This window comes from Gorilla gorilla, chromosome 9, assembly GCF_029281585.2.
Source record: "Gorilla gorilla gorilla isolate KB3781 chromosome 9, NHGRI_mGorGor1-v2.1_pri, whole genome shotgun sequence".
Taxonomy (NCBI): Eukaryota; Metazoa; Chordata; class Mammalia; order Primates; family Hominidae; genus Gorilla; species Gorilla gorilla.
Genome location: NC_073233.2, coordinates 128,118,016 through 129,271,448, shown reverse-complemented (window position 1 = coordinate 129,271,448; position 1,153,433 = coordinate 128,118,016). Strand labels below are relative to the sequence as shown.

At 44.5% G+C, this 1,153,433-nt stretch overlaps 7 protein-coding genes, 4 long non-coding RNA genes and 1 pseudogene across 29 annotated transcripts; 4 read left to right on the top strand and 8 right to left on the bottom strand.

Annotated features, from left to right (window-relative positions):
• Positions 1–24,302: 24,302 nt before the first annotated feature.
• SC5D (sterol-C5-desaturase) lies at positions 24,303–40,354 on the bottom strand. 3 transcript variants are annotated; one of them, XM_004052298.5, is made up of 5 exons: positions 40,176–40,354; positions 29,375–29,594; positions 28,467–28,599; positions 26,473–26,573; positions 24,303–25,899 (listed from the first exon to the last, which is right to left on the bottom strand). In XM_004052298.5, exons 2-5 carry the CDS (start codon positions 29,582–29,584, stop codon positions 25,444–25,446), a joined length of 900 nt encoding a protein of 299 aa, XP_004052346.1. In that variant the 5' UTR covers positions 29,585–29,594; positions 40,176–40,354; the 3' UTR covers positions 24,303–25,443. The 3 variants fall into 3 exon arrangements, with proteins under 3 accessions (XP_004052346.1, XP_018892723.1, XP_004052347.1); XM_019037178.4 differs by having other exon boundaries at positions 40,052–40,269; XM_004052299.5 differs by lacking the exon at positions 40,176–40,354 and adding an exon at positions 39,919–40,147.
• Positions 40,355–138,349: 97,995 nt separating this feature from the next.
• LOC101149677 (tubulin-specific chaperone cofactor E-like protein) lies at positions 138,350–304,713 on the bottom strand. Of its 5 annotated transcripts, XM_019035734.4 has the most exons (30): positions 304,521–304,713; positions 282,974–283,123; positions 281,122–281,261; positions 275,048–275,229; positions 273,471–273,727; positions 270,309–270,435; positions 268,693–268,809; positions 226,000–226,064; positions 222,769–222,902; positions 219,179–219,466; positions 215,474–215,611; positions 214,965–215,130; positions 210,335–210,747; positions 203,193–203,763; positions 200,715–201,307; positions 198,848–199,421; positions 191,035–191,636; positions 182,933–183,494; positions 175,945–176,144; positions 170,791–171,174; positions 168,580–168,866; positions 166,535–166,815; positions 163,521–163,631; positions 162,124–162,326; positions 160,699–160,862; positions 159,991–160,239; positions 141,847–142,009; positions 140,674–140,761; positions 139,962–140,078; positions 138,350–139,132 (listed from the first exon to the last, which is right to left on the bottom strand). In XM_019035734.4, the coding sequence occupies exons 2-30, from the start codon at positions 283,104–283,106 to the stop codon at positions 139,032–139,034; spliced, it is 7,410 nt and encodes a 2,469-aa protein (XP_018891279.3). In that variant the 5' UTR covers positions 283,107–283,123; positions 304,521–304,713; the 3' UTR covers positions 138,350–139,031. The 5 variants fall into 5 exon arrangements, with proteins under 5 accessions (XP_018891279.3, XP_063549680.1, XP_063549681.1 ...); XM_063693610.1 differs by lacking the exon at positions 138,350–139,132 and adding an exon at positions 292,198–292,305 and having other exon boundaries at positions 139,988–140,761; XM_063693611.1 differs by lacking the exons at positions 138,350–139,132; positions 139,962–140,078; positions 140,674–140,761; ... (2 more) ...; positions 160,699–160,862; positions 162,124–162,326 and adding an exon at positions 292,198–292,305 and having other exon boundaries at positions 163,534–163,628.
• A 35,216-nt stretch (positions 304,714–339,929) lies between these two features.
• On the bottom strand, positions 339,930–817,132 carry GRIK4 (glutamate ionotropic receptor kainate type subunit 4). 3 transcript variants are annotated; one of them, XM_031016481.3, is made up of 21 exons: positions 816,935–817,130; positions 675,263–675,370; positions 668,674–668,805; positions 526,238–526,402; positions 513,612–513,709; positions 509,168–509,333; positions 497,082–497,260; positions 492,284–492,337; positions 467,017–467,178; positions 455,115–455,267; positions 454,093–454,197; positions 430,030–430,137; positions 423,177–423,380; positions 388,291–388,404; positions 375,754–375,863; positions 371,779–371,952; positions 367,657–367,822; positions 366,069–366,294; positions 361,532–361,660; positions 346,606–346,724; positions 339,930–342,939 (listed from the first exon to the last, which is right to left on the bottom strand). In XM_031016481.3, the coding sequence occupies exons 3-21, from the start codon at positions 668,753–668,755 to the stop codon at positions 342,583–342,585; spliced, it is 2,871 nt and encodes a 956-aa protein (XP_030872341.1). In that variant the 5' UTR covers positions 668,756–668,805; positions 675,263–675,370; positions 816,935–817,130; the 3' UTR covers positions 339,930–342,582. The 3 variants fall into 3 exon arrangements, with proteins under 3 accessions (XP_030872341.1, XP_055212112.1, XP_055212113.1); XM_055356137.2 differs by lacking the exon at positions 371,779–371,952 and having other exon boundaries at positions 342,486–342,939; positions 816,935–817,132; XM_055356138.2 differs by lacking the exon at positions 423,177–423,380 and having other exon boundaries at positions 342,486–342,939.
• LOC109028677 (uncharacterized) lies at positions 433,822–461,402 on the top strand. Its single transcript, XR_002007701.4, has 2 exons — positions 433,822–434,344; positions 455,568–461,402. It is a non-coding gene; the product is annotated as an uncharacterized lncRNA (long non-coding RNA).
• LOC109028676 (uncharacterized) lies at positions 509,973–517,771 on the top strand. Its single transcript, XR_002007700.3, has 3 exons — positions 509,973–510,127; positions 513,628–513,755; positions 517,638–517,771. It is a non-coding gene; the product is annotated as an uncharacterized lncRNA (long non-coding RNA).
• Positions 708,649–709,105, top strand: LOC134759302 (elongin-C-like; annotated as a pseudogene).
• Positions 817,133–839,809: 22,677 nt separating the features above from the next.
• ARHGEF12 (Rho guanine nucleotide exchange factor 12) lies at positions 839,810–992,632 on the bottom strand. Of its 5 annotated transcripts, none has more exons than XM_031015914.3 (41): positions 991,592–992,564; positions 922,716–922,739; positions 921,032–921,117; positions 919,406–919,462; positions 908,007–908,105; positions 907,005–907,054; positions 904,442–904,499; positions 900,637–900,815; positions 899,368–899,445; positions 899,054–899,173; positions 896,975–897,115; positions 891,481–891,555; positions 888,618–888,710; positions 887,025–887,135; positions 886,640–886,738; positions 883,414–883,456; positions 882,374–882,479; positions 881,797–881,934; positions 880,973–881,005; positions 880,531–880,645; positions 879,674–879,779; positions 877,163–877,375; positions 871,649–871,781; positions 871,143–871,178; positions 870,665–870,819; positions 869,578–869,724; positions 868,145–868,230; positions 863,484–863,609; positions 861,537–861,651; positions 859,457–859,557; positions 855,702–855,779; positions 854,194–854,269; positions 853,322–853,489; positions 852,081–852,168; positions 851,528–851,614; positions 851,309–851,388; positions 850,442–850,675; positions 848,410–848,880; positions 847,268–847,584; positions 844,325–844,394; positions 839,810–843,777 (listed from the first exon to the last, which is right to left on the bottom strand). In XM_031015914.3, the coding sequence occupies exons 1-41, from the start codon at positions 991,621–991,623 to the stop codon at positions 843,767–843,769; spliced, it is 4,635 nt and encodes a 1,544-aa protein (XP_030871774.1). In that variant the 5' UTR covers positions 991,624–992,564; the 3' UTR covers positions 839,810–843,766. The 5 variants fall into 5 exon arrangements, with proteins under 5 accessions (XP_030871774.1, XP_030871777.1, XP_030871775.1 ...); XM_031015917.3 differs by lacking the exon at positions 991,592–992,564 and adding an exon at positions 943,389–943,553; XM_031015915.3 differs by lacking the exon at positions 919,406–919,462 and having other exon boundaries at positions 991,592–992,632.
• Positions 992,633–996,228: 3,596 nt separating this feature from the next.
• TLCD5 (TLC domain containing 5) lies at positions 996,229–1,003,686 on the bottom strand. 4 transcript variants are annotated; one of them, XM_004052289.4, is made up of 3 exons: positions 1,003,423–1,003,686; positions 1,001,149–1,001,348; positions 996,229–998,796 (listed from the first exon to the last, which is right to left on the bottom strand). In XM_004052289.4, exons 2-3 carry the CDS (start codon positions 1,001,345–1,001,347, stop codon positions 998,258–998,260), a joined length of 738 nt encoding a protein of 245 aa, XP_004052337.1. In that variant the 5' UTR covers position 1,001,348; positions 1,003,423–1,003,686; the 3' UTR covers positions 996,229–998,257. The 4 variants fall into 4 exon arrangements, with proteins under 4 accessions (XP_004052337.1, XP_063549682.1, XP_063549683.1 ...); XM_063693612.1 differs by having other exon boundaries at positions 1,001,149–1,001,667; positions 1,003,423–1,003,529; XM_063693613.1 differs by lacking the exon at positions 1,001,149–1,001,348 and having other exon boundaries at positions 1,003,423–1,003,639.
• A 3,641-nt stretch (positions 1,003,687–1,007,327) lies between these two features.
• POU2F3 (POU class 2 homeobox 3) lies at positions 1,007,328–1,090,221 on the bottom strand. Of its 4 annotated transcripts, none has more exons than XM_004052288.5 (13): positions 1,089,990–1,090,221; positions 1,083,844–1,083,912; positions 1,059,503–1,059,537; positions 1,030,355–1,030,480; positions 1,029,021–1,029,123; positions 1,026,370–1,026,452; positions 1,023,525–1,023,707; positions 1,022,952–1,023,093; positions 1,021,132–1,021,268; positions 1,019,182–1,019,343; positions 1,013,329–1,013,395; positions 1,011,389–1,011,524; positions 1,007,328–1,010,402 (listed from the first exon to the last, which is right to left on the bottom strand). In XM_004052288.5, the coding sequence occupies exons 1-13, from the start codon at positions 1,090,015–1,090,017 to the stop codon at positions 1,010,363–1,010,365; spliced, it is 1,311 nt and encodes a 436-aa protein (XP_004052336.1). In that variant the 5' UTR covers positions 1,090,018–1,090,221; the 3' UTR covers positions 1,007,328–1,010,362. The 4 variants fall into 4 exon arrangements, with proteins under 4 accessions (XP_004052336.1, XP_055211349.1, XP_055211350.1 ...); XM_055355374.2 differs by lacking the exon at positions 1,089,990–1,090,221 and adding an exon at positions 1,084,164–1,084,269 and having other exon boundaries at positions 1,009,128–1,010,402; XM_055355375.2 differs by lacking the exon at positions 1,059,503–1,059,537 and having other exon boundaries at positions 1,009,128–1,010,402; positions 1,089,990–1,090,179.
• On the top strand, positions 1,063,372–1,080,602 carry LOC109028757 (uncharacterized). The gene is made up of 8 exons (XR_002007720.4): positions 1,063,372–1,063,437; positions 1,063,863–1,063,976; positions 1,067,946–1,067,976; positions 1,072,279–1,073,260; positions 1,074,297–1,074,449; positions 1,075,099–1,075,161; positions 1,075,613–1,075,683; positions 1,079,956–1,080,602. It is a non-coding gene; the product is annotated as an uncharacterized lncRNA (long non-coding RNA).
• A 10,212-nt stretch (positions 1,090,222–1,100,433) lies between the features above and the next one.
• Positions 1,100,434–1,120,338, bottom strand: OAF (out at first homolog). Its single transcript, XM_004052287.5, has 4 exons — positions 1,119,541–1,120,338; positions 1,104,660–1,104,794; positions 1,103,384–1,103,564; positions 1,100,434–1,101,507 (listed from the first exon to the last, which is right to left on the bottom strand). The coding sequence occupies exons 1-4, from the start codon at positions 1,119,778–1,119,780 to the stop codon at positions 1,101,233–1,101,235; spliced, it is 831 nt and encodes a 276-aa protein (XP_004052335.1). The 5' UTR covers positions 1,119,781–1,120,338; the 3' UTR covers positions 1,100,434–1,101,232.
• Positions 1,120,339–1,139,824: 19,486 nt separating this feature from the next.
• On the bottom strand, positions 1,139,825–1,148,449 carry LOC129525344 (uncharacterized). Its single transcript, XR_008669578.2, has 4 exons — positions 1,148,355–1,148,449; positions 1,142,937–1,143,053; positions 1,142,244–1,142,311; positions 1,139,825–1,142,124 (listed from the first exon to the last, which is right to left on the bottom strand). It is a non-coding gene; the product is annotated as an uncharacterized lncRNA (long non-coding RNA).
• Between the last annotated feature and the right edge of the window lie 4,984 nt (positions 1,148,450–1,153,433).

The following is a 1,153,433-nucleotide window of genomic DNA, read 5'->3' as shown; positions in this document are numbered from 1 at the left end:
TTGACTCCAATTAAAGGCAGCCTTTAAAGAGCATCTGTCAAATGGAGAGATGAGCCTGGAAGACCTCTGCTCCATTCTTTGAAAGACAAGGCCTTATTTTGTCATCCAAGCTGCAGTGCCGTGACACAATCATAGCTCGCTGCGGCCTCCACCTCCTGGGCTCAAATGATCCTCTTGCCTCAGCCTTCTGAGTAGCTATGACAACAGGCATGCACCACCATCCCTAGCTAATTTTTTTTTTTTTTTTTTTTTTTGGGAGAGACAGGGTCTCACTTTGTTTCCCAGGCTTTGTTACCTTAAAAAGTTCTGGGCTCAAGCAATCCTCCCACCTTGGCCTCCCAACGTTCTGAGATTACAGGGGTGAGCTGTAATGCTCCCAGCTCCCGGCCCATTGAGAATTTTTTAAGAACCTGGTCTATGCCAGTCATTATGTTGGGTACTGGGAATACAAGAGTGAATGACATGATGCTTCCCCTTAAGGAAAATACAGAAATTAGTAGATGTTAGCTACACTAAGGTAAATGCTCTGATATGGACTTGTGAGCACAGAGAAGGGTCCCATCCTGGGAAGTTAAGGAGAGTTTCTGAAGGAGGTCAAATCAGACTGAGGCATGGAAGATGAGTTAGGCAGGTGAAGAAATGGAGGAAGGCTATTCCAGGGTGTGAAAACAACATGAGAAAGTCTCACAGATGTGAGGCAGCATGAAGGGTGTTCCCCGGACACTCCTTCCCCACTGTCGTGGCGCATTTTCACATGGAGGGAGCTCCCCTTTCAACTCCTTCCCTATCTCTCTTTACTTCTGCTCACAGTGGCGAGAGGAGAGTGAATTCTGGTTAGTAAATCCAAGAATAACCTAAGTGTGCCTGATTCCGCTCTCCTCTTGTTGATGGGAATGGGCTGCTGACAGGGAACATGTGCTTATCTTGTTCTGGAGTTCACAGTGAGCAAGTGCCCTTGTGTGCAGAAAGATGTTTTCTGCAGTATTGACTTCATCAGTAATAAAGTGGGTATGTCGATCTTTCATGTGAGGTCGCCTTGTCATGTTACTTAATTGATTCAGATCTCCAGCAGGGAAGAGAAGTGTGATGTCATGAACCTCCTAGAACCCCAACACAATGAGAACAGAAGGTGTGGAGTGGGGAGGGCAAGCGATGTGGCTTGCCAGGTCTGGAAGAGGCTGCTCAAAGGAGGCCTTTATCTTGAAGGCCATGTATGGGATCGCTCTGAACTGGGTTTTATTTATTTTTATTTTTTTTGAGACGGAGTATCGCTCTGTCACCCAGGCTGGAGTGCAGTGGCACGATCTCGACTCACTGCAACCTCTGCCTCCTGGGTTCAAGCGAATCTCCTGCCTCAGCCTCCCAAGTAGCTGGGACTAGAGGCACCCGCCACCACGCCTGGATAATTTTTTGTATTTTTAGTAGAGACGGGGTTTCACCGTGTTAGCCAGGATGGTCTCGATTTCCTGACCTCGTGATCTGCCCGCCTTGGCCTCCCAAAATGCTGGGATTACAGGCATGAGCCGCCGGTGCACAGCCCTGAACTGGGTTTTAAGCTGGCAGGTAACCCACTCAGAATTGTGTTCTAGGTTACTTTCCTTGGCAACACTGGACATGAGGGTAGGCTGTGGGGTAGCAATGAGACCAAAGGCAAGGAGACCAATCTAGAAGTGACGGCATCATGTGCACCAGGGAGGTTGAGGCCTGAGCCATGGCAGGGAACAAACACAGAGAAGAGGGCTGATCAAGCATATGGTTAGGATCCTACATAGAGAAGATGAACGATCCACCCGTTGTGCTGGTGCGAATAAGGAAAACTAATCTGGGATAAGCCTCGGTTTTCTGACTTTGGTAATTAAGTGGATTAAAATGCCAGTTTCATAGACAGAAAACAAACAAAAAAAGGATCCAAATAGGGAGATGTGAGGCAATGACGCATCTAGTTTTGCCATGTTGATTTCCATGTGTGGATCTCCAGGGAGATGTCTAGCAGACTACAGTTGGGTAAGAGTCTAAAGTCCAGCAGCAATGTCAGTCTTGGAGATTTACATTTGGGAGCCATCAGCATAGGGAGGTGAGCGTTAAAATAATGACTGTGTGAGATAACAAAAAAAATAAATCAATAGACCAGAAGGAAACCCTTAGGGGAATGCAAACATTTAAAAGTTGGCAGAGGAGAAAGTCCCTGTAAAACAGAACAAAAAGCAATGATCAGAGATGTAGGAGGAGAATCATAAGAGATGTCAAAGAAGCAGAGAATTTGGAAAGGTCTGGATAAGAAACAGTGTCAAATGAAAAGCCCAGTTAGAATAACACTGGGAGTGTCCGGTGTCTTTGACAATTTGGAGGTGATGCTTTTGAAAGCAGTTTGAGTTGAGTGGTAAGGTCAGAAGCCAGGCAGCAGTGAGTTTAGAAGTGAGGAAGTAAAGACTCCAAGTATTTATCATTACAAAATAGGTGTTATTTTCAAGACGCTTGGCTGAGAAGTAAAGGAGAGGCCAAGAGAGCCTTGCTCCTCGATAGGTGAGTTTTGATGTATTTATAGGCTGAGGGCAGTGAGCTACTGAAAGGCAAGAGAGTTAATTTATAGAAGAAAGGAAACTGTGCATGAAGCAAGGTCCCAAAGGGGAAGGGAGATAATGAATGAAAGCTGATATGAGGGTGGGGAGAAGAGTGTGTGTGTGTGTGGTGTGTGTGGTGTGTGTGGGTGTGTGTGGTGTGTGTGTGCGTGGTGTGTATGGGTGTGTGTGGTGTATGTGTGTGGTGTGTGTGTGGTGTGTGTGTGTGGGGGGATGTGGTGTGTGGGGGGATGTGGTGTGTGTGGGGGGGATGTGGTGTGTGTGGGGGGGATGTGTGTGTGTGTGGTGTGTGTGTAGTGTGTGTGTGGTGTGTGTGTATGTGTGTGTGTGGTGTGTATGGTGTGTGTAGTGTGTGGTTTGTGTGTGGTGTGTATATGGGGTGTGTGTGGATGGTGTGTGTGGGTGGGTGTGTGGTGTGTGTGGGGGTGTGTGTGTGGTGTGTGCGTGGTGTGTGTGTGTTGTGTGTGGGTGGTGTGTGGTGTGTGTGGGTGGTGTGTGGGTGGTGTGTGTGGTGTGTGTGTGGTGTGTGTGGTGTGTGTATGTGGTGTGTGTGTGTGGTGTGTGTATGTGGTGTGTGTGGTGTGTGTATGTGGTGTGTGTGTGGTGTGTGGGTGTGTGTGTAGTGTGTGTGGTGTGTGTGGTGTGGGTGGTGTGTGTGGGTGTGGGTGTGGCGTGTGTGTGGCATGTGCAGCGTGTGTGGTGTGTGGTGTGTGTGTGGGTGTGTGTGTGTGGTGTGTGTGGTGTGTGTGGGGGGGTGTGGTGTGTGGGGGGATGTGTGTGTGTAGTGTGTGTGTAGTGTGTGTGGTGTGTGTGTGGTGTGTGTGTGGTGTGTGTATGTGTGTGGTGTGTGTAGTGTGTGTAGTGTGTGTGTGGTGTGTGTGTGGTGTATGTGGTGTGTATATGGGGCGTGTGCGGATGGTGTGTGTGGGTGTTTGGTGTGTGGTGTGTGGGGGTGATGTGTGTGTGGGGGGTGTGTGGTGTGTGGTGTGTGTGTGTGTGGTGTGTGTGCGGCGTGTGTGGTGTGTGGTGTGTGTGGTGTGTGTGTGGTGTGTGTGTGGTGTGTGGTGTGTGTGTGGTGTGTGTGGGTAGTGTGTGTGGTGTGTGTGGGTAGTGTGTGTGGTGTGCATGGTGTGTGTGGTGTGTGTGTGCGGTGTGTATGGTGTGTGTGGGGGGGTGGTGTGTGTGTGTGTGTGTCAGAGAATGGGCTGGTGGGAGGTGGTATCTTCTTCCCTGAGACTGAAGAAGAGGGAAGGGTGGTTACGGGTGTGATAGAGGTTGCTTGGTTGTTGATGCTGTTTTTCTTATGGAGGCAGGAGGTGAGGGAGGAAGCAGAAGAAGTTCATGCTGGTGGCCTCAGTTTTCATGATGAAATAGGCTAGGCCATGTGCTGACAGAGTGATTTAAGAAGAGTAAAGGCTTGGTGTGAGCACCAGGCAGAATGGGAGAGGAGACGCCAACTAAGGAAACGGTGATCTACTCTTGAGTTGGCCTGGTTAGAGGGGAGAGGAAAGATGGGAGGATCCTGCAGGCTGGGTGAAAATGGAGGGAGCAAGGAACTTGGTATTCTGTCAAATCCTAACAGTGGCAATGGTCTGCCTGCCTTCACTTTCCCAGTATCCAGCCTCTTTCCCATGCCGCATCCCCTGAGCCTGCACCAGAGCAATGCTGTTGCAGTGTAAGTCCATCACGTCCCTCCTCTGCTCAATAGCCTGCTGCTATCTCATTCCACATGAAAGCCAAAATCCTTTCAAATCCTGTCAGTTCTCTGTGTGATCTGGCCTCTGTGAACCCTGACTCCATCCTCTACTCAACTATATCAGCGTCCTCACCCTTTCTTAGGGTACTGCGCTCACGCCCACCTCAGGAGCTTGTACTGTGTTCCCTTGCCTGGAATTCTTCTCCACCAGATGACATGATCCCTCACTCTCTTCCACCCTTAGCTCTCTTGCGCAGGTATCTCCGTCCCCATGAGGCATCCCTGACCGCCTATCAAATCTTACCACTTCCTGCTCGCTCCCCTGACATTTCCTCTGCATTTCTCTGCCTTGTTTTCTACCCAGCACTTGATACTGACTTGAATACTGCATGTTTTACTTACCTTGTATATTTTCCGCCTGCCCCAGTAGAGTGGCGATTTACATCTGTTCTGCTCATTTCTGTATCCCCCATACCACAGCAGTGTCTGGTACTGAGTAGGAGCTCAATGAATATTGCTTGAACGAGTTCTGATTCAAGGCTGACCTCCCATACCCTGGTTAAAAATGCATGGTTCTCAAATTGTTTCATAGGCATTAGTTTTGTTTAATTAGAGCAGATTGCTTTTAAAAGTAGAGACCTGGTTTACGTGTCATGCCTGTTGATTAATACAATATAATGGCCCTCATCACTCAATTGCATCTGTCCTTTGTCCCATCCACCACTTTATACCTGATCAACTCATCCTGTTCCAACTACCATGTATCCCTTTTCACGCCCTCAACTCCCCCTGTTACCTCGTCTCAGGGAAACCCCATCACTCCTGTGGAAATTATTCTGCTGATTTAATCTTTGCTTTTTAATCGGATATAAGGAGGTGGTGGTAGAAGTGGAGAATGCATTCAGACCATCATACATCATTTTATGGAAGAAAAAGCCTGACACTTTCATTGGCAAATAAATCCTGGAGCTCTGAGACTGGGAAGGACCTAAGAGGTCAGCTCATCCATCTTCACATCTCTGGGCAGCTCTGCACTGAAAATCCATCCCCTAAATGCAACTGTCTAGTGGTTTCCCTCACTATTCTCTAAGGAAGCTACCTTCCTGACCTTCTTTGATAAGCCATTTTAGTATCTTAGTAGAAAGCATGAAATTATTACTAAAGCACCTGCAGTGCAGTAGGGTTATGAAATTGGAGCACAAATGGAGTTAGGAGGCTGGACTCTGAGACCAGAACAACCTGGGTTTGAATTCTGAATTGAACACCAACTAACTGGGTGACCTTGTGCAAGTTAACCTCTTAAAAAAATGAAATAATAAAAAAGAAGACAGTCCTGAAGATGTTATATGCACATATATACACATATATAATATATGTAAATGATAAATATATACTCAATAAATACAGACGTACAAATATATACTCGACAAATGTCTCTTCTCTTCTTCCTTTCTTCTATTCCTCCCCCTACCCCACTGACATGCATTTCATATTTAATAAGCTATCTAAGTCTATTATAGAATTTTCAAGTCTAAGAGATTCATTCAGCTTGATGATATCCCAGACTTTTACGAGGACTATTTCTAAATCATTCCTACTTGAAGAAAAATACAGTCAACTTAGAGGTTAGATACACAGGCTATGAAGGTTGGATTTGAATCCCAGCTCCAAAATGTATCAGATGTGTGAATGTGGGCACTTGTGCTCATGAAATCTTCATTTCCTCATCTGTAAAATGGTTGTAAGATATCTGCTTATCTGTGGGGTTCTTGCAATGATTCGGTGAGATTATGTATGGAGAGGATTTGGCATAGTGGCCTGGGACTTAGTGTGTGCTTAATATCTGATAATGATGATGATAATGCTAGCTAATATTTAATACATATTGCCCATTTAGTATGTGTCAGGCATTAAGAAGTACCTTACAGTCAGTGATGGAGGAGGTTACTGCTTTCATTGTCATTACTAATATCATGTTTTAAAGACCCATGAAGGCTGGTGGCAAGGAGTTCTTTCCTCTCAAAGGGTCTATTATTTTGTTGTTAAAGTCAATGAGATGAATCTGAGTCAGTGTGAGTGGTTGCTGTTAACTGCATTAAACAGAGGAGGTGAAGAGGGTCTCAGAGAGGAATGGATGGAAGGGGCTATCTGTAAGAGAAGCCCACCCACGAGCCCTGAGTATTCCTTACTGTATAAATGCTGGGCACCACAGTTCTTTTTTGAGGGCAGAAACAGAGCAGGCTGCTCATCACCGTGGCAGGAACGTTGCCTGGGACAGGGTAGGGGTGACAGGGAAAGGGCATAGAACTTTCGGGCAGTGTTGTTCAGTTTCTGTGGTTTGCGAGTGTACACTTCTTCAGAGGTAGAGGTGGGAGGGAGAGAGGGTGTGCGATTGTAATCTGCAAAAAAAAAGCCATTGCAGGTCAAACTGACCTGGCTAAATAACAAGCTTGATTTGAGCCAAACAATGAAGCTGACAGTGTTGTCAGTGCTCCAAAAACATCTTCATTTAGCCTGCAAACAATTTTTTAAATTGTGAGGAACTTACGATTATTGTTTTCAAAACCACTAAAGAAAATGAAGCAAGGGAAAATGTCAGAGACTACGGCTGTATAACAATTCATCATGAAAGAGAAAACCTGTTCTATGTTAAAGGTGCCCCTAGCTGCTGAGTGTCCAGATGATTCCTAACACAAAGGGAGCTGAGGTGTAGCAGTCTTCTATACTAAAGGGTGGTGATGGGCATTTTAAAAAGAATTAGTGCAGTTCCAGTTACCAATTTAGGCTACCAAATCTGAAATGGCCTTCCTAAACTGCTACGCTCTGTTGAAACTCCCAATTTGCTTTAATACCCTATCAATTTCTAAATTGTTAAACATGTAGGTAGGTGCTTTCTAAGAGCATTTTTGAATGGGTTCCTGAAATACTCGAGGGGGCAATAGGAGAAACAGGATCTTGTTTCTTAGGAAGTGCCACTCCCATTCCCCACCAGCTCCGGTAGCTCTGTTCCTCTAGTATTCCTTCAGCTCTCAGGCCTTTCCAACCTCCAACCCTCTCAGCCAGTTTCCTCTCCAGGAAACAATGTCTCCCTCCTTCTTCCCTTGGTTGTCAGCTTCTTATCCTCTAGGTTGCGGGTTCAAATCCCCCCTTAAGGGAGGCCTTTCCTGACCACACTATCTGCAGCCAGTCCCCTCATCACTCTTCTGGCTTGCAGTGTGCAGTTCGTTTCATGGCCAACATCAGTTTATGTAATTTGTTCATTTTCTTGTGAATGGGTTCTCCCTGCTTGACTCTAAGCCCCACGAGGGCAGACCTCAGGTCTGTCTCATCTCTCACAACAGTCCCAGCACCTAGCGCAGCGGCTGTCACCTAGTCCTAGTTGAAGCTTAATGAATATTGGTTAAATGAGAAGAGTGAAAGTTCACTATTTCCTTTTGATTCATGACACTCTTATGGAAAATACAAATGCCTAGAGCACTAGTCCTTTCTTAGCTGTGTTTAGATCTATCCACGAAGATTCATGCAACTGATTTAACTGAAGATGGGTGGCACCTGACCTCAGGTTATTCAAGACTAGGAATAAGATTGTCAAAATGTACTAACTCAGGTAAATACAGTTTGATTTAAGGCTCATCTCCATTTGGGTAGTTGGGAATGGGGTTCCTTTTGCCATTTAAAAGAGAAATGAAAATGCTTTTCACCTTGGGCTCTTAGTATCCATGAAGGCAATATCTTGTACAGCACAGGGCAAAAACCATCATGGTCTACTTCCTTATAAAACTGTTATAGGTAAAGATCAAATCTCAGACTCTCACTGACTGCTGGACTGAGAGCATTACATTAATACTTGGCATTACATTCTCATTTTACTAATGATGAAAACGAGGACCAAGTTTTCAGACTTAGCTAGTGGCAAGAGGCAAGATCCAAGGCCAGATCCATCCAATGCCAAAACTCACATGCTTAAATCTTGTTACAATAAACAGTCCAATCGTGAGCAGCATGGTCTGAGGTTGCACTACACAGAGACAGGAATGGGCATCTAGCAAAGAAGTAGAGAGCACACAGGCGGTGATCTTTGCTTGGAATACAGCATCAAAACACATACAAAACATCCCTAACATGCACCAACAAGAACAAGCCTGACATTTCTGAGTAATTAAATACATGAAGGTCAAGAAGAATGAGGCTAGCCACACATGATGGCCTGCACCTGTGGTCCCGGTTACTCAGGAGGCTGAGGAGGGAGGATCACTTGAGCCCAGGTGGTCAAGGCTGCAATGAGCTGTGATTGCACCACTGCACTCCAGCCTGGGTGACAGAGCAAGATCCTATCTCAAAAAAAAAAAAAAGGACAATGAAGTAACAGGAGCAGGCAGGGATGATTTTAAAAAAAGTCTCTCAGAAAGAAGAATGTAGTTAGTGGGATTTTCACGAGATAATGAGGGAGGAAGGAAGTGCAAGAGTGTGGCTTCCTTGGTGGTCACTCCTGGCCCTTCCACCAATATCCAATACTGGCTGTATAGCCTTTGGGTCTTGGCCTAAAATAGAGCCAGGAAGGATGATGGGACTGGTCAAGATATCTCAGATCCCAGGATAGCCAATATTGGCCTATGAGATTCAAGGTCCCCACAGTTCCTGAGGAACCAGGGTGGTGATCTTCAGGAAAAGAGTAGATCTTTGTTTCCTCCCTGATGTTGTGAACAACTTACTCCATTATGATGAAGGGACATGGGGCTGATGTTGGTTTCTGACAGTCCTGGAACAGAACTCATGTGAGTATGGCTTCTGAGACTGCCACACCAAATCTGAAGTTGCTGTAATTCATTTAGAATTGCACCAAAAGAAAAAACAAAACAGAAACACAAAGAAACTTTTGGAGGTGATGAATATGTCTATTACCTTGACGGTTGTGATGGTTTCATGGTGTATGCATTTGTCCGAACTCATCAAATAGTACATGTTCCATTTTTTGTAAATCAATTACACCTCAACAGGTCAGTTTAAAATAAACAAATATGGAAATAAACAAATATATGAATTTGAATACTATTTTAAAAAACAATGGAGCAGGGGAGCTTGTGGGCTCCTTACACACCTGTGGGTTTCAAGTTAACACCTAACTTTGCTATAGAGGAAAATTAATAAGAAGGAAATGTTGCAGAGAAGATACGCAAGGAGCCCATATAGGAAGGAGTGTTGGAATGATTACTTGGAGGATTTTTCTGTAGAATCCTAGGCAGCACATTCCCATTTTTCTCTCTCTGCTGGAAAGAGAGAAAATTGCAGCTTGAGTTATAACAAAGAGAACATTGGTTCCTGCTGCCGAGGAGCCTTCCTAATGCTCTACGGGTCCTTTTCTAGAGGACAAGGGCTCCCTCCTGTCAAAAACACTACAAAAAAGATGGCTACAGTGAGGAGGATTAACTCTTTGTAGTTCGAAACATTGGCTTCCGCATAATGACTTTGAGACAAGGAAATGACAAGCTTTCCTGTGCCCACCCCACCGCCAGGGTGGCATGAATATGAGTATGATTTATTTATTCTGTCTCATTTCTTCAAACATCATTGACTCTATTTGTGTCTATTCTTACTGGACCATGCAGTGGTATTTAGTATGCACTTAAAGTGGACATCAAAGACAGCACTTGCTTATTGCCAGCATTTAATATGAGCATCTAATTAAATTCAGGTTATTGTGTTAATTATTGTTCAGATCCATAGAGTTTATTAAACTACCTGATATTCATATAATTCTACTGCAATTAGTGGTTATGTATTCATTCAACTGCTCAGATGAAAAACATTAAATCTGGATATGGAAGGTGAATTGTTGTCATTCACCTAACCATTAGACTTGATCATAAATGTTTATTAGAGTAAGATACACAGTTTTTGTTTGAATTCATATCTTTAGTGCACCCACCATCGATTGCTGTAGGCAGAATTTACACGGTGAGTGTCTACTTTCATAAGTGTCTTGGCCATCAATTACTTTTGCCTAAATTTGTTTTTTTGAAACACATTTCAGGAATTCTCTATCCTTCTCCCAATTTCATGAATACTTTTTAAAAACTTTCTCTTTGGGCCGGGTGCGGTGGCTCATGCCTGTAATCCCAGCACTTTGGGAGGCCGAGGTGGGTGGATCACCTGAGGTCAGAAGTTTGAGACCAGTCTGGCCAATATGGCGAAACCCCATCTCTACTAAAAATACAAAATATTAGCCAGGCATGGTGGCGGGCACCTATAATCCCAGCTACTCGGGAGACTGAGGCAGGAGAATCAGTTGAACCTGGGAGGCAAAGGTTGCAGTGAGCCAAGATCTTGCCACTGCACTCCAGCCTGGGCAACAAGAGCGAAACTCCACCTCAAAAAAACAAACAACAATAACAACAACAAAAAACAAAAACAAAAACAAAACAACCTTCCTCTTTGAGAAGGATTTTAAACTTTTGCAATGGGTATGTAGAAAAATGTAGTCCGTAGTACCTTTTATCCTCACAGAGAGAATGAGAGTTGCCAGACAGGAACACTCTCAAACCATTGCCAGTGAACCCAGAAATGCACAGAAATGCAGAAGCCCATCCCTCCCAGCCAAAGCCACTGCTCTGTGTGCTCTGAATCACAGCCTCTCCAGCCTTCTTGATAACCTTCATCTGAGACTTCCTCCATTCTCCCACTCAACTTGCCACTTCCTTCAGTACTTAAATATCCCCCAAATTTCTCGTATTTATATAACACCTCCCACCTTGACCCAATCCCCTTTTATTGACTATTGGCTCTATCTGTCCCCACATTTGGAACTGTACTTCCAGAAGAGCCATCTCCATCCCTCCCCAACCAGTCATTGTATTTCTTCACTGTAGTCTGGCTTCTGCTGCCACCACTCTACCGAAGCTGGTTTTATCAAGCTTACCCATCGCCTCCCTGTGTTAAATGCATGAGATGCTCCTCAGTCCTTAGTTTCCTTGACTTCTCGGTGACATTTGTCACCACTGACAGTTTCCTTCTTTTGGAAACAGTCTCCCCCTTGGTTCCTGCAAAGCAACCTCCTCCTGGTTAGTCTCATTTCTCTGGCTCCTTCTCAGTTTATTACTTACTCTTCTTCTTCTTGACTTTTCCATATTCCTTAGGATTCCATCTTTGTCCCTTTTCTCACTCGGCACACACTCTCTGGGCCGTGTCTTCTGGCTTTTATTCACATCTATACCGGCTAATTCCCAAATCTATATCCCCCTGGCACCCATCCATTCACACGGCAGTCAGTGTGATACTTCTCATGTACAAACCTGATTCCATCACCTCACAGAATATCCTTTTCAGTGTCTTCCCATTGCGTTTATGATAAAACCAACTCTCTTTGCAGGAACAACAAAGCCTTCCAGGATCTGGCTGACCTTGCTGTCCAGCCTCTATCTCTTTCCAGTCTTCTAGAATTCTACATTCCAGTCATGCTGGACCTCCTTCAGTGTCTTGAATGGTCCATGCTCTTCCCACTCTTAACCTTCCTTCAACCAATTATTTCTACCCAGAACCCTCTTCTACTGGCCTTCCTGCCTGTCACCTTCAGACCTCTGGTTAAGCGTTGCATCCTTTTGGGAGAATTTTCCCTAGGGTATGTTACCTCCTGCTAACTTACTATCTCGTAGCACATCCATAGATTTCCTATCCAAATTTCCACTATACTTTATTGATATTCCTTCTTAACTATTTACTGCTTTATCCTACCTTCTAGCACAACACCTGATACACACCAGGTAATCAAAATTATTTGTTGAAAGAATTTACCTAAATGATAATAACATTATCTGAGGATTCATGTTTTGAGAATTTTCACATCCCTTCAGGAGGGTCGCCCTTGGGTAGTCTCCCATTTGCTAATCAACTGCTGCTTCCAAACCAGCCTGCTCATTCATAGCAACTGAGTTCTTCCATAAAGTTGTGGAGGAAAAGGCTGCAACATCCAGGCAGCTGTGTTGATCTCCAGGTGTAGGATGCAGTGTGAGTTTCATTGAAAAGGTGTCTAACATCCGATTCAAACAACTCCTGGCTGTTTTGTCTTCAGACCGGCTGAGTAGTTTGTACATATACTCTGAAACCTGCTTTGAATATTATGATTAATAGATGATCACAAACATTGTCCTTTTTTTTCTTTTTTTCTTTTTTTCTTTTTTTTTTGAGATGGAGTTTCACTCTGTCCCCCAGGCTGGAGTGCAATGGCATGATCTCAACTCACTACAACCTCCACCTCCCAAGTAGCTGGGATTACAGGCATGCGCCACCACACCCAGCTAATTTTTGTATTTTTAGTAAAGAGACGGGGTTTCACCATGTTGGCCAGGCTGGTCTCAAACTCCTGACCTCAAGTGATCCACCCACCTGGGCCTCCCAAAGTGCTGGGATTATAGGCATGAGCCACCATGCCTGGCCAACATTGTCCTTTAAATCTCTAAAAAATATTTATTAAACCCTAAACGTGGGCTCATTAGCTCCTATATCTAGGTTTTTCCCAAAGGAAAACAAACAAACTGTGATTTTGAATGGGAAAAAAAGGATTAGATATGCAGACAACAACTTCATAGGAAAACTTCCAGGGCAACCAGCTTCACATACTTGAGAAAAATCTTTCCATAAACATCCTTCTGGGTGACACATAAGTCATGGGGCATGGGTCTTCCTGGGGCCTATGGAGGTGTTGTATCTAAATCTTGCCCTATTGACTTTCAATCCTGCCTTTTTGTAAAGATATTTACCTGGTGTTTTTCCCCCTCTGTATCAGAACCTAAAACACAAGGAAATCTTAACCTAAGATAAAATGTTTGACGAGAATCCATAGATAACATTTACTAAAGCATCAGAATGTAAAGAATTATCCAGACCCTGCAGTACCCAGGGTGATATTTTGTCCCACGGGGAAGGCATGTGTGTACACACACATACTTGATTATATTTGAAGTCTGTTATTTTGTGTTTTGTTGTTGTTGTTGAGCCTAAAATAAATGGCCAGGAATGGAATGGTGGAGCTTTAAATGCAGTTGAAAGGAACATGGGAGGGAGGATGCATCACCACCAGGCTGGTTTAGGAGCACAATTTTCTAAAGACAAGGGAGGGAGTAGATGACCTTTCTGGATCCCTCCAGTCTGAAGATTTTATGATTCCATGCACGTCCTCTGTCTAGACATGAAATGTGGATGCTTCTGCTTTTATTGCTACAGCACGGGTGAAAAGCATAACTGCTCCACCTACAGTCTGATCCTAGAAACTGCTCAGCCTCAGCCAGGAAAAACAACAAGACAAAACAGAACAGGGGAGGAAAAAGCCCACCGGAAAGATGCAATTTCAGAGTCCATAACAGTGAATATTCCCCAAGAATCTAGACTTACTTTTCATCTAGCCTTTCAAAGTGACTATAATTTTAATAACAGTGTCTTATAGAGTTATCAATAATTATTCATTCAAATATTTAATGTCTAATAGGAAATGCCACTCCATGAGAAAAGGAGGAGACAGAAAATTTGGCCTTTCCTTTGTCACGTGGGGAACAAAGACTGGAAGAGGATGTCAGCTGTGCGCAGTTAACACAGTGACCACCAAGATCAGGCGCTCTGACTACCGTAAGATATAGATCAGAAGATTTCTCTACTTCCAGGAATTACCCAACCTTGCAGTGCTGTGCTGTCTTCAACTTTTACACCTCACATTCTTTCTCCCTCACTCACAGCCCCTCTGCTCACTCTTCTGTGTCCCAAGACACCTGAACACACCTTGTCCCTTCTGGCCTCCTTACATTTCTCACCTTTGTCATTATCATCTTCCTCCCATTCCTATAACCCTCCAGTTTCTATGAGGTAGCCCCTTTGTTCCTTCTCAGACATACCAAAAATCTGCCCTGAATGCTCTTCTCTCGGATGCCATGTGGCCTGTTCCTCCTCTTCATTCAAGTCTCTGCTCAGATGTTAGCTTCTGAGAGGGCTTCCTAGACCACATTATCTGAAACGGCACCCCATGAGTCCTTCCTTCATTATTTCTAAAGATCAGTTAGATCTGTATTTCAGACCTGTACTTATCTTGAAATGTAATATGTATATACTAAACAGTGTGCAAAGCACAAAAGTCCTCCTCAACCTGCTGGGGCTGCTCCACTTGGCCATCACCGATGTGGACGCCTTACTTGCCTGACCCAACCTGACGGCTTTAGGACTGAATGACTGAGAAAGGAAAACAGGAAGATGAAGAGAGAAAACACTTCCATGCCGCTTTAAGTCCCCATTCTTAGTCCTAAGTTCTAAGGTTGGGCCCTTACAGAGGCCTTTCTGTATCTAAAAACACCCAATTTCTTTTTTCTTTCTTTTTTTTTTTTTTGTTTTGAGACGGAGTTTTGCTCTTGTTGCCAAGGCTGGAGTGCAATGATGCGACCTCAGCTCACTGCAACCTCTGCCTCCCGGGTTCAAGTGATTCTTCTGCCTCAGCCTCCCGAGTAGCTGGGATTACAGGCATGTGCCATCAAGCCCAGCTAATTTTGTATTTTTAGTAGAGATGGGGTTTCTCCATGTTGGTCAGGCTAGTCTTGAACTCCTGACCTCAGGTAATCCACTCACCTCGGCCTCCCAAAGTGCTGGGATTATAGGCATGAGCCACTGCGTCTGGCCCCAATTTCTAATTGCTACTCAAGTAGCTGGAAGCTTGGCACCCCTAAGGGAATGGGAACTTCCCATGCTAGCTCCTCACTCAGAAGTCTGATAAACAGATTCCTTAATTTCCTGTAGGATGGGACTTAGAACAATGGAATTTTGTAAGGATTATCCATAACTATCCAGTGAAATCCTTGATAATTTCACACTCATCAAGGGGTTACTTTTTACAACTCCAGCACTGCAACAGAGTTTACAATTGAAGTTTCCCTGGATGATATCATTAGCACAGTTCCTTTAGGGGGAATGGGAACACCTGCTTTAGTGTTTTGTCCTTCTCTTAACCTTCTCAACAGAGTTATTATTCCAGCCTATTCATGAGTAATTCAACTTATCTCTTTGAACTTGTTTCTTCCTCTGCAAGTAAAAGGTCAGACTCATGATCCTTGATATCCTAGATAGGTCTAACCTTTTGTGATTCCATAAAATGTTCTTGAAGAGTTAATATGTTAGTTCTTCACCCTACCTATAAATGAATTATACAGGCTTCAACCTAGAGAAAGAGGTTTAGAGTACTGAGTTGAACAGATTTTGAAGATCCTCATCACCTGAGGGAAGTAAAATATGAAAAGGGCTTTAGTTACCAGGGTTAGAATGAATAAAAACAGTGGCAACCACAGCTTTGCAAATGTTATTTCAGTTCATCTTTACATTATAGGAGTGTACCCCAGTGCATAATCACAGGCTGTGAAATGAACTAGACCTGAGTTTGAGACCCGAGTTCAAATTCTGATTTTGCCAAATTCTAATTTGCTCTGTAATTTGGGGCAAATTACCTTAACCTTTCCAGTCTCAGGTGTATTCATCTGTAATGGAAAGAATTTGCCCATGTTTTTTGGGGGAAGATTAAATGAAACAATGCATGTAAACGTCTCTGCAAAATACATTACATGAAACAGGTATTCAATAATGGCAGCTATTTACAATATTGGGAATGCTTAATCCCTAAGCATAAGAACCAGTATCTGAACCCATGTTAATTTTATGCCATATTTCTTTCTGCTAAACAGTGCTCCCCCAATACACCTTGCCTACTATGTAATTTTCTCTTGACAAGGAAGGCTCAACAGAATTTATAGGTTCAAGCTCCCCAGTTTCATAGAAATTTACCTTCATATCCCTAGCTCATTTTCAGAGTCTCACTCCTTCCCAATCATTGACATAACTTTAACATGCAAAACTCAGTAAATTTGGGAGGCTCAATTTTCTGCCAGCAGAATTAAACTTTGAGGTGGCTTTCAGAAATCTCGGCATTACAACTATAGGAGTTCAGGGTTTATTATAGGGCAGTAATAGAAGCTTTGGAGTTCCTTAATGGGACCCTAATCTGGGAATTTAGTCATAAGCTCATCATTTTCTTTGTCCAAGTTCCTCAGGACACTTAGAAGCAATCAACGAAACTTACCATACACCTTATTTCCACTAAAACAGTCTATGCAGCAAACACCTGTTCTTCTCAAGCCTTGCCTTCTATTGGCACATGATTACAAGTATCTATAGGTGATAGTTTAAGTAACTGTTTTGCTGTTTTTGTGCACATGGTGGACTTCCAATACCCCCTTTACCATTGCAAACAAGATCATTGACTTAAAATGTAATCATATAAGAAAACCAATTGCAGATAACACAGGACCAACAGAGAACACATTTGTAAGTCTCTAATCGCTGGAACCACTTTCAGTGCCAAATTCTTTATCGGTGTTCCATCAGTGAAAGAGATCTGACCACAGGCAACTGTGGAGGCTACTTACATGGTCTACGTGAGATGACTTTTCCTGTGTCTGGTGTTGGAATCAGGAGTCTGAAGAGCAGGATGTCAGGAAGAAAAGATAATGATTGTGAGGTGGGGGAGGCAAGAACAGACTAGAACTTGGAAGGTTGAGCAGGACAACTCAGGACGGTAGACTGGCCCGTTGGTCATTCTTTCACCATCTCCAAGCCTCAACTTTGAGGTGGCGTTGTCCTGCATCAGAGGTTGCAGCCCTTCATCATGAAGTTAAACACATATCAGGCCTGGAATTTGGAGAAGCTGAAGGAGGATCAGAAAGGAGCTGCAGCTGCTGCCTCAGGCCAATGAAGTGACAACACTTGGGCGGATTGCAAGTGTTTTTGTGGACCGCTCCGTCTTCCCAAGCATAGAAAGATGGCTACTGCTCCACTTCCACCTTCTAAATCTTAGTCTCGTGTAGCCTGTATACCCCCATCCCATTGTAGCCATGCTAACCTGTAACTATGCATAAAAGTAATTCTGGGAAACAGAGCTCTGGCTCAGGTAAGGTAACACAATACAAGCCCACCATACCACTAGTCAAAGAAGAAATCCCATCAGAAATAAAAAATGCTTTGAACTAATAATGAAAACATAACAAAATTTGTGGGATACAGCTGCAGCAGTCCTTATAGGAAATGCTGTGGCTTTAAATGTTTACATTTATAAAGAAAAAAATAAATGATCTGAGCTTCCATCTTAAGAAGCTAGGGGAAAAAAGGGCAACTTAAATACACAATAAGTAGAAAGAAAGATACAGGAGCAGAAATTAGTGAAATTGAGGCTGGGCGCAGTGGCTCACGCCTGTAATCCCAGCACTTTCAAGGCCAAGGCAAACAGATCGCCTGAAGTCAGGAGTTCGAGACCCGCCTGGCCAATAAATATGGTGAAACCCCATCTCTACTAAAAATACAAAAATTAGGTGGGCATGGTGGTGCGTGCCTGTAATCCCAGCTATTCAGGAAGCTGAAGTGGGAGAATCACTTGAACCTGGGAGGCGGAGGTTTCAGTGAGCCAAGATAGCGCCCCTGCACTCCAGCCTGGGCGACAGAGTGAGACTCCATCTCAAAAAAAAAATGAAAAAAAATATGAAATTGAAGACAAGCAATAGAGAAAAATCAACAGGGCCACAAGTTGGTGTCTTAGTCTGCTTGTACTGCCAAAACAAAACAGCTGAGACTGGGTTATTTATAAACAACAGAAATTTATTCCTCACAGTTCTGAAGGCTGGGTAGTCCAAGATCAAGGCACCAGCTGGTTGGGTGTCTGGCAAGGGCCCAGTACCTGCTTCCAAGATGGCACCTTGAATGCTGTATCCCCTGGGGATGGGGTTGAGGGATGAACGCTGTGCCTTCATGTGGCAGAAGGAACAGGAATACTGGAGTGTCAGCTCTCTGTAGCTTCTTTTATAAGGACATTAATCCCATTTACAAGGGTGGAGCTCTCATGATCTAATCACTTCCTAAATGTCACATCTCTTAATACTATCACATTGGCAATTAAGTTTTAACATACTAATTTTGTGGGACACATTCAGCCCATAGCAATTGGTTCTTTAAAAGATTAATATTGGGCTGGGCGCAGTGGCTCATGCCTGTAATCCCAGCACTTTGGGAGGCTGAGGTGGGAGAATTGCTTGAGTCCTGGAGTTCAAGACCAACCCTGGCAACATAGTGAGAACTCATCTCTACAAAGTAAAAAAAAAAAAAAAAATAGCTGGGTGTGCTGGCACGTGCCTGTAGTCCCAGCTATTTGGGAGGCTGAGGAGGGAGGATTGTTTGAGCCCCGGAGGTTGAGGCTGTAATGAGCTGTGGTCAAACCACTGTACTCCAGCCTGGATGACAGAGTGAGACCCTGTCTCAAAAAAAAAAAAAAAAAAAAAATCAATAAAATTAATTTTATCTCAGACTAATCAAGAAAAAGAGCAAACACAAATCATCAATATCAGGAATTAGATAGGAAATATAACTACTGATCCTATAGGCATTAAAAGGGAAATAGGGAATGTTACAACTTTATCGCAAAAAAATTTTATTACTTAAAAGTAGTAAACAATTTCTTGAAAAATAATGTATCAGAATTGACAAAGGAAGAGAGGAAAACATGAAGTCTTTATCTTCTAAGAAATGAACTCATTATCAAAAACCTTGTCACAAAGGAAATTCCAGGCTTGCTTTGGGATTGGCAAAGATTTCTTAGGTGGGACAGAAAATGCAATAGTTATGAAAGATAAAAATTGATAAAGTGGTCTGAATAAAAATTAAACATTTTTTCCTTATCAAAAGATAGTAAGGAAATGAAAAGACAAGCTAAATTGGAGTAAATATTGGTAATACATACATCTAACAAAGAATTTTTGTCAATATATACAAAATCTTATAAGTCAATAACACCAAAACAACCTAATTTTTAAAATGGCCAAAGATTTAAACAGATACTTTATGAAAGATATAAAAAGTTTGAAAAAGAAAAAAAAAAAAGCAGGAGAAAAGGTGCTTAACATCATTAGTCACAGGAAAATGCAAATTAAGCCACAGTGGGACACTACCTCACACCCACTAGAATGGTTACAAATAAGGACTGACGATACTAAGTGTTAGTGAACATGCGGGAAAAATGGAATTCTCATCATTGGGAGCAGGAGGGTAAAATGGTACAACCACTTTGGAAAATAGTTTCACAGTGTTTTATAAAATTAAACGTATATATATATATATATCTCTTCCCTATGACCCAGCAAATCTAATAGATATTTACCAACGAGAAATAACAACATATATCCACACAAAGACTTGTACACAAATGTTTGTAGCAACTTTATTCATAATAATCCCACACTGGAAATAACACAAATATTCATCAGCAAATACGTAAACCAACTGTGGTATATTACCATGAAATACTATTCAGCAATGAAAACAAAAAGCTAAAGACACAGGCAACAGCAAGTATCTCTAAACATGTTAAGCTAAAGAAACTAAACACAAGAGTATATACTATCTGATTTAATTTATATGAAATTCTAAATCAGGGAAGAAAACTAACCTTCCAGTAACAGAAGGTGGATCAGTGGTGACCTAGGGCTGGGGAGAATGACTACAAAGGGAGAGGAAATTTATTCTGGTAAGAAAATGTTCTTTACTTTGATTGGGGGTGGTGGTTACATGGGTGTACACGTTCATCAAAGATCATTGAACTCTACAGTAAAAATGGCTACACTTAATTATAGTAAATTATAATTTCATTAAGTTGATCAGAAAGAAAAAACGTCCCAATGAAGCGACAGACAAAAGTCACCACACCAGTGTCTGTCTTAATATTTGAATATGCACTAAATTTCGAGGTTTCTATTTGTTTCATAGCACATGTCAGGGGGGCAAGTTTCCATCTAAATAAATGGCTTAATGAGTTAAATTATAATAGAGGAAGATATTTTTATATATATATACTTTATTTTTAGAGATAGGGTCTTGCTCTGTCACCCAGCGTGGAGTGCAGTAGTGCAATTATAGCTCATTGCAGCCTAAAAGAGGAAGATATAACAAAATTATTCAAGAACTGAATAAAAGCCTATGGTATGAATGCTTTCCAACTGAGTGATTAACTTTTGATATGCTATTTTGTCTTTATGTTTGAATCGTGAGTTGTCAAGTGTTTAGAAAAATCTGTCAAATACACAAGTCTGCTTTTTTGGTAGTTGGATCAAAATATTAAATCTCATCAAATGTTTAAGAAAATGTGATTAATAAAATATGTAAATGGTATTAAATATTCAGGATAATTGGAATTTACAAATTGTTAAAGAAATGGGAATGTAATTTCTCATTTTTATCAAATTTACTGTTCTTATATCTTCAAGTTGAGCTTAGAGATTTAAAAATGCTGTATTTTAAATGTATTTTAATAAAGCAAATATTAAAACAAGTATTTATAAGTATTTTTCTTTCCATACCAAAAGCCTGCTTTGACAGTAAAGCTTGCTGACACATGGTTCAAACACTTCCTTCCTGCCTTTAAAAAATTTATTCTGCTTTTCAAGGAAGGTTTCTATTTTATCTACAAACCTTGTAGACTGGCCTTATGGTTTTAGCAATATAAAAACACGCAAAGTGATGCATTTTTTAAATGAAATTATTTAACAACACATAATGTATTTTACCACTCTTACAAAGATAACTTACAGTAAATAATGTTAACGATGTTAGTTTTACTTATACGATTTTTCTGTGTACCCTCTATCTCTACTTCACCTCAATGTCTTTCACCCTCCAATTTTAAGGTGAAAATATCTAGGCTTCTGCCCTCTGCAACTGATTTCTATTGAGGGCCTATCGAGGTAAAATGACAATAATCATTGAATCTAGAAAGAAAAAGCATCAAGCACAATTTACATGAACAATAGTTTCAGTTGACATTTAACTGAATGCTTCTAACTTATTTAATCTTATTAGATAGGCAGTGTTTTAATCAATTTACAGATGGAGAAACCAGGATGATGCAAGTTGCAAGTGGCAGAGCCCTGTTTATCTCCAAAGTTCCTGTTCCTCTGAGATGAAGTTATAGATTAACCTAAGTTTGTCCTTTCTTGATGTAACCAACTAATATCTTTGAGGATCTTTTTTCTTTTACCCAGAGTGCTGTTAAGTGCTGAGTATACAGATTCATTCAACCCTCTAACCAGTCCTTGTAGTACTGATTCATCTGTGGTCAAAATCTGGGGTACTGGTGGGTTTTGTTTCCAAAGGGTTATGACTTTGAGTGACTAAAAAAAGATAGTTTATCCTTGATGTAGGGACCATCTTTGATTTCTCATTACATCCCCTTTTGACCCCTCCAAAGCACTTAGCCAATGTCAGCTACTGAATAAATGAGAAAAAAACGGTTGGCCAAAAAGACAGCATCAGAAGAAAATTTTTACCTAGTGCAGTGCTTAGCACCTATCAGAGATTTATTAAACATATATGGAAGAGAATGACATTTCTGCCATTTTATTAATAAATTCAACAAAGTATTTATTGAACTTTAACCATGTCTTGGGCATTTGTTAAGGATGAGTGGTTTAATACAATGATGATTCAGACACGGTCTCTACTTCCAAGGAATCTGGCATCTCAAATAGGTAAGACACACATGAAAGTAATAGGTGATAGCAGTAAGTGCTGAAATAAGACTGTCATTCAAGTGTCGTGAATTTGAAGAAGTTGGGAAGATCAGGAATGCAAATTTCTTCCCCCTTGTCTTAGTCCATTTGTACTGCCTTAACAAAGTATCTTCAACTGGGTAATCTATAAATAATAGAAATTTATTTTCTTACAGCTCTGGAGGCTGGGAAGTCACGGTTAAGCACCAGTTAGTTTGGTGTCTGCTGAGTCCCCAGTTGCTGCTTTCAAGATGGTACCTTGTTGCTGGGTCCTCACGTTAGAACGGACAGAAGGGGCTGGGCATGGTGGTTCACACCTATAATCCCAGCACTTTGGGAGGCCGAGGCAGGCAGATCATGAGGTCAGGAGATCAAGACCATCCTGGCTAACACGGTGAAACCCCGTCTCTACTAAAAATACAAAAAATTAGCCGGGCGTGGTGGTGGCGGGCACCTGTAGTCCCAGCTACTCGGGAGGCTGAGGCAGGAGAATGGCGTGAACCTGGGAGGTGGAGCTTGCAGTGAACCAAGATCACGCCACTGCACTCCAGCCTGGGGCGACAGAGCAAGACTCTATCTCAAAAAAAAAAAAAAAAAAAAAAGGGACAGGAGACAGAAGGGCTGAACAGCTGCCTCACACCTCTTTTTAAGTCATTAATCCCAGAGCCCTCATGACTTAATCACTTCCTCAAGGCCCCACCTCTACATACTATCTCACTGGCAAATACATTTCCACATTTGAATTTTGGAGGACACATTCAGACCACTGCACCCCTCAAGTTGGTTAGTGCCTTTGAATATCTTTTTTCATGCTCTCTGTGACAATCTCATGGTTTCAAACTTTTCTTCTGTGTTAATCCCAAATATCTTTGTTCTCAGTCATCTCCCTAGTTTCCATCTTTCTCCCAGACCTCCTCTCTACATAAATAACCTGCATGCACTGTAAACTCCATGTATCAAAAAACTGAACTTGTGTAATTCCCTTCCAAATCTGTCCCCAGCTTCTAGAAGATGGTAGGAAAACATGATACAAGGGTATAAGGAAATTCACTCAGGACTGCAGAGACAGCATGGAAGACAAAGACTCAGTCTCTGTGTTTCTGAAAGGTCTTCTCGAACCATATCCACCCACTTCTCAATTTCTACCACAAAAGTAGAAAACATAACCTTGATTTTCACTTTCTGTCCTGTAACTATAAAAGGTTTCAAAGTCATCTGTAGAAGGTAATTTGGGTCCTCACTTCCATAAATATTCTCTGACTTCCTCTAATAGAAAGTAGGAGAATGTGGCAGTACTGTATATTACAATGTTAGGACTACTTAACATAACGCTGCTTTAAAAGACCAGAATTTGAGATGGGTGAAAGGGCAGGGGCAAGTTTGATTATTCCTAACATCTACGAGGAAGCCTCTGTCTTCCCCATAGGAAGCTGTCCTTTCTTCTCTATTAGTTATATAGGAATAAGAATCTAGAGGAAGCTTTAACATTCATATTGGAGTTAAGAATTAAAGACACTGAGATGATTAGTGTGTGGATAACCTGAAATACTTTATGGCTCATTCACCATTTCAACATCAACAAGAGGAGAACAACACAAATACGGCAAACTGGCTAGCTGCTCAAGAAAATGGTGCCCCCTTCCTCCCAGGCACACAGCTGGACACATTTCCCAAAATCTCTCTAGGTGGGCCATGTGACGGAGTTCTGTCCAAAGGAACATGGGCAGAAGAGATATGCACCACTTCCAGGCCTGACCCAGAAACATTTTCCACGCAGACTTTTCCTTCTTTTCCTATGTGCTCTTTCAACAAAGAGGGCTCTATGGACTGAGAGAAAGGCAGAGCCCCAAGAGGAAGGAGCCTGGGTCGCAGAATGACTAGGTGGAAAGCTGTCCACTGACCACAAACATCCACATGGGACATTATATGAGAGAGAAATAAACCTGGGAATAGTTACTTAACTTCTTTGGGTCCTAGTCTCTGAGCAAAGAGGAAAAGCTCAATAAATATCAGCTGACATTATATTAGGAAATAAAGTTTACTTCTCCTTAATTTCTTTTTCTTAGGCAAGGCGGAGCACCGGGGGCGAGTAGGATTGGTGAAAAGCACTAAATGACATTTGCCTATTACAAAATGCTAATTGGTACATTTAAATAAGATGACATTGTGACAATAACTCACAGATTAAAGACATTTTCTTCTGGATCCCAGACATTAGATTTTAAGACTGATTTCTTGCTAAAAACACTCAAATCTAGTTAAAATGTGAAATATAAACAGAACGTGGTACCCACTTCTTTCCCCCTGTGACACTGAGTGTCCGGGGATGTTCTAAAACACATTTAACAATCCACATCATTTCTGTGGCTTCAAATTGGCACAAAATCTGTATAGAGAATACTTTGTGCTGCTATAATATTCAACTGATACAGTTTATGATCAACTTTTATTGATTTTACATAAATAGCTTATAGAATGCCTTTACAAACTATGTTTTTGCAATATATTTGTTACAACACACATTTCCTTATGACTGTATTTGTTAAATCTTTTTGCAGAGGAAGTAGGGAAAAGTGAGGGGAGAAGAGGAGGAATAAGATTTTAGAACTAATCGTCAGCAATGGGCCTAGGTATTTGGCAATTATTTCCTTTACAAAAAAATTACAGGTTTGTAACTTCAAACATCAAAAGTGTAGTGCATCAATTTAACTAAAAAAATCAGTAGTGCCTAATATATTATCTGGGCATTAAATTTCTTTTTTAAAATATATCCAGATTCACATATTTTTACCCTTATTAAATAATGGTTTTAAATAATCATCATCACAATGTAATCATCACAATGTTTAGTTACATAATCCCAGATCTGGATTAAATCATGGTGATATCGATATTTTTAAATTCCAATTTATTTGTTAATCAGTAAAACGTAATAGGTGATAGTGTGTCCAGAGAATGAGCCTCCTATGTGTAGGAAGACGATAGTCTTATTACACCTGCTATCAATTAGGTCATTTACATAGCTGCTAATGTATCAGAATTCTTTTCCACACTGATGTTTTGATTTGAATAAAGTACTACAAGTTATCATTATCATACCAATGTTGAAGAATTAACCATTCCTGAAACAAGAAACAATCTTTACATTAGTATTTCTTGGTTATGGTGCTTAGTCTTGGTATTATTAAGCACAATGATTCTTAATAAACATGGGTGGATGAAGGCAAATGCATATAGCCTAGTCCCCTCAATAATTTATTCTCCATCTTATTTAAAATTGTTGTTGAGGCTATACAAACTACAGATCTGCTGCTAGAAAGATACAAGTTGTCCCCTGAACAACATCTGGCATTTTAAGCATAAGATTAAAGTCCTGGTGTTCACAGCATCTTCTTCTGACCTACCACTAGGATCATTCCTCAGCAGTGCCCACGATGCCGATTTCCAAATGATACCATTTACTTACTATGTATCTTGACTGTATGGAGATTATTTTATCCTTATTAAAAAAAAGAAATACGATGATATTTCCTTCTTTGTCCTTACTTAAGAACAACTGGGCAATAATCTATTCAGTCTTTGTAAACTCTCCATTGAATAATTTTTCATTCTTACAGCCATTTCCTGAATGGCTGCTGCGCTTTCCCTCTGTCATCTCCTTCACATAACTGAGCGGTCCCTTCCCCTCAAAGGAGGAAGGATTTTTGAATGAGCCGCCAATCCTATCCCACAAAGTGAAATATTGTCCATAATTATAGTCAAAGAACATATGGTGGTCTGTATGATGAGCTGAGCCATTAATAAATGGCTGTAAGATTTGGGGGACACGAAAATCACCGTCATGAATGGAAATTGTCCAGATATTAACCAAGATGTACAGACTTAAATAAACCACCTTGTGTAATGGAAAGATAAAAGGGTATATATGGTAAGGTAGACTCTGAAGAAAGCCATCAATAGGGTGAAAAGCATGACTTGCAAATGGAGTAGGAATCTTCCAAATATGGTGAGGTTTATGTAGACGCTGCAGGAGAAAAGGACACAATTAGCACTGCAAACTTTACCCCGTGCAACATTCAACTTAGCTTCTCACACTCATGTTGGAAACGACCTAACAAATCCTGTAGAGATCAGCAAAATTATTTATTCTATAAAATGTCCTTCTTCTTTGCCCTAAAACAGTATAATTTTATATGGATTTATGAGTACAAGTGCAGTGGTGTTCCATGGATATACTGCACAGTGGTGAAGCCTGGCTTTTAGTGTACCTAGCACCTGAAGAGTGCACATTGTACCCAATAGGGAGTGTCTCATCCCTCACTCCTCTCCCATCCTCCCACCTTCTGGAGTCTCTAATGTCTATTGTTCCCTCTGTAAGTCCATGTGTACCTGTTACCGGAACAGAAGAATTTTAAGACAGCCCCTTAGACCCATAAATAAGAATATGAACAAAATGCACCCTGTGCCTGTTATGATTATGGCTACTTAGACATTTAATATGGGTAGAGGAAATTCTTGGAAATAGAGAACAGAATTTATAATCATACATTGCTGAAATGTGTAACCTTTTTTCTCTTTTCACCACAAATGACTTTACCTTATATACCAGTCTATGATGAAGGCCTCTGTGAATCCAGTAGATGAACATGTCAGTGAAAAAGAGGAAAGATATTATACTAACGACAAGTTCAAACAATCCTAGAAAAGAAAACGGGAAACAGAAGAATCAAAACTCAGCTCCTGGGATTAGAGTTCACTTTTCACATGTCCATCTAAGTGCAAAATGGGATCCTAGACTCAAACACTATAAATGATCTGTTCTGGCTAATTCAATATATTATAAACTAATCTCTCTTGGCTTCTTGGAATCTGGTCATTTCCTTATTTCCCTCTCATAAGTACTTGAAATGTTCTACCTAAAGTACTTCTTAATTAAACTATAAAGATATTTGTGAGACAGGATACTCCTAAGACATCTTTATTATTTAAATCTCTGGGAATCATCACTTCCTTCATATTAATCTTCCTAAAACCCATCTTTACACATTATCTCCCTGCTTAAAACATACTTTCCACTAAATACTTTAAATTTAGCATTTATTCCATACTCCACCCCTTTCGGATCTTTCCAATCTCATCACTCCTGTATTTCTACTCTAACCAGGCAGGTTTACTCAATGTCCTCCCACTGTCTTGGAAGTTTTACCTCTCTATCTTTCATCATAGGGGTTCAAGAACCTAAAATGTCCTCTCTCCCTTTATTTTAACTCATAATCATATCCATTTTTCAAAGCCCAGCCAATTCATTACTCTAGTATATAATTTTTTGTTCCCTCTTCTGAATAACTGACTTTTTTTTTCTTTTTTTTTTTTTTTGAGACAGAGTCTCGCTCTGTCGCCCAGGCTGGAGTGCAGTGGCGTAATCTCTGCCTCCCAGGTTCAAGGGATTCTCCTGCCTCGCCCTCCTGAGTAGCTGGGACTACAGGTGTGCACCACCACTCCCCGCTAATTTTTTGTATTTTAGTAGAGATGGGGTTTCACCATGTTGGCCAGGATGGTCTCATACTCCTGACCTCGTGATCCTCCTACCTCGGTCTCCCAAAGTGCTGGGATTACAGGATTGAGCCACCGTGCCCGGCAATAACTAACTTCTTACTTAAAGTGTGGGGGTGCTGGTGCCTGCAAGCCTGAGTCCAAGTCTCAGATCTACCACCAACTCGTTACTGAAACTCTCTGTACACCTCATTGACTCACCTATAAAAGGAGCACAGTGATAGTACCTATCTCATAGAATTGTAGGAAAACAATGGACTGATTCTTGTGAAGAGCTGAGAACTGTCACTGACACATATCAGCCTTCAATAAATACTATGATTCTTGCTTTTTACATACTAGATCCTAGAAATGTATCTTGAAAAAGTTTCAGAATTTCACAAAAGTTTAGTCACTACAGGACTGTTTATAATACAAAAAAGAGTAACAATCTGAAGGTCTAACAATTCGGTATCATTTACATAACTTATGAATATCCGCACAGTACTATGACTAATATATTACATAATCTCAAGATTTTTTTGACATGAAAATACAACCATGTAAGTTGCTAAGAGAAACAAAATTCAGAGCCCAAACCACTATGCACCTCAGGACTTCATTTGTGTAACGTAAACAATGAAGTATACAGGCACAGAAAAGTGGGTGGTTGTATGCCAGAAGAGTTACAGTTTCTAAGAAGCAGAATAATGGATTTTAAAAATCCGTTTTTAACTTTCAGCAATGACATAAGCTACTCAAGTTTTTTTTAGAAGGTTGAATTCAATAATTAATAGAAAACAAATGCAAGGACCCATCTCTGATCACTCCAATCTTCCGCCAGACACAATCTCATCTACAGCAGACTTTCAGATTGATAGAAAAACTAAAGAAATGCACGTGGCAAGACATGAACACATGAAAATAGAACATTAAAAAACAACTGAATAATTTGTAATTATTTTAAAAGATGAAAAAAAAAAGGGCAGACTTGTTTTTTTAAGGAAACTAACCTGTGCTTAGACTACTCTCTTCCTGACACTCGTGTTATTTACTTACCATATGGAAACTCTCCTAGGTCATCATGTAATTTGCTATAACCTCTTATCTCCAGCAAGAACAGTGCAACAGTAAGAATACTTATCCATGGCAATGCCTGGACAGTAAACTTAATCTCTCGACGGACTTGATTCTGAAAGTGAAATTTCCAATACTTAAAAATCACAAAATCCATGTTAAACAAAACTAGCATAAAACTGTTCTGGACTGGATTTTTAAAATCTCTTTTACATGAAGGGGCTTACCTCCAAACTGTTTCTATTAAAATTTTAAATACATGAAAATAGGTATGTAAGAAAATCATTCCTTTTGTACTAAGAAAATGCAATAAGTATTTCAAATTCTGAAACCTTTTTTCCTTCCTCCAAAATCTGCATTCTAAACTTCTATTTATGGAATAACCATTTCTTTCCTAATTAACTTCCATCCCCAATCCTCTCTATTTTTTCTTTTTGCTGTTCAGTCCTTGGAGTCACTGACAAGTACAAACAACTGAAATTTAAAAATCATGGTAAACAACTTTAAAACTACTGAGTTTGAATCCCCTATCTAGCCAAAAAACAAAACATGGTAAAAAAACACATTTCAGTTTGTGAAAATCATATATTAAAATAATTACATCAATGTATGCATTTATTTACTCATCAATATCAGCATAAAAATGCTCCAATATGCATCTAGCAAGATATGATACTAGACTTATAGTTTTATTAAAAAGTTAGATTTGCTTGAACTAAGGGAAGGAGAGCGGGGATTAACCCTCATGAAAATATCTAACCCATTTGTGGTTGGTCTCCAAAATTCTATTTAATGGTTACATATAATCAGCTTCATCTAAAAATCTCAGAAATATATCATATTGTTATCTTTACTTTAATCGTTAGAAAATAGGTAAAAAAATTTCTTACCTTTAAAAATTGTGGATGTTTCATTAATGCATGATCGAAGACAAAATAATAGCTCAGTGTTGCACAGAAAAAATAAAGGATGTAAGCACCAACATTTGTTACAATCAGAAGACTAATAGCTTGTCGGAAGATGTCATCTTCTGGCCATGTGGCTGGATACATGTACGGTGTAAAAAAATAGTAATCTGCAACACTAAGTACAAGATCCATCACTTAGCCCCTAAAAGATAAGCATGTGTGACAATTAGTTACCATGTCTATATTTTTCCAGGCAAAAATTTTTCAGACACACTGTATCTCAAGTTCCTGATTTAAGAACAGTCATATGTAGTACATCTGCTGCTATCAGAATCCCCTGCATGCCATCTTTAGAGCCAGAAGGGATCTTAGATATCATCTCTAGTCCAATCTCTTCATACTATGTATGGGGATGCTAAAGCTCAGTTAGAGAAACTGAGGCCCAGGAAAGGTCATCAAGCTGCTAAGTGGCACAAGCCCAGATGGAATTCCATTTCAGTGTCCTTCCCTACCGCGTCCTACGGCAGCATGGCAAGTGGTAAAGATGGGAATGCAGGGGACTAGGTACTCAGACAAATAGTTTCCTCTTTCAGCTACAAGTTTCAGCTCATCTCTCTCCTTCAAGGATTCACACTTCAGAGATTTTTGCTTCAGCACTGACACCTAAGATAAATTCCCTAAAAGATATCCATGCTGCCACCACAACCATAGAATTGGGACTATCTGTTCTTCTGACACTCCCATTGACAGAACAAAGGAAGATGTATTCTTGGTGTTAAGAACTGGAATACATTTATTTCTCTACCTCCAATCAATATTCCAGATCGCGAGTTGGTAAATTGCAGCCCACGGGCCAAACTCAGAGCCTGCTTTGTAAAAATCTTTATGGAACACAGCGACACCCAGATGTTTACATACTGTCTGTGGCTGCTTTTCTGCTACAAAGGTGGGCTTATAGTATCACTGCAACAGAGACAGTATGGCCCGTTGAACCGAAGGCATTTACTACCTGGCCATTTACAGAGAGTTTGCCAACTCCTGTTTCAGATGCTTAAACTCTAAAAAACATTAGTCAGTTCAGTACATATTTAAGTCCATTCTATACTCATGGTCCTGTTACAATACAGTTCAGTGATATTGTGGTCAGCTTTTGTGATCTGACTATGGAATCTATCATTTATGATTGACTCACTCATCCCTCATTGCATTGTTCGCACAAGAAAATGTGTTCAGCATCTAAAATGTCTCTCACTTGAACTGAAATTTTTGAACAAGAAGCCAATCTGCAAATTGCCTACCCACAATAGATTTCAGGTGTTCAAACGGCCTTTATCTCCTACATATTGGGCCACGTTAATAAACATCAATTTATGAAACGAAATAGCCCACAGGTAAGGAAAATTCTGAAAATACTTATTTACTTCTTTGTAGCCTATTTCCTTCACTAGATTCCCCATGAGATTTCTCCACTAAATTCCCACAGGGATTTAAGAAAATTTCTTAAAAAAATAATACACATACAGTTCAAAATGAGAAACTGACAGGAAAAGACATACAATGCAAAGCCTTGCTTCCATCCATGTCACTGTAAACCACACCGTCATTTCATTTCCACCTCTCTGGGTGACCATATCTATTAGTTTCCTGAAAATCCTTACGGTGTTTGTTAATGTAAGATGGAACGATGACAAATTTTTCTCTCCTTCCTTCCTTACAAAATGTGGCATACTATATACACCGTGAAGTTCCTTTTTCTTAACTGAATATATATCTTGGAGATCTTTCCATCCCTACATAAATATCATGCTCCTCCTTTTTTTGTTTTTAAAGAAACAGGTTTATTGAGATATAATTCACATACCATAAAATTCGCTAAAGTATATGATTGACTAGTTTTTTAGCATATTCTCAGAGCTATGCAATCATTACCACTATCAAGTTTCAGAACATTTTCAGCACCCCAAAAATAAACCCCAACCCTATACTGTTGAGCTTCTAGGATGTGTAAAGTTTTTCATCAAATTTGGTGAGTCTGGGGCCACTCTTTCTTAAACTTTCTATGCCTTTCTCTCTTCTCCTTTTAGGACTCTCATTATGCTTATGTGGAAATGCATGACAGTGTCCCCAAGTCTCTGTTTGTATTTCTTCATTTTCTTGCTCTTCCCAGCTGTTTAATCTCAATTGACCTATCTTCCAGTTCTGTGTTCTGTTGGCTCAAATCTGCTGTTAAGCAAGACAGTTTCAGTCACTGTACTTTTCAACACCTGCATTTCCATTTGGTTCTTTAAAAAAAAAAAAAAAACTTTTATCACTTTATTGATATTCTCTACTTGGGAAGAAACTGTTCTAATACTTCCTTTTAGTTACTTAAACATGGTGTTCCTTAGTTCTTTTATATTTGTAGTAGCTGATTTAGAGTCTTTGCCTTGTAAGTCCAACATCTGGGCTTTCTGAGAGAGAGTTTCTACTGACTGATTGCCTTTTTGTGTGTACAGGCCATACTTTCCTGTTTGTGTTTTTTAATTTTTTATGGAAAATGGGATATTTTAAGTAATATGATGGGGTAACTCTTGAAATCAGATTGTATGCACCACCGCCCACCCTGCCCCAGGGCTTTAAGTTGCTTTTGTTGTTGCTGTGCATTAAGTAATTCTCTGAACTAATTACATACCTGTTTTATTTGTTGTGTGCAGCTACAAGTCTCTTACTAATGACTGGAGCAATTTTCTTAAGTGCTTTGAACCAGTAAGTCCCCCAGCCTTGGCCAAGGTGCTGTGTTGGGCCATGCTTTCAATACTTTAGTTGTCACTCTAAAATTGACTGGCCTGAACTTACTGCTTGCGTAAACCCTCAAGGTCAGCCAAAGGGGAAATTAGGGCCTTCTCCCCTTTCTTGGGTATGTGCAACAGCCCTGCTCATGGGAATCATTCTAGATTCTCAGGAAAATAGAGCTTTTCAAAGCCCCCTAGGGATATCTCATTTCTCAGTATTCCCTTTTAAGTATTTTTGGTCAGGCTTTTGTTAGTGCCAGCTGATAATAGTGCCTCTAAGACCTGTTATGTGTAAATAATGACTCTCCTTGACAAAACACCCTGGGACAGGATGATATTGAACAAGCTCTAAGACAGGTCATATAAACACAAGCCTTGAGAATTGCCAGAGAGATCAAGTGGTGATGATTTTCTGGGTTGTGGCCTTTGGCGAGGCTGCAAACCTATTCTGTACCTTCCATCCAGGCTGCTGTTTTTCATAGTTACTGTGTTGTAAGGCTTAGTTTTCAAGGCTACCATGAAGTCAGCAAAAGGGAGATGGTAAAGGACGGAAAATGTCCAAAGCTCATTGTTCCTACTGAGATTCAACTACTTTTCTCAAATAAAGGCTGCTAAGATTATTGTAAAGCTTTAACTTATAAAGTTTTAATTCCTAGAGCTCTAAAAAAGCTGATTCTGACAACTTCTGTCAGTGTTTTGTTGCTTTTTATAAAGAAGAGATCTTCAGAGATTCTTACTCTGCTGTTTTGGAAGTCACCATCTCCTTTTTTATAGTACAGGTCTACTACCATTCTTACTTAAAACATTTGGCATCAGATGTTATTTCGGAATTCAAAATTCCTATAAATACATTTTGCAAAGGTCAAAACTTCACCCTGTCATTAAATAAATCAAATATTTGGGGGTTTTGGTTCTTTTTTATTATTTATTTATTCATTTAGAGACAAGGTCTTGCTCTGTCATTCAGGCTGGAGTGCAGTAGTGTAATCTCAGCTCACTGCAACCTCTGCCTCCTGGGCTCAAGTGATCCTTCTGACTCAGCCTCCTGAGGAGCTGGTACTACAGGTGGGCACCACCATGCCCAGTCAATTAAGAAAAAATTTTTTTGTATGGACGAGGGCTCATTATATTGCCCAGGCTGGTCTCAAACTCCTGGACTCAAGCAATCCACCCACCTCAGCCTCCCAAAGTGCTAGGATTACAGGCATGAGTCACCATGACCAGCTCATATCAAATATTTGTTTAGAAAATGTGAATATTCACATTAAGTGGGATAAGTAATACTGTAAATGGTATTATAATTCATTTGTATATTAACAATTTATGTAATTATGTATGGAGTAACAAATGATAAATGGAAAATAGACTGGTACAGACAATAAACAATGTGTTCTCTTTTTAAAGGAAAAATTCAGTAAACTTTCAAATACATATAAAATCAAAGTTAAATACTTGTGCATGTATATGTATACATACATGCAATAAATGTTCATTACATCTGATTGCTTGAGAATCTTAAAGAAAGGGCCTATCAGGTTGAAATTAGACATTGGTGATGGGCCAGGATCAGGATTCTCAAGTGATAAAGCAACAATATCCAAGATAACCTTTTCAAAAGATTTCTACCAATGTCATCTGTCTTATTAATATATTTCTGCTTAAGCAATGATTATTTGCAAAATGCCTTCAGTGATCTTCCCATCTGTGTTCACAATATAGTCATCATTTAATCATTCATGTAGTTATTACTATCCTCCCGCTATTGTCAAGCCTCTGAGCCCAAGTCTGCACGTATACATCCAGATGGCCTGAAGCAACTGAAGAATTACAAAAGAAGTGAAAATGGCCGGTTCCTGCCTTAACTGATGACATTACCTTGTAACATTCCTTCTCCTGACTCAGAAGCTCCCCTACTGAGCACCTTGTGACCCGCAAGAGAACAACCCCCTCTGACTATAATTTTCCACTACCTACTCAAATCCTTCAAAACTGCCCCACCCCTAACTCCTTTTGCTGACTCTCTTTTCAGACTCAGCCTGCCTGCATCCAGGTGATTAAAAAAGCTTTATTGCTCACACAAAGGCTGTTTGGTGGCCTCTTCACATGGACGTGCATGACAATTATGTGCATTTAGAAACCTTTCAGCAATGTCCCCATCACCCAAAAAGTGCCGAACAGAAGCATCAGGATTAATGTTCAGCATTTCTTCAACATCAGCTTCTCCTGACGTATTTATGGTTTGGGCCATTAAATGTATGGTATAATTAAAGAGATTAGGTATCATCACCTCATTAGTGATAGAAAATCTTCCAAAATATCTACAGGTTCATTTTCAAACCTCATTGTCAGCTAAAATGTTAAACATTTATTATTGCTGATTTATCAACATCATTTCAAGCATTAAGTAATTTTGACAACAGGATCTTTACAACTGAACTCTTAAAGGAAGTTTTGATTCCTAGGCCTCCCTTAACTGTGCAAGCAATATACTTGCTTTTTCCCAGAGTGTAGCACTCCTTGGAGAAAAAGATTGTATTCTGGTCAGGCATGGTGGCTCATGACTGTAATACCAGCGCTTTCGGAGGCAGGCTTATTCCTTGAGCTCAGAGGTTGGAGAACAGCCTGGGCAATATAGTGAAATCCTATCTCTACAAAATATACAAAAATTAGCCGGGCGTGGTAGCACAGCCCTGTGGTCCCAGCTACCCTCAGGAGGCTAAGGTGGGAGGATTGCTTAAGGAGTTCAAGGCTACAGTGAGCTATTTGTGCCACTGAACTCCAGCCTGGGCAACAGAGCAAGACCCAAAGGAAAAGGCTGTGTTCTGGTCACAGTGAAGTAAAAGTAAATGATTAAAAACTATAACCTACAGTTGAGGAGAATGCATAAAAGAGCTGTCTAGAAAGTAAATTTTCAATTAACTCTTGCCATACTTTTAGATATTTTTCACCACACTGCTTCCTAAGTTTCTGAATTCTTCCTTGTTAATACTAAATACATCCTTCAGTAGCAGGTCTTCATATATGCCAGCTTTTTCCATCATCAACAAAGCAATGAGTGGCATCTGTTTACTTCCTATTGTGAAATCCACTTAACCAAAACATGGTTAGAATCTTCATTTTCAGTCCTGTGCAATGTCTCCCTATTTTTCATCAATTCTTATTCCTTACTACCACTATAAAATGTCCACGATCTGTTTTTCTATTCTTTAAGTCACATGTGGTGGTAGTTCCCACACTGCCACGTTAAACCTAAATTAACAAAACAATAAAAAACACCAGGAATACCTGGTAGGTGTGCCAAGACATAATGGGCACCTCGGTCAGATGGAGTGAGAATTTGTCATCAAATGAGTTTGAGAGCCGAACTTAAAGCAAAAAGAAAACAACTTTTTGGTTTTACAGGGCTTTCCAGAGTTCCAAATTGTGACTAGGGACTATGGACCTGTGTCCCTTTCTGTGAGTTCAACTGAATTATGTCTAATTCACTGTTATATAGGTGTTTACTTAACACATATCTAGATATTTGGATAGGTTCCAATTTTTTGCTATTACAAATAATGCTACAATGACAGGCCCTCATTAGGCAGATTTCTAAAAGAAGAGCTGAGCGAAAGAGTTATACACTCATAACTTTGGTAGATATTGCTACATCGCTCTCCATAAGAGTTTAACTACTTTGTAGTCCTCAAACGATGTAGGACAGTACCTTACCTATTTCTCTGCAATCTTACTAGCAGGGGATATCATCAAACTTTCACATATTCATCAAGAAAGAAGGGCTATCTCGGGTATACTTAATTTGCATTTACCTTATTATGAGTAAAGTTGAGCATCATTCCATATATTTAGAATAATTTATATTTTTTTCTGTGTTTATCTGTTTTTATCCTTTGCCTGTTTTCCCACTGAGTTTTTAGTATCTTTATAAAAGTCAAATTCTAGAAGCTCCTTATATATTAGGGAGTTTGGCCCTTTGTTTATGATGTGAATTATGAACATTTCCTCACTTTGTCAGGAAAAGAAAAATTTAATTAGCACCAAATGCCAGATATTAACATATATTCCTCATCATACATGCCATTGTTAATTCATTCAAATAAGAACTTATTGTTAAGCACCACACTAGGTAATGAGCATACAAACATTAAAAAGACACAGTCTAAATCAGTCTTAAAGGTAGGGCAACTACAAAAACAATTCTAGCAATAGGACACGTGCTGCAATACAGATATATATGCAAATTCTATGAAATCAGAAAAGACAACACAACTACCTCAGCTTATGGTAAAAGGCTTCCTAGAGAATATGATATTAGATTTGGACTTTGAAGGACATCACCAGAAAGAAAAGGTTAGGGATAGCCATTCCAAAGAGAAGTCACAACTGCAAAGCAAGGGAAGAGCATGATGCATTCATGGCTCACTGCGTGTGGTTGGTGGGTGTTAGACAGGGTGATGGGGTGGAGCAGAGGGAAAAACATGTTAGGGGATGGACTTGTAAAGGAGATTTGTTAGACTACGCATGGAGGGATCTGCTGTCCTGCTGAGGAATTTGGACTTTCTCTCACACGCTATGGGGAGACACTAAAGATTTCTAGGTAGGAAAAAGATACAATCAGACCCACATTTCATAAAAACCATTCCATTAGAAATCTGGACTACTAGGCTAGGTGAAGTGGCTAATGCTCATTCCCAGCACTTTGGGAGGCTGAGGTAGGAGGACCGCTTGAAGCCAGGAGTTCGAGACCAGCCTGGGCAACACGGCAAGACTCCGTCACTATAAAAAAGGAAAGAAAAGAAATATGGTTTATCGGTGAGAAGCAGGGAGACTAGTTTGGTTGTTCCTGTGGTAGAATAACCCAGAGAAAATGATAGCCTGACCTCGGGCAGTGGCTGTTAAGACTAGCCAGCAGAGATTTCGCGCAAGTAAAAACACCCACAGGATTTGGATAACCCACATTTGCTAGGAAGTGAAAGAGAGAGAAATCTAGGATGACTGTGAGACTTTAGCTGGTCTAAGTAGATGGTGATGTCATTGTAATTGAAATAGGGAATACTGGCAGAGCTAGCAGATTTGGGTAGGGTAGGAATAGGGGGTGGGTAAGGAATGATGGTGTGAACAGAAATTAAATCTTGGGACTCCAAAATCACTAAGCTAAGAGAAAAGTCAGGCTGGGAACTATGTTAGGCAAACCTGCCTCCCGCTTTATTCCTAAATAAGACAGCTACAAGGATGAGAAGCTACATCCCTCCCTCACAATTTGCCCTCAGAAAATTCCTTTGTGGATAAAGGAGAGACAGGACTCAAAGTCATCCCTCTGAGGCTCACCTGAGACAAATGGATTTCTGATTGCTTCCTCTGCCCTATTGTTTATGTAAAAATGCAGATTCACTGAGCCAGACTAAATGTGTGCATTCAGTGGAAGGCTAATCAAGGACTCAAAAGAATGCAACCTTTGTCTCTTATCTGCTTCTAACCTGGAAGCCCCCACTGTGAGTTGTCCCGCCTTACCAGACCCAACCAATGTACTTCTTACACATATTGATTGATGTCTCATGTCTCCCTAAAATGTATAAAAGCAAACTGTGTCCCCGACCACCTTGGGCACATGTTGTCAGGGCTTCCTGAGGCTGTGTCACGGGTGAATCCTTAACCTTGGCAAAAGAAACTTCCTAAATTGACTGAGACCTGTCTCAGATATCTGGGGTTCAAAACGGGTTCAATGTAGATCTTAAAACCTAATTATCTGTGGCTCATCTTCTATCTTAGATATAAGCAATAGGCCACATGTAAATATAAATGTGAAGTTCAAAAGCGAGCCTGGTTAGTATACAGGTAGTAGTTGAAGTTACAGGGGTGAAGACTGCCAAGGGAGGTGGTGTAGCAGGGACAGGGTACTACGTAATATCAGAGAACATAAACATTTAATAATTGAAAAGGATATTGCTATATCACTAAAGGTTGGTAACAGCTGATGAACCAATCTACATGTTCCCCACAGTGCCATGTGGCCCTACTTCAATACAATACCTAGAATAGTATGGTGCAACCTAAAAGAACACAAACATGTTTGATTGCTGTGAGGTTTAGAGACTAAGTAGACTTTTGACATTTGACCCAAGAAAGGTACTCAATAAAATAGCATCTATATGATTATCACTGTTAAGGCCGTCAAAAATGCGTCAAAATTACTTCAATAGAAGATAAAATAGGTGCCACTTGATTTTTGTTTGAAAAATAACTGACAGCAGTTGATAGTAATATTTAATATATACTAGGTAATATAAATATTTTAAATATATTAACTAATTTTCCCTTTCAAGAAGCCTCAAAAGTTAGGTACTAGTATTATTTTATAGATGAAGAAGCTGGGCACAGAAATTTTAAGTAACTCGCATAGGGTCATAAGAGCAAATAAACGCTGGAGCTAGGATTCAAATACACACAATCGAGTTGCAAAGTACGTGAACTTCTGCCAAGTTCTATAGCCTCTTCACCACTACTTCAAGTCGTCAACTCCTGAATTTTTAAAAATGTTCAGTGCCTCTACAAGCTCATATAATTTTAAGGGGTTATAAGCTCTGAAGTTAGGGGTCCCAAGGACCCTAAATTAAGTACCACTGCTTCAAACAGAAACTTAAATACTTTGTCCTTGCAGAATTAAAGAAACTTCTTCTTAAAACTCAGTTATAATAGCAATATTAGGCTTAGAACAACTCAGTCTACCATTAACTTTTTGCCCTACTTAAAAAGTATAGAAAATAATAGCTAATATTTATTGACAACCAGGTATTATTTTTGTATAACCTCATCTAATCCCTATAGCTCTATGAGATAGGTACTTCTATGCTCCCCACTTTATAGATAGGGAAACTGAGGTCAGAGTAGTTAAATAACTTGTTCAGTAGCAAGCAACAATAACAAAAAAACCCAGCTGGGATGTACATTCCACAACCTTCCTCTTTGCCACCACATTATGTTCTCTCTCAAGATGTTTTATATGCAGATGAGGAATTCTGAGTACCACCCCATGCTAATTAATTACATTACATAACGAATGGAAAAGCACTCTGTAAATGATCAAGGATCAGTTATTATTTATTAGGTATCAATCATTAGAAACTTCAAAAAATGATAGTGATATAAAGACAAATAACTTCCAGAGGGTTTCCTCTAAAAGTACCGAGCTGCCACAAACTTTCCAGTTTGGAAACTCTATGTACTGAGGTCTTGTTTTCTTCACTTACACCACCTCTAAATCTACTCTGCTGTAACACAGGGATGTCAGTATACATTATTTTTCCTTTTATGATGCAAAAGGAACAGATTATTTCCCTTTTCCTTTCAGTCTCCTCAGTCCCAGACTGCTGTCCCTTCATTCTAATTACGCCGCAGCAACAGAGGCTTGCAATGGTCAGGAGTTCTGATACCGACCAGTTCTTCAGCCTGATTCTTTTGGCCCTTAAAAGAAAAAAAACCCTCCCAGAACGAAGGGAAAAGCAAAGCATTCGTGTTCAGCAGCCAGACCAGACTTCCCTTGAGTAAGAGATCTGCAACACCCAACATCAAACACTGCATTTTCTTTAAGCCCGTCCACGGTCGGCTCTTTCAAGTCCAGGCCTCCCTATCAGCCCCGCGATCCCTCCCAGCGCGAGCGGAAGGCCCCTCCGCCCGGACTCCCAGGTGGCGCAGCCCTCCACGCCCCGAGGTCCCCCGGCCCAGCCCTCGCCGCCAGTCCTCGGGATGCCAGGCTACCTGCCAGCCTCTCCTCTCACTCGGCGCAGGACTCGGATCCGTATGCTACCGCGATCCTAGCACCCGCCCAACGCCTAGCACCCAGAGGGCACTCGCTAACCAACCGCGGAGAAAAGACGTGCTGTGGACACACCTTCCGCCTCGCCCACCCGAGTACCAGGCGCTGAAGTCTCTCTATCTTCTTTTATTCCATCGCCCCCCGGCCCAGCCCGCTCAGGTGTATTCCGCTTCCTTCCCCGCCCACCCACCGTCCCCACCTGGAGGTGGTCCGCCGCCGCTCCGCACGCCACTACTCTGCAAACTGCCCTAGCAGCTGGGCAGCCAGCAAGCGGGCCGGGAGGCTGGAGCGGCCAGCCAATCAGCGACCGGCGCCATAAGCTGATATGACGGCAGATCGCGCGAAGGGCCTGCGCGCAGCTCTCCGCGGTCACGTGGGTGCCGCGCGCTCGGCCACGCCCCCTTTGTCCTCTGACTAAGGGGAGGGCTGGCGTCCCATCCGAGTACCTTTGCGGTGGAGGATGGGGTTTCGGGTTTTGCGTTTGTTTCTTTGCTTTCTTTTTAAACTAGCTCTTGTGAGTGTCATTCATGGTGGTACCAGGCAGGTTTACGGTGTTTATACAAACATTCCTAGAACGGGTGCCCTGCGTTGAGGGAAATAGACGACACTTCCTTTGACGCCAATGTCTGGGGCGTTTTCTCCCTCAAGGGAGGAGGTGCAGATGTTCCCAAACAGGTGCTCAAGGTTTTAAGACGTAGTCCCCCCGATTTTCTAGCGCTGAATGGCTGGAGGCTCCGCGAGCAGGTGTATGTAGGGGTCTAAATGGTGACAAGATGAGGGTAAACATGGACAGAAACCTTTTCACAATACAAGTTGTTGAAAACCAAGGTTAACGCAGATCTAATTGGCTTCGATTTGCTACACATGAATCGAGCAGCTCCGATTTCCTGAAACAGAGCTGAGCAGAGGAGGGTGGCTTCACAGGCAGAAGAGGACGGAGGAAAGCAGAAATAAGGAACCAAAAGATCTGTCGTTTCAGAGTGACTTTCCTTAAACAGAGATTAAAACAGAGGGGACTGACTTGTGATACCAGCTCAGCAACTTCAAAGTGGCAAACTGGGCCACTTTACCTATTACATAAATAATATGGGGAATACATGACAGAAATGAGGGATTTTTAAGGGAAAAAAATAACATGATTCGATCTGCCTTCAAAAGACTTTTCCGGTAGTTAAACTTCAAATGTACATAGGATACTGGACAAAGTTCAAATGAATTTAAAATAGTGTAGGTGGTTTTTTTAAAAAAGACGCATTATATAAATAAAAATAAATTTTAAAAAGTTTTGAGTGTTTACTTCGTTTAACACATCGTACTGAACACCGGGAATGGAAAGAGATGTTACAATAATGACAAAGACATGGTTCCCAACCTTAAAAAGCTTATGTGCTGTGGGAGAAATGGGCATGTATAAATAACTATGTTGCTTATTACAAGGACAGGAAATAAACAATAATTGGTGGTATAGGCTGAGCACAGAGACAAAATGGCTATTCTGATGAGGGAAATTAGGGAAGGAACATTGTTTTGCCCAATGAAATGATTTGAATGGACACTTTAAAATGTTATTGAGCATAGATGATAAAACATTTATTAAACGAATAAAAGCTCAAAAGTGAAATGTTATAAGCAAACATCAAATATCCTGAATCTCTAGAATTTTATTGTTGAATATGCCTTAGCTATTACAAGTGGTCTTTATTCTTGGTGACTTAGGGATTCCCAAGAAATTTGCAATCACTCCTGACAACTCAAAGTAGTAATAAGTTAACCTCAAGAGAACAATCTTGTTTAAAAATAAATTTAAGTGTATTTTTTAATTATTTTTTATTTTAAGTTCTGGGATACATGTGCAGAACGTGCAGGTTTGTTACATAGGTATACATGTGCCATGGTGGCTTGCTGCACCTTCCAACCCGTCATCTAGGTTTTAAGCCCTGCATACATTAGTTATTTGTCCTAATGTTCTCCCTCCCCTTGCCCTCCACCCCCTGACAGGCCCCGGTGTGTGATGTTTCCCTCCCTGTGTCCATGTGTTCTCATTGTTCAACTCCCACAGTTGAACAACTCCCACATACTCAATGAGAATATGTGGTGTTTGGTTTTCTGTTCTGTGTTAGTTTGCTGAGAATGATGGCTTCCGGCTTCATCCATGTCCCTGCAAAAGACATGAACTCATTCTTTTTTTATGGCTGCATAGTATTCCGTGGTGTATAAGTGTATTAATAGCACATCCTGGGGTGCAGCATTCCTACATGTCTTTTCTATCCAGGCACACTGATGGATCAGGGTAATTTATTTATTCATTGTTTGCAAGGGTCTATGGTACCAACCAGCCAGTACCAAGGAATTCAGAGATAAGCCACAATACCTGCCTATGTGTCTGGCTGGAACGTGAACATGGAAACAAACCATTTAATCATTAAATTACTCAGTTTATTTACTCAATAAATCATTATGTAATGGTGATAAGTGTCAGGCACTGTCATATGCACAGGAGATATACTGATAATCAAAAGAAAGTCTGCTCTAATGAAGCTTACATACTAGTAAGGAGATAGAAAACTGATAATAAATAGATATATAATACAATGTCAGACAGTGCTATGAAGAAAAAGAAAATGGGGTAAGAGAATCAAAATTAACGGAAGCTATTAACTTCAGACAGAATGGTCAGTCAGTTTCTCTGAGAGGGCTACATTTGACCTGAACAGAGTTAGAAGTCCTCATTCACTTGGAAGATTCTAAACTGAGATTGAGTTTGAATTTTTTTAAATGAAATGTTGCCTTTCAATGCATCAATAATTTATCAGCCCACGTTCATTATATAACATTATACTTTAATGAGAACACTAAGCACTAAACTGTTTAAAGACCTTTGTCTTTACAAAGGTACTACAAAGGAAACTACAAAGACTGTAGTTTCTGAAGTTAGGAAATGAAGACCCTTTCTTTCTGCATTCGTCCGTTTGCATTGCTATAAAGGAATACCTGACACTGGGTAATTTACAAAGAAAAGAGGTTTATTTTGGCTCACAGTTTTGTAGGCTGTACAGGAAGTGTGGTGCTGGTATCTGGTTCTGGTGAGAGGACCTCAGGAAGCTTACAATCCTGGTGGAAGGCAAAGGGGGAGCAGGCCTATCGCATGAAGAGGGGGAGCAAGAGAGAGGGAGGAGGCTCTCTCTTTTAAACTCAGGCTCTTTTAAACAACCAGATCTCTTGTGAACTCATAGAGTGAGAACTCACTCTACTGTGAGGACAGCACCAGGACATTCGTGAGGGATCTGCCCCCAACACCCAAACACCTCCCACTCAGTCCACCTCCAACATTGGAGGTCGCATTTCACCACGTGATTTGGAGGGGAGGAAACATCCAAATCATGTCACTTTCTAACTGGTTTTCAGATGTGTAAAACAGAACAGCCTTCTTAATGAAATGTTGTCACTGAATGCATCAGTAATGTATCAACCTGTCTTCATTACATCACACTGGACTGTACTGAGAACACTAGGCACCAAGCTATTTAGAGTGAATGTTTCTGATGAACTGGTTGGGCCACTGGCTCACAAGCATCTGTTTGCATGAATTTATTTTTTAGGGAGAAGAGAATCTTCATGAAAAAGGTGGATGCACAAGTGTCCAAAAGTAGATTACAGGAAGGGAAAGTGTTTATTCCTTAACCTGGCCCCATGGATTGGATTTTAATTTATAGTATGATACTTTAAACTACAAATAAAATCTTAAACCCACCCGCAGACTTAACTGACCACCTCTTGGCCAAAGGGATTCCAGAAAAGCCTTAAAAACTTAGTTCCCAGCCATGATGAGATGAGGTCAGACAGGCCTCATTATACCCCCTCCCTTTTTAGACATGACTGACCGGCATTGATGTTAAAACAGAAATCATAAAACTGGCAGAACAGATTCTTTGTGGCGATACAATACCAAATTATAAATAGGACCTAAGGTCGTGCCAGGCGAGGGTTAAGTCATGTACCCTACACTTAAAGAATAAACTATGTTCTAACTGTCACAAGATTTTTCTTTTTCTCTAGCAGCTAAACAAACACTGACCTTCAGATAAGCAATATTAAAACAATTTGCAGCTCCACCAGACGCTAACTGACCCTCTATTCCACAAGCCACAACTACGGCTTTCATTGGATAAAGACTTGTTTTAATAGCTTTCTCCTGATAAGAATACCACTGACCCATGGGCTGGTTCTGATCAGTTTACAGAAGTTGCACATCTATATGCCTTCATGTCCTGAAAAAACATTTTGACATATAGGGCCTAATTGTAATATATTTAAATGTTAAATCTCCATCCTAAAGTGAACATGGTCATATGTTACATGCATGTTTGTTCAATATGCATGTCAGGATCAGCTTCATGAATATTCATAGCTCCTCCTGTAAAACATGCATGTTTAGCCAACCTGTTCAGCATAAAGCTCCTACTCCAGCCCCTCCTTCTTCAAAGTGCCTATCTCTGGTCTTGGCTGGAGGCACACTTCCCAGCCTGTGGGTTGGTCACCTTGCAGGCTGCAACACTTTATAAGAAATAAATTCTTCCCTCCTTTCTCAAATTTATAAATTGTATAATTTTTAAGTTAACAGTACTTAACATTTTAGTGATCATAGATCCCTCCGAAAATTAAATGACATCTATGGACTCTGTCCCCAGAAAATACATATGTGCATACAGTAGTTTTTCTAACCACCATCTACTTAATATTCTTGATTCCCTTTCTGAAATATGCCAACTGATTCTCATAAAATACTGAAGACTCATAGCTAGTAGCCTTCACTTTAGTTTACTCCTCCACATCTGCTTGCACTAGCTGAGTGGAATACTCCCCAAGAGTCAGTTTTGTTTGTTCCCAAACTTCATTTCCATTGTATGCCTCATACTTATATAATTTAATTGAATTGCATGAACTGATAAAATTTGAGTCTGCAAAGAATTTTCTATGAAAATCAAGAAAATGAGTGCTAATAAAAATAGCCATTGTCAGACACTTAGGTGGTTTCCATATCTCGGCTACTACGAATATGCTGCAATAAACATAGAAGCACAGAGTATCTTTTCAGCATACTGATTTCATTTCCTGCAGATATAATACCCAGTATTGGGATTGCCGGATCATATTGTAGTTCTATTTTTAATTTTTTTAGGAACCTCCATATTGTTTTCCATAATGGTTGTACTAATTTACATTCCCACCAACAGTATACAAGGGCTTCCTTTTCTCCACACCCTCCCCAACACTTGTCATCTTTCACCTATTCTATCATAGCCATCTAAATAGGTGTGAAGTAATGTCTCACTATGACTTTGATTTGCATTTCCCTAATGATTAATGATGCTGAGCACCTTTTCATATACCTGTTGGCCATTTGTACCATTTGCATGTCTCCTCTGGGAAAATGTTCACATCCTTTGCCCATTTTTCACCTGGGCTATTTGGCTGCTTTTAGTTTGTTTTGCTATTGAATTGTACGAGTTCTACAATGAACTGAATGTTTATGTCTCCCCCAAATTCATATGTTGAAATCTAAGCTGCCAAAGTGATGTTACTAGGAGGTGGGCTTTTGGGGCTTTTGAGGTTATGAAGATGAAGCAGTCATAAGTGGTAGTAGTGCCCTTATAAAAGAGACCCCACAGAGATCCCTTGCCCTGCTGCCATGTGAGTTTACAGTGAGAAGACAGCCATCTGTAAGGACACAAGCCCTTACCAGACACCAAATCTGGTGGCATCTTAGACACCTTATAGCAGCCCAGAGGGACTAAGACAGTTCCTTATATATTTTGGATATTAAGCCTTTATCAGACATACAGTTTGCAAATATTTTCTCCCATTCTGTAGGTTGCCATTTCATTTTGTTAATTGCTTCCTTTGATGTGAAGAAGCTTTTTAGTTTGATGTAGTCCCACTTTTATTTTCATTTTGTTGCCTGTGTTTTTGGTGTCATATCCAAAAATCATTTACAAGACCAATGTCAAACAGCTTTTCCCTGTGCTTTCTTCTAGGAGATTTATGATATTAGGTCTTACATCTAAGTCTTTATTCTGTGTTACTTTTTGTGTGGTGGATAAGGGTCCAGTTTCATTCTTTTGCATGTGGATATCCAGTCTTCCCAGCACCATTTATTAAGGAGGCTGTCCTTTCCCCATTGTTTTCTTAGCACCGTTGTCAAAGGTAAGTTGCTGGCAAGGTGCGGTGGCTCACGCCTGTAATCCTAGCACTTTGGGAGGCTGAGGCGGGCGGATCACTTGAGGTCAGGAGTTTGAGACCAGCCTGGTCAACATGGTGAAACCCTGTCTCTACTAAAAATATAAAAAAATTAGCTGGGCTTGGTGGTGCATGCCTGTAGTCCCAGCTACTCAGGAGGCTAAGGTGGGAGAATTGCTTGAGCCTGGGCAGCAGAGGTTGCAGTGAGCCGAGATTGCACCACTGCACTCCAGCCTGGGTGACAGATCAAGACTCTGTCTCCAAAAGGATAAATAAATAAGTCAACTATTTATGTATGTGTTTATGGGTTCTCTTCTGTTCCATTGGTCTATATGTCTGTTTTTATGCCAGTACCATGCAGTTTTGACTACTATAACTTGTAATATACAGCCATATGCCCATATGACAGACCACATATATGATTGAAATGGAGCTGAAAAATTCCTATCACCTAGTGATGTTATAGCTGTTATTAACGTCATAGCACAACACGTTACTCATGTGCTTATGATGCTGATATAAACAAACCTACTGTGCTGCCAGTCCTATAATAAAAGTCTAGAGTACAATTATGTACAGTAAATACTTAATAAATGACTATTAACTGGTTTATGTATTTACTATAGTATACTTTTTACTGCTATTGTAGAATGTACTCCTATTTGTATATTTTTTAAGTTAACTGTAAAAAAGTTTCAGGCAGGTCCTTCAGGAGGCATTCCAGAAGAAGACAACGTTATCATAGATGACAGCTCCATGTATGTTACTGCCTCTGAAGATCTTACAGAGGGACAAAATGTGGAGGTGGAAGACAGTGATATTGATGATCCTGCGTGGCTGACTGCCACTGCTACTACTTGAGACTGTCATTACAGCAGTTACTGTTACTACTTGAGACTATTACCAAGGAAGGGATAAACATAAAAATAGTAACAGAAACAAAAGAAACTGTTTTAAGGAAAGGGCCAGGGGAACAAGAGAGCGCCCTGCTTCTAGTGAGCAAAGGCAGCCCACGACCTTCTACACCCCTTCGTATTTATTGGGTAACAAGAGCAGGGAGGAGGAGGTAATGATTAGTCAGCTGCTTAATTGATCACAGGTTCATATTGTTACTGACAGGCTTCAATTATGCCTAATCACAAGAAACATTTGTGCCTGGATGGTGACTACCCTCAGCAGTCCCTTCTGGGTGGCATACACAGTTTGTCAGTTTGTCAACATTCTGCATTTATGAAAAACAGTTTGCTGCTTACTCATTTAGCCTTCAGTGGTATACTGAGTTGATCACAACCCTCATTCTTTCAGCCTCCTATATCTCCTGCTTTTTGTTTTTAAATTAATTGAGCAACGCAATTGCAGGCTGTGCAGCCCTCAATTGCAGGTTGGTGATCTGGCTTCATTTTTCTTAGCCCTTATTCAAAATGGAGTTGCTCTGGTTTGAATGTTCCTTACATATTTCCCTCTTCCTTTTTGCAAGAGGACCCTTAATCCTAAGGGTTGCAGAAGGATGAAGGTCCATCTTCTGCAACTTCTTCATGCTTAATAGGGGTGTGCCTAACTATTCCTGCCTAACTATTAGGGTCTCTTGTATTCAGGGTAGAGAGCTCAGTCAGAAAGCATTGGTCCATTAAGCATCAACTGTACCTCTGAGTTCCAGCAAAAGGTGAAATCCTGGCGCTCCAGCAGTTTCTCAGCTTCTTGTGTGGTTTTCTAGATCTGTCCCTATATTATGGGGGTTAATGTAAGCGTGACTCTGGTCGGTCCTCGTTCCATCTTTGCATTCAGATTCAACTGGCTCATGGCTCGTACTGGGGGAATCAGGCCTGTAGTTGGAATCCATGGGTCCCCTCCAGTCTCCCGTTCCATGGTCGCACACACCTTGAGGGCACCCACATGGCTTGTTCATCTCCTGCAGAAACACAAGCATACCCTCGTCCCCATGTTAGTAAATCTACCAAAACAGAAGCCAGAGTTTTTGTGGTTGTACCTGCGAGGCATGCCACTGCCGAAGCATCTGCTCTACAAGCTGCAACTCAGCCTCTGCCTCTTTGGTTAACTGCTGCAGGGTAAAACTTTCCACTGATAATGAAAAACAGGCTCTTTCTAATTAACAGAAGGACAGAGAAAGCAAATGGAGGCTTATCCTTCTCGTAAACAATCCTCAAGATCTATTACCACGAGAAACCAGTTTCTTGCTCCCGTTTCCATAAGCCCACAAATCTTCTCTACAATTTACACTGCACAAGTGGGTCTGTGAGATGCTATGGGTTGTGATAGATGAATTTCCCATGTAGTTGTACTTCCAAATCCCTGATTCCTTCATTTCTCCTTTCAGAGAGAGAGGTGCAATTTACAGGGAATATGCAACAGTTGAGGAATACGTTCTCCCGTTTCAAAAACCCAAAGATTTTGTGACATTACCACTACCCGAATTTCTCCTTCACAATCAAAATCAACTCCTAGGATTACAGTAATGCCCTCTAAGTTAACACGACTTTTACCCGAAATGAATCCTATGTATCCTGTTGGCAAAGGTCCCCAAATACCAATGGGAATCTTAGTGAGTTTCTTTCTTTCAATTAATGTAATTTGCTCTCTAGGAGATCTAATCCTGTTTCCAGGTGTTCCTGGGAGAGGGAATCAATGTGCCTCTGGAAACCCACCCCTGAGATGGAGTGGTGGCCTGGATGGGGAATGCCCTCATAGTTTGAGGTGCCCAGGTCCAGGCCCCCTTCTTGTTTCCCGACAGCAGGGTGCCATTCTGATGAAATTTTGAGCGGCATTCATTAGCCCAATGATTTCCTTTATTACAACGAGGGCAAAGTCCTGGCATTTTTTTCTCTTGAGGGGGAACTGCATTATAAAATCCCTTCTGCCCAGAGGTCTGGCGGTGTTCTTTTCCAAAATGTCCAATTTTTCTACACTTATAACACTTTCCCACTTTAGGGCTTGACCCTTGGCTTCCTTTAGATCTGTCAGCTACCAAATTAGCCATTGCCCAAGCCAACACTGCAGAGCAATGAAGTTCAGTTCCCACATCCTGACAAGCTCCGAGAAAACCTCCTAAGTCCTCGGCACACCTCACAGGTGCCAATGCATGTTTACAATCCACAAAAGCCAAAGCTAAAGTTAGCCTTTCTGTAGCCACAAAAGATAGTACAAGCCAATTTTCATCCTCCCTCTCCTGTTCACCACTTTTGATAGGTGCTGTAGGTGGGGCAAAAATTTTTCTCAAACCCTGAAATAATATGGTATGTACCAAACTCCCAACAAAAAAAGAGAAAAAACATAACCAAATTCTTCCCCATGTTACCCTGATTCAAAAACTTCCCATTCTTTGTACCTCTAGGGCACTGACCAGTACCTTTTCAGAGTACTGATCTTATGTTGCTTCCGGCAGACTTGTTAACAGGGTTTCTCATTTGTCTGGTTGGTTTTAGTTTCTGTTCCAGCAGACCTTCCTTGTTCAAGTCCCTATAGGACCCCATCTGTCCCTGAAAGTTTTTGCTGGCTTCTGCTAGCTTCTACTTTTGTTCCTCTTTAGGGCACTGACCTTATATTGCTAGTCTTTTTCTATCCCTATCTGTCCCTATGGTACCTGTTAGTTCCTGCAAGTTCCTGTCTTCCCCTACCTATCTCTACTTACTTTTCTCTACTTATCTCTACTTAATTTACTTATCTCTATTTACTTATTTCTACTTATCTCTACTTGTCCCTGCAGGCCTCTTCAGGCCCCTTCAGGTCTCTAGGTCTCTTTTTGTCCCTGATAGTCCCTTCAGTGGCTGACTACCACTGCTACTACTTGAGACTGTCATTATAGCAGTTACTACTGTTACTGCTTGAAACCATCTTTACAGCAGTTACTACTGTTACTACTTGAAACCGTATGAAGGGATGAACGTAGAAATGGTAACAAAAAAAAAAAAAAAACAAAAGAAACCGTTTTAAGGAAAGAGACAGGAGAAGAAGAAGAGAGCTCCACTACTTCTAGTGAGCAAAGGCAGCCCACCAACCTCTATAGCCCTTCGTATTTATAGGGTAACAAGGGCAGTGAGGAGGAGGTAATGATTGGTCAGCTGCTTAACTGATCACAGGTTCATATTGTTACTGACAGGCTTCAGTTATGCCTAATCATAAGAAACATTTGAGCCTGGATCATGACTGCCCTCAGCAGTCCTTCTGGGTGGCATACACAGTTTGTCAGTTTGCCAACATTCTGCTTTTATGAAAAACAGTTTGCTGCTTACTCATATGGCCTCCAGTGGTATACTGAGTTGATCACTACCCTCATTACTTCAGCCTCCAACAATCCTGACCCTGCATAGGTCTAGGCTAATGTTTGTTTCTTCGTTTTTAACAAAAGTTTTAAAAGTAAAAAATGAAAAAATAAAAATAAAAATGGTTTTAGATTGAGAATATAAAGAAATAAAGGATTGCTAGACAGTTATACAATGCATTGATGTTTTAAGCTAAGTGTTATTACAAAAGTCAAAACATAAAAACAAAACAAAAAACAAAAAAAAAAACCAGTGCTGTGAGTGCCCAGCAGACTGAGGAAGAGAGAGAGAGAAAGAGGAAGGGAAGAGGAGGATGATTCAGGGAATAGGCGCTGGGGACCCCTTCTGTGCCACAGCTTTAAATCGACTGCATGAACAAACCAGCAATTCTAAGAGGACCCACAGACCCTCTGAAGGAAGCAGACTGCTCCTGCAGTACCCAGGAGACACCCCAAATACTGAGTGCCCCAACCGTGGAAGTGGGAAAGGGAGACCCTCCTCTCCGGAACACACACCCCTACTGAAGAAGCTGAAGCTGGGAGTCAGAAAGCCTTGGGCAAGTTTTCAAGCCCATCTTGCCCTCTGCCTGCAAACAGACTCAGGGCTGTTTGAAGTGGGAGACCAGCCCTTCAATTTGCATGGGAGCTGGGTGAGGCCTGTGACTGCTGGCTTTCCCCCACTTCCCTGACAACCTGCGTGACTCAGCAGAGACAGCCATAATCCTCCTAGGTGCACAACTCCAGCGACGTGGGAATCTCACCCCTATCCTGCACAGCAGCTGTAGCAAGACCCACCCAAGGAGAGTCTGAGCTCAGACACACCTAGACCCACCCGCACCTGTTGGTTCTTCCCTACCCACCCTGGTAGGGGAAGACAAAGGCATACAAACTTGGGAGTTCTAGCACCCCACCTGTTGGGGCGGCCAGACCCAACACCAGGCCATGGGGGCTACAAAGTCTGGCATAGTCAAAGGAATGAGACAAGACAAGTTAAGAGTACATAAAGTGGCTCCAGGGAGCGAACGCTACTATGGAGGCCGTGAAGTCCCCGAGCTCTGGAAGCACACACTATTTATTGGTGATCAAACAAAGAAGCAGGTGGTGAAGATGTGGGGGTTGAAAGGTAGCAGTGCATCAAGCGTATGAGCTATAGCTGTGACGGTTTAGCATTCCCTTTGAAGCATATGGAACATGTTCTGCTACTTGAGATAATGGGGAACTTGTCCTTCTAGTTTGAGATACAATCCATCCATGAGCCTGGGATTGCTAGAAGCAAGGAGCCAGCAAGCCTAGTCACATTCCAGAGGCCACGAGGGCTTTCATGCCCTGAGCCCTGGATTCCATCCAAGCCACGAGGGGTTTTATGCCCTGGGCTTAGATTTTGGTACGGCAGGGCAGCCTTCCACCCTTTAGCACAGAGCCTGATGTTCCAAAGGCCACGAGGGGTTTTAGACCCTGGACCCAGGACATGTTCCAAGACTCTTTTACATTATGTCAGATGTACAAGCCCTGCCTCAGCTTTTCCCAACACCACCCACTGCCAGTCCCTTGCCACACTACTACAGCTGATGCTTTCTGGGAAGTGCCACCTTCTGGCAGGAGGCCAACCAGCACAAAAACAGAGCATTAAACCACCAAAGCTAAGGGCCTCATGGAGTCCGTCGCACTCTCCACCACCTCCATTGGAAGAGGCACTGGTATTCATGGCTGAGAGGCCCATAGACACTTCACATCACAGGACTCTGTGCAGACAACATGCAGTACCAGACTGGAGCTGGGTAGACTCACTGGGTGGCTAGACCCAGAAGAGAGACAACAATCACTGCAGTTCGGCTCACAGGAAGCCACATCCACAGGAAAAGGGGGAGAGTACTACATCAAGAGAACACCCCATGGAACAAAAAAAAAAAATCTGAACAACAGCCTTCAGCGCTAGACCTTCCCTCTGACAGAGCCTACCCAAATGAGAAGGAACCAGAAAACAAACCCTGGTAATATGACAGAACAAGGCTCATCAACACCCCACAATAATCACACTAGTTCACCAGCAATGGATCCAAACCAAGAAGAAATCCCTGATTTACCTGAAAAAGAATCCAGGAGGTTAGTTATTAAGCTAATCAGGGACAGACTAGAGAAAAGTGTAGCCCAATCCAAAGAAATACAAAAAATGATACAAGAAGTGAAGGGGGAAATATTCAAGGAAATAGATAGCTTAAAGAAGAAACAATTAGTGGCTTATGCCTGTAATCTCAGCAGTTTGGGAGATTGAGGAGGGCAGATCATCTGAGGACAGGAGTTCAAAACCAGCCTGGCCAACTTGGTGAAACCCCATCTCTACTAAAAATACAAAAATTAGCCAGGCATGGTGATGAATACCTGTAGTCCCAGCTACTCAGAAGGCTGAGGCAAGAGAATTGCTTGAACCCGGGAGGTAGAGTTTGCAATGAGGTGAGATTGCACCATTGCACCCCAGCCTGGGCAACAAAGAGAGACTCCATCAAAACCAAAACAAAACAAAACAAAAAAACAAAAACAAAAACAAAAAACAGAAAGAAGAAAAATAATAAAAAATTTAGGAAACTTTGGACACACTTTTGGAAATGCGAATGCTCTGGAAAGTCTCAGCAATAGAATCGAGCAAGTAGAAGAAAGAAATTCAGGGCTCAAAGACAAGGTCTTTGACTTAACCCAATCCAACAAAGACAAAGAAAAAAGAATAAGAAAAAAAGAACAAAGCCTCCAAGAAGTCTGGGATTATGTTAAATGACCAATCTAAGGGTAGTTGGTGTTACTGAGGAAGAAGACAATTCTAAAAGCTTGGAAAATGTATTTGGAGGAATAATCGAGGAAAACTTCCCCCACCTTGCTAGAGACCTAGACATGCAAATACAAGAAACACAAAGAACAGCTGGGAAATTCATCACAAAAAGATCTTCACCTAAGCACATTGTCATCAGGTTATCCAAAGTTAAAATGAAGGAAAGAATCTTAAGAGCTGTGAGACAGAAGCACCAGGTGACCTATAAAGGAAAACCTATCAGATTAATGCAGATTTATCAGCAGAAACCCTATAAGCTAGAAGGGATTGGGGCCCTATCTTCAGCCTCCTCAATCAAAACAATTATTAGCCAAGAATTTTGTATCCAATGAAACTAAGCATCATATATGAAGGAAAGACACTGTCGTTTTCAGACAAACAAATGCTGAGATCTCACCACTACAAGAACTGCTAAAAGGAGCTCTAAATCTTGAAACAAATCCTGGAAATACATCAAAACAGAACTTCTTTAAAGCATAAATCACACAGGACCTATACAACAAAAATACAAGTTAAAAAGCAAAAACAAAAAGCAAAAAAACAAAACAAAGTACACAGGCAACAGAGACCATGATGAATGCAATGGTACCTCACATCTCAACACTAACATTGAATGTAAATGGCCTAAATGCTTCACTTAAAAGTTACAGAACCACAGAATAGATAAGAACTCACCAACCATCTGCTGCCTTCAGGAGACTCACCTAACACATAAGGACTCAGGTAAACTTAAAGTAAAGGGGTGGAAAAAGGCATTTCATGCAAATGGACACCAAAAGTGAGCAGAGATAGCTATTCTTACACCAGACAAAACAAACTTTAAAGCAATAGTGGTTAAAAGAGACAAAGAAGGAGGAAGGAGGTTATCTAATGGTAAAAGGCCTTGTCCAACAGGAAAATATCACAATCCTAAACATATATACACCTAACACTGGAGCTCCCAAATTTGTAAAACAGTTGCTAATAGACCTAAGAAATGAGATAGATGGCAACACAGTAATAGTAGGGGACTTCAGTACTCCACTGACAGCATTAGACAAGTCATCAAGACAGAAAGTCAACAAAGAAACAATGGATTTAAACTATACCTTGGAACAAATGGACATAACGGATATACACAGAACATTTCATCCAACAACTGCAAAATGCACATTATATTCAACAGCACATGGAACTTTCTCCAAGATATACCATATGATAAACCATAAAATGAGCCTCAATAAATTTAAGAAAATTGAAATTGTATCAAGCACTTTCTGAGACCACAGTGGAATAAAACTGGAAGTCAACTCAAAAAGGAACCTTCAAAACATGCAAATACATGGAAATTAAATAACCTGCTCCCAAATGAGCATTGGGTCAAAAACAAAATCAGGACGGAAATTTAAAAATTCTTCAAAGTGAATGACAATAATGACACAACCTATCAAAACCTCTGGGATATAGCTAAGGCAGTGCTAAGAGGAAAGTTCATAGCCCTAAATGCCTACATCAAAAAGTCTGAAAGAGCACAAACAGACAATCTAAGGTCACCCTTCAAGGAACTAGAGAAATAAGAACAAACCAAACCCAAACCCAGCAGAATAAAGGAAATAGCCAAGATCAGAGCAGAACTAAATGAAATTGAAACAAAAAAAAATACAAAAGGTAAATGAAACAAAAAGCTGGTTCTTTGAAAAGATAAATAAAATTGATAGACCATTAGCAAGATTAACCAAGAAAAGAGAAAATCCAAATAACCTCACCAAGAAACAAAACAGGAGATATTACAACTGACACAACTGAAATATGAAAGACCATTCAAGGCTTCTATGAACACCTTTGCACACATAAACTGGAAAACCAGAAGAGATGGATAAATTCTTGGAAAAATACAACCCTCCTTGCTTAAATCAGGAAGAATTAGATGCCCTGAACAGACCAATAACAAGCAGTGAGATTGAAATTATACTTTTAAAATTACCAACAAAAAAAGTCCAGAACTGGATGGGTTCACAGCAGAATTCTACCAGACATTAAGAGAAGAATTGGTACCAATCCTTTTGACCCTATTCCACAAGACAGAGACAGAAGGAACCCTCCCCTAATTCCTTTCATGAAGCCAGCATCACCCTAATACCAGAACCAGGAAAGGACACAACTGAAAAAGAAAACTACAGACTGATACCCTTGATGAACATAGATGCTAAAATCCTTAAGAAAATACTAGCTAACTGAATCCAACAACATATCAAAAAGATAATTCACTACAATCAAGTGGGTTTCATACTAGGGATGCAGGGATGGTTTAACATATGCAAGTCAATAAATGTGATACACCACATAAACTGACTTCAAAACAAAAATTACATGATCATCTCAATAGATGCAGAAAAAGCATCTGACAAAATCCAGCATTGCTTTTGATTAAAACCCTCAACAAAATCGGCATACAAGGGACATAACTTAATGTAATAAAAGCCATCTATGACAAACCCACAGCCAACATAATACTGAATGGGGAAAAGTTGAAAGCATTCCCTCTGAGAACAGGAACAAGACAAGGATGCCCACTCCTCCTCAACATAGTACTGGCAGTCCTAGCCAGAGCAATCAGACAACAGAAAGAAAGAAAGGGCATCCAAATCGATAAAAAGGAAGTCAAACTGTCCCTGTTTACTGACGGTATGATAATTTACCTTGAAAACCCTAAGGACTCCTCCAGAAAGCTCCTAGAACTGATAAAAAATTCAGCAAAGTTTCCAGATACAAGATTAATATACATAAATCAGTAGCTCTTCTATACACCAACAGCGACCAAGCAGAGAATCAAATCAAGAACTCAACCCCTTTTACAATAGCTGCAAGAAAATAAAATACTTAGGAATGTACCTAACAAAGGAGTCGAAAGCCCTCTGCAAGGAAAACTACAAAACAATGCTGAAAGAAATCACAGGATGACATAAACAAATGGAAACACATCCCATTCTCATGGATGGGTAGAATCAATATTGAGAAAATGACCATACTGCCAAAAGCAATCTACAAATTCAATGCAATCTCCATCAAAATACCACCATCATTCTTCACAGAGTTAGAAAAAACAATTCTAAAATTAATATGGAACCAAAAAAGAGCCCGCATAGCCAAAGGAAGACTAAGCAAAAAGAACAAATCTGGAGGCATCACACCACCTGATTTCAAACTATGTTATGAGGCCAGAGTCACCAAAACAGCATGGTACTGGTATAAAAATAGGCACATAGACCAATGGAACAGAATAGAGAAGCCAGAAATAAACCCAGATAGTTACAGCCAACTGATCTTTGACAAAGCAAACAAAAACATAAAGTGGGGAAAGGACACCCTTTTCAACAAATGGTGATGGGATAATTGGCAAGCAATATGTAGAAGAATGAAATTGGATCCTCATCTCTCACCTTATACAAAAATCAACTCAAGATGGATTAAGGACTTAATTGGAAAAAACTCCTTTAGACTTTGGCTTAGGCAAGGATTTCATGACCAACAAGCCAAAAGCAAATGCAATAAAAACAAAGATAACTAGCTGGGACCTAATTAAATTGAAGAGCTTTTGCAAGTCAAAAGGAGCAATCTGTGGAACAGACAACCCACAGAGTGGGAGAAAATCTTCACAATCTATACATCTGACAAAGGATTAATATCCAGATTCTACAACAAACTCAAACAAATCAGTAAGAAAAAAAACAAACAATCCCATCAAAAAGTGGGCTAAGGACATGAATAGGCAATTCTCAAAAGAAGATATGCAAATGGCCAACAAACATATGAAAAAATGCTCAACATCACTAATGATCAGGGAAATGCAAATCCAAACCACAATGCGATACCACCTTACTCCTGCAAGAATGGCCATAATAAAAAAAATCAAAAAATAGTAGATGTTGGCATGGATGCAGTGATCAGGGGACATTTCTACAGTGCTGGTGGGAATGTAAACTAATGCAGCCACTATGGAAAACAGTGTGGAGATTCCTTAAAGAACTAAAAGTAGAACTACCATTTGATTCAGCAATCCCACTACTGGGTATCTACACAGAGGAAAAGAAGTCATTATTCAAAAAAGATACCTGCACACGCATGTTTATAGCAGCACAATTCACAATTGCAAAATCGTGGAACCAACCCAAATGCCCATCAATCAATGAATGGATAAAGAAACTGTGATATACATATATATATATGTATATACACACACATATATATCACAGTTTATATATACGTGTGTATATATATATGATCATATATTTCATATATATGATCATATATATGATATATATGATGGAATACTACTAAGCCAGAAAAAGGAATGAATGAACAGCATTTGCAGTGACCTGGATGAGATTGGAGACTATTATTTTAAGTGAAGTAACTCAGGAATGGAAAACCAAATATCCTATGTTCTCACCGATATGTGTTAGCTAAGCTATGAAGACTCAAAGGCATAAGAATGACACAATGGACTTAACGGGTAGGGTGGGAGGGGGCGAGAGGTAAAGGACTACGAATATGGTGCAGTGTATACTGCTCAGGTGATGGATGCACCGAAATCTCACAAATCACCACTAAAGAACTTACTCATGTAACCAAATACCACCTGTACCCCAATAACTTATGGAAATTTTTTTTTAAGTTGACAGGAGCTATTTGAAAAAAAAAGTTAAAAAAATTGAAAGTTGGTGAAGTAAAAATGTTACAATAAGCTAAAGTTAATTTATTATTGGAGAAATAAAATTTTTAAAAATTTAGTGTAGCCTAAGCACACAGTGTTTATAAAGACTACAGTGGTGTACAGTAATATCCTAGGCCTTCACATTCACTCACCACTCACTCACTGACTCACTCAGAGCAACTTCCAGTTTTGCAAACTTCATTCGTGGTAAGTGCCCTAGACAGTGGTAGAGGTGTATCTTTTTTTTTTTTTAATCATTTATACTGTATTTTTACTCTACCTATTCTAGTTTAGATATGTTTAGACACACAAATACCATTGTGTTACAGTTGCCTCCAGTATTCGATACTGTGTATATGGTGTACAGGTTTATAGCCTCGGAGCAATGGGTTATACCTTATAGCCTAGACAGGATACACCATCTAGGTTTAAGTACATTCTATGATGTTTACACAATGACAAAATCACCTAATGACACATTTCTCAGAACTTATCGCCATTGTTATGGATGCATAACTATAGTTTGAAATCAGAAAGTATAATGCTTCCAGCTTTGTTCTTTGTCAAGATTGCTTTCACTGTTCTGGGTCTTTTGTGGTTCCATACAAATTTTAGGATTTTTTTTCTAATTTTGTAAAAAAAAAAAATCATTGGAATTTTAATAGGGATTACATTAAATCTGTAGATTGTTCTGGGTAATATAAACATTTTAACAATATCAATTCCTCCAATCCACCACACAGGATACTTTCCTTGTATTTGTGTCTTCTTCAGTTTCTTTCATCAATAGCCTATGGTTTCCCATGTACAGATTCTTCACCTTCTTGGTTAGATTTATTCCTCAGTATTTTATTCTTTGTGATGCTATTATATATGGGATTGTTTTCTTAACTTCTTCTTTAAATAGTTCTTTACTGGTGTATAGAAATGCAACTGAGGCCAGGCACAGTGGCTCACTCCTGAAAGCATTTTGTGAGGCCAAGGTGGGCTAATTGCTTGAGCTCGGGAGTTCAAGACCAGCCTGGGCAGCATGGCAAAACCTCATCTCTACAAAAAATACAAAAATTACCAGGTGTGGTGGTGCATGCCTGTAGTCCCAGCTACTTGGGAGGCTGAGGTGGGAGGATAACTTAAACCCAGGAGGCAGAGGTTGCAGTGAGCTGAGATCATCCCACTGTACTCCAGCCTGGGTAACAGAGCAAGACCCTCTCTCAGAAAGAAAGAGAGACAGACAGGAAGGAAAGAAGGAAAGAAGGAAGGAAGGAAGGAAGGAAGGAAAAGAAAGAAAGAAAGAAAGAAAGAAAGAAAGAAAGAAAGAAAGAAAGAAAGAAAGAGAAAGAAAGAAAGAAAAGGAGGGAGGGAGGGAAGGAAAGAAGGAAGGAAGGAAGAATTCAACTGAATTTTGTGTGTTGATAGTGTGTTCTGCAACTTTACTGAATGTGTTTTATTAGTTCTAACAGTTTTTTGGTGGAGTCTTTAGAGTTTTCTATATATGAGATTATATCATCTGCAAACAGAGACAGTTCAATTTCTTCGTTTCTGATGTGGATGTCTTTTATTTCTCTTTCTCACCTGATTGCTCTGGCTAGACTTCTCCAATGTTGAAAAGAAACAAAGCACACTTATCTTGTTCCTGATCTTAGAGGGAAACTTCAGCTTTTCATTGTTGAGTATGATGTTAACTGTAGCGTTGTCATATATGCCTTTTATTATGTTAAGTTACATTCTTTCTATGCCTAATTTGTTGAGGAGTTTTATCATGAAAGGGTGTTGAATTTTGTCCAATTATTTTTCTGCATTTATTGAAATTATCATATGATTTTTATTCTTCATTCTGTTAATGTGGTGTATCACATTTATTGATTTGTTGTGTTGAACCATCCTTGTACCCTAGGGATAAATCCTGCTTAATTATGGTGTATGATCTTTTTAATGTGCTGTTGAATTTGGTTTGCTAGTATTTTATTAAGGATTTTTGGGTTATTGGTTGTAATTTTCTTGATGTGTCATTACCTGGCTTTGGTAAGAGGGTAATGCTGGCTTCATAAAATGAGTTTGGAGGTGTTCCTTCCTCTACAATATTTTCTGGAAGAGTTTGAGAAGGATTGGCATTAGGTTCTTTAAATGTTTGGCAAAATTCACCTGTGAAGACACCTATCCTGGGCTTTTCTTGTTAGGAGGTTATTTTTTATATATCTTTTCGTTTATTTTTTTTTCTTGAGATGGAAGTTCGCTCTTGTCTCCCAGACTGGAGTGCAATGGTGCGGTCACGGCCCACTGCAAACTCTGCCTCCCGGGTTCAACAGATTCTTGTGCCTCAGCCTCCCAAGTAGCTGGGATTACAGGTGCCCGCCACCACACCTGGCTAATTTTTGTATTTTTAGTAGAGATGGGGTTTCAAATGTTGTCCAGGCTGGTCTCGAACTCCTGACCTCAGATGATCCTCCCCCCGCTTGGCCTCCCAGAATGCTGGGATTACAGATGTGAGCCACCGCACCCAGCCTTTATTATATACTTACTTGTTGCTTGTCTGTTAAGATTTTCTATTTCATCATGATTCAGTCTTGGTTGGTTGTATGTTTCTAGGAATGTATCCACTAGTACTAGGTTATTCAATTCGTTGGCGTATAACTGTTCATAGTAGATTCTTGTGATCCTTTATATTTCTGTAATATCAGTTGTAATGTCTTCTTGTTCACTTATAATTTTATTTATTGAATCCTCTCTTTTTTTCCGGGTTAATCTAGCTAAAGATTTGTCTCTTTTTTAAAGCTCTTAGTTTGGTTGATCTCTTCCATTGTCTTTCTACTCTCTGTTTCATTTATTGATGCTCGAATCCTTATTTCCTTCTGTCTGAACCACAGAGAATGTAAATAACTTGCCGAAGGGCACACAGCTTGTAAGAGTTTGCTAGGTTGCTATGGTCTGAATGTTTGTGTTGTCTAAAAATTCATACACTGAAACCTGATCACCAACGTGATAGTATTAGGAGATAGGGCCTTTGGGGTTGATTACATTATGAGGGCATAGTCCTCATTAATGGTATTAGTGTCCCTATGAAAGGCCCCTGAGAGCTGTCTTGTCCCTTTTACCATGTGAGAACACAGCAAAAAGATGGCCATTCATAAATTATAAAGCAGTCCCTCACCAGACACCATATCTGCCAGCACCTTGGTCTTGGACATGCTGGCCTTCCAGAACTGTGAGAGATTAAAATTATGTTGTTTATAAGCTATTCAGCCTATGGCATTTTTCATATCAGGCTGAAAAGACTAAGAGGTAGAGCCAGAATGATTTTTTCCTATCTAGCTGGTGAGTAGATTGGCCCCATAGGAGTGTTGGGCCCTGTTCCCGCTAATTCTCTTAGACGTTTTTTTCCCCCAGCCTTAGGTAGTTTCCTTAAATGCATCTGCTGATAGATCCTCAAGGAGACCTACAGATCTCTGGGATTCTCTCTCTGTACAGCTCTCTTCTCTCTGGTGCTCTGTCCAATGAACCCTAGCTGCCTTGGCCTCTCCATACTCTCAGCTCTGTCTCCTCATTTCAGGAACTCCATCATGCTCCACCTTAGTTCTCTGTTCCTGCATTACAGCCTAGAAACTCTCTCAGGGCAGTAAACTGGCAATTTGAGGGCTCATTTGTTTCTCGTTTCTTAAGCAATGCTATTCTTCATTGCCTGATATCTGGTATCTTAAAAGCCATTTTTAAATGTATTCTGGTTGTGTTAGTTGTTGCTGTTGTTTCAGGCAGGAGGGTAAATCTCAACCCTTTATTCCATCTTGTCCAACAGCAGAAGTCAGAGCTCACGCTCTAAGCACTTATCTATACTATCGTCTACAGTGTGTAAAAATGTACATATGTTTTTCAAGAAATATGTGGCCATCCTTACTGCGTTATGTGGAACCATGATCCTATGTTACGGAGTTGCAAGCAGAGGCTGAAGGAGAAGTTTTCATAAAGACCTCTGTGGATTACAGAGGTAGAAGCAATTGGCTTCAGGGCCAGGTGGTGACAAAATGAGACACACAGTGAGAAGAGGCAGTCTCCTCATTTCCTCACAGAAGACAGTCTGACTGCAATGCAGTGAAGAATGAAAGGCGTGCTGAGCCATTTAAAAAGTTTTTGGTCTATTTTTATCAAAGATATAGATGTACGTCATTTAAAAATACAAATAATATGCTTATAAAGAGAGCAAAGAAAAGCAGTGCCTATCTCCTGATGCTGCTCTGCAGAGCAACTATGCTTTACATTTCTAGCTGCATATTCTGCCATTTACTTCTATTAAAACAAGCAAACAAAAAATGATTATGCTTGCTGTGATGTTTGCATATCTTTGCACTTTTTCACTTTAGATTCCTGGGATTAGGAGTCTGGGCCAGGAACAATGCTCTTACAGAAAGCTGGTGATGTGGTTCTCTTAGCAACAGCCGCACACAGCATTGTTCACTAGCACAATCAGGGCACACCCACCCATACGTCTCCAGAACTATCCAAGGGAGATGTTGTGTGGGACTCAGGAGAAAAGGGACAATTAATCTGTGACATCTGGGCTATTAATATTGATGTGTTGTCATTCATAACCACAGACTGGTGGGGCCCAGGGAAATTTGGGTTACAAATGCAGTTTATGTGCTAAAATAGGACAGGAGCACAGAGAGGATACTGACTGTCAAAGGAAGTCAATAAAGCCTCACAGCTCAAGATAAGATTGGAGGGAGAAAAGAGAGTTCACAGGGTCTAGCGATAGAACTAAAAGGTGAAGAGAATTGCCTGTGCAGTGCCTGACAGATATGAAAGAGCAGCATGTTCTGCAATGCGAGAATGGTACTAGAAAGCTCAAGTGGAGAATCATTTTCTAAATGAGGCACAAGAATGAATGATTTGTATTTGTTGGAATCCTTTGAGACCCGGGATGAGTTTCACCACGGGGAAATTTAATTTGCTTCAGCCAGCCCTCTGAGGATACTTCTAATCCAAGATCACTGTAATTGAAATTCTCATTCTGAGGTTTTGAAGACGGCAAGAATTTGGTCTCTAGTATTTATAAGGGCCGGCTTTCAGTTTACATTCTTCTCAGTGATTTCCTCCCTTTGCTTAACACCAATATTTGAGTTTATTTATTTCTTTACATTTGTAGCCCCTGGGGCCAGGGGCATTCTTTATATATTCTGCATATATAATTTGTCAGTTGTATGTATTGCACATATATTCTCCCCAGTTGTAGCTTGAATTTTCTTTGTCTTGATGGCATCTTTTGGTGGATGTCTTTTGTTAGACTTATTCTTAGGTATTTGATTTTTATGCTATTTAAAACTATATGATTCTTAATTTTAATGTAGTGAAAATTTCAATCTTTTATATTAATTTGATGCTCTTTTGATCCTATTTAAGAAATCACTGCATGCCCCAGTCACAAACACATTCTGTATCATCTTCTAAAAACTTTGTCTTATTTTTGCGTTTATATCTACAATCTATCTGAAATTGATTTTTATGAACAGTGTGAGGTAAGGATCAAGATTAATCCCTTCATTGCTACTTAATCAACTCAACACCATTTACTGAAAAAATGTCTATTATTCACAGTGCCATTCCATCCCTCTTTCTGGGCAAATGAACAGCTAAATGTACTGTTAATACTAGCCCCTTTTGTCCTTGTCATTCAGGATCATCCTGAATAAAGCTATAATGCCATAGCCACTCAAATCTGGCTGATGGCAGCTTATCGTGCAGAATAATCTGTACAGAGTAATATTTGTACAGAATAATAATTGTACAGAACAATGTGTAAACTAGTCCCAAATATTTTCTTCCCCCATCAACCAGTGATACGGATGAGATGAAAGAGAGGTGACAATTCATCAGGAGTAGTTGCCACTTCCAGCTGCTCAAACTAAACATTGGAAGCAGATTCTCTGGAATGCTTACCCTTATCAATAAATTCCTATCTGGTTTAGTGCTCTTATAATTCATTCCCAGATTTCTGTTTATGTAAATTGGCAAAATATTGTAATCCTTTGGTATATAAGGTATCTCTTCTTAGGTTAATACATCCCCTTACAGAAGGGGTTTGTAATCAAGCAGCTTAGCAGCGTAGCCTTAAATCATGTTCTAAAACTTTTATTTCTTTCCCCTTCTTCCTCCCTGCCCCCACTTCCTCCTTAGGTTTCAAGATGCTGCTCTGAGATAAACTTGACAACCTCAGAATGTTTTCTTTCCTTCAGTCCCCTCCCTTTCCCACTCTATGTTCCCATGCCCTATGCATATTTATTCACCCAGATGCTTGTTAAGCACACCTCATACTCACTTCTCTGGTCATATGTTTCCTTAAAAGCTTCAGAGGTCGGATCCTGATAGGGACCAGACACCTCCAGAATTCTCTCTCCAACAAAAGATTACTTCAAGTCCAGAACCCACTCCCAGCTAGAGACTGACTACAAGAGTGACTGCAGTACATTTATAACCTGGTAGGACCCACGACGGTGCCAGCCCCTTCACCAGATGGAAAAATAATTTTAAGATGAGCCATTGGAGCAGATCACACAGCCTAGCACCTCCTAGGCACAGCCCCTCCCAACCTCTTCTGCATTTCAAACCCTCCCTTTAAAACCCCCTGTGTTCCTCCATAAATTGAGGAGTGGAATTTTTTTCACCTGCTCTTCCTCTTGCTGACACAAATAATAACATCTTGCTCTCTTTATATCACACCTTATTATGATTTTGGCTTCTTTCTACAAGCGGTGTGCAGCCAGAACCTTTTGCCGGTTACAGGTTGATGAACAATGGCCCATGAGCAAACCCATTTTTATAAATAAAATTTTCTCAGAATACAGCCACGCCCATTTGTGCACATTTTGATTATATCAGCTTTGGCAATACAACAGTGCTGAGTAGTTGTGACAGAGACAATATGGCTTGGAAGCATAAAATATTTACAGTGTGTTCCTTTAGGAAAAAAATGTGTCAACTTTTGCCCTAGTTGTAGGTCAAGAAGCTACGAGAGATGTTCAGTGTGTGTCTGAGAGCATCCAAAGATGCTTCAAGTGAGAACATTACAGGGTCTGCAACACAGGAGGCTAATCTTAGATGGCAAGGATAAACTACTTCTACCAGAAGGGAGGACTTTGGAAGTTCAAGTCTCTAAGTTTCGTTGGAATCCACACAAATGCCATCATCTCAACATTCAGATTCTTCTCTTTTTCAATGTATGCCCTAATTTTTACATAAGAGACTTGACAAGGATGTGAACACAGTGTATGTTCTAATTATGTAATCCTCAGCATCTCATTTTAAATCTGTTTGTTTGGGACATGTCAACCCCTCAGAGTACAAGAGATAAGAGACTTACTCATGGAACTCTGAAGGGAACCAGAAGTTCTCTGGTTCTCTAAAGGTACTTTGAACCAAGATTTTAAACCCATGATCTTGTCTTGTTTCTTCTACGAGGTCTCCAGCATAGTCCGAAGCAGGTAGCCCACGCTTACAGTTAGCGTCATCCTCTTTTCCACCTTAAAGTGCTTCTGCGTCAACTACAGGTAAGAATTGTTAAGTAATTGTTTTTCACTGAATGCCATGGATTACTAGTATTCTGTTACCCACTAGTGTTGAAGTCCTCACTGATTGCCTATGTAACCAGGCAGTACAACTAATTATAGTTTCCTTTAGGATCTCTTTACTGAAACCAATACTGATATCAAAGTCTCTATTAGTTAGGGTTCAGACAGGAAATCAGAAACTACTGCAGATATTTGGTCAGAAGAGATTTTATATATGTATTTACATGCTTTTAAAACTACTGGAAGACCTGGAGGGAGTGAAAATCAGGAGGACTGCTGTGAGTTTCTAGAAGATAAAGGATGTCGAAATCACAGTAAGCTTCCATAGATATCAGCCATCTATGGTATGGAAGTAGGCAATTTCAGAAGCTTGTCTGGGAGCTGCTGCAAACTTCCTATCTGCCTTCTGTCCACAAGTCTACCTGCCACTAATAGTGAATAATGACTTCCACATCTCTTCTATTCCTCAAATATCATACAAGTGATATTTCTTGAATATCATTTAAGTGCCTTTCATCGGCAGATTCTAAACTAAACCTCTCCCCTCCCCTACCCCAAGAAGGGATTCTTTGCAACATAATGCATATGCTTCTAAATTTTGGAGGAAAAATAATGACTCCTCCATAAATAAAGGGAAACCTCAGAGGCCTTGACTTGTTGAAGAACCTGCCCAGTAGTGGAGACACTGAAATAGTCGGGTGGCCACTTGTCTACCACTATAGGTGACTGTTTATCAGTCCAGGGGCCTGGAAACTCCCAGTTCCGTTGACCAAGAGGGGCTTGAGCAAGGCAGTTGTAAGACAACACAAAGGAAGGGGCTAGCAACTGGCTATCAGAAAAATAATACTTGTAACTTTAGGGCAGAAGAAGGCAAGATCAATATTCCCCTAAGGGGAGGGCTAGAACCCACAACCCTAGGGGGAATGTCAACACCAAATATCCCGGAGTGTCTGAGGAGTAGAAAAAATACCAACGCTGAAAACTCAGAGTGCTCAAGTTTCAGCCAATGAGGATCCTCTCACCAAATGCTAGAAAGTCTGGGGCACTCAGGGGGCAGGTAACATTGAAACCAAGACCAAGTAGGGGACCTCTCACAAGCAAGAATCCTACCTTAAACAATTGCCCACATGAAATTAACAGAAAGTTAAAAGCAAACATAAGACTGCACTTATTTGAGGACTGAAAATGAAATGACTGATGTAACAATAAAATGGAGTGAGAAGATAGAGGACTAGGGGAAGAGGTGACAAGGACATGCTTTGGGGCACTCAAACAATGAGAGATTTCTAACTATCACCTAGGCAAAGGCTTTTATTTTATTCCTTAGTTCTCCCAATACCATAGGGGTGGAGGCAGAAGGAACACTCCCATCCACCAGAGCAGAAATGGCACCAACTGATCTTCCACATGGGACACAGGGGAAGATCCCTCCAAGATCCCTCAGCATGGGTGGGCTCAGCTGCTGAGGTCAAAGGGGCCTGCATGGGGGCTGCTAACTCACCAGTCTGCCAGCGGAGCAGCAGCTATCACAAGAGGCAGGGGCACTATGGCCACCCCACCAGTGGGCTCAGCTTCCACAGTGGGAGGAGCCTGCATGGGGCTGGTAACTCACTCTTCTGCCAGCTGGAGCAGTAGGTCCCACACAAACCGTAGCACTATGGCCACTTGCCCATCCGATCGGCTCCGCTGCATGCCAGGAAAAATGATTGCTCTGAAAAGAGCCTTTGGCTAGTGTTAGAGATTGGGTGTTACAGCTCTGCTTGACTGCCTCTCAGCTCATCATTCTGCCAACTACTGGTCCACAAACTGCCAGCCTGCTGACTGCCATCCCATCAATTACTGTCCTGCCAATCACTGTCCCGCCAGTCACTGTCCCACTAATCGCCGGCTGCCACTGGCTGATCGCCGACTGCTGCCTCGCTGACTGCTGTTTGCTGACTGTCACCTTGCAGACTGCCACTTGCCAATTACTGACTGCCACTCAACGATCACTGACTGCCACCTTGCAGACTGCTGCTCACTGACTGTGGACTATCACGATGCTGCCTTCTTTCTTCACCCCATGTTGAGCACCAAGCTGATGCAGGGCAGGTGAACCCCCAAGTGGGGCTTAGTCTGTGAGGGTTCTTGGCTTTGCCCAGGAAAGAATTCAAGGGCAAGACAGAGGTAAAAGAAAACAGCTTTATTGAAGCAGCAGTGTTATAGCTCCATGACTGCTCCTGCAGAGCAGGGCTACCCCATAGGTAGACAGTAGCAGCTCAGGGCAGTTTTGCAGTCATATTTATACCAGCTTTTAATAACATTCAGATTAAGGGGCAGTTTATGCAGAAATTTCTAGGGAAGAAGTAGTAACTATTGGGACATCGGGTCATAGCCGTGGAAAGGGGTGGTAACTCCTGGATGTTGTCATGGCAATGGTAAATTGACATGGCACACTGGTGGGAATGTCTGGTGGAAAGCTGCTTCTGCCCTGGCCCTGTTTTAGCTAGTCCTCAATTTGTTCTTATGTTTGAGCCCTGCCTCTGGAGTCAAGTCTTGCCTCCTGCCTCACTGGCATTACCCCTCCCTGAAACCCATGCTGCATAGTTCACAGCTCCAAAAGAGATCCCTTCCTTCCACTTGAGGAGAGGAGACAGAAAAGTAGGGAGGACTTTATCTTGCAGCTTGGATACCAGCTCAGCCACAGCAGGAAAGGGCACCAGTCAGAGTCACGGTATCCAAGGCCTGGTATCCAAGATGCAAGACATTTCTAGACACATGCTGGGCCAGAAGGAACATTTCTAGACATACTGTGGGCCAGAAGGGAACTCATTGCCTTGAAGGGAAGAAGCTGGTCCTGGCAGGATTCGTCACCTACTAACTGAAAAGCCCTTGGGTCTTATGGGAACATAAGCAGTAGTCTGTCAATACTCCTTGTCAGCCTGAGATGAGAGTGGCCATAGGGTGAGGCTCCTCTGCCTTTGGAAAGGAGAGGGAAATATGGAAAGACTGTGTCTTATGGTTTGAGTACCAGCTCAGCTGCAGTATAATAGAATGCCAGGTAGAATTCTAAGGTTTTTTACTGTAGTCCCTGGCTTCTGGGTGGCATATTTGGACCTGCCCAGGGCCTGGGAGAACTTTCCACCCTAAAGGGAAGGATATAGACCTGGCTGGCTTTGCCACCTACTGATTGTAGAGCCCCAGGGCTGTGAGCAAATATAGACGTTAGCCAGAAAGAGGTTATAGCAGGCCTCAGATAAGACCCAGTGCTGTGCTGGCTTCAGGGCTCACCTAGAGCATTCCTAGAGGTGGTGGCCATAGGGGTGCTTGTGTCACTCTACTTCCCGTTATACATGACTCAAAACAAAGAGAGAAGGAGACTTTGTTTGTTTGAGAGAAGGTAAGGGAAAGGAACAAAAATCCAGATAATTCTTCCAGATCTTGTCCAAGACCGTCAAGGCAGTACCTCTATGAGTCTGCAAGAACCACAGTGCTACTAGGCTTGGAGTCCCCGCTAAAGCAGATGCAGCTTAAGTCACAACACTCAAATCCTTTTAAATATTTGGAAAGCCTTCCTGAGGAGGATGGGTACAAACAAGCCCAGACTGTAAAAGCTACAATAAATACCTAACTCTTCAATGCCCAGACACAGACAATCATCTGCAAGCATCAGGATAATCCAGAAAAACATGACATCAAATGAACTAAATAAGGCAACAGGGACCAATCCTATGACCTTTCAGACAGAAAATTCAAAATAGCTGTTTTGGGGAAACTCAAAGGAATTCAAGCTAGCACAGAGAAGGAATTCACAATTCTATCAGATACATTTAACAAAGAGATTGAAATAATTAAAGAATTAAGCAGGAATTCTGGAGTTGAATATTGCAATTGGCTATTGAAGAATGCATCCATCTTTTAATAGCAGAATTGATCAAACGGAAGAAAGAATTAGTAAACTTGAAGACAGGCTATTTGAAAATAGAGGGGACAAAAGAGAAAATAAAAAACAACGAAGCATCCCTACGGGATCTATAAAATAGCCTCAAAATGGCAAATCTAAGAGTTACTGGACCTAAAGTGGAGGTAAAGAAAGAGATAGGGGTAGAAAGTTTACTCAAAAGGATAATAACAGAGAATGTTTCAAACCTAGAGAAACATATAATATTCCAGTACAGGAAGTCTATAGAACACCAGGCAAATTTAACTCAAAGAAAACTAGCACAAGACATTTAATAATCAAACCCCCAAATGTCGAGGACAAAGAAAGAATCCTAAAAGCAGCAAGAGAAAAGAAACAAAAACATACAGCGGAACTCCAATACATCTGACAGGAGACTTCAGTGGAAGCCTTACAGGCCAGGAGAGAATGGCATGACACATTTAATGAAGGAAAAAACTTTTAACCTAGAATACTATATCCAGCAAAATTATCCCTCAAACATGAAGGAGAAATACTTTCACAGACAAAGAAAGTCTCAGGTATTTCATCAACACAAAAATGAAAAGTAAAGACAAAATTTAAAAAGTGGGGCACAGGCCAGGTGTGGTGGCTCACACATGTAATCCAGCACTCTGGGAGGCTGAGGTGGGCAGATCATGAAGTCAGGAGTTTGAGACCAGCCTGACCAATATGGTGAAACCCTGTCTCTACTAAACATACAAAAATTAGCCTGGCGTGGTGGTGGATGCCTGTAATCCCAGCTACCCAGGAGGCTGAGACAGGAGAATCACTTGAAACCATAAGGCAAAGGTTGCAGTGAGCCAAGATCAGGCCACTGCACTCCAGCATGGGCAAAAGAGCAAAACTCCATCTTAAAAAAAGAAAAGAGAAAAAGGTGAGGGAACAAAATTAAGGCATAGAGTCTGTTTTAGTTTTATTTTGCTTGTTTGTTTTTGTTTGTTTATGCAAATGGTGTTGTTATTAGCTTAAAATAATGGGTTATAAAATAGTATTGGCAAACCTCATGTAACTTCAAACCAAAAAACATACAACAGATACACAAAAAATAAAAAGCAAAAAACTAAATCATATTACCAGAGAAAATCTCCTTCACTAAAAAAAAGACTGGAAGGAAAGACCAGAAAACATAATAAAATAGCAACAGTTATTACTTATCAACAGTAACATTGAATGTAAATGAACTAAACTCTCCAATCAAAAGACAGAGTTGCTGAATGGCTAAAAGCTAAGACCCACTGGTCTGTTGCCTACAAGAAACACACTTCACCTATAAAGACACATGCAGGCTGAAAATAAAGGGATGGAAAATAATATTCCATACCAATGAGAATGAAAAAAGAGCAGGAGTCGATATCCTTATTTCAAACAAAAGAGATTTCAAGAGAAAAACTATAAGAAACAAGGTCACTATATAATGATAAAGGGGTCAATTCATCAAGAGGATATAACAGTTTTAAGTATTAAGTATAAATTCACCCAACAGTGGAGCATCCAATATATAAAGCAAATATTATTAGAGCTCAAGAGAGAGATACACTCTAATACAATAATAGCTGGAGACTTCAACACCTCACTTTCACCATTGGACAGATCTTCCAGACAGAAAATCAACAAAAAAACATTGAACTTAACCTGTATTATAGGCCAAATAGATCTAATAGATATTTGCAGAGCATTTCATCCATAGCCAAAGAATTCACATTCTTTTCCTCAGCACATGGATCATTTTCATGGATAGACAATATGTTAGGTCAAGAAAAAAGTCTTAAAAGATTCAAATAATTGAAATAATATCAAGCATTTTCTCTGACCATGATGGAATACAACTAGAAATCAATAACAAGAGGAATTTTGGAAACTATACAAATACATGGAAATTAAATAGTATGCTCCTGAATGACCAGTGAGTCAATGAGGAAACTAAGAAGAAAATTGAACAATGTCTTGAAACAAATGATAATGGAAACACAACATACCCAAACCTATAGAATACAGCAAAAGCAATACTAAGAGGGAATTTTGAACTTCTAAGTGTCTGTATCCAAAAAGAAGAAAAACAAATCAACAATCTAATGATGCATCTTAAAGAACTGGAAAAGCAAGAGCAAACCAAACCCAAAAATGGGAGAAGAAAATAAATAATAAAGATCAGAGCAGAAATAAATGAAATTGAAATGAATCAAACAATCCAAAAAAGCAATGAAATAAAAATTTGTTTTTTTGAAAAGTTAAAATAGACATTTAGCCAGACTAAGAAAAAAGAAGATCCAATTAAATAAAGTCAGAGATGAAAAAGAAGACATTACAACTGATACCACAGAAATTCAAAGCATCATTAGTGGCTGGTATGAGTAACTGTGTGGCAATAAATTGGAAAATCTGGAAGAAATAGACAAGTTCCTAGACACAAACAACCTACCAAGATTGAACCATGAAGAAATTCAAAACCTGAACAGACCAACAACAGGTAACAAGATTGAAGCCATAATACAAAGTCTTCCAGTAAAGGGAAGCCCAGGACCCAATGGCTTCACTACTAGATTCTACCAAACATTTAAAGAAGAACTAACACTAGTCCTCCTGAAACTATTCTGAAAAATAGAAGAGGAGAGAGTACTTCCAAACTCATTCTACAAGGCCAGTATTACCCTGATACCAAAACCAGATGAAGACACATTAAAAAAAAAAGAAAAGAAAAAGAAAGAAAAAAGAGAGAAAAAGAAAACTACAGGCCAATATCCTGAATGAACATTTATGCAAAAATTCTCAACAAAAGACTAACAACCTGAATTCAACAATACATTAAAAAGATCATTCATTATGACCAAGTGGGATTTATCCCTGGGATAAAAGGATGGTTTAACATACACAAAACAATCAATGTTATACATCATATCAACAGAATAACGGACAAAAACCATATAATCATTTCAATTGATGCTGAAAAAGCATCTGATAAAATTCAACATCCCTTCATGATAAAAACCCTTAAAAAACTGGGTATAGAAGGAATGTACCTCAGCATAATAAAAGTCATATATGACAGACCCATAGTTAGTATCACACTGAATGGGGAAAACCCAAAGCCTTTCCTCTTAGATCTGGAACATGACAAGGATGACCACTTTCACCACTGTAATTCAACACAGTACTGGAAATCCTAGCTAGAGCAATTAGACAAGAGAAAGAAATAAAGGGAATCCACATTGGAAAGGAAGAAGTCAAATTATTTGCAGATGACATGATCTTATATTTGGAAAAACCTAAAGAATCCACCAAAAAACTGTTAGAATGAGACACAAATTCAGTAGAGTTGCAGGATACAAAATCAACATACAAAAATCAGTAGCATTTCTATATGCCAACAGTGAACAAACTGAAAAAGAAATAAAAAATTAGTTCCATTTACAATAGCCACAAATAAAATTAAATACATAGGAATTAACCAAAGAAGTGAGAGATCTCTGTAATGAATACTATAAAATACTGATGAAAAAACTTGAAGAGGCCACCAAAAAATGGAAAGATATTTCATGTTCATGGATTGGAAGAATCACTATTATTAAAATGTCTATACTACTCAAATCAATCTACAGATTCAATGCAATTGTTATCAAAATGTCAGTGACATTTCTCATAGAAAAAAAAACCCTAAAATGTATATGGAACCACAAAAGACCCAGAATAGCTAAAGCTATCCTAAGTAAAATGAACAAAACTGGAGGAATCACATTACTTGACTTCAAATTATACTACACAGCTACAGTAAGCAACACAGCATGGTACTGGCATAAAAACAGACACATAGACCAATGTAAGAGAATACAGAACCCAGAAACAATTCCACACACCTAGTGAACTCATTTTCGACAAATGTGCCAAGAACACACACTGGAGAAGACGGTCTCTTCAATAAATGATGCTGGGAAAACTGGATATCCATATGCAGAAGAATGAAATTAGACCCCTATCACTCACCATATAAAAATCAAATCAAAATGGATTAAAGAATTGCATCTAAGACCTCAAACTCTGAAACTACTATAAGAAAACATAGGTGAAACTCTCCAGGACATTGGTCTGGGCAAAGATTTCTTCAGTAATACCCCACAAGCACAGGCAACCAAAAGAAAAATGGACAAATGGGATCTTATCAAGTTAAGAAGCTTCTGTACAGTAAAGGAAACAATCAACAAAGTGAAGAGACAACCCACAGAATGGGAGAAAATAATATGTCTATAAGCGTTTTGTATCAAGAGTACATAAAAGTTATTACAACTTAACAAGAAAGGAAAAAACAACCCAATTTTGAAAATAGGCAAATTATTTAAACCAAGATTTCTTTGAAGAAGATATATAAATGGACGATAAGCACATGAAAAACTGTTTAACTTAACAAGTCATAAGAGAAATGCTAAACAAAAGCTCAGTGAGATACCACTTCATACCCACTAAGTGGGCTATAATCAAAAAAGTCAAGTAATAACAAGTGTTGGCAAGGATATGGATAAACTGGAACTCTCAAATATTGCTGATGGGAATGTAAAATGATGTCTTTGCTTTGGGAAATAGTTTGGTAGTTCCTTAAAATGATAAGCACAGAATTACTACATTACCCAATAATTCTACTCCTAGAATATATCCAAGAGAACTGAAAATATGTCTCCACACATAAATTTGTTTATGAATATTCACAGCAATATTATTTATAATAGCCAAAAAGGAGAAGCAACCCCAAGTCTATCAGTCAATGACCGTATAAACATAGATATATTCATCCATATAACAGAATATTATTTGGTCATTAAAAAGAATAAAGTATGGATCCATACTACAATATGGATGAATTCTGAAAACGTTATTAATCTAGGCCCAAAAGGCCACATATTACATGATTCTAATTATGTGAAATGTCCAGAATAGGAAAATCTACACAAACAGAATATAGATAGTGTTTGCCAGGGGCTGGAGGCGGGGAGGTGGTGGGGGGGCGGGTTTAGAGATGGTTTGCTAATGGATATGGGGGATTCTTTTTGAGGTGATGAAATGTTCTGAAATTAGATAATGATGGTGGTTGTACAACTCTGAATAAACTGAAAACTGCTGAAGTGTACACTTTGAAAAGGTGAATTTTATGATAAGTTCTGTATACTTCAATGAAAGACATATGAAAAATTTAAACCATATAGTACATGTGATACATGTAATAACAGAAATATATCCAAAAAATAGAGGTATTACATGAGGTGAATAACTCTATAGGGAGGAAAATCTCAGATAAAATGAGGAGAGGAGGTCACACCTGAGCCAGTTTTTGAATAATAAATTATCAGGCACAAGAAGAGAGTGTTTCAGGTATGGAACTATACGTACAAAAAAACTTACATAATGTGGAATTGCTGAGATATAATATATATGACAAAGAATTAAGGAGATGGGCTAGACAGATGGGTACAGTTAGGGAAACTGGTCTTCATTTTGTAAACAATGAGAAGCTATTAAAGACTTTTAAGAAAAGGAGAGAAGAAAAAAATGCATATTAGAAAGGTAATTTTAGAAGCAACATGGAGGACAATTTTTAGGATGGCAAAAGTGCAAGTAGACAGACAAATTAAGACACTATTTAAATAATCTAGGTGAAAGGTCATGAGTACCTAAAATGAGGTTTTTACAAGGATGAAGCAGCACAGTTAAGGTCTGGAGTTATTGCGGCATACATTTGACAAGATTGGATAACTCGTTATTGTTTCTTTATATCTTCTATCTAAAGTCAAGAATGACTCCAGGTTTAGGTATGCTTGCTTGAACTAACAATAAAATTTACCACTCAACTAAGGGACAATAACAGGAAGATCAGGTTTGTCAGGTAGGAGCATGAATTCAATTTTGGACATGTTCTTAAGGGCAGTAGCAGGTTAAAACATTTACTTGGTAATTGGATTTATAGACCCAAGGCTGAGAAAAGAAGACATCAGAACTAGATATGAAAATATAGGGAGTATAAACATATATGGAGTCATGGAGACTATGACAAACTAGACATTACAAATCCTATCTAAGGCATTAAATTAAAAAAACAACAACAAGAAGACCTCTCTTTTCTGGGTACTGCATTTGGCCCATAGGCAACAGTTGGTGAGTTCTGTCAGAGGTGATAGTTAAAAACAAAAAAGTAGATGAAATATTCCTGAAGAGCACCTAGAGTAAAAACTAAAAGATATTTTTAAATAGAAATTTAGGAGGTATGGAAATTTAAGGGTTGAGCTGAGGAAAAGGAAAAAGATCCAGTGAAGGAGACTTAGAAGGTGAAATTGGAGGTTGGAAGCCCAGGAGAGTATGGTTTTACAGAGAGCAAGGCTGAAGAGTGTTTAAAAACTGATGCTGTAATCAACAATGCCAAGTGTGGGCAGAAGTCAATTAAGATAAAGTCTGAAAAGTCATCATTAGCTTTGACTATGGCTATAGAAGCATGATTAATGGCTACAGAGGAAGGGGAGTGGAACTGCAGAAGTGAGATTAGAGTGTAATGAGGAATGCCTGAATGGCAAGGAAGAAGAATTAGGGTTAGTGAAGATAACTCATTAGACGAGAGAGAGAGAGAGGCGGAGAGAGAGGAAAGGAAGGAGTGATATCTGGACTAAGTATATGTATGCTTGTGCATACAAGAAAGAAAATTAGGTAAAGAAAAAACTTAAAAGATGTTTAGAGCTCTCTATCTGCCACTTTCAGTAATATGGCAAAGTATATCCATGCCTGAATAAAATATGAAAAAATGCTTTAAAGCATAACAACTAGAGCATAGAGGACATAATCGGAAGTCAGATTTTTTTCCCCAATTTTTTATTGTGGTAAAATACACGTAAATAAAAATGTACCATTTTAACCATTTTAAAATAGAATTCAGTGGCATTACGCATATTTGCAATATTGTACAACCATCACCTCTGCATTTCCAGAGCTGTTTCATCACCCTAAACATAAACTCTGTACTCATTAAACAATAACCTCCATTCCACACCTGCTCCTAGCCTCTAGTAACCTCTATTTTACTTTCTGTCTCTATGAATTTGCCCTTTTAGATACCTTATATAGGTGGGATCATACAATAATCTGTCCTTTGGTGTTTGGATTATTTCACTTAGCGTAGTAATTTTAAGATTTATCCATGTTAAGTAGCATGTATCAGCATTTTGTTCCTTTTTAAGGCTGAATAATATTTCATTGTATATATACACCACATTTTCTTTATGTTTACCTGTTGATGGGCCTTTTGGATTGTTCCTACCTTTTGACTATTGTGAATAATGCTACTATGAACATTACTGTTCAAGTATGGGTTGGAGTTCTTGCTTTCAATTCTTTCAGGTATATATTAAGGAGTAGAATTGCTGGATCCTTTTGTAATTCTATATTTAGTTTTCTTCAGGAGCCAACAAACTGCAGAGTCTGCACCAGAGGAAATAATTTTTAAAAGCTATTCCCTCAAGAGAAAAGGAACCCTGGAGCTGGCATTTTCCCCTGAGCTGATGATTGCTATTTTAGAGCTTGGGTTTAGTCCATTAATATTTGACGTAACTGTTGATATTGTCAGATTGACATATACCATCTTAGAATTTGTTTTTATTTGTCCCTATTTGCAACTTTTCTGTTGCTCCTTTTCTACCTCCTTTTTAAAAATGTTAATAAAATATTTTAATAAATACAGCAGGGTTTAAGGTAATCATTGTTTGAACAAAGGAGAGTGGTTTGCTTTCTAATATACTAGTTTACATCCAAAATCTTTAAAAAAAAAGTTTATTATCTTACCATGAATGATATGAAACACTAATTTGGCCAGTTTTTTTTCCCCATTCAACATATCTTTGTATTATCTTCCCCCACCCATACATATTTAAAAATGGTATAAAATTTTTGATATATTGAGAAAAAGCAATTGATTATGTAAAGAAAAATGTTCACTTTTTCAGAAAAAAAGCTTTCATTGAGTTACTCAGACAGTTAGCAATGTCACCTGCAAATACAGAAAGCTTCACCAAGAGGCTAAACGCTCATTTAAATCGCAAAAACAGCTTTAGAATGTAGCAAGGAAAGGGATCAGTGAGATGCTAGTTTTAATACATCACAAACTTGAGCTCAGCTCATCCTGCTGAACTTCTGCATGTACAACCACCCCAGATATCACCATTCTCCCAACACGATGCTACGTGATGACGAGTTAAATGAGTTAAGCAGCCTACTGAGGACCTTGGGCATATGGAGGAGTCAGTCCACCTGCAGCCCTCAAACCACTGTGGCCACTTTGCCCTAACGCCTGCTCATCACTCACTGATATGCTCATCACCCTGCAACCAGAGGAGGCTTTTCACCTTCTTTTAAATGAATTGAGTTGTGTGGGGTTTTAAAAATAATTTTATTTTGCTTTCTCTAGCTATACCTGTAAGATTAGTTTTTAGTGTTGTTCTAAAGATTACAATCTACATCTTCAACTTATCATAGTCTGTCTTAAAACAGCTTTATACTACTTTGTGAACAATATAAGAATCTTACAACAGTATGGTTCTATTTACCCCCTGCCCCCACATATGTTGTGTTTTTGTTGTGTATTTTACTTCTACAGAAGTTATACACCCCACAATAATATAACTTATATTATATAAACATATTATTTCTGCTATAAGTAGTTCATAGTCTTTTGAAGAAATTTAGATATAAGTATGTATGTTTTTATCTCTTAAACATAATGAAACTTTTTTTTTTTGTATTTATTCACAAACCTTCCTTTTGTCCTTCCTTCAGTTCTGAGCTTCCATTTGGTATTATTTCTCTTCAGCCTGAGCAACCCTTTTAACATTTCTTATAGTGCCGATCTTTTGGAGATAAAATAGCTCCACTTTCATTCATCTGAAAATGTCTTTATTTTGTCTTTGCTTTTGAAGGATGTATTTTACTATATATAGAATTCTAGGTTGACATTCTTTCTTAAAGCATTTAAAAGTGGTCTTTCCATTGTCTTCTGGCTTATATTACTTCTGATGAGAAGTCAGCAATAATTCTTATTGTTTTTCTCTGTATATAATATGTAATGGTTGCTTTTAAGATTTTCTCTTTATCTTGGTTTTCAGCAGGCTGAGTCTGATGTCCTTAAGTGTGTTATCTAGGGGCATGTGTGTGAACTTGCCTGAAGTTTGCTGACAGGTTTTTAACTATTTTGGAAAATCTAAATTATCTCTCCAATAATTTCTTTTGCCCCATTTTCTCTTCTTTCCTCTGCTACTCTAATTACATACATGAGTCCTATAGACCTCAGATATTCTGTTGTATTTTACGCTTTCTACTTGTGTGTTTCAGTTTTTATGACCTTTATCATCTTCAAGTTTACAGATATTTTCCTCCTCTGTGTCTAGGCTGCTATTGATACCATTGAATGAATTTTTTATTTATGATAGATATTTTTTATTTTTAGCACTTCTATTTGATCCATGTTTATAGTTGCCATATCTGCCGATATTCCTCATATGTTCATGAATGTTTTCTAGCTTTTCCATCTTAATACATTTTCATGGTTATTTTTAATCCTTGCCTGATAATTACATCTGATCTACCTCAAGGTCTGCTTCTTTCCTGTCATAATCATGGGTTCAATTTTCTTGCATTTTTATGTGTCTCATCTTTGTTATTGTTGTTGTTGTTTGTTTGTTTTGCTTTGAGACAAGGTCTTACCTTTCACCCAGGCTGGAGTGCAAGTGGCATGATCATGACTCATGGCAGCTGCAACCTCTCAAGCTTAAGTGATCCTCCTACTTGAGGATCAAGTGAGCCACCTGAGTGTCTGGGAACACAAGCTTGCACCACCATGCCAAACTCATTTTTTTTTTTTTTTTTTTTTTGTAGAGGCAGGGTCTCATTATGTTGTCCAGGCTGGTCTCAAACTCCTGGGCTCAAGTGATTCACCTCAGGCTTCTTACAGTTTTGATTGTACATTGTGCTCAGACCTTTCCCAAATTAACATTGGCCCAGTGAAGCTGGGAGCAGTGCAGAAAGAGGAGAAATATCTCTCTGAGGCACTCTGAGCTTTCATTGAATGCAAGGCAGCAATTGCCAAAGGTTGGAGGCACAGAAGGAGAGCTAAGAGAAGTCCCTTCAAGGCTCTATAATCCATTTCCCAGAGCAAAGCAGTGATTCTCCAAAGACTGGAGGCAGGCTAGTAGGGCCTAGAGAGATGGTATACAGACATACCTCATTTTATTGTGCTTTGTAGTACATAAAAGAACAAAAGAGACTGAAGTAAATGATATTTTCCCCAGAAAATTACTCAGCCCTTCTCCTGTCAGAATTCTAACAATCCCTAGCTCTGTAAAAGCACCAAGTAAGTACAAGTAAGACATCAGAAACTTCCTTGCTAATTTATAGCACAGACAATTTTTCTGAACCATGAGAGATTTCTCTCTGCTTCACAGTCTGGATTCCAGTTTTTTAGTCACTGAGAATTTCTCTTCGTTCTTCAGTTCCATCTCATTCTTTATATGGCTGATATGAATTGGCTGTGTCCCCACCCAAAGCTCATCTTGAATTGTAGTTTCTGTAATCCCCACGTGTCATGGGAGGGACCCAGTGCGAGGTAACTGAATCATGGGGTTGCTTACCTCCATGCTGTTCTTGTGATAGTGAGTGAGTTCTCATGAGATCTGATGGTTTCAAAAGGGGCCTTTTCCCCTTTTGCTCAGCACTTCTCTCTCCTGCTGCCAAGTGAAGAAGGATGTGCTTGCTTCTTCTTCTGCCATGATTGCAGGTTTCCTGAGGCCTCCCCAGTCATGCATAACTGTGAGTCAGTTAAACCTCTTTCCTTTATAAATTACCTGGTCTTGGGGATGTCCTCATACCAGCATGAGAACAGGCTAATACAATGGCCATACCTTGGACATATTGCAGGTTTGGTTACAGACCACCACAAAATAACAAATATCACAATAAAGTGAGTGACACCAATTTTTTGGTTTCCCAGTACACATAAAAGATATGTTTATACAATCCTGTAATCTATTAAGCATGCAATAGCATTATGTTAAAAAGTACAATGTACATATCTTAATTAAAAAATACTGTTGCTAAAAAAAAAAAAAATCTAATGATCATCTGAGCCTTCAGAAAGTTGTAGTCTTGCTGATGGAGAGCCTTGCCTTGATGTAAGGGCCTTGCTCTGGATTTTGCTTTGGCTTAAAGGAATGTTGTAGCTGGTTTAATCTTCTATTCAGACCATTAAACCTTTCTCCATGTCAGTAATAAGGCTGATCTTTCCTATCATTTGTGTGTTAACTGGACTAGCACTTTTAATTTCCTCCAAGAACTATTTATTTGCATTTACAAGTTGGCAAACTGTTTGGCACCAGAGGCTTCCCTTTCAGCTATCTTGGCTTTCCACATGCCTTCCTCACTAAGCTTAATCATTCTAGCTTTATATTTAAAGTGAGAGATGTGAAACTCTTCCTTTCACTTAAACACTTAGAGGCCATTGTAAGATTATTAATTGGCCTAATTTGTATGTTGTTGTGTCTCAGGGAATAGAGAGGTCCATGGAGAGAAACAGAATGATGGCTGCTTGTTAGAGCAGTCAGAACACAAATTTATTGATTAAGTTCAATGTCTCATATAGGTAGAGTTCCTGGTGTCCCAAAACAATTCAATAGTAACATCAAAGATCACTGATTACAAATCACCATAACAGATACAGTAATAATAATAAAGTTAAAAATACTGTAGAAATACCAAAGTGTAACACAGAGATATGAAGTGAGCGAATGCTGTTGGAAAAATGGTGCTCAGTGTGGAGTTGCCACACATTTTCAATTTGTAAAAAAAAAAAAAAAACAAAATCCAAAAAAAAACCCACAATTGCAAAATTCAATAAAGCAAAGCACAATAAAATGAGGCTTGTCTGTACACCATCTCTATGCCCTGCTGGCCTGCTTCCGGTCTTTGGAGGGTCACTGCTTTGCTCTCAGTAATGGGTTACAGTGCCTTGAAGGGATTTCTCTCAGCTTTCCTTCTCTGCCTCCAAACTTTAGCAATTGAAAGTTCAGAGTGCCTTAGAGAGATTTTTCTCCTCTTTCTGCACTGCTCCCAGCTTTGCCAGGCCAATATCTTAATTTGGGAAAGGGCTGAGCATTTTCTAAGCTCTTTTGCTCTCCTCTCAGCCTTCCATGTACTATCTATGTTCCCTTGGTGAAGGCCTGTGTGCAACGCTGGGAACATGATAGTACATGGCAGATAGGGGCCTGCTCCTTCTGTGGTTAGGGCTCCTTGGGATTCTAACTCATCATGCTAGTTCACATGCAGTCATTAAAAAGCCAGTAAATATGGCCAGTTTCTCCTTACCATCTATTATGATGTATTCCTTTCTCTTTTAGTTGTTCTGCTAGGATGAAAACAGCCATAGATCTCTACTCTGAAAAGAAGGGCTCTTTGCTTTCGAGATTTTTAGGTTTAGATTTTAGTTTAGTTAGGTTTCTCTCCTCAGGTCTTTTGCGGGTTTTAAAAACTATGATACTCTGATTTTGTAGCTTTCTGGTTCATCGTTGTTGACAGGGTAGCAGCAACGGTCTCTTGTGATTCGAAATTGGAAAGCCTGGAACATGAGTTTTGATAGCCTGTAATGGATAGGAGACAAAGTTTGGATCCCAAGGAGGATGGGGAGTTGAATCTAAGATTCTAGCCTAAGCCAGAACTTGAAAGGTTTGATGTGGAATCTAACCACTCCAAGGCAAACTTGTCTGTTTGGGCTTGGCTCTAGAATAAATAAGGGGGAAAATCTCTGAATTTTAAACCACAAGCCCACATTCATGTTGATGTGGTGACGTAATTCATGCTAACTGTAGGATCTGAATACAAGCATGCCAGTATTTCATTTCAAAGTAGCCTCAGGTATTACCCCAATTCCTAGCAGAAGCAAAGCAAATCCTCTCTGCGAAACATTGATTTCAGCTCTTTCTGTACTTAGAACAGCTATGATTCATCATCCTGAAGTATGCAGCAGCTCCAAAGCACTGGATGCTGAAAACTCACCGGTGTGTTTGCCCTTTGGACATCCACTGGCCCTATCAAGCTTCTCCCTCTCATCACTTCCCTAAGAAACAAGCACAAGTGTGCTTCTTACAGAGGAGGAAGTAAAAAAAGATGTGCATGCAGTGGGTTATTAAAACGGATGGCAGGCTCCACAGTGATGTGAGCTACCCTGCCAGTTTTATGCCTGTCATCAACATTGACAAGGCCAGTGAGAATTTCCATCTGATTTGTGACCCGGAGGTCACTCTGATTTTCATCAAATTATGCCTGAGGAGGCCAAGTGTAAGTTCTGAGAAATAAGAAAGATCTCTGTGGGCATCACCTAGATTGACATTTTCCAGATTGATTTGGAGCTTGGTCAAATTAATTAGCCATTTCGCCAAGTTCTGATAACCCGTGTATGTTGACTGAAAGTGCCAACCTGGAACAGATCGGCGTAATCACCAGCAGAAAGAGAGCACGAGACAAAGAGAGAGGCAACCTGACTTTTTTAATATGGTTCATGTGAAAGATGTCAATGGCAATAGCTTTGCCATCCAGCTTTCCAACATATTCATTATTGGAGAAGACAATAGACCGTGGATTCCTTGCCCCAAAGAAAAGATGCCTGCTTCCTCATTTCTGGAGACAGTGACAGTCTAGAAGCCAAAAAGGGCAGTGAGTGAAATGAGCTCTAGATGGGAGAAGTGAAGAACTTCTAGTGGCTAATTAAAGATATAAGATCATAGAAGTAAAAATGAAAACATTGCTTTCAGAGACTTTCTGCTGAAGGAACATGTATTTGTATTTTTTTAAAAAAATTATTAAAACACATATGGAAACAAGCCCAAATCAACCCAATCCAGCAGAAAAAAAGAGTAAACTGGAGGAGCAGAACCCCAAGATTGACCCTGGAAGTATTAGATACAGATGATAAAACAGGAATGTTTAATCTACCTTAATCTCAGCTGCATGAGTTAACATGAAAATCTTAAAATCATAATATTCAATGAAAACAAGCAAGTCCAAAATCAGTAAAATGGAGAAATTAATTTTAGTCTATTTATAAAACACAATACCATCGAGCAGTTTTAAAAATGCGTGAATGAATCTCAGAAAAAGAATAATGAGTGGAAAAAAGCAAGTCAGAGAAAAATAAATACAATGTGAGTTATTTTACACAAGTTTCAAGACCTGAACAAATTACACATTATATTGTTTAGAGATATATCATATTATAAAACGATTTTTAATAGCCAATAATTTACAATTTATCCAGGTGGGAAAAAGAAGGGGAAAATCAGAGAGGAAGCATAGTTGGCTTCAAGGATTTATTTGGTTATATTTTATTTCTTAAGCCAGGAGGCGGTTATACAAGTGTTTCATTTTATTAACATTATTTAAATATATAAGTATATTTTACTCATTATTTTGTAAAAGTGATTTGGTTTATTATTATTTTAAGCCCTCAAATCTTTTTTTAAGGTGAGCAGTTTAAATCTTTGTCAGAAAGACTTCACAGTATAAAATTGTTTCGCTTTTTCGGAAGACAAAATATCAAGTAGGTCCATCTAGTGGTGAAGTAGAGAATCTCACATGCAGAAATACCCTAACTATGGGATTGCCCTAGGACGAAAGGCTTTTATTCAAAAACAGCCCATTCAAAAACCATTACACAAAGACGAAGGAAAAAAAAACAAAGCAAAACAAAACTTCATTAACCAAGTAAAGAATTCTTTGTTTTCAGAATCACAGTAAAATTCTTCACTCTGACTCTAGATTGTTGAAAGATAAAAGAACAGGCTGGGTGCAGTGACTCACGCCTGTAATCCCAGTACTTTGAGAGGCTGAGGTGGGTGGATCACTTGAGGTCAGGAGTTCAAGAACAGTCTGGCCAACATAGCAAAACCTCGTCTCTACTAAAATACAAAAATTAGCAGGGTATGGTGGTGTCTGCCTGTAGTCCCAGCTACTTGGGAAGCTGAGGCAGGAGAATTGCTGGAACCTGGGAGGCGGAGGTTGCAGTGAGCCGAGATTGTGCGACCACACTCCAGCCTGGGCAACAGAGCAAGACCCTGTTTCAAAACAACAACAACAACAACAACAACCGTAGGCAATTTGTGAGGCCCCAGCCTTCTTTGTCCCCATCACTTTCACCTCTTGCTGGTGATTTTGTTTCCCTCACTCCAGGTGCTGTGGCACATTCCTTCAGGGCTCCTGTTCTTCATCGCATTTTCCCTTCCTGGGCAGTGAATCACTCCTTCTACAGCAGCCGTCATCTAAGCCCAAGTGCTGTCCTTACCTCCACTTCAAGTTCATGAGATATAATCATGCAGTTAGTTACTCAAGGTTAGATCACTCTATGGAGTATGAACGCAGTGTATTATCAAACGAAGATAAGCAAGTTTCTGAACAGTGTAGCTGTGTTCCCATTTGTATTTTTTTGAAAGGATGTATCTGGGGGCCAGGTGTAGTGGCTCACACCTGTAATCCCAGCATTTTGGGAGCCCGAGGCAGGTGGATCACTTGAGGTCAGGAAGTCGAGACCAGCCTAGGCAACATGGTGAAACCCCATCTCTACTAAAAAAAAAAAAAAAAGCTGGGCATGGTGGTGAGCACCTGTAATCCCAGCTACTCAGGAGGCTGAGGTGGGAGAATCGCTGGAACCCAGCAGGCAGAGGTTGTCATGAGCTGAGATTGTGCCACTGCACTCCAGCCTGGGAGACAGAGCAACACGCCATCTCACAAAGAAAAAAAAAAAAAAGGCTGTATCTGTTTTCTTATATACAGAATATTTAGGGAAGGACACACAAGAAACTGATAATCTTAGGCCTTTAAGAAGGAATATTCTGGGGAAATTTGAGTGAGAAAGAGACTTAAAAAACTATTGGTGCTGGTTGAATTTTGTTGCGATGTGCATATATTACTTCCTTACGGAAATTTTGAAGAGCGAAAGGAATGCGTATATTCCATATATGTAGACGATATCACACAGATGTTTAAATTTTCTGCAGCTCAAGAATAAAATTATGTTTGAGTGTTTATGCACTGTAGCTGTCATGTAGGGCAATCTTAGATTATTAGGGGAGTGGTCTTCCTCCAATTGAAAGAATCTCTCTATGTATGTCTTTGGACATATTTATTGCCTTTAATGCTTAGCTACAATTTTTACTTTAACATTATTTTATCTAATAACTGACTTTTTAAAAATTAGGTTAAAAATCAGTTTATACTTCCTATTTATATTTGAATATTGATATTTCATGAATTGTCTGAAATCTAACTGCAATTCAAGGTGGCACGTAACCTTTCCAGAGATCTACCTTAGACACTAACTGTAAGAAATACTAAAATTCCTTTCATCTTAGCAAACTTCAAAATAAATGTACAGTCAAGCGTCAGTTTAGTAAAAACATGAGCGTTTTCTGAGGAAATCTTTTGTAGTGGATAGAGTAGTTGATTCCTCAACATTCACCCCCACTTTCCATCATGTTGCAGCAGTGAGCTTTGAGGAACTGACCTGAACTCAGTAGATGGGCCCTGGCCAGCAAGCCAATCAGTGATTGCTTCAAGGAACCAGCCCTACATTGTTTGGGTAGCATCGCAAACTGACCCCAAAAGACTGAAGATAGACTGTCTGATGGCTTAGGGAGAGGCAATTTCTCTCTGCTGAATGTAAAGAAGAAAGTGAGCAGGCCTTATTGTAATTGGCAGCTGTCCTATAACCTAGAGAGGAACTGTTACGGGATCTTTGAGGTGTCAATTTTCTTTCTGGAAGCCTCTGTAGCCGGTGGCAATCTTTCGGGTGTCAATTTTCTTCCTGAAAACCTCTGTGGCCAGTGGCACCTTTGCCCAGAGTTCTTGTCCTGCGTCCAGGAAGAATAAAGAATAAAGTATGCAGACAGGTGAAGGGTGAAGAAGATAAAGAGGAGCTTTATTTAGTGTTAGAACAGAAGAGACCCACAGTGGGCAGCTCCTCTCTGTAGTCAGGTCGGCTCCTAGGCAGGCCCTCTCCTCAAGTACTCAGCTCTCAGCAGAGAGAAAGCCCTGGAAAGCGTGGCTCATCTCTGCAGGCAGATCATTTGGAAGTCTCTGCAGGTCTCTGAAGCTCTCAGCAGAGAGGGTAGCTCCTCTCTGCAGCGGGTCATCCCATCATCTCTCTGTCCTCTGCCCTCTGCCCTGCTCTGGCTGAGCTGCCGGCTTTTATGGATCTCAGAGGGGAGGAAGCGCTAGCCGATTGTTCCATGAGCAGCCATAGGCAGGCCTGGAAGAGGCACCACAGGTCCCCACTCTGATCTGTGGGACTGGAAGCCCTACCCCCAGCCTTCAGGCCCTCCCTGGCCTGAAGGTGGGGCCTTACGGAGGACCCAACCCCTTCCGCCCAGGAATCTGTCTGCCTCCCACTGCCATTCATGGTCCCGGGACTTGGCCCCAACCTTGCTCAGAGACTGGAGCAGGCCCAGAGCTGAGAGAGGCCAGGCAGCAGGAGCAGACACCCCGGAGCCTGGGGGACAGAGGTCTTCCCAGTCCCCTGAGGCTGCAGGCTGCAGAGATGCCCGAGTCCTGCACCTGGGAGTGCAGTGGCAGCTGCACCCAGGGAGCTCCCGCCCCCCGCCAACTTGGAAGGATTGGGGCTCGTGCTTGTCCCCAGCTCCTGCCTGCTCCTTGGAGCGGGAGGCCCAGGTCTGCAGCCGTAGGTCAGGCAGCTACAGCTGCACCCGGGAGGGCAGATCCTGCCTGCTCCCGCCCTCCGACCCCCAAGAGCACAGGGAGGCTCAGTAGAGCAGGAGGCCTGGGCCTGCAACCATGGTTTGGGAGGATGCAGCGACACCCGGGGAGCTTCCGCCTCAACTCAGAAGGGGCGGGGCTCCTGCCAGCTCTACGGAGTGTACAGCCCCAGCCACACTTCCCCGCTGCAGCCGGCATGATGGCAGCAGCCGCTGCCATAAGAACTGGGTTTGAAATGATATAAACCAGGTGGTTACAGAGCAAAGAGATGGAAAGAACCTAAGTTCTTGACCCAAGTGAGCCTCTGAACCAATCAATCAACATGGAGCCTATCTCTGGACTTTGTGTAAATGCAAGCTGGTCAGTTTTTTATTGTTTAAGTCAAATTGTTTTGTTTTGTTGGTTTGTTTGAGAGCATCCTAATGAAAACATATTTCACCAGAACAGTAAGAAAAATTCTCAATAAATAAATTCCACAGTATCTAGACTAGATCTGGAATACCCTTCTGTTGAGTTTCATGAATATTTTTGTTATAGAAGCATAAACATATTCCAGAGCATATATATTTGTAAAGGTGGTTGGATTTTACAATCTCTCACATTAGGGATGGTGGAAAATGACATGAATAGTATTATACATTAGTCTAGGCTAAGAGATTAGATTAGCATTAAGCAAAATAAACACATAGCACATGCATAGGGCACCCAGGTAAGGGGCCCACCACAGAGTTTATCATGCTACACTTGATTTCAGTAGCAGTTTTCGTGGTTGTTGTTATCCGCTTTATTCTATTTCAATCTGTGTTGTTTAAAAAGCTTTTTCTTAGGCCGGGCACGGTGGCTCATGCCTGTAATCCCAGCACTTTGGGAGGCCGAGGTGGGTGGCTCAGTAGGTCAGGAGTTCCAGACCAGCCTGGCCAACATGGTGAAACCTCGTCTCTACTAAAAATACAAAAATTAGCCGGGCGTAGTGGCGCCCACCTGTAATCCCAGCTACACAGGAGGTTGAGGCAGAAGAATTGCTTGAACTGGGGAGACAGAGGTTGTAGTGAGCCAACATCATGCCATTGCACTCCAGCCTGGGTGACAGAGCAAGATTCTGTCTCAGAACAAAAAAAAAAAAAAAAAAAAAAAAAAAAAAAAGCTTTTCTTTGGCATGGTGAATGACTAAAGTATGATGATGTCATCAGATATCACATTTGTTTTTGTCTCTGGGCATGACAGTTTTGCTTCCTTTGAAGTAAATATAGCTGGTGTTATATGGCTAACATTTTGACTTACCCATTGATTTCTGTAAGTGACCCCCGAGCTCTTTATTTTAAGCAATGGAAGGGCATAAGGACACGCTTGGGGGGTTGTGTTTGAGTCAACGGTTGGCCTTAATAGGCCCTGCAGATACATTTTTGACTGTTAGAGGATTGTATGAAGGCAGGGAAGCAAAATATTTTTCACGATATCTTCATTGTTCTTCATCTCTTATTAGGACCTGACAGATAAAAATTATGGGAATGTTATAAGCTTGTTATACTCTAGAATTTTCTCTACTTGTGAGAATGAACATAATAATCTTACACAATGCTTCCACAAAGGTCAGCGTTTAATTTAACTGAAGTTAGTGTTTGGACACTAGAAAAAACTATTTGTATATGCTGATAAAATTAAAAAGACCTAAAAATGTGAATAACCATCATAATACAATTAGAAACCTCTTGCAGACTTTTTCAAATTGTAATAAAGCCAGGTCTAGATCAGGTTTTAGAAATTTATTATATCCTGATGCTTAATCTAGAAACTGACCCTGTAATTCTGAAGCTATATGTCAATTGGTTGGCTTTTTAAATCTATGTATGTATCATCTATCTATCTTCTCTATTGATTGTAGATCTTAAACTCCAAATTCAGCCTTTTTCATGGTTTTAGGTACATTGAGTTTTCTATTTTCCCTTGAGTCAATTTTAGTAAATCACATTTGTATTTTCAGGAAATTGCCTGAGTTTTCAAATTTGATGGCAGAAGGTTGTACAAACCATTCTTTTATTTTTTATTTATTTATTTTGTTGAGACAGGGTCTGGTTCTGCTGCCCAGGCTGGAGCACAGTAGCACAATCTCAGCTCACAACAACCTCCACCTCCCAGGTTCAAACGATCCTCTCGCCTCAGCCTCTGGAGTAGCTGGGACCACAGGGGTACACCACCACGCCCGACTAATTTGTGTATTTTTTGTAGAGATGGGTTTCACCATGTTGGCCAGGTTGGTCTCGAACTCTTGATCTCAAGTGATCCGCCCACCTCAGCCTCCCAAAGTGCTGGGATTATAGGGGTGTGCCATCATGCCGGGCCTTTTCTTTTTCTTTTTTTCTTTTTTTGAGACGGAGTCTTGCTTTGTCGCCCAGGCTGGAGTGCAGTGGCGCGTTCTCGGCTCACTGCAAGCTCCACCTCCCGGGTTCACGCCATTCTCCTGCCTCAGCCTCCCGAGTAGCTGGGACTACAGGCGCCCACTACCACGCCCGGCTAATTTTTTGTATTTTTAGTAGAGATGGGGTTTCACCGTGTTAGCCAGGATGGTCTCGAACTCCTGACCTCGTGATCCGCCCGCCTCGGCCTCCCAAAGTGCTGGGATTACAGGCGTGAGCCACCGCGCCCGGCCCTTTTCTTATATTTTAAAAATTTCTGCTTAAGTTTGACACAGTGTATATCAATAACCATTATAATTATTACCATGCATTTTTCCTTTGCTATTATATTTTTACTTTTCCCACTAAGTACAATTTTAAATACATTTCACAAATTTGATAAGTATTTTTCAACATCATGATTTCTCTTATGATGATAGTTTCTTTGCCCCGTGAATTATTTAAAGAGTGAAGGCAGCTGTAGTATCACAACTTCACAATTAAGAGCACAGGTTTAATAACAGGTTGCCTGGGCTGAATCCCGTCTTTGACACTTACTGGCAGTGTAACTTTGTACAAATTACTTAAACTCTTTGTTTCTCAGTTTCTTCATTTGTAAAGTGAGAATTATAATTGTATCCCTGTCATTGGGTTGTTGTGAAGATTAAGCAATTAATAAACATAAAACCCTTAATAAATATAAACATAATACCTAGTACATAATAAGCATTCAGTAAAGCTTAGCTATTGTTGTGCTTTTACATTTGCAAACATAAGAAGTTTTGTATGATTTTTAGCTTTTTAAACATTATTGGCTTTTGATATAATTGCCTTGTGGTCAGAGAATGTGCTTTGTGTGATACAGGTTCTTTAAAATTTTTGGATAATTGCTTTTGCCTGGGTAAATGGTCAACTTACATAATGTTCTACACGTACTTAAAAATAATGTACACAGATTTTCACTTAGTAAACAACCTCAAGTAAATGATACTGTTCAAATTTTCTCTTCCTTTCTGATTTTTTGTTGGTTAAATTTTCTAATTACTGAGAGGTGTATTAAAATCTCAGATATGACAATAGACTTGTAATTTTTCTCAAATTCTGTCCATTTTTGCTTTCTATATTTTGAGGTTATGCTGTCAAGTGCATTCAAGTACAGAATATTTGTATCTTTTTGGTGAAATGAAAAGTTTATCATAATGTAGTAATAACTTTATCTCTAATCAAATGCTTGTCCTTTAAAGCCAACCTGTTGGAATCGATTATAACTTTAACACCTTTGTTTTGGTTAGCATTTGCCTAGTATAGTTTTTCCCTGATTTTTATTTTAATCTCTGCCTGTTCTTATGTTTCAGGTTATCTCTTAAAAGTGGCATCAAGTTGGACTTAAAAAAATGTAATCAAACTTTGTCTTTTAATTAGTAAGTTTCATTCATCCATATGTATTATGACTAAAGATTTCTGACTGATATACACAATATATTTTGCTTTCTATTGATTCCTTTTCTATACATCTTTGTTTTTCTTTTTTCTTTTGGAATTACTTTGATTTTACTCGCTTGTTTTTCCCATTATTCATTTGAAAGTTATATACTCCATTTCTACTATTTTAGTGGTTTCCATACATTTTTAGAATCCATATTCAATATAACAATGTTTAAAGCTAATCAATATCTCTACATTCCCCAACAATACCAGCAGCCTACAGTGCTTTAAGTTAGATTCCCCTCCCCTACTGTGTTACTTGTCATTTAGTCCAGAAGTTTAGTCTTTTCTCTTTCTAATTCTCATATTCAGCGTTATCATTATTTTAAGCAAGGAACTTTTTATATTCGTCTACATGTTTACTATTTTCTTTGCTTACCATTATTTCTTGCACCTCAGACCTTTATTTTGGAAAAAGTTGTCCTTTTGCTTAAAATATAACCTTTGGAAGTTCATTCTATAAAGCTCTGTTGGTGGTAAATTCTCTGGTTTTGTTTGTCTAAAATTGTCTTACTGATGGCAGCAGCTGCTAGTCATCACGCTGGCTGCAGCAGGGAGATGTGGCTGGAGCCCTGCCCCTTCTGAGTTAAGGTAGGAGCTCCTCAGGGGCCGCTGCAGTCGCCCAGAGAGGGGCTGCAGACCCTGGCCTCCGGTACCATGGAGCAGGCAGAAGCCCCACCGTCCTGGACAGAGCTGCAGCTGCCCAAACTGCAGCTGTCTATCTGAGCCTCCCTGTGCTCTTGGAGGGGCTGGGAGCAGGCAGGATCTCTGCCCTCTTGGGTGCAGCTGCAGCTGCCCGATCGCCCGCTGCAGGCCTGGGCCTCCCGCTCCGCAAAGCGAGCAGGCGAGAGTCGGGAGCAAGTGGGAGCCCCACCTCTTCTGAGTTGGCGGGGCAGGAGCTCCCCAGTGCAGCTTCAGGGGGGGTCCTCCCAGGTGCAGGACTCAGACATCTCCAGCTTGCACCCTCGGGGGCACAGGAAGGTGCCCCCCACCCAACCCCTGCAGGCTCAAGTGTGCCTGCTCACGCTGCCTGGCCTCTCTCCACTCCCTGCCCTGCTCCAATCTGGAAGCAGGGTTAAGGCTGAGCCCCAGGGCCATGAGTGGCAGTGGCAGGCAGACACATTCTTGGGGGGAAGGGGGCGGGTCTTCAGTAAGGCCCCACCTTCAGGCCAGGGCTGCCAGTCTTGCACGGACTGGAGTGGGGACTTGTGGTGCCTTTTCCAGGCCACCTATGGGCCAATCTACAGGCACTTCCTCCCGGCTGAAGTACATAAAAGCCCTGAGCCCTGCCAGAGCAGGGGAGAGGACAGCCAGAGCAGAGGACAGAGGACAGAGAAACAACCAGACCACCAGCTGCAGAGAGGAGCTATCCTCTCCTCTCTGCGAGAGCTTCAGAGACCTGCAGAGAGGTGTGAACTACCTGCCTGCAGAGAAGATTCTCTCTCTCCAGGGCCTCCTATTTCTCCTCTCCACGGCCCGCCCCCCACTCTCCTCTCTCCCCTTTCCAGGGCCTTCTCTCTGCTAAGAGTAGCCGACCACAGGGGGACCAGTGGTCAGAGCGGAGTTACCCTCTCCAGGGCTTCCTCTCTGCTGTAGAGCTCAACACTGAACCACTGGACCCGACAACCTGCCTACAGAGAGGAGCTACCCACTGCGGGTCTCTTCTGAGTGTTCTAACAGAAATAAAGCTCCTGTTGATGTTCTTCACCCCTCACTTGCCTGCATACCTCGTTCTTCCTGGATGCAGAACAAGAACTGTAAAGGCGCCACTGGCCACAAGTTTCTGGGAAGAAATTCAAAACCCAAAGATCCTGTAATATTATTCACCCCTCATTACTGGAATACATTTTTCCTTGGGGCATAACAACATTTACTTTTGGCTCAGCATTTTAATTGTTTTCCACTGTTTTCTGGCTTCTGTTTTTGCTGCTAAGAGCCTGTTGGCAGTCAATTACTATTCCTCTGTAGATAATCTGTCTTTGCGCTCTGTCTGCTCTTAAGATAATCTCATTATCTTTATTATGCAGTTTCATTACTATTGTGTATCTTTTTACTCATGATTTCTTTTCCTGTTTCTGAGGATTTGTGCCTTCCATCAATTTTGCAAAATTCTCAACCATCATGTATTTATTTCTTCTACCTTGTTCTCATCCTGTCCTGCATGTCTATCTCTCACGCTCTTTCTGTTGGGGTGATCAGACCCAACACCAGGTCATGGGGGTGACAAAGTCCGGCGGAGTTATAGGATTGAGAAAAGCCAGTTTGAGAGAGAGAAGTGGGAGTAGGGAGCCATCATGATCGTGGGGGCTGCGAAGGCCCTGAGCTCTGGGAGCCCACGCTATTTATTTGTAATCCAACAAAGAAACAGGTGGTGAGAATGTGGAGGTCAAAACGGCAGGTGCATGATCTACAGCTGTGACGGTGTAGCATTTATATGGAACATGTTCTGCTACTTGAGATAATGGGAATACAATGGATCTAGGAGCCTAGGAGGGCTAGAAGCAAGGAGCCAGCAAGTCTAGACACATTCCAGAGGACATTATGTCAGTCACGCAAGCCCCACCTCAGCTTTCTTCCCAACGCTCAGCTTTTTTTCCTAACACTTTCTCTTTTATTAGAGACAAGATCTCACTCACTCTGTTCCCCAGGCTGGAGGGTAGTGATATGATCATGGCTCACTGCAGTCTCAAACTCCTGGGCTCAAGTGATTCTCCCACCTTAGCCTCCTGGGTAGCTGGGACTACTGGTGAGAGCCACCTACATGTCTCTTAACCGTGAATTATGTTCACAAAAATCCAAACTTCAGAGTCATTTTGTATAGACCTGTGGTTACAAATTCTCAAAGGCGACTTTCTTTTTCTACTAATAACCCAGCCCAAACCAGAAAAATTTACTTCTGGTTTCCTTTGCTCTGATGTGCGTTTTTTTAGTTGGTCCATTGTCATCATGGGTATTGCTCTCCAAGGATCCTCCCTTGCTCTGGCAAGTTCATCTTCTGTCTCCCAGTAGCCATTAAAATAATCACTTTTAGGTTGCCAACATTGCTAAATGCACGGAGGGCAGTGAAGGTTTTATTGTCAGCTTTCTATTCTGATTTCCAGCTCCCTTTTAGTTTTGAATGATGAGAATTTCTTTGACCTTCTATGAGGTCATTTATACTTTTATCAATATGATTATCACATTTTATCTTGTATTTCCAGATGTTTGCACTGAAAGGAATGTTTTGGCTATCTAGTCCACCATGTTCCTGGATATGTAAGTCCCCAAGGTGGTTTTCATTCCATCCCACAGTTGTTGGCATTTCCTAACAATATCTCCTCAAGGGCTCCATGAGAAACAGTTACATCTGCCGTGTATTCCTCACTAACAACCCCCTCCCCAATTTTCTTTTTAATTACTGTAGTCCTGCTTAACTCTCACTACACAAAAGAATCTTTATTCACCTCTCATCATCCTGCTACTTCAAACAACACTTTAAAGGCACTGGTCCCACAGTTCTAGCTCATAAGTAGAATAAATGGAAAAAGAAAAAATGTGTGTGTGTGTGTGTGTGTGTGTGCAGTGTGTATCTATCTATATTCATTTCCTAACTACCAATACTTTGCATTTCCAAAATTGCACCTACTACCTCCATGCCCAGTTCTTGTATTTTACAAAAGTCTATTTGTGGTGAGCCTTCCTGGCTCTGGCGATAGCTTTGTCCTTTCCCATGGCACTGTGACAAAAACTGCAGCTACCTCTGCAATTTTGAAGTCCTCAGGATATCCACCCCTACTCTAGGAAATAGAACTCTGATTTCTCTGTTTGTGATATTAGGCAACTCTTTTCTGGCATCCAAATCAATCAGTTTTCACAAGAATCTGATGATGTTTGTGATCACAGTCGGAGTCTGTGGAGCCCTACCTGTAGATTCCAGCTACCACTAAGATTTCAGATCAGCTGCCACTCCCCTGACTGTCAGTGAACTCACTGCAGCTTCAGCATGGATTGCAATCTCCATTCCCGGCCAGGCCACCACATACAGTTTGCAGGTTGTGCATTGAACAATTTTAAGAAACACCTGTCAATTGAGAAAAATGACAAGTGTCAATCATTTTAGGAGGTTTATTTGCCAAAGATATAAGCGTGTGCGCCCGGGAGACAGGACTATGCCTTTCTCTGAAGTTGATTTTAAGGGCTCCAAATTTAAAGGGGAAAGAGCGGAATATTGAGAAGTACACAATTTCCATGTAAGAGGAAGGTAGGGAAAAATAGTCATCCATGCCTTTGTCTGGCTCAGTGAATCTACATTTTTTTACATAAGATGACATAGACAAATGAGGCAGAGGAAAACTGCAGGGAATCTGCATTTTACATAGGATAATATAGACAAAATGGGGCAGGGGAACATCAGATATGCATATGTGTCTGGTGGGCTGAGGGTGACTCCACCTATAAAGATAAGCTATCATTTTACATTGCCATGGTGAAATTTTAACAGAAATACATTAAAAGATCTTGCAGCTCACTAGGAATTTCCTTGAGGGCAAATGGGGGGAGGCAAGTAGCTTTACATCTTGTAGCCATCTTATTTAGGAACCAAAAGGGGGAGGCGGGTTTGTGTGACCCAGTTCCCAGTTTGACTTTTCCCTTTGGCTTAATGAGTTGGGGACCTCAAGATTTAATTTCCTTTCACACACCATTTATACTGTATTTATCATAGAAAAACGATAAATACATATCATAGAAATGGTATGATAAATATGTATCATAGATAAATGATAAATATCATATTCTGGACAAAAAGCATTCAAGTGTCTGCATGGGAATTTTCTGCTTCACACAGAGACACCAGGTGGGCTAGAAGCAGTTGTGCACACAGCTCTGGATTCCCATGTGCTCATTTCTAGACACGTTGGTGCTTGGTCCATAGGAAGCATCAACATGTTAAGCATTTGGGTCTAGGAAGCTGCAGGAAACAAAATACTCCTTTATTATCACAGGCAAGCCTGTGATATAAATTAGAATATAGGGCTGTGTTGGAGAATTCAGCAAAAAACAGGAGGCCTTTGTGAGACCTGCTTTTTTCTTATTCTTTGTCAGTTCTTCGGAGCAGACCATTCAGTTTTAGGTAGAGAAATGAGATTCGAGCATGTATGCACAGAAACACATCTTTTAATAAGGCGCCCTCTTCCACTGGCCAAGCACGCACCAATGAATCTTCCAAGCTATCAACAATGAGATTAAATACTAGTGTAGGTCCAGTGTAATGAGGGGGTATAGAAGTGTGTCTTCCCCCAGGAACAAAGTGGAAATGTAAAGAGAGGGAACTGTATACTCCCATTCCCTCATTTCTCAGTTACTGTTTTGATTACATTGCTTTGACAGTTAATAATACAATAAAGAAACAAAATGTTATAAGAAGTTATTACTTGAAAGAAATAAAACAGTATTGTTGTTATTTGTAGGTAATAAAATTCAGGAAAATCCCAGAAGGCTATATATATATATATATATATATATATATATAAAGTAATCATACATTTGTTTAAAGAAGAAATATATAAATAGCATTTAAAAAGATATAAACAGATTCAAATAGATGTTAGAAAACAGTGGAGTTTGGTTGAAATTTCCCTTCCATCCCCCCTTCTTTCTTCCTCCCTCTCTCCCTTTACTTCCTTTCTTTGTTTTCTTTCTTTCCTTTTAAAACTATACTTCAAAAATTCATTATCTGAGATTAAAATTTTGTAACAAGAAGGCATTATTTGTAGTCACAAAAACTGAGAAATCAGCTTAAAATTAATAGTAACAATAAAGACTCTAATAAAGTAAAGATATATATTATGAATTAGGTCGGGGTCTGCATGACTACAGAAGATAAATTATGAAATTATATTGGTATACAGAAAAGAATATTTCAGAAATCTCTTCTATACTGGTAAAGAAGTAAAATAGTTTCTCTAATGGATGGATTGCATTAATCAACATCAATAAAAATTCCCACCTAATTATTTTATAGAATCCATGAAATAATTCTGAAATTAATTTTGAATAAATTGGTAGGCAATAATAATAAATAATCTTTAAAAAAGAAGAAGAACAGAGTAAGGAAAAAGAGCTATTCCTTTCCCATGTTACAATGCATTTTAAATGTGGTGCTGACATAAAAACAGAAATTTCAAATATTATGATGGAGTGGAAAGCTATAAGTATATGAAGTTAAACATAAAAATTTTATGAGATAAGAATCATAAGTGAGATATATATGTGTGTGTATGTATGTGTATGTATATTTGTGTATGTATGTGTGTGTATATATGTGCATATATGTGTATATATGTGTGTGTATTCCATATATATATGCACATATTGTATACACTTTGTAACCTCATCAATAAGCAGTACATGAGCAGTTCAGTCACACAAAATGAAAATCAATAGCCATTTTAAAATCTAATATTGTTAGTCATAATAACAAATCATAGCAAGATCTCATTTATATCTACTAAACCCAAAAGAAAAAAAAACAAGCATAATATTTAATTCAGGTATGTCTTCAAGGTAACTGGCAAGTTCTTAACATTTTTTGGCACTACTCATTAATTTATTTTGGATTCCTCTTTGACAATATGCGTTAAAATCCATAGAGATATTTATATCCTTTGTTCTAGTAAAGCATATCTTAAGGATTTATCTTAAAATATTTCAAAAGAGAGAACTATATTCATGATAATATTTACTGCAGCATTAATTATAAAAATGGAAAATTGGAATAAACTTAAAATGTTCAACAATAGAGGCAATGGGTAGGGAAAGTCTCATTTTAAGACTGGGTTAAACATTCTGTGCTTCTTTCTTTTGTTTTTTGGAGTGCAGTGACATAATCATGGCTTACTGCTGCATCAAACTCTTTGGCTTCCCAAGTAGCTGGGACTACAGGCATGGACCAGCACGCCAGGCTAATTTTTTAAACATTTTGTTAGAAACGGGGTCTCACTATGTTGCCCAGGTTGATCTCAAACGCCTGGGCTCAAGTGACCCTCCCACCTTGTTTGTTACTATTTATCATGTAATTGCCGTGAAGCAGGTATTTTATATATGATCTCTAATTCTCACACTCATTCTGCAAGTTACGTATTTTTCATTCTCAATTTAAAGTTTTGAGATCTGGTGCTCTAACAAGACTAAATAGCTTACTCAAGGCTAGTAAGTGGTGGAGCTGAACCTTGAACCCCTGCATGACAAGGCCTGCTTCCCTTGGCCTGGTCAAAGGGCAAAAGCCCTGCTTACAGTTCCTACTGAAGGAACAGCCTTTGGCAGGCACATTCTGTTCATGTGATTTCTGTGACCTTATTGAAATTGCCCTTCCTGCCAGATACCACCAGGCCTGGAGTCTGACCCAAGGGCAGCCAATCCAAGGTCAGGCTAGTAGCTCATGATAGGGCTGTCATGAAAAGTTCTGTTACATAGAGAAGAAAGGAATTATCTAAACTATCTAATTCCCTCTCTTACTAATTTAGCTTTGGAAATACAGAGCAAATCAGGCAGTTGTCAGGAGCTGAAGGTAGGAGAATGTGAGACAAGTATAGAAAGCATTTAAGAATGCATATGTTAACTAGATGAGACAGAACTAAATTGCTATTGAGAAATCGATGCTCTTTTGCTGGAAAAAAAAAAGAAGAACGAAACTGCTAGATCACCAGTGGCAGAAAAACCAGGCAAGAGAAGGGATGGGTGGGAGGATGAAAACACGTTCAAATCAGGCAGCAAAGAATTGTAAAAACATGAAGTAAAGGGAAGTAATTGCAGACCGTACTCAATTCTGCAAACATTGCCTATCCTATAATATCAATATCCTTCATGATTGATACAGTTTTGACTTTTGTTCCCTCCAAATCTCACGTTGAAATATGACCTCCAATGTTGGAGTTGGGGTTTAAGGGGAGGTATTGGATCATGGAGACAGATCCTTTATGAATGGCTTAGCATCATCCCCTTGGTAATGAGTGAGTGCTTGCTCCGAGTTCCCACACATGCGATCTGGTTGTTTGAAAGTGTGTGGCATCTCTCCGTGCTCTCTCTCTCTTGCTCTCAGATCTTGCCATGTGATGCAGCTGCTCCTGCTTCACCTTTCACTGTGACTGGAAGCTTCCTGATGCCCTCACCAGGAGCAGACCCTGGTACCTTGCTTCTTGTACGGCCGGCAGAACCATAAGCCAATTAAACCCCCTTTCTTTATAAATTACCCAGCCTCAGGTATTTATTTAGAGTGATGCAAAAACAGCCTAACATGGTAATCTAGTTACTTCTAGAGATTCATCTCCTGTATATCCCTACTTGACCTCTTAATTCCAGCTACCCAAACAGCTTGCATGGAAAGTACAAGCGCACTGCTCCAGGTATCAATTTATTGTCTCTCAGCTCCAGATTCACCCTTTTGCCTGAACTAGTAAGTACACCATGCTATCCCTCCCTAGAGGGCATTTTCATTTACCTAGCCAATTCCCTTGTGCCCTCCAAGACTTGGCGCAAGAGAAGCTTTCTCTAAGGAGATTCCCATGGTCTCCACCAGACTGAATCCACCTGAGCACAACTACATTGAGACTCTCTTGACTATTACAGCATTATATCAAGGGAGTTTCGTCTGAGAATTCTAAGTAATGAGCAGATATGAATTAAGCAGAAACCAGAAGAGAGGCTCAAACGGCAACTGTAGCAAGAACTGACTCAGGAGCCAACACAGCACCAACCCCTCAACATGCCAGAGGAAAGTGCCCCCTCAAGAGAGGAAGGTAGATGCTTGAGTTACAATCATTCGCAAATCCCTATTTACTTCCTGAGTTTAAGTAGATATATTTTAAAATACAGCTTAAGATATATACAGATATATTATTAAAAGTGTGAAATAAATAGACTTTTTATCCATTTGTAACTCAGGCAAAACTAATCTAGTTCTAAGTTAATGAGAATGGCACACTGTAATAGCAATTTGTGTTGTAAATGGTTCTTGAGGCAACCATCTGTACTACACAAATAAATTTGCCCCTGAAACTGCAAGGCAACACTCTCCCTGAGTCCTTCAGAGAATCCACATGCAAATTTGCCTGGCTGACTGCCTTTGCTTTATCCATTTGGCTTACCAGTTTGTGGGCAAATTTATATATAAAACTGCAAAAGCTGGCCTGGGACTCTAGAGTGAGGAAAAAAATAATAAAAATAACAGTATTTTGTATTTATGTAGGTAGAATACTTGTACTAAATGATCAGATAATTTCAAAATATTATCTCATTCATTTCCACCACAATATCAGAAGCCTGGGAAGTATAAACAAGTATTTTAAAAGCATGATTTTGTAAGAAGTATTCCCAGCAGTCTATATTAGTGTGAATCAGATATGGGTGCTGTGATTTGTATGTTCCCAGGGAAATGTTCTTTCTACTCAGAAACTTGCTTTTTTTTAACCAACTGATTATTTCAGATCACCTCAATTTTTATTTCTTCATCTGCTATGTCTAAGAGCTACTAAACAATGAACCTGAAACTAGAAATAAATAAAATCATAAGCCACAAACTTTATAACACAAGGAACATACAGCTTAGTTATTCTTCACAGTAACTTTGCACCACGTCTAAAAAAAGACACATTTTTTTCATGCTTTTAAAAATGTCATTACAGATTTAATAAGGCTAATTGTAAAAAGATTGAAAATGTAGAAAACTAAAACAAGAAAAATGAAGTTATCTGCAATCTTAGTACTCAAGAATAACTACTGTTAATAGTTTGGTACATCTTTCAGCCTTTTTAAAATGCTCCTATTAATATATAAACTTTATGTAATTCATACAGATCTTGTTTTTTAAATGCTACATAATTTGAATTTTCTGCAATGACTATTCTTTATAAAATTCATTTTAATGACTGCATACTTATATATTACATGAAACCATATACTTTGCCTTACTTTACTTCTTGCCTGTTTCCTCCTTCACAGTCCAGATTCCAGCTACACTCCATTAATTTCCATGTATCATGTTCTTCCTCACCCACCGATCTTGCACTTGCTGGCCATTCTAAGGCATTTTACATCTTTCCCCTCTCCATCCCTTCTGTGTCCCCGCTTCTCCTCCTACTCCTTTTTTTCTAATTGATACCTGCTGGTCTTTATGAAAGGATAGTGTGTAAGATTTTAAAAAGGAAAGGAAGCTTAGAATTAAGTCTTGGGTACCTCAATTATTAGAAGAATGTAGAAAAAAAGACACTGAGAAATGGCTGAAGAAGAAAATCAGGAGAGTATGGCATCGTGGAAAGCAAGGAAGGGGAAAAAAGGTGTCAAAATTTAAAGACCAATGGAACACAATACAGTCCAGAAATAGACCCAAGCATTTATCATCAGTTGATTTTTAACATGGGAGACAAGATAATTAAATAAGGAAAGGATAGTCCTTTCAACAAGGGGTGCTGGAATAACTAGATATTTATACTGAGAAGAACTCCAGCCCTTACATCATACACAAAAATCAACTCAAATTAAATCATAGACCAAAATATAAGTGTGTAAACTACAAAACTTCTAGAAAAAAAAACATAGAATAAAACCATTGAAATTTTGGAGTAGGTAAGAACTTTTGGATAAGACACACAGGTATGAACTGTAAGGGAAAAATTTCATAAAGTGAACTTAATCAAAATTAAGACCTTCTTGAACAACGTCATTAAAAAATGAAAAGGAAAGTCATAAAGCAGGACTAAAAAAACTTACAACACATGTATCTGACAAAGGATTTATCTAGAATGTACAGAAAGCTCTTGCATCTCAATAATAAGAAGACAAAAACCCATTAAAAAAACCAAAAGATTTGAACAAACAATTCACAAAAGAATATACACCAGCAGCCAGTGAGCACAAGAAAAGATGTTCAACATAATTAGTTGATATAGTTTAGATGTTATCTCCTCTAAATCTCATGTTGAAATATAATCCCCAGTGTTGGAGGTGGGGCCTGGTGGGAGGCATTTGGGTCATGGGAGAAGATCTCTCATGGCTTGGTGCTGTTTTCATGATAGTGGTCATCATGGATAGAGTTCTCATGAGATCTGGTCATTTAAAAGTGAGAGGCACCCTCCTCCCCACTCTCAGTCTTGCTCCTGCACTGACCATGTAAGATGCCTATGCCTGCTTCGCCTTCTTCCACGAGTAAAAGCTCCCTGAGGCCTCCCTAGAAGCTAAGCAGATGCTTGTGCCATGCTTGTACAACCTGCAGAACTGTGAACCAATTAAATATCTTTTCTTTATAAATCACTCAGTCTCAGATATTTCTTTATAGCAACACAAGAATGGCTTAACAGAAAATTGGTGCCAGGAATAGGATATTGCTATAAAGATACCTGAAAATGTGGAAGCAGCTTTGGAACTGGGTATTGGGCAGAGGTTGGAAGAATGGGTAGGGCTCAGAAGGAGACAGGAAGATGAGAGAAAGTTTGGAACATTTTAGAGACTGGTTAAGGTGTGACCAAAATGCTGATAGTAATATGGACAGTGAAGCCAGGCTGATGAGGTCTCAGATGGAAATAAGAAACTTACTGGGAACTGGAGTAAAGGTTACTCATGATACGCCCTAGCAAAGAACTTGGCTGCATTGTTTTCATGTCCTAGGGAACTGTGGAAGTTTGAACTTAAGAGTAACAACTTACAGTATCCAGCAGAAGAATTTCTAAGCAGCAAGATGTTCAAAATGTGCCCTGGCTGCTTCTAAAAACCTTCTCTCAGACACAGGAGCAAAGAAATGAGTTAAAGTTGGAAGTCCTATGTAAAGGAGAAGCAGAGCATACGAATTTGGAAATTTTGCAGCCAGGTCATATGGTAGAAAAGAAAAGCCCATTTTTAGGAGAAGAATCCAAGTGGTTGAGTAGCAACAAGTTGCTAGAGAAATTTGCATAACTATAAGGGAGCCAGATGCTAATACCAAGACAATGGGAAGAAGACCTTAAAGGCATTTCACAGATCTTCAAGGCAGCCCCTTCCCATCATGGGCCCAGAGGCCTAAGAGTACTTAATGGTTTTGTGGGCCAATACCAGGGCACCACTGCCCTGCACCACCCCAGGAGACTGCTCCTTGTATCTTGTCTGCTCTCCTCCAGCCTCAGCTCAAAAAGCCCCAAATACAGCTCAGGTCACTACTTCAGAGGGTGTGAGCCATAAGCCTTGGCAGCTTCTACATGTTGTTAAGCCTGTAGGCATGGAGAGTGCAATAGTAAAGTAGACTTTACAGCCTCCACCTAGATTTCAGAGGATGTATGGAAAAGCTTGGGTGCCCAGGCAGAAGCCTGCTGCAGGGGTGGAGACCTCACAGAGAACTTCTACTGGGGCAGAGTAGAGAGGAAATGTGGGGTTGGAACTCCCACAGAATCCCCACTGGGGCGTAGTCTAATGGAGCTGTGGGAAAGGGGTGTCAGAGGCATTCAAAACAGAGTGACTCCATCTTGAATAAGGGCTGGGGAAATGAGGCTAAGACTTCCAGCTCCCTTCCCAGAAGGTTAGGCTTCTAAGTCTAACCTTCGACTTAGGGTGAGATAGGAGGTCAGCACAAGCTACAGGTCACTAAGACCTTGCTGATAAAACAGCATGTGGTAAAGAAGCCAGCCAAAGCCCACCAAAACCAAGATGGCAATGAAAGTGAACTCTAGTTGTCCTCACTGCTCATTATATGCTAATTATAATGCACTAGCATGTTACAAGACACTCCCACCAGCACCATGACAGTTTACAAATGCCATGGCAAAATCAGGAAGTTATCCTATATGGTCTATAAAGGGGAGGAAACTTCAGTTCTGGGAATTGCCCACCCCTCCTGGAAAGCTCATGAATAATCCAGCCCTTGTTTAGCATATAATCAATAAATAACTATAAGTATCATTAGTGGAGCCACTGCTCTCATGCCACTGCTCTGTCTTTGGAGTAGCCATTCGTTATTCCTTTACTTTCTTTATAAATTTGCTTTCATGTTACTATATGGACTTGCCTTGAATTCTTTCTTGTTTGAGATTCAAGAACCCTCCCTTGGGGTCTGGATTGGGACCCCTTTCTGGTAACAGGGCCACCATCCTCAAGACTGCAGAATGGGAGATCAAACAGCAGCTTGCACCCTGCACTGGGAAAAGCCACAGGTACTCAGCTCCAACCTGTGAAAGCAGCTCAGGGGGCTGAACCCTGCAAAGCCACAGGGCAAAGCCGTCCAAGACCTTCGGAGCCCACCCTTGTACCAGTGTGCCCTGGATGTAGGACACAGAAGTCAAAGGAGATTAAGATTTTATGGCTGCCCTTCTGGGTTTCAGACTTGCATGGGGCCTATTGCCCCTTTCTTTTGGCCAATTTTTCCCTTTTAGGATGCAAATGTTTGCCTGATATCAGTACTTCCATTGTATCTTAGAAGTAAATAACTTGTTTTGATTTTACAGGCTCATAGGTGGAAGGAATTCATCTCCAGATTAGACTTTGGACTTGGGACTTGCAACTTTTGATTGAGGTGATGCTGGAATTAGTTAAGACTTTAGGGGGTATTGAGAGGGGATGATTGTATTTTGAAATATGAGAAGGAGGTGAGATTTTAAGAGTCAAGGGAGGGAAAATATAGTTTGAACATTGTCCCCTCTAAATCTCGTGTTGAAATATGATTCCCAATATTGGAGGTGGCGTCTGGCATGAGGCATTTGAGTCATGGGAGCAGATGCCTCATGGCTTGGTGCTGTCCTCCTGATAGTGAGTGAGTTCTCACAGGAGCTGACTGTTTAAAAGTATGTGGCACCTCCTCTGTCCCCACTCTCTTTCTTGTTTCTGCTCTAGCCATGTGAGATGCCCATTCCTGTTTCACCTTCTGCCATGAGTAAAAGCTCCCTAAGTCCTCCCCAGAAGCCAAGCAGATGCTGGTGCCATGCTTACACAGCCTGCAGAATTGTGAACCAATTAAAGCTCTTTTCTTTATAAATTACCCAGTCTCAGGTATTTCTTTATAGTAGCACAAGAGTGACCTAATAAATTAGTCAAAGGGAAATGCAACTCATAACCACAATGAGATACTGCATCATACCCACTAGAATGGCTAAAAAGGCTGACAATACCAAGTGTTGGTGAGATTGTGGAGCAACAAGAATTCTCATCACTGCTAGTGAGAGTGTAAAATTGTACAACCACTTTGGAAGCAGCTTGGTATTTTTATAAATTTAAACATAAACTTACTTACTTTATAACCCAGCAACTCAAATCCTAGGAATTTATCCAACTGAAATGAAACTTATATGTCCACCCAAAACTGGTACATGAATGTTTAAAGTAGCTTTATTCACAGAAGCCCCAAACTGGAAACGTCCCAAACATCTATCAACAGGTGAATGAATAAACAAATTGTGGTCTACCCCTACAATATTAATACTACTCACTAAAAAGGAATGAATTGCTGATATACTCAATAACAGGAATCAATCTCAAAAATATTATGCTGAGTAAAAAAGCAAGAAAAAGAGTACATAGTATGTGATTTCCTTAATATGAAATTCCAAAAAATATCTAAAATCTAGTAATAAAATGATATCAGTGGTTGTCTAAGGTCAGGATGATTTGGGGGATTGATTGGAAGGGGTACAAAAGTAATTTCTGAGGTGATGGAAATATTCTATACCTTGATTGTGGTGATGGTTGTTATGGAGATGTATGCACTTGTTGAATTCACCAAACTGTATGTGCATTTTATTGTTTGTAAATTATGCATCAATAAACTTGATGTTAAAGAATTGTGCCAAATACTATTGAGATGTTAGGTAAGTCAAGGACAGAAAAGGGACTATTAGGAATGGCAATATTAGAAGTCATAATGGCTTTATTAGGAGTGTTTTCAACGGAGGGATAAAGACCAAAACCTAACCAGTGGGTTAAAAAAGAAGGAATTGACGAAGTAGAAATACACAGTTCTGTTTTTTGTTTGTTTGTTTTGTTTTTGATACAGGAAGTCATTCTGTCACCCAGCCTGCAGTGCAGTGGCACAGTCACAGCTCACTGCAGCCTCAACCTCCCAGGCTCAAGTGATCCTCCTGCTTCAGCCTTCCAAGTAGCTGGGAAAACAGGTGCGTGCCACCACAACCAGCTAATTTTTGTATTTTTTTGTAGAGGTGGAGTTCCATCATGTTGCCCAGGCTGGGAAATACACAGTTCTTTTAAGGACTTTTGAGCTGAACTGAGGCAGAGAAATGGGCTGGTACTTGAGGGGCATATGGCAGCCAAGGGACTTTTTTTGAAGATTGGTATTGTAAAGGCATATTTGTATGCTGAGGGAAATGATCCAGTAAAGAGAGTGAGATGGATGACACAAGGAGAAAAAGAAGGTATTGCAAGAGAAAACTGTAGAGACGTCAAGAGGGTAGGGGATACAAAGCACAAGAGGAGGTGTTTACCTCTGATAGGAGCTGGAATGCATTGTCCACCTGAGCAGGAGAGAAGGCAGGAAAGGTGGGTACAGACACAATCAAAGGTTGGTAGATTTTGTTGGGGGAGAATGAAGGGTGACTCATCTGATTGCTGCTTTTTTTGTCAGTGATTTAACAATGTGTTGGGGAAAAGGTGTTACAGGCTTAAAGCAAGAGATTGAGTTGGGAAACAGTTGCTCTGGGCGGGAGGAATTCACTAGAAAATGTGTTAGGACTGTCTAGTTGAGATGACTGCCCGTTTGAGTTCTTTTGTCATTCATGTGAAAAGAAACCAATAGGCAGGGGTGTGCAGTTTTCTCTAACAACATTCAGCTTCTGGGCTGCAGAAGTATAATACACAGAACTTTGCATTTAACTAAGGCTGGCACTTTCCAGGTGCCTATGCAGGAAAAGCTGGACAAAAGATTTTAGCATGGTTGCAAGGGAGTGGATATATGAGACCTAAATGCCTATGTTAGCCTATATAAGGGACCTATGTTAGCCTAAGTGCCTGGAACAGATTAAGATTCAATATAAGGCACATAGGCTAACATCTGTGCCTAATATAGAACCTAAGTTAGGTAATGAGGGAAGTGAGGACAAGGGGGTGTCATGGATAGAGGAACAGTGATGAGGTTAACAGATGAGAGGCTCTGCCAGGGTCTGCAAATGGATGGGATGGCAGTAAATGAGTTGGAAGGCTAAGAGAGGGTAGTCCAGGAGTGTGGTGCTTAACATTAAGATTTCAGATTTGGTTCAATTCTTCAGGTGATCAGGATTAGGAAACAATCATGTGAGTGATGGCTGAGGTGGGGTGGATCAGAGAACTGACAGTCCAAGGCTTTGGATAGATGATCTGCATATGTTCAAAATCACCAAGAACGGTGACAGAAGTAGAGACAGAAAGGAGAGCTGCAAGCCAGGACTAGAGGCATGAGTAAATGAGCGTGAGTGACCAGGTGGAAATCACGAGGTGGCCACCGCACGGAATGTGACAGTAGTCAGTTCTGATGGTTTGCTTGTCTGTATTCCCAACCACTGGCTCCTTGCTACTAAGTCTTGATTCTCCCTTAACATGGTTTTGAAGGTGGAGATAAGGAAGGACAACAAAATTGATTCTATCTATGTTTTTAATGTATCCATCTTCCTCTCTCAGAATTTCATTGATTTTTCTACCTTGATTCACCTACTCATGCCTTGCTGGATGAGTAATGTTTTGAGAAAACTCACTGCTGATGGGATTAGCGGTGTTTGGAAGGGATTTCTCAGTGATTACCTGATGCACGCAGACACTTAAACACTACTGAAATTGCTACTGACGGGCTTAAAATAACTTTGCTGAACGTTGTTAACTGTGCTATATGTGGCCCAAAGATTCAGCTGTTTTTACTTAGTGTTATGCCAAGACCACATTTACCTGCATGGGGCAGACTTCCATCCCCAGCTCCCTTATTTCCATTAGTGGCATCATTCAAATTTTAAAAATTATTATCAATAAGTATAATCATAATAATTACCATTTGTTGAATATCCACCATGTGCCAGACACTGAACTAGCTGTGATACCAAGACATAGCAGTTATTGAATTTTAATATGCTCCAGGCACATATGCTTTGATTGTGTAATCTAATTTACACTTCACAGCAGCCTGATGAAAGGTTAAGGCTAAGATAAAGAGATTATGGCTCAAAACTTCTTGGCTAAGATCTCACAGTTATTAAAAACTGGATACAGATAGGGTTCAAAACTCTGGTTGACTCTGAAACACATGCATTAACACTACACTATACTTGCCTTTACTGTGTGCCTCACCGCATACAATGATGAATGGTCCCTGTGAAGGTCATCATCCAGCAGAGGGAAGCAGACCTGCAAACAAACAGGTTAAAACCCACATGAAGAGTGCTAAGATGAGGGCTCCAATGAGGGTAGTAGATAGTAAATGATGAACTCAAGACACTTTGAAGGAAGTACATCAAATATTTTGCAGATTGACTCACTGCCTGGCTACAATAATAGCCTCTTAGTTGGTGAGCTCCTGTCACCAGGCCTTTCTTCCATACGACTCTGAATAGACTGCTAGAGTTCATCTTCCTAAAATACTTGTGCCTAAAATGTGCACTTGCTCCATTTTGCCTATGTCATGGTGCTTTTCATTCTTATTCTTCTTCATGAAATTATTTCTTGCTTGCTCTGTCACCCAGGCTGGAGTGCAGTGGCACAATCTCAGCTCACTGCAACCTCCACCTCACAGGCAAAAGTGATCCTCCCCCTCAGCCTCCCAGTGAAATTATTTCTAACTCTTGCGACAGTAAACATGCATGGGACTATCTGTCCTAAATTCCCTCCAACTTCTAGTAACTGCCCTCCTTCCTGTGTCCACAGCCTCTTCTCCCACACTGGCTTCCTCCACTTGGCAGGGGACAAGCCACCAGCTGCTCCTGCATTTGACATCGATGTCTTTCTCCCGCAAAAAGAAGCTACACTCTTCTTTGCTTCCAATGCTAAAAATTCTGGGTTGGGGCACTAATGGGCTTGATTTGGATCAGGTGCATAAGCCTGCAAAAATGAATCATAGCCAGCAACAGGCAGCGGGAAGGGGGAAAGTTGGAACATGCGCTTCTCTATAACTATAGTACAAGGAGCATGATGTCCAAACACTGAAAGAGAGAAAGGGAGAGAATGACAAAACAAGGGTGGTTTATTTCTTAAGTCTGTTAACATTTGGGGAATCTGAGTAAAAATTACAAGATTTACCTTGTAAGACATTTGTATGAGTCTGAAATTATTTCAAAATAAAATGTTTAAAAAATGTGTTTTTTTACCATGATAAAAAAGGGTAAAGTATACTGTTTAAAAAATGGCCTTGGGGGTGGAGCCTGTGTGCTCCAGTTCCCACAGAGCATGCCACTCCCATCACCTTACACTTGAGCTCGCATAGGTACTTTGACAAGCCAGCCTTCTGAAGGCGATTCAAGGGATATGCAGCTATTATAGAAAGGCCAGACTGGGGAGGACATTGAACACTGGGTTTAGGGAGGTCGATGTTACTTTATATCAGTAAGTAGGTCTTTGGAGGTTTCGAACAGCAGAGCAATATTATTTAGAAAAGGAATTCCATGTGGAGGACAATTTGGAAGGAGAAAGACTCCAGGAAGACTTATATAAGAACATTGCAATGGAAAGGGAAAGGAGAAATGTGAGTTAGATGTTTAAAGAAGAATCAATAGAATTTGGCTACTGCAAATGATACCATTATTGGAAATAGGGGATGCTGGAGGTTGGCAAAAAAGAGATGGGGCCAGAGAGGAGGTACAATAGTTTCTAGGCAAGGAGGATCTGTTTCCTTGCCTTTTGCAGTGTCTAGAGGCTGCCTGCATTCTTTGGCTCACGCGCCCCTTCCTCCATCTTCAAAATCAGCTGCATGGTATCTTCACATCTCCTTCTCCCCAGGTGTCCTTTGTTTCTGTTATCACCTTGCCTCTGGCTCAACCCTCCTGCTTCCCTCTTATAAGAATCCTTGAGATTATATTGGGACTACCAAGGTAATTCATGGTAATTCCCCGAGTCCAGTGAGAGTTGTCCTTGTACGAGAAAGACAGAGGGAGATTTGAGACTCAGACACACGAGGACATGTGAAGATGGAGGCAGAGATTGAAGTCATGTGGCTCCAAGCCAAGGAAAGCCTGGAGTCGCCAGTGCTTGGAAGAGGCAAGGTAGGATCCTCCTCAAAAGCCTTAGGAGGGTGCGCATTTCTGATGACACTGTGATTCCAGACTTCTGAGTTCCACCACTGTGATTTGTTTTGTGTTTGTCTGAACATGATTTCAGTAGGTGATTTAAGGCTTTTGTCTAATAAATCCATCTAATATCTGGGCTTCATCAGGGACAGTGTATTAGTTAGTTCTCATGCTGCTAATAAAGACATACTCGAGACTGGGTAATTTACAAAGAAAAAGAGGTTTGATGGACTCAGTTCCACTTGGCTGGGGAGGCCTCACAATCATGGCAGAAGGCAAAGGAGGAAAAGGCATACCTTACTTGGTGGCAGGCAAGAGAGCTTGTGCAGGGGAACTGCCATTTATAAAACCATCAGATCTCATGAGACTATTCACTACCACAAGAACAGTATGGGGGAAACCACGCTCATGATTCAATTATCTCCACCTGGCCCCACCTTTGACAGGTGGTGGTTATTGCAATTCAAGGTGAGATTTGGATGGGGTCACAGCCAAACCATATCAGACAGTTTCTACCAACCGCTTTTTCCCCCAGCGTATAAGCCATACTTTGTTTCTTTTATATCACATATATTTTTGTTATTGAAAACTGGACATTTAAAATAATTTAATGGAGCAGCTCTGGAAAGCAGATTCTCTCTACTTCTCAAAGTTTGTTGTTGCTGCTTGTTGGTGTTGCTATTCATTTGTTTGGTGACTTTTCTGAATGAATTCTGTAAAGTCTGTATTCTCTTTCATGTGTGGCCACTGACATTTCTGCTTGGTTAGCTTAACAGTGCGCTAACAATTGAACAGAGATTTCCTTAGATGCCTGGAACCATTAAGCCTCTTTGCAAGAGGACTCTGTGTGTGTTAGGGCATGCCTTCAGTGCTCAACCAGGTACTCTGCTCTATTTTGGCTTCACTTCTTACTTGCATGGGACGAGCCAGAGGTGAGAACTTAGCACTCGCTCAGGTCTTTCCTGAGCACTTGCAGAGCTTTGGGCTTGTGCACAATCCTTTGCATCTGTGTGGCCTTCTAGATTCCCAGGAATATGTCAGAGCATTTTTAAGCCCCATGTAGACATTTCACACCTTGCCTTTTTCCTCCAGCTTTTTGGTTATCCTATTGTGCTTTGAAAGAACACCAGCCCCTTTCTGCTACCTCCAGTGGCTGTCAGGCTACTGGTTTTAACCATTATTGTGGGCCATTGATTTTTGTGGCTACCCTATAGCCAGAAACTGGGAAGGGAAATGACAATTGGAATGTCATGAGGCTCAGTGTTCTTACCAAGATTCAACCATTTTTTCTTGAAAAAAAAAAAAAATGCTCCCTGATGGCTTCAAGCCTTTGATTAATTTCTAAAATTCTGAAAAAGTTGACTGACAATTTTGCCAGTGTGCTCATTGCTTTTATGGAGGATAGAGTTTTGGGGGGGTCCTTACTCTGTCATTTTCACTGATGTCATCTTTATAGTCTTTTTTTAAGCATTGATTTTCTATGTTTAAAAAATTTTTTTTAATATTTTAGATTTAGGGGGTACATGTTCAGGTTACTAACATGGATATATTGTGTGATGCTGAGGTTTAGGCTTCAACTGAAACTGTCACCCAGATAGTGAACATAGTACATGACAGGTAGTTATTCAGCCCTCCCTCTCTCCTTCCCCTCTTTTGGAGTCCTCGATGTGTATCATTCCCATCTATATGTCCATGTGTACCCAATGATTAGCTTCCAATTATAAGTGAGAACATGCAGTATTTGGTATTCTGTTTCTGTGTTGATTCACTTAGGATAATGGCCTCTGATTGCATCCATGTTGCTGCAAAGGGCATGATTTCACTTTCTCCTGTGGAAGCATAGTATTCCATGGTGTGTATGTACCACATTTTATTCATCCAATCTACCACTGATGGCCGCCGAAGTTGATTCCATGTCTTTGCTATTGCAAATAGTGCTGCAGTGAACATGCAAGCACAGATATCTTCTTATTAGAAAGATTTATTTTCTGGGGGTATATACCCAGTAATGGGATTGCTGGGTTGAATGGTAATTCTATTTTTAGTTCTTTGAGAAATCTCCAAACTGTTTTCCATAAGGGCCGAACTAATTTACAGTCCCACCAACAGTGTATAAGCATTCTGTTTTCTCCACAACCTCTCAACCCCTGTTAATTTGTTTGTTTTTTTTTACTTTTTTAATAATAACCATTCTGAGTGGTGTGAGATGATATCATATTTTGATTTTGATTTGCATTCTTTGATGATTAGTTATAATGACCATTGTTTCATATATTTATTAGCTGTTTGTATGTCTTCCTTTGACAAGTGCCTGTTTTTGTCTTTTGCCTGCTTTTAAATGGGTTATTTTTTTTCTTGTTAATTTGTTTAAGTTCCTTGTAGATTCTGGATATTAGTCATTTGTTGGATGTGTAGTTTGCAAATATTTTCACCCACTCTGTAGATTATCTGTTTCCTACGTTGATAGGTTGCTTTTTTTTTTTTCCTGTGCAGAAGTGCTTTAGTTTAATTAAGTCTCTTTATCAATTTTTGATTTTGTTGCATTTACTTTTGAGGACTTAGTCATAAATTACTTGCCTAGGCAAATGTCCAGAAGAGTATTTCCTAGGTTTTCTTCTAGAATTTTTATAATTTGAGGTCTTACATTTAAGTCTTTAGTCCATCTTGAGTAATTTTTTTTGTATAAAGAGGTCAAGTTTCATTCTTTTGCATATGGTTAGCCAGTTTTCCCAGTACTGTTTATTGAATAGATTGTCCTTTCCCATTTCTTTATTTTTGCCCATGTTGTCAAATATCGTTTGGTTGTAGATGTGTGGTTTTATTTCAAGAGTCTCCATTGATCCATGTGTCTATTTTTGTACCAGTACCATGCTATTTTTGTTACTGTAGCCTTGTAGTATAGCTTGAAGTCAGGTAATGTGATGCCTCCAGCTTTGTTCTTTTTGCTTAGGATTGCTTTGGTGATTTGGGCCCTTTTTTGGTTCCATAAGAATTTTGGAATTGTTTTTTCTAATTCTGTGAAGCATGATGTTGAGATTTAATAGAGATTGCATTGAATCTATATATTGCTTTGAGCAGTATGGATATTTTAACAATATTGATTCTTTCAATCCATGAACATGGAGTGTTTTTCCATTTGTTTATGTCTTCCATTATTACTTTTATTTTCAATCTACCCTTAGTAAATTTTAAGTATACAATAAAGTATTGTTAATTGTACTCACATTGCTGTACATTAGATGTCCAGAACATATTCATCCCACATAACAGAAACTTTGCACTACTTGCCTAACATGTTTGCATTTGTCTCCCTCCACACTCAAGATTTTTTTAAAGCTGAAAAATATTTCTCTGTGTATATATGTGTGTGTGTGTTTGTGTGTGTGCATATTTGCATGTGTAGTTCCACATTTTCTTTATTCATTAATCCATTGAGGGACATTTAGGTTGTGTCCATATCTTAACTATTATGAATAATGCTAAAATAAACATGCAAGTGTGGATTTTTTCAAGATCATAATTTCATTTTGTTTGGATATACACTTACTAAGGGGATTACTGAATCATATGGAAGTTCTGTTTTTAATGTTTTGAAGAACTTCCATATTATTTTCTATACTAGTTTTACCAAGTTACCTTTCAACCAACAGCATACAAGGATTTTTTTTCTCCACATCCTTGTCAACACTTTTTATGTCTCATCTTTCTAAGAGCCATTTTAATACGCATTAGGTAATATTTCATTGTAGTTTTGATTTTTCATTCTCATAATGATTAATAATGTTGAGCAGTTTTTATATATTCATTGGCCGTTTGTATGGCTTCTTTTGAGAAATGTCTACTCAGGTCCTTTGCTCATTTTTATTTGATTTTTTATTTTTGATTTCCATAGGTTTTGGGGGAACAGGTGGTGTTTGGTTACATGAATAAGTTCCTTAGTGGTGATTTCTGAGATTTTGGTGCACTATCACCTGAGCAGTGATACACCGTACCCAATTTGTTATCTTTTTTTTTTTTTTTTTTGAGATAGAGTCTCGCTCTGTCGCCCAGGCTGGAGTCCAGTGGCGCGATCTCAACTCACTGCAAGCTCCACCTCCCGGGTTCATGCCATTCTCCTGCCTCAGTCTCCTGAGTAGCTGGGACTACAGGAGCCAGCCACCAAGCCCGGCTAATTTTTTTTGTATTTTTAGTAGAGGCGGGGTTTCACCTTGTTAGCCAGGATGGTCTCGATCTCCTGACCTCGTGACCCGCCCGCCTCAGCCTCCCGAAGTGCCGGGTTTACAGGCGTGAGCCACCGCGCCCAGCCAGTCTTTTTTCCCTTACCCCCATCCCACCCTCCACCCTTTCCCCTCAAGTCCCCAAAGTCCATTAAATCATTCTTATGCCTTTGCATCCTCATATCTTAGCCCCCATTTATGAGTGAGAACATACGATGTTTGGTTTTTCATTCCTGAGTTACTTCACTTAGAATAATGGTCTCCAATTGCATCCGGGTCACTGCAAATACTGTTAATTCATTCATTTTTATGGCTGAGTAGTATTCCATGGCACATATATAGATATATATCACAATTTCTTTATCCACTCATTGATTGATGGGCATTTGGGCCATCAATTAATATTGATAAATATGAATATTTTTGCTGTTATGAACATGTGTGTGCAAGTGTCTTTTTTGTATAATGACTTCTTTTCCTCTGGGTAGATAACCAGTAGTGGGATTGCTGGATCAAATGGTAGTTCTACTTTTAGTTCTTTAAGAAACCTCCCCACTGTTTTTCATAATGGTTGTATCAGTTTACATTCCCACTAACAGTGCAGAAGTATTCTCTTTTGACCACATCCTGCCAACATCTATTATTTTTCAATTTTTTTATTATGGTCATTCTTGCAGGAGGAAGATGGTATTGCATTGTGCTTTTGCTGTGCATTTCCCTAATAGTTAGTGATGTTGAGCATTTTTTTCATATGTTTGTTAGTCATTTGTATATCTTCTTTTGAGAATGATCTATTCATGTCCTTAACCCACTTTTGGATGGGATTGTTTGGTTTTTTTACTGCTAATTTGATTGAGTTCCTTGTAGATTCATGATATTAGTCCTTGTTGGATGTACAGATTGTGAATATTTTCTCCCACTCTGTGGGTTGTCTGTTTACTCTGTTGATTGTTTCTTATGCTGTGCAGAAGCTTATTAGTTTAATTAAGTCTCATCTATTTATCTTTATTTTTGTTGCATTTGCTTTTGGGTTCTTGGTCATGAGGTCTTTGCCTAAGCCAATGTCTACAAGGGTTTTTCTGAAGTTATCTTCTTGAATTTTTATGGTTGCAGGTCTTAGATTTAAGTCCTTGATCCATCTTAAGTTGATTTTTGTATAAGGTGAAAGATGAGGATGCCTTCTGACTGGTGTGAGGTGGTATCATATTTTGGTTTTGATTTGCATTTCTCTGATGATTACTGATGATGACCAGATGAGAAGAAGGTTTGTGATTGTTACGTGAAGTATTCTGTAGATGTCTATTAGAGTCAGCTTGTCAGTACCTTAAAAACCTACTCAAATTTAAGTGCAGAATTTGTTAGTTTTCTGCCTTGATCTGTCTAATGCTCTCAGTGGGGTGTTGAAGTTCCTACTATTATTGTGTAGCTCTCTAAGTCTTTTCTTAGGTCTAGTAGTAATCATTTCATAAGTCTTCATAAGGGTGAAGGTTTCATAAGGGTGCTTCAATATTGGGTGCATGTATATTTAGGGTAGCAAAATCCTCTTGTTGAATTGAACCTTTTATCATTATTTAATGCCCTTCTTTGTCCTATTTTTACTATTGTTGGTTTAAAGAGTCTATTTTATCTGGTAGAAGAATAGCAACCTCTGTTCTTTCTGCTTTCCATTTGCATGATAGATCTTTCGCCATCCCTTTACTTTGAGCCTATGGGTGTCATTCCATGTGAGATGGATCTTTTGAAGACAGAAGAAGATTTGGTCTTTTGATCCACTTTGCCACTCTCTGTCTTTTAAATGGAGTGTTTAGGGCATTTATATTCAAAGGGGGACAAGAGATGACTCCCTCTCCAAGTCCATTTCTGGGCCATAATTATGCTACTTCAGCAACTAGTGCCACACCTGTGTTTCCTTTGTCCCAAAAAGGAAACAAGTTCTCCTGTCTCTTAGAGGCAGGGCAGGCCACACTGAAGGTTAGGTCACCAGGAGACCTGTAAATCCCAGGAGATCTGCAACTCCCTGGGAAACTGCTGATGTTGTGCTTGCCAATGTCAGAGCAGTTTGTAGTTTATATCTGTAGGTGGTCTGGTGATGCAGTGGCTTGAGGGTGAGGGATCCCCAAGCAGGGCACTGGCAAAATGCGTGTGCAACCGGTATAATGCCTGCAGCCCAGGGTTTTTAGCCCAGCAGGCAGCTGTGGGGCCTGCCCAGCTCATGCTCCTCTGACCTCTCTCTGGTGTCTACCCTGGCTGTATGCCCAACCAGCTATGCTTGTTAGATAAAGCCATCTATGCCCAGATTACTAGGCCATTCTGGGTGTTTTGGGCTGCAGGACTCCCCCAGGGGAAAAGCTGAGGCTATCAGGCCACACCTTTCCTGGTCCAGCCTTGCAAAGGGCAGGGTACCCAGTTCCCATGCCAGCACATGAACCTGCACCACACTCTTCTCTGTGCTAGGGAGTGGAGGCTGGGCTGTGGGCACCCTACTGTGGGAGTGGCCAGGCAAGTGGTCTTGGGAGGTGCTGGTAGGCAAGGGGGCTCATGGATCAAAAGTACTTCAGTCCCATAGTAATGGTGGTGGGATCTGTCTTGGGTGTGAGAGTGCTCCCAGATCCTGCTGCCTCCTGGCCTGGCAGACAGAAGGAGATGTAGCCATTCAGCGTAAGTCCGAGAGCCTTGGGAGATGGGTAGCTATGGTTACATTTTGCTGCAGGTGCACAATATAGAGATGTCTTCTGGGCTCCATGCAGGTTCAAGCTGTGCCTCTGCTTGTTCTCCAGGCAGCTCCCCTTTCCAGTCCAACTCTCTATGGGTGTCATGGAAACTCCGATAGCTATCATCTCAGGGGTCTGCATCAGGAATGTGGTGGTTGGGAGTTCCTTCACTCACCCCTTCCTTAGGTCTTGTCCATGGGGCTGGTCCTGGTGCCTGGTGATTCAGCAGGCTGCCACGCTTCTTCCTCCTTCAACCACAGTGCCTCCTTCAACCACAGAGCCACAATTAACTCTGTATTGACTTTTGATGTTTTCCACCATACAATATGTTCAAAGTGCCAAGGTTCCTCTCCATGAAAGAGGCGCTTTCCAGCCACATCTGGTTGGCCATCTTGCCTCTCTCCAAGCTTAGATGTTGAAATTGAAAATATATTGTCAATTGTGTTTTAAATACTGAGAAAGAGGTTTAAGTGACTGTTTACATCGTATAAAAAGAAAATTGATGTAGCTCTTCCAATAGCCATATATTTTATTCCATAATAAGATGTTAAAGAAAAGGCAAGGAGGGAATGATATGTTTGATTTACATCCTGATTCTGTACATGATCTATGTGGTTAGGAACTGTGTGTAAATATCAGCTTGGAGAAAGGCTTATGTGTTAGATAAAGTATAAATAAACATCTGTGTTCCCCAAAAATCATTAATTAAAAATTTGGAATGCTCTTATGAATTAAGGTGGCCTGGATGGCTATGTTAAAGATGATTGAGGAATATCTTGCTGTAGAAAATTCAGTTCCTTTAAGCACCTGAGGCCCACCTCTCACTTTTTTATTTTTGCCTTTTCTTTTCCAACAAACAACTTTACAATTCACACAACAAAAACCCTCATACATTGTTGTCTCTTTTTAAGATTCTCAGCTTTCAGACATTTTTGAACCTTAAAAAGGTGTGTATTGGGTCACTCTGTCCTCTGGCTTGTAGATAATTCAAATCAGCACAACTGCAATGTTAGCTTCCAATGCAACAATCAGTTCTCAGCTATTTTTGCTACCATGACATGCTTAATAAATTATTCTCTTATGTGTGAAACACTGTCAAAAGCACATTCATGTTTTGACAAACATCTCCCAAATTTGGAAGTCATGCACTGTGATTATTTGTAATCATCAGAACAGTTAATCACCCATCTGTAGTGGTGACTCCTTGTGATCCACTGAAGAGATGAACTTGGGCTGTGCATGAGGACAATTCTCAGCATTCTGGCTGTGATGCCACTCCCTTCTCTCCCAAAATGCTAGTCAGCAAAGGTAACATTATAGGGATTCCTTGGAACCATTCTAGTGTGTGTGTGTGTGTGTGTGTGTGTGTGTGTGTGTGTGTGTGTGTGTGTAACCTTTTGAAATAATATATATCCTTTTGGAAACTTCAGCACTTTAACTAGAAAGCAACTTAACATATTGCTTTAGGTACATAGTCTATGGAGCTAGATTGTGTAGGATAGAATCTGACTCCATTGTGTACTCATTATGTGACCCTCTAGTAAGTTACTGAGACTCCAGGCTTCAATTTCCTCATCTATCAAATGAAGGTGATGGTGCCTATGTCATAAAGCAGTTGTCAAGATGCCTGACATAATGTATATAAAGAACTAATTCTGTTTTTCACACCCAGCTAATTCTTGTATTTTTAGTAGAGACAGGGTTTTGCCATGTTGGCCAGGCTGGTCTTGAACTCCTGGCCTCAGGTGATCCATCTGCCTCAGCCTCCTAAAGATCATGTACAACATGATGTTTTGACATATGTATACATTGTGGAGTGGCTAAACGGAGGTAATTAACATATCTATTATCTCACATACTTTTTTTTTTGTAGTGAGAACACTTAAAATCTCCTCTTAGTGATTTTCAAGAATGCAATACATTGCTATTAACTGTAGTTACCATGGTGACTCTTGAATTTATTTCTCCTGTCTAACTGAAATTTGGTATCCTTGATCAACATCTCCCTAACACTCACTTCCCAACATATACTCTTAAAATAATAAACACATTCTCACCTTGAAGAAAACCTAAAAAATACTCCGTAGGTTTTAGGTTGTATTTGCTTGTGGTAAACTTTTATAGAGCAGACTAATCTTGTCATTGAGTCCAAGATTCAGTTCTTTTTAAAAAATATTTACTATTCCAAGAACTAAGACAAGTTCCTGGCAAGTCATGGAAGCATGACCCTTTGTAGAAGCAGATGTGGAAAGGGGAATTCTTGTTTTCTATGCTTGAGCAGCAAAAACAGTAATAGGAGAAGTTCTTGTAAATTGTTTTCATTTCTGTTCCTTTTAAAGTATAATTAGAATGACTGGTCTCTCAGGTAGGTTACAATATTTGCTGGTAAGCAACTTACTGATATGTGTCTTCTGAAACATTTGCTAAGAGTGATTAAAATGCATGAGGTTGTGTTTCTGGAATGAATCATTCAAGCATCATTTTAGATGGTGGGCACTGAATTAGAAAAGTGAGAACTTTCATCACTTAAACATACTTAAGTATCTCTATATGATATTTCTCATGTAAGAGGATTTTTGCATACCTCATAAACAGAACCAATAATTTAAGTTATTTTACATGACATCCACTTTGACAAATGAGATATCAAAGAATAAAGGCCATTTGTTGCCCAGCGCCTCCGGGCTCTTGTTCGTCATAGTCTCCCTGGCTGCCTCACACTCTTTCCCAATTTTTTTTTTTTTTTTTTTTATTCTGAGACACAGTCTCACTCTGTCGCCCAGGCTGGAGTGCAGGGTCGCTATCTCGGCTCACTGCAAGCTCCCCCTCCCGGGTTCACACCATTCTCCTGCCTCAGCCTCCCGAGTAGCTGGGACTGCAGGTGCCCGCCACCATGCCTGGCTAAATTTTTGTATTTTTTAGTAGAGACGGGGTTTCACCATTTTAGCCAGGATGGTCTCCATCTCCTGACCTTGTGATCCACCCGTCTTGGCCTCTCAAAGTGCTGGGATTACAGGCGTAAGCCACAGCGCCCGGCCTCTTTCCCAACTTTAAATTTAGATGGAAAGAAGAATGCAGGGTGGAAAATTTGGGAACTATGACGGAAAAGGGAATGATAATGACTGGTGTGTATTGAGGATATCTCAGCTCAGCTGGGTGTAAAAGTGATGGTTCTCTTTATGCTTGGCAACAGAGCCTAGCTGACCTCCAGATATCTACCACACAGTATCTACTGACAGCTCTGTGGAAAGAAAGCGCTTTTATAGAGTAAAGTTGAAACATCAGTGTGATATCAGTGTGTTTTCAATCTTTTAATGCCATGAAAATCTCTTGCACCTCCCAGAGATTGTGACACGCACTCCTCTTGAGAAGCACTGTCTCCTTTCAAATTCTCATTAGCCAAGATGTCTATCTTTCATGTCTCAGAGGCTGACATGTCCTCCTTGAAGGATGCTGTCCCACTATTACCATTTGTGGATGAGAATTACTGCCCCAGATGAGTGGACTCCAAATCCCCTGTGGGGTGATGAGAAAACATCCAACTTTTATTTACTTTTTTTAAGCTATCAAATGAATTAAATTAAACTTTACTAATAATTAATACATTAGTTAACACTGATAGATTCACTTGATTAGTAAGTCAGATGGTGACCTGTGATACGCCAATCCTGCATATTCTGAGGAAAGAGTGGGCATATCACAATGGGAAAGGCTGCACAGTGGCACTTTCATTCATTCATCACCTTTCATCACGTTGTGACATAGGCACTTTCTTTACACTAATTTAGGTGAAATTTATGGTTTCCAAATGACACGGCTAAAAAAGATTCCTACAAAGAAATCACAGATAAAATACAATAGCAACATTGTGAGCAGCACAATGCCATGAGTAAATTAATATGAAGCATCCATCATGTGAATACAAATCTGTCCAATATTAAATGAGTTTGAGAGTTATGGAATATTACAAATTGCTTATAACATTTTACTAAACTTAATATTAAGTTGTGTAGTAGAAATTGGAGAGTATTTTAAATGAATAACAATAAACAAACACTATGTATCAAAAATATTAGGATTGGGCTTAAGTAGTTCTTAGAAAAAAATGTATAGCCTTAAATACCTATGTTAGAAAAAAGAAATAATTACTTTCATGAGCTAAGCCTACATTTTGAGAGGTTAGAAAAAAATAGCACAATTGACTCAAAGAAAATATATAATAAAAACAACAACAGAAATTAGTAAAATAGAAAGCATAAATACCATTAGGAAAGATTAACAAAATTGAAGACTGATTTTTTGAAAGGCTAATAAAATTGACAAACTTCTGCCAAGACTGATTAAGGTAAAAATAGAGAAGACCAAAATAATTAATAACAGGAATGAGAAAAGGGCTTCATGAAAGAGGTTGCAGACACTAAAAATATAGTAAATAGATATAAAAAACTTTATGCAAATAATATTTAAAATTTTAAAAATTTTAATGGAAGAATTCCTAGAATAATGAAACATCAAAACTGATTCAAGAAAAAATTGACATTAGTGGTTAAAAATTGTTCCACCAAGAAAACTCTAGGGACAAATCAAACAGAACAGAACACATCTACAGAACATCAAAAGAAAAAGTGATATGCAAGATTCCAGTCTTCAAAAACAATTGCAGAGAAGTCTTAAAATTGGGAAATATTCTGGAACTTATTTTATGAGGGCAGCATACTTTTGGTGTGAAATTCCAGTAAGGATCATATGAGAAAGAAAAAGTACAGGCCAATATAAACAAATTATTAGCAATCCAACAATGTTCACAAGGTTAATATTTCATAAGCAAGTTGTATTTATTCCAAGAATGCAAGTGGAGCATAATATGAGGAAATCAAGCAATACACCACATCAACAAGTTAAAGGAGAAAAATCATATGATCAACTCAATAGATACTGAAAAAGCATTTGAGAAAAATCAGCATCCAGCCATAATGAAAACCATAAGCAAAGCAGGTATAAGGTAACTTTCATAAGCTAATAAAGGACATGCAAAAATTTGAAAGCAAAGTTCAGACTTCATGGAGAAACACTGAAAGTTTTCATTAGTAGTCAGGAACCAGACAAAAAGTACCTATCATCACTCCTATTGAACAGTGCCCAAGACATCCTTCTCCAACATGATAAGACAAAAAATTACAAGTAAAAGGTATAAGAATTGGGATAAAATCCAAAATTTTTATTATTTTTAGATTATATTATTGTGTATGTAGAAAACCCAATGATTCTACAGATAAATTATTAGAATTAGCTTATCAAGGTTACTAGAGAGAAATTTAATATACAAAACTATTGCATTTTAACATTAGCAACAGTTAGAAAATATATTAAGAAACAAACACCATTTATATTAACAACAAAAATAAAATACCCAGGAATTGTTTTTAAAAGAGTTATGAAACATGAGGAAGAAAAAAACTGCAAATCATTTGTAAAGATATTACAAACCTAAATAAACAGAGAATACTGTGTTTATAGGTAAGAAATGCTAACGTTATAAAGATGTCAGTTCTCAAATCGACCTTTGGATTCAATGCAATTCCAATAAAAATTCCAACAGGCTTTTTGTGGTTGTTTTGATTTGGGGAACTTGAGGAGCTGCCTGATTCTAAAATTTATATGTAAGAGCAAATGCCTGGTAATAGCCAAGACATTCTTGACAAAAAGAACGAAAGAGAAAGACATGTCTTTCTAGTTATTAAGATTTATTATAAAGCTCTAATAGACTGTGGTTTTAGGGCAGGGATAAATAAACCAGCCAATAAATAAAATAGAGTGCTTAGAAAAAAATCCATTTATACAAAGCAGGCATTGAAAAATAGTGGAGAAAGGATAGACTATTACACAAATAGTGCTTAGGTTATTTGCTACCAAATGGAAAGAAAAATTAAATTGTATCCCAATCCCACACAAAAATCAATCCTAGTAAAGACTTTAATATAAAATTTGAAATTTTAAAACTTTCAGGAGAATAGCTTCGTGAACTCGGAGTAAGAAAGGATTTCTTAAAACACACAAACGAACAGAGAGAGAGAGCGAGAGAGAGGGAGACCACTAACCATAGGTTGATAAATCAACTGTGTTAAAATTAAGAACTTGTATTTCTTAAAAGAAAATAAATAGAGCATTAAAACAAGTCACATGTTAGGGTTATATTCTTTTAGTACATGTAAATATAAAGATTAGAATCTGGAATGCAAAATAATTCTATGAATTAAGAAAATGACAACTTAACAGAAAAAAATGAACAAAAGACAAACAGATGGCACAGAATAGGAAACAAAATGGCTCATAAATTCATGTAATGATACTTAGCCTCAATAGTAATCAAGAAAATTAAATTAAAAACATGAGACTGTTTCAGACCCAACAGATTGGCAGAACAAAGGGGAACAAAGCTTTATTATACCGGGTGTGGGCAAACAGGCAGAGCAACTCTCATGCACTGTTGTTAAGACAACAAGTTGATACAATCATTTTGGAAAATTCTTGGTATTACTTAGTAAAATTAAACATTCGCTTTGACCCTGCAAAGTCGTTCCTAGAGAGATGCCTGAGAAACTCTGAGATCTGTGCACAAGAAGACAAGGAACAAAACCTCCATGGCAGTTCTACTTGTAAGAAAAAAAAGAGATGTAACTCAAATGTCCATCTATAATAGAAAGGTAAACAAGTTGTGGGTTATTCCTATAATGGACTACCATACAGAAATAAAAACGAATGAACTAGAGCTATACCTATTAGGTGGATGAGTTTCAAGATGATGGTGTTGAATGAAAAAAGCAAGTCAGTAAGTATGTGCAGTATGATCCCCTTTATATGGAGTTTGAACAGAGGAAAAAGAAATAATACATTGTTTGGGATACATACGTAGGCATTAAAATTACAAGGAAAAGCAGATGAATGATTAATATGATGATGGTTACCTTGAGGGGTACGTGCATAGATTTACTTGGAGAGGACCATACAAATGAGGTTTGAAAGTCCTAGTAATATCCTATTTTGTAACCTATGTGGTTGGTACATGAGTGTTCAATTTATTGTAATTATTTAAACTGTGTATCTTAATATACTCTTTTACACTTATGAAATATTTCACAACAAACATTTAACTAAACATTTACAATTCTACAAAGTAAATACTTAGACATTTTCTTTGATTAGTTACAAACATACTTCTCAAAACTTTTTAACAAGTTAAAAATTACCCTCATAAGCAAGAATAACAATATGAGAAAGCCTTATTAATTTTGCTAGTATTTACCTAATGATTATAGAATTACCAGGTATGTATCTGAAATTTTCACAAACAATGAAGTTTATTCTATCATTTTGCTCCTAAGATATTATTACATAATAATTAGTTAAAACCTGATCCTTTGAAAATGTATGGATGCTTTATAATATACATAATATATTATTAAATTAGTACGAACATCTAATTTGTCCATAAACACAAATATTAAGTTGGAGAGGCATGCTCTAAAAATTTCTTACTGGGAAATCACAATATTTGGGGACCATTGCTCATGATATCTTAAGACAGCAGTTCACAAACTGAGGGTGCCTAATAGGAGCACATGTTAGAAATGCTATCTCCTGGACATAACCCTCAGGGTTCTGATTCAGTTAGCCTGCAGAGGGTCCTGGGATATGCATTTTAAATACACAGTCCAGGTGATTCTGCTGCAGGTAGCTTATCAGCCACAATTTTGCTCCAAGTTTAGACCCACCATTAAAGCCACATCTTTAGAGAGCTAGGTCCCTTGACTGTAGAACTGCTTTTACTGAACATTGACATGATGCCATTGACCTGCACTGAGGGGCTCTGTAAGAAAGAAGTGCTCCCTTTTAAACTTATGGCAGAAACTAGAATGAAGATGGAGCTGATGAAATAATGTATGTAGAAGAGCAGATCATAGAGCCTGGTACACAGAGAATACTCAGTAAATGGTGCCTTCTTATTGTTATAATACGCTGTCTTCTTTATGAGAGCACTTAGGAGCTAGTTCTTTCTGTTTTTAGTATAGGGAATAATTATGCTATTCTTTGTAATACAGCAATTTGACAGTATGGTTCTTAGTTCAATTTATTTTGATGCTTGGTTTAAGTGGCTGTCATAGCTAACAAAAGGTACCTCCCACGGACATGTAGATCCCAACAGAAGAAGTGAAATATTGGTTGGGCTTAATGAATAATTATACCTATTTTTTTCCCACCTCATTTACCAGTTATCCTAAGCAGTTTGTTTTTCTCCTATAGACACTCAATTGAGTGACTTTTGGATTGTTTGCCAGAGTTCTTTCAATCAAATTAGTGGCCCATCCTTGACACTTCGTAGAATTTCATGGCATGCAAAAACATGTCTAATTTTTTGTACTATTTTATATTCTTCATCTTTTTCTTTCTCAGCTAGTTCTAAATAATGCCTTTTTGTTGTTATTTCTATATTCTTGTTATTGCCTCAAAGAGTTGTTGGAATACAGTGAGAGGAAGGGAAGGAACATTGTGTGGGTAGGCACGTCGCTAAGATGGAAAACGAATAGGGAGAAGGGATGCAAGTCTCTTGGTCTTCTCAAGGTCACGTACACCCTGGTACAGTAATCAGAGTTAGGGTCCAGGAATCCAATTCACATCATAGTCTTTCATGGACATTTCTCTTTGCCTTTCATGATATTTATCCACTAATTCTATATTCACTGGGTAAATACTGACAAATTAGTAAGATCTTTCACGGAGAATTGTGTTATTTTTGTTTACAAAATGGTCTCCACTGCCTCATAAAAGGTTATGGCACATCTTTTTAGTTAACTTGGAGAAAATTTCCAATGTTCACTCTAAAGAATGATGGGGGAGCAGTGTGTCTTTGATTTCTCTCAGTTGTTTGTGTGTATGTGTGAACTTAGAATATTTATTTTAATTTTTAAATTTTCATTGGTTGAATTTTCATGGGCCAAAGTAACTGTTATCAGTGCACCTAGTCATTTATTTATTTATTTATTTATTTATTTATGGAGTCTCACTCTGTCACCCAGGCTGGAGTGCAGTGGTGCGACCTCGGCTCACTGCAACCTCTGCCTCCCAAGTTCAAGTGATTCTCCTGCCTCAGCCTCCCACGTAGCTGAGATTACAGGTGCATGCCTGTATAAAATAAAAAATAAATTTTTTTTATTTTTAGCAGAGACGGGGTTTCACCATGTTGGCCAGGCTAGTCTCGAACTCCTGACCTCAGGTGATCCGTCCACCTCGGCCTCCCAAAGTGCTGGGATTACAGGCGTGAGCCACCACACCCAGCCAATCCACCTAGTCTTAATAGAACTTTATGAAGATCATTATTTTGAAAAGAGGTTCCTGTTTTTTCATGTAGTTGAGGACAAATTTTTGTCTCATATTTCTACCTACTGGAAACAGCAAAAAGATCCAAGTGCAGTAATAATTTGTTTGAAATGAGTTTACATAATTTTTAATAAATGAAAGCTGCTCATTTCCTTTTCATTAATGCTTCACTGTTTTAGCCACTTTTGATTTCTCTTGCCTTTTTGGAAAGCCTTGCATGCTTGATGATTTTCCTTTTTAAACAGCAATTTGGCATTCAGAAACATCAGCAAGCTTTTTGGAGACTATTCCCATAGGAAATTTCTGTAGGGAAGCTTTTTCGGTAAGTGGCTTAGTGTTTTTAAGATGTTAATAACTTTGCTGATTTGGTCTTTCCTCAGGTTGCAGTTAAAATTAATTGAAAAAAACAACAACAAAACTCTCATACACTTTACCTGAAAGCCAAATAGTCTTAAGGAATGGTGGACAAGTAAAGTAGGCTTCGAAGTAATTAATGGTATATCCTTTCACGGACACTGAAAAGTCACGGTTTACTACAAGAAAAGATTCATTCTCAAACCTTTTAAGTGATTTTCAGCAAGGAAAGAGAAATAATCAAAGCTAGATTAGTTGACATGCTTATAGACACAATTCTTTACTAGCTAATCATCTGCACATCTACAGTACTGTGATAATTAATGACATGGAGATAATGAAGGATTTAAAAAAGAAAAAACTTACTCCGTACACTTACTATACACAGGGCTCCATGTTAAGTGACTTAGATTTGTCATTTCACTTAATACTCTAAACAACCATAAGGGATAAATAGTATTTATATTTTAATTTATTTTATAGATTTTATAGGTTCTCAGAAAGGTTAAACAACTTACCTGAGATTATCTGGTGTTCAAGATGATTAGCTTTAAATACTCGCTTCTATGAGCCTGGAGTATAACAGAATATTCTGCTTAAAATACTCACTTTCCTTGGTCAGGCTTCCTCCCGAGTTTTCTTCAGCTTTTTCTGGCTATTCCTCAGTCTCCTTTGGTAATTTCTCCCTCTCTTCCCAGCCTCGAAATTTTGATCCCATAGATTCTCAGACCTCTTGAGATTGAGGCCTCTTCTAGTCTCACGCTCTAAATTCTGCCCCAAGTTTAATATACCATCTAAATGCCTGTGATCTCTATACGGTTATCACCATCCCAGACAAGTCTGACGAGCCCCTGTCATGAATCTTACTGCCTACTTGACACCTCTCCTTGGATCTCTTGCAGACATCTCATGCTCAACATGTACAAAAATCAACACGTGATTTTCTCCCTGAAACTACTTCTTACCAAATTTTTATCATCTTTGTAAATGACATCATTCATCCATCCAGATGTACACATCAGATACATCTTTGATTCCTATCTTTTCCTTCTCTCCGTATCCAAGACATGACTTAGCCTCATAACTTCAACTTCCAAAATGCAGCTCAATACCATCCATTTCTTCCCATATCCCAGGTCCCTGGGCTTTTGCCAGTACTCCAGCCTTGGCCTAACACAATAGTCATTTGTTTTTCCTGCATCCTCTCTTTCTCCCTCCAAATTCATTCTCCATATAGTATTAGGAATTATTTTTAAATGTAAATTGAATGATGCCATTCTCTGGCTTACAATCTTCTAGCAGCTTACTATCGTCCCAGAAATAAAATTCAGCCTCCTTCTCGTGGCTGACAAGGTCCCTGCCTTCCTCTGCAGGCCTAACTCCTGCCAGCCTAGAACATTCCACGCACACTGGCTGCTTCTCATCCATGCAAACATGCCATTCCCGAGACTTCAGGCCTTGTCCCTGCTCTGGCTTCTGTCTGAAATGCCTCCCCTGGTGCCCACTCCCGACTTCCTCCTTGCTGGGTTTCTTTTTCTCCCTCAAATCTTGGCTGAGTGGTACCTTCTCAGAAGGCCTGCTTGAAATTAACATCGGTTCTCCATCCCCATTTTTGAACCTAACATCCGATTTGTATTTTTCATAGGACTTTTCTCCTTTGGAAATTACATCTTTATTTGGTATATTTACTTGTTTATTAATGCTCTGCCCCACTAAACCACAAATTCTATGAGGGCAGGGACTACATCTGGTTCATTTACAACTATAGACCTAATACCTCGTACTAGGTAGGCAATCAATAAATATTTGATGAATGAATGAATCAAGTACATCCAACTGGTAAGTGGTAAAACCAGGATCCAAACCCAGATCTGTCAGACTCCAGAATGTGTGTAGCGCACTAGTATGCTATGAGTAAAAGTAACTCATGTTTGGTCAAATTTTAGTATGAAATAAATTTTTTAAAAATCGAACATTCCTTTTTAAAAAGTGATTGTTTTTTTTGTTTTGTTTTGTTTTGTTTTTTGTTTTTTGTTTTTTGAGACAGAGTGTCTCTCTGTCACCTAGGCTGGAGTACAGTGGCGCGATCACAGCTTGCTGCAGTCTCAACTCCCTCAGGCTCAAGTGATCCTCCCACCTCAGCACTGCAAATAGCTGTGACTACAGAAATGGACCACCATGCTCAGCTAATTTTTATTTTTAATTTTTATTTTTATTTTTTTTTTGAGATGGAGTCTCACTTTGTCACCAGGCTGGAGTGCAGTGGTGCGATCTTGGCTCACTGCAACCTCCACTTCTTGGGTTCAAGCGAGTCCCCTGCCTCAGTCTCCCAAGTAGCTGGGACTACAGGAGCGTGCCACCACACCCAGCTATTTTTTTTTTTTTTTTTTTGTATTCTAGTAGAGTCAGGGTTTCACCATGTTGGCCAGGATGGTCTCCATCTCCTGGCCTCATGATCCGCCCACCTCAGCCTCCCAAAGTGCTGGGACTACAGGCGTGAGCCACCACTCCCGGCCTTAATTTTGATTATTTAGAGATAGAAGTCTCCCTGTGTTGCCCAGGCTGGTCTTGAACTCCTGGCCTCAATCGATCCTCCTGCCTTGGCCTCCCAAAGTGTTAGGATTACAGGTGTGAGCCACCACACCTGGCCTCTTTTGAAATTTGATAATCCCTCTGATAAGCTTCTGTTGGCAATAGTGTGCTTGATGGAGCTCTCTCCTCCAAACTGACAGTGACGCTGCATAACATAAATTCTACTACATTTCACATTTTGTTTACTGAGATGCCCAGACAAGGTCCCTTGCAGTGATTCTTTCAACTCCATCAAAAATTCTATGAAATCAAATAAAATGGCCTGTGCAAGTTACTTAACTTCTTTGAATCACTGTTTCTTCATTTATAAAAACAGGAAATAACCATTTTTTAAGGTCACTGAAGGGGACTCAAGGAAATAATAGATGCTAAACCCTCATCACCGGGCTTAGTGTATGGTAAATAAACAATAACGGGTTCTTTTAAAATAAAAGTCTTAATTCTTTAGTTGACTGAAAGACTCTAATCTTTAGGGTCAACTAATGAGGTTTGGTGGTTTTTTTGTGTTTTTTTTTTTTTTTCTTGACTGTTTCTAAATCCTGACATAGTCCAGAGGAGCCAGACTGACACGTGAAGTCATCAAAGGCTGATTAAACAGAGGGGGAGTAGGCAGGAGAGCTGCCTCAGAAAGGGCCCCTAGGAATCCACACACAGGCTCTAAATCTAGATATATCAGGCTCAGAATTTCCACTGAGTTTACACTTTACGACTATAGCAAAGAACAGCTAGAATCCCAGGTTGAAGTTGATGCCATTCTTGGAATTTGTGTTTGGCTCATGAATTTACATTTCCTACCACGGTAAACTTCTTTTTATAAGAGGAATATAGCAGCACACTCATTCTTTTCTAAATTGCTTTTAAAGAGAAATTTGATTCAGTTTATCAATTCTGCTCAAACAACAACATAAAGGTAAAAACACTGATTTTTAGTCATGAGAATTTCTTTCTTTCTTTCTTTCTTTTACCCCAGAGGACTTTGTTATCCAGCATTTGCCAAGTGCTCTATTTCATGTGGTTTAATGAAAGTCTTGGGTCCCATTTTTCTTTGAGATCAGTTTGAGAGGTCCATATTTCTTTCATTTAAAAAGTCAGAATTTCTTTTCTGAATCTCAAGTTTTGAGTATTATCATGACAAAGGTAGACAAGCTGGCAGAGGAAGCCGAAGAAGTTCTCAGAATCTGAAAGCCTAATAAATGGAGATGAATGGATTTTGAATAACAAAACTCTAGTGCCATCTAACTTTGGGAAAATAAAATAGAACCTTTGCTAAATATTTATGTGTTTTGGAGAATAAAATCTTAGAGCTAAATACTAAAAATTTTAAGATTCATCAACTTTTACCCTGAAGCTTTAAGTTACACACACACGCATACACACAAAAATGCAGAAATAAAATGGAACCTTAATGTCCTTAATAACTGGGACTTTATAGCTAAAGGAATGGCCAAGGAACTTGTTTCACAGCATCCTGGGGGAAAATTACTTGTGTTTCTTAGTATCCTATTGATGTGGTTTGGGTCTGTGTCCCCGCCCAAATCTCATGTGGAATTGTAATCCCCAGTGTTGGAGGAGGGACCCGGTGGGAGGGGATTGGATCACGGGGGCAGATTTCCCCCTTGCTGTTCTCATGATAGTAAGTTCTCATGAGATCTAGTTGTTTAAAAGTGAGTAGCACCTCCCGCTCTCTCTCTTCCTCTTGCTCTGGCCATGTGAAGAAATGCCTGCTTTGCCTTCTGCCACAATTGTAAGTTTCCTGCGGCCTCCCAACCATGCTTCCTGTACAGCCTGCTAAGCTGTGAACCAATTAGACACCTCTTTATAAATTACCCAGTCTCAGGTAGTTCTTTACAGCAGTGCAAGGACGAACTAATACATCTATGGATTTGCTCTAATATTTATTTACTCATTTTTCAAGGTAATCAGTTTAGTTTTTTTTCCATTTATGAAATCATGTGTTTATTTAAAGGCAATGGCATCAAAGCCCTTGGTTGCTTGCTTTACATTGGTTTAGTGTCTATAAGGAATTACTTTGTTAAATTCAAACTTTTTTCCTCAGGGCAATCCTGTGTTTATATTTTATTTCTTAGTTCTTGATTCCAGTAGATTTTTACTCACTGAATTAAATCTGAGAGATTCATTGTTTTCTTTCTGATAGTATTTTCCAAATATCTCAGAATTAAGATCATTTTCTCTATCTTTGATAAAAATCTGCTTAGGGGTTTTAGTAAAGTGAATTTCCTTTATTTTTTATTTTTTATTTTTTTTTAACATTTTTGGAAGGAGACTATACCTTCAAGGGCATCTGGCCCACCTGGCTAACTCAGGGTTCCATGAGAAGTTGAGGCCAATGCAGGGGCCACCCACAGCCCTGGCCCTCTGCACTCCTTCCATCATCCTCAGCTGTACTTCGCAACATATAGGAACAAAATATCCTTGTGCTACCTTCACAAAACTAAAAGGTTCTACCACTCTCATTTTTCCAACCCATGTACATTTACATTCTTCTGGTGAGAAGGAAAAACTCGGCGGAATGCGGTGGCTCACGCCTGTAATCCCAGCACTTTGGGAGGCCGAGGTGGGTGGATCACGAGGTCAGGAGATCGAGACCATCCTGGCTAACACGGTGAAACCCCGTCTCTACTAAAAATACAAAAAAATTAGCCGGGCGTGGTGGTGGGCGCCTGTAGTCCCAGTTACTCGGGAGGCTGAGGCAGGAGAATGGCGTGAACCCGGGAGGCAGAGCTTGCAGTGAGCCGAGATCGCGCCACCACACTCCAGCCTGGGCGACAGAGCGAGACTCCGTCTCAAAAAAAAAAAAAACCAACTCAGAATAGGGTTGGGATAAGTAATGTGGGAATTGTTTTACAAATAAAACAATAAGAGCAGACTTTGCCAGTGATCAGTGACTCAAGTTCATGTTTTAGGGGTGGCATTGAAAGAACCCACTTCTAACAGCAGACCCAAAGATGAGGAATTTTGTGGTTGTTTATGTTGCTGTTTCTATAACATGAGAGCACCTCAGAATGATACTTTCTGGTAGAAGACTTAGAAATACAACCATACATTTTACAAATTTTATTGTAAAATTTATCAAATCACCACACATTAAAGTTCTACAGTTGTATCTTCCTAACAAAGTATGCAAAACCCTAAGGCAGAGGACAGAGAAATAGTTGTTGCCGTGAGGTCTCTTGGTTTGCAAGAGTTAGGGGTGCCTCTTTGGGGATCTACCAGGAAAGTTGACTTTTGCCGAATTTGTGTTTCTGGAGTATAATGCCTAGAAATACAACAAAGTCCTTGTGGGTTGTGACTGTCTGAAACTATTCTTCAGAATAAGAAGCATTTAACTTTGTGTGATGGAGACATGTTTCCCTGTGATTTAGGCAGCCTGTGTTTTCAGGGAAATTTGTCTAAACAAGATACAAATGTCAACTTAGTTTTGGGGTTCTACTTAAAGTTAACTAATGAAAGTAATTTTGTATCAACATGACCAGGTTGAGAATACAAATAGAACACGCTAACAACAGGAGACATGAATAAAATCCATAGTGGCCAAGTATCTCTAGACTCACTACATTCCTGATAATCTTAAATTAATATTCAGAATACTTCCACTCTTCTTCTCTCTTGGAGATTCAAAGTAAGCATTTCAAATATGGGGCTTTTTTAGGGGTAAAAAATTGGGTTATGTGCTAACCACAGCCCTTTGTCTCATTTTATGCTTTGAATATTCTGATATGACACCTAGATGCTTCCGCATTATATGTTTAAGTCATTTTCCCCTTGTCGAATTAGTTTGCCAAATTGCTTTCTGATCGTGACTTTTCAGGAGAGCAGACTCCGTCCCCTGCACGGCTGCAGATATTCCTTAACAGCATTTTGCAGTCATCAACGTAGAGACTCATGGAAAGTGTGAATAAATATACACTCGTAACTGCTTGATTTGAATGACCCACATAGTTATATAAACCACATTTAAGGACCAGGATGGCCTGTTAAATTAAGAATGTTTTTGGCAGATAAAAGTGAAATACTAGGAACTTTGTTTTTTCTGCCTTTGGTTAACATATAATTAACTCAGTAACAAATTTCTATGTGACTACAGTCTTGAAATTTAAATAATTCCACTAATACTAGGTTGATCCAACGCAAAGGTTTTCAAGCCTTAAAGAATTAAATGTTATCTTTTTCAGTAAAATAATGTATTTTTGCCCAATTAAAATAGGGCAATATCGGTGGATTTTTGTACCCTAAAGTATTCCACAAAGGAATTCAAAAGTTAGGGGGAGAAAATAAAGAATTCTAAGTTTGTTTGTTCTTAAAAGGCTCAAAAGGTCACTAACATTCTAATATGTCTCATTAGAAGTTAAAAATTATTAAATAAACCTACACATACAAGCATACATATATGAGTAGGTTTATGTTCTTCTTTAGTTAGTACTTTTGGATATATATAACTTCAACTTAGTACTTTTCCTCTAATTTCTCTGTCAGAATGCAGCATGTTCTAGGATTGAACAATATTAAATACAGTGGCAAAGCATTTGTTATGAAAGATGCTACATTTGTGTAAGGGATTGTTATTTCATCCAATAGGAGACTATCTTAATTTCAAAACTATTTCACCATCAGTATCTTATGCTACTGAACAAAACAACAGCTAACCTAGAGGCTAGATGCAAACAGAAACACACAACGAAATGTACAGTGAACACTCTTCCTCCATTTGTTTCCTTACAAATAGAATTTGATTGCTGAGTTCTTCATGGAATGATGAGTCTTTTGTATTTTATTTCTATCTATAGACACAGAGATCTGTCCCTCTGCCATGGAGATGTTGTCTTATATGAGAGTCGTATTTCAGCAAACATAATTAAACCATCACAAACAGAGCCTTCCATTAGTCAGAACAGAGTTATTGCCGTTGTGCTGTAGGTGCATGTGAAAGTATTTCACATTCTGCTGGGGGGATAAAAGACCACTAAATATTGCATGGGTTTTTCTTGATCAGATTGTTTATTTCTCAATATCTTAAAGAGGTACTTAATTTTTCTTGACAGCTATTTTTGTCAACACATTAGAGAAACAGATATTAAGGGCAAAATTTGCATGGGATGCCAAGTGCTGGTATTTCCTGGAGTAATGCGTACTGTATGCATAAAAATAAATCCCATACTGTTCTCCAGAAAACGTCCTTGGCATTTGATGTGTTTTCTAAAGCTATATTCTCATAATGTCCTGCGTCTAAGGTTTCAGGGTGGTAGTGGGGCGGGGGACGGGAATCATAATTCGATTGGTGTGGTTCAATACACATTTGAGCTTCATGCAAAAATAAACAGCAGACACTAGAGGGTGCTGTTTCATTTCCTTTTTCACTGGACTGTGCTGCAGATGTCAGCGTATGGGGCACGGCAAAATATCATCATGGTGACCTAAACAGGCCCAAATTGCAATGAAGTACAAGCTGTAGAGATCCCCTGAGTTTTAGGAGAAAGGCTGGGAAGTTCAAAACAGGGTGGATGGTAAATTAATTCAGAATTAGTAAAGAAGTAATTTTTTATTACCCTAGCCCTGCATGATTGTCTTTTGATAATTACTTAATTCCTCTGGTTGAAAGAAATTTTATTAGATTTCAAGCTCCCACTAAATGTCAAATGGTTCTAAAAATAGCTAGAATATTAGACAATGTTAAACAATTAGTGCTCTCAAGTTTTGTCATTAGAATTTTGAGTAGAATACATACCTACTACTGGTTAAGAAACTAATTACAGAATTCCCAGTGGTCACAAATGCCAGACCCCAAGATGTTGTTTCTTTTGATATCAAACAAATACCAAGTCAATAAGATTCCCAATTAACTTCGTTTTCAACCCTTGCTAAGCATGCACTTTCTCACCCCTTCACCCAGCAAGTAAATCTTTTAGAGCAGCAGGAAAAGGCAATGCTCTGAAGTTATCTTAACATATACTATCATATGGCTTCTCCTTGTAAAAAGAGAAGGGATTGGGTTCGAGGGGGTAGGAGAGTGGGTGGGGTTCCCCAGGTCAAGTGTCTAGTGCCACTTTGTGACATAAGAACATTTGAAAAGAAGCTTCATGTTCTTATGTTACATAGAGGAAAATTAAGGTATTGAGGCATGTAATAATTTGTGTTTCAAGTAGAGAATTAGTGGAAGAGTCAGGATCATCTCTCAGTTCTTCTGCCTTCCAGGAAGTCAACTAAAGGGCCCGTTTGTTTTCAGTTCTGTAGAAGTATTTCTCTTTAATCCAGATAGAAGTGACGGACTCAAAGGCAATGTGAGCACCATCACCACTGATTTCCAGTTCTTCTGCCTTCCAGGCACACGGGATGTTTGTGCTTCCTCATCTCTAAAAGTCAGTTACAGCCATCTGGCTGTCATTGACCAATGAAGTGGGAACAGAAGCGATATGTGTCACTTCAGGCAGAAGCACGGAAGAGCTAGGGTGGGATTCTCCAGGCTGTCCTCCCTTGCAAAGGTGAATCTTGAAGCCACACATTGAGCTGACAACATTGAAGGATAATAAAGCCTCCAGCAACTTCCATTCCAGGATGACAATGAAAGCAGGGGCGACTTGTGTGAGTAAGAAAGAAACCTTTGTTAAGTCACTGAGATTGTGGGGGTGTTCTCTTTTTTTGAGACAAAAATCTCATTCTGTTGTCCAGGCTGGATTGCAGTGCCATGATCATGGCTCACTGCAGCCTCAACCGCCCAGGCTCAAGCGATCCTCCCAACTGAGCCTCCCAAGTAGCTGAGACTACAGGCATGCACCACCACCCCTGGCTAATTTTTGTATTTTTTTTGTGGAGATGGGCTCTCACTATGTTGCTCAGGCTAGTCTCAATATCCTGGGCTCAGGTGATCTGTCTGCCTGGGTCTCCCAAAGTGCCGGAATTATAGGTATAAGCCACCACACCTGGCCTGGGGTTTTCTGTTGTGGCATTACAACCAGGTTTATCTTGATGGTAGACATGTGAAGGATGCCAACCAAGTGAGAAAACCAAAAGCCAAGAATGAAAGTGTGGCAAAAAGGATTTCACGTAAAAAGCTTTAAGAAAAAAAACTAGAATTTTTAATCAAGGAATTTCTAATGACTTTAATATGGGAATCAATAAAGAGGTGTTGTCAAGTAAGTAATACACCATTTCCTCCTTGTATGTTTTCAGTTAAAATTCATCTAAAAAGGCAGGTGTGGCGGCTCACGCCCATAATCCCAGCACTTTAGGAGGCCAAGGTGAGTGGGTTGCCTGAGCCCGGGAGTTCGAGACCAGCCTGGGCAACATGGTAAAACCTCATCTCTACTAAAAATATAAAAAATTAGCTGGGCATGGTGGTGCATGCCTGTAGTCCCAGCTACTAAGAAGGTTGAAGTAGTAGGATCACTTGAGCACAGAAAGTCGAGGCTGCAATGAGCCAAGATCATGCCAATAGACTCCAGCCTTGGCAACAGGAGTGAGACCCTGTCTCAGGGAAAAAAAAAAAAAAATCATCTAAGGATCTCAGGTAAAACCATAAATGACACATTATTATATTCAACTCATAATCTGTTTGATTTCAAAAGCCTAACCCTTTAATGGCATGAATGGAAATGGTGCATAAGCTCATCTGAATCCTCTGATCTTGAAGTATGGGATAGTATGGAATCCAGGTTTTCATACAAACAAAGAACACACACTTAGGGCAGGCGCAGTGGCTCATGCCTGTAATCCCAGCACTTTGGGAGGCCAAGGCAGGCAGATTGCAAAGTCAGGAGATTGAGACCATCCTGGCTAACATGGTGAAACCCCGTCTCTACTAAAAAAATACAAAAAATTAGCCAGGCATGGTGGCGGGTGCCTGTAGTCCCAGCTATTCTGGGAGGCCGAGGCAGGAGAATGGTGTGAATCTGGGAGGCAGAGCTTGCAGTGAGCCAAGATCGCGCCACTGCACTCCAGCCTGGGCGATAGAGCCAGACTCCGTCTCAAAAAAAAAAAAGATCACACACCTAACATCCATTTCTGTCTTGCTGAGGAAGAAGTACTATGTCTCAGCTAGAATAGACAATGGCTTGACTCCTTAATCCATCTCAGTGCTCAGCATTTCCCCAAAAGATCTTAAGATGTCCAAGCAGAGGCAGACACATATTTTTCTCCATCAATACCAGTTGTCCCCTTAGCCGCACAGCATGTGTGACTGCTGAGATAAGCTCGAATGTGTTGACTCTCCCAGGGGGCTGGGAGAACAAAACAGCTCAGTGCACACTCAGTCTACACTGCACTTCTTCAGCCCAGTGACAGTGTGATGCCAGTGCTTTGACGTATGAGACAATGGCCATTTCACTCACACTCATGTTCAAAGAACACTAAGCATTTCTGCTCAGCTTTTCAGAGTTCCCAGAAAAATATAAAAATGCTATCCGTTTAAATCCAAGACAACTTCAAAATAAACCTGAAGTGGGTTTTGTTTTTGCCCTTAGAAAGCAAAGCACTCCAGGGATATATTTAGCAGGCCCTCCATTTTGTACTTAATTATAGCAGATACGTGTTTTTGTACCACTTACAAAAGAGGATGCTGCCTGCTTCTCTTCTACACCGTACCTTAATGCTCTGCTAATGCTCCGTAAGTACACATGAACAACAATATAATGGTGCATTAATGTTCTGGCCAACAGTGCCTTCCTGGTCCAATTGCTGCTACTTCTTTAAAAAAAAAATTCATGGCATGCTATTTAGTGTACAAAGCTTAACATCAATAAGGATGATTCCAGCCACCAAGTAATGAGAATACTTGAACACAAAGTTTATTTAAGGATAAGACACATTAAAAAGTATTTGGTTGATTTGTAAAAAGAGAAGGGATTGGGTTCGAGGGGGTAGGAGAGTGGGTGGGGTTCCCCAGGTCAACAATATCCCCAGTGGCCAAAGCTGCCATGGCAAGGTTGAAGGACACAGTGGGTGGAGAAGCACCTCATAGACAGAACACGTGCATAACATAGATCGGACGCTTCCAAACACCAGCAAGATTCCTTAGAGAGAGTCAAACCTTCCAGTCATCACTTCAAAATCGTTCCAACAGGCCCTCTCTCTGTAAAAAACTGATCCAGAAATAGCACTGGCTTGACAGATTTCTCTGGTCAGATTTCCAGTCAGATTTCTCTAACCAGAATTTTTTTCCTTTACTGGTTTTTCATGTGAACCAAAGTCTCTAGTGACAACTGTTTGGGAATTTTACACAAGAGAGATACTTTCCATAACTGGCTTGTAGAAGCCCCGTTTCATACTCTGAAAGAGGAGCTTGGATGGTTGCTGGTTTCTGGACCTTGGACCATTGGAGGCAGGTGGCATCATTTTGAGATGCTGGACACTTTCAAATAGGTTTTGACTTAAGGGCACACACTTTTTATCCTACAGGGTGTTGAAGTAAGTAAATTACAGTACTTTATATAGCAACCTTGAGTTAATTATGAGGTCGTGCCTGATTTATAGACAAAATGCCATAATGAAATCTGGATCATGATGAGAAGAAGCGTCCAGACTTGAAGTTCGATTGAAGAATTAGAGGCTGTAAACAGAGAGGAACACAGTAAGCCCTATGGGGGAAAAATACCTGTTTGATGGGGATCAGACATCTTTGCAGCTCTCAGCTAAAGAAAGGAAACTTCATCGCCAAGAACCCATTTTACCTAAATGGCCCTAAGGCAGCAAAGTAGCAGAATTAATCCAATCTTTAAGAGAGTCCTACTGTGGGAGGCCAACACAGGCGGATCATGAGGTCAGGAGTTTGAGACCAGCCTGGCCAATATGGTGAAACCCCATCTCTACTAAAAATACAAAAATTAGCTGGGCGTGGTGGCGTGTGCCTGTAGTCCCAGTTACTCTGGCGGTTGAGGCAGGAGAATCGCTTGAACCCGGGAGGCAGAGGTTGCAGTGAGCCAAGATCATGCCACTGCACTCCAGTCTGGGCAACAGAGCGAGACTCCATCTCAAAAAAGAAGAGAGTCCTGCCAACCTTGTAAGAGGTCAGGGAAACCATATGCTAAGGCTTGTTTGCTGGAGGAAGCATCCCAATCCCAACCTTAGCCCAAGTAGACTTGGCAGCCAGATGTAGGCCAATATATGGTCCTTAAAATTGGCTGGATAACTTGTTTTTTTAAATTACCTTTATATTTTAGATGAAAGAGCAAGGTTTTTTTGTTGTTGTTGTTTGTTTGTTTGTTTGTTTAATGGCCCTAGAATTCCTTGGGCATGTTCCCCATCTTTCCTTCTTAATTTCTGGAGTTTTCGAGGGAGAGTTGCTGACCGAGTGGCCTTCAAATCTGAATTTCTCCTTCTGGTGGTAAAGAACCTCCCGTGTCTCCCAGTTGCCTGCCCCAGGGTAGAAGAGTGTCTACCTCTGCAGCTCTTGCCGTCCTCCTGCAGGGTTCCTGTTACACAGCTGCAGAGAGGCCCATCCACCCGGCTCGTGCAAATCTGCTCACACCCTCCATTGTCCTCACACCAGTCCAGCCCTACGAAAGAGCAGTTAGGAAGATTAACTACAGACAGTTCAACCCTTCCACTGGTATTGAAGGGAAGGGCTTTAAAAAGAGAGGAGGACAGGCTGGGCACGGTGGCTCACGCCTGTAATCCCAGCACTTTGGGAGGCCGAGGCGGGTGGATCACGCGGTCAGGAGATCGAGACCATCCTGGCTAACACAGTGAAACCCCGTCTCTACTAAAAATACAAAAAAATTAGCCGGGCGTGGGGGCGGGCACCTGTAGTCCCAGCTACTCGGGAGGCTGAGGCAGGAGAATGGAGTGAACCCGGGAGGCGGAGCTTGCAGTGAGCCAAGATTGCGCCACTGCTCTCCAGCCTGGGCGACAGAGCAAGACTCCGTCTCAAAAAAAAAAAAAAAGAGGAGGACAAAGAAAACCTCAATGCCATTGTTGAATGTTTATAAGTAAATGAAAAGATGTCTTTAAGGAAGCAGGTGATGTTCTCAAACCGGTGTCCCCGACACCAGCCTCCTCGTCCACTGGACCCACATCAGAGGTGAAACACGTCTGAGCCTTGAAATCCCGTTGTTTTAATAATTTAGGGTGTGTTTTAGGGAACATACATACTTTTTCTCCTAATAGGTCCCACTGAAATGATCTGTTCTTTGGGCTCTTTTGTGTAATCTGTGGCAATCCTGGAATTGTGTGGGCAAGTCTGCAAGACAGAATACCAGGGGGATATTTTCACACAATTAAGCTGATAACTTATTCTTCACCATGTTTCACCTCTAAAAGAGGCAGTGGCTCTGGCCTCAAGCATTATGGAGGCTCAGATTAATTAGAACCAATGCATTCTTGATCATTGAATCCACTGGGACTCTAGGCTGTATGTTGAACAGAATTAAATACACTCTCCACACTGGAATTAGTACTTTTCCTTTTTAAAAACCTCTCCTTCATTTCTGATTGATCCACACTGGAATTAGATTCAAAGAGGCTCCCTGCCCAGGAATAGGATTGCTGTGTCTCATCAGACACTAATGTATGCAGTATCATCTGTAAGTTGCTCTGACCATAATTCACATCTTGATTCTGCAAACATGGTGTAAGCATAAAGCTGCAATGTTAAAGGCTAAGGGCCAGGTATTGGTGCAATCAAATCTTAAGGACCCAGCCCGTAAGTGGTGGAGGTGGAAGCCTGGCACAGAAGAGATGATTGGTTTGCTACCTCATCCCTCACCCTCTCCAGAGTCTGATGTAGATCAGGTGCGCTGCAGGACACCTGGATACATTGTATCCTGAGCTCAAGAGTTTGTTTCTATAGTGGAGTGGAACTTGGCCCAATGGTCATTAGAGTCAGGCCGCCTGGCTCCTTGAGACTCTAGTGCAGTGGTTCTCAACCAGGCCAACTGGCAACATCTGGAGACATTTTGGGTGTTGAAACTGGGGGAAGATGTGATTGGTATCCATGGGTAGAGGTGAGGGATGTTGCTAACATCCTACAGTGCACAGAACAGTCCTCCACAACAAAGAATTATTCAGTCCAAAATGTCAACAGTGCCGAGCTTTGAGAAACCCTAGTCTAGCGTTAAGCCAATGACTGGTCGACAATTCAGAGATAGAAGAGTAAATAGATATATTTCCCTGCGTTTTCTCTCACTGTCCCATCAAAGATGACTGTCCACCCCAAGCATCTATGGATGATTCCAGTCCGGTCACCTGGCATTCACGATCCTCATGTTGGGAAACCAAGACAGTGAGAAATAAGGCTAAGCACTTTGTTTTCACACTCTCACTTACGATTTTACAGGAGTACTTTTCTGAGTCGCAGAGTGACACTGCACAGTGAAGGTGAACTTCGTCGTAATCCCCTATGAATTTAAAGACGGTGACGTGAAAGCGACAGGTCAGGGAGACTGCATTCTCCTCGATGCCAATGGTGTTATCTTTGAGGTTCTGACACCTATTCAGAAAAAATAATGGAATCTTTGCTTCACATGTTTCCCTCTTTCACTTTAATCCTCACCTTCAGTTCAAAATTTCACTTTTCACATAAAACCACCATAAATGGCAGAAATGCCTTTACATTTGAAAGTGACCCCTGGACTGCATGGGCTTGTCATTTATTATCACTCCCTCATGTTTTCATAGTTTGTTCTGAAACATCAAACACCACCTTGAATTAGTATCCTAACTGCAACTAAAAACAAAACGACTGCAGGGACCACATTCAATTTCCCCACGCTTCAGTTTCTCATTCCGCCCCCTCATAATGTTGTGTTCTACCAATATCAATTTAATAAACACAACATTCATTCTTACTTCTTCTGTACTTTCTTCAGTTAATTATCAATGTTGGCAAGGGCCCCGACTCAAACCCTGTTGGGAATACTTCCCGTGCGTCAAAATAGGTAGGAGCTGGAGGGGAAAGAAGACCAGTCGGGGTGAGCTGCAGAGTCGTTTTGATGTAGCTGACTGCCACTTTTCTCAGCCCCCTTCCTTCTTGTGGCATTGAGCCAAGAGACAACCCCAGCCAAGACATATCTCAGGCACAGATAACTTGCTTCAATTATGTATAGTTCCCCAAATGCATCAGAGTCTTCTATAGTCCTGTGTCTTTTCATGCAATATTTCCCCCACCTGGAAGATCTTCCTGCTCTTTGTCCAATGCATCACTCCTGCCCTTTCTCCAACACCAGTTCTATGGCACCCTCTCTTCTATAAATGTCCCCTAGTCATGCCCGGACCAGGCACAAACAAATGGCCTTTTCTGAGTTTGCCAACAGCCCTCTGTTGAGCTCCTTGAGTGCAGGAACCAAGTCATGTTCCTTACTGTGTCTCCAATGCACTACATGGCATGTGGCATGTATTTGAAAACTTCTGTCAGATGAATGAATGAGTGAACAAATGGTGTTGCCACAGCCAAGGCTGGCCCATAGGAGCCAAAAAGCTCTTTAAAATGATAAAGATAAAAAGGGTGACTCTTTTCCTTATATTTCCTTTCCCTAGTCCACAGGATTAAATAGCTTAGCAATAAGGAAAATTAAAAATTGAAGTTATCCTTCAGCATTCCCACACTTAATATGTTTTGTAATTAGCCTTCTAGGCAAAATGCAAGTTGCTTTTCAAGGCAATAGCCTCTGAAGTGCTTTGAAACAAAAACTTACATGCCATACTTTTCCTTAACACTGTTATTCATTTGGATAATCTGAACAGGCTCAAGGATTCTAAAGTGGTAACAGCTCTTCAGTCTTCACACTGACCTTCCCTCTTAACCAGACCACCAACTCTCTCCCAAGGAGATGACTTGACATTTAGGTATCAGAAAAACTGAAGGAAAGGGCATAGAGAGGCAGGAATGGCTAACTGGCTGTCTTTCTTAGAGTGAGCACAGATGCCAAGCACTAGAATCTTCTATTAACAATGAAACATCTGCCCTTTCCTCTGTCTAGCACATGAAGAGACAACAGAAGTGGCCTGCGTGTCCCCAGACTTACAAGCCACTTGTAGAAGTTGCTGCTGTCTCTGCCCTCCACACAGCTGGAGAGAAACAACTGACCCCAAAATACTTTAGTGGACCCATTTGGCAGCTCATTCATTAAGCATTCAACATCTGGTTTCCCTAAGTGCACTGGAAAAAAACAATAACCACATCCCTCCAAGAAAGGTTAGGAGGACTGATGGATTCACCCACATAAAGAAGTCACTTCCCACCCAACCACAGTTTAATTTGAAGACGTTTATTCAGACAGACACTGGGGTAAGCTGAGATTTATGAACATGCTCTCTGGCTCACTCTCCCTCTCTGGGTCAAGTCTATTAAATACCATTTTTAAAATGCTAAATGCTACCGCGTCCTTCAAAAGAGACATAAGCCCTATAATCTGGGTTTGCATTTGTAGAGTGTCTCATATCTTAACCCTTTTATGTTGTGAAAGGAATACAAAAAGAGGAGGAAGAAACATGGACAAAAGGATAATTGTGATGCTCACCCACTCATCTAGGCCTGCAGGACACCAAGTAGTCACCACGTCCCTCCCTTTCCCTCTGAGGAGGATAAACATCAATTCAGAAATACAAATACCTTAGTGAGGTCTTTGCTGAAAATTCCACAATACACCTCAGCAACCCATGCCATTCACCACACCTGGTCACTTAGGGAGTCGGTGTGTCTTGAAACCTAAAAGGATTTCTTCTCTGCTCCTTGATAGTTGTGTGACCTTCAGTGAGCGCTGTGCCTAGTCTCTCTGAGCCTGTTTCATCTGCAAACTAGTGAATGTCTATTGTTTGTCTTCCCAGAATCACACCCTTCTTCTCTTGGGAAACCATGCCTCTTTCCCTCAACCATAAAGCTACTTACAGTATCCACAGCACTCTCTGACCACCACAGGGATGGGTGCTGACCAGGCCAGGCAAATGCAATGGTGCATAACCCTACCCACCAAACGAAGGATAAGCAAGTGGTCCAGGATAGGCCTGGGATTCCCTGCACTGGAGTTAGAAGTGCTCTCTCCTCATTGGTTACAATGTTATAAGAATGTGAGTCTAGGATTGCCAGTGTCTAACAAGGTCAATGAGAGAGAGAGACAAAGAGGAGGAGACAAGGGATAAAGCAAGAGGAGAGTGTTGATAGCATCTGGCTCCCTGGATCTAATCATCTCTGAAGTCACATCCACTCCTGTGATTTGGTGTTGTAACCATTAAATGCCTTGGTTTTTGCATAAACTAGTTTGAATGGGTCTCTACCACTTAGAATTGTGATTAATACATTCACCTGCTTTAAGAATTATTGTAGGCTGGCTGGCATGGTAGGTCACACCTGTAATCCTAGCACTTTGGGAGGCGAAGATGGGAGGATCACTTGAGCCTAAGAGTTCAAGACCAGCCAGAACAACACAGGGAGACCAAGTCTCTACGAAAAATAGAGAAAATTAGCTGGGTATGGTGGTGTGTGCCTGTAGTCCCAGCTACTCAGGAGGCTGAGGTGGGAGGATCACTTGAGCCCAGGACGTTGAGACTGCATTGAGCCATAATCATACCACCACACTCTAGCCTGGGCAACAGAGTGAGACTAAATTCATTCAATGAATGAAATTAAAAAATACAATCAAGAGCTTCAACAATATGCTAGATCAAACAGAATAAATAATTATTTTTTTTGAGACGGAGTCTTGCTCTGTCGCCAGGCTGGAGTGCAGTGGTGAGATCTCAGCTCACGGCAACCTCTGCCTCCTGAGTTCAAGTGATTCTCCTGCCTCAAGTTGAATAGAGCATCAAAGAAAGAACACTGGAATTCAACAAAAGAGGGACAGAGGATCACAGAGGCATGAAAATAAAGGGAAACAAAGCAGTTGGCCCTGCTAAGGTCAGCTTGGAGCCAGGAGAAACTTCCCAATATGGGAAAAGGTAATTGAGAGATCCCCAGTGGTCCATATTCCACTGCAGACTTTCGTAATGCTAGCCATGGGAGAGCCATTTGGGCCCTGAGATTAGTATAGGATGCTACCCAGACTCCACATAACAGTATTGTTCCAGAGAAGGAGTTCACACTGAATCGCACACCCTCCAGCCCCTCAGACCCAAGCAGCTGCAGCATGGTGCCATGTTGTGAGCCCAGCCCCCGTCAGACTATATCTTGCCCTGGGGCCCAACATCCCCTGCTTCTTCACATCCCTGGAGCCCTGCTAACACCCACCCCTCATGCCTACTTAAAAGGATGCAGGTTCACAACACTGGCTGGACTCAGTGGTGCAGGTGGGTCCAAGCACTCTAACCCACACAGTGTCCTACACCCTGGGGAACAGGTGATGCAGTGCACCAGGGAGGCTGTCCCCAGGAAAAAGGGGCTGATGCACAAGCTCCCCAGAATCCAAGAGCCACCTGCCTGCAGCTGCTGCCACTGTCAGCAACTCTGCCACTTCCCCAGCAGCAGGGCCACCAGACACCCATATACACCTTCAGGGGGCCTGAAGATCAGCCCACCAGGTGCTGTCATGGGGCCTGAGGACAGGCCTGCCCCACCCACCACCATTGGTGCCCATGTATCCTGTCGAGGGATCTGGGGTTTGACTCACCCACCAGTCACCACTGGCTCCCATACACATCTTCCAGGGGTCTAAGGACAGGCCTAACCAACGTGTTGCCACCACCACTGGCAACCAAGTGTGTCATTAGGGGGATTTAGGGATCAACCTGCCCCATCCACTAACACCGACGGCTGCATGTACCATCAGGGGGGCCTGACAACAGACCTGCCCCACCCACTGCCAGTGCTCACATGCACCATCGGGGACTTGGGGATCAGCCCACCCCTGTGCTCACACACATCATCAAGGGATCTGAAGATAGGCCTGCCCTGCTTGCCACTCCCAGCACCCATGCACATCATCTGGAGGCTTATGGATTGCCCTACCCTGTCCACCACTGCCAACGACTACATTTGCCTTTAAAATTTGCCTTTTGGGAACCTGAGGGCAGGCCCACCCAGCCTGCCACCACTGCCAGAACTCACCCATGTGCCACCTGAGGACCTGAGGACTGGCCCACCACCACCACCACTGGCACTCCCATGTGAAGCTCTGGGGCCTGAGAGTTGGCCCACTGCTGCTACTGCCATCACTGATGCCACACACACCACTTAGGGCCTGAGGACCCACCCACCCGGCCCACTGCTACCACTGACCAAGGATTGGCCCACCCAGACCTTCTACCATGAGTGCTTGTTAATGCCACCCAGGGTCCCAAAAGCTGGCATGCCTAGCCTGCTATCACCACCACTAGTACCCAAGGACTGGCCCATCTGGCATCCCTGTCCCCAGCAAAGCCTCACCATATTCTCCACTAATAGCCTAAGTCACTGACTAACTCACAGACATGACTGATGCTGATTACAGCTGAAGAAATCACATGGAGACCACACTGCTGTGTCCACTCAGAATCAAAGCCAAAGTCAAACCCAACCAACACTATAGATACATCTGTAGGAAAAACTCCGTCCCTACAAAAGCCAATCCATAAAATTGGAGAAGCAACTATTATACCAGATGCACAGAAACAAACAGAAAGACATAAGAAATATAAAAAAGCAAGGACACAATAAGAACACAATCATTCTCCAGTGACTGGGCATGGTGGCTCACGCCTGTAATCCCAGCACTTTGTGAGGCCAAGGTGGGCGGATCACCTGAGGTTGTGAGTTTGAGACTAGCTTGACCAACATGGAGAAACCTGTCTCTACTAAAAATACAAAAATTAGCTGGGCATGGTGGCACATTCCTATAATCCCAGCTACTCAGGAGGCTGAGGCAGGAGAATCACTTGAACCCGGGAGGCAGAGGTTGTGGTGAACTGAGATTGCGCCATTGCACTCCAGCATGGGCAACAAGAGCAAAACTCCATTTCAAAAAATAAAATAATAATAATAATAATAATAATAATAATAATAATTCTCCAGCAACACATTCCAACAAAAAAAGAAATCTATGAAATACCTGAGAAAGAATTCAATATAATGATATTAAAGAAGTTCAGTGAGATACAGGAAAACACAAATAAACAATACCAAGAAATCAGAAAAATAATTCATGATCTGAGTGAGAAATTCAACAAAGAGACAGATAAAAAGAACCAAACAGAAATTTTGGAACTGAAGAATTCAATGAATGAAATTAAAAAATACAATCAAGAGCTTCAACAATATGCTAGATCAAACAGAATAAAGAAGTATTTTTTTTGAGACGGAGTCTTGCTCTGTCGCCAGGCTGGAGTGCAGTGGTGAGATCTCAGCTCACTGCAACCTCTGCCTCCTGAGTTCAAGTGATTCTCCTGCCTCAGCCTCCCAAGTAGCTAGGACTACAGACACACGCCACCAGGCCTGGCTAATTTTTTGTATTTTTAATAGAGACAGGGTTTCACTGTGCTAGCCAGGATGGTCTCAATCTCCTGACCTCATGATCCACCCGCCTCGGCCTCCCAAAGTGCTGGGACTACAGGTGTGAGCCACTGTGCCTGGCCAGAATAAAGAATTTTAAAACTTGAATACAGGTCTTTGAAATAACCTAGTCAGGCAAAAAAAAAAAAAAAAAAAAAAGAATAAGAAAGAAAGAAAGAAGAAATCCTATGTTAAATATAAGACACTATAAAGTAACCAAATATTCCAATTTGGGGAGTTCCAGAAGGGCAAAAGATGTCCAAAGGCATAGAAAACCTATTTAATGAAATAATAACTGAAAACTTCCCAAGTCTTGCAAGAGATATAAACATCTACATACAGGAAGCTCAGAGATCCCAAATTGATTCAACCGAAAAATGTCTTCTCCAAGGCATATTACACTCAAAGTGACAAAAGCCAAAGACAGAATTCTAAAAACAGTGAAAGAAACGCATCAAGTTATATATAATGGAACCCCATCAGACCAACAGCAGATCTCTCAGCAGAACTCTTGTAGGATAGGAGAGAATGCAAGGATATATTCAAAGTGCTGAAATAAAAAAAAACGTGCTAATCAAGAATACTATACCCAGCAAAGCTATCCTTCAAAAATGAAGAAAAATAGTATTTCCCAGACAAGCAAAAACTGAGGGAATTCACCACCAGGCCAGCTCTACAAGAAAATTTAAGTGTGTCCTACATTTGGAAGTGAAGTGTTGATATATGACATAATAAAAACACACAAAAGTGAAAACTCAATGGCAGATCATACACACAAAACAGAAAGAGGAGGAGTCAAATGTTACTGCTACAGAAAGCCACCAAACCACAATAATAAATGATAAGAGAGAATGAAACAAAGGGTACACAAACGACCATAAAACAATAAACAAAATGACAGGAATAAGTTCTCACTTATCAATAATAACCTTGAATGTAAGCAGATTAAATTCCCCACTTAAAAGATACAGACTGGTTGAACAGCTAAAAAAAAAAAAAAAAAAAAAAAACTCAAATATATGCTGCCTACAAGAAACTCACTTCACCTGTAAAGACACACATAGACTGAAAGTAATGGGATGGAAAAAGATAATTTGTGACAATCAAAACCAAAAGCAAGCAGGAGTAGCTATATTTGTGTCAGATATAACAGACTTTAAGTCAAAGGCTGTAAAAAGAGACAAAGAAGGTCATTACATAATGAAGAAAGGATAAATTCAGCAAGAGGATACAATTCTAAATATATATCCATCCAACATCACAGCACCCAAATATGTAAAGCAAATATTATTAGATCTAAAGGGAGAGATAAATTCCAAAGTAAAGAAAGTTGGGGAATTTAACACCCTACTCTCAACATTGGAAAGAAAATCAACAAAAAAAATTTACTTAAATTGCACTTTAGACCAAATGGACCTAACAGGCATTTACAGAATATTTTACCCAACAGCTGCAGAATACACATTTTTCTCATTAGTACACAGAATATTTTCCAAGATAGACCGTATGTTAGGCCAAAAACCAAGTCCTGACAAATTTTTAAAAATTGAAATCATATCGACTATCTTCTCAGACCACAATGGAATAAAACTAGAAATCAATAATAAGAGAAATTTTGGACACTGAACAAATACTTAGAAATTAGGCAACATGCTCCTGAACAAACACTGGGTCAATGAATAAATTAAGAAGGAGATTTAAAAAAATTTTTTAAAAACAAGTGAAAAGGGAAACAGAACATACCAAAACATGTGAGATACAACAAAAAAGAGTGCTAAGAGGAAAATTTATTGCAATATACACCTACATCAAAAAAGTAGAAAATTAAATCCAAAATTAGTAGAAGGAAAAATATAATAAAGATTAGGCCAGAGCTAAATAAAGTAGAGATCAAAACAAGCAAAGAATCAATGAAATGTAAATTTGGTTTTTTAAAAGATAACAAAATGATAAAGCACCAGTTAGACTAACTTAAGGGGAAAAAAGAGAGAAAACCCAAGTAAAATCAGAAATAAAAAAGAAGATAATACTACTGATACCACAGAAATACAAAGAATCATTACAGACTGTTATGAACAACTATACACTTTGTAAAACCTACAGAAAATGGATAGATTCTTGGACACATACAACCTACCAAGGTTGAACCAGGAAGAGATAGAAAACCTGAACAGACCAATAACTAATAACAAGATTGAATCAGGAACAAAATGTCTCTCAGCAAAGAAAAGTCCAGGACTAGTTGTCTTTACTGCTAAATTCTACCATACTTACAAAGAAGAACTAATACCAATGCTTCCTAAACTGTTTCAAAAAAACTGAAGATGAAGGAATTTGGGGATTCTTCCTAGCTCATTCTACAAGACTAGCATTACCCTGATATCAAAACTAGACCAGGACACCACACACACACACACACACACACACACACACTAACTACAAGCCAATATCTAAACATAGATGCAAAAATCCTCAACAAAATACTAGCAAACTGAATCTAACAACACATCAAAAAGATAATACACCATGATCAAGCAGGATTTATTCCAGGGATGCAAGAATGTTTCAATATATACAAATCAATAAATGTCATATATCACATAACAATGAACAATAGAACAGTTGGGAGCCAAGATGGCTGAATAGGAACAGCTCCACTCTACAGCTCCCAGCGTGAGCAACGCAGAAGACGGGTGATTTCTGCATTTCCATCTGAGGTACTGGGTTCATCTCACTAGGGAGTGCCAGACAGTGGCCGCAGGACAGTGGGTGCAGCGCACCATGCACGAGCCGAAGCAGGGCGAGGCATTGCCTCACTCGGGAAGTGCAAGGGGTCAGGGAGTTCCCTTTCCTAGTCAAAGAAAGGGGTGACAGACAGCACCTGGAAAATCGGGTCACTCCCACCCCAATACTGCGCTTTTCCGACGGGCTTAAAACACAGCGCACCAGGAGATTATATCCCACACATGGCTCGGAGGGTCCTATGCCCACGGAGTCTCGCTGATTGGTAGCACAGCAGTCTGAGATCAAACTGCAAGGCAGCAGCAAGGCTGGGGGAGGGGCGCCCGCCATTGCCCAGGCTTGCTTAGGTAAACAAAGCAGCCGGGAAGCTGGAACTGGGTGGAGCCCACCACAGCTCAAGGAGGCCTGCCTGCCTCTGTAGGCTCCACCTCTGGGGGCAGGGCACAGACAAACAAAAAGACAGCAGTAACCACTGCAGACTTAAATGTCCCTGTCTGACAGCTTTGAAGGGAGCAGTGGTTCCCCCAGCACGCAGCTGGAGATCTGAGAACAGGCAGACTGCCTCCTCAAGTGGGTCCCTGACCCCTGACCCCCGAGCAGCCTAACTGGGAGGCACCCCCAAGTAGGGGCAGACTGACACCTCACACGGCCGCGTACTCCTCTGAGACAAAACTTCCAGAGGAACGATCAGACAGCAGCATTTGTGGTTCACGAAAATCTGTTCTGCAGCCACCGCTGCTGGTACCCAGGCAAACAGGGTCTGGAGTGGACCTCTAGCAAACTCCAACAGACCTGCAGCTGAGGGTCCTGTCTGTTAAAAGGAAAACTAACAAACAGAAAGGACATCCACACCAAAAACCCATCTGTACATCACCATCATCAAAGACCAAAAGTAGATAAAACCACAAAGACGGGGAAAAAACAGAGCAGAAAAACTGGAAACTCTAAAAAGCAGAGTGCCTTTCCTCCTCCAAAGGAACGCAGCTCCTCACCAGCAACGGAACAAAGCTGGACAGAGAATGACTTTGATGAGTTGAGAGAAGAAGGCTTCAGACAATCAAACTACTCCGAGCTACAGGAGGAAATTCAAACCAAAGGCAAAGAAGTTGAAAACTGAAAAAAATGTAGACGAATGTATAACTAGAATAACCAATACAGAGAAGTGCTTAAAGGAGCTGACGGAGCTGAAAGCCAAGGCTCGAGAACTACGTGAAGAATGCAGAAGCCTCAGGAGCTGATGTGATCAACTGGAAGAAAGGGTATCAGTGATGGAAGATGAAATGAATGAAATGAAGCAAGAAGGGAAGTTTAGAGAAAAAAGAAGAAAAAGAAATGAACAAAGCCTCCAAGAAATGTGGGACTACGTGAAAAGACCAAATCTACGTCTGATTGGTGTACCTGAAAGTGATGGGAAGAATGGAACCAAGTTGGAAAATACTCTGCAGGATATTATCCAGGAGAACTTCCCCAATCTAGCAAGGCAGGCCAAGATTCAGATTCAGGAAATACAGAGAACGCCACAAAGATACTCCTCGAGAAGAGCAACTCCAAGACACATAATTGTCAGATTCACCAAAGCTGAAATGAAGGAAAAAATGTTAAGGGCAGCCAGAGAGAAAGGTCAGGTTACCCACAAAGGGAAGCCCATCAGACTAACAGCAGATCTCTTGGCAGAAACTCTACAAGCCAGAAGAGAGTGGGGGCCAATATTCGACATTCTTAAAGAAAAGAATTTTCAACCCAGAATTTCATATCCAGCCAAACTAAGCTTCATAAGTGAAGGAGAAATAAAATACTTTACAGACAAGCAAATGCTGAGAGATTTTGTCACCACCAGGCCTGCCCTAAAAGAGCTCCTGAAGGAAGCACTAAACATGGAAAGGAACAACCGGTACCAGCCACTGCAAAAACATGCCAAATTGTAAAGACCATCAAGGCTAGGAAGAAACTGCATCAACTAACAAGCAAAATAACCAGCTAACATCATAATGACAGGATCAAATTCACACATAACGATATTAACTTTAAATGTAAATGGACTAACTGCTCCAATTAAAAGACACAGACTGGCAAATTGGATAAAGAGTCAAGACCCATCAGTGTGCTGTATTCAGGAAACCCATCTCACATGCAGAGACACACATAGGCTCAAAATAAAAGGATGGAGGAAGATCTACCAAGCAAATGGAAAAAAAAAAAAAGGCAGGGGTTGCAATCCTAGTCTCTGATAAAACAGACTTTAAACCAACAAAGATCAAAAGAGACAAAGAAGGCCATTACATAATGGTAAAGGGATCAATTCAACAAGAAGAGCTAAGTATCCTAAATATATATGCACCCAATACAGGAGCACCCAGATTCATAAAGCAAGTCCTGAGTGACCTACAAAGAGACTTAGACTCCCACACAATAATAATGGGAGACTTTAACACCCCACTGTCAACATTAGACAGATCAACGAGACAGAAAGTTAACAAGGATACCTAGGAATTGAACTCAGCTCTGCACCAAGCAGACCTAATAGACATCTACAGAACTCTCCACCCCAAATCAACAGAACATACATTCTTTTCAGCACCACACCACACCTATTCCAAAATTGACCACATAGTTGGAAGTAAAGCTCTCCTCAGCAAATGTAAAAGAACAGAAATTATAACAAACTGTCTCTCAGACCACAGTGCAATCAAACTAGAACTCAGGATTAAGAAACTCACTCAAAACCGCTCAACTACATGGAAACTGAACAACCTGCTCCTGAACGACTACTGGGTACATAACGAAATGAAGGCAGAAATAAAGATGTTCTTTGAAACCAATGAGAATAAAGACACAACATACCAGAATCTCTGGGACACACTCAAAGCAGTGTGTAGAGGGAAATTTATAGCACTAAATGCCCACAAGAAAAAGCAGGAAAGATCCAAAATTGACACCCTAACATCACAATTAAAAGAACTAGAAAAGCAAGAGCAAACACATTCAAAAGCTAGCAGAAGGCAAGAAATAACTAAAATCAGAGCAGAACTGAAGGAATTAGAGACACAAAAAAACCCTTCAAAAAATTAATGAATCCAGGAGCTGTTTTTTTGAAAGGATCAACAAAATTGATAGACCACTAGCAAGACTAATAAAGAAGAAAAGAGAGAAAAATCAAATAGATGCAATAAAAAATGATAAAGGGGATATCACCACCAATCCCATAGAAATACAAACTACCATCAGAGAATACTACAAACAGCTCTATGCAAATAAACTAGAAAATCTAGAAGAAATGGATAAATTCCTCGACACATACATCCTCCCAAGACTAAACCAGGAAGAAGTTGGATCTCTGAACAGACCAGTAACAGGCTCTGAAATTGTGGAAATAATCAATAGCTTACCAACCAAAAAGAGTCCAGGACCAGATGGATTCACAGCTGAATTCTACCAGAAGTACAAGGAGGAACTGGTACCATTCCTTCTGAAACTATTCCAATCAATAGAAAAAGAGGGAATCCTCCCTAACTCATTTTATGAGGACAGCATCATCCTGATACCAAAGCCGGGCAGAGACACAACCAAAAAAGAGAATTTTAGACCAATATCCTTGAAGAACATTGATGCAAAAATCCTCAATAAAATACTGGCAAACCGAATCCAGCAGCACATCAAAAAGCTTATCCACCATGATCAAGTTGGCTTCATCCCTGGGATGCAAGGCTGGTTCAATATAGGTAAATCAATAAATGTAATCCAGCATATAAACAGAACGAAAGACAAAAACCACATGATTATCTCAATAGATGCAGAAAAGGCCTTTGACAAAATTCAACAACCCTTCATGCTAAAAACTCTCAATAAATTAGGTATTGAGGGACATATCTCAAAATAATAAGAGCTATCTATGACAAACCCACAGCCAGTATCATACTGAATGGGCAAAAACTGGAAGCATTCCCTTTGAAAACGGGCACAAGACAGGGATGCCCTCTCTCACCACTCCTATTCAACATAGTGTTGGAAGTTCTGGCCAGGGCAATTAGGCAGGAGAAGGAAATAAAGGGTATTCAATTAGGAAAAGAGGAAGACAAATTGTCCCTGTTTGCAGATGACATGATTGTATATCTAGAAAACCCCATTGTCTCAGCCCAAAATCTCCTTAAGCTCATAAGCAACTTCAGCAAAGTCTCAGGATACAAAATCAATGTACAAAAATCATAAGCATTCTTATACACCAATAACAGACAAACAGAGAGCCAAATCATGAGTGAACTCCCATTCACAATTGCTTCAAAGAGAACAAAATACCTAGGAATCCAACTTACAAGGGACGTGAAGGACCTCTTCAAGGAGAACTACAAACCACTGCTCAAGGAAATAAAAGAGGATACAAACAAATGGAAGAACATTCCATGCTCATGGGTAGGAAGAATCAATATCATGAAAATGGCCATACTGCCCAAGGTAATTTATAGATTCAATGCCATCCCCATCAAGCTACCAATGACTTTCTTCACAGAATTGGAAAAAACTACTTTAAAGTTCATATGGAACCAAAAAAGAGCCCACATCGCCAAGTCAATCCTAAGCCAAAAGAACAAAGCTGGAGGCATCACGCTACCTGACTTCAAACTATACTCCAAGGCTACAGTAACCAAAACAGCATGGTACTGGTACCAAAACAGAGATATAGATCAATGGAACAGAACAGAGCCCTCAGAAATAACGCCGCATATCTACAACTATCTGATCTTTGACAAACCTGAGAAAAACAAGCAATGGGGAAAGGATTCCCTATTTAATAAATGGTGCTGGGAAAACTGGCTAGCCATATGTAGAAAGCTGAAACTGGATCCCTTCCTTACACCTTATACAAAAATTAATTCAAGATGGATTAAAGACTTAAACGTTAGACCTAAAACCATAAAAACCCTAGAAGAAAACCTAGGCTTTACCATTCAGGACATAGGCATGGGCAAGGACTTCATGTCTAAAACACCAAAAGCAATGGCAACAAAAGCCAAAATTGACAAATGGGATCTAATTAAACTAAAGAGCTTCTGCACAGCAAAAGAAACTACCATCAGAGTGAACAGGCAACCTACAAAATGGGAGAAAATTTTCGCAACCTACTCATCTGACAAAGGGCTAATATCCAGAATCTACAATGAACTCAAACAAATTTACAAGAAAAAAACAAACAACCCCATCAAAAAGTGGGCAAAGGACATGAACAGACACTTCTCAAAAGAAGACATTTATGCAGCCAAAAAACACATGAAAAAATGCTCACCATCACTGGCCATCAGAGAAATGCAAATCAAAACCACAATGAGATACCATCTCACACCAGTTAGAATGGCAATCATTAAAAAGTCAGGAAACAACAGGTGCTGGAGAGGATGTGGAGAAATAGGAACACTTTTACACTGTTGGTGGGACTGTAAACTAGTTCAACCGTTGTGGAAGTCAGTGTGGCGATTCCTCAGGGATCTAGAACTAGAAATACCATTTGACCCAGCCATCCCATTACTGGGTATATACCCAAAGGACTATAAATCATGCTGCTATAAAGACACATGCACATGTATGTTTATTGCGGCACTATTCACAATAGCAAAGACTTGGAACCAACCCAAATGTCCAACAATGATAGACTGGATTAAGAAAATGTGGCACATATACACCATGGAATACTATGTAGCCATGAAAAATGATGAGTTCATGTCCTTTGTAGGGACATGGATGAAATTGGAAATCATCATTCTCAGTAAACTATCACAAGAACAAAAAACCAAACACCGCATATTCTCACTCATAGGTGGGAATTGAACAATGAGAACACATGGACCCAGGAAGGGGAACGTCACACTCTGGGGACTGTTGTGGGGTGGGGAGAGGGGGGAGGGATAGCTTTAGGAGATATACCTAATGCTAAATGACGAGTTAATGGGTGCAGCACACCAGCATGGCACATGTATACATATGTAACTAACCTGCACATTGTGCACATGTACCCTAAAACTTAAAGTATAATAATAAAATAAAATAAAAAAAGAATGAACAATAAAACCATATGATTATCTGAATAGGTGCACAAAAAGCATTTGATAAAATTCAATGTCCCTTTATGATAAAAATTCTCAAAAAATTAGGCACAGAAGGAACATGTCTCAACATAATGAAGGTCATATATGACAAACCCACAGGTAATATCATACTGAATGGAGAAAAGCTGAAAGTACTGGAACAATTCCTGGATGCTCACTCTCATCATTCCTATTAACATAGTACTAGAAATCCTAGCCAGTTCAATCAAGCAAGAGAGAAAAATAAAAGACATCCAGACTGGGAAACAGAAAGTCAAACTGTCCCTTTGCAGATAACATGATCTTATATACAGAAAAACCTAAAGACTCAATCAAAAACTCTTAGAACAGATAAACAAATTCAGTAAAGTTGCAGGACATAAAAACAACATGCAAAAATCAGTAGCATTTTTATACACCAATAATGAACTAGCAGCAAAATAAATGAAGAAGGCAATCTCATTTCTAATACCTACAAAAAAATGAGAAATCTAGGAATAAATTTAACCAAGTGAAAGATCTCTACAAGGAAAATTACAAAACGCTGATGGAAGAAAATGAAGAGGACAAACAAATGGAAAGATATCTCATGCTTATGGATTGGGAGAATTAAAATTGTTAAGGTGACCATACTACTCACAAAAAACCCACAGATCAAATGCAATCCCTATCAATACACCAATGAAATTCTTCACAGAAATAGGAAAAAACTCCTAAAATTTGTATAAAGCCACAATAGACCCTGAATAGCCCAAGCAATACTCACTAAAAAGAACAAAGCTGGAGACGTCACACTACCTGACTTTTAAGTATAGTGTGAAGCTATAGTAGCCAAAACAGCATGGTATTGGCATAAAAACAGACACATAGAGCAGTGTAACAAAACAGAACTCAGAAATAAATCCATGTATTTACAGCCAACTGATTTTCAACAAAGACGTCAAGAACATACATTGGGGAAAGGATGCTCTCTTCAAAAACTGGTGCTGAGAAAACTGGATATCCATATGCAGGAGAATTAAATTATACCCCTGTGTCTCACCATAAACAAAAATCAACTCAAAGAGGATTAAAGATTTAAATGTGCAACCAGAAACTATAAAGCTACTAGAAGAAAACAAAGTGAACATGCTTCATCATTAGTTGAGGCAAATATTTTATGGGTAAGATTTCAAAAGCCCAAGCGACAAAGCCAAAATAGACAAATGGGACTATATTAAACTAAAAAGTCTCTACACAGCAAAGAAATCAATCAACAAAATGAAGAGACGACCTGTTGAATAAAAGAAAATATTTGCAAACTATTCATCCAACAAGCGATTAGTATCCAGAATATGCAAGAAACTCAAACAACTCAAGAGCAAGAAAACAAATAATTTCTTTAAAAACTGGGCAAAGGATTTACACAAATATTTCTCAAAAGAAGACATACAAATGGCCAACAGGTATATGAAAAAACAATGCTCAACGTTACTAATCATCAGGGAAATAAAAATCAAAACCACAATGAGATATCATGTCATGCCAGTAAAAATGGCTACTATTAAAAAGACAAAAAGTAACAAATGCTAGTGAGGATATGGAGAAAGGGGAACTCTTCTACACTACTGGTGGGAATAGAAATGAGTACAGCCATTATGGGAAACACTACAGAGGTTTCACACGCACACACACATGCAAAACAAAACAAAACAAAACAAAAAAACCCCACTAAAAATAGAACTCCCACATGATCCAGCAAGGCCACTACTGGGTATTTATCCAAAGGAAAGGAAATTAGTATATCAAAAGAATACCTACACTTCCATGTTTATTGCAGCACTATTAACAATAGCCAAGATATGGAATCAACCTAAGTATACATCAATGGATGAATGGATAAAGAAAATGTGATATATATACACAAGGGAATACTATTCAGCCTTAAAAAGAAATGAAATCCTATCATTTGCAACAACATGGTCAGAACTGGAAGTCATTATGTTAAGTGAAATAAGCCAGGCAGGGAAAGACAAATATCTCAGGTTCTCACTCACATGTGGGAGCTTAAAAAGTTGATTTCATGGAAGTACAGAGTAGACTGATAGTTACCAGAGGCTGGGAAAGAAGCTGGGATGAAGAGAGGTTGGTTAATGGCTACAAACGTGCATTTAGATAAAAGGAATAAGTTCTAGTGTTCAATAGCACAGTAGGGTGACTATAGTTAACAACAATTTATTGTATATTTCAAAATAGCCAGAAGAGAAGATTTGAAATGCCCCACACAAAGGAAAGCTACATATTCAAGGTGATAGATATCCTAAATTCCCTGATCTGAGCACAACACATTTAATGCATGTGTCAAAATATCACATCTATTCCATAAATATGTAAATGTATCAATACATTTTTAAAAGAAATTCATATAAATAGTAACTATTGGAGTGACAAAAATGTTCTAAAATTAGATTATGGTGATACTTGCAATTCTCTGCAAATTTACCAAAAACCATTGATTTTTACACTTAAAGCAAGTAAATTGTATTATAAATTATCTTTGCAATAAAGCTGTTAAAATGAATTGTTATAAAATCTATTGCAATAAATGTAAACTGTCTAATGTAACCAGAAAGTATTTTTGTTTTTAATAAAGATAATTATTGTGGTTGGTCTACAGTCTTTTCTTCTCATTCATTCATTCATTCATTCAAGAATTTTTGTTGTGTAATCTCTATGTTTCAGGAAATATACTAAGTGGTAAGCATACAGTGGTGAGTAAAAGGAAACTTGTTGAGTCTACAGGCTATTAGGTTAACTTCTTTTTTATTTTTATAGATGCCTTGTTCATTAACCTGTGGTTATTGTCATTATATTCTTTCATTTGCAGAATTCCACATTCTTCCCAAATTGAAGTTCAAAGTAAACAGCACAGAATCCCCACTTTGAGAATAAAGCATCTGTAGTTAATGCCACATGGACGTGGGGTACCTACCACTATATTTCTGTGTGACTTTAGGCAAGTTACTTGATTGTCTGTAAAATGAGGCTTATAATATCTACCTCATAGGTTGTCTTGAGAATTAGATGAACTAATAAACGCAAAATTCTGGCCTTGTAGGCAGCCAACAAATATTAGTTTCCATTCCCTTCCTTAAAAAATTATGAGGACAATATTATACCTGAAGCTCTGAGGATGTTGTCTATAAAGAGGCTACTCACCCTCCTTCAATGATGAAATATCGGAGCTTATCATTGCTATCTCGGGTGGGTGTGGCATAGCATTTGTTGAGTGTTAGGATTAAATGTGTGGCGTCAGCTCCAACCACAAAAACCCCTACATACAGCACATCTCGAGTCGTCAACACTACTTCACCCTGGCGGTAAGGATGTTTGTAGGAGGCGTTTTTATAGAGAGCCATCTTGGTGATGAAGCTGCCTTCTTGGGTTGGAACTGTCAGGTTAATTACACTAAAACGGAAACAATTATGAGACAGGAACCCAAAACAATGTTACCTATTCAATTACCTACCATTTTTCAGGCTGAGAATGCAGAGGGAAAGCAAAGCACGTAGTAGCAAAGTCTAAGGCTGTGCTGTCCAATACAGTACCTGCTAGCCACATGGGGCAATTTACATTTAAATGAAATGAAATTAAATAAAATTAAAAATTCAATTCCGCAGCCCCCTGAGCCACATTTCAAGTGCTGAGCAGCCACATGTAGCCACCACATTAAACAGTACAGATGGAATATTTCCATCATCACAGAGAGTTCTATTGAACAATGCTGGTTGAAAGCATTTAGGCTCAAGAAACGTGAATTATGTTTTTCCTAGGGCATCAAAGACAAATGCTAGCAATTTTGATTATGCTAAACTTAACTGTCAAGGAATAGAAAAAGCAATGTGCACAGCCCAGGAGACACCTTACCTTAGCATAGGCTTCACAACAGAATCCAAGGAGATCTTGATATCCAGCTCATAAGCACATGAAAATTCCACATTGATCGTGCGGTCCCTGGTGATGATGTTGCCAGTGTTGTTGGCGCTTTCGATCCAGAGTGTGTTTTTATACATGATATGCGTGCCATTGGACTGCAGAACAAGGGGAAGTCAGAAATCGTTACATCTGGGAGTGAGTATGTAGCTTGCATATCAAATCCATATCCCTGAAAGTGGAGAAATGGCTTCCTTCCATACATAATTTAGAGGCCAGTATAAATCAGCATGGAGCTAGCCTTAGCATTTACTTGGGGGAAAAAAGTATTACAATAGATATCAGCAGCACCCTTCAGTCTGATAACCTTGAATACCCGTGGAAGGTAATTTCATCTACTACAGAATTCTAACCACTACCAGACCCCACTTATCTGTGGGACCCCAAGCTAGGAATAGCATGAACTATTGCCATTGCTGGGTAATAGAAATCTTCTTTTTCAATGCTTAATTCAAAATCTCTTCTCCACCAAATCCATCACCAGACATGCCTACAAGGACCAACATGAACAAGTGCAAGTTTCACCTCCTTACTCCTTTCAGCCTCTGGTAAAAGTTTTAAGGAATAGAGCCATGAATAGAAGACACAGAGCAAGATGGAAAAAGAAGAGAAACAGGATACTTTGCTAACGTATACATTGGATAATCTGACATTAAAAGTTGGGACCTCACTATATTTCTGAAGCCAGCTGTTTTTTTGTTTTGTTTTTAGCAACAGGGTCTCACTATCACCCAGGCTGGAGTGCCATGGTACATTCATAGCTCACTGCAGCCTTGAACTCCTGGGCTTATGATCCTCCCATGTCAGCCTTCGAAGTAGACACAACTACAGGCACTGTCACCACACCCAGCTAATTTTTAGATTGTTTTAAAATAGAGACAGGGTCTTGCGATGTTGCCTGGGCCGGTCTTGAATTCCTGGCCTCTAGCAGTCCTTCTGCCTTGGCCTCCCAAAGTGCTGGGATTACAGGCATGAGCCATAGCACTCGGCCTGAAGCCACCTGTTAAATGAGGTTCGGGACTCCCTTACCCCCTGAAATAGCTAAGCCTATATGTATTCGCCTCAAAGAGCAATAGAAGCAGAAAAGAAGACACAATCCTGTCCATATACAGGAGAAAGAACCACAGAAGGCATCCCAAACCAAGGAAAAAACACATCACTCTTTCAACTCCGTCAATCACTTAGCATCAAATGATGACTGCTCTTTCTGTCTTTCATGTCGCACATGCCTATTGCTGTTTTCTAAGGAGCATATTTCTAAGCAGATCACCCTGAAGTTGGTTTTCAGGACAATAAATGTGCAAACACTCGAAGCTGTCGCTGCCTCTGCCAGGTGCTCTTTCCTGCTGCTTTTCTCACCTGCACAATGTTTCCACAATTCCCTTTGGTGTTGTTGATCTGAAAGGAGATAAAATCTTCCCCCTCGATGCCGGTGCACTGTCTGTCATTGATCCTCACGCCCTCCCTCTCAAAACCGAGCTGGAAGAGCTTGCACTTAGATATGGACACTTCCATTTGGGCTGCTTTGCAGGTCACCTCTGCATCGATAATGTCATGTGAGTCTGTGGGAACAGTTATTACAAAAGGCAAATCAGTGGAGTCGGTCTTGCTGCAGGAGTGGGAGCAAAGCATCCCATTTCCATTCTCCTTTAGAAGAGGCAAATGATCTCCACTCCAAGGCTGCAGCATTTCTAATTATGCTTTGATCAGACCAAATGAGCATATGAATTCATTCAAAGCAGTAACCTGGGCATTAGCAGAGCCTTTTTAAAAGGATAAAAATGCTAATAAAGTGTCTTCTGTCTTTTCTTTACAAACCCAGGTCTTCCCCCACCTTGCTGGTGGCAGCTACTTTTCTGTAAGCTGCATACTGAACATGCCAAATCTGGCACATTGTGGCCTGGCTGAAGAACATGCCTCCAAGGGACAGCAGCACTGGCCAGACCACATCTGAAGCCCCTGCTGATTCAGCTCAGCAGAACCCTAGTGATTCCCACGTGAGCACTAGGAGCTTGCTTTTTGACATGGCAAGGCACCAATTGACATTTTCTCTTGAGCACATAAACACTGGCTGAAAAGCACTACAGAAACAGAGAAAAACATTTTATCGGTTTAGGTGAAGCCCTTGTCCCCTCCTAAGGAGCCTTTGGTCAACCAGATTTTCATTCCCGAATGCTGTTAAATTTAGCAACTGCCTCTGTGTTATTTGGTTGAGGAAGGGGAGCAGAGATGGAAGACAAAGCAGTTCTGCCTCAAGCAGCCATCCAGAAAGGCTCGGCAGTGGACAAGGCCATTTCCACACCAAGGGAGCTACAGTTAGGAACAAGTCCTGGAGTCCTAGTTATTTATGGCTTGCTTCAGACATTTCAGTTGTATATATCTTCAGGACCAAAAAGCTTTGGGTCAAATAAATCTGGCTTTAAATAACATTCGTCCTAATTATTTCATATTGGCATCAAAATACCCTATTTCCTTGTGCATCTAAAAGATCAATTTGGACCTTTCTGATGTTGAATGTGGCCTCAGATGGAACTGGCTGGTTCCATTCATGTACAAATTTGTGTGTTATAATGTATTGAAGAAAAGGATGTAGCTATACTTTGAAGCAGTCAGATTGCTTCCTTGTTCTGCTTAAATGCTCCTGAAAGCTTCACTATTTGGGAAAGCTTCACAAAGTGGGATGCATCAAGGTCGTTCCCCAGAGCAGCATCTCCCATGGGGCCTTTCTGGGTGGGGAGGTGGCCCATGTCACTCACTATTTCCATAGGGGGGTGGCTCGATGCAGCCACATAGCTCCCTGCCGTTGCCCAGCTCGCAAGTTCGGTTGGGACAGTCCGCCCCCACACAGGGATCTTCAACCACTCCTGCTAAAAACAAAAACACACAGAAACATGCACAACTTGATTTTCACACCTACATGCGGTAGCTTTTGGTTCCACTCCAGACTTGCCACTTTAATCACATTGGAAATGGTCAGATGGCAGCTGCAAGTTAACAGACAGGGCAACCTTCCAGAAAATAATGTCAATAGCTAGCACATAGGTGCTTGCTATGGGCCTGGATTAGCTTCTTTGACCCTCACAAATACTCCTCAAGCTAAGTATTATAGGCTCTATTTCACAGTTGAAACTTGCCCAAGGTCAAAAGTGAAGGTAAGTGGTGAAGACTGAATACACAGATGCTCTTAACCCCAGTCATCTTACCATGATTAAGGCACCTACTACACTATAGCACAATGATTTGCACGGATATTTATATAAAGAGTAGCATCCAGATCATTTATCTCTACATCCCAGCACTCAACCACCTCATGGTTTGTGCACAATAAATACGTGCCAATAATGAACATATTAGGGCCAGTAAGATCCCAGAGAGGTCTCCCACACCAGGGCTTCTTAGTCCTTTCCGATTCTTGGTCCACTTTCCCCCATGATCTTCTACTTGATTTTGTAAAAAGAGACAAATGAAAAACCTCCACACAACTCACCAGCATTGACTTAGATTCATGGTGATGTTTTGCCAAAAGGGGAAAACTATAAGTACAATAAAGATGTTATGTGGAGTATCATCATGATGTTATTATGAACAATATTTCTGTAACAGATGAGATCACCTGCAAGATAGTCAACACCTCAGTTTGAGAACCACTAATTAGGAGCATTTTCTTTTAGATGTTCATTTCTTTATTTAAAGAATCGCTCTGCCTATCAAGACAGAATATTCCTCCTGTTCATCACAGTATATGATGGACAGTGCTAAAGAAACAACTGTTCAATCCCAGCACGAGCCAAGTTGGCTTCAAGAGTTTTTTTAAAAAGAGTTTTAAAAGGATGCAGAATTTCATTTAGACAAGAGGAATAAATTCAAGAGATCTACTGAACATCAAAGTGGCTATAGTTAGTACCAATACACTGTACACTTGAAAATTACCAACAGAGTAGAGCTTCATGTTCTCACCACAGACACACATACCCACACACACAGGGAAAAAAGAATTTAAAAACAAAACAAAAATCCCAAGCTGCCCACAGCTCCATACACCTCTTCTGACTCAGCCGCCACACCCCTCTGGTAGGTAACTAATTACATTACGTAGGAGTGCATGGATGGCTCAACATCAGCCTGTCTTAATTTCTGGAAAGACAACTGAAAGAAAGACATCAGCATAAGTTAAATACATTTATTTTCAAAAAGCTCCCTTTTATAAAGATCCTTTCACTGGCCCAGTATGTCCAATACCTAGCACAGTGCTAAGCACATAACAGCCACCAAGCGAATGTTATGATTCACCACCTCTGTACGAGAATGACAAACAACAGAAAGATGGTGCAGAGGTTACAGCCCACAGGAAGGAAACGTTTATTTACAAATGTGGTGGTCCATCTGCCAACTGGCAAATAAGACATGCCCTTAGATAGAGGGAAGCTTTGAGTATTTTTTTAATGATATATGTATTTTTTAAAATTCCTGACAATTTGAAAAGTTCAAAACAGTTAATTTTTAAAGTCATTGAAAGTATTCTTATTCTTCTTCTTATTATTATTATACTTTAAGTTTTAGGGTACATGTGCACAATGTGCAGGTTAGTTACATATGTATACATGTGCCATGCTGGTGTGCTGCACCCATTAACTCGTCATTTAGCATTAGGTATATCTCCTAATGCTATCCCTCCCCTCTCCCACCACCCCACAACAGTCCCCAGAGTGTGATGTTCCCCCTCCTGTGTCCATGTGTTCTCACTGTTCAATTCCCACCTATGAGTGAGAACATGAGTATTCTTATTAACACAGCAGAGTAAAATACTAATAACAAATATTTCTGTTCGTTTCCAACAGAGACTAGTAATTTGCTTGTTAACAGTTTCTGAAATCACTGAAATGTATTTTAATTAACTGCATTGTTTTTAGGCTCTGAATTAAGTGTATTCCTACACTTGATCAGGTTTGGTCTGCGAATTTACCAATGTGTGTGTATCATCTTGGAGTCAGCCTATTTTCACAGTGGTACCTGTATACACACTGGGTTGGTGTTGTGGGTCAGAGTACAAAACACACATTCCATTGGCCACACTAGTGGGAGTGACCATTTATGTATATGGACACACATGTATGTCTATGGCACATTTATATGTGTTTGTATACATCTATAATTGCTCTCCTATTTGATTAACACAGTAAGAAAATGAACAAATTGAATAATAGAAATACACATCAAAATAATTTTCTTACTACAGAAAAAACCCCACAAGATTCTGTATATCTTTATTTTACCAGCTGATCTAATATATGTACTCTCCACAGTCAATCGAACTGCAGCTTCCTTTGAGCCCAGGTGGACATAACCAGCTCAGTTCCAGCTCTGCCTTCCACCTGCCCTGTGCCTTCGCTTTCTGATAGAGGACGGCCTCATGTTAAAGGAGCCAAGGTGGAGCTGAGTTTGGGAACTAAAATCCATCAGGAATCCCACACTGTGTCTCTCTACCTCATAAGCCACTAACCAGGGCTCTTCCAACTCAGAGAGCCCCATCTTCCCACGTTTGTTTTCCAAATCCCATAACTGGACAGGAGCCATAGGTGGGTTAGGCTCCACGGGAGGGGCCCGTCACTGAATCTCGGCTGCAGCTCACAGCTCTCTACTATCCAATCCTGGAAGCAGATCTATGAGTAAATCTGGAGAGGACCAGTCATCCCTAGAAAAAGCAATGCTACCAGCAAAGCTGTTCTTTTCACTGAAAATGGAATCCACAGAAATAAAATAATTCTCTTACAGCAATTCTCCTTCTCAATCCACTCGGTGCTAAGGATCCCGAAGGAGCGGCAGGCCTCCCCGTAGGCGGCCAGGGAGCCGCACAGCTGGAACTTCTTGTGGTTGTAGCAGCCGTCCAGGTAGCAGGACTCGTAGAATGGGAGGGGATCGAGAAGCCCATAGCAGGGCTGGAAGAAGCCCTTCATGTCGGTGAGCTTCAGGCAGTAGCCATCACCCTGCATCTTCTGGATGTGCACATTGTCACACATGGCTGCATACTGTGAGAACTGCAGCTCGTTGCAGCTGGGGGGCAAGAGGTCTGGTCAGACTGAGTGAAGTAAAAACAGCCATCTGAGATCTCCAATGGAAGGTAAACCGCATCTGTACCTGTTTTGCTACCCCTGAAGCTAGTGCATTGTGCCAATTCCAACACTAGCTTTGTGACCTTTGGCAAGTAAGATACTGCTAGTCTCTATTCTATCCATCTAAGAAAGTAAAACGGTAATTCCTGTTGTTTATATCACTGAAATACAGTGAGGGTAAAATGGAATGATGGATTAGTGGCCAAACTGCCACATGAAAGGCCGATATTGATACAGTAAGCATGAACACTTTGACATAATTGATTGATATGATTGATATAATAACCATTAACAGGTATTGATATAACCAATAACAATGATAATAGTAATGATACTTCGTGGAATTAAAGATATGAAAGGAAGCTTTCTAAGCCAGTTCCACTTTAGCCATTAGGGACCAAAAGCTAAACATTACAAGAAAGTTGGTGTCCAGCTGATAATAGTTTATTTAAAAAGGAAGGGGAGGGGAAGGGAGGGGAGGGGAGGGGAGGGGAAGGAGGGGAAGGGAGGGGAGGGGAAGGGAGGGAAGGGGGGAGGAGGAGGGGAAGGGGGAGTGGGGGAGGGGAGGGGAGGGAAGGGAACAGAAGGGAAGGAGGGAGGGAAGGAGGGAGGGAGGCAGGCCGGCCAAATTCAAACAGAATCATAATTCCTCAGGAGGAACTGAACCTTGCCTATCTTTGGAAACACTGCAATGGCTTAATGTAGTGTTCTAAATGTAATGTCCAAAGTTCTCTCTTTTCTATCTGTAGGTCAATGCATGGTATTCTAGAGTAAGCACCAAATTAGGAATCCTGGAATCTAGTCCTGGCTTTGCCATATATGGGGCCTCCTCATGTAAGTCATTCACTGTCTTAGTCTCTGTTTTACCTAGGAAAGGAAGAGATTGGACAAGATATTGCCCAAGAATTTTCACAGCTCTGAGTCCCATAATTCACAGGATAGTCTAATATATGATACATTGTTCAGTGTCCACTTGGGGCAGGGTCAAAGAGGCTTAAAGTGTGATTTCCAGGACTGGGGATTTAGCTGATATTTAGCATGTAAAGCAATGTGATTGAGCCATTGTACAAGCGGAGAACTAACAAGAAAGAGAAGCATGTCTACAGATCCAGAAAGGTATCCACATACTCAGCAGCCCTGAGGGGCCCTAAATTTAAAACCTTTGGAATAACTTCTTTAGCTCACTCTCTCTCTGCTGGCCAGGGGTGGGCCTGATAATAACTTCTGTTTTTAAAAAAGGCTTTCCTGATTCCCACCAACTTCTGCCTACACAACCACAGCAAGCCTTCTTGTAAGAGGCAAGGACACACAATTCGACCCAGCGCTAAGGGAGTCAAAGACAGCCCTTCTTCTTCTGAGTCACCTCTTAATTCCACACCCAGCAGGGGTGCCTAGGTCCCATGTGGGCAGCTGGTCAAGGCCTCAGAGTTCTCATCCTGGGCACACTCTTCTGTTTAGCCAAGGGCTGGATGACATGAGAATTAGAGTTATATCATCTAAGCCCAACTCCTTCCTCTGCAGTTCACGAAATTACTGGGGTCTCTGATGTGCCCATTTTTAGCATCAAAACTCCAAAGAGCTTTGGCTCGTCTCTGTAGGAGAGCAGGGGCAGTGCTAAGGAAAAGGCATTCCTCATTCACACCACCCATGGACGTGAGAGAACTTGGGCCACCAAGTCTAGTGGCTTGAACTCCTACACCCTCACCTCTTCTGCATGCCATTGGTTTTCCAGCTCTGGGCCAGCACCACGCTGCTTACCACCGGCTTCCCTCGCAAGGCCACATAATCATCTGTTAGGTCCCCGTTGAAGTTGCCACAGAGACCGCACACTTTGTTCTGCAGCCTCTCGCTGATGCTGATTTTAATGACGTTGAAACCATTGTAGTATATCTGGATGTCTGGGCTGGTGTCAATCACCAGAAACCCCTCACTGCTGTAGATTTTGGTTGCCAAACCAGTTATAAATGGAACATTCACTTGTGTGCCATTCACCTATTGGAGGAGGAAAAAAGAAAATAATTACGCTTACGCTTAGAGCAGGGGTTGGCAAACTTGTTCAGGAAAGGGCCAGGGAAAATATTTTGGGCGTCGCAGGCCCTGTGATCTCTGTCTCAACGACTCCACTCTGTCCCTGCAGCATGACAGCAGGCATAGACAATATACAACTAAATGAGTGTGGCTGTGTTCCCGCAAAGCTTTATTTACACAAACAGGCAGCAAGCAGATTTGCCGGCCCCTGCCCTAGAGTTTAAAGGCATTCACTCATCTTACTGTGTAGTTGCCCCAAAGGAAGCAAACTATGGAGCAGAAGTAGGGGAGAGGAGGTGAGAGATAAGGAAACCTTAGAAACGTATAACCCACAATGAACGGCTGGATTTGTGTCTAAAACTTTCCCCAGCATAAACCAATTACTGAAAATGAAATCCCAATCCTGTGCCAAGGAGAGTCTAACACAGTTAAAATGGATCTGGGCATCATTGCCATATTTATCGTTTTCTTGCTTATAATGTTCAAACTGGAGGTCCCCCCAGAGGACCTATACACACATTATTTTCTGCATTTGTCATTTTTCTGCTTTCTAACATTTTCTTTCCTTAGCCCTTGGGACAGAATATAACTTGCTTTTCCTGTACTTACAAAATAAAAATTTTCTCCCCAGGCTATTAGTAGCTTTTGTACCTTAAAATAAAAAAAATAAAAAAGTAGGCACCTTTTTCAAAAATGAGTCTCTACTGTTTTGACTAGGTTGGGGTATTTTGTTCAACCACAATGTCAGTTTTGCTCTCTTGGGTGGTCATTTCCATTTTCTAGCTCCTGGATTCTGGACCAAGGCTGTCGTGTTGATGTGGGCCAATTTGTGAAAGGAATGAGAATGTCAAAAACAGTGGCACCTTTCATTGAAGTTAAAACCGGTATTGAATTTCAGATTCTTCATTTTAAGCTCACAAAATACTGCTGCTCTTTTGCCTGATGCTGGATACTACGCTATTTGATGACTCTTCAATTAAAGATACACTCAAGGCCTGATTATCTGAGCAGGTGGAAAACAGATACACACAATAACAGTCAATTCCAAAAATTGTTAATGTGGCTGTCTCCGGGTCCCTGCCTCTCTGTGCTCACAGTGCTGGGGCCTGGCTCCATCCTTCCGGGCGACCTACCACAGCAGCCTGCTCTAGCTGAGAGGCTGGGTCACTGTCAACAGTGCATCTGAGCAGATGCACTTCTTAAATGGAAGGGGTGGGAGGAATTCAAGTCGGAGAGCCATATTTGTTGTGAGGGTGGCGGGGGGATTTACATTTATTTACACACAGGTGTAAGATAAACAAGAAACCAGGCAATGGGCCTAAGGAGGAGCCAACCTAAGAGAAATCCACCAAGAGCAGCCTCCCATTTCCTGCCCTTCAGCATGTCATCACGGGGCCCTCGGATAATGGGGGTGTGAGTCCGGTTTTTACTCAGATTGGTGTTTTTTAGGCAAGTGCTTGCTTTCTCTTAGCTTATAGAAAGGATGGCAAAGATGAAGGGTGGGTCTTACTACAAGAGGGCAGAGCCAAGAATAATCTTAAGGGCTGTTAAAAACAAATGAGATGCTTTTTGGAAAGCAATCAGAGTAAAAACTGATTTATCTAACAATTTATCACCTGAAGCTCTATTAGCGCCCATGCCATTGCCTGGCTCTGAGACCCTGCAAGTCTCCTGCCTTTGGAATCATCAGCCAAGAACCAAATGGTGTCCATTCTTAGGCTTAAAACATCTTCATACTTTGATTCTTTAAAACCTGGTCACTGTGTGTGGAACACCATGAAGCAACAATCTATCCTGCAACTTGGCTATCTGGGAGAACCCTACACAGTCCCCTAGCCAACCCCTTGTTTCCGGGCCCCTTCTTAAGAATGGTCGCCAGGCTGGTTACCTTGACCGTGTTCCGGTCGTTGATGAGAATCTGCTCTTCGTTAATGTAGAAGTAGACGGGCGAAATGATGGTGAGGTTGGGGGCCGACCACTTGTCGAAGTTGATGATAAGCTGGAAGGAGATGTCGGGCAGTTTCTGGCAGATGGTGGACAGCACGAAGGCGCAGTTGGCTGGGAAGCGCAGGAAGGCGCCGTCGAAGGTGCGGAAGACGCCGCCGCCGGCCGCCAGGCAGTAGGAGGTCTTGGTGCTGAAGCAGCCGCGCACCCCGTTGCGCAGCGCACACTCCTCGTCTGACTTGCACTGGCGCGGGTCGCACTGAATCAGGTTGCGACGGAAACAGCGGCAGCGCCGCGTGCAGTCGCTGTTCCAAAATAGCTGCTTGGGCTGGAAGAGAGGCGCCGTTTGCATTAAATTCAGACTGTGGTCAGGGCTGGGGACCCGAAAGCCCAGTCCCCCTCGTCTTTTATCAGGCTTGGCTAGCCTATCTTTAATGGGGCTGGAATTTGTAGGAGGCAGCAGTGGGGAAACGGCCTCAACTCAAATGCTCCATCAGTTCCATGCAACTCAGACGCCAAACAATACGCAGTTTTGACATGCATTTATTTACTTACTTATTTATTTATTTTTAGAGACAGGGTCTCATTCTGTTGCCCAGGCTGGAGTGCAGTAGTGCAATCGCAGATCACTGTAAGTAACCCGGAACGCCTGGACTCAAGCGATTCTCCTATCTCAGCCTCCCTAGTAGCTGGAACTATAAGCACACGCCACCACACCCAGCTAATTTTTGTATTTTTTGTAGAGACGGAGTCTCACTATGTTCTTGAACTGCTAGGCTCGAGCGATCCTCCTGCCTCAGCCTCCCAAACTGCTTGGATTACGGGTATGAGCCACCACCCCGGCCATAACTTGATTGATTTTAATCAAGAACTCTGAAATCTTTGTGGCTGAATTGTAGAACTAATCACAGTCAACCTGAATGTGCAGCTGTTAGAGGAACTAGGTAAAGAGGAAGAATATTTGGTAGAAAATATTCATCAAGGAATCATACTTCTAACAAGTACAGACTCTGCTTCAAAGATGAAATTAAAATTCACTCAAGAATGATAAATTGGCCCTTCAAATCTTAAACAGTCGTAAGAAAGCAATGACCAACACTTCTGATTAACCATTTCACATTTCACAATCCTCACCCTTCCTTGTGTCTAGTCTGCTTCCAATTTACTTCTGATGGAAGTACCTTCATTCCCACGTGTCCTGAATGTGAAAGATCCAAAGAACACCTGGGGTCCATGAAAGGAACGTTTTGGGATCAGACCACCTGGGTTTCAATCTAGTCCTGTATCCCCACCTGTGCCATCTTGAGTAGCGTTACTCACCTCCCCAGTGTCACTTTGCTCATTTCTAAATTGGAGATATTAATAATATCTTGTGGTTGAGTGCAGTGGCTCATGCCTGTAATCCCAGCACTTTGGGAGGTTGAGGTGGAAGGACTGCTTGAGCCCAGGAGTTTGAGATAAGCCTGAGCAACACAGTGAAACCTCATCTCTACTTAATAATAATAATAATAGGCCAGGTGGAGTGACTCATGCCTGTAATCCCAGCACTTTGGGAGGCTGAGGTGGGCGGATCACCAGAGGTCAGGAGTTTGAGAGGAGCCCGGCCAACATGGTGAAACCCCATGTCTACTAAAAATACAAAAATTCGCCAGGTGTGGTGGCACATGTCTATAGTCCCAGCCACTCGGTAGGCTGAGGCAGGAGAATCGCTTGAACCTGGGAGGCGGAGGTTGCCGTGAGCCTAGATCGTACCATTGCACTCCAGCCTGGGTGACAGAGCAAAACTCTGTCTCAAAATAATAATAATAATAATAATAATAATAATAATAATAATAATAATAACAACCAGCATGGTAGTGCATGCCTGTAGTCCCAGCTACTCCAGAGGCTGAGGTGGGAGGATCGCTTAAGCCTGTGAGGTAGAGGCTGCAGTGAGTTGTGATCCCGTCGCTGCACTTCAGCCTGGGCAACAGAGTGAGACCCTGTCTCGGAAGTAATAATAATAAAATTAAATTAAAAATAATGTCTTACAGGGCAGTTGTGAGGATTAAATTAAATAAGATGTATAAAACACACTTTCCGGCATAGGATAGGCACTCAATAAATAGAAGCTGCTATTACAGGAGTAGAATGGCTCATCCTCTTTCAGATGGTGAAGAAATTATACAACATTATATAAAATACCTACAACATAGCGTATCCTCAACTGGAGGCAGCTATTCTTTTCTTTTCTTTCCCAGGAGTCCCACAACTAGAATGTTATTTTCTACTTTTTCCCAAAACAGGCAGCAACCTGCAGGCACGACTCTGCTTGGTAGGGTTTGCATTCTTGATGTTGCACTTGCTCTAGACTAAGAATTCCAGGAAACTGTTGGAAATTGGTCATGATTGTCCAAGTGGGATGTGGTACCAATAAATAGACTGTGTCATAGAGATATGGGCACTCAATGCATTATCGACTTACCAAAATAGTGTTATCCAGAAAAGATCTTTCAATAGCACAAAAAGGCCTATGCTTCTGTCTGGTCAGTTTTCTGCTTTAACTAGAGACATCAAAACCCTGGATATCAACTACAGATATGACTCAGATTCAAGGGTAAATAGATAGAGGAGGAGATCTTCCAGAACAAGTTTCCTGACTGCAGTGCACTTCAAGATGCTATTGCTGATTCTTTCATCCTCAAAGTGAAGTCATTCCTGGAACTAAGTCTACTCTCCTTCCAGACTTATGTAACATATTCTGGGTGCCAACAGCCTCACAAATTGACTTCATTTCTCTTATCAGATTTATAGAATAACTGAGTGGATGGTTTGGCCTCTCTCTGATAAGAAGTCAGACATTACAGTGGTGAAAAGAGAAAAATAACTTGATGTATGTGGATACGATAAAGGGTAAATAACTCATCCACAAGAGAATCTGATCCTGAAACTAGCATCACAGTAAAATGGCTGGCCCAACGCTGCTTTCTTTACTTTAATCATACGTGACAATGACAGCTGGGTGATCACTCTACATGCTAATAATCAGGCGTATTCTCTATTCATTTCCAAAGAAATTTGTTCTATGAACAAGCCCCCAGGCACTTTAGAATGGTGGCAAGTAGATATGGATTCTTTGTTTTCTGAGTTTGCTGCTTCCCGGATGTAAGCTGTTGTCAAAATCCACTGAGGTTCTGATGAAAAACTGCTCATAATGTTTACACTGTAGTACTAATAGCAGCCAAGAGCTGACCATGCTTTTCCTGAGAGTTCCAAGGGCTTTTCTTTGCATCCTTTCATTAACACGGCAGGATTTTTCGTTTACAAAACGTTTTTCAAGAGAATAACAAAACATCAATAACAATAGCAGCTACCAATTATTGAAGGACTCGATGACAGGCACTAGGCTAGGAACCCAGCATAGATTATTTATGCAACAGCCCTACTGGGTTGGTATCATTAGTCACATCTCATTCACAGGGAAACAGACGCTCAGAGAAATGATAGCGTTTACTCAGTGTCACACCTCCAGCGGTGGTACCGCTAGGATCAAACCCAGGTTTCGTTGAATTATGCCACACTGACACTCAGGATGCCTGCTGAGGGTGCATGGCACAGTTGAGAAATGGATAGGTTTTGGTAAGTCTCCGGGCTGGGGAACACAGTTTAGAGAGTGCTTTTTGAGTTTTGAGCCTGGTTATATCTTCTCCTCAACTGTGAGAAAACAGAATTCATTAATTTTTTCCACATGTTCTGCCTTTTCCTTTCAAATAACATTTCTAAGAGCTCATTTCAACACCCCCTTTCCCAAAAAGTCTCCTTTGATTAGTTCCACTGTTTTACCTTACTTCCTCCCTGTCTTTCTAATATAGCATTTAAATAAATTCTCCACTGAAAGTGAAATTGAGGGTAATGTCCACATTTCTTTTATTTATCCCCGAAGTTAGGGCAACTTGAATGAGTCAATGCATCTTTACAAAAAGGAGATATTATTTATTTTTCGCCTAGCTGATTTCCAATTCAGACATTTCAATTAGATTTATTTTAAATGCTACTATTCTTTTTCACTTAAAATTGATTAGTTCTGTAGGGTATTATTTTTCACTTGCTGATAAGTTATTTTGTAACTGATCTCTTGTTCTTTAAAGTACATTGTTTCTCTCTTCTGAATAGATTTTTAAGATCCTCAAGGCAGGGGACGTGCTTTCTCATCCCCCACAATACCACCAGCACAGTGCTTTGCAAACAGCAGATACTCAATTATCTGTAGTTGTTAACCATCTAACTTGCCAACATATGGTTTTGATATCATTTCAACAGAGAATGGGCTTGAGGTCAAACCATGAACTAAATACCTTGTCTAGGCAAGAGCTTTTCTAGCTTAGTATTATGGAATTCTAGCTTAGTATTATGGAAAGATTACAAAGTCCAAAAAGTGAAATGATTTCGTGAACTAATATGCTTTATTGAGAAACATCTACGAAGGGCATCTTCATTAACTCTATGTTTAAACTCCTGTAGAGGGCGCCGCAGAGGGTGGGATGTGGGGGCACCACATTAGCAGTCCAGACCAAACTCTAGGGATGATACCACAGTGACAAATGCAACACGTGGAGATGGCAGCCACAGCTACCCTCACGGAGCCTCAACAGACAGAAGAGGGAAGTCCGCCCCACTCAGCCTCCAGCTCCATATTTTCCAGTTACAAATGTCCTTAGCTAAGACAGCTACAAATATCAGATTCACAGCCACCGTATATCCAAACTATAGCTGTATCTGAAGCTTTCAAACTGAGATTTACAGGACAGAAAATCAGAGAAAGGCACGACACAGACACACAAATGTGAGTGAGTAGGGAAGGCAGAGTGCTGGAGACCTTGCCACTGTGAAGGAGGGAGGAAGGAGACACTCAGGTGCTTTTCCAAATCTGACACTCAGTGCCCAAGAGCATCACCTGAACAGTGTGCTTAGCCTCTCTACCCCCCATCCCATTCCCCTGCCATGAACACGACGCTCTTCATAATGAAGTGGGAAAATTGGTCAATCTGACCAACCTCTTAGAGTTGGAGAGGAATCTGATCATTGGCAAGGAGGAAAAGGCCGGGCTGGCCTCCCGTACCTCGTAATATTTGCCATCGGAGTAGCAGCCGCAGCTGTGGGGCAGGATGCAGCTCTTGCCGTTGAGGACGTAGCCAGCGTCGCACTGACAGCCCTCCACGCAGTAGTGGCTGCAGTCACTCTTCAGGCGGATGGCGGCGCAGCGGGGCTGGCAGACACTCACGCAGCTCTCGTAATGGCTGTTTGGAGGGCAGGTGACAGCTGGAACAAGAGAGACAAGTCAAGACTCGCACGATCACAAGGCACCGAGGAGGGTTTTCTCACGGCCATTGCTCACCTACTCAGGGAGATGAAAGGCACGGGAGAGGCAGGAGCCAGGAGGTCTGCCGCCTTTCTTCATTACTGCCCTCTTTGCTCACAGAAAGCCTGGGTCTGATTCGTTCCTGCTTAAATAAAGGGCCAACATGCAGACGGAGGTGGCTGGAGCTTCTCACATCATGGTCGTCCTCACCTCAGCCTGGCCATTGAGATCCTCTATGGCCTGCCACCTAAACCCACCGCCCATCTGAATCTCCAGTTAGACATGTCACCTGATAACCTCCCAGGGCACCCACACTCCTCCTGCCTCTAGGTCTTCGTTCACATTGATCTTTCTTATTCATGCCCTTCTTCATCCTCTCAGCCTATCCAAATTCCTGGTTCTTCAAGTGCCAGTGGGAGTCCCACCTTACCCATATAGTTCTCCCTCTTAGACCAATGTCAGCTCCTCTACACCCCAGAGCTTCTACAGAACGTTTTTCTAAGCCAGCAGTTTATCATCAGTAGATGCCTCAGCCCCATGATCTCTGAGAAGGCAAATGTACACTGTGTGTGTTTGTGTGCATGAGTACACGTGCTGGCATGCATGGGTGTGTGCATGTGCACATGTCTGTGCAAACTGACTCACGTCAATTATGTTCTGCCATTTTTCAAATGCATCTAGATGCTTCTATAGAAGGCAGGTAGGGTCCTGGTGAAGGGTGTGGGCTCTGGAACCAGCTATAAGAGACCCAGAGCGTCACTCGGGCTCTCTGAGCTTCAGCTTTCTTATCTATAAATACAGATACCAATAGCATTCACTTCATGGCTGGTTGCAAAGGATTAAGTGAGTCTGTGTGCTCAGAACAGTGGTTGGCATGTAAGTGTTCAGTATTAGTCAATCATTAAAGATAGGTTTGCTTAAAAAGTTTCGTAGAAGCTATTATCTCAATCAACGTATACTAAAAGCACAGCTACCATTATGTGGGAACTTCTACCCTATACCGTATACAGTATCTATATGGGGTGTTATTTCATTTTTTAAATTATATAGCGGTAACACCTACTTTTAGAGTACACAGTTCTATGAATTTTAACACATGTATTGATTCATATAACCACTCTCACAATATACCATATGTTTTTAAAAAACATTTGTAGTTTAATACATAATACTTGCATAGTGTAGAAAATCCAAACCATACAAGAAAAAGCGTGATGAAATGGCAACCTCTGATAGCAAACTATAGTCAATTTTTCCAGAAGTGTTCTATGCATATACAAGCACCCATTTGTGTGTGTGTTTATGCACATAAGCATACATGTATGCCTTGCCCATTATTTTTTGCATAAATGGGAGCATAATATATACACATTTCTGCTCATTGCTTTCTTTATGACAATATTCATTCCATTTAGCCTCAAATTATTGCTTTTGCACTGCTGCATGCTGCGTGTACTTTATGTGTTTATGCTGATGCTGCAGTGAACATCCCTGTACGTATACCTTTGCCCTCATGAGTAAGGGCATCTGTGGAATAAATTACTGAAAGTGGAATTACTGGGTGAAATGGTATGAATGCCGCTAAGTTGCTTCTAAAGAGACTGTGCCAATTTGTCTTCTTACCTGCACTATTGGAGGAGGTTTGTTTTCCCACACTCTCCTTGATTGTCTATCACCAAATTGTCTGATCTTTGGAAACAAGGTTAAAATGCTATATGTGCCATCTCCTTATTTAGTTTGCATTTCTTTGTGAGGTTGATCCTCTTGTTCTCATTTGTTTATAATCCATTCATATGTCTTTTTTTGTTAACTGCCTTTTCATATCATTTTCACATTTCATGTTGTTGAAATTTTTATTATTAAATTATAAAAGTTCTTTAAAAATTAAAATAGGCCTGGCCAGGCACAGTGGCTCACGCCTGTAATCCCAGCACTTTGGGAGGCCGAGGCAGGTGGATCATGAGGTCAAGAGATCGAGACCATCCTGACCAACATGGTGAAACCCTGTCTCTACTAAAAATACAAAAATTAGCCGGGCATGGTGGCATGCGCCTTTAGTCCCAGCTACTTGGGAGGCTGAGGCAGGAGAATTGCTTGAACCCAAGAGGCGGTGGTTGCAGTGAGCTGAGATCGTGCCACTGCACTCCAGCCTGGTGACAGAGAAAGACTCCATCTCAAAAAAAAAAAAAATTAAAATAGGCCTTTGTGGTATGTCATATGTGTTACAAAATATTTATCATTTGTCTTTCAACTTTGTATTCATTTTTAAATAATTTTTAAACTTTTTTTGAAGTTGTTATCTCTTTGCCATGTAAAGATGTAAAATTTTTAATGTAATGAAATTTGTCAAGTTTCCCTTTTAGCCTTGGATAATTTGTTCTGAAATGTTCTCCCCACTGCAAGATTATCAAGAACGCTCCTTTGTTTTCTTCTAGTATTTTTGTGATTTAATTTTTTTCTGTTTAATCTTTGTTCTGCCCGGATTTTATTTCGGAGTAAGAAATGAAGGAAGGATTTAGCTTTTCCCAGCTAGTTTGCCCTTTGACCTTTTACTACTTACTGAATAACAAATATGTTTTCCCAGTAATTTGAAATGCCAGCTTTACCATACGCTAATTTCTCTTTAGTGTTTGGGCCTGTTTCTGAACTTTCTCTTCTTTCCGTTGGTTGGTCTTTCTGTTCATGTGCCAGTATTCACTTGTTTTATTTTTATTATTTATTTGTTTAACTTGTTCATATGCCAGTGTTAACAGTGACTGAAGATCTGCGATACATTGTAACATTTGGGAAGAGGTATTACCAATTTAGAGATGTTTATTCTTTAAGTATTTCACATGGGTCTATTTCTCCAACTAGATGATAAACACCATGTTTCACACTCTGATTCTTCCAAGTCACCCAAAACAGTGCTGAGAACATGACAGATGGCTAAGAAACACCTGATTCTTGGAAAACAAACTTTCAGATTCCTAGAACTGATCCGCTGCTTCTCTCTCCCCACCAAATGATGTACTGAGAGCTGTGGCGTGATGACCTGGGCTCTGCACCTGGATTTGTACTGTGGTCAAGAATCTGTCTCTTGCCATACCCAGCATCTGTGCCTTGGTAGACAGGATGAATGGAGCCCCTAAGAAGCAATTCAGCTCAACAGAATGGACAGGGGCTTTGGAATCAGACCAACCTGGATTTGAGGCCTCGCTCTGCCATTAGGCAGTGTCACTATGGACAGGTTACTTACTCTCTCTAAACCTCTGTTTTCTCATCTATAAAATTGGGATCATAATATCTCCCTCATCAAGTAGTTATCAAAATGAAATGAGATATAATTCGTAAAGCTCCTGATATAGTGCCTGGTACTTCGATAATAACTTCTGCAATTCACAGTAGTAACAGTTGTAGTCATAGAAGGATTTTTTAAAACAATTATTCAACAGGAATTTATTAGATGTATGGAGAAATATGTAAGACAAATCCTAATTACCAGACTTTGGACCCAGCACTCTGAAGTAGCAGCAGCTGCCTCCAATAAAAGGGAAAATGACGATGACAACCAACTTTGACTGGCCACATGTTAGGCACTGGTTGACCAGGCTCAGAGAGGCAGCATTGCACAGAAGGGAGAGCACTGTCTTAGGAGCCACTTTCCAACTTACCCAGGCCACCTTCCTGGGGAAAATGACTTCATTTCTCTGAGCTTCAGTTTCTTCCTCTAAAAAATGGGACTATGAGTAGTACCTACCTGGCAGGGTTGCCGTGAGAAGTAAATGCATGAGTCCCCAGATCCCACTTAGAACCTGGCACATAGTGAGAGCTAAGGAACTGTCATTTATTCCTTTTTTATTTCCTTCTCTTTCTCCTCTCACCATCTAATACCATCTAATTACAGTCCCCGATTAAGGGACTGAAAGAATGATAGACTCAGCTCAATGAATTTTAAGGAGAGGCTAGTAATTAAGACAATTTAACTTCCCTACTCCCTGTAAGCCTATTCGTTCAACTTAGGTTACAAGATTTTCTAACGAGTTTACAAATAAGGTAATTGAGTAATAAATTATTCCATTGATGGGAACAGTCAGATCATTGAAAAACACCAGCATTCTACCTTGTTACCAATAAAGCACAAATTTGATGGGCAGTTCTAGGTTAACCCCTTTGCTCCTAAAACACCATTTCTCCTATCAAGCAATTGCTAGATTGGATTAATTTTTGGTAGAATGAGAGGTGGAGAGAGATGGGGCCTGCCCTCACATGATGGGGAGTCACATCAGATACAGTTACAAACAACCCTATTCTCAGGTCGAATGGCTGAGTTAGGACTCAGTCTCCTGAAGCTTTTCTCTGCTTCTGAGATTCAAAATGTAAAAGGAAGCTGCCTCCAACCACACCCTCTCCCCCAGCCTGACCCCCATACCATCTTTAAAACATATATTTTTTCTCCTATTTTAGTTTTCCTTTTTGCCATTCATTACCACCATCTCCTCAGGTGCTCTAACTTTTGGATCTTTGCCCCTATCCTGAAATGCCAAGGGAGGGAAGGTCTAAGTCTCCTTGCGATGGGAACGATTCTAAGTTACCGGCTGGCCCTGGCGTATTGGCCTGGAATGTGCTGGTGGGAAGCTGGTAGAAGGCAAGGGATAGGACTTGAGACTGAGGATGAGGCAGGGCAGACTCGGCTCTGGGTGCCATGAGTGGAGCTCCCATTACTGGTGAGCCAGGGTAGAGAGGAGGCAACCAATGTTTGGACAGAAATTTGGGAGGGGAGAGGAAAGGGTTGCTGGTAGAAGGGAGAGAAAGACAAGAAAAATCACCTTCTTACTCTTTATCCCTAGCCAAGCTTTGTAGTGGGGGCCCTTCTTCCTTGCAAGTAAGGTTATGAGGGCTTGCTGACTCAATTTCTTTTCCTTCCCATGAGTGACAAAAATTAAGACCCATCAATTGAGGTGAGAGTTCCTGGCATTAGCCCCCTGTGTGCATTTCCCTGTTTGTTGCAGTTGGAAGCATTGGTTTTTGGCATGCCTGTCCCCACCCCAGCCACCCTGAGAGCAGTACACCCAGCATGGCGTGGCTGCAGGTGAAGAGGGAAGTCTCCACAACATGTCTCAAGGGGAAACAGCAGAGCTTTCCCTTCCAAAACAGCTTCCCCATTCTGCACCATGTTTAGGCCTTTGCGTCCAAAGCTTGGTTTTCTGATTTAGAGGAAGACAAGCTCTCTGGTCCTACTGGAATGACCCCAGTGAATCCAGAGTAGCTCTGGGGATTTATCCAGACCCGAGCTTTTTTATAGGCATATTTATTTTATTGAAGTCATCAGAGGCCGGTTTGTCTGGACTGTCATCCCTACTGGCACCATTTCCCACCCTGCCTGGCCTCACCCACTCAGGGACTGAGCCTGGATGAAATGGGATGGCATCTGTTCCCCGTCTTCATCTTCCTCCCACCCTTCCCTTACAATCTACATGAATCCAGTTGTGTGGAATGTAAACTGACTGTGTGAGTGTTGAACCACAATGCTGTTTCTGGTTTTTCATCTGAATCTCCCTTTCCAGATGAAAATGGGAGTTGATTCTCTGGGGACCCTGCTGTATCACTTAGTTAGAGCTCTATGCATTCAGGATCAATTTGTAGTTTTAAAAGAGCTACAGACCTTCTAAAAGGAATATGCTTTTTAAAGAAATATGCTATTGTTAATGAGATTGAGACAGGAAAATAGATCAAAGCAGGTTAGCTAAAGACCAACAGTGTTTCCCGCCCCCCCCCCCCCCGACCCCCCAACAAGTTTTTCCTATTCTTATGTGCTAAAGGCAGGCAAATTATCCCAGTACATAGTCCAGCAGTATAGTATATGGGTTGGGAGCCTGGGCTTTGGGTTAGAAGCTCAAGTCCTGACTTTGCCACTCAGATTATATGACCTTAGGCAGTTACTTCATTCCTCTGAGTCTCAGTTGCTCCTTGACTAATTGGGTCATTGAGAAGAATAAATGAGGTATATTGATAAAATGTTTAGCATGGGGTCTTGGCTCAGAGCAAGCCATTAATATAACAATACTGCTTAGCATGCACAGAGTGTGCCTGGCTTTCAATTACCTAATTGGATCCCCTTTACATTTCTGAGGCATGAACAGTAAAGGCAGCATTACCACTGCTTTATGGAAGGGGAAACTGAGAACCAGGGAGGAAAAGTGAATTGCCCCAAGGTCACACAGTTCCTTAAAGACAGAGTAAAAGCTAGAATCCAGGGGCTCTAGTTCCTTCTCTAACGTACTCTTAATATTCTGCTCTGTTTCATAAACACAAAGACTGAAACATGACATATATGAATCAAATAGAATAACACGCTTAGACAAAGCATGCGGATTATTAAGACAAGGATGGGCCCATGAGGTGCTAGAACTTAGTAACTAATCCTTCTTTCATTAATCTCTTGTTAGCATTCTATTGTGAACTTTGTGCGTCCAAGTGCCATGTGTGATACTCTGTGATTTATATGCATGATCTTATTTCATCCTCAGGGTAACCCATGAAATAAGTGATATTAACTCCATTTTACCAGTAAGGACATGGAGGCTCCAAGAGGTTACATGTCATGCTTCATTCAGATAACAAACTCAGTTCCAAAGTGCATAGCCTTAAATTGCTACTCAATTTGCTCTGACTTCTAGGGAGTTGGAAGACTGGCCAATCAAGAAATCAAGAAAGAGCAATCAAGAAAGAGGAGAAGCTACAAGGAGGGACAATGAGAAGGACTCACTGCAGGACGTGTAATTCCTCCAGCCAGTCACCGGAATCCCCTGAGTCTGGCAGGTGCTGGCGTAGTTCTGCAGCCAGCTGCAGGCGGTCTGCACCGCGCCCCCATCGATGCAAGAGTCAAACAGGCAGTTCTTATAGAAGAAGGTGGGGTTAACTTTGCTGTGACACTTGGAGAAGGCAGCATTCTGGTTGGGGATCAGGCTGCACAGCTGCTGCACTTTGGAGAAACCTTCCACCTTGGCACAGGACGGACAGCGGTCCCCACAGCCCACCTGGCAGAAGGTGTCCCTCTTCACCCAGCTCTGCCCAAACTCATTGACGCTCGATGCAAGCAGACCCATGGGCATCTCCAGGTCGTCGTCAGGGTTGCCGTTGTAGCGGCCACACAGACCATAGGTGCTGTTCTGCATGCTCCGAGGGACTGTGATGGACAGGAAGGTCTTCCAGTCATATACAACCTTCAGGCCAAAATCAGTTTCCACCACCACGTGGAAGCCAAAGGAAAAGATATTTATCTTCCCTTGCCCCAGCTTCAGGGGCAGATAGAGCCGTTCACTGTTGACCTGTAAGAGGAGAGATGAGGTGGAGAAACACAGTTGGCCCAGAGGTTTCCCAGCTCTTCTCCTAACGATGAGTCTCTTGAAAGACAAGTCCCAGAGGGAAGTTTGAGCAGGTTGAATGTAGTCTTTGCATGTACTGTTGTTTATGTCAGTCAACTATTATTATTAGGATTTTAACAGATGCAAATGACTATCCTTGGTACACTAATATACCTATTTATTTCAGTGCCTTCTGTTTACATAGCATTATTTCCCCCAGGAGTTCAAATTGTTTTCTCCAACGTAATGTAAAGGTAATAAGAATTCAATTAAAGTTTAGACTGAACTACCAAAACATAGAACTCTTGTGTTTCTATTTCTAGCTCTACCATGGAACTTATTTTAGGCAAGCCCCAGTGTATTAATTCCTTCGAGATTTCTTTTTTCTTGAAGGATGGCTTCACTTTGCTGTTCCCTCTGTCTGAAATGCCACTCTCCACCCGTCAACATCCCTCTCATCCTCCAGACCCTGCTCCAATGTCACCTCTTCTGTAAGGCAAGATTTTCTGAGCCCGTGGTCAGAATTAATTACTCCCTTGTCTGGGTAACCAGGGCAGGTTATTTATACTTCTCTTGTATTCCTCTCTACCGCTGGCCAGGATCAAGCCTGCACACACTGTATTGCAGCACACATCACAATCTGCCTTATGTTACGGCTGGGTGTACGCTCTTCCATCTCACCTACAAGATTATGGGCAACTTGAGGGCAGGAACCACATTTTATTGATCTTTATGCCCACCTTCCCCTCATTACCCCCCAGGCACCAAGCACAATGTCTTCCACGGAGGGGGCACTTGACATATGTTTCCTCCCACATATTTTTAAATTCAGACAAGAGGGAAATCCCTTAACAGTAAACTCCAGGACTGCACTGCCCTTGAACTATTTTGATGCAGAGGAGCCAAATCCTATAGCCTGTGGCCGGGTTAGTGCATGATGGAAGATAGAGACAGCTAGCTTGCTCACTGCAGCAAGGGCTCACAGGTGAGGTGGTTTGCCTTGTGGGAGAAGCAGGTGTTTTAAGATTGTTCTCTGACCAGAAATCCCTTCCCCCAACCTCCTTCCTCTCTCTCTTAGCTGACAACCCTTTCCACGTCACTGTTCCTCCCTTGGTTCAGACTCTTATCACCTTTCACCTTGACTGTAGTGTACTCTCCTAACTTGTCCCCCTGGCCCCAGGATTGTCCCTCCATTCAGTCACTACCGCCACGCCAATAATCTTAATGCAATTGAAAGCAGTTAATCCAATACTGAAAGCCCTCTCCAGGGCTTGAGTAAAGTGTCTGATATGCTTAGCACATCACCCTGGGCTCTCTAGGAGCTGGCCCTGCCTCTCAGATCCACCCCATTGGCTTCCTGCACACCAGCAACACCGAACAGTTTGCAGTTCCCTAAATGAACCAAGCTGTGACACTGCACCCTGTCATTTCCTGTGCTGTGAGTGTGAAGGATGCTTTCCATGCTCCACCCAGGGCCCCTAACCCCAGGCCCTGCGTCTATGGGCTAATGATAACTCACAGCTGGCCTTGGCCCCATGGGAACCACTTTGCCCAGAAGATTCTGACCCCCTAACTCAAGGGTAGCCCTTGGCCAATGACTGGCTGACACTGGGAGTCAAGTGCCAGGGCTCCCAGTAGCCCAGGCTAAAGCTGGTCTGCACCTTGGACCACAGCCCTGCTGAGCTCTCTTGCCCTGGTGCTATCCTCACTTTCCCAGGCTCTAGGGAACCTGACCTAAGACAACAGGGATGCCCTTGACCCCACCTTTTTCCTGAGGCAATGTTCACCCTTCAAAACTCAACTATCTGCTCTTCTGTGAGTATTCGTTGAGGCAGAATTCATACATTCATCCAGTAGACACTGATTTGGCACCACTGAGTGCCAGGCACTGTGCTAAAGGCTGGAATAAAGCACATACGGCCTTTCCCTAGGAGTTCCCAGGCACGTGGCAGAGGCAAGTACACAGACAGATAACAATATCATGTGATAAAAGCAAAGATAGAGGTAAACAGATGCACAGGCACCAGCCTCAGCCTGGGCACAAGATCAGGGCTGCCTGCAGAAGACAATGCCCACACCCGGTCTCAAAGGAGGAGGAGGGGTTGGCCAGTCAAGAAGGAGTGGGAGTGAAGACAAAGGAATTCCAAGTAAAGGGCTCAGCCCCAGCAAAGCCCCAGGTAGGTAAGGGAAAAATATCCTGATAAATATGAATAATTACAGCAATTTAGTGCTGCTGGGGCATAGAGTGTGGCTTGGGGGTGGTGGGAGATGAAAATGCACAGGTGGGGAGGGCCTGGATCATGAAGGGCCTTGTATCCAATACACACATGGCAAAGAGGCCCATGAGATAAAACCTGCAAAACACCCATTCGTTTTGTAAAATAAAAACATCAGCAATGTTACTAAGAGAATTTAAGTAGGAAGATGAGGCCAGAATTTGGGTTGCAGAAGCAAATAGCAAATAAAGTAACAAACAGGAGATTCAGAAGCAGAGATGATGCTCTTAAGGAGTCTGACCAGAAAGGGGAGGAGAGAGATTGGATTGAAGCTAGTAGGGAATTGGGGGCAAGGCTTGTTTGAGAATGAGCATGTTTATGAGTTGAAGAGAAGGACCCTGTAGAAAGACACAGAAGGGAGAGGAGATGACAGAGGGCCAAGATTCCAGGGAAGGCAACAAAGAGGTGGCACAGGGAGAGCGGCCACGGGAGGAGAAGAGATGCCTCACTCTCGGCACCTGGAAGGGAGGAGGTGGAGAGGATGCAGTGACAGTCATTTAAGTGACAGGGTGCGTGGAGGGTGAGAGGAGGAGTGAGATCAGGCCATGGAGACTCTGATCTGTCCTGAAAGCTCACAGCGAATAAAGTAAAAGCCTTGCACTCAGAGGCCGATCGGTGCCAGCTGGCTTTTCTTCCTAAGTTACCTTGCATTCTATATCCCTGGCTACCTGATGTCACTCAGGAGGCAATGCTTTGGGGAGGCAATATAATTGGATGAAGCTAAAAGGCTTGCAAATTCTGCCATTGCCAAGGAGAGCCCTGAGACAGGAACACCCTCGACTCAGACAGGCTCAGCTTCTCTGTGTCTCAGAAACCCCATGCATGCTGCCTCCACCCTGCCACCACTGCCCTGCCTCTCTCTCTGTGAGTGAGAAATGGAGGAAAAGAGGGAGCTCAGAGGCAGGAGGTCAGAGGAAAAGAGAGAGGCTAGAATGGCAACAGGCTTGATGGATGGAGGAGGAAGTCGCAGAAGACGATGAGAAGGTATGGGAGGAGTGGGGGAAAGTGTATTTCAAATATTTAAGTATTGGAAATAAGACCACATATTAGAGTTTTTGGAGAGAGTTTTCCTTTAAACAACAGACCTTGACCTAGTTCTTCAGCAAGGTCTTCTGCAGCAAAGTCTCCTTGCATCCCTCACTTTACTACCCACCTTGAGTCTGCACCAATATTTCCTTTTCCTAGACACCCTCACCTCATTCCTGGCCTGGCAAGTGTAATCCTCCAGGCCTCAGCTCTGGGTCTCCTCTTCCAGGAAGCTCTCCCTAAGGTTCTCCTGGCTGATTTAGGTAACCCCTCCTCTGTGCTCTCACGTCCTCCATGAGCAACATTTTTGCAGCACTTCATGTTACATGGACATTAACTGCCAATGTCTGTCTCTTGCGCTAGACTCTAAGCTCTCTTAGGACAGAGGCCATGTTTGATTCATTTTTCTACCCCGAGGACTTGGTAGAGAATAGGCATCAATACAAGCTCATGATACTAAACCAAGCCAGAGTGATGCTCAAAACCCCACTCTTCTCTGATGGCCACCTGACTGGCAATAAGTGATAAAGACACAGGCTATTAGAGCCCTGAAAACCTCCCTGTTGGCCTGAACCATGTCAGACTTGGCTGTGATGAAGCCTGAGGGTGGGGGCAGGAGCGAGGCAGTCTCTGTTGAGCTCTGGCTGTGGATGGCTGAGATGGGCTATGGCGGTGCCCCCAGGAGTGGCTCACCTTCTGCAGCTCACCCCCCTACCCTGTCTGGTCTATAGATAGCACATTTATTTCTAGCTTCTCTTGGCTTAGTGGATTTTCCCATGTCCTGTGGTGCTGCTCAATGCAGGGAAAGGTCAGAGTCATAGAAGGACCCTGTGTCCCAAGGAAGCACTTTCTTATCACCCTCCATTTCTAAGGGCCACAGCAGTGACCTGCACTGTGGGCTGTGTTTCACCCAGCACTTCATTTCACACTGTCATCCTGATGGCCATTATTCTTCAGGCTCAGGGAGAGATGGTGACTAATAATAACATCATGGGAAAACAAATGCAAATCATTGAATAAGCAGATCCTGCAATGCATTTTAATAATCCGAAGTAACTGTTAAATCTAGCCTCCACACCTCAGAAGAAAAGAACCCTCAATGCGCCCTGAGCTTGGTCTTCTTGTCAAGAGTTTGAAAGCTGTATACTCTGTTTCCAACTTGCTTAGAAAGAAGTGCCCTAGCAAGGAGTCCCCTCACCTCTTTAATCCATTTCTCCTTGATGCTCATTGTCTCCAATGACCCCCTATTGTGGGTTACACTGTGTCCCCCCAAAAGAAATGTTGAGGCCTTAACCCCCAGTACCTGTGAATGCACTTACTTGGAAATAGGGGCTTTGTAGATGTAATCAAGTTAAGATGAGGTCACACTGGATTAGGTGGGGTAACTCCAATGAACGGTGTACTTAAAAGGAGAAGGAGATTTGGACGCAGAGAAAACAGGAGACACAGAGGGAAAGAGGCCATGTAAAGGCAGAGGCAGAGACTGGAGTTTATGCTGCCACAAGGTGAGGAACATTGAGGATTGCCCACAGCCGCCAGAAGCTAGGAGAGAGGCAGGGGGTGGTGCTTCCCGAGGACCTCACGGGGAGTGTGAACCTGCCGCCACCTTGACTTTGGACTTACAGCCTCCAGAGCTGTGAGAGAACGAGTTTCTGTTGTTTTAGGCCACCCAGTCTGTGGTATTTCATTATGGCAGCCCTTAATAAACTAATTCACACCTCCCCTCTCCACCTCTCTGTGAGGAAGAAGTCAGCTGTGTGGTTCTCCAGGCTTGGGACTTTAGCAATAAGTGCATCTCGTGAGATTGGGGCAGAGCACATGCCTGGAAGGAGAGCTAACCCACTGGGGGCTTAACCCTAAAGTAGAGGGAAAGGGAAGGAAATGCCTAGAGACAGTGGGGAGTCGGTTATTGTGAAGGAGCCGGAGGGTAGCATGAAAGAAGAGTAGGTGCTCACCAGGACCCCACAGTCTATACATGAAAAGAACTGGGAGGATGTCTGAAACCAACATGCGTAGCCTCAGATGTCGCAGTACCTAAATGCAGAGAGTGTGTAACACAAGGCAGAAAACACAATTCATCATAAACTAGATGAGACAGGACCCATGAAGAGATTACATTTTAAAAGAAAAGAAAAACGTGAAAGGCAGAAAGGCCAAAGAGCACCGAATGTCAAGGAGATAAGTAACTGCATGAAAACACCTAAATCTAAGGGTGGAAATACATCACATAAGGAAACAAAGAGTAAAGGACAAATATGATGCAAGCAACGTGGGCAAAACGATCGATATATTTGTTTTAACGTTAAGATGAAAATGGATAGAGGGAAGTTGTTGTAATGGGTAGCTTTGACTATCCAAACATCTAGAAATCTTATGTGGCTAAAAGCCAAGCCTCTGACACACTCCTAACTTGCCTCAGTGGCAATATAACCTCTCAGATCGTTGAAGCAGTACTGTGACCAAATCATGGGAACCCTGGAAGAAAGCGGTTATTTGTGTCATTTCATTCATTCTTTTTTTTTTTTTTTTTTTTGAGACAGAGTCTTGCTCTGTCGTCCAGGCTGGAATGCAATGGCGCAATCTTGCCTCACTGCAATCTCCGCCTCCCGGGTTCAAGCAATTCTCTGTCTCAGCCTCCCTAGTAGCTGGGATTACAGGTGTCTGCCACCACAGCTGGCTAATTTTTATATTTTTAATAGAGACGGGCTTTCACCATCTTGGCCAGGCTGGTCTTGAACTCTTGACCTTGTGATCCACCTGCCTTGGCCTCCCAAAATGCTGGGATTACAGACATGAGCCACCGTGCTCAGCCTCATTCATTCATTTGACCAGTGTTTCCAGTATCACTAGGTGCAGGGGGCTGCCCATTCATTCAACATAAAGATGAATTAGGTATGTATGGTTCCTGCCCTTAAGAAGCCCATGATTAGAAGTGAGAGCGCTTTAGATATGAAGATCACGAAAAATACAGCCTGATGAATGTAATAATGGCTACTGGAATAAACTGTTAGGAGCAGCAGAGAGGAAAACAACTGGGATTTAGGTTTGTGGTGTGCAAGCAAGGGAAGAGGACGACACAGTGAAATTGCTCCCTTGGATGATAAAAAGGCAGATTTCCAATAAACATGAAAGATAATTCAAGAGGCTTGGGAATCTCTCTTTGTCAGAGAAGGAAGTTGAGGAAATCCCGAGGCAGGAAAAGAAGTCAGTATAGTTGCCCAGGGAACTCTTTAGTTAGGTTTAGATAGTTTAGTTCAGTATAGCTCAGAATTTTTAAGAGAATGTATGCAAGATGAAAAGGAGTCCCTTTAGAGATAGAAAAATTATGACACAGACCTGTGATAATAATGTCAAGAAGGCAAACACCCTAAATCAGCTCCCTAAAATGCTAAAGCAGAGGCTGCTGGCTTGATTGTTAGCATTTTAAGTCATGTGCAGAGCAGGACCCTGGAGAAAGAATAGCTGGGCCTGTGGCTGGAGCTGATGTCTGCAGGCCAGACGAGGAGTGCACAGAGCTCCTCAGCCTCAGCCCTGCTGCTCCTGTCTTCGTGGTCAAGGAAGTGCTCTTTGGGTGAAAAGGGTGGGAAGCTTAGAAACAGGGAGTTGAAGCCCAAGTGAGTAAAGGGATTGTAGGAGAGCCCGGAGTCCTCCAAATGCGTGTGAGACTCATGAACTCACAGATCCCTTGGGAGCCAAAAGGGAGACCAGGAGAGACGGAGGGAGGCCAGAACAGGTGAATATCACCCTGATCTCAAAAAAGGGAAGTGGGTGGACAAGGACAATAGCATCAGTTAGGGAGGCCTAGTCTGTGCAAGGTAGGCGTTTCTTTTACAGATGGAGTGGCCAAGCTAGGAGGTTAAGTGACTGCCTGAGGTCACACAGCAGCCACCAAGCAAAGATGCTAACCTCGGTCTGTGCTCTCTCCAACGTGCTCTGCTGCCATATGAAAGGCACTGCTTCCAGAGCTGGCTCTGCCTCCTAACTTGGTGTATGTGGCTTGGGCAAATCATTTTTTTCTCTGAGCCTCTGTTTCCTTCTCTGTAAGATGAAGTGACAGAAAATCTCTAGGGCCTCTCTCTGCTTTAATATACTATGATTTTCTTTGGATTCCGGACCTGCCTGATTCAGCTGCAGCCTGGCTTGCCGACCCCATCCTGACGTCTCCACAATTCCCCTTTTGAGGGGGCCTCGTGGCTACTCACCAGCACAGTGTGCTTGTAAGCTCGGTGGATCACGATGCTGTAGCCAAACACGGTCATGTCCACCTGCTTAACCCACAAGGCCAGTGACGGGTCCCGGTCCTCATTCTTGGCTGTGACAACAAACTTGGGGAAAGAGTCTGAGCTCGGCCTGCTTCCTGTGGTGCACAGGATGAGTGGGCAGCTGGTCTGGAAGTCAAAGGGGAAGCCATCAAAGGTGAGGTAGTGGCCGTAGCCTGAGACGATGCAGGAGGCATCGGTGCGGGCTTGGCAGTAGTACAGGCCACCTTCCTCCATGCAGTACTCATCATCCTTGCAGGGAATGGTCTCGCAGTGGACTCTGTTGTCTGTGCCATTGCAATAGCAGAAGATCTGGCAGTCCAGGTCCACCCAGAAGGTCTCACTGGTGGCAAGTTGGTGGCCCTCAAAGTTGCAGCCACACTCACTCCGCGTGACACATTGGCTGCCCAGTAGAGCATAGCCCTCATCACACTGACATCCCTCAGAGCAGCTATCCACGCAGATGGGTCCCAGGGCAAGGGTCTCACAGGTCTCTGTACATGTGATGCACTCCTCAAAGTGGCTGTTCTCTGGGCACTCCAGTGCTGCAGGTGGTCAAGGAGAAGATGGGTTTGAGAAAAGGACAAAAGTCAGAGACAGAAGTGTGTGTGCATGCATGTGTGTATGAGTGCATGTGTGTTTGTGAGTGCATGTGCGTGTGTGCATGCATGTGTTTGTGTATGCATGCATTTGTGCATGCATGTGTGTGTGCGTGCATGTGTGAGTGCATGTGTGTGTGCATGCATGTGTGTGAGTGCATGTGTGTATGTATGAGTGCCTGTGTGTGCACACATCTGTGCATGCATGTGAGTGTGCATGTGTGTGATTGCATGTGTGTGCCTCTGTATATGTGTGTGGTCTTATTTGCACAGTACAGTGAGCTGTACTCATCCTCATTTGGGAGATCCAAGTCCCAGTGGCACCCCTTCATTCACACACTCTGCTAGGGCACCTAGCTTTCCACATAGAAGGTTTTGAGTCTAAGACCCAGAATTGAGCACCTGCTACATGCCAGGCACTGTCCTAGGCACTTTTGTGTACCTTATCTCAACAACCTGGAAAGTAAGGTAAATCTTATCATTCTTATCTTATAGGTGAGGAAACTGAAGTTCAATGATTTAAATAAATCTAACTAGTAAGTGCCAGAGTGAGATTTAATCTGGGTCCACTGACTCAAAGACTCTGGAGAGGGAGCATTGTATGTTTTGGGACCACAGAGACCTGTGGATGCTGCTAACTTAACTCCGGGATGTTATTTCATGTCTTCAGAGCTTCTGTTTCCTCTTTCATTAAGTATGAACCACATTTAGCTAGCACTGTTGTTTTGAGGGTTAATAATCTAATCTATCAAGAGGGTCTCCATCAATGGTATGCCTTTCTCCTCTTTGCACCTCCTTCTATTACACAGACAGGCTATATGTAGGTATTTTTACTCTGCAAATTGGCTTGTAGTCTCTCCCTTTGTCTTTCATTTCTTTGTTCCTGGTGCCCTCTGGCCTCGTCCACCTCCTCATCATTCTCTGCAAAGGAGGTCATCACCCCGCAGCCCCTTTGCTCATGCGCTTTCCCCTTCCTGGACAGCCCCCCACCCACAAAGCCAAGTCCCACCCATCCTTCAAGTCTCACTTCAAATTGCCCATCTTCCCAGAAGCCTTCCTTGAAAGATCAAGTCTCTTGGTCAAAAAGCACAGCACACACTTGTAATCCCAGCACTTTGGGAGGCTGAGGCGGGTGGATCACCTGAGGTCAGGAGTTCAAGACAGCCTGGCCAACATGGTGAAACCCCATCTCTACTAAAAATACAAAAAAAATTAGCCAGGCGTGGTGGTGCACACCTGTAATCTAAGCTACTCGGGAGGCTGAGGCTCTAGAATCGCTTGAACCTGGGAGGTGGCAGTTGCAGTGAGCAGAGATTGCGCCACTGTACTCCAGCCTGGGTGACAGAGCGAGACTCCGTCTGGAGAAAAAAAAAAAAAAAAGCACATAAAATGATAACAGCACGGGATACTCACCGTGTAGTGGTGGGCATACTTCCCATTTCTCACTATTACTTTAATGGGTCACAATTTGCCAGAGGCAGGGACAGAACTCAGGAGCACAGAAGAAGCCTCCTACAAGTCTGTGCGATCTAAAGATCAGCGAAGTCCCCACCATCTTCTGGGAAAATAAGATCTCACCTTTAAAACTTTCTTTGGCTCGTATACATACCATCATTCCTTAATACTGTTTTGCAATCCAAGGACACGGAGGACATTACAGAGAAATAAATTGCATGGCAATAATAGTTCTGCCCACAAGTACCGATACAACAGTTCTGCACTGTGGACTGAAAGCCAATCATTTTTTCCTCTGGGCTAAAGGACTATCTCCACTCCCATTGACTACAATACCACACGGCTTTGGAGTTGAAGGCTAGTTCAGCACTGATTATATATGTCTGTGTAGAGGGATTTTCACATTTGTCTTTAAATTATGAATGTTCTAACACTGACTGCAGATTTATGGTGATAGCAAATAACATGACTTATTTAAATGGCTCTCACTTTATGACTTATTGTGTTGTCTGAATTTGTCTGAAAGTCTGGAACACACAGACGTGGAGTAATAAAACTTCCCCTAGGCCCCGGAATGCCTGTGTGAAATTATTTAATTGGGCAGCCTGGCTCTGCCAACAGGAGGGCCAGTTAAAAATATCTGAACACAGAGGCAGCAGTTGTCTCTCTCTAGGTTCAAAGAAGATTGTGTTCCTGATTCACAGCTGTCGTCCAGTTCAATCCCCACCATGCAAGACTCCGACCAGATTAATCCCTTAGTGCTCGGCGGCCTGATGAATCAAGTGCGTGCTATCCAGTGCTTCTCGCCAGATCCATGTGCACAAGATCTAGATGAGACATCCTGGGGGACATCTCAAGTAGGAGCCCTGGCCCTCAGCCCAAGAAAGCCATGTTCCATGTGACTGCTTCTGCCCACATCTTCCCTAAAAAAGACACTGATAAGAGCTTCCTCCAGGTCTGCTGGCCCAGATGAGGGATAGTGAGAAGATTTTCTCAGTAGCTGTCACATGCAGGGAAACAGGGAATATCACCATCACGCCCTGCTAACTTGGCACACACGATGCTATCAAACTGGGCTCCGTGCAGCACAAAAATAACTCAAACATCCCCTGCCAGGTAAGAGTTAGCAGTCTAAAAGGACGGCACTGAAATGGCCTGGCAACAGAATAGATTTGGTATAGGGGAGACTCGGCAATCCTGTAGCATGAATGAAATAGAACTGGGAGGCTCAATGTGGGAGCAGAAACAGAGATTGTGTTGGATAAGCTGGAGATAGGACAAAAGAGGATATAGGGAGGTGGATGAAAAAAAAAAGACTTTGGGAAAGTATGATAAGGTCCCACCGGATGTGGTGGCCAACAGAAGCCATGGAGGCTCTCCTGCTGTAGGTAGCTTTGGAGTCCCAGCATCTGCTATTAGTCCCTCCCCAGGGGCTCACCAGGGACACAACTGCCCTTCTGAGATGACAACCACTAAGCTCTCCACATGCTCCTTGGATTTCCCAAGGTCAGGAATCATAGAGTTAAAAAGATACGTGTGCGTGTGTGTGTGTGTGTGTGTGTGTGTGTGTGTGTGTGTGTGGTGTTGGTTTTCAGCTCTGTCTGTTGAAAGGACCTAGAGGCAAAGCAAAGATGCCCCAACAGCAACAGGGACACCTCCCTTACATCTTGGTTTCTAATAACATTCCCCACTCACCAGGGCTTCTTGGAGTCAAGCTGATTCCAGCATGGGGCAGGGAAGATTAAAAGATGAGCGTGAAGCACCCTGTTATGCCAAAAGGAAGAAAGTGCTCAAAAAAAATGACAGAGGCATGCTGAAGGGACACAGGAGCCAGCTTGAAGGAGATGCTACGGGCCAATCCAGAGCAATTTTAACACCAAAAATAATTAATACATGGAAGATGAAATATAGATGAAATATAGACCACTGGAAAAAACAGGCATCCATGTCCAGATTGATAAGATGACTGATAGACAGACAGACAGACTGACAGACAGGATATTTGCACACTCTTAAAGTATTTCCCCATGGGTTGCTTATTAGTTGCAAGGGAAAGCTCACAGTGACTCTGCAGCAGAGACATTTGCTAACACCTTGACCAGGGAATCAACATGCACATCACCAATGAGCGGAGGCTGGACAAGATCGTGCTTCCGTTTGTGCTGTGATTCCATGAGAAAAACCACATGGCACCTGCCCGGGAGGCTGAGTGGAGATGCACAGCTGAAGCTCCTCAGGATGGAACATCAACCCCAATGGAGGGTCATTCTGTTTATGGAGGATCATTCTGTTTCAAAAGGCAGGGAGGCTGTGTTCTTCAAAAATGCCCATATCAGAAAAGACAAAGAAAACTAAGTCATTGTTCCAGATTAAAGGAGACTAAAGAGATACGACAATGAAATGCAACGTGTGATTCTAAATTAGGTCTGTACTGAGTTCCCCACCCTGGCACCCCAAAAGAACCATAAAGCACATTGCTCAGTCAACTGACAAAATTGGAATATGGATGTTAAATTACTGTATCAATGTTAAATTTCCTAAGGTTGAAAACTGTACTGTGGTTATGTACATAAATGCCCCTACTCTAAGGAAATACATACTGAAGTTTTACAGGTAATGAGGCATGAAGTCTGCAACTCACTCTCATATGAAGGGCAGGGAGGGAGGAAGGAAGAGACAGGGAAAGGGAGGGAATGATAAAACAAATGAACAAATGTTATTAATAGGTTAATCTGGGCAATGAGTATACAGGTGTTCTCTTACGTAGCTTTGAAATTATTTCAAAATAAGAAGCTAAGAAAATAAACAAACTTAGGAGGAAATACAATGGGCCAGGTTTCTCACTCTCAGATAAAAGAAACTAAAAAATGGAAAACTGGCCGGGCGTGGTGGCTCACGCCTGTAATCCCAGCACCTTAGGACACCAAAGCGGGTGGATCACGAGGTCAGGAGTTCAAGACCAGCCTGGCCAAGATGGTGAAACCCCCGTCTCTACTAAAAATACAAAAAAAAAAAAAAAAAAAAAATTAGCCAGGTGCAGTGGCAGGCGCCTGTAATCTCAGTTACTTGGGAGGCCGAGGTAGAAGAATTGCTTGAACCTGGTGGGGGCGGAGGTTGCAGTGAGCTGAGGTCATGCCACTGCACTCCAGCCTGGGTGAGAGAGTGAGACTCCGTCTCAAAAAAAATTAAAAAAGGAAAACTAGAAAACTCTGTGGTATTGGACTGAAATTGTAGGTTCAGTATGAACTCATGGTGAGATAGAGACAGAAACAGATAAAAAGAGAGAGCAACACACCTAGCTACATAAAAATGTGTATGGAGGGTGTGTATAGGCACATACATGCACTTCCTCACTCTCTCCACTAAGGAATGCTAGAATCAATGACACTCTAGGAAGAATGGGCACACCTGACACCCAGATCCTGTCTCCTCAACACTACGCTCCACTGGAAGGAACCAGAGATCCTTGGAGAAATGGCTAATCCAAGGCTAGAGCAGAGAAAGTACAAGATGAGCCCGGAGTACATTGTGCCTCGTGGAAAGCAACGAATGATGAAGCAAATGTCAACAGAAACCACTGCTGGAGGGGACTCCCACTGGCCGTATATGGAACAATTTGAGCATAAAACAAATTATGATAACAGATACAATCAGTTAAGTAGGAATCCATGAGTCATCTAAACAAATAAAAATAAACAAATGGGTGAAAAGGACGTCTCTTTACAGTAGAATGCCAACTAATGAATGCAGGAGCCATTGAATTAGAAAAAAATTGCCATTTTACAAACAGTAATAAATGATTCAGACAAAAATCATCACTGGATGCTAAATCTAGTGTATGCAAGTTCAAGGAATAGAATAGCTACCTAAATTTAAAGTATTTCCCTGAAAAATATGTATTAATTATACAATAAAAAAACAGTAACTTTCAATGGAGAAATCTGACAGACACTACCTTAAGCAAGCGATCGAATCTATCATGCTCAGTGTAACAGGACAAACCAACATCAGAGGCCTCCAAATACGACATATTGAGAAGACACATCATTGCTTTTGTGGTATTCCTGCCAAAAATGCATAATTTCAATGTAACCAGGAAGAAATATAAGCCAACTCAAACTGAGAAACAGTCTGCAAAATAACTGGCCTGTACTCTTCAAGAACGCTAAGACAATGAAAGTCAAAGACTGAGGACCTACTCCAGATTAAAGGCGCCTACAGAGACATCATAATAAGATGCAACATGTGATCCTGGATTGGATTCCAGGGTTTGTTTTTTGTTTTGGCTGTAAAAGACATTATTGGAACCACTAACAAAATATGAACATGGTCTTCAGATTACATAATAGTATTGTATCAATGACAATATCCTGATTTTAATGATTATGTTATGGTCATATAAATGTTCTTATTCTTAGGAAACACACTGAAATATTTAGGTACAAACAGGCATAATGACAGCAACTTACTCTCAAGAGGTTTAGAAAAAGAGTGAGTATATTTTCAGAGACAAAATTAGAAAGAAAATGTGTTAAAATGTTAACGATTAGGGAATCTGAGAGAATGGTAGACTGTCTTATTCCTGCAACTTTTCTGTAAGTCTAAAATTATTTCAAATTAAAAAATACTTTTGCCAATTAAAAACGGAGGACAGATAAATAGCCGTCAGGGATGAATCCTTTTTTTTTTTTTTTTTTTTTGAGATGGAGTCTTGCTCTGTCACCCAGGCTGGAGTGCAGTGGCGCGATCTGGGCTCACTGCAAGCTCCGCAGCCCAGGTACAAGCGACTCTCCTGCCTCAGCCTTCCAAATAGTTGGGACCACAGGCGCCCGCCACCACGCCTGGCTAATTTTTTGTATTTTTAGTAGAGACAGGGTTTCCCCATGTTAGCCAGGATGGTCTCGATCTCCTGACCTCGTGATCCACCTGCCTCGGCCTCCCAAAGTGCTGGGATTCCAGGCGTGAGCCACCATGCCTGGCCGGGGATGGAATCTTAATGGTGGCCTTGGCTTTGGTGTGGGGCCCACCTTTGTGGTGGGAGAGGGTTGTGTGCTGAAGGCCAGATGAGGCGGTTCTTGCTCCACGAGTGGGTCCTGCCTTCTGCCATGTTACTTCTCCCTGTGGCTTCCCCGATAATCAAGGGTGTTATGTATCAGGTCTTCCCAGCAAGTTTTCTAATTACTACTAGTACTTGCCACTGCATTGCTGAGAGGGGTCAGATACTCTCGGGACAAAATTAAAAGCCAGCAACACAGGACTCTCTTAATACCCATTGTCAGGTTTGCCCTGGGGAGCATGCTAATCTCCATGCCCCAAAGGTGCACTAGCCGATCACTTCCTATCAAAATGAATGGGGCTCTTCTTTGCCAAGGGAGAAGGCACCTACAGAGCCATCACAAAGATTTCTAGTCCTTTGACATGGTGCCTCTACCCTCTGCTAGATAAAACCACATGCAAATAGGATGGTTAATTGTTCTACAGTGAGGAGGTACTGTGCAGTTAGGAACAAAAGTAGAGATGAGAGGCTCTCCGGTTTGGGGTGATGAGTCTTTGGGAGGACACATCAGACTAGGGTAGGTATACACAGTAATTAACATCACCCTTGAGCTCAGTCCCACCTGGAAGGGAAGTCCTGAGTAAGCCCCAGTATGGCACCTATTTCCCACCTAGAAAGCCTCTCCCAGAATCCAACCCCAACTTACGGCAGAAGTCATAGGTCCGCCAGGGCCCCACCTCCACGTCCGCATTCTTGCAGGCGCTTGCATACCGGGCCACAGTGTCACAGAGCTCTGACTCATTGCCCCCACTCTGGCACAGGCGGAAAAGGCAGGTGCGGTAGTAGGCAGTGACGTTCACCACCCCATGGCACTCCAGGAAGGAGCTGTTGGAGGGGTCGTTGATGATGCCGCACCTGGAGCGGCTTCGATAAAACTTGAGCAGCTCCGAGTCATTGTTGCAGGCCTTCAGCAGGTCCCCACACTCTCCATTGCAGATCTCCTCAAAAGTTGTCCAGCTTTCCAGGAACACTGCCAGGTTGTCCGTGCACTTGCCGTTGGGGAGACAGAACTCGTCACTGGCGTTGGCATTGTAGAAGCCGCACAAGCCCCCTGTGCAATTGAAGTATGTGGTGGACAGCCGGATGTACAATAGACCTATGTCTGAGTACTGGACAGTCACCACGCCCTTGGACTCCACTGTCGTACTGTTTTTGTTTCGATAAATTTCCAGCTTCCCCGAAGGATGGAAAAAAGGCAATTCCACTTCCTGACCATTCAACTGAAAAATCAAGTCATTCTTATCAATTCCAGAGACACACAGAGCACTTTCCATTTCCTAGGCTGTGGGATAAAGACACGGTCTGCCCTATTGCTAGCCTTTTGAGAGAGGTCAAGAAGCTGATGGAACCCACACAGATACCAACCGATTTGTCATGGGCTTCTTTATTTATTTCTTTTTGGATTCCCCTGATTAGACCCATTTGCTGTTTATTTGTGTGTTCTGGACCCAAAGCTAGCCCAAAACAAACTAAACTGAAGTGTGAGCAAAAATTGTCTTAGATACGTGGCTCCCTCCTGCTGCCTGGCATCTCTGTTTTGGTACCTTTCAAAATAGCTCCCCTCCTTCCCTGCCTTTCTGGCTGCTTTTCTCTTCCAGTCTTACTTTTTCTGTGTCCCAGCTCCTCGAGGGCACATAGCATATCTCTAATGATCTAGCTGTCCATTCTTCTATCTACTTCCTACTAGTCTATTAATAAATAAATCTCTGCCAATGTGGCAATGAGAATAAAAACACATCCCTTCCAGTTTGTGGATGTGTATTTTATTATCTCCTTGGGCAGTACTGTGTTGGCTTTTGTTTTCCAAACTAGACTTCAGGTGACATAAAATGCACGTTGCATCCCAGTTCTGCAACAATTAGCTGTGGGACCTTCACTTACCCTTTTAGTAAGTGTCTTCATGTGAAATGAGGAGTTGCACTAGATAATTCTCAAGATTCCTTCTAGAGCTAAGGATCTATGAGTCTGGGTGCCTAATGATGGGTTTTTCAGAGCAAGTCAGAGGGGTGGGAGTCACCCCTTACATCACCCCACATAGACTGGCATGTATAGGTAGGGGAGTTAGTAGGGTGCAAGGGTTAAGAGCGCAGATTCTGGAGCCAGCCAGGCAGGTGTGAATCTCCCTTCATGGTTAGATGTCCCTGTGGAAGTTACTTAGCCTCTCTGCTCCTCAGCTTTCTCATCTGTAAAATGAGGATCATAAGATGAAGTGTGATACTGCTTATAAGGGGCTTAGAATAGTGCTTGGCACATAGTAAGTGTTCTGTAAGTATTTGCTATTCTGGAGAGCTAGTCCTGCTCTATCTAATTGGAGAAATCCCAGCTGCATGCCATTTCTCCACCTGATAAGTCTTATTTGGTGCAGATCATTAGAAAACGCTCCCGTTTGGAGCCATCTTCTTTCTAAAATCCACTCATAGGCAGAGGCAGAAAGGCAAACCTGAAGAGGATGGCGAGCTCCTCCTCCTGGCTGGACGTACCAGGAACCCCTCCAAAGGAGCAAGGAGCCTTACCTTGACTTCCGAAGCCCCGATGCCTCCTATCTTGACCTCCTGGTCGGCCACCAGGATCCGAAGTCCCCGCAGCCAAGCAGGTCCTGCATCGGGCTTCTTCTTGTTGATGTCGATTTCCAAGTACTCTGGGCGCTCAGGGCAGGTCTTCAGGAGGGTGTAGGAGAACTCGGAGGGGAAGGCGTAGGAGGCGCCGTCAAAGGTGTGCAGCACCTGGTTCTGGCTGAGCAGGCACACGGTCTCCCGCTTGGGGAAGCAGCCCTGGTAGCCGTCCTCCACGGCGCACACCTCCCCGCTGCCGCAGGTCTTGTTGAAGCAGTAGACGTCCCCGCCCTCCTCGCACAGGCATTGCACAGTGCAGTTGGCCGTGGCCCAGAAGAACTCCCCCATGGTGTAGTAGTGGCCGTCGAAGTCGCAGCCGCACTTGTGCAGAGGGACGCACTGGCTGGTGCTGAGGACGAAGCCCTGGTTGCACTCGCAGCCCTCCGTGCACGGCGTGGCGCAGTTCCGCGAGGCCGTCAGGTCGGAGCATGTGTCGGGGCAGCTGCTTGTGCACACGGAGTAGTGGCTGAAGCTCGGGCACTGCACTGTGGACACTGACGCGGGGAAAGGAAGAGAGCCGATAACAAGGTGAATGGACCCCGAGTGCTAACCCGCCAGAATCTTAACGCTCCTCCTGGATCATTTAGTTCCTAGAGTGAGGGTCAAGCGGCCACTCCGGGAAGAGAGAATTGAGGTTGTATCTGTAAAACCCAGCTCAATGACTCTCCTAGTAACTACTGAGCAGCGTGATTGGACTGTGAACTTCTATTGGAATTTGATCATCTTGACTAAAATTAAACTTTCAGGATGCCATCCTTTCTAGACTACTGATTACCCAGTATAGGTTTATTATTTGATGATCCACACTACCGAGATCTTTTAAGACCTTCCACTGATGGACATATAAATTGATCTGATTTTAAAGAGCACGGTCCATTCTTAGAAGGAAATAAATCCAATTTTCAGGAGAAATGAAAAATGTAACCATTAGAGGAGTAATTTGAAAACGTGACATTTGTAACAGGGAGGCACTTAAAATACCTAAGTGTGACCAAGGAAGGCTGTGGGGATGAATTCCCTGGGATATTAAAAATAAGAAAGCGCCCTGGCTACCTCCAAAGAATTCAAAGAATTTGTGTGGCTGTTTCTTCAGGAGACAAGGTAAGATGTCTTCTAAAGGCCCTTCTTGCCTTAGAAATCTTCGGTTCTTGCTTTAATAACATCTGGGTCTACATAAATGTTTGAGTCTGGTTGAATCCAACAAGCAGGGGCTCAGGGGCCTAGCAAACTAGCTCTCTGAATTAAATAGAGTTCAATGAGCCAGAAAAGAAAGCGAAATGTAGAGGATGGGAAAGTAGTGCCACTAGAAAATATATATCTGTAGCCATTGTAACATTTTAGTCATGTAATTTGGATGCTCTTGGCTTATATAAGGATCAAAGAGAAGCCATATTCAATCTCAACTTGAATCCAAATATGGATGCTCTGGTCATAAGAGAGGCTGGTCAGTCACACAGCAAGAATACAGTTGTTTGTATTGTAGTTTGACCAAAACTCTTAAGAATTGAACCTGATACATTATGGTTTATGTGACTCCAACTTATACTGATAGGAAGAATTCTCCCTCTAGCCTTGGAACTTAAAGAAACTTTTAAATCTTCTCACCTCCCTAGCACTCTCAAATGCATGGATTACAATTTTCTATTTACTCATATGGAGAAAACCAAGGACTAGGAAAGAAATGAAATCTATTTGTTTTTAAACTGTGTACAACTAGAAAAAGAAATAAATTTTAAGTGGGATACAGGGAAAAAATACTAAGACAATTAAACGGTACAAAATGCTTAATCCAAAAGTGTAATTCAAAAGAGCCAGGATTTCCCTCAAAGTTGGGGCCTTTCCTAACCACTCCTAATATTTAAGAAAAAGGGCTTCTTTACTCATATGCTGTACTCCTCATCTGCAGCAGCAGCAGGGCACAAACCCTTAAGGGTCTGACAGTGGAGAAGAAAGTGCCAGGAACAATTGCTACAGGTTCCATGTGGGAGGTGAGCTATTTTCCCAAGGGCTAGTTTTGATGACCAGGCCCACAGCTGCATTAACTCAACAGCCACAAAAGTAGCCACCTCCACCTCTGGACACCCCACCTCCTCACTCAACTCTGGAGCTGCCGTCCCCTGCTATGGGACTTCCTGCCATGCCTTTCATGTTTCCAGACCATGTATGTTCATCAATGGGTTCTTGTTTCCTGGCTGTGGTATTAGGTGGGGGCAAAAGTAAAGATCCTTTCACAATTCGTTCTTTGTAATTTGTGCAATTTCAACCTCCCCCTCATTCTTGGGTCACAAGTCTTAACAAGGACATTTGGAGGAGCCCCCAAAGCCTATCCCTGCCCCCTGCACAAGAGAGACCTGTTATGGGGATGGGATGCCAGCTTACCACACCCAGTCTGGGTTCGCCAGTCTCCAATTGGAATGCCAAGGGCTTGGCACACAAGAGCATAGGCCTGGATGGCTTGGCAGAGGAGCGTGCCATTGTCCCTCACACTGCACAGGTCATACACGCAGCTGTGCACAAAAGCAGTGGGGTCCACGACAGTGCCACACTCCCACAGAGGGCCGTCTGTCTTGTTGAGGAAGCCGCAGTAGTCAGAGCCAAAGTAGAGGGCTTCAGTGGCAGCGTCGCACTGGGTGCAGTTGTCGACGCAGCCGGAGTCGCACTTCCAGTCTGCGTGGTACACACGCCAGCTCTCTCCCAGATCCAGGACAGACATGGCCGGCCTGCCATCCGGGCGGAGGAAGTCATCCAATGGGTTTTTATTATAGTTTCCACAGAGTCCACAGGTGGAGTTTATATAGGAGCCTGGGACGGAAATGGAGGCGTAGTGCTGGCCATCAAAAGTCACTAAGAGCCCAAAATCTGTTTCCACGGCAGTAGACATGCCACTCTGGTAGATTTTCACTGTCCCCAAGTCTAAGGTGACAGGCAAAGAAGTCACTAGGTCATTAACCTGCCAACAACAGTAATAGTGAAAGGCAGGTGAGCAGGTGCCCAGGCACTGGGTTCCAGCAGAGATCAGGAAAGGAAGGCAAAGCAACTCAACACTCCAGAGAGAATGGCCACCTAAACGGTCCAGGCTCCAGTGGGCTTCCCTCTGATTAAGGCAAAGGCCAGGGGGAAAATGGAGAGAGCTGCTTGTGGGCCAGCCCACGCACTGTGTATATGGGCTGTGATTGCTGTGGCATACCGAGTGCCACTACAGACTCCTCTGGGGATTGTGTGGTTGTCAACATTTCCTGGCTGGCTCTTGGCTAGCTTCAAATCTTTTCTTCAAAGACCAGTCACCTCCCTTTTCCTCTGCATTCCTCTAAATATCCATTCTTTAAGTCTCAGCTTAAGTCATGCATTTTCCAGGACACCCTTCCTGCCTTTCGTCCTCCTGACCCCACTCTCAGCTCGAGTGTGTGCTGGGTCCACTGCTGGACACCATTTAGCTTTGAGGCTGTCCTGATGTAGTATTCTCCAAGTGTTGTACTCTGTAACTTCCTTGTATCGGAACTACGTCATGTAACCATTCAACAACAACACAATTAAACACCTGCTAGGTACCAAGCACTATGTCAGGAACTGAGATGTAAAGAGTTAAAAAACATAATTGCCCCTGCCCCTCAAGGAGCCCTCAGTCTGCTGAAGAAGAGGGACATGCATTGATACTTACAGCATACTCTTTAACTGTGAGTCAATAGAGGATAAAATGGGAGAGCAGTAAATGAACATTGAATCCAGCATAGGGGAATCACATAAGTTTTTTAGAAGCAGTTAAGTCTAACCTGGGTCTTTAAAGATATACAGAAGTGGCCAAAGGAAGAGTGGGGGAAGGGCAGAGAAATCCAGGACAAGAGAGCAGAGGCAGGAGGGTGAGGAACAGCTGGGTGGGGTTGGGGGCAGACACTGAGGTGTTACTGGACTACAGAGGGAAGAGATGGCTGAAGATGAGGCTGGAGGTACAGGCAAGGTCCATTCATTCTACAAATATGCATTTATGCCTTTCTGTGTACCTGACACTGTTCTAAGAGTTGGGGATTAGCAGCAAGTGAAATGAACAGAAATCTCTGCCTCGTGGAACTTACATTTTAGCTGGGGAGACCAACAACAAGCAAAATAAATGAGTAAAACTCATGTCAGATGAGTGTTAATGCAGAAAAATAAAGAGCAGGAAATACTTTTCTAAAAAGTGCTAAGGAAAAGGGTTTCTAATTTTAAATAGGATGGTCAGGGAAGACCTCCTTGGAAAGGAGACATCTGAGATAAGGAAGCAATCCATGTGGTTATCTGGGGTGAGAGTGGCTCTTGAGGAGGGAACAGCAGCCCTAGGTTGGGAGCATACCTGGGCACTCCCAGGATTACAAGGGGTGTAGGGGACGTGGCTGGAGAGAGACAGGAGGAGAGGGTGCAATAGATGACGTCAGAGTGAGAAGAGCAGCCAGAACAAGCAGGGCCTGTCAGCCATTGTAAAGACTTTGGTTTTGACTCTGAGCAAGATGGAGAGCCCAGGGAGTGTTTAAAGCAAAGAGTCGGCACGATCTGACTTCTGCTTTAAACGAATTGCTCTGGCTTTTGTGTTGAGAACAGATCTTGGAGGGCCTTTTAAGCCATGTTAAAAACAAAACAAAAGTTGGATTTCTATTCTGCAGGGAGAGCCCTTGAAGGCTTTTAAGCAAGGGAATGACATCACCAGATTTGTGTTTTAGAAAGCTCCTTCTGGCTAGCGTGAAGAAATTATTGAAGGAAGTTGAGATTAGAAACAGAGAAGCCAGACAGGCAACTGCTGCAGGAGTCCAGGGAGGTGATGAGGATGAGAGCCTAAACTAGCTGCAGACATGAGAGGGAGGGATGAGCTTATAGAACACACACAGCTGGACGTGGTGGTTTTGCAATGGGGCATGAGAAATGAGGGAATAATCAAGAGTGAGCCCCAGGCATCTAGTACGGGTGAGTAAGTGGCTTGATAAGCCTCAAAGAGACAGAGTTAATTTTCTTTTTCACACTTACCATGCCTAGCACCTATGGACATCCATGCTCATGGGCTGGAATGGAATGACTTGTCTTAGAACAGTCCTCGGTGGGCTTGACTATAAGTGCACATAAACTTTCCAGGGTGTCCTGGACCCACACTGATTTCTGGCACATGAGACTGTCTGGCACTCTTACCTGTCATCATTGTTGCTACTTTCTGAGTTGTCTAGGAGATGAGATGATGGTCTGAGCATCCCTTCCAAAATTTACCGTGGCAGGCGCCACATGCAGCTCTCTGTCTCTATAGATTAGTAGTTGGTCCTCACCAGAATCACCCTTAATGGTCCATTCACTACAATGTAGACTTTTGCTAGAATGTACTTCAAAACTCTTCCAGCCTCTACCAATTACCCAAAGCTGCTACTACTTTTTTTTTTTTTGAAACAGGGTCTTGCTCTGTCTCCCAGGCTGGAGTGCAGTGGCACAAACATGGCTCACTGCAGCCTCAACCTCTCTGGCTCCAGTGATCCTCCCACCTCAGCCTCCTGAGTAGCTGGGACTACAGGTGCATGCCACAACACCTGGCTATTTTGGCTATTTTTTTTTTTTTTTTGGAGAGACAGGCTTTTGCCATGCTGCCCAGGATGGTCTTGAACTCCTGAGCTCAAGCAATCTGCCCTCCTTGGCCTCCAAAAGTGCTGGGATTATAGGTGTGAGACACCGTGCCCAGACTGCTACCACATTTTTAGGTATTTATTACAGCAGCACCCCACTCCTGGTACCAATCTTCTGTTTTAGTCTGTTCGGGCTGCTAGAGCAAAATACCATAAACTGGGTAGCTTACAAACAACTGAAATTTATTTCTCACAGTTCTGGAGGCTGGGAAGTATAAGGTCAGGGGGCTAGCAGATTCATTGTCTGGCAAGAGCCCACTTTCTGGTTCATAAATGGCACCTTCCAGCTGTGTTCACATATGGTGAAAGAAGAAATGAGCTCCCTCTGGCCTCCTTTCTAAGGGCACTAATCCCATTCATAAGGGCTCCACCCTCATGACCTAATCACCTCCTCAAGGTCCCACCTCCTTATACCATCACCTTAGGAGTTAGAATTTCAACATATGAATTTTGAGGGGACACAAATATTTAGATCTTAGCAATGGGGGAAGGGAATAAGAAAATAAGCTTGAGAAATAAACCATTCTGCAGAGAGCTAGAAGTAGAAAGAAAAACCAAGGAGTTGATTAATTTATTCTTGTCTCCTAGGTAGAGGGTTAGCCAACTCTTACTAGCTGACCTTGCCTATAATATGGCTTTTCCTACCCTAAGAAAAAAGGAGAGTAGAGCCATATTATAGGGAAGGTCAGCTAGTAAGAGTGCTGAACACTTATCCATTGTTCTGTGCTGGTAAGTGGAAGGGGAAATCTTCCCCAATGTCGGTATAATTATGAATGTCAAATACGTCAACTGCTGAATGGGCTCCTCTGCTCTTACTTAAGCTCCTGCTAGCAAGGGACAAAGTCTTATTGTGTCCCAAAGCAGAAGCCATGGGGTAGGCTGGTTCTGGATATTTCTACAGTCCCCCCACCATCACAACCCCCAGGACGCCAGTTTCCCTGCCTCTGTTCTTGTCGCACTCAGGCTGACCTGACACCTGGGTGACTGTGGGTGTCAGTAATGTTCCAGTTGATACCTTTTTTTTTCTGGCATAAGTGATCATTGCACCCCCTTTCACTCTCCCTATAGAGTCATTGTGCTTGTGTCCCACAGTGCTTAGAGCAGGAGATCCCAGAGAACTCTTGTCCCCAAGTGTAATTCCTTGCTTCATTCCTCTGATCCTGTCCTCAACCTATGGTTAGCAGACAGCTGATAAGCCTCGCCTGTTTGCTTGCTTTTCTTCTGCCTGCATTCTGGCCATTTCCCTCTTCCACAGTACCTCTCCCAGGATGTGGGTAGGGGCAGGGGGAGGAGGAGAGAAGTGGAGTCACAGAGGCACAGGTCTTGGAACTGAAAGAAAGTTCCATGGGAATGGTCACAGGGAGCCAGCATGCACCGAGCACCTACTGTGTGCCAGGCTTTGTACTGGACATTGCCCTGTGGCTGTTCTATTTAATTCTCATAACAGCCTTAGGAGGTCCTTATCATTTTCTCCTTTTATAGATGAGGAAATTGAGGATGGGGGCTGGTGTGACTTGCAAGTGACAGAGCCTGACTCCTCCTAGTCGAGCTCCAAAGCCAGGTTCTCTCCACTTCTCCCTGCTGCCTGTATCCCAGTGCTGAGGAGAGGCCGCCAAGGCCAGCTACAGCCCAGGAGCCCTGCCTCCTAGAGGGCCCTGTCTCACAAAGAAAACGAAGCTCAAACAGGCCACTCAGCTGGCGGTGGTGGCATAGGAATTTGAACAGGTCCAGCCCCAGAGTCCAAGCTGCTCATCGCCATGGGCTAGTTGGCCTTGGCTCCCTGTTCACTGGAGCACCCTAAACTGCTCGTGTTCACGTGGGGAAGAAAGATGAGAACTGGTATTAGCTAGAAGGAGGCGCTTCTTCTAGATGGATTTTTACTTATGCTGCCTTTCTTTGGTCCTACTGGTATATCTAATCCTAAACTGTTTATTTTGTTATTTGAGAACAGTTCAGTGGGGAAAATCCATGTACAGAACCCAGCTCCTAATCCCAGCTTATGGAGACAGTGCTGGAGAAGGGGGGTCTGTGTTTTGGAAGAACAGATCTTAGTGGCCATTTCTGGTCTGGCACAGCATGGCTGAAGAAGTCAGCTGCCTCCCAGCATCTCAGGCTCCTTCCTGCTTCCCAGCCCTCTCCCTGCCTGTCCCCACATCACCCTGGGTCGGGGCTCTGCCATCCATCAAGCCAGTCTCCCCGGCAGGGCAGGTGTATTCAGAGACGCTTGGAAACCATTTGGCAAAAGGAAAAGGAAGCCATTGTTAGCTTGCAGTTGGAGTCACATAACCTTTTCTTTCTGAAACATTTACATTCACATCCACATCTCCCTGTCGCTACAGAAAATTGAGGAATCCATGCCCTATGCTTGGACGATGGAACAGAGTCACGCAAAATTAGCAGAGCTGCTGGGCCTGAAAGAAATTACGGTGTCCCTTTCCTTCTAAAAAAAAAACTGACTGAGAATGAAAAAGAATTTTAATCAAAATACAAAATAGGAATAAAGCATGAAGCTTTCTTTTTCAACTACTGATATACACATCATCCCCAAATACAGGAAAGTAGGGGGAAGCTAGTGAAAATTTTTTCTAGCTTGAAATGCCAGCATCTATCTACAAGGATAAGTATAGTGCTCAACAGCACAATATAAATTTAAAAGGGAAAATCTCCAAACTTCTATATCTAAACTCTTAGCCTTGATTTGATATACAGAGTTGTCCCTACAGAGACTAACCAAATAGCAAGCACACTGGCATTTCAACCACAGTAATAGCTCACTTTCCTCATTATGAGACTGATAAACTGCACAGACCTGGGAAAGGCAGAGCCAGAAAGAGTGGAATTAGTTCCCTGGCCCTGCCTTTTGTTGGACACGCTACATCAATTAAAACTACAACACATTTTTTTTTAAAAAAGAAATAAATCCCTGCATTGGCATCAGTTCTGGTTTGTAATCTCTGTAATGACCTCCATGCATGGGGATTAAGGATTGCACTGGGTTGCAGCAATCGACCCCTTGTGGTCTGGGTTATTACTGCTTGAATAAATACACGGTTACAACAAGGTCTTGATTAACATTATGAAAATTGGGGCCTGCACAAATTGAGTAATTGCTAGTAGCTTTTTGCTTTCTCTCTTTTGTTGATGTCCCTGCTTGAAATCCAGGTGGACAGTGACAGGAATCATTTGCATATGCTAAACTGGCCAGCAGATACCCATGTTCTTCTCTGTTATTCTAGGTGTGAGTTGGGGACTCTATTCGAGGGGTGTCTGGGCAGAGCTTCCATGGGACTTTCCCACCCAAGCCTCACTAAGGAAGTCACCAAAGCCAATCCAGGTGCCTGCACAGGTGGTACCTCTGGAGACATCAATCGATTTGGAGGTTTCTCTGAAAATGAAGCAGCAGCTCTTGAGCAAACAGAATTGGGGCTGAGCTGGGGTGAGGATTATTAATCAAAGGCTGTAGTGAATTGGGGGTTTGTATTGTGTTTGTACCATCTCCAGGGCATGGCTATGTGGCTACAATTATTGCAAGCCAGGACCATGAGAAACTTATCTCTTTCCAGTTTTTCTGAACTGTGTGTGTGTGTGTGTATGTGTGTTTGTGTGAGTGTGTGTGTCTATCAGTGTTTATGAGGGAACTAGGAATATAAATGTACTCTAAGTTTAAAAGCAGATAGACATGTTGAGGAGAGAGCTTAGGATAGCTCTTGTACACATAAAATTTGGCCCAGTAAAGTATTTTACAAGCTATTTGCAAGGCAGGGAGAGCTGTGCATCTCTTTGGCACTGTACAGAGACAAACAGCAGAACCAGTAGATCTGGGGAAGTCTTCCCTAGGCTGAAGAATCTCCAGCTTCTCCATTTCCCCGTGAAGGATAGAGAGGGGCTCACCTTGACTTTTCCATAGCTTCCTTTGGGGATGAGAATCTTGTAGCCATTCACCTCCACTGAGAGCTCCTTCACCCAGGAGACGGCTGAACCTCCGCGGTGTTCATTCTTGGCCTCCACACTGAAGAAAGGGAGGCTGGAAGTCTGCAAACACTGTCGGGCCAGCAAGTAGGCACAGGAGCCTTGGAAGTGGAAGAGGAAGCCGTCAAAAGTGTGGTAGTGTGGCTCCCCAAACACCACGCACGTGCTGGTCTCCACAGCGCTGCAGTAGAAGAATTTGCCTTTGGGTTCGCACACCTCGTAGGGGCTACAGGAAGCCTCCTGGCAGTAGATCTCATTGTTGAAATCCAGACAGCGGCACTTGATGGTGCAGTTCAAGTCATCCCAAAACACCTCTCCTCGCCGAAGGAATTGTCCTGGGGAATAATGACATTAGAGCCAACATTTACTGAGCATTTCCCCTCTGTGCCGGGCATTGGGCTAAATGCTTTACTTCCATTATACCATTTAATCCATGTAAGAACCCTGTTAGGGAGGTATGGTCACCCTCATTTGACAAATGAGGAAACTGAGCCTTAAGAGAAGTGAAGTAATTCATCCAGGATCACTCAGCAACTCCGTGGTAAAGCCAGGATTCCAAGAGGAGTCTGTCTGAATCCCGTCTAAGCTCTTGGTATTATTATCTCCATGGCTGGTGAGCAAACTCACATTCAAGGAAAACCACGTTATCATGAATCCGTGGAAAAGGGTATGACACTTGGAGTCATTTCCTGCCTTTCCTTCCGAAGGAAGACCCAGTTTACCCAGGTTACTCGGCAACACTCGCTGTTTGCTTGCTAATTTGTTCATTCATTCAACAGACATTTGTTGGGGGCCCAGTATGTGCAGGAAAAGGTCAATAGCACTAATCAGGAGTCAGATGCATGAGTATAAATCCCAAACTCCCTGGGAAGGTTCTGGAAAGCACTGACCACTTTCTTGCACATTTAAAGGCTCATGAATCCTGCAGATGCTGCTTAGGCGGGATTTACACCTACACAAATTGTCTTCTTTCCCACTCTAGGGCCCTGTCCAAGTCCAGGACTTCTCTCTGTCTATGCACCGGACAGACCTTCTTGACAAATTCTAGGTCAGGAAGAGAATGAGGAAAGGGGAGGGGAATGGTTTAAAGGGATGTGATAATTTAAAAATACTATTATTTCTTTGGTAGACATGCAGTCTTTAAAATCATTTCTGTAAATAAATGACCTCCTCCACCAAAAAACTTTGAAATTTTCTGGTTGCTAACATCAACCTTTAATTGAAATAGAAACACGTCTGGGCTGGGGACTGTGATCTAGTCCTTGCTGGGGGGTCAGGGTCAAGAGAACTGGGCAGCAGTCACAGATCTGCAATCCATTACTCATTCAACTTCCACCTGTCTGTTTTCCTAACCTGTAAAATGTGGATACTGCTATTTCTCATCCCTGTCTCACAGAGAACAGTGATGTTATTAAAAAGTTGACACAGGTTGATAGAAGTAGAAGCACTTGTAAAATGAGAATGTCTGAAAAGGCAAGTATCAAAGACACAGCATTAAGAAATGTAAATAACATCTCAAGTTTTTATAAAACTGACTATCGAGTGAATAGCACAAGCCTGCAAGGTTAACCCAAGTGGAGGGTGCGGGTGCATCAGTAACAGTCTTGACTCTATCTGCCCAACAGGAACAATGATGTTTCAACAGGCAATTCCATTTTATACCTGTTGAGAATAGGGTTGAAAAATGAGAGAATAGATTTAGTCGCATTCCCAATAAGTCATGTGCATCAGCCCTGAAAACAGGTCCTAATCCTCAGCACTCCTTGGCACTACTTCAGGGCTGTATGTATTGTGACAGCCTCCACTCAGCATCATTTCCAGGCCCTGCTTTTTCAGGCTTTCAATAAGTGAGAGGAAAATGCCTTTGAATAGAGGAGGTTTGGACCAAAAGGTAGACTCTTTGAGATAATTTTGTTTGTGGAATGATGATATAATAAACCAGCTCTACAGAACACTTCCCCACTATACCCCAGGCCAAATCCCAATCTCATTAGATTGATATATGTCCGGAGGCACATAAAAATGCATAGCAGTCTATATAAGGATATTGAATTCGTCCTGTATATGAAACCCAAACCTATAACTCAGGAGGAAAAGAATGAAGTCAAAGTGGAGACTGTGTACACAGCTGGCATCTGACCAACTCCACAGCTCTGCAAGCCAATGTTTTCCGTTATCACAGCATTTCATTCCCAGGACTCAGGTGAGAGACTGTCACCGGGCACTCATGTTGTATGGCCATAGCCAGTCATCTCTGTGATGCCTGGATAAAGGGAAGAGGTATTTGGGTAAGAGTCTGCAACTTCTGAGGCCCCTGGTCCAGGCTATACAGGGGAGGGAGATAATGTAGTATTGAGTTGGTATCTCTCACAGACCTTAAGTGATGCCGTATTTACACTCTGTAGGGGAGGAGGGTACAATCTCAAATCCTAATGAGCTCTGGAACTAGATTATTTCCTATCCAGTTAACACCAGCTTAGCTGCAAAACATTTATTTGTTATTTTGAACATGCGGGACTTTACAGAGTCCACAGAGGCAAGGGTCCAGGCAGGCCATCTTCACACATGACCTACCTTAGAGCGAAGGCACTAATCACAGCACAGGGAAAGGGGCAGAGGGCACAGGTGTGTCAGACCATGTGAATGTGGCTTTTCTGTATATTAAACACATTGAGCCCAGGTGCAGTGGCTCACACCTTTAATCCCAGTGCTTTGGAAGGCTGAGACGGGAGGATGGCTTGAGACCAGGAGTTTGAGACCAGCCTGGGCAACATACTGAGACCCCATCTCTACAAAAAATAAAAATTAGCTGACATGGTTGTGGTTCTTGTAGTCCCAGCTACTCAGAAGACTGAGGTGAGAGGATTACTTGAGCCCAGGAGTTTGGAGTTCAAAGTTACAGTGAGCTATGACCACGACACTGTTCTCTAGCCAGTCTGGGTGACAGAGAGAGACCCTGTCTCCTAAACAGAAAACAACAATAACAACAACAAATTGAAGCTGAGCCAAGAAAGAACCCTGAGGCCTCCCAGGGCTGCCAAGACAAGCAGTCCAAGCTTCTATCTGAGGGGATAAAGGCACCTCCTCATTCCTATCCAAAACTTCCTTAGAGGTCTGGAAACACTTTTCCCACGGTCTTCCTCTGTGTTTCCACAGTACCCTACACAAGTGTCTATCATAATATGTCTTATGCTGTGTCATCATTGTTCCCATGGCTCTGTCTCGTCTACCATAGTAATGTCATGGGCAGCTAGAGCAGCTTTATCTCCAGCACCTCACACAGTGGCTGTCGTTTCAATGGGGCTCTCAAAATGTTTTTCAGAAAGATGCAATGGCTTGCTAAATGGCTGGATGACTTGATGGATGGGTTGGTGGATGGGTAAGTAGGTGGATGGGTGAGTAGGTGGATGGATGGGTGGGTGAATGGGTGGATGGATAAATGGATGGGTGGGTGAATGGGTGGGTGGGTAGGTGGATGGATGGGTGGGTGAATGGGAGGGTGGGTAGGTGGATGGATGGGTGGGTGGATGGATAGGTTGGTGAATGGGTGGATGGATGAATGGATGGATGCGTAGGTGGATGAGTGGGTGAATGGGTAGATGGATAAATAGATGGGGGGGTGAATGGGTGGGTGGGTAGGTGGATGGGTGGGTGAATGGGTGGGTGGGTAGCTGGATAGATGGGTGGGTGGATGGACTAATGAACAGAGGCATTATTTCCTTCTTCTAATTTCTGTAGCTTCTACTCCTGGAAGTAGAAATATTATCAGAAATTCTGTTTTCTAAATATTTTTGGACACAAAAAAGCAGGAATCCATAAACCAGGATGTTTTTCTGAAAGTCCACAATGAGTTTGCACATCTAAAGAGGTTTGATAGTTCAGAAAAGGCTCCAAACTTTGGGTGCCCAATGTGAAGGACATCCATCCAGGTTCAACTACAGCTTACTCACAGATACCTAAAGTCAGCTTTGATTCTCCTCAAATTCCTGCACGTTTTGCTGATGCTGGGAAGATTTTAGGAGAAGTTATCATAAAGGCTTATGCTACTTTTTGTTTCTTTTTTTTCTAATCATACTAGGAAGTACTGATTTACCCTCATAGGAACTTGGCAATACTCCAACTGCACCCACTCCTGTAGATCTACAAAGTGCAGAAGACAGAGCGAGAATAAGGATGAGAAGAAAAACGTAAAGGGCCAGGGGAGGAAATGGCAACAACAACAACGAAAATAATGTTAAACAGGAGGGCTGCCTCCTGTCCCTCTGGCTCAGAAATCACTCAAGATCTTGGTCCATTTCGGAGTTGTTCAGAACGGATAACTGTGTGCACACTCCAGAAAAGGACTTCCAAAGCCACACGGTAGTGAATGCAGTGTTTTAGCTTCTGATGTGATGAATGCACATGCTAAAATTACCTTGATCTCCATTACCCAGCGGGGAGATGTCAAAAGAGTAAGGCATCAGGAATGAGTCCGCCCCCGTGGCTTAAAAGCTTGCCTGTCAATCTACACTAAACAAACCCTGCCTTGCCACAGACAGAGGAAAAGCTTTACCCCTTGAGGTGCAGCCATTGGCTGGGTCAATTTCCTTTCCATCAACTTTAAATGCCCAGCGGCCTGGAACATTGACGTTTGTGGTCTCCTGGATATTCACGATCTCGGGGGTTCTTGACCCCGGGAGGCTGAAGAAATTGGTGAGGTTTCCACCATTAAATCCTGCCTGCAGCATAAAAGGAAGACAAGATTTTTGAGTACAAAAATTCCCCATGGGTTAACTGGCCCAACTACCTTATTTTTAAAATCCAGCACCTCTAAAATCAAGAGCCGTCTTTTCCTGGAGTCATTGGGGCCAGCATTCTAGGTGAGAAAGGACTGCCTAGTTCATTTCATAGCCGAGTCAGGGTGCCAAACATGGGCAGGACTAGCCTCGTAGTCCACCTGCGAGATCAGACCTGCGTCTCTAGTTAAAAGCTGGTGGCAGGATTCCCTCCAGGATGCTGAGCCACAGAAGCAGAGAGTGCAGCGACGGAAACACGCGGGGGATGAAGTGGAGAGCCACCTACCTGTGCCATCACTCCACCAAGACCTGTCAGGGGGTCGCCGCCACTCGCCGTCCCCGTGGTCCAGTTGATTTCGTAATAATTGAAGAGGGTGAATGTATAGGAGCCATCGGACACCAGGACGGCCTGGAAGGTGTTCACCTACAGAATGGGAATGCGCAGTCTCATGACTTGCACTCCCCAGGAGGTCCTGGCCCCAAGGAGGTCCTCCCTTCACCCTGCGCCCTCCCCACCCACAGGCAGCTCAGAGCTGCTCTGCAGCCAGGCCCTCCGGCTCTGACTCCTCTCTGAATTTGTTCTCGCCTCCGATGGGAAAAGCAAGACATGTGGGATTGTGCTTCTAAAAGAGAAATTGCCTGAGATAAACCCAGAGTCTGACTCAGCGCCCACTTACATCTCTGACTTCTACCAGACAGAAAATTCAGAGGCCCGGCTAAGCGTGTGATAATATGAAAGCACCTATAGATGGCAGCATGAGAATAAACTACAGGAAAGACTCGGCCGGGGACCAGGATGCAACCACCGGTTCCTCTTGCAGGGCGGGTTGGAAGAGGGAGCAGATACCAGTCCGTGTGATTAAAGTGGTCATGCGGATTGCGCTCTCTCCCTTCCCGGAAAACATTAATCTTGATGAGATGTCTCCCCTTTTAAAAATGGAAGTGGGAAAGTGATTTTTAAAAAGCACTTTGTGGGGAGAAGTTACTCCTCTAATTGAGCATTTGTGCATCACTTTATTTCTGAAAATCGTTAACATTCATCTGTACCCCAGACCAACGCTAAGACGGGTGATCGTATTGGCCCACGCCTATCTTATAGTTAAGAAAACTAGGGACTGTGGGAAATGAGTTACTGGAAATTTCACAGTGACCCAGCAGCAGAAAACGGGATTTGCGCCAGAGTTCCCAGTCCATCTCTCAGAGCACTGCCATTCCATGCTGTCTTCATTTTAAACTTTTTAGGATAGAGATGTTATTTAAATTCATATGAAACTTGTAAACGGTTTTCAGAAATAAGCTGTAGCAAACCCTGTCCTTTATATTTTCCTCTTGCTAATCCTTACCCCTTGTCACATGTTTTCAAAAAATTTAATAGAAATAGAGTTAAAAGGAGAGGCTGCATTGACCTTTTTCTATTCAAACCTAGCACTTTTCCCAGCTGCCTGACACTCTGTCTGATGCAGAGGAAGACACAAATCCTTATCCTGTGTAATCAAACTGGGGTAGAGGATCTTGGAAGCCCCAAATCTCCCCATTCTAGATGATCCCAGAAAGGGAGGCAAGCTATGAGTAAGAACAGCCCTTTTTGTAAAGAACTTTTCTTCCCATGCTCTGTGCTGGCCACAGCTGATGGCGTTTGTGATAGACTTGCTCAGGTATACGCCTTCAGTCTCTGGCCCCATTCAACAGAAGAGGAAAGTGGGACACAGAGATGAGTGAGCAGTAGGCTCAAGATTGCTGTAAGGTCACCAGCAGGCTCTTGTTCAAGGGACAGGGGCAAAGTCAAAGTCACAAGGACTAAAGCTAGAGCCTCCTTCAGACCAAGATTCTCCTTCAGAAGGGAATTCCTTCTCCCACAGTGAAGCTGGAAATATCTTTGGTCCAAGCAGATCTCAAGAGCAATCCATTTCCAACCCCTGAAGTCACCTCTAAACCAACCAGCCATCCCAGTGACACCCCAGAGGCTGACTGCCACCTGCACGCACTTCAGCTCACTCTTACACATTCCCACACTACAGAATTCTTCAACGTTCATTCCAAGACTCTTCTGAATAAAAAACCTTTTTTGCTTCTGAGGACTTCAGCGATACCCGGAGGAGGCAGCTGAAGAAAGAAGAGTCTGGGATTTGGAGTTGGAAGACTTTGGTTTGAACCCCTGCTCTGTCTCCTAGGAGATTTGAATCCTATTCTTTTTCTTGCCACTTGAACGAGATACTTGGCCTCTCCCGGCCTGTTCCCTTCCCTTGAAATTGGAGACAGTACTTGTCCGGGAACATTTTGGGGAGGGTTAAATGATATGCAAAAATAGCCTTCAGCACCAGACACATAGTAAACCCTCAGTAAATATTAGTTTTCCTTCCTTGAAGTAAACATGTCCCCTTTCCTTCCCTTCTGTTGGCCTCGCATGAGAATTTTTGCCTTTGAAAGACCTCTCAAGCCCAGTGTTTAGCTGGCCTGATCATATGTGTTTCTATACAGAAGGGGAAACATGGAATAACGGGATGAAAGAGGTGGGGCCAATTTCAAAGATGGGGATGGATGGACACTTTTGCAGCTTCAGAGAACTACATCATCTTTTTTTACTCCAAGGAGCTCAAAGCACTTAGATGTTACTTCATTCATCCTCACAGAAAGAGTTCTCACCTAGTTCAGAAATTTACTCCAAAGTATAAGCCAGAAAGTATCTAAATTATCTTGCCATTTTTATTGCCAATGGGAGTTTTTTTGAAAAACTGGTGGTCAGCATTTGATAGGCATTTCCTCCCCCCACCCCATGACACTAAAATTTATCGATTGCTGGCATCCCACATTCTAACGCTGTAAGATAGGAGGCTTAAAGGACATAAAACATCACCCGAGGAGTCGTTAGCGATCTATAACGTGACAGAGGGAAATGTATGCTTCTTTAGAGGTTATTTCTAGCCAATGCATCGCTGTTTAAACTTGTGTCTTTCTGTTCTACAGAACCTCTTAGCGATAAAGTGCTTCTTGATGCTCTGGCTAGAAGGTGCTAAGACATAATGTGTTCGTGGTGTCGCAGCTGTGAGCTGCAAACCCAGCACTTTTCCACCTCTCTCTAACTCAGTCGTTTTTGTTCCACCCCTCCACAATTGACTCGTTGCCAAGGAAATTGGAAAACAGATGGAATTGGAAATAATCCTAAGTAAGTGGAGGGCAGATTTTTTGAGTGTCTTTGCTTACTAGAAATCATACAGTTGAAGATGTGTCTACTACTTCAAAACTCTCCACTGGCAAAGTCACCCAAACAAGCTGCAGGCTTTTGTGAAAACTGCATTCTGTCCCTTTACGTAGAAAGTTGATTATCTCTGCAATAATGGCAGTGATAATCTTTCTTATCTGACTTTTATTTGACTGCTCATTTGGGATTTCAGAGCAGATGTTGAAACTTTATTCATGAAACACTTTCACTGCCCACTCTAATTAACATCAAATATGAATAATTTCAGCCCTGGTAACAATAAAAAAGATGTCACAACATAATAAAATGAGCCAGATCATTTGGGCCCAAACTTGGAACGCTATTTTTCTCTTCCAACCACATTTTACTGGGGAGAGAGGGAGGAAATCAGGGATGGAGAGAGGCACTTGTACCTCGGGCAAGAGAAAAGGACCTTTGGGTCCCTAGATGGGTCCCTAATCATGTGGCCTGGAATGGGCCTCAGTGCCTCAAGCACTCTCCTGCAAAACAGCAGTGTCACTTACAGCAGGAAAGTTTTTGAGGGGTTTTTTTAGGCATTAGTGATGATTTGTGATAGGGGTGACATATCTTCTGAAATATTACAGCTGACTGGGCTGGTTAACTGTGATAGTTCCCTCTGTTTCCTGCAAAGTGGGTAGCAAGACTCATTAGTTTAACTCAAGGGAACTGACACTCCTTAGCTCTAATAATTAGACTCCTTCACGGTAGCGAAGATGGACAAGAATTAGATGTCAGGTTATGAAGTGGAAAGCAGAAAATTTGAATTATTACAGGTGTGGTGCTGCTGCCTCCATAAAACGTGACTTCCTCCCATGTCACAATGAAAACCCAGGTGGCGGAGAAGGTTGCCATGTCTTTGAAGTACTTCCTGATGTCTTTGGTGGCTCTTTTCAAGATGGCAGGGTCCATGGTCTCTCTGTAATAGATCTCGCCTCGAATTCCATTGTGCACATCTGCCCAAAATGGGGCGATGAAGGCCCTCCCATCTGTCAGGGGAAAGGATTCTGGCGTGAACTGGCTCACTAGCACATTGAAGGAAACAACTCCGTTGTTATTGACCTACGAAAATAAGAGAGGTTTTGCACAGTGGATCTGAAACCATAACTTCAGAGTCACAAACCAAGACAGACATTCGCCTAACTGTATGAATGAAAACAACTTTTAAACTACTGAATTAGAACCCCCAAACACCGGGTTCCATTGCTCAGACTAAGAGGTTCGTTTACTTCCAGACAAACTCATTGGTTTTCTTTCACATTCGATTTGTAACCAGCTTCATTTCTGATTAATAATCAGTCTCATTTTCATGTTCCCTATCCTGTCTCTATTACACTTATCAAATGCTCCTGAGTTGTGCTTCTGTGTGTGTGTATGTGTGTACTGCAGGTGAGATATGCATGTGTGTGTACTGAAGGGTGTGTGTGTACTGGGGTGAGGTGCGTGAGTGTGTGTTTGTGTACTGGGGTGAGGTGCGTGTGTGTTTGTGTACTGGGATGAGGAGTATGGGTGTGTGTGTTCTGGTGATGGTGTGTGTGTGGGTACTGGGGTGAGGTGTGTAAGTGTGTGTGTACTGGAGTGGGGGTATGTGTGTGTGTATTGGGGTGAGGTGTGTGTGTATACTGGAGCATGTGTGTGTACTGGAGTGGGCTTTGTGTGTGTATTCTGGGGTGGGGAGTGTGTGTGTATACTGGGGATGTGGTGTGTGTGTATACTGGGATGTGTGTGTGTGTGTGTACTGGGGGTGGTGTGTGTGTGTGTGTACTGGGGGTGGTGTGTATGTGTGTGTGTATATTGGAGTGTGTGTGTACTGGGGTGGGCAGTGTGTGCATACTGGAGTGGGTGTGTATATATGTATGTACTGGGGGTGGGGTGTGTGTGCTTACTGAGGTGGGATGTATATGTTTGTGTACTGGGCATGGTGTGTATGTGTGTGTATACTGGGGTGGGTGTGTACATGTGTGTGTACTGAGGGTGGTGTGTGTGTATGTATATTGGGGTGGTGTGTGTGTGTACTTGGGGTGGTGTGTGTGTGTGTGTGTGTGTGTACTGGGGGTGGCATGCATGTATGTGCTGGGCCAGACAGGGAGTAACATGGGTACTAAAGACAGATTCAGGGTCACTAATACAAAATAAGCAGGAAAAATAAATAAGCATGGAAGTAAAGTTAAATTTGAAAATTGAGGTGTCCTATGTTAGGCCTTGCTTCCTATTTTATGACAAAAGAGGAGTGTCAGAGAAAGATAAATCAAATACTCCTTCATCCAACTCCAGTCTCTGATGAAAATATTCTGCTTTGGGTGAGACATTTAAAAGATCTCCACTGATGTCACAATCACTCCTGCACTCAGAGCAAGGACAAGGTTAAGACCTACAGATGCCCAGTTCCATTCCAGCTCATGTGGTGTGATAGTGTCCTGGTACAATCGCTGCATAAAAATGGAGGCATGACTACTTTACACTGTTTATGTAAATGACTATCTTATGGTGATTTCTTCATGATTTGTAAATGGCTTAGTAAAACAATTAAATAGGAAACCTTACTGGAAATCACAAGCCAAGATATACCCTCAGTTTACAAGGGACCTGTAAACAATTCAGCCTCTGCGTGAATCTGCAGCTCTGTACGTTGGTAGATAAACTGATTTAACCCCGTGGCTGACATGGCTTCAGCAGCAGAGGTGCCTGTAATGGGAACTGCAATTCTTGGATATAGAAAACCTGGAGATAATTTTCCTACACATTCCAATCATATGTTAAGTTCCTGTTAACCAGTAACATTATGGACATTAACAGTGGCCCAGATCCCAGAGGCAAGTTATCAAGGCCTGGGCCAAGGGTAGGTCTACAGGTTTGGAAGCAAGGCTTTGGGTTTGGAAGAGACATTAAGAGCCTATTGTCTTCCAGTAATTGGGAACATCCTAGAGTCTTGAAGAAAACTGCACTACTCAAAGTGTTAGAAACGCAAGGAACAATTTACCCTCAAATAAATCTGCCTCAAGCTAAGGAACCTCCTGTTGCAAGGGCAAGAAAAAATTCTTCAGACTCCATATCACACAGTGCAATAGAGAAGAAAAACTAGCTTAACTGAGCTTCCAGCACGGAAGTCCTCACTCCCTTATTGCCAAAATCAGGTCAACACAAGCCAAAACTTAAAACCAGCTATTACAAACACAGACTAGGGAGGCCCTGCCGTGAATAGAGTATAAAAGGCGTTTCAGGATGTCAGAATGAAGTGTTTGCTAGGGAACAACAGGTGTAATTAAAACACACAGACTGGCAGAGGAAGCTGGTGATGACTCACATGTGTCTTGATTAGATCCTATGGTTGAGATCAGTGGTTCTCAAACTTTTGTGGGCATCAGAACCACTGGAAGGACTCATTAAAACACAGATCACTGGCTCCTCCTCCCAGAGTTTCTGACTCAATAGGTGTGGGGTGGGACCTGAGAAATGACATTGCTAATGAGTGCATGTGCGACGCTGCTTCTGCAGGTTCAGGGACCACCGTTAGGTAATGGAATAGCGAACTCTTTTCTAGCGGGAATCATCCCGGAGCCATAAATCAAAAGTTGGGGAAGAGAGAGGTCCCAGACGTAGAGACGGCCAGAGGTGGACATGCTTAGGGTTGCATTCTTCCTCCAGGGGTGTGGTATAATCCCTCACCCAGTTCTTTAAGGCCAACAATAAAGCCAGGCTCGGCTGCTCTGAATCTTCCTCTTCATGTGCAACAGTTTCACTAGCAGCAAACCCAATGATCCAAAAAACCAAAAACAAAAACCTGAGAACACAGGTGCCTAGGAGAGCTCTGATCACAAATGGGACCATTTCTTAGTGTGGGTTGGGCGATGGGACCCTCTGGCCTATCTACAGACCCATATTGAGGGTGGCCAATTCTGCAAACAGCTTTGATATAATAGTTGATTACCCCCCTACTGTGTTCCGACTCTGCTTCAAATTGGTAGGAAGCCCAAGAACAGCAGATGCCTAAACTTTTCACACCCCCAGAAGGGAAAGAAAAATGATATTGCTCCTACTGTGGTTCATTGTATCTTTTTATCTCGTTGAGTAGCAGAAATAACGTTCATGGCATTGGGGCTTCTGCTTCACTTCTATGTTTAATCACCCACAAAAGCAATTTATTGCCCCGTATACTCCTCCACTATGAACATTAGCCATTAAATGTACCTTTGACTTTCTTAATCATTAAACCTATCAGCTCATGAAATCTCAGAACTTGTCGTTTTGGCTGCCAGTAAATCCTCCCTTCCCAGAGCTCTGGAAGAGGATACTTAAAATGCTTTTCTTAATGACAAACAAAAGGGAGGGCCAGAGAACAACAGATGGGCTGCTTCTCCACTTACATAGACAGTGCGGTAAGGAACGCCAAAGAAGAAAACTGGGATGGCCAACTTAATCTCAGATGAGCTTCCATCATCTACTTTAGGGGTTTTGGTGTCATTCTGCCAAAATGGATACATGAGCTCCCTGGGCTGAGCTGTCAAGAGAGATGATGGTTAGATAGATGGCAGCTCCGTCTGCCGTTTGGCAAGCTACATCTCTCCTACCTACTGAAGCCAGCTTCTTTCAGTAGGGCTTGCAAGCTGAACGCAAGTCATACTGCCCTGTCATTCATCCTAAACCTAGGCCATACACAGTGCAGTATCTTCTGCCTCTGGGAAATGGGAAAATGGGAGAGACATTGTTTCTCCATAGGAGAAAGCACTTTGTGCATGTTCTTGCACTTTCATGCATCTTGGTGATATCTATGGCTACAGCTGGCTGGAAATTTGTGAAATTTCCCTGGAAACCTTGAGCTTTCTGGATACTGAGAGGCAGCCTCTAGGTCTGGCATGGCCACAGTTTCGAAGCTCCTGTTCTAGCTCAAGAATTCCACTATCGTGTGTTTTCCTGAAAGGAGTTCCCTCCCTCTTGCCGCACAATTGGAGAAAATCCCAGATCCCAGAAGGAAATAAACAACAGTGGGAACTGAGACAAAAGTGGGAGGAGAGGATTTGTAGTAATTGGCCCACGAATGACCTTGATTGAGGGCGGCCCTGCAAGAGGCTCTTTGCCCAACTCCTTTTTACAAAAGACAGACATGAGATCCTCCAGGGTCAGAGGGTTGGGTCCTTGAGAACTCTTTGGAGAGAATGAATTGCAGGGCTCTGATTGGTCCTCCTGGTCACTGGAGAGCCATCACACAAACACACACTGCATCCTGCCATGACAGGGTCACCTCCTCTCCCAGCTTGCTGCTCCCAGGTTTCCTGTCCATACTGTTGCAAGATGTGGCTCAGTTTTGTGGGAGAAATGAGACAAGTTCCCTAGGGTCTGCATCACTGAGGATCAAGTCCAATAGCATCTGTGAAATAATCTACATTTTGGGTGTTACTTTTCTTTGCCTCTGTCCTTTCTTCTCCTGAATGAATATAAGAAAATAGGACACTATCGTTTTCTCCCTTTTTTCCTTTTTTTAAATTTCTCATTCTCGGGGGCAGGGGCAAGACCATTCTGGGCATCGGCCACACTTCCTGAGGTACCTGCTTGCTGCTATGAGATGCCGACACCCCCATTCTCGTGTCGGGCCTTCTCCTTGGGAAAGTCCCTGCTCTGTGCTGACAGAAGCAATAGGCTGGGGAGCAACCGGCCAAGGACTGTCTTTGCTCCTTTGGGAGGCTTTTAGTGAACAGACAACAGCTCATGTAAAAGAGAGTGCAAAGCGGCCAGAAAGCAGGCCTGTTGCACCAGGCCAAGAGCCAGCTCTCCAGTTCTGAAGCAGGGAGCAAGAGGAGTTCTGCCTCAACGAAGGGCTAATTTCTTTCCAGGGGCTGACATCCAAGGAGAGCAGCAAAACTAATCTGGTCATTCGTGTATATGCATCGTCTAAACCCCAGAAGTTGCTGAGAAGCCGCCCGAATTTGAGGCTGTAGGAGGCGCTGTGTCGGGTCATAGGCACTCTGGGCCCATGAGCTGTATTTAATGTCACAACCAGCAGGTGAAAAGGGGTCTTCTAACATTTCTATTTACATAATAGTAACAAATTAAAAATTCCTGGAAGTACTAATTAAAAAAAATCTTTATAATCTCTACTACAGTATCATACACAGCTACTTATTCCTGAAGTTAACAGTAACAAATTATGTCCTGGCATGGATTTATCCTTCATGGGGAACTTTTTAGGAGTCGTGCCCAAGTATGAATGAGGGCTCAAATTCACACTGAATTATCATCATTTGTATGGAAAGATTAATTGGTATTTTGGGCTGCACTGATTGGCCAGTCTGCCTAGGGAATAGAAAACCCGTAATACCGCATGGAGGAGACGGAAAACCATGGCCAGGGAGAATGACCCTAACTTCCTCTTCTGCGGCAAAGGTGAGGCAGTTTGCAAGATTCTTCTCTACGTGGGTGATCCTAATTAGTTCACAATTTTGAATAGGAAAGAACGGACTGTTAAATATTTTTAATTTTAAGAAGGATACAAACATTAAGAATATCTAATATGGTAAATAATACTTGTCAAATGAAAAAGAGGGTGCTAAACGCAAGGGCGTAGGTTTAAACTACAGTAATTAACACTGCAGAAGCCATTATTATTTATATATATATATATAAAACTGTTAGCAGCATGGCCTATCAATAACATCAGAGTTGCTAAAAGAAAGAATATCCCTATCCATGCTTGCCCTAAGCTGAGAATTTCACAATAAACATAGCTACGTTTCCAGGATTTTTTTTTCCCACCAAATAAAATATACTTTCTTGGAGCTGGGGTAGGAGGTTGAAGTCATGGGCCCTCTTTCATTCCCGTGGGGTTTCACACTATGGTTTAACTGCTTAAATTCACCAATTCTGGAAAAATATTAGCACTGCACAGGGGCTTGACGTGTTCATCTCAGACTTGTACTCATGTGCCACTTGAACTAGACAAACTCGCAAGGTAAAGAAAGGTGCCTTAGAATTTTAGCCATAAAAAGTTAAAATCTACGTAGACCGCCCCATCTTTGTCTAAAATCCAAAACAACAGTAGAAAAAAAACATATGTGGCCTTTCACTTACCCAGGGCAGTGCTACACAGAGAAAAAGAAGGAATCACTGAGGGGAAAAATTGTCTTATTTAAGTTTTAGATTTGGGGGCCACATAAAAGGTCACTGATACACAAACCACTGACATCAATGCTATTGTAATTTCCTAGTTTTTGGCCGAAATAAGTAGATTCTTTAACGTCTCCACCACAAATTAAATGCCTTAATGGAAATCAGTGATCAGACATGAAGTGCACATACACCTATCTTATCTACTTTTAATGGAAATAATTTTGCATAATTTTAAAGATCTACTCCACTAGCACAGGGCAAGCTGGTATATACAAATAGTATTTGAAGTTAAATAAGAAAAAAGTGGGAATATAAGTAAACCTCATTTAAAGTTAACGAATTTTACCCTTGATAATAGAATTTAATTACATTTTTCTCTTGTATCTGTAGACACACATGCACCTGCCCTTACAATTATGGTTCCAATAAAAGTGTCTCTTTATCAATTCAAGAGCATGCTAACTGAGAGCTTTATGGATTTCTGTAGTACTCACCTTGGTGCCGTACAAGTGCGAAGATGAAAGAGACCCAAATTCTAAGGAATGATGAATAATTCATCCTGGAATTTTAAAAACAAAATGAAAAAAAAAATCCCCAGCTTGCCAGAGTAAACAGAACACCAGGTGTGTTTAGTGGCGAATCCCAAGACCATCAAAACCGCCATAGAACAAATTCACATAACAACATCAACAGTGCTGAGTCGGGCTGAAATCCCCTGAATGCTGGCAGGTCCTCCTAAGTTCAACACTTCATGAACAAATTAGATGCCCAGAAGAAGCCAGTCTGGAAGTGTAATGAGATCATTCAAACTGTCAAGTAATTATTTAGAATCAGTGAGAGTGGTATGCGTAAAGGAAAGGTATCCCCTCTGCATCAAATTAAGCGCTGAAAACTAGGACCCAACGCTAAAGATGCATGCAGGTCCCGGGTTGTGTCTCTGCAGCAGAAACCACACCCCAGTGAGACCTGGATTTCCTAATTTTCACTACAGCTTTCCATCAGAATCAAACAAAAGTTGGTTAAAACACAATGTGTTCTACAGCTAGGAGAATTTAGAGTTTGCCATCACCTTCTCCATAGAATGGAGCCGATCCATCATTTTGAAGTATTGACCAGATTCAGGGCCAGTCTACTCTGTTCACTGACTTCCCACAGTGAAATGAATGATAGAAACATTAGTAATAAAAAAGGACCAATCCAGAGTTGGAATCACAATAAAAATAGAATCCAGCGCACAAGCAACCAATTAGTTCCAGCAAGTTAATTAAAGAAGGAACACAGCAAAGAGAAACTTGTTTTCGTGTTAGTTTACAATCGGTTGCACGGTGGCTTTACCCTCCATTAGGAGCATGTTTTGTCTGTGTCACTCTGCAAAGCTGCGATGAGAACACGGACGCAAGCTCAAGTTAGACATCACCAAAGCGTGTGGCTAGACCATGAAGTCTCCTCCTGACAGTATTATTAAAAAAGAAAAACCTTCCTCTTATCATTTGAAGTTATCACAATTCTTCAGCCAAACTTTCACAGGAAAGGCAATGAATTTATCCTGTGAGAGTTTTATTGCAAATCTTTAGTTGTCAAGTATATATGTTGTAATTTCAAGCACATATTAAATATTAGACAGTTTTGCCGGAAAGGGTACAAAAGGTTTAGCAGAAATCACACACAGCTTTAATGGAGACAGATGCCGTGCAAGTTTAAGACTAGAGCCCTTAGGGAACCGGTTCAGAGAGAAGTAAGGAGGATTCATTTAGATATTTGTATTTATGAAAAATGTCACTAACCTGTTCTGTAGAGGCTGGAGGAACTGAGTCAGAAATATTAAGCCAAATCTTGGTAAGCCAGAAAAAATTAGGTAAAACAAGAATTCATGTCAGTTCTCCTCAACTTGTTGCCAATAATTTCTGATTCCTGAAATAATGTCTGAATCTCGTACTCTTAAAACCAAAAATTAAGTTAGTCCTGCACTAGAGACAGGTAAGTGTTGAGTTGCAATCAAGTTTTTTTCTATTGATTAAGGAAAAGTAAATCTAAAGATCAGTTTCAGGATTGCGTAGAGAGGTTCTTTTCCTGAAAAACTAGACCTTTTTTTTTCCCCTTTGAAAAAAAAAGTAGATTCAGATGGAAATGTCAGGTACTTGGAGCTGAAACCTTGGGCCTTTCTGATCAGAATCACTTTGCACTGAAAAACACAAAAGAAAACCCCCCTTCTACCTTTGTACCCAAAAGAAGGCAACTGTATAATGTTACAGAATTAGCATCCACCAGCATGGGATTAAAACTCCAAACAAAGCAGCTGCCTCCAACATTTAAATGAAGTTGGTTTTCTATTAAAGTCTTTTTTTGTTTCTCTGGTTTTCAACAGTCGCCACAGATAGGCTCTACTCTATTTTTTCACAGGTATGCATGAAGTATTTAAAGAAACTTTTCCAAGCTTTTTAGGTTTTATGCCCTCTCTTTTCTCTCTGATGCACCGCTCTGCAGGAGATAGGACAGGGCACTTTCCAGGCAAAATCTAACAAGGGACCTAGCGCTAGACACGATCTTCCACAAGGGAAATCTCAAACTGTGGCCTGGAAACCTTCCCTAACACCCAGTGAGGGTCACTGGAGGCAGAGGGGGGAGATAAACCCCTTCTGATAAAAAATTTGCAGTAAGTAAATAGTTTAAAAGGCATGTGAATAAGAGGAAAACGCGCTCGGTTACATGCTTCCAAGCATCCAGCAGATGTGGAATGAGCAAAACTGGCTAAGGCATAAGCTAAATCTACTATTCAAAATGTTTAAATGGAATTTATTAAGAAAGAAGTAACTTGACTGTAGCAGGAAAAAAAACTCTTCTGTACATCAATGGGAATTTAAAAATTACTGCAAATTTTCTCTGACCAGACATTTAAATGCCAACTGTACAAAAGAAATATAATTCTGGGTTTAAGCATGTTGTCTTAAAATGGACAAGAGTGCTTGGCGAGCTAAATTTTTTTAGTTTAAATTACTCCGTGTTTTTCCAAAAACCTGTGATAATTCAGTAGGTTTCCCACATTGTTTATTCTCTCACTGGTATTATGAATCCTCCACACATATTTACTTACAGATGTTAAATGACTGCTTCTTTCCAAATGACTCACATTTATTTATTTTTCTTTGGATTCTAGGAGTGCTTAGAATGGCGTATATTTATATAACAGAAAAGCTAGTTTCTTGGGTGCCTATTTAAAATAAAATTAAGTTCAAATCAAAGACTCATTACAGAAGGATTCTCTTTGTCCAGCCTCAGGTTTTAGTCCAGTAGTCAACCTAAATGTCTTGAAGCAAAATCGCTGGCTGTGTTTTAATTAACTTCTGGTGGCATACTAATTGCTTTCTTCCTTTTTCATGCATTCTAGGATATTTATATCTCAGCCCTTTTGACCCATGTTGGATGCTCCATCCTTCTCGAGACAGGACTGCTGCTCGGATAAATGCCATCTGGGCATAACCAGATACACAAGATGGTGGCATACATTAATTAGAATGCCTTTGAGAATCCGGCTGCAAGGGAACACCAGGTGCGTGGGGAGACACCAGGCTGGCTTATCACTTTGGGAAGCTGGTCAGTGAGTGTGTGTTCTGGTGTACACCCAGTGGTCACAGATTGACAAATGACAAAAATCTCTTTTCATGCTGTGTCAGCAGGAGGACTTATTTTGTTGAAAGTGTGAGGTGAGCAAAGATTTTGACAAGATTTAGATGTGGGGTACGGTGGGGGTGGGTTGGAGCTAGTTACCCAAGATAACTGTGCTTTATACAAAAAAAATGGCAGAAGTTGATGCTGTTTTATAAGCAAGAGGAAAGACAGCTCAAACAAAATAAAAAAATACAGTCCTCTAAAATCAAGTAGAATGGGTTTTATTTTGTTTTTGTGTTGTTTTCTTAGGTTTTGTATACCTTTTTCTGTGGAACAGATGGTCAGATGGGAGCTACTTTGAAATGATGCAGTTATTGGCTATGGCAGACTGGGAGATGCGCCACTCAGACCCCCGTACAACAGAGATGTGAGAAGCACAGTTGGCCAACAGCCTCCAGCCCTCAGTGCCTTCAGGCTCAGCCCCAGTGCTGAAACCCAGGACACACTCTTCATGGGGCAGCCCTCCGCCAATGACCGGGCAAGGTCAGGCTACACAGTGTATCACTTTCCACTCAAAGCAGGACTCCCCGAATGGGCAGTTTTTGCTCTGGAGAGCCCTGTTGAATGACAAGGACTTGGTCAGGCACTCAAGGGAAGCAGCTCTATTATGCCAATATCAAGGCCTACCTGGGAAAAACATACATATATGTGGGTGTATATATATGTATGTATATATAATAAATTATATATACATACATATATATTATACATATGATTTATCATATACACATGTACACACATATGTACATACAGGTATTTTATATACCTATTTTATATACCTAGCCTCATTTGGAGGCCATCTGGGTAGATGCCTCCAAAGATTTATTTCTCAAAACTTCTGATCCTTTAGACACATCCTACTCCACACCATCAGGAGTTAAAATTTCTCCCAGCACAGAAAGACAGTAGAGAGGACTTTCCCCCACAAGACAACAGTTGCTCTCTTCAAAAGCTGCTCCCACCTTCTCTCCTGAATGCCAGGCGTATAATCTGGGCTAAGCTGCCGCATAACCCAGCCAGAGACATGCTGGGCCTGACAGGAGTCTAAAGGGACTGTGCCCACGAAGGTGCTGCAGGTGCAAAGCGCCAGCACACACTGGTAGGGATGAGGGGAGGGCATACCCAGGGGGCTGGATTCTGAGGCTGCTCTATCAAGGAGGCTGGGCTGTAAGATAGAACGAGAGAGAGTTTGTTGACTTAGGGGCACTCTCTAGAGCTACAGACTTCAACGTGGTGTCAAGAGCACAAGGGGATGGTGCAAACTCACTCCTAGAGAAGCTTCTAGAAGCCTGGAAGAAATGATGGCTCACACTGAGCAAGGTTCAAATGCCTGAATTACCATGGCAGATGGCCGAAGAAGGGACCAAAAGGCTCACAGATGTTTGCATGGTGGAACAGATATATTATGTGACTCTGCTAGGCCCACTGGACAATCATGTTCCATGAAGGCCAGAGGGCAGACGCACCAGCCACCAAAGCCAGCAGGAATATACTGGAAAGGGAGGCACCAGCATCACTAAGCAGCTCAGTAGTGGCTCCCTAATGCCAGCCAAGGCTAATGCCAGGAAAGGTGATCACGGAACTTGGCTCTGACAGCAACGGAGATGATGGGTCCATGAAGAAATACAAGCCAGGTGACATCACTCTACTGTGTGAAGCCAGGGATGTTGGGGGGCAGTCATAATTTTTATAATGACCAAGAAGATCAGAGGGGCAGCCAAGGGGCCTGATTCTTAAAGAGTCAAGGACATGCTTAATAGAGCACAGTATCCAAGGGGCAAAGCAGATGGGCAGCCAACGAAAGCACGATTTCCTCTGTATAATAATATAAAAGAGCAAGGGCCGGGCACGGTGGCTCACACCTGTAATCCCAGCACTTTGGGAGGTCAAGGCAGGCAGATCACCTGAGGTCAGGAGTTCAAGACCAGCCTGGCCAACATGGTGAAACCCTATCTCTACTAAAAATACAAAAATTAGCTGGGCGTGGTGGTGTGCCTGGAATCGCGGCTTCTCAGGAGGCTGAGGCAGGATAATTGCTTGAACCTGGGAGGTGGAGGTTGCAGTGAGCCGAGATCTCCCCACTGGACTCCAGCCTGGGCAACAGAGCGAGACTCTGTCTCAAAAATAATAATAATAATCATCATCATCATCATAATAATCATAATAGCAGGAATGGTTGAGAAAGGTGGAGAACAGTGGTACCAATAAAAAACCATGGTCCCTGCTTGGTTTCTGGATCTGAGTCAGTTTTCAAATCTGGAATCTGTAAACTGAAAAGGTAACAGGTCCCCAAAGGGAAGGACCCTGCAAAACCATGGCAAATATGGTAATTTTCCCAATCTGTCCCCAAAAAGACCTTTGGCCATTTACACAAGTGACCATAGACTGAGGGAAGGAGAATGCCTAGATATTTTGAGGACTGTTATAGAAGGAGTTTGAGTTAATAATGATACCCAAAGACCCTGTTAAAGTGGGAACACATAGGGCTCAGGGAATAAAAGGAATCCTAGAAAAGCTTACAGTAGGTTTACAGGGTCTGCAGACCCCCTGGATGTTATTTTCCCAGTCCCAAGATATTACAATAAAATTAAGCTCAAATCAAAGATTCACCTAGAGAAGGATTCTGTTTGTCCAGCCTTTATTAAGGTTTTAGTCCAGCAGTGAACCTAAATGTCTTGAAGCAAAATCGTTGGCTCTGTTTTAATAAACTGCTAGAGGCATACTAATTGCTTTCTTTTTCCATGCACTCTAGGATATTTATATCTCAGCTCTTTTGACCCACATTTGATGCTCCATCCTTCTCGAGGCAAGACTGCTGCTGGTATAAATGCCATCTGGGCATAACCAGATACACAAGATGGCGGCATACATGAATTAGAATGTCTTTGAGAATCTGGCTGTGAGAGAACATCAGGTGTGGGGAGAGACCAAGCTGACTTATCATTTGTTGGATTGGGAAGCTGGTCGGTGAGTGTGTATAATTGGGATTGATGTATTAATACTTGGCACATTGGGTCTTTAGCCTATTGAGTAACAACTGTCATAGTAAGGAAGGCAAGTGGAAATCTCTGACACTCCCTCCCCCTACTCTGGCTAAAGTAGTAATATAAAAGAATATTGCATCCTGGGCTGTGGGGAGAATGGTAAACATTAGTGTCACTCTTAAAGAAAAGGGGTGGTGGACTCTATCATATCTTTATTGAACTGGCCAGGATGGATCCTAGAGAATGGCTATGGACCACCCCAAGTTCAACCAAGTGGTAGTACGAATCACAGCTGCTGTGCTTCAGATACGTGATATGTGGCCATTCATTTCACAAATGCATTTTGTTTTCCTGTTTGAATCAGGTATAAGGGTCAAAAATAGTTCACATCTTATGGAACAGACAGCAATATATATATATGTATATTTCTAGCTTAGCCCCAGGGCTATAAGTCTCCCACCTTCTTTCATATTATAATGCAAAGAGATCTGAGCCATCTGGGTACTACAGAACATCACCTTGATTCACTGCATTGACAACATCAACAGACTGGGCACCATGGGCAAGAGATGGCCAGCAGGCTAGATGCCTTGGTAACACACAGGTGCTCCAGAAGGTGCAAGATATATCCTACAAAGATTCAGGGATGCTATTTCAGTAAAGTTGTAAGGAATCCAGTGGCCAGGAACATGCTGGGACAACTCCTCCAAAGGAAAAGGCAAATTGCTGCATCTTGTAGCCTGTCTACAAAGAAATTCTTTGTTCTTTGTCAGCTTCTTCGGGTTCTGCAGGCTACATTTTCCAAACTCAGAGAAATTGCCTCAGGTGATATGAAATTAAGCCACTTTTGTGTTGGTTTGAGAACATAAAAGAATTCCATTGCAGCTCCAGGCTACTATGCAAGCAGCTCTGCTGCTTGGGTCATGCGTTCAGTAGGTCCTTTGATGTGTTTGGTGGAAAAAGATGAAATGTGGAGTTTATTGTAAACCCCAGTGGAAGAACTACCACACGGGCCCCTGGAGTTCCGGAGCAAGGTCATGCCATCTGCGGCAAAGAATTACACACCTGAAAATCAGCTCTCTCACGGGACTAGGCCGTGTGATGGAATATTTGTCCAAGAGACAGTGGTCATGTATCCAGAACTTCCCATGAAGACCTAGGCCTTGTTGGACCCATCAAGTCATGAAGTCAGGTGGACCCAATCTAGCATAAGATGGAAATGACATATCTGGGACCAGTCATGAGTAAGATGCCTGAGTAGGTAGTCCAGACTCCATGTCACCTGACATAGTTGTGTCAGTACCTGCTCCCCAACCAGATCACACATATGGCTATATGTGGGAAGGTGAATATGACAAGATGAAGGAGGAGGAAGAAGCCTAAGCCTGGTGCACGGATGGACTCAATTGGTGTGTGTGTGCAAGCCTAAAGCAGACACTGGCTGGCTACATGACAGCTTCATGCGAGTGGCCTTGAAAGACAATGATAAGAGAACATCCTTTCAATGTGTGGCGCTTTGGGTGATATACCTTGTCATGCATTTTGTGTCAAAGGAGAAAGAGTTCTGCGGTTAGAATATGTACAAACTCGTAGGCAGTGGTGAATGACGTAGCTGGCTGGACAAGGGCCCAGAAAGAAAAAGATGGGAAAATCAGTGACAAAGGGGCCTGGATAGACAGATGAGGGTGGACATGAAGTGTGAAGATCTTTGTGTCATATATTATCACCCACCAGAAAACATCCACTACAAAAGAGGAACTAAACAACCAAGTCAACAAAATGACTCGGCCAGTTGATGTTAAGCAGTCTTCGTCAGTGTTGGTCCAATGGGCGTGTGTATAAAGTGGCAACAGCAGCAGGGTTGGAGGTTATGCATGGGACAAATAGCAAGAATTTCCATTTAGCAAGGCTGGCCTAGCTACCATGGTCTCTGAAATGTTCAACCTGTTAACCTGCTAATAATGGAGACCAAGGCTGAAACCCCAATATGTTACTGTTGGGAAGACCAATTGGCCATTTGGTGGCAAAATAACCACATTGGACCCCTTTCATCCTGGAAGGGTCAGCACTTCCTTTCCACAGGGATAGAGCCATATTCTGGACATGAGTATGCCTTTCTTGCCCAGGGGCCTCAGCCAGCACCACTAATGGGAGACTTGCAGAATGCCTGATCCATAAGCATAGAATTCCATCAAAATAGCATCTGATAAGGAACCTGCTTTATAGAAAAGGAAGTGTGGGTGTGAGCCCATGGCCATGGGATTCACTGGTTGGAGTAGCGATAGTATGAGCAGAAGATGCCAGCCTAGGTGAGAATTGAAGTAAATTGCTTAAGGAGTAGGTGAAGCACCACCTTGAAGACAATATTGTGCAAGGATGAGGTGCTATTCTCCAGGATACTGTGTACACAGTGAGTCGGAGACCTTTGTAGGGTGCTGTGTCCCCAGTAATACGAAGACTACATGGATCCAGGAACCAAGGTGTGAAGGCAGGAGTGGCCCTACTTGCCATTACTCCCAGTGATTACTGGGGGACTTTGTGCTCCCCAACCCCTCATCTCTGGCCTATGCAGTTTGAAGTCCTGGTTCCTCAAGAGGGTACATTCTCACCAGGGGACATGGCAAGAGTCCCGATGAATGATAAGCTATGGCTGTAATGCTGCCTGGACACACTGGGCTCCTTGTGTGCAAAGACTAGCAGGCAAGAACATGAACCATCATCTCATTAGGAGTAGTTGACTCTGATCAGCAGGAGGAGGCAGGGCTATTGTTATACATCGGGTTCAAGGGATAACATATGGAACTCAGGTGACCAATTTTGGTGCCTCTTGGTACTCCCTTACCCAATTAGGACTGTGATGGACAAGTGTAGCAACCCTAGTCCAAGCAGCATATTGTTACCAAGGACTCAGACTATAAGGAATTAAGGGTTGATTAAGGTTTGAGTGAAACCACCAGGTAAGCCACTGAGACCAGAGAGACAAAAGCCAAGGGGTTACAATGGACAGCGGAAGAGGGAGAGAGTGGGTACCAGTTGTCACTCTGAAATCAACTGCAGTGACAGGGGTTTTAGGCCATTTTCCTAGCCTCCCTCTTCTAAGTTTCCTCTCAGATAGAGAGGCCCACCAGAGCCCTAGAGGAGCTGCTGTTGATCATGGATGGAAAATCGGATCTACACATTGCATGGAGTGGACCGTGGCAGACACTAAGTTGCACAACTCAGATCCACCCTCAGAAAAGGGATGATTTCCAGCTACAAGGTGTACGGTTAGCCGACAGCTTCCAACTATTGGCTCCTTTAGCATCTCTATCAGTGTTCAAGCTGAGATTATGTTCTTGAAGCATTCCCAAATCAATGATTGAGAAAAGCATTGGTAAAGGGCCCTGACCATTTCTGGCCAAGGCAGGACTTATCTAATGGAAAATCTTTGCTCCAGAGCATCCTATTGGGCTGACTGATTTAGGTCTGTAGCATGGTCTGATGGTCCATCATGCTCAACTCTACTTCTTCCCCTGTTCCTTCACAGGTGTTACTCCCCAGCAAATTTTCTGCACTCCCAACTCCACCTTAGCATCTGCTTCCTGGACAACAGAATCTGTGACATTGGTGTCTTTGATAAATTTACAAGCCCTCTACAACTGTTTTGCTTCATTGTATGATCTACCATGGAGTCCAGATAGTTCTGTAATGCAGATGTTTCTACCACTTATCCACTGATTGAATAATGTCTAACCTCCTAGATCTAGCTCATTAAGGTGATTACATCTAAGGCTATACTTACATTCTCCCTGAAAATGGTAATGTTGTCCATAACAGGATCCTCAAAATGCATGAGGTAATGGAAAAATGAAATTTAAATTTAAAGCAAACAAAATTTTAACACAACCAAGACAGTTCCTATTGTCCTAGTTGTATTCCCTAACAATGGAATAAAGCTTACATCTGCCCTCAAATGTATCAAATATTTCAGAAAACATTTTTCTCTTTAGTCTGTATCATTTGATGTCTGCTTCCCCTAGTCTCATTCTTATTTATTTAACACCTTAATTGTGTTACTTAGGTGACTAAGAAGCATTCAAGGATGACAAGTCGGAATGATCTGATGAAATGAAATTGCATTGTCTTTTTTTTTTTAGAGAGATCTAGATCTTGCAGACCATAACAGAAAAGCTGTCTCCTCTATTTTTAAAGTAATATTTATATTCTTTACAAGGCTCTCTCTTGAATTTTGAGGAGGAACAGTAGCGTGACTGCCTCATCCTTTCCAATAACAAAACCTTTGATAATGGCTCCTGGAACATTAGATTATTGTTTTTCCTCAATAAACGCCCATTTTAAGTTCACTTGGAACATTATGCCTCCTTGATAAAAGTCTGAGTTGAAACTGAGTGATCTCTCTCACCTTTGGCTATCTGCTGAAACCAGTTTTAGGGCTCTAGAATGTCCCGAGGTTAAAAAATAAATCATCAGTCTCTTTGGGTCACATTACTTGTTCATTTATTATTGTGAGTAACACCCATCCTGTGTCCAATATGGCATTTCAGAGAAGGGAGGGCAACAGGTATGTCCCAACCACAATTTCACAATTCTGGAAAACAGAGGGCAAATTCCAGTCTGGATCTACAGCTATCAGCCACATCAGTGATTCTGTTACAGAGCCAATCAATTTAGTAAATGGATATTGAGGACATGTCATTTTAGTTTTTCCATGAAAAGGAAGACTAACAATAAAGGTGTGTGCTGGGGAACTTTAGCAGTCAGCACTACAGTACAGCTGTCAGTGCATGGGTTCTGCAACCAAACTGCTTGGGTTTGCATCCTGGTCTTGTCATTTACCAGCCATGTGACTTTTGGTATTACTTAACCTATCTGTGCATCAACTTCCTCACTAGTAAGAAAATGGAGATAAGAGTGTCGACCTCATAGGGTTGTTGTAAAGACCAAACAGGAACTTCTTTTCCAGAGAAGAACTGAAAGAGAAATGTGACTTCAGAAGTCCACCTTCTTGTTTTAAATGCATTCTAATAACTAGAGGAAGTCACAGCATTTTCCAGTCCAATAGTTATTGGATGTCTTCATACATGTCTACTTTGCAGGAACTCAAAAGAAGCTCATACTAAATAGTAATTAAATAAAATGTAGCACAGAGGCTTAAATTACAATTCTTTGAAATTTGAATAGCAGGCAGAAATAATCTTAAACAGGTCATGATACTTATGTATTTCTGAGGCATTGAAAGAGAAGTGAATGGACTCTGTCTCTTAAATACAGATATAAAGTACAGTCCTTAGACTTTAATCCTTGGTGCAAGGTTAATTCATAATGGCTTACCAAGAAATTATTGATAAGCAAGCAGGGTTCAAATGTACAAAATTCTAATACTTATAAAAAACTATTTTTCTAAGGAAAAAAGCAGCCCCTGAATAAGAACTGGCAAATTTTAATTTCAACAAATGAGATTTTTCAATCTTACTCATAAAAGGTGATGCCAAATATCTCGAGAGGGTTTATCCTCAAAGGATAAAAAAGGAGTATAAACAGCACGTCAGAAGTATAAGATTTTGCTAACAGAAAAGCCATAACACGTTTCTTATGAATCTTTGTTTTGTAGTTTTCAACTCTGGCAAAATTCCAATTAAATTTGTCAAAATGGTCAGACTTTTACTAGTTTGGGCCAATCCTCCAGAGAACTCAACCACAGAACCAATGAACCTTTTTAGCTATATAAAAATAAACACATACCTTGACCCCACACTCCAGAAAAAAAATCAGAACACAAAGATAAAATGGACTTGAATTTTAATTTTTTTAAAGATTATCTATATATATATTAATAAAAAGTGCAAAGAATAGACCTTCATGTTTAAATTATATTCTAAATAAAATATATATATATGTATATATATTTCCATTAACTGCGGGAGACAACTGGCAAGTAAAGAGCCTGAGAGAGTCCAGTCCCTCTCCACCACTACAATGGACATATATTTCAAGGAAGCACCTATGAAAAATAGTAGAGTGTTCACAACACATCTGGTAACACAGCTTCTGGGTGTTCTTGAGAGCAGTTTGTTTGCATTTTCAATCTGACATGAAATGAAGGGAAAAATCAAATTCACAAACCGAAATGACATTACTTAGAACAATCTAGTATTCTGTATTCATGTTTTACATGCCCTAGAGCCTAGCATTTTCATGTAGCAAGCTACACTCACATGTGCGTTAAGCCGCGCACCTCAAATGGTGATCAGCTCTTAGTGCAAGTGCTCTCGGAACATCTGGTTAGAACTGAATTTTCCTTTCTTTAAAAATAAGCAAAATCTTTAAAAACAACACTGTAGCATTCAGCCCTGTTATACCTAGCTCAAGTTATATTTTGGCCTTAATATTAACTGAGAAGTCTTAATAACAAGGGGCTTATACTATCTGCTGCTTTCTTACGTATTTATGGCAATGCTGGCAAAAGGCTGCAAAAACTTGATAATAAAAAAGATATGTGACTCTGGATTTTTTCCATTAAAGCAATCTAGGATATTTCAACAATTCAAATTCAAAAATTGGTTTCTACTGTGGCTTTAGCAGCCATTCACCCACATGTAGAAAGGATCCCTTGGTTTTGATTTGGTTTTCTTTATTACTCTTTTCCTTTTTCATAACTAGAAATAATTCCTATTTTAGAAAAGGTATGTTCTATACATTGTGCCTGTAGCAACATATCAGTAATACTGGCGATGACAGCATTTTGCCTCATAATGTCAATACTATGCTCTCACTGAATCTGGACAAAGTCAATATTAAAATACAGATAAGCTGCAGACAATCAATTAGGTATAACATGTAAACTCAAAGGTCCATGGCCTCTTCTCTCCTTCTTTTAGTTCTGTTATAAAAATAATTTTGGTTACAAGTGTCTACACAGCACCAATTTTATTTCAAAAGCAGCATCTTTTCTTAGCCACCCAAATGAATCTATAAGTACACATGCTCAAATAGCCTTTTTCATTAACTTCTGTTCTGTAACTCAGACCAGTAATTGTATTACATTTTTCTCTTAATCAAAAATTATTCAGCAATTATTAAAACCATCAATTACAATGCCCTAAAAATACCCACATCCGCTGAATTAAATGAGAAGCTCCCTTTACATGCAACTGTATAATAAAAGAATTATGTCCGCAGTTGATAAACACTGTGTTCTGTAATAACAGAAGAAACAGGTCTCTAATAGTAAAAAAGCATTTCATAAAACTTTGCCATATATAAAATATCTTATTAATTGTGACCATTCCACTTATGATTAAAGCATAACATAAGTGTTTGTTCTGCCTTCTGCTGTGGGACAGTCCAGGGTCACACAACTTCAAAAAATAAGAACGCATCTGTTTCCCAGGCTGACAAAAGCAAAGGGCTCAATTACACTTTTTCTCTCTCAAACTCATCTGCACTCATGCGTACATACACAAAGCACCTACAGTTTCAATCTTCATGACACTGTTGCCATACTTTTTTCCTACTTCCAAAAATCTGTCAGGAAAATGTGTTTGCAAAATAATTATTCTTGTCTATACCCAGCCTGGATCTCCATTGCTCATTTTTATGATTTTGAAAGATAAAGTCTGCAGCAGAAGGAGAATAGGCCTTACTCGTCTTTCTCAAACCCTTTGGTTTCCACCTTTAATGTTACACTGAATGTAGATTTGACTCAGTAGGCCTGGGTCAAAGGCTTTACAGATAGCAAACCTGAAGTGCATTAAGAGAATAAACATCTGCCACATGGCACAGGAAAATTTAAAAAGTAGCATTAATAAACACAACTCCTCATACATGAAGAATTTACAAGTCACCTAAAAATTTCATAAAAAAATTAAATTTGTAGGAGGGGTAGAATTATGTAACAAAGGTCAAAAGGTCAAATGCAATCAGATAATAACTGCATTCTTTGAAAAATACTTCACTTACACACTTTCTGCCCCGGTTATGCTAAGTATCTCTCAAGTCTCCCATCTGTAAACATGGTGGACCGAGAAAAATACACATTAAAGAAAGGGATTACATCTGATTAACAAAGGAATAGAAGAACAAACAAAAAGATTTCCAAGCAGGTAAGGAACTAGCTTTTACAGAAAAGTGCTTTAAATGTGCTTCTGCAAAAAATATGACTTGGAGGCAATTGTAAAGTTTTGACACTTACACTTTACTCATAGATTGGGCAGTTATACTTCTATGAGGCAACTAAATTGAAATGTAAAACAAAAGAACTGTTCAATTATGACATCACAAAGTCCCAGGGAAAACCTGGGAATAAAATCTCCCTTTGATTAATGTTTCCCACTTTTAATGCAAAGTGCAAGAGCAAGGGCTTCCAATGGATGACACAGGTGGGAAAGTCATAAGCTCTTCCCCCACATCCCCCAACTTCATTCCCCACACACACCACAGATAGTTTATGAGCTAATTCTCAACTCTCCTGGTGCACGTATCCAGGACTCTATTGAATTATTTATGAAGTCAGGCCTCAATTCCCAATAGTTTAAAGTAATGAAAAAGAAAGATATGAGGAAATACATTCAATAAGCAAAAATAAAAGAACTCTGGAATCTGACATATTTCATGTTACGAAAGTAATGGCTGACATAATGTACAGGGACATTAAAAGTGAGTTAGTAACATACAAAGAGATCAGACTGTTCTGCCGGTGCTTCCAGAATAACTGCAAGTTTTCCTGGAGTTTTCATTCTACATCTACTCTTTTTCGAGGTTCTAACAGGGTTATAGCTTCTTACTGCGTACCTGAGATTAGAATCAGGTTGAAAAATGCTTAAAACACTTTCAATTATTTCAAAAGGGAGAAATGAGAACAAAAAAATCACCCAGGTTGAGAAATAAGAATTATGAACAGAACAAAACTATTAGGTAAACCACACGTCAAAAAGAAAAAAAAAATGGAACTGAACCAAAAAAGCCAAGGAGGGAGGGTAGCAGAAGGAAGAACTGGGAGAGAGAAGTTCTGGCCCTTCCTGTGAAGATTCCTTGTCACCCTGTTTAAAATCTCTATGAGACCCTTCTAAGGGGCTACAGTGTTCATGTTATCTTCACAAGTTCACCCAACAGTAATGATAACCAAGTGGCAGGCAAATCCCAGTGAACACAGTAAGAAGTCGGTGATTTCTTTGTCATCTTTCCTTAGAGAGGGCACATACACTGGAAGTGTGGCCAATTCCGCTGGCTGACCCAAATCAATCTGTGGTAGAAAACACCCAAAAATGGCCCCCTACTCACTCCAGGGGGAAAAATATACAAAATCCTTCCCAAACCTAAACAGAACAAAACAAAACAAAAACAACCTTCTCCCTCCTAAAGAAAACCACATTAAAAACAAATGCCCTGCAACAAGTCCTTATGTGTATGTTTTTCACAAGGCTGGTAGAGGTTATTTTGTTTTGGATTCCACGTAAATTTTATCTCCATCCCTAATGCCAAAGGAATGCAATGCCCGAGAGCTGTACTTCATTTCCTCTGGGCCAAAGGGTGCTTCATGGTCAAAATAGTAGAGAAGCATGTTGCTTGTGGGTAATTGTACTAGAGTTTTTAACTGTTTCTTTAGCTCTGCCACTGTTTGGTCCAGACGAATGCTCATTTCTTCCACCTGATCGTTAAAGTGGACTTCTACTTTTGCACTGCTCTGGGGTCTTAGGTCCACTTCTGCCAAAGGCTCCAACTTCCCATATTTAGTGATCAGTTCATGATACCTAGAAGGATTAAAAACAACAACACTGTCAGCTTAAACTACTAGCACATGTACTGTGGACTTCTTCCCAACTACAGATAAACAATATTACTAGGCTCAACATCTTTAAAAAATCTTATTCTATCACATGACTCCTATGGACTCTGTGATCTAATATGAGTGCCCTAGGGAGGCCACAGTAAAACTGGGGAATCATTTTTCCTGAAGATGGTTACTATGTCTACTGTTAATCAATTATTACATAAGAACAGGCTTAGGAAAAAAATGGAACCTAGAAAAGTAGACACTATAAAGACAATAGAAGTTCAATCTCTCTGTAGAACTTGCTTTCTTGGGTGTCATCATCAAGAAGGGCAGGTATCTAGGCATGTACCCCTTGGGAACAGATGGAAAGATGGAAGGAGGCCAGCAGTTTCTGAGGCCTGGAGAAGCCATAACTTATAAACAAAAACATGTAGTTCTTTGTTACTAATTAACCAAGCTCTTTCAGAGATGCCTTGTTTGAATGTTCCAATCTAATTTCAGGTGTAATACACAGAATTTATGGAAGCATTAAGAATACATTCTTGGAAAAAAGTGGTAAATAAGGGATACATGTTTCTTGATCAAGGAAGGAATACAAAGCAAAAGATACCAAGAGGAAAGTGAATTACAGAGATGAGAATAGGGCCCACAAAGTCATGTTTCCCATAGAGAAAATCTTGTCTGCACTGCCAGCCCGGGAGGATCTAGATCTGATTTTATCAAAGACACTTACAAGTTTCCTACGTACCAGAAAGGGAAAAAATGCTGAAAAAAATTAATATTAGTTTTATTAAAACCAAGATACAACGAAGTCACTTCAATTAAGGATCAGAATACAAGTCACATAAAATTATCCCCCTACTTCCTCCACACCACTTTCAGCTTTAACTCAGTTAAAATCAGTGTCATAATAAGGTTTGTGGGTGCATTAAACATACAGTAAGACCACTGTGGCCAGGTGTGGTGGCTCACACCTACAATCCTAGCACCTTGGGAAGCCCAAGGGGAAGAATCACTTGAGCCCAGGAGTGTGACCAGCATGGACAACATAGCAAGACCCCACCTCTTAAAAGAAAAAAGAAAAAAGAAAGATTGCTGTGCTTAGAGATGGAAGTAATCATTTCCAATAAGTGGAATAACAGGGAATAGTAAAAATAGCCCTGGCTCTGTCTTCAGGGTCTTGACTCCATTTTATAATTAGCTGTGTGACTTGGCAACTCACTGTCTTTTTGGATCTCAATTTCCTCATTAGTAAAATTAGGAATAATTTCTGCCCTTCCTACTGTATAAGACAGTCATAAGAACCAAATAAAATAACAAATGAGTAAACACTTTGTAAATTCTATGTTCATAAACAAATAAAATATTTACATTATATTACTGCTGCTCTGAAGCTTATTTTAAAGCACACACAACCATTAAAAAATATAAGATTGCCAGGCATGGTGGCTCATGCCTGTAATCCCAGCACTTTGGGAGGCCAAGGTGGGCAGATCACGAGGTCAGGAGTTCAAGACCAGCCTGGTCAACATGGTGAAACCCTGTCTCTACTAAGAACACAAAAAATTAGCCAGGGGTGGTGGTGCGCGCCTGTAGTCCCAGCTACTCAGGAGGCGGAGGCAGAAGAATCGCTTGAACCCGGGAGGTGGAAGTTGCAGTGAGCTGAGATTGTGCCACTGCACTCCAGCCTGGGTGACAGAGTGAGACTCCATCTTAGAAAAATAATAATAATTATTATTATAATTATATATATATGCATATATATATACACGTACACATATATATGCATATATATATATACACGTACATATATATATATATATATATATGATTGAAATCTACTTAGGTGGGACTTCAGGATGTAAGGATTTTAGCAAAGGCAAATAAAACAAAACAAAGCAAAACAAACAAAGACAAAGCTGCCAGGACTTGAAATTTTCCAAGGCTCTAAACTGAAAAGGTAAGATGATTCAAAGTCTAGGGGTATCTTTTCCCCACCCCATATCCTAGTATATGCCTTCAAATAACTGAAACTAGGTCATGAAAATTTAACAAAATCTCAGAAAAGACAGCAGAACCCAGTGGTCAAATAAGAACTGAACCCAACTCTAGAGATGTTTTACCTTCAGACTATGGAAAAGTAAAATTGTAATACCCTAGCTCTCAAATTTTCCCTAGGAGTAACAAAAGAAACAATGTCAAAGTGGACAAAGAGAATTTACTCATACTACATTTCAACAAAGAGATGACATGAAGACAAGTGACCACTTCAAGCACAAGCAAGATGATGAGACACAAAATGGCAACTGAGCGCATATCACAGCAAAAAGAATAAAGGAGAGGAACACATAATAAGTAAAAGACAGAGGCAGAACTCAATTTGAAAGAAAACACAACTGAAGAAAAAGAAAACACTCCACAAAACTCAAAAGTCTAGAAATTAATAAGTACTTGAATATAAAAACCAGCACTCAAAGACAAATGATAAACTGCAGAATGAGATGAAAATGGAGACTGCAGAGCTAAAGAAACAAACTGAGGAGCAAAACACCACCACCACAGACCCAAATAAATGAATCAGAAAGAATGGCCCAAAATTATTATACCTAACCTAGTGCTTTGGTTTGAATGTGCTCCCCCTCACCAAGCTCATGTGCTGGCAACCCAGTGCAACAGTGCTGACAGGGGGCACCTTTTAGAGGCAACTAGATCACAAGGGCTCTGCCTTCATGAACAGATTAACGCTGTTATAGAGGGAGTCCGCCAGTTATCCTGGTAAAAGTGAGTTCAGCCCTCTCTTGCTCTCTTGTCCTTCCTCCTTCCGTCATGGGATGATACAGTAGAAAAGCCACAGCCAGATGCTGGCACCCTGATATTGGACTTTCTAGCCTGCAGAACTGAGAAATAAATTTATTTTCTTTATAAATTACCAAGTCTGTGGTATTGTTATAGCAACACAAAATGAACTAAGGCACCAAGTTTTTTTTCAGAAATAAATTTAACAAGCAGATATTCTAAAATGAGAAATAAGAAACAGAGCACCATGAGTCCTTCTGGTAAAAAACAAAAACAAAACCAAAACCCCACTACTCAACAATGAGATTAAAGAACTAGAGATAAGCCCTGAATCTAAATATAAAACTAAAACATAGTAACAACTGTATACTCCTAGACTCATTTATACTTGACATTATAGCCAATTGAATTAATCTCAACCATAAACATATTTGTACACAAAATTATGACCTACATTCAGAAATTAGCCTACCTTCCATAAACGGGCAAATACATCTAAAAATTAAATGACCTATAAATTCAGACACTCTGAAGTCTCAGTTTTCTCAAAATCAATAGGTTCAAAAATAATTGCCACTCCCCAACTGTGTTCTCTTCTAGTCTTTCGTATCTCAGTAAGTGGCACTGGAAACTATCTAATTATCCTAGCCAGAAAGTGAACAGTCATTCTTATTTCTTTCTCTCCTATCTCTTCTCCAATTCAATCAATTCAATCAATTACCACATTCAATCAATTACCACATTCCACTCATTATCTTCCTACGTATCCCATGAATCTATCTGCATTTCTCTTGTTCACCCACCTCACAAATTCAGGCCACTATAATTAATAACCTAGATTGCTACAATTTTTTGTGGCTGCATAAACTAGATGAGCTTTCTCAATATCTGTTTCAACCTCCTCCTGGTAGGCCTTCCTGTACTACCAAGACTGAAAAACTGAAAAATACATTTCCCACACTCTCTTGCCAATGAGATTTAGCTTCTATCAGTCACAGCCCTGGAGAGAGGCAGTAGATCTAGTAGATAGAGTGTGGAAACAGTTTGGGTAGAGGCTTCCAAATGACTAGATCACACAGTTCAAGCAGTCTGTTTCTAGAGTCAAGGACCCCAGCAGCAGCTTGCTGATCTCCAGATCACAGCTAAAGTGGTGTGATCAGCACCAGGGACAGCAGCTTGCTGATTTTCCCTTTCCCTGATTCCTTACAAAGGTGAGCAGTGCCCTTGGTGGGCCAGTTCCATGGTACCACTCTAGAGTCAATCCTAGAGAGGAGGCCTAAGTCTGCTCCTCCAGCCCTTCCACAGATTTTGTAAGCACTTTATTCACTGTATGAAATCCCTTTCTTCTTAAAATAGCTGATGGCTTTCCATGACCTCAGGGTGGCTTCTTAAAATAGCTAATGGCTTTCCATGACCTCAGGGTGGCCCCAAGACAATCCTTGTCTTTATGATAGCCACAGGGTTTGTTATAAAGCACAAATTGTATCACATCACTCCTCTACTTAAAATCACGTAACACCCATCAAAATAAAGTCCTAACTCTTCAACATGATTGTGGTAAGCAGAATTTTGGCTCCCGTATCTGGGTAGGCCTAATCTAATCATATGAGCCTTCAAAAACAGAGTTTTTCCAACTAGTAGCAAAAGAGGAAGTCAGAGAGACTCAAAGCACCAGAACCTCACACACCATTGCTGGTTTGAAGATGGCACACATGAAAAGTATAAGAAAGAAGAGAATTCTGCCACCATTCTGACTGTACCTGCAAAGAGATTCTCCTCCAGAGCCTCTGATATAGAAAACAGCCCTGCAGACACATTGATTTTGGCCTTGTGAGACCCTAAGCAGAGAACCCAGCTGAGTCACACTGTGCCCAGTCTTCTGTCCCACAGGACTGTGAAATACTAAGTAGGCATTGCTTTAAGCCATTAAGTTTATAGTAATGTGTTATAGCAGCAATAGAAAACGAATACAATAAGCATAAAAAGCCCTCCACGATCTGGTTCCTTCATAACTTTTCAACCTTATTTTGTGTCATCACCATTACCATTTTCTGCACCTTCCTTTCCACTTGTTTAAATCTTAAAATCAATGTTTATTTATTAATTTATAGGTAAGGCCAGCAGACTTTTATAGATGGGTTAGGCTTTGGATGTGGGCTCTGAGAAATATTCACCATTAAATACAAAAGAAGAAAGAGTACTAGAGTTGTGATTTACTATACATACATATATATATATATGTTCCCTTAAAAGTTACATAAATAAAAATCATGGTTTCAAGATAATCTGTTTTCTCCCAATTTTCTTATTTTCCACTTATCTTTAAGCAGGAAAGATTAGTAAATATAAGAAATCATGATTTTACAAAATATCCGGTAAATTTGAGAAAGCAATTCTCTCCTAGTCTTTCAGCTTATATATTTTATTCATTATCCAAAAGTCCATCCAAACTGAACTATACTGCATGCATTGCATGCCTGAGCTTTTCTTAGCATTAGTTCCAATGTCTTCCTGAAGTATACTCTGAAGAGGTAGATGGTTTCTGCTGACTAAGCATTCTCTGAAATTAATGATTTTGATTTATATTCTACCAATCAGTATCTTCATCTGACCATTAACAAGTATTTAATATTCATAAGCCCCACTTCTGAAGTGTGCAAAGTGTTATAAACCTACTTTGGAAAATATTACCGATAAGGATGTATTACAATCATCAAATGCTAAAATGTAAAGTATGCCGTATTTGTGTTCAGAAGTTCTCTGGTCCATTCCACCATGACCTTCTAACAGAAAATGGCCAATCACAAGTAAAACAAAATTTACTACAAACAGCATAAAGGCCAGCATAACCACGTGGGCAACTGAGAGTGATAAATGGAAACCAAATGCTAGCTGCAACCTTGTGAAGAATACCACCCACAAGCAAACTGGTGTGTTTTTTCCCCCTTCTTATTAAATAAAAACACCCACTGAGAGAAAAGCTTCTTTCAACCTTAGGGGTCTTTGAATCATAAGCAGTTAGAAATCAGGCTACCAGCAGTGTGGGGTTGAAGGTGATACTAACAAAGAGGGGAACAGAGAATGAAGCCATCTGTGGTGGAACCAGGCTAGCTCTACTCCCAGTGCAAATAAGCAAGCCTTCATACACTCAGGTCCTGGTCCATGGCACACCTGTCTAACGTTACATAACAGCAGATTTTAGTAGCACGGTGGTCATTTTTAGGAGAGGTATGCCTGTTTCTCCATCTTGCCAATCCTCACTCTTGATTGCCAAGACCTGGGGGCATTTCCTCAATCACAATTCAGTCTCATGTACTCCAGAATAGGAAGATGTGGTACACTGTTTGAAAAAGACTACAGGTTCCTGCCATATGTCTTAGTCTGTGTTTCTATTTATTATAAAACCTAAAACAAACATTAATTTTTTCTCAGGTTTGATTAGCCTTATAAACGATCCTAACTAAATAAAACAAAGAGTATATATTTTACATAATTTTTAGGAAATTGTAAAATGAAACTTTGTCTAGAATCAGGGACTTTCCAATGGCAGAAGGCATTCAGATTTGGACATCAAATCTCCAAATTCACAATCTTTAGGAGTATCCTAGAGAAAAATAAGGGGATTTACATTTTGTGCAGGTGGCTACGCAACAATGGGATCATAAATATCCCAGAAATAGTCTATTTATCCCTTACAACTGTCTAGAGGTGTATTCATGGGTAGCTTACATAGTAGTCTCAAGTTAACAATTCTGTTAATCTATCATTCCTCAAATGCAGACACACATTGAATCAACCGAAGTCTTTACTCTAGGTAATGCTATATTACTTCAAAATAAATCCCTAATACATACATCTCTCTCTTTAAGAAATGTAACAAACAAAACATGAAAAATCCCAGATGGTTCACTTGGTTAAACCAAATCTTGAAGTTTAATTAACTAAAAGAAAAATACGGCCAGGCATGGTGGCTCACACCTGTAATCCCAGCACTTTCAGAGGTCAAGGTGGGTGGACTGCCTGAGGTCAAGAGTTTGTGACCAGTCTGGCCAACATGGTGAAACCCCGTCTCTAGTAAAAATACAAAAAAAATAGCCAGACGTGGTGGTGTGCGCCTGTAATCCCACCTACTCAGGAAGCTAAGGCAGGGGAATTGCTTGAACCGGGGAGGTGGAGGTTGCAGTGAGCCGAGATTGCACCACTGCACTCCAGCCTGGGTGACAGACTGAGACTCCGTCTCAAAAAAAACAAAACATTTATTGAGTTTGTTTCCCAAGGCATTGGGAGGGATTCAAAAGTACATTCAAAACATCTTCCGACTGCTGTTATCTAATGTCTCTTGCTATAGTATGCTTTCTCACTTTTGATGTGGCATCATATCCTGGGACATCAAAGAAACCTCCTTAACATTCTACAACTGGGACTTGACAACCTACTCAAGGTTTTCTCAAGGTCACCAACATTCCACTTATTAAAACACATAAGCATCACATTTTATAGGTAGGAGGAATCTTAGAAACCATCTATTACATACTTTACAGATGTAAAAATTGAGACCCAGTTTGTTAACCCAAAGCCTCACAGCTAGTGAAAGGAAGGGTGGAGATTAGAACTCAGGTGTTATTCTGAGACTATCTATCACTGTTTTAGTTTCATCATCTTAGTGGTTTGCTGCAATAATAAATACTGTTCTAGAAATTATTTTCTCATTCCTACATTTCAAATGTCCCCATTCAATCTCTCTTCAAGGGTTCTCATTTCTCTTATTATCACCTACACTTGGGGAGTCCTAAAAATTCACTCCTGGACTCTCTTTTCTTTTTATGAGTTCCATCACAGAGCTCATTCTCCTACTTACCTGAAGCCATAGATGTTTCCCACTTGTCTTCCCCAAATATCTGCATTTCACCTACCTCCAGAATTATTTAATGTCACCTTTCACACATATAGCAAAGTATCTTGAAGTGAATTTAGTATTTTCCATTTAGTTTTTCAACAGAGCTTAAGTCATGGAACTACATTTGTTTCAACTATTTCTTAAATTCAAGTGCTATCAAAAATCATCTAGTAATGGATAAACAGAATGTGATCTATTCATATGATAGAATACCATACAGCAGTTAAAAGAATGATTTTAATCCACATTTATCAACATGATGCACTTTTGCTCCAAACATAGAGTAAAAATTGATAAAATGTAAAAGGCTGAAATCTAAGAAGATATAGCCAGTCTCAAAAATGATAAGCATCTCCATGGACCAGAAACTGAACAGAAATACAAATCATAGAACTAAAACTACAAGACCTCCAGGCTAGAAATCTAGAGCAGCAGAAGCAGTAAGGAGTTCAGGTCATACAAGGCAAAGGAGACGGAATGTGCTTCATGGGAGGCAGGGGAACTATAGACAGGTTCCCTGCTTGAAGTAGGGGTAGAATTGAGTGATGAGAGGCTGTGCATGAAATGAGGATGAAAAAAAGAAAACTCCTGCAGGTCCACTGCCTAAGGCTACCTTTGGAGAGCAATGGTTCTAATAAGTAAAAGAATAAAAAGATAGCTCCACCACCAGGAACTGAATTAAATCACTTGGTGCTTAAGACTAGGAATATGCACTAGCTCTGTAATTACTGCAGGACAGGTTCTCCAAATTCCATTATAAGAGCTGGTTCTGGACCAGGAGTTAGGGGAGCTGCTTAGAGGCAAATGCAAAACCATTAGACAGGGAGAGACGAGCTCCAGCAGAAAGACGTAACAATCCAAAATGCATATGTATCTAAAAACAGATATGTACACAAAAAATAATGAAGCAAAAACTGGTAGAACAACAAATAAAAATAAACAAATTCACAATTATTGCTGGAGAAATCAATACTCCTCTCAGTAATTGATAAAACCGGCAGACAGAAAACTGTTAATGATATAAAAGACCTGAATAACATTAACAACTTGACCTGGTATTTATAAAACATGCCCACCAACAATATCAGAATACACATTTTTTTCTACTGCATATGAGATACTGACCAAGAAAGACCATATTCTAAACCAGAAAAGTACCTCAAATATACCACAACAGACTTTAAAAGAATTGAAATAGTACAAAGTACGTTCTCTAACTATAATGAAATTATACTGGAAATAATTAACAGAAAGATGACGAAAATCCCTGGAAAGATAAGGAAAATATCTGGAAAATAAACAACATACTTGTAAATAACCCAATGAGTCAAAGAGGAAGTCACAAGATAAATTAGAAAATATCTGAATTCAATGAAAATTAAAATATAACAAATCCCAATTACAGAATGTATTTAAAGCAGCACTTAAAGGAAAATTTATAGAATTAAATATTATAATAGAAAAGAACAGTCTCAAATCAATGATCGATGCTTAAAAAAACTATAAAAAGATGAGCAAATTAAATCCAAAGCAACAAGAAGGAAGAAATAAAGATATGAGCAGAAATCAATGAAATATAGAAAATAAAACAGAGAAAACTCATAACACCCAAAGCTGGTTCTTTAAAAAGGTTTGCAAATTTGATAAACCTCTAGCTGGACTGATTAAGAAAAGATGATGCCAAAATTGGCACTATAAGAGGGAACATCACCACAGACCACATAGACATTAAAGGCTTATGATAAGCAAATACTATGAAAAACTTTATGCCCATAAATTCAACAAGCATAATTAAATGGATGAATTCCTTCAAAAATACAAACTACTAAAGCTCACTCAAGAAGAAACAGATAACTTGAATCATGCTATATGTCCATTAAATAAATTTAATTCATAGTTAAAACCTCCAGCAAAGAAAACACCAGGCTCAGATGGCTTCACTGATAAATTCTACAAAATATTTTAGAAGAAAATAACACTGTTCTACACAAACTCTTCCAGAAAAAAAGGAAAGAACACTCATAAATGAGGCCAGCACTACCCTGATATCAAAATAAGACAAAGACATTATAAGAAAATTACAGACCAATATCCCTTATAAGCATAAACACAAAAATCCTTAACAAAATATTAGCAAATCAAATTCACCAACATATAAAAAAGATACTACATCATAACCAAGTGGGATTTATCTTGGGAATTCAAGGCTGGTTAAAAGTGCAATTAATATAATTCACTATATTGATACATCAAGTAAGAAAAATGGTATAGACTTTTCAATAGATGCAGAAGAAGCATTTGAATAAATTCAGCACCCATTCATGATAAAAGCTCCAGCAAACTTGGAATAGGAAATGTCCTTAATCAAATAAAGGTCATGAACAAAAAAACCTATAGCTAACATCACTTTTAGTGGTGTAATGAATGATTTTTTCCTAAACAGGGAAAAAGGCTAGGTGTTTGCCATGACTACTCCTATTCCGATATTATATTGGAGGTCCAAGTCAGTGTAATAAGGTCCAAAAAACAACAAAAATGTAAAAAGTCATACTGGTTGGAAAAGAAGACATACACTGTGCTAAGTAACAGACAATATGACTGTCTACAATTTATTAAAAATCTACTAGAATTAATAAATAAATTTAGCAAGGCTGTAGAATACAGTCAATTACAAATACCAATTGTAATTCTATGCCTAGCAGTGAACAACTGAATTTGAAATTTTAAAACAGTACTACTTATAACAGGACCAAGATACATGAAATCCTTAAATAAAACGTAGCAAAATATGTGCAGAATCCTTATGTGGAAAATACACAACACCATTTTTTTAAAAAATACTTAAATAAATGGAAAGAGATACTGGGTTCATGGACAGGAAGACTCAGTATTATTAAGATGTAAATTCTGGACACATTATTCTATAAATTCAACACAATGCTAATCAAAATCCCAGAAGAATGTTTCATAGACTTCAACGAGCATATCCTAATATTTATATGTAAGGCAAGGAATTAGAACAGCTTAAATCATGCTGAAAAAGATCAAAGTTGGAGGACCCACACTACCTTAATTGAACAGTTACCATAAGGCTATAGTAATCAAGATGGTGTGGTACTGGCAAAAGGACACAGACATGGGTCAATAAACACAGAATACAGAAATACGGGCCACCTATATGATTAGTTTATTTCTGACAAAGGTATAAAATCAATTCAATAGAAAAAGGATAGTCTTACCAGTGAATATTGCTGGAGTAACTGGCACCCATACGCCAAAACAAAACACTTAATCCGTATCCTACCCCATACAGGAAAATGAACTGTACCATATAAGCTAGGTGTGTAGTAGACTATACTATCTAAGTTTATGTAAGTACACTTTATGATGTTCACATGACAAAATCGCCTAATGATGCATTTCTCAGAATGTATCCCTGTCATTAACCAACACATGACTGTACTTAGGTGTAAATCTGATAAAAGATGTATAGGACTTGTACGTTGAAAATTACAAAATGCTAGTGGAAGAAATCAGAGAAGGTCTAGACAGAGAGACATACTGTATTCATGCACTGGAAGATCTCACATACTAAAAATATTAACCTTCCCCAAACTCATCTATAAGTTTAATAAAATTCCTGTCAAAACTCCAGCAAAGTTTTCTTGCAGACAGAGACTAAATTAGTCCAAAATTTATATGGAAAGGCAAAGGCCCTAAAATAGCTAAAACAATCTTGAAGAATAAAGTGTGAGGAATCATTCAACATGATGCCTCAGCTTCTCCCAACACTAAGCTTTTCTCAACAGATTTAGGTTGAGGTTCATTTTTTTTGCCTATAGTGATCCAGTTGCTTCAGCACTGTCCATTGAAAAAGCTGTCTTTTCCCCATTGCATTGCTTTTCTACCTTTTTCAGAAATCAGGAAAGTATATTTGTTTTGGTGTATTTCTGGTTTTCTTTTCTGTTCCATTGATCTGTATGTTTGTGACCAGTATCACAATCTCTTGATTACTGTGACTATATAGTAAGCTTTAATTCATGTTGAATGAGGTCCTCCAGACACACACAATAAAATGCACAGAACTTAAAACATACACACGCACTTGTGTGTATGTTATAGTTCTCACACAAGTGAGTGTGTGTGTGTATGTTTTAGTTTGAGAAGTCTCGGTAAGATCACTGGACAATATCCACATTAAGATTCTGGTTGTGATACTGTACTGTGGTTCTGCAAAATTTTACAATTGAGGGAAACTAGGTAAAGGGTACATGGGATCTTGCTGTATTCTTTCTTGCAACTGCATGTGAATCTACAATTATCTCAATAAAAATTTCAATTAAAAAGAGACTACATACATGATTCCATTTATCCGACATTCTGGAAAAATCAAAACAGCAGGGACAGAAAACGGATCAGTGGTGGCCAGAGGGTAGGAGTCAGGGAGAAGGGTTGAGGAGTATGAGATTTTTTTGGATGATGGAACTGTTCTATATTTTGATTATATTGGTGGTTCTATGACTGTAGTGTTTGTCAAAATTCAGGAATGTACACTAAAAGGGGTAAAATTTATGTCACATACTTCAATCAATCTGACTTTAAACAAAGGACACTACTAAAAGATAGTCATTAGCAGGGCTGATTAAGAAAAAATGGAAAGGCAGAAATAGACATTATTATGAATAAAAAGAGATGAATATTGATATAGTACATTTTTAAAATCACAAAGACCCTCAACACAGAATGCTATTGAAGATCTATGGTTAAATGAAAAAGACAAGATAGAGTACAGAATGTATTGTTTTGTGACCACTTGTGTACAAAAATTACGCACAAAATAGCGATGGAAACTATAACAAGAAAATAGTATCAGTGGCTGCCCAGGGGCCAAATACTTGAGTAGCTACTAAGGATACAAATGGGAAGAAGACTTACTTTGTGGTATACATCCTTTTTAAAATTTCCAATCAGGTTCCATGTGGAAGTATTGCCCATCCAAATGAAAATTAAATATAACAATTCAAAAATTAAAACACCTACCCCCAAATCGTGACTATTAAATTTTAAATCTGAATGAAACAGTTACTTAGTAGAAAAAATATGAAATCACCAACTCATTTCAATTTTGAAGCTAGTACAACCTTCATAACACCAGACAAGAACCACAAAAAATTACAGACCAATTTTACATATCAAAATAGATGGAAACATCCCAAATAACATTATAAAATTAAATTCTACATGTTTAAAAAGAAAATTTAATATTTCCCAACCAAGTTGAATATACCAGGAATGCAAAAACGGTTCAATACCTGAAAATGTATCATATTAAAATTTACAGAAGAAAATATGCTCATCTCAATGCAAAAAGAACATTCTACAAAATTCAATGTCTACTCGTAATAAAAGAAACTCTTAGAAAAACAGAGATAGAAACTACCTGAACCTATCAGAACCCTATAGCAAAAGTCAGCATTCATATCTACATATTGAAACTTTAGATGCATTCCCTGTCAAGTGAGGAGAAAGATAAAGATGACCTCTTTTACTGTGCATTTTAAATATTATACTGGAGGTCATATCCAAGAAAAAAAAGAAGTATAAAAATTATGTATAGATATGACTGTCTACATAGAAATCCAAAAGAAAATGAATATTAACTACTCTATATGTAAGACTGACAGATACACCATCACCATAAAAAAAGACATTTCCATAGAGCAACAATAATCAATTAGAAATGATAACAGAAAAAATGATTTCACTTCAAATAGCAACAAAATGTTTAAGATACCTAAAAAGAAACTTAACAAAAATGCAAAGGCCTTTGCAAGAAAATAAGAAAACATTACTGAAGGAAATAAAAAATATTCTGAGTTAAATGAAAAAAACATTCTATGTTCACAGATAGGAATATACAATAGCATCACAATGTAAATTCTCTTCAAGTAAGTAAATAAAATTCAATGTAATCAAAATCCAAATTACAACAGGATTTTTATAGAACTTATAAGCTGATCCTAAAATTCATATGGAAAAGAAAAGGGCCTACAATAATTAATACAATCTGAAAAGCAACAACAAGGTAGGGAAACTTACTGTTATTGGGAATTAAGACTTAATATAAAGTAATTTACCAATGTTGTAATAGTACAAGGGATGGACAAATACACCAATGGAACAGAACAGGGTCCTGAAACAGAAGCATACATACAAAAAATAAGACACATGACAGATGTGGCATTGCAGATCAGTGATAAATACCAATTATCCATATGCGGCCAGATCTCTATTTGAAACTATACATAAAAAGTAATTCCAGGTAGATTTAAGTCATAAATATAAAAACACCTTTAGAAAAAAATTAGGAACTTATGTGAACTTTGGGGGAAAACAGGTTTCTTTAAAAAGATGCAATAAGAATAAACCATAGAGTTAAGGATAGACAAATCAGACATTAAAATTTTAAAGTTTTTTTCAACAAAATACGAGGTGAAAAGACCAGGTTGAAAAGCCACAGTATGAGGGAAGACATAGCAATTCATACTAATGAAGAATTATAAAATGCTACTTTATGTTTTAATGGAGATATAAAATATGAAAAATAGACATCAAGCATACAAATCAAATTTCTGCTGGTGGTTACTTCTTGGAGTAAGAAATAGGACTGAGAGTAGTAGAAAAAAGCTATTCCAATTTTATGTATAATATTATTTCTTTTTAATGAAAAATAAACTCAAAGTAGAATATTAACTATCATCACTTCTGAACAGTGTGAACAAGAATGTTTTATTACTCTCAATATTTTTTAGTATTGTTTTACTGACAAAAAGCAAACAAAAACGAAAAAGATAAAACTGGCCCCTTGCCCTGGCCAAAACAAAAGTTCAGACAGCAAAGAAAATTTCCTCCAAGCCCATGATTTGGGAGGACTGGCTCTCACTCTCTCTTTCCTTTGCAAGTATATCCGAATACTTGTATATAACTCCAATCAAGATTAGGAAGGTAGTTTGTCTTCTGCTGGGCTGGGAAAGTGGCAAGAAGTCAAAATAAAGTCCAAGGTAACTGGAATGACAAAGGCTGTAAGCAACAGGGAAAGCTAACATTTCAGAGGCTCTCCATGGTGCACGAAGGAGAATGCCCCTTTTGTTTCTCCTCAGACTCACGGTTGAATGTGAGGAGTGCTGTGTCACGGCCCTTGTCAGAGGATGATGGAGCATGGCAATATGGAGAACCCCAGGAGACTCATGTCCAGTATAGAAATGTTCCTTCACAACAGCAGGTCCTCTGTCTGGAAGGAATATGAGGTAACGGACACAGCACACTAAGATTTCTCCAGCATCCAAGACAAAATAAGCCTTCATTGAGGTGGTGTCCAAATACAGGCTGCTGCCTGCTCTCACAATAACATGGAGATACAATCAGCTCTATTTAGAAAAGCCATTAGTCTTAAGCAGGGAAAAACATACTCTCCATATTTTAAAAAGCATACCACTAATGACAATCAAATCAGCATTTGAGGAATTCCTAATGTAATCCTTGCCATCATAAAGGATTTCCCAGGACATAGTTTAGGGATTACTTGGGACAAACAGAAAATAAGGTACCAAAGAAAAGAAAAGGCAAAGAAAAGCCTCTAAGAAAACCTGTTTCTGGCATTGCCACCGTCTCTGACAATGGTACTTCCTCTTTCCATCAAATAATTGTTCACTGGAGCTATTTTCTTAAGACTCCTCCTTATGATAAGCAAAATTTTAAAGTCTGAAAAGGCACCCTAAATCAATGCATTTACTTCCTACCACTGCCCTCAAAAACAAAAATAAATCATTGAGTTCCCAAAGATACATGATATGCTGACTTCTAAAAGTTGCATTTTTTTCTCTTTAAAATTAAAGAGGATGACTGTGTATTAGGTAAGCACTAAAGAAGCAATTTAGATTCAATCTCTCAGAGGAAATGGAGAGAGAAAGTAAACACAAAATGAAGGGAACACTGAAAAATATAAGCAACGTGGATAGACATCTGATCAAGGGCAAGGCAAAAATAATAAACATGTACACTTTACTATGTGCCAGACCCACAAACATGGAGGTTTCTTTCTCTCTAAATGATATTTCTATACCCTCAGAGAAATCAGGGCTATAAATACCAGACAACAAGTACAACTTCACGATGTGTTTTCTGAGGACCAGCTCAAATTCTAGAGTGAAATTCAGTCTTAATACACATATCTCTCTAAAAAGACATAAGCAACGTCCACCACACATATCGTCCTTTACTAGTCTCAGTTTTTAAGTCTCTGGGTCTCTCTCAGCTGCTGCCTTTTTTTTTTTTTTTAAATACTTTAAGTTCTAGGGTACATGTGCACAACGTGCAAACATGTGCCATATTGGTGTGCTGCACCCATTAACTTGTCATTTATATTAGGTATTTCTCCTAATGCTATCCCTCCCCCCTCCCCCAATCCCACAACAGGCCCCCGTGTGTGATGTTCCCTGCCCTGTGTCCAAGTGTTCTGATTGTTCAATTCCCACTTATGAGTGAGAACATGCGCTGTTTGGTTTTCTGTCGTTGCGATAGTTTGCTCAGAATGATGGTTTCCAGCTTCATCCAAGTCCCTACAAAGGACATGAACTCATCCTTTTTTATGGCTGCATAGTACTCCATGGTGTATATGTGCCACATTTTCTTAATCCAGTCTATCACTGATGGACATCTGGATTGGTTCCAAGTCTTTGCTATTGTGAACAGTGCCGCAATAAACATACATGTGCATGTGTCTTTATAGTAGCATGATTTATACCCAGTAATGGGATCACTGGGTCAAATGGTATTTCTAGTTCTAGATCCTTGAGGAATCGCCACACTGTCTTCCACAATGGTTGAACTAGTTTACACTCCCACCAACAGTGGAAAAGTGTTCCTATTTCTCCACATCCTCTCCAGCACCTGTTGTTTCCTGACTTTTTAATGATCGCCATTCTAACTGGTGTGAGATGGTATCTCATTGTGGTTTTGATTTGCATTTCTCTGATGGCCAGTGATGATGAGCATTTTTTCATGTGTCTGTTGGCTGCATAAATGTCTTCTTTTGAGAAGTGTCTGTTCATATCTTTTGCCCACTTTTTGATGGGGTTGATTTTTTCTTGTAAATTTGTTCAGCTTCTTCTTCTATATACAAACCAAAATCTCTCCACTTAACTTCCCAACTTGAAACCTTTCAATGGTTTCCCACTGTCTATAAGAATAAGCCCTACTGTCCGAGCACAGCATACCAAAGTCTTTCACGGACTGCCCTGTTTCCTACCTTCCTCCCCAGCATAATATGTATCATTACTTCCCAGTTATTAACTACTTTTTTTTTTTCAGACAGTCTAGCTTTGTCGCCCAGGCTGGAGTGCAGTGGCACAATCTTGGCTCACTACAACCTCTGCCTCCCAGGTTCAAGTGATTATCCTGTCTCAGTCTCTCCAGTAGCTGAGACTACAGGCATGCACCACCACGCCTGACTAATTTTTTGTATTTTTAGTAGAAATGGGGTTTCACCATGTTGGCCAGGCTGGTCTCGAACTCCTAACTTCAAGTGATTCACCCACCTCGGCCTCCCAAAGTGCTGGGATTACAGGAGTGAGCCACTGCGCGCAGCTCCCACTTACTACTTTTCACTAGTCATATCAAATTGTTGTAGTTCACTGCACATAAAGACATTTCATACCTCTGTACCTTTACTTCCCATGTACTCACATCTGTCTAGAATATTCTTCCCTCATCGTCACCAGATTAACTCAATCATTTTCCAGGAAAGTACCCTCTTCCAGCAGACCTAAGTCCTCCTTAGTGTTCTCAGAGTATAAAGCGAATATTCAATCATCTTACTGAACAGTTGCTACACTGCCAGGCACCGCTCTAGGCACTGGGGAGATGGCAAGGTACAACACAGAAACAGTCCCTACTCCTACAGAGCTTACAGTACCATGGGGGGAGACTGACAATATACAAGAAATGTAACTCAGGTGTTGATAAGTGACAAGAAAAATATTAACAAAAGGAGGTTAAGAGAATTATAGGAGACAAAGGTGTGCTATTTTAGACTGGATGAGGAGAGAAGGAATCTCGGATAAGGTGTCAGCGAGGGAGAGAATGAAGCAGGTAGCCCGGTGCATTCTGAACTGGGAACAAAGTGCAAAGGCCTGAGGAGGGAGTGTGCTTGAAGTGTGTCAGGAACAGTAAGGACAGTTTCTGTTTTTTGTCTGTTTTTTTTTTTTTTTGAGACGGAGCCTTGCTCTGTCACCCAGGCTGGAGTGCAGTGGTGTGATCTCAGCTCACCGCAACCTCCGCCTCCCGGGTTCAAGTGATTCTCCTCCCTCAGCTTCCAGAGTAGCTGGGGTTACAGGTATGCACCACCATGCCTAAGTAATTTTTTTTGTATTTTTAGTAGAGACAGGGTCTCTCCATGTTGGTCAGGCTGGTTTTGAACTCCCGACCTCAGATGATCTGCACGCCTTGGCCTCCCTAAGTGGTGGGATTACAGGCATGAGCCACTGCGCCCAGCCTCTGTTGTTTTTTTAAAAATCAACTTGAGTTCTTAGAAACAGGCTGCTATGAGATGCACGGGCCTTAAGGGAGCAAGGGTGGACTCAGGGAGACTGGTTAGTAGGCTACTACAATAACACAAGTAAGATATGATGAAGGATTTGGACTAAAATGATAGGAAGCAGTAGTCAGATTCTACACATAGGTTTTGAAAGTAGAACTGAAAGAAAAAAAAACAGACTAGATGTGGGGTGTGGGAGAAAAAAAATCAAGAATGACTCCAATGTTTTTTCCCTGAGCAACTGGAATAATTGAAAAAAGGAGAAAAACTGGCAGAGCAGTAGCTATGGCACAGGGGGCTAGGGGTGAGGGAGGCAGGGTAAGAGAAAAGGGAGGGTATCGAAAGTTGAGTTTTGGACACACTAGGTTTAAACATCCAGGCAGAGGCATCAAGCAGGCAGCTGGAAAGCGCCGTCTGGAATTTAGAGGCAGATCACAGCTGCATGTATACATCTGGCAGTTATCAGAATACAGAAAGCACTGAAAGCCTCGGGACTGGCTAAAAGTGTGTGGGGGATGAGTACAGAAGAGAAGAGGTCCAAGGACTAAGTCCTGGGGTAACTCAAGTTTTAGAGGTTGGGAACATGAAGAGGGCCCAGCAAAGGAAATATATCTCTAGCTTAGCTTCTTGAGAGTAGACACCACTGTTTTTGTCTCTTTATCTCTAGCTTGAAGCCCAGTGCCCCTTGGTCCTTAGTAGGTATTCAGTAAATAAATTAAACTGTCCTTTGAAACCCAGCTAGAATCTAGAGTTATTTCCTAGAAGTTCTCCTGGTAAGGCCTGAGAGTCTAATAACTGAAATATGACCAGCCCAGTAAGGACATCTTTCCAGCTACCTGCAGTACACACTGAACTTATCTGGAAACAGCATATCACACCACTGCTACATAAGCCACTAAGAAACACGGCACAGATGACGGCTTTAAAAGAAAAGAGTCCATTGATTGGAAAAGCAAACAGTATGATGGTCAAAGGCCAAGAATCAGAAAACAGAGATTTTTCCTCTTCTCTTGTTTCACAAAGTAAATAAACATGAGACATACGGCTGATTGCTCAGTTTTTTGTTAGTCCGTTATTGCCATAAGCAGCTAGAGCAGAGAGGCTAAACTTCCAGCTCTACCTATCAGAAGGCAATAAAAAGGATAATTGAGCACCTGTAAGAAATTATAAAGCTCTTAATAAGTATGTCTCCCTTCAGTCTCCTAAACATTTTACTCTTTTCATCATAAAAATTCAAATGATTCAGATTTTGCATTTCATCCTGGGATAGGAAAACAGGTATGTGAATCTCTGGATCCTCTTTAAAGTCTTTTATTGCCAAAATGACTAATCACATAGAAACAGATGTGTGTAAATAATCCAACTGACACACAAAATAACTTTGCTACCATAAAGGACATTCGGCTCATCATGTCGGCTCTTTATTCATAACCTCAAAGACATTTTGGGTAACTTTTCTTACTTTATGTTAAAGTTAATTAGAGCTATTTCATGTTTAACTGACACGAGAGGAAAATAAAAGGAGGAAGAAAAGCTCGGGGAACTGAGCTAGGAAGGCTGTAGTGGAAGTTAGAATTTACAGGAAAATTGAGCTGAACACTGATTTTTAAAAAAATTTCATTAAATGAAAAGGAATGTTTTTCTCTAAATAAATGGATACCTCCATCCTACCTGGAAACTAAAGCTCAATTTTATATGAGACACTGAATGATGTAGAGGGTCAAATTCCACCTTTTACTAACTATACACAGTACTATGTGCTATTCATTGACATTTTAGGGAGAGATTATGGATATAATTTGGAAGAGAAAGAGATAAGTATAATACTAATACTCTGTTTATATATCGTTATTTCATAACAAATACATTTTAATGCAACTCCTCTGTTGTTATTCGCCACTCACTCTGGCCATCAGCATGAATACTATTATAGTTCCTTTTTAAAAGCCTAACAGTTCCTGGCATACTGCAAGGGCTCAAAAGACATTTGCTGAGTAAATGGGTAATTCCACAGGGGACTTGTATCAACAACTACTAAGGAACAGGTACTATAGTAGATATATGCCAACTTTGGCTGTCCAGCATCTGAATGCCCTTCTGATTGGTAGAAAACCAAAGATAGGTAAGATGCAGGAACCACTTCCTACTATACAAACTGAAGAGGAGTAGATATTCTCTTTCTCCATTCCTTGGAAGCTAGAACATGGGAAGCTGATATAAGCCTGTCTAACTATAACTGGGATTTTAACTCTTAAGGAGTAATGCAAGGACGCAAGGTCTAACAGAGATTATTCACAAGATACAGAACAGCAAAGAAGTCAAAGCACGGCTTTAAGTGTCTGAGGGCAATGAAGTCCAGCAGCTTACTAATGACTGTAAAATGACCAGTGTCAGAAGCATATTGTTTGTATAGTGAGATACAGAAACCTTGGCTGTACCCTGCTTCCCATCAATCCTGCTCAAACTTAATTTTCTAATCTTTTCTATTATGTAAGCCACACAGTATTCATTATTCTTTTGCTAAATTCCTCTTCTACTTTGGTTGGCCAGAATTGATTTCTGTTGTTTGCACTAAGAAACTGGTACCAAGGAGTGGATTATAGGCAATAGTTCCTCAGGTAAGTAAGGGTAATTTAGGATTGGTCTGTGGCCTAGAAGAGGCCAGTAAATATCATATTAGTGTTGAAGGGATTCTGTAAGCCCTCGACATGGAGTAATGAAACAATTATCACCTGTGGTCACATGGACTGTTTTAGATAGCGCTGTGCTGTGCCGGTGATTTAGAGAGTGCTGTTGAGAAAAGAACAATATGCGGGGCATGAAGAATTCAAAACTATGAGGTAGAGCATCTGCTATTCTAAGGATACAAGATAGCTTAAATACAGAAAATGTTAAGGTCAAATCCCCATAAACTAGGCTTTAGGCACAGACTGAAATGCAGGTACTGTTAATAAAATGATCTTTTTTCTCTTACAAAAATAGAGCTGATGTAACCAGAAACACGAATGCACAGGGTTTGATGCTCTAGGTTGCTGAATTATAAGTCACTTAAATTTGCATACATATTGAGACTATTACATATATGTTGCAGAATTGATTAGAAAACAAAAAGAAGGAGAATTGGAATGGAGGTATACAGGAGGATTCTGAGGAGATGAGTTAAGAGTATCCTAAATCTCTAATTCTCACTTAGGCCCCCCTTGCTAACTGGGTAGCCCCTCTTCCCCTGGCAAATGAAACTGATCTTTTCTTGCTTGCAGAGGCAGTAAAATCCCCCTGCCTGAGAGAATTTTCTTCCAAGAATAAACTTATTCCCGTTCACTCTGCTCTACTAGCTCAGATAACAGCATGCTCAGTAGGGTTAATTACAAAACACCAATAATTGCAAGGCTTTAGTTATTTATATGGAAAAACGTACAGAAAATAAGTATGGGCCGGGCGCAATGGCTCACACCTATAATCCCAGCACTTTGGGAGGCCGAGGCAGGCGGATCACGAGGTCAGGAGATCAAGACCATCCCGGCTAACATGGTGAAACCCCGTCTCCACTAAAAATACAAAACAATTAGCCGGGCATGGTGGTGGGCGCCTGTAGTCCCAGCTACTCGGGAGGCTGAGCAGGAGAATGGCGTGAACCCAGGAGGCAGAGCTTGCAATGAGCCGAGATTGCACCACTGCACTCCAGCCTGGGCGACAGAGTGAGACTCCGCCTCAAAAGAAAAAACAATTAAAAAGAAAATAAGTATGATAATGGAGATTACAATTATTATTGTGTCACTCATGTCCTTCTACCTGTTCTCCGTTACAAATCCTAAAAGGACCCAGAAGACATTTCCTACTCCAAGACCTTGAAAATATATTAGGAAGTAGAGCACCCATATATCTGAAAACACTTTATAGGTCAGGGATGCAGATAGGAGACACTGAAATCAGGTTACCATTTCAATTTAATGAAGGATGGAAGAGACCAAGCAGTGGCACTGAACCACTAGTGCATAGGAAAGTAGGCATAATTATACAAATAGCAAGGCCAGAACAGTAAGTAAAATAGTCTGAATGCATGAATCTTTTCCAATAGCTAATTGGTCCTGGAATCTTTAGGATTAGAATAAATAGGTGGTCTGTGAATCTGTTTCAACAAAAACACTAAAGCAAAAGCAACACCACTTCCCTAAAAGGAAACAGAAAGACATTGCCACCACTAAAAACTGGATCATGACTACTTATCATATTCCCATTTAACTTTTCATTAAGTACGGGTCTTGAAGAACAAAAGTGATACCAGTTATCCTTTGTAAGAGTAGACAGGTCTGCAAACTCAAGGGTAAATGTGAAAAACACAATACAGCTCATGATTACATCTAGTGACTAACTTGCAAAACTCTTATTTCATATTCCTAGGTTTAGCGGCTTTAGAACCCGAGAGGCATGTCTGCACTAGTGCTACAACAATTATTCCAACTGGAAGCTGAGACTTCCAAGTACTGAATTTAACTTCTACAAATTACTAGGAAAAATCATCCCCTACCCACAAGCCCCACTTAAAAATGAGCTTGTCGGCTAAGATAAGTAATCTTGACTGTCAAGGAGAAATACAAGAGGGGTAATATACGAGTGTGGATGGAACCCTGGTGGTATCTCCTGGTATTACCAGGACTAGTGGTAAAAAGTAGATTTATCTAAGACTACTAAAACCAAATACAAGTAAAACTTCCAAAAGTGTAGATTCTACCAGAAAAGATTGAGATCCACCCCTCTCCCCCAAAAAACAGGTACAGAACACTGTCCAACAAAGTTATGTGCAGGCAAAGTTAGTTGCAAGCGAAGAAAAAAAGGCAAATAATGGAAGAGGGAAGTCGTAAATACCAATTATAGCCCCAGTGTAGAAAAATGAGAGCATCAGTCCATATTTATATGTTGTTCTTTCCTGTTTCATGTAATTGCTTGTGAACTTTAACTTTCCTTTTCTTTCTTCTCTATTTTTCCCATCATTCTGTAAACAGTATATACCAGGGTAGTTAAGTTTACAACTGGATCAACAGATTTAAAGATATGGAAATAAAGGAGAAATGAATACCACCCAAACATCCAAGACTGGGAACTAGATGCAGCAATTCATAAGATTTAGGTTATGTCATTTAAGGAGAGATAAATGTATTTTCATTTGTGCAAGGAATGCATTAGGGCAGATAAGAATAATTTTTAAAAATATAACTATGGGGAAAATGTATGCGTAGATATTGAAGAGTCCTAGTAGAAGACAGTAACACTTACTATTTTTTTTTTTCTGAATTGTTCCTATTTGAGGAAAAGTCCCAAGATCAGAGGAAACAAGATTTTACCCCACCTGCAGAAGCTAAAATGGAGCAGATAATCCACCTCCCTATATCTTGAGATGGGGTATGAATACATGTCCTAAACATAGCCAGTTGGTCCCATGCAGATTTTTGATTCTTGGGGAATGAAGTAAAGGCGAGTGAGAAATCCCATTAGAATATGAGCTCCATGAAGGTAGGAACTTTGTTCACTTCTATTAACTGCACCAACAACACTGCTAGTCACATGGTAAGTACTTAGTAAATATTTTTTAAATGGAGAAAAAAAAGGACAGTGAGAGATTATTTTCAGCACTCATGAGGGAATAAAAAGTCCAATGATGCAGCTGCAACTGTCCAGTGGTAAAGTCCAGCATGTGGTGTCTAGAGATGACAGTGCCAGCAGCAATATATGAAGCACAACAAGAGTTCAAACTGTATCTATCCTTGACTCCCTTGGTTCCTGTCTAAAGTTGGTTCTCTATCCTACCTAACAATTATTTTCGTTTCCCAGTAGTCTTTCAAAAAAATCCTTTCCTGACTAAAGTTAATCAAAGCTGGTTTCTATGACTCACATTCAAGAACACCAACTAGTACAGAAGTATAAATGCACTTAGGATAATTATACCATCAGGGACAGAAAACAATTCACTGTACAGCTAGGTGCCGCATGAAGACATTTTGGTCAACAATGGACCACAGATACAACAGTGGTCCCATAAGATTACAATGCAGCTGTGACATCTTAGCATCATAACGCAACATATAACTCAAGCACCTGAGTGATGCTGGTATAAACAAACTTACTACACTGCTGTATAAATGTACAGCACATAAAATTATGTACAGTACATAATACTTGATAATCAATGACCATGTTACTGGCTTACGGATTTATTATACTATTTATCATTATTTCAGGTGTACTCCTACTTATAAAAAAAAAGAAATTAACTGTAAAACAGCCTCAGGCAGGTCTTTCAGGAGGTATTCCAGAGGAAGGCACTACTACCATAGGAGATAAAGACTCCATATATGTCACTGCCCCAATGACCTTCTAGTGAGAAAAGATGTGAAGGTGGAAGATAGTGACATTGATCCTGACCATCAGGATCAGGATAGTGTTTTGTGTGTGTTTGTGGCTTCATTTTCAATTAAAAAAAAATTTAAAAAGTAGAAAAATAAAATTTTAAAAATAATGCTTATAGAATAAAGATATGAACAAAATGCTTTGGTACAGCTGTACAATGTTTGCATTTTAAACTAAATGTTATTACAAAAGAGTCAAAACGTTTTAAAAAATTAGAAAGCTTATAAAGTAAAAAAGTTAAACTAAGCTAAGGTTGATTTACTATTAAAGAAAGAAAAAAATTGTATAAATGTAGTACAGCCTAAGTGTACAGTGTTGATAAAGTCTATAGTAGTGTACAGTAATGTCCTAGGCCTCCACATTCACTCACCACTCACTCACTGACTCTTCCACAGCAAACTCCAGTCCTGCAAGATTTTTGTGGTAAGTACCCTAGACAGGTATAGCAGTTTTTATGTTTTATACCATATCGCCACTGTACCTGTTCTATGTTTAGATGTATTTAGATACACAAATACTTACCATTGTGTTACAACATTCATTACAGTCACATGCTGTACAGGTTTATAGCCTAGGAGTAATAGGCTGTACCATATAGCCTAGGTGTGTAGTAGGCTATACCACCTAGGTTTGTGTAAGTATACTCTATGATGTTTGCAACATAAAATCACCTAATGATAAATTTCTCAGAACATGACCCTGTCATTAAGCAATGGATGACTGTATGGACATATGTATGTATGTATGTACATGTATATATATATATATGTGTATGTGTGTGTCTGTCTATATACAAAAAACCTTTTGTAGTAGACTGGAAGTTAAATAAACTCTGATGACAGACTTATGCTCAAAGCGATAATATTTCTTAATCTAACAAATCCATTAATATGTTAGATTAAACCAAATGAAACCATAGATACCACAGCATTTTTTACCTAAAAAAAATTTCATCTGGTTTAACCTAATATACCTAGGTTGTGTTAAATGATAAAGTAGTATCTATTTTCCCCTACCTAGTTGTTCTCAGATTGTTTTTAAAAGTTATCTTAAAAATCTCACTTAATTTGTCTGATATTCTTAAATGCTTAGGCTTTAAAACACTACTGATAATACCACAAAGTCTTGTTATATGACACTGATTGAGACTTATAGAATGTTAACCCCCTTAAAATCTACAAACAATAGAGAACTTTGGGGGGAAAATAGACACATTCAATAAGAATGAATTAGAACCACAGAATGAATTAAAGCCACAGACATTCTGTAACCAAAAGAACAACTAATGTGACTCACATTCAGGCTGTTTGTCTAAAACTCCTCCAGTCAAATGCGTATTCATATTATCCTTAAAGTCATTAAGGAAGAAAAGCACATAACTTTTCCAATAACCGATTCTAGTTATCAATACCCAGAAACCTGTTTTGAGGGGGTATTTTTTTTTCTTGAATGTTTGCCTATATCATACCTGCTACATTTCCTTTTACATTTACAGAATTATAGTTAGTTCCTCACTAGGCAATATTTATTAACTCTTCATATACTTAAAGATATTTACTAATTTAGCCTTCAGCATTTCTCTTTATATTCACCATACTAATTCCTTTAATATTTCCTCAAGAGTCTATTTTCCAGTCCTTTTCTCATATTCATATTTTGTGAACTTACTGCACATTTGCCAAATCTTCCTAACCGGAGAACTTAGTATATCCTAAAAGTAGATCCAACATGAATGAACAGACTAATTTGGGGGGTAGGTAAAAATGTACCCCAAAGAAAAAGATCAAAAAGGAATCAGTGATATGGAGTATGCAGCAGGAACTACTGGAATTGTCAAATACTTACCCAATCATTCTTAATACATGTGTTAATACATGTGCAAAGCTGAAAGAAATATACTGTGGAAAATGAGATAAAATAGGTTTGCTCTTGTGTTTCTTCCTTTTTTTTAACGTATTAACAAAGTTCTCTAAGAAGGGTCCAATAACAAATGATTAGATTTTGCTCTAACACTAGAGTTCTTAACTGGCATCACCACCCTCTAAAGTGTTTGGCCAATGGGGAATTTTTTACCTGAATGGCACTTCTTCCTGTGGAACATCCACATAGTAACGAATAAAAAATCTCTCAGAATCTTCTCGTTCACCATCAGTAACAACGCTGCCATTAAGTTTGGAAACTGATGGCAATCTATAAGTTAAAACCAAAATAAAGACATTTTTTAAGATACTAATATATTTAGCTTTAGAAAGAAACTAACTGGCTTGTGGCCCAGTCTTATTTTCTTGAAAGGACACATTTGATGTAGTTCCATTTGTATACAACTACTGACATGAACTAAAGTGGTCTAAACCGAAAGGACAAAAAAAATTGAGTTTCACTTTCATGTGACACTGAACTTTCATAATCATACCTCCCCTTGCACAACAAGATTCTAGGCAGCACTGTCCAACTTACATTAATATAATGAAGCCACATATGTAATTTTAAATTCTTTAATGGCAGCATTTTTAAAAAATAAAAATTAAACACATGAAATTAATTTTAATAATATATTTCACTTAACCCAATGTATCCAGAATATATAATCATTTTGACATGTAATCAATATTTTTAAATGAGCTAATTTACATTTTTAGTCATATAAAATATTTGAAATCCAGTATTTATTTTACCCTTATAGCACATTTCAATTCAGACAAGACATATTTCAAGTACTCACAGCCACACATAGCTAATGGCTACCATATTAAACAGCCCAGTCTAGAGAGTAGTCAGTAAAACTGGGTTATATAATTCAAGAATTAACTTATTATACTTGCAAAAGAATTGTGTAAAGAAAATAAAGCGCAAGACCTACTGCAAGATGTATTCTTCAAAGAAAAGTATGCTCACATTTATTTCTTCAGAAAGATATTAATCTGTACGTTAACAACTGCAAAGCAGTAAGGATCTGCTAAGCATTAGATTGTCACAAAGATCAACAACCTGTTTAAAGAACCCACTCTTCTTTAGAGAACCTTAAAGCCTCCAGTTCCCCTTTCAAAACTGCTATGTATAGTATACAAAGAGAAAAAAAGCAAAGCTCTACGGCCCTTGCATTTTAGCCTAAATCTTATTTCTGCTAAAGGTTCATACAAAAATAAATACTCATGGGAAATTCCCGAGTATGTGGAGGCAGAGGCCGAGACACAAAAGGCAAGGGGAGTCAGACAGAAGATAATAATTGTGGTCATATTTAAGTCAATCTACATTCAAGAAGAAAATGCAGATGCTGCCCTCTTAAGTTTTCCACTAATGAAACAGCCCAAGTTTCAGGAATTTACAATCTAAATGATCAACACGTTAACAGAGAAAATAAGAATAGAAATGATTCCCTACTGTACGTACTTTTACTTTGTGACCCAAAACAGGACTTCAAATATTCTAAGTATTGAAAAGCATAAAAACAGATTTGTAGAAAAGTTTTTCTGTGGTGTCAGCAGCCCAATTACATCTCATGTTTTCCTCATCATATTGCTCGCATTCCTTTTCATCCAGGATTTGGAGCTACAGGGGCAGCTCCTTCAAGCACAGTCTGCTCAAAGGATGAATAATTTCATAGTGCACTCCCACTAAACAGTGCATTATTCCTTTAATGAAACAATAAGGCCTCACAAAAATAAAGCAAAACAATCAGGACAACAGACCTGGCTATTACCAATTTCCTTCGCTCCTCGGTGGTATATGGCTGCAGAAGAGGAATTCCTAACAATCTCACTTCTTCCAGTTTGGGAAATGAATTTAGCTTATCAATGTCTTCCCAGGACTGCAAACCTAATTTGAGAATATATTGTTTAAGTAAATCCAGAGATGCACATAAATAAGAAGAGAAACACAGCAAAAATATTAGCTCAATTAGTAACTTCTGAAATGTTAAAATGATCATAAACTAAATGGTCTGAAAGTTTTCTTCATCCAAGGCAAGAGTAGAACACAGTTAAAACCACAAAAACTTCCCCATAGCCTCTCCTACCTCTGTGATCCAGGGGTTAAGAAAGAGAGTGTTATTGTCTAACATCCTCTCATCTACTCATTTTCTACCAAAGTGACTTATAAAGAGGGGTTACTGGTAGTTTCATCAATAAGCAGGATGTATGCCATGATTACGTAATTTAAAGAAAGCTATGTGACCAACTCATTTCACTCAAATATAGACTCATGGAATAAAACTATTGATCAGAGTTGATACTAACATACTCAAATTTTTACTTGAAAAATTCTAAAATGAGGCAAGGTCAACAGAACCACAAACTAAATACAGCTGTCCCTCACATCCATGGGGGACTGGTTCCAGGACCTCCTACAGATACCAAAATCCACAGATGCTCAAGTCCCTTATATAAAACAGTATAGCATTTGCATATAACTTACACAAACCCTCCTGTATACTTTATCTCTAGGTTACTTTTAATAGCTAATACAATGTAAATAATTGTGATACTGTATTGTTTAGGGAATAATGACAAGAAAAAAGTCTGTGCATGTTCAGTGCAGACACAACTACCCTTCTTCCCCATGTATTTTCAATCTGCAGTTGGTTGAATGCATGGATGAAGTCCATGAATATGGAGGGTTGACTGTATTATCAATTTGGTGACAGAAGAGATGGATCTAAAATTTAAAACAAACAAAAACAAAAAACCTGAACCTTTGAGTAAGGAGAATATGTAACAAATTAAGATTTTTAGTCCTAAAATGAAACTCTTCTTATAGCTATGAGAAAATGTATTCTCCAAGTCAATACTTGACTTCTAAGTCAGGTAGGTCTTCTACACAGGAAAAATTTTTCTATAATAATGAAGCTGGTCAATTTTACAATGCATCATCAAGTCTATTTCATAGAACAACATAGTCCCATCCTATTTTTATCAACCTTCAGCAAGGGTAAAGACAGAGGAGCAATTTATGAGGTCTCTGGTGTGTAACTACCCCAAGTCACAACTATCCTCATCCCTTAGAATGGCATTTCCATCAAGGAGGAAGAAAAGTTAGCTCAAGGGGTGACGAGGTGAAATAAACAGCTTCCTTATGCAAAACACTGGATTTTAAAACTTATTTCCCACTTTTAAAACCTCTATGGTAAATTAAACTAAGTTTATGTTTTTTCAGTTGTAGGTTAGAGTTATTTCTAATTATGTAGGTGTTTTCAGAAATAAGCTAAAAGACAACATCAAGAGAATGAGAAAAAAAGTCACAGACTGGGAGAATGTATTTGCAGAAGACATATCTCATAAAGAACGTTATTCAAAATATACAAAGAACCCTTAAAACTTAATAATAAGGAATAAAAAACAATCTGGCTACAAAATGGGCCACAGACCTGAACAGACACCTCACCAAAGAAGACATACTGATAGCAAACAAGCATATGAAAAGATGTTCAATATCATACATCATTAGAGAATTGCAGATTAAAACAAGATACCCCAATATACCTATTAGAATAGTCAAAATCCAAAACACTGAGAACATCAAACTCTGGTAAGGATGTAGAGCAAGAGGAACTCTTGAACTGCTGGTGGGAATGCAAAATGATACAGCCACTTTGGAAGACAGTTTGGCAGTTTCTTATAAAACTAATCATAATCTTACCATACGATCCAGCAGTCATGCTCCTTAGTATTTACCTAAATGAACTGAAAACTCATGTCCACACGAAAACTTGCATACAGATGTTTACAGCAGCTTTATTCATAACTGCTCAAACTTGGAAGCAACCAAGATGTCCTTCGGTAAGTAGGTGAGTAGATAAAATAAACTGTAGTACATCCAGAAAATGGAATAGTATTCAGCACTAAAAAGAAATGAGCTATCAAGCCATGAAAAGGCATGGAGGACTTAAAGGCATATTTCTAAGTGAAAGAAGCTAATCTGAGAAGGCTACATACTGTATCATTCCAACTAGATGACATTCTGGAAAAGGCAAAACTATGCAGATAGTAAAAAGATGAGTGGTTGCCGGGATTGGAGGGGGTAAATAGGTGGCGCACAGAGGATTTTTAGGGCAGGGAAACTATTCTGAATGTTACTACGATGGTGGATACATGTCACTACACATTTGTGAAAATCCGTAGAATTTACACCACCAATAGTGAACCCTAAGGTAAATTATGGACTTGAGTGATAACAATAAGTCAACATAGGTTCATTGACTGAAATGGTACAAATGTACCATTTGTACCATTTGCTATGTACAAATGTACCATTTTGCTATGGGACACTGACAGTGGGGGAAGTTGTATATATGTGGGAACAAGGGGTATATGAAAACTCTCTGTACTCTCTGTTGAATTTTAATGTAAACCTTAAACTGTTCTAAAAAATAAAGTTTATCAATAAAAAAAGAAATAAGCTAAATATATTCATTCCTGTGATACACAGGATCAAATGGCAATAAACTGACAATCAATTACATACAGATACTAAAAAAGTCAGCATTTGAAAAGACAGCAGGTTGGGATTTCTTAAACTAAGTCCAGATAAAATGGTCTATTTTGTAATTCTTTGTACTATTTTTACTGTGTCTTTTAATATCCAGTGCATCAATTTCATTTCACTTTTTTCATAGCATGACCCCTTTAATGTATAAAATATAAATTGTCAATGTAATGCTATGCCACTTAATATTTATCGGATCATTTATGAAAATGAATGTCTTAAATTTAGCCAATCATAGGCATCTGCATGTCATATAGAAAATTCACTCTAAAAAAGGTAAAACTGTGACTGAAAGAAATATACTTTCATTGTATTTCATGCATATGCTCAGGTTAATTTGCATGTAGAATAAGAACAAGCCTGAACCTCACCTGACTTGTGGAGGCTGATGGATCGAAGATTAGGAAACAACCTGGCCAATGAATCATCAGGCTCCTCAATAGCATTCAAATGATTGTTGGCCAGGACGAGGGTATCCAGTGAAGGAAACATAACTCCTAACTTTCGTATTTCAGTCCAGTCTTGGAGGTTATTGTCTGTTATATGTAGTAGCTTAAGAGAATGACAGCAAATAGAAGGACAAGACACTGTTTCATAGTCATTAAGGCACAGGAAGAGCTCCTCCAAACTGCAGAGAAAAAAGGAAATATTTCATTGTTTAAAGCAGTTTAGTTTCTACTTTACGCCTATTTTCATTCATTCAGTAAATAAGTAAGTGCCTACTATATGTGAGACTCTGCTAGGAATTGTGGAGAAAATACCAAGCTGTCTTCCTGAAGTTCAAAATATAGCTGGGAAGGCAAAACCTAAAGTACACACTGAAATAGCAAAGAATGATATAAGGTAGTGCGAAATTACTTTTGTGCTTAAATAATTAAGTACTAAATTAAGCAGTACTGACTGTAAGTATAATAGCCATTCACATAAGAATGAAATTAAAATTATAGTTAGAATAATCAGGAAGAATACATGGCCTTGAAGGAGGGGAGGACTTCCATAAGTTGAAAAGAGATAGAAGAAAATTCTAGAAACAACATGAACAAATGTTTAGAAGTAGAAATAATAACTATCATTTATTGAATCCCTACCCTGTGTCAGACCCTATGCCAGGTGTATTATAGATTTTAGTCCTACTTCTGCAGGTAAATGCAATTATGCCCATTTTACAGACAAGGAAACTGAGCTCAAAGAAGTTAAGTAGCTTATCAAAGGTCATATGGTTAGTAGTGAAACTAGCACTTAAAAGCTCATTCTCTGCCATGCTGGGTGTCGGGTGCAGTGAGGAAACCAATCTCATTAGAGTTAGAGTGTGAAATTAAGATGGAATAAGATGAAGAGTGTGAAATTAAGATGGACAAGATTCTAAAGGGCTTTGAGAATTTCCATATTTACACAGTCAAAGAAACTACAGCCTCTTTAAATTTCCTTTGCACACTTACATGTAAATACAAAGATAGGGACAAACGAAACATAATAAAGCATGTTTTAATTGACAAAAATAAAATTTCTTTCTTAAATTATTGAAAACAATACTAGGTCAGTTTTCCCATCAGATCAGCTAGGCACCTAATCATCTGAATGTTAACACATTTTAGTGATACTATGACTTTTCCTCCCAAAGAAAAGGGCTGAGGCTCAATTCTCATATCAGAAGATTAAAACAGAGTAAGGCTGAGTTGATTTAGAGTGATAAGTGCTTCTCAGGGGTATTTTCTAGCCCAGAGATGACATATCCCATGTCTTGGTGCTACTCAACACTGAACATGTATTCCACTGGAAATGCTACTAGGTTACCCTCACATTCTCATTCCAATAACTTCGTTTTTCTAACCTCTTTCTCCACTCAATCTGCAGTTCTAGTATTTCTTGGGTGGGAGATCAGCAGTACTCCTATGTACTAACACAGATGGCAACATAACTCCCTCGCCCTCATGCTCTCTGGGCTTACTCTGGTAACTCCTGTAGTATCGTGTGGACTGTCTCCCAAGAAGCTTTGCTGTTGTTGAGGACAAGTTTGCGAACCCCAGAGAAGGACCCAGCACATGTTCTTTCTAAAACCGACAAATTCAGAGGGTTGGAACTCAGGTTTAGAAACTCCAACTGAGGAACATTTGACACAATTTTACTGACCTAAGGAGAAAAAAAGAAAAGCATTATCAGGCAGTAATCAGAGCTGTTAAATAGCAATCATGCTCAAGAAAGTCTAGAGAAGCGGGTCTCCAGGCAAAGGGCCATTTACATCAAGGAGTCCTATTTAGTGACGGTACTCACAGAGGGACATAAGTGATTTCAACAAACCTTGGCAAATAATTTAATCTTTCAATGAAATAGTGGCATAACTGACTGGTACATAACAGAACTTAATGGTAAAAAGGAAGATTTCCTATGTCGCCTTTAGAAAGGTTTCTGATTCTGCTCTACGTGACGTTCTCTTTGATAAGTGGAGAAAAGACAGTTTTGATGACATTTCTTAAAGAGCTGAGATTAGTTCATACAATCCTCTTCGAATATCTCCTTCCTCTCATTCTTGGCAAAATATTAAGGCTAATTAAAGGTTAAAATTCACCTGGTAACAAATTCATGTGTTAAATTTGACTACATTATCACAATCACTTAGAAAACAGTTTCAATTTGGTTCAAAGATGTACCAAACTTTAAAATATGTTTACTCAAAAACAAAAAAAAAATCCATAACTATATAATGAAAGGGAAAACAAGATTATCAACGATTTAGCTAGCAACTTGGTAGACAAAAAGGAAAAAAAGAAAATGAGCATTACTGACCTTAGCTATTTGCTCTGCATGGTACTAGTCTCTTTGATATAGTTTATTCATTAAATTCTCAAAACAACTTGCAAGATAATACTACTTTCATTTTAATAAACGAGGAATCTGAGGCTCAGAAATGTTAAATAATTTGACTAAGGCCTTACAGTTACAAAGGTCACATCTGGGATTTAAAACTCAGAGCCATTTTTCTTTCCAATATACCATACTTATACATCATAAATATAAGCAGAAAAAATGAATAAAGAAAACTGAAGACTAGTTGGTACAATCTGCAAGAAGGATCAGCTTAAACAAGTATGAAATAAATGCTAGATGTCCAGCAAATGTATTAAGCTCAAACAGCCAGGCAATGTGGTAAGTAAAAGCTATAAGAAAAGGAGAAAAGAGTAGTTAGGATTAGTTTTAGAGTCAAAAAGCCTGGGTTCAAACGAGGTTCCAACACTTCCTAGCTGTGTGATTTCAGACAAGTGACTTAATCTTTCCAAATCTCAGTTTCCTCATTTGTAAAATAGGGAAAATAGTTCCCATCTATTGGTAGGATTAAATGAGATACACATTAAAGTGCTTAGCATAGCAAGTGACACATTTTTTTGAAACTTGTTTCCCTACGTACCCCCCAATAGCATGTAAGCTCTATAAAAGCAGATATAGTACTTACCTACTTCACTACTGCATAGTGGACACTTATTTATTGAATAACTTAATGGCAAAAAATCATTTAATAAATGTAACTATTATGAACATAAGCATAATATGAACCATTATCTCAACCTTAGCTACCCATCGGAATCACTGACAGAATTTAAAATATGCTGATTCCAAGGTTCCACCATAATTACTGAATCAGAAGCTTCATAGGTGGGACAAGCTTCAAGGTTGCAACCTGAATATCTTTCTTTTCAGAGCTCCAGAAGTAATGCCAAAAGAGTATCCAGGAGGGAGAACCATGGGTAGAAAGAAAAAGTAACCTGTACTTTACATCAGATCTACTGTGTAAACACTGAGTTCAGGAGTTCTAAAATCAGTGAGAAGTAGATTAATTCCAAGAAGTTTCAGAAGAGTGGGTGAGAAGAAAAGGTTCCCTGCATTCACTATTTCACTTATTCCACACACTAACCCTATAAAGTGGGTACCATTTTTATCCTCATTTTACAAATGAAGAAATGAGCTGCCTTTTAGAGAAAATATACTAGGCTTCTGTTTAAAGTGTAAGGAATTTATAGCAGTGTGCACATATTCTCTTGCTTGATCCCTTTTGCAATCAAATGGTACCAAACATTTGTGCAATATATGGCTAGTATTTGGAGCTTAGTCTGTGACCAAAACACAGCTAAATAATTCATGCAGGAACCAATCTGTACTGCATTCTATGATTGAATACCAATACGAAGAACTTTCATACAGAAGATGCTTACCAGCTATACTTAACCTCTTTGTGGAGGTTGGAGGGGGACAGGAATTATGCTCCAACTAAAGCACGAAGAATAACTTATAGGACAACCCCAGTTAAATAAAAACAAAACATAAACCCTTTGCTAACTAGTACCACTCATATTTTATTTTTATAATAAAGAGGAAAACGCTTTAAAAAATAGATCATTTAAGGGTTTTGAAACAATTTCTGGGAGATTTCCCAAGGCTAGCAGATATATGATGTAATCATCACGGTCTGCATCAGCATTACTGTACAGTGAAAATTAATATTCAGAATAATGACTTGTTAACCCTAGAATATCCTAAAAGATAAAACTGGACTAGAATTTAATCATTCAAGCAAGAAAAATAACAAATGTTAGAAATAAATGAATATTTTCTTTAAAGGGATAAAATAAAAAAGGTTTTTTTGAGTAACCTCAAATTGATAAGACTCAGGAAGACATAATATTCATTACACAGATAAATTTACTTATGACAGAAAAACTTCCCAGTACCAAAAGCCGACAAACATTCCATGAGTTTCTAGGGCAGTATATTGACTTCTCTTTTTTAAATTCTAAAAATAAAAAAGACTCCTCTAACTGGAATGAGTATGCTCATGTGCAGAAACATGGAGATGAACTCAGATCACATTTTAGGTTTCTACAATTCTATGATGTAATAGGGGACCCTTTACTTTGGCTTCCAAAAAGGAAGAAACTGAAGATTTAAGAAAAATGGGAAAAGGGTTTTAAGACAACAATCTGTCATCTGTACCTAAGCTATTCTCTACCTTACCTGAGGGGCTACTTCCTCCCTCCTCTCAACCACTAGGTTTAATTTCTTTTATAAAATGGTTTTGATAAGGAATGGAGTAAAAAGAAGGTACCTTGGGAAAGGTCAGACAAAGATCTACTCAGCCAAAAATTCAAGTCAAATGCTAAAAAAAATGCATTATTTTTAAACATAGGTGCCCAATTTTAGAAGGGTGAAGAGAAATCTTTGCCTCCCCAAAAGTATTACTTTTCTCATCCATATTTATCTTAGTCTCTGGATATATAGCAGCCAGCAAATTAAGTTACAAAAGAAGTTACTCATAACCTATAATATTCTTGGTCATCCAAAAAACTAAGGGAACAATTATACAACTGGTTCCACATTGCCCTATCAATACTGGCTGAAATAAATTCCGTTAATGGCTAAGGACAAATTATCTTTTTGGTAATCAGATATATGGGTTATAATGGGGTTGAAATGTAATGTCCTAAAACAGGCGACCTATGAAGCATTTGTAGCCTGGCCAAGAGTTTAGTCAATCCTAAAAATCAACATTCTTTTGTCATATTTCTCCCTTTTCTATGTTCTGATATATCCTCTAGAAGACTGGGATCAACTACAGTTAAGGATAAAGAGGAAATATAAAGGAATGATGAAAACAAAAATAAATTAGAAAATGGATACCTGAAAGCAGCAGCAACAAATATTTACTTGAAAACTGCCTGAAAACAGACTATAGAGCACTTAGGAATATACAAACTGAGTACAAATACAGTATAAATAAGTATGTGACCCTCTGGCTATATGTCAATGTGGCTTGAGAAAAATTTAACATACACTTTTGTCTAAGCAGGGAAAAATGCTGAATTACTTAGTGTACACACTGTGTACTGATCCATATTACACACATCTTCCCCCTGAGGTAGCAACTACATCACTATTAAACTGTTCCCACCAATTAGCAAAAGCTTATATACATGGTCCAAGCACAAAACCTTTGTAAAATTTTGTATTTCCAAAGAAACAAATTTGAAGTGCAGATAAAGCATGCATGGCAGTTAAATGTTGCAGAGGACCAAGAAGGCACAATCTGTAATTTGTTAAACAGTAAACTATACAAGTTGTTCAGATAAGTAAATAAATATATATACAAATAGAAATTATTTTTTAGAATAGCCCTATAAATTTGCATATGTTAATAAATCACTTAGAAATAGGTGACATGCATTGCAAAGAATTTTGGTTAAAATCCTAATAAAAGTAGGAAATATAACCAAGAACACAGTTACCAGATTAAACAAGGGCATAAAATAGAGAAATGTAAGAAAAGCTTACCAAAACTAGGTTATGGATAGGTTTTTCTTAAACAAGAAATCTGTCTTAGGATTTGTATAGCATTCAATATCTACTAAGTGTTTCAATGATTAATTTTATCGGCAAGCCTACCTTATGGATAAGCAAACTAAAGCTCTAAAGGATTAAGTAAATTTCTTAAGATCACAGGAAAAGTTGGAACAAGAGGTCTTGATTAATCCTTAAGATATAATCATTTAATCATTAACACACTCAACAAATATTTGACTACTTGGTATGCTGGGCTTATGATAAAAAAAAGATAAAAATCTCCACTTGGAATAAGCTCATAGTCTATTAGGAAAACTGTCAAGTACGCAAGTCATTATACGAGACTGTGATAAATCCTTTCATAGTGGTATAGTGTAGGTGCTCTGGGATAATCTGACTCTGTCTGTGAGACAGCCAGGGAAAATTTCACAGAGGAATAGCAACTTGGGCCAAGTCTTGAAGGATAAATAGGAAGTGGCCAGGTAGACAAGAGAAGAAAGAGAGCAGTGGGTTCAGAATGAATAAAAGCAAGGAAGCTTTTTATTTTGAGTTTATCATGAGCTTCAAGTAAAAGTATATGGCTAAAGAGGGAGAAAAAGCTAGAAATAGCAAAGGGCCATATGATGAAGGGTCATGCTTATAGAGTCAGACTTTAGTTTCTAGGCAAAGAAAGGCAACTGTAGGCCTTTATGCAGGACAGTGTCATAATCATGGGTCATATATTAAAAGGAGTCTGTGGTAGCACTACGGAAGACAGCTTAGCGGAAACAGAATAAAGCCGGATCCAGGAAAACCCATTAGGAAAGTCTTCCTAAAGTCAAATCAAAAAATAAGAGCCCAAATTAAGGCAGAAGAAGGAACCAAGTAGGAAGAACATTTTAACCTTCTTCTTCAGGGTAGCTTCTATCAGGTAATGTTATAAGCAGGTAGGTAATGTTACATATAATAATAAGAGAATGTTACAAAACTGTATTTGTGTACTTTTACAAACTATGTGTGTAGTTTATAGCTACTCTGAGGTCAAGACATCAGTTATGTCAAACCACCCAAGGGATTTGATAATATAAGAAAAGCTGTAAAATATTTGAATAAATTTCAATAACAAGAATAAATATATTTATATATATTCTCAGTTTCAACAATTTTATGTCAATTTTCAGTAATAAATATTGAAGTAGAAGTAGAGAATGAGCATAGGATGTATAAATTAGTGAAACAGTAGGAAATTTAATGCACTGTTAGCAGTTTAAGCTGACAAAGACTAATCAACCTCTTGATGCCTAAATTTCCTTAGTGATTGATGAAAACAAATGAACAATGAAAAACAAATTAACAATAACAAAGCAACAATAACAATAACAATAACAAAGCTAACGAAAAATCACCAGAGATAGAGTCAGTTATTTGCCTTTTTTTTTTTTTTTTTTTTTTAATTAAAGATAGGTTCTTGCTATGTTGCCCAGACTGGTCTTGAATTCCTGGGCTCAAGTGATCCTCCTGCCTCAGCCTCCTTAGCACTGGGATTATAGGCCTTATTTATCTTGATATACAGACATACAGACAATAAGATATACAGACAACAAGAAGTCATACAGACATCAAGTGAGAACAGAATTTAGCAGAACATATAACATAAACAATGACACAATGGTTATTGCTGCTTTTCACTAAAATGTAGCAATATAAAAACTTCACCTCATGCCAGTCTTCGAGTTTGTTGTCAGAAAGATCTAGTTCCGACACATGAGCACAGAAAGCAGCAATTTCTTTTTCATCTCCTGCACAGGTTATTCCACAGCTGTTCAACACTAGTACACTTGGGAGGTTGAGGCGATCTGAATGATGAGAGACACAAAATGTTTTCTATATCAGCCAAATTCTTGTCTACATATGTTCAGCCCCCAGGAATTATCAAGAAACAAAAATCAAACTGTGTGAAATTACATAAGGATCTAGAAAATACAGGATATAATGGGACCAAAGGCTACTGAATCCTGAGAGGAGACGGCCAGTTATTGCCCAGGAGGAGTTCAGAAGTACTGCACCCGTACCACCAAAAAAAGTCCTCTAGGCTTTAACTCATAGCAGAATTGTTTATCTCAATTACCAACAACAGAGCCCTCATCCACGCTATCATCTTATCATCTGAACAAGAGATCCATGAAATTCATGTGTGGACTACCAGTACTTTCTTATAGGCCTCAATTCTTTCTTTTTGAAATTTAGTTCCAAAGTATTCTGGATGGCTCTTTTCTCTCTATCTGATGTGTATCTTTATCTTTTGTGCCTCTGAAAATCATCTCAAACCATTAATCTACTAAATCACTTCTGTTAAGTTTATATCATTCAAGAAATCTTCCTCACTTAAGTGGATCCATTCAGAACTCTACATCTCTCTCTCTTGTCTATCAATTATCTCCATTTCATATCCCTACAGAATTTGTCCCTTATGAAAATTAGCCTTCTTTAAAAATATAACTGTAATGGAAGAAAGTGTTTCAGTCTTAAACTATTAACACTGAATTTGGTCAAACTGAGGTAACAACTTTTTGACTACTGCCTGGTTCAAAAACACATGTGTCAATAAAATCACTCTTACAATCTCTACTAAAAAGGATAAACATAAGAATGCAACCACTCTTTTCCCATTTGGTATAAAACAAGGACTCATCAAGGTAGTACTTTATTAATGGAGACCTCAAATTACATGGTTTTCAACTTGCTACTTTCAGCAACATATTTATCACAGTGGGAATGGATCCCAGAAAAAAAAAATTACCAAGTAAGAAATCTACTTCTCTCTGCCATTCCAGGTTACATAGAGATAAAATTATTGTATTTAGAAACAGCAAACACTCAGTAACCTTTGAAAGTAAGAACTAAAACAGTGATTCAATATTAATCCCCCACAATTACAAAAAACTACTTCCAAGAACTCTTAATGGCAACATTAAGCTAAAAGACAAGCAAAAATATACCTTGCACACTTCTAGTTACAGATTTTTGCTCACATCTAATCCCTCTCCTAGAATGTATCTCATCTCTAACCAAATTCTACATTCTTGAAGAACTAGTTAACTAGTTAAAATCTCACAGCTTTGAATAATTTCTTGATCATATTAATTATCTTTTAAATTTCTTTCCAAATCACTATACCATTCATTTGGCTCAACATAAATTGTCTTGTGTTTATTTACCTTTGTAAATGTGAATGTCTTGTAAACCAATTAGGCTATGAGGTCCTGGAGGGCACAGGCCAGTCCTGTACTGTTTTGTACCCTCTATGTTCCATAAAAGAATATGCATTTGAAATATTATCAATCAAATATTATTCTTGTCATACACATGCAACTAAAACATCTCTTAATCAATCTGGAGGAAAACCAGTCCTGTTACGTTCTTTAGAAAACTGAAATCATAACAAGGGGGAAAGACTATTTGACTGTAATTAAAAATAAAATAAATCATTTGCAAACAAGGCAACACTATGATTTAACATCCTAAGTAAGCTCCACTAAATAAGTGTTTTAGGTCCCATCTTTCTTACCTTTCATAGGAGAGCCCTGAGGTGTGGCTGGGACATGGACTCCCATCCCCGGGCCACGGCGATAAGGAAAATTTTCAGGACTATATTTTTCACATAATACTTGCATGAAACTTCTTCCACTAGGTTGATCCATCTTTCTTTCTTAAAATGCTACAAGAAACCAAGAAATCATCAAATTATGTAATTATGTATTTACTCACATAAGAAGTATTTACTGAAAACCAAATACGTATAAAGTACTAGACTAGGCATTGCAAGACATATGATACTTAGTTACTGACCCCAGAAACGTATACTGTGGTGACAGCTTACAATTTAGGGAAGCTACATGTACAGACAAATGACAGCAATAACAGTCGAGCATATATCTGCAATACAGATGAAAACTATTACAAGATTTAGAAGAGGAGTTGATCACTTCCAACCAAGGGCAATGAGAAGGCTTTTGGCTGGTACATAGGATTCATGTGGATAAGTAATCGAAGAAAGGTCTGAAAAAGAAGGTGCAGATTGAACATCAGGCTAAATAGTTTGGATGAATCCTTTAATATCTGTCCCTAAAATCCATTATCTTCTTCCATAGTAAAAGAACCTTTAACTGGATAACTGGACAACTGTATTTGGGAATGAGTGCTGGCTAAGTTCTAGCTCATGAGCTAGAAACCAAGTATTCTGTGGCAGCTTCTAGGAGTCACCCTTAAAAGATGACCAGAGTGTGCCACTTGCCCTCCTTTGTTTCTTCCTCCATCTGTTGCCTAGAAAACTGATGCCACCAGACAATGAACCCAAGGAATATACACTAAGAAAAGTGGGACGAATTGCTGAAAGGGCTCTGCATCCCTGAGAACTTCATGTAACTGAGCTGCCATACTGGTACATATCTCTGGAAATTTCAATGACAGATAAATAACCTATCTTGCTTAAACCATTGTTCTTCTCAATTTTTTAGTTACCTATAACTGGACCTAATCCTAAATAATACAAAATGTCATCTCTTTTGGTTCTGAGTTTGGGTAGAGTCCTTTCTGTTTAGCATCAGCTAAGGGTCCAAACATTGAATGATTCCAGCATCTGAGAAGATGAGTACTGAGAAGGACTCATGCATACATTAAAACAGGTAATATTAAACAACATGCTAACTTCTAACAACCTGATAACTCATTACTTAAGGGGCTGGCCTATGATGAATATTAATCAAAATATAGGCAGCTAAAATTGACCTCTGTAATTTCAACTATTAGGTATCAGGCTTTTTTACTAAAATAATCAGTAGGGAGAAGGATATACAGGCTCTAGAGTACTCAGAGAAGAAGGGATATCATAAGAAAAGGAACTGTAGTCAAAATGCATTATGGTATATATGAGTAAGCACAAAATATCTGACGTTGCCAAAGCAGCCTGGCAATGGTAGACACTGTCAGGAGCATCTAACTAGGAGCCTCAGAGGAGATCTTGTATACCACATTAGGAGGTTTAATGTTATCCTACAGGAAACGGAAAAAACTGAAAGGTTTTAAGGAAGGGAATACAACAACGAAGTTTTAGGGAAAACTCATCCTGAGAATCGTGGAGCTGATGAATATGAGGGAAACAAGACTGAAGGCTGGGAGAAGAGTTAGGAAGATACTGCAAAAATACAGCAGAGAGATCGTGAGAGCTTGAAGTGATTCAGTGGTAGAATAAATAGAAAGCAGAGGCAGATTCACGATGATGTTAAAAAGCAAGCTATTCAGAAATTACAGGGGCTGAGGGAGAAGGTAAAGTCAAAAATGACTCCCAGGGTTTCTAGTTCAGGTGACCAGATGACTGGTGATACCATTAACTAACAAGAAAGCAGGAACAGAGCCAGTTTTACAGAAGAAAATGATGAATTCCACTTTATACGTGTTCAATTTGAAGTGCCTGTGGAACATCCAGGGAAACAATCTGGAGTTGAATGAGAAAAATGAGCTAAAGATGAAGATTTGGACACCATTACGATATATAAAATTTTATGAATAAGGACAGTAAGACAATAGTCACTGATATTTAAGGGACAGGCAGAGGAAACAAGAGTCATGAAGAAAAAGAAAGAAAACAGCCAGACAGTAGAGTGTTTAGCCAATATTTTGAGAAGTTTTGCTGGGAGTGGAGAAGGAAGATGGGATGATAAGAGAGTAGGGAATCCGGGCAACTGTCAAGATTTTATATCTTAAAATAGGAAAGACCCAAACATGGTTATAGATTGCAAGGAAGAAGCCAGTAGCCCTGAAGAGGCTGAAAAATCACCACCCGTACTTTTTCCTAGAAGAAACTAGCAGGAACAAGCACTGAAAAGCTTCTCAGAAGGCTGTTTGCTATTAGCCAGATAATGCTTCAAATTGCTTCCCATTAGTGGTGACATATTCACTTCATTATAGTTACTGGTTTACTTTTGCTTATATTGTTTAATTATAATGAACGTTAGGTATTTTTCTTATGTGGTTATCCCATCTCTACCATTACATTTTAAAGGGTAGTGGAACTGTGTAATCCTATTTCTTTCAGTATCAATTCATAGCATCAGGCATAGTTTATTATACATGGTAACGGTTTGATAAATGTTGCCGAGTATTAAAATCGCTAGCCTCTCAGGTGCTGAGAAGAAAGGGCAGAGAATTCAGGATGAAGGGCAGGTTTACGCCCCACCCAGTTCTGACTACATAATAGTTTTGTGCCATCAGGCAAGTCACTGTTATCTCAAGTGTCTTCAACTATAAAATAAGGTATTAACATCTCTACTACCTGGATTACAGGGTTGCTGCAGAGCCCTAAAATATACAAATGCACTAGTTGGATTAAAGGGCCGTTGTAAAGTTCTAAAATATATAAATGTTAATTCTAAGAGGAAGTTGTAGTACAATAGAAAGCACATGGACATATGAAATTTAAGCTCTTTCCCTAGCTGGGTAAACCACAGGCTAATTATCTAATCTCTCCCTACTTTAATTTTCTCACTTATGTATGGTCTAAACCTTCCTCTCAGGTTTGTAATAAGAATTTGAAAAAAGTATGAATATAAAAGTGGTTGTTAAACTTGGCTCATTTCCTGGATTACTACCAGGACCATGATCTACTGGACTTTGTGGAATCAATTTACAAATGCCTAGAACACAGGAGATGCTCACTGAGCACATGCCCATCCACTGAACAAAAATTTTCATGATAAATGGCGTCAATATCATAATGAGTAAAGTGACCTTAAAATAGAGGGCTGCCCTTTGCTCAAGATTCCCATTTGTAAGCTAAAAGATAGAGTTTGTTTTAGTACAAGACACTTTGTTCTTTCTATCCACACAGTGTTAAGTGTCTATATAGTGGCTGCCCTCTATTCCAACACTGAATGTGTCAAAATTGAACTGTGTTGTGTTCAGCTAGGGCTTTGGGAACTTCAGGTTGATAAGTTCTTTTTCAATGTAAACTCCTCACCACCAACAGCAGACAACATAGAGCAGGTGCTATGCCACTAGCAACAGGCACTATAGCTATTACCAAAAAAACCTGTCTCAAGCAGAATGCCAACAGAATTTTTAGAAATTTTTAACAAAAAAGCCAAGGAAGTTACATTGTTCTTTCATACAATCAGCAGTTCAAAAGAATAAAAAGTGTGTGGAGAGGGTGAACTGTCACTGTCAAAATAATGTCACTGAGTTTAAGCAGCACCTTTTGTCCGGAGCCTTCAGAACCACTTAAACTCAAACTTACACAATTCAAGGGCAATAATCTTATATACAATTTAAATACAGAGAAACGAAGGGATGGTAGGAAAGACGTATTCAAGTTAAAATGCTAGTAAGCAAGCAAACATGGGAACTTAAAAGCTTTTCCTCATGGTCCCATGCTGTAAGAACTCTTCCAAATACGATTTTTTTAAGACTTCTTTTTTTTTTTTTTTTTTTTGACTGAAAAGCAACACCAAGTACCTTCATTGGTCATTTAACAGGATACACTATTGGATTAGCTTTCCAGGAATGCAGATGGGCACACATTAATACATAGGTTTTGAATTAGAACATCAAGATTGTGAAATGGATTGGTAATGTAACTCTACTCAAAATCTGTTGGGGCAGTCTGAGGAGGAACAGTAGGTGGGAAAAAAGGCTGAAAACCTAACAGATTGAAAAATGAGGAAATACAGGATGGAAAAAGATCTTTCACTAGAGCCTTTACAAGGTTTTTGGGGGGTGGGAGGGTAATCTATGACATTTTGGAAATAACGGGTGTCAAAATTACATCAGACTACCTCTATAGTTAGCAGAGTTCTAATGCATTTGTAAAACTGTTCTGAATTGGTGCTGAAAGCCAGAGAGCCAGGGATCTTTGGTGATATTGCTTGCTTCCATTACTAAGTTGTGAAGTGGGCCTGTGAAAATTTCAATTCGTTTGTGCCTCAAGATCCTGACTATAATATACTCTTGTAAAGTGCTTGGAAAAAGTCAGAATAATGTATGAGTTGGAGGATAAGGTGCTGAGTACACTTTTGCCAATTACATTAAAATCAGAACAGAACATCCAGTCACCTTAGTACCCTTAACCACTACTGAGGTTAAGTAGGCAAACAATTTGTACTTTATGTTCCCAATAAACGGGTTAGGTCAAAATTAGTAAGAAGCTCAACACAACTGAAAACAGAAAGTGGGCCATGTCTGACCACTAACACTGGGAAACATATAAGATAGATCCTTTTGTATAATAAGTATGCAAGGTCAATACTTATTTCACAAAGAAACAGCGTAGAGTAGTATACTTCATAAAGTATGAACACTGCCAGCCTCACTAGCTAATTCCAAAAGACATAAAACGTACCCCACAGAGTGCCAAAACATACATTTTAAATCTTATAAAAATAGATTTATCTGCTTGTATATGCATAGACTATCTCCGGAAGGATAAAATAGAAATGAATAAAAGTAGTATCAACAGTTGACTCCAGAGAGAAGAAATGAGGAATACAAGTGGAAAGATTTGCTTTCCAATGTTTACCCTTTTGAACAACTTGAATTCACCATGTGCATACATCATCTTTTTGAAATGTAAAATGTTTTTAAGTAACATATGTGGAAATGACCTAATAGTTTGTCAAAGGGTTTTTTAATGTCTTCATTATTATAATATTTCTATTTTTAAAATTCCAAATTGGAATTTGTGTATGTAGAATATAAAATATTAATTTTGAAGAAACTGGGGAGTGAGGAAGAAAAGAGAAATAAAATAGCTAGCTAAACAGAAATAGATAATTTTGTAAAACAACATCAGCACAGAAAAAGCAAGCAGAAACAAAGCATATCCAAGCCTGAGAACCAAACCGCAGTGAAACTAAGAGGAGGGAATGAGATGAAGGTGAGCAGGCTGCCAAGGCCACAGCAGCGTTCTGCCCTTCTTTACCATGGCTTTCACAGGGGCAAAGCGAAAGCTCCACTATGGGGTGTACCAAAGGGCTGGAAGAATACCCTCAGCTTGCACAGTTCCATTTCCTTTGCCAGCCAAGTTAAATGTGTTAATACAAGTTACCCAAATCTTTCATCCAAATTACCCAAATTTGACCCAAATTCTGCTGATTCTGGAGCCATAAGCTAAGAAGGTGTGATGCCTTAAGATGGCTGGGAGATTCAGGCCTCTCTGTCACCTCTGACTGTAGAGATTAAAAAAGGAAAGAGAGGTGCTTCCTGAAGCAGGAAGCCATTTCTGCAGGTTTCAAGTTACTACAATAGTAGATAGTTGGGAACTGATTTGTGCTTTTGAAAAAGAAATCACAATAATTCAAATGTGCATTAATTTAGGATGGGGCTAAATCTTCAAGAAGTTTTCATAGCTTTCACAAAAATGGAGAAAAGGAAAATACTCTCAAGTAGTTTAAAATTACCTTCAGTTATTTGACAAGGACCCATTTGTACAACGAATCAATCCTATCTATTCATCAGAGAAGGGCAGAAAAAACTACACTCTAAAAGCTACTGCCAATATTTTGCTACCACTATTTGAAAACAAAACTTCAGGTCAACAATTTGTCAAAGGCTCCACAATTTCACCTTTAGGTTCCTTGGGTCAGATGACATTTCATTCTAGTGATTTGCTATCCACTTGGGTAATTGTTTTCTTCACAAAGACAACCTGAGAATGAGAATTTCCTTACCAATTGTTTAGTAAACATGCAGACAACAAATACATTGTTTTCTCTGTCATCTCGTTTCATTTTCATATCTTAACAAATTCTCCCAATTAGGTTTATTTCCCCCATTCATTTATTTTTAAAATATGTGCCTTCATAGAGCTTAGTTTCATTTAGTTCAGTTCAACAAGCGTGTACCAGATGCTAAATCTACGCCAAACACTATGCTAAGCACTAAAGAAAGTGAGAAGGAATAAAATCCAAACTCTGCCCTCAGGGCATCCACACTCTAGAAGGAAATACATGAGATAACACATACCTAAAATAAGCCAGACAAGAAATAGTGAATTCAACATAAGATGTGATTAACTTTCAGAAGTGTGATCAAGTAAGTAGGTGAATCCTGAGCTATTTTGAAAGATAAAGATTAGCTGACAGGGTGGGGAATGGCATTCCAGGTACAGGAAACAACAGCACATGAACAAACACAAGAGACCAGAAACAAGGGTTATCAGCTGTACTGCTAAAAACATAAAATACGTGTGCTGACGAGGGGGAAAGCAGGAGATTCAACTGTGGAGGTGACAGCGGTCAGTAAGGTCATGACTTTCTTGGTCTAGACTTTATCCTGCAAAGATAAAACTAAGAAAAATTCTGAGAGATTACAGTGACTAGAGTGCAAGGATGAGGATTATTGATCTTTATGCAGAATAGAGAGAGGTCAAAAATGAGAATTTAAAAATCAGTAAAGGACTGGGCAACTAAGAGTTTGTTTACCTTAGGAGAAGCACTTCCAGTACAGTTAAGGGAACAGAATCCATAGAATAGGGAGTTAAGTAAATAAGCCGAGAAAAGAGTAGCAATCATACCTTTGAGAGGCTTAAATGAAAGTGGATGAGGTGGGACAGTTGGTGGAAAAAAAACAAGGGTTAAGAAAGAGTTGTTCTTTTTTTCTGAAAAAAGACAAAAGAGAAATGTATTGCCTGAATTTGCAGGGGGTCGGGGGAGGTCAGCAAAAACTACGAAAACAAAGCCATAGGAGGAAAATCTCCCAGCTATCTTCAAAGAACCTCTCAGGATTGCTACCTTTCTCAAGTTTTGCAAGTTTTGTTTTTGTTTTTTTTTTAAGCCCATTAAATTTTCACTTTGTGAACTCTTCTTCTAACCTCATCTCCAAAAAGCTTTCTTCTTTTGAACAATTATCCACTGTATCCAAACTTTGCCAGATTCTTATACATTTTAAGTAGCTGGAATTTTTGTTTTGTTTTCTAAAGCAGTCTTTCTGATCTGCAGCCTAAGAGTATCCCCAAAAAGACTGATTTATTCAGGAAAAGCATATGTATATGTTACATATTTTTCCCTCCAGGAAAGATGAAATAAATCAACGAATAAAGGTCTACTAACGAGCTTTATTCTAAATATTTGCTTTTAAAAAATATAATGTTCAGCCAGGAGCAGTGGCTCATGCCTGTAATCCCAGAACTTTGGGAGGCTGAGGCAGGTGGATCACCTGGGATCAGGAGTTCGAGACCAGCCTGGTCAACATGGCGAAATGGTTTCTGTCTCTACTAAAAATACAAAAATTAGCCGGGTATGGTGGCACGTGCCTGTAGTCCCAGCTACTTGGGAGGCTGAGGCAGGAGAATCGCTTGAACCCGGGAGGCAGAGGTTGCAATGAGTCGAGATTGTGCCACTGCACTCCAGCCTGGGTGACAGAGCAAGACTCCGTCTAAAAAAAAAAAAAATTCATTCTGAATTTTTTACAATTTCCAATTGAAAATAAATAAACAACAACAACAAAACCAGTAACCCCACCATGTAGTTTCCCTTTTTATTAGCTAAGCTAATAATGTAAATAAGTATTATCAAAAGCTTTTCATATCTGAAGCACAGAGCCACATCCACACCAGGAGACTTTGGTTTAGATTTCACAAGCACATGAAGCCTGAGGATGCACCTCATGGTGTGTATCCTTCCAGATCATTTTTTCCATGCTATGTAAATATATATTTTTTACACAAAGATTAGATACATAGTTTTATAACCTGCCTTTTTGCTAAATAGTCCATGAAAAATTTTCCATGTCAAGAAGTGCATATCTACCTAATCATTTTTAAGGTTTATAAAGTATTCCATTAGTAAGTTTTTGGAGCTAAAGTCATGAATGACAGCTATCTCTCCCATATAAACACTTCTGGGACATTGACCAAGTCAGCGTAATTAGGCTGGATGGTCTCATTCTGTATGGCACTTCCAATTTCATTTATCCTGAAGTATCTATACCTGTGATTCTATCTCAGTTATTACCCTTGAGCATTATGTAATATAGCTAAGTGGATGCTCTCTTTGGATGAAAAGGAAAATAAACTAGTTCTAATAAACTTTTAGCACTATTCTGTAGAATTATAGTTAGCCAATTCACTAACTTAACTCTTAGCATTCTAAAAGCAAAATAAGTGTAGCTGATAAATCCCTTATCACAACACACCATGCCACCACGATTTCACACCCTACTAAGAACCACCCTATGTCTCAAAGTCTCCTGCTCAACTGTATACTACACTATACGCAAGTGTAGTAATGTGGCACATCAACCTTTCTTGGTAGGAGGTTTTTTAAAAATCCAACACTGCCAGATGAAATGTGAATTTGGACTCCTGATCATTCCTTTAATTATGCTATCAATCAGCCATTACCACCCTCTTCTTGTATCACAGTACTACGCTTCTCCTTAAAAGCACTACAAACATTAAAATACCTATCAAAAATTCTTTGTTTCATTGTATTAGTGACAAATATATCTAAAACTGTGACTATGTTATCAGTGAGAAGTACAGCCTCAGAGCTGTCTGTATTTTCTACTAAAGAACTACGTTGCATATAAGGCACTTTAGATGTTGAACAAAGACACAAACTTTTTTCATCAATAACTGCACATTAGCAACTATGACTGACTCTCATGCTTGTAGTCCACCATACATAAACACAGCCCTTGAAATTTCTGATCCAAATACACTAGCCCCAGAATGTCATAATTTTGATGAGAAATATGAGGGGAAAAAAAATTAAGACAATACTACTATTTAGACTGAAGTACCTGTTTGTGTGATATTTCTAAACACTTCTTTCTTCATTTCCATAGCCTCTCCTCGTCCAAAAATGTTGGTTTAAACCAACTGTCTATATCCCTATTAAATTAGACATTCTGAAATATAAGACAAAAACACTTTGCATATACTTTCAGCAACAAAAACAACCAAAAAGGTTTAACATTCACTGACTTTTACTCCAAGGGCTTCCAAGGAGACTTCCACCCTGCCCATCCCTCCACCCTCACTCTGCCCCACCACACACATCCCCAACTCCTTTACAAACAAATTTACATCTACTCCTACCTTTCTATTTGGCCCAGATTCGATCTGGTAAAATTCCAAGGCTTTCAAGTTGCATTTATTCAAAGCAGGATCAGATACATTTACTCTTGAACTGATGTCCCCAAACCAAATGTCCCCACACTGAGATTAACAATCATTTTAAAGCCTAGTAGTTTTCCATAACCACTCTCTGAAACAGAAAAACTAACTTATCTCTATTTACAGGATACGAAACTGGGGGAACTTGCTTGGGTTTTTGTGGCCTTACCAGCGTGCTAAGTCATACTTTCTGTAGCTCTAATCTGTTAAGCCAATCCATCTTTACCAAAAAAGGAGTATTTCATGTCAACAGTACACAACATCACACACAAGACATGGAAACATAACTTACAAAAATGTATGAAATCCATTACAGCCAAAATTCCTCTTGTAACCACATCAAAGTAACTGAATCAAAAAACTAAGCAACAGTACTGAGTGGTCTAATTATCAAAGAGGAAAAAATTATTCCCAATTTTTCCATCCTTCCAAAAAGCAAGATCCTTTTTCTTGAATACATTAGGTTTCATCAGAAGAAAATTATATATGCATGTTTTCTTTCCGCTGTGAACACACAAGTTTAAGGTCATTACTTAGCTGTTTACAGAACAGATTACCCCCATTAACTGTGCTCTTGAGCAGCTACAGAAGACATCATGTTAAGGAAAAGCCTCATTAGGAACAGACCACTAGTTCATCACTCTACAGCCTTCCAGAGCAGTTTACAAACCACCCTGGCTAATCACCAGGGATTGCCAGAATGTTGAAACATCAATCATGCATAAAGGTTGCAAAAGTTTGCAGGTCATTAAAAAAAAAAAAAGTCCACGTTTGTTTTTGTTTTTTTTTTCACTAGCCCCTCCTACATTTAGTGCTACGGCAATACTGCCCAATGGTAGTAAGTACTGGTTCTAAAACTAAACGCCCTGGGTATGTATATCCTGACTGATTCCACTACTCTGTGTGACTGTGGGCAAGTTACTTAAGTTCCCTAAGTCTACCCCTCTTCACTCACAGGAAGGGGTAGTAGCCCGTAACTCCTAGCTCATAGGGTTACTGAAGAACGAATGGAGATAATATTGGTAAAGGGTGGTTAGCACAGTGCCTGGCACATAGAAAGCACTTAATAAATATTAGTTTACTATTACTTCTCCTGCTTCCCCTATTACTACTACCATCATCACTTAGTGAACATGGCAGCGTGAACGGAATGTAGAGCTGGAGGACTAACTTGCAATTTTTGTTAAATAACCTAATTTTTAGGTCCAAGGACTATGCTAAATTAATGCCAATTAATGATTTGGCACAGTAAAAACGTCTGACATTTATGCTATTCCTCCTTAATTGGAAGAGCTTGCCCTTACCTCTCCACCTATCTGAATTTTATGCATCCTTCAACACACTACTCAATATATACTTTAGAGATGAAGCGTTTTCAGATACCTCTCCCTATAGTGATGTTTCCTTTGAGCTAAGCTCATGTTAATCCAGCCTGAAATACTCAGTGGGCGATTAATCACATACTGGCATGTCATCTTTTCATTTTAAATAATATACCCTTATTTTTCATGTGTTGCAATGTAACTTTCATGTGTTTGTCTTGCGACTTCAAACTGTATAGCTCTTGAGAGTAATAACCATATCCTAATGCTTGTTTGTATCTACCATATACTGGAAACTTGCATATAATTGACACCCCATAAATGTGCTAATCAGTAGGTTTTCTAATCACTTCTGATTGTGCATACCAAATATATTTTCTGTAATATGAAAAGCAGATTTATTAATAAACTCTGAAATCAAAGTACTTTAGAAACAAAAATTCTTCATAGCTACAGCTAGAATACATAATTGTATCTACTCCACAGAGATTCCAAAAGAGGTGCCATCATGTCACAGTCAGAAATATTTGCCACTACAAGTTATACAGCAAAAAACACAACCACAAAAGATTTCATACTGAATATGATTTTTGTACTCCTACTGTACCTTACAACACATATGCAAGAGTTAATAATTTATAACATACTTCAGAACAATAGGTGCTGCTCAGTAACTCAGTATTAATATATGTGCACTGCTGGTAGGAATGCAAATGGTACAACTGGTGTGGAAAATATGATTCTTCCTCAAAAACTTAAGCACAGAATTACTATATGACCCAGCAATTCCCCTTCTGGGTATCTACCCAAGAATCGAAAGCAGGAGTCAAAACTTATTTGTACACCAATGTTCACAGTAGTATTATTTACAATAGTCAAAAGGCAGATAAATGGATAAACAGAATGTGACAGATACATACAATAGAATACTATCAGCCTTAAAAAAAAATTTGACACATGCTACAACATATATGAACCTTGAAGACATGATGCTAAATGAAATAAGCTAGACACAAAAGAACAAATCGTGTATGATTCCACTTACATGGGGTAACTAGAGTGGTAAGTTCATTGACACTGTAGAATGGTGATTGTCAGGAGCCAGAGGGCACGGGGAGTGGAGAGTTATTAATTAATAGGTACAAAGCTTCAGTTTGGAAAAAGAAGAAATTCTGAAGCTGATTGATGGTGATGGTTGCATAACAATGTGAATGTACTTAATGCCACTAAACTATACAACGGTTAAAACGCTAAATTTTATGTTATGTACATTTTACTACAAAATAAACATTTTTGAAAAATACAGGAATATAGTGTATGCTATATAAAAAAGATGAATATAGGTGAGGTCTACCATTTCTGATTCCTACTCTCAGCACTTATCAAATTAATGCAAATAATTCACTTGAGGATCTTAAATCATGAGGGATAAAACAGGCAAGTCTCAATAAATACATTTAGTGGGAGATCTAATTTACGATGTAGACAATCTTCATTTATCTTTTTCTTGGAATCCTTTATCAATGTTCATGAGGAAAATCGTCACTAATGAGGGACTAATAGAGCCAATATTTAAATTTCAACCTCCAAAGGGCATTTGCCTTTACAAAACTTATGCCTTGTTATTAATAATGCCTATGAGAAAATATGATCCTCACAATTCTCATATAATAAAAGTTTTAATAGTTTAGACTTGTTTTCAACATTTTAAGAGTTGCAATTCTTTCCTAAAATTATTTCCTTCAATTTACCTATGAATAACATGATTATAAATATAACAAAGGTATTCCCAAAAAAAAGTCTTTTTATTGACATAATGGCATCTATCAGAAGACTTAGTATTAGAAAGATTCATAGCATTATTCTCTTAAAATAAAATGCTATAAAGATATATGTAAATATGACAGAGAGGGGAAAGTGCTAATGCTGTTTCCTAAAAAACTACCTCTCTCCCAGTATTTCATAGGTTGAGTCTCATTCTTCACAAATTCCTTATCTACAAATTTCCCTACTTGCCAAAAGGTACTTGTTACAACAAAATCAATACTTGCAGCATTTTCGTGGTCATTTGCAGATAAGCACAAAGTGACAAAAAATTTGAGTTGTTCAACAGGTATGTTCCCTGCTGAGGTAGAACAAGGTGGCACCATGCCTTCTTGTTTCAGCTCTCATAATATAAACAAGTGTCCTTTCCATGATCTATCTAGTGCCATGCTTTTCATATTTTTGTGCTTTTTGTTGGTGACTTCACTATTTAAGTGGTCCCCAAGGGTAGTGTTGAAATGCCATCTATTGTTTCTAAAGCATGAAGCACGAGGAAGCTGCAATATGCCTTATGGAGAAAGTGCACAATTAGATCACTTTATTCAGGTATGAATTTAGGGCTGTTTGCAGTTAATTCAATGTTAACGAATCAATGATACATATTAAATGTCTTTAAACAGAAACTAATATAAAACAAAATTATCTATTTATCACTTGACAAAAATGTTATGATCAGAGGCTCGCAGGAACCTAATCCTATACTTCCCCTAGGAGTAACAACTTCCATATTCACTAATTCACTGTTCATGGCAACTTCACATAGAAGTACTGTAAATAACAAGAATCAACTGTATTCTGTTAAACAACCCTGGGGAAGAAAAATAGACCAATGAAACAGAAAACAGAGCCCAGAAACATGCCCATGTAAATATGGCAGGGAAGCAGCATAGAGATCACTAGAAAAACATTAAGCTATTCAATAATTGGTGCTAGGACAGTGAATAACAATCTGGGAAAAGATGAAATTGAATCCTTACCAAAAAATTCATCTCCACATAAAATATGAAAGCAAACTTTATCTCCTTGAGAAAAAAATAAGTTATTTCTTCTAATAGGAAAAGAACTTTATGATCTTGATTTAGGGAAATATTTCATAAAGAAAACATTTTTAAAATCCATAAAAATAAAGTTGAGCAGTCAAATGAAAACTTGGCCAGTCATGGTGGTTTACATCTGTAATTCCAGGACTTTCGGAGGCCAAGGCAGGAGGATCGCTTGAGCCCAGGAGTTCAGGACCAGCCTGGGCAACATAGCAAGACCCCATCTCCACAAAAAAATCAGTCGGGCATGGTGGCATGTGCCTGTAGTCCCAGATACTTGGGAGGTTGAGGTGGGAGGATCACTTGGGTCCAGGAGGTGAAGGTTGCAGTGAGCAGAGATCATACCACTGCACTCGAGCCTGGCAACAGAGCAAGACCCTGTCTCAAAAAAAAAAAAAAAAAAAAAAACAAAGAAAGAAAAAAGAAACACTTCTGATCATCAAAAGACATTAAAAACATGAAAAGACAAGCCAAAAACTGGAAAAAAGATACTTGCAACACGTGTAACTAATACAGAGAACTCTTAAAAACAGTAAGAAGGAGGAAGACAACCTAATAGGAAAATGGACAAAAGACATAAACAAGTACTTAATAAAAGATAAAATTAAAAATGTTTAACATATGTAAAAGATGCTCACGTTCAATAATTTTCAGAGACAAAAATTAAAATCTCAATGAGATACCATTTTATGCAAATCAGCAAAACTTAAAAACTCTGACAATACCAAGTGTTGGAGAAAATGCAGAAGAATAGAAACTGGCAATGTAGCCAGTGAGAGTATCAACTGGTACAAACACCTTGGAAAATAATTTATTACTGTCTAGTAAAGTTGAAGACACACATACTCTATGATCTAGCAATTCCACTTCTCAGTATAAACTCTACAGGAACTTGTAGTGTGCACCAGGAAATAAGTAAAAGAACGTCCATAACAACAGCATTGCTTAAAACTGCAAAAATCCTGGGAGGATTGCGGTGGGGGGCAATGCAGTGTGGAGAAGCCCTTATATCTAAGAACAGGCAATTGGGTAAATTACAATATATTCATAAAATAAAATGTTACACAGCAATGGAAATTAACAATTGGTAGTTCATTATGCCTACTTCCTCATCAACATGAATGGCTTTTGAAAAACAGTGTTGATTTGTTCACACAGGGCAGAAAAATAAAACAATGCTGAATGGGTAAAAAAAAATCACAAGAATATATACAGTATAATTCCATTTATACAAAATTTTAAAACATGGAAATTAGCCATCTTATCATTTAAGGTCGCATACGTATGTGGCAAAAACTGTAAAGAAAAGGCAGAGAAAAAAACACAAAATTCAGAATAGTGGTATCCTTAGTGGATAGTATGATCAGGAAGGCAAAAACAGAACTCTGAATTCCCTCTCCAAATCTGCTCCTCTTCCACTCATTCCCATCTTGGAAGTTATATTTGACTTTTCTCTTCTTCTCATACCCCTGCGTAACTAATCAGCAAGACCTATCAATACCACATCCAAAATATCCCAATTTTGCCCAATTTTGTCCATCTCTATTACTTTATTCTTGTTCAAGCCATCATCAACTTCTCACCAGGACCTCTGCATTAGCCTCCGCCCTGGTCCCTCTTGACTCTTGTACAAATCATCCTCCACAAAGCAGCCAAGTGATCTTCTCAAAATTTAAGTCAAATCATGTCCTTTACACTCTCCAAAGGCTCCCCTTCACATGCAGAATAAAATCCAATCTCTTCATCATGGTCGCCAAGGATTCATTTAATCTGATCACTGCTTACATCTCTAACCTCATTTCCTTCCACTCCTTTCCTAGCCCACCACTCAGCCTCTGTGGCTTTCTATTTCTCAGACTTGCCAAGCTGATTTCCCCCTACGGCCTTTGCATTTGCAGGATTGCCCTTTTCCTGTCTCTTGGCAGAGCTGCTTCATCTCAGTGTTTAAGTCTCAAATTTAAACACAAATGTCACCCTCTCAAAGAGGCTGCTTCTGACCACCCCATCAAAAACAGCACTACTGCCACCATCACTCATAGTCACTTCACCCTCTGTCATTCTTTATAGCACTTATCATAATCTGTTAGTTCAGTGTTTGTTCTCCAGCAGAAGATAGGTCCCACACAAGCAGGGATTTGCCAGTCCAGTTCAGTTTTGTACAGAGCAGTGCCTGGCATATGATTAAAAAATATTCATTGGATAAATGGAAAAGTGAATTTCATTATCAATAGACACGAAGCAACACCTTCTGACAGTGAAATGAAAACGAAGCTCACCAATGGCAGAATGAGAAGAAAGAAAAATTTTGAAAATCACCGGAAACGCATTATTCCAAGAACAGTTTTAAATAACTTTTCACAACAGTACTTGTTATGGATCACATTCCTAAGAATGATTAGTGATTAATCAAAGTTTCACACAGTTTTAAGATCCTGAATTTGGGAAATGGGCTACCTGTTTAAATTTCATTTTTAGAAGAGCACTGTGATTAAAAGCATGGTCTTCAGTTAGTTCTGAGTTCACTTATGACTACTGTGTAATTTGAACAAGTTACTTACCTATCTCTATGCCTGCTTCCTCACTTGTAAAATGAAGCTATTAATAGCCATTTCACAGTTATTGTGAAGACTACATGAAATAAAGTTTTTGAAGCATCTAGTTAAGTACCTGGCATGAAGTAAATGGTCAATAAACTAGTTATTATTGTGAAAGCTGAGACGTCCAGACAAATGGAGGAGCTGATATGAGTCAAATAAACAAACATCCTCCCCTTTTGGCAGAGGTGGGAATACATGCCAGGATTAAATCGTTTTTCCCTCCAAAAAGACAAATGTACACAAAGGTAATATATAAGAAGTATGGACAAAGGACTTTGAGAACACTGAGGGAGTGACTGTCTTCACTAAGGAGGTCAGTCACATGTAAAACTGAGTTTTACAAGACAGCAGCAGAAATGTACTAGATGAAAAGAAGGGGAAAGCATCTGCACAAACACAAATGAGTGAGAAATGCAAAATAAAGTGAGAAATGTAGTGTAGTTGGTGTAGAGTATATGTGGGAAGACGGCTAGAAAATAAAGAATTGGTAGGGCCAGATGGTAAGGGGCTAAGGTCCACCATTCAAAAGTTTGCACTTTATTCTTCCATCAGTGGGGAGATGAAGGGGAAAAATCTTAACATGCTAATTTGATACCAATTATTCTAAAGAAGGCGGAAACACCTTTATGACTTTAAACACCACATAGGGCCACAATCTGTTAATGTAAAATAGAAAATATGTTAAGCCTTAGTTCTTAAAACCATATGAGCAATTTGTTTATTAACAATAACTGATCTGGAACCTCTCTTCATGATGTTTTATTATTACTGTGGTGACCACTGTTGTGCTAGGCATCATCATGACAGCAGATAAAATCTATTTTAAGTTTATTATGTGTTGTGTACTGTGTTGTTTTATATGTATTATCTCACTTAGTTATCACAACACTTTTATAAGGGGTACTATTATCCCATTTTGCAGATCAGAAAACTGAAGCAGAGAGGTTACGGGCCCAGAGCTAGTGACAGAGCCAGGACTCAAATCTAGGCTGACTTCAAGGCCCTAAAATTAAACCAGTTTGCTGAATTATGATATTGCTCCGTTCATTAACATCACTTGCTGAAAAATTATTTGAGTACCTACTGTAATTTAAAGCATCAGGCTAGGTCAGTGACTTTTAACTTTTACTGCATGGAAGAATCATCCAGACAGCTTGATAAAATGCAGATTCCTAGATTCCACCAGAGATTCTGATTCAGTAAGTCTAGGTCAGAATTCAGGGATCTGCTTTATTTTATTTATTTATTTATTTATTTTTTTAAACAGTGCCTCACTCTTCTTGCCCAGGCTGGAGTGCAATGGTGTAATCATAGCTCACTGAAGCCTCAACCTCTGAGGCTCAAGTGATCCTCTGGCCTCAGCCTCTCAAGTAGCTGGGACTACAGGCATGTACTACTATGCCTGGCTAATTTTTTAATTTTTCGTAGAGATGGGTCTCCCTGCGTTGCCCAGGTTGGCTTTGACTCCTGGATTCAAGCGATCCTCCTACCTCAGCCTCCCAAAGTGCTGGGATTACAGGTGTGAGCCACAATGCCTTGCCGGATCTGCATTTTTAACCATACGTTCAGTCAATTCTGATCTACTTGGTCTATGAACTATGCTCTGGTAGACCCTGTGCTAGATGTCCTAGTTTTTCATGGATATTTGAGCCTCCTGTTCACTACGCATTTATAATCTAAAAGGGATAAAAATAAGGTGCACAAATAATACAAAGCAATATAGCAAAGGCAGTACAGACAATATAAGCAACAAAGACTTCAAAGAAGAGGGGTCATCTGAAATGAAATGAGAGTGAGTAGGATTTCATGAAGAAAGGGAACATTTTATATGCAGACTTTCAGGGATAATTTTACACACAAAGGAAGGTACATGAGCAGAGGCCTTGGCAGGTAGAGGAACTGCATTTAGGAGTGTAATGATGATGCCAGAAAAAAAGTAGAGAAAGTCTGTAGAAGGCCCTAAATATCAAGCTAAACACCATGGGCTCTATTCAGTGCCTGTACTGGAAAGCAGCTAATGGTTTTTGAGGAGGGAAATGAAATAATCATGGCAATATCCTTTGGAAGAGTTCTCTCATGAAGCTATGCAAGCAAAAGACAATGGGAACAGTCCAGTTATTACCGTTCTAATTCCAAAGAAGTAAGTCAGAAAGGGTAGCATGAAAAAGGGAGGAATAGTAAATCTCAATAACTAATCATGTGTAGGAGAAAGGCAACAATCGCAAATAAGGATTCCTTCACCGTTTAAGCCCAAATTGTATCACTATCAGTTTCATATTACTTCTTATACAGCTAACCAGGCCCAAAATACATAAAGAGTTCACTTATTTAAAACACAGCCCAGGACTAAGTAAACTGGTCTCTAAGTAGCCAACATACATGTCACACAGTTCACACACTAAGAAAAGGAAAAAAAAGTATTATATAACAAATATAAATATCTGATTTTCAAAACCATAGTAGTTTGGAGGCAAAAATTAGAAGGAGAAAAGAGCCTGCTACAGGTGGACATGCTTAAGAGTCTGAGGATCAGAGAAGAAACAAAAACTATTAAAAAGCACACACAATCACTCAGGGTCACTTCTCCGTAACTGTTTATTGACAAGTACACATGATTCCCAGAAAAATGAAATAAATAAGAATCTTCCTTAATGTTCCAGGCACCTACCACAAAAGAAAATCTTCTTTAAACATTCATTAAAGCTAAATATTTTAAAACAAATATTTCCCTGATTAAGAGGTCATTTTTAAAGGATGGCTGATATATGCCAGCATAACCCCTCTATCAGTACCTAATAAATAATTAAAGGCAAGAAAGATTTATAACACACAAAGTTCAAAGATGATAGAACGTTTTCATAAAGCATTTGATCAAGAATGTGACCCCACTGATGAAGTTTTAACTTGGGTACTTCTGTCCTGATGACCGTGTCTTTGAATTCTATGTTACAAATAATATGAACTCATCCTCAACAAAAAGAAACGCTATTAAACTGGTCTTAAATACATACCCTGTGTACCTACTGAAATTAGACAACAACCTTTGACACTCAATGTCCTGCAGCAATAGGCTATGTAACAACTTTTCAAAGGACTTTAACATTACAACATTTAACATTACATGAAGGACTCTCACTTTGTTCACCAACAGTCATTAATGTTTATTATGAATTAATACTCTTTTTCTAAGGACCCCACCTAAAATTTTTGTAAGGGGAATTAAGATGTTAACTGATTGAAAGTTATACTTAGGTTTATGATTAAGTTTATATACCAAAGCCATAGACTGTAAGGCTTTTATATATGTCTATGGCTTTGGTATATATTTTATCGTGTATTTTTCATATATTTTTCATCATGAAGCAAAAAGTATATCATAATAATTACTGCAGTAAGAAGAATTTGGGATGTTTTTAAATAGCAGAAAAGAAAATCAGTGTATCTTCACAACACTGGAACAGTAAAATAAAATTTCTTTAACTATGTTGTGATAAAGCAACTAAGTGGAACTAGGCCTCTCATATTTCTCAGACACAGCAAAGGATAAAGAAAACTAAAACACACACGCATACACAAAATTTCATCAATCAAATGATGAGGCAACATTAAGATATTAAAGATCAAGATTATGGTATTTCAGAAAACACAGGTCAAATATGCTACGTGGTATAAACATCTAAACCGAAGCAATCAATTGCACCTAGCTGCCCTCCTCCCACTCCCCCGGCCAAAAAAAAAAAAAAAAAAATCCATCTCCTTAGAATCATCCCTGCTCTTTAGAAGCTTACAGAATGAGGACACTGATTGACACCAAATAAATGTGCTTCAGAAACAGTGTTTTTCAAACTGCAAGTTGTGACCCACAAATCATCAATTTAGTAAATGTCAGCCAGCATTTTTTTTTAATGCAAGAGGGTGGAATATAATAGAAATTAGCAGAACATATCACATATAATAAGGGTAAATACTGCTTTGTGAAAGTTTCCCTTCATACCTACGTATGTACTAGATCTGAATGTAAGACATACTTATTACTGTGGGGCATAATTTTTTTTTTAAGTTTGAAAGCTACCACCCTAGAGATCTGGGTCTAACGCTTCTCAGGACCCAAAGGGTGAATGTTTTCCTTAGTCCTCGGCACCTATTCATACTCTTTGCTCAAGATAGACTACTGGAAACTAAGAGCTCCACAGCAGCATGACATGAACAAGGGACAAGCCCCAGCTCAGCCTGTATTTGGACTTGAAAGCATTGCCAACTTCTCTCAACAGCCCTAGGCGTTGCCTACAAGCTCTTTGTAGCCTAGCAACCTTCACAGTAGAGCTCCTCCTTTCTCCACTGACTGTATACAGCTCAACACTTCCAACCAACTTTCCTCAACTACAACTTCTGGAATCACTGTGTCCCAAGAAAAGACTATTAAATCTCCTCTCTTCACCAATTCCCAGAATGTCTTCCTACTAGCGGACCTAGAACTCAACAGAGAAGCTCCACACAGATCCTTACTTCCCCCAAGATCCCACGACAAGGCACCCTCCTGTCAGTCCAACACCCTCGTTCTCAGTCTCCCAACCTCGGGGCAAATCTTTTCTTCCAAAAGCCCTTATTCAATTACCACATCCTTTTATCAGCCCCTGGTAAGAGCAGGCCTAATGTCCCAAGGGCCTAGACATGCCCATCCTTCCCCCAGCAAATCTCCCTGGGGACATGTCCTCTTTTCTGGGATTCAGTAGTTCAGAGACAAGTTTCCTATTTCCCCAGCAGTCCCAGACACGTCTCCCTCTTCTAACAGCTGGGAGGCATCTACCCATCCCCCACGCTGGGGCAAGGTGAGACGCCTAGATTCTCCCAGGAACCCGGGCAGGCTCCCCAACACGCCCTCCTCCAACCCGGGACCAGCTCCCCAGCCCAGCCCAGCCCAGCCCAGCCCAAGACCCTCCCAGCTCCGCCCTAGCCCAGGCCAGGAAGGCCCCATCCTCCCTCTAGCCCCAGGGCAGGTCTCCCATCCCCACAGCTGCTCGAGACAGGCCCCGTGTGGCTTTCACCCTTCCCCGAGTGTCCTATCCCAGCACCCTGCAGGAGCGACCCTCCGCGCCTCGGCTCCGGAGGGGAGCGCCTCGGGCCTCGAGAGCCCGGCAGAGCCAGCGGGCCCGGCTCCACTCACCCCTCAGCCCGGGAGGCGGGGGAGCTGCTGCGGCGGCTCCTCCGGCTGCGCCTCTCCTCCCCCCTCCCGGCCACCGCTGTCGCCGCCGCTCAGCCTCGGGCCTGGTCCCGGCCAGCCCCGGCCCGGCTCCGCTTCACCTAGTCCCCCACTCTGGCCGCCGGAGCCCAGTGTCCTGCATTGACCCGGAAGCAGCTTTCCCGGCCCAACAACAACACGTGACCCCGCCGCACGTGTCACGTCCGCTGCGTGAATGGGAGGGGGCGCCGGAGGAGCGGGTCCTCCCCAACCGCGCTGGGGTTGCCATGGCGACGGGGATGGCTGCACTGGCTTAGGCTTTACCACAAACACCTGATCTGCTCTTTCTCGTGACCACCCATTGAGGGGACAATCCCCAGGGGCAGAACAGGAGTACACATTGTCATATCAGAGGACAATAGGGGCTGCAGAAAAGAGCATTGGGCTGAACCTTTCCAGAGACACTTGGAATCTTGGCCTGGCTCTGTTACTGATTTGCTGTGTGACCTTGACCAAGTCTCTTCCTATCTCTGGCTTCAGTGTCCTCAACCATAAAATGAGGAAACTATACTAGATGAGCCCTCAGGGTATGGTGGCAGTCTGGCCTTTCTTCTGTGCCCCCTTCACAAGTGGCATCCCGAGCTTCCAACACCAATGTAGTAACAGCAGCTTTCATTTATTGAGCACTTTCTAGGTACAGGCACTGCGCATGTGCTGTTTTTGATTTTTACAGCCCTCCAAAGAGATGATATTTATAGAATTGAAAACAAGTTCAGAGTGCTTAAGTGATCTGTCCAAGACCACCCAGTTAGTAAATGTGACCAGGGTGAGATTTGAATACAGGTCAGGCTGGCACCAGCGTCCATGCACTTCACTTTATGCCACGCTATTGCTCCAACTCCATGCATAGTATTACTATATCTGACTGTTGAGCTGTGATTGCTTATGTACTCCTTCGTCCATTTCTTTTGCAGAAACATACATGGAATAGGCATGGTGCTGGCTCAACCCCAAGTGAATTCAGCCTTGTATGGGAATGTCCCCTGAAGTGCTAGGAGATGAAGATGTCTTTGTGCATAAAGTGTATGTGCTTCTGTGTGGTGTGTGCCAGAAAAGAGGTGGGGGATGTAATGTGCATATGCATGTCTGCATTGGTTTCTAGAAGGGGGAAACAAAATTATTTAGGAGAGACCCAATAGCAGCTTACCATCATCAGTTCCTGGAGACTTATTTTTGTCATTCTGTTTTGTTTTCTCATATCCCATAGGTAGGGTTAGAGAGGGTAGAGAGGAAAAAAAGCCAGAAGGTCATGGGTAAAGAAACTGCTCTGAGGATAAAGGGGATGATTAGCCAAGAATTGTATCTTAGGTTGCTCAGGAAGGGGCTTTACTCCCCCTTCCACAGAGAACAGAGTGCCTTTCTTGGCAATTTAAGAATTACTGGCTTTCGGAGCACTGAGATCATTAGCATTGTGTCCGGAATTGGTGGGTTCTTGGTCTCACTGACTTCAAGAATGAAGCCGTGGACCCTCCTGGTGAATGTTACAGCTCTTAAGGTGGCGCGTCTGGAGTTTCTTCCTTCTGATGTTCGGATGCGTCCGGAGTTTCTTCCTTCTGGTGGGTTAGTGGTCTCGCTGGCTCAGGAGTGAAGCTGCAGACCTTCACGGTGAGTGTTACAGCTCATAAAAGCAGTGTGGACCCAAAGAGTGAGCACTATTAAGATTTATTGAAAAGAGCAAAAGAACAAAGCTTCCACAGTGTGGAAAGGGACCCGAGCGGGTTGCCACTGCTGGCTCGGGCAGCCTGCTTTTATTCTCTTATCTGGCCCCATCCACATCCTGCTGATTGGTAGAGCCCAGTGGTCTGTTTTGTCAGGGCGCTGATTGGTGCATTTACAATCCCTGAGCTAGACCAAAAGGTTCCCCACCTCCCCACCAGATTAGCTAGATACAATGTCCACACAAAGGTTCTCCAAGTCCCCACCAGAGTAGCTAGATACAGAGTTTTGATTGGTGCATTCACAAACCCTGAGCTAGACACAGGGTGCTAATTGGTGTGTTTACAAACCTTGAGCTAGATACAGAGTGCCGATTGGTGTATTGACAATCCCTGAGCTAGATATAAAGGTTCTCCAAGGCCCCACCAGAGTAGCTAGATACAGAGTGTCCACTGGTGCATTCACAAATCCTGAGCTAGACACAGGGTGCTGATTGGTGTGTTTGCAAACCTTGAGCTAGATACAGAGTGCCGATTGGTGTATTTACAATCCCTGAGCTAGACATAAAGGTTCTACACGTCCCCACCAGACTCAAGAGCCCAGCTGGCTTCACCCAGTGGATCCCGCACCCGGGCTGCAGGTGGAGCTGCCTGCCAGTCCCGCGCCGTGCGCCGGCACTCCTCAGCCCTTGGGTGGTGGAAGGGACTGGGCGCCGTGGAGCAGGGGGCGGCGCTCATCGGGGAGGCTCGGGTCGCACGGGAGCTCATGGAGGGGGTGGGAGGCTCAGGCATGGCGGGCTGCAGGTCCCGAGCCCTGCCCCGCGGGAAGGCAGCTAAGGCCAGGTGAGAACTCGAGCGCAGCGCTGGTGGGCTGGCACTGCCGGGGGACCCAGTACACCCTCCGCAGCCGCTGGCCCGGGTGCTAAGCCCCTCATTGCCAGGGGCCGGCAGGGTCGGCCGGCTGCTCCGAGTGCGGGGCCCGCCAAGCCCACGCCCACCCAGAACTCCAGCTGGCCCGCAAGCGCCACGCGCAGCCCCAGTTCCAGCTCGCGCCTCTCCCTCCACACCTCCCTGCAAGCTGAGGGAGCCGGCTCCGGCCTTGGCCAGCCCAGAAAGGGGCTCCCACAGTGCAGCGGTGGGCTGAAGGGCTCCTCAAGTGCCGCCAAAGTGGGAGCCCAGGCAGAGGAGGCGCCGAGAGCGAGCGAGGGCTGTGAGGACTGCCAGCACGCTGTCACCTCTCAGCATGGCCACAGTCAAAAGTCGCCTCAGTGGTGAGGACCATGAGAAGAGCAGAGTAAAATGTACAAGGTGGATGCTGCATGGATACTCTGTTGACAGACTTACTTCTGAGCTCAGGTACCTTTGGGGACACCCAGAAACGCTTAAGAGGCTAGTTGCCCTGTGAGCAACTAGGAAAAAAGCAAGAAATATGGGTCATTACTGTTAACAAATACTATGTGCAACGTATATAAATACATATATGAGTATTGTATGTGGCTGGGTGTGGTCGATTATACACTTCTTTGTATCTCTGAGATATCCTCCAGTCATTTTTCTGCTTCTTTTCCCATCTTTCCCCTTATAGATGAAACTTCTAAAGACAAGATCAATGTCTCTACCCACCTCCCATCTTTCTCCCCAAGACAGCCAGAATTATCTTTCTAAAACTTACATCTGTAATCTCAGCACTTTGGGAGGCTAAGGCAGATGGATCAAGAGGTCAGGAGTTTGAGACCAGCCTGGACAATATGGTGAAAGCCCGTCTCTACTAAAAATGCAAAAATTAGCTGGGTGAAGTGGTGCAAGCCTGTAATCCCAGCTACTCGGGAGGCTGAGGCAGGAGAATCGCTTGAACCCAGGAGGCGGAGGTTGCAGTGAGCCGAGATTGTGCCACTGCACTCCAGCCTGGGTGACAGAGGGAGACTCTGTATCAAAAAAACAAACAAACAAACAAACAAAAACTCATATGTGATTGTGTTATTCTCTGGAACTTAAAACCCTTTCAGGATTCTCTGTGGGTCTCAAGATAACGTCTATTATTATTAATGTACTTCTCAAAATTTTTCCACATCTGGGCCCTGCTGACTTTTCCAGCCTCATTTATCACTGCTATTTGCTCTTCTGTATCTGCTCTGTTCAATCTGGTCGCCACTAGCCACATGTGGCTATTTAAATTGAAATTAATTAAAATTAAGTTAAATTCGAGTTTCATTTCCTCAGTCACTTGACACTAGTTACATTTCAAGTGCTCAAGCACCATATGTGGCTAGTGGCTATCATATTGGACTGGGCAGATACAGAATATTTTCATCTTCACAGAAAGTTCTATTGAACTGCACTGCTCTATACTCACAAACCTTCCTGTATGATATATTCTATAGGAATTCCCTCCACAAAGCCATTTACTTCAAATGTTCTTCTTTCACTTCCTTGAGACAGAAAATTATACATAATAGCTTATTTCCTTGTTGTTTCTTTGGTGAGCATGTAAGCCTCAATGAAGGCAGGAGTAGGTCTATCATGTTCACTATTGATTCCACATTATTTCTAAAGGGCTATCATATAGGAAAAGGAGAGAATGGATATTGAACTAAACTAAGAGAAAATAACAGGCAGATTTGTGGCCATTTTATTAGATATTATTATTATTAATTATCATTTTAGACAGGGGCTCTCTCTGTTGCCCAGGCTGGAGTGCACTGGCACAATCATAGCTCACTGCAGTCTCAAACTCCTGGGCTAAAGTGATCCCTGCTTCTCAAGTCTCCCAAGTAGCTGTGACTACAGGTGTGTGCCACCATGCCTCCGTAACTTTTTTTTTCTTTCTAGAGATGGGATGTCACCATGTTGCCCAGGCTGGTCTTGAGCTCCTGGCCTCAAGCGATCCTTCCACCTTGACCTTCCAAAGTGCTGGGATTACAGGCATGAGTCACCAACCCCAGCCAAAAAAAATTCATAATTCGATCACTTTGACTTACAAAGGGCAATTTTATACAGTGCAACCTGATAATAAGGAAGAACTTCGGGAGAATTGGAGCTGCTTTAGTCAGTTCTAGTTAATTCTCTGCCATTGGAATAGGTTGAGCAAAGGCAGAATCTGTTAAAACAATACGTGAACAATTCCTGGATCAGAAGATTCGAAGTCTTCTAAGATTCTCAGTCTCTGTTTCTCCTACTGGATTTTTAATTCAGAGTCGAATATGCCATAACAAAAATCATAGCTACTTTCTAAGGTTTTACTATGCCAGACGCTGCTTGAGACATTTTATGTAGATTACTGTTTTTCCCTCAGTCTTCACAATGATCTTATGAAGTATGCTTAATGCTATCAGATTTACCAACTAAGACTGAGGTTGTCATACACCCAGCAACATACAACTAGTAAAATGTAGAGTCCATATTCACATTAGGTCAGTCTGAAATCAGCATTTTAGTTCACAATGACCCTGTATTATGAGATATAGTTCTGTCATGAAGTTTCAGCCAGATATTTGCATGTCATTTTAATTTAACAATTGCTTATTTTGTAAGAGTTTTGTTCCTTGTACTTAGCTAGGTGGTTTGGGGAAAACAAAGATAAATAAGGCATGGTCTCTACAATGTAATTGGAACGGTAACAGTGATACATGGCAACTTACGGGATGTTATTTTTTAAAAGGAGATAAGGGAATTATCTTCACAGCTGAAGGCTCTTCCCAAGTAGACAAGAGGATAAGGACGTAATTATATGAAAATTTAATGTGAACAACAGCAGTACACAGATGGGAACACAGGGGAAGAGAAAAGCAGCTGCTTCACTTGAAAGAATAATGGCTGGTTTGGTGACTGTGTCTTTAATACCATTCCTGGTTTTTCCACTAACCAGCTCTGCCTCTTGGACTGTTTCTGCCTAGAGCATTGTCTACCAAATAACAGAGACTGGATAAACTATCATGGCAAACCACCTGAAATTATATATATTGTGTATATTACACATGTATGCATTTTTAAAAGGAAGTGTCCCAGATTTCATCAGATGCATGCACACACACACACACACACACACACACACACACACAAATTCTAAGTCAAAAAAATGTAGAATGGATGACCCCTTTAAATTTTGCAATTCTCAGATTCTATATTTTATTTTTGTCAACATTATTGACATATTTGTCAGGAGCTGTACTGTCATGCCAAGCCTAGTGACCAAGCAAAGGACAAAGATTTTTAAAATTTTAAACTGGGGAGTCATACCTAGAATTATTTAGACAGAATCAGTATTTCCTTACTGGGCAGAATATGGTCTTTAAAAAACAACTCTTAATTTGTTTTTTTGCAATTTGCAATAGACCAGCCACAAAAAGCTTAATTTTCAAGAAGACCTTACATTAATTAAAATCACTTGCAACAAATTGCTAGAAGCCTCACTAACCTCTCATAATTTTTTTATTGTGAAGAATAACAGACATACAGAAAAGTGCACATAGTGTATATAAATGCACAGCTCAATGAATTCTCACAGGTAAGCATGTAACAACCTCCCATTTAAGTCCTAGAACATTGCCAGTTTCCCAAAGACTTCCCCCAGTACCTACACTCACAATTCTCCCCAAGTTAATTAACTGCTATTCTGACTTCTAATAGTGTAGCTTATTTTTCCCTGTTTTTAAATAAATGAAATCAAACGAGATGATTTCTTTCACTTAATATTATGAGAGTCATCTATTTTGGTCCATGTAGCTATAGTTTATTCATTTTTGTTGCCACATGTATCTTATAGCAACACTCTTTATTTATCCATTCCACCACTGGACATTTGTGTTTTCTCCAGGTTTTGGTTATTATGCATAACACTGCTATGAACATTCTTGTGCTTGTCATTTAGGGCACATATAAACATTTCTGTTGGGAATATACCCAAGAGTAAAATTGGTAAATCCTAGCTTTAGATCAGCATTGTCCAAAAGAAATATAGTACAAGTCAAGTCAGATATGTAGTTTAACTTTTTCTAGTGGCCACATTAAAAATATTTTTTAAAGTTAAATTAATATTAATCATGTATTTTATTAACCCAGTATATCCAAAATGTTATTTAGATATTTTGTTATTGTTTTCATATTAAATTCTCAAAATTCCATGTATAATTTACACTTAGAGCAATTTAGTCTAGCCACATTTCAAATGTTCCAAAACCAAAGGTGATTACTAACTACCATATTACCATATCTGCTATTATTTGGTTTCATTTACTGTTATTTTTCTAATTTTCTTATTTTCTAAAAAGTCTTTAAAGCGGTACATCTCTAAGTACAGCATTAGTTGTGAGTCACAGTTTTGATATGTACATTTTCATTATCATTCCACTTTTAACATTTTCTGATTTCTTTTAATTCATTGATGTGATGGATAACATTAATTGAGTTTTTAGTATTGAATCAGGCTTGCAAACCTGAAATATATCCCATTTGGTGTAGTATATAATTCTTTCTGTACATTGTTGGATTTGATTTTCTAATATTTTGTTGATGACTTTTGCATATATGTTCATGAGAGATATTGCTCTATGGTTTTCTTTTCTTGTAATGTCCTTGTGTTGTTTTGGTATTAGGGTAATGCTGGCCTCATAAAATGAGGTAGAAAGTACTCACCTGTTTCTATTGTCTTAAAAGATTATAGATAATTGGTGTAATTTCTTCCTTAAACATTTGGTGGAATTCATCAATGGACCCATGCTGGCTTAGGTGCTTTATGTTTTAGAAGGATATTAATTATTGATTTAATTTGTTTAAGAGATATAGGCCTATGCAGATTGTCTTCTTCTTGTATGAGCTTTGGTTGATTGTGTCTTTCAAGAAATCATTCCATTTTTTTTCTACCTTATCAAATTTATGGGCACAGAGTTGTTCATAATATTCCTTTACTATCCTTTTCATGTCTATGGGATCTGTAGTGATGTTTCTCTTTCATTTCTGATATTAGTAATTTGTGTCTTTTCTCTTTTTGTCTTAGCCTGGCTAGAGGCTTATTGATTTTATTAATCTTTTCAAAGAACCATGTTTTGAGTTTATTGATTTCTCTCTACCGATTTGTTTCAGATTTCATTGATTTCTGCTCTAATTTTTATTTATTTCTTTAGTTTGGATTTAACTTGCCCTTATTTTTCTAGTTCCCTAATATGAAAGCTTAGATTATTGATTTTATATATTTCTTACTTTCTAATATATGCATTCAAGTTTCTAAATTTTCCTCTAGGCACTACTTTTGCTACACCCTACAAATTTGGACGTTGTATTTTCATTTTCATTTAGTTCAAAATATTTTCACTTGTGATTTCTTCTTTGGCTCATGAATTAGTTAGAAATATAGTTAATTCCTATAATTTTATGTTACTTCAACATCCATTTAAATATAAATTTAGCTTTCTCATACCAGATATCAGAAGCAGGACATAGTCACCTTTGACACACTTTCCAGTTGTCCACTTCCTTACAGTTCCTTAATGCAGTGGATCCAGTTATCTGCCTTATACAACCACCTCCCTATGGAATGGTTAGATACAACCTACTTCACTCACCCCTCTGATCCCCTTAACCCCCAAGGACTGCACAGATATGCCACAGTAGCCCCTCTCAGTCACAGTGTGACCCCATGGAACTCTTGCCAACTTGCTTTAAACCCATCAGTTAGAACGCCTTGTGGGAAAACCTGCTTGGGTAATGACCCCAATAAAGACCATGGCCCACAGGTCCCTCTCTCTCTCTCTCTAGCTCCCCATCCACCAGTTGAGCATATATGTCCCAGATGGCTTTCTCCTTCCTGTTGGTTGAGGATACATTCTTTGTGAATGTTTAAAATAATTTGTGTTTTACAGTTGTTAAGTTCAGTGTTCTATATAAGCAATTAGATCACTTCTGTTAATTATGTGGTTCAATTTATATCCTTATTGATATTTTGTTATAAATTGATTTTGTAACAATTGTTACAAGCAGATTGATTACTTGTATTAGTTACTGAGAGAGGTGTGTTAAAATGTCTTACTAAGTCTATGGATGAATCTTTTTTTCCTTACAGTTCTGATAGCTTTTGATTTATGTTTTGGTGGTATAATACTAAAAACTGTATTAAATTAAAATTGTATTCTCTGTCTGGTAAATTGAACTTCCTCTCATTATGTATATCCCACTTATCTCCAGTAATATTTTAACAATAGCCTTAAAGACTATTTTGCCTAATATTAATCAGCTTTCTTGTGGTAAATCTTCTATCCTTTTATTTCTATAACCTTATATTTTAGATGTATCTTTTATAAATAGCATAGTGTTATTGGTTTGTTGCTGTTGTTGTTTTCTTTTCTTTTTTTTTTTTTTTTTTTTTTTGAGATGGAGTCTCTGTTGCCAGGCTGGAGGGCAGTGGCGTGATCTTGGCTCACTGCAACCTTCACCTCCTGAGTTCAAGTGATTCTTCTGCTTTAGCCTCCCAAGTAGCTGGGATCACAGGTGCGTGCTGCCACACCCAGCTAATTTTTGTATTTTTAGTAGAGACAGGGTTTCACCATTTCCACCAGGATGGTCTTGATCTCTTGACCTTGTGATCTGCCCACCTTGGCCTCCCAAAGTGCTGGGATTACAGGCATGAGCCACCGCGCCTAGCCCATGTTATTGGGTTTTAATCCAGCCTATTATTTGTCTGTTAATTTGAGAATTTTATCTATTTATATTTAATGTAAATATTGAGGCCTGGCGCAGTGGCTCACGCCTGTAATCCCAGCACTTTGGGAGGCCGAGGTGGGCGGATCACGAGGTCAGGAGATCGAGACCATCCTGGCTAACACGGAGAAACCCCGTCTCTACTAAAAATACAAAAAATTAGCCGGGCGTAGTGGCGGGCACCTGTAGTCCCAGCTACTCGGGAGGCTGAGGCAGGAGAGTGGCCTGAACCCGGGAGGCGGAGCTTGCAGTGAGCCGAGATCGTGCCACGGCACCTCTAGCCTGGGCAACAGAGCAAGACTCCATCTAAAAAAAAAAAAAATTGATATATTTAGGTTTAAATCCAGCAGTTTACTAGTTAACTCATATTTTTTTTACCTGTTTCATGTTCATAATTCTCTCCTTTTAAATATTTGAGTGCATTTTTCATTCTATTTTCTCTTCTATTAGTTTGGAAGTTATATACACCCTTACTATTCTCTTTGTGGTCAATATAGAGATTAAAATATGCATCCTGAACATAATAAAAATTAATATTTCTTAACACTATTGCCATTTTCTCAGGCAATGCAAGGATTTTTGTTTGTTTGGTTGGTTGGTTTTCTTTTTTTGAAACAAGTTCTCACTTCTCTTGCCTAGGCTGGAGTGCAGTGGCTTCATCAGGGATCACTGCAGCCTTGACCTCCCCAGGTTCAGGTGATCCTCCCGCCTCAATCCCCCAAGTAGCTGGGACTACAGGTGCATGCCACCATGCCTGGCTAATTTTTGTATTTCTTGTAGAGACTGGGTCTTGCCATGTACAGATTTTTAACACCATTTGCCTCTGCCTGAATTATATGTGATTACTGTCATATATTTTAACATAAATATTTAAAATGCACAATATAGTGTTAATATTTCTTTAATAGTATTCATTTAGATATACCTTATGGTTGTCAACTTTAATTTTTAAGTGATAAAATGTATAAAACATAAAATCTACCATTTAAACATTTTTAAGTGTGCAGTTCCGTGGCATTAAGTACATTCACAATGTTGTGCAGCTATCCCTCCTCTGAATTTCCAGAACTTTTTCATCACTCCAAACAAAAACTCTGTACCCGTTAAATAACAACTCCTCATCCCCCTGCCCTCCCACCCCGATAACCTCTAATATACTTTCTGACCCTATGAATTCACCTGTTCTAGGTATCTCATGTAAGTAGAATCACACAATATTTGTCCTTTTGTGTCTTGCTCATTTCTCTTAGCATAATGTCTTCAAAGTCGATATGGTTTGGCTGTGTCCCCACTCAAATGTCATCTTGAATTGTAGTTCCCATAATCCTCATGTGTTGTGGGAGGGACCTGGTGGGAGGAACTGCGTGGGAAGTGATTGGATCATGGGGCGGTTTCCCCCATGCTCTTCTTGTCGTAGTGAGTTCTCACAAGACATGATGGTTTTATAAGCACCTGGCACTCCCCCTGCTTGTACTTCTCTTTCCTGCCGTCTTGTGAAGAAGGTACCTTGCTTCCCCTTAACCTTCCGCCATGATTGTAAGTTTCCTGAGGCCTCCCCAGCCATGCTGAACTGTGAGTCAATTAAACCTCTTTCCTTTATAAACCACCCAGTCTTGGTTATTTCTTCATAGCAGCATGAGAATGGATTAATTCAAAAGGTGAAAGCATGTATCAGGATTTCATTTTTTTTTTTTTTTTGAGACAGTCTCACTCTGTCACCCAGGCTGGAGTGCAGTGGCGCAATCTCTGCTCACTGAAACCCCCGCCTCCCGGGTTCAAGCAGTTCCACTGCCTCAGCCTCCTGAGTAGCTGGGATTACAGGCACCAGCCACCACACCCAGCTAATTTTCGTATTTTTAGTAGAGATGGGGTTTCACCATGTTGGCCAGGCTAGTCTCGAACTCCTGACCTTGTGATCCACCTGCCTGGGCCTCCCAAAGTGCTGGGATTACAGGCGTGAGCCACTGCGCCCAGCCTCATTCATTTTTAAGGCTGAATAATATTTCATTGTGTAGATATACTATATTTTGTTTGTTTCCCTATTCCATCTGTTCATGGACATTTGTGTTTTTTCCACCTTTTGACTATTGTGAATAATGCTTCTATGAACATTGGGGTGCGAGGCCTGTTTGAGTCCCTGCTTTCAATTCCATGGATATATGCCTTGTTACAGAATGAATGCTTGTGTCTCCCCAAAATGCATATATTTGAACTAACCAGTATGGCTAATCACTGTGGCTATATTTGGACATGGGCCTCTAAGGAAGTGGTTAAGTTAAATAAGGTCACAAGGGTGGGGCCCTGATTTGATAGGATTAATGTTCTTATGAAAAGAGATACCAGAGAGGGGCTGTGCTAGCTCTTGCACTCTCCCTACCCTTGTGTATACTCTTAGAGGAAAGGGCATATGAGGACAGCATGGCCGTCTGCAAATCATGAAGATCCCTGCTAAAAACTTGATCTTGGACTCTCCTGCCTCCAGAACTGTGAGAAAATAAATTTCTGTTGTTTAAGCCATGCAGTCTGTGCTGTTTTCTTATGGCAGCCTGAACTGACCAACCATACATAGAAGTGGAATTGCTGTGTCAAATGGTAACTTTATGTTGAACCTTTTGAGGAACTGCCATTCAGTTTTCCACAGTGGCCACACCATTTTACATTCCTGTTAGCAATGCAGCAGGATTGCAGTTTCTCTACACCTTAGCCAACACTCCTTTATAATAGCCATTGTAATGGATGTCAAATGGTATCTCATTGTGGTTTTGATTTGCATTTCCTCAATGACTAGTGATTTGAGCATCTTTACATGTGACCATCAGTATATCTTTGGAGAATGTATCGTCAAGTCCTTTTCCCATTTTGTGATTGAGTTGTTTGTTTTTGTTGTAATTGCTGAATTGTAGGAGTTCTTTTTATATCCTGGATATCGATGCCTTCTAAGTATATGATTTGCAAATATTTTTTCCATTCTGTTGTGTTTTCACTCCCTTGATAGTGTTCCTTAATGCATAAAAGTTTTTAATTTTGATGATGTTCACTTTACCTATTTTGTTGTTATTGTCTGTGCTTTTGGTATCAGATCTGAAAAATCACTGTCAAATTCAATGTCATGAAGCTTTTCTTCTATGTTTTCTTCTAATAATCTTATGGTTTTACCTCTTATGTTTAGGTTTGATTCATTTTGAATTAGTTTTTGTATAGGGTATAAAGTAAGGGTTCAACTTCATTATTTTACATGTGGATATCCAGTTTTTCCAGCACCATTTGTTGAAGACTACCCTCTCCCCATTGAATGGTCTTGGCACCCTTGTTGAAAATTAATTGACCATATATGCAAGGGTTTTTTTCCAAGCTGTCTATTCTATTCTATTGGTCTTTGTCTGTGTTTATGCCACTACCATGTTGTTTTGGTTACTGTAGCTTTGTAACGAGTTTTCAAATTAGAAAGTGTGAGACCTCTAACCTTGTTCTTCTTTTTCAAGATTGTTTTGGCTATTAAGGATCCCTTGAGATTCCATATTAATTTTAGGATGGATTTTTCTATTTCTACAAAAAAAGTCATTGGAATTTTATTCAATCTGTAGATCACTTTTCACAGTATAGACATCTTAACAATGTTAAGTATTCCAATCCATGAACACAGAATAGCTTTCCATTTATTTGTGTCTTCTTTCATCTCTCTCAGTAACATATTGTGTTTTTCAGTGTAAAAATATTTTGCCTCCCAGTTAAGTTTATTCCTAAGTATTTTATTCTTTCTGATATTATTATTATTATTTTTTTTTTTTTTTTTGAGATGGAGTTTTGCTCAGTCGCCTAGGCTAGAGTGCCATGCCACAATCTCGGCTCACTGCAACCTCTGCCTGTCGGGTTCAAGCAATTCTCCTGCCTCAGTCTCCCAAGTAGCTAGGATTACAGGCGACTGTCATCATGCCCAGCTAATTTTTGTATTTTTAGTAGAGATGGGGTTTCACCATGTTGGCCAGGCTGGTCTTGAACCCCTGACTTCAGGTGATCCAACCACCTTGGCCTCCCAGAGTGCTGGGATTACAGGCGTGAGCCACTGCTCCCAGCCTCTTTTTGATATTATTATAAAGGAAATTATTTTCTTGATTTCACTTTCTGATTGTTCATTGTTAGTATATAGAAATGCAACTGATTTTTGCATCTTGATTTTGTGTCCTGAAATTTTGCTGAGTTTGTTTTTAGTTCTAAAAGTTTTGGGAGGAATTCTTTAGGTTTCTACATATGGGATCATGTCATCTGGAAACAGATAATTTTTACTTCTTCCTTTATAATTTGGATGCCCTTTTCTTTCTTCCTTTTTTAACCTAATAGCTCTGGTTAGTACTTCCAACTCTATGTTAAATAAAAGTGCCAAAGTGGGCATCCTTGTCTTGATCTTTTATTTATTTATTTATTTTTTGATGGAGTTTTGCTCTTTTTGCCCAGGTTGGAATGCTGGAATGCAATGGCTCGGTCTTGGCTCACTGCAACCTCTACCTCCCAAATTCAAGTGATTCTCCTGCCTCAGCCTCCTGAGTAGCTGGGATTACAGGTACGCACCACCATGCCCAGCTAATTTTTGTATTTTTAGTAGATACAGGGTTTTGCCATGTTAGTCAGGCTGGTGTCAAACTCCTGACTTGGCTTCCCAAAGTGCTGGGATTACAGGCGTGAGCCACCGCGCCCGGCCCCTTGTCTTGTTGTTAATCTTGGAAGAAAAGCTTTCAGTCTTTCACCATTGAATATGATATTAGCAGTGGATTTTTCACATATGGCCTTTATTATGTTGAGGTAGTTTCCTTCTATTCCTGTTTTTCTTTTTAAGTGTTTTATCATGGAAGGGTGTTGAATTTTGTCAGATTATTTTTCTGCATCAGTTTAGACAATGGTGTGTCTTTTTTCCTTTATTTTGTTAATGTGGTAGAATTACATTGATTTTTCATATTCTAACCCATCTTTGCCTTCTGGAGAAAAATTCACCTTGATCTTGGTGTATAATCGTTGTGATATACTTTAAATTAGGTTTGCTAACATTTTGTTGAGGGTTTTTGCATCAATATTTCTAAGGAATATTGGTTTGTGTTTTCTTGTAGTATCGTTGTCTAATTTTGGTATTAACATAAACTGGTCTCATAGAATGAGTTAGGCAGTATTCCTTCCTCTTCAATTTTTTAGAAGAGTTTGAGAAGGATTGGTGTAGTTCTTTAAATGTTTGGTAGAATTAAATGATTCCATCTGGTCTGGGGTTTTCTTTGTTGGGAAGTTTTTGATTATTAATTCAATCTCTTTTCTAATTATAGGTCTATTCAAAATTGTAATTTCTTCATGATTTAGACTTGGTAGATTGTATGTTTCTATAACAGTGTCCATTTCATCTCACTTATCCACTTTGTTGGTATACAACTCTTCCTAATACTCTTTTATACAGATGTTTCTCAACTTATGATGGGGTGTCTTGTAGAGAGTATCATTGGATTCTGTTTTTTTAAAAAAAAACCCTTCCGCTAATCTATATTTTTTTAATTGGGAGGTTAATTCCTGATAGAAAAGGACTAACTTTTGCCATTTGTTATTTGTTTTCCATATGTCTTAAACTTTTTGTTTTTCATTACCTCCATTACCACCCTCTCTTCTATTTAGTTGATTTTTTGGTAGTGTCATATTTTGATTCCCTTTTCACGTCCTTTTGTCTATAATCTATAGATATTTTCTCTGTGGTTATAACTGGGATTACCTATAATATCCTAAAGTTATATAAATCTGTTTTAAATTGATACCAACCTAACTTCGATCACATACAAACACTTTGCTCCTTTACAGCTCTGCCCTTATTGTTACTAATATAACAAATTACATCCCTATACCCATTAATATAGATTTATGATTATTTTTATGCATTTGTCTTTTAAATCCTATGGAAAATAAAAAGTGAAGTTGCAACACAAGATTGCAGTAATACTGGCTTTTATATTTTCCCATGTATTTACCTTCACTGGAGATCTTTATATCTTCATACAGCTTTGAATTACCATCTAGCATTTTCTTATCTGAGTTTCTATTTGCTGTCTCCCATCACCCCAGGTTCTCCCTTACATGAACATCTCATGCATTTTCACATTCCTTGGGCCTTTGCTGGTGCTGTTCCCTCTTCCAGGCTTTCAACATCAGGAAGACCTGGGTTTCAGTCCCATATGGGCCACTTTATAGAAAAGTAATCAACATCTCTAATCCTTGCCAGAAAAATAGGGATAAAAATAGAACTTATTCATAGATTAAATGGCTAAAGTATGTAAAATTCTTAGTGCTTGGCACATAGTAAACATTAAATAAATGTTAGCTATTAAATTCTTTCTATCTTCTTAAGTGAGTTTCTATTGAACATCAAGACCTAAATGAAAGCTCTTGTCTTTAAATCTGAGAAGACACGATACGTCCATTTATCTGTGAAGACAGCCCCACCTACCAGACAAAATTAAATTGCTCCTTCCATTATGTTCCCAAATCCTTTATTCATTCTTCTATTATAGCTTTTATAAGTATCTTTTTTTATATGTGACCCCATTAGACCCAGAATTTGTCAAGGAGAAGGTTTAAGGCAAAGGCCTCACAAAAGAAAGAATGTCTTTGTCTCTTACATGTGTGTGTATATATGTATGTATATGTGTATATATTTGATATATATGTACAGCAAATATTATAGTGGGGAAAAGGAAGTGAAGAATTGGTTATATGGCTATGGCAGGACAAGACTCAAGAATTTACAGAACCTGGGGCCCTGTCCATACAACTCCCTTGCAAATATCCCCAATTCTAGTCCCCTCTTGTTGTTCTGTGTCCATCTTGCAGGGCAAGACCCGAGGTAAACCTAACTGTGCCAGTACCAGAGTTGCTGAACACTGCCAGGGAGAATCACACACCTGAGCTGACTGGCTGCTCCTTAACCTCATCTACAACTGTAAACGGGTACTTGGTACTGGTTGCTCATCTTACTGATTTCCTTCACTCCTTAAGATGACTTTGTGTCTCCTCACTTTCCCGTGTCCCTCATCTTCCTGCTGAGCTCACTTCAGAGCACATTAGGAAAAATAAATGCCATCAGTGTGATGTACTTATCTTCTTCCTCCTTGCCGACCTGCACTCAGCCCCTTTCTCCTCCTGTTAAAATGAAGGGCCTGTCCCTTCACCTATCAAAGGCCAGTTCCACCATTTGTGTTTGGAGTTTTTCTTTCCACCGTTTGACTTCCCCCTTCTTTTCATGTGTTACCATCTCTTGTCTCTAGTAGATCATTCCCATCGCAGTGTCAGCATGCTCTAGTATTTCCCTTATTGACTTCACATGCTGTACCCTCTTCTCTACTGCTCTATTTTTATGCTCCCCTCTCAGCAAAATTCCTTTAAAATAGTCACTGCACATGTTAACTCTGCTTCCTCTCTCACCATTCACTCTTCAGTTTACTCCAATCTGGATTCTCTTTCTACCACTCTCCACTGAAACCATGCTTGCGAGGCTTGCCAATGGATAGTTAGCTGTGTTCACTTTAAATTCATAGTAGCATTTGATTCACTTAGCCCCTCCCTTCTTTTTGGCCCTTATACATCATTTGCTTCTGGTTTTCCTCTTTCACACTGACTGCTCGTTTTTAGTTTTCCTCCTGTATCCTACTTCCAAATGTTAGAGTTGCTAGGGTTCAGTTCTAAGGCTTCTTCTCTCTTTTCTTGCTCCAGTTTCTCCTTAGGTCATGTCATTTATTGCCCTAATTTAAATAACATCTTCATGTTGATAAATTCTAAATAAGGAGCCCAGACATCTCTGGGCCACCAGACTTGCATATGCAGACTTGCATATCCAACTGCCTATTAAATATTTCCACTTAGATAGCCCATATGCATCTCAAATTTAACATGCCCCAGAGACAAATCTCAGTCCCCTCCCTTCCTCCTTTCCCAATCTAATCTTCCCTATTTTAGTAAACAGTATCACTTTCCACACCAGTTACTAAAGAATCCAGTAAGATGGAATCATTTTTGATTCTACCAAATGCTGTCTACCTCCAAAATATACTTATCTCTATCTCTATAGATACCTAGCTCAGATAGGCACTCTATAAATATGTCTTTAATGAAAAATAGGAAAAAGGTTAATAGTTTGTCCACTTGAGAAACTCTGGAACAGGTTGCTGGGAGCCTTATTACATGAGAAGTTGGTATTCTTGTTGCCATCAGGGTAAGAAGATACTGAAATTAAAGCACACTAAAAATAAGTGGGGAAAGATTTTCCCAGCTTCCGGAATGAGTAGAGAATTTACCTGGGAGGGAGATAAGAGTCAAGGTGCTCAGATCCTTTTGAGTCACCATAGTGTGGTGTGCAAGGGAGGAAAGCTTATACAGGTGTATTAGTCTGTCCTCATGCTGCTAATAAAAACATACCCAAGACTGGGTAATTTATAAAGGAAAGAGGTTTAATTGACTTACAGTTCAGCATGGCTGGGGATGCCTCAGGAAACTTACAATTATGGTGGAAGGGGAAGCAAACATGTCCTTCTTCACATGATGGCAGGAAGGAGAAGTGCTGAGCAAAAGGAGAAAAGCCCCTTATAAAACCATCAGATCTCATGAGAACTCACTATCATAAGAACAGAAGCATGGGGGTAACCGTCCCCATGATTCAATTACCTCCCAACAGATCCCTCTCATGACACATGGGGATTATGGGAACTACAACTCAAGATGAGATTTGGGCGGGGACACAGCCAACCCATATCAACAGGTTAGGGATCAAACCCCTCCGGGCCATACCTTTGGAATTTTCTCCAACTCTCTTCACCAAAGAGTTTGTAATCTCAAAGAGTGAAGCAATACTTTGCAGAGTTCATTCAAAGGATCATAGTATCCTAAGAAGAGGGGAAGCTCTGTAGTACCTGGAATGGGTAGCATGAGGGCCGACAGCAGTGCTGGCAAACAGTAGTACTAAAGCAGCAGAGAAGCTTTACAAGCTACTGACATGCAGGAAGAGGAGGTCCAAGAAAGGTGCGTTTTCAAGCCTTCATGTTCCCAAGTTGCTACAGGTGCTTTACACACACAAACACACATGCACACATACATGCACACATGCCACAGCTCTTGTCAAAAATGTCTGTGAAAAGCACCATCCCATTATCACCCTCTTGGAGAGTCACTGTACACATTTGCATTATAAATGCTCCGCCAAGTTCTGCAAAAGAAAATAATGGCTTAAGTATATTTTGTGCAGCATGTTTGGCCATGGAACCCTTTGTCATGGACACCTTTTACCAAGTAACTGACTACTGCTCCACCAGACACAGGATTGCAGGGAGGCAAGGTTTCTCTAGATGTGGACTCAGGCTCAGAGGGTCCTGGAGAGTTCTTCACAAGGGGTCTGCAAATCCCCCTGTGCACCAAACCCTGAATAAACAACAGTTCTCAAACACATAGGTGCTACTTTAAAAAATATGCATCACTACCTATAATTTTAAAAATACTAATTTTTAATCACTTTATGCTAAATGTGTAACAATGACCCTATTTTATGGGAGCATGAAGAATATTTTTTCATTAAATAATTTATGTAATTGAAAAATGAAAAAAAAATTTATTGTTTTAAATAAAAATGAAAAAAAAATTTTCATTTTTTTAAATAAAAATGAAAAATTTGTGGATCAACCATACTTAAAGTAATTTTGACCCTATAAATAATGATGGCTGACATCTTTTGGTGCTTAATATGCATGAGTACTGCCCTAAATGTGTTATAGAGATTATGCTACTTAATCCGTATAAACACTGGGTGCAATGGCTCATGTCACTTTGGGAGACCAAGGTGGGAGGATTTCTTGAGGCCAGGAGTGCAAGAGCAGCCTGGGCAACTTAGCAAGACTCCATATTTACAAAAATAAAAAGAATTAGCAAGGCATGGTGGTGCATGCCTGTAATCCCAGCTACCTGGGAGGGAAGCTGAGGTGGGAGGATTCCTTGAGTCCAGGAATTCAAAGCTGCAGTGAGCTATGATTGTGCCACTGCCCTCCAGTCTAGGAGACAGAGTAGGACCCTAGCTCTAAAAAAAAATAAATTCTTATAACCACCTTATGAAATAAGTACTCATATTGTCATTCCCATTTTATAGTTGAAAAAATTAGGCTTAGTGAAGTTAAAGTGCTGCAATTTGTTGAAAGCACATGTTATAAAGTGGTAGAGTTGGGATTTGAATCCAGGAGCCTGAGTGCAGAGGCAGCGTGTTAACCACTAGGCTGTATCTGGCTCTCATTGGAATGATATGTCCTGAAGGGAATAAGGCACAAGCCGTGTGTTCTATCCTTTTCAGGGAAGAATGGGGACTTCTGTGTCCTGTTTCATGGCAGCTAATCCTAATCCTACAAACTCCTGAGAAATGTCTCTACAGACTTCTTCACAAGACTCTGCCCTCCCTTCTTCTTCATTAATTATGCATCTGGAAAAAAAAAAGTCAATTCAGCATTTGGAGGAAAACGAAAGCATGAAAGAAGGGACCTTACCTCACCTTTCTTTTAGGCTAAAAATTCACATTCTTTCCTCATGAAGTCACATCCATCTTCATAGCACCTCACCGGGATTTGGCCCAGAAACAATTGCAAAAAGCAAACTGACAGAATTACCAAGAGTTATGAAGCAAAACACTCCGTGCAGGGGAGATTTGGTGGGGGGGGGGGGGGGGGGGGCGCGTGTCAATGTGCCTTTCCTAAAAGAGGGAAGCACACGTGGCTCAGAGCTGAGGCCCCCTCACCTCGCTCTGGGTCATAATGCTGAATTATGTGCACTCCTCTTAGTCAAGGACAGGGGACATAATTTGAGTGAGTTAAGTTGTGCCCTTGAACCCATGGTGAGGCTTAATATCTATAATTTTAAAAATAAAAGCAGACACACCAGAGAGCAAAAGGAAGGCAAAAAGTGTTATGATGATCCTTCACACATAAAGATGACAATGACTGAAAAAGTGCAAGGCCTTGACTCAGCCCCAGAAAATAATCTCCTGAGTGTTCCTGCTTAGTGTCTCACATTGGAGTTGCTTTTGTCTTTCTTTCAGCATACAGAGTAGATTTTTGCTTGCACATAAACAGTGCTGCCCCATCCCAGATAGTATCCCACCAGGAAAATGGAACATAAAATTGCTTTCTTGAACTGTTTCTATTTTTGCAAGTTACTTTCCAGAATTTTCCCAGCATGTCTCAAGCAGAACTTTAATACCTCAATTCCTGAGGTGCAAAACAGTATATTAGAAATGATGTATTGGGAAAAACACTTATTTAGGATCTAGATGAGAGTTAACAACTTAACTGCCTTTTTAAGAGCTGCATTTAAACGCGTATATGAAGGTTTTATGGGAAAAACAAAACTTTTGACTAGTCAGCACTGTATTAATCTATTCTCAGACCACCCAGAGTGACAATACTTTGCATAATTTCTTTTATAGATTAGTCTGGAGCACAATGTTGTAGTGTAGGTATATGTATCTGTGTATCTATATGTGTGTGTGTTTTCGTAGCTAAAAATAGGGTGAAAGGAGAAGAAAAACAAGGACAGGAACAAAGAGAACTCCAGAGCAAGGTTAAAAATGCACACAGTGATGACATAACGCATTTATCCAATAGATCTCAAATTTAGCTCTCCAGATATTGATTCAAAAAAGGAAAAGAACCTTGTCAGTTCCCAGTATCTATAGGATAAAATTAATTGCTCAAGATATTTTTAGCTATTTTTGGCTCTAAGGTCAGATAGCCATTTTCCCCAGAGACCTGGGAATGGACAATGTAAGATGCGATGCACTGAACCTCATTGTCAAAAACTGTCTTTACAATGGAGCTAGTGAGTTTCACTGGGCTCCATCTCAGCTAATAACATCTTACCAAAGGGTACTTCCGTAAGAATAATTCTGCAGGGGTCCAGTATAATGTAGTCCATATAGCCAGCTCTCTGCTAATCAATAATGTGCAAACAATAAGGTAAGTCAAAGCCAGAAAAATTACAATAATAAAATAGAGTGGCTCGTTATCATCTAAGTGCAAGAAACTACATTTTGCCACTAAGTGCTTTCTAGACTTTTGATCCATTTGCATAATTTTTTTGTTGCTTTCCCATTAGCACCACAAATATTTGAAGGAGGATGTAGCTGACAGCAGTCTAGAAAAGGGCTCTTCTGGCCAGGCGTGGTGGCTCACTCCTATAATCCCAGCACTTTGGGAGGCTGAGGCAAGCGGATCACCTGAGGTCAGGAGTTCAAGACCAGCCTGGACAACATGGCAAAACCCCATCTCTACTAAAAATACAAAAAAATTAGCCAGGTGTGGTGGTGGGTGCCTGTAATCCCAGGTACTTAGGAGGCTGAGGCAGAAGAATTGCCTGAACCTAGGATGTAGAGGCTGCAGTGAGCCAAGATCACACCATTGCACTCCAGCCTGGGCAACAAAAGCAAAACTCTGTCTCAAAAAAAGAAAAGCAAAGGGCTCCTTTTCCTCCTCCTCCTCCTCCTCTCCCTCCCTTCTTCTTCTTCTCTTGATCTTCATCATCATTATAATGTCTACCATTTCTTGGACCCTTCTTATTTACCAAGCCCTGTACATATGTACTTTACATGTGTTACCTCTGTAATCCTCCCAGCAAAACTGTAAGAAGTTCTATTTTATTTTTTTAAAAACTGGGGATGAGAACCATTAAATGAATTGCCCAGAGTACTACCAGCTCATACGTGGGAGAGGCAGAATTGACTCAGTTCTGACTTTCCATTGTGCCAAGCCACCTGTATACGTCTACACTTTAATTAGGAAGATTTTTCCCCCTGATTTCTTGTAAGCACTTTCTAGTTTGGATGACTTCCTTCCAAATGCCACATAGGACTAAAAAGCATTTGGGTAAAAACTCTGATTATTGATCTTTTGATTAGATTTCTTTAGTAAAGAAAAGCAAAACACTTCTCAAGCCTTTTACTGTGTTGGTGGCAACAGTGCAATCTGAGTTCTTGAAGACTGTCTTCCAGATTTCCTTTGACTAACACATTCTCATTAAAACTACTTATCTGCATTCCTTTAACTGGGTTACTGCTGCTTTTATACACTTGTGATTGGCAGATACTTTTTGGGTTGTTTTCTGCTTGTACCTGTTGTAGTCCATCGTTGATAGTACAAGTGACTCCCTCCACATACTACAGGTGCACCTAAATCATGAGACCCTGTAGGAAAAGTTTCTTTGCTGGCATAAAATCAATAGTTCAGCCTCATAGAATACCTGAGGCCATGTCCATATGATTAAAAACACTGCTTTGAAAATACAGTTGAGAAAGTGTTTTTCCTGGTCAATGATTGAACTTGAGGGACAGCTTAGTTCACCTGAGCTACAGGAAATTTCACTCCATCTTGTATTTAAAGACTTATCCATATGGAAATATGTAGAGCTGGTCCATTCACTTTTACTACTGTGAGTTGCTGCATTGTATTGATTAAGTCATAGTTTTCAAAATCCATCTTTTTATTGATATACTTTTTAAATTGCTTCCAGGTGTTTTGGTTGTGTCTGTTTTGCTGTTACCAGCTATTGCAGTGAATATTTGTTGTCAATGTCTACTTGTGAACGTTTGCGAGAATTTTTCTAGAGTATATTCCAAGATATGGAATTGATGGGTCGTAGAATGTTCCTCACTTTACCTTTACTAGATATTACCAAATTGTTCTCCAGTTTACCACCTACCAGAGGTAGATACATGAAAGTTTCCTATATCCCACCTCCTTACCAGCTTTGGTACCATCAGATTTTTGTTTATTTATTTTGCTTACCTGATGGATGTAATGTATTATTTCATTGTCGTTTGAAGGTCTTCAGGTTCTGGACAAAAGCTGACTTGGTAGCTTTGTGAGAACATAACCTTGTTCTAAAGGAAGTGGATAGTTCATGAGAAGAATTTATTCAATTAGGTCCCGATGACTATGATAAAAGAAATCAATCACCACCAGTGCTTTAAGCACTTTTTAGTTTTCTGTTTTTTTTTTTGAGACAGGGTCTCACTGTGTCACCCAGGCTGGAGTACAGTGGTGCAAATTATAGCTCACTGTAGCCTCAAATTCTTGGGCTTAAGCAATCCTCCTGCCTCAGCCTCCCGAGTAGCTAGGACTACAGAGGCACACCACCATACCCAGCTAATGAGCACTTATATTTAAAATAAAAATGAGGCCAGGCATGGTGGCTCATGCCTGTAATCCTAGCGCTTTGGGAGACTGAGGTGGGAGGATGGCTTGAGTCCAGGAGATCTAGGCTACTGTGAGCTATGATGGCACCACTACTCTCCAGCCTGGGTGACAGACAGAAACATTGTCTCTAAAATAAATTTTAAAAATAAAATAAAAATGAGTTGCTGGTATTCATATTTTGACAAGTCATAAAAAGTTCTTTCTCTTTTCCTATGCTGCATAACCTTTTCCTATTCGGATTGAGTTATGAATTTGGTGCTACTCCAAAATAAATAATTGCAGATTGGCATTTGTTGGTATGGGGAAAGCATTTACTTAGAAATTTGAAGGCTGGCTTTAGACAATGGCCTGAACTTGCAGGAACATAAACATGCTTTAAGATGTTCCGAGTTGCTTGCGGTGGGATGGGATGGGAACTTTGGTCTCTGCTGCAGAGGCAGGCTAGAAGCTAGGCAGGCAGGAACCTGTGCAGGGGCCCCTGAGGATGGACCACGCCTTGGAGAGCAGTCACAACTCTTGAGCCCAATTAATTAGCTACCTTTTAATCTGCTTTTATTTTCCTTTGTTATCTCTGGGCCTTTTCGTTTAGCCTTACTTTACCATTTCAGCTTTGTTGCAGCTGTGCTTTAGGGAATTAAGGAAAATTTTTAAGTCAACTTGAGTTTCATTTGTGCAAGAGCAAAAGTGGCCCCCTAAACAAAGATGGCAACAGTGATTTGTGACAAGACTCCAAGGGGAAGATGAGTCTCGAGGGGATGGAAATCTGGTTATCATATCCAGACTCCCATTCTCATGTACAGATTCCACCTCCGTTGCAATCTTGGAAGATTTTATTTAAGTGAGACTGTGGGGGTTCTTAGAATCTCCCACAGAGGCCCCTGTGGCAAGGTGAATCTTGGCTGACTCAGCTGTGAAATGAGCTGCTGCTTCTTTTATTTCCAGGGAGCCAGCATGTTGTCCCAGAAAGACCAGGATCTTTGAATTCTGGCAAACTTGAGCTCAGATCCATGCTGGGAGAAGTTTGTGAACTTGGACAAAGTCCTTACACTCTCTGAGCCTCCAACTCTTCAGCTCTAAAATGAGGGTAACAAGACTACCTTAGAGAGTTAATCTTGATGATTAAATATGATAGCTTATATAACAGTGGCTAGCTTATGCCTGGAACACAATAGACACGAAAGAAACATTCATTTGCTTCTCCGCCCCCCTACTTCACCCCTATGTCTTGGGACCAGGTTTCCACAGTAGCTGGTGCCTCCACACCCCCAGACTCCAGGATCCTTGGTTGTGGGTCTCCTGGCACCAGGCCTTGTGTGACCCTCCAGGAGCTGGCCTCTTCCTTGTCGCATTCCTGACCTCTGCTCTTGGGTGGCACCTGACTTTTTTTTTTTTTTTTGAGACAGAGTTTCACTCTTGTTGCCCAGGCTGGAGTGCAATGGTGGGATCTCGGCTCACTGCAACCTCCGCCTCCCAGGTTCAAGCAATTCTTCTGCCTCAGCCTCCTGAGTAGCTGGGATTACAGGCATGTGCCACCATGCCCGGCTAACTTGGTATTTTTTTTAGTAGAGACGGGGTTTCTCCATGTTGGTCAGGCTGGTCTCGAACTCCTGACCTCAGGTGATCTGCCAGCCTCAGCCTCCCAAAGTGCTGGGATTACAGGTGTGAGCCACCGTGCCAGGCCTACGACTGACTTTTAATGATGAACTCAGTATTATACCTCCTTAACACAAAGAAATCACTCTATTGATGGCAATTTCAGGTATCACAGCAGGTGTATGGGGGAATGCTGTATTTGAGGACAGCAGAATCTTGCAGTAATTAAAACTAACTGCCAGTGCATACCTTTACATCCACCTCAGGGCAAGCTATGGTATTCAATTCAAAGTGAATGGATTTTTCACTGATCGTTCCCAGGGACAATTGATGTCCTCACCTGCCCTTAAGGCAACTGTCTCTCCTCACAACTGAAAGAGACTTAGGACCTATAGATGGGATTATGGATCTCCTTGACATGCTTTGATCTTGAATTAAAATGCCTCCAATGGCTGCTGGCTTGGGTGGCTGACTATGGAACTTTTCATCTCTCAGCTACCATTTCAAATTTGCCCCTGCAACAGCATTCTTCTCCTGGAAGAAGGCAGCCTCTGATAAGGAATTTGAATGGGGCCTCAGCCATGTCCCTTACCCGTGGACACTCAGCTAGCTGGAAACAGCTTTCCTTCCGGCATGGTAGTCTCAATGGAGGAACTGGAGATCAAACCAGTTTAATCTCTGACCTGCACACTGGCCACCTAGCAGGGTTCTGTCTTTAGGGCAAGAAGGATCTGAAATAATTCATGCTGTTCTCAGCACAGTGTTCTTTCTCCATAGGAGGCTATCAGCTGCTGAGGGCTACCAATCTGACATACTTCCCTAGCTCTACATAGAGACTAAAATACCATTTAAGCCTTATTCCAACATTTCTCAAATCACGTGGGTATTACCAAGCATGAAATTATCATCTAAAAACTCAATTTTAAAGAGCTGGTTCTTTGGGAAAAATAAGAAAGAACATTTCTTCCTGTTTACTCTGAGATTTGCTTTTTTCCCCCCAATAATGTGGTTATTGCGTCTTTCTTAATCTTTAGCGATTAGGCTTGAATTTTCACCTAGTGTCCAATTTGCTCATAAATCTCTTCATTTTGCATAATTTAAATGTTTTGGCCAACTTCATGGTTTAATAATGAGAAATAAAATTGGAGCCTTAATGATTACTAAGAAGGGAATTTTCATTTCATTTGGAATTAAAAGAGCTGTTAAAGAAGCAGACATCCCGTCAGACAGGCTGCCACTGCCTTAGCTGGAGCATGCCAAATGCAGCTTGATACTATACATTTCTTTATGCTCAAGGTATTCTCCAATAGGATTACTTGAAAAAATCCCTCAACCCCATCCCTGCTTACATCCACCTGATTGCTATGCCCCTATTGATTAGCTGTGCACTATTAATTGAATACAGGCCATCTGAGAAGCCCCCAGGTCCCCCGTGTGTTGTTCTCTTGCTGCCCAGCAGAGCCAAGGCAAGTTATCCAGCTCCAATATGCTTCAACACAAGTTGTATAATGGGGGCCCTGAGACCACAATTATCAGATAACTAGGCAGTAGAGAGTACTGTTTCAGCACTTCCACCTGAGCAGACTTAAACTTAAAAGAGAGACAGAACTATAAAAAGTTTTAAAACCATTTTCTAGTAAGTTTACCCACTGGAGAAAGATATCTGCAGCATGGCTATAGAGCCTAGAATTCCCTCCTTGTCCCAGAGCTGGGAGGAAACCCTAGCTGGGTAATTCCCCTTGTGAAGAGAGAGGAGCTCTGGTTTCTTTTGCTTGTGTAGAATACAGTGGGTCCTCTGAGACAGTCAATGGGGAGACCGCTTGGCACCGGGTAGAAGAATGGGAACTGGCTTGAGATCGACTAACCCATTTCTGTTGGGGGCTTATTGGAGAGTTCCCCAAAAAAAAAATCTCAGATTCTTCAGGCGTGCCCCAGGCCATCTTTCCTCACCACATACCACTTCTTTCTAAAGAGTATCTCACAACTACTATTTAGCATTTAATCACACATTGTCTTGGGTTAGAAGGCTTTGTACAAATAGACTTGACTTTCAAAACAGATTGTAAATGCCTCAAGGGCAAGAAATTTGTTTTTATATTTTTTGTGTTCACTCATTTATTAATTGATAAATGAATGAGTGATCAATCTATTCATTATTCCAGCACCTGCTGTACTGAGAGCATTGTGCAAAGTTTGTGTCTCTGTGCTCCAGGGGCTCCAGAGAAGTGTGCTCCCTAATTTCTGCCTTCCAGTAGCTCACAGTCTTGTTGGATAAGCTTGATGTACATGGAAAGATAATAATGCAGTAGCCTACAATAAGAACACAATGACTCAAAAACACATAAAAATGACTAGAAGAAAAAATGTTAATAGTGTTTTTAGGTACTGCATTTGGGGTATTTTGTTTCTTTCTTCTACTTTTTGGATTTTCTAAATTTTCTATAATGTATGACTATTACTTTATTTAGTGGAAAAAAAAACTCAAGTATAAATTAAGTACCAATACAATATATAACAAAAATGTCAAAAAAGCAAATTAAGATTCAGGGCCAAATGAGTCATCCAGAAAGTGACTTCCTTCCACTGGGCTTTGCTTTCTGTATCCCTTAGTGCCTAGGACAGAAATGTGGACATAGTAGGTGTTGAAGGAACATTTTTTGGACCATATAATAAATACTGGTTGAATATCAAGTTTGTTAGTTGATTGATTCATTTGCTGTTATGCCTCTTGTAGTCATATCTTTCATTATTAAAGAAATCTCTTCTATTGCTTTCTGTGTTTCCAATCTCTTCAATGAGATCATGTTTTTGTCTTACATATTATTTCCCCCTTGCACTATGGTTTGTCTCCTTACATGGCACATATTGGTACTTTTGTCTCCTCTTTGGAATGTTAGTCTGAAGGCAGGCCCCATGGCCTGATAATCGTAAGATGTCAAGGGTGGGTTGAAAAGGACTTTTACTAAAAAAGAGACTTTTGAGCCAGGCAGCTGTGTTCAAATCCTAATTCCACCACTGACTGCCACATTGATGCTGACCAAGTGACATAGTTTTCTTTTCTGTAACATAAGGAAAATAATATCTACCTGCTATGAATATTAAAATAGCATATATAAAACAGAGCACCTCATCTGGCAATTATTAAATACTCAATAAAATGTAGCAGTTACTATTGTTATTATACTACTCTTATATGATTATTATTATAACAAGTCACCTAGTCTGACCTCTCACAAAATAAAATAATCTTCTTCGATATTCTTAATTTGTTAAGGTAACTCTGAGAACATTAACTCACATATTACAGTGATAAGGAGCTTGTTGCTTTGTTTAAAGGTTCTTTCTTTCATTGATCTTTATTCTCTATCTCAGCAATATGCACCATTAGTTCTAGGGGCTACAGAGAAGAAAAAGTCTACAACCTTTTCCACATGGCTTCATCCATCTTCATACCTCTCAGCTGTATCCACAAAGCTCTCTCCCTCTCCACCAATTCAAATGTAGCATTTAATAAATGTTTATGGATTTCAATTGATAGATTACCTTTGTGGTCTCAAGGGCTTGGGTATGGTCCTAATGGTAGGGGAATAAACTAAAATGGTGCACTGACTGTGGGAGGGTCCTTCTGGTTTACCAATCTGGGTGGCAAACTTCTAGATCTCTAAGGGCCTATGTACAATTTTCCTCAATTAGATTGTTATCTCTGCTCACTGAATATTGCTTTCTTTCTCTGGAAGAAAAATCAGAGCATCTGGTAGCTTACGTCAACTAAATGACTGTCCTGGCTAGTTGATGTGTGCTATGCTAAAACCATAAACCCTCATTGCTATTAATAATAAGAAACATTGTCAGAGAACCTAATAAAAACTCTTCTTCTAGTAAAAGTCCATCATTTTTCTTTGTTTTTTTGGAGAGAAAGTCTTACTCTGTCACCCAGGCTGGAGTACAGCGACATGATCTTGGCTCACTGCAACCTCTGCCTCCTGGGTTCAAGCGATCCTCCCACCACAGCCCCCCAGGTAGCTGGGACTACAGGTGCACACCACCACGCCTGGCTAATTTTTGTATTTTTTTGTAGAGACAGGGTTTCGGCATGTTGTCCAGGCTGGTCTTGAACTCCTAGACTCAAGCAATCTGCCCACCTTGGCCTCCCAAAGTGTTGGGATTATAGGCATGAGCCACCTCGACCAGCCAAATGCCATCTCTTAAGTTGTATCTTTAGCATCACTCATCATTTATGAGCATTTATGGAAGCAGGTTGTCTCAAAAACTAATGTAAAAGATGAGGGGTGAACAAAGTTATAGAATCACAGTGATTTGTCTGCTTCAACAACAAAAAGCAAGAGTCCTAGCTCTTAAAAAATCAAGCATATTTGGAAACTTGCCTGGGTTTTATCCTTTCTGGAATCAGGTGATGTGATGCAATAAAAGATATCCTGGAAATGGAAACAGAGAGAACAGGGCTCTAATCTTTGCCCTTCATCTTGAAGCTTTTTCACTAACTGTGGCACTCTGGGCATGTCATTTTCACTTTCAGAAATCTTCATTTTCTCTCCTGAAAATAACATTTAATTCATGGGGCTATCACAAGGATTAAATAAATAAAGGTTTTTGGCAGGTAGGAGATCCTGGAGAAATACTGGTTCCTTCTCCCAGTGTCTCTCCCTTTTTTTTTTTTTTTTTTAAGCCAAACACTAACACTTAGAAAAATTGCAGCATTTTTCTAAACTCGTCAAAACTGGCCAGACTTCCCAATATGGTAATCACTCTAAATGCCAGAGCTATAATTTGTTGCCCTTCAAACCATGATGATGTTTCACATTTTAAAAGCAAACCACCAAGGGGAAATGTGTCTGTTTTCCTGGCAACTAAGGAGGAAACGTAGATTGATTTTGATTATTTCGGTAAGGAAGACTGCATCTGCTCTGAGCAAGCACCACCTTGCTGGACTTATATGACAATGGATAGCCCAGTAACCAAGTTTTGGTAATTTTATTTTGGAGCACAGATCACTTTTTGAGGATAATGAAGAGAGAAGGGAGAAGGCTGATTGATTTTTTCAAAGCTGGCTTGGGAGTTGGGAGGCTGAATTCTTCTAACCCGTATAGAAGGCATGCAGCCAGTGGGAAGAAAACATTCCCTCATACCTACCGTTTGTAACCAACTCTGAACCACTCTACATATATTATCAACTCTCTCTCCACTAGGTTCGTGCCCAGTAAAGTAAATGAAGTCATATTTTTGTCTGGTATAAATTATTAAGTAGTTCTTTGCATGGTTGCTTTAAATCAAAGGTGTATTAGCATATCCTGCCACTCAGTTTCACACCTGCTGCATTTTTATGTGCATTTGCTCTCAGTTGAATTTGCCTCATTCATTCATGCATTCATTCATGGGAACCAAATATGTGCCAGGAATCCTACACACTGTGAAAGATAAAAGGTGAAAAAAGGATTTTCTCTATACTTTAAAGACCTCACTGTGGTAGGTGGGAGTAAGGGGGCCAGCATATGTGTCACATATAATTTAATGTAGCAGGTGATAAGGGTCGTAAAAAAAAAAGATTGAGAATGTTCAGGAGAGGGAGAGGTTATTGCTTCCTCCCTTGGTGATGGGGATCAATGAAGACTTCACAAGGGAGGTGGTATTTAAGCTAGATCTGAAATATGGGTAGGCTTTGGCAGTGTAGAGATGAATGGGAAGGGCATCCCAGGAGCTAGGAACTTCCAGAGCAAAGGCCCAGAACATGGGATGTGGAGGGTCAGTATGGGGGAGTGGGGGATATGGTTTGACTGCTGTGTGGGTTGGAAGGGAGGTAAGAAGTGTCAGGAGAAGGTTGAAAGATCAGCAGGGGCCCAATCGGGGAGACCTTTGAATCCTCTGAAAATAATGACAGCCTTAGCAAATTTGCTGTTTTATTCAAAACAAGAGATAGGCTACCTGAGTAAGAATGTTTCTGAATTCTGTACTTTATTGGTCAATCCAACCACTCAAATTGTAACAATTTTGTTGTCTGAGCTTTTTGAAAATGATTTTCTGCTTAAAATGATGAGGCTATTGATAAGAATGGAGTTTAAGTGAAAGCCGGCCTGCACCGCTCTTGTTCGTTCTGGCTGTGTTCTATCACACTATCAGCACGACATTTTTTCTAGTCACTTACTAATGCTAGAGGAACTTTCTTTTGCAGCTGATGGAGGTAGAGTGGTAATAGGTTTTAAGAAGTCAGCTCAGGCATCTTATCACTCATCTGGGAATGGGGAAAAACACCTTTTACCTCATGCATCTACATATACATTCACCTTAGAAATAAATTACATCAAAGACCATTCAGTGAGAACTAAGCCTCCAAAAGCCAGAAGACTAAAGCCAGCAGTGTTACCTAGAAGCACAGAGAAAGGCTGAAGCGATAATGGGAAGAGTCTTCTGTCTTTTGAAAGGGACATTAGGAGGATGGACAGGAACCTGCTACACACACATCATACAACACACACACTACACACACACCACACACACGCTGACAGGAGCCGGAAAATCTGTGCTAAACTGCTACACACACACCACACACTCTTACACACACACACTACACACATATACACACCCACTTGGTGCACACACACTACACCCACACTGACAGGAACCTATAGGTCTCTGTTAAGCTGCTACACACATACATCACACACACATGTACATACCCACACACCACACACACACCCCACACACACACACTGAGAGGAAGCTGTAGGTCTGTGTTAAACTGCTACACACACACACCACACCACACACACACACACACACATATACATACCCACACAGCACACAAATACACCCACACACACCCCACACCTCCGACCCCACACACACATACAATGACAGGAACCTGTAGGTCTACTCTAAACTGCTACACAAATACACATCCCATGCTCTCAGACATGACACACACACATATATACACCCACATACCCCCCCACACCCTACACCACACTCATACACACACCACACACACCCTGACACTCATACATACACTCACACACCACACATTCACACACCACACACACACATATGCCACCCCACACTCACATACATGTCACACACACACAGTGGCAGGAACCTGTAGGTCTATGCTAAACTGCTACGTACTCTCATGCACACACATCACACACTCACATACCATATACACACCCATACACCGCGCACGCACACACACACACTGGCAGGAACCTGTATGTCTGTGCTAAACTCCTACACATACACACCAGTTTAGTTTATATAAGAAGGGAAAAATCAGCAAAGAAAAATGACTTCAAGTCTCTCTATGCTGAACTATTTCTCATCTGATCCTCCGTAAGCGGGTTTTAAAGTGCTGTCAGCACTTGAGCTTGAGGGCACAGTCTCCTGGTAACGACAGCCTGTGCTGTCCACCTGTTTGTGACTTCTCTCCGTTGACCTTCACATTTGACCAATCTTAGTGATTTAAAATGCTTTTGTAGCCCACTCGGTGCTGTAGGACTACAGATGATGGAAATGGAAGTTACATTTTATTATTTTTAATGGAAAAGCTACTAAGAAGCTAATCGGAACAATCCAAGTAGAATACCTTTCCAGGTAGACTCCTTGTGCTATGAGTAACAGGATGGTTAAATGGACTGAAAAGGAAGACAGTTCTAAATGTTCCCATACATCAGAAATTTGGACGTTTGGTTCTGTACTAATTTTTACACTGGCTCCAGACCTTCAGTACTGTGTTCTTACTCCTTCTCCCAATTTTAAAACTCTTTGATCTTTTTTTTTTTCTAAAAAGAGCTCCCAATCCACTTCAGACAGTTTCATTGCTTGTTTCAGTTAGCCTTTCTGTATTCTGTAGGGCTAGGCTGTTTGTATCTGCAGCTGATTCCACTAATACAACTTAAAGAAGCCAAGGGATGAGACATTGGTGAGAATCTCTAGTGTTGGCAGCAAACAGGAAGAAGCATCGTTTGAGAGCCAGAATTCCTCAAAAAGGGACGAACTGGGTGAAAACAAAACAACAGCTACAACAAACTGTCTTTCATCAGAGGGGTGCGGAATTCATCAACATGAATTAACCATATTTCACTCCAAGGGCAATGAGCAAGATCTTATTTCCCAGACATCAAAAAAATAAATTAATTAACAACCCAAACACACAAACAGTCCTGCTTCCTCCACCCAGCCTTCCTTTGCTCTTTTAACTACTTAGAATCTTGAGCTCCTCTGAATTTCTACATGGTTAATATTCCAAACCACACACTGTAGCACTTTTATTGTTATATTTTGTGTGTTTTTTTTTTCAGTTTCTTACAGGTAAGCTTAGTTTTTTCCTTCAAGCAGAGTATAGATCACTGCTTCTATGTCTTATTTCTGGCAAGATCTAATGTGGTGCTGGGTGCTAGGTAAATACCCTCTCCAGGTCACTCACCAATCTATGGAAAAGTGCCAGTGTTCCCTGACAACCAAGAGACAACATTTGATTGGGCACAAGGAATACTGAAGAATGGGCAAGATCTTCAGCTAATTTTCTACAGGAGGATCTTTTGCCCTAGATACAGATGATGGAGGGATTTGTCATCCATCATCTGTATCTAGTCTAACTTTTAAATAGGACCAAGTCCCCAGTTGGTACACCATCAGTCACAATGCACTGACATGCTTCGGTAAATCCTGGTGAATGAAATAAATATATGCATATGCTTAGTTAACCTATGGCTATAGTATATGCTCAATTTTTTTATGACCCTTCTTGGGGCCTTAATTTTCTGCCACTTCTGGTAGAGAGCTTATTTTTTACTTCGTTGCCTTCATAGACTCCTTTCTTTCTTGATCTCAGCATTAGTTCTGCTGTTTGTTGAATGGTAACATTCGTATTTGTTTAATTCATTCTCCAGATTTGGAAATTAGTATGAAATTCATAAAACTTGAATGATAATGTTCTTACGGTAGTGGCGGAATTTCTCTTGCTTGATTGCCCTCAAATTACAACAAGCTTGTTGACCATGTAGGCTCTAAAATTCGGAGTTTTTTTTTTCCTTTGGAAGCCACACCCAGTAACAACTTTTTCCCCTATGGGAAAAGTCTTAGGAGAGCATGCTATCCCCAGCCTTTGAGGCAAACCTTAGGATGGGCAGGTTGTCAGTTCCTGAGGGCACTCTCTGTTTGGCCACTGTGGGGACCTGCCTGTGGGGAGAAAGTCACCATTCACCGAAAGGCAAAGGAATTACTCATGGCGCTTTAATTTCTCTTTGAGAAGGCCCCATAGGAAGCATTAGCTATAAGCAAAATCTTTTTATGAAAAGATTCCTTCTCTGAATTTTCCAAACAGGCCTCTTTGTTATTACCCCAAGAGAGCTGACAACTAGTCAGGCACTCAAATCTCCCTTATCATTTCCAGACTGTTTTACCTTGCTGTGAACACCCCATTGGTGGGAGGGCCACAAATGAGTCTCTCAAGCTTCTCTCAAACCACCAATCTGGTGTTTCTGAAATGCCCCAGCCCTTTTCTGGCCTTGTGTACTTGACTCCTACAACATGGGGAAGTTCCCCCTTGGATTCCAAAAGAAAATTAAACTCCTTGGAATCCAAAACTAAGAAACTTTCACAGAGTGGCCCCAGGTGGATTGGTTATCATGATATTTCAGTCTCACCTAACCAATAAGAGAGCTGGCTGGCAAGTTCCCAGGAAGAATATTCTCATATGAGCAGTGGATTAGAGGAAGCCAAAAGATTTTCGGCCCTCTCCATGCTCAACTTACACTCTACCTGGTTTCTGAGGTGAGATCTTGTGACGGTTGGGGCCCTGCAAAGCAATTAAAAGAAATAAAGCAAAGTATTATATTTTAATTGATGTAATCTTCAAGCTCCCAGTGGAATCTGGGGTGATATCTGACTAGAGTTACCCTAGGTATCAATAGATGACTATTCTGTGAAAGTGCATTTAGGAAGACAAAACCCTAGGAATCCTGAACTTCATTAACATATGTATCCGCTTTTGGGGATGGGGGGGCGGATTGGCTCAGGCTCCTAGGACTAAAAATTGAAAGAAGCCACCTAGACTTTTCTGGGATCTGAACAAAGAGCCAAAGCGGGTGGGGGAGTAGAGAGGGAGGTGGAGAGAAGGAGACAGAGAGGGCAGGTGGAGGGGAAGACAAAAAGTGGGTTTATGATTTTATTTGCTTTTCAAGTCTAGTACCTGGATATTAGACACACTGAACCATACTTTCTAAACCCAAACAGCTGTCATCCATCACTAACATTTCAGGGTTTGTTTCTGTTTTATTGTAAATATTCCAGTTGAAGAAAGATAAACAGACAAGAAAAAACTGCTTTATACAGTATACAGAGTCAGATAGAAAATACAGAATGGAAAAGAAAGCCAACAACCAACAGATAAAAAGTGGAACCAAACCAAGGAAGAGTATTAGCTGGTTGCAAATTCACCCACTAGCTTGAGCAAGGTGCGGCCCTGGTCTCAGCAGCTAACAGAAACCGTCTAGTGCTGGCAGTCTTATCTTGATTCCACACGGAGAAAGAAACAGACTATAAATGATGCATGGGGACATTTATTTCACTAATCCATTAAAAAAAGTTTGCTATTGATCAAGATAGCCTGCTCATAAAAACGAGTTTTTTTAAAAAACCACCCTTCCCGCCCCAAATGTGATCTGACAGTAGGAACCACGTTGTCTGTCAGAAGCACAGGATGGAGCTGCAGGTTGGAGCAGAGTGGCACCATTGGGGTTTGTTGTCAGCTGGCCTTCGGGTGCCCTTCCCACCAAATCCACGTTTCTCCACGAGGATCAAGGCAAGGTTTAAAAAAAGACACAAGTGTCTTGCACAGCTTGTTGTCATTTGACGGTTAAAGAGAAAAAAGATAAAGGATTCAAATTCATGAGTGAGGTCAGGTGAGGACAAAACGAGTATCCCTCACAGGAATAATCAGGGTACCATTTGGCCCCCAGGACGGCAGCCCTAACTGATTGTCCTGGCATAACGAGGATGCCGACCAACCCAAATGGCAAAAACATGAATTAAGCTCGTCATCTTCCAAAGATGTCTTTATTTTAGTACATTTGCAACAGCAACAAAAGTGAGGACAATTCCATTCAAGGTGGTGGCAGCGGTGGTGGAGGTGGAGGTGGTTGGTAGCGGCTGTTTGTTTCTCTCTGAATTTTCTAAGTTTACAATCAGAAATTGCATAGAATTTGTTTTCCATCAGCCAATGAGAACTCTCTGCGTGAAACTCCCAATTGGTGAAGCCAAGCAAAGGTCAAGCAGCTGTAGAAAGCCTCACCCCTCCCATCAGATGTGTGTTCTGGACTCTGCAAACTTCTCACATGGAGAGCAGTCACTAGCAGTCACCTGGTAACCTGGACAGCATCAGTAACTCCTATTTGGTGGACGGAAGAGAAGTTAAATGCTTTACCTAAAGTCATACAAGGTGGGAGGGCTACTGCTCAAGCTGAGGTGACGACTCAAGGGTTCCTGGTTCCCAGGCCCGTGTATTGACTAGGAGACTCCACCTCTCTCCCAGGAACCTAGCAAATTCTTGAATACTTAAGGTCTTTCTGTTGAATAAATACACACACGCACATGCGCGCACACATACACACACATACACTTGCACCCAGGTCTCACGTCTAAGTAGCAAGAAACCACCCAATCCATGATAGTCTTGGGGGTCTGGCTTCATAGGCAACCACTCATTTGAGTTTGGTTGAAAAGAGATACAGTTGACAAAGTATGCACCATACCAACGGGGTGGCCTAGTCCTTCCGCCTCTGTGAACGGCACGTTCCACCGGAAGCCAAGGCCATGGTATGGGAAAATTCTATCTGCTCTTTCCGCTCCTTAAACGAAGTCCTAGGATACTTTGTGCATTGTGTTCTCCTCCCGTCTGTCTTCAGAGACTACATTCACAAAAAGATCAAATCAAACCCAATAATAGTGACAGAAAGAGAAAGGGAAAGAAAAGACAGATTAACCCTTGACATTCCAGGCGTTTCAAGGTCTGAGTATAGGATGAGTTAATTGCTTTTTGGCATCTAAAAGTTTACTGCAATGGACTTTTATTTGAGACTCTCCATCTGATTCTTCCCAAGACCCCTTCTCCTGTGCTCCTGCAGGCCCCTCAGTCACCATACAGAGAGTTAAGCACCTGAAATCGGATGCACTGGTAACGCAATATTCCAAAATTCAGGAAAAAGAAGAAATAGGGATTATTTAGGCTTCCATTCCCTAACCCAGCCTCCCCCTCCAAAAAACACAAAACAAATTAACAGGACTGAGAAGATGACAAAGAAGAAAAGGAGAGGAGGAAAGAAAAGGGAAAAGAACATTAACAAAAATATACAAATCCAGAAAAGAAAAACTTCCCTGTTTAATTTTTTTTTTTTTTCTGTAAGAACTAGACGGAGGGTACATTGGCCCCTGACTAGGGGGAAATTCAACTGATGATTCCACCAATTCATTGGACTGGTCTGGGTAGGGACCCCCCACCCTATACTCTTGTTATTTTGGCGAGAGGGAAAGACCCACTGGGAGAAGATGGGTCCTTGTGCCCAGGAGGGAGGGCCGTCCTTTGCCCTTTAGGTGCAATGTTTCCGGGTGGACCCTGCTCCCTGACCGGGCGCGGTCTCTGGCTGGGGCGTCAGGCTCCTTGATCTTTTTGAAAAGTGACTGGATCCGAAATCTGGAGAGGTGTCGACGCTGTACAAGTTCCGGCTGGCGGCTGACAGCAGCGCCCGCCCCGCCCCGCCCGTCCCCTCCCGCCCCGCCCGGCCTCTGCGCGTCCTGTGGCCTCCGGGACTACTCGGGCTCGCTGCTGTTGGTGGTTTTCTCCCACTCCAGGCTCTCCTCGCTGCGGGCGGGCGACGGCCGTGCCCGCAGGCCCTGGAAGCGGCGGCACTCGGGGCAGACGCGGATGTGCGTGCAGCCGCGGGCCACCAGGGCGGCCTCCTGCGCCAGTCTCTGCGCGAGCTGGTCGGGCTCCCCTGCCCCGCACAGCTTCCCGTTGCTGAGCGTCGCCGTGCCCCGGGGTCGGCGCTCGTCGGGGATGGGGGGCCGGGGCGGCGGGACTGCGGCGCGCCGCCGGCGGGGGTGGATACTGTCCTGACACAGGATGATGCTGCGCAGCTCGGTCACCATCTCCTGGCAGACGGACACCTGGAGGAGACAGCGAGGTCAGGGCCCAGCCTCTCAACCAGCCCCCGTGGGCCCCCTGCGAGTCCGCTGGGATGAGGGATGAGGGGGGCAGCGGTCACAGAATCGTGTCATCTTAAGTATGAAGATGATAAAAGCCTTTCAGTCCATCTCCTCACTCCACTCCCATTTAATGTTCAAACACCCTCCATACCATATTCAAGAGCCCCACCAGCTGGTCTCCAATCTTTGTTTGAACACCTTCAAAGACAATGATCTCACTTTTTTTTTTTTTTTTTTTTTTGCACATTTCCATTAAATGCTGCTTCCTTTTACCGAGCTAACAATTTCTGTCCCTGAAATTTTCATTCATTGATCCCAGCTAAGTTTGGACCTTGAAGCCTACTAAATAAATAATTCCTCCACCACATGTCAGTCTCTCAAGTATTTGAAAAGGCCACCATGTCTCTATGAACATTCTGTTCCTTAGGCTAAGGATTCTTATTTCTTTTAGCCAACTGGTTATAGCAAGAGGTGGATGTATCCTCATGATAACCAAAACAAGAGGAGGGTAATACAAAGCACAAACAGTATAGTATGTATCACACCCAGTGGGTCTGGGGCAGACTTGAATTCAAACCCACTAATATTTCTGTAGCAACATCTCACACCTTTTGAGATAAAGGCCACAAACATCAGTCAAGCCACGTCGCCACTGAGTGCATTTGCATCAAACTTACAAGGAACTTGGAACTCTCCAAGCTTTTTAGGTGTCAGAACTGTGGATGAAGAATACAGGATAGGGCTGGGCACAGTGGCTCACACCTGTAATCCCAGCACTTTGGAGGGCCGAGGTAGGCAGATCACTTGAGGTCAGGAGTTCGGGACCAGCCTGGCCAACATGGTGAAACCCTGTCTCTACTAAAACCACAAAAATTAGCTGGGCGTGGTGGCGTGTGCCTGTAATCTCAGCTACTCGGGAGGCTGAGTGGGGAAAATCACGTAAACCTGGGAGGCGGAGGTTGCAGTGAGCCAAGATACCTGCCACTGTACTCCATTCCAGCTTGGGTGACAGACTGAGACTCTATCTCAAAAAAAAAAAAAAAAAAAGAATATAGATGGGCCTGCATTTTTTTTTTTTTTTTTTAAGACAGAGTCTTCCTCTGTTGCCCAGGCTGGAGTGCAGTGGCACACTCTCAGCTCACTGCAACCTCCACCTCCTGGGTTCAAGCGATTCTCCTGCCTCAGCCTCTCCAGTAAGCTGGGATTACAGGCACGTGCCACCACACCCGGCTAAATTTTGTATTTCTTAGTAGAGACGGGGTTTCACTATGTTGGCCAGGCTGGTCTTGAACTGCTGACCTCATGATTCACCTGCCTCGGCCTCCCAAAGTGCTAGGATTACAGGCGTGAGCCACTGTGCCTGGCCGATGGGCCCGTATTACTACTATTACTATTATTATTATATCCATTTCACAAATGTGGAAATGGAGGCTCAGAGAAGTTATGTATGTTGCCAAAAATTGACTAATAGCTGACTCTGAATTTGGACCTAAACCTATCAACTCCAAGCCTGTACATGCTCTGTTGAGTGCTCTACTCTGAGTTGAAAGGACACTTTCCTAGACCGTATGGGAGCAGAAGTCCTCAGTTCTTTAATGTTCTTTCGTCCAATTCTACCAATGGGACAGTTGTTCTACCACAGCCAAATCGCTAACATAGCACTGACTCTTTATTTTAGCTATTGGGACTGCTCTAACTACTTGCTGAATTTTTCAATATACTTCCAGACCATGGGTGAGCTTTGGGGAGAATAACAAAATGTGAGGCAGCTACAGAAAGGTGATGTCACTTAATGGAATAAGGCCTACATTAGTTTTCCCGACTTGGATTATAGGCCCCCATCACACCCCCCAATTGTTAACTAAATAGCAGAGACTCTTGGCAAGTCATTTAACCTCTCTGTGCTTCTAGTGATAACTACAATAAAAACAGTACCACCTGCCTAATCTATTACATGTGACAATACTATAACAATGTAGATTTATTGACTGTCTACTGCATGTCAAGCACAGGGATAAAAGACACAGTCTTTACTTCAGGCAGCTCAATCTCTAGTAGGGGGCTGATACCAAAATAACTGCAACGTGGTGTGTAAGTGGTTCATGCATAGGTTACATTGGTGTCAGGAAGAAGGAGGATGACCAATTGCTGGGAGACAGCAGGAGAAATGAGGAAGGATTCACAAGGAAGGGAACATCTGAACTAGGTCTTAGGGAATAAGTAAGACCACCACCTTTTAAGGGGTGGGCAAAAGGAAAAAGCCAGTAAAGCTGGAGACAGCAACAGGAGGGGAACCAAGAGAGCTGGGTGCCACGCAAGGCAAGGGAAGAGGGATTCTGAAAGAAAGTATCCCCATCATCAAGGGACACACCAAAGTCCAATAAGGCCCAGTAGATTCTCTTTGGTTTGGTCCACTGGGAGGGGTCAGACCTTTAAGCGTCGGCCTTTCGGTGCAGGGGTAGGGAGGAGCCAGGCTGCCCTGGGTTTCGGACCAAATCGGGAGTGAGGTGATAGAGACTGAGATTCTCTCAGCTGGATCCCCTTGGTTTGGAAGAGGAGAGGGATAGAGCAAGAGCAACAGTAATCTTCCTATTATTTTGAAATATGCCAGACACGTTCATAATGGTGGACTGGAGAAAGAGCAGGCAGAAAAAAATACAGGGGCAAAAGAGGAGAATCCTGGAGCAGCTGAGGAAAGACAGGATCAAGGAAGAGACAGCAGGAGGACTGGGGTATCTGCTGCAGCTGCAGGGTGGCTGAGCTGTGGGGAGATGTTTAGTGGGGGTTTTAATTCAGGGCTAGCCACTCCTGATTTCTTGGGAGATGGGAAGTAAAATGAAGCTCTACGCATGCAGAAGCAGAGGGGCTTGAGGAATGGGCAACGGCGTGGAAGTCCTACAAGGAGACAGGAAAGAGGCTGAGCACAGTGGACCAGGACTGGCAGGCAGTGTTGTGTTAAGGCCCCATGTGAGGCCAGACTCCACAGACTTCCAGGGGCACTGTTTGTCCTGCTGTGAGATATTTTCCCAGTGCCAATTAGGAAAGGTTTTTAGGAAGATTCAGAGTTGGGAGACTGAGATAGAGGCTAATGTAGCTTTTTAAAAAATCTAATAATGCAATTAACATGTAAGGATTTATATATCTTCCCTGGGGTGGGTTGGAAGAAGAGTGGCATAGTCTTCTTCCTTCTTTTCAAACTGTTCAACCTGGGTAAAGTTTATGTTAACCCTGTCTCTAAGCCACAGCTGGGGAATTGAACTTATTCAAAATCCCCGAGAAGGGGGATAAAATTCTTGGGTTCACATGAGTCGGGATATCTCTAAGGATCTTTCCCTGCAAGGCAAAAACATACTCAGAATGAAAGGACTGAGGTTGTCTTTTCCATAGTAACCTGGTACTTTCACCTATTTTTCTCAACTATATCTTAAATGATAGTTCTAGAAGGCTTTGTTGTTCATAATAATTACTAAGTAATGAAGCATTGATCCAAATCCCCTCTGCTGGGCACTGGGATTCTCTTCGCTGCACTTCCTGTGGTAAGCGTCTGAAATAACCTTATATGTGCATGAGCCTGTGAACTTCACCCCATCTGCCAACACTATCAATCATACCCCTTTGAAAGTTTACCTCAGTTGCTTCTGAGTGTCTGAGAGTCCATAAAAACTCCAACATAGCCATAAAAATGGCCACGATTAAGCCACAAATAAGAACCACAAAGATTCCACCAATATTCTCCATTCCCAGGCCTGTAAGAAAGTGATAACAAATGAAAAATATTGTAAAAGATCAGGAAGACACAATCATTTTATCAAAAATACTAAAATCATTCAAACAAGAACTTGAGTATGGTAGATGCTCAGGTAGACACCCATGCATCTACTTGACATGTAGACACCCAGTCCTTGAAGATATTTAATTATTTATCTGGAAAAAATGCAGCATAGTTGAAATAAAATGGAAGAGAGAGATCTTGCCATCAATCAAGGACACTGGCAAGAAGCCTACCAAAGGGTGTCTGGGGCTGGGAGGTGAGGACCATTTAAGAAAAGGGCTCAGGCAAACTCTGACAGCTTATGGAGAGAGACATGACACCAAAATACCTGTCAGTTCTAATAGTTTCATTAAAGTTTTACTCAATCTTCCTAACATTGTATTTATGTGATATAAAAGCAACTGTTTTGACCAAACCACGGATAGAAAAAGTCATATTTACCTATCTTTGTCAACGTGTTACTAAAATACTTATTTGGAAAGTAAAACTTTTTATCCCACCAAACGAGTGGTTCACAAACCTGCTGCCATCAGAACTGCCTAGAAAGCTGGCTAAAAATATTGATTCCCAGTCCTTACCCCAGACCTACTCAATCACTATCTCTGGACATGGGGCCCAGGAATCTGTATTTTTACAGAAGTTTCACAGGTGATTCTTTTCTAGTCATTCCTAAAATTAGTTTACAAATTGGTAATTTTAGAAGCATTGTGCAAGTATGTAAGTTCCTGGGAGTCAGATATTGTTTCTGGTCATGTCCTCATTGCAAAGCATGATACCTGGCACACAGTATATAGTCAATAAATACTTACAGGATATGATATGGCTGTTTCATTTCCACTGTGTCAAACATTGAGTTCAGCTATGTAATTAAATGCTTTTTTTTTTGGCATTAGAGAAACCCAAACACAAAACACCCTGATTCAACTGGGGCCACAATCAGAAATCAAAAGGCGTCTTTCATCCAGGAGGGTCTCTTGTGTCCCGTGTTTTTCAGGAATGCTTGCACATCTGAATGTTCAGTCAGTAGTGTCCTCACAGAACATGGAGCCTCGTCAGTGTCAGGGGCAGTCAGCTTCGCATGGCACTATGAGATGAGTCACAGGGCCAGATCAGAAATCGACGCTACCTTCTGCACCTTGGAAAGCTGGAAAAATAGGTCTATGGCCATTTCAGTATGCCCAGGGTTTCTTTTCACAAAGCCCTAAGTGGATGTCTGATTTTTGTTTTTAAAATAACACAGTGCAGTAGCTGTCCCTGCCTACAACTGAAAATCTGCTTGGAACGACTCTGAGGACTCACATGATGAACACACCAAATGAACTATACACTCTGATCTGTAGGACCACAGTCAACTCTTGAGTACCTGTGTGAATGTGGGAATCCTGTATTTTGAACAATCAAAAATAGGGGATCATTTAAAAACTCAATTCTACCTTCCAGGAGGAAGGTGCTTAAATGGGCAAAAAGCCCTTAAAACACCTATATTTGGAGGCCCAATCTCACATAAAAGCAAGTAGAAGAAAATGCACCCACATCTTACGTTAACACCTGTCCCTCTAACCTGGGCCATTTGGGTAGAAAGTTTTCACTCCAGGAGCATCAAGAGCCACAAGAAGGAGGGGATGAAAAAGGGACACTTAAAAGGGAATGTACCGAGGAGCTGGCTGGGGTTGTAGGCAGATACTTCAGCCCACAGATTTAGGGGTGGTGAGAACTGGAGTATTAGGATGTGTATCTGTGCAACACGGATAAATTACCTTCTCTGGCCAGCCCCTGTCGAGGGAGGCTGGGTGGACATCCCCCGTGAATGGGGAAATGACAATGGTGACATGAAGGACGGCCACCTGCTCAGGTAACTGGAGTCCCCAAGTGACTGCTGAGAGTCTACAGGATGCCCCCATCACTTGGCAATAGTTGTGCTCGAGATAGAAAACAGGAAAAGGGGCTGGATGCAGTGGTGCATGCCTGTAATCCTAGCCCTTTGGGAGGCCAAGGCAGGCGGATCACTTGACGTCAGGAGTTCGAGACCAGCCTGGACAACATGATAAAACCCCGTCTCCACTAAAAATGCAAAAATTAGCTGGGCATGGTGGCTCACACCTGTAATCCCAGCTACTCGGAAGGCTGAGATAGGAGAATCACTCGAACCCAAGAGGTGGAGGCTGCCACTTGATCCGACATCGTGCCCCAGCACTCCAGCCTGGGCAACAGAGTGAGACTCCATCTCAAAAACAAAAACAAAAGAAAACAGGACAAGGGCCCCCTTGCAGAGGGTCTCGCATTCCTCTTGTTTCTGTAGAGGGGGTTTTCTTTCCCCTTTAGGTCTTCTTCTGCTACCTGTGTTCCAGCTGTGCCCCCTGCCTCCCTATCAGTCACCTCCCTGGTCCTCCTCCAATCTTCTCTCCACTGGCTCTCTCCCTCAGCACATTCACATACTCATGTTTCTCCCTCCTTAAAGACAAAGAAATTCTCCTTACTCTCTCCAACTCTGTCTAATCCAACACTTCTCTCTCCTTCCATGGCCGAGCTTTTGGAGAGTTGTCTACATCAGAACTATTTTAAGACCTTCTAAAAGCCCTTAAAAACACTTACATTTGGAGGACCCATCTCACATAAAAGCAAGTAGGACAAAATGTACCCAGATCTTACGTTAAATGCATTTAAAAATTTTTGCTTCTGATATTACTGAGCGGCAAGAAACAGTTAACTTACAACTGGCTGTGCTTTCTCAGCAATCATTGCACATACATACAAAAGAATGTTGCAAAGTTAAAAATCTAACCAAAAAATTATCTCTACATGTAATGAAGTTTTTACAAATATTAAATTTAAAGATTAATGAAGTTGAAACAATGTTACATTTTGGAGATATTTAATTAAACATGTCTTCATTTAATTTTGCAGTTTCCTTTTTGCATTCTGAAGCCAGTACTTTTTATTCAGACCTCAAACATAATTTGGACACTCAAAAAGCTTTTAAGCTCCAAGTAATTCTGTCTATGAGATCTAAAGGAGAAAATAATTCTGTTTTGAATACACTTTTGTTCTTGCTATTCAATCTTCACCCCATGCAATTTTGTCTTGCACCACTAAAACCACCCTTGCTGTGGTCACCAATGAACATTTTGCTTCTAGCCTAATGGAAATTTTCTAGTCCTGATCTTGCATGACCTTTGTTAGCACTTGACACTGTCAGTCACACTCCCATCTTGGCTTTTTATAAAGCCATTGCTCATTGCTCTCTTCCAATCTCCTCAATCTCCTTTGATTGGCCCGGGGCACATTTTCTTCTCATTTTCCTACCTTTGGTCTCTTGCCTCTCCTCCATGTCTTGGCTATTACCAAGTCCTGCTGATTTTGCCTCCTAAATATTTTTCAGTTTCTTACCCTTCTCCCTATTCCTCCTGCCACTTCCCTAGTTCAGGCACCCACCATCTCTTGCTTGGACTATTGCAGTAGCCTTTAAAACCATTTCCCTGCCTGTAGCTGTTTCCTCCTCAACTCTGCACACTACACAGTTGCCTCACTGATCTTTCTGAAATGCAAAATCTAACTGTGACACATCCTCAAGTAACACAGAATTGTTTATAGTTCCCAGCACAAAGCATCGTTGCTCTTACCTTCCATACCTTTGCTCCTGTTAATTCCTCTGCCTGGAACCTACCCCTACTCCCCAGACACACATCTGGCTAACCTTAACCTTTGCTTTAAGACTTAGCTCGGAGGTCACTTCCTCCAGGCTGCCTTCTCTACTCTTACCTGACTTTTAGGTATACTACTTTTGTGTTTTACTAATAATACCTTGTTTATCACTATTATGCATAAAATAATACACTAGTTTATATATCTGGATTTCCCACTACACTGTGAGCTCTTTGAGGGGAAGAACCATGCCTTGTTCAACTCTATAACCTCACGGTCATGGTACCTGGCCCATTATAGGAGCTCAGTAAATGTTTGTGGAAAGAATGAGCAGAAAGAAAGAGGATAAAGACATTCCAGATGCAGAGGGCTGCATTACCAAAAGCTCTGGACCCGTATGTATTCCTTTTTAATTGAATTTGGTTTGAAATAACGGTAAAACATAACAGCCCTGGTTGAGTGCTCTGCCCTGGTTGAGTGCTCCAGCCTGGTCACAGAGGAAGATGGCCCAGACTGTACTGAGTGCTGGCTAAAGGGGACTGAATATTGACATGAGCAATTCACAACATGGACCACCTGTATTGGGTGGGGGTATTGGGAGAGTTATTCACAGGCATGTGGCCTGCACTGGGATAATTTTTATTAGATCAGGGAAAGCTTTGAGGGGAGTTGAGGTTTAACAGGAGGCTGGTAGAAACCATGAGTCACTGAAACACCCCATAGTCTTTCTTTCCCAGCTTCTCGCATTTCATGGCCAGCATGTTAATCATGGGTGTTGGCTTCAGCATCCTGATTCCTGGCTGAGTGGCCTCCTCCTCATAGAAGCAAGGCTTGTATACCATTCGTGCCTTGAGGAAGTTATTGGAAAGAGGAAGCAAGAATAGATTGCTGGCAGAGTCAGAGTTGAAAAACAGATGGAGCGAGGAGTGGGAAGGGAGAGTTCGGAGAGCGCAGCAGTTCCATTTAACACTGTCATCAGTCGTTCTCTAGAAGTCAAATGCCTTCCACAGCACATCGACATTCATCAGAAGGGGCCCTTGATGTGAACTCCCTCCAGCCTACGAGGCCCACGCGGCACTCACAGATGCCTCAGCACTGGCAAGGGGGACTGGGAAGACATCTAGTCATCTCTTTCCTTCCCTTCTTCAGATGGGACCACACATAAGCCATGCAGGCAGATGGCTTTACAAACTGGGACTTTCTCCTGACACTTGAGTCTCTGAGGCTCAGCTATGCCCCAGCAATCAGTTGCATTCACTGAAATAGAATCACGCTCTCCCCACAAACTCCTGGTTGGCTAAATACTAACTTTGGTGTCACCCGCAGATTGCCCGCAAATATTTTGCCCACAAAATGATAGTTCACATATGCAAATGAATAATGTTCTTTGTCTCTTGAACTACAAAGGGGAATGGCACCCTGGAAGAGAGCACCTGTGAAGAGATGTGAATCTCCACCCACCCACTTGCTCTTCCTTTGGTTCTGTCTGGCTAATAACCACTTCTTGGATTCAGGTACACTCACGTCCTAGCCCTTAAAACACTCACATATCTCCACGAACCACTGTGGAAATCTGCAACTAAAATACAGAGGGAAAGCTCCTTTTGAACAAAAAGTGAAGGAAGGCTGGGAAAAAAGGCAGAAGCCACAAAAGCCATGGAGGCAGGTGCAGAGAATCCACTTGCACAGAGGACTGACTAGTGCCACGAGATCCCAGCAAGAGACAATGTATTTGCTCTTTGACATTGGTCAACAGATCTTGACTGAGGAGCTTCCATGAGCTGGGCACTATGCTAGGTGCTGAAGCTCTGTGCCACACTGGCTCATCAAGAGCATTGGACAAGAACATGGATTCTTGGAACCATATGGCTTTCAAGCACTTTCTATTTCAGAACTATATTCACCTATAGCCATGCAAGTGTATCAAACAGTCCGATCTCCAGGGACTTATTATTGTAAATAGCAACTTTATGTGCCCCGATATAAACTGACCTACATGATCTTCCCAGAAAATTCAAAGTGATTCATCATGTTGAAATGGTAAGTTTGCCATTTCTTCTTGTATTCACCAAGGCATCTGGTGACTAGACCTAGCACATTCTGGAGAGAATAATGGGAGAAAAGTAGGCAAAAGGGACTCAAACTAGAAGAGGGATGGGAGAGGTATTTGATAAATTTTGCAATTTATCCAAACACGAGCTATGGGAGGTTGCTTATAATCCATCAAAATATGAGCTCAAGTGCCTATTTTTCATTTGCTATCTCATTCCATTATCGTTAAAAACACCATAGAGAAGGCCCATTGTCCCCACTTTACAGTTAAAGAAAGAGAAATTCAGAGAACTTAGGTTGTTCATGTTTTCATAACGTGAATTCTAGATCAATTTGATTCCAAAGCTAATGCTCTGTATAAATATAAAGCTGACCTTTATGAGTGTTTACTATGAGCAAAGTCAGCATGCTAAATGTTTTAACTCAATCCTTACAGTTACCCTGTGTTACCCTTACCTCCATTTTCCTGACACAGAAACCAAGGTGCAGAGGAGTTAGGTAACTTGCCCAAGGTTCCACAGCTGACAAGTGGAAGTGCCCGGATCTAAACTGATGCCAGTCCCCTCCCGTCTACTCCACACCACCTCTCCCATTCACTCGGCATCCACTCATGCTGCAGGGGGGTGATTACAGAACTCATCCTGGCATCCTAATGACTGAACACATTCCTGGGAACCTCTAGAGGGACACAGGGCAGAGGTGAGGGGGTCTACGTGTGAGCTACAGCTCAGCTTATAAAATCCCCTTCTGTCCTTCAGAACATGACATCGCATGTTTGAATCGATGATTTGTTGGCTTAATCTTGGCCCAGTTTCCAGACAACAGTGAGCTGAAGTCTTAACAATTCTGACCTGCTTTGTTGCAGACTCATGGGGCCACCATTTGCCTCTGTTCTGATCATGGTTTCTGGAAATCCCTCTGGAGTTTCTCTCTCTCAAAAATAGATCTAATTTGATCAGAGAGAGGCTTCCTCCACAGCATCTCTCTGAAACACTATCTAAATTCCCACATTCAGGTTTCCAGCCTCGGCTCTCTCCAGAGAAACCAGAGAACCAGGATAACCACGCTGGATCCCATGAGAAGAAAGAGAGAGGGAAGCATCCCCAGGGCCCCCTCCACTCCCATCACTCACCCCCACTCTTGCTAAGATGTCTCACACTTCCATTCCCACCGTGCCAGACAGCAAACTTCCTGTTTTCCAAGGATTCTGTGAGTCAATGCCACTGGCCTCTTTTCCATTCTTGAAAGGGAACCCTGATTTTCACAGCCTGGTGGTGTATTTATGTTCCTTTGAAGCCCCATTGTGAGCTCATGTTTTTCAAGATAAAGGTATTTAATTTCCTTGGAGTTCACCGACCACCTTTTTGTCTAGCAATTGTTCTGCAAAGACTTCAGTAATCCAATCTCCTTGAATTGGGATGCCAGCATCTGTGAGTGGCTAGCGATATTTTCTTTTTATAGCAGCTAAGTGAGAAAATAAATAAATAAGTGTTTTTTGAAAAGAAAAGGCAGAAGAAAATGAAACAGCTTGGAATGGAGCCTGTTCCTTTTTGTAATCTCCAGTTTTCCACAGGATCTGCCGTTTCATTTTTTTAGCGAGGTAGGGAGGTGGACAGCCACCCAGCTACAGGCAGGGAGAGTCAGAGGGGGCGAGGAAGCGAAGGGGTAATATTGTGGCTCTTACCAGAGGCAAGCAAGACCTGGCAAAAAGACTCGGGATTGGTGGCATCACCACATTGTTAGGATTCTTCTCTGGAATTTGGCAGTAATGTTTGAGCTGTAATATTGGATTAGAAGTGAGGTAAGCACCAGTTCCTTTTCTTTGAAATTTCTCGAATTTTAATAGGATAACAAACTAGAAAAGGATTATGTTAGGCACTGGCGTGTCGTCTGGTACATTCTAATTAAAACTGCAGCCACTCTCAGTTTCAGAGGTCTCTGAAAAACAGACCCACTCATAGTTCCTTTCACCTCTGTCCCTCTCTGCCCATTCCATATTTCTCTCCTTCCTTTAGGCACACGTGAAAGCCAACTGATTCAAATTCTAAAAAGCAAATTTAGAGCTGCTTGGGAAAGCAGGTGAAAACTACTGCCCTCTGTTCAGTCTCAGACACAGGAAAAAAATGTTCCTAGGTCTCGGTTCTTGGTGAACACTTAAAGACTTAAAGCCCGGGTGTGGTGGCTCACGCCTATAATCCCGGCACTTTGGGAGGCCGAGGGGGGGCAGATCACTTGAGGTCAGGAGTTCGAGACCATGGTATCACCATGGGATACCACATGGTGATATCCCATCTCTACTAAAAATACAAAAATTAGCTGGGCGTGGTGGCATGCGCCTGTAATCCCAGCTACTCAGGAGGCTGAGGCAGGAGAACTGCTTGAACCCAGGAAGTGGAGGTTGCAGTGAGTCAAGATTGTGCCATTGCACTCCAGCCTGGGCGACAGGATGAGAATCTGTCTCAAAAAAAAAAAAAAAAAAATGATTTAAGGGAAGAGATCTTTGGGTCATGTTGGTCGTGTTTTTCCAAATCCCTTGAACAATGAATTATATACCATAGTAAGTTTGACAGCTAATTTATCAGAGAGAGACCAAGCAATGGCACCTCCCGTTTCGGGCTAGTGCTTCTTATTTGGCTTGGAAGAGGTCATGTGCAGTTTCGCTTGGCCAAGAAGCCTCTTAGCCTCTCTGAGTAATGTTTGCTTGGGCTCCAGCCATGGCACAAATGGGGCCGCCACATTAAACTGGCACTAGCAGCTATGGCTGGGACAGTAGCTGAAGTCCTGGCTTTCAGAGTGATTTGCATAGCATCTCCCAGACAGCCCCACTCTGAAACATTGCCTCTTATTAATATAGCTCAACCTCTTGTTCCAAAGGATGACCGTAGAGAGACAAGTTAACACTGGCTGGCTGATAGCACCCAGAAATCTTCAGATGCATTTGGGATCTGGACAGGATGACTTCCACTGTTTATTTTCCCTTTCATCTGTTCAGTTCTCTCCTTCATGCCAGGGAACATTTGGTCCCAAAGTGTGGTGGAGAGAGGCCTCCTGTTCACTTCTTTCCATCTTTCCTGGAAGCCTGATCTCCCTTTCTGCCTCCCTTCTCCCTCCATCCTGAACTCTACTGTCAGCACAGTCTTCCAAAAACTGTGGAACCATCTAGACCTCTGTGGATGCGGAACTGTTTCCAAGGCCAACAACTGCAACAATTATAACTTTATATTTCTATTCCACCTCCAACTTCCATTTCCACCACATGGCCAAAAACATAGAGAATTTTCAGTCATTTCATGTTTAAATTCACTTAAATCCAGTGTCTTCTCCATTCCCTCTTCTTCCCGGGATGTATTTCAGGTTTGCGGTTGTGTCATTGTATTGGGGTGGGGATAGGTGTCTGGTCTTATGCCGTAGTCCACTTAGATTTCCAATATCTTTGTCTGGAGTTAAGGAAAACTCAGGCCTTTCACTGGGCCCTCTGCCTTGGGTCCCTACGTGCCGCCTCTTATGTCCCCCACTTCACTAAGGCATGGCACATATTTCTGGGGTTTGTCAAACTCCAGAAATATGCGTCATGCCACAGTACAAGCCCATTACACAGCCAGACTCGCCAGATGCAAATTCTTCTCTGCTCCACATGTACCACCCACAGCCCCTGCACAAGTAAAAATCTCTTTAGAACTCTTGGAATATCCAGCTAATTCTGGGAGTGATATCTGCCTCTCTCCGGCTCCCAGAAGGGCAGGGACCAACCACATTTTAACATGTCCTTTTCTGCTCAGAAGCTCCTGTCCTGGCCAGGGCATCCTTTTATCTGATTTGCAGACTTGGTGGCCTGGTTCTTCTATTTCTTTCTCTTTTTTTTCACTCTAACTTCTAGCATTAACTTTTTGACCAGATCCTATTAGGAATTAACCTTCTGTATTCCAAAATACTTCTCTAGCAAATCAAAAACCTCGCTCTCCAAGGACACTATCTCTGCTGTGAGCTTTAAGAACTTATTTTGGAACTTAAAGCCAATAATTTGACTTGATTTCTCCCGAGGCAATAACTATCCCCTGGGACCATGAATGCCGCCAAGAGCTCAGAATTCCATCCCACCACACCAGCTTTCCATGTGCCACATCTCACCCCAGAACCTTTGACGGCTACTGCCAATGCTCCCAAACCCAGTCCAGGGCACTGTTGGTGTGCCGAGGAGTCTGACAAAGCTGTGGCATGATGATGGGGCATCTTCCTGGGACACTGATTTTACTTAGGGCTTGGGTGGGAAAAAAAATTCTTACATTAAATAAATATGCCTGTATCACAGAGTAAGATGCAAAATTCACATGTATTTTTAGGACAGAACAGAAGACTTCCAGGAATTTCTGAACAAGTAGGCTGCTTTACACAATGTCCTAGATCCCCAGCAGCTCCCATTTAGTCTCCTCTGCTTTTGGTTCCTCCTGTGAAAAAGCGTGAGACAGATTGGTTGCAGTCCAAGTACCTTTACCCGGTTTTCAACAGTCTCTTAAGTCCAACCTCATCCTACCTATTCAAACCGAGTTGTCAGTGTAACACCTGTGCCTCACAACAGTCTTAAAGCAGCGATTCCTAAGGGATGCTTCCAGGTCCAGGCCACGTGCCCTTAAAGCCTTCCCTGACCATTCCACAGAATTCATCACTTCCTCTTCCGGGCTTCCAGACATTCTCTTTATACCGCTATTAAAACTCTCCCACACTGCAACCATTACAGCAACTATCTGTGTCTCTCTCTAGCTTCTAAACCTCTTAAGGGCAAGGCCAGGTTGTACTCCTTTTGGTAATTTCAGAGCCTCGCACAGTGCCTGGTACAGAGTAGTTTACCACGCTGTTTGTTGGCAGCAATAAGAACTACATGAATACTTTCCATTGCAACACTTGGGGTGCTGGGCACCCGTTTGAAAGGAAACAATCATAAGATAAGGCTTTCCAGACTTTTCCTCCTCCAAAGTCAGGAGGACTTTGAGATGCTTGCTCATTCACTTGTTCATTTATCTATTCATTTGTTGTTCATTGTTTCATCAAATACTGATGGCAGGTGATGTTCTGGGCATTGGGACACAAAAATTAATAAGACACAGTCCCTGTCCTTGAGTTGCTTATTGTCTATAGGGGGGAAAATGTCAACAGACAGAAAATATATGTCTTAAGTGTTGATTTTTGAAGAGCCCTTCAGCCTTAGGGAGAATGGATGAATGGGCACATTCGCAGCTTGGGGACACTACTTAAACCTCTCATTGTGCCTTAATTGCTCGTTCAGGCCTAGATTTTGGAATAAAATTCGTTGCCATAAACTTTGTGCCAGGCACTTTGCTGAATGCTTGATTTATCTTATTCAACCTTCGCAACAGCCCTGGGAGGTGGCCATGCTATTATTACCTCTATTTTCCAGAGAAGGAAACTGAGGCTCAAAGATGTTTCAGAGTGTCTACTATCACAAGGGCATCTATGGAGTGAAGTCCATTTGACCCAATGTCCATTCAAAACCTATCAAAACTGCCTCAGGGAAGAGAACCACCCTAGTGACTGTCAGTAGAACAAACACGTACGCAGGAGGGTAAACATTTAATGAGCTCCATTCTTAAGAGGTAGGTGGGGAGGTATGAACAAAAGAAAGGGTCCTTGGACTTTGGGCGAGATCTGGAATGGGAGAGATGGTCTAACTCAAGGTCCGTGAGTGGAGACTGCAAGGCACCGAGATCCTGGATCCCCTTCCCAGAGCTTGCCAATGGGGCTGCCCTCTGCTCCTCCACAAGAATGAGCAGGAGATGCAAATCAATACACATGACTAAGTACACAAAGCAAGAGGTCCTGGGGCTGGATTTAGGGTTCAGGGAGGAAAAGGGGAACTGGAAAGATGTGATCAACTCAGTAGCAAGTCTAAAGGGGAAACAAAGGCTCAAGAGATCAAATGGAATAGGGTTGAAAAATGAAAGGAAAGCAGGAAATCCCGGACTAGTAAGGAGGAGGAGAGAAGAGAGACTTGGAGCTGACCACAGCTTGAGGCCTGGACCTGATGGGTCAATGACAGGATCCTTTGGAGGGTCCCTGCACTGCCCCTGGCCACTCCTGTGTGGCTCCAGCCTCCCTCTTCTCCAGCACCTCTGCACCACCGCACGCCTTCCGTCAGCTGTTCAGAGGAACAACTGAGTGTGAGCGGACAGCTCCTGGTGCGAGGGCTATTTGGGAAAGTAACTCCAAGCACAGTCTCATGAGTCACGTTAGCATGACCCAGGAAAACACAACAATTGGTAGCTTCTGACAGCTAGCAGCAGTTTTCATCACACATCCCACAAACACTGAGTAACTACTATGTGCCTGGCTCTGTTGGGGAGGCTAGGACCACAGAAGCAAATGATACTGGGTCTGGGTCTAAGGTGCCAGCAACTGAGTAGAGGAGACCAAGATTGCAGCATAGTGCATTGAGTGCTCTGTCCAAAGTCACAGAAGGCCCTCAACCTCTGTCCAAAGTCACAGAAGGCCCTCAACCCACTGTGGTGAGGGGAGAGGGAGATCAAGGGTTTCTAGGAAGAAAGATACCTACACATTTCTTCTATTTCACTTATCAATCAGAGGAAGGATTGATAAGCAGAAGGTCCTTCTGCTCTAGGCCCCAGGTTCACCTCTCCATTTCCACTTTAGAAAGCTCCAGAGCACAATACCACTGCTGTTTCCCTGCAGATGGAGGAGAGACGGCGCTCTTTCCCGCCATCCTTTAACTCATTGTTATCATAGAGCAACATTAACATATGCTGACAATCATCCAACTTTATTTTAGCTATTCCAGGTCCAGTCACATGTTTCCAATCCATGTGTCTTCTTTTGGGGGAAAGAGTGGAGGAGCATTTTGCTACCCACACCTTCCCTAGTACAAACCCATTACACAACCCAACTCCCCAAATGCAAATTCTTATCTGTTCCACATGGACCACCCGGTGCCCCTGCACACAGCCCTGCCCACAGAGCTGACTCCTGCCCCACATCCATCTTCAAGGTGCGTATCTGCCTGCAATACCCTCCTCCCACGGTGTCGACCTATTCAGGTCCTGGGCATCTTCAAAATCTAGTTTATTCTATCCAATCCACAAAAGTGCCTTGACACTTTTTTCTGCATCCCCCCCCATTTTATTTTACTCTGAACAAGCAGAAGTAATCTCCGCACTTCACCCCCCAGTATTTAACTGTAATTTGGCAAGTGTCAAGAATTGTTTGCTAACCACTTCAAGTAAGTGAATTTTGTTTCCAGAAGTCACCTTAAGATGCTTGCTGGTAAGCCTGTAGAGCTTTCTTATTCCCAGGAGTGTGATGTGCTGGGACACCTCACTGTCACTCAGCATATCCCTGTTGATGGAATGGCTGGCTGACCCTTGAAAGTAACTCCTCTGCAGGCAGCTGATGGAATCAGACTGCCCTGAAGTTCTGAGAGCAGCAGAGCACGGTGCTAGGGTGCAGATCAGTCACAGCTGTGATACACTGGGCCCAGGGATGAGCCAAGCTCTGTGCTTTTTCACTCTCCCTTCACAGCAGCCCTACAGTGTGTTACTTACTGAACTCATTTTACAGATAAAGGAATGAGGGCTCGGTGCTGCTAACTAATGTGCTGAAACTCACAGACTCACAACTGGTAGAGAGGAGACTGAAATGAGGTCTGCCCATGCCCTGTGTCCATTCATGTCCACTGCTTTCCCCATGGTCAGCTCTGGCCTTTGGGGAGTGAAGAGCCAAGAAGTGTGTGGCCTCACTCAGTTCCTCTGAGGGCAGCATTTCCTTTAAATTATAAAAAATACTTGCTCCGTATATCCATATTCTTGAGACCTCTTCTTGCAAGATAGAGATCCACGTATAGACACTGAGAATCACATAGTTATTCATTCACTGTCTCATCAGGGACAATCATTCATGCTGAGCAGAAAAGACAAGCACATGATATCCTTCATTCTACTCCTCAGCTGTCTTCCTCGGGCAGAGCGTGGACAGGTAAATCTGTTGCATATTTTAACAAGGCTGCAGTAGATGGAGTAGTAGATATGGTACGTGACCATATGATTTATTGTCTAAACCAGGACACTTTGAGAATGAACGCTGTCTAGAAATAATTTATAGGCATTCACTGATCTACAAGAGATAGAAACAAGACTATACCATCCTGGGCAAACTAGGGTAAGTGTTCCCCTACAGAAAATCCTGGGTGCTCAGGGACCGTCAACACTTCTTAGCCATACATCTCAGTAAGCGACTGCTTTCTATTCAGCCTAATTTAACATTTGTTCATCCTTTCGATAAAATATCCACATGTCCAGCTCTTTGGGCAGCCCTGTGATGACCAACCCTACCCTCATGAAACTTACATTCTAGTAGAGGAAGTGGAAAGTAAACAAATACATAAGAAATATAATATCAGGTAGCGATGAGGTCTGAGAAGGGAAATAAGGTGGGGCTAAGGTGATGGAGAGAAATGTGTAGGGTGGGAGTGAAGAGCTCTTCGAGGGGAGGCCAGGAGGAGGGAACAGGTGCACAGGCCCTGGGGTGGAAGAGCCAGATGGGAGGCTTGGGGACCACAGAGAAGAGAGGAAGGCTGAGGGGGAACAGATCACACAGCGTCCTGAATTTTATTCCCAGTGGGATGGGAAACCATTGGGAGGTTTGTGGGGGGAATGCTGCCATCGAGTTTGCATTTTTAAAAAGGATCACTCTGGCTAGTAGCAGAGAATATACTGTAGAGACGCAAGAATGGGAAACTGAAACCAGGCGACTGTGACTGCACAGGTGTGAGATGATGGGCCAGGGTAGAAGCCATGGTGCTAGGGGTCAGAGGCAGCTGGGTTCAAGAAACATCATGGAGGCAGAGCCTCTAGGACTTGGGAGCCGGGTGGACACTGGGTGCCTGCGATACGCAAGACCCTGGGACAGACCTGATCCCCCGCCAGCCCACTTTATACCTAGGTTCCTTCCAAGGCCGTTCTCAATGGGTCCTAGAAGTCATTATTTGTACCTGGAATTTGAACACGAGAAACAAGCTACTTTGGTCCTCTAGGGCAGGAGGAGGATGGCCCTGAACGTCCTTACCTTTAGCTCTGTGATCTTCCTCCTTGGGGCACTTCCCTCCTTCCCACCATTTGCGCTTCAGGATCTCCAGGCGGTTGTTTTCCTGCAGCTGGAGAATGGCCAGATCAAACTCGTCCCGGAAAACCGAGCCTGCGGGGGTTACAGGAGAGCCCAGGACACAGGTTGTGAATGCCCTGTTAGGTGTCACTCTGCTCCCCTTCCCGGCACACCTCCTGGCCACCCTGCCTGCTTTCACCTCGAGAGGGGACAGACAGATGCAGCGGGTGGGGCGAGCCCATGGGGCCAGTGCTGTCTACTCCATTAGGGCTCCCCCGGAAGAGCGGGGCATTCTGGCTTCACGCAATGTTCTCAGGCTTTTCTGCTTCCCTTCTCTCCATGCTGACTGGCACGTCCAGCCCATGGCCAAACACCCCAAGATGGGTCAAGAAACGGCTTTCCAGGCAGTTGTGCCATCCACCTCCCCAGCCAGGCACCACCACTTTCTAAATTAAAAAGATGGTCTATCCAAGTTAAACAACCTGCCCACTGACACACACGACGCTGGCTGCAAAGCATCCCATCCACCTCCAGGAGGCCAAAGTTTGTGTTTCTGTGACACAAACCTTTTAGTCAGGTGTGTCCAATTTCTACTTTATTTAAATTAATTTCTCACAGCCAGGCACGGTGGCTCACGCCTGTAATCCCAGCACTTTGGGAGGCTGAGATGGGCGGATCACTTGAGGCAAGAAATTCAAGACCAGCCTGGCCAATATGGTGAAACCCCATCTCTACTAAAAATACAAGAATTAGCTGGGTGTGATGGTGCGCACCTGTAGCCCCAGCTGCTCAGGAGGCTGAGACAGAAGAATTGCTTGAACCTGGGAGACGGAGGTGCAGTGAGCTGAGATTGCACCACTACACTCCAGCCTCGGCAACAGAATGTGAGGACTCCGTTTCAAAAATAAATAAATTAATTAATTTCTTAGGCACTCGTAACTCTCACTACATTACACCTGACAACTGTTTATCCAGAGAAGTCACCAATCAATGAGAGAAGAGCCACCCCAGAGTGTGAGAATCAGGTCACCAGGTGTTCCCCACTCTCAGCACTGCCTGCTGAGTGCACGAGAACCCACTGGCCTGTCCATCACCCTGTTTCTCCCACTCCTCCTTCCCTCCTCAAAAGAAGGCTTTTTTCTGTTCAGTACCATTCTTTTTAAATTTTTCTAAGGCAATTTTGTCAAGGAGCTTTGGTTCTAGAATTTAGGTTTAATCACAAAAACAGGCTTAAGTGAAACCATGGAAAGCTCAATGTCCCAGCACAAGCGGAGGCCTGAGATTATTAAGAAAAAGCTGCCAAGAGGCTGGAAAACAACTAAGCTGCCCAGTTTCCTTGCCCAAACTCCATGAAGGCTGGATGTGGACAGATGCCCCAGAGGAGAAAGGCTACCATGAAGGATCAGGCAGAAGCTTGGAACAAACAGATGAGTGCTTTTCAAATTTTCACGTGCATTGCAATCACCTGGGGATTTCGCTGAACTGCAGAATCTGATTCAGTAGGCCTGGGGTGGGGCCTGACAGTCTGCATTTCCAGCAAGCCTCAAGGTGATGTCCATGCTGCTGGGCCGTGGACCACACTTTAAGAAGCAAGGAACTAGAACATCTCCCAGATCTCTTCCAACTGTGACAGTCCACAGCTCCACAGTAGAACCTTCCCTACTATAGACACAACTATGCTTGGACGCCCAAACCCCAAGCCTGCAGCACTGGATGTGTGTCTGTGATTTGGGCAACCACCAGCAGAGCTTCATGTAGAGTAAGTACTTATTACACATCTGCAGTGAATGGACACATGAACGAGTTGTCTAACAGATGTTGTTAGGTGGTGAGACTAATGAACGTTTCAGGTTTAGAGAGAACTGTCTAGCCCAGCAAAGCATTTCAAGCAGTTTCAAGGCATGTTCAACCCAACCTCAGAACACACCAGGGGCCACATGAAAGGCCTATTCTGCTTACTCCTTGGTTACCTACTTAGTTCCTAAGCCACCTGATTAATTTTCCATCTTGTTCCTTGTTCTGTCTCGCTTAATTTTCCTGGGTCCAACCACATTGCTTATTCCATAGTTAGGCTCTTACATTCCACTTAAGAATGATATACATGCTTGTATCTCCTGGGCATACTCCCAGCTGGACCTAAATCCTGACTCATCAATGAACTGTGTAATGTTCTTTCCAGCCTCATGTGGGAAGCTGGGCTAGCTCAGAGTAGACCTTCCCACCTATCCTGTCCTTTCTAGCTGATAGGACCCATTGGCAATATGGTCTGGTAAATGAATTACTGGACTGGAGACAAGCATCCTAGGCTCACACTCAGCTTCTCTACCTATTCTGTGACCTTGGACAAGTAATCTATCTGCTCTGAATCTGAGTTCTGTCCTCTATAGGATGGGAATAACCACATCTATCTTGCAGGGGGGACTATTAAGTGAGAGAACATGTGAAAACAGTGTCATGTCAGATATAGAGCAAATACATTTCCTTCCATTTCTCCTTGGTTATTGATGAAAATTTCTAGAGTTGTGGTCTATCTTACCCCAACTCTCCATAGTTTTGTTCCATGAAAACTTTGGAAGCATTTGAAATTTAGTTCAAATTTGTTAACTTGCTAGAGTATCATCAACGTGTGCCTTAAGTTCATTTTGCAGTTCACGCTACCATCTTGAAACAAAATGTCAGCGAGTATATCCCTCAAAGGTGTCCATAATCTGTATTATTAGTGGACACCAATGAAATATAATAGCATATAGAGGGTGTGCAGGTTTCTGAGTACCCAGAGTGAAGCCTCCAGTTCACAGTTCACAGAACTCCTAGTGCCATAATTTACAGAGTTCAGGGATGAACCATATTATTACCTATGTTCATTTTCTTTGTTTCTGATCAGAATTTAAGTCATTTGCTTTTGTCAAGTAGCGGTGGCTCATGCCTGTAATCCCAGCGCTTTGGGAGGCCTCGGTGGGTGGATCACCTGAGGTCAGGAGTTCAAGACCAGCCTGGCCAACATGGTGAAACCCCATCTCTACCAAAAATACAAAAATTAGCTGGGTGTGGTAGTGCACGTCTGTAGTCCCAGCTACTCGGGAGGCTGAGGTATGAGAATCACTTGAGGTGGGAGGCGGAGGTTGCAGTGAGCCTAGATAGCGCCACTGCACTCCAGCCTGGGCGACAGAGTGAGGCTCCATCTCAAAAATAAATAAATAAATAAATACATACGTAAAACATAGGAAACCATGGAAGAGATGAGAAGGACACTAATATACCCCAAGGTAGGCTCAGTGTGAGACACTGAGGTAAGGCACCTAACTAGATTATCAGGTTTAATCCTCCCAACCCTGTAATGTAGGTATTAGAAACCTAATTTTATGAATTAGATAACTGAGGCTAGAATGCATCTAAGGTACCACAGCCAGTAACCAGAACACATCCCGGGGTCTGCCTGACTCCCAGCCCATGCTCGTTACACTCCACAGGTGTGAGTGAATCCTGCAATTTACAGTTTTGAGCTAAGGTAAAGATCAACAGCAGGGATGTGTACTGTAACTACAAAGATGAGCATACCATATACCAATTTTCTCCCAGAGTCTGATGGCCTCGGTTCCTGCTTCTTCCCCTGTTGCCTTGTACAAGAACACCCTCATACCAGCACAACCCTCTACAGCACGGGCTCTCTATGGTGTGTGTGTGAAGGGGGAAGGGTGCATGTCAGAAGCGGCTGGAGGAACATTCAGATCCCCTTCACAATCACCACAGCAGCTAAACATGTTCTCTCCTCATCTTCTTGGGGAGGTTCTGTTAGCAGGGGAAGGCCCAAAGTCCAAAGTGTGAATGTCCTTTTAAAAAGCACAGCTAGGACACCTTTCTGGAAGCCAAACGTCTCTATCCTCCTATTAATACAACAAGACGGGCTGACACTCAGTCAGCAGGCTGAACACCACAGCCTTACTGCCCCTTCTCAATGACCCACGCCAACCTACCATAGATGGATCAGCGAAATCCACAAATAATTTGAAAGCCATTCCATCTAATCATGGCCGTCTCCTTTAGAAGTAAACTTTTCACTGGCAATGCTAACAAATAGCAAAATTAACTGATTTGAATTTTACCATCTCATCCTTCTTCCCACTGCTAGTAGAGATAGCAATCAACAGAGAAATGGCCAAGGAGAAGCAAGCGAGAAAAGGAACAAAAGGCCTAAATACACACCAAAGACATTAACATGCCCTTTAATAATTACTATTAGCCCTTTAAATTAGTCAATTAATCAATCAGTAACTAATCAACTAGCTCTTTAATAATTAAGGATTGAGCACTGGTCGTTGATTAAAGGAAATATGTGTGTTTGCTTTAAAAAAAAAAAAACTTTAGAATGCCCACATAAAGTCACTGTTAAACTGGTTCTAACAACAGGGGGTACTGGATTCAATGCTGTATTCAGTGGTTTGAGCTACCCTGACCCTGTCTGGACAAAGCTACCCAAAGAGGCTGTTCCTCTCCCGCATACCGACTGGCATGCCAATCCCATAGCCCTTGGTGTCCAGCAGGCCCCCAATCTGAGTGAGGTTGCAGTTTCGCTGCCGATAGTACTCGTTCATGGTGGATTCCAGGAGGAAGGCGTAGTTGGAATTCAACACCCTGGCGATTCCCTCCTCTGTGCTCTTCACGAACACGCTGGGCTGCTTGGAATACATGTAATTCCACATGCGTTGGTAGGTCTGGTAGCGGGAATTCTGGGAAAAGAACAAAAGGAAGCAGGATTGGGAAAAGAGGAAGGAAACGCTGGCTTAAAAAGAGAGGGAATCAAAGTGCACCTTAAGATGCCGGCCCTTCTGCTTCTCCACCCGCTGATCACAGTCAAGAACATTTTCCCTTTCTGTCTCTCAACACAAGATGTTCACTGTCACTGTGTAATGGCAGAGGAGGGAGTTGTGCCTTTGATACCTTTTATAGAAAGATGAGGAAGGAACAGCGCACTAAGGTCCTGATTTGGTCATTGGTTTTGCCTCATCTACCCTCAAGAGCTCTTCTACTGCCAACCTCCATTTTCCGGTAGAACTGAAATTCTGGCTGGGTACCTTCATTGTCCCTCAATTTGGGGCAGTGAACTTAGGTTCATTTAGGACTATACAGAGATACCCTTTGAAGAAGCAGTTTCCTATTTTCCATCCACCCTAAACCAATTGATCAATCACATATCCAATGCTGGCTGCTGTTTTACAAATAATAACAAGTCAGAGAACTCTGGGGGTCTATCCAAACTCTGTGTTTGCATGATGACTTCACTGTTGTCTGTGCCAGTAGGCACGGAGACTTGCCTAGAAAACAGAAAGCTGAAGGCATTGGACTTGTTTCATGGGAAAATGAACTTCTTGGATATTAGGTTGGTTAGACACCTTTTAACCCCAGGGGAAACCTGCTTTCCAAGAGAGCTTGAGGCATATGAAAAGCACTATTCCATCTGGTCTGGCTGTCAATCTTGGCGATCAATCAGTTTGCTTGACAGCGAACACATCGCTGTGGCAGGGCTTTCTCCTGAGCCTTGCAAGGGAAACTCAAAGAAGCCAACAGGGTCCCTATCTGATACCTATCAAGTCTGGAATCAGTGAAGCCAGTTCGTCTTAAGCTGGTGTTCCTCAAACTTCAGTCATTCATGTATGAATCTTGCTCTGTCTAAATACTACCTATATGATTTAAATCACTTTAAAAATGTAAATGTATGCATTAACCCCATTCTATGCAGTAATATAAATAAAACTACAGGTTTGATTCACTGCATATATATATTTTTCTAATGGCCATTAATATAAACATGAAACTATGGCAACTAAAAAACAGTTCCACCACATCAGACCTAAAATCATCTCAAGTACCACCACTCTGGCACCGGCTGATATTAACGCAAAGTTCTTTTGGGACCTCATTCCAGGTGTATTTTGTAGAGCAGCAGATAAATGAGCCCCATGTGGACCTCCAAACTATATGTTCAAAAGAGATAATGAGATGAGGAGAGATGTTTTTATCTCCAGCAGAGAAACATCTCAACTTTATTCTGCCCAATTCCCGATGCTGGTGAGCAACCAAATGGGGTTTACTTGGAAGAAGGTCATGCTGGAGCCTCCGTGAATTGTGCCATATTCAATGGCGGTCTGGTCAGCCAGGTCATCCACTGACTCAATGGGCACATCCATGCGCTGCACAGTCAGGAAGGCTGCCAGGTTGGCCGTGTAGGATGAGATGATGATCAGCGTGAATGCCCACCTATGTAGGAAAAGACGAGGAAGTCATCATTGCCCGGGCACTCCCTGGAGTCTTGGCCCCTGACCCCAGTCCTGCTGTGACATGGGAGAGACCAGGCATCTTTCTTATGAAAGAGCTTTCAGCTTAGTGGGGGAAGAGAAAGGAGGCAGGGCATATGATGTCAACAGAAATGAATCGCGTTTGTGAGCACTGCCTGGAAGAAGACAGTTGATTTGTTTTTCTTATTTCCTAAAGGAGATGATTATTGGGTTATTATTCAAAAGAGGTGTAGTCCATGCACATGAGACAGTTTTGAAGACTGTGAGAAATGAGCTAGTGAATGAGCTGCGGGTACCAGCTCCAAGGGCTCTGTTCAGAGCTAGAGCAGGAGGGCTTCCTCGCCTCCTCGTGCTGAAGCCAACCTTCAAATGTGCATCTCCAGGCAGTGAGCAGCTATCACGAGCTACATCCACTATCTCACTTAATCCCTAGAGCTCATGGAAGCAAAATTCTTATCCCAATTTTACAGGTGAGGAAATTGAGGCTCAGAGAAGTGAAGCAACCTGCCAAGTAACACAGTGATACATTCTTTGTTTTTTTTTGAGACGGAGTCTTGCTCTGTTGCCAGGCTGGAGTGCAGTGGCGCGATCTCTGCTCTCTGCAACCTCCACCTCGTGGATTCAAGTGATTCTCCTGCCTTGGCCTCCTGAGTAGCTGAAACTATAGGCATGCACCACCATGCCCAGCAAATTTTTGTATTTTTAGTAGAGACGGGGTTTCACTGTGTTGGCCAGGATGGTCTCTATCTCTTGACCTTGTGATCCACCCGCCTTGGCCTCCCAAAGTGCTGGGGTTACAGGCGTGAGCCACCACACCTGGCCGATAAATTCTTTTTTTTTTGGAGACAGGGTCTTGCTCTGTCATCCAGGCTGGAATGCAGTGGCTTAATCAGGGCTCAATGCAACCTAGAACTCCCGGGCTCAAGTGGTCTTCCTGCCTCAGCCTCCCCAAGTACTGGGATTATAGGCGTGAGCCCCTGTGCCAGCTGATAAATTTGTATTTTAAAACCAGTTCTGTAAATTGTAACAACAGAACATCTTTAATAAAGACTACCTGGTGAAAAGCACCTTTGAACTGCTGAAAGGCTGGAATTAGAAAATACTCTTACAATGGTCATGCTATTTCAAATTAGAAGATTGTTTTACTGAGTAGACAGAACTCATTTAAAATTAGAATAATTTTTCAGCTCAGGCAGCATATATGCTAAGTCCATTAAAAACTATGTGTTCATTTTAGTAGGTTAAACAAGCCTTCTCCCATCTGGTCAACAGTATGGATCTACATCCCAATCCCAAGGGGCTCAAAGATAGATCTAAGCACAGTTTGGGATGGAGAATCACAAATTCTGAATCAGTGGAGCCTGAGTTCATGGGGCTTTATCCATCATAGAGACACTGACGATGAATGCATAGTGATTAACACACAGAACTTGGCAACTTGCCGCTGCTGGGTAGATTTTCAAGAGCAGCAGGTCCCATTGCCCCTTTTGCCATTGTGACCAAGAACACTTGCTGGCTGCCTCCCCAGGAGTGAAGCAACAGGGGCATCCTCTGACTCAATGGGCACGTCTACATGGCAGACCACCGCGAGCGAACTGGGTTTTGGTTCTGGCTGTGTTCCACTGTGAGACCGTAGGGAAAACCACTCGCCTTCTCTGAGCTCATTTACTTGTCTAATAAATATATGGGGATAATCATGCCTGCTCTGCCTATTGCTGGAGAGTTGTGAGATAAAATGAAGTAATATGTCATGAGTGATCAGCAATCTGTAAAGGACTAGAGGGATGTGAGATATAGAGAAATGTATAGAGAGACCATCAGACTGAATATGGGATGAAAATCACCTGGCTGCCTCCTTCTGCCTTCCCTATCTGTGACCTGTAAGTAGCAGGTATCCCTCCATGCCCAAGGTCTGCTTTCCCTGCTCCTGCCTCAGCTCTTCTGCCCTATTGGAAGGTGCTCTCATGACCATCCCTAAACAGAGACCTGGGGCGGGCAGTCCCCAGGAGGAAGCCAGCACTCTGCAGCTGCTTAGCTGTGGTGGTGTGTGCTGGGGGTTAATGAGCCCTAGGTGTGGACATGACTTCAGAGTTGGCTACATTCTGGCTACACCCCAGGTGGCTATTTAGGCCATTGGTCACAAGGAAACTGGTCAGAGGGCACAAGCGGCTCAGTGCAAACCCATCGGCTCTGCTGAGAAAGGGAATGATGCCCGCTTCCGGAGGGGTCAGTGGAGCCTCGCTCCTGTGTCAAAGGGCATTTTCAGCTGTCAAACTGGCATTCTCTCCAGCGACATGGTGTTTTCTATCACGTGCTCTGGGTGAGGAGGCCGAGGTAGGCCACGATGGCCCTGTCTTCTGACCTCCCACTCCTCCATGGAACGGACCAAACCGAGGCCCTGATTTAAGAACTAGGAACTGTTAGTGTGCTGGGAGAGAAGTGCAGTGACCGCCTGGAGTCGGGGCTGGCACAGGCCTGTCACGGCGGCTTGCATTCGCGCTGAGCCCCTTCTCACACAGCTCTGGAACAGTGACCAAGCCACCTGGGGCCAGCCATTTAAAGCAGCGCTGAGTCCTCCCCTCAGGGCAGGGCAACCTGCAGGATGGCTGGGTCCTGGAGGAGGGATTTCCTGGGGTAAGGGTAGAGCTGACAAGCGGATGAAGTGGGCAATGGGGTTCTAGCTGCATCCATCTGTGGGAGCAGGCACTCTCCAGAAGGAAAAGCCCCAGGGAGAAGGAGATCAACATCCCCAGATGCTCCTCTCCCAGGGCTTCTGCCCAGGTTCCCGGATGTTGTGGGTGGGACTTCCGTGACTCTCCTTGCTGAGATCGTCCATCCCTCTTCCTGGAGACCTGAGCTCCTGTTCTCCATGGTGATCCATTCAGTGACTTCTCCAAACTATCTGGTAACAGGCGAGCATCTCGCCCAGGTTTAAATCGTGCTACATTTGTTGTTTATCAGGGATAATGGAAACCCCAGACAGGAAGGCATGACTATCTCAGCTGTGTTTTCACCTTCCTAACAGCCCAGTGGCTCCTCCAGTAATTCTGTCCAGACCACCCACTCTGGGCACCAGTACTCAAGGGTGGAAACATCACCTTTCCTTTTCCTTTGGCTAAACAGGCTAAGAAGGAAGGGAGAGAACCAAGGTCGTAAGTCCTGTACGCTATGACAGCCAAACCCACAGCAGATTTTTAAGAGAGGATCAAAAAGTTGTGTTCTGCAAACTTGCCTCTCTAGGCTATATATACACACACACACACACGCACTCACACATTTGTTTTGTCTTTCCTTTGCCCCCATAATGGTCTAATAACAATGATCAGTCCATATGTTTACGTAGCACTTTCAAGTTTTCAAAGAGCTTTCCCACACATTGAATCATTTGCTCAACTCTGAACTACAAGAGTTGCGTTTTCCCACACCTGCTGAGGTGAACAGGCCAGCAAGCCCCCAGAGCCAGAGGCAGAGACACAAAGCCTCAGAAGGCTGGTAGAGGGGGTGTGATGTAGCAGCCAGGCTGGCTTCCTTCTGCAGGGACTTCCTGCCAGCAGGCTTATATTTGCATAAATCTGCATATGCCTTCTCAAACCTCAGGTCATTTTCAGGTCAGGAAGTTACCATTGCTTTGCTGAAATTCATCAAGGCTGTTTTGTCACCTCCTCTCCCTTCCTCCCTTGGCTCCCCTCTGCATCCAGACCCCAGAGAGTGAGTAAGGGGAAGGGGACCAGATGGCACAGAGCAGGCCCCATCCATTGCCCCAAGCTTCTGAGCTGGCAGAAAGCACTCGGCTTCCTGCGTGGGTCTGCTGTAAGAGGCAGAGGCTCTGGGGCTCTAGAAGCTAGAGCCGGCTTATCAGAGGGCCCCTTTTGTGTCCCCACCCCACCTGGCCTGGTTCACCTCTGCCTGGGGCCTTACCAGACGCCACTGACACAGCGGGTGGATAAGGCGCGAGGGGCGATGGTGGAGCCCTGCTGCATGAACCCCCCGACCGGAAACCAGAGGCTGTTGCCCAGGGAGTACTGGTTCACCAGGAGGTTGCACCGGCCCTGGGCACATGGGTGTGGGCTGTACCACTCGTAGGGCGTCAACCTGTGGGAGAAAAGGAACATACACTAGTGCCACGGAGGCGGGGTGTGAAGGGACACGGGCAGGCTCTCCTGGCTGGTCTCACCTCTGAGACCGGCCTGTGGCCTTGGGCAAGCCACTTCCCTTTGCTGGACTTGGAGTTTTGCAACCAAAAAAAAAATAATAATAATAAAATAAGTGGGTTGAACTGGGTTGATGGTTCTCAAACTTTTTTTTAATCAAAGAGACATTTTTACCCCCAATAAATTCTGATGTGGAACTCCAAAATACAAAATAGAGGATGGCCAGGTGCGGTGGCTCATGCCTGTAATCCCAGCACTTTGGGAGGCCGAGGCAGGCGGATTGCTTGAGTCCAGGGGTTCGAGACCAGCCTGGGCAACACAGCGAAAACCCGTCTCTACTAAAAAATACAAAAAAATTAGCCAGGTGTGGTGGTGTGTGCCTGTAATCCTAGCTACTCAAGAGGATGAGGTGGGAGAATCACTTGAGTCCGGGAGGTAAAGGCTGCAGTGAGCCAAGATCCCACCACTGTACTCCAGCCTGGACAAACAGAGTGAGACCCTGTCTCAAAAAAAAAAAAAAAAAAAGATTAAGTGGAGCCCCTGAGGCTAGGAGTGTCAAGAGGTGGACAGCCTGGGAAGCCGCTTGTTCTGACACTGCCAGTGACAGGGTGATGAGAGAGATATTAGTGTCCCTTAGAACCACGGTTTGAAGACCCTCAGCCTAGAGCAATGGCCCTCCAGCCTTAGCCTACCTCAGAACCACCAAGCCGGTGTGCTGACACAGATGGCTGGGCCCAGCCTCAATGCCTCTGCACTGGTAAGTCTGGGGTGAGGCCTAAGAATTCCCAAGTTTCCAGATGATGTTGGTGCCACCGGGCCAGTGTCCACACTGAGAGCCACTGGCCTCGATGGTGTCTAAAGCCAGGCTCTCCGTCTGTGTTTCAGACCTCCCCAGAGGCTTTCAAAAAAAAAAAGAATGCTGCTGCTTGAGTTCCACTCCCAAAGATTCTGGTTTCATTGGCTCAGGTGGGGCCTGGACATCAGTGTTTGTTTAAAGCTCCCCAGTGAGTGTAATGCATGCATGGGGCTGAGAAGGGCTGCTCTAAGCTCTGTGCCTTGGGGTGAGGCGGGGACACTCCCCTGCTTTCCCTCTCAGCCTCACCACTGGCATCTCTCTGAATGGCCCCTCTGATGCCCAGAATGCCTGCTCTTCCCCTGCCTGCCAGGGAGATGCTTGCAGCCCCGGCCCATCTTGTACGCAAAACCTTCCAGCTCTGACGAGAGAAACTGTATGCACAGGTGTGCACCCCCCAGGAGGGCGGGGTGCTGTGTGCTCAGTGTTATCTTCACACTGCTCTTTCCCGTCCTGCACTCGGCCTGATGTGCACTTAGTGTTCCCACTGTCGCTGCCTCCCATTTCCATCTGCGCCTCTCCTTCCTGAGTACAACACAAACGTCTCAGCATTGGTCCTTTGACATGTGAGATGTGCTCTGTCCCTCTGTGTGGGTCCCGAGGAGCTGGCTGGCACTCTGGTGCCCCACTTTGTTGGCTCCCAAGCCTACGGACCATTGGTGGGATCTGCAGAACTTCAAAGATACAGATTCTCAGGCCCTTCCCCTAGAGATTCTGAGCTCATGGGACCTGGGAATTCAAATGTCTAAAAGCTCCCTACGGGACTCTGAAGATCAGCTCTCTTGGGAATGGCTACCTAAGAGCTGTTGTTTTCAGACATTTTTTTCCCTGTAAAATCTTACCCGAAGTACAATATATAAGAAATAAAAGTAGAGCTGGTCTGGATGAGGAGGAGTTGGGGACCCAGAGCTCTGGCTGCCCAGCCTCTTGTCATTCCACCCCCAAAGGCTCTGGTTGCTCCCAGGAGCCTTTGCAGTCCATAGAACCATGTTTGAAAATCACTACCTGAAGACAGAATATCCTAGACTCCAGTATTGTGTGTGTGTGCGTGTGTGTGTGTGTGTGCGTGTAGTGAGAGAGAGAGGCCGCATGGTTAGCCCTTTAGCACATTTTCTGTTAACCTTTCTGTGATGCTAGATGATGGAGGGGGTGTGTTTGGATGTGGAGGGGAGGGAGGAGGGGCAGCGTAACACCCCAGGGCTGGTTGAAAGCTCTAGGCTGCTGCGGGTATGCTGAAGCAGGCTTGTATGTATCTGCTCTCCAAACCCCAAGACTTTTCAGGGCCCTTGAGGTGACCTGAGTGTTGTGGCATGCCACACGCAAGGGCTCACATCCAAGGGGCAAGTGTGAATTACAGAGCAGTGGCACCAGGGCTCACGGAGACAGCCTCCTAACATGGCAGCAGTGTGGCAAAGTGGAGAGGGGAGGTGTCAGACAGCGTGCTAGCTCCCCGTCTCGCAGGCCGTCACTGACAGCAGATACTCAACAGTGGCCATGCCTACAGGCCCGAGAGGGGTTGGTGGTGCCCAAGCAGCAAACTCTGCCACATTTGAAAATGACCAGGTTGTCAGCAAGGCCTGTCTTTTTTTGGCTGCATCTTGTGGGCCCCAAAGACCTTCCTGATCTTGGGGACCTTGGTCTCCACTAGAAGAGGTGTGTATAGACAGGTTGATGCAACCCTTCTCTGGCAGTCTGGGAAGTGCCCTCAGGGGTTAGGTAGCCTGTGGTTCCCTAGGGCTCACCATGCGGCAGCTCCATCCCCAAGTGCCCCCATCAATCCAGTGAATGAACGTGCCCTAGGGGAAGACCCCACCCACCCCACAGAGATGGGATGTGCACTCTAACACTGTCTGCCCTGCCACTGTGGCCTGGAGGCAAAGGTAACAACTGAAGAGACACCTGCAAACCAGAGCCACGGACAGATTCCAGAAGCTCCTCCTGAGTAGTTCTCTGCTCCCACATAACAGCCCTTTGTGAGCCTCTACTGCAGTAAGTGGAGGGTTAGCAGCACCAGGGACCTGAGTGAGTGGCCTGGGAGCCACCAAGGCTCATCCCACTTCTGGAGGGTTAAGCTGGCTCTCCTGCAGCTCAGGCTGGCCCAACAGCCTGTGGCCTGGAGCGAAACTACCTTTTCTGTGCACAGTCTTGGGAGGCCACAGCCTCGGGCTGCTCCTCGGGTTTTTCCATAGGGCCAGGGCAGCCCCTGGTTTCCTGGGGATAGGGCAGGGCTTATTCTCCCCACTCCCTGGTCTGGCCCATGCGTCTCAACTCAGCACTTCTTGAAAACGCCTCTCTCCATCCCGTCTCCTTGCCGCCCGCCACCAGCCTCCATGGTTCCCATTCGACAAGGCAGCTGTGTTTTCAGAGGCAGGCCCAGGCTGTCTGCAGAGAAAGCCTTCTCCCTGGCCTGCTCCACTGCAGCCCCCAGTGCCCCCAGTCCGGATTTGCAGGCTCTGTTTCTTGTCATTCGGCACTTTGTGGCAGATCCTTGTGGCAATGACTGGTGCCAGGGCAGCCAAATGCACAGTGCTTAATGAGAGTCATCTTCCTGCCAACCCCACCCCTCCTCTCTTCCCAGGGCTCCTACACAAGCAAGGGGCTTAGGTGGGGGTCTGGGGAGAAGTGGGAGGGGACAGGAGGCAGAGGTGCAGAAGCCAAGCCACCTGTCTGCGTCGTGCACAGTGGGGAATGTTTGGATGGGCAGCATGAGGTCGACAGCTGGGCAGAGAGCATTTCAGGCCCCTAGTCCTTCTCCTGTCCCTCTAGTTTGGCACCAACATCTTCCCAACTCCTCCTTCCCCTCTCCTCCTCCCCACCCCCTCCCCATGCAGTTCCCAGAGGTGGACACGAGGTGGCGGTGTAAGGACAGGGAAGGGAAGAGGAGAGTACCGAGCCACAAGGAAGAGGACACAGCTGACGGCCAGATAGGCTAGAAGCATGAAGAGCCAGACGCCCGGAGAAAATGGGTCCAGGAAGGAGAAATAGCCGGGTTTGCGTCCCTGGAAATGGAGAGAAAAACAAGATTCACCGCATACATTCAGTCAACATGACCTTGGGGCAGGCAGGGTGGGGCAGAGGAGGTAGTGAGTGTGGGTCTGGCCCCAGTTCCCATTTCTCTGGGTTCTGGGTGATTGGTTTAAATGACACTGGGAATGAGGGTGTTGCCAGGCTGCGCAAATGACACGACCCAGCCCTGACCTCAGCAGGTGACACAGAACAGCAGCAGGGGCCATGCCACTTCCTGGGGTGAGGCAGGCTTTGTGCTGGCAAAGAGGAACAACCCTCAGTGCCCCGAAGTACCACCCTGTGTCCTCCATTGGGGGTGGAGGATGGACTCAGGAAGCACCTTTGAGCTGCTGCTGTCTGCATTGCTGGATTCGACCACAGCATCCCTCTTAGACACTCACGTCTTTTTCACCAGGATGCTAATACAACCGGAGTCTCTGGGTTTTGTTTGCGGGGTGATCTCACACAGTGAGACCTTCCCTCGTCAACCTCAAAACAGTCCTGGGAGGCACAAATTATTATTCTCGTTTTACAAGTGAAGAAGCCAAAGCCGAGGGCAGTCAGAGATGTGCCCGAGGTTCCACAGTGCGTAAATGGAAGAGCCGGGACCCAAACAAGCCCATGTTTCCTGACTCAAAGCCCAGGGCTCACACCACTGCACCGTGGGAAAACACGTTGCAAGGCCAGGGATGAGTCTGGCCAGAGTCCCGTGAGCCAGACAATGGAGCCAGGAATGGAATCCTGGGCACCAAGCTCCCCGCCATTCTTCACGGGAAAACAAAATGGAATGAGAAGGATGGAGTTAAGTCATCTGCTCCAAGTCTTTAGCCGTGTGGTCTCAGGCAAGTCCCCACCCCTTTCTGGCCTCAGTTGGAGTGGGACTAGATCCGAGGTGACACACCAGTGGCTTATGGATGCATACGGCCCACAGAGTTGAATTGTTTATCCTGCAGCATCTACCTAGTTTGTATTAGTTGCCAGTGTTAAATAATTAGGTAACTTCACATACAAATCTAGATTTCTGGCTTTTTAAAAAATGGGGTGATCCGACACCACTGAGTCCAAGTTCCCAACTGGCTGAAGCTGAGTGTGGGCTGCCCACTGGAGATGGGGCATATTCTCTGCAGCTCCGTGCTGCTACCCTGTCTTGTCCCAGGCTGGTTTCTTTCATTTACTATAAAACCACTGGACTAGATGCACCCTAAGGACTATTGTAAATGGAAAACGCTATGATTCTATGATGCCAGAAATCCAGGAAGTCCATGGATAGGACTGAAAATTAGTACTAAACTCAGGGTTCTATGAACAGGTAAGCGTTTAAGCTCAAGATCGTATCAGTCATGGCGCAACCTATTGTCACTATCAAGGCATGTCATTTTTACACTGGGGTTCCCAGAAACACAAAAGGGAACTCCCTTTGCCAATACCGAGCTAAACTCAACCAGCCTTCTGAGCTTTCATTATCCAGGGGAAGCTAGAAGAAGCTGAGAAACTCCAAGTAGCAATAGCTGTTTCCACGGCTGCATCTGAGGCAGGTGGGAGGAGACAGTTCTGCACGCTCCTGTTGTATTTGCATAGCCCCCATCATGGGTGATTTTCAGCTCCTCTTCTGGATGCTTTTCCCTTCCTTCTTAGGGAGCCAGTGGGCCTGCGGTGCAGTTTTACTTTCCTCTTTGGAGGGTACACGGAGAGGACGTAAATACTCATCCTCTGCCAAAAAGGGCAGCTGTTCTTGGGCACTGTGGCCTTTCAGCAGCATGACAGTGACCTCTCACGTGATCTATCTGAAACTGTTTTTCTTTCACAGTATTGGCTCAGACCACGGAACTGCCCTTTGATACCAACTGCAAGTTCTCCAACCCACTGTGGATCCATGCTCAGTCTGCATACAACACTCAGGTATTACTGGAAAAATGAAAAATCTGGGGGACAAAACCCAGTAACTTAGGGAAGGGAACAGGAGAAGAATGAGGAAATCATTTGAGCTTGGCTCATCCCGTCATTACATAAATCCTCTAACAGAAGGCAAAGGACTCCAGAGCAGCAGAATCCAAGTCCCCAGTTAATATTCCTGTGTCCATCATGGCTTGACTGTGTTTCCTTCATCATCCTAAGAGCCAGAGGCAAACACAGGAAGACACAGAGAGGGTAGCATCCATATACAGAGTCTGGAAGCAGTAAAGGAAGCCGATCATGCCTATACTCCTACTGCAATAGAAATCACTAGTGTGGTCCACTCCTGGGGTCTTTTTTGACCCCCAAGTTTCTCCGAGCAAATGTGCATGAATTCCACGTGCCCTGTCATTTATGACTATTTCGATCTGTCTCTCAACTGAAAAATCTATTACTGTTGCTTTCTGAATCTGAAAACCCATTAGATGCCCAATGTCAGAAATCTATACCTGATTATATCACAAGTGAAATTGAGGAAAATGACAGCACTATTTAAAGCTGCCATATTTGGTTATGGGTGATAAGGAATGATGCACAGCTGTGGGAAAAATTCCTAGAGACCAAAGTTATAAAACAGAGAACATCACACAAACAAAAACCATGACATAAACAAAGCTCCCCCAGAAACATATCAGTCACGTTGGCAAGGCAACATCTGATTCTACTTGTGATTGACTGACGCCAACCAGAAGAGCAAGGAATGGGCAGTCATTTGAGATTTGGGTCTGGGCTTATACAGCCTTGGCTTAGGCTAAATCCATGCTGTCTCTATGATGCCAAAGAGAAGTATGTGTCTTGCAAGATTCTGAATGCCTACCATTTTTTTCTATGTGAATGGTTTAGATCACTTTCTTCCCAAAAGACATGTGAGTTACTGGCGCTTGGGGCAAATCAGGTGTCATATGCCATAGGCATTTCTTCCAAATAATTGATTTTCCTTAGCCCAAAGGAGGTATAACGGTGATGCCTTTCTTTTGAAGAACTAAAAGTGCTTCACTATGTTCTCTTGATTTCAATACCCAATTTTCCATACTGACAGATGGAAGAACTGGGACCCAGGGAGGTTAAGTGCCTCGCTCAAATCATTGGCAATGGCTTCAGTTTCTCTGGTGCTCATTCATCAAGCTGTGCCATAGGCATGCCACACTCTCCTTCATTCAAATGGCAGCTGTACTGCATCTTCCTCTCCTTTTCATCTTTGCATCTTTATTTACTCCAATAAATTCCCTAATTAATCCCACACCTTCTCCCCAATGCCAGCAAACTCTCAACCTACACACCCCCTTAGAGTACTCTTAAACATTATTTATTTATACCCATCACCATTTATTGTGACTCTGCTGTATTTATAGGCATTTGTATTGATTTATACACGTCTCTGTTGACTGTGAGTTGGGCCAGTTCCTTCTGGTGAATACAATCACTTTGGAAGTAGATAGGTGGTTATATATAGTCTATGCCCCAAATGTTGAAGACAGGTCAAACTCTGTGGATGAAATTGAAAATTAGACGGCAGCAAAATTAGAATTAGCTCCCTTGACATTTGGACTGTGCATCAGACTGACCATCAATCAGCATCCCTGATGCTCTTTGACGGAGGGAGAGATGCAAAGGGCTGGTCATCAACTGACCACAATCCTGGTGTGTGTAGGTCCTTTGCATGATAGTAGTGGGGCTGTCCATGGAGCTATGAAGTGGCATTAAACCCCCCTTTCATGCCCAAAGTTCCTCTTATCCTTAAAAACAATCTGTTGACTCATTGATACTTCACTCTATATATACTGGAAGAAATGACATTCTCGGAAGAATGCAATTGCTTTCCCAGAGTCTGAAGCCAGATTCATGGGGACACCAGAGCCAGGCAGTCAGGACAGGTAGTGAATAAAACCCAGACTCTGGAGCCAGACTGCCCAAGATTGAATTCTGGCCCCACCATTTACAAGACACGCAATACTGGGTAAGTTGGGTAACCTCTAGGTCTCTGTTTCCTCCTGTATAACATGGAGGGAATAATAAAACCTACCTCGTGGGGTTGTTTTGGGAACTCAGTGAGTTAACTCATAGAGCTGTATGTATGTTTGCTCTCCTTCTGTCTAATGGTAGCCGTGAGTGAAGGGGGAGTGGGGAGATGGTGTGTTACAAAGGTGGGAACTTCCTTTTATACTGATGCCTTCCTCAACGGACAAGAAATACTATACTTTCTCTCTTATGGTGACACATGTTAAAGATGCTTTGGGGAAGAATACTATCTGGCTACAGCCACTTTTCAGAACTCCTGGAGTTTCTACGGCTGTAATATATGCATCATGAGAGTTCCTCCAGGGCTCTCCGGAGAAGCACTTAGGGCAATACCAGGCTTTCTTCTGGAAGGAAGACTCTTAAAAGCCAGTGATTCCAACCTTTAGAACTCAATCCCACCTCAGCCTACCCAAAGAAGTCATTGACAGAGTGGACCAGACATGTGGCAGGTTCTCTTGGATCTGTGTTAGGGCTCTGTAGCTTAGTCACCATTTCCCTACACAAATGCACGATACGAGCTCTCTTCTTTCCTGAAACTCCATCCCCTCCCAGCATAGCCAAGGACAAAGGGTCCTTCATGTGCATTTCTACAGTCTTTAGAACTAAATGGCAATTTATAGAAAGGTTGCTTGTGATATAGTCAACTCCCAGCAGTGCCCAATGGTCAATCACACACTGTCCAGGGCTGAAGAGGTAAGAGAACGCAGTGTCTCCAAGACTCCTTCTGGGAGAGGCAGGAGGAGGTGATTTCTTCCTGTCCCTCAGCAGGATCCCATGGATGGCTTCCCTCAGTGTGTCTGCAATGGATTGTCTGCTGATATTTTGGTTTAGCATGCACTTTCCACCTCTGACTCCAAGAGGAAAAAAGGAAGCAAGTAATTAATTCCTATCCACGTAAAACACCCAGATGGGTCTGTTGCCCATAGAACTCATATGCTAGTGTATCTATTTTCACTTACTGGCTGAAAATCTGGTGTGAGGAGACCTACATTCTAATCCTGGCATTGACCTGGACTTGCTGAGTGGTGGTGCTAGGCAAGCCACTCAACTTCTCTGGGTGCCATTTTCTTCTCCCATAGAAAGGAGCACCATGAATGGAGCACCTTAATCCACATGAAGAGGGGCCGTGAGAATTACTAAAATAATGTTAACACACCTTGAGCTTCTTCAGAGAGAGGCACTCAATAAATAACCAATATTAATATTATTATACATTCAGGGATCCATATTTCCATTATATGGGCTATCATGTTACTTAGCTTTAAGGAACAGAACTCTATTCATTTTCCATTTTCTTAGAACAGAGTATTAAGCAGTATTAGAAATGATTCACTGGTTTACTTAGCATTGTTCTCCATTTTCCTAGACAGTCTTTCTGAAACGAAACAGACCTTCTTGAAAAGCGGGTAATATATCCAGCAATGTCGTGCATTAATTTAATGTCAGCATTTATTTCTCCCTCACTTTTTTTTTTTTTTTTTTTGAGACAGAGTCTCACTCTGTTGCCCAGGCTAGAGTGCAATGTTGCAATCTCGGCTCACTACAACCTCCACCTCCCGGGTTCAAATGATTCTCCTGTCTCAGCCTCCTGAGTAGTTGGGATTACAGGCATGTGCCACCATGCCCGGCTAATTTTTGTATTTTTAGTAGAGATGGGGTTTCACCATGTTGGTCAGGCTGGTCTCGAACAGTTGACCTCATAATCTGCCTGCCTCGGCCTCCCAAAATGCTGGGATTACAGGCATGAGCCACCGTGCCCAGCCTATTTCTCCCTTACTTTTTAAACACTGTCTGATTTTTCTTTTTCTTGAGAAAGAAGACTCTAGCTAAGAGTTAAGAAGAGAAAACGAACAGAGTATAAAACTTTCCCATTTGTTAACCAAAGGTGGAACAAGTTGGTATAGAGGGAAAATGGTAAGCTCACATTTTCCAGGGAGTCTCGGGTGTTCTAGCTGGCTTGGGACCCTCTCTGGGATCAGAGATAGTATCCTCAGATGGGAAAGGATCTTGAAAGATCATCTAAAGCACACCATTGACACTGAAAGAAATACACCTATGATACCGTAAAGACAGGTAGTTGGACGTGTATGGAGATTTGGAGACCAAAAACCTGGTTTCAATGCCCCCTGCAACATTGTGTTGCCTTTCCTCTTTCCTCTGCACTGACTGGGCTCACAGAATTTCAGAATTTTGTCCTGTAAAATGAGAATCATACTACCTGCTTCAGGGCACTGTTCCATTCAACCAGAGACTGTACATGGAAGTGCTTTATAAATTAGGAGACATGAGTCAACAAACCACCATCTTACACATATACCCAATCTCCTTGAAGATGTCAATACTGAGTTTTTATTTTAACTTATTTAATTTTTTAAGAGATGGGGTGTTGCTCTGTTGCCTAAGCTGCAGTGCAGTCATAGCTCACTATAGCCTTGAACCCTGGTGATATTCCTGCCTCAGCCTCCAAAGTGGCTGGGATTACAGGCATGCGCCACTGCACCCAGCAACAATGAACTGTTTAGATGAAATTTATTCATGTGGGGGTTCTATGGGCCAAACACTTAATCCCAGGTTGGCTTCTGGCGCAGTCTGCTGATGCCTTGCTGTAATAGTCTGGGTGTGCTTGAGGAATACAGACTCACTTTAATATTAATCTGAGCAAAACATCATTAGGTAAATTGCTGCTGCAGAAAAAAGAGACAGAAAACTACATGATATACTCTAATGTCAAATAGAAATGGTTTTGGTTTTTCATGTTCTTTTCCCCTCCATTCACACAGATATTTGAGAGCTCAAAGTATGCATCAATACCATAAAACCCTTGACTGCAAAATGTCCTTGGAATTATACTGCTATACCAAATACTAAACTTATCATTATAAGGAGATAAGCTGATGTGCCAGGGAAACCAAGAGTCCTGAACTTCAGATGTTCTGCCACTTGGCTCCCATCCTTGAAGTATCAGGGGACAACAAAGGCTAAAGGCTGGACCATCTATGTATAGCCTAGAAGCCCATCTGGCCCTAGCCACGGATTCTGATACTTTCTCAGGTGGATGCTATGTTGTGTGTGGAAAGTGCAGGCATTGAGAGAGAGAGTGAGCAGTGAGTTCAGGAGGCAGCTACAACCAGACCTGAGCCAGAGGCTGCATCTAGGCTGCCTGAAACATCTGCATCCCACTTCTTTTTGTTCTCAAGACCTACAGGGGTAAAGGCCAGAAGGTAAAAAAAATATTTGGGTCACTTGTCCTGCTGCCTAGAATACTGGCCCTGTAGGGTTCCCTAATAGAATCTCAGGTTCCTGGGGCTCAGTACTGCCCAATCAGGAGCACAAAGGAAAGCATAGCATTCACTGCCCACAGGATCACTGGATTTATGGCCTGCCCTCCTTCCTTCCTGTCAAGTAAATACTGCATGTTTAGGATGACCACATTTTCCATACCAAAATCATATAAAAATCTATGGTCTGACAAGAGGGTACCTTTCCCTTAATGTACCTCCCATTGGAGGATACAAAGGGAGAGATAGATAAACAAAGAATAATATAACGCAACCTAAAAGTGTTATAATAGAAGTATAGGCAGAGGGCAAGCAGCTCCATCTAGGGGAGCTGCGTGGAAGAGCAAGTGCCATTTGAGCTGGGTATTGAAAGCCAGGAAAGAGTTCGTTAGCTGGCTGAGAGGCAGGTAGATAAGCGTGAACCTAGATAAGGAGGCAGGAAGGGGCTGACCTGACAAAAGAGCAGTGAGCAGCAAGGGGCAAAGGTGCCTGCAGGCAAAGACCTGGATGTAGGAAAGTTGAACTTTTTTTTGTGAGTGATGGGCAGCTGGTGAATGATTTCAAGAAGGAGGTTGATATGATTACATTTGTCTTTTTTTTTTTAGACCAATACCCAGGCTGCAAATAGATTATGAAGGAACAATTAATATACATTTGTTGAGTATAATAGCTAACACTTTATTGTGTGTATGTCAGGCACTGCTATGAGTGTATTACATATGTATTCTCATTTAATTTTGCATGACAACCCATTTTTACAAATGAAGAAGGTGAGATGTATGTAACATGCATCTAATAACTGTAAAAGCTGGGAATAAACCCAGACAGTCTGGGTCCAGAGTCCATGGTTCTCACTCTGCTGTTTCTTAGTGAATGCTTATAATGACTGTGGCCTTTTGATGGGGATCCAGTAATGGACAAGAAATGCCTTGCCCTAAAGGAGGATACAGGCTGCAGGAATGGCAGTAGAGATTAGGAAAGCCTGAACCAAGGCACAAGTGGGGATACACAGTATATTTGAGAACTCTTTGGGAGGTGAGATGACCAATAGAATTTGTAAAGTAAGAAAACTTAAGGATGGCTCAGGTTACTGGATGGAAATTCTATTACCTGATATGGGGCACAGGGAAGGAGGCATAAGTGTGACTCAGAAACACACAGAATTCAGCTTGTGACACAGTTTTTGGGGTGCCTGTGAGACGTCCAGATGGAGATGTGAAGAAATGTGTCAGAATTACACTACTGGAACTCAGGGGAGCAGCCAGGGTTAGATTCACAGATTTGGGAGGGAGTGAGATTATCCAGGGAGAGTTGGTAGAATAAGAATAGAAAAGGACCATGGACATTTAAGTTGGGTGAGAAAGAAAGAGAAAGACAAAAAGAGAGAGAGAGACAGAGAAAGAAGGGAGGGAAGGAGGGTGGGACGGGGGGGAGGAGAGAGAGAGAGAGACAGAGAGAGAGTGACTTTTAAAAAGCAGGATGGAAAAACAGTAACGAATGCCAAAGCCAGACTCCTCAGCCAGCCTGTGAGTAACAGGGAGTAGGTGGTAAAAAGAGCAAAACATTCTTATTTTGGTCCTAAGGATGCCTGAACAGAAACAGAGATTATACCCGGTGTTAGGAAGAAGGTAAATATCCCACAATCAACTGTTGATGATCTGTGTTCATGAAAATGCCTAGATAATCTTGGATTGCTGGAAAGTCACAAATTATTTCTTTAGACTTCAGAGGCATACTTGCCACTACTTATTATTTTGGAGGCTTTAGCAATAATTCTTAACTAGGCACTCTAAGTTAATTATTTTTACATTCGCACACAGGTTTGATTGCCACCAGATACTCACTTTTTGGTAACAATAACTCATCAGTCAGGTGACCTCATAAACATAGAACTAACATAGACATTCTCGATCCTTATAGATCATAAATGTGATTAAATTACCCATATTTTTGCTCACAGATAACAATTAGAGAAAAATTGCAAAACAATGAACACCCAGTATTTAATTTCATTACCTTAACACTATGATATTAGAGATAGAGTCTCTATGTAAGGTTAGAATTAGGCTCTTGGGGTGGACTCTACCAGTTCATCCTTTAGCCACAGCAGATCTTCCTAAGGCCCTCCTCTGTTTCAGACATAACAACGTTCATCTCAGACTTATTCTAACCACATCTCCCCTGGGTTAGTCAATTTGGGATTGTTCTCCCCTCAGCTGACTTTTTGGTACTTCCTAAGCATGGTGTCTCACACACAGAATGCACTCAATAAATATTTGTTGAATAAATCTAGAAACTGTCAGTTCTGCTTAGTGTAAGCTGTTAATCCCAGCACTCATTTCTTGCTTGGCCCCCTGTTATCAATCAGGTCTAGGCAGCCATGTGGCATCCTGGCGCTTCAGTGTGGAGGCCGGAAGAGGAGAGGAATCCTCACCCAACAGTCAGGGGTGTGTGTGTGTGTGTGTGTGTGTGTGTGTGTGTGTGTGTGTGTGTGTGTGTGTGTGTGTGTGTGTGTGTGTATGGAGAGAGGGACAGAGATAGAGATATTGGGAGAGACAGGGAAAGTTATTGTAAGAAATTGGCTCACAGGATTGTGGGGGCTAATAAGTCCAAAAGGCAGGCAGGCTAGAAACTCAGGCAGGATTTCTATGTGATAGACTTAAGGCAGAATTCCTTCTTCAGGAAACCTCAGGTTTTGCTCTTATGTCCTTCAACTGATTGGATGAGGCCCACCCATATTATCAAGAGTACTCTCCTTTAGGAAGTCAATTCACTGTAGTTGTTAATCCTGTCTACAAATACCTTCACAGCAACACCTGACTAGTATCTGACCAAGCATCCAAGCAACATAACCTAGCCAAGTTGACACAGAAAAGTTGTCATCCCAGAAATGAATGCAGGGAAACTCATACAGGTTTTCAGGTGGTAGGAAACATTTAGTCAACAATCCAACTTGGGATGTCCAGAGAATTGGTGAATTGTGGTTTCTTTCTGGCCAGAGTTGGTATTCAGGACAGTGGTGCCCTAGGTGGGGAGGGCAGCCTAGCAGTAGGTGTTTCCTGGTGGCAAAAACACTTGGGGTCAGGTACCTTCTGCCATCTGGTTCCTGATGGGCCACTGAGTCACCAGGAAGGCTTTAGTTCCCTCCAGGAATCTAGACACGAAGGCCAGAGCCTAACTGAGTGGCTACCGCAAGCCACAGCAGGGTAGTTTGGACAAAGGCTGTGTGCCTCCATTTCTTTTGGATGTCCCCCGACTCCAGGGGTCAATGTGGGGGAGGGGAGCTCCAGAAATGGTGCTGGCTGGAAGACTGCCTAGTGAGTACCAACAGATGTAACGATGGCAAGACACCCTCCTGGAGTTAAGGGGCCTGGGTTCCAGGCTCAGCCCTGAACTAGCTCCAAGCATGACTTCAGTTTCCATGTCTATAAATTGGGAATTATCATACCTGCTCCCTTTCCCCCAAAGAACCATCTTGAGGACCAAATGAGAAAAAGGGTGCACAAAAGTGCCCTATACAAGTGATTCAAAGACCACACACAGGAGGGTGGCAGGCTGCTGTCCTGGAGAAAGCACAGGCTTCAAACACATCATTCCTGGGTTTGAACCCTGTTCTTTCACTTATGAGCATGTGGCCTTGCCCATGTTTTTAAACTGATTACAACTTAGTTTCCTCATTTCTAAAATAAGAATGACACAGCTCTATTCATCTCCCAGGACTGCCATAAAAAAGTACCACAACTGGTGGCTTAAAACAACAGAAATTTATCATGTCATAGTTCTGGAGGCTGGAAGGCCACATCGAGGTATTGGTGGGGCCAGGCTCTCTCTGCAGACTCTAGGAGGATCCTTCCTTGTCTCCTCTAGCTTTCGGTGGTTGCTAGCAATACCTGGTGTCCCTTGGCTTGTAAATGCATCACTCCAATCTCTGCCTTCGAATTCCCATGGCATTCTCCTCTATGTGTCTGTGTTCAAATTCCCTTCTTTTTATAAGGACATCAGACACTGGATTAGGGTCCAGCCTAATCTAGCATGGCCGCACCTTCACTTGAGTACATCTGCAAAGACCCTACTTCCAAATGAGGTCACATTCACAGGTCCTAGAGGTTAGAAATTCAACATATATTTTGGTGGCGGGGGACACAATTCAACCCTTAACAACAACCCCCATCACAGGGTTGGGAGCATAGGCTGGAGCTGCAAAGGTGGACGATCTCCTTTTCTCTAGAGCTGGGATGTGGGGCCTGGCAAGGGGTTACTTCTTCAGCAGGCATGTTGGGTGATCTCTTGGTCTCTACCCTGTTGGGCAGCCTCGAGGTACAGGCTCTGTTCTGGAGCATACCATGGCAGCTGAATCATGGGCACTGAAAATGACTAGTGTATTGGGCAAATCTGTATGACGCTCTGCACTTAGAGCCAGTTCAGCTGACAAGAGGAAAGGAAGGCTCTTCTGGTCCAGCAAGATAAACTAGCAAAGTCAGCTATTTGCTGGCACTGTCATGCTTATTCATTGATGGATGTGACCCAGCCAGGGTGACTCTTCCTCTGCTCTTCCCACCGGCCAGTATACTTGAAGGTCGTGTCTGTACTCTGTTGCCTCTTGGTGTGTTCTCACAAACTCACTGTGACACTCACCCTGGCCTACCTAGCCAGAGGAGTCTTTCTGATGGGGGCATGGAATGCAGAAAAGGGCAGGCCAGGTATAAATGACATTAAATTATCTACCATTTATTCTCCAGGACAGATCATCGAGAGAGAAGGAATCTACATTCTCTCGCCAGATGCAACACTAGAAGTGAACACAGACTTGGAAGTTGGCAACGTGCTTGAGAAATGCTAGGGTGACTTATCTGGGCTGCAGGCAAGGGAGCAAAGTGACCCACGGGGCCAATCACCAACACAGGATCCACCAAGTATTAAATGACCATTCTTGGTCATCGCTATTCAGAGAGGCAGAAGCAATTTTTACTGGAAAGCCCACAAGCATGACTTTTCCATCCCTCCAGTTTGCAAGTTCGTGCAAATGATAGGAGAAAAAATAGCCCAGCACATTTGCATTTAAGTCTTGAAATCTAAATATTTCCGTGAGTCATTCATTATTCCCGTATAACTCAGTGTTTGCATGCAAATAACTTTAATGACATAAATGCTTATAAAATAAGTCTCTTACCATATGAACGCGGTAAAGAATGCTAATTCCCAGAGTCATGAATGGCTTAGAGAAATCAATCACCTTCTCCCGTTCAGCTGTAATGGTGAGGCCTGCCACAGCCAGATCTGCTTTCTGAAAGGAACAGAGACAGCCCGTCAGTGGGGTGGCCATAGGAGAAGAGGCACAGAGACTTGCGACAAGCAACCGTCACTGCTATTGGAGATGTGATGCTGGTCTGGCTTCTTGCTTGAGGAGTGGCTCTAAGTCAACACAGCATACAGATCTGAATGATCACTCATAAAAGTACATGGATATTGAAGCTATAACTCATGTTCACTTGTCGTTAGATCCCTTTAAATACATAAATAACTTTAAAAACAGGGGGTATCACTACCAGACTGTTCAGAGACAGTCTCAAAGTGTCCTAGGGTAGGGGCTCGGGAGGAGGAAAGGTAGGGGCTCGGGAGGAGGAAATTGGCAGATTGGGCTCCTGCGTTCTCAATACTTTTTTTTTTTTTTTCTGGATACAGGGTCTTGCTCTGTCACCCAGGCTGGAGTGCAGTGGTGCCATCTTGGCTCGCCGCAACCTCTGCCTCCTGAGTTAAAGCGATTCTCCTGCCTCAGCTTCCCGAGTAGCTGGGACTACAGGCGTGGGCCACCATGCCTGGCTTATTTTTGTAATTTTAGTAGACACAGGGCTTCACCATGCTGGCCAGGCTGGTCTCAAATTCCTGACCCCCTGATCTGCCCACCCTGGCCTCCCAAAGTGATGGGATTATAGGCATGAGCCACTGCGCCTGGCCCATTCTCAATATTGAGTAATGTTTGTTTTGTTCAGTTGACAAAACTCCACTGACTGCTTATGGTGTGTAAGAAACTTTGCTGAAGGGGCTACAATGAAAAGTAAAAATGCTGGAACCACAGAAATCAGAAAAACCTTAATGCAACTCCATTTGTCCCACAGTGAGAAAGCAGAGACCAGAAAACTGAGCAAGTGGCCCAACATCACAAAGCTCATTCCAGCTGGCTAGGATTCAGGCCTCCTGGATCACTGGCCACTTATGTCGCTGTCCAGGTGAAACTTCAGATGTCATTAGCAGACCCAAAGAAGAGTTTCTGGTCCCCTTAATGCATAACAACCAGCATTTGTTCAATAGAGGCTTCCTTCCTTTCCCCTTGCCTCCAAATTGTACCTCAAGTGCCCACATCTGATGAGAGTTAGCCCTGAATTAAAGCCTTCTGGGAAAGATGTTGTAGACTTCCTCATACTCTTCTATGTCAGGAAGTTTTTCCTTGTATCTAATTTAAATCAATCCTGTGGAAAGCAAGTCTGTTTCCTATTAGTCTACTCTCCTACACATGGGGCAGTGGGAAAAGCCCAGAACTGGTGCTCAGTTCCAGTGCGTCCTCTACTCTAACTAATAACCAACTAACCAACCTGGACTAGTCACTTCACTTCTCTAGGCTTCCTTAACCTCATCCATAAATCAAGGAGAGTGCCTGGTCCTTCCCAGCAATCCTCTATGGTGGTTCTCAAAATGCTGTCTATGGGGCCACCTACCTCAGAATCACCTGCTGGGTCAATTAAAATGTGAATTCCTGAGTCTCATCCCAGACTTCCTGGATCAGATTTTCTGGTGGTAGGACCCAGGAATCTATATTTGTAAAAAGCTGCCCTGATGATTCTAACTTATACTGTACTAATTGTTAAGAGCCATGTTTTTATGACCTGGGTGCTGTATCTCAGACTAGCCTACAATGATTGACATTTTCTAATGCCGGTCGATCAGTTGATGCAAAAGATGAAATAAGAAAAGTGAAGTGTGGTCCAACAATCTACAAACAGGCTAATCAGTTCTGAATGACTACGTACAAACATTGCAAAGAAAGTGGGGAGACAGATGTGCTGGCCCTCATTTTACACACAAGGGAATTATGATTTGTGTACAGGAAGGATAAATCCGTTGGCAAAGGTCAGTTTCTTCTCCACCTCCACCCCAATCCTCCATCACCAATTCAGGTTCCACCCCATTAAGCAGTCACACGATCCAGCACAGCTTAACAAACTCGGAGCCTTATACGGTGAGGTCATCCTTAAAAAGCAACTAGGGTGCCGATGAAGGGGATTTTCACTAAAACATAGAAAATGTGAATGATCCATTCTGTATTTCTCCAAGACAGTGCTGATGACTGCTAGCAAGTGAATCGACACTTGCGTTCAAAGCTAGGTTTGATTAGAGGATTGTTAGCGCCTTCATTTGGGGGACTCTTTAGACAGTTGCTTGGGCCATTCAGAGCCTCAGCCCCTCCACAACAGAGGCACTGATTTGAATTCAGCTTTTGAGCACAGGTGTCAGGTAACAGAAATGAACCAAATTGGTAGCCAACCCCTACCTGAAACTTGAGGGGAGGAAACAAGAGTTAAATGGGCTGGAATGAAGAAACTGGAGGAAAGATGGCAAGATTAGAAAAATTAAAAGTGATGAAATGGGCACGAGGTAAACATGGCATCCATTCCTTTCTCTGGTTCTTTAAAAAAAAAAAATCCAAATCAATTAACCAAAGTCAACAACTCTATCCTCAAGTTTATTTTCCTCACACCCTGCTTTCCTCCCAAAGGGCAAACTTTGGATTAAAATTTGGAAATCATTTCACAAGTCGATAAAAGTTGGCCAACTGTGACATTATGCCAAAACAATTCCATATGTCCCTATGGAGACACATCTGCAGATGGGCAGCAGCTCACTACCAGGGTTCTTCCCTGGGCACAGGGAGAATGACCACATGCCAAGGGAGAGCTTGTGTCTCACGTTTGAACAGAGCATTTCTGTCTACTAACTCACTGACACTTCCCTACAAACAGGGAACCGGCTTCATGCGCACATTGCTGGCACATTCCCACCAGCCCCAGTCTTTCTTTCCTTTGTCCCCGGTCAAGAGGACGCTGGGGGTAAGGGAGGCAGGGAAGGAGACAGGAAAAGGCAGTGACAAGCTGAAAGAAGCCATGACAGGTTTGTGGCGGTCGTTTCTTGCATTTAATATTATATTCTCAATATAGAGGAGTAGTTACCTACTTTAGCTCGAACGCACTGGGGTATCAGCAACAATCACATGGGATCAGATTATTCCAATCACATGTGCATTCGTTATTTTACTTAGTCAAAGACATTATGGCTGGGCGCAGTGGTTCATGCCTGTAATCCCAACACTTCGGGAGGCTGAGCTGGGTGGATCACCTGAGGTCAGGAGTTCGAGACCAGCCTGGCCAACACGGTGAAACTCTGTCTCTACTAAAATTACAAAAATTAGCTGGGCATGGTGGTGCACATCTGTAGTCCCAGCTACTCAGGAGGCTGAGACAGGGAGAATCACTTGAACCTGGGAGATGGAGGTTGCAGTGAGCTGAGATCGTGCCACCGCACTCCAGCCTGGGCAACAGAGAGAGACTCCATCTTAAAAACAAAACAAAAAAAAGACATTATGCTATAAAGCAGCCTTCAGATGAAGAGATAATGTGCCATGAAACCAAACTAGTAAGATAGGGGGCTGGGACTGTGATTCCACCCAGGAATCACTGGTGTGGGAGGCTGAGGGGCATGTACAATGACAACTCATCCAAGCCCTTCTGCTCCTCTGCCTCCTGGGGGGCAGGTGGGGGCCAGGCCAGGGAGGGGTGGGCATGCTCCCAAGCGGAAAGAGCAGGGAACAGGACATCAGAAGACCTGGCTTTTGGTGACTGCTCCTGCTTTCACAGCCACTGAAGTACACTGAGCTCCATCGAGACAGCACCAGGGCAAGTGAGAACCAGATGGGAAATGGGCAGCTCTGTGCCTTGCTGAAAACAAATAGCTAAACACAGGCAAAGAAGACCCTAAGAAGCTGACAGGCAAAATCTCATCAGGTGCACAGTCTGTGCAAACTTGCTGGGAGGAGCAGGAGAAGCAGCACTCAGCTGTCTCAGTCAGCTTTGCCAAGTTTTCTCAGAAGTACTCAGTGCTGGAAGGCCATGTCTGCTAAAGAGAAGGGAAAATCTGCAGACAGGGCAAAGGTGGAAAAGGCCTGTTATGAAAGAGAAATGAAACCCGTATCTCTCCTAAAGGGGAGACAGAAAAAAAGTTAAAAGATCCTAATGCACCCAAGAGGCCTCCTTTGACCTTCATCTTGTTCTTTCCTGAATATTGCCCTCAAATCAAAGGAGAACATCCTGGCCTGTCCATTGGTGATGTTGCAGAGGAGCTGGAAGACGCGGACTAACACGGCTGCAGATGACTAGCGGCCATATGAAAAGAGGGCTGTGAAGCTGGAGGAAAAATGCCAAAGGATATTGCTGCAAACTGAGCTAAAAGAAAGTCCGATGCAGCAGAAAAGCAAGTTATCGGGGCTGAAAAAAGCAAGGAAGAAAAGGAAGAGGCGGAAAACAAGGAAGATGAAGAGGAGGAGGAGGAGGAAGATGAAGAAGATGAAGACCAGGATGATGATGACGAAGTTGGTTCTAGAGCATTTTTTCTTGTATATCAAGCATTTAACACCCACCCCCCCATACACAACCCATTCCTTTTAAAGAAAATAAGTAAAATGTAAGGCTATGTAGGATTTGCTTTTTAACTGTACAGTGTCTTTTTTTTTTGTATAGTTAACACACTACTGAATGTGTCTTTAGATAACCCTGTCTTGGTGGTATTTTTAATGGCCACTAACCTTGCCTGGCACAGTATGGGGTTGTAAGTTGGCACAAACATTTAAAGCAGGTTCTTGGTGCACAGAACAAATTAGTTATGTATGGGGGTGGTGGCTTATTCATCTTTAGTTGACTCCGATGAAGCTTACACACGATAACTGTCGTTCTGTTAACTGAGTACCACTCTGTAATTGCAACAACAAAAAGTTTGCAGCCGTTTGGTTGACATTCTGAGTGCTTCAAAGTAAATACAATATTTATTTATTTATTATTTTTATTTTTTTGAGACAGAGTCTCGCTCTGTCTTGCCCAGGCTGCAGTGCAGTGGTGCGATCTTGGCCCACTGCAACCTCCACCTCCCACATGCAAGTGATTCTCCTGCCTCAGCCTCCCAAGTAGCTGGGAATACAGGTGTGCGCCACCACACCTGGCTAATTTTGTATTTTTAGTAGAGGCGGGGTTTCACCATGTTGACCAGGCTGGTCTCGAACTCCTGACCTCAGGTGATCCACCTGCCTTGGCCTCCCAAAGTTTTAACAGTTTAAACCAAAAAGAAGCCCTGACTCTTCTCACTTGTGGGCCACAACCTCACCACGACCTTAGGCAAATTATTCCACCGTCTGGAATAGTGTCCTCAACTGTAAAATGAAAGGGTTCAAGCAGAGGCTCTCTAAGCTCCTTTCCAGCTGTCAAATCCCCTGCTTTAATGTGCCTGACTAGAAGAGACAGAGCTTACATGAGTGGTCCCCACTTTGCTTAAGTGGATGATGGCGGTCAGCAGTATTGAACGCTCTGAGGAGGAAACTGATGACCAGACTCGTCAGTGAAGAGCAGCAGCTAGCAGGGACATTTGATTTTAGGGAAAGAAATTCAGGAAGGGGCCATCTGGGGAAGGCAGGTCTAAAATCATAACCCAGGGGGGATGGAAAACCAGAAAAAGCTGGGACCATTAGAGCCACAGGGTAGGTTTCCGGAGAAAGAAAAGGACAGGTGAAGGGAAGCAGAGAGTGCTCCACGCATCCCATGTGCCCGGCTGTGGCATGGGGCGGATGTGCGCCTGCACAGGGGTATATAAATACATTCCCTCCGAGAGAAAGACCTCTCTCCTCTCCCTATTTTTGACTGAAAGTGTTCTTTGAAGAGCTTTGTGTTCTGCCTCTGAGAGATCCCCTCTTTTATCTCCTGGATGTTTGTAGAGTTTACAAGGGGAGGGCAGGCGGGAGCCAGCCTGGAGGTGACTTCCAAAACATACTCTCTTTGGCCTCCTGGAGATTAATAGGGGCCATGCAGCTGCCACCATTTCCATCAAAGCCTGAAGGCTTGGTGTGGCCACTGCTCTTCTCCTGGGACGTGAGCCTGGCTGGGAGGAAGATAAGCCTTCACAATAAGGCTGTGGTCTGCATCTGCCTGGGCCCCCTGCTCCCACTCCGGGCTTCCTGAGAACGGCATGAGGAGTGATCTAACGGCAATACCAGATCTGGGACCATCCGAAGACAGCAAAGCCTTCCCATCTCCCTCCCTTCTTTTTCAGACAGCTGCTGCCCCCTTTTGGGCAAAATTCCCTCCCTCCCACTCAGCAGTGCCCTAGCACCATGACGCTGACCTTTTTTTTTTTTTTTTTTTTTTGAGACGGAGTCTCACTCTGTCGCCCAGGCTGGAGTGCAGCGGTGCAATTTCGGCTCGCTGCCAGCTCCGCCTCCCGGGTTCACACCATTCTCCTGCCTCAGCCTCCCGAGTAGCTGGGACTACAAGTGCCCGCCACCATGCCCGGCTAATTATTTTGTATTTTTTTAGTAGAGACGGGGTTTCACGGTGTTAGCCAGGATGGTCTTCATCTCCTGACCTTGTGATCGGCCCGCCTCGGCCTCCCAAAGTGCTGGGATTACAGGTGTGAGCCACCGCGCCCAGCCTTTTTTTTTTTTTTTTTTTTTTTTGAGATGGAGTCTCGCTCTGTCGCCCAGGCTGGAGTGCAGTGGCGCGATCTCGGCTCACTGCAACCTCCGCCTCCTGGGTTCACGCCATTCTCCTGCCTCAGTCTCCCGAGTAGCTGGGACTACAGGCGCCCGCCACCATGCCCAACTAATTTTTTATATTTTTAGTAGAGATGGGGTTTCACTGTGTTAGTCAGGATGGTCTCGATCTCCTGACCTCGTGATCCACCCGCCTTGGCCTCCCAAAGTGCTGGGATTACAGGTGTGAGCCACCACGCCTGGCTATGACCTCTTGCAGCCTCAGGCCTGCCTCCTCCACATGGCCCGGCTGCCCTCCCTTACACAGCCATGCTAATGGGAGGATGGGACGGGTCAGGAGACCTGCCAGTGCCTCTGCTCCTTGCCGTCCAAATGTCCATGTGCAATTTACTTCCCTTCTCTGGGACTCATTTTTCTCCACTGTAAAATGGGGCAATACCAGCCTATCAATATTATGTGAGAGTCAAAAGAGATGATGGTTGTGGAAGAGCCTTATAAATCATAACACTGTAGAGTGCTGCCATATCAATAAGGGGCTATTAAGGCAGTAGAGGGGGTAACTGAACTTAGTTTTCAGTGTGGCCTAGAACTACCTGGACTCGCACTCACTTACCTGTTGTATGACCTTGGGCAAGTCATTTATTCAACTTTTTCTAAGCCTCAGTTTGCTTATCTGTAACGCAGAGATAATAAGAGTACCTAGCTCCTAGAATTGTTGAGAAGATGAATGAGGCCATGTCTGTAAATGCTGAGCATGGGGCCTGGTTTGAAGTAAGTAGCCAGTAAGTGTTTGCTGTTGGGATGACAATGCTGCTGCTGCTGCTGCTGAACTTGACAATGAGGATCATCTTAGCAAGGGCTTATGGAGACCTTATGATGAGTTGTGGGCATGTTTGGAGGCAGGCAGACCTGTTCTGTGTATGTGCAGCCCTAACTGGTCACCGCGTCCCCCACTCTGCCCCCTGCGGCCTTTCCCGGGTGACCTGGAGCACATGCACAGCTGTGTTGACACAATGTGCTTCTCTGGTGTGACCGTCTGTCTATGTGGACCTATGTGGGGTCCAGACCTCCCAGACCTCATGCTGTCCAGTCCTTTGGAAAACTCTGGGAAAAATCCAGTACCTAGCTTGGAAAGCCAGTCATTCTCCCCAGTCCCTTCCTCCAAACATGATTCTCCTTTGGGGAGAATGAATTAAATGGCCTCTCCAGCTCCCTCTGAATCCTCTTTCAGATCCTCTCTTCTATCTCTGATCAGCTTCCAGATCTTTCTTCTCTGACCTTTTCACAGTACACCCCCTCACCCCAGCTTTCTGCCCTTGAGGAGGCCAGCTGCCCCTGCCCCCTCTACATGCCAGCAGCTTTCTACAACTTTACAAGTCAGGCTTCACATCTCCTGTTTCACCTCCTGCTGGGGCTGCAGAGTGCCTCCCATTCTTCAGTGTCATTTAACTCTGTAATCGTGTTACTTAACTCCGGAAAGCTTTGGGAGGCTACAGTTGGGATGAGAAAACGCTACCCAGAATAAGCATTCCTGGAAACCTTCATTCCAAGGTAATTGTCTCTGGAGATCCCCTGTATATTGAAAAGGCTTATGGAATTCCAAGCAAGGCCAGGCCTGAGGCTGTGAAAATGAGGCTGGCATTATCTGTAAACACACAGATAGGAAGCAGCTCTGTGCCTAGCAAGCCTGGCTTTCCTGGGAGGGATAATGCACATTTGGCTCTGGATGAGGATATGGGCCGAGAGTAACATGGGGCTGCTGAGCTCACTGGGGGATTTCAGGGTGGGCGGGGGCTGCCTGCAGAGCCCAGTGCCCCCTCCCCGCCTGTTTCCTCCTCTCTAATGCTCAGTGTACCCTCGCAGCTCTCCACTGACTCTCTGCCCTGCACCAGGCAGTGTGCAAGGTGCTGGAATACTATGGTGAACAAATACAGGCACAGTCTCTGACAGCAAAAAATTTACAGCCAATAGAGGAGGCGAACAAGTATCAGATTGTAAAAAAAAAAAAAAAAATTGTAAAATTGCACGTGTGCTGTGTTTATAGGGGGGTTATATATGTCACCATGAGAAGGTGGAACAGGGCTTGGGCAGAGCCTGGAAGGTCCACAGGAGCTTTCCCCAGATGAGACTCAGCTGCCTGAACAGGAGGGACCAGCGAGAAGGCCTGGGTGAGTATTCCCACAGAAGGTACAACATGTGTCAAGGCCCCGATGCAGGAGGGAGCTTGGTGCTTTTCAGGGGCTGTGGGAAGGCCAGAGTTGCTAGAACACACAGGGCCAGGAGCATGCTGTAAGATGAGGCTGGAGAGGCAGGCAGGTAGCAGAGGATGCAATGAACCAGACAGCAATCAGAAGGTCCTGAAGTATTTTCTACAGTGAATGTCCTACAGTATTGGACTTGTAATATCAATACAGCTAACACATATCTCTTCCTATGTATCAGGCACTGAACTAAGCCCTTTACATGTCACCTCACTCAGTATCCACAAAACCTCTATGACATAGGTTACTATTATTATCCTTATTTCACAGATGAGAAAACTGAGGCACAGAGAGGTCAAGTAACTTGCCCAAGGTTGCACTGCAAGTAAGTGGCAGAGCCAGGATTCAAACCCACGTAATTTGGCTTCAGAGTCTGCATGCTGAATCTGCAGCACATTCAATCGGCTCTAGTGAAGAAAAAGATTGAAGGGAGGCAAGAAAGGGCCCTCTGCACTTTTCTCCTCACTCCCTTGCCATGTATATCACCACACTCCAGGCAATCTGGTCTCCATCCCATCACTCCACCAATATCACTCCAGCCAAGGTCAGCATGACCTCCATGGTACAATAACCAAGGGGTGCCTAAGTCCTTGTGTTGCCAAGCCTCCTAGCCTGCCATTCTCTCCAGTCCCTGCAGGGGCCCTCCTAATAAGGCCAAGGTCAAAGACATAACTCTGCTTCCCTCCACCTGCTCTGACCTGTGACTACATTGCCTGGGTCACTGGCACCAAGCCAAACTGGGTTCAAGTCCTCGCCCTGCCAGTTACTAACAGTGTGACCTTAGACAGCTGTGATATCCTCTCCCAGCTCATTTTTCTTATCTGTAAAGTGGGGATAATAATTGCCAATTCAGAGATGTTATGAGGACAAAGGAAATAATACATATAATGCACAAAACACATTACCTGGAATAAAGCGGGTGCTCAATATTTCTAGCAAAACTCACTTATGCACCACAGCAACTATACCTGTCCTCCCTCTTTAAGAAATTATTCACGACTCCCACTCCTCTGCAGTCCAGCATGTGGGAGTCTGGCCCTCATGGTCTGCCTACTCCTGCAAGTTCAGCCCCATCTCCATCACTCCTCTCCCAGACACTGCCCCTCCCCTGCAGCCAGGCCAACTCAGCTGGCTCTCAACACACCTTGTACTTTTCTGCAGTTATATTTACTCCACATCAAAAGTCCAAACATCAACTCCACCTACTCTTCAAGGTCTATTCAAAGTTTACCATCCTCATAAAACCTTCTCTGATCATCTTCCCAGGCATAAGCCCTCCCTTCTCTGTCGCCAAAGAGAGAAGGCAATGCTCGTGCCACCCACCATGGCATATACTATAAATTTCCTTGTATTAGCACAGGATGCCTGGACTCACACTCCAACTCTGCCACCTATGAGCTGCGTGACCTTAACTTCTCTGTGCCTCAGTTTTTTCATCAATAAAGTAGGGATAATGATAGTTCCCACCTCCATGGAGTTTCTATGGGAATTAAACGAGCAACCCACACAAAGCTTAGGCCTGACACAGATAACTCACAATAAATGTTAGCTCTTACTATTACTGCTGTTTACATTTGTGTGCATATCTTATCTCCATATTAGATAAACTTCTTGAAGCAGGGATCAAATCTTTGAAAAAATTTAACATAAACAACATTTCAAAACTGCCATTAGCCCTGTTTTGGAGACAAAGACGCTGAGACCCAGAGAGGTTCATAATTTGCTCAAATACACGCAGCTAGGGCATGAAGAAAGCTAGCTTCAGACCCCCATGTACACATTCTCAGGACTGTGCACTTGGCTTTCTTATTATTGCACTGTTCGCAGTGACTTTCCCCAAGAGGGCACACAGTCAGTCCCTAGTGAAGAGCCAGTGCAGCCAACAGCGTGGGTAAGGGGGGGACCCCCCTAAACGTGGCCTGCCCTCGAGCCCCTTCTTGCTGGCAGCTGAAGCAGGCTGATTTCTGACAGATGCCTGTATGCAGGAGGGATTTTTGTCAGGAGGCTGGAACATTAGAACCAGATTCAGGTCATGCTGTGGATGCGATCAGACATCCTCCAACCTAAGGAAGACTTGAAGTCGTAGGTTCCCCACTAGAGGGCGCCCTTCTCCCCTTGCCCTACCCCAGACCCGGTTCCCTCTAACACCTTGGACAGTGTCATGTGGGACGCCCAACCAGAAGAGGAAGGGCCCCATGCTCCAATCTGGCTTAAAGCAGCTGTCAGCGGAGGGGTGTTAATTACAGCCCGGGAAGGAATGGAGATGACAGGCCCAGGCTGAGCCAGAGGCCAGAAGACTGGCTCCACGGAGCTGCTTCCAAATTCTCCCCAGGCCCCAGTCCTTTTGTGCTGTGCATTTGAGCAGAATAACATCTGTATCTCAGCCCATTTCAAATTAGATTATCTGCTCACTTCCTGTCTTTTGATCAATTTACCTGCGGGTGGTTTCTCCCTCCCACCTGCACCTATTGAGATGCCCAGGGAACTTGCCAGGACTCACTGGGGTCACCGAGCTGCAGGGCAATGGGATCAGAAGGAGCCAGGGAGGCTCACTCCCACTCCTGGCCCACGCGAGCATCCGCAGGGCTCATCCCTTAGACTTCAGCGTCACATGCCTGAGAACACACACATCTGCTCTCCTGCCACATGAGTCAGGCTGTCTGCCCACGCCACCCGCCGCGGGCTGGAGACAAAGAGAAACTCTTAGGGGTCACATGGCACCTGCAAAATATTTGGTGTCCTTGTCCACTGGCGAGACTGGATGCCAACCCCACCACTTCTCCCTTCTTTCAGAACCAGGATATAGGAACAAAGATCAGGGAATAAAGGAACAGTAAATAGCGCCCAATTGTTCACCTGTGCCAACACACACACACACACGTCTTTGCTAACCAGTGCGAGCCCATGTTTGTAGAAATCATCCCTGCTCACTGGGCCGGGCCTATCCACAGCAATACTTGAAGAGGCAGAGGCCCAGTGGAGCATTAGCATTCCTGGGAAAGCGGCAATGTCATCCGCAGGTCCAAGTGCTCCCTGGTGCTATTTCTCGAGGTTACAGCTTACTCTCGGGGCTGGATGAATTTCTTTAGAGTTAAATTAAAGTCCCCATGAAATATTTAGTTGGCTCGGCACAGGGCTGTGTTATTGGCCTATGGAGGGCAGATTTTAGGAACGAACCAGTGCTAAGGAAAGAAGGGGCTGGCAGTTCATTTGCAGGTGAAATTATGCGGCACAGAGGTCCAAGCTGACTCAAGAGGCCAAGCAGATACCATTTACCCTTGACCCTCTTGTTACAGGCTTCCATTCACTGGCCCACGAATCCTCTTGCTTTTTGGGGTCAGGCAGATGCATGTTTGAATCCCGACTCTGCCATTCACCAGCTGAGCAATTACCAGAAATCTGAGCTTCAGTTTCCTCATCTCTAAAATAGGCAAAATAATGTATACTTCTTAATATTGTGGTGAGGGTTAAATTCAACTCCCTGTGTAAACAGAGCTCATGTGAGGTCCTGCTTCTTACAATCCCCTCTTCCTGTTGCAGCCAGAGGGGTCTTTGGGAAAGCTAAAGCAGACGATGCCATTTTTCTCCGTGTCGCCTTCTAGCTTTTTTTTTTTAAGACAGAGTCTTGCTCTGTCTCCCAGGCTGGAGTGCAGTGGTGCGATCTCGGCTCACTGCAGCTCCACCTCCCAGGTTCCAGCCATTCTCCTGCCTCAGCCTCCCGAGTAGCTGGGATTACAGTTGTGCACCACCATGCCTGGCTAATTTTTGTATGTTTAGTAGAAACAGGGTTTCACCACGTTGGCCAGGCTGGTCTCTCACACTCCTGATCTCAGGTGATCCGCCTGCCTCGGCCTCCCAAAGTGCTAGGATTACAGGCATGAGCCACCGTGCCTGGCCTGCCTTCTTAATATTTTTTTATGCCATGGACCTCTTTAACAGTCTGCTGATACCTGTTAACCTCTTATTTTAAAATATTTTAAAATGACTACATAGAAATTCAGTTATCAAAATATGTGTACACTTTTTGTGCTATAGTGGTATCTGTGCCTCTTTACATAACAAGAGCTGGAAGTGTGTCTAACAGCAACACTAAATTAATACCATTGGTGACAAAGTCACAGGTGTGGTTAATACCATGAAGCTTTGTTGACCACATTCATAATTGAAGGAAATATTACATTTCTGTTTGAACTTAGAAAAATATGTAGATGTTAATTTTTCCTTTCTTTCTTTCTTTCTTTATTTTTTTTTTTTTTGAGACAGAGTCTGTCACCTAGGCTGGAGGGCAGTGATGTGATGTGGGTTCACTGCAACCTCCGCCTCTCAGGTTCAAGCAGTTCTCCTGCCTCAGCCTCCCGAGTACCTGGGACTACAGGCACGCACCACCACACCTGGCTAATTTCTGTATTTTTAGTAGAGATGGGGTTTTGCCATGTTGGCGAGGCTGGTCTCGAACTCCTGACCTCAAGTGATCTGCCTGCCTTGGCCTCCCAAAGTGCTGGGATTACAGGTGTGAGCCACTGTGCCCGGCCAATTCTTCCTTTCTAGTTTTGTGGACTCTCAATGCTATCCTCAGACCATGGGTGTATGTGGACCTAGGAAAAGAACCGAGAGACTTCCAAGTTCATAGACAATAAAGTCCCAACTTCTTACCGTGGCCCACCAGGCGTTGGTGATACGGCAGCCCATTCACCACAGTGTAGCTAGTCATGCTAACCCCCATCCTGATTTCTGAACATGACAAGTTCACTTTCCACCTTGGGGTCTTGGAGTTTACTCTTTCCCCTCCACATATGCTCTGCCCTGGCCATGGCCCAGCTGGCTTCTCACCGTTCTGACCTCAGCTCAAGCACCATGCCACCAATGCAGCCTTCCCTACTTGCCCACTTAATGGGCCCCTCTCCTCGAAACACTCTGGCTCATTATACTGCTTTATTTTCTTCACAGCAGAAATCATGACCTGAAATTGTCTTGTTTATTTACCAGTTTACCTGTTGATCGTCTAGAGTGCCATCTTCAGGAGGGAGTGACCTTTGTCCGCCTTAGTCTGCATACATCTCCAGTGTCCAGAACCTGCCATGTGCCAGGCACTACATAAATATTTGTTGAATGAAGTCATGATTGAATGAATGAATAGACAAATCCAAGAAAGAGGAGCTCAGTTAACATTATTCTCTATCCTTGGCTCTCAACTGAGGGAACGATTTTGTAGTAGAATGTTTTGACTAAGGGTACACCCTCTAGGGCCAGCTCAGACACTTACTAACTGCATAATCTTAGGCCAGTTACTTAACCTCTTTGTACCTCAGTTTCCTCATCTGGAAAATGGGGTTAGTAATATTACATACTTTGTAGGTATGTTGGGGAGGTTAAATTAATGAATACACAAAAAGCACTTAGAACAGTGCCTGAAACATAGGGAATGTTCCAGAAGTGTCAGCCTTTATTATTTTGTTGCAACTTAAAGGATTCACTTCAATTTTATTTATTTTTTAAAATTATTGTTTCAGAAAATTCAATGTAGGTATTGAAGGGAGTGAAAAGAAATCCCATGATTAAAAAACCAATATGCATTATAGATGTCAGTGTTTATATAGTTGAGGTGTGAAAGAGAAAGGGAACTGAGAGCTTAGGTCCAGGCAGGTTATGGTATGTGGCAAAGCCCAGAGAGGCCTAAGCTTTACTTCCTCACATCACTACTACCATCACCATCACACCTGACTTTCTGAAGACTGACCAACAATTTACATGTCGAATCAAGAAAAGAAATTGAATCCTATCTGAGTTTTCAGGAAGATATGCTCATTTCTTTTCTTTCTTTTTCTTTTCTTTTTTTTTTTTTTTTTTTGAGATGGAGTCTCGCTCTGGTGCCCAGGCTGGAGCACAGTGGTGCGATCTTGGCTCACTGAAACCTCCACCTCCTGGGGTCAAGCAATTCCCCTGCCTCAGCCTCCTGAGTAGCTGGGATTACAGGCGCACACCACCACACCTGGCTAATTTTTTTTTGTATTTTTAGTAGAGATGGGGTTTCACCATGTTGGCCAGACTGGTCATGAACTCCTGACCTCAGGTGATCACCCGCCTCAGTCTCCCAAAGTGCTGGGATTACAGGCATGAGCCACTGCGCCTGGCCGATATGCTCATTTCTAACCCAAATGCACCCTTTATTGATAAAATCTCTGGCCCACAATACAGTCACCAATAGGCCATGGGACAAGGGGCACTGAATTTTCACCAGTGAGTCCGCCCTCTTCTGCCTGTCTCCCATCCCTGCTGGCTGCCAAAACAGCTGGTTAAGCTCTGGGTCGCTGACAACGGGCAAAGCTAACTGGTCCACATGGGGATCCAGCCTGCAGACCTGAACTAATGGGCAAGGGCTTGTGCTGGCCTAGCCAGCCCTACACTTATTTCGAGACTATGGGTTCCAGGCCTGATCGGGGGCCTGTGTAAAGCTGGCCTGGGCAAGCCCAGGTGACAGGTTTCTGCTGTTGTAGGAGCCCAACAGTGCCACCAGCTCACGGCGCTGTCTTCCTCCCACTTGCCAGCCCTGTAATTAGGAATGGTGAGATTCATGGGCCTGTTATTAGGACTGTTTTTGTTGGGTGAAATAAAGTACCACCAACTTCTGTGAGCATCGCCCACAGCCATAGAGAACTTCTAGAGGCCTCCCCTGTGCTCCTTCTCCGTTCCCACTTTTTCACCCATCCCCTACAGCTCCTGCTAGACAGAAGGGAGGCCCCAGCTCTGCCTCAGAGACCAGCCCTGAACTGCCCCACCTCCCCAGGGAGTGAGCAGTGATGTGACCAACTGGATCCACAAAGTGGACAGCATCTGGCCCCTTCTCATTTCCAACCAGTATGTGCACACGTTGAAACCACTGCAAAGGGCAGCAGGGAATTTTCTCAGGAATCCCTGCCATTTTTTTGAGGAAGAGAGCTGAAGACATTGTTGTGAACCTCTGGCCACTCTTCCTGGGTGATAAAGGTGTATTTGGTCTTTTTCTGAGAGGTGTCCCACTTGTTGACATGGCTTATATGCCCATCAATAGTCATACCCCAAAAGTTATTTTTCACAGATTGTTCTTGAGACCCACAGCAACGTCTAAGGTTGGCAGTAAGCTATTTAGAGATGAGGAGAATGAGACTCAAGAAGTTATGTGGTGTTAAATTTGGAATAATGGTTACCTTTGGGCAGACGAAAGGTGTAGAGAGTGAAACAGGAAAGAGGTGGGTGGGGACAAGCGGGTCTTCAGGATGCCGCTAAGGGTATATTTCTTGATCTGGACAGTGATTGATCACACAGGGATGTCCTCTTTGTGATCATTCATTAAGCTGTCACTTAACGATTTGTGCACTTTTCCATATGTCTATTTCAATACATATTTTTTTAAGTTAAGTGATTTTCCCAAGTAGAAGAGAGAATGGCCACTGTTGAGCCTGCCACTAAATGCTCTGCTGACTCTGTGGTGAGGAGCCTGGAAGGGGAGCCAGGGCTGCTGCCACTGTACCGACTGCTGCAGCGGTGACCTCACACACGCAAGGGAGCCACACTCAGGCCTGGCCAATCTCCTGTGCACCTCTCTTTACACATCTGGGTGGCTTCTAATTCAAGAAGGGGTAAAATGCACATCTGGATGTTTTCATGGATTTTCATTCTCATTTGGATGAAGAAGAGTCTAGATTCCTCATCTGGCACAAACAGCTTAACAGATTGTGAAATTCCCAGAGGAGCCAACTCTGCCTGCTGCGAACACCAGGCAAAGCCCAGGGGGAAGACTTGCCTCCCTGCTGGGAGCTGTAATCGCCCTCCAGGACTTGCCAGCCATCACCCTAGAGAGGTCCTAAAGCCCAGGGGAGAGGGACCAGTCTGTCCTAGATTCAACAGTGATGCCCTGACAGTGTGCTGGGTGGATGAACTACCCACCAGAATCTGACACTAGGCCAGAGAGCCATCAGAGGGTCCTGGGTTTAAGTCTGCCTCTGGCTAGCTGTGTGACCCTGGGCAAGTTACTTAGCCTCTCTGAACTTGCTTTCTCATGAGTAAAGTATGAATGGTACCAGTTTCTGCTTCATGGGTTTATTCTGAGGATTAAATGAGCGAATGGGGCTGGGCACGGTGGCTCGTGCCTGTGATCCCAGCACTTTGGGAGGCTGAGCCGGGCGGATCACGCGGTCAGGAGATCGAGACCATCCTGGCTAACAGGGTGAAACCCCATCTCTACTACAAATACAAAAAAATTAGCCAGGGGTGGTGGTGGGTGCCTGTAGTCCCAGCTACTCAGGAGGCTGAGGCAGGAGAATGGTGTGAACCCAGGAGGCGGAGCTTGTACTGAGCCGAGATCGCGCCACTGCACTCCAGCCTGGGCGACTGAGCGAGACTCTGTCTCCAAAAAAAAAAAAAAAAATGAGCGAATGGATCGGGCCTAGCATGGGGCAAGTGCTCAGTAAGTGTTCGTTGTTATTCTTCTATTAAGCTGTTCCTGATTCTGGCATCTTGTCTCCATCCTTTGTGCACGAGCCCCAGAGATCCAGCCTCTGCTTTGGGCAGCAACATCCCACCTGGTAAGTTTTTCTAAGGCTGAGCCCTCCTATCTGATTTGCTCCAAGTAACTCCCCTTCCCTGTTGGCCAGACTAACCCCAGCTTGCACACTTGCTGGACTTACCGGCCACACCTAGCATCTGTTTTGATCTCCCGCCTGTGTCCCACTGTTTGCCACCCTCTGACAGCCAGCCAGGCCTCTGTCCCACTGTTCTGCCGCCACCTAGGACACGGCAGGTCCGTGCAGGGTGTCTCCTGGATCTGGATAGGGATCTGTCTGGCAAGAGTCAACAATGCCTTTCAGTGCAGTCCAAATGCATCGACCGTACTACATGCTGCTATTTCTAAGGATCTGGGCCTTTGTATTGTTGCCTCAAGAGCAAATGCAGACACAGCTAGGGCCAGAGTTTGGCATCAAGCGAGGCAGCCTATCTGAAGGCTGCATAAGATAAGGAATAATTCCATAGGTTCTGGAAAGGGGTGTAATACAACAGGACTCTCAGATGGCTGCCTCTGTAGCTGCCAACACCGCCATCGGCACAACTGAGCCAGGCCTGGCTCTCACGCTGACAAATGGGAGGATGTCAGTTGCTCCTGACAAGCTATAGGATGGCAAGAAAAATCATCTGTAAATAAGCCCCCCAGAGCATATAATGACTCTGGCCAGGAACCGTGAGTTGGCGAGGCCAAGCCAGGCAGTACGCACATCGAACACACCACAAGACCTTCTGGTAAGGGATGGCCAGAGGGCAGAGGGAAGATAGAAGGAGGTGCCACATTTGGAATTCTTTGAAGCAGGACTGTCTATTCACAGGAAGGCAAGGGATGAGCAGGGCCTAGCTGTGGGGTAGGGCAGGGAGCAAAAGCAGCAGGATGGGGTTACTGAGGTACCACCCTATAAGCGAGAGGTGGCAACTGCTGGGGGCAGCTCTGCACAGCAGTCAGGAGAATACACTGACCCATCTGAATTTGAATCCTAATTCTACCACTTCCCAGCCACGTGATCTTGAACAAGTTAGTTGACCTCAGAGCCTCAGTTTTCTGATCTATAAAATGGGGGCAATATACTTTTGCCCTTGTAATATTGTCCTAAGATTAAATAGGAGAACATTTGTAAAGCAAGTATTGTTCCTGGCACACAGTAATGAGGCTAGTACTATCTGTGGAGCAGGCACAGAAGGTGACATAGGGAGCCACGGGAGTTGAGCACAGTGTTGGGAGTCTGGGTGAGGTGGCTCCGAGGTCCAGATGGGTGGGGTGGGCACTTGCTCTGTGAACTCCAGCCTGCTGCCACCACACCTCACCAACACACATACTTCAGGAAAGAAAGCCTGCAAGCTTGATAGAGCAGATTTATCCTAAAGACAGTTGGACCATAGATGTGTGGGTGTTAGGGGCTGCACCGATACCCAGTTAGGTTTAAAGCTTAAAGAATGAAGCAAGGAGTCGCTGCAACTTGGAGAACAAAATTGGAGACTGGAAGGTCAATCCTAGAGTCAGACAACTCCCCCTGGACCTCCCCACCCCATGGAGAGAGAAGGGAGGGCAAGGGATGCTTAAATTCTTCTTTCTCAAGATAATACTGCCCTGGGAAGTGAGGTGGGGCTGCGCATGCAGTGGTGTGAGCTGGAGGCCCAGCTGTGGGAGCCAGGAGGGTGGAGGCAGGAGCGGGAGGCAGGGATCACAGGAAGTGCACACAAGCGGGAGGGCAGCCACCGAGGGCAGCCACCGAGGGCAGCCACCTCCTGCAGCCCCAACCTGCTAAACGCACTGGTACACCTGGACTGCTGCTGTGCTTTCCCTGTTAGCAAAAGGATCTTCCGAAAACCTACAACTGGTCCCCAGCATTGGGCTGTTTGATCCAGGCTCCAAATGCTTTGGCATCAACGCTGGGATGGTTAATTCTCTTCCACATGCCTTTACAGCATCCATCCAACCACCCATCCCCTGGTGGCTGAGTGAGTGCTATATGCCAGAGCCTGTTCTGAATGCTGCCAATAGAGGGATAAAGAAGACAGCTATAGTTCCTGACCTCAGGAAACTTACATTCTAGTGAGCGGAGACAGTCAATAAACACATAGTCCCATAATAAGCAAGGTGGTTTTAGACAGTAATAATTTCTTTGAAGATCATAAAACAGGGTAATGTGGTAGAAGGTGACTAAATGAGAGGATGGGGGTCCTTCAGGGTGGCAGAGAAAGAACACGTTTCAGAAAAGGGGATGCCAGGCGTAGACAGAGATAACGAAATGGAAATAGACTGGAGATTTGGGAGACAGGTTTTTGAAAGAAGAAGGCACAAATGTGAAGGCCACATGCTGGAATTGACCATGCTGTGTCCAAGGAACCAAGAGGAGGCCAGTGAGTGTGGGGCACTTGAGGGGAGATGCAGAGATGCAGACTCTGGATTAGTTCTTCCAGATGGAAGGGATATTGGTGAAATTGTGGCTGGTGCCAGGCAGGGCATAGAGGAAATGTTTATGCTCATTGAAGATGTGAGCAAATGGTAGCCCATGAAGATTCAGATACCAATTTATGGTTCTGGGACAGACCTGGCTTCCAACTCAAAATTATATTTCTCTAAGCCCAAGAGGACTAGTGGGTGCTCCACTACTGCCATTGCCTGGATACCTAATAAGAGGGGGCTCAGATACCCCCACCTCCTGGGGGGAATATCTGAGGGCAAGAAGAGAGGACGTTGGAACAGCACATATAACCTTGGAAGGCTGCTGGGCCTCTCCCCAGTAGGATCAATACTGGACACATGTGCACTCTGTGTTGATGAATGACGCTGCTGTGGTCTGCATGGCAAGAGGAATGAACCCAGGCTGGCCTGGGAGAGGGAAGACTGGGGCCTGGATGAGCATGTCCCGGGGAGCAGGCAGACATGCACGTAGATGGGCATGTGTTTGGGGACCGAGGTGGGTGAGGCTGAGGAGCTGAGCTCCAGGCCAGAAGAGGAGGTGAAAATACAGCCCTACGTGGGGAGGGAAGGAGAGGAGAGAGCGAACACTCACAGAGCGTCCACAAAGTGCAGGCATGCCAGAGGAATTATATTCCATTTATTTCTCATAGTAATCCAGGGGTGGGCACTATTATTTTCATTTTGAGGGTGAAGACACCAGGGCTGAGAAACGTTGGGTGACTTGTCCAAGTCCACACAGCTCATAGCTGGCAGAGCAGCGATTTGTACCTAGGTGTCCAGTCGGGAGGGAAGGCAGTGTGAGGACAGGGGTGAGCACATTCCTCCCATTTTACTACCACCTGTATGCTGGCAACCTCCAAATGGGGCTCAGGCCCAGTGCTGCCTCTTGCCAGCCTTCCTCACTCCCCCTACCTACTGACTTCCTATACCCATGTCTAATTCCTTATCTCTGCTGTCTAAAGCTACTCTTTCCCTGTGTGCCATTAATGACTTCCCCATCCGTCATCCCAAACAGAGACCATGAATCAGCCTGGAGTCTTCCCTCTCCCTCCCTTCCCTGTTGTCTCCCCATTCAATAACCAGGCCCCATCCCTTTTACCTCTGAAACGCCTGTTGAATCCATCACCACCACTTGACTCTCACTGCCCCTACCATCATTCAAGCCTTCCTTTGAATTATTCAGTAGCTTCTGCACTGGTCTCTTTGCTTCCAGTTCTTTCCCACGCCATCCATCCACTCAGCTGAGACTCAAGCAGCATTGGGACTCAGTGGTTCTCAAACCTAAGCTCGAATCAGCACCACCTGGAGGGCCTGTTAAGTTGCAAATTGTTGAGTCCCACCCCAGAGTTTCAGGTTAAGTAGGTCTAGATGGGGCCCCAGAATTGGGATTTCTGACAAGTCCCAGGTGTTGCTGATGCTACTTGTTCAAGGACAATACTTTGAGAACCACTGCTCTAAAGTTTACACCAAAGATGTAATATTATTCATCTTCTTTAAAAACTCCAGTTACTCTCCACTCTCTTTAAAATGGAGTCCCAGCTCCTTCCCATGGTCTAAGTGATTGTCACCACCCAGCTGAGGCTTGCCTCTTCAGCATCACCTTAAGTTGCTGACCTCTCTTCAGCCTGTGATGTGGACACAATGCACTCTTCATGTTCCTTAAACTTGGCATACATTTCGGACCCCACACCGTTCCCTCTGCCGGCAACTCTCTCCTCCTTGTCGCCTGTCAGATTCCTACTTGTCTATCAAGGTCTGACTTGACTGCACTTCCCTGAGAGGCATTGCAGTGGTTAGAATGACCATGGGCTTTGATGTCAGACAGGTTTGGCTTTGAATTCCAGATCAATCACTTGTTAGCTGTGCGACCCTGAGTTGGCCTTCTCTGTTAAGCCAAAGTCAACCTTGGCATCTTGGTTATGAAATATGAATAATAATATTTATCACGTAAGATTGTTATGTGGAGAGGAAATGATGCATGATAAATGCCTGGCAGGTAGTAGGTATTCAATAAACACTGGCGACAATTCTCATTAGCTCTGCTCTGAAGCCTTGCCTGGCTTCTTCCGGCTGAAACGCTTCCCTCCTTCTCTGTGTTCCCACACCATTTTGCGTAGGATTCCCTTTTGTATATATCACATGCTAACATCTCATACTAACTTATACACTGGGTCTCATTCCCAGTACAGTTGGGGACGTTGTATGAATTATAAAGATTGGCCCTCTGAGCAGACTTAGTGGGCACATGCCTTGGCAAGCTGAAGGCATTTTTGTAGGAAAAAAAATCGACAAGTAGATACCCCCCATCCCAGAGCACGTGTTTGGTGAGCAGAGTGAGGGCTGGGTTTCACACCCCATTCCTCCTTCACCATGTCTTAACCTGCACAAACCATACATGGAGGTTCTATGTATACAGGATGTGAACTCTATGAAAGTAAAAACTGTGTGAACTCTATGAAAGTAAAAGCTGAAGGCACAACCAATATGGAATCAATGCATCTAGAGGCAGGCACCATTGGCTGAGGATGGTAAGTACATCAGAATGGGTCAATAGGGTTGTCACCCCGGGTTCAGGAATAGGATTCTTACTCCTGAGGGGAAGGGGAGTGAGAGAACCAGTTTGGCAAGCTCAGAGACTCAGGCTTGGGGAATCATCAGAAGCTGGATTTCTCAGTCTGGGTGGGAAGGAGAGCAAGGCAGAGGAGGCTTGGTCCCTGCATGCTGAACTGGAGCTCCTGAAAGCCTCCCTGGTCTCAGACCAGAGTCTGGTGTCTGGCCAAGCCCACAGGTAACATCCTCATCTCTGCTGTGTGGCTGGGGAATCGAGACTAGAGAATTCTTAGAAGACATTAAGATCACATTGTCTGTAGTTTCCTTTCCTGTCTCTGACCCAAATCAATTCCCTACCACCTGTCTCTTCTGCTTAACAGCAAGCCAATCTCTTAGAAGGCTTTCAGATGACTTAATTAATACATTTTCATTTCCCCTTAACAGCTGGCGCTCAGTGGGGAAGGCGGAAATAATTCCCAAGAACTGACAAGTTTCCCAGGCTGCTTTGAGATGCCCAATGGGGTTTGAAGGAGTTCCCAATAGGAAGCTGCTAAGGGAGCACTGAACCTAACTGAACTCCAAACCCTTCCAGATCCCCCCGAGCAACTCCTTCCATGGAAAATAACCAGCACAGGGATCTGAGGATGGGCGGGGAAAATTCTGAAGTCTGTTTCAAATCTGTGGCTGACTATCTCTGGGCCTGGAGACTGCTCTCCCAGAGACAGGGATTTAAGCAGCGCACCTTCACGGGTGGCGCTCCGATGTCATTCCTTAGTCCTGCCCTGCTCGGGGCTTCCAGCCATGTACTCACACCTACACTTTATTATCTTACATGCCTGTGCCCCCCTTGCCTTTTACCGCCCGGTCTGTAAGCTTTCAGAGACAGAACCAAACCTGATCTGTTCCTTTACCCCACACCCCAGCACAGTGACTGGCACATAGGTGTTAAATCACTGTCTGCTGATTGATTCATAAATGGAAAGCCTGGCTTTCCTTTCTTTCTTTTTTCTTTCTTTCTTTTTTTTTTTTTTTTTTTGAGACAGAGTTTCGCTCTTGTTGCCCAGGCTGGAGTGCAATGGCGTGATCTCGGCTCACGGCAACCTCCACCTCCCGGGTTCAAGCAATTCTCCTGCCTCAGCCTCCCGAGTAGCTGGGATTAGAGGCATGTGCCACCATGCCCAGCTAATTTTTGTATTTTTTATCAGAGACGGGGTTTCTCCATGTTGGCCAGTCTGGTCTCGAACTCCTGACCTCAGGTGATCCGCTCACCTCGGCCTCCCAAAGTGCTGGGATTACAGGCGTGAGCCACCACACCTGGCCGGAAAGCCTGGCTTTCTAAGCCTTGGGTTGATGCAAACCTGCTGAAGGAAGCACTCCCTAGGGGAATGCAAGCGCCCCTTATCTGAAATGCTTGAGACCAGAAGTGTTTCGAATTTCCGACTTTTTCAGATTTTGGAATATTTTCATAAACATAATAAGGTATCTTGGGAATGAGACTCAAGTCTAAACACGAAGTTCATTTCTGTTTCATATATACCTTAGACACGTAGCCTGAAGGTAATTTCATACAATATTTTAAATAATTTTGTTCATGAAACAAAGTTTTGACTGTTTTTGACTACGACCCTTCATGAGGATAGGTGTGGAATTTTCCACTTGAGGTAGCACATCGAAGCTCAAAAAGTTTCAGACACTGGAGCATTTCAGATTTTGGATTTTCAGACTAGAGATTCCTAGTATTACCTATGTTACCACTTCACCGTGTTTCAGGCACTGTGTTAGGTGCATAAGGATGTGAAGATGCATAAGACATTGTACTTTCCTTCAAAGAGCTGCCAGTCTTACTTCCACTAGGAATCCATCTGGTTGTCCCGATTCAGAAGTCATTTCTGCCCTTACCTTCCTAGTCATTTATGATGTACTTTGCTATGTCTAATACAGCACTTATCCTGTATGACCTCATTAAAATAACTTCTGCTCGCATCTGTCTGCCTTTTTAGCTGAAAGGCTCCTAGAGGAAAAGGACCTGACTTCAACTCCTAGCACTCCTGGGAGTTAGCTTCTTGGGGCTCTGTTTTCTTAGTCTGAAAAATGAGGTGGTCATAAGAAGCCCAGTTTCCAGATAAGAGGGTTGAGGACAGAAGTGTCAGCCAAATGTCCCTGTCAAACTGGCCACTCAGAGCCACCTCCTTGTTTACCATTCTCCTGGGCCAACTTATTCCTTCCTCCCCATTCTCCTAGGAGGCTGATGCAGAGAACAAGACGATGCCACCCAAGTCATCCTTTGTTCCAGACACCAGTTCTCACATGCCCCTTTGGTGCAGTGAGAAGAGCCCAAGATTGGGGTCTAAGTCTGGGCTCTGGCCACTTGCTGTGTGTCTGAGCTTGGATTAATTATGGAACTCTCCAAGCCTCTGTGCCCTCATCTGTGGAACAGAGTAATAATTCCTGTCTCATGGGTCATGTAAGGATCAAATTAACTCATGAGTGTAGAGCTTCTACATGGTGTCTGGCCTTGTCAGGAGTTATAGCACCCTGCTTCTACTCCCTTCCCTCCTGGTGGCTCAGCTTTGAACTAGGAAGACATGTGAGCAAGGGTCTGGAGCACATGAGATCCCCATTCAGACCCCCTATAAGCCAAGGGAAGCCAGAGGACAGAGCAAATCAGAAAGCCACAGCAGAGCCCTCCACCGAGCGCAGGTAGGGCATTGGCTGGGCTCGCACGGTTGGCAGCTGCGGCTCCAGAGGCCCAGCGGCAATCTTCTGGGGTGTGCGCACCTCACTCCCGAATGGAGGAGAGGGAGGCCATCAGAGGGAGACAGGGAGACGAGACGGGAGAGCCCAGCCGCAGCCTGGCAGCCGATACAGACATCTCAGAAGAAAAAAAGGGCGGCTGCAGTCACGAAACTGCCATTTATTGCCCTTTTCTCAGGTGAGTGAAAGGACTCCTACTGACAGAAAAGAACCTTTTGGGAACTCACAATGAAGCAGTGTGTTGTGGAGAGAGTGCATGAACATGTTTGTGGCTAAGGTGCAGTCCAGCGCGCTGGCCCCTTTATTTTCAAGTACACCTGTCTGTGAATAATGAGCTGGAGAAGATGGATTTCCTCCCTTCCCAGGTCTCAGTGGGTTGCATGCAGGGATCGCTACGTGGCATGCATCTCTCAAGGAGCCATTGTAGAAAGGACCTTCCCAGGGTCAAACAGCCCATCCCTTCTCCCCTGAGAAGCAGGATGACCTTAACCCATGCTTGAAGGTCTACAGGAAAGGGGAGCTCCCTGCACTCACTGGGTCCCAGACTCAAATGCTGAAGTCCCCACACAGCCACAGTCCTCTCTTGGGCATCCTCACAGTCACTGCTTAATTCAGACCCCATTCCATTCTCCTGATCACTGGACAGCTGTCTAATGAGTAAACCTGCATCTGGTCTTCCCACCTCCAATCCGTCCCCCTCTCATCTGCTACAGTAACCTTCTGGAACCAAAGGCAATTATGCCACTCCCCTCTTTGAATAAAACAAACAAACCACCTGCTCTTAGACAGCTCCCACTAGCGCTCTGGACATAGTTTATAAAGATCCAAACACATAAACCCTATCACGACTGGCCCCTGCCTACAGCCCTGTTCTCCTCCACCCCCTCTCATGCTTGGCTCCAGTCGTCCAGAACCAACGGCACTGCAGTGTACATTTCTCACCGTCCACCTCACCTAGAATATAATATCCTTTTCTGCCAAGGCGATCCTTCTTGATCCTCAGGGCTCTGCTCACTCGTCATTTCCTTGGTGAGCTCTTCCCTGCTCCTGTACCACACCTTGCTCAACTTCTGTCAAAGCCACCCCTGCCACTCACTACTCATGGGACTTTGAGCAGGTTCCTTAACTGTTTTGCCACCTCACCTGCCACATTCGGTTATTGTGAGGCTTGAGTTAATACAGTCAAGTGCTCAGAACAGTGCCTGGCCCATAGGAAGCACTTCATACCTGTCAGCTGCTGTTATTACCATCATTATAACTATTATTAATATAGCATGTGTCACACTGTACAGTAATTCTTGGTTTACCTGTCCGTCTCTTTGAGTAGATCCTGAACTCCTTACAGGCAATTCCTCATATCCAAGCGGTGCTTATCAGACAGCAGGCACTTTGATGAATGAATGAATGGTTGAATTATAACAGAAGCTCATCTCTTTCAGATTTGCATAAATGCAGAAACTAAGCCTTAATGGGGAAGGTAAAGCAAAGCCCTCGCTGAGCTCGGCTGTCACATGGGGAAGGAGTGGCACACTCCACTTTAGCCCCTGGATCAGTATCTTTATTTTAAAGAATGCTGAATAGAATTCTGTGACCTATTTGTAGTTAAAATAGTCTCTGGCTTCAAGGTGAAAAGTAATCTCAGGGGACCACTTGTATTTTTTTTTTTTTTCAGTTCAGCAAAATGTCTCTGGACAACCTTCCCAGTGAATTGAGGCCATGAACAGCCCGACCCACCAGGCCTCTGGGAAGCTCCCTCCACAATCCTTTCTCCTGGGCACCCAGGAGAAAAAATGGAATGAGGCGTTTCAGCTTCATTTACACTTAATTCATCAAAATGTCATTGGTAAGAGCTATTTGATGTCCAAGGCTTATGAGCCCTGAATCTAAGCCTTCCAAAGCCCTTTTCTCTTTGAACTTAAATGTGCCATTCTGCCAACATGGAGTTGAATGCCAACGGGGTACTTTGTTCTGAACTGTGAACCTAGAGGGGGACTCTGTCTCTTCCCAAATGTGCTTTACTCTCTCCCAAGCAGGGCCCTGAGGATGGAAAATGCAGCTGTTGTACCTTCCAGGGTACTACAGCTCAGTACTTGACCAAGAATGCCTCCCTACCAAGCAGAAGGGGCCTTGGAAGTCATCTGTCTGGTTCTGTCACTTTACAGATGGAGTGCAATCTCTTTATGGGCCAGAGTTGAACTTGGGTATCAAATTCTGGGCACCCTCCACATCCTCTGTCTGGAAGGACATCTCAGAAGTGAATGCCAATTGTGGCTGCAGGGAGATGAGGCTGTAATTCCTGCAGGGAAAGACCGGGTGCTGCCATGGACTTGGTCTCAGGTGCCTAAGTTTCACCAGACCTCTGCCACTAACTGGCAGTGGTTCATTTTGTTCTTTGAAACCTCAGTTTGCTTAGCTCTAAAATGGGGATAATAATACCTACTTCACAGTGCTGCTGTAAAGGATGAAAGAGCTAATGCTTGTGAAAGCAGTTTACAGACATTCACTCACTGCCCAAATGTCAAGGGGTTAAGACAATGCCCAGACAGATACTTGCCTGACTGTGCTGGTTCCCAGATACCAGCTGTGGGAAGAAGTACTAGCATCTCGACAAAAACTCCAAAACCCTTTTCTGAATGCTCCATCATCTGCAGCCTCCATCCCGCCTACCTTTTACTGACACTGCCAATTCCAATATTGCTCCAGCCACATGAATGTCCCTGCATTTCCCCAATCCATAAGAAAAGCATTCTCAATTCTGAGCAGCTGCTTACATAAGTGATTTCATCTTGACTTACAGTCAATCTGTCAGCTCCACAGCTCCCTCTAGCTACAACCCTTTACCTTGCTTTCCCTTACAAGCTACATGACTAATGAGTATTCCCCGGCTGCTGTCTCCATCTCCTCTGCTCACTCTTCTTGTTCACAATTCAATCACTGCCATTGGATCTCAATCCAGCCACCCCCTGAAACTGCATTTGCCGGTGACCCCCGTATTGCTCAGCCTGGGAAATGTTCTTCTGTACTTCCTTTCAAGCGGCAGAAAACCTCTTTACCCATTCTCTTTCAGCAGCCTTCACGGGCTCCCGTCTTCCTCCCTCTTGAACATGTGCTCTTTTCCCTGAAAGATTCCTTCCCTACTCATATCTTCAGTTGCACCCACCCATCCATTCACCCTACAGTCTATGCCTTCAGCCTGCTGAAGCCCACTCTAGCCAACTCTCTGCTGAACGTCTCTAAGTAGGTGTCCAAAAGGCACCTCAAACTTACCATTTCCAAAGCTAAATGCATCCTCTCTCTCCTCTCAGACCTGTTTTTCCACCTCAGTGCTGGGCACCACCAACCATCCGTATGTCCAAGTCAGAAACTGGTGAGTCATCCTACATTCTCCCTCTCTCTCACATTCCACATCCACTGGGTACCCTAGTCCTGATGATTTCTCTATTAAATAGTTTTTAATGGGTTACACAACACTGCATATAGTATAATCCCATTTTTACAAAAAGAACTTGTGTAAAACATATATGCATTTAAAAATTAGAAGGCATGATACAGAAGTGTTAGCCATGGGTATTACCAGGTGGTGGAATTACAAATACTTTTTAGTTTTTTAAAACCTTATCTATTTTTCAAAAAGCATGTCTACCTCCGTATAAGAGAAAAAACTTTTTTTTTTTTTTTTTTTTTTTTGAGATGGAGTCTCACTCTGTCACCCAGGCTGGAGTGCAATGGCGCACGATCTCGGCTCACTGCAACCTCCGCCTCCCAGGTTCAAGTGATTCTCCTGCTTCAGCCTCCTGAGTAGCTGGGATTACAGGCATGCACCACCACACCTGGCTAATTTTTGTATTTTTAGTAGAGACGGCGTTTCACCATGTTGGCCAGGCTGGTCTTGAACTCCTGACCTCAGGTGATCCACCCGCCTCGGCCTCCCAAAGTGCTGGGATTACAGGCGTGAGCCACCGTGCCCAGCCTATTATCTTTAAAGAGAATTTTGGAATCTGTACCTTCCTCTAACTCCCAAGCTACTTTTGGTTCTCACCATCTCTTGCAACAATGAAAGCCTTCTTCCCGGCTCCCCTGCCTCCAGTGTTGCCCTCCTGCCCACTTGTTTCATGCTGCAGCTCAAACAGGCCCTTCATCAATGACAGCTGCCCACGGGGCCACACTCCCTCACCACCATGTTCTGTTCCAGGGAGACCCACCTATGTGTGGTTGCTGAAATGGAATCTACCCCTGCACCTTCATGGCCCCATGACTTGGCTCTTGTACTCTCTCCTCACTGGCATGCTCTTCTCTCTCCGTGTCTCTTCTTTGATGGCCAATGTCTCTTCATCTTTAAAGATTCAGGCCTAGCATCACCTCCCACAGGGTCCTTCCCCACGTGTCACAGGCAGAGTTCAGAGCCCTTCTCCAGTATTCTGTCTGCACTTCCCCCATCATAGTCCTTCTCACCCTGCTCTTACCCGAATGGGGCCCCTATCAAAGAGTGGCCTCCTTGAGTCTAGAGACATCTTTGTACCTGAATGCCTTGAACAGTTTCACCAAAACTGTTTATATATCCATGTAAATGTACTGGCATGATAGAGAGGGCCCCTGCGATTAGTCCTGGGCATCTGCTTCTTCAAGCTACTCCAGTCTGTCTCCTCTCTGCCAAGCACACCTCCAGTGAGATACAACATCACTGCCACTCAGTCCTTCTGTGGGCTTAGCTGCAAAGGAGCTGACCAAGCAAAACAAATTCAAACCTGAGAGCCTCTCAAACAACCATCCTTCTCATCTCCACTGCCCAGACACAGCCCCAGGGTGAGAGGCCACCCAACTGGCCCAGTTTGTGTGAATCCACTTGCTTTCACTCCAGCCACACTTCCCCTTTTAATGGGATTACAGGAAAAGACATGCTCTGATGATTTTCACGCATATGCAGAAAATATGCTTGAATTCTCCTCCACAATGAATACACGGCCGTGTGTCTAAGCCCATGGTCTCTGTATGCTTTCCGCTGTTGTTAACAGGATAACACAGACTAAGCAATTTATAAACAATACAAATTTATTTGGCTCACAGTTCTGAAGGCTGGGAAGAAAGTTCAAGAGCATGGCATTGTCACCCGGTAAGGGTCAGCCATGGCAGAAGTGAGCGCACAAGATAGAGAGAGGCACCAGAGGCCTGACTCACTTTATAACAACCTGCTCTTCCAGTAACTAACCTTCCTCGATGATGACATGAATCCATTCCTAAGGGGAGAGTGCTCATGACCCATTCATCTCTTATTGGGCCCCACCTCCCAACACTGTTGCATTGCGGATTATGCTTCCAATACGTGAACTTTGGAGGGACACATTCAAACCACAGCACCCACTGTTTTGAGTAAGCAGGTGATAACAAATGTGAAAAGACTGAGGCTCTACAACTTCCACTGGAGATAACCCTGGGCCTCTACATTTTAATTCATATCACTCAGACATACAGGCAGTCACCATATTCCCCAAACTCTCCAAAGAAAGAGATTCCTTGGTCAACCCCAAGCCCCTTGTTGGGGAGGTTCTCCTTTATATCAACCTTCATTGCTTCTGCTGGTTTCAATTACACATACCTTGCTTGTTGTCCAGGGGAAACTGTTGGGCAGCCCTGTCCATACACACCCTGGCACCTCATCCTTGTACACATTCTCTTTCTTCCCCAAGTTCCACATGTGCTGCATAAGTGAGAGCCCCTGGAGAGCTGCCATGCCTGCAAGATGGCCAATGTCTGGGCAGGATCCCTGGACCCCCAAGAGGAAATCCTAGGCTTACCCAATGTGTTACAATGGTTTTCACTCTCAGCTGTTGACAATTGGCCTAACTTTATTCTTTGTACTAGCAAACATATACCTCTTGAACAAGAAAAGGGGCATTGAGAGACAGCCTGGTGTCCCTAAGATAATCACTCCTGGGGCCAAAGCTCATCCCTATGTTTGCTTGGGCATGCCCATGAGGATTTCCCCACATTGTTACCAATAACCCTCCAGGAAGATGACCCAGCACCAACTGCATTCTACTGACCCACAAAGGGAAGTTCCAGTCTTCACTGGAGAGAGGCTCAGCAGGTTCTGCCACTGCCTTGGTGGTGCTCTGCCTGCTGGCCTGGCCCGGCCCATGGTGTCTGCTCTGGCTGACCTTTGTATTGCCTCACCTCACTCCTTGCACCCTGTCCTTGAGCCTCCAGCCCTGAGGCGTCTTTGGGCTGCTGTGATGCAAGAACACTGGTGCATCCAGCTGCAGGCCAGGCTGCGGGCAAGGAGAGGGTCACAGCTCTCACCCACTTGCTAGATCAGCCCACATTTTATGCTTTGCACCTCGAGTGCTGTTACCAGTGTCTTGGGAACCAACTTCTTTGAAGGTGGCCAAAGGGTCTGGGTGCACAGCCTAGAAGTGTTGCGGAGGTGACTTCCTGTGGTATGAACTTCAGTCAGTGAGAGATGGGACTCACAGATACAAGTTTCCCCCTCCTTGCGGTGGACTGTTTAGTGAGGCAATCATTTCATAGGGCCTCTGCAGGCTGAACAGTCAGCTGTGCTTAATACAAAGCTATGACCAGCAGCTAACACACCCCTTCTGCATACTCTCCCCGCCTGCCTGCCACCTTCCCCTTTCCCTCACCTCTGTGTCTGTGGACTTGCACTCCCTGATTTAGCATGCAAGATTTGACCTTCGGCTCTGTTTTCTAGGGAGCCTGGCCTAAGACAGCTCTCATACTTCCTGTATGCCAAATTCTCAATCTCTCTCTCTCTCTCTCTCTCTCTCTCTGTGTATGTGTGTGTGTGTTATTTTAAGTCTTTACCAAAAAAATCCTTTGCAGATGAACACTAGAGCTGTGGGGGAAGGGGTGGAAAGGATAAAATAATGTGTTTAAGCACACACAGCTAGTAAATGAATGAACTGAAATTTTAGCTTAGGTCTGTCTAACATCAAGATTTGTGTTTTCTCAGATCACGAGTATTGAGATCAGACAGACCAGGGCTTAAATGCTGGCTCTGAACTTACTAGCTGTGTGATCTTTATCAGGTTACCTAACCTCCCTGGGCCGCCATTTCCTCATCTGTATAAGGGACAGATTTAGATGCAATGGCTTCTAAGGTCTCTTTCAGCCGGCACATTCAATAGCCCCAAGGGCCTCACATGGGCCTCTGCTTGCTGTTACAGCCTCTGGAATTTTCCTGTGCAGCTTGGGAAAGGGGTCACAAAGAAGGGATCCAGGCCTGAGGGCTACCACAGTCCTAGGGGAACATCCTGGAAAACATCCCAATCCTTCAAACCTGGGGATGGTGGGGTCCCAGTGTCATCAACTCCCATCCAGGACCAACCCCAGTGGCACACCAACGGCCTTCAGCCTTCTACCTTTTGCTTGCCCAGGAAACTCCCGCCCATCCTCCCTAAGCCAGCGCACACATCCCAAGGGAAGCCTTCCCCCTACAGCCCCATTGTGCGCCCACAGTGCATCCTACTCTCCTCTAGATGTTCTCCTACAACGCCGTCCACTCTGCCTCCCCTGCACTTATCACAGCTTGAAATTACACAAGAATGCGATCATTCATTTATCTCCGTCTCACTCACTAGTCCAGAAGATCTGTGAGGGCTGTGTCCGTGTTTATTTTGTCCCCCATTTTATCTCCAGTGTCTACAACAGTGGAAGACGTTCAATAAATATTTATTGAATTAATGGGTTAATTAATTAGTTCATGTCAAGTAGCCAAGTCTCAATGAGGCCAAAGCAGCAGTATTTTTGCTTGAAAGATCTGGGGTGAATTCTAAGATTCTGACTGTTCAAGTCACTCGGTGTGTGGCTGCATGTCTATGAGTCCCAGACTCCTCTCCTTGTCCTCCAGTCTATGTCACAGCTCATTAGGGGGCTAATAAGGAGATGGCTGTGCACTGACACCGCCGTCTCTGAAGTCACCCTACCAGTCATCAGGCAGCCCAAGGAGACCAAAGAAATCAGCTCAAGGTGAACAAGGACATCAGTAAGAAGGTAAAGAAAAGGCCTGGCATTTCGGCTTTCTATGGTCTAACTACTGAGCTGCACCTTCACAGTGGAAACCAAATAAGAAGAATGTTTCAGGAGTGGGTCTGAAAGATTAAGTAGAGAAAGCCACAAATCCTCTTCCACTTAAGCATGTACATCATCAGGCTTGAATCTCGAAAACTGAGGCTCAAGGACTGCAGAGGGCTTTCTGCTGAAGCCTTCGCCCTGCCATCCCCACCCCCATGGCAGTTGTCCAGGGCTCCCTAGGCCTTCTGCAGTCTTCTGTTGACTTGTCAGCCGTCTGTTTGCAAGCGCCCCTCTGAAAGCAAGGCCTCCCTTCTGAACCAGCCCTCTCTGGACTCCAGTCACCCTGGGTCGTTCAGAATTCCCAGAACAAGGCTTGCCATTTTACCCTGCTCAGTCATTGCAGATGCCGTCCATGTTCCGTCAGGCAAACTCCTGAAGTATCCTCCCTCCTCAGTTCTTAAACACCTTTTCCACAGTTCTCATCTACATAGGACTTTTCCCAATCCCTTGTGAAGGACTGCTTATTTAATACCTCAAATAGTATTTTTATCATTGAAGAGTAGGATTTTAAAAATTTGATTTCCAAGTTTGTTTGATATAAAGGGTTTAAAGCATATTAATTCAATAACGAAAAAGATCTGGGTTCCAATCTGAGCCCTGCCTCATGCTAACAGTATAGCTCCCGACAAGTCACTCAAGCTTTCGGGGCTCGATTGCTCATCTGTAAAGTGGGACTAACAACCAGCTAAAAGGTGTGTTTAAAGAGGATTAGAGATAATGCATGTAAAACACCTTGCACATCAGCACATGCTGGGAGGCTGCAGGAGCCCCTTCTACCATTGAAAGCCCAGAGGGGAAAAGAGTTGGATCAAGGGCACATCAAGAACCCAGGTCTGTGCTCTCTGCATTGTGTCCTCATCACCTATCCTGATCATTAAAACTCAGTTATGGAAATATGGATGGTGAATTCGCAATGACTTAATTAATTTTTACAGTTGTTAATAGTGTGTGCAAAGAAAACAAGAGATTTCCCCCTGGAAGAACTTTCTATACCCTTGCTCTAACCTAACAGATGTCTGACATTCTCCAGTGCTCACCTGAATGTTAATCACATCTCCACATTCACCCTGAAAATCTACAGCAGGTCCAAGCACACCTTGGCCCTCGGTCTGTAAAAGGACATTAACGCTAACCAAAGATAACACAAGATGTAAGAAAATAATTGTAGCTGTGACCAACTCCTCTGCCAGTCAATCCCTTTGCCCTGTTATTTAGCCACATCTCCCTTGGCAGTATCTCTCAAGGATCCAAGCCAGCTGATGTGGGTGCATTCTCTTCTCCCAGGGCCTGTTCAAGCTCTGCTAGGGAGTGCTAATGAGCCACAAAATAATCAGAACAATCAAAAAGCACCAAAAATGGAACCCAAACTCCCTAATCTGTGTTAATCCATCAGAGCCTCCATGACTTGTCACAGGCTCTGGACTGGGAAAGCCACGGGATAGGGATCGTTGCAGGCTTATCCACCACCGCACGTCTGTGCCAGTCCAGGCAAGATTTATAGAATGAGTGGACAAATAAATGACAAATGCATGAATGACTGACTGAACAAATGGAGGGTTCATGAGCGTGCAGCACAACCTCATGCCCTTCCAATCCCTCCCAGCCCACCCTCAGGCCCAGATCACTTGTCCTCTCCTTACCCTAGCGATCAGCTCCCCGACCATTCCCGTCCAGGTGCCGTTGGCCTCGGGAACGCCGTACACGCCATCCCCAACCAGGCGGATCTTGTAGTTGAATCGGAGGATCTCTGCCAGCTCCTTGAGCATGTCCACACAGAAGCCCTCGTAGCGGTCATTGCCTTCCATCTCCTGGTGGTTCCCCTTCAGCATTAAATATGGGTTTTCCTGCAGCAAAACTGGGCAGCTGTCATTCTCATCTTAGCCCTGGTGTCTCACCCGCATGTGATGGGGAGGGCCAGGGGCACAGAGGGTCGGGGAGGACATGGGGCAGAAGGAGGAAACTGACGCGGGTAATGGGCTACTTTGGGGTGATGACCAGCTCCTCTCCCTGATGTGCTCCTTAAAGCTGTCCTTCAAGGTGCTTCTGTTGTCAGGAACACACAGTGGTTCCCACTGCACGGAGGGTCAGGCTCAAGCTGCTTCAACTTGTTTAAGGTCATCATCTGACCCCACCATCTATCTCTCTCTTTTTTTCCTACCCCTGCTTTATTCCAGGCAGACCTATGGCTGGGCATTATCAGAGATATAAGGATGTCTGCAATAAGCAGGCTAGGTAAGAACAGGTACATGAGCAACTGCAGTCCAAGGAGGGCATTGGGAAGAGGGCAGGTCTCTCCAGTGAGGTGTCCAGAGAAGGCTCCAAGCTGAAGGTGGGATCCAAGCTGGGCTCTGGAGAAGGCAGAACACTGAGAGATGGAAGGGCTGTGAATGAAAGGCATGGGCCAGGGGAAGGCACAATCAAGGGCATGATCCTGAGTGGCTGCTCAGTGGACGATGGACCTTCCAGGGTAGCTGGAGCACAGGTTGTGAGCAGGGGCGAGATGGGAGGAGAAATGTAGATGGATGGGACTCAGATGCCAGGATGTGGTGGCTGCACATTACACAAGGTATAGAGGGGAAGCATCAAGCATTTTAAAGACGCAAGGCTGTGAGTAAGGAATACTAAGTAGTAGGAGAGGAAGCAGCCAGGGGTGAGGACAGACCCTCTCCTGAGATGAGACCCTGAATCCTGGGCTGCAGGTTGGATTGGAGAAAGCCAGAAGGATGTAAGAGACACAGAAAGGAACAGGCCTGATAACTGGTTGGTTGGGTGTGGGTCCTCAGAGCCTTGGAGCCCGGTGGATGACTAACAGAGGGTGGTGTCATGATGGGCTCGAATGCCTGGAGGGGAGGAGGATTTGGAACAGGTTGAATCTGAGGTGCTGGCAGGCTATGCAGGCAGAAATGACCCACTGGGTGTTTAAAATGTGGAGCAAGGGTAAGACAGGGGCCAGAGGTCGGACATGTACAGAGATCAAGGCTGAAGCTGGGAAATATGTGAGACCGTCAAGGGGAAGGGTTGAGAAAGGGCAGAAGAGGAAGAAGAGGCCCTGGGGAGAACCTGGTCTTAGAGAGTGGGGAAATGAAGGGCAATCACAGAAGACAACACAGAAGCAGCCAGGAAGGCTGAAAATCAGGGGAACGTGATCTTAGCGTCAAGGAGGAGGAAATTTGAAGATAGAGGATGTAGCCACTCCCACCATTCTCACAGACCTAGCAGGGCTGGGAACCAGCATGTTGATCACGTGTCACTGCCGACCTTTTGAAGGCAGGCGTGGTGGGGGCAGCAGGACTCCGTAGGATAAGGACTGAGCGAGTGCCACAGGAGTGAGGGCTGTTCAGCATTTTGACAGGTTAGGAGCTAAGGGAGGCAAGGCGGCAGGCACAGAGAGGGCAGATCGCCACTCCTCCAAATTCCTTCCCCGCCGCAAACAGCAGGGCTGGGGGTCCCAGGGGCCCACCCAATTCTGTGATTCTGTGACTCCCTACGTTGGAGGGCAGCTTGAAGGGCAGCAGGGTGTAGGAAAGGTGAAGGCGGTGGTGTTTTAGGATGGGACAGTCCAGGGTGTATTTATAGGCAGGAAGGGAAAATCCCTGGAAAAGGGGAGAAAAGAGGAGGAAAGAACCATGCTAGCTGGTGGAGCAAGGGCCCAGGAAGTGCAGGGTGGAGGCAGGGTGGGGCGGGGTGAGGTTGAGGCCTGAGCCTGGAGGTGAGGTAGAGGGTGTGGGTGGGTTCACAGAGAGAAGGGAGCTCGTGCTGGCCCCAGAGTTGTGCTGAAAGTGGGGCAGATAGGCTTGAGGCTTGGTGTGCGGGAAGATTTTCAGCAGAGCCGCTCAGGGGATGCGACAGGGACAGAGGAGTGCTGGGCTCAGGGATTACCAAGGCCCAGCTGCAGAGGGGAGGCTGGATGCAGACAGGCAGCTGGGAGCAGGGGTGGCAGGGACAATCGGGCTTGGGTACAGGTGTGCGTGGAGAAACCTGCACATCACGATTCTAGGAGCCGGGAGAGGAAAGCACTGAAATCCTGATGGGCTGAGCTCGTTCTGAGAGGGACTTCTAGACTGGGGAAGATGGAGGGCCAGACAGACCCAAGGTCATGGAGGGACTGTGAGGGAGAGCAGGATGTGGGTGTGATGAAGTGGGCAGCCACAAGGCAAAGGTCATGTGTCAAGGAGCGGGAGCTCTGAGTGGAAGGTGACGTGATTCTGATTCTGGATGAGTCCACTGTCACGTCAGTGAGATAGGAATGGTCAGCCTGCCTTCCACACACGCTGTCCTCAGCACAAGGGCTTCTCCCTGCACAAACTCTCCACACACTCCCCCATCTTCCACCTCACCTAGTCATCTTTGTCCGCAGAGTCACACTGTCTCCTCCTGAGCCAACCCATGTCTCAGAACTCCCCTGCTCTCATGCCAGGGCCCACACAATCGCCCTCCAGTGTTTTCCGATTTGCGCCTGCTCTAGGTAGAATGGGAGTGGGGCCTGGGACAGACTCGTCACCTGCTTGGTTCCCCTACCTGGCTCAGCATTAAGCACTTGCCGATCACGTGAGTAAGAAGCAAACAAATGGCTTCCTGGACAGGGCATGGCTGGGGGTTTCCATCTCAGGACTGGTAATGTCCCATTGTATCTCTGATTGTCCCAAGGGGTGTCACAAATGCTTCTCCCCAAATACTCACTACTCTCAAGTTAATTTAAAACTTATTGACATATTCAAAGTGAACAGACACAAGGCCGGTCTTGGAGACGCGTTGGAAAGCCCAAGGATGGGGATGGTTAGGGCTCACTGGCACTTTGGAGAATGCTGGGGGGTTGAGTGCTAGCCTGGAGCAGGGGTGCTGTGAACGTGAGGTGAGAATGTGGCAAACCGCTGAACACGGGGTCTGATACAGAAAAGGTGTTCAGGGAATGGGAGCAGCAGCCAATTCCATATGTTTGCTGGCATTAACCAATAAATCATCCAAATGTCCCCAAGTGTGCCCTGACCAAAGCGGGTAGACAACATGAATGTGTGCTGAGTTTTAAGGGATAAATCATTCGGGATTACCATTTGCCAGGGAAAACCCACAAATGGTCACCCGGGGACTGAATTAAGATCGTCATTCCTGGTAAGAGCTATCGAACTGGATCAGCCACTGTAGGCACACACGCGCAAGAAAAGAACCAAGGCTAATAGTTGTTTGAGTTGTACTTACCATGTTGTTAAATGTCACCTCACACACCAGTGTCCTGCCTGCACCCCACCCCTCATGAGCACGTGCACGTATGTGAATAAGCACACGTGCACACATGCACAAATCAGGGTGACTTTCCCAGACTAGCAACAGGACCCTGTGGACTTGGCGTAGCTGTGGATCTGTGCCAGAACTCCAAGCACGGTGTAATTCCCGGCTCTGAGAGGCCGGCAGTACAGCCCAGCCACTTCCCCATCTCCCTCCCAAAGTCTTGCTGGCTTTTAAGGGATACCTCTACCCTGTAGGAAGGAATTCCTTCACTCAGATTCTAATTATTGAGCTCCTACTTTGTGTCAGCCCCTCTACCTTCGAGGAGCTCTCATCCTAGAAGGGGAGGTAAAGCTTTAAACAACAACCTCTAATAACAGAAATGGGAGGGGGCAGGGCAAAATGCTGGAGACAAGGAGAGGACAGGAGTTAGAGCAGGGAAGGCTTCGTGGGAGACGTGACATCTGAGCAGAGCCTTGAAGGATGCATAGACATTTCCAGCTGGAAACAGAAATTAGAGGGAAGGGTAACCCAGGCATAAGGAACAGCATGTGCCAAGGCAGGGAGGGGCAGGATGCAGCGAGCAGGTGTTGAGCCATCCACTAGACCCCATGCTGCATGGGGAGGAGAAGGTGAGGTGGGCTGGGCCTGGTTACAAGGGTTATGTCCCAAGGTAAGGGGCAGCAGGGCCTGGGCAGTGGCTGAAGGATTGTAAGGAAGGAAATGCCAGGCCAATTCTGATTTTCAAATGACCACGCTGACAGGAGGGTCGGGGGACAGGCAGAGAAAGAAGGGAGCCTGCCAGCAGAGTATGCAGCGGCTCCAGAGAAAGAAGTAGAGGGGCCCCGATCCTGGATTAGGGCAGGGGCTTTGCGGATGGATAGAAGAGGACAGATCCAGCAGATTTTTAGAGACTAAGAAGACAGCAGGAAGGAGGTCCCAGCAATCACACTGGGTGCTGCACCCCCTCCCCCGAAGTGGACTCAGCCAGGCTGTTCCCAGCTCTCTGCTGGACAGAGACACCGCAACCCTCTCATCTTCCTGGCATCTTCACACTGGTTCAGATAAGCTAAGGCTGAGCAGAGATGGGCGTGGGTGAAACCCTGGGGGCTGGAACTGCTCTCTCAGTCCTTGCTTCGACAGCTCCCTCTGCCAAGAATACCCCTCCCCCGGCAACTACTTCGCTGTGTCCTCACCTCCACCAGGTCTCTGCTCAATGCTCCCTTTCTCGGAGAGGCCACCCTGACCACTGGGTATCAACATCACCAACCCTCTCAGCACCCCAGGCCCTTCCCAGCTCCAGCTCTTTTTCCTCAGCCTTGCCGCCTTCTAATTCATTGTTTGACAACATTGCTTTTTACTGTCTGTCACACATTCCTTGCTGGAATGTAAGCTCCTTACAGGCAGGGATTCTTGTCTTTTTGGTTCATGGATGCACTCTGAGCACCTACAACAGTGCCCAGCATATAGCAGCACCCAATAAACAGTCATCACATAAATAAATGAATGAATGAAAATGTTCAGTGACCCCATCTCCTAACAATGAAGGGAAACTTAGTAGACTGGCATTCAAGTTCCTAAGCTCTATGGACCCAACCCACTTTTCTGGCTTATGCCTCTTCCCTTTCTTACCAGTGTCTATTTCTCAGGAAATCCTGTACCTTTCAGCTTTTCCTGAACACCTGACAATGCCCTCCTTCATTGACCTCTCCTCCCCACTCATTCCCTGTCTTTCAGAGCCCATCGTCAATGCCCCTTCTTTCCTGAAGGCTTTGCTGACCTCCCCATGGGAGGGGACCTCTCTCTCCTTGAAACCCCACAGTTCTAGGTGTGCGCCTCTTTCCAGCTTTTATCTCTTTCTGCTTACAGTAGATCAATCATTTCAGCCCAGGGTGCCTGGGCCCCAGGAGTTCATAAAGGTAGTGATGGAGGTCCTTGAACTCTTTTTATTACCTCCAAAAGCCTAAAAGACATGGACACATTTGCAGACCTTGCACAGTTAGCAATGATAAGGCTGAGGAGGCGAACTCATGCATCGCCTCTTTGCTTTGGGCTGCAATGATATCATTGAGGTTCCACTGGCTATCTCCTGCTAATAAGATGCTGGGCCAGGCAGGGAAAAGTGCTTTAGATTAGTTAAAAGGGGGAGGGGAGGAACAAACTAATTACTGCTTAATACATGTAGTTGGTTTAATTGACAAATCTTTTAAACATAAGGTCTTCAGAGGGGAAGACAAATAATACCTTGGCCATGTATGCACTTGACTTATCCCATCTACTAACTTAACAACCTCAGGATAGAGAACAGAGCTGAGTCCTACTCATCTTTGGTCTCCAGGACTGGGTACAGCACCTGGCACATGGCAGGGGGACAGGGAAGGGAGGGTGAACTTGGCAATTACTGAATAGAGGAGAATCAAATAAAAAAGGGCACATGGTCTCTTGCCCTATTTTTTTTTTTTTTTTTTTTTTTTTGAGACAGTCTCACTCTGTCACCCAGGCTGGAGTGCAGTGGCACGATCTCGGCTCACTGCAACCTCCGCTTCCTGGGTTAAAGTGATTCTCGTGCCTCAGCCTCCCAAGTAGCTGGAATTTCAGACGTGTGCCACCGTGCCTGGCTAATTTTTCTATTTTTTTTAGTAGAGACAGGGTTTCGCCATGTTGGCCAGCTTGGTCTCAAACTCCTGGCCTCAAGTGATCTTCCCACTTCAGCTTCCCAAAATGCTAGGACTACAGGCATGAGCCACTGCACCTGGCCTCTTGCCCTATAGATTGAGAACTCTCTTTTTACCACCTGGAAATGAAGAAACAGGCCATGTAAACCCACTGACATTCCCATGTCCGCTTCAGGATGTGGTGGGGGAGGGTCCTGTTTTGTACACAGCAGGCACCCAGCAAGGTGGGCTGCTGGGAAGGGGCAGGGGTCCGCAGGGTCTGGATCCAGCTGCCCGCTCTGTGTCACAGGTCCCCTTCCCTTCCTCCTGCACAGTTGCCCCAGCTGACAGGGTGCCTCCAAGAGGCATCCACAAACTGTGGAAGGAGGTCCCAGCAATCACACCCCAACCCCAACCCTCCCCCCACCTGCTCTGGAACTCATCAAATATCATTTCCATATGAAACAGCAACTTGAGTGTAACTACGCTGTCATAAATTGGGCTCAGTGCTGTGATTAGAGCTCCCATCTTCTGTTCAAGGGGCAGCCTATGAGTGCTCAGAGCCGGGGAGGCACCCCAGGGAGCTGCAGCTGGGAGCCTAGGAGAGCCCACTTACCAGGATGGTGGTGACGACCAGGGTGGTGTTGAAGAGAGTGTCCGAGATGTTGGAGGCATAGAGGCGGCTGTCCATGCTGAGGCCCTCTGCCACGTGCCACTGGCCGATCTGAGGAGACCAACGGAGAGGACTGGGAAGAAATGGTGGCCTCCAGAGCTGGAAGGAGCCAAGAGGCTGACCTCTGCCTCCGGCTGGGCTGCATGTGAGCAGGGAGGGGTGTGGAGTATGGAGCAGGGGGCTGAACTGCAGAAGGGAGACTGTTTCCCAGGGTTGGGGGGCTGAGGGAAACGGGGGCTGTAACAGTCATGGAAGAAAGGAATAAAGATGTAGGGGAGAGGTGGGAGAGGAAAATGGAGAAATAAATCAGGAATGAATGCAGTTTGGTGAAGTTCTCTCACACAGAAAGGAACGGAACATGTGGAATCACATTATTTTGAGGCAGGGATGGGCTGCGGAGCTCTTTTGATCTGGCCTGCCTTCAATCATTTCTGATTATCAAAATAAGAACCAGAAGGCTATACTGGAGAGAACTACGCCCTTTGATAAACATTTGCTGGATGGCTGAATGAATGAATGAATGAATGAACCTAAACAGGTCTAGTCCAGATGGACTCATTTATTAGCTCTGAGAACTCAGGCAAGTTATTCACATCTTTCAGAACCCCAGTTTCCCCATGTATAAATGGGGATGATAATGCTTGTCCTGCCTTCTTGGAGCTTCTCATGTATGTGCCAGTGGGTGTTCCATTATTTATCTAGACCCAGGAACACAGATCTCAACAGTGAAACCTTAGAAAAGTGACTGAACCTCTCTGAGCATGTTTTCTCATCTAAAAAATGGGGATAATAATAGAAACCTCATTGGGTCATTGTAAGAATGTATTTAACCTGGCACTCAATACATGCTGCTTTCCTTCCACGTTGTCTTTCGTTTTCTCTCTCTATTGTGTTTTGTTTCCTTTATTTTGTTTTTATTTTATTGTGATAAGAACACTTAATACGAGATGTACTCTTTTTTTTTTTTTTTTTTTTTTTTGAGAAGGAGTCTTGTTCTGTCACCCAGGCTAGAGTCCAGTTGTGCGATCTCAGCTCATTGCAACCTCTGCCTCCCGAGTAGCTGGGATTACAGGTGCCTGCCACCATCCCCAGCTAATTTTTGTATTTTTGGTAGAGATGGGGTTTCACCATCTTGGCCAGGCTGGTCTCAAAACTCCTGGCCTCGAGATCCACCCACCTCGGCCTCCCAAAGTGCTGGGATTACAGGCATGAGCCACCGCGCCCGGCCGAGATGTACTCTTTTACCAAGTTTTTAAATGTACAATACATTACTGTTGTCTGTCTCATTGTCTCAAAGAACTCCAGGTGAAAAAAAATCCACAACTTACTCAGTTCTTCATTCTGGTAAGTTACCTAAATCTAAACTCAACAGCAATGGGTTTTTAGATTGTTTGTTTTTCCCAACGGATCTCTCCTTTTAATTTTTTTAATAAGACATGGGGTCTTATTATGTTGCCCAGGCTGGTCTTGACCTCCTGGACCCAAGTAATCCTCCCACCTTGGCCTCCCAAAGTGCTGAGATTACACGCGTGAGCCACTGCACCTGGCCAGAACTCTTTTTATACATATAAAAATACACACACACATATCTATATACATAAAATCCCAATATATCTCTACTAGCTCGAGCCCCTGGCAAATCATTGCTGTTGCTGAGTGTTTTTAGGTGGGCAGCCAGGAGAGACGGCTGGCTAAAAACACAATGAAATGCACACACCTTTCTCTGCCAGGCTTCTGCAGGCATCAGCAGCAGCTTCCCTGGAAGACCCACACAAGTTCCACAGATGCCATGTGGTTCTATTCCGCAGAACTGGGCTCTGGGTTCTTTTACGGAATTTCCAGCAACAATAAAGACATGTTGCACCCTTTCTCGCCGCCCCCACCCTATGGGGCCAGAGGACTGTGAGGGAGTGGCTCCCTGCCTTCACAGTCTGGAGAAGGTGGAGAGTGTGGATGGCAGGGCCAGCCAGGCCCACCCCAGACCATCAGCTGGGAGCTCTCGTGGGCCTCCAGTTCCAGGCAGGAGCCTTATGGTCTCTACAGTTGGGCGTTTCCTGTGGAAAAGGGGAGATGACCAAATGCTCCCGTCCACGCCCTGCAAGAATGCCACCTGGAAAAGGGTGGGCAGCTGTCCCCATCTCTGCAAGGGCAGCATGGTTCTGTGTGTGTTCATGTTCCTTTTCAGTTTACAAGCAAGGCCTCATACACATCCACACAACAAGCCCCGTTTTACAGATAAGGAAACTGAGGCCAAAACAAAAGAGCCCACCCAACTTGCCTGAGGTCACAGAGCCTGTCAGCTGAGAGGCCTGAGCTTTAAGCCCTGCACTCTTAAGCCCAGATGAATCTTCCTGAGGAAGCCTGCCTGGTCATCCTGTCTGACTCCTCCACCATTCAATTGCACATGCTTGTTTACCTATGTGTCTTCCCCATGAGCAGCCTGTGTGGCTCAGGACAGCAGGTGCTGGCCTTATACTTATGCTTGTGCCCTTGCTCTGGGCCTGGCCTTGGAAGCCAGGGAAAACCATTGTCTATCAGCAGATTGCTGTTGTTGGTGAGGCATGGGCGGAAGGCACTTTCTCTTTCTCTGAGCCCTCCTCTGGCCTTGGGAGCTCCTATTGTCTCTTAAAGGGACCAGCCAGGCCATGTTATGGCCTGAGATTCCCCTTCCTCCTCCTCTCTGCATGGGTGAGGGATGAGCTGTTAGGTTTCCAAATGAATGGGGAAAGGGTAATAGTTACTGGACACCTGATGTGTTAGATGTGTCAAGCCTATCATCTCTGAATTCTCCCATCAACCCTTTCGAGTAGTTACATGTGTTTCTGTTTTAGTTATGAAGAAACTGAAGCTCAGAGAGGTTTAATGGCTTGCCTAAGGTTCCCTGGATGGCAGGTGTAGCACGGGCTTGAACCTAGATCTGTCTGACTCCTAATTCTGTGATCTTTCTTGTTTCTGCTGCTGTCTCTTAGGGTGGGGATACGAATGTGCCCTTCACTTAAGCAGGCCAGGCTAACTGGGGAATGGCTTCTAGGGCCATTCCATTAAGAAGTCCAAATACATAGCTTTCTTCTCCTTGGTCTTGACACTCCACAAAGCCAGGTGAAATTATTGTCCTCAAAGAGGCTCAGTTTCCCTGTCTGAAAAATGGATAGAATTGGCCCCCAATGGACTCCTAGGCTGGGAGGGGCTATATTTAGGCAGAAAGAACAGAAAGAGCAATTGGGCTAGATGTCAGCACTGGGATGTATGGAACAGGACTGAACTCCTTAGAGTCCTTTCTGTCATCCTAAACCTCATACCAACAGAGCCAGTAAGACCTCAGCTCCCCGCTACCCACTTTCCCACCGCCACTGTTCTCAAGGGATCTAATCCTCACTAACCACTTGCTAAAAGAAGTCCCGGCCCCAGACTCCCTGGTCTGACCCAAGCCATGAGATAGGTAAAAGCCAGGGGTAGAAACTATACACCCAGAGCCAAATCCAACAGCCTGAGCAACACACCTTCCCACCTCCCTCCTCTGGGGACACGGCAAAGAGACTAATTAGCCCCCAAGCTCCAGTCAGGAAATGAATCCCCCACCCACCCTCCCATCAGCCCCCAAGAAATTAATAAACTCATCAGATCCAACAAAGCGGCTTGGCAGCTATTACCCAGTGCAATCTAATTGCAGAAAGGCAGTGGGAGGGAAAGGGAGATTCAGAGCCAGGCGCCCTGGGATACAGGCTAATTGCCCCACCCACTGGGCACCCTCGAAGCCACACACGTGCCAGGAGTGGGCAGGAGACATAGCTCTTTCATCACTGACAATCTGTGGCTCTGCCTCCGGCCAAATCCCTTTGCTCCACCCTGCTGACACCTGCCCCCCAAACCTCCTGTAGGAACAGCTGTTTTGTAAGCCGCTTCCACATGCCCACATGTGCAGGCTTGATTTTGCTTCAAATAATGTCTCTCCTTGGCTCCCTCTATACTTTCTGTCTCTCGCACTTGCTCCGCCTTTCCACTGTTTAGAGGCCCCAGGGGTTGCAGTGAAGGAGGAGAAGGTATGGATTTGGACAGGGCCGCTGCTAGCCTACAAACAGCATCTTAATGCAGGTAAGAAAAAAGCACCCCTCTGGGCTGATGTGGCCTGCCACCGCACCCTGGGAATGCAGAGTTTGAGCTGGACTTCATCCTTGGGCGTTGCACAACCAGAACCAGCAACGCAAAGTTGGACAGGAGTTTAACCTGGCTTCTCTGCTGATGAGCTACGTGAACTTGGGTAAGTTACTGAATCCCTCTGAGCCTGTTTCCCCCATCTATAAAATGGGGATTAAAATAGTAATTATTACCTCATAGGGGTTCTTAAGATTAAGGGAGATGGTGTATGTGCAAGGTACTGTGTCAACCCTTATTAGTTTTTAATACCATTGCCCAAGGCAGAAGGTGGGATCTCCTGTGCGCTCTGTGAAAGGCTTCACACTATGGGCTTTGGTTGATTAGGCAGATTAGGACGGTGTCTCAAAGTATAGTTTCCAGACCAACAGTATCAGCATTAGAAATGCAAATTCTCTTCTTCTCTGAGATGGACATTTGAAAAACAAAATTAAAACTGAAAACAAATGCAAATTCTTGGGCCCTACCCCAGAATGACTAAATCAGAAATTCTAGGAGTAGGGCAGGCTGCATTAGAGCTGAGCAAAAAGACCAACTCAGACGACAAACAGGATGACAGAGAAAGGTTAGGGTGCAGAGATTAACAGTGCTTCAGTGCCTGCCCATGCTCAGTTAGGAAATGTTTACAAACTGGCTCTCCTGGGGGGAAAAAAAAGACCCTCCTGTGTAGCGTTTGCCAATTTCTGTGGTGTAAACACACCCGCTATGGCTGATTTAAAGCTGCCAACATGATGTCACCAAGCACAGAGCTGGGAACGGATGTGTACAACGGACTCTTGCAGGCTGGGGCAAGCCAGCTGTAGCACATGACTGGTGCCCGCCATACTCACACGGGCTCTGTGCTGGGCGTTAGAAGGTGATGCATACTAATCTCATTGCCACCCCCACTGTATTCATAAGGAAAGCAGGGTCCAGATAAGTTAATAATTTACCTAACTCGCAGAGCTGGTGAGTAGAAAAAATAGGATTCCAGACAAGGCCAGTGGCTGCTTAATTGGTTCCACAATATTTAAAACAAATGTGTAGTCCTTCTACCTACAGATTCTTAATGCCATTACAAGAAACATTTTATGATAGGACTGCTTAGTCAAATATTAAAATTTAGGTAAATATAACTGATATGGGATGTGTTTGCATGTACATAGAATGTATCATTTACCCAACATCCCCAAGGGACACAGGTGGATATAAATTAATAATGATCTTGCTCCTGAAGCATTAAAATTTGGGAGAGTTTAATTATTTATTCAAAGCCATTGTTTCCAAAACTCCTTTCTAAAGGAATTATTATGTTCCTCTGTCCTCTTGAACAGGGAGCCTGTCTACCTTAATATGCAGTGTTATCATTACGAAGCCAGTTATTACACTGTGCCGTGATACAGTGCTACCCTTGGGGTTACTGAAATGTGGAGGGCCACTGCCTGCAGTTCTGCGCTTTTGTAAGTTAATTTGTCTGCTTTCTCGTAGTGTGTTTCTTTTCTCACTGTGAGCCATCACTTCTTGCTCCTATTACGACTGCTGTCTGTCTCTGAGCCTCTGTCTTTCTAGGACCCCTGGGTAGAGCAGCCAGGGACCAAGCTTGAAAGAATTTTAAGGAGAGCCTAGACAAGGGGGCTGATGGGGCCACAGGGTTGTAGTGAATGGTTCCGTGGCATCAGTAGGGGCTACCCATAGTCCTTTGGAAAGGAGATGACTGTACAACTGAAAGAGTGTCAGGGACTTGGATTTGGTCTGTCGTGTGACCCCAGGTCAATATAAGCAAGCTGGTCACTTCTGCGGCAATGCACTGCAGAAAGTCCTGCACCCAGGGGCCAGGACCACAGGGGTCCTCTGGGGCTTCCTGACAGAGGCTGCAGTGTGTTACCTGGCATCAGGAGACCCCCATTAGTACCTGGCACTATGACCACAGGTGGGTGACCCTGAGCAAGTCAGTTAATTTCCTCGAGCCTCACCCCTCCCCAGCCTCCACCCTAATCAAAATCCCCACTGACCTTGCCTGGGACTAGAATCCACTCTGGGCCTCCCTGTTCTGTTCTTCACACAGCAGCAGCCAGTCGTCACTACCATATCTCACATACATGCCAGTCCCTGCTTAAAACCCTTCAATTCTTTCCCATGTTGGCTTAAGGATAGAGACCAAAACCCTTACTATGGCCTGCAAAGCCCCATGAGGTCTGTCCTTTGCCCACTCTCCATCCTCTTCTCATGCTCTTCGGTCCAGCTTTACCTGTGCTGCAGCCACACCTACCTTCTTCCCTCGTTCAAGTGCAACAGGCTCCTTCCCGCCACAGCCTTTGCACATGCCATTCCCTGTCTGGAACTCTCCTTGCCACATGAACCCCTGCCCCCCAGCCCCTTTCAGCTAGTTTAGGAGTTGGCAAGCCCGGGACTACAGGTGGAATCCAGCCCACTCCCTATTTTCTGAAATAAAGTTTTATTGGAACGTAGCCTCACCCATTCATTTGTGCACTGTGACTGCTTTCATCTACAAAAGCTGATTTGCTCAGAGCCATGTGACCTGCAAAGTCTAAATATTTATCACGTGGACCTTCATAGAAAAAAATTTGCTGAATCTTGATCTACTTTACATCTGTTAATCCCCTCAGGCTTCAGCTCAAAGGTCCCTTCCTCCAGGAAGCCTTTCCTTGCTAATCCCTCAAAGTCGGACTCCTCCCACAACCACGTTCTTTTCCTTCCAAACATTCATCGATGTGACCATTGCTTACGGCCTATCTTTCTTACTAGATAATAAGCTTCATGAGAGTAGGGATCATGGCCAGCTTTGACTGCCCTTTTATCCCTAGAGCCTGGCACAGTGCCTAGCTTATCACAGATGCTCAATAAAATCGAGTTAAGTGAATGCACCAGGAACATTGCCTATAGAATCTCATTTAACCTTCAGCCTATCTTTAAGAGGGAGTAATTTTTGTACTCATTTTACAGATTTTAAACGTCCTGAATCTTAGCAAGGTTAGGTCATGAATGTCTCCAAAGTCACATGCTGCTAAGTACCAAGATGGGGATGTAAACCCATGCTTTCTGCATCCCCAAAGCATGTGCTCCTAACTACTGTGCTATTCTGTTTCAGAGTCAAGACAGCGATGGGAACGGGCATAGCACAGTGCCTGGTGTGTAAGCAGGGGTGAAATGAACTTTGCCAAGTCCTTTCCCCTCTCTGTGGCTCAGATTCCTTCCAGGCTGCCGTCAGTGAGCCCTCAGGCCCTTTCCTATAGACCAGTCCTGGAGGCCCACAGGCTCACCTGGGTGTCATCCCTGGAACTTGCACGCCCTGCCGCTGAGGGGGAGCCCTGGCAATCCTGCCTGCTCACAGCTCTCACTCCTGCCTAGAATCACACAGGGCTGTCATTTTGCCACTTTGTTCCCTCTCAAGTAGGTAAAAAGAGATTCATTTTTAAAGCCTCGAGGGATTTCCTCACATCTTTGCCTGCATCCGTGGGTGCGCACGCAGCACTATAACATTTCATATTTTATGTACATTTAGATGATTGTTCTTTGCACTCAGCGGTGCCAGGATCCAGCTTCTTCTAGGGAGGCCACCGTAACCCCAAGGCAGGGTAAGTCCTTCGGCTTCAGACTCAGGTTTTGCAAACACTTATTGATCACCTTTGCATTCTGGGCACTCAGCCATGTGCTCTGCTTACGTAAATCTCCTTGATTCTGCACAACAACCTTGTTATTATTCCCACCTGAGAAATGAATGAATGAATGAAAGTGAGACTCAGAGATGTCAAGCAACTTGCTGAGGGTCACACAGTTAATAGGAGATTAAACTGAGATTGGAACTTAGGTTCTATTTATTACTATACCATCTGGTTGAGTTAGGACAGGTGTATCTTGTCTTGACCTTAAGGCCTTCTCAATTCCTCTCTGATCATCATGAACTTGTTTACTAAATATAGTCCTGAAGGGAGTCACTTCAAAGAGCCCATATGAGTGATCCTGGCCAGGGCCCACAGTGGTTGCTTAGGAGCTAGCTTGGCACAAGGGAATTCAGGGGGTACAAGAGGACCCGCATTTTTTTTCCTCCTCTCCCATGCATAAGCTGTATGAGCTGGGGTAAGGCATTTAACCTCTCTGAACCTTCTCCATCTGGAAATAAATGAACCTGCCTACCCATAGTACAGCGTTGTTGTTGTTGATAAGCAACTGAGATAATGTACGTGATGGCCTTTGACGAGCCACAATAAGCCATGGGAACATAAGATAATGGTACCATTTAACGGTACCATTGTGTATTTGGTGGGAATGCAGCCGGCCAGAAGTCAGGAGATTTGGGTTCAAGTTCCACCCTCCAACTTACTACATGGTCTTGGGAAGTTGATTTTGCTACCTATAAGATAAAAATAGCTCCCCTTCCCTTCTCCCCTTATTAGGGTGATTTGAGGCAATTACAGATGTGACAAAAGTTTCAAGGCCTATTCAAATGCAAGCTCTGACCGGGCGCAGTGACTCACGCCTCTAATCCCAGCACTTTGGTAGGCCAAGGCAGGAGAATCACTGGAAACCAGGAGTCAGAGGTTGCAGTGAGCTGAGATCGTACCATTGCACTCTAGCCTGGCCAACAAGAGTAAAACTCCATCTCTAAAAAAAAAAGTAAGCTCTTTCTATTTTATTCTATTTCAGATCCTTGTTCTCCAGGGACATCCAAAGTCAGATGAACCATAACCAATGACTCTTTCTTTTTACTCTCAGGTTCAGGGTACTAAGTTGAAGTTCTTACTAGGAAAGATGCATATTAATAATGTATTTGTGGCTTCTTGAGTGCACAGAAGTGATTTTGACATATGGGCAGGAAAAGTGACATTCAGGTGAAAACACTATGGCCAGGGATCCCAGGAATAAACTGAGATTGTTAGCGTTTCAAAGTCTCTTATATTATATAGATCTGTACTTTGAAATAAAACCAACTAAAAAGGTTTGTAATATTAGCCTCCGTGGTGAACACCTTGGCACGAGGGAGTAAATGCTTACTGCATTTAAATCTAATATCTCCAATCATAAAAGTTTCATTCACAGAGGAGACTGAGTCATGAGTAAGCAAGAGCCCAACCGAGTCCTGGAGTGGGTGATCTGGGGAACAAAGGGAGATGCTGAAGTTGGCCAAAGGCTGCATTCTAGTAGCAGAGGGAACCATCAAATACATGCTTGTGCAGAATAATGCTGAAAATTCAGGATCAAAAGAAAGCAATGGTAAATGCCAAGGGTAAGAGATCAAAAACAAGTCCAGGGAAGGCTGGGAAAACTCGATATCAAGTGAACTCTAACTGGGCTTTATTAAGCCTGCAACTCAGTTGGTCCAAGGTAGTATTTTGTTAAACTGTGGGTTGCAACCCATTAGTGGGTTATGAAATCAATTCAGTGGGTCAAGACATGAATTTTAGAAAGCAAATCTATACCTAGAATAGATCAGGGTGTAATGCACATAGCAGGGGTACCTTGTTTCACAAGCTTTGGTTTCAGTTACATATAGATGGATGTTTATGTGCATCCTGACTTGCAACCCAAATGTAAGTCAGGCTCAAGAAGTGTACAAGTGCCTGGCATAAGAGATCTGGACACTCTATCTGTTCACTACTCTATCATCAGACCTTAGCCGAGTACCTGGAACATAACTGGTTCTCAATTAATATATTTCTTTTGCATCAATGAACTCCTAGTCCTGGTCACTTGTTATAACTGAAGGACTAACTACAGTATAAGAAAATTATACAAGCTAAGACTTTTGAACACTTACCATATGCCAAGTACTGGACTAAAGGCTTTATATTTGTCATCTCATTTAATCTTCCCAACCACATCACACGGGAAATACTGCCATCATCCCTGTTTTACAGATAAGAAAACTGAGGCTCTGAGAGGTTGGGTTTCTTGCCCAAAGCTCCATAGTTAATGCAGATTCAAACCCAGGCAGGTCTGCTATGCTACTAGATAGATATAGATACTAATACTAATAGATATTAATTCTATTGGGTTGGGACTATACAGTTAAACATTTAGTAAACATTCGAATCCTTATCCTTTATCCATTGGCATTTGCCACAAGCGTTCCTGCCTGAGACCCCATATCCTTGAAGGTGGCCTTTGCTATCCCTTGTCTTTGATTCTGAGTTACATATTTAGAAGAGGATACGTAAATAAAGCTTGAGGAAGGGGAGGCTAGGCGGCAGAGAAATAAGCAGAGTGGGAGTTCTGGCTTCCCAACCAGCTCTGCCATCCACCACAACCGCCTCTGGGTGGTCCCACTCAGGCTCCTCACACTCCCCTTCACCTGGGGTTTCCCAGTCACCCACCAAGCTTCAGCCTGAATGCCACCAAGCTTCAGCCTGAATGTCACCCCTCAGGGAGGCCCCTCCCAGTCTTTTGTCTCCATCAAGACCCACATCACAGACTTGTGCACAGTGCCCTGAACTACCGCTTTGTAGCACTCATCACGTTTGTAATCATATATTTAGGTAATTATTTGTTTCACGTCCCTCTCCTGTACCAGAGTGAAGAGACTCCATCTTGTTCACTATCATATGCCCAATACCTAGCATGAAATTGGCACTTACTACATATTGGCTGGATGCATGAATAAATTCCCGTTTGTGGCCCCAGCTTCCAGGGCAGTGCCTGGCCTATACAGGGTACTCAATAAATATCTGTTGAATTGAATTACAAAGTTCTTTTGGGCAAGTCATTTCTTTTTATCTTTAGTTATCTTACCTATAAAAGAAGGATACAGGCTTGCCCCTTCCAGCTCAAACAGGAACTCCTGAAAATGCTGGGTTTATTTATAAAGAGATGTAAATTTGCAAAGTGGCTTGGGGCAGAGCCTGAGAGAGATGGGCTTATTCTTTTTTACTTTTGTGAGTGTCAGCAACTCTTGTCTGAGCAGTTTCCTGAGCAGGCAACCCCAGAAGGTCTCAGACAGGTGATGGTAGGAGGCCACGGGCAGCACTGCTTCCCTGGCATGAAGGTGAGGCAGGTGGCCACTGATGTGAGGGATACAAGGAAGGCTCCTCTCCAATCTGCCACAAAACAGCCCTCTCTGAGCTGAACGAAATGAAGCTAGAAACAGGAAGGGTGGAATAGATGTGTGAACCCAAGAAACACAACTAAGGAAAAAGGAAAGAGGCTTTAGAAAGGAAGATTTCTGCCCAATAGATAGAAGAACTTTCCAAGAATGAGAGCTTTCCAAGATGGAATATACTGTTCCTGTAGGTGATGAGTTCCTTGACACTGGAGGCATTCAAACAGACTCTATGATGATCCATTTGCAAGAATCCAAGCAGCCAATTAGTGTGCTGGTCTAGAAGCCCTTTAGTATTCTTTTTGACCCCAGGAATATAAGATCTGGATTCTACTTCTGCATCAGGGGAACCAGGAGAAAGGCAGGACATCAACAGGAGATGAAGTCCTTGCTCTTTGTGAGAAAACAGGAGAGCAGGAGTATGGGGCAGTGAACGCAGAGAAAGGGCCACTGTAGGAAAACTTCAGCTACTCATACGTTTGCTCATTCCTGGTCTTCTCTCCTGGCTGAAACTCACTACAGGTGATTCCATTATTCATGGTAGTTCTGTTCTATAAAGTTGCCACAAACACTGAATTAGGGAATACCGAACCATTTTTTTTCCTATGGGAAATACAGGGCTAGGTTCCTGTGAGCCTCTGGTCACCATGCTTTCTTCAATCAATCAATCACTTTGTTTTACATGTGTTGCTGTTTGCAGGCACCTCACTTAATATATGTTGTTGATGTGTTAACATTAAAGAACAGCACGCTCACTCAGCCAGAATGCAGCTTACCTAACACATGTGCTTTCTCTGGAAGGCACATCACTGGTTCTTGTAGGTAGGAACACTAGATAGCACTTCAGCACTATGCTTAGGGGTCATTTTAAACAGAAACATTACCAAGAAAAAGCACAAAAATAGACAAGATGTGACATGAAGTGGACTGTGAGAAGGACACTTGTTTACAGTATGAGAGCTGAAACAAGAAGACACAGTGCAGCCTTGTTCAGCCTTAGCTGGGAACGTGCACATCATTGATTCCAATTTTTTGCTGCTCTGTACATGTCTGCAAAAGCACTGTATTGATTTGGGGGTTACAAATAGATTTTAGCAAGTAGTTGAATTTGCAAACATGGAATCCACAAATAATGAGGATCAACTGTACTTGTCTGCTCTCGAATGTGTAGCTTGTGCCAAGACCTGCCCAGACTTCCATCCCTAATCCCCAACGTCTGGCATAGGAAGCAGAATTTGGTCTAGCCCTCACCACTCCTCTTGCCAAAGAGAATAAAACCACATTGGCTGTTCTCAGAGATTCCAGTGACAGCGAAAATAATAGGGCAGGAGTGGAGCTCAGTCCACCCTAGTCAGCTCTGACTAAAAATGCCACCCCTGTATGATGCTTGTATGAACTTAATAGACTTCCCACCTAGCTCATGGTTTCTGAAGTTAAATTTCCAGAGACGAGCTGTGAGGATGCTCAGATCTCCTTTCTTTTCGGACAGAAGTACCAAGTGATTTTAAGAATTTCTGTTGCTGGCCAGGCGTGGTGGCTCACGCCTGTAATCCCAGCACTTTGGGAGGCCGAGGCAGGCAGGTGACCTGAGGTCAGGAGTTCGAGATCAGCCTGACCAACATGGCAAAACCCCATCTCTACTAAAATACAAAAATTAGCCAGCCGTGGTGGTAGGCGCCTGTAATCTCAGCTACTTAGGAGCTTGTGGCAAGAGAATCGCTTGAACCCACGAAGTGCAGGTTGCAGTGAGCCAAGATTGTGCCATTGTACTCCAGCCTGAGCAACAAGAGTGAAACTCTGTCTCAGAAAAAAAAAAAAAAAGAAGAATTTATGTTGCCTACACCCCAACTTCCTCTTCTTTTCTTGCATAGTTGAAAATCTCACAGACTCACTTCTAAACATTTTTGGGGATGATCAAATTGGCCTTCCTCAAATTGCCGTGTGTGGAGTGCATGGCAGGATCAGTCAACACGAGGACTCATCTGCATACCCCTCTCTCACCTCCAGGAAGCTAGAAGGTGTTTTGAATTAGCTGCTGAGAAAAGAATTTATCAGAGAGCTCAGGCATGCTGGAGATTTTTCATCTTACAAGAAAATTACTGCCAAAGAACATGATACAGGCAGGCCATGCCTGGCTTCATTTGTTAAACGCACCAGGTGGAGAAGTACCTTGGGAAAGCTGGTTGTATTAATAACACAACTTTGCGCTCTGAGTGGCAGATGCCAATTGAACTCACGGTTTTAATGAAGCGCCCGGGTGGAAGGAAGCCGGTTACTTGCCGTCCTTCTGGAACTCAGGACACTGAAGTCAGTAGCATGCTGGAGGGCAGGGGAGGATGCAACTTCTGAGCTTTCTGCGATGGCCTGAGCATGGCCCGGCTCTGCCCCTAGCTGGAAGCTGGCTCACAGCAGGCAGCTAGCATGTGCCCGGGACTTGCAGTGCTCTGGCTGGATGGGGAAATTTTAGTTTTGGGGGTGTCGGCAGCTCTTGTCTGAGCAGCGCTCTGTCGGGCAGGCCTTTGGGGTGCTGGGATTCTCATAGGAGTGGGACCATAGCTTCTGCTTCCCTCAGCTTCACACAAAACCAGAGCCACTGCCAAGTGGAACCAGTGAGGCTGCCACATTAGAGAGTGGAAAAAGGAGGGGTCAGGGGTGGAGGAAGGAGAGAGGCAGAAGAGGGAGAGGCTGTGGGGAGGCCATCCTGAAGCCCTGAGTGGCCAGCCTGGTACAGCTGGTGTGCGCCCCGCCTGGCTGGCATGGGCCGGTCTTTGTGTGGTTACAGCCAGAGTGACCTGGCCCTGGGCGTCTCGCTCACCCCCGTTTTGTTCTTCTCTCTGCCCTGAGCCAGCCTAGAAGCGAGACTCCGGGAATACGGCACACAAAGATAGACAGATACATAGATAGTCATCTCTGTGTGAGATGACAGAACTAAAATTTGCAAATATAGTAGAATCCTCAAAGCACAGCTATAAACAATGTTTCATTTTGCTCTCACAATAATTTTATGATGCACATAAAGCAGATATGATGATGATCACCATCCCTGCTTGACTGAGGAGGAAATTGAGAAACAGAATGCTAGAACAGAAACTGGGAGAGCTGGGACTCTTCCCTGAGCCTCTGACCATGAAGCCTTATGCCCTTCCCAGTGCCCCACGCTGCCTGCTGCTGCATGTGGCTCCCTCACCTCCCTGGATCCACCTTTGTTCTTTCCCCAGGCCTGCCTGCCTGCAAACCCCACACCTCTGGCCGGTGGCCTGGCCCACCTCCCATCAGAGCTGACTGACGCAGGCTGCTTCCTGAGACCGAATTAGCAGGTCCGCCTCTTCCAGCTCTTCCAGGCATGAGCTGGCTGAAGAGGCACGGAAAAGAGTCACCGGGAACTGGCAAACTTCCCCAGACTGATCTCAGGCAGAAGCGTGATGGGGCACATTATAAGAAATACATTTAAAATGCAGCACTTTAAAACCCTGCTCTTCTGCCCAAAAGCAGCCCCCAGCTTGAAAATTTAAGTAGCTCTAATTTGTTTGCCGGCTGATGTGTGAATAAGCTTCTGCAGTCAGTGAATTTTCCATCAAAGCTGAAAAGCAGGAAGTCCCTGTGCTTTGGGAGAAAGAACCAGACTTACGTGGGCCAGGAAGGCAGGAGAGAAAACGCCCTTCAGGTTACATCCTGCCAAAGCCAGCTCATCTGCCCCTTGACCGTTGTCCCTGGGGTGGACAGGAGAGCCTGATTCACTCACAGGAGAAAGTATTTCAGAGCCTTTTAGTGAAGTAGGGGAGCACTGTTCTTGGAGGATGGAAAGAAATGGAAAGGGGAAAGATATCAGTGATTGGAGGGGCCTTCTGCTTCAATTTTCAAATTCCAGTTGTCAGACAGCGGGGAGGTTTGTCATAGGAAATCTCTCTTGAACAACTTGGTGAACAGTAGCTTTAGATAACTCTCATGACAAAATCCTCAGGTCCCCAGGGCTCTGGTGTCCCTGTTGGCTATGAGCTCCTTAGGCCTGGACAGCACATCTGTGTGCCCCCTGCACACCTCCCCGGGGCCCAGGGAGGTGGGCTGTGCACACACCAGTCCCTCGTTCCCTGCGTATTCGCTCTCCAAGCCTGCACTGGGCACCACTCTCAGCTGGCTTGGGGAGCCCCCAGCACTGAATAATAGTGTGAAAAGGCTACAGTAGAGGGAGCACATAAACGGAGCACTGGACCGGTGCTTGCAGGAGCTGGGGATTAGGGAAGCCTCACTGAGCTGAGTTTTGGAGACGTGAGTAGGAGTAGCCAGGTGAGAAATGGGAGTGGGTACGGGTGCACTGGCACGGGCATGTGAGAGAGCCTGGCATGCCTGACCGTCACAGCATCTGGTATTGCTGGGGCAGAGCGTCAGAAGGGCCAGTGCAGACGAGGGGACTCAAAGGTATGCAGCACCCAGCACCTGTCATCCTGAAAGCAAATGGGGGCCGCCAAGGGGTTTTAAGCCCAGGAATGATACTCTCACTGATGTGTTCTCTGGTAGGAAAGATGGACTCGCTGACCTCCAACTCTTGAGAATTTTTGACATTCTATGAGATGTTGTCAACTATTTTAAACCTCATTCCAATTCCCCTTCTCCTGGTTCCTTAATTAAAAAGAAGAAATAAGTGACTTCTCAGTAACCTTCAAAGCAGCCCCCCAGCCACCCATCTCTTTTTCTGCTCCCTCCACCCGGATCTGCCGTCTCGAAGTTTCCTCATCAAAGGCAAAGTCACTCCCACTGGTTCTGGGGGAAATCGCCTGTCAAGCAGCCTCCTCAGCTGGCCCACGGAGGTCTGTTCCCCAGACGGAGAGCTGGCACTCAAGGCTGCTGATTCCCAGCAATCAAACCTGGCTCCAGCACTCTGAGCCAGGCTCCGGCAGAAACAGCTTCAAAGGATCTGCATATTTATGGTAAATTCCTTCCTCAAATTGAAAATGTATTAGACAGTAGCAATCACAGTACTCTCAGAGCTACCTTCCCCCTCCCACCCCCCTCAACCTGTCTGAGCCTTAATAGCCCTTCTCCTTAGCACAGAAGGGGCTGGAGCTATGATGGGGTCAGCTCATAGTAAGAGGGGCTGGGGTCAAGGACACAGATGCCGGGGGTACCTCTCCATGGAGAGCATGAAATGCCCCTCCCTATTCTTCCATGCCATGTGAAGGCAATGTCAGTGCAGAATGTCATCTGACAGGCAGGGCGCTTTGATGGTTTTCTGTTGTTCTAGGTTTGTTTGCTTTTGAAATGGAGGAAGGGCCTAGATATGGGGACAGGAGTGGCTCCCACCAGAGAAGCAGGTCTGCTAAAATTCCCACCAGAGCAACAGAAGCTATTTTCCAGAGTTCTCAGCTGCACAGGGCCATGATAAGAAATGCAGCTGCCTTTACATGACTCAGGAGTGCAGCAAAGCAAGTTCCACCGCTGCCAACGCAGGAGGATCCCAACTCCCCCGGAAAGGGGGCAGGCAGAGCTGCCTCTGCGTGGGCTTGTGTCAGGCAAGATGGCAGGAGAGGAGATTAAAGAGAGGCAGCCTGACCTCCTAGCAAAAGGTGGGACCTGCAGGAATTTCAAGGAGTTGGGTTGAATTCTCTGAGCCTTCTAAAGATGACACTGGATCCCTGAGTTCTTGGTTTGCAAGGGTGACTCAGGAAAGCCATCTCATCCATCCTCCTCCTTGGGTTAGAACTCAAATCATTCCAGAGAGCCAGCCCCTTGAAAGCTGGGTTGATATAAGCTTTGGAAAACAAAAGTCTGGCTGTCAGCTCACAAGGCTTATTACTGGCCCTCTCCTCACTGCCTGGCCAGTTTCTCCAGCTCTGTAGGAGCAGAGTGAAATAAATCCATGGTCTAAGGAAAGTGTGGCTCAGGTCTAATTTCTAGAAAAGTTCGCATGAAAAGAACCCTGTGTACCTGGTGGGAGAAAGGCAAGTGGAATAATTAATTGATCCCAAGGCCCAGAGTTCAGAATGAATAAAAAAATTGGAAAACAAATTCCAGTAAGCAAGCTAATGTGGCAAATAGAAATTTGGCATTCAGTTTGAGGAAATTCATAATCCTCCAGTGCTCTCAGCTCTGTGCTGTTCAGCCCCATCTGCAGTGTGGTGTTCAATCTGGGCCTTGTGTTTTAATAGACAACCTAGACGAACTGAACAGCACTAGTGGTGAGAGATGTGGCAGCCACGTCATGTTGGGAACCGCTGCCTGAGAAAGGAAAAAATGGAAGAGCATGACAACACCAGCCCTGTACAGTAAGACCTGGCTGCAGTTTTTGCCTTCCCCAAAAGATTATGAGCTCTTGAGGGAACCATGATTCATGAATCTTACATTCCCAGCCCCTGACACAGAGAAGGTGCTCAAAAATTCTATGCTAAATTCAGGCATGAAAGAGTAAGTGAATGAAGTAAAATCAAACTTTTAAAAAATATTTGAAGAGCTGGTAAGAAAGAGGAAGCAGACTATTCCTATTATGGCAGAATTAGGAGGCAGATTTTGACCCAGTGCCTGGAAGTATTTGGAATGTGTCCCTTGAGAGGCAGTGAATTCCTCAGCCCAGGACATGCTCAAGGAGAGGCTGGGCGGTCATCTCTTTCAGGGGAACAATGGAGAAACGTTCTTACACTGGGTTGGAGGAATCCATGAAAGGCTTGAAGGTCCCTTCCAACATGGTCTGGGACAATTCTGCATAGTGGAAAGACCTTGGACTTTGAAGGCAGACCCAGTTCTGCCTTGTACTTGTACTCAGACCCAAGTACTTGTACTTGGACTTGAACTTGTACTCAGACCCAGTTCTTCAATCTGGCACTTACTGGCTGTATGAATGACTTCTTACATGACTTCTTCTCTCTCTGTGTCTCAATTCCTTCACCTATAAGCTGAGAGAATAGCTCTCCTGCAGGGTTGACGAAATGATGAAAAATTTTAAATACATACGTACACCACTCAGCACAGCACATCATGTAGGTGACAACAAATGTTAGCTACTATGTCAGTAGAGCCGGCTTTCTATGTAACCACAGGCAAGGACAAGACTGTGCCATGCAATTCTAGTTTGGATAATTCTTGGGTTCACCCAGGTCAAACGCTGGGAGATTACGACCTTCATTGCTCAGAGAAATGAAACTGAGGTATCCACGTAGTGATACACAGTGAGCCAACAGAAAAAGTTTAGATCTGCATCTTTAACTAGGAATAGCAAACCTCAAAGGCTTAATTAGAGCCTGTTAAGCCATTTCCAATCCTCAGATGAAAGATACGCTCATCTTATTACAGCACTAACAAAGTTGCTTGGGGGCTGCTCAGAATCTCTGATCTTTAGACCAAGTTAAACGAAGGAAATTAAGGGCCTTATAATGCTGTGCTTCCTTCTTTCCCAGCCTCTTCCAAAGATTTCTCCCAAATCAGGAAGGGAGACTATACTTTCCTAATACTGTCCAGGCCATCTTCCGTGTCATGAAAAGGGAAGACATGAGATGGACAGCGGAGATCTCGCATGTGCAAAAACTGGAGGGTGGAGCTGAAACAATACTGTCAACTTCTATGCCCATAAGCCAATAACTGGGCGATGGTCCAGGTTCAGAAATGTCACTGACAGGGCACAACAGGGAATTGTCCCTGACCCTGCAATCTCCAGTAGAAGCTCCACAAGGTCAGCCCCAAGACTGAAAACCCTCTCCGAATAGAATCAAAATAGTCATTTTTAAAATAGTAGAAAACAATCCTGAGTTCTGATAGACTATTTTTAAAATGGTAATAATCCTTTAATCAGCCACCGGCAGAGAATGTGGTATTTGGTTCAGACGTTTTACCAATTACAACCCACCAGGTCGCTGTGTGGGGCTTTCTAAATAATCAAAACCAGCTTTTAATAGTCACTCACCCAGACAGGAAGAGAGAGAATAAAACCAAGCCCCAATGAGAAGATGCCATTCTTAAGGAACACCCAGCCCAGCTGGTCATCAGGACCCAGGCACTGTCCTGGTTTGCAGCAGGTGGCAGCAGACCAACAGACCTGGCTGAAGGGGTTTGATTTGGGGTTTTAGGGATTCCAGGAAAGTGCGGAATAGCCAGGAGTGGGGGATCCAAGAGCACGGGCTTTGCCATTGGACAAGCCTGAGCATAAATCCCAGCTCTGTCTGAAGTCCTTGATAATAGCGGGACCAAGTTCCTTCCGCTCCCTGAGCTCCTGTATTCTTATTGGTGAAATGGGAATTTATCTGCCTTGAAGGGCTGTCGTCAAGATTGGAAGTGATTTGTGCAAAGTGCGCATGTGGTGTCTGGTATGCAAAAAGTACTCAAAAGATATTATTTCCCCTGTTCCTTGTCACTTTCTCCTCCCCTGCCCAGCATCACCTTGAATGGAATTGGGAGAATATTTGCGCAGAGATATTGACATTCCTCCCACCTGGAAGAGAGGCCCAATTAATTATCACTCCCTAAACCATTTCTTCATCTTGTAATAAGCAGGGGAAGGACACCTGTCAAGAGGCAAAGATCAGGCGGTGATTGGGATGGGACCTGGGGACCAAAGCTGCGAAGCTACATCTGTGTCCCTGATACATCACGCACAGTTTTTGCTTGGTACTCACAGCACCTAAACCAGACAGGGAAGCAGCAGGACACTCACTAGATTTGCTGAAAAAAGGGGGGGGGGGGGGGGGGCGGGGCATAAAGAGAATGATCACCATCCACTTCACAAGTCCAATGAAGAGTATGTGTCCCTTAGAGTAGCCGAAGGTCAAAGCACATCCTCTTTAATGGTCACTTCTGAAGCAGATTCCATCCAACACTGGCTCAAAACGATGGGGGTAGGATGTGGAGAGGTCAAGAAAAAAATCTCTGTGAAGAGGCTGCAGTTCACGAACACTCTTCTACTAGGACAGTATTTGTCAAAGGGTAGTCTGTGGACCACCTGCACTGTAATCATCTATCTCGGAGCTGGTTAAAATTATGTGGATTCCTGGAATACATCCAGTTTTACTAAACTGGAATTTATAGCTGTGAGGCCTCGGAATGTCCAACTTTTATGAAGCACTCTCGGTCATCCTGGTGCATGTCTACATTTGAGAAGCCTGCCCTGCCCGCTTATGTGTGCTGCTGCCAAAGAAACTGCAGCCGCTGTTGAGGATGCCTCAGGGCACGGTCCCTTGCTGGCCTGGGTTGGGGACTGAAGGATGAGCCCTGGGGGCTGATGACGCTGTTTCTTAATGACTCAGGCAGTCCTCTGGCCTCGGGGCTAGCACAAGCTAGCCTGAGCAGCGGCTGCTGGAGAAGCAGAATAAAGGTGAAGAGGTACTTGGAGCCTAATCGGCTGTCCTTCAAGTGGAGAGTGGGATCAGGGCTACCAGCCAGCTCTGCCACTGCAGGTGTCTCTTGATGGAGGGTGCTGGAAGTGGGCTCTTTCCCCAGAGCACTCACAAAGCAGGACTGAGGTCTAAGGGGAGTGTTTCAAAGCCTGGGATCAGGCTTTCTGTGGAGTGAGCATCATGTTCTCCTAACTGTTCCTCCGCTGTAATCATCTCCACCCCCTTCTCCTTTCCCCGTTTTCTTTTTCCACTTACCACTCCTGACACTATGTCACATATATATTTGTTTGCCCACTGCCTGTCCCCTACTAGAATACAGGCTCCACAAAAGCAGCCACTTTCTCCATCTTAAAAAACTTATACCTAGAAGACAGTCTGGCACATAATAGGCAATCAACAAAGATGTCTTGAAAGAATGAATGAATGTTCTTCACTTCACATCCCTCAAGCACATTGGGGCTCAGAGAAAAGTCTGCCTGACAATTTCTCCACAGGCTGGCAGCTTCACCTATTCAGGGAATTAGGAGCCCGAGGGCACGATCTGAGTGTAATAACCCACATTTGCACTTACGGTTTTCTATGTCAGGCTCCCTGGACAGACCATGAGCACTCTCTCTGTGCAGAGGCTGAATCTTTTTCAGCTTCCTTTCCCCCAGGCCCAGCATGGTACCTGATACACAGTGCATGCTCAATATATGACTTGTTAGATGAATAAAATGACCATTTTGTGAAATGCCATCCCCGTAGTTTCTGGCTGCCTACCTAACCCTGCTCTCATTTGAGAAATTATACAAAATGGTAGCTGTTACTGCTTACAGACAATGCAGCTCTGCCCCAGAGATACGAGGCCTTTCTGAGAGTCAGCAGCAGGACTCTGGGCTCCTCTCTGTCTGAGACTCTTTCCTTTTACTGCCTCGTCTTCCAAGAAGGGTGACCTGGCTTCAGGGCCCAGCATAATTACGATCTCCTAGAAAGAACTCCACTGGACTCTAAGGAGGGCTGATCGGAGCCTCTCAGATGCTGGGACCCAGAAGCAGGAGGTAGACATGACAGGGCCTCCGCGGCCGTAGGGCTTCATTAGAATCACCTTGGGGGCTTGACAACTGCATCAGTTCCCGGGGCCTGTCATAGGCCTACCCAACTAGACTCTTCTGAGGTAGAGTTTAAAAATCTGTGTTTTTATTGCATTTCCAAGGTGATTCTGATGCATAATTTGTTGTAATGGTTAAGAACTTAGACTTTAGAGGTAGATCTCTCTGGGTCCAAAACCAGCTCTGTCATTACTGTTTGTTCAAGGATAAGTCAGTCAGTCCCCCTGAGCCTCAGTTTCTTCAAGTATAAAATTGGGACTAATAAAAAGTATCTATTTTGTAGGGTTAAAAGAGAAAATATATATGACACACTTAACATGGTATAAGGCTCATGGTAAGAGCTTAATAAATGGAGGCTGCTATGATGATGACAATCGCAGTGGTAGTGATGATGATGTTGGTGGTGGTGATGATAATGATGACAATGGTGGTTGTGATGATGAGGCTGGTGGTGGTGGTGGTGATGATGGGGATGGTGGTGGTGATGGTGGTGGTGATGATGATGGTGGTGGTGGTGATGGTGGTGGTGGTGGCAGTGGTGTTGGTGGTGCTGGTGGTGATGATGGTGGCAGTGGTGGTGGTAATGGTGATGGTGGTGGTGGTGGTGATGAGGGTGGCAGTGGTGGTGGTCATGGTGGTGGTGGTGGTGATGGTGGTGGTGGTGGTGGTGATGATGGTGGTGATGATGATGGTGGTGGTGATGATGGTGGTGATGATGATGGTGGTGGTGGTGATGGTGGTGGTGGTGGTGGTGGTTATGGTGGTGGTGGTGGTGGTGATGGTGATTATGGTGGTGGTGGTGGTGGTGATGGTGATTATGGTGGTGATGGTGGTGGTGGTGATGGTGATTATGGTGGTGGTGGTGGTGGTGATGGTGATTATGGTGGTGGTGGTGGTGATGATGATGATGGTGGTGATGGTGGTGGTGGTGGTGATGGTGATTATGGTGGTGATGGTGGTGGTGATGATGATGATGGTGGTGATGGTGGTGGTGGTGGTGGTGATGGTGATTATGGTGGTGGTGGTGGTGGTGATGGTGATTATGGTGGTGATGATGATGGTGGTGATGGTGGTGATTATGGTGGTGATGGTGGTGGTGATGATGATGATGATGGTGGTGATGGTGGTGGTGGTGGTGATGATGATGTTGGTGGTGGTGGTGATGGTGATTATGGTGGTGGTGGTGATGGTGATTATGGTGGTGGTGGTGATGGTGATCATGGTGATGGTGGTGGTGATGGTGATTATGGTGGTGGTGTGATGGTGGTGATAGTGGTGGTGGTGATGATGATGATGGTGGTGGTGGTGGTGGTAGTGGTGGTGGTGATAGTGGTGGTAGTGGTTTTGTGGTTGTGGTGGTGGTGATGATGGTGGTAGTGGTGGTGGTGATGGTGGTGGTAATGGTGGTGGTGGTGGTGGTAGTAATCATGGTGGTGGTGGTGATGATGATGATGGCGGTGGTGGTTGTAGTGGTGATGATGATGGTGGGGGTGGTGATGATGATGGTGGTGGTGGTGATGACAGTGATGGTGGTGGTGATGATGATAATGATTCTTCATAATCTCCTGGAAAAGGTGATTGTGCAACCCTTCAGTGGTGTGCTCCCTTGTTCAGCCACTCTGACAGTCAGGAAGCTTTTCAATGTACCCACTTCTTGCTGTATTTAGTGCTTGGCTTCCTACTTACCAGCCTTTTCTAAGGCTGCAGAAGGGTCAGCCAAATAATAGGGAGTTGAATATTAGGGTGATGGCGAGGGTGGGAGATCTTCAAGAGACACTTCAAAAGTCAGATCCCTTTCAGATCTCTGTTTCTTCTGATGGAGGAAGATCTCAGAAAAGGGGAAAAAGGGTAATGGCGGAGAATGAGCAAAGGCGTGGGCAGCTGAAAGGAACTATGAAGGACAAGGCATCCCTGCAATGATGGAGCAGGCAGGGAGCGGCCAGGAGAGGAGCTGTGTCATTGGCATGGGGGTGGGAGCTGTGGGTTTGTCAGAGAAGGGCAGACAGGAGAGACCCAGCCATGCACTGCAACACTGAAGGGTTTCCTTGGCCCACATGTGATACAGTCTCTGCCTTGCCAGCAGGCTCCCTGGAGTCTAAATGGGCTCCAGGATTAGGGTCAGACTCAGGGAGTAAAATCCTCCCTGGGAATTCCCCCCTTACATGACACACCCTTGCCTCCCCTTTCACCCCAGTTCTCTCCTTCTTAGTATTTTGTTGGGGGTGCAGTCCCTGAGCCACAATGGCTGATCTGGTGGCAGGAAGGGAGAGGCTGGTGCAGGTCAGGAGCCTTGCCCAGGATCCAGCCTGCTGCTGTTGGGGATAACTGGGAGCAGGAGGCCATCCAAAACACCGAGGCATCAATGAAATGGAACAGAGAGGAGGACCTGCCATCACCACGGTGCAGCTAGGCTTACCTGCCGAAAACCATTCCTTGTGAACTGTAAGATTTTCAAAGCGTAGTTGGACCTCTGGCCTTTGCTGTTGAATTCAATGTGGCCGGTAAGACCTTCCAATTCTACCTGTCCAAGAGAGAGTGAGTTACAGCACCAAACAAGCCCCAGGTTACACTTGCCCCCAAGCAAGATTTCTACACAGGGGCTATTTAAGGATGCCCAGAAGAGGCAAAGCAGTAAAGATTCCTCTCCTGCCCACACACAGCCAAGGCATCTTGAGATGACAAATGTGATGTCTGCGGAGACAATTCAGACTTGGCTTGGCCTGGAGTAGAAGAATGCTCCCCCAATAACCCCATACCAACTGCACAAACCAACCCAGTCATGGTGCTAACTTGAGCTCAGATTCCCCTCGGCCCCTCCTCCAGGCCCTTGGCTGTCCACAGCATTCATCCTCTCTGGGCAGGCACTCACCCACCCCCAGGTCCACAGGAAGTCAGGATGACTCTCCACCTAACTCTAAATGCAAAGTCCAAGACACTGTGCTGCAGCAGGCTTCTCTGACAGAAGTCTTCTGTGTAGGGTAGAGATCCTCATTCACCCACCAGAGGAGGCATGGCTGGGGAGGACAACAATGGGAAACCCAGCCAAGCTAGAAGTCTTGAGCCTGCAACTCCCAGAGGGATGCCAGTCTCCAGCAGCACCACCCTTTCCCAGCTGTGTGGAGCTTTGCTGAGAACACCGCTGAGCAGAGAGGCCAGGTGCTAAGTCTGGAATTCAGGGGCCCATTAATAGTGTAAGGCTCGAGGGCTGTTGCCTTCTGAACAAACTTCCATGAATTCTCAGTGGTTGTTGGGGTTTAGGGAACAAATGTGGCTCATGATCCATTCAACTGGGGTCACCAGAGATCACTGATTTTTCTGGGGCTGTAATAACAGACACATTTCGAGCAAGCCTGGAGTTGAGGGACTCTTGTACCTTGAACCAAGTGTCCCACCCCACCAGCCTGGGCACAGCCCTGCAGGGCCTCAGCCGCTCCTCACCATGCGCAGGTAGTTCATGAGGCTGGTGCCGTGCTGCCAGATCTGGGCCGAGCCGCAGGACAAGGGCTTCACGCCGATCTCTTGGCTCCGGTTCAGTTCCTGCACCGCAGTCACCACAGCATAGACAGCATCAAACAGCAGGGCCGAGGAGAGCTGGGAGAGGCCAGGGAGCAGGCGGAGGGAGTGAGTGACAGGTGCAGAGGAAGAAAGGGAGGGGAGGGAGAAAATAAGAGGAATGGAGGAAGAAAAGAGAAAGCAAAAGAAAGGGAAATAAGAGTGCATCTTCATCACCCTTGGCCCATGTCCTGTCTCTGGGCCAGCTCTACTTCATCTAATAGTCAGGTGTTCACCCAAGACACACAATGGTGGCAAAGGATTCTCTGGGATTGAAGCCTTGTGCTGGCCCTTTGGGCCCCACACGACTTCAAGTGTACCCTTTTCTCTCTGCTCCAGGGAAACAAGCAACTGCCATTGCTAGCAGGAATCCTCAAGAAGAGGGCAGGGCTGCTTATGTCAAGAAGAGAAAGGAACCTGGCCACTGCCCCCTTATCTGCCCATTCTATAAGGCTCAGTTGAAGGTCACTTCCTCCTACAAGACCCCACGATATTGTTTCTTCCTAAATGTGCCTAATGTTAGTCCACTTTGTACTGTACAACTTGATGAGTAGGTATGAAGCTCATGGTAAGTTCAAAGCCCAAAGATGAGTAGGAGCCTATTCCTGTGATTACAGCAGGATGGGGAAGGGAGGTATGAGGAGACAGGGCACAAACAAGGGGAACATGAGACAGAGTGTGGTAGGTCCACAAAGGTCTTCCTGGGGAGGTTTCCAAAGAGGGAAACATCTGGTTGGGCAATCAAGAAAGTCTTTCATGGAGGATGCTGCATTGGAACTGAGCACTGAAGGATGGGGAGTCGCTGAGAAGAGGGAAAGGCACTCCAGAGCGTGGAAACTGCAGGAACAAAGACTAGAAGGTGGAGAGTTGGACCACTCCTAGAAGCAGAGGAGGGCAGAGGAGGGGCGGAGCTGGAGGAAGCAATCCATCACTCACATGGCAGGGCTCATGCCATGCGGGGCCTGAAAGTCAGGGAAGAGGTCAGCACAGTTGTGTGCCCACATTTTCATCTTCCCTATTAAAATGCAAGCTTCTCAGGGCAGGGAACACACAGGACCTTAATCTCTATATTCTGCACAGCATCTGTCATGGGGCCTGTCGTGTGGCTGGCCCCTAAGACATTTGCTTGACTTGAATTAACTTCTGGCTGAAATTTGCCCACTACCCAATAAGTGGATACAATGTTTGCAGCCTGTGGGGAGGGGAAAGCTGGGTATCTTGGTGGAGGTGGTAGGAGTGGAAAGACAGAAGACACCTGTCCTTGAGGAACATGCCATCTAAGGAGGAGATAATACCACACTATGTTAATGTATGCGGGGTCCCTGGCAAAAAACAAACAAACAAACAAACAAACAAACAAACAAAAAAACCCTAGCAAGTGCAATTGACTATACACTCAGTACTGTGCCAAGGCCCTGAGGGGGTCCAGGAAGGCAGGTGGAGGCCTCCTGGGAGGAGTGGTGTTACAGGGCTAGAAGTCCACACAGAGTCCCATTACAAGGCAAGTTCCTTCACTGAAACACGACATTCCATCACTGCCGACTCAACATTGCCCCTTCCGAGCCTCCTCTTTCAACTGATGGCATCCTTGTGAGGGTCCCACATGAGACCCTTGTGAGAGCACCCTTGTGAGACCACCATTCCAGGGGACCGACTGCTTACAGCCTGCCTCCCTCCTAGCCAGCCCTGGGACACTGGCCCCTCCACGGTTGGATGGAGGGATGCTGTCTTGGGGTTTTTCAAGCTCTCCAGGCAGAGTGTAAGCAGTGTGAGACAGTGAGGTGTCAAGGAAAGAGCTTAATAGCATGAACACCAAGCCCAGGGTCCAGATCCCAGCCCCTCACTATGTGCTGAGTGATCCCAGGCATGTGAATCCCTCCAAGTGAGCAACAATTTCTGTATCTGTAAAAGAGAAGCAGCAGTCCCTGCCTCACAAGTCTGTAAAAGTGCTCTGCAAACTGCCAGCGTCAGAAGACAGCATTCCTGAGGGCAGGGGCTGTGCCTCCTCAGGTCCAGACAGATGTTAGCCAGTGCCCAGGAAGCCGGTGTTGACTGAACTAAGTAAGGCTCCAAGGAGTGGTAAGGACAGGGGGCTACAGGCAGGGTGGATGGGCTTATTTCCTACCCAGTTTTGCTACATGTTGGGCCAGGAGGCCTATGAGGGGAACTGGGTGAGCCAGCTCTGGATAATCTCTTTAAAAGGCAATTACAGAGCAAAACAGTCAACAAAGTTTGTCTGTTCCAGTCCAAGTTCACCCGCATCACAAAACTACCTGGCTGGTGTATGCTTTCTTCCTCCCTCTCTCTCTCCCTCCCTCTCTTGCTGCTTCTTCTCCTCCTTGCCTTGCTTCTTTGCTTTATTCCCACTTTTATTCAGCCACTACCATCTGGCAGGTACCATAGACCTCAAAACCTTCCCACTCTCCACAGAGACACTGGATCAGGCCACTGCCCTCGGCCTCTGTCGGGTCTCCTGCCTCCCCTGCTCCAACCCCCTTCCTGTCTGTCCCTTGGCCCCAGAGCCTCCTGGAACCCGAAGACTAAGCAACAAAGGGCACCCAATTCTCACCATGGGGAAGAGTGCACACCTCTGCAGTCTTGCTGAGCTAGGATGAGCTGGGCTGAGCCGCCACACTCCCGAGTCCCTCCATCCAACATCTTCCACTCTCTCTTATCTGCCTCCCTGCTCTTCCCCTTTGCCCTCAGCTCCTTCTTCATTTGATTCGCCCTGCATGGCAATGAATGCTCCTTTGCAAGCCTACAACCGTCCTTGTCCTTCCATGTAACTCGCTTTCCCCTGAGCACATGTGGCTCTTTTATTAATGGGCCCCTCACATGCCACAGACTAATGCTACAGATTCTCCCTTTCCGGCTTAGACAAATTGACGGGAAGTTAGCTGCCCCAACTGAAACTGGCTTCTAGATCCTTCTGTTTGGCTATTTAAATGATGCTATAAACCAATTTCTGTCCCACATTCTCCCTTGCCTCCCAGTTAATCTCACCGTTCTCAGATTCCCAAAATCGTGGAGTGATTGAACTGGAAGAAATTCTAGAAGACAACTCATCCGGCCGGGCGCAGTGGCTCATGCCTGTAATCCCAACCCTTTGGGAGGCCGAGGCAGGTGGATCACTTTGAGGTCAGAGGTTCGAGACCACCCTTGCCAACATGGTGAAACCCCATCTCTAGTATAAATACAAAAATCAACTGGGTGTGGTGCGCGCCTGTAATCCCAGCTACTCGGGAGGCTGAGGCAGGAGAATCGCTTGAACCTGGGAGGCGGCGGCTGCAGTGAGCCAAGATTGCACCACTGCACTCCAGCCTGGGCAACAGAGTAAGATTCCATCTCAGAAAAAAACATACAAACAAACAAAACCAAAAAAAAACCACTCGTCTGTCTTCTTTCACGAATGAAGAAACTGAGGCACAAGGCATTCTTCTCTTGCCCAAGGTCACAAAGCAAGGCCTGGAGGCCCAGTACCCCTTTGTCCAGACTGGCTTCCTCCCCTCTCCACAGCACTGTCTTCCACCTCCCTCCCTCCGAGAAGCCTAGGTTGTCATTGCTCTATCAGATTTATTCTTATGCCTCATCTCCCAGGACAACTTGGGGCAATCTTTCATTGTTGTCTTCTCTGCAGCAGATGGGAGCGTGGGACTCTGGCACCGGGGTGGGGGCAGGAAGGGGTGGTGGGCAGGCTTCTCTAATGCCCTGTGTTGGGGCCATCACCCAGTTTGCCTCCTGGCAAGACTGGTTGTTTGTCCTCACGTTAGCCCCTCAGTTAACAGCCATTAGCCATTGGCTGCCTACCTAGCACCCATTCTCCCCTTCTTCCTCCCACTTTATTTAGGTATCCTTCCCTGTCCCAAACTGTAAGGAGCTTCAGAGGAGGCTGAGTCAGCCCCAGGTCCCAGGGAATCCTGGGTGGTCCAAGGTCCCCATGCCAATATGTGATTTGGGACAGTGTGAGTGACCCCACTGAAACAATGAGCCATGAACTGAGGCCTGGAATGAGGGGCTTGCTTCTCAGGAAAGTTTCCTGTCTCCTAAGAGGATGCTCCTCTCTCCTCTGGACATGTCTGTGTCTGGTTGGGATGCTTGGACTGCTGCAGCCAGCCCAGCTCCAGCCTGAGCATGAAGCTGTAACCAAGTGGGGACACAGCAGAGATGGAAAAGATTTGGTCTCCAACCTCACCACTCCGGAATCTTGCTAAGCCACGCAATAACACATTTCCGTTTTCTCACAAGACATTTTGATACAGGGTTTCTGTTGCCGAGAGTACTCTGGTACCAAGGCCCTGGGGATCCCTTTCCTCTCAGAGGCATTGTTGCACCAGGCCCCAGCGTCTACAGGCCCCCTCCCCAGGCCTCTTCCTCCGGTGAGGCTGTCTGCTGGTCCCCAAGAGAACCTCATCACGGCAGATTTGCAGAGGAAGCGCCACGCCGTTTCTCACATCCTCCCACCAAGCCCCCAGCTGGTTCCTGCCACACGGTTGCCATTATTCCCACTCCGTCTGGGACATGGTTTTCTTGGCTGATGCTCTCTTATTAGCACATGATGTGGATGCTGAGATCCGTGCATGCCTGTTGGCAATGTTCTTTGGCATCTCTAATTCCATGGCCTTCAAGATTCTTCGAGTGCTTCTAGTACTAATGCCAGCTAGGGATGCTGGGCACAGGGAGCAGGTAGAAGGAAAATCCTCAAGGTTGTGGTCTCCTCTCCACCTGTGTGTGGCCTTCAGAGGGGTGAAACCACTGACGTGTCCCCCGTAGGCTCTGGGCTTCACGGTTCCTCTCTGTGGTTCAGCCCGGGCTGGTCAGAGCTGACCCCTTCTAAACCCCAAACGTCTTCTCCCCCACTGCAGTCTCCTCGGGTTCCTCCACCCATCACCAGGAGCTCTCTTCTGCAGGCTCCTGCCAATCTGCCCATGCTTCTCACCTGGATCCTTCAAACTGCTCTGAGAATTCACCTCCCAACCCTTGTGCCTGCAGCTATCTCCTCACAGTCACCAATCTCCTGCCCTCACCCAATTTCTCCTCTGATGGCGTGCGAGCCTGTCATCTCTCTGCCTCATCAATTTTTCCATCTTGTTTCAGATCTCCATCCCAAAGCATCTTTCTCCCTCTCCTAATTGTTTTCTCCCTCCGCTATTACTTACTCATTTAGCTCTGGAAAGCATTTGGGTCTACAGTCAGGGAGAAGCAGTTTCTGTTACAAAAGCCCTCCTGGCCGGACACAGTGGCTCACGCCTATAATCTCAGCACTTTGGGAAGCCGAGGCGAGCAGATCACGAGGTCAGGAGACCAAGACCATCCTGGCCAACACGGTGAAACCCCAACTCTACTAAAAATACAAAAAAAAAATAGCTTGGCATGGTGGCACATGCCTGTAGTCCCAGCTACTTGGGAGGCTGAGGCAGGAGAATTGCTTGAACCCAGGAGGCAGAGGTTGCAGTGAGCCGAGATTGTGCCACTGCACTCCAGCCTGGGCGAGCAAGACTCCGTCTCAAAAAAAAAAAGCCCTCCATCCATGTCTCCACTTCTGGGCTCACCAGGGGAAGGAGGCACCCCCCCCCCCCATTTCCACCCCTTCTCTGCTCTCTCATTCCATTTCCTTTTCCTTTCTGTCTTTCTGTGGCCTCTACTCCTCATCTGTGTGTGCACGCCTCTCGCTTTTGTCTCTGCTTCTCCTGTCCCTGTCTCTTCTAAATATTAAATCCCCCAAATGGCTCAATCCTCATTTAAAATCCTCTCCTCTTTCTTGGCACCAAAACGTTGCTTGGCAATGAACCCTCGATTCTCTTGTTTTTATATTTTCATTTGGTTCTTCATTGTTATTTTCTTTTGAGCTGTTTGCAAATTGTTTAGGGGAATGCAAGGCTCTGTATAAATTAAGATGAATCAGTTCTGACTCAGGGAGCTGTGGCTAAGTTCCTTCCCCCTCCCATGACATGAAAATAAGAATATCTCCTAAATACACACCTGTAACCCTCATCTCTCTCCACGCCCCAGATGACGGGATTCCCAGGATCCTCCCGGATGCCCATTTGTCTCTCAACTTCTGCAGCTTAAACTCTACCCCCCAATATAATACCAGGACAGGAACCATTAAAATCCCATGGAATAGTTCTTACATTCTGGATTTTATTCAATGAAATAAACACTTAATTACAAACATCTGCTTTAGCCTAAATTCTAATTACTTAATCTAGCCATCTGTAATTTTAATGATTTTCCAGGATTTTTGTTCTTTGCAGCGTGATTAATGGGAATGGCGTGTGAAGCTAGCGGGTGTGTGTCTCCATTTGTGACATCCCTTCTTCTGCTTGCATTGTCTCAGGTAGAAGCACATTTGCATCTCCTGTCGGCCACCTGGCAGGTATGGCCTGGGGGCATAGACTGATCTTGCTTTCCTGGTTACCTCTCAGTTCAGCCACTCCTCTCTCAGCGCCCTTAGAACGGGGCTCCCTCTCCAGAAAGCTCCACTTAGAATGCCGAAGGCCTGACCTGAAAGGTGAGGAAGAGCGGGAGACCCTTACCCAAGTCAGGAGAAAAAGGCAATGGAGAGAAGAAAGTGCCAAGAGTGAAGAAAGAGCAGGGAACATCGTGTAGAGAGAGAGAAACAGAAAAGAAGGTTAGGGAGAAAAGGGTAAAGAAGGGGAGAAGAGGGAGAGAAAGAGAGAACGTCCCCATGAGGCTGGAGCTGCAGCTTTTGTAGAACGCTTGATGGCGGGGACAGAACCAGGCTTTTTTCCTGGAACTGACTCCCTCTCGCCTTCCAGCTCCCCAGAACATAAAAGAGCTGGGCTGTTTGTGCTGTGAATTTCTCAGCCCCCAAAGAGACAGGAAGAGGCACCACTTTTCAAAAGCTGGTTGCTAAAGTGAGAAGCCTTGAGAGAGGTGTGTTGCTATTGTCGCTGCCGTGAGCTTCCTTTCCACACGCTGAGGTGAGAGAGTCCGCAACACCTTCCCTTCCCTCTCGGAGGCCACAGAGACAGTAGCTGGAAGGTTCTCTGGCACTGGGAGACAGATGTACGTTCTACTCCAGGTTATATTGGAGTGCTGACCTCGGAGGACCCTTGATGTGCCATCCAGCACTTCCGTGCCTCAGTTTCCCCACTTGTCCAAAAGGGCTACATGACCACTCTTAACTGTTACGAGGATGCCCTGAGAAGGAAAATAGGAGAAGGCAGGATAATTTCATGGGAAGGGCTACAGGAGTCTTCAGCTCTGTGCCGAGGTGAAACCCAGTGGGGTGGGCGCCCTGCCGTCCTCAGCAAGAAAGAACACTCGTCCATTTTATTGGCAAGAAAACCAAAAGGGCTTGGCTGAAAGCTGACTAAAGTAGACGCAGAATCTGATCAGCACAAGGACCAGCTGTAGGCCTGAGGCCCACATGGATGCTCTTCGCATGGTTCCCTGAGACAGCCTTGAGCCGGTGCAGCTCAGCCCATCTTTACTCTTGTTCTCCGCCGGCAGCACCAAGAGAGCCTCAGAGAACACCCCCACTCACTGAATATCCCCCAAGCATTCTTGGGGAGCATAAGATGCTGAGGCCTTGGGAGGTCTGACATTGGACTGGGAAGGAGACAAACGAGGTCAGGGTTTCTATCTTTTAAACGGCCCTGGGCGGCATCCTCAGGACAGGACACCCTCTCCAGTCCACTGAGCAAGTCAGCACGGGACCCCTGCTCCGTTGGGATGCTGTGGACCCTGCCTGGTGCTTTGCACACAGAAGAGCGGTGAATTACTGGCTTCCCTCTTTTCGGGCAAGCCTTCCCCGACCTCTGCAGGAAGAACTCAGGGGCTTTCCTCCGCTTCCATGAGAGTAACATACGCCAAGGAGTCACCTTCCCAGAGGTGGAGGTGAACCCTGCTCCTGCATGGCGCATCCGGAGAACAGCGACTTTGATCTTCACTGTGTGACTATGTGATGGAGCCAATCCTTCATCCCACTCTGCCATGGTTTGTTTGGTCCCAAGTCTCATGTGGCAGTGACCCGGGTGGGTTGGATAAAGGGGGTGGATGCTTCACAAACGGCTTTGTGCCATTCTCACAGGAGTGAGTGAATTTTCACTCCAGTTCCCACAAGAACTGGCTGTTGAAAAGAGCCTGGCACCTCTTCCCCTCTCTTTTGCTTTCTCTCTTGCCATGTGAGCTGCATACGCCCCCTCCCCTTGCCTTCCACCAAGAATGGAAGCGTCCTGAGGCCCTCATCAGAAACAGATACCGGCACCATGCTTCTTGTACAGCTTGCAGAACCAGGAACCAAATAAACCTATTTTCTTCACAAATCACCCAGCCTCGAGTATTCCTTGATGGCAATACAAATGGTCTAAGACACACTCTGTATTTGGGTATTCAGACTTTTTACCATGTGCCTTTGCATTTTTTTCCTCTAAAAGGGAGAGTACATTTCCTCACTCCCTAACATTGAATTTGTGTGTGTGACTTTCTTTGGCCAAGAAAATGAGAGTGTGCCTTTCTGGGAGCCTAGGACTAAGAGGTCTTTGTGTTTCCACTTGCTTTGCTGCCCTTCTGCCATCACCATGAGAATATGCCAGGCTGGCCTGCTGGTCCAGGGGAAGAGTGAGAGGTACTGGCCCCAAGTAGGCCCAGTCTGGATTAGCCAACCCTTGCATGCTGAGAGATCTCAGACAGAGCAGCAGAGCTGCCCCACTGAGCCAGCTTACACGAGCTGCTCCCTCGCTGACCCACAGGTCCGCGGGCTACATAAATGTGTATTGTATGCATATTTATTGTGTATCATGAGATTTAGGAGTTGGCTGTTACACAGTATTTACAGAGCAAAAGCTACCTGATATATTTAATAATGCCTATTCCAGCATCTGGCATATATAGGTTGTTATATTAACTTAGTGAATGATTGTGAATTGGAAATAGAATCGTATCTGATTCCATCTTCACAATAATGCTCTAAGATGGTCAGGTATAATTCACCTAAAGTTATGGAAAAAGAATCTGAGGCCCACGGGGGTTACGTCACTACCTCAGATCACACGGTGAGAAAATGTCAAGGCCAGTATTTGACTCCAGGCTCTGTGACTCCAAGGCCAGTGGCCTTTTCATCCTGTCTGACCATGGCAGCACTGACCCACAGCTCTGTGAAAGGCACTCCTGGCCTTTGTGCTGGATCCTTACAAAGAAGCCCACTAGGAACCGAAGGACCCTCATCTGTCTGCTTGTGGCCAATGTGAGCATCAATGCAAAGGCAGATACCCTTAGAGAGAATGAGGAAATAGAGCCTGGGACCATTTACTTCACTAGGCCAGATGCCAAATGTGGTGAGGCTTGGGTTGAAGGGAAAGAGACAGATGTTTTTTTCTCCTTTCTTGATATTGTATTGCAAGCCTTTCAAGTTTGTCAGCACCTATTAAAATACTGGAATGATGGCTCACGCCTGTAATCCCAGCACTTTGGGAGGCCGAGGCGGGTGGATCACGAGGTCAGGAGATAGAGACCATCCTGGCTAACACGGTGAAACCCCATCTCTACTAAAAATACAAAAAATTAGCCGGGCATGGTGGCGGGCGCCTGTAGTCCCAGCTACTCTGGAGGCTGAGGCAGGAGAATGGTGAGAACCCGGGAGGCAGAGCTTGCAGTGAGCCGAGATCGCGCCACTGCACTCCAGCCTGGGCGAAAGAGCAAGACTCCATCTCAAAAATAAATAAATAAATAAATAAAAATAAAAATACTGGAATGAGAACTGTAAGAACAGCAGATGCAGCTGGGAGAACAGGGCTTGCATTGCTGCTAGGGGTTGAGTCTGATCCTGCACATGACACTGTGCTTTGAGATGTCCCTCTCTGTCCCTTAAACCATTTAATGGACATGACTCCTTCCTTCAAGCTGCCCTTCCCAGTCCTTCCCATGGATTTTTGCCTCTTTTAGGTCTAAAATATCTTGTTGGGATGGGTTCCATAAACCTGCATGAAACTGTTTCTCAAACCCGCTCCTCCTGTCCCACTCCCTGGATCAAAGCTTCCTGAGTTTTCCATAAGCTCTGACCTCCTTAGCTACCCCTTCCTTCCTGAGATGTCCACGAGGCTGCATGATCATAAAAGCACAGAGTTTTGTGAAAGGTCATTAAGTCCAGGCCCTGGCTTCCGCAGCCCGCCTCCAAGGTCACCGTGTTGGCCAAGTACTAATTAGATGCCAAGTGTGTAGATGTCTAGATATGCCTTTGCCACTGGGCATGTCTTATCAGAGACAGGCATCGCTCCTATTTTAAAAACTCGCCAGAGAATTTCCCACTCCAGGAGTGTACCCAATTCCATTGCCATCTCCTAGACCTAATGCTTTTCCACTTCTTTCTATCTGTAACTCATCATTCCACCTGACTCACTCACTCACTCATTCATTCAACAAATACCTAGTAACTACAGTCATGTGTTGCTTAACAATGGGGACACATGATGAGAAATGCATCATCAGGCAATTTCTTCATTGTGTGACCATCATAGTGTGGGCTTACACAAATCTAGATGCTATAGCCTACTACACTCCTAGGCTATATGGTATAGTGTAGTGCTCCTAGGCTACAAACCTGTATGGTATGTGACTGTACTGAATAATGTAGGCAACAGCAACACAGTGGTAAGTATTTGCATATCTAAACATACCCAAACATAGAAAAGGGACAAGAAAAATGTGGTATTATCATCTATGGGACCACCATCATATAAGTTGTCCATCGCTGACCAAAATGTCATTATGCATGCATCACTGTACTTCCATCTAGCCAGGCTCAATTACAGTACAGCGTGGCAAGGAAATGACAGTCCTAGAGAGATGCACAGTGGAACAGAGGTTAAAAATATAAACTGTAAAGCCATACAGCCTGGGTTCTGATCCTGGTCCTCTGCTCACTGGCTGTGTGACCCTGAGCTACCTGCCTAACCTTTCTGGGCTTCGGTTTTATCATCTGTAAAATGGAGATACTGATAGCAGCCGCCTCAGGAAGTTGGGGTGAGCATCACAAGGGCTGCCTCGTGGGGCTTTTAAAAATAAAATATTGTGTATAATGGGGCTAGGACAGGGCATAAAAAGCCACATAATCCCAGTCTCCTGAGAACTTGCCTTTTAACAAATGTACACAAGCAGATATTCTTGGCCTGCCCCACGGAGAAGAACATCCAACTCAGTGGAGAATGGCCATGGAAAGGTTTGCTTCCGTCACACATGCCGGAAGGGGCCAGAACTGCAGAGAGGAAGCAGAGGGACTGGGCAGAAGGGAGCCACTCCGGATGAGCCGTGACACAGGAAGTGGCCAGGGGGTGGACAGAGCACCAGACCAGGAGCCAGGAGTCCTTGGGTCTAGTTCCACTCTGCAACAGCCTCGATGTTTGCCCTTGAACAAGACCCCCACATCCCCACTCCACATCCCATTCCAGTCTGGGCTTTAGTTTCCTTATCTGAAAAATGAGGGAGCAGATCAGCTTAAAGGCCCTTCCAACCGATTCTTGGATCCTAAACTCAGGCAGCTCTCGGCAATTGTATTATTGAGAGTCTGGCCACAGGGGACTTGCAGACATCACTAAGTGACAACCCAGTGCCTCTACACAGCCCCCTCCCTGCTGTCTACAGCTCGTTGCTTCCCAAACCTCATACCCTGCAACCGCTTTCCACACCTCTCTACCTCCCTTTCTGAGCTGGGACTGGAGCAGGAGGTGGCTGGACTCCAAGAAGATGTGTTGCCCAGGGGTTGGCCCACGGACGGGTGATGTGCAGAGGCCAAGGGGCACCAGGAAGAGCTCTGGCGGGTACTTACCGCAGGCCCAGTGAAGGGCACATGGTCACAGTTCTCCTGCCAGGACTGGTTGAGGCTCTGGGCAAACTCTTGGAAGAAAGCATGGGATTGGTTGAAAATGGAAAATCCCAGGATGTTGACACGATCATCCACAAGGCTGTCCATTCTCTGGAGTGAGAACTCCTGGAAAGACCCAGCATCAGAAATAAGAACATAGTTAGGAAGGGGTGAAGTGAGGGATGGACTTTGGTAAAGCATATCTGGGTACCTCATTCTAGTCCAGTGAACACCAGACACTCTGTTGGGACCTAGGGGTCCAGAGTTAATGAGAGCAGTTTTTCTGGGAGTTAACACTGTGATGGTGGAGGATGGAGGAGAAAAAAAATAGCAGAATGATCTCTACACAAGTTATATACAAGATGCACTAGCTAGAGAGAGAAAGAAAAAAGCCATGTGCCTAGTGGGGGCAGCACTAGGCACACAGGGTTTTTTCCATGGGAGGTGGGATGCTTGAGCTGTGTCTTGAAGGATACATAGGCATTTTCTGGGTGGAGAATTGTGAGTGGCCAAAGGCTCCTCCAGCCAGAAATCCCCATGTATAGAAGGGCAGAGCTGAGAAAGTGCATGGCCCTTTCAGTGAACTGCCCATGGTGTGCTTGTACTTTGATGAAGACATCACTTCTTAAAGTGTGATTCTACCGTCAGCATCATCCAGGTTCCTTTTTAAAAAATGATAGGGCCGGGTGCAGTGGCTCATGCTCATAATCCCAGCACTTTGGGAGGCCGAGAAGGATGGATCACTTGAGGTCAGGAGTTCAAGACCAGACTGACCAACATGGTGAAACCCCATCTCTACTAAAAATACAAAACTAGCCGGATGTGGTGGTGCATTCCTGTAATCCCAGCTACTCGGGAGGGTGAGGCAGGAGAATCGCTTGAACCCAGGAGGCAGAGGTTGCAGTGAGCCGAGATTGTGCCACTGCACTCCAGCCTGGGCAAGAAGAGCAAAGCTCTGTCTCAAAAAAAAAAAAAAAAAAAGAGGATGATTCCTGAACCCCACCTAACACTACCTGAATCCGAATCTGGGGAGCTGAGGCCCAGGAGCTTGCATTTCCAGCAGGACCCTAAGTCTTATACACCTGAAGTGTGGGTTAGCACACTGGATACAAGTGGGCCTGGGAGAGGGATGGTGAGAAACGAAGCTGGGGCAGTAAGCAGAGGCCAGACCATAAGAGTCAGGATGCCAGGCTTGGGAATGTGCCCTTTGTCCTATGTGTGATGGGACCCAGGGGAACTGCCAGTGGAGGAATGCCAAAACCAAGTTTGCTTTCTAAGAACCTCAACCTGAAGGTTTGCGGGTAGGGTGGTGCCTTCATTTACCACTAATTTTTTCATTCACTTGATACACATTTAAGCATTTATCATGTGCCAGACATAGTTCTAGGCATGGAGGATATGGATGAGAGAGACACACTTGCTGCCCTCAGGAAGCTTGCAGTTAGTGGAAGAGACAGATAGTAAGGAAACAAATTCATCGTCATTTCATATAGCTATGGGGATGGGACTTGGGGTGAGGGACTGCTACTTTAGATGACACAGTCAGGGAAATCCCATCTAAGGCAGTGACATTTAGAAGCTCAAAGGAGTTCTCCCTGCAATCCATGGTCCTCATGCAATAACGCTGGTGGGGCCACGTGTTAGCCTGTAGGTGTGAGTGCACCGAGGCCAGTTAGTGTTATAGAGAGGGGCAGTGTCCTCCTCTGAGCTCCGAGCCCTGGCCCCCAAGGTCTCCCTGGGCCCTGTACAGCGAAACCAGTCAAGAGGGTGTAGATTATTCAGCTCACTGATCTCCGCTCCCGGAAAGATGCCTTCAAATGTGCGTCAGGCCACCTTTTCACACAAAAATCACATTCATTTCATGTTCATTCCAAGTGCCTCGCACACAGATCCACACCCTGGGGGTACACAGGACTTCCAGACCCCAGGACTAGCCCGTCAGCCACTCAGCCTGACATGACAGATGGCAAGTGCCTTAGGCTTTCCTTCTGGCCAGGAAGAAAGATTGCTTTCCTCCAGGCAGTCTCCTCTTCTGAAGACTTAGCTGCTGTAGGCCCCTGGCGCCGCCCTTGCATCCTTGCCACACAGCTCCAGACACTGCCAAGGCCTCAGGCTACAGGCCTTAGCTCACCTACCCAGAGCCCGGCTTCATTAGCTTACACGTGCAAACTGGAGGTACCAAGCTTCCTTTGAAGCCACCAATGCCTGACAGAGTGGATTTGGATAAGGTTTAAGTGTATTTTGGATCCTGCCACATTCCCATTAGGGGAAAAAGGGCATGCCAGAGAATGTATTGATTCCTACGCTGATATTATCTCCTATCTTTCTAACAGGGCAGCTGCCCATGTGCTGTGGGCTATTCGTAGGCACAGGGGGGCAGATGGCTAATGGAAGAAGATGCATTTGGCAAGGGTGCAGTGACTGGGGCAGAGCCAGACTGTTGTGGGCAAACCAAGGGGCCTGGCTTGGCATGGTTGGCAGGGGCTGGAAAATGTCCTCTTCCCTGGCTTCCTTATCATTGTGGGCAGACACATCGGCCCAACTCCATCCTCTCCCCACACACATAGCCTGATGGATGAAGGCTCATTTTAAGGAAGCCCTGAGGCTCTGGATGTCCACAGATTCACAGTGGCAGCTGGGGTGATATAGTGGATTCAGGCTTTGGTGTTCAAATCCAGGTTCCTTACCATACTGGCTGTATGACTTTCAGCAAGGTCTGTAACCTTCTGGGCTTCAGATCCTTGTTTTTTAAAAAGAAACAATATTAGCAACCTTATAGGTTATGTCAAGAAACAAGTAAGATGCATGTAAAGCTTAGCCTCCTATTTGGCAAATACGACAGCTACTGAAAGACCACCGTGAAATCTGGGGTAGCTTCTGGCTTTCTGCCTCTTCCGTTCCACAAGTTAGAAAGGTATTCCCTTCAAATGCATGTTCTGGGCGGAGTAAGAATGAATGAGTTAATTACAGACACTTAGAGACAGTCTACCCAGAAGTCAGCCAGTCTGTCTTCCTGCCTTTTTATTCCTACCTTCTTGTCCCACAATTCTATGCAACTTTCAAAGGCCCCTTAAGATAAAAAGATTCCAGAAGCTTCCTTGATAATTCATTCTATTTATAATGACTCATGGGATAGCCTGTGGAAGGACAAGGAAGGGGGAGGGGCACATTCTTTTACTGCCATTTCCCACGACACTCTAAGGTTCTAGTATCTAAGAATCCTTACAGTTAGGAAATTCTCCTTTTTATCTAAACTTAGACTTTCCTGCTGCTATTGAAGACTATTGTCTAAAAGAATATGGGAAATAACTGACCACCATTAGTTTACAAACAACGAACATCTTATGTGCCAGTATTTATCAAAGTGCGTTCCTCAGGGCATTAGGTTTCCAGGTGACACCAACAGAAATTTCATGAAGACAAGGTTCCATGCTCAGATAAGGCTGGAAAACAATGCATATTATATCTGCCTTTTCAAGATTCATAATAATCACTAGCATATTAAAGGCTGAAAAGAGTCCAGCAGTGAAGCAGCTGGTTTAATTTTGTTTAACCCTGAACTTCCCAAACACACTGACCATGGAACAAACCAGGACTATGGGTTTTTTTTTTCTCCTCCAAAATCCATGAGTGCCTGGCAGTGGCATGCTTCAGAATGAAATCTGGGAAATGCTACTCTCCATCTATTCAGAGAAACATTTCTTAGAAATCCAAAGTCAAGTGGTGGAGACATTTTGCGGAGAGAGATATCTCATAAAACTAACACATTTCAGGAATGGAAGGTATTAAAGTTCACCCAGTTTCCACTGCCCACCCATCTTGAGCCCTACCTAAGAATGCACGCCTGGCTCACTTAGGCTCCCATTGTGCCTCCCCAACCCCGCCCCAGCCACACTGCCTGGCTGGTGGTAACCTTCACACAATGACAGAAAGGAACAGTCCCTCGGGTGGAACAGGTTCTCATGGGGACCTTGATCCTCTTCTTATAAATATCCCAGGAAGCGATATCCTGAGGGTCCCTGCTCCCAACAGGAATCGACTCCCATTGTCCCAAACCAGGGAATGAGGGTGAAGAACAGAGCAAATGGGACCTGGTAAAGCCAAGTGGTGGGGCAGAGACCAGGACCAGGTCTTCCACTGCTCCAAGTGTGGGTGGCTTTGTGATGGACCCCGTGTTGCATTGTTTGTTCACACATGTGGCCCCTCTCTACAGGGGGCTGTGTGTTTCCAGGAAGCAAAGATATGTCTGCCTCATTTTTGAAGTTCACACTGCATCTAGAGAGTGCTTGGTACCTAAAAGCTGTTTGGTCAATGCTGTTTTGAGGACAGTTGATTGAAGACATCTTAATGCCTTGGGGTCTCACTGTGGCCAACTCTAACACCAAGCACACCCTGTCACACCTCCAGAAGGTGTAAAAACATGAGTAGAAGCTGTGCTAACCACTGACTGTCCTCTGTGAATTGCATTACTGTATTTTTTTTTTTAAATCCTGACAGCTTGCTTTATCATCACTGGGCTTTCACATGAAAAACATTTTTAAAAGTGTGTGTGTGTGTGTGTGTGTGCATGCGTGCATACATGTGTGCAAATCTTTGTGTATACAATGGTACGTAAGGGTCCAAATAGCTATAGTTGAAGGTCAGGTCAGAGCCACAAGTGGATACAGGCAGATGTTACCCTGAGATGAAGGAATGTTTCACAGATAATGGCTTGAGAGCTACATGGAAGGGTGCCCCTCACTTTCTGCAGCAGACGTGCCATGTCCAATGTCCTGGTTTACAAACAGGCATCCATTCACTGCAAGCTGCAGGAAGCTTTATGGGTCTACAGCCTGTTCATTGCCTGGGCCAGGGAGCAAGGACATGCTCTGAGTGGGGGCTGAGTTGGGCATGGCCCCAGACAGGTGGAGGTCCTAGAGCTCAGGTAGTTTTGTTGGAGGAAGAGAGGAAGAGAGGGTCTGGGAAACTGTGAGATTACCATGGCTGCAAGTGGCCGACCATGCCTTATACCACACAGGGTCCAGTGCCAAGAAATGTAGAGCTTTAGTGTCTGGTGTCTGGGAACATGGAGGGATAAGGGAAAGGTTGGGCAGACCTTGTGGGCAGCTTCTGCAAGGGAGGTCTAGGGGAAGCAGGGCCCCGGGGACATGTTCAGCTGGGCTAAGCAGGCAAGTCCCCTCACTGGGGGCTGGATTTAGTCAATCCTGGGGACAGGACCAGGTTAGTCAACTAGAGCTAAAAGCACAAGAACTTTTAATGGCCCAGATTAAGTTTCTGAGTTTGACCTTAAGTAGAAAAGCAAGAAACCAAAGCACAGGTCCAGGTGAGGTGGTGCCCTTAAATCAAGTTCATCTCCTAACCCAGGCCAAATGGGTAAGCAGGGGAAGTGGCATGCCGTGATGTTTTCTGCCCAAGCCCCTTCCCCTTTGCCTTCCTAACCAATAAGGGCATTACTATTCTCCCAGGCACCTAAGCTAGAAACTTCAGAGACAGCCTCAACTCCCTTATTTCTTAACTCCACACCCAGTCAACTGCCAATTCTGTCAAATCTATCTTTTAAATGTCTCTCGAAGCTGTCCCTTCCTTTCCAACCCCTCCAGGTTAGGTCCTCGTCATTTCTCCTCTGCAATAGCTGCTATTTAATGGAGATCATGCCTCTGATCTTGGGATACCTAGCCACTATGCTGTTCAATTCCCAGGTGCCATTTATACTGATGACCATGTGAATGGTGCCCCTTGGCATTGTGCAATGTGGCAATCTCATCAGGAAACAGTAGCATGTATTAGAAAGAGCACAAGTTTTGAAATAAGACAGTCCTGGTTTCGAACCCTCATTTGGCCACATACTGGCTGGCTGATTTCAGGCGGATCTCTGAACTTTCGATGTGTTCACCTGTAAAGTGTGGGTAAGAGCATCTACCTTGCACAGGTAATCCATGAGAAGTGCCTGGCACACAGGCACTCATGGCCTGGGAGTCCTCTTCTGTCCGAGTGCAATCCATTCTCCGTGCTGCCGGTGTCACCAAAGTGGGTGCACTGCCCCAATCTCCTTCCTTTTCCTGGTCCCCCTGAACTGCTGGGCCCTGCCAAAAGGAAAGATCTGGCCTGGAGGCTTCGCCTTCCTCTTTCTCTTCCTCTTTGTTTGGCAAGAGGTGACTCTTAGCTACTTGTCAAGTGGGAAAAGTTTTGCTAAATAAGTCACCATAGGCCGGGCGCGGTGGCTCACGCCTATAATCCCAGCATTTTGCGAGGCCAAGGCAGGGGCATTACCTGGAGTCAGGAGTCCGGGACCAGCCTGGCCAATATGGTAAAACCCCATCTCTACTAAAAATACAAAAATTAGCTGGGCGTGGTTGTGTGGCGTCTGCCTGTAGTCTCAGCTACTTGGGAGTCTGAGGCAGGATAATCGCTTGAACCCAGGAGGCAGAGTCGCAGTGAGCCAAGATGGTGCCACTGCACTCCAGCCTGGGCAACAGAGACTCTGTCTCGAAAAAAAAAAAAAAAAGTCACCATAAGATGCTAATTGCTTGGTCTGGCTATTTGTGTTGAGAGAGAAGCCTTTAGTTGAAGTTCCAGATCTTCCAACCATGAATAATCACCAGAAAGCAATAATTCTAATAATAACTACTACAATTTACTGACCACCAACTGTGTGCCAGGCAAAACTGAGCACTTCACTGAGAACATGAGAGAGCTGAGGTTTGCCTCACATCGCATCTGTTCAGCATGAAGAACCCAGAAAAGGAGTCACAGCAAGTACCAGGGTGCAGCAGGTGGGAAGGAATTAGAAGTCAATGCAGTATAACTGCAGGCTTGTGTGGCTAAGATGGCTCAGAGAAACAGGCAGTCGAATGCAGCTTGGTGAACTTGGCCAACTTCTGCTGAGAGCTGTCCAGCAGCCTCAGCCACCCCTAGTAAAATCTCTCCACAGTCATCATTATTTGAGCCTCAAATGCTTCCCCGCTGGCCTGTGAACTCCTGGAAGGTAGAATGGACTGTCTCACTCACTGCTGTGTCCCTGGCACCTAGAAAAATCAGTGAAATCAAAAGTTGCCTTTTGGGCTTAATTAAATGGTTAGGAGAATAACTGTCCTGGAGAGAGTGGGTATGGGTTTGGAGTCACTGCATTTTAAATCATACACTGTCTGTGGGTATTTTGACCTAGATGTTCCTCTCTGAAAGCCCACATTCCAAAAACCAATCTTTTAAAAAAAAATCTTTTAATTTCTTTATTTTTCCCTTTTTTAATCAGAAAAGTTTCCTCATTTTAAAATGGGGGAAATAAGACTTCACTGTGCCATTGTGAGACTCAAAAAAGATAATATATAGGAGAGCTCTGTGCAGACTGGAAGTATGATACAGACTCCTTATTAGTATTATTAGAAGTAATAATAGAATAGCTCAAGGAATGCATGTTTCATGCACTTTCAGGGATCATTAGCAGGTAGTGAGGAAGGCAGTGAGCGGAGGCCTTCCTGAAGCCCACCAGATCATGCCACAAAGGTGGCTGGCTGTCTCCGGCGTCTGCATAAAGCCCTCAGCCCCAGGTAGTCCAAGAACCTTAACAGCTCCCTTCCCACCAGGCCCACAGGCAACCTATAAAAGGTGTCACTCCAACACCTCTGTGACCTCTGAAATCTCTCCAAATGTTAACACTTGCACCCATTTGGGTTATAACTGGCCCTATTTGCAGCCTCTTCACTCCAGAACTGGCTCTGCTTCCTAACAGTGGTGTTTAAAATCCTTAACCCCCTTAACAGTGGGGTTTCAAGCACTCCCTCATTTCTTGCCTGCTTTCACCCAAGCCTCAGCCTCTGATCCTCTCTGCTCCATGCTCAGCCCTGGACCCTAACTGCCTGGGAGAGGAGGCTGGCAGCCTTATGTCACCCACATCAAAGTGATTTATGAAATATCAATTTATTACTGAGTATAATAACATCAACTGCTTCCACGGATGTGGCTGAATGAAGCTTACAGGGCACTTTCATGCACTGCTTTTGGGTCTCCCGACCACAATTGGAAGTGAACAGAACAGGTTTTATTCATTTTCACATGTGGTAGAAGAGCAAACTGAGGTGCCCAGGAGTTAAATGTCTTGCCCCTAAGACAGACATGGAATTAAGATCCAGGTCCTTGGCAAATAAGACCAGTGATTATTCTATCTTCCCTACTGTGTGCTCAGCACTGGGCTAGGCCACTAGGAGGTGGTATCAAAGCATACTCCATCACTGTGATTGTTAATGATTGACAACTTCAAATGCTCTCACCCCAGGAGTCCTGAAACACTAAACGATTCTAATTTCTTAAAATATTATTATGAAGCTGAAAAGGAGGAAGATATCCTTAAGACCGTATCGCTCTTTAACTTAAACTCCTTATCTTGCCACTTGGATCTGCTTCCCTCCCTTGGTTCCCTGTTTGTGAATGTCACACGATCCACCTGTCAATCAAGCTAGAATTTAGAATGCATCCTCCCCTTCCATGCTCTCACTGTCCACATCTCATTCATTCATTCATGTAAGCAGGTATGCACTCATTTATTGTCATTTGAGGACATTATAATTCCTTTACATCTCTTGAATCTGATCCCTGCCCTCCACCCCATCATCTCTACCTCAGATCAGATCCTCACCAGCTTGGTCCTAGACTATGGACTCATTGATTTCTCCTCCTTTAGTCTTGCACTTCTCCAAGTTCCTTCTCCATGTTATTGCTGGAGAGATCTTTCTAAACTCCAAATTTGATCATGAACTTCCCCCTCGCCGAATACTCCTTTATTGAATACAGGACAGAAACCCCTTGGCTAGACACACAAGTCTTTTCATGCTATGATTCCTGCCTACCTTTTCCTCAGTGTCCACCTTGACCTCCTGCATCTCCCAAGCCTGGCAGAAGTGGCCACTCAATCATGCCCCCTTTACACCTCATCTACATACCTGTCACCACTTGGAGCTTTTTATCACGAGTTTGTTCAAAGCTACCTCTCCAAGGACTAGATGCCATTTGAAATAAATGCACTTACATTATCAGTGTTCACTCTGGTGCACCCCATATAGAAAGAAGTCAAGGCTGTTGACTAAAAACATTTAGGAAGGCAGCACTTGTCAGGCTGTGCCTCATCTCACCCCATTGGCAGCCTGGTCCTCTCACCTGCCCAAGGCTCTTCTTCATAGCTAGATCTAATGCATCGCAGAAGCCAGGCCCCAGACCCTTGTCTCAGAAGTCCTCTCTTAGCCTTTTTGCAGGAAAGCCCTGGAGCTACCAGAAGTCCAAAATCTCCTCGGCACCCTTACATCCTCGCCTTCCCTCCTGAGCCCACTTAACTGCGGTACCCGTCTGTCTATTTATCTGCATCAAAGCCTGTGCTCTTTGTGTAGGCTGGGAGATGGCTTTTTGTGTTGTAGGTCTTTGAAGACAGTAGCAGCTGGGAGGCTAATTCATACCTGTCAATGAATTCTATTTAATAGGATATTTGGTCCTAAATCTCCCAGCTTTGGATTCTTCTCCCTGCATGTTTCCTATTCATTTACCCCATAACCTGGACATGCACATCCCTTCCTCCCAGGAACTCTGTCCTTTCTCTGCTCTTCTTTCCCAACGTGAGTCCACAAACAGGACTTCAAAGGCAGACCATATTCCTTCTTGTTCATGCTCTATCCCCTTCACTATATCCTACACTTGCGCTTAGCAAGTGCTCAATACACATTCATTAAATTAATTCATGTTCACCTGCAAACACCCATCAGGGTAGAACTGCCTTTACAAAGACCTCAGTCATACGCTTCCAGGAAGAGGAAGGCAGAGGCCAGGTGGAAAGCCCTCTTACCTCCTCGGCAGCAGCTGGGTCTGTCTTCATTTTTTTATTTACAACACTGTTCTGGGTCTCTAGGTGCTAAATAAGTAGTTATTAACTGTGTGGTTAACTGTGTAGCTGAAGCCTCAGTAGGTCAAGTTGACATGAGAACTAGTGGACACCTCGGGCTCTCCCCTTAGGCTGCAGTGAGCTACCGCTTTTCTGCAGGCTTGCTTCCTTCTTCAGGCACTGATCAGCATTCACTGATCAGGCCTCCTGTCTATACATCAGTTGCTAAACCTCTCCTTTCCCAGGTCCCAACACATTAGCCTCAGGCATGTAGAGATCCCAGGCACCCCCAGCTCCACCATCCCACCAGGGGTACAAGGAGTTGTTTAGGAAGATGAGCGATGCTGTTAATCAGTGGACTCTGCCTCCTTACTAATTTATGTGCTCCATATTGGCAGCAGGATCAAATAATGGGTTCTCCACAAGGACTGAGCATCTTGCTGACTCTGCTGTGTTCTAGAGGCCACCAGGCTCTCAGATAGGTTCCCACAGTGGGGGCTGGGGAGGGGCAGGGATATGCATAACAGATTTTCAGCTCTTGGACACTTTTTAGATCTTAGTTAGTCTCACTCATTCCTTCGTTCATTCAACAAAAACATGAGTGTCTCCTTGAGAACACACATCATGTTGGGCACTAGAAATAGAATGATAAGCACACTCCATGCCTGTCCTCAAGATGCTTAAACTTAGTAGCAGGTGGAAGGCAAGTCCTGAAGAGGGGTTAATTACACGGTGCGGCACGTATAAGGTGGTCTTTTCTACCAGAATTGCTGCTGATATTCCTGAGCTGAGAGCTGACTGCAAGTTGAGACCTGAAAGCTGAGCAGGAGTCAGCCAGATAAAGAGGTGGGAAGAGGAGTTTCACGAACAGAGAAACTACAGCATGTGCAGAGCCCCAGAACAGCAAGAGCTTATGACAGATTCAGGGACCTGCAAGTCATTCAGTACGGCTGGGGTGTGCAGTGGGTGATAGGGAATAGGAGGTCACAGGAGTTATGTTAAGGAGTTCAGACTTTATCCTGAGGGTAATGGGGAGACAGCCACTGAAGGGTTTTAAGCAAGAGAGCAATATGATCAGGAATGGGTTTAGGACTATCTTAACTCTTGGCCAAGATAAAAGTCCAGCTTTGGAATTCACAGGAGATGCATCTACCACATGAGCTATGGCTGGAGGCTTCAGTGGGATGGGCAGGCATCAGGCTTGCCACTGGGCTGTGAATGTGAGGGAAGCCCCAGATGGTGATTTACTGAGCTGTTGACGCCTTTGACACGGAGTGAAGCCTGATGCTGAGGATGGAGGAGCTGGATTGCTTAATAATAACAGCAATTGCTACTCCTAATGGTGCTTGTAAAACAATAGCATTTATAATGTAATAATAATAATAATAATGTGATTTGCCATAATGCCTTTTATTTTCAGTCTCCTTCTGCTTTCCAAACATTCATTAAATCTCAAACACTCTTCTCAGCAGGGCCCAAATTCCTCAGGGCCACCAGCCTCCCTGCTAGCCACAGCAGTTTCAAGAGAGAGGCCTTGGTTTCCCCCTTTGCCTTGGCTGTCAGTTTTCCCTCAGGGGCTGGTTTACAGGCCATCATTAGGAGGCAAGGGATGGGCCCTGCCCTGAGCTCTGCCTTGCTTCAGCAGAGACAACACAGAGTTTATCATTTGCATGATCAAGGGATGTATGGATTTCCTGCCTCAAATGTCTCCAGCACTCTCCTCCTGGTGCCCTGGCCCCAGATCTCTCCTTGTATACCCTTTCACCAGATGGTAGAGGAGAAAGGAAAAGAAATAAACTAATTGACACAGTTGGCATGTGTGGTAGGCAGGATTCTAAGATGACCCCCAAGAAACACACATCACACACACACACACACACTCCCCAGGACTGTGACTACGATGAATTTTACCTCTGCAATTAGGTTACGCTATATGACGCAGTTGGCTTCAAAGAAGGAGATTATCCAGATGAGCCTGGCCTAAGAGTCCTTTAAAAGCAAAGAGTTTTCACTGGCTGTTTGCAGAAGAGGAAGCCAAGGAGATATGAACTAAGAGAGAGACTGGACTACAGGGAGGTTCCCTGTTGATGAGATGGAGCAGTCATGGGGAAAGGACCCAAGAATGGTCTCTTGAGGATAGGCTGTCCCTAACCAAGAGCCAGCAAGAAAACAGATTTCATTCCTATAACCACAAGGAAGTAGATTCTGCCAACCACAGGAATGAGCTTGCAGGGGGACCCTGTGCTCCAGATGAAAACGTAGTTGGTGACACTTAGATTTCAGCCTGAGCAAAGAGCCAGTCATGCCATGCTGGACTTCTGACTTATATGACTTTGCACTAATAAATGCTCCTGTTTTAAGGCGCTAACTTTGTGATAATTTGTCACACAACAATAGAAACCAATACAGCACAGAAAAGCCAAGAAGATCAGTTTGACAAGTACAAGATGTAGACTGGGAGGTAAGAAGCAGATTCTCACATCTGCCACTTATTGAGTGAAGACCCTTGAACATCTCTGAGCCTCACTTTCATACTGTGTGGAATTGGAACACCCACCTTGCAGTGTTATTTTGAGGGTTAAAGATCTTGAGTAGAAGGTGCTGGGCATGGCATCTGGTACATTGCTGGTACTCAAGAGCCAGCAGCGCCTATTGTGAGAATACCAGCTTTGGGAAATGGGTAGATTTTTATTATTAGACTCTCTTGATTGTGAATAATTGGAAATTGCTGGATCAGTAGACAGAAGGAAGGCTGAGGCATCTCTCATTAAATTAATGTGACTTCTGAATCTTTAACAACTTTGTGATAGAGGGTCAAGGCAGCTTCCTTTTCTCCCAAAGCTCTATTAGACAGAAGGCCTGGGCAGTCAAAGGGGAGCATTTCCATTATGTGTCCAGAGATATTGAACCACAGTAGTCTCCAGGGTCTTGTTCTTATTTCAGTTTGATGTATTTTATATGCACAGTCTGATGCACCCACTCACCAAGGCACATGGGCATAGAAATGTGTGTGTGTGTGTGTGTGTGTGTGTGTGTGTGTGTGTGTGTGTGTGTGTTGGGGGCAGATGCAAGCAATGTGTTTCAATTTTTATTAAATGGATGCTACAAAAGTATCTCAAACTCAGCTCTGGGAGCCCCGTGGGACTTATCTTCCCTGTCATGCTATTTGTCAAACATCAGCAAAGGGGTTGTCTGATAATTGGTTCCTCCAAAGCAAAGAAGAGTTTCTTCACCTCCACCAGGGTCTCAACATCCCCTGTTGAATGCTTCTTCAGTTTCTATTGACTTCCTGGCAATATCCATTCTGTTCTCATACCCACTGTCCCCCTCGGTTAGGAATTGAGGGTATCTGGAAACTCCTGCCTCACCTTGGATAACCAGATCTCACTGTAAGGCCCAGGGGCTGGCTCCTCCTCCCCTACCCTAGCTCTGGGTGGGAATAAAGACCTAATTGGTTAATTTTCATTTTTAGTGATCCTGCATCCCCAGGGTACAGTGTCTGGCTATTCTTCCAGGATAACTGACAATAATGCCTCATTTCCCCCCTGGATATACTGATTCATCAGTCCCAGCTGAGACCAACTCTTGCTGTGGGTGGAGAGCAGATGAAGGGACCCAAATTGAACAGCTTAATATTGGGGTACTCTTGGGGAAAGTTCCCATGCAGCTTGGGGTGATTCTTCTGATCACCTGAGCTTGCCAAGGGAAGGGTCCCATCTCTGATACCTTTTTTTCCTCTTCCCCTAGCCCAACAGGAATGGGTGAACAGCCACATACCCACCAGCCAAGTAAGGCAGTGGCTTGATTCAAATGCCCCCTGAACCAGAGCCTGCGCTAGGTACTGTTAGCATAAGGAGAGGGAAAGTCAGAAGTACTGAGGAAAGAGCGGCCACCTATAAATGCTGACAAAAAGAAAGGTGAACAGAACATAGGAGGTAAGCCCTGCCCACCTGGGGTCTCCTGGAGCTCTGGATGTAGTTCGTCAATGGCACGTAGCATCTTAGAGTCAGTCTGTACCTGTGCCTACTACATCCCCTGCCCCCTCAAGGGCTGCCCAGCCATCCTCCCTGCAGCATTCCTCCTCCAGGAGGGAGTTTCTCCTGACTTGGATCTCAGGGTGAGAAGGCTTCCAGGGTCAGGAACAGGGATGCACTCCAGTGTTGGCAGAATAAAGTTCACCTTTCAGATGCTTATTCCTAGCTGGCACTGGAAGCGAACCAAGGCTATGCCACCTTTAGGACTGGCCTAATCTCCCTGCTCCTGCCCTAGGGAAGCTCTGGTTTCCATTCTCTTTTTAGGCCAGTAGGGCCCATTCCCTGGAAGAGGGACACCTATTGACAGCTATCCAAGTGGTAATCCCTGGGTCTGGGATTTTATGATATTTAGCCTGGGACAGGCATTTGTGAGAAGCCACCACCAAGCTAAAGGTGCTGACTCAGGTCCACTTGGGAATATGCCTTTCCTCTTCTCCTGCCTTACATAGGATAGTAAGTTGGCTGTCCGTGTGGAGTAATATGAACGTTCTGAAAGGTTCTCCCACCTCCAAAATACCTTCCTTACAAGCTCCACAATTTCTCATGCAATCTGCTTCCTTGGTTAAGGCCTTAGCTAAAAAGCAAATGTTGTCTGGGATGCATGAGCCATTAACTGTGTGTATCCCCCACTTAGAATGTCCTTCTCTACCTGGCTAACTCCCATTGATTCTCCAAGGCCCTTTGGATTGGCCTATTCCAGGAGGCTTTTGATGAACCTGCCAGGCTAGTCTGGAGGCCTTCCTTTGATGGCCCCCTAATACCCTGTGCATATCTTCATCACTTTATTGAACCCACTGATTTATGATAATCTGCTTGTGTTCTTCTTCCCCTCTAGTCTGACCTCCTGGAAAATCAGAATTTTATTCTTCATTGTATCCCCAACACACAGCACAGTAAGTGCTCAGTTAATGCTGATCTAGGGAATGTGTGAACTGTGTGAGTGAGGAGACCTCCTCTCTCTACTCCTGACTCACTGTGAGAGCCTGGCCAAGTCACTTTCCCTCTTCAGTTCTGTTTACTCAACTGTAAAAGGATGAGATTTAGTTAGATGCTCTCAACAATCCAAAAGAATTTAATGTTGTCATGGACATTAGCACCTTGGCACGAACTGGATTTTCAGATTGCCCTGTCATTTGTCAGGGCTCTAAGGAGCAGGTGAGGACATAGGACAAATACTTCTGGGTAAGGGGGTGGTGAGAGATCAAGACAGCTCAGAAGACAGGGGTGCTCCCCCACTCTGGGGGATCTGGACAGCTGAGGGCACTGCAGGGATGAGCCAGCCAGATGAGGACACTGGAAAACTGTGAAGAGCAGGGTGGCCGATTTCATCTGGAAAAAATTCACCAGGAGAATTCATCTGGTTGTTCATTATGTATTCATCCAATCCATAAACTCAATAGAATTTCAGAGTTGAAAGGTCTTTGGAGACCTTCTAGCTTGTCTCCAGAGAAGAAAGGGCTTGTCCAAGATCACACAGTCAGTGGGACAGCCAAAACAAGACCCTGGGCCTACTGACGCCAATTCCAATGCTGAAAAGTCCGGCAGATGTGCATAGCAGAAGGACATCATCTCACCTGAGACTTCCTTGGCTGGCTCTGGGTCCACCTCTCTCCATCACACTCTCCTGCTCCAGGCACAAAAGGAACCATAATTTACCACTGCCTACATGTCACTCTCCAATTGCCATCTCTAACCCATGCTTCAGTAAGGGAAGCCATATCTGTAAACCCTCATCCAAACTCGCAAAGAAGAACTACATGCTCTCTCCTCTGGGCTGCCACACCTCACATTAATAGACGCAGACCTCTTAAATTCACATCCTGCTGGACCACATCCTCCTAGTCCTTGTTTCTCCCACCACACAGCAGGCACTTAATAGATGTTTGCTGAATCAGTGTAGTTGATGGTAGCATTTTCCATAAGTAAATTGCTTAATCATAGCTGGCTAATCATTTTATAATCCTATAACTTGGGCCAAGGAACTTCAAGCTGTCAGCCACAGTTTCCACAATGCAAAAAATAAATCTTCAGTCAATGCCTCCTGAATCCCCTTGTGATTCTCTGTTTTTTCTCCTTCTGAACATACTTCCATCTTCCAACAACCATGTGCAGAGAATAGGTACAGGAGGGTTAGCAGCTTTGGAAAACACAGGTTTGGATCAATAGCATCTCTGTAAGAAACTGCTGTGCCCAAGTACGCCCAGGAGACATCTGTCACTGCCAGACCTGCCACCTCTCAGGGTTTGCATTGGGTAGGGTGGTACCTTGGCAGCTCAGACTGACACACAAGGAGCTTTCACTCCATCACTCTTTTTTCTAGTTGCACTAAAAACATATTTATTCATCAAAGTATACTATATTATGCAGAGTGGTTCTCCTAAAAGGCTCAGTAAAGCTGAAATATGTGGATACTCTTAATAATTTTACAATAAACTACACTTTGGAATCAATTGCTCTGGCACTAGAAAGTTGTCTGGCTGATGGATTGTAACTTCTGGCCGTGTGTGTGTGTGTGTGTGTGTGTGTGTGTGTGTGTGTAGAAGTGTGCATAGGGATGTGTGTGTATATGTTCATGTGTGCCTGTTGCATTTTCCGTGAAGAACTGAAAGGCTCAAGCATCCTGGGAATTACAGTTCAACCAGGTGAGAGGCCAACTGAAATGTTTCTGATAACAGCTGTAGAGTTTTGGAAAGCTAGAGGCAGTAAATCAGGAAACTGAGGTCTAAGGATGGAAATACTTGACAGGTAAGTGAGAAAAAAGACAGGGAAGGGAAATAATATTTACTAACAACCCTCAGGATTAGAAACTTCCCATGGTCTTCACAAAATAATGTTATGAGATAAGCATGATTATCTCCATTTTACAAGAGGGAAAACTGACAGGCCAACAGGTTAAGTAACTTGCCACATGTACACCTAATGTATGGCAGGGCCCAGATAGGAACTCAAGTCCTCTCTGATCTGAGGCCCTGGCAGCTTCCATTAAACCCTTTCTCTATCCTCAGTGTCAACACAGTAATCAGGCTCACCCAACCTCATATGCCAAGCCATTGGGACAGAGGACAGGACTAGATCACTTCATAATGGCCTTTATAACCTGAAGGAGAGGTTTGTTTTAAAGACCCTTGGGTTCTGGCTCTATGAGTCAGCTGCCAGGTGTTGGCCTGAAGACACCACATGATCAAGGCTGACCAGGGCATGGTGCGGCCAGTGAAGGAAACAGTCCCAGGTGACAGAGAGACCACTTGGCACAATCAGCCTGACTGTCCTTGCACTCTCCTGCCCTCCCCTGCCTCAGTGATCATTCTTGGTGCCAACCCTGGGCCTCAGGTTTTGACATCACTCTCACTCAGCAGAACCCCTGAAATTGTGTCTCTTGGATCCTGAACTAAACCACCCTACATGGTCCTGCACAACCTTGACTTCAAATCTGTCCAGTTCATAATGGGAGGAAGGGTATTCCAGATGGAGTAGTTGTCATGTAGGCTAAGCAAGTACCGGGGGTCCTGGGGAATAGGGAATAGGGCCCAGCTCTCCCCGGCTGAAACGCAGATAGGTTCCTTTGTGTCTGAGGCTTAGTTGGGATGAACTGAATTCCTGTGGGATGTAAAGAGATGAGTTATCTTACTTGGCCAGCCCTTCTACCCCAAGAACTCCAGATGTTATGGAATGCTCCATTCACTCATACAATATTTATTGAGTGCCTACTATGCAGGAGGCCACTGGATCTATAGTGATGAACAAGACTGATTTGATCTTGCTTTTATGAAGCTCAAAGTCTGGTGGAAAGGTTAGCGTAGAAAAATGGATTCCCACTTGAGATGAACGCTACAAAAACCAGAACACAGGGTGCTGGGAGAGTGTGTGGCAGCAGACTCAACCTTGCAGGGTGTCAGGGGAGACTTCCTCGGGGAAGTGACATTTAAGTAAGTCCTGAAAGATGAATAGCGTCAACTCACCAAAGCAAGGAGCGAAAGAGTGGGGCTGTGTGCATTCTCACTTCCTCCTGGAATCAATTATTTTTTCCCTCTCTGTCTGCCCTGGGTCCCCTTTCTGTAATAATTTTAGCAATTTCAAATTACTTATGGCTAATCTCTCTGATAAACCTTTGCAAAAATAAACACAGGCTCAGGTCTACTGACAATAAAATGAACCCAGGGGAGGAAAATTGGCTGCATATATCCATTCTGCCAAAACAAGATAGAGACTGGGGCATGGAGGGGTTATTTCTGCAGGGTTCACTTGGACCTGACTATAGTTTGGGAATCTGAGGACCTGTCTGGTGAACAGAAACTGCTTCCACGAGTCACACGAACTCCCCAACCTGATGGGGCATTCTCCCCTCACTCCAGGGAACATCCCCAATTCCAAGGCATCGTGAACTGAAATGCCCCAAACCACATATAGGATGAAACAGGTCCAAGGCTGAAAAGGCCCTTAGAGATCACCTAATACAACCTCACAATTTTTCAGATAAAAAACCGAAGCCCAGCAAGGTAAAATAGCTCACCCAGATACAGGCGGTAGAGTGAAGAGGGTCTCAACTTGCTCATCTCTAAAATAGGGATAAAACTGTGTCTCCTGCTAGAGTTGTCGTGAGGTTTAAATGGGAAAATAACTGTGAAGCACTTATTAGCACTTACGTAAATATCAACTATTGATATTGCCATACACCCAGCTAGTTAGTAGCAGGACCGGAACTTGAAGCCATAGCTGCTTCACTGCTAGTCCAGGGCCTTGCCCTCTATAATAATGAGGCCTCCTGCTGATGTACTCTTTCTCCCTGTCTTCTAACATGGCATACCCAGCTCTCAGTCCCTTCTCTCTAGATTCCCCAAAAGAAAAACTCTGGGTGCCCACTGCCTCTGTTGACACCCCACAAATAGCATTCTACCCTCCAGCACAGCGGCGGTGCCGAGAGCAGGGAGCTCTGGCCCTGCCTGGGGCATGGCAATGAAATGGTGGCGCTGGAGTCCAGCTAGTCACACCACCTGCAATGCCGTAGCAGCTCAGTGGTCAGCAGACCACACAGCCACCTGCTTCCAGTGCCGAATTATTTCCCATCTTTCATCGGCAGTCCCTGACTTTTGACCTTTACCCTTAAATCTCAACACTTCTCTCTGCTGAGATGGCAGCTCCTGCCATAGGCACAGGGCCCACCTATGCTCTCTGATAATAGATTAGGGTGATTTTATCTTTTCTATTGGGCAGTGACTGCATATCTCTCTGGGTTCATTAGTAGCTGGATAATCCCTCCAGATTTATTAGCTCAAATCGAGCTTCCTCCTTCATCTCTTCTCTTACGGCATCAACCACCCTGCTGTCTCAACGGTAGACTGGTTGCCCAGAGGCCCTTAATTCTTTATGTCTTTTATTCAAACTTCCATCAGTCTTGTACAACAAAGGTTTCCCCCAACCAAACCCAGAGGCCGACTGGAAGACAGAGATTCCCTTGCAGAGTAAAGAGCGGAATAAGCACAGTGCATCTATAACTGCCCTATGCATGCCCTCCTCGGGTAAGAGAACACGGGGAGCTGACATCCTTATAACTAAGTGCTGATTTCCACTTTTAGGATCAGTTATCCTCTAAAAAGACAAGCCAGGGCTTGGGATTCTAGTTGCTTTTTTAGTATACATGAAATAGATGTGTGATGATGATTGATAATTTAATAATGTGGCAGAGATTGCTTTGTGATCATTAAACTCATTTCCTCTTCTCCCTGGGCACATGGCTAGACTACCTTTCCCAGCTTCCTTTACCAGTGAGTGTGGCCATGTGATGAATTCTAGCCAATGGAATGGTGAGCTGAAATAATACGTGTCACTTCCAGGCCTGACCCATAAACCCTCCCATGTATGATCTTCCCTGTTGTTTTCCTAATACTGGTCTCTAAGAGGACACATTTATAAACTAGAAGAAGACTGGGGCCTTGAATAACCTTAAGGAATGCTGCTCACCAGAAACACCCTTTTGGAACTTCATTTGAGTAAGAAATTTACTTCCATTGTGTGAAACGATGAGATCTGGGGGTTTATCTGTTATAGCAGCTAGCATTACCTACCAGGTACAGTGTTATCAGTTGCTAATTTTTAAATCTTACCAAGATTTTTAAAAGGTGGATATTATTATTCACATTTTACATATGAGGACAGAGAACCTCCAAAGGTCCCAGCTCATAAGCTCCTGAACTGGGGATTTTTACCACTTCTGACTGATTGTAAGGATGCGATTTTTATTCATCAGCTACTTTCCCTCATTATAAAGCTTCTTAATCACCAGGACTCTCAACTTCAGTCATGTGGTCTTGCTTCTTCCAATTTGCACACTTCAAATAGAAATAAAAAACACATCTGACTACTTGACACCCATCGAGATGGCTATTATTTTTAAAAATGAAAAATAGCAAGTATTGTCAAGGTTGCAGAGAAACCGGGACCTTTGTACATTGCTGACAGGAACGAAAAATGGTGTGGTCATTCTGGAAAATGTCTGGTGGTTTCTCAATAAATAAACGGATAATTACCACATGACCCAGCAATTCCACTCTTAGGCATATACACAAAAGGACTGAAAGCAGGGACTTGAACAGACATTTGCACACCCATGTTCACGCCAGCGTTATTCACAATAGCCAAAAGGTGGAGGCGACCCCAAGTGTCCATCGATGAATGAACGGATACACAAAATCTGGTGTGTGTGTGTCTACACACACACAGTATATTATTTGGCCTTAAAAAGGCAGGCAATTCTGACATATGAATGAACCCTAAAGACATGAATCTAAGTAAACAGAGCCAAACACAAAAGGACAAATATTATATGATTCCGCTTATATGAAATACCTAGAGTAGTCATATCCATACAGAGAGAAATTAGAATGGTGGTTGCCAGGGGCTGGGTGCAAAAAGGCATGGGGAGTTTGCGTTTAATGGGTACAGAGTTTCATTCTGAAAAGGTGAAAAATGTTCTGGAGGTGGATGGTATTGATGGTTGCATAACAATGTGGATGTACTTCATGCCACTGAAAAGTGTACTTAAATATGGTTACAATGGCAAATGTTATGTCACATATATTTCACCACAATAATACAAAGCTTAAAAAAAAGAAATGCAATTTCTGACACATGCTACAACATGAATGAACCTAGAAAACATTATGCTGAGTGAAATAAACTAGACACGAAAGATAAATATTGTATAATTCCACTTCTATGAGGCATCTAGCTAGAATAGGCAAACTCATTGAGAAGAAAATAACATGGAGGTTACCACAGGCCATGGGGAGGGGGAATGGGGAGCTACTGCTTAATGGGTACAGAGTTTCTGTTTGGCTGGATGAAGTTTTAGAAATATATAGTGGTGATGGTTGTACAACACTAAGAATATAATTAACGCCACTAAACTGCAAACGAAGGCAGGCAGGCAGGCAGACTGATTTCTGGATGAGGGCAGAAACTAGTTCTCTGTGTTGGCATGCTTTTATGACTCTGCACAGTAATTTTATTTCTCTTAATTTGTTCCTTAATCGGTCCACTTCACTTTGGCCTGGACTCTTGACCCCTTGCCTCAGTGTACCTGCCAGGACTTACTTCCTCATAGTTGCTCTCTGTGTGCCTGACCTCTGGCCAAGTGCTGTCAATTTCCCTGTCAAGTTCTCACGATTTGGACCTCATAAGCTGACTCTCTGCCCCAGGGCTCCCACCTTAACCAGGTGCCATTGCCGTCTGTTGATCAGAGATTTGCTCTGTGGGGAATGATTCCTGACCCACTAGAACCAGAAGCAGGGGCATGATGCTGTTTCACTGATCAAGTCTCCAACATCAGTTCCGACCACCCAGATCTCGTTTTGAAATAGATAATATAAATAAAAGGCCCAGATGTCAGTTCCTCTGACTGTGTGCCTTCATCTCCATACTTCCTGTCACTGACTTCCTCCTCTGTTCTGGAGAGGGGCTGTCCCTGTCTGCTGCTCTCTCCCCTCCTGCAGAAGTGTCTCTCTCCATTGCCTGACACCTCACTGTCACCCTGTCACTGAGCCCAGCTTCCCCTGCACCAGAGACCTGGCCCTTCCCTGGACTTGCCCAGCTTCTTCCAGCTCCGCCTGTGATGGCTGTGTGACCCCCGAGCAGCCTCTGCTCTCTCTGGCTCAATTCCTCTTATTGCATCAGTCACCTCTGTCACCCAAGGCTCAGGGTTAGAACACTCACTCTTCTGCTGACCGGACCCTGACAGAGAGAGAAACTGTGTTTCTATAGGGTCAAATGAACTGATGGTTTAGAAGTTCGATTCATGATGGATAATTTTGTCCCAATTCTTGTGATGGGTAATCAACTGACAGAATCCACAGCAGTCAACCTAATTCATTTATTACAGATGCCCTAAATCAATCACTTTTCTTTATGCCTGGATGGGAGTGAGGTATGGGCATTTGATCAATTACTCAGTAATTACGGACACAAATAAACCCTACAATGGTCAGTTCGGTCACACACAATAACCATACTACCTAGTCCTATTTCTTATCTGGAAATAAATAAAATGGCATTTTAGGAGTCACTTTCACAGGCCATGCATGGCTGGGGAGCAAAATAAGCATCTTCCATTCATTTTAGCCCATGGGAGGCATAAGCTGGACTTCTTAAAATAACACCTTCTCCTAAATAAACTCGTATTGTGAGTCCATTGCTATGTGTACATTACCTCCCGAGGCAGGTACTATTAGTGTCCACTTACAGAAGAGGTTCCTGGGGCTCAGAAAGGTTAAGTAACCTGCACAGGATCACACAGCCAGTAGCTAGCCAAACAAAAGTTTTGAGTCATGAGTACCTAATGCCAAGGTCCGTCCATGCCTTTCCCGTTCACCCTGCTTGTTCTCTAAAAGCTGATCTGAGGACCTACTGCATCACTGTAGCAGAATTCAGAGTGATGAGACACGGTGGAGATCCCCAAGGGATTCAGAGAAAGAAGAAATAAGAATGAAAACCCAGCTGGCATCTGTATTGGGGAGAAGGGACTGGAGAATGCAGAAGACAACTCATTACCCTCTGGATGAAGCCCCTCCCTCTATGGCCCAAAACACCAACTGGGCCAGATGCAGTGGCTCACACCTGTAATCCCAGCCTTTTTGGAGGCCAAGGCAGGCAGATCACCTGAAGTCAGGAGTTTGAGAGCAGCCTAGCCAATGTTGTGAAACCCCGTCTCTACTAAAAATACAAAAATTAGCGAGGCATGGTGGCCTGTGCCTGTAATCCCAGCTACTTGGGAGGCGGAGGCGGGAGAATGGCTTGAACCTGGGAGGCAGAGGTTGGAAGGTGAATCAAGATGGCACTACTGCACTTCAGCCTGGGTGACAGAGCGAGATTCTGTCTCAAAAAAAGCAAAAACAAAACACACACACACACAAACAAAATAAAAAGCAAACAAACAAACAAAAAAAACCACCAACTGCAACTGGGCAGAAAGAGTGGTCCTAAAAACAGTTTCTTTACTCCTATTAGAGGTTTGTCCCTTTCAGAAAGCCAACACACTCATGAAAAGCTTCTAGAATATTCTCTTACTGGCAGATTTTTGCAATGGCTCTGCTGTCGTTTTCTTGACTATTATTCAACCAGCATCATGTATACAGTTACTTTTCATCATGATTTCCTCTTGCAAACTTACAAACTGTTAATTCCATGAGTCCTGTTAATTCCCAAAGCTGATCTCATCCATGCCCACCCAAAAAGGAGAAAAGCTCTTTGAAAACTGAAAGCATCATAGAGCTATATATTTTTCTAAATATAATGCCTTAGAAACATATAGTACTTTGCTATTTAAAATACGTTTTAACTTACAGAATTCCAGTTAATCCTCATAATAAACTTGTAAGGTTTTATGTTCCCATTTTTAAAATGAGAAAACTGTGGTTCAGAGAGTCACTGCGACTCAACCAAAGGCTCACAGTGAGCATAAGGCTGAGTCAGGACTTGACTCTGGGCCTCCTGACTTCACAGGCCAGTGCTTTTTCCACTAGATAATATCATCACCATCATTCTTATGATTTCTATGAATGGGAAATAGTGGTACACTGTGGAGGATGCTGTCTTAAAAACCTCTAAGCCAAGCAACTCCACCTCATTCCGGTTACTGTCCTGGGAACTCATATTCCAAATGAATGGCTTCCTTCCATCTGCTAAATCACCCCAGCGACACCTCGTTGCCCAGTTCCTTCCTCCTCTACTCATGTTGCCGGACTAATTTAGGGAGCCTCTCTAGCAGGCTGGCACTGGCCTGCCTTTTCCCTCTCCTCCTTCTATTTCCCAGGCTCCCAAAATGGAACACAACTGTACTTTAATCTCTCTTTGCTCCTTTGCCAACTTGCCCAGGCTCCCCCAGATGCCTCCTTACTTTAAGCAAATGCTTTTGCTTTGCTCTGGGAGTAGTCTAATCCTTTTCTCCCTTTTTACATATTAATGCTCTAATTTATAGCAGCAGTGTTAGGTTAAAAAAAAAAAAAAAGGAAACAAGTTCATCTGTTTTATGTTTTGAGGGGCATGAGGGGGATTCTGGGGTGCTGGTAATGCTCTATTTCTGGAGCTGTGTGCTGCTTACACAGGTGTGCTTACTTGGAAAAAGTTTTCTTAAGCTATGCGCATATAATATGTGTGGTTTTCATCTATGTGCATGCTAGACTACAATGAAGATGCCCAACAATGGGGCAGGTATTTTGATGGTGGTGGCAAACTAGGCACTTCTACTCAAGTTCAAGCGAAGGCTGAATGGCTTCCTGACAAGCCTGTTGTGGGAGTACCTATACCAGAAGAAAGGTCACACTAAATTCCTCTAAGGTCTGTTTCAACTCTGAGAACAAAGGCCTGTTAGATGCTACAGGGTTAACAATCCCACAGCAGCCCCTGGAAAGGACTGTTCATAGACACCGACAGCTGGAAAAGAACAAGGATCTCAGAGTCCAAGCCTGTCTCTCTGGGCTGTCATCTCCTAAACCTCACAGGACTTTTTAGGACACCTGATCCCTAAGTCCATGTAGAGACTAGACTGCAGGCCAGTAACTGGACCTACTGAGGCGGCTCGTCCATCACACTACAGCCCAGAATTCGCTTTATGTAGCTAGCGGCATTTGAATGGAGGCATTAGATTCCCCAAATCCTCATTCTCCTGTGGCTCAGAATTATTGGGATGAGAATTTCCAGGACGCCCTGCCTCTCTGGTTGGCTTCTGCTCCTCTGCTTCTATCTCCTGTACTCGTCATCCCCTGGGCTTTGTCCCTCATAATCCATCAATCCTGACCACTGACAACACTCTCTTCCAAGGAGGTGAGCTGTGAGAACATCTTACCAGATTAGTGAAGATGTATGTGTAATAGGCTGACACCATCCCAAGTTCGGCTGCCTGCAAGGCGAAGAGAAGGAGATTAGAGAAGAAAACAAAAACTCACTTGAAGCAAATGAGCAGTAGGGGTTCCAAGTGTCTACCATTTGTCTGGCCCACTGCCCCTTGGCACCAGGCAGAACAGAACATCTTGATTAGTTCTTATGTTGCCCTTGATCTTAGAGGATGGAGCACAGAAATTCTGGTCTCAAGAGCGGGGTCTCTCCACCTCCGCCTGAGCCCCTACCCTGCAGTGGCATGCGTAGTAGCTGGTGTTCTTGTACACAACATACTCCCATGGATATAGCCAGACATTACTGAAACCAAAATGACTTTTAGGGAAATGAAGCAAATAATAAAAAAGACTACAATAATGATCTCCACAGCTATTAACAATAACAATGGCTAACACTAACCCACTGTTTCGTATGTGTCAGGCACTCTCAAGCATTCTACATGGGATAACTCTATGAGGTTGGCGCTATTATTCCTCCCCAACCCCATTTTACAGCTGAGGAAACTGACACAATGAAAGGCTAAGTGACTTGCACAAGATCACATGTCTCATTAATGGAAAAGATAAAAGCAAATCCAGGCAGCCTAATTTTAGTGCTTTTATCCAAACTATACTCCCCCTTCAGGACTGTTACATTGATGGAACCACAAACACAACTCTCTTTGGGGCCCTGGCATAGATAAGAGAGTCCGTAGGTTGTAGCAATGCAAATGAACTCCACTCTGTCAGAGTGCAGGGCAGACTCATAAGGGTATTCTTGAATCTGCAGTGATGTCGGAAACAAGTGACTCATTTGCAAACTTGGGTCCTTTATTTGTCATAAGGAATCAGTTGCCTGTGGCATGCCTCACCCTTGATCACAGCGCATCAGTGTGGCATCACTCCACAGTTGAGAACTGCTACATCAGAAGAGTCTCCCTTCTGTCTGATCTTTGTACCCGTCATAAATACCCCTAGCCAACCTTCCCTGTCAGTGTGCCTGGCTTTGGGTGTGACAGGTGCTATAGAAACTGACACGTAGATCAGGAAAACAATGAGCCCCGTTCTCTCTAGGGACCCTCATCCCTCCTGACAGTCGGCTAGATTTTCATAATGTATCCTGCAGCCCTGGGCCACTGGGAGACCCGTTTTGTCATGACTATTGAGGTGGATGGAGGAGAAACCAGACCAAGGATGATTACATTTTTCCTCTTACATAGTGTTCATCTCCCAAGGAACTCAAATAATTTTGTGAGCTTCTTTTTTTGTTTGTTTGTTTGTTTTTTCTTTGAGTCAGAGTCTCACTCTGTCACCCAGGCTGGAGTGCATTGGCGCGATCATGGCTCACTGCAACCTCCACCTCCTGGGTTCAAGTGATTCTCCTGCCTCAGGCTGCCAGGTAGCTGAAATTACAGGCACCCACCACCACACCTGGCTAATTTTTGTATTTTTAGTAGAGATGGGATTTCGCCATATTGGCCAGGCTGGTCTTGAACTCTTGACCTCAAGTGATCTGCCTGCCTTGGCCTCCCAAAGTGCTGGGATTACAGGCGTGAGACACCGCGTCTGTAATCTTATAGGATTCTTATAGGAACTCTTGCAGGCTCCCTGAGGAGCAGGTTGGGGGTAACTCTATCATGGTTGTTCCAATGGGAAGCTGGAGGGCAAATGCTCAGTGACTGGGGCAGGAGTCTCAGGGCACAAGGGAGCTCAAAGCCTCTTTGGTGAGGCTCCTTCTTCCTCCAGGCCAAGCTATATTTCCTCCTCCACTTTCAAGAGGATGATGTGGCAAGATGACCAACCCATCCTACGCCCCACTGCACACACACAATCACCCTGTCCAAGTAAGAGTGCTGCTGCGTCTCACCCCTGCCTAGACGGATGCGACCCACGGAGCAAGCCCGCCGCTTACAGCGACAGGCTGGGGGCAGAGGGTCCGGGCGGGGTCACAGTGGGGAGCTAAAACCCGCTTTGTGAAATCTGCTGTCCTAGAGATAAAAGACAAGAGATCCTTGGTTTTTAAGGCCTGATTTCTGGGTAAACATGGAGTTCGTTGCTGGAACAGCCGCTCAATAAAATCAGGGATTACTCTGCAAATCCTCCTGAAATCAAGAGACGGCAGAGTGTTGCCAAGCTCCAGGGGCTGGACTCCCACGTGCACATTGAGTCTCCCAGAGGCCCCGTGTGCTCCCTGCCCACTCTGCTTCCCATCCTTGCTGAGGCCCTGAGAGGCCCTGTTGTGCCCTCCTGGAGGGAAGAGTACGGAGCCCCAGGGAAGCATGAGGACAGAGGCCAGGCCTGATGGAACGCCTGCCTGCCTGGGCCATTGGGAAGGCAAATGGGCAAAGGGAACAGGCTTTCCTGAAGCCTTGCTGCTCACTGATCAGTGTGGCTCCAATGTCACAGGAGTTGGGGCTGACAGGTGAGCTCAGGAAAGACAGCCCTGAGGCATCGAGCAGAACCGTTTGCTAATAATGATCACTACACTACAGGCAGAGCTTCCTTCAAAAGCATGGCCACACACACACACACACACACACACACACACACACACCTATAAAGTGTTTTTAATTAACATACCCAGTATTGGCAAGGGTGCTATAAGACACCTATATGCTGCTGGCGAAAGTGTAAACTGTTACAGCCTTTCTAAAATGCAATCTGGCAAATCATATCAGAATCCTTAAAAGCATGCATACCTTTAACTCAGTAATTCCACTTCTAGAAATGTATGCTGGGGAAATATTCATGAATGTGTATAAAGATTTATGTACAAAGATGTGCACCTCAGCATTATCTATTGTAGCAAAAGATTTGAAACAACCTGTATCTCCAACAATAAAGTGATGGTTAAATAAATTATGGGACATCTGTATGATAGGAAATGAGGCAGCCATTAAAATATTTCTAGAAAAATGTTTAATCATATGGGGAAAATGCATGGCATAGAATTAAGTGTGGACAAAAAGTGCTTACAGAAAAGTTTGTGCAGTATGACAATAATTTGGGGGAAAACTGTGTCTGTAAAGCAGAAAAAAACAGACATCAAAATTGAACAGTGGTTAAATAGCTCTGGGTGATAGGATTGTGAATAATTTTTGGTTTCTTCTATGTGCTTTCTGTTCTATATGTTCCAAAATTTCAACAATGAACTAGTAATGCTGTTCGAATAAAAAAAAAATAGTGCAACATCAGATGCTGGGAGCTATGGAGGGCACGAGGCTGGCCCCCAGAGGCTTCTACCTAGGGGCTGTTCAGGCGGGCTCCAGCTACCACAGGGGAACCTGTGTATTCTGAGCTACCTTCCACAAGGGTGGTGGAGGGACATCTATCTACTAAGCTGAAGCTCTCACTTCCTGCTCCCAACCTTCCCTAAAGAGGGCCCCTCTCCTCTCGTGAAACTTGGTGGAGCTTTTCTACCCTTAATGACTTCATTGATCATGGCTCCAGGCATAAGAGAAGACAGAGGAAAAGGAAGAAAAGAGAAAAATGCTGTGTTTCCGTGTGTGTGTGTGTGTGTGTGTCAGAGAGAAAGAAAGAGAGAGAGATAATGTGAGTTGGGTATACGTACACAGACAGACATGGCTTTGGAGCTCTGGAAGATTACTATAGCAACGGGCTGAAGGGACAGCCCTCAGTACTGAGAGAACTCATTCAAATCTCTTATTAACTCTGAGTCAAAAACGAGCTGAGGAGGGGCAGCTGGGAGGGAGGGAGGGAAGGAGGGGAGACAATCATCTGAGTGTCTGCGGGCTCCTCACAGCTTGGCAGAGGTTAACGAGGAGCCTCGCTCCCCCAGTGGAAGAGGCAGGTTGTGCTCAAACGTGCAATTAAAATGGCATTAGAAGAGGCCAGTGCGCCTGGAGAGGTTGGGGGAGCCACCAAGGAGCCTGGAAACGGGGCCCGTTCTCTCCGAAGTTCATGCCCAGCCCAGCCACCAGCCCAGGAACTGGCGTCAGGTGACTCCGATGCTACCCAGCTATTTCCAGCAGTTTGTCCTGTGTGGGGCCCCTAGGCTCCCAACGTCTCTCTCTCTTGGATTAGCCTCACTCACAGAGTTCTGGTTTCCCGTGTGCATGTTCTGACTCAGGGGCCGGCACTGCCCCTCCAACTCCAGGAGCTTAGGAGACACTACCTGATTTGCAGATAAGAGAGGGTTGTGCAGGCTCAGCCCTGCTCCACTCAGGGCTGGGCCTTGGACGCATCTGTTCATCTCCCAGAGTCTCAGTTCCTTCTTCTGTGAGGGAAGACATTATACCTACCTCACATCATTGCTGAGAGCTCTACGCTGGGAGATCGACTACACAGAAGTGCTGTGTAACTGTTGTGCACCGTGTCAGGACTAAAGACAGAGCTGGCATTCAGCAGTACACACTGGTGTGACGGTCCTGTTGTTAAACTACGGAAACATTTCTATACCATTTGGCAAACAGCCTCTGCCCAAGCCCCTTGGGTGCCCCACCCTAGCCCCTCCTAGGAACCCGCAGACCTCTCCACAGAGCCCTTAGCAGGGTCTAAGTTTGGCAGCATCTAGGTGTCTCCGTTGCCTACTGCCCTGCTGCCCCAGTGCTGAAAACGACATCACCCTCACCCTGCTTTCTTCTTTCATTTTTCGGGAACCGCTCATTGAAAACAGAAGCACAGAGAGAGGTTTGTAAGAGTTCAGGTCCAGCCCAGGGCTCCGTCAGCCTCAGCTCAGGAGGACCCTCAAGGCAAGGAGGGGGGAGGGTGGAGCTCAGCAGGGGGTGGGGGAGAGAGGGAGGCTCCCACCTTCAGGAGGATGGTGTGGGACATGGAGGCGTTGGCGTGGATGATGATGGTGGCGGTCTTGTCGTCCCGGATCTCCTTGAGGAGCGGCGTGGGGTCCCGGGTGTCATCCAGCATGCGGACGGACAGCGTGTCCTTGGAGATAAGGAATTGCCGGAGCAGCTTCTCTAGGTTTAAAAGGCCTGGAGGGGAGAGAGGATGAAGCCCCTGAGGGTCCACAGAGCTGCCTCTAGAGACACCTGGGCAGAAGCAGGAAGGCACGGAGATGTGGGCTGGAAGTGGGGTGGGGGGGTCTGGCCCCATTGACAGCATTAAGGAGACAGATCATAACCTGAGCAGGTTTCTCAGCCTCTTTGGGCTTCAATGATCCCATCTAAAATAAAAGAACACTTCTGAGTCCATCACCTCCCCTGACTCCCTCGAGAATGTTCTTTTAAGGTAGAGACAGAAGCTCCCTTGGGTGGAATAAGAGAATCCCCCCTCCTCCCCACCACCCTCAAAAGCCGGATAGGATGCACAGAGACCAAGACCTGGGTTCAGAGACCACCAGGCCTGAGTCTGCTTCCCTAATTCATGGACTTCTCCATGTGGCCAGTTGTCTTGGCCTCAGTTTCCTCAATTGAGAAGTTAGAATTATCACAGCAGCCAGCACTCAGGTCCAAGGCAAGGATTACAAGAGGCCACGTGTCAAGGGCTCAGGCCCGAGCCTCGGACATGGTAAACCCTCATAAATGTTACAATGGGCTCTGTAAGAGCCTTTGTTTTCATTTTGGAGGTGGAGGAACAATTCCCTTAAGATCCCAAGGCCCAGAAAACAGATCTAGCAAAACGCTTTGAACTCCTCAGAGCCTCGTGGCTGCATTAAGACAAAGTATTATGATGATCATAAGGGAACAGGCTTTGAACTGCACTCCAGCAGGCAAGAATCTGGGCCCAGAACAAAACAGAAAAAAGGGACTGTGCACCAAGGACCTACCCCTGCCCTCCCTCACTCCCTCCTCTCCCACCCACCAGCTATTTGATGCCTAGGGCCCTGGTGGGAGGAGGGGTTCCAGAATGATGTCACTGAGACATGAGGGTCTTAATTCTGCCTTGTCTTTGGAAAGGCATGCCAGCCAGGAGAGGGTATGTGTGTATGGGGTGGGGGAGGGAAATGTGGGGGGTGGGGGTGCAGGAGGCAGAGTGTGGTCTCAATTCCCATGGAAAAAGACATCACGTAGGCGTTTGCTCCCAAAAGCAATGATAAGGGCAACATTTATCAAATGCTTATTGTGTTCCAGTTAATGTGCTAAACATTTTACATGGCTTATCTCATGTAAGTCCTCACGACAATCCCATAAAGTATTATAATCCCCAGCACAGAGGAGAATTGGAGGTAGGAAGGACAAGCAACTGGCCTCACACACTGGGATGGCGAGGGAAGGGTTGGCTTTCTAACCAGTCCAAGGCCCCGTGCTGCTGGTTTCTGTACTGGCTGATGGGATACTTAACTCGGGGATGGCTTGACTACAACCCCGGAAGACTTTCCCGCATAGGTTACTCACTGCCCAGGCCAAAAAGGAGGGAGAGCCTCCCGTCCACCTCCTCGCGTTGCAGATTGGTGACATGACTTACTCAGCAAACAGAGACACGGGGACACAGCTGGGACCAGAATTCTGATCTCAGTTTTCTGATTTCTATCCAACCCTCTTTCCATGAGACCAGGCTGCCTCTGAGGACAAACTCAGCTGGAGGCAGTGGGCACAGTGCCTGGGAAGGTCCAGAGACACGTGTCTCAGGGCTTAGGAGAGGGAAGCTGATGCTGGTTGTGTGTCTGTGCTTTTTTTTTTTTTTCTTCACAGGAAGGAGAGGGTAGTGGAGTTGGAGCCCAAGGGACTGGCCTGATAGAGACAGGAGCTCTGGGAAGGTGCTGCCAACCCGTCTTCCTGTCACCTGTTTTGAGAAGGCTTTCTAGGGAGCTGGAGGCTGTGGCAGGTCGGGAAGAAGCCCTGGGAAGGCCTGTTATTTATTAAGATGCTTCAGAAACAGCCCAGCTGTGCAAACCACAACGCTGGCCTTTCCTCTCTTCCCTGACAGGGTTTCGATGGAGACTTGTAAAGACTCTCTGCCGCCGCCATCTGTGCCTCTCACAGCCCCTCACCACTGGCCCCCACAACAGTGGCACTGATGTTGCCGGGTTACTCCCTGCCAATCCTGATCCCAAAGCTCTGGATTCAAGCTCAGGGTCAGCCCTCCTTGGCTAAGTGACCTTGAGAAGTTGTCTAACCTCTTCAAAGCTCCATTCTTCATCTGTAGAATGGGCAAAGGAGGATGAGAACTCACTGTGATCATATGAGAAAGGCCGCCGGGAAGTGGGATGTACGGTCTCCATGTTACTCCTGTATTTACCCATCCCCAGAAGTGCTCCAAGGGCAGGTGCGGCAAAGCAGATGAAGAGTCAGGCAAGGACACATCTGTTCAACCAACACTCTCTGGCATGTCCTGAGTGCCAGGCATTGTGCAGACAGGACACCAGGCAGAGAAGACGCGTCACATACAGTCCCTGCCCTCAGGAGTTTAGGGTTCCGGCACTCGCAGCTAAGTTGATGATGAAGTTCAAATCACATCCCCGTTTTGTTTGGCAGCCTGAATTTAATCTTTTTTTTTAGGGGGCAGCCTCATTTTGTCCTATATGTAAAGTGGAGAGAGTATTTACCGCCTCTTCCTCAGAGATGATGTGAAAAGCTAACTCCTACCTGAACAAAGGTCTGGGTGTCTGATCCAAAAGACTCTCTTAACAAGGAGGTGGAGGGAGGCCACGGAGCTGGTGCATCTGGAGTCTCAGCTATCTCCTGGGCAGGCTGTGGGTGAGGGTGCCCCACAGCTGGAGAGGTAAACAAGCAAGGGGTGGCAAAGGCAACCTCCCCAGGTCCTAGAATGGAGCATGAAGAATCTTTGGAGCCTGACTGGGAAAGAGGCCAAATCCCCTGGGATTCTTCAGACAGGCAATGAAATTCAGTGGGACGAGACAGGGAAGGCTGGGGGATGACAGCAGGGTTATGCATAGCATGGTGCTGCCTGGCAGAGGCCGCCGGGGATGCTTTATTCCTTTGCAAATGGCAGGTGCACGAAACTCCCAGGGAAAGAGAGCCCCCCAGATGTCAGATAAACTGGGGACCTGTTCCAATCAGTTCCCAGCCTGCTACCCCTTGGAGAGTTCTGCTGTCCTTTAAACAAAGAACAGCATCATTCCCCATCCCATATAACATGCTCTGTGTGCTGAGACACGGGGCGGGGACAGGAGAGAGGAGGAGGCGGCGAGTCCTCTGGGAGGTCCGCATCCCGCCCAGAATTGCCTATCAGTCAGTTGTTCTGTTTCCCAACCTGGACACACCTGGCTCAGCACAAAGAACCCAGTCTGAGGACATGAGTGCCAACCCCAGCACTGCCAGGCAGGTTACTATGGCAACGGCCCCACCCCTCTGTGCCTCAGTTTCCTTTTCTGTGGAATAAGGGGAGTGACTACATTACAGAGTCATTAAGAAGATGGCAACTACAAGGGGCTTAACAAACCTTGTTTTCCACTCACCCCTCAACTACCCTTTACCCCATCTCCTTCCTGAAACCTTCTCTCCATTCTCCAGCCTCCACCCTCTTCTCACGTCTCCCACCTCTTACAGGATTATCCAACCCGCCAAAGATAGCCTTGGTTTTAAACCATAGAAAGTATTTGAGAGCACGTATATGCGTAAGTATGTGTATGTGCATAGATGTGTGTGTATATATTTGTAATATACAGTATGTGCATAAATGATTTCAGTGTTAGGTAGGGAGCCCATTTCAGACTTCCCTGCATATCCCCAGTGCAGGCAGGGTGCATGGTGCTTGCTGGATTGGACTGATGTAGAGACTGGGGGGGAAGAAAGTAACTAAATCCTAACAAGTCAGGGGAGCAGCAGTGCCAGGCAGGAACCGTCGCCACGTCACTTGAGGAGCAGCTGACTTGGGTGCCTGGCCAGAGGGAGAGAAGGAAGGGCTGTCACGAGGCAGACTAGCTCTTGGCAGCCTCAAGGACTAAACCCGGGAGTCATGAGGGAGTAGAAGTCACAGGGAGACAGACTCCAGCTCAACGTAAGGAATAACTCTTCCTTTATGATGCAGTGGGCTGCCCATGAGGTAGTGAGTTCCCCATCACTGGAGGTAGTCAAGGAAAGACCGAAGCCCCTCTTGAGGATCACTGTAGAGGGAATTAAACCAGTGGATGGAAAGTCGAACTAGTAAAACATTGATGTCTTTCCAGCCCAGAGATCCTCTAATTTTATGAATCAGAAGAGGATACTTTTTAATTCTAGGCAGTGGAAGAAATTTACATTAGGAAAAGTGTGGTTTAGTTACATTGAGAGTATTAAGAGTTTTCAGGGCAGTTTGGCATTTTCAAATTGTCATTCTCCTCACCTTTATCTGTTTAATGGAACTAAGGGATTCACCAAAGGCAGCTGCCATCACAGGGGTTAAAAGCTGCTCTCTTCCCCACACCCCATCCACTTCCACCCCTACCCTCCTCTCCTTCCAGACCATGGCCCAGCAGCAGGCCTGCCTGCCTGCCTGCCAAGTCTAAGGCTGAGAGGGGCCTAGGGAACCTATTAGCCTTGCTCAGGATGCAGCGGGACGGATCGATGAGAGAGTCGGCAGGCAGGCTGTTCTGGGAGGAAGAAGGGAGGCTGGCTTCTGGAACTGGAAGGCAGGGGCCAAGAGGGGTGGGAGGAGGATGTCGAGGTAGGGAAAGGCACAGCCAGGGTGGACACAGCCGCAGGACAAGGACACCAAGACCTAAGTGATGGGTCTGCAGGGGACACAGAGGACCCTTGTATTAAAAAATATTATAAAAATAAACACCTCTTTCAACAAGCTTCCTTCCCTCTTTACTGGCTGGAGTAGTGCCTTGGTCCTGGACCAGCACTTTCTAACCTTGAGGGAAGCAGTTCATATAATATTGATCTTGGCGGATTGTGGTGAGGATTTAATGAGATAGTATGAATTCAATATGGCACATAGTGTCCTAAACCTAAACCTTCCCCTTCCCCCTGCCAGGTGCCCATGCCTCAGGGTGTGCGGTTGTCGGACCTGTTCCATGGAGCGAACCCTCACCAGAGGGACAAGATGAGGGTCCAAGGTGTCCCCAGGTGGGGAAGGGGCACAGAACAAGTTCAAGTTCTGGAATGATGTATTTTACCTGCATCCCAAATTTGTCCCATCCCGCACCTAAGCTTTGCTCCAGGAACAGGCAGGGAAGACCAGCAGGGCAAGAGGAGAGGGAGAGAGGAGCCAGCTGAGGCTTGTTGCTCACAGGTGGACCGTAGGTGGCCGTGTTTGGCCATCGAGGCTGTCCCTTCTACAATGGCAACAATGGGTGTCGGAAGATCCCGGCCTCTGTGTTCCCATCAGCCTCCTGATTTCAGGATGTGTTTCCAGCTTGGGCCTCAGCTACTGGGACCTGGTAGACATCCCTGCTCTGAGAATAACCTTCAGTGCTTCCTAAATTCCTTCACATACCCAACTGATTTCATCCTCCTGACTGCCCTGGGAGGTGGGTATTATTATCCCTGAGTCAAGACAGAATTGCTGGGGCGGGAGAAATTCAGTGACTGAGATCATAGGGTCAGAGGTCCCGGGACAGGCCAGGATCCAAACCCAGGTTATCTGATTCCACATTCTGGTCTCTGATACATGGGATGGTCTCGGTCCTCCCATACTATAGGAAAGATGGTCCCTCACTTCTCTGTCTTCTTTAGGAAAGCTGGGAGAGAAGGAGCAGGAATCATGTGACCTTGAAGATGGAGATAATCTCTCTTTTCTTCTGCATATAATGAGAATGTTGATAGAGCCCATCTTATACGGTTATCATGAGTTATACGGTTTAAATAAGAGAATCTAAAATTTAAATGAGATAATATAAAAACCCTTAGCATGGTGTTGGGCACGTAGTAAGTGCTCTGTAATGGGAGGACTGTGACCTTCCTGGTATCAGCACAGAGCTGCATGGTTAATTTTGTATCACTATGAGCAAAAGGCCTCCCACATGGCCTCCTGGGGACAGCACAGGGAAGGCCCACTACCGTCCTGGTTACTCTTCCAGGGCCTTGGGTATCACTGCCTACTCCCCATCCTCCACCCCCACTGCCATAAGCGGAGTTGCAGAATAAAATAACAGTAATTAAATGTGGTATCGTGTTCTGGGCCCAGTTACTTTCCCATCCAATTACCTCAGTAGACATTATTATCGTCTTGTTACATGGGAGGAAACTAAGGCTCAGAGAGGCAGATTGACCTGCTCCGTGTCACACAGCTCCCAAGTGGTGGTGCAGCTTGGCCGACTCTGGTATCCTGCCGTTCTCTTTGACAGCACATCCTCCCCAAGGGCAGGGACTGCCTCGAGATCCAAGTCTGCTCCTCTCCAGTAGCCTGGGCCACGTTTGGTGATCACAGGCTGGTAGGAGGACAGAGCCCAACCTCAGCTGACTCTTGCTCCCAGGTCTGGCCTTGCCTCATTTGAAAGAGATCAGAGTAAGGGAGGAAAGGAAAACTCATGTGCGCCGAGCATTTCATCGGTGTGGACACTGTGTTATTCACTCTCCAGGTGTCATTCTATTGAATCCCCTCAGCCATCCCGGGAGCGAGGTTTCACTGTTTATACATGAGACAACAGAGGTAAAGGGTAAAGTCACTTTTCCAAGATCTCACAGGTAGAAAATAAGCAGCAGAAGATGTGGGGACACAGGCCATGTAACCACAAAAAGGACATTAAAATATTCAGAAAGAGGCCAGGCACGGTGGTTCATGCCTGTAACCCCAGCACTTTGGGAGGCTGAGGTGGGCGGATGACCTAAGGTGAGCAGTTCGAGACCAGCCTGGCCAACATGGTGAAACCCTGTCTCTACTAAAAATACAAAAAGTTAGCTGAGCATGGTGGCTCACATCTGTAATCCCAGCTACTCGGGAGGCTGAGGCAGGAGAATCGCTTGAACCCAGGAAGCAGAGGTTGCAGTGAGCAGAGATCGCACCATTGCACTTCAGCCTGGGCAACAGAGCAAGACTCCGTCTCAAAAACAAACAAATAAAAACAAGCAAACAAAAAACTCAGAAAGAAATACAAAAGCAAGCATTAAAAAAATAATAATAATAAAATAAGGCCAGGCACAGTGGCTCACAGCTGTAATCCCAGCACTTCGGGAGGCCGAGGCAGGCAGATCACCTGAGGTCAGGGGTTCGAGACCAGCCTGGCCAACATGGTGAAACCTGTCTCTACAAAAAAATAAAAAAATTAGCCAGGCGTGGTGGTGCATGCCTATAATCCCAGCTACTTGGGAGACTGAGGCAGAAGAATCACTTGAACCCGAGAGATGAAGGTTGCAGTGAGCTGAGATTGCGCCACTGCACTCCAGCCTGGCCAACAGAGTGAGACCCTGTGAAAAAAAAAAAAAAAAAAAGAAAAGAAAAGAAAAAAAGAAGGAAAAAAAATAAGATTTGAGACATGTAGGAAGATAGCAGGGAAATACACAGCATGTTATACCTGTGGCTCCGGGCCCAGCCTGAGGTCAACAGGTAGATCCGCGGCAGGGCTGGGTGATCTGACCAACAGGCCCTGGGCACCCACAGTGGTGAGCCCCAACTCTCCTTGGAAGCCCCCCAGTAGCCAACTCCCTCAGGCTCTGTGAGCTCTGACCAGGAGGACCACGCCTGGGCTGCTCACCACATCTCCTCCCCCAGCCTCATCAGAAACAGGCACTTGCAAATGTTCTTTTTTTCTCATTAAAGAAAAATAATGTAATATATAATATCTCTCTACTTGGTCCAAAACCTGCTTATTAAAAATCTACTTTTGGGAAGGAAGAGAGTAAGTGGCATGATTCTCCATGGAATTATCTCCGTTATGCCTAATTTTGATGGCTGGAAAATAGAATTAGATTCTGCTCCTAATTCTACTCACAGTATCTCTCGGCCCTGCATTAACAAGGAAGATGGAAGAGTGTCTCCTTCAGAGCTCTGAGCTGCATTTCCCTTTGGTCCCTCATTTTCTCATCCCTTGATTAGATTTTTAATCCTCTTTGCCCTTGAACTTCTCTGCTCCACCTCCCCTGCTCTGGCCCTGGAGGGTGGGGACTGGAGTCCCTCAGCAGCCTCAGCAGGTGAGTTCCAGCAGCTCTGTGTTATGTGCCTGCCAAGTCCGCTGGGATGTGGGCCGTCCCCTACTGCACCTGGACAGGCACATCTGCTCCAGAACCTTGTCTGTGCTTAGCTGTCCTGCACCCCTGCTCGAGGGAACAAGGGCACATGTTGTTCAGAGAGATCTCTGCCCTTCCCTGAACACTGCACCTGCCAGGCAGAGCCCACCCTCGAACCACTGCTCCAGGGCTGTTTGTGCAGACCATGATGGTGGAAGGGGGTCATGGAGAGGGAAGAGCCAGCTTGAAGATCAGAGGACTAAGATAAAGTCTTAGCTTTGCCACGTACCAGCTGTGCGACCTGGCATCCCTTAACACCTCAAAGACTCTGTTTTCTCAGCTCTGGAATGACCGGGGAGGAGGGAGGTAAAATGGAGAAATGTTAAGTGAAAGTGCTTTGCCATCTGCACGGAACTGTTTGAATGTCAAGGAATGTCATAATTCTAATGGGAAGAGCCCTGGGCTGGGAGGCAACAGTATTAGCATAGTGCTTAGTGTGTAGTAGATGCTTAGCAAACATCTGAGCAACCTGTTTCCCAAAAGCCCAGTAAGAGCTGAAGCAGAGGAAACAAGTCTCAGCCTAAAAGCAAGCCAGATTGTGACTAGACACAAAAAGAACTTCCTGTCAGGTTGGTGAGATATTGTACCAGCATTGAGGAAGACGGCAGGACCATCTTTGCCTGGAGACATTTGCGGATACCCTCTGTTTCTTAACAACCCCACTGTGTACACAGGGTACACCAGTTCAGTACTGCCAAAATGGGCGTGTGGCAGTCAGTTCCAGGGGAGAATCCTTGAGCCTGTTACACCGTTCGATGGTCCAAGGGCACCACAGGAGGAAAACCACCCAGTGGAATGCAGAGCTTCCCACTGTGTTCCTTGAAGTGGGAACATCCTTCAGGCTGTAAGATCAGAATTCTTTTTCGGCTCACAGTCAAACTTATTTGAAAGAAAATGAAGCAAATACATGTTTTGGCCACAGGACATCTGAGTGTGTCCATGCTAATGTGTATCGTCAACTTCCTCCACTAGGAATAAATAGAATGAAGGGTTATCCAAACATTATTTTTTTGCCATAAAACTCCTGGTCCACAAAACACGTATCATCAAAGCCGAGCTGTCCTGTAGAACTTTCCTCAATGATGGGAATGTTCCACACCTGTGCTGTCCAACACAGCAGCCACCAGCCACATGGCTACTGACCACTTGAAATGTAACAAGACTGAGGAACTGGATTTCTAAGTTTATTTAATTTTAATCAATTCATATGTACACTTCAATAGCCATACGTGGCTTGTGGCTACTGCTTTGGTCATCACAGATCCAGAGGAAACCCATTTGATAAATACGGGTGTAACGACGATGGTGCACTGGACTGTGATTCAGAGAATCTGGATTCAAATCCAAGCTCTACCACTTACTAATTATGAGACTCTAGCCAAACCAAGCTACCTTCTGGGCCTCCCTTTCTTCTTCTCTAGCTGAGGGGGTTAGAATCTATGTTCACTGATTTCTTGCCAAACCCCTTTCATGGAAGCCCTGCTGGAGAACTCCAGTGTGCCTCAATTATCATTTTACTGTCTTTCTTTCTTTTTTTTTTTTTTGAGACAGGGTTTCACTCCTGTCACCCAGGTTGGAGTGCAGTGGCATGATCTCGGCTCACTGCAACCTCCACCTCCAGGGTTCAAGTGATTCTCGTGTCTCAGCCTCCCGAGTAGCTGGGATTACAGGTGCATACCACCACGCCCGTCTAATTTTTACATTTTCAGTAGAAACGGGGTTTCTACTACATTGGCCAGACTGGTCTCAAACTCCTGATGTCAAGTGATCTTCCCACCTTGGCCTTCCAAAGTGTTGGGATTACAGGTGTGAGCCACTGCACCGATTTTACTGTGTTAATTGCTTCATGACCATCGACCCTGCTTAGTTTTCCACCAAGTCTGCTTCATCTTTGAGAACAGAGGCTGCGTGCTGCTCTCTTATGCCGTACATAGAGTGTAAGGGTGCCCAGCACCCAGGAGATGCTCGAAGACGCCTGTTGACTGCCTGAGTGATGGACTGGAGTGCTCTTGAATGCACCCAACTTGCTGGTGCCACTCAGGGTCTGCCTGTTGAACAAGGCTTTGAGTTCAACTTTCTTTCTCCACGTCTGAGGGTCCCCAGCTCCTTGGGTCTAATTCCAGTTCCCAACTCCTTTGCCCTTTTCATAGACCCAAAACCAGTTGTTCCACAAGGGCACACCCATGATGAGAACTGCCTCGCCTTAGAAGACACTCCTCAGAGAGTGACCTTCAAGGGCTCGCAGATGACACAGGACAAAGTTCATGTTCCTTGCCTGCTACAAGGATCTCTGCTACCTTCCCCAGCCTCTCTTTCCATCTTTATCCAGCATGGACTCTAGGCTCCAACCTACTTCCCCTAGGCACAGCATCAGGATCCCTGCCTCCCTCTCTTGCTCCTCATCTGGCATGACCTATCTCTTTCCCTCCTTTTCTAAATCATTTTTATCCTTTGAGATCCAGTTGAAGATCCTGCCCACATCCCAAAGCCTATCTAGCACCCTGTACTCAGGGACACTCTCCTCGACTGGCCACATTGCACATTTGACACTTAGCATAAACCACTCTGGGCCTTCTCAGATCAGTGGCAAGGGCCCTATTTTCTCTGCATCCACTGCAGGGCTCTGGAAGAGCTTTCAACTGGAAGTGAGGAGGCCTGTATTTGAGTTTGGGCCCTGGTGCTTAAGTTGTGTAGCCTTGGGCAAGTCATTTCACCTCCTAGAGTCTCAACTTCCTCAACTTTGAAATGGGGAGATCTAACACCTCCAAACCCACTGGGTGGTCACAGCCGAGTTGGAACTCAGTTCCTTGATTTCTTGGGTAGCACAGATTGAATATTCAATAAAATTGTATTGGATAAATGAATTAAAGCACATGCCAGGCACAGAGGTCTGGGAAAGTAGGTGGTTCTGACTCTTAATAGAGAGGTGGCTTTTGTATTTGGAGACTGTGGGGATTCCAGGATGCAGGAAGGGCTTGAGAAGGCAGAGCAGTTCTGAGAAGCCATAGAAAGGAGCCCTAATAAAGATGGAATCGCTCTGCAGTGCAACCCATAAAAACCCCCGGGTAAGCCCTGGACAGGTGAGCTGCGCAGGACACAGGTACCTGGGGCTCAGGCACTGGGCTCCAGCAGTAGCCAGTGGCCAGCACCTGTTTGACCACATGTGGGTGCACAGCTGCCGCCGGGAGCACACAGATGCACAGACTTGCTGGAAGGTGCTGGCTTAAATTAGCTAAATCTCATAAACACTAAATTTATGTCACAAATTGACTGAGAGTCATAGAAAACACATTTCCAAAACCCGCATTTGCTAAAAAATGCTTTATCAGGAATTGACCTCGGACCTTGTTCCATCAGCAAAACCTGCTCTCCAGGGGAAGAAGTTCTTCAACCCACCAAGTACAAATGCATCCAATTTTATATGTTCCCTCTCTCTCTTTTTGTATCTCCTTGACAATGAAGCTGAGAATGTGGGAATTGAGTTTGCAGATGCAAAAAGGCTTGGCGGTTGGCCAGTCTCCTTGTAACCTAGTTCCCCTCTGTTCCACTCATGCCCAGGGAGTCCTGGCAAATAGTACTCCTGGATGGACTCCCTCCCCATCTCTCTCTCTCTTTCTCTCTTTTTCTCTTTCTCTCTTAAACACACACACACACACACACACACACGGACACATGAGCATGGGAATGCCCAAACCCATTGGTTATCAGCCCTGTGGATCTGAAGGAAGCCTCCCCTTCCTGGAGGGTCTCCAGCCAGGGGCACAGGGAATCAGGCCAAAATCAACAAGACTGGACTGTCTGGGGCAGAGCCAGCCTGGGGAAACTTACATTCTGCTTTGGCACAGATGAGGCAGGCGGTGGTGCAGTTGAAGAAGTTCAGGATCCCAGCTACAGCCACGCTGATGTCGGTGTTGCTGGGGTGGAGGTTCAGGGTTGTGAATCTCTGGAACTGGAACTTGACGAACTCCTCTGGGGCCACTTTGAAGTGAGGGACCTGGCAAGAGGAGCAAAAACGGACAGCAGGGAGGATCCAGGTGGGTGAAAAGGAAGAAAGAGGGATGAGTGAGCCGAGGTTGTGGAGGGTGGGTTCTTTTATGTAACACCTTCGCCAGACACCGATGGGAGAAGGAGCTCCCAGGGCACCCACTCCGTGGGAGGAAGACAAGAAATGACATCCCTGATGATGCTTCAAAGAAGCAGCCCCAGGACAGAAAACTATTTGTCCAGAGACCCAGATGAATGCACCGTGGGTCTGCAAGCTGGGGTCTGTGGTCCTGAGAAGGCAAAAGAATCTATCTTTATTCTTAGAGGAACTGCCTGCTGCTGGCAGAGAGACAGTTGGCTCTTGAAAGCATAATCCTTAGAATATTTTATTTGTAGTTAATACATCAGAGCAGAGATGGCAGAAAGAGAAAAATCGCTACCCTGGGGCTAAGAGAAGAGTCCCATCAGCCCAGCCCAGCCAACAGGTGTATAGTAACCAGCTCCCAACAAACTTCAGTGGGGAATGCCCAGGGAGAGGAAGTGGGGCGGGGATGGGCTCCCGCACAGACACACATGCGCACATGGAGGAAGGAAGCCCTGCAGGCGGAGAAACCATCTAGAGAACCTCTGAACACAGCCAGGTAAATAAATACATGGTTTGGCTTCATTAGGACAGTGTCAGCTTCCCTCTGCATCTATTACTGACATTTCCAGGACCCACTGTCCTGCCTTCTGCCTCTCTTCTCCCAGGAAAAGATCTTAAGAGGCTGTGATGGCTGCTTTATTGGCGGCTTAGGCTATTTGGTAGGTAATAGGAAAGTTACAATGTAATAATCTGCCATCCACCTTGATTTTATTCTTCCACTCTCACCCCTGGTGTCCAGAGCTGAGCGAGCTGAAGCTGAATATCAGTGTGTATAGATGTTAAAGCAAGGAAGATCGATAGTAGACAGCAGGAAGAACTTCCTGGTGGTGAGTAGATTGGCTTCCAGAATGGATTATTCAGAAATGACTGAAGAATTGTCTCTGCCTGCTCTGGCCCAGAACTTATCCTGCCAAGAGTCTGCGAAGATGTTGGGATGGTCTCTGTAGGAGTCTCCTACTTTATCCTTTTAAATTTTTGGGAGAAGTCAGCTGGAGACCAGAGCTCCTCTGAGACTGAGGTGGGAAGAGGATAAAGATTTAGCAGAAACTAGGGGAAAAACTTCTGAATTCAACTAGGATTAGCCTTTAAACCATAGGGAGAGAGAAACCAATATTTTCCAGCAGAAACTGAAAAATGCAGAACGGGGGAGAGTCTGGTGAGTTATGAAAGGCAATTCTAAAGAGTGAAATTGATCTGTGTCATAAGGGATCTTTCTTCCCGCTTGTATTTTGTATCCCATCCACTCTGTCTAAAGTGAATAACAAACAGACCTTGAAAGGAAAAGGTCACAAATGGGCAAGATAGAGGGGAAGGCCGGACAGGGGCAGGGTAGCCTGGCTGGCTGGTTTGAATGTTTGAACACCTCCGACCAAGGTCGTCCCTGTGTAACCCTCTAGCCTACCACATTCCATTAGCAGCGAATCCAATAGAGCACAACCCCTTAGCACCCCCTAGTACTGTGGAGCCCTTAGAGATACCGTGAATTCACGGATCCTAGAGATGGATGGGAAGGACTCAGGAAGGTGAAGAACAAATGGGTTTTGGAGTCTACAGACCTGGGTTTGCATCCAGGTTCTGCTGTGTGATTTTCAGGTAAACCACTTAACTTGTCTAAACATCATTAAAATGGAGATAACCACAGGTGCTTCTTAGAGCTCTGGGAGGATAAAATGTGAACCTGTGTGTAGGGTATATAATAGCTCAATGCCTAATGTATAATAAGTGCTTGGGCAAGGCTCTTTCTCTTTCCTCCCCAAATGTAGGAGCTCCTGCAAAGCTCTTGGAGTTGTGCGTACAGGGGGTGAGGGTTGAGGAAGGGGAGCTGATGGGGAGCCTTCAGCACAGTCTCCTTGAAGCCCGCTGGGCTCTGCTGGGTCTAGGCAGGGATAGCCCAGCCCAGTCCTGGTCCTATGGTTCCCTCTCTAGGACAAAGATCGATCTATACTCAATGTGCAATTGCAAATGTATCCCAGGAAGCCATCACGGAGATGTGTGGGGGACAAGAAGAGGTGAGCAGAATGGAGAGGGGAGCAGCAAGGCAGAAGGCAGCCAGCCACAAGGGCTGCAGAGATGTCAGCAGCATTTAAAGCAATGGACTTCTGGGTGAGAACTCCATTGCTTTTCCCTGGAGCAGGGGAGAATCAGCATAAGGCAGTTCAGCCTCATAAAACATTAAAATAAATGCATAATCTGAGCAGAGAGGAAAGGTTGCTCTAGAAGAAACATAACCAGACAAAGGCGGGTAAGCGTCTGGCCACTCCCAGGGCAGTGCAGTCTGGCTGGCTGGTCTGGCACAGGGGCAGAGGAGTTGGCTGCAGATCATGGGCTTGGCTTCTAGCCTGAAATGCCAGACAGGGTTAAGGGATGTGTTGGCTGAGGTTAAATAGCCACTGAACCCCAAAAGGAGGCCATATTGGAGTGGGGCTTGGGGGAGGATGTGGTGCACAGCAAAGACTGTGTGGTGGGGGAGGAGGGAGAGAGGAGGAAAGAAAAAGAGGATGCAGAAGAGAGAAGATGGGGAGCTGAAGTCTTGGCTGTCCCACTTGGTGAAGATCAGAGCCACTGCTACAATAATGACCTGACATAGATTTAAGCTGTTTCTCAGAGTGCCGCAAGAAAGATGTAAATTACACATGAGGTCTAACTTCCTGGGCCACGGCCTGGGAGAGGCTGGGAGGGACCTAGTAGGACAGAGCTCCTCTGTGGCCTGGGCTGGCCTCAGAGTTGTATTTGAGGATATGTGACCGGGAGGAGGATGGGGACTTGTCAGCCCCAGCCCATGTAAGAAGGCTCAAGGGTGCAGCCTACAGAGAGAGGCCCAGCTACTGGAGGAGCAGGACCAACGCGACCAGGACTAGGATCGCGGCACTTAAACGTGCACACAATTCTGAGAGTGGGCTCATAAAATCGGGAAGATAAATATTCTTCTGCCCAAAGCGTCAGGGACTCACTGAGCCCTTGATCATAAGAGATAGTGGTGGCATCAGAGGGGTAGACTCCCAGCAGGCGTGGGGTGGGCAGAGGACTGTCTGTTGCTCCTGCCCTGGCAGGAGTGGCTCACTGAGGAGGCATCCAGTCCCTCCTGCAGCAAGTGCTCCTCCTGTTTCTAAGAACTGGGTCCTCCTGAGACTAGAGCTTCTGGAAGGCTGAGCCTCCAGGCCTCTAGGGCAGAAGCGAGACTGAGCCTTCCTCCCATGTCCCTGCCCCCGCCCCCACCCAGCTCCTGACCTCATGCCTGACCACCAAGCTCCATCTGCCCCCTAAGGACCTGGTGGGAAGGCCCTTGGGGCAGACAGGGGCTAAGGGGCCAATTTCTCACTGTCTCCCGAGGATATATCTGAAGGGGAAGGATTGATGGATCCAGGAAGGACCAGGAAAGATGCCAGGACTAGACAGAATCTCTGAATTTCTGAGTTTGTCTTCTCTGGGGAAAAAGGAGGGGAGAGTTGGCAGAATAGGGAGGGGGGCAGTCACTCTGAAATTTGTGCCCTACCATTTTTTTTCTCCCATGGAAACAGAACTAGAGCAAATGGACTCAACACTTTGAAACTGGAGAGCCTCCAGTTCGAGTCACATCTGAGGAAGAATGTGCTGCTTGAAGAAGCAAACACTGGAACTGGTGAATGAGGAAGAAAGCAAGATAAAATCTCTTTTCTAGAGAACTTATATGACAGAGGCTTTCAAACTTTATTTTAGCAATAAAATGTGGCAATGCCTTCTCCGAAGGCATTCTTCCCCAGAATCCCGATATGTAAACAGATAACCAGGGAGCTGCTCACGTGGACACGAGAGTGGACGCTCAGACGTCTGCCCGCTTGGCCTGCCATGCCCACCAGCCTCTCCAGCCTCTCCCTCTACCCACCACCACCAAGAGGCCGCTGGGGGCACCGCCATGGGACCCTAAGACAGGGAGGAGCTCCACTTCAGATTCCTGCTGTCAAACACCTCCTCTGAGACCCCTCCATGCAAACATCCTGGAGCGGGGCAAGCCCACTGCTTCTGTATTTGTATTTATGTTGTTGTTATTAATGACACCAACCCAGCCTTGACAGGCTCTTCCAGCCCTTAAGAATCAACCGTATCTTTGGACCCTGGGCACAGGCTCCAGCACACAGATATTCCCCAGCCCTGCCTCACACTCACCTCCTTCTCTCCACAGATGTTGCTGATGATGGAGCTGGAGGCTGGGCTGGACGATGGCCCGAGGACAGCGACCACCCCCTTGGGGAGGATCTGACACACTGCAGCCAGCGGCAGGGACAGGGAAAGAAGCAAAGCACTCATCAGGTCAGGCTTGCGCCATGGCCCAGTCCTCTCCTCTTCACCCGCTGCCCCCTCACCTTCTGCACACCTGCTGCCCAGGCCCCTGCTCCAACCCTTCCAAACCCAGAGTCTCTCCTTCTCCCCTGGACGACTGGGCTCCAGGACAGTTTTATTGGAGTTTATGGGCAGCATTAAATGAGGAAATGACCCAGGTTATGACAACATACGGCCACAGCCAACAGGGTGTATAAATTGTCTGGACTGTCACCGAAGGACAGAGGCTAATGGAACAAACCTGCAGATTCTATCCCACGGCCCGGCCTGGCCTGCAGGGGGGTAGGGGGAGCCCCAGCACAGCTGCTGCATTAGTCCCCCCAAATATAAAGAGAGTCTGGGAGAAGGAAGGCAGGCAGGCAGGTGGGGGTACGAAGGAGGGCGAGGATGACGCAGACAGGAAGAGAGCAGGGGTGGCTAAAGTCAAAAGGAGCGGAGGCAAGAAAAAAAGGAAAGAAAATGGGAGGCAGGGAGAAAGCGAGAGGCAGAAAGAAGTTTCATCTGTCAATGCCCCCGCCGTTCACTTCGTCCTGAAGCCTGGCACGTTCCCTCCCCAAGGTAGAGCAGGTCCCGTCCTGACCGACCAGCATGCCTGGCATCTGGCCTTTCCCTCCTGGACTGAACACTCGCTCACCTGTCTGGGATCAGTTCCAACACCACCTTCTCCTTAGACCTTCCTGGGCTTATTTATGTATTTATTTATTGAGATGGAGTCGCACTCTGTCACCCAGGTTGGAGTGCAGTGGTGCGATCTCGGCTCACTGCAACCTCCGCCTCCCAGGTTCAAGCAATTCTCCCGCCTCAGGAGTAACTGGGATTACAGGCACCCACCACCACGCCTGGCTAATTTTTGTATTTTTAGTAGTGACGGGGTTTCACCATGTTGGCCAGGCTGGTCTTGAACTCCTGACCTCAAGTGATCCACCTGCCTTGGCCTCCCAAAGTGCTGGGATTACAAGCGTGAGCCACCGCACCCCACCACTGGGCTCCTTTAGATGGAATCAACACTGCCTTGGGCTCCCAAGGCCTGGGGTTCATACCTCTAGTCTAAGACACTGTATCTATTTGGGTTTGTTGTTTAGTGCTCTCCTCTCACTAGATTTCAAACCTCTTGAAGACAGGAACTGAGCCACATTTATCTCCCAATCCCCACTTCTCATCTCTTCAGTGTCCGGCACAATGTATTATTCTAGAGAGTAGGAGCCCAGCTCAGATTTGCTGTGTGAATGTGTAAAGGAATGGGATGTGTAATCAGAGGAGGGGGAGAGAATCTAAGATTTTAAAATGCTAGAGACTGAGAAAGGAAGGATGGGAGAAAGAGGGAAACAGTGAGAGAGTACAAGAAAGAATTCTCCGTGCACACACTGTGGTATCAGAGCCAAGGGGCCGCTCCTCAGAAAATGCAATTGAGGTTCCCCACTGCATCCTTGTCTGCAAAACTCAAGGCTTAACTCCATATGTATTTTTTTCCTACTTGTATTAGGAGTCAGGCAGAGCAATTTCCCTGGCCTAGCAATTGAGGTTAAGGGACTAGTACAAGGTTTCTTACTGAGCCAGCTGCAAAGCCACACCTGCCACATGGACGCTCTTTCTTCTGGGTTAGAGTCCAATACAGCCAGGTGATCATCTGAACGGGGTACAGGCAGCAAGGCAGAACACCAGGGTTCAAATCCCAGCATTGCAATTTACCATATGAACTATAGATCTTGGAGTCTTCTCTTAGCCTATGGCTTGGGCAGGCATCCCACAACATCCCAAAATCTCAGCTGACTGGAGGACTCATCAGTACTGTCTGGCCAAAGTAGTGATGATTAGGCTTCATCTTTGAAGAGTCTCTTCAAAGTCTAACCTACTTCCATGGGGTTATCTCATGTGACCTCAGCCAACTTAACTCTTACAGCCCACTAGCTGCTTGAAGTTCATCATCCCCACAGCCCACTAGCTGCTTGAAGTTCATCATCCCCTCAGATCCCTACAACTGCCTTGGGGGAGTGGGGTCTTGTCTCCTGATTTTACTGGTAAGGACACAGCACCCCAGAGACGTGAAGTGCCTCCGCTCTGGTCACACACCTAATCAAGGCCAGAGCTGGCATCTGGATTCAAGTCTCCTGACCCGCATCCAGGGTTCATGTTCCTCTCTCATAGCCACTTACTTTGTCTGCACTGCTCCTTGCAGCCAGCCACTCCTACACCCAGCACTTCTCAGCCTCTTACAGTGGAGGTCCCCCCGCCCACCTCGTCTACTGAATCCACTTTCTCCAAGGTCACCATGACCTGTTATCCCTTCTCATCCTGTTCTCTTTCTGCAGCACTTGTTGTTCTGATTGCATTGTTCTTTAGAATTTCCTAACACCGTGCAATCTGGATTCTCCTCCAGTTCTCTGGTCAGTCTTTCACTCATTGCTGACTCCTCTTCCTTCTCCCACCCACCAAATTCAGGTTTTGCCCCTGACTCACTCTTCCTGGACCATTTTACCATTGCCTACGGCCTCCACCCTTGTCTCTGCCCAGATGACCCTGCACTCTCACCTATGTGCTGGGTCACAAAGTCAAGTTCCAACCACCTGCTGGACGTTGCCACAGGGCCTTCCCTCCGGCATCTCACACTCAGTTCTGTAAGAGCTTGGAGTCTGATGCATGGCTGTCTGGGTATGAGTCTCTGCCACTTACTAGTTTTGAGACCTTGAGCAAATTATCAAACCTCTGGGCCTGTTTTCTCACCTATAAGATACTAATAACACCTCTCTCATAAGGTTGCTGTGAGAATTAAAGTGAATTAATACTTAACATTCAGAATGGTACCTGACATGCTACATGACCCTTTTATTATTATCCCCACCATATCAGATTTGTTATATATTTTTCACAATCTGGTTGGATCTCCACACTTCTATGAGGAAAATTCATTTTTATCTCCACTTTACAGCTGGGGAAGCTGAGGCCTAGAAAGTTTAAGTAACTTGTTTAAGATCACACAGGTAATATAAGGTCGAACTGGGCTTGAATTTGGGGATCGACATGGCACCAAAGCCAGTGCTCTTACCCACTCTACTTTACTCCTCTTATCTCCTCAAGCTCAAAGCCACAGTCATCCTGGCCTCTTTCTTGCCCTCCCTCACTCAAGCTGTTCTCCTGCTTTACAGGTCAGGGGCCAGGTTCCGACCATCTGACCTGCTCACTCTCTGCCAGCCCTTCCTTCCTACGTCTACTGCCATGGTTCCAGGTCAACCTCTCTTTATAACCTGCCCTTCTAAGGGAGTCTCTCTGTCTCCAGGATTCTTCATTTCCAATCCATTCTTTAAACAGTGGGGCAAATTATAGTCCTAAAACGTAGATCGGAGTGTTCCCCCAAGGCAGAGAACCTGTCTTATTTATGTCTGTGTCCTCCATACTTAGAACAAGGCCTGACTCAGAGTTACGTGGCCTATAAACAGTTGCTGAACCACACTGAGGCCCACTCAACACCTTCCATGCAAAACTGGAAATAAACTAAATGTATAATCATAAGGGAATAAGTATATAAAATGTGGGTTGTATGCCCAAATGGAATATTATTTAGGCATTTAAAATACTTATGAACAGTTTATAATAGTATTAAAAATATTTATGTAATAATACTAAGAGACAGAAGCAGGATATAAAATTATATGTATATCTATATGAAGGCTACAACTAAGCAAATACAGAGAATACTTATACACTGAGGAATGATTATGAGAAGATGTTATTAAAGACTACATGTACTGAGTGTTAACTATGGCCTGTTCGAAGCACTCTTACGGGAACTGATGTATTTAATTCCCAAAACAAACTGAGGAAATAGGTACTATTACTGTCATTCTCATTTTACAGATACAAAATCAAGACAGAGAAATTAAAGAGCAGAGTCAAGATTCAACAGCTCCACCCATTTCCCCAAAGACCAGTCCCTTAACCATTGCACCGCACAGCCATCCCCAGCAAATGGCAATTAACTGGGATGTTTGTAGATTGCCTTGGCCACTGGAACACTGAGTTATTGTCTTCCCTTTTTTCATTTCACTGCTTTCTATAATGAGCATGTATTCCTTTTTATAACATATTATAAAGAATACAATGCTATAATAAAAACATTCTTCTGATGAGCAAGTAAAATTCGAGTGACTCTGGTCTCCTTAAGTCCTATCTTTGCAGCCCCTTCTCCCACCGTGCCATCTCCCGCTGCATGCCAGCTCACCTAGAACATACTCTGTACATATTTTCCTGCCTGATCCTGTTCCCAAATGGCTATCTCTAGATCAGGGGTTCTTAACCTGTAGCCTGGGGTCTGTGGGTAGAAGTCAGGGGTCTGTGAACACTTGTGGGGGGAATTACATCATTCTTTTCTCTAACCCCTAAGTGAAATGTAGCATTTCTTTCCATTTTGAATGTAGGCAACAAACTACAGTGTGTTAATAGCACCTGTGACTTTGTTTCCCACAGAAATCACCCCAGTTTTCATATGACACTACAGTGCTAAGGATATCTTCAAATACCAGTTATATTCATTATTACTTCAAGATTATAGTAGTAATTAGGCTCGATGCTATTTAATACATTAATGAAGAAGCATATATATTAGTATACCACTATTAAAATATAACTGCATTTCCATATAGCTGGTTTCCATAGTCAGCCTATCCATTTTATTGGATTTTTGTTATTTTCTATCCTTTTTTATTAATAAAAAGGTTTTTATTCATTTAAAAACATTTATCTGAGAAGGGATTCATTAGCATCTCCAGACTACCATGGTCTAGGCTTCTCTTGCCCTTCTGCCTAGCAAACTCCTACTCATACTTCAGCATCCAGCTCAGATCTTGCTCCTGGGCCAGAAGGCATCTCTCCCTCCCTATATTCACAGCACACTGTGGCTCTGAGTCAGCTGCCTTTAGGAGACAGCACGGCTTCCTTGCTCTCTGAATTCCTGGCCAGCTTCTGTCCCAAGCAGCCTGGTGATGTTGGTTCCCAACAGAGGAAAGTTTCTCCTGAAAATAAATTCTTATAGAAGGCCACAATTCTTTATTCCCAATTCCAAAGTCCAAAAGGCTCTGAAACTTGATATGTTTCATCAAACTCAGTTGTTGGCAAAATCTGATCTCAACAGACAGATGTAAAGCTATTTACAATGTGTGAGTATTTGAATATAAGCATGCATTTGTTTGAGTATGGGGTTACTGGAGATTCAACTTTACATATGGTACATGCACCACACAACCATTCTTTTGTTTGTTTGTTTGTTTTGAGACAGTGTCTCACTTTGTCACTCAGGCTGGAGTGCAGTGGAGCAATCATAGCTCACTGCAGACTTGAACCCCTGGGCTCAAGCAATCCTCCTGCCTCAGCCTCCTGAGTAGCTGGGACTACAGGTGCATGCCACCATTCTTGGCTAATTTTTTATTTTTTGTAGAGATGGGGCCCCACTACATCGCCCAGGCTGGTCTTGAACTCTTGGCCTCAAGCAATCCTCCCACTTCAGCCTCCCGAAGTGATGGGATTTACAGGCATAAGCCACCACGCCCAGCCCCTCAACCTTCCCAATGTCTCAATCTGGATTCTACACACATCAGGCCTCAAGGGTTTGTGGGCCTGTGCCTGCCATTCTGAGCTTCTCATACACGTGTGTCAATGTGTCCATCTCCCTCACTGGATCATAAATGGCCTTGAGATCAGGGGTCATGTCTATTCAGCCCTGGCAAAAAGAAATTGCTCATTAGATGTTTGCTCAACTGAACTGAAATGATCCCAAATGAGTCCAGTGGAACTGAATTAGGGTCTTAGCAGTGGCTACGGCCTGGGGATTTCCTGGGATCTGGGAATTGGTCTTTTGTTCCCTATGAAGGGTGCCCTGCTCAGTAGAGATGGAAATCATTTATAAAGGGCCTCAGCTCTGGAACCCCTGCATGCTGATTCTGCAGGCCTCGGCCCTCTGAGCAGTTTGCAGGAGGCACAGGAAGGGAGGGAGATGTGTTTACCTCTTCCTCCCAGGCAGCAGAGGAGTTGGAAGGCTCAGCTGCTGAAATAAAAGGCCATGATGGGGTGTAGTGGCCCCATGGAGGGACTTCTTCCTCTCAAAATGTCAGCACTGGCAATGGATTGGAGACCACTTAGAAGCCCAGGCTGGACAGGGGTGGTGGGGTGAGGGGCATCGTGGAACTTACTCCTTTCCCCTTTCCTGCGTCTTCACAGGGTCCCTCCTCCGGACAGAGAGCAGTTCAGGGAGGGGAGGGTAAGGCTGTGTCACAGATGGTTCAGAGGAGCTAATGGTAAGTGCCACTGACTGTAGCACCCCCTCCAGGAAGGAGCAGCTTCCTGGATGGACCCAGGGGGCCAGGTCCTCCTGCCTGACAGTGAGGAGCTGCTCAGTGCTCTCTGGGCCCAGATGGCAAACAACCCTGGCCCCACGGGGCTCACAGAGATGAGCACTGGGGAGGGCTGGGAGAACTCAGAGTCCTTCACGCAGAAGCACTTCCTGATGCTGCAGCCTGAATGGAGCAGAAGGTGCAGTCTCCCTCTGAGACTGTTTATACTGCACAGAGTAACGTGAAGCCCTGGCCGTCCCAGGGCAAGGCAAACAATTGCCTCATCACTTCCAAAGAACCATCTCCTCTCTTGTGCCAAAGCTGTCAGGAACGCATTTCATTCTGAACTCTCTGGGAGTAGACAGGGGACTAAATGGATTGGCCTTGCTGGCTCTTGAGCCAAGGAAGAAAGTGTGTGAGGGCATGAGTGCCATGCCCCATGACGGGCCCCCTGGTGTCCAAGAACTCAAGACCGCCATCGCCTCTCCTCACCAACAGCGTATCACGCAAAGCCTTCACCTGGTCCCAAGCCACCGTGCAAGCAGCAATACCATTTACTGGGGCTTTCCAAGTGCCAGACACACGTGCCACCTGAATCTCTACAACAACCCCGAGAGGGAGGAGTCACTATACGAATTCTACTACTACTAAGTAACATTTAAGCACCATCTCATTTAATCTTCACAACAACCTCATGAAGTGAGAACTCTTCTTATTCCCATTTTACAGAGGAGGGCTGTCAAGCATAGGAGAGAAGCCCAGGGTGCTGGTAGAGCCAAGATTAGAATCCTGGTGTATTGAACTCCAGAACTTGCTCTACACTGAAGCCAGGATCTCTCCTCTGCCCCTATGTACACTCTGTTTCAGCCATACTGTCTGTCACTGCATCCCAATGTATCCCATTTTTTTTCCTGCCTTAAGCCTTTGCTCATGCTATTATGCCATCTACCTAGATGCGTTCTTCTCTCTCTTCATCAATCAACATTCTAAGGTCTGGCCAGGGGCCTCACCTGACCCCATAGCCTGCTCTGCCTACCTCCTAGTTCTGACCTCCTGCTCCCCTGTCTGTGCCACTCATTGGCACGTTCTCTGGAGAGCCACCTAAAGATGGTGTCATTTTGCAGATGTGTACATCTGAACTTCCTGGAGAAGATCTTGAACCTCAGTTTCCCCATCTGTAAAACGAAGGGGTTGGACCAGATGATTTCTAAGTACAGCAATTCAATGCATGACTGAGCCCACATCATGCCTATGATGAGGGTAGCTCCGAGAAGGGGAGTAAGGAATGTTTGCTGAATGACTCATCACTATTTGTATGCCTTTCTCTTCTGGCTTCTTACTTTTTTTCCCTTAAGCCAACTTCAATTGATTCTGTTGAACTGAAGGAGGGATGCTAGCCCTCACTTCTCAGAGGCAGCTCTGAATCACCAGAGGTCATGTTCATGGAGCCTGCTAGAAGCTCGGAAGCCTGTGCAGGAGGTGCAGCCATGTGGAGCTGGAATACTATGCACCGGGCACGGGAGCCACAAGAGGCCCAGATAACCAGGGCGCCTCTAGTTTCAAGGGGAAACTGTGCAGACAGCTGATAGCATGCTTGGCCTCACAGACACAAACTGAGGCACAGGGGAGGGGTTGACAGGGAAGCCCCTGCTTCTGGGTCTGCAGGAAATTAAACCTCAAGCTGGGACGGAGCCTCGGGTTGTTTGAATGGTAAAGGGTGGCGCTTAGTTAAGCTCTAATTCATTAGCTGCAGGAGAAACACTGATCTATAGGAACAGAGGAGGTAGCTTGTGGTAGCTCCCTGCAGAAGAAAGGCTCAGGTTCAGATAAGACACGGAAGGGAAAGAAGGAAGGGACAGGAGCTGACCTAATAGGCCTTGTCCATCTCTGTTATTTTAGATCTGTAGGCTGTGTAGAAGGAGTTGGAAAGTCAAACATCAAGAGCCTGGGGCAATAATGGTGGAAGGGCAGAGGTGGGGGATGTCAGATGCAGGCTGGAGAAAGCTTTACAAGTGACCCTCACTTTAAATAAACCCATTATATGAAAATCTGTCTATTTGAACCCAAGAGAACAGGGGGTGATTTCTCCTCATATCTTTCCAGTTTCCAGGCTGGCTATTAATTAATGCCCCGTGTGATACTTTCCATCTCAGAGCCTCGCTTTCGACCATCAGACGAGGGGGCTGACCTCTGGCTTCCAGCATCGTTAGCTTCTTTACACTTCATAATCTTTGATTCTTGAAATAACCACTGCTTCCCTCAACTGACTCTCCCACCCTGAATAGGATTCATTAAGTGTGATGTGGACGGAGCTTTATGAAATCCCCGTTACTCAAAGTAAGGCACAACTGTGCCCTGTTGGAGTGCTACAGCCCCAGCTTCAATCAGAGCCTCTGCTTTCCACAATCAAAGATATCATCACTAGGGTCTCTTTCATCCCCCTGAAGCAGAGTCCCTGGCCACAGGGTGACAGGTGTAGGGTTAGGGCAGTTGTCCAGGGCCCCAGAGCCACTCACATTTTTTTAAATTAATGATGCGAATTAGCCCTGGGCCACTAGCCCAGGGCAAACCACGGCCTTTGGCACTGGGCAGCAGCTGGCTTGAGATGGCTCACCACAACTTTAAAAGGCTCAGAGCTATCAGATGCATCAAGCCCAGAAAACTGGAAGGAGAAGGGGAATATCCACTTACGACGGATGCTGACATTAGGCAGGCCACTCAAGAACAGCCCTGGAGACAGTGCTGCCACATAAGTAGGGCTGAACTTTGAAACAAGAGAGAGGGGGAGGCCGGTAATAAGTTGGGAGGAAGCCCGTTCAAATGTGGGGTGAGAGAATAAAGCCAACAACAAAAGCCACAGCTGCCACTTCCTGAAGGCCTGCTATGTGCGGTGCCGAGCGTTTCACCTACACTGTTCCCAGTGACCCTATGAGGCAATGCTACCATCGCTCCCATTTTACAAACGAGGAAACACAAGATGGTTAAACAGCCTGTCTACCTCACACAGCTAATACATGGGAGACCCAGGATTTAATGCTGGTCAGTCTGGTTCTAAAACCCATGTTCTGAATTTTTATACCACACAGCCTCGCCAAAGTAGGGATCACAGAGCTGTGGGCTCTCCTCCACCCAGAGATCCTGTCTCCCTCCTCCCTTCCTTCCCCAAATATAGTCACTGCCCCACCCTGCAATAGCCAACAGGTGGTAGGTGCTTAAGCCACAACCCACCTGACCCCTTACTTTGGGAGGGAAAGAACTGGGCTGGAATCTTTCAATGAACTTCACCTGGGTAGTGTTTAAAACCCACTGTGGAGGGGCACTCTGGCTTCAGGTGAAAAGCCTTTGGAGTGGGAAGATCCAGAAGTCCCCTTTCCTAACAAATGCTAATCGTACCTCAAACACACTGAGATGTAAAAACTGAACTGAGGGCCACTTGCTAAGAAAGTACCTGGTGCCTAAAAGAAGCCCATTAAAAAGATGCCCAAAGTTCTATAAGATGGAATAAAGATACCTGTTTCCTTTATTCCCCTGATTCATCTGGCTCAATATTTTAGATATATTGACTTTACTAAGTCAGGCTGCATGGGTCACTAAAAGAGGAAATTTACATCTGCTCACGATGTCATCCATGATGGGCAAATCTTGGCTCCCTCATTTCTGCAAGAGAAGCCCTGAAGAACTGAGAAGAGAAGGGCTGGCTTTTCAAAGTATGGACTACTGAACTATTTAGAAATCTGGACCCTTGTCTGAGACCTGCCCCCCTGGATAAGGAAACACTGTGGACTGGACTGGGGGTTCACAAGGAGTTGTTGCTGGCATTTCTGATTTCATTTGCAAGATACTGGGAAATCTGAATCTTCCTTCCATTATACTAGAAATTAACCTCTATGACAACTAGGATTCTTGTCTGTGCCCTGCTGAATCCTCATGGCCTAGAATAAAATATAATAGGCACTCACTAAACACTTATTGACCGAATGAATAAATGAGGGACTATTTTGGCCCTTGTTCCTCCATGCCTTCTTGGGGAGGAATCTGTGCCTACAGATCCTGTTGGCCTCAATGGCCCTGTTCTCTATGGTATGGCCCTCCCTCAGTCATAGGAGCAGGAGGGACCAGGAGTAGACCCTCTCTCCAAGAGTAGTTATTAGGCAGCCTGGCCAACACCTGCAGCTTGTGAGACTGGCCACACTGCAAGTTGAGCTGGTCCAATCAGAGCCAGACCTTGGGGATGCACATTAAGAGGCACTGGGGGAAGCTGCCCCTGATGTGCACCCTAAAGACAGACTGAAAGCCACCTGAGGGCAGGAGCACATCTATCTTATTTCCTGCTTTGTTCCCAATGCCCGATATCCTGAATTATGCCTGAGATAGAGTCAACGCTCAATAAAAGTTTCTGAATGAATAAACAGAGAGTAAATCAGGTCTGGGTAGTCATTATGGACAAGTACATGATGAATAAACCAGGGAACCCAAACTAAGAGAGAGGGAAGAGCCTGGATCCAACACCACAGGAGCATGAAGGAAGCTGTGAGAGGGAGAAAGGCTGGGGAGTCTCCAGAGCCACTGCCTGCATCGCTTCTTACCTTTTCTGGATGTCACAACACCCCACATGTGATGCTTGGGCCTGTGTGGATGTACTGATTTTCTTGCAACCCTAACAGCCCAGGCTGGAGCTTTGCTGGATCCTCAGATGGAAGAACAGATGTATTTGAGCAAGTTGTTCTTTTGTTTTGTTTACTTATTTTTGCCACTGAGTGTGGTCAAAGGTTGAAACGGGTTAGAAAGGGAGGAGACGGGGACTCTTCAAAGTCTTAGGGAATAGATACTATTATCTCTGATTTGAGGGGCTCTTCTCCTGCCCTCTGAACTGGAGCTGATCCATTTCTAGCTTAGCCACAAGCCACCAGCCCACTAACTTGGGCCTAGTCTTGTAAAGTTGTCAAGGTAATACAAACAACAGGCCGGAGGACTGTAGGGAGGTCTCATGGACTGCGCTGGGCACACAGGGTCCAGGACCAGCTCAGCCACTGACTAGCTCTGTGGTCCGGCAAATGATTCAATGGCTTTGAGCCTCAGTTTCTTTTCTAAAGTGGAGGTGATAACACTTAACACTTAGGTGAGAATTAAAAGCAGTACCCAGCACATAGTAGGGGCTCCATATGTGTGACTTGAGCGACCTACTACGTATGCCTGTAAAACACTGCAATTCACAGATTTTCCTATATTTAAACTAATTTAAATCTCACAATAGGCTGGGTGCAGTGGCTTATGCCTGTAATCCCAGAACTTTGGGAGGCTGAGGTAGGCAGATCACTTGGGGTCAGGAGTTCAAGACCAACCTGGCCAACATGGCGAAACCCCATCTCTCCTAAAAATATAAAAATTAGCCGGGCATGGTGGCACACCCCGGTAATCTCAGCTACTGGGGAGGCTGAGGCATGAGAATCACTTGAACGCGGGAGGCAGAGGTTGCAGTGAGCTGAGATTGTGCAACTGCACTCCAGCCTGGGCAACAGAGCAAGACCCTGTCTCAAAAAAAAAAAAACAAAAAAACACCTCACAACAACCTAACAACCTGCAAGATTTGCAAAATAGAGCCTAGTATTCCTATTTTAAAGATGAAGAAACTGAGGTTTGGATAGGATAGGATGACTTAGTGACTTATCTGAGGTTACCCAGAGAGTAAGTGGTCAAATTCCATCCCAAGTCCCAGTTTCTCCCACAACAGCGCCCTTAGCATAAGGAAGCAAGGTAAGCAGTCAGATGTGTAATGGCTAAGATACCCTTGGGCTGGCCATCTCTCTTATCACACACGAGATTTCATTCAGGAACTTGTGGACAAAATGTCCAGAATATGAATGAATCAATATATGAAGCAATGAATGAGTGGATGAATGAATGAATGGGTATCCTGTCTTAATTCTACTCCACATGTGATTCGCACAAAACCTGGGAATCTCATCCAGGCTGAGAGCTTCACAGGACCTCCTGGTTCAAGTTCCTCTCCTTCCTCTGGAAATATCGACATCAGATATCTCAGAGGCCTGGTGACTGATAGGTGCAGCTCACACCACTGCTCATCCATCCTCTGCCAGCAAGGGAAGAGGCAGCCCTGCCCAGTCTACGTACTGGTTTCTGCAGTCTCGTACTCGCTGTCTCTGAGAAGCTCAAAGATGTCCACTTCGACCTTGGCCTTGCCCAGCCTCTCAGGAGCGCGGTTGATGCGGTTCTTGGCCAGGGTGATGGAGAGCCGCTCCCCTCTGCTGCACTCCATGGGGTCGTCCAAGATAGCAGCTGTGGGCAGGCAACCACATGGAGACAATTGGTACTCCACCGCTACTGTTACCCTCCTCCTTCTCCAGCCTCCCCCTGCTGCCACCTTCCTCTTCCAGGCAGCGCCCCAAGTCCCTCTCCATCCTGCCATGCTCAGAACCGTCCCCCAGAACAAGTTCTCTCCAAGCTTAAGGGTCTTGGTTTGCAGCCAGGTGTAGAAGTGAATTCTAATGTGGATGCACGCCTCAGGAACCCTGTAATACCAGAGCAGGCCACTAGGGGTCCTGTCTGCACGAAGTCCCCGGGTCCAGGCATCCTGATACTTGGTTACCTGTCTCCATGCACACAGGCAAGCAGGCATTGTGCAAAGTGAGGCGGGTAGTGGCTGTCCTTTGAAATGGTATTCTGAACATATGAGAAACTCTCCCTGAGGTGAGAGAGGGTTAAAGGATGCCAGGTCTGTGAGGGAAGGCTGTGGCCTCATGGAGCAGCTGCCAGACACTGCTGAATGCTGGCTCCCCAGGCTCTGACACCAATGGGCCATGCCACCAAAGTGAGCTGCTTAGTTTCTCTGAACCTCTTTTCCTCACTGAACATTAGAAAGAGTAGGACAACCTCACAGGGTTGGTGTGAGGATTCACTAAGATAATGTATGGAAGTGGCACAGCACACAGATTTAATCAGTGTGACTTATTCAGTGTGGACGACTGCAGTGGTGTAATACCAACAGTTGCCCAACTTCTGGGAGCAGTGTTAAGGATAAGTGTTATGGTATCACAGACAACTGGCTTCCAGTCCCAGCTGCAGCCCTCCACAGCTCTGGGACCTCAGTTGCCTCGCTTTTAAGGAAGTGGAGAGACCCTTGGGCTATTGTGAAGATTACAGGATATGGCATGGGATCAACACAGGATCTTGCACACAGTAGGCACTCAATAAATCTAGCTATAGAGATTCTTAATTCTCTTGATGGAGATGTTACAAAAATGAAGATCACACAAAAACTTGTACACAAATATATATAGCAGCATTATTCATAATTTCCAAAAAGAAACCCAAATGTCCATAGATTGATTGATAGATTAAAAAATGTGGTTTACCCATACAATGGAATATTACTCAACAATAAAAAATAACAGGTACTGATACATGCTACAATAGGAATGAACCTTAAAAACATTATGCTAAGTGTGGCTGGACGCATGGCTCATGCCTGTAATCCCAACACTTTGGAAGGCTGAGGCGGGCAGATCACTTGAGGTCAGGAGTTCGAGACCAGCCTGGCCAATATGGTGAAACCCTGTCTCTAATAAAAACACAAAAATTAGCCAGGTGTGGTGGCATGACGTCTGTAATCCCAGCTACTTGGGAGGCTGAGGTAGGAGAATCACTTGAACCCAGGAAGTGGAGGTTGCAGTGAGCTGAGATAGTGTCATTGCACTCCAGCCTGGGTGACAGAGCGAGACTCCATCTGAAAAAACAAACACACCATCAGGCTAAGTAAAAAAAAGCCAGACATACACAAAAAAATACATATTGGACAGTTCCATGCATATGAAATGTCCAGAATAGCTGAATCCACAGAGGCAGAAAGATTTGTGGTTGCCTAGGGTTGGGAGAAATGAGGAGTGTCTGCTAATGCGTGTGGTGTTCTTTTTGGGGGTGATGAAATGTTCCTAAAATTGTGATAATAGTTGCGCTACTCTGTGAATATACAAAAAGAAACCACTGAATTATACACTTTAAGTGAATTATGTGGTATGCAAGTTATATCTCAATAAAGCCATTATATTAAAAGAAATATTTATCTTTCAGAGGTTGAGAATTCAGAAAAGCAACACAGGGAATCAAGCTGAATACATTTCACTGACACGTGGCCCTTGAATGTCTGCGCGGACGCAGAGATCCAGGTTCTATGCTGTCTTTTCTGTGCATTGCTCCACACTCACTGTAATCCATCCCACAAACCCAAAATCAGGACACAGAATATTGCAAAGCATTTCTTCCTTGATTTGTAGATTTATTTACATGAAACTTCATTGAATAATGAAAATTAAATGTCATTTACTCAGGTTGGCCATGCATGGGGCGACAGAGGTACATCCCAAGTCCGAGGCAATCAAGTGGACTTCTGGGAATTAACTAGCAAAGTCCATGAATACCTGGGGTGATTAGCCACCCGCAGAAGTGACCAGAGCACCATAAATGTGACTGAAGAGCCTGGGAACATTTCAATCACCCCCACACCCCCACCTGCGGGAAGCACGACCAGAATGAGATGGCTACTGAGAAAGCAGAAACCGAGACAGTCACACTGTGGCATAAGAGAATGACGACCTTGCAACTAGAAAGGAAGCAGGGCAGCCTAGAGGAATGCTTCTCAAATGGTCCTCCCTGGCAGGCCCCTGGGCTCCTCCAAGAAGTGGAGGGGAGGCTGCCTGGGGTCTCCAGCCCCATACCAGCTCCAACCATCACAATTCCACCTGCATCCATTTCAGGGGTTGGGGTTCCACCTAAGAGTTGATGTGGGAAAAAATGTTTTGCTATTAAAAATATAATAGGGTCCAGGCACGGTGACTCACACCTGTAATCCCAGCACTTTGGGAGGCTGAGGCAGATGAATCACCCGAGGTCGTGAGTTTGAGACCAACCTGACCAACATGGAGAAACCTCGTCTCTACTAAAAATACAAAAAAAAAAAAAAAAAAAGCCAGGCATGGTGGCAGGCATTTGTAATCCCAGCTACTCGGGGTGCTGAGGCAGGAGAATTGCTTGAATCCGGGAGGTGGAGGTTGCAGTGAGCCGAGATCATGCCATTGCACTCCAGCCTGGGCAACAAGAGCAAAACTCTGTCACAAAATAAATATATAAAATAGGAAAAAATTAGCCAAGCTGTAGAACAAGGAAAAGAGACATCTAAAGTATCAGGAACTGGCAGTGCCATCCAGCATGAGTTGGACAGACACTGGATCCATGACACACAAGCTTTACATTAAGCTACAATGTCAGCATAACCACTTAGTGGACTCTATCTCACTTAATCTCCGCAACAAGTCCGTGAGGTGGATATTTTATCTTCACTCGGACACGAGGAATTGGAGGTCAGAGAGGTCATGATCTGCCCGTTCTCGCAGGTTTGAAGCATGACAGAGGAGGGAGGTGAGCCCAGGTCAGCCTGACTCCAGACCTTGCACCCTGACCAAGCTTGTCTTCCTCTTATAAAAACTCAAGGATTTGCTGCTAAGCAGGGGGTGCGCTAGGGAGCGTGCATGAGGCTTCCAGGGACTGTAAAGGAAGCCTCCATCTACAGACTGTAAATGAACCCTAAAACACCAATAGCAACAGGCTTGCCCCTGGACCTCTGAAAACTCTCTCAGGTAACTCCCCCTCCTCCCTTCTCCCTGTCCTCCCTCCACCCCAGTGAGATGGTGTTCAGACCATGGAGGCAGCTATCCTTCCCTTTGGGCCAAATGAGCTCACTGTTACCAATGTTTCCATCTATAACCTACTAACTATTTAACAATCACTTGTAATAAGATAAATAAAGTAGTAAAATAATCTCTCAGAAAATGAGCACGTGCCCTGTAGGCCTGGGGACTGGGAATGTTTTGAGGTAGTTGTTCATGTTTCAGAGTCACGCTGGGCCTGCCTCTGCCTCATCAGTGTTCAAAGGCCACAATTATGCCTGCACCACAGGAGGCAGCACACACCAAAGGGTCTGTTCTGGAGCCAGCAGTCCCACCTATCCCCGTTTTGTTTTGGCAAAGTAAACATTCAAGAGTGTGCTGTGGACTTCAGCAGGTCCCCCCAAATTCATATACTGAAGTTCTAACCCCCAATATTACTGCCTTAAAAAATAGGGTCTGTAGGACAAAACTAAGGTTAAATAAGGTCATTAGGATGGGACCTTGATCTGATAGGATCAGTGTCCTTATAAGAAGAGACACCAGTGCCTCACGCCTGTAATCCCAGAACTTTGGGAGGCCGAGGCGGGCGGATCACTTGATGTCAAGAGTTCAACACCAGCCTGGCCAACATGGTGAAATCCTGTCTCTACTAAAAATACAAAAAAATTACCCAGGAATGGTGGTGTGTGCCTGCAATCCCAGCTACTGGGGAGGATGAGGCACGAGAACCGCTTGAACCCAGGAGGCGGAGGTTGCAGTGAGCCAACAGGATCATGCCACCGCATTCCAGCCTGGTCGACGGAGTGAGATTGTCTCAAAAACAAAACAAAACAAAACAAAAACAAAAACAAAACCTGGCATAGTGGCTCACACCTGTAATCCAGTACTTTGGGAGTCTGAGGCAGGTGGATTACCTGTGTGAGGTCAGGAGTTTGAGACCATCCTGGCCAAGGTGGTGAAACCCCATCTCTACTAAAAATACAAAAAATAGCCAGGTGTGGTGTCGGGCACCTGTAATCCCAGCTACTTGGGAGACTGAGGCAGGAAAACCAGAAGGCAGAGGTTGCAGTGAGCCGAGATTGTGCCACTGCACTCCAGCCTAGGTGACAACAGGGCAAGACTCCATCTCCAAAAAAAAAAAAAAAAAAAAAGAGACAGCAGAGCTCACTCTCTTTTTCTCTCCGCCACGTGAGGATAGAACAAGATGGCTATCTGCAAACCAGGGAAAGGGTCCTTATCAGGAAGCGAATTGCCTGACACCATGATCTTGGACTCCTAGCCTCCAGAACACTGCGAAACATTTCTGCTGGGTAAGCCACCCAGTCTGTGGTATTTTGCTATGGCAACCTGGACACCAGTCTGCCATGTAACAGCATACAGTCAGCTCACAGAACATCACTGCACACACCTTGAGACAGAGGGAAAATGAGCAGGTGGGAAATAGGGAACATGCAAATCTTATATTAAGGGGAGGATGAGGTCCTCTCTTCACCCCATTCCTCTTTCCCTGCCCACAGCATCTAATGCAGAACTCTGTGCTCAAAGTTATTAGGCAGGTCATTGCCAACTCACTAACATCTAAAATCCTGTCCTCTCTACCTCCCAACCCCCATGCGATTCAGGGACCACTTTTAATTAGGTTTTCGACAGCGATTCCTGTCTGGCTGGAAACAGCCTCAACCAGTGGTTGGCTGGCATAAAACATATGAGGATCAGAATAACTAGGATGACAACAGGTACCCAGACTCTAGAGCTGTGGACATCAAAGACAAGGTGGAGGCTCAGGCACTCTTGGGACACCAGAGAAGCATGTGCTCAACAGGCAGTTACCAAACAGCATGCTTCTTCAGTAGTCCCAGGAGTGGAGACCAGATGGATGAAGGAGAGCAGCTTGCTCAAGACTTTATGTGCAGTGAACACTCATAGCCTGCACTGCGTCCCCCAGGCCTGGCTGCCTGGCTGGGCTGGGACACTCCGAGTCCCCAGCTGCTGCCTAATGAGGAACAATATGATACGGCACATCCTCCAGCCCCGGAGACTGCCCTGCAGAGAAGCCCCGAGCCACAGTGAGGCTGGGCGGTCTGGGGCCACAGCAAAGGCAGGGCTGAGATGGGGAGATGTGTTCGGAGACCCGGGGCTTCCCGCTCTTTCCATCCATGGGGCTCAGTGCACAATGACTCTTCCAACCCAGGTGGATTCAAGATGCCTCCGGCACGCCCAGGAAGCCGGGATCCCTTGCATTTCCATCGAGCCTTTCTCCCCACGAGCCCCAAGCACTTCACCCTCTGCCCAGTTCTGAGTTCTATGGCTCATGCCAAGAAAAGGGGGGCCCCTTGATTGTGCCCTTCTCTGCCCCTCAAACTCCTCTCCATATTCTTGTCCCATGCTTGTGTCAATGCTAGAGGGGACTCCTCCCCCCTGCAGCCCCTTCCAGCTCACCCCAATCAGTGTGGCCGTGGCGACCCCGAGAGGGCATACAGCCACTGACCCGCTCAAGGTCCTCAGAACCTCCCCACTCTCTGAAGAGCTGTCCCTGTTGAGTCTCTGGCATGGCCTCAGGCCCCTTCTGTCCTGTCTGGCTTCCACATACCTCCACGGTCACAGCATCCCCTCCACCCCCAACAAGGTGACAGAGTCTCCATGTACAGTCCTGGACTGGCCCATTAACTCTCCTCCATGCCTTTGCCAATGCTGTCCCTGTCCCTTGTTCTCCCTTTCCCTACCAGGGCTCTTCTCTCCCTCAGGTGCCTCTTCCAGGAAGCCCTCTCTGACCCCCTAGCCACAGTGCTCTCTTTCTCCTTGGATTTCCCAAGAAACTCCCACCACTCAAACAGGCTATTCCTTGCACACTGCCTTGGAGGGGTATTTATCCTTCTATCTGTAACTGTGAGTTCCCTCAATTGCTTGTATAATCCACCCTCCATATCTGTGGGTTCTGCATCTGCAGATTCAAGCAACCGTGGATTGAAAATATTCAGGAAAAGGCCGGGCACGGTGGCTCACGCCTGTAATCCCAGCACTTTGGGAGGCCGAGGCGGGCGGATCACGAGGTCAGGAGAGCGAGACCATCTTGGCTAACATGGTGAAACCCCGTCTCTACTAAAAATACAAAAAATATGCCAGGCGTTGTGGCGGGCACGTGTAGTCCCAGCTACTCGGGAGGCTGAAGCAGGAGAATGGCGTGAACCTGGGAGGCAGAGCTTGCAGTGAGCTGAGATTGCGCCACTGCACTCCAGCCTGGGCAACAGAGTGAGACCCCGTCTCGAAAAAAAAAAAAATTTCAGAAAAAAAACCCAAAAAATAACAATACAATAATAAAATACAAACCAACAAAAATACAGTATAGCAACTATTTGCATAACACTTATACTGTATTAGGTAAAGAAGTAATCTAGAGATGATTTAAAGCATATGGGAGGATGTGCATAAGTTACATGCAAATACTACGCATTTTACACAAGGGACTCGAGTGTCCCCGATTTTAGTATCTGAGGGAGGTCCTGGAACCAATCCCCAGTGGATACTGAGAGACGGCTGTACTTAAAAAAACCTCTTTCCTTTGAATCTTCCCAAACTCCCCATCCCAAATTAATTTTCCCTTCCTTTGAACTCCCACAGAAATTCCTCTGTACCCTTCATTAGACACAAGCCACTTTTTCATTATGCTGATCTTTTCAGCTCCTTCCGGGTGAGGACCACACCCGATTCATCTCCATAGCTGCACAATTCTGGACACAGAGTAGGCCCTTAATGAATGGTTGTTGAGTGAATCAATAATTCAAGGCCGCTTGTCTTTTCATCCCCTACAGCCAGTAGTAGACGTGGAGCCTGGCAACGGTGCAGTCAGCATGAGGCGATGAGTGGACGGACAGCAGCCCCCACACACAGGGGTCCGCAGGGTGGATGACCCGCCAGAGGCCTCCAGGGTCCCCCGGGGCTGGCTGCTCTCCTCCCGCTCCCTGGGTAAACTGGACTGGGGCTGGCTCTCGCTCCACACATTCTCAGCAGCCCAGAAGTGACCCCTCAGGTTGGAAAAGCAGCCTCCTTAATCCCTCAGTTCTTCCAGAGCCTTGCTGCTGAAGATTTCCATGCACTTCGGTAACTCTTACCCTTTTAAGGGGTAAAATAAAGAGGTTTTACCGGAGAGTCTTTATAGGCAGTATCTATAACACTGCCTGTGGCCGTCTGGCTCAGCCGGATAGAGCCCTGTGTTAACAAGAAAAAGTGACGGTTTGCACCTTGGGGAGTGCGTTAGCTCTGCTCCCCAGCTGACCCTGGCTGCTCACTCTCGGAGGCCCAGCTACAGCCCATCCCCATCACTCATCTGGCACCTCTGTCCTCTGTGTCCGCTCTTCAGCCCCTTGTCCTTGGTCACCCCTCTTGCTGGAGGAAATCACACCACTGTGCAGGCCGCTCCCGCCGCCAACTCATACCTTCGTCCCCACGTGGGGCACCAGGCTGGGCCGCTACCGGCCTTGGAGCTTGCTCAGCCAGCTCCTCCCACACCACAGACCCTTAGCATCAGCTGGGGCTGCCATGACAAAGCACCACAGACTGAAAGGCTTAAACAACCAAAATTCCTTTTCTCACAATTCTGGAGGCTGGAAGTCTAAGATCAAGGTGTGGGCAGGACTGGTTTCCTCCAAGACCTCTCTCCTTGGTGTGCGGATGGCACCTTCTCCCTGTACCCGTACGTGGTCTTTCTTCCCTCTGTGCATGCCTGTGTGCTGAGCTCCTCTTCATGTAGACAGAAGTCCAACTGGATTCGGGACAAACCTAACAACCTCGTTTTAACTTTCTTACCTCAACACCAAATAGAGTCACATTCTGATGTCTTAGGGGGTAGGGCTTCAATATAGAAATTCTGGAGAGGAGAAAACGTAGCCCCTAAAACCACCCTTTACCTCTAACCATCACCTGACTCTAAATTCCTAACACCACCCTTACCCTCAAAACCACCACCCGACTCTCAGCCCCTAACACCACCCTTCCCCTCTAACCATCGCCTGGCTCTCAGCCCTAACACCTCCCCTCACTGCTAACCATCGCCTGGCTCTCAACCCTAACAACTTCCCTCACCTCTAACCATCACCCGGCTCTCAGCCCTAACACCCGCCCCTCACCTCTAACCATTGCCTGGCTCTCAGCCCTAACAACTCCCCTCACCTCTAACCATCACCCGGCTCTCAGCCCTAACACCACCCCTTACCTGTAACCATCACCCAGCTCTCAGCCCTAACACCACCCTTCCCCTCAAACCATCTACCTGCTCTCAGCCCCTAAACACCGCCTGGCTCTCTGCCCCTAATACCTCCCTTCTCCTCCAACCATCACCCGGCTCTCAGCCCTAACACTGCCCTTCCCCTCCAACCACCGCCCAGCTCTCAGCCCCAACACCTCCCCTCACCTCTAAACACTGCCCAGCTCTAAGCCCCTAACACTGCCCTTCCCCTCAAACCATCTACCTGCTCTCAGCCCCTAACACCACCCTTCACCTGTAACCACTGCCTTCACCTCAAACCATCACCCTACTCTCAGCCCCTAACATCACCTTTCACCTGTAACCATTGCTGGGCTCCGACCCCTAACACCACCCTTCACCTCCAACCATCACCCTGCTCTCAGCCCCTGGCTCTCAGCTCACACACTGGTTAAACTGAGGCCACTCTCAGTGAGCTGGTTGACTTTGTGCCCCATAACTTCCCAACAAGCTCAGGTAACGAGGGCTCAAGACAACCCACAGCCTTCCTTCCTTTCCCCTGGGACTCTGCCTCACCAGGATTCCTTCTTCTTCAGCCTCTCCCGAGGCCTGCTGGCTCCCCTGTGCTAACAGTCAAGGCCCGCCCCTCCTATGCAGACCCTCCCCTGACCACCCTGACCAGCTGTGCCCTCTGGCTCTCCCTTCTCTGTCACTTTCAATGCAAGCCAGGCTTCTCAAATGACTACTCAACATTTGCTGACTTCACCCCATGCCATGTTCTCCTCGACCCACTGCACTCTGCCTTCCGTCCCCACCACTCCACCCAAACTGCACCTGCCAAGTCAACATCAATATTCATTTTTGCAAAACTGGTGAACTTTTGATTCTTTGTCTAACTATATCACTAGCTGGCAATACGACTTACAACCTGCCAGGTGCTGTCCTAAGAACAGCATATATGTTATCTCATTTAATCAACCTCCTTGGCTTCCATGAAACTACTCTCCTAAGGTTCTCCTCACACTGCTCTAACTGTTCCCTCCACGTATGTTCTTCTGCCTCCCCTTTAAACAACGGTGCATCCAAGGTCTTTGCAGAGGCCTCTTCTTGTCATCCTCCCAGGAGCTTCCTGATTGATCTATTTCACAGCTGCCTCCATGGGTATGCTTTACTTATATCCAACAGCCTGGTGACATATCCATGAATGTATCTGCAGAGCATCTCAAATTTAGGAAGACCCAAAGTAAACCCACCTCTTCCCTCCTAGATTCTTCCTGTTAACATTCCTACGTTTAGTTAATAGCAGCACCAGCTACCCAGGCATCGTGCCTTCACCCAATTCCGCACCTCCCAATAACCAGTCTCCAGTTGCTTTTGGTTGTACTTCCTCACAATTTCTCAAACCAGTCCACTTCTTTCCAGTCTTAACACCACCACCCTACTTCGGTCCTTTCATCTCAACGACTTAACTGCAACCTCTTAACTCTTATCTGGTTTTCCTGCCTCCAGGCTGGCACAACCACCACCACCTGGCGCTCCCCAACCACACCCTCTCCTAGCTGCCAGAGTGTGCGCTTTGAAGTGTAAAGCCCTGCTTTAAAAGCTTCCATCCTCAAAATAAATGGAATTCCTCAGCATGGCACACAAGATCTGACTTGACTCTGTCAAACCTTATATTGTGCTTCCCTGCTCATCCCTCTCTACCTTCTAGAAACAGTGAACTCCTCATAGCACCCCTTACACACACACATGCACACACACACACACACACACGGTGCTGCTGCATGCCTGCACACCTTTGCTCACTCTCCTCCTTCTGCACTCTCATCTTTGCTCACTGACTATCTCGGCTCAGACATCCCCTCCTTCAGGAAGCCTTCCCTGAACACAGAGGTTGAGCAAGTGCACCACAATGTGTTTTCATAGAAACCCATGCATCCTATAATGTACACCCATCATTCATCTAGTCTTCAACTTTCGGGGTTTAATTCTTCCTATCCCCAATGCATTGACCTCGCCTGACAGCAGGAGAACTTCATGAATCTTTGAGCCAAACTTGTCTTGGCTTTTGAGGGATTCTATGCCAACTTCTATTCCTTCCTTCATAATTACTACTTTGACCCGTGCATTTGTGGAAAACTGATTTTAACAAAGGTACAGTGGGGAAAAAAAGTCTTTACACAAACTGTGCTGGAACATTTGGATATCCATATGTTAAAGAAATCCCAATCCTTACTCATGCCATATGCAAAAATTAACAAAAAAAATTGACCATAGACATAACGGTAAAACCTAAAACTATAAAACTACTAGAAGAAAATCTTTGAGTTAGGCAAAGATTTCTTAGATATGACATCAAAAGCACAACCCATAAAATTAAACAATTGGTAAAGTAGACATCATCAAAACTTAGAATGTATGCTCTTCAAAAGATTGGAATGAAAGACAAGCCATAGGTGGGGAGAAAATATTACATGCAAAGCACATGCTGGATAAAGGACTTGTATCCAGAATATGTAAAGAACTTTCAAAGCTCAGTAATAGGAAAACCAACAATCTAATTTTTAAACTGGGCAAAAGATTCGAATAGACATTTCACCAAAGAAGTTGTACAGGTGGCAAGTAAGCACGTGAAAATATGTCCAACGTTATTAGTCACTGGGGAAATGCAAACTAAAACCATAATGATACATTACTACACATCTATTAGAATGGCTAAAATTAAAAAGCTTGACCATACCAATTGCTGACATGGATATGGAAGAACCAGAACTCTCATATGCCCCAACCTCTTCCCTCGCTCCACTTCCTCTTCCATGTAATGCTAGACACTATGTAAGTGTCCCCCAATTTTACACCCTGGATTTAGTCCACAGGCCACTCTTCATTGTGCAATTTCTCCCTTAAGAAACATTAATTTTCGACTATCAGCCCTATGCAGATAACTCCAAAACCCCTATCTCCCCCCACCAATTTCTCATCTACACATCAGACTCCTTTTTCTGGCTACTAGTAAGAAATGTCCAAATGTCCAAATGTCCAAATTCTGTGTCCCAAATGTAACCCATTATCTTTTTATTGAATTGGGGGCTCTTTCTGGCTTCCCAGTTTCACTTCATAGCACCAGTTGGTCTCATGCAAATCCCTGGCAGAGCTGCCTTGCATTCTCCCTATCCCTACAGCCCCTCCATCTGCTCACCCACTAAAGACTGCTGAGGGATCTGCCTCCCACCCACTGCCCCCCTTCTCTTCCCACTGCTGCCACTCCTTGCTTTCTTTTGCAATATGTCTACCCTGTCTTCTGCCTCCAGTCTCTCTTGCACCAACCTAGCTACTCTCCACTGCAGATGCACCTGCCTGGCCCTCAGGCCCTCCACGGTCTGGCCCCAACATGCCATTGCAGACTCACCTTCTACTGAATTCTATGACCACTTAGCTACATCTAGATTGTCCTTGCTGAACACTGAATACAGCATGTTGCTTTACCCTGTTTTTTTGTTCAGGTGGTCTCTTCCTGGAACATACTCAGCTGTTTTTTAAAACCCATGTCCAAATCCTACCTAATAACCCTCATTCTCATACCCCATTCCCATTGTGCCCCAGGTAAGCACTGAACTGCTCCAGCCCACACTTTCACCCTCCTCAAATCCTCCAAAGCACTTATTGTGTGCACCATTCATTTAGTACTTAATCGTTTGCTTTCTAATTGACATGGGTAATGCATTCACTCATTCAATCATTCCTTTCTTTATTAATTCATCAAATACCTATTAAACACCTATCTTAAGCAAGGCACTATGTATGCAGAGAAGGATAAGATGTATCTCTGCTTTCAAAGTGTCCAGAGAAGGACATGGTCATACAAGCAAATAGCCACAACCCAATACGGTAAGTGATATGACAAAATCTTACCATGCTCCCACCATGAACCAGCTGTTCATGTGCTGGGAAATCACAGGTGACTAAGATGGGGTCATTTGACTCTGGAAGGCTTCCTGGGGTCAGAGGACAGAGCCAGACTTTACTGTACAATGAAGTGGTTCCACAGAGAGAATCACAAAATTCTAAGGAAGAACAGATAAAGGGAAACCAAACTCCAGGTGGTGGGGCAAGTTTTAGGGAAGGCCTCATGCATTTATCTAACGCTCATGTTAAGTGACTACTACCTGCCAGGCTTCACACAAGAGTCAGCCTTGAAGGAGGGGAGTGAGCTTCCCAGGGAAGCAAGGAAGCAAAGTGTGTTCCAGTGTGTGGTGACTGGCTCAGTCGGCGGGAGGGGCCTGAGCACCTGGCAGGGAAGGCAGATGGGAGGAAAAGAGCATGAAGAACCTGTGTGTCTCACTGGAGAACTGGGATGGAGCCCTGAAGGTCCAGAAGGTGCCGAGGGACAAGAGGACGGCTTCCGACGGGCGATGACATCATAAGATTTGCATTTTAGGGCGATCACTCCCATAGATACACTGGAGTGGGAACAGAAATACGAGTTGGGAAGATCAGCTTGAGGGTTATTTTAATAGTCCAGGAAAGAGAAATGAGACAGGTAGTGAGGGGCAGGGAAAGAAGATCAAAGAGAAGAGGCAGATTCTAGTGAGATAAACCGGGCAGAATCAAAATCAGTGGGGGTTGGGATGAGGTAAGAGGGCTCTTGGCTTCACTGACAATTTAGATAGTGACATCAGTGACCAAGATAAAGAATACAGGGGGATAGAGAGGAAGATTGTTCTTTTTTGTTTTTGGAGAAGGGCAAAGATAATGATTTTGGTGTAGTATTTATTAAGTTCAGGGCGCACTGTTTAGCAACAGAAAAAGTCACTGGTCTGGCTCTCCAGATAATGATCCAGGCTGGAGACACGGAGACCTGGGAGTCCCCAGGGTCAGGGTGATAATGACAACTTGGATCTGGCATAGGATGGTGAGTAACAAGAGAGGAAGAACCAGGCTAAAACTCTGAGGACTCAACATTTGGGAGAGTGTAGGGAAAAAGACTGAGAAGCAATGGTTAGACCAGAGGATCTAAGGAGAACAGAAGTCAGATAAAACAAGGACTGAGCATTCTCCACAGGGCTGGGCAAGTAGGAGGTCACCGGGGACTTTAGCAAGAGCCCCTCCAGGGGAGAGGTTAGGCAGCATTTAGATGGCAGCAGGTGGAGGAGCGGCTGAGAAGTGAATGAAGAGAGCCAAGCAGCCGGTCTGGGAAGGGAGGGGGCATAATTAGGACAATCGGTGGGGGGAAGCACACCCTCCAAGGAAGGGTGTTTAAATTAAGATAAGAAGGGCTCAGAAGAGGAGCCAGTGGGAAGGGAAAGAGAAAGTCAGCAGAAAGGAGCGCTTTCTGAAGCAAGCCCTGCAAAAAGGCAGATGGAGGGAGCCTGGTGCACAGGTGCAGGCTCATCTGGGGTGAGAGAAGGGCGGCTCCCCCTTCCTGGGTGCCTTCTCCTTTTTTTCCTTTTACTCATATGACACCCTATGTTTGACACAGACGCATGGCCACCTAGCTCAGACCACACTTACCAGCCTCCCTGAACTCAGGAGGCCATGGGCTAAACCTGGACTAGCAAATGGAAGTAAAGTGACCGGACCATCCAGTTCATCTCCTTGCCCTGGATGTTCCTGGCCTTTTTGGCTGGCTGGTAATGACACATACAAGAACATATAGAGATCACGTGCTGCTGACGGCAATGCCGCCCGCCACCCTCTATCCTTGGACCGCTACTATTTACCTCCAGGTTTATGTGTGAGAGAAAAACACTTTGATCTTGGAGCTACTACATTTTCAGGTCCCTTTGTTTTCGTGGCTCAGCCTATATTCCCACTCAGAGCTGAGCCATAGAAATATAATGCAAGGCAGCCGGATGTGGTGGCTCACACCTGTAATCCCAGCACTTTGGGAGGCCGAGGTGGGTAGATCATGAGGTCAGGAGATTGAGACCATCCTGGCCAACATGGTGAAACCACGTCTCTACTAAAAATACAAAAAAAAAAAAATTAGCTGGGCGTGGTGGTGCACGCCTGCAGTCTCAGCTACTAGGGAGGCTGAGGCAGGAGAATCGCTTGAACCTGGGAGGCGGAGGTTGCCATGAGCCGAGATCATGCCACTGCACTCCAGCCTGGCAACAGAGTGAGACTCCATCTCAAAAAAAAAAAAAAAAAAAGAAAAGAAAAGAAAAGAAAAAAGAGAAGAAATATAATGCAAGGCACATATGTCATTTTAAATTTTCCAGTAGCCACATTTAAAAACATCCAAAGAGGCCAGGTGCGGTGGCTCACACCTGTAATCCCAGCACTTTGGGAGGCCAAGGCGGGCGGATCACGTGAGGCCAGGAGTTCCAAACCAGCCTGGCCAACATAGTGAAACCCCATCTCCACTAAAAATACAAAAATTAGCCGGGCGTGGTGGAGTGCCTGTAATCCCAGCTACCTGGGAGGCTGAGGCAGGAGAATCACTTGAACCCAGGAGGCAGAGGTTGCAGCGAGCCGAGATCGTGCCACTGCACTCCAGCCTGGGTGACACAGCCAGACTCTGTCTCAAAAAATAAAATAAAATAAAATAACATCAAAATAAATAGGTGAAATTAAAAAATTAATTTTAATATTTTCCTTAACCAAATTTCACAAACACTATGTTTTGTTTCTGTTTTTGTTTTTTTGAGACAGGGTCTCACTCTGCTGCCCAGGCTGGAGCGCAGTGGTGCGATCTTGGCTTACCGCAGCCTTGGCCTCCCGGGCTCAAGCGATCTTCCTGTCTCAGCCTGAATAGCTGGGACCACATGTGAGCACCACCATGACTGGCTAATTTTTGTATTTTTTTGTTGTTGTTGTTAAAAAAAAAAAAAAAGAGTCCTACTATGTTGCCTACGCTGGTTTTGAACTCCTGGCCTCAAGCAATCCTCCCGCCTCGGCCTCCCAAAGTGCTGGGATGACAGGCGTGAGCCATTGTACCCAGTCAAATACTATGATTTTAATATCTACTCAATATAAAAATCATTTGTGTATTTCGTATTCTTGTTTTCATACCAGAACTTCAAAATCCAGTGTGCATTTTATATTTAAAGCACATCTCCACCCAGATGAGCCACGTTCCAGGGGCTCAATACTAATGGCAACAGCACTGCGTAATGCAGGTCTAACCGATGCTGACAGATACAGCTGTAAATAAATATCTGCTGCAGGTGGGGGGTGTTGAGAGAGGCTGAGCTGGATGGCGTCTATTTTCTCAGAAAAGAGGAAAGGTCTCATCTTCATCTTCCACTAGCAAGACTGACAAAGATAAGGAAGGTGGCTTCAGGGGAGGGCTTGGAATAGCTGCTCTGATATGTAAATGCATTTCTGTTTGGACCCAGTTGAAATGAAGAGATGTTGGTGTGTTTCTGAAAGCAGCCTCAGGGCACAGCCAGAAGCAAGGCAGGCAGATGTCACAACTAAGAGTAGGAGGTGATCAGGTGGGTGGGCAGGATTGGGGACTAATGAGTGAAGGTGCTATTGGGAGCTGGGGAGGGTGATGGACTGGGCCTTTTCCACTGGACAGGAAAGGGAGTAACACCCAGAAAAAGCTGTCCAATGGGTTAGCCCCGGCAGAAAGGAAAGGCTGCATATTTGTGGAATATGTGGATACCAGGATACGCAGAAGAGCGGAGCAGGGGAATGCGATGGTGAGATTGGGTAAGATGCTGTTTTCAGACCATGGATTTGGACATGTATGGTTTCAGAAGCAGAGGATCAAGGGCTGCCATGACTCAAGAATGCAGCTGTGACGGTGACATGGAGAGGGAGAGAAGGCCACCGGAAGGGAGGTAGCCAAGGATCCCCAAGGCCATGGCACCAGTGGGATGGCCCCGTGGACACTGATGGTGATGGGGCCAGAGCAAGGCAGCGGTGAGAGGAAGGCTAGGAGCCCTACATGAGAACGGCAGGCACAAGGCAGGGGAGGACTTGGATCGGGAAAGAATGGGGGAAATGTTTGAAGGCTGCACTGGGGAGCAAGGGAAATGCAGCTGCCACTCTTGAGTAAGCAGTTGCTCTGGAGATGGGTTGGAAGGAAGCACTCTGACGGGGCAGGTGAAGTGTGATGGGCTTGGCATCCCCGCTGAGTGGGGGCTCTGTGTGTGCCAAAAGGGCCGGGAGGGCAGGTTAGCTGGGGATGAGCACAGAGCCACCAGGAGGATGCGCATGGAGACGCGGAAGCATGCACAGAACCAAGCTGCTCAGGCGCCGCGGAGAAACATTTCCCTGTGTCACGGGACTGCTGTGTAAACCGGAAACACCCCAAGTGCAGGAGCTGAGTCTCCTCTCATCCTGTAACCCCCACACAACTCAGCACAGAGCCAGGCAAATGTTAGGCACGTTAAGCATTTGACCCTGATATGAGCTAACTCTCGGACTTTCACAAGGTTCACCTTTTGGTCTATCCCTTCATCTTTCACACTCCCACAATTAGCTAAAGAACATGACCCCTGGAACAAAATGTATGAGTAAAGTCCCTGGCATCATCGACAATTCTATCTGCAGTTAGTGCCCTATGTATACGGCCACTTTGTAAGGTCTCTGGATACCTGATTGATATTCCCAGTTAGCCTCCTTAAACAGTTCCTTGCTCTCTGTGGACCGGCTCACCTCCCTGTAGGTTTTCTTTTGGGCAGGAAGATAGTCCCCATGTGTTCTCTTTTGAAAGCAGTCATGGAGAGCCCCCAGCTACATCTGGGCAAGCTCAACCAGCCAGCACTGGCCAGCCCAGATGCAAGACTGTGGCAGTTCAGTGCCCGGGATATCCAGTCTCATGGCTCACTGCACAAACAGCCAGGCTGGAGGAAAGGAACAGTGGGCTGGAGTCACCCATTTGTCTTGTCTAATGGCCCGCCGGTGACAGCCTTCTGGACGACTTATGGGACAGAGTGGGAATGAAGGCAGAAGGGACGGGAGTGATGGGGGCTGCGGGAGCCTTAATAGGTCTAGTGCAGACAAAGATGCCAGGCAAGGTCTGCCTGTTACCTCCAGGGGAGACCTAGCCCAGATCAGCTTCATTGTCCGGGATAATTCAATTTGACTTGCATTTACTGAGCGCCGACCTTACGCCAGGCACCAGTGGGGTAGATGCCGTTGAGAACACAAGACATGAAGACATGAAGCAGTTCTGTCCCCTGCTCTCAAAGACTCATGGATGAACTGGGGAGATGGTGGTGGGGCAGGGGAGGGAGGGTAGAGATCACAAGCTAGGTGCCTGGCAGACTCTGAAACTCGAGCTCAGCAGGGCAGCTGGAAGGTGCCATCTCAAGAATCCACTCACCCCTGGGCAAACATCACTCCATGCTGTCTTCTGACCCATCTGTCAATCTCCATCATGTTACATCCCTGATTCTAGACAGGGTGACCCTAAGCCATAGGACCACTGAGGGTCTTATCTCTACATTTTAGCCAAAGCTGTGAATAAATGAGCATCATGCCTGCTGGAGTCTACAACACAGGACCCTGCGGCCTCCGATCAAAACTGGCAAGTACCAAGGGAGCCAGAGGTCTGACCACACCAGGGAAAAATGCAAGCAGGAGAAAATGGCAGATTAGAATGGCTTTGAGTTCTTTGCAAGAATATGGGTAGAAAAATCTGGAGGGCCATTACTTCGATTGTTTCCACCTTGGAGTTATCCGTCTCTTTTCCCAGGAGATCAAAGCGCAAGTAATGGGTCTTTTTATTCATTGTCATCATCCCCCAGGGAATGAGCCAGTACAGGGAAGGGAGTATTTATCCAGGAGGACACGGGGGTTCTGAGTCCAAGCTAGGGCCCCACAATGGGGCAAGAGCAAAATATTCCTGTGATCATTCCTTCAAATAATATTCAGATAATCTCTCATCATTTGTCTGTTGCCCTTTTCCAAAGGTGAAAGGGAAGAGATATGTATTAATATCAAGTCACTGTTCTACATGCTGGGGAGTACCTCCTGGTGGAGGCCACATCTAGGATGTGGGTGTGAACCCTGCCTCGCTCCCTGTCCCCTCAGCCTCCCTGAGGCTGGGACCTCCATAACACACTGCCTCCTTAGTTGTCTGCAGAAGTCTCAAACATACTTTAAAGCACTTTGCAAAACAAACACCTCTCAGGTCTATCCTCCCTCAAAAACCCATATTATGCATCGTTTTTTTCCTGGACACTAACCCGCCTGTTTCCTTGAAACTAACCTGCTTTGGTATTCTTTTCTGGATAAACTCATGCTGTCTGGATGAATTTCCTCAAGAGCTGTTGCCTGAAAGAGATGCTTAGTTGACTGTTGTCAGAATATTCAAAATGCATAGAGGGACGAGGGGAAAGAAATATCACTTACCACAGGGGATAAAAAGCAGTCCTATTCCGATGCCATATGCCATGGAAGGAAAGAGCTAGTACATTTCATTTAGTGGAGCCCACGCAATTACCCACTCTAAAAATTAAGAACCGAGACCATAAACCTACTAAACTTCAAATATTCATAATGGGCTGTTAAATGGGGGACAAAGGGAGAGGGAGCAGAGGGAGAAAGGAAGAAGAGGAAAAAGACAAGAGGGAAGGGAACAGGGAAGGCGAGAAGGAAGGAAAGAGGAAGGCAGGAGAGAAGAGGAGGAAGGGAAGAAAGGGGGAGAACAGAAATACAGGATTAGCAAGACAGAGCAGGAGGCAGCGCCAAGTAGAAAACAGAGAAAGACAGAAGCAGAGTTTGATGCACGCACATTCTCAGAGGCACTCCCGTTCTCGGGGTCTTCCCACTCTGTGGCCAAAGAGATTTAAAGTCCCAACCGTAGGCACAGAGAGGGGAACAATCGTATTCTGCCGACTTGGAAATATTCAGCACTACTGACCTGGGGCTGGGTAATTCTCTGTGGTGGGGGCTGCTCTCTGCATTGCAGGGAGTTCAGCAGCATCGCTAGGGCGACGGTTTGAATGTGTCTCTTTTCAAATTTCAGGGGTCCCCAATGTGAAGGTAGTAAGCAGTGGGGATTTTAAGAGGTAGTTAGGTCACCAGGGCTCCTCCCTCGTGAGTGTGATTAAGGCCCTTATAAAGAGGCCTCATGCACTCTTCGGAAGGCAGAAACTTGCCCTCCTGCCTTGTGAGGACGCAGTAGATGCCAGTAGCACCCTCCCCAGTTGTGACAACTAAGAATGCCTCCAGATACTGCCAAACGTCCACTGGAGGAGGGAGAGGGGGAGAAATTGCCCCCAGCTTAGAACCACTGGCGTGGACCCTTTTCATGTCACAACTCAACTCTTGGTGTCCCTAGTTTCCCTCATTTCAGAGCCCTCCTGCTTCAGCACCCCCTACACATAGCCACGGGAGGAATCTCCACAGAAGGCACCCTTTGACGGGGCTGCTTCACTATTCAGAACAACCTCAGAGCATCCCAGTGTCTGCTGAATAAAAAAGTCATACTGGCGGCCAGGCGCGGTGGCTCACGCCTGTAATCCCAGCACTTTGGGAGGCCAAGGCAGGCAGATCACGAGGTCAGGAGATCGAAACCATCCTGGCTAACACGGTGAAACCCCGTCTCTACTAAAAATACAAAAAATTAGTCAGGTATGGTGGCAGGCGCCTGTAGTCCCAGCTACTCAGGAGGCTGAGGCAGGAGAATGGCGTGAACCCGGGAGGCAGAGCTTGCAGTGAGCCGAGACTGAGCCACTGCATTCCAGCCTGGGCGACAGAGCGAGACTCCGTCTCAAAAAAAAAAAAAAAAAAAAAAAAGTCATACTGGCTACCTACTAGGTGCCAGGCTTGGTTCCAAGCATTGGAAATAGACTGATGGACAGGACAGAGACCCAGACTCGAGGACCTTATGCTCTACCTGAGGAGGCAGACACCACACATGTAAGGAAATAAATGCAGGATAATTTCAGGTAGCAAAAAAGTGCTACAAAGAGAAAGAAAATAAGGAAGTATGAGAGAATGATGGGGCGTGCTCAGGGAAGGGATATCGCTAATGAAGCGCCACCTGAGCTGCGACCTGAATCAGGAGGAAGAAGCCATAGGAGAGAGAGGAAGAACATGCCAAGTTGGAGGAGAAAGGTAAGAGGGAGCTTGGCAGCCACTGGCGTTCAGCGGCTGGAGTGGAGCATGTGAGGGGAAGAATGCAGGGAGGCACAGGGAGCAGGGACACACAGGTTGTCACATGGCCTCAAGGGCCATGGCGAGAATCTGTCTTATTCCAGGTGTGATTAACAGTCACCGGAGGGTTCTAAACCTAGCCCAAAGTCCTGAACCTGATTCTAGGTTTCCAGAGACCACCCTCACGCACTGCCAGCTTCATCCGCTTGCATCCCTCTGCACCAACTTGAGTGCCCATCAGAGTCACCTAGAGGGCTTGTGAAGACACAGACAGGGCAGGGCACGGTGGCTCATGCCTGCAATCTCAGCACTTTGGGAGGCCAAGGTGGGAGGACTGCTTAAGCTCAAGAGTTCAAGAACAGCATGGACGATATAGTGAGACCCCTGTCTCTACAGAAAATACAAAAGTTAGCTGGGCATGGTGGCACTTGCCTGTGGTCCCAGAAACTCAGGAGGCTGAGGTGAGAGGATGGCTTGAGCCCAAGAAGTTGAGGCTGTAGTGAGCCAAGGTTGCAACTCTGCACTCCAGCCTGGGTGACAGAGTAAGAATTTATCTCTAAAAAATAAAAAATAATAATTTTTTTTAAAACTCCACAAATTGCCAGACCCCATGCCCACAATTTTTGTTTCAGTTCCTCAATATAATTAGATCAATAAATCAATTACTTGTATAAATGACTAATACTGTGTCTTCTTTTCACCTCACACCCATTAGGATGACTATTACCAAAAAAACAAACACAAAAACAGAAAGCCAAGAAACAGAAAGGAACAAACCAAAAAAAAAAAAAAAAAGAAAGAAAGGACATAAAAAGTGGAGAAATTGGAACCCTTGTGCTTTGCTGGTGGGAATGTAAAATGATACAGCCACTATAAAAACGGTTAATGTGGCCAGGTGCGGTGGCTCATGCCTGTAATCCCAGCACTTTGGGAGGCCAAGGCAGGCAGATCACGAGGTCAGGAGACTGAGACCATCCTGGCTAACATGGTGATACCCCGTCTCTACTAAAAATACAAAAAAATTAGCCGGGCGTGGTGGCAGGCGCCTGTAGTCCCAGCTACTCAGGAGGCTGAGGCAGGAGAATGGCGTGAACCCGGGAGGCGGAGCTTGCAGTGAGCCGAGACTGAGCCACTGCACTCCAGCCTGGGCAACAGAGCGAGACTCCGTCTCAAAAAACAAACAAACAAACAAACAAACAAAAAACAAACAAACAAACAAAAACAGATAATGTAAGGCCTCAAAAAATTAGAAATAGAATTACCATATGATGTAGCAATACCACTTGTGGGTATATATCCAAAATAATTGAAAGCGGGGACTCAAATTGATATTTGTACACCCATGTTCATAGCAACCTTATTCACAACAGCCAAAAGGTGAAAGCAACCCACGTGTCCGGCCACAAATGAATGGATCAACAAAATACATACATACAACGGAATATGATTCAGCCTCACAAAGGAAGGAAATTCTGACACATACTACAAGGATGAACTTTGTAAACATTATGCTAAGTGAAATAAGCCAGACACAAAAAGACAAAGACTGTATGATTTCACTCTGTGAGGTTGTTGCCAGGGGCTGGGAGGAGAAGGAATGGAGAGTTATTGTTTAATAAATACAGAATTTCAGTTTTGCAAGACAAAAAGAGTTCTGGAGATAGATGGTGGTGATGGTTGCACAGCAATGCGAATGTAGTTAACACTACTGAACTGTACACTAAAAATTGGTTAAAACAGTAGTTTTATGTGTATTTTACCAAAATTAAAAATAATTTTAAAATGCCCAAAGAGTTTACAAAGCACATTCACACATGTGTCTCATTTGTATCTCATGATAATCTAGGAGATTAGAGTAAAATAGTACTATTCCCACTTCACAGATGAGTATTCTGAAGTCCAGAAAAATTGCCTCCTCATTGTCTGGCACTTCAGAGCTGCCTGAGCCAAACAAAGGCATCCACAGGCTGCCCCAACTCAAGGTCACACAGCAGACATGTTGAGGAATTAAAGCTAAAAACCAGATCTCCTGCTCTACCAACGCTCTGTCTAGTGTATCACAATGCTTGTAGAATGTTCTATAAAGTAAATCACCTTTCATGTGCTAAGTGATGTAGAAATACTACCTGCCTAGCTAAGAGAAAGAAAACAGGCAAGGAGAGAGTGAGAAGCAATGATTTGATCTGAGGAAGATTCCTGCCTCATGATTTAGGTATAGAGGGAAAAACCAACATTTTCTGCCTTACATGGTGGGCATTATTATTATTATTATTATTATTATTATTATTATTATTATTATTTTGCAGATGATGACAAAGAAAATAGAGTCCTTAAATCACTTGACCAATTTCACCACGACTTTGAATCCAGGTCTATGTGACTTCTGGGTGCAGGCTCCCGCTGCTGGAAATGTAGCCTCACCCTTGTTCCAGAATGGTCTGGTTGCCGACACGTGGCACCCAGGCCTTCTTGCCCCTGGCTAGCAGTCAACTGATTCCTTGCCCAATTCACCTTCTTCTTCCACCATGCCCCCAACCAGGGTACTTGCCCTTTAAAGGGGATGCCATCCTGAAATGCCCTTTCCTCTGAATGGACCCACCCACCAGCTGCCCTTTCTCCAGCTCCTGACCGGCTCACTCTGCTTGGCCTCTCAGGGTAAGGACAGACATGATATGGAGGCTTCTCTCTTCACCTTCCTTCGCCCTGGCTCACAGAAGGCCTGCGGACTACCTTCTCCAAGAATGGTTGGTCGGTCCCCTGTCTGTCACAGGACTCACACCTCCATGTGACTTCTCAGAGGACAGGAAATCATGTCCAGTCAATCACATCTTTCTCGCAGTCCTGCCCCTCAATCATGAAGGAATGAACCCACAACTGAGGTCCTGGTGCACCTGTCCCACTAAGTCGGCGCTCACCTCCCCAGCTGACAGGAGAGCAGTCAAGGTGCTCTCAGAGCAGGGGCTGAACAGCAGGGGGCCTGAGATGTGGAGCCCCGCCATGAGTCTGAGAAGTTCTGCACCCTCTGGACTCACAAAGGCACCTCACACCAGTTCTGAGTCAGCTCTTTCTCCCACCTGGCCTCCTTATTGTCTGGCACTTCAGAGCTGCCTGAGCCAAACAAAGGCATCCATAGGCTGCCCTGTTCTAAGAATGCAGAAAGAGCTGAGGCCCCACTGATTTGAAGGAGGGGCTCCTCAGCCCCTGTGTAATGAACTTGGCTGCAAATGTGACCTCCGCTCCCAATTCCCCATCAGAATTTGTCATTTGGTGGCCTTCATTTCTCAGCATCCAGAACTGGGTAATCTACCAAATGTTAGCCCACTCCATGAATCTGCTGGTAATGAGGTCAGCTTTTGCTTTATTTATCATTAGAGCTGGCAGACCCAAAGGGTAAATGAGTGTTTGAAAAAGCCGATTTTAAAACTTTATGTTTTAAATCAGGTGACACATTGCCAAATGCAGCCTAATAACCACATCATTAAATACAAACTAAAGTCTTTATTTAAATTTATTTTCATCTCACCTTGTCTATAAGGCATAGGGATATAAACGGAACGAGTCTTTAATCCACAAAACAAATTTATCTTCTCCCGTGTTTCTCCCCCAGTCAGCGTCCTAGTGCCTCTGGAAGTTTGTTAGAGTCCCGATCCTGTCTCTCAAAGACACTTTTCAACTCCTACACATCAAAAGCACATTCCTTATTCATCAGGCCTCTACCATGCTAAGCAGTGGGGACGTGAAATTGACATAATTGATGTATTCATGGTCCCTGCCTTCGAGGAACTTACAGACTTGTGTGGAAACAAAAGCAAATAATTATAACATGATAGGCATTGAATGTTGTCCCCAGATATCCTCCCAGTTCAATGCCTCACTTAGTACTGGTCTCTGGTCCTTGTCACCTGAGCAGCAAGGCCTTCCCTGAGTAAAGGGTAGGAAACAGCACCCCCACCTCATCCTTACCCTGCTCTACTTTATTTCGTCCTTTTTTTTTTTTTTTTTTTTTTTTTTTGAGATGGAGTCTGGCTCTGTCACCCAGGCTGGAGTGCAGTGGTGCTATCTCAACTCACTGCAACCTTAACCTCCCAAGTTCAAGAGATTCTCCTGCCTCAGCCTCCCAAACAGCTGGGATTACAGATGCGTGCCATCATGCCCGGCTCCTTTTTGTATTTTTAGTAAGGACAGGGTTTCACCATGTTGGCCAGGCTGGTCTCGAACTTCTGACCTCAAGTGATCCACCCGCCTTGGCCTCCCAAAGTGCTGGGATTACAGGCGTGAGCCACCGCACCCAGCCCTATACTGTCCTTTTGTCCACAGTGTATATCAACACCCAACACATTCCACATTTCTTGGCTTCTTTGTCTGTCTGTCAGCCCCCACTACAGCCGGGGCAGGGATTGTGTCTGTTTTGTTTACTGCTGTGCCCCCAGCCCCAACCCCGTGCCGGGCACACAGTGGGCACTCACTCAATACTTCCCAAGTAAGACATGAATGGCGGCTGGAGCGGAGGTACAATGTGACTATGGGGCACGGGGAGAGCCCCCATCTTTCTGGGAAGTTGCCCAGGAAGGTTTCACAAAGGAGGAGATGGGCTAAACCAAGTTGTAAGATAGAAATCTACTGGTTGGAGAAGGGAAATTGCAGGTCCATGGTCACAGAGAAATGACACCAAACTGTTTGTGTAGCTGGAATGGGGGTGACTGGAGAAAAGAGCAGAAAATGTGTTAGAGGTATTGGGGGGCTGTGAAGCACCTTGTAAGCCATTGAAAGGGACCTGGACTTTATCTCAAAGATAAACTTTGAAGAAACCCGCGTCGGTGTTTTTAGAATGGGAGGGAAGACTCGCAGGTGAAGTTTCTAGTTCCCTACATCACCCAAGCAGCACAGGTTCCTGCCAGGCCTTTGTCATAGCCAGCCCCCAAGGATGCCTGATGACCTCTGCCTCCTGGTATTCACACCCCCCTTGTAGCTCCCTGAATACAGTGGGGGTTGATTTGCCCAACAGCACATGGCAGAAATCATGGGATGTTGCTTCTGAAACTGCCACTTCTATGTAAGGGGACTCTTCTCTCTCTTGTCTCTTGCTCTGCGGAGAGCCGGCTGCCCTGCTGTGAAGAGGCCTATGGAGAGACCCACACCGCCAGGTGTTAAGGCCTCCAGCCAACAGGAACCAAGGAACCGAGAGGCCCGACAACACCTTGACTGAGCTTGGGAGTGGACTTTCCAGCCCCAGTCAAGCCTTGGGATGGCTGCAGCCTCAGCCCAACAGCTTGAGAGTGACTCTGCGCCAGAAACACTCGCTAAGCAGCTCCCACATTCCTGACCCTCAGAGACTGTGTGAGACAACAAACTGTTCTTGTTTTAAGCCAGCTAAGTCTTGGGATAACTTGTTACAAAGCAATACATTGTTATTACAGCCTAATTCCCCTCTAAGAGCATCCAGTGATCTCCTGCCTTCAGGACAAAGACTGCAGCAGACATGGAGGGTGTCCCTTCTACAAAGGTTACTAATCAGAGATTCCCAATGAGGTCAGGCAAAAAAGAGGGGGAACTCCAACTCCTCCTCTCCAATGCCCAGCAGGTGGAAAGAATGCCTGGAACTCAGCTTCCCTCTGAGTGAGGGCAGACACAGCCCTTCCTCCAGCTCCTGGGGCTGGCAGCTCTCCCCACCTGGCACTCTGGCCCACGCGGTCCCAGAGGTGCGGTAGAGATGTGAGCACGCAGTCAGTTTTACTGCTTCCCTCCACTTAATTCATGAACTAATCAGAGGACATTGCAGCCACGTCTGCACAACAATAACAGAGAGCAGATGTTTCTGGGCAGGTTTATCTCTTATTGGCACAACACTGGGAGGCTGACCTTTCTCCGCCACGTTTATTAAGTGTTATTAACACTTTTAAGAAGGTCGTAGGTGCCCAGGTCCTTAGTCAAACTGAGAGATGCCTTCTCAGGGAAGGCTTCCCAATCAGCCACTGCAGGATGCAGCCTGCCAGGGGAGGCTCTAGGGGCAACCAGGTGGCAAAAGAGGGCTCAGCCTGACCCCAGTGGTAATAATAAAAGTATCTCAAAAATACCCCAAGAGGTAGCACCACATGGTAAGGAAGCCATGAGCTTGGCTCTCACAAACTCCAATTTCAGCTACACCATTTAGTTTTTGCCCTTAGGCAAGTTATTTGATTGGTCTGAACCAAGAGTTCTCATCAGGATTGTCGGATTGTCATCAGGTTTAAATAAGAAACTGCAAAGAAAGTGCCGGCCACAGGCTCTGAATATGACGGGTATTAGTCAAGGTCTTCCTGCTAGGATAATTTGTAAAAATCTCATCCCTGCCCCATCCTAATCAGTACACTGTAAATTCTCTTTTTCTTTGTTCCATGCACGTAGTAAGCATTTCCAAATAGTACCTGTCATTATGGTCATGTTTTATACTTTCCAAAACACTTTCAATATTCAAGAACATGTTAGATCCTAAGATAGCCCTGTAAGGTCTGAGAGGTAGGGACTCTACCCAAGTCACATCAGTGATAAAGGGAAGAGTCGGGACCAGAACCCAGGCTGCCTGATTCCCTGTCTTCTTGCTGCCCAACTCAGCCGTGTCTCTCAGGTCCTTCCTCCTCCTCCCCGTCATCAGACATTTCACCACTTAGAGGGGCTCTCTTGTATGGCTTGTGTGCCATTTCATGTGTATGAGTCCAGACTCTTCAATGGAGGGCAGGTTCTTAACAGCCGGAGCTCTGGGCTTGCCAGCAGACCAGAGGCAGAAGAAATACAGAGGCCCAGGGTGTTTTCCAGGACAGTGGACAAGAAGGAGCCATGTTACAAGGCCCTCCTTAAACACCAACTCACATAAGTTAGAAGTGCTGAAAACATAAACTGCCCCTCTGGGATGCCAAGGGCAGAGGAGGGGAAGGGAAGGAAGGATTGCTGGGTGCCTCCACATATCTGACACCACACACACACCTCTCTGCACCTAGCCCCATCTTTATCTCGTCTCCCACCCCTGTGGTAGAGTGTCACTCATGCCGCATCAGTAGGCCCTCTGCTGTCATTTAGGTTTCTATTTGTTCATGCGTGTATTCACACACTCCCTCACACTCAGCTGGGCCCCCAAATGGTCCAGCAGCCTTGTCAACGGACTTAACCATTACCAGCTCAGAGTCCCCACTCCCCTCGGCCTCCCAGCCACCCTGATATCTTTCCTCTCCACAGATCACCCCACCTCCCTATTCACAGAGAGAATGCAGACTATAAGGACCTGGGTTAGGCTACAGTGCCTGAATGTTTGGCCAAACACCAGTCTAGATGAAGGTATTTTTTATACGATTAACATTTAAATCAGTACACTTTGAGTGAATCAGATGGCTCTCCATAATGTGACTGGGTCTTATCCAATCAGTTGAAGGACTTACTTAAGAGAAGAAAAAGACTGAGGTCCCCCCAAAAAAGGAATTCTGTCTCCAGACTTCTGCCTTTCGACCTGACCTGCAACCCTCCTTGGGTCTCCAGCCTGCTGGCCTGCCCTGCAGATTGAACTTGCCAGTCTCCATAACCATGTGAGCCAATTCCTTAATATCAGTCAGTCTCAATCTCTCTCTCCACACACACAAATACACACACACACACACACACACACACACACAGAGCTGGTTCTGTTTCTCTAAAGAACCCTAATACACAGCTCTCTAACCCTAAAGCCACCTCCCTGGCACTCCCTTTCGCAAACTCCTACCAATTCTTCAGTATCTGCTCAAACATGACCTGGGGAGCCCTTCTCTGGCTCCTCCAGGCAGAGCTCTTTCTCCTAGACTCAGCATCCTTCCAGCATGAAAAAATGATTAGATGGTGCTGTGATCAGCTCTGTCTGGTGATGCTATTAGCTGTACCTTCTGAGGGTCTAATCCTGATGTTTGTAGCTTCTGCTGACTCACTTGCAGGGGTTGCTTTCCTCTTTGTTATTGAATTTTGGATTGCGAGCTCATTGTCAGTGGGGCTTTTTCTGTGGGAATCCTTTGTGGCCAAGGTAGATGGTTTGTTCACTTGAGGGTTTTGTTTTGCTTCTGTCAGAAACTTCAGGAGCATTACCAGCCTGTGACCACTTTCTATACAAATGTTTTAACTTGGTAATTCTTGGACCAGCAGAGGGTATAGGTTTAAACTTCAAACCCTTTGAGAGTAGTCTGTGGTTATAAAGTCCCAGGGGACAATTTTTCTAACTCAGAGCCCAGGTTATCCCCTCTACCTATGAGTCAGCTGTTTTACAGTCCTCATTTCACCGAGGGCATGGCCTTGAAAGCACTGCCTTTATGTGGGGTTCTCAATTCTAACTCTCGCCTAACACAGTTCCAAGGTCTTGCCTCCTATCTTTCCTTGAACAATAAAATCCAAATCCCTGGAATTTCCTGAGGAGCAACACCCCCACTTCCCCACTCCAGGCTGCCACTGCATCCATTCGCATGCTTACCACTTCAGCTTTCAGCTTTCTCTCCGTGTTTGGTCCCTGGTGGTTTTCCTGTTGCTCCTTCTTGCTCAGCTAGCTTCTCAAAAAGGTTTGTTATTACATTTTATCCAGCATTTCCTGGTATTTTATAGAAGAGGAGTTTTCATATTATCTAGTCAACCACACTGTTGGAAATAGACATCTGCTGTATTTTAATTATTTTTCTGTGTATCTGTCTACTCCAGCTGGGCTAGACAAGCTTCTTGAGGCAGAACATTTGATGGGTACAAGGGTGGGCTTCAGACCACAGGCTGACTAGACACAAAGCCTGTCTCTGCTCCTTCTTAGCCATGTGGCCTTGTGCAGGTTACCTAATCTCTATGTCCCAGTTTGACCATCAAAAACAAGTGAAAATATCAACATCTACTGTTATGATGATTAAATAAAATATGGAAAAATTTCAAACAAAAACAGGCATATGATCAATCCTCAATAATACTGCTATTATTGTTGGAATAGTACTCAGTCTCTAGATGCTCAATAAATATGCATTGAATTTATTATTGTCAACGTTATATCCTCATTGCCTAGCATAGTAATATTGGCCAATCACAGGATTCAATAAATATTTAATGAGTTGATGTGACTAGATGACTAGATGAATGAATGAATGAATGCACCAGCACTTGGACCCACTTTCCCTTCTGTCCCAGGGAAGAGGTATCCCTCCCCTGTGTAAGGCCAATCCTTCCAGCAGCATGCTAGATCCCATTCCTTCCCCTTTCTTCCCATGCCCTCTCTCCCAAAACTTCATCTTCCCTTCTCTCCTTCTCCCCAGAATATAAAATGTTCTCATTTCTCCCATGTAACACACACATATACACACATGCACACACACCACCTGTTCTCACCTACCAGCCTAGTTCAAGCTTGCAGACCATCTCCTTTTTTGACCTCCTTAGCCTGAGTCGAAGGCACTAAGCCACTGTTTCCTGCCCTAATTCCCATCCTGGCTCTTAATCACTGCATGATAACAGAGGATGGGGAATATACAGTAGTTCTCCTCTTGTCATCCCCAGTACTTACTTACTACAGAGCCTAGCATGCAGTAGGTGCTCAAAAAAATCTAATTTTTTTTTTGAGGATGCCATGAGAAAATGCCATGCACGAAACAGGCCCTCACTAGACGTCTAATATACTGGCTGTGTAATCTTGGACTTCCCTGCCTCTGGAACTCTGAGAAATATAATAAATTTATATTCTTTATATATTACTCATTCTAAGGTTTTTTTTTTTGTTTTTTGTTTGTTTGTTTGTTTTTTAAATAGCAGTAGGAATGAACTAAGACAATAATCTTCTGACTCAAGGCTCTGGCCGCTAGACCTGTTAGGGCAGAGTTCCTGCCTTCTAGACACACTGGGGCACAGGCTGAGCCCCCAAGGCTCTGAGTGGTCCTGCCCCAAAGGCTTTGGGCAGTCCTGTCCTTTTGGCTTTTTTGGGTACAACCCACACTACTGCCCTCAGAGGTTGAAGTCACATGCTTGAAGCTCCTCTGGACTAGAATCACTGCCAGTTCTACCAATCTGTGATCATGAGGGTAGTTCTACCCCTGTGGTTCTACTGGGCAATTGCCCAAGTGGGGGTTCTCCATGGTGATCTCACTCCTGCAGCAATTTTCTGCCTGAGCTCTATGGCTCTCAAGAGCATCCTTTGAAATCTAGGTAAAGGCAGCTATGCCCCCACATACCTGCACCCACTGGAGCCACACCTGGGGCAGCTATAGCGATGGAGATAAGTGCTGATGATCCCTGAAATGTCTTAGGGGTCATTCTTCCATTGTCTTGTATAATAGGTCCTGGATTCCATTGAGATAGCATACCAATCTCCCTATCAAAGAGTTACCTGTTTACATCCTTAGTGTTCTCTCTCAACACACTTTCTCATTCTTTACAATACAGATAGACTGGGGATTTTCTAAATATTTAAATTCTCCTTTCCCTTTGATTGTAAGTTCTGTCTTGTTCCATTTCTTTCCTCTCGAATATCACTATAAGCACTCATAAGCCAAGCCACATCTTCAACACTTTGCTTAGAAATTTCCTCAGTCATATATCTAGTTTCATTGCTCACAAGTTAGACCTTCTATATTACAACATTAGAACACAAACACAATTCGGCCACATTCTTTGCCACTTTATAAAAAGGATGTCCTCTCCTCCACTCCTCCATTGTCCAATAACATATTCCTCATTTCTGTCTGAAACTTCATTGGGATGGCCTCTATCTTCCATATTTCTACCAATATTCAGTTCATGACCACTTAGCTAATCTCTACAAAGACTGAAGTTTTCTCTGTGGTTCTCCTCTTTTGAGCCCTCATCAGGATCACCCTTAAGAGTCTGCTCTTGGCAATGTAAGTTTTTTCTAGTATGCACCTCAAAACTCTTCCAGCCTCTACCCATTACCCAGTTCCAAAGTTGACTCCACATTTTAGGTATTTGTTAGAGCAGCACCCTCACTTCTTGGTACCAATTTCTGTTACAGTCCATTTGGGCTGCTATAACAAAATACCATAAACTAGGTGACTTATAAACAACAGAAATTCATTTCTCACAGTTATGGAGTGCTGGCAGATGCAGTGTCCAGTGAGGGCCTGCTTTCTGGTTCATAGGTAGCACATCCAGCTGTATAATCACATGGTAGAAAGAGCAAGGCAATTATCTGGGACTTGCTTTATAGGGTACGAATCCCACCAGAAGGGCTCTACCTTCATGACCTAATCATGTCCCAAAGTCCTCACCTCCTAATACTAACACATTAGAGGTTAAGTATACATGAGTTTGGCAGGGGTGGAGCAGACACAAACATTGAGACCATGGCACTTCCCCGGAGTCAAAGTCTCTCACTGCATAAAATATAGAATTAGGCACAAAATACTTAAATGCATACATAGCATAAGAGAACAAATAAATGAAATTCATCCAAAAGAAAGTATACCTTGTCAGACGGCCTCAAGTAGGACTGGCCAATGGCAGATCTTTGTTTATAAAGGATGGAGCAAGGTCAGAGAAGAGACAGGGCCTGATACAGTGATGGGACTGAGAAACAGTTTGCCACTAAAAGAGGTAATGTGTTTTCAGAAAGGATGGCTGGAGCCAGAAGCTTAACTTTGGGTGACTTCCCAGTTTTGCTGAGGGTCAGCCCTCATTAACTTTCACTATGTGGCATAAACAGATGCTGGGAGTTAAGGTCATTTTATCATGCCACCGTCACCCAGGCAGCTCTGTGCTGTAGAATTTGGGAAGATTTGTGTTTGTTTTGTATGCCATGCCTTGACTATATAGGAGGATCATTCAATTCCTTTGCTTCCCTATTGCACCCATGGGGACTGCAAACCTAGTAAGTGTTTCAACGACTACTTACGGACTAACTGACTAATTGCAGAACTCCTCTGGGTCTAGCAACAAAAGTGGGAGCAGGAAGGCCCTGCTAAAATGTATGGGTTTGGGTGTTACCCGGAAGTGAGAGAAATATTTCTCAGCCCATTGCCATTATTTTAAAGAATTAATTATATATTGGTTAAGCTGGGAGGGAGTCATGGCAGTTCCCAGATAGGGAGAAGTGTTGCCCAGAAACTGTTGGTGCAGGCTTTGTCCACCATGGAGCACCACACAGATGTTGTAAGCCTCACTGTCCACAGTCCCAGCTAAACTACACTTCTTGCAGACCCTCAAAAACACCAAGCTGTTAGTAGAGCATACTGAAGTTGACTTCCTATCCATTCCATGTCTCCTTCATTATACAACAGCAACATAATTTAGGGACTGAAACCCTGCTCCAGGAATGAGCTCTTATTAGTGTAAGTCAGAGGTCAGCAAACTATGATCTGCTAAATCTAGCCTGCCACCTGTTTTTTGTTTGTATGTGTGTGCATGTCTTTGTTTGATGTGGTCTGCAAGTTAAGAATTGTCTTTACATTATTAATGTTTTGGGAAAAAGCCAAAAGAATATTTCATGACACACACAATTATATAAAATTAAAATATTAACATCACAAATAAAGTTTTATTGGAACACAGCCATGTTCATTCATTTATGTGTTGTCTATAGCTGCTTTTGTGCTATAATGGCGAAGTTTAAAAGTTGTAGTGGCCTCAGAAACAAAAGAATCATAGAGACTATTATGAACAATTTGAACAACTATTTGTCAACCTAGAGGCTGAACAACCTAGAGGAAATGAAAATATTCCTAGAAAAATGTAACCTACCAAGATTGAATCAGGAAGAAACAGAAAGCTTGAACAGACCAATAGCAAATAAAGAAACTGAAGTAATTAAAAACCTTCCAATAAAGAAAAGCCCAGGACCAGATGGCATCACAGCTGAATTCTACCAAACATTCAAGGAAGAATTACTACCAGTGCTTCTTAAACTCTTCCAAAAAATAGAGCTAGAGGGAATACGTCCAAATACATTTTACAAGACCATCCTTTTGATACTTAAGCCAGATAAAGACACTGCAAGAAAAGAAAACTACAGGCCAATATCTCTAATTAACATTAATGTAAAAATCCTCAATAAAATACAATCAAACTGAATTTAACAACTCATTAATCAGATTATATATCATGACCAAGTTGGATTTATGCCTGGCATGCAAGGCTGGTTTAACATATGCAATTCAATCAGCATGACACATCACATTAATAGAATGAAAGATAAAAGCCATACAATCATCTCAGTTGGTGCAGAAAAACATTTAACAAAGTTCAGCATCCCTTCTTGATAAAACCTCTTAACAGTTTAGGTATAGAAGAAAAATTCCTCAATACAATAAAGGCAATGTATTAAAAACCCATAGCTAAACTCATAATCAATGGGGAACAACTGAAAGCTTTTCTACTAAGATCTGGTACAAGGCAGGAATGCCCATGCAACTTCTATTCAGTATAGTATGAAAAGTACTAGTGCTAGCCAGAGCAATCAGATAAGAAAAAATAAAAATAAAAAGGCATCCAAATTCAAATGATCTCTATTTACAGACGACACGATCCTATATGTAGAAAACTCGAAAGATTTAACCCACAAAAAAAACTGTTAGAATAAATGAATTCAGTAAAGTTGCAGTATGCAAAATAAACAAAACTCAGCAGCATTTCTATGTACAAATAATGACTTAGCTGAAAAAGAAATCAAGAAAATGATCCCACAAAAATTGATAGCATCAAAAAACAAAATATCTAGGAATAAATGTAACCAAGGAGGTGGAAAATTTTTACACCAAAAGCTATAAGATGTTGATGGGAGAAATTGAAGAAGATAAACAAATAAATGGAAAGATATCCCATGTTAATGAATAAGAATAATATTGTTAAAATGCCCATACTACCCAGAGCAATACATGGGTTTAATAAAGCCCCTATTAAAATTCCAATGACATTCTTCATAGAAATAGAAAAACAATCCTAAAATTTCCATGGGATCACAAAAAAAAAAAAAAACCCTGAATATCCAAAGCAGTACTGAGAAAGAAAAAGAAAGTTGGAAGCATCACACTTCCTGACTTAAGATTATATTACAAAGTTGTAGTAATCAAAACAGTATGGTACTGGCTAAAAACAGAAACACAGACCAATGGAACCAGAATGGAGAACCCAGAAATGAATCCAAACATAAACAGTCAACTGATTTTTGACAAGGGCACCAAGAGGACACAATGGGGAAATGATAGTCTCTTTAATAAATGGTGCTGAAAAACTGGATTTCCACATGCAAATGAATGAAATTGGACCCTTATCTTACACCATACACAAAAATAAACTCGAAATGCATAGAAGATATAAATGTAAGACCTGAAACCATAAGACTCTTGGAAAAGATCACAAAGAAAAAGCTCCTTGACACTGGCCTTAACAATGATTTTTTTGGATAGCACACCAAAAGCTCAGGCTACAAAAGCAAAAATAAATAAATGGGACTACATAAACTACAAAGCTTCTGTACAGCAAAATAAACAACAAAATGAAAAGGCAACCTACAGACTGGGAAAAAAAATATGTGCAAACCACATATCTGATAAGAAGTTGACATCCAAAATTTATTTTTAAAACTCTTATAAATTAATAGCAGAAAAACAAATAACCCAATTTAAAAATGGGCAAAGGACCAAACAGATGGTTCTGCCAAGAATACATACAAATGGCCAACAGATATACGAAAAAGTGCTCAACATCACTTATCCTCAGGGAAATACAAATTAAAACCACTATTTCACTTCACAATTGTAAAAATGGCTATTATCAAATAGACAAAAGATAACAAGTGTTGGCAAGGGTGTGAAGAAAAGAGACCTCTAGTGCACTGTTTGGTGGGAACATGAATTGGTAACAGCCCTTATGGAAAATGGTATGGAGGTTCACCAAGAAATAAAAAATAGAACTACTATACAACTCAACAATCCCTCCTCTGGGTATATACCCAAAGAAGATGAAATCACTACCTTATAAAGATATTTCAACTGCCATGTTCATTGTACTATTAATCACAACAGCCAAGATATGGAAACAACCTACATATCCATTGGCAGACAAATGGATAAAGAAAATATAATATACGGATTCCTGGGCAAGATGGCTGAATATGAACAGCTCCAGTCCGCAGCTCCCAGCGAGACCAACGCAGAAGGCAGGTTATTTCTGTGTTTCCAACTGAGGTACCTGGTTCATTTCATTGGGATTGGTTAGACAGTGGGTGCAGCCCACAGAGGGCAAGCAGAAGCAGGGTGGGGTGTCGTCTCACCCAGGAAGTGCAAAGGGTCGGAGAACTACCTCCCCTAGCCAAGGGAAGCCATGAGGGACTGTGCTGTGAGGGATGGTGATATTTGGCCCAGATACTATGCTTTTCCCATGGTCTTTGCAACCCACAGACCAGGATATTCCCTCGGGTTCCTACACCACAAGGCCCCTGGGTTTCAAGCACGAAACTGGGCAGCCATTTGAGTAGACACCAAAGCTAGCTGCAGGAGTTTCTTTCATACCCCAGTGGTGCCTGGAATGCCAGCAACACAGAACCGTACACTCCCCTGAAAAGGGGGCTGAAGCCAGGGAGCCAAGTGGTCTTGCTCAGTGGATCCCACCCTCACAGAGCCCAGCAAGCTAGGATCCACTGGCCTGAAATTCCCACGGCCAGCACAGCAGTCTGAAGTCGACCTGGGATGCTCAGGCTTGGTGGGGGGAGGGGCGTTTGCCATTACTGAGGTTTGAGTGGGCGGTTTTCCGTTTACAGTGTAACAAAGTTGCTGGGAAATTTGGACTGGATGGAGCACACCACAGCGCTGCAAAGACACTGCAGCCAGACTGCCTCTCTAGATTCCTCCTCTCTGGGCAAGGCATCTCTGAAAGAAAGGTAGCAGCCCCAGTCAGCAGCTTATAGATAAAACTCCCATCTCCCTGGGACAGAGCACCTGGGGGAAGGGGCGGCTGTGGGCGCAACTTCAGCAGACTTAAACATTCCTGCCTGCCAGCTCTGAAGAGAGCAGCAGATCTCCCAGCACAGTGCTCAAGCTCTGCTAAGGGACAGACTGCCTTCTCAAGTGTGTCCCTGACCCCTGTGCCTCCTGATGGGGGGACACCTCCCAGCAGGGGTCGACAGACACCTCATACAGGAGAGCTCCAGCTGGCATCTGGCAGGTGCCCCTCTATGATGAAACTTCCAGAGGAAGGAGCAGGCAGCAATCTTTGCTGTTCTGCAGCCTCTGCTGGTGACACCCAGGCAAACAGGGTCTTAAATGGACCTCCAGCAGACTTGCAGAAGAGAGGCCTGACTGTTAGAAGGAAAAATAACAAACAGAAAGCAACAGCATCAACATCAACAAAAAGGACAACCACACAAAAACTCTATCTGAAGGTCACCAGCAGCAAAGACCAAAGGTAGGTAAATCCACGAAGATGAGGAAAAACCAGCACAAAAAGGCTGAAAATTCCAAAAACCAGAATGCTTCTTCTCCTCCAAAGGGACACAACTCCTCGTCAGCAAGGGAACAAAGCCGGACGGAGAACGAATTTGACGAATTGACAGAAGTAGGCGTCAGAAGGTGGGTAATAACGAACTCCTCTGAGCTAAAGGAGCATGTTCTAACCCAATGCAAGGAAGCTAAGAACCTTGATAAAAGGTTAGAGGAATTGTTAACTAGAATAACCAGTTTAGGGAAGAACATAAATGACCTGATGGAGCTGAAAAATACAGCACAAGCACTTAGTGAAGCATACACAAGGATCAATAGCCAAATCGATCAAGCAGAAGAAAGGATATCAGAGATTGAAGATCAACTTAATGAAATAAAGTGTGAAGACAAGATTAGAAAAAAAAGAATGAAAAGGAATGAACAAAGCCTCCAAGAAATATGGGACTATAAGAAAAGACAAAACCGACGTTTGATTGGTGTACCTGAAAGTGACGGGGAGAAAGGAATCAACTTGGAAAACACACATCAGGATATTATCCAGGAGAAGTTCCCCAACCTAGCAAGACATGCCAACATGCAAATTCAGGAAATACAGAGAACACCACAAAGATACTCCTAGAGAAGAGCAACCCCAAGACACATAATTGTCAGATTTACCAAGGTTGAAATGAAGGAAAAAATGTTAAGGGCAGCCAGAGAGAAAGGTCGGGTTACCCACAAAGGGAAGCCCATCAGACTAACAGCAGATCTCTCTGCAGAAACCCTACAAGCCAGAAGAGAGTGGGGGCCAATATTCAACATTCTTAAAGAAAAGAATTTTCAATCCAGAATTTCATATCCAGCCAAACTAAGCTTCATAAGTAAAGGAGAAATAAAATCCTTTATACACAAACAAATGCTGAGGGATTTTATCACCACCAGGCCTGCCTTACAAGAGCTCCTGAAGGAAGCACTAAAAAGGAAAAAAAAAACAAAAACAAAAAACTGGTATCAACCACTACAAAAACAAACCAAAATGTAAATCCCATCAACACTATGAAGAAACTGCATCAACTAATGGGCAAAATAACCAGCTAGCATCATAATGGCAGGATCAAATTCACACATAACAATATCAACCTTAAATGTAAATGGGCTAAACGCCCCAATTAAAAGGCACAGACTGGCAAATTGGATAAAGAGTCAAGACCCATCGGTGTGCTGTATTCAGGAGACCCATCTCACATGCAAAGACACACATGGGCTCAAAATAAAGGGATGGAGGAAGCTTTACCAAGCAAATGGAAAGCAAAAAAACAGCAGGGTTGCAATCCTAGTCTCTGATAAAACAGACTTTAAACCAACAAAGATCAAAAAAGACAAAGAAGGACATTACATAATGGTAAAGGGATCAATGCAACAAGAAGAGCTAACTATCTAAATATATATGCACCCAATACAGAAGCACCCAGATTCATAAAGCAAGTTCTTAGAGACCCACAAAGAGACTTAGACTCCCATACAATAATAGTGGGAGACTTCGACACTCCACTGTCAATATTAGACAGATCAACGAGACAGAAAATTAACAAGGATATTCAGGATTTGAACTCAACTCTGGACCAAGCGAACCTAACAGCCACCTACAGAACTCTCTACCCCAAATCAACAGAATATACATTCTTCTCAGTACCACATAGCACTTATTCTAAAATTGACCACATAATTGGAAGTAAAACACTCCTCAGCAAATGCAAAAGAATGGAAATCATAACAAACAGTCTCTCAGACCACAGTGCAATCAAATTAGAACTCGGAATTAAGAAACTCACTGAAAACTGCACAACTACATGGAAACTGAACAACCTGCTCCTGAATGACTACTGGGTAAATAATGAAATTAAGGCAGAAATAAATAAGTTCTTTGAAACCAATGAGAACAAAGACACAACGTACCAGAATCTCTGGGACAAAGCTAAAGCACTGTTTAGAGGGAAATTTATAGCACAAAATGGCCAAAGGAGAAAGCAGGAAAGATCTAAAATTGACACCCTAACATCACAATTAAAAGAACTAGAGAAGCAAGAGCAAACAAATTCAAAAGCTAGCAGAAGACAAGAAATAACTAAGATCAGAGCAGAACTGAAGGAGATAGAGGCATGAAAAACCCTTCCAAAAATCAGTGAATCCAGGAACTGGTTTTTTGAAAAGACTAACAAAATAGACCACTAACCAGACTAATAAAGAAAAAGACAGAAGAATCAAATAGACACAATAAAAAATGATAAAGGGGGGATCACCACTGATCCCAAAGAATACGAACTACCATCAGAGAATATTATAAACACTTCTATGCAAATAAACTAGAAAATCTAGAAAAAAATGGATAAATTCCTGGACACATAAACCCTCCCAAGCCTAAACCAGGAAGAAGTTGAATTCCTGAATAGACCAATAACAAGTTCTAAAATTGAGGCAGTAATTAATAGCCTACCAACCATAAAAAGCCCAGGACAAGACAGATTCACAGCCGAATTCTACCAGAGGTACAAAAAGGAGCTAGTACCATTCCTTCTGAAATTATTCCAAACAATAGAAAAAGGGGGACTCCTCCCTAACTCATTTTATGAGCCCAGCATCATCCTGATACCAAAATCTGGCAGAGACACAACAACAACAAAAAAAGAAAATTTCAGGCCAATATTCCTGATGAACACCGATTCAAAAATCCTCAATAAAATACTAACGAACCAAATCGAGCAGCACATCAAGAAGCTTATCCACCATGATCAAGTTGGCTTCATCCCTGGGATGCAAGGCTGGTTCAATATATGCAAATCAATAAACGTAATCCATCACATAAACAGAACCAATGACAAAAACCACATGATTATCTCAATAGATGCAGAAAAGGCCTTTGATAAAATTCAATACCCCATCATGCTAAAAACACTCAATAAACTAGGTATTGATGGAACATATCTCAAAATAATAAGAGCTACTTATGACAAACCCACAGCCAATATCTGAATGGGCAAAAGCTGGAAGCATTCCCTTTGAAAACCAGCACAAGACAAGGATGCCCTCTCTCACCACTCCTATTCAACACAGTATTGGAAGTTCTGGCCAGGGCACTCAGGCAAGAGAAAGAAATAAAGGGTATTCAAATAGGAAGAGAAGAAGTCAAATTATTTCTGTTTGCAGATGACATGATTGTGTATTTAGAAAACCCCATTGTCTGAGTCCAAAAACTCCTTAAGCTGATAAGCAACTTCAGCAAAGTCTTAGGATACAAAATCAATGTGCAAAAATCACAGGCATTCCTATACACCAATAATAGACAAACAGAGAGCCAGATCATGAGCAAACTCCCATTCACAATTGCTATAAAGAGAATAAAATACCTAGGAATACAACTTACAAGGGATGTGAAGGACCTCTTCAAGGAGAACTACAAACCACTGCTAAAGGAAATAAGAGAGGACACAAATGGAAAAACATTCCATGCTCATGGATAGGAAGAATATCGTGAAAATGGCCATACTACCCAAAGTAATTTATAGATTCAATGCTATTAACATCAAGCCACCATTGACTTTCTTCACAGAATTAGAAAAAATTACTTTAAATTTAATATGAAAGCAAAAAAGAGCCCGTATAGCCAAGGCAATCCTATGCAAAAAGAACAAAGCTGGAGGCATCATGCTACCTGACTTCAAACTATGCTACAAGGCTAAAGTAACCAAAATAGCATGGTACTGGTACTAAAACAGATATATAGACGAATGGAACAGAACAGAGGCCTCAGAAATCATGCCACACATCTACAACTATCTGATCTTTGACAAACCTGACAAAAACAAGCAATGGGAAAAGGATTCCCTACTTAACAAATGGTGGTGGGAAAACTGGCTAGCCATATACAGAAAACTGAAACTGGACCCCTTCCTTACACCTTATACAAAAATTAACTCAAGATGAATTAAACACTTAAACGTAAGACCTGAAACCATAAAAACTCTAGAAGAAAACCTAAGCAATACCATTCAGGACATAGGCATGGGCAAAGATTTCATGACTAAAACACCAAAAGCAATGGCAACAAAAGCCAAAATTGACAAATGGGATCTAATTAAACTAAAGAGCTTCTGCATAGCAAAACAAACTATCATCAGAGTGAACAGGGAACCTGTAAAATGGGAGAAAATTTTTGCAATCTATCCATCTGACAAAGGGCTAATATCCAGAATCTACAAGGAACTTAAACAAACTTACAAGAAAAAAACAAACCACCCCATCAAAAAGTGGGCGAAGGATATGAACAGACTCTTTGCAAAAGAAGACATTTATGTGGCCAACAAACACATGAAAAAAAGCTCACCATCAGTGGTCATTAGAGAAATTCAAATCAAAACCACAATGAGATACCATCTCATGCTACTTAGAATGACGATCATTAAAAAGTTAGGAAACAACAGATGCTGGAGAGGATGTGGAGAAATAGGAACGTTTTTACACTGTTTGTGGGAGTCTAAATTAGTTCAACCATTGTGGAAGACAGTGTGGCGATTCCTCAAGGATCTAGAGCTAGAAATACCATTTGACCCAACAATCCCATTACTGGGTATATACCCAAAGACTGTAAATCATTCTACTCTAAAGTCATGTGCACACATATGTTTATTGCAGCACTATTCACAATAGCAAGGACTTGGAACCAACCCAAATGCCCATCAATGACAGAATGAATAAAAAAAAATGTGGCACATATACACCATGGAATACTGTGTAGCCATAAAAAAAGAATGAGTTCGTGTCCTTTGCAGGGACATGGATGAAGCTGGAAACCATTATTCTCAGCAGACTAACACAGGAACAGAAAACCAAACACTGCATGTTCTCACTCATAAGTGGGAGTTGAACAATGAGAACGTTGGGCACAGGGAGGGGAACATCAGACACTAGGGCCTGTCGGGGGTTGGGAGTCTAGGTGAGGGATAGCATTAGGAGAAATACCTAATGTAGATGACAGGTTGATGGGTGCAGCAAACCACCATGGCACATGTATACCTATGTAACAAACCTGCACGTTCTGCACATGTATTCCAGAACTTAAAGTATAATAAAAAAGTATATATATATATGTATATATATGTTTATATATATGTATATATATGTTTTTATATATATGTATATATGTTTATATATATATAAAATATTCCATTGTGTGTATATATATATATTATTCAACCTTAGAAAAGGAGATCTTGCTATTTGTTACAACATGGATGGACCTAGAGGACATTATGCTAAGTGAATAAGCTAGACAGAGAGACAAATATTGCATTATCTCAGTTATATGTAGAATATTTTTATAAAGAAGAACTCACATACACAGAGAATAAAACAGTGGTTATCACAGGTGGGGATAAGGGGGAGAAGAAACAATAGGGAGACATAAGTCTAAGAATACAAAATGGCAGGTATGTAGGATGAACACGTTTAGAGACCTAACGTACAATGTGAGGATTAAAATCTACTTATTTAACAAAAATCTCTAATATAAAGTGTGTTATATTAGAGATTTTTGTTAAATAAGTAGATTTTAGCTGCTCTTGTCATAAAAAGTATGTGTGATAATAGACATGTTAATCTGCTTCACTATAGCAACCATCTTACTATCTATATGTATCCCCTAACATCATGTTGTAAGCCTCAAATATATACAATAAAAAATTTATTTTAAAAAAAGATTCTAGGAAAAAAAGAAGTCATAACAGAGACCATATGGCCCACAAAGCCTAAAATATTTACTATCTGGCCCTTCATGGAAAAACTCTGCCAATCTCTGGGTCTAAGTCAATCACAGTAATCCCATTTCCCTTACCAGTATTTTGGTTTGTTTTGTTTTGCTTTGCTTTTAAGGACCCAGACTAAGTCAATCAGAGCCAGGCATTCCCCCATGACAATAATCAGTTCAGGGTGGTTAAGTGAGCCAGATTGGCCCCATTAAGACTTGAGGGAAGAGACTTCGGTTCTTACTCTCATATTAGACTTGAAAAAAAAAATGCTACTGATAGCCCACAATACAATACAAGGGGAATCCCATCTTGGGAGAAGCCAATCTTGGAGAGAAAGCCAATCTTGGGAGAAAGCTGAGGCTGTGGACAGTGGAGTGAAGAGACTGGAAAGCCTGAATCTGATGTCCCTGAGCCACCAGGACAAACAATGCTGACAGCCTCCCTGGCCCCTGCCTGCCTCTAGACTTCCTACTGTGGAAGCCAATTCATTTACTTGGCATTTTAGCTGCTTTCGGTTTAGTTTTCTGTGACTTGTAACCAAAAGCTTCTCTCTGACCCTGACCATTTTTGCACATACTGTTCCCTCTGCCCAGAAAGCTCTCCACTCCCCAGCTCTTGCTTGCCTGGCTAACTTCTACTACTCATCTATCAAGCTTCAAAATAAATATCAGTGTCACAGGAAGGCCATCTTGTGGCCTCCTGGACGAAGTAATATCCCTGTGCTATGCACCATCCCTGTCCACAGTACCCTCGACTCTGTCTTTTGTAACTCACATCACTTATCTATTATTATGTGTTTATCCCTGCCTTCCCTGCTAGTCTTGGATATAAGCCAAGGCCATGCTTGTCTTGTTCTCTACTGTATCCCCAGTGCCTAGCACAGTGCCTGGCAATTAGGTGCTGACTAAACTGCACAAGGAACAGCATTTCCCAGACCATGCTTCACGGAATACCAGTGTCCCTTGAGAAGCTGGTAGATAAGACACCAAGACACTCCCATTTATAGATACCTACTAGAGACCAATTAACAGCTGGTGATTATTTTTAGCTGCCCTCTCCCTTTGTCTTCTGTAATGTTTCACTCCAGTGTCCTGAATAGACTATATATTATTAATAGATGGTCACCCTCTTGTTATTAGAAGTTCCAGGTGTAACACCTAAATAATTTCAAGAATCATTTAGATGATCCTAAGCAGTGGCCTTTACTACAGGATTTCTCAGAGACACAGTTACAGTGCTGACCCTGCAATGGTGCCACGGGAGGCGGGCAATGCTGGAGCCCTGGTTATGAGCCTCTAAGAGGTGAATATATATAAAATGCAGCATTTCCCAAACGTATTTGATGGCACACTTTTCTCTAAACCAAGTAGCATCTTACAAGACTCTAGAGCTGGAAAAAAAGAAAAAAAAAAAGTTTATGAAACCTACTGGCTTAGGGCCTTTGGGAAGAGACAAACGTAGAGGCAGAGCATGAAGAGGCCCTCTGAGGTATCCGTAGAAAGCAACTGATTTGCTAAAGACTCCAGAATCACAGATGTTAGGCACAGGGGCCCCCAGGTCCTCAGGATGGGCGCAATGAAGCAGAGTGAAAGAGAGGGGTGTAGGGTCTTGCACCCACTGTTCTGCTGCGTGGGATCGTGTGCCACCTTGCTTCCAGAGTGGTGTGAGGGGCATGGACTGTGCTGCACTGAGCCTTAAGGAATGCCCAGGGAAATGGATGCAGAGGGGTCACCTGGGGGCCAAGTGATCCCCACTTGGCATCTCAGCCTAACGCCCACTCCTGGGCTAGGAGCTAAAACCAATCCAAGAAGCTTGGACATCAGTCTCTACATCATCAATCCCATGGACTGTAAATAATTTGCAGTCTCTCACTGAGGCAGAGCCAAGGACAGCTCCAGTGGAGAAGCTGAAGCTTCAGGTTCCCTTCATGTTTTCCCAACACACCCCGTGCAGGGTGGGAACGGAGTGATCCTGCCCTCCGAAGCCCAGAGGGAAGGAATCCCATGGAATCCCCCGATCCAAACTCTCCTCCGCAGATAACTGAGACTTAGTAACGGCCCCTGATCACTGAGGGAGAACTGGTGGCTCCATGCCCAATTCGGCAAACCAGTATTTCTAGAGCCCAAGCCCTATTTTGAAATCCAAAAAAATAAAATATAGGGGTCTGGAAGAGATTGAGGTTTCACTGCTTTCTGCCAGACCCTGGGAACTCTTCTCCCTTTCACAGCTGTGGAGGTGGACAGATTCTCTAGAAAGAGATATTAATGGCTACTGAGCCCTCCCTGGGCCACATGTCATCCTTGCTATTTTCCATACTCTAAGTCTTTTTGCCTCCCAACCCCACTGTGTGACAGGTAGTACTATCACCCACATTTCACAGATAAGGCATGTGAGGCTCAGAGAAGTCAGAGAACTTGCCCAAAGACACAGCCAGAGAGAGACAGAGCTGAGATTTGGCTAAAAGCCCATGCTACTCCCATTGGCCACACCACCTTCTGGACGCCCCAAGGCAGGTAACCTGGCCCAGCAGACACAACCTCACTTATGCTGCCCAGTGGCCCTTGACATTTTTATCTCCCTAGAGGCTGCTTTCAGGGAGTCCAGCAGTATCTCTGTGGGGCTGGTGGCTCCTAGTGGCCAAGTGTGTGCCTCCAAAACCTCTCAGGCCAACTCTGGGAGTCTCTTACCCTGCTCAGTGAGGAGGCAGCTCCACGATGCTGCTGCTGTGTCAGTGAGAAAAGACACTCACGGGCCATCAAACTGATGAGCACACACTTGATTCACTCAAGGGTGAAATCCTTCACCCCCTTCAAGATCAGAAAAATCAGCTCCACTGACCTGTGTTCTTCAGGCAGGAGGCAAGCTGGGCAGGGGCTGGCTGGGCTGGCTGCAGGTGCACAGCACAGTGGGAGGTGGTTGAAAGAGAGATGAGTTATCCAGGCTGCAAAAAGCCTGCAGAGAAGCTGCCAGGGACAGCCCCACCTGTGGCCCAGCCTCAGGGCCTGGATGCTCCCCTATACTTACTCCCTGCCTCTTAAATAATAAAAACATCCAGGAGTCTCAGTGTCAGGATCTGAGCTCTGTGTCCTCTATAGATCAATGGAAAATATGGAAGATCCACAGGATGAGACTATTGGGGTCCATTTGCACAAGAGACAAAAGGCAGTGATGGTAAACTTAGTTTAAGAGTTATGAAGAGTTGACAGGAAGAGAAATAATTTGGAGTCCAGTATGGCTCATGGACCTCAGCCCTTTCAGCCAAGTCTTAGAGATCATGCAATAAAGAACAACCAAAAACAAGAGAGGGGTTTTCTTTAGGATACTAGGCTTATAAGGCAGCCCAGGTTCCTTCCCTGTAGGGCAGTATGTGGCACAGGGCACTGGGGAACATTTTACCCCCATCAGGACACCACAGAGGCCTTAAGGGTCAAGAGTTAGAGATGGACACGGAGCCCCTGGGATCCACAGAGGGGCAAGAGCAGGCTAGGACATGGGGTCCCAGCAATCTTGCTGGAGGGGGAGGAGCATAGTATATAGAGTGGGCACACACATGTCTGACAAATGAAAATATACCTTCAGACTGTTATTCCTAAGGGTGGTGTAGCCTGGAGAAACCAACGTTGCAACAGCAATGCCATATATTGGTTTAGGGTGGTGCAGGTGACCAAGTGCTCAACCATCCTGGGGCAGATAGCATCAGTCCTACCTGATGAGGGACACCAAGCTTACACTGCTGGGATCCAGTCAGGTCTGGAGTCCAACACACAGAACAGAGTCTCATGATGCTGGAGACAGAACACCTCTGTCCTAATCCTAATCTCAAAAATTAGTAATTGTCACTCTGGGCAAGTCACTTAACCTCCCCAAGTTACAGTTTCCTCATCTGTAAATGGTGACAATAACAGTTTACCTACCAGGCTATCATGAGATGATAAAATGTCCTAGACTCTTCCAGGAGCAGCAGAAGGCATCCACCCCAACTCTCCCTGGAGGGTAGGAGGGCAAGGCCAATCACATTGTCTGTTAGCATGGAAATAAAAGCCATAAAGGCTTGAGGGACCTGCACAAGCAGGCTCTTTTCCTAAATAGTTTTCATTGTTGATTTGCATAGTAAATTCTTTTTACTATTGTTATTATTATTATTTATTATCTTTGGTTTTTTTTATTTTTTTGGGACAAGATCTTGCTTGCCTCTGTCACCCAGGGTGGAGTGCAGTGGTGTGATCACCACTCACTGCAGCCTCAGCCTCCCAGGCTCAAGTGATCCTCCCACCTCAGCCTCCCAAGTAGCTAAGACTAAGTGCTGCCATGACTGGCTATTTTATTTTTCTTCAAATTTTTTGTAGAGATGAAGTCTCACTAGGTTGCCCAGGCTCATCTTGAACTCCTGGGCTCTAGCAATCCTCCCACATTGGCCTCCAAAGTGCTGGGATTATAGGTGTGAGCCAACGAGTAAACGCTTTTTAAACAGTTAGCTCTTCCTTCCCCAGGGCTCCCTGAGCACCTGGCTCTGCCATTAGCGCTCAGGCCCTTGGCTCCGATGGTGCAATTGTGTTCTCCTCACCACACACTGTGGCTGTAAAGGCAGGACTCAGCTCTGTTCACCTCTCTACCCTCAGGGCCTGGCACAGTCTTTGACTATAGACAGTCTCAATAACTGTTGAAAGAATAAACTTTGAACCTCTGCCCTGACCCATTCCAAATTACCAGAGTCCAAATTAATGAGGTTTCATTGTAATTAACACTGACATCGTTTGCAGTTCGGATTCAGATGTCTTCCTTCAAAGGACACTGTGAAGAAAGTAAAAAGACAGCCTACTAATGACAGAAAATATTTGCAAATCATATAAATGATAACGGGCTATATCTAGAATATAGAAAGAACTCTTACAACTCAATAAAAAGACAAATAACCCAATTAAAAAGAGGCAAAAAATCTGAACAGACAGATCTCCAAAGATGATATAAAAATGGTCAGTAAGCACATGAAAAGATCCTCAACATCATTAGACTTAGGGATATACAAATCAAAACCATGTGAGACAGAAGGCAGAGAAATTAGAACCCTCATACATTGCTGGTGGGAATGTAAAACGGGGCAGCCACTTTGGAGAGCAATCTGGAGTTCCCCAAAGGATAAAATATAGATTTACCATATGATTAGCAATTCCACTCCTAGGTATATATCCAAGAGAATTGAAAACATGTGTCCACCTAAAAACATATACATGAATGTTCACAGCAGCATCATTCATAATAGACAAAGAGTGGAAAAAACCCAAATATCTACGAACTGATTAACAAATAAAATGTGGTAGAGCCATACAATGGAATATTATTCAGCCATGAAAGGAAATGAATTATTGACACACGCTACAACCCGGATGAGCCTTGAACACATTATGCCATGTGAAGAATGCCAGACACAAAAGGCCACACACTGTCTGATTCCATTTATATGAAATGTCCAAGGGCCAGGCACAGTGCTTCACGCCTATAATCCCAGCACTTTGGGAGGCTGAGGCAGGCAGATGATGAGGTCAAGAGTTCAAGACCAGCCTGGCCAATCTACTAAAAATACAAAAATTAGCTTGGCACGGTGGCGGGCGCCTGTAATCCCAGCTACTTGGGAGGCTGGGGCAGGAGAATCACTTGAATTCGGGAAGCGGAGGTTGCCATGAGCCAAGTCACGCCACTGCATTCCAGCCTGAGTGACAGAGCAAGACTCCGTCTCCAAAAAAAAGAGAAACGTCCAAAATCGGCAAATCTACAGACACAGAAAGTACATGAGTGGTTGGCAGGGGCTGGGATGAATGGGGACAGTGAGGAGTGATAGCTCAAGGGGATGGGCTTTCTTCTTGGGGTGCTGAAAAAATTGGAAAAGTGATTGTGATGAAGCTTGCCTAACGGTTAAATACATTAAAATACATTAAAAACCATGACACTGTGCAGTTTAAATGGGTGCATTATATGTTATGTAAATTCATCTCAGCACAGCTGTTTAAAAAACAAAACAAAAAGGAAAAACAGATTCTGGTGTCTTCGTTATTCTCAAGCCTCTAATTTTGAAAGACAAGGGCTGGCATCATCTCTTACCTGTTGTCTCCCTCACAGCACCTAAGATTGGGCTGGATGTAGAATAACTACTCATATGTTTGTTGAATTGAAAATGATGACTGTTTTGCCAAAAAAGGAAAATAGGGTATGTAGTCTCTCATTCAAATTCAACACCATCAGGGAAACAGTCTCCTAAAATCTATATAGGATTTGTTGGGATACGTATGATCCCAATTTTACAGAAAAGGAAACTGAAGGCCACTTAAATTGCTTGTCTGAGGCCATTCAGCTAGTGAGTGACAAAGGTAGAATTAGGTTCTAGTCTCTCCTGACCTGTTTGATTTTCCCACCCTAATTCACTTTGTCTTCCCCTAGCCACCCTGCACACACACACACACACACACACACGCATACACACACAGAATTGTGTTGTCTGATTGCTCAACTGCTGGCCCAGGCTTTGGCCTCTGCTCCCCAGCCTTAAGCCAGAGGCCCCTCAGGCTCCGCACCAAATTCTTCCAATTCACCTGCATTTCTATTCTGCTCTGAATAAAGCTGGGCAAAACTCTAGGGCTTTCTTGCCCATTTTCTCCAAACCACCCATGTGTGCTCAGCTGCTCTCCTGTAAAGGACATGATGAGGTGAGCAGTGACGCCTCATTCGGGAGTCCCCATCCAGCTGAGCACCATCTTCCCTCAGGACCACTTCCTTGAAGGCCACAAGGGAGAGGGTGGGACTGGCCCACGAGGAGGCACCTCCAGGCCATCTTCCGGCCTAGGCCCACGGCTGTGCTCTCCTGCCTCCGTCCCTTGCTTGGAGGGAGCCTCCTCTGACTTGACTATGGAGGGGGGTGAACAGGCTTAGAAACCCACTGTGGGTCACTAATCACTGCTATGCTTCATGCCTCAGCTGTGCAAACAGTGACAACAGGTGGCCCTTGAGCAGAGCCAAAGAGGAGCAAGGCCAGTGTAGACAGCTTTGGGCTGGGGGGCAGAAGACTGGGTCCCCACCCTGACCTGTCTAAAAAGCTATGTGCTCCCTCCTCCCTGAGAGCTGCAGGGAGGGTGGAAAGTAAAATCAACTAATGAAAATGGGAAAACTTTAAAAGGAATGAAAAAACATAAACTAGATGATGTTTAAGGGGCATCAGGCCAACACTGTTAAACTCTCTTTGACTGTGAGAAGGCTCGCTGGGCTCAGGGAAGGGGTGGATCTCTCCATTTCCCACCCAAGTTGGGGTCACTTTGGCTTTTGTAACAGCTCTTCGACAGGGGCCTGCCCACCTTGGCGGGCTGTGTGACTCTGGCTGTGGCTCTGTCCCTCCAGATGTCAGTATCAGATCATGGGGGGGCTCTGCTGACGTGGCTTCCCTAGCAAGGTTACAGATTCTGCTCTGACCCAGTTGCCTCAAAACTCTGCAAGTAGAGTTGTGGCTTCATTTGTAGGGATCTCTTCCTAAAAACAGCAGCCTTTTGAGACTGAAGAGCTAGATTTTAAATCAGACCTCCTGCTCCCTGGCTGACAGACTTGGGCAGGCCCCAGTTGCCCTGAGTGTCTGTTCCTCACTGGTCACAAGAAGTTGGTGATCTCTTCTTCACAGGTTGTGGGAGGATGCTGGCCAGGGCTTGGTGGGGTGCACAGCTGCCCTGTCACCCTGCAGGGAACACCCAGCATCTTACTATTAATAGCTCCTCCAGCTCACACCTTGGAAGAGGGTCCTCAGAGGGTGTCTCCCCACCTCCTAGCCGCAAGCTGGTGGTACAGATTCCTGGGATCCCCTCCTGACATACCACAGCAGCCTCGGCAAGGAGACCCAGGAACCTTCACCGGGAGAAGCTTCCCAGGATCATCCTCCCACTCAGCACCGAGGACTGCTGCTGAGGGGAGCACAGGAGCCAGCCCGGAAGCCCAGCAGGGCTTGGGAGGAAGGAGCAGACCCTTCACCGAAGATGCTGCTGACGTCAAGTCAGCAAAGAAGGTCTAGAGAAACCTGCAGAATCGTTTCCTGGTGGGAACACGGGTCTGCTTTTATTGCATCCAGGTGGTTGTCCGACTGTGTGTCTGACTTGTCTGCTTCCTCCAGAACCTGGGCCCAGAAACCTGCCCTTCCCCCGAACCCACCCAGAGCCTGGCAGGGAGGGGCTCCTGGGGACTCTATGCAGAACCCAACAAAGCAATCACTTCCCTCTCAGAGCACAGGCTTATGGGAGTCTGCTTGGCAGCCTTATCGGCCATTTATTTTATTTATTTTATTTCATAAAGCTACCGATAGGACTTCCTATGCAAATGACTCCCAGATGAGATGCAAATTGGGATTTGGAGCCAAGAACCGCTAAGGCTTTTTTGTTTTTCCTCTTTCTTTTCTTTTATATTGGAATGGCACTGTGGCACCTCCTGCCTCTTCCTCTGCCCTCTGCCTGGCAGCTTCCTTGCCACGTGCTTCCCACTGGCAAGGCTCTGCCTGCCCCTGCCAGGCACGGGTTCTGAGCTGGCCACAGAGAGCTTGTTAATTGTGCTTGAAGTAGGGAGTCTGGGTGGTGAGCAAGCCTGGGGGGCCATGCCAAGGTGAAAAGAATCACTCCCTCTCTACCGCGCTTCTCACACTGGGGTCTTCCCACCCTGTGTCCCCTGTACACAGGTCAACTTAGATGCAGGTGTGCAGACAGGAACCCTCTGCAATTAACTTTCACGTTGCAAAAGGCTTTACTGCACATGTGTTCCTCAGGAGCCTATAGATCTGGGTTCAAATCCTGACACAACCACTAACCCATTGTGTGATCTGAATTTAATTTATCTGAGTTTCACTTCCTCATCTGTGATGAGGGTAACAATGCCTACTTTCTGATTTGGTGAAGAGTCCATGGAAGCATCTGTCCAAGGTACTCAGTCCAGCGTCCATTACAAAATAGCTCATCAATAGGTTATTATGACATTAATTAAATGGAACACAGAGAACCTCACTTTGGAGAGCCTGTGTTCTAGATGAGGGAGTAACAGAATGATAGAAACGGAGGTTTCCAGGCCGGGGGTGGCAGCTCACGCCTGTAATCCCAGCACTTCAGGAGGCCAAGGTGGCCAGATCACTTGAGGTCAGGAGTTTGAGACCAGCCTGGCCAACATGGCAAAACCCCTTCTCTACTAAAAATACAAAAAAATTAACCAAGCACGGTGGCACATGCCTGTAATTCCAGCTACTCAGGAGGCTGAGGCAGGAGAATCACTTGAATCCGGGAGGCAGAGGCTGCAGTGACCTTAGATCACACCACTGCACTCCAGCCTGGACCACGGAGCGAGACTCTACATCCCCAGCCTCCAAAAAAAAAAAAAAAAAAAAAAAAAGAGAGATTTCTAGTATTTCTAGTTTGTAGATCCCTTTTTTATAACCAGGGCAGGATTAGGGTGTACCAAGACTATGTCTTGGCAATTTGTTTTTTTCAATTCAGTGAACATGTTTTAATGACTACTGTGCGGGGACCAAATGAGAAGAGAAACACTTGGCACTCAGGCTTAACACCCCCTCTTTCAGGGTTGCCATTGCCACCTGGGAGTCAAGAGCCACAGGTCCTGTCTCAACTCTGCCACAAAGTAGCCTGTGAACTCCAGCAAGTCACTTTCCTTCTCTGCCTCTGTTTCATCACCTGTAAAATGAGGAGGCTATACCAGGACCTCTGAGGTTCCTTCCAGTGCTAAAATTGGATTTTCTACCCAAGGCTGCTGGCCTGCCTTCTCTCCCTCTCACACAGCTAACAAAGCACATTAACAAACAGTTCTTGCATACATAGAAAATGACCCTAAACTCAGGACCCACTGCCAGATTGATTTATCTTTCTAATCTGTCAGCAAAAAGTTAATAGCATAAAAGTAAATTTTAAAATGATTCTGAAACTTCCCCCCGCCCACCGCTGAGCCCATCAGTCCTTCTGTGGAGCCCCACCAAGGCTGAGATGCTGAAGGTTGTGCTGTGGGGCCCCTCCTCTACAACTGGCCTTCAAAAGAGCTCCCTACCACAAAGCAGCGCTGGCATTATTTACCATCTTCCTGCTGTCTGTCCTCTCAGAGGCTGTGCTCATTGCGCTTGGCTACACCCTCAATTCTCAGCTGGATGAACCCAGGCCTTTTGGTGTGATTCATTCTGGGGAGTTCCTCTGCTCTGTCTTGCACCTTCTCTTCCTGCCTGGAAAGCTCTATGGATTGCTCTGAGCCCAGCAGCCCAATGGCTTCCACAAAAGTGGGTGGCACAAGGACAGAAGTAGGACTGTTTGCTTCCCTGTGGCTCCTCGACACCACATGTAAGCTGGGCAGATAGAGGCTCTCGGGGCCCTGTTGCTGGCCCCTCTCCCGACACCTGCCCATGGTGCCCTAGCCACAGAAGAGAGGAGGGGGCTTCTTTCTAGCCTGGCACCACAGCTACCAGTGTCCAGAGATCATCTACTTTGGAGTCCTGCAGTGATCTGTGTCTTTTCCCAGTTAGATCAGCAGAAGACTGGGAGGATGTTGGGAGTGGGGTGGGGTGGGGGGAATGTTGGCAGAACTCCCATGGGGCAAAAAAAAAAGTACTATAGGGCCAAGCAGGGATCCAACTCTGCCTACAAAATCCCAAACCCACCAGAGCTTTCTTGTTCCTGCTTAAATGTACCCACCTTAGCAAATGTCTAATCCTCACAAATCAGCAGAAGGAGGAGATAGTAGGTTAAATAACTTAAAAATGGCCATAAAGCCTGGATCAAAAAGTTAATGGGTTCCCACTTCTAATTCATTTGACTTGGCTTTGTGGCTGTAGCACCATCATTTTTGAGGAGACCTTAGAAAAGCTACCCAGGAATGACAGGCAGATTTCCCTAACAGTCTTGGGCAGATGGAAGGCTGCCGCTTGCCTAGCCTCTCCTTCAACTCCCGAAGGGCCCTGGGCAATTCGCTGTCCTGTGGTTTCAATAGAAACCTTATCTTTTTCATGCAAAGAGCAAATGGTGACCAGGGAGGGCTTTACAGAGGGATTGGGTGCTGAGTGCCACTGTGAATGGTCACTAGGTGTGAGGTGTAGGGGGAGGCCATTTGCCATTGTGGGGAAAAACCAAGTGCAAATGCCAGAGCCAGCAAAACACAGGCACGTTTCATTCCTTCCTCACTCTCTTCTACAGCTATTCATTACTCTCCTCTGTGCCAGGTGCTTCCTAGACTTGGAGACACAGCCATGAGGTCACCAGTGCCTGGGAGAGAGTGGAAACTGTGGGTCTGGTAGCAGAGGCTGTCCCCTTACCCGCCCGCTACACAGCAGCACCCTACTCTCATCTCCCCACAGACATGGGGCCTGTGTACATCAAGGAGAGGTTTCAAGGTGATAAATAAAAGTGAGGAAAAATGAGGTGCAAGAAGAAGACAGAATCAATTATTCCAAGCAAATTAAAAGTGCTTGGCAGGGGGCGGAAGGAGATGGGAGGTGGAAGGGAGAGTCTGGGAAGGTTTCCAATGGACACAACAGCCAAAGTGCTAGAGGAGGAGGGACGCAGGGAGAGAGGAGGGTTTAACCTGTCGGCCAGCTTCTCACAGACCACCTCGGGAGACAAACACCAACTCCCCAGCCAAGGTCTTGGTGGTGAACAGAGAGGCTGAAGGCTGCTCCTCAGAGCAGAATCACAGTCCCCAATGGCGCTTCTTAGAGAGGATATTGAATTAGCTACATTAATCCACAGAGGCGCCTGGCAGTGATAAGCATAATTAAACCACTTAGTTGCTGGATCATGGGCTTGGGTTACAAACAGTCAAGTTTACTCATCACGGCCCTCACCCTGAATCTTGTTTGAAGAGCACACTTGGAGAGGGTGAGGCTTGAAAACTGGTGTGTGTGTGCGTAGGTTTGCATGTGTGCGTAGCCATGCACACACAAAGATTTTGTGCCAGGCCCTGAGCCGACTTCTAGACACTTTGATAAAATTCTGATTAAAATTATTTGACAATAATGTTCACAATATTAACCACAATACCAAAAATATTAACAGTACTACTGAGCTGTGCTCAAAATAAATCTCTAAGCGAAAATACCACAAATGGGAACGGCGCAAAGAACAAGGAACCCTGGCAGCCTCTTCTCCCTCCTTCACCTCGTATTGTTCTGAAGACCTCCAAAGTAATTTCTAAAGTCCTAGCTATCTGTCTAAGCTTTTCATCAGCCTCAAACTACCTTAACACTCCTGACTTTACATCTAGGGTAATCCGTTTATGGGGTTTTGGACTTTTTCCATCACTTCTGGCTTCCTTCCAGACATTTTCATCACTGCTAACACTGACTCGGTTTGTCACACACCCTAGGAGGGGAGGAGACTGGGGCAAGTCAAGACAGGCTGGGGATGCGCAGGTCTGGCTCAGAACTGAAGTTGCCCAGTGCCTGTTGGGACGTGCAGTTAATCAGCTTCCAACAAATGTGAACTAAAGACCAGCGGATTAATAGGACGTGCTGAGGAAGAGCCTTCTGCTCACTCACTAATTGTTTGTTTATTTAACTGAGGATCATACTATACTCATTAGGGGTTGTTAGAACATCAAGGCAGTAGGTCTGCTGATACTGAGAAAGGCTTGAGTTTGTGGGCCTGAACTGTGAGCGTTTGGCGACAGCACGCACCTGTTATTTCAGGGATGCCATACCTCACAGAGCTACCAATTACTGAGTGCTTACTCAACAAAAGCCAGGGATGATCCCATTTCATTCTTAGAGCAAGCCCATCGTCCCTGGCTCAGAAAGGGATGTGGTTTGCACAATGTCACACAGCTTACCAGTGGTGGAGTCAGGATTCCAACTCCATAGTCTTAAACATTCTGCTGAATTTTCCCATCCTCCAGCCTTTGCTTCCATGGGTAGTGACTGCATTCATTCAAGAGTTGTCTGTATTTGAAATCTTACTGAGTGACGTGCTTAGAGAAGATGGGAAACCTGAGCTCTGCCTCTTCTCTGAGGAATCTGTCATTCCTGATGATGACAGAGAGACATTGCCATCCAATGCTTGCAGCTCATGAATATTTCTTGATTTCTGGGAATGGATTGTGGCTGAATAGAAATGGAGCCTTAATTCCCCCTTTTGGGTAAGCAGAAGCTCCTCCCCGCTTGCTACCTAGGACAGTTCCTCTCCTAAGGCATTTTTTATGTCACCACTCCACATTCGTTGACCCTGGGCTCTGAGGGCACAGAGCACTCCCCTCCTGGCTAAGACAGAAAAGGGGGCTGGAGGAAGGAGCAGTTTGCTCTTCTCATCTTGCTCTCATGACCTATCTACCTGTCCCACCTACCTACCTATGCACCTACCTGTCCCACACCGTATCTAAAAAATCAGCAGAGCTGCTGATCCTGACAGGGCTGAGCTTCTTACACAGTTGTGCCTCCCTTGAGTTTTCAGAAAGGGAAGCTCCATCTTAGAGAGGTTTAATAACTTCCTCAAGGTCAAAGAGCAAAGAGGAAACGAACACATCTCTTTTCTTTAGGTCCCAGGGCTCTGAGCACTGTGATGGAGTGGGGAGGAAAGGGAAGGAATACTTTGGTCAGCTTTAAATCAACCTCAAATACATGATTAATAAAGACACTGACATTTAAGAAGCACCTTATTCTTTACAAAGTAATATTGCAAGAGCTATCACATTTACTTTTCACAGTGACTCTGTGAAGTATTTGTGATGGTCCCATTTCACCCAGGAAGAGGTTAAAAAAACATCCCCAAGTCCCAAGCTCATTAACAGCAGAGCTGGAATCACAATGCTGGGTTGGACAGCAAGCCCCAGGTGCCTCATGCATCGTCAGTGCTCTATGGTAGCTGCTATTATCACTAGCTGAGGTTGCAAAGGGGCTTATCACTACCCTCCTGAACACCTCTCAAGTCACACCACTCCCACCGTCAGTGGGAGTGAGGCTAAATGTTCTACAGTCCAAAACAAGCTCTATCCCTTTCTCAGTCTTCATCCTGGCCCCTAAATAAGCAAAATCACCAATTCCCAAAAGATCTTTCAGGGTTTTGTGCAGTAGTCTGACATAATGAGAATCCATTCGACCTAGAGGACAAACGTTGTTGAATCTCATTTTTCAAGGTCAACAATGCCCAACTGATTCTGCTTTAAAATGTTTATACCCTTTCACCCAAATCTTCCACTTCTAGGAATTACTTTCCAGAAATGCTCCTGCAAATGTACAAAGACCCAGGCACAGGGATGGAAACAACCCATATGTCCACCTAAAGGGGAAACGTTAGTTCAATTATAGTACATTAGAGGACAAGCACACAGCTTTTAAAAAGAAGTAGATGGATGCATATGAACTGATATGGAAAGCTGTTCACGATACAGTGTAATGGGCTCATTGTCATGCAGTATGTATGGAATGTTCCCCATTCTTTGGAGAGAAAAAAAAATTTATAGATTTAGTATAAATAGAAAAAAGCCAGAGGAATGTTCACCCATGCTGGTTAACTTGGCAGGCGAGAGAGAGGCAGAATCACAGGATCCAGGAGTAAGTGTTCTAGAAGATGTCCAGTGGACTCTGGCCGGAGTCACCTCCTCTGTCTCCACTGTTTTCCCTCCAACTGTGACCAGGATGAAAACTGGAGGCCTCTGCCCAGCTGTCATGTTTGGACATCAGCAAGGATGAGCTGGGACGGTCATTCCCATTTACATCCCTCCTCAATTCCCCTCGGTCATCAAGTCCCATCGGGTTCAGAACAAAATCAAATCATAAAAATGAAACACAAATTTATTTACCACCGTGGTAGAATTGGGCCATTTTTTTCTATCAATTTCCAAGCCCAGAAATTGCCTTTTAAATGGATAATGATGATTCTGATGGTCCAGTTATTACCTTGAAACCTCACATTTTGATATATTCATTGCGGTTCTCTTATATAAATAACAGTTATTACTGCAAAGCGATTTTTTTCCCCTTGCACTTCCAAAGTGTTCCTGCAGGAGATGGCAAGAAAATGGATTCCATTAATATTCTACATAGAACTGTTGCTTTTTCCAGCACTAACTTCCACATAAATCTCCTCGTGAGTCTTTTTATACAAATGCCACCCCTTCTTCCCTGCACTGCCCCACACTTTCTACCCTACCCGTGTCTCCTCCTGCTTCCTCTTTACTCCTCTTCCAGGAAAGGGAACACTCCATTCTCTGACTGCCCAGTCAGTTGCTGGGACACCACGACTGCCCCCTTTGCCCAGGGCCTGGCATAGGGTGAATGGCAGTCAACATTACTCCTGTCGTCCTTCTTGTACGCAGCCAGAGAACAAGCTTTTCAGTTCTATCTTCCTGCCTATTTAGTACGAATTAAAACCCCAAAGTAAAACACATGAACAGCAAAAAGGCTAACTGATTGACAAGGGCCAGGGACAGTGGGGTTGTGGGTCTTGCTGTACCCAGCGTCCAGGCCCGGGGGGAAAAAAGAAGCCTGAGCCCCACACCGTTTCCAGATATTCCCAAGTCCCAGCAGCTGTTTGCGGCAGAGTCTGATGGAGCCGAGCTTTAACAGACACCCAACAGCCTCATTAATGTTCCTGCCAGCCCCATTCCCCCTGGACAGCTTGTAGGTTGTTATTAGGAAGCATCTCTAAAAGACTCTATCACTGCAAAGTGCTCTGCACTCACTTCACGAGAGAGACCGGGGTGCCGGGAGAATTATACAGGACTTAGCTCCATCTCCATCTCTAGGATCTTTCAGCTGCACACCTTAGAGGACTGATTCTGTCACGGCCCTCTGGCTTCCCTCTGCATGACTCCCACACCAGCCTCGCTGTGCTACTCGTTACAATGAAGATTGAAGTTCACATATTAAAGCCCTTCCACCCACAGGAAATAGTTTTCTCTTTACCGGCAGCTTTAAAGATACTCAAGGCAGATACTATTGCTCCCATTTTATAAATAAGACAATTGAGGCCCAACAGCATTAGCTGACTTGTTTAAGGTAACAAAGCAAGTTAGTGAAAAAAATTTTCAAAAAGCATCTATGAGACTTTGTATGTGCTGAACTTTGTGCCAAATCCTTCAACACACCATCTTTGCAACAATTCCCCAAGCAGTAATGCGCAGAGCTGGGATTTGAACCCAGGTCTTCTTTATGGTTAATTCCAAGATTCTATTATACCAAAACTTTTCTTTTTTAAAAAAAACTTCTATTCTAGGTTTGGAGGTATACATGAAGGCTCGATACATAAGTAAACTCACATAACAGGGATTTGTGGTACAGATTACTTCATCACCCAGGTATTAAGCCCAGTACCCAAGAGTTATCTTTTCCACTCCTCTCCCTTCTCCTACCTTCCACCCTCAAGTAGACCCCTGTGTCTGATATTTCCTTCTTTGTGTTCATAAGTTCTCATCATTTATCTCCCACTTAAAAATAAGAACATGCAGTATTTGATTTTCTGTTCCTGCATTTGTTTGCTGAGCATAATGGTCTCCAATTCCATCCATGTTCCTGCAAAAGACATAATCTCATTCTTTTTTTTTTCTCTGAGACAGAGTCTTGCTCTGTCACCCAGGCTGGAGTGCAGTGGCGTGATCTCTGCTCACTGCAGCCTCCGCCTCCTGGGTTCAAGCAATTCTCCTACCTCAGCCTCCCGAGTAGCTGGGATTACAGGCACCCGCCACCACACCTGACAATTTTTGTATTTTCAGTACAGATGGGGTTTCACCATGTTGGCCAGGCTGGTCTCGAGCTCCTGACCTCATGATCCACCTGCCTTGGCCTCCCAAAGTGCTGGGATTATAGGTGTGAGCCACCATGCCCAGCCAATCTCATTCTTTTTATGGCTGCACAGTATTCCATGGTGTATATGTACCACATTTTCTTTATCTAATCTGTCATTGATGGGCATGTGGGTTGATCCCATGTCTTTGCTGTAGTGAATAGTGCTGCAATGAACATTCACATGCATGTGTCTTTATGGTAGAATGATTTCTATTTCTCTGGGTATATACCCAGTAATGGGATTGTTCAGTAAAATGGTAATTCTGCTTTTAGCTCTTTGAGGAAATGCCATACTGCTTTCCACAATGGTTGAACTAATTTACACTCCCACTAACGGTATGTAAGTGTTCCCTTTTCTCTGCAACCTCGACAGCATCTTCTATTTTTTGACTTTTTAATAATAGCCATTCTTAGCGCCACTGCAGTCCGGCCTGGGCGAAAGAGCAAGACTCCGTCTCAAAAAAAAAAAAAATAATAATAATAATAATAATAGCCATTCTGACACGTGTGAGATGGTATCTCATGGTTTTGATTTGCATTTCTCTAAAGATCACTGATATTGAGCTTTTTTTTCATATGCTTGTTGGCTGCATGTATATCTTCTTTTGAAGTGTCCATGTCCTTTGCCCACTTTTTTTTTTTTTTTTTTTGAAACGGAGTCTTGCTCTGTGGCCCAGACTGGAGTACACTGGCACAAACTCGGCTCACCGCAACCTCCACCTCCCAGGTTCAAGCGATTCTCATGCCTCAGCCTCCCAAGTGACTGGGACTAAAGGCACACACCAACATGCCCGGCTAACTTTTGTATTTTTAGTAGAGAGGGGGTTTCCCCATGTTGGCCAGTCTGGTCTTGAACTCCTGGCCTCAGGTGATCCACCAGCCTCAGCCTCTCAAAATGCTGGGATTACAGGCATGAGCCACCATGCCCGGACTATGGGGTTGTTTTTCTTTTGTAAATTTGACCAAATCTTTCCTTAATTCCTGAGATGTGAGCCCAGTCTCCAAATTCCCAGATCATATTTGTTCCTCTGTGTCCCCATATTGCTGCAGCTACCCTAGAGCCATTGCATATTCACAGATCTATGCCTCCTCTTAGCCAGAGAATTCCCCCAGGGCAGAGACTGCATCTTACCCCACAGGGGCCCACGGGGCTTTGCTGGTCGGAATGAATGAATGAAGAGCAGGGTAATGACAATTGGTTGATGTGAGTGTGTCTGTGCTTGCCTGTGTATGTATGCGCGCATGTATACTGATATCCATGAATGAAAACAGAAGGCATTTTATATTTAACCTGAAAAGTTAAGGTACCCTGTGGGGCACTCACATGAATAGAAGGCCACCTGAGGAAGGAAATCTACACATTTGCTATTTTTGCAGAAAGGCAGCATTGCACAGTGTGGTTAAGAGCACACTGCCAGGGCCAGGCATGGTGGCTCATGCCTGTAATCCCAGCACTTTGGGAGGCTGAGGCGGGCGGATCACGAGGTCAAGAGATCTAGACCATCCTGGCTAAAATGGTGAAACCCCATCTCTACTAAAAAATACAAAAATTAGCTGGGCGTGGTGGTGCGTGCCTGTAGTCCCAGCTACTTGGGAGGCTGAGGCAGGAGAATCGCTTGAACCTGGGAGGTCGAGGTTGCAGTAAGTCAAGGTCGCACAGCTGCACTCCAGCCTGGGTGACAGTGAGACTCCGTCTCAAAAAAAAAAAAAAAAAAAAAAAAAAAAAAAGCACATGGCCTGTTCTGCCACTTCTCAGCTGTGTAAACTGAGGCCAGTTTCTTAACTTCTTTCTCTATGTCTCTAATTCCTCAACCGTAAAGTGGAGGATATTGTGAGTGGTAAATGAGTTAATGCATGCAGGGGCTCAGAAAGACCCCTGACACCTGGTAAATTCTCAGTGCTAGCAATTACACAGGGAGAGAGAAAGCACAGCAGTGGGGTTCTGGAGCACGTGCCAGAAACTTGCCCCTCACACACACTATCCACAGCTTTACTGAGGCCCCTCCTCGCTTAGGTCCCTGGTCCAGCCGGAAGACCCCAGAAATGTGAGGTAGGGTTGGACACTCAGTGCAGTCTCAGATCTTGCGTCAAATAAAACCAAATAAACATGCCTCGTCTCTATAGTAAGGTGAGAATGACCCAGGAGAGGGCCCATAATAAAGCATTATGCAGATACATGGCCAGGAGAAGGGTGGGAGAGGCCACTGTACTTTACAGATACACTAACTGAGGCACTCACGGGAGGTGGATTGACTGATGGGCAAGAGAAGCAAAGGGACAATGCTCCCATTCCTCACTAGTCACTCAGCTCCATGGGAGCACAGAGACTGGGGTAAACTCCTCTGGACCAAACCAGGGAGACCAGGACCCCAGGCAGATGCCAGAGATAGTTCCTCCCAGGTTACCAGGCAATGCTGGATCACTTCATGGCAGTTCACCTCCCCTCTGCCAACTGGGGCCCTATATGGGTGGAGTGCATGATGGGGCATGATGCTCAGAGTCCCAGCTGGGACAGGGCCACGGGACAGCTCTGGGTAATGTGGGGTCAGCAGGTTCCTGTGGGGATGCTTCAGTCCCTATCCTTTCTCTAGCTGAAGGCTCTGCCACTCATGCAGGGGTGAGGGAAGGAGGGGCTGGGAGCTACTGCCACCGCAAAAGGCTGGCTGTGATTGTCTAGCTTCTGCTGGTTTTCACATCAACAGCAGGTGCATGGCCGGCATATGACTTTCCCAGCAGCCTAACTACAACCCCATGCTATGCTCAGGTATAACAGTTGTCGATTGTAGAGTACAGCCAGGCTCAGGCATTTTACTAAAATTCTTGAAGTGGAGAGTAGGCTCAGAAGGGAAGGAGAGTCAATCTACACCTATGTGATGCCAAACATCTGATTAAATCTGCAAAAGTTCAGCCAATTGTCCATGTAGTCCACATCCCAAGCTGTTCCATGTAATGCAAACCAGCCATCTGTGTTTCCCAAACACAGCCTTTGGCCACCAGGTGGGCTGCCCTGGTGGACGAGGTTGGGGCATGTGAGGTCAGCTGGCTGGAGTGCAGTCCTAGGGCAAGGGTAATGGGTTTGGTCTGTGTGTGATCTTGTTAGTGGACTCTGTTTGGAGCCACAAAAGTCACCTCTGGTTTAGGCCCGCCCTCTGGATATTAGACAGATGTGTGATTGTACCAGATCAGCGTAAATTATCACAAATGCTAGAAACTGCATATGCATACTGACACTGAGCACCATCACCTGAGGACAGAAAGGCCGAGACACACACTCACCCCTAGATCTTGGGACTCCAAAGTGCCCCATATTGCAATGCAGAATTTTGCTCTGACAGGTATATGTTGAAATAACAGATGTCTAAACATGTTGTCTCAGAGAAACACAGAATGACAGAGAAAGTTCTAGAAGCAGTAGAAAAGGATTCCTTCCCTGTGGGCCTCAGTTTTCTCACCTAGAAAATCATCTCCATGGTCCCTGCAACTCTAACCTCATTGGGCAGTGAGCAGTCCTAATGTACAGACTCTCACCTCCAAGGGAGCTCTGGTCCATGAAGCAAGGCCTGGAAGAGGCCCAGGCTCAGACCTGTGGGAATGTCTCTTGAGTTTCTGACACAGAGGGCAGGAAAGCAGGCAGAGCCCATGGGAAACTCAAGGGGGCCAGATCAGCTAAGATTGGCCCCATTTGTGTGGTAAGCACTGCTCTAAGCATTTTAAGCATAGGAACCCATTTCTGATAGTAATTCTACAAGCAGACACTACTATTATTTCCATATAGATAAGGAAAATCAAGCCTGGCTGGTTAACACCATGCCAACGTACTAGAATGCCTCTGCCCACGGGCAGGGCAGGTGGCTACAGGAGGGGGGATTGAGCCTTGGAAACTCAACTAAGAAGGGAGGACACCAGGCTGGTGTGGACTGAGGGCTACAAATGCTCTTTTTATATTGCCAGGCTGCTCTGAAGAGAGTATCCAGCCCTGCTGTGAAACTTCTCTGCTTCAACTTTTTGGCTGTGATCTTGGAATGAACAAAAGGCTACTCTGCTCCTCTCTGCCGACAAGCCAGAGTCCGCTCCCTACCGGCTGCGTCTCCAAAAGCTCTGGCCTGCCTCATCTTCAGGTGCCAGCCCCTCCTCCCCCATCTCACCAGGATGAGAAATGGCTGTGACTGAGCTTCAGAGGGAAGGCACGAACAAGACACAGGGAGAATACATTCTCTCAACTTTGCCAAGGCAGGTGGTGATGGAGATCAGAAATCCCAGCTGACGGCTTTGATCTGCTTGGCATCCTGTCTCAGCAGTTGGCTGCTGTTGCCCGCAAGCATGGTGCCTCCCGCCCTTCAGGCCCTGCTTGCCCTGCATGTAGAACAGCAGCTGGCTGCTGCCTGCCCTGCTTCAGGTCTATCTTCAGCATCATGCATTGGGCAGAGCAGCGCATGAGACAGGGTGGGTAGGGGGTGGGGGATGAACGGTGATGGACTTCAGCAGAACACACCATGTAGCTCATCTTCCAAGCAGAGTGCCCTGCCATTGGGGCTGAGTCTGACTTGTATTGTGCCTGGCACTAAGACAGTCAAAGGCTTTCCTGACCTATCGCTTGCCCTCTCTTTTGCATCACTCAAGGTTCCCTTGAAACTATTGCCTCCATCTCACTTCCCATTCTCACCTGAACCCACTCTGCTAGGCTATCGCCACCACTCTGAGACGGTGCTTACTGAAGTTACCAATCACTTCCCTTGCACCGAAGCCCATGGGTAATCTATGCTCACTCTAGTCTGCAAGCAGCATTGAGCAGTTAAAGCATTTACTCCATCTTGAAATACTTTCTTCTCTAAGCTTCCCTGATATCTCATTCATCTGTTCCTTTATAGCTACCGCTTTGTTTTCTTGCCTCTATGGCGGCTCCCTCTCAATCTCCTCTTCTTACCAGACGTTCAAACATTGGAGTGCCCCCAAGGCTCAGTCCTGGGCTGTCTGCCCTATCTATCCTCTCTCCCAAATGAAATTATCCATTCCCAAGGCTTTAAATTCCGCTTATGTTTTCATGACTTTTTCTGGTTTTGATTTTTTTTACCTGTTTATTGTAAAATAAAACATAGATACAGAAAACCACACACACAATATAAATGGTTTACTGAATCATTATAAGGTGAACACCTCATAATAACTATGCAGGTTAAGATACAGAAATTTGCCAACCACCCAGAAAGCCCCCCATGTCCTCATCCCAACCGCAGCTTCTACCTCCTCTCCAAAAGTAACAACTTCCCTGACTTTTAATCACTTCCTTGTGGTTTTTTTTCTTTTATGATTTATCACCCAAGTGCATTCCTAGACACTAGTCTTGCCTAGTTTTTGAAACTTTATGTCTTCTAACTCTCTTTTAATTTACGGATTCCTCTTTCATCTCTTTCCTTTCCTTACAATTTATTTGTTCGTTTGCCCAATGGAATTTCTCCCAGTCTGGATTCTGTGGCCTGCATACTTCTGTGCAGTTCAACATGTTGAACTGTCTCTGTATTCTTGAACTTGACAGCTGGATTCTGAGGCTTGATCAGGTTCAAGTTCAATTCTTTTAGCCAAAGCTATGCACTTCATTAGGAACACATAATGCCTGCTTTTTGCTCTGTTTTTAGTATTAGCAGCTATTGGTGCTCAATGTCTAATGTCTAGACTTTGGATCCATAAATCATTTAGATTTCATTTATCAGCTAGAATAATTTTATGCAGAGATGCTGCCCCTCATTTATTATTTGGTTATTCAAATAATACATTCAAATAGTAGTGACAAGAAAAGTGCTCATTTCCTGTATTTACTCAGTTTTCAAGATAAAGTGGTTCCCGGCCATCCTTAGAAGATAACTAATTAGATAATTTTTAAAATGGCATTATGAACTCATGAATATAAATATACTAGACCATGTCTAAACATCGGTTCCAATCCATTGCAACGACTATCCTTATTAAAGCTCAAGTTGTCATCTTTGGCTAGTGGGACTCCTCTTAAGTTGGCTTCTAAGTCCTTTTTACATGACCTATTCCAGGCTTATATTGTACATCTTCTGCCCAGACCTGGGATCAGCCATTTCTCCAAGATGCCCTGCCTTCTTTCAATGGGAAATGGTATATCACAACCACATCTGGGGATAAGAGGCTCATTGTATTTCTTGGTCATACTTTCTAGGCCTTTTTCAGTGAACAGAGGTGGGCAGGGTGGGGGGAGAGAGAGAGAGAGAATATATGTAATTAAAAATTCAAATTCAAGTCCAGATCTACAACCTTACCTCTTCTATACAACTATGTATTTCCATTCTTTTGAACTGAGAACTCTGGTCCTCAAGAACACAGAAATAATAGAATTAGAATTAGAATGACCCATAATTATCCTAATTATTCATTTGCTTTATCCTACATTATACATCCAACAGCCTCAGAATAACAATAACAATACTAATACCACTACCAGTAAATTATGATTACCAAAACAGTGTAAAATGTCTTAGGCTAGTTCTGATGCTGTGCTGGGCTTAGAGCCAGTGGACTGGAGCAGTGCGTGACCTAGGTAGACACCAGTCGAAGTGACCAAGGGAGTGCTTGGTCCCCCAACCCCACTCAGCACAGCTGGCAGCAACAAAAGTGACTCCTTCCTTCTGCTTGAGGACAGAAGAGAGAAGAGTAAAGACAACTTTGTCTTGCATCTTAGTTACCAGCTCAGCCACAGTAGGATAGGACTCTGGGCAGAGTCATGAGGTCCCCATTCCCGGCCCTGGCTCCCAGATATTTCTAGACACACCGTGGCCCAGAAGGGAACCTGCTACCTTGAAGGGAAGGACCCAGTCCTGGCAGGACTCATCACCTGCTGACTAAAGAGCCCTTGGGCCCTGAATAACCAACAGTGATACCCAGGGAATACAGACCATGGGCCTTGGGTGAGACTCTAAGATGTACTGGCTTCAGTTACTAGCTCGGCCACAGGAGGATAGAGCACTAAACAGGCTCTTGGGATCCCTGAGTCCAGGCCTAGGCTCTTGGACAGAATTTCTGGACCTGCCCTGGGACAGAAGGGAGCTAACTGGCCTTAGGATTGTGTCCCAGATCTGGCAGTATTCACCACAAGTTGACTGAGATGTCCTTGGGCCTTAAGGGAACATTAGCAGTGGTCTGGCAGAACTCCCCATGGGCCAGTGGTGGTGGAGGCCATGAGGAAAGGCTCCTCTGCCTGTGGAAAGGAGAGGGAAGAGTGGGAAGGACTTTGTGCCAGCTTAGCCGCAGAAGAACAGAACATCAGGTAGATTTCTAAGGTTTTTTTTTACTCCAATCCCTGGCTCCCAGACAGTAACTATAGACCCACTTTGGACCTGGGGGAACTTGTCGCCTTGAAAGAAAGGATGCAAACCTGGCTGGCTTTGCTACCTGCTGATTGTAAAGCCCTAGGGCCTTGATCAAACATAGGTGGTAACCAGGTACTGGTTACAGTGGGCCTTGGGTGAGACCCAGTGCTGTGTTGGCTTCAGGCATGACCCAGGGCAATTTGAGTGGTGGTGGCCATAGGGGTGCTTCCATCACCCCACCCCCAGCTCCAGGTGGCTAAGCACAGAGAGAGAAATACGCCATTTGTTTGAGAGAAACTAAGGGAAGAGAACAAGAGTCTCTGCCTAGTAATCCAGATAATTCCTCCGGATCTTACCCAAGACCACTAAGGTGGTAACTGTGAGTCTGCAAGAGCCACAGCATTACTAGGCTTGGGGCCCAAGTCCCTTTGAATACCCGGAAAGTCTTCCCAAGAAGAATAGCACAGATTGCGAAGTCCAAATTGTGAAGACTACAATAAACACCGAACTCCTCAATGCCCAACACTGACAAACATCTACAAGCATCAAGACCAGCCAGGAAAACATGACCTCAGCAAAGGAACTAAATAAGGCATGAGGGACCAATCCTGGAGAAACAGATATGTGACCTTTCAAAACGAGAATTCAAAATAGCTGTGTTGAGGAAACTCAAAGAAATTCAAGATAATAGAGAAAAGGATTTCAGAATTCTATCAGATAAATTTAACAAAGGGATTGAAATAATTAAAAAGAATCAAGCAGGAATTATATACTTCTTGGGGTCCCTGAGTCCAGGCCTAGGTTCTTTTTGCATTTGAAAAATGCAACTGATATACTGAGGAATGCATCAGAGTCTCTTAACAGCAGAACTGATCAACCAGAAGGAGGAATTAGTGAGCATGAAGACAGGCTATTTGAAAATACACAGACAGAGGAGAAAAAAGAATGAAACATGCCTACAAGATCTAGAAAGTAGCTTCAAAAGGGCAAACCTGAGTTATTGGCCTTAAAGATGAGGTAGAGAAATAGACAGGGGTAGAAAGTTTATTGAAAGGGATAATATCAGAGAACTTCCCAAACCTAGAGAAAGATATCAATATCCAAGTACAAGAAGGTTATAGAACACAAAGCAAATTTAACCTGAACCAGACTACCTCAAGACATTTAGTAATCAAACTCCCAAAAATCAGAAATAAAGAAAGGATCCTAGAAGCAGCAAGAGAACAGAAACAAATAACATACAACTGAGCTCCAATATGTCTGGCAGCAGACTTTTCAGTGGAAACCTTACAGGTTAGGGGAGAATGGCATGACATATTTAAAGTACTGAAGGAAAAAAACTTTTACCCTAGAATAATATATTCAGTGAAAATATCCTTCAAGCATAAAGGAGAAATAAAAACTTTCCCAGACAAACAAAAGCTGAGAGATTTCATCAATCATCAGACCTCTCCTACAAAAAATGCTAAAGGTAGTTCTTCATTCTGAAAGAAAAGAACGTTAATGAGCAATAAGAAATCACCTGAAGGTGCAAAACTGACTGGCAATAGTAAGCACACAGAAAAACACAGAATATTATAATCCTGGAATTGTGGGATGTAAACTACTCTTAAGTAGAAAGACTAAAGAATGGGCCAGGCGCGGTGGCTCACGCCTGTAATCCCAGCACTTTGGGAGGCTGAGGCACGTGGATCACGAGGTTAGGAGTTCAAGACCAGTCTGGCCAACATAGTGAAACCCCGTCTCTACTAAAAATAGAAAAATTAGCCAGGTGCGGTGGCAGGTGCCTGTAATCCCAGCTACTCAGGAGGCTGAGGCAGGAGAATCATTTGAACCTGGGAGGCAGAGGTTGCAGTGAGCCAAGATCGTGCCACCGTACTCTAGCCTGGGTGACAGAGCAAGACTCCATCTCAAAAAAAAAAAAAAAAAGGGAGAAAGACTAAACAATGAACCAATAAAAATTAATAACTACAACAACTTTTAAGGCACAGTACAATATGACATAAAGAGAAACAAAAAATTAAAAAGCAGGGGGTCAAAGTTAACATGTAGAGTTTTTATTAGTTTTCTTCTTGCTTGTTAGTTTGTTTATGCATTCAGTGTTGTCATTCATTTAAAATAATGAGTTATAAAATAGTATTTGCAAACCTTATGGTAAGCCCCCACCCCCCCGCAAAAAATACAACAGATACACAAAAAATAAAAAGCAAGAAATTAAATCACACCACCAGAGAAAAGCACCTTCATTAAAAGGAAGACAGGAAGGAAGGCAAGAAGGACAAGAAGATCACAAAACAACCAGAAAAAAAATAACAAAATAGCAGGAGTAATTCCTTACTTATCAATAATAACATTGAATATAAATGGACTAAATTCTCCAATAAAAAGACACACAGTGCTTGAATGCACAAAATAACAAGACCACATAATCTGTTGCCTACAAGAAACACACTTCACCTATAAAGATACACATAGACTGATATTTCATGCCAATGGAAACCAAAAAAGAGCAGAAGTAGCTATACATATATTAGACAAAATAAATTTCAAGACAAAATCTGTAAGAAGAAACATAGAATGTCATTATATAATGATAAAGAGGTCAATTCAACAAGAGGATACAACAATTGTAAATACATATGCACCCAACACTTGAGCACCCAGCTATATAAAGCAAATATTATTAGAGCTAAAGAGAGAGATAGACCCCAATACAATAATAGCTGGAGATTTCAACACCCCACTTTCAGCATCGGACAGATCTTCCAAAAAGAAAATCAACAAAGAAACACTGGACTTAATATGCACTGTAGAATAAATAGACCTAATAGATATTTACAGAACATTTCATCCAATGGCTGCAGAATACACATTCTTCTTCTCAGCACATGGATCGTTCTCAAGGACAGACCATATGCTACGTCACAAAACAAGCCTTAAAACATTCAATGAAATTGAAATAATATGAAACATATTCTCTGACCACAATGGAATAAAACTAGAAATCAATAACAAGAGGAATTTGGGGAACTACATAAACACACAGAAAAGAAACAATATGCTCCCGAATGATGAAAAAAATTATTTAAACAAATGATAATGGAAACACAACATACTAAAAGCTATCAATACAGTGAAAACAGTACTAAGAGGGAAGCTTATACCTGTAGGTGCCTCATTAAAAAATAAAAACAATTTCAAATAAATAACCTAATGATGCATCTTAAAGAACTAGAAAAGTTGGCTGGGCATGGTGGCTCACACCTGTAATCCCATCTTTGGGAGGCCAAGGCGGGCAGATCACAAGGTCAGGAGTTAAAGACCTGGCTAGCCAATATGGTGAAACCCCGTCTCTACTAAAAAATATACAAAAATTAGCCGGGTGTGGTGGTGCACACCTGTAGTCCCAGCTACTTGGGAGGCTGAGGCAGGAGAATAGCTTGAACCCAGGAGGCACAGGTTGCAGTGAACCAAGAATGCACCACTGCACTGCAGTTTGGGCAACAGAGTGAGACTCTGTCAGAAAAAAACAAAAAAACAAAACAAAACAAAACAAAAACAAGAACTAGAAAACCAAGAGCAAACTGAACCCAAAATTAATAGAAATAAAGATCAGAGCACACATAAATGGAACTGAAACAAAGAATACAAAAAAATCAACGAAACAGAGAGTTGGTTTTTTGAAAACATTTTTAAAAATGACAAACCTTTAGCCAGACTAGGAAAAAAAGAAAGAAGATCCAAACAAACAAACCAGAGGTGAAAAAGGAGACATTACAACTGACATTGCAGAAATTCAAAGGATCATTAGTGGCTACTATAAGCAACTATATACCAATAAATTGGAAAATCTAGAAGAAATAGACAAATTCCTAGATACAACCTCCAAGATTGAACCAGGAGGAAATCCAAAACCTGAATAGGCCAATAACAAGTAATGAGATCAAAACCATAATAAAGTCTCCCAGTAAAGAAAATCCTGGGACCTGATAGCTTTACTGCTGAATTCTACTAAACATTTAAAGAACTAATACTAATTCTACTCAAACTATTCCAAAAAACAGGAAAAGGGAATACTTCCAAACTCATTCTATTTGGCCAGTATTACCCTGAGAACAAAACCAGACAAAGACATATCAAAAATAGAAAACTACAGGCCAGTATCACTAATAAATACTGATGCAAAAAATCCTCAACAAAACTAGCAAACCAAATTGAACAATATATTAAAAAGATCATTCATCATGATCAAGTAGGATTTATCCCAGGGATGCAAGGGAGTTCAACATATGACAATCAACCAATGTGACATTATATCAAAAGAATGACAGACAAAAACCATATGATCATTTCAATTGTTGCTGAAAAGCATTTGATAAAATTCAACATCCTTTCATGATTTAAAAAAAAACTAAAAAAAAAACAGGTATAGAAGAGACATACCTCAACATAGTAAAAGCCATATATGACAGACCCACAGCTAGTATCATGCTGAAGGGGGAAAAACTGAAAGTCTTTCCTTTAAGATCCAGAACACGACAAGGATGCCCACCATCCCCACTTTTATTCAACATAGTACTGGAAGTCCTAGCTAGAGCAATCAGACAAGAGAAAGAAAGAAATAGCATCAAAACTGAAAAAGAAAGGAATCAAATTATCCTTGTTTGCAGACGATATGATCTTGCATTTGGAAAAACCTGAAGACTCCACCAAAAAACTATTAGAACTGATAAACAAGTTCAGAAAAGTTGCAGGATACAAAATCCACATATAAAATCAGTAGTATTTCTATATGCCAGCACTGAACAACCTGAAAAAGAAATCAAAAAGTAATTTCATTCAAAATAGCCACAAATAAAGTTAAATACCTATGAATTAATTTAACCAAAGAGGTGAAAGACCTCTACAATGAAAACTAAAATACACTGATGAAAGAAATTAAAGAGGACACCAAAAAAGGGAATGATATTTCATCTTCATTGATTGGAAGAATCAATCACTTTAAAATGTCCATACTACCCACAGCATCTACAGATGCAGTGCAATCTCTATGAAAATATCAATTACATTCTTCACAGAAATAGAAAAAAAAACTAAAATGTATATGGAACCACAAAAGACCCAGAATAGCCAAAGTTATCCTGAGCAAAAACAACAAAACTGGAGGGATCATATAACTGGACTTCAAAGAGCTACAGTACCAAAAAGTCATTGTATTGGCATAAAAACAGATACATAGATCAATGAAACAGAATTGACAACCCAGACAAAAATCCATACATCTACAGTGAACTCTTTTTTTTTTTTCTTTCTTTGAGACAGGGTCTCACTTTGTCACCCAGGCTGGAGTGCAGTGGTGCAATTGCACCTCACTGTAACCTCTGTCTCCTGGGCTAAAGTGATCCTCCCATCTCAGCCTCCCGAGTAGCTGCGACTACAGGTACACACCACCACACCTGGCTAATTTTTGTATAATATTTCATAGAGACAGGGTTTAGCCGTATTGCCCAGACTGGTCCTGAACTCCTGAGCTCAAGTGGTGCAGCCACCTCAGCCTCCAGAAGTGCTAGGATTACAGGCATGAGACACCGTGCCCCACCTAGTGAACTCATTTTCAACAAAGGTGCCAAAAATGTACACTGGGGAAAAGACAGTCTAGTCTCTTCAATAAATGTTGCTGGGAAAGCTAGATATCCATATGCAAAAGAATGAAAGTAGACCCGTATCTCTTACCATATATAAAAATAAAATCAAAATGGATTAAAGACTTATAGCTAAGACTTCAATCTATGAAACTACTACAAGAAAACACTGGAGAAACTCCCCAGGACACTGGTCTGGGCAAAGATTTCTTGAGTAATACCCCACAAGCACAGGCAAACACAGAAACAATTGACAAATAAGGATCACATCAAATTAAAAAGCTTCTGCGCAGCAAAGGAAACAGTCAGCAAACTGAAGAGATAACCCACAGAATAGAAGAAAATATCTGCAAACTACTCATCTGACAAGAGATTAATTACCAGAATACATAAGGAGCTCAAACAACTCTATAGGAAAAAGTCCAATGATCCAATTAAGAAATGGGCAAAAGATCTGAATACACATTTCTCAAAAGAAGACGTACAAATGGCAAACAGGCACATGAAAAGGTGCTCAACATCACCGATGATCAGAGAAATGCAAATTAGAACTACAGCAAGGTATCATCTCACCCCAGTTGAAACGACTTTTATCCAAAAGTCAGGCAATAACAAACGCTGGCAAGCATGTGGAGAAAAGGGAACCCTCACACGCTGCTGGTGGGAATGTAGATTAGTATAACCTCTAGGGAGAACAGTGTGGAAATTCCTCAAAAACTAAAAATAGAGTTACCATACAATCCAGGAATCCACTGCTAGGTATATACCCAAAAGAAAGGAAATCAGTGTATCAAAGAGATACCTGCACTCCCACGTTTATTGCAACTCTATTCACAATAGCCAAGATTTGGAAGCAACTTAAGTGTCCGTCAACAGACGAATGGATAAAAAAAATGTGGTACATATACACAATGGAGTACTATTCTGCCATAAAAAATGAGATAATATTATTTGCCACAAAATACATGGAACTGGAGACCATTATATTAAGTGTAATAAACCAGGCACAGAAAGACAAACTTCACATGTTCTCACTTGTTTGTGGGATCTAAAAATCAAAACAATTGAACTCATGGAGAAAGAGAGTAGAAGGATGGTTACCAGAGGCTAGGAAGGGTAGTGGGGAAGTGGGGAGAAAGTGGGGATAGTTAACTGGTGCAATAGAATAGTTTAAAAGAATGAATAAGACCTAGTATTTGCTAGGGTGACTATAGTCAATAATAATTTAATTGTACATTTAAAAATAACTAAAAGAGTTTAACTGGATTGCTTGTAGCCAAAGGATAAATGCTTGAGGGGATGAATACCCCATTTACCATGATGTAATTATTATACATTGTATGCCTGTATCAAAGTATCTCCTGTACCTCATAAATATATACACCTACTATGTACCCACAAAAATTAAAAATAAAATTGTGAAAAGATATTTTTAAAAGCTTAAAATGTTTTGCATATACCATCTCTATTCTCCCCATTTTTAATATTATATCTATATTGTCAGATCATAATATATCCCTATTAACTCTCAATCTTGTTTAATGCTCATCGTTGGTTTTATGTCAATGTCTCTCTAGTTATTTTGTTGTCTGAAATTCATTCTTTACCAGATTCCTGAAGGAGGGCTCTTGGGAACAATATTCTCTCAGTTCTTACATGTTATGTTAATATGAGTGTGTGTTCTTCACACTTGAAGGTCGATTTTACTGAATATAAAATCCTTGGCTCATGTTCACATTTTCTTTTTTGAATACCTTTAATATGTTATTCCATTTTCTTCTCTCATAACATATGACTGTAGAAAAGTCAGAATGACAATGTCATTTTCTTTCTCCTATATGTCACTTTTAGCTTAGATGTCCAAAGTATTTTCTTTCTTTTTCTTTAAAACCCAGTTATATTACTAAAATATGTCTTGGTTATTCTGAGGTGCACAGTGTGCTCTTTCAATATACAAGTTTAAATTTATATATGTTTAATTTCATGAGGCTTTTTGAATTATAATTTTTAGGATGTTACTTTGGTTTTTGCTTCGCAGGGATGCCTATTGTTCACATACTAGATCTTCATTGCCTATCTTCAATATTTGTCATTTTTCTCTCAAACCATATTTATCACACTCCTAATTTCTTTTTGATTCTAAAATTTTGCTTCCTTTGTGCTTTTTGTTTCTCATAAGCATTATTTATAGTGTTTATTGGTTCTTGTGCTCCTTATAGTTTTATTTTCATTTATAAAATAATGTTTTTCCTTCTATTTCTAATTCTTTCTTGAATCTGCATCCCATTTCTAAGTTTTTCTACTTCTGATTTATGTTATCTTTCATGTCTTTTATCATTTTAAAATGCTTTTGAGCTCATCGTGAAACAGTGTGCCATAGGTTTTTATTTTTTTCTGCTTTTCTGAGCATGAGTTTCTGGTGTGCTTTCATGCTCAGCAGGATGTTACTCATCTCATTCTCTCTTTCTTACAGTAACTTTTATTAAAGTTGGATCCAATCATTTCATTTCTATGTAAAATAAGTTTTCCTGAACCTTTAGAATGAGGTTTCTTTCATATATCCTTTCTAATTTCACAGAGCTCCCATTTCTGTTGTTTTATATAGTGTTTAAAAAAATTTCTGGTGGCTTCCTTTCTGAGATTTCCTGGTTCTGTTCCCCTCCCCAACTTTTATCTGGACTTTCTCTTTGTTTAGTCTTTATTTTCCTCACCCTGTTCAATTTCTATTCCATTCCCAGTGGTTTCTCTTCAGTGGGAACTCTGGAAGGAAGCCTGAGAGGTCAGTCTGGAGAATATGCAGGAACGTGGCTGCTCTCGCCCCTTTGTTCCATCTGGTGGACTTGTTGCACATACCTACTACTGGAGTGGGCCAAACCCCTCCCAATTGCAGTTCCTATCCTCAAATTGGCCCATCACATTTTCCAGTGAAAATCTGTTGCTAGTTTGTGGTTCTCCTGTTCTCAGGTCTGTCTTCCCCTTGCTTCTTTCTGTTTTTCATTTTTGGACACAAATAACAGAGAAGTCTTTTATTTGTTAATTGTTTCTCCCCACCCTATTGTATTTGGAAGTTCATGGAAATACTCCCGTCACCTAGTTTTATTGTAAATGTTGCCTATGGATTTTTGGTTTTGTTATTTTGTTGTTTCATCTGTCTTATGTGGGGATTTGGGAAGATCCACAAACCATGCTGCCACCACTGCCGCTATGTTACCAGAGGCTCTCCTGTTGATGACTTTCAAATGTTTATCCCCAGCCTGCATCTCTCAACTTCTATGCCCAACTATTAGTTGACACGATCTATGTCTAATAGATGTCTCAAATTTAACTTAGCCAAAATAAGCCAATTTCCCCCTTAAAATATACCATCTCTATTAATTTTCCCATCTCAATAAATGGCACCACCTCCTTCCCAATTGCTCAGGCCAAAAACTTCGCAGTCAGTCTCTTTTCCCCACGTTCCAAAATTAATCATGTCCATAGGCTCTGGCCAATGGACGTGATTAATGGATGTGGAGTATTCTATCTCCAAAATACATCTCTAATTCAATTGCTTTTTACCATCACCACTGCTTTTACCCTGGCCTAGGCTTCCACCATCTCACTTCTGGACTTCTGCACGAGCTTCCTGACTGGTCTCTCTGCCTCTATTCTCCCTGCAGGGCAGCCACAGTGGTCTCTCTAAAGCATAACTCAGATATATCATCCCCATGTTTAACAGATCCCAAAGGCTTTCTACTGCAAACAATAACATTCCAACCTCCACTATGGCTTACAAGACCCTACATAATTGGGACCATGTTGTCCTCTCTGATTTCCACCACTCTCTCTATAATCTCTATGTTCCTGACCACTGGTCATCCTTTTGTCCCCAAAACATGTTCAAATGCTTCCCATCTCAGGGCACTTGTCCTTGCAGTTCCCTGTGGTTGGAATGTTTTTCTGCTAGGTTTTTGTAACACTGCCTCTTTCTCACCATTAGGTATAACTCAGAGAAGCCTTCCTGAATACCCTAAGTGCTACCTATTTTGCCTTAGCACTCATCAGTGCCTGAAATTATCTTATTCATTTATTTGTATATAAAAATATTGTCTGTCTGTATACCCCCCACCACCACCATCACTAGAATTCTCTTTGTGGAAAAGGATAACACCTGGTATGTAATAAGTGGCCCATAAATATTTGCCTGCCAAATGTATTTCCAAATGCCTCTGGATATGGCCAAGGGAACAGAAAGTGACCCAATATTTCCACAGATTTTTTTTTTATAAACATAGCAAATGACCCTTCTGGTCCTAAAGCTTGCAACTTAGTTTGTTTTATCTGAGTTATTCCTCAAGAAGGACCCCCAGGGCTCTCAAGAAAAGAATCAAAGAATTGAAACTCACCAGATGACCACATCCAAGCAATGACATGCCAGACCCCTCATTCCTCATGACTGCTTCCTTGCCCCTCCCTAGTTCCTGTTTTCTTACACACTGTTACATTTCTTCCCTGCTGTATAAACCCCTAGTTTTAGTTGGTCAGGGAGATGGATTTGAGACTGATCTACCATCTCCTTGGCTACAGCACCCAATTAAAGCCTTCTTCCTTGGCAACACTAGTCATCTCAGTCACTGGCTTTCTATGTGGGGAACAACAGGACCTAGACTAAAGCCCTGGTGTTTCGGTAACAGAACTAAGCCCTGTGCCATAGCAAGTTCTGGAACATGAACATTTTCCTAAAATTACCAGCCACCAACCTAAACCTTTCACTCAGGACATGGGCCCTGTCTATGCTGCTGGATATGGAGACCAGCTAACTCTTGTAAAGAGCAATGGTTCTCAACTCTTATTCAAATTAAAATTCCCTTTCTATAACAGATATTTTGTAAGGCCCCTTTTCTATTCTGAAATAAAATTTATTTGTAACTGCATACCTAATTGTTTTCAAAAATCCACATAATCCCTAATTATATAAAGAATAATAAAAAGAAAATTTGCAATAGAATAGTATTTTATTATGCGAATAGTTGAGCAAGACTAAACTAGAAGACATAATGAAAGAGTCAGATGTTTGCACCCTTATATAGAATCACTATAAATACAGCAACCACAAATTCAGACTAATACAGGAGTATTGTGTTGGCAACACAAATACCACAAGCCAAGTTGGCAAGAGTGAAGAGGGTGATGTGATTTTCCAAAATGGTGCACAATTTTGGTAAAATTCAGAACAAAACAAAGTATAGTCTTGTCAGTTTACTTAGTAGTTACATTAATGGAAAATCCAATGCATACTAAACCTTAACAAAAATTACTCTGAATTTACAAATAAATAAAATATAGTTAGTTTCTAGGCTTAGACATTTATAAACAGGTTTATCACTTACATGAAGGTCTAGCAGAACATGTAAAAGTCTTGGAGGAAGCAGGAAATGCCTTCATTGTGTTGGACTGTCCTGAATCTTGAGAGTACCCAGTACCAGGCCGGGCACATTCAATGCCAATAACATTCCTTCTCCAATCATTGTAAAAACACAAAGTTCACCTAACAAACTGACAAAATGCCTCTTCAGTTTATATTATTGTGAAATAGCAGCCTTATTCATGGTCACCAGGAACTGGATACAACTCAAATGTCCTTTAACTGGTGAATGGATAGATACATTGTAGTCCATTTGAACAGTGGAATACTATCCAGTATTAAAAATGAACAGGCTGGGTGCTGTGACTTACACCTGTAGTCCCAGCTACTCGGAAGGCTGGGTAAGGAGGATCGCTTGAGCCCAGCAGTTCATGGTTACAGTGAGCTATGATCATGCCACTGCACTCCAGCCTGGGCAACAGAGCAAGACCTTGTCTCTCAAAAACAAACAAACAAAAAAAGGAACAAACTTGTGATACAGGCAACAACATGGATGATTGTAAAATGCATTACGCTAACTGAAAGAAAACAGATGAAAAGGCTACATACTGACTAATTCCACTTATATGACGTTTTAGGAAAGTCAAAACCATGGGACAGAAAACAGATCAGTGGTTGCCAAGAGCAGGGGGTAGGGAGAGGGGGCTGAGCACAAGGGAGTTTCCAGGGCACTGCAATGGTTCCAGATCTTGATTATGGTGATGGTTACATGCTTGCATGCATTCGTCAACACTCATAGAAGGTACACTCATAAAAAGTGAATTTCACTATATGTAAATTATACCTCAATTTTTAAAGTGTTAAAAAAAAAAAAAAAAAACAGGTGCTACCCTTACCAAGAACTACTGGTTTGGAGCGTCACAGCTTATAAAGCACTTTCAGATGTCCTATCCACTGTGAGGAAGGCCAGGCACACTAACTGGCCCTGTTTTAGAGGCAAACATGGTATGTGAGAAACTTTACATGGGACTTCATGTGGGCAAATCAACACTTGGGCTGAAGGTCTGGTTCCAAGGCCTGGAATTTACCATCTGGGTACATCTGTGTGACCTTGGGCAAGCAACTTTCTCCTCTAAACCTCAGTTTCCTAATTGTGGGTCTTGACCTTCTTTGATTCAGGGATTTGCCCGAGGCCATAGAGCTGGTTAATGGCAGATCCAGGGCTTCTGGGTCCTGGTGCTGCTTGTCACCCTCACAGTGGGGATAACTAGAATACCTCTCAGGGCAGGTGATGCTCAAGGGAAGCCGATCAGCTGTCCACCCTCTTGGGGAGGGGTCAATGCAAAGCACAGGGGCTGGGAATGAGGCCTGGAAGAGTGGTGGGTGGAAATCACCTTCAAGTGTGAAGAACACACACTTATATTAACATAACATGTAAGAACTGAGAGAATATTGTTCCCAAGAGCCCTCCTTCAGGAATCTGCTAAAGAATGAATTTCAGACAACAAAATAACTAGAGAGATATTGACATAAAACCAATGATGAGCATTAAACAAGATTGAGAGTTAATAGGGATATATTATGATCTGACAATATATTTACAGTATTAAAAATGGGGAGAATAGAGATAGTATATGCAAAACATTTTAAACTTCACATATGATTCTGCTACGAAGCACCATTTATGGATGAGGAATGGCTGGTGTCAGGATAAAGCCCTGTTAGTTACCACCTCTTTTAAACTTCATTAAGGAAAACATAATTACCAAGTGAATCTCATTTGGGTTCACTCCATGCTCCAAAGGCCCCAGCACAGACTGCTCTTCACCACTTCTTTATAGAAAGAACAGTAACTGGGCTTGCAAAAGATTCCCTGAAACCTGGGGACACTTGGCATACATGCCAATGAAGGAAGAGCAATGTCTAGCCAGGGGGCCTGCTGGTGTTGCCTAGAGAAAGAAATTCCAGTCCCTTTCAGAAGAGCCCAAGTCGGGAGTCAGCCTTCCAGACTGCATCAAGATGCCTCTTTGGAAAAGCCCCAAAATCTTTTTTTTTTTTTAGATGGAGTCTCGCTTTATCACGCAGGCTGGAGGCTGGAGTACAATGGCACGATCTCAGCTCACTGCAACCTCCGCTTCCTGGGTTCAAGTGATTCTCCTGCCTCAGCCTCCCAAGTAGCTGGGATTACAGGCATGCTCCACCACATCCAGCTAAATTTGTATTTTTAGTAGAGACGGGGTTTTACCATGTTGGTCAGAACTCCTGACCTCAAGTGATCCACCTGCCTCGGCCTCCCAAAGTGCTGGGATTACAGGCATGAGCCACTGCGCCCAGCCCCAAAATCTTTCTGATCCTCAATTAATCCTACTGCCAAAACGCCATTACCTCCATCATGGTGGAAGTAGTAAATCAAATTGGAAGTTTTTGAAAGAAGAATGCCATATATAAACACAAGAAATTTTTAACTTTAATTAAAGTTGCTATTGCTGAATGAAGGATCCACACCCTTTGTGTGCTGGCTTGCTCAGCACCCACTACAGAAGCCGCAGAGCACAGAGCTGAGACTACCAGCCTGGGAGCTTGCCTGCTGCACTGGACCCCAGGCCCAGACACTGACTAGCTGTGTAACCTACCTCAAGTTACTTAACCTCTCTGAGCTTAAGATTCCTCCTCAGTAAAGTAGTACTTAAGTCTAGAAGACACCATGAGAAGTGAGTTAAAACATGTAAAACATGCCTCACACATAGTGTCCAATAAATGTTATCAATGATGATTCCCTTAACTGCTGGTATTAACCGTGTCTTTCATTTTCTGTATTTTGATGCTTCGACATCTTGGGGTCTTGCTGACCCGGGAGAGACTGCCCCTCCCAGGGTTAGCCAGTTCCTAGAGATAGGAACACACGGGCATTTTCTGAGAACAAACCAACCAATCCAGAGCCTATAGCCCAACTATTTCCTTTATTGAGTCTCCCACTCTGGACCACCAGCCACCTGCCCTAATCACCCCGGGCCAGGTACCACACAACTAGGATGGCACCTATACCCCAGTGCTGCTGGAATTATTCAAACAAGCCCACCCTAAATCTGCTTGCCTTGCTTCACCTGGTTCTTCCCACAGAAACCACAATAAAGGTTCTTGCTTGCTCCTGAGTGATCCCAGGACCTCCCATGTGGCTCCCCGTGGCGTGGCATGGCCCCTCCTCTTGGGAACTGTGAGGAACAAACTATCTCTTCAATGGCAATTGTCTCCTGACCTGCTGGCATTACTGCACCTTGAATTTTCTATTAATGCACAATACTTTAAAACATTGCCTTTGCCATGGTTCTAATTCTCTTGAAACTGCACTCTCAAAAGTCATCAATCATGTCTGCTTGCCAACCAGATGCCTCATCCACATCTGTTTTCCCTCTATGGTCTAAGGATTTGATTTTGTTGACTAGCTGACAGCTGAGAGATCACCTGCTCCAAAATGCTGTCTTGAACCACTCCCCGTAGCTCCCAATCAGGGACCCCAACATGCTCCCACAGATGTTGTAATTGCCCATTTTTGTATCCATAAACCCTTCATTAGACAGTTACCTCCAGAAAAGCATGTCTTTCCCTCCAGTATGTAGCACCCTGACTGGTGCTGCTCAGTTACTCTTAGCTGAATGAATGAATGATGAATGAATGAATGAATGAATACATGAATGAATACGTGAATGAATGAATGAATGAATACATGAATGAACAAACTCACCCAGCTTTTGGAACCCAGAATCATCTTTAACTTCTTGTCGCTCTCTCTTCTGTCTTTGCATTCGTCTCTCTCCCTTTTCCCTCCACCCTCACCCTCCATTCCTCTAACCTTTCCATCACACGCTGAGACAGAGCAATGACTTCTCAATTCATTTTAAAAATTCCAGTATCTTCCCCCTCCAAGCCATGTTGCACCCTTAACTTCTTAAAATATAACTAAACTCTTAAATCTACCTCCCTCCCTATTCCTCCCTAACCCCCACCCTTGCAGAATTAATATCAAATCACAATTGCCTATCCTGGTGCCAGCACCTTCTTCCCCTCCCAAATTTCTCTGATCTCCAACTACCCATGCCTGTGCACCAGGAGCTCCCACCTGAAAGCTTAGTTCCTTTCAGGCCTGAGCTAATCTTAACCAAAGCAGGACACACCAACACCATCAGTTCCTACCTCCCACGTGGTCCAGGCCTGGCATCTGGAGGCCCAGGTACCATCCCAAATAGCTCTTTATCCCTACCCCAAAGGTGCTGGACTGCAAGGGAGTCAGCCTTGAGACCCAGAATGCAATGGGAAAATCTATATTACTTTGCTCACAGCCAAACGCACATCAAAGGAAGTCTGTAGAAAACAGTCTACAATAAACCAGAATCAAACACAAAATGCAGTGCTTATCGATTTCATGACCAATCCCGCCTCAGCAGACCTTAATACGCTATGACTGTGACCAGCAGAAGTTGTTCTAATGGTCATGCCAATGAGCTCTCAGTTCGAAATCTCACCCTCTCCCCTCCTTTCTCTTTCTTTACCACCTCCCCCCGACAACACACACAACCTGCTCCACATTCTAGGTATAAGGCAGGGCAGTGCTCCCCAATTCCAGGTGTAGTTTGCTTTAAGTAAAAGTTATTTCCTGAAACAGCTTGAATTTTTACAAATGAAATGTTTCCCCAAATCTTTTTTTTTTTAATCTACCTTATCTCTTTCTTGAATTGATCTTTAGGGAACAAAGGTTCCTAACATTTAAGCCGTTAGCTCTCAGCCTCTTTTCTCGGCTTCTCTGTCAAATGGATAACAGCAGCAGCTAATGTGGAGAGAAAAATGCTCTGTGGTAGAAGCGCCTTAGCAAATACCTATACATAAAAAAAAGGATCCTTCTGGAATAAGGCTAGTCATTGTTGCTTAGCTTTCTATTTTATAAATTCTGGTTTTGAATATTGGGCAGGAGAGAAGCTTATGTAACTATTTCATTTCAGATTAAATACCTCTTTACAGTGGGAGAAAGAGTATGTATGAATGACTCTGGACTCCTGAGACCTGAAGGAAAGGGGGAAGGGTCAGAGGAAGGGAGTGACGATCTGTGGGAGCAGCTCACTAGGCCTCTAGGAGACTGACTCACAGGCTGTATCTCAGATCATCTTCAAAACAACTGGGAAGCTGGTATCATCAACAGTCTGACTTTACCAGAAGAGGAGCACTCAGAATCCAAGGGAAGGTAGCTGGCCCAAGGTCACACAGGCAGTGAGTGTCAGAGCCGATTTGAATCTAGATCTGTCTCACTCTAAAACCTTCATATTCTACCAGGTTATCTCTGGAAGAAAGCCACCTGGTTAACCCCTCACACACATTGCCTTCAGTTCCCTGCCTCTACCTAGACCAGATTATAGGAAATACCACTTTACGTGGCTGTAGAAGTTGCTATAGCCTATTATTTTAAAAAGCCTTTTTTAATGAAGGACTCACCCAAGCATGCATAAAATGCTATGAAATTATTGATGGTGTCTCTGCAGAAGAATGTGAGATCTCTGATTTGTTAGATTTCTTTAAAATCTTGTTTATTTAAAATTCAAAATATTCATTATACACTTTAAAAAAAACTCAATTATGCAACTTACCAAAATAAAGAGTAAATGTGTATCTAAAAAAAAACTGCAAAACCTGTTGTTTTACTTCTTTAAGCCTGATTCTATACCTTATTCTAGAAAGAGGAGGGCCACCTTCTTTCTTAGCAAACCATTCCTACGGTTAATAACTCTTGTTCTTAAAAACAGGGCTTAGCCAGTCCTGAAACCATTCTGATTGTAGTCAGCAAGGGACTGAACAGGCAAGTACGACAGGAAAGGGTTAAAGGTCCAAGCATCCCTGAGGTATGAACCCAGGCTAAGTCAAGGCAGGACCAAGGTTGGTACTGGCAGGTCCTGGGCACAGGCAACAGCGGCCAGGCTGGCCCTCCCAGGCGGCAGACCCACAGCCCTGGACATCCACCTGCCCACCTAAGATGACTTGGATATGAAAGTGCCTTGCTCAGCTTCAGCGTACAGACAATGCTCAATACATGTTGGATTCTCCCTCCTTCCTTCCATCTCAGGGACAGGGCTGGTCCCATGCCGGGGCAAGGCTGTACTTGTGGCTGGAGGTTAAGTGTCCCTGGCTTAGAACGCTAGAGAGGAGAGTGGCAGGGAACCACATTATTATCCAGCGACACCAAGCTCTTGTCTAACCCAGCCTAAATCCACTTGCGGCTGCCTAAGCCTATCTCTTCTTGCTCTGTCCTCAAGGAAAATGGAAACTGGCAAGTATCCTCTCCTGAATATGGATGCCTCCATGACTCGGAGACGCTGGTCACATCACTCCTCAGGCTACCGGGAGTTGGAGCTTTTTCTGCTGTTTCCAGAAAGCCTGGGTAAAGACAGGGAGAGGAGGAAGTGGCTGGGAGGTCCCTGATGGACTTACAGACTTGAGGGGACATGTTAGGAACTCCAGGGGCAGTCACAGGACTGCAGTCCTGTGACTCCAGGGCTGAGTCCTGTCTTTGCTCTTGGTGAGGAGTGGGAGGAAGACCCTGGAAGAGAGGGAAGATGGCAGAAGGGAAAAGTCAGGCTTCTCAGCACCCAAAGCAACAAGCAAATGACTTATGATCCTTTCCTGGAATCAGGTGTTGTGTCTAGACAGACACTTAAGGGGAAAACCATGGCACTGACTTAATTCTTTTCGGAATCTTTTCAAGCCCTCTTGCCACAGACAGCCGCCTCAACTTAGAGAGGCGGGCAGGGAGGTACAGGCTGGCGATTTCCTACCCCAGCCTTGCTGGGAGGTCTCCCCATCCCCCAGCTGCTCAGCCTCCAGGAGGCCTAAGCCAGTGGAGCCTCAGCTCCAGGGAGAGCACATTCCTGCCCACAAAGCCCAGAGCTGTAAGGGCACCCCAGGCTGGGCGGCTGGGCTTCCCTGATCAGAATCCCACACACCCCCAGCAGGCTTTCCCCACCCAAGCCCTCTCTTTCTTCATCCCATGTAACCTCCTCTCCTCACCTTGGTGATGCAGGAAGCAGGAGGATTCTTATTTCCCCTCTTATAAGTAAGGAAATGAGGACCAAAGAGGTCAACTGATATAGCCAACATCACAAATCAAGTTCTCCCACCGCTTTTTTTTTTTTTAAACTTTTAGGGCTCAGATTTCCTGGCCCTGCGATGTCTTTCTATGCAGGCTGGGACATGTGTGTTGGCAGGATGGCAAAGGAGATAGTGGGCCCATCCTTCTCCAATCCCTAAGCACTGCCAGATCCTGGGAATGCTCATCCGCCTGTGAGCAGGTTCAGGGGACAGGAGAAGTAGGGAAGAAGCCCCAGGGGGCAGTAACATCTCACCTCGTGATACTGTAAACATTGCCAAAGGATGCCCCACAGCAGCTGTCCTTCTGAAAGCCTGTTCCTGCAGCGTTGCCCACCACCCAGGTGTGTGCAGTTGCTTCCTCTGTCCCAGCCATTAGCTACCTTGCAACAGCCTAGCCAGGTGACTCCAGCCTGAGGCTCACACTAAGGTGACCAAAGGCAACCAGTTCCGCAATGAGCACAGGGCACCTGGCCTCCATTTACAGGCATTCCGTTGGCAGGAAAAATCTCCTGGCTGGACCCCAAACTGCCTGTCAGAGTGACGAGGAGCCACCGCCGCAGCATCCTTTCCCCTCTTGGGTATGAAGACATCCCCACAGCAAATATTTAAAGGATTTGGATCCTAGTCCCTAAGCATGCCCTCTCTAACCCTCTGAGCTAAATTCTCAGTCCATGGCTGTGCAAATAGATTTTATTACCAGGGCCCTGAGCTGATAAATGGAGTTCAGGGACAATCGTGCTGCAGAACCACCCTCCCCTGTGGATCCATCCTTAGCACTCTGATGAGCAGAGCGGTGGCAGCTGGAAAAGGCTGTCTCTCCTGGAAACTTCAGGGAGAGAAGAATTCCTTCTTCTCTCACTGCTGGAAGGATTCCTGTGCAGAGGGAATGTCAGGTCAGGGGTGCTGGGGGCCTGGGATTCCTCCTCATCTATTTATACTCAGTTTCTGCTTCCCCAGCCAGGCTGCCAACACTTAGAAGGCAGAGACTGCATCTTAGTTTTCTTTGCACCTTTTGTACCATAGCTCTGAGCCTGCACATAGCAGTCACTCAATTCACATAGAGCATAGCCAGACGTAGTGGCTCACACCTCTAATCACAGCACTTTGTGAGGCCAAGGTGGGTGGATCACTTGAGGTCAGGAGTTTGAGACCAGCCTGGCCAATATGGTGAAACCCCATCTCTACTAAAAATACAAAAATTAGCTGGGTGCAGTGGCAGGCGCCTGTAATCCCAGCTACTTGGGAGGCTGAGGCAGGAGGATTGCTTGAACCCAGGAGGTGAAAGTTGCAGGGAGCTGAGATCAGGCCACTGCACTTCAACCTGGGCAACAGAGTGAGACTCCATCCCCCCCACCCACCCCCCAAAAAAATCATGTCAGGTAGTGAATGAGCTTTATAACTACAGAAATCCAGGTCCGGACTTCTGCAAATCAAGCTCTGGTTCCTTCTTCTCAGCTCTGATAGAGTCACTCCCAGTTCAGAAGTCTTAGCCAGCTCACCATTGCCTACAGAACAGTGGAGGCTCCGTACCCTCCCTGCATTTAGGAGTGCTGACGTCAGGCTCCAGCCTGCCTGTTAGCCGCCTTCCCCCACTGCCCACATGCCCAGTTCCTGAACTACACAGAAGCCCACTCTCTGCTCAGGATGAGCCTTTGCTTGGGTGACTTCCCCCACCTGGAATCCACTGTGCTTTCCACCAAGAAGGGGCTCAGGAAGAATATGTTTAATTCATTTAAATTAAATTAAGGCTGGAACCCAGAGGAGGCTGCGTCCTATTTTCTGCTTCAGTCTCCCCAGTTCTATCTCAAAAGTGGGAACATTTGCCACCAGTACAGCAGCCCCACAAAAGGGAGCGGGTGTGGCGCCCACGTGGCCTGGTGTGAAATGAAGCTGCAAACATGGGACGTTTTCTTCCCAGAGGTTTGGGGCCACAGGAATTTGAGAATCCCCAAGCCTTTTGCAAATGTCGTTCTCCATACCTGACTGGGAAGGCGCTGGTGGGGAAAACGAATGTCTAGAAAAGGAAACATGGAGGGGAAAGAGGAGAGAGAGGGAGCGTTGGAATCAGACAAACAGGAAAGAAAAGGAAAGGAACATGGAGGGGTGGAACACACTTTAGGCCAGGGGTCCTTCATCTGCATTCACAGAACAACCTCTAAGGGGGTTCATGAGCTTCCAATTGCTTTTGTTTCATTTTACTTTGTTTTTTTGTTTTTATGAGACACAACCCACCGCTTTCCGACAACGGATGCTCAAACAGGTCTGTGATTCCAAAAGGGCTTCCTTTTCCTGAATTATTTGCAGGGTTGACTTTCTTGCCTGCCCTCGTAGGTTGGTGCTCCTCGGGACTGTGCCCCAGGGCCCCTTCTCCCTCCCTTGATCACACATATCCTTGGCTTCAATTATTGCTCCACAGATAAGCCGAATCCCAGCACCTGGCCCAGGATGAGCATTAGTGCCCCGGTGCCAGCAGAGATACAGTGAATTCCTATTTCCAGCCTATACCTGTCTTTTGAGCTCCAGTCCCACGGATGAAGGTAGTTACCTACAGGGTGGACACTTCCAGTGCAAAGCCCAGAGGCAATTCAGAATCAGCAGGACCCACACCAAACACCTGCTTCCTCCCATGCATTTGCCACTCTGCAGCTAAAGGAGTCTCTCCAAAATAGAAATCTGATCATGTCCCTCCTTGCCTGTAACTCTCCAGTAGCTTTCCTTTATACTAGGCTAAAGCCAAAGCCTCCTTAACAAGACTCCTAAGACCCTTTATGATCTGACCGCTTCCTACCTCTCCAGGCTCATCTGTTCCCACCTCCCCCTCTCCCTACATTTCAAAAAGAATCATATTCTCTCTTGACCCAGGCCTTGAAAAAGCACTGTTCCATGTCTCCTTCATCTAGAGTAACATCTACCTTTTATTTAAACTCCAGTCTCAGCTTGAGTCATTTCCTCTAGGAAGCCATCCTTAACTCCCAGACCATGTCACAGGGCCTTGCTATGGGACCCTGTAGTACTTCATACTTCCTCTATTAGGACAAATTTGATACTTTTCAGTAAGTGCTTAATCTTCTGTGTCCTCTCCCTAACCTCCACGAGATTTAAGTTCCAAGAAGCAAAAAACCACTTCTCCCCGTGTACCACTAGATTCATAGCACATGGCTCAGTGCCTGGCACACAGTAGGTGTTCAATAAATAACTGCTGAAAGAAAAAATAAATAGCACGAATGGATAAAGAAAGGGAAGGCAGGAAGGCAGGAAGGAAAAGGAAAAGTCCTTTCCTTCTGAAAGCCCCTCATCTTTACTCTGGGTTGCAATAGTCACACGCACTAGCACTTTCCTTTCTCCAAAACCCCGGAGCTGTGGATTGTAAGTCACAATGAGCCTCCAGACTGGGTGAATTCCCGACATTATTAAAGTCACTGCTATTGAAAGGCTGGGAGAGCATAGCATACACTTTTGCATCCACATGGTGTCTCGACACAGCAAGTCCTCAGTCATAACAACAGCAACTATGGATAGCACCTTTAGACTTTAGTTTACAATGTGCTGTCATAGACATTATCTCTTAAATAATGATGGAAGAGGAATGAGTGATGAGCCAGGATGAAATCCTGTGAATAATGCTGGAGAAGCAGGTGCTCTATGGTAGGAAGAGCACAGCACAAGACCTGATTCCAGCCCCAATTCTATTCATGACTCTCAATGGGACTTTGAATCCGCAGCAAATCCACTCTCGACTCAATTTCCCCCTCTGTAAAATGGAGAATTGAGCCTTCCTTTCCCTATCTTCCAAAGCTGCTGTGAAGAGATAAAGCTAGCAAAGCAGTCATCTAAGTGAACGGAACTATGAATATTCACGTTGTACATCTCTTAGGGCAACCTTAGCAACTGCGACTCATCAAGCCCCTTGTAGCCACCTCTCTACCTCACTGAGTTTCCCAGTTCCAGCCCCACTTGTCTTTCCTCCTCCCTTAAAAAATCCTCTGTAGCCAGAGAAGATAAAAGAGACACAGCTACATCTATTACCTCCTACAAGCTACGGTCATAAATCCCACTGCAATTAAACCTCGCCTGGTAAAGAGCTCTAAGCACAAAACATGCTGGTGCTTTCTGCATTTGCCAATTACAACATGACAATGACTGAAGAGCCCAATGTCAGTGACGCAAGGGTGGCCCCCCTCTGTCTTCCTCCTGCTCTCTTTATGGAGTTTACCTGCCTGGGTTGCGGGGGCTCTTCAGGTGCCAGGAATGACAACCCACAGAGCATGCTGATAAAATCTGCAGAGGGCACAAAAGTGGGAGGGGGTGCGCTTAGCATGTCAGGTGGCCGAATCCAAACAACCGATGAACAGCAGAATAGAACACTGAGAGAAACCAATCCAGTGAAATCTTGGATGGAAAATGTAAAGTCTTATATTTGGATTCAAGAAATACAGCAGACCTATAAACAGGGGGACACTTGACTTGGACAAGTTTATTAAAAGAGGAAAACATGAGCGTTGTTTTTTCATTTGTTTTTAGAACCACACGCTTGACATGAGCCAGCTGTGACAAACTGCTGCTTATAAAAAAGTGCAACCTTGGGCTGTGTAAATAATAGCAGAGTGTCTCAGACAAAGTTGGGCACTGCCTCTCTCATCCCCACTCCAGCCAGGCTCACGCAGGAAACTGTGACCAGTTATTGTCATTCCTTTCAAAAGGACAATAACAGACGAGCAAAAGAAGGGATCCAGGCTAGTGACACAGGTAAAAATCAAATCACATAAGAAGAGACTGAGGGGGCAGGAAAGACTCCTTCTAAGGAAGAGAAGATCGGAAGTAATGTGGTTGCTAACTTCAAGTGTATAAAGGGCCATCATGAAGAATCTGGAGTCTTCCTTCTCTAGGCCCAGGAGGGCCAACCGGGGCCAGCAGAAGGGAGTGATAAGGCTGAGATTTGGACTCAACATTAGGAAAAACTGACGACCAGGCAGTGAGCTCCCTGTCCCTGGCAGAATTTAAGTAGAAGTTGTTTTTTTTTTTTTTAAGAGACACGGTCTTACTGTGTTGGCCAGGCTGTTCTTGAACTCCTGGGCTCAAGTGATCCTCCAACGCTGGCCTCCCAATGTGTTGGGATTCCAGACATGTGCCAACGTGCGTGGTCAGAGGATAAATTTAGAAGAAAAGCACAGAAGGGTGGGTGACCTCTGTTGACACTGCCTCTGGAAGGGAAAAAATGACTAAGTTTGAGGGAGATTTTCCTAAAGGAGCTGAAAATGGTTACAGACTGCCTTGGCTAAGGTCCTTCCTAGGCCAGCAGGCCTGGTTTCTTTTCCTCTCTTAAATCCTACCTGTCCGGTCTCATTTTCTGTCACGTTTCCCCCTCTCTTCCCAACCCTCGCCCCAGCACACCACATGGCTGGACATCAGGACCTGGCTTCTCCATCACCTCTGAGAAGCCTTCCGCTACCCCCAAGGGCAGGCTGGGTGCCCCTGCACCCCAGGTTCCCTTAGCACCCTGTATGTGTGCTAGTGGAGTATTTACCTTACTTTACTGTCACTATTTATTGACATGTCCATTTAATTTCCCTGCTGGGTGTAAGCTGCGTGAAGCAGCGACCTTGTGTGCTTTGCGTATTATTGCATCCATAGCACCTCACAAAGTGCATGGCACAGTGCAGGTGTATAATAATCATTTCCTGAGTGCACGGATATATGAATGAATTGGATTCTTAATGAAGCTACTCAGACCATGGAATGGGTAGGATTCAGTTGCTAGGACTTCCAAGCTTTTCATCCCGTACAGAACCCACCTCCTGTCACCTCTGGGCTACATGTCAGATTTAAAGCCTTTCTGTCCTGGCCTGAGGGCACTGGGGAGAAATTTCCAGCCCTCTCCAGCCACAAAAGGCCTTCTGCAGGTTCAGGGTACATTAGCTTCCCTCTTTCTATTGGATCATCCCGCAATGGACATTTTGGGAAGTTCTTTTCTGGAAAACATTAAGGATCAATCTGTTTGGTATAGTTTTGCCAGGTGGCTACAGATTCAAAAGAGATTGATTAGGATCTTGGAGGCCCCTTTCTGCCTTGGGAGTCTCTGCTCTTAGATTCTGAAAGAGCCTGTCCTCCTGAACTTGGGCTATCCTGAGAGACACCCCTTGAAGAGAAGCATGACCCATGCCGGGGTGTGACTCAGCAGTGATCCCCAGACCAGAGGGATGGGTCCCGCCAGGATGAATTTGCTTCTCTCTGCACACCTTGGGCTGTGGCAGAGGCAGATGATAGGCACCAGGAGGTCTCTGACTTGGGGCAGCAGATGAAGCGAGGAACATCTCGTCCCACCTTGGTGAGCCCACTGAGAAAGTTAAGACCCGAGGTTTAATGCCTTTGCTCTGCTCTTGAAATGCTCATTCTACTCTCACCCACTGTTGCCCTTAAAAGGAACATTTATAACTCGCCTTCATTTACCCTCTGCCTCTACTGCTGCCATTAATATTTGATGTCTCTTGAGGAAGGCACGCTTTCCTGACATAACAAGCTGTGGTGCAGGATTCATCAGAGACACTGACTTGGAGCTCACTGTCTCCTGCAGCTCAGCATGGCCCACCCTGCATGGCCCACCCTGAGATGGAATGGGAGAGCAGGGCCCTGCAGCTGCTCACACCCCCTCCCCACCTCACAGGGGCAAGCGAGGCTGGCCAGGCCGCCTGGTGCTCCAGTTCTGCACTGCCTTCTGGGAATGACAGTTTTGTAGTCAGCTGAAGACTCCCAGTTAATTTATTTACCCACTTCCTTACTTTCTGGGCCTCTGGCAAAGAGGCCTCCAGGCACACAAACAGATTTTAAAATAATATAAATCATTAACATTTAAAATGGTGATGCAGCAACAGCTTACTCTGCTTTCCTGAGGTAGCAAAGCAGCTCAGAGAGGAGTAGGGCGATGTGCAAGGCTCGAGGTCAAGCCCCAGGCCCTCTGGGCACAGTCTGGAGGAGGTCTGCTTTCTTCCCTGGAGAAAGGGATCGCCTTTGACCCCTGCACAGAAAAACCGCAGGGCGCATTCCAATCTGTGAAGAAAGACTCTCTATTGTGAGTCACGTGCCCAGAAGAAAGAGCCCGCACCACTGCTGCCTCACACAGCAGGAATGGGGGGCCGTTATGCCCACAGAGCAGGCCAGACTCAGAGCCTATATGCACTTGGTTACAGAGGGGCCAGAGTGAGTCAGTGCAGTCGATCAGAAGAGCCACCCCTGGGGTCCACCAGGAGGTCCCAGCTGTATCTTGACTTCTGCCATGCATGAGCCATGTGGTCTCAGTCAGACCTCCTAACCTCCCGGTGACTCGGCCCAGCTCATCTCAGCTTTCTCATCTGGCAAATTATAGAATTATTCTATTGTAAAAATGGAACAGGTCCCAGAAAATATCCAGTTCAATCTCCTCACTGTACAGATAACGTCTGTCCTACCTATTTCTCCGAGTTACTAGAAAGATTAATTCGAATACAGGGAACCTTCTGTATTTGTGGATCCAGGACTTAAGATCTGACGTGGTGTCAGTCATTTCGTTTTGTTTCTGCCTTGTCTCGCGCTGACTACTGTTCAACTGGGACCTACAAGCCACTCTGAAACCAAGGTACAGCATTCTGGTTATGAATCACGATGCTTTGTATGTGCGTGGCTGCTTCTTGGTTTCCAAAGCACCCTCGCCTGCGTTAGCTACTTGATCCCAATGATGCAGACAGTGATGTATTAATGTGGCAGGTGGGAAAATACAGACAGAACAGTACACTCTGAGTCTCACAGGTGGCCGAGAGCATCCCGGCCATTTTATTCCTTGTCCAGGACTCTGTCTTCTACACTACTCTGATTTTTTTAGTTCAGAAAAACTGGGACTCTCTTTGGTATAATCAGAAAACCTAAAAGAGCCTCAAAAAGGAAGAGGCTTTGGGAACTGGGTGAACAGCTGTCCAAAGCATACACAGTGTATGCAACAAACACTTATAGAATAGTCTATTTGCAGGGACAGTCAGAGGTGTCATATAAAAGTAAACTAGGGTTATTATTAAAATCCCACATTGCAAAACCAGATGGCACCAATTCTCCAGTACTCGTATCAAACTGACCTTTTATTTTCTATAAGCTAGTCAGCATTTGCAGAGAATCCCTCAGGAAGTAACTCCAAAACTGCAGTAGAAGATAAGGAGAAGGGCTGGGGAACTGAACCCCTATTTTCAGATGACAGAACTTAGTCCAGGGACTTCTGAAAGCAATCATCCCCCTCCCTGTCAGGTACCATGTCTTATTTATCCTCATGTCTCCGACATGTAACACAACACACGGCATAGAGCAGGTGCTCAACAGAGGTGAGCGGAACTGCCATGAGATTGGGGGTAGAAACTAGTTCTAGAATGAGCATTCTAGATGAGGGTAGGGACAAGAAGTGGGTCTCAAACTTTAGAATTCCTGTGACTCACTGGGTTGCCTGATTCAGACATTTGAGATTTAGTAGGTCTGAAGTCTACATTTTTAATAGAGTCTCCAGGTAAGATTTTAAATAGGCGATCCTTGGCCCACCCTTTGAAAAATATGCCTTGGAAAGGACTCCGGACTCCTGACCTGGCAGGTTCTCCTGAGGGCTATTTATACATCTCACATCCATACAGTTTGTCCCCAAGCTCTTGGGTTTTATAAATGTCTCCAGGCCAGACCAGGTAAAGGTTACTGCCCTGCCTTCGCTTATGCTCTGGGCCATCAGAAAGCAGCCAGCCGGCTTGCTGGAGTCCTGCAAGCAAAAACCAACCTCCAACAGCGCAGGAGGGGGTAAGAGGTGGGAGACAGAAGAGAAGTGTCTCTGTGCAGCAGTCCTGGCCTCCCAGCAGCACGGCCCTGCACAAAGCAAAGACTTCAGCTGGTGCAGCCTGAGAGCAGAGTATCAGGAAGACAGCAGGTCTCGGCAACTGCGTTCTGGCCCAGCCCGACTGAGGGTAATTAACCTTTACGGGGGCAGCTTCATTTCTGGAACCAGCAGCTGCCTCTGTCCTCTGGAGCCCGCTCATATTCCCTTAGAGAGCACCAGGCTGGGGGCATCTCCCTGGATGTGGCTCTGTTCCAAGGCCCAGAGATGCAAAAGGAAAAATACCCATACTGACCAGCCTGCCAGCTGCCAGGGCTAGCACCTCCGAGCCCCACACTCAGCCCCGTCTCTGCCTGGCTGTTAAGTAGGAGGCTATTTCTGGTCTCTCTCTGATGAGGATTATTCATTAGGGACCTCTGTGGAGCTGAGCTAGAGGTGGGAGGGGATGTGTTTTTCTCACACATGGTCTCTCACAGACATCAAGGGAGCAGATCAAAAGCTTTGCTGCCCCCATCACCACACCCAGGGTAGAAACACATCAGGCACTACAGTTAGGATCTTTCCACGTGCCCGTGGCAAGATTCACTTCTTCAGCATCTTGTCTTTGTACCCACTGCCATTTTACAAGTCCCTCAGGGTTCTAAGTATGTGGTAATGTCAAAATATGGCCATTCCTTCTCCAAGGCTCATATGGAGATGGTATTATGTTTTCCTAAAATGACCACCCACCACAGGCTATCTCCCATCCCAGGTATTCTTATGATGTGTCTCTGGCATTCCTCTCATTAAGAGGTGGCATCTATGATCCCTCCTCTTGAACCTAGGTGGGCTTGTGACTATGGTGCAAGTAATGCTGTATGACTTCCGTTAGGGCAGCCAAAAAAGGCACAACAGCTTCTGCATGGTTCTTGTGGGTTGCTCAGTCTTAGAACTCAGCTACCATGTTGTGAGGAAGCTCAAGTAGCGTGCAGAGGGGCCCACATGCAGCAGTCCATGTGGAGAGGAACAAAGACCCCTGACCCTCAGTTCTGACAGCACCTCCAGCCTGTAGCCAGCACCAACTTGCCAGCCATGTAACTGTGCCATCTTGAGTCCTCCAGCTCCCTGTCTAGCTGCCCATTCAGCTGATGCTACATGGAGCACAGATTAGCCTTTTGAATCTTCCCTACTGAGCCTTGCCCAAAGTAAAGATTTGTAAGCTAAATCAATGATTGTTGCTGTGTTAAATTATATTTTCAGATGATTTGTTATAGAGTAATAGACAACTGGAAACAGTTTGGTTAGGCCCTGGGAGTCCAGCCTCTTGATTACTCCTTTTACCCTTGCCAGTCATCAAAAGGCAACTCTGAGGTCACAGAGCCACATGGATTTATAGATCCATGTGTAGACTCACAAATGTGCAGGATCTGCTGGGGGACAGAGTTCAGAATTGATTTTACCCACACTGGCAGGTGCTTCCTCAGACCTTCCCCTCAATGGTTCACCCTCAGCAGACTGGCTGTGCCTGGCAGACTGGCGGCCACAAGTGTGAGTCTCAGCCAGTGAAGTGATACACTGATATATCGATGGCTCCAGCTCCCACAGTGTGTGGTTCTGACTCATGTACTTAGCCTCCCTTCCATGGCTTCCCAGGGTTCTATGTCTCATTACTTTCTCTGTCTCCTTGCCTCCAGGCCTCTGTAAATGGCCATCACACTGCCGTATCCTCCTGAGCAGCCCTGTCCTGGCAGCTCATTCAAGCCTGGTGGTTCAATGTTGATGAAAACAAAAAGGCTCTGTGTGGTTGTCCCAGGAGCTCTGAGGTGCTGCAGAATCTTGGCCCAAGTCAGAGAGGATTGGTAGCTATTCGCTCCTTTCATGGTGCCTGACATGGTATCAGGTCACAGCACCATGGCACCACTGTCAGCACCTGGTCCGTTCATATGGTGATCATAACAAATAAAGACAGTACTTGCAGGAGACACAGCCACCACGTAGTGTGCATCTGCAGACTAGTGACCTGAAATTAGGAGGCCTGCTGGGACAGCAGCTACAGAGGGGGTGAGAACCAGTTGCCATCCCTACTCACAGCTTGGTCTTGGTCATACGCTCCCATCTCTCAACCTCACGTATTGCTTTGATACTGCATGCAGCAGACTACCTATATGTCTTAGGTGATAAAGATCCCCATAGGTCGAACGTTTTCTAGGCCAGAAATCAACCCAGTCCTTTAAGGGGTCCCCTGTGCCCCTAAAATGTCAGAGCATACCACCCACCAACAGCCCCTCACCTGGAAGTCCAGCCATCCATCCCATTCTCTACATGACTTACCCCTGGGCTCCATGCAAGGACTCCAGGCCTGCAGGAGGGGAGAGACACAGGGCAGACACATGCTCCCCCATGCCACACCCACACGTGCACACTCACACTCACAGAGCCCAGGCATGCCAACGCAGTCAGAATGGAAGAGGTGGCCACACAGCACTCAGGCTGGATCAGCCAGGAGTCCAGAAGAAACTGGGTCTAAACAAAGACAAGACAAGAAATCTGTTCTACATAGGGCAGCTATGGGTGGAGTTGGTGATAAAAAATGTGTTAGAAAGAATTACAGGCAGAGATCAGGGTCAGTCCTAGAACCCACAGCCCCTTCCTAGGAGAGCCATGGACTTCAGGACAGACCATCAAACTCCTGCAAACAGGCAGGAAGAGGTTCCTGTGTCTCTCCTGAGCTGACATCCAATGGACTTGGTCATGGTGGCTGCCCGGGTCCATGGAACTCTAGAAAGCTCAAGAGCAGGCCGGATGCTGGAAAGCAGTCTTCTAGTGTTTAGGGTGATATGCCGGAGTGGGATGTCCTGGAAGCCTCACCAGAGCTAAAGGAGAATGTCAGACAGGAGCCTGAGATGCTGGGGCCTCCAGAAAATCCCAGAGAATCCACGAACACTACTAGAGCTAATAAACAAATTCTGCAAATTTGTGGGATATGAGATCAATGTGCCAAAATCAGTTGAGTTTCTAGATACCAGCAATGAACAATCTGAAAAAGAAATTAAGAAATATTTCCATTTACAATAGCGTTAAAAAGAACAAAATACCTAGGAATAAATTTAACTAAGGAGGTAAAAGACTTGTACACTAAGAACTACAAAATATTGCTGAAAGAAATTAAAGACGACTCAATTAAATGTAAAGATATTTCGTATTCATGGATTGGAAGACTTAATATTGTTTTGATGGCGACACTCCCCAAAGCGATCTACAGATTCCATGCAATCCTTATCAAAATTCTAGTGGCTTTTTATAGAAATGGAAAAGCTGGGCGAGGTGCAGTGGCTCACACCTGTAATCCCAACACTTTGGGAGTCCAAGGTGGGCAAATCACCTGAGGTCAGGAGTTCGAGACCAGCCTGGCCAACATGGTGAAACCTTGTCTCTAGTAAAAATACAAAAATTAGCTGGGCGTGGTGGCAGGCACCTGTAATCCCAGCTACCTGGGAGGCTGAGGCAGAAAAATTGCTTGAACCCAGGAGGCAGTAGTGAGCCGAGATTATGCCATTGCACTCCAGCCTGCAAGACAACAGTGAAACTCCATCTCAAAAAAAAAAAAAAAGAAAAGAAAGAAATGGAAAAGCTGATTCTCAAGCTCATATACAATTGCAAGGGACTCTATGAATAGCCAAAACAACATTGAAAAAGACAAACAAAATTGGAGGATTCACAGTACCTGATTTCAAAACTAACTACAAAGCTACAGTAATCAAAACAGTGTGTTATTGGCATAGGATAGTCATACAGTCAATGGAATAGAATTGAGAGTCCAGAAAAAACTGAAACATCTATGGCCAATTAATCTTTGGCAAGAGTGCTAAGACTATTCACTGGGGAAAGAACAGTCTATTCAACAAATGGTTCTGGGACAACTGGAAAACCACATGCCACCTGTTTTTGTAAAGTACATTTTTTGGAACATAGCCCTGCTCATTTGTTTATATGTTGTTTGTGACTCCATTTGAGCTAGAATGGCAGAGGTTAATAATCTCAACAGAGATACTATAGTATACAAGTCTAAAATACCTACTCTTTGGTCCTTTACCAAAAAAAAAAAAGTTTGCAGAGTTATGTTGTACAATATTGCTTCTCATGCCCCACCTGTGTTCATTCCTTCATCTGACATTTACCGACCACATACCATGCTCCAGCCCTGTTCTAGACACAACAGCAAGCAAAAATGTCTATCCTCACAGAGCTTACATTCTAGTAGAGGAATTATCTATGACAGCCCTGCAATCTAAAGAATTTAAATGGCCACTTGAGAAACAGAAGGAATGAGACTGTAGATTACGTGCAGGCTTCGAAGCTGAGATAGAGACTGTGACTGCTCTAAGCTTGGGCACTCCCAAATGTTCCCTGTTGGCCCTGGGTCATGTCTCATTCAGCTGCATCTCCTGAGCTGCGACCAGAGGTATCCAGCAAGCAATAAATCCAATAGCTCTTCCTAAGAACCTAATATGCTCAGGGCACTGTGTGAGTGCTATGGAGAACAACAGTGAGTAAAATACAATCCCCATTTGCCATAAGACCAGTCTAGTGAAGAATAAACCACATATATATCATCATAAGAAAAGTAAAGAAACATTAACACTTAATAAATAAGCACCTACTATGTGCCAGGCACTGTGCAGAAACTTCTATGGTTATTATCTCATTTGACCCTCACGAGAACACAAGAAATACACTGCTTTTGATAGATGAACAAATTGATAGATGAGCAAATTGGGTTTCAAAGAGTTTAGTTTTTCGCCTTTGGCAACAAAGCTAGTGAACGGAAACTCAGAAATCTAAACTAAAACTATGTGGTTCTAAGTTTAGCCATTCAGTTATTAAACAAACATCTGTTGAGGTCCCACAATTTTGTAAGCATCATTCTTGGCTTTAGTGCTACCAAAGACAATCAAGACGAGTGCTCTTTATACCACCCCATCCTGTACCTACCATGTATAGGAAACAGGACATAATCCACCTGCCTCCAGGAGTTTATAAAGAGATTCAGAAAGCAGCACACAGACACAACCAAAATAGTAATGGTAATAATAGGTACAATCTAAGTGTCCAAAAACAAGTTTAAGTAACAGTATTTCAAAGGAATTTAAATGATTTGCTGCTCAGGAGATACAGCTGAGTGGACGGGGAAGTTTCACGAAGGAAATTGACAGACGGTAGGATTTATAAGTGGTACATATACTAGATATACCCTCCCATCCTCATCCTTACTCCTGGGTCCTTACCCTTACTCCTGTAAGCCCAACCTTACAGCCTGGGTTGGGCCGACAGTGGAAGAAACAGGCTTCAGGAGACTTTAGAGAGCTTGTAAACTGGCTAATAAAACCTAGAACTTTAGACCATGCCTAGGTCACATACATTATCTCCTTCTCCAAATCCACCCTCCAAGACTCATCACCTCAAGCCAACCCAGCCCTCTTCAGAACATTATGCCACCTTCTTGGGAAGCAGAGGGTAGGTTGAAAGACCCCAGGCCTTGGATCAGAACACCCGGGTTTAAATCTAGTGTAAATATGACCACTTCGAATTGTTCTGTCCATTAAGCTAGCCACTTGCCACAGATGGCTGTTTATATTTAAATTTAGATTAATTTAAGTCAAATGCAATTTAAAAACTAGCCAAAAAGTCACATTTCAAGTGCTCAGTAGCCACAGGTAGCCCACAGATTCAATGCTAGACAAAGCAGATACAGAACATTGCCATCATCGAGAAAGTTCTATTGACCAACACTGATTTCAAAGCCTCTGAACTAAAGGCAGCTATGTTGCTTTTTTGCACCTCATTTTCTTCATCTTAAATTGGGCAAAGCACTACAAATATTCCCCTAAAAGGACTTATGGAAATAAAACAAGACAGTGAACTTAAAAGTGTGCTGGTAACTTCCTCTTTTCTTTTCGATACAAATACATCTTCCTTCCTGCTTTCCGCAGGGCTGAAGCCTCAAGCTCTACTCAGATAGAAACATCCTCAGGCCATGACCCATGGGATATTGTTTTAATGTGGAGCATTAAAAACAAAGTGAAACAAAAATCTCCAGAGCAGTGAGCCCACCTGTCAGTCCTCGTCTCCCTGGGCCTCTCAAGAGGTTTGTGACACTGATCACTTCTTCCCTTGGCTTCCAGGAGACCATGCTGACCCACCTTTCCTCCTGCCCCTTGGTTGCTGCTTCTCATCCTCCTCTGTGGGCTCCTCTGCATCCCTCTGACCTCTTCAGTTCAAAGCGCCCCCGAGCTCTGTCCTTTTCCTCTTCTCTGTCTGTACAAACCCAGTCGCGTGGCTTTAAGTACAATCTGTATATTGATTACTCCCAAATTTATGTTTCCAGTAGAATCCTGTCACTTGAACTCTAGACTCACATTCTAGCTGCCACCCTGCATCTCCACAGGTTGTCTAACAGGCATCTCACATTTGGCATACCAAGATTCGGCTCAGACACCTCTTACCCCTAAACCAGCCCAACCTCCTTCCCTACTGCAGCAAATGCCAACTCTACCCTCGTAGGTACCAAGGTAAAAACCTTGGAGTCACCAGACACGGTGGCTCACGCCTGTAATCCCAGCACTTTGGGAGGCCGAGGCCGGCGGATCACAAGGTGAAGAGATCGAGGCCATCCTGGCCAACATGGTGAAATCCCATCTCTACTAAAAATACAAAAATTAGCCAGGCGTGGTGGCGTGCGCCTGTAGTCCCAGCTACTCTGGTGGCTGAGGCAAGAGAATTGCTTGAACCTGGGAGGCAGAGATTGCAGTGAGCCGGTATCGCACCACTGCACTCCAGCCTGGCAACAGAGTGAGGCTCCGTCTCAAAAAAAAAAAAAACTTGGAATCACCCTTGATCTCTCTCTCTTACACACACACATCTCATATCCAGACCATCAAGAAATTCTGTTGGCTTTACCTTGAAAATCTATCCAGAATTCCAACCTTTCTTACCACCTTTACTGCTGCATCCTGGACAAGCCAGCAACCTCTCTCACCTGGATTACTGCAAGAGCCTCCTAAATGGATCTCCCTTCAGCCTATTCTCAATGCAGCAACTGGAGTGATCCCTTTAAAATCTAAGTCAGAAAACAATATGGAGGTTCCTAAAGAAATTAAAAATAGAACTACCATATGATGCAGCAATCCCTCTTCTGGGTATATACACACAGGAGATGGAATCACCTTGTAAATATATCCACACTCCTATGTTCACTCCAGCATTATTCACATTAGCCAAGATATAGAAACAACCTAAGTGTCCATCAACGGACAAGTGGATAAAGAAGACCTGGTATATGTACACAATGGCATACTACTCATCCTTAAAAAGGAGATCCTGCCATTTGCCACAACCTGAATGAACTTAGAGGAAATTATGCCAAGTGAAATAAGCTAGACACAGAAAGAGAAATATTGCATGATCTCACTTAAATGTGGAATATTAGAAAAGGAGCTCAAACTCACAGAGAAGGAAGCAATGGTTACTATGAGTGGGCATAGTAGAGGGGTAGGAATTGGAGAGATACAGGTCAAAGGACACAAAATAGCAGAGATACAGGAAGAACAAGTTTAGAGACCTAGTGTACAAAATGAAGATTAAAGTTAATAAAACCGTATTGTACAGTTCTGTATTGCTTAACAATGGGACACGGTCTGAGAAATGCTTTGTTTGGTGATTTAGTCATTGTGTGAACATCACAGAGTGACTTATACAAACCTAGATGGTATAGCCTCCTACACCTAGGCTACATGAAACAGCGTATTGCTCCTAGGCTACAAGCCTACACAGCATGTGACTGTACTGAATACTGGAGGCAACTGTAATACAGTGGTAAGTATCTGTGTGTATAAACACGCCAAAATATAGAAAAGGTACAGTAAAAATGCAGTAATATGGCCAGCTGCGGTGGCTCACATCTGTAATCCCAAGCACTTTGGGAGGCCGAGGCGGACGGATTACCTGAGGTCAGAAGTTCGACACCAGCCTGGCCAACATGGTGAAACCCTGTCTCTACTAAAAATACAAAAATTGGCCAGGCGCAGTGGCTCACACCTGTAATCCTAACACTTTAGGAGGCCAAAGTGGGCGGATCACGAGGTCAGGAGTTTGAGACCAGTCTAGCTAACATGGTGAAACCCCGTCTCTACTAAAAATACAAAAATTAGCCAGACATGGTGGCGCACACCTGTAATCCCAGCTACTCAGGAGGCTGAGGCAGAAGAATTGTTTGAACTCAGAAGGTGAAGGTTGCAGTGAGCCGAGATCACGCCACTGCACCCCAGCCTGGGCAACAGAGCAAGACTCTCTCTCAAAAAATAATAATAATAAAAAATAAAAATACAAAAATTAGCCAGGTGTGGTGGCACATGCCTGTAATCCCAGCTACTCAGGAGGCTGAGGCAGGAGAATCGCTTGAACCCAGGAGGCAAAGGTGGAGGTTGCAATGAGCCAAGATCATGCCACTGCACTCCAGCCTGGGCGACAGGGCGAGACTCCATCTCAAAAAAAAAAAAAAAGTAGTAATATAATCTTATAGGAACTTTGTCATATATGTGGCCGTTTGTGGATGGAAACATCATGATGTGGCATGTAACTATAGGAGGAGTTTTTGTTAAATAAGTAGATTTTAGCAGCTCCTGTCACACACAAAAAAACCAACTATGAGATCATGGGCATGTTAACCTGCTTCACTGTAGTAACCATTTTACTATCTCTACGCATCTCCTAACATGCTGTAAACCCCAAATATACACAATAAAGTTTATTTCTGTAAAAAATTTGAAGTCCAATCATGGCCTTACTTTGCTCAAACGTTCTACCTGGTTCCCATTTTACCCTAAAGAACCCCTGTGGTTTGACCTTCACACCTACATCTCTGACTATCTCCTACTGCTGCGGCCCTTGCTGATACAAACTGGCCACATGGACCCCCTGGGCATGCCCTGAGCTGGCCAGGCCCATTCCTGCCTCTGGGTCCCTGCACGTTTGCACATGCTGTTCCCTCTCTCTAATATCTTCTTCCCCAAACATGTGTGCAGCTCTTCTCTCATTTCCTTGAAGTCTTTACTCACATGTCACTTTCTCAGAGAGGTTTTCCATGCCCACCCTGTCTACAATGTTAACACCCTTGGACATTCCCTATCGCCTTTCCTGCTTTATTTTTCTCTTTAATACTTATCAGTCACAGACTATATGGGTACACACACACACACACACACACACACATACACACACCTGGCTTACTGTTTATATTCCTCATGAAGCAGGGGTTCCTATTCGTTTCAATTCACCAATTTATGCTCAGTGCCTAGAACAGTACCTGGTCCGTAGCAGGAAATAAATATTTATTTGTTGAATGAACTAAAGACTGGAGGCCATGGAACTAAAGACTTGCTTTGTCATGGGGCTGTGCAGGTTACAGTCATGGCTGTGACCACCAGCCCTCCATGCTCAAGAGCAGGACCCCTGGAGGAGCTAGTTTGATCTTTCCTTAAAGCAGACAATTTGATCCAGGCTTTGGAGGAGTAGTGCTGGGACCGCGAGCCACCAAGAGAGATCAAGGCAGGTAGGTGGGCAGTGTGCTGGCCTCGCCTTGCCACCTGGGCCAGAGGCTCACACGCAGCTGTGATGGACTGAAGCAGCTGGCCCTATCACCATCCAGTGGCAACGGGAAATATGACACGAGAGATGCAGTGTGTAGGGGGGCTGCCACAGGGGCAAACAGACACGGGTGGGAGATCATCCCTGAATCCAGATAGAATTTATCCCCATTTTAACAATTATGGCAGGGAGAGTGACGAAACATTTATGAAGGACACTTACCTGGAGCTAGGCCTCACAGGGGACCAACGAAATCCAAAAGCCCACTTCTCCTGATTAATCTAATGCACCAAAAATAGAGAAAAATGTTTGCACTTAGCGTGGGGGGAACTGGGCTCCTAAGATCTGTGTTATGCCTCCCTGCTGGGTGGTGGAGCCAAACAAGCCCCAGGAAAGTCAGAGACTTGGGAGTGCAAAGAGGATGGGGGCAGAACTCCAGGGCAGGGAGGCAGCAGGAACTGCGCTGCAAACTGGCAGCACAGGAAGCCACAGAGCCACGGGGAAGGGGCAGCAGGCCGTGATGGCATGATGGAGGCAAAATCGCTTTCAAAGATGAAGGACAGAACAAAGATGAGGCATAAGGGTATTGTGAACATTACTAAGAGATGGTAGTGGGAGGGGAAAAGTGTGCCCTGTGTAAAGAACTTAAAGATACTGCATCTCATTAATGCCTCTCATCCACTCAAGGGGCAGCCATAGTTCTGTGCAATTTACCTATGAGGAGCCCAGGGCTCAGAGAGGGTAACTCACCTGCTCAAGGTTACACAGCCAGCAGTGGCTGAAGACAGACCCAAACTTCTCTTAATGCAAAGCCATTAGTTCTTAACAGGGACCCTGTGGAGCTTTCTGGAAACTCGGGATATTTCACCCTGTTATGTGTAGTGATGCCCAAGGATTTATACATTGAAATTAATTCTATTATGTTATTTTCTTTTTATTCATCCTTTATATTATATTTAGGACATTATATATTTTAAAAATCATGTATGTAGAAACGTTATACTCTCTCTAGGTTTCATCTTGACAGAGTAAAGTAGGTTTTTTCAAAACACTTGTAAAATGGACAGGGTTGAGTGGAGAAACGCCACACCACACAAAGCCAGGGGGGACACCTCTTGGCACACTGTCCCCCTGCCTTGATGTAACCTTAGCTCTGGCCAAACCACGCCACCCCACCCCCAGAGACTCGAGAAGGGGGAGATAGTGGCCTCTTCTATGAGCAGGAGGAGGTAAGGAGCAGTGCATCAGTGATGTGAGAAGACGGCACGGCAGGTGCAGGAGCTGTGACCCTTCATCGAGGCCACTCTGGCTTCCCTTCACCACTGCCAGCCTTCCCCAGAAAGGACCAGCCCTGCCTTGACAGCCCCAACTCTCCACACCGTCCCCATATAAATCATGCCCTAGGAGTATGCAGAGGCCAACACACCCGGATCATGCCTTCATAAAAGCCACCAGAGCTCTGCAGTCCATTGCTAGCTCATTTGGAGCCTCAGAAGCTACCTTTCCTCTGGCCATCCACTGTGCTAAAGGAATACAAACTCTTTTTTTTGGAGACGGAGTCTCACTCTGTCGCCCAGACTGGAGTGCAATGGTGCAATCTCAGCTCACCGCAACTTCTGCCTTTCGGGCTCAAGCAATTCTCCTGCCTCAGCCTCCCCAGTAGCTAGGATTACAGGCGCATGCCACCGTACCCAGCTAATTTTTGTATTTGAGTAGAGACGGGGTTTCACCATGTTGACCAGGCTGGTCTTGAACTCCTGATCTCAGGTGATCCTCCCGTCTCAGCCTCCCAAGATGCTGGGATTACAGGCGTGAGCCACTGCGCCCAGCTCCATAAACTCTTATAGGTCAGACTTAGCAAACTCACTTCCAACACAGGGGGCATTCAGGATTTGGGGTTAGCTGATGCTGAGGACTGTCTGCCACTGTTCCCCTGAATCAGCACAGCCAACCAAAGGCTCTCTCTCATGGTCCCTCCTTCAAGAACAGAACCTACTGCCTAACTCATGTTGAACCACAGGCAGGGCGGAGCAGCCTGGGGTGGAACTGGAGTGATACAGTCAGGAAGGCAGAGGAAAAGAGCTGGGAAGCGAAGGGGTTGAAGGATGAGCTGAGGAGGCAGAGGCAGATCCATTCATAAGAAGAAACATAACAAACGTCATGGGGTGTGGCAACGAGGACACTGAATAAGGGGCTGGCTGCCAGGGTTCCAGACATGGGGCTGCCCCACAACAGTCATATCTTTGCCCACAGCGCAGTTTATCTTCTGGAAAATGAAGGGGCTGGACCTGTTCTGGGCTCTGACAGCCTAAGAGTTAGGAAGCTGGTTGGCAAGGAGGGTGCAAAGAGCAGAGCCCTGGCCCTCTAGGGGGCGCTCCCATGGGCAATGGTACCATGTTGAGGGAGTCACCCTCAGCTCCCACCTCTCCCTCCTGTCCACCCCTGCTGCCGCTGCCTTGGCCAGACCCTCATCCTCTCTCACCTGGCCTGTGGCACCAGCTTCCTCCAGGTCCCCGTTTCCCAACCCCAAGCCCATTCTGGCTGCTTCTATTCTCTTCCAAAGGGAAATATAAGGAAGCCACGGATGAACTCAGGGCTCTGAGTCCCCTTCTTCAACCCCAGCTCTCTCACCTTGGGCCCCCCAAGATTTAAGCTTCACAGCCCCCTCTACCACATGCCCCCCCCCACTGACACCTCTATCTAGAACCATTTTGCTCAAAACATAGCTCAGACTTCACCTCCCCTAGGAAGCTCTCCCGGAAAGGCTGAGGCTCTTTTCAAGTCTGATGTTCTGGACTCTTGAGCTGGGGTGGGCCCTGCCCCACCCAATCCACCAAACAGGACTCTGTGGATAGCGTAAGTCTGCTGTACAGGACACATCTCTTCCCTGGTTGCCACTGGGACAGACACACTTCGGTGCATATGTGCTCACAGGCAACCCCTGCAGATTCTTCCTCTCGCTCCGCACTCCCAGGGTTAATTAGCCTGCAGCATCTACAGGGCTGCTTTCTCCTTTAATAGTCAATCAGATATTGTTAGCTCTATTGTCATTTATAGGACAAGTGACAGAGGCACTCCCAGGGTCCCTACTCCATCTTGCAGAGGCAGACAGCCCAGATCCCTCTGCTAGAGGAGGGAGAGTTGGGGGCCTGCTCCTGGAAGTGGGGTTCTCCTAGGAAGAGAAGGTCACGAGGCCCCTGGGAGGAGGCATGTGAGAGCCTGGGCCCTCCTCCTACTGGTCCACGGAGCAGGCCTCTGTGTGAGGGGTGCAAGGTCCCCCAGGCCCACTCTGGTCTTGTCCCTTCAAATGCTCCTTCCAGAGGCTGCACTCAGTTGGGTCCTTGGCTGCGCTCAGTTATCTGCATGGCAGCTCCAACTGCCAACCTGCCAGGCCTCTGCAGGGCCAATCAATATCCAGCCAGGCGGCCCTGCTAATGACACTGCATCTCACCTTGGTCATAGGGGTGTCAACCTACTGCTGCTGCAGCTCAAAACAGGACCTCAGCCTCGCTAACAAGGCAAAGACAGCCCTGGCCAGCCCTGCCTCCCACCCGTGGCGGCCGTCCAGGCCTGGGAGGCAGTGGGTAGGCCAGACCCCGCAGGCTGACCTCTCTTCTTCTTCTGCATAAATGAAAGTTCTGACAAGCGTGGCCTCAAGTGTCCTTGGCGCTGAAATGCTAACGTCTTGATATGGGCAAAGAAACCTTTCTGGCACTCCTCTATGGAAACAGAGTTTGTCTTTCTCATGGGGGCCTGCATGAAATGTGTGTCTTCGAAGCAGTCCCTTGGCGAGCCACAGGAGGCCCTTCACGGTAGGACATGGCAGCCACCTGGGCCAGAGGGAGGGCCAGGGCCTGGGTGGGAGAGCTGCCCAATGCCAGGATCGGCTGGAAGAGAGCTTGGGCTCCATGGGCGGCTGAAGGCCCTCAGCCTACTCACAGCCATGTTGGGGTGGCCCTATAGCTGGCAAACTCACAGCAAGAAATAGCCCAGCTCGTGAGAATGAACACCCCCCACGCTCCTGGGTCCCAAGGCTCCCTGACCTCCAGCAGGAGGAGAGGGCTGGGGGCATCCCTGGCTCCCCCTCTTTGAGAGTGTGGATTGTAAGTAGCACAGGGCTTTGAAAGGAGTGAGAGAAGGCAGCAGGACTGGCTGAGGCTGAGGCTCGGGATTCTTTTTTTAATACCTTCCTAAACGCTCTGAAGAGGAAAAGGAAATAATCAGGTTCCTGTGATGAAGCCAAGAATGATAATCTAGGAGGAAGTAAAGCTGCGGGAGCCAATGGGAAGCGTTACGGGCTGCAGTGTTTTATGACCTGTGTTGCTTGCCTGTCTTCCTCTTTTTATAAAGGGAAGCAAATTAAAGGGCTTAGATATTAATCAGGCCACTGAAAGACAAAAACAAACCCGGGTACTTGCAGGTCAAGCGGGCTCCAGACAGCCTCTTCTCCCAGGCCCCCCGGAGCTCTGCTGCATCCCAGGAGACCTAAGCCTCAGTGTTCACCTCCTGCACCCAAGGCTGGGCTGTAAACCAGGCTCCTAGAAGTAGGCGCTAGCTGGCAGGGACCTCAGGAAGCTGGCACATTTCTGGTTTCCAAACCATGCCCCCCAGGGCACCCTCAGTGGCTGCAGTGAAATGTTGAGAGGTTGGGTTGGGGGGCGGGTGGGGAAACAGAGCTCAACCTCCAATCTCTTGTCATTCTCCTCCTAGAGCAGCTCACTTTTTGCTGTTGGGATTCTGTGTGTGATTTTATTTGAACAAAAGGTTCAACCACTAAAAACTAAGTTTGGAGACCACTGATCTGTTCTGATCATCTCATTCCACAGATGAGGGCCTCCAAGACTGAGAGGCGGAAGAGCCTGTCTTAGGTCGCAGGATATGAATGGCAAATCTAAGACTCAGACCAAGGTACCTTGACATTTAGCCCAGGGTTCTTTTCCCTACTGCACTCTTCCCCCAATAATTTCATCTGCTCTCGTGTTTTCTGTCGCTGACAATGCCAAAGCAATTCCTCCAGCCCAGATCCCTCCCTCATGCTTTAGGCCTATGCATCCAGCTGTCTACTGGACGTCTCGTCCAGATGCCATGGGCACTTGCAGTCCACCCAAGCTCACCATCTGCCCCCTGCTGAATGTCTCCCTTGGTTGGTGGCCCACCTAGTCACCCAAGGCAGCTCCTGGATTTCTACAGGAGGGAATGAAAGGCAATTGGGCTGACAGAAAATGGTGCTAAGACGAGGTGGCGCCCGTGTCTCAGAGGTGCATCTACACGGCAAATGCACCGCTCTCCTCTGCTTCTGTGCTTAACTCAGGGGCTGAATATGCTGGCAGGAGCCCCTCCCGGCTCAGCCACTACAGCCTTCCAAGGTGCAAAATGGGAGCTATAGATGCCTCCTCCTTCATGCCCACTACCCCACATCCAATCCATGGCCAAATCCTGATAAACTGGCTTCCAAAAGGCCTTTTTACTTTATCTTCCTTTCTCTATCTGCTCTACAAGAGAGGTCCAGGCCTCCTTACCTTTTCTATGTCACCTTTGGTGGGCAGAAACTGTCTTTCTTATCTACCTCTCTATACCCAGGACTTTCCCAGTATCTGACACATACTAGGTACCCAAGAAATATTTATGAAAGGACTAACTGATAGACAGATGGATGGATGGATGGATGGACAGACTACTCCAACAGTCTCTTAACTGGTCTCTCTTTAAAGCTGTTTCCTTCATCTTACTGCTGGGCTGATGTATCTAAAATATAAATTGCCAGCCTGGCACGGTGGTCATGCCTGCAATCCCAGCACTTTGGGAGGCCACGCCAGGCGAATCACTTGAGGTCAGGAGTTCAAGACCAGCCTGGCCAACATGGTGAAACCCTATCTCTACTAAAAATATAAAAATTAGCCAGGCATGGTGGTGCATGCCTATAATCCCAGCTGCTCAGGAGGCTGAGGCAGGAGAATCGCTTGAACCTGGAAGGCAGGGGTTGCAGTAAGCCAAGATTGCACTACCGCACTCCAGCCTGGACAACAGAGAGAGACTCTGTCTCAAAAAATAATAATAATAATAAAATAAAATCATAAAATGTAAATTGCCAAGACAGCCTCTTTATGTAAAACCCCTCTTTTAAGAGTTGTCTGGGCTGGGCACATGGCTCACGCCTGTAATTCCAGCACTTTGGGAGGCCAAGGTCGGTGGATCACCTGAGATCCAGAGTTCAAGACCAGCCTGGCCAACATGGTGAAAACCCATCTCTACTAAAAACACAAAAATTAGCTGGGCATGGTGGTGGGAGCCTGTAATCCCAGCTACTCAGGAGGCCGAGGCAGGAGAATTGCTTGAGCCCAGGAGGCAGAGGTTGCAGTGAGCTGAGATCGTACCACTGCCCTCCAGCCTGGGCGACAAGAGCGAGACTCAGTCTCAGAAAAAAAAGAGTTGCCTCTTTCTCCAAAACAAAGTTCAAGCTTCCTACTAAGGCACACCGGGTCTCCATCGTTTGGGTTCCTCTCCAGTCTCGTCTTCCCGACTCTCTGTCCTCCTTGTAACTCTCCTCCGGAGCATCCTTCCCCTTCATCCGGCCAACTTTAACTCAGCTCCAGGGACGTGTCTCTCAAAAACCACTTCTGCCTCCACCGCTCCTGTTCTAGGCTGTTTGGTGCCTCACCCCCGGGCTCCACAGTGCAAATCTCTATCCCTGCCATGGTCACATGAATTGTCAAGATCTGTTTATGCACCACCTCCCCCACTAGCCTGCTCGCTCCTTGAACACAAGCTCCGTGTCTCACCCATCTCTGTATCCCCAGCACTCAGCACAAAGACAATGGTTTAGGTTTTAAACGAGTAACTGTGCCCCGGTGGGGCTAATTCTGAGAAGCAGAGCCTTAAAAATCTTCCTGGTGCTGAGTATGCCCTGGAGGGTTGGAGCCAGCTTTCCTTGGGCCTGCCCCAGGTCATCACAGGCTCTGGTCACCTCCCCAGAGATAGATGTCTTCCTACCCCCAAGCAAGTGCCATGGAAGACAACTGTCATGCCAGGTACCACTGACACTTGGCCACTCTGCCTTGTTGGGCCCAGCAGCCATCACATCCTCCCCTGGCTGGCTGGGCACAGGGAGAGATGGAAGGGACATCACCCATAGAGGGGCCGTGTTCAGTGCAATCCAACCACATGCACATCATAGGAGGGTATTGCTCACCAGAGACCTAATCAGACGCAGCAAAGGACTGGGGCAGCATCCACCAGTGGAGAAAATTCCCACACTCTAAACTGGAGAATGCTCCCCATCCAGCTTGGGAACGGGCAACAGTACAGCAGTTCCTAAATACTCCCCTTAAGGCCACTGGCAGGGGATCAGCAGGCACATGAGCCCCACTGCATACAAGGCAGGAAATAAGCCAAGTTCAGGATAAAGGGAGAGGCATTTGGAACAAATCAAGTGAGTTTTAAATTTTCAGGCCATGCCAGAAGAAAGCCACTGGTCTCCAGGACCTGGGTTCAATGGGGATGAGGAAAACATTCCCTCACCTAAATGCTACTCTAACATTGCTCCCACTGCAAACCCCTCTCTCCTACTTTCTTTAAAGGAGGCTGCATAGAGTGGAAAAAAATACTTTTGGGGGTCATCTCACAGCCCATGTCCAAATCCTAGGTGTTATCATTTATTAGCTATATGGTCTTGAGAAAGTTATTTAACAATGCTGAGCCTCAGTTTCCTTAACTGCAAAGATGGGGCAATAATCTACAACTCACATGATTCTGTGAGAGTTCCCTGAAATCATACATCGAAGTGTCTTGCACAAGGCTGGTCACATCGCAGGGGCCTGGTGTCCATTGGTTCCCTCCTCCTTCCACCCTGAATCTTCCCAACCTTAACTTCTGAGCTTCTGAGCTCTCAATGTCTCCCAAGCCTCCATCCCAGGTCTGAGGAGTGGGCCACAGTGAGAATAAGACCATTCCCAGAAAAGGCGAAGTTTAGGGTGGGTGAATTGAAAACAGTAGATGCCAAGATAAAATGAGAAACATGCAACAGCGTCATCAGAGAGAAAGCAGCAAACACTCCCCAGAACAGGGGTCCCTGACTGCCCCCCTATTCAGACCATTCTTGAAACACATTAGGGAATTTTGGCTTTCTTGTTCTAAAAAGAAGCCAAGGAGGGAGACTGAATGCAAAGAAAGGCAATAAAAATGATTAAAGGAATTAGAAGGCTTGACCTATAAAGGGAGGTTAAATGAACAAGATATGTGGAACCTAGAGAACGAGGGCCTATAAGGACGTGATAACTTCCCAAAAATATGCGAGACAGAGCCACATAAAAGAAGGGCAAGAATTATTTCAGGCAGCTTGGGACACCATTAAAAGAAGAAATGGCCTGAAACTAAAATAAGAGAAAGTTAAATCTGGGCCTTAAGAACATTGGCTGGTGAGGAGGGTAAGGAACAAGACACCTGGCTGTTGGTGCAAACTCATCAGAAAGCAAAGCCACAGGTCCCAGGGCTGCTGTCCCCATTTGGGAGAAATGGCCCCTCTGGGACCCATCTTGGTTGCTCAGGTGGTGTTCTCACTCTGCAGGTTCAACTACTGTTACCCGGCTTCCAATTCATGACAGGTAGGGCCCCGGCTCCAGCTGCCTGGCTGCCCATGCTCAACTTCACTCTTAGAATAAAAAGAGATTGGCACAGCCAGTTCTTGCTGCAGTGTGGGGGCTCAGCTGGTGAGAGCGTGAAACCAGGAGGCAGGGTCACAGGTTTCAGCCCCGTGTGTGCTTTGCCTAGGATTGCAGTGGGAGAATGTGGCTGGACAATAGAGATGTGCCTAGAAGCACAAGCCCACACAAAAGATCATTCTCGAACATCAAGCTGCAGGGCATTCTATGTGAACACTACCCATAAACATCTTACCATGCTCTCAGGAGTGAGCATTTTTTATTCAGCACTTCAACATCAGACACTAAAGCCACTCACGCACCAGGACGACAGGGCAGCTATGCTTCAGCATTTAGGGTCTGGAGTGACGAGGGGAGCAGGTAGAAGCTGACTCTGAGCATTTTCCTAACCTGTTTGCACAGATCTCCTACCCAACCATAAATCACTTTTACAGTCCTTCTCAAACCTCACATAAAATTTATGTTGCTTTTTGCCTGAAATTGACTGAGAAAAAAAAAACTTTAATTACAATAAGAGACACCTGGAGCAAAACACATGGAAAGCCCATTCGATACTCATTTACTCATTTGATCAATAAATATTTATCGAGCACCGGGAATGCACAAGGCACCAAAGGAGCTGTGGTGCAGACCATGGAGATGAAAGGGTGTTCTCCTGCCTTCAAGGAGTTTGCCCTGGCGGGGGTGTGGGAGTAACCAACAGACAGAGACAAAAGCTGCTATGAGATGAGCAGAGTGTGATTTATTCTAACAGAGGAGGAAACTATCAGGTAACTCAGAAGAGAAATGACTCATTCGGACTGGGAGGATCAGGAAGTTTCCAGAAAGGAGGTGATATGTGATCTGGGTCTGAGGTAAAGGGTAGACTTTTCATCAGGTGAAGATGGCAGGAAAGGACATTTCAGGCACAAGGAACACCACCAAGAAAGCCAAGGGACAAAGAAAGTGCTGGTTGTCTACAGGAATACTGAGTGGCCAAGTGAACTCTAGAACAGGGGTGCAGTATAGGGTTGGGAGGGAATGGAGGAAGATGATGAAGGAAAGGAGGGTGGGTATGGCTGGATCATGGAAGGGATACTGCACACTAAGGAGTTGGTATTTCATAAATAAGAGAAACCCTAAGAAATTCCTGGGCTGTAACAACGGCCAGGTCTGTATTTTGGGAAGAAAAGCATGGGTTCAACATTTAGAATAGGCTCAAGAAGTGAGGGATGGGAGGCAGGTAGGAGGCTCTTGCCAGGCAAGAGGTTATGAAGGCTCGACGAGGGTAAGGGCAGAGGCAATGGAAACTTCTGGTTTCCATAGAATTATGTCCGTGTTATCTCGATATTGTAGCAGCACTATTCCTCAACCTGTTCCTTCTGCCTGGAAGGCCCTCCACCCATCCCTGTGGCTTACCCAAGCCCTGACTGGGCTTGGTGCTCCCAATGCAGCAGGGGCCTTCTTCCATCCTAGCACCTAGGACTATTGTTATTGGTCATCTGGTTACTTGTCAGCCTCTACCATCAGACTGTGAAGTCCTGAAGGGTAGGACTTTGGTCTTTATCTCTGTTTTCCCAAGACCTGGTGCAGAAAGATTTCTGTGATGGAAGGGAATATCCATACAATGCTCTCTGCACATACAACCTCTCTTTCTTCCATACCACATCCATAAGCACACTCCATTCTGGCATATATATGGGCTACTCCCATGTTCAACCTCTCTCTTACATCTCACGTCCTTTCTGACCCCCATCGCTCTACTTCCAATGTAAAGCATCCTTGACTAGCCTCTTTCAACCCCATTAAAATGTGATTAATTATTTTCGGCTCTCATGCAGATCTCCATATTGGATTATCTGGGCTGAAACACAATCTGTTTGCTGATATCAAAATGCTGCTACTCACCCATGGGATTAACACTCTGACAAAATCATTAGAAACCTGATGAAGTATCGAGGCCTCCTGGGCTTGCTGAACACTCATTCCTCATCCCAGTGAATGCCTTCTTCCTGGGCCCACAGTTACACTCCCATCCATTTCCCTGCCTTCTTCATGGTGAGGCAGCCCAGACCCTCAAGGGAATGCCTTAAACAGTGTTTGCTCCTAGTTGGCTGGGCCAACTACCAAGACACCCAGCTAAGAGCTGCTCTTGTAATCCTGTGGTTTTTATGTGTTAATAGTAAGCATCTGACTTCCTCTTCGGGGTAGGGTGGGATAGTTTGTGGCCAATGAATGCTTCCACTAAGAACTAGAAATGCTAGAAGAAATACAACAATCATCTGTTTCAAGGCACCATTGACCTGCTGGAGCAAGAAGGATGGGAGAGGATACAGTTACTGAGGGGGGAAAGTGTGAAGAGGTGAGCTGATATTCTGTAATCACTTCCGGAGGGTATGTCATTTCTAGGCCCAGGATGAGAGGCTGAGAACCCAGGTTTGCAAGAAGCAAAGACTGCTGCTGGGGGACAAAGAAGCCAGCAGAGCTCTGGCAGCCTTAGGACTAGAGAGAGAAAATTAAGGACTTGAGGGTCCTCAAATATAGGGTCCCAATTTTCTCCTTAAGTCATTTACAGAATTCTGAAGCTGAACGGAGGAGAAGGCCAAAAAATCTCAGCCGAAAGTCTCTATAAAGCAGAGAGTGTTTTCTGGCCATTCTGAGGTGCTGAAGAGCAAGACTAGAATTGAGGACCTGCTGGGGAGGGGACCCAGTAAACACAGGAGGCTCTCAACTAATGGTGGCTCTGCTCTGGGAAAGGAGTGAGCCGGAGGTAAACTAAATCTGACCAAAACACAACCCGGCAGGGACTCAGTTCAGGCTTTAATTGGATTAAGATCATTGGTTTTACTCTGCCTAGCAATGAGTAAAACACCTCTTGAGGAAGATCACAGCAGGTACAGCCTATACAATGTCGAGCATTCAATAAAAAAGTTATTAGGCAGATCCCACTATAGGATCATATGGCCAAAATCTAAGAGGGAAAAAACAACAACAACAAACAATAGAAATAGATTCACAGGTGATCTAAACAGACAAGTTAACAGAAAAGGACTTTAAATGTGATAAATGTATTCCAAAAAAATGGAAAGAAAATACAAAAAATAGATGAAAATAAAGAATCTTACCAGAAATTGAAAACAACAAAAAACAATCACTTGGAAATTCTACAAGTGATTAAGAAACATCTTAAAGCGCTGGAGGTTCATTAAAGCAGTATGGTAAAGTGGAAAAAGCACTAGAACCCAAGAGTGAAAAGACCAAGGCATGGTCCCTGACTCTGCCTGTATCCAGCTAAGACAGCCTGGGGAAGCCGCTTCACTCCTGAGCCTTGGTTTCCATATCTGTCAAATGGGATAATGTCATCTACTCTATTTACATAAGCATCAAGCAGACAAAATTAAATAACACACATAAGACCTCTTTATAAATTACTAATCATACAAATGTAAGGTATCATTACCATAATAGTCTAGCATGAATTCAAAACAGTGCTTCTGCTCCATCACCAGAAGTATTTTATGTCAATGTCAGGTGATTAGCGTGCCCTTGACTAATTGTTATAAAGGATTTTAACCAGAGAAAGCTAAGAGGGAAATAATAGCACAACAGCCAACTCACTGTTACTTATGTTGGAGTTAATAACACACTTTGGGAATTATCCCTGGACAACTGAAAACCCTAAACTAGCTTTTCCCGCTGCTCTGCCTATGCGTGGATCACCACCTTCGGTTTCCCAGGTGGCGTATGCTCATGGAATGCAAGCTCATATTAATGTATGCCGATAAAACATAATCAGCAAGGTAAATCTGAAGCAGAAATACCTAAATGCTTTCCAAAGCCAATGGCAATAACGTTGAGACAGCCTGTTATTTGGATTCTCCACATCACTGCTCCCCTCTGTTAGCATATTTAATGGAGAGTAACATGCAAGCCTTCACATATAGACGTGATGCAGCCCATCCACTACCAGCAGGACTTGTGAGCTTCCCTGGTATGGTACACAGGCACTGTGTGAGGCCCCCTGGGGAATAAAACTATTGTAAGGCCATGAGCCTGGCCTAAAAGGAACTTTCAGTTTTTAGGAAAGATACCGTGTGCTTAAATAATTATAATACAAGGTAGACAGTGATTTAGGTACTATAAGAGGCACAGTTAAAGAAGTACAGGTATTTGTGTGAAAGCTGATTTGGAATTGGGTTGATAATAGACTTCATGGTTGAGGCAGCAACAGAGTTTGGCCTTGAAAGACAGAAAAATGGATATTCTAAGCAGAGGGCAGGGTATGAGTAAAGTCACACTTTAAAAATGTAGGATAGGTATGAAGAATTGGGTTCAGATTGATGGATGTATCATGCTTTTTTTTTTTTAAGAAACTAACATTTATTATGTGCTTACGATGTGCCACGTAGTTTACATACATTATCCCATTTGGTGTCCAAAATAATCCCTTGAATCAGATGTAATTAATCCCACTTTAATGGTATACTGAGACTCAAAAGTAAATTAATTTACCCAACATCCCTCAGCTGAAATCTACAGCCTGAGTAGATCAACACATGTTGAACTCTGCGCACTGCTGGAGTTGGAGAGAGGTAGGGTTGCAGATGATTTGGAAGTTGTTTACTTCCATGGAGGGCACAAGATTGCCCGGAAAGGGTGAGGGAGGCACAAAGGGCTTAGGGAAGAAGAATCATCAGCAAAAGAGACAAGAAAGGAGTTGTTAGCAATAAGAGAAGGACTGAGAAAGACGACCATAGCCTAATGGAAACCAAGATCAAGAGAGAGCTTCAAAAAGCTTCAGAACTGCAACTGCTGCAAAAGTGAAGGGGGATGAGATGAGGAAGACCAAGAAAATGCCATTGGGTTGGTGGTCTTCAAAAAAGTGAGTTTGATAGAGAGAAGAATGCCTAGGTCCAGGTGTGTGCATGGAGAAAAAGCCAGCCTGCCCCAGGGACATGGGGCACAGCAACAGAACAGCCTAAAGCAGAGCTTTGAACACTTGTCTGATGGCATCATCTGGGGGTACCTATTAAAAATATTAACTTCCAAGTCCCATCCTAGTCCCACCAATCAGAATCTCTGGCAGGTGAGGGGTACGGGCGGACCCAGGAGGTATCCCAGAAGAGTCCTACATGACAAGGGTTAGACCCATGTTTCTCAAACTTTAATGAACATGAGAATCACCTGGGGATTTGATGAAAATGCAGACACTGATTTAGTACCTCTGGGATAGGACTGGAGATTTTGGATTTTCACACTCTCTTAGGTGATGTCAATGCTGCCGGTCTGAGGGTCATATTTTTAACGACAATGAACTAGACTAAAGCTCACTTGTCCTCCAGAGAGGGAGGTGTCAGCACCTGGTTCCTGTTGGCACCTTTCCTTTCCAGTACCTGAAGACTAAGCTCCAAGCTCCTTTCCACACTCACCGACAGATGGCAGCAGATCTAAATGTCATCTTCCACAGAAGTACTGACTCAGAGGTTCCCTTCCATTCCATCTGACTTCCTTCACACCTTAAAAAGCACCTTTACGGCCAGGTGCGGTGGCTCATGCCTGTAATCCCAGCACTTTGGGAGGCTGAGGCAGGCGGATCACGAGGTCAGGAGATCGAGACCATGGTGAAACCCCGTCTCTACTAAAAATACAAAAAATTAGCCAGGCGCGGTGGCGGGCGCCTGTAGTCCCAGCTACTCGGGAGGCTGAGGCAGGAGAATGGCGTGAAGCCGGAAGGCGGAGCTTGCAGTGAGCTGAGATCGCGCCACTGCACTCCAGCCTGGGCGACAGAGCGAGACTCCGTCTCCAAAAAAAAAAAAGCATCTTTATTTACTCCTCCAAGATGAATCACCGTGTCAGGTAAGCACAGAAAAGCTTTCCTTGACTACTTCGGTAAAGGGTGAATTCTCCTGCACCTAGGCTCTTTACCATATATTTAGAGTCTGCATCATTCATTGAACACTTAAATATGTTTTGCCTTGCTAAAGTAACTAAACGGTCTTGCACTGTCATTCACTTTTCATGTGTGTTCGTATTGTCTCCACAAACTCTTAGAGGTTAGGGATCAAATAATGTCCATTTTCTTCTTAACCCTGACTTACAATGGCTTGGCCATACTATGAATAACTGAATGGGCCAACCGACCGTCAATTAAATCAAATTCATATTCCATTTGTTTCGCTTTGATTTCTTTCCTTTTTTATTTCTTAGAAACTGGCTCTTGCTCTGTCACCCAGATGGGAGTGCAGTAGTGAGATCTCAGTTCACTGCAGCCTCAATCTCCCAGGCTCAAGTGATTCTCCTGCCTCAGCCTCCCAAATAGCTGCAACTACAAGCATGCACCATTACGCCCAACTAATTTTATTTTTTTGCAGAGCCAGGGTCTCCCTATGTTGCCCAGGCTGGTCTCGAACTCCTGGCCTCAAGCAATCCTCCCACCTCAGCCTCCCAAAGTGTTGGGATTACAGGTGTGAGCCATTACACCCAGCCTCACTTTGCTTTCTTCCCAGAGAAACAAAAACAAAAAAAGTCTTGCCAGAAAGTGTTAGTGGTCTGGAAAAGTTCTGTACTTATTTGCAAGTCTGTGTTCAGAATCTTCCAACACATTGCTAGGGATAACGTTTTCTAGCCTGGCAAATGGGTACTCCAGAGCTTGTGCTGACTTTATCTAAAAACCTGCTGGTCTGTCAAGACCCTTCTTTACTTTTCTATGGCTAGCCTCATCATTGACCAATATGCCCCCTAGGCACAAACTTCACAGCTTTCCACTCTTTACTGCCAGTTACAATCTCTTGGCTGGTTAAGTCTGGTCTATACTTTAGTCCTGCAGTTCATTATGCATTCACTAGACTATGTCTATTTTGCAAATATTTCTTTTTTGAGCAAATATTTAGGTTGCTCAGTCCTGGGCTCACCATGCCACTTTCCAGACATTCTCTCCCTAGGACACGGCCTGGTCCCATGGCTCTGAATACCACTTATGTGCCAAAGATTCTCCATTTATGTCGCCACCTGGGACCTCTTCTTCTAATATCTTATGTCCATCTGACTCCCTGATATCTATACTTGGATGTTTTACAATCATTTCTCATTTAACATTTGCCACATAGAATTCTTGATCTCCCCGCCCCTACCCCAAGGTCTCTCCTCCCTTCTTCCCCTTCTTAATAAATGATACTTTGGCTACCTACTTGGTCATTCTTGAGCTTTCTTTCATCATTCACATCCAGCCTACTACCAAGACTAGTCAGTTCAACTTCAAAAAGATGTTTACTTCTCACCATCTCCATTGTTACCCCCCAAGCCAACATCATCTCTGGCCTGGATTATTAAATAGTACCTAAAGCCATTTTTTTAGCTTTACACTCATTCATCTATTGGTTCATGCAACAGTTTATGGAGTGTCCACTCTGTGTTAGTCAATGCTCTTAAACCAGGGCAGCAAGCCCAGGAAAGACCAGTGAGTAAGTCTGCTACAATGAAGGTATCTCTGAGGCACGATGACACACAAGGAGGGTATAAGCAATAAGAGAGAAGCGGAGCAGTATCAGGGAGCGTGTCACAGAGAACACGACACTTAACCTGGGTTTTAGAGAATGAGTAAGCATTCACCAGGCAGACACTTGGAAAAAAAGCCTTCTGAGTGTGGTGACAGAGGTGGAAAAGTGTGTCATGTTCAGGGATCCTCAAGCAGAGAAAAGTTCAGAAGGTCCATGGAGAGGTGGCTGGTGAGGTAGGGAGGGGCTTGGATCCTATCCTATAGGCAGTGTGGGCATGGGGAAGGGTTTAAGCAGGGAAGAGGCCACATATCTATGCAACCCACTTCCCATGTATAAGATGGAAACTGTGTCGGGCACTGGGAATATGGTTCAAAATGCAGAAATGGCATTTTACCTGTAGGATAAACAGGAGTTGGCCAGATGGGAAAAAAAAAAAAAAAAAGATGGGGGCAAATAGTGGTCTAGACAGAGACAAGAGCATGCATGGATACGGCCCTAAATCAGGAAGCCTCTTGGTGCACTCAGGAAGCTGATACTAGGCCAGTGTGGGCAGAACTTGGTGAGAGAAAGAAAAAGCATCAAGAGTTGCAAATGGAGGGAGTCAAGACCAGACCATGCTACAGGCCAAATAAGCAAGTGTGTCTCCTCTTTGAAGGACTCTCCTGGGGACCCAGACCCACTCCCTGCTCAAGTGAAGCCTCGCTGGGCCTCTGGCTGCCGCCATCTTGCCTTCTGCCAGCAGCAGGGAAGCCCTCCCACCACCCGTCTGCCTGTCCATTGGCCGCCAAGGTGACACCACCAAATGCATTTCTTCCCAGCCTGTGCTCTGAGAGACACCAGGATTTGCATTTCAATTTGACTTCCTTCTGACGATTCCAGCCAAAGCTTGGAAATCACTGCCCCTGTCACTGTCTCAGCAGCTCGGTTTTTCTTCTTTCCTCCCTCCACCTCCAGGGAGGGCTGTTTTTATCTTGACATCTCACTCCTCGATGCTGAGAAAAGTCATCCTTAACAGCAGTTTTATTGCCCAGTGATATTAACACAATGAAGGAAATCATTGCTAATTTTTATGAATTATCTCATCATCTGCAACTAATTAACAGCTGCTGAAAGAGCAGGCATTATGCTTCCCCTTGGAGAGCCTTTACCCCGAGCACTTCTGAGATGGCCCTGCCCCTGCTGTCAAGGGGGACCCTCGGCTACAGACAGCTCCTCCTCTTCAACAGGGCTCTGTCCATCTCTGTCCCCTCCAGCCCAATTCTGCCCCTTCCTGCCTGTTCCCAGCCTGGGGGACTCAGTGGTTGCTGGGCTGCCTGTGACGGGGATGATTCAGGTTAGCTGGAAACTTTATTAAAATCCAAACTAAGTGGGCCGCCGCTGTTCTCTGTTCTCATTACGCTCCCTCTCCAAAATCAGGCCTTGGCCTCTGTGCCTCACCGAATGCATCAAACTGAGTGAACAGGCAGCCAGCAGCTAATTGGCACTTAACCAGGGGATAATCTAGACCAGGGTGGAGAGTAAATACTTAGTGGGGCAAAATGAAGAGAGGGAGGGAAAACAGCAGAGGAGAAGGACAGGAGGGAGGCTAAAGGCGCAGCACCTGTTGCAGCGTCGAGAGAGAGGAACCACACAGGAACATGGAATCCCAGGCTGGGCAGGACCTTGGAGCCCACAGTAGGAGAAAACTGAGGCTTGGAGAGCTGATGTAAGCCTTGCAAATTCCACAGTCTCAGAGCCCAGGACTCACCCCACTCCTGTGCTTCCCTCCTGCACCCTGAGCTTTCCTGGTCACCAATCGTCCCTGGCCCCTTCCCCCAGGCCCTCTCTAGTCTTCCTCCCTGATCCCTTTCTTTTTGACATCCTGTCTTTGAGTCTCCTGACATCTGGCTGAAGCCCAGGCAGCCACTGGCTGTGTCTTAGAGATGAAGGGAAGAGCACTGAGGAATGGGGTAAAAAGGCGAAAAGGCCCGAGGCCAGCCCACTGTTTGTGGGGTGGTCTTCCTTGGGTGGAGTCGGGCATCAGGGCCAGGCAGTGCAGGGGCCCCTGTGATGCTGGGCCAAGCACACACAGTCCTCCTTCTAAAGGTCAGTGGCTGCCCATGATATATTTTGCCGTAACTGAAAAGGCCAGAGACTCAACGTTAGTGTTACAGGGAGAAGAGGGTCCTTGGAGAGAGCCCCTGAAATCCTACTTTGGTATTGGCCAAGGTCTCCTTCTCCTCTCTTCCAAACTCAAAGACAAATATCCAGCTCCCTTCACCTCTATCCAGCATGTTCCAGGTGCTTTGCTGTCCTATTTCAGGTTGCATAACTTAGCTCATTTAGTCCCTGTTTCCTGACCTGATGTCCCCATTTTCAAAGCCAGTGAGTATGTGGCCCCAATTGAAACAAACACCTTTTCCACAGCAGCCCAGGATAAGAATGAGTCATTCCTACATTCACTTGACTAATGTTTACTGAACACCTACTATGAGCAAGGCCGAGGGAGTCAGAGGTAATGAGACATAGTCTTTGCCTTGAGAGACTGATGCTGAAACTCATGTCACCACACCATGTGGGGTGAGGCTGAGGTGCAGTCACCCATATGGTGGCACTGGAGCCCCAGAGAGGGCAAGATCCACTCTCAGAGGAGATAGAAAGGGCCATCAGGCCAGGCATAGTGGCTCACGCCTGTAATACCAGCACTTAGGGAGGCTGGGGCAGGTTGATCACCTGAGATCAGGAGCTTGAGACCAGCCTGGCCAACATGGCAAAACCCCATCTCTACTAAAAATATAAAAATTAGCCAGGCATGTTGGAGCGCACCTGTAGTCCCAGCTACTTGGGAGGCTGAGGCAGGAGAATCACTTGAGCCTGGGAGGTGGCAGTTGCAATGAGCTAAGATCACGCCACTGCACTCCAGCCTGGGTGACAGAGTGAGACTCTATCTCAAGAAAAGAAAGGGCCATCAGAGAAGGGCCTTCAGAGGAGGAGGTCATATATAAGCAAGGCCTTGAATGGTGAATAAAATTCTGCTGGGCAGGCAAGGTGAGAAGAAGAGTATTCCAGGCAGTGGAGACAGCAAAGGCCCAGCGATGTGAGAGGCAAGGATGTTCTAGGGACTCCAGCGTCTGCAGTACAGAATTCATGGGTATTGAGTGTTTACGGTAGGGATAGGGATGGGGAGCGATGTTGAAAGATGAAGCCACCTGGATCATCTGCAGCCTGCCTGTGAAGGCTTCCCATGCCCTGAAAAGGAGTTTGAGCTTCCTCCTGCAAAGACAGAACTGAGAAAGAGTGAGGATGGGAGGCATGAGAGAGCCCAAGGGTTAGCATGTCTGAGGTGGGCAGGGGAGGTTCAGTTAGACAAGTCCTCCCTGCCAGGAGGGTCCCTGCTCTCTTCATGTGTCCAGAGGGTGGAGACACTACAGGTTCCCATCTTGGTGCCTCTGGGCCTGGCACTGCCCAGCCGCTCCCTGCACCATCACAACTCTAGGCAGATACCCTGCCTGCCATGCAGTGGCCTGCCCCAGGCCTGTATTAGATGGCCCTGCATGGGCCATGCTCCAGGGACCACTGGCAGCTCCTTCCCAGTGGGCTGCAAAACACTGGGGAAAAGAACAGAGAAGCCAAGAGCTGCATTCTCCATACTCTTTCCTGGGCTCCAGGGGCACTAGGTTTTCCATTCTTTTCTTGGGCTGTTTACTCAAAAAGTTAAGCTTAACCAAAAGAGAAGAAGGGCACTGACTCTGACGGAGGGCAGGGCAGTATAATGGACATGTGGTCTCTCCAGAGGCAGACAGGGCTTGGATTTGAACACCAGCTAAGTTATGAATTTCTCTGAGCCTCTGGTTTTTCATCTGTGAAATGGAGGTGGTGGTAGGATTAATCATTTTGAAGAGCATTTACCATACTGCCTGGCACATAATAAATACTGAATAAATGCTGCTGTTATTATAAAGCTAGATATTTCTAGCTCCAGAAGTCCCAACTCTTATCTCAAACTCTTCTTTCCCTTTAGGGTGTTCTCTGCACTCCCACCCCTACTCCCTCTATTTTAAGGATTGGCTCTTTAAAAAAAAACAAAAAACAAAAAACAAAAAACAAAACCGGGCCAGGCGTGGTGGCTCATACCTGTAATCCCAGCACTTTGGGAGGCCAAGGCATGTGGATCACAAGGTCGGGAGTTCGAGACCAGCCTGGCCAAGATGGTGAAACCCTGTCTCTATTAAAAATACAAAAAATTAACCAGGTGTGGTGGCACGCACCTGTAATCCCAGCTACATGGGAGGCTGGGGCAGGAGAATTGCTTGAACCCGGGGGGCGGAGGTTGTAGTGAGCCAAGATCACGCCACTTTACTCTAGCCTGGATGACAGAGCAAGACTCAGTCTCAAAAACAAAAACTAAAACAAACAAAAAAAACCCTTCTAGTGGAGCCCCTCACCTGGTCTATAGGACCACCAGCCAAGCCACTCCTCTATTTTGGCCCCTTCCCTTGGTGCTTTCCTGAAAGAGAAGCACCCAGTACACTTAGCTGGCTGAATAAATAGCAATAATAATAAATGTTCAGCTATTAGCCGCATAAGTAATCAAAGATCACTGCCATATGATTCCTGGTTAAACATCATTTGGAATCTAATAAATAAGCGACTATAAATAAAGCCAGCATGCAGACTTGGCCCTTCTGAGCACCACAGCCTCAGCTCTCAATTTTAACCTAACGGTGCCTTTAGCACTGACCCTGTGGTTCCATTTTAAGTTAATTCCTCTCTCTCAAGTGTCTGAAAAGGAAACCAGCAGAGGTGGGGACAAGAAGGGGGATGAGGTGTGGGGTCTGCCCTAAAGAAACTGAGGTTGTCCCATGGGTCTTGGGCAGACCTCAATCACACCTACCTTCTCTTGCACCTCCAGAGCCACAGGCACTGCCCAGAGGCCTCAGGGTCTCTGCAGAGGGGAGCACAGCAGGGAGGAGTCTAGTGTAATGGATAGAGCATGGGGTTGGTGCCAGGGAGTCTGGCTCAAATCCAGCATCTTCCATGTTCTGCGTGGGTGACCTTGGTCCCTCCACACCTCAGTTTCCACACCCAAATAGCAGACATTACCAAACCTACCTCTGGAGGTTGTTATAAAAATTAATCATATAACTTACGGAAGTGATGGGCACAGTAGATGCTCAATAAACATGAATGTCATCCCCTCTCCTGTGATGTACTGTATCTTAAAGGGATGGTCCACTGCCCTCTCTCTTACTCTGCTCTAGGCAGCAGCAAAAGAAATATCAAACAGGGAAAAGGAAGCACAAAATGGCAATGTCCCCACGGTCCCTGGACCACCACAGTCACCACTGCCTAACTCCAGAGCTGATGTCTCAGCACTTAATACTTCCTTATTTCATATCGCCCTCTAGCTCCTTCATGTCTGAGAGTCTGGCCTTTCCACATTTAGAACATGTACCAACAAAATATCCTATTTCTCTGTATTTTCCATAGAGCTGAGCCCTAAACAGGGCATTGTCAGTATTAAGTAAGTACCAGAGAACAGAGGAACAGGCAGGACCAGCTTCAGATCCTAAGTGTTCTCATTCTTCACACATAGCAGTACTCTCCTACATCACATTGCTTCTTAAAGCACACATAGATCTGTGCCCTTCTGGAAGGATGGCAGGCAGAATAAGAGAGAGTCTGCTGGGACTGTGGCGGGATGTTATTCTCTCTAGACCCCATGGCAGGAAATAAACACATCATTCTGAGCGGAGCCCAGCGGAGCCCACACGACACAGGCTCAGATCACACTCAGCTCGCAGGCTACTCCTTTAGTGCCCTGACATGTTAGGAGTGGCGAGATTACTAAATCAACGTGATAAAATACTTCCTGTTACACAGCCCCTTCCTAGGTGTCTCTTCCCTGGTGGCATAATCTCAGTTGCAGTAATGGAAGAGCCAATATGTCCAGTTCCCTCTGTCCATTGAAAAAAACACATCAGCTTCGGTGCTCTGGGATGCCTGGTTCTTATGCAAAATGGTTGATGCTCACAGGAGTAAGGCAACTTGGGCCAAGGATCGAGCTATGGACAGTTTCCAAGTGTGCAGTCCCTGCACATGGAACTGCTCATGAGAAGGCTTTCCAGCGGCTTAGCCTCCCACATTACAAGAACAGTTGTTGTAGAAAGAATAATGGCCCCCAAAGATGCCCACATCCTAAAACCCAGTCCCTGCAAATGCATTACCTTCCATGGTGCTATGGTTTGGACATGGTTTGTTTGTCCCCATCAAACTCATGTTGAAATTTTATCCCTAATGTGGCAGTGCTGGGAAGTGGGGCCCGGTAGGAGGTGTTTGGGTTGTGGGGGTGGATTCCTCATGAATGGCTTGGTGCTGTTCTGCAGTGAGTGAGTTCTTGCTCTCAAGCGACAGGACTATTTATTGCAGGAATGGATTCCTTCCCAAGAGAGTGTGGGTTGTTAGAAAGTCAAGACACCCGTCAGGTTTTTCCCTCTTTGCACATATCTGCCTCCCCTTTTGATCTTCTCTGCCATGTTGTGATGCAGTACGAAAGCTCTCACCAGAAGCCAGGGCCACGCCCTGGAGCTTCCCAGCCTGCAGAACTATGAGCTAAATAAACCTCTTTTCTTTACAAATTACCCAGGCTTGGGTGTTCTTTTATAGCAACACAAAATGGACTAAGACACGTGGCAAAAGGGGCTTTGCAAATGTGAGTAAGGTTACAGATCTTGAGGCAGGGAGATGATCCTGGCTTATCCTGGGAGATTCAATCGAATCTCATGAGTCCTTAAGATTGGAGAACCTTTCCCAGCTGAGCTCAGTGAGCTTGTGAGGCGAGAATGACTCAATCCACCATTACTGGCCTTGAAAATGGAGGAAGAGGAAAATGGAGCCAGGGGATGCAGCGGCCTCTAGAAGCTGGGAATGGCTCTCAGCTGACAGCCAGCAAGAAAATGGGGCCCCCCATCCTATAACCACAAGGAAGTAATTCCGTCAACAACCCAAATGAGCAGGTTCTCTCCTAGAGCCTCCAGACAGGAATGCAACCCCACTAAAATCTTAGCTTTAGCTCAGTTAAGACTTCTGACCTACAGGCTGTAAGATCATAATTTTGTCTTATTTAAGCCACTAAGTTTGTGAAAATTTGTCATGGCAGCAATGGAAAACTACAGTAATAATAATTATGGTAGAACTATCGATAATAACTATTATTTATGGGCTTCCTACTGTCAGGCACTGTCCTACCTATTTTCCATACATTAGCTCATGTAAACCTCAACAATTCTATAAGGTGAGTATTATTATCCCCATTTCATAGTAGGAAACAGAGACCAAATAATTTGCCCAAGATCACATGCTGAAATTGCAATTCAATTGCAGGTTTGTACATCAATAAAGCCCACACCTGTCTCACTACCCTATGATGCCATCCAGTTGCTTGAGCAAACTACTATTTTTTAAAGAAATAAAAAGATAGAAACTAATATTTCTTATATGCCACACACTGTGCATGCTACTTCACCTGTATCCTCTCAATTAATGCAACAATTAAGGATAAGCTCTGTTATCTCCAGTCCAAAGATGGAAAATTGAGTGTGAGAATGGATGAGTAATTTGCCTACAAGCACTTGGCTAGTAAGTGGGATTCAGGCACACAAATTTTGGATCCAGGCCAGACTAGGCTATGGAGACTTGAATATGAACTCCAGACCCAGAAGGGAGCCCCACCCAGGCTGCAACTATAAGCCAACTGCAGCAACTCTCCCAGAGAAGGTGGCCCTGCCTCCCCTATGGGACCCTCCCAGGGGCCACCGTGCTCTCTGGGAGATCATTCCTATGGCAGATGAAGAAGAGGTTGGTTAAATAAAGGGAAAGCGCCAAAGGGGGCAATCCACAGATGATTTCACTTACATACATCCAATTTCATCTCCACCAACTCCACTTATTTCCATTTAGCAAACTTAATTCCTTTAGTGCTTTAGGTTTTCCAAATTGACTCTACAGGGGAAACTGGCATTCAACCATAATTTCCAGATAAAGGCCCTTTTAATTTCAGCAACTCCAGCAGCTCCAGGAGGTGCAAGGAAAATTCTTTAACTGTGGCCTCTGGAAAGTTCTCCCTCTTCTCCAGGCTGCATGCCTGAGATTTCTGGGTGGCTGCCCAGAGGTCTGGGGCCACCTATTGCAATTCTACTCAGGCTTGTGGTTGGTGCCCCCTTGGAGCAGCTCCATAACAGAGATTCCTGCGGGGGCCCCCAGGGCTATATGTTTCTGTCATTGCTGGGAAAATCCCTGTTCTTTCATCTGGGAGCTGAAAGCTCTAAGTCTCATGTTGTTAGATCCCTGCCGCTAAGGGAAATTTATAACTGTTGCTAGATAACTGGCATTCCCTCCCCCACCTGTGTCACTCCATGCTCCAAAGACCATGTGCTAGAAAGGATGGGAACAACACAGCTTGGAGGAAGCCAAGGAGGTGATTCCACTTAGGGAAGCTCCCAGCACCTGGCCCTTCAATGCAGTGATCTTTAGACACTGGGCAACCTGCTGCAGTGGTTTCAAAGAGCAGCCTTGCTTCTGGCTACTGAAAGCAAAGCCCAACCTATGAAGAGCCAGGGCAGGGGGATGTGTTTTATAGGCACGTGTCGAGATCTAGATTGGCTCTCTTTAACCCAAAGACTGGCCAGCCAGGGCTGGGTGGGAATGGGTTCAACAAGGGGCTCTGAACCTAGAGGCCAGATCCCCACCAGGCTGGAGCAGATACCTATGGTGGATGAAAAGCAGGTGAAAAGAGTGCCTGCTTCTGATTTGGGGGATCACATCCTAATTAGGATGGAGAAAAAAGAAAACTGATTTAGAGGAGGGTGACCAGGTTGATGAATTGGATCCAATCCATGAGATGGAAGGAACCATCAAAGGCACTAATGGTACATCTCTGGAAGAAAGAAGATGCCGGGAGCCATGAAATGATATTGCTGCAGGTCTCAGAGGGGCCATCACAGGGAAGAGCACCAGGCCTGTTCTGTACGGCCCCGAGGAACAGACAGAGCTAGAACGGTAGGCACAGAGAGATAGAGTCAGGCTCAATAGAAAAACCAATGGTCAGAACGATTCAAAGGAGGAATGAGTGACTTGAGGGCCCTGCCAGCATGCAGATTTTGTGAATCTAAGGAAAAGCAAACAGTCAGAACTGGTCAAGGCTCCTCCAGTTTCCTGAAACTACCAACAATGGCAGTTTCAGGAAAGAGCTGGAGGCCAGGGGCAGTCCCAGCTGAGATGCTAGGTCCAGGTTCCAGTCTCCAGGCTCCCGCAAGACTGAGACAAAAAGGTCTGACCACAGTCCCAGAGGAGCTTGGGCACAGCCAGAGCATCAGAGTGAAGTCTCAGACCTGATGAGAAGACTTAGGCACTGCAGGGGAAACACAAGCGCTGGTGGACTATATGCCAAGAGCCTGGTGTTTGGATCTGAGGGACAAGGTAAGACCAACAGTCAAAACTCAGGTTGATGCTGAGTCATTAAACTGCTGGCTTGGGCTTCCTCCAAATAGGAACAAGATTTGCCTCAGGACCTGGGGTTTGGCTGCAGGGATCAGAGAATATGGGGACAGGGAGCCAGCAGCATCACTGCACAGTCCTCGGCATGCAGCACTTGTTAAGGGCTGCCTCTGTGTCCGTGAGACCGCCCATCTCTGCCTTCCAAAAGCTTTCAAATGTAAAGCTCCTTTGGGACCTCCCTTGGGTCTCCATCATTCATTCATTCAGTAGATATTTAGTGGACACCTACTATACACCATGCACTCAGTCTTAAGTGCTGGGGAAACAGCAGAGAACTAAACAAAGGGTTTTTCCCCATGGGAGGACTCAGACAATAAACAATAGGACCCATATGTCAGATGATGATGAATGTTATAGAAAAATAAAGCAGAGAAGAAGGACAGAAAGTGTCAGGGGCAGAGGAGGGGCTAGAGGATGGTCTCACAGCCAATATCATACCGACTGGGCAAAAGCTGGGAGCATACCCTTTGAAAACTGGCACAAGACAGGTATGCCCTCTCTCACCACTCCTATTCAACATAGTATTGGAAGTTCTGGCCAGGGCAATCAGGCAAGAGAAAGAAGTAAAGCATATTCAAATAGGAAGAGAGGAAATCAAATTATCTCTGTTTGCAGATGACATGATTATATATTTAGAAAAGCCTGTCATCTCAGCCCAAAAACTCCTTAAGCTGATAAGCAACTTCAGCAAAGTCTTAGGATACAAAATCAATGTGCAAAAATCACAAGCATTCCTAAACACCAATAATAGACAGAGAGCCAAATCACGAGCAAACTCACATTCACAATTGCTACAAAGAGAATAAAATACCTAGGAATACAACTTTAGAGGGATGTGAAGGACCTCTTCAAGGAGAACTACAAACTGCTGCTCAAGGAAATAAGAGAGGACACAAATGGAAAAACATTCCATGCTCATGGATAGGAAGAATGAATACCATGAAAATGGCCATACTGCCCAAAGTAATTTACAGATTCGAAGCTATTCCCATCAAAGCTACCATTGACTCTCTTCACAGAATTAGAAAAAACACTTTAAATTTCTTTTTTCTATTTTTTTTTTTAAGACAGAGTTTCACTCTTGTTGACCAGGCTGGAGTGCAGTGGTGCAATCCTGGCTCACTGCAACCTCCGCCTTCCAGTTTCAAGTGATTCTCCTGTCTCAGCCTCCTGAGTAGCTGGGATTGCAGGCACCTGACATCATGCCTTGCTAATTTTTGTATTTTTAGTAGAGACGGGGTTTCACCATGTTGACCAAGCTGGTCTCAAACTCCCGAACTCGTGATCTGCCTGCCTCAGCCGCCCAAAGTGCTGGGATTACAGGCGTGAGCCACTGTGCCTGGCTTAAATTTCATATGGAACCAAAAAAGAGCCCATATAGTCAAGACGATCCTAAGCAAAAAGAACAAAGCTGGAGGCATCACACTACGTGACTTCAAACTATACTACAAGGCTACAGTAACCAAAACAGCATGGTACTGGTGCCAAAACAGATATACAGACCAATAGAACAGAACAGAGACCTCAGAAATACAACATACATCTACAACCATCTCATCTTTGACAAACCTGGCAAAAACAAACAATGAGGAAAGGATTCTGTATTTAATAAATGGTGTTGGGAAAACTGGCTAGCCATAAGAAGAAAACCTAGGCAATACCATTCAGGACATAGGCATGGGCAAAGACTTCATGACTAAAACACCAAAAGCAATGGCAACATAAGCCAAAATTGACAAATGGGATCTAATTAAACTAAACAGCTTCTGCATAGCAAAAGAAACTGTCATCAGAGAGAACAGGCAACCTGCAGAATGGGAGAAAATTTTTGCAATCTATCCATCTGACAAGGGCTAATATCCAGAATCTACAAGGAACTTAAACAAATTTACAAGAAAAAAACAAACAACCCCATCAAAAAGTGGGCAAAGGATATGAACAGACATATTGCAAAAGAAGACATTTACGCGGCCAACAAACATATGAAAAAAAGCTCATCATCACTGGCCATTAGAGAAATCCAAATCAAAATGAGATATCCATGAGAAATCCAAATCCACAATGAGATATCATCTCACGCCAGTTAGAATGCGATCATTAAAAAGTCAGGAAACAACAGATGCTGGAGAGGATGTGGAGAAATAGTAATGCTTTTACACTGTTGGTGGGAGTGTATATTAGTTCAACCATTGTGGCAGACAGTGTGGCGATTCCTCAAGGATCTAGAGCTAGAAATACCTTTTGACCCAGTAATCCCATTACTGGGTATATACCCAAAGGATTATAAATCAGTCTACTCTAAAGACATATGGACACGTAAGTTTACTGCAGCACTATTCACAACAGCAAAGACTTGGAACCAACCCAAATGCCCATCAGTGATAGACTGGATAAAGAAAATGTGGCACATATATACCATGGAATACTATGTAGCCATAAAAAAGAATGAGTTCATGTCCTTTGCAGGGACATGAATGAAGCTGGAAACCATCATTCTCAGCAAACTAACACAGGAACAGAAAACCAAACACCGCATGTTCTCATTCATAAGTGGGAGTTGAACAACGAGAACATACGGGCACAGGAAGGGGAACATCAGACACTGGGGCCTGTTGAGGGGTGGGGGACAAGGGGAGGGATGGCATTAGGAGAAATGCCTAGTGTAGATGGCGGATTGATGGGTGCAGCAAACCACCATGGCACATGTATATCTATGTAACAAACCTGCACATTCTGCACATGTATCCCAGAACTTAAAGTATAATAAAAATAAAAAAAGAAAAAGGAAGCAGAGAAGAAGGACAGAAAGTGTCAGGGGCAGAGGCAGGGCTAGAGGATGGTCAGGGCATGACCTGCATGGCATGAGAAAGTGAACCACACAGATATCCAGGTGAAAAGTGTTCCAGGCAGAGGGCACAGCAGGTGCGAAGGCCCTGGGGCAGGAGCACACTTGGTGCATTTGAGGAAAAGCAAAGAAGCTGGTGGAGCTGGGGGTGGTGTGTGGCATGAGTGAGAGGCAGGGTGGTAGGAAATGACAATAAAATTCATCAGAATAAAGGGCAGTTCATGGACCGCCCTGTGGGCCACTGTGAGGACTTCATCTTTTATTCTGACATGGGAAGTCAGCAGAGGACTGGAGCAGTGGACTGACACAATCCAATTTACATCTTAAAAGAGTCATTTTTGCTGCCATTTTGAGAATGAAAAGTGAGAGGGCAAGAAAGAGGCAGGGAAACTAACAGGAAAGGTTTGCAGTAATCCAGGGAGAAATAATACTGGCTTGGAAAAGGGAAGCACCTGCTGAGGTGGTGAGACGCAGTTGGGTTGTACTGGATATACTTGGAAGGCAGAGCCAACAGGACTGTTGATAGAGAGGATGTGGGTATCAGAGAAAGATGAGACCAAGGATGACTCCAAGGTTTGGAGCCTATATCCACAGAGATAGAATGGCATTACCATTTATGAAATGAGTAGACAGTAGGAGAAGCAGGCATGGAGGGGAAAATCAATAACTCGATTTTGGACATGCCAAATCTGAGTTTCTGTTAGACATCCCAGTGGGGATGAATCTGGAGTTCTGGAGAGGTGCAGAGCTGCGGATGAGATTAGAGTCATAAGCATATTGATGCTTTAAAGCCCTAAGACTGCATGAGATCACCAGGGAGTGGGCATGCAGAGAGAAGAGGTTTAAGGACCGGGCCCTGAGGCATATCCATCTTCAGAGATCAAGAGATGAGGAACGAGCAAAGGAGACTGAGAAGGAATAGCCAGAAACAGGGCAAGAACAAGATGGGGCGTGGTCTAGAAGCCAAGTGAAAAAGTGTTTCAAGGAGGAAGGAGGAAAAGACTATGTGAAATGCTGCTGCTAAGTCCAGTGAGATGGGGCCTGGGGACAGATCACTGGATTTAGCAATCTGGGCATCAATGCCCGGGGCTGAAAGTCTGGTTGGAGAAGGTCCTATTGATAGGGAAAGAGAGAGAGGAGAGGAAACAGAGACAGCTTGAATAGGCAATTCTTTTGCAGAGCTTTGCTGTAAAAGGAAGAAGAAAAATCAGGAGCCCACTGTAGAGGGACAGCAGCTAAGGAAGGCTTTTAAGAACAGGGAATCATTCAGCTCCATTAGTCAATACCTGGGACAACTGCTCCTGTGTGAAGAGTCCACCAGGCTAAGAGGGTGGGAAAGACAGAGCTCTCTCCTCAGGATGCTCTTAGCCTCCCAGGGTAGATGGAATTCAAATAAGGTTTCAAAAAATGCTGCACAGAAATGGGGGGTAAGTGCCCAGAAAGAGTGCCACCCACACATGAGTGTGTGAACACACACACACCCATGCTTTGGAAGGGAAAGTTCCCTAGACAAGGTGGGGATTCTCATCTCCCAGAACAAGGTGAATTTAAAGCAGGGTTTAAAAAAAGAGAAGAGACAATATTTGGTGGAGAAATGGGGAAGGGTGATCCGGGCAGGCAAAGGCTAGAGATGGCAACAGGCTGGCCCAGTAGTACTATTATCAATTACAGATGTCACTTTCATAGCACTTACTGTATGCCTGACACCATCCTAAGTGCTTCTATGCAGGAACTTATTGAATTCTTATAAAAGCATAAAACAGGGACTACTATTAGCCCATGTTATAGATGAAGAAATGGAGACACTGAGAAATTATGTTCTTGCCCAAAGTCATACACTAGTAAAGGGTGGAGCTCAGATTCATATCCGAGCAGTCTGGTTCCAGAGCCCACACTCCTGGTGTTAATATGTGCGCTGTGCTAGAGCCTCCCGGGAGCCAACTCCAGTGTTTCCCCACAACACATCTGACTCCATTCCTCAATCATATGAAAAGCCACTGAAGGAACCTGGGTGAGTCCAGGTGGAAGAGACTGAGAGGAGAGGGAGACACGGGGGACCCTCTTGTGGACTACCCTAGAGGACCAGTCAACCCCATTCAGGCTGATTCCCCACCTGAAACACAGGGAGTGATGGGAGCTTAAAGGGCTGGGGCTGACGTCTTCCCTGGGGGAGGGTTTCAGAGAGGTAAGCCTCTTTCTTTCCATTTCTTTTCTTTCCTTTTTGTTTTCTTTTCTTTTTCTTCCTTTCTTTTTCTTTCTTTTCTTCCTCTTTCCCTCTCTTTCTCTCTTTCATTCTTTTCTTTCTTTCCTTCCTTCCTTTCTTCCTTTCTTTTCTTCTTTCTCTCTTTCTCTTTCTTTTTTCTTTCTTCTTTCTTTCATCTGCCTACCTATCTCTCTGTCTGCCTACCTCTTTCTCTGTCTGTCTGCTTACCTACCTACCTACCTCTCTATCTACCTACCTATGTACTTATCTACCTACTTATCTATCTATCTATCTATCTATCTATCTATCTATCTATCTATCTATCTATCTATCATCTATCTATCTATCTATCTATCCATCTATGAGACAGGATCTCACTCTGTCACCCAGGATGGAGGGCAGTGGTGCTACCATAGCTCACTGCAGCCTCAAACACCTGGACTCAAGTGATTCTTCCCTCTCAGCCTCCCAAGTAGCTGGGACTACAGACACGATGAACCTTTTCTAAAGGAGTCACACTCAGATAGATAGAGTCTCAATTCCAGAGACCCCCAGTCAGGGCTGAGCATTAGACAGAGTCACAGTGCCTCTCAAGTCCAGCACAGTGGCACTGTCTGCCCAGCTAGAGGACTGTGTTTGCCACTGCGTGCACATCTGCACCTGACTGGTCAGTGTCCTCTCCACAACACCCCTCATCAGTGTGGGTTTAATGGGCCTCGCTGGCTGGGTCCACCACGAGCTGCCCAGGTACCATATCTCAGCTCAATGGGAGGAAACACACACCAATGGGACAGCCTGACAGCTGTCTGCAGCACCCTGCTGCCCACACTACCCCCCGAGCTGAGCCCCAGCCCCCGTAAAGCTGATAGGGAACGTGTGCCTGTTTATCCAGACTAATGAGAGCTAAGTGTGACCACTGTCTTGCCTGCTGACGAGCCGCGAGGCTGTGAGTGGGATGTGCTGGCTCCAGTGATGCACACGCACGCGTCCCGCCCACGCAGGCACTCGGCTGAGGTCTAGCAGCAGCTTCCACATTGCCTGTGCTTCTCCAGCTCTGCCATCAGTGGCCACAGGGAGGAAGGAAGCACCCAGACAGCCCAGGTCTACATCAACAGAACAAAAGAATTAGCAGGGTTCTTATGTCCTACCTGGCTTATCCAAAGGATTGGAGCCAAATGGGGTCATGGCTTAAATTAGGCAGCTGGTTGCCTCAATTCTAAGCTCTTGTTAATGGTTATTAATGAGGACACAATGATAATGAAATGTCTCCCTATGAGAGGATGAGAAGAGACCAAAGGTCAAAAGATTGTATCACCAAATCCCAGACTGAAGGGGGTCTTAGAGGTAACAGGTCCAATACCACATTTGAGGCTGAAATCCCTGTCCGACCTGTGTGGCCCCCTCCGGGTATGGGGACCTTGGTATCCAAAAAAGCCCATTCCATCTGCCTGGAAAACACTTTTTTACATGGAATCAAAACCTCTTTCCATAATTTCCACTCCCAACACCCCCCACCAAAATAGAGCTTGCTAGTGACTCACTCCACATCCCAAGACTTTTTGTAAATGACTTCACAGAGCTAGAGACAGGTTTTTGAAATTCTCATGAAATATCACCATCACTCTTTCAATATGGTATTCACCCCTGTTGAATCCAATACTGCCAGTCAGGTCCACTGGCCACGCTGCTCGATCCAACTGAATAGATACCATCAGCCCATGATATTCGTTGAAAACCTGGAGATACTCAGGCCATTCTAGCACAAATGAACACAGGCAGCCACATACCAAAATGATATGGAAATCAGCTCTGTTACCTAAGACTTCAGATATGGAACAATAGCCCCATCCCTTCATGTCTGACACTTCTACCCCTGGGACCCTTACCAGTGATGGATCACAATATGCTTAAGAAAACAAAATAGAGAAGCAACACTTACTAACGCTCACTGCCATTACCTATGTGCTTTTTCTCTTCAGCTCTGCCTTGTTTTGTGAGCCCCCAGGCGTCGCCACGCTGGCCCCTGGTGGCATTCGGATCTCACTCATCGAGAACACACTGCCAGCAGGGTATTCAGGACCCTACCCCAACGCTGTCCTCAGATGCTTATCGGTCCACCCCCTTTGATGTGACCACTCTTCCTGACCTGACCACTCACCTCTACGCAAGCTTGGGGAAGTCACAAACCTGGGAGACTCAGGCTCCTCTCCACAAGATGTGCTCACTTCAACCCGCCTTGCAGGTCACCAGGGAAAGTGAATTAACATGTGTGTAAGAACACGCTATACACCACAAACCATGGCACAAATGTCACCCAGGCGGTTGGGAGTCAGGAGTCCTGGCACCACCAAAAGGGCATTCACCAATTCATTTCACCTTTTGGGACCCCGGGATTTCTTATCTGTAAAATGGAATATCTAGGCCTAATTCATCTCTAACCTCTCAGTAGAAGAGATTACGGATGAAGTTACAGTGCACAGTGGGTTTTGGAAAGGGCAAAAGAGAGAATAAACATCCCAAAACCACCCTATGTGGTGCTCCTGAAGACCAAGGGAAGACAGATGACACCACAGCATGCCAGCCTGAATATCTCTCTCACTACAGCCACACCTCCCTCAGTCACCCCAAAATGTGTTGGGCAGGGGAGGAGCAAGGAGGAGAGGAGAGATAGCCTTACATAAGCACAAGTGTGTGCAGACACACACGCAGACTTTTTTTTCTTTTGGTAAAATATTTACTCTCCTAATTATGTATTTTATGGGCTGACAATAACATTGGTTGGCATTTTTAAACCTTGACCAATTCCTGGGGGAAGAGAAGTTTGCAAACTGACGGGTCAGCTCAAAATTCAGAACTTGCCACAGTGAATTCATTTAGCAAACATTTACTAAGCCCACTACTGTGGGCCAAGCACAGTGCTAGACTCTGGGAATACAGACATGAATAAGAAAGACACAGCCTCCCTAAGGTGCTTACCAGGGGAGAGATTTATGTCCTAGAAATCCTTCTATATTCCCCCCCTAGGTGACAGATGAAGGAGAAAGTCATCAATTTCTATTTGTCACTAATGTGAAAGACCAATTGATTGTCTATATGGGTGACTCAATTTGGAAACGAGATGCAAAGTTGCATGCTGATCAAAATTTCATAAATCAAATCATGTGCTAACATGATCAGAGGAGCCCACTGCTCAAACAAACCCATGGTGAATCCTCTACAAGGCAAAGAATTCAGCTGGTATATTTGAATCTCGGTGGATTAGACATATTTAATACACAGTATAACAGGATAAGAAACTGGTGTTTTTTATCCTTTTCCCTTGTCTCCCCCAATTCTCCTATTATCTTTATCTTTATAACATTTCAATGTTCTATGTTGAACATTCTCTGTACAGAATTGGAGCTCATTGGGGGGAAACCAACTAAGTAAAAAATTACAGTTATAAAGTGCTTGGGGGGTCCTCGTAAGACAGAGTGTAAAATAAATCCAAGCTCTTGCTGCTTTACCACACAGGGAAACCTTAAACAAGAGAGATTCAATTGCTGCAATAACCTGCTGATGTGTCTAATACACCCATGCTGAGCAGAACTTCCCTTGCCACCTCGACTGAGCCCTGAAATCCCCATGCCTCAGTTTCCTCATCTCTCAACTAGACTTTGTGCCCTTTAAGAAATGCTTTTGAGGTAAAAAGTGTCCATAAAGAGCAGGAAACTATATTAGCCATGATGATTCCATCTTTCAACTCCTTACCAGCAGAACACAATGTAGTTAATGTGATGGCTGTGATAATGGGATATCCCAAATGTTTCCAGGGGGTCATCAGCTCTAGAAGAGCAGGAAGAGACAGCTTTGGAGACAGGTTCAAATTTCACTAGCTGTGTGACCTTAGGTTCATTATTTAAACTCTCTGAGCTTCCATTTCTTCATCTATAACAGGGGATTGTTTGGTCCAATGAGACTGGGTGAGATATGGGGAATACTTAGCCCAGTGCCAGGCAAAGAATGGGAGTTATTATTTTGATTATTATTGTGTAGCACTGCGTCCTCAGTGCTTGGCACATAGCATTTAATAAATATCTGTTGAGTTAATTAATGAATGAATAATTGTGTCATTGAGTTTATTATTACTGCCAAGGCTTTCATTAGAACCCAACCAGGATCTTCAGCCCATTCCTATTCTCTTTTAAGTAAGACAGACACATGGACATTTTCTCCTTTTCCTCTTTCTCCTTTCTCTTCTCCTTTCTCCAATAAGTTTACCTCTTTATGCATAGGTAAGACAGTGCCATTTAAAACAATGGTACCAAACACGTTATTGTTTGGTTATTGCAAGACCAAACCCAGTCTTGCAAGAACCATGGATTCATCTGTCCATCACATTCATTGAACTGCACCCATATACTTCTTTGCATCATGTGTTGGGCCCTTCTGTTGGGGGTCACTCTCCCATGGAGTTCAGAGTCTAGTGGGAAAATGCCATAATCTTTAGAATATAACACGGCAAGTGCTGGAACAGATGTTATGTGCTGGGGGAATGGGGGAATGGTAGGAAAAAGATGAATTCTCCCTCTTACGGACAGGATGATAATGGGAAAGGACTTTGCAGAGGAAGAGCCATTTAAGCTGATGGCGATGGAGGAGGAAGACGAAGAAAAAGAAGAGGAGTAGAAGGAGGAGCTGGATTTGTTTTGCAGGCAGAGAAGATGAAACGGGAGGAAGAGCACTATAGGGAGAGCAGGGGAATGGGTAAAGCTGGGAGTAAATCCTCCTGGTATATTTGGCTCACAGGGAGTGGTTTAGTGTAGGTAAAATACAGAGCCGAGGAAGGAGTAACAAGTGGTAGGCTTGGAGCCTGGCGTTCATTCAGTTAACAAATACTTAATGAGTCTCAAGGTGTTAGGGGCAAGGGTAACACATTTGCTAATGTCTGAAATGTTTTCTGAACAGGAATGGAGGAAACTGTAGGAGAATATAACCTTCACATACTATTGAAGGTGATTCTGCTTCTCAGCAGCTAAGGAAGCCCATGGGTGCATGGAGAAGAGAGCACTGGAAGAGGAGTCAAGGATGCCAGCACCAGTGCCAGCTGCCACCAGCCAGGCCCCTACTTGCCAGGTGACCTTGGCCAAACCACTGCCTGCTGTGACCCTGTTTCCTCATTTGCAAGATGAGCAGGTTAAAGAACGAATCCTTATAGTCCCTTCTGGATCTAAGAATGACAATGATCTCTGGTCTCTTTAAGTAATGAAGGGGGTGCAAAGATGGGGTGGGGTCTTCTCAGGGCATTTATTAACTTGTAGCTCCACAGTTATCACTCAGAGGACCCAGAGGGACTGAAGCAAAATCAAAAAACATTTTCAGAAGATACATGATGGAAGGGGTTGACATATGTGTGAGAGTTTGGGGAATTTATGCAGCCAGCCTCACAGCCATAAATAAAATCCCTTTCTTTTACCCAAAACCTCATTCGAGGGGTAAACGCCAAACACTGTAATAGACAATTTGGCTGTATCTCCTGCCCTGCACCTCACTTGAATGAAAAACAGCCATCACAAGGCAGGGTAATGGGTTCGGCCACCTCTTTCCAAACATCCATATTGTCACCAGCAGACAAGTGGGGCTGAGGATGGAGCAAACAGGGCGATTTATCTCTCAGATTTTTGGTCTCTTCATGCAGCCCCATTCAGAGAGCCACCCATTCTGAGGCTGGGGTTGGGGAAAACCCCAGAAAAACTCAAATGCAAGGAAAAGTGACCCCTGGGAAGGCGAGAGGAGCAGCAGCCCCTTCCCTTCCCATAAGCCTCTCAAGGACCCCAGAGACCCCAGCACAGTTAATGCCAGCCCAGCCCATCTGCATGCAAGGCTGCCTGCTGCTCAGCACAGCTACTTGTGTTTTCTTGACCCACTTCTCTTCCCATCCCTGCCCTACTCCACATCCCCTCTGGAGTCCATGTAATTAGCAACTTTCCATCCATAAGGATTGGGAGATTTTAAAAAACTCCTGGCACTCAGGCTAACCAAGGAGACAGGAAGAACGGGTCCTGGCACTGCTGTTTGGGTTTTTCTTTTCTTCCTTTTCTGTTGGCTTAACTCTGCTTCCTGGCCTCTGCAGGAGATTAGGCCCGGTTTGACCTTGCCAGCCAGCAGGGCCCCTGGCTGGAAAGCGGCTGGAAGTGGCCTAGCATGAACCAAAACTGAGGGCCAGCAGTCTTGACAGAACTGAACAAGCATTGTTCAGAGTATGGGTTTGGGAGCACGAGGGGTGCCTTGGAAGCCCTCTGTTGTGGCAGCCAAAAGAGGGACCTGTCAGCTCTGCTTTCTGCTTCCCTCCCGGAGCACAAGTGTCGGGAGAGGCGAGGCCATGAGGTGCTGCTGATTCTGGCTCAATCCCTTTCCTCTTCCCATTAGCGACAAATGGAAATTGATGGGTTGCCACTTTATTCACTCATTTAGAGAGGGAGAAGACCTTGCAGCAAATGCTGAAAAACTATAGGCATCTTATAAATTAAACATCTTAAGGATATGAACCGTTTTGCATTGCTGCTAAGCAGAATTAAATTAGGTTTTGAAGTTTCTGTAAAAATGAACGGAGAAGAGGGAGGGAAAATTTTGTTTTTTAATTTCTTTTTTTTTTAAGCATGCAGAGCAGTGTGTCGAGGGCAGGGTGAGGGGGAGAACTGAGTCACCTGTCCACATTTCTGATTCCAATCAGCTCCTCTGCATTTGCATGAAAAACTGTGCCCACAAGGTAAAACGAAGCAGCTCACAGACCTGTAGGCTGGGCTTCCGGCCTGTGACCCCTGGCCTAGCCAGGTTTTGGCTGCTCGCCCACCTCTGCCCACACCATGGCCTCCTGACCATCACCAGCACACTGACCTGAATGCAATTGGAGGAATTTGGGAGCTTTAAGTCAGCTCCCTGAGATTCAGCATCATGCCATCTTTGCTCTAAGTCAGCCTCTAACCCTTTCAGGCTCAGGTTTAAGATCCAGATTCCTGCCTTTGCTCCCACCCCCAACCCCACCCCCAGTGTGGGAAGAGGGGCCTCATGTGGTTATCCGTTGGGGTAACCTGCCTGGTATTTGAGTTCCTCTAGGGCTGTCACTTAACCCTACCCTTGAGGCCCTGCTGTTGGATGGGTCGTCTTGTGGCCATCAACCTACCTTTCTGGGTTTGTCACTGCTGTGCCCCACCCACCTGTCCACACTAATCCCCATCCCCCGATGTACACATAGACACCCCTGATCCCCGACACCCCACATCTGTCCTAATTCCATGGGTTCTCTGTTGCTGGGCCATCAGATGACCACACTGCACCTGCCGGACTGAAATGTGTCCTTGTCCCTGTGGCTGGCTGTGTCCCCAGGAACCAGGATCTAGAGAGCCTCAACCTGCAGTTGACAAGTCTTGTTCAGTCCCGGCAGGGAGGAGGCACCTGACTTCCCAGACCCCCCCCCCTCCAGGGATGGGATGCTGAGGGCTCAGGTGGAAGCCCGCCTGCCCACACCTAAAGTGGGCGTCCCACAGCAACAAGGCAAGGGAGAGACTCACGTGACCCTGCCCTCCCTCTCAGAGCCAGGCCACAGCAAGCAGACCCAATGTCAAGGGCCCTTCCAAGCAGCCAGGCCACCCCAGCAGACTCCTGGCTTCTTCCAAGTTGTGGACATAGCACTCTCTCCAGGAAGCCTTCTTGGACTGATCACAGGAAAGAAGGGACCTCTTCTCCCATCTCCAGCCCTAGATTTGGAGTTCCCATGGCCATCCTCACCCTCCTTTTTCCCCGACAGCTGCCTCTTAACCTGCTAGGCTGAACCTACATTGACTGCACTAGGGAGTTATCAGCATCTTTATTCTAGTGGCCGGGGAGCTCAGCAGGTTGACCAGATCGGAGTGGTCACCTGTCAGCTGCCTCCACCACCACCACCTGCATGTTCACCCCAGCCACACTCAGGGAGGGCACAGTGCACGGGCTGGGCAGCTTCCCCAAGTCCTGTGCAGCACTCTCATGTCCCTTGTGGACACCTGGGATAGTGGGTGGGGGCACTGCCCCAAGCTGGGCCACACTTACCGATCCTCAAGGAGTGCGGGCTGCAGGCAACCATCACGAGCCACGCAGGAAGCAGCACCAAAGGCGCCGAGACGCGGGGCATCTTCTATGAATCCTCATGGAGCCCCCTGCTGGCCTGGGCATGACATAACTCTGCGAGAGAGGGGGTTGGGGGCACGTGAGTCCCAGGCTCCAGCTAGGCAGCTGCCCCACCATCCCAGTGACACCCAGGAGCCGGAGAGGCCCCTTTGTCTTTCCTCCTTACATTCCGGGCTCAAAGAAGGCTCAGGTTCTAACTTCAGCTCTGTGACCGACATGGGGCAGGTTGCTGTAACTGTGGTTGGATGATTCATGGCGTGTCATTAGAAATGAAGAACCTCATCTGCTCTCATCCAGGCACAGTGGCTCACGCCTGTAATCCCAGCACTTTGGGAGGCCAAGGTGGGTGGATCACTTGAGGCCAGGAGTTCGAGACCAGCCTGGCCAACATGGCGAAACCCCATCTCTACTAAAAATACAAAAATTAGGTGGGCATGGTGGCGCATGCCTGTAATGCCAGCTACTCGGGACCCTGTGTCACAGACTTGAACACAGGAGGCAGAGGTTGCAGTGAGCCAAGGTTGCACTATTCGCCATTGCACTCCAGCCTGGCCGACAAAGCGAGCCTTTGTCTCAAACAAACAAAACCCTCATCTGCCCTTAAGGAATTGGAGCCATGGGTGAGCAGAAGAGGAAGGGATGGGACAGTTGGGAGGGTTACTCCATTTCCCCAAACGCAGCACAGGCACTGCACACTGACGAGAGGTGTGAGAGGGAACTGGGTTCAGGCCAGCTCTTCCACTTGCCAGTTGTGTGGCCTTCACAAAGGCCCCTCTGTGTCTCGGCTCAGTGTCCTCACATGTAAAAGTGCTATAACAACCCCTCCTGGTGGAGTTGAACTAAAGAAGAATCAAGGTAACATCGGAGAAGCCACCATGCTCAGGGTCTGGCCTAAATGAGGTGCTACACAAATGTCAGGTCCTCCCTGGCCCAGATGGGAGCGGTCCATTCCTAGCAAATATGGAGAGCAGACACACACCTCCCAGGTTATCAGCTGCTTTCCACATCTGCTCTACTACCGCTGAAAACCAGCCCCACCCCCAACCTCTACCAATCCCTCTCCTCCTTCCTGAGGTGGGTGGGCCTCTGATGTCAAATCCAGAACCTTGCAGGGGGCTGCCTCTCCCCAAGGCAGCACGTGCCTTGGCCCCCACTGAGACCCAGATTCTGCTGACAGCCAGTTCTGCTGGCTTCACTGGGGTGAGGGTGCAGCTGATGAGCACCTGGATATGCTAATCCCAGGTGCCTGGATTGGAAGAGTAGTATTAAAATGTTTCAGCTGGGCGCGGTGACTCATGCCTGTAATCCCAGCATTTTGGGAGGCCAAGGCAGGTGGATCACAAAGTCAGAAGATCGAGACCATCCTGGCTAACAGGGTGAAACCCCATCTCTACTAAAAATACAAAACATTAGCCAGGTGTGGTGGCGGGCGCCTATAGTCCCAGCTGCTCGGGAGGCTGAGGCAGGAGAATGGCGTGAACCGGGGAGGTGGAGCTTGCAGTGAGCCGAGATCGTGCCACTGCACTGCAGCCTGGGGGACAGAGCGAGACTCCGTCTCAAAAAAAAAAAAAAAAAAAAGTTTCGTCCTCCAACCCCTAGACAGACAATCCAATAGGAAAATGGGCAAAGGCTTGAACAGACACTTTACTAAAGAAGATATCCAAATGGCTTACAAACATTTGAAAAGGTGTTCAGCCTCATTAAGCATCAGGAAAATGAAATTTTAAACTACTGTACACTCACTATAATGATTTTAAAAAAAGACAACATTAAGTGTTAGCAAGGATGTGGACAAATTGGAACTCTTATGCAGTGTTAGTAGGTGTGTAAACTGAAATAAGTACTTTGGAAAACTGGTCTACTAGAGCTTTACATCTAGCCTAATGACCCACTAACTCCATTCCTAGGTATTTATCAAGCAGAAATGCATGTATATGATTAGCAAAGACATGCACTAGAATGTCTATAGCAGCACTCTGGTGGTTTCGTTTCCCCAAACTGGAAACCACCCAAATGTCCAGCAGCACGATGGAGAAATACATTATATATGCACACAGTGGAATGTTATACAGAAATGAAAATGAATAATCGACAACCACATGCAACAGCAAGGATGAATCTCATAAATATAAGATTTAGCAAAAAAAAAAAAGACTGGTACAAAAGATTACACATTCTAGAGACAGAATAATTCTGTCTATATAAAGTGTAAAAAGATTACAAAAGATTACACATTCTAGAGACAGAATAATTCTGTCTATATAAAGTGTAAAAATAGACCAAACCACTCTGTGCTGTTGGAAGTCCAGTTTCATGGTTAGGGTAGAGAATGGCAGGGGACACGAGGGGACTCGCCAGTGCTGGTGATGTTCTCTGGTTTTCACGCTGAGTGTTGCCTGCAGAGGTGTGTTTACTTTGTGAAAGATCACTGAGCTGTAAACTTATGGGGTGTGCACTTTTCCTTATGTGTGTTATGCCTGAGAAAAAAATTTTGTTCAGGGACACTCCGCCTCCCCCAACACACCCAACATTTCATCCACACGCAGAGCCTTGTCACTTCCTGTGCACAGGGCATCCCTTCTGCCCAAAGAACACCCCTCTGCTCACCCCTGCCATGGCCAGAATGGTGCCTCTCTCTGTGAGCCATCAGCACCTTGGCATGGCTCTGAGAGCAGCACTTTTCCTGCCTCTGCTGTTGCCTTTATGCGTCTAGGCCTGGGATCAGTATGTGCTCCTTCAGGGCAAGGACTGTGTCCAGGTTCCTGTTGCATCCCCAGAGTCTATTTATACATAATAGGTGCACAGCACATATTTGTTCAATGAATGGAAGGCCTCAAGCAATCACCTGCTAGACGAAGACAGAGGAAGATAAAGAGTAAAGGATGGGGGTGAAGGCAACTCTGCTGTTGGCAAATCAGGCCCAGAATCTTTGTTCTTTAATTCATGGTTGTTGGTGCAGGGATAGATTAAAGCAAACACAGTCTCAGGAGAAGCTAGACATTCTTACTTATTATGGATAAAGTTGATTATTCAGTGATTTTCTGTCTCCCTACTAGAATTTAAGCTCAGTAGAGGTGGGGCAAGGACAGGAATCTTGTTTGGACTGTATCCCCAGGGCCTAGAACAGTGTCTGGTATATTATACGGCCTTAATAAATATTTGTTGAGTGGATAAATATTTGTTGAGTGGAACAAGGAGAAAAAAACTGTAATAATCCAGTTAGGCTATATAAAAGTACTACTAAATACAATCACTTACCTCAAATGCCTTCATTTATGCCTGATCAGCATGCTGCACCATAATTATTAAGCAGACTGCTAAATAGGTGTCAGATTACCCTGTGTAAATTTTATTTGATGACAGAACTACACGCAGTTCGTTCAGGCCTGTGGAACTGAGTGAAGCTGCTCATGGCCCCAAAGACTGGTGGATCCTGGAGACTACATTTATTTTTGAGACAGAGTCTTGCTCTGTCGCTCAGGCTGGAGTGCAGTGGCGCGATCTTGGCTCACTGCAACCTCCACCTCCCAGGTTCAAACAATTCTCCTGCCTCAGCCTCCCAGGTAGCTGGGATTACAGGTGCCCACCACCAAGCCTGGCTAATTTTTTAGTGGAGATGGGACTTCACCATGATGACCAGGCTGGTCTCGAACTCCTGATCTCAGGTGATCCACCCGCCTCGGCCTCCCAAAGTGCTGGGATTACAGGCGTGAGCCACTGCACCCAGCCGAGACTACATTTAAGCATGACAGTGGCTCAGGTCCTGGGCTGCTCTTGGGCCTCAGCTCTGTGACCCCCTAGACACAGTGATGAGAAATAATTTCCTCTTAAATCTTACAAGAATGAAAAGAGCCACCATGTTGCATGTCTGTAAGGCTCAGTGGCTTGCAAAAATCTTTGCACAGTCTTTATCATAGTTAATCCGCAGAACAAGCTCTATTACAGATGAGGAAGCTGTGCCCAAGAAAAGATACATGACTAGCTGAAGGTCGCATAACTGTCTGGAGGTAGAGCCAAGGCTAACCAGGTCTCTCACTCCACTAGCTTTTCTATCTTAACTGCTACCGAGCAGAAAGATGAAGCTTTCAGATTCTTCACCAAAAAACACAAAGACATTTGGGGTCTTCTTTTCAGCTTAACATTCAGATAAATCTAGTCTTAGGACCTAATAATGCATCCTTTATTAACAGAAAATATTTTAATAATTCAGGGGCAAAAAAAGAAATTATCCTGAAGTTAGAGCACCAGGATGCTCTTTCCACGACCATTACCCTCCATGGGGGGTTTCTCCCCTGCCCATGGTATATTCTCCTCCACCTGCATGCTGTGGCATTGACATCTACAGCTCAAGCCCAGACTTAGGACTGCACATCTGCCTGATGACATCTCTACCTGGGGATCCCACAGCATGCCACAAACACCTTGTCCTAAAGAGAAGGTGTAGTCTCCACCAAGCCCGCCACCTGCTCCTCCTCCTACTTCTTCTTCTTAGTAGGTGACACCACAATCCACCAGTCACCCAAGCCAGAAGGCTGAGAGTTACCCTAGATTTCTCTGTTCCCACACTCCCACATTTAATAAGTCCCCAGATCCTGACAGCGCTGCCTCCTAAATACCACACCTTTCTCTCCACCACCACCGGCTGTCCAAGTACAGACATTTGTCAGCAACAACCTGGATCTCTGCAATACCATCTTCATTGGGCCCCCATCCTCTGGTCTTTCTCTCTCCATTTGGTTCTCCATAGAGCAGCCAGGGGCTTCTTACAGAAATACAAACTTGATAATGACACAGTCCTGCCCTAAAGTCTTAGGGAGCTTTCCATTGCACAGGAGATCAGGGCAATCCCCTCAATCTAATGGATAAACCCTCCCATGATCTGGCTTTGCTCACCTGTCCCTACCCTGTACCCTACGGCACCTGATGCCCCAGCAGAGCCAAAGCCCCACTCCTCTACAAAAGTTGTGTGTTTTCACTGTGCCCTCTGCCCCCTGCATGTGCTTCTGCTTGGAATGCAGTCCCATCCCCTGATGGACTGCAAGCTGTGTTTTCCAGGTTCAGCTCATCAGCTCCCCTCGAGGCTTCTGTGATCCCCTCCCCATCTGCTGCCACCATACCCTAACACGCCTCACTGGGACACACATCCTACCTATGACAACGATGCTGTCTGGAGAGCACCAAGTACCCAGCACCCTATCTGGCACATAGTAGGTGCTCCAATAATACCGGCTGAATGAATAAATAAACAGATGGGGCCAATATGAAATAAATTCCCAGTTTGGTGTGTGCATTTTGTATATTCACTGTAGTTAAAACAAACAACCTAAGCAGACATAATGCAGCAGATGCAGGCCAAGGGGAATCACAGTAATATATGCCGAGAAGGGGAGGGAAACAAATATGTGCTGCCCTCTGATTCTGTGCCTGGGGCTTGGTCTGGCTGCCACAGGTAAGAACATGGGGTTGAGTCCTACACTGCCATGTACTAGCTGCACACCTTGGGCAAATCAGTTAACATCTCTAAACCTTGACTTCTTCATTCGTAATATGGGGATGTTAATAGTCCCCTCGTGGAATTGCTATAAGGATTGCATGACAAGATGCTGTGCACTGCTGCTCAGAGTAAGCACTCAATAATAAATACTGGCCAGGTGTGGTGGCTAACACCTGTAATCCCAGCACTTTGGGAGGCCAAGGCGGGCAGATCACGTGAGGTCAGGAGTTTGAGACCAGCCTGGCCAATATGGTGAAACCCGGTCTCTACTAAAAATACGAAAGTTAGCCGGGTGTGGTGGCAGGCACCTGTAATCCCAGCTACTCGGGAGGCTGAGGCAGGTGAACCACTTGAATCGGGAGACAGAGGTCGCCGTGGGCAGAGATCACACCACTGCCCTTCACCCTGGGCGACAGAGCGAGATACTGTCTCATATAATAATAATAATGATAATAATAATAAATACTAACTCTTCGTGACCATGCACTTACTCTGTAAGATGGCATTGCATCTCCATTTCACAAATGAGGAAGCTGAGGCTCAGAAAGGCTCAGTAACTTATCCAAGCTCATGCAACAAAAACAGCAGTGCTGGCTTCAAATTGAAGTATGTGTCTAACCATATGCAATCACAAATCCCAGGCCCCTGCTTTGACTACAGTTGAATTCAGCAGTGTTGGCAGAATTTAGGTTGAAAGCAGGTATGTCAGTACAGCTTACAACCTCAGAGGGTCTCTGACAGTCCCCACCTAGACAGAGCTGGGCCTCATTCCCGTACTTTAGGTAGTCTGGAAGACAGACAGTTCAAAAACATAAATTCCCCATCTATTTGACAACCCTGCTCTCGACACCCAACAGGAGCCTTGCTGATCCTGAGTGCAGAGGGAAGGGAAGGCCCAGACTGGACAGAAGCTGGGCTCCTTCTGGCTCTGGGCCTTACAATGAATGCTCTTGAGCAGCTGCCCCCCTCAGAGCCTGCCTCTTCCTCTGCCAGTAACATGGGAATGGCAGTGCCTACCTCCGGGGTGATGAGCGCCAGGAGAGCAGGGAGCAATTCGGGCTTTTCCACCTGTGTCCTCAGTGCCTAGCACAGGCTGGCACATAGTAGGCACTCAGAAAGTATCTGCTGGAATAAAAAAAGAGTCCAATCAGAGAACATATGTGGAAACACTCTGTCAACTGCAAAGTATTTACATGTGAGTGGTATTTGGTGTCACTGAAGATGAGGAATTTACAATCTAGGTACGATTTCTCTACCCACGCAGGCTCTCCTCCTTTGACCCTCCAGCCTTCACTGTCCGCAGCTCATGGGGCACTATTTATTCACATGCTGTCCCCCAAAGGCCTCAAAGATGCACTGTGAGCACTGCACTCAGAGCTGAGGCTTCCAAGTTCTCACCTCTGCTTAACCATTTACCTGCTCAGGATGTGTCCTTACCTTAACACCAAAAATCAGTGTCTCCTCTTTTCCCATAAGGGGAAACTCATTTCCACTTTTTTACAACTGCAAGACTGGATCCATTTTCTCAAGCTAGAAGATCCTCTAACATCTCTCTCAATGGAAAGAGACTGGCCCCCTGGTTCCATGCTTGTACTTTGAATACAAGCCCCATGAGGGCAGGAGCTTTAACATGCTTATTCACCTTCAGCACCTTGGACAGTGCCTGGCATGCAGCAGCTACACATAAATACTGTCAAATGCATGAATGAATGAATGAATGAATGAATGGCTATTTCACTTTGCATTTTTTAAAGCAGGGGAACATCTCTTTGGGGCATGTATCACCTGCCACACCTGCTATTATGTCCATACTGACTAGAAGTTTAATAAATATTTGCTGATTCATGAGCAGCAGCCAGTTCATAAGCACAGACAGGCACCACCTGCAGACAGCTCATGGTATTCTGGCTGTGCACATGCTGTCTGGACTCCATCGGCCCAGTTGTGCAAATAGCCTCTCCTCTCCTGACTTGTCAGCAGTCCCTCCGCTGGTCTCTCTCATCCTCACAGGGCTACTACATCATTAATTGTGATTTTCTGAGGTGGGTCAGAGAGGAGGCTGATAGCCACCAGTCAGTGTGGGGCGGCAGGAAGGGTAGAGGGGATCAGAGGGGCAGTCAGATTAATGACAGCTTTTTTCCCCGCTGTGGGGAACAAGATCTTGATTACTCTTCCTGATGCTCCAGGCTCCTCAAAAAAAAAAAAATGGATGTGAACTTCTCTGCTGTCCTGACTCCCCCACTGGCTGGAAGAAACTCCAAGTGGCAGCCAGCAGCCTGGATGGAGTGTGCAGGGGTAGGGGGTGGCCATGACAGGGGAGTGAGTCTGCTCCAGCCTCTGTGGCCTCCTTGAGGGAGAATCAACCCTTGTGGCCTAATGCAGTTGGCCAGCACTTTCTAGGTATCCTCTCTCCCTGACAACAAATGGGGAGATGCCAGGATGCAAGACTATCCCAGGAATCAGGAACCTGGGTGCTCACCAGCTCTGGGAGTCAACTCTCTGAGCTGCAGTCTCTCATTCTGTAAAATGAGGGAATTAGACTAGATGATCTCTAAGGTTCTTAGAAGCTCTGGGAATTCTGCAGTTGTAAGAACTGAACTCTATGATAATATAATCTTTATTGAATATTTACTATAAGCAAAGTACTACTTCAGACTCATTTACTCCTCAGGAGAACCCTGCGAAGCAGATACTGCTATCCTAACTGCCATACTCCCCATGTGCAGACCTGGAACTCAAAGGCAGAGAGGTTGTGTAACTTGCCAAGGTCACTCAGCGGGGAAATGGAGGAACTGGGCGTTGGCTCCAGGAACTTGTTCTCACCCATCACTCACTACACCCACCTTCCCTGCATGTCCCAGAACCTAGCATGCAGTTGGCACTTGAGAAAATGTAGGAATGTGATTATGATGATCATAATAATGTTAGAGAATAAGTCAAGCTAAATGCAAGCAGGTCACCTGCACATCTTGCTGAATAAGGGGGCCAGCAACAGAAGAATGCATCTGGGAGTACCCTTTGGCCAAAAGATCAGCCCAGGTGTCCCTGGCCTTTAGGAATTCCCATGAGGAGATGCTTCCAGGAGTCTGTGATGAGTTAGGACACAGCAGGTTAGCCAGGGGTAATGAGCATTCACTCTGGGAGCTGGACCTGGTCTGACTCACCTAAATAAACTGAAGAGCAGTGGTGGCACTGACCACCCAGCCCGGGTCCAACTTGAGGGGAGGACGTTCCCTGAGCACTACAACTGTGGGTACATGGTAGGAACCAGGCCACAGGACTACAGACAGTCATGCCAAATGCTCAGGCAATAAGGAGCAAGAGGAATGAGGAATTACAAGTCTTGTTTCCTCTCTACATTTCACACAGATCTCAGACCCCTAATGCACTCTAAACAATGGCCCCTCCCCAGAGACATGATAAGACATCCCTGGCTTCCAATTCCAGTTGTCACTATGCATCCTTGGGCTGGCTGCCTAATCTCTGAGAACTTTATTTCCACAACTGTAAAACTGCAGACAATAGCTCCCTGGAAAGGTTGCTTCAAGAGACCTCAGGTATAATGCAGTCAGTAAATGGGAACTGCCTTTCATCTCTCCACCCCATTCAGTGCTTCCTTCCAGCCCTTGTACACAGACACTCTGATGGCATCCTCATCTTTCCCCAATAGGATGGCCTCCCATGCCTGCTTGCTGGTATTAATCCACAGCCCTCTGACCTGCAGAGTGCAGGTCCAGATCAACCTCATTCCCGAAGCTTTCCCTGAAGAAGTCAGTCCTTCTGGCAGAGGAGAAAAATCGGCAGATTGGAAGTAGAGGGCTGCGTGACCTTGGACCCATCACATAACCTCTTGGGGCTTCCATTTCCTCTGCTGTAAGGTGGGAAATGACATTTGTATCATCTTCCTTACTGGGTTGTTAATAGGATTCAATGAGATCATGGAAGTACAATTACTTTGCAGGTGAGTAAAGTGCTTTTGCGGCCAAAGGATCTATGTTGTTCCCATACCCAAGACCGGTCAAAGCACGTACACACACTGAATGCCACTATACATTTATACTTTATTCAGTGAATACTACTGAGTGTCTACTGCATGGCAGGTAATTTTCCAGGCCCTGGGATATATACAGTCCCTGCCTTCATAGAGCTTACAGTCTGGGACATTAAGAGACACTAATCAGATATTCAGGTGTCTTGATGCCATAATTACAGACTGTGAAGGAAAAGAACAGGATGGTTCAGGGTGCAGCAGGGAGGGAAGACTTCCCTAAGGATGAAATGTTTGACTTGAGTTAGCCAGGTCTGGGAGGGAGGATGCGAAGAGCAGGGAAGAGACCAGGATGGAGAAAACAACACATGAGGAGGGCAGAGGCCTAGGATGGGATATGGCACAGTGAGTTTCAGAAAGTGCAGGGAGTCTGCTGAAACCACAAAGCTAGAGCTTCTTTTCTGCATATCTACTCTGTTGATTTCCAGTCTCCCTCATTAGCTGTGGCATCCGTAAGTACAAAAGCCTGTCCCCTCTCCCTCTGCACCCCTTGGTCTAGGATAAGGCTCTGCATTGAGGACCGATTTTCTCCATGAACCCTGAACTGGACTCAGCATCCTTCACAGAAAAGGCAAGGAGCCCGCAGCTCCTATCTCCAGTACACTGAAAGGGAGGTAGGCAGAGGTGAGAGGAGGAAGAGCTCATTGCCAGCCACGAGAGGTGGAAGATGAGGCCCACAGAGCTGGATGGGAAGGGCAGGACTGGCTCTGAATGGTGACAAATATCCCTGACATTTATCTGAGGCCACCAGGCTGGGCCCTGGGGGACATGCGCTCCTGGCAAAGACCACATGAGCCAAGGCTTTGAAACAAAACAGCTCAGTTCTGAAGCCGCCTATAGCACACTTAGAGCAGGGACACCTTGCAGAAGGGGTGCCCACAGAGGAATCAAATGAGCAGGAGAGAAGATCAACTTGGAGCGAACAACTTTTAAGGACAGCATTTTAATCACCTCCAGATAAATATAACCCTCTCTCCTCTGCTAGGCATCTCTCTGGGTGTTTGGTAGGAGATGAGCAGTCCTGCAGATGACTGTCTGTGCGTTTGAGTGAGGGTGTGTGTGCTGCAACCTTCCCTAAGGAGGACTGAGAAGAGCTGGGCTTCTCAGCCTGGAGAAGAGGGTGGGATGGGTGGCAGCTGTGTAATGACCCATGCAGGCACAACACCATCTGAAGCCAGCGACGGCTATGCTGGACTCCCAGGTGACGGTACTCAGGTCAAAGCCAGTGGAAAGCACTGGAACTGCTGTTCATGACAAAGAGGAAGTCCTGAGGCTGACAGCTGCTGGGCACAGACACAGAGCTCCTGTCCCTTGGCCTGGCTCCATCATGCCCAAGTGGAGACCCCACTACATCTGTCCTGTCCACGGCCACTTCTGGTGCACATCAGCGCTTTTTGTTGTCTTATCCACCATCGTCAGAAAGTAGGCCCTATCTTTTTTTTTTCTTCAGTCTTAGCCAGAGCAGGTGAGAAAGGAGCTATCCCTGGATGTGTGCATTCCTTGGAGAAACCCAGAATCAGCCCACCTCAGCCCTCCCAGGGGTGTGGGGCAGAGGGCAGCAGAGCTAGATAGGTCCCCAGCAATGTGAGCGGTGTCCTGCTGAAGGTTCAGAGACCTATGCTACTAGAGTCATCCAAGCTCAGAATAGTCTCTCAGAATTGCCTAAGGGCACATGCAGGGCCCATGCCACCCCTCCCCTTCCATCAGCCCAGTTAGCACTGACTCCCATCTGCTTGGGGCAAGGCCCTGGCACCAGGCTCCCTCGGGGGCCAAGGGAGGAGAAACTGGCTGCTGACTGGCTGCCCCCAGAGAGGGGATATAGGACTCCAGTCGGAGAAGAAAGGAGACTTGCTTTTCATTCTCAAGTGTTCTCTATTGTTTGCATTTTTAACTGAGAGGTTAGACTGGTTTTTTTGTTTGTTTGTTTGTTTCACTTAAAAAGTCTGGTTAATAATTACAAACACAATAAAGAATCCTGACTCTCTCAATACCTAGCTCCAAGACCTGGGCGTGTTCCTTAACCCCCTTAGCCCGCATCCCCCCTCTGCAGAGTGAGGCTAATACACCTATGCCCAGGTTCAAGTGTTCAGTGAATGCTGGGCCTGCCTCGGTCTCTGGTGGCCTCTCTGGAACATTCCTCCACAGCCTATGCTCTGGCTGCCCAGAGAGAAGCTGGAGCTCAGTGCTGAGCCCGGGAGTTCACCCCAAGACCTGCACTCCTCCAACCAGGATCACCCCTCCACAGCTGGTATTCACCTGCCTACAGCCATGATTCTCACCTCAAAGATCCCTGGCTCTGGTTCTTGGCTGGGTCTCAGGCCCTCCCTCAGGGAAGGAGGAACTCTGGGGAACCACTATGTCCAGTCTCCTAAGGGGGTCAGGCATGCAGAGGGCACCCCATCCAGAGGCTGCCCTGGGCATCTGCATTTGACACAGGTTACAGAAGAGAGCCCGTCTAGGGCCCATCACCTTCCCTCTGCCAGTGGCCTAGAGATGTCACAGAAACCACAGGCAAAGCCCGGCTAGTCTCCGGCCCCTGGTTTAGAAGTCCAGAGGCTGAAGGCTCGGCCCCCTCCCTTCTATAGTCACAGGACAGCCTTGAGGAAATCCTCAACCTCCCTAGCTAAGCAAGTGGGTCATCCCTGCTCTCAACAAGGATGGGACTTTGGTGAGGGGGCACATACACCCGAGAACCCAGCTCCAGCGGCCAGAAGAGGGAAAAAGGCTGTGGGTACTGTACCTCCTCCAACAGGGGGCTGCCACATGGGCAGATCTCACAGCTCTATGGCACTGCGCCAGCATACCCACATGCTCGGGACCCACCCAGCTCCCTGCTGGGCACTGGCGGCCACCGGGACCCTCCGATGTGGTGCTTTCCCTCAAGAAGCTCCCTGGAGAAGTATGATGTCCTTGTGTGAAGAGTAAAACAGGCTGCGGGAACTCAGCATGCCCGGCCACAGCAAAGCCGCTTTCACAAGTCAGGGTGGCCTCTGTCACAAAACAAGGAACAGTGCCGGAAGGCAGGCAGAAAAATGTCCCTGCGCCCCTGCAGTTGCAGCAAGAATCTTGGAAGATGTTGGCCACACGCTGAGCCCCGAGGCATGTGCCGGGTGGGGAGAGACCTTCCAGGTAAGTGCTGGGGAAAGCAAGCAAGGGCTGTTCGAAGGATGGTGAAAAAACCAAATCTGGCAGGAGCCCATTGTTCCTGAGGGGCTCAGAGATGGGTAAGTATTGCAGTCAGACTCTGGAAGGCCCCAAATGCCATGGTTAAGGAGTTTGGACTTTATCCTCCAGGCAACAAATAGCCATTAAAAGTTTCTGGGCAAGGGAGGGCCAGGACCAGAGCTGTGCTCTCAAAAAATCCATGGGACCAAGGGGCGCCCGATGGCCTGGAGAAGTTAACAGACACCTAGCAACATGTTGAGGGGAGTGTGAATGTGGGGAAAACTGACCCTGAAGCAAACTGGGCTGATTCCACTGGAACATCAGAGCACAGACATTTTCCCACAAACTGGAAAAGAAAATTTCCAAGCAGCTATGCGTTGGGTAGGAGCGTATGGTGGTTCTCCAAGGGAAGCAGAGCCCTGGCAGGTCCAGAGCCAGTCTCTGTAGGATGTGGGACATCAGACACACTGATTAGTCTGGATCCGCCCATACCCAAATGTTAGGCTCTAATGGAAGTATCTCTGTAGTAAAGGGTCTGGACTTGGAGTCAGAAGGCCTCTGTTCAAACCTGGTTTTGCCACTTGTTCCCTGGGTAACTGTGGTCAGATCCTTGAATCTCTCTGTGCCGTACTTTCCCATAAAATAGGAGACATACTACCTGCCCTGCCTACTTCACCAGGCTGTTCAATGATCAGGGATGTTACATGTGAAAAATGGTTTGATAACACGCAGTGAGAATTAAGGAAGGTCTTCTTCTAAATCAGACCCCTGTGGTTGGTTAGTTCCTAGCATTCTTCTCCAACGCGCCCTACCAATTCACCCCCCATCTTATGTTCTAGGATATGTCTGACTCCCTATCTCTCAGATTTATTGAACAGGTGAATGATTTATCTTTGTTTTCTTCAAAACACCTAGGACAATGTTTTCCACCTAGTTGGAGCTCAATAAGTGTATGATTAATTAATAAAAGTGAACCTACAGAGGATGTTTTAATCCTACTCATATTTCCCCTACTCAGTGACTCATCTTAATATCAATGCTAGCAAAAAAATAATTAGGATGGCAAGCTGGAGATGTCCCCCCACTCCCTCCACTCACAAAACTTCACAAAACTCCCAGAAGGAGGCAGTACAAGGGAGTGGTTATCAGCATAAGCTCTGCATCTGTTTTTTTTTCCTTTTTATTTATTTATTTATTTATTTATTTATTTATTTATTTATTTTTTATTTTTTATTTTTTATTGATCATTCTTGGGTGTTTCTTGCAGAGGGGGATTTGGCAGGGTCACAGGACAATAGTGGAGGGAAGGTCAGCAGATAAACAAGTGAACAAAGTTCTCTGGTTTTCCTAGGCAGAGGACCTTGCGGCCTTCCGCAGTGTTTGTGTCCCTGGGTACTTGAGATTAGGGAGTGGTGATGACTCTTAATGAGCATGCTGCCTTCAAGCATCTGGTTAACAAAGCACATCTTGCACCGCCCTTAATCCATTCAACCCTGAGTGGATACAGCACATGTTTCAGAGAGCACAGGGTTGGGGGTAAGGTCACAGATCAACAGGATCCCAAGGCAGAAGAATTTTTCTTAGTACAGAACAAAATGAAGTCTCCCATGTCTACCTCTTTCTACACAGACACGGCAACCATCCGATTTCCCAATCTTTTCCCCACCTTTCTCCCCTTTCTATTCCACAAAACCGCCATTGTCAATTTGTGCATCTGTTTTAAACAGAGCTCCCAGAGCCTGGGTGCCGCTACCTACCAGTCATGTGACTTGGGACAAGTGATTAACCTCTCAAAACCTCAGTTTCCCCATTCATAAAGTGGAGAAAATGCTAGACATTCCTAAGGTTGCTGTCAAATATTAGCTGCGATCTTAGCAGTATGCCTGCAAATAGCAAGTGCTCAATGTTTGACAGCTGTTATTGTGATTATTGCTATTATTGTCCAAAGCCAAATCACCATGATTTGGGGAGACTGGTATTTAGGTACAGATTTTCCATTAGTGTGGATGATTGTGAGTACTTTGTGACAGCCAATGGATTAAGCCTCTCAAATGCCTTAATCGAAAATCAGTTGGACCCCCAAAGTCAACTAACATCCCTGCTATGGAATGGCATCTGGGGCTGGGGGCACTGAATGGATCAGTCGCCCTTCTGGTGCTAACCCAGCGTTAATGGTGCAAGTGAATTACAAACAAGGCCCACCTGCTGTGCTCAGCAACAAAACCCGGCAGGAGGGTAATTGCCCGGAACTTGAGTGCAGGGGGACGCAGCGGGCATGGAACACATTAACCACAGGGAAGAGCAACTTCCCAATGCTTTCGTTTTCCAGCCGACCCAGCCAGCAGGCAAGGGAACATGAAGGCGGGCGCCAGATAGGGAACTCACAGGAACCACAGAAGAAAGGTGCTTCCAGACCACAGCTGGCTGCCCAGCCCAGTCCCTCAACAGATCTGAGAGCACGGGGAGATCACCTACGCCAACCATGCACAGGGACACTGATGTTCCCCATGTCCACATGGATGCCAAGTATTTCTGGCATTGAAGTCCCATCCGGGTGATCCAACCATAGGAAGGCAGCCTCTTTGATATTAAGCCCCCGACATGAGTGATCAGGAGTAGATGATGGGCTCACCAAGGTCAGTGTAGGCAGTGGTGGCATGGAGGCCATCCATTTGTTCATTCATTTGTTCACCTACACACTCAACATCCATTCCACATACCGTTGCATGTGAAAGGAAAACTAATATGACACAAGACATTCTTTCCAGGGGCTCACTGTGTTAGGGGAGGCAGGCACAGACATCAGTCACCCAGCACAGGCTGGGAACCGCAGTCACACAGTTAAGGAACGAGGCCCAGGCTGAGACCTCTCAGCACTGCCAAGGCATGGTCAGAGGGGGCTTTACAGAGAAACAGATCTTCACACTGCTCTTGAAGGACAGACACACACAACCACCATACATACACATACACACTACACACAATATATGCATATACATATCACATATCCACAAAGACATACACATATACAAGGCATACCATACACACATACGTACATACACATGTACATCATTGATACATGTACATATATGTAGACACATACATACATGCATCCTCAAGTTTTAGGCACCTAAGAAGGAAGTGTAAGGCCCAAAGCTCTCATATCTCCACCAAGTTCTTTTTTTTCTTTTTTGTCTTCTTTTTTTATTATTATTATACTTTAAGTTCTAGGGTACATGTGCACAACGTGCAGGTTTGTTCCACCAAGTTCTTAACGTGCTCTAAGACGAAAGGAAAAGGACAAATTCAAGTACAGGGCAGAGAACAATCCTTGTCTTTGATTGTCCTCATTGTCTATTGCAGGCAAGGAAGGGCAACCCCTTCACCTTCTCCCCTTCTACTGGAAGGTTCACTGGTGACCTGAGCAGTGACTTCACAGCCTTGGACTTTCCTCCTGGCCTGGCTGCAAGAACATCCTTCCTCCTCCTCCTGAGACATTAGGCCACGGAAAGAGGCAGCGATATTCCAGGCAGCCTCTGGAGCAACTGGCATAGGTATTCCTTCTGGAAGGCTGGGTTCCAATCCCAGCTCCCTCACTTACTGTGACCAAGACATTAACCTCTGAGCCTCAGCTGCCTTGTCTGTAAAACAGGAATAATAATAGTACCTACCTCACGGGGCTATTTGCAGTTTCAAATGAGAAATGCATGCAAATACTTAACACAGTAGCTGGCACATAGTTATCAATAAATATAATTCACAATGGCACCACATTCCCGTTGCCTGGAAGCAAACAGCTCTGCTGCTTCTGATCCACACATTTAATCTAGCAAAGAGCATTTTCCTCACTGCTCTTTCATTCATTCAACAAGGATTTACTAAGCACTTAATGTGTGCGAGGCATAAGATCTTGTAAAAAATACAGTATCCTTGTCCTTGAAACATTTATTAAATAATTAAAAAAACCCTGTGTCACAGAACTGTACACACATACACAGAATCACACATACACACACTTTCTCTCTCTCTCTCGCACACACACACACACACACACACACACACAGACCCTCTCCCCTGGAAACTTGTCATCTATATATAAAGTTCTATTATCTGCATTGTTAGACTTGATAATTACTAAAGCCTAAGCAGTAGGCAGCTCAGGGACTATTATACTCTGTTTTCTGAAAGAGGAAACTGAGGGTCAGAGAAAATAAATACCTTGCCCAAAGACCAGGGGAAGGGATGCACTGGAACTAACGTTATTAGACACTCTGGCTGCAACATGCATTGAGTTAGCTGCTTCCACACGGTCACTTCATCAAATCCCACAACAACCCTAAGAGGCACGGGTCAGAGCCCTCCTTCAAAGATGAAGAGCCGGAAACTCAGAGCGGTTAAGTAATTTGCCAAGGATCACAAAGCTAATGAGCGATGAGCCAAGTTGCAAACAGTATTGTCAGACTTAGTCCTGCCAGCTCCTCCCACAGGACCAGACTAGATTTAACAAGTGGCACTGTTCAGACAAGTCGCAGGCCATTCAGCTGCAGGTCCAGCAGGCTGTACACTAACCCCCAATATCAGTGGTGGGCCTGCTATGCTCCAGGCATTGTGCTCTGACAGATACCCTGATGTGCAGAGTCCACAGGCAACGCTGGGTCCCACGGTGCCTCAGGCACACCCTGCACATTCCCACCTTGGGGCCTGTGCTTGAGCTTGGCCCTGGACCTAGAACACGTTCCTCCAAATAGCTGACACACTCCCTCACCCCCTTCCAGGCCTTGACTCAAATCTCTAACTCTCAGGGGGCTTTCATCCTTGCTACCCTGCTTTATTTTTTGCTTTTTTCCATAGCACTTATCCCCTTGTAGCTTATTACATAATTTACTTATTATATTTCTTATTTATATGAGTTTCCCCTCTATACGCTTGCTAAAGAGTAGCGAGCTCCTAGAGAGCAGGGATTTTGTTTGCTTTGTTCTTTATGGGTCCTAAACACCTAGAACAATGCCTGCCATACATAGTGGGTGCTCAGTGAATGTGTTGAATGAGTATGGGAAACATGTGAGCAGTCACGGTGTTAAGATTAAACACTCCCAGTGCAAGTGGAGGCTGGGTGTATTCTGGGAGGGAGCCATGGCGGCCAGGCATCTCCTATTTCTACTGGGGGAAGTGCAGCATCAGGAGCACGTAGATTTAATGCCTCCCTATTGAATGTTATAATAATTCAGAGACAGAGGCAGCATGAGAAGCCTCCTATTTGCAATGTTCTGACAGCAAACAGATGAGGTGAGGAGGAGGACGGCAGAGAATTTCAAGGAGTTCTCATCCTGGACGCAAGGAGAACCCAAGGCCGCTGCTGGCCGTGGCTGAGCCCCGCTGAAGGCAGGATGCCAGGCTCTGCTTCCCAGCACATCCTGAAGGGACAGGAGCGGCAAGGAGAGGGCGAAGATGGGGCCTCACAGCCTGGAAAGTCAAGAGAGATGAGAAGAGTGAAGCCTTGGTTCAGAAGATGGGTCCCAGGACCTCACAACCGGAAGGGAGCTTGGGGACCACCTAGCATAGATTCCTTACTTCACAGATACAAAAAAAAAAAAAAAAAAAAAAAAGGCCCAGAGAGGGAAAATGACTTAACCAAGGTCCAGAGTTTGTCCCAGAACAGGTTCTAATACCCGCATCTCCCAGCTGCTCCGTCAATGTTCTTTTCGTGATAGTACTGGCTCAGTGACCCGTTTTGTTTTGTTTTTTCCCTTACAGATGGAGGTCTTACTCCATCTTGCCCAGGGTGGAGGGCAGTGGCATGATCATGGCTCACTGCAGCCTGGACCTCCTGGGCTCAAGGCCATCCTCCCACCTCAGCCTCCTGAGTAGCTAGGACCACAGACACACACCACCACACCTGGCTAATAACTTTTTTAAAAACTGTCTTCCATAACTCAGCACTGTATTCCGTACTGGGGACATAGCTGTGTGCAAGACAGATAATGTGTGTTGGGAAAAACACACAGGTAGCCATCAAATCCCAATACAAAGTGGACAGTGTGATCACAGAGGATGTTTCCTGGTTGCCATGGGAACACCGGGACAGAGCACCCAAACCAGGCTTGGGAAGCGGGGGTGGTCAGAGAAGACTCCTCAGAAGAAAGAACATTTGAGACCCAAACAATGTTGGAATCAGCCAAAGCGTCAGAAGTGTTTGAAACAGAGCAACTGCATCTTGAATAGGAGCTGGGTAAAATGAGGCTGAGACCTACTGGGCTGCATTCCCAGGAAGTTAGGCATTCTAAGTCACAGAATGAGATAGGAGGTCAACACAAGATACAGATCACAAAGACTTTGCTGATAAAACAGGGTGTGTGGTAAACGAGCTGGCCAAAACTCACCAAAACCAAGATGGCAACAAAAGTGACGACTGGTCATCCTCACTGCTCATTATATGCCTATTATAATGCATTAGCATGTTAAAAGACACTCCTATCAGCACCATGACAGTTTACAAATGCCATGGCAACATGAGGAAGTTACCCTATATGGTCTAAAAAGGGGAGGAACCCTCAGTTCTGGGAATTGCCCACCCCTTTCCCAGAAAACTCATGAATAATCCACCCCTTGCTTAGCATATAATCAAGAAACAACTATAAATATACTCAGCCATGTGGGCTGCACTGCCTATGGAGTAGCCAAGCTTTATTCCTTCAGTTGTTTTTTTTTTTTTTTTAACTTTTACAGTTCAATTTACTATATAGAAATCACTTGGGTTTTACATTTTCAGTTAACTTTTGAACCGAGATTACAATATTATAACAAAAAAAATCTTTATACTAATTCAGGACTTTTTAGCATACCAAATTGAAATACATAGATTCAGATTTCAGATTTATGGCAAACAGTCTTCAAATACAATACAGACATTTCTTAAAGCAGCCATATCATTCACATGTGATATTTGCAACTCTGAGATGTTTCACATAGAACAGCTCTCCTGCAGATATGGCAAAGTGGCTATGCCACGAAGTTCAAAGCCTGTAGAGTCAAGCCAAGGACAAAGTTGCACCGTCTTTAAAAAGGTTTAGCATTTCTGGGCCGGGCGCGGTGGCTCAAGCCTGTAATCCCAGCACTTTGGGAGGCCAAGGTGGGCAGATTGCCTGAGGTCAGGAGTTCAAGACCAGTCTGGCAAACATGGTGAAACCCCATCTCCACTAAAAATGCAAAAAAAATTAGCTGGGCATGGTGGCATGTGCCTGAAATCCCAGCTACTCAGGAGGCTGAGGCAGGGGAACTGCTAGAACCAGGGAGATGGAGGTTGCAGTGAGCTGAGATCGCGCCACTGCACTCCAGCCTGAATGACAGAGCGAGACTGTGTCTCAAAAAGAAAAAAAAAAAAGGTTTATCATTTCTGGACCACAACAATGCACAACATGTAAAGAAGGTAGGAAACAGTTCTCCCTCCTTGTTATGGTTAAAAGAAAGTTACATGGAAGCTTGGAATTTTGCATAAAACCCCATATTATACCTTGAAAAAGTCCAAGGGCAATTTGATGGTGATGGATTGGGGTCTTTTTTTTTTTTTTAATTAATAGAACCCATGAAATTCAAGTGGGCATTAATTAAATAAAAAATATTAAGCACCTACTGGTTTAAGAGATTTAAATTTATTGGAGATTCATAATCAATTTCTTTCCACCTTGAAATCAAGGTATAAAAACCAGCTATTAAGTACATTCTAAACTTCTATGTGGCACAGGTAGAATTTTCTGTCCATTGACATCAAAGTGAAGTCACATTTCCTCTTGGGAGACAGAAATTCCACACCTGAACATAGAGTAAGTTGGGAAAAAATGACCCCTGTTACTACTATTGTGATTCTGAGATCTAGGATTACTAATATACTGACAGTAAACAAAGCAAATTCCTGGCAACAACTGTTGTTCCTTTACTTTCTTAATAAACTTGCTTTCACGCTACTCTATGGACTTGCCCCAAGTTCCTTCTTGCATGAGGTCCAAGAACCCTCTCTTGGGGTCTGGATCAAGACCCCTTTCTGGCAACAAATGGGAAGCAGAGGGATGGGAGGAGGATGAGCCCATAACTGGAGGGGACAGGAGACAGGGATCTTTCCTGATCCAAAGGCAATGAGGGGTGCTGCCCTGGGGAAATAGGATCCGGGTCAAAGATGGCTCCACAGCAGCCATGCTAGGAAGTCTAGTTTGTATTTTAGGGGTACCACAGAGCCACTGAGAGTTTTACATAAAGGGATGACATAACCAGAATTTCTTATGGAAAGGTCACTCTGACTGCAATTTGAAAAGAGTTTTAGAGGGGTTAGGTCTGGAGTCTGGGACATCCATTGGGTGGGCACTGAAGAGGTCCTGGAGACAGATAGACGTGAGGAAGGTAGAAGTGGCAGAGGAAGAGACGTTTGCATTTGCGAGCTTTTTAGGAGGTAGAATTGACAAGACCTGGGGATCAGATGTGGGTTGTGGAGGAATGAAAAGCAAGGATGCCTTCCAGGCTTCCAGACTAAGCACCTGCCTAGAGGATGGAGTCACTTACTGAGACAGGGGCCGACCCCAAGAGGAGAGACTGCGGGACAGGGGAATGACTTCCCTAGGAGATTAGAGGAAGGAAAAGGCAGGAAGCAAGGAATAGTGAGCCCAAGGTGCCAAGAGCACCTGTGCTGTGTGTGTAGCGAGATGAAGAGCACAAAAGCAGGCCCCGGGGATTCTCCCATCCAGAGCTCAGATGGTTCCAGGATAAGCTCCAAGTTCACCTTTCCACCTCTGTCCATGGCGCCCCTGATGCAGCTGAATCTTAGGGCAAGCTTGTGCTTTGTAGGCTTTGACCACTGGCCAGACACTGACCTCTGCTTTTATTTTTATTTTTTATTTTTTATTTTTTGAGATGGAGTTTCACTCTTGTTGCCCAGGCTGGAGTGCAATGGCGTGATCTCAGCTCACTGCAACCTCCGCTTCATGGTTCAGGCAATTCTCCTGCCTCCACTCCTGAGTGGGCAATTACAGGCGCCCACCACCATGTCCAGCTAATGTTTTGTATTTTTAGTACAGAAGGGGTTTCACCATGCTGGACAGGCTGGTTTCGAACTCCTGACCTCAGGTGATCAGCCCGCCTTGGCCTCCCAAAGTGCTGGGATTACAGGCATGATCAGGCGTGGGATTATTGCTCCAGGCCTGACCCCTGCTCTTGTAAGGTCAAGGGCCACCTTGGATAGAAATGATATTAGGGCACAGAAAAAATAGTTCTAATCCCTGAAAAAGGCAGGCCCTTGCTCACCATGCCGCTTTAGAAGATATCACTGGGCCAGGCACGGTGGCTCACGCCTGTAATCCCAGCACTCTGGGAGGCCGAGACGGGCGGATCACGAGGTCAGGAGATTGAGACCATCCTGGCTAACATGGTGAAACCCTGTCTCCACTAAAAATACAAAAAATTCGCCGGGCGTGGTGGCGGGTGCGTAGTCCCAGCTGCTCGAGAGGCTGAGGCAGGAGAATGGCGTGAACCCAGGAGGCGGAGCTTGCAGTGAGCCGAGATCACACCACTGCACTCCAGCCTGGATGACAGAGCGAGACTCCCTCTCAATAATAATAATAATAATAAACATATGCATTAGCTGAGGGCTTAGATGCCATCACTCTAGAAACAAGATAAGTCGGGGTGGGAGAGGTATGGTTCTGTAGGCAAAGGGGCCCAGGAGAAAGAAGGGGCATTCTGCAGTGTGGGCTTTAAGCACCCTGGCACACCCCACTATGGAAAAAACCTGGGCAGAGACAAATGAACATTTAAACCAGCTTCAGCTTCAGATAGCCGCAAGAAATAATTATTCTGGGTATGAATCTTCTCTAAGAAGTAATATTTACTTTGGAAACACAGCAACTGCACCCCAAATGGCTCGCTGTTGCTGGAATCTGAGCAGCCTCCACTTTACTAGGGGAAGCAGTCCTGCTTTACGTATCCAGGCGCTCTGTAAAGCACTGAAATTTACAGCACATTTGTTATGCAGCTCAGCAAAAGGTGTATGAAGAAAGAATAACCTGTTCAATCAGCACTGCTCAGCCGGAGAGACCAGGAAGCCACTCACTCTGCCTGTGAAAGGGATTTGCCAAGTGCCAGGGGGGAAAAAAAACAAGCCTGTCCCACCAGGGCACCCTGACATTGGATTTCAACAGGCTCATGTTCCTGCTTCCACTGTGTCACTTGCTGGTACAAACAATACAACTCCAACATGAGGACACCTGCTTCCCTCGAGAACACCCGCTCCCTGCCTGTCTGACTTCCTCCCCACCCCCACCTGACGTCTGGAAAATATGTGTTCATGGTTCTCTCTCTCTCTCCCTCTCACCTCCTTCCCTCCTCTTCTCTTTCTTCCTGCACCTTCTCTTCTATTCTTCACGATTCTTCCCTCCTGCCGGCCATCAAATGCCTACGTCTGGGGAGGCCCACGGCATTGAGGTCCTCAGAGACCCGAAGCAGGCAGAAGCTGGTTTTGCACCAGCTTGTCACTGGGGGGCACCCTGGGAAACTCGCAGACACCTCTGACCATGGCCATGGCCTCCAGCCCATTCTCAGGGACATCAGGACCCAGGTGAAGGCCAGAGCCCAGAGAGTAGAACTCTTTCTTTCTTTTTCTTTCTTTCTTTTTTTTTTTTGAGGCGGAGTCTCGCTCTGTCGCCCAGGCTGGAGTGCAATAGCACGATCTTGGCTCACTGCAAACTCCACCTCCCGGGCCCAGATGATTCTCCTGCCTCAGCCTCCCAAGTAGCTGGGATTACAGGCGCACACCACCACACCCGGCTAATTTTTGTATTTTTAGTGGAGACAGGGTTTCACCATGTTGGCCAGGATGGTCTCGACCTCCTGATCTCATGATCCACCAGCCTGAGCCTCCCAAAGTGCTGGGATTACAGGTGTGAGCCACCATGCCTGGCCAAGAGTAGCACTCTTTCTAGGGAAGAATCCGAACTGATCCCCAAGACTCCCAACACAGTCTCCCCACACTGCTTTTCTTAGATATCAAGAGAAGCCCTGGGCAAAACTGTGACATAAAATTTGTTCATTCACACAACTAACGCTTTTGAGCATCTACCACTGTCAGACATTTGCCTAGGAACTGAAAATATCACTATTCATCTTTCCTGGATTCTGACAGAGTGCCATGGGAGGGTAAAGGAGGGGCACTCATGCTCCCCTGGGGTAGAGGTCAGAAGACGGTTCCCAGGAGAACAGCACATAACCTGAGACATAAAAGAAGAAGACAGATATGGCCAAGAACATTTAAAGCATCACTATTCATGAAAGTCAAAAGCTAGGCATCCAAATGTCCACCAACCATAGAATAAACTGTAGTATATTCACACAACGGAACACTACACAGCAATGAAAATGAACAAACTTTAACAACATGGGTGAATCTCACCAACAGAAACGTTGAACGAAGGAAAGCCAGACGCAAAGGGTAGACGCATTGAAGAAGTCCACACTCACAGAGTTTGAAAAGAGGCAAAACGTTATCTGTGGAAGTCAGGATAGCGGATGCCTTGGGGGTCACAGTGGCTGGCTGGGGGTCTGAGAGGAGCAACTAGTAACTGTTTCACAGCCCAGGTGCCGGCTATAAGGGTGTGTTCACTTCCTAAAAATTCAAAGGCATACACTTATGATTTGTGCATTTTGGGGATGATTGATATAATTTTGTGAAAATGTTTACTAAAATAATTTTTAAGACAAATGAGATAAGCTGGCAACCACAGCGCATGCTTATCCTGTACGCCCTTGGCTTGCTCCTTTGCTATCTCTCCTGAATCACCTGGTGACCTCATGCCCTTTCCAAACACTCATCACACCCCATTCACTCTGCGGGCAACAGGAAAGCATCCGATTAATTAATTGGTACTAAATTGTCCATGACTGATAGCGGTTCGACAGTACCACCCCTCCCTGGGGGACTTCCTTTTTAATAAAGCAGAATCGCTTTAACTCAAAATAGTAACTATCACCAGGCATCCGGAGCAGGAGCAAGGAGAGCTATGGGGTGGGGCTGGGGGCACTCTCCAACACCCCTGAGCTCCCTGAATGTCAGGAAGGCCCTGGGTGTCTGCGGCATGCAGGACTCAGGGTGCAGTGCAAGGCTTGCCAGGGAATTTGCAACTTCAAAATACACACAGGACTCTGACCTACGCCTCTCAATTTGCATAGCTGACTCAGTGCACCTTGGGTGGTTGCAGCATGTTTCCAAGAATCATTCAAACATCTCTCCCCTTCTGAGTGGGGAAGGGGTTGGGGTGGGATGTGCTTGGTTCCTAACCCAAGATGATCTCTGCCAAGAGTTCATGGCAGGCAGAGAAGGAACCCGACCCTTTGCAGGGACCGTAATATGAAGTTTCAGCTGGGAATCCTGGGCCACACTCAGCTGCCCTCCTATCTCCTCTGCCTGGAAAATGGAAAGAAGGCAAGAAACAAGCCCCATAGCTGCTCAAGGTCCTCTGGCCTCCCTGGTCTGTCTTCTCCCAGGCTTTGCTCCCCAGCTGCCAAGGCGAAGCTCAACTGAAGTGCAAGGGGGACGTTCGCATCTCGCTTTCCCTAGAGATGACGGATGCTCAGTCTGGCCACCTGCTCAAGTCAAGTAGCAGGCAGGTCACATGCTTGGCGACTCCGTGAGCTGGGCACGAAGATTGGCAGAGAGGAGGGAGAGAAGCCCTGGCAAGGTGAATCGCCCCCTCCTGCCCACGAGGGTCTCTTGAGAACTCCCACAAGGAACCTCCCACTGTCTCCGGACTCCGTTCTCTGTCTCTTTTCAGTTCTCAAATCTGCTGTCTCCAGATCACTGGGGTTTCCAGACAGAGCAACAAGTCTCCCGTCTGACAGACTCAATTCCGAGTGGGTCCCTAGAGGAACAGAGTCTCTCTGAAGAGTCTCTGGGGTAGGCAGGCCGGCAGGCTGGGAGAGTCTTTGGTGTCTGGGAGGGCTCTTTCCAGAAAGGCCAAAGCAAGGCCCTGGCAGAAGCTGCAGAACCCTTGGGGGAGGAGGGAACTCTGTGTTACAAGCACAGGCCTTTCAACCTGGGAAGTGGCACCACGGGATGGTGGCGGGGTGGTGTGGGAGAAGCTTTGGAATGGGGAAAGCTGGGTTTGAATGCCAGCTCCACCTCCTGTTTGCTGCAGAACTTCAGGCATAGCCCTGGCACTGAGTAGGGTCTCAGTACACGTTAGCTGTCATGTTCAACAACTAACACTCTAACAAGGCTAGAGTGACAGAGAGAGTGCGTCAGGAAACACAGGGCACCAGAGGCCCCCTCTTGCCATTTATTCGGCGGCTTACAACTCGTCAGGCAGGACGCCAAGCACTTTACATACATTATCGTGCTTAATCTGCACACACACTGGAAGGCAGGTCTAAAGAGCCCCATTTTAGAAATGAGGTTCAGAAAGGTGCAGCCGCTGCTCTAACGTTACACTGCTCATAAGCGGAAACAACAGGATTTGAACCTACGTTTGGCCACCTCCAAGTTCTGTCCTACTAATCGCTGTGCTCTCTCTCCCCAAGAGCCCTTCTCCCACCCCCGTGCTCACAGATCTTCAGTTTGCATCAGCTCAGAGGTTTGCAATCGTCTTTCACACATCCCACTGGGAGATGTGCCGCAAGCAGGGCCCTTATCTCAAAAAATCTCCATGCCCAGCCACGCTTCCCTTCTGCCTATGCTTGGTTCTCCCCAGCAAACCCCCACAGTAGCAGCAGGGAGACAGAGAAACTCTCCCTTCCCCTCCCAGCCTCTCCCTGCTCAGGGGCCTTCTAATGCTAACACAGCCCATCCCCTTTCATTTGAAGGGAACTGTGGCTCCCCTCTTTACTTAAAAAAGCCAACTCAGTACACTTTTGATGCTTCAAATTTATCTTTATTAATAAACAATAAAAGTTAAAAGCTTCCCCGGTCCCTAATTAAACACCATCAATAGCAGATGTGGCAGCCTAGCTTCAGACACAGAGCAACGTCCTGACAATGTCTAAGTCAAAGGCTTTCAAAGCAGGTGCATGCGAGTACACACATGTGCTCACGTGCACAGAACAAGGCATGGGCAGCGATTAAGAGGGGCCAGTGTCTGCAGAGAGTCCTCTTTATCCCAGGAAATGGCTCTCTCCGCTCCCCGTCGAGAAGGCCTGGGAGTCCTATGAGGCCAGGCCCTGCACTCACTGTGTCTCTGATTTACAGGGCTCTGAAAGCCTGACATGGCCATTTAAGTACTTTAAATATGCCCATAATGATAATTACCTTGCCGATGGCACTTCATCTTAAACGAAGCTCCAGGCCAAGAAGACTCTGAACTGACTGTCACTGAACATATAATGTTCTTGGTTGACTCTACTCTTCTGCATGGCGCTGGTGGCTCTGTGGGCAGCTGCCACCCAAGGCAAAGGGCACTGAACTTAGGATCAGATGACCAAGGTGCCATCATCTGTTTGTGTGCCTGGGTAAACCATGTGCCTTCTAAGTTTCCTCATCTGTTAAATGGCTGATGATATAACCAGCCCACCTCACGGCTTATTTGTGAGGGCCAAAGGAAACGACCTGTGAACTCCAAGGTGGGTTAAGACGTGAGCTAGTAACAAGGTCATGGTGTCAATGGCCCCAAGCTGGGCGTTCCTCTGCAGCAGAGAAGCACACTCCAGTCTCCCCAGTGGTGGAGAAGGGCTTATCAACTCTGAGCACACGGAAGCCTCTGGGGGATGCTGGTGGTAGTGCAAGGGGTTGCAGGAGATCCTCAGAATCAGGAACCCTCAGTTCTGGGGGTGCTCTTCTACCCATTCCCAGGACATGCTGGGTGGTGTGAGTTGAGTGCTATTCCTGGAACAGCCAAGTTTTCAGCAAGATAAATGGAGCTGCAAGAGCAGGAAGAAGGTGGCTGGGACAAACGGGGACAAGTGTTAGACTTCTATTTCTCATACCTGGAGCTAACCTGGAAACGGGAAGCACAGTGAGACCCTCGGGTTCTAAGTGAGCAGGGTCCAGCCTGACAACACAGACAAGGAGAAGAAAGAGAGGGACACGGAGCATGGAAGCAGAACCCCACCCTGAGCTACGTTCTTTACTCATTATCTCAATTCAGCCTTATAAATCTATGAGGTGGATGTCGTAGTTTGAGGTGGTTTATAAACCATAGAAATTTATTTCTCACAGTTCTGGAGGCTAGAGGTCCGAGATCAAGGTGCGACATGGTCAGGTCCTGGTGAAGGCTCTCTTCCAGGTTGCAGATGGCCAGCTTCTTGTATCTTCACATGGTGGAAAGAGAGAGCAAGCTCTCTGGGGTCTCTTATATAAGGGCACACATCCCATTCATGAGGCCTCCACGCCTATGCACTCCTAAAGGCTCACTTCCTAATACCATCACACTGGGGGCTAGGATTCAACACACGAATTTCAAGGCGACACAAACATTCAGTCCACAGCAGTGGGTACTGCCATTCATTTCCAGATGAGGAAGCTTGGAAGGGGTAAGGAGCTTGCCCCTGACTGCTGCTCAACAGTATATGATCATGCTGGACTTCAAACCTGGGATCACCTGACTCCAAGTTGGTGTTCTGATCCCCACCCCCACCAAGCTCCAAGGCTGGGGGTCTCTGGAGCAGATGGAACCTGTGTGCCTCCTACAAGCCCAGCGGTGGTGTCGTAGGAGCTCTGGAGTAAACAGTAATTTGAGACAAGACCTTTGTCCTCAAAGGGTTTTCAGCATAATTGGAGAGACAAGCCCATGAGGCAATCCTAATAATCAGCCCTAAATTATGAGAAAATTAGGAGTTCAAGGCAAGAGTCATCTTTAAAATCCTTTCATGAAATCAGCTGGGAAGACTCTCCTGACCTCATTGCCCCCAAAGGCCTCTGTCCCCTCTCACTCCTGGATGAGACGTTTGTGCTGCCTACTCTCCTGGGGGCAGAGGGAGGGGGACACTGCTGAGTTTACCAGGCTTGTCACTCTCTCCTTGGACCCTAAGAGGCTCCCATCGACTCGGAGGCCTGGCCCTGGGTGACACAACCACCTACACCGGGCATCGATGCTTTAGTAGCGTCACATCCTGGCTACTCAAAGTGTGGCCCGTGGTCAACAGCATCCATATCCCCAGGGAGCTCATGAGAAATGCCGAAACTCAGGTCCCACCCCAGACCCTAGGGTCAGCATCTGCCTTCTGACAAGATCCTCAAGTAATAAAAGCTTGAGAAGCACTTGGGAATCCCCACTGAGCTGCAGAGCCAACACTGTCAGAACTAGGAGACACAATGAAATGACGACAATGATCATTACAATGAAAGCAAACAAAACAGCAGACCTGTACTGAGTGCTGCATAGCAGCCGGACACCGTGCTGAGTGCTATGTGTGCATCTCTGTTCATTCTCACAATATCCCCGAAAGGCGGGCACTATGATTACTCCCATTCTCATATGAGAGAACTGAGGCTGAGAGACATGACCCAGCTTGTAAATGACAGAGATAGAACCAGACCCAGGACCACCAGCACTATGCAGCCCACCATTCTTAACCGCTCGGCTGGAGTGCTTCTCCAAGAACCCAGAGATCGCCCGGGTACACTTTCTCATTTTACAGAAGAAAAAATAGATCCAGCAAGGGAGGGGCCTTGCCCAAGGACTCTAGAAACCCAGACTCTAGAACCCAGTCAGGACTCTAGAACCCTGGTTAGCGAACTTTCCAACACATCACACTGTCCAACATCCGCATCCAATGGTGTTGCACAAAAGGAACAAAAAAAGTAGTTTTGAAGTAGACTACGCTAATTTTAAATCATTTGTTCATTTGTGCTCAAAACAATATGGATTTATGGACTGTCACAGAAGCCCTCTCCCAAGAGAGTTCCCCCTTACCTGGCTCCTGAGAGGTGGTCCAGCCACCCAGAGCTCGGCCCAACACCCTTAAAAGAGGAGGCGGGCATCTGCTTTTCTTTGCATTTCACTTTTTCCTGGCAGAGCAGGAAAGGCTGGAGATGGCTGCTGCTAAGAACCATCAGCAGAACTGTTGATAGTGCAGAGCCTGGGCTGCCTCCTCTTCCCAGTGGGCTGCCAGGAGCACGTGCAACCCAAAGAGATTCTTATTCACTGCTCTTCTTCAAGCATATTTCTTTCTGCTTTCAGAAACACACCACAAAGTAGTCAGGCAGTCTTCTGTCTGAGTTAAAGAGCAGGTCACGGGAGGCCTGGTTTGTCTGCTCCCAAGGGGCTTAGCTGTGGCACTGGGCCATGGGGCCTTCTGCTTGCCCCAGAGGCTGACAGGTAAGAGGGGGTTCAGGGTCCCCACACAGGGCAAGGCAGAAGATGACTCTGTAGCCTGCAGCTGGGCTGGGCTAGGCAGGAAGAGAGGAAACCCTTCCAGCCACTTCACTTGCAGAAGGAGCTCAGAAGGACTCCTAGACCCTGGCTGGGAAGGGACGCCTCCTGCGTGGTGTCCACAGTGCCCCTCTCTCCCCCACACACAAATACCAGGTGCCTTTTATTTTGCTGCTGAGTATCCTGCACCAAAGCTTTGTCAGCCCAACTGCCAGTGCAATGAAACTGGATTAGCACTAGGACAGCTGGGACAGGCCCAGTCAGCAGAGAGGCCCCTGCCCTGGTGCAGACAAAATGTCAGATTCCCGAGGTGGTAGGCAGATGCCTCTGAGGGCATCACAGCTCCCTCTCCTAGCAAAAGGCCAATTCCCCAGCCGCCCAGCATGGGTTGCCGCTGGAAGGAAAAGATGGCTGGTGCTGTCAATACAAACAACAGCGGGCCTGGCAGGGAAACTTTCTGCCTAGCAGGACAATCGGAAAAGAGCAGGAGGGAAGTTGGGTTCAATTCACACCTGCTGGAGGGGCTCTAGCTTCCTCTGCTTGGGGACAGGGATTGGCCAGAAGCCTGAGCACATAGCCAGGTGCACATGTGGCCCAGAGGAGAAATTCCGGTGCCATCTCATCAGAGCAGGGTCAAGGCACGAAGGGCAGGAGGACAGAGTGGCAGCAACTGGAAGGCAGAAGTCGGGCAGTCATACCAGCAGTGGCAGGAACGACAGTAGCTAATGAGTTTTGAATATGCGTGTACTCGGAACAACCTTGGCCCTAGGTAGTTCACATTTTATTTCATTTAACCCTCAAACAACCTTAGGAGATAGATACTGTTATTGTCCTCATTTTTCAAATGAAGAAACTGAAGCTCACATAGGAAGGCAAATTGTCAAGGCCACATGGATATTTCATGGTATAGACAGGATTCAAACTCGGATCATCAACCACTGCCCTATACCAGTTTTGTTCTCAATTATGCTTCCCTCCACCTTCCCCACCTCTCCAACTTCTTCCCATCCTCTGAAGCCCATCTCTGGGCCACCTCCTCCACAACACCCTCCATGGCTACACCAGGCTTCCCAAAGCTCACCCAGGTCTGAATGGCTGTGCCGCTCCATCAGCAGCCGCGTGCCTCCTTCTGCCACCTTGCTCGGTGGTGATTTCATCTCCCTGACTAGACTGCGAGTTCCTAGGAGGGCAGCAGACGCATTCTCCACTCTGAGTGTCCTAGCACAGTGTAAGGCAAGTACTGCTTGCTTAATAAATATTTTAAAAAGGAAGGAAGGGAGGGAGGGAATAAGGATGTATCTTGCCCTGAAACCCTCTTTACTTCACATTTATTTTTCACGGTATAAGAAAAAATACAGAACTGAGCATGAGGTTTCTCACCCTCACTGGAGAAGTCCCTCCGCCCCACAGCTGAAACCACAGCCACGGCCTCTGGACTCACCTTGGTCCCAAGAAATTGCCTTCCTCAGGCCCCTAGGAGCTAATGTCCCTTCTCCTCCTCCACCCATCAGTGAAACAGGCCAGGACCCCAGGGAGGCACTGCTAACCCTTGTGTCATCATGACCATCAACCTTTCCATGGCCATCCCTCTCTGCACAAGGCGCATGTCGTCAGGAGGGCCCTCGGGAGCACAGCTCCTGGCTTCAGGGGCTCTACAATCTCCAAGGTGTGTTTTTACCCAGATGGGTGTTTGGTGGTCAGGGAGGCCCAGGGAACACAAATAAGCAGGTCAAGAGTCACATCCTTGTTTCTGCTAAGGGAAAGGGCAGCTAAGAAGTAGGGAGTAGTGCCAGGGGTGGCTGGGGGCTCCTGGGACCATGGCTAAAGATATATTTCTGGGGCAAAATTGATGATTCCTCCAAGCATAGAAGAAAATAGCACTCCAATCTGTGGCCTGGGCCAGAGATGTCAGATGAAGGGCCAGGTGACAGGGACAGAGTGCACTCAGCCTCCTCTACCTCACAGCTCACCGAGCCTCCGAGTTTCTCACCCCATTTGAGCCATCTGGATAACACCCCTCCTGGGAGCACACCCTCTGCCACCAGCAAAGCATTAGCACCCCGGCACAGGCTGCCTCCTCTCCCCGGAGGCTGACACTCATACAGCCCTTTGTGTCTTTCAAAGAGCTTCATATACGTTACCTCTCACCATCTTCATAGTGAGCATTCTCAGGCCCATTTTACAGATAAGGAGACTGAGGCTCAGGGGAATTAGGAGCACAGCAAATTGCTAGCAGCGCCGTGACATGAGTTCAGAAGTTCACTCTGAAGTTTGTCTTGACCTTTATTCCTCAGGAAATATGTTATGACTTGAAGAATGATTTCATGCTGGAAAAGGGGAGGGTGCAGCCAGATGGGAGCAGCTCTTTGGGGACCCTCTCTGCTTATCTGGCTCAGGCACTCCACACAAGACTGAGCCAGGCCCTCGTGCAGAGGTCCAGCAGGGCTACACCAGGGCCCCAAGCCACAAGCTCATCCTGCCCTTAGGCCCTTCAGGGAGGGGGCAGCAGCCATGTTGACAGTTTCACCCCAGCAGGGCCTGCCTCCTGGGCCCCAGGAAACCACTATCTCCAGGAACTGCCAGGCTCATTCCACCTCCCAGCCTGGTGTTGCTCTGGGAGGCACAGGGTTGAGCAGGGAAGGGGAGAGAGAGGAAATATCAGAACTGGAAGGAGCTAGCACAACCCCACCTGCCACGTGCAGAGAGGCACGCAGAGACTCTGGGGAGGGGAAGTGCCCACATTCACAGGGCCAGTGCAAAGCAGGGCTGGGACCAGAAGCCAGGTTTCCACTCCTAGCCTGGTGCTCTCCTTGCACCGCGCTGTGTGGCTTCTCCTTTGGGGAAGACCGGGAAAGTGCAGGTTCCCATCTAAAATCAGTTTTGTAAGTAAATGGCGAGATTGATAATTTCTTGTGAATGAAGGAAGAACTGGATTAACTTGGGCTCCATAATGTTTATCATCAACCAACATTAATGAAATTCCTACTCTGTGCTGAGCCCTGGGGACCCAACAGTAGATAAAGTGGGCTGGTGACACAGAGGGACACTGAGCTGTGCAACCCCAGACACACAGCCCGGGGCTCTCAAGAACAGATCAGCACAAACAGGGCCAGGCCCGCCTGCTACGTGGCCTCTGCCCAGGGCCTTGGGCAGTGGAGAAGCCCTTCGGGCCTCCGTGGAGTCAGTTGGCACATAAGGAACCGGTGTGCTGACCATCAGTGTTTACCACCACTAGGGCTGGCTTTCTGTCAATCACATCAAGCCATGTTTCTTTAGGGTAGATCGTAAGACAATTGTTTTCATCTGTTTGCCCTACAAAGCCCTTGATATGTGAGTGTGCCATCCTCCTGACAAGCCCTGATCAAGGGAGAAAGCACAGAAGTCCAGCAAGAGAGATTTCCAGACATCGTGTGTCCAGAGCGATGAGTGCACAGCAGCTGCGGAGTCCTTGAGATTGGATCCAAATGGGGCGTTCAGGCAGAGGAACAGATGGAACGAGCTCCGGGATGCCTAGGAGCCTACTGCTCCCTGGGGAAAGCACGGATCAAGGTGAGCTTGAGACTTGAGTGCACCCTGGAAGCAGTGTTGGTGTGGCAGGGGACCAAAGGTAAGGCCAAAAGATCCTGGGTCCTAGAGCCACCCTGTGTGGCTTTGAGACAGCACAACCTCTTGAAAAGTTCACCTCCCCACACACATAAGACATGCCACTCTCTCCTCCAAGGGTAGGGAAGCGCATCAGTTTCCCTCCAATAAAGTGTGCCGAGCCAGTTAAAGCAGGTAAAATGGTTCCAAGTTCTTTCTGAGGTCGCATCTAAATCATTTAAACCCATTTTCCCCTTCCCTGGCCTTTCTTCCATTCCCTTGGTGGCAGAGACTTGGGTCATCTGTCACCAGCACACAGGAAAGGGGCAGGGCCCACTGAAGCCCCCTCCCCTGGGCTGCTGACAGCCCTCTAGACCAATAGCAGCTCTAAGGACTCAAAGAGATACATGTACGTAATATTTTTATGTGACTCCCCAAATCAATGAATCCTTTTTCTAAAGCATCTTTTGTTGGGGCGGGGGGACACTTTGAATCTGAAATAATTAAAGTCTTCCATCAAATTATCCTGGAGATCTCTTTCCATGAAAAGCCTTTAATTTCATCCTCCTTGATGTAATCCTACCTCAGCAGATGAAGTTGGCCTTTTACATTTCTTCAAATATTGGTCAGGTCCCTTATCAGAAGTAGAATCTGAATAGAAGAGGGACTGGGAAGCCTCCATTCATCAGAGCCTGAGGTGGGGCACGGGTGGCCATCACTGACACCTCCCCACACCCCATCTGCCGCTGTCTCTACCCCGATGAGTCTTTCCTCTAACACAGCGCTGCCACCTGGAAGTTCTGATTCACCCAGCCAGCTGCCCACCCTCCCCCCAAACACGTGGAGTTTCCACCACACCCTGGCACTCTGTTTGGAGCCAGGGGTAAGAAGGGAAGAGCACAAAAGCCAGCAATGACTTCTGCCCACCGAAACCCAGACCAAAATGTTTCCTCCACTGAAAAGATGAGCTATGCCCACTGAAAGGAGAGACAGAAAGATCCAGAGAAAGAGCCACAGAAGAGCTGACTAATCAGCATCTCAGATGTGAGAAGAGGCAACAACACTTAGAATCCCTAAACCAAAATGAAGCTCAGGAGGGCCTGTGAGTAGGTGGCCAGCTGCTGCTCCACATCATGGCCCTTCTCTCTCCGCCTCCCCCGGCTCTGCTCTCCCTCCTTTCTGCTTCTTCTCTCTGTGTCCCCTTTCCGGCCAGGTGCTCATCTGCCATTCCCCGCTGCCTTTGCTCTGACCTCCCTCTTTTCCTTCTTTCCCTCTTTCCTTACTGCCTTGACCAACCACCATAGGAAACTTAAGTCGCTCTGTCGCCCAGGCTGGAGTGCAGTGGTGCAATCTTGGCTCACTGCAACCTCCACCTCCTGGTTCAAGCGATTCTCCCGCCTCAGCCTCCCGAGTAGCTGGGACTACAGGTGCATGCCACCATGCCCGGCTAATTTTTGTAGTTTTAGTAGAGACGGGGTTTTACCATGTTGGCCTCTAACTCCTGGCCTCAAGTGATCCACCTACCTCAGCCTCCCAAAGTGCTCAGATTACAGGCGTGAGCCACCGCGCCCGGCCTTAAGTCTTATTTTTACATGTTTATTTAAAATGAGGCGCATGATTGCTAGTCTATAATTTTCATACCAGGTGCGTTTCATCTTCTCTAGGTCTCTCTTAAATCTCTTAAATCTGCACCCCATCCCCCCAAGATAATCAAATACATGAAGGTGTCTTTATTTCTGTGTAGCTTTCTATACTTTCCTTTCCTGGAGCAGCAGGCAGGGAGAGAACCTGAAGGGCAGGAGGTGAGGTGGGAGCTGTTTCACAGCCCTGGAAGAAAGAAACGAGGATCTACACTAATGGAGGAAGAGGAAGAACAGGTTGAGAGCAATTCCCAAGGTGCTCTAGAGAATGCCCAGACTCCGCGGCAGGGTACGAGATGAAGTGTCTGTCTTGCAATTGTGTCTTGCAGAGGACTTCACCCACTTTCTTCCCTCGGTGCCAGCTGACTCTGGGCAGGGTGCTGAGAGAACAAGGGGTGGCCAGCAAGGAGGGGCAAGCAGGACAGCCCTCTAGGAGCACCTGCAGCTACTCAGAGTAGAGAGTGGCTATGGGACAAGGAGGAGGCCAAAGGGGATGGGATAGCCACCAAAGACAAATTCAGCTAGAGCCTAGCTTTGGGGCCAGGACCTCTACATCTGGTTACAGGGAGGGGGCGCCAATGGAGGCCCCAACACTACTCAGATATTTCTGCCCCATGGGGCCCCATGGGGAAGGTCCAGCAGGGCTTAGACAGTCCGCTCTTGAGCTCTCTATTGGGGTGGCCCCTGCCAAACCCCAAGGGGGCCTCAAGAGCCCTTGGTGAGAGGTTAAAGCAGTGTGATGAGGTGTTTAGATTTCAACATAATTATTGCTATAACAGTTTAATCACTTAAAAACACTATCTTGTGTTACTCTAATGAAGAGAGAGGCTCTTTTCCATATTGTTTGTGCCATCTGTGAGCAATTTTCACATTAGCCTCTTAGAATGGCAAAATGAAGGCCAGGCAGTGATGGAGAGAGGCAGGGCGGAGAGGGGAGGAGGAAGAGGGAGAGGGAGGAGGAAGAGGGAAGGGGGAGGAAGAAGAGTAAGGGGGAAGAGGAGGAGGAGGAGGAGGAGGAGGAACGGGGAGGGCCCAGAGAGAAGCAGGGTGCCACGGAGGGCAGCAGGAGCTCTGAGGGCCCCTGGATGGGATGCAGGCTGCATGATGCAGGCCCTATGTGTGCAGACCCCATCCTGCCGCCATGGAGGAGCCAGTGGATGAACACATGACCCTGCCTTTGAGGGTGCCTCACTTTCTGATGGGAAGGAATTTCCTAAATTTATGAAGAAAATAAAGAAAGGCAAAAGAGCCCAGGACCGTGATTTTCAAACTATGGGTCACAACCCATAAGTAGGTCCGTGAAATCAATTTAGTAGATTGTAATCAGTGTTTTTCTTTAATGAAATAGAAGAGAATGGAAAATAACAGAAATGTCATTTCCTACTGAAAGAAATCAGGGTGACTTGGAGGAATTCCTGGTTGGGGGTCAGGAATACACAAGCCTGTGACATCTTGTGTCAGAGAGCATGGGCTTGTTCACAGACCGATGGGGTCACGCCTAAAGAGTACAGGGGCCCGGGTGCAGTGGTTCACACCTGTAATCCCAGTACTTTGGGAGTCCAAGGCGGGAGGATCACTTGAGCCCAGGAGGCCAAGACCAGCCTGGCCAACATAACAAGACCCCATACTCTACAAAAAAATAAAAATAAAAAATTAGCTGAGTGTAGCCCCAGCTACTTGGAGGCTGAGCGGGGAGGATCACCTGAGCCCAGGAGAATGAGGGTGCAGTGAGCCATGATCACACTACTGCACTCCAGCCTGGGCAACAGAGCAAGACCCTGTCTGAAAAATAAAATAAAATTTAAGAGTACAGGGGCTGGCTACAAGGGGTTCCCACAGGCCAAAGACGGGACAATTTGAGATGCAAAAAGAATAGTTAGGAGAACTGACTGAAATACACTGAATCTGTAAAAATTCACAAGTCCATAAATGTAGTGGGTTAAAAGGCGACCCACATGACCTAACTCCCAGAACCTCTGGATGTTACCTTGCAAGGCCAAAGGTGTGATGAAGTCAAAGGATCTTGAGAGGAGGAGCACACTGGGTTATCAGGGGGGCCCTAAGTAAACCACATGTATCCATAGGACAGACACACAGAGAAGAGGAGGGGGCAGCGTGACCACAGAGGCAGAGACTGCAGCAAAGACCAGCTAAAGCCACCAGATGCTGCAAGAGGCACAGAACGCATTCTCCCTAGGGCCTTTGGCGGGAGCACAGCCCTGCTGACAACTTGATTGCAGACTTCTGGCCTCCAGAATTGTGAAAGAATAAATGTCTGCTGTTTTAAGCCACCTGGCTTCCGGTCATTTGTTACCGCAGCCACAGGAAACTAATACAATAATGACACTCCCAAAAGAGAAAGCCAAAAGCAAAGAAAATAAGAACTATCAGGGCATGCAGTACAAAGTATTTCCATTTGATATGCATATATCTGTGGACAATCAGGGTTAGGCTTGGTAAAATATTTCTTGCTGTGAGTCTTGCTCAAAAAAATGAGAAAAGTCTGCCCAGTGGTTAAAGGCATGGCTTTGAAGTCAAACTACTCAGATAAGTGTCTCACTTCTGCCCCCTAAAGGCAGTGTGACCTGGGGCAAGTCACTTACCCTCTCTAAGCCTCCTGTCTGTGTCTGAAAAATGGGGGTAGTAATAGTACCTAGCTCATGGGGTTGTTGTGAAAATTAAATGTACCACATCCCAGTGTTGGTGGTGGTTGCACATTTGTCACAGTTAAAAATAGTAATAAGGCCGGGTGCGGTGCCTCACGCCTGTAATCCCAGCACTTTGGGAGGCCGAGGTGGGTGGATCACCTGAGGTCAGGAGTTTGAGATCAGCCTGGCCAACATGGCAAAACTCCGTCTCTACTAAAAATACAAAAATTAACTGGGTGTGGTGGCGGGGGCCTATAGTCACAGCTACTCGGGAGGCTGAGGCAGGAGAATCGCTTGAACCCAGGAGGTAGAGGTTGCAATGAGCTGAGATTGCACCACTGGACTCCAGCTTGGGCGACAGAGTGAGACTCTGTCTCAAAAAAACAAAAATTAAAATAATAATAATAATAATAATAATAACAAATGACATATATAAAGACAAGCACAAGCTATACCCCATACCCATGTTAATCATTACAAAGACCCCCTTGTACTGCCACTGCAGCTGAGAAGTCTCTACGGATGACAGTATGTCAAAACTGACTAAAATCATGCAATTAAGTGCCTTCACTTTAGAAAGGAAGAAAATAAGGCCCAAAGAACTGTGACTTGGCAAGTTTACATAGTTAGTACATGCCTGAGATGAGACTAGACTCCATCTTGGAACTCCCAGTCTAAGGTGAAAGCACACTAACCCAACTCCCATAGTCTTTCATAAGCCCCTGAGGATGCCAGGACCACCACTCTTTCTGGCTCCTGATGGCCCAGACCCTCCCTCGCCTCACTGCCAGGGCTCTGGGGAAGTCTTCTTTGTGTCTACCTCACAGAAAATCCCTTAGCTGCAAGTTGATGAGCTGGGAGGGGGTTTCTGTTACAACGAGTTTCCTTGCACTAAACAAGCTTACACTATCCTATTATTACCTGTTCAAATGATTTAGGTATTTCTCCCTGACAGCTCCAAGTGCCTGATTCCCTGATCCTCTCTAGCAGGGGGGTTTGCAGGCCTTCAAACACTCAGCTGATCGGAGAAAATGGACTGTGTGAAAGGCTTAACTAAGGAGAAAGTTGTCAAGATCATCCACCGACCCTGCAGACTCACCGTGCCCACCCCAAGCAGCCTTCCTGACCTTACCCAAGACTCAACATGAACGTGCTCCTTTCTTACTTCACAGAGGCTTTGAGCTTGGGGTTTGTGTGTGACAAGCTGTGACCAGGGTACATGAGTCTTTGTTCTCAGCACTGAACCACCCATCCCCAAAGGTTAAATAATGGCTGAGGATATAGGTTTTGGAGTCAGGCTGACTTGGGTTAGAATTAGGGCGTTTCCACTTTGTTGCTGCATGATCGTGGGCAAGTGACTTAACTGCTCTCCGAGCCTCAACAGTAAGAGGCGGGTAATGATATCTACTTCACTGGATGGTTGTAAGGATTGAATGAGATTGTATTGCAAAGGGTTGAGCACAATGCCCGGCACATCGTGCATGCCCAATAAATGTGTCTGATAGTTGTCGAGGAAATAATAGTGACAGTGGGGGTGGTAGCAGTACTAGTAATAATACTACAATACCTGACGTGATTGGAGCAAAATACTAATAAATTTTTATTTAAAAAATTAAACCAGAACTTTTCCACAAGGCTACGAACAGCTACATTAAAAGCTTTCCCGGGCCAGGTGTAGTGGTTCGTGCCTGTAATCCCAGCACTTTGGGAGGCCAAGGGAGGAGGATCCCTTGAGCCCAGGAGTTTGAGACCAGCCTGGACAACATAGGGAGACCCCATCTGTATTAGTCTGTGCTCGTATTGCTATAAAGAAATACCTGAGGACAGGGAGGCAGCTGAGGGTGGGGGAGTGGCCCTGGAATAGGGGCTGTGGCCATACATGGGGACTGGGTTATGGTAGCTATGGGGCAGTATATGGGGACTAGGCTGTGGTGGCTCGAGACAAGTGAGTCTCGAGCTGGGGCAGAAAAAGAACTCTGGGAAACTACTAAAGTTCCTGAGGAAGCAAAGTAGAATTTCATAAGAACAAAATGGATGGTGAGGAGAAAATCTATGGTGGCTGTGAAGGCCCTGATGCCATGTATGTCAAATTGATATCATCTGATGGTCATGAATTTATTATAAAAAGAGAACATGCATTAACATCAGGCATGATAAAGCCATGTTGAGTGGCCCAGGTCAATTTTGCTAAGAACGAAACCAATGAGGCCAGTTTTAGAGAGGTAACTTCACATGTGCTATCAAAAGTATGCATGTATTTTACACACAGGTTCACCACACTAACAGCTCCACCGAGATTCCCAAACTCCCAATTACACTGAAACTGCACTAGAACTGCTGGTGGCTGCGAACTTCCTAGATTGTCAAATAAAATAAATTATAATACACTGTTAACTCTTTTCAGTATTAAAAAAAAAAAGAAATAGCGGAGACTGGGTAATTTATGACGAAAAGAGATTTAATTAGCTTACAGTTCTGCAGGCTGTACAGGAAGCACAGTAGCATCTGCTTCTAGGGAGGCCTCAGGAAACTTACAATCATGGCCAAAGGCAAAGGAGGAGCAAGTACTTCACATGGCCATAGCAAGAGGAAGAGTAGGGGAGGTGCCACACACTTTTAACCAACCAGATCTCATGGGAACTCACTCACTGTCACGAGAACGGCACCAAGAGGGAAATCTGCCTCCACAATCCAATCACCTCCCACCAGGATCCCCCTCCAACACCGGGTATTACAATTCCACATGAGCTTTGGGTGGACACACAGCTTCAAACCATATCATTTCACCCCTGGCCCCTCTTAAATCTCATGTCCTTCTTACACTGGAAAATATAATCATGCCTTCCAAACAGTCCCCCAAAGTCTTAACTCATTCCAGCATTAACTCAAAAGTCCAAAGTCTCATTTGAGATAAAGGAAGTCTCTTCTGCCTATGAGCCTGTAAAATCAAAAACAAGTTAGTTACTTCCAAGATGCAATGGGGGTATAGGCATTGGGTAAAAACTCCCATTCCAAAAGGGAGAAATAAGCCAAAAGAAAGGGACTATAGCTCCCATGCAAGTACAAAACCCAGCAGGGCAGTCATTAAATCTTAAATCTCCAAAATAATCTCCTTTAACTCCATTTCTCACATCCAGGGCATACTAGTGCAAGGGGTGGGCTCCCAAGGCCTTAAGCAGCTCTCCTCTTGTGGCTCTGCAGGGTTCAGCCCCCACAGTGGATTTCAAGGGCTGGCGTTGAGTGCCTGCAGCTTTTCCAGGCACAAGGTACAAGCTACTGGTGGATCTACCATTCTGGGGTGTGGAGGATGGTGACCCTCTTCTCACAGCTCCACTAGGCAATGCCCTGTGTGGAGGCTCCAACCCCATACTTCCCCTTTGCACTGCTGCCCTCGTAGAGGTTCTCCATGAGGGCTCCACCCCTGCAGCAAGCTTCTCCCTTAGACCAACAGGCTTTTCCATATATCCTCCAAAATCTAGACAGAGGTTCCCAAGCCTCAACTCTTGCACTCTGTGCACCCGCCAGCTTAGCACCACATGGAAACCACCAAGGCTTATGGCTTGTACCCTCTGAAACTGTGGCCCACGCTGTACCTGGGCCCCTTTGAGCCTCGGCTGGAGCTGGAGTGTGGGCTGTATGGAACAGTGTCCTGATGCTGTGCAAGGCAGCAGGGCCCTGGGCCTGGCCCATGACACCATTATGTCCTCCTGGGCCTCTGGGCCTACGATGGGACAAGCTGCCACAAAGGTCTCTGAAATGCCTCAAGGCCTTTTCCCTACTGTCTTGGCTATTAGCACTTGGCCCCTTTTTACTTATGCAAATTTCTACAGCCTGCTTGAATTCCTCCCCTAAAAATGGGCTTTTCTTTTGTACCACATGACCAGGCTGCAAACTTTCCAAAGTTTCATGCTCTTCTCCTCTTTTAAATATAAGTTCCAGCTTTAAGTCATTTATTTGCCCATACATATGAGCATAGGAATTAGAAGCAGTCAGGTAACATCTTAAATGCTTTGCTACCTCGAAATTTCTTCCACGAGATACCCTAAATCATCACTCTCAAGATCAAAGTTCTACAAATCCCTAGAACAGGGACACTAGGAAGCCAGGCTCTTTGCTAAGACATAGTAAAAGTGACCTTTTACTCCGGTTTCCAATAAGTTTCTCATCTCCATCTGGACACATCCACAGCCTGGCTATCTCTGTTCATATCACTATCTGCATTTGGGTCACAACCATTCAAAAAGTATCTAGGAAATTCCAAATCTTCCTGCCTTCTGCTGAGCCCTCCATACTCTCTCAGCCTCTGCCTATTACCCAGTTCCAAAGTTGCTTCCACATTTTCAGGTATCTTTCTAGCAATACCCCACTCTCGATACCAATTTTCGTTATTATTCCATTCTCATGTTGCTATAAAGAAATATTTGAGACTGGGTAATTTATGATGAAAAGAGATGTTACTGGCTCACAATTCTGCAAGCTGTACAGAAAGCACAGCAGCATCTGCTTCTGGGGAGGCCTCAGAAAACTTAACAGTCATGGCCAAAGGCAAAGGAGGAGTGAGCACTTCACACAGCCGGAGCAGGAGGAAGAGTGGGGGAGGTGCTACACACCTTTAAATGACCAGATCTCACAAGAACTCATTGATTATCACAAGAACAGCACGAAGAGGGAAATCCACCTCTATGATCCAATCACCTACAACCAGGCCCCACTGATCCAAATGATACCACTGTCTGTACAAAAAATTTCGAAATTAGCCAGGTGTAGTGGCACATGTCTATGGTCTTAGCTCCTCAGGAGGCTGAGATGGGAGGATCACTTGGGCCTGTGAGGCTGAGGCTGCAGTGAGCTGAGATCGTGCCATTGCACTCAAGCCTGGGCAACAGAGTTAGATCCTGCCTCAAAAAATAAATAAATTAATTAAATAAAATAAAATAAAAAAGCTTTCCCCAGTCATGAACCATTAATCTTCTTAGTCAGCTGTTCATCCAACCATTATTTATTAACCACCTACTAAGTGCCAGGTACCTAAGCTAGGTACTAAGAAAACAATGGAAAGCAAAGCAGACATAGCTCTGCTGTATAGAGCTGACTGGGTTTCTTAACCGTAACCTCTTGCAAGACAGAAGACCATTTTGAGACTCTGGCTGAAGGTTTTACACTCTTGCCCAGAGAAACACACATCACTACTTACACGTAACACTTTGCCAACATTCACGGGGCTCCCGAGAAGGTTCCCCAGGAGAACCTCTGTCCTAAGTGAACTTTTTGCTCCAGTCACACCTGTCCACTGCCATCCTGGAACCCTCTTTGATCATTCTAGCAGAGGCTTTTAAGCCTCTTAAAAAAGTCCCCTTTAGCAGTGGCAACTTCAAGGAACCCCAGGGCAAAAGCCCAATAAAAACTGCTTGATGCACAGGGGGCACTGGAATCACTTGTACAGGTAACTGTAGTGTATTATAAGCTTGTTTGGTGCAAGGAAAGCTGACTGGTTCATTGCCTGAGACAAAAGGGTTATCTTGTAAAATCTGAGCAGCCCACTCCCATATCTGAAATCTGTGTGCTCCCTCAAGGTCTTCACGTGGTTTCATGTGCTGATCTTTGGTTTTCCGACACCTTTGGAGGGGTCTGGTGCCTTGTGCATGACCATCTCCAGTCCCTCTGCTCCCCTCTCAACATTCTGCATCCCTTCCTGGCCACCATGGCCAAAGCACTTTGGCCATGAGGCATTGTAGGGCCAACTTCCTATTCCATCCATCCTGGCTGAATAGCCTAGGGTCAAATCTTCCAGACCAAAGTATCCAGCTTCCGTCTGAAGATAATGGCTCCCTAAGGAACATGTCTGTCACGGTCAATTTGAAAGAGCAATCTAACAGGCGCTTCCTCAGGACCCCTTATGAAAGCTCCATTCTCCACTGCTGCCTTTATGACTGAGCTCCAGCTAAGGTGCACCTGGGGATCTCTCAGTAAAGGGATTATTGACCCACAAGCTGAGTGGTCACAATCCATCATGGCCCATTCTATAGGCCCCTCTGCTCCTGGGGCTGGCCCAGACTCCGTGGCTCAAATATGGCTCAGTCCACAGCCCTCTTCCTCATCCCCACCATGCACCAATTCCCAAGTTCTTCCCTCTGCCCTCTCCCCACCCCCACAAAGATGTAAGGCCAGGGATTTTATGAAGTGCCTAGGACTGGCAGAATCCAAGGTCTCTTGGATTGATCTAATGTAATGGATCCCGGGTGCTTGACCTGTCAGCCAGCAGACAGCTGGGTCCTGGAGGAGACAAACCTCTGAAATCAGCTGGTAACCCTCTGCCCTCTTTGTAACCCAATTCCTGCTTCTCCCCAACTCCTGGGATTTCAGGCCTGGAAGGGATACTAGATCCCATCACTTAGCAGATGAGGACGCTAGGCCCAGAGAAGAGAAGTAGGGGGACACATAAGCAATGAGTGAGACTGAAATTAAGATCTCCTGGCTCCTACTCCAGAGCTCTTCAGTTGTCAGATTAAAATGAAAACTGAGCACCCAGTTAAAGAGGATCCTGGGATCCCCATCCACAAGCTGCAATCACAAAGCCTGATGGCAAAGTCATGTACCAGGCCCTAGGGGCAGGAAGAGTGCCAGCCAAGCCCAGTAGGTAGAATGCATTACTGAGAGGTCTCTAGGGGCTCCCTGGGACAAAAAGAGTGACAAGCCAGAGCTGGCATGGCTGGGCTTCCTGGAATAGAGCAGAGAGCCAGAGCCCGGGCAGCTGCCAGGCCCTGCCAGGCAGACACAAATTCATCAAAGGGTGAGGGGCTACGACATTCCTCAGAGTCTGACTTAAAGGCAGCTTCCATCCATCAAGGCCCAAGTACCCTTCAATCCATATTCTTGGGGCATAATTAACAGGCTTTTAGTTGGATTGAATCTTATTTTTGGTGTCTATACACAGGAGGCCCACAGAATTAGCCCACCCAACCCACTCAATGCTTTGTGAAGTGCCATTTGGCAGAACCAAGCTCTCAGATGGTGAGCGCAGCCAGGAAAGATGGTATGGTACTAGGTTCAGGGCCTCAATCGGCCTCCTACAAGCTGCATAAACTCACTTAACCACTCTCTGCCTCAGTTGCCTCAAATAGCAAACAAGAATAACAACACCTGCTTCATGGGATATCAAAAGGACCAAGATGAGATACACAGAAAAAGCACCTAGCATGGTGCCTGACACAAACGAAACCCACGATGAATGCATATTTGCTTACGGTTTTTGTTTGTTTGTTTTGTTTTGTTTTGAGATTGAGTCTTGCTTTGTTGCCCAGGCTGGAGTGCAGTGGCACGATCTCAGCTCACTGCAAGCTCTGCCTCCCGGGTTCACACCATTCTCCTGCCTCAGCCTCCCAAGTAGCTGGGACTACAAGCGCCCGCCACCACACCCGGATAATTTTTTGTATTTTTAGTAGAGACGGGGTTTCACCATGTTAGCCAGCATGGTCTCGATCTCCTGACCTCATGATCCACCTGCCTTGGCCTCCCAAAGTGCTGGGATTACAGACGTGAGCCACCGCGCCCGGCCAACTTACAGTTTTAATAAATCAGATCACTGCCAGCGTCTTCAAGAAATAAAAATTGCAAAAATGCTCCTAGAACCTTAGGGTAGCTGGCATGTACATCTGAGTGGGGTTACAGCCACAGGAGATGTCTTCACTGCAATGGCCAAGCCTGGGTCTAGGATGCAGTAGTTCAGATTGGCCAGGAGCAGCCGTGGGGCCATGTCCACTTCTCTCACACTCGCTGATCCGGGGGCCTCCAGATGCAGGCACCTCTGGCTCATCCAAGAACTTTCCGGTCTCTGGAGCTCATGCAGCCCATGTACATGGGACAGGCCCCAAGTGCTAGACCCTAGCTAGTGGCCATACTCTCCCACTGTGCCCCAGTGGGATTGGGTCCCGGGTGGCCACAGTTTTATGGTCTTCTTTCCCTTCCCTGTCTTACTTCTCCACTCTTCTATCAGGCAAATGAGTGCACTTTTAAAAAACCATAACCCCCTTTCTGTGTGGTTCCCAGGACCACCAACCACATAACCACTTGCACTTACTTCTGTCTTCACTTGGGGTCTGCTTCTGGGGGAGCCACGCCTACATGGGGGGCAGGCCAGGCACTGCACTGAGGGCCTGTCCCCATAACTGCCCGCAGGGAAGGTTCACAGAAGGAAGCGAGAGAGGATGCAGGCTGAGCTTACATATGCAGAGGGGAGGGAACAGAGGGGAGGGTGAACCAATTGATAACTTAAGGTTAAGACCAAACTCCTGGGAGAAAACAGATTGCCCATTGCTGAGTCAAAACAGAACAGCATGTCTTTGAGTTCACAGATTCCCCTTTTCTAGGCTATAGCGGGGCTGGCAACTTTGCCAGAAGGATTATCAGGACAATTTTTAAATGCCTCAGCACCCTGAGACAGTGAGCAGGGCAGTGTGCAGAAAGCTCACTCCGCACCTGACTCTGGGCTCTTAAATCCTTCCCTTGGACCACGCAGACGCTCCTGCAGAGCTCAGGAGCTTCCCTGCCCCAGGACCTGGAGCCACCTTCCAATCAAGGATAGAATCACAGCATTTTGGGGATGGAAAAACACGGAGGGCATCTCCTCCAAGCTCCGTCTGAGGCATGAATCCCTGCACATCATGTCTGCAGCACCTTTCAAGGAAGCAAGAACAATGTGTACACATGCACACACGCAAACACATGCACACTCCGTGTGCTGCCCTGCATTCCTGGTCAATCCCCCCAGTGCTACTTGCCTTGTACAACACATGCACACATCAGCCCCACACAGATTAAGGGGATTAGCTCTTATCAAGAGCTTTGTATCTCCAAAGCTCTTATCAACATCAGCTAATTAAGCAGACAGCCCCCCTTCCCTCGGCTGAAGGGTATAGAAAGCACAGGACAAGAATTGACAAGACCTGAGTGCTAGTCCCACTATGGGGGCATGTCTTCTTGTACAAGACACAGAGAAGCAGGAAGCAGTTATTATGATACCCCACACAAGAGAAGAAGAAACAGAAAGTATAAGGAACTTACCCAAGGCCAATCAGCTAAGCAGCAGCTGGGCTCAGCTGCGAACTTTGGTCTCTCCAACTCCAGAACCCGAGCTCTCTGAGTCACAACGACACATGGATATGAGTAATCATCCTCATTCTCACCAGCCAAGACCCCAATGGCAGAGACCAGCCCTCCAGCCTCAAATGGCTCTTTATCCCAGCAACCCCACCACTCACACACAGAATCCTGCTTAATACGAGGGTCACTGATTAGAAATGCTTTTTTCTCACACACACACTCGGGTTTGCACCATGTGCCCATGACCCTCCTCCCCTACCCACCTCGCTTCTCTTTGTCCCTGTGTTCCCTGCCCCGCTCAGGGCTCTACACATGGTGGAAGCTCAGAGCTCTGGTATGGCCTCAGTCTGACCCACCCAGAGTCAGCAGAGAGAACTCTCCTGTCATAGACAAAGCCCCAAAGCCAGTTCCCATCCACCACAAAGTAGCCCGATAATGAGGGCTACACTGACAACTTCTAGTGTCAAGTCTAATAATTCCCTTTAACTGAGATCTTTTGCCTTCAGTGAAGTCATCAGTGGCTTTCAGGAAATGATCAGAAAAACCCTTTGGATTTCCACCTGTCATGGGGAATCCCACATGCTATACGTTTCATCACAGGGACTCAGGCTTAGTCAATTCTTTCAAATGTTGGCACCCCTTAACAAGGCTAATAAGATTTTTTTTTTGCCACAAAAGTCTTAATAGGATAGAAAATTTAAGGAAATCAATCAGTAATTAATTACCCATTAAATTATCTGCCCAGTATTATGAGGACACAGAAGTATTTAGTAAAATCCTCGCTCTCATGGAATGTAGAATGGATAATGAGAAAAACTAGCATTACAATGAGATAACAGCTGAACAGGCTTCTACACTACAAATATAGTAGGAAATCTATCATTCATTCATTCAACAAAGTGCCATTTAAACTCTACCAATGGTAAAGTCTACTATAGATGGACCCATGGTGGTTCACGGGCGGACGAGTTGTCCCACAGGGATAGATACGAGGTGTATCGCAAAGGAGATACATCACATAAGTAAGTGATACAGGACAAGGTAAAGTATGACAAGCATGTCAGGAGAAGAATGAATTAAGTATTACAGGAGCGGTACAGAAAAGATGGAATTACTAGGGAAGGCTTTGTGGAAGCAGCAGGACTTGAGTTACAATCAGCCCTGCAAGGAGGTAAGGGGTCACCAACTTTCTATCCCTAGGAGGGGGTGCCCTCAACCCAAAAGCACAGCACTCCCTGCACTGCACAATAGAACTCAGGATTCATCTTAAGAAACGAGAAGCTGGCAGGTTCACACCCACTGGCTTCATCCCAGGTGGGGCTCACCAGGCCTGGAATTAGAGCACTCACCTGTCCAATGAACATTCAGGAACACTGATGCTGAGGGGGAAGGGAGGAGGCACAGTCTCCGCCTCCACTGAGCTTATAGGCAGATGGGGGAGAGAGACAAGCAAACTCCACCAACAAGAGATGGATGAAGGGTTATACCACACACAGGAGTGTGCTGAACTGAGACTGGGGTAGTGGGCAGTGAGGGATTATGCAGGGAGGAAGGGTGACTAAAATGAATCTTAAAGAACAGATGAGAGCTGGGTGTGCAGGCTGCAGCCGTGAAAGCAAATCATGATGATAACAGTAACAATTATGATACACCATTATCACCATTTTTTGAGCGCCTTCCTTGTCTTTTGCCAGAAACTGTACTTGGTATTTCACACACACACGTGCATGCATGCAGACACGCACACGTTAATGCTAATCATTTTTTAGTGTGTGTGTTCAAGATGCAAGTGATCCTTACAATTATACTGCATATTAAATATTATTGTTCCTCTTTGACAGATGGAGATACTAAGGCCCAAAGAGATGAAATCACTTTCTCACAGCCACACATCCAGTAATCAGCAGAGCTAGGATTCAAATCTCTCTACATCCTATCCGCTATTCCACACTTTGGAGCTACTGGGTGGAGTTCCTATGTGGCCTCCTGGAAAAATGGGCCAAGGGAGTCATCGAGGGGCCAGAGTCCCTAGATCTCTGCACCCCAATCTAGAGTCCCAGAGGCTGAACGAAGGTGAGCTGACCCTCTCCTGGTTCTGCCTCGAGCTGTCAATCCAAATCAAAGTCTTGTCCGCTCACTGGGCCTTGGTTTCCTGTTGAAAACGACAGGACATGGGCCGGGCGTTCTTTCAAGGCCCTTCCTGCGCTGACATTCTGAGACTCTGTGGTTCTCATGTAAAAGGCCTGAGCACCAATACAGAACCTGGTCAGAGAGTTTCCAATCAACATGCTTTGCTTGCACCCAGGCTTGTGACTCACTAGGCATAACCTGTAGCAAGAATCCCCTTGCTGGGGAGGGGGACCTCCCTAGGGCAGAATGGGAAAATCCCAGAGTTCCTGAAGCTCAAGACACTGCAGGCATTTCCTATTTCCTGCATCCTCCCTTCACTTCTCCTATCCTGTCGTTCCTTTGAAAACTTAGAGTGAGCTCCGCAGACCACAAAGAACATGCTGCACTGTCTTCCGGGCATGCCACTCCTGAATGACAGTGTCCTCTACCATCTGGTCTCTCACAGACTCCAAGTCCCCAGCCCACTGTGCTCTCCACCCTCCACTCCGGCTGCCTGGGCCAGCCCCAGGACAGGTGAGAGAGCTCATCAGCAGAAACCACGAAGCCAGACACCATCCCTGCAGCCACCCCCTCCCCACCACACACAGCCATGCCACGTGTTCCGAGGCTTAGGGGGTTGGCATCCAGGAGCGCTGCACACAAGAATAAACAATCTCATCTCTGAGTGTATATTTTGTCTTCATTATGCCACTGTGAAGGTGTTAATATACAACTTACAACATATTAATCACCCCTCTAACTTCCAAATGCTAAATGCATCATTAACATTCATGTTTTCTTCAATTACTCGGCTGTTCTGGGGGAAGGGAGCAAATCAGCTCCTCACTGAGTCACTCTCCTGTGGAAGGCTCACGGATCATAATAGGCAGTCCAGGCCTCCACCTGTATTGTGGAATGAGAGACTCCTGCTGCGAGCATCGCCATAAAAACAAAGCGAAACCAAGAAGCGAGAGACAGGAGAAGGCAGATGGGGAGGGAAGGAGGGATGCACACAAGGAGGAATCGCATGCATATCGAAGGCTCACAGAGACCAATCAGTCTAAGCCCTGCATTTCATAAATGAGAGGACTGGGGCTCAGAGAGGGGAAGTGACATGTCCAAGATCACACAGCAGGTTAGTGGAGAGAGCCGAGGAAAGGAGGGACAGGAAAACCAAGTGTAGAAGAGGAAAGAAAAAGCAGTAGAAGGAGAAGGGGGTAGAAGGCAGGTCCATTAAGATGTGCAGGCTGGGCGTATGGCTCATGCCTGTAATCCCAGCACTTTGGGAGGCCGAGGCAGACGGATCACCTGAGGTCAGGAGTTCGAGACCAGCCTGGCCAACATGGTGAAACCGCATCTGTACTAAAAATACAAAAATTAGCCAGGCAGGTGGCACACGCCTGTAGTCCCAGCTATTCAGGAGGCTGAGGCAGGAGAATCACTGGAACCTGGGAGGCAGAGGTTGCAGTGAGCCGAGACCTCCAGCCTGGGAGACAGAGCAAAACTCTCTCTCAAAAAAAAAAAACAACAACCACAAAGATGGGGGAAAGGGAAAGCAGAGAGGGAAAAACAAAGATAGGGAAAGCTACCTTTGGGAAAGGGGAAAGGGGGAAAAAGTCTTAAACAGCCAGGAGCGGAGGCACATGACCATGGTCCCAGCTACTTGGGAGGCTGAGGCAGGAAAATCAGAGGAGCCCAGGAGTTTGAGGCCACCCTGGTCAACACGGCAAGACGGCAAAAACAAACAGCTCTAAAAAAAAAAAAAGTCTGAAACAGATGCAAGCCCAGAACTGTCTTCGACTTCACCCCCACCTGCCTGCACCCAGATCCCCGAGGTGGGAGGGGCTAGGGGAAAGAGAGAAAACTCTGAGAGGGACCAAACAGGCCCAACTGAAGCAGGAGGGGAGGCGCTGGGAGCACGCAGGGTTGGGCCTCCACCCCAGGCTTTAGATTGAGCCAGACTAAATATGACATGCAATTAAAATGTCATTACCCCACAATTGTGCAATCCAAACTTCACTTGGAATTTGTTACAGGCGCTGGTGGCTACAAAATCAATCTGCTATTGTATTTCAGCAAATCAGATTCAACACTCTCCCTGCCAGTGGGTTGCAGACTAGCTCTGAATGGAAGAGGAAAGAAAAAAAGGCTCCTGCTGGCAGGTCACTTTTGTGTCCACAGGCCACCAGCCAGCCAGGCCTATCCACCTTGAAGAAGGAGCATCCAAGGTCAGGAGACACAGGCGCTTCCAGAAGAGTGGGGCTGGGGGCAGAGGAGCAGGGCAGGAGGTAGCAGGGTCAGCTTCTGGGGCACCTTCTGGGCCCTGCAGAGACACAAGCCCTGACAGTTGTTTGCACCGTAGTTAAAAACCCATATGGTTCATCACAACCTACACAGTGCTTTGAAAGGCATCATTCTTGTGAGTCTCACAACTTAGAAGGGGGGTCACTGCTTCCTCCACAATGAGGAAAAAGCCCTAGAGGGGTGAGGATCATAGCCAAAGTCACCTCTCAGTATGGGTAGGGGCAGAGACTGTGTTACTGATGACAGCATTTAGCCCTGAAAAATACACATGCGTGCGCACACACACACACACACACACACAGAGTGTGGCCAGTGGGGCTGGCCCCAAGAGCCTTTGTAAATGTGTCCTCTTAGCCTAGCGATTTTGAGTCTTAGCAAGTATTCCTTGCACTCCACCTCCCAGATTTCTCCTTTTCTTCCTATACTTTTTGTAGAGATGGGGTCTCACTGCGTTGTCCAGGCTGGTCTCAAACTCCTGGGCTCAAGCAAGCCTCCCACATTCTCTAAGCTCACTGCTGCACTCCCAGCTGGCTGGAAGCCTGCAGCAGCCTCATTGCTGGCCTCCTGACCTCAGCCTCTCCTATCTCTGACCTTACACACCTTTTCCAGAATCTTCTAAAATGCCACTTTGACCTTGACACTTCCTTGCTCAAAAACCTCGTACAGCTGCCTCTCTGGCTTGTGTTCCTACCACACGACTGAAAACATTCCCTGCAAAAGCCCCATGACCTCCTCATTGCCCAGCGAAATCTTTTCCACCCTCACCTGATTTGACTCCTCTCGGTAGCAACTGTCTTTTCCAATCTCTTCCAACTGGCAACCACCCCCTGGAATCCAGGGTCTCACCTGCCCTCATTTTTCCCTCCACCTTCTCCAGTTGCTCCTCAGTTGACTTGCCAGGCTTTCTTCCCCAGATTGTTCCATAAATTCCTGTGTTTCCCAGCTCTTTCCTCTCTCATCTGCTCTCTGCTCTTCTTAAGTGACTATAAGTGACACAATCTGGGCCCGTGGCTTTGGCTGCATCTCTACCCAAATAAAGCCCAAATCTGTGTCTCACGCCCACACCCCTCTTCTGGATTCCACACCCCCTCAATCAACTTCCTGCTGGGTGCTTCCATGTGGCTGGCTTACAGGCACCCCAAACTCAACATGGCAAAGCTGAATTTGTCATCCCCCTTCTGCCCCCAAATGGCCACTCCCCCAAATTCTTTCTATCTGAATGGCATTTCCACCCAACGTGTGGTCCTGGGAATCAGACTTGACTCCTCCCTCCCCTCACCCACCGTGCAGATGCCCACAGGGCCCTGCCCCAGCCCCTTCCCCGAGCTGCAAGCACCTGGGCTCTCTGCATGAAGGCCTTCTCCTGGCCTCCTGCACACCAACGTGCTGTGGTGTTAAACACAGGTGCCCCTCCCTGCCTCCCTATGCCATTGCTGATTCCCATGATCACCCCTCAACCAAACCCGTTACAACACAAGTCATTTTCTCAGGGTGTACTTTTGGGGAAACCTAGCCTAAGGGCCCACCAATACTGAACCGGTCACCACCATGCAGTCCACTTCATGAATGTCTCCCCGAAGCCTGTCCTCCTCCTCCTCCTCATTTCTCACCTGGACCACTGAGCCGAGCCTCCCAACTGGCATCCTTGCCTCTGGTCTTGCCCTGCTCCAAACCATCCTCTCATCCAATGAATTGTGGCATTCCCTTGCCATCTCCAGGAGACCACCCAAATTCCATCACCTTTGTGGCTTCTAAGCCCTCTGTGACCTGCTCTTACCTCCTGGCCACCCTAAACTCCTACCAGGCCCCTCCGGAACCCTCCATCCCCAGCCATACAGAATAGCACCCAGCCTCAAAACATGCAGATTCCCCTCCATGCCACTGCTCCAGCAGCACGCCCTGACTGGAACGCCCTTATCCTCCTCAGCCATCTGCAAACTCATTCTTAGCTGAAGCCTGAGCTCAAGGGCTGCTCCCTCTCTAAAGTCTTTCCACGGCCCCATCACTCCCAGTCACCTCCGTGGGAGAACTGCATGCCCTCCTCTCCATGCTCACAGCTCCTAACGACACACTTCTCCCCCAACACCTGTGGCACTCTCATGCACAACAGCTTTCCATTTTAAAATCCCCAGGGCGTAGCTCAGTATCTAACACTTAGTAGGTGCTTCTTAAACCTCAGTTGCCAGCATGAGCGGATGAATGGATGGAATGAGTGTGCTCACAGGCCTGTGGGAGGACACAGTTTCTCCCCTCGGGCTCTACCCCTGGCTTGGCCACTGTCTGATGCGGAATCTAGAGATGTCTGGCAGAGACCTTGTCTTTCCTTCCGCAAATGTTTACAGTGCTATGTAAATAACTCTCCCTGGGGATGACACATGTGGCCGTTCTGCCCTGGGCCTGCCATGGTCCATGCCAACTGGGCCGTCAGGGTGGCTGCTCAAGTGAGACGCCGAGAAGCGTGGGTCTGAGGAGGAGGGGCGTGGGGAGGGGATTTAATACAACACTGTACGAGGACAAATCTGGGCCCCACGCCATGAAAAATGTGAATCTGTCCTTGACTTCAGTGGCAAATGAGGTGTCAAAACATATCAAAATGCGATATTCAATAAATGGATGTATTTAATATTTTATGAGACTGGAAATCAGTTACTGAAGGTTTGAATGATAAATCAAGCACCAAGCAGATGAATTTTTCAAGTGTCTGCACCTGATGGGTATCATTTCTCAGGAAGGGAGATGGGAGGAAAGAGGGCGAGAACAAGAAGCCTATTAGAAAAGGCACAGAGACCCCAGGTACACCCTCTCCCCAGCCACCGCCTGTGCGGTCTTTCCCTGCTGCCCACCAGCTTCATTGACCTGGCACAACTAAAGAACTTTCTCCATCCTGCCAAAACCCTGTAACTTCCTTTGGAATTCCATCTAAGCAGCTTCCCTGACCCATGATCCCTCTTGCGCCGGGCCCACGGCAAGCTTGTGCCACCTCTCCACGCTCTGTGCCCAGTGTGGCTGAAGGGCAGGGGGTTTTACACATCTACCTCCCTGCCATGCTGTAAGCTCTCTGAGGATGAAGACAAGGCCTCCCTCACTTCAATATCCTCCAGGGCCTGGAACGTCCCTGACGCAAGGTAGAACCACAACCCACGTAGAATTTGGACTGAAAGAGGAAGCTCTTGCAGCAAAAGCCATGGACAACAGCTACAGAGGACCCACCCACTCAGACGCTAAGCTGGGAACTTGCTGATGGCTGTCACACTGCTTCTTTATGTCATCCTCGCAAAGACCCCATGCTGTAAGTAGTATTTGTCTTATTTAACTGATGAGGAAAATGAGGCTCAGAGAGATTTTGTCCCCTGTGCCTAATTCTATTCTGTACACTTGGAGAGGGCAGGAGACTGGCCCACCTACTGTTGTAAGGGCAGAGCAGTGTCAAGTCTTCAAACACTTTATTGCTTGAGTGATGCTGGTGCCTAACGTCCCTCAAATACTCGTTTTGATATTTAACAGCCGTCACTGACAAGTAACATGTTCATCTTTCCCAGGGGTCCCTAACTGGGCCAGTCATCAGTATCACTTGGAAAGTTTTTTAAAATTCAGACTTGGCTGTGCTATGTGCACTGGCTCATGTCTGTAATCTCAATACTTTGGGAGGCCAAGGTGGGAGGTTGTTTGAGCCCAGGAGGTCAAGACCAGCCTGGGTAACATTAAAAATTAGGCAGGTAGGGTGGTGCACACCTGTGGTCCCGGCTACTCGGGAGGCTGCGACAGGAGAATTCCTTAAGTCCAAAAGGTAGAGGCTGCAGTGAGCCATGATCATACCACTGCACTCCGGCCTGGGCAACAGAGTGAGACCCTGTCTCAAATACATATATATATCAGACTTCCGGGCCCCACTTCTGGCCATTCCAAGTAAGTCTGAGGCAAGGTCTGGCCATATACATTGTTTTCTCTTATTAAAGCTCTCTGGATGATTCTGACAAAGAGGCAGATTTGGGAACCACCAATGCAGCCCTGTAAATCTATCTGGATCTTGATTCTGTTTTCTCCAGCTCTGGCTTATCGCTAACAGGGGCTGGCTGGCCCCTTCCTGGGACAGGGCTTCTGCTGTTTCTCACCACTCCCATGTTCTCTTTTCTCATGAAATCCTCCCCTGTCTGTATCTGCCTTCAGGTCACAGTTCCCACTGCTGGGCGATGACTGTGACCCTCTCCTACCTGACTTTAACTTCCCAGGTCTGGGCACAAGCCCAGTGAGGTCTTAAACCTGCCGGCCAGCCCATCCGGAAAGCCACCTTGGTAGCACAGTTAGCTTTGTCCAAATGGTGCTTCCCCGTTCCTGACCAAGATGAGCGTTACCTTTATTTAGTTCATGCCTTCCTGAGATAGGAAAAGCAATGCGATGCCCAGGGGGCACCACCTGCTAAGAGAGGGCTCCCCACACCTCGGCACCTCTGGCATCTGGGGCCAGATCATTCTTTGTGGCAGGGCTGCCCTGTGCACTGTAGAATGTTAGTAGCTTCCAAACGAAGGGGGGCAGATCATTCTTTTTTTTTTCTTTCTTTTTTTTTTTTTTTTGAGAAGGAGTCTCGCTCTATCGCCCAGGCTGGAGTGCAGTGGCACGATCTCGGCTCACTGCAAGCTTCGCCTCCTGGGTTCACGCCATTCTCCTGCCTCAGCCTCCCGAGTAGCTGGGGCTACAGGTGCCTGCCACCACGCCTGGCTAATCTTTTTTGTATTTTTAGTAGAGACGGGGTTTCACTGTGTTAGCCAGGATGGTCTTGATCTCCTGACCTCATGATCCGCCTGCCTCGGCCTCCCAAAGTGCTGGGGTTATAGGCATGAGCCACCGCACCCAGCCAGGGGCTAGATCATTCTTTGTGGCAGGGCTGCCCTGTGCATTGTAGGATGTTAGCAGCTTCCCCCGCCTCCACCCACCAGGTGCCAGTAGCACCCCCTCTACTTGTGGCAACAAAAATGTCCTCAGATATTGCCAAACCTTCACCCCAAATGAAAACCAAGGAGTTAAGCCCCATCAAGGGGTATGATGCTTGAAGGCAAAGGACTTGTCTTTGAACCCAAGCCCTGGCCCCTATGCCCGGCATGTGTTCCTTTATTTTCAAGATGGGGTCAGGGACATCTTCCAGGGAAGGCTTGTCGTGAGGTGTAAATGAGACTGAATTAAATAAAGCAAGATGGATGACCATGCCTAGTACAAACTGGAGAGAGTTTTCAAAGGAGGGCTGAAAGAAAATGCCCACAGGCAGTACTGTGCAGGTAAACTGGCTCTGAAAAAATAAACAACGAACTGCAGAAATAAAAAGCCCTGATTTGTAGTGTTTGCTGACTTCTATGGTGGAATACACCCAAGATGGCCAATTTCAATCTGCCAACCTGATGTCACTGAAGGCAGAATCAGGGAGAGATGTGCAGATTCGCACTCTCGAGCCGACCAAGCCAATAAAGTAAGTGTAGCCTGGCAGGTGTGTGGCCGCAGGGAGAGGTGGGCCTGTGGCCCATGGGGAAATGCCTGCCCTACCCACAGGCATTCAAAGTCATTGCCAAGCCAAACAAAACAGCAGCATGTCTGCACATGACCTATCTGCCAGTGGGACTCAGTCTCCCCATTTGTGACCTCAGCTCTGGAGATTCCCCATCAGAAGATCATCCCTCTGCCACCTTCCTCCTTCTCTCCTACCTTCAGGTCTGTATCATCAGATCTAGCACTCTAATTTTAATAAGACACTGGCCGGGTATGGTGGCTAATGCCTGTAATCCCAACACTTTGGGAGGCTGCGGCAGGAAGACTGTTTGAGGCCAGGAGTTCGAGACCAACCTAGGCAACATAGTAAGACCTTATCTCTACAAAACATAAAAAAATTAGCCAGGCCTGGTGGTGCACATCTGCAGTCTCAGCTACTGGGGAGGCTGAGACGGGAGGATCGCCTGAGCCCAGGAGTCCAAGGCTGCAGTGAGCTATGACTGCACCACTGCACTCCAGCCTGGACGACAGAGCAAGACTCTGTTTCAAATGCTAATAAGAAGAAGATACTAATGAAAATGCAGCCAGAAAACTAAGGCGAGACAGATACCCTCATACCCAGATAGGCCTTCAGTCGGAACTATGGGCTTCCGGCTCAGCCAGTTCTGTGTTCAGAGCCTCCTCTGTCAACACTGGAGCATGCTCTTTTACTTCTCTGTGCCTTGGTTTACTCATCTGCAAAATGGGTTATCAATGCCTGTCCAAAAGGATTGAAATGAGGTGAGCTTGAGGGAATTTCTAGAAGCTGCCAGGCCAATTCCTTCCTTCCTCTTCAGGTGGGTCCTCATATGGCTACCCACCCATTCCCAGAGAGGGGCTGGCACTCCCTGAACTGTCCCCTGGGGAGCCAGCAGGATGGTAATCAATTCCTATACGGCTCTGTTTGTTCACTAAATGGAGATTGGCTCCAGGAACAAAAACTCTATCAGTTGAGAATAGCAAAAAGATGTTTTCAACCTTTTTATCATTTTAGAGAAACTAGAAGCGGGGCCTCCACAGCTTGTCAAAAGCAACAAAGAAGAAAGAGGGGGCAATCTACGGAGCTGGCTCCCAGGGGCTTCCTGAACTATACTGTAAGGAGCCGCTGGATGAAAGAGGAGGATGAGAGCCCGGGGAAGGCAGCCCCGGGGTACCTGGCTGGGACTGAGCTGGGGAGAGGGACTCTGGCAAAATCAAAGAGAGAGGATCAATGGCTCAGAAGGTGAGGGTTCCATTTCAATCCTCCAGACCTGTAGGAGTCAGGGGACACTGAAAGCCTAGGGTTCCCCATTTAAAAAGAAGCCGCTTAGCCCACTGTACCAGAAAACTATATAAGAAGCTCACCCAGCTTTTTTATCCTTCATGCTGCTCTCTTCCTCTCATTCAGCCTGGACCAGGAACACAGAGGGCACAGCTCACTTCTGTTCCCATTCAGCTCTGAGTCAGTTTCACCCCAAACTCAGTCACTTTGTATTTTATACTTCCCCCACACGTTGAGCCTGCTTATTCCTTATTTATTTTGCTCATCTCAGCCCCTTTACTTCTGGGAGTGATTCCAACTTAAAAAAAAAAAAAAAAAAAAAAAAAAAAACCACACACACAACAACAACAAAACCAAAAAAAAACCAGTCAATTAAGAGACAAGCTGCTTGCAAATGAGAAAAAGCCTCCCCTCCTCAATTTTGCGCCCACCCCCCACCCCGCCTTAAACAGAGGGACCTGATCTTTAAGCAAACAGCCACTAATGTGCTATGTGAATTGAATCATCAAGTCACTTGCCCTGTGTAGACCTTCCTGGACAAGGTTCTTTTGGGGTTTGTTTTTGTTTTCGTTTGAGATGGAGTCTCGCTCTGTTGCCCAGGCTGGAGTGCAGTGGTGCAATCTCGGCTCACTGCAACCGCCACCTCCCGAGTTCCAGTAATGCTCCTGCCTCAGCCTCCCCAGTAGCTGGGATTACAGGCGTGCACCACAATGCCTGGCTAATTTTTGTATTTTTAATAGAGATGAGGTTTCACCATATTGGCCAGGCTGGTCTCAAACTCCTGACCTCAAGTGATCTACCTGCCTCGGCCTCCCAAATTGCTGGGATTACAGACGTGAGCCACCACACCCAGCCCCTTGGACCAAGTTCTTCTTGTCCAAAATGCAGGTGCTGTAATAGTTCTCATGAGTTTTGTTTGTTTGTGACAAGGTCTCACTCTGTCACCAGGCTAGAGTGCAGTGGCATGATCCAACTCACTACAGCTTCCATCTCCCCAGGCTCAAGTGATCCTCCCACTCAGCCTCCTGAATAGCTGGAACTACAGGCGCATGCCACCACACCTTTTTGTATTTTTTGTAGGGATGGGATCTCAGTATGTTGCCCAGGCTGGTCTCAAACTCCTGGCCTCAAGTGATTTGCCTGCCTCAGCCTCCCAAAGTGCTAGGATTACAGGCATGAGCCACCATGCCCAGCCTCTCATGAGTTCTTAATCTTTTTGAAGGTCACTGACCTCTTTGAGAATCAGAACAAAGCTACAGATTCACCCCTTCCAATTTCACCTTCCATGCATATTTGCGATGCTGCCTGTAATGCCAGGAACTCCCAGAACCCCTGAAGATCTTCTTGGTGGGGAGAGGGCCCCCAGACCCCTGCCTCTGCACTCCTGAATAGGATCTCCTCCAGCCCTGACTGTGGGAGGAAAACAAAGACCAGCATCCCTCCTCAGCCCTCTGTTCAAAGAGCAGAACAAAAACCAGGTGGGCTTTGCTGGGAGGCCCAGAGAGCAGGAACCCCTATTTCCCTGAGTTAGCCTCAGGCACTGCCTCTGAAAGGCTGCCATTCAGGCAGCCAAAGCTGATTTGACATTTGTTTAATTTGCAGGAAAACTCTAGTTTTCTTTTTTTTTTTAAGACAGAGGGGGGGAAAACTCCCATAAAACCTCTTACTCTCTTGCCCTAATGGGACCCATAAAGGCTGACAGTGCACCAGGAATCAGCCACGCTGAGAAGCCGGAAGCCTGGTGGGTGGAGGTACCCTCCCGCTGTGGGAGGAGCAGCTTTAAGAGTCTCATTTTTCTGCAGGCCTCAGGGGCTCCCACACTGAAGGTCTCACCTTTCCCTTTCCCCAAACACACCTGAATCAGGGCTGCCAGCACTACTCTCCCTGGAACCTTCCACCCAAGGGCTTCGGCCACCTGCAGAGTGGGCGGATGGCAAGGTCGCTTCTAGAGCTTTTCTGATGTGCCAGGCCCCATGCTAGGTGCTCATGCCAACATGAGAAAGCGTCAAACCTAAAACCAGCCTCTAATGTTCAAACATACTCTGGCTGCAAGAGGCACCAAAAGCCTTTCTTTCACCTTTATGTCACGGGCTCTGGGGCAGGGGTTCCCTTGTGCTGAGTTTGACTTGCTCCTTGCTCGGGTGAGTCACCCAAGAAGGCTGAGCTGGGGGACAAGGCCCAAGGTGTTTGTAGCTCCTACTGCCTTTTCTCTCCCTGCTGAAAGGAGAGTTTCAGGGCGACCTGGAACTGAGGCCCACACCCCAGGAATACCCAAAGCTGGCAGCCTTGAAACTGGTTTTCACAAACCTCTGATCAAAGCACTTTCTGCACTGAAAACGGGGCAGTATGTCCCTGGAAGCAAAAGAGGGAGGCTAGAGGGCTGAGAATACAGTAGCTGAGATGGAGCTGGCAAGACATCTAGAGACTCCATCACTGACTCATTCTTCTGAACCGTTCCTTCCTTCAAAGGGCCTAAAACTCTCTGGTCTTCATCTCCCAGATAACGGCGGAAACTCTGTTAAGTCCAGATGGAGAAACCAGGGCATGCTGTGAGCCTGAGAAGAGGGCAGTCATGGGGCACCAATGTCCCCTCCTCCATCCCTGGAGCCTCAAGCCCAGAACAGGGACCTTCCCCACCACCAACTCCAAACATGCACTCCAGGTTCATCTGCAGCAGCTGGTCCAGGGAAATATTAATAACAATCATGAAAGGTAATGACTAGTTGTGAGAACAAGGATCAATTCAAAAGGGAAGTTATGTTTTCACATTCTCTGTGTGTTTAAAAAAAAACAACACACGCATCAAACAAACAAAATGAGGCATCTGTCTGGCACAGCCTCGTGATATCCCGTCCAGATGTGGAAGCTCAGTAAGCCCCCTCTCCACACCCTTAGTTTACAGGACCAGGAGCTGTGAAATGGCCTTTGAAGAGTGGGTGTTACCCTTTGCAGTAGCTGCAGAATGACCACAAAGCCTTCCCCGTTCCTGCAGGCACACCCCTTCAAATGGGGCTTCTTGGCCCCTCCCATCAAGAGAAGGAGTCCATTATCCATCCCTTGAGTCTGGACTTGGACATATGACTTCCTTTGGCCAACCGGACATTAACAGACGTGAAATAACAGAGGATGTAAAAAGTACTTAGGCATCAGGCTTCCCTCTTCTGCAAGACAGACAGGGTCCAAGCCAGCTCAGTTACTTTCAAAGAGGAAGAATGGATGTCTACATCTACATGGACATGGAGAATGTGTGAGGAAGAGGTCAGGCCTGGGCGAGCCTCTTGGAAGATAAGAGGCCATGTGGTCCTTGCCACAGCTGATACTGAGGGAGGCCATCCCAGTTCCTGCAGCCCCAGACAACCTGGCCAAGACCAAAGGAGCCATCTAGCCAAACACAGAGCCATCAATAACAGTCAAGTTCATTGTCTTGAGCCACTAAGTTTTGGGGAGATTTGTCATATGGTGGGAGTTAACCTCTATACTGTGCCATTCTCTGTCAAGGAAAAGAACTGGTTGGCTCCTCAGGGGGTGGGCAGGTTCCACCACGCAGGCCAGGAAATGTCCCTGGAGCCGATGGAGAAAGACCACAAACTCTGCACTGGAGGCTGAATTCAAACCACCGTTCTGCTACCTGCTATCCAGATGACCTTGGGCAAGACACTAACTCTGTGAGCCTCAGTTTCCTCATCTGCACAAGGGGCACAGCAAGCCATTTCATAACGCTGCTTAATCAAGGCATCTTCCACCTTGATTCCAGAAGAGTGGAAAGAACAGAAGCGGCCCAGACCAGCTCCAACTGCGAGGCCAAGGGAGCGCAGGAGGGGAAGTCTGTTGTTAAAACAGCCGCTTGGCTCTGTCGCTGAGGCACTTAGTTTTTAATCTCTCTGAGGAAAGAGACATTTCATCCAACATTCACCGCATCAGCAACTCTCTAAGTAAAATGCAGAAAACACGACGTCTTTATTCATTCCATCAAGCAGTAATTAGGGCTCGGAACAGGAGTCTTCATCGGCAGGCACTCCCGCTCCTAAAAGCCAGGCAGGTTTCTAATTGGGCTGGAGAATAACTTTGGGGAGATCTCACAGAGGTCGCTAAAAGGGACTCATCCACAGTCACAATTTCCCTTTCGCTTTCAGATGCTTAGAGAAAAACTCGAATGCTGCACTGTATTAGGAAATCAGACAAAGCAGGGGCTGCACTGAACAGGCAGCACGCACGGCCCACCATCTCAGGACCCCCACGGACCCCTGAATGCAAACACGCTGGCAAAGCGCACGGCTGAGGCAGCCAAGTAAGACTGAGAGGCAATTTGCTTTTTGTTCTTTAAAAAGAATCAGCTAGAGAAATTGCCTTTATGTGACACTGAGACTCTGCTGCCTGCCACGGGGCTCAGCTGGGGGCGCCCGGGGCTCGGTCAGAGAACAGGTCAGGTCTTCACCTGTTGGGTAGTCAGCCAAGGAGGGAGAGGAAGGAGAGGGAACTGGCAACTGCCCAGCTCCCACCGTGTGCAGCCCCAAGAGAGGTACTTTGCATACATGATCTCACTGCATCCTCCCCAGAACCCTCTGCGGGAAACATCATCTCCCCGTCACGGTGGGAAGGCACTTGCCCCGTCACCCAGCAGGTAAGGAGCAGAACCAGATTGGAACCCAGGTGGAGAGGGAGCAGCCCCGCAAGGTGAGTGGAGCTGCCTCTGGCATCCAGGGGCCCAAGAACAAAGCTACCTGGGGCTGCCCTGGCATGAAGCTGTCATGTTCCCAGCTCTGGGAGCAGCCGTTGACTAAGCCAGGGGTCCTGAGGCCCCCAGTGCTTACATATATAGAAGCCCCAAGTGAGGGGAGAACTGGATGGAACACAAATCTCAGCCAGCTGCGGTGGCTCACACCTGTAATCTCAGCACTTTGGGAGGCCGAGGCGGATGGATCACTTGATGTCAGGAGTTCAAGACTAGCCTGGCCAACATGGTGAAACGCTGTCTCTACTAAAAATACAAAAATTAGCTGGGTGTGGTGGCGGGCACCTGTAATCCCAGCCACTCGGCAGGCTGAGGCAAGAGAATCACTTGAACCCAGGAGGCGGAGGTTGCAGTGAGCCAATATGGTGCCACTGCACTTCAGCCTGGGCGACAAAGTGACACTCTGTCTAAAAAAAAAACAAAAGCAAGTCTAGCTGCTGAAGCCCCTTCTCAGACCCTCTGCCCTCATTTTCCCTACACATACTCTCCCTTACTTCTCCAGTGTGGCCCCTTCTCCATATGCTTTATAGAGAGACAGAGGCTTAGGCATAGAGACTTACATATAGACTTCAACGTAGACACATAGACATAAAGGCATAGACATACACACCTAGACACAGACATCCATCCTTCCCCTTTGGAAATAATTTTGCTGGCTTGAACCCCACTCTGTCTTTCTCCAGTCTCTCCCTGAAGCGCTCCCTAACACCCCATCTTCTACTTCCCTGGAAGATTTCATTGTTCCCTCATCAGTGTTCCCACAGCCTCTTTTCCCACACTCATCACGTTGCATTTTCTTTACTGGTTAATAGACCTGTCTCCCTTTCTAGAATGTAAGAATGGAGACAATTTCTTTTTCATCTTTATAACCTCAACACTTAACACAATGTGTGACACACAGTGGGCATTCAAAAATATTAATCAAAGGAATTAATTCAACAAATACTTTTTGAGCACCTACTACAGGCTGCATGTTAGGGATATGGTGATTTAAAAAAGCCATCCCGGTCGGGCACAGTGGCCCGTGCCTGTAATCCCAGCACTCTGGGAGGCCGAGACGGGCGGATTATTGAGGTCAGGAGTTCGAGATCAGACTGGCCAACATGGTGAAACACCGTCTCTACTAAAAATACAAAAATTAGCTGACCGTGGTGGCGCACGCCTGTAACCCCAGCTACTCAGGAGGCTGAGGCACAAGAATCGCTTGAACCCGGGAGGTGGAAGTTGCAGTGAGCTGAGATCATGCCACTGCACTCCAGCCCAGGCAACAGAGCAAGACTCCATCTCGAAAAATAGAAATAATAAATACAAAAGCAATCAGGGGCCTACAGTGCAGACTGGGAGGTGCTCTGCCTGCTGAGAGCAGTGTCCCAAGGGCACAGGGTCAGCGGGAGGCGCTCTGTCTGCTGAGAGCAGTGTCCCCAGGGCACATGGTCAGCAGAGGGATGCTTCCAGGAAGAAGTGGCAGCTCAGCTGAGACCTACAGAAGAGTGGGAGGTGTCTGGGTGAAGGAGGAGAGCTGTTCCAGCAAACTGAGATGCATATGCAAAGACTAAAAAGTGACAGAGACTAAAGAACATTCTAGAAACCACCATTCCATGTGGCTAAAGTAGAAACTGTGAGAGGTCATCAAGCAGCAGAGGATAAGGTCAGGAAGATGAGCACCACTCCTCCATTCACGCCCTCCGTCAGTAAACAGGTGGTGAGCACCTTCCCTCTGCCATGCACCTTGTAAGGTGAGCAAAATACATACAGTCTCTGCCTTTATGGAACTTACAGTCTAGAGGGGAAGAAAAAAAGTATACCGAAAAAATAATTTCAAAATGTGCTAGGGGCTGTGGATGAAACTAACAAGAAGCAGACATAAAGAAAATAATACAGCAGAGAAACCTTTATGTGAAAACAATCTGAAACTTAAAGGATGTATGAAAAGCAGGACGAAGAGTGCTCCAAACAGAGGGAATGGCGTGTGCACACCTCCCGAGGCAGGAGAGGGCGCGGCACGACCACGGGCTGCAAGGCCAGGGAGAGTGGAACACAGCGAGTGGGAGGAAAGATACTGGTTAGGATGTGCTCAGCCACATGCAACAGACGGCCTTCCTAAATGTGGCTGAAACCATAAAGGCATTCATTATCCCTTTGAAGAGGAGGATGGCAACTTTGTGGTTGATCCTGAAACTCATCTGTGGCTTTAGAGGCCTGCTCCTTCCATCTGCCTTCCTCGGTATGTGGACAGTGTCTCCCTCGCTGGGGGTGGCTCCTCACCCTCCGACACCCCTAAAGCAGGAAGGACGCATACAGGCATCTCCTCTTCACGCGTCACTCTCGTATGAGGGCAGCCCATCTTTCCCACAGCCACCAGCAGACATTCTCTTCAGTCCCACCACTTACCCCAATCAGTGGCAATGGAGTCATGGTACAGCTATGAGTGAATTGGATTAACCGTGGCCCAACTGCAGTGAATCACAGGAGGGCACACCTTCCCTGAAAATACTACCACCTCTTTCATGGAAGAAAAGTACCCTATATCTGAACAAAATCAGGCTTCTGCTGACATGGAAGATGGGAGGAAACAGCTGTTAGGAAGGCAACTGATCAAGGAGACAGTGCAAGAGGAGGCTGGAGAATTAGGTGGGCCAGATCATACCTTGTAAGGTATTACAAGGCATTACAAGGGCCTTATAAGGCATGGCAAAGAGTTAGGATTTTATTTATTTATTTATTTATTTAGACAAGGTTGTGCTCTGCTGCCCAGGCTGAAGTGCAATGGTGCAAACACAGCTCACTGCAGCCTCAACCTCCCAGGCTCAGGCGATCCTCCCACCTCAGCCTCCTGAGTAGCTGGGACAACAGGTAAATGCCACTGGCTAATTTTTGTATATATATTTTTTAAGAGACGGGGTCTCACCATGTTGCCCAAGCTGGTCTTCAACTCCTAGGTTCAAGCAATCTGCCGGCCTTGGCCTCCCAAAATACTGGGATTATAGGCATGAGCCACTGCGCCCAGCAGGATTTTATTCTAAGGGTAATGAATAGCTACTGAAAGGTTTAACCACAAGAGTAGCATGAAACAATTTAAATGATGTATTTGAAATGCATAGTTTTTAAAATGCTGTGCTGTGTGAAAAACAAGGAACAAGAGAAGTGGAAGGAGAAAAACCAATTAGGAGGCTACTGTCTTAGGTCAGAAGAGAGATGGTGGTGGCCTGGACTGAAGGGTGGCAGGGCAAGTGGAGAGAGAGAAGGGTATAAATTTGAGGCACCTGCTGGAGGTAAATTGGCAGGACTTGGTGGGGTATGGGATGTGGAGAGTGAGAGAACGGAGAGATCAGGAATGACTCCCATTCTTTTGGTCTTGTAAACTGGTGGACAATTGTGCCATTTACTGAGATGGGGAAAGAGGTAGAAACAGATTTGGGAAGAGGAATAAAGTGGTTTTCCATGTTTAGGATATATGGAGGATATTCAAATGAAAAAGTCAAGTAAATAGACGGAACTGCTAGAGCAGCACTTAGGAGAGAAAGTTGGAGGTCATCACTGTATAGATGGTATCGAAAGTGTGGCAATAGGTGAGTTCACTCAGAGAGAATATACAGCTAGAGAAGTGGGGGGCAAGGCTTGGGACATCTGACATTTAGACAGGAGTAAAGGGGGAGTCAACAGAAAGGGATACGAGAAAGACAGACCTGAGATGGGGGAAGCAGGAGGAATGGAGTGTTCAGAGCCTGGAGAAAGTGTCTCGAGGGAGGAGGGAAGTGTCGAATGCCGCTGAGAACCAAGATGAGGACAGCAGAGTGTCCACAGGATTGGGCAACATGGAAGCTACTAGCGACCTCCCCAAGCTGTTGAGTGGATTGATGGGGCAGCCGCCAGATTGAAGTGGGCAGGAGAGTGATTGGGAGGTGAAGTGGAGGCAGTGTATGCCCACAACTCTTCTGAGTTGTTTGGCTACAAAAGGGAGCAGAAATGGAACAGAAGAAGAGGTACAACTGCAGGCGGCTTTTTTTTTTTTTTTTTTTAAGACAGAGTCAGCTCTGTTGCCCCAGCTGGAGTGCAATGCGCGATCTTGGCTCACCACAACCTCTGCCCCCCGGGTTCAAGTGATTCTCCCACCTCAGCCTCCTGAGTAGGTGGGATTACAGGAGTGCGCCACCAGCCCAGCTAATTTTTTGTATTTTTAGTAGAGATGGGATTTCGCCATGTTGGGCAGGCTGGTCTCGAACTCCTGACCTCAGGTGATCTGCCCACCTGGGCCTCCCGAAGTGCTGGGATTACAGGTGTGAACCACCATACCCAGCCAGCTTTTTCAAAGATGACGGAGAACAGAGCACATCCCTGCCTTGCTGCAAATGATCCAAAGGTGAGATCCCTGAGAAGGTGAGGGGCTGGGAGGCAGACATGCAGATGGCCAGCCCCTCAGAGTTGCAGGAGGGGCACATGTGGGTGGGAGGTCAGGCGGGCTTGCAGAGTTCAGGGTGAAAAGGGGCTCCAGTCTGATGTCTTCTGCTTCCTCCCTGAAGGCTAAGGTGAGATGCTGCACTCAGAGGGAGGGTGTGGGAAGTGCAGAGGGAGATCTGAAGTCAGAGAAGGCAGGAAATCCAAGCTTTGGGGAGTAGAAAGGGAGTCCACGAGAAACATCAGTCGATAAAAAATCTTAAAAGCCCCTTGCATTGAACTATGATTTTCAGTTAGGAAATCTTCCAGCCCAAGGGAATGCAGTACCGAGCAGAGGAGAGAATCAATTGGGAAACTAGCACAGCAAGCTTCGTTCTTGTTCTCAGGGTTCGTCATTAAAGAAAAACAGGCACAATCACGTATGGGGGGCCAGGCCATCGTAGGACGGCGGCCATCTCCGAAGAGGCGTGTGCACACACACGTTAGCAGGTCAGACGGCATTTCCCCATGGACTTCCGCACAAGTTCTGGGCTGCTTCATCATCATTTCAGAAGGATCTGTAATTGGCACTGATTCTTAAGCTTGAACATAAAGTTTTCCAGTCCCTAAAGCCTCTCTGTCAAGTACTTAATGACCTGTAAAACACTTAAATAAACCAAAAGAGCTCTGATTTTAGGGACCCCAGCAGCGAATCTTTTTCTGTAAAGCAAGGTCTTTTGTGATGTAAATGACCTCCACCTACTGGATTTTCCTAAAGAGAGGTCCACCCGCATTCTAGGGCTTTGTGACCTGAGCGGAGCCTGCATAGGTGGTTTGTACTGACATCTTTTATTTCCTAGGACACTTATACACATCTGCTCAAATTAATTACTCTTCCAAGATCTCTCCCCTGATTCACCTGGTGGGAATAACAGTCCCTGTGCCGATGCAAATACAGAAGAGGAGGGAGGGATGCAAGAAGAGGAGGAGGGATGCAGGAGGAAGAGGCGTGGACTAGGCATTGTGCAGCTTATTTTATAAAAATGCAAGCATCAGCACTTCACTTGTACCCAAAATGTTTGTCTATGAGCATCAATCCATAGGCAAACACACAACAGAGCTGTCTAGGACAAAGAGACAGAGGAAAAAGATGGGTGCGTTCATCCCTAGTACTGACTAGGGGAACTTCTGAGAAGAGGCTATGGTGGAGGGAAGAGGGAAGAAGGCAAAAAGACCAGAGGAGGCAGAAGGCAGCTGGGGTGCACACTGAGTGTATGCTACAGTTAACCCTTACAACACGCTTTTACATTAAATTCTAACCTTATTAGTGCTATGGCTAGTGGGAAGACACCAAGAGGAAGAGTGAACATGGGATGGAGTTGGATCGAGAAGGTAGCCATGGGATGGTGCCCTATTAAGGCATAGCTTCCCTGCCAACCAGTAGCACAGTCATGCCTAGGCCCATCTGCCAGCATCACAGCCCAGCTACAGGCTTGGGAGGCAGGGTCAAGGGGCATCCACCAGCCCCAGGTGAGTCCTAGTGATGCCTCCCTGCCTCCTGACATCCAGGTGCACAGCCATGCCCAGGTCCATCTCCTCCCTTGACTGTGGGAGACACCACCTGGGTACCTCCCACAGTCAAGGGAGGAGACGTGCAAGGGAAGCAGAGACCATAAATTCAGACACCATGGTCCTATTCTTTCAGATGTGGCTGGATCACGCAGTATGGTGACTTGCCTCCATTTATGCTTCCAGTGTGAGAAGGAAGCAGGTGAAGCAGCCAGATCTCCTGTGATTTAACCACTAAACATAACACCTCTTGGCAATGACCATCATCATTTGGGAGTGTCCTGGGCCTCAGGTGAGAGTCGGCCTACAGAAACCCCGGGAAGGATGGAAGCCGGGGATTCGTTAAGTCCCTTAACCCTCAACAGCTTCATTTAACCTGCCAGGAGGACAGAGATAGCAGTACCCATCTCAGAGGTTGCTGAATCAACAATCTGTATAAATCACTTAGCAAGGTGCCTGGCATATACTAAGAATTCCACAAATGAAAGGCTAGCCAGGGCCTAGAGGCAAGGACCCTGTGGCAGAAGCTGCTTCTGAGGGGCCTAAAATCCCTGAGTCATGCTTGAGTCACCATATGGTGAGCCTTGGGGTTCCCAAAGAAGAGGCCTGAGTCCAAATCAAGGGAATGAGCAAAGCATATTTATTCATCCATTTATTCACTCTACAATTGAAGCGAGTGCCAATTACATTCCAGGCACTGTGCTCAGCCTAGAAATACAGCAATAATCACAATGCTACGCCAGCAGCCGGGGGCACCCGGATGTCAGGGTGCAGGGAGGCATCACTAGGACTCATCTAGGGCTGCAAACCCAGGCCACCAGACTAACATGTAAGGCCAAGTGCTAGTTCCAGGTAAGAGAGCAGATTCTGCAAGACGATTTCATTCTAATTCAGACAAAGCCTGCGGCTGGGAGGAAATGTTCTGCCCAGGCAGAATGAATTCAGTGCTAAGGCCTGCAGGTGGAGGCCTCCTGGGGCCAGATGAGAGGAAGCAGAGGCAGGGGTAAGGTGTAAGGTCAAGGTGAAGGCAGGGTGTCAGGTGCAAGGTGCAGGGTCATGAGTAGGGTGCAGGGTCAGGGGTAAGGTGAAGGCTCTGGTTGAAACACTAAAGAGAAAGAAGAAAAAGGCAATGAAAGGAATCCTTCATGGATGAAAAACGCATTGAAACACACCCTCCTTCCCAGCTCCAGACCTTGGCCTTGGACACAGCTATGTCCTTGAACCAGCAGGATGCACGGGTCAAAAGCACTGAAAGCTGCCTCTGCCTCTCTTTGGCTGTGTTACCCTGCAACCCTCACCTCCCTCCCTGGGCCTCAGGGGATTGGGTCCAATGACCTTTGAGGTCCTTTCCTGCTCTGGCCTTCTAGGAGTGAAGGGATAAAGAAGTGTGAAAATGCCAGCTGCCCAAGCAGGACTGTGTGTGTCCCTCTGGCCTTTTTGGCTATCAATACCTTTTAAATATATATGAAAAGAGACAAATGTGCCTGTCTCCTACTGAGGCCGGGAATTGTGATGATAGGAGATGCTGGGCAGGCAGGGGGTGGTGAGAGACCTGAGGGTTTGGGGAGGGTTATGCTTTGCTTTCTGGGTTCCCTTAGGAGCCAAGGAATGCAAAAGGAATGCTCCCAGAGCAAACAGTGGCCGCTGGCTGAAGGATTTTGTTCAGATTTCCAACATCCTGAGCCCTGTCCTGCAGGGGTTGCATCTAATTCAAGAGACTCGACTGCTATAGTGAGACACGGGTGGCCAGCACCATGGAGGTTCCGAGGGCTGAGCTAGCAGGAGTTCCCAAGCTTTATCTTGAGTCAAAAGCAGGTGTATCCAATCTGTCAAGCCCTCTCTAGAAAAGCCCTTGGCATTTAGATGGTGGCCAAGGTAGGATTTTGACTTCTCCTAGGAAGAAATAAGGGCTGTATACCTACAGCCTGCCAACTGCGTTATGGTTGGCCTAGGCAGTAAATTAAAACGATGTAGTGCAGCGGCTCTCAAGGTGTGGTCCCCAGACCAGCAGTGTGAGCATGAGTGTCACCTAGAAACATGTTAGAAATGCAAATTCTTGAGCCTATTACAAGTTGTTTAGCCACTACTGCCTTCAGCTTGGCCTGCTTGGTGCATGTCACCACTCAGTTGAGGCCCAGAGGGCATCTGATTTTTCCAACCCTTAGCACAGAAGGTAGTTCCATCCTGAGCAAAACTTCCTGGCAGTTTCCTGATACCACAGCCTCTCTGCACCATCTGCTGATAAAGCCTCCTCATTATTTCTAGAATAAATTCCCAACTTTCTTGACCTGAAAGCCAAGGCTCTTTTAGACTTTCCAGACCCAGCCAACATTTGCACTCTTAGCTCTACCCCCTACACCGACAGTTCTCAACTGGAGACACCTTGGCTACCCAGGAGACATGCAGTGAGTCTAGAATTGTGCTTGGTTATCACCAATTGGGGGCTACAGGGCGTGCTACTGGCATCTGGTGGGTAGAGGCCAGGGAGACTGCCAAACCCCCTAGAGTACACAGGAGAGCACCCCCGCAACAAGGAATTGTGTGGCCCAAAATGTTGAGAACCCTGCCCTATACTATCCCCTGCCGCCAAACTCTTCCGTTCATTATTCCAACTGTGTGGTCCTTTGACTTACACCCTTGACCTCCTGGGATGCCTCCCGGCGGCCACCACCCCTCACTGAGTCCTCCCACAAACCCCACTTCTGCTGTCAGGCTTTCCTGACCAGTCTGGATTGCAGTAAGTCCCTGCTGAAAACCTACTCAAAAATTAGCCAGGGAAAGACCCTGTGTCATGCCTGCGGTCTCCCCATCCCATTGAGACCATAGAGGGCCCACTGCCTTGTTCCCTCTATGCCTGAACAGAATAAGTACCAGGTATGTGCTGGGTGACTGGTGGCCAGGCAAAAAGGAAAGGAGTTGGCTGGCAGGATGATGTCCTCTTCCTAAAACTCCCACTTCAAGAACACCATACTCCAAGAAGCCTCCCCCAAATAGATCTTGAACTGAGGTACTGAGAAACCAGAGGGCCAGAAGCTATTTCACCTCCTCCTGGATTCCGGGTGGCCCCAGGAGCGGGCCAAGCCCAGCCACACACCAGCAGAGACAGGTGCTCTGGACATCTCTGTCTCGTGCCCCTCTGGCCGCCCACACACCTGCCCTCCTGAATTTGCAGCCCACCCCCAGTCAGTGTGCCACAGCTCACAGTCTGGAGTGATAAATTCATGAATACAGTTTGACAAATCCCAGCAGCCAAGTGACTGACAGCGGTTTTCATACTGAGCCCTGCAGAGCTGGAATAATTATGCCATATCAGAATGGAATTAGAAAGGTCTCTTAATAACGCAGCTAGTTGCTCCGGCAGTGGCATCCTTGTCCAACAAGGCCCTGCTCCTCCCACCCAATTCAAAAGGCAGCTCACTAGCCTTCTGGTGCCTGTGCCACCCCGCAGACTTACTCAGCACCAGAGCTGACTGGTACCTGGCCAGGTAGTCCAGCAGGCCTAAAATCCCCAAGACTAAGCGTAGCTGATCACTGGCTGAGCCATGGCCGGGCTGGCCTTGCAAACAGTCTAGGATGAATGGGCTGGGCCTGAAAATCAACCCTAAAGAGCTCCTGACTTGCTCCCCTCACAAGTTACTGGTCCAAGCACCTTAACATGCCCATTCCTACCTAGAACTCCGTTCTGGAGACATCATGATAATAATAACTACATATGTCTGACACTGTGCCAAGCGATTTACATATGCTATCTCATTAGATACCATTATCCCTATTTTGAGTGTCACAGATTTTAAGTAACTTTTCCCAGGTGACACATGCAATAAATGGCAGAGCTAAGATTCAAACCCTGAGCTATCTGATCCAAAGCTCACGGTCTCCTTTCCATGTGACATTATAAGATTTTTTTCCATGTCACAGTGGCTCCAAGTTTCCCTCCAATCACATACTCACACTGGCCGCGGTGCCTTCCCCAGGGAACTCTCACCCCGATTGTCGGTGTCGTTATATTAGGGCTTCTTTTCATTCCAGTTCCCCTTATATCATCTCTGCCTGGCTTTATAAAACAGCCCCATCATAAACATCAGCTTGATTATAAGCAGAGACTGCCGCCTCTAATAAATAAGCATGCGTAATGCATACAGAGAGAGAAAGAGACACCTCTATATTTTCAGTTTTGTAAAGACAAATCGCCTCGATTGTTTAATCAATAAAAATGCCTCTCTAACTCCTACTGTTATTACAAAGCAATTTCAGACAGAGCGAAGAAACAGCATCACATCTGTATTCCTGTCAGGGCTGACAGGGTCTGATTAGGCCAATGGATGAGGCATCAGACCTGACACCAGTCCCCTGAAGGCCAGAATCTGGACCTCCCCTCACTACTATGCCTGGGGCAGCGCGACCGCAGGGCCTGAAAACAACCACACATCAGGAATGGAGAGGCTAAAGCAGGGAGAGGTTTCTCGGCACCCTGGGGCTTGATCAAATCAGGGATCCCTAGGGACAAACACACTCTCCAGGTCGGAGGAAGGGTCCCCTTGCTGTGGGACAGAGGGAAGGGAGACTACAACAGGAGGACAAGGTCACCCGAATGTCCCATTGTCACCTCTCACTTCCCATCCCAAGCACCGCTGAGTCCACACACTCGGCATCTGGCAGTAAAGGAGAACTCCTCGCTGATCTTCCTGTCTCCTCTAATTCACACCAAGGCCCTGGGGATCCACCTAAAACATGTCTCTGAGGAAGGAAGCAATAGGCACTCCCTTACAGCAGGCTTTTCATTAATTCCCCAGTGTCTATGTGGGAAAGTCCACACTGCTCTCCCTAAATGAAGGCCCTTCCTGAACTGGCCCTGCTTTCTCTCCCAGCCTCATCGCCTGTCCTCCTCCCCATGCACCTTTCCCCCGGCTACTCTAAACTCTTTTCAATTTCCTCATCACCCTACACTTCATGCCCCTAAACCTTTGCATATTCTGGTACTTCCCCTGAAAAACCACCCCCTAGATTATCTCTTGGCAAACTCCTATTCATCCTTCAAGACCCACTCACATGACCTCCCCTAAGGCTCTTCCCTACTCCCCCATGTACTCCACCCAGAGCTCCTGCTACAACTACAGCTCCATGGCTGTATTCAACACATGTCCAAGTGTCAGCTCACACACCTGTCTGTGTATGCCAATGCTTTGCAAAATGCCTATCTATCTCCAGCTCTTACCTCTGTCCTGAACTCCAGACTCATACGTCCAGCTGTCTCCTGGACACTCTTATGCCCCATGGGCATCTCTAAAACACAACTCTGAATTCCCAACTGCTAAAGGTGCTTCTCCCCAAGACTCTCCCATCTTAGAAATGGTACCCTGACCCAACCAGTTTCTCAAGCCAGAACTCAGTCACCATTAGTTCCTCCCCCTCCTTCATGTTCCACATCCAAAATCACATCTTGTCAATCCTTATCTCAAAAACATATCTAGAGGAAGGATAGACTTTTCAACAAATGGTGCTAAAATGATTGGATACCCATTTGCAAAACAAAAACAAAAACAAAAAAAGAACTTTAATCCATACTTCTCACCGTATGCAAAAATAACTCAAACTAGATCAGAGTAGAAGAAAACACTTGTGATCTTGGATTAGGCAATACTCAGATACAATACCAAAAGTACAATCTATAGAAGAAAAAATAATAAATTAGACTTTATCAAAGTTAACTACTGTTCTTTGAAAGGCACTATTAAGAGAATGGAAAGGGCAGGGCACAGTAGCTCACACCTGTAATCCCAGCTACTCAGGAGGCTAAGGCACCAGAATCGCTTGAACCATGAGGCAGAGGTTGCAGTGAGCTGAGATAGGGCCACTGCACCTCGGCCTGGGCTAAAGAGTGAGACTCTATCTCACAAAAAAAAAAAAAAAAAGAGAGAGAGAGAGGGAGAGAGAGAATGAAAAGAACTCAGAAGAATTTGAAGCATAGTCTCAAAGAGATATGTGTGTACCCATGCTCACAGCACCATTATTCACAATAGCCAAGTTGTGGAAGCAACCCAAGGGTCCATTGACAGATGCATGGATAAACAAAATGGGGTATAAACATACAATGGAATATTATTCAACCTTAAAAAAGACGGAAAGTCTTACTGAATCTATTCCAAAAAATTAAAGAGGAGGGACTCCTCCCTAACTCATTCTGTGAGGTCAGCATCATTCTGATACCAAAACCTGGCACAGACACAAGAAAAAAAGACAATTTCAGGCCAATATCCTGGATGAACATATTAACAGATGCAAAAATCCTCAACAAAATACTAACAAACCAAATCCAGCAGCACATCAAAAAGCTAATCTACCATGATCAAGTAGGCTTTATCCCTGGGATGCAAGGTTGGTTCAAATCAATAAATGTAATTCACCACATAAACAGAACTAAAAACAAAAACCATATGATCATCTCAATAGATGCAGAAAAGGCTTTTCATAAAATTCAACATCGTTTCGTGTTAACAACCCTCAACACACTATGCATTGAAGGAACATACCTCAAACTAATGAGCCACTGATACAGTTTGGATATCTGTCCTGCCCAAATCTCACTTGAAATGTAATCCCCAGTGTTGGAGGTGGAGCCTGGTGGAATGTGACTGGATCATGAGGGTGGATCCCTTGTGGTTTGGTGCTGTCTTCACAATAGTGTGTTCTCATGAGATCTGGTCATTTAAAAGTGTATGGCAACTCCCCTTACCTCTCTCTCTGTCTCTGTCTCTATCTCACTCACTCCCACTTTCACCATGTAACTGCCTGCTCCCTCTTCACCTTCCACCATGACTGTAAGCTTCCTGAGGCCTCCCTAGAAGCTGAGCAGATACCAGCACCATGCTTCCTGTAAAGCCTGCAGATCTGTGAGCCAATTAAACCTATTCTATTTATAAATTACCCCTCTCAGGTATTTCTTTATAGCAATGCAAGAATGGCCTAATACAGTCATCTATGACAAAACCACAGGCAACATAATACTGAATGGAGCAAAAGCGGGAAGCATTCCCCTGGAGTACTAGAACAAGACAAGGATGGCTACTCTCACCACTCCTATTAACATAGTTCTAGAAGTCTTAGCCAGAGCAATCAGACAAGAGAAAGGATCCCCACAGTCTCTGCTCAAAAGCTCCTAGAGCTGTTAAACAACTTCAGCAAAGTTTCAGGATACAAAATCAATGTACAAAATCAGTAGTATTTCTATACACCAACAACGTCCAAGCTGAAAGCCAAATCAAGAGTACGATTCTATTCACAATAGCCACAAAAAGAATAAAATACCTAGGAATACAGCTAACCAGGGAGGTGAAAGATCCCTATAACAAGAATTACAAAACACTGCTGAAAGATATCAGAGATGACATAAACAAATGGAAAAACATTCCATGTTCATGAATAGAAAGACTCAATATTGTTAAAATGGCCATACTGCCCAAAGCAATCTACAGATTCAATGCTATCCCTATCAAACTACCAATGACATTCTTCACAGAACTAGGAAAAACTGTTTTAAAATTCATATGCAACCAAAAAAGTGTTTGAAAAGCCAAAGCAATCCTAAGCAAAAAGAACAAAGCTGGCATCATGTTACCTGACTTCAAACTACACTACATGGTTACAGTAAACAAAACAGCATGGTACTGGTACACAAAACAGAAACATAGACCAATGGAACAGAATAGAGAGCCTCGTCCTTACACCAAATACAAAAATCAACTCAAGATGGATTAAGGACTTAAATATAAAACCTAAAACTATAAAAACCCTGGAAGATAACCTAGGAAATACCATTCTGGACATAGGCATTGGCAAAGATTTCATGATGGAGACACCAAAAGCAACTCCAACAGAAACAAAAACTGATAAATGGAAACTACTTAAACTAAAGAGCTTCTGCACAGCAAAAGAAACTATCAACAGAGTAAACAGACAACCTATACAATGGAAGAAAATATTTGCAAACTATGTATCCAACAAAGGTCTAATATCCAGAATCTATAAGGAACTTAAATTAACAAGCAAAAACCAAACAACCTCATTAAAAAGTGGGCAAAGGACACCAACAGACACTTTTCAAAAGAAGACATATATGTGGCCAACAAGCAAGAAAAAATGCTCAACATCACGAATCATTAGAGAAATGCAAATCAAAACCACAAGGCGATATCATCTCACACCAGTCTGAATGGCCATTAAAAAGTAAAAAAATAACAGATGCTGCTGAGGTTGCAGAGAAAAGGGAACACGTATACACTGCTGGTGGGAATGTAAATTAATTCAGCCATTGTGGAAACCAGTGTGGCAATTTCTCCAGGAACTTAGAATTAACATTTGACCCAGCAATCCCATTATTGGGTATATACCCAAAGAAATATACATTTTTCTACCATAAAGACACATACATGCATGCATATGTTCACTGAAGCACTATTCACAATAGCAAAGACATGGAATCAACCTAAATGCCCATCAACGGTAGACTGGATAAAGAAAATGTGGTACATATACACCATGGAATACTACGCAGCCATAAAAAAAGAACAAGGTAATGTCCTTTGCAGCAACATGGATGGAACTGGAGGCCATTATTCTAAGCAAACTAACATGAGAACAGAAAACCAAATACTGCATGTTCTTACTTATAAGTGGGTGCTAACACACTACTAATGGCAAAAACTGCAATTACTTTTGCACCAACCTAATAAATGCTGAATACACAAGGACACAAAGAAGGGAACAACAGACAGCAAAGCCTACTCGAGGGTAGGGGGTGAGAGGAGGGAGAAGACTAAAAACTACCTATCAGGTACTATACTTATTACCTCGGTGATGAAATAGTCTGACCACCAAACCCCCATGACATGCAATTTACCTATATAACAAACCTACACATGTACCCCTAAACCTAAAATACAAGTTTTATATATATATATATATACACATATATACATATGTATAATGTATATGTATACATACTATTTAAAAAAAAAAAGAAACAAAGACTGTTATTACTTCTCAGGCCTGGGTATCTGAATGGCCCTATAGATGCTCATGGTAGAAGAAACTTCTGTTAGGTTCTTCTCAAGCCTGCCTACAAACTATTCTTAGTGTGAAAAATCTTCCATTCAGGCTGGGCGCAGTGGCTCACGCCTGTAATCCCAGCACTTTGGGAGGCCGAGGCAGGCAGATCATGAGGTCAGGAGATCGAGACCATCCTGGCTAACACAGTGAAACCCCGTCTCCACTAAAAATTTTAAAAAGTTAGCCGGGCGTGGTGGTGGGCACCTGTAGTCCCAGCTACTAGGGAGGCTGAGGCAGAAGAATGGCGTGAACCCGGGAGGCGGAGCTTGCAGTGAGCCGAGATCACACCACTGCACTCCAGCCTGGGCAACAGAGCAAGACTCTGTCTCAAAAAAAAAAGAAAAAAAGAAAAATCTTCCACTCACTGAAATAAAACAGTACATGATGAACTATTCAGAAAAAAAAAAAAAGGAAGGAAATTCTGACACATGTTACAACATGAATGAACCTTGAGGACATTATGATAACTGAAATAAGCCCGTCGCAAAAAGGCAAATGCTATATGAGTCCACTTACATGAGGTATCTAGAGTAGTCAAATTCACAGAGACAGACAGAATGGTGTTCTCTAGGAACTGAGGGGAAGAGGGAATGAGGAGTTGTTATTTAATGGGTACAGAGTTTCAGTTTTGCAAGACTGAAAGAGCTCTAGAGACTGATTGCACAACAACATGACGGTCCTTAACGCTGCTGAACTGTACATTTAAAATGGTTGAGATAATAAATTTTATGTTATGTGTATTTTACTACAATTAAAAACAAGAAACTACAAAATCTAGACCATCAAAATAAGATTCTCAAAGAGGCTGTCTTCTGAAACCGTTCTCTAAATGACAATAAAGGAAGTGTCTGTGATCAAGGAATTACGTATGTTTTAATCCTTGCTCTATTTTCATAAGTATACTTGGTCTTGTAATTTAAAGAAGAGAGAGAGAGAGAGAGAATGAAAAGACAAGCCATAGACTGGGAGAAACTATTTGCAAATCTCACATCTGATAAACGACTTGTATCTGGAATATATAAGAACTCTCAAAATGCAATAATAACAACCAATATAAAAATGTACAAAAGACTGAAAGACACTTCACCAAAAAAAGATACAGGGTTGGCAAATAAACAGATGAAAAGACACATCTTAAGTCGCTAGGGAAATGCAAATTAAAACTACCATGAGATACAACCATACGCCTCATAAAATGGAGAAACAAAATTTTTAAGATTTGTTTTAAGGATAATACTAGTGAGGATGCAGAGCAACTGGAACTCTCATGCGTTGGTGATAGGAAGGGAAAATGGCACAGCCACCACAGAGATCAGGTTGGCAGCTTCTTAGGAAGTTAAATATACACTTACCGTAGAACCCACACCTAAGTATTTACCCTAGAGAAATGAAAACTTAGGTTCACATCAAAGTCTGCACTCAAAACTGGGTGCAGTCGCTCATGCCTGTAGTCCCAGCTACCGGGGAGGCTGAGGCAGTAGGATCGCTACACCCTAGGAGGCAGAGGTTGCAGGGAGCTATGATCGTACCACTGCACTCCAGCCTGGATGACACAGCAAAACCCTGTTTCTAAAAAAAAAAGAAAAGAGGCCAGGCATGGTGGCTCACACCTGTTATCCCAGTACTTTGGTAAGAACAGATCACTGAGGTCAGAAGTTTGAGACCGGCCTGGCCAACATGGAGAAACCCTGTTTCTACTAAAAGTACAGAAATTAGCTAGGCATGGTGGTGTGCACCTGTAATCCCAGCTACTTAGGAGGCTGAGGCAGGAGAATCACTTGAACCTGGGAGGTGGAGATTGCAGTGAGCCAAGATCGCGCCACTGCACTCCAGCCTGGGTGACAGAGTGAGACTCTGTCTCAAAAAAATAAACAAACAAATAAAGAAAGGAAAGAAAGAAAGAGAAAGAAAGAAAGAAAGAAAGAAAGAACCCTTGTACTCAAATGTGTAGAACAGCCTTATTTGAAATTGTCAAAAACTGAAAACAATCCAAACATCCTTCAATGGGTAAATGAATAAACAAACTGGCATTTCTGCACAATGGAATACTATCCAGCAATAAAAAGGAATGAACTACTCACATATGCAGCAACATGGATAAATCTCAAATACATTATGCCAAGTGGAAGAAGCCAGACTCAGAAAGCTATATACTATGTGATTCTATTTATATGACATTCTGAACACGATCAGTGGTTGCCAAGGGTGGGAGGTGGGGAGGGAGGGTGACTGCCGGGGGTGTGGGGGAATTTGGGGGGTGACGGAGATGTTCCATATCTTGATTGTGGTGGTGGTTACACAACTCAGGACTTTGTCAAAAGTCATGGAACTTTATGCTAAACGGGGAATTTTACTGTGTGTAAAACATACCTTAATAAAAACCTGAAACTGTACAGATCGGGACCCGCCCACACATGTCTGTTGCCTCCAAGGCCATACTATGTCCAAGCCTCTGTCAGTTCTCACCCAACCTACAGCTACTCATGGCTTAACTCTTCCTCTCCTATGATTTATCCTTTATAAGCTGTCAAAATAACTTTTTCAAATATAAATCAGACTGTCACTCCCCTGCTTAAACTCCTCCAAAGTCATCTTATTTTAGAATAAAATCCAAATTCCTTCCCTGGCACACAAGGCCAGCGTGCTTCTCTGACCTCCTCTCATTCCACACCCCTGTGTCCACCCTGGCCATCTGTCCATTCTCTCGAAGACACTCACCCTGTCCCCACCTTGCTACCACCTTGTTCCCCTTGCCTGGAAGCCTCTGCCCTGAACTCTGTGTGGTTGGCTCCTTCTGAAAGGGGCTGATGTAAGCGTGGCCTCCTCAGTTCACCCTACAAAGCACCCGCCCCCATCATTCCGCACCCCCACGCCTCATCCATCCAAAAAAAAAGGGGGGGGTTATTTTGTCGTGTGCTGTCACTTCCCAATCATCCTTGTTTATGGCTGGCTGTCCCCACTCCACCATCATGCAGCCTTGTTCACAGCTGGATCCTCAGTGCTGGGACAGGGCCTGGCATACAGTGGATGCTCAATAAATGCCACTTGGGGTGGACTGTCATATTCAGGTAGGAGTATGCCTCCAAGCCTTCCTGGGCACTCACAGAGGGATAATGTATGGCTTCCACGTGGCAGAAGCATGGCCCTGCCTGCAGGAACTCCCGCCTCACCCCCCGGCTACTTAACCCGCAACTTCTGACAGCTGGTTAGCAGCAGAGTCAGGGCTCAAACCCAGCCACCCATGGGGCTGGAGACAGTTGCAACCCTCCCCACCTCCGTCTCTGAGTATTTGTGGAGATGATCCAAGTGAGGAAGTGGGACGACATAGCAGGGTGTTACCAGAAACCAGGGGCCGGGCGGGGCGTTCGCCGGGAGGGGAGACCACTGGCCAGCTGGGCCCAACCCTCAGCTCTGCCTGACTCCAGCTCCCAAGGCCGAGGGGCAGTGGCTGAGTTGCTGTTGGGATTCAGAATCCAATTCCACCAAGTTGTACTGAGTGCCAAGCCTGTGTCTGGCACTGTACTAAGCATCCGTGTATCCCCCTCTATGGAAGGGAGGGAAGGTGGAACATGGACTTACTGGATGCCCTGTATGTCCTAGAAGCTTCAGCTGTGTTACCTGTAAGGTTGGCAATGGTATCCTCATTTTTATGGGACCTCACAGAGGTCATGCATGTTGTGTGTGGCAGAACCTCTTGGTGTCCACATCTATGGCTATTTCCCTTGCACACCTAGGAGCAGCTCTAAACTCCAGCTTCTTGGGCAGCACTGATCCAGCATCTCAGCCCAAGGGCCCCAAAGGATCCCACTGCTGTTGTAACTTCTCACCTCCCCTTTCCTCTCCCTGGGCTGTGCCCACATCTATCCGTCCATGTTCTCATTTCCTGTCACCTATGGGTAAAGACACATAGCTGAGATCAACTTCAACCAAACAGCCCAGCCCCAGGGGAGGCAACAGGTGCCCTTCTACTTCCCTGCCCTCCGGTCATGTTTCTCTTCTTCTCCCTGGTGCTGCCTCATCTCCCTGCCTTTGTCTCTCTGTTCATCTCTACGTCTCTGTCTCACGCATGCACACACATGCACATACACAGACACACAATTGCCACTACCCCTTTTCCAACTCACTTCCTTCAACTGTCCAACTCACTCTGCTGAAAGGAAAGGACCCTGCCAGACCAAGGCTCTGAGAAGCCACTACAGGGGATGGAGGAAAGGAAGTCTGGGCTGTGGCTATGGTCCTGGGGCCGAGCTGAGAAATCCGAGCACTGCACAAGGGCTTGTGGCTGCATAGATGCTGCTCCAACACCACTCTCCTCACTAAGCCCTCAGCCAGCTAAACACCCACCTGCCCCTGCCGCCAGCAGGGAAGGGCTCTGTCCAGCAGATACTCTGGGCCAGCTCAGCAGCTGCCCAGTGGTGTAATTGGGGAGGACTGAAGACAGAAGGGCAGGGATTGGCATAATTTCATGTCTGGCCTTTCCCAACGAAAGGCAAAATGACTCTGTGATCCCCTGGCTCTCTAAATTAGCTGCATTTTACAATCCCTCTGCCTGGCAGGAAATGTCCCATTAAATCTTAATGATCTGCCTTCCAAGAAACTCCCCAGCCCCTTTGGCCCCTGGAGGACACCTAGCCCTGGAAGATCAGAGTAAGAGGCTAGTGGAGAAAAAGGAAAAGACGAACCCCCCGAGGTGGTGTCTGGAATGGGCTCCCATCCACCTTTATTGGGCAACTGCCTTCAGAACCAGAAGAAGCCCCTTCTAACCCAAGAGATCTCCATCATCCCACTCTTCCCATAGGACTTCTGCCCTCCAGACACCCCTCTCAGGCCACAGTCCACTCACCCCCTCAGAAACCCACCTGGCTCTCGTCCACCCCACGTTCCACATGTCTCTAGACCACAGCAACTCCACAGGATGCAAGTTCAGGACAGCACCATGCCTGCCCCGCCTCTCCACACATGCACCGAGGTGAGGACAGAATCTTTCCTTGAAAGAAACATGCCATATGACCTTCAGGATTATTCAAATATTAACCACCTGGATAAACAGTTTCTCTTATATTCTCATTATCACCTCTCTTGCTGAAGCCAGCTAAAGTACAATATTTCTCTTTTATATCCAGCGGAGAAGATGCTTCTGGTGACTCCTGGGGAGAGGGGAAATACGACAAGAAAGTGAAGGAAACGGCAAGCTTAGGAGAACAGGGAGCTGAGTCCTTCCAGCTCCCCACCCCGACTCAGGCAGGAGCTAAGGCAAGACCTTAACCAGAAGGCTGGAGGTCACCCAGAACCAAACATTAGCCGGCCATGTCCCGGGCCCAGCACAGGCTGGTGGTCATAGAGGGGCCTTGGGAACACAGGTTCCTCTATGGGGATTTATCCAGCTCTCAGAACTCCTAGCATGACCGTGGCCTTGTTACCTCTTGGGCCCTCTCTGAGGGCACTGCCACCTGCCCCTGTCTAGGGTGGTTGCCCATGACCATCACAGCTGTAAGCAGAGCTCTTCATCAACATTGCATTAAACACTACACATTCTTGGCTGAGCCCTTTCCTTCCTGTCTTTATTCTCTCTCATCCCACCTTACCTTTGGCCTCCACCCGCCCAGGTCATAGAAAGCTAAGCGCAGGTGTGTGGATCCCTCTCTGCTTCTCCCATCACCCCTAGCCAGCAAAAGGTCCCACCAGTCAAGAGCAGCTGTACTCATCTCCAAGCCCAGGAGTGGAGCAGAAATGGGGGGTCTTCCTGAAGTCTAGCGTCACCTGGCAGAGAAGACAAATCTATCACCTATTTTCATGTTTGCAACCAATTTTAAAGTTATCATTGTGGATTCTTAAGATGTCAACTATGAGGAATCCTATTGTCCTACTAATTAATTCAACAATCTCCCTGAAATAATAAGAGTTGTAATTGTAATTCCAAACTCACCCCTCGACCACTGGAATCAACTAATTAAACAACAATCAGCCAGCAACGGGCTTTCATGGGGAAGATGGACTATTCCTTTTTATAGCTGCAATTAGGCGACACATTCAATAATCAGAATGAAATACAAATTTACCCAGGAGCCCCGTAAATTATGGCCACTCACACTTTGTTTTCCTATGGTCGCCTCCCAGAAAATAAAAGGGGCTGCATCTTCCAGCTGCATGCAGCAGGATGCCGTCTGGATGGCATTTTTTTTTTTTCAGAGACAGGATCTTGCTCTGTTGCCTAGGAATTTAGTGGTATGATCATAACTCACTGCAGCCTCGCACTCCTGGGCTCGAGTGATCCTCCTGCCTCGGTGTCCCAAAGCACTGGGATTACAGGCACATGCTACCACGCCTGGCCTTGGATCGTCCTTAAGCGCTCCTTGCGGTCCCTCCCCAACACCAGGGGGCTTTCTGCTGCTTGGTTCACAAGCACAAGGAGAAAAGAGGAGGGGGCCGCCAACATCTGTAGGGACGCCCAGCAGGAAGTCAGAGTGACCTGTGGTTTCTGGAGGGAGAATGGGGCAAGAGCAGGAGTCAGTTCTACACTTGTGCCTGGGTAGGTATGTGAGGCACATGCCCCAAACCCACGCACACACCCCAAACCCACACCCACACTCTAAGGAGCACACCCCATTCAGCGGTGGCCAGCACCTGCCCAGATGCACAGTGGAAAGAAAGCTCTTTGCATTTCTTGCAAAATGTTCTGTGGGGTGGAGGAGGCCTGGAAGATAGATGGTGAGAGGACCCGTGCGCCAGAGGGAAGAGAAGTAAAACGATGCAGACAAGTTCCATGAGGAGCCACTGAATAAGGTGTGAAAATTAAATCAGGTAAAAAGGCTGGGCAGGGAAAGGGGAGGGAGGCCTGAGATGATAAATGGAAAGATAGTAGCACCAAGGCACCATAAGCCCGCCACAGACTGAGCTAAGTGGAAAACGTGTGCTCTTCAGAATTTGCCAAAATGCTCGTGTCCTCAAAGGGAGGGAGCGAAGGATCCCAGCATGAACGTGCATAACCGAACCACCTCCACCAGTCTACCTCAGGCATGGTGGGCACAACAGGGTCCTCTGGAGCTGAGAAGCCTGCTGAGCAGGGAGCCCATTCTTCTCTTCCCAGAACTCTTAGAAGGCTACGCAGGATGCATTCTCAAAGCATGACACAGCTTTAGGAGAACTGCAAATGAAGGGAGTTCTTTGCAGAAGATATAGTCTTTAGTTCCCATGTCCTCAATGTTAGACATTCCTTGAGGTCAGGGGTCCCTTTCCTGTCACTCAGTGTAGACTCAGGCATATAGTAGGTGCTCAATGAATTCTTATTAAACAGAGATGCCTGGTTCTGGGACACCTCTTGGCTCAGTGGACACTGCAGGGAGACACAGAGGAAAGCGCCTCCCCTCCCCACAGACTGATGGAATGCTTCTGTAGACACCAAGTGATGCTGTAAGAATTGGTTCATTCCTTCATTCAAACACATTTATTGAGCATCTACTCCATACCAGCTGAGTGCCTGGCACCACGGGTTCAATAGTGAGCAAGACATATGTAGCCCCTGCCCTTACAGATCAGGGAAGAGACACAAATCATCAACAGCCAGGAAGTATCAAAAATGCAATGTTATGGAGGTAGAGGATGTTGGCCTTCCCAAAGGAGAAGACATTCAAACAGAGGCCTGAAGAATGAAGGAGAGTGAGCCAGGTGCTTCCGTGTCCTCATGTGCAAAAAGGGAGTAAAACAGTGCCCGTCTCATAGGACTGTTGGGAGAATTTAAGAGACCATATACGTAAGGTGTCACCACAGCCTCTGGTACTGTGACTTGTTTGCTATTTTGGCTATTATTGTTATGATCATCCCTCCACCATTCCCTCTTTGGGAGAAGACCTAAAACCAAGGAGGACCATCCAGCCCAGCGACGTGATCATGGATGGCTGCTCCCGGCACAGTCCCCCATACATTCAGCATAATCACACAGCACAACCACTGCTCAATTCAACCAGCATGACAGAGCCCCACCACGCACCTGGCACGTGGGAGGAGGTGTGTGACTTGCTATTAAGGAGCTCATGGATAAGGCTGGAGAGAGACACACAACAAATACTACCTTTCATCGGGTGCACTCTATCCCTGAGTCACCGGTGTCGGTCCCAGGGGAGAGAGGATTGATTGGTCAGGAGATACTCTCAGGACTCTAAGGCCCTCCTTGGGTAGCAGCCCCAAGCCTGGAGTCAGCAAGATGAATCAGCAGGAGCCCGAAGGCCCTGCCATCAGCCTTGCTGCAGCCAAGCTCAGTGTGGGCCTCTGGGATGTGGAAGGACCCAAGAAGAGCCTGGCTTGGCTGTAAGCCCAGGCCACCTCCAGATAGAAGGGCTGGGAGAGGGTCCCTGAGCCCCAAATCCTGGAGCTCTGTGCTCACCTGGCTCTTGAGTCAGGCCCATCCACACACTGTCTATAGAAGCCAGGACCAGCACCTGCTGACTCCCAGTCCAGGCCACACCCCACTGCTCTCTCTGTTTCTAGTTTTCCCCATGTGTCTTGCCAGCCCTCGTCTATCTGCTCAGTGACCATTCTGAGTCCCAAGTGCTCCAACTCTGTCTCTCTATCCCCTGTGTACCTCTTTCTCCCACCCAGTGAGACAAATTTGAGCTGGACCTCCAAGGACCCACAAGCTAGAGCTAAGGACAGCTGAGGCCAAGGGTCCCCAGCAGTGGCGGGGGTGATCACAGGTGGGGAGTGGGTATGGGGCCAGGACTAATAGACTGACTCCTCATTATGGGAACAGCTTCCCCTCAACAGCCACGTGCCAAGGTCTTTTTCATCATGGCCCAGCTCCTGGAAGCTGTGAAGAGTCTGATTAAACATCTTTAGCATCACGTTCAAGGAGAAATGCCCACACAGACGACTAAAGATTTATATCCTGATGACAATGACAGGATTAACTTTATTGATCAAGCATCACCATCATCAACAACAAACATTTACGGGGCTCACTCTAGCAGACCGCTTGTCCTTCAACCCAAGCAGTGAAATACCCAGGACACCACACCAAACTGGTAAAACCAACCTGGCTCATGGCCTCGAGGTAACTACAATCCACAAGAGAACACTTCGCTTTAAACACATTTTAAATACCTCAAATTAAAAGACACTGTGATTTCATAACTCCGGGGCCTAGAACTGTATTAGATCAATAAAAGACTACTGAATGAATGAATGAATGAATGAATAAGTGAACGAGTGAATGGAGTATGGTTACCTCTCAACGGCTTTGGGTCCAATGGTCTAATTTAGAGATTACCAAGGCCTCTGGCTTTCCAATCTTCTTGCACAATATTTAATGGCCTTAGTTGGGTCATTTCATTACTAATTTGTTCCTCAATCAGAAGGGAACAGCGGAAATGAAAAGGGGAAAGACACAAATCCATCAGTGCTGTTCCCTTTGGCAGTTCTGGGAGAGGGTTTAGTGGGTAAGAGAGATTGAAGCTAATGGCTAAAGCAGGGCTTGGGAATTATCAGTGGATTTTATTTATGCATGACTTCTGGCATGAATTGCCATTTTGCTCCCACTCTACCTGGAAAACTTCCCAAGAAAGGCACTGCTTTAGGAGGTGATGATTGTAAAGACGGGAGGGAGAGAAAGAGCCCAGACAGGAGGAGGCAGCCTCCTTAAAGCAGGCCAGGCAAATCTTCCCAAAGACAGCCTGCGAAGGAGACAGGCATGCTCTCTCTCCACTCCCCACCTCGACATGCTCATGCCTTCCAAGTTGTAAGGGACTTCAGGTGAGTTCCCACCTGATCTTCTCCACAACGCTCTACTCCCTGACCTGCCCAATCCAGATGGAAATTTTTCTGGGCAAGCGCTACCAGGCATGCTGTAGTGGGGATGTGTTATGGGCTGAATGTTTGTGTCACCCCTCAAAATTCCGGTGTTGAAAGCCTTACCCCCCAAGGTGACAAAGTATTAAGGGGTGGAAGCTTTGGGATGTGACTAGATCAGGAGGGTGGAGCCCTCAAGAAGGAGCCTCGTGCCCCTCAAAGAAGAGACACAGAACTTGCTCTTGCTCTCTCTGCTCTCCGCCATGTGAGAAGACAACAGGAAGATGGCCATCTGCAATCCAGGAAGGGGGCCTTCTTCAGACCCTGGATCCGCCGGCACCTTGATCGTGGACTTCCCTGCCTCCAGAATGGGGAGAAATACGTGTTGTTTAAGCCACCCAGTCTATGGTAGAATGATCTGTTATAGCAGCTCCAGCTGACATAGACAGGATGCCTCCGGTGACTTCCTGCCAATCAAAGGACCATGAGCAGGGCTGTGCCACAGTAATGGCCTCACTCCTCATGTTCCCCAACATGTTCCCCACCACCAAGTAGGTCGTTCACCCAGGAAAGTTTAAAGAACCCAGGTCACCTCACAGACCTGGGGCTTCTGTCCTGGCAACCCAGGCCCTAGACGTAGTCTAGGCAAAGGTGCAGGGTGTCAGAGAGACAGACATCCACAATGGGGGCTGGCAAGAGAGGAAGAAGAGGAGAGATGAGGGGGGTGGGCCAGGCCAGGTGGATGAGGGGTGGTGAGAGCCAAGGGAGGGTGCGGCTCCTGGGCCCCCACAGGAGGAGGAGTTAGAATCATAGCTTGGGGGAGGAGGAACACCTGATGTAAACCAGCAGACCTGGGTTTGAGTCACAATTCTGCCACTTACTAGTGCAGCATGCAGGAGGGTCCTGCCACCAATCAGCTTTCCTAAAAAATCAAAATCTTCCAGCAAGATGAGGGACTAACCTAAGCAAAAGGAACATGTAAGCTACAGAAAACGGGAGATCCAGCCCGGGGGAAAAGAGACTGCTGTGCACAGGTGTGGAAGGCAACCAGCCAGAGTGCAGTCGTCACCATGTCCTCAGCTGCTGCACAGCTTTTCAATCTGAGAAAACTCCTTGGGAGCACGCTCCATCAAAACAATGGAGTAAACCAAGAAAGAAGAAGATGCAAGGTCTCAGAAATAGGGAATGTAAATCAGGGAAAGGCAAAAGGAGTCTAGGGAGGAGGGGGCCAAGGGAAGTCCCAGGAAAGCAGCCGGGCACCAGGCCTACAAGGCAAGCAGTCCAGACATAAGAACAGAAGTGTCCAGGAGTGAAGGCTCCAAGACACAGGGGCTGACTGATCACCTGGAGAGAGTGACCTTGCGGAAAATCATTCTGAGAGGCTATTGGTAAGGACAAAGAAAACTAAGCAAATGATAAAACAAGGTAGTTATCAACTTCAGAACAAAATGAGAGGTAAGGAAACAACTGTTTCACAATAGTTGTAAATAATATTCACATAGATATAATGTAAATTCTGACTATTCATTTAACTAAAGTTTAAATACCACATATGAGGGGAAGGTGTCAGATGGGATGGTAGTATAAGAGACTAAATCCTCATTACCATAAACAGAAAATTGGCTGGGCATTACTCACACCTGTAATCCTAGCACTTTAGCAGGCCAAGGTGGTAGGATCACTTGAACCCAGCAGTTCGAGACCAGCCTGGGCAACATAGCAAGACCTGTCTCTACAAGTAATAACAAAAAAATAGCCAGGTGTGATGGTGCACCTGTAGTCCCAGCTACTAGGGAGGCTGAGGTGGGGTGATGATCCCTTGAGCCCAGGAGGTTGAGGCTACAGTGAACCGCGATGGTGCCACTGCACTCCAGCCTGGGTGACAGAGTGAGCCACCCTCTTACAAAGCAAAAGCAGAAAGTCAACTGATAATGTATACAATCAATACATTAAAATATAGCAATGCACACATATTTAGAACTATAGAGATGTGGAAATCTCAGAAAAAAGCAGCTAAACAGTTGAAAGCCATTATTTCAAAAAAGGGAGGTTGGGGGACAGGAAGGGTGGGACAGAGAAATACTGAATATTGTTATAAGCCTTTTAAAATACGATTTGACTTATAAACTATGAGTAATTATCACAACAGCTTTTTAAAATCCCCAACCCCTGATCCTCTGTGGTTGGCAGTAGAGCGAGGTTCCCCACATGAGACAAGCTGCAGCCTTTTCGACCTTGATCCCTGTCGCCTAAGCTTCATCTTGCCCTTGTGGTCTCTCGCTCTTTATTGTTGCCACCAACAGGATGGGCTCCCGGAGCAGCCAACACCATTTTCATGTAACTCTGCTATGGAGAGTTCTATGTAACTCCTTTGCTATGGAAATGGGTCCTGGCCTTAATCCCAAAAAGCACAACTAATGAGACTAGAATGATTAAATAAGACTTTCTAACAGCCTGGAAATACAAATGGGAAAGGAACAAGAGGCATGCACATCTAGCAGATGTGGTCTTTGGGAGTATGGGAGATTAGAGCCTCCCTCAGGTTCCCAGTTGACCCTACCTAGCTCCCCACCCACCACATAGGGGCTACCACTGTTCCCTACACCCAGCCTCCTCCAAGTCTGTATTTGCAAGAGCAGAGTCCAGAATTTCTCCTCTGCCACTGTGGAGTCCCTCTTGCCACTCCTGTTCCCTGGCTAATAACCCTACCCTTCTCCCCAAAGTGACTCTACGCATCACTACTCTTTAGGGAAGCTACTCTCACCTCTCTCAAATTATAATTCAACAACAACAAAAAAATCCCTGACATTCACAAGGGAATACCCATATACAGAAATGGGGGCATGAGAGAAAGGGAGCTTCTTAATTTTGGACAAAGCAGTAAACATCTTGAAGCCTTAGTTTTCTGACCTGTAAAATGGGGATGATAGTATCTGTTCCAGTCCAAGAGTGGTTATCAGGATCAAGTCAGATAATGGATGGAAGGCAGCTTTATAAACTAGAAAGTCCCTTATGAATGTGACTTATTAGTATTATCATCATTGGTCATAGTAATTTTCTAAATTAGCAGACCTTAAAGAGATCCTTGAGTGGTGGGGACCAATGTACCCAAGTTCAAATCCTCCATTGCAAGTAGCCCTTTCCCATATTAACCATGGGGCGGGGCGTGCCTGGTAGGTCTATTATCCAGCTTGTAGCACTGCCAGTTGCCCCGCCTGGAGCTGCAGATGCCCCGGGCATAGACCTTGGTGCCTCAAGCAAATGGCTCTAAACACCTGTGCCACTTCCCCTTCATAAAATCAAATCACTCACTAATGCTCCTCAGCTCCTTTCATCCAAATGGCAACAGCCGTTGTTCTTATTGGATTGTAGATGAATCACTTGAAAAATATTTTGGGGCACATTAGAGAGGCAATAACATAAAAGTACCTGGAAAATGGTTCTGTTTTGTTTTCCACTTTGCAAACCCAAACTGGAGCCTGGGGTTGTATTACATATTTTTGTCTTCTTTTTTTAACAGAAGGGCTTTGCTCATTTCCTCTCCATGCTGGGAAAAGGGACACGTTAATTACTGCTGGGTGGGGAGGGAACCTCTCTGAGGGTCTAACTCCATCTTCGGCAAGAAGGATTGCACAAGAGGAGAGGTGAGACTTAAATGTCAGCCTTCACATCTCCAAAGAGTTAACTGGAGGCCTGGCATGGTGACTTACACCTGTAATCCCAGCACTTTGGGAGGCCGAGGTAGGTGGATCACTTGAGGCCAGGAGTTCAAGACCAGCCTGGCTGACATGGTGAAACCCTGTCTCTACTAAAAATACAAAAATTAGCCAGGCATGGTGGTGTGCACTTGTGGTCCCAGCTACCTGGGAGGCTGAAGCAGGGGAATCACTTGGACCTGGGAGGCAGAGGCTGCAGTGAGCCAAGATTATGCCACTGCACTCCAGCCCGGGCAACAGAGCGAGACTCTGTCTCAAAGAAAAAAAAAAAAAGAAAAGAAAAGAATGCCTGGAAAGAAGGTGGTGTACATCTCCATCTCCACTGAGGACAGAACAGAAGAAAATGGAAGCAGTAAGAACTCAACTCAGCCAGGATACCAGGAGGAACTGTCTTATTATAAGGCAACATTTGACTGCATCCCCTTAAGAGGTTGTGAGTCTTTGTTGGAGAGTTGTTTGTTTTGTTTGTTTGTTTGTTTTTGAGGCAAGGACTCGTTCTGTCGCCCAGGCTGGAGTACAGTGGTGCAATCATAGCTTACAGCATCCTTAAACTCCAGGGCTCAAGCAATCCTCCCGCCTCAACCTCCCAAGTAGCTGGGATTTTAGGCAGGCACCACCATGCCCAGCTAATTATTTTATTTTTTGTAGAGGCAGGGTCTTCCTGTTTCCCAGGCAGGTCTTGAACTCTTAGACTCAAGTGATCCTCCTGCCTCAGCCTCCCAAAGTGTTGGGATTATAGGCATGAGCCACCATGCCTGGCCTACTATAGATTTTATGCTAGACAACTATCTTTATGGGATGTTTTTGGTCTGTACCTGCCTTGGAGAAAGGGAATAGAACATAAGACTTTTAAAAAGCCCAACACTGTCACATAAGACATACCTCCTGTTGACATCCCATACCCACTTACTACCTAGGGCCAGCCACAAGTGTCTGAGAAGGGAATGTGGGCTTCCCACTGTAGCCAGGGATGTCTCTTTCATGGACATCATCACTCTCTTCCCCTGCTCAGCAAGTGCTGGCCACTCTCTGTAGTCTCCCTCTGGAGTCCCAGCACACAGGGCCTTCAGTCACATGTCCATGTGTCTGTACCAAACCCTTTGCTCTGCTAACTAACACGAAATCCCCTTTCTAATCCCTTTCTTATCCTGCTGAGAGCTCTGGGTCTTAATTCCATTATTTAACACATCATAAACGTCAAGGCTGGGGAGATGCCTCACACCTGTAATCCCAGCACTTTGGGAGGCCGAGGTGGGAGGATTGCTTGAGCCTAGGAGTTCAAGACCAACCTGGGCAATATAGAGAGATCCCGTTTCTACCAAAAAATTAAAATTAGCTGGGCGTGGTGGCACACCCCTGCATTCCCAGCTATTTGGGAGGCTGAGGTGGGAGGATCGCTTGAGCCTGTAAGGTCAAGGCTGCAGTGAGCCATGATCGCACCACTGCACTCTAGCCTGGGGAACAACAGAGCAACATCGCATCTCTAAAAAAATAACATCAAAAAACAAGCTGGATGTGATGGCATGGCCTGGGGTCCCAGCTACTGAGGAGACTGAGGCAGGAGAATCACTTCAGCCCAGGAGTTCAAGGCAGCAGCGCAGCACAACCACACCTATGAATAGCAACTACACTCCAGCTTGGCCAACACAGCAAGACCTTGTCTCAAAAAAAAAAAAAAAAAAAAAATTAGGAGGCCGAGGTGGGCAGAACACGAGGTCAGGACATCAAGACCATCCTGGCCAACATGGTGAGACCCCATCTCCACTAAAATACAAAAAACAAAAATTAGCCGGTGTGATGGCACACGCCTGTAGTCCCAGCTACTCTGGAGGCTGGGGCAGGGGAATCACTTGAACCCAGGAGGTGGAGCTTGCAGTGAGCCAAGATCGCACCACTGCACTCCAGCCTGGCAACAGAGTGAGACGCCGTCTCAAAAAAAAAAAAAAATTGGGGGTATAAACAAGAAAAAAAATCTTGTGATATGTCCCTAGAATCTCCCTCTTAGTTGATGTCAACCCATTAATGGCTCACCAGTAATGAAACCACTTTATTGTACTACCCACTCAGAAAACTGAACCTCAAGACGAAAAAGGGTTTACAAGTTATTGGAACAGTATGTGCCACATATGCTCAGCACCTTCTGTATTCCAAATCTGGAGGGTCCAAACCACATCATAGGTTGGCCCAACTTCGTCCGTAGATTAGCTGGCAATCACCTTAAATAGTCTATTTTAACACCAGCATGGGCTTATCTGACACCTGAGACCTTACTCAGTCAGAAGGAATTTGAAGTCTGGCCTCCTTTCTCAGTCACTTCCTGGCTGGATGACCCTGGACGGGGTGCCTAACGTCTCTGGACTCCAGTTACTTCCTCTGAAAAGCAGAATAAAGAATATCTTGCCTAGATCAGAAGATCTCTGGAAATCCCTTACAGCTCATAGAGCTACAACTGTTCACTAAACGGCCTCTACAAATGAAGAATTTTTTGCCTTTTCATTTGTCAAATAAAATCTGAGGCCTAGGGTAATAGGCAAAGAATAGGCTTTAAAGTGCAAAGTACAAATCCAGGCTGCCATTTACTGTATCTTGGATATAAAACTTAACCTCTGTGGGCCTGGCTCAGATTTTTATCCTAGAAATAATGACGCCTACTTTCAACACGGCTCAAGGGGTAGGAAACATAGCATCATCCTTCCAGCCTAATACCAAAGTCACACCCCAAGCCCAGAATAACCACGTGTGTCTCAACTCGTTCTCCTAGATTTCCTGTCTTGCTTTTCACTCTCTATAGGAAAAGATGGTTTTATCCATTCCCTGGCAACTAACGTGCTATTAGTTAAGTTTTCTCATGTGGCCAGGTATTACCTCTGAATTATAAGTGGAAAGACTGAGATGTAGAAAAGAGCCAAGGGGCAGGAGTAATTAGTGAGGCAAAGCCTGCAGCCAGACCCTGTATTTCCACTCCGGTCTCATTAACCGTGAGCGCTGCCGGGCGCTGGAGGCCCCCTTCTCCTACCTGTCGTCCTTCCTCACTCGGCTGTGTTCTGTTGTACCTCGTACAATATTGGATCTGTAAAACGCTTTATATTCCTTTAGCCAACACAGGGATGATTCAGAACAAGATTGGGTTATTACAAATTCAGGAGGCACTACACACACGGCTGTCATGTTTCAGTTACCCTTTCTCCCGGTTTAATAAAATTTGCCACACTAATACAAAGCCATCTTTTATCGTTTTCCCTGCAGTTGTAACAACTTGTCCAGCGCATTCCTGCTAATTAAAGGAGGAGAGGATGCAGCAGCTCACTGGAAAGTGGGCTTCTAGGGAGGCTGTCAGTATCTTTGCAGCCACTTAGCTCTGGTTCTTAGAGTCCTTTAACCGCCGGCTCCTCCATGACATGAGGCCTAATGAGGTCAGCAGCCGGTGGCGACATGACAGGCAGTCCCGCGTGGCGGCGGCCGGGGCAGCTGGGCGCGCTGGCAGGAGAGCAGGCACAGCGCTCCCCGCGGGCAGGATGACGCGGGCTCCGCAGCCCGTCCTCCCACGCTGCCCCGCATCGCTGCCCCGCATCACTGCCTCGGCCCTGACGTGCGTGCGACAGACTCACCGCAAACAGTCCCCAGCGGGAGCACGAGGCCGGGACAGGAGGTGGGCGGCTACACAGGACACCCCACCCCCCCAACCCCCCCGCAGCCGGCGGAGCAGATCGCCGGAAAAGGGAGGCGGTGGGCGAAAGGAAAGCGGGGAGCTGGGAGAGGAGCTGTAAACAAAGAGCTGCCCTTGTGCGAAGTCCTGAGCCGGGTCCAATCAGCCCGCTTCCTGTGGCCCACGCACTGCCCGCCGGCCCACGCGGGAGCCTCGAGGGGCGAGGCGGGAGCTGGGCGCAGTCCTTGCAGCCAGCAGCCACCTCCGCGCGCTCCGCCGCGGTCCAGCTAATTACCTGCTGCGGCGGCGGCCGTGCCCTTTAGGGTGCATTAGCATTCCCGCCGCGGGCGCTGCCCTCGCGGCGTCGGCACCGATGCCCGGCCACCTCCAGGCCCGAACGACTGCGGCTGCGGGAAGGCGGGTCGAGGGGGGCTACGGCACCCCAGGGAGAGGCCGGGAGCCGCCCGGACCTCGGAGGGGATGGGGTCCTCTCTGGGAGGCACCCGTCTCCTTCCTGGGTCCTAAGACCCTTCCCAGCCCTGCGCTCCGACCCCACTCCTCCCGGAACGTCGGGGAATCGGGAAAGGAGGGCCACGGGCAAAGCGGGGGAGGGCGCCCCCTGATTAGCATGCGGCGCCGGTTGCCCGGGCCCGGATTCCCGAGCCCCCTCCCCGCGAGCGCACACTAATAAGTTTACAAATGGAAGCCGGTGGCGCCGCTTGCAATAAAAGGCAGAAGCTGCGCTCCGGCGCTTCAATGAGAGCATTTTCCCCCGTAACAAGTGGCTGGATTCAGCTGCCTGGTGCCGTCTGAGCGGGGCGAGTTGCCAGAGTAACCAAGGCCTAGCGCGCACGTGGGGAGAGGGAGCTGGCTGGGGCTCCAGCGCTAGCCGCCGCCTGCGCGCCCGGGCCCTTCCTCAGGCCACCAGCCACTCCTCCGGGACATTGCCTCCCCCACCCCAACTTCCCCACTACATAAACTGCCTCCCTACCCACCCCCTAACCTTTCAAAGGCTCTCCGGCAGCTTGTGTTAAATTCATGAGACACACCGGGAACACCTCCTCCGCGATGGGAAAATAATGTTTAGGCCTGGAGTGTCACTGGAGAGGGGGCCCAGATGGTGACTGTGCTCAGAGCGGGCGTGGAGGCACAACCGACCCCAGGTGTGGGAGGCGCCAGAACTGGTGCAAACAGCAGTGAAACAGCAGGTGGAGATTCCAGAGCCATGGGTAGCTCAGGAGGTAGGCTTCTGAATGACCTGGGGAAGGGTGGAGGGGAATTCAGAGCCTACTAACCCTGAGTGCCACATCTAACTTCCTGAGAGGAGGCTCCAAGGACGGGAGCTCCAGAAGTTCCTGGGGTCTAGCAGCTGCGGGGAGACCAGCTGGACCGTGAGCAAAGCACCCATCCATCCCACCTATAACTCAGGGCTGGCTGCTGCTGCCTTCTCCCAGCCTTTGGCCTAGGTTGGTTTAAAAAAAGCGAGTTCAAAAGCTGAACCCGCTTTTGGTCTTCAGCTCTCAAAAGTTCACATTTTGCTCCAGAAAGTTAAGGCTGCTGTCCACCCTACTTCCTTCCCAGGGACCAAAAATATAGGGATTGTTTCTCTCTTTTTACAAGCTTGTCACTGGGCACAGGGTTCTTCCAGGCCCCAGAAGTTATTCTCTGGAGCCCAGAGAAGCTGGATCCCATAGTTCCTCTCCTGAAGCTAGGCTGAGGGCTGCTAGGCAGCCGCCTTCCAAATGGCCACATGCTAGTATCCTAGGAGATGTACACCCAAACACAGTGCTTACCGGCCAAGCAATCCCTATCCCACATGGACAAAGAGGCTGATACTAGACACTGCGAGTATGTCTAATAGAGAAAGAGCCCACTTCCTCTGCAACTGACAAAAGAAGGGAGCTCATTCCCTGGTTTTACCCAGGGAGACGGTGAAGTGGAAAGACACACTTCACCATCCCCATTCCGGAAGCTGGGCAAGCTGGGTGCCAGCCTGCATGACTGACATCGCGGCAGTCACATACATCCACAGCCCACTGGACGTCATGCTTCCGCAGAAGGCCAAAATGGGGTCCCCCACTGCCACCAGGCAGCTGGACCCTGCAGAAGAGGGCTGGCTGCCCATTCTGATCCCCTGACCTGGCTCCTCCCTTTTCCACACATGATACCCCCCATGCCCAATCATCACTAAGTCCTGTGGGTTCTACCTTCTAGAAAGTCTCTCAAATTAGTCCAAGCTGCACACATTTCTCACTAACACTGCCCTACCACCACCAGAGGATCTCAACCTGTTCCCTTTTGTGTAAATCTCCCCAGCCATTTCCTGGCACCCTTAGCCTGGTATACAAGGCCCCCCATGAACTGATCACTGTCACGTCTCCAGCTTCTTCTCTCCCCTTGTACCCTGGCTCCAGCCTGCTTGCCATGACCCAAACACAAGTCCTCACTTACTTCTGTGTGTGCAAGCTCTTCCCCAGCCCCCACCAGCCTCACAATACCCTAACTCCCCTTCTTCCTCTGGTTGGTTCCTTTACATCCTTCTACGCTCATCTCAGGCATCACCTCCTCCAGGAAGCCCTCCCCAGCTCCCTGCCATCCATCTGAGACTAAGTTAGCCTCCCAAATATACTTATCTGCTCCTTCACTAGACTGTGAGCTTCTTAGGGCCAAGGCCTGGGTCCCTGTTGACTTTTTCACAAGGCCTTATTGGCAAATGATTAAAAGTCTCGGCTTTGGAGTTAGTGAAATGTCAGTTTGATTCTTAGCTCTTCCATCTCCCATGTCACTTAATTTCTCTGAATCACAGTTTCCTTATTAAAATGGATAACGGTAATATCTTAAGGCTGTTGGGCTTAGGTGAATCAATGGGTTTAAAGGACTTAGCACAGTGCCTGGCCCATGGTGAGCAGATTCTCCCTCCCCTTATTGTGTGTACGCCCTCAGTGTCAGCCCATCTGGCACATTCTAACAACTGCTTCCTAATTGCTGAGCTAATGAATGATAAGAGGAAGAACACGACATCCTTCTAGGGCTCTTCACCACCTTGGCCATACCCTCCTGGATATTCTTTGCTTTATTTGGCACCCTTTTCAAGTGGGCCACAAAGAACTTTTGACCAAGTCACACTCCCATCATCAGCTGTGTAGCGTGCAGCAGTCAGGAGTCAGATCCAGATACATGACTGGAGGAGAAGGCAGGAAAAAGAAACAGCTAAGACTGAAGGTGGCTTTGAGCCTCTGGGTCATCTTGGGGTTTGGAGGAGAGGGAGGAGATGTGGGGGTGGCCAGGTTCTTCTGGAAGACAGAATCGTGTGGTAGTAAAGAGGCCTTACCCACATCGCCTTCTCTTTGCTGTTTCCCGACCCCTAGGCATACATGGGCTGCCCCCGAAGGTGTGGCCTGGGACACCCTTTCTATATATGAGACCCTCTCATGGCTTTTGCCATTGCTGGAGCGGGGGTATGCCTGCAGGGAACTCTGGGGAGTCCCCGAGTAGGCCCCCCTAGTCCCCACGTGGCTCTCCAGCAGCAGAAGGGACCTACAGTGCTGCCTGTCACCAGCACCATGTTGCTTCCTCCCAGGCAGAGGCCTTGCTGGTGGGTGTGCAGGAAGAGAGGCGAAAGCATGAAGGAGAGAAGGGAGAGGAAAGCTCAAAGCCCAGTAGCAGGCGCCTTGATGCAGAAATATCTTCTAGAACATGAGGGAGAAGCGCTCCATCAAAACCTTCTGGATTTCCAAGTCAGCTGGGCTGATGACCCGCAGCAACCCACCCTCCCCTGGCTGCCCCTAAACCCAGGGCCTGCTCCTGCTCCACCTCCCGGTCCCACCCCACCCCTCCTTACCCGGAGACCACACACCAGGGGACTAGACAGGCTCACTCCCTCCCTGGCTGTCTTGCAATTTTAATTTCTCACCTTCCTAAACAGCCAAGATTTATGGCACACTTGACAGAAATATTTAATTTTCCAAATGTCTATTATTCAAAGGCTGTGGAAATCTCCAGCCCTAACATTTCCGCATTAATATCCATCTAAGGCTGAGGCCAAATAAAGATCTTCCCAGAGGCGTGGAAGGGGGAAAGGAGGAAGATGAAATCCTTAGCAGACAGAAAGGACCCACAGAAAATCCCCCACGAGATCATACCATCCCCACTGCTCTTCCACTGAAGTAAATGTTAAAGCTTTTTAATTATTGTCATTAACATCACTGAATGCTTATTATGTGCCAGATACTGTGCTAAGCAATTTTAACAGCAATGATCTCATTTAATCCTCACAACCCAATAAGGTAGCCACTATAATTATCCCATTCTATAGATGAGGAAACTGAGGCACCGAGTGATCTAAGACCACTCAACTAATGAATGGAGGAGCTGAAATTAGAACCTCAATTTGACTCTTACTATCATACTGTCTCTTGTGTGTGCCTGATGGAAACACTCTTTCTTCCCAGACTTGTATATAAGTCTAGCTATGCCATATACACACATATACATACTATATTCAATTTACTTCCGTATATCACTGTGAAGGAGACTCATTGATGAATTCAACGGGGACGCTGTGTAGGCTCCCTGCTACACCCAGAGCACTGCTGTGTGGCCAGCATAACAAATGCGGGGCTAGGTCCCCTGTCTATCATGACCTTAAAATCTGCTTGGAGGCCAGGTACAGTGGCTCACTCCTGTAATCCTAGCACTTTGGGAGGCCAAGGCAGGTGGATCACCTGAGGTCGGGAGTTTGAGACCAGCCTGGCCAACATGGTGAAACACCATCTCCACTAAAAATACCAAAAAAATTAGCCGGGCGTGGTGGCGCACACCTGCAATCCCAGCTACTTGGGAGGTTGAGGCATGAGAATCCCTTGAACCCGGAGGTGGAGATTGCAGTGATCCAAGATCGCAACACTGCACTCCAGCCTGGGCAATAGAGTGAGACTGTCTCAAAAAAAAAAAAAAAAAAATCTGCTTGGAAAACTGAGCATATATTCAAAACAATGCCACACCAACACAAGGAGTACAGGAATGTCACTGCTAGGGACTCAACTTTCTCCTGAGATACAGAAGGAAACCAGAAGACCTCAAAACAAACCAGAGAGACCCTCTCAGGCCTCCCTCTAACAGGCCTGTCTCCTCTCACTGCTGGTGTAATGCAGATACAGTTAATATGCACTAAACGCAGAACACAGAAGAGGCAGGCATTCTGGCAAAAGTAAGAGGCAACTGACAAAATGAAGAGGAAAACATAAAAAGCTGATAAAGAACTCAGGAAGTCAGCAGTCTTGGGCCACTTGGTGTGTGGGAAAACAGAATCACCTACTTGCCCCGGAAGTGTCTATTAGTGCACAGGTAGTAGCTGGTGTTTATAATAATGACCCTGAGTAATGAAAAAATGATCAAACCATGTTCTGTGCATGCTGTTTTGGAAGGCCTGCATACTTTTCTTATGTCCATTTGGATAGAAATATTTCATTAAAGTGGCCAAAATAATGTTTTTTAATGTTTTGGTGATGAAAGAGGTAAGTTAGGTTCTCCTGAGATGCCAGCTGAAATACAGATTCCAATGTGTAATGAAACATCCAGCTGGTCAGGACTAGGAGTCCCTGGTGGACAGGAATAGGTTCTGTCTGGCCCACTCTGCTCAGTGCCCAGCATGGGTTAGCACCCAACAAAGGATGGCTGTCACCAGGATGCTGGTGCCCACGAGCTCATTTATCCACAGCCAAGAGATTAGCTGAAGCGAGGGAGTCTGGAACCCATCCAAAGCTAGTCCTGGGGAACCATGGATCTCACTTCCCCAGCTCCTTTGAGGCCAAGCTTAGGGCAGAATTGCCACCTAGTAGCCTCAGCAGGCCTTTGCTATGCCACGAAGGTCACCACTCCTGGGCTTCTCAAGAAAGGGTCCTAATCTAAGTTGTCAGCAGCCAACCCCCAGCTGAGAACAGAGAAGGCTTCTCCATCTCCCTTGGCCTGGTCCTAAATAGCTCTGGTCAGTTGCTGCCAGGGAAGGTGACGGGAAGAGTAAACACAGCAAAAATATGAGTGCCCTTCAGCATCACCATGGTGAGGCCTTATCAAGGATCTCAGCAGTCTGGGTAAAACCAACATTCACTGGTAATGAGCCAGAGCAAGAAAAAGAGTAAGACACAAGAGCAGGTCCAATCTATGCAACCCATACCATGTCCAGAAGGGGAAAACTCTTGCTCACATTCAATGTGAACCTAAAATGCCCCCCAACCCTCTCTATAAACTAAATACGTGCAATTGTCACTTGTATATAATCTACTCACTTTGTTAATTTTCCATCATTTATGTTGTGTATAAATGCCTGTCTCTTGTGTGTGCCTTCATCAGCACAACTGTCAGAACTGAACACATCTGTGAGGGGTTTTTTTGTTTTGTTTTGGTTTGGTTTTTGAGACGGAGTCTCGCTCTGTCGCCCAGGCTGGAGTTCAGTGGCGCGATCTCAGCTCACTGCAACCTCTGCATCCTGGGTTCAAGCGATTCTCCTGCTTCAGCCTCCCGAGTAGCTGGTACTACAGGCGCACACCACCACACCCAGCTAATTTTTTTGTATTTTTCATAGAGACAGGGTTTCACCATGTTGGCCAGGATGGTCTCAATCTCCTGACGTCGTGATCCGTCCACCTCGGCCTCCCAAAGTGCTGGGATTACAGGCGTGAGCCACCGTGCCCAGCCTGAGGGTTTTAACTTACTTCATATAGGAAAAGGAGCTGACATTATAGAATACCTACTATAGTACTGACACTTCATGTGGTTTATCTCATTTAACCTCATAACAGCCCTCTCAAGTAGATATTATTTCCATTTTACACATAAGAAAACTGAGGCTCAGAGAGGTTAAGTAACTTGCTCAAAGTTGCACAGCTAGTAAGTGTCAAAACAGAGATTCTGTTTCAGGTCCCTTGACTCTGACTCTAAGGACCACCATCGATTACTTCTTTTTTTTTTTTTTTTTTTTTTTTTTTGAGACAGAGTCTCGCTCTGTCGCCCAGGCTGGAGTGCAGTGGCGCAATCTCGGCTCACTGCAAGCTTCGCCTCCCGGGTTCACGCCATTCTCCTGCCTCAGCCTCCCGAGTAGCTGGGACTACAGGCGCCCGCCACCGCGCCCGGCTAATTTTTTTTGTATTTTTAGTAGAGACAGAGTTTCACCATGTTAGCCAAGATGGTCTCGATCTCCTGACCTCGTGATCCGCCTGCCTCGGCCTCCCAAAGTGCTGGGATTACAGGCATGGGCCACCGCGCCCAGCCCGATTACTTCTTGATGTTATCACCAGCAAAAGAGCAGACAGAAGCCTCTCTCGTGGCAAATCTGGGGATAAAGAAGACACCTTCCAGATTCAGACGAGAATGCTGCTCATTTTCAGCCTGAGCCTGGCTGGTATTTCAGGGGCTGACTTAACATGATGAATGGGCTCAGGGCACACACGAGATGTAATACGTCTTGATTTAGGGAAGCACTAGATAGGTCGTCTGATGAAATTTTACTTGCAAAATTAATTCAGATTGTCTTGGCTGAGTACTCCCATTACCCAGACAGCTGGAGAGGCTGGGAAACTGTAAACAAGTGGTCAAGAGAAGAGGCTGCGGTGGACAGGACAGCAGCAGCCAGGGCAGGCACAGCCTGTGAGGAGACTGGATGGCAGGAGGTACCGCTTTCTTCCCCCAAGGCAGCGGAACTAGAGCGTGCAGCAGAAAGACTGCAGGTAGAGGGAAGGGATGGTGTGCTGAACACGAGAGTCCTCGGGGGGGACAAGAGAGGCAAGGGAGGGGCTCCTTCTGAATTCCATCCGGTCCTCCAGTGCACTAATGGAGCCACAAGAGAAAGACAGTCAGCCCTGGGTCCCTGAATGCCGCCATCAAGCAGGCTCCAGGGACAAGCTGCCTGCTCTGAGTCAGGGTAACAGAAGCCTCAGTCAGGCCGGGTTTGCAGCAGGAGTCAGAGGTCGGTGCCTTCTGTGGGCAGGAGGAGACTGGACGGGTCAGCTCAGGAGGGATGTTAACTCACACCAAGAAAGGGAGGCAAGCAGCTGCCCGCTGTCAGGAGGGAGGCCAGAACCCAGGTAAGGGTGACAAGGTGAGGGGAAGGAGACTGACTAATGAGGAGGAATGAGAGGCCCCGCGCAGAGTTGGGCTCAACTGACATAGAGGGCGGGGACGTGACTGCCAGTCACAATTAAGGAAGGAACGGAGAGGAGATGGATTACTGTAATTATGAACCTATGGAGCACAGTTTTAAAAACGTGTTCCTCTCGTGTACATGCAGGAGGTGACAGGAGGGTGCTTTTTCTTCCTCCTAAAGCAAAGGACGGGTTAAGCCCATTCCCAAGACAGGTGTTACCCAGTATGTTGAGGACCCTGGGGTCTTAGAGAGATCAGGTGGGCCGAAAGGAAACCAGGCTGATCCAAAAGAACGTAGGCGCACCCAAGAAACCCTAAACGCACCCCTCTGGAGTGGCAGGAGGTGAGTGGCACTGACTGGGGTCGGGGGTGGAGGGCAGGTAGGTGCTGCCTCCAGGATGCATGTGGAGTTATCCTTGCGAAATGACTTGATCTGACTTACATTTTAAAAGCTTTACTCTGGCTGTGATGTGAAGAACAGACTGGGGGAGTGGAGAGAGGACAGGTGGTCTGGATGAGGATGGGAGTGAGCAGAAGGTGACAAGTGGTTAGATTTGGGGTATTTTTGAGGGCAGAACAAACAAGGCTGAGGAACTGGAAATGGGGTGTGAGATAAAGAAAGGACTCATGGGTGAATGCATGCATGCATGAATTCCCTCCTGGACCGCGCTGTGACAGGCACCGGGGGACACTGATCCTTCCCTCCCCCAGGCTTACCAGCACTCCCCGCCATCTTCTCTTCAATGTAAACCTTGACCTAAACCTGCCCTCCCTACCAGGTGATCATTCCCTCTAACCCACATTAGACAGCGCTCTGTGTGCTGGCATGGCAACCTTGCCACCTCCTGAAAATGCATTTCCATGAGAAGAACTGGTTTCAAGTAGCCGACAGTCTAACATGTAAGTAAACCATTAGAAATATGACCTGTCTGTGGTGAGAAGTGCCTGTGTCAACCTGGTCATTGCCCCCATTGTCACATCCAAGACAAGGCATTTTCTGTTGCTCCCAAGACGCGTGGCCCCAGCATGGCCATGATTCTTGGTGGCAGAGACATCAATAATGACGGTGGGCAGAAGCCCCAAGGCCTCTGAGGACAAGGATGAAGTAAAAGGAATTTGCAAACTTTGTGCCACTTGCAGCTTTCCTGAGAAGTCGAAAGGACCCTGGGCAGAAGGAGGGCAGACCTCCCCTCTGCCCCTCCTCCACCTCACCACCTGGGCATTGGATGTGTCTCGGTCCCATTTGCCAAATAAGAAACTCCCCAGAAGTGGGTAGGTCGGGAAAGGCAGGCAGACCGTGAGGGAGAGGACGCCCGCTGTGTGCATCTGGTGGCAGCCTCAGCCCCAGAGCAAATTTTACTGAGTGAAGAGGAGAAAGTGTGTGAATGTTGGCTCGGCGAGTACATAAGCAGCCCGGTAGAAAGCTTTTTTAGCAAGCTCTATGCAAATCAGACTTGGAGAAACAAAAGCCAGACCTATGCCTGCTGTGTCAGCTCCAGAGCCACGTTTCCACTTCTCATCTGGCCCTTGCTGCCTCACAGTGGCTTCTGGTTCACCAGCCAGTAATGAGAGCTCCCAGACCTAATGCATAAACAGGAAGCCACTTGCTGGGTTTTGCTTTTGGACAGCCAGCAAAAAGCATAGGGCTTTCTGGGGCATGCTGTCTCCATTTGCAGGAGTTAAGCCTGAAGTCATGGGAAAGATGGATAGATAACATGGTGACCTGCGTGTGCACGGCCTGGAGGACATCTGGGCAGCAGCCTGTGGTCTCGGGCTGCAGAGCGCCTTCTCATGCCTCACAGGCTTCAGAGGCAACCAGCTTCTGTGGACTCGCATGGACTACCTTTACGGGATGCCTGTGTGGGAGCATGGTTGCGGTCTCCCTCTGCCTACCTCTTTCAGTGCCGTCCTCACCACACCCACCAGGCGGGGCAGACATTCCTCATTTGGAAAGAGGGGAACAGATGCACACGGACTCTCCAACTGACTCTCAAGAGACTGGAAGGGGCCAGGCGCGGTGGCTCACGCCTGTAATCCCAACATTTTGGGAGGCCAAGGCAGGCAGATCACTTGAGACCAGGAGTTCGAGACTAGCCTGGCCAACATGGTGAAACTCCGTCTCTACTAAAAATACAAAAATCAGCCAGGCATGGTGGCGGGCGTCTGTAATCCCAGCTGCTCTGGAGGCTGAGGCAAGAGAATCGCTTGAACCCGGGAGGCGGAGGTTGCAATGAGCAGAGATCGCGCCACTGAACTCCAGCCTGGGCGACAGGGCGAGCCCCTGTCTCAAAAAAAAAAAAAAGAAAAAGAAAAAAAGAGAGCGACAGAGAGAGACTGGAAGGAAAAGGAAGCCAAACCTCTCCCCTTGACTTCATACCACTCACCAGTTTGGGGAGTGTGGAGAGAAAGTCGCAGGAAAACACCTAAGCGGAGGCAGGAGCCCATGCAGGGGCTGCAAGGTTGGGAGACATCGTCATCCAACGCTGAGGCCTGACCCCACCTGCACTTACTACGCCAGGAGATGCTGCATGGGCTTTCACAGCTAAAGACAGTTAATTGCTACCAGCATCTATCCGGGTGGTTTTAGAACATAAACCTTGTCTGCCAATGATATCCTGGGCTCAGAAACTCATCTGTAGACTTAACAGATATTTTTGCTGGTTCCATTTGGGCCCAACTCCAGTTTTGAAACTTCATCTATTCATCTACCTTTCACTTATGCAGCCTTATGGGTGCCTACAGCACAGGGCTACTATAGATGCTGTGGGTGGGGGTGTGAGTGGGTGGGGGTGTGAGTGGGTAGGAGTGTGGAACCTTTAACATCATCCATAAGTGTCCCCAAATCCATCTTAGTCTCATCTGCACCAGCCTCCAAAGTGGCTTCTCTGTTTTGTTTTTTTAAATCCTGCCAAGTCTCAGGAGGCTTCTCTGTTTTAAAGCCTGACCTTGACACTGTGACTTGAACCTTCCCAGTCCTCCTCTGTCCCCCTCCACTCTGTCAGCATTGAGAGGGCACACTCTACTCCGGAGAGAGACATCTCAGGGCACTAGTGACATACAGGCAGGCAATTTACAGCTCCTGGGCTTGCTCTGCATCCAGCAGTGCTGCAGTCTGCACCCCCAGCCTGCTCCCTAACCCCTTTTAACTTCCCCTCCCCTTCCCAGGCCCATAGGGCTCTCTGCTCACAGCTCCAGGCCCTGAGGAGGCCAAGTGCAGTTTGCGAGTTCCAAATATAACCCCTGAGTTCAGGTCAAACCTTCTTTTCCCTACAGCCTCTTGGAAAATGAACCAGTTTCTCATTTTTCCAGGCCCAGGTCAAGTTCCTGCAAGTTCAGAGACTTTAAATCCCTTTTGTTCCCCTCTCTTTCCACATCCTCCCTTTCCTTCTTCACTCTAGCCCACTCCCCACTTCTCCTCTGAAAATGTTCTCCCCTTGGTCAACAGTGGCTTTGGAATGATAGATCCCAGCCTCCCGTGACTTCCTAGGAGCATATGACAGGGTTGGCCCCTCCTCCCACTCTTCCTTCCTCTGGGTGTCCCCAGTGCCACATCTCCTGGTTTCCTCCTGCTCCCCTGTCTCTTCAGAAGGCTCCTGTCCTGGACCCTCCAACACTGACTCTCAGAGTTTCACCACTGGGCCTGTTCCTTGTCACTCCACACACACAGTGGCTGGGCAAGTTCATCCAAACCCTTTACCTACTGCCTATGGGCCGATGGCCCCAAATCTTTATGTCCAGCGTCTTTTCTATCTAGAAGGTAACTGGAGATGCATGATTACAGCCCACTCTAATCTCTCCTTTGCAGATAACCCCAATCCTTTGTCCCTTCCTCCCTTCTTTTTTTTTTTTTTTTCTTTTTTTGAGACGGAGTCTCGCTCTGTCCCCCAGGCTGTAATGTAGTGGCATGATCTTGGCTCACTGCAACCTCTGCCTCCCGGGTTCCAGTGATTCTCCTGCCTCAGCCTCCCGAGTAGCTGGGATTACAGGCACCTGCCACCACGCCCAGCTAATTTTTGTATTTTTAGTAGAGACAGGGTTTCACCATGTTGGCCAGGCCGGTCTCTAACTCCTTACCTCAAGTGGTCCACCCGCCTTGGCCTCCCAAAGTGCTGGGATTACAGGCATGAGCCACCACGCCTGGCCTCTCCCTTCTTTTTTACTCTCCTGGCTAAATCCCAAATCCAGCTAAACCCAGCTATCCACCCTCTCCATGCCTGCACCAGCGACTGAACGTTCCTGTAGAAAACCACAAAGCCAGTTTGACTCCTTGCATTTTCAACTTACAACCACAAGCTCTAGCCAGGCCCTCAACAGCGTCCTGTGCCCTTCCTACAGATGCAGTAAAGTTGTCACTTTATTCCCTCAGGCTGCCATGGTATGCTTTTCCCTGCACCTCAGCCTCCCCAACACCCTCAGCTCATTGCCTTGTCTCTCCATCCATCAGAAAACAAGGTGTTGGGGAAAGCCCTCAAATTGTTTTTCCTCTGCTCTCCATCCCAACAATCCCCAACACAGAAGACTTCTGTGACCAAATGTGTGGGGGTGGGGTGGGGGGTTCTCCCCACCACCAAGCAATCAGCTCTGCAGCAGACACCAATGGGGTATCCTCCAATACAACTCCAACACTGTCTACCTGGAGATAAACTCAGATCCCACTGGGTGAGGGCTCAGTCCCAAGACTGCCCTCCACAGCCAGACACCAGTTGCAAGTCCAGGCCCCGGGGGAAATTCTGGCCACCCAGCTTCAAGTTGAGATTCCCACCACCCACCTACTCTTTGAGTTTGATTAATTTGCTGGAGTGGCTCACAGAGCTCAGGGAAACACTTACTTATGTTTACAGTTTATTATAAAGGATATTACAAAGCATACAGATGAAGAGATACATAGGGTGAGGTATGGGGGAAGGGCCGCAGGGCTTATACGCCCTCCCCAGGCACCACCCTCCAGGAACCGCCACGTGTTCAGCTATCCAGAAGCTCCCAGAACCTGGTCCTCCTGGGCCTTTTATGGAGACTTCATTGCATAGACGTGATTGTTAACCACATAAAATTTTATTTATTTATTTATTTATTTATTTATTTATTTATTTTACAGAGTCTCACTCTGTTTCCCAGGCTGGAGTGCAGTGGTGTGATCTCGGCTCACTGCAACCTCTGCCTCCCAGGTTCAATCGATTCTCCTGCCTCAGCCTCCCAAGCAGTTGGGACTAAAGGCACCCACCACCAAGCCCAGCTAATTTTTGTATTTTTAGTAGAGACAGGGTTTCGCCACATTGGCCAGGCTAGTCTTGAACTCCTGGTATCGAGCAATCTGCCCACCTCAGCCTCCCAAAGTGCTGGGATTGCAGACACAAGCCACCACGCCTGGCCAACAACCACGTAAAAATTTAATTGGACAAAAAGGGTATGATCTGGATGCAGAACGGCCTGCCTGTTCAGATTCTTCTTGGCCTCTCTCTGTAGCATTCCTTCCTCCTGGGTATGAGGGCAGGACCCACTCTGGAATAAAGGTTTCATGACCCATAGTCAGATCAGAGTCTTGCCTTGGGCAGGTGAAAAGAGGGCAGGAGAAGGTCAGAGACAGAGAGATTCTGTTTACAGTAACAAGGGCTATGGGAGTTAGGAGCCAGGGACCGGGGATGAAAACATACATATACACAAGCAAACAGGAACTCGTTAACTTCTCACCACCAAATCTACCGGCTTCCCTCACTCTCATCTCATGTTCTCTGCCCTCCCTCCATGTATGTTGGGAGAAGTGTTCCTGCTCCCATCAGAGGCCAAACCATTTGTCTCGTGAATCCCAGCCCCTGACCTTCTCAAGGCCTTCATTCTGGAAGTCACCCTTCTGTTCTGAGTTATCCATGAATACCCCCACACTAGATCATGCCCTTCACTGTGCACTCGTGCATGCTCCGCTGTCTCCTGCCCTTACAAATGAAAGACCCCACTCAGCCCTGCATGCCCATCCAGCCACTGCTCTGTGCACCTGCTCCTGTGCACAGCACTCCTCAAAGAACGGTTTGTGCCCACTCCTCCGTTCCTCTCCTCCCACTCACTCTCCAACCACCCCAGTCTGGCTTCTTATCCAGGTCACCAGTGACCACCTCACTGTTGTCAAACCCTCCACTCATGTCTGTATGCTTCTCCCGTGTGACTCCCGGGGCCTCAGGACTCACCTGGCCTCTGTCCTGTCTGTGGCGCCACATCCACCCTGGCTTGCCTCCTCCCTGGCCACTCCTCCTCCATGTCCACTGCAGGGCTCCCCGCCTCTGCCCGACTCTAACATTGGCATACCCCAGAACGCCATCCTCTGCCCCTCCTCAATATCTGTATCCCCTCCTACATTGCCTCTTCCTTTCCTCTTAAACACCGATGACTCCCAGATTACATCTCCAGCCCTGACCCTTCACCCTGCCGAGAGACTGATGGTATCCAACTGCTGACGCCATCTCTCTGCTGAGTTGTCTAATCAGCATCGGCTCAAAGGAGAACCCCACCCCACCCCCCAACTCACCCCACCCCCACCAACCCCTGTTCTTACTCAGTCTCATCTAACAGCCCCATCCTCCTCTCGCTCACTCCAGATCCTTGATCCACCTCTGCCTTTCAGCCCTGCGGCAGCAGCAACCTGGGACGCCAAGTCCAAAGGCACCGGCACCATTGCATCTGTCTGCTCTGCCACCACCCCTGGGTGTAAGCCCCTTCTTCCGCCTGTGACGCTGCACCAGCCTCCTGAATAGCCTCCCACTCCCACTCCTGACCCTCTCCCGCCCATTCCCCCCAACCAGGCAGCCACAGCAATCCTGTTAAAATGTAAATCAGACCATGGCATCCCTCTGTTCAAATTCCTTTAATGGCTTTTCATTGCACTTAGAACCAAACCCCTTGCAAGTGACAGAAAACACAACTCAAACTGCCTTAAATGATAAAGAGTAATTTATTGATAGCAAAATGGCTGAGGCTGCCGTCTACCTCGCAGGTTCACATCTCAACATCCAGCATAGCCTTTTTCTAAGGGCCACAAAGGGGCTGCATAGATTGGCAGCAGCCTGGCCATTCAGTTGATTCCTTGGTCCCTAGGGGCTCTGTCCTCCTTGAGGATTCCATTGTGTCCCCTGTCTGCAGCAGCTGCCCACCTCTCCCACTCCTTCTCTGCACCCCAGATCTCTCAGGGGCCCACGACCCGCCCTCAGCCTCTGCTTGTCTTGTCCCAGGCCCCTGCTGTGAGCTGAGCAGTGTTTCACTGTTGCACATGCCCTAGCCAGGCTCCGGGAGGGGGTGCCTGCTGTGCCCCTCCCTATCCTGTCTCTGCCCTCACCTCTTACAGGAAAGGGGCCTGCACACAGGTGCCACTGCAGCCCCCCATGAAGGGCTCACTCCTTGTTTGTTAGTGTGTGTGTCTGTCCACATCAACCACCTAATGGTACCACACGGGGACATGTTCCTTCTATTAAAGAACAGCCAAGGCCGGGCGCGGTGGCTCACGCCTATAATTCCAGCACTTTGGGAGGCCAAGGTGGGTGCATCATGAGGTCAAGAGTTTGAGACCAGCCTGGCCAACATGGTGAAAGCCCGACTTTACTTAAAAAAATATATACAAAAATTAGCCAGGTGTAGTGGTGTGTGCCTGTAATCCCAGCTACTTGGGAGGCTGAGGCAGTAGAATTGCTTGAACCCAGGAAGCAGAGGTTGCAGTGAGCTGAGATCACGCCACTGCACTCCAGCCTGGGCAACAAGGCAAGACTCTGTCTCGGGAAAAAAAAAAAACAGCCAGGAAACAGGCATCCTTCAGAGCCCCCTTCATACCACAGCTGCCTGGGATGACAAAGCCAGGAAGAGGGGAGACCTGGTCATGCACGAGGTGCTGTGTCCTGGGTCTGCCTGGAGCTAGGTCAAGCCTGCCTGAGGCCAAGCCAGGCCCACACGTCAGACAGGCACCATATGGTCTCAGACTCTCACAGGGAACATGTGCCCTGAGCAGAAGTGCCCTCCTGTGCAAGACAGCCCTCTCTCGCGTGCAGATTCGGCCCCTTCTGCTGAGCGAGTGTGATGGATTACTTCACCTCTCAGGACTTCAGGGTTTTGTGTGTAAAATGAAGGGGTCTCAGAGCTGGGGTAAGCAGCCCCACAGACAGATGTGCCTCTGCTCTGGGGTGTTTGCTCTGGAACTGTCATACAGGGCACAGAAATCTTCCCTCTCCAAAATCCTCCCAGCTGCCACCAGAGGTCTCTTCCCAAAATGTCAAAAGGATCATGTCGGGCCATTCACTCTCTTAAAACCCAGTGCTTAGAAGAGGAAGTCTGAATCCCTCAGCAAGGCTGTGGGGACCAAGGTGCCTCTGTAGCCTCATCTCCTGCAAGCTGATGGCCAGCTGAGCAAGACACCCTGCACTTCTCTGACCACACCCCTTGTCTCCAGGCCACCATGCCTTTGCTGGGGCCATCCCCTCTGCTTGCAATCCCCTTGCCTCTTTGCCCTACGTCTCCACTTGCACAATCTACTTCGTAAGTGAGCCTCTGCCCACATGGCCCCCGTGCATCCCTGCCTACCCCACCCCCAAATCAGAATTCAGGACCTCTCACTAAGCATCCATGGCACTGGGTCCTACTCCTGCTGTACCCAGTACTTATCACATGTCATGCATGGTGTCTATTTTCATACTTCGAGAGCCCCTGGGTGCCAGGCAGCACAAGGGAGACAGCATGGGCCTCAGAGTCCAGCAGGCCTGCAATCGATTCGGGCTGAGTCACCTACCAGCGCCAGTAACAGGTGATCACTGTCACACACAGGCTTCAGGCAGGCTGCCCATGCATGCATTCTCCCAGCGTCCTTCACCCTGTGGACAGCAGTTCCCATGTGTGCCCTCCCACAGCCACCCTCTGAGTCACAGGCTGGGCAGCCCCGCCCACCCTGGCAGGTACCCAGCAGCCCTGGGCCGCAGAGTCCCCTCACACCCGGCATATTTATCCCGCTAATGAGTTCTTAAAGCTCTAACAGGGCTCTTTCCACTGAGCAGGTTCAGTAACAGATTCTTATAAAAAATAAATTCAGCACATTAAACCCAGATTTCAGCATATTAGTAGACCCATGGGGAGGGGCCTGAATTTACCAAACACTAGGCAGTTGCTGTCTTTTAATTAAAAAATAATGATGACAAGCTCATGTAATGTCTGGTCCCTCCCTAAGAAAGATTTTCTGATTTCCCATGTCAGACGTTTCCATGGAAAAACCAAGTGTTTATGTCAGGACAAAAAAAAAAAAATCCCTGAATGTCTGGAAACAAGAAGCCTTCCCTGCTTGGCTCCTCTGGTGCCAACCCCTCAAACACCTTCCTCCCTCCCCTTATCTGACTGCTGCCTTGAAGGTGTCGGTGAGATTTTATGCCTGTGTGAGCATGTGGTCACCGCCGACCAGAGTCTAAAGGAGCCCAGCTCCATCTCACCACGCTATTCACTCATCCCTCTGTACTCCACTCGTGCAGCCACTCATCCCTCTGTACTCCACTCGTGCAGCCACTCGCGCACCGGCTGAGGTCACTGTGTGCTAGGGGCGAGACATCCACAGATGCCCAAGGCAAGGTCTCTGGCCTTTGGGAGCTCAAAATCTAAGATGCCAAGAGCCACGATAGAGGAGTGCCCAGGGTACCCTGGAGGCAGAGAGAAGGGTGAGTGTGTCCAGGACAGGCTCCCAGGAGAGGCACTGTGGAAGGAATGGCCACTGAGCTGGCTCATGAGGATGAGTGGAGGGAAGAGAGGGAAGGGGACTTCAAGTCGAAGGGACTGTCCACGCAAAGGAACTGAGGCACACAAGACAGGAGGATGTGGAGGAAGCGCTGCCAGAGCCCAAGGGGCAGAGTGCCGGGGAGGTACATGGAGCTCTGCATGCACGAGGCTTAAGCTGGACAGTCAGGCAATGCCAACCCCCTGACCTTGCTGTTCTTAAGCTGCGCTCAGCCCCAGAACCTGTTGGGATTAGAGAGGAAGCAAAGCCGTATTTGGTTTCTCTAGCAAGATTATGAATCATCATCTTGCATTTCCATTTCATGCCCAGTTCTGGGCCTGAAGCTCCCCACAAATTCCATCCTTACTCCTAGTAGCCACAGTGGGAGGGGACTTCAGGAGGTGGGCGGAGCATCTGTGACTCAGGAAGGGGAGCGACATACTAAATAACTCAAGGCTAATGAGGGAGCTGAGCCAGAAGCATGTCCCAGGTCCTCTCCACACACTGCACGTTCCCTAGACTCCATCCTTCACCTTGGACACACTCTGTGGGGCAAGACTCCCATGGGGACATGCTATGAGCAGCCCTCTCACAGTGCTGGACTCCCATGCGGACTGCATCCCCCTTCCTCTAGGTGGATCTCTAGGGAGAAAGAATCAGGCTGTTGCAGGGGCAGGCACAGAAGCCATGTCGCCCTAGCCCAGCAGGTGCAGTCTCCACCTCCTAGAAGGACACAGGCAGGCGCGGTCCCTTGAGAAGTCCTTTGCCATTCCAGAGAGAATCTTTCCCAACTGAAAAATGCCCCTGACCACTTTTCCAGACCAGATCTCATTTTGGCCCATCTCCCTGAAGGTGCAGTCCTGAGAACTAACCCACGACTGCAAGGGAGACTGCAGGAGCAAACCCACAGCAACTGGGGGCGAACCAATTCAACAGGAACAGCAGCACCAATGCTGCAAGGGCTGGTTTGCAAGGAGGGTCCCTGCTGCTAAAATCTCCTGTCTCCTCCACACAGGGGTTCCCCCTTGGAGGATGCAGCCCTACAGAGAATGGCTGTACCTCAGGGCCAACACCTGACCCACCCACAAAGACCACGGATTCTTTGGTCATGGGCCACAGAGACACGAAGGGGAGAAACCGAGGGTACCCAGCCACACCGAGGGGCACCGGCCCCCAAAGCAGAAGTCAGGAGAGATGTGAAGCCATCTGGTCAGAGTGGGAAGGGTGGAGCCTGGGTGCCGCCCTTGGCTCTGTCTGAAAACATGCAGGAAAGCGCTCAGTGCACAGCACACGCCTCCGCAGTTCTCAGTAACTCCTTCTCAGTCTTTATCAAGCCTGAGTTAAAGAACGTCTAGGTGTTGTTATCCAAAGATCCCTAAAACTGGTGCTCCCTACCTGACCATTATAATCAAGATTTCTGGATTCCAGGGCAGGTGAAACTCAATCAACAGTTCTCCTCCCTTTCATTCAAAATCCATTGCCACTGTTGTTTCACACAAGACAGAGGTAGTTAAGAGCCTGGGCCCTAGAGTCAAATGGTGCATATTAAAATCTCATCACTTCCTCGCTGTGTGACCTCTGCCAAGTTACTTAACGTCCCTGAGTCTGTTTTCCTCATACACAAAAGAATGGTTAATAATAATCGTACGTCAAAACACCTCGAATAGTGCTTACTACAATACGGCAATTACTCATTCCATGCCAGTTACTATTGTTACTGATAGTGGGCTACATGGTAGGATTGTTGGCAATTTCCACCCTCTTACATTTGCCTCACTGTATTTTTTAAACTCTCTTCAATGAGCACATATCACTTTATAACAAGAAAAAAATGTATCTTAGGAAAATAACCTTCAATTAAATTCACTTAATATAGTTTCAGCCAAATGAACACTCTTAATGACTAGAGATAAGGCAGTTTTGAGGGAAAGAGCTCCATTTCTGGTTTGACTACATAAGGACGTGTAGTAAGAGATGCACAAAAGGGCTCAAAGCTGTGGCTGAACAGTGGGAACCCTGCAGAGAGCCACAGGAAACCGGCCAGTGACCCCGCGGGCCAGGCCTGTATGTCCCCTGGTTTGTTCACAGCTGGCCTCTGGCCAGCTGTGAGGCCTTCAGTCAGCTGCGTAAGCTCCCTGCCTTAGTTTCCCCATTCACAAATTAGAGAAAGCAGGAACCCTGCAGCACACGGTTGTTGTGACAATGGACCACACTGAGCGCACCCTGGGAGCCCGGGCTGTGCTCAACAAGCCTCAGGTCCCCTTGCCCCTAGGTCTTCAGTTTCATCTTATGGTCCCTTAATGGAAAAGGACAAATATGGCTTCAATGAATCCATTGAAGAATCTCTGTTGATTCTTTCTAACCCTCCTTATCAAGCCTTAACCTCTCACATGTACATTAGGACCAGAGCTCTGATGACCCACAAGACACCTCCTTTCCATGTCCCCGTGGTAACTCAACCCTAGAAAACATCACAGGTAGGGGGTGGAGGGACACAACTTCCTAATAACAGCTGTGCTGAAATGTCCAAGTTGAAAACAAATAGTACTCTTTAGCCTGTAATCCCAGCACTTTGGGAGGCCGAGGCAGGTGGATCACCTGAGGTCAGGAGCTCAAGACCAGCCTGGCCAACATGGTGAAACTCCGGCTCTACTAAAAATAGAAAAATTAGCCAGATGTGGTGGCACATGCCTGTAATCCCAGCTACTCAGGAGGCTGAGACTAGAGAATCGCTTGAACCCTGAAGGCAGAGGATGCAGTGAGCCGAGATCATGCCACTGCACTCTAGCCTGGGTGACAGAGCAAGACTCCATCTCAAAAAAAACAGTATAAAAATAGTATTATTTAACCACTTTGTTAAGGTATGATTGACATGTAAAAGGCCAAACATATTTAATGTATACAACTTGATGAGTTTGGGGGCAAGTATACACTGGTGAAACTACTATCACCACCAAGGCCACAGACACATCCATCAGCTCCCACAGTTTCTCTCACCCTCTTTATAATTATTTTCATATGTGTATGGTAAGAACGCTTACTATCAGATCCATCCTCTCTGCAAATTCTAAGTATAGAACACAGTATTGTTAGCTATGGGCACTATGCAGCGCAGCCGCTCTCCAGAACTGACTCGCCTTGCGTAGCTGAAGCTTTGTGCCCTCTGACCAACAACTCATTTCCCCTCCCCACCAGCCCCTGACAACCATCATTCTACCCTCTGCTTCTATGAGCTATTTTAGATTCCACATATAAGTGAGATCATACAATATTTGTCTTTCTGTACCTGGCTTATTTCATTTAGCACACCGTCCTCCAGGTTCATCCATGTTTTTGCAAAGGTAGGATCTTCTTCTTTATTAAGGCTGAATAATATTCACTGTATGTGTGGACCACATATTCTGGATTCCATTCTTCCAAGAGGAACACTCTCTTGGCTACTGTGACTAGTGCTGCAATGCACATGGGAATGTAGATATCTCTTCAAGATCCTGATTTCAATCCCTTTGGACAAATACCCAGAAGTGGGATTGCTGGCTTGCATGGCAGTTCTATTTTTAATTTTTTGAGGAACATACATTCTCTTTTCTTTTGAGATGGAGTCTCACTCTGTCACCTAGGCTGGAGTGCAGTGGCGTGATCTCAGCTCACTGCAACATCTGCCTCCCGGGTTCAAGTAATTCTCTTGCCTCAGCCTCCCGAGTAGCTGGATTACAGGCACACACCACCATCCCCGGCTAATTTTTTTGTATTTTTTGGTAGAGACAGGGTTTCGCCATGTTGGTCAGGCTGGTCTCAAACTCCTGACCTCAGGTGATCCACCTGCCTCAGAAAAGTGCTGGGATTACAGGCTTGAGCCACCACACCCAGGCCTAGTTTTGTTGTTTTTGTTTTTGTTTTTGTTGTTTTAACTTTTAGGTTCAGGGGTACATGTGCAGGTTTATTATACAGGTAAACACATGTCACAGGGTTTGATGTACAGATTATTTCATCACCCAGGTACTAAGCCTAGTACTCAATAGTTTTTTCCGCTCCTATCCCTCCTCCCACCCCATACTGTTTTCCATAATGACTACCAATTTACATTCCCACCAACAGTGTACGGGGGTACACTTGTACCAGCTATGAGGCTTTCAGCCAGCTGTGCAAGCTCCCTGCCTCAGTTTCCCCATTCACAAATTAGAGAAAGCAGGAACCCTGCAGCACAGGGTTGTTGTAACAATGGACCACAAAAAGCATATGCTGGGAGCCTAGGCTGTGCTCAACATGCCTCAGTTTCCCCTTCCCCTAGGTCTTCAGTTTCCTCTTTACAGTCCTTTGCTGAAAAGCAGCCATAAAAAGGTCTTCTTTTCTCCACATCCTCACCAGTATTTGTTATCTTTTGTCTTTTTTTATTATGGCCATCCTAACTCTTGTGAAATGTCTTCTCATTGTGGTTTTCATGTGTGTTTCCCTGGTGATTAGCAATGTTGAGCATCTTTTCATATACCTGTTGGTTATTTATGTGTCTTTGGAGAAATGTCTATTCAGATCCTCTGCCCATTTTTTAATTGGGCTGTTATTTTGCTGTGAAGTTGTAGGAGTTCCTTATATATTTTGGATATTAATCCCTTATCAAATATATGGCTTGCAAATATTTTCTCCCATGACATAGGTTGCCTTTTCATTTTGTTGATTGTTCCCTTGGCTGTGCAGAAGCTTTCTCGTTTGATGTAGTTCCACTTGTTTATTTTTGCTTTTGGTGCATATGCTTTTGACGTCATACCCAAAAAATCATTGGCAAGACTAATGTGAAGGACCATTTTCCCTATGTTTTCTTTTAGGATTTTTATGATTTCAGGTATTATGTTTAAGTCATTAATCCATTTTCAGTTAATTTTTATGTATGGCATAAGATATAGGTCCAATTTCATTCTTTTGCATGTGAATATCCAGTTTTCCCAACACCATTTATTGAAGAGACTGTCCTTCTTCACTGTGTATTCTTGTGCCTCTGATGAAGATTAGTTGACCACATATGTGTGGATTTATTTCTGGGCTCTCTATTCTGTTCCATTGGTCTATGTGTGTTTTTATGCCAGTACCATATTGTTTTAATTACTACAGCTTTGTAATGTAGTTTGAAATCAGGAAGTATGATGTCTCCAACTTTGTTTAAGACTGTTTTGGCTATTTGAGGTATTTTATGGCTCCATATGAATTTTAGGGTTTTTTTTCTCTTTCTGTAAAAACAAATGCCTTTGGAATTTTGATATGGATTACATTAAATCTGTAAATCACTTTGAGTAGTATAGACATTTTGACAATATTAATTCTTCTAATCCATGGGATATCTTCCAAAATATAGGATACCTTTCCATTTATCTTCTCAAGGGTATTTTTTTGGCCAGGCACAGTGGCTCATGCCTGTAATCTCAACACTTTGGGAAATCAAGGCAGGCAGATTGCTTAAGCCTGTTCGAGACCAGCCTAAGCAACATGGCAAAACCTTGTCTCTACAAAAAAAAAAAAATACTAAAATTAGCCAGGCGTGATGGCACACCTGTAGTCCCAGCTACTTGAAAGGCTGAGATGAGAGATCACTTGAGCCCAGGAGGTCGAGGCTGCAGTGAGCCATGGTCACACCACTGCACTCCACCCTGGACAACAGAGCAAGGCCCTATCTCAGAGAAAAAAAAAAAAAAAGGGTATTTTTCCTGACACCTACCTGTTATGGCCTTTTTGGTTGCAACAGCTTATCCAGGTCAACTGACAAATGTTATTGAAGACTTACTCAAAAGGCTTACTCAGAAATAGATAGGACAGCTCCTGCCCTTAAGAAGTACCTAATCTTCTGGGCAAAACTGACACAGGAATAAATAGTTTCAACACACCGTGTGATAAGTGCTCCAATAAAACTGTTCAAAGTTTGATGCTGGCTCAAAGGAGGGGGCAATCAGCTCAGCTCTGAGGGGATGGATCAGCAAAGACTTGAGCTGGGTCTTAGAGGATGAGCAGGAGTTCAGCAGGTGGGTAAGGAGGTAAAGACAGAGCCGCACCGGCAAGGGCCCAGATGTGTGAACTAGCACAGCACATTCCGGTAGCTGCGCCTCAGTCCAGGGGCAGGGCCCCAGGCTGCAGGGCAGTACGTGGTAAAAATATGCTGGAGAGAGAGGCTGGGGCAGGTTGGAGAGGGCCACGTGTAGCAGACAAACAGCTGTTCTTTGTTTTGTTTTTAAGAGACCGGGTCTCACTCTCACCCAGGCTGGAATGCAATGATTTGTGATCATAGCTCTTCAACTCCCAGGCTCAAGAGATCCTCCCACCTCAGCTTCCCAAAGTGCTGGGATTACAGGCAAGAGCCACCGTGCCTGGCTGTTCTTGATATTTTTTGAGTCCAAAGTCCTCTTTGAAAATCTGATGCAAGCTATTGTCCTTGTACCCAAAAATGCCTATACTGTACTCATATCTTTGCATATAACTCAGGAGGCTTCCCACCCCTCAACTCTACCAATGATCCGCTGGGTGTTAGTGATCCCCAGTTTTTTGTTGTTTGTTTTTTATTTTTTATTTTATTTATTTATTTATTTTTTTGAGATGGAGTCTCACTCTGTTGCCTAGACTGGGGCGCAGTGGCACGATCTCGGCTCACTGCAACCTCCATCTCCTGGGTTCAAGCGATTCTCCTGCCTCAGCCTCCCATGTAGCTGGGATTACAGGTGCGCACCACCATGCCCGGCTAATTTTGTAGTACAGACAGGGTTTTGCCATGTTGGCCAGGCTGGTCTCGAACTCCTGACCTCAAGTGATCCGCCCACCTCAGCCTCCCAAAGTGCTAGGATTACAGGCATGAGCCGCCACGCCCAGCCGAGCCCCAGGTTTTAAGCTCCCATGAGGATCCTAAGGAAGACACCCTGGTAATATGCCCCTGTCCCTTTGCCAGACCTGTCAGATGGCTCAGACCCTGCACTCTGTGGTTTGAATGATTAATCCCTAAAAGCATCTCCATGCACTTTCCCACATCCAAGCTGCCCTCCTCTTACCTGGCTGCTTGCCCAGGACTGTGAAGCCTTTCTATGGTGTCTCCCTAGAGACCTGGAAGAGCCTCCTGCAAACCTGGCAGTCACCTTGTGAGCACCTTTCTTGTCATTTATATACATGCTCAATAAACCTAGGCCCAGCCCCAGCCCAGGAAACACTCCCTTCTTGGTCCTATAAGTCCCACGATTCGCTGCCTGCCACAAACAGCTTCTCCACTGTGACAAAGTCCTAGCCCCAGCCCCACGATAACTCAATTATTTTAACATTGCATTTGGTGGGTAACCTTGAAAAGGCCTTTGAAAGCCAAACAGATTATAGCTGCTGTTTCCCTTTATCTGGCTGCCTATTTAGCCCTCCAGGAGCTCCATTAAACCATCCTGGCACACATTTTCTTTGCAGAAACCCACCGTCCAGCCCCCAGTGGAGGCGTTTTGCTTGTGTGTTTGGTGACCCTGTTCAGCTGGGAGATGCTGACATGGCTTCAAATATTTAACCAGTTTAAAGACATTGGTAATGGCAATAATGGCAATAACTTTGCTGATGGCCGCTCAAATTAAACTCCAGATCAAATAAGATTTGCTGAACCTAAAATACTAATTAACTCCCTGGCCAGCTTCCTTCACAGCAGATGGCCACATGGGGCAGCTGTGTGTCCTGGGAAGAGCACTGAACTTGGGAGTCCATCTGCAAAGGGGAAAATCGTGCTTATTTTCATCATGTTGTTGTGAAAAGCAAATAAGATCATGTTCGCACAAGTGGTTCCTTTTGTGACCTATTACGAAGTGGATACGAACATAAGGAATCGTTATCATTGGTAGTTAAAGATGCTCCCGGCTCACCCTCGGGGGTCTGCCCTGGGATTTGCCAGACCTGTTCTTCAGAAGCTCTTGAGGGCAGAGGGAACACAAGTTGGGCAACAGGCCCAGGACTGTCCCACCGGCCCCCCAAAACCACCCAGCATCACCAAAGAGGCTGTCCTCTCCTCCCACAGGGAGGAAGCTGGTCCCTTTGAGGGGTACCTTCCCCTAATAGAGTGTTCCCTGTGCTGCCTCCCAAACCTTAGAGAGTTCCTCCCAGCTGCAGTCTCGGCTGGGTGCTTCTCATTTGCTTTGGAGGTGGCCCTGGCCTTGGGTACACCCAAGAAGCTTTGGGGGCAGGTGTTCAGCACCACTTTTCTTCTCTCATACAGAATTTCCCAACCTGGAGAGTGAAGAGAGGAGAAATGTCTAATCTGGCCCCTGGCTCAGCAAGGACACTAGGCCTTCTCTCTGGCACTTCCCTTGGGAAGATGCCAGTCATTCCTGAAATACAGTTAGAGCCCTGAGCCCCCAGCCTGGCATCAGCAGAGTCACCCTACAGACTTCCTTGTCAATATGTTGCATTGGTTTGCCAATGCAGAAACCCAGCCCTTTCCTTTTCCTGACCTCCTCCTCCTCTGAGGACAGATAGGTAGTTACCCAGGAGGGCTGCCAGTTTCAAGATCTCAGACCAGCAGCAACCCTGAGAACCTGGCCCGTCTCTGCACTTCAGGCAGAGAAGGGACCCGAGGCAGTCTGCCCAGCCAGCCCTAAGCGGCCAGGAAGCCAATGATAATGGCTAATGCAATACATGCAATTTCATTACTAATGTGAAAATTGATTCTAACTCACGGAGAAAGGAAAGGGAAATCTGCTTGGAATGTTAAGTCTCAAGGATTTGGAATGGCTGGATGTGCCTGTGCTAGGAGAGGAGGCCTTTTACAATGTACACCCCCTGGGGAGGGAATCAGACACTTTGGTGGAGCAGGGGTTGGGGGTCACCTGGACATTTTTGAGTTCCCTGAAGTTCCCCACCTGTAGTCAACTACTGCTTTCCCCTCTTTCTTCCCCAGGAGGAGATGCCATCTCCAGAAACAGGTCCTCTCCCACTGCCCTGACGCCCAAGTGATGCGCGGCCCTGTCTTGGAAAGCAGCCTCGTCCTGGGGACAAGCACACAGCGGGAGGGATGGGATGTGTGCCGCTCCAGAGGCCGTGAGCCTGTCAGGCCGGAAAGCAAGCATCTTCCTATTCCTAAGGAAAGACTTCTGTCCTCGTTAGAAAGTGCGATATAAGAAAGTCTGTGGCTGTGACACACTTTTGTTTATTAAGGCTAAATAACTAAGAAAATATTTTTATTTAAACCTTGGCCATGGCCATACATCACGGACTTGCCATGTGGTTTTTCTTGTCATAGGATAGAGCACTTCCCTGCCCTCCACTCTAGGTCTATCCTCTCCACAAGGAAAACTCACTCAAGGTTTGTTTGTTGGTTTTTTTTTTTTAAGAACAAACAAGTATGTGTTCCAACCTGTACACAGAAGAACATATATTTATTCTACAACAGATCCCCTCATTCATTACTGAGCATCTACTTTGCTGGTGGCACTGGGCCAAGACTGAAGCTGTAGGTAAAGGAAGCTGCACAGCGCGGCAAGGAGGAAGGCGCGTGCCCATCCACAGTGCACCATGATCGCCCGCTACATAGGCGGGTGCAGAGCATCTGCAGGCCTAAGAAGAAGGAATGATTAATTCCGCCTCAGGGTTTCAGGGAGCTTCCAGGAGACATGTGTGTTTGCTTCCTTCACTGTGGGCATCCAGGTAGGACTCCCCCAGGCAGTACAGAAGCTGCCTGGCAAGATCCCAGAGATCTCATTTGCACACACCCATCTATCTGCCTTCTGTTCATGCCCAATAAAGAGAAGGAGACATCGCTATTAAGGATGGTAGATTTGATTTTGAAGCTTCCTAAGAGGCTGAGGCCCTCTGCAGAGTTTCAATATCTCCGTCTCTGAGTTTCCGCCTCTGACCACAACCCCAAGGCTCTCATGCTTCCCAGTCTCTCATTCCTAAAGAACCTGTGGACCAGGTCAAGAGAGGACGATGCAACCATGGAAGAGACAAGGGGTCCTGCATGTCCACTAGTTGGGGGCAAAGAGTAAGGAACAGCAACATAAATAAGCTAGGCTCTCCTGTGGCCCTCGGAGTCTTTGAATCAGTTACCCTGAGTCCTCTGTCTTTTGAGGACACCTCCCAGGAAACAGGTCTCGGCTCCCTTGCCCTCTTGCCAGCTCTCTTCCGAAAGAACTGTGGACTTTATCAGCGTGTCTCAGAGTGAGGCCCTACACACTGGGCACAGTGCAACCAGAGCACATGCTCACAGGGTGGAGCATGGGGAGCACGCCCTAGGCCTCAACCCCTGGCCGCCTCCTCAGCAGGGGTCTGGGCCGGGCAGAGCTGGTGGTCAGCCTCCCTCCAAGTCCTCTGCCAATCAGGCCTCCCATGCTCTGTTTATGTAATTGACTTCTTAGAACTCTAGATGCAGGACTCTTCCTTTGCTGGTGGTTAATTCCATCTTGTTGGTGTGGGTCCACTGTTCTTCCTATTGATCACTCCCTATTCATCCGGTAGGGTAGCTTCGTTCCCTGCCGAGCCTTATATCAATTGGATAATCCACCTTCTCCCTCCTCACCTGAGCCATCAATACATACGTCAACCAGAACAGGCCCAAGGACGACACCCTCTGGCACCAGAGACCCAAAGGAAGGGTTTGGTTAATATCTGTCACGTGACTAAGCGAGTACCTGAATAAATAAACAGATGAATGTGACCTCTCTCCAGGCCCACCCTGATCTGTAATCAATGTTCCAGGTCCAATTGTTCAACAGCTCCGCATCCATCTGTCTGCAGCTCAGGGCGATGTACAGCTTTTCACCTTTTCTGTACAGACACCATCAGGCATTGGCTTAAGGCTCGCTGAAATTAAGACACCCCCCAACTAAGACACATAGACACGGAAAGCTTTTGAAACAGAGAAAAAGAGGTGGTTTGGGCCCAACTTGTCCTTCAGGAACTGCTGCCGGCCCTGCGAGCTCCTCTTTGTGTTCTCAGAGCTGCAGGACCATCTGCTTCATACACTCTTTCGAATTGTTGCAGGAAAATAGCCTAACACTTATTGCTTTAGAATACTTTTTAATCTACCTTTCTGTTCTTTGTGAAAACATCTGCCTGACTTGATTTTTGGCACCTCTCATCTTCTTAGTGCTACACACAATACTTCAAGGATGGCTTTATAATCTTCCACTGCTCCCCTAAGCCTGACATGACAGTTCACCTGTGCCTATCTTCTCGTCTTTTTCCACCCCTGGCTTGGGCCCAGCATGAGATTCATGCAGCGAGATGGCCAGAAGGAACCAGTGAAGCATGTTGGGACTGTATTCATGCACGTGTATACCTACCCTGGAAAAAGTACAGTGATGCCTGCTGACTGAAGGCAGGCACAGTGTCACTTTCATATCTTAACGACTGCATGTTACATGGGAGCAAGGTAGGAATAGGTGCAGCAATGCAAATGTGCACAGATATACACATAAAAAATGCAACGTTCACTGAGTTGCTGCTATACTAATAATAACATGTTAGCCCACTGCCCATGCTCAGGTAGTAAGTGTTTCATGTATTTTAACTCATTTAATCCTCGCTACAGTCCTGTGAGGTGGGGGATGTAGAACCGGGATCCCGAGCTGTCCTGCTCCTTTGTCCTTTAGTGACCTTGCCCTACACACCCCGCCTAGCCAGCTCCTTCCCTCCTACATGCCCACTTCTAGGCTGTTCCACAAGTGTGGTGCCTGGACAGTGTCACCTCCCTGCCCTCAGCACTGCTCCAGGATCCTGGGTGGGGGTCCTGGCCTGCTCCCTACCCCCTCCTTTTGCAGGCTTTTCCAAACTCCTTCTTCCCTCCCTCCCTCTTACCTCCCCCTTCACACTCCTCTCTTCCTTCCTTGAGACCACTAAGGCCCCCAAGCCCTCCCCAACCCTCCCTGCAAAGATCTGCAGGCAACCCACCCTTCCCTCTTCCCTCTGGTCCCAGGAGGTTCTTCCCTGGATCCCCCACCTCCTCAGGGCCCCCATCTGCCACCCACCAGGCTCTCTCCCGGGTGTGCTGGAGCCTGCTCAGACAGGCTCACAACAGTGGGCCGTATGCACCTCTTCCCAGCTCCGCATTTAGTGACATCACGTTGGCAACTTAAAATTGACCATGGTATTTACACCGTGGAAATCAGCAAACCCTACAAGTCAGGGCTTCCCCCAGGAGAGCCCGCTGTTGAATACCGGCCAGCTTACTGCAGGGAGTAAACTCTCCTAGGGCAACCAACCATCAGGTTTGCCCGGGATCATCCTGGGTTTAGCACTGAAGTCTCGTGTCTCAGGAAGTTCCACAGAGCTGGGCAAACCAGGATGGTTGGTCACCCTAAACTCTTCATCCCTGCTGAGTGCCCCCCATTGGGAAGTGCTCCCTCAAACCTCTGCCTCTGCTCCCAGGGATTTTCCTGGTCTCTCCTCAGCTGGGCTGCAGAGGCCATCTGTCTGTCCCCATGTCCCCTCTGGACCTGTCCAATGCTCTTCTACTATGGCAGTCACCTCCTTCCCACACCCAGGAAGAGCACCAATGACCTCCCAGTGGCCAAATCCACTAGACACTGTTCGACTCTTACTGTACTTACTACAGCGTTTTCCACCATGGACTATCCCGCATTCTACCTGGGTTTCTGAGCAACCTCTCTCCTGGCTGTGCTACCCGTGGCTGTTCCTCCTGATCTCTTTTGTGGACTCAGGCCCCAGCGTGCATGGTTCTTAGCGCTCCGTCATCAGCTTCTCTTTGGTCACGTTAAACATTCTTTCAAGGGGAGCTCATTAAAGCCCCTGTGCCCCCTACTTGCCCTAATTTCAAAATCCCCAGCCCCACCCCTTGTCTCTATCCTGGGCTCTGGGTGTGTGCACTCAATTCCACATAGATATCCCTCAGTCACTTCAAAGCCAACCAGTCTAAAATGGAACTGAATCCGTCACCTTCTTCTGCAATCTGGTCCTCCCATCTTCAGTGTTTTGGTAATTGACTCCAAACTGCCCCGAATGAAGAATCTGAGCCTCACGTAAACACCTGCCTTCCACCCACCACCCACCACCCACATCCACCAGCCCCTAGGTGTCCTGCGATTCCACCTCCTTCGTGCTTCTGGGCCCACACTCCCCTCTGTACCCTGGTGCCTGGCTCTTTTGGCAGGATCACTGCCAGGCTCAGCAGGTGCCTTCGTGCCTCCAGCCTGTGTCAGGGCCACCATCCTCCACATTACAGCCAGAGTGATTATTTTTATTTTTGAAAATAAATCTGGTCAAGCTATTTCTGTTTAAAATTTTTCAGTGGCTTTCAGTTGCTTTCCGAATAAAGTTAAAACGTTTTTGTTTTTGTTTTGAGACACAGTCTTGCTCTGTCACCCAGGCTGGAGTGCAGTGGGGCAATCTTGGCTCATTGCAACCTCTGCCTCCTGGATTCAAGCAATTCTCTGCCTTAGCCTCCCAAGTAGCTGGGATTACAGGCATGCACTACCACACCCGGGTAAGTTTTGCATTTTTTGTAGAGACAGGGTTTCACCATGTTGGCCAGGCTGGTCTCGAACTCCTAGCCTCAGGTGATCCACTCACCTTGGCCTCCCAAAGTGCTTGGATTACAGGTGTGAGCCACCACACCCAGCCAAGTTAAAACTTTTGAACGTACACATAAGACCCTCCATAATCCAGCTCTGCAGATGCCCCAATGACCCAACCCTGGTGTAACATCCTTGGGCCAGACAGCAGCGGTGAGGCAGCAGGGGCACTGGGAGAGCCAGCACCCCTGAATCAGACTGCCTGTGCCCATATCTCTAGGCTCAGCTATTAAAAGGGGCGCTAGCAGTACCTGTGTGCAGGGTTGTTATAAGGACTAAGCTAGATAATACAAGGAAAGCCCTCAGAACTCTGCTCAATGCTTAGTGAGTGTGCAGTATATTATCATTCTGTAGATATTATTAACCCTTACCTTATTCTCTGCCATCTCTCACTGTAGAAGTCCCCTCTGACCCAGCTGTGACATGTGCTTTTCCCTCTGCTAGGAGGCTCTTGTCCTTTCCTTTGCCAGACTAATTCCTCCTTGTTTATTGAAATGCAGTTCCAACTGCAGTGCAGGTTACTCCTCCTCCAGGAAGCCTTCCATGCTGCCACATCTGATTTTACCGTTTTCTTCCATGTCTCTGCGCCCCCCTACATTGGCCTCCACCTTGGCACATCACACCGCATTGCATCATCTGTTTACTTCTCTGTCTCCACCACTAAGTACTGAACTCAGGAATGTGTCCCCTTAGTGCTGAACACAGGGCCTGGTGAATAGACGGATGAATGAGTGAATGAAGCCAGCAGCCCTACCGGGCTCATCCCCTAAGTCTCCAGGTACTGCCCTTCCCACTCCCTTCCAAGGACAAGACCAAAGCATCTAAAACCCCAAAAGAAAGGGGACAAAGACAGGCCGACTGTCTTTGTCCTGAGTCTCCAGATACTTCAGAAAACTCTGCTTGAGGGATGAATCATAGGAATCCACTTGGGAGGGACCAGTAACTGCAAGAAGGCCAAGGCCAGTGCCAGAAAGCAGAAGATGCTAATTATGAAGCCAGTGAAATGAAACCAAGGTTTGCAGCGTACGGGGAAAGAGTCCACACTAGAGCAAGAAAAACAAGGCAAAGCGAGCAAACTGTTTAAGCAGCCAGCCGGCTCAGAGGGAGAAGGACAGATTAAATCAAACCTCTGACAGGCAATCAATAGACATTCAATTAACAGTTACAATATTATTAATTTACACAAAATGTCTAAACAATACCCTTTCCCCCTCTGAGAGGACTTTGATTCAATGCCTCTAAGCTGTTGGGACATTCCCTGACAATACCACAGGGCCACCCGACTCCTGGGTCCACACCCAGGGCGGACCCCCGGGCACAAGGGCAGCCAGATCAAAGGAAGCTGGGGGCAGGGTAGGGCCCACAGGGCTGCAGAGAGCTTAGCATGGAGCTGGGGGATGGATGTTCAAAGCAGCGAGTCCAGGTCACTTTGGGGGCTAGGGAGGAGCAACCAAGGACTCAGGAGGTCAAATCAGGACCATGCAATCACCCTTGTGCCAGTAGCCCAGGGCCTGAGTGGCCACAGGTACCCGGCTCCAGCTGTGGCTGTCTTGCTCCATGTTCAATCGTGCACCTGCCAGGTGCGCTCCTGAATGGAGACCTTCCACCTGCCCCACATCCAGAGGTGGAAGCAGGGGAAGGGTCTCCATTTGGGAGTAAAGGGGAGAAGAAGGGATGCCATCTGCTCCACAGGGACACCCAAAGTTCACTGGTATGACATCCTTGGGCCACAACCATGAGGTTGCATGGTGCTAAGAGAAACAGGCAGGCTGGGCACGGTGGCTCACACCTGTAATCCCAGCACCTTAGGAGACCAAGGCGGGTGGATCATCTGAGGTCAGGAGTCCGAGACCAGCCTGGCCAACATGGCGAAACCCCGTCTCTACTAAAAATACAAAAATTAGCTGGGCATGGTGACATGCACCTGTAGTCCCAGCTACTCGGGAGGCTGAGGCAAGAGAATTGCTTGAACCTGGGAGGCAGAGGTTCCAGTGAGCCGAGACTGCGCCACTGCACTCCAGCCTGAGCAACAGAGCAAGACTCAGTCTCAGAAAAAAAGAAAAAGAAAAAAGAAACAGGCAGAGTTCAGTTGTAACCATGACCTTGGGCAGACCCCTCACTGCACCAGTCTCAGTTTCCTGATCCAGTAATATGGGACGATCCCGGCACCCACCCCAAGGCTGGTGTAAGCACTGGAGAGCACATGTACAGAGCATTGGAAACTCCTGGTGTCTAAATGATTATTTGGGCAGCGCTATGGAGCAGGTGCCTGTGGCAAGGGCAGACGACATGAAAGGAGGATGTGGGGAAGGAAAATGTCATTTCTCCTTCCATAAACAAACATGCATGAACCAGGCACAACAAGCTCTGAGTTTCACTCTTGATCTTTCTGGCCTTGATGAATGAATTACGAAAGAGGTTGTAGGGTAGCATTTACACATAAGAATCGCAAATCCACCCACATTTTCTAAGCCCTCCAAAAGTCTAGTCTTAAGCAAAGCACTCTCTCAAGGAAAGCATGAGAGCTGTCTCCAAATATCTAAAGGGCTGTCACACCCTTCTGCTTAGACAGCTCCATCCTTCCGCTCCTGAGCCTATGAAGGGAACCAGGAAAGACTCATCACCCCCACTCTGCAGAGAGGAAACTAAGTCCAAAGAAGTAAAATGACTTGCTCAAAGTCACACCGTAGCAGGTCTCCTCTTTGTGAACCGGCATTTTCTCCAGCCAATGATGCTCCAGAGACATCAGTAGGACACAGGTGCCATCCACTGTAGGGAAGCGGGGTCTAACAATCAGAGTTCTCCTCATCCCAAAATGCCATCCAGCTCTGAATCCCCTCCACACCCCAGGGCCATCTCTGTCTTCCTACATCACGGAACCTGTAGCAGGTCCCTTGGTTTTTCAGAGACTTAGAACCTTCTTAGGTCTCTGAACCCCATGCTCAGCCCTGCGTGGCAGAACCCAGTCCGCCCTGTAATGCAGTTGTCGAAGACAGAGGCTTCCGTCTGGAACCCAGGTTTGGGACTTTGCAGGAAATGGCTTCCCAAATTATGGATTTTAAGCACAGATGACTGAAATAGATATTTGAAAGCTATTCACCCAGCCAACAGCCACCTCCTCAGCCTGGAGATGCTGCCTCCGTTGGCAAATGTGCTTTCTGACAAATTTTACTGTGCAGACTAACGACTCACCAAACTGGACCAGAGTGCAGAGCTGCCCCCAGGATAAGTCCCCCTACCCCCACCCACACCCCAGCAAGGACCCATCTTCTAGAGCCTGCAATAGCTTGGGCTCCTGTCACTCTTCTCCATGAAATATCCTTCCCCTGGAGCCTCTCCCCACAGGCCATCGACCGATTCATTTGCTCACCATTATTTTTTAAACTCAAATTTTATTAGCAGTGGAGCATGAGTAATAAATACTAATATACTGTTTGCACTTGAATTAGCCCTGCATGTCCTGGGACCACAGGGCTATTTGTCAAAGGCAGACGTTTCTCCACACCTGCACCTTGTGGTTGGCACACAGGCATTTCCAAGGTCAGGGACTCTCAGGCATTAAGCAAGAACATGGGGCCTCATAGGACTCACACTTGGGGCACCCTTACTCCTAAGCGGGCCACTGAGCCACCAGGAAGGAAGGGCAAGTGGAGCTGTAATGCTAGAAAAAGGAGAACGGGATCCTAGCTCCACTGCTTACCAGCTGTGTGACTCGGGGCATGCCAGTTTAACCACTCTGAACTTCTGTCTCCTCATCTATAAAACAGGTCAACAGCAGCTGCCTCCCAGGGTTGCTGGAGAGATTAAATGAGATGCTGGATGTGAAAGCACCTAAAAGCAAGTGTACTTGCACACAGCAGGGATGGTGGTTGAGGTGGGAAAGGTAGGTTGCGAGAGAGGCTACTCCCTATCAGGAGTCAAGGGATACATTGAAATCATCTCCACCTTGCTTCACAGAAGGATAAGTGACGGACAGCACTTTTCCCACTTCCCCCACCACTCCCGACAGGGGACTTACATGTGTGACTATCCAAGCACATCTAAGAGACACTATTAGGCTGCATCTCTGTGCAGATGTCAGGAACCCAGTGCTGTGCAAAACAGATGCGGTCACTGGTGCCCAGGCTGGGCTCTAGGCTCCTCCCTGTAGTAACTGCTAGGGGCTCAGACTAAGGTGGAGGAGGTCACAGCCAAGGGCAATCCCTCTAATGTCGATGGGCACAGCGGCTGGGCTTGCTCCTCTCTTTGGTGCTCGATCGCTTTGCTTCTTTCAACAAATATTTGGCAAGATCCTCCTGTAAGCCAGACACTGTGTTAAAGTGTGGCATAGAAGTGGATGTGGTGACTTGATGCCTGGCCTCCCACAGCTCAGTGCTACAATGCAAGTTGTAGGTTACAATGCAAGGTGGGAGTGCTCCAAAGGGAACGAGGGTTGGGGCTGCAAGAGCACATGAGGGTCGGGGTGGGGGGTTATGCAGGCTCAGGGAGGCGTCAGGAAAGGGCTTCCTGGAAGAGGAATGGATAAGGAGTAGTGAAGCAAGAGAAGGAGAGGAGGTGGAAGGAGGGGTTGCAGGCAGAGTGAACAGCATGTGCAAAGGTCCTGAGGCAGGGAGCCAAAGCTACCCTGGGAAACTAAAGTGCTGTAGATGGGCACATGCTCAATAGATGGTGATATGGTTTGGCTGTGTCCCCACCCGAATCTCATCTTGAATTGCAACTCCCACAGTTCCCATGTGTCATGGGAGGAAACTGGTGGGAGGTCATTCAATCATGGAGGCAGGTCTTTCCCGTGTTGTTCTCATGATAGCATCTCATGATAGATCTCATGGGTCTCACAAGATCTGATGGTTTTATAAGGGGCAGTTTCCCTGCACAAGCTCTCTCTTTGCCTGCTGCCATCCATGTAAGATGTGACTTGCTCCTCTTTGCCTTCCGCCATGATTGTGAGGCCTCCCCAGCCATGTGGAACTGTAACTTCATTAACCCCTTTTTCCTGTATAAGTTACCCAGTCTCGGGTATGTCTTTATCAGCAGCGTGAAAACAGACTAATACAGATGGGATCCCTAACACAGGCTCAGAGGAAAGAAGGGTCCCCCATAGTCCCTGCCCTCAGCCAGCCTCCAGTCAAACAGGGGTGACAAGACCAACACATTTCAGACAGACTTAATATAAAAAAAATATAGGGTCAGGTATGGTGGCTCACGCCTGTAATCCCAGCACTTTGGGAGGCCAAGGCAGGCAGATCACGAGGTCAGGAGATCAAGACCATCCTGGCTAACACGGTGAAACCCCATCTCTATTAAGAATACAAAAAATTAGCGGGGCGTGGTGGTGGGCACCTGTAGTCCCAGCACTTTGGGAGGTTGAGGCAGGCAGACTACTTGAGTTCAGCAGTTCAAGAACAGCCTAGGCAACATGGTGAAACCACGTCTGTACAAAAAATACAAAAATAAAAAATAAAAAATAGCTGAGCATTGTGGCCCATGCCTGTGGTCCCAGCTACTCAAAAGGCTGAGGTGGGAGGACCGGCTGAGCCCGGGAGATCGAGGCTGCAGTGAGCTCAAATCCCGTCACTGGGCAATAGAGTGAGACCCTGTCTCAAAAAAATAAAATAAAATAAAAGGACTTGTTTGTTGATGAGCTCACTCTATTCACAGCGCATGTGTCCCTGCTGAGGGCCAGGATAAAGTAGCTGAAGGGGTTAACCAGAGCAGGCCTCCCAGAGGAGGTGAGGCTGGTTCCGCTGGTAAAGAAGCCTCTTCCTCCACCCGTGAGTGGGACCACCAGGCCCTCTTTTTCCCCACCTGATTGGAAACCTTGGACAACAATGAGGCTGTATCTGCTCTGTCAGCTGCATATAAATGCAAGCACAATGCCACCTCTCTCTCACCAGACGAGGCCACACGCCGGGGTGGCTTAGTGTGAGCTAGGCTGTCTGGCTCAGCCACACATCACAAAGGTAACAAAAGCACCTGAATGCCCGTCTTCCTCCCAGCCCCCAGCCCACCCCGGGAGGATGCAGGTGCGAGTGTCTGGGGCGCAGTTAGGTCTCTGGGAGGAGATAAATCCCCAGCACGGGCTCCAGGAAGGCAGGAGGGAACTTGCAGCAGCTCCCTGCTCCCCTCCTCTGCTGGGATAAGCATTGCCATGCTCCCTCTCTCACCGGCAGGGGTCTGCCCTGAGGGGTTTTAACTGAGTGGAACACCATCTGCTCCGGGGTCCCCACCCAGCAGACCCTGCAGACAGATGCTGTCCAGCTCCTGCCCCCGCTTCCTCCCAGTCTGGAAGCATCTCCACCCCGGGGCCGCAGGGAGCTGAGGCTGCTCTCCACATTCCATGAAAGCTGAGGCCTGGCAGGACCCCAGCAGGGGCAGAGCCACAAAGATGACACAGCTCCAGAAGCCAAAGCCCCGGCAAGCCGAGGCGGGGTCAGGGCAACCCCACCTGCCTTTGCATCCTCCAGGTTCCCCAGGACTGAGCGCTGGCTCTGGTCAGACCCTCTGCCACGGGCTGGCTGTGTGACTTTGGGCAACTTCTGCAACCTCACTGAGTCTCAGTTTCCCCACTTGTAAAATGTGAGTTGTTGAGGTTTAAATGAGAAAATGTTTCTTCTGCCTAAAGTGTTCAACTACTATTTTCATTAACATCATTCCAGGTTTCCTCTTGGACACTTTGTCAAGTGACCGCCCTTTAGCCATTTATAACCTGACTGTGATTAGCACTTTAAAAACGAACTTTTTTTTTTCTTTTTTTTGAGATGGTGTTTCACTCTTGCTGCACAGGCTGGAGTGCAATGGTGCAATCTAGGCTCACTGCAACCTCTGGCTCACTGCAACCTCCGCCTTCCAGGTTCAAGTGATTCTCCTGCCTCAGCCTCCCAAATAGCTTGGATTACAGGCATGTGCCACCACACCTGGTTAATTTTGTATTTTTAGGGGAGATGGGGTTTCACCATGTTGGTCAGGCCGGTCTTGAACCCCTGACCTCAAGTGATCCATCAACCTCATCCTCCCAAAGTGCTGGGATTACAGGCATGAGCCACTGTGCCCGGCCTAAAAACAAACTTTTTGAATTGATGTATACTGTTTACATAGAAAAGTGCACATGGCTGGGCACAGCGGCTCACACCTGTAATCCCAGGGCTTAGAGGCCGAGGTGGGAGGATCGCTTGAGCCCAGAAGTTCAAGCCTGGGCAACATAGAGAAACACTGTCTCTAGAAAGAAAAAATATAAAAAATCAGTGGGGCATGGTGGTGCATGCCTGTAGACTCAGCTACTGGGGTGAGAGGGAGGGTGCCAGGGTGGGAGAATCACCCTGAGCCCGGGAGATGGAGATCATGCCACCGCACTCCAGCCTGGGCGACAGAGTGAGACCTGCCTTGAAGGAAAAAAAGAAAGAGAAGTGCACATAAGTGTGCAGCTCGAGGAATTTCCACAGAACTAGCTCTCAGATCACGAAATAGAGCATTATCAGTATTCTAGAGGCCCTTTCTCAGGCCCCCTGCCAAGGCTAACTGCTATCCCAGCTTCTATTACCATAGATTACTTCGCCTGTTTTTGAACTTTATATAAATAAAATCACACAGTACGTACTGAAAACACCTTCAGACTTAAGAAGCCCTTTCACAGGTGGTATCTTATTTGCTCTTCCCCAAACCTGTGAGATTAGGTTTTTTATTGTCCCCATTTTATTGCTGAGCAAACAGAGGCTTCAGATACACGAACAAACTTGTCCAACGCCGCACAGTGAGTAGAGAGGGGGACTCTAACTCCAGCTGTCCAAGCCCTCCCGTCACCCCCCACCACACCAGGCTACTTCCCACACATCAAACCAGCCTCTCCCTGTGCCCCAGTTAAGGCCGCTCCTCCCCAGAGCCCTACTTCCTCCAGGAAGCTTCCTTGGATTGCTCAGAGGAGAACCATCAGCTTGTCCCACTCTGCCCCCATCCCCAGCCTAGACACGGGGACGTAGCAAGCGGCTAACCTTGGTGTGGGTCTCATGAGTGTGTGTTGACTGCCTGCTGTGGTTTCTGTAACACCCCTGCTGGTCTCTTCTCCATGTGCCTCTCAGAGTCACAACACCCAGAGGACAGGGCTGCTTCTACAGCTCTTTCCACGCCCTGCCCAGTATGAATGGGGCTGGCTGGCAGCTGGGGTTGGAATGGGCACTGCATTAGGTCAGGCGGGGAGCAGGGCACATGCTCCCCTGGTTTGATGGGAGGCTCCTGGTGAGTCCGTCTAATGAAAGGTATGATACCAAAGGCACTAGGGGCCAGGGGACCCCATTTCAAACCCCGATTCTGCAAGTCACATGATCTCAGGCAAGTTCCTTCCCTCTCTGAACCTCAGTGCCCTCACCTGTGAAATGAGACGGCTGGACTCAATCTGACTTGACAAAGCCATGGTACCCTGTGGCCATGTCAGATATCGCCCCTTCCCAGGGCCCCTTCCCAGCGCCCCTTCCCAGGGAGCCCAGCGCCCCTTCCCAGGGAGCCCACAGTTGGCCTCAGGCTTCTTTGGACCCAGCACTGCAGGCATCACGGATCCACTGAGAAGGGTAAGAAGGGGAAGCCTGTCCAGCAGCCTTGACCAGGGAGGTCCAGAGCCACTGGGCATTCATGGTGCAGCCCCCGATGGGCTCCAGGAGCCAAGAAGACGGAAGGTGGAATAGGACCTCAGCTCACCCTGCAGACCGCAGGGACCTCTGTCATCCCCACACAAAGGCGACCTCTTCCTAGGGCTCTCTGCCACCACAGTACCCAATCCTGACCTGCCCAGTGCCCTGCCACGTAACTAGCTCCGCGTGATGATAAATGCCCCCAGGATGCAGGCAGCCCCTAGCTCACACTGGGTATGTCTGAAGGAGCACCCCAGGTCTAATCCATGTTCCCAGAGCCTCCTCCTGACTCATGGCAGCTACAGTGCCCACAGCCTGATCCAGAAGTTAGCGCTGTCAGCCCAAACGCCACCTTTGCTCTTACCAGTCACCCCAGTACAGTCCCCCTTGACCCACTGATGCCAGGCTCATCTGGGTTCGAGGAGGGGGTAAAGTGCCTGGGGCCAAGGGCCAGGTAGGCCTGGGGTTACTCTTTGTACTGGTTCAGCTCCATCGCCGGCTACACTAACCTGAGAAACTAGTCCTGTCATCCACCAGGGGAAATGTGTTTTTGAGATCACACAATCGACTTTTCAATCCCATACATCTGCAAGTCGAAGGCGGCCCATCCAAGCTTTCCAGAGTCAAGGCTCATTGCTAGTCTAGGGCTCCAGAGTCCAGGGCCTCTGCAGACAAGCGGCTCACCAGAGCAGCCGTTCACCCACTAAACGCATACTGAGCACCCAGTGCTGTTCTGGTTGTTGGGGAAAGAATGCAGAAATGGCCGGACACGGTGGCTCACGCCGCTAATCCCAGCACTTTGGGAGGTCAAGGCTGGTGGATCATGAGGTCAGGAGATCGAGACCATCCTGGCTAACATGATGAAACCCTGTCTCTATTAAAATACAAAAAATTAGCCAGGCATGGTGGTGTGCGCCTGTAGTCCCAGCTACTTGGGAGGCTGAAGCAGGGGAATCACTTGAACCTGGGAGGCAGAGGTTGCAGTGAGCCGAGATCGTGCCACTGCACTCCAGCCTGGTGACAGAGCAAGGCTCCGTCTCAGGAAAAAAAAAAAAAAAAGAATGCAGAAGCAAACAGTCCCTGTGCAATGAACCCATGCCTTGTGGGGAGACAGATGATGATCTCTGATGACCTCCCCAAAGCATCCAAGGGTGGCCTGACCTTGCTCTACCAGCCCCACCCTGATCATCTCCCAGCTGGGCTGCTCAGGTTCTTCCCCTGCTGGGAGCTGGAAGTTCCTTAGAAAGGCACTGGCCACACGGAGAAGCAGTGGCTAAAGAGACGAAGGCAGACCCGGGCAACACTGAACCACAAAGCCCAGGTTCAGCTGTGTGACCCTGTGTCGGTGTCTCAGGTTCTCTGGACATCTGTGTTCTCCCTTGTCCAATGGGACTAATAAGACCTGCCGTGGAGGGCTGGTGTGAGGACCTGCAGTAACGCAGGATGGCAACTGGAGAAGCAGCGAGAGAAGTAGCAGCATTATTGGCCCAGGAATACAGGACAAAAGTCGGCTCCTCCTCCACCCCTAGAGCCCAGGGTCAAGCTCTTGACATACCCCCTCGCACTTCCCTCCCCAAAGGAGCTGAGGGGAAGAGAGAGCCCAGCAGCCGCCACCCCACAGCTCCGTGCAGGAGAAATGCACTTTCTCAGCTGACTTCCGCCACTCAGACAGCCCGATTGCTTTGTTTACTGCCAATTTGCACCCCACCTGGCAGATCTCATGTTCCGGCCTATTTACTCTGGACTCTGGCAGGACCGTTACGTTTCAAAGGAGAGTCGGCTGATGCTATTTCAGCACAAATAAACTGGTGAGCTTCCTCCATCTAGTTGCCTACGCTGTGCTCTTAGATTTGGGTCAGCTGAAATTTTGGCCCCCTGATGGGGTGTCTGCATCCCCACCCAACCTCCTAGGAGCAGCGGAGAAGCAACAGTTCTCCTAGTCCTCAGGCTCCTGTCCCCAGGACCCCACCACCAATCTGGCATCTGACAGATTCAGCAGGTGTCTGTGCACACATTTTGTAAGGGCCCAGCCTTGAGATGGGGCCACCTGTGCTGCTCTGTGGCTGTGCCTGGCACATAGGAGGCACTCTGGAAACATGTGCTAAAGAACGGATGTGTGACAACGCTCAGCGCAGCCCTGTGGCCAAGGATCTATCTCCCTCATAAGGCAGGTCCCAGCCCTGGACATTTCTCTAGGCCCCCAGGCTGTTGTCTTCCTGGCCAGGGGATTTCAGTTTGGGGAAGGGTCTTGGAAACTGAGGTAGGAGGAGACTGAAAGTTGGCTTTGCTTCTTGTTCATTAGGTAGCTTCACATTCAGAAGGCTGGAATGGGGTTCCAAGGAGGGTGCAGAACAAAGACCCATGGGAGCCAGGCGCAGTGGCTCACACCTGTAATCCCGGCACTTTGGGAGGCCAAGGTGGGCGGATCACCTGAGGTCAGGAGTTCAAGACCAGCCTGGCCAACATGGTGAAACCCTGTCTCTATAAAAATACAAAAATTAGCCGGGTGTGGTGGTACACACCTGTAGACCCAGCTACTCAGGAGGCTGAGGCAGGAGAATCGCTCGAACCCAGAAGGTGGAGGTTGCAGTGAGCTGAGGTCGCGCCACGGCACTCCAGCCTGGGCAACCGAGCGAGACTCCGTCTCAAAAAAGAAAGAAAGAAAGAAAAAAAAGACCCATGGGAAATCAATTTGGCTCAGTCTAAGGTAAAACCTCCTGGTATGTTTAGAAGTCACTTGCATCGACTGAGCACATCCCCTACGCCGGGCAAGGCACTGGGTGCTTTCATGTGCTCCCTTGTTTCACAGCTGCCCAACTCAGCGATGGCCTGCCTTAGGATCACTCCAGAGCACGGCCCAGGCTGCCTAGTTCATATCCCGGCTCTATCACTTGGCTCATGTGTCATCTTGGGCAAGCTACATAACCTCTGTGGTTATGTATTTCCTCATGTGTAAAGTGGGACAACAGTACCTACTTCATAGGGTTGGCTGGAGAATCAACTTAATACATATAAAGCATCTAGAACAGTGCCTGGAAGGTGGTTAAGTGCTCAATGATGTCAGCTTTCAGAAGAAGGGGAAAATTGAGAAAGAGGAAGAAGAGCAGAAGGCGGCAGCAGCCGAGGCAGGATAACCACCCGCGGGAGATAATAGAAGCTCAGGTAGGACGTCAAATGCAATGATCTCGAGTTCCTTCAAGAATAAGATTCTAGGATTCATTTAACCTCCCTGGACTTCATTCAGTTTTCCCAGCAATACAACAGGCGTTCTCATTACCTGACAAGTGCTGCTTTCTTCCGTGTGATATTCTCTACCTTGGGAATAGCAGGTGTTCCCAGGGACCACTGCCTCTACCACCGCACAAACTGGAAGGCACAGGGTGGCAGATGTAGCCCTGGGCAAGGGGCAGGAGTCCTGGGAACTGATCCATCTTTCCAATCAAATAACTATGTGGCTTTCGGCTAGTTACTGAAATTCTGAGAGTCTGGGACAATAATTTTAACTGCCCTCCTGTCTCTCAGGTTTGTGGCCCTGTGAGCTCTTTGGGGGAGAGGACACAAATCACCAAGAACATAATAAGCCATTGGGCACGTGACTACCATCAGAAAGTGGCATTGTGGGCCTGGCGTGGTGGTGCACACCTGTAATCCCAGCACTTTTGGAGGCCAAGATGAGGGATCACTTGAGCTCAGGAGTTTGAGTCCAGTCTGGATAACACAGTGAGACTCCATCTCCACAAAAAATCAAAATATTCGCCAGGCATGGTGGTGCATGCTTGTAGTCCCAAGCTATTGGGAGGATCAGTTGAACCCAGGAGGTTCAAGCTACAGTGAGCTGTAATCATGCCACTGCACTCCTGCCTGGGTGAGAGTGAAACTCTGTCTCAAAAAAATGAAAAACAAAACAAAACAAAAAAAGAAAATGGCATTGCAACTTCAGCATAAGGGCAGAGTTGTGCTGACCTCCCACCTGGAAATAACTCTACAGGGTCTTCTGCATATCCCGTGCCCCGCCCAAACCCACTTTTGTCTTCTTTAATTCTGAAGATGCCTCTGCTGCCTCCAAAAAGAGAGATGTTCCAGTTTCCATCCCATCACCAGCCATGCTAGGGACCTTGTTCTGTTGTCATCTTAGGAACTGAACTAGGCTAGGGGAGATGCTGTCAGGAGCAATAACAACCATGACTCTAACAATGCTACCATCGGATTTCTTCCAAAGAGACTCCCTATTCTGCTGCTGTTGCTGAGAGTCCAAGACCCCAGTCAGATTCCACTCCTTCTAATCGTCGGCTACTAACCTGGGGCAGCCAGGCCAGCCAGCCAGGCCCTCGGAGGAGGTGGTGAGTGGACACAACCCTGGTTGGTCCAGTGGGGGCAGGACTGCTTTTAACCTCCTAAAGTCCTGTCTCACCTGAGCACTAATCAGTGCTCAGACTCGGCAGCTCAGGAGAGGGTCTCCTCAATGCTTTATGTCGCTGCCTTCTTCCTGCCTCCACACCGGGCCCTTCCCTGGATGGCCTCCGTGGTGGAAAAGAATGGCACGTGATTCAGGAGGTGGCTCTTTAATCACTTCCCCAATACTGCCAGTGACCCTCCCACTCAGGGATCGAAGAAATCAGGCCAAGGGAAGGCGAGTCCCAAAATGCACAGAGGCGCCACCACTCATTCTCCGCGCCTGCTGATGGCTGGATGGGCTGGGACTGGGGCTTGAGGGTGCCGGTTCTGGAAATGAGCATTGGCCTCCTTGCCTAAGAGATGAGGAACAGAAATATAGAAGCAGTAGTGAGGTAGGCTGGGCGCAGTGGCTCATGCCTGTAATCCCAGCACTTTGGGGGGCTGAGGCGGGTGGATCACCTGAGGCCGGGAGTTTGAGACCAGCCTGGCAAACATGGTGAAACCCTGTCTCTACTAAAAATACAAAAATTAGCCAGGTGTGGTGGTGGGCACCTAGACTCCCAGCTACTCAGGAGGCTGAGGCAGTAGAATCGCTTGAACCCAGGAGGCAGAGGTTGCAATGAGCCAAGATCGCGCCTCTGCACTCCAGCCTGGGCAACAGAGTGAGACTCCGTCTCAAAAAAAAAAAAAAAAAAGAAAGAAACCAGTAGTGAGGTAGCCAGAGGTAGAATCTAGCAATTAGGGAGGGATTAGTGCATATTTCACATACACTTGTGTACCCACAAGCATGCATGCATGCACACAAAGGATTTCCCACTAGAGCTTGAAATCACACTGCCTGGGTACATATTTCAACTCTGCTGCTTACCAGCTATGGGACTTTGGGCTAATGAATCATCTACTCTGAATCTCAGCTTCCTCATCTGAAAAATGGGTATAATAAACTTAAGGTTATTATCATAGTGCATTTGGGCTGCTGTAACAAAATACCATAAACTGGGTAGCTGGTAAACAATAGAAGTTTGTTTCTCACAGTTCTGGAGGCGGGGAAGCCCGAGATCAAGGTGCTGGCAGATTCAGTGTCGGGTGAGGGCTTTTGGGTTCATAGATGGGCCTCCTCACTGTGTGCTCACATGGTGGGAGCGGTGAGGGGGCTTTGCGGGTTCTCTTTTTAAGGGCATAATCCCATTCGTGAGGGCTCTGCTCCATGACTTAATCACCTCCCAAATGCCCCACCTCCTAATACTATCACTTGGAGGTTAAGATTTCAACATGAATTCTGGGGGAACACCAACATTCAGTTCATAGCAGTTATTAGGAAGATTAAGATAATATATGGAAAGCACTTTGCATTGTACTTGGCACATAATAAGCATTGAATACTTATTAGCTATTATTATTGTCATCATCATTGTTGAATTCACAGCTATGTGTCAGCCTAGTGTTAGAGACAAAAGCACAAGGCCCTATCCGTGCCCCCACAGAGCCCATGGTCTAGTGCCTTAAAGAATCAAAATCATCTGCCTGCTTAGTTCTAGACCGATTTTGTTTGGATGCTGCAACTGGACCAAACAATTTGTTGAAGCATCTCTTTTCCAGCCCTTTTGCTCCTGCATGCAGGGCCACAAGACCCAGCAAAAGACACAGGCTAAGCCAGGCACAGTGGCTCATGCCTATAATGTCAGCACTTTGGAGGCTGAGGCCAGCGGATCACCTGAGGTCAGGAGTTTGAGACCAGCCTGGTCAATGGTGAAACCTGGTATCTACTAAAAATACAAAAAATTAGCCGGGGGTGGTGTTGGGCACCTGAAATCCCAGCTACTCAGGAGGCTGAGGCAGGAGAATCACTTGAACCTGGGAGGCGGAGGTTGCAGTAAGCCAAGGTCGTGCGCATTGCACTCTGCCAACAGAGCCAGACTCCATCTCAAAATATTTTAAAAATTTTAAAAAGACACAGGCTGGGAAGCCTGGAGCCCTGGGCTTATGCTCCAGCTCTGCCACTCCCGTTACACTGCTTGGACAAGTGACTTAAACACCCTGGGCTTTGGGCCCCTCGTCTCTCTGGGGCTTGGACTAAACCCACTATAGACTTTTCTGATTAAAAAATATATATATAGCTTTGCTGCCTCCCAAATCCCCATCCTTTCACCAGCCTTGCTAGAGACACTATTCCGTAGAGTCTTAGGAACTGGACTGGGCTAGGAGAGACGCTATGAGGATGCAACACAATAATAACTACTAATAACCACTGCTGCCACGGACTGGTGCTCAGCACAGCTGCCGAGAGTCATGGAGGCCAGGGCGGGCTTGCATAGCTTTGTGCCCAAAGTTGCACTGCTGGAGCTGGAAAAGCTGGGATTTGTCCTATGTATCTGATCTGGAAGTGGCCAGGCCAACCACTGCACCACACAGCCTCAGGGGGAGCAATGGAGGTTGGGAGGGAGACACAGGGAATGCCCTTCACTCACTCCCGGAACACAACCTCCCTTCTCAGCAGCCTCCCCAGGCTGGAGAACAGGGAGAGCAGAAACCGGCCAATACCGGCTTCCCCTGCCTCCAGATGTGCCCTATCTTCCACGCCTTCTTAAACTTTTCTTTTTCATTAAGTGTGCCTTGCAGCCAGCCTCTCACTTACACAACTTAACCTCCTCTGGGCTATTGATTTCTCATTCTATTAAATCCTCCTCTTTAACTCTGGCCCTTAAACTCCAATTCTAAACCTGTGTCTACTCCCTAGTCACGCTCCCAGGCCACCACTACGACTCCTCTGTGCTAGGGGCCGGCCCCTTCCCACTCCCTCCTGGGGGCCTTCACAGGACTATCACACTCAACTGGGAACTCCGTGAAGTAGAGTTTACTCTATGCCTTTGTTTATAGGGCGGAAACCGAGGCAGCAATCCTAGCCCGGCCTTCTATTTCCCAGCTGTCCCCTTCCCGAGATGCCCACTGTGACTCAGCACTCAGGCGTCTGCGTCCTCTCTCCCGACACCCCGCAGCACGGCACAGCTATCACCCTCACCACTTGGGTCTCCCTGCTCTCCAACTTTAGGCGGAAGTCAGGGGTGCACAGGCGGGGGCACCGTTTGCCTCATGGGGCCTGCCCATGGCCTCCCTGGGGCAAACGATGCCAGCCTCACTTTGACAACACAAGCGGGCACCAAGAGGCTGGACACTGAGGACAGGAGAGGATCGCACCAGGAAGCCTGGGACACCCCATTCCCGGAAGCCTAAGGCCACACAGCCCCTCTGGCTGCTCTTCACCCTCCGCAGCCTCTGAATTTATCTCTGTAACAAGCGTCTGTTAAACATGAGTTGAGGTCCCTTAAATGGGACAAATATTGACTTAACACCTGTTCTATGCAAGCATTAGGGATAGCTCGTGAACAAAGCGGACAAGGCCCTGCCCATTTGGATGGCAGCTCCACGCTCGGTTCCCGGCAGTGGCAGGCACAGACGGAGGAACTTCCAGGGCAGTGAATATCAGACACGAGGGTACCGTGGAGGGAGGGCGGCGAGGGCTGGCAGAAGGCTGGGGAGGTGAGACTGAGGCACGCGAGATGCCTTAAGCTGGGCCCCGGGAGCACGCGCCCCAGGCCTGTTCCTGCACAAGACTAGACAGTGGCTGCTGCCCAGGAACGCAGCAGCCGCCGCCCGAGGTGAGCCCCGATGGCTCCAGGCTCCTCCTCAGGCACAGCACATCCAGGCACGCACTGTCAGCTTTCCCTCAGACCTGCTTCCCCCTCCGGCTTCCCTACTCCCCTCGCATCGCCCTTCCCCCTGGTCTCCAGCACTGGAAATCTCAAAGTTATCTCTGACACTTCCGGCTCCTTCATCTGCTGCATCCAATCTGTCAGCGCGCTCTGCTGTTCTTGGAAATGTCATTCAAGCTTACCCCCCTTTCGCCTCACTGTCACCAGCGCCCAGGCCCAGCCCTCAACCCGCGCTTCTGCACAGCACTCCTCTGCCCACGAATCTTCACCGGCTCCCCCAAGCCTGCTGCACTGACCTGAGCCTTCTCTGTTTGGTGGTCAGGGTCCTCTTGGATTCCAGCAGTTCTACCCACCCCGTCTACCGTGACAATCTGCTGCTCCCTGACTCCAGCCTTCTGCTGCACATGGGACTCTTCTCCCACTTGCCTCATCCTGTGCCCGAGCGCCCAATCCTCAGATCATCCTCTCTCCCCTCATCCTGCCTGCACAGCCCCTTCTCAGCCTCCTCACTGTGAGTCTTCCTTCCCCTATTCCTGAGCACCCCTGCCAGCTCCTGCCAGGTCTGAATGCTGGTGGCAGGTGCAATCAACACACACGCCATGTTCCCAGAGACCGGGTGTCTTGGTGTGCTATCCACCCAAACTATCACCCTGTGGGAGAGAAGGGTCCTGCCCACCCCCCAAACAGGGGACTCCACAACCGCCCCATCCCTGCTGGGCTCTGTGTAAATGACTTGAGTGCTCAGTTGTTTAAAAAAAACCTGTGATGAATCAAAAAGTGTCTCCCTCTTGTTTTTTAAGGCAGAGGATGCCCAAGTGTAGAGGAAGAAGCTGGGGTCCTACCGCACTCACCAGTCTGGGATGTGGGACAGAGTGTGTGACCTCCTGGGACTCCCTTCCTCATCTGTGAAAAAGGAGATGCCCACAGCTAACTCGCCGGGACTGACTGAGCGAAACAAACGGAGTACACAGTCAATACAATGTTACATTGATTCCTTCCTTCCTTCCCATAATTTACCCAGCCTGCAACTGTGGCATAAGTTTTTTGTTCATACTGGATTTACTAAATGTAAGACATACCCTATTTTATGTAACAGAATGTTATAATCAAGCAACAACTATATCTTATGTCCTTACTATGAAGAGGGCCGATTTACAGGATGTTGAAGAACAGCCTCGCTCTGCTGGGAGTCGGAGAATGTGAAAAGGTGTCAGGCAAAGGCCTTGCTCCTCCAGGGATCTGCCGTCTGGGTGGGGAGACAAACGGACAGACGATTACCAATACCAGGTAGGAGCAGGGGGCTCAGCCAGCCCATACAGAGGGAGAGCAGAAGGAGGCCACCCAGAGAATGTGCCCTCCATACCCATGCAGGTGCCCTTCACACTGGACGAGTCACACTCCCACTCACATTCCACGCTGCTAACCCTCTGAAGCAGGTGAGATTTATCCCCATTTTACAGGTGAGGCCAGGGAGGCTCAGAGTCCCCATTTTACAGGTGAGGGCAGTGAGGCTCAGAGAGGTGAGGCAACTTGTCCAAGGTCATTCAGGGAGTGATGTGAGGACAGGAACCCAGGTCTGCCTGATACTTGGTAGCTGGAACTGGTTCCTCTTCCAGCAGCACCTTGAAGGCTGGGTAATATATGGATGGGAGGAAAAGAGGAGGAAATGCAAAGGGCCAGGGTGAGGACACACAGTGCCAGGGCTCGGTGGCAGGGGGAGGGGGGACAAGATCATGCCAGACACCACGTTGTGACATAAAGTTGGGGTCAGCGTGCAGAGGGCCTTCACCTGCAAGGCATCTTGGAAGGCACTGCCACTGACGGCTGCTGAGACAGGGTCCCCCGTGAGAAGCGTTACCCTCTGTAAGAAGACAGGCACAGCGGCAGGATGGCTGGAAACTGAGGCTGGAGGCCCAGCAAGGAAGCTTTCAGGACCGTAACTCAGGGTGAACAGCCAAAGGCCCAAGTAGGGACCACGGCAGTGGGAGAGCAAAGGTCGGAGTGGACACTCGAAGTGCCCAGAAGAACTGAGTGGGCTGAGGCCTAAGGCACCAGAGAGAGGGAAGGAGGGTGCCCCAGGCGCCCCGGCTGCATGCCTGGGGGAACCCAGCCATTCTTTCCACAAGGAGGAGGCAAGAGGCAGTGCCCACTTGGGGTAGGTTGGTTGGGTCTAGGGAGTGGTGGGACACCCAGGCAGCCAGTCTAAGGCTGAGGAGACTACAGAGCAAAGACTCCACCAGGCCTGGGGTGGGGGTGGAAACGGTGAGCCGTCACTGGAGAGGGCAAAGGGGATGAACCGAGGAACAGGCAGGACCAAGGGTGGGCTTTCTGAGAACCGAACAGCTGAGACCTTAAACAGCAACAGCAACGAGCCCAACAGCACTGGACTGAGCGTCCAGGGGCCTGGGACCCAGCTGTGGAGCCTTGGATGAGGCATCCAGCCTCTCTGAGCCTCAGTTTCTGTTGGGTCATGAATGCCTCCTTATACGGCTGTCTGTAAGGAGCGATCAGATGCTTGCAGGGCTGTAGTAGAGATCAAATGAAGTAATTGTTCTGAGAGGCATCTGGAATGCTGCAGAACCCCATACACACATAAGGGATTAGTACTATGCAGAAGCACCAAGAGATGCATCCTTCCCACACACGCTTGGCGCTGCCCACCCTCGCCAGCCACACGAAGGCCAGCTTCCGCCTCGCTGCTCCTCTTGCCTTCTGAGCAGTCTCTCCCCCAACCCAGGGCCGGTCCCCCTGGCCTCCCTTCCATCTCTGGATGGCTGAGAACCACCTCAGAAGCAGCTGAGCTCCTCTCTCCTCGATGCCCTGACTCCGTGCAGCTGGGACTTTCTCCTAGAGTCTCTGCCTCTCTCCCGGTACTAAAGTTCCCTCTCCATCCTAAGGGAAAACCAAAGTGGAAATCAGACCACAAAGCCGACCCAGGCTCTCGGAAGAATTTTCATTGCTGGGGAAGACAGCAGCCACCGATCAAGATGCCCAGGTAGGGGGATGGGAAAAACACAGAAAACCAAGATCCCCTCTCAACCTCCCCTCCCGAGCATCCACCTCTTCCCCACCCGGAGGGACCAGTGCTGCCTCTGGGTTTCAGGTGGCAGGTCCAGAGGAGGACAGAGGGGTGGAGCTGGTGAGGCAGGTGGGAGGCTGGTGGGCGGCTGGTGGGCAAGCCCGGGCCACAAGGAATGAACAAAATATGGCAAATTAAACAAACCCAGACACTGTAATGTGTGCATATTAGATTAACTCTCCGAAGGGTCGTGACCTTGAGGAACACATCCAGCCAGTGAGAAAAATAATAAACCTGATTAATGATGAAGCCTGAGCTGCAGCTTCAGCAAATAAAGCCAGCATGATGACGCCCAGTGGAATTCCAGGGGCTCCCATCCCTGGTGGGACCGGAACACAGTGGACCTCGACAAGCCCCTCACCCCTGACCACGCGAGCACAGACACTCAGGGAGTCAGGCAGGACCGGATTTGTCTCTCAGATGCCCACTACCAACCCAGGCGGCCTCTCTCCCCAGAGATACCACGCCCGCAGTTTCCCGGTGCTCCTAGAAGTGTCACTACCACCCAGGTGACCCATAGGGAGTGAAAGTGAAGGTAGTTCTTTGTTCCTGGCAGGGCTCAGTCCTCCTGACCAGCCCTCAGACCTCTTGGCCTGGTCTTGACAGCTGCCCACTGCCTGGCAAAAGGGCCCAGCTGTGCCCAGAGCTCCCCTCCTCTTCCCAGACAACCCAGACCCTTGGGAGACATGCCCAGGAGAGCCACTGGAGGGAGGCAGGGAGGTGGCACCGCGTGGCATCACCAGACAACAGCACCAAGAGGAAGATGGCAGCATCAAGTACAGATGCCAAGAGCCACGCAGCCCAAGGTCCAGCCCGGGAGTGGCTCGGCCCGCATTGCCCCACCACTGCCAGGCAGACGGGCCAGAGGCGCCCAGGGCCCAGCCCCCTCGGCCGCCTCCTCCCCCACCCCAAGGCCCTCAGCCAACTCTCCCCAGGCTCCAACTCCTCCCCTCACTTTGCTCAGCTCAAGGGAGCCAGGGAAAGAGACACAGGTGCTCTCAGTGCCTTGAACCCCCTGTCCCAGCTGTCGCCTGCACGCCCTCCACCCCAGCCAGGTCGGAGCGCACAGCTCTGCCAGTCCTCACTGGAGAGAATCTAAATCAGCTCCCCTCCCCCTCCGCCCCAGCCCCCTCCCCCATCACGCGCCCATTGCAGGTCTCTAGAGTTTCTCCCTCACTTCCCACTCGGATGAACTAGGGTGGGATGGGTGGGAGCCCCATTCTCCCCGGGAAAGAGGATCATTTCTGATAGGACGCTGGTTCCCCCAAGGAAGACGGTGTGCAGGGTGGGGGGTGTGGTGGTGGCCCGAGTCCAGTGCAGGGGCAGGGGGCAGTCGAGGCAGATGGCAGTGAGGGAAGGGGGAGGAGGCTTGGTGGGATGCCAGGCTGAGCCGGGATGGGGGGCTGTAGCCGGGGAACAGCGGCGCTGGGAGAAGCGGAGGGTGACGAGGTGTAAGGGAGACGCGCCAGGCTGGGAAGGGGCTGTCATCCCTGCAGGGAGCAGAGGCAGGGCTGGGAGTTGCACGGGGAGGGGGAGGACCAGAGCGGGAGGACCGCGAGCCCGGGGAAGGGATGCGGAGGGAGGGAGACGGACCGGGATGAAGACTGGAGGAACTACGGGAGCAGAGCGGTGGGGGGTTCGGCGGCGAATCTGGAGACGCAGGGACCGAAGTGCCAGGGAACGGGCTGGCGGGAGGCGGGAGCGGGGAGGGCGCGGGGGCGAGGGCCGGGGCAGGAGTGTGGGGCCGCGGCCCCCGAGGGCAGGAGCGGCGGAGACATCAGAAGTCGGGGTGCGGATGCGGGAAGGGCCCGCGCGGAGGTGACTCGGGGGCGCGGGGGCAGCGCAGGGAGCGGGCCGGGGGCGCCGCTGCCCTTACCTGGTCGGCTCCGCACTCCGGGGGCTGAGCCGGGGGCCGGGCGCTGCCGGGCCGGCCGCGAGGCTGCTGTTGGCCGTTTTTCCTCTTCCGCAGCAGCCGCGGCGGCTCCAGCCCGATCCGCCCGCAGCTGAAGGCAGTCTGTGTCCGGCTGCGAGCGAGCCCGGCGCGGGGAGCGCGGGAGGAGCGCGGCGAGGCGCGGGGCGCCGCCCGGCGGGCAGCTGGGGAACTGCTGCGGCCCCGCGCACGGCCGGCCGGGGGGGCGCCCCTTCGGGGCCGGGCCGGAGCCCCGCGGACAGCTGCCCGCCCCCCCAGCGCCCCTCAGAGCGTCGCCCGGGACCCCAGGCGCGGGGACGGCGGGGGCGGCGGGAACGGCGGGGGCTGCGGCGGGCAGGGCGGGCGCGGGTCCGCGCGGCCGGGGGCAAACTTGCGGCTGCCCGGGGGCCCGGGGCCGAGCGGGAGGCGCCCGGCTGGGGAGCGGCGCCCGGCAGAGGCTAGGGGCGCGCGGCCAAGCGGGCTCTGCGAGGTACGGACCTCAGGTGGGGAACCCGGCGCAGCCCGCACACTCCACCGCCCTGCGCAAAGGGGCAGCCCGCCCCGGCCCCGAGGAGTTATTAGCCCGGCCGACTTCAGCGAGCAAGGGGCGCCCTCTGGTGGCATTCGGGAAACAGCGCGGGGGACGAGCGTGCCCCGTTAGAAGAGACTGCGGCCTCAGTGGTGCGGAAGATGGAGAGAGGTGGAGGTTTCATGAGAAGAGACAAGAGCACCTTGTTCAGGAGACTGAAGAGCAACAGCTTGCATGGAGTCATTCCAGAGCACTGTTGTATACATACCAACATCTTGGGAGGATCTCATGTTACGCATGAAGATCCTGAGGCTAGGAGAGGTGAAGGGACCAGGCCAAGAACACACGGGGAGCAAGTGGCAGGACCCAGGAGGCAACCCCGCTTTCTGACACGCGGTTCATTTCAGTACACCGTGCGGTTCATCGTAATACAACAGAGTTGCCCTTAGGAGGAGGCTGGGGGAAGAGGGAGTCCTGGGGGAATAGGAGGGAGTGCAAGGGACATGTGACCCCCTCAAACCTATTAGCTCCCTCTTATCCAACCCACAGGGTCTCTGTCTTGGGCAGACCACCAAACTGATCACACCAGCCCTCTCACCTTCAATGGCCTGTATCCCCACACCCAACCACCAGCACTCCCACAATCTCATTAAGCTCTCTGTGAAGGGTTTGTTCACAGACGTCCTTGGTCAGGTCTCACGCATGAGGCATACTATCGGGACTATAGACTGTTCTGGACGTTGCATTCCCCGGGGAGGGCTGGCTGGCTAGCCTGGGCGCGTACTGGGCCTCCTGCTTCAGGGAGGATCTGGGCCTCAGGAGTCGTGCCTATCCCTCCCCCAGCTCCACACACTGGCTGGATGAATGCCATATGCGAACAGGGCTCCATTCCTCCAGCCAGACATTATTTAGCACCTACTGTTTGCCAAGACTATACCGCTTACACAAGTGTGATTCCCAGTAATCAACTTTGCAAGGTAGGTGTTGAGGTGACACTAGTCCCATTTTACAGAGGATGTTAAACCTGTTAAGGTTTAAGACCACCTGTAAGCCAGTCACACAAAACTAATTTCTAATTCCAACTCTATTCCCCCACTCTGGAACCCCCTCTCTCTTGTGCAAAATGGACGGAACAGCAGCATAAGCCTAGCAGAAAGTGTACGGGGCTGGGAGGAGGGAGAGGCATCCCTGTGATCCCAGCAAGCGATTTCACTTCCCTGGACTTCAGTTCCCATAACTCTAAAAGTGAGGGAAGCAGACTAGATGATCTCTCAAGCCGCGCAAACTCTGAAATGCCAAGCATGGATCCCTGGCCCCTTTCACGGGAAGAATGCAAGATCAGCGAGACCAGAGAGGCTTATTAAGTGTTTGGAAAGAAAAATACTATATAAGTGAAATGCTTCATCATATTCTTTTGCCTGGTGATCTCATCCTATTAACCAGGGAAGCGGGGAGGAGCTTTTGGCAGGTCAGAGAGATCGCTGATGGCTCTGGAGATAGTCTTGGCTGTGGCCTCCTGAGGGCCCTGGTTTCTCCCCTTCTTGCAAGAATGGTTCTGACTTTCTTTTCCTTTCTTAAGGCCTCTGCCCCTAGAAGCAGGGAGTCCCTACCAGTCACAGGGTGGACAACAATGTCAGCGGAGTCTGCCGGTACAGAAGTCTGCTGTTAGCCTCAGCCTGGTTGCCCCCGCCCACTCTCCTGTCTCCCCTTGCTGCAAGATGTTGAGTTCTTTGGGATACTTACTACTTGCTCTCCACCTTTTTTACTACTGAATTTCAGTATCACCTATCAAAATTCAATTCCAGGCAAGCTGACTTCTCAAGCTCAGCTCCAGGGGTGGGAAGGTCAGACCAGATCTTTTTTGGAAGCCACAGGGGGAGAATGTCAGAGGGCCACGAGGCTTGCCCCGCTGATCTACTCTGAGGCTGCTGCCTTGAATGAAAAAACAGAAGAGTTGGGAAATGGGGCTCCCACCTCTAGAACCTCTCATCTGAAACATCCCTCACAGCCAGCTGCTATGCTGTGCAGGACGGATAGGATTCATTGTGCTTGGGCGCCATGGTGGTCGGAGCGCACAGGAAGGAGTTTGTTCTCTTGGATTTATCTTTAGTTTCTTCCATCTATCTGCCTCTGGTATATCCACTAAGAAGAATATTTGATCTTAAATGTACCTGCCATGTCTTTTCCGAAGGTCCCTTTGAAGGTTCATCACACATTCATAATGATCCCTTTGCATAAATGGGGCCAGCTGAGGCACACGGTGAGCAGGTGACTTGTCACCTTGCTGAGTGGCACATATCATATCATGTCACCATGTCTTAGAAACTATTGCAGCGGCCCTCTAGCTCATCTCCCTGCCTTTAAATTGGCTCCCTCCAATATGTCTACAAACGGCTGCCAGAGTGATGTCTCTAAAACAAGCTTCACCACTTCACACCCTTGCTGAAAACCCCTTCATGACCTCATATTGAGTCCAAAACTTTTTTTTTTTTTTTAAGACGGAGTCACTCCTCTGTCACCAGGCTGGAGGGGAGTACAGTGGCGGAATCTCGGCTCACTGCAACCTCTGCCTCCCGGGTTCAAGCGATTCTCCTGCCTCAGCCTCCTGAGTATCTGGGACTACAGGCACCCGCCACCACGCCCGGCTAACTTTTGTATTTTTAGTAGAGATGGGGTTTCACCATGTTGGCCAGGCTGGTCTCCAACTCTTGACCTCGTGATCTGCCTGCCTCAGCCTCCCAAAGTGCTGGGATTACAGGCGTGCACCAGCGCACCCAGCCTCGAGTCCAAAACTTCTTAGCACAGCATACAAGTTCCCTGCTTACTTCCCCACCTCACCCATCATCCATTTCTGTCCATCTCACCTTCAGTCAGTACCAAGCAGCACTGAGTTCTCTGCTCATCCCATTTCATACCTCTGTGCCTTTAACACACTGAATTCTGCCCAGAGTCCCCACCCCACCTCCCACATACACACTGATACACAAGTTCCTATTAACCGCTCACAATTCTGTTTAGGAACCTCTCCTACTAGAAGTTTATCGTACCTGGCTATCTAGTCCCTTCCCAACAGAAGTAATTACTCCCTTCTCGGGATCTCTCTTGTACTTGTTAGAGTTTATGGTCACTTACTTGATTCACGTCTGCTCTCACTAATAGACTGTGAGCTTGTTCTCCTGGATTTATATTTTAGCTTCTCCCTTCTTTGTATTTGCCTCAGGTATATCTGCAAAGCAGATATTTGATCTTAAATTTACCTACCATTTCTTTTCCAAAGGTCCCTTGAAGGTTCATCTCAAGTTCATAATGAGACTATAGGCTTTTTAAAAAATCTCTGGCCGGGCGCAGTGGCTCACACCTGTAATCTCAGCACTCTGGGAGGCCGAGGCGGGTGGATCACCTGAGGTCAGAGTTTGAGACCAGCCTGGCCAACATGGAGAAACCCTGTCTCTACTAAAAATACAAACTTATCCGGGTGTGGTGGCATGGGACTTGTACTCCCAGCTACTCAGGAGGCCGAGGCAGGAGAATCACTTGAACTGGGGAGGCAGAGGTTGCTGAGATCGTGCCATTGCACTCCAGCCTGGGCAACAAGAGTGAAACTCCAGCCCAAAAAAAAAAAAAAAAAAAAAAATCTATTAACCACACAGTGCTTGGCATAGGAGATTCTTAGTAAATGTGTTGAATGGATAAACCAATAGAGAGAAGGGGTTAATGAGGTCTACAGTTCTGGCAAATCGGATTTGCTCCTGTCATTTGTCCGGATGAGTCAGATGAAATCCTAACTGGCAAATATGAAACTGTGCCCTTGGTAAGTTTAAAGTCTTTACAACCTAAGTTGAAGTTGGGGTTCACATTTGAGGAACTTAGGTTGAAGGAAGCAAGGGCCTGATTATATATCCTATTGCAAGACTATTAAAATTCATCAATCCTATCGGAGTACTTAAACGCCAGATTAAAAGAAAATAAATTCTGTGTTCTTCTTGTCACTTGTTTGGAGGATAAATGGTTCATTCTTACAGCAGTTGTCTCACAGAACAAGTTTTGAAGCAGAAGTGAGTTACAAGGAGAAATGTTCTCGATGTTTACTCATGCTTTAAAGGATGCAGTAAGCAGTGGTTTTGCCCAGTGATATTATGGGCAAGTATTGGCAAAGAGCAAACATATATGTGTGTGTGGTTCACGTAGTCCCCAAGTCTCATGGCAGCATGCTGTTTAACGTAGCTGGCTGCAAATACTACATCGAATGTTAAAAGGTCCCATCCCCACTTGACAACTATATTATTACACAGCTCCCTCCCCCCAATGTCTCTTGCCTCATTTATTAGTCTAGGTGTAAAGAATACTGCTCGCATTGAAATTAAAAGAAAAATTTAGATCATCCTTAATCAGAATATAACCTGCCTCTCATTCTGCAGCCCTGCTCCCATCCCTCATGTGAGAACCTAATTCATTTCTACCACGTGTCTCAGTTTCCACTTGCTATTCTGCAGAGGAGATAAGCTGCTGTGACAATAGTTCTTCAAGACATCTTTGGTGCCTATTATGTGCCAGGCACCAAAGACAAAATAGGAAACCAGACAAATCCAGCGCTGGTCCCTTTAGCGTTGGTAGTCAAGTAAAAGATGTTATAGAGGCACTACATTTTCCTTCTAACAGTTTTTGTCCACTTGACATCAGGTATGTTCTTTATGGCATTTTGCAATTAACTCAGTTACACGGTCATAGTTTAGTCTGACAGTCTGGATGGAGGAAGGGGAAGGGGCGTGCGACTTTTGGCAACTCAAGAGTTGGAGCCAAGGGCCTTTAGCACACAGAGGCTTGGGCGTGCACTCAGAATTCTCAGTCTGAATCTTCCGTAGACCTGCATTGTAGCTGAGAGTCTTCCACTATGGCCATGCCTGTCTGGGAAAGGGGACTTGCTGCTCATTTGCACAAATAAAGGCTTTAACCAGTTCCACCATAGTAGGGGTACTATGCTTACATCTAAAAGCGGGATTTTACTTGTGATAAGCTTTATACTTTCACATTCATCTTTCGTCATTTGATTCTCATAGTTGGTCCAGGTAGGTTCCATTACACGACATTATAGATACAAACCACTCAGTCAGGAAATAGCAAAACTGGGCTAAAACTCAGGGCTTCCGGCTGCACGAAAGACACCGGTCAAAGATCACTATGAAAGTCAAGCTGTGTAAAATGTTAAGCAAGTATTAAAGCCGCAGTATTTTCCCCCATCCTTTTACTGTTTTTCTTCACCACTTCCAACAATAAGAGCAACTGAAGAAACAATCCACTCAAACAGGAGGAAGAGGTCGGAGGATGAGGAACAGAGTGACATTTTCTACCTGGGAGCAAAGCACAATCACTTAACAATGGAAGGTACAGAGAAAACGATCTGTCTTCTCAATGCAGCCACCCCAGGAGATCAAAAATAAGGTGGCAGTTTTCATATTGCCCCAGGTGTTTGGGGTTTGCAATTTATCTAGAGTATAGTTTTGTCTGAAGACTGGCATTAAATATTCCTATAAATTATTATGAAATAACACAGCGATATTATAAAGGCATTCAAAGGCAAAAAAGCATGTGCATATACATATGTTCATATATTCCTATATGTGTATACGTATTTCTGTATATAGGTACTTCATAGATACATATATCTCTCATCATATATGTAACTCAGCATCATGCAATAGAGCAATAATTTATTGTACAGCTTCTGTCTGCCAGGTACAGCATAGTATTAGACACTATAGGGTACAGAAAGAAAAACTGGCCATGGTTTCTACTGTCAAAAAGAATATAGACTCATGCATTTAATTTTCCCTCCTAAAGGAAAACCTTTAAATTTTATCTCAGAGCAATGCTTAGGAATTTGGGCTCTCTTAAGGAATTCAGAATAGCAAAAGGTATAAGATTCTATTCACCCAGGAGGGACTTCTTACTCTTCATAGCTCAGTAAGGGATAGGTTACTTTCAAGAGGGGTATTATATAGGAGGCTATGCCCAAGTGTGAAATACTAGAAGAGATACCTTACCAGTGAGCTGCAATTATAACAAAGGTTTCCTTTATAGCAACAGTTAACATACACTCATTTCCATCTTGTTCTTCCAGATTCCAGGCAAAAATCTTCATTTTAAAACAATTCAGTTATCTTAATTCGGAAAAGACAAAAGGGAAATGTAGTAGCTATCTTCAAATACTTAAGATCTTTCTTACGTTGCTCCACAACCAGGACCAGTGGATAGAAATTACAGAGAGGCGGCCGGGCACGGTGGCTCATGCCTGTAATCCCAGCACTTTGGGAGACCGAGGCGGGTAGATTACCTGAGATCAAGAGTTCGAGACCAGCCTGGCCAATATGGTGAAACCCCATCTTTACTAAAAATACAAAAATTAGCCGGGCATGGTAGCACGCACCTGTAATCCCAGCTACTCGGGAGGCTGAGGCAGGAGAATTGCTTGAGCCCGGGAGGCAGAGGTGCAGTGAGCCAAGATCGTGCCACTGTACTCCAGCTTGGCCGATAGAGCGAGACTCTGTCTCAAAAAAAAAAGAAGTTACAGAGAGGCCACTTTTAGCTCAAATAAGAAAGAATTTATGAGTTGCCTCAGGAGATAATGAGCTCCCCAGCCCTGGAAGTATACAAGCAGATGGATGGCCATCTGCCAGGGCTGCCCTAGAGGGTATTCCAGCAGTAGATTAGGAGGTTGAATGAGGTAACTTCCATCTCTAAATTCTTGGATTCTCTCAGTCTGTCTCCTTGGCCCAAGGCTAAAAGGAAATTTGGATCTTTGGAGAAATGTAACACTTATTGTTGAAAGTAAAAACTTGCCTTATGTATTTGGACCTTTTTCTTTAGATGTATGGGTGCTTTTCTTTAAATGCAGCGAAGATACTTAATACCAGAAAAGGCAATAATTACTTAAGTGCTCTATTGACAAAAGTAATATTATTGACACACTGAAGTGTTACTAGGGAAATAGCATTAATGGCCTTTTTTAAAAAGGATACATTTACATGAGAGGAAGACAGTTCCAAAATAAAACCAATCTGAATAGATGAACATCATGTTTGTTTTTTAAAATGACTTCTTGTAACACACACATGCATATACTTTCAGGAATGAAAACAGTAAGTAGAGTAAAAATGAAAATGTGTCTCTATATATTGCTTTATGCCTCCATGTCAGACTGCACCTCCTGCCAGAGGAAGGATGGTTTTCTTCAAGCATTTTCCAGCATTAAGCATTTGGGTAAACTTCAGCACACACAGCAGGGTGCGGTGGCTCACGCTGTAATCTCAGCACTTTGGGAGGCTGAGGCGGGCAGATCACATGAGGTCAGGAGTTCGAGACCAGCCTGACTGACCAACATGGTGAAACTCTGTCTCTACTAAAAATACAAAAAGTACCCGGGCGTGGTGGCGGGTGCCTGTAATCCCAGCTACTTGGGAGGCTGAGGCAGGAGAATCACTTGAACCCGGGAGGCAGAGGTTGTAGTGAGCTGAGATTGCGCCACTGCACTCCAGCCTGGTGACAGAGCTAGACTCCGTCTCAAAAAAAAAAAAAAAATAAAAAATAAAAAAAAAAAATCCAGCACACATAATAGTACCTTGTTCTTCTGAATACAAACTGACTCCAAGCTACCCTCCCCCTCCACCCTTCTGAGGGAGTACACTGCTTTTAAAATGCTAATTAATTAGGCCCCCTGTTGAGGTGTATGGTTGACTTAAAAATTTGGCTGGGAAAGAGGAATAGAGAAATTAAACTGAAAAACAAAAGTTGAAGAGGTAGACCCAGCTGAAAATACCTATATACAAATACCTATACAGTTAATAACCAAGTAAGTCTTATCTCTCCCAACCCCAAAGACAAGATTTTTATTTTTGGTAGCAATAGAAGGGTCTGTTTTATGGTGTAGTTGGCTAAAGAAGTGGGTAGGGGAAGGGAGAAAAGGTTTATTAAATACTGGAGGCTACTCCCAGGACTGTGTTTTCAACCATCAGTTGAAGTTAGTGAACAATTACTCCGTGGCTCCTAGGTGGCAGGCACTGTCCTCGATTTTTGCTGGTGTGGTTCCAGTCCCCAAGAACCAGCTCACTCCAGTGAGACCTACACAGGCAACATTCCCCTGTGCACTCCCTTAGTGGCGGCCTCCACTAATTCCAGTCCTCAGCTCAACACTGTTGCCTCTGCACCTTACTCATTAACAACAAAATCAATCTGAATGCACAAGTAAATGCATTTGGATACATATCTTTTTTTTTTTTTTTTTTTTTTTTTTGAGATGGAGTCTCGCTCTGTCACCCAGGCTGGAGGGCAGTGGCATGATCTTGGCTCACTGCAACCTCTGCCTACCGGGTTCAAGCAATTCTCCTGCCTCAGCCTCCCCAGTAGCTGGGATTACAGGCTGGCGCCACCACACCCAGCTAATTTTTATATTTTTAGTAGAGACGGGGTTTTGCCATGTTGGCCTGGCTGATCTCGAACTCCTGACCTCAAGCGATCCACCTGCCTTGGCCTCCCAAAAGGCTGGGATTACAGGCGTGAGCCACTGTGCCCGGCCCTGGACCTAGAGCTTATATATAAATTTGAACTAATAAGTAGTAAGCATTCTGATGATAAATGTGCAAAGCACTTCATGGTTTACAAAGTGCTTTCACATCCATCATCATATTTCTAATTTCAACCCTGAGTTGTGTTATCTTCATTTCAAAGATAAGAAAATTTGTATTTATTTTTAATAGTATTTGTTTGTTTTGAGACAGGGTCTCACTCTGCTGCCCAGGCTGGAGTGCAGCGGTAGTATCATAGCTCACTGCAGCCTTCAACTCCTAGGCTTAAGCAATCCTCCTGCCTCAGCCTCCCATGTAGCTTGGATCACATGGGTGTGCCACCACACCCAGCTAATTTTTTGATTTTTTGTAAAGATGAGTCTCACTTTCTAGCCCAGGCTGGTCTCAAACTCCTAGGCTCAAGTGATCTGCCTGCCTCAACCTCCCAAAGTGCTGGGATTACATGTATAAGCCACCATGCCTGGCTGAAAATAGCTATTTAGTAGTAAATTATGAGCCTTTAAGTTGTATTTTCTGATTTGAAATCAAAATATTCCCCTTCCACTAGTTATATTTTAACAACCCCACCGCCATCCTGATATAAAGAATCCGAGGTACAAAGTGATTCACCAAACCAAGCTGTGCCACTGAAATGAGCTAAAATCTACATTCCTGCTCCGTAAGGTTCCAGGCTCTTTTCTTGTAACTGAGCCAAGTCACCAGCTTTGCCTTGGGCCAGATGAAAAGATCAAAACATTCTTTGTAGAATGGAAAACATAGGTGAAATCAAAACAGCTGGAAAATTCAACCTATCACTTGAAATTTCAAGAGTAAAAATTAAGGTAAAAAAAATCAATCTTACTTTTAAAGTAAGTTCAACTGTATCTTTCTCTCTCTTATTCTGCGCCTTGTTTTATACATGTGCCTTGTTCAGATGTGTCTCTCCCAGGGGCAGGGTCCAATTGTTTATCATTTTAAAATACAATATTTGGAAAACATTCCCCAGGATAACATACACCGTCCATTATACAGGTTTTAGTCACTAGGGCTGAAACTAAGCTTCTAGACTCTGAGTCCAGACAGAACTGTGCTACTCTTTGTTTAACAGAGCACATGGTTGACATTTAATAAATGTTAGATAATAAAAATAGAAGCAGTACTTCAACGTAACAATATCTGAAGAATCTCATTAAGCACAAAGTAAGGTAAACAAACCACCGTCACACATCTGGATTTGCATATAAAAGCACGTTCCCCTTCCATTATAAAAGACAGGGACCTGCTGGACAGCATGTTTCACCCAACACCATGGTAAGAGAAGGGAAAAAAAGGTTCTTTTGTTCTGCTCTCTTCCCTAATTATACCTTAGATCTGAGTAAAGAAAATATAGCACACATGATCAGAAATAATTTATCACTAAATAAATAGCAATGGAGTAGGGGGTTAATCACATTATCAATAACAGGGTGAGCAGAAATGGACAGATGGGAGCACCAAATCCTTGACAACAGCATGAAACAGAAAAGGAAATTCAAAGCCAGAGGAGATGAGTCAAGAAATTAAACTTGGTTTCCATGTTAATTCAAAATTGTTTGGGAGCTGAAGGAAGAGGGAAGCAATGACAACTCCAGCAGAGAAACTGCTCATTAATATCCTAGCAAAACAATCCTCTGATAATAGGAAATATTATGATGTCTCCAGAGAAAAGAGAGAAATTCAGATTTACTCTCCCATCCATAGAGCTCATGGATGCTTTAACACAGTACATTCAACCAAGCTGAATAAATATCAACAAGAAGGTTAAAACATTGATTAGGGGAAATACTTCACATTACTGACATCCGAAAACAAACAAACCAGCTAAAAACAAAGCAGGCGGGGAGGGGGGTGGGGGGCTGGGGGATGTAGGCTGTTTTATTCCTCTGGAAGTAATGCTGGTGATTTGTGGTTCCAGCTGCCCAGCAGGTGGCTTGAGGTAGGGATTGGGGAGTAGGAAGCAGAGGGAATGAGAGGTGGGAGGGAACGTTTCCTTGGTGCAAAGCTATTGAAGGTTGCTACTATTGGGTTTATTACGCTGTTTTATGAAGCGATACAAGAGATTACCCAAACATCTTCAGCTCATATCAAGACTGCACTGGACACCTAATAAAACAAGTAGCTTGGCCGGGCACTGTGGCCCACGCCTGTAATCCCAGTACTTTGGGAAGCCGAGGTGGTGGATCATTTGAGGTCAGGAGTTGGAGACCAGCCTGGCCAATATGGTGAAATCTGGCCTCTACTAAAAATACAAAAATCAGCCGGGGGTGGTGGCAGGCGCCTGTCGTCTCAGCTGCTTGGAAGGCTGAGGCAATAGAATCACTTTAAACTAGGAGGCGGAGGTTGCAGGAGCCAAAATCGCACCGCTGCACTCCAGCCTGGGCGACAGAGCGAGACTCTGTCTCAAAAACAAAAACCCAAGAAACAAAAAACAAATGGCTTGTAAAAAATTGCCAAATCTTCTAGATGATTGAATCTATATAAATCCTCTCCTGTCTAGCCTTTTGGTGTCATATCACTTCATAATACTTGTCTAATCTTAGCCAAAACAAGGATAAGAAGTTGGAGGTTACGGCAAGAATTTAGGAAGGGACTCCTCCTTACGTTCACATACTTAACAAATGGTCTTTCTCTTTCTACCCTTTAGTTACCAAAGAGCATGGGGGTGCTGGGAAAGGTCAGCCCAGCTGCCTGATGCTAAATAAAACTGCTCTCAACTCTCAGTATCACTGCATCTCTGAAGGTGGAGGGAAAACATGAAGCTTCCCTGGTGTCTTGCCGGCCATCGTGCAGTTAAGACCCCAAGGCGCCTCATCTCTTTTGCCACACTGTTCACAGGCATCTTGAAGGGAAAAATGAAATTGCTGGCAAGTTGGCATAATGTCAATGCATCAGTAGATCCCACTGAGATTTTTTAAAGAAAAAAAAAAAACCATACATTTTCACAGCTTATCCCAACTGTCCTTGCCGTATGTTCCTGTACGTGGTAGACTTTTTGGACTATGAGGAAATCAAAAAACAAAGTGTAGCAACTGGCCAGTTGTGGTGGCTCAGACCGGTAATCCCAGCACTTTGGGAGGCTGAGGCTGGAGGATCACTTGAGGTCAGGAGTTCAAGACTAGCTTGGTCAATATGGTGAAACCCCATCTCTACTAAAAATACAAAAATTAGCTGGATATGGTGGTGCACGCCTGTAGTCCCAGCTACTTGGGAGGTTGAGGCAGGAGAATTGCTTGAACCCAGGAGGTGGAGGTCGCAGTGAGCTGAGATCTCGCCACTGCGCTCCAGCCTGAGTGACAGAGCAAGACTCTGTTTCAAAAACAAACAACAGACAAACCAAAGTGTAGCAACTGACCTCTTATGAGGTATTTTATATTGTGAGGGGCAAGCAAGAAATAAAAGACTAATTATGACCGAATATAAAGTATTTACTAGCTGCTGGGCATGCCACGTGCATTGTTTCATTTTCGTCAATGCAACCCTGAGGAAGGTACTATTATTAACTCAGTTTTTGCAGATGCTGAAACTGACGCTTAACGAAATTCACTTGCCCAATGTCACGCAAGTCAGTAAGTGGCAAAGCCAGCACTTTCTGATGTCGAGAGACCATGCTTCCTACCCACTACGCCACATACACCAATTAGAAGTCTCAAAAAAATAGAATGGGTTATTGGGCAAAAAGATAAATTCCCTAAGACAGAAGATGTTCACCCATCTCCAGTGTGAGTAGAGAAGGGACAAAGGCACTGAGTCACTCAGTATGAGGACACAGTAGGTGATCTCTGAGGTACTTTTTTTCTTCCATTTAAAAAATATATAATTCATATGCCATAAAATTCACCATTTTAAAGTGTACAACTCAGTGGTTTTTAGTATATTTGCAAGGTCATACAGCCATTGCCACTAATTCCAGAACATTTTTGCCACCGCCCCCTGAAAAATTTCCAAATCTTTTCATTACCAAATATCCATGAACACCCTCCCCTCTACCCAGTCCCTGGCAAACACTAATCTAGTTTCTATTAGTTTTCCTATTCTACATATTTCATATAAAGGAATCATACAATATGTAGCCATACAATTGGGGACCGCCTTCTCCACCTAGCATAAAGTTTTCAAGGTTCATTATGTCGCATGTTATCTGTACTTTATTCCTTTTTTAAGGGCAAAGAATATTCCCCTATATGAATATACCACATTTGGTTTACCCAATCAGTTGACAGACTCTAAAGCACTTTCAATTCTGAGATTTTATGACACAGATTTTATGCACACAATTATGGATTATGTCCTTAATCCAACTGAAACAACACGAATGACAACTTGATTTAGCTCTGGAACTGTATTTGCCACATCTTGCTAGACATCTGTAAGTTGAGACAACACTGCTACCTAAAACTCAACATGGCCAAAATTACACTGATTTTCCCCTCAAAGCCTATCTCTGCTCTATGCTTTCCCAGTTGTTAATCAATTTCTTTGGTTCACAGAAAGTCTTGTTTTTTAAACTCCTCCCTCTCCTGTATGCTACATATTAACTTACATGCTAACATCTGTAATTTCTACCTCAACTACACCATTTTTCCCCTTTCTGTTCCTACTTTACCAAATGTAAGCCTCTTGTTTGGATATTATCACTCTGCTAGTCTTCCTGCCTCCCAACTCTCCTTTGCCTGCTTTATTCTACTTTAGCATAATTCAGCTGCTGAGTTAATCTCTTTAATGTTTAGTTATGTTCAAGTCATTCCCAAGATCAAACACCTTGAATGGAATGCAAACTTCTCAGAATTTCTACCCCTCAGTCCAGTGTAGATAACTGCAATTTAGGGAGGGAGAAAAGCAGAAAACTAATATTCATGTACTTGTCACTATTAGGCTGTAAACACCTTTAAGTACAGAAAGTATTTCTGCAGCCGGGTAAAAAAGACAAGCTTTGGTGGAAGACAGACCTTATCTTGAATCCTAGCTGTGCCACTGGGAACATCATAATCACTACTAGCTTCAGTTACCTGCTCTGTAAAAATGGAGAAAAACCACTTACCTTATGAGGTTTTTGTGAAGACAGGAGTCATGTATGTAGTGTACAGCACCTGACACATAGTTTGTACTCATTAAGTTGTAGCTAATATTTTTATTTTTTATTTCATTTTGATTGCCGGGCTGGAGTGCAGATCATGGCTCACTGCAACCTCCGCTTCCCGGGCTCAAGTGATCCTCCCACTTCAGTCTCCCAAGTAGCTGCGACTACAGGTGCACATCACCTCACCTAGCTAATTTTTCTATTGTTTGTAAGATGGTGTTTCACCATGTTGCCCAAGCTGGTCTTGAACTCTTGGGCTCAAGCGACAAGCGATCCACCCTCCTCAGCCTCCCAAAGTGCTAGGATTACAGGCATGAGCCACCATGTCTGGCCAGCCATTATTTATTTATTTATTTATTTATTTATTTATTTATTTATTTATTTATTTTCAGATGGAGTCTTGCTCTGTCGCCAGGCTGGAGTGCAATGGTGCGATCTCAGCTCACTGCAACCTCTGCCTCCCGGGTCCAAGTGATTCCCCTGCCTCAGCCTCCCAAGTTGCTGGGACTACAGGCGCCTGCCACCACGCACAGCTAATTTTTTGTAGTTTAGTAGAAACGGGGTTTCACCCTGTTGGCCAGGATGGTCTCTATCTCCCGACCTCTTGATCCGCCCACCTTGGCCTCCCAAAGTGCTGGGATTACAGGCGTGAGTCATCACGCCCGGCCAGCTATTACTTTTAATACTCATCTTGGAAGTTTCCAAAGTACATTTCAGACTAAGGGAAAAGCAAAGGTGGAGTCTCAGCCTAGAATGTGAGGTGGGGAGACTTGGAGGAGCCTAAGCCTTACTGGGGAAGAGGGCTCACGATGGACAGTAGAGGGAAATGAAGCTGGCCAAATTATGAACATCTCTGAAACAAAGTGGAGTTTAATCGATACAGTAGTAACCATAGCCACTGCAGGTTCTTGGGCAGGCAAGTGGCACAATGAAAGGAATGTTTTGGAGCAAACCTGGCGGGTAGTCATGCATGACAGGCTGGAGAGCGGAGGAGGCAGCAATCTATGCAGGTGTTTTAGTTACATGGAGCTGTGCCGCAAGATAACCTGCTACAGTGGAAACAGAGCAAGGGGTAAATCAGAGACGTTTTGAAAGAAAAAAAATCATAGGATCAAGTAACAAATACTGCAAACGAGCCTAACATCCACCTTCTTTTCCCTAAGGCCTATGATTCCTTTTTTTCCTCAAACCATCTTCAAACGCCCTGCTCCGCTGCAAAGCTTTCTGAAACAAAGCTGGGAATAAGTTAACCAATTAATCAATCAACTCTATAGTCACGGCCGCCAAGCTGTTCTGGCCCAAGATAGAAAGATTCCTGCATTTAATCTGCCTCGGTATGCCCAGCCTTAATTACATGTCAGATCAGTACATCTTTGAAGAGAGAGGGAGAAAAGAGTTGAGAATGTAAGTTAATCATAACGCATGTTTAAAGATGCAGAACCGGCTGGGCGCCATGGCTCACGCCTGTAATCCCAACACTTTGGGAGGGCCCAGGCAGGCAGATAGCTTGAGGTCAGGAGTTCGAGACCAGCCTGGCCAACATGATGAAACCCAGTCTCTACTAAAAATATAAAAAATCAGCTGGGCATGGTGGCATGTGCCTGTAGTCCCAACTACTCAGGAGGCTTAGGCAGGAGAATTGCTTGAACCTGGGAGGCAGAGGTTGCAGTTAGCCAAGATTGTACCACTGCACTCTAGCCTGGGCAACAGAGTGAGACTCAGTCAGGAGAGGAGAGGAGAAGGGAGGGGAGGGGAGGGGAAAGGAAGGGAGGGAAGGAAACAGAACCTTCCTCAAACACTCCTATTAGAATGCCAATACCCCCACCAGAAGCAAACATTAGGCTCTGTAGGTATTGCAGGTAAATGTCACTGACTACTCAACCAGGATTTATCCCAAAGAGGACAATTTCCAAAAGAAAAAAAAAGAAACGGTAGAGAAGATTTGAGTCTTTTACTCTCAGTAGGTGGCAAGCCATAGAAACAGTTTTGTCTAATCTCCTTTCCTGTCACTTGAAGTGTTGGTTTGTAAATATTTGATTGCATGAAAGCATCCAAGTTATCTGGGACTTATTCTCGCTGGCTGGAACAGTTTCTCTGGTGGAGCATTTGCTTGCTATACAATCTGGTTAGCTTATATTCTGGGGACTCAACTGCTACAAAGTCTCCAAATTTCATAAGCCTTTCAGAACAGGCCATCACTCAGGACACGAGCTGAAGTGGAGATAAGACCTCCAGTCTCTCCTCAGCCAATGCTCAGCAAGTCTTCTCTGAACCAGGAAAGTCAGATTTTCTTCCACAAAAGCCTCCAAGTTGTTGCAAACTGGCAGTGAGACCGTGATGAAAGAAGAGATGAAACTGTTTTATCAGACTGCAGGTAACAGTAAACTAAAGTAAGCTGTCAAAGATACTTCAAAGAAGAACAGGAGAAAAAGAATTTTCCAGGGACAGATTTCAGTGGGTGACATTAAAATTACACTCTAGTTGGGTGCAGTGGCTCACACCTGTAATCCCAACACTTCAGGAGGGTGAGATGGGAAGATTGGCCTGGTGGCGTATGCCTGCAGTCCCAGCTACTGAGGAGGTTGAGGTGGGAGGACGGCTTGAGCCCAGGAGGTCGAGTCTGCAGTGAGCCGTGTTTGTGTCACTGAACTCTAGCCTCAGTGACAGAGCAAGACCCTGTCACAAAAATAAAATAAGCAAATAAAAGAACACTCTAATTGGGAGCAACACAGAAGGTCAGGAAAGGATAGAGCTTACCTGAGAATACCTAAGCAAGCCAGTGGGCAAGCTCTGTCTGTTTTCCTGTGCTATCAATTTAACATTCAGAGTTGAAGGGGCCTTGGAGAGAACTGACATCCAACTTCCTCAGTGTAAGATGAGAACACTGAGACTCGATAAGTAAATGACTTGTTGTAGGTTAGATAACCAGCTGATATCAGCACAGAGACTAGGAGGAACTCAGTTTAGTTTGGTCTTGCTTCCCTGGTATGTACGGGCCCTCTCTCTATGCATAGGAGGGGAAGGCAGAGAGGAATCCCAGAAATCCTGTCATATGCTAGACTTTAGGCCATGATGTCTGGGGCTGTTTCTTCAGAAAAGGTTTCAAAGTGCTATTATGATTTTAATATGAAAATCACTTATGCTTTTCAGTGCAGGGGACGTGGTGATTGATGCATTTTTAGGAAGACAAAACACAAACTCTCACTAAATAACCACAATATAACTCAGATTTCCATTAAGACTTAAAAGAAAGTAAGCAGCTTATATATTTGAATACAGATGTTTCAAAACTACAAAGATCTAGCTTTAACTGGAAGATAACCCAAGTAGTATTAGCACATTGTATATGGGAGCTTGCAGCAAGACGAAAACCACTACAGGTGTACATCATCACTGAAGTTTCTGGAACATCTACCATTCCACTTCACCCCGTTACAACAGTAGTCCCAAAACATCACAAGTCCAATACATAGGTTTCTCTAAAACCAAGGCTCTCACTAAAGCAAATGTAATCAAAAGGGTATTTTTTTCTTTCTTTACACTTAAAAGAACAATCAAGTTAAAGTGTATTATTACAGAGGTCAGCAACTTATTTTTTTTTAAATGGGGCTCGGTGCAGTGGCTCACGCCTGTAATTTCAGCATGTTGGGAAGCTGAGATGGGAGAATCGTTTGAGGACAGAAGTTCCAGACCAGCCTGGGTGACATAGTGAGACCCTGTCTCGAAAAAAAGTTTAAAAGTTAGCCAGGCATGGTGGCACGTGCCTGTATTCCCAGCTACTTGGGAGACAGAGGCAGGATTATTTAAGCCCAGAAGTGCAAGGCTGCGGTGAGCTATGACAGCACCACTGCACACCAGCCTGGGCGACAGAGAGAAACCTTGTCTCTAAAAAATAAAACGAACACACATATACTCACCCCTAAGAGTCTAGGGTTTAGACACACCAAAACCATAATATTACATGAAATATGGCTGTATTAGCAAGTGGGATACCTACATATTCTTGACTATTTTTCTCCTCTCCTGTTTTAGGTACTTAAGATCCTGAAATGGGGCCGGGCACGGTGGCTCACGCCTATAATCTCAGCACTTTGGGAAGCCAAGGCGGGTGGATCACGAGGTCAGGAGATCGAGAACATCCTGGCTAACGTGGTGAAACCCCGTCTCCACTAAAAACACAAAATATTAGTCGGGCTTGGTAGCGGGCGCCTGTAGTCCCAGCTACTCTGGAGGCTGAGGCAGGAGAATGGCGTGAATCGGGAGGCGGAGCTTGCAGTGAGCCGAGATCGCGCCACTGCACTCCAGCCTGGGAGACAGAGTGAGACTCCGTCTCAAAAAATAAAAAACAAAACCAAAAAATCCTGAAATGGAAAATAAAAAATGAAAAATGTTGGGGAGATACCAGCCTCATGCCTAGTAATTTCTCATTTAATCCTCACAACTGTTAGGTTGGATATTATTTACTTCAATTTATAGATAAGAAAATGGAAACAGAGAGGGTAGCTCACTCAAGGCCACTCAGCAAGTAAGTAGAAGAGTTGAAATCGTATCCAGATCATCTAAGTTCAGGTTCTTTTCACTACACCAACAGTTCTCAAAGTGTGGTCTGCAAACCTTTGGGGATGCCCAAGACTCCCAGGGAGTCAAAACTATTGTCATAGGCTGGGCGCGGTGGCTCATGCCTGTAATCCTGGCATTTGGAGGCTCAGGCAGGACGATGGCTTGAAGCTAGGAGTTGGGAGGCCAGCCTGAGCAACACAGTGAGACCCCATTTCTACAAAAAATAATCTTTAAAAAATTATCCGGGCATGGTGGCATGCACCTGTAGTCCCAGCTACTAAGGAGGGTGAGGCGGGGCGGCAGGATCCCTTGAGCCCAGGAGTTTGAGGCTGTAGTGAGCTATAACTGCACCACTGCACTTCAGCCTGGATGACAGAGCAAGAACAGAGACAGACTGCAAAAAACAAAACAAACAAAAAAAAAACCCAAACCCCAAAACTTTTCATAAAACTACTGAGACACCATGCACCTTTTCACCATGTTGACAATTGCACTGATGGTGCAAAATCAATAGAGGGTGAAGCTGCTGGTGACTTGGCAGGAATCAAAGTTGTTGTACCAAATTTCATTAACACTGTATCTGTTACTGCTGCTGACTTGCAATAGACACTGCCAGTTGCACTTAAGAATGTCCTTGACGAAGCAGTAAATTTTAATAATTTTATGAAATCTCAACCCTTGAGTACACATCTTTTTAATATTTTGTGTGGGGAAAAAAAGGTAAGTATGCATCAAGCAACCCTGCCACATACCAAAGTACCATGGTTGTGGCTGAAGGAAAGGTACTAGCTACTTTTTTTTTTTGAGATGGAGTCTCACTCTGTCGCCAGGGTGGAGTGCAGTGGCGTGATCTTGGCTCACTGCAACCTCCACCTCTGCCTCAGCCTCCTGAGTAGCTGGGACTACAGGCGCACGCCACCATGCTTGGCTAATTTTTTGTATTTTAGTAGAGATGGGGTTTCACCATGTTGGCCAGGATGGTCTTGATCTCCTGACCTCGTAATCTGCCCGCCTTGGCCTCCCAAAGTGCTGGGATTACAAGTGTGAGCCACCGCGCCCAACTTTTTTTTTTTTTTTTAAATGGAGGAAGACCATTTTAACATGAAAGAATGACTGGTAAGCAATCGCCATTCAGACTTGAATATTTGGCAGGTATCTTCTCACTCAAAAATTTAAAAAAGTGAGCCTGTCATTTCAAGGAAAACGGTATTTGTTGCCAATGATAAAATTCAAGATTCCAAGGAAACATGAGAATTTTGTGAAATTTGCATTTACCATGGGACTTTTCTGATATCAGTTGTGATATTAACAAATGTGACTTTTTGATATTTATATAAAGAAATGTGTCAATATTTGGAAGAACTGCATAATTCAGTAAACCAGTATTTTCCAAATGACCAATACAGGATACTACAAAATCATGCATGGGTAAAAGTTACCACTCTTCACATAAATAAACTGTAAAACGGATCAGTGGATTTTTAGTTTAACAGAGTACAAAAACTTCCTTGATAGGATTTCAGATTCCACACTGCAGCCATCTTTGAAGGAACTATCACTTGTCAAATTTTGTACAGTATCAAAGAGGAATATCCATAATTATCTGAAAAGGCTATTCCAATATTTCTCCATTTAAAAATATGTATCCGTGTGAACCTGGATTTTCTTTATATACTTCAACATACCACAACAGGGCCGGACGCAGTGGCTCACCTGAGGTCAGGAGTTCGAGACAAGCCTGGCCAACATGGCAAAACCCCATTTCATGCGGGAGGCAGGATAATCGCTTGAACCCCGGCAGCGGAGGTTGCACTGAGCTGAGATGGCACCACTGCACTCCAGCCTGGGTGACAGAGCAAGACACCGTCTCAAAAAAAAAAAAAAAAAAAAAAAATCACGAAAGATTGTGTGCAGAAGCATACACGAGAATCCAGCTGTATTCTATTATGCCAGACATTAAAGAGATTTCAAAAACTACATAAACCTCAATTTTTAATTGTGGAAAATAGTGATCTTTTCATAAAAATGTGATTTATGTTCACATGTATTTGGGTTTACTATTTTTAAATAAATTCATTTTCATTTCTATTTTCTTTTAAATTTCTAATACAGTAACAATTGATAGCTATAATCCACATGAATACAAGCTTCTCCATGAAGTCTTTCATCATTTTTAAGAGTGTCCAGTGGTCCTGGCCAGGTGTGGTGGCTCATACTTGTAATCCCACCACTTTGGGAGGGTGAGGCTTGCTTGAGCCCAGGAGTTTGAAACCAGCCTGGGCAACATGGGGAAATGTCATCTCTACAAAAAATAAAAAAAAATTAGCCAGGCCTGGTGGTTCACACCTTTGGTCCCAGATACTTGGGAGGCTGAGGAGGGAGGGTCACTTGAGTCTAGGAGGTCGAGGTGGCATGAGCCACGTTAGTGCCACTGCACTCCAGCCTGGGCGACAGAGCAAGACCCTGTCTCAAACAACAACAACAACAACACACACAAAAAAAGATAAACATTTTTTAAAAAGTGGTCGTGAGATCAAAAAGATTGAAAAGTGTTGCATTATGTCATGCTATTTGCCTTTAATATTTAAAATAATGATAGTAGAAAACAAGTCTTTGTACAGATGCCTCCCTGAAAGTTTTTAAAAGATTACCAAAATGTATCCTAATTAGTGTTTTTGATTAGCATGTGTTCAGGCAGCCACAACCCTCTGATCACACGTACAAAGAAAAAGATCCCTTAAAATAAAATGCCTTACATTACAGGTCGGTCCAAAAGCACTCTAATCAATTGAGGGGGAAAATCTAGAAAGAGAGCTCTACATACCTTAAATGATCTCAAACCAAGGCCTCTGCTGATGCTAAGGGAATGATGATGTCTCAGTAGTAAAAATAAGTGGCAAAACAAACATATTCCCTGACAGCTAAAGTTGAGGAAGTGTTTCCAATTAGTAACAAGAATTATCCTTGACATTATAGAGAAAATGGGAAACACCTACATCCAGCTACTTATCTGTCATGCTTTATGACATTTGTCATAAAACATCAAGGAGATAACAAGTTCAATTAAAAAGCAACTTTTTAATCAGGATAGATCCTCTTACATTTGAAGTTGGTATTAAACCTTTGGTAAACCAGTCATTTAGCTTGAAAGAGGTTGGTAAAAAATAGAAGTAACTGCTCACATGCAAATACAGAGTTTTATTGTCTCCATTCCTAGGAGGTGGCTATCAAAGAGCAAGTGGGAATGGTACGGGTATTTCTTTGTTCCACCAGATATATATCTGTATCTATATCTATATATATAGATATAGATATATGTTTGTAAACAAAGCCAGGCGTACAGACTGGTTAAGTTCTGCAAAGTACATTTGAATAGTCTTAATTTTTAAAATGTTTAACTAAAAGATGGTATAAACTACTAGGCATTTTATTACGCTTATTAGCTCTGTCAGCTAAATGTGCCCCTGAATGACTGAAAACTAAAATATTATCCCAAGAATAAGTCAAATTACAAGTATATTTCAAAACCAAAATACAGCAAATGCCCAAAGTAAGTGAGCCTTCTGAGCTAAAATGCTGTTGGTAAAAGCACAGAAATGTTGGTATGTGAAGAAGCCCAGCACTGGGGACAAGAATAATAGAGGCATATGCTTCATTTAGGGTAGGATTAAAACCAAAGTTATCTTCAGGTGAGTCATAAAAGCTGGCCTACCTCACTGAACTTTATACTTAAAAATAGTTACAATAGCAAGTGTTGTTATATATATATTTCACCACAATTAAAAATCAATAATATACCAAAACCCATCTGATTATACACTTTAAATGGATGAATTATATGATATGTGAATATCTCAATAAAGCTGTTAAAAAAACAACAAACCTGCCCCACATGCTAGGGCAAGCCCACCTGCCAGCACTGTCATGGCCTTGTTGCTAGGGATGCTCTAATAAGCAGGAAGATGTCTGACAGTCACTGACAGGAAAATTAATTACAGGCTCCTCGACTCCTCAACTTTTCTAATATAACTTGGACAAGACAAATCAACCAGAATACAAATAAAAAGTCACATGCTTGGTTCCTTTAAGCTTATTTAATATTTGAACTCTTATTTTCTATTTTCCCAGACCCCAGAAAACAGAAAGTTTTTAGATGACCAATATTTTGTTCCAGAAACATACAGCCTTATCAGCTAATTCATAAAAGAGCTATTTTACAAAGGTACATCTGGATAATTAGAACAATAAAGTCTTTTAGGCATTTCAAAATGTGATCAGTAAAAATACATGATTATTAATAAAGTTTTTTTAAAGATAGTTCCAGATATTTTTTAAAAGCAATTTCTGTTAAAGAGTACATGATTGTATGGTGAACAAGGAAAATAAAATGTTCTAGTAGGAAGAGGCTTATTAAAAATAACCAACAGTGTGCGCATGACAGTTACCACTTTTGGAATCTATCTGCTTAGCAGTTGGCACCTGGAGATGGTGGGGAAGGCTTCCTTCTAGGAGGTACTTTTTTTTTCCTACCAATTTATTATCAAAACCCTCAATACCAGTGGGGAAGGCATAAGGAATAAGGCAAAAGGAACTCTTTTCTCGAGGAAAGAAAGATTTTGTAGATGACTCTGAAAAGCGGTGGAAATATCAGGAAAAAAATGATTTAGAAAACAAAAATTGTAATATAAGGGGGAAAAACTAGCCATGAGGAAGCTGACTGCGAGGCCCTGCTAATTTTGTATTTTGAGGTCCTATGCACGCAGTTCTCAGTGGTGCCCTCTGTGACATATAGGGAAGGAAATACCGACCAAAGCTCTAGTAATTCAAAACCATATATCGACTTCAGAGAAGAAAGCTTCCACTTTGAAATACGGAAGCCCCACGTATTACACCAAATTTACTAACATCAAAGAGGAAAACAAAGATGCCAGTAAAAGACAATTCACAGGAAGCATAATTACTTTCTTTAGCTTCTAAACATAATTTTTAAATGGACTTCTCTATTATCCCTCCTAACCCAAAATCAAATAAAAAACAACAACAACAAAAACTTTTTAAAAAGGGGATTCATCCTTCATTGGAAGTTGCTGTGGGAAAAAAGAAAGCCAAAAAGCTCATAAAATATACCTCCCACGAAATATAATACATAGTTACAATTTCGGTTCTAAAAGCCAATGTAATTCAAGCAGTCCAAGTTAGGTGATTTTAAAGTATGCAAAATATATAGCTTCGAAGGTGGTAATCATGATGATAAATTACAGCACTTTGGGGGCTTGCTGATTTGCCTTGATTAACTGTTCTCTGAAAAGGAAGGAGACACTCTACATGTAATTTGCCACTTCACAGCAAAGGAACCATTAAGCCCACAGAAGAGAGCACAGTGTCACAGCAGGTCACTTCCATAGCTAAAATGCAGCCTGCTTGCTCTGGGAAGGTAGCTTTCTTTGTACACCACCCCTGTGCCCTTTAGCAGGGAAGTAGATTTCAACTTCTAGTCACGTCACTTAGAAAAAACTCCTCTGATGGTGACCAGTCTCACTCAAAGACAGACTGCATCTAATTCCATCATCCTGAAAGGAAGATGTCATAACCAAAGTCAAACGGATGTGACTATAATGGCCAAAATGAAATGGAACGTGTGGGAGGCCAAGTTGGGAGGGAGAAGAGAAGTTAGGTCAGTAAGATAAAAAGAACATTCAAAAATTGTGAGATATTTTCAGAATTAGACTTCATCTTGGGGCCTTGTTTGAAAATCTAGATATGAATTTATTTGGAAGTACTAGAGCTATGGTCAAAGTATTTTTCCAGTTAGTCCTGTTAGAGTTCCAAGGAGAAATTGAACTGCAGGGAAAGCAAATAATTACTAAGGACAAGATACTGGCTGAACTAGAGAAACTGAAATTTTGCTAACCTACAAGCTTCTTAATTGAGTGCTTGAGAATTACATAATTACCCTGTAGTGTGTGATGTTAAGAGGAAAGTTTTTATATTTACTTTTCTCCTGATTAATTGCCCTCGATGGTGTTAGTGTCAAGTGGCTACAGGTGTAACCCTTTTAATTGAGAATGACATTATTTCTAGCAGCACAATGTAACCATTTGGTTTTTGCTTGTTCCTCCTAAGAGATACAGAAAGTTCCAAATCCCAAACTTCATTTATATATTAGCTTCTGCTTCCAAAATTTTTAATCCCATTCTGAGTTAGATTGTACTTGGCTTATGACTAAAAATATAATTTCAATTTATAGATGAGGTCTAAAGATCCAAGTTGATCCACCTAAAAACACAGATCAGTTTAGGACAGAAACAGAAATCTGGACATAGATAAATAAACTTGTTAAGTTGCAGGGGTGTTTATAAAAGTAGGTGGGCATCCCTTACCATTTGTGGTGAAAAAATAATCTTTGGACTGCAGGGAAGCATTAAAATTACATCCTAGCAACCCACAGAGTTCAGAGGGCACCAGTGAAAGATGTGAGCAATGGATGAACTCCTTGTTTATTAACAGAATTTACAGACTTCATTTTAGTTGGCAAAAATACTTCAAAAAATATATACCTAATGCACAAGGAAAACCAAAGAAAGCCATTATAATTGAAGGAGTTCTCAAATTACAATTCTGAAACTTACCCTCTGTAGGGTGCTGCTAATGCTACTATTCATCCTAGAGCAGGCAGTTACCAACACCTTGCCTGCAGTGTCCAGTGTATGTGCTGGTCTGCAATTTTTGGGGTCAATCACGGCCCCGTGTGGAAAGAGCTGTGGCAGTGAAGTCAGAGGACGTGCTTCTGGAGCTGGTGTGAGCAGTTCTGCCTTCACCATATCTTTCTCCACTCCACCCTTGGCTATCCTTTTGACTCAAGGCCCTTTGGCACCATCAGTGCAAAAATTAGAGTCAAACCTCCAGGTACTAAAATTTTACTGGCCTTATAATCAGCAGTACCTGTGGCTAATGATAGCCATGATTCAACTCAGTAGTGATTCAGTTAGATAACCTTCCCAAACTCTTTACCCACTCCCATCCCACCCCTTCCTTAGCAACCCCCACCCCTGCCACTATCCGAAGCATTTCCATTTGTTTTTACTTCCTGCTCAATCTGCAGGGACAGTTTTACACAAGTGCCAATGTCTAATGTATAATTATAAAAATGAAATGATACCAAGAATAACAAATTTATAGTCAAGAAAATAAAATTTGCTTTCCTCTCCCACCCAAATCCCAACCCTCAATAGAAAAGACGACAATGGAAGAAAACACACCCATTTTCAAGTGCCTGCTATTTAGTATGTTGAGGATTCCTGTTAATTGTGGTTGATCCCAGCTACGGAGAAGAGGTGCTTGCCTCAGGGTGGGAGGAAGCCCATCCACTCTCTGACCACACCACCTGGGCACATAAGAGCCACACGGCATAGCATACCTTTGAGGTGACCCTCAGAGAAGCAGCCTACTGGACAGCAGAGAGCTTGGAATACTGTACAGTGAAGCAAGGTGCTCCTCCCTTCCCCTTCTCACTTCCTCCTCTTCTTAACCTCTCTACCCAACTTCTGCATACTCCATCCTGACCTCTTTGCTTCAGGAGCAGTTGATCCTTGGGTGTACTAAAGACAAAGGGCTAAAACTCTCACTACTCAATTAAAACAAAACAAGGCAAATAAAAATTAAAATGTGCTTTCAAATACGGAATGAAGTCAAATAAATACATCTGATTTTCTCTTTTTCTTAAATCTAAGTACAATTTCATATCCTACACCCAAAGCTCTATACATTTGGTTTTTATTCTGAATCAAAATGAATTTCCAATAGTGAGGAGAGTAGAGTGAGGGAATGGATATTCCCTCACAAACAGATTAGTGCAGCTGCCACACTGTGAAGAACTAGTCCCACTCTGGGCACCTTGGGACATGACTAATCCCAGGTGGTTCACAGGCAGATCCTCTGTCACACTCTCTCTGCATCCACACTGGAGCCAGGATGTGGTGAGACATGGCCGATACTCCAAATCCAACAACCTGCAGTCACCTCCAGGACATGCGGCTCTAACTTTTATCTGAGAAGAATAAAGATACATGGAAATGATATTAAGAAAAAGAATATATTAACATTGCAAAGAATACCCATGACATCTGTGGGCGTGGTTCTGAATCAGTATGTAAGCAGATGAGTATAAACTGCTGCACGGAACACAGATCCATCTGCAGTCAGGGGAGACACCAGCCACACTGTCAGCAGAGGCAAGTGCACCAACATCCGATAAGGCCAAATCCTCCACACTAGGGAGTCACAGCAGTACCAGTAAGCCTCACACCGAATCTGTGATTTACCAGGCTTCCCACTGCTCTGCCTTCTGCTTTGAAAAGGTGAAAAGAGAGAGAAGAGGGGATGGTATGGGAACTGACAACTGCAGTTCCTCTTAGAGAAGAGTAGAGTCAGCAGGCATGAGCTTCCGCTTGATATCTGATGTTTAGAAACAGGCAGTTCTTTAAAGACAGAAAAGAAATGGAATCTCAGAAGGTTTTCACTTCAAAGTATGATAAGTCATTTCATTCAGTGTAGGATGATTAGTCTAGAGTCTGGAACTCATAACTTTTACATACCTGAGTGCTTGTCTGTGAGGGCTGATCCAGCCAGCCTTTGGCAAAGAATGGTGTAACTTTCCTCCACCTTCTGTGAAATAAAACCCATAGGTTTTTTATTCAAACGTCATGAAACAAAACAAAACAAAAACTTCTGAAAACAGAAAAGAAGCCCTTTTTACATTACAGGTACAAGCCCCCAAATTTCAAAAATACTAACTTCATCATTAAAAATTTCATTAGTGGGAAGAAAAAAGTAAATTTCATTCCTTTTACCAATTTCTCCACTGAACGAATAACTTAGTATTTTCCCATGTAAAAAGAAAGTAGAGGTGGTAACCATAAATGCAATTCTCCCACCCCCAAGAGTCACCCTGGACATGGTCCCGTCATCATGTGCATGAGCTATAGTCATGCAGCACATAAAGACACGGCGTCCTGCATACATGATGATGGTCCCTTAAGATTATTATGGGCGGGGCATGGTGGCTCACGCCTGTAATCCCAGCACTTTGGGAGGCCGAGGCAGGTGGATCACCTGAGGTCAGGAGTTCCAGACCAGCCTGGCCAACATGGTGAAATCCTGTCTCTACTAAAAATATAAAAATTAGCCGGGACTGGGCGCGGTGGCTCACGCCTGTAATCCCAACACTTTGGGAGGCCGAGGCGGGTGGATCACGAGATCAGGAGATCGAGACCATCCAGGCTAACATGGTGAAACCCTGTCTCTACTAAAAATAAAAAAAATTAGCCGGGCATGGTGGCAGGCACCTGTAGTCCCAGCTACTGGGGAGGCTGAGGCAGAAGAATGGCGTGAACCTGGGAGGTGGAGCTTGCAGTGAGCAGAGATCATGCCACTGCACTCCAGCCTGGGCGACAGAGCAAGACTCCGTCTCAAAAAATATAAATATATAAATAAATTAAAAGATAGAAAAAAATTAGCTGGGCATGGTGACGGGCACCTGTAATCCCAGCTACTCGGGAAGCTGAGGCAGGAGAATCGCTTGAACCCGGGAGGCGGAGGTTGCGGTGAGCCGAGATTGCACCATTGCACTCCAGCCCGGGTGACAGACCGAGACTCCATTTAAAAAAAAAAAAAAAAAAATGTATCCGGGCATGGTGGTGGTGCCTGTAGTCCCAGCTCCTTGGGAGGCCAAGGCAGGAGAATCGCTTGAACCTGGGAGGCAGAGGTTGCAGTGAGCCGAAGTAGCGCCACTGCACTCCAGCCTGGGTGACAGAGCAAGACTGTCTCAAAAAAAAAAAAAAAAAAAGATTATTATGGAGCACATGTAGAAACCTGGTGTGTGGCACTTAATAATGGCATTGCTGATCAGGTAGGGGAAATGACTAATATTCAGTAATAGTGTTGAGAGATTTGGCTTTCCATATGAAAAAATCTATGTAAATAAAGATATATTCTATCTAGGTTTGTGTAAGTACACTCTGTGAAGTTCACACAAAGATAAAAATGCCTAATGATGAATTTCTCAGACTATATCCCCATTGCTAAGCAACACATGACTGTATATAAGAACCGACCTGTCCTTAATGGGCTTGTCGATATCTCATCAGCTACAGAATGATACTACATAAAATAAGTAACATGAAGAGGGAAAAATCAATTATATGAAGGTAAAAGAGAAACTAAGGGACACCAGTCTTTAACTCAAAGGCTAAGGATACTTAAATCTATCCCTCAAGTCTCTGGTGTAAATGATGTCATGAGGAAAATGTTTGGGCTCTGGAAGCTGTGTTTTCTGATGGCAAACTTTTTTTTTTTTTTTTTTTTGAGACGGAGTCTCGCTCTGTCACCCAGGTTGGAGTGCAGTGGCGTGATCTCAGCTCCCTGCAAGCTCTGCCTCCCAGGTTCATGCCATTCTCCTGCCTCAGCCTCCTGAGTAGCTGGGACTACAGGCGCCCACCACCACACCCGGCTGATTTTTTGTATTTTTAGTAGAGACGGGGTTTCACCGTGTTAGCAAGGATGGTCTCGATCTCCTGACCTCGTGATCCACCTGCCCTGGCCTCCCAAAGTGCTGGAATTACAGGCGTGAGCCACCGCGCCCTGCCTCTGATGGAAAACTTTAAGATAGGTCTTTCTCTTGGAAATTGCCACACAAGTCAGTTTTGCAATAGTGACATCTTCAATTACCAATCTACAAAAATCCCATTCATGACCATGTTTTTAGATTACAGGAGCCACTGAAGCCAATTTCTATCTGTCACAGGATTTGGGAAGCTGCCAATGTCACCTAATGAGTCACAGATAATAGGCTACAGAAAGTCATCGCATTTCTCAGCCTAGATTCATAACTACATAAACCCTACCTATCTCATCTTCTTGTTCATGTCTGACAGAGGCCAGCCAACTACCCGAAGCATTTTAGGTTCTTAAACTTAGACACCCATACAAACACACAGTTCATAGAACTACAACTTTTTCTGCTCTTGTGATAGTCAAAAGATAAACAATGCCGACTGGGCGCGGTGGCTCACGCCTGTAATCCCAGTACTTTGGGAGGCCAAGGCAGGCGGATCACGAGGTCAGGAGATCGAGACCATCCTGGCTAACACGGTGAAACCCCGTCTCTATTAAAAATACAAAAAATTAGCCGGGCGTGGGGGCGGGTGCCTGTAGTCCCAGCTGCTTGGGAGGCTGAGGCAGGAGAATGGTGTGAACCTGGAAAGCAGAGCTTGCAGTGAGCTGAGATCACGCCACTGCACTCCAGCCTGGTTGACAGAGCGAGACTCCGTCTCAAAAAAAAAAAAAAAAAAAGAAAGAAAGAAAGAAAAAGATAAACAATGCCAATCTCAACTTTTTACCCAGGCCTATTCATGGATAATAGTCAAAGAAATCTAGAACCTGAACAAGTTTATTGACATCAGCATTTTGATCACCCTATTCTTCCCCTCTGCTAACTGTTTCTTACAACCAAGTCCTATGGATGTGGAAGTATGAGGTACCTTTAAGTGTTCAAGGTCAGCCTCTATCTTATGAATGTACTCCATGATCTGGCTCTGTGAATCTGCACAAGAGGAGGGACTCTGGATCTCAAAACAGGAATACTCCATAGCTCCCCAGCGCTGCTGGACCAGAAATTCGGGGGTGAATGGTGAAATTGCCCCATCGGAGTGAGTATTCTGAGGAGAATGTTGCTGCTGGTGGGTGGATTCCACAGCAACGATGCCTGTCATGGGCTGCAGGGTAAGTGAGGAAGCAACCTCCTCATCTGTGGAACTCTCCTGCACTGGGTCATAGCCATCAAGGATCAAATAGTTTCCTATAGATAGAGACAGAATAGTTTGATAAGACCAGTGCTGCCATTAGAAAACAGAAATAGCATAGTGTGCTGACAACTTCAACTTGAAAAGTTATTAAGAGAGGGAAAAGCCATTAATTCCTGAGTTTAGTTTCAGGTACATCAGAATTTCCTCACTTCAGATGAAAGCTAAACTCTGCAAACTTTCATGGTAATTTCCAAAAAATTTCATTTCAAAAGTTTAAAGCTGGAAACTACAGTGCCTAAATGATCTCGCCACCACTTCCCCCGCCAAACGCCTCTCTTGCCCCATCTCCTGCCATTGTCTCCCTCATCCAGTGTTCGATCACCACAAAAAGGTTGCTCTTTGACACAAAGCCTCTGCCCCACTCTGCTCTCTGCTGGAATAGTATGCTCCCAGGTACCCACCTGGCTTTATTCCCTCATTTCACTGAGGTCTCTGCTCAAATGCTACCTCATCGGAGGTCCTAATCCCTGATCACCCTGTTTGCCTTCATTACTTTCTGTTCCCTCAGTCTGACTTATGTTTCTTCCTAATACTTCCTGAAGTCTATTTATTTGTTTACTTATTTACCATCCTTCTTTCCCCTAGCTTCATGAGAAGATGGGATTTTTCTGTGTTTTATTCACTGCTATATCTCCCAGCACCTATGATGAGGTCTGGTACAGAGTAGATTCAGTATTTATCAAATGAAGGAATAAATATTGCACATGTGTGAACACACACACACACACCTGGACACCAATACAACATCCATTTCAAAATACAGGACAGTTAACAATGATCAAAATCAAAATCAAAGTTTAAGTGCGAAAGATACTTGCCTGAGATGCGTAAATTAACATCCTTCTCTTCCTTGTTAACTGCTCCATCACCTTCTGATGGATTCTCATCGCTATGTGCTTCACGGGCATCAAAAAAGTGCTCTCCACTGTCATCAAGACCCCCTTCTGGCTCCATGGTAGGCATCTCTGGGGTCATAATCATGTGGTCCATTACTAAAATGTTACTTGCCTGGCTATCCTGGGGTGCCAGTCCCACTGAATCCCGTGGAGCAAAAGATTCAGTTGAAGTCCGTGGACTGTAACAAGTTGCAATGTCACCAGTTCCAGTTCTAAAGGGCATATGTCCTTCACCAGAATGATAGGCCTTAATATTTTCAGAGTTCTGGATGACACTGTCTGTCTGCGGCCCCTGAGAGGCTGTTCTGTATCTTGGGAAATGTTGCCAGTCTTCCTGAACGCTCTTCTCAGTCAAACCTAGCTGTTGCACCAGCAACTGCTTCAACAAACCCACTAAACGATTTAGGAAGGAGGGGGGAAAAAAACATATTCGCAACTATAACCTCAGGCTGCAAGAATTAAATTAGCTGACTTACCAATGATCTTTAAAAAGTATCTTTTAATGACATATTAAAATGTTTATTAATTTCATACAATCATCTTATTTCATACAATCATTTTCCATTTTGTTTTGAAGATGAAATAAAGCATCATCTTTTAGAGAAGATTTAACGTTAAACTAAACTTGAAAAGATCTAAGCATTCTGAATAGGGAGATACTCCTATTTAGAACTCCTGAATAATCAATATCATGCCTCTATTTTTTCTTCTATATAACTAGAATAATACCCTAAAGGTACTTCTTAAGAATGTTGAAAGGCTGTGTTAAGCTAGACAGAAAAAGCTAAAAAAAAGTTCTGCTTTTTCCAGATCCAGACACTATATGCATATTATTTCCTCTAATTTTATGAGATACATACATTTACTGAAAATAAGAACCAATTTAATTTTGAATGGGCCAAGTGTATGCTATGAGGTCACCCAGACAATGATAGAGTTATTGGGACAATGTTATTCCAACCATCAGAAATTATTAAGACTGTTAATTCAGGAGAAGGTATAAAAAATATTGTAGGTTTTAAATAACCAATTCTCTGCTCTCATCACTAGCTTAATGTCTGTCATGTTTCTTTAGGCAACAGGTTCCACTTAGGTCTCATCCTCTGTCCTTCTGCTCTACAATCACTTCCTGAGAGAAGCCAGGAAGTCTCATGGCTCTGATGCTCACATCTCTATCTCTTCCTAACCTCTCTCTAAAGTTTCACTCCTAAAACTCTAACTTCCTGCTAGTTACTCACTTTTTAGTGTTTTGTCATTCATTATCTTAATCTTGACATGCTTTAAAACTGAGCCTGTAATTCTACCAAATCAAAAGAAAGAAAAAAGAAAGTACAATGGAAGGAGGTGGGGGAAGCAGTGGTAGTCCTTTTCTGACTCTTATTTCTGACTAGATTAATGAAATTATCTCTAAATATTCCCTTTCCTTTGACCTCACATTCAAAGAAGTCAATTATTTTAAGCATTTGATGACTTCTCAGTTTCTTCTTACTCCTTCTGATAACATTCTAGTCCAAACTCTTTTAGTCTCAGGCCAGACTATTATAATAGCTTATTTAGTAAGTACACCATTCCATACCTCTTTCCATTCAAATCCTTCCACCGCTCTCAGCCAGATTAATCTTTTTTCATACCTTTAGTCATACGCTGGTTTAAAAATTTCAAATGGTTCTCCCCAGCCAAAGAAATTGTTCTCAGCCTTTTTCCCACCTCAATACAACTGAGAGATATGCTATCCTCCCATTGTAACAGTGATTCTGAACGAGGCAGGAGGGTGGGGAGCTAACAGAGTAGCATGTGTGTGTGTGTCTGTGGCATGGGCCACTGTAGAGAATACTATAATCTCCACAATAGAACTAGAAGAATAAGTGGAGTTTGATAAATCCACATACTTTAGGGATGGCACATGAGTGCCATACTTAGTAAGTATCTGTAATAAGTTATGAATAAAACTTACAATTTCTTAGTGCATCCAATGCCCACCGTTCTTCTGAGACAGGCAGGTGTGAATCTGGGATTGCGATTTGATAATCTTCTCCAACTTCCTTTAGTGTCCCATCTGTATGTTGTTCCTTTGCAAACTGTCTCTCAGCCACAAACAGATCACGTACCTCTGATTTCCCAGAGGTACTCAGTGAATGAGACTGAGGTTTTGACGATATTAAGGTAGATTCTAATCCCAAATCTCTGTCTGTCCAATGGAATAGAAAAGGTAGACTATATCTAAACAAAGCTTTTAACTTTTAACATGAAGCATTCAGGGAAGAATCAGAAAAAAAAAAAAAAAAAACAACCCATAAACTACAGAGATCATCTGTTAAGCAAAATATACAACACTTAGAACAGTGTTATACTGACACACAGAAGGCTCAAAAGCAAAGTTTGTTAAACTGAATCTCTGATGCTGGAACCTGCATAAACCAAACAGTATTAAAGTTTCTTTGCATTTTATTTTATTTTATTTCTTTTTTTTTTTTTTTTTTTTTTTGGTGTTTCGGTCTTGTTGCCCAGGCTGGAGTGCAATGGCACGATCTCGGCTCACCGTAACCTCCGCCTCCTGGGTTCAAGCAATTCTCCCTGCCTCAGCCTCCCAAGTAGCTGGGATTACAGGCACCCACCACCATGCCCGGCTAATTTTTGTATTTTTTAGTAGAGACAGGGTTTTGTCATGTTGGTCAGGTTGGCCTCTAACTCCTGGCCTCAGGTGATACGCCTATCTCAACCTCCCAAAGCGCTGGGATTACAGGCATGAGCCACCGCATCCGGCCAGCATTTTAAGAGATAACAGAGCACATTCTCCACTGAACTCTTCAGAAGAGTGTACCTGGACTCTGCAAACCAGTGACTGAAATGCCATGCTGCTCCTCTTTTAATTTTGAAGGATCTTCTTCATCATTATCTCCTCTGTAGAGAAAAAAAAAAAAAAAATCTTTTACCTTCCTGAGGTATCTAAACATCATTGCAACAAAACATAATAATTATCCTAGTCTTTTCCAACCCAAAACATAAAATAAGTCCTAGTACAATGCAAAGGAACACTCACTCGCCAGGTGTTGACTGTGGTAATGGAATTGGCTTTGTGGATTGCTCCTTCACTGATGCAGCCATCCGACAGATTAGGTCCTGCCAGCTTCAGAAAGTTGGAAAGAAATCCAAAATACAAAAAAGAAACAACAAAAGAAATATCCTTTAAATATACTCAGAAAGCAAAACTAAACAAAAACCAAATCAACCAACAACAACAACAACAACAACAACAACAAAACCCACTCTGCCAGAGAATATCTTTATTTTGGCAACACACTATTAAGGCGAGAGTCCAAAACTATACCTTAAGAAAAATCTATGGACACATTAAAAAAACTTCACTTGACATTTTGCACAATTTTTTCTTTAGGAAATGAACTTTCAGAATAGAATCAAAATAAAAGGCATCAATCTAAAAAAGAACAAGTTCATAGTAGAACGTCTCTAAAAGAGTACAGAGGAAGTGCTTGGTTTCCATACATTATAAAAACAAAGTTAAGTTTATGGAATATTATGCTTGGGATAATGAAAATATTAGCTATAGCAAGGTAGCCATATCTGATACATACACAGTCTTTTCAGAAACTGTCTGTGCCACCAGTTCATAAATCTGAGCGCCATTGTCTGACATGGAAATGACGAATAAAGCTTTGTTATCTGGAAAAAACAAGACAAGATTACTCTAATACTATGACCTGGGGAGGCCATGAGGGATGTTTTTAGGGTCTTGAAATAGTCTGCCCCTTAAAGTAGATAAAGGTTACATATATTTACTTTAAAATTCATCAAGATGTACACTTAAAATTTGTGCAACTTACCATATTAATGTATTTATTGTACTATATTTATTGTACTTCAATAAAACAAAGATTATACGAATTAGCACTAATTCCACAATAATTTACTAGAAACTTTGCTAAAAGCATGTCAAAAATCCAAATTACTGGCCGGGCACGGTGGCTCACACCTGTAATCCCAGTACTTTAGGAGGCCGAGGCAGGTGGACTGCTTTGAGCTCAGGAGTTCGAGACCAGCCTGGGCAGCATGGCGAAACCCTGCCTCTACAAAAAACAAAAAAATTAGCCAGGTCATGGTGGTGCATGCCTGTAGTCCCAGCTACTCAGGAGGCTGAGATTGAAGAATTGCTTGAGCCTGGGATGCGGAGGTTGCAGGGTGCCAAGGTTGTACCACTGCACTCCAGCCTGGGTGACAGGGTGGGACCCTCGTCTCAAAAGAAAAAAAATAAATAAATCCAAATTACCAGATTAAATGCTATTACTCTTTTGCATTTATTTTGAACTGCACTTTTGCTAAGTTGTTAGTTAATAATATTCAGTGAGTAGTGGAGAAAAGAGGTCACAAATTTATTTTGCCACCATGAAACTAACAAGTTTTAAAAGGGACCCCGTTGTTAATAGAGTTAAAATATAACTTGCCAGTCAAATTTGATTTTTAATCAACACTACATCCATCTCTTCAGTTTTTGATTTTTTTCTCACCAAATCAAAAAACATACCACCCTAAATGAAAGGCTTTTCATTGGGATCTATCAATGATTTGAACATAAAGAACCAAAGTAATAGCATAAAAATTTTCAAATGCAGAAAACCGTTCACAGAATCGAGACACCCTAATAACCTTGGGGTATAAACTCTTAGGTCTCTTTCTAAGCAGTAAATTTCATGTAATTTGCTTAAGAATATAAAAATAGCAAGACTCTATGCCACTTGTGTTATTTAAACAGCACCGAGTATCTTATGCAACTTCACAATGAATCTGGAAATTAGTATCCTTCAGTGGACATACTTGCCTGTTGCCACTTGTCGAACCAACACTGTACTCAACTTAATGACAGGGCTAAACGTGTGTTTGCTATCAGCTGTAGATGCCAGAATCTTACTATGACACCTTAAAACCAGTCTATCATCCTGCTTTTGTAACAATACAAGAATGTCTTCCAGCAGCAATGTGTATAAATCTAGAAATAAAAGTGCAGAAAAAAATGGTAAGTACAGAAATGGAGACGCGTTTGATTAACTTTATAATGATTCAACAGAGGAATTCTATTTCTGCTAAAGCTACAAAATTTTAAAAATTGACTTGTATATTATCTTTTAAAATTTCATTTTCAGTAATTCATTTTTATTGTATTTCACTGAAGTGTCAATCTGTGACCAACAGGAAATAAAAAACAACAAGCTGGGTGTGGTGGTGTGCGCCTATAGTCCCGGCTACTAGGGAGGCGAAGGCAGGAGGATCCCTTAAGCCCAGGAGTTCGAGGCAGCAGTGCACCATGACTGCATCTGTGACTAGCCACTGCGCTCCAGCCTGGGCAACACAGAAAGACCTTGTTTCTGAAAAAACAAAAACGGTTCCTCATCACAGACAGTTTAAGATGTACTGGTCTAAAGAAAGCTTACAAAGCATACAAAGACTCACTAGACTATAAGAATGATGGAAATAGGACTAAATCAGTTCTCCACTACATTCCTAAATGAATATTTAACACATCTTACATATAATGAAATAACACAAGCAGATCTACAAATGTACAAATAACACGAGGTAGCACTGCAAACTGCTGAGAGAATGGTTCTCTCCTCTTCCCTTTGTCATAGGAAACTTTCCTATTCCTTCCCTTTTGCCACTCTCCCCAAAACTAAAAGACAATATCAGACCTACCAATAGTTTTATCTCTATTCACCTTCCAAACCAATGGCCCTTCATGAATCATCTTCCTTTTTGTTAAATCCAAATTCTGGCAAAATAAAGAAAATCATGCACAAATAATTTCCAAGCACTCAGTAACATGATTATCTATATAATACAGTCTCTTTTAAAGAAATTCTTAATATAAAATACATGATTTACATTCAACTATCATTATTGCTATTTGTCAGTTCTTGAAAATGGCACAAAAGCCATATTAAAGTAATCTGCATACAATTTTCTAAAAAGGAAAAGGTATCTTGCAGAAAAACATTCATGAGTACTATCTTCAAACCTCACTCTAAACAGATGATAACAGATTATGAAGATCAAGTTACAAACATTCAGCCACTAGATTCTCAACGTATCCTTTAATTTTCCTATGAATAACTGGATGAGCACGGTACATATGCTTGTCTATAAGGAAGTGGCTTCTGAGTTCCAAGGCTCTAATTTCAAAGAAAGTTCTAAGAAATAGTACTAATGAAAAGTCCAGGTACTACTCAGACTTGGTCTAAATATTAACAACTTATTAGTAAGAGAATCATCTTTTAGTATTAGCAGCTCTAGAAAACTCTCATTCTTTGGAAGCTAAGGGGAATAAGCACATTTACGTGCTTGTTGACGAAGTATTAATATATGACATAAAAGTCTATTTTAACAGCCACCAAATAAATCTGCCAAAACCACCACCTAGTGAAATCGTACAAAAACACTTAAAATCTGAAAAAGTTAACACATAAGCCCACATACCAGAAGTGGCAATTAGTAAACATTTTACTATCGCTCCTATAATGGTTCCAACTGTTATGCTTCTGAAGAGCCTCATGAGAAAATAGTATGTTATCTTGTGTTATTAAATGATCTGGAAAGTTACCAAACAGTCCTACCCTTATTTAAACTACAGAACACAGGCTGGGCATAGTGGCTCATGCCTGTAATCCCCGCACTGTGGGAGGCTGAGAAAGGAGCACTTGAGCCCAGGAAATCTGGACCAACCTGACAACACAGCGAGACCTTGTCTTTACAAAACACAGAATTAGCTGGATTTGGTGGCATATACCTATAGTCCTAGCTGCTAGGGAGGCTGAGGTGGGTGGACTGCCTGAGTCCAGGAGGCCAAGGCTGCAGTGAGCCAAGACTGCACCACTGCATTCCAGCCTGGGCAAGAGAGCGAGACCCTGTCTGAAACAAACTACAGAACACAATAAAATTAAATTTTATAATAATTAATGTCCCTTAGTCTCCTGCCAATTGCTGTCATGTAATATTACAGTTTCATGCAAGATAGTCCTCTAATGAAAGACTAATTTCATACAGATCAAGCATTTAAAAGGCAGCAAAAAAAATCATAAATACAGATAATCTACGATACAAGAACTCCTTCAGGTGACGTATATTCCCATTGAGATGTTAATTACCTGCCAGGTCTTTAGCAAATTTTATTTTATTTTTTAAATTATGATTAGACCATCTCTCACCCTGAGCTCTTCAACATTTGGGTACTCTGACAACTTCAGGCTGGAGGTATCAAGGCGACGCTGATAATCTTCTAGGCGCTGAAAATTAGGCAGGGTGGAACCAAGGTTAGTGCTTTGGTCATTAATGACCTCTCTATTCCTGAATCAAACTTGGCATTTAAAATCTCCGTTTTGGCCAGGCGTGGTGGCTCACACCTGTAATCTCAGCACTTTGGGAGGCTGAGGCAGGTGGATCACGAGGTTAGGAGATCAAGACCATCCTGGCTAACACAGTGAAACCCCGTCTCTACTAAAAATACAAAAAATTAGCCGGGCATGGTGGAGGGCGCCTGTGGTCCCAGCTACTTGGGAGGCTGAGGCAGGGGAATGGTGCAAACCTGGGAGGCGGAGCTTGCAGTGAGCCGAGATCACACCACTGCACTCCAGCCTGGGCGACACAGCAAGACTCCATCTCAAAAAAAAAAAAAAAAAAATCTCCATTTTACTGAGCTCTTTGCAATGCTAGACAGGACTGAAAACTCACTGTCTTCCCGTGGCTTTGATGATAATATACTCTCCTAGTTTTCCTCCTACCTCTCTGGCTTTTCTTTCTCAATCTTCTTTTCAAAGTCATTGGTCTCTTATTAGCTTATATTTATTTTCTGAATATGTAAATCATGCACACAGTACAAAATTCAGATGGCTATATAAGGCAAAAAATAAAAAGTATCCCTCTAACCTTGTCCTATTGCCCCACCCCCCTCAATTTTCCCTAAAGAAGCAATCACTAATATCCATTTCTTGGGTAGCCTTTGAGAAAAATTCTATGCAAACAGATATGTATTTATTTATATATGTATATATAAGCATGGTTGTCTTTGTGCATGTTGTGTATATGTCCTTTTTTAAAACAAGATATGGTAGCATAATATATTCATATATGCATTCCTTTGGTATTCCTATATGTATTCCTCATTGAAATGGTAGAATACATTCATATACGTATTCCCCCACGTGTGTGTGTGTGTGTGTGTGTGTGTGGTGTATGACTTATATCTTGGGGACTGTTCCACATTAGCACATATAGAGAGTTATTTCATTTTTTTATAAATGACTACAGGATATAAAACTCTCTAAATAAACTATAATTTATTTCATTACGCCTTACTGATGGGCATTTAAGTTACTTAAACTCTTCTGTAACAAACAATACTGTAATAAAGTGGACTTAAATATATGTCTTTGTACATCCGTGTAGGATATCTGTAGGATAAATTTCCAGAACTGTTGGATCAAAGGGTATGTACATTCCCCCTCAAAATCATTTCCAAATACATGGAAAAGTCTGAGTGAGCATAGTGAACACCTATATATTACCATCTATATTCTACAATTAACATTTGCTCTATTTGTTTTATCATATATCTATTTATTCATCCCTCTATCCATCAGTCCATCTTATTTTTTGGATGCATTTCAAAATAAATTACAGACATAAGTACACTTTACCTCTAAACATTTAAACATCCATACAGTTCTTTTTAAAAAAGTAAAATTTGCATACAGTAGAACACACATTTCAAGTGTGTGTTCCATGAATTTTGACAAGTGCTTACACATTTGTGTAACCTAAACTTCTATCACGATAGAAAATTTTACCATCACCCCAGAAAGTTTCCTCATACTTCTTCCCAGTTAATTTCCACCTCCACATCCCCAATGGCAACCAGTTTTCTGGTTTTTTCCTACCATAGAATAGTTTGGTCTCTCTTAGAAGTTCATATAAATGGAATCATAGGTATGTACTCTTTTGCATCTGTTTTTTTTCCACTCAGCATGTTTGTGAGATTCATCCATGTTGTGTGCCTTAGTGGTACATTCCTTTCTTATCACTCAGGGCATTCTATTTTATAACTATACCACAGTTGGTTTATCCATTCTGTTGATAAATTCTTGGGCTGTTTCTAGCTTTTCGCTATTATGAATAAAGTTGCTATAAGCATTCTGGTCTGTTTGTGGGTATATCTTTATCTTCAGATAAAGATATATTTTATTATTCAGAAAATCTAGGTCCATTTTCTTATGATTGGTGTTCCTACTAAAGTTAGTTAGTTAATTTGTTATGTGCCATTCCCGGCAGGCACAATGGATAACCAGCCTGAGTATGCCAGCTCATCTATACCAGGGGTCTGCAAGGTTTTTAGTAAAATGTCAGTTAGGCTTTGCAGGCCATATAATCTCTCTCACAGTTATTTAGCTCCACTGTTTTGGAACAAAAGTAGCCACAGATAATACATAAATGAACAGGCTCTGTGTAGTAAAGAACTCTAATATGGTTCATTTCTCTTGAGCAAATCACTAGGAACAGAACTGCTGAGTCAAAAGGTAGATATAAGGGTACCTACAGAGTTTTAATTTAGATAAATATTGCTACATAACCCTCTGGGGTTTTATCATTTTACACTCTGAACAGCACAGCTGAAAGTACTAGTTTTTCTACAGCCTCACCAAGAGAGTTGTAATCATACTCAGCTCCTAAGAAACTACATCCGTGTTCATGGATTCAATCAGCCCCTGTATGCTCACAATCTTGAATTTTTATCTTCAACATGGTCCTCTTAGAGGTGGACCCATATAGCCAACTGCTTACTGTATATGTCTACCTGATATCCCAAAGTGACCTCATCATCCTCCCCACAAATGTGGGGCTTCTCCACTCATCCTGTCCATCCAAATATGCAATCCAGAAACCTGGGGGTTTATTCTTGACATCACTTTTCCTTCAAATCCTTCTTCAAATCAGTCAAGTCCTGTCAATTTTACCTTCTAAATACTTCTCCAACTTCTCTAAGCTGCCATCATCTATCCTAGATTGCTGCAAGAGGTTAACAAATGGGCTCTTTCATCCACCACCCTTCTTCAACTCATTCTCCATAGAGTAGTAGGGGTGATACTTATATAATCAAAATCTGAACACTATATTCTTACTTGTCTATGCTGAATTCCTACTGCTCTTAAGAAGAAAAATCAAAATCTTCAACCTGATCTCTAGGGCCTTTATGAGTTGGCCTTGGTCTACTTTACCTCATTTTATGCCACTCTGACTTTGCTTTTTAGGCATGATCCACACTCATGTAAATTTTCAATTCGTCCAACAGATCATGCTTTCTTTTTCCGTCAGGACTTTGGTATATATTGCCTCTACCTCTAGGGTTGCACCCTTCACATCGTTTTGGTTCACTTCCACTCATCCTTCAGAGCTTGGCTCAAGTGTCAATTCCTCAAGAAAATTTTCTCTAATAGGCACCACCTAACATCCCCAAACTAAGCTAGGCCCCATAGTTATATATCGTAGCATCTTGAAATTATCCTTGATAGTAGCTATCACAACTGATACAAAATATTTGCACTATAATCCTGTTAAATGCCTTTCTATCCTCCCAGCAAACGAGCTCAGTGTGGGCAGATATTGCACTCATTTTCTCAACTACTCTGTACCCTATGCCCAGCATACAGTACATGTTCTATAAATATCTGCTGAATGAAGAGATAAATGAAAGAGCAAACAAGCAGCCTGAGGTGTTCCAAAAAGTCAAATACAACTCCGATATTCTATCACAGATTGATCTTGACCTGCCTACTATGCGAACAGTAAACAAATGTTCTCCCTGTCCATTAGGTAATGATAGTTTTAACAACTATTTCACAGATTCCAGGTAATATTAATTTAATGTTCTCCCAATGTCATCCTGTACCTTCTTGTTTTCCTTTTTTACCTGCTTGTTTTCTGCCTCCTTGACAGCCTGATTTACATAATTTAAGATCTGACGACAGTGATCTGCAGCTTTCTTCACCTTCTCCCTTTCTGTTGGCCATTCTAAATATGGGAAAGAAATCCAAAATGTAAAAGAACTGAGCAAAAAACCATAAAATATATGTAAATGAGATTTCATTTCATTTCAATACTTTTAAGAGCATATTAAGACCTTGAAGATTTTTGTACCAGCTTAAAGCCTCTGTCAGAGTCTCAATTCAAGCAGTCTTTGGACAGGTAAAGCTTCTTATAACAGGACTTTTAAAACATAAATTCTAATCTTTAAAAAGAAATCACAGTACAGAACCCAAAATCCAAGAAGAGATGCTTTACATAAAGTACCAGGACCACTATACTATACACTCCAGAAGGGCAGGTCTCATTTACTTTGTAAACAATATAAATGGAAATCCCTTCTCCCCTTGAAATTTCACAGTGCATAGCCTACATAATTATGTCCAGTGAACTTGTTAAACAAAATTTTTTAATAACACAATTCAAAATAATTCCAAAACAAGTTTCTTTGAATTTGAGATTATATTTAAAGAAAGAAAATAGATTACATTAAAAGAAGATGAAATTCATCAAAACGTATTGAGGCGGCAAGGCAAGGTGGCTCATGCCTATAATCCTAGCACTTTGGGAGGCCAAGGCAGGCGGACTGCCTGAGGTCAGGAGTTCAAGACCAGTCTGGCCAATATGGTGAAACCTTGCTTCTACTAAAAATACAAAAAAATTAGCTAGGTGTGGTGGCGTGCGCCTGTAATCCCAGCTACTCAGGAGGCTGAGGCAGGGCAATTGCTTGAACCTGGGAGGTGGAGGTTGCAGTGAGCAAAGATGGTGCCACTTCACTCCAGCCTGGGCGACAGAGTGAGACTCCGTCTCAAAAAAACAAAACAAAACAAAACAAAACAAGACAAAACGTACTGAGGCTATGTCATGTCTATAATACAAAGAAGACCAAAATCAGAACATTCAAAATTACAATCCTCCAAACCACAGTCTAACTACACTGAGCAGATATATTAAAGTGTAAAAATTAATGAGTGTAAACCACTTTTGTTACCAGGTACCATAATTTAAAATTTCCTGCTTATGCATTCAAATTCTCAGGCACAAGAAACAAGATTTCAGTTGCATTAAATTATTAATGAGAGCTAAGTATAAGAACCTAAAGCTCAACTGAGAAACAGATTCATTTCACGTTTCAAAACGGGAGAGTTGGAATTACACCACATTGATTTGGCTTAATAAAAGTCATTGATAGATATCCATGAAACATCTCTTCAGCCAAGGATGAACCTTCTTCAAAGCAAAAATGATGCAGGCTAGAACAAGGATGGTCGAACCAGATAATTTTACACTTTGCAGGCCAAATGGGCACTGATAAAACTACTCTACTCTGCTGTTATAATGTAAAAGCAATCAGGGACAGTATATAAACAGATGAGCACGGCTGTGCTCCAATAAAACTTTATTTATGAAAACAGACAGTGAGCATGACTTGGTCTATGATTCATAGTTTGATATACCCCGTACTAAAGCTACTAATGGAGTACATTATATCAAACAGCCCAAAGAAGACTAGATCATATCTTGTTAGAAAATCTTGGCTGGGCATGGTGACTCATGCCTATAATCACAGCACTTTGCGAGGTGGGAGGACTGCTTGAGGCCAGGAGTTTGAGACCAGCCTGAGCAACATAGTGAGACCCTTGTTAAAAAAAAAAAAAAAAAAAATAAGCCAGGTGTGGTGGTGTACCCCTGTAGTCCCAGCTGTCCGGGAAGCTGAGGTGGAAGGAATGCCTGAGCCGAGGAGTTTGAGGTTGCAGGAAACTATGATTGTGCCACTGCACTCCAGCCTGCATGACTGAGTGAGACCCTGTCTCAAAAAAGGAAAAAAAAAAAAAAAAAAAAGAAAATCTTGTCATACTATTTGGAAATCCAACTCCATTCAGGATGCTGTAAGATATTATTTACAGGATACTGGGTGTTTCGTTGTTGTTGTTCTTAAGCTTTTTATTTCAGTGAAAATGCTGTACCTGTGTATTTGGCAATATTATCCAACAGAAGCGGGTACTTAGTAAGCCTTTGCATTTGAGTGGGAATAATATCCTTCAGTTGAAGACGACGACACAGTGGATTACTTTCAGCATCCTAAAATTAAAGTGAAATAAGTGAATCTGTAATTCTTATTTGAACTTATACATGTACCATGTATTCACCGTGAGGGTTTAATGCATCACAGTTCTGGTTATTAAATCAAGATCTTTAAAAAATGCCAAGATATATCATTGCCACAATATACTTCTGCTTTCTCCTTTAATCACATAATGGGGGAAGGGAGCCTCTATCACTAAATGAATGGCTTGTTACCTGTTTAAGGAAGGACTGAAAGCATCCATAAGCAGCTCTACGTATCGCTTCCTTGTGTTGAAACCGTTTTATCTTCACCTGTTCAGAAAATCTAGGTCCATTCTCCTATGATGGACATTCCTACCAAAATTGATTAGCTAATTTGTTATCTGCCATTCCAAGAAGGCACAATGGATAACCAGTCGAGTATGCCAGCTCATCTATACCAGTGGTCTACAAAGTTTTTAGTAAAATGCCAGATAGTAAATATTTTAGGCTTTGCAGGCCATACAGTCTCTCTCACAACTATTCAGCTCTACTGTTTTGGCATAAGTGAATGAACAAGGCTCTGTGTAGTAAAGAACTCTAATATGGCCTCCAAGGTTCCCATCCTCTTGTGTAAATACTCTGTGTAATCCTATGCCCTTGAGTATGAACATTTTTGGAATCTGTGATTACAATGGGATATCACACCTATGACTAGGTTGCCACCACATGATTTTGAGATCATAAGAAAGGAAATTATCCTGGCTGGGCCTGATTTCATTAGAGGAGCCTTTAAAACAAATCTGTGTCAGAAAGCCACATTCCTACTGGCCTGGAAGAAAGCAAACATCCACCTCTAAACTGCCTAATGGGGCCATATGGCAGAGATATCTCTGTTCTCTAGGAGTTGAAACTGGTTCCTAGCCAATAGCTAGCAAGGTAGGACCTCAGTTATACATTTACAAAGAAATGAACCCTGCTAACAACCAGTGAGCTTAGAAGAGAACCTTGAGCATCAGATGAAAACTGCAGCTCCAGCTGACGCTGTGATCTCAGCCTGGTCAAACTCTCAAGGGAGGATCCTGCTAAACCATACCCACACACCACAACAACTGTGAGAAATCTGTCAAGCGGCCATGTTTGTGTTTACATAAAACTTTATAAAAACAGGTAACAGACTAGATATGGTCTGTCGGCCATAGTTTACCAACCCTTAATTCATATACCCCAATGAGTGTGGCTGCTGTTACGTTTTTCCCTGGATAAACCCATTCTCATGCTTTGACAATATTCTCTTAATAGAGCATATGGTTGTTTACTGATAAAAGCCTCGTGGCAATGTGGATTTCTATATTAAGTATTTTAATCCTGACATATATTTTTTATTATTCTCCACCATTCCAAAGTCATTTTTATACCTTCCAGGAATTTAAGAGATAATGTATTGCTTTTAAAAATGTTAACATGGGCCAGGTGCAGTGGCTCACACCTGTAATCCCTTTGGGAGGCCGAGGTGGGCGGATCACTTGAGGTCAGGTGTTTGAGCCCAGCCTGGCCAACATGGTGAAACCCTGTCTCTACTAAAAATAGAAAAAATTAGCAGGGCATGGTGGCATGTACCTGTAATCCTAACTACTAGGAAGGCTGAGGCAGGAGAATCGCTTGAACCCAGGAGGCAGAGGTTGCAGTGAGCTGAGATTGTGCCATTGCACTCCAGCCTGGGCAACACAGCGAGACCCTGTCTCAAAAAAAAAAAAGTTAACACAGATGTAATCTTTGTAAAAGTCTTAGTCAGAATTCCCCCAGTTTATCTGATAATTGATAAAAACTTGCCTTATTTTTTTTCTTACATGACTCACTCAACTCACTTGCACAAAAGTCTGAAATCGAGAATCCTTTTTCTGACGAGACTTGATCATTTCCAGGGCGAAAGGTTGGTTACTGCAAAAGGTAGCAGCAGCATGTTTCAATTTCTCCTCTCCTGGTCCGCTGAACTGTGCCAAGAATGCAAAGAATACAAAAGAGAATGGGAAACTGAGCTTATACAAGCCAGACAAAGTGACAGACAACCAGAATCCTTTCAATATTTCAAGTGACAAAATACACAGAACTGCATATCTATGTGGAATATCAATGGTTCTCCATTAAAAAGGTCTGATCTTGACACAACCAGACCTTTTCTGATCATATTCCAATGTTTTCTTCTTCTTTTTTTTTTTCCTTTTTTTTGAGACAGTGTTGCTCTGTCGCCCAGGCTGGAGTACAATGGCATGATCTTGGCTCACTGCAACTTCTGCCTCTCAGGTTCATGAGATTCTTACCTCTGCCTCCCAAGTAACTGGGACTACAGGCACACACCACCACACCCAGCTAATTTTTGTATTTTTAGTAGAGATGGGGTTTCACCATGTTGGCCAGGCTGTTCTCAAACTCCTGACCTCAGGTGATCTGCCCGCCTTGGTGTCCCAAAGTGCTGGGATTACAGGTGTGAGCCACCGCGCCCAGTCCCAATGTTTTCTTGCTTGTAGCCTATCACAACCTATTACCTTTCAGCCTATGTTACTTGTAAATTACACAGAAAAGCTGACATTTGGAGAATATAAGATACAAAATGCCTGAAGACTGAGACTAAATTTTCATTTTCTTTTTTTTTTAGACAGTCTCATTCTGTGGCCCAGGCTGGAGTGTAGTGGTGCAATCTCAGCTCACTGCAACCTCCACCTCCCAGGTTCGAGTGATTCTCCTGTCTCAGCCTCCCAAGTAGTTGGGACTACAGGCGTGTGCCACCACGCCTGGCTAATTTTTTTTGTATTTTTAGTAGAGATGGGGTTTCACCATGTTGGCCAGGCCAGTCTTGAACTCCTGACATCAAGTGATCCGCCTGCCTTGGCCTCTCAAAGTGCTGGGATTATGGGCATGAGCCACTACATCTGGCCTAAAATTTAATTTTCTTACACCCTGAAACCTTTGCAACAACTACTGTCTTACTACTCTGGGAAGCAAATCCTTGGCATACTAGCATTCCTTCTTACTCAGTATAAAACCCACTATGACCATGGGCAGGCCGTAAGTTTTCTGGGTTGAAACAAAATTAAATCACTGCTGTTTCACCTGTGCAGCAGCTGGAGCTGGCTTGGGGGAGATCAATGAGCTTATGAATTCTTTTGCTAAAAATTATACTTCTCACTAATGTTTTTTAATTTGTAAATTTAAGTTTGCATGTGCCATGATTTTAAGATTTCTGATGGTTAAACACCTAAAAAGTGATTTACGAGTAGGTGCTCTTAGAAGTCAAATACACTGTTTTTTAATACAGCCTCTATACTTGTAGATAATTGCTTTATGGTTTACGGAGATGTTTTCCATATAATCTTCCATTTAAAGCCATATTCCCAAAAGTTTGTACATAAAGGCATTTTGTAAAAAGCCCGCCTGTAGCACATTTGTAGATAAATTCAGAGTATTTTTTCAAGTAGGACACATACAAAGCAATATTTTAATAGGTCACTCCAATTTTGTATTCTTACTCTATGATGAATATGACATTTAACATGTTTAACAATGAGACTGGCAGCATTTTTAGCATGTTAGTCAACCAAAGCACCACACAACTACAAAAAGCAGCTGGGTTTATCAAAGAAAATAATGCCCCCAAACTCAAGCAGTTCTACAGCAGTTTTTTTTGTTTTTTTTTTTTTGTTTTTTTTTTTTTTTGAGACGGAGTTTCGCTCTTGTTGCCCAGGCTGGAGTGCAATGGCTCGATCTCAGCTCACCGCAACCTCCACCTCCCAGGTTCAAGCGATTCTCCTGCCTCAGCCTCCCGAGTAGCTGGGATTACAGACATGCACCACCATGCCTGGCTAATTTTGTATTTTTAGTAGAGATGGGGTTACTCCATGTTGGTCAAGCTGGTCTTAAACTCCTGACCTCAGGTGATCTGCCTGCCTCAGCCTCCCAAAGTGCAGGGATTATAGGCGTGAGCCACTGCGCCCGGCCTCTACAGTAGTTTTACAAGCAGTTTAAGTATAGATGTTCCTTGATTTCTGATGAATTTATATCCTAATAAAACCATCAAAAATTGAAAATATCTTAAGTTGAGAATGCATTTAATACACTGAACCTACCAAATACCATAGCTTGGCCTAGCCGACCTTAAATGTGCTCAGAACACTTGCATTAGCCTACAGCTGGGCAAAATCATCTAGCAGTACAGTACACTGTAGAGTGGTTGTTTATCCTGTAGTCACATGGCTGACCAGGAGCTGTGGCTCACTGTTGCTGCCCAGCATCAAGAGTAACATACCACATATTGCCAAGCTCCAGAAAAGATTAAAATTCAAAATTCAAAGTATGGTTTCTATTGAATGTGTATTACTTTCCCACCACTGTAAAGTAAAAAAACTGTCAAAGTTGGAACCATAGTAAGTCAAGGATTGTCTGTGTAAGTAAAGTGATCTTAAGGAAACAATACTGGAAAAATACTTTCCAAAACGATTTTATTTAAACAGCAAGAGTAAAATCTAAAGGCCTATTTATGATTTTTGCTTTTATGATTTCTGGCCAATGCCTTCTTCTAAATTAACGCTTTGTATGTAACAGTTACAAACCACCATTCTGCTTTTCCTCAACTTTTTACAGGTACAGGCATACCTCATATTTTTATTGTACTTTGCAGATACTCCATTTTTTTACAAATTGAAGGTTTGCAGCAACCCTGAGCAAGTCTGTTGGTGCCGTTTTTCCAAAACCATGTGCTCATGTCATGTCTCCGTGCCACATTTTGGTAGTTCTCATAATAGTTTAAGCTGTTTCATTTTACTCTATCTGTTACGGTGATCTGTCATCAGTGATCTTTGATGTTACTATTTATTGCTTTGGGGCACCATGAACTGCACCCACATATGGTGGCAAACCTAATGGAAAAATGTTGTGTGTGTTCTGACCGCCCCACCAACTGACCATTCCCCCACCTCTCTTCCCTTTCCTTGGGCCTCCTTATTCTGAGACACAACAATATTGAATTAGGCCAATTAACAATGCTGCAATGGTCTTTAGGGGTTCAAGTGAGGAGTCACATATCTCTCACTTGAAATTAAAAGCTAGAAATGATTAAGTTTAGTAAGGAAGGCATGTCAAAAGCTGAGATTTGGCTCTTATGCCAAATGGCCAACTTGTGAACACAAAGAAAAAATTCTTGAAGGAAATAAAAGTGCTACTCCAATGAACAAATGAACAAGAGGAAAGTGAAACAGCCTATTGCTGGTATGGAGGAAGTTTGAATGGTCTGTATAAAGAAGATGAAATCAGCCACAATATTCCCTTAAGCCAAAGCCTAATACAAAGCAAGCCCCTAATTCTCTTCAATTCTATGAAGGCTGAGAGGTAAGGAAGCTGCAGACGAAGAGTTTGAAGGTAGCAGGGGTAAATTGATGAAATTTAAGAAAAGAAGTCATCTCCATAAAAATAAAAGTACAAAGTGATACAGCAAGTGCTGATATAGCAGTAGAAGCTATAGTAAGTTATCCAGAAGACATACCTGAGATAATTGATTACAGTGGCTACACTAAACAACAGATTTTCAATGTAGATGAAATAGCCTTCTATTGGAAGAAGATGCCATCTAGAACTTCCATAGCTAGAGAGGAGAAATCAATGTCTGACTTCAGCATGTCAAAAGAAAGTCCAGCTCTCTTGTTAGGGGCCAATGACTTTAAGTTGAAGCCAATGATTGTTTACCATTCTGAAATTCCTGGGACCCTTAAGAATAATGCTAAATCTACTCTGTCTGTGCTCTATAAATGAAACAGCAAAGCCTAGATGACAGCACGTCTGTTAAGACCTACTGCTCAGAAAAAAAAAAAGTTACTTTTAAAATATTACTGCCCACTGACAATGCACATGGTCACTTAAAGACTTCTGATGGAGATGTACAAGGAGATCAATGTTGTTTGCAGGCCTGCTAACACAATATCCATTCTGCAGCTCATGGACCAAGGAGTAATTTTCACTTTCAAGTCTTATTATTTAAGAAATATATTTCATAAGGTGATTCCTCTGATGGGTCTGGGCAAAGCAAACTGAATACCTTCTGAAAAGGATTCAATATTCTAGATGCCATTAAGAACATTCATAATTCACAGGAGGAGGTCAAAATATCAATATTAACAGGAGTTTGGAAGAAGTTGATTCCAACCCTCATAGGTGACTTCGAGGGGTTCAAGACTTCAGTGGGTTCAAGACTTCAGTGGAAGAGGTAACTGCAAAAAAACTAGGATTACAGTGGAGCCTGAAGGTGTGACTGAATCACTGCAATCTCATGGTATGACTTTTAATGGATAAGGGTCTGCTTCTTACAGATGAGCAGAAAAAGTGGTTTCTTGAAATGGAATCTACTGCTTGACCTTTCTCAGCTTTACATTAACTTTGCAACATGGATGAGTTTGCATATTTGGAAAGGTTAGTTACTCAACTTGAATCTAACCATCAAGTGTCCATAAAAATATTAAAAAGAAACAGAAAATTTCCTTACCCATGTCAGCAAATCTTCCCCAATCTGATCGATAACAGAGGTCTCATTTCTCTTTCGAACAGCCTTCATTTGTTCATTCAATCCAACTAAAGATAAAAAGATAGAAAAACGTTAGTAACACATTCAGTGTAGACAGAATTACTGGTAGTACAGAGTAGCTATTTTTTTTTTTATAAAGATGATTTTCACAGTAGTACAGCTGCTTCTTATCTCCTTAAACATAAATCTGGACATAGTGCTTACACATCTGGATATTATAAGCTCTATCTGAAAAACAGGTGCTAAACAAAAAACATTTTTGGAAACTAGCACATTACATACACGGTGGTTGCATCAAATATTCATTGAACCTCAAGACTCCATCTATAATCATGCTCAAAAAGAACTTGAATTTAAACAGTACAAGTAATTCTGTTCACTGATCCTCTCAAAATGTGTAAGTGTGCAGGCAATGGATGTAATCAAGCCTGAACTTGTCAATGCATGCCTGTGAAACCCAAGATTATCCACAAAGGAATAAAAGGCATCAATTTGGTTAGCAGATGTTTATAGTTAGTGATGACATGAAAAAGAAAGATAAAAAAATTAAGGGTCATAGAGAAATAGTGACCTATAAATGAGAGGAACATCATATTACTGTCCACAAAAGTACAAGATGACTTCAACCAATAAAATGTCAACAGGTAGAATTTTTATATACTTATTCAAGTGTTCCAAGCAACAAAACAATAAAACAATTCCTGAGGCCAGGGCAGTGGCTCATGCCTATAATCCCAGCACTTTGGAGGCCAAGGCAGGCGGGTGGATCACTTGAGGTCAGGAGTTTGAGACCAGCCTGGCCAACATGGTGAAACCCATCTCTACGAAAAATACAAAAATTAGCTGGGTGTGGTGGCGCACGCCTGTAATCCCAGTTACTCAGGTGACTGAGGTGGGAGGATCCCTTGAACCCAGGGGGCAGAGGTTGCAGTGAGCCAAGACTGCGCCACTGCACTCCAGCTTGGGCAACAGAGCGAGACTCCATCTCAAAAAAATAAAAACAATTCCTAAAAATTACCGAACCGTGTGATTATATACCATACACTACTATTTACAAAACACATTTATACGTATATTATTATATTGGATACATATATTTAAAGAGATATATATACTATAATTGATAGAAAATTTTCAACAGTGAATTTGACTATTCATGTTTTTCACCTTAGGCAATGACTTTAGACTGGAAGCCCTGTGTTGACACATTGTATATGAAAGATTGATTGTGAGGAAAAGGATCTAGTCAAAGTTCCAATCATTCCTTTATTTATGTTACATTCTCACATATAATCTCAGGAATACTAACATGGGTACATTTACAAAATTTTAAACTCACAATCTTTTCTCTATTGGAAATGTTAGGGGCAAAGATCAGAGCTAATTTCTCTTACTATGAAGTTGAAGAATATCTTCCAAGTTTGAAAAAATTTTCCGTAGCTCTGAGGGTGACAGAATTCCTTCTCTGGATACTCGCTGATAGAACACTTGATCAAGAACCTTCAGTGTTCGAACATGAGCTCTTTCAGTGTAGAACAATTCTGAGCAGGAAAGACATATGAAATGTTGCCTTACTTAGAACAATTCCATGGGATCAATCATAGTCTTTAGCTGGAGTGAAGTAGCAAATGAATTATATAATAAATTATTTATCATTTAGAAAGGATGAAATATCTCTGAAGTCATTCTGATTCCAAGAAATTTTCCTACATACTGGCTCTGAGAGTTGAATACTGACAAATAAAAAATATCATTCAAAACTGTTTTTTTTAGTGTATTCCCAAACACATCCAGCTGTTTACAATAATACCCACCTATCACAACTACATCATTAAGAAAACTGAAAGCCCCAACATCATATAGCCTTTAACTTGAGCCCTCTTAAGAAATAATAGTACTTTTGGTTATCTAATTTGCCTATAAACACTCATTTCTGGGGTCAGGCTTATAATTTCATTATGTCTCAGTATCGTCAGAGACAAGATATTTATTCATATCACATGCTAAGGATAGTAAAGGGTACAGCACCCATGCCACACATTTATCACATACATGCTAGGGTAAATAAAGAACACTGCACTTCGATATAGAAAGACCAGGAACTAAATTTTTTTCCTTACACGTTATTAGCTGTATGATCTTAACGAATTCAATCTCCCTGGGCTTTACCTTCCTCATTTAAAATCTATGCATAAAAATAACTTAGTTGTTGCAATGACTTTTCAACTTTAAGATCTATAATGCTATGAATCTTAAATATCTTTAAGGCTTAACACATTTTCCTTTTAAATTATCAATAAGAATCAGAGAAGCATTTGCATTTTCTTGAGTTCAAGGATTATCTGTCCAGTTTAATTTCCTCTTTGCTTAAAACAAAAGGCTAGGAGAAACTTTGAAGCAAACTCCAAGGCTGAGAGACTTAATTTACTCTGACAAAACTCAGTATTTGTAAACAACAACAACAAAATTGATTACACTCACCATTAATCACTTCCTGTCTTTTGATCTCACAAGGTTTTAGTCCCAGTAACACTTCTCGACTAACAAGCTGCTGCCAGTTGGGTGGATCTGTCTCTAAGTCATTTTCAAATTGTTCATCCTCACTTTGACTTTCTCCAAAAGCTACACTGTCAAACCTATGAAGAAAAAAGAGTGAATTCAATTTGAAGACTTTAGGTGGACAACGAGAAACAGCACAAATCTTTATATTACAATAAATTCTAATCAGATTCCTGAATCTGACTTAGCACTGAAATTTCATCCTCTCCTACAAATGGCTGTTTTATACATACTTCAAAATACAGCTTTTGAATGACCAGTGTTTCTTAAGAGCTTTCTTTTATACTACATAACAGATTGGTATACAGGGTTTCTTTTCCTTTAAAATGAAACTTTAGAGGAAAAAAGGTTACATTTCTTCAAATGCGCCTTTATTGAAAGCTGCTTAAGATTTACTTACTTTCGAAAGGGCTTTGGTGTCCCATGTTCAGTCACCCTAAAACAATGGAAAGTAAAGAGTAACATAAAAACAAAATGGTGATCAATACATTTATACCAAAGATACTCAAAGCTAGGTTAAACTCCAACAGCTTGATAAATAATTCTTTGGGATATTGTAATAATTTAATATAAAATAAATTGAAGAAAATTTGAGTACCTTTCTACTTTTCAGTTATAAGTTCTGAAATGGTGTTTTAGTTCTTTTATGCACCCAACTTATTTATTTATTTATTTATTTTATTTTTTACAGTTTGAAGTGGGGGCTCACTACGTTGCCCAGGCTGGTCTCAAACTCCTGAGTTTAAGTGATTGATTCTCCTGCCTCAGCCTCCCAAGTAGCTGGCATTATAGGTACATACCACCATGCCAGGCTTCAGTGCTAGAATGCTACTAGGTATAGGAATAGTATGTAATTTAAAAACTTTAAGTAATGCCCTAAGCTTCTCTAAGAGATCACTGAATTACCTTTCTACTTCACATTCCTCCTCCTGCACTTGGTCTAATGGAGGTGGTGGGAAATCAAAGACAGTATTGAGAGTACGAGGTGTGCCATCTAAGGTGTCTCCAGGTGCTGATGTTTCTCCAACTTGCTTTGATCCTGTAGACAAAAGTCAGACATTTGAAGAGTGTTAATACTTAATAAAGTCACTGGTCACCAAAAAAAATTAGTTCCCAGAACAGCTTCAGCCTAATCCATAGCTACATTCTTATTTAAACAACTGCAGGTTCACTAGAACTAAAAATTTAATATACAAAATTATGGCATCTCAGGCTCACGTGATCCTCCCATCTCAGCCTCATATGATCCTTCCATCTCAGCCTTCCAAGTAGCTGGGCCTACAGTTGCGTGCCACCACACACACCTGGCTCATTTTTAAGTTTTTTGTAGAGATAGGGTTTTGCTACTTTGCCCAGGCTAGTCTTGAATTCCTGGGCTCAAGCAATCCTTTCGCCTTGGCCACCCAAAGTGCTAGGATTATAGGTGTGAGCCACCATGCCTGGTCAGAAAAATAATTTTTAAAACTGTTTCTTAAAAATTAACGTAAGAAATAGCAAGGACTCACATAGTGCAAAAGAGTATATGATGAGGAACAACATTTTCCCATCTTATCCTTTTCTACTCCCAGTATCAATCCTTTTTCATGTTTTCAAATGTGAGTTATTATAAGTGGTCCAAATACAAATAACCTCTTTCTTTTTCATGATTTATTATCTTTAGTTAATATCTATTTCTTTCCCCTCTGAGGATTTTGTTGACTTACACTTTCCACTTTCACTTTCCTCCCATTTCTTCCCAATGTTTAATAGTTTTATCATTATTACTAGCTGGGTTATTAGTTACTACCTAAATTTAAATGACATGTCTATGTTTTTGTTCTATCAAAAAGTTAGTATCTCAACTCTCTTCTGTGTCAGATTAGGTATTCAGTGTCCACATCCTCCAATTGTATTTCTTTCCTTCTACCTTCCATTTCTTTCAACTACATTTTTACTTGCATCATTAAAATAATTTTTTACATTTATATTCTAACCTGCAGCCATAATGAACTACTCCATGCTTGCCTGGTAGGGTTATTCTAAAAGTCTGAAAACCAAGAAAGAGTGCTTATGACATATATATACTGTCGTCTACTACATACATATATACATCATTCCTGCCAGATTTAGAAGTATACTAGTTAGGATTATATATTTTTTCCTACTGGTCCAATGATGCAATCCATGGGCCACTTCAAATAGAACATTTATTAAAGTCTTTCTTACACACCATCAATTGCTAAAGATCATGCCACTTTTTATTTTGCTTCATGTTTAAATCATGACTTATTTTCCTGAACAATTCTGTTTTTCTTAACATTTCTAAATGCTTTTCTTTTATTGCTGTCAAAGTTATATAATTTTATCAAGTCTCAAACTGTTTCCTCTGCTGCTTCATACTATCCACTGCCTAAAATCCCCATTTTCTTATCTGTGATGTTCTTGTGTTCCAATCTGGAGCAGTGGCTCTCCTGGCCTGTGACACAACCATCATTTTAGAACTGCCCTTTGCCACTTTCCTGGGTGTTTCCAGTGTTTCCTGGATCCCAGGACATTTTCTTTCTTAATTTTTCCTCTCATGTTGCTAGAATGTGTATCCTCAAATGATTTTAAAGGGAAAGGTACATTCCAGTTAAACTGTGGACCTTGTGTACCTGAAAATGTCTTTATTCATTCTTCATATTTGATGAATAGCTTGGATGGATACAGGATTCTAAGTTCAGAACCATTTTCCTTCAGAAAGTTGAAGGCATGGCTCTTTTGTATTTCAGCACCCAGTGTTATGATGAGGAATGTGATGCAGTGTAATCCCCACTTTTTTTCCTGAAAGCTTATCCCTGGTGCACTACAATTTCAAAGGACATGTTAGGAATGGATTTTTAAAAAAGCATTCACTATAGATGGTTCTCAGTGAGCCCTTTCCACCTGAAGATGGGTATTCTTTTTCAACTCTGGGAAACTTTCTCCTGTTGTTTAACCATCTCTTCTCCATGTCCTCAGCTGACTTTTTGTGAAAGAGACAGATGTTGGCTCTCTGTAGTGGTTCTCTATATAATTATTTTCTCTCAAATTTCTATCCTTTCATATTTCTGATGTACACTCTAAAATATTTCCTTGACTTTAATTTTAGGGACTTCTTTTTTTTCCTTTAAACTCTGATAGCTGTGGTGGTCTGAAAATATACCCACACATTTTTTTATATTCCTCCCCTCAGGGGTGGAGCCTAATTCCTCCCTCCCTGAGTATGGGCTAGATTTAGTGACTTGTTTCTAACTTGCAGAAGTGACAGAGTGCACCTATAGAGACTAAGTCAGAAAAGACACTGGGGCTTCCTTTTCGCTCTCTTTTTTGGGAAACTCAGGAAAAGCCAGCTACCATTTCATGGAACACTCAAGTATCTCTATGGAAAAGTCCATGTGGCAAGGAGCCAAGGCCATGAGTGAGGAGCTAAGGCCTCCTGCCAACAGCCACCTGAGTGGGCACAGAAATGGGTTCCCCAGCCCCAGTTAAGCTTTCTGATGACTGGCTAATATCTTGACTGCAACTTTATGACAGACTCCAACTGAGACCCACGCAGCTAAGCTGCTCTGGAGTTCTTCATCCACCAAAAAGTCGAGATAAATTTTTTTTGTGTTAAGCCATTATGTTTTGGGGTAATTTATCACACAGAAATTGATAATACAACAGATGTCACTGTGTTTAATAGTTGTATTAAAAATATTTTGTCTCTGAATGCTCCCTATTCTTGCTTTATAGAGATAATAACTTCTTTAATGTCCCCAAATATACTACCTAATTTAGAAGTATTTTCTTAAGTTCTTGTCTATTATCAGATTATCTTTTTCTTGTAGGGAAGTTTTTCTGTTTAACTGTATTCTCTCTTTATGTCATTGTCTGATATGTTTGGCATTATATATTATCTTACGTCTTGACTCTGACAAGGGTGAGTAATGATGTTCGTGTTTAATGATGAAAGTGAGTAGCTGACTTGGCTTTCTTTTGCTGCTATATAGTAATAGGTCTGTTTCAGTTGAGAGCTCTCTGAGCACAGTGGGTCGCCGGCATGCCTAGTGTCAGGCTTTGGGCTCCCAAATGTCAGAACTCCAAGCGATCAATACTGTGGAGGGACTTAACTCTCCCTACACAATTCACTGAATTATTTTAAAAAAGAGCACTGTTTTTTTCTTCTAGTCTACAAGTGACAGAGACTGCTCATACTCTGTAATTCAGGGATTAGAAGCTGCTGATATAACTATTTTGATTATAGACCTGCAATTAGTTCATCATTTTTGCTCTTTTTCTTATTCCTGCACTGCATAACATATGCTAACTCTGAGCCCAAAGTCTCTCCAGGGTTCCAATGAGCAGACTGGGTTCTATCTTGGACTGTTTAAACAAATTGTGGGCTCTGGCTTCCTTTATGGTTTTATCTTGTGGTTCTCTGTTGTTGTTTTTCTTGAGATAGGGTCTCATTCCATCATCCAGGCTGCATTAACGGTGGCAAGAACATGGCTCACTGCAGCCTTGTCTTCCTAGGATCAAGTGATCATCCCACCTCAGCCTCTTGATTAGCTAGGACTACAGGCACATGCCATATGACTGGCTGACTTTTTCATTTTTTGTAGAGACAGTCTTTTCATGTTGCCCTAGCTGGTCCTGAATTTCTAGGCTCAAGCAATCCTCCTGCCTCAGCCTCCCAAAGTTCTGGGATTACAGGAGTAAGCCACCATGCCTGGCTTCTTTACACTCTTGTCTGCTTTCAATCTGCCAAGTATTTGTTAAAATCTCTTATTTCCTGATAACATATTCCCTTCCTCTACTTTCTTTCTCTTTATGGTTTCTGTTCATCTGCCACCTACCATGTTTTTATTTTAATAAGTCACAGGAGCCATGAAATATCAATGCATATACTCAATCTAACATCTTCAGAGTTCCATATTTGACAAAATCCACAGAATTTTCTCCAAATGTCACCAGTACTTCTTGGCCTTATGTAGAAACCTGCCTATTCCCAGCGGCTTACCTCTTCTGCTACAGCCCTCTGAGCCAGAAACTGATATTTCTGTCTTATATGGTGTATGTCAGGGTGGAGATGAGATGAATGGCCTTCTTGTTCCTCAATATGATTTTTGGACCATTATCTTGTCGTTTTTTTTTTTTTTTTTTGAGATGGAGTCTCGCTCTGTTGCCCAGGCTGGAGTGCATTGGCACAATCTTGGCTCACTGCAACCTCCACCCACCTCCTGGATTCAAGCAATTCTCCTGCCTCAGCCTCCTGAGGACCTGGGATTACGGGTGCATGTCACCATGCCTGGTCAATTTTTGTATTTTTAGTAGAGACCGGGTTTCACCATGTTGGCCAGGCTGCTCTCCAATTCCTGATCTCAGGTGATCCACCCGCCTCAGCCTCCCAAAGTGCTGGGATTACAGGCATGAGCCACTGCACCAGGCCTTGTCTTCATGTATAATCTCTTGCTCCACTGAGGCTCTCATGCTCTGGATATTATCACATTCTCTTCCTCCTCATATCAATCATCTAGCAATGCTAAACCTTTGGCTGGTGGCTCACAGTTTTCCTCTCCATGATAAAAATCACACTTGGTGACCTCACAAGCCATGAATATTAAGCTATTCAAACTCTTGGCTTCTTGGTTCCTTGCCGTCTTCATCCCTAGTAGCCTCCTCTATGGCACCTCAGGGACCACTCCCAGAGCCTCATTCTTGATCATGTCACCACCAGAAATTGAACCGCCTCCCAAACAAGGATGAAGACATGGTAATAAGCTCCTTGCCCAATTATCTACGATTACTTCATATCTTTCTTTACTCTTCAAATTCCCTTGCTCTTCTCACTGAACTCTCACTCTCAGTAAATAGTCTTACCCTTTACATACACTCTACATCTCATCTCCTCTCTCCTCACAACTCTGTTCTACTACTTACATACTGTCTCCCACATATTCTACCCTTTCTTTCAGCTGGCTTCCTATTAACATTGAAAAATAAAACCTCTAGTTAATCTCAGATTTTTAAAAAGTCTTCTTTAGATACCCACATCTGCCTCTAACTACTGACCAGTTCCCTCAATACTCCCTTTACCTTCCCTTGATTGGACTTGGCACAATTTGCATTTTTTATATTTGTGACTATCGCTCTCAAGAGAGAAAGCTGCATGAGGCAAGCATCTGTGTATAATTATTGCATGTTAACATCCGGGACAAAGCTAATGCCTGACAGAGAGCTTAATAAATATTTTTTTGGACAAATGAGAACTTAAGTTATCATTCGGCATAGATTTCTTATTGGTTGTAGCATATTAAAATGTCAAAATTAAATTAAACTGGGATTTAGTCTTGATTAACTTGCCACTCTATTTTTCAGTTAGTGTGTTTGTTTTAAAATCTTGATGCTTAGTTAAGCTGAACTACAGTAATAGCTCACCTGTATCATTCTCTTTCCCTCCTTCCTGGGAAAAAGAGGCCCCTGAAGCTACAGAAGACATGGAATTGGCAGGCAGGTATCCAGCATCTGTTCCTTCATTTGCTAACCCACTCTGGCGCAACTTGGCAGAGTCCTGAGGTTCAGGACTCACAGATGAGGGTGTGGATAAGTGCTTAGGGTGGCGCGCCTTCTGTAGTTCCATGGCTCTGCCAACTGATCAGAAAATGATGGTTAATAATCTGTATTGCGGCCGGGTGCGGTGGCTCAAGCCTATAATCCCAACACTTTGGGAGGCCGAGGTGGGTGAATCATGAGGTCAGGAGATCGAGACCATCCTGGCTAATATGGTGAAACCCCGTCTCTATTAAAAATACAAAAATTAGCTGGGCGTGGTGGCACATGCCTGTAATCCCAGCTACTCGGAAGGCTGAGGCAGGAAAATCGCTTCAACCCGGGAGGCGGAGGTTGCAGTGAGCCGAAATTGCACCACTGCACTCCAGCCTGGGTGACAGAGCAAGAGTCTGTCTCAAAAATAAATAAATAAAATAAATAAAATAATCTGCATTGCAAATTAGCTAAAAGCAAAAAAGGACAATGTAAAAGAATCTGGTAAAATGTGTGAAACATGGTAGACCCTAAAAAATATATATAGTGGATTGTTATGCAGAGAAACATACAGACAGACAGATGAAGGAAGGAAGAAGAAAAGAGAGAAAGGGAGAGGAAGGTAGAGCAGAAAGATGAGGAGATGGAGGAGGGATGAGGCAGGACGATGAAAGCGAGGAAGAGGAGGATGTAGGGAAAGAAGAAGGGTCATGAGAAAAGAAGGAGAGCAATGGTGGACAGAGGGAGGAGGAATGCTGGGAGACATGGAGCTGTGTTCGTTTGTAAGAATGAAGATGAAGTCTTTATTTTTGTGAGTTCTTAGTAAGCTCCCACCCCAGTTCTCCCCCAACACTCACACCTTCATCATCATAATGTGCCTCAAAGACCATCCAGACCAATCCCCATCCTGCTAATTATCCTTGTTCACAAAGTCACCACAAGAAGCCAAACACTCCCACTCAGGTGTTCAATATCCAGAGCATTCTCCACCCTCACACAGCTTTTTATACCCTAATCTCTTAATTCCTCAAATTCTTCTTTTGTATACCTTGGAACTCACGGTTAGCATCTGTGAAATCCTCCATCTCTTTAACTTCCTCTAAAAATTTCACACCTTCTCAATGTTTCTCAACAAGAGGCACTCATGGCATTTGAGGGAGAACTCGTCATTGTGTGGGACACTCACTATCACAATCCTACTCCCACCACTCTACCATGCCAATAGCTTTTTTTTTTTTTTTTTGAGACAGTGTTTCACTCTGTCACCCAGGCTGGAGTTTAGTGGCGAGATGATGGCTCACAGCAGCCTGGACTCCCCATACTAAGGCAATACTACCTCAGCCTCCCAGGTAGCTCGGACTACACACATGCACCATGATACACAGCTTATTTTGGCCGTTCTTGTTGTAGAGGCAGGGTCTCACCATGTAGCTCAGGCTGGTCTCAAACTCCCAGGCTCAAGTGATCCTCCCGCCTTGGCCTTGCAAAGTGTTGGAATTACAATCAAGAGCCACCGTACCTGGCTTCAGTATTTTCAAATGTGGTACTGCCTGAGATAAGAACCATCACATGACCCCTCCCCATGGTACCACCATCCTTATTTCTCCTGCAGCCATCTCAAGTGAGCTGATCTCTCTTTATTGGGCCTGGGGTGAAAAGGAAATCAGAAAATAAAGTACAATGGAGAGGTGGAGAAATTTTAGAAGTATGGAGACTAAGTAAATATGTATAAAGAGACTAAACAGTGTGGTGGAGAGATCTATACACACTTTTTTTTTTTTTTTAATTTAACAAACACAAGTTGAATGGAAACAGAATCAGAAGAGGTAAGTAAACTATGTTATGGACATTTGACAGAATACTGCCACTAAAGATGTGTGTTTTCGTTTGTTTTTTTTTTTCTTTTCTTTTTGTTTTATTGAGGCAGAGTCTCGCTCCAGTGTCGCCCAGGCTTGAGTGCAGTGGTGCAATCTCGGCTCACTACAACCTCTGCCTCCCAGGTTCAAGCAATTCTCCTACCTCAGCCTCCCGAGTAGCTGGGACTACAGGCGCATGCCACCACACCTGGCTAATTGTTGGTATTTTTAGTAGAGACAGGCTTCATTGTGTTAGCCAGGATGGTCTCCATCTCCTGAACTTGTGATCCGCCCGCCTCAGCCTCCCAAAGTGCTGGGATTAGAGGCGTGAATCACCACGTCCAGCCCACGAAAGATGTTTATGACAATTATGTAGCAACATAGGGGGTACTTAGTTCAGAAATAACACTGAATGGAAACAAGGCATATTGGGAATTCAGTAAAATCATCTTAACAACTCGTTTCTCCAGAAATTCATTCTAGCTGAAGAAGCCTCTGATGTGAAGAGGGCCTGGAGTACTGAAAATGCAGCACTTCAACTTCAACATACTTGCACTGTTGTCATGACGGCTTGGTCTCCGTGGGGGTCCCAGGATGCTGGGGAATCCTCTTCGCTTCCCTTTTTCTTCCCCTTCTTTATCTTTCTTCATACTTTGCTAGAGTTGAAGTACAAAAAATAAGAGATATGTAACAGAGTAAATTTCTTTTGCGATTTTCATAGTGTAATGCTAATGGTTAGTTCAAAGAAATTGTTAAGTGTAAATGAAAACCCGTGCACGTGTGTATGCACACAGAGCACTAATTAAAAGTTCGCACACAGTACCGTGTACACCTCAAACTCAAGATGTTTTCTTCAAACTCTTTATCACTGACAGCTTTGGAAAATCAAAGGGTAGTTTTATAGCACATTTACCAGGAACTTATTCTAAACCATTCATCCATTCAACAAATATTTACTAAGCATTTTGCTAACAGTTGAAAATACAATAATAAAGAAGGTCCTTGTACTCATACAGCTTTACAATCTAGTAAACACTAAACAAAAACACAAATAATTACAAACTGACAGAATACTGCCACTAAAGATGTTCATGACGATTAGGTAGCAACACAGGGGGTATTTAGTTTAGGCAAAGTAAAAGGAAAGTATAAGGCATGAACAGAATCAGAAATAGCACTCTTTGTAAACTGCTAATTTCACTTTTCACATTGTCTAATAATAGTTTATATGTCTGGATTTCTCACTGTATTTTGAGTTTCTTGAGAACAGAGATAGTATCTTATAAATGTTTGTATGACTAGCATTAATTTGCTGATTAAGTAAATACTAAGATGATGGAAGACACTGCAACCAAATGTAAAGAAGCCCTAAGGCCTGAACATGCTATTACATTATTTCAGTCTTACCTTGATTTTGGGAAGAAATCCAATCCGACCCCGTTTGTGCTCCAAATTTCGAGGCTCTTTCACTTTTACTCCCAAATGCTTCATATACATGAGAATAACATACTGCATGGTGGAACTGGAGGAGAAAGGACGAAGTAAATTAAGACTTCTGAGAAGGGAGGGTTGGTAGAATAAAGACATCAAATGATTTCCAAAACCCCAAGGTTGGAATTATTGAAATGAATCAAACAAACACTAAAGAACTAACTAGTCATTGCACAGAGAAGAGAATTCTACTCAGGACAACAGTAGAATATTAGTCAAATAACATACAAGCCACCAGAGGGACACCACAAACTGTATTTGTAAGTTAAAAGAAATAAATTGTAATTTAGGGCTGAAAGGAAAAAACATAGTTCTTTTTTTCTTAAAATTCTAGGGGAAAAAAAAACAGTTATGTTACCTCTTATCTTCCTCTACAGCCTGAGCAGTCATCCTTAAAAAAAAGAAAAAAAAATTTACAAATGAAATATGGAAGTTTAATTAATTAATTTTTTTGAGACAGAGTCTCACTCTGCCACCCAGGCTGGAGTGCAAAGGCATGATCCTGGCTTACTGCAACCTCCGCCTCCTGGGCGCAAGTGATTCTCGTGCCTCAGCCTCCTGAGTAGCTGGGATTACAGGAGTGCCACCATGCCTGGCTAATTTTGGGGTTTTTAGTAGAGATGGGGTTTCACCATGTTGGCCAGCTTGGTCTCGAACTCTTGGCCTTACGTAATCCGCCCGCTTGGCCTCCCAAAGTGCTGGGATTACAGGAGTGCGCCACCATGCCTGGCCTTAAAAATTGTTATTAACTCAGATACCTGAAATAACAGAACAGAGCCAAATGCTTTGGGCCACACCCTAGAATAAAATACCAAAAGAACCCTGATCCCCTAAAGAACCTTATCTGTTTCACCCTCATGTCACCAACTGTATATGCTTCATGGCAAGAAATATTTCCAAGGCCTATAAATTGAAAATAATGAAAGTAATCAACCTGTTTTTGATCACTGATTAGAAGTTTTAGAGTTACCCATTTACCACCACCCAGAAAAAGGAACACAAGAAATTTATCTAAAAGTATCAGAAAAAAGAAAAAAAAATCCAGTTTCTCAAGTACTATGACAAAATAAACGGCTCCACATACACAATCTGACAGTTTTTCTAAACCTACCCAAAGGGTACTTCAAGCATAACTAGTATCTCAGTAGAGAGGGCATTTCCACATATACTTCTATTACTTACAATACTTCTTCAATTTTGGCAACAATCTGTTCTGCACATGTCCGCTCCTTCTCCAAAGTCAATCGGTCCTTGTCTCGCTCTGCATCAAGTTTAGTCAGCTCGCTTTCAGCCAAGGTCAGTCCCATACTACGTTTCTGCCTAAAGGGAATAGAGAAGTTTCCTGAGGTAGCCTAAAGAAAAACTACCTCATTCTGGGGACGCTTCATCACAGTCTTCACAGCTATGGTTTCTAGGAACAGGAAAAATGTCACTTTTCCACTTATGGGTCCATGTCATCTAGGATACCAGAGGAAAAAATTCTAGAAGCAATGACTCCAAGAACACATACAATATCTTAAAGGAACACACTTAGCACAGACACAGCACTGAGCTCAGATCCTGCAAGTGCCTGGAATGGAGAGTCTGGACTCTCAGTTCCACTCTAACCCTTTGGCTCCAGATGTTCATTATGTTTTAATAACAATAAGACCATATGGTTTATCTAGTACTAAGCTAAGTATTTAACATGCAACTTTTTCTTAACTAAAAAAATTAATTTAGAATAATCATATGAAATTCTATCTACCACTAAGCTTACCGAAAATCTTCTAAGTGCCTTTGAACTTCTGGATGGACTCTTTCTTGCATAGTTTGGATATAGTGGCGATGCAGATCCTCAGGAATGAGCTCAGGTCTTCTCTTTTCTTCATAAATGAAAGGAATTATGTTATCTAAAGGTATGTTCTGGGCAACATACAGTTGGCAACATAGCAATGCTACTTCGTACAACTTAACTTAGAATATGCCAGAGGGAAGTTCTTCAGGGCAGTTCGTATATTTCATCCCAGAATTCTAATTTCATTTACTCTTTTATTTTATTATTATTATTATTATTATTATTATTATTTGAGATGGAGTCTTGCTCTGTTGCCCAGGCTGGAGTGCAGTGGCGCGATCTCAGCTCACTGCAAGCTCCACCTCCCGGGTTTGTGCCATTCTCCTGCCTCAGCCTCCTGAGTAGCTGAGACAAAAGGCACCCGCCACCATGCCCGGCTAATTTTTTGTTTTTTAGTAGAGACAAGGTTTCACTGTGTTAGCCAGGACGGTCGATCTCCTGACCTCGTGATCCACCCGCCTCGGCCTCCCAAAGTGCTGGGATTACAGGCGTGAGCCACTGCGCCCAGCCATATTATTATTTTTTTTGAGACAGAGTTTTGCTCTTGTCACCCAGGCTGGAGTGTTAATGGCATAATCTCAGCTCACTGCAACCTCCGCCTCCTGTGTTCAAGCAATTCTCCTGCCTCAGCCTCCTAAGTAGCTGGGATTACAGGCATGCACCATCATGCCAGCTCATTTTTGTATTTTCAGTAGAAACGGGGTTCCACCATGTTGGCAAGGCTGGTCTCAAACTCTTGACCTCAGGTAATCCACCCACCTTGGCCTTCCAAAGTGCTGGGATTACAGGCGTGAGCCACTACGCCCGGCCTCATTTACTCTTTAAATGTATTATAGACTGTCTTTCTGTTGTGATTCAGGTGATCAACTAGTCACCATGTGACAGATAAAACCTGAACAGATGAGCTGAGCTACATATCTATTAAGATGTAATTCTCCAGGATGTTAGTGCTCCAAGCTTACCTAGATCTGCAGACATTTCATCAGGAACAGAAACCTTCAGGTGCTAAAATGAAATGCAAACAAAAGGTGTAACAACACTAAAGATATTTCAAGATGTACATAAGTACTTCTGTAAAGTAAGGGGATACAACTTGGATACCCACTCTACAAGCACGATCAAGTACAAGCTCATTTATTCATTCACATTTCACAACTCCAGAACATTCTATTATTTAAACTTGAAAATGAGCCCTTTTCCCAAGGACCATGCTATAAAGGAAAAGTCTACAGTCGTTTAGCTAGATGACTGAATGCTTCTTTGACACACTTAATGAATATACTGGCTTTGGCTTTGGCTTCCTAGAATCATTGGTCAATATAATCAGTTATATGTCATTTAGATCAATATAGGTAAAACCTAAATTATGTGTATATTATCATATGAAAAATGTACTCACATATAGCCATGATTTTTCTTTCCTATATTTGAGATGCTCATTCTGAAGACCAATAATATTCCTAATCGTTTTCCTATGTAAAGTTTAAGAGCCCTCACAATGTCACACTCCCAGTGAGAAAATATTGAATGTCAATGTTGAGTTTTTGGAGTTTTAAATCTCCACCAACCATCTACAGTTCTTGCTACTGAACCAAATAAGGTGACTATCTTAGAATTTACTTATTCCTAGCTAGGATTTTCCCCATAATATTTGCATAATAATTACCAGACTGTTGTTTTCCCCCACCCCCAAACTAATGGAGGGGAATACTTTATTTTGCATTAAGAGAAAATATCTTAACCTCTTCCTGCTTATTTTGTATTGTATACCTATTTAAGTCATACAATTTCAGAATTTAAACACATCCTATAAGATTTGAAGTTTTAAATTTGAAAATAAGTCAACGCTAAAAATTGTAAGATCTCTTTATATTCATTTGAAGAAAAGTAAAATGGATTTTAAAACTTTCTCTTTGACAGGCAGTAGCTCAAACCAACTTTCTTAAAAGCATTTCTAGCTCAAGTGCAAAAAAGTAATACAAGCTCACTTGTGTATGATGGTGTTTATATGAAATAAATGTGAGCTGTAGCATAAAAGTATAATTAGCAAATTAATCAAAGTGTAAGGATTCTTCTTATACTTTAATATTGATATATAGATCATGTATAGCAAAATGTAAAGTTTTGACTTAGCTTGGTGCCCTCTTAAGAAATGCAAAATTCAAACATGCTTCAATATATTGTCATTTTTTTAGGAAAGTAAATTATTTTAATAAAAATAACACAATATTTTAAACAATGGGAGTAGGATCAGAACACTAATTCATTTAACACATACCTAAGTGACCCCACTATGTCCCAGGAACTGTTCAGTGTTAGGGACACAGCAGCAAACAAACAGAACAAAAATATCTGGCCTAATAAAACTTATATTCAGGGTAGGAGAGTAGGAATATAGTCATCCCTTGATATCCACATGGGGTACCGGTTCTAGGAACCCCTATGGATACTAAAATCAGCGAACTCTCAAGTCCCTTGTACAAAATGGCACTGTATTTGCATATAACCTACGCACATCTTGCTGTATACTTTAAATCTCTAGATTAATTATAATACCTAATACAATGTAAACGCTATGCAAATAGTTGTTATACTATATTTTTAAAAAATTGTTTCATTTTTTATTGTGGTATTGGCTTTTGTTTTTTTCCTTGAATATTTTCAACCATGGTTAGTTGAATCCGTGGAAGCTGCAGGTACAGAAGACTGACTGTATAAACAAACTAACTAAATAAAGGTTCTATGGACAAAAATAATAGAAAAAGTGACAAAGTGAAAGGGTTGAGATTTTAAGTAGGTTGGTTAGGAAAGTCACTGAGTAGATAATTGAATGTGAAAGTGTACAGACAATTTTGTAAAGGCATACAAAGAAAACGGGGCAGGAGTTGGAGGGAGAAGTAGAGCCAAAATGTGTGTTTTTAGAAAGGGAAAATAACAACATTTGCACACTAATGTGAATGATTATCTGTAGAAAATATAAAACCGATGATGCAGGAGAAGGGAGGATAATTGTTAGAGTAAGGTCTTTGAGTAGGTATAAGGAAATACACTGTAAACTGGAGCAGAGCTGGCCTTGGATAAAAGATGGACAATTGAGGCCAGGTGCGGTGGCTCATGCCTGTAATCGCAACACTTTGAGAGGATGAAGCAGGCAGATTGCTTGAGCCTAGGAGTTCAAGACCAGCCTGGGCAACATGGCGAAACCCCAGCTCTACAAAATACAAAAATCAGCCAGGCATGATGGTGTGCACCTGTAGTCCCAGCTACTTGGGAGGCTGAGGCAGGAGGATCACTTGAGCCCAGGAGGCAGAGCTTCCAGTGAGGTGCAATTGTGCCACTGTACTCCAGCCTGGGCAACAGAGCAAGACTCTGTCTCAAAAAAAAAAAAAAAAAAATACGGACAGTCACTCCATAGCATCAGGAGAAACAGTAGAGTACATGGTACGGTATAATGAGGGCAGATGATACATCTGGTAGAAGTTCTCTTCTATATACTTTAAATTTCTCAGAGAAACAATAAGGTCAAGGTTATCAGCTGAGAAAGGACTAGGAAAGGAGGTCTTAGGACGGAAAAAGCATGAAGCAGTCACCTAAGGGAACTGCAAATGTGAAAGGACTAGGGACCTGCGGCATGATTATCCAGCATGCATTAAGGGCTAGGTGCTATTTACCCATAACAAGACTAATAATAAAACTTACTACTTTAAAAACCTTATTAACACTTTTAATGACAAAATATAACATTATCATCATTTATTTCAGTGTAAGTGAAATCTTTTCTGCCACTTTTTAGTTAAAATTATGCCTCCAAACTTCAAAGAGGCCACCCAGAGTTCAGTTATTCAAGTATTATTCCTTGGGTCTTAATATATATGTATTCCCTTTTTCATTTCCTCACTCTAATTATGCACATGCAAAAAAACACAAATATATGTGTGTGTGTGTGTGTGTATATATATATACGTGTGTGTGTGTGTATATATATATATATTCCCCTAAAACCTACTGTGAGAATTCATATGCCTAAACTACTTTAGAAATGATAAAAAAAAAAAAAGATACTTGAAATATAATACAGGTGTGAGAAAGCACAGTAAAATCCAAAAACATGGGAGGGAAGATAGGAAGCAGGAGGACAATAATTCCATGTACTAAGGCAAAGATTACAACATTAACTTGGCAACTTACTGCTGATCGATCTAGAAAGAACTGATGAAACTCAAGGAAGATGCGACGAGTTTCTTTGGAATTGGTATGTTTATACAGGTCTGAATAGAGATAACAGAGCTGTAGTGGAGAAAAGAATGAAAAAGACAAAATGAGGAACCATGAAAAATGTAATTTGCTAGGTCATCATTGAGTAGGACTGTCTGGAACAGGTAGGTCACCATAAACAATGTAGTTATTACTATATAACCAAGTCTTTAAAAATAATGTTTTAATTATCTTTCGTATCTGTCTTTACATGGAAAACTGAAAGAAGTCTGCCCACTCGTCGTATAGATAGGAAAAGTTCTATGGCACATGAATCAACAGAAGAACTCTGAATCTGCTAGATTGTAAAATATATTACCAAAGTTGCAGGGTCAAATTGTGAAACTACATGGTGTAAGAAAACAGCCAAATGAGCCGGGCGAGATTTTAGTAATTCAATGCTCTGGAAACAGCTGCACTGTCCATTGATCTAGAGGAAGAAATGATTATGCATCAGTAACTCCAACATACAAATACTAAATGCAAAGTAGGCTCAATTGAACATAGCTATCCAAATTTCACTTTGATCTCCCTATAAAAAATTCAAGATTTAAAAAACTTCACTAAAATTTATTAGCAACAGAAGCTATGGAATCTCTTTCTCTGAACATTAACCACCTCTTGGGGATAGGTTAGAAGAAAGACCACTTTGGGAGAACGGAAATTTAGGAGACGATTATCAAGTAGCTCGGATGTATACAAATCAGTATGTAAAAAACAGTCTAACATTTCTAGAAATGCAGTGGAAGGCTTTTTGCCCAATCATAAAATAGCTGTTTATCCTTTTCTTCTGGGCTAATTGCAGAAATGGTGGGAAATGAAGTTGTATGATTTTAAGACAAATCCTAGAATATTTGTATAATCCCTAAATATACTGAACACAGAAAACAATAATAATGTAAACTAGCATCACAATTTTCATATTCCCAAATCATTCTAAACACCAGCATTACCCCCAACTACCAAACCAGACAAAGGTATTACAAAAAGAAAAACAACACACCAATATCCCTCATCAACAAAGATGTAAAAAATCCTCAGTAAAATATGGCAAATTGAAACCAACAATATATAAAAGGGATAACACATCATGACCAACTGGGGTTCATTCCAGGAATGCAAGACTAGTTTAATATTCTAATATCAATCAACATAACTTACCATATTAATAGACAATCAGAAAAACCACATAATAATCTCATTCAACAAAATTCAACATCCAGTGATGATAAAAACTCTCAGCAAACCACGAGTATTCCTTAACCTAATAACCCTTAACCTTATAAAGAGCCTCTAAAAAATACTTATAGCTAACATCATACTTAATGATGAAAGACTGAGTGTTTTCTCCCTAATAGCAGGAATAAGGCAAGCATGTCTTATCACTCTGATTCAACCTCATAGTGGAAGTCCTAGCCAGTGCAATAAAGGCAAGAACAAGAAATAAAAGATAAACAGCTTGAAAATAAGGAAATAAAAACTATAGACAACATATTTATCTATGTAGAAAACTCCAAAAGACTTATTTTTAAAAGCACCAAGAAATAATAAGTGAATTTAGCAAGATCACAGGATACAAGGACAAGAATCTAGCTAATCATATTCCTTTATAGCACCAATGAACTGGGATTTGAAATTTTTTTAAAAAATACTATTTTAAGAAATACACTCAACCCCAATAAAATGAAGTACTTAAATATAAATTAATGATCTCTCACTGGCTTTAAAAGCAAGGTCATTTCTGTTGGTCAAAGCTAAAATAAGCAATTAACCCAAGGAGCTATTGGTTCTAAGATTTGGCTTCAAATCCTTACAAATGTTATCTTAATCTCCAGAACGTGCTCATTTTTGCAACAAATCAGATATTGCAGAAAGTAACAATTTTATTTTTTAGAAAGAAAAAAGTCATCACCTGTTCATGTTCAGTACCAAAATCGTCATCTTCTGCTCCAATAATATGAGGTGCTATACGGGTTGAGGGACTTCCGACAAGTGATTGAGTGTCCTGGCAACATTCAGGGAAAAGAAACAGAAAAATTACCTGGTGGTCAAATTTAGAAAAAGAATAAAGCCAACCCATCAAAAAGACATGGTTCACTTAAATGGTGAGATTTCTTTTTGTTTATTTCCTTTGAAGTACTTTATTTTCAAAGTAGGGGTTCACAAATTTTCAAGGCCATGAACCACTCTGGCAGAGAAAAAGACCACAACAATGAGTTTTTTTGGGGGGGAAAAAACCATTCCCCTTGGAAACAATAAATATCCTTTGCTCACTATACACTTGGTTATCTGACTTTAACACTTTCTGTACACTTCTGCACATTCTTTTATTAATTCATACATACTTATAACTTCTTACAGAAAAAAATAAAATTGGCTTACATAAATGGTTACAATTAAAAAATTAAAGAAAAAGTGAATGAAGACAATAGGAGAAAGGAAAAATAAGAGCAGAAATGATAAGACAAAGTTAGCAGAGAGGTTAATATACCTGAGAAGTACTAACCCAAGATTTCCATTAATGATACATAATTGAAGGCTATCATCGAACTCTATTTTTTCATTTTTAATTAATTTTCATAAATGTATAATGCAGGGTTTCTCAACTACGGCACTGTTGACATTTTGCGCCAGAGAGTTCTTGGCTGTAGGGGCTAGCCCATGCATTCTAAGACATTTAGCAGCATCCCTGACCTCTATGCACCCACCAGATGCCAGTTGCAGCCTCCCAGTCCTAGACATCAAAAATGTTTCCAGACATTTGTCAAATGTCCACGGAGGCATAATCACTCTTGGTTGAAAAATCACTGATATAACGCTCTAAAATCATCAAGTAATCTCACAAACACTGCTACAGGAACAAAGATAACAAAATTCTAAGAATAAATTGTAGATTGTCAGATAGTTCCCCATGCAATAGCTCCTCCATTTGTCAACTCACAAAGTTGGATTCAGCACAAAAACAGCAGTACAGAGGCATTAATATATAAAATAATAAACATGGGTGCCGGGCACGGTAGCTCAGGCCTGTAATCACAGCACTTTGGGAGGTCAAGGAGGGAGGATCACTTGAGGCCAGGAGTTTGAAACCAGCCTGGGAAAAACAACAAGACCCATCTCTGAAAAAACCAAAATAAATTAGCCAGGCGTGGTGGCCTGTGTCTATAGTCTTAGCTACTTGTGAGGCTAAAGTGGGTACATAGTTTGAGCCCAGGAGTTTGAGGTTACAGTTAACCTCTGTACTGCAGCTTGGGCAACAGAGTAAGACCCTGTCTCATTCATACATATATACATACACAAATACATGCATACATAAATACATACATACATACAGGATGTCTGAAGACCATAAGTACTAAAATTAAAGACCATATAGGATTGGGGAATAAAAATTTTGGAAGAAATAGGAAAAAAATGAGTTTGGCTTAAATCTAACAGCAGTTTAACATTGCAAGATCTGGATGGAGTTCAGCAAAGAAGGGTAGGCCTATGATTTGAGAGTCATTTGCACAGCAGTTATAGTGGCTATAGCTGAAGTTGTATAAACAGATCCACGAGTTTTAAACTGAGTGAATAATATGTGCCTGTAGTTTTTCCTCCTAGTGTTGCAACACTACATATTGAGTCTCCTAAACAGAATTCTGCCTTTTAACAACCCTTATTATTTTCTTTAACTTCAAGGATTTAATATTCCAAAAAAAAAAAAAAGAAATCAGGTGAAACTGGCCGGGCACTGTGGCTCATGCCTATAATCCCAGCACTTTGGGAGGCTGAGGCGGGTGGATCACCTGAGGTCAGGAGTTTGAGAACAGCCTGGCCAACATGGCGAAACTCCCTCTCTAAAAAAAGGAAAAATTAAAAAATTAAAAAAAAGAAATTAGGTGAAACAACATAAATTAGTTTAGAGCAGTAGTCAATTTTGATTTTATAACTGATTTGATGTCTCTGATTTTTCAATAGTCCTTATGTTGCTGACAATAAAAACATGACAAAATGCTGTTGTATCTTTTACTACAAAACTGTAAATAAATGTACTTAGAAAATAAAATGAGAGTGCTTAAAAGCATGCAATTAAGAATATGTAAGATCAAACAATTCTTCTTATTGGTGAACACCCACAAAAACTGAAGGCAAGGCAGCATATTCACAATAGCAAAAAGTGGAAGCAATCTAAGTACCCACTGACAAATGGACAGATAAACAAAATGTGGTGTATATACATGTCATGGAATATTATTTGGTCTCAAAAGGACAGAAATTCTGACATATGCCACAACACGGATGAAAGCTGAAGAAATATGCTAAGTGAGAGAAGCCAGTCATGAACGAATAAACATTGTATCACTCTTTTTACATGAGTATCTAAAGTAGTCAAATTCATAGAGACAGAAAGTAGAATGGTGGCTGCCAGGGGCTAGGTGGAAGGGGGAAATGTAGACTTAGTGTTTACTGGGTACCAAGTTGCAGTTGGAGAAGATGGTTGGCAGTGATGGTCGCACAACAATGTGAATATACTTAATGCCACTATACACTTAAAAATGGTTAAACTAGTACATTTTATGTTACCACCACGACAAATACTAAGGAACCTAAGAATACTTACAAACCATGGAATATCTCTTGACTTATTCAAATCTTTATTAAGTTTAATAAATTTTAATTTTTTTTCCAAAAAATAAAAAATAAAATATGTAAACATCAGATGTGTCTATACCATACTTTAAGTATAAGGAAAGCCAAAGACAGCACTATCATTGCATGGATTTCATACTCACAGTGTCCTGAATTGTTTCACTTTTCTCTGGGTTTTCCTCTAGATAAATCCTCTCTTTTGGGCCACTCTTGGGACTCTAATGAAAAAAACAAGATATTCAGTTCATTTCAATAGGCACACCAAAAGGAGATGAGGGAAAAAAGTGTGAAAAAAAATTGTTCTGAATTTCATATTTGTATTTACAACTACTAAATATCTTTCATGAAATGCTTGGTTCTGCTACTTTTTCCTTACTTTGGCAAGTCACTTATTCTCTCACCTTTTCAATTTTATATTGAAAAACAATACAGAATCAACAAAACAATTTTACCTAATCTCCAGGCCTGGAGGTTACTTTTCTACCAAATAACTAGATATACTGCATACCTCAAACTCATTATGTCAAAATCAAACTCTCTTTATTTATCTTCCTTAATCCTTACCTTCTCAAACTATCCTTTCTATCCAAGTTAAAAGCATTTTGCCCTACTTATAAGTACAATTAAGCTTCTACTATTCTGTTACTCCCTTCATATGAAAGGTGGATTTTAATACATTTATATGGTATTGTATAATACCTAATACAGTTGTTCTTCAGTGTTTGTGGGGGAATGGATGCTCAAGTCCCTCATATAAAATGGTATAGTATTTACATATGCAAATCTTCTATATATTTTAAATCATCTCTAGATTACTTATAATACCTAATACAGCATAAATGCTGTATAAATAGTTGTTATACTGTATTGTCTAGGGGATAATGACTAGGAAAAAAGTCTGTGCATATTCAGTACAGATGCATTTCTATCCCTGAATATTTTGATCCATGGTTGGCTGAATCCACAGATGCTGTCCACAAATACTGAGAACTTCTATATAAAATATAAACTATATGAGACACAGAAACTCACTTTGTGGAGATGAGGAACACCCCAAAGCAACGGGAGACATTCTTTAGAGCAATGAAAATGAGGAACCAGAGACCTAACGAGTGCCAATAGGGAAGATACATTTTACCTATGCATATAGCAAGATATCTTGGTGGTATCACAAGATATTTCTGTTACCAAGAGAAAACAGCACTTTCAAATGTATGCCCCACCTTGGAGAAATGAATGACTTTCAGGTCTTGGACAAGATATATAAAAGATTAGAATAATTCTGTCACAAAAAGCAAGAAAGCTATCAAAGATATTGGAGGGGCATGTCAAAAGAACACAGGAGAAAATTTGAGGGGGCTCCCATCAACAAAAGAAAAGAGTAACTCATACTGAAATCTATGAGTTCAAAATATTACACACATATACCCTTCCCACTTGTCACCTTTGGAGTTTGTTAAGAGTATCATCTCTCCTGAAAAGACTCTTCTGAAAAGAATCAAGAGAAGTATTTACCCTACATTTTCTGTATAAGCCATATTTTAGGGTAACCTATTAGCTAGTAAGGGAAATCATTTTTTGTAACATAACTCCATGTAATAAATACAGAAATAATGACAAAATTATAATAATATCCTTTTGAAACTCTGAATTAAACAATGGATCTAGGCATTTTGATCATAAATGGCATGTGAAAACATTTCACAAAAGCTTGGGGGCCAGGCGCGGTGGATCACGCCTGTAATCCCAGCACTTTGGGAGGCCGAGGCGGGTGGATCACGAGGTCAGGAGATCGAGACCATCCTGGCTAACACAGTGAAACCCTGTCTCTATTAAAAATACAAAAAAAATTAGCCGGGCATGGTAGCGGACACCTGTAGTCCCAGCTACTCGGAAGGCTGAGGCAGGAGAATGGCACGAACCTGGGAGGCGGAGGTTGCAGTGAGCTGAGATTGCATCACTGCACTCCAGCCTGGGCAACAGAGCGAGATTCCATCTCAAAAAAAAAAAAAAAAAAAAAAAAAGCTTGATAGGGGACGTTATAATGAAGGAAATCATGTTGATATCACCTAAACACCTTAAGCTTACAACCACAGTAAGACAGCCATTCACATCCTGATGTGACATAATGAGATGTACATAGTATTATCTATGAATTATTCCAAATAACAACTATCAAACCGAATGTGATCAAGACTTGTAGATTTAACTAGGAGTTTTAAGAAAATCTAGATAAAGGAACATGTCATATGACACCATGAAAATATAATTAGAAAATGGATTGTTTTACTGAACATCTGACTCAATTTCTTTAACAACAACGACAACAACAAATGGCCAAGGAAAAAAAAGAAGGAAACTATTATAAATTATAAAGACTTAAAATGACTTATCAACCAATGGCAATATGAAAGCCTTGACTGGATCCTGAATCAAATAAACTGTAAAAAGATCATTATAAAACAAGGTAATAAAATTGTGTATTGAGAAAATATTAATTCTTAGGATTTAATAAGAATATTATAGCTATATTTTAAAAACTTCTTATCTCTTAGAGAGAGACATATTAATAAACGAATGCCTTGGATTTACTTTAATCTGGTATTTGGAGGATGTGAGGAATAGGGGGTACAAACAAAACTGCTGAGACTAGGTTCTCAGGAACATGAGGAGGATTATTTATGTTAGTCTTTACTTTTGAATATGTTTAAAAATTTTCCAAAATAAATAATTTTTCAAGAATATCACTCACAAACTGAAAATCAAAATGACAGATGCTCTGAATTTTAGATGATGATTTGTTACCAAGTTGCTTCTCTTGTGAGAACTGGGTATCAGGGCATTCTTTAAAGCCTTCTCCAAGGTAAGCAAAAGCAGGGAACTTTCACAAACACCACCAGGAAATTATTTTATAAAAATGAGAAGACAATGAAAAAAGTTAAAAGCACTGATTCAAAAGATAAAATGTAAAACAGCGACTCAAAGTACTGTTAAAACAACAACAACAACAAAAGCAGACCGGGTCCTCCATACTTAAAATTGAAACAAACATGGAAATCCATAAGCTAAAAGCAACACATCTTTAGCCTCAGACACTTGTAGAAATTAAACCTGTGTGTTATGTGTTCAGAAGATAGCCTAGCTTGGACTTTATCATTTCTCACTCGGATTTCCACAATATTCATTTATTTATTTGGCCTCAGTTTCCTCATCTATGAAATGGTGATACTGCTTTTTTAAGATTATTATGAGTGTTAAAAAGGAGTATCTGTAAAGCATTGGGTACAACCTCTGGCACAAAGTTGGTATTGAATAAATGCTAACTATTATCCATTCAGCACACATCTGTTAAAGTTCCTATTAAGCCAAGCAGTCTTCTTTTCTTACAGATCTCCCTCTTCACACCAAATCATTTTCCACAGATATGTTTCTGATGGTGTCTCTCTTCTGCATGCAAGATAAAGCCCACTTTATTCATTGATTTCGTGTATTCAAATACTCAGTATCAATTACATGTCAAACAGTCTTAATTGATTGGAATGCCTATTTCTATACTAAACAATTCACTCTTTTTTTTTTTACCCACCCCCGAGATGGAGTCTTGCTCTGTCACCCATGCTGGAGTGCAATGGCGCGATCTTGGCTCACTGCAACCTCCGCCTCCCTGGTTCAAGCAGTTCTCCTGCCTCAGACTCCGCAGTAGCTGAGATTACAGGCGTGTGCCACCACACCCAGTTAAATTTTTTTTGTATTTTTAGTAGAGACGGGGTTTCACTATGTTGGCCAGGCTGGTTTTGAACTCCTGACCTTGTGACTGGCCTGCCTTGGCCTCCCAAAGTGCTGGGATTACAGGCGTGATCCACGGTGCCCAGCCAACAATTCACTCTTTTATAAGGTTATATTTCTAAGTCACATGTTTTATTGTAACATTCCTCTAAATACAAGATAAAATTCAAATTTCTCATTCATATCATTTGCTCTGAATGCCTACAATTTGCTACACTTTGGAAACATAAAGTCAGACAAGACAGTCCCTCTGCTCTCAAGGAACTTCCCATCTCATGGTAGGGACAAGCCATGAAAACAGCGAGGAGACGCCTTACTAAAACAAAAAGAAGAGTACGAGAAGCATTCCCAAAAGCAGTATGTACTGCTAGAACAAGTTGAAGCCCTTTATAACCTGGATTCATCATTTGGCTTCTAAGATAATCTCTAGCCATTCCATCTATAACCCTAATATGCCAGGTTGCCCTAAAATTCTCACTGCTCTCTCAAAATGTTATGCATTTTCAAACCTCAGTGCTTTTCTTTATATTTAGATTACTGGTATTTTGGAGCTAGGTGGAAGTAGATCACCTATTGCCTGAATAAGTTTGGAAAGTTAGTTAACTCCCTTTGGCCTCAATTTTTTCTTTTGTAAAGTTACAGTAACAACAGTACTACTTCGTAAGGCTGTTTTGAGAATTAACTAAGGAACATAAAACCTTATCACCGTGTATGGGACATATACCCAACAAATATTAGCGACTACCATTTTTTCCTTGAGCCCAAATTGAAATTTTCCATTAAAACCTTTAGCTAACCCAATCACAAGACTCCTATCACTATCTTAAAAAACAAAACAAAACAAAACAAAAAACCCACAAATCCTCAGTTTGTTTTTTGCATGAGGAACTGGGTCATTGGGCCTAAGCCTCAAGAGATAGCCTGAATGATGGCTTAGACCATGGCTTCCTTTTTAAAAAAACAACAAAACAAAACAATCCCCCAACAACAACCTTCAATAAGAGAGAAACTTCACATTGTTAAATAGTAGATGTGTGTATATGTAACAAAAGTCCCAAGAAGTGACACCTCTTCTATATGCAAAGCACTGTATTTCCTATTCTTTTTTTAAAAAAGAAATACAACCCACAAAATTGATTTCATGACCCACAATTACAAAACATTCGTTCAGACGTCTTCCCTCATCACTTTTAAAGAGGGTGATCTACATTTAAGTCATTATTCCTACCACTGCATACAATTTACAAAGTATTGCTGAGTAAGTAATACTGAACTTAGCTTTTAAGTATTCATATGTCTATGGTGTTACATCATATTCAGCTTAAAATGTTTTATTATCATCTTAACAGATAGTCATGTTCATCTGGCAGTTTCTGGGTTAATCAAGAAAGTGCTGTTACTAAACCTGGGCTATTAACTGAAGCCTATCTAACAGGACTAAGGTTTTTCCTCTTGGTAATGGCAAAGTGCCCCATGATTCAAGACTGAGTCACTCTGACCACAAATGGAATATTAACATGCTCTTAAAGATATCAACAGTTGGTCTCTCGGTTCAGTAAGAATGCACTGGCATTAGTAACTTCTCTACCCACGAACAAGATGCCTGCTGGGAAATTCCATCCCTGTAAAAGAAACAGTTGGCAATGGGTGTTCAAGGGAAAAAGTGAACTCTGGAATTAAAAGCTTATATACAACAGTATCCAGATTTCTGTTTATCAAATTGGTACATTAAAAATGGGGATGGTAAAAAGTGCTAAGACACCTCTAATTCACATCACTTAAAATCAAATCTAGAAAGGGGCTGTAAAGAAGAATACAGAAGAAAAAAGATTTAGAAAACTGAATGCTTACATCTGCATTGTCACTACTGGGCCGAGAAGCATCTCCACTGCTACAGTCAGTCCTGCCCAGTCCATCTCCAGGATCTGTTTCTGCCTCACTGACTGTTAGGGTGTCCCCTAAAGGTCTGGAGGGTGTAACTACAGCTCCATCCTAAAACAGATGAAAGAAAAACACACGCACACAAACACATAAAAGAAAACTTTCATTACTTGCCACATAAAGAAATAGTGGTACTACAATCTACATGGAGACTACTAAAAGTTGAACATTCTGATATGCTCAAGTATGTTTAAAATTCTACGAGTAAAATCCATAAATAACTACTAATTCCGGTATTCTAAAATGTCATGACCTTAAAAGACAGGGCAAGTGATATTTTGGTAAGAAGAATATAAGTTGAAACTTCTAAATATAGCAAAAAGATAAAATGGTTTGTTAATTTATATAATTTATATTTATATAATTTATATTGTCTGCCCATTAATAAAGGTTATTACCCTATAGTTTCTTGTTAACTACCTTCCAATGCTTCAGAGTGTCAATCAATGGCCAATTCTAGGACATAATGCTATAACATAAATTATTATAAGCATTTAGATCAGGTTATAAGCATTTATTTATTTATTTAATTTGAGATGGCATCTTGCTCTGTCACCCAGGCTGGAGTGTAGTGGCAGGATCTCGGCTCACTGCAACCTCCGCCTCCATGGTTCAAGCCATTCTCCTGCCTTAGCCTCCCGAGTAGCTGGGATTACAGGCATGCACCACCAAGCTTGTCTAATTTTTTTATTTTTAGTAGAGTCGGAGTTTCACCATGTTGGCCAGGATGGTCTCAAACTCCCGACCTCAGATGATCTGCCCACCTCGGCCTCCCAAAGTGCTGGGATTACAGGTGTGAGCCACCGCGCCTGGCCAGGTTATAAGCATTTAGATTGCTGTCCAAACAGGGTAAGAATATTCTATTTACCTAGTAATAACATAAAACTGTCAACATTACTGAGGTGTAACACTCAAAATGTGACATCGCTACTGGGACTGAAGGTAATGAAAAAAACAATGGAATGAAAAGTACACTAAACCAGGATGTCAGGGGACCTTACATACTGTATGGCCTTGTATAGGTGATTTAACCAGTTTAGACCCTAGGTTTCTCAATTATAACATAATTTTTTAAAATCAGAAAGTAAGCAGATTAGGCTAGATGATCTCAAAGAATTCTTTTGCGAATATGCAGCCTTCCCTTCAGATTTAACTCAGGAACAGTGATAAATAAACAGCTTTTACCTATTTTAAATGTATAGGCAATTTATCTACTTTGCTTTAAGATGAAGTACAAGGTGCTTTACATATCCCAAATCTGAATATTATAGAATGTAAGTCTGGTTAACATACAAATGCTGAGCTTTTTTTTTCTTATGGGACCATTATCTCTATAGCTTAGAACTATACAGCAAATTCTACTGAAATCTATTTTTAAATTACTATAAAAATATAGTCATTAAGAGTATGAATGTGCTTTTAAATCCTCAGACTGGGTTTGAATTCCAGTTCTATTACTTTGCAGCTATATGACCTCAGACAAGTCATTTAATCTCTCTAACTCTCTCTAAGTATATATGTAAACTGGAGGAAAACAACCATAAGTAACCTCAGAGATGTTATGCAGATTAAATAAGAAAATGCTTGTCCATATATTTAGCTCAATGCCTGTTGTTTTAAATTCTTAAATTCCTATTTAAAAACATATCAACTGCCATTCTGTTTTAAGATGGCAGAATGAACCACAAAAAATATAAATATATATATATCTAAATACATTTTAGTAGTTTGTCACATCAAAGCAAAAGCACTCAATTCTTTTTTAAATTATTATGGAACAAAGAAATGTGATCTCATGAGCAAGCAAACAATCAGACGCCCACATTTATTTTTGTTAATCATTACTTCTGTAACATCCTTAACAGGACATCCTGTTATCCTACGCTAGAAAAATAACTTTAAAAAAGGCAACTGCAACATTCTCTGACACATTCCCAGAAGAAAATTCTCCTGCAAAAAGTTGGGTAGCACTTGTAATAGTGATGCTACCTGAGCAGAGCCTGTGGCTTTGGATAACTGCTCTTGCAGCTGAGGAATGTGTTTCTTGGCCTCTTGGATCTCTTTTAGCAATCTTTGGGCAGGTGTTCGGTTGTAATCTTCCTGCAATAACTGAAAAGTTATAAAAATATTTTCAGAATTAATTACTTATGTAAAAAAGATACAGAAATAGTCCATTCTTAATCAATAATATAACTAATGGCATTGGTTACAATGCTGCTTGATTGTGACTGATAAACACCAACTCAACCATGCCCACTCACGTTTTTACTGGCCTGTAAACAGCCCTACTTCTCATTTAATACCTGTAGCCGTTCCTGTTCTTTCTGTAACATTTTTCTCAGAATTTCTACTTTCTGGTTATGAACCACATTGTTTTCCTCCTAGAAAAGAAAAAGATAAAAAACAAACAACAACCAGTATAGAGAAAATGAAGCTAAAATAAATAGAGAAAATGTGGCATACAAAGTTCTGCCTCGGCTCCAATTATCAATACCTATTAGGTTTTTATTTCTGGGTTATGTGGACAGGCTTTCAGACATGACACTTACAAGAAACTACAAGGAAATGTCTGCCCTTCTATTTCATTTTTACTAAACTGGATTCAAGAGAACACTAAATATTGATATTGGAAAAATGAAGTTGTCTTAGTATAAGAATAGTATCTTTTACTTTCCCTCATTTGGATCTTTACTATCGATCCCCATGCATAGTTCAAACTCCCAGTACCTCTTACCTGAAATATTAAGACAGCTCCCTAATTCATCACCCATCATCCCTCCTTGTTTCACAACCCTATAATATTTTACCAAATTAGTCTTCCTATAATCCTAGGATAATCATGTACTCTTTTGCTTAAAAAGAAACAACATTGAATGGATTCTTACTGCTTATCTAGTTACATGTAAATTAGCTTGGGAGATGTGACTTTTCAAAATATATAGTCAACCTACTATTTTCAAGTTCATCTCCCACTATGCACATCCTTAACAGGCAGCAACCAAACAAAAATCCTAGCTACTTCTCCACAATATTTGATGCTTTTTTGGCTCCTTCTAATTATTGTTCTTCTTCTATGTGCTTTCTCCCTCCTTTGAATCCTCACAGAACTTAGTATTTTTTTGCCCTCATAATGTCTACATTCTGCCTTGTATTATAGTTACTTGTATACTCTTGATTTAATCTCAATCAACAAAGCTTTGTTAAGCACCTTCTACATGCTAAGCAATATTTCAGGTACTGGAAACATAACAGTAAACAAAATAAACAAAAATCCCCGCCCCCCTAAAAGTACACATTCTAAGATGACTATAATCTTGAACATAGAGTACCTTAACTATATTTCTGTGGGTGGCACATTGTTTTACATATGGCAGGTGTTTAATACTTGTTAAATTAAATCTGCTATGACAATCTTCTAATCATTCCTATTATGTAATTTTTATATTAGTAAATCATTTTCTAAAATCTTAAATTTAATTAGTTCATCGGCCGAATACTTGAAAACTCTCCATATAAAGTAAACACATCCTTATAAGACTGAGCATTTAACTAAGAAATTTCCCCATTCTTACCCCCATGAGCACAGGACTAGTGATTCTCTCCATATTCCCAGATGCTCCAGGTGAATGAGGAGATGTCATGATGGGAGACATATGTCCAATGACTGAAGGCTCTACTTCAGAGTCGGCAAGTGGAATCTGGGGCGACCCAGGTGGGCGTCCCTGAACAGTGAGAGCTACATAGGAACCAGCTTGGGGTGGGGAGATGGAAAAAGGGAAGGGAAGGGAAAATAACATTGTCAAGAAACTTTTTATACCATTTTACTACTTAATCTTCGATAGTTCTAAAAGATCCAGTTATATAAGACTGTCCCATCATCTGCTACATCATGTCTCCACAGAAAAAAAAACTAATTTGTCATTTCTCTTTTATGACTGCCCTAAAAATCCAAAAGAATGATGCCGTTTTCAGATAGCAAGTTACTACTAGTAAGATCAGATATTAAAAGCAAATAAAATTTATAACTCCAAGAATATATTTTCTTTATTTAGAGGAGTGTTAAAATCAACTATCTATTAGTGGCTATGTTTAATTAATTTCTTAAATGTAAATTTTTTAAATCTTCTTTTTTTTTTTTTTTAATTAGGGTCTCACTTTGTCACCCAGGCTGGAGTGCAGCAGCACGATCTCAGCTCACTGCAGCCTCGACTTCCTGGGTTCAAGCAATCCTCCCTCCTCAGCCCCCACAAGTAGCTGCGATTTTTTTTTTTTTTAAAGATAGGGTTTCGCCATGTTGCCCAGGCTGGTCTTAAACTCCTGAGCTCAAGCGATCCGCCCGCCTTGGCCTCCCAAGGTGCTAGGATTAGAGGTGTGAGACACAGCACCTGGCCTAGATCTTCATATTTTAAGATGATACTAACTAGGCAGGGTTTAGTGAATATGCTAGAACATAAAATGCAATTTTAAATTAACTTTACAAAATGAGTATGACCAAAAAATATTCCACAATGACAGGGAAAAACACAATCAATAATAAGTAGTAAATTTTAGTAGAAAATATTTGGAGGAATGGACAGGAATTCATTAGACATATTGCAGGGGGCGGGAATCTAGACAGCAAAAATCACCATAATCAGGCCAGGCATGGTGGCTCATGCCTGTAATCTCAGCACTTTGGGAGGCTGAGGCGGGCAGATCACGAGTTCAGGAGATCAAGACCAGCCTTGCTAACATGGCGAAACCCAGTCTCTACTAAAAATACAAAAAATTAGCCGGGCGTGGTGGCACATGCCTGTAGTCTCAGCTACTAGGGAAGCTGAGGCAGGAGAATCGCTTGAACCTGGGAGGCGGAGGTTGCAGTGAGCCGAGATTGCGCCACTGCACGCCAGCCTGGGTGACAGAACAAGACTTCATCTCAAAAAAAAAAAATCAACATAATCAGTGTCAGTAATAGATATGGCAAAACTTTTTTCTTAGATATTTCAATAGAACTTTTAAATGTATTTCACACTTGTCTCCCAATTTAACCCTCCCATGGAAATCATTATCAATTATTTCACAGTGTTTTGGTGTTCTAAAGACTAGTTTTGCTATGTATAACAGTCACAAGTGTTATAATTTGGAGGAATTTTACATATAAACACTTTCTAAGGCTCTTCAGTCTTATTGCTCTCTATCAGAAAGTCATCTATTATATCTCACTTGCCTATGTATTTGCTTATAATAGCTTCCTAGCTTTTCCCTTCCTTTCTTTAGCTGTTTCTAAACTGCTCTGATTTGATATCACTTTTATTATATCCAGAATACACATTAGAAAGTAGGACATGCAGGAACTCTGTTACATACACCCAGGCTTTACAGATGTCAAATTTACATCTGTTTTGGATATGCAGAGGTTTTTACGCTTTACTTTAAATTTTTAGCTATGCCCTTACTACTGGGTAAGTAATTTATTGCTAGAATCCCAGGATTTAATTTTTCAAGTAAAATTTACACTGGAATGAGCAAAAAATATAACCTAGAAAGCTAAAGAAATGTTTTTATATACTTCAATGGACATCAGGCATAAACTTATTAACATAAACCATATTTATGCAGCACATAACAATTTATAAATCACATTCTCATTAAATAAGTGGTCAAGTTTATTCAAGTATGGGGATCTAATTTTGATCACTGCACTCTTATCAAGTTAAGAACGCTGATCAAAGTGACCATTTGGAGCACTGGTACTCTGATGAAAAAGTTTAAAAAATTTCATAGTTGCTTAACATAGCAGTAAAAAGGCCAAGAAAAAAGTTAGTTTATTAAATTTCTTTTGAAGATGTCCATCCACCCAATACAGAGAAACAGAATTAAATAAAACAGTAGTGATTCTGCTTGATCACAAACAACTATCTCTTATTTCTAGTCTACTTTACTGTGGAATAATCTGATGCAGAAGATCATAAATTCTTTTTTTAATTCCTTTTTTAAAAAATTTTCATTCAGTTCAAGCAGTCTCTCTCTTTTTTTTTTTTTTTTTTTAAGAGATACAATAACAAATACATACGGCCCAAACCAGGCCAGAACAAAGAAAAAGGAAGTTATATTTTAGGTGGTGGACTCTCATGTGACTTTCTTTACTTCTGTTATAACTGTCATGCTATTTTCCATTCAGTATGTGAAGCAATTAGAAAATATAAAATCTTGGCCAGGTATAGTGGCTCGTGCCTGCAATCCCAGCGCTTTAGGAGGCTGAGACGGGTGAGCCCAGGAGTTTGACAGCAGCCTGGGGAACACAGCAAAACCCTGTCTCTACCAAAAAAACAAGACAAAACAAAAAACAAAAAACAAGGTGGAAGGATCACTTGAACCCAGAAGTTGGAGGCTGTAGTGAGCTATAATTGCACCACTGCATTCTACAAGACCCTACCCTAAAAACAAACAAACAAACAAACAAACAAAAAAAACAAGAAAACATAAAATCTCTCTTGGAAAGCAGGTAAGGTTAAAGGGTAACAACAAAATGAAACCAAAGCCCAGGTTGGGGAAGATTCCACCTGACTCAGATTCAGATGACCCACCCCATCACCACCTGCTAGCAAAGCTCACAGGGCCACTGAACCTTCCCTTCTCCCTGTGCAGATGGGAAAACTGAGGCCCTGTGAGTGGCTGAGGCCTGGCTTGCCCATAACTCACTGCCAGCTCGAGGTTCGTGAAGCCACCTTTGACCCTGCAAGTGACGGGAGGTTAGCTGCAGACTCCCACTGCTTCAAGCCTGTTTCTCCACGGAGAACTAAGTCCAAGTGGGCTATTCACTCAAACCTGAAGATCACAAATTCTTAACCCTAAAGATTTCCAAGAGAAGATCGCTACTCTGGATTATATAATCATTTACTTATCTGAGGGAAAGTGATTGTGCTAGATGATTTTTAAAGTTCCATTTCAGTTCATCAGGCCATATGTCTGATTTCTCAATCTCCTTCCTCTCAGGTGACTCATGCATTTCTTTCAAATATATGTATCAAATATTACCAAGAATGACAGGAATATATTATAATCAACCATATAAATGGAGTTGACAAAAGATAGCTATTAGTAAGCTAAGAGTTTTCACCTCAGATTTTCCTTCAACGCAGGGATCAGCAAACTCCAGCCAAGGTGCTAAACCAGGATCACAGACTTTTGGCAAATAAAGTTTTACTGAAGCTCAGCCACACCCATTCATTTACATATAATCTATGGCTGCTTTCATGATACAATGACAGAGTCGGCAGTAGACTATATAGTCCACATAGCCTAAATATTTACTATTTGGCCTATTACAGAAAATTTGCTGCTCCTTACTTTAAGGGTTTCAGAAAACAATTAAAACTAAGAATAACATTCACCTACATTTGATTAGCTTCACCACCTCCAGATGATTTGAATGAGTCACCAGAGTTCCATTCACCTGTAAGAAAACGAAAGTAGTGTATGTCAGATACATTCTATTGAGACAATGGATAAAATGACTTCAAGAATTATCATACATAATATAACCAATATAATATAGTAATCACATTACATTAAAATATTTATGTATTTGATTCAATATTCATTTTCACACCATGATTCTACAGGGCATATTCAGCAACAAAATGAACTTAAACATAAACCAAGGCCTTGACATACAAAACATTACAACTTATTCACCATGACAAATGACAAAACATAACATGAAACAGATATACAAATCGTTCACGATGAAGGGCTCATACAAATAGAAAAGATCTCTTTGCTTTTAACTACCAAGTCATCAATTTGTCAAAATTAATAATAAAAAAATAATTTTTAAAATAAGTATTTCCAAAATATTCAATTTGCTTTTAGTTTTTCAACCATGATCTAATCTTCACAAAGAAAATTAATTTTCAGAGCGGCTAAATGTAGAAAATGTTATCCCGATTCTGAATTAAACCAAACAAATCAAGGCAAAACTATCAAATGTGGTTTTAACATTAATTTTCTGATTAATTACCTGATCCAAGTTATCTAAAATACAAATATATCAGTGTAAAAAACAGAAGTACAAGTATACTCATCCTGCCCCATGAGACAGTTACTGTTAGCTATGACATTTAATTTTGGAGACACTTTTCTAGTATACACACACCAAAGAGACACATAAACATTATACATTACAACTGGCTTTTCCCTGGAAAAAAAATAAAACTTTTTTTTCACTGTACGGCAGCTATCTTTCAATAAAGATACACACTGACCTAATCCATTCTTTTCAAAAGCTGCAAATGAAATATAATTTATTTCTTTGTCCCTCAGTTTATGCAGTTATGTAGTAAAGCCAGTAAAAATTTCCCTGTACACACGACTTCACATTTGTACACTTATTTCCTCAGATAAGCTACTAAAAGCAAAATTGCTTGTCACATATTATATACTTTCTTAAAGGCTTTTGATACATATTCACAGACTTTCATCCAAACAGGTTTTACCTAATTTATACTCACAACGAACTCATGAGAATAGTCATTTTACCATACCCAAACTATACTAAATGTGTATTACCAATCTTTAAATTTTCTGACAGCCAAAGGTATTTTTCACCTATCATTTTAATTTCTTCTTCTTTGTTATCAGTGAGATTGGCCATATCCTCATTAATATGTTATGTATTTCAGTTACTTTAGGGAACTGCCTGATAAAATTCTTTGCCCATTTTTCTTTTAGAATATTTATTCCCTTCTTATAATTTAAAAGTGTTCTTTAAATTTAAGGATATCTGGTCTGTGATACGTTTCAGATATTTCTTCCAAATTATTTTTCATGGTATGTTTTCTTATGTAATAATTTGATTTTAAGTAATCAAATTAGTCAATTATTTGAAGAATAGTTACTGACTAACCCATTCTTTCTCTACTGATCTGAATTCAAAATCTATTTCTAGTCTCTCTGTTGTGTTCCACTGGTAGGTCTATATCTAGATTAGAGTCATATACATCTCTTCTCATACATACACATACATATAACATATTTTTTTCTTTAGTGATTCTTACATCTTTATAAAGTTCATCTGGAAGAATAATCAGATAGACATCTACCACTACAATTCTATTTGCATACAGGTCAGGTATTGCTTATCTGAAATACCTGGTACCAGAAGAAGTGTTTTGGATTTTTTTGAAGTTTGGAATATTTGTATATACATAATGATACATCTTGGGGATGAGACCCAGGTTTAAATATGAGCCTTTTATGTTTCATATATACCTTATACACATAGCCTGAAGGTAGTTTTATACATTTTAAATACTTTTGTGCATGAAACCAAGTTTTTTGTTTTGGTTTGGTTTTATTTATTGTTTTTTAAAGACAGGGTCTCACTATATTGCCCAGGTCGAAGTGCTGTGGCTATTCTCAGGTATGATCAAAGTGCACTGCAGTCTCAGCTCCTGCACTCAAGCAATCCTCCCACCTCAGCCTCCTGAGTAGCTGGTAATACAGGCTCAAGCTACTGTACCTGGTGAAACCAACTTTTGACTGTGACCCATCACATGAGGTCAGGTGTGAAATTTTCCATTCATGGTGTCATGTTGGTACTCAAAAACTTGCAGAGTTGGGAGCATTTCAGGTGTCAGATTAGAAATGTTCAACTTGTACTTTGATGAGAATTGCTTAATAACAGACTAATCTAGACAGAAATGATCTTTCCAACCCTGAATTACTCTCCTATTCAAGAACACATATTCCTCCATTATTTTCAATCCTTTTATTACGTCCTTCAGTAAAGGGTAATATTAATTTTAAAACAAATGAAATAAGCTTGTATAGTCAACAGATCTATCATACATAGTAGTATGAAGCTTTTTATAAAAATCCAAGTGAAAAAAATCAGAATATGACCAATATATGTTGTTTTTTAATCCTACCGTAAATTCTATAATAGCCTTTTCCTTACCTTGATGATTCGATCACCTGTCTGTACCCCAGCCCGCATGGCTGCTCCATCTGTATGAGAAATTAATTGCTTAAAATGTGATTCATTTGCATTTACTGATCATCTTCCTGACAGAGAGACAGTATAACAAACTGGTTAAAAACATGGGCTGTCCTTTGGGAGGCCGAGGCGGGCGGATCACGAGGTCAAGAGATCGAGACCATCCTGGCCAACATGGTAAAACCCCGTCTCTACTAAAAATACAAAAATTAGCTGGGTGTGGTGGCACGTGCCTGTAGTCCCAGCTGCTCGGCAGGCTGAGGCAGAAGAATCACTTTAACCCAGGAGGCAGAGGTTGCAGTGAGCCTAGATTGTGCCACTGCACTCCAGTCTGGTGACAGAGGGAGACTCCATCTCCAAAAAAAAAAAAAAAAAAAAAAAAAAAAAGGCTGTAAAGTCAGACTTTACATTCAAATGCTGCTTCTACCACTCACTAGTTGTGTGACCTTGGACTGATTTGATGTTTCTTTACTCTAAGCCTCAATATCACCTATAAAATGGGGATAAAAAAATTGTCTACTTCAAAATTATAGCACCCAACATAAAGGAAGTATTCAATATATGGTAACAGCAGTAGAAAATATTATCACTGTTGTTTTGGGAAAATAAATGGTATTTCTGAAGCCATAGCTATCTCTTTAATCTGTCTTTGCGAAAATATCACTGGTGCCATGGAAAACTGAAATTTCAGAAACTTTTGTGTGGACAATAAAGTATCATGACCAAGGAGTCACATGATTTCTAAAACTATATAAAAACTGATTTCTTTCTAACAAGTACAAAAAAAAAATCAACTGGAGTAAACTCCTTCCTGTAACTATGACATGATAGACGAATCTAGTACAATAGTCCACATGACCTGCAATCTATGTAATTATTCTATTCTTGGCAATTGCCATTATTTAAGCTTTTCTATTCTTACTCTGTTTACTGAGTGATAAATTGTTTTTTAAAATGCCTTGCCTTCTTTGACAGACTGTACGAAGACTGGATTGTCTCCACTGACCGTCAGCCCAAATCCATTGTCATCTTTCTGGATGATTACGCAACGCTGAACAAGACCTGCACAAGAACCACAGTGTAAAAAAAGAAGAAAAAGAAAACAGAGAAAGGAAAAGACAATAATTATATATTAGTAATAAACTGTCTTCCATCTGGAGAAACAAAAAGTAGCACATGTAAATCCACGTGGTAAAATAAGAACACTAACCACCATCAACAAAGCAAACACAAGAACACCACAGAGTCACACATACTGTTTTCTCACTGGCGGAGTATAATAGAATTGCTCCAATATTAAAAACAGCTATGGCAAACTGCAAAATATTAAGTATTAGACATGAGACAGCTAGAAGGAAAGCCCATTCACATCCATGCTATTTCTCTGTAGTAAAAAAATTCTCCCCCTGCCCCACTGCCCTGAGTTTTTGGTACCCTAATTGGTGTTTAACCCAAGAAAAATCAACCATCTTAGGACATGGGGCTAGGAGCATCTCAAGGAAAATTCTGCAGAAATCCAGTCTTACTCTCAAGAAAATATACTCAGGAAAACAGTAAAAAGAAAGGAGGTGCTTACAGAGTACCTGAAGTTATTCCCCAAAGAAGGGAAGAGAAAGGAAGAGTTCAGGGGGAAGAAAAACCCTGGCTTATAGAAAACAGAAACAGAAAAGAGAAAAAAATAGAAAAGATAAAGAATCTGTGAGCTCAACCAGTTCCTTCATCTCTTTCATATACTTACCTGATTCCTAAGGGAGAATTTGTGTTTCTTCTAAACAGCAAATGAAAACTGTCAGGGCAAGGTGAGAGAAAGAGGGCCCCAGCCAGAGGAATAGAAATGTCCTGCCAGGGTAGAACCCTGATTAGTACTCAGGGCTGTTTTATCATAGACCAGATCTAAAGATCTTGAACTCTGTGTTAGCCAGAGACAACATATATTTTCAGCTTTGCAGGATCTAAGCATTTCACCGAAGTCAATATATAAAACAGGTAAAACAACACAAAGATAATGAATAGAAAATAAAAACTTTTTCTAAAGATTTTTATACAAAAAGCCACAATCTTTTAAATATAAGTCTGATTTACCAACTAAACGATATGCTAAAGATATGTTAATAAAAAATATATATAGACTGTGTGTACAATGGCTCATAGAAAACATATACATATAACAAATTATATATATATACACACAGTGTATATACATATCTATTTTTGCTGATAATGACACATCATGAGTATATGAGCCTACTGTAGCTTAACATGAACCTTAACCCTTGAACTCATGCCCTACACAAAAATTAAAGCAGATCATGGGCCTAAACATAAGCTAAAATTTTTCATAAGATAACACAAAAGGAAATCGTCAAGACCTTAGGGTATTAAAAAAACAAAAAAGGAAGAAAGAAAGAAAAAGAAAACAGATAAAATACATGTAACAAAATATTTTATAACATTAAAAAAAGACCTTAGGGTGGGTTTATAAACCATAAAAGAAAAAAAACCTAGGAAACTGGACAAAAATTTAAAACATTTGCTATTCTAAAGACACTGGTAAGAAAATGAAAAGGCAGGCCGGGCACGGTGGCTCACGCCTGTAATTGCAGCACTTTGGGAGGCTGAGAAGGGCGGATCATGAGGTCAGGAGATCGAGACCATCCTGGCTAACACAGTTGAAACCCCGTCTCTATTAAAAATACAAAAAAATTAGCCGAACGTGGTGGCGGGTGCCTGTAGTCCCAGCTACTCGGGAGGCTGAGGCAGAAGAATGGCGTGAACCTGGGAGGCGGGTCCAGCCTGGGCGACAGAGCGAGACTCTGTCACAAAAAAAAAGAAAGAAAAAGAAAAAGAAAATGAAAAGGCAAACCACAGAGAAAATATTCACAGTATGGATATCTGATGAAGAATTTGTATCCAGATTATATGCAACTCTCCAGCCAATAATGGAAGACAAATGTTAAAGGGGGCAAAATACTTAAATAAACACATTACAAAGATACACCAATGGCCAATAAGCACATGTAAAGGTGCTTAACAGCTGCAGTCGTCAGGAAAATACAAATTAAAACCACAATGAGATACCACTATACACCAACTAGTCTGGCTAATCATAAAAAGTGGTAGCAAAGAGGTGGAGCAACTAGAACTCTTAGAACATTATAACATTGCTGGTGGGAATGTGCTAACATTCTGGAAAACTGTTTGGAAATTTCTTATAAAGGTAAGCATAAATTTACATATGATCCATTAATTTTACTCTGAAGAGAAAGAACAATTTGTGTCCACAGAAAGACATACACGAATGTTCACAGCAGTTTTATTCATAAGAGCCCAAAACTAGAAACTCAAATGTCTATCAACGGATGAATGGATAAACAAACTGTGGTATGTCCATACAATGTATTAGGAAGGAAGAAAAGGACTACTCATACAACAAACATGGATGAATCATAAAAACATCATGGTAAGCAAAAGAAACCAGTATGTAATAAAGTAAACACTACATGACTCCAACATAGAAAAGGAAAAACTAAACTAAAACAACAAAAAGCAGAATAGCAACTGCCTAGGGGAGAAGCAGGGAAGAGGAGTGGGAATGACTGCAAAATGAAATGAAGGAACTTTCTGCAGTGATGGAGATGTTCTGTTTCTTAAGATAATGTTTACATGAGTATGCATATTCATTTGTCAAAATCTTCTAACCATACACTTACAATTAGTGCATCTTATTTTATGTAAATTTTACCTCAATAAAGTTGATTTTCAACATTTAAAAATGTGTTACCCCTAAATTCTAGAGACTTCTAAATACTAAATAACATATTCACCACTCTCACAAAACAATAAATTGTAATGAGGTCAGGTGATAACACATTATAATTCAACCTTTGTTATCTGTTCAGTGTTACTTCCTTCAAGTAATTAGGACACCTATAAAATAGGATATGAATATATAAATCAAGTTTAAAAAAAGCATTCTTTATAAATTCTAGTATATAATAAATAGAATCAGAGATTCTGGCCAGGCATGGTGGCTCATGCCTGTAATCTCAGCACTTTGGTAGGCTGAGACAGGTGGATCACCTGAATGAAGTCAGGAGTGAGACCAGCCTGACCAACATGATAAAACAAAATCAGCCTGGCATGGTGGTGGGTGCCTGTAATCCCAGCTACTTGGGAGGCTGAGGCAGGAGAACTGCTTGAATCTGGGAGCTGGAGGCTGCAGTGAGCCGAGACTGCACCACTGCACTCCAGCCTAGCCTGGGCGACAGAGTGAGAGACTCCATCTCAAAAAAAAAAAAAAAAATTATTAGACTAAGCAGCATTTTACAGGAACTTTTTAAAATCCATGCTTGCTTTTGGGAACAAATATTTCACAACCTCACTTATAGTTATTTGAAATTTCAAAATAAATTAGATATTGTGACTTTAGAAATCAAGGCAATTATAACACTGAATACGTTTTTTCATACTACATTCGTGCTTCTCCGTTCTCCCACCCCACCTCACAAAAGCTGAAAATTAATGAATTAAAGGTTTCTAATATGGGTGACTGCAGTGCTAAGCAACCTGGGCTTCTTAAATAGACCTTTTTTCAGATGCCTGCAGAGAACAGGACACCTGTAAAAGATGAGGGAAACGGGTATTTGGAGTCAAGGAGTTTGCTATGTTTGCACCTCTCACTTGAATAAAAAAATATATAAAGTAGTTAGCTTAATGTCTAACAAATATTAAGGGTTCATACATGTTAAATATTATTTTATTATGATTAAGGGGAGGTTGACCTTGGATTTTCTCCTCTATCCATGCTACTAGTACAATTAGAAGTTCTTTTATGTTAATAAACTCCTATCAATTAATGCAAATGATCCTTAAGAGAATCAATTCTGGCTGGGCGCATTTGGGAGGCTGAGATGGGCGGATCACGAAGTCAAGAGATCGAGACCATCCTGGCCAACATGGTGAAACCCTGTCTCTACTAAAAATACAAAAACTAGCTGTGCGTGGTAGCCTGTAGTCCCAGGCTACTCAGGAGGCTGAGGCAGGAGAATCGCTTGAACCCAGGAGGCAGAGGATGCAGTGGGCCGAGATTGCGCCACTGCACTCCAGCCTGGCGACAAAGACTCCATCTCAAAAAAAAAAAGAGGATCAATTATGATTTATGTCTAAGTTTTGTTTTTTAGCAAACAAGGAAAGTAGTTTTGGATGGGTAAGGAAGACAGAAGGGAATTTAAAAGGGCAGAGCTTCTTGTTATAGGTAGCTTTAGAAGATGAGAGACAGCTGGACGTCCTTAAGAAAAGAATCAGTCTTCTTACAAGCTTTTCCTAAATATGCATACTGAAGTTAGGTGCCCCTCTTACAGACTCCCACTGCACCCTCTGTATACTCCTATTGTATTACCCTTACTCACACTGATTTGTATTTGTTTTTATTCTTTCATTGGATTTTATGCTCCAAAGGTGCAGGGGCTATATCTTGATCACAATCTTATCTCAGAACCTTGCATGTATTCTGGGACAGAAGGAAACTTAAAAAAATTGCTTATGAATTAATGAAATTCAGACAAGTAGACAAGTCTAGAGATGAAAGGAAGCTCAGAAAGGGAGGTCATCGGAGAGAAAAAAACAGCACCATGCACAGTCAATTTTATAAATATGCCTAGAATCCTAACAGATTAATAAGAATCAAGAAAACCTATTAGTATTACTTCAGAATACAGCAAATCTGTTATCTCCAATTCATAACAGTCTCAGTCTGATAACCTTCCCTCCTAATTCTACAGCAAAAGGAGATGAGGGACAAAGAATAAAGAGGAAAAGGAAAAAGAACTATGCACACATCCTATTCAATTTTTTCTTCTCCCCAAATCCACTGTATTAGCCACATTTATTATTTTATATTTACCTGCTAATGTGAGATTGATGTACTTTAACATGTACTTTAAATCAGTAGACCAATATAAAAAGTGTTACACATACAGTCAATTCAGAATCTATAAAATTCAAATTAACAATACTATTCTGTCCTGTCTATCTGTGGTGTCTGCATAAATTTAGATCTGCGGTAATAATTAACTGAAAACGAAGCCATCCCACCATGCAAAATTCAGAAATCCAGTCCTTCAAATGCTCAAATCTATTATGTTCCCTCTCATTCAAAATCAAATGAAATGTTTTCCCTTTTTCTTCAGAGAAATATTCTATTTGTTGACCAGAAGCTGTTTTAACCTACCACAGAGGGAAAAATTCCACCCTCTGTAGAACTAAAATCACCAATACTGGCTAAATTATCATATCTTTGAACTATCCTTTTTGACATACACACACAAAAATCCTACTTCTTTTGTTTGTTTTAGCAAATTTGCATTGAGCATCTGTCCATACTAGTTATTTAACACTGCAGTCCATAGGTGCTGTGAAGAACCCAAGACTACTTGGAGTTTCTGTTCTCAAAGAACATAAAATCCTGGCAGGACAATACTGAAAACAAATGGAGAAAAAAATGACAATGTTTAAGAATCAGAAAATGGTACAGAAAATAGGCCCTGTATGTTGCAGAGAAAGCCAAAGATAAAAGTAGACTCATAACTCCAAAATAGCAATCTTCAAATTTCATTAATTAAAAAAAAACCCAAAAACCAGCTTTCATCATTTTTACTTTTTCTGATTTTTACAACTCATATAGTCCATGGTTTTGTTTTGTTGCTAAATCCTTTATCATCTGGTATAAAGATTATTAATCATAACTTCCATACAAATGTATCTATCTGTGAATATGAGTTCTGTAAGGCCACCTAATTACTTTGATATGTGCTATATGCCAGCCCTTTGCACAGACACAGGCAGAGTGTTCAAAAAGTAAAACCAGTGAGACTGGTTTAAAAAGTTAAACTTCCTTCAAACGTAATCCTAACAGGCAGGCACAGTGGATCACACCTGTAATCCCAACGTTTTTGGAGGCCAAGGCAAGAGGACTGGTTGAGGCCAGGAGTTTGAGCACAGCCTGGGCAACTTAGCAAGACCTCTTCTCTACAAAAAATAACAGTAATAATAAACACGTTTTTCAAAAAAAACAAAAGACTTAGTCCTAGTAATACTTCTTCCGTCCCATTGTTCTTGGTGCCATATGAGTATTTCTTCACAGCTGTTTTTTTAAGTGCATATAGAGTAATGGTAAATGAGTGCATTTCTCTATCATTGCACTTATCAAAATGTATTGCAATTCTTTTGTACCAGACTGTGAGCAACCAGAAAGTAGGTACAGTCACTTATATCTTTGTATCTCTATGCCTTAGTATAGTGCTTGGCACGTAATGGGTGCTCACTAAATAGTTATTAAATAAATTTGAATTTTATACACGAAGGAAATTTTAAATAAACATACTCAAACACTTTCTAATTAGAAAAAAAATCACAGCCTTGAAGACTATGCAAAGTAGAGGAACATTTCTATAAGAACGCTAATTAACCTTCTGCCCTGGCAAAATTCCAACTAAAATAATTTGATTTTCCATCTACCCCAAAATAACTCCTCTAGTTACAAAACAAACTTTATTTCCTGTGTCTTAAAAATCATATTTCGCCTAGAAGCTGATAAACCTGATATCATGCTTCATCTCATCAGTGAAGTAAAGATGTTATATCAAATTTACATAAATACTATCCATTTCTTTTATTTCCTTATCATAACAAAAGACATATTTTTTCTGTTATTACAATGTGGCACTTAAAACCAACATAAAAAGATTGCTTCCTTCTTACTCAATAGATAATTACCAATGATCATATTTTGAAAGTGAAAAAAAAAAATGAAGTTTCATTCTATAACTGTTCCTGAAAGAAGGCCATAACTCCTATAATGAAAATAGAGTGTGGGGCATATTAATGAAAATGGAGTGTTAAACATGTAAGATAACCTGTTAAATCTTCCATATTACATTGACTTTAGTGAAAGCACATTAGTCTTTCTTCACCTTTTATTTTATTTCATGACCAAACTTCTCTAAGTTTCAGCTCTTAAGAATTAGCTTCAGGGAAGGGAGTGGAGAAGGGCCATGTGCAACCTCATAAAAACAGCTCATTTTAAACTGGTGCCAGACATACATGTTTTATGAGTAAGACCTCAGATAATCCTTTGATTAAGAAGCTTCTTGATTCTAAATGCACAGTCTTGCCAGCAAGAGGAGCCTTAAATTCCCAGTATGCTGATTTCATTCTTTCAGACCACTACCAGAAAAATGTCTCCAAGTTACATTTTCTTCTATCTTCAAGTTTTTCAGAAGGAAAGAAAGATTCAATTAGGATGAGTGAAGATCTTATTCCATCAATTTTCTCTACTAAAATACTTCCTATGTCAATCTCAACAATCATTCATTCAAAACTCACTTAATGAGTGTCTCCAATATGTTCAGCATTATGGGAGATGTAAAGATAAACATAAATATAAGTAATTAAATACAAAACAAGATGTCAACATTCAGAAACAACAAAAGTAGCTGGGCAATCCTAGGAAAAGGCAGTACTTGAATTGAGCCTTGAAAGATGAGTAGGATTCTAAGTTATAGGTGGTAATTCATTCAAGACAACAGAAATGGCATGTGCAAAGGAAGAATGCCAAAACATGTTTGGAAAATGAAACGCTGAAGGAGAATCAGAGTAGAACAAACTGGAAACAAATTGTGGCATTATCTTAATAACTACCTGTACTTTCTTAGCAAGTGAATGACCAAATTCTTAACTTTAGTAATATTAATCTGACAAGTCAAAGCAGAATATAGAATGGAGAAAAGTTAATGAATCAATGTGAAACTGAAATAAAAGTAAGTTACAAATCTATTATAATTGTCTAATAAAATGATGGACAAGGCAGTGGGGTTGAAACCAAAGAGTGAAGGATGAAAAATATTGTGATGGTAGAATCAAGGGGACCTGGCAAATAGCTGACCACAGGGGACGACGGAAAATGGGGAAGTCAAATATAACTTTAAGGAAATATAAGACTAGGTGAGTGGAAGAATGACAGTGTCATTATAAGAATTAGGGAAATAAAGAGGAAGACTGATTTCCAGCTGTAGAGAACAATGATGAACTCCAGTTTGGTCACTCTGAATTTATGGGACACTTAGACTGGAGACTGGAAGAAAGATTGGGGACAGAAACTTGGGTCATGCCTACATGTATAAAACAAGAGGGAAAAAACAATCAAATAAAGAGAGACAAAATAATTACAAAGAATAAAGAACCAGGTTGATGTAATATCATAGAAACCAAAGAAAGGGCATTGGCAAACACGGAGGAAAGGCCATGTGAGACAAACAGCAAGAAGGCAGCCATCTGCAAGCCAGCAAGGGAATCTTCTGACCTGATCACACTGACATCCTGATCTTGATCTTCTAACCTCCAGAACTGTGAGAAAATAAGTTTCTATTGCTTAAACCAAGCAGTCTATGGTATTTTGTTACAGTGGCCTGAGCACACTAAGACAGCTTTAAAAAGACATAACTTATTTTCTTGAACCAAATACTGTCAGCAGGAATCTGTTCAGACACCATGACAGCGGTTAAGCAGCAGCTACGGTCTAACTCAGAATTCCCTTGCTGAATCTCTCATTTCCTACAGTAACCCACAAAAGTATTAATAAAATTAAGTATTATTAAAATTATAGATCAGAAAACGCATCCATACACGTTTAATATACTCTAACAGGTAGAAAGGGACAAATAAGGGGAAATGGAATAAATAACCAACTGACCGCACTGGGCAGAAATGTAACAAAAAAAGTCAATACAAAGCAAACACTTCGTTTCCTTTTAAGATGCACAAAGTAAATATATTTCACAAAGTAGCTCTAAAAATGGCTAAGAAGCCAGGTGCGATGGCTTATGCCTTTAATCCCAGCATTTTGGGAGGCCAAGGCGGGAGGACTGCTTGAGCTCAGGAGACAGAGATCAGCCTGGGCAACATGGCGAGACTTTGTCTCTACTATTTCTTTCTTTTTTTTTTTTTCCCTGGCAAATCATTCCTTCAACAACCTCATCTCTATTAAAAAAACAAACAAACAAACAAAACAGCTGGGTGCAGTGGTGTGCACCTGTAGTCCCAGCTACTTTGGAGTCTTAGGTAGGAGGATCACTTGAGCCCAGGAGGTTGAGGCTGCAGTGAGTCATGATCATGCCATTATACTCCATCCTGGGCCATGCAGCGAGATCTTGTCTCAAAAAAAAAAAAAAAAAAAAAAGCCAAGAAAGTTTAAAATAAATAATATGTGAGTAACTAGCATTTTTGTTAAGTACTCAGCTAATGAATTTTACCCCGAGAAAGCAATGTATAATCTCTAAAGTTTGAAGTGGGCTTATAATAAGACCCTACACTAAAGCAGAATGTCACCAGTTGCTATGATTCTACTCAGTAGTTTCAAGCTTTTCTGAATCCCCAGAAAAACTTTTTCATCTATGCTAACTGTATGTAATCTAAAGAAGTCTATTCACACAGGTGATAAAATATTTGTAATGTCAAAGAGATTTACGTTAGCATGCTAATTCTGTTCTAATCAACTCATCCCTCCAATGAGTGCTTTTTGAGGACTTGTGGACTCAGTTCCTCCCAAAAAAGGTATTTCAAGGGTTCTCAAAAAACAAACACACAGAGAAGCCACACCTTACTTCCCAATTACCACTTAAAATGTTTCTATCACTACCAAGCCAATGGCATGTCTGAACTAGTATTAATGTTTCTATCACTGCTAAGAAAAATATTAGTATAGTATTTCTAGTCAGAGGTTCCTAAATTGTTAGTCTTCATCCAAAGCATACAACAAGCTTCTAAATACACATCGCAGATCTAGGAAAATGGAGAGGAAGACGAAATAGAACACTGCAAAGGCTACTGAAAAAGAATAGAGCTATAAAGATAATGTTCATGTTCCTAAGGAGAGGATAAACTATAGAAAGCTCTTTATATAGAACAGAAATATAGTCTCGAGGAATCAGGTAGTTCTTACTTATCAGTAGCCAAAATACTCTGGAAGGAAGAAAAAGCGTAAACTTGATGTGTCACAAGGCACAGTATACATTTACTGCTGAACTACTGTAAAAGGTATACACAGAAAAAGCACTGGTCACAAAAACCCAAGTAAAGAACTATGTGTATATATCTAACATAGAAGAATTAACTGGTTTAGAACCAAACACTGAGCTTTCATAATACTAAAAAGTATCTGATATGGGCTCAAGTGCCAGCAGATGTGAATTATCAAATGTCTTAAAAAGGGGAGGGCAATTCCTGTATTTCTTCCTCTCCTATATATCAAGCTAGGAAACATCTATCTGCACCTGGGGGAGCTTCTGCTCTATAGACTTGTGGCTCTATTAAAGATGACCTGATTTCCCTTTGAGGCCAAATTTGGAATCTTCCTAAAAAAAGAAATAATTTATCAGTCTTTCAGAAATTATTTTTAAAATCTTAGCTCCAGGTAATTCCTCTCCTATTCACTTTTCTCAAAAAACAAAAAACCAAAAAAAAAACCCCAAAACAAAACCCTAATCAGACTCCAAAAGACGGAAAGAGGGCAAGTAAAACTGCAAAGGAAAAGGAAAAATAGGTATGAACTTCACAAACATGGTTATTGTATCTTTGGAAGACAGGACACAGTCTAGAAATATTAGCATTTCAGTCATCTGCTGCAAAAGTTGACCACTCAGATTAAACTTGCTCTTTGTTAAGATTATTTAAAAGGTACCATTCTGAAATTTTCCCATTCCGATTAAGCTTCAGAGAAACTTCTCAAAGGCACAAATTCTTCAAGCTATGAAAATAAAATACTTACGTATTTTTGCCATCGTGGATAAATTATACAAGAATGACTTTTCCACATGACGAGGCAATTAAAAATAAACAAACAAAAAATGAAATAAAAATTCCAAAGAACTGCTAATATGTCTAAATTACACCAGTATTACACTTAGAGGAAAAGACTTAATTCCTCAAATTCTTCATAATCCAAACTCTGCAAATGAGATGTGGGAAGAAGATGACAAGAATTCAAAGCCCATTCATGTTATTTGGAGGAACCTGACCCAAACATATTAGAGATAATCACCTTCCTACCATAAACAAGACGGGAGAAGATGGGCAATGTGGCCTACTCTTAATCTACAATGTTAGTTTCTAGCAACCTTAAGCTTCCACATCACAGCCACGTTAAAACCCCAGGCTCCCTTTCCCTGCAGTAGATCATGCCATGCACAGCAGACACAAGAAAGGCTGCAGTTATTTAAAAAGAAAGAAAGAAAGGAAAAAAAGAACAGAAAAGGAACACCATGAAGCAAGCTCCAAAGGGCAAGGCTGAATTAGCTACATTAGCTTACCATATATCTCGGATCTACTCTCCTCTGAACTAGACTTTGTCTTCTTGGAGGAGCTATCTGCACAAGAGCGGGAGAAAAGGAGAGAGATATAGAAAATATGGAGACAATGTAAGGGGAAAAATTCATGGGGAAAAAAGAATGAATCATGATCAAGTTAAATCGTGCAAACACAAAGTATGAACATAACAGATGACAGCACTTAGAATAGTCACAAACAGCACAGGTAATGACATATTTTAAAGATTTATCGAAGAAAAGACAGTGCAATAAAAATATGTTCAAACAAAACAACACATGAATAGTATACAAAATATATCACCTGATAATTGTAGAGATGACAAAAGCACTAAAAGCTATAATGATCTCATTATGAAGCATTGTATACATCTTTGCTTAAATCTGTCTTTGGAGATGGGCACAGCACAGATGTAGATACAAAATAAACCTAACAAGATTATATTTTTCTGAACATAGGGCAGAAACTTTTGACCTTATTGGCAAGACAATACCTAATCATGTAAATGAAAGCCTCTGAGCCCCATGACTACAAAATTAGGCATCAGAATGGAAAATTCTCTCTTCATGGAGATCCGTAAGTGACATAATACATAGTCCCACCACCAAAGCCTCCTAAATTGATGATTGGAATTTCATTTTACCTACTACCCAAAATGCAGAAAATGATTATCTATGTGCTTCCTAGATAATATTTATAATATTTTTTCAAATAAAGGAGTTTATACTAATAAAGTATGAAATGTCTTAGATAAATAAAACATACTATTCTCTATTAAATATTTAAAATTATATTTCTAAGTAAAAATACCTAAAAATAGATACATTACTTTTACGTATCTGAGATAGCAGGATTTACTTCGTCTCTTGTCAAAGGGACATGCAACTGAATAAAATAGTATGTGCACAAAAAATATATATCAGTTTCAAATGAAAAAAGCAAGATTACCAAGCACTTTCTATGAATCAAATATGGAGTAAGCTTATAAGGAGAAAGCAAAAGGAAAAAGCCTAGATGTTTTAAAAGGAGATCAATCTGAAAGCCTGTTAAGGTGACAACCCTAGGAAAGATCGACACTGCTTAGGTTGAAAGACAGCTCTTTAAGTTCAGAATACTTTTTGACTGAAGAGAAAGGGATTTCTATTCATTTGTTTACTCTAAAATGAGACAATCATTAATGTGTGAAACTGATTTATCTAAAACTCCAATTCACCATAATCACAACTGAATTTTTAGATGACTACACAAGTGTAGAGTTGTCAGAGCCTTGGTTTTATGACATATTACTGCTTATACCATGATTCAATTTAATACTGAGTTCTTGATCTGACCAAATCTCCAATTATTATATAACCATTTCTATTATTATCACTATTTAAAGATATAATATACTCTACAATGATACTTCTGTAGTGGAATGTACAGTGTTGGAAGTTAAAAATGCTTGCATTCCTGCTAAATGCAAAGGCTTTATTATGATATAATTGGAGGAATGTGAGAGTCCTGAAACAGATCAAACAACTATTCCTGAGTGTTTCGGGTAGCTTAAGCTCTATTATTCTGAACTTCACTACTCTCAATACTCTTTGAAAGAATGAATAGTGTTTTACCTGTGGGGTCAAAATCATGTGATGCAACGCGCTCAACTTTCTGCTTCTTATCTGTTGGTGACTCTCGGTTCAAAATACTTCCATGCCTAAATTAAAGCAAAGTAATCAAATGCTTAGTGCAAGAAAATCATTAGAATAAAAAATTTAAAATTCCAAAAGTGGATCTTACAAGAGAAACCAGGAAATCAGTTTACTTTACACAGCACTATAAGCCTCTCTAATTTACATTTTTCAATAAGTTTTGGTTATACAGTCTATTTACTTGATTATAAAAACTGCTTAAAATAATTAAAAATAGTATCCAGCATTTAAGTCTCTTTTGTTCTTAGAAGTAACTGCTTACATTTTTTTTGTATGGTTTTCACAGGTCAATACTATCATTTCCATTTAACAGACAAAAAAACACACAGTGCCTAAAAGGAATTAAACCCATTCTCCAACTCTCCATATACTATGATCAAGTTCAAAATCACTGCATAAATAGAGCATGCATGAGAACGGCTTAAAATTTAAAAAGCAGTCTTAGGCAAGCCTCATTTTAAGCCTGCTGATGTAGTTCTAGCCACAGAAGTCTTATTAGCCAACCACTTTAACGACCAATGACATTATTATTATTATTACTTCTATGGCTTAGCCAATTACACTGATCAGATAATGGTTGGGTGACAAGACCATAACAATAATACATATGTACACATACACATATTCACTGAAATGCCAAGGTTAGCATTGGATCCTGGACTATGCTGACACTAAAAATGATAAAATATAATAATTAGGAATGACATACTACCTACATTTTAAATAATATTTATGATAAGATAACAGAAGAAATGCTGAAAGCAAAAATACTGAGGAAGAGGCATTTTAAGACCTGGAAATGAATAAATATATAGACATGGATATAGGCATAGATACATTTTACATTTTGGATTTTTTTCTTCACTGTCTTAAAGTAATTAAGACTAGGCTGGGTGCAGTGGCTTACGCCTGTAATCCCAGCACTTTCGGAGGCTGAGGCGGGCGAATCACAAGGTCAGGAGATCCAGACCATCCTGGCTAACACAGTGAAACTCCGTCTCTACTAAAAATACAAAAAATTAGCCAGGCGTGGTGGCGGGCGCCTGTAGTCCCAGCTACTCGGGAGGCTGAGGCAGGAGAATGGTGTGAACCCGGGAGGCGGTGCTTGCAGTGAGCTGAGATCGCGCCACTGCACTCCAGCCTGGGCAACAGAGTGAGATCCCATCTCAAAAAATAAAATAAAATAAAATAAAAAATAAAGTAATTAAGACTAAACTAGCACCAAAGTACATTAACTAAAGGCAATTATAGTCACACAAGTGATAAAACACATCAAAAACTAGCATTCTGTTTTCACCTCCTAAGCTACTCATAATTCAAAACAGTCACAAATAGATTTCAAAATTAAGTCTCTTCAGCGTGACCTTAAATATCCTTTTGAACAAAATTTTTAAATGCTTATATTAGAATTATTATCAAAACAATGCTGTCTTCCAGAAAAAGTAACATCTTTTATATTTTAAATTTGTAAAACATTTTGAAATTTTGAATTACTTGAATACACATTCTCAAAAACCACAAAAATCCACCATAATTTCAAAGGGATGCTTATAATTAAAATATAACCTAAACTTGAGTATGAAGTGTAATTGAGCAAACTTACCTTATAGGTTTTTTGAGGGGAAACCTGAAACAAAGAAAAAATAAGGATAGATGTAGTTATTTTACTTATAAGATTTTGTTACTAAATTTATTCATCCTACTGAACCAGAATAAGAGATTTAAATCTTATGGTAACTTTCCAATAGCAAGAATCAATAAGCTGGAGGAATAAGAAGTTGAACACCATGTTTAAGTATCTTAACTACTTTGTTAAATCTTAAACTGCCAGTGCATTTACCATCAGCTGTCCTAGAATATAGCTTTTCTTTTTAAAAATCCCAATAATAAGAGCAATTGCTAAATTTATAAAGGGCTTACTAAATGCTATGCATTATTTTCACATGTATTATCTCGTTTAATCTTGAAAAAAAGAAATCTCTATGAAAAGATATACTTTCCATTTTATAGATTTTTAAAAATCAAGACAAAAAGAAATATTTTGCCATTAAAATATTATTCTCACTGTTTTCCTAGAAGGGAAAGTTCCTTCCTTCCCATCACTTCACACTACTTCCCAAAATATCTGGGTGTTGATTACTGCACTATTGATCTATGTCATCGTGATCCTCAATTATTAGGTTTAGATTTAATAACAGATTATCTAGAAAAAAATTAACATTAAAGTAATTATTGGTTACAAAAAATACCTTCCAAAATTAGAAAACAAAGGGCACTTTCCTGTTTTGTTTTTCTGGGGGGGTCCTATAAGCTGAAAGAACTACAGCATTTCCTCCTGGTTCTCTCTCTTTTAAATGAATACTGCCGGAAGCTTCTTCATAAGCGTTTGATGCTATATATAAATGCTAATCTAAGTCTTCTCAAATATCATCCCACATTTTGATTTCTGTCTTTTAAATTATTTCAACCTATGGCATTTTATGTAAAGACTATTTAGTAATAGGAACTGTACTTTATTAAGAACATCAGTAAAACTAGGGTTTTAAAAAAGCCTATTAGTAAAGACAGTAAGAAATAAACATAATACAATGATACTTCAATGACTACATTTCATTTGGCATGGAGGTAGAAACAAAACCTCCAAAATACAAGCTGACTTACAATTCCCTTCGACACCTATTTAAACCAAAATTGATCCATAGAAAAAGACTAAGAATCTAAAACCTTTCCTAATCAGTGATAGCATGTTAACTTACAAAGAAGCAGTGGTAGTAAGTAAAGGGGGTTCTGGGACAAAATGACACTGCTCTAGAGAACAAACTGACTTTACAAAAGACCACGAAATCTTCAGAAATAGGAGTTCCTAAGCAGTCTGTCTATAATTGTTGAGGTAGGAGAGGGAGGGAATGGGAACATGTTTCTTAATTTACAGATGAACATACAAGTTGACAGAAAGGATTCCAACTGAGTTTCTGCAAAGGATAACAACCGCCATTTATCAACCTTAGGCACTCGACCTCACAGCCATTATAAAAACTCCCACCCTAAAACAATGCTGCTTGCGTCAGGGACTGCAACATCCAGGGGGATGCTGGTAAAGAATCCCGGAAGTTCCCAGACTACTGATTGTAAACCAGTTTCCTGAGCTATTTTCTCTTACAAGGTAATGAAAAAGGAGAGGAAAAATGGGGACAAAAATGGAATGAGAAAATGAACAAGGACCACGCCCACAGTCCAACTTGCTTATCATAATCTACTTACTACATTCAATAAAGTATAGATTAAGAACATCTCAAATAATATTAAAATCATAATTTTTTCTCTAATCATTGAATTCTACTTTAAAATATCTGCTAAAGCAAATAAATATATGTGTACACATGTGTGTATATATATGCTTATATGCATAAGTAACAATGTCAAGAACCTTCTTGGCTATTTCATTAGTTCTCTCTGCTTCAGCTAGGAAAATCACCAAGATAATCCCATAGTTTTGCAAAATCCCTACCATATGCTGAATATTGAGACAGATGTAATCAGAGAGCTGGAAATAGAAAGCTAGAACCTCAAAGAAAGCCTGGGGCTAAAGTTGCAGATTTGAGTTATCAACCTACTGAAGGTCACTGAAATGTAAAACACCAAGAAAACTTGAAAAAATGCTCAGGCTCAAATATGGGGGAGAAACTAGCATCTGCATGATTGAGAATGGAGGTAGGAGATTAAGAAAATGAATTAGAAAAGAGAAAAGCCTGTCCCAGAAGGGAAGGAAGAGCAGATAATCCATACTATCAACTGCTACAGAAAGGCAGGTCTGAAAGCTAAAAAGTGGCCAGGTCATAAGCAACAAATCAGTTCAACCATTAGTCTGATGAAATACATTCTGGTGAACAAAACTCCTATATTTTTAAGTCCCTGTCCACTGTGTAGTCTAATCACGAAATCATGGCAATATCTTTTGGATAGATATTTATGTAGAACAGCTGTATGTGATTATGACATAATGTTACAGGTGCCTAATGAAACTGTGCCTGGTTTTTGAAAATATCATATTGATAACTTGGACACTTGGTCAACAATGAATATACTGTGTTTACTTATATGTGTGTGTGTGTACTTTTCTATTAATAGATAGCAAAAAAGTCAAATTCCAAAATGAAGAACGATGATTAATAAAGCAAAGAATTATCAGGAATTTGAATCACTGGGATATGGTGGCTAGATGCCTTTTTTTTTTTTTCCCTTTTCTTTTTTCGACTAAGTCTCGCTTTGTCACCCAGGCTGGAGTGCAGTGGTGAGATCTCAGCTCACTGTAACCTCCGCCTCCCGGGTTCAAACACTTCTCCTGCTTCAGCCTCCCGAGTAGCTGGGGTTACAGCTGCGTGCCACCATGCCCAGCTAATTTTTGTATTTTTAGTAAAGACGGGGTTTCGCCATGTTGGCCAGGCTGATCTCAAACTCCTGACCTCAAGTGATCCGCCTGCCTTGGCCTCCCAAAGTGCTGGGATTACAGGTGTGAGCCACCGCGCCTGGCCTGCCTTTACTTTTGATTTTGTATATTAAGCACAGCTACATTTTAGAAATCTTAACCAAAGGCCTTAAATGTTCAGAATACATTTATTCACTTAACTCAGAATACCTTTCCCTTGTTAAATTCTGAGTTCTAATTTTAAAGCCCTAGGTGGCCCTTCCCAATGTGTTATTACAGTGTAGAGGGAAATGTGATTTGGTAGTTAAATAACACTTACCCAATAAATAATATATACTAGAGTAAGACTTACATTTTAACCAAGTTTAATTATTCTAATAAGCATACACAAACACACAATTTTATAACTGGAATAGTCCTTTAATATCGTTAAAAAGAATTTCTTTTGGACTTAAAAAATTGCAAAGGACCAGAAAGTTCTGTGTCGTCACATATTTGCTTATAATAAATAGCCTGCTAGAAATTGTTTTTTTCTTTTATTGATTTCAGTGCATAAAGAGTCTTTTGACAATACTTCAGTGAGAAGTGTTCTGAAGCCATATGAGAAGAAATGCTGATATCACACTCAAACCTTAATTCATACCCTTTTCTCTCTCCTCTAGGGTGTTAGATATGTCTTCCCTGGGTTTAGTTATAAAGGAGCATTTGAGACTCTAGTTGGTTCTTCTTAATAAGGAATGGTTGAAATGAAGGGGAGATGGTTAAACAAATTTTTCTTACATTGGATAGTGGTTAAGATTTTATTAGCAGTCAAACAATGTTACCTATTAAATTTAGAATTATCAAGAATTCCATTAGTAGATACACTCTTATTTTAGTGATGTTAAAATGAGGAGGAAAAAACACTGCAACTTGAAATGCGTGAAATACAGCACCATTTTATTGGAACCCACTCCAGTGAGAAGAGTTACCAGACAAAGAACTGCAAATCAGACAACAATTCAGGTAATTTTTAAGGCTCAACCATCATAAGACGATGTAAATATCAGTGCAGAAACTATACTATTGAAAATCAGAAATGGACAGGGTGGGATGGGAATAGTATTATTGATTGTTATAAATGAAAATTCCCTAAAATTTCAAGGCCTTGGGGGCAAAAGACTCCTCAGAAACAAATGTAACTGGGTTAATATTCTAGTTTCATAATTTAACAGGTATTTGAACTTGAACAAGTTGCTTAACCTCTTTAAGCATCTCCTCTAAAACATAATTACTAATACATCTACCTATACCTCACAAATTTGTTTTGGGGATTAAATTAGAAAATAAGAAGCACTGCCTAGCAAGCAGTAACCACTTATGTATTTACTATTAAGAGAAACAAAAATAAAATCTGAATGTTAGTGATATGTATTCAAATAAGCAGAAAAGAAAAAATAAATTTAAAGACTAAATATTCAAATAAGTTTTTAGCTAAGTAAAATGCATATAAATATATAATTCAAAGCCAGTGATGAAACCACAGATTTAATTTACCGAGTGGTATCATAGAAACTTCATGTCAATACTTAAACTTCTCAGACGTTACACTGTAAGAAAAAAGATCAGGTTACAATCTGCACTTTAAATTTTCCTGGCAAGCAGGGAAAGTGATTTTTTTCAAATGTAGTGCAATTGTGTTGACCATACCTGCCACTTACTAGCAAAAAAGTCCATTATTTCCTCATCTCCTTTAAAATATCAAAGGTGATTAAGGCATCCTGTGGGCTGGATTTAAATCAAGTTTTTAATTTATCTGTTTCTACAAAACAATTAGAATGGCTTAAAACATGGTACTTAAAATTTGAAACTGATATGATTCTGCCTTGCTCTATTATTATTATTTTTCACAAAATAACAAAATAGCTAAGAGGACATTTGTCTGCAATACATAAGAGCTCTTAAGTATAGAGATTTAGCACATAGTGCTGACTCCAGCTGAACTGCTAATTCAATCTTTAGTTCTCTGGACAGTAAGATTCACAGAACCAAAAGTATTAAGTGACCACCCGCTTACCTCGCAACAACAACAAAATAAACAGTCATAAATCTTTTCACCAGTTACAATTTATAATTGGTCTAGCTTAGAGCCATTAGAAGAACTAAAAATTGTGGAATTGGGAAAAAAAAAAAGTCTGAACATTATCTACAATAGCCATACTGCCATACTTTTTTGTTAGCATATAGAACCAAAGCATGAAAAGTGGCTAGGAGAGCTGGCATTAAAACACTAGTTATATCCGAAGGACTATAAAACAGAAGCTACAGCTGACAGAATGACTCATGGAGAATTTCCCATGGTGTTCTTTGTTTTAAGCCTCTGGACCTTGCAACACAAACCACAGACAGGCAGGGACCAAAGAGCTCAGTTCTGGTGCAAAATCCAAAAATGATTCACTAGCATGTAATATAAAATCTCAAATTACCTTCTTAAATATAGCTTAGTACACCACCACTTTTACTGAAGAGCTTAAATGCACAACAGCCCCCTGGTTAGGCTCTCTCACTTCCTGGACACACTTTGACAAATCAAATAGTAAACTTTTTTCTAAATTACTTTCATTCCCTCTGCTGGAGCTATTATAGATTGACTATTAGTTGTTGCTGACTGAGAAATGTAGCTCACAATTAATGTAACAGCTTATTAGAGACTTTCATTTCCTCATTGACAATCTGGAAAATTATCACTTTTGTGAATATTTCTTAAAAGGTTTCTCCACCACTTTCATTTGTGATCATGAGTATCTGATTACTAGTACCTTATACTTTTTTTTAAAGACTATATTCACTTCAGAAAACCAAGTAAAAAGAACTGCCAGGAAAGTATGAGATCCTCAAAATACTTAAACAAGTATCCTCACCTCAGTGAACACCATGCAAACCACCAAATCCATGCTTATGGAAGAGATATTAATGTCATTTAACAAATGTAAATAAACTGGACTCTACAAAATGATCTCATGACTTATAAAACAGGGGCAATGCATGATTCTGTTTGCTAGGAATTTAAATCTTCATCTCATTTCACATTTCTCTACTTCAGAATATACTGGTAAAAATAATAAAAATAAGAGTAGAAAAAATCCTCTTAATCAAGGATGGGCATTTTTCACATAAATATTGTATATAAAATATATTATGATTAAATGTTTAACAATCTATAAACTGAAGTGAGAACAGGTGAACAAAATTTGTTAGGACAGGCTGCTTTCTACACATTTGCCAAAAGATACAAATGTACTTCTGAAAAAGTAGAAAGTCTTAGCTTTTAAGTGTTGTTGAGACAAGCTCCAACATACAGTGTTTACTTTTCAGTCTGAGCTTGAGAACTTTATTTAAATGAAAATTAAAATAAAAAATACTGTCTAATAATATTTTACTTTTTTGAATAAACATAGAGCATTCTATGATTTAAAAAAAGAGTACTACTCAAAATTTAAATTCTGACATTACCACTTTAAATCACAGTATATTTGCAGTTTGGTTGCATTTTTTATTGAAAAAACCTAAGGCATTCACAAAAATATCATTCTGCAGCAAGAAAAAGTGATTCGACAAGTTAATTAGAATGACTTATCTTATGTATTAAATATGTCTTACTGTGTGCCAAAAAAAAATCACAGGAATAGGAATCTTTTATTTCTGAAATCTCAGGAGAAGGGAAAACAACCAAAACTATACTAACCCCAAATCACAGAGTATTTATTCATGATCCTACCTTCAGGTGTTACAGTTGGTATGCACTCATTGGTTGAGTACAAAGAAGCCCAACCACAGTCATACATATGCCAGACAGCTAAACAGACAAGGATTTGCCAAAAAATCATCAAGGAAACCCAGAAAATCAGAAAAGTATAAACTTCATTCTCATGTGCTCTAAAAATGTGTACCATCTCCTTGAATTAACTTGACATAGATCTATTTATCTTTCTTTTCTTTCTTTCTTTTTTTTTTTTTGGAGACAATGTCTCACTCTCTCACTCAGGCTGGAGTGCAGTGGCACAATCATAGGTCACTGTAACCTCAAACTCCTGGGCTCAAGGGAATCCTCCCACCTTAGCCTCCTAAGTAGGTAGGACCACAGGAGCATGCCACCACACCCAGCTAAATTTTTTAAGAATTTTTTTGTAGAGACCAGGTCTTGCTGTGTTGCCCAGGTTGGTCTCAAACTCCTGGCCTCAAGCAATCCTCAAGCCTCAGCCTCCCAAAGCACTGGGATTACAGGCATGAGCCACTGTGCCTGACTATATAGGTCTATTTCTTATGGAGAAATAAAAACCTTATATATTAATACTTTCCAAGTAGAACTCTAATGGAATAAAGATTGAACATATTTCCTGTTTTGTACTCAGAATTTTTTTAATTATATAAGAAATGTATTATGGGTAATATGTAAAATTTAGAGGCTATACAAATATAAAATACAGGTAAAGATAAAACTAAAAAAACGGATCATAACCAGTATCATTACAATTAAATCTTCTATATAACACCTTCTGCATTCATAGAAAGCATTTTCTTCTGCGGAAATTCTTTTTCATTAAGAATACTTTTATTGGCTACAGTTATAACAAATGCTGTAATTAAATTTTTGGTTTTGTACTAAAGAGACTTCTTTTCACAAGTGCTCTGGTTCTGGTGTCAAACATTACGAACTCCTCAATCAGAATTAGCAATCCACTTAGTTTATCACACACACACACCAAAACACGCTTTCTGCTGCCAAATCTGAATACCCCCAGACTTTCAAACCATCGATAAAAGGACCTCTGATTTTATGAGGAAAAGATGAGGAAATTAATTATATGCATGCCATTTTACACTTGCTTCTACAAAAGCTTTTCTTGACCCAAAACAAAGAAATCACAAGTGGGATCTACCCTTATCAGTAACAATGGTTCACCACAGCACTGAATTTGAAAGGTTGGAGGATGAGTGTTTTAGGAATTCCGACATTCCTCTTACAACATCTCAGAATTGGGAATCACTGCTCTACAAAGTTCACTGTGTAACACTGACATTCAGTTATGTTTTCTCCGTTAGCTGTTACAAATGTGGCTTATCCTAATATACTTAACACACAAGACCACTGACACTAGTAAATCTGTTACTAATATTTTTTATAACATTTTCAAGATAATTCCTCTCTCAAAGGATTGAGTAATGAGACTGCCGTTTTTCCAAACTGTAGTTTCCTATAAAGCAATGGTCCTCTCTGCCTTTTCAATATGAAGAAATGTCTCACTTTCTTTATGTCCAAAGAAGCACACGTATAAACTTTTAAAAACTAAAGACAAAATAGTAAACAAAAATCACCCATAATCCCAACACCCAGCATTGTTATGCATATATTCCCATTCTTTCCCAAAATAGAGATAGATTTCTGTATACAATGTTTAAAATTTATTTTCATAAAAATTAAAGCATACTGGACATATTGATAACTTTAACTTCATAAAATATCAACATATGTTTACATATTAAATATTTCACTACAGTGCTGGTTTTAAACTGTGCTCTATAAAATTCTAGAGGTTTAAAAGAGGTCCCTCACAGAGCAGGAGTGTGTAGATGGGGCTCTAGACTTCCCACATACCAGAGCTGCTTTGTTTTTTATTCATTCTATATATTGAACTTCCAAATCAGATAAAGATTTAAAAAACATAGTTCTAAATAATTCTTGATAACTGCAAAGTATCCTGTGATATGGCTATTTAATTAAGAAGTTCCCTTTTGTAAATATTTAGGCTGGGTCTAATTTTTCAGCATAATAAAGAATGTTATAACAAATATCCTTGTAACCCAAGTTCTACACTCCCCCTTGATTTCTTCCTTGGGATGAATTCATTTATAGTAAGGAATCCAGATGGGAGTTTGGACTAGAAATGACAGGAGTTTCTGTGGGTACTAGGTAAACAGAAAAGAGAGGACACACTCGTCCCCGAGATCAATTCCACGAACTCATGTCAAATCTTTATGAAAACAGCAGCAGAAGCTAAAGAAGCTTGTTTTGGCAACAGACCTTGTAAGACAAAGGGCCAGGGTAAAATTATTTTAATGCCCAAGTGACAAAGTGTGGCACGAAATCGGTGAGAGAGACTCTCTCCCTATTTCTGTTGAAAGTAGAAAACAAACACACAAACAAAACCCAGGGATATACATAATAGCAATTATTATACTATCCACAAACTGAATAAATGCCCAAAGCTACAATTCATAATATTTTTAGGAGAATTTGTATTTTGTTAATGACAACACCAACACATTGGAAGAGTAAATGTAAATGTGGAAGATGCATTTCTTAGGTAGTATGTGAAAAGCAGTAAACGCATATAGAGATTCTCAGTTTCTCTGTATTAAACATGAAAGCAGTCCTAATTGGGAACCATTATATTTGTTGCGGGTTGAATTGTGTTATCTCCAAAGACATGCTGAAGTCTTAACTTCCATACCTGTGTGACTTTACTTGGAAATTAGGTCACTGCCCATGCTTATGGTATCATACCTAAGAAATCTTTGCCTAACCCCAAATCACAAAGATTTACCCCTACATTTTCTTCTAAGAGCTGAGTGACTTTCTATTTTACTTTTAGGTCTACAATATATTTTGTAATAATTTTTATATAGAGTGTGATATCCAATTGAAATCCAATTGTTCCAGCACCGTTTGTTGAAACTGAATTGCCTTTTGCACTTTTGAAAATCAGTTTTCCATATATACCTGGGTCTATTTTTGGAATACCACAGGGGTGAAGTACCCTTTTTATCACCCATCAGAGGATATATGACACCAATATGACTTAACACTAGTAATGTTAACTTTGGTCATTTGGTTAAGGGAGTGGTTGCTCGACATCTCCCTGTAAAGTTACTATTTTTCCCTTGCCATATTTTTTTCTTTGAAGAAGTCACTAAGCCCAATCCACACTAGCATCTGAGAGGATTAAGCTCCATCTCCTGGAAGAATAGGAATCTACGTATACTATTTGAAATTTTCCTGTAAGGAAGATTTGTGTTTTCTTACCCATGTATTTATGTAATCATTTTTATCAGTATGGGCTCATGTATGTTTATTTTAGACTTGGAGTTCTAATCCAATACTACGTTATTTATTCTCTTGCTCAAATTCTTCCAGTTTATGCCACTGAAATGCTCTCACCCTTCTGTTTGAGCACTTTCTTGTTTGTGGCACTATAAGGCACTCTAAGTTCAACTTGCATTTTCCCTATTGCAGCCTTAGAGTCAACCATTTCTCCAAGGAGCTATTTTATTGGAGAGTGATATTTAGTAACCAAGATCCAGGAGCTGGGTGCACTCACTGCTACTGAGATGTCACCACTTCTAGGCCCTCTCAGCAGAGAGAGCAGGGAAATGAATGTGTTATACTAACTGGGGTATACATACACAGGATATGGTTTGGCTGTGTCCCCACCCAAATCTCATCTTGAATTGTAGCTCCCATAATTCCCATGTTGTGGGAGGGACCTGGTGGGAGGTAATTGAATCATGAAGGGGGGGGGGTCTTTTCCCATGCTGTTCTTGGGATATTGAATAAGTCTCACCAGATCTGATGGTTTTATAAAGGGGAGTTCCCCTGCACGAGCTCTCCTTGCCTGCTACCATGTAAGACATGACTTTGCTCCTCATTTGCCTTCTGCCATGATTGTGAGGCCTCCCAAGCCATGTGGAACTGTGAGTCAATTAAACCTCTTTCCTTTATAAATTACCCAGTCTCAGATATGTCTTCATTAGCAGTGTGAGAAGAGACTAATACAACATATCTACAATTGTTTCTGTAGCTATCCATATATCTGTATCTATATTAAGCTCAGCATTAGTTCATACTGATATCTCTAATTCTAATCTAATTCCATCGGGTTATTCCAGTCTTCTCTCTTGCTTAGCTCCTTTGAGACAGTGAGAAACCTAGTTACCACCATTTACCATCCATTTACTTACATTGCCTGATTTTTGTAAGGTGAACCAATCTTGCACTCCTGGGATAAACCCTACCCGGTCATTACACACACATACGTACACACAGAGTGCACAAATATTTTATGTATTTTCCTGTTTTATGTATATGTAATATATATTTACATATTGTATATATAGTTGGAATTTATAAAATTACCAACCACATTCCATCTAAATTGTTAAATTTATTGCCATAAAGCTATTCATAATGCTCCCTTATCTTTTTTTTTTTTTTTTTTTTGAGGTAGAGTCTTGCTCTGTTGGGCAGGATGGTGTGTAGCGGCACCATCTCAGCTCATTGCAACCTCCACCTCCTGGGCTCAAGCGATTCTCATCCCTCAGCCTCCCAAGTAGCTGGGATTACAGGTTCGCGTCACAATGCCAGCTAATGTTTGTATTTTTAGTAAAGATGGGGTTTCACCATGTTGGCCAGGCTGGTCTTGAACTCCTTGCCTCAAGTGATCTGCCCACCTCGGCTTCCCAAAGTGCTGGGATTACAGGCATGAGCCACTGCACCCAGCTTCCCCTATTTTTTTTTAATATCTGAAGAATCTGTAATGATGTCACCTCTTTCATTTATGATATTAGTAATGTGTGTCTTCTCTCTTTTCATCCTGATCAGCTGGCTAGAGGTTTAATAATTTTATAAATTTTCTCAAAAGAACCAGATTTGGGGTTAATGTTCGCTACTGTTTTCCTGTTTTCTGCTTCAGTGATTCCTGCTCTCATCTCTATTTTTTTCTTCTTCTTCTGCTTGCTTTGGTTTTAATTTGCTCTTCTTTTTCTAGTTTCTTAAAATGAAATTGGTCAGGTACGGTGGCTCACACCTGAAATCCCAGTACTTTGGGAGGCCGAGGCAGGAGGATTGCTTGAGCCCAGGAGTTTGAAACCAGTCTGGGCAACACAGTGAGACTCCATCTCTACTAAAAAAAATTAGTGGGGCACACCTGTAGTCCCAGCTACTTGGGAGGATAAGGTGGGGACAGCCTGAGCCCAGGAGGTTGAGGCTGTAGTGATCAAACCACTGCCCTTGAGCCTGGGCAACAGAGTAAGACCCTGTCTTAAAAAAAAAAAAAAAGAAGTTGATGTCATTGATTTTAGACCTTCTCTCTTTTCTAATAGGTGTTTAATGCTATAAGTTTTTATGTAATGCTTTAATGGCAACCAACAAATTCCGATATGTTGTGTTTTCATTTTCATCCAATACAAAATACTTTGCCATTTCCTTTTTTATTTCCACTTTGACTAAGAATTGTGTTATTTATTTTCCAATATTTGGAAACTTTCCAGAGATCTTTTATTGATTTCTAATTTAATTCCATGGTGATCAGGAAACATACTTTGTATGACTTGAATCCTTTTAATTTATTGAAATTTACTTCACAGCCCAGAATTGTGTCTGTCATGGTAAATGTCCCATGTTTGCTTGCAAACATGAAAAAAAAAAAAAAAAGTATTTGGTTGTTGGCTGGAATGTTCCAAAAATGTAATTAAATCAAACTGGTCAACAGTATTGTTTAAGTACTCTAAATCCTTGCTTATTTTATCTACTTTGATCAATTACTGAAAAACGGATACTAAAATAACTGACAATGTTTGTAGATTTGTCTATTTGTCCTTTCAGTTATGTCAGCTTTTGTTACATGAATTTTGATGTTTTGTTATTAGGTGTATACATGCCTAGATATGTCTTCTTTTTAAATTGACCCTTTTATCAGTATGAAATTACTTTTTTTATCCCTGTTGATATTCTATAATCTTAAATCTACTTTATCTGATATTAATGTGGTCTAGTTTTCCTTTAATGTAGATTAGCAGGGCACATCTTCTTCCATCCTTTTACTTTTAAACAATGTGTATTTTTAATTTTAAGGTGTGTTTCTTGTAGCATACAGTTGGGCTTTGCTGTTTCATCTAATCTGATAGTCTATACATTTTAATTGGGGTGTTTGGACCATTTACCTTTAGTGTGATTACTAATGTATTTAAGTCTATCATCTTGCTATTTGTCTCATCTGTTGTTTCCCTTTTCTCTTTTTCATCTTTTAAATTAAATTATTTTAATCAACTGATTTTTAAAACAATTTTAATATTCCGTTAATTTGGCTCTCTCGCTAGATTTTAAATTATTTGAAGGCAAGGACCACATTCTCTTTGATTTTGTATTCTACTTAACTATTATGGTGCTGAGCATACGCCTGACAATTCAATACATTTTTACTACATGAATTCACTCATTCCATACATTTTTATTGAGAACTACAGAGGATATAAGTTACCCCAGAAACCACAGCCTTCCTTTTAAGAGAACTCCTCCGATTTCATTCAGTTATCTACTATTCCTCTCAGAGTCCAGATGACTCAGGTCAAGCCAACCCCATCTGTAGCAACAGTGATAGGCCTTTTTGGCCTAACAGTAATTCCATTCTTGGGTAAGCAATTGGTTCCAAAAAACCCAATAAAAGTAGAAACAAAGTTCACTGGTGGCATCTATGAAAGTATTTCCTTATTCTTGAGAGAATTATGTGAAACTTCTTTCTCTCCCCCTCCAATGAACCTGAGTGAAGAAGCAAGTAGCCTTAACAGCTACTTCCCATTCATCTTTAAGGACTAGTTTAGGATGAGGCTGATTTTGATGGCAAGAGTGTAAAGATGGAAAGCATCCGAGCCCTTGACATAGTTACATCCCTAAATCAAAAATCTCTGAAGCCTACGTCTAGATTTCTTTTTTATGTGAGCCAGTAAATGCGTTACTGCTTAAGTCAGTTTGACTTGTGTTTTCCGTTACAGGCAGCCAAGTACATACAAAGTTACACAAACACCAACCTATGCCAGGAGGTTCAAGACACTGGAGGTTACGTTAATGAACAGATAAGGTCCTTGCTCTCAAGCAGCTTACATTCCACAGGAGGAAGATAAACTCCACAAAAAAATAATTGTACCAAAGAATTTCAAATCGTGATAAGTGCTATTAAAAAAAGATATTACTTGACTAAATACATTAATTTAGTTTATTCAAAAAAGACCTTAGAGCCATTTAAGCTGAGACTTAAATGAAGGAGCCAGCCATGGGAAGATGTGGGCCACAGAATTACAGGTAAAGGAAACAGCTAGTACAAGAGTCACAAAGGATAAGCAGATTAATGTATTTGAGAAATACAAAGTCCACTGTGGCTTAAGCATAGAAAATGACCAAGAGAGTAGTAGAGTAGTGCTGAAATGAGATCCACAGAAGTAGACAGGGGCCAGCTAATGTAAGAATGTGAGCCACAGAAACAGGCTTAGAGTTTATTCATAATATAATGGAAAACCACTGGAGAGTTTTACATCACGATCTAATTTGAACACTAAGGAAGTTAAGTACAGTCTGTTTACAGTTTATTTTGTCTCAAACATCAAATACTTATGCAGCATCTAATATGTGGAAAACACTGCATAAAGTTTATAATATTGATATATTATTTCTCTCCCTCACTCCTCAAGCAAGAATTTCACATTATCTTGAAGGCAGATTTTTAGAAAAAAGAGAAAAATAAGAAGAAACTAGCAAAGAATGGGAGGCGCTATTAAGTTGTCCTTTCTATCCTAATTTCTCTAGATTATGTCTGAAACTTACAGTTTTTGTTTTGTTTTTTAAAGCATAACAATACTGAGAGGCAATCTGGTAAACTTAGAACTATAGTTCAGCCATTAGTCTCTGCCCAGGCAAGTGTTTCAGCCTTGTTCTAACACAAGTATTTGGATTTTTCCAAGAGCTGATGTCAGGGCTTTTCACAGAGACAGAACAGCATTTATAGGCTAGAGAAGGAAAAAGGGTTTCCCCAGCAGCTATGCTCAATGTGGCCTTTGTACTGCTCTACTGCCAAAGGCAGGAAGACCCTGCTAGATAGAGCTATTTAATTCCTGGAAAAAATTCTACCCTGGGAGGGTGGAGGATGGTGATTGGCCAGATTCCCCATTAAGGAAACAGCTTAATTTTCTATCAAATTAAACCCAAATTTAAATAAGCTCATCATCAGAACAAAGGTTTCTTAATTCTTATTAGAAAAAAATCATTCTGTGGAACTTGTATATAAGGAAGAGATGAACCAGCTAGAATAAACATACATTATAGAGGTAAGGAACAATACAGTAAATTGTGTCACATTTCCTGGGGTTAGCTTCCCTGAAAAATATTCATTTGGGAAGAATGGTTAGGTGAAAAACACTCAAAAGCCTCAAACTACATTTGGTAGTCAAAAATTGTGCTAGGTGATAGCTTCAAACACATCATCCATTATCTATAAGAACAATAATTAACAATTAAAATCATTACAATAATAGCTAAAACTTGAGTAGCTTTACTTGCATACTTACAGTATCTGCTTTAAGTACTTTTTATGCATTAATTCATTTAATTTTAACAATAATTCTATAAGTAAAATGTTTAGCCTGTTTTATTGAAGAGAAATGTGAGGTTCTGAGAAGTTAAGTAACATATACAAGTTATATAACCAGTAGAAGAGGGAGCTTAGATTCAAAACCTCACAGTCTAACTAGAACCCTTGCTTTCAACCCCTGGACTACCACCTTACAAGAGAAACCATTATCATCTTCCCTTTGTACAGTTTTTTATTAATAGTTAACCAAAAGCTTTCACAAGTGAGACTCAGAAAACTAGATCTAGTATAATGACAAGATACTTAGGTAGAAAGGTATTCATATCCCATTATATAGTTTTAGGAAAAGATAAGCCAATAGAAAGAACTCCCAATCCTACACAATCTGTATCTCCTAATCCCAGAGCTCAGTGGATAATTCAGTTAATATCTATGTGCCATATGGGCAACTTGCCAGCTATACATTTAAAGAGAAACATGTCTCCACCTGAATGGCAACATTCCTGCAAACCACTCATTCCTTCAATAAATATGTGTTCAATTCCAGGTAAAGATGGGAGAGAGCAAAAGCAATTCTATTCCATTAGCATTCCTCAATACTAAAAGCAAAAACAGAAGGCAGGAGGAGCATGAAGGAAATGATTATGATCTCAAACCATTAACTAAAAAACATACTTGCCAAATCTGTTAAATTCTGGAGTGATACCAAGGAAGTCTGGTAGGCTTTGACCAGGAAACGGATTTCCCTAAACATAAAGATCACAGACCTGAAATGCAGACCCAACTATCTTTTGATTGGAAAGGCACTACCCAGGTGTGCGAATAAAACAAAGGAGTAGGGGACACTGTAGAGACCCGGAACAGCAGGAGGAGAAAAAAATAAAGAAAAAATAATATGACACATTCTTAGATTTAGGACACTCCTGGATATCGAAGGGTTATCTGCACTCCCATGTTTTTTGCAGCATTATTCACAATAGCCAAGATTTGGAAGCAACCTAAGTATCTATCAACAAACAAATGGATAAAGAAAATGTGGTACATATACACAATGGAGTACTATTTAGCCATAAAAAAGAATGAGTTCCTGTCATTTGCAACAAGATGGATGGAAATGGAAGTCATTATGGTAAGTGAAATAAGCCAGCAACAGAAAGACAAACTTCACATGTTCTCACTCATTTGTGGAAGCTAAAAATTAAAACAACTGAACTCATGGAGACAGAAAGTAGAAGGATGATTATCAGAGGCTGGGAAGGGTAGTGGAGGGTGATTATAGTAAAAAATAGTTTAACTGTACATTAAAAATAACTAAAAAAGTACAACTGGATTGTTTGTAACACAAAAGATAAATGCTTGAGATGAAAGATACCCCATCTACCCTGATGTGATTATTACACATTGCATGCCTATATCAAAATATCTGATGTAATCCATAAATACATACACTTACTAGGTAACCACAAAAATTAAAAATAAAAGACTACCTGAAAATGTATCACAGACCTAAAAGTAAAACCCAAAACTATAAAACTAGAAGCAAAGAGGTGTGACCTTGGGTTAGGCAAATATTTCTTAGATATAGCAAAAGCACAATCTACGAAAGAAAAAATGATAAATTAGAATTCAAACTTTAAAACTTTTGCTCAAGGAAATGTGAATTATATCTCAATAAAAGTATTAAAGAGAGAAAGAGGATGCTAAAAAAATGAAAATACAAGCCACAGGCTGGGAGAAAGTATTTCTAAATCATATACCTAAAAGGACTCATGGCCGGGCCTGGTGGCTCATGCCTGTAATCCTAGCACCTTGGGAGGCTGAGGCAGGCAGATTACTTGAGGTCAGGAGTTCGAAACCAGCCTGGCTGACATGATGAAACTCCATCTCTACTAAAACTAAAACTAGAAATAAATTAGCCAGGCATGGTGGTGGCCACCTGTAATCCCAGCTACTCGGGAGGCTGAGGCAGGAGAATCGCTTGAACTCAGGAGGAGGAGGCTGTAGTGAGCCAAGATTGCACCACTGAACTCCAGCCTGGGAAATAAGAGCAAAACTCTGTCGCAAAATAAAATAAAATAAAATAAAAATAAAAGCACTTATATCCCAAACATATAAGGAACTCTTACAACCCAATAATTAAAAGCTCAATTAAAAACAAGATTTGAACAGACAATCCACAAAAGACATATGGATGATAAAACAGGCACAGGAAAATATGTTTAACATTTTTAGTCATCAGATGAAATGCAAATAAAAACTACAATATGATACCATCACACACACAGTAAAATGGCTAAAATTAAAAAGACTGACAAAACCAACTATTAATGAAGTTGTGCAGCAACTGGAATGTTGTTATTGGGAATGTAACACAATACAGCCACCTGGAAAAACAGTTTGGCAATTTCTTAAAAAGTTAAAATATATACCTACCATATAATTCAGCCATGCCACTCCTGGGTGTTTACCTAAGAGATGAAAGCTTATGTACACACAAAAACTTGTACATGAATGTCCAAAGCAAACTTATTCCTAATAGTCTAAAACTTGAAACAACCCAAATGCCCATCAACAGCTGAATGGATAAACTGTGGTATATCCACACAATGGGATATCATTCAGCAATAAAAAGAAATGAACTACTGATACACAGGAATACAGACAAATCTCAAAATAATTATGCAGAGTAAAAGAGACCACATAGGAAAAGCACAAACTATGTGAGTTCACTTACAAAAAGACATGCAAATTAATCTATAATGACAAGAAAGAAAGCAAGAAAATTCAAACTACTCTATAAGGACCAAAGACAAGTCAATGGGTACACCTGGGGATAGGTGAGGAGCGGTGGAGGGAGGGAGAAATTATGAAAATGCACAAGGAAACCTTTGGGGTGAATATGTTTATTTTCTTAATTGTGGTGATAGTTTCCTAATCGTGTATATACATCAAAACCTATCAAATTATACTCTAACCATAGGCAGTTTATTATACACCAATTACATTTCAATAAAACTGTTAAAACTCTCAAGAAGCCTAATGTTTAAATGAAACAAAACTACCAGTAAACGTTATGTTATACCTTACGAAATATCTTTTAAGCAAAAGACTCAATGGTCTGAATATTTTCTACTCACTGTAAATTTACAGCATTTGAGACTATACAGTGACACATAAACAAAAAAGAAACTTTGCTGCTTTTTTTCTTTGCTTATATGGAATGCTTTAGTAAACTACTTTCAAATAGAACACTGGGTAAACAAACCTATGGTTAGCAAGTTCTATACTACCAATAATTTTGTATGGGGGAATTCCAGCAAACTTCAGATTACTTGACTACACTTGATTGTTTCGTAGGTGTTCTTCTTTTTAAGATTCTTAAGCTTAGTTCCTTAAAGGATCACTGTAATAGAAAGATTAATAATTTTGGCCCCCAGGGAATCTTTTGGTGTTAAGAATTATGAAGTTACTTATATATTTTGCCAATGTACTATACAAGTCTATTATTTATTCATTCATTCAAAAAATTAGTTTATAACTGCATACTATGTAGCCAGGCTCTAGTCTAGGTCCGTGTGACATATTTGGGGGAAGGGAAGAAGGAAGATGACAGACAGTAATAATCTTAATAAATAAATGTATATTGTATGTAATATGTTAGAAGATGATATGCACTCTATCACCCTCCCCCCCCACCACACACAATCCAACATGTACAGCACATTATGAAGGATCAGTAATGGAAACTAAATATAATAAAAACACTAAAGTAATGAGAATTGTTTCCATAGACCATATGTGAAAATCTCTTACACTGAATAGAATCATGAACCAAGGTTGCCTAGTCCAACCCTCACACTTCACAGACGATGTTAAATGATTTGCTCAATCACTCAGTTCTTGGCATAGATTAAAGATTAGGATCCCTATCTCCTTTTCACTCATGGCATCACTATTTGTGATGTCAAATAATCATGATAAAATGCTTTAATCTACTCATATACAAACAGTGGAAAGAGCTTTAGAGTCTGACTGACCCAGGCTTCATCACTTCATGGCTTTGTTACTTATGGTAAATCACTTATCTCTCAAAATGTAAATTTTCTCATCTATAAAAGAGAATGACAATTTTTGTTTGCTTGTTTGGACTAATGTGCATATGATAACAAGAATGACAATAATTTCGTGACTAGGTTGTTATGAGGATTAAATGTAGTAGCTTATGTAAAACACCTACATGTCAGTACATAAATATATAATACTGCAGTACTTATATGCTTGCACCAAAAATGGTACATCATATGCATGAGTTTTTTATATCCTTTACTAGACTATAAACCTGATATACATCTAAAGAACCTAGCATAATGTAAATGCTCAGTAAGAATTTGTTAATTTGTTAATACTTCTGAGGAGTCAAACAGCTTTCAAAATGTGGCAAACAGTATGATAACTCATATCACCATGATGGAAATAATCAACTTAACTGAAAGCTCCATAGTACGCTTCAACATGTTTTCAGTCTGTCTTTCCTAAATAGAGAAGTCTGTAGCACTTAAATGCTTTTTAATGTCATAAATTAGGGTCCTAGCTCTTTCTGTCCACAAGAAAATAATTCTCACTATGAAAAATACTTTCAAGAGAAAACCAAAAATATCTTCAGCATTTTATATTACTTCTTTTCACATTCATCCCTTGGTTCCTGTATTTACAGCTATAATTGGAAAGAAAAAGAAAGCAGAATGCAATTCCAGTGCCATCACAGCAACTCGGCAGCTTCTTCAAATTTATAATCAACATTTTAGCTGACAAAAGCAAAAATACCACAAACTGAACAAAGGATAAAATAATTCAAGTTGATAAGATTGTTTGGTGCCATGGATACCACCTTTTCCAATGATTATATATTTCAATTTAGTTTCCAATGCAAAAACAGGAAGGTTACTCTGTAAAAACACTCCCTTCCCCCACTGTAATATTAATCCCCACCCCCTATATCCCATCCATGGTCTCTTGGGTATCAAAGGGAAACAACCATCCTGAAGCATGAGATAATTAAATCACAATTCACAGAATAATACGTCAAAGTCTCTAAGATTCAAGAGAGGTTATGCCAATTCAGTTCTAAAAAGGTAACATAAGAATGCTGCATCCTATTCTTTTGAATAAAGATATCCTTGCAATGCTGGATGTAAAAACCTTTGTTCTAAAGCTAAGCAATTAAGGCACGGGTTTTCGAAACTAGGAATTTTCTTCCTTAGGTCAAATTAGGTTTTTTAAAACATGATAAAAATCCTAAAAGCTGTTGTGAGAAATAATAATGAACAATGTAAAAATATCCTTTTCCTTTTTATTTTATTCCTGTTACAGGTACATCCCTTTCACTGAAGCTATTTTTCTACCATTTTGCTCCATTTTATACACGACCCAGAAAACAAAGACTGCAGTAGATTACCTGGATCACCGGACAAATCAGCAGACAAGCAAAAGCTCAAAAGGCTCGTTTCCATGGAGTAGAAGAAAATGAAATCCTCACCAAAATACCACTCCCTTAGCAATCCTAAGCTTTTTCTTTATATATACATTCGACATCCTTGGAAAGGCATTTGTCAGATGATTTTACTGACCACAAGAGGGAAGATAAGAAGAAACCCCACCTCTTCTCCCACCCCCAATCATCTACCATCATCATTCGAAGCCCAACACTGCGCTGCTAATGGAAAGACAGAGAACAGCATCCATGTACATTTCCCTAGAATATCACTCAGGAAAATATATATAATATAAAGAAAGCAAGGATTTGGCTGATAATTCTCTAGCAGAACAGGCCAAATACCTCTCATAAAATTAAAAAAACTTGCAAAAAAGATCCAATTATAAAGCCACAAAAAAACCCTAATTTTCTTCTTGAGTACAGTATGATTTTTAAATTGGGAATTTCCCAAATACAGTGCCAAAAAATGGAGTCCCTCAAATACCTTAAAATTCGGTTGTTGTTACTGCTCCTTTTCCTAAAGCCAGATAAACCAAATAAGTTAGGATTTACAAAAAAAAAAAAAAAAAAAAAATCTCCTTTTGTTGCTAGTATTACCCCTTCAAAGAGAATCTGGGACAGGAGGTGGGAGTAGAGGAGAAACAGATTTAAACATGGGGGGAGGAAAAATATTTTCTGCCCCAATAAGCCTAATTAAATCTGTAAGCAAGACTGGGAGGATTGAAATTTCTTCATGCTACTCTGTCTGTTTGTGTTTGATTATTGTGAATCTTCCCAGGTCTCAAACTATGCCCTAGGCGTTATGTCTGGCATTCTGTTAACTAGCAGCCTGGCCTCTTACAGTAGAATGAGGGAGGAACAAGAGACAAACTCATGCAATCTAATCCCTAGAAGCCATGTAATTTTGCTAAAACAATAATTTGCCTCAAACACTGCTCTAAAAAATGCATTGCTATACTAAGAAGACTCAGCCTCTACTTTCCTTTTCTGAAGCATCAACCCAACTTGACAATTTGCAGGCACACAATTTCTGGGATCAATATATAAGTAACGAATGAAAAACATGTTGTTTTACAAAACATATTCCTTAAAACATTTGAATACATCTAATTTTAAGTTAAATCCCAGTAATCACTCTATCCACATAAATTATAGCTCAAGGTTCTGTGAATTTTGAAGGAAATCACAGAACCTCAAAACTACAGTTAGTGATCTATGAAGAATCAGCTTTCAGAGAACATATACCTTGGCAAAGGCAGTCACCTTGTAAGTAGTTACTAAAGAAGTAGTTACTGATTAAGAAAATAGTCTAGATTTGCTAAAAACAAATCAGACTAGGCTACTGACTGTGGCTATCATTAGACTTCCTCCACCTATACCGAGGTCTCAGTTTCTCTGATGCTTGGCACTTTCTGACCAGCCCAAGTATCCTAAGAAACACGAAGCTACCCATATGTCAAAGCCTGTGTTGGCTGATGAGGCAATTTCTCACACAGCACAGCTTAGAATTTGAAGCCAACTAATTTCATGTCTCAACATCTCTATCATCCTAGATCACCAAACAAAACTTTAGTCATCCATTAATCATGTGACATATCTAACAAAATCTTCCACTGTTCCCCTCTCTATCAAACTTTTTCACTGTGTACTCTAGGACAGGGGTCTCCAACTCCTGGGCCACAGACAATACTGGTCCATGATCTGTTAGGAACCAGGCCACACAGCAGGAGGTGAGCAAGTGAAGCTTCAGCTGTATTTACAGCTGCTCCCCATCACTCGCATTACCACCTGAGCCCCACTTCTGTCAGATCAGTGGCAGCATTAGATGCTCAGAGGAGCAGGAACCCTATAGCGAACTGCACATGAGAGGGATCTAGGTTGCACACTCCTCATGAAAATCTAATGCTTGATGATCTGTCATTGTTTCCCATCACCCACAGATGGGACCGTCAAGTTGCAAGAAAACAAACTCAGGGTTCCCACTGATTCTACATTATGGTGAGTATATAATTATTTCATTACACATTACAATGTAATAATAATGAAAATAAGGTAGACAATAAATGTAATGTGCTTGAATCACCCTGAAACCATCCCACTACTGCCCTCCCCCGAACACCCTCCCAGTCCCATTGAAAAACTGTCTACAACAAAACCGGTCCCTGGTGCCAAAAAAGTTGGGGACCACTGCTCTAGGACTCTTGCTACAAGAAACCAAACACCACTACACTCTTAACTTCTTCACAGAATGCACTCCAAACGCTGCCTTCACCAACACCTGGCTCTTCCCCAACGACACTGTTTCCCTTTTTTTTTTTTGAGACGGCGTCTGGCTCTGTCGCCCAGGCTGGAGTGCAGTGGTGCGATCTCCGCTCACTGCAAGCTCCGCCTCCCGGGTTCGCACCATTCCCCTGCCTCAGCCTCCCAAGCAGCTGGGACCACAGGCGCCCGCCACCACGCCTGGCTAATTTTTTGTATTTTTAGTAGAAATGGGGTTTCACCATGTTAGCCAGGATGGTCTCAATCTCCTGACCTCGTGATCCGCCCACCTCGGCCCCCAAAGTGCTGGGATTACAGGCGTGAACCGCCTCGCCCGGCCCCCTTACTGCCTTTTCTAATGGAAGCCACCCCTTATTCCAAACCCCAATGCTTTCAGAGCCCAGAAGAAATTTACAATTTTCTTAATTTTTCTGAATATCCAAATAACCAATGCACATATAAAAAGGTGCTCAACTTTAAGGAAATGTAAATTAAAACCACAATGAGAGAGAGAGAGAAATAGAATGAATGAATACATACAGTACTCATGAAGACATTAAGCACCTAGAAACTACATCCGCTGATCAGACTATAAATTGGTACAATCCCTCCAGAAAATTACTTGGTACAATCAGCTAAAGCTGAACCAGCGAATTCCACAACTAGGCAGGAATGTATATGTATGTTCACAAAAATACATGTCCGTGAAGGTTCCTAAACAGCACTGTTAGTAACAGTCCCAAACTAGAGCTATCTAAATGTCCATCTGCAGTAGAATGGATTTTTAAAACTGTAGTTTATTCACACATTAGAATATTAATCAATAATGCAAATGAATTATGACCACTCATAATATACAGATAAATGTTATAAACAATTCAAAAGAAAGATGCTAGATTAAAAAGGAGCACATACTGCACAACTCCATTTCTATAAAGAACAAAAGCAGTCGAAAGTTAAACACAGAGTTACCATACGACCTACAATCATACTCTTAGGTATTTACACAAGGGACTTGAAAACTTATATCCATGCAAAAACCTGGCCATGGACATTTACAGCAGCTTTACTCCTAATGCTAAAAACTGAAAGTAACTACAGTGGCCTTTAATGGGGGAATGAAAAAACAAATTATGATTCATCCACACAATGGAATAGTACAACAATTTTTAAAACAAATGAACTATTAATTTACACAACATGGATGAATCTTAAATACATTTTACTACATGAAAGAAGCCCGATACAATCTTTGGATTTTTCATGTATTTTACTACATGGAAAAATCCAAAGACTGTATCATTCCATTTATACAACACTCTGGAAAATGCAAAAGTAGAGACACAGAAAATAAATTAGTATTTGCTAGGGACTAGAGGACAGGAGAGTGTTTGACTACAAACGGGATGCACAGGGGGACATTTAGGGTGCAGGATCTGCTCTGTACATTAGGGTGGTGAATACATGACCCATTGCATTTGTCTGAACCCACAGAATGGCACAGTACAAAGAGTGAACTTCAACAAATGTTAACCAAACAACAACCACTAACATCAACCAAAACGTCAGAGGATCCCAAGATGAAATGTGGATTGCGACAAATGAAACTAACTGCATTACAAATGTATGACATAACTTCACTGAAGGGGCGGTGAAAAAGGAGCTAACCTAACAAACTTTGGAACACGGTGTTTTGACTTGAAATTGTAAGGCTAATGACAAAAGAAACTGTACATAAATACTGTACTCATGGGGTATGGGGTAATAATTCTAAATTTGCTTTTCATGTGTACATAGGTTGAACAAATAAGTGGATGGATAATGGGGTGGCTGAAGCCAGGTTTCTTATGGTCAGACAAGGAAGTCACAGATTAAAAAGGAGGACTAGAGTGAACCTTGTGGTACTGGATTATAATCAGAGACATCAATATCAACTCATGTTTAACTTAACATATATGCCAACTGATACATATAGAAACAATTAGAGATGTATGTGTATACATGGGTTAGTATTCACACAGATATTACCTAGCTCTGTCCCCTGAGAGGGCCTAAAAGCAACGATACTCCAATAGCAATGAGCACACCTAGTAACTACATTTTGGTTCCTAAATAAAATGAATGCTAGTTCCTTCAAATGGCTGATTCTACAGCTGATGCAAAGAAAATACAAGATGAGCCTGGAGCATCTTCTAGTACCACGTCAGGAGATGTTCAAAAAACAAAAGGATAGGGGCATATGAAAGGGACATAAACAGTAACCGGAAAACCTTCCCAATAGCCAAAGTTGGAACAATTTAAGCAAAAGAAAAGAAACCTAGCATTAGAACTCAAAGTATAAAATAAACATACATGAGTCCATACTGATATAAATGACTGAATAAACAGATAAATGTGGGGAAAGATCCAAATCTTCCTTACAGAAGAATTTCAAACCATATATGTAGATATCTCCCCCTTCCTAAAGTGTGGGTTGGACTTAGTAATGTGTTTCCAAAAAACAGAGTATAGTGAAGAAACCTAGCAAACACTATCTTAACCAAGTGGTCATGGTTAACATCACCAGTGATGCCACGTGGACATCATGCACCCCTGATGAGAGGAAAAGAGGATTCTTTCCAAAAACGCATAACCCAGTCTAATACTGAGAAACAGCAGCAAACGCAGACTGGGGGACATTCTACAAAGTCCTCGGGGATGGCAAGGTTGTGACAAACAAGGAAAAACTGAGAAACTGTCACAAACCAAGAGACTGGGGAAACATGAAAACTATAAGCAATGTGGTATCCTAAATTTGATCCTAGAACAGAAAGAGGCCATTAATGAAAAAGCTGGAAAAATCCAAATGAAGTATGAAGTTTAGTTAACAGTATGTACTAAGGTTGGTTTCTTAGTTTTCACAGATATACCACAATAATGTAAGATGTCAGCAATCAGGAAAACTAGGTGTAGGGTATATGGGAACTCTACGTGAATTTTCTGTTATTTATGCAACTTTTCTCTAAATAAAAAATTAATCCAAAAAAAGTTTAAGGATTAGTCTATGGTACTAGAAGTCAGAATAGTGGGTACTCTCAGGGGGCAGTGAATTTAATTGCTGGTTGAAAACATTTCCACAAAGAAAACTCACTTCACTGGTGAATTATCACAAGCATTTAAAGGAAGAGATAACAATTCTACATCTGACAAATGAAAGTGAAAACACATGACACTTCCCAAAAAATTTTCTGAGGCCAACACTGTCTCAGTATCAAAACAAGGCAATGACATTACAAGAAAACTAAACACAAATATCCCTTAGGAACAAAGGAACAAGAACAATCATCAAAATATTAGTAAACCAAATCTATCAATAAATAAAAAGAATAATACATAATACGTAATAAAGAGACCATTAGGATAAACCAAATGGGGTTTATCCTAAGAATGCCAGGTAGGTTTAACACTCAAAAATCAATGTAATTCACTGTATCACCAGTCTAAGAAAGAAAAGCCTCAGATGAAAATACCTCCTGGCAAATTAAAAAAAAGAAAGAAAACAGAAAAGCCATATGATCATCTAAACAGATACAGAAACAGCATATGACTAAATTCAATATCTGTTAATTATAAAATTTCTTACAAGCTAGGAATAGAAGGTAACTTCCCCAAACTGATAGAGTACGGAAAAAAAAAAAAATCGTACTTAATGGTAAAATACTGAATGCTTTCCATAAGATTGAGAACAATGAAAAGCTGTCTACATGTCTGCTTTCACCACTTCTTTTAACATTTCAGCCAAATGAGTAAGACGGTGAAAATAAATATATAAAAGGCTTACACCTTTTAAACGAAAGTAAAACTTTTTAATAACATGACATTATGGAAAACTCCAGAGATCTATATAAAAAAAGCACCAAAAAGCAAGTTTAGTAACAGTATGTAAGATCAACATAGAAAAATCAATTGTATTTCTATATATTATCAGTAAAGAATTAAAAATTAATTTTAAATGCTATTTATAACCTCAAAACACATAAACTTAACAAACCATGTGCAAACCCTGTATGCTGAAAACTATGTAATGTTTATAGAGAAATTAAAGAAGACTACTAAATTAATGGAGAGAAAGATTATGCCAATGGATTGGGGGACCTAATTTGAGATGTCAATTCTCCACATTCTGATCCAGATTCAACACAACCACAAAATCTCAGCCTGTTTTCTGTAAATAGAAATTGACATGCTGACTCTAACATTCATATGGAAATGCAAAGACCTAGAAGAGCCAAAACAATTTTTAGGAAAACAACAAAATTGGAAGACTTATATTACCTTATTTAAAGACTTAAAGCTAAGGTAATAAAGACAAAAGAACAGGCATATTGATCAACAGAACATAATAAAGAAACCATAAATACAACTATGCATAGACAGTCTATTAAGTTTTTAACACAGATGCCAAAGCAATTCAATGGGAAAAGGACAGTCTTTTCTGCAAATGGTGCTGGAAAACATGCCAAAACACGCACAAACTTTAATCCTTACCTCACACCATATATAAATGTTAACTTGATATGAATCATAGGCCTAAACATAAGAGTTAAACTATACAACTTCTAGAAAAAATTAAGAGAACATTTTCTGCAACCTTGGGTTAAGTCAAGATATTTAAGATAGGGACCAAGAAGCATGAATACAAAATAAAAAGTTGATATACTGAACTTCATCAATAACTTATGCTCTTTGAAAGGCATTGTTAACGAAATAAAAGGACAAGCCACAAACAGAAAGAAAAACATTTTCTAAATGTAACTGACAAAGGACCCATACCTTACCTCTCAATAAGACAAAGACAAGCCAACTTCTTAAAAGACTTGAACAGACACTTCACAAAAGAGAACAAAAGGTCAATAAGCAAATGAAAAGTCCTCAATATTCATCATTAGAGAAATGCAAATAAAAAGTAGAGTGAGATGCTATTCACACCCACTACAATGACTAAAATTAAAAAGACTGATACTACCAAGTGTTGATGAGGATGTAGAACAAGTAAAACTCGTCTACATTTCTAGTGGGAATGTAAAATGACAGAGGCACTTTGGAAAACAATTTGGCAGTTTCTTATAAAGTTAATCAAGGCCAGGTGTGGTGGCTCATGCCTGTAATCCCAGCACTTTGGGAGGGTGAGGTGGGAGGATCCCTAACAAGGCTGATCCAAGACCAGCCTGGACAACATAGTGAGACCCCATCTCTAAAAAAATAAATAAAAGAATTTTTTAAAAGTTAATCATATATTTACCATATGACTCAGCAATTCTACTCTGAGATGTTTACCAAAGAGAAAGAAAAATATATGCCACACAAAAACTTACAGGAAAATGTTCAGATTTATTCAAAATAGCCAAAAACTGGAAACAATCCAAACCTCCACCAACAGGTCAATGGATAAAGAAACTGATTTATTCACACAATGTAATACTATTATGGTAAGAAAAAGGAACAAACTACCATTATATGAAACAATTTGGATGCATCTGAAAAGTATTAAGCCTAAAAAAAGAAAAGAAAGGCTGGGCATAGTGGCTCAATGCCTGTAATCCCAGCACTTCACAGGGGTCAGGGCAGGAGAATCACTTGAGCCCAGGAGTTTGAGGCCAGCCTGGCAACACAGCAAGACCTCATCTCTACAAAATACTAAAAAATTAGCTAGGTGTGGTGGTGTGCACCTGTGTGGTCTCAGCTACTTGGGAGCATGAGATGGGAGGATCACTTGAGCCCAGGATATTAAGCCTGAAGTGAGCTGTGTTTGCGCCACTGTACTCCAGCCAGCCTGGGAAACAGAGACTGTCTTAAAAAAAAAAAAAGAGACAGAGAAGACAGACACAGAAAGATTACATACTGTACATGATTTCATTTACATGAAGTAGAAAAGGCAAAACTATTGTGACAGAAAGCAGAGACAATTTTTTGGGGTGATGGAAATGTTATATATCTTAATTATGCTGGTTGTGGTGGTTAAAAAGTATACACACTTGTCAAAGCTCATTGAAGTACACACTTAAAATGAGTGAACTTAAGGAAGTCAGTATATCAAAGAGGCCTGCACTCCTAACTTTATTGATGCACTATTCACAATAGCCAAGATTTGGAAACAACCTAAGTGTCTATCAACAGACAAATGGATAAAGAAAATGCGGTACATATACACAATGGAGTATTATTCAGCTATATAAAAGAATGAGATCCCGTCACTTGCCACAATATAAATAGAACTGAAGGTCATTATGTTAAGTGAAATAGGCCAGACACAGAAAGACAAACTTCACATGCTCTCATTCATTTGTGGGAGATAAAAATTAAAACATCTGAACTCACAGAGATAGAAAGATGTTTACCAGAGGCTGGGAAGGGTAGTGGGGGGTTGGGGAAGTTGGGATTGTTAAAGGATACAAAAATATAGTTCGATAGAATAAGATCTAGTATTTGATAGAACAGGGTGATTACAGTCAACCATAATTTATTGTACATTTAAAAATAACTAGAAGAGTATAATTGGAATGTTTGTAACATAAAGAAAGAATAAATGCTTGAGGTAATGGATACCCCATTTACCTTAGTGTGATTATCATGCATTGTATCCCTGTCTCAAAATATTGCATGAATCCATAAATATAAATACTTATGCCCATAAAAATTAACAATAATATAACGGTGAATTTTATATGTAAATTATATCTCAAAGTCTATTTTTTAAAAGATAAAATGAAGGAAATAAGTCTCAGTGTCTAGAATTTAAATTGCGGATAAACTGACCAGCCTCTCTAACTTCCTACTTAAAATAGGAACCTAAGTTGTTCCCTTAGATAAACAAAATCTTTAGAATTCGACAGGAAAGGAAAGCTTTATTTCAAAAATACAATTTGAAAATACAATCTGAACATTTAAAAAATCTAATTCTCAACTCTGAACACATTATTTGTAAAAAAAAATTTAACATTTCAATGAGCAGTATATCAATATGATGATTTATTTAATAACTAAAGCCCAAGCAATTACCAGAGCAATTAACCTAACTAGGATATGCCTACCAGAACATTCCAATACTTTACACTGGAGAAATCTGATAAAACATTATTTTGGTGATCAAGGTCATCATCAATAGTCACATATGTTAGCAGTAAGTACCCTTGGCATGAGTTGATGAAGATGTCACTTTACCTCTGTGATCTTCCTTCCAACAACCCATACTCCAGTCAAATCATAAGAAAAACATCAAGCAAATTCTAATATAGGGGCATCCTACAAGAAACCTGACCAGTACTCAATTGAACTATCGAAACCATCAAGAACAAGAAAAATCTGAGAAACTGTCACAGCCAAGAGGAGGCTAAGGAACATGACAAACTAAATATAATGTGGTTTCTGAGGAAAGAAAAAGAACAATAGGTAAAAACTAAGGAAATCTGAATAAACTACAGACTTCAATTAATATTAATGTTAACACTGGTTCAGTAACAAATGTACCATACAAATGTAATATGTTAATAATAGGGGAATCTGAGCATGCCTATGGGGTATATGTTATTTTCTAGCTTCTCATTTTCGGCAAATCTAGCCCTGTTCTCAAAAGCAAACTTTTTATTTTAAAAAAAAAAAAAAAGGCCACCCCATCAGAACTTGGAACACTACAGGTAAAGGAAAGTTGCAAAGGGGAAAGGAATCAAGAAAATAATTGTACGGGTGCTTTTTTTAAGAATATCATTACAGTGTTGGTAGAAAATATCGTAAAGCTCTTTTTTTTAACCATTTAATGGAAAAAGAGAAAACATAAAAGGAAAGGTCAAAAAGATGATCTAACAGGGATGTTAAAAATACTTCCCAATGCTTATACAGCTGTACTGGTGTTCTGACGTCAATCTCAAGACTCCCATGGATTATACCAACAATTCACTCTTTGGTGTTTGCTGTTTAAGTTTCAAAGTAAAACCAGTTGTTAATGAATGTTCACAGTTTCCATGATAAGAAGACTCACTTTGCCTAAACCCTGAGACATACAGTGGCTAACTGTGGCAGGAGGAAGGGCAGAAAAAGAGAGGGTCATTCTGGGCATGTTTATTTGAGTTTAAATTAAGTCTTCTCTCTTAGCTCTTTGGGCCATTCATCTACCCATTCTTTATTTTCACTGAGAAACTAAAGTGAAAATACCAATCTCGTTCATTTTGTTGACAAATCTGAAGATTTTGTGGGTAAAAGCAAATTACTAGTATACCCTTCTGAGAGTTGATATCCAAAAATTTATGAAATTTCAAAGTACAGAATACCTGTATATTGTATGGTAGATTTAATTTAACAGAGCTATGTTAGTAATTTGAATCATTAATATGTATGACTCAATGTAATGAATTAGTCATAAAAGCATAATCTTTGCTGTAACCATCATATACGTTTTTCACAATTTAAAAAGAAAAGTTTTTAAAAAATATTTATTTTTTTTCTATGTTTGCAAGTTCATGAGAACTGAGATCATTAAACTAAAATTCACGAGGTCGATTCTGCATACTGGAAGTTAACTTGTACTATGCTGTATTAGAGTAAAATCACTTTTATCACAACACATATTTAAAATCCGTAAGGCCATCTACTCCAGAGGAGATTGATTCTTAGCCTTGTAAACCTTTAAGGCCAAGAAGAAAAATCAGCTGGAGAGCTCAGTAGCTCAATGAAGCTGTTTTCATCAAATGTCATAATGTTCACACACATATTTAGCCACAAACAGTAACCCAACCGTATTGCGAGAAGTACCCCCCTACTTTTTATAGGTGCTTAAATAAAAATGAATGAACGTTTCTTCTGTATCCCTGGATAAAATTTCCCCAGCAATGTCAAAACTGCTGAACTGTGAGATATCTTTAAAAAATTCTAACTAGGCAATTCCTTTTTATGAAAAAAAGCATATCTAAAAGTCATAGCATCTCTCCTACACTAAACAATGGTTATACTCTGAAATGATCATAGGGAAAGGAAACAGGAGGAACCATGCTTGGTTAACCAGCCACTAGATGGAAAGACATTTAGCTATGGGTGTCCATAAAAATACATTTTTTGGCCAGGTGCGGTGGCTCACGCCTGTAATTCCAGCACTTTGGGAGGCCAAGGCAGGCGGATCACCTGAGGTCGGGAGTTCGAGCCCAACCTGACTAACATGGAGAAACTCCGTCTCTACTAAAAATACAAAATTAGCCGGGCGTGGTGGTGCATGCCTGTAATCCCAGCTACTCAGGAAGCTGAGGCAGGGGAATCACTTGAACCCTGGAGGCAGAAGTTGCGGTGAGCCGAGATCGCACCATTGCACTCCAGCCCAGGCAACAAGAGCGAAACTCCGTCTCAAAAACAAAAAATCCATTTTTCATATTTTAATTATTTTCTCAAAGTAAGTTTCTTAAATTGCCACCATTATCAAGATAACAGTTGCTCCCTGAAGAGAATATGGGGGAAAAAACATAGAACGGGGAAAAAAACATAGAAAGGTGAAAAAACCCAAAGTCCTACCATCCACCATTATTCTACTAGTTACATAAATCATTATACAATTATATAATAGAATATTGTACCAATAATGGAAATACATTTCCAAGTTAGAAATACATTTCCTAACTAGATGTTAATTCATTCACCAAATATGTATTGAGCATCTATTATGTGCAGGCACTGTTCTAGGTGTTGGGAACACAGCAGTGGATAAAACAAACATCCCTCATTTTACTCTTTGTGTTTTGCTGCCATAATATTATATAGAACATTGTAGAGAACAGAATGTTGTATAGCCACACAACATAGGTACTCACATGGAAATTAAACATATTTTAAAAAGTATATTGTTAAATGAAAATGTCAAGCTACAAAACAGCACCTATGGGGTGATTTCATTTGTGTAAAGGAAGTTAATGGTGGCTACCTCAGGTAAATCATATTAAACAACTGGGAGAGGGGAGGGGCCTTGTCACTTTATATCTTATATGGTTGAAAAGGATTAATCTAAACTGTATTTTATTACTAAAGCTGATAACAGGTCAGTGAAGGTTCATTAAGCTATTCTAATTTTTATCTATGTCAGAAATTTTATATAATGGTTATTTTAAAGCATTGTTATACTTAGAAAAAATTACTTCTAAGAAAAAAATCTTGTTTGAGTTTAGATTATACTGGTAATACGGAATAGCTTTTTTCAACATTTATTATTAATAGCTTATTTTGTGCATTTATTTTTAATTCTAGGGGTAGGTTCCTCAGTTAGAGTGACCTTAAGCAGAAAATTATCAATAAGTTACAGTTTGATAATTTTTGAAAACTTCACATCTGAAGTCCTATGAAGTAGACATGATAAGAGATATTGGGGATAAAGAGACAAAAGCTAAGGTAGAGAAGCTATACAACTTTTCCAAGGTTGTTCAGCTAACAAATGGTAGAGCCTGGATCTGAACTCAGGCCTATCTTATCATAAATCCTGTCTGCTTTTTACAAAAAGTTGAAAAATTGTAGGGAAAAAAAGCCCCATAAAAACTGAGCACCTGCCTTACCATATAAAAAATAAGCTTCAGTCTTCCATAAATACATCTTTCAAATGCAGAAAGTTAACCAAGGATTCCTTTGGTTACTTGCCTAGATGTATTTGAGAGCAGAACTGCATTATACAAAGCAAACTAGTTAATAACACACTGGTAGAAAGGCTTGTCAGAAAGAACTTTGTACTGGGCCAGTATATGACAGGGTATAGTGAAGCACAAATAACTACAGTCCAGAGGCATTACATAATTTCAAGCCAATGTTAAAGATGGTAGGTATATCTATATTAGAACATATAAATATTTTGGTTCCTGAATTAAAAAAAAAAAGATCAGAGGAGATCAGAGAGTAAACAGTTCTAATCAAACTCAGACTGCAGTGCTTAATAGTGTTAAGTAAAATAGAGATTGCTTTGGATTCATTTGTAACTAGAAGGCATTTTTACTGCACTAGTGGTTACCTTATAGTTACTATTACTTTATCTAATGTTCCCTTGGAAGTTTTAGTGGCCTTCAGCATATTACCAAAAATTTTAGTATTCAAAAGTTCATATGTGTTAACACAAAAATGTTGAAAGCATCACTGCTCTAGGTTATAAACCAGCTCAGCGCCTAACAAATTAGATCATAAGCTATCTAAATAACCTTGGCTTAGTTTTTCCAAAGAAATCAGTTTTGGTGAGTGCTGCTTTCTGTTTTCCCCTCAGATTTTTAGTAATGGTCATTCAAAAAACCATTTGAAAAAGTGCTCTTTCACTTATGAAACTGTTGTAGCAGATATTGTTCCCAATATTGTCTTGAAACCTTGGTGAACAGTATTTTTTTAATTTAATGGGAGTAAAATTAGGTTTGTCTCAAAGGAGGAAATACATCCAACAATAGAACCAAATCATATTTACCTTATTCCCACAGAATCCTGAAAGCAGAGAGGCTTAATTACAATGGCTGTATTAGCTCTCATAATTATCATATTTGCACTGATCTCACTGTAATAACTTGATTTTCTATTAACATCTTTAACTGAGGTGAGTGTATGTTCATGTGCCCTTTACTATAAACCATTTCACATCCTTTTTTAGGAAGTGGGGTATAAGGGTTATAAACTTTAAGAGTCAAAATAATAAGTTTATGTATTAAAGTATTCTTCTTTAAAGACAGTTTTTTTGTTTTTTGAGACGGAGGTTCACTCTTGTTACCCAGGCTGGAGTGCAGTGGCACGATCTCAGCTCACAGCAACCTCCACCTCCCGGGTTCAAGCAATTCTCCTGCCTCAGCCTCCCGAGTAGCTGGGATTACAGGCATGCGCCACCACACCCAGCTAATTCTGTATTTTTAGGAGAGACAGGGTTTCTCCATGTTGGTCAGGCTGGTCTCAAACTCCCGACCTCAGGTGATCCGCCCGCCTCGGCCTCCTATATTGCTGGGATTACAGGCATGAGCCACCGCGCCCAGCCCTAAAGATACAGTTTTAATAAATGTCTATACTTTTAGTTGGGGGAAATTGGCATTTTTTTCCCCTAGAAAGAACTCTTTTTAGCACTGAATTTTTAATTAGGAAAAAACCTCATGCACATATCTCACTTGATTCTGTGAGGTAGACAGTATAAAAGTAAATATTCTCCTTTTACAGATTAGGAGAATTAGGCTCAGAAAAGTTGACTTAATTGTCATATAATTCTTGAAGGACGAAGCGGGGACTCATTTCCAGCAATTTTGACTCTAAGTTCCATATACTTTTCTCTATAACACACTACCTTAAATAGAACTGTCAGCCAAAACAATATAAAATTAAAAGGTGATAAGGGAGGGAAGGACAGAGGGAAGGAGAGAGAAAAAAAATGAAAGGAGATTGGAATGGGGGATGGGAAGGAAGAAACAGGAAGGAAAAGAATAAGTGAGGGAGGAGGAGAGGGAAAGAAAGAGACTGACCAACCATTCTAAAAGCAGAGAAAATCATAAAGTACCTAGAAATAAGCTTAGCCAAAAAAGTTTTAAGACTTTTGGATACAATTATAAATTACTATTGAAGACCATAAGGGAATATCTGGAATTTCTAAGGAAAAACCACGTTCATGTATAGGAAGACAATATCATAAATATGCCTATTTTCTCCAAACTAAACTAAATATTCAATGCAATTACAATGTTAAAAAAAAAAAAAACTTTTAAGGGAACCTGACAAGCTGATCCCAAAATTCATATGGAAAAAGAAAAAGCTAAGAATAGCGATGAAAATTTTGAAGAAGAAAAACAAGGTAAGGAGATTTACTTTGCTTATGAAGCTAAAGTAATCTGAACAGTTTGGTGTCGGTACAGAAATAGTCAAACCAGGGGAAAAGATTAGAAAGCTCAGAAACAAACCTACAAATAATGGAAACATTATGTATGACAAGGATAGTGCTACCCATCAGTAGGGAAAAGACAGACTGCACAGTGAAAGGGGCAAGACAACTGATTCTCCACATGGAAGAATAAAACTCAATCCCTACCTCATATCATATTCATAATATTTTATTAATATTCATTATTAATAGTAACAGTTATAATTAGTAATTTTTATTGATATTTTGTTAATAAAACACATTGCCGAATATAGAACATGAATTCAAATATTAGGAAGTTTAAAAATCTGCAAAAATTTCCATAATGTTTGAAGATACATAACATATAGCCAAAGTATAAAAACATGCATAGGAGCAACAAACACCAAATTTACTATGATGTTTACTTCTGGAAAGGGGCAGAAGAGAACAGGATCGGGGGAAAATACCCAGGAGAGCCTCCACTTCATCTCTAATTTTTATTTGCTTGCCTCATCCCCCAAAAAGATAACACTAAGTAGCAGGTACATGGATGTATACCATTTTCTTTTTATTTTATTGTGAAATATTCCAAGTATAAGACGAAAAAAGAAAATTTAAAAATCAGATGTTGCAGCTACATTGAGACTTCTGTGTAGTAACACTAACAGCGCAAGCTTCTCAGGTGTTTTCCTTCTTTTAAATTTAGAATTAATTAGCTTAAAGAATAAAAATTCTTGTATACCCCAAAATAAACTACTTTTGTTGAAACTGCATTACTCCGATTAGTATGTATAAAATGATAAACATAATGATTAAATGGCTTATACCACCAGTTCACTGACTTTAACTCTTTAAAACTTACCAATAAGCACCAGTTCTGAAATAGCTCTCCTTTATCTCTGAAATGTATTATAAGTTTTCAATTAAAAACAAAAGATCTGGCCAAGTGGGATGGCTCATGCCTGTAATCCCAGCACTTTGGGAGGCCAAGGCAGGCAGATTACTTGAGGTCAGGAGTTCAAGACCAGCCTGGCCAACATGGTGAAACCCCGTCTCTACTAAACATATAAAAATTAGCCAGTTGTGCTGGCGTGCGCCTGTAGTCCCAGCTACTCGGGAGGCTGAGGTGGGAGAATTACTTGAACCCTGGAGGCAGAGGCTACAGTGAGCTGAGATCATGCCACTGCACTCCAGCCTGCGGGACAGAGTAAGACCCTGTCACAGAAAAAAAAAAAGAAGAAGATTTGAGAATATAGTAGTTTAGTCATCAGTCATGATAAAAGACGATGTTGTTATCACTGGAGACAGCCAGACACTAAGGACAAAACCAATTCTGTTTCAGCACCTAAAGAATGACCACCTATATTATAAATGCTGGCAAACAAAAATAATTTACAGGCTAGATGACATTTACTTATGAAATCTTTCTAGGGAACAATAGACACTGGGGCCTATTTGAGGGTGGAGGGTGAAAGGAGGAAGGGGGCAGAAAAAATAACTTTTGGGTACTAGGCTTAGTAACTGGGTGACAAAATAATCTGTACAACAAACCCCCATGACAAGTTTACCGATATAACAAACCTGCACATGCACCCCGAACCTAAAAGTTAAAACATTAAAATTAAAATTAAAAAAATAAAATCTTTCTAAAAGGGAAACATACATAGAAAAAATGAGTTTTGGCATTGGTCAGACTGAGATTAAAACCTGGCACAAGCACTCAATGGATTGTGTGACCATGAGCAAATTTACCGAAAGTCACTGAACCTTAATTTCCTCACAAATAATTGTTAGGTATCTGCTTTATAGGAATGCTGTCAGGATTAAGTGAGGTTAAGTACACAGCCTGATACTTAGAACATATGAGGTAATTAACAAATGCCGATTCCCTTTAATAAAAAGGCTACTCAGGTCAGGCATGGTGGCTCACGTCTGTAATCCCAGCACTTTGGGAGGCCAAGGTGGGAGGATCTCTTGAGGCCTGGAGTTTGAGACCAGCCTCGGCAACATAGGGAGACCCCCATCTCTATAAACGAATTAAAAAATTAGCCAGACATTGTAGCATGTGCCTATAGTCCCAGCTACTAAGGATTTTAGTCAGTAGTCATGATATAAGATGATGTTGTTATCATGGAGATAGCTAGACAGTATGGACAATGAGGCGGGAGGATTGCTTGAGCCCAGGAGGTCCAGGCTGCAGTGAGCCAACATCATGCTGCTGTGGCCCAGCCAAAGCAATAGAGTGAGACCCTGTCCCAAAAAAAGAGGCCACTCAAATATAAGAATATTATCTTAAATTCCATATTAGTTTTCTTCTCTATCCCATTATGAAATCTTTCGGTCTTATTTTATCTTTTATTTATTTATTTTTGAGACGAGGTCTTGCTCTGTCACCCAGGCTGGGGTGCAGTGGTACGATCACAGCTCACTGCAGCTTCAACCTCCTCAACCTCCCAGGCTCAAGCAATCCTCCCAACTCAGCCTCTCAAACAGCTGGAACTACAGGTGTGTGCCACCACTCTCAGCTAATTTTGAAATTACTTTGTAGAGACAGGGTCTCACTACGTTGCCAGGGCTAGTCTCAAACACCTGACCTTAAGCAATCCTCCTGCCTCAGCCTCCCAAAGTGTTGGGATTAAAGGCATGAGCCACTGCACTCAGCTATTTTATCATTTAAACAGTATTCTAGGCCGGGCATGGTGGCTCATGCCTGTAATCCCAGCACTTTGGGAGGCCAAGGTGGGCAGATCATGAGGTCAGGAGTTTGAGACCAGCCCGACCAACATGGTGAAACCCCATCTCTACTAAAAATACAAAAATTAGCCGGGCATGGTGGCATGCGCCTGTAATCCCAGCTACTCAGAAGGCTAAGGCAGGAGAATCGCTTGAACCCAGGAGGCGGAGGTTGCAGTGAGCCAAGATCACACCACTGTACTCCAGCCTGGGTGACAGAGCGAGACTCCACCTCAAAAAAAAAAAAAAAAAAAAAAAAAAGGAAAAAGTATCCTAACAGATTTTTTTATTATTAAAAGCATCTAAACAAGAGAAATTATTTTGTGCTGTCCTATAATCCTTAAAACTTCCGTTAACAAATTTCTCCCAAAACTATAAGAAAAATTTCAAAACTATTCACAAACCACAATTCTGAGATGTAAACAACAGAATCACAGATCTGCTCTTTCCTTCCCATGCTGTGTGATCCCTACTTGAGTAAGCAAGCACCAAAAGAATCAGATGCAATAAGACTGTTGGACAGCAACTAAGCTTCTTAAAACTACTCAACCCTTCTTTGCCAGTGTAGCAGTGACTTATTAAATTTCTTTTTCTAATTATTTCTTTTTTTCTTTAGATGGAGTCTCACTCTGTCACCCAGGCTGGAGTGCAGTGACACAATCTCGGCTCACTGCAACGTCCGCCTCTCAGGTTCAAGCGATTCTCCTGCCTCAGCCTCCCAAGTAGCTGGGATTGCAGGCGTGTGCCACCACGCCCAGCTAATTTTTTATATTTTTGGTAGAGACGGGGTTTCACCATGTTGGCCAGGCTGGTCTTGAACTCCAGACCTCAAATGATCCGCCCACCTTGGCCTCTCAAAGTGCTGAGATTACAGGCGTGAGCCACCTCATCCAGCCTCTAATTATTTCTATCCACCGATGTTGGATGTTGTCATGTGCTCTTGGAGTGGAGAAGATGGAAAAGTTCAAATTAAGAAATCTGAGTCAAGACGTTGGGGACAGACCATGGTCATGTTAATTTACCTGTTGCTCACAGCCAGAAAAAGAAAGAAATCAGCCAATACTTTTGTGGAAGAAAAAGGAACTCCATATTTGAATTGCAACAACAGATCACCCACTGTATTATTTTATTGCCCACAGCATGTCATGAAAAGATCAAAAAAATAACTTAAGGCCAGGGTTGGTGGCTCACGCCTGTAACCCCAGCACTTTGGGAGCCCAAGGTGGGAGGACTGCTTGGGGCCAGAAGTTGGAGACCAGCCTGGGCAACATAGTGAGACCCTGTCTCTACTAAATAATAATAAAGTAACTCTCCCAAAGCAGACAGTACATCTAAATTTAAATCAAATTTGGGTCCTCAAGAAAGATTCCTTGTTTTGTGGTTTTATTTTTTTGAGACAGGGTCTCACTCTGTCACCAAGCTGGAGTGCAATAGCACAATCATGGCTTACTGCAGCCTGATACTCCTGGGCTCAAGCAATCCTTCCACCTCAGCCTCCCAAACAGCTGGGCCCACAGGCATATGCCACCACATCCAGTAATTTTTTACTTACTGTAGAGACAGGGTCTTGTTATGTTGCCCAGGCTGGTGTCAAACTCCTGACCTCACGCAATTCTCCCACCTTGGCCTTCCAAAGTGTTAAGATTACAGGTATGAGCCACCATGCCCAGCCTCTTTTTTGTTTTTAATGGAACCTTTTCTTCAAAGTCTTATAATGGAAAATTAGCTGGTAGGGTCACTTTCCTGTCTATTTTTTTGTTGGTGTTGGAAGTGTTAACAGGGATACATGCAATTTCTATAATTTGACCTAAAAATTATCCTTCCCTACTTGGGAGGTGCCCTTTTTCAACCAAGCTTATTGCTTTAGAAGTGGTGCAAATAAACTGGTTGGGGAGTCAGCTAATACTTATCAAGACAACCAGGTCTATCAACTGGCAATCCATAGGGTGACAGATGTCAGAAACATGTCTTCACAGACATATCATCTTTCTTCTTGTTAACCCTAACAAATTAGAAGTAGGATCTTTGGCAACATATAGAATTTAAAGAATTGAAGTATAAGAGGAGTCTGAAGTTGTTAATGACCTCACTAAATTTAAACATTCCCCAAATAAGAATATTTTTTAAGAGCCAAACTTTCATCTCAAATGTATTACATTTAAACACCCAGAAACTTGGGAGTCATCCTGGATCCCTCTTTTTCCTTTATTCCTATGTCTTACTGATCACGATATTCCTCTCCAATCCTATCACCACTGCCCTAGTTCAGGAGCTTCTCATATCTCCCAGCAGTCTTTCACCTGCATTCCTAGTCTCAAGAATTATTCCTTCCAATCATCTATCAGCTTACCAGCACAGTTACCTTTCCATTAAAATAAAGATCAAATAAATAAATAAATAAAAACTAAACAGAGGTTTCACTTAAAAACAAAAGTGTCTCTCATGACAAAGGCAATATATATATATATATTCGTAGTTAAAAGCCTAGAAAACAACATATGAGTGTGAAGAATAAAACAAAATTCATCTATAATCTCACAACCCAGAAACACTTAAAAAGTAGTACATGCCAGGTTCAGTTGCTCATGCCTATAATCCCACCATTTCGGGAGGCCAATGTGGGAGAATCACTTGAGTCCAGAAGTTCGAGACCAGCCTGGGCAACATAGTGACAGCTCGTCTCTACACAAAATTAAAAAATTAGCTGAGCATGGTGGTGTGTGCCTGTAGTATCAGCTACTTGAGAGGCTGAGGCTACAGTGAGCTGTGATTGTGCCCACTGCACTCAAGCCTAGGCGACAAAGTGGGACCTGGCTCAAAAAAAAAAAAAAAAAAAAAAAAATTGGTACATGTCCTAGAAGTCTTTTTAAAAGCATCATATGAATGTTTTTTAAAAATGTAACTGGCATTATATTTGAAGTTTTATCCCATACTTTTCACAGATCATGAACAATTTCCTCACTAAGGTTTACTTGAAAATGTCTTTAATGCTTACATATATTTTATCAAATGACATAAAGTAATTTATTAACAGCAGTCCCCTGGGAGTTCCTTGTCATCCCAGTTTCTAGGTCTACCTCTTCAGAGGCACCAGACTTACATTAGTTCCTCTTTGCCCCTACTAAAATAATGGTGTGGGTGATCTCTTTGTATAAAATGACAGCTAAAACTGTATATCCTTAACGTCTTGAGATATATACCAAAATTGGCATTACTAATTCAAAAAGTTTAAACATTTCTTAGGCTTTTGAACTATATTGTCAAATTATTTTCTGTAAGTTTAAACCAATTTACATGCCCACCTGCACAGTATAAGAAAGTCTGCTTTACCACAATCCTCTTGTAGCAGTAGATCGTTTAAATTGCAATTAAAAAGAAAGATGAAGCTCCCAGCACAGCATGGAATGGGCTAAGGGATTTTTCTAAATTTTTTTTTTGTTTGGTGCCCAAGATTTGGCCTTATACTACAGCACCATAACCCTTATTTATATTTCAAATATTTACAGACTGACAATCTTCTTCCAGGTATTGGAAACAAAAAAGTGAGCAAGAGTCAGGCACAGTGGCTCGAGCCTGTAGTTCCAGCTAGTTGGGAGGCTGAAATGGGAGGATCACTTAAGCCCAGGACTTCAAGGCTGCAGTGCATGGTGATTGTGTCTGGACAATGTAGTGAGACCCTGTCTCCAAAAAGCCCCCCAAACAAGTGAATATCACAGGCAAAAGCTCAATAAAGCTGGAAAACTAAAGTTCCATGATATTCCTCCATCCAAAGCACTGTCCTAAGTTGCATGATATTTCTCCATCCAAAGCACTGTCCTCAGAAGCTATCAAATCCCCTCTCTACCAACCATCTTCTGAATCTGGCCTAGGGACTCTCCTTGAGGAGAGGGAGCCTCTACTTGATCAACATGAAGTCCGTAATAAGGGAAAGTGGTAAGACATGAAGCTGGAGAAGGTAGACAAAGGCCAAGAAGTGAGTTCATATTAAGGAACTTGACATTATCTTGCTGGTTAGCAATTGTTTCCCATACTTAAAATACTATCTTCATGATTTGCCACAGTCACATAAGCACCAAATTATTAGTCACTTAATGTTTTTCTTTAAAGGTAACATTCCTTTCCAAAGGAAACTTTATCTCACTATTATAAATAGAAAACCAGTATTAACTTGCTACAAATAGAAGGCAACACTAGTGGGGGAAATGTAAACTATTAAATTTAAAAATATTAAAAATGAAATACAAATAAGACATTTCTGGAAACAGGAATAATAAATTAATCAGCACACTTGTAACTTGGTTATTGTAGCAGCCTCAAAAAGAAGGCATTTCATGTTTCCTTTTCTTTAAACCTCCTTTATCCACGCAGTGAAAACTGTCTTATCCAATCCACTGGTACCAGTGGTTGGTCATTTAATGGAAAAGAATAGTTAAAGCAGGAAATAATTAAAAACCATTCATACATACCTTAAACTTTATTTCAACTTATATAAATGTACATTCATTTGCCAATTTTAAAATGTAGGATCAAAGCCTTTTCCTTTTTTCTTTTTTTATTTTTTGAGACGGAGTCTCGCTCTGTCGCCAAGGCTGGAGTGCAGTGGTGCGATCTCAGCTCACTGCAAGCTCTGCCTCCCGAGTTCACGCCATTCTCCTGCCTCAGCCTCCCAAGTAGCTGGGACTACAGGCGCCTGCCACCACGCCCGGCTACTTTTTTTTATTTTTAGTAGAGATGGGGTTTCACTGTGTTAGTCAGGATGGTCTCGATCTCCTGACCTCATGATCCGCCCGCCTCGGCCTCCCAAAGTGCTGGGATTACAGGCATGAGCCACCGCGCCTGGCTGTTTCTTTAAGTGGGGGTCTGTTGATTGGAGTGTCCCATCAGCTTTCTGGTATAAACTGTCCTAAAATATATCAGCTATGATTTATTTCCTGTTTCCTTAGAGTGGAGCAAGAAACGAAAGACATTCATAATAATCTAGACGATACTTTCCAAATAATAATTGTTTTGTATACACGTCTAATTTGACAGAATTTTTTTTCAGTGACAAGTCTGTACTCTTATTTCCAAAGCACACACAACTCACTCTTTATAGAAATAACTTTCTTTTTGGTGCTCAGATTTCATCAGTTTTCATAATATTTAACTAAATCATCTAATTCCAATTTAAGTACAACCGGTTGAGATTATACAATTCAACTGGAAGAAGTAGAAGCATTCAGACACACTACAAAATAGCCATGAGACACAAGCATTTAACTCACTGGGTAAAAGTCATGTTCTGCAGAGGAAATGTAGTGAGTCCATTAAATTGAGGTTAGCTAAGTAATTTCAACTTAGTATTGAAACTATTGCTTAGTATCCAAGTATTGCTTCTCCTCTTTCTTCTTCCTATATTGATTACTTCTTCCAAGATTTGATAATGTTTAGCTTCCTCGATATTACAGGACTTTAGAATTTCTAAATGACTATCCATCTTTACCATGTTTCCTCTAATAGCTCATTAAATGTATTCAGCCAATTTGAGACACTCCAAAGCTTTTATTTTATCATCAAGCATGATATTCTTTCTTGGTACTTTGGTGGCAGCATCTCTAGCACTATCATTCACATGCCTTTTGTTAGTCATTACAGTTCAAAACCATTTATTTAAAACCTTATAAAAGTAACTTCAAAATTGGAGCTACATATAGAGTTTGGCAAAAAGAGTGGAAAACTCTTCATGCATCCTTTTGAGCTGCAGGAAAAATTTCAAATATTTCTGGAAGAAATCTTCAGTTTGTGAGATCATGTGCATGACTGAGACAGGCTCTGCAAATAAGCATATCTTGACAAATATATCTACTTATGTGAACAACCTAAATTTATCCTGACAAGTTTACGTATTCCATGTACAAAACAAAGTGAACAAGATAAATGTGAAACTAGAACTATGAGATATGTAGGTGACCTGGATACTTTTTTCCTCTCTGAAAGGACCAGTTAAGGATTCCTCTGAAAAACTCACTGGAAATATTTTGAAAATTGTAAAAGATGCTTGAAATTTTTGAAAATTTTTGCGAGAATTTTCCCAAACTGGATGGCAGCAAAGAATAGACAAAAAAAATCCCTTCTCCATTTCCAGATGTCCAATAAATAACTTGACACACTCAGAAGAATAGATTCTATAGATGAGCAGACCCCAACCTTTTTGGCACCAGGGACGGATTTAGTGGAAGACAATTTTTCCACAGATGGGGGTTTGAGTGTATGGTTTCAGTATGAAACTGTTCCACCTCAGATCATCGGGCATTAGATTCTCTTAAGGAGTGTGCAGCCTAGATCCCTCACACGTGCAGTTCACAACAAGGTTCACACTCCTATGAGAATCTAATGCATCCCCAGCAATCTGACAGGAGGTGGAGCTCAGGCAGTAATGCTCTTTCGCCCTGGCAGCTCACCTCCTGCTGTGCAGCCCTGGCCCAGGGGTTGGGGACCCCTGCTATAAATTACTTTAGATGGCTTCTTGGAACAAAAGGGCTTAATTTTTATTAGTGCTTGAATTAACAATAAAGTTGGTCAAAGTTGACCATTTACTGTATTATGATCTTTCCAAGTATGCAGGCTTGAGAGTTGTGATTCTTGGTGCTTATTAACATCAAAATTTAAAAATGGAATTGTCTTAATGACCTTAAAATCTCATCTTAGGTAGAAACCAAACACTATTCAAGCAAAGGCCCTTTTATTGCTAACTGACCAAAAATAGTATTCTCACTGAGGAACTTATTTCCAAGTGGGCATTTTTCTATATCAAAGGATGCATTGCTACATTCCACTTTTAATTTTTTTAACGTAATAATCATTCATATTTTTTCTATTCTCTTTTATATGCAGCAAACAATACTGGTTTTCTATTTATAATAATACAATGAAGTTCCCTCTGGAAATGGTTTCTAAGTTTAGAAAGTAATATTACTGGCCAGGCATGGTGGCTCACGCCTGAATTCCCAGCACTTTGGGAGGCCAAGGTAGGCGGATCGCTTGAGCCCAGGAGTTCAAGACCAGCCTGGGGCAACATGGTGAAACCTCATCTCTACAAAAAATACAAAAATTATCCAATGTGGTGGTATGCACTTATGGTCCCAGCTACTTGGGAGGCTGAGGTGGGAGGTCAAGGCTGCAGCGAGCCATGACCGCATCACTGCACTCCAGCCTGAGTGACAGAGTGAGACCTTGTCTCAAAATAAATAAGTAAATAAAATAATAAAGAGTAATATTAAAGAAAAATGTTTAGTAACTTACAGTTTAGGGGTTATAAGCCTATGGCAAATCACTAAAGTAGTATCCAAATTTAAGTATGGGAAACAGCAGGATAAAGGCAAGTTCCTTAAAATGCATGTATTCAAGACTACTCTAATTGGCCTTCCAGCTTCTTTTCTCACCACTTTCCCTCATCACAAAACTTCATATCCTAGCAGTGTTCCACATCTAACATAGCCTGAAATGTCCATTTTAGTACCCATATCTCTACCACCACGCCCCTAAAATACCCAACTCACCTCCTTACCCTTTGAAGAGTCTCTACCTTAAAATACTACCTTCCTCCAAGAAACCTTCCCAAACTTGTCTCCTCAGATAGTATTACGTGTTATTAGAGACTTGGTCTTATTAATCTACCAATCTTTCTCTGGTTCCCCACACAGGTAGTCAAGAAATATTTTTTGAAAGAATGACTCTGTTAAGTTTTACTCTTATTTAACTACTGAACAATGTTAATTACATTCTACTTTCAACTTTCATCCCTTCAAGTTTCCTTTATAATATACTCCCCTGCCTGTTCTACTACTACTCCCCTGTAGCTGTTCCTCCAGCCTTTGAAAGTACTTCTGTCCTCCCCAAACATGTGACCCAAGATACTATATTAACTGTCTTTCTGGTTCAATCTCATCCTTGTTGATCTACACCTATTCAAGTTTCTTCAACTACCATCACAAATATAATAGCACTAGCTAAGAACTCATTCCTATATATTTAGTTGTCCACTAGATATTTGTACCTAGATATTCCATAAGTATTTGTGGTGGGAAGCCTCCAAAATGACCACCAATAGGCTGGGCACTTTGGCTTATGCCTGTAATCCCAGCACTTTGGGAAGCCAAGGTGGGCAGATCACTTGTGCCGAGGAATTTGAGGCCAGCCTAGGCAACATGGCAAAACCCTATCTCTACCAAAAATAAATAAATAAATAAAAATACAATACAATTAGCTGAGCATGGTGGCATGTCTGTAGTCCCAGCTACTTGGAAGGCTGAGATGAGAGACTGCTTTAGGCTGGGAGATTCAGGCTGCAGTGAGCCATGATCACACCACTGCACCCCAGCCTGAGCAACACAGTGAGACCCTATCTCAAAAAAACAAAATGGGCCCCATTGACTCTTGTTATTCATGCCCTTGTATAGTTTCTTCCCACAGTGAATAGTGCTGACCTGTGTAACCAATAGATTATAGAAATGATGTAGTGTGACTTTTGAGGTCAGCTCACAAAAGTTATAATGGCTTCTACCTCCCTCTCTGGCTAAAATCACTCACTCAGGGCAAAGCCAGCTGCCTCACACATCCCCACAGAGAAGTCCACCTACCAACAGAGGAGCTAGGGCTTCCTACCAACAATCAGCACTCACTTGACCACCATGAGTAAGTCACCTTGGAAGTGGACCCACCAGGTGCAGTTGAGTCTTTAGATTCCTGAAGGCCTTGCTTCTAGTTGCAGATACCTGGACTGCAACCTCATGAGAAACCTTGAAGCAGAACCACCCAGCAAAGTTGCTCACCGATTTCTGATCTTAGTAAACTATGCGTTGATAAATGTTTGGCAACACTGTCCAAAAGAGCTTTTTGCAATAATTTAAACGTTCTATGATCAACCAACAGTACTGTAGCCACTGGCTTCATGTGGCTAGTGAATATTTGAAATGTGGCTAGTGTCACTGAGGAACTGAATTTTCAATTTTATTTAATTTCAATTAATTTAAATGTAAATAGCCACATTTGTCTTGTGGCTACCATAGTGGATACTGCAAGTTTATTGTTTTGGGATAATCTATCATACAACAGATAATGAATACTTAAACTAAAGATTTAGTAACTTAAACTAAATCTATCCCTTACTATGTCTGTTCTCTTCTCCATCTTCCATCTTATCAGTCAGCCAAACAAAAATAACAAAACAAAACAAAACCTTGCCTTCTCCCTTTTACATTCCCTATCTTGCTAAGTATTACCAACCCCTACCCAAGGACACAACCCAGAAAGGCCCACACTTTGACCACACACCTTTCACCCTGCTAGTATTCTTAGTATCTTCTTAATAACTTTGTCTCTTCGCTTTTAAGTATATGTTACAACTTCAGTTTAGGAATTTATTAATACCATTTTTCATATGGATTACAGAAAAATGTCTCACTATTGGTTTCTCTGCCCCTGAAACTGTTGCTCAAGACTAATCCTTTCTTCACGCTACCACCGAAAGAATCTTTTATAACATAACGCTTACTACCTCTCTGACTGAAGGCCTTCAGTGGCTCCCTAAAATCCAGAGGTTAAAATCCAAACTCCTTAGAATGACTTAAAAGGCCTTCCATAATCTGGTACCACCTATCACTCCAACTTTACCAACTGCTGTGCCCATCCATCATCAACCTCCATGCTCTAGCCACACTGAACTATATGCAGTTCCTGAAAACGTGAGCTATTTCACCTCTATGTCCTTATTAATATTCCTTATTTTGGTGGCACGGTGGCTTACGCCTGTAATCCCAGCACTTTGGGAGGCTGAGGGGGGCGGATCACTTGAGGTCAGGAGTTCAAGGACAGCCTGGCCAACACAGCGAAACCCTGTCTCTACTAAAAATACAGAAAGTAGCCAGCTGCGGCGGCACGTGCTTGTAATTCCAGTATTTTGGGAGGCCGAGGCACAAGAATCCCTTGAACCCAGGAGGTGGAGGTTGCAATGAGGCAAGATCGTGCCACTGCAATCCAGCCTGGGTGATGGAGTGAGACTCTGTCTCAAAAAAACCTGATTGTTTCTTTTACCTGAATTGTTCCTCTATCCCTTACCTATCCAGTAACTACATCCCACATTCCAGGATTCAGCAAATATATTCATCTCCTCTATGAAGCTGTCTGTGATCTGTCCAAAAAGTAATGATTTTTCTCCTTTGAGTCTCCACTGTGCCCTGTGCACTTAGTTCTCTATCTTCCTCTATTAGACTTGAAGTTCCTAAAAGGCAGAAACAGTATCTGATTCAACTCTGACCATATCTGGCAGTATAGGATAGTGTTTAAGAGTGCATGCAGGCTGGGGCCAGGCATGGTGGCTCACACCTGTAATCCCAGTACTTTGGGAGGTTGAGGCGGGCGGATCACTTGAGGTCAGGAGTTCAAGACCAGCCACGGCCAACACGGTGAAACCCCGTCTCTACTAAAAATACAAAAATTAGAAGGGCATGGTGGCACATGCCTGTAGTCCCAGCTACTCAGGAGGCTGAGGTTGCAGTGAGCTGAGATCACGCCACTGCACTCCAGCCTGGACAACAGAGGGTGACTGTCTCAAAAAAAAAAAAACAGTGCAGGTTGGGAAGTCAGACAGATTCATACTAAAATCCAAGTTTTACCACTCACTAGGCATGCTACTTAAACTTTCTCTTTCTTCACCTGTGAATACCTCACAGAGTAATTGTGAGAATTAAGTAAAATAATGGGTAGAAAACATTACAGTACCTAGCACATAATTTTTAGCCAATACATGTATTTTGCATGGAGAGATTAATGGTTGGGTTACTACCTCCTAGATAATATAAAGGGTGGGAAAGGTCAAAATAGAAGGTATCATCTTTGGAGTAACTTTTTAGCAAAATACAGAAAAACCAAGTAATCCAGGAAGCCTACTGGGTATCTACTACATGGTCAGAAAATTGCAGGGAATGACAAAAGGGCTCAACCAGAAATAAATAAAAGGTTGAGGGAGAGCAGAGGACCTAGATGGGGTAACAAAGGAAAGATTAAAAGCCTAGTGATGACAATAAAGACAAAGTGTACATGCAAAAAGATAAGGGGAGGCTGGGCGCAGTGGCTCAGGCCTGTAATCCTAGCTCTTTTGGGAGGCTGAGGCAGGCAGATCACTTGAGGCCAAGAGTTCAAGACTAGCTGGGCAAACATGGCGAAACCCTGTCTCTACTTAAAAAAAAATTAGCCAGGTGTGGTGGCGCACACCTGTAATCCTAGCCACCTGGGTGGCTCAGCCACAAGAATCGCTTGAACCCAGGAGGCAGAGATTGCAGTGAGCCAAGATCATGCCACGGCACTCCAGCCTGGGAGACAGAGCAAGACTCGGTCTCAAAAACATAAAAAATTTTTAAAAAGACATGGAGTGAAGGAGAAGTAGAAGGTAAGAGACACAAAAACACAAAAATTTTAAAGTAGAATCCTATCAAATATTGATAAGATCTAACACGCAGTCATACTGATAGATTGCTCCTAGCCTGAATCACATGAAATTGCAAATGTTGGATTGTTTTTGACTAATAAAAGTGATTAGGCCATTTTCCCATAATAAGCTGGATCTTTTTTAAAATAATAAACTCAAAGTCTGAAGGTTGCCTTTTAATATCATTTTACATTCTACCTTTGGCCTTGAATGCCTGAATGTTGTAGGGATCATGAGTCAAAAAAATACACTCCTATTAAAGTGTCCTGGATATTCCCTGTAACACAACTTAGAAATTACTCCTGTAATTTATCTTAAAATAGATTAACCTTTGGCTGAATATTTTCATTTGGAGTAACATAAAATTGGGTACAGTAGCAAATGTAATGAATCAAGAGTCAAAAAGATCTGGGTTTTTTTATTTTTTATTTTTAAAGAGACAGAGTCTCACTCTGTAGCCCATGCTGAAGTAGACTGACACAATCATAGCTCACTGCAGCCTGGAGCTCCTGGGCTCAAGCAATCCTCCCACCTCAGCCTCCTAAGTAACTAGGACTACAGGTACTGTGCCCCGCTAAAAGACTTGAATTTAAAACCTGGTTCCAAAAAAATTTATAGCTGGGAAATACTGATCTAGTCAATCAGTGTCTTTGAATCTAAGTTTTTTTCTCATCTGTAAAATGGGAATAACATTTGCCTTGTACTGTTATTATATCTATTAAATATGATGTATATAAAGTACCTAGAATGAGGCTTTACATGTAGAAGCTGGTGTTCATGGTTACAAAATAAGGAAACAGTTGTAAAAGTATAGTAAATGCAAATGTAAACTACTAGTATACAAATAAACATATAAAAGCAACAATAATTTATTGGGTGTGACAAGACTGAAATGCTGCTTGTGTAATAACCTTCTTGTTTAAAAAAATAAATATGGGAAAACAAGCACGGACAAATGTTTGTCAACTGTGAACCGGTTGCTTTCCCCCTCATTATTTTTGCCAATCTGACTTTTTAACTTCATCAATGCTCAAAGATGACAGAACATCCTCCAGATTAGTCATATCGATAACAGTAAATTTTTCAAGCTGGATAAGCAAAGTTCTCCTTAGTGCTAACAGTGTGAGGAAGCAATGCTAGCTAAAATGAGATATGGTAAATATTTATGCAAAACTAACAGACCTTTACCCCACGGGGAGGCTGCAAGCATGGGAAAAAGCAGCTTCCCAGAACTCAGCATAGCGGATGTCTGTAGATCTCCCTAAGGGCTATAAAGTCTCCACATCTATATGACTCCTTCGAAGAGCACTGCCTTTTGCATGTTAGCCTCTTTGTAAATCCCAAACCTAGTAAAATTCTCAATACAATTCTCTAATCTTTCTCTACCTAGAAACAATACTTTACTCAATAAAAGATTTAGTTGGTGGGCTTCTTTTTTTAAACCAACGATCTGCCTACCTCTCTTCTAGATTTTCTTCTAGATTTTCTGGGGTTACTAAAACAAAGAAAGAAAACAATTTACAACCAAAAAGGGTTAAAAAATAACACACCTAAATATCTCTTAAGCAATTTTTCTCTCCATTTAATAAGATAAAAAGTGACTAAACTGATTCATGTCACAGAATTTCAGAGACAAAAAATCATTTACAAAGAAGAAATGAGATTAAAAGTAACTATGTTTTTCACTTTGGCCCATATGGGGTGTGTGGGACCCCCATGGTCTCTCTCCTTCCTAGTTAGTGTAAAGCTGGAATGTGAGAAGATGGCCAGTGAGAAGACTGAAATGCAGCAACATGACATCATGGTGGGGAGAGTTATGATGTCAGGGGAATGGGAAAGAGGACTTGTTAATCCTGACTCACCCAACCACTCTGGGGTAGGACTGAGCCCTCTTTGAGCCTTATCTTTCCTATCTGTAATTGGGCCGACTGGGATTACAGGCTCTCTCTCAGAAGCCTCTCCCAGCTCTTGAGAATAGTGAAACAGGAATCTTCCCTCTTCTCATGGGTATCTCTGTGGGGCCAGGGTCTCTAGGCATCTCCTATCTTCTCCTCCCACTGCACCCCTAGTCTCTGAGGAGATCAGAGGCAGCCCCTCCAGGTATGGTCCCGCTTCCTCCTCTGGGCTCCTCCTCTGGGACCCCATGGGGTTCTGGGGCTCTGTATCCTGCTGTGATTCCCCCAGCATCACCCAGCACAGGGCTGGGCATCCACCTCCACCCCAGACATTCCCAATGGGCTTTTCCTTTGCAGTATGAGATATCCTATAGGCTCAAAATTGAAATGCATAAACAGGTAACTGTGTTGGGGATAACACTGTTCAGAAGGGCGGGTGGAGATCTGGAAGCCAGGGGAGGAACCCAGTGTGGGCAGTCTGGGACAAAGCTGACCCCAAGCATATGGGTCTTGCCTTGAAATCTCTGCAGAGGTCTCAGAGGGCTGATGTGGGAAAAAGGAGACAGATTTCAGATTCTCACATTTTGGAGACATCATTTAGCAGCTGGAGCCATCCAGAAGAGAGGCAGGCAGTGGGCAGGGGCCAGGTATCCCTATCGAGGAGGGCTCATAGCAAAGACTAGACAGCGAGATCAGGGAGGCTGTGGAGGTGACTTGTATTCCAGGAAGGGACTGGATGGATAGTCTTCAGGGTCCCTTTTAGCCCACAATCTCAAGTTTTGAGATGGACCGCAAGAGTCTGTTGCTGTTTTGAAGGTTTTCAGACCTAGGACTGGCCAGAAGTTTCTGAGATTGTTCTCACGTCCCTGAACTTGATCCCACGGTTCAGGCTGACTGCACCATTCCAAGATGGACCTCAAGATTCTGCGACTGTGATAATTGATCCAATGGTATAATACTGGGCACAAGGTCCTGGGACTTCCCAAGATTCTGAGTTTCGCATGAAGGTTCTGAGACAGACCTCAAGTTCTAAGATTGATGACCCTGTGTGCTGAGATGTCTCCCAAGGTTCTGAGGCTGTCCCCAAGCTTTTGAGTGTGATCTGAAGGTTCTGAGATAGACCAAAACTTCTGAAATTGACTCCAGTGGTTCAACCTGAAATCATGAGATTAATTGATGGTTCCTAAAGGGATGAGGAGGTCCTGAGATTCTGAGCTTGCTGGACTCTTAGATTCTGTCCACCAGAATATTAGAACCAATAGGTAGAGCCTTGGGTCAGGGATTCCAGGTGAGTGGGAAGAAGAAGGGGAATGGGCTGGGAGTACAGGGCGCCTGGGGTGCTGACCCTGGCATGCTTTCCCAGATGTGTGTGGGCTATGTTGGTTCTGATGTAGGCAGGAAGAGGCTTATCTGCCCAGAGCACTGTGTGGTCCCATAAGTACACGTAACAGATCCCCTTATGGGGAGAATGACAATAGGTAGGGCCCAGGCCCTGGGAAACTGGTTCCACCCTCCTGAGCACGGGAGACACAAACCCCAGCCAGGCAAACAAAGCACACCTGTAACTCAGGCAGAGGCAAAGCACAGGGCCATTGCCACACACCCCTTTCCCCACCCACACGGCAAAAAGAAAAAAAACACAAGTGTTTTAAGGCTCAGAAGATGACTCTATAGCTATAAAAGATAAAACCTTTTTATCTTTAAATGGCAGAAAATATAAACTAAATGATAAAGACAACACTATAACAATGCAAATAAAAATATTATCTCCACTGCCACTTAAACACACGCAGATTCTTGATAAGAAAAAACTGCAACCCAACTTACTTACATCATTTATGCTTCCAAAAGCCTGATTATCAACTATTAATATATAACATATATGAGATAGGCCTTAAACTTCTTAAAAGAACTTTAAAATAATTATGATGGAAAATGATCTATAAGCAACACAGATGAGGCATCAAAAAAATTCAGTGTTTACAGATGTGTATATATTTAAAGCAACTAATAACAAACCTAAACACAATGTTTAGGTTCACTCTTTAGAGCAAATGAGACAAAATCCCTCATGTCAGAAATCTGGAAAAGAAAATAGGGAAAACAGGTGATTAAGAGTACAAAGGATAAGATGTAGTTATTAAATTATAATGTGAAGGCAACACTTTAATGGTATTGTTGAAGACAAAATCTATTTTCTGGGTTTCATCCAATTGATTGATCTAGATGAGCCAATAACCACAAACGACTGTGACCAGTAGTTTCAAAAAAGTGAGCATCGGAGTAATAATCCCAAGTCTTCTGTTTAGAAACTATGTCAGCTTGGGTATTAGTGAACCTCTCAGAGGCTCATTTTTCCCAGTTTTAAAACAGGGACAACAGTATTTAGCTTAGTTGAAAGGTTAAAAAAGACAATGCACAGGAAGTACCTAAAACAGTGAGCAGTACTTAATATGTACTCAATAAATGTAACATCCGGCCAGGCGCAGTGGCTCATGCCTGGAATCCCAGCATTTTGGGAGGCCGAGGCGGGCAGATCATCTGAGGTCAGGAGTTCGAGACCAGCCTGGCCAACATGGTGAAACCCCGTCTCTACTAAAAATACAAAAATTAGCCGGGCATGGTGGCGGGTGCCTATAATCCCAGCTAATCAGGAGGCTGAGGCAGGAGAATTTCTTTAACCAGGGAGGCGGAGGTTCAAGTGAGCCAAGACCATGCCACTGCACTCCAGCCTGGGCGACAGAGCGAGACTCTGTCTCAAAAAAAAAAAAAAAAAAAAAAAAAAAAAAAAATATATATATATATATATATATACATATATATTCCTTTCCTACATCCCAAGTATCTTGATAGGTCTAAATTTCACTTTTTTTTTTTTTTTTTTTGAGACGGAGTCTTGCTCTGTTGCCCAGGCTGCAGTGGGTTGATCTCGGCTCACTGCAAGCTCCGCCTCCCGGGTTCATGCCATTCTCCTCAGTCTCCCGAGTAGCTGGGACTACAGGCGCCCGCTACCATACCCAGGTAATTTTTTTTGTATTTTTAGTAGAGACGGGGTTTCACCGTGTTAGCCAGAATGGTCTCGATTTCCTGACCTTGTGATCCGCCCGCCTCAGCCTCCCAAAGTGCTGGGATTACAGGCGTGAGTCACCGCACCTGGCCAATTTCACCCATTTTTAAAAATGCTCTTTGTCACCTACATCACATCTTGTCATCTTTCAAAGTCTAAAATATTAGAGCAACAAGTAATCATGATTTAAACACTGTCTTACTAATCAAACTACTGTAGTTTCCAGAATCCTTCTCTGACCAAAAGATCACCATATTTATCACATTTTCACTGGATGCACAAAGTATATATAGGCTTAATCAGTTGCTATTTCCAAGAGACTGATAATGAGTAAGAGGTTCTCCTTCAAGTAGTGACTAAAACAATGCCCAATCCATAAAATGTTACTTCCTCTGTTCAAAAGCAATGAACATCTAAAACTTCTTAGATTCCAACTTACACCAATGCCTTTTCCATTTTGGTCTAAATAGTTCACTGAAATATAACTAAACTGAAAAATAAAATAAAAAGGAAAACATAAAAAGACAGTATGTGATAGAAAGTAACCACATTTTTAAAATTTGGAAATAAGATCAATTTAATCATTATTATTTCATTCTACAACTTCCCCCAAATACACATACTTCTCACTTTTTTTTTTTTTTGAGATGGAGTCTTGCTCTGTCACCCAAGCTGGAGTGCAGTGGCGCGCTCTCAGCTCACTGCAAGCACTGCCTCCCAGGTTCAAGCCATTCTCCTGCCTCAGCCTCCCCAGCAGCTGGGACTACAGGCGCCCACCACCACACCCGGCTAATTTTTTGTATTTTTAGTAGAAACGGGGTTTCACCGTGTTAGCCAGGATGGTCTCGATCTCCTGACCTCATGATCTGCCCACCTCGGCCTCCCAAAGTGCTGGGATTACAAGGGTGAGCCACCGCGCCTGGCCACATACTTCTCACTTTAATCTTCAGCACAGATGAATAAATATCACTCTATCATGTAAATTTCTTCATTTTAAGATATAATTCAGCAGGTAGCAAGAGCTCAAAATAACTGCCAAGACAATGACCTACACAGAACAGGCATTCAATATTTACTGAATAAATAAACAAACTGATGTTAATAAATACAGAACTGGACAAATTCTGAGTGATCGAAGGCAGATTTAAAAGTATACTGCCAATCCAAATTAACCCATTTTGTGAAGAGATGTTCCACGGTCTGAATTGAAATAACTCTTTTAAATCTATTCCTCACTCGCAAACGCATTTAATTCTAACAATAGCCTGAAATATAAAAGATAAGGAATATTATCACAGCAAGGGAAAAAAACTATCTTAGCCACAGCTGCTAAAAATACATATGGATTCAAAAAGATTTTACAAGCACAGATGAAAGTTCTAGCAAAACCTAGCTAATTCCTGAGGTTTAAACAACAACAGCTACTATAACTTACTGAGCTCTCTCTTACGATGTGCTAGGTACTCACACACACTCTCATTTAATCGTCACGACAATTCTGCAAAGTACGTATTCTTCCCATTTTTACAGATAAGAAAATTAAACTGCTGATCAGAGAGGTAAATTTGCCCAAGGTCTCCCAGCTAGTAACAGAACAAATGCGACACACCAAAACCCAGGCTCTTTTCTCTATATCATGCTCCTTCAGTTCCCTTCCACTGCTCCTCTCTTACAAGGGCTAAAATATATAAATAAGTACATACACACACATACACACACACACAATTAAGGGCTGAGATATCTTTTCCTTTAAAAGCTACTTTTTATCTGTGACAAAAAATGACAGCTTCAAAAAAAAAGTCAGCCAGAGAGTCAAAATTAATATAATTACTATTACATATCCATATAATATTTGACTTACTTTCTATTTTTGGAAACAGAATTGTACCTGGTTCCTTTTAAGCTATAATTGTATGGTGAGAAGCTTCTCCTTTTTTACTGTTCACATCCAGGCAACACACCCAATTTAACTTTATACACTGTCTCAAGAATTCTAATCATGCAGGGCTTCCTGGTAAATACAGTAACTACTATAGAGACCTCAAACATTCCCCCAAATTGTGCAACTAACAATTGCAACTAAAATGCAACCAAGGTACAAGTATATTATCCTAACAAAGGTACACATTGGGTATCCCTTACCCAAAATGCTTGGGGCCAGAAGTGTTTCATTTTGAATTTTTTTGTGTTTTGGAACATTTACATATACATATACATAGTAAGATATCTTGGGAATGGGACCCAAGTCTAAACACAGAATTCATTAATGTTTCACATACACTCTATATGCACAGCCTGAAGGTAATTTTTTATTTTATTTTTTTTTTTTTGAGACGGCGTTTTACTCTTGTTTTCCAGGCTGGAGTGCAGCGGCATGATCTTGGCTCGCTTGAACCTCCACCTCCCTGGTTCAAGCGATTCTCCTGCCTCAGCCTCCCGAGTAGCTGGAATTACAGGCATGTGCCACCATGCCCAGCTAATTTTGTATTTTTAGTAGAGATGGGGTTTCTCCATGTTGTTCAGGCTGGTCTCGATCTCCCAATCTCAGGTGATCCGCCTGCCTCGACTTCCCAAAGTGCTGGGATTACAGGCTTGAGCCACCACGCCTGGCCCCCACCTAAAGGTAATTTTATACACTACTGTAAATAATTTTGTGCATGAAACAAAGTTTGTATTATGTACTTACGTGTAGAATTTTCCACCTGTGGCACATGGCACCCAAAAAGTTTCAGATTTTGAAGCATTTCTGATTTTGGATTTTTGGATTAGAGCTACTCAACCTATACTGACAAACTATTACCTCTGAAACTAATGTTCTCAATTGTGATACAACAACAGAAAAACGGTATGAATCATGGCAAGTCAAACTTATTCTTCTTGGGCAAATTTTTATTTATTTATATTTTAAATAGACTATATTGTCACAAGTAACCAAAACCAGTATCAACTCCACTAATTCTGAAAAACTGATTTTTCCTTCCCAAGAAAAACTCAAAATTAAGTAATTTTATTTACAAGCCAATGATAGCTACTTTTCTACTGTAGTTCCTACATGGACTCTGAAATGAGACCAGCAATATAATGTAATTAGAAAAAACTAAAGCTAACTGGATATCTATAAAGACTACTTTAATATAAGTGTCTCTGTACACAATGAAAGAAGCTAGTTAAGAAAACAAAATTAATTTGATAGTGGTACTATACTAAAATATTTCCATCATGTTATATACAATAATTATTTATTTCCTAATCTGCACAAATCCTCTTCTGCCACCTCATTGTCACCTGAAAATCTACAAACTGAAGAGATTATATCTGTTTATTTTGTGTCCCACTGTTTATTACCTAACAATCCCCCCAAAAAAAGAATGTCCTGTGAAACTGTAATCCTAGATCCATAACAGAATGCCTCATATTCCCTACAACCATGGAAATGACAAACTTACTGGTTATACTGAATGCTCATAAAATCTACGACATCTTGAATCAAAATGGAGGCTTTCAGGCCTTCAAGACAAACTAACCTGAGCAGCTGAAATTGGCATTAATGATTTCTAAACTAAAATTAGATAGATGAATTTCTTTACTTTTATATCATCTTAGAGATCATCTTAAAGATACGATAGATCCTTTCTCCACAGAGCAAATGGCATGGGTGAACACAGGATTTTTATAAATGATTCTGATGTTCTTCTCCAAAGAAAATAACATCACTGAGAGCTCCCAGAAGGCTTGGAGCCATTAAGAGCTGGGATTCCTTTCAATTGGCATCATTCCAACAGAGGCTCAGTGAGAAATGAAACCTCTGCAAATCAAATCTGTTGCAATGTTATTTTTTCCAGAGGTTAATTACCTGCTTCTGCTACACACACACACACACACACACACACACACACACACACAGAGAGAGAGAGAGAGAGAGAGAGAGAGAGAGAGAGAGAAACAGAGAGAGACAGAAAGAAAAGAAAGAAAGAAAGAAAAGAGAAAAAGAAAGAAAGAAAGAAAAAAGAAAAGAAAGAAAGAAAGGGAGAGGCTGGAAAAGTAGATGGCATTCTGTTGTAAGCCTCCTCCAGAAATACCCAAAATGAAATCAAAACAAGTTCGGGCTGTCAAATTCTAGATACGCTCTATGAACGTGCTCTGCTGTTTGACACCTGTCAGTCTATATAGTACTATTACCTCACCCTATCAGACAGTAATAATTTACTATGAGAAGTCACACGTTCAGACTTTATCTCTTAAAAATACTTAGTGAAATACTTGTAAGTGAAATTATGATATCCAAAAACTGCTTCAAAATAATCCAGTGAGAAGGGGGGAAAGAAAACAGATAAACCAAGATTGTCCATACATTAACTGCTGGAGTAATAAAGGGAACAAGGGAGGTTCATCATCATTCTCTGTACTTCTGTTTATGTTTGAATTTCCCACTAAAAAAAAAGAAACTTTCATAGACTCCAAATAACCCATTTAACAAGCATTTACTGAACTTGTTGATGTAGACTATATTATTTATTCTTCCAAATTATTTAACCTCCACTTTCCTTAAGAGGATTATACAGCCTTATCTGTTATCATGCAACTTGCAATGCCACCTGTGGAAGGACTATACATCCCTACCCCACTGACAGTGAGCTCTGACCATATGACTTGCTTTGGCCACTGACATGTGAGCTGATGTGACATACACCATGACTGAGTGAAAGCTTTAAGAGCCATTGTATGTCTGCATCTGTTTTCTTGCTCTCTCCCTCATCCACAATAATGGCACAGCCCAGACAGGGGATGCTCCTTGAGCCAGGGTTCCAAAATAAGAAACGTGAAGCAATGCTGCAGTCAATCCACAGCTGACAAGGTGTAGCATAAGCAAGAAGAAAAGCAGTGTTGTAAGCCACTGAAATTTGATAGTGTTGCTATAGCAGCATAACCTAGCAAAAGAAGACAGATATACTTATTATGGAGTAGATGCAAAAAATAAAATTATAGGCTGGTATATATTTTTAAATGTTTCAGAAGATAAACCAAAAAAATTAACTATTTTTACCTATGAGGAGAAGGTATGAAAACTAACAGGTGTGTAGGAATACTTTTTTTATACCATTTTATATGATTTGAATTTTCTGTGTGTGTATGCGTGTGTGCGTTTAACCTGAGCAGCAGCATCTGGGTAGTTGGATCATTTGGGCCATTTATTTTTCTTCCTTCTGCTTTTCAGTATTAAAAAATAAAAATATAATAAGGCTACCGATAATTACTTAAAAATGAATAAGAACTATTCTTATACCCTTGAAGAACTCATGTATTAGCTAACAATTTAGCTTTAAATAAAGCCTTCCCCCATTCATTGTTAATTTTTTTAATGTCCGAGGCTAAATACTGTATATATATATTTAGGAGTATGACATACGCCATTTCTTTTTTTTTTTTTTTTTGAGACGGAGTCTCGCTCTGTGCCCAGGCTGGAGTGCAGTGGCGCGATCTCAGCTCACTGCAAGCTCCACCTCCTGGGTTCATGCCATTCTCCTGCCTCAGCCTCCCCAGCAGCTGGGACTACAGGCACCCGCCACCACACCCGGCTAATTTTGTGTATTTTTAGTAGAGACGGGGTTTCACCGTGTTAGCCAGAATGGTCTTGATCTCCTGACCTCCTGAACCGCCCGCCTCAGCCTCCCAAAGTGCTGGGATTACAGGCATGAGCCACCGCGCCCAGCCTGTTATATGCATTTCTATCAGTTTGCTCACTTTCAGGTTTCAGCAAAGCAATATAGTGTTTTATATATGGATGGTACAGTTACTAATCTCAAAGGAAATTCTCACAATTTCATTATTTTAGTATGCCAGTTAAATTGGCAAAGAGGTTTGCTCTAGTTACAGGTGTTCAAGGGAGAGAATACAGTCATGGGTTCTTAGTTTCTGTTTCTGGTTGGGCCAGTAAAGCCCCTTCCTCATCCCTCTTTCCGTTTTATCACTAGAGACAGAAACTAAAAACCATGGCTTCAGGCTGCTGAAAGCCTAAAACAAAACAAAACAGAAGAACAACAGCAAAATAAGGCAGGTTGGACAAGCTTGCTAGGTGTTAAGTTTGGTAAATATGCCTTAACCAGTACTAGAGCAAGGAATCTATTAAGGAAACTCTTCTAGGGTAAAATCATAAAGGAGCATTGAAAGAAAGGAAAAAAAGGGGAAAAATTCCAATCATGACTCTTGTGGTGATAAAACAACACTTGAATGGTTACAGAAATCAAGTTTGATAGAGTAACACTTTACTACATGAACAAGTTTTAACTTCAAGAGAGCAATATCTGAACATAGCAGTAACCTGCAAATGACTAAGAACATGTCTGTACTTTTCATCCTAAGATCTCCAAGCACTTCACAAACACTAATTTAACTCTCGTATCACCTGAGAAGTAGTGATATAATAATACATCATTATAACCATCTATCCTGCCAATACAAAATATTTAAATACCTCTTCAGCAGCATTTGCCCTAAGAAGGTCTTGCTAAACAGCCAATAAAACAGGAAATAGGCTGACAGTGCATATGCCACCAACAATCTCTGAAAAGATCAGACCTTCACCCACAAGAACCACTTCCTCTCAGTAAACCACAGAGACTGTACTGGGCAAACCACAACATATCGGCTTGTGTCTGGAACATAGGCAGATAACCCATCTAAAATCTATGGAAGGATATGTCTAAGCACCTTCACAGGATTTCTTGTGTTAGTAAGTGTATTTGGGGTATCTGTTACTCTTCTGGATAACATATAGCCACTTTCTGCATTACAAGATCAATTTCAGGTATCATTCCTTCAGAGGCTGATGAAGTCTCCAGTTTTTTTTTGTTGTTGTTGTTGTTGTTTTGAGACGGAGTCTTGCTCTGTCATCCAGGTAGGAGTGCAGTGGTGCAATCTTGGCTAACTGCAACCTCCGCCTCCTGGGTTCAAGTGATTCTCCTGTCTTAGCCTCCCGAGTAGCTGGGATTACAGGCCTGTGCCACCTGGTCCGGCTCATTTTTGTATTTTTAATAGAGACAGGGTTTCACCATGCTGACCAGGCTAGTCTTGAACTCTTGACCTCAAGTGATCCACCCGCCTCAGCCTCCCAAAGTGCTGGGATTTACAGGCATGAGCCACCGCGCCTGGCCAGTTTTTCTACAACAAAATAATCTACATTTTTTTGAATCCATAAAAGATCTACAAAGTCCTCTTTGATCTTCTGAGTATATGAATGTAAAATCAACATTTATATGTAATATTTGACAAAAACTGTAGTATCAGAGTGTACCTTTAAATGACTCTAATGTGTTATATAACACCAAAAGAAAAAGCAGTGTGACAAGCAGCTAATTGAAAGCATTAACTAAAACCAGGCTCTCTTATATAGTTCCAATTTCTGCATGAATTGTTACTTGCAGTCCAAGACAGGAAACCTACTTTTCATTGGCCAGTAGATTTGCTTGTCTCTAGACACTGAGAAGCCACCCAGGCCTGTCATGTGACTGTGATCTCAAAAACCAGGACTCAGCATTTGAATTAGTAAAAGATCCTGTTTCGGTATGAATCTAAACTGCATTGGTGCATGCTAATTCAAGAGGTAAAGTTAGTGTATTTTTTCTTTTACTAAAAGTCGACACTATATACTCATGCAATTTAGGCACAGCCTCTGACCAGGCACTAGCTTCATAGGCTTCTATTGGAGTTAGAAGCTGTCTTATAGCGGTCTTTCCTATATGACTATCTTGATGATTCCAGATATTCTAAGTTGAAAAAGTAAAATGCTCTAAATTTGGCATGTTTGCAAATTTTAGTATTACCAAAATACAAAATATTAATATTAGCAAAATACAAAACAAGGACATCTATCTCAATAATTTGAAACTAAAATAGTACTAAAGAAAATATGCTAATAAAGTATTCAAAAGGTCTACAGTCTTATAGATTTTATAATAATCTAAATATGCACTTTTTCTGTTACACTGTCTTGTCATTAACAATTCTTGTAAATACAACAGCAAGAAAGTAAAATATTTCAATTTTCACAATATCCATTTTACTGAAAAAAAAATACTGCTAAGCATTGCTATTTCACTAACATGTGGAAATAAGAGGAGACAAAACAATAAGGTAAAAATAAACCAAACATCGAGGAATGTTCTGACCTACAATTTAAGATAACGAACTGAAAAACCACTGGAAAAAATAAGAAACAACTTCCTGATGTATTTCATCATATTGCAACAAGATGATTTTCAATCAAAGGTGGCTAACATTATTTCTATACCCTACCCTTTTGTCATAGAATTGATAACATTTGTTACATTGAGGGTACTCATATTTGAAAGAATCGCTTTGTAAAAAAGCCTTTTAGAACATGAGTAATTGCTTAATTAGTTGATTTGGTAATCATGCTGTTTGTATAAATTTGTTTCATTTGACTGTGACATATCTCATATCCATCCTAAAGACTATCTAAAATAAAAGTGAATCAAAATGACCTTGAGAATCTCTTTACCCATATTTTTGCAGTAGGAGAGCAACTGAGAAAAAGCTAATAAAATATTAAGATAAACAAGCTGATTTTTAGACAATGGATCAACAGAAAGCATACAGCTTGGCTAAGCAAAGAGTAAGGGAAGGGGACCGGAAAGGATAATGAATAACCGTCTGAAACATTTAGAATCATACAAACATAAAATGGGAGGAGAGCATTATTTAGCCTGGTACAGCAAGTACATACAAGTAACAGGACAACTTAAAAGAAAAGTTAGACCTAAAGATCAGGAAAAACTTCCTGACAGCAAGATCTATCAGACTGCGCTTCAGTCTCCTGAGGAAGTGACAAAAGCTTTATCCTCAAGAGATATTTAAAATTAGAATAGGTAAGGTACTAGAAACTATGCTGTAAGAGAAAAATCCAACTGACTTCATCAAGCTGGAGAGTTACTAAAGGAAAATAGCACAGAAAAATACAGTACAAAGAAAGACAATAATTTAAAATGAAAAAAAAAAATGGGGGACTTGAGAGCCAGAAAATCTAGGTTAAAATCTTGGGTCTGCCCTTTCTAGTTTTATAATCTTGACTTAAAATCTTGTCTTAAACTGTATGAATTAGCTTGAAGTGTAAATGACAGAAACATGATCTGCCCTGTACTGAACTGAAAATATTGTAAATGTTAAAGAATTATACTACCACAGGATATCATTACATACATGATGGTATTTTACTCAAAAGAAGGCAAAAATATAATTTTGTTGACTTAAAAATTTTAATTCACATGGCACTATTTTGAAAACCTGTAATTATTATAAGGGAAAGGAGCATGTCTTCAAATAAAGCTCAGGAACATCATCAAAACCAAGTTTTAACAGAAAAGACCAAAAGAAGTTAAGCTACTATTCTTGAAAATGTGTCATGGTCAATTTCTAGGAAACAAGCAAGTATATAAGAAACATTTCTAATAATGTCAGACAACCATGATGCAAAAGAGTCCCTTCAATTACCTCTGGGAACCAGTATGTTATCTTGCTGTTTCTGTGACCCGTATCAGTTTGGGAAGCAATTCATACCCACCACTGGATGACATTTAGAAGAAGCAACCACATATGTACAATGAAATATTTTCCAACTGTTTTCCCTGGAATTGCAATGCTCCACAGAAAAATATGTAAAATTCACCATTTATGGATTCCATGAATGTTCGCCTCAAATTTCATTTTTTAAACTGAAAACTCAAACTTAGTTAAAAAACAACAACAGCAACAACAAAAAAAACCACTGGGCTCGGTGGCTCAAGCCTGTAATCCCGGCACTTTGGGAGGCCGATGGCTCAAGCCTGTAATCCCAGCACTTTGGGAGGCCGAGGCGGGTGGATCACCTAAGGTCAGGAGTTCAAGACCAGCCTGGCCAATATGGTGAAACCCCGTCTCTACTAAAAATACAAAAATTAGCCAGGCGTGGTGGTGGGTGCCTGTAATCCCAGCTACTCAGGAGGCTGAGGCAGGAGAACCGCTTGAACCTGGGAGGCGGAGGTTGCAGTGAGGGGATCACGCCACTGCACTCCACCGTGGGTGACAGAGCAAGACTCAAAAAAAAAAAAAAACCTACATGTTAACTCGATGGTATATACATGTTAACAACTGGAAACCACCAATGTGTTAAGTGGTATTCCAAGGTTAACATATTTTTGTAATGATTTCAAATAAAGCTTCTCTTGTCACCTTACTGAATATGAACATCATATAAATGTACCATTAATCAGGAAGACTACAACACTGTACTTTCAAAAAAAGTTACTTTAGATTCTGCATGTTGACTCATGTAAAACTGTACAAGTGAATGTACTATTGCATACCTTTATGACTCAAGATTTTATACTGAACTAAAAAGGCAAAGATAAAACTGAATACAAAACTAACACTGTGATCTTTGGCCCCCATTTCAATTTTGTATTTATGGACTGGCTGACTTTACAAGAAAAGGTTACAAATAATTTCACCTTGCCGAGAGATGACTCATGCAACGTTGAAAATAACATATAAACATGAGTAGCTCTTTTTTTTTTAATCAAAAGCATTATACAGCAATTTTGACAGAAAAAGTATCATTAATGAAAAGTATCATTGATTACTGGGTACAGGCATACAAAGTCACAGGTTTCCACACTCACTTTAAAAATCTGCTTAAGTTAAACAGCTTAAAGCTGAATTCAGTGCTTTAAAAAAATTTTACCAAAAACCTGTCTTTATCTATAAATCAAAAACTACAAAATTCATAAGCCCTAGCCAAAACAAAAGTCCATTTATTTCAAGGAAGAACCCTATAACTTTCCTACCTGTACTGTCCCTGAAAATTCATTGTTATAGACACTGGCCTGAAATCATTTACTGAGTCTACTGAAAGGGCATTCTCTCCTGTCTACCTCTCAGAAGAAATTCCAATTGCTATAGGACCCCTAAATTCTCAGGGATACAAGAAAGACATGTAGGAGGATTGGAAACGATTAGGATATATTTTAAGACTGAATGCAGCAATCAATGCAGACTAAAAAGCAGCAATCAGACATTTCTACACTTGTCAAGTGCTCATTCTAAACGATGAAAACTACAGACTCTAGGGCTCATAAATTGCTTACCATTTTTTTTAAAGCTGTTTGGATATACTACATAGAAGTAATAGCTACCATGAACATAGTTTGAGTTTAAAGTCTTTTAAAAAGTTTGAGTTTTAGGTTTTAAGGGGTGCGGACTGGGGAGTAAAAGATGAAGGGAAAGAGAAGAGAGCAAGTTAATGTGTTGATTTAACTGCAAAATAATAACAGGATGTAACAGAGTTCTGAGTATCCAAAGTGACCAATCAGAGCCTAAACATAGCTGAATTCCATCCCAGCCCCAGCACGTCCCTAACACAAGAATAAAACCCTTATCTTGTTCAGCCATGTGTCGCCTGCCACAAACTGCAAAACAGAACAACGCCCAAAACCAGCTAGTCTGATTTCAACTGAGGACAGACAGACTCTGTAGTCAGAAGCACCACAATGAAAGAACTCTAACTCACACAGCTGGCCTGGTGGTTCTGCACACTCTACGAAACAAAGCCATACCACATACAGCACTTCAAACTTGAAAGGATCTCTATCTAAAAAGCTACACTGGCGCTGTTAATTTTCCAACAGTTCTAGAATCAGCAAAATATACCTACAGTAAGAGTTAGACACTGCGAAAAAAGGATGAGGTAGGGCTGACAGAAAGCTAGAAACTATTATATACTCGTAACTTTGTTAAGACACCTTGGCAGAGAAATAATACTAAACCAGTACCTCCAGATTTCACCCCAACATATATTCAAATTAGGAACAACTACTCTCTTAACAGCAAACGGATGCTTTATATTTACAAAATATATTTAAATGTGGTCAAATAAGAATAATTCTTAATAAAAAAAGACCCTAGTAAAAAAAAATCCTACGAAACCGGTCTCAGCAGTGCTTATTAATTGGCTTTCCAAGGTTTTTTCTTTAAAAAAAAAAAAAATGTAAAATTAGGCAGCAGCACCTGAACCAGTTCAAAAAACATTAATGCCCAAACCAATTTGCAGATTAATCTTACAATATTCATTTTGTAATCTCTTGTGCCTAGCACAGTGCGTGGCCAAAAAAAAAAAAAAAGAAAAGAAAAGAAACAGGCTTTCAGTAATTTCATACTTATTGAATGTTTATATGCCATCTAAGTTATAAAGAGGATACAAATCCCAAGATTCTATTTCCAAGATAACGAGAAGACAAGGAAAATCCCTGAGAAGCAATGCTGAAGAAAAACCATTACTTGAGGGCTTTTAACTCACTTGTGTGTGGAATGAGTCCGTTCTGTTTCTATAAATTAAACACCTCAGCATCGCAATGAAAACCAACATTACATTAGTTCCTAGTAAGACTTTTGTTTACAGGCTCAACAGAAAGAGCAAGAATTGAACGAACCAGGAAAACAATTATCCCCACACCCGTAAAAGTGATTTCTCAGAAGCAAAACACCCTGAAAGGAAAAAAATGGGGATAACCAGAAGAAAGTAAGATAAGCATTGTCAATACTTATATTAAGTGTATTCTTGGAAAAGTTAAAAATTATTTCATTGAAAATGAAAACCCACTTTGAAAAATACACAAAGAGTAAATATAAATACTTTAAATATTTAACAGACTCTTTTAAGTGAACATTCATGTGATGCTGGAAAGCATCAACAGGAAGAGGAAGTTCTGTTTCTGGAGTAGCTGTTATGGTATGATAATGGAATTTGGCCCTTTTAAAATCAACAAATGAGTCTTACAATTGGGTAAAACTCTTATTAGGAAATTAAGACTACTTTGTGCAGAAGCACTATTGTTACACTTTTCATCAAAGAGCTTTGGCCCTCTAATTCAGTTACTTGATCTATTTTTTCACGATGTAAAAATTCGAAGACTGACTTAAAAATAAAGCAAGCTGACAAATTTGGGACTAGCATGCAGTGTCATAATTAAATTGAGAATAAAATGTGGTCAAGGAATCAATATGCTTTTTATCCCTTACCCTATAAACAAGAGTAACTTAGGATAAGCAAACTGCATTTCAACCACACATGGTCTAGCTCAATTCGCCACCCACCACCATGCAACACTGGTAGGTGCTATAAAGGACAGACACAGAACTCAACAAATTCAGCTGCGCGCTTACATTATGCTTACGGTTTATATCTCTTAAACGCCAAGTGTTTCTGGAAGACGAAATATTTAAATACAAGAATTAAAAGCAAACCCCATGATTTACCCTCATTTCTTCAGCTCCCGGACATTGCTTCCAGCAAGAACCTGTGATTTACTGGTAATGTCAACATTCTGGAAAGTTATTAGATAATAATTAAACACCGTGCAGGTCAACATCTGAAAGAGATCAAGTTCCCAGATCACCATGCAGTAGGCTCAACATTAAGTTCACAGGTAGAAATTCCTAAAATGTAATTGTCTTGAGAATCTACTGCAGGACACGGTTAAAGCTGATAAATAATACACCAATACCGAGCCGACTTCAGGCACCGACCTTCACCTAAAATGACCTTCTCCTCTGATTTCCAGACGAGTACACAATCCTAATGCACACTACAGGCGGAAAACCACAATCACGGTTTTGCCTCCCCCTTCTCTGAGAATCGGAAGGGAAGTTTCTCTCCGGAAAAATTACATTTCCAAAAGCCAATCAACTGGATAACTCGGCAGCAACCCCAGGCTAACTGCACAGCTCCGAAACAACCCTCTTTCCTCTGCCTGTCAACTTCGCTGGCCAAAGGCAATCTGCAATCACCGACTCCCCTGCTAGGTCGGGCCCGATTCCGGGAGGCCGAGCGAAGGAGGAATTCATACCAACCTGTCGGTGATAGTAGACTGTGTGCCACTCATTGGGGCCCTTGGCGAGAGGTCCTCCTTTTATCCAACTTGCATTTTACAGTAACACCTCCTCCCCACCCCCAGTGCTCTGGGATCAGGCCCTACTCCGTCAGGGACACAAAAGTCCAACTCAAAACTCCATTCAGTCATCTAGACCATCCGATTGTAAGGGGTCAACGGATGCGGCTTGGAGCAAAACAAGTTATCTCCCAAAACGAATTGAGAAAGCCAGGGAGCGAGTCAGTCCAGAGTGAGTCGAGCTAGCGAGAAATCCTCCAGAAGGCACAAGGATAAACTTCCTCAGAGAGGGAAATCCGCGCGCAGTGGGAAGGGGACCCGGGACTCCCGCCGGGGCTGGGGCGGGATCAGCTCACGGACGGGTGTCGGCTCCTCCTCCGGAGTCTCGGGGCCTCGAACTCCCCGCCGCGGCAAGGGCCGGGGCCCTCCCTCCTGGCTCTCTATCTGGGGCTGCCGGCTGCTCCTGGCCGCAGCGTTGGCCGCGTCTCCAGCCGTCCCGCGCCGGGCTCGCGCGATTCCATGTCCCGGGCCCGGGGCTCCTCCTGTGCTCGCCGCCCCCACCAGGCTCCCGGTGCTGGGACGAGCCGCTGGCGCCGGCGGAGAGGTCCCGCGGCCCGAGGTGACAGGGACCCGGGTCTCTCAGCGCCGCGGACTGCTCCCCATCTCTTTGAGGCCCGGACTCTTCCGCAATCGCCAGAGGCGGCGGCTCCTCCCCGACGCTCCCCGCGAGGGGCGGGAGATGCCCGTCCGGCCCGGCCTGGAAGCCCCGGTCCGGGAGGCGGAGGCGGAGGCGGAGGCGGCGGCGTCTCCCCGCGCAGGGCCGGCTCGCCGGGTTCTGGAGGCCCTCGCGGGCGCGCGCGCAGACAGCGGAGGAGGCCGGCGGCCGTGGGGGCCGCGCAACCGCGGGCGCGCGCGCGGGTTCCGGTTCCGGTTCTGGTTTCCAGGCCCTGGCCGCGTCCGGCGCGAGCTCGCGCTTCCCGTCCCCGGCCGACTTTTTTGGCCCCCTCCCCTCTGACTTCGGGAAGCCGCCTCACCCGGGATCCCTCCGCCGCTCAGGGCCGCGCTCTCGCCATTGAACGGACGCCTCCGCCGGAGCCCGGTTTGGGAAAGCGGCAAAGTAGTCCTGCGGGGCAGACGGAGGTGGGACCCGTGCAGCCCCGGGAGGCCCACCCACCTCCCGCGGCGCCTGGGCCCCTGAGTGCCGAGACATGCCCCTTCGAGTCCAGTTTGTACTAAGTCGACTTTCACCAGAGACCGCCCGAGAGCGCCCCCCAGATCCCGAGGACATCGTGCCGGGAGGCTCTTTGAAAATTACCAGCCCCCCTTGTCCTGGAAACTTTTATTACTTAAAGGAATGTACTATCTCTCCTGTCTTCTGGCTGCACGCGTTCTGCCGGTTCCCGGCCGGCGCCCCTCGCTGCCTCCGCGGGGCCCGCTCACCTGGGCACCTGCCGGCCCCGGGGGGAGAGCGCTGCAAGAGCGGGAGGCGCAGGGCTGCGGGAGAGCAGCTGGGGACTGCAGCCAGGGCTTCTCGGTATAAATATTACTTTTAGGCTGTTTCTGCCTTGGCAAAATGAAATGTGTTATTTGCCAAATTGATAGAGCATGGTGCTTTCCATGGCGACTTAACAAGCGTGTTGTGGAAAGAACTGGGAGAAGAAAATGAAGTATATTTATCCAGTAAATAGCATTACGGTTCTCTCTGAAGGATTCCCAAACGGTTTTTCGGTTTTTTCCCCTACTGGGTAGAGAGCTTTAGATACCCATCTAGTTTTATGATTGAATAATTCAGTATTATGGCAATTTAGGTACCATATATAATACAGTTCTTCAGTTCTGCCTGCAAACATCTAAAGTGGCTATTCCCTTTATCCAACTATTTTCAGACTTTTGAGCTTAAACCTATGTTGGTGACAAGGGATTTCAGCCATTTTGTGGAATCCAAGTAGCAAATCAAATCTAATAAACAGTGGATGTGGAGAGAGGAAACAATTACCTCTTAACAATGCTGTTGCAAAAAGTCATTCCGCAACAGTTCATGAAAGGATCATTATCCCCGAATAGAGGCATGAGCTCACGCTGACGTTAGTTAGAACGGGGGGGGAAAAAAGGAAAAGATAAACAGAGACCAGAGACGACTCTTTATTGCTCGATTTTTTAGGTTCAAGGCACAGCCAGCTAATTTTGTAATGTTTATTTTTGGAAAGAATAGAAGCAGATTAGCCAAGGCACTTCCCTAATGATGAGACCAGGACACATTGCCACCTGCTGGTGTATTCTAGCATGACAATTCTACCCTGAAGACTCTTAAATTGAGTGTTTACATGTAACTGGAAGGAATCCCATTCATATATATATATATATATATACCGACCAAAATGCAAACCTTATCCCCAAGCTTAATAAATCTTTCTTAAAAGTACTAAATATCTTATTTTCCCCTATTCTAATAATGTTACAGTGTAAGTATAAAATTAATTGAACCCAATGACTCATCAAATCATGCATTTTGGAGTTCCTCTCTTCCCTTAATACTTGAGGGAAGTCTCAATACTTAAGCTTCAGGAATAAAACAAACTGGGAAAGTTTCCTAATTCACCTTCTCTTCCTTGCATACAAAACCTCTTGGCAAGCTGCTTTCAAGATCTTTCCAAACTTAAACAGACCCACGGTTCTAGCTGTGAGCAAAGAAGGCATTTTGCTGTGGGAAAGCTTCAGAAGATGGTAAGCAAAAGATTGAATTAAGCCAGTGGTTATTCATTCCAGAACTATTTTTTTTAAATGATGAAAATCTCTATAGTCACCTACAAAGCATTAATGATTAAAAAAAAAAAACAAAACTGAAAGCCTCTTTAAAGCTGCCGATAGCTCAACTGTTCTAAAGGCTGTAACTATAGGATGCCTTCAGAAAGTCAAGCCAGTCTGGGTAGAACACACTCCTCAGGGTCCGTAGTACTTTACCTAGAAAAATGACACTGATGACCCAATCCACTGGGAAAACCTTTGAGGAGGTTTTCCAATGGGGATGATTCTAAACCACATTCTCATCCTCTTGTCCATTCTTTCAACATGCTTACTAAGTATCTACTATGCATCCCAGACTGTTTTAGGCATTGGTAGTACAGTCCTCAAGACAGGGCCTCCAGCTGTCTTCAGATGATGTCTCTGATGTCAACTCACTTGACATCAACGTTTTCAAGACAAGTGTCCAAACAGGTGGCAGAACAAGAAACACATTAAGGTTCTTCCTCTCTCTTTTGGCAAACTGTTTTGTGTATGTCAATTGTTACCCCCCAAAATAAAAAAAAAATAGGGGGGATGATGGATAATGAACAGCAGATTAGAGATATTCACTAGTAAGTATGAATACAGGTCAACATTTCTACAGGTCAAAAGGCTTTTTTTAACTTCTTGGCAAAACCACCACATAAATATAAAGACAGACTCTGGATTTATAAAAAGTTGTTTTACTTTTATAAAATTTAGTACAAATCTTATGGAAATATAAATCCTTCTTGAACAGTGTTCGTTATCATTACATAGTAATCCAGTGCAAATGAGTACCTCATTTTGTCCGAGTATACCACACATTAATTAGCCCTTCATTTACCTGTGGTTTCAGAACTTAGCATTGTCTTAACTGCTGAGTCATCTTCAGTTCACATTGTTCTCTCAGAAGTTTTTTCATAGTTATTAGTAACAACATCAAGAAAAGCTGAAATGAGGGATTCCCTTCCCCTTACCAATTATTCAGATTTCTCACCATTCAAAAAAACCTACATACAGTTCCATGAAAGTGTCCCCAAAACAACAAGATCTGCAGTCCCTTCACTTCTGAGGAGTAAGAGAGAAAAAGAATTGGTACCAGATTAAGCCTGTTCATTTGTCTGGTATGGAACAGGTTGCACTGTGCCAAAATTCAAGAGCCAGCTTTTTTTCTTTTTTTTAAGCTCATGTGCCAAGCCACTCTTTTCTACAAGCTTTTGCTAAAATCAGCATTCCCCAGCATCCTACTTTGACCGCAATTTTGTTGGAAAGAAGCTTACCAGCATTTTAGGGGCGCTCATCATAGAAAAAAAAAAAGTGGAGATTAAGAAAAAAAACAGGAAGTGGAGATGCTGTCAGATTATCTCAATGCCCAGCAAAACTCTTTAACCAAATGACATTCATTTTTAAAGACCCACTGTTAACATGCATTTAAAGTTACTGTTTCCTTAACAGTGATGACTTTATACCATTCCAACCACTCCCTCATGCCTGGTTTCTGTGGCCAAGACCATTTTCCATTTTCAAGACCGCTCAGAGCTGGGCATGGTGGCTCACACCTGTAATCCCTTTGGGAGGATTACTTTGGGATTACTTTGGGAGGCCGAGGCGGGTGGGTCATGAAGTCAGGAGTTCAAGACCAGCCTGGCCAATATGGTGAAACCCCATCTCTACTAAAAATACAAAAAGTAGCCAGGCATGGTGGCACACGCCTGTAGTCCCAGCTACTCGGGAGGCTGAGGCAGGAGAATCACTTGAACACAGAAGGCGGAGGTTGCAGTGAGTTGAGATCACACCACTGCACTCCAGCCTGGGCGACAGAGCAAGACTCTGTCTCAAAAAACAACAACATCAAAAAACACCATTCATTACGTTAGATTACCAGTGGCCATGGAATGGACTGATGCTTCCTACTGACCAGCCTTGACTCCAGTAGCACCATATGCTTGCTCACCCACTGAGCTAATCAAACACCATTGACTTCAATAACATGGTAAAAATAAATAATCAATAAATACATAAATACTTCATATTTCCATAAAAGCCCTACATTAAAGACCTCCATTAATAAAATGCCGCATAATGTATCTATGAAATACACTACAGGGTATTTCATTCATTCACAATAGGTTTAAACTCAGGCAAAGAAGAAACAAGTAACCTATCCAAAGTGAGTGAGTAGCTCTCCAAAGTGGCAAGTGAGTAGCAAAATTAGTTAAAAGAACCCAGGAATTCCGGATTCTTAACCCCTTGTTCTAAGCTTATATTCTTGCTTCTCTTGGAGACTGTCACACTAAGAATTATTATTTTTTTCCTTCCGAGACTGGCCTTGTTTTATTAGTTTGTTCACAGAGTGGTACCTTTTTAGTAAAAATAAGAAGAGTAGGAGGAGTACTAAAAGGGAATGTATCTAAAATGAAAAAAAAAAATTAACCTCATCCCCCTGAGGCCAGTACACACTTTAAAGTCTTTGGCTCTAGTTTGCAATATGTACAGCAGAGCTGAAATCTAAACTGCCATCTCAAGCACAGTGGAATCCACATGATAAATCCCTATGGAATTTAGTCATAGCCTCAAATGCCTAGGAGATTAATGCACAAAAGCCCTGAGAACTGGCATAGTTTTCCTGGTAGGGCAGAACCCATATAACAGGACTCAGTAAATCTACCCACACTTCATTCGTCTCAAATCCAAAGCCCTAACTCTATAGGTTTTGTGCAGAAAAGAGTTAACATAGCAGGCCTAAACTGCTATCCTTGGAGAGGCCTGATTACAGGGTTGGCCACTGGCCGGCATTTGGGAACTTAGATTTTGGAGGGGCTCCCACAATTAACTGATAAGACTGGCTTACTGTGTCTGAACTGCTTGTGCAAACAATATGGCTTATGCTGAACACCTGCTTTCCTTTTGAGAGTCTTGAATTTTGCTATCTGCCAGGGAAAGGCTGCCTAGATGACCTGTCCTCAGTAAAAAATTTGGGCACTGAGTCTGTAATGACCTTGTCCAGTAGACAACTCATTCACATGTCGTAACAAATCACTGCTAGGGGAATTAAGTGCATCCTGTGTGATTCCACTGGGAGAGGACTCTGGAAACTTGTGCTTGCTTTACCCTAGACTTTGTCTCAGGTGCCTTTTCCTTTTACCGATTTTTCTTTGTATCTTTTCACTATAATAAATCAAAACTATAAGTAAGACTATATGCTGAGTCCACTGAGTCTTCCCAGAGAATTACAGAACCTGGCAGTGATCTTGGGCACCTCTGGCACAGTTGGTATAGGAGGTTCAGTAAGTAGCCCTCCCCCTCACTGCCACAGTTTCACTCTCACCCTCCTATGCCCCTCTGTTTAAGCGACCCAATTCCCCGATCTAATGTTCAGAATGTCAAAGGCATGTCTCTTCCTGAAAGCCCCTGACTTTATAGTAAATGGGGTAAACTTAGATAAATTGCTATATGGAAAGCAGAAATAAGTGTTTATTGAAAGAGTTACTTCTCAAAGGAACAAGAAATAGCACTAATCTTTTTCGAGTTCCTTTCTAAACTGCCTGAACATCAAACCTCCCAGGGACAGGAGGACCCAGGGTCACCACAAATGAAAACAAATGCCAGTTGTACTCACTTCACAGTTCTGACTTATTCCCAACTACCATGGAGTATTCTCACTTTCTACAACTGTGCTACTGTAGAAGTTAGTGTTTTAATACTGGTATATGCTCGGCTTGAAGACTGACCAAATTGATCAATACATTTAGCCCTTTTTTGAAACCTAAGTTTGTTATAAGTGTGATTATGTAACAGTCATATTTCCAACCTGGTTCCCATGGCTGACTTAACCCAATCCATAATCTGGAGCAAGCCTTGGCTAGTGTATTTTGAGATGTCCGTTGTGTTTCAGCTGCCGTTCCTCACTCCGCCTGCTTCTCCAAGCATGGTACTTCTTGATGCTCTTCCTCCATGCAAAGCGCCAGATGCTAAACATGAAACACCAAGACACAGCATACATCGCTACTCCCCCAGCCTTCACAAACCACTTAGGCGTGGGGGAGACCATTTCACAGAAAAGGAGGCAAGCTCCCACACCAATCCTCACTCCTGTGAACAGAGCCACAAAGAGGAAGTCCACTACATCTCCAGTGAAACTGTGATAGTGCCCTGTTTCCCGGAGAAACCAGCGCATCTGTAGCAAGGGGTTGGTAAGCTCACTTCCAAAGAGGACTGCATTGACCTCTGTGCCAGACTCCCCAAGCACAAGGGCCATGATAATGCCCAAGATACTCAATGTGTGATGAGCCAGCATCAAGGCACCCTCAGACTGAAAGTAGATGCACCAGCCCAAGTCGAAGATGAAGTAGCCCAAGGTGAGACACAGGACATGAACTTGGAGAGGTGTATTGGGTGAGCCTGAAACAAACCAAGACAGAAGCAAATTGAGTGACTGGGAATTGTGTTACCTTGCACAGGGATCCTATGTTGTTGTCTTTCAAACCTTACTAGACACTAAAGAAACAAAAACAATAGCAGGCACATGCTTTTTAATGAGGACCAAAGAAAGACTAAAATATAAAATCTAGGTCTTTATCAAACTAAACGATGTTCAGACCCCAGGAAATGCTGTTCTGATGAATCAGACTTCAATGAATTTGCATCCTTCAATGAACACAGGCAATAATCTCAGTGTCCTCTCCGCGGAACAGCATAAAATCCAATTATTTTGTTCCTTCAATTAAAATCCTAAATTTTTTTTTTTTTTTTACTCTGCTAAAGGTTTATTTCCAGACTCTTGAATCATTGTTTCCTGAATGTCAGATTTTTTTCTCAGCTTAATGGGTTACGTTATTGAACACTCAGTGGCCTTAACCCATCCTGAAAGTAGATGCTGGAGAGGGCCCCAAAAGTTAGTGTGTGCTCATGTCCAGGAACACAGGTTTTAAGGACCTGACATATTTGAAACCATTTAGAATCTTCATATAAAATACAAAGCTTAACAGTTGGTTTCATTAGTTTGACAGTTTGCGGGGGAAACTCAGAAATTCAGTAAGAGAAGCTAAAGAAATATTTTAAAAATTATATTCCAGGGGAGTTAAGGGCTGCATTGTGTCCTCCCTCCCCAAATTCACATGTTAAAGCCCTTAACTGGTAGTACCTCAGAATGTGAGTGTATTTGGAAATAAGGCCTTTAAAGAGGTAATCAAGTTAAAATGGGGTAGAGTAATCCAATATGACTGTTACACTTAAAAGAAGGGATTAGGACACAGATATGCATACACACACACACACACACACACACACACACACAATATGACTGTTATCCTTAGAAGGGATTAGGACACAGATACGCATACATATACAAATACACACACACACACACACACAATATGACTGTTATCCTTAGAAGGGATTAGGACACAGATATGCATACATATACATACACATACACACACACACACACACACACACACAATATGACTGTTATCCTTAGAAGGGATTAGGACACAGATATGCATACATAAACACACACACACACACACACACACACACACGCTATGACTGTTATCTTTAGAAGGGATTAGGACACAGATATGCATACATATACAAACACATACACGCGCACACACACACACACACACAATATGACTGTTATCCTTAGAAGGGATTAGGACACAGATATGCATACATATACATACACACACACACACACACACACACACACACACAATGACTGTTATCCTTAGAAGGGATTAGGACATAGATATGCATACATATACAAACACACACACATATACACACACACACACACACAGAGGGGAGACCATGGAAGGACACAGTGGGAGAGTGGCCATCTGCAAGCCAAGGACAGAGGCCTCAGAAGAAACCAAACCTGCTAACAACTTGAACTTCGACTTCTAGCCTCTAGAATTTTAAGAAAATAAACATCTGGTTAAGCCACCCACTCTGTGGTACTGTGTTATGGCAGCCCCAACCAATTAATACAAGGGGGTAAAATTTTTGCATACTTGGCCGGGTGCGGTAGCTCACACCTGTAATCCCAGCACTTTGGGAGGCCAAGGTGGGTGGATCACGAGGTCAGGAGATCGAGACCATCCTGACTAACACGGTGAAACCCCATCTCTACTAAAAATACAAAAAAAAATTAGCTGGGCATGGTGGCGGGCACCTGTAGTCCCAGCTACTCGGGAGGCTGAGGCAGGAGAATGGTGTGATCCTGGGAGGCGGAGCTTGCTGAGATTGAGCCACTGCACCCCAGCCTGGGCAACAGAGCAAGACTCCATCTCAAAAAAAAAAAATTGCATACTTCCGAAAGTAACACTTGTACATCTAGTAACAAAAAGGATAAGGAACATCTCATCCTCTTAACATAGACATGGAAAGATGCTGACTTTTGAATAGACAGTCAAGTAAAAGTTGCAAGTTGCCAAAAATATGTATGATACAGTTCTATTTGTGTCTTTTTGGGGGTGGTAGTGGAAGATGTTGATACTGGCTTTAGGGTTTTTATATTTCCGATTAAATTGTAACAAGCAATTTAAAATCTGTTTTAAAAGTAGAGAGTTATGAAAAGCAGAAACAACAGGTGACATAAACAATATCAGAGTTAACAATGAAGAATAAGGATTCCAATACAAAATTATAATGGGAATTAGTCTTCAATATTGTACAAATTCTGTTTCAAAGTCCCATGCTTCTAAGACTACCCCCAAATCATAAATCCCTAAGGGAAAATCCCCTACCTACCTGGGTGGGTAAAAGGCCATGGGCCATCAATGAAGCCAATATAAGCGGAGAGGCCTATAGAGAGGACTCCATGGGTGAAGGTGACCAGCCGGCAGCTCCACTCATAGCTTCGGTGCTTATTCAGGTGGCAGAAAGAAATATAGAGCGAGAGCCAGCCACACAGGCTGCACAGCACCTGCAGACACAGAGCTAATGCCATCCTGTGATGAAAAGACCAAAACCAGAAAAACAAAGGACGCACCCTAAGAAAACAGCATTGGGTCATTTTGTGCATATGTCCTCATTTCTATTATAGAATAGTTCAAAAATATTGCCTTATCTTATTTTCCTTATCTACACGGCCAAGAATCTTCTATTTAAGTATGGCTGTATTTATCATTCCAAGTTCCTCAGAGATAACATGTTAGCAACTGGTGAATGTTGTAAACTGGAAACCAGGAACTGCACTCCGAGCTGGTAGGCTGACATCACATTTTATGATGAGTAAATGTCAATAATAACCCTCTAGCGATGACTGACCTTGGGCAATAATACACAGAAAATAAAGCACATGTATTAAATAATGTCTTCACAGTTCAAAAACCCCAATGAAACGCACTCATGAAAAAACAGAACACTGCCACGTTGGTTTCTGCTAGAGGTCACATGACACATGGCAGTTTAATGTGGTTTTAAGCTGATACTAAATTCAGCTGAGGTTTGGATTTGGGTCACAGGTTCATCAGTCAAAAACAAAACTTAGGATAAACTTAAATACAGAACTAAACAAAGAGTCCAGACATCTTGGAGGTTGGGGGGAAATCCTGGCTTTATTCAGTTCTGAAATCCGACCCAAAGATTTGCCAAGAGTGAAGCAGAAGGATTCTAAGGTTCAAGAGGTGGGGAGTTTTTGTTGAGATCTAAAAATATCCTTAAGGCAATTATTCAGTTAAAAATGAAATGAAGCCAGAAAGCTGTACCTTGGAACTTTTACTGGTGACAAATATGTTAGGACAAGAACAACTATAACTGAGTCAATTTAGTCACACAGGACTAAAATCTAAAAATGAGCAAGATGTTGTTATTAGTTAGTATTCATTAGCTCCTCCATTGAAACGTACAAATAAAAAGTCAAAAACATATCAGATATCTACTTCATCTCAGCAGACATTTTCTGCATGGCTATGCTTATTGCTTAACCTTATTCTGACCAGTGAAATAGTTATCTGTGGACGTCAATACACAAGCCACTTCCGAAGAATGCTATCCAGAGAGGGGCTTCATGAAGGTCAAGTTCTGTACAGCTTTCATCTGAAATCAGATTTCCATTCAAGAACACAGTAGGTGTCCATAATAGACCTGGGTTCCAATTCTGTCTCTGTCCCTAGAGAGACTAGCCATAAGAGTGTGGGCAAATCACTTTAACCTCTAGAACCACAGTTAAAAAAAAAAAAAGAAATTAAAGAAAAGAAAAGAAGGAAGAGGAAGGGGAGGAAGGGAAAGGAAAGAAAGAGACTAGGACTGAAGAACTCCACAGTCCGGTCCAGTTCTGACATGGAGTTCTGAGATAAACTTTGTAAAACATCAATGCCAATTCTCAGAGTAAGGGCCAGAAATACAAAGTATCCCACGTGAAGAGAACTGCCCTCCCTTATCTCCTTCTAAAGGCCAGGGTCACTGGCCAGTAATGCGGATCAGCTCATTTGGATATGCCTATTAGTATTTTTAGAGTCTTCTTCTCTGAATCCTAATTCCTTGGCAGAACAGAGAAAACAGTAGCCCATTTACAAACACTTAAATAAAAGAACAGACATTCGTAAATGGCAGACACAACTCTGTGACCTTGGGAACTCCCTGTGTGGGTTTCGGCTTTTTGCTCTTGGTTTTTGCCAGAGAACGGAAGGGCATTTGGAAGGCCATCGCCGCTCAGAGGTCCAAGGCTCCTCTCCTGGTTTCTCCCGTTCCAGGGCCAGACTGGCGAGGAGGAGCCTTGGAGCAGGCGTGGCTGGCGGCGAGCGCGGGCCCCGGGGCCTCGCAGGGACGGCGATCGCATCTCCGCGCGGCGGTGCCTGCGGCGCTCGGCCACGCCCGGACCAAGAGCCGGAGCCAGGCACCGTTATCCCTGCATCCCGCTGGCGCCGCAGCCTGGCGCAGGAAGGCCTCGGGCGTCCGAGGCAGGAGGAGGCCCGCTCCCCTTCGGAGGCGAGCCCGGGCCCTCTGCCGCCTCCTTCCCCACCAGTGGGCCGCGCGGCCCCGGTGCCCACCCCGGCCGGGCAGTTCGCGCCGAGCGGTTACCTGGCGGAGCGTACCGGGAAGCCTCGGGCGCCCGGGCGCCCGCAGCTCCCGGCCCGGATCGCGGCAACAGGAAGCGGAGGAGCCAGAGGGGGAGGACGAGGCTGTGACGGCGGCGGAGGAGGAGCCGGGGGTCTGGGGGCACCTGCTGGCTGGGAGGATGGAGCGCAGAGCCGGAGCCGGGCCACCGACGCTCCGAAAGGGCGCGGGAGGGTCCTCCTTCTCTGGCGGGGGGGTCAAGAGGGATCTAGCGGTGACGTGAGACCTGGAGGCCGCTGCTCTTGTTTAGCTGTTGTTGTTTGTTTATCCACTTCTCCCCTCCCCTCAATGGGACAGCTCATCCAATCAATTTATCGAGTACCTACTAAGTGCTTGCACCCTTACTAGGCATTGTGGGGGATGTAAGACATCGTTCTTGCCCTCGTGCTTGAATTTAAGTCGTGAAACAGGAATTGATGAGGAGGAAAGTGCTCAGGCCTGAGAATTAGAAGTTACAGTATTCCAGTGTCAGCCCTGTCACCAACTTGACAGTAAAGCATAAGGCTTGAAAGTGAACCTTGCTTGGTACGTCTTTGGGCAAGTTACTCTTCTGTTGCCTCCCTTTCCTCGATCCTGAGAATGGGGATAGTAATAACACTTATCTCATATGGTTATTTTGATAATTTTAAAATATTACATGTGTAAAGTGCTTTGAACAATGACTGGCACATGGAAGTCACTACATAAATACCAACTGTTTTATTTCACTTTGGGTAAATCCTTTTCTTCTCTGGTTCTATTTTAATACCAAGCAGAGTAAGTTTGAGCGATAAGAATGGAGGCTCGAATGGGGTAAAGACGGTGTCTGCCTTGATTGATCAGGACAGGCAATCCTGGGTGCTGAGGAACCTAGACATTCTCAAAGGAGAAGACCGTTAGCAGAGGTGTGAGTGTTTAGACCGTGCCTGGTGAATAGTAAATATTCTAGTTTTGGTCATTTATCTTACCAACTCTTCAAAGGTAAGGACGGCACTGGTTTCATCTTTGTTTCCCTAGTACCTAGCATGAGGCAGGTACAATAAATGTATGTTGAATTAATGTGAAATGAGCCTGGGAAACTATCTTGGAAGCATATCACAGTTCCTAAAGTGTGTTGATCATCTATGCCACTTGGGAAGTGTTTTCAAATACCCTGTGCAGGCTGTACCTTGAATATTATGATTTATTAGGTCTGGTATGGGGTCCAGGGATCTGTATTTTTTTAAACCTGCCCAGGAGTCATTCAGATGATCACATTTGATAACCGTTGCTGTTAGAGTCCTTAAATGCCTCTGATGCCAGCCTAAGACGCCAGGCTGAGATAGCTTATTATGTGGAAGCTCGTGATGTTATTGAACAAGGGAATCATATTATCATGCTCTCCAAGCCCTTGCTACTCAAAGTGTGGTCTATGGACCAGCAAAATCTGCATCACCTTGGAGTTCATTAGAGACTCAGAATCTCAGAACCTACCCCTGGACCTACCAAACTAGAATGTGCATTTTAACAAGTTCCCCAGTGATTCGTATACACGTTTGGGTCATAGTTCTTAACCTTGATAGCATGGTAGTATCACTTGGGAGTTATTTAAAATCCTAATACCCAGGGCACACTCCGAAAAAAGTAAATCAGAATCTCTGTGTAGATATCAATCAATTTAAAAGCTCCCTGGGTGATTCCAATGTGCAACCAAAGTTGAGAACCCCAGCTCTACCAATACTCAATTAAAACCAGTGTAAGATGAATTGGAGAAGGCCTGTTACACATGTGTTAGGATAGAACCGGATAACAGGTAATGATAGTCTGGAGAAATAAAACATGGAAGGCTCCACTTCACTGAATGGAGAGTATGCAGAGCTCACCCTCTTCCTCCATTTGTTTTGTTGCAGTATTTTTTTTCTAGTATCTGAATCTGGACTTTCTTCTTGCTGCCATCGTTTCCCACAAAAATAGGGTACTAAAGCCTTCAGGAGCCTAAAGGCTGAGGGGGTAAGGTAAAAGGGAAGGAGCCAGTTCTTCCTAAAATATTGGGCCTTTATCCTAGGGTGACTGGGATTCTAGGTTCAAGCTTCATGACCTGGGATTAAATTTTGTTGATGTATGTATCTTTGGCCACAATCCCTGTTCCACCAAATCAGATCCTTGTCACCGGTAGCATCCCCCAGAAATTCTGGGCTGTTAAGGAGAGCAGGGGACAGGAAGCTCTCCACCAATTTAATAGCAATGAGAATAATAATCACAATAATAACAAATAACACCTATATTGCCCTTATTAATGTACCAGGCATTGTTCCAAGCACTACATATATATATATATATACACACACACACACACACACACATACATATATATACACATATACATATATATGTATACACACACATATATATATGCATACACACACACACACACATATATATACACACACTCAATCCTCACAAACAATTCTATGGGATGGGACCTATTGTTATCTCCATTTTACAGGTGAGAACTGAGTCATGGAGCAGTCAAGGCTTCCCAAGATGACATGGTCAGTAGGAGGCAGAGTAGGGTACAAACCCAGGCAATATGACTCTGGAGATCATGCCTGTATGGCAGATGCACCTGACAGCGGTAACTTAAGTATACCCTGAGAATGACCCTGTGTGGCAGACACACCTGAATGTGTGTCTAGTGTTCCAAGCGTGGCCAACCCAGAGATTATTCCTTATGTATGAGGAACATCTGAGCCCCTGGCCCAGCCCTTGGAACATGGGCCGTACAGGGGGCTGAGGCCCTTTGTTTTGGGGTAAATGAAGGTTGCCAGGTGGAGGTTGTTAGTGGGAGGGTGTTAGATGAGAGTGCCATGTAAACTGCGTGCTTTCTGCAGGCAGTGATGGTTCTCCTGTCCAGCCTGTTGCCACTGGATCCCTCTTATGTAAGTTCCCCTCAACAAATCCTATGTCGCATTTGTTGGCTCTTGGTCTCTGGCCTCTTGAATCTGGTGCTATCCCTCCTGAAGTCAATAGGGGTCTGGCATGACAATGCCCTTAACCACTGTGATATGCTGCCTCCACTTACCTAAAAATTCCTGCAGGTTTGCACTGTATTCTCCTGTATTCACAACTCCTATCTCAGTGAAGGGCGTTAAAAATTTAGAGGGAAAAAAAGGGAATTTTATATTTAAAAAACATAACTGCCTGTTATGTGCTAGTCACAACGTTAGCCACAGGGATACAGGGAAAAAAAAAGCCTCAACTGCAAGGAGTTCCCCCCACAGAAGGAAGAGGCAGAAGAGTCAGCAGGTGAGCTATGGTGGGGCCACACAGAGCACACGAGGAGCCCTGGCAACCTGGGAGCTCCGGCCAGGGTTCCTGCTTTGAGTCCTAGGGTTAATAAACTCAGTCTCTGAGTCAGACCAAAAGTCCTTACTTTGTCTTAAGAGCCCAGAGCTGGGCCCACCTGTTTTGAGTCAACTAAACATCAGAGTATGAAATACAGTTCGGCTGGGCGCGGTGGCTCACGCCTGTAATCCCAGCACTTTCGGAGGCCAAGGCGGGCGGATCACGCGGTCAGGAGATCGAGACCATCCTGGCTAACATGGTGAAATCCCGTCTCTTCTGAAAAATAGAAAAAATTAGCTGGGCGTGTTGGCGGGCGCCTGTAGTCCCAGCTACTCAGGAGGCTGAGGCAGGAGAATGGTGTGAATCTGGGGGGCGGAGATTGCAGTGAGCCGAGATCGTGCCACTGCACTCCAGCCTGGGTGACAGAGCAAGACACCACGTCAAAAAAAAAAAAAAAAAATACAATTTGAAATGTAGCAGCAACAATCTTTTTTTTTTCCTCCCTTGGCAATGACTGGTGGTTGCCCTTAGATTCTCTTGTCCCTAGTTAGATGTTGAGGCGGCGAATCAAGCTTCAGTTAAACTTGCCTGGAATTACAGATTTTACAGAATCATGCAGACATGAAAGGTGACCTTACTCACTTTCAGGCTTGATTCTGTTCAGCAATGTGCAAGTTAGTTGGCAAGGAAAGCTACTGGAGTCTGAACAGGCTACAATTCTGTTTATTTCTTTCATAAAAAATCACGGGCAAATGGATGAAAATCCAAGTTTTGGACAATGCAGAGGATCAGCTTTCAGCACTCACCTGAGTAGGATGTCAAGGTAGCCAGGACTTCTGTAGAAAAGGGTCAGCTCTAGCATCCACGAGCATACAGGGAGGAATGCATGCATGCATGTGTATGTGTGCAGAGATACGCACAGATGGGGTCATGGGTGGTGGAGCAGTCCCCTTAATTACTTAAAGTACTGCCAAAGGCTCCTCTTGCTGTCTCTTTGCTACATACCTGGACCCTTTTAACTAGATATTTTCTTGAGAAAGTAAACATTACCATTAGGCCTTCTCCCACTTCATGACGTGAAATAGGAATTTTTAAAGCCCCATTCAAACATCAGGGAGCGGTTAACTCTTCATTATTGATATTTAGGTTTCCTGTGTGGATATTATTACTTGCAAGAAGTGTTTAATCCCAATTTTAGTTTTTCCCCATCAGCCATTACATTTTTGAAGGGCCTCTCTTTCCCACAGGTCAGCGTTTATCTCAGTAATGGTAACTATTTATTATTTATTTTATTTTTTTTGAGACGGAGTCTCGCTCTGTCGCCCGGGCCGGAGTGCAGTGGCACAATCTTGGCTCACTGCAAGCTCCAACGGTAAATATTTAAATTTGTATTAATCTAAGAAAAACCACAAGAATAGGTTTGCTGCCTTTCAACCTCTTCACCAAAAGTCACAATGCATTCTGAAGCCATATATATATATATATATACGAAACAAATATGTATATTTGAGACAGGGGCTCACTCTGTTGTTCAGGCTGGAGTGCAGCGGCATGATCATTGCTCACTGCAGCCTTGACTTCCTGGGCTTAATAGATCCTCCCATCTCAGGCACTGCAGTAGCTGGGACTACAGGCATACACCACCAAGCCCAGCTAGTATGTGATTATTAAATTATCCTCTGCCTTAACTATTTATTGCTTTATATTGTGAGTAATGAATAACTGCCGTTCAGGGTATCTGAGACATGAGACAATAGCCTCAGTCCCCACCTTTTAGGTTTCAAATGACTTCACCTTAAACATTCACCATCCTCCCTCTTACAATATCTCTGGCCTACTCTGCACTCAAGGTAGTTATGTTACAGAGAGTAACAACTCTGAATTCTTCAGGGCCCTGTAATAACATATGTCATCTTTAGCATCAGTTTGGGGAGTAATACACTTAATGTCCCAATTTGAAAGATTTTCTGCCATCCCATTTCATTATATGCACTCACATGCCCCCCACAACAACAAAAAGGCACAGAACAAGAATCTAAACCTCTTCTTATCAACAGTGGAATACTTTTCATAATCACTATACACATTTATTTAGGAACAGTGAGATTCCTTTGAATCTCAACAGTTTCCTAGACATGTAGTCTTTTTTTTTTTTAAGTTACCATTCTGGAATGGCTTCACGTTACATCTCTACAAACTGGCCCACAAAAAAGCAGACTCTAGAGATAATGTTCCCAAAGAAGTCAACAAAGATTCCCAGCCCAGGCCAGGCGCGGTGGCTCACACCTGTAATCCCAGCACTTCGGGATGCTGAGGTGGGTGGATCAGGAGGTCAGGAGTTCAAGACCAGCCTGACCAACATGGTGAAACCCCATCTCTACTAAAAATACAAAAATTAGCTGGGCTAATTTTTGGTGGTGGGCGCCTGTAATCCTGCTACTTGAGAGGCTGAGGCAGGAGAATCGCTTGAACCCAGGTGGCAGAGCATGCAGTGAGCCAAGATCACACCACTGCACTCCAGCCCAGGCTGTCTCAAAAAAAGAAAAAGAAAAAGAAAAAAAAATCCCAGCCCATGTGGGAACTCTGGAAGGTAGCACAGTATTTCACACTTTGGTATTTCCCCCCCCCCTTTTTTTAAAGAAGATAAAATATTACAGAGACATTTTCAAAAATCACACCTGAGTTAAACATTTTGCTGGAAAATTCCACATTAAGGAGTTAAGAACATAATGCAAAAAATGGGAAAGGGCTATATACAGGTACTTTGCCACCATCATTGCTGTGTGTTTGCTCTTGTGTTCTTCCTTTTCTGCTGCCAGGAGAAAGGAGAGGGGACAGGATAAAGAGAAACACAGGGAGGAAGGGAAAGAACAGGCACTCCTGAGCCCTAGGCAGACGTGGACAGACAGAAGGGCACCAGCAGGCATTGCAACATGCCCAGGGCACCCACCAAGGGCAGCTCTTTTACACCTTCTGCAAAAAGGAGGGGACCTGGAGGGCGCAATAATGAATGGATTTGATTGTAGAAAAGGGGGCGAGGTTAAAAAGAAAATGGGGTGAGATGAAGATTCCATCAGAAAACTTAGCTGTACAGAGAAAACATCAAGGCTTTGGTGGAGATATCAGATTCAAATCTTTTCACAGATTTTGGGATCAGTTCAGGGGTTGTGGCCAAGTTCAGAGTCAAAACTATTATCTCCCCTTCTGGTGTTTGGCACCCCAGCCAAATGGCTGTCCCCAGAAGCCCACGGATGAGTTGGAGAATAACAGCAAGAAGTCTTTTCTCTGAAAGACTATTGCCACAGTGAAGCTGGCTAAAATATTTGGAACTAGAAGGCAAGGGCATAGGCAAGGAAGGTGAAAACGGTAAGCTCCTAGGAGGGGCTGTGTATTTCAAGAGCATTAGGAGTCTGCACTTGGTTCAATCACAGTTTGGATCTCCGGAGGCCCTTGCTCTTGAAGAAGACAAGAGTCTGGGTTCATTGATAGTGGAGATTTTCTTCCACTCTTCTGAGGGCAATCTGTCTGTATATAGAAGGCATGATTCCCTTCCTTCCAGCGGGAATACAGGGCCAGGTGGAGTAGGAGAAACTTTTTGGTCTCAGTGGAGGTAGGTGGGATGATTCCATCGGTACCAAGATCTGGAAGGAAGAAAGAAGTCAATCCTAAAGCTAATAATGTGATGGCGTAAGATGGGAATGGGGAGTGACTGCTAGCAGGTACAGGGGCTTTTGGGGGGAGGAGTAATAAAAACATCCTGGAATTAGATAATGCTGATGGTTGCACAACCTTGTGAATATACTAAAAACCACTGAACTGTACACTTTAAAATGGTGAATTTTATGGTATATGAATTATACCTCGAAACAATTTTTTAAAGCTGGTAATGTATATTATATGGTCCTCTTCTCTCTCTCAGTAGGGGTAGGTGAGGAGCTCCAACGTTTCAGGCTATGCAACAATTGGCCAATAAGAACTGGCTGCCTTGCTGAACTGCCTGGATTTGGACAGCTGGGTTCATCTTCTCTGACAAACTCAGGTCTGTAACCTACACATCTCTGTTTTGTTTGAATCGGGGCAGAATCTCTCTTTCACAAGGCATCAGCTCTGAGAATACTTTTTAGAGTAGATTCTTTGCTTCATGAACTGAAGCCCAGGAGGCTGCCTGCCCCACTGCATCCCAGCTGGGAGTGGGAGACAGGAATTGGCACCACTTCCTTCTTTCCCTGTGTCAGCCATGTTTGAAGCCCAGGGTTTTCTTTGTGCCTAAGCTCTGGGCTCACGTCAGAACCTCCTGAGAACTGGGTTCCCATGAAGCCCAGCAAAGGACCTGGCTCTTTCTGACATGAGTGTTTGGAAATTTCCACCCTCAAAGTAAGGATGGAAATTTTGGCTTTGTTGACATCAGCTCCTTGCCAGGATGGCTCACTGACTGAAGCTTCTTTTTAAAATCTCCACTCCCTAGGGATAAAGTCCAGTCTGGCTGTCACTCTGTCCTCTCTGTGCCACCCCATTCCTCTTTTCCAACCCTATCTATGACAAGCTTTCTTTCCCAAGGCATAGGCTCAGCTTCTCACATGTCCCTTGGCCCTGCTGGGATGTCTCTGCACCCTCCCCTTCACCTTACCCTGAAGAGTTAAAACTGGAGGCGGAGTTCACTGCTGCTTTGGAGTTATTTTGAGATGCAGTGGGGCTGCTGGCGTGGAGTCCTGAGCCAGGAGATGAAGGCCTGCTGTTGTTCCCAGGGGAACAGGATGACGTTACTGAGGATAAGGAGAGGCAAAAACAAGGGGGAAATAATGCTGCTGGATCCCGGGACATCGGGACATAGCCCCTCAGACACAAATTTCCTGGTGTATCCCCAAAGGGACCTCACCCCCTCCCTAGCCACACCCACCTGACTACCTCCTGCCTCATTAGCATCAACTTCTGCCCACACCCAGAGGGGCTGTCATCACAAATGCTCTCTGCAGCCCAGGCCCTGGAGAGTGGTGTGGCTGGTTCTGCAAGTCTAAGACTTGCCAAATCCAAGGACAGATGCCAAAATCATCCTACTCTAGGACACACCCTAGGCTGGGCACATGCAGCCCCAGACCAAGAGGCGGTAGGAGAAAAAGAACAAGAAGGAAGAGAGGAGGAAAGAAAGGCAAGTGCATAGGGGAGAAAGAGAACTTGAGGGCACGATGAAAGATTGCCAGCTGCTCTAGTTCTCCAGTCTCCACAGAGAAAAGGTGCTTGTTTTTCTAGAAACTAGAGTAATGAACTGAGCTGGGCATGGTGGCTCATGCCTGTAAGCCCAACACATTTGGGAGGCTGAGACAGGAGGGCCGATTAAGCCCAGGAATTCAAGACCAACCTGGGCAACATGGCGGAACCCAGTCTCTACAAAAAATACAAAAATTAGCCAGGTGTGATGACATGCACCTGTAGTCTCAGCTACTCAGGAGGCTGAGGTGGGAGGATCACTTGAGCCTGGGAGGTCGAGGCTGCAGTTAGCCATGATTGTGTCACCACATTGCCTGGGCAACAGAGCAAGACCCTGTCTTAAAAAACAAAACAAAACAAAAACAAAAAGAACAATGAACTGGGAGTGAGGGGACCTGAGCCCTGTCTTGGTCCCCGGCCATCAACTCAGCAGCTCTGTGGCCTGTGCTGATTTGTTTCACTTTCCTGAAACTCATTTTCATCCTCTGTGAAATAGCAGATTTGTATTTGGATCAACTCTTGTGTTTGTGTTTCCCAAACTGTGTTCTATGGATAGGGTGACATATATTTTACCATCCAAGCTAAGACCCTAAGGCACTTTGAAAAGTGGAAGGGGCTGAGTGTGGTGGCTCACGCCTGTAATCCCAGCACTTTGGGAGGCCGAGGCGGGTGGATCACTTGAGGTCAGGAGTTCAAGATCAGCCTGACCAACATGGAGAAACCCTGTCTCTACTAAAAATACAAAAAATTAGCCGAGCGTGGTGACACACGCCTGTAATCCCAGTTACTCGGGAGACTGAGGCAGAAGAATTGCTTGAACCTGGGAGGCAGAGGTTGTGGTGAGCTGAGATTGTGCCATTGCACTGCAGCCTGGGCAACAAGGGTGAAACTCTGTCTCAAAAAAAAAAAAAAAAGAAAAGAAAAGTGGAAGGAAGTGCTACTGATAATTATGTCAGGACATGAAGCAGACACTGGGACTGTCCTGGCCACCCTTGGGCATGTGATCATCCTGTCTAGTTCGCTGAAATAATTAGGTGCTTTTTGAGGACTAGAGTATTGCTTTGGGAAGCATTGCCTTCCCTGGGCCTTCCACACAGTTCATTTTGGAATTTTATGCACCTAAGTGCTTAGAAGTGCTGCAGTTAAAACAAAACAAAACAAAACAATACGCTTGTTTAAACTGGGCTTCCTCAGCATTTTCCAGACTTATTTGATCACAGAACCCTTTTTTCCCAACACAGATTTTAATATTCTTTGAAATGCATTTAGGGAAGCCTGACTTAGGTAGATACCTTTCAGTTCTAATATCCCATTTTTTAAAAGAATTCTGATGTTATTCAGAAATCTCATTTTAAAGCTCACCTGTTCCAGGCATGGTACTGTGGACAGGAGGGACAGAGAGGGGGCCCAGAGACCCTGAGGGAGATACCTGAAAAACAACAGAAGCTTGTAAATGTCCATTTCTGCTCCCTTCTGCAACTTCAGATCACTCTCCAAAGACAGTAGGCCCCAGACTCTACAGAGACCAGGGCTTGGCTTCCTTGGTGATTTCCTAGCCTACATGCCACCCTCCTTTCTATGGGAAGGCCTCTGGACCACATACTGGCATCCAGAACCAGGTCCAGTCTGCTCCGGAAGTTCCCTGGTGTCAACACCAGGGCCCTCCAGCCCCTGACAATGTGTATTGCCTGATAAGGTTTCTTTGACACTGCCAAGCTGAAGGCTGCCTTGCCTGAGAGCCCTGGAGGTGAGCAAGACAAGCCTCTTGGGCCCTGCTGTGGCAGATACTGCTGGTTGCCTGTCATTTTCTGGTCTCCATTGCTTTTTCCCTAAAAGAACCCTGCTTTTGCTGAGGACAGCAGGGTTGCTCAGCCTAGCAGCCTCTCGCGGGCTTTCCCACTCTGATGGATGAATGGAGCATGGACTCTCCAGAGGTAACTGGAGGCACTGAACTTTGGTCTCTGAAGCTTTTTATTTTGCCCTGGAGACCTCACAGCATCGTCAGCTCTGAGATTAGAAAGGGACCTGGGATAACTTTGTTTACCCTCCCATGCAATTCAGGAAGCTCCCCCTCACTGTTATTATCCTAGAACAATGTAGAACAAGATGTAATAGAAAGAATAGACTTTGGAGCCCAACAGGTCTGGGAGTAAGACAGCTCCACCACTATCTGTGTGACTTTGGGCAAGTTATCTAACCCTACTGAGATTTGGTTTTCTCATCTGTAAAATAGCAGCAATACTTCCATTATATATTTTAATTAAGTCATAATGAGATAATGTCTGTAAAGCTTCCAACCCAACAGCTGGCAAAGAGTGTCAGCTTGTTAAATGCTAGTTCTCTCCCTTTCTGGAAGAAGCAGCTGTCAACTGCTGTATATTTCTAGATGTTATTCGACTCTTCTTTTGAGCTAAAATCTGTGTATTTTCACTGCCCCTTATTCTTCTCATGCTAACAGGGGAAGCTCTGACCAGGTGTTCGCAAAGGCTATTGAAAGGTAGTTCTGCTCTCCCCAGTTTGGAAGATCCCACCCTAACAGGATGCAGCATGTACTTATTTCGTCATTAATCAGAAATGGTTTTCCTGTTTTCATTTACTTTTCCTTATGCAATGAGCCTCCTCAGTAGGCTGGGGGCCTGTGAAGGGTGGAGACGGGCACAGGTTGGGAGGGGTGGCAGAGTGGTAAGAGATGTTATCAATAATCTCCCTACCTCTTCTCCTCCCTCCCTGCTGTCACACCCAAGACATGTGTTGTTGTTGTTGTTGTTGTTGTTGTTGTCGTTGGTTTGAGATGGAGTCTCACTCTGTCACCCAGGCTGGAGTGCAATGGCACGATCACGGTTCACTGCAACCTCTGCCTCCTGGGTTCAAGCGATTCTTTTGTCTCAATCTCCCGAGTAGCTGGGATTACAGGCACCCGCCACCATGCCCAGCTAATTTTTGTATTTTTAGTAGAGACAGGGTTTTGCCATGTTGGCCAGGCTGGTCTCGAACTCCTAACCTCAGGTGATCCACCCATCTTGGCCTCCCAAATTGCTGGGATTACAGGAGTGAGCCACCATGCCTGGCTTTGTTGTTGTTTTTAAATAAGTGATAATGTATTTGGTCATTGCGGCCAGCTTGTTTCCTTCTGGAGACAGGCTAGACATATGCGAACAGACATATACATGGTTCCCCCTTTTTTATTTTCTAGATATATTGTAGCATTCTGCCCACACTGATCTGCACCATTTTGCCTTTCTACCTGCCAATCATTTTATTCCAGAAGCAGAAGAAACTATGTCTTAGTCCCAAGGGACTGTCTCAATGAGACCCAAAGATAGGATCAGAAAACTTTCTCCCTCCTTTTCCTTCATGACATCACAAGTGTTAGTGTAACTATTTATTTCATGTCCTTCACAGCCATTAGGCTGTAGACTTCATGAGGGCGGGGTAACGCCTGTGTGGTTCACTGCTGCACCCCCAGTGCTTTCTACGGTGCCTGGAATGTTGCAGGTGCTCAGTAAATATGTGTCGAATGAAAGCTGATGGGGAACGGGGCCCCTGCATGGCTCCTGTAGGCCCCCTCCATTTCTCACCATGTTGATGTCCTGGGTTGGCACTGAACCAAAGGGAGAATCTACTACTTCCCATCTGCTCTAAGCAAAGCCCAGTCTTTAAAGATTCCGAAGTTCCTATGACATGACCCAAGTTTCTTAACAAGGCCTACGATTCCCGACATAATCCAGCCCCTGCCTACCATTCCAGCCTCCTCATTCACACCCTCACTCCCTGGTTTCCAGCCCGTTCTGGCCTTCTGTGCTTCTTTCCTCCTACCCCACCCCACCATCAACCTTGGAACCTTTGTACATGCTATTTCCTCTACCTAGAATATTCTTCCCTACCCTCACACCTCTCTGCCCCCCCCAACTCAGACACTTTCCCTGTTAATAGCAATGGTGACATTCATTCTTCTGGTGTCAGTTTAAACATCATTCCTCAGAGAAGCTCCTGATACCCTGGACTAGGTTAGGCACCTCAAGTATCTGTACCTCTTCTCTGAAGCCTTCATCACAAATAGCATTTGTTTAGTATCTGTTTTCCTGCTACACTGTAAGCAGGGGTCACATGTGCGGTTCACCACTGGAGCCCCAGTACCAAACATATAGCAGGTGCTCAGTGAATGCTTGAGGAAGAAATAATGAATGAATATCATGTTGCCTCCAACTTAACATGTTCAATGATCCCTTAGAAAGTTTAGGGTACTTCAGCATCCATGGCCCATTATGATCCCACACTCATCAGCCCCTCTAATTTTAATCCTGAACCCTTTGCTCCAGCCAGACTGAAATGCTTGTGATTTCCCAAATGCATCATGTTGTTTTATAATTCCATGCCTTCGGGCTGGGTGCGGTGGCTCATGCCTGTAATCCTAGCACTTTGGGAAGCCAAGGTTGGCAGATCACCTGAAGTCAGGAGTTCAAGACCAGCCTGGCCAACATGGTGAAACCCCATCTCTACTAAACATACAAAATCAGCCAGGTGTGATGGTGGGTGCCTGTAATCCCAGCTACTCAGGAGGCTGAGGCAGGAGAATTACTTGAACCCAGGAGGTGGAGGTTGCAGTGAGCCTAGATCGCACCATTGCACTCCAGCCTGGGCAAAAAGAGCAAAACTCTGTCTCAAAAAAAATAAAAAGAAATAAAAAATTTAAAAAATTCCATGCCTTCTCACAGGCTGTTCCTTGTGCCTTGTACACTACTCTTGCTAATTACTAATCTGTTCTCCAAACAAATTAGATATTCACCCTCCCGGGCCCCATTCTGATTTGGGTGTCTTTCCTCTTGGTTCCCATGGCACTCCTATGGGGCTCATTCCTGCCCAACACTCCGCACATCTACGTGGTTGTAGTTTCTTGTCTTTTCTGGTCCCTCCTTCTCAGTTTCTTCCCTGATCCTCTTCCTTTGCCCATCTTGCAAAAGCTGGTGGCATGGCCTTTGCTCTTTGCTTCCTCTACATAAACTCCATAGGCGAGTTCCTCCTCACGCAGGATTTCACCCACCACCTGCACACCTGTGACTCCCTAGTCCATGTCTCCATCCCAGCCTTCCAGTCTCACCTCCAGACCCATAATCTCAAGTGCCCAAGGACATTCCCACATGGGTATCCTGCAGGCCTCACTGTACATCATGATGACATAAGAACTGAAATCATCACTTCTTCCCACTCCCAAGCCATCTCCTCCTGCTTTTCTTGCTCTGTAAATGGCAATACCATCTACCCAGTTAGCCCAGCCTGAATGCCAAGAGTCATCGCAGAGGATTCCCTTTTCTTCATCTCTCTCCCTGCCCCCATCCAGCTTTCCATTCATTAACCAAGACCTTCTAATGATTTCTTGAATCCCTCCCACCCTGTCATTCCTACCTCACGGGGTTGCTTTGCCCTCAGTCTTTCTCTGCTGGATACCTGCAGTCCCATCCTAACTGGTCTCCCTGCAACCCATCTTGGGCCTTTCAAGCCATCCTTTATCCTGCAGTCAGTGATCATTCAAAAAAGAGAAAATGATCATGCCAATATCCTATGAAAATCCTTCAGTGATTCCCCCAAACCTTCAGTTCCTTAGCATTGTGTACAATCCCTGCACAGTCTGGCCCCTGCTGGTCTGTCCAGCCTCATCTTTCAACACTCCTCCTCATGGAACCACTTGCAGTTCTGTGAGCGTGCCACACTCTCCCTGCCCCATTCCACAGCCCTTGTACTTTCCCCTGGGAGAGCTCCACCCACATTTATTTGCCTCTCATTCCTCTTCGTCCTTTAGACTCAGCTCAGGTATTAATTATCTCCTCGGGGAAGCCTGTTCTAATCACCAGCTCCCAAGGCTGGTTAGCTGCTGCTCCTAAGTTCTCCTGGAGAAATGATCATGCTGTTTTCCATTCGTTTATTTACCTGCTCCTCTGCTAGGCAGTGAGGTCCTCTGGGACAGGGAACAAACAATATTTATCTTTGTATCCCCAGCACTTGGCACAATATATAGAAGGTAGTCGGTAGCTGGTTGGTGAAAGAATCAACAATGGTGTAGTTTTTGGGAAACAGCTGTGTCCCACCCTGAGAAGGCTGCATTTCACCCATCTTACAGTGCTGAAAGACTGAAGGGCAACATCATTCTCCCCAACTCCCTTAACCTTCAACCATCACCATCCCCAGAGAAGAACCTTCCCACACCCACCCTCCAGATACCATTTCTCCCTGCATGGAGAAGGTATTTCCTGCCCCCTAAACTTCATTGTCTCCCTAGAACTTCAAATTGTTCCCAGCCCTGGCTTCTCCCTTGAACTCCAGAGTCACAGATATAACTCCTTCATACTCACTCTTGGATGCCTTGTAGATATGTTCAACTTAATATGACCAGCCCCAAATTCTTAGTTTTTTTCCTCAAACTTGCTCTTCCTGCAGTTTTCATCATCTCAAAAAAATGGCAGTGCTTTCCAACGCATTGCTCAGACCAAAACCCTTTCAGTCATCTTTGCTTCCTTTCTTGTATTCCGTATTTGAGCACATCATGCTACTCCACCATCAAAGTCTAGCCAGAATGCAACCACTCCTCCTCACCTCCATGGCTACCACCCTGGGCCAAGCCTCCATCACACAGCCTGACCATTGTCATTCTCCTAGCTGGTCTCCTGCTTCCACACAGATTATTCCCCACATAGCAGCCTGTGTCAACCAGCTCAGCTTTCTCTGGCTAGAGCTCTCCAGTGGCTTCTCATTTTACCCAAACTGAAAGCCAGGGGCCTTTCAATGGCCTCCAAGATCTTGGGCGCTCTGCTTCTTGTTTATTCTCTGACTTCCTCTCCTACTTCTGGTCCCCTTTCTCGTTCTGTCCCCAGCCACACTGGTTGCCTTGCTGTTTCTTAAGCATACTGGCTCTTTTCACTTGCTAGGTCCTCTGCCTAGAACATTCGTTCCCCCAGATATCCATGTATTTCATTCCCTGACAACTCTAGGTCTCTGTTCACACACCCTTATCAGGGAGGTCCTCTCTGACCTCTCTATTGAAAGAGTATCTCCCCGCTATTCCCTTCTATTCCCTCGCCCTTCTTTATACTATATTCTATACAGCATCTCTTTGCTTATTTATTTACTGGATGCTCCCCTCTTCCCTGCAGCCACCACCTTCCCCTCCAAGCATCATGTCCCTCCAGTGCTTGGCAGACAGCTTGGTTCCTGGCCACTCACCAGCCGGGAGTTGTAGACAGGTGGTTTGATGGGTGTGGCCACAGGGCAGTTGATTCGCTTCTCCTTTTGGCGTCGGTTGCAGAACCAGACCCTCACCACCTCCTTCTCCATGGACAACTGCTCTGCAATCATGGAGATCTCCTCCGAGCTGGGTTTTGGGTTCTATAGGGACCGAAAGGACAGAGTATGGCCAAGAGAAGGGAATCAGGGGCAGGGAACAGAGGTCCCAAAGAAACAGGATACAATTATACATGGATCAAAAGCTTTAGAGTCAGACCTAGGATGAAATACTGGCTTTTTCACTTACTATGTGTCCTTACAAAACTTTCTTAACCTTTCTGAGCCTGTCTTATCATCTATGAAATGAGAATAATCATGCCCACCACATAGGATTATTGTGAGAATTAAATGAGAAAATGTGTGTAAACTGTCAAGCACAGGGCCTGATACAAAGTAGGGTCTCCATAGATGTAGGCTGTCTTTCCTTCATTCATGAGTTCGGAGGAGAGGAGTCCATGGATGAGTTATGTGGGGCAGGTAGAGTCCCCAGAGCTGCTGCTCCCTTCTGTGTTCTTCCTTATTACCTGATGTCCTTCTCCCTTGTCATTTCTTTTTTTTGTTTTTTTTTTTGAGACGGAGTCTCGCTCTGTTGCCTAGGCTGGAGTGCAGTGGGGCGATCTCTGCTCACTGCAACCTCCGCCTCCCGGGTTCAAGCAATTCTCTCTGCTTCAGCCTCCTGAGTAGCTGGGATTACAGGCACACATCACCACACCCAGCTAATTTTTGTACTTTAAGTAGAGATGGGGTTTCACCATGTTGGGCAGGCTGGTCTTGAACTCCTGACCTCAGGTGATCCACCTTCCTCGGCCTCCCAAAGTGCTGGGATTACAGGCATGAGTCACCATGCCTGGCCTGCCTTGTCATTTCTTCCTGTCCTCCTGTCTCAAAGCAGAAAATGAGAAAGCTAAAACATGTGGACCCATCAGGACTGTGGCATAGCAATACATGCTACACGGGCGCCACTCCCTTGTTCTGATCCTTCACACCTGGTCTTTAGCCCCGGCCACTTTCCCCCACTCCTACAGCCTCCCTTAACCTTGCCACTCTAGGAAGCCTAAAAAGAAGGAAAAGCCAGTTCCTGTCATTCTGCTAGCTGGATATGGGCACCAAATCTTTGAGCTAAATGTGCGAGGAATCTGCTGGAGGGGCAGCAGTCCTGGAGGCCTGGGGCCTTTGGAGACGCGTGGTACCCATGGCGGCTCTGGAGGCTGGGATCTGAGGGAGCCTGGCTAGAGGCTGGCTAGGCCACATCTGTTTCTCCCTCTTCTCTTCCCAAGCCCGCACGGGGCTCACAGCTTCCACATACTGGCTCAAAAATATGCTTTTGCTACAAGTTCCAAAAAACGTAGGTGTATAACATGATCACAAGTATCTAAATGTGCATAGAAAAGAAGGAGTAGAAGGAAATGAGGTCAGACGGCATTTGGCGATGGGCGTTTTTTTTCTTTCTACTTCCCTGCACTTAAATTGTTTACAATAATCATTTATTACATTTATAATTTGAAAAATACAAAATGTACTGCATAGAAAATAGAGAACTTACATACAATCCCCTGGCTTTGTTCCCTTTACCTCAACTGGATACGGAGATACACTGTGTTCTGGGACCCTATAGCCCGTTCTTTAAATCTCCCAGTGAGAGAAACAAAGGGCCCTAAATAGATGTCAGGGCAAGAAGGGTCAGTGGAGGAGGAGGTTCCTGGAACCTGAGATGGAGGGCAGCTTTGCACTCCGATACCTGGGCGCCTGGAGTGGGATAATGTGTTTTCTGATCGTGTCCCAGAGCAGGTGTGAGGTGCGGAGGGGCTGGTGCCAAGGGGCCTGTGCCGTGTCTGCTCTCCCTACCTGTGTGAGGTAGCCCACCCATGCCCACCCGAAGGTGCTGCTCACATCTTGAAACCTCTTCTCCAGAGTCAGGCGGATGTTGGTCTCGATGCTGGTCCGTTTCTTTCTCTTCCTACCAAATACTTCACTGAGGCTGGGGTAGGTGCTGGGCGTGCTCACTGAGGGGTCTGACGGAGAGGACTCTGTGGGGACACGAAGGACCAGAGGAAGCTCAGAGAAGAGGATGAGTGGCCGGTGCCTTCGTGGATTTGAGGTCCAACAACCCTTCCCGATGGGCTCTGCAGTGGCATTTTCAGGAGCAATCCCCTCCCCCAGCAGGGAGCCCAGAACAGACCAAGAATCCTATTTCTTTTCATTGCTCAGGGCAAAGGCCCTCCATTGTCCTCCATGGCCTTCTGTGGCCCTCCGTGACCCTCCATGGCCCTCTGTGGCCCCCACAGCAGTGTCTCCAGTGTTTGGGGTCACAGCTGAGGGATGCTCATGCATCGGTGACACATGTGGGTGTAAGGGGGCACTGGCAGGGCTCCTGTGAGTAATGCTCGTGAGGCTGCTGTTTACAGATATGCCTGGATGTGAATACTGAGCGAAATGTGAAATGCAATTTGCAGCCAAAAGCAATGGCACTTGGTGACAGACTGTTGGTGTTGGAGTCATTTTCCTGCCAGTGCAAATGTTTGAGCTAAGGCTGTAGGGGCCATAGGAGGGATATCCCTGAGGAAGGATTCAGGCATCTGATGGAGACTAGAAATGGTCACAGGGCCCTTCCCCAGAGATTCGAAGACCTTCGGATCATTTCACTCATTTCAGTGCTTCCATAAAGGCTGTCTAAGGGACAGCCTGTAGAGGGAGCTTCCTGCCCCCTCCCATGCTTGCGTGTGGAGGCCCTTCTGTATGAGTAACAGCCCTGGCTGGCCACCCCACCCTTTTCTCCCTCTCCAGTGTAACCACGAATCCATATGAATCTACTGAATAGAGCCCAGCCCTGGAGACTGGCTCACTCCCTCTCTCTGCCTAGGCCAGCAGTTCTCAACCGGGGGGGACTCTGCATCACCACCACTCCCCCCGGGACATTTGGCAATGTCTGGAGAGATTCTTGGCTGTTTCAACCTGGGGTGGATGCTACTGGCAACTAGTAGGTAGGGACCAGGGATGCTCAAAACATCCTGTAATGCATAGGCCAGTCCATGGCAACAAGAATGACCTGGCCCAGGATGTCTATAGTGCCAAGGTTGAGAAGCCCCATCCTATATGCTAGTCCCTGCTGCCAAATGTGAGGTCCCTTGGCTTACACCCTTGATCTCCTGGGATGCCTCCCGGCTACCACCCCTCACTGAGTCCTCCTGCAAACCCCACTCCTGCTGTCAGGCTTTCCTGACCAGCCTGGGTTGCAGTAAGTCCCTGTCTGCTGAAAACCTCCTCAAGAACTACCCAGGGAAAGACCCTGTGTCATGCCTGTGGTCTCCCCCTCCCAGTGAGACCCTAGAGGCTCCACTGCCCTGTATCCCTGACTAGACTTATTCCAGACAGCAATCTGCATAAGTGTATCTGCTCTGCAGATCCAGACTTTGTTGCTGGCAAGCTGTCCTAAGATCTACGCTGGGTGGGATGGGGTAGGAATGGAATGGGGACAAATCCTGATGGACACAGACCTAAATCCACATCCTTCTGAGGGCTTCTCAGTAGTCGAGCTGACACTTTCATCTACACTTGCCTGTGTCCTGTGTCTTGTTTCTCCATCAGCTCCAGTCTCAGGAGAAGAAAGGGGTGTTAGGTATCAAACTCCCAAAAGCCCCAACACGACAAGTCATTGGCCCTTCCCTGCAGAGCCCTCTAGGGTCCCTGGCATCTGTGTTTGCGAGGCCTACCTGCATCATTCAGCCACTTCTCCAGCAGGGGCTTGAGCTTGCACATGTTCTTGAAGCTCAGGTTGAGGGCCTCAAATCGTGAGATGGTGGTCTGGCTGAAGTCGTTGCCATACAGCTTTCCCATCGCCAGCCCCACATCTCCCTAAGCGTGGGGACCGAGGGGGAGGAACATGAGAGGCAGCCTCCTCCTCTTGTTTGCCCACATCCTGCATGGTCCTAGCATCGATCACACAGCCAGCCTGAACCTTTGAGTGCTCACCCATGCTCGGCTCCTTTCCAAGTCTCCTCCCTCTAAGGTGAAGAATCGGTTTCTTTCTCTCCTTAGACTCTCAGTGGACCACGCCCATGGGCTCAGGAGAGCCAGCCCCTTTTCCACCTCTCATTTTCCTCCACCAGCAACGTCCTCAGTTTCCCTACCAATGGCAACTGTGCCCTATTCTCAGAGAACTCAGGGACATGATGAGGAGACCCCAAACACATCGAGCCTCTGGTCGCTCTTGAAACCTGCACTTGGGAAGCCCAGTCTCCAGCCGCTCGGCTCAACTTCTTCTATCTTTTCCCCTAAAACCAAACCTGTGTGAAGCCCAGCTTAATGCGCCTCTGCTTGAAGGTCTTGGCAAACTTCTCCAGCTCCTCGAGGTCACTGGGCTCATCGGCCCCTCCAGAGCTGGGTAGATGCTTGGGCACTGGGATATGCTGGGATGCTTCCAGGTGGGGTTCTAAAGAGGATCCTGGCAGCCCAGGGCGCCCAACTGCCTGATAGGAAACACGCCAAGCAGATCCACCACGAAGATCAATAAATAACATTTTCTGATTTTTTTTTTTTTTTTTACTAATATTAGGCCCACTTAGAGGATGACAGATCCCTGGATACACCCTGGGTACATTGGAGTCTTATTTTTGTCCAGTGGCATGGAAGTGGAAATTAAAGTTTCTATAAATTTATAGCAAATAACTGGAATATCTGGGTAGAAACATCAGGAGTGCAGGATAGGGAGGTGGCCTGAGTTTAGCCTGTGACTCACTTTTTGAGTCTTAACAGGTTACTTCCTCCTTTCAGTTTTCTACCATAAAAGGAGCTAGCAGGGTTGTTTACAAAGATTCCAAAAACAAATCACAGAGCTGGACAAAGAAAAGGTTGCTTGCTTTGTTTTTTTTTTTTTTTTTTTTTTTTCATAAAGCAGGTAACTGAGGTGTGGAACAGGCATTAACTGAAGATAACAGGGGACATCCAATAACTCATGGCCTTCATAGAACTTTCCTAAAATGTCAAACTCTTGTGCCTCATTTTACTTTCTAAACCACCATTTTCTTTCATGAAAGTGTTTTGTTTTTAATCAAAGGTATTTTAATCAGTACCTTTATAAAATGCACCTTGATCACATTTGGGTTGTTAGGAGATATTCTTTCTCTCTTTTTCTTCTTCTTCTATTTTTTTTTTTTTTGAATCAGGATCTCACTCTGTCACCCAGGCTAGAGTGTAGTGGCACAATCACTGCTCACTGCAGCCTCAACCTCCTGGGCTTAAGTCATTCTCCTGCCTCAGCCTCCTGAACAGCTGGGGCTACAGGCGTGTGCCACCACACCTGGCTAACTTTTGTTTTTTTAGAGACAGGGCTTCACCATGTTGCCCAAGCTGGTCTCAAACTCCTGGGCTCAAGTGATCTACCTGCTTTGGCCTCCCAAAGTGCTGGGACTACAAGTATGAGCCACTGTGCCCAGCCAAATATTATTTCTTGAGCTTATTTTCATAGCAAAATGTACCCTTAAACCTAGAACCATGTTGTGTCTATTTGGGGTCAGGAATGAATCCAATCTTAAGGACATCTATCATTCCACAAGGATAGAGTGGAATCTGGGCCTAGGGGTCCAGGCACTGTGGCCAGCTAGCTCAAAGGGCTAAATCCACCTCTTCTCTCCTTTTTGATTTACTTTTTGTAGACTAGAGTTAACATTACTTCTTCTCCTCTGGGATATTTGGGTTTACCATTCAGATAGGCATCCTTATGATGAAGAAGGTAAGAGGACCTCTAGAGAGAAGTTTAGGAGTCTTTCCCCCAGTGAAGGGTCTTTTAGTCTGAAACCATCATGTATTTGGTCTTAGTTTGCAGGGAGAGGGTGTGAGAGGAGAGTGTGGCATAGATCAGACCCTCAGGACAAAGCCCCAGTCCTCTTTGAACCTTCCTTTTCATTAAATCATTTGTTCTTTCATTTGACAAAGACTTATGGGGCTCTCTGCTAGACCTTCTCCCTCCTCCTTTCATCTCCAATCCACTGGCAAACTGCACTGATTCAACTTCCCAAAGCATCTCCTCAATCATCCCCTCTTCTTATTGCCACAACTCTAAGCCAATCCTTTATGACCCCTCCCCTGGATGATCTTCATAATCTTCTATGTGGTCTCTCTGCTACCAGTCTCTCCATGCCAAAATATGATAAGAGATGAGAGTTGATCTTGAAGATTCTAAGATCTCTTCCAGCTGTAAGCCCATGGCTATGAGATTCTGGAGAGGGCAGCCAGGAGGAGGCGGAAGAGCAGCTTATGATGCTGGTGTCCCCATTTCAACCACTAGATGGCGAGCTTCCCCTCCAGGTACTTTTAGTGGCCTCAGCCCTCTCTGAAGGCCGGGCTCTTGGTGAGCCATGGGGATCTTAGCACAGAGATCTCTGCAGTCATTCCCAACCATTCTGCCCAACCATCTGTGCAGAGCCATCTCATGCAGCTGTGCAGGTTATTAACTGTACAGGGGCACCCAGATCAGGGAAGGAATGGCAGCTAAGATACAGCTCATGCTGCTGTCTCCAATCTGTCCACCTTGGCATGAGACTGCACCTGGCCAGAAGAGGTGCCTTTTTCCTAGTTGGAAAAAAGGTGCTGTGTGGAACCATGGCAGCTCTGCAAACAACCCCTCTCCCAGACCTCAGCCCACTGGCCTATATACGTGCCCACTGCAGGAGGCAATCTGGAATAGTGGCCCAGAGGTGAAAGACACTGGCTTTGTGGTCTGGAACATCAGGTCTGTAGTATTCTAGTCTCCCTCTTGGGGCTTGAGAGCACCTAGGTAGAGTTTGCGGCCATCTTGGTAGGCCTGAGAAGTTAGCTGAGCCTGGCTCTCAGAGGAGCAATGCTGGGGCCTGTGCAGGGCTGGAGTTCAGTGCCTGGAGCATGAAGAAGGCTGGCCTGGGAGCTGGAATCTCTGGATTCTAACTGTGGCCCCACCAGTGACACTTGGTAAATTGTCCCCCCCCCCCCCCTTGCTGTAGCTTGGATTTCCCCTGTGCCAATGGATAGTTCCCTGCTATCCCCTCTCCCCAGAGGGGTTAGTGCCCTGTTAAAGGGGTAGGGGGAAACCAGTGAGTTAAACTCAGTGAGAGCTGAGACATTCCTAGAGGAAACAGGAAGAATGGGGTTGTTTACCTGGGATGCCAGTCCCGGCCCAGTCTGTGGGAGGAGGAGACTGCTTTGTTGCTGTGGAAAGGGGAGGAGATTTGGCTGCAGACCTGGGTGAAAGGGGAGGGACAAAGGAACAGACAAATAAAATCCAGGCTATTTGAAAGACATGTGCTACAACTTTGGCACCACGATCACTGTCCCCACCCCCTGCCACCTGATCAGGTCCCTCCACCCACCTCAAGTCCCATGGAGAGGCCCTCCTAGCACTGCCAGGCATTGCCACATACAGGTGGAGGCAAATCAGATACAGGGATAAACAGACATGTAAACAGCAGTCCCCAAACCAGTCCTTCCACCTGCCTGCCTGTCTGGAGAGGCGTAGAGGCTAAGGAGGGTCAAGACGATCTACTCTGGGATCTGACTACCAGAGCTGAAGAAACCCAGGAAGGGAAGGGATGCAGGGTGGCTGCTGAGAATTCAAGCTAGGGCTGAGGATTTTGGCTTTCCCTGCAGGAGTAGTAGCTGGGTTGTGGCTACAGAGGCCCAATCAAATCTGCGAGGATGCCAGACCAAGCAGATGCGACCACATGGCTCTAAAGGGCAGTGGGCCTTAGCCAGAGGCATGTGGCTGACCAGGACATTTTATACTTGGGAGAGAGGGCTGAGAGAGGAGGGAAAGTCCAGGGCTGAGCCTCTGGAAACTCCCTTGGGCAGTATGTGTTATACCTGCTTCTCCATCCTCCCCAGGAAAACTGTACATGAGGGACTCTGCCTGGTTGGTGGCTCACTCTCCCAGCAGGAGTGGGGCCATCAAACCACCAAAGCAGACAATGGGGCTGGTCATCCCAATCGCTTGTCACTCAACAGCACCTTGGGGTCTCTGTTTTCCCTAGGCTGTTCTGGGTCACAATGTACATACAGCATCTGCTGATGTTGACCTTTATGCTCTTCAGTTTCAAAAAGTCAGGGCTTCATTGTTCATTATTAAAATACATAGGCAAGAAAGCTCTTACAAGGAATCCCGAACTGGGAGTTGAGAGGCTTGGGTACTAATGGCAATTCTGACATGGCGGTTGAAATGGATACAGCCTTTTCACATGCATTATTTCAAGTGACTCTCAATAACCTCATGAGGCAGAGCCTTGCTATTATCCCATTTTTTCAGAAGAGGAAATGGAAGCTCAGAGAGGTTAGGTAACTTTCCCCAAAACACACAGTTAGTAAGTGACTTTTTAAAGAAACCAATAAATTTTTCTGACTCCAAATTTGGAAGTGTCTTTCCGCCACTGCATCATACACTGACCTAGGTGGTTATAAGCCTGGGCCATTTTCATGTCGCTCTCCAGTCTTCTGAAAACAAATTAAACTGTTACCTTCCCTTTTCCATTCCAGGAGTATGATGTTTATTTTTTAACCAAAATAAACACTTAAAAATTCAAATAGGGTCTCATTCATCACCATAATATTCTGAGGTGCCTTGGAAACTAAGGATAGTGACTGTCATTTGTGCAGGTGCTAAGGGCGGAAGGCAGAGTTGCATTTTGTTTGGATTCTGGATTTCCAAAGCCTCTTCTTGGGATTTGTGCAACAGGAGAGAGTTTATACTTCCTCCATTATTTGTTTATTTATTTTTTTTCGGAGACAGAGTTTTGCTCTGTCGCCCAGGCTGGAGGACAGTGGTGCAATCTTGGCTCACTGCAACCTCTGCCTCCCAGGTTCTGGTGATTTTCTTGCCTCAACCTCCTCAGTGGCTGGGATTACAGGCATGCACCACCACACCCGGCTAATTTTTGTATTTTTAGTGGAGACAGAGTTTTACCATGTTGGCCAGGCTGGTCTCGAACTTCTGGCCTCAAGTGATCCGTCCACCTCGGCCTCCCAAAGTGCTGGGATTACAGGCGTGAGCCACCGAGCCTGGCCAACCCTCCATCACTTTTGACCCTAGTTGATGGAGATGGGAGTGGGACAGGCAGCACACTGTGATGACCAAGAGTGTGGGTCTCAGCTAAACGGTTCTGGAACTTCCCAGTAGGTCACCAGAGGCATAATAGAACTACCTACCGTACAAGGTTATTTTGAGGAATGTCAGAAAAATTACTCAGAAGAGCTCCTGGCACATCATGCTCAAGAAATGTTAGCTATTTATTAATAGTTCAATCTATTTGCTCTTGGCCAGGGAGAAGTTCTCTGCGAGTAACTTCCCTGCCAAAGAAAACCTGAACACCCTTTCTACAACCTGTGGGTGGCACTGCTGCTCTCTCCAAATAGAATCACAGCCAGGCTTCCAGGAAGCAAGTCTGAATCTGTGTCCAGGAGAGATTTCCAAGGAATTGGGACTTGTCTGTACTGCATTTCCCAGGGCGCTTCCCCTCCCTTGTACAGCACAGCTCTGCTCCACGCCTGCACCTTCCATCTCCACTCACCACGAAATTGAGGAGGTGGACCAGACCACCCAACAGGAGGCTGGGAAGGGGAAGCAGAGAAGGAGACTAAGCCTGGAGGAGCATTGCCAGGGTCCCTTCTTCAGACCCTGGGGTGGATAAGTAGGTCTTAATAGCAGATGGGTGACTGACTGACGCATGCTCTCCAGTTAGGCCCCCTCACCCAGCAAAAAACAGCAGCAGCAGCAGCACTTGACTGGACTTGGTCTATGTGGAAACCCCCAGGGTTCTTACCTTGCTGCCCAGGCTGGGTCTGAGATAGCAGGAACTGGGATACAGACTGTAAGTGGCCGGGAACCAGCACAAGCTGCTGGAGCGGATGGAGGGAAGCCATGTCCTACACACGGAGAGATACACATACACCACAGAATTGACAAGCTGGGGACATCGGCCCCATCTGCCTGCCACATGTCTGTCCCAGGGGTCTCCAGACTCAGAGACTTTGCAGGCTGACCTTGGTTATGCCACTGTGTATCCCCAGTGTCCAGCAAATAGTAGCTACTCCGTTAACACTGGTGTTGTTACAGCTTCTGCCCTCAGCCTAGGAGTCCTTACTACATATTGTTACTTAACCCTTGCCTCTTGAGTTAATTTTTGTATGTGTCAGTCTTGTCTCCCAACTAGACTATAAAATGCCCTGAAGGCAAAGCCTGGGTATGACCCATCTCTCAAAGTTTATCCTAGAGATAACATGCAATCCCCAACTGTCCAATTCTTTTTAAATCTCATGCCACCTGGTTATGCTAAAAGCCATGCCTCGGCTGTTTCCTGGGCCAGAATCTTTCCTGGAGGGTGTTGGGGTGGGAGTTGGGGGGTGGAGCAAACTATTCATTCTTAATAAAACCAATTTAGTTAAACAAAAAGTCCAGGATTTCTCCTACCAGCCCAGGACATAGGACTAATAATTCCGATGCTTGGGGGATCGGGGAGTCCTCTGCAATGGAGACCCCAGAGCTCTGTGCCCCATGGGGTTGAGCTTAGGTTTGTGCACATACAGAAGACCTGAGAAGCCCTGCTAAATGGAAGGTGAAGGGACAGATGCATATTCTTATGTGTTTCCAGAAAGGGGTGGCTCTTTCTCCCCCAGGTGATCCCTGCTGAGAAGAGGTCTCATCACGTGAACACCCTCCCGGACTTTGGCTGTTACTATCTCAGACGCCTCTTTCTTCCCCCACCAGCACTCCATTCTAGTTTGGCTCTAACAAAAAAACCTTAGGGGAGGCAGAGTGGGCCCAATGGGGACAGAAACATTCTCTAACTGCAGCAGCAGCTGTCAACCTAGGATTCCCCTGAATGTGGCTGGCAGACACCAGCAGCTCAGCTGTTAGGTCCTTGGCTTTGGCAAGCCTGGGTCCTTTTTGTCTCTGAGAAGTAGAGGCCTCCCTCTTCACCTCCCTAGCTAGGCTTCACCTGTAAGAGGACTGTTTTAGAACCCTACTCACAGCCTCCGGATCTCTTTCCCACGTTGCCTGCAGGGGGTTCTTTAGACGAGTACCAAGCATGGAAGTCGAGCATTTCACAGAGGGATTGGGTTAAACACACTGGCCCACTGTGAAAATCAAGGTTACCTGACATGGGCTGGCATTTAGCCCAGACATTTGGTTTCCGGACATCATGGCAGGTCCTTGACTCAGGTGGCATGGCCGATGGGAGAGGGTCTGCTGCAGGGAATCACTGAGATCTTCGGTTTTAATCTGCAAGTGGAAGCAAGAGGAGAGTGTCAGTGCTGGATCCCGTCAGGCAGTCAGAGATGGAAATGGCAGGAAGATCCAGGCAGGAAAGGAGTGACCAGCCTAGAGAGGAGAGAGCTAGCCCAGGGCCTACTGGGCTGCAGCTTACTTTTCCTGCCTGTGTGTGCCCTTCCAGCCAGGGCAGCTGGGCAGAGGCCTGTGTGAGTGACCCTGAAATGACAAAAACGATAGTGTAGTGAGTTTCAAAAATAGGGCTTGATGTAGGAATTTGAGACCAGCCAGGGCAGCATAACAAGACTTCGTCTCTAAACCAAAAAAAAAAAAAAAAATAGCCAGGCATGGTGTTACATGCCCATAGTCCCAGCTACTTGGGAGGCTGAGATAGGAGGATCATTTGAACCCAGGAGTTTGAGGCTGCAGTGAGCTATGATCACGCCACTGCACTCCAGCCTAGGTGACACAGTGAACCCTGTCTCTTAAAAAAAAAATGGATTAAATTCTTAGAAATTCTGAGATGATATTCTTTTTTTTCTTAGGAGGAAGAAGGTTAAAATTTATTTAGGACAGGATAGTGATCCTAAATGGCATTCTTAAAACTCTTTACCTCACAGAGTAAAAAACTGGCAACTCTTTACTGATCTCCCTCAAATTCTGTGTTTTATTTTCCTCAATGGAATCTCATCTATGAAACCCCAAAATCTGGGCACCACTGATTTGGAGGAGTCTCCCTCCCCATCCCATTTGTCTCCACACCTCTCCATCCTCTGTGTCTGCCTCTGCAGCTGGCCCTCTTCACCTGTGTGGCTTTAGTGACAGTCTTTGCCTGTCTCCCTACAGGTGAAGGCATGTCTCCCTCACAGCCAATGCTGTAGTTACAGCCTGAGGGGCCCGTGGTGGTTTCCAACCTCTCTCCGGTCTCAACCACCCTGCAATGACAGTACTAACCACCCATGCGTGGGCTTCCCAGGTGTCCCAGGGCAGGGCAGAAGTGCTGCTTGTGCCTACCCCTCCTCCCATCCCAGGAAAACTACCCTCTTGCAGCTTTTCAGGAAGTCCCTTGGGAGGGTGTCCATGTGACTTTAAATTCATATAATGTGACGGGGGCACGAGCTCCAGACCATACCTTATAAGAGATATTGGGGAGACCCTCCTATGTGGACATCTGGTTGTTCCCTATCCAGATAGAAACTCTTAGCCATAGAGATGCTGACTTAAACCATTTTCTTGGTCTACACTGCGAATATCACTGACATCCTGGAATATCTTCTGTTTGTGTTAGTTTAACCTAAGTTAAAAGTTCAGACTAACAGCTAAACTTGTGCTTAATTCTTGTGGAAAAAAATGGTGCTTTGGATCACTAAAGAAAGAATTCGTTACAAACAGCTCTATTATAAAGACACATGCACGGGTTATGTTCATCGCAACACTATTCATAGCAAAGACATGGAATCAACCTAAATGCCAGTCAATGATAGACTGGATAAAGAAAATGCGGTATATATACACCATGGAATACTATGCAGCCATAAAAAGGAATGAGATAATGTCCTGTATAGGAACATGGATGAAGCTGGAGGCCATTGTCCTTAGCAAACTAATGCAGGAACAGAAAACCAGATACCACATGTTCTCACTTATAAGTGTGAGCTAAATCATGAGAATATATAGAGGGGAACAACACACACTGGGGCCTGTTGGAGGGTAGAAGGTGAGAGGAGGGAGAGGATCAGGAAAAATAACTAATGGGTACTCAGCTTAATATGTGGGTGATGAAATAATCTGTACAACAAACTCCCATGATACAAGTTTACCTCTGTAACAAACCTGGACATGTACCCCTGAACTTAAAATAAAAGTTAGATAAAATGAAAAAAGAATTATCTTTGGTTGGACAATTAGGAAGATCCTACTAACATTCGAGACTGAGGAGGGAGCTAATGTCCTAAATATGGTGCCTTTCACATAGTGAAAACCCAAAGAACATTAATTGAACAAAAGACATAAGCAAAACCCATTTCTCCACAGCCTCCAATGAGGTACAGGGAAGAAAATGTTGAACATGTGCATTGAATGCTGATCTTGTTTCTAGCCCTAACTCCGACTCTAATCTACTATGTAATCTTGAGCCTCTATGGGACTCAGCCTCTATGGGACTCAGTTTCCCCATCTATTGTATGATAGTCCATGATTTTTCTCCCTGTCGACAAATGGAATTACAAATTCCAATTCCCTAGTGCATTTGGTAGACCTGGCCCGTCCAGGTTGCTGCTGTGTTCTTAGACAAAGCAGATCTAAATAACACCAAGAAGCCCTGGTTGCACAGAAATTGGTAAGAAGATGGCTGTTTCAGGGACAGTCTTTGGAAATCATTCCTCTCACTTAAGGAGACTATTATGGAACTCTGGAAGCAAAGAGAAGGAAGCGGGAGAGATGGGAAATAGCACTGTGGGGGCAGAGAGTCAGACATTCAGAAAACTCAAAAAACATGGCTGCCTGGGAGTTGTCTCCAAGAGCCCCACTTCTTTGCTCCATGCCCCTTCAGCTGTGCCCATCCACACTTGGCACCTCTAAGAAACTCTGGTGTCCTAGTTCTTCTCCCCAAAATTAGAGTTTCCACATCCTTAGATTCCAGGAAAACATGTGTTAGCAAGTTTTTAAAAACTAGAAATAGATGATAAACTACTTATTTCAAAATCACCACCACCACTACAACTTTAAGGTTTGCTCTGAGAGGGGATTTTACTTAAGCCAAGTCTTTGTGGTCCCCACCTCTTCCCTGCATAACCTCCTCCTGCCCCCAGGCATCCGCCATCCCAGAGGGTACTGGGGAGGCAGGATGGAGGAAGGGGGACAGAGGGAGAACGTGGAGCACTGGAGGTAAAATCATGCTGGTGGAACAGCCTCTGGCAGCTTGGCCCACTTCCATCTTGGAGGCAAGTGGCAGGGTTCCTCTGTAGACTCATTATGCACAAAGGAGAGATAAGGAGAGGCAGCTATGACAGAGCTTGAAAACATGTGCTTTGCCTCCAACCTGGGCGCTATCTGTTAGAATCTGTGCCAGGTCTTCCTGCAACACTTAATTTCAGCGCCATCATAAAAGAAAACGCACCCTTTCATCTGCTTCCTGGATCAATTGCCCTTCAGACTCTTTGGGGGGCACTCCCAACCTCCCAGTTGTAAAAATGAAGTGCGTGATAGCAGAAAAGCCCTTTGGGTGTAAGTCTGGGGGCTTTCTGACAACCCTCTGCATTATTTTTATGATTTGTTTGACTGACTTTTTACTCTTTTATAATTTTTATTTATTTATTTTTATCTTCTTTACGGTTCCTTTGGATATGGAATCTTTTATTTTTCATAATTCATTACCTTCTGGGTGTGAAGTGCTGATAGTAACCCCAAAAGAAGACAATCCTAACCAATCAAATTGAAAGATAATAAAGGACACTGCTTTCTTGAGGACAAGTTCTCAAATCTCAGCTTTGATCAGCGGTCTCTATTAGCTGAGTTCAACAGGAAGGAGGAAGGGTACTACATTGACAATTCCCATGGCCTCCGACAGACATCTTTGACACTCTCAGGGGTTCAGAAATGAAGAAATTAAGAAATAAAGTCTTCCTGAATTTACAAAAATCCCTTTTTACAGCTGTTAAGGGGAAAAGGTTGGAAGCTTTCCAGGCAACTGGGTGTTGGTTGTGGATCTGGAAGATGAGATAGAGAGACTTCTGTTGGATCCCATTGACTTCTAATGTGAGAACCGGAGGCAAATTGGACGAAAACCCAATCTCCCCCGTGCTTGTGAAAACCCAACCAAACCCACAGCCTGCCTGGAATCAAGAAGATCATCTCCAGGGTCTCTTTGGCAGTTCTTCTCATGCAGGTGGAGTGTTTCTCCAGACTTTACTTGGGACGGACGCATCCCTGGAGATGTGGGCCACCACAGGGTGCTCTGCCTTGCCACAGCCACTGAGCAGCCTGTCCAGCTATGGGACAAGCTTTGTTGGTTTAGGATCTTCTCCACCCACTGTGCTGTGCAAAGGTATTACACTGAGTCTTGGGCAGTGACCAGGGAGGTAAAAATGTATCAGGGATGATTATCTTTTCTGATCCCAGTGAACTCTCTGACATCACTTACTTCAGAAAGCAGTAGCCTCATTCTGGAAGGAGAGAGCCCCTTCCAAGGAGGTGGAAGCCCTTTCTACATCCCTCCTTGGCTTTACCCTCATAGCCAGGAGGTGTGAGGACAAGGGTTCACCCTTCCATCTCACAGAGGCTCAGAGAGCTTCAGAGATGGTTATAAACTCATATAGCAATACCCCGGCAAAACTCTGACAAGAGAGTGGTCTCCTGACCCTCCTCTGGTGCTTTATCTACCAAAAAATATTACACACATCCCAAGGGTAGGAGAGAGAATAGACCATCAGTGACGGAAAAGGTGGTCTTCTGGCCCAGACGTACACTGGGACTTCCTTACTGACCATCTGTTTTGGGTTCATGGAATGGGGCATGGTGGGGCTGGGGTACTCATCTTTAACCCCCTCCCCATGACATTTTCACAGGGCCCTCTCTGGGGGAAGACAGCTCAACACTAATGAATATATCACTGGTGATGAAAATGATCAAAGCTGTTGTCCCAGTTGCATAACTCGTTTGTGGAAAGTGTTTCATAAACATTTCACAAGAAGGAGCGTTTCAAAGCGTGAACATCTCCCAACCTGCCTTCAATTACAGGCAAGATTTTTTTTTCTTTCTCCCCCTTTCTACACTACTCCCTAGCAGTGAGGAAGAGTTTCTGTTTTGTAACTGATATATAAAGGATTGGCAAATGAAAACATTTTAAAAATATATTCTAAGTGGTGGAATGGGGCAGACGGGTAACTCCTCTCAAGTGAACAGGGCTGAAAGTACCCCGAGATACCGGCTGCATTTTTGCTTGGGGGATTCTCCCATCTCCATGGCTCTTAGCTGTTCCTTAGGAGTCCAAGGCTCCTGCCTCCTCAGATGCCTCTAGGAAGTGCTTGGGGAGATGACCTCATCCAGCCCCTGGACTCTAATCAAACCTACTACATAGCAGCCTAGGTGTGCCTTTGGCCACACAAACTGGGATTATCACCCTGAGAGCATCAAACTTCTACAAAAGGAGGGATGGAAGAGAGGAGACATATGGCTCCTAGGAGGCTGGGACCATGTGGGGTTGCTACTGCTGAAAAGACGCTTTCCAAAACCCATCCTTATTTTTCCTGCTTGTGCCTACTCTGGAAATGCAACAGCCTTATCAGTCATGTTATTTAATCCTTTGGCTTCAGTTCTTAGGACATAGCATTGCTAGTGCTGACACATGCATGAAAAACCCGTTCATTTTAAGCCCATAAAAGTTTTCTTCTCCCTCTGGAATATAAATCCCCTGAATTCAGTTCTAAAAATGTTGGGAGGAGGCTGTGCCCTCATGGCAGACCCACCCTCACTAATGCTTCATGGTGCCCAGGACTTGAATCATTTTAACCAAAGCACTGCTGCGGAGCCCTCCTGAGACACCTGCAGCATCCTCCCCAGTGCGCAGCTGCACTGATGGGAGTTCTCTTTTGTGAACCTCATGCCCTCTGAGCCAGCATCTGCGCGTTCTTTTGGTGGCCTACCTGGTAGAAAAGAGGACAGAGCTACCCTCTCTGGTTCTTTGACTGGGGAAAAGTACGACAGAGAACTTTTGATTTGCCCCCCACAGAAGGCTGTTCTGCCCCTAAATAAGTGAAATGGCAGAAGGAGAGGGTGTGGGAGGCGGGAAGAAATGCTAAGCATCAAACTCTGAGAACTGTTTCCAAGCCCAGTGGCTGTTCTTGGGAAGCATCTAGTGTATAAATGCAGTGCATCATGACACTTTTTTTTTGTTTTTGTTTTTGTTTTTTTGTTTTTTAACATATCCCTGGGCTGCTTATCAGGGAAGGACTTTGCTGTCCCCAATGGGGATGATAAAAAAGACATCCAGCAAATAAGCACAAGGCTCAGAATCAATCAGGATCCTGACTTCAGGACTCATCCTTGCCTCCAACTAGTTGCATGACCTAATATTACATTACTTCACTCATCTCTGTAGTCCTAGATTATTCCTCCAAAAAGAAGAGAAATAGACCAGATGAAATCTACTTAAGAAATTCAGGCTGGGCATGGTGGCTCACACCTGTAATCCCAGCACTTTGGGAGGCTGAGGTGGGTGGATCACGAGGTCAGGAGATCAAGACCATCCTGGCTAACATGGTGAAACCCCATCTCTACTAAAAATACAATAAATTAGCCAGGTGTGGTGGCGGGTGCCTGTAGTCCCAGCTACTCAGGGGGCTGAGGCAGAAGAATGGTGTGAACCCGGGAGGTGGAGCTTGCAGTAAGCCAAGATTGCGCCACTGCACTCCAGCCTGGGCGACAGAGCTAGACTCCATCTCAAAAAAAAAAAAAAAAAAAAGAAAGAAAAAAGAAAAGAAATTTATAATGTATAAAGAGAGAGTAGGAGTAGACTTATAAGCATGTAAGTATGCTTGCTATGTTACAAGACCCATTTTATAGATGAAAAGACTGAGGCTTAAAGACATTAAGAAATTTGCATAAAGCCACACTGCTGGTAAATAATGAAGCTGAGATTTCAGTCTAAGTTGGTCTGACTCCATATTTCTATACAATCCTCACTCTCTGTGTGTGTGATGGAATTATAGAATTATAGACTCTTCAAAGTTGTTTGGTGTAGGTTGCACTAGGTGTATAGCAGATATTCCAAAATGTGTTGATTGCCTTCCTTCACCATCAGAACTGGAAGGAAATATAGACATCACCTGGTTCATTTTACAGTATGACTTCTGAAGCCAGAGAGGGAAAATAACTTGCTCAGGGAAACACAGCTAGAGCTGCAGTCAAGTTAGTCCTAAAGACCAAGCCAGGGCTGATTAGCACGGATCTGCTAACTCCCTATCCAGTGTCCAGTTCATTCTACTGCACTGCCGCGTGTCTCTGTCATCTGTTTTTATCACTCTGAAATTGTTGCCTACTCTGGCTATTGTAAGAACTCAGTTGTAGCCCTAATCCTGCTGTTCCCCTACTGAGATTTAGTTGCAGTCAAAAGAAAGAACTCTGAACCCCACTCAGAGTTCTCAATGACTATGCAGGGCAAGGTTCAGAATCAGATAAACACACATCTGTTTGATATGGAAACATAATGCACTTGGCTTTGGAGCCAGCATCCTGTATTTCCTTGAGTCTCACATATACAAAGTAACTACAAGGTGGGATATTTGCTCTTACCTCCCCCATTAGGAGGAGAAGAGGTGAAGAGAGGAAAAAGGTGGCTCAGGAATGTCATGAAATCTCTGTCCTAGTGTGTATTTTACTATGGGGTTCCAGATGAATCCAATAAAAGGAAGTGCACATGCCCTGTCCTGAACGTACACACGCGTGCACGCGCGTGCCCATACACACACACATATACACACCAACTTATGATCGTGAAGCACTACACAGATTAGTTACAGGAGCATTAGCTCAAGAAAGAGAAAAAATATTTTTTAAAGCACTGTAGAGATGAGAAACACTTTCAAATATACCATCATTTATTCTTGTTGATAATTCAATGAGGGAAGTAATCTTACCAAACTGTTTTAACAGATACGGGAACCAAGGCTCAGAGAATTTAAGCAACATTCCCAACATCACACAGCTAGGAAGAGGAGAGCCTGACTCTCTACATGGTTATTTGGCCTCCAGACCCCTCCCTTCTGCCTGTGCCATGCTGTGAGGCACCTGCACTGGGCCTCTCACTCAGAATTCTGGGCTTCTGGAAGCTACTGAGAGGTGCTTGTTCACTCCAGCCTCTTCTGTGTACTATATTGCTTTTACGTATGGTGCACAGTTGGGGTAAACATTTCCAGGCTACACTTACAAGTGTAGTCTGGGACTTTACACATATCTGTGGCCTAAATAGTTACTGAGAGTGAAGTTTTCAACAGGTCTGAATGGGAATCTCTTTGGCATTTCCTGAGTAAACCTGTGATTTGGAAGCTTGCCTCTGAAGGGCATTGGATAAATGAAGCAAATGGTTATCTCTGGTAATTTTCATGGTTTAGTCTTCCATGAAGACTGAGGTCTTCCTTGTCTCTTGTACTCCTGTGGCACCCCAAATCAAGTGAGGCAGCCCGAGGTCTGTTTCAACAGCAGCTGGAAAAGGTGGTCTTCTATGTGGCGTGAATGAAACAGTTTCCTGCCCTATAAAGGTTCCCTTTCCAGTTCAGTTTAGTCCAACAAACATTTACCAAGCACCTACTGTATACCAAAAGGCACTAGGGACACAAAGATGAATAGGAAGCCCCCAGGTTAATTGAGAGGCTGTGCAAGTCAGAGTCATCTCCTACAGAGCAGTACTTCTAACATTCAGAAGCAGGTAAGAGGTGGCAAAGGAAAGGCTGCCATTCGCTTTGTCAGGGAGGAGAATAGCTAGAGAAAAGGGAATGAGATGGAGAAGGCTCTCGGAAGAAAAGTCCTTCTGAGCAACCCTGAAGGATGAAGAAAATTTGCCAGGCAGCAAAAGCAAAGAAAGCCATCCCAGGAAGCGGAAGTAGAAGAAGCGGAAGTGGAAGAAGCGGCTCTGTCCAAAGTCGCAGAGGGTGAAACGGCGCTTTCTCTTCCTGTTCAGGATCTACCAGCAATTTGGGACTGCTGCTGTAGGGGAGGGAGAGGACAGGCGGGTGAGCAGGCAGAGGCCCATGGCAGAAGACAAAAGAGTTCAGAAGGGACTCTGAGGGCATGGTGGAACTAAAGTAAAGGGGAGCGATTGCAGTGAGATTTTAGTTTTAGTTCAGTTATCCTAACAGCCCTGTGGAATATGGATTTGAAGAGAGCATGACTGTAGCCAGGGTAGCCAGTTAAAAAGCTATTTACCGCAATTGCCTAAGTAAGAACTCAATAAGATGAGCCTAAGGCCCAAACAGCGCAGACTGGAGAGCTTTTAGAATATAAAATGTATTTCCACCCCTAAAGGTTTCTCTTTTTTGACAAAGGGCTGTTTATTTCAGGAATTGTCTGTTGAATGCCTTCAGGACCAGAACTAGCACAGAAAAAAATCTGAAGGTCCCTAAGCCAAACTGCTAATCACAGATGCAGCAGAGAGCATTTGAGGTTCTAGAAGGTATCCACTTTCTAAGCCATATATTTCTGCAATGTTTGATTTTTAAAAACGAATTCTTAGTGTTAGATTAGAGAAGATTAAGATGAAAGTTAGTAAGCATTCAAAACGTCACGTGTCTATATAGAATGTTACAGTTTACAAGATGACAAAGTTAGCTGTAGAGCTGCTTTTGCCTGTGAAAAAAGTGTCTTGAGAGGTTTAAAGGTACATTATCTAAATGAACAGACATACACCCATATATGAAAATATGCACATGTATGTAATACATACATGTACGTATGTATATATTTAAAGCAACTACTTGGAATTGATCTCTTTGTCCACATTTTGTGTCACTGTCTCGCAGCAGGCAACACCGGGGGTGTGGCCCACAGACCTCACTTGTACATCTCCATGATGTTCTGCAGTTTACAAAGCACTTTCAAACACATTTCTGTTGATTTTCAGAATACTTTCATGAGATTGAAAAGGTAGGTAATGTTATTCCTGCTTGTGGAAAACAGGGTCATAAACGGTAAGAGATTTGTCCAAGGCACATGTTGGCTAGCAGGAGAGCTGTGACTTGAACTCGAGTCATCTAAAATTCAGCGTACCTTTCAAATGCCTAGGATTTTCTCAGGAATCCTTCCTAAAGAAGTGGATTTTCAGTCACAGAAATCTATCTCTTGAAGCTCCAAAGCCTTTTATTTCGGTTTTGGATAGACATTTATTGGTTTCTTTTTGAATAGAGATCTTGCTGAAATGTATCATATACATCCCTATTTTGTCTTAAAGCATACCTGAAAGATAATTTAGTCAATGACTCAGAGTCATAATTTCTGACTTGTTTTAAAAGCAACCATGCCCTCAGGGATACTGATGTGTTTGACCTCTGTTGGCTGTAGTACTGTATGGCCCCAGACTGCCCTTTTTTCTTGTTTTTTTTTTTTTTTTTTTTTTTTTTTGGTTTTTTTGTTTGTTTTCTTTCTTTCTTTTCTTTTTTTTCAGCTCTGAGCTCTGCTTTTACCAGTTTTTTTTTTCTTCCTTTCTCACAATCAAGTTTATCTCTGCTTCTGTTGGTATGCTTGCTTCTAGCAATCCCCTATTCCAGCTTGAATTTGCACTTTTATCTGCTAAGGGTTAGAAAAACCAGATCATTAAGCTCAGTAGACCATCCCTAAAATAAAAGTTTGAGGCTCTGAGAAAGGGCCTGGCTTGAGGTCTCATTTGCTTCCTTCTTACTGTCAGCTGTCTAAATAGGTTGGCTACTGGCTCTCTGGATAAGTAAGGCAATGCAGCACTGCCATGAAGCTTCTTTAACACTTGACTTGTGCTTTGGCTTAATTTGTATTAACTAAGTGCCTATCCTGTTACACCTATTAGCTGGGGACAGGGCTCTAGGCACAAGGGTTGGCTGAAACTACTCAATTGACAGTTTAAGATAAATTCTCTAAGGCTAGGGAGCAGCTACCAAATTTGTTACCAAAAGGCTGAGTGGACTTGAGCCAAGGGACTCTACCAGTGTATCTGAGTTTCCCTATGTATAAAAGGGAAATAATCTCTGATACATCCCCAGGTCTCAAGGGTTAGGGCTGAATGTCTAGAAAACCTGTTCCAGGGAGGGCTTTCCTTATTTCTGTCACTAAAATGATTGAAGATATGAATTTTGCACACTTAATACCTGAGAGACCTATCTTGCTTACTATGGTCTGCCCAGCACAGTGCATAATGTCCATCACTTAGTAAGTGCTTATTAAACATATGTGGTACTAATGCATAAATATGTTTGACAGTCCTCGCATATAGGAAATTGAGTCTCAGAGAAGTCAAATGATTTCCCAAAGGCCATATAGCTAAGTGGCAGAGCTTGAATCTAGGCCTGACCAAATCCCCCAAATCAACCCTCTTTCCACCATATCATGTGACTTATAAAGTCATGCCAAACTAGGTTCGTTTCCTTTAACATCAGGTTTTTAGAATGGGGGATCAGACAGATACTATCATTGAAATATGTAAATATGTATTTAGGTACTGTCCTGGAGGTCAAGATGAGGTGGTATGGGCTGAGATAGTGTTGATTAACGATGGGTCACTGTCATCTAGGAGGGACATCTCCAATGGTATGCCACAGGACCCTGCTTGTGGTCCACTGTGGCTAAGAATGTTATCAGTAACGTGGATGAAGATGTAGCATGCATACTTATTACATCTCTGCATGAGGAGCAGGGCCAGCTAATACTCTGCGCGGACATCAAGATTCACAAAAAAAAAGCTCAAACATATGGCAGGAAGGGAAGCAAGTCATAAGATAAAACATAGGAACAAATATAAAAATCCTTTACTTAGAAATATGAAAATTAACTGCACAAGTTGAGACAACAATTTATATGAAAAAAGACTTGAGATGCATTAACTGACTCAAAGAGCATGTAAGTTGACAGTGTGACATAATTACCTTTAAAAAACCCCATAGGATAGGCGGTACTAATAGAAGTAGAGTATCTGAATGGAGGGAGTTTCCTGTACTGGACTGCATTATTCCATGAGGGCAGGCCCCATTACTGCCTTATTTGCAGCTGGCACAAGTAGAAATCAGGGCAAGAGAAAGGCATAGTACCTGCTCAATAAATACATTCAAATGGGTAAATGGTTGGCTAGATAAACAAATAGTTGCACCGTGCTCTGGCCCGCCTGGATCTCACCTGAGCATTGAGTGTTATGCTGTACACTTGTGGATCTCATACTTAAAGGGAGTGATTGGCAGACCAAAACACATGCATGTAAAGGCAACAAGGCACAAACGAATTCAAGGAGTTCATCACAGCACTGTAAAATAAAGTATCGGAAGCAACCTAATATCCATCGATTGGGGAATGGAAAAGTAAGATTATGTTAAAACAATAGAACAAGCCAGGTGCAGTGGCTCACGCCTGTAATCCCAGCCCTCTGGTAGGCCGAGGCAGGCAGATCACTTGAGGTCAGGAGTTCGAGACCACCCTGGTCAACATGGCAAAACCCCATCTCTATTAAAAAAATACAAAAATGAGCTGGGCATGGTGGTGGGCGCCTGTGATCCCAGCTACTGGTTAGGCTGAGACATGAGAATTGGTTGAACCCTGGGGGCAGAGGTTGCAGTGAGCCGAGATAGCACCACTGCACTCCAGCCTGGGTGACAGAGCAAGACTCCGTCTCAGAAAAAAACAGAAAAACCCCCAAACAATAGAACATTATGTGGTCATTAACAAAAATCATATAACTCTATATGTACTGCCATGAAACAACCTAAAATATTATTTAAAAATTTTAAAGGCCACTAAAGAATATATACAGTATAATTTGTACGTATGTGTGTAGGCCACAAAAATTTATACATTTCCATTTGTAATATATATCCAGAGAAAAAGTCTTCCAGACATATATACACTACCCTGATAAAAGGAGTTACCTCTGGGAAGAGGACTGAGCATGAACAGGGATAAAAATAATCTTCCTTTTCAATCTCTATTATGAAATTTTTTTATAACCAGAAAGTATTCATGTATTAAGTATATAACTGGTTTAAGGAAGGCATTCAGCAGCGTAACATATGGAATCGTTTACAGATCCAGGATATTTACACAGAAAAGGGATGATTTCAGGGTGATGACTCTTCTCAAATATTGAAGGGCTGCCATGTGATTGGGACAGACACAGGCCCTGAAACAGAAGTGGGCAGAGTGACCAAGAGAGGTGATGGCGTCTAGCATTTCAACTCACTCAGTCCTGAAGCAGGCTGGTAGCAAGTCTGAAAACCCAGGATGAGTTTTGGCAGAGATTTGGGACCACAGGACATCTGACAGGGTTGTCAGCAGAATTTGTATATGAGGTATAGGTCGTACTGGAATCACTCTTTCTTAGGCTTTTGAGGCTCATGATTAGTAAACATTTCTTTTTTTAGAGTCAGATACAGTTGTTTTATTTTGCCAAATAAGAATAGTAAAGTAACTAACATCATCGACTCTGACCTTCGTTTCATTACGTGCACTAAATATTTTAACACCAAAAATGCAAAATCTTGAATGATAAAAATGGAATATATTTAGTTCTGTACACCTGCACTCAATTTCTCCTTTTAAAATTTCACCGCTGAGGGTGAAAGACATTATATTATGAATAAACAAACATGTCAACACACAGGATTAAAAGGAGGAAGACAGCCTTGTGCCAGAGCAGCGGGGCTCTGTGGGATGCTGCTGAGAACAGGGGACAGACGGCCTCAAGGACCCATTAGCCCTAAGAGTCTGTGAGTTTCACACTCACCCCGGGGCTAAAGGCTCAACACAAATTTATCTCCACAGTTTATGAAAAATAATGTTACAGTGATGTTATGTGTCACTGGATGTCCCCAACATACTGTTTTCATTCAAATGGCCAGGAGAGGCAGCCCCAGGATGGCCACGTTACTTCCTAAGGGGCGTTTAGTAAGAGCCCTGTTCTGGCTTGGGATAATTAGCTGACCTAACTACAAACCTCAAACTGGGTTGGTCAGAGTCCTGCACACACTCTGGGTCCCTAGAGGCTAGGCCCTAGCACCCAACAACCACCAAGCCAACACTGAGATGACTCTGTAAACAGCTCCCGGGCCCAGCCGGCAAGTGGTAGGGTTAGGCAATATTTACCAGAGCTGACTGGATGGAGCCCACTCCACACTCTATTTGCATAAAGCCAACAAGTTCACCTTCCTGGGAAAAGGGGGCAGGTTTTGTGGATCACTGGATGCAAGAAAAGACAACAGGGAGCAAAGCAGCCACAAGAGCAGAGGAGATGGGCATTCGTGGCCCCCAGGAAGCGGGGTGATAGGCAGGTGGAGAGGTTCAGCCCAATAATCCAACCGTGCATTTATTTACTTACTTAATTTATGTATTTATTTTTGAGATGGAGTCTTGCTCTTGTCACCCAGACTGGAGTGCCGTGGTGAGATCTCAGCTCACTGCAATCTCCGCCTCCCAGGTTCAAGTGGTTCTCCTGCCTCAGCCTCCCAAGTAGCTGGGAATACAGGTGCGCACCACCGTGCCCCACTAATTTTTTGTATTTTTAGTAGAGATGGGGTTTTACCGTGTTGGCCAGGCTGGTCTCAAACTCCTGACCTCAAGTGATCCGCTTGCCTCCATGCATTTATTTAGAACACACTTACTGAATGCACCAGTAACTGAACCGCACAGGCACTGTTCTACCATAAATATGATACAGACCCTTTTCCCAAATAGTCCACTGACTGGTGGGCAGGGCAGACACACACACACACACACACACACACACACACACACACACACACACACACACGAAGCCTATTAAGGCACACAGGTGGAGGTAGTGGAGGGGGGTAAGTTGGAGAATGAGGCATTTGAACTGAGTTTGGAAAGATGAACAGGAACCTGAGAATGAGATGAGAAGTGGGGAGAAGGGAGGGGGTGGGGGCAGGCTAGGGTCAGGGCTCATGCAAACCAGAATCAAGACGCCTACTTCTCTGTTCCTCTCTGCTTTCGGGAGCTTCCGTCATTCCAGGCAGGATTCTCGTTGCTTCCCAGGTGGTACTTGGAAGTCCTTAGGGCCCAGGGAAGGAGGGGAACTGGAGGCCTCTTATGCACTTGGACTCCCCAGATCCTCAGAGGCCTGCCTGAGCAGGACGGGGCAGCCCACTGGATGCTGCTGGGTTGCCACATCCTGGACAAAGTCACAAACCCCAGATGCTGCTGCTCCATACCTTGCTTTATGCCAGAAAAGCACCTGTCTCTCCCAGGTCACGTGGGCAAGGGCAGCCTCTACACAGTCTGGGGAGTGCCCTAAATAGCCAGAAAGCTGCCCTCTTCCAAGCTGACAGGCCATCCTTAAGGGAGGCACCAAATCCTCGGAAAGGAAGTTGGTTCTGGTTCATGTCAGACACCTAGGGGGGACTCCTTGTCTTCAGGCAGCTTCACTGCCTCCCCCTCCCAGACAGAGTGGTTAGCCTTCTCTGGCTTGGCAGCTCTCGCCTCAGAGTCCAAGTTCAGCTTGATCACTCTTCTCAGCCACACTTGCAAAAGTCCCAGCCCAGAGCTAGGAGCACAGCTCTCCACCATTGGCCTCTGCAGGAACCCATGTTTACTGCCAGTGACTGGGTATCCAAATCTTTCTAGGCTCAGTTTGCCAGCTACATAAGTGGCCCGCAAAACCCACTTCCAAGCCCTCAGATGAAACCATCCACAGTGATGGCCTAGGTTAAGTTTTAAAAAATTTCTTGTTAGGATCACACACTGTGAGATGTCATCAAGGGGGAAAATATAAACATAAAAATCTTAATGTATAACTTGCTTTAAGCAAAGCCTATAGATGATATTTGGCTCTAACTGACCATAAAAATTCATTCTTTGTTCTCTGAAAATATTCTGTCTAATACTTCTCTTTTTTTTTGTTTGTTTCTTTTTTGAGACCGAGTCTCTTGTCACCCAGGCTGGAGTGCAGTGGTGCTATCTTGACTCACTGCAACCTCTGCCTCTCAGGTTCAAGTGATTCTTGTGCCTTAGCCTCCAGAATAGCTGGGATTACAGGTGCCCGCCACCATGCCTGGCTAGTTTTTATATTTTTAGTAGAGACAGCGTTTCGCCATGTTGGCCAGCCTGGTCTTGAACTCCTAGCCTCAAGTGATCCGCCAGCCTCAGCCTCTCAAAGTGCTGGGATTACAGGCATGAGCCACTGCGACCAGCCTAATATTTCTTTAAACACAGATTCTCTGGTGAAGGAAAATAATATTTCATTGATGAAACTTTGATTTGTATACAACATTTCAAAAACCACCCTGTTAGGTATAGTGAGGCATGCCTGTGTTTGCCTGGCCCAGACTGAGTGCATAGCCCAGACCGAAAGCATGGCTTTCTTATGACTGCTTTAGTAATGACTGAGTGAAGCACAAGGGCACAGGTAAGAACACTCAGAAGAAGGCCAGCAGTTGGGGGAATCTGAGAAGCACTGTCATCTGGAAACGGAGGAACCAGAGGTCTTCAGAGCCTTCCAAGGGCAAAGCTAAGAAGAAGGGGTGAGCTGGAGCCACATGGATATGAAATGGGGCAACTGGAACCAACATTGCTGCTAAATTGTTGCAACAGGAACAACAACAACCCACATTTATTGAGTGTCTGCTGTGTCCAAGACACTTTACACTCAAGATCTCATTGAATCCTCCTCCTAACAGCATTATAAAGTTGATCCTATTTTTCCTCCCATTGAACAGAGAGGAAACTGACACTTGGAGAGCATAAGTCACCGGGTTACACAGATTCTGTTGGTGGAGCCAAGATTCAAAGCCAGGTCTGTGTAATGCCAGAGCTCAGTCTGCAACCACACTGTCTGCTACAGGACTGGAACCAGGGACACCCCCCAGCAGTCCGTGCTGATGAAGTATACGGGAGGAAATATGAGTAGATGCCAGCGCAGGGGAGGGGCTGCCAAGAAAGAAAAGCACAGCAGGATGTGAACTAAGTATCTTCAGCAGTTGGGAGCCAAGAGGGCTTTGGTGGAAAAGGGAAGGAAGTCTCAACACTTGATCTGAACACAAGCAGCAGAGGTCCAGGAGGGTATGGGGGCCATGAAGGCAGCGGTGATCAGTGGGACAAGCTGGATTTGGAGATAACAGACCTGTAGTGAGCACAGCCCCTGTGATCCAGCAGTCACAGAGAAAAGGGAATGGAGTAAGTCCTGGCTCTGCTACTGAGTTGCAGGCCAATCAACCGTTTGGGCCTCAGTTATCTCCTTTGTTAAATGAGAGTACTAACACCCCCTTGACACAGTTCTTGTGAGTGGAAAAAAACCTATTGGCTTAGAGAAGCCCTCTGGAAGTTGTCAAGCAGAGAGGGTCATAAAACTCGATGTGACCTGGTATCAGGTAGGAAGTATACAGGGACACAGAAACAGCACCTGAGCCCCAGGGTGGCCTCCAAAGCCACTTAAGGGCCAGACTAGGGGGAAGGAAGCTTTAAGGTGGAAAAAGTTTATTTTTAGCCAAGGCTGTGATTCTGGGAGAAGACAACTCTCTGGTTGGTTACAAGAGCTGCAGGCAGAGAGCCCTCTTTGACCTGGGGGCAAAGAGAAAGCCAGGGCCCGCCCCCTCCCTGCAGGCACACACGGGCAAACGCTGCCTCTTCCCTGGACCCTTCTCACGCACAGGCCCAGGGAGGCGGCTTCTCGAAGGGCCAGGGGAACCCTCTTTGGGTGGGAACACTTCTCCACCCCACCCTTTACCTGGCAACCCTCTCTGAGCCTGCAGATACTATCTCTACCATCTCAGCTGGCAAGCCTCAGCCAGAAGAGGTCTGCGGGTGTTGGTATGACTGACAGGGCTTTGGAAACATGGAAAAGTACTGGACACATGTCAAGTGAGGGGCTCTGGGTAACATTAGGTCATGTCTCATTTGCAGGAGTGCACACACACAAACACACACTCTCTCTCTCTTTCTCTCTCTCTCTCTCTCTCTCTCTCTGTCTGTCCTCTTTCTCTCAAAAGCAGCCTGGTATGGTAGAAAGTCAGACAGGCCTGTCCTACATCTGAGCTCCACCTTGGGCAAGTTACTTAACCTCTCTGAGCTACAGTTTCCCCAGCTATATAATGGGAAGAATAATGCTTACCTCACCAGGCTGTTGTAAGGATTAATTAGGTAATCTCAAGTAAGATATCACCTATGTAAAGTGCCTGGCACAGCACATCAACTTTGGTTTGAATTCTGGCTCTAAGCAGGTTGCTTGACCTCTCCTAGCCTCAGTTTCTTCATCTTTAAAATGGAAATATAAAATCTACTGCTCTGCGTGGCTGTAGGTTTAAATGAGATACTGCTTGCAAAGCACTCAACCCACTGCCTGTTATAAACTGAGGGTTCAATAAATAGTATTAACTTTCCCTGTTATTGTTTGGGGCTAAATCCAGCTTCCCTTTCAAAAGCCTTGCTCCAAAGAGACACCTGCTTGAAAAAGGGAAGGCCTGGCCCTGCTTTTAGTGTCATCAGTGTCTGCATCCACCAAAGGCAACTCACTGAAATCTCCAGAGAGAAGCCACTTTTTGGCTCCTGCACAATCAGGTGAAGGACCCCTACCTTCTTCTCCCTCCTTCATTCTCACTGTTCTCCACCCAACACCTGAGCCAACATGAGCATTCGGTCTCCGCTACCCATCCAGAATGCATGCAGAGCTCATGCCAGTGCTGGAGCCAGAACCAGCTAGGCCCAAACCCCATGCTGCAGAGGGGCTTTTTGGTGGTGTTTGGGGCTGTCTGGTAGACCAGCAAGTACTAGGCACAGGCTTCTGGAGAACCCAGACAGCTGTTCCTGTTCCTCTGTGCTATTCATTATGGGGCTTGCCACAGGGCTTGGTCCACCCAGTACTGGGGCTGCTGCCCAGGCTACAAACAGGAAACAGTTGACACCTGAGCCTCAGGCCAAAGCACCAAGCATGGCTGGCAAAAGAGGACAAATTCCCACCTCTCCAAAAACAAACACGTTTACCAACTGCTTCCCCGCCCACACTTGCAGAGGGCGGTGGGGCTGAGATTGGGAGATGATGGATTCCAGAAAAAAATTACCTCTCTAATAGCATCTGCAGCCCTCCAACCTGGTGCAAGCCCAGCTAAGTAACCACACAGGGAGAAGGGTGGTGGAGAAAATGATGGGTTCTTATTCATCAGAAAATAAAAGAGCTAATATTTATTGGTGCGTTATTGTATACCAGACATTATTCTAAGTACTTTATAGATCTTAACTCTATTAATTCTTACGCCATCCCTAGGAAATAGATACTCTTACTGTTCTCATCTTCACATGAGGAATCAGAGGCGCAGAGGAGTTGACCAATACAGACAACATGACCCAACCACCATATCACACGGCCTCCTCCCGAGACAAGCAGGCAGTGGTGGGGGGAGAACTACAGAGTCGGGAGTCTGGCAAGCCTGTCTTTAAATACAGACTTCTCTGTGAACAGTGTTATGATGGGAAAATTCCCTAACCTCTCAGTGCCTCAGTTTTCCCATCTATGGAATAGGAATGATAACAACTACTTCACAGGGTTGCTAAACCCTTTTATACTCAATGCCCGGCATACAGTCAGAGTTCAAGAAATGCTATAATTATTATAGTATCTTGACTACAATGGGGACATCACTTTGGAGAAGGGAGTTATTTAGTCTTTTTTAATATATACTTTAAGTTCTGGGATACATGTGCAGAATGTGCAGGTTTGTTACATAGGTATACACGTGCCATGATGGTTTGCTGCACCCATCAACCGTCATTTTATCAGGTATTTCTTCTAATGCTATCCCTCCCCTTGCCCTCCACCCCCCGACAGGCCCTTGTGTCCATGGAGAGTTATCTAATCTTGCCAATTATCTCCTGCCTGAACATTCTGCTCCATATCCACCTAATCACTCAGTCAGCCCAGCTCATTCCCTGTGGGGGTGGCGCTGGTTTACACACCCCTTGCTCTGACAGTTTTAGGAATTTTTCAGACCCATCTCCCTCACTGGATAAACAGCAAGAAAGTTCTCTGAGGGCAGAGGCTGTATGCATTCTTTCTGGGGGCACCTTTTCCTGGTGTTGTATTTCTATGTGGAAAGTCTCCAGCCAGTCACATCTGGCTCTGTCTCCTGGTAAGAGAAGTAACTTATCCCCTTGGTGGGTCAAGGTCACTCGTTCTCACTGGGGATCACAGCTACCCCGGGAGATGTTTTCTGAAATCTGTGGCGTGGTTTCTCTGGCTGTCTTAATAATTAGGAGGCGTGGTTTGCATTTATTGGGCTGAGGACAGGTATTCTAGACATCTTGCGCTGTAGAAGACAGTATCAAATAAACACTTCTTTGCATCCCATACAACTTTTTATATGACTTTCAAGTGCCCCACCGGACATCTGTGTCGGTGAACAGCCTGACTATAATCATATAAGCCCAAAATCCAATTCTATTTTTTATGCAAACACAAAGTATCTTTTACACACTCTTAATATGCATTTTACCCAGGGATGCCATTTTCTGTGTTAATTGAGGAAGTATTAGATTTGGCTGGAGCTTTACGAAGAGTTGTTTAACACTTTGAAAGATCATGGCTTTTGAGCAGCCAGGATAGCATACCAATATCAGCCTGTACTTGTGTCTGTCACACTCATAGAGGCATGAGGGTCCTACTGTCTCATTAAACCTTTTAGGGGAATATGTCTAAGGATATACTTGCTGAAATACACATTGTTTTATTAATTACTTTGCTTTTTCCTTTTTATTCAAATTAGACAATATTACTGATTTTTACTTGTATGTCTGTTTTTTCTTTTTTTGTAACGGAGTCTCGCTGCTGCCTATGCTGGAGTGCAGTGGTGCGATCTCAGCTCACTGCAACCTCCGCCTCCCGGATTCAAGTGATTCTTGTGCCTCACCCTCCTGAGTAGCTGGGTCTACAGGCATAAGCCACTGTGCCTGGCTAATTTTTTTTTGCAATTTTAGTAGAGATGGGGTTTTACCACGTTGGCCAGGCTGGTCTGGAACTCCTGACCTCGGGTGACCCACCTGCCTCAGCCTCCCAAAGTGCTGGGATTACAGGCGTGAGGCACCGCACCTGGCCTATGTTTTCTATAAATTTCACTCTAAGATATTAAAGGGGTTTTACAGGAGCCTCATTACAAGAGACAGTGGATCTGATAAAACTGAGAACATCAGGGTTAGAAGGAGGTTGAGGGTGTGGCTTGGTCCCATATGGGCCTTCTGTTCAGATCTGCCTGTTGACTAGGAGGGTGCTTTTTAAAATTTTTTTATTTTTTATTTTTTGAGACAGAGTCTGGCTCTATCACCCAGGCTGGAGTGCAGTGGCACGATCTCGGCTCACTGTAACCTCTGCCTCCTGGGTTCAAGTGATTTTCCTGCCTCAGCCTCCCAAGTAGCTGGGATTACAGGCGTGCACCACCATGCCCGGCTAAACTTTTTTGGATTTTTAGTAGCTAATTTTTTTGTATTTTGTATTTTTAGTTGGTATTTTTAGTATTTTTTTGTATTTTTGTATTTTTAGTATTTTTATTTTTGCATTTTTAGTATTTTTATTTTTGTATTTTGTATTTTTGTATTTTAGTATTTTTTAGTAAAAAATGCATATTTTTGTAATTTTGTATTTTGTATTTTTTGTAGAGGTGGGGTTTCACCATGTTGGCCAGGCTGGTCTTGAACTCCTGACCTCAGGTGATCCACCCACCTTGGCCTCCCAAAGTGCTAGGATTTCAGGTGTGAGCCACTGCACCCGGCCAGGAGGGTGCTTTCAGGTCTGTTTTCTGCCGGCTCTGTCTGTGCCTAGTGGATGTGTTTAATTCTGCAGTGAGGTCTTAGAAAGCCTGTTGTGGCCAGGCATCAAAACCGTATCTCCAACATAGCTCTATCTGTCAGGCTCCTGCATTTAAATTTCTGCTTTGACATTTTGGAGGGGAGAGAGAGGTTATTATAGACTGACCCTGAAAACCCAGCTGTACTGCTTAGGGTTGAGCAAAATGTGGTTTGTTGGCTCCTCATCCTCTTCTCTTTCTTAGCCTGCCCCGCCCTGCCCTGCCCCACCACCCCCAAATCCTGCGTCCACCAGGAAGTACAGGACTGGAAGCTGGATCCTGGAACAGAAGCAAGCAATCCTCAGGGGAACAAGAGTCTTTCAGCCCTCAGTTCTCATCCTCCCAAAGAGGTCTCGGAGCCTCCCTCCATTGGACCCACTACCCTGAGGCTCTATTCTCCTGGCATGGCTTTCTTAGGCCCTCTGAACCAGCCCCAATGACCTCCCTCTCTGCGGCAGACCCTACATCTTCCCCACTGGGCTGGGAGCTCCTGTGGGCAGGGACCGTGATGTACTCTTCTGTGTCTTCCTAATAGTCAGCTAAGTGCAGGTTTGTGGAACTAAACAATCCAACATGGCCTATTCATTCCCTCCCTTGCTCTCTCAGGCTCAGTGGCTTAGGTGCTTACTGTCCTGAGGCTGCTCCTGGCCGGGGGGGGCGGGGTGGGGGGGCCACTTACTCTGCCATCACCACGGACCCTCCGTTGCCAGCTCCAGGGCCTGGCACTGCTGCCCCTGCAACTCCCTTACTGGCCTCCCTGAAGAAACCTCTCCATCATTCTGGGTCCTTGGAGACCTTTCCGTACCTGAATCTTCTTGATTTTAAAGAAGACACCCCAACGAGCCAATTAATTACAAGTCAATTTGTACTCGGAGCAGCTAGAGAACCGTGGTAGTTGGTTGGTCACATTCAACAAAACAATGATGGAAAATCCCAGTTGGTTTAAAACTAAATGCTACACTAGGGCACACCAGGGCAACTCCTCAGGACGAGCTGGTGCAGGTGTCCAGAAACAGGCATGGGAGAGCCATTGGTGCAGGTGAGCTTAGAATGCTGCCAAGTGGGGCTGAGAGGAAACCCCAGGCCACTGATTCTCAGCTTTTGGGGCAGGAAACATGGGACGAGGACAGCTGCCAACTTGCTTCAGACTCTCTTCTGGCCTCACAGGACTTTTGGGAGGTCTTCAAGCAACACAATGCTCAACAGCATACATAAAACACTGTCCTGATCTGCCTGGTGGAAATCCATGGCCCTGGATGATGAGGGTTCCAGAAGTTACCGGAACAGAGCAGGTGTGAGGCCACCTAGGTATGCAGTTGTCATTTTGGAACCCCCAAGCCCCTTTAATCCAATTCTACCTCCCAGTGTTCTTCTGAAGTTAGCTGTTGGCCCAAAGAGCAGGAAATGGAGTGGAGAGACTCCAGGCAAGGACAGCTGTGCCCTGGGCTCCTGAATACAACTGCCAGGGCACTCAACCCTCCTTCCCTCTCAGAAGAACCCTCCACTGGGGTCCTCCCACTGCCACCACCAGATCCCTCTTTCCTGTCTCCTGCACTGCCTTTCCTAGCTCTCCCAGGCCACACTCACTCAAGTCCCCTTCCTCCACAAAAGCCTTCTTTTCACACTGCCTCCATCTTAAGCCAAACACCTCCATCTCTTTATCACCCTGTTCCTCGAAAGGGAATTCTACAGTCCAAGTCTCCATCATTTCCTTGACTCCTACTCACCCCTCAGCTGCAGCAAGCTTGACATCCACTCTCACTGTGGACCAGACAGACACCAGGCAGAGGCTATCCTTGCCTGCCTGACTTCCAAGTTCCTAGCCAACTTTTAGGCTTCAGACTCTACTGTATTGCTCCGTATGCTCTGATGCTGTTGGTTCTCCCCACCTTCATGAACATCTCTCCTTTGTGAGCATGTTTCCCCTCCTGTCCCTTTGACCTTCCTTCCTAGTTTCATCTATGGACATCCACTCCTCAGCCTGTCCCTTAAGTGCCCTTCTCCAGGTCTGTCCTTGGTCCTCTTCCCACTCTGCACATCCTCCCCAGGTAACCCCATTCCCTCTCATCACTCCATGTAATATGATCCAGTGGCAACTCCCCAATACGCATCTTCAGTCCTGCCTGTCTCCTGGGCTCCAGATCCAAATTTCTTGCCATGCACTGGGCTCCCAAAGCTCATTCTCTGCCCCTCCTTCTCCTCCCATCATCTGGATAAGTTTGTTCCACCTCCTGTCTTCTTGATGATAGGTTGTGGTCCCACCAATGTTCAGCATCTCAAGCTAGAATTCTCAGCCATGTTTAACTCATCCCTCTTCTTTGCTGTCCATGCCCAACCTGTCGCCAAAATCTTCCTCATCTTACCTCAGAATTATCTCTTAAAGCTGGGTCTCTCCATGCCTACTGAAATAGTAATAATAATAGCACATATACAGTGTGTAGGTTCAAGATACTTGTCTAAGAGGTACCTACATATCATTTGACCCTCACAATAACCCCGTGAGACAGATATCACTATTCTCCCCACTTTATAGATGGGAAGATTGAGGCACATGGAGATTGGAGAACTTGCCCAAGGTCACATGGTCAGGTAGTGCTGGAGCCAGGATTCACAGCCAGGCAGCCAGGCTCTATGTTTGTGTGCATTTCCTTCCTTCCTTCCTTCCTTCCTTCCTTCCTTCCTTCCTTCCTTCCTTCCTTCCTCCCTTTCTTTCTTTCTTTTTCTTTCTTTCCTTTCTCTCTCTCTCTTTTTTTCTTTTTTTGAGACAGAGTCTCGCTTTGTCATCCAGGCTGGAGTGCAGTGGCATGATCTCAGTTCACTGCCACCTCCACCTCCCAGGTTCAAGCGATTCTCCCTGCCTCAGCCTCCTGAGTAGCTGGGATTACAGGCACCTGCCACCACACCCAGCTAATTTTTGTATTTTTTAGTAGAGATGGGGTTTCGCCATGTTGACCAGGCTGGTCTTGAACTCCTGACCTCAGGTGATCCACCCACCTAGGCCTCCCTAAGTGTTGGGATTACAGATATGAGCCACTGCGCCTGGCCTGTGTGCATAACTTTCATGCTCTGTCTGTATCCTTCACATTTCTGGCTACAGCAGCATTCCACTGGGCCTCTCTTGCATCAGTTCATCACTCATCCTCCCTTCCCTTCTCACCCACACTCCCCTCCAGTGCTCTTCTAGTAAATGAAACTAGTCATGGTTGAGAACACCTAGTAGCGCCTTACTGCCCACAGAATAAGCCCCAGACTTCTTTGCTAGGCATTCAACATCTTCATAGCCTGGCCTAACCCAGCAAGGGAGACAACTCACTATCCCCTAGGCCTGGAATATTCCTGCCAACCCTCTCTGCTAGTCAAAGCCCTACTCTTCCCTCACCACCCACTTCAGACACCATCTCTTCTGTAATATCCTTAGGTAGAGCTTAGCATTCTCATGTCTCTCACAGAATTCACTATGCATCATTGCAGTTTATCTTCTTACAACAGACACCTCTCTATCCAGCACTTAAGAATGGCTGCATATTCAAAGGTTGAATGGATGGTCCTAGATCCAGCCTACTGGGTCCTTCTGTTTCACCCTCTAGATTTCAAATGATTCTTTTCGCTGGCTCACACACAATCATAAAGGCTGGAAAAATTCCATGTGACATATTTCCCCTCACTCTCTACAGCTCAAGGGTGACTTTCTTCCTGATTTCTCTTCAATGGACAAATAAAATAAAATGGAAGTCGAGTGGAAGTCAGATTCCAACTAACCAGCCAAAATATGGCAAGAGATAAGTAATGACACCATAACATGAAGACTGTTTGGGGCCTCAGACAGCATCTCAGCCAAGCTTTTCCATTTTATTTGTCAGGAAACAGAACCCCAGAAAGAAGAGGTTTGTATAAGGCAGCAACTAGTGAGGGACAGACAGCACTGGAACCCAGGACTTCTGAGTCCCTATCCAGGGCCTTAGCCTGTTGCCTCTCAAGTCTATCTTATCTGTTCTGGGGATGGAGGGTTGGCCTTGCTTCTGGGTCCCTTGACCTTCCCACCCTTTCCCCCCAGACAGACTCAGTCTGCCTTCCTGGGACCAGGAAGTTAACAGGCTCAGTGTGGAAACTTCCCGATGAGCCATGAGCATTCCTTGCTCATGCAACTTCAGGACTGTGGTTCACCCAGAATCTGGCTGCACCAACTGGCCTGGGGCCTTGCAACAGGAGCTTCACCCAGGGCAGTGGCTCTTTCTCTGCTCCCCTGTGTCTGCCAACCCCTTGTCTGTGTCAGATGCAGAGGCTGCTCCTACACAACCATTCTTTCTTCCCCTCCCTACTCCCTCTACCTCCCATTTCCTCCCAGTTAGTCATGGTGAGGTCACACTCAATCTCTGGCTCCCAGGCCTCTCCCCAGGGATGGTGTGTGGATACAGGGAGCAGGGCAGGTGCAGCAAGGCCTCATGGGAAAAATGGGCTCTGGAGTCACAGAGATATGGGTTCAAATCCTGGCTCAGCCTGTCAACCAATTGTGTGAACTTCATCAGGTTATTTAATCTCTCAAATCCTTCTCTGAAAAAGGCGGGGCTGCCTGGGAGGCAGTTTTCTCACTTATGAAATGAGGATTGTATCACCTACCTCATTGGTTTAGAGTGAGAATTAAAGGAGATACAGTGCCAGAAGTGCCTTGCCCCGAGCCTGGCGGTTAGCAAGTTTTAGTTTGCTTCCCTTGCTGTGAAGTGTGAGGGTGTGACCCTCAAGCAGGGGCCTGGGAAGTCCTGGGTGCCCACCCACTGACCTGCAGGTGAGCTGGTGTGAGTGTGAGCAGAGGAGAGCTCCAGCCTGAGTGTGTAAATGAACATGACCGGGCAGAGTGTCTCTTCCTCCAAAATTTCCTCCACCCTCTTTAAAGGAAAGATCTGTCGTGTCTGTTCTTGTCAGTGATGAGAATCCAAACCCCTCCCAGAAGAGGGAGGGGACAACCCACCCCACAAGGCTCATCCAAGGGAAACAAACTCCAGCAAGGCCCACTCCCAGCAGCAGCCACCGTGTGGGGAAACCATGCTACAAAGATGTTCCAAGGGTCAGGGGCCTCCCAGGGTCAGAGGGGCTGCCCTCAGCCTTCTCTCCAGCACTAGTGTGTCTCAAGCTTCCAACAAATCACATGGGCAGCCAAGCCCATGGGGCCTGTGAAGCTGGCCACCTCCCCGCAAGGCTGGCCTTGCCGTGTCTCGGTATGGAAGAGGCTCCTCCCCATGCATCTTGTCCCAAAGGGCTGGGACCAGGAGAGGTGGGCCCTGGGCTGGGGAATCCTGAGTCCTCAGGGCAGAAAGCACAGGGCCCAAGCCACATCCCAACCTGTTTAGGATCAGGATCAGAGAATCCATCAGGATCACAGAATCCTTGGGCATCTCCTCCATTTTCCTGCCCTTGAAGCAAACCTGGCCAAACTATCTCTGAGGTAAGAACCTGTCTCACATTTAAAGACCTTGAGTGAGATGCTGACTCTACAGTTTCCCTCCCTTGGTAGTTTTTAATAAACTGCATCGGCTGGAAGTCCTTCCTCTCTGTAGCTAACTTAGATCTCTCTTTTATTGAAGCCTATCTCTGTTTTAGTTCTCAGGTGTAAAGGGAGGGTAGTTGGCTTTCATTTGTTAGCAAACTCCCCAGCCTTCCTGATGAATAAAACTGCAGAATTTGCCTGCCTAAAAGGTGTTGGCTTAGGACTCAACATTATTCTTCTCTCTGACTGTGAAGAATATACCCAGAATTAGCAGCCTTTTAGGAAATGTTAATAGTGACTTCAGGCCAGGCACTGTGGGTCACGCCTGTAATCCCAGCACTTTGGCAGGCTGAGGAGGGAGGATTGCTTGAGCCCAGGAATTCAAGACCAGCCTGGGCAAGGTGGCAAAACCCCATCTCTACAAAAAATACAGAAAATTAGCCAAGCGCGATGGTGCATGCCTGTGATCCCAGCTGCTTGGGAGGCTGAGGTGGGAGGATTGGTTGAGCCCCAGAGGTCAAGGCTGCAGTGAGCTGTGATTACACCACTGCACTCCAGCCTGGGCAACAGAGTGATAGCCTGTCTTAAAAACAAAAGAGTGACTTCATATCACTCTGCACATAAAGGAGGAGAAGAACCTATGTCTGCCTTTGATCTCCAGCCCCCATCCTAGACTTCCATCTAGATCTGGACTCAGGATAGCAGAATCTAGGGGAGGAATCCTAGTGATTACCCAATGCAGCCGTTTTCCTTCCTTCTTGCCATCTCCCTTTCTACGTCACTCTTCTCTGACTAAAACTTCCTACTCATCCTTCAGAGACAGACTCAGATATCACCTCATCCATGATGTCTGCTCTGAGCTCCTGGGAAGAATTCACTGTTCCTATTTCTATTTGATTTTACACTTTTCCCATACCTCTAGTAAAACATAAATGAGGCTGTATTATAATTATTCACTTAAGAGTAAGTCTCTCCCTCTCCCTCTCTCTATAGACATTCCACCCTGTCCTTATACTAGACTTTGAGCTCCTTCAAGGCAGAGACCATGTCCTAATTTTGTGTTCCCATACCTGGCATAGTGCAAGTACTCCCCCACTGCCAAATTTATGGAATAAATTAATTTTTCAGTTGAGAAAACTCAGACCAAAAATATTAAATAACTTGATTAAGGTTATACACCCAGTTAGTGGCAGAAATGGGACGAAAACCCAGGCTTTCTAACTTTGTGTTTAATTCTTACCCCTCTCCCTCACTCTAGGACTCCCCATTATTGCTCCCTGCTTGGCTCCAGCTTAGCCTTTCTCCTCCCAACAAACTCTCCCACTCCCGCCATCGGCTTCTGACATCACACCCTGTCCTACCTCCCACCCCGCCATCTTCCCATCAGCCTCCAACCTCAAGGGCAAGTCCTCTCCCTCGGCTTCCCCCTTCTCTTTACACATCCACATCCATCTGTCCTGCAGTCTTTCCAACACCACCTTCTTCTGCCCAAAGCCCTTCCTAACTAAGTCTAACCTCATTCAACTTGGTTTCCTTGCAAAGCACCAGGCGCATGTCTACATTGCCCCCGAGCCTGGTTACCTGCTCTTTTTTGAGCTCTTTCTGCCTATCTGTTTCCTGTTATGTTCTCTAGCTTCTTCCTTTAAATCAGGAATTCTCTGTGGCAACCAAGGCACCTCATCCTTTGTGGCTCCATAAATTCCACTGTACACAGTCAATTCATGCAAACACCCACCCAAGAGGCAACTCAGGCTAAGCATTGACAGGAAAAGAGCTGTTGTCTTAGATTTCTGGACCACATCTGGCATAAAGTTTACCCTAAACAGGTGCTCCATTTGTTAGCCCTTTTTTGAGAGGGTACTGAAGAGACCCCAACATTGGCTCATGGGTTGGGGTGGGAGGTTGGGCTCAAGGTCCTTTGATCCTGAAAGGTTGGGGTTTGTGAATAAACACCCCCAAACTGTACTCAATCCTGTCTTCCTCCATACCAGACAGTATAGGTGATGCCCAAATTTTATAGAATAAATGTTTCTTTCTGACCCAAGTTCTTACCTGCCTGTTGAAATCTAGGCCATTTCGATCATTTCCTAGAAAAGATAAAAATATATGTATATTAGTTGGTAGCAGGTTTGGAAGAGGCTGAAGGTTAGAAAAAAACTAGGATGTTGAGAGGCGTGTGGCTCTATTTTGAAAAAGAGCACCTGCTTCCCTTGTGGTTGGGATCCTCCTCCTCGACCTGTTTCCTGGAAACACCTTTGGAAAGTCTCCTCCAGGGTGGTGATAGCTGGGTAAAGGGTCACCTTGGAGGGGAGGCTGAATCGTCTGAGGTCACACAGCAAATCAGAGTCTGTGGGGAGGACAGCTGGCCATGCCAACCGGAGAGCTCACTCCACCGCATGCTTCTATGCCCGGGCTTCCCCCTCAGATGGCAGCTGCTACATCCCTCCAGGGATCAAGGGACCAAGAAGAGACCAGCATGGATCCCAAAGGACTCCCTAGGACAGAAGTCATGCTACTAGCCCAGCCCTCCAGGAGAGATGACACCTAAAGTATGTCAGCTAGACAGCTGTCTTTCTTGTTTTTTCTCACCCTCAACTTTTACCATAAATGTTGGGCTGAAAAAGTAAATATGTGCTTAATAGAAATGTCTTTTGGTGGCTGGAAACGGTGGCTCATGCCTGTAATCCCAGCCCTTTGGGAGGCTGAGGCAGAAGGATCACTTGAGCTCAGGAGTTTGAGCCAGGCTGAGCAACACAGTGAGACCCCATTGCTATTAAAAATACAAAAAAAGTAGCCAGGCATAATGGCACATGCCTGTAGTCCCAGCTACTCAGGGTGTGGAGGCAGGAGGATCGCTTGAGCCCAGGAGGTAGAGGCTGCAGTGAGCCCTGATTGTGCCACTGCACTCCAGCCTGGGCAACAGAATGAGACCCTGTCTCAAAATAAATAAATAAATAAATACATAAGAGGAAGAAAAGCAAAGCTTTTTGGTTCAGAAAAAGTCTAAAGTAGTGGAAAAATCACCCTACCGAGAGGATGTCATAATTAATATTTTTGTATATTTTATGATATTATTTATAATTGTTTCTCTTCATGGATATATACCACTCTGTATAGACTTTTATCCAACTTTTTCCAGTGAGCATCATAAATATTTCTCCTATGCTATTAAGGAACATCATAAATGCTTCTATGCTTATAAGTATCATTTTTAATGGTTACATAATATTATATTATATGGATATACCATGATTTGCTTAAACTTATACCTATTGTTAGCAGAATCATTTTCACTCTTTTGCTATGTGAATAGGAAAATTGCTTTTCCTATTCACATAGCTCTCCAGGACTGGAGCTGCCGCACAACCTTCCTTTGGGTCTCCTGTATTATTGGTTCTATAACAGCAAGGAAAATAATTATTTATTAAATACGGTACCCTCAGAGCCCAGCACTATGCAGCATATGCATATATATGCATATATATATTCCTTGAGAGCTGGACAGTGACACCCATTTTTTTTGTCCTCAGTGGCCACAAAATGACCACAGTTCCTAACACGGATAAGAGGCTCAAGAAACACCTGAGAGATGAATGAATGGGGTCTAACAGAATTCCCTGTTTTAACCCCTTTTCCTCAGCTGTGTCCTAAACATAATATGCATATATAATATGTATATATATATATATATAGTAGGAGCTCAAAATACATTGGTTGAATGAATGAGTAAACAAATTCAAAACTCTCAAAATAGCTTTGGAATAAAGTCAGATTCCTTGGCACAACATGGAATTCCCCACATATCCTGTCTCCTGCCTACCTTTTCTGCTCTTATGCCACTCACAATCCTACCTTACTTTTTCTCCCAGGTACCCTGAGCTCCAGCCACACGAAGTAGTCACTTGCATCCTAACACACACGCTCACGTTGCCGTGCCTCCGTGCACTGCTCCCTCGCATGGAGTTAGTCCCTCTCCCCTCTGGAATCCGGGAGGCCTCTCTGCTGGTTGCGTGGCACTCATTGTGTCACTCCCTCTTTGTATGTTTCCCTCTTCTGCTAGTCTATGAATTCCTTGAGAGCTGGACAGTGACACCCATTTTTTTTTGTCCTCAGTGGCCACAAAATGACCACAGTTCCTAACATGGATAAGAGGCTCAAGAAACACCTGAGAGATGAATGAATGGGGTCTAAGAGAATTCCCTGGAGCTTTAACCCCTTTTCCTCGGCTGTGTCCTAAACAACCATGGGCAAGTGCAGCCCTTTCCTGTGTGGTCATGAGGTCACGACGCATCTCTGAGAGCAGGTGGCCTGGCAAGGTGGCAGCAGAGGATGAAGAGCAGGTGGGGTCCCGAGAAAGAGGAAGAGGTGAGATGCAAAATGATCTCTGAGCAAAGCCTGGTTTTGAGATCAGCTATGATGATATATCAGATCTGCTAGGGGAGCTGGGTGCAGTGGCTCAAGCCTGTAATCCCAGGTGGGTCTATCATTTGAGGTCAGGAGTTTGAGACCAGCCTGGCCAATATGGTGAAACCCAGCCTCTACTAAAAATACAAAAATTAGCCAGGCGTGGTGATGGGCACCTGTAGTCCTAGCTATTCGGGAGGCTGAGGCAGGAGAATCTCTTGAACCCGGGAGGCGGAGTTTGCAGTGAGCCGAGATCACATGACTGCACTCCGGCCTGGGTGACAGAGTGAAACTCTGTCTAAAAAAAAAAAAAAGAGATCTGCTAAGGGAGCTAAAGACGGGAAGGACCCACAGCCACAATAGCTGTGTTGAAAGGGGTAGATGAAGGTAAAATTGCTTTTCTCTTAAAAAAAAATCCCTTTGTGACATTGTGATGTTGTAACATTGGGTTAATAAGGAATAATGTTCAAAGACTTGACAAAAGAACACATTCATTAATTCAACAAGTATTTACTAAGCACAGTCTATGTGCAAGGTGCTGTTCCAGGCACTGGGGATACAATATTGGAGAATAAGGAAGTCACTGGCCTCATGGAGTTTCTTTTCTAGTTGAGAAGACATAAGAAAGAACTAAGCAAACAAAAATGCACTGTGCTTTCATTTACAGATAATTACTGTGGAGAACAAGAAGGCACTGTAAGGCGGTAGAGAGTATCTGAGGCTGATCAGAAACAGGATGACCTGGGAGGGCCACTCAAGGGAGGTGACATTTTCTCTGAACAAAGTGAGGACCCAGTCTTTCGAAGTCCTGAGGAAAGATCATTTCTGATGGAAAGACTGGGTCCTGAGGCAAGAACAGGCTTGCACGCTGAGGGACAATAATGAGGTCAGTATGGCTGGAGAGAGTAGTGATGGAGAGTTGGCATGGGATCTGCTGGTTGGGTCGTGATGAAGACTGCAATTTTCAATCCAAGGAGGATGGGTCAATCTGAGAGTTCCGAGCAGAGGAGTAACATGATCTGACTTAAGCCTTTACACCTGCAGGGGTAAGAGAGGAGGAAGGGAGACCAACTGGGAGGCTGCTGCAATAGCCCAAGTGGGAGGGCAGCGGGCTGGATAGGATGGTGGCAGTGGATACAGTGAGCAGGGCCAGGATGTACTTAAATGGACAGCTGACAGGGCTGGCTGATGCGGGGATGTGAAGGGCAGGGGAAAGAAAGGAATCCAGGATGATTCCTAGGGTCTGGGCTTCCTCGATGAAGCTGTGGTGGTGCCACTCACTGCGATGGGGTGACTTGGGGAAGAACTCAAGAGTTATGCTTTCGACCTGCAAGGTTTGAGATGCCAATTAGATATCCCAGAAGAGGCGGGGAAATGAGTTTGACTCAGGAGAAGTGTTCGGTCAGGAGGTATCAATTGTGTAGCCCTCAGCTTATGGGTGGTAGCTAAAGCCGCAGGACCCAGTGAGGTCACAAAGGAACTGAGCCTAGATGAGGAAGAAAAAAGGATCAAGGTTGGATGATGAGGAGGCACCAGCAAAAGAGACTGAGAAAGAGTGGGCCGGCAAATGGAAGAAAGACCGGGTAACTGTGCTGCCCTGGAGCGTAAGAGGAGAGGGGCTTTCAAGAAAGGAGACAATATGCATTTGGATGAGACCTAGAAACTGAGAAAAATAGCATTATGTAACAGTTTGACTTGGAGAGGGTCATCAGGTTTGTGGACAATTAAAAAATGTCTTCACTTTTGATTTCTGTGAATGCCATTATGATGTTGTTAGTGAGACCCATAACATGAAAAAGGTGTGTAAGCACAATTCAGAGATTAATTTGAAAATGACCAACACAATCAACCATTTCTGTTGCCCGGAAGTTTGGCCGTGGCCCCCTTCTCAAGAGGCATCTCACCCTGAGGATGCATCTGCTCCACTTGGAGCCTGATGATGGAGTTTCCCCTTCTCATCAAATTCATTCTTATCTGCTGTGGTATCTCTCATTTTCCTTGTTCCCAGGCACAATGAAGGGCAGGATTAGAGTGCAGGGGCCAGCCATGGCCTCCCGGGAGACTGGCCCCTAGCGCTGCAGGAGGGCAGAGAGTAGCACATGGCTCAGCCTTTGGCACTCAGGTAAGACAGCTCTTGGGAGACATGGCCTCCCTCATGTCTCCAAGCCCATGTGTCTAGGCCGAGACATAGGGACATAGTCTAATGGAGGTATTAGGTTCATATCTGGTGATGCTGTTGATTCTCCCTCCAGATCTGGCTGAAGAGGACCACCGCAGCCCTCATTTTACTGCCATGCTTGTTCCTGCTTTCCTGCCGTGGTCACTGGACTTGTTCCACGGAGCAGCTCTCTCCACCCAGCCTACAGGAAGGCATGGAAGGTGGTACCTGGGAACTGCAGATGGTGATTTAGGTCATGGGGGCTCTGCTGTGGCCCCAGTGCTCCAGATTAAGGCAACTGGCCAGTCATTCCTGCAATGCTTAAATTTATTCATCTTTGAAACAGTACTGAAGGTACTCCTCTTTCCCAGAGAAAGGAAGAGATGCAATGATTATATCGTGTTAAATACTGGTCCACGATCACCAGAAACTTTTCTACTCCTGTAAGATGCTGTGTGGAGGAGCAGCAGGGTATACTTAGAAAGAGTCCTGGACTGGAAGTCAGAGGACTGAGGTTCGAGCCTGAGCTCCATCACCACCAAGCTATGTGAATTTGGTCAAAGCAGGGACTTCCTGATATCGCAGTGGCAAAACAAGGTCATGATTCTTGTTTCATTCCTTTCCCAGGAATACAGTGAGAATTGAGTGAGATAAGCTGATGGCTAGGCTTTTAAACTGCAGAGCTGGGTTCCAGACACCCTAGACCACTCCCCGAAAAGGTGGAGTCTGATGTTGTGCTGGGAACTTTGCATATGCTGCTCCCTCTGAAAGGCCCTTCTCTCCTCCTCTTCTACCTAGAAAATACTCACCCTTCAAGATCCAACTTAAAAGTCATTCTCCAAGAAGCTTATCCAAAGCAAAACAAAGGATTTCCTCCTCTGTGTTTCTGCATCATTCATTCATTCATTGGCAGGGTCTCACCCTCTTTTCCAGGCTGGAGTGCAGTGGTGCGATCTCAGCTTACTGCAACCTCTGCGTCCTGGGCTCAAGCAATCCTCCTACCTCAGCCTCCAGAGTAGCTGGGACTACAGGCATGTGCCACCATGCTCAGCTAATTGTGTGTGTGTGTGTGTGTGTGTGTATGAGGTCTTATCATGTTACCTAGGCTGGTGTTGAACTCTGGGCCCCAAGCCTCAGCCTCCCGAAGTTCTGGGATTATAGGCATGAGCCACTGCGCCCAGCTCTTATCCCTTATAGCACATACCATGTTTTCTAGAGTCGGCGGCTTGTGTGTCTGTTTCCCTCATGAGATTGTGAGGTCCCAGAGACCAGGGTTATTATATCTTGCTCATCTTTGTGTCCCAAGTGTCTAAAACAGTAGGTACTGAAGGATCATATGTTTAACAGACCCAAACCACCGAGAAACTATGACATAAACTAACCTCCTATTCAGACCTAAGAAACCACAGGCATCCCCATCCACAGAAACCTGAACACGTTCTATTTCCAAGCCCTGGCTCCGTCTTTGGAAGATGGCTGCCACTGCAGAAAAACCAGAACAGGACAGAACACATATGGCCGGCAGCATTATTTTCAGAGTCCAACACCGAAGTCTAACCTCGGAGGGGAAAACACCTTCCTGAGGCCACACATAGCCTCAGAGAACCTGAACCAGGACAACAGCTCAGATTTCTTAACTACCAAACTCACACAGTTTTTCCAATAACTCCAACGCATTGAGTGACGCAGAAAAAAATTGAGTATGGTTTTAGACCTTAATCAACAGCTTAGGCTAATAAGGAAGATAGATGCGGATCAAATCTGGAAGTGATTCAAAGCAGAGAGCAGAAAGCAATACATAAAAGTAGACCACAGAATCAGGATTAGAAAATATTTGGTGGGCTCTAACAGGAGACCCAAACCAACAAGATAAAATGTAACAGGAATAAATACAAAGTCCCATATTTAGGTTAAAAAAATCAACTATATAAAATCAAAGATGGGAAGGTGGAACTGTATGCTTAGAAATGGTTAAGATGGTAGGCTGGGCGCGGTGGCTCACGCCTGTAATCCCAGCACTTTGGGAGGTCAGGGTGGGCAGATCACAAGGTCAGGAGTTCGAGACCAGCCTGATCAACATGGTGAAACCACGTCTCTACTAAAAATACAAAAATTAGCTGGGCGTGGTGGCACATGCCTGTAATCTCAGCTACTCAGGATGCTGAGGCAGGAGAATTGCTTGAACCCAGGAGGCAGAGTTTGCAGTGAGCCAAGATTGTGCCACTGCCCCGCAGCCTGGGCAACAGAGTGAGACTCCATCTCAAAAAAATAAAAATAATAAATAAATAAATAAATAAATAAGAAAAGAAATGGCTAAGACAGTAAATTTTATGTGATGCATTTTTTACCATGATAGAAAAATATAAAAAAGCCAACCAAAAGTTTTATTAGGGAATTCTATTTTGACAAATAATGTAAACTGGAAATCCGCTTTTCTACTTCATATTGGAGAGTCAGCTAAAGCAGTCCAATTGCGCAAAGATATGCTCCACTTTTAAGACCATCTGCTACAAGGCGGAACCTCATGAAGACTGCTTTCAGCAATACCAACAACCAACCTCAAACTGGAACCAAGAATAGAAATACTCATAGCTGATACATAAAGCGATTAAAAATGCGTGTGCATGTTTTAAGATACTTTACCATCAAAATTGCTGTGAGAATTAAATGAGGGATTCGTTTTGTTTTGTGTGATAATGATATTGTGCTTAAGAAGGAAAATGTCTTCATGTTTTAGAGATGCATATTCCCTTATTTAGGACTGAAATGTTATAATGCCTGTAATTTAAAAGAAAATATTCCAGTAACGAGAATGGCAAGAATTTGATGGTTGCTGAGAAGGGGTGATGAGTGCATGGGGGCTCGTTGTATTAGTCTCTCCTTTTGTGTTTGTTTAAAAATGTCCAGAATAAAAAGATATTGAAAATAAATGTATAAATAAAATACTTCAGAAAAATAGATGAAGCAAATATGGCGAAATGTTCATTATTAAATCCAGATGATGGATATGTGGCTGTTCATTGAAGTTTCTTTTCCTTTTTCTGTATGTCTGAAATTTTTCAAAATCAAAGTTGAAAAGGTTCATTGAGGGAACATTTGAAAGCACCTGGCCCTGTGCCTGGTGCAGTCAGTGCTGAAATAAATGTCAGTGGACTTTTCCTTCCTCCCCATATACTGACCTGGAAGTGAAGCAGGCTTAGCCTGCAGCTCCAAAGAGCAGAACAATGGTAGAAGCTGTGGGGAAGCAGGCCTCCTTTCAGCATAAGGAAGAACTCTGTAAAAAGTGTACCTGTCCACAGTGAAATCTGCAGCGTCACAGAGCTCCCCATCCTCAGGAATATTCAAGCGGAGGCTGCTTATTTCAGGGCTGTTACAGAACTGATGTTTGAATTGATGAGTCAATTTGATAGCGTCAAAGGGGATCTCAAGTGACCTCCCAAATTCCCTCCATCTGCTGAAGTCTTAGGATTCAATGCATTTGATTGAAACGTACCAGGACTTTTTCTTCCCCTCCCAGAATCTTGTCACTGTCTACAGCATCTGCAAAGAGAGGCACAGGGAGGACCAAAGAACTCTCTTCACCATTTCCCTGGGTCGTGTTGGTTCTGTATACAAATAAAAGATTAAGTACACAGAAGGGAGGGGTGGGGCAGAAAGGGCTCACAAAGGAAGTGCCAGAATTCCCTGTCTGGAGGTCTTGGGAGCAAATGGATGAGATCTGTGCCAAGCAGGAAGGGCCAACAGCTGGGATCTCTCCAGGCCTCTTTTGGTTCTCATGGACCCCTGGGAATCTCTGGGCCAGGAGGCCTCAATGGCAAGAAAGTAGGAGAGGGCATATGCCCAGGAACCCTGGCTCATAAGGCTGGGAGGGAATGCAGGAGATCATCCAGGCCTTTGGGAAGATGTGGTTTTATTATTCACCTCATTTTACAGGTGAGGAAACTGAGCCTGAGACTGAACAAGGGTAAGTGATTGCACAAAGTGAAAGAGCTTTTAAAGCATGCAAGTATGTGGGGAATGATCCTCAGGGGGAGGCAAAAAAACAAAAAACAAAAACAAAAACAAACACAAACAAAAAAGACACACACACACACAAAACAACAACAAAAAAAAACCATGTCTCCAACCCCAAAGCACTGTTTTCTTCCCACTCTGGCAAGACTCCATTCTTGGAATCTTTTCTGTTTTTTTGAGACAATGTCTCACTCTGTCATCCAGGCTGGAGTGCAGTGGTGCAATCATGGCTCACTGCAGCCTTGACCTCCCGGGCTCAAGCAATCCTCCCACCTCAGCCTTTCCAGTAGGTAGGACCACAGGTGTGCTACCACAACTGACTAACTTAAAAAAAAATTGTAAAGACAGGGTCTCACTATATTGTCCAAGCTAACCTGGAACTCTTGAGCTCAAGCAATCCTCCTGCCTCGGCATTCCAAAGTGCTGGGATTACAGGCATGAGTCACCGTGCGAGGTTCTGGCATCTCAAACTCGGAGAATGTCTGAGGACTCATCGAAGACCCAACTTAACCCCCCAACGCCAGCATATCCCTGCTCCCACACAGTGCCCAGGACTGTGCATCTCCACCAAACAGCTCCCAGTGAGAAGCCAAGCTGCAGTTGGAGGGATTTGGGTTAAACATGAGAACATCTAGGTCCACAGAATTTGAATTAAGTGATCAAGAGAGTAAAAGGCACACTAAAATTCTGGGGAGCCCCAGGATTCCAACACAATCTCGTTAGGCCAAGACGGCCATAATACCCAATGAAGTGCTGCAGAGGAAAGTCCAAGGATCCTAATGGAGGAGGTGCCCAGTGTCAAAAGCAGCCTCCGCCTCCACCCCTCCTCCCCTTGGCATCCGTGGACACCGTGGATGCCCACCGACAGTGACCTCAGCTCCCTGGCCAAGCCCCTAACACCAGGAGCTAGGCGTGGGGCCCCTAGGAGGGTCCTGCTTTCCCACCTCCAAGATGAGCCAACAGCCCAGGCTAGAAGGCTGATTTGCATAGCTTTGGCAGCCCTGGGATGTGAGTTTGCCTGGGGAGCAATTCTCTGGGTGAGGGAGGTGGAAGCCGGAGAACTGTTCAAGCAGGATTTTTCACTTCTGCCTGGTAAACAATGGAGAGAACATTCGGCAATGGGGCCGAGCCTCTCCCATCTCTGGTTCTCTTCTCACCAGCTCTACTTTCCAGTATAACCCAGTAAGACTTCTAGTGACACTAGCACCTTGCTGGCACTTCCTGGGAGAGCAACCATTAAGCTACTGGGACCTTGGAAGTGCTCCTCAGCAGCCAGCCACCAGAACAAATGGAGAAGCTTCCAGCGTGGTCATTTAAACCAGCCCAAAACAAGTTTTTTCCAGGATGCCCCCAGACATTATGCCTACCTTTTTTGGTACTTGAGATTCATCCAAGGAACTGGGAAGTGTGGCCTAATGGTCAGAGTTCTGTCCAGAAAACGCACAGTAAACTGGGTTCTAGGGTCACTTTGGAGGCTGTTTCATGCTCAACTTTGGCAAGTGGCTTAATCTCCGTAGCCTTCTATTTCCTCTAAACATTATATTAAAACAAAAAGTTGCTGTCTCCATTCCTGCCACCTCCTTCTTAGGAGTGAGGAAATATCCAGGAGGAGCCTGAAAGCAATCCTTGAAGCAACCTGAAGAATAGGACCCAGGAGGCCCCATGAGGGACTGTAGGAAGAGCACTGGTTTAGGAGTTGGGAGGTCTGAGTCTTATTTCTCCACTAGCTGAGAGTCCTGGGTCAAGCCAGGGTGTGGATAGCAAATGCAAAGACACCCCGTGTGTGCAAGCCATGCCCAGGGCAGACATCACTAATGGATCCTGGCTTTCCCTTTTTCTTCCCTAAACTCAGGGCTCACCGACCACTAGAGGTGACCAGAATTAGTGCTCCTGAAGACACTCACTTGCTACTCCAAGACTGGATGATCTGTCAGGTTCTCTCTACCCCTGACAGTCTGTGGATTGGGGAGTTTTCATGGTTTAAAGCTCATACCTCTCTACCCAGAGAAGAGTCAACATGACCAACCTCAGGGCTTCCTTGTGACGTGGCCTATAGGGCATTCTGATGACTTTCCTTGAAATGCACAGTCATGAAATCAAACCCTGAAGCCTGCTCTCCAGGCTGGTCCCACAGATACCAGGAGGCTAGGGCCATGCCACAGGGGACAGAGGAGCTCTGCTGCACCCACCTTTGCTACAGAGGAGCCCAGCATCCCCTCAGCTTCCCACTGCAATTTTTCATGTCATTTTTTGAGAAAGGGAAGGTTCCTCAGCAAGGTCTCCTTGTTCGTTAGGAAATACAACCCACATTTCTTCTCAGTCTGAGATGGGGCCCTCTGGGCTTCCCATGCAACAGGAGATCCCTGCCTCAACCCCATCCCCTGTTGGCCACACACTGATGCTGCAGTCATAGAGCCAGGGGCAAAAGTGGCAGCATGGTCACGGCTAAGCACAAGGAGCACCCTGAGCAGACGGCACCAGGTTTCAGAAAAAAGTGTCCAGGCACTCAGGCCACTGCTGCAAGGAACGGGGCCAGAAGATCCAAGTTCCCAATCAAAACCTTGACTCATAATCCCCCGGCCTTGGAAAAATAGTAAAAGTCCAACTTCAAAGGAAGTTAAATAAGTGCTCTGTTCTAGTTGCACCCAAAAACACATCTCAGAGAAATGCCCCACCCAGACGCTATTTTTCTATCAGAGCTTTTTTGTGCTAGAGAGGAACCAGAGACTCCTTGTTCTGGACCCACCATTTACAGGTAAGGAAACTGAGTCCCAGAAAGGACAAGCCATGTGCTAAAGGTCATGCGACCAGCAAATGGCAACGCAGGGACAAAATCTCTGAGCTCCAATGCCCAGACTTGACTATGTTCATGACAGCCCATGGAGTTCTTTAAACACTGATTCCAGACCAGCACCGCTTCAGCCTTACCCCAGCCTTGCCAGAGGAAGGGGCTCAGAGAGGTTTAAGGTTAGTAAGAGTCCAAGGGGCTCTTTCCTAGTCCTCTCCCCCAGGGTGAGGAAAGTGGGGGTGAGAAGGGGAGAGAGCGAAAGAGCAGGGGGAGCTACCAGAGGTGCAAGATTCAGCTGGGCGCTGGCTGTCACGTGGTCACAAAGATGTGCTTAGTGCAGCTCAGAGGGGCGCGTGTGGAGTGAGAAAGCTTACACCTAGAGATGCTATCTCACATTTGTAAAGCAACTCACACTTTTGAAAACTGCTACAGATAGACTCTCATTTCATTCATTCCTCACAATGCATCTTACGCATAAGGAAACTGAGGCTGGTAGAGGTTATGTAACTTGCCCAAGGTCATTTGCTCCAGAGCTGGAGAGAAAGAACTCGGAGCTCCAAGTTCTGGCTCCAAGGTCCATGTGCTGGCCACCAAAATGCACGGTTCATTTGCACCAAAATGCCTGGTTCAAATGCAGTTGTTCCTTCATTTTGCAGCACACTTCCATGTCCATTTCTTGTTTGATCCTCACCCTGCCTGTGAGGTCTGCAGGGCCAGAATCACAGAAATCCTGTGTTACCACTGAGCAAAGTGAGGCTCAGAGGGGTCAGGGCTTGTCAGAGAGTGGAGATGCCGTGTCCTTTCCATGACGCAGTGTGATGCTGCCAGGGTCACACTCTCCCCTCCTCTCTGGAGTGGTGTCCCCAGGGCTGGAGTGCAGGGGAAAGGTGCACTCAGAGGCCCTGAGAACAGAGCAAAAACCCTTGTGGAGGAGCCAGTGAGAGGCTAGAGCCACGGGACCCCAGGCCAGGGTCACAGAGAGCCCCTGAAAGTGAGAATCGAAGGGTATGGTGACCCCGAGATGTGGCAGGAGCAGGTCACCTGGTGCCGGGCCACTTCTGAGGGAAGGGTGGTAGGCAGAGGGGAAGCTCTGTCCAAGGAAAGAACAAAATAGCAGAAAGGAACAAAACCAAAGCAAAGGACAGAGGACCTGTTTCTGGGGCAGGGAAAGGGTCCTAAGGAAACGTGGGTCTTGAACTCCCGCTGTGACCTTGGGAAAATCATCCCCCTTCTCTGACCCCAGTCTCCTCCCCTATAAAATAGGAAAATAGGGCAAGATCAGAGAATTTTCCAACATTTTGGCAGCAGAACACTGTTTTCAAATAATAAGGATTAATTAGTAGCTGACATTTATTGAGCATTTACTACGCACCAAGCTTTGTAGTAAACATTTTATACACATGACAGTATTTAATCCTCACAGCTACCCTATGAGTGGGTGTTCTTATTATCTCCATTTTACAGATGAGGAAACTTGAGGCTCAGAATGGTTAATTACCTCGCCTAAGGTTACTGATTAATAAATCACTGAGTAGAGACTGAAACCCACATCTGTCTACCAGCAAAGGCTGTCCATACTACACTATGTTATCTGCAAATGAAACCTCATATGAAGTTGCCGCAGAAACTCAATGGGAAAAAAAGACTTTTAGATCTTCTGCAACTACAACATCTAGTCTCCGTGAATCTGCCCCATCTCTTAGCACTGGGTCCTGGGAGGAGGGGGTGCTTCCACCAGCTCCCTCCCATTCTTCCTACCATGTTCCTACTTCCTAAGAAGCAAAGACAAACTTGAGTTAGGATCAACATGAGGAGCCCACAGTGGGTTAATGTGACAGATGCATCTCCCTGGGTGGCAGAGTGGGCTTCTTGTGGGGTGACAGTCACTGAAGCATGCTTCCAACTCGAGAGTCCTGGACGTGTGTGGACACGACAGTGTGCTGACCACGAGTGAATGTATAGGCAAGCCTTCCTGGGAAACAGGCCATATTTCTAACTGAGGCTCCCTGGAGTGGCTGGTGGTCACAGCACCCAGCACGTGGACACTTTGTCCTGCTGATACTAATAATAGCAAATAGCATTATCATCTGGCAGGCGCTCTTCTAAGTGCTTTACAAATGTTGACTTGTGTAATCCTCACAGCAGCACTATGAGGTAGGGACTATCATTAATCCTGTTTTATAAAGGAAGAAACTGAGCAGATAGCCTTTAAGTAACTACCCCAAAGTCAGAGCAGAGGAGCCCTTCTCAACACATCAGAGACACTTAGGGGTGCAGCAATTCACACTGCTCAAAGAGCCTTACGAATACTAACTGATGTGTGGAAAGGATTAGAGTGTGTTCACAGACCCCAGCATCTCAGAGCTGGAAGTTGTTTTAGAGACCCTCAGATTCAGACCCTTCATCTTATGCACAAACTCCAGCCAAAAGAGGGACGGTAACTCAGGTGAGTTCGCAGGTTTGTGATAAAGATGAATCCAGAATCCATCTGTCCTCACACCTCCTCCGCCAAACAAGAAAGTGCGGGGATTATTCCCCAGTCTCGCTGAGGGACAACCTGAGATGATCAGTCCAAGGTCACCAGAGGGAGGAAGGCATGAACCCAGCCCCAGAATTCACGCAGTGGTCCTTCCCATGGACTCAGATGTCCTCAGGACACCGAGGGGCTAAATGGAGCACAGGTGCAGGAAGGGACGGAGACCCAGCCGGCTCTCCTGTGAGGCAGAAGTTATAACACCCAGCCCAGCGCCAACTCCTCCAACCACCCCCAGCTCTCCAGGGCCCCGTGGAGATGGGGTGGGAAGGGAGCCAGTCAAGTACACACCCCCCTTTGATAACCTGGAGCCCTGGAGCCAACATTTGCCAGCAGGCTTAACCCCTTTTGTCCACACTTCCCTCCTCAAGAAAACCTTAATCATCCTCATTTGAATTTCAAATGACCTCTCCCCCTCCCCACCCCAACAGGCTTTGAGGCAGGGATATGGAAATTCACCCTGCAGTATGGAAATCATCGCCCTATGCAAATTGGGCGCCGAGACCCCATCGTCATAGCAACCACCCAGTTTCCTCTCCTTTCCGCACCTCTCTGGGCTCCCTGGCTTCGATTTTTCGTTCCTTTTTCCAGCCCAAGCAGCTGAAGGGAAGGCAAGCCCCCTACTGGGGCAGGTGGTGTGTCCCCAGCTGAGGTGCCCAGTGGGGTCCAGATATGCCAGGCTACCTGCCCACACCTCTCGTACAAACCTGGACTGGGCACACCCAGGCAAGGCCAACCGCTGGATTTTCTGGCTGGGCTAAGCCAAGGGTGGACTAGGCTGTGGTGGGGAAGACCGGGAGTCTGGGGGAGACCATGAGGCCCCCAGAGGTGGCAGGCAGGAAAGGAGACACATGGGGGGCTTTGGTGGTGCCAGTGGTAGGAGATGAAAGGCAGTGTGTGGAAGCTGTATGTAAAATGCCATGCAAATGAACACCTATTATTTTTTGAGTCAACAACAGCACTGATGCTTTTGGGAGATGCCTGCAGCTGTTTCCCATGCTCCTGGCTTGGCACAAAGGCCTGCCCTTCCTGAGTCTCCCAGGGATCTGCTGTTACCCCAGGAGCGCCCAACAGCAAGCTCACCAGTCCAGGGAGAGGCCAGGTGGGCACTTTGAACTCTTGGTGTCTGAAGCCCATAGGAATGAAACCCAGCCACTTATGAGGGCTCTGGTCACACATACTGCCCTGTCCTGCCAGACCCCCAGGCTCCAATGTGGGAGAACCCCAGAAGCCCCTGTTGGGGTGACCTCATGCCGCTTTCCTTTTAAGTACTCGCAGCTTGACTCTGGCCCTCTTCCTCCAAACCAAAGCCTATGAGGAGTGGGGATGAGAGGACGGGCTCCTGCTTTTCCCCCTTTCCACTTCTTCACCTCCTAGACAGTCCTAGGAGTGAGTCATCCTGTGCAAGCCCTTCCGGGGGGGAAGTGGTCTCCACAGACCCATAACAAATGCTGGCCCCAAACTCCAACTTGTCATCTCCTCTGCCCCTCCTGTAGTTTCACAAACTTCCTCAAGCACCCAATTCTGCCTTGAAAGAGCAACCTCGACCAGAAAAGAGACTGCCTCTAGGTGCACCCCCCACTCTGGGGTCTGAAGTGTATGTCTGCTTGTCTGTGCGGGTGCTTGGGGGCTGGGTTGGGACAGACTGTAGCTGCATATCAGTTGCCTGGGTTCTGGCTGCTCTTCAAGGCCCTAAGACTTGTCTAATTTGAATGCTCATTTCTTTCTAAATTCTTCCTCCACTTTTTCAGCACTTTTCCACACTCAGGTGTTCATTGCCCTAATCGTTTCTGGGGGAGGAAGGTGAACCCAAGGTACATAAAGGATTTACTCCCAGCTTGCATAGGTCTGCAATTTTGGGTGCCTTAGTGAAGGGCTGAGGCTCAGAAAGCTGCAGTGGCCTGAGTCTCTGGATGCTGCTCAGTCTTCCAGTCTGCAGGGTAGGTGGGTGTCATGCCACCCCGGTCAGCAAAGGACAGACTGGGACCTCCCTCTCCTGCTGGGTCTCCCATCATCATCCCCCAACATCTCCAGAGAGGGAGTGAGAGGAATGGTAAGGAGGTCATATGAAGATGTACCCAGGGTCAGGTGGAGCCATTGCTCACGGAGGCCACAGGAAAGGGACTTTCTAATACACAACGCAAACTCCACTAAGGTAGTGCACCACAAGGCATGAGCCACCACGCCCGGACAGCTACCATTGTCTTATGTCCTCTGTCCCTGGTTCTCCACGTTGACTCCCAGTCTTCCTACCACCATCTTTAGGTAGAAAGTCCCCACAACGACTAAAGCTGGTCTGTGCACTGTGGAGGTCCAGGACCAGCTATGGACAAAGAGTGAGTATAAGAACTTAGAAATGTTGGCTGGGTGCGGTGGCTCACACCTGTAATCCTAGCACTTTGGGAGGCCGAGGTGGGCGGATCACCTGCGGTCAGGGTTCGAGACCAGCCTGGTCAACATGGCGAAACTCCGTCTCCACTAAAAATACAAAAATTAGCCAGGCATGGTGGCACATGCCTGTAGTCCCAGCTACATGGGAGGCTGAGGCAGGAGAATCGCTTGAACCCGGGAGGTGGAGGTTGCAGTGAGCCAAGATTGTGCCTCTGCACACCAGCCTGGGTGACAGAGTGAGACTCCATCTCAAAAAAAAAAAAAAAAAAAAAATTAAAAATGTTAGTAGCACATCCAAGCACTCCATCAGTGGGCCCTCCAGCTGAATTGGGTGTGAGCCATTTGGGTGCTGTTGAGTATGCATGGTAAGTGCAAGCTGCATGCCGTCGGGCACCGTAGGTCTGGGTGCATGTCTGTGACAGGCTGGAAATATAAACACTGGTCCTCCTCCCAGACTGTTTGAGAAGCAGTGCTCTAAAGAATGACCACTCATAAACTAAGGGAACTCTGGGTGGTAAAAGATGGCTTATGGATGCCTCTCACACCACGCTCCCCCTCCTTTTTCCCCTCTTACTTTGAACAGAAAAGGAGTCCAAGTTCTACTGGGGGCTGCAAAGGTGGCAACTGGGGTCGAGGGGTGACCATTTCCTTAAGGAGATCTCCAAGAGGAAGAGGGAATGGTGTCGGGCAGGGATAGCCAACTCCTCACAGCTCATCTGAACCATACAATCCTGCCCCCTCTGCTTACCCTAGTCCTGGGTGTTGGCGTGGGAATCTATGGATGAGAAAGTATCTGTAGTTGTAAGTCATGGTACGGATGTGAGCTGCTGCTGTGGCTGGTTTATTTGATAAGGTTCTCTGAGTGCTGGAGGCAGAGAAGCAACTCCTGGCACCACAGGCTGTTCTGCGATCTCTGGCACATGGAGCCACAGTCTGCAGGCTGAGTGGCGAATCAGTACTTACTAATTTCCCTGTCACAGAAAGCAGAAACAAGGTGGGGTGGGAGCCACTCTGAGAAGGGCAGAACAAGGCTGGGTGCGGAGGCTCATGCCTGTAATCCCAGCACTTTGGGAGGCCGATGCAGGCAGATCACTTGAGGTCAGGAGTTTGAGACCAGCCTGGCCAACATGGTGAAACCCCGTCTCTACTAAAAATACAAAAATTAGCCAGGCGTGGTGGTGGTGTGCCTGTAATTCCAGCTACTGAGAAGGCTGAGGCAGGAGAATCGCTTAAACCTGGGAGGCGGAGGTTGCAGTGAACCGAGATCGTGCCATTACACTCTAGCCTGGGCAACGAAGCAAGACTCCATCTCAAAAAAAAAAAAAAAACAAAAAAAACAAAAGCAGAACAAGAGGTAATGGGCTTATGCAGCAGCATGAGGGTCTTAGGTGAGAGATAAGAAAGGACTTCCAGGCACTGAGGATGACATCCTGTAGGAATAGGCAGCCAAGGCCAGGCGCAGTGGCTCACACCTGTAATCCCAGCACTCTGGGAGGCTGAGGAGGGTCGATCATGAGGTCAAGAGTTCAAGACCAGCCTGACCAACATGATGAAACCCTGTCTCTACTAAAAATACAAAAAATTAGCTGGGTGTGGTGGCACACACCTATAATCCCAGCTATTCGGGAGGCTGAGGCAGGAGAATTGCTTGAACCCCGGAGGCAGAGGTTGCAGTGAGCTGACATCATGCCACTGTACTCCACCCTGGGTGACAGAGCAAGACTCTGTCAAAAAAAAAAAAAAAAAAAAAAAGGCAGCCAAGAGAAAACGTGGGGTTGGTTTTTCTTAGAGATATAAAATAGACAAAAAATAAGCCTCTAAGAAAGCAGCTTCTCTCATTTTCCAGGGATGGGTTTGAAACATCTCCAAAAGAAGAGAGAGGCATGGACAAGATGTCCTCTCAGGAATTCATAGCAGGAATATCAGGACCCCCTCCATGTCTGGCAGGGCTACAGTTTCATTCCTCTCTTCCAGAGAGGTGAGGGATGGAGCCAGTACAGACTGAGGTGCAGATCCTAGAGGCTACCTAGCCCACTGCTTCATTTTATTCCTGCACTACCCTTCTCCTTCTATTACGATGAAGAAATTCAAGTCCTGGGCACAAGTGCATGCAGGACTTAATGACGGACTGTGAAAATTGTACACCATCATACAAATACAGTTCAGACTTGCTCTGTCATTTAATCATAAAAAGGGAGGGAGAGTGTGTGTGCGTGTGTGTGTGTGTGCGCACGCACAGGCTCACACATGTGCTTCATCTAGAGATGGTTGTCAGCCGGGCATGGTGGCTCACACACGTAATCTCAGAACTTTGGGAGGCCATGGTGGGAGAATTGCTTCAGGCCAGTAGTTCAAGACCAGCTTGGGCAACATAGCAAGATCCTGGCTCTACAAAGAGATAATTTTATAAAATTAGCCGGGCGTAGTGGTGCATACCTGTAGTCCCAGTTACTCCAGAGGCTGAGACAGGAGGATCACTAGAGCATAGGAGTTCAAGGTTGTGGGGAGCTATGATCGCCCTACCACACTCTAGTGTAAGTGACAGAGTAAGACCCTGTTTTTTTTTTTCTGAGATGGAGTTTTGCTCTGTCACCCAGGCCGGAGTGCAGTGGCGCGATCTCGGCTCACTGCAACCTCTGCCTCCTGGCTTCAAGCAATTCTCCTGCCTCAGCCCCCTGAGTAGCTGGGATTACAGGTGCCCACTACCACGCCTGGATAATTTTTTGTATTTTTAGTAGAGATGGGGTTTCACCATCTTGGCCAGGCTGATCTTTAAGTCCTGACCTCGTGATCCACCCACCTCGGCGTCCCAAAGTGCTGGGATTATAGGCGTGAGCCACTGTGCCTGGCCGAGACCCTGTCTTGAAAGAATAAAATAAATAAAAATGGTTGTCAAGTACTTCTTAGATTTCTCCTGTCCTCTCTGCCATTTTAAGAATAGTTTTATTAATATTTGGACTGAAAAATCACACTCACTCCTAAAAGTCTTCTGCCTATTCCTACGTGGAACCTCACCTCCCAGTTGCCATTCTCAGCTTGTTTTCTTGGGGAGGCAGCAGGGTCTCATTCTTTCTTTAGGACCTTATGAGAATCACTAACCTCCTGTGCCTCAGTTGTGCTTCCCTCTAAAATCATGTCTGTGCCTTCTGAAAGCCATGCTGAAAATCCCCAGGGTTAGGTGGGGAGACTTTCTGCAAAGGGTCCCCAAACAGCTGACTCATCTCTGAGGTCCTTCTGCAGGGTGGGGCTGATGTTAGTCATTCCTCCTCACAGACAGGACACTGGAGGCCAGGGAGGAAGGGCAACAGGAAGGGCTGACAAAGCCCAGTCCCCTCCCTCATCTCTAGCTTCCCCCTTTCTCCCCGGGCTTCCCTCTTGGAGTCCTTCCTTCACAGATCTCTAAGCAGAGCAAAGGTGCCAAGGCACTTGCTCTTCAGTCATCTGGGCTTGAAGCCCCACCCTCTGCCCCTGGCCCTACCCCTGCCAAATGACAACTGAGCCTAAGGGATATGGGGGTGGGGAGTAGGGGAGGAAACTGTGGCTTCTTGGACTAGGTTAGTGGGGGACTTTGCTCCCCTCCGGCCCCTCTGTGTCATCCTCCATAATTTTGCTACCATTGTCTTTTTTTTTTTTTTTTTTTGAGACCAACTCTCACTCTGTTGCCCAGGTTGGGGTGCAGCGGCGCCATCTCGGCTCACTGCAACCTCCGCCTCCTGGGTTCAAGCGATTTTCCTGCCTCAGCCCCCTGAGTAGCTGGGATTACAGGTGCCCAACACCACGCCCCACGCCCGGCTAATTTGTGTATTTTTAGTAGAGATGGGGTTTCAACATGTTGTCCAGGTTGGTCTTGAACTCCTGACCTCAAGTTATTCGCCTGCCTTGGCCTCCCAAAGTGCTGGGATTACAGGCATGAGCCACCGCGCCCAGACAGATACCATTGTCTTATGTCCCCTGTCCCTGGTTCTCTACGTTGACTCCCAGTCTTCCTACCACCATCTTTAGGTAGAAAGTCACTAGAAAGACTCAGGCTTAGTTCTGTCATTCTCTAGGTATGGGAGCTTGGGAAAAGTAGCTAAGGTTCTTTCTCATCACCAGCCTCCATTTCTCCATCTGTGAAGTAGGCTAATAATACCTGCTCTCATAGAGTTGTTGTAAAGGCCAAATGCATGAAGTATTTGAGAACACCCTTACAGACATATGTTGTCACTGTTATCCAGGCAGCCATGAATTCCTGCACTAGAAGGACAACTCCTTGAGGACAGGGATGCTCTTCATCTGAGCCCAGGATCTGCCACCAAGCCATCCTCCAAAGATGTTGGTTATACAACTACAAGCTAAGTCAAAGAGGATCGGAGCCCAAACAGAGAAGACAGCTGTGGGTGTCAGAGGAGAAAAGACTGAAAGGGAAGCTGGAAAGAAAGGAATGGGGAGAAAACTAGGAAAAAGGATGGCGAGAGAGAGCTCAGAGCTGAGGAAACCTGCACAAAAATGCAAGATCTGGAAACAGATGGAAAGAATTGTGAAAAGCAGAACTGGGCACACATCCTTTAAAATTCAGCCCTTAAAGAGGATCTACTCCAAACCCCGCCTCTATGGGGAGGAAAATAAAGGTCCATGTGGGGAAACGCTTGCCAAGATAATATGCAGGGAGTTAATGGCAGACCCAGGATAAGAGTCTGATAGAGTCAGACAAGGCCAAGTTTGATTTCTGGCTATAAGCTGTGTGATATTGGACAAGTTAGTTTCTCACTCTGAGCTATGGTTTCCTCATCAATGAAGACGGGGTTAATCGTGTCTCTATCTCATAGCCTTATTGTAAGAATTAAATGAGATGCTGTAAATAAAGTTGCCTACATGTGCCTGCTGTGGGAGGAGGCTCTGTGAATGTTATGATCTCTCCCTCCTTCCTCCTGACCCTCTGTTCTTTCCTCCCTTGTGATTGAGGCAATGATGTGGCCAGCATGGTCAAAAGTCACAGGGTTAGCCACATCTGCACTTGGGGGTTGTCAGTTACAGACCTGGGGGCTTTTGAAATATGGGTAAGGCTATATTCTCATCAACCACATAATTGAGAACAGAAAAAAATTGTTGTCAGCCTCAAGAGTGGAGAAAAGTCCCGGTGTGGTGGCTCATGCCTGTAGTCCCAGCTACCTGGGAGGTGGAGGCAGGAGAATCCCTTGAGCCAGGAGTTCGAGGCTGCAGTGGCCATGACTGTACCACTGCACTCCAGCCTGGGCGACAGAGGGAGAACCTGTCTCAAAAAAAGAAGTGGAGGAAAAGTAACAACAGATAAGGAAGCAATAGGTAGGAAGGACAGAAAAGCTGATAGTTCAGAAATCTAGAAAGAGGAAAGAGTACCAAACAGGGGCTCTGAGCTTTGGCTGGTCCCTTGTGCTGCTGCAAAGACATTCTGAGCTCGTGGGCAGCTTATTCTTCATCTATGCCCCGGCTTCCTAACTGGCCAAAGAAAGGAAAACATGTGCCCCCGGCCATGTCTCCACCAGCCAGGAGGTCTGTGTCTGGCCCTGAGAATGCTCCCCTGGGCATTCCTGACTAGTGCAGATGGGGAAATTTACCTCCCTTTCCCAGTTCTTACCCCCCAGTACCCCTTGGGGATTTCACGCAGCACAGGCGGTGCTTTCAGGGAGCTGGGGCTTTCTAAGTCACCTTTGTTTATAGTTCCTTTAAAACCCAGAGACAAACCACCCCTTAATTCATGCACTGCTGAGAAGGTGAATCTGCCTTTTAAAATCCAAAGGAAGCCATTAAACCAAGTTGGTAACCATTGTGACTCATAATAAGCTTTCTTCTGTAAAAAGAAAATGAGTCAGAACGACTTTCCAGGAAGTTTGGTTACTTTAATTAGCCACCTCTTTCTTCTTGCCCTTAAACACAGGCAGTAATTTGAAGATCACCTAAGTATTGATGCTACCAGCCGGGAGCCCTGAAGTGAAAGATCTCCTGGTGGTGGTAAAGTTCCAGACATCACGGGCTCCTTGGAGCTGAAAAGGGACCTGTGCAGAATCCTTTCCTAAATGGGAAAGGGAGCAAAACCAACCTTCCGGGCTGACGCAATGGCCTGAGTAAAGCGGGGAATGAGCCAGAAGTACTCAGCAGCGATGCCCATCTGTATATTCCAGAATCTTAATGACGATTGCAGCTGCCATGTGCCAAGCACTGTGCTAAGGGCTTGAGACATCATCTCAAGTAACTCTCTACCCACTCTCTAAGTTGGGCATTAATTTTCCCCCTTTACAAAAGGGACAAGGATAAATTTTCAGGTCATGCAGCCAGTAAGCAGTGGAGCTGCAAATTTTATCCCAGGTCTGTTTGATTCTAGATCCATACTCTTCAAAGCTCATCCGTTCCTACCTCCTAGGGAGGCAAAGTGGCTGGTCTAAGGTCGTATATTGAACTGGTGGTATCCCCGGATAAGAGACAGATTCTGAAGGTCTTAGCCAATGTCTGGATTCTTTCTCTCTTAACCTACTTTATATATAGCTCCCAGATAGGAAGCCAGAATTTGCTCATATTGACCATAACACACTAACCTTCCTAACCCCCACCAGGATCTGAACTCCCTCCCTTTCCTGGCTCCTCTTTCAGGGTTCTATGTGGCTCATTCTCACTCCTAACACTGTTACCCTGATTTGGTCTTAGTAACAGAACACCAGTGCAAGCTGGTTAGGCGTGGTCTTCTTTCCATGTGGACACTCTCTTAGCTGTGTCCCCACACACCTGGGCAATGGGCCCCAGGTAAACAGAGTTGGCTCCAGCCAGCCTGCTTCCAGAAAAGGGCAATCCAGCCTCTCTGGATCATGGTTCCTGGGCTGATTTTTCTCTAGGGAAGGGTGTCAGTGTGGGGACTATATCTATCACTCTCTAGCTGAACTGAGTTTAAAGTCTTGCTCAGGTTTTTGAGATAAAAGGGAATCTTCTTCTCAGCTGGGAAGAACAGGTGCCCCTCTTCACAGACCCTTAGTAAAAGATACTCTGCTAAATAATCTATTGAAACATGAGTGTGACCGGCCCACATTCTCCTTAGTCTTGCTGCCTCTGTACATAAGCAAAGCAAAATAGAAAGATTGTAGTTTGATGTGTATTGCTACCTGTGCAAGGAAACACTGTTTCAGTATTAAACTGGGGAGCAGAAAAGTTTATGGCAAATGCATACTGTGGATGCCCTCCCTGCCAAGACCCCCAATTATCTTGCCCCTGACAAGAATCTCATAGCTTCAAGAATGGAACTAGACTGCTCTATAAGATTTGAAAAAGATTTTAGCTCTGGGGGACATTGATTCTCTTCCACTTCTAATTTCTATGTCTCTAATGATCCAGATGAAAGACTAATTGAGGTCTGGTTGGAATGCTATTAAAGTTATTTGGTGGTGTTACAATTTATACTCATCTTTAAGTTCTTTTTAATTATATGGAGCTTTCAAAGCAAGGCTTGAACTATGGAGGTAAAAATAGAGAGCTATGAAACTCTCTTTTTTAATTCTTCTTTGTTCCTCTCACCTTTTTTTGAGACGGTCCAGCCTCAAACTCCTAGGCTCAAGGAATCCTGCCACCTTGGCCTGCTGACTAGCTGGGACTACTGACATCCTTTCTCTTCTTTCCAAAGCAAAGTCATCTCCAGGCACCAAGCCTTCCTCTCTGAGCCTATTTGCCACCCACATGCACGTTATTTGGAAGAGAAACATTTGTACACAGGCCTCTTTGGTTAGTGCCTTGAGTAGGACTATCAAGGTATCTGGGGCTAAAAGGCCTTGTCCCCATCTAAGAAAGACAGGTTCTGCCTCTGCCAGTCACAGCAGTTGGGAACACAGCTGCTCCTGAACTTTTTTGGTTCTGTTCTGTTTTTAAGTATCTGGTCTCTTCCTAGCCTAATTCCAGAGGTTTTGTTCCACTGTGGACCAATATCTACTGTTCAAAGGCTCCAGAATCATATCCCATGTCCTCAGGGAATTCCCTTAGTTCCTAAGACCTAGCTTTGGGGTCTGGTTGGCTGAAAGACCAAGCAAGAAGAGACACCAGTTGTTCAACAATTCCCAGCAACTCTCTTCCCCCCACCCCCTCCATCCCCGAGAAGAGAAGACCCTTACCTGGCTCCACCTGGCTGAGAGTGCTGCGAGCATCCGTGGAATCGGCTACATCCCCACTCATCTTGATATCTGCAGGGAAAACACAACTGATTTTAATAACAGGTCACAATTTTTCTTGCTATGACATATGTGGCTTTAACTAAATAGCAAAGATGAATGTGTAATTACAACAACCATCAGACTTTCAAATTCCTGATTCCCGAACATACAACCATTAGAATATTCATAAGCTTGAGGGCACGGATCCCCTCCTCCCATGCTCGCCTCCTCTCCTTGCCTTTCTCTTCCCCTTTCCCCGGTGCCACTGCAGGGTCTCTCACCTTTTGCATCATTCATGGCCACTTGCTTCTATCACCAGGACTCAGTTGGTAAAAATTTAACAAGGGGGTGGAGGGGACACTTCCCATTTCCAACACTCGTTTCCTTTGGGATCTGAGGAATTTATTTTATTTTTAAATAGTGAAAGAATTATCCCTCCCCGCCTGCCTCCCCAGCTCTGTTTCCCTTAATAACCCCATCCTGGAAGGTAACAGTGCCCTTAAACCAAGGCTTGCCCTTCTCACCTTTCTTCCCAGGTCCTGCCTGGGTTCTCTGTCTGGTCTCAGAGGTCAGCCCACTGTCTGGGGATCAAGTCCTAGCTCCTGTGTTGTCCTCCTTGGAGATCCTGTCCTTTGGGGATCCTTACCTTCTCTCCTACTCCTTCAACTGGCTCAGTCAGAAAGGGATGGCAGTGGGTCAGTGCCCCACAGAAAGAGAATACCTACACCAGCCCCCTGGCTCAGCCCCCAAGTCCTGCTGGTCCGGCCTCTCTGCCCTGCTTCATTTCAATAAATTAAACATTTACCCTTAACAGACAGCTGCCACCACCTATGCGGGAGGCCCCTAAGTCTCCTCTTGGGGTCAGCAGGGGGAAGAAAAGAGGCAACTTTGAACCAACTCACTCTCTCTCTGCTCCTCTCCTTATTAAACCACCCAAAGACTGAAGCCTTAAAGACGAAGAATATTTTATTCAAATCATGTTGACCCCCACACCCCCCCTTCTCTGGGGCAGCACTTTAACTCTTTCAAACCAGATAAAGTCTTGGTGAGCCAATTTGCATACTCAGCTCCCCAGCCAATCCCAGTCAAGCAGGCAGTCTTAATTTGCATCAGGTAATCAGGCAGTTGGCAGTCTGGATGCCCAGGTCTGGAGATGATCAGGATGAGGAAAAAGGGTAGACCTGTGCCCCAGGGAAAGAGGGGAGAAAACCTACTTTTTCGTGTGTGTGAGGACTAACGTGTGTGGCTCCGGCCGAGGTGTACACCTCTGGAGTGTAGCAGCTTCGATGCCAAACAAGACATAGATGGGGGATCCAGAGATTTAGAGGCTAGAATACCCCAGAAATAGGGGAGAAAGTCAGGAGTCACTGTGGTTTAAGGAATTTTCAAGACCAGCCAAATTGAGGGAAGACGCCAAGGTAAACACTTAGAGCTCTATGGAACCCTCCCCAGACAAATCTACACTGCACTTTGTGGTCGGTCACAGAGCTCTGAGGAAGACCTGCAACCTTACCCCACCCCCTCACCTCCTAGTGCACAGCGTTTAGGGAGGCATTTCTTGAGCCTAACCTCGATCCGTCCTGCTGCAGTCTCAAACTCTCTATAGTTTGCCATGCATGAATATGCAGAATAACTACTATGGACCGCCCAGACACATTTGCAAAGGGCTTCTGCTGCCACTGGCCTTCTGTTCCAATGGAGAAACGGGCTCCCCTCTCCCACCCATTAAGTACTATCCCCCCTGGAGCTGGGCATTGCCTAACGCAGATCTGCTCAGCTCATACTTCACCATGGGGATTCTTCAACAGTGCAGAGAAGAGGCCCTGAGTCAGAGACTGCTGGAAAGGTGCACAGGAAGTTCTCCCCCACTGGTGGTTTCAATTTGCTTCATCAGCACCAGGATTCAGAGCGTGGGATTTGGCATCAGACAAACCTGGATTAATCTCAATGCCATCACTAACTAGCTGGGGGACCCTAGCCACATATTCGGATGTGAATTTTCTCACCTAAAAATGAGAATAATGATACACACTTCCCAGGGTTTTTGTGAGGATTAAATGAAATACTGAATGAAAACTGCCAGGAAAGGAGTTCCAGGCACAAAGTAAGCACCTAATAAATGAACTAATTAAATAGACACTTAGGCTTAGATGCTAGTCCGCTTCCCTTCCTGCCTTCTTCTCATGCCCCTCCATTAACCCCTTGCCCCATTATAAGGAATAGCTTTGGTTTTCTGTCTCAGCACCATTGTAATTTGTCCTTTATCTGGGAAACCATTAGGATTCTCCAAATTCCGACTTCATAGAAAAAGTGTTCATGAGGACAGGAAAAAGTTAAGAGGCAGTGACGCTGGGATGATGACCAGAGTCTCTGAATCAACTCATTTCAAACTCCTGAAATTTAAGAAGGTAATTCTTTAGCTAAACTGTAATCGCATACCTAGAACCCAAATTCTCCTCCAACACCCATTCTCCACATCACCTTCATCAAATACACACAGAAGCTCTCATTCATCCTTCAAGTTAGCCTAACATTTAGTCTTAATCATGTCTAAAAATAACTTTTAAAGGCATCAACCCCCTCACCTCCTCATCTGCCATGATGTCTACTCATTTGATGTATCCATTATGGGATCAACAAGGTGGCACTTCAGGATTGGAGGGGCAGGGTGAGATAACCTATCAAGCCTCTTCTTGAGTCCCATAGGATGCTAAGACACTGAGAACCTGTTCCTGTTGGGTAGGAGGCTGAGGCTGATGGGTGGGACGAGCTTTTGGGTCTCAGCCTAAAAATGGGCCAACACCGAAACTCCCTGAGATGCTGTAACCCTTCACCTGTCGGACAGCACTTGCCAGGGGTGAGTGAGAGAGGTGTGGGGTGGGGCCAGGCTCCTCTGTGTTATCTCAGCCAGACACTGAGTAGGCTCCTTGCCATCACTCCCTTCCCTGGGGAGGCTCAGCTGCTCTGTGAAAGAGCCCAGACACCAGCTGCAGACCCTTGGCTGCCCCACTCAGCACCATCACACCCTGAAGTTAGTGTTGGCTTGACCAGGAGTGGCCCCTCCTTAGACATCTGTGAACCCCAGGGAAGAAAGCTCGAGAGGCAGCACTCCCCCCAGGCTGCAGGCTGAGGGTCCTGGACCTCCTGGGACCAGGCTACTCTGGGAAAGCAGAAGCCACAGCCCTCTCTCCTAGTGTCCATCTTCATGTTCTTGGAAGGACGGGAGCTCCCTCTGGCTCCTCCCTCACATACCTGCTGATGGCGGCGCTTCCACTGGGAGACTTCAAAGGATCCACCGGCCCCACTTCTGAGCTAGCCAAGGCTCCAACTCTCCGCCAGAGGAGCCTTCTCTCATTTCTTCTCAGTCCCATCATCGGGCCTTCCAACCCAAATGCTATTCCTGAGCTCCAACTGGCACCCGTCTGTGAGACTCAGCCCCTCTTTCCCAACCTTGGTGGGGAAAAGCTCACAGTGAGGAGAAGGGCAGAGAAAGAGACACCTGGGGCAAACCAGGTGTGCCCCCGCCAGCTGGCTTCCCACTGTTTTCCTTTGTCTCTTATCTGCCTCCCTAGCTGGCCGCCTGGGGTCTACTTCTCTGCCTGTTTTTAGTCAGGGAGCAGGGAGCCCCTCCTTGCTGCAGAGCCCCTGTGTCTGGTGACCTTCTGCCTGCTCAGGTCTTTGTGCTTCCAGGTGAGAGATGCTCTATAAAGTACAAGGTGCGAAGGCTCCAGGCAGACCTGAATCATGGCTCGTACCCAGGTTATCAGAGCAAGACAATGGGGCTAATTCCAGCTGGCCTCAGTGCGAGTGGAGCCCTTGGAGTGGGAGACCAGGGAGCAAGCCTACGCTCTAGTTTGTGTGCTCCTGTTCCTCCTCCTTCCCCCATCCAAACTCCTCCAGTAAGTCAATTAAGGAGGAGACCCCAAGGACCCAGCCCTGGGAATTCACAGGAGAAGCACTATTTATCAAGATCAGTAGGATACAGGATTACCTTGGCGGGGGAAAATGGGAGTCAAAAGAGACCACATTTCCAAAAGAGGATCCTGGACTAATGGACCCTAGAGAGGGACCCATAATGAGATATTCCATAGAGGGAAGAGCGATCCTCCTTCACAGACCCCACAGCAGGGCGCGGACTGGAAGACCCTACAAAGAAGATCTTGAACAGTAAAGGCCACCAGGAGGACCCAGCAAAGAGAGCCCTCTAATAGAGACCCAGTTAGAGAGAGGGGACAGAAAGTCCTAAACTCAGAGACCTCTGGAGGTGCCACTGAAGGGGAACCCTCAGACACTACAGAGGGGCCAAGACCCAGAAATTGCACAGGGAGGCCAGGTAGCCCTGAGGGGGGAATGGGCTGGGGAGGAAGCAGGCAAATGGAGAGAGATGAACTGGGGAATCTACCCCCAGGTACATGGAGATCCCGCCCTGAGGAATCACCCCACCTGGGGTTTAGCTCAGTCTCCCCCCATGTGTCGGGAATACCTGCTCACAGGGACAGGGTGGAGAAGGTGTCTGGGCTTCTGAGAAGCATCAGCCAGGAGCTCACTCCTGGGGAAGGCATAGAGGCCAAGCCCTATGCCTCAACCTCATCCTATGGTGTTCTCTGCTCTCTGCCATATCCTCTGAGGCCCCAGGCTGCCTCCCTGCTGGGTCCCAACTGTCCCACCCCCTCCCACTTCCACAGAATGGGAGCCTCCAGTAGACAAGGAGGGAGAAAACCCCCAGGAAGTCTGTGATCTTGGTGCTAAAAAACTTCCCATCCACTGCTAAGCCCACCTTTTTGAAGAGCCTTGCTCCCATTCAAACCCTGGCCTTCTCTGCGGGCAGTGAAGGGGAGAGCACCTACCTGGGGATCTGCCCCAGGTATGCCCAGTCTAGAAACAGACTTTCCTCAGACTCTGGATGACACCCAGTTGGATGGTTTCTTCCTCCTCACCTAGCCTTTCTGGCACGTCCTGGGGAGCCACTCAGTGCCAACATCTCACTGCCAGTCTGCCTCTCACTCAGCCCTGCCAGGAAACAGCATCTGGGGAACTGGGCACTCCAGGTCCCCTCCCTCCGGGCACTCACTGAGGCTTGTTTTCAGGCTGGGTAGGCCTCAGGCCTGCTCTGCTTCTTGGGGTGGGTCTGGAGCATTGCCTCCTCCCTACTCTCCCAGAAAGGAGACCAGGTAACAACATTCCCATCAACAGCCCCGAAATCCTAAAGAAAGATCACTGGGTCCTGCCCACTTTGAGAGTAAGTTGCTAGGTTAGAAATGGCCAGGTCAGGTACTGCTTTCTTCACCTGTTCTTTGCTCAGGCCCTGTGACCTCCAGAAGGCCCACCCTAACACGAAGCCCCAAGCCAAGCCCAACCTGGCTGCCTGGCAGCTCCTGCCTTAGCCCAGCTGTGGAAGGAGGAACAGCAAGGTGAATGGAGGGGCTGGGTTCCCTCCATGCCCACCTCTCATTCATTCATTCAGGGAAGCCTGACTCCCGGCAAAGCATTTGCATCTCCTAGGTTTCCACCCCTTAGGGAAGGAAGGCATGGGACATGGAACCCAGAGGATGTGTCTGTCACCATCCCCTCTCAAACACATGGGTGCATGGCCCCTGCCCCAGGGGCACCTCTGTAATTGCCCCACCTCAGCCACTTCTCCTAAGCCCCCCAACCACCTAAATGTCCGCTTTGCCTCCATTTCACACATACGCCCGGACACCAGCACACAGCATGTGGACATACACATTTCCCTCACTTATGTACTCCCAGGCCCACACCCCTGGCTGAGTGAGTGAACCACCCATCCCTGCAACCTCCTGAGACTATGACAGTTCAGTACACCCACGTCCCATACAACTGCCACTCCCCAGACCGGGGGCTTCGAAGCCCTCCCGCCCTCCACCAGCCCCCACCCTCATTCTTTTCCAGGGTTCTTATCCCAGATCCCCTCCCTTTAGTCCCCAAATACTGACCGGCACCCACCCCAGGACAACCCGCTATCCACACCGCCCTCTCCTGGCCGCTGGGAAGCAGGCCCCCCCTCCCTAACCAGAACGTTGTCCCTCTCCTTCACCCCTGCCCACACGCAGTGACACCTGTCAGAGCTCATTCCCTCCGCCCCTCACCTGTGTGCATGGACTCCAGATTCACCATCCTGCCCCAGGCGGGGCCAAAGCCAGCGCCCCCCCAGGTCCCTCGCCTCTGCCCCAGCCGGGCCCCCTGCGAAGCCAGGGTCTCCTTCCTCCAGTCCCCGGCCGCCGCCGCCGCGGGAGCCGCTGCCGGAGCCGTCGCCGCCACTGTCGCGCGCTCCGCTGCTCCGGCCCGGGCAACACTCGGCGCCGCCAGGATTGCCACACTCCCCAGGTGAGCACGCGGCGCGGGGCGGGGGCCGCCGGCCACGCCCCCTGGCACGAGCCCCGCTCCTGGCCCCGGGCCCATGCAAAGCAGCGATTTGCATACATGGAGCTGGGGACCTGGGGAGGGGGCCGGGGGTGCTGCCGGGGCGGGTCTCGATCCCGCGGAACACCTGCCTGCTCCAACCCAGCCTGGCAGCACCTCCTCACCGCGCCCGGAGTGGCGCCAACTCCTGGTCCTGCTCGCCCTTTTTAGGAAGCCCTGGCGGGTTCTCCAGCCTGAGCCCGAGCTTCCTTCTGGACAGATCCCGAAGTGTAAGCGCTGCAAGGAGTTGGAGTGTTTGGAGAAGTCGCGGGGGTCTGCTGGAAAGAATTCAGTTTTGGAATCTCGCCTCCCAACCGCTTACCAGCAGTATGGCTGGGACAAGGTTCTTCACCTCCCTGAGCTCATTTAACTCATCTATAAAACAGGACAGGTGCTAATCGGGTTCCCTATTAGGCTGAGCAGGTGACCAAGGTCACCTAGCCCCCATGGCATCCTCACAGCATTGTGGGATTTAGACGGGGTGCAGCTTATTATTAGCAGAGTTTCCAGGTGCACACAAGGGCTTCCTGCTTGCCCCTCCAGTCTCCGGCCCCAGGTCCCAGGTTGCTGTGAGGCTCTACGAGAGGATGGATGTGGAAGTTACCAGTGCCCAGGCTTTTGGTGACAGCCACCTTCCAGAGCTGGGAAGTGGCTTGCTCAAAGGTGCACACTTCCCTAGTGACAGAGCCTGGCTGGAATCAGGTCTCTGGACTCCCACTCCAGTGCTCTTTGCAGCACCCATCATAGGCTCACCCCTTTCTCTTCCTCTCTTCAAGTCTCAGTAAGTGGTCTGTCACCACGGGATGGCCTGCAGGGAAGCCCAGAAAGCTGTGTGCAGACAGGAGGGCAGGCCTTCGCTTTCCTTCCCAGACAGGACTCCTCACGAACATGTCTTCTCCTTAGTCCCATGGGCTACTTTCTGAGCACAGAACAGGTTTTGGGCTTTCCTGCCTCTACACCTTTTTTACAGTGTCCTTTCCCCCTGGCGTGCCCATCCCACCGTGCACTCCAGTCATGCCCACGATAACACCCAGCATTTCGTGTGCCTTCACTGTGTATCAAGCACTGGGGTGACCAACATTTGAAAGGCATCTTTCATGACTTTAGTTCTTGTTTAGTCCTCAAAACCTGTACATTGTACTATGATTATTGCCATTTTATAGATGGGGAAAATGAGGCTTAGAGAGTTTAAGTTCCGTGTTCTTTTTTTTTTTTTTTTTAGGCAGAGTCTTGCTCTGTTGCCAGGCTGGAGTGCAGTGGTGCAATCTCGGCTCACTGCAACCTCCACCTCCTGGGTTCAAGCGATTCTCCTCAGCCTCCTGAGTGGCTGAGACTACAAGCATGTGCCACTACACCCAGCTAATTTTTGTGTTTTTAGGAGAGACAGGGTTTCACCACGTTGTCCAGGATGGTCTCGATCTCCTACCTCGTGATCCACCCGCCTCAGCCTCCCAAAGTGCTGGGATGACGTGTGTGAGCTACCACGCCCAGCCTAAGTTCCATGTTCTTAACAGCCTTCGTGGCAGGTTCTGAGGGCCTTTTCTTAGCTTACCTCCTGGTTGGTAACTGATCAATTGCTTCATTCTAATGCCCCCACCCCAGCACCTAGAACAGGGCTGGGCACGCAACAGGTATCAGAAAGTGTTCTGTGGGTGCTACAGTGGCCCCAGAGGAACAGGAAGCACTTAAGTGCTTCTTCAGGTCCACATACACCACCCTCCCCAGTCACATGGACCTCCCTTCCCCACGCTCCCGAAAAGAAGGGAGGAGAGAAACTTCTTCTTGCTTCTTTTTTTTTTTTTTTTTTTTTTTGAGATGGAGTTTCTACCTTGTTGCCCAGGCTGGAGTGCAATGGCACCATCTCGGCTCACGGCAATCTCCGCCTCCCGGGTTCAAGCGATTCTCCTGCCTCAGCCTCCCGAGTAGCTGGGATTACAGGCATGCGCCTCCATGCCCGGCTAATTTTGTATTTTTAGTAGAGACGGGGTTTCTCCATGTTGGTCAGGCTAGTCTCAAACTCCTGACCTCAGGTGATCGGCCTGCCTCGGCCTCCCAAAGTGCTGGGATTACAGGCATGAGCCACCGTGCCCAGCACTTTTTCTTGTTTCTTCTGGGTGAGGAAAGAGACCAGCAAGGGCTTATTGGAGGCCCAAGGGGGTCCCTCTCAGGACACTCTCAGCCTCTGTTCCTTCCTTCCCTCCTATTCAACACTCCCCCAACTCCCATCCCCTTCTGGCCTTTTCTTCTCCTCCCCAACTTCAGGTTTGGCCCCTTCCCTGAAGTCCATTTCTTACCTACAACTGCACTCACCTGCCACCATTCTGGAAAAATGCCTGCACACAGCTTATATACCCCTGTGTGCTTGTGATTTCCATATCTCTATTTGCATATTATTTGCATGGCCATGTGCACCGAGGGTCTCATTCTCCGACCACCTTATCTGGGGCCCGTTGCCCTTTTTCATGTGCAAAGCCACATTTCTTCTCTGGGCTTTAGTTTTCCAAGTCAGAGAGGCCCATATTTGATAATTTCAAAGGGCCTTCTGTCTCCAGCAGCCTAGGATTCTGGGGTTCTGAGGGGAATGGGGATATGGAGTTCTTGTGGGGATTGGGGTGGGAGCTGAGGCACAGATAGGACCTTGGAGGTTCACAGTTGGAGGCACAGCTTTGGGTTCCAAACTTGGAGTGTGGAGGTAGGAGGATGAACGGGGCAGAAGGGGCTGGGTGGGGAGAGGATAGCAGATACTCCCTCACATTCATTCATTTACTCATTCACTCAATGAATATAGATTGAGTGCTTCCTATGTGCCAAGAACTGTGCTCCATGCTGAACATACACCATCTGATTTTAGTCAGTGCCACTTTAGATGGAAGGTACCATTATTAGCCCTGCGTTACAGATGAGAAAACTGAGGTTCAGAGAAGTAAACGCAGCTAGTAGACTACAGAGTTGGTATTTAGACCCAGGGCTGCCAACCCCAAAGCCAAGATTTTAGTCCTGCCCTCCAGTTTCTGAATCTGAGCTTCCCCTTCTCTTATCAGATAACGAGGTAGATAGATATCATTGAACCCTTCATTTGAGGGACCTGGGGCCCACAAGGAGGGGGACTTACCCCAGAGAACAGAACAAATATATGGGTCAGCAGAGACCTTTCTACTCTTCCCTGCTTCTCCTTCATGTGCCCCGAGACTTAGAAGGCTGGGGTGTCCTCTAAGTCCTACGGGTGTACGGGGTTGACGGGGAATGGTGAGCAATCTTTATTCCTTCTCTCTGACTTGTTCACTGATCATCTCAGTTAGATAAGCTAGAATGGGAACGTAGAGAACTCCTTTATCCCTTCCTCCTTTGCAGTTCTTGAAGACCTCTTTATCCCTTCCTCCTTTGCAGTTCTTGAAGACCCCATGAAACCAGCTTTTTGAGCTCGGGGCTGGAGTGAGATAGAGAGGAAAATGTCAACCCCCCTGAGCCTGATACTCCATGTCCCTGTTTAGCTTAGGAGAGGAAAAGCTGTGGGGAAGAGAGAGAGAGATAGGGGTTTGCCTGGAGGTTAGAAAGGAACAGAAGAAAGAAAGGGAAAAAGAAGCCAGGACAGGAAATTTCTGTGCCTTTGGACATCAAAAGAGCTATATGTAAATGAAATGCAAATTAAATGCAAATCATCCCTCCCTCCCTCCCTTACCCCACCTCTTTCAACAGCTGGAGGACTTTTTTCAGAGTAGCAGAAGCCTTACTCCGGGATGCTGTGGTTTTGAAACTGTCATCAACTCTGACCCCTCCCCAAGTCCTCCGGGGTCTCCTGGAGTGACATCTAACCCCCTTGGCTGCACTTCTAGGGAGTCACTAGAGCCCCAGGCTTCATTTCTATTTGAACATATCATCAACTTCTTTTGTTTCAAGGACAGAAAGCTCTAAAAGTCAAGCCTCCTTTCCAGACACAGTGGGTGGAAATGGTGCACAGCCCTGGAGAGGGTACTGCGTGGAGTGGGCCCAAGCCCCATCCCCACCTCAGCAGGGAAAAGGGACCTTCTTGGCTGTAGACCCTGGGCTCACTCCCATTTCCTGTCCTGTTAGCTGGATTGAGTTGTTAGGGCAAGGAGAAGGGCGGAGAGTGAGGCATCCTGGAAGGCCACCAAGGAACAAGTCCGTTCTAGCCCTTTCCTTCTGCCAGATGGGCCATAGGGCCCAGAGCGTGGGGGTACAGGAGAGGGTCAGCTCCTTGCCTCGGGGTGATCAAAGAGAGTGGATCCAAACTCAGATTCCCAATAAAAACAGATGGGAGCAAGGGAGAGGCTAGGAAGGACTTCCAGGCCTGTTTTAAATCATATGTCAAGGTACATCTGAGGGCATCATTGCCGGGAGGCTTTTGGTGGAGGTGGGGTTCGTGTCAGGGTGACACAGTGAAAGGTGTCTTGGGAACCAGGATAAGGTAACTGTGTCTGGGGAGGGGATGGGTAGAGGACACCAGAGTCAGGATACAGAGCTATTCTCTGCTCTGATGTCTCTAATGCTGAATACCCCCTGCCCTTGCCCAAGGGACATCTCCCCATACCCAGCCTTCACCCGTGTTGGGGGGCAGTACACACACATTCATTGTCCATTTTGCACTTAAAAGTTCAGAATCATTGATAATAGCAACATATATTTAATTTAAAGACAACATAACAGCAACTCTGCTTCCAATCAATTTTTTTGACTTTGAGGCCGGCATTGGACCTGAGCTGGATCTTTCTAACTGCAGCTTCGACAGAGCCCAGCCTCAGCCTCTGCCTCAGCCAGCCCTTTCCTGGCTGCCTGCACCCACCTCACCCCAGGTAACCTTCCCAATCCACTTACACTCTCAGGGCAAGTCTAGGCCCTGCGCGCCCTCTTGTGGTCATAGGGGCGTGTGACCCTGACTTTTGCACCTCTACCTGCCAAGACTCTGGAGAGATCTTTTTACAGGAGTGCCCATCCATGGCTGGGGGATGCACAGGGGAGGGAGGGCCCCAGGTCTAGGCAAGATGGGGATGTTGAATTTTAGTTTCAGACCACCATTGGGTCTTCTAGTCCCTGCTCCCCATCAAAGACCAGACCTCAGCCCAGAACCCCAGTTGGAGTCAGCCAGCTTGGTTGTTTCTGCTCAGTCAACGCAGTGACAGGTGCTCCTGGCCTGTTGGGCTATCCGTCCTGTTGCTGGACATCTCTGCCAGTCAAAATGTCCTACCTCCTGTACTTCCCTTTGCAGCTGCAAAGGGCACTGATCCCCGCGGGATCAGCGTATAGACAAGGACTGAGTGTGAAGGCGCGAAAGCAGGAGCCACGAGGGTGGTGATATTCACATGGGAAGGACCTGGAATCTGCCCTGACTTCGGTGAAAATAGTTCAGCCATTTCAGTAACAGATGACTTGTGACACATATCCTAGCTGATTGCTGCATAGCCTTGAGTAGCGATTCCAAGGTTGGAAAGTGCTGGGGAGGAGGATGCTGGCAAAAAGGTGGTCTGTGAACGAGCAGGGAGAAATAGGGCAGAGGTGGAGAGGGACCTGGTTTTGAGGTGTTTTTTATTTTGTTCTTAAGATGAGAAAGAATGCGAACTCTCCAGGGCCACTGGGAAGGAAGCAGGAAAGGGAGCGATGCTAGAGGAAGAGGGGATCATTTCCCCCAGAGAGGGAGGTCCGGGAGAGTGGGGAGAAAAGACATGTCTCCATGAGGACAGGAGGGGAACTGGGAAGGTGGGTGCCAGCGTAGGCCAGGGAGTGGTGAAGAGGCTTCTCCTCTCGAGGCTTCTGCTTTCTGTGATACAGGAGGTGAGGGAGCTGCCTCTCATCCTGCCTCTCCCTGCTTAGGAATCAGGACCTTGTCACAGGAGCCAGGGCTAGTGAGATAGTTGCCCCCCAGGGGCATGTGGACACCACCCTTGTGACTGTCTTTCCCTGGCTCCACTGAGAGCTCCTGAGGTCCAGCCCTTCTCCATGGAGGTCTGCACTGAATACCCACCAAGTGAGCCTACACTTTCCACCCGCTTTTACCCTCTTCCCTTCTACCACTAGCCTTCTAGGTCCCCAGCTGGGGCCACTGTGGTTGTCAGTCAGGGTTTCTGCAGGAAAACAGAACCAACTTAACTCGGAGTGCCTCTAACAAAGGTGTTATTGACAGAGATGCCAGCAGGCTTAAGGGAACCAGCACCCAGAGAGGGGCTGCACAGAGAAGCGAGGGCAGAAGAGGCAACAGGAGGAGACAGTGGTATGGGAGCCCCGGAAGATCTGGAGCCTTGGAGGAATGAAGCCAGTGCCACATGTGTGGTGCTGAGGCAGCCAGCAGGGAACTGACACCCCACTGCTGTCCTGTGCTCCCACCTGCAGTGCTTCTCATCGGCTGAAGCCAGACGGTGAGGAATCCCAGGTGACGGCAGAGGAGGGTGGAGGGGAACAACCATCTCAGCTGTCACCTGGCTACAGCCAATAGCTGATACTGAGAATAAGCCCTGGAATGCTGTCATGTTTCTCACTGGTCAAACAGCAAACAGTTTATGACAATACCAAGTGATGGCAGGCATGATGATTCATTTTATGTGCCAATTTGGCCAGGCTCTCATACCCAGCTGTTTTGTCAAACATTAGCCTAGACGTTGCTGTGAAGGTATTTTATAGACGTGACTACCTTTATAATCAGTTGACTTTAAGTAAAAGATCACCCCAGTATTGCGGGTGGTCCTCATCCAATCAGTTGAAGGCCTAAAGAGCGAAAATGGAGGTTTCCTGAAGAAGACATTCTGCCTTAAGACCGTAACACAAGAGTCCCGCCTGAGCTTCCAGCCTGCTGCCCTGCCCTACAAATTTCAGACTCCCGGCTGGCCACAACATTAAGTTTTGCCTCAGCTGCCAGACTGCTAGTTTGTTAGGATTTTGGGCTTGCCAGACCCCAAAATCCAGCAAGCTAATTCCTTAAAATAAATCTTTCTCTATGTGTGTATCTTACTGGTTCTGTTTCTCTGGAGAGCCCTGGCTGATACCACAGGAATATGAGAGAACGGGAACTTTCAGACACTGCTAGTTGTGTGTAAACTGGAACAGCCCCATCTGTAGGGTGATCTGACAGCATCTACAATGTTCACGCCTGTGACACAGACATTCCAGTTGCCTGTTTTTTCTTTTCTTTTTTGGAGATTGAGTCTCACTCCATCACCCAGGCTGAAGTGCAGTGGTGCGATCTTGGCTCACTGCAGCTTCCGCCTCCCGGATTCAAGCGATTCTCCTGCCTCAGCCTCTCAAGTAGCTGGGATTACAGGCGCCCATCACCACACCGGCTAATTTTTGTATTTTTAGTAGAGAGGGGTTTTCGCCATGTTGGTCAGGCTGGTCTTGAACTTCTGACCTCAGGTGATCTGCCCGCCTCGGCTTCCCAAAGTGCTGGGATTAGAGTCAGTTGCCTGTTTTTTCTATTCCTGCCTACAACCTGGCTTGTAAGAGCAAGTCACAGTAAACAATTCGATTTTCCATCAGTAGCCAAATGGCCAATAGACCATTTGGGAGAATATTAGGCGATTAGACATGGAATGCCAGTGTTGGGGAAGACCTTGGAGATAACCCAGTGAGACCCTCTCTCTTATGGGATGTGTGTGACCCACACAAGGTCACACAGAGCTGGGCCCCAGCGGGTGCCCATGCTCCTCAGATACAATGCTGGCATCAAGCCTTTGGTTCTCGAGAGTGGCACTTGCCCTCCTTTTTGCCGGAGTCCTTGTCCCCTCATCCACCAGAGCCAGGTCCAATAAAGACCCTGGGGCAGAGGTCCTCCAGCTGTGGCCCACAGTTCCCCCACTGAAGGCCTCCCTTGGCTAACAAGCCTGAAGGGAGAGATGCCTGAAGAAAACCCACAGGAAGTCCACAGTGAGGTCCAGCCCAGCCCGGGTGAGGTTGCCCAGGGAACCAGGCACAACTCATCCTCCTGGCTTGCAGCAGCACCAGTCAGGGCTGGGTTTCTGGCCTCCCCGAGGGTGCTTTGCTTACCCTGGCAAAGGGAAATCAGGCAGTTCTTCCTGCCAATTCTGGTCCCAGGAATCTTTGGACACCGTCCCCACCACCCCCTGCCCACATGTTCAGTGATTGCTACTACAGAGACTGGCCCAGCAGGTGCTCTACACTCCACACTCCTCCCCGTCCCACCGAAGCCTAGGTCCCCTCCTGTGGGTGAGCTGTGCTCTCGGAAGTTCTGGCTGGCCAACCTCATAAAGCACTTTGGGTTGGGAGGGGGTGTGGAGTAAGAAGGACAGGGGTTGGATCTCAGTTCTGTTCTAACAAGATGCCTGGACTTGAACTTGGGCTGGTCACACAATTTTATAAGGGAGCCACATCTATAAAATGTTACAGAGTCACTACAAGGAGCCAATGGCCAATTTATATGAAGGCACATTGTAAACCCTAAAGTCCGCAGAGAAATAAGTACTGATATTACCACTCCCAAGTGTTTTACACGGCCACAAAAGCCTCCTGCGATAGGGAAGTCTTATCTCAGTGTTTGCCAAACAGCTGACCACCTACACCTATTTCAACAAGCTCCTAAGTGATTCTGATGCACACTAAAATTTGCTTTTCAGCAAAGAAGTGACTGTCACGGCAGGATTTCAGGTGCTGTGACAGTGGGGCTAAGGCGGTTGGGCGAGTGCTTTGGAATGGTGGACTCGAGCCCTTGGATGTGGCCCTGTGGGAGGTGCCTACTTTGCAGAGTGTTAAGGTCAGCCCAAAGTCTCAGGGATTCTTCTCATCACCATCCCCTGAGACTAAGAAGGAGCCCAAGGCAGCTGCTGTCTGTAGTGATGGTGTCCAGAGCCCCCTCAGGGCAGGGGCCAGACAAGCTAGGAGGTGCTAGTCAAGGAAGGTCAGAAAAACACTCCAAGTCTTGAAAACATTGCTTTTTAAAAAAGCATTATTTTTGGTGACTTGGAAAACATACTGATTTGGGGACTCCCCTTCCATCAGAAAAGGCACACAGGAGGTAGCAGGTGCCTTCTCCAAGTATCCCTCGCCCACCTGGAGCAATGGCTGGGGCTTGGGATGGAGGCCCTGGCAGAAAGGGAAGGAGAAAAAGCACTGGGGGGTGACTGATGGGACAGCTCCCTCCCCATCCCCCAGCAAGGCTGAGCTGGTCCTTGAAAACAGGTTCAGAAGGGAGGTGTGCCCACCTGAAAAGGTTATCTCCCCGCTGACCCTCAGCTCAGCCAAGGCCAAGCAAGCCCAGCTCCCTCAACCCTCTGGCCTGCATGAGTTCAAGGGGCAGCTGCAGCCTGTTCTGGGAGTTCTGGGAGCAGAGTAAAGGGGACCTCCCTGCAAACCCCTTCCCTCGCCAAGGCATTCAAGGAAGGATCTGACTGTCCCCATCTCTTCCTTGAGAAAGTTGGGTCACCTGGGGAACCCATGAGACTCTTCCAACCCCTAAAACACTCCTGCCTCCACCTTGCCAAATCGTTACCATCTTCCAGCCTCAACCCACACCCCAACTCTTCCAGAAAGCCTTTCCCAATACATGCAGCCTGCACATCCCTCGCTCTGGAACCATCCAGAACCCTGCCCGGCACTTCCTATTACAGCCTCTTCATGTTGAAAGATACTTTGGAAGCGAAGAGCCTTCCAGATATCTGATTTCATTGAGTCAGGCTTATAGCTGCAGGAATGTCTGCTTTTTTCACTAATAGTAATGATACTAAGAATGGCTAACAGCACTATGTGCTAGATGCTTGACATGCAAGAATTCACTTCGGTCTCTTAAGTAAGCTCATTTTATAGCTAAGGGAGTGGAGGCACAGAGAGGTCAAGCAACTTGACCCATGGCTGCACAGCAGGTAAGTAGCCGAGCCCAGATCTGAAGCGGGGTTCCAATCTCCACCCCATCTCTTGCCTTCGCGCTGGCTATTTCTGACTGGCTTACTACGGTTGCAGCTATGTCTGTCTCATTGTCTTGGGTGCAGAAGTTTTATCTCATCCTTCCCTAGTAACATCTTCCTTCTCCTCCTTCCTTCCTCAAATGGCTGAGCACACAGTAGGTGCTTTCGAAGTTCTTGTTCCAAGATAGGCCACTGCTAGGGTGTGGGGACACTTCTGACACCAGGTGGCAGCATTGGCCAAAAGTTTTCTCCAAACTCTGGGTCTCATTAGTCAAGTAAAAACTTAAAACGTTTATTTCTGGTAGAAATGATAAATACTTTGCATTAAAAATCTGGAATTCAAGTTTTCCTCGTACTTCATGCTCCCTCCCTGCCCCAGAACCTTACAAAAATATTTCTGTGTAGAGAGGGAAAGAGCTGGTGCCTGCTCTGGAGGCAACGTCCAGGTCCGGGAAAGGCACTCGTGGTCTGTGATCTGTCTCAGTGATGGGAGGTCTCCACTCGCCCCACAGGGAGCCTCGGGGCCAGAGATGAGAATATGCTGTAATCCAGTACAGGGGCTGCGTCGTGGGTCCCCAACAGCTCCTTCTTTGGGGATAGTGAGCCCCTTGTTGGGGAGTAGGAAGGGACTGAGGGGCCAGCTCCTTCCAGATGTGTGCATGGGGAGGGGAGTTGTGTCTGGGGAGGTGGGTGTCCAGGTATAGACTCCTTTTAGGGTCTACACGTTTAAGGAGTTCAACAGAACAACCAGAGGCCATCATGTTTTGGCAGCTTGCAAGTGAACACTCCAGGGGAGATGCAGGAGGGAGGGGTGTAGATCTGGGGAGCCCCTCTCTCCCTCTCTGCCCGCAAGGAAGGCACAGGGTGGGAATGGGGGTGCCTTCGTGAGACCCCCTGCCATGCCACACCCCCTTCACAGTCATGTGAGATGGGGCCAGAGGGGCCCAGGCTCTAGGGCCAGGGGAGTGGGGAGGGAGGGAAATAAGGCCTCAGGTGGGGGTTGCCACCCCCTCTAGTGGCTGGTGAAGAGCAGTGGGCCCAGAGCAGCCACCCGCCAGGTTGCTCCCACCCTAGCCTGGGTAGGGATCCTCATCCCAGAGACACAGCTGCCTCTGGGGCACGTAGAAGTCGAAGCTGTAGCTCTTCTGGCAGCTGCGGATGCCACACTTGTAGGGCATGGGCCGGTCGCGGCTGTGGCAGTACTTGAGCATGCAGGGGTACCAGGCCAGGCTCAGGCCATAGCGGCAGACGCAGGGCTTCCCGCGGTCCCCCACCTGCCCGCAGCGAGGCAGCTCCGCCTGCTCTGAGGCCTTGGGCAGAGCCTCGAACACAGAAGTGTCCACACCTGGGAGAGAGAGGCAAGGATCAGGGAGAGAGGGAGGGAGGGAGGGAGGGAAGGAGCTCCCCTAGTCAGAGGCCGCTGCCATTCCCCACTTGGTCTCCTCTGTCATCCCACAGGCATTTACAGACACCTCCATTTCCAAGCTTGCCATGGGACACAGAGGTAAGACCTGGTTACTAGGCTCCTCCTTGCTGGGCTGGTGGGAGAAACAGATTAAATAGGAATCACCCTCCTCTATGGCATCAACTGTGTGCTACGGGCTGTACTTACAGTACCTCCATCAGTCACCCCATGGGCTAAGTATCGTCATCCCTGTTTTAGTGATGAGAACATCGACCCAGAGTTTAATGATCTGGCCAAGGTTTCAAGGCCTCCACTCGACCACACTGCCACCCAATGCTTTAAAAAATCACCATACTGGAGTGTGCTGAGATAGAGGCATGGGGAGACAAGGTTGGAAGTCAAGGAAGGCTTCTTAAAAAAGGTGACATCTGGCCAGGCACAGTGGCTCATGCCTGTAATCCCACTTCAGGAGTCTGAGGCAGGTGGATCACCTGAGGCCAGGAGTTTGAGACCAGCCTGGCCAACATGGTGAAACCTTGTTTCTACTAAAAGCACAAAAATTAGCTGGGCACAGTGGCGGGCACCTATAATCTCAGCTATCCTGGAGGCTGAGGCAGGAGAATTGCTGGAACCCTGGTGGGGGAGGTTGCAGTGAGCCGAGATCGTGCCATTGCACTCCAGCCTGGGGGACAACAGTGAGACTTTATCTCAAAAAAAAAAAAAGGGACATCTGAGTAGGGCTAGGCAGAGAAGGGCCAGCAAAGCACACCCACAGAGGGGCAGGTCAGGTCAGGGTGGCCAGGGCTTGGATCAAATGGGAAAGTGTGCATATTGGGGCACTGGAGGAGACGGAAGATACCAGCCTGATTAGGCTCAGGGGCTGTAGGGGAGGGGCCAGCTTCTGGAGGACGCTTATATCAAGCTTGCAGCATAGTCTGGGCTGCAGGCCATGGGGGAGGGTGTATGTGTGTGGGGGGCAAGACCACAGCTTGGTTGGGTATTTCTAAATCTGGGCCTGCCCTGGGAGGAGCAGGCATTTCACCAGTGCTCAGCTGGCTGGCAGAAGGCACAGGGGCTCAGAGTTGGAATGGCGCCATTTCCCTCTCCCCTCCACACAGGGGACCTGAGGGCAGTCCTGGGAAAGGTACCCAGAGAGGGGTCAGTGCTGAAGTCACAGAGGTCAGGAAGGCAGGGACCATGCAGTATGGAGAGGAGCTTCCAAGGATCTTGGGGCAGAGATGCCGGCACCAGGGAGGGCCTGAAGCTGATATCTGAAAGGTGTCAGTGGAGGGGGGCAGGGTGTCCTTGTGCCCCACACCCATGACAGAAGGCCCCATCTCTGTGTCCTCACTAAGGGCAGGGACAAGGGGAAGTACCTGGGAATCTCCCTCCACAGGGCCTAGCAGAGTCTGTGTGCCCTGCCTGGAGCAGGGCCCTTTCCTCTGGCTGAATCTTCTCACTGAATAATCACACAGGCGCCATTTCCTCCAGGAAGCCTTCCCAGACCAACTGTAGCCTGGTTTGGGGGTCCCTCCCTGAACGCCTGTAGCTATCATGGTATTCTATCACACTTAACTCTGTGCAGATCTACCCTGCTGGGGGACAGGAACTGAGTGTCTACATCTCTGATTCCTGCGCCAGTACATCTCTGTAGGTGTTCAGTAAATGTCTCCTGAACAAAGGAAAGGCTAATGATGAGACTTGGCTAATGATGAGACTCAACTAATGATGCCCCTGCCCTCCTCCACTGCTCTGTGCTGTCTCCCTGTCCCCTTCCCTCCGCCCAGCAGCGGGCAGTGCCTAGCTCCCAGCTGACCTTGCTCCAGCCAGAACCGGACATCCTCCTGGCGGGTGTAGATGGCATCCACGGCCTCGGCACACACGTTGTGGAGATGGGGGCTCAGCAGGGCCCCCTGGCTGAAGTTGACAGCGACATCCATGTGCAGATGCTCCGGACCCCGAACCTCCTCCGCCTGCCGCACTGCCCGGGGATTTTTCTGTGTGTGGGAGAGAAGTCACTCCTACCTGGCTTCAGAATGCTCCCTGTCCATCTTCCCCTGACCCTCCAGAGTCAGGCAAGCCCAGGCTGACTGCCTTTAGAACGCTCGGGCCATCTGCAGGGTGGCAGCCCCACCCCTCTCCAACTGGCAGTGAAGCTGATGCCTAGAGTACAGTCGAGCCTTTTCAGCCTCTATCCAGAATGGATGCTTCCCAAACTATGTGCTGGCCACTGGGCTGACCTCTGGGGCTTGATGGAGAATGCTGAGGTGTGGATGGGAGGTGGAGGTGGGTGGGCCAGGCAAGCTGTGCCAGGGCATATGACCTCTGGAATCACGTACTTTCCAACATCCAGGGAACCAAGTCCCTTTGGGAAAGCAGGCAAAGCGCAGGGGCGAGGAGGCCCCCAGGGCAGGCTCTGCTGGGCAGGCCAGGGAACTCAGATGAGGCTGGGGCAAGGCCCTGGGTCTAAGAAGACAGCAGGAGCAGGCCGGCAGCTTTGAGGGTCTTGAACACTTCACATATGTTTGCTCACTGAATTCCCCCATAACCCAGTTTCAATGAGAAAATTGTGGCTTTGAAGGTAACTTGTCCAATGTCACCCAACTAATGAGTGACGGAGGAGATGTGATGTCTGATCTGACCTCAGAGCCCAAGCCCCTAGCCTGTCACACACGGGGAGGTGCTGGAACCAGATGGGAGAAATCTGAGAGTTGGGGTTCAGTTAGTGATCTGCAGCTCTAGGGTCAGGTTTGGCCTGGGGCAAAATCAGGGGCTCAGGACTCTAGGGTGAATGGGGTACCAGGGATGAGGGCAGGTCAAGGGCAGTGGGTCCAGGAACAGCGTGAAGATGAGGAGCTGGGTGGGAGGCTAAGGTTGGGGAATCAGAGCTTAGAGCTAGGCTGGCTGCAGGGGTCGGGTCTGCAGGTCGGGATCTGGGCCGGGTCTGCGGGTCGGGATCTGGGCCGGGTCTGCGGGTCGGGATCTGGGCCGGGTCTGCGGGTCGGGATCTGGGCCGGGTCTGCGGGTCGGGATCTGGGCCGGGTCTGCTGCGGGTCAGGACCTGGGCCAGGCAGGCCTGGTGGGGCACTTACCTGCCGGAGCTTGGCCATGGCCTCACTGGGGATGATCTCATTGTGCTGCAGCTGGGTGACAAAGCAGAGGGCCTGGAACTGACTCTGCCCCTTCTCTAGCTCCCCCAGGATCAGGGCCCGGAAGATCTTCACATCCTGAAGAAGGGCAGGAGGATGGGAACAGCTGGAGGGTGTGGGACCTTCCCACTGGCCCACCGGGTGCTCAGCTTGGCCCCTGAACAGGATGCCTGGACACTGCCCGGCAACAGACACCTCCCTCCTGCTGGTCTAGGAATTTTTATCTTTTCCATTTAAACCCGTGACTTAAAAGAAAGAACACACCCCAAATGTTCCAAAGCCTCCTGGAAAATTGACAAAGTGAACCACTAGAGTTTTTCCCAGCTGATGATTCCTCTCGGCAGAACCCCTTAACGTCACCCTGATCAGGGTGGGTCAGGGCCTCTACAGGCACCTGATCAGGGCATCATGGAGGAGGGCTGGACTTTTCCAGTACCGATTCCAGAGTTCCTCTCTCTCTTTTTTTTTTTCTTTGTAGTTGTAATGGCTAGAAATCTTAGACATTCTTATTCAGTAGATTTGGGGAGAGGTCTCAAGATGCCCTTGGTGCTTCTGATTGGCCAGGCTCCTGGCCACCGACCTCTGAGTGAGTGGAGTGGTGGGGCCGGGAGGGGGTGAGGGCAGAGTGGGAGGCTGGCTGCAGCTGTTGCAGCCTTCCGGCCTGAGGGAGCTAGGATGCCTCGCCTCTTCCTTTCCCTCCCCACTTCCCCTTTCCCCCATGGGGTCGCTAATGGCATTGCCGCAGTCCAAGGGCTCCTTCCTGTTACTGACTCACTGTGTGAATGGGGGGTCTGCAGCAGGATGGAGGGAGTAGAGCTGTAGGGTGGGCTGGGGTCCCCTTCCCTATCCGGCTGCTGGAGCCCTGTGCTCTGCTCACCTGTACCGCTCACCACATGAGAAGGGGCCCCTTGCCTTCTTACCCATCTCTGTGACTTGATTAACTCTGCTCCCAGTGAGAAGTTAGTGGGTCCCAGTCAGAAGTGGTCTACATCTGTCAAGACCCCTCCTGTGGTGGAGGCACCCTGACCTCAGTGACCATTCTCTGCTGGGAACCCCTATGGCTCTGCACTGAGACTTAGAATGACAGCTCTGTGGATCATCTATTAATGCCCGGGCCCCAGCCCCCCCCCCCCCACCACACAGTCACTGAGTACTTGCTGTACACCCGCGAGAACAGAAGTGTCTCAGCAACAGGCTCTGAGTGGCCCCCTTGGAGTCCAATACATGCGGCAAGGGACTCACAGCTCCGCCCCGAAGCTGCAATGTATTAGTGAGTCCTCCAGGCTTTCCCCTAATTTCTCTGATGTGTAAAATGGGGATGATCCCAGTTATGTGACAGGGTTGTGGTGAGGACTAAGTAAGTTATCTGGAAGATTCTCACATGGGGTCAGCGCTAGCTGGGATTACTCTTGTAGGTGACCAGCAAGCATCGTAGGTAGTCTGCAACAAACGAGTGCATGTCATCTCATAAATGCCCATGTATTTCTGCAGTCCTTTAACTCTACAGAGTTTCTCTTACTTGCTTTTATTGTAAATGATCTCTGGAACGATGAGGTATGGAAGTATAGGGGGAGGTTTTCCAGAAAGGGAAACTGAGGCTCAGCTGTTGAGGAAGGTTCCATCAGGTTCCTTATGATCCCAGAGATTTGTGAAGAAGGTGAATCAGAGCTCAGCCACCCCCTGCTTCCTCTCAACAGGAAATCCCTTCTTGGTCATGATGCTGCAATCTCCTTGTCCTGCCAGCCTGGGCTATCTGATCTTCCCCTCACTCAGGTCGGCTGAGGAGAGATGGGAGGCTGCTCTGCCTGTAGCATATTCCATTCTGGGCTCAATTCCTGCCAGGTGAGACTTGATACCAGACTTCCCCTGCTAGAGCTTGAGCCAGGCCATGTCCCTGGCAGGATCCCCCAGGAAGGATCCAAAAACCACTTCCCTGGTATTTTCAGCTCTGACTCTTTGGAGAGAAGCCTATCTGGATATTCACAGCATCTTCTCCAATACCGCAGGTCCATGAAATATCCGGAAGTCTCAGGGCTGCTCAGGGGTCTCTTTGCTTGGTGACATCACCTGACTACCATTGGCAAGAGATGGTATTTGAACTTTCAGACCAGACTAGAGGATGAAAGAAATCTATTTGAGCTTTTTTCCTGCTTCTATATTAATAATGTCATCAATGACAATAACAAAATGCTGTCAAAATGGGAACTGACTGGGGGTGCAGGAAGGGAACGATAATTTCTCACTGAGAGGATTTCCTCTGTATCTCCTATTTGTATAGGAAAAAGAGTTACTGAAATTTGTAACTAGAAGAGAAAAAACATTGTTTCCATGGGTCAGAAGGATGTATGATCCTCTTTAAAACCCTCACAACAGGCGGTAGGAGCTATGATTGTTACCGAGCTTGGATTAGGTAACCTGATCAAGGTCATGGACTAAGAGGAAACATAGCCAGGATCTTAACCCAGACAGTCTGACTTCAAAGCCTGAGCTCTCTTAACCAGAATCCATAATTGCCTCCTGGATCAGCTAGTCTCATCTCCTTGATGCTCAGCTAAAGAAGCTGGAACTCAGGCACACAGAGGTTGTGCGGTCTGCCCTTGATGCCTGAGCTGGCCAGCAGCAGAGGTGGGATTAGGACCCGCTCCCCACCATGCCCATCTGGTGGCAGCCTGCCTTAAGTCAGCACACCTGCCTTGGAATGTGGCGGCTCTGGCTCATGGTTCCTGCAACTACCAAACAGCATGACACAAATAAGAGGAGAAGAGGAGGCAGGAATACCCTTCTAGCCCGCCTGCTTGCCCTGCCAGGACTTCTTTTTTTGTTTTTTTGTTTTTTTTTTGAGACAGAGTCTCGCTCTGTCACCAGGGTGGAGTGCAATGGCGCGATCTCGGCTCACTGCAACCTCCACCTCCCGGGTTCAAGCGATTCTCCTGCCTCAGCCTCCTGAGTAGCTGGGACTACAGGCATGGGCCACCAGGCCCAGCTAATTTTTGTATTTTTAGTAGAGATAGGGTTTCTCCATGTTGGCCAGGATGGTCTTGATCTCCTAAGCTTGTGATCTGCCCGCCTCAGCCTCCCAAAGTGTTGGGATTACAGGCGTGAGCCACTGCACCCGGCCTCTGCCAGGACTTTTTAAACTGCAAATTCTCCAGTCTCTCCTTTGTGTGCGTGTTTTTTTTTTTTGTTTTTTGTTTTTCTTGGAGACCGAGTCTCATTCCGTCACCCAGGCTGGAGTGCAGTGGTGCAATCTCGGCTCACTGCAACTTCCGCCTCCCAGGCTCAAGCAGTTCTCCGGCCTCAGCCACTGGAGTAGCTGGGATTACAGGCATGTGCCACCATGCCCGGCTAATTTTTGTATTTTGTAAAGACAGGGTTTCACCAGGTTGCCCCGGCTGGTATCGAACTCCTGACCTCAGGTGATCCGCCTGCCTTGGCCTCCCAAAGTGCTGGGATTACAGGCGTGAGCCACTGCGCCCGGCCCTTTCGTCCTATTTCCCCAGAAAAGCACATTCCACTTGCTGATCCCTGAGAAAGAGCGGGCAGCCCTACTTTCTGGGTCTATTTGGTAACAGGACTCCATCATCCTGACCAGTGTCCCTCCCGCTTTCCACTCCTTGCACCTCAGACTCCCTGGCAAGGTTCTGGGGCCCCCTCTTCTTCCAACCTTCACAGGGAAGGGTCAAAGTCCCCTCAGATGCTAAGCCCAGGCCAGATGGAAGCCTGGCTCCCAGCCTTCCTCCTTGCCCAGGAATCTGTTGGGATGACGTACTTCATGTGGCCTAACACCTAAAGCAGATGCTTAGCTGGGGAAGAGCCTACAACAGGGACTGCAGGCAGGCTCCTGAGGCTCAGGACCCAGGATAGGGCCCCCAAGACGGGAGGTTGTTATAAGGCTCCTTCTCCCACAAGCTTCCAGGAACCTCCAGCCTACCTGGAAGAACTGGAGCATACCACATCCAGGGCCAGGATCTGGGCCACGCAGAGGGTGTGGCAAGTACCCCGGGGAAATAGTGTTTGCTAGGGTCCTCGTCTGTAGTTTTAAGTAAGGAGTAGGTAGGCTCTAGGATAGCACAGAATTTAAGAACAAAGGCTCTGGAGCCAGTGTTACCCATGTTCAGATCCTGACTTTGCCTCTGCTGACCACATAACCTTGAGGGGATTTACTTAACCTCTCTGTACCGTAGTTTCCACATTGGCAAGCTGAATAAAACGATAGTATCTACCTCAAGGGACTGTTGCAGGGAATAAATGAGTGAAAGGTTTCAGAACACAGTGGGCTGAACTTTCAGTTTCTCTCTTGTGGCTGCAATTCCTGGCTCTATGTCTGCCTTGCTCCAGCTGAAATCTACTCCACTCCTGAAGACCCAGGAGTTGAGATTTTTCTCTTCTAGATGTACCTACAGCCTAGACAGGTCAGGTGACTCCTCTGGGGCTTGCAAGTAATCAGCCAATCAGTGGGAGAGCACTGATTAGCAGGACATGGGGCAGGGCCTTCACAAACACCTGGGCAGGGGAGTGGCCTTGGCCAAGACACAGATTCCTGTTTTCCAGGGGATGGTGGAGGAGGCTGACTTCTGACAACTCAAGTCAGCAAACAATAGGCCTAGGATTGAGGTTTACTCCAAGTGCAATGGAGGTAAAGGGTGGATGAGGGAGTGCTTGTTGTCCCCTTAAGGTTGGGGCTGGGGGTGGCATGAGGGAGGGAAGACTTCGCACAGTGAGGGACTCCTCATTGGCCCTTGACAGTTAAAGGATGGAGGGCTTTCCAGCAATGAGGCGTTTACAGAAGACAGCCAGGCGTGAGTCTCCCAATGCCCCCACCCAATCATCCCTCCATGCTACTATCACCCGAGTGGCCGAATGCCCTTCAAGGGCTCCCTTTGTCCTCACCAGAAAGCCTAACCCCAGAGCCTGGCATCCCAGGTCCCTGCTCACAGCAACTGTTGCACTTCCCATGCACTGAACCGGAGAGCTTGTAGTTCCCAGAATGAGCGATGCTGTGTCACCCCTAGGCCTTTCCGTGAGCAGGTTCCTCTGCCGGGATGCCCTGTGCTCAGCTGTCTACAACTGTCTCAACTGTGCCTTGTGTACAGGGCACAGCTCACGAACGACCCTCCTCTGACTGCCCTCCCAGTGCTGCCCTCACCAGCCCTTCTGCAGAGTTGGCCAATCTCAGTCGCTGCCTCTAGAGCACAAATCCCACTGTCTACTCCCACTGTGTTTGTGCTGACCTCTTTACTTGTCTTTCTTTCCAGACTCAACTTCTTGAGCCGGGAAAAGTGGCTTGCTTGAAGTGCATCCCTGCCCCCTGGAACACAGCAGGTGCTCAATAAACATCTGATAAGGAATACATGAAGGGTGAATGAACAACAGCATGGAAGAGTTCTCTGAGAAAAGTGGTGGGAATGTACTAGGGGAGGAGGGAAGGGTCGTGAGTGCTGATGAGGCTGGCAAGGGGCCAGGACACAAGCAGGATGCAGGGTCTGAACCAGGCTGAGGAGTGGGAGGCTTCCTCTTGTGCCTCTCTGGAAGTCATTGGTGGGTTTGAGCCTGGGGTGACATGAGGGACCTGTGGTTTGGAGCTGAATCAGACTCCGCCTGAGGTTGTGAGAGTGCCTTGGATCTCAATGCCCCAGTCAGATGGTCTCTGTCCTCATGGAGCACCTTCTGCCCAGGCAGTAAGTCATCCAGGCCCTCTGTGACCTGCCTCTGGCTCAAGAGCAGCGACTCCAGCCTATTCACATGGTGACCCTGGGGTCTGTCGCACAGGTGGGGCTCAATGCTTAGTAGCTGGAGGAACGAATGAATGCTCTAGGGCCTCCATCAACCCACTGGCCTCCAATGTGCAGACACTCTTTCTTCCCGGCCTTGCCTGTGGCTGGGCTCCTGCAGGCTGGTAGTGCTACAGCTGCTATTTTGGCGTCTAGAAGGTTTAGGGGATCATCTAGTTCATGGCCCAGTGAGGTTCCAGCAGGGAAGTAACCTTCATGAGTCACACAGTGGCAGAGCCAGGGCCAGAAGCCTAGACCTCCTGACTCTGAGTCCAGTGATCTTCATGCTTGTCCTGGCTCCCCTCTGTAGCCCTTGTCCAGATACTCAATTCCTCCCTGTGCCCATCCCAGCCATGCTGTCTGACTGGGATCCACCTGTGTCTCCAGAGGGAAGGCTGCTCTGGTTCAGCCGCACTGGGGGAATGCACTGAGAGATGGCAGAGCACCCCTGGGCAGACATCCTGTGCTCAGCACTGAGGGTGGGGAGGGAGCCCCTGGATCCCAGGGGATAGCGGGGCTGTCACACCAGCCCTGACTGGCTTCCAGACTCAGATAACACTGGGAAGAATGAAACAGGCTGTTTTGCCACGGCCTCAGCCGCTGTTCCTGGGGGTTTATGTTACTCACGGCCGAGCCTAATCTGAACTGATGCACAGGCTCACACGGCTTCCCCATTCGTGCACACCGTCCTCTTTCACAGACAAGCTGGGTCTCAGTCTCCTTCCCGTAAGGTCTCCCAGTGGCTCCTGTTCCACATTCCCATTCCCTCCACAGGGGCGCATCTGGGCCTGTCTCCTCCCTCAGTCTCCCTGTTCCCGGCAGAGGCGGCTCCCCACCCTCTCATCACACCCCTCTCCGCAGTCCGCACGCCCACCCCCCTGTGAATTCCCCATCTCATGCCCAGCGTCAGGGCACACCCCGCATCACCCTCCTCACTTGCTCGATTCTCCTCACACACCTCCTCCCGACGCCACTTCTTATAACATGTGTACACACACACACACGTGTACATGCGTGCATGCACAGGCACACACTCTTACCACATGTCATCACCTTGCTGCAGCCTGCCCGGTCTCCTCTGGCACCCTGCCTTCCCATCACGGTCCCTAGCTGGCCCCACTCTCCAGGCGCTCTTCCTCAGCCCCTCCCCAGAAAGCCCTGGGGTTTAGGGGGAGGCCCGCCTGCAGGAGAATGGAAAGCAAAGGGGGCCAGGGCAGCAGACTGCCCCTTCCCTCCACACCCTGCTTCCAGCCACCACTGTCTAGTGCTGGTCACAGCCCAGGCTGCAGGTCATCGCTCTAGGGCCACACAAGCCACTTGGCCCCCTCCCATTCTTCCAGCCCCCTTGCTCCTGGACAGCTGGCGCTCTCTCCTGGGAGTGTCCTCTGCCATCTTGGTCTCCTTCCTGTCACACCAGAGAGCATGATTCTGGGGCCCAGGCTGAGCCAATCTAAATATTTATTCCTCTGCTCCTGGCTGGGGCTGCTTTATGGCTAGAGAAGGGGCTGGCTTCACTGGGCTGGGGAGGGGAGAGGGGATTTAGCCTGCAGAGCAAGCCAGGAAGCAGTGCCTTCCTAGCCCCACGGCAAAGCTGGAAGCACCCTGGCTGCTCTGCCCAGGCTTCTCGAGCAGGAACGGGGTGGATGGATTCCACCCAAAGCCAGGCCACGCACATCCCGAGGCCAGTGCCCAGGGACCTAGGCCGCCCCATGATGAGATGCCAGCATCCCCTCAGGGCTAGGCCTGGACAGAGGCTGCTTGTCTTGGGGCATTAGCACAACCACTCACCCAGAGCAGTGCTCCTGTCCCCAGCCCCTCCCCAGAGCAGTGCTCCTGCCCCCAGCCTCTCCCCAGAGCAGTGCTCCTGCCCCCAGCCCCTCCCCAGAGCAGTACTCCTGCCCCAGCCCCTCCCCAGAGCAGTGCTCCTGCCCCCCAGCCCCTCCCCAGAGCAGTGCTCCTGCCCCAGCCCCTCCCCAGAGCAGTGCTCCTGCCCCCAGCCCCTCTCCAGAGCAGTGCTCCTGCCCCCAGCCCCTCCCCAGAGCAGTGCTCCTGCCCCCAGCCCCTCCCCAGAGCAGTGCTCCTGCCCCCAGCCCCTCCCCAGAGCAGTGCTCCTGCCCCCAGCCCCTCCCCAGAGCAGTGCTCCTGCCCCCAGCCCCTCCCCAGAGCAGTGCTCCTGCCCCCAGCCCCTCCCCAGAGCAGTGCTCCTGCCCCCAGCCCCTCCCCAGAGCAGTGCTCCTGCCCCCAGCCCTTCCCCAGAGCAGTGCTCCTGCCCCCAGCCCCTCCCCAGAGCAGTGTTCCTGCTCCCAGCCCCTCCCCAGAGCAGTGCTCTGTCAGCCGAATCCCAAAGGTCACCACTGTCCTGACTGCTGCAGGAACAATGTGAGGCTTTATGTGGATCAACTGCGCCCCACTGTGCCGCTGACTCAGTGCTCCTAAGCCGGGTCTCCATGCTTCCCTCTCACCCGCACTCCCAGCCCTGATGCCTCCCTTGCTCCCTGCCCTTTATCTGAATCCCTAGTGGCAGCCACTTCAACACTTGCCAACTTCAAGGATGTTAGCTCCTCATGATGCTTTGGTCCCTACAGCAGAAAAGCAGCAGCTGCAGCAACACGCTTAACAGTGGGGTAGACGGACCTCCTGGCCTGCGGGCACTGGCACCTCGCTCCTCACATGCCCATGCGGGCCTCTGTTCTGCGAAGGGCCTCTTAGTCACTGCGCACACTGAGCCCTGAGCATCATACTGTTGTCTCTGGTGTACCGGCAAGGAGCCTGGGGCTCAGAGAGGTTAAGTGACTTGCCAAGTCACACAGTGGGTAAGTGGCAGGAAAAAACGTACATAGTGATTGCTCACTAGTGTCTGTGAGATATTTTCTTTTCTTTTTTTTTGAGATGGAGTCTCACTCTGTTGCCCAGGCTGGAGTGCAACGGCGTGATCTCGGCTCACTGCAACCTCTGCCTCCCTGGTTCAAGTGATTCTCCCGCCTCAGCCTCCAGAGTAGCTGAAATTATAGGCACACACCACCATGCCTGGCTAATTTTTGTATTTTTAGTAGGGACAGGGTTTCACCATGTTGATCAGGCTGGTCTCAAACTCCTGGCCTCAAGTAATCCGCCTGCCTTGGCCTCCCAAAATGCTGGGATTATAGGCATGAGCCACCACACCTGGCCTTGGTGAGATATTTTCCAAACTCATCCCCCTCACCCAGCTCCCCAAGAGGCCATGCAGGGGAGAGAGGAGTTGCAGGCATGGCCAAGCAGCCAACACTCCATCCACTGGAGGTAAGAGCGTAGGGGAAGTGGTCCAGCCCACGTCTGTACAAACGAGGGTCTCTGTGGATTTGTTCCTCTGCACCAAAGTTTTTTCCAGCCTCCTTCTCCCCTCCACCTCCCTCCCCAGGGTTCTTTAGCCTACTGGAAGGAGCCCACTCATGGTACCATGGCAGACAGGCAGTCAGGATATACTGGAAGGAACCCTGGGCCCTAATCTGGGATCATCAGCTGCTTGATCTTCTCAGCCTCACTTGAGAGCTCCAGGCCTCAGCCTGCACATCTACACAGAGAGGCACCATTTGCCTCCTGCTGTCTATGGCAGTGAGGATCAGATAAGCCCATGCGTGACATGAGGGACTGCTCAATGGGTGATCTCCAGACCCTATGCAATCCTCACTTCAAGGCTGGGCCCTCCGCCGGCGGAACAGGAGTCTGTCCTAAGTTTATCTCCACCACCTCTCTGTGCCTTGGGAAGCCTGGGAGGGAACTAACTCACTCTCCCCACCAGCTTCCCAGCAGGATCCTCCATTATCCCAGGTGGCAGTCTTCATGGCCTACCGGGATCTTTTGCTAGGACTCCACCTGGACATAGCATTCAGGGGTGGGAGATGCTGGCCAAGCTCCAGGAAGGGGGTCTGAACCCTCAGGCAGGGCTGCCCATCCTGATCTGAGGAGGAATTCCTCACACTCAGAGGAGGGACAGATATTAGACCCAGGAGCCCCATGTCAATGAGCCTGGTCATTCCATCTGGCGACTTCTTGTAAATACCTGTGAGGAAATGCTCTGAGCTCCAGAAAAGTCTGGGCCTCTCCCGAAAGCACCTCCACTGCCTTCTCCTCCCCAAGGAGACTTTCCATCCATCAGATGCCTCCACGCCAAATCTTAAGGGTGCTAACACAGACAGGGTAGGGGCAGACTGGGCCCTGAAAGCTTCTCGGTCCCACATCTATGTGCTGTGATATCTCCTGGGATACATGTTCTTAGGTGGCAACATGGACATTGCACATTCCACATCTTCACTGACTGCACCTCAAGGCTTCCCGTGTTGCTCCCCTACCCACAGACCAGGCCCCCTGGCACAGGGGCTCTAGCATTCTTTGGACTATCCCTTCCCCTGGCTCCCACTCACTCATCAGTGCCCAGGACAGGGCTCAAGCTTCCAACCTCTATGGGTCCTTGTCCCTTCGAAGTGGCCCTGAGCTGACCCACACAGCTGTACGGTTCCCCTTATCTTGCTTATTCTCTCCAAGGCTCCAGCTGTGGGCCTTCAGGATCCCCTCTTTCCACACTTTTGGAGTCTGTGTCTCCCTATCCTCCCTGATGCTGGGAGGGGAAAGGGACCCCCACCGCCCACCACCGTGATGCCATCACACATGACCTTCTTCATATCTGTCAGTATCACCCTCCCCATCCGGTCAGCCCCAAGGCAGGCAGCCTGGAGCGTGACTCATCCTCTTCCCAGCTTTTGGCCACTCGGACTAGGGGACAGAGGTGAAAGAGAAATTGGCAAGAATACCAGCTTCCAGGAGGTAGACCAGAAGGGCTGTCAAACAGCCAGTTTAGGGAGAGGGGATGGTGACACACCTATGATTAGATATGCCAGTGATTATGTACATCCAGGGCTGATTACACCCATAGGATGTGGAGTATAAAGGAGAGTGTTGCCCACCGAGGGCGCGCTGTGAATTAGTTTGTGTACTGAGGGCACACAGCATTAGGCCCGAAGTATATGTGCTGCTCAAAACACATTAGGATTAGTGTGGGTAAGATGACAGGTTTCAAATAGTGACTGAGTTTGGGCCCTACCCTCATTTAACCTGAGCTGGCTCCTTCTCCAGGTCCCCCCCTCCCCTAGAGCAACTGCACCAGTGGTTCCCAAACCTTGCTGCACATCGGAATCACCTGGGTTCTTTTGTCACCCAGACTGGAGTGCAGTGGCGCGATCCCGGCTCACTGCAACCTCTGCTTCCTGGATTCAAGCGATTCTCCTGCCTCAGCCTCCTGAGTGGCTGGGACTACAGGTGCATGCCACCATGCCCAGCTAATTTTTTTTTATTTTTTATTTTTTAGTAGAGACGGGGTTTCTCCATATTGGCCAGGCTGGTCTCGAACTGCTGACCTTGTGATCCGCCTGCCTCAGCCTCCCAAAGTGCTGGGATTACATCACCTGGGTTCTTTGAAAGAAAAAACAAAACCAAAACGACTGCTGCCTGACTCCCATCCTGAGATATTCTGATTTCACTGGTAGGGTGTGCAGCCCAAGCACTGGGAATTTTCAAAGCTCCCCAGGTGATTGTGAGGTGCGGCAAAGCTGGGAGCCACTGAGCTGTGGCATTCTTTCAGAGCTGTGGCTCAGTCAGCCTGATGGCCTTCACTCAGCCTCTGGGCAGGGCTTGCAGTAATGCATGATGGCCATTTGATAGCTCCAAGCTACTGAGTCTGCAAGCCTCACCTGGGCTCCAGGCTATGTGTCCTCCAGTGGGTTGACGACTGTGACTGCTTTGCTGCGTCAAGGTCCAGAGTGGTAGTGTGGGAAAGAGTTAGACTGTCAGAACTCTGACGCGGGTAGAGGCAAACAGGTGGGAAGGGCTGGAGAGAGGGGGCTGGATAGGGTTGGGAATCAAACAGAGGCCTTGGTCCCATCCCACCCAGGGAGGCTCACTGCTGCCCTGGGTGGACTGTCAGGACAAGGATGGCTGCTCCTGCTCTGAGGGGCTGGCCAGCAATTTTGGCACTTCAAGGAGAAGGTTACGATGAAGAGCTCAAGGCTCCTCCAGGCTCAGTACTGACTCTTCTGCATGACCTTGGGTCTGTTGTTCAATGTCTTTGAGTCCAAGTTTAGCAGAGAGGATCCTTGCGGAAATGCTGTGTGAGCCACAATTGCAAAGCTAACAGCTCCTATGTCTTGAGCCCTTAACACAGTATCTAATACAGAGTAAGGATGTCATAGGCACTACTAACCGTGGGATATGTGCTATTATTATCCCCATTTTATAGATGAAGAAATGAAGGTCTGGAGAGATCAAATAGCTTGCCCAGGGTGAACCTGCTAATAAGTGGTAAACCAAGTCTGTCTCATTCAGTCTAGACTGTTCTCCCCAACGTGATCAAATGGCAAACGAGGCTCTTCCCAAGTAGATTAGGACTTTTCCCAAATCACTGCAAATGAGTTTGGTACAAGAAACACAAAAAGCATGACTTCCCAGGCTGGAGTGCAGTAGTACAATTGCAGCTCAGTGCAGCCTCAGCTCCTGGGCTCAAGTGATTTTCCTGCCTCAGCCTCCTTGAATAGCTGGGACTACAAGGCACACACCAGCGTGCTCCACTAATTTTTAAATTTTTTGTAGAGACAGGGGTCTCGTTTGGCCTGAAGATTTCACATTCCTGGTTTCAAGCGATACGCCTGCCTCAGCCTCCCCAAATCCTGGGATTACGGATGTGAGCCACCACACCCAGCCGAAGTCTTTTTCTTATAGGAAAAATCATTCCTTCTAGACCGAACTTTGTTATGGAAATCTGACAAACACTATGAGGCATGAGGCCTTGAGAACTGAGAGGTGACCCACCCTAGAAGGATATGGACACAGAAGCTGCTGTGGCCAGTGCAGGCAGTGAGTGAGTGGCCTGGGTGAGGGTAAGGCTATTCTCCCCCACACTGCACTCTCCAACTCCACCCCGTCCTAGGCCAATGGAGAAGCCTGGAGTTAAAGGGACTTGGGAAAGCTGGTTTCCTTTCAGTGTCTTCCACTCCCAATTCCCTCCCTTGCTGATGAAATTGGAGATGCCAGAGGTGGGTATGAAATGGTAGCTTCTGGGTGAGAGGCTAACCTGAAAATCAGACTTTAGAAACCTGGTTGGAGGTCTGAACCACTGTAGAGATTCAAATGAGGTGCTCACAGTCTCCAAATGCATTTTCTAACTGGGCAGTCAGATGACCAGCATACCCTCACTCCAATCCCCAGCACCCCACCCCCGCCATCAGCCACTACTGCCATCACATCACAGCTACCTGGGCACTTCTTAGCCTCTCCCTTCAGATCACAGCAATAAAAACCTTCCAGCTGTAGCTAAAGGCTATAAAAGCTCAGCCCTACCCATTGCCTTTCACTGTCCTGGCCACAGCCAGGGAAGTCTCTCTGCAGGATTCTAGTGCAGCCACAAGATGACATCCAGTGGGCAGGGGGGTGGGAGCCTCACAGCCTGGCCTAAGGCTAACTTTCAAGGACAAAGGGCTTGGACAGAAGATTAGATCCCCGATTCCTGATGGATCCAGCCACTAACATAGATTTTTCAGGAACAGAACACACTTGATAAAATTCTCCTAGGGTTTAGGTGGGGAGGCAGGTGGGGAAGCCGACCCTATCAGCTTCCCTCTCTCTCAACCTGCATCTCAGAGACTAGCTTAGGCCTGCGGAGTAAGGATGGGCTACAAAGTCTTCCCATTTGTGAACGCTCACTACCCCACCCCCCATCTGCCTGCTTATGTCCAATGTCAGTGCCAACTCCGTGGCCCTGGGGCAATCAGCGGTCAAGCCTCACCCCCCAACCCCACCCACCTCTAGCGGTCAAGCCTAACCCCTCACCCCTGCTAACTATGGCAATCTGGCTGGGTCCCTAACTGACTTCCCAAACTCCGCCACCTCTCCTCTAAAGCGCCCTGTCTCTACGAGGGAGGAAAGACAGGCAGCTTCAGCAAGGGTCCCCGGGGCCCCGGGCTCCCCCAGCTATCTAATCTGCTTCACCCCTGCACTCCCCCAGGGACAGAGCCTCACAGGGCCTCTCTTTAGCTGGGGGAAGGAGACAGAACGCTCCTTTTGAATACCTAAGACTTACCCACCCTCTTTTCCTCCAGCTTTCCTGCTGCTGGGTCACTGTTAGTCACTCACCATCCAGGTCCATTTCCTGATAATCCCCCAGCCCCCTGGGTGCAAGGCCCTTCTTATTCCCTCCAACACAAACACACACACACCAAAAGCGGGCTGGTCTCTAACTCCCAAACCCTAATCTGGGACACACACACACACACACACACACACACACACCCAACGGGCTGGTCTCTTAACTCCCTAACCCTAATCTGGGCCAAAATAGGGGGGTTGGCTCGCTTCTCTGCCAGGCGGAGTGAAGGGCAGCACTTCTCCCAGAGGGAGGGGGCCTCAGCTGGGGTCTCTCTCCAGGATCCTCCTGCTGCAAGCGCCCCAGCCTTCCAGACCAAAGAGGAGACAGGGCTTCCCCCGGCTTGAGAGGGACCAGGGGCAACCAGCTCTCCCCAGAAAAGTGAAACAGAGGGAGAAGTGACAGAGGGACTCCAAAATGTCAGGGCTGGGAGGCCTCGCAGACCCCTCAGTGCCCTGTACAGGGGTGAGAAGCCAGGCCCATAGGAGGAAAGAGGCTTGCTTGCTCTAGATCACACAGGGAGAACCCACAGTGAGAGCCCACAGTGAGAACACTTCGCCTAGGACTTTCCCACTAGAGCACAGGGGAATGACTCCAAGAAGGGAGTCCAGTCGTTAGTAGGAGTTCTGGAGGAGGGTTAGCACCTGGGGGGCTCTGGGAGCGCTGGAGGAGGGAGTGAGAAAGGGCAGCAGAGGGGTTCTTTGGAGAGAATGAAGGGGTGGGCCCTGGGGAGTGGGCAAAGAGGTGTAGAGAAGAGCCCGGCGTGACCTTGGGCCAGCCGCGTCTCCCTCCTGGGCCCGTCTTTCCGTCTGCAGGCAAGAGGGCGCCGGGGATCCCGGGGGGCTCAGGCTTGAAGGTGCCACCCCGGCGAGTGAGGGCGCCTCACCTTCTTGAAGTCGGCGGTGAAGGAGACGAGGGTGCCGTCGGGCTTGCGCAGCTCGAGGCTGATGCTGTCGGCGTCGCTGTCCGCCTGCAGGCTCTCCTCGGTCACCTGGCCGTCCGGCAGCCGCACGCGGACCCGCAGCTCGGCCGGTGCACCCGTTCCCAGCAGCGGCGCGAGCAGCGGCAGCAGCGGCAGCAGCAGCAGCAGCGCAGGGCGCGCCAGGGGTACCCCGGGAAGGCGCATCCCCGGGGGCCGCTGCCGTCCGCGGCCCCGGCGCGCCGCGTGGGGGCGGGGAGAGGCGCAGGCAAACTTCGCCCAAAGTTGGGGGCTAGTTCGGGGCGCCCGGGAGCCGCTCCGCCGGTGGCCTTGGCCGCGGGGTCGCCCGCGAGGTGGCGCGGACGCACGTGGGTAGCGCTCAGCAGGGCGCCCCCGGCGGCCCCTAGGCGGAGACGGCGCTGCCCCGGCCCGGCTCCGCGGCCCCGGGCTCCAGCGCTGCGAGCCTGTGTTTTGCACTTTTCATTCAATCCCACCCCCCGTCACTTCCTTCAGAAAACAGAAACCACCAGGACCCGCCTTAAAGAGACCGCGCACCTCGCGGCCCTTAAAGGGCCCGCGGCTGCTCTCCGCGCTTCGGCGTTGGCCGGGCAGGGGGCGGGGAGAGGGGGCAGCGGCTCCGCGGCTTTGTGCGAGCGGCCTCCTCGACCTCCCTCCCGCCCGGCCGCGCGGAGTCAGCGACCCAGGCGGTGTCAGAAGTTTGCTCTCCCGGCAAATCCCTTCCTTCCAGCAGGGGCAGGACGGGTGACTCTTCCCCCGCCCTGCACCGCCAACCCCCCCCCCCCCCGGTTTTTTTTTGGCTTGCTTTTGTGCCACGTGGATGAAATAATCGGGCTTGGATTTTTAGGGGTTTTGTTTGGTCTTTCAGTTTCTCTGACAGCGAATTTCTAAAAAGCTTCTGCAAAATCAGACCTCGCTTCGCACTCTGCCTTTTCCCTGCCCCACATTGGGAGGGTGGATCGGTGGTTCTCGCCCAGCTTTGCCACGGCCAGGTGTTAGACCTTGATGGGTCAGGTCACCCATTGGGACGCGGCCCTCAGGTTTTGTGAGCCCCTGTGCCTCTTTCCTTTTCAGTCCTGCCTCCCGTGCTTCCCGCATTCACGGCCTTTCCTCAGTCCTGCCCACCACCGCAGACCCGGTTCTTTCTCTCTATTATAGACTATGAAAATCCAGGGAAATGAAATTCCAGGTCACTTGGGAGAATTTCCAGGGACTCGGGACCCTGGCGCTCCACGGCAGTGGCTTTCCCACAAGCCACAAGGAAACATGCGTGCCCTGCGGTGCACCCCAACAATGAGAAGGGTGAAGACCAGGAGATCTGGATTGCTGCCTCCTCTGATTAGTTGTGGAATTTAGGCACGTTTTAAAAATTCTTTGGGCTTAAGTGTCCCCGTGTGTATCGTGGAAGCTGCTCAGACCTACACTGTCCTGCCAGTCCCAGGCAAGGGAAAAAGCCCCAGGAAGATGCTCAAAACCAATTGTTCCCTGACTTCCATTTTCACTTCTGTTGGGACCTTGATTACTGATGGGTGAAAACTCCCTTCTCTGCAGCCTCCTTCCCTTCTAGGGCTTCCCCAGCACAGGGCCATGTGAACTGCAGGGTCCGGCTAGAATCGACCTCTTGCTATCAGCCAGGGGCCCTTCCCGCTACCCGCTCTTTGCTGCCTAGATTTAGGACTGAAGGGAATTTAAGAGACTACCAAGTCAGCCTTTTCCAAATTTGCCTTTCCTGAAGAATCAATCACCTGGATGCTTGTTAGAAAATAGATTCCCGAATCCCTAAACCCATGGAATCAGATTCTAGGGAAAAGAACTGAGGATTAGCATTTTTGACAAGGCCTACGTGATGCTCGACATAAGTGGTTGACAGCAGGTATTTGGCAGATGTTTAAGCATAGAGCGTCTGGGCAGGGCGCGGTGGCTCATGCCTGTAATCCTAGCACTTTGGGAGGCCGAGGCGGGCGGATTGCCTGAGCTCAGGAGTTCGAGACCAACCTGGGCAACAAGGTGAAATCCCGTCTCTACTAAAATACAAAAGAAATTAGCTGGGTGTGGCGGCGTGCGCCTGTAATCCCAGCTACTCGGGAGGGGAATTGCTTGAACCCAGGAGGCAGAAGTTGCAGCGAGCCAAAATTGCGCCACTGCACTCCAGCCTGGGTGACAGAGGAAGACTCCGTCTCTACAAAAAAAAAAAAAAAAGAAAGAAAAAATACATAGAGCATCTGAAACAAGCAGCATCCTTCCTGGAGAACCTGGCTCCTAAGGAGTTCATCTTCACAGCAGGGAGATAAGGCAGGCTGTTAGGGAATAACTGGATTAGCACAAGGATTGCTCCCCTAAGGACTCCCACTCTTAGCTGGCAACCGTTTAGACTAGAGATGCCCAGGGTCTTGAAATTGGCCTCCCGCCTGACAGGATGCTGGATCTCCATGCAGCCTTGAAGCTAGGTCTCCCACATGAGTCAGCCCACACAGTCATTAAGGGCCTCGCCCACATTTCCTAACTTCCCTTGTTTCAGGTCCTGTCCCCATCCGCCACCAGCTCTGCCCTCAGCCATTTCCCAGGCTCTTACCCTTCTCCTCCCACAACAGCCCAGAAGTGGGCAAAGAAGCCCTGGATGTCGGATTTCTTGTTTAGGTCCCTGAGGTTTGTCTCTGTTCACATTTTGGGTTTGGAAACAAGGATGGAAGACCTCATCTCTTTCCCACCTCTTCCCCATAGTCAACTTCCTTCTCTACTTCAACCACAGATCAAACCAGATTTTTCTTTGAAAGTGATAGGGCATTTGAAATCTCACTCCATTACATAAGCCCTGCCTACCTACATCTCTATGCCTTCCTATTGATTTCACCTGACCACCTCTTCAAGCTCCAGGACAAAACTCAGGTTTCCCAGGAAGACTTTCTCGACTCCCCACCGACCTAGCCCTCTGTTCTGTGCCACTGTCTCCCGCCTCTGGACTCCAACAATAGTCATTATTATAGCAGCTCCTCCCCCATTGTATTTTGATTATGTCCAGGTTCTGTGCCAAGCATTTTACATGGATCATCTTATTTAATTTTCATGGCATCCCTCCAAAGTAGGTTCTATTCTTAGGCTCTTTTTACTGACTAGGAAACCAAAGCTTAGAGAGGTTAGGCAACATACCCAAGGTCACAAAAGCAGTAGAGCCAGCCGGGACTCAAACACAAGTCTGCCCGCCTGACCACAAAGCCCTTGCTTTGAACCACAGTAGCCTCTGCCTGTCGGTAGCCCTCACTTTCTGCCAGTCCCATTCGGGGCTCACATCCTGCGCTATCTTCTCCTGTTATCTAACGGTTTCGCGTGTGGCAATCCTGTATCCCCAGTGAAGCTGTCAGTTAGTTCAAACAGGCCAGCCCCGTGCTGGGAACAGACAGCGTTTCCCTCAAACCATCCAGGCATAGAAGCATCCATTCATCTTAAATGTAAAGGCCGTCAGAGGAAGAGCTCTAACAAGCCTAATTACTCCGACTACAACCAAACAGCCCTCATTGTCAGAGAGTTCTTTATGTCTCATCGGAAGACCTCTGCCACACCATAAACCAATTTCCTTTTTTTTCTCATCTCTAGCCCTTGGAAAGCAGTAGCCAGTAGTGGTTCAGAAAATGGGCATCAGGATCTCAGTCCTGGAGCTCGGCCCCACTCATGAGCTGTGCGTCAGTGAGCCTGTTTCTTCAACTGTAAAATGGGCGCATACGTTTCTCCCTCACTGGATTGCTTTGAAAATTAAATGAAACATTGTGCATAAAACATTTCGCAACATGTTTGGCATATAGTACAGATCCAATAAATGGTGGCTGTTATCCTTTAATTCTGTTTATTCTTTCCCATTGTATCACATACTAAATCTCTGATTATACAAGTCTCTCCCTCTCACCCCCTGCCACATGTATACGTGTGCATGTACACATATTCTTTCAGAAACATTTTTTTGGCTGGGCGCAGTGGCTCACACCTGTAATCCCAACACTTTGGGATGCCAAGGTGGGTGGATCGCCTGAGGTCAGGAGTTCGAGACCAGCCTGGCCAACATGGCAAAACCCGTCTCTACTAAAATACAAAAATTAGCCGGGTGTGGTGGCGGGCGCCTGTAATCCCAGCTACTCCGGCGACTGAGGCACGAGAATCGCTTGAACCCAGGAGGCAGAGGCTGCAGTGAGCTGAGATCGTGCCACTGCATTCCAGCCTGGGTAACAGAGTGAGTTGGTCTCAAAGAAAAAAATAAATACATAAAAAAGAAACATTTCTTCCTCTCTATCCTCTTTAGGTGTCTAAGTTTTATGGGTCTTGAGACCTCTGAAACTGAGAAATGGATAGCAGCAAAACCTCGGGAGGCACCTTCCCTTTGCTTTTTGGTCTGAGTGTGCCTTAATTTGGGAGGAAGAGAAACACCAAACCATCTCCCAATCTGTGCCCAAGAAAACAGGTGCTGACAAGACCCTGCAGGAGGTGGAAAGGGAAACTGAACCAATGACCTTTACCGAGAGACAGGGAGAGAACCACCAAGTGCTTGTCTTTGCAAGACTGGAAAGATTTTTTTCTTCCCATGACTTTCTGTGAGTGGCTGTTTGGTTTGGGTAAGGTTACAGCCCCTTTGTCTCTGGGCCTTTGCAGATAGAGTGGAGGATTTGCGATTTGAGTTTGAGGGAGAACCAGGGATGGAGTGAGGGATCCCCTCTGCTTCTCAATGTCAATTACAAAGCTCCAGACACTTCACTGCCAGCACAGAAGTACAAATTAGCTTTCCGCCATCACACAATTATGCAGTTCCATCCATCAAGGGTGTGGTGGGAAAGTGGATTGGAGAGACAGCTGGTGGCGATACTGAGTGGAAAGGGAAGAGAAGTGGAGATGGCTGGGGTAGGCATGGAGAAGCTATTCTTTCCAGGCAGAAAAACCAGGCAGAAGGGAAGTTGTCATGGAGGTGGGCTGGATCCATGACTTTCAGGAAGGAAAAGGAAGCCTGGATGATCAGAGCTGCAAGTCAAGGCAGATCTCAGTCCATTGATTAGTCCATTGATTATGGTAGCTCTTCAGGTGCCTTTTACCCTCTGCCTCTTGCTATAATTATTTAACAGTATTTGTGTTTGAAACCAGAGGCTACAAAAGAACCTAGGCCAGCTGTAAGTGGTGCTGCTCAGATTAGAAGCCTGGCATTCTGAAGCCAGGGCTTGTTTCCTCCTTTGACACGGCACAGAGCTCCATGTTGCCCGTTGACTCTTGAAAGTCCCAAACATAGCTGGGCACGATGGCTCACGCCTGTAATCCCAGAACTTTGGGAGGCCGAGGCAGGCAGATCAGGAGGTCAGGAGTACGAGACCAGCCTGGCCAATATGGTGAAACTCCGTTTCTAATAAAAATACAAAAATTAGCTGGGCATGGTGGCATGTGCCTGTAGTCCCAGCTACTCGGGAGGTTGAGGCAGGAGGATCGCTTGAACCCAGGAGGCAGAGGTTGCAGTGAGCCAAGATCATGCCACTGCACTCTAGCCTGGGCAATAGAGCGAGACTCTGTCTCAAAACAAACAAACAGAAAAAAGTCCCAAACATAACCTCTTCTCCTCCATGCTAGTTCCTCCATGAGGCCTTCCCTGCTCCCCATCCCCAGATTCATGCATTCACTCGTTCATTCAGTCATCTAGCACGTGAAGAGTGAGTCACTGCACTAGATGCTGTGGGCACAGCAGTGGAACAAGGCAGATGCAACAATTATTTACCCTGAGATGGAACATGCAAGAGAAGCAGGCTATAAAATCATGGCAAAACAAAATATTTTAATTATAATTGTTATAATGGAGAATTAGAGGAGAGTCTAGCCTAGACCAGGAGGCCTTCTTGGAAGGCTTTTCCAGGTGTAGCCTAATCTTAAAAGATGAATCAGCATTGACCAGCAAAGACAAAGTTCCAGGCAAAGGAAACAGCTTGTGTACAGGACCTGAGTCTGGTGGGCTTCCCAGAAACATCACCAAGTAGCTAGGGCATGACGGGGGAGGAGAGTTGCTTGAAATCATGCAGTACAGTTTGGCAGGGCCCAAGAAACGCAGGGCCTTGGGGGCAATATTAGCACTGGGCTTGGTTTTGTTTTGTTTTCCTAAGATCAATGGGCAGTCATCGAAAGGTGTTATATAAGGGGTGACATGATCAGACTTGTATTTTAAAAATATTGTGCTCGGGAAATGGATTGTGGCCATGACAAGTAGTGCTGGTGAGTGGGATGGTGGTGGTGGCAGTAGGGGTGTGGAGAGGGGTTGGAATTCAGCAACATGTGGGAGTAGGATTTGATGTTTCTTTGGACTGGGGCAAGTGAGCAGGAGTGGTCAAGGGCAACTCCTGGTTCTGGCTTGTGTAGGTGGTGGCACCATGAATTAAGATTTGGAAGCTGGGGAGAAGCCCTGGGATTGCCTTTATGGTAGCTCTTCAGGTGCCTTTCACCCTCTGCCTCTTGCTATAATTATTTCACAGCATTTGTGTTTGAAACCAGAGGCTACAAAAGAACCTAGGCCAGCTGTAAGTGGTGCCGCTCAGATTAGAAGCCTGGTGTTCTGAAGCCAGGGCTTGTCTCCTCCTTTGACACAGCACAGAGCTCCATGTCACCGCCTTCACTCATGGTCTTTGTAGGCTGAACCTGGCCCCTCTTTGCGTCCACCTTATGCCCAGCATGGTGCTTTGTATGCAGAAGGTGCTCAATAATGACATCTCTGTAGCCCTGTGTACCTGGCACTGGGCTATGGGAGAGAGAATCTGAGACACAGTCCCTGCCCTCAAGAATCTTGTTGACCATGTGATCCAGGACCTTCCAGAGCAGGCTGGGCCACCTCATTATAATGGAAGACCTCAGGCCCTTTTCAGATGCCAGCATTGCTCCTACCTGGAGACTCAGACATCTGTCCCTGAGAGCATTTTGCCCCTCATGCCCTGGCAAGTCCCTCATCAGGGCACACTCAGTGAGGCTTTAGAGAAGAGAGGTCTTGTTCACTGGTCTGGAGCGTCGCTACCTTCAGCCACAGAGACCTTAGACTGTACGCCTGCGGCAAGAGGATGGGATCTGGCAGGGTTTGTGTGCCTTGTGTTGATTACATTTTAATGGGTGAACACCCTTTCCTTTATGCAAATCCCCGAGAAAATTTATTACTTTTTTTTTTTTTTTGAAATGGAGTCTCGCTCTGTCGCCCAGGCTGGAGTGCAGGGGCGTGATCTCGGCTCACTGCAAGCTCTGCCTCCTGGGTTCACGCCATTCTCCTGCCTCAGCCTCCCGAGTAGCTGGGACTACAGGCACATGCCACCATGCCCAGCTAATTTTTGTATTTTTATTAGAAACGGAGTTTCACCATATTGGCCAGGCTGGTCTCGTACTCCTGACCTCCTGATCTGCCTACCTCGGCCTCCCAAAGTTCTGGGATTACAGGCATGAGTCACTGCGCCCGGCCAGAAATTTATTACTTTAAAAAATCAGTTGGATTTTTAGCCTGGTATTTTATTGCTCTTGAAAAATGTGCATGTTACAGCTTGGGATGGGACATCCTGCTTTTTCATCAGGGGGCTGAGTGTGAACAAAGTTGAGCCTGGACAGGGGCCATTTCTGACCAGAGCCATCAGCTTGTCTCCCTTTTCCTGTCACAGTTGCTATGGGCCCCCTTATCAGAACATCTGGCTTCCATCTGACTGATGGTATCATCAAGGCTTAGGCTAGAGAGTCTAAGAAGGTTCTAGCATTATCCAGGGAGGGAGGCTCAGGGCCTAGTTTCTTATCCAGTGGAAAAGGGAACATTGCCCTCTCCTGAACTGGGGATCTCAGAGCCACCCTCACTATCATGACTTTTTAAAAAAAGATCTTTCATTTTTCCGAACAAATGGAAAGATACTATGTTTATCGAGAAAAATGTGATAAAAATATACACATTTAGTGCATTTCCAATTAACGTCCTAATGGAGCTTAAACATTTTTAAAATAGACTTTTTTATTTTTAACAGTTTTAGGAGTCACAGCAAAATCGAGTGGAAAGTACAGCGTTCCCATATACCCTCGGCCCCTACGTATTCATACTCTTCACCATCAGCATCCCTGCCAGAGGGCTATGTTTGTTACAGTCAATGAACTTGTAGTGACACTTTGTAATCAACCAAAGTACACAGTGTACATGAGGGTTCATTCTTGGTTCTGTATATTTGATGGGTTTTGACAAATGTATCCACCATTACAGTATCATACAGAGGGTTTCACTATGCTAAAAATCCCACGTTCCACCTATCCATGCCATTAAAAAGTGCATGTAATCGTGTTAGGCCACTGGAGAGAAAATAAAACCTGATCAATATTGATTTCAGATTATCTTCTGAGCATTGTGGTTTTTATGAAGTTATCGCTGCATGCCCTGTGTTTCCTGTCCTGCTTTTCTTAATATTATTTCCTACATGCATTTCCACATATTGACACAGTCCACACATCATTCTTTTTCTGTTTTTTCGAGACAGAGTCTTGCTCTGTCGCCCAGGCTGGAGTGCAGTGGCACGATCTCAGCTCACTGCAACCTCTGCCTTCTGGATTCAAGCAATTCTCCTGCCTCAACCTCCTGAGTAGCCGGGATTATAGGCACCTGCCACCATGCCCAGCTATTTTTTGTATTTTTAGTAGAGACGGGGTTTCACCATGTTGGCCAGGCTGGTCTCAAACTCCTGAGCTTGTGATCCACCCGCCTCAGCCTCCCAAAGTGCTGGGATTACAGGTGTGAGCCACCATGCCCGGCCCACACATCGTTCTTAATAAAGTTACAGAGCACACCATGGTGTAAACAGTTGACAGCGTACTCTAATCATTTGTTGGTTATTATTTTTCTACTATACAATCTTGTAGAAAAGATTTAAAAGGAGACTACAAATTGTGATTCTGATGCTTTTTGCAGAGGTTGAATGCTATGCACTTAAACTTGAATTTATGCCTTCAGCCAGGTTCCTCTCTAGCAGCCCCTGAGACAGAGTGTCCTGTATATCTCTTTTCATGTCTGTGAAGGGAAAAGACCCCATAATGTCCCGAGGGGACTCAATTACTGCTGTACAAACACAGGATCTTAGCTACTTTCAACTAGAAAGTTCTTTCTCATGTACAACACAAATGTCCTTGACTTGAATGTAAACTTTCCACCCTTTCCTGAGTGTGAACAGTTTCTCTCACCTGCACATCATGTGTGCAAATCAAAAGAGTATGATCCATATTAGGAGTTATTTATATGTGATGATATTCTGCAGGAGAATGTCATAGACTTTTCATGAATTCTCATCAAAGTCAAATAGTACAAACCTTTGTGGGAGGTGTTATTCTGATTTCCATTTTACAGACGAGGAAAGAAGATGATTCATTAATGCTCAGCTTTAAAATTAAAAAAAATCATATTATATGTCGTCTATTTGGAATTTTAAATTACTTCCTCCAAATAACCCACTTATTAAAAACAAAGTGGTGAGAAATCATGTCACTATTCATCATTTGCTTATAGTAAGCCTGGAATTTTGGACTCATTTTCTTACTTAATTCTTATGATAACTCTGGGAAGCAGGAGACCAAAGTGACTTTCAAACCCAAGACTTTGGGTGGTGATTGGGGGCAGGGAGGGGGTGGGGGGCACTGGCCAAGGCCATCAGGGATGAAGGCAGAGGGGTTGGGGATCTGGTTCTCACCACTCACCTGAAACTTCTCTCTCATTTCCTGCAAATAACAGAGTGGAACGTGTGAAAGGGCTGTTGATGGCAACCGGGGAGGACACAGAGCAGGACCCATGCCTTGGGAGGAAGTGGGCTTGCAGTTTCCACCCTTCCCAGGCCCCTGATCTTGACATCTTGGCTCTGTTGTTAGCTAGCTGTGTGAAATTGAGCCAATGACAGCCTCCTCCTGACACCGATGAGTCTCTGCTTCCTCCCACATTAAAGAGGGGATATTAGTACCTACTCCAGTTGGTTATGATGCGGACTAAATGTGATATGGTATACAATTAGGATGGTGTCTATACCAAGTGGAGATTAGTGAAACTTTTTATTTATTTATTTTTGAGATGGAGTCTTGCTCTGTCACCCAGGCTGGTGTGCAGTGGTGCAATCTTGGCTCACTGCAACCTCTGCCTCCCAAGTTCAAGCGATTCTCCTGCCTCAGCCTCCCAAGTAGCTGGGACTACAGGCATGGGACAGCATGCCAGCTAATTTTTGTATTTTTAGTAGAGATGGGTTTCGCCATATTGGGCAGGCTGGTCTCGAACTCCTGACTTCAAGTGATCTGCCCAACTCGGCTTCCCTAAGTGCTGGGATTACAGGTGTGAGTCACTGCGCCCGGCCAAAACTTCTTCTTACCTTCCTTTGCTATCTTTCCTGTCTGATAGCCCTGGAGTGAGTTTGGAGTGCCTATGACACTCTTGGGTCACCTCAGCTCTTCCTGCCACAAGACCCTCAGACCTCTAGCTCCAACCCTGCTGCCCTACCTGCCTCTCAGTGCTCCCCAGAATGGACGAGAAACCCAAGAGCCAAATCCTGGCTTCCTGACCCAGGGATGAAGCCCTAGCAGCCCTTCCTTGGCCCAGGTCCTCTTTCCTGCACCTTTGTTCTGCTCCCTGCTGTTAACAATGATTCACAGATCAAAGGATGTCCCCAGCAGGGATCCTTAACCATGAATTTGCTTCAGGGTCCAGAACTCTTGGAAATTACAATATAAAAAAACCTTGTGTATATATTTGCATTTTTCTGGAAATGGAATTCTCAGGGATTCCTAACCTCTGTGGGTAGATTTGAGGTGGGAGAGGGATTATGTGGGGTTTCTTCTGTGTAGACTAAAATTCTCTTAGAATTGAGATAGCAGTGTACAAGTTCAGTAGAAAAAGTCTGGTCCCAACCACAAAAAGAAGTGAAACAGAGATGAAGAGCCTACCTCTTACCTAGGGGAGAATTCCTGGGGAAAGGCAGATCTTCTGCTCATATTTTGTAGAATCATTCATGGTCTCTTCATGTTCTGCTCACTCACTCATTCATTTCATCAATCAGCATTTATTATATACCTACTGTGTGCCTTGCTTTCCACTAAGTCATACTGGCTATACAAACATCAGTTCTTTAAAGTGTGGTCCTGCTTTAATGCGTGCTTGTTAAAAATACAGGTTCCTGGACCTCAACCATGGAGGGCATTGCCTGGGACTCTGCATTTTAAACAGGCTCCTTGGGCTTATTAAATTAGGTTGACAGCCATTGATAGAGACTGGCATCTCCTCCCAGGCACAGCCTTTGGCATTGGTATGCAGCAAAGTGCCCGCATCATGGTTGCCTCCAAGACTGTTGGTTGGACCAAGATCACGGTTCTGACCCTTCTGCAGGAGAGGTTAGTTCCCTCCCTCCCTCTGCCCTGGCTCGCCCTGCCTCTCTTGAATGCTGGGCCCTGTGAGGGGGGAGGGAGCGGAGGGGTCGCTGGCTGTCCCCTCTACTGCAGCTGTGCTGGGGCACAGTCTTGGGCAGATTGTGAACCCCAAGGGCAGAGAGGCTGTCCCAGCATGCGCTGCTCCATCCTGACTGGGCGAAGATCTGAGAGTACCAATTAATGTTAACGAGGCTCCCTCTGCCTAGGCCTGTCTTAAGGCTTGGCTAATTAACACTTCTATGGTCCCTTGGGTCCCTAGAATGAGAGGTTTGCGGAGACCTGCAGGAAGTGACTGGTTTCAACCAAAAGGATCTTTCTACTTGTAGTAAGCATCGGGAGGCTGAGGCCTGGAATGATAGTGGCTTGGGAACTGGAACCTGGAACAGCAGTAGCTGGTGTTTCTTGATCAACCCACGTGCTTTACATCCAGCACCCCACTTAATACCCACTTGTGCTCCAGCAGCTAGGATTACTATTTCCCTCCTTTCACAGAAGAGGAAAGTGAGGCCTGGGGTTTGGAGCAAGGTCACACAGCTAGTGTGGCAGAACTAGGGGCACACCCAGGCCATCTGGCTCCAAAGTCTGAGCTCCTGCTCCCACTCTCTAGAGCCTTCTATGGCCACACAGCCCAGGGTCCCCCTTGTCTTGGCTTCATGCCCAGGCCTGGGCATTTTCTTCTCCATTGGGCCCGCAGAGTTGCTGGCAGTGGGAGACAACCGCAAGCCTGCAGCCCCGGACTCCTTCTTCCCACTGTGCCTTTGGACCTGGTCATGGACTTCCTGTTCCCAGAGAGGATGAGGCAATGGGGAGATGGGGCAGGGCAGGGCGGGGCAGGGACAGACTCTTCCCTTCTCCAGGGTCAGCAGCCTTGGGGAGAACCTACACCCTGTGTCCTCCTAGACAGTGCTGGCCTCCTTCTCTGCTGTGGACTCCTCTTACCTCTGAGGAGGAGATGGAGGTGGGCAGGGCGTGTGTGCAGCTGGTAGGGACATTATAAACACATAGTCAGGATCTTGCCCCCTGGAACCTGTCTCCAGCATGACTGTGGGGCAGCTTTGAGCAAACTTCAGATTTCTAGGAACTGGTGGGCCTCTGGTTATTTCATGGTTATCAGTCAGCCTCTCCCAACTTCTATCTTGCTTACAGATGGGCAAATGGGTCACGTAGTGAGGACTGTGGAATCAGTCCCAAGTCTGAATTGTGGCTCTGTCACATTCTAGCTGTGTGGCCTTGGACTTAAACCTCTAAGACGTAAAGCTTCAGTTTTTTGTCAGTAAAATGGCTGTAATGATTCCCATCTTGTTGGGTTGTTGTGGGACTTTAGAAAAGTACTATATTCAACACCCTGGGCTGCCCACCCTACTGCTCTGTCTCCTGGTCAAGGCCAGACATTCTGCTTCGGTTGGACCTGTAGCAGAGCAGCCGGGCAGAGAGAAAAGACCACATGGCCAGAGGCCTCGGCTGCACAGGAAGAGGCATCTAATAACTGTTCTATAAATGGTAGCTATTTTTCATATGTGCTGGGGCCACTGGCAATACTGCCTCTTATTTATTTATTTTAGAGACAGGGTCTCGCTCTGTTTCCCAGGCTGGAGTGCAGGGGCATGATCATTGCTCACTGTAACCTCACCTCAAAATTCTGGGTGCAGTGATCTTCCCACCTTGGTCTCCCAAAACGTTGAAATTATAGGCATGAGCCACCACATCCAGCCAAGCCTCGTATTTCTTAACTAGAGACAATGGAGGCTGATTTGGGCCGACACGTTGAGACCCCAGTGAGAGGGCACTGAAATCCAGGCAGGATTCAGGGTATCTGTGGCATTCCTGCGGGGAGTTCTGTTTGCCCAATTCCCTCCCCTCCCCCCTCCCCTCCCCAGGCCTGCCTCCAGCGTGCCCTCCCAATTCCCCCTCCCACCCTCCACATCTGGATTCAACTAGCAAACAACAGGCTTTCTGTGAATGCCCCCATCTTCCTCTGCCCTCTGTCCTCTGCTACAGAACTTTGGCTCTCACTGGGGCAGATGGGGGCGGGTGGGGAAAATGGGTCAGGAAAGCTTCGAGCTCTGTTTCCCCAAACCTGTAGGGTTGACTTAACTCTGCACCCCCAGCCGCCTGGCCGCCCCGCGCCTCCCCCACCCCCCACCCACCGCCTTGCCCTGATTCTCGGTGTTGTCTGTTGCTCGGGATCCACCAGGGAGCCTGGAGCCCTAGTTCAGAGCTGGGGCCAGGAAGGAGACTGCAGTCCTCCACCCTCCACCCCAATCCCAGGCCAGAGAACACAGCCACTCCTGTCTGCCAGAGAGAAGCCCTGCTGGGCTTCTAGAGGCCAAGCAGTAAATTGGAATGTGGCAGTCACAGTCAAGGCAGCTGTAACTCTCATTAAAGTGACATCAACCCCACCACGGGAGGATGCTGTAAATCCAGGGAAAGGGGGCATTCATCCAGGGAGAACCGCAGAAGCAAAGAAAAAAACCCATAAATAGAGGAGACGTGGTGTCTGGAACTAATGGCGGGGCCCAACCCAAGGCCGGGCTGAACTGGGGGTGGGGTGGGGAGGGAGCTAAAGGCTGGAGGACGGGGTGGAGGTCCGGAGCCGGGCCCTAGATGCTGGCGCAGTGCAGAGGCACAGCCGAGGCCTCTACCTGTAGCTGAGTCTCCTCTGCCCTTTCTGCCCAGGCTCCTCGGCTAAGGCTGGCACTTGGGAGCAGAGTTGGCTTGTGTCCCTGGGGAAATGGCTGGGGAGGTGTCACTGTTTATGGGCCTTCCCAGGGTCAAGAGGAGCTGTTGCTTTGGCCATTAAGATTCTGTCAGCTCTCAGAGGAGAAATCAGCCTTAGGTCAAACTCCAGGCTTAGAGCTGGTCACCTGAATTCAAATCCAGGCTCTGCTACCTCTTCAAAGCTGTGGGCGTTGGGAGACTATCTTCTCTTTTGGAAGTCTCAGTTTTCCCCTATCAGAGAAATGGAAGGATCCCCCGTGCCATATAGACCTGGTGTGAACATCCGGGTAGATAAACACGGGGTAACATCTGGCTGTCTGTGGGTGCTGCTTGTCAATTGACTGAATGAATCAGCAAAGCCCTGCAACCCCAGAAGCTGGGATTTTCTTTCAGAGCAGTTCCTTTCTGCTCAGGTCTGGGTTCAGCCGCTAATTTGCTGAGACGCCTTGGGCAGGGGACCTAACTTGTTAGGACTTTGGTTTTTTGTGGGTTTTCTTGGTTTTGTTTCTTGAAAACGAAGCTGTTGTTGAGTGTGACTCTGGATGGGGTAGATGGGGCTGCACACAGTAGGAGCACTACTCCTTTGTTTTGGGGTCTATGGAGTGGCCTGATCTCTAGGTCCCTGTGAACTCCAGGTGGGCTGCATTCTAGGATCTTCCCCTAGGGTCGTTCTGGTCGTTCTTCCTCCTCACCACCCATACCAGGAACCTGGGACACTACATTGGGAGGCCTCCTCTCCTTTGCTCTCTGGCCCTGGTGGCAGTGTTGCTAACGTCTACCCTGTTCTGAGGAAGTGTCAAGGCCAACCCTGCTCTCCTGGGGTAGGAATGAAGGAGACAGAGTGGGCTGGAGAAGTCCTGCTGTGTTTCTCCCTGCCCTCAAGTTGCAGTGTGCATCGGAATCTCCCGGAAGGCCTGTTAAATCACAGATTGCTAGGCTCCACACCCGGGTTGGGTTTCAGTAGTGCCTCAGAATCTGCATTTCTAACAAGTTTTTGGGTGGCCCTGATGCTTCTGAGTTTGGGCTGCATTTTGAGAAAAATTACCCTAGAGTGATCTGCTGGACTCAGCTTCCTAGCCTGTATTCTTGTGGACCTGCAACTGAAGCAAATTGGTGCTGCAGACAGACTCCAAGATGCCTGCGTGCAAGCTGTTAAGTCAGCTGGGATCTCCAGGGCCATCATTCACTGCTGTGCAAAGAGCTGGTCGGGGGGCCTCCGTGAAACAGCAGTTCTTGGGAATGCGACGCAGTCATCTATGTCTAACAAGCTCCCAGGGTGACTCTCGCGCACAGCCCTATTTGAGAACCACTGCCATAGAGGGTACTGGTATTGGAAATTCAGTTTCCTGTGTGGGCTCCTCCCTCCCATCTCCCCACCAAAAAGGATTAGAGAAAAAGGGAGTGAGGAGTGGGAAAGCAGGAATTAAATTGAGTGAAATGGTCTAGGCGAAGAGAGAGGCACAGTCAATTGAAAGGAAAGGCAATAAAACCAGGCTCTGTAAACACCCAGAAATGATGCTCAAGGCTGGGCTTGGGGAAGAAAACACAGTTTACCTCTGGGGAGGGCCAGAGGGACGCACGTGCGGGTAGAGGCAGCCCTGCTGATTTAAAGGATGCTTCTGGGGCATGCCTTCCTCCCTGCAGGCAGAGGCTGATGATGGATGAATGCCACAGCTGAGACCTCCCCAGGGGCAGGAGCAGGGGCAGGGAGCGGGGCTGGAAGCTGTGGAGTGGGGGCGGGCCAGGAGGGTCACTGCTTCACCCCCAGCACATGCTTAGCCAACAACAGAGGCACTCAGAGAAAACTCACCAGTGCCCTGGATCTGCCATCTCCTGTCTGGCCCCTAACACCTTGTTTCAACCTCTGGAGAAAGCCATGCCTGAGTCCAAATCCTCCTCTAAGGAAGCGTCTGCCCCACCCACTCCATCCTGTAAGCAGCAGCTTTCTCACTAGCCCTGGGAGCAGAGTGTTCCAATGCCCCTTGGGTGGGCCATGGCTATGGTGCCTGTTTCCTCACCTCACAGAAGGACACACGGCCTGAGAAGAAGGACTAAACTTACAGGACACAGGAAAGAACAGCTGGAATTAGGGCTGCCTTAGACTCTACGGTCTGCATGGTTACCATCGCAGAATAATGCCACAGGTTGCAGAGCCTTTCACAGTTTGCATGATGGCATTACCTCCCCTCCACAACTCTGTAAGAAAGGCAGAGAAGTTATTAGATCTCATTTAAAAATGAGAAAGAAGGCTGGGCATGGTGGCTCACACCTGTAATCCCAGCACTTTGGGAGGCCGAGGTGGGCAGATTGCTTGAGCCTAGGAGTTTGATAACATCCTGGGCAACATGGCGAAACCCTGTCTACGAAAAAAACAAACGAACCAAAAAACAAAATTAGCTGGGTGTGGTGGCATGCATCTGTGGTCCCAGCTACTCGAGAGGCTGAGATGGCAGGAGTGCTTGAGCCCAGGAGGTTGAGGCTGCAGTGAGCTGAGATCGCACCACTGCACCCCAGCCTGGTTGGCAGAGTGAGACCCTGTCTCAAAAATAAAAATGAAAAAGCTGAGAGTAAGAGAAATGAAAAGACTTGTCCCAATCCATGCATCTAAGTAAGAGTTTAGACCCAAAAGGAACCTCAGTTTCTCATTTCCTGTTGGCCTCTCTACTGGAGTCAATTTAGCTCACTTCTTGAAACTGATATTAGGTTTGGGGTGGTGGGGAGAGTTGAGAGTTTGTGGTGGGTGCCTGGAAGCTGAGGCCAAAGCATCCTTTGGGATGGAGGTGCTTACTGCCTCAGCTGCCCAGAGTGTTGGCCGGGAAGGTGCACAGCTCTGTCCCTCTGAAATTGCCCTCAGCTGAAGGGAGATGCTCACAGTTATGGCCCTTCTTGAGGTTGCAGATGACGGATGAATGCGGCAGCTGAGACCTCCCAGGGGCAGGAGCAGGGGTGGCGGTGGAGGAGGGGAGCAGGCCAGGAGGGCCACTGCTTCAGCCCTAGCACATGGTTAGCCATGTTGCACCCAGTGACATGTTGTACCCAGTGACACCTTGCACCCAATGACATGTTGGTGAGGGTTCAAAGGCCTGGCACTCTTGCCTTAATGTGGGATATCGCTGCAGAGCCCCCCAGCCCCAGAGTCCCCATGGGGTTGGCAAAGGCCTTGGTTGCAACTTCACAGCCAACATCCAACGTCCAATGTTTCCCCCAACCCAAGCCTGTTCTCTCCACTCCCCCTACAGGGGTTCATCCCCACAGCATTCCAATAAATGAAGCAAAGCTCTCAGAGTCTCTTTGCTAGGAACCTGACTTAATATGGGAGGAGAAGGGAGCTAACTTCAATGGGATGCTTCTTTTCTTTTTTTTTTTTAAAGAAAGATGGTCTCATCTAATACAACACATCTGTGAACTAAGCATTTTTGCTATGTTACTGTTCAGAAAATGTTAAAGAAGTTGTCAAGACCAAATAGTATCTGGCAAAGCTGGGACTCTAGTGCAGGCCCACTCTGACTTTGAGAGCACAGGTTCTACTCTCTCCCCACTGTATAAAAGGTGGGGAGTCCCTGACCCTGACCTGTGGGGTCTAGGGTGGAAAGGAGCTGGCTGGCCAAGGACTTGCCTATAGTGTTCGAGTAGGCATGTAAACACCCACGAGAAGAGTGTTCACACCTGGGGTGCACATGGGGGGAGGCAGGAAGCGGGGAAGGGTGGCCACATGTGGCAACCTTTGCTGGCCAAGGAGGCAGAGGTGCCTCTGGTGGAAGAAGACCTTGGGATCTGCCAGCAGCAGCCGTGAGGCACATCTGAACCCTCTCCCTGCACAGGTCTCATACAGTGGGGACTGCTGGCTCTGAGCCTCCCTGGGGCACACAAAGAAGGTTTACCTTTGCCCAGGCTGGTTGGCAAGACCCAGGCCCCATCCTGTCCCAGTGAAGGGTGAGGACTCTGGACTTCTCTGGCTCTGTGTGCTCCATCTGGTCCCAACACAGCGGAGGACTGGCCCCTGCCTGCCTCTGGGGCCGCTCTGGTGGTAGTCAAGGTGAGTTCAAGGTCAGCAGCGTGCTGCCACAGCCGCAAGCCGGCCTCGTAGCTCCTCCCTCAGGCCCCAGCTCTGGAGCACTCTGGAGCCGATCATGGGAGGAGGATCTTTTCTGAACTTTGTCTCTGGAGGGCCCAAGCCAGTTCTACCGTTGGTGTGTCCATTTGCAGAGGGGCGCCTGGTACCAGTCCTCCCCTGAGGGGCAATGCCCCCAGAACTACAGCTGGGGAAGGGCAGCAGGTCTGGAAAGAAGCCAAGAGCACCCTGTCTGGTGCCGGTGGACTTTCTTGCATGAATTGGCAGCTCTGTCAAGCTTTGGCATCAATTCCAAAAGTGGAGCATTGGGGCTTGTCCTGTCACCTGGAGATTCTGAGCACATATTTACAGTTTACAGAAGTAGAAACAAAAGTAACCCTTTTATCTCCTCAGAGGAAGCTGGCCCTTCCACTGAGTACAGGAGCCGGAGACAATGTAACCTTCCCTGAGAAGATACTCTTTGGGGTAGGAGGCAGCTGTCTAGACGTGGCACCACTGAATGCACCCTAGCAAATCAGGAAAATCTCTTTTTCCTTTTTTTTTCTTTTTTTCTGAGACTGAGTCTTGCTCTGTCGCCCAGGCTGGAATGCAGTGGCGTGATCTCGGCTAACTGCAAGCTCCACCTCCCGGGTTCACACCATTCTCCTGCCTCAGCCTCCCGAGTAAGCTGGGACTACAGACGCCCGCCACCATGTCTGGCTAATTTTTTTCTTTCTTTTCTTTTCTCTTTTTTTTTTTTTTTTTTTGAGACGGAGGCGTGCTCTGTTGCCTAGGCTGGAGTGCAGTGGCGCGATCTGGGCTCACTGCAAGCTCCGCCTCCCGGGTTCACGCCATTCTCCTGCCTCAGCCTCCCGAGTAGATGGGACTGTAGGTGCCCACCACCACGTCCGGCTAATTTTTTTTTGCATTTTTAGTAGAGACGAGGTTTACACCGTGTTAGCCAGGATGGTCTCGATCTCCTGACCTCGTGATCCTCTCGTCTCGGCCTCCCAAAGTGCTGGGATTACAGGCATGAGCCACCGTGCCCGGCCATCTCTTTTTCCTTAAAATGCTCAACCGGTGCGTGCAGAACTCCCCCTTGCCTCAGCAACTGGGAGGAGTGCCTTGAAATGGCAGCGTGGGTCAGGAGCTGGGGCTCTGGGTCCAAGTGCCAGGTCGGCCATCTGCAGGAAGGAGCAGCAGCAAGATTCTCTACTGAGCTGGGCCCTGCTTTCGTCACCCGGTGGGGAATGTCTTTCAGCCGCGGGAGGAGGTTATTTGTGACTGCCATCTTTTTCTCTTCTCTTCTTTTTTTTCAAAAAAAAAAAAAAAAATCTTTGTGAGAAAAACCCCACCGTTCCACTTGTTTTCTCCGAGTCGTTTTGTTAGTTGAGGTGTTTGCATGCTGAGCAACACACACTGATATTTTCCTCCTCGTCAAAACATTAATTATCCCACCCAGGAACCTTTCTCTTGGATGTTTTTTCTTTACCACCCCTTAAGCTGTTGGGCACCAAGTGATTCCTGTATTTCCCATCATCTCAGCAAGCTGACTGTGATGTTTAAGGAGAGAGAGGCCCCCTTGGCTGGGTGCTGACCCTCCTTTGTGCTCTGTGGCACCCAGTAGTCAGGATGCAGTACTCAGGAGAGCTCCTGTCCCCCTGCTTCTCACTCTATGTGCGAACCATCTGTTTACATCTCTTGTCGTCTCCCACGAGGCTGTGAACGTCCTCATGTCTGTATTCCCGACACCCAGGACAGTGCCTGGCACAGAATAGTGGCCCTACAAATGTTTGCTGCACAAGCACATAAATGAATGAAAATGAAGATAGAATAATAAACACGCAGTAGGAGGAGTCAGGGTTCAAATCAGCCCCCCTGGTAGGGCCCCACCCCCCGGCCTCCATCTCTTGCCTGTTCATAGAGGGAGCAGTTGTAAGCACAAGTTGGGTCCTTTGCTCTCCCTAGCACTTGGGAAGCCCCATCCTCTCTCCCTGCTTGAGGCCATTCTCAGCTGCCAGACAGCCAGTGTGTTCAGGGGGAGCCCAGTTTCCTCCTCCCTGGTCTCCCCTTGGTTGAGAGTAAGATGGGGCATCAGGGAGAATTCAGAACTTTGAAGTCTGGAAATTAGGGAGGCTCCAGGGAACAAATGCAGAGCTCGACAGCACCTTAGCAATCACTGGAGCCAGCTCCTCCCCTCCTCCCGCTTCAAAGACAAGCCTCCCAGAGGGCTGAGATGTCTGGTTCATGGTCACCTACAGGTGAGAAGTGGGGCTGGGATTCAGGCCCTGGGCAGTTGTCGAGAAACAAGAGCCTCCTAATTAATTCTGAGTACAGGGCCTTTCTAGTCCCTCCTGCTACCGTGTTCTGTGCCACAGTGAGGAGGGTATGGCCTCATCATCTCCCTGTGTGCAGCACAAACTCCTTTCATCTCCCTTTCAGCTCATTTGATCCCTACAGTGCTCTTCTGAAGTAGGCAGAGTGATGATTTCTCCATTTTGCAGATGAGGAAATTGTGGTGCAGAGTGTGTAACGGAGCTGCCTAAGGTAGCAGAGCTGTCCAGCGGTAGAGTTAGGGCTGCAGTCCTGCATCCAGAGCCCTGTGCCTGCACCCACCACATGCTCTTTCCAGGTCAGATCTCTCTGCTGCTCTGCCCCTTCCCACTAGGAGCCTGAGCATCTGATTCGACTTGGCTCCAACAGAGATACCAGATGTCCTGTAGTCAAGACCAGAGCCCAGGATCCCTCCTTCCCAGCTATGGCCAGGACTCTGCAGACAGTGGACCTCTCCATGAAGGCCCAGAGCTTTCATCCCCAGGCCCAGGGGCTGAAGGGCTGGCGAGTCTTCGTTGTTGAGATTAAAGCCCTTCTCCAACTGGAGAACATTTAAAATGAAACCTCCCCGTTGCATTTGTCCTGCTCAGTTTTGGAAAGTGGGCAGGTAGCTCACGAGAGGGTTCTCGTTCAGCCCCTGCCTGGCCTTACCACCCCCTTCTTTGGCCCTGAAATCAAGTGAGCTATTCTTTAGCAAGGGTGAGACACTGGGCACTGGCTTGGTCCACTTCTGAAGGGTAGAAGGGGGCTCCTAGGAAGGTATGAGTGATCTAGCCACTTCCCTCCCCATTCTGCATGCCGTACTGTCCTCCGTGTGTGCTTTAGAGAAAGGCAATGGTATGGCTGTTCCATGCAAATGTGTTTTCTCAAAGACATGACTTTTGTACCATAAGCTGTTTCCATCTAGGACCTATTTCTGTGGGATGGTCTGAGGGTGAAGCTAAGGAGAGAAGGCATATGTGAATTTATTTTGTTTATCTGAACATCTGTGTTTTGCCGGCCCCACCCCTACAATGTAAGCTAAAATGCTATATAATAGGTTTACGTATGTACCTATAATGCCAAAGGTCATGGTTGAATCCTGCGACTAGGTAGAGTTTACCTGTCAATTGGCTAAATCGGAGACCCATATGTTTCATAGTCAAGGAGATTCTGCAGAGTAAATGGCTGGCCCAGGGGCCACTGGCCTGTATGCATCACTGCCCTGCTCATAAACCTCATGGCTCCCCAGTGGCAAATGTTGAGTCCACCTTCCTCAACCTGTATTCAAGGCCTGCCATCATCTTCTTCCTGCCAGACTGGCCTTCAGGTCCTGTGCCTTGGCAGGTGAGCTTTTCCCCTCCCTCCCTTCTCTCTCTCTCTCTCTCTTCTTCCTTCCCTCCCTGTCTCCCTTTCTTCCTCCCTTTAAAGAGCACCAGACACTGTTTTAAGTGCTGGGGACACAGTCACTAAGTGTGGTGGACAAGACACCGGAGGCTTTAGCTTACGTTGTAGGGGTGGAGACAAAAGAAAACGGATATTCAAATAAACAAGATAAATTCAGATAAGTGCTATGAATACAATAAAACAAGATGATGTGCTACAGCAGGGCTTCCCCCACCGCCCATGCTCCTCAATGTTAGATTCTCAAAGGATGTGAACCCTATTGCGAATTGCGCACTCCTTATGAGAATCTAATTCCTGATGATCTGAGGTGGTACAGTTTCATCTTCAAACCATCCGCTTCCTGTCCCCCCATCCGTGGAAACATTGTCTTTCATGAAACTGGTTCCTGGTGCTAGAGAGCTTTGTGGGTAGGAGTGAGGCTGAATTCTCCCTACCCCCATGGCCTTCACAGGTAAATGCTGCCCATTGGTCAAAGCCTGCCCACATGTCACCTCTTCCAGAAAGCCTGCCCGCCTTCTCAGCTTGGCAGTGTTGTCTCCCACCACTGGACTCCAGAGCACTTTATTCCGCTCCCTTGCAGGGTGTGGAGTGGCTTGTAGCACAGTCCATGATCATCCTTGCCGCTGGGCTATAAGTTCCTTAAGGGTGGAGAAAGCACCTCTTTCAGCCCCTGCCTCCCACTTCCCCAGCACTTCCCTGGCACAGAGTAGCTGGTTAATAAGAGTTGGCTGAGAAAATGTGCAAGGATCTCTCCTACCTCAGAGGGCAAAGAGCAGCCGGGGCCCATCCCCAGGGTCATCTGCTGAGAAGAGGCCACTTTTCTCTCTGGAAAGGGACAGAGGAAGGGGTATAGTTGAATGGGAGAATTTATGCCCAGGGCGGGAGGTGGTGGGTGGGTTCAACTTACCAAGGTAATCCTGTTGGACGGGAACACCTCACACTCTTCTAAACCTTTACAGACTTTGCTTTGATGAGAGGCCTAAGAAGAGTGTCATGCCCCTTCCTTGGCTTGGGGAAGTCTGGACCTGTGTAGGGGCGTGGGGTGAGGTGGGGTCGGTGTGCATTGTGCCAGGGTGTATGGCTCAGAGCATGTGTGCAGTGAGGTGTTTGTGAGGTGTCTGTGACTGTGGTCCTAGAACTGTGGGCATAGGATGTGTGAGAGAACAAGTGAGTGTGTATGTGAATGTGGTGGTGAGGTGCATACAGGGTGGCTGGTTTGTGTAGTGTCTTTGTGTGTTTGGATGTTGAGTGGTGGGCTGGTGGTGGTGGGGGTGTGTGCGCATCTGTGGTACAGCCCGTGGGGTTGGGGGACAGGGAAGGTTGGAGCAGCAGTGGCCTGGGCTCTGGTGGGCCAGCATCCGTGGTGTTAGGGCTCAGAAAACGATACCCACAAAGATGGCACTTTGACACGCTGAATTGAAGAAGCAGCCTCCAGGTCTCTCTGACCTACCTCCCACAAAAGCCCCTGTCTCTCCCAAAGCACAGGATGAGGCTGTCTTCTGAAGCTCCCATATCGAACTGGAAACTGGACTCCCAAGCAGGAGCAGAATTGCCTTCGATCTCTCTCCTGAAATTTCATTAATCAGAGGAGATGAAAACTCCTACCACAGAGGAAGAGACTGATCATGAAACACCACATCTAGAGCCAAAACTGTGTCTCAAACTATTATTTGTTCTCTGGTCCCATTCAGTTTCCAAAAAGAATCATTCACAAGATAATGCTTGCCTCCTGGCTCCATTCATCCCCCACCATAAAATTATTTATGCCTATAACCCCTTGTCTCCTTCCACTATAAAGAAGGGTTTACAAGCACCTGGACCTCTCTGGGTTATTGGGTAATCATTCTCCCGCCATACCCCTGTGCTATGCATGTTAAATAACATCCGTTTACCTCTTTTTTCTATTAATCTGCTTTTTGTCAGCTCACTTTCTGCAAACCTTCAGAGGGTGAAGGGGGAAGCTTTCCTTCTTTGCCCCTACACTGGCAACTGGGACTTCACTTTCCCAGCTGCTAGCTGGGGCCTTAGAGAGGACCCCACAACTGGAAGCCATCACAGCTCTTCCCCCGCCCTGCTGGCCTGTGGGGGATGCTGTTGCCTCTTCAGCTCCCCTCTGACTGTGGTCCCTCTGTTTTGAAGCCCTAGCCTCAAGCCCCATCCCCACTCTCTTTCCTACTACCAAGAGCAGACACCAGAATATTTCTGCGTTTCCTCTGGAAAAATCCTGGGAGGTCTGTTTATGGCTGTAGCAAAGCGGCACACATCTGTGCACAGTTGAGCTGGGACAGCTGGAAACTCAGGCACTGGAGTTTGCTGGAATTCGGAGCACGTTGGTGTACACAGTGCCTGCCCCCCACCTACCCACCCAATGTGCCTCCCCATCTCTGCACGAGTGTCCCACCAGAGTCAGTTCTTGTTTCTATGATAACCCTTCCCTGGCCCCTACACAAACACACCCACATACGCAGACACACTCCTGCACACAGCCGATTTCAGTAGGACACACAGAGACAGAGAAAGGGACACATGGCACACAGATATGCCAGCACATTCTGAGAACAAACTCAAGCATGGTTCCTCAGGTCTAGAGGCCCACAGACACACACAGGCACCCTCCTGCTTCACCGGGGCACACCCTTGACCTGTCACCCACCAGTAACACCTACATACACCAGCAGACACGCAGGACAACGCATGCTGACTCAGCACACCCACACATAAACATGCAACACACACAGAAGGTGTGATTCACCTCCAGCCACCTACAGAAACCCACTCCCAGCCAGTCGGGGCCCGCCACCTAACCTCAGGCGAGGACTACCCTCCCCTGGGAGACCTGGGGACTCCTGAGCCTGGGAATGTCCCTGTTCTTTCCCACTGCCTGCCCTGTCCCTGACCCTGGTTTGCCCTCTCAACTCTACCATGTGCCGCTCTGTCAGGCAGGCCAGGGAACCTGAGTTTCCCCAGTCCTGACCTGCCTCTTCCTTGCCTTCTGTTCCTGTACCCCACATCTTTCCAGAGGCCTAGACAGCTGTAGGGCTACTTATCTCATGGCCCTCCCCGCTGCCAGGAACTCCTCTGCCCGGTGGCTGACACCCCTTCTGCCTCCCTCAATCCTTCAGGGCTGCTCTTGGATCTGAAGTCTCTTCTTCCTCAGCCCCAGGCCCCCCAGATTCCCCCAAGACTCCCTGATGGGGAAAGAAATGTACTCTTCAGGACAGATCGGGGAGGAGCAGGCAGATGAAGGGAGACAGGAAGAAGGGGAGAGAGAAAGTGGAAGGAAACAAAATGAACAGGTATTTCCTAGGGCCCAGGAAGGAAGGAGGGGCAGATTGAGTGCAGCTGTAGGATGCCCAGGGGAGCAGGTGTCTGTGGGGAGCAGGGACAGAGCTGGGCCACCTCAGACCCCCTTGCTTTGCTGGGCACCCATTTTAAGGGCTTACTTGGCCCACATGAGGACAAGGCCTCTCTAGCAATTTATCCCAAACTCCTGATCTTCTCAGGCCAGACCGGGATTCTCCAGGGCTCTTGGAGTGGGGAGTTCTAGGCCTCCTCTTTAGCCCCTCCATCCATAATTTCCAACCTCACAAGCCTTCCCAATCACCCTTGGGGCTCTTCCTCTGGATAGGAGCCCAGTCTGCATGCAGCCCCTGCCTCCCCTCAGCTCTTCCCACCCCCCACTTCTTTCCAAGCTGGAACATCACAGCTATTCTCAGCTTTCTGTCCATATTCTGTGGACATTCGTGGAATTTTTTAACCCAATCTTGGGTTAGGAACACCCTCCAAACTCTACTGGAAGCCTCAAAGCATTTTCCTTCATATTTATGAGATCTGGGGCAGGTTTCTTTAAGTCTTTGCAACTTGGTTTCCTCAATGTAACATGGAAACACCCAGCCACTAGCACGGCTGTGAGCTTGGTCTCTGCAGAGCACCCAGCCCAGGGCCTGATGTTTAGCAGGGGGCCCTTGATAAATTTAAATTCCCTTCTCCTTCCCCCACTTTTCCCTTTTACTTTGCTACACACTATTTAAGCCAGGAGAGATCAAACTGACCCCATTGCCCTGGGACAAAGGAATGATGGCCTCAATTCAAGAGCAAAGTACAGGAGTTTTTGATTAACTCATAAACACTCCCGACTTCCAGCAGCCCAGCTGCTGTGGGGTGGGGTGGGGAAGGGAGGGGAGGGGAGGTTGTTGAGGGGACATGCAGGAAAGAGATTAGGAAATTCAGAACAGGAGGACACAAGGGCAGGGGAATGCTGAGGCCAAGGCCTTCTCCCACCACCTGCCTCCTGCGGGAGTGATTCCACAGTGCAGAGGGAGAGCCATTTGGAGGTCCGGCACCCGCTCTGCCCATGCCTGTGCTTCAGGCTCTGTGAGAAGGCTGGACTCCTTCTGGAACTTCAGGACCTTGGATGCTCCCCTCCTCTGCTCCTGCCTCCCTTCCCCCAGCCCTGGGATGTGTCAGATGTGTGTTTTCTCCTGGACTCAGCTGAAGCAAGGTCAGCCCAGCTTTCAAGGGGAGGAGCTTCCACACTCTAGGTCGGTGCTCCTGTGGACCAGGGACTTGACCAGAGAGCAGAGAGCACAGGGTGGGGTGTGGGGTGGGAGGACAGAGCACAGGGAGCCCTGGGCTCCCTCCAGAATCCCAGAGGTGCTCACATCCAGAGGGTCTCCCAGGAATCACGGAGCCCCCCCTCTGCCTCCATGCCAAAGGGATCCCAACTCATCCCAGGAAGAAGCCCAAATCTTTGTGCCATGGGGACCAAACATTCCACATGGTGGCTGTCCTCATGGTTTGCATGGTCATTCTGATTTCTAACCCGAATCTTTCCCGCATCGCTAATGGATCCTGTAGGTTCCAAGGAGTTAGTCATGATATCAAGTAAGCAGTTTGTTTCCCCTGAGGATGAGCCAAATTTTGGGAAGATTCTCAGCTGCCTGTCTCCACCCTCCTTCATCCAACTCACCACCCCGACCCTGTCCTCCTCCCTACCCGGACACGTGGGAAAATGCCCTGTTAGCCCTTCCAGTCATGTGAATGAGGCCACGATTCAAAGGCAGTGGGCAAGAAGGAGGCCACAGGGAGTGGCCAGAAAGAACCAGCCCTTTGTGCTAGACAGGGGTCCTTGGGGGATGAGTGCATTTTTGGCGTATTCAGAAATATTTCTTTTTTATAATGAGCAGCAGAGGAGGAAAGGGGAGGGAGGGAGAGGCAGAGAGGCCAAGGCAGGACTTGGGAAAAGAGGCTGGAGCAGTGGTGAGGGCTGGGAAGGGAGGTTACAAGAGCAAAAGGAGAAACAGACAGGAGCCAAAGGGTAAGAAGTGGGGTCAGAGAGGGAGAAGCAGGACGGTTCTGAAGACAGATGGAGATAGTGACGACACAGGTGCCTGCCACCATGCCCAGCTAATTTTTGTATTTTTAATAGAGACAGGGTTTCACCATGTTGGCCAGGCTGGTCTCAAAATCCTGACCTCAGGTGATCCTCCTGCCTCAGCCTCCCAAAGTGCTGAGATTATACGCATGAGCCACCATGCCCGGCTGTCATTCTGATTTCTAACCTAAATCTTTTCGGCATATCTCATAGCCAGAGTTCTGGCTGGCGGCCTAGGAAACACCTCTCCTCCTCAGTCATTTGTAGAGTAGATATCAGTGATAGCTCTCCGGAGCCCCCATCCTCTCCCGGCCTGTTTTCCACTTGGCATGCTGTGTGGTTAGCCCTCCATTCACAGGCTTGTTTCCCCCAGGCACTGCCTTTACTGGCCTCAGAAAGCCTGACACCTGGCCCTGGCTTGAATACTCAGGTCCGTGTGTTTACAAACATGGTTAGAGCATCAGCTCCGTGCCTGGAGTGTGCAAGGAGCTGGGGAACCAGACATAGTCCCTCTGTCATGGAGCTGACCTAGCTGGGGAAATGGATGAGCGAATCAATGATTATACTGCATGATGATGGGGATAATGGCAGGGGCCATGGAACACAGTGGGGCTCTAGAGTGAAGGGTCTGGGGAGGTGGGGCGCAGGGTGGCAAATCCAGGAGGGCCTCTTGGAGGACATGGGGACATACTGAGTCCTGAAGAAAGGGAGATCTCATCTCTATCAACTTCTAGTGGGTTCAGGCTTGCTAGTCTCCTTTCCCCACTCTTGCCACCCATTTTTGGGAAAAATAACAATAATTCATCAATCATTAATTCATCAGAAAAATACTTATTGCCTATGTAACATGCCAGGCATTGTGCTAGTGTCTAGAAATTCAACGATGATGAAGACCTAGTCACTGCCTCCCTGAAGCTCCCAGCCAAGTGAGAGAGCTGACAAGCAGGCAAGCAGTGAACCCCTGGAGACCACATGGAGTCTGTGCCAGGGCTCTCGGAGTGCACAGAACCCCCTGTGAGCAACCAGCCTTCTCACTTGACACTCCTTCCCTGAACCCGAGGAAGAGGAGCCATCCTTGCCATTTGACAGAGGCTGCTGGCTTGCCCAAGGTTCTAGGGCAAGTACCTAGGGGACCCGCCACCTCTCCTCAGTTCTCAGACTCGAAGCCCCTGCTCTTGTGTTCTCCTAGCCTGGTCTTGCAGGAGAAAGAGGCTGAATGAAGGTGGGCTTGTTGCCTGGGGGCTGACTGCTCACGAGCAGGCTCCTGGGTGACCCTGCAGAATGTTGGAACAGTGTCCTTCCTCTCAGGCTGCAGGTCAAAGATCTGGTTCCCTTGCTTCTCTGGCTTCTCCTGGTAGGTGGGGCTGTGGGAAAGGCTGGGAAGGTCAAGGCCCTCTGGAGTACTCTAGGCCCCTGGGCTTAGCCTGGCAGAATGGTTCTCCTCTACTTCCTACCTTCTCCCTCCTCCTGCCACATCCTCCCCAGCCTCCTTACCTTCCTCCTCCTCCTCCTCATCTTTCCTGTGTCGTCCTCTCCTTCCCCATTACTTCTCTGTCTCCAGTTTTCCTCCTCTTCCTCCTCTCCCCTTCCCTTCCTTTCCATTTCTCCCCCACCTCCCCTCTTCCCTCCTCCTCTTTCTCCTTTTCTCCTTCAAACAAATTGCTTAAGGGGTGAAGACCAGGTCGACTTGTGAAAACCCTGATCCATCGCCATGGTGATGCTCATTCAAACTGAGTTCAAAGGAAATTGTTCCAGTTAAAACTAACAAGCTGGAGCCGGGGGCCCCAGGAAGGAGCGGTGCCAGGAGGAGCAAGCCCTGCACCCAGAAAACTAGCAAAAACAAGCCCACGGGTCGCTTATACTCCACCCCTCTGTGTCTTCTCTGCAACCTTCAGATGGGCCCAACTAAAAGGGAACCTGAGAGGTCCTTGCAGGGAGCCCCCTGCCTCCGGGCCAGACTCCACCCAAGCCACTTCAAACAACAGAAAGGCCTGCACCTCCTCTGTGGTAAAGGCCTCCACTACCATCACTGCACAGTCTCCCTCACGCTAGGGTGCTGGTCTTTAACCACCCATGCTTTTGGAGACTTCTTCACGGTTTACACAAACACTTCCCATTGCTTTCGAATACACGTGGATTTGAAAGTACCAAGAGGAAAGGAACAAGAATGGCTGAGGCACCTGCCCCCTACCTAGGTGCTGTCCTAAGACTTCATACATGTTCACGCAACCCACTAATGCCATTATTATCTCCGCTTGGCGAGTTTCCAAGGATAAGAAAGCGCCCAGTGGAAGAAACTGCTTAGAGCTTGATTTGAGCTCCACTAGGTCAGGCTGATTTAGTTTGACCTCCACTAGGTCAGGAATGACAGGGTAGGCCTTGAATTGGGGGGAGATGGCTCAAAACTGGAAAGAGGAAGGGTCTTGGTTCCAAAGTTCAAGCGAGTTGTCTTCTGTGCTTTGAGTTAACCCGATCGCACTTGCTTCCCTGGCCCTCACAGCATCCTGCCTGTATCGACTCCCAGCTCAGCACAGGCCACTTTCAGCCCAGTGGCTGCAGATGGTTCCTCTCTATTGTGTGGGCAAGGACCAGGACTTCTTTGTCCATAGCCCAGGACCTGGCTCAGAGTGGGCTCTGGCTGTTAATTACATGTCCGAATGCTGAATGCTGAATGGAAACACTAGTCCCTTGGGAGCTGGAAGATTTGAGTTCCCCCAGGTCAAGAGAACCCGAGGAGCCCGGCTTGGTGAGCTTAGTATAATGGAGGCACCTGAGGGCAGCAGGAGGAGAATGTCCTAGAGGACCTTGTGGTGCTGATGTGGTGGCAGGGGCCAGCCCGGGGACCCTCTTCCTTAGGAGCTCTCACCTCTGCCTCATTCCCTCTCAGCATCCCTTTCTTGGTTGTTGTTTTAAATCCTGAAGTATCTAGTGATCCTTCCAGGTACTAATAAGACACTAGTCTAGCAGCAAAAGAAATTCCTTGAAGGCAAAGACCGTGTCTGTAGTTCTATGGTGCTCCCGCAATGCAAAGTGCAGTGCTACGGAGCTCATGGGGGAGCTTCACAGGTACATGAGTGAGTGATCTGGGGTCTGGGTGCCCATGGGAGGGGCTCTGGGAGCCTACAGGTTTCAGATCTGCTCTTTCCTCAGATGTACTGTGAGACCTTGGGAAATCTCCTTGCCTCTTTGTTCCTGGGTTACTTCACGCGTAACCAAGGATGCTCTTGGATGAGCCATCCTGCTCCCCCAGACACATCAAGAGCAGAGTCATGCAGCTATGATGCATGATCGCAGCTCCTCCAGCATCAAGGACCTCAGCACCTCCCTCCCCTCCAGGGATGGGGACCTCTGGTGGTGACTGAGGTTCCTGCCTGACTCTCTGGGACCATCCGCTGCCCCTCCGTCCCCCCATTTCCACCCCCCCATCACCTGCCCCTCCAAAGTTTGATGTGTCTGGATGACTGAGGTGAAATCCAGCCAGAAGGGAGGAAGTGACTCAGCCCTTGTTGGGGTGGGGGCACTGGAGAAGGCCCAGGGCCAGCCTCCCACTCCCAGGACAGCTTGCGCTGCTTTGTACTCAACCCCAGCCTTTCATCCCGGCAGCTTAAAGCCCCTTTCAAGCTGGAAGCAGTCCTGGGAGCTGGGTCATTGTCTCAATTAACAGGAGAAAGCTGGGGCCCAGGCTGGGTGGAGGCAACTTTCCCCTGAATTAGGCCTTGAGTCAGATGCCCAGGAAACCCAGGACTTCCTCGCAAGCCAATTCCCCCAGGCTCCTGCTCCAAGCTCTGGGCTGCAGGGGCCCGTTGCAGAGGAAGTGAGAGCTGTGTCCTTGCCTGTCACTCCCTGTGGAGGAGATCAGGGTCCTGCACAGGACCTCGAGGGTGTATTAGCTGGGCTGGAATTTCCCAGGGGGCCATTCAGTGGGTCCCCCTGACATTGTTGTTACTTGTGGGGATCCTGAATAGGCTGTGCATTCCCAAGTGGAGAAAGGGGAACAAGGTGAGTGAACAGATTCTAGTAATAGACCCAGCCAGCCTTGGGGACCCTGAGCTGTTATAGCCAGCACACCCCACTGAGTTTCTCTCCCTGTCACTGTTAAAATATTCATCTGGGCTGGGTGCGGTGGCTCATGCCTGTAATCCGAGCACTTTGGAAGGCTGAGGCGGGTGTTCGAGACCAGCCTGACCAACATGGGGAAACCCTGTCTCTACTAAAAATTCAAAATTAGCTGGGCATGGTGGCATATGCCTGTAATCCCAGCTACTCGGGAGGCTGAGGCAGGAGAATTGCTCGAACCCGGGAGGCAGAGGTTGCAGTGAGTCGAGATTGTGCCATTGCACTCCAGCCTAGGCAACAAGAGCGAAACTCCATCTCAAAAAAAAAAAAAATCTGTAAATCATCTGTAGCCAATCATTTAATAACTGCTGAGGCTCTTGTGTACCTGGCCTGAAGCAAACAGATCACAGTTCTAAATCCTGGCTCAGTTGCTGCCTGGCTGTGCAATCTTGGGTAATTGCTTTAACTTCTCGGAACTTCAAGTGCCTTGAAGCTCCTTGGCTCAGCGTCTAGAATATAGGAGATTCCATCCCCACTTAATATTGCATGGAAGATGAGAAGTACAGAGCACAGGGGCTGGCGGGAATCTTCTTCACTTCTCTTAAGGAACAATGCACAGGGAGGTCATGGAATGCTTCAGGTCACACAGCCAGGAGTAGGATGCAGGTTGCCACGGAGGAGCCTTCAAAGGGTGTCTGTTGCTGCCCTTCTAGGCTTGGATGAGGCAGCTCCCTGCTTGCTGAGTCAGGGAGGAGAAATGCTGGAATAAGAAGGAGTGTGAGGGTGGGGTGTTGTGGGGAAGTCGGAGGCAGAAGAAAATCCAAGATATTGCGCAAAGAAGAGTGGGAGTAGGGGAGGGTCTGATTTAATGAGGCAGCAAGGAGGAGAGGGGCTGGCTCCCCCAACAGAGACTGCCGGCCCCATGGTGATGCTCCATGTGGTGGGGATCAAAGCTGCCCTGGGAACATGGCAACAGTGCTGGGCCACTAACGCTGGAGCTTCCCAGGGGCCTGCTTGATGTAGCTGCCTCTGTTTCCTTCCCAGCTCATCACCCACGCTTATTTCTGAAGGGGCCTGTTCCAGCCCAATCGCCTTCTCCACGCCTCCAGCTTGGGTTGCTGACTCAGTCCACTGAATTGATGTCCAGGGGCACCTGTGGCTGCAGACTGTCCATCTCATCAATGCCCAGCTTCCCTCTCTGGCCCTTGGTGGCTACCACCATCTCCACCTCCTTTTGTTCTCTTGCAGAGCTCTAGGCTCAGCTCAGCTTATTTGCTCAACAACCTCAGACTCTCAGTTTTGCCCTTGGCCTTGGCATTGGTCAGTAAAGTGAGTGCAGTGGGCCTGGTCCTTTCCCCTCCGTGGACCTTTTCAAATCTCAGTTCTGGGTTGACATATCCAGGCCCTCCAGTAGCCTCCGTAAGTGTGAGGCCCCTCTCTCTCAGCTGCTATTTCTGCAGTGCGCCGTTGAGAGGCCCAGCTCAGGCCAGAAGGCCCAGGCCTGTCTCAGGTTTACCCATCCACGGGGCTTTGGTTCTGGCACAGAAACAAGCTAAGGGTGAAGAGATCAGCATGGCTGAATAGAGGCAACTGAGAGTCCTCTGGGCAAATCTGGAGGATGCATTAGGGTGGTGATGGGTGGAAAGGATTCTTAGGAGGGAGGGAAACTGGGCCTGGTATCAAAATCGTAAGGAGAAAAGAATGTGACCTTTCTTCTGGGGTTTGTGAATGCTGGAGAATGGTTTCCTCAATGTGACTTCTAAGATGGTTATCTGAGGGTCTCAAACTCTTTCCCCTTAGGGCTTTTCTGCCTCCCACTGGGCACGTCCCCCAGTCCTCTCTCCTCCAGTCTCTAGCTCAACATTTCCCTGAGCTTTTTGAGGTCTTTGGATGGGTATTAATTCCCTCGCTTCTCAGATGAAGAAAAAAGGAGACTTAGAGAGATCTGGTGACTTACTTAGAGACTCACAGCAGTAATGTTAGAGCCAGGAAACTAACCAGGTCCACCTGGCTCCAGAGCCTATGCTGGTTCCATTACACCCTCATACAGATGTGTGTGTGGGGTGTGTGTGTGTGTGCATGCATGTGTGCACATGTGCGTGCATGCAGTTTCTGTATCGAGTATGCGATTTCCCAGAAATCTTTAGAGAATTGTTTGATGGTCTCTCTTCCTTCCTTCCTTCCTTCCTTCCCTACCTCCCTCCCTCCCTCTCCTTCCTTCCTTCCCTCCCTCTCCTTCCTTCCATCCTTCCTTCCTTCCTTGCTTCCTTCCCTCCCTCCCGCTCCTTCCTTCCTTCCTTTCTTCCTTGCTTCCTCTTCCCCTTCCTCCTCTTCTCTCTCTCCCTAGATTATACAGTGAGCTGTCTTTGTTCATGACGTGGTTTCTTTCCAAGCTTTAGAGGATCAGAAATGCTGGCCTTTGTCTCTCTGCAGCTTCAGAACTCCAGCTTCTAGCCCTGTCTGGAGAAGAGGAAAGTGGTTTTATAACTCTCAGCTGGTGTAGTAGCAGTCTCGGTA

Coding starts and splice junctions, on each gene's coding strand:
- POU2F3 (XM_004052288.5), bottom strand. CDS start 1,090,017: ATGGTGAATCTGGAGTCCATGCACACAG. Junction 1,083,913..1,089,989: donor TCTGGAGTCCATGCACACAG/GTGAGGGGCGGA, acceptor TTTTCCCTGCAG/ATATCAAGATGAGTGGGGAT. Junction 1,011,525..1,013,328: donor CAGTACCATGCCTGGAACAG/GTGAGCTTTAAA, acceptor CCTTATCCTCAG/TAACGTCATCCTGTTCCCCT.
- TLCD5 (XM_063693612.1), bottom strand. CDS start 1,001,422: ATGCACAAAATGACCCAATGCTGTTTTCTTAGGGTGCGTCCTTTGTTT. Junction 998,797..1,001,148: donor ATGGCCTTTTACCCACCCAG/GTAGGTAGGGGA, acceptor GGTTTGTTTCAG/GCTCACCCAATACACCTCTC.
- OAF (XM_004052287.5), bottom strand. CDS start 1,119,780: ATGCGCCTTCCCGGGGTACCCCTGGCGCGCCCTGCGCTGCTGCTGCTG. Junction 1,104,795..1,119,540: donor TCACCGCCGACTTCAAGAAG/GTGAGGCGCCCT, acceptor GCCCTTCTTCAG/GATGTGAAGATCTTCCGGGC. Junction 1,101,508..1,103,383: donor CCGGTTCTGGCTGGAGCAAG/GTCAGCTGGGAG, acceptor TCTCTCTCCCAG/GTGTGGACACTTCTGTGTTC.
- GRIK4 (XM_031016481.3), bottom strand. CDS start 668,755: ATGCCCCGCGTCTCGGCGCCTTTGGTGCTGCTTCCTGCGTGGCTCGTG. Junction 371,953..375,753: donor GTCCTCTTCCTTGTGGCTCG/GTACTCTCCTCT, acceptor TTTCTCCCACAG/GTTGACGCCCTACGAGTGGT. Junction 361,661..366,068: donor TGGGATTGGCATGCCAGTCG/GTATGCGGGAGA, acceptor TAACCCCCGCAG/GCTCGGTTTTCCGGGACGAG.
- SC5D (XM_004052298.5), bottom strand. CDS start 29,584: ATGGATCTTGTACTTAGTGTTGCAGATTACTATTTTTTTACACCGTAC. Junction 28,600..29,374: donor AACATCCACAATTTTTAAAG/GTAAGAAATTTT, acceptor TTTCACTTTCAG/AATCAAGTCCGTCGAGAGAT. Junction 25,900..26,472: donor ATCATAGACTGGTATATAAG/GTAAAGTCATTT, acceptor TTTCTCCTGCAG/CGTCTACATAAACCTCACCA.
- LOC101149677 (XM_019035734.4), bottom strand. CDS start 283,106: ATGGATCAACCTAGTGGAAGAAGTTTCATGCAAGTATTATGTGAAAAA. Junction 163,632..166,534: donor GATTGAGAAGGAGAATTGCT/GTAAGAGAATTA, acceptor TTTTGTTTTTAG/CAGGAGTGGTTGAAGATCCC. Junction 160,863..162,123: donor ATTGTGGAAACATTGTGCAG/GTGAGAAAAGCA, acceptor CTTGTTCTGCAG/TCCAATGGCACGCATATCAT.
- ARHGEF12 (XM_031015914.3), bottom strand. CDS start 991,623: ATGAGTGGCACACAGTCTACTATCACCGACAG. Junction 897,116..899,053: donor AAGCCACAGGCTCTGCTCAG/GTAGCATCACTA, acceptor CATCTGTTTTAG/GATGGAGCTGTAGTTACACC. Junction 861,652..863,483: donor GATTTCAGACTTTTGTGCAA/GTGAGTTGAGTG, acceptor CTTTAATTTTAG/GATGCTGAAAGTAATCCACT.